This window comes from Syngnathoides biaculeatus, chromosome 19 (genome assembly GCF_019802595.1).
Source record: "Syngnathoides biaculeatus isolate LvHL_M chromosome 19, ASM1980259v1, whole genome shotgun sequence".
NCBI lineage: Eukaryota > Metazoa > Chordata > Actinopteri > Syngnathiformes > Syngnathidae > Syngnathoides > Syngnathoides biaculeatus.
In genome coordinates this window covers 12,806,141-13,786,776 of record NC_084658.1, presented here as the reverse complement: position 1 = coordinate 13,786,776, position 980,636 = coordinate 12,806,141, and the positions used below count along the sequence as shown (strand labels likewise).

At 45.2% G+C, this 980,636-nt stretch overlaps 57 protein-coding genes, 4 long non-coding RNA genes, 2 other non-coding genes and 1 pseudogene across 153 annotated transcripts; 37 read left to right on the top strand and 27 right to left on the bottom strand.

The window, feature by feature from the left end:
- Positions 1-16,206: 16,206 nt before the first annotated feature.
- crhb (corticotropin releasing hormone b) lies at positions 16,207-17,246 on the top strand. Its single transcript, XM_061805810.1, has 2 exons — positions 16,207-16,414; positions 16,567-17,246. Exon 2 carries the CDS (start codon positions 16,588-16,590, stop codon positions 17,095-17,097), a length of 510 nt encoding a protein of 169 aa, XP_061661794.1. The 5' UTR covers positions 16,207-16,414; positions 16,567-16,587; the 3' UTR covers positions 17,098-17,246.
- A 2,331-nt stretch (positions 17,247-19,577) lies between these two features.
- pde7a (phosphodiesterase 7A) lies at positions 19,578-50,228 on the top strand. Of its 3 annotated transcripts, none has more exons than XM_061805799.1 (16): positions 19,578-19,732; positions 19,959-20,066; positions 20,739-20,918; positions 21,018-21,133; positions 28,255-28,385; positions 39,771-39,831; positions 44,893-44,979; positions 45,448-45,614; positions 46,298-46,361; positions 47,254-47,450; positions 48,109-48,240; positions 48,321-48,412; positions 48,500-48,644; positions 48,795-48,891; positions 48,981-49,061; positions 49,138-50,228. In XM_061805799.1, exons 3-16 carry the CDS (start codon positions 20,875-20,877, stop codon positions 49,368-49,370), a joined length of 1,647 nt encoding a protein of 548 aa, XP_061661783.1. In that variant the 5' UTR covers positions 19,578-19,732; positions 19,959-20,066; positions 20,739-20,874; the 3' UTR covers positions 49,371-50,228. The 3 variants fall into 3 exon arrangements, with proteins under 3 accessions (XP_061661783.1, XP_061661782.1, XP_061661784.1); XM_061805798.1 differs by having other exon boundaries at positions 44,890-44,979; XM_061805800.1 differs by lacking the exon at positions 44,893-44,979.
- Positions 21,143-24,495, bottom strand: LOC133492943 (tripartite motif-containing protein 55-like). Its single transcript, XM_061805809.1, has 3 exons — positions 23,322-24,495; positions 23,033-23,205; positions 21,143-21,822 (listed from the first exon to the last, which is right to left on the bottom strand). The coding sequence occupies exons 1-3, from the start codon at positions 23,439-23,441 to the stop codon at positions 21,333-21,335; spliced, it is 783 nt and encodes a 260-aa protein (XP_061661793.1). The 5' UTR covers positions 23,442-24,495; the 3' UTR covers positions 21,143-21,332.
- Positions 24,328-24,400, bottom strand: trnaa-agc (transfer RNA alanine (anticodon AGC)). Its single transcript has one exon. It is a non-coding gene; the product is annotated as a tRNA-Ala (tRNA).
- On the top strand, positions 24,603-24,688 carry trnay-gua (transfer RNA tyrosine (anticodon GUA)). Its single transcript is given in 2 exon segments — positions 24,603-24,639; positions 24,653-24,688. It is a non-coding gene; the product is annotated as a tRNA-Tyr (tRNA).
- A 661-nt stretch (positions 50,229-50,889) lies between the features above and the next one.
- armc1 (armadillo repeat containing 1) lies at positions 50,890-186,665 on the top strand. Of its 6 annotated transcripts, none has more exons than XM_061805807.1 (12): positions 50,890-51,026; positions 57,805-58,014; positions 58,802-58,893; positions 59,838-60,030; positions 60,166-60,282; positions 61,211-61,285; positions 62,063-63,986; positions 71,368-71,460; positions 100,815-100,981; positions 123,614-123,799; positions 138,763-138,856; positions 184,412-184,548. In XM_061805807.1, the coding sequence occupies exons 2-7, from the start codon at positions 57,853-57,855 to the stop codon at positions 62,267-62,269; spliced, it is 846 nt and encodes a 281-aa protein (XP_061661791.1). In that variant the 5' UTR covers positions 50,890-51,026; positions 57,805-57,852; the 3' UTR covers positions 62,270-63,986; positions 71,368-71,460; positions 100,815-100,981; positions 123,614-123,799; positions 138,763-138,856; positions 184,412-184,548. The 6 variants fall into 6 exon arrangements, with proteins under 6 accessions (XP_061661791.1, XP_061661792.1, XP_061661789.1 ...); XM_061805808.1 differs by lacking the exon at positions 50,890-51,026 and adding an exon at positions 56,728-56,950 and having other exon boundaries at positions 62,081-63,986; XM_061805805.1 differs by lacking the exons at positions 50,890-51,026; positions 184,412-184,548 and adding exons at positions 56,730-56,950; positions 186,637-186,665.
- mtfr1 (mitochondrial fission regulator 1) lies at positions 52,849-56,432 on the bottom strand. Its single transcript, XM_061805801.1, has 8 exons — positions 56,304-56,432; positions 55,571-55,662; positions 55,385-55,483; positions 54,224-54,363; positions 53,854-54,092; positions 53,516-53,765; positions 53,294-53,447; positions 52,849-53,225 (listed from the first exon to the last, which is right to left on the bottom strand). Exons 2-8 carry the CDS (start codon positions 55,604-55,606, stop codon positions 53,178-53,180), a joined length of 966 nt encoding a protein of 321 aa, XP_061661785.1. The 5' UTR covers positions 55,607-55,662; positions 56,304-56,432; the 3' UTR covers positions 52,849-53,177.
- LOC133493091 (5S ribosomal RNA) lies at positions 110,349-110,468 on the top strand (annotated as a pseudogene).
- On the bottom strand, positions 136,706-137,652 carry bhlhe22 (basic helix-loop-helix family, member e22). Its single transcript, XM_061805656.1, has one exon. The coding sequence runs from the start codon at positions 137,528-137,530 to the stop codon at positions 136,706-136,708; it is 825 nt and encodes a 274-aa protein (XP_061661640.1). The 5' UTR covers positions 137,531-137,652.
- Positions 178,635-185,965, bottom strand: ythdf3 (YTH N6-methyladenosine RNA binding protein F3). 2 transcript variants are annotated; one of them, XM_061805797.1, is made up of 5 exons: positions 184,514-184,629; positions 183,803-183,827; positions 183,560-183,639; positions 181,830-183,455; positions 178,635-179,727 (listed from the first exon to the last, which is right to left on the bottom strand). In XM_061805797.1, exons 1-5 carry the CDS (start codon positions 184,541-184,543, stop codon positions 179,704-179,706), a joined length of 1,785 nt encoding a protein of 594 aa, XP_061661781.1. In that variant the 5' UTR covers positions 184,544-184,629; the 3' UTR covers positions 178,635-179,703. The 2 variants fall into 2 exon arrangements, with proteins under 2 accessions (XP_061661781.1, XP_061661780.1); XM_061805796.1 differs by lacking the exon at positions 183,803-183,827 and having other exon boundaries at positions 184,514-185,965.
- abhd10b (abhydrolase domain containing 10, depalmitoylase b) lies at positions 186,171-188,820 on the top strand. The gene is made up of 5 exons (XM_061805802.1): positions 186,171-186,330; positions 186,637-186,823; positions 187,206-187,317; positions 187,528-187,665; positions 188,177-188,820. Exons 1-5 carry the CDS (start codon positions 186,237-186,239, stop codon positions 188,516-188,518), a joined length of 873 nt encoding a protein of 290 aa, XP_061661786.1. The 5' UTR covers positions 186,171-186,236; the 3' UTR covers positions 188,519-188,820.
- A 2,245-nt stretch (positions 188,821-191,065) lies between these two features.
- On the top strand, positions 191,066-195,994 carry tagln3b (transgelin 3b). 5 transcript variants are annotated; one of them, XM_061805834.1, is made up of 6 exons: positions 191,066-191,369; positions 192,074-192,288; positions 192,536-192,710; positions 193,457-193,559; positions 193,650-193,768; positions 195,874-195,994. In XM_061805834.1, exons 2-6 carry the CDS (start codon positions 192,109-192,111, stop codon positions 195,876-195,878), a joined length of 582 nt encoding a protein of 193 aa, XP_061661818.1. In that variant the 5' UTR covers positions 191,066-191,369; positions 192,074-192,108; the 3' UTR covers positions 195,879-195,994. The 5 variants fall into 5 exon arrangements, with proteins under 5 accessions (XP_061661818.1, XP_061661815.1, XP_061661817.1 ...); XM_061805831.1 differs by lacking the exon at positions 195,874-195,994 and adding an exon at positions 194,351-194,537; XM_061805832.1 differs by lacking the exons at positions 191,066-191,369; positions 195,874-195,994 and adding exons at positions 191,385-191,692; positions 194,351-194,559.
- On the top strand, positions 195,800-197,239 carry c1qtnf9 (C1q and TNF related 9). Its single transcript, XM_061805830.1, has 3 exons — positions 195,800-196,003; positions 196,060-196,122; positions 196,339-197,239. Exons 1-3 carry the CDS (start codon positions 195,808-195,810, stop codon positions 197,097-197,099), a joined length of 1,020 nt encoding a protein of 339 aa, XP_061661814.1. The 5' UTR covers positions 195,800-195,807; the 3' UTR covers positions 197,100-197,239.
- A 544-nt stretch (positions 197,240-197,783) lies between these two features.
- Positions 197,784-214,255, top strand: spata13 (spermatogenesis associated 13). Of its 2 annotated transcripts, none has more exons than XM_061805777.1 (13): positions 197,784-198,240; positions 205,325-206,587; positions 208,349-208,768; positions 208,933-209,077; positions 209,164-209,297; positions 209,481-209,660; positions 210,087-210,266; positions 210,773-210,952; positions 211,325-211,557; positions 212,715-212,844; positions 212,928-213,303; positions 213,636-213,710; positions 213,792-214,255. In XM_061805777.1, exons 1-13 carry the CDS (start codon positions 198,193-198,195, stop codon positions 213,971-213,973), a joined length of 3,546 nt encoding a protein of 1,181 aa, XP_061661761.1. In that variant the 5' UTR covers positions 197,784-198,192; the 3' UTR covers positions 213,974-214,255. The 2 variants fall into 2 exon arrangements, with proteins under 2 accessions (XP_061661761.1, XP_061661762.1); XM_061805778.1 differs by lacking the exon at positions 197,784-198,240 and adding an exon at positions 203,243-203,466 and having other exon boundaries at positions 213,792-214,254.
- Positions 214,256-215,761: 1,506 nt separating this feature from the next.
- LOC133493051 (uncharacterized) lies at positions 215,762-229,119 on the top strand. The gene is given in 36 exon segments (XM_061805987.1): positions 215,762-215,884; positions 215,956-216,023; positions 216,423-216,616; positions 216,699-216,734; positions 217,383-217,611; positions 217,781-217,905; positions 218,146-218,252; positions 218,341-218,447; positions 218,570-218,706; positions 218,802-218,909; positions 219,092-219,199; positions 219,273-219,389; positions 219,839-220,013; positions 220,086-220,357; positions 220,465-220,601; positions 220,679-220,852; positions 221,820-221,889; positions 221,892-221,968; positions 222,032-222,194; positions 223,062-223,189; positions 224,008-224,075; positions 224,161-224,354; positions 224,432-224,521; positions 224,587-224,809; positions 224,865-225,010; positions 225,098-225,195; positions 225,287-225,390; positions 226,036-226,169; positions 226,246-226,353; positions 226,470-226,571; positions 226,641-226,762; positions 226,765-226,951; positions 227,611-227,794; positions 227,936-228,207; positions 228,619-228,755; positions 228,825-229,119. Coding segments are annotated over 36 exon segments (4,962 nt in total). The 5' UTR covers positions 215,762-215,791; the 3' UTR covers positions 228,993-229,119.
- An 815-nt stretch (positions 229,120-229,934) lies between these two features.
- On the top strand, positions 229,935-258,722 carry flt1 (fms related receptor tyrosine kinase 1). Of its 4 annotated transcripts, none has more exons than XM_061805096.1 (29): positions 229,936-230,158; positions 231,507-231,609; positions 232,585-232,793; positions 234,418-234,542; positions 238,288-238,453; positions 238,540-238,676; positions 239,271-239,442; positions 239,515-239,632; positions 239,718-239,887; positions 239,959-240,109; positions 247,251-247,374; positions 247,447-247,555; positions 248,260-248,556; positions 250,631-250,777; positions 250,848-250,979; positions 251,022-251,143; positions 251,249-251,384; positions 251,912-252,016; positions 252,086-252,199; positions 252,593-252,672; positions 253,583-253,655; positions 253,765-253,862; positions 253,929-254,051; positions 254,181-254,292; positions 255,086-255,185; positions 255,287-255,392; positions 255,708-255,784; positions 256,436-256,502; positions 256,563-258,722. In XM_061805096.1, exons 1-29 carry the CDS (start codon positions 230,104-230,106, stop codon positions 256,710-256,712), a joined length of 3,678 nt encoding a protein of 1,225 aa, XP_061661080.1. In that variant the 5' UTR covers positions 229,936-230,103; the 3' UTR covers positions 256,713-258,722. The 4 variants fall into 4 exon arrangements, with proteins under 4 accessions (XP_061661082.1, XP_061661080.1, XP_061661083.1 ...); XM_061805097.1 differs by having other exon boundaries at positions 229,937-230,158; positions 251,037-251,143; XM_061805098.1 differs by lacking the exon at positions 256,563-258,722 and having other exon boundaries at positions 229,935-230,158; positions 256,388-256,502.
- Positions 258,238-269,563, bottom strand: pan3 (poly(A) specific ribonuclease subunit PAN3). The gene is made up of 20 exons (XM_061805102.1): positions 269,454-269,563; positions 269,268-269,361; positions 268,756-269,126; positions 267,258-267,379; positions 266,528-266,600; positions 266,372-266,442; positions 266,075-266,219; positions 265,763-265,980; positions 265,478-265,582; positions 265,344-265,401; positions 265,111-265,272; positions 263,757-263,873; positions 263,523-263,624; positions 262,380-262,545; positions 260,994-261,081; positions 260,777-260,916; positions 260,245-260,374; positions 260,096-260,160; positions 259,868-260,006; positions 258,238-259,087 (listed from the first exon to the last, which is right to left on the bottom strand). Exons 2-20 carry the CDS (start codon positions 269,285-269,287, stop codon positions 258,947-258,949), a joined length of 2,433 nt encoding a protein of 810 aa, XP_061661086.1. The 5' UTR covers positions 269,288-269,361; positions 269,454-269,563; the 3' UTR covers positions 258,238-258,946.
- On the top strand, positions 269,544-278,680 carry flt3 (fms related receptor tyrosine kinase 3). Of its 2 annotated transcripts, XM_061805101.1 has the most exons (23): positions 269,544-270,781; positions 270,933-271,015; positions 271,121-271,272; positions 272,434-272,546; positions 272,639-272,750; positions 272,902-273,035; positions 273,146-273,324; positions 273,532-273,670; positions 274,386-274,563; positions 274,694-274,794; positions 274,903-275,017; positions 275,095-275,300; positions 275,528-275,640; positions 275,701-275,833; positions 275,901-276,005; positions 276,087-276,197; positions 276,358-276,517; positions 276,588-276,700; positions 276,761-276,876; positions 276,944-277,066; positions 277,141-277,352; positions 277,639-277,744; positions 277,855-278,680. In XM_061805101.1, the coding sequence occupies exons 1-23, from the start codon at positions 270,754-270,756 to the stop codon at positions 277,993-277,995; spliced, it is 2,973 nt and encodes a 990-aa protein (XP_061661085.1). In that variant the 5' UTR covers positions 269,544-270,753; the 3' UTR covers positions 277,996-278,680. The 2 variants fall into 2 exon arrangements, with proteins under 2 accessions (XP_061661085.1, XP_061661084.1); XM_061805100.1 differs by lacking the exon at positions 269,544-270,781 and having other exon boundaries at positions 270,788-271,015; positions 271,088-271,272.
- Positions 278,681-279,196: 516 nt separating this feature from the next.
- Positions 279,197-283,873, top strand: urad (ureidoimidazoline (2-oxo-4-hydroxy-4-carboxy-5-) decarboxylase). Of its 2 annotated transcripts, none has more exons than XM_061805105.1 (8): positions 279,197-279,559; positions 280,315-280,504; positions 281,014-281,145; positions 281,247-281,451; positions 282,330-282,483; positions 282,620-282,708; positions 283,256-283,456; positions 283,529-283,873. In XM_061805105.1, the coding sequence occupies exons 1-8, from the start codon at positions 279,480-279,482 to the stop codon at positions 283,858-283,860; spliced, it is 1,383 nt and encodes a 460-aa protein (XP_061661089.1). In that variant the 5' UTR covers positions 279,197-279,479; the 3' UTR covers positions 283,861-283,873. The 2 variants fall into 2 exon arrangements, with proteins under 2 accessions (XP_061661089.1, XP_061661090.1); XM_061805106.1 differs by lacking the exon at positions 279,197-279,559 and adding an exon at positions 279,870-279,991.
- Positions 283,874-285,898: 2,025 nt separating this feature from the next.
- Positions 285,899-288,248, bottom strand: pdx1 (pancreatic and duodenal homeobox 1). The gene is made up of 2 exons (XM_061805986.1): positions 287,885-288,248; positions 285,899-286,251 (listed from the first exon to the last, which is right to left on the bottom strand). Exons 1-2 carry the CDS (start codon positions 288,246-288,248, stop codon positions 285,899-285,901), a joined length of 717 nt encoding a protein of 238 aa, XP_061661970.1.
- Positions 288,249-289,428: 1,180 nt separating this feature from the next.
- Positions 289,429-291,873, bottom strand: si:ch211-140b10.6 (protein POLR1D-like). Its single transcript, XM_061805108.1, has 3 exons — positions 291,737-291,873; positions 291,446-291,520; positions 289,429-291,186 (listed from the first exon to the last, which is right to left on the bottom strand). The coding sequence occupies exons 1-3, from the start codon at positions 291,763-291,765 to the stop codon at positions 290,859-290,861; spliced, it is 432 nt and encodes a 143-aa protein (XP_061661092.1). The 5' UTR covers positions 291,766-291,873; the 3' UTR covers positions 289,429-290,858.
- Positions 291,527-300,842, top strand: lnx2a (ligand of numb-protein X 2a). The gene is made up of 12 exons (XM_061805103.1): positions 291,527-291,728; positions 292,629-292,839; positions 295,597-296,128; positions 297,651-297,886; positions 297,966-298,103; positions 298,382-298,581; positions 298,745-299,167; positions 299,308-299,484; positions 299,547-299,724; positions 299,789-300,014; positions 300,104-300,262; positions 300,353-300,842. Exons 3-12 carry the CDS (start codon positions 295,725-295,727, stop codon positions 300,486-300,488), a joined length of 2,277 nt encoding a protein of 758 aa, XP_061661087.1. The 5' UTR covers positions 291,527-291,728; positions 292,629-292,839; positions 295,597-295,724; the 3' UTR covers positions 300,489-300,842.
- A 118-nt stretch (positions 300,843-300,960) lies between these two features.
- gtf3ab (general transcription factor IIIA, b) lies at positions 300,961-303,804 on the bottom strand. Its single transcript, XM_061805107.1, has 9 exons — positions 303,596-303,804; positions 303,401-303,495; positions 302,367-302,463; positions 302,115-302,203; positions 301,959-302,032; positions 301,809-301,889; positions 301,508-301,740; positions 301,356-301,409; positions 300,961-301,235 (listed from the first exon to the last, which is right to left on the bottom strand). Exons 1-9 carry the CDS (start codon positions 303,707-303,709, stop codon positions 301,116-301,118), a joined length of 957 nt encoding a protein of 318 aa, XP_061661091.1. The 5' UTR covers positions 303,710-303,804; the 3' UTR covers positions 300,961-301,115.
- A 4,890-nt stretch (positions 303,805-308,694) lies between these two features.
- Positions 308,695-310,960, bottom strand: rpl21 (ribosomal protein L21). Of its 2 annotated transcripts, none has more exons than XM_061805664.1 (6): positions 310,847-310,960; positions 310,430-310,508; positions 310,258-310,319; positions 309,345-309,457; positions 308,921-309,071; positions 308,695-308,818 (listed from the first exon to the last, which is right to left on the bottom strand). In XM_061805664.1, exons 2-6 carry the CDS (start codon positions 310,494-310,496, stop codon positions 308,729-308,731), a joined length of 483 nt encoding a protein of 160 aa, XP_061661648.1. In that variant the 5' UTR covers positions 310,497-310,508; positions 310,847-310,960; the 3' UTR covers positions 308,695-308,728. The 2 variants fall into 2 exon arrangements, with proteins under 2 accessions (XP_061661648.1, XP_061661649.1); XM_061805665.1 differs by lacking the exon at positions 310,847-310,960 and adding an exon at positions 310,775-310,809.
- Positions 310,961-311,137: 177 nt separating this feature from the next.
- Positions 311,138-316,607, top strand: usp12a (ubiquitin specific peptidase 12a). The gene is made up of 10 exons (XM_061805663.1): positions 311,138-311,367; positions 311,458-311,621; positions 312,503-312,583; positions 312,672-312,885; positions 312,977-313,212; positions 314,434-314,510; positions 314,605-314,688; positions 315,642-315,839; positions 315,917-315,995; positions 316,079-316,607. Exons 2-10 carry the CDS (start codon positions 311,574-311,576, stop codon positions 316,178-316,180), a joined length of 1,119 nt encoding a protein of 372 aa, XP_061661647.1. The 5' UTR covers positions 311,138-311,367; positions 311,458-311,573; the 3' UTR covers positions 316,181-316,607.
- Positions 316,608-318,096: 1,489 nt separating this feature from the next.
- gpr12 (G protein-coupled receptor 12) lies at positions 318,097-319,122 on the top strand. Its single transcript, XM_061805609.1, has one exon. It carries the CDS (start codon positions 318,097-318,099, stop codon positions 319,120-319,122), a length of 1,026 nt encoding a protein of 341 aa, XP_061661593.1.
- A 5,318-nt stretch (positions 319,123-324,440) lies between these two features.
- Positions 324,441-338,293, bottom strand: wasf3b (WASP family member 3b). The gene is made up of 9 exons (XM_061805849.1): positions 338,154-338,293; positions 332,330-332,490; positions 329,614-329,748; positions 329,261-329,414; positions 328,061-328,178; positions 327,767-327,948; positions 326,552-326,833; positions 325,758-326,059; positions 324,441-324,887 (listed from the first exon to the last, which is right to left on the bottom strand). The coding sequence occupies exons 2-9, from the start codon at positions 332,460-332,462 to the stop codon at positions 324,730-324,732; spliced, it is 1,464 nt and encodes a 487-aa protein (XP_061661833.1). The 5' UTR covers positions 332,463-332,490; positions 338,154-338,293; the 3' UTR covers positions 324,441-324,729.
- Positions 338,294-338,933: 640 nt separating this feature from the next.
- On the bottom strand, positions 338,934-349,725 carry cdk8 (cyclin dependent kinase 8). Its single transcript, XM_061804700.1, has 13 exons — positions 349,592-349,725; positions 348,288-348,363; positions 347,119-347,229; positions 346,130-346,270; positions 345,714-345,771; positions 345,510-345,641; positions 345,296-345,439; positions 343,008-343,077; positions 342,855-342,927; positions 342,686-342,783; positions 342,519-342,597; positions 341,898-342,056; positions 338,934-341,230 (listed from the first exon to the last, which is right to left on the bottom strand). Exons 1-13 carry the CDS (start codon positions 349,717-349,719, stop codon positions 341,105-341,107), a joined length of 1,395 nt encoding a protein of 464 aa, XP_061660684.1. The 5' UTR covers positions 349,720-349,725; the 3' UTR covers positions 338,934-341,104.
- A 95-nt stretch (positions 349,726-349,820) lies between these two features.
- Positions 349,821-355,573, top strand: rnf6 (ring finger protein (C3H2C3 type) 6). Of its 3 annotated transcripts, none has more exons than XM_061804698.1 (4): positions 349,821-349,955; positions 351,842-351,997; positions 352,255-352,413; positions 352,738-355,573. In XM_061804698.1, exons 2-4 carry the CDS (start codon positions 351,850-351,852, stop codon positions 354,552-354,554), a joined length of 2,124 nt encoding a protein of 707 aa, XP_061660682.1. In that variant the 5' UTR covers positions 349,821-349,955; positions 351,842-351,849; the 3' UTR covers positions 354,555-355,573. The 3 variants fall into 3 exon arrangements, with proteins under 3 accessions (XP_061660682.1, XP_061660681.1, XP_061660680.1); XM_061804697.1 differs by lacking the exon at positions 349,821-349,955 and adding an exon at positions 350,186-350,959; XM_061804696.1 differs by lacking the exon at positions 349,821-349,955 and having other exon boundaries at positions 351,611-351,997.
- Positions 355,574-356,216: 643 nt separating this feature from the next.
- Positions 356,217-400,806, top strand: atp8a2 (ATPase phospholipid transporting 8A2). Its single transcript, XM_061804695.1, is given in 37 exon segments — positions 356,217-356,620; positions 366,534-366,678; positions 371,523-371,622; positions 372,876-372,974; positions 373,055-373,100; positions 373,279-373,319; positions 374,621-374,694; positions 374,774-374,843; positions 375,543-375,670; positions 375,750-375,861; positions 375,924-376,092; positions 376,180-376,307; positions 376,973-377,050; positions 377,126-377,214; positions 377,409-377,453; positions 377,596-377,671; positions 378,613-378,697; positions 378,700-378,800; positions 378,870-378,919; positions 378,999-379,068; positions 379,152-379,236; positions 379,309-379,448; positions 380,986-381,124; positions 381,217-381,281; positions 386,581-386,753; positions 388,696-388,879; positions 390,282-390,392; positions 392,504-392,578; positions 393,295-393,417; positions 393,641-393,719; positions 394,164-394,225; positions 394,317-394,373; positions 395,382-395,489; positions 397,659-397,747; positions 397,831-397,935; positions 399,754-399,845; positions 399,927-400,806. Coding segments are annotated over 37 exon segments (3,531 nt in total). The 5' UTR covers positions 356,217-356,577; the 3' UTR covers positions 400,022-400,806.
- A 3,722-nt stretch (positions 400,807-404,528) lies between these two features.
- Positions 404,529-412,119, bottom strand: LOC133492763 (protein shisa-2). The gene is made up of 2 exons (XM_061805409.1): positions 411,336-412,119; positions 404,529-406,277 (listed from the first exon to the last, which is right to left on the bottom strand). The coding sequence occupies exons 1-2, from the start codon at positions 411,631-411,633 to the stop codon at positions 405,706-405,708; spliced, it is 870 nt and encodes a 289-aa protein (XP_061661393.1). The 5' UTR covers positions 411,634-412,119; the 3' UTR covers positions 404,529-405,705.
- A 642-nt stretch (positions 412,120-412,761) lies between these two features.
- On the top strand, positions 412,762-419,261 carry spice1 (spindle and centriole associated protein 1). 4 transcript variants are annotated; one of them, XM_061805923.1, is made up of 18 exons: positions 412,762-413,208; positions 413,514-413,561; positions 413,663-413,800; positions 413,869-413,971; positions 414,058-414,155; positions 414,394-414,464; positions 414,548-414,672; positions 415,184-415,309; positions 415,392-415,648; positions 415,730-415,861; positions 416,158-416,266; positions 416,717-416,812; positions 416,904-417,196; positions 417,275-417,458; positions 417,535-417,586; positions 417,834-417,889; positions 418,337-418,402; positions 418,497-419,261. In XM_061805923.1, exons 1-18 carry the CDS (start codon positions 413,107-413,109, stop codon positions 418,556-418,558), a joined length of 2,118 nt encoding a protein of 705 aa, XP_061661907.1. In that variant the 5' UTR covers positions 412,762-413,106; the 3' UTR covers positions 418,559-419,261. The 4 variants fall into 4 exon arrangements, with proteins under 4 accessions (XP_061661907.1, XP_061661908.1, XP_061661910.1 ...); XM_061805924.1 differs by having other exon boundaries at positions 418,675-419,258; XM_061805926.1 differs by lacking the exon at positions 417,834-417,889 and having other exon boundaries at positions 418,497-419,259.
- A 12,554-nt stretch (positions 419,262-431,815) lies between these two features.
- Positions 431,816-466,847, top strand: boc (BOC cell adhesion associated, oncogene regulated). Of its 4 annotated transcripts, none has more exons than XM_061805157.1 (20): positions 431,816-431,982; positions 433,254-433,335; positions 433,709-433,813; positions 434,186-434,239; positions 452,927-453,056; positions 454,313-454,585; positions 458,953-459,099; positions 459,997-460,140; positions 460,716-461,009; positions 461,636-461,908; positions 461,989-462,257; positions 462,352-462,517; positions 463,245-463,313; positions 463,393-463,602; positions 463,685-463,860; positions 464,010-464,424; positions 464,510-464,736; positions 464,809-464,882; positions 464,959-465,095; positions 466,518-466,847. In XM_061805157.1, the coding sequence occupies exons 5-20, from the start codon at positions 452,945-452,947 to the stop codon at positions 466,664-466,666; spliced, it is 3,135 nt and encodes a 1,044-aa protein (XP_061661141.1). In that variant the 5' UTR covers positions 431,816-431,982; positions 433,254-433,335; positions 433,709-433,813; positions 434,186-434,239; positions 452,927-452,944; the 3' UTR covers positions 466,667-466,847. The 4 variants fall into 4 exon arrangements, with proteins under 4 accessions (XP_061661141.1, XP_061661140.1, XP_061661139.1 ...); XM_061805156.1 differs by adding an exon at positions 439,474-439,567 and having other exon boundaries at positions 433,254-433,813; XM_061805155.1 differs by having other exon boundaries at positions 433,254-433,813.
- Positions 466,848-467,426: 579 nt separating this feature from the next.
- Positions 467,427-468,732, top strand: LOC133492963 (uncharacterized). The gene is made up of 2 exons (XR_009792811.1): positions 467,427-467,617; positions 468,293-468,732. It is a non-coding gene; the product is annotated as an uncharacterized LOC133492963 (long non-coding RNA).
- A 369-nt stretch (positions 468,733-469,101) lies between these two features.
- On the bottom strand, positions 469,102-477,739 carry LOC133492842 (basic helix-loop-helix domain-containing protein USF3). 2 transcript variants are annotated; one of them, XM_061805606.1, is made up of 7 exons: positions 477,603-477,739; positions 477,061-477,180; positions 476,950-476,981; positions 476,798-476,880; positions 476,536-476,632; positions 471,947-476,394; positions 469,102-471,309 (listed from the first exon to the last, which is right to left on the bottom strand). In XM_061805606.1, the coding sequence occupies exons 2-7, from the start codon at positions 477,102-477,104 to the stop codon at positions 469,561-469,563; spliced, it is 6,453 nt and encodes a 2,150-aa protein (XP_061661590.1). In that variant the 5' UTR covers positions 477,105-477,180; positions 477,603-477,739; the 3' UTR covers positions 469,102-469,560. The 2 variants fall into 2 exon arrangements, with proteins under 2 accessions (XP_061661590.1, XP_061661591.1); XM_061805607.1 differs by lacking the exon at positions 477,603-477,739 and adding an exon at positions 477,523-477,579.
- Positions 477,740-478,142: 403 nt separating this feature from the next.
- Positions 478,143-481,551, bottom strand: naa50 (N-alpha-acetyltransferase 50, NatE catalytic subunit). Of its 2 annotated transcripts, none has more exons than XM_061805049.1 (5): positions 481,316-481,551; positions 480,150-480,283; positions 479,871-479,990; positions 479,729-479,795; positions 478,143-479,293 (listed from the first exon to the last, which is right to left on the bottom strand). In XM_061805049.1, the coding sequence occupies exons 1-5, from the start codon at positions 481,321-481,323 to the stop codon at positions 479,116-479,118; spliced, it is 507 nt and encodes a 168-aa protein (XP_061661033.1). In that variant the 5' UTR covers positions 481,324-481,551; the 3' UTR covers positions 478,143-479,115. The 2 variants fall into 2 exon arrangements, with proteins under 2 accessions (XP_061661033.1, XP_061661032.1); XM_061805048.1 differs by having other exon boundaries at positions 480,150-480,286; positions 481,316-481,550.
- atp6v1ab (ATPase H+ transporting V1 subunit Ab) lies at positions 480,248-489,644 on the top strand. 4 transcript variants are annotated; one of them, XM_061805045.1, is made up of 16 exons: positions 480,248-480,381; positions 482,337-482,493; positions 483,531-483,628; positions 483,723-483,851; positions 484,011-484,225; positions 484,748-484,885; positions 485,019-485,170; positions 485,254-485,416; positions 485,728-485,836; positions 485,920-486,042; positions 486,257-486,371; positions 486,976-487,039; positions 487,115-487,318; positions 487,379-487,473; positions 487,634-487,805; positions 488,975-489,641. In XM_061805045.1, the coding sequence occupies exons 3-16, from the start codon at positions 483,547-483,549 to the stop codon at positions 489,065-489,067; spliced, it is 1,854 nt and encodes a 617-aa protein (XP_061661029.1). In that variant the 5' UTR covers positions 480,248-480,381; positions 482,337-482,493; positions 483,531-483,546; the 3' UTR covers positions 489,068-489,641. The 4 variants fall into 4 exon arrangements, with proteins under 4 accessions (XP_061661029.1, XP_061661030.1, XP_061661028.1 ...); XM_061805046.1 differs by lacking the exon at positions 480,248-480,381 and having other exon boundaries at positions 482,333-482,493; positions 483,535-483,628; positions 488,975-489,643; XM_061805044.1 differs by lacking the exon at positions 480,248-480,381 and having other exon boundaries at positions 482,334-482,493.
- A 199-nt stretch (positions 489,645-489,843) lies between these two features.
- Positions 489,844-502,586, top strand: gramd1c (GRAM domain containing 1c). Of its 2 annotated transcripts, none has more exons than XM_061805043.1 (18): positions 489,844-490,023; positions 491,279-491,396; positions 492,474-492,597; positions 492,813-492,913; positions 494,075-494,170; positions 494,297-494,377; positions 496,939-497,057; positions 497,518-497,659; positions 497,746-497,893; positions 498,013-498,156; positions 498,233-498,351; positions 499,529-499,671; positions 499,750-499,853; positions 500,031-500,204; positions 501,142-501,208; positions 501,684-501,803; positions 501,885-501,990; positions 502,275-502,586. In XM_061805043.1, the coding sequence occupies exons 2-18, from the start codon at positions 491,298-491,300 to the stop codon at positions 502,341-502,343; spliced, it is 1,956 nt and encodes a 651-aa protein (XP_061661027.1). In that variant the 5' UTR covers positions 489,844-490,023; positions 491,279-491,297; the 3' UTR covers positions 502,344-502,586. The 2 variants fall into 2 exon arrangements, with proteins under 2 accessions (XP_061661027.1, XP_061661026.1); XM_061805042.1 differs by having other exon boundaries at positions 494,237-494,377.
- An 852-nt stretch (positions 502,587-503,438) lies between these two features.
- zdhhc23b (zinc finger DHHC-type palmitoyltransferase 23b) lies at positions 503,439-510,648 on the top strand. Of its 3 annotated transcripts, XM_061804887.1 has the most exons (8): positions 503,439-503,618; positions 503,790-504,026; positions 504,414-504,547; positions 505,569-506,168; positions 506,753-506,920; positions 507,593-507,838; positions 509,131-509,275; positions 510,520-510,648. In XM_061804887.1, the coding sequence occupies exons 2-7, from the start codon at positions 503,847-503,849 to the stop codon at positions 509,198-509,200; spliced, it is 1,398 nt and encodes a 465-aa protein (XP_061660871.1). In that variant the 5' UTR covers positions 503,439-503,618; positions 503,790-503,846; the 3' UTR covers positions 509,201-509,275; positions 510,520-510,648. The 3 variants fall into 3 exon arrangements, with proteins under 3 accessions (XP_061660871.1, XP_061660873.1, XP_061660872.1); XM_061804889.1 differs by lacking the exon at positions 510,520-510,648 and having other exon boundaries at positions 507,593-507,959; positions 509,131-509,267; XM_061804888.1 differs by lacking the exons at positions 509,131-509,275; positions 510,520-510,648 and having other exon boundaries at positions 507,593-508,992.
- ccdc191 (coiled-coil domain containing 191) lies at positions 509,283-522,611 on the bottom strand. 5 transcript variants are annotated; one of them, XM_061804882.1, is made up of 17 exons: positions 522,399-522,611; positions 521,771-521,809; positions 520,933-521,068; positions 520,741-520,869; positions 520,396-520,574; positions 519,602-519,780; positions 519,065-519,209; positions 518,819-519,009; positions 518,255-518,474; positions 517,428-517,762; positions 516,958-517,043; positions 516,768-516,850; positions 516,596-516,685; positions 516,049-516,192; positions 513,861-514,013; positions 511,900-512,054; positions 509,283-510,655 (listed from the first exon to the last, which is right to left on the bottom strand). In XM_061804882.1, the coding sequence occupies exons 1-17, from the start codon at positions 522,486-522,488 to the stop codon at positions 510,514-510,516; spliced, it is 2,496 nt and encodes an 831-aa protein (XP_061660866.1). In that variant the 5' UTR covers positions 522,489-522,611; the 3' UTR covers positions 509,283-510,513. The 5 variants fall into 5 exon arrangements, 4 of the variants coding, with proteins under 4 accessions (XP_061660866.1, XP_061660867.1, XP_061660869.1 ...); XM_061804883.1 differs by having other exon boundaries at positions 518,819-519,000; XR_009792675.1 differs by lacking the exon at positions 509,283-510,655 and having other exon boundaries at positions 511,916-512,054; positions 516,049-516,271.
- Positions 518,940-540,244, top strand: qtrt2 (queuine tRNA-ribosyltransferase accessory subunit 2). Of its 2 annotated transcripts, XM_061804891.1 has the most exons (10): positions 518,940-519,079; positions 519,154-519,234; positions 523,142-523,345; positions 523,424-523,479; positions 524,801-524,877; positions 526,172-526,381; positions 527,861-528,060; positions 530,328-530,497; positions 534,985-535,060; positions 536,203-540,244. In XM_061804891.1, exons 3-10 carry the CDS (start codon positions 523,143-523,145, stop codon positions 536,441-536,443), a joined length of 1,233 nt encoding a protein of 410 aa, XP_061660875.1. In that variant the 5' UTR covers positions 518,940-519,079; positions 519,154-519,234; position 523,142; the 3' UTR covers positions 536,444-540,244. The 2 variants fall into 2 exon arrangements, with proteins under 2 accessions (XP_061660875.1, XP_061660874.1); XM_061804890.1 differs by lacking the exons at positions 518,940-519,079; positions 519,154-519,234 and having other exon boundaries at positions 522,894-523,345; positions 536,203-540,242.
- LOC133492548 (uncharacterized) lies at positions 528,061-530,406 on the bottom strand. The gene is made up of 3 exons (XR_009792676.1): positions 530,267-530,406; positions 528,308-528,613; positions 528,061-528,208 (listed from the first exon to the last, which is right to left on the bottom strand). It is a non-coding gene; the product is annotated as an uncharacterized LOC133492548 (long non-coding RNA).
- A 326-nt stretch (positions 540,245-540,570) lies between the features above and the next one.
- On the top strand, positions 540,571-580,245 carry LOC133492799 (uncharacterized). Its single transcript, XR_009792746.1, has 14 exons — positions 540,571-540,706; positions 540,802-540,969; positions 543,557-543,703; positions 549,673-549,804; positions 550,803-550,910; positions 551,030-551,318; positions 553,519-553,665; positions 556,400-556,600; positions 558,483-558,576; positions 559,352-559,473; positions 567,759-567,831; positions 574,813-574,903; positions 575,378-575,548; positions 580,156-580,245. It is a non-coding gene; the product is annotated as an uncharacterized LOC133492799 (long non-coding RNA).
- Positions 556,396-572,759, bottom strand: drd3 (dopamine receptor D3). Its single transcript, XM_061805506.1, has 8 exons — positions 572,650-572,759; positions 569,415-569,744; positions 563,419-563,531; positions 562,149-562,285; positions 559,274-559,467; positions 558,466-558,531; positions 557,062-557,425; positions 556,396-556,592 (listed from the first exon to the last, which is right to left on the bottom strand). Exons 2-8 carry the CDS (start codon positions 569,697-569,699, stop codon positions 556,396-556,398), a joined length of 1,356 nt encoding a protein of 451 aa, XP_061661490.1. The 5' UTR covers positions 569,700-569,744; positions 572,650-572,759.
- Positions 574,819-577,870, bottom strand: LOC133492797 (solute carrier family 22 member 13-like). The gene is made up of 9 exons (XM_061805507.1): positions 577,493-577,870; positions 577,286-577,389; positions 577,062-577,216; positions 576,766-576,937; positions 576,555-576,675; positions 575,697-575,791; positions 575,401-575,615; positions 575,101-575,209; positions 574,819-575,022 (listed from the first exon to the last, which is right to left on the bottom strand). Exons 1-9 carry the CDS (start codon positions 577,868-577,870, stop codon positions 574,824-574,826), a joined length of 1,548 nt encoding a protein of 515 aa, XP_061661491.1. The 3' UTR covers positions 574,819-574,823.
- On the bottom strand, positions 578,814-585,393 carry LOC133492787 (solute carrier family 22 member 13-like). The gene is made up of 10 exons (XM_061805492.1): positions 585,016-585,393; positions 584,801-584,904; positions 584,392-584,546; positions 583,899-584,070; positions 583,084-583,204; positions 582,834-582,928; positions 582,547-582,761; positions 582,350-582,458; positions 580,170-580,364; positions 578,814-580,094 (listed from the first exon to the last, which is right to left on the bottom strand). Exons 1-10 carry the CDS (start codon positions 585,391-585,393, stop codon positions 580,058-580,060), a joined length of 1,581 nt encoding a protein of 526 aa, XP_061661476.1. The 3' UTR covers positions 578,814-580,057.
- A 14-nt stretch (positions 585,394-585,407) lies between these two features.
- On the bottom strand, positions 585,408-592,419 carry LOC133492785 (solute carrier family 22 member 13-like). 3 transcript variants are annotated; one of them, XM_061805487.1, is made up of 12 exons: positions 592,234-592,419; positions 590,677-590,871; positions 589,465-590,584; positions 589,271-589,374; positions 589,027-589,181; positions 588,643-588,814; positions 588,450-588,570; positions 588,142-588,236; positions 587,855-588,069; positions 587,362-587,470; positions 587,018-587,212; positions 585,408-586,935 (listed from the first exon to the last, which is right to left on the bottom strand). In XM_061805487.1, the coding sequence occupies exons 3-12, from the start codon at positions 589,840-589,842 to the stop codon at positions 586,878-586,880; spliced, it is 1,602 nt and encodes a 533-aa protein (XP_061661471.1). In that variant the 5' UTR covers positions 589,843-590,584; positions 590,677-590,871; positions 592,234-592,419; the 3' UTR covers positions 585,408-586,877. The 3 variants fall into 3 exon arrangements, with proteins under 3 accessions (XP_061661471.1, XP_061661472.1, XP_061661473.1); XM_061805488.1 differs by lacking the exon at positions 592,234-592,419 and adding an exon at positions 592,046-592,208; XM_061805489.1 differs by lacking the exon at positions 592,234-592,419 and adding an exon at positions 592,061-592,208.
- cry-dash (cryptochrome DASH) lies at positions 591,716-597,912 on the top strand. The gene is made up of 14 exons (XM_061805493.1): positions 591,716-591,946; positions 592,719-592,891; positions 593,044-593,137; positions 593,208-593,338; positions 593,466-593,614; positions 594,067-594,155; positions 594,240-594,313; positions 594,394-594,483; positions 595,268-595,347; positions 595,639-595,698; positions 595,789-595,946; positions 596,118-596,237; positions 596,595-596,771; positions 597,674-597,912. The coding sequence occupies exons 1-14, from the start codon at positions 591,884-591,886 to the stop codon at positions 597,779-597,781; spliced, it is 1,566 nt and encodes a 521-aa protein (XP_061661477.1). The 5' UTR covers positions 591,716-591,883; the 3' UTR covers positions 597,782-597,912.
- A 359-nt stretch (positions 597,913-598,271) lies between these two features.
- On the top strand, positions 598,272-602,645 carry myd88 (MYD88 innate immune signal transduction adaptor). Its single transcript, XM_061805504.1, has 5 exons — positions 598,272-598,739; positions 599,080-599,211; positions 599,368-599,545; positions 599,618-599,709; positions 601,057-602,645. The coding sequence occupies exons 1-5, from the start codon at positions 598,424-598,426 to the stop codon at positions 601,209-601,211; spliced, it is 873 nt and encodes a 290-aa protein (XP_061661488.1). The 5' UTR covers positions 598,272-598,423; the 3' UTR covers positions 601,212-602,645.
- On the top strand, positions 602,613-630,127 carry oxsr1b (oxidative stress responsive kinase 1b). 2 transcript variants are annotated; one of them, XM_061805490.1, is made up of 18 exons: positions 602,613-602,755; positions 610,056-610,168; positions 614,219-614,327; positions 617,517-617,658; positions 622,671-622,726; positions 622,819-622,928; positions 623,020-623,121; positions 623,207-623,340; positions 623,466-623,514; positions 623,972-624,037; positions 624,573-624,695; positions 627,360-627,395; positions 627,486-627,635; positions 627,994-628,049; positions 628,151-628,203; positions 628,546-628,614; positions 628,715-628,779; positions 629,228-630,127. In XM_061805490.1, the coding sequence occupies exons 1-18, from the start codon at positions 602,686-602,688 to the stop codon at positions 629,303-629,305; spliced, it is 1,581 nt and encodes a 526-aa protein (XP_061661474.1). In that variant the 5' UTR covers positions 602,613-602,685; the 3' UTR covers positions 629,306-630,127. The 2 variants fall into 2 exon arrangements, with proteins under 2 accessions (XP_061661474.1, XP_061661475.1); XM_061805491.1 differs by lacking the exon at positions 602,613-602,755 and adding an exon at positions 603,055-603,294.
- Positions 630,128-630,614: 487 nt separating this feature from the next.
- On the top strand, positions 630,615-634,948 carry LOC133492784 (solute carrier family 22 member 13-like). 2 transcript variants are annotated; one of them, XM_061805485.1, is made up of 11 exons: positions 630,615-631,047; positions 631,811-632,161; positions 632,564-632,667; positions 632,746-632,900; positions 632,990-633,161; positions 633,233-633,353; positions 633,421-633,518; positions 633,867-634,081; positions 634,228-634,336; positions 634,540-634,734; positions 634,797-634,948. In XM_061805485.1, the coding sequence occupies exons 1-11, from the start codon at positions 631,045-631,047 to the stop codon at positions 634,870-634,872; spliced, it is 1,599 nt and encodes a 532-aa protein (XP_061661469.1). In that variant the 5' UTR covers positions 630,615-631,044; the 3' UTR covers positions 634,873-634,948. The 2 variants fall into 2 exon arrangements, with proteins under 2 accessions (XP_061661469.1, XP_061661468.1); XM_061805484.1 differs by lacking the exon at positions 630,615-631,047 and having other exon boundaries at positions 631,340-632,161.
- Positions 634,949-635,328: 380 nt separating this feature from the next.
- On the bottom strand, positions 635,329-664,958 carry nphp3 (nephronophthisis 3). Of its 5 annotated transcripts, XM_061805483.1 has the most exons (46): positions 664,234-664,958; positions 663,536-663,661; positions 663,315-663,465; positions 662,869-663,021; positions 662,451-662,584; positions 662,124-662,284; positions 661,899-662,055; positions 661,675-661,749; positions 661,433-661,603; positions 661,260-661,363; positions 661,004-661,118; positions 660,791-660,934; positions 660,623-660,720; positions 660,385-660,487; positions 660,229-660,311; positions 660,013-660,142; positions 659,700-659,864; positions 659,410-659,504; positions 659,182-659,304; positions 658,870-659,059; positions 658,357-658,598; positions 658,208-658,283; positions 657,893-658,020; positions 657,572-657,812; positions 657,367-657,492; positions 657,177-657,292; positions 656,922-657,086; positions 652,295-652,394; positions 651,745-651,870; positions 651,508-651,669; positions 651,178-651,342; positions 650,955-651,096; positions 650,740-650,861; positions 650,504-650,610; positions 649,066-649,177; positions 648,742-648,819; positions 648,502-648,640; positions 647,658-647,765; positions 646,761-646,859; positions 638,202-638,282; positions 637,800-637,889; positions 636,733-636,804; positions 636,491-636,645; positions 635,757-635,873; positions 635,551-635,660; positions 635,329-635,469 (listed from the first exon to the last, which is right to left on the bottom strand). In XM_061805483.1, exons 1-46 carry the CDS (start codon positions 664,555-664,557, stop codon positions 635,361-635,363), a joined length of 6,090 nt encoding a protein of 2,029 aa, XP_061661467.1. In that variant the 5' UTR covers positions 664,558-664,958; the 3' UTR covers positions 635,329-635,360. The 5 variants fall into 5 exon arrangements, with proteins under 5 accessions (XP_061661467.1, XP_061661465.1, XP_061661464.1 ...); XM_061805481.1 differs by lacking the exons at positions 656,922-657,086; positions 657,177-657,292; positions 657,367-657,492; ... (22 more) ...; positions 663,536-663,661; positions 664,234-664,958 and adding exons at positions 652,460-652,589; positions 653,953-654,072; XM_061805480.1 differs by lacking the exons at positions 656,922-657,086; positions 657,177-657,292; positions 657,367-657,492; ... (22 more) ...; positions 663,536-663,661; positions 664,234-664,958 and adding exons at positions 652,460-652,589; positions 652,877-653,002.
- On the top strand, positions 640,439-644,219 carry LOC133492789 (atypical chemokine receptor 4-like). Its single transcript, XM_061805495.1, has 2 exons — positions 640,439-640,672; positions 641,654-644,219. Exons 1-2 carry the CDS (start codon positions 640,472-640,474, stop codon positions 642,764-642,766), a joined length of 1,314 nt encoding a protein of 437 aa, XP_061661479.1. The 5' UTR covers positions 640,439-640,471; the 3' UTR covers positions 642,767-644,219.
- uba5 (ubiquitin-like modifier activating enzyme 5) lies at positions 652,314-656,260 on the top strand. 2 transcript variants are annotated; one of them, XM_061805496.1, is made up of 12 exons: positions 652,314-652,515; positions 652,993-653,167; positions 653,276-653,321; positions 653,394-653,483; positions 653,979-654,088; positions 654,257-654,343; positions 654,420-654,504; positions 654,576-654,680; positions 654,794-654,921; positions 655,457-655,592; positions 655,692-655,874; positions 655,956-656,260. In XM_061805496.1, the coding sequence occupies exons 2-12, from the start codon at positions 653,019-653,021 to the stop codon at positions 656,034-656,036; spliced, it is 1,200 nt and encodes a 399-aa protein (XP_061661480.1). In that variant the 5' UTR covers positions 652,314-652,515; positions 652,993-653,018; the 3' UTR covers positions 656,037-656,260. The 2 variants fall into 2 exon arrangements, with proteins under 2 accessions (XP_061661480.1, XP_061661481.1); XM_061805497.1 differs by lacking the exon at positions 652,314-652,515 and having other exon boundaries at positions 653,015-653,167; positions 655,959-656,257.
- Positions 664,959-665,758: 800 nt separating the features above from the next.
- Positions 665,759-751,683, bottom strand: si:ch211-285f17.1 (sickle tail protein homolog). 11 transcript variants are annotated; one of them, XM_061805444.1, is made up of 21 exons: positions 751,366-751,683; positions 743,075-743,375; positions 689,271-689,460; positions 687,539-687,737; positions 686,326-686,419; positions 682,071-682,798; positions 680,523-680,627; positions 680,099-680,148; positions 678,350-678,513; positions 677,808-677,983; positions 677,138-677,268; positions 676,501-676,648; positions 675,277-675,748; positions 674,613-674,790; positions 674,240-674,517; positions 673,502-673,648; positions 673,188-673,289; positions 672,140-672,220; positions 670,374-672,029; positions 669,708-669,839; positions 665,759-668,139 (listed from the first exon to the last, which is right to left on the bottom strand). In XM_061805444.1, exons 1-21 carry the CDS (start codon positions 751,368-751,370, stop codon positions 667,663-667,665), a joined length of 5,814 nt encoding a protein of 1,937 aa, XP_061661428.1. In that variant the 5' UTR covers positions 751,371-751,683; the 3' UTR covers positions 665,759-667,662. The 11 variants fall into 11 exon arrangements, with proteins under 11 accessions (XP_061661428.1, XP_061661424.1, XP_061661421.1 ...); XM_061805440.1 differs by lacking the exon at positions 751,366-751,683 and adding an exon at positions 702,686-702,975 and having other exon boundaries at positions 743,075-743,259; XM_061805437.1 differs by lacking the exons at positions 743,075-743,375; positions 751,366-751,683 and adding exons at positions 702,686-702,975; positions 728,967-728,989.
- LOC133492791 (OTU domain-containing protein 1) lies at positions 744,737-750,118 on the bottom strand. The gene is given in 1 exon segment (XM_061805498.1): positions 744,737-750,118. A coding segment is annotated over 1 exon segment (1,101 nt). The 5' UTR covers positions 747,081-750,118; the 3' UTR covers positions 744,737-745,979.
- tgif1 (TGFB-induced factor homeobox 1) lies at positions 750,163-757,072 on the top strand. 3 transcript variants are annotated; one of them, XM_061805500.1, is made up of 3 exons: positions 750,163-750,569; positions 752,917-753,146; positions 754,735-757,072. In XM_061805500.1, exons 1-3 carry the CDS (start codon positions 750,554-750,556, stop codon positions 755,386-755,388), a joined length of 900 nt encoding a protein of 299 aa, XP_061661484.1. In that variant the 5' UTR covers positions 750,163-750,553; the 3' UTR covers positions 755,389-757,072. The 3 variants fall into 3 exon arrangements, with proteins under 3 accessions (XP_061661484.1, XP_061661485.1, XP_061661486.1); XM_061805501.1 differs by lacking the exon at positions 750,163-750,569 and adding an exon at positions 750,606-750,691; XM_061805502.1 differs by lacking the exon at positions 750,163-750,569 and adding an exon at positions 750,698-751,230.
- Positions 757,073-757,216: 144 nt separating this feature from the next.
- On the bottom strand, positions 757,217-889,017 carry dlgap1b (discs, large (Drosophila) homolog-associated protein 1b). 27 transcript variants are annotated; one of them, XM_061805466.1, is made up of 33 exons: positions 888,799-889,016; positions 888,111-888,230; positions 885,379-885,559; positions 882,557-882,626; positions 881,245-881,385; positions 880,948-881,154; positions 880,764-880,861; positions 880,561-880,671; positions 879,023-879,249; positions 851,848-852,001; positions 849,560-849,758; positions 840,221-840,297; positions 833,331-833,404; positions 829,929-830,003; positions 829,743-829,820; positions 826,079-826,311; positions 825,204-825,274; positions 825,018-825,079; positions 824,176-824,317; positions 823,184-823,331; positions 821,532-821,694; positions 804,709-804,793; positions 797,840-797,926; positions 787,896-788,848; positions 784,951-785,165; positions 782,056-782,233; positions 780,113-780,392; positions 765,981-766,366; positions 765,687-765,766; positions 763,266-763,681; positions 762,412-762,503; positions 761,281-761,433; positions 757,217-760,522 (listed from the first exon to the last, which is right to left on the bottom strand). In XM_061805466.1, exons 24-33 carry the CDS (start codon positions 788,841-788,843, stop codon positions 760,307-760,309), a joined length of 2,964 nt encoding a protein of 987 aa, XP_061661450.1. In that variant the 5' UTR covers positions 788,844-788,848; positions 797,840-797,926; positions 804,709-804,793; positions 821,532-821,694; positions 823,184-823,331; positions 824,176-824,317; positions 825,018-825,079; positions 825,204-825,274; positions 826,079-826,311; positions 829,743-829,820; positions 829,929-830,003; positions 833,331-833,404; positions 840,221-840,297; positions 849,560-849,758; positions 851,848-852,001; positions 879,023-879,249; positions 880,561-880,671; positions 880,764-880,861; positions 880,948-881,154; positions 881,245-881,385; positions 882,557-882,626; positions 885,379-885,559; positions 888,111-888,230; positions 888,799-889,016; the 3' UTR covers positions 757,217-760,306. The 27 variants fall into 27 exon arrangements, with proteins under 27 accessions (XP_061661450.1, XP_061661435.1, XP_061661434.1 ...); XM_061805451.1 differs by lacking the exon at positions 804,709-804,793 and having other exon boundaries at positions 851,839-852,001; XM_061805450.1 differs by lacking the exon at positions 804,709-804,793 and having other exon boundaries at positions 824,171-824,317.
- On the top strand, positions 855,066-859,659 carry htr5ab (5-hydroxytryptamine (serotonin) receptor 5A, genome duplicate b). Its single transcript, XM_061805499.1, has 3 exons — positions 855,066-855,416; positions 855,521-855,901; positions 859,327-859,659. The coding sequence occupies exons 1-3, from the start codon at positions 855,069-855,071 to the stop codon at positions 859,657-859,659; spliced, it is 1,062 nt and encodes a 353-aa protein (XP_061661483.1). The 5' UTR covers positions 855,066-855,068.
- A 105-nt stretch (positions 889,018-889,122) lies between the features above and the next one.
- insig1 (insulin induced gene 1) lies at positions 889,123-895,784 on the top strand. The gene is made up of 6 exons (XM_061805505.1): positions 889,123-889,334; positions 889,417-889,756; positions 890,588-890,712; positions 890,830-890,996; positions 892,520-892,619; positions 893,357-895,784. The coding sequence occupies exons 2-6, from the start codon at positions 889,423-889,425 to the stop codon at positions 893,384-893,386; spliced, it is 756 nt and encodes a 251-aa protein (XP_061661489.1). The 5' UTR covers positions 889,123-889,334; positions 889,417-889,422; the 3' UTR covers positions 893,387-895,784.
- Positions 895,785-905,321: 9,537 nt separating this feature from the next.
- en2a (engrailed homeobox 2a) lies at positions 905,322-908,817 on the top strand. The gene is made up of 2 exons (XM_061805426.1): positions 905,322-906,206; positions 907,128-908,817. The coding sequence occupies exons 1-2, from the start codon at positions 905,699-905,701 to the stop codon at positions 907,442-907,444; spliced, it is 825 nt and encodes a 274-aa protein (XP_061661410.1). The 5' UTR covers positions 905,322-905,698; the 3' UTR covers positions 907,445-908,817.
- A 155-nt stretch (positions 908,818-908,972) lies between these two features.
- Positions 908,973-933,327, bottom strand: LOC133492798 (uncharacterized). 3 transcript variants are annotated; one of them, XR_009792744.1, is made up of 5 exons: positions 932,996-933,327; positions 932,548-932,617; positions 928,495-928,557; positions 914,501-914,685; positions 908,973-909,460 (listed from the first exon to the last, which is right to left on the bottom strand). It is a non-coding gene; the product is annotated as an uncharacterized LOC133492798 (long non-coding RNA). The 3 variants fall into 3 exon arrangements; XR_009792745.1 differs by having other exon boundaries at positions 908,973-909,457; XR_009792743.1 differs by lacking the exon at positions 908,973-909,460 and having other exon boundaries at positions 914,046-914,685; positions 932,996-933,317.
- A 2,996-nt stretch (positions 933,328-936,323) lies between these two features.
- Positions 936,324-964,055, top strand: rbm33a (RNA binding motif protein 33a). 2 transcript variants are annotated; one of them, XM_061804880.1, is made up of 19 exons: positions 936,324-936,593; positions 938,063-938,141; positions 938,526-938,574; positions 938,665-938,735; positions 940,034-940,277; positions 943,340-943,465; positions 943,565-943,733; positions 943,801-943,994; positions 944,867-945,173; positions 946,864-946,925; positions 949,553-949,682; positions 950,032-950,387; positions 950,819-951,061; positions 951,398-951,685; positions 952,456-953,169; positions 955,697-955,882; positions 957,592-957,771; positions 958,153-958,241; positions 959,137-964,055. In XM_061804880.1, the coding sequence occupies exons 1-19, from the start codon at positions 936,575-936,577 to the stop codon at positions 959,183-959,185; spliced, it is 3,555 nt and encodes a 1,184-aa protein (XP_061660864.1). In that variant the 5' UTR covers positions 936,324-936,574; the 3' UTR covers positions 959,186-964,055. The 2 variants fall into 2 exon arrangements, with proteins under 2 accessions (XP_061660864.1, XP_061660863.1); XM_061804879.1 differs by having other exon boundaries at positions 944,831-945,173.
- A 3,444-nt stretch (positions 964,056-967,499) lies between these two features.
- Positions 967,500-976,402, bottom strand: shha (sonic hedgehog signaling molecule a). Its single transcript, XM_061804881.1, has 3 exons — positions 976,100-976,402; positions 972,095-972,356; positions 967,500-969,147 (listed from the first exon to the last, which is right to left on the bottom strand). Exons 1-3 carry the CDS (start codon positions 976,400-976,402, stop codon positions 968,483-968,485), a joined length of 1,230 nt encoding a protein of 409 aa, XP_061660865.1. The 3' UTR covers positions 967,500-968,482.
- Positions 976,403-980,636: the final 4,234 nt, after the last annotated feature.

The following is a 980,636-nucleotide window of genomic DNA, read 5'->3' as shown; positions in this document are numbered from 1 at the left end:
GTTTCTTCCGTGAGCGGGCAAATACCACGTTTAAAAAAACAACAACTTTGATACTTCTTTCTTCCATGTTCAGTCATAAGCACAGTATTTTCTGGTTCAATTACTTTTATTGGATTTATTTCATTCAAATAAAACAAACGGCACGCTCGCCTTCAGAGAGTAGCGTATCTGCTATGACAGTTCATTTCAAAATATAACTGTGATCGAAGTTGAAAACAATTGAGGTGTATTTCACAAATGTACAGAAGCGTATTGCTGCCAAAAAAAAATAACATGTTATGTAGTAGAACCGGAGGTAATTGCCTTTTGTGGGGGCGGGGTGAAGACGGGTGAAATGTATTTATTATTTTCTACGTCATAACGTGAAATGGGTCTACGTTGTAACATGAAACGAATCACGTTATAACGTGAAAGTTTCACGTTATAACATGAAATGATTCTTATTATAACATGTAATTACCCACATTATAACGTAACAGCGACCTTTTTTTTTGGTGTGGTAGCTTCCGTACTAAGGAAAGAAAATTGCTATCATGTTATATAACGTGATATGTTTCACGATATAATGAGGATGTTTCATGTTATAACATGATGTGTTTCATGTCATAATGTGGTTAATTCCACATTGTAGCGTGAATTATTTCACGCTATAACATAATTTATTTCACGTTATAACATGAAACACATCACGGTGAAACCTAATAAGTTTTACGTACTTTTGGAGGGTGGGGTGAAGAATGCAGCCCTATGGGGGCACAAACCAGTGCAATCTGTAGGCCGGTCCCAAGCCCGGATAAATGCAGAGGGTTGCGTCAGGAAGGGCATCCGGCGTAAAAACTGTGCCAAACAAATATGAGCGTTCATCTAAAGAATCCCATACCGGATCGGTCGTGGCCCGGGTTAACAACGCCCGCCCCCGGCACTGCTAACCTGCAGGGCGTCGGTGGAAATTCAGCTACTGTGGGTCGAAGACAAAGAAGAGGAGGAAAACCGGATCCAGCGTCAGAAGAAAAAGAGGAATGCACAGAGCCTACAACTGAGTGTAGGCACTTTGAATGTTGGACTATGACAGGAAAAGCACAGAGTTGGTTGACATGATGATTAGGAGAAAGGTTGATATTCTGTGCATCCAGAGAGCAGGTGGAAAGGTAGTAAGGCTAGAAGTTTGGGAGCAGGGTTTAAATTATTCTACCACGGAGTAGATGGGAAGAGAAATGGAGTAGGGGTTATTTTAAAGGAAGAGCTGGCTAAGAATGTCTTGGAGGTGAAAAGAGTATCAGATCGAGTGATGAGACTAAAATTTGAAATTGAGGGTGTTATGTATATGTGGTTAGCGGCTATGCACCACAGGTAGGATGTGACCTAGAGTTGAAAGAGAAATTCTGGAAGGAACTAGATGAAGTAGTTCTAGCATCCCAGACAGCGAGAGAGTTGTGATTGGTGGCAGATTGTAATGGACATATTGGTAAAGGAAACAGGGGCGATGAAGAAGTGATGGGTAAGTACGGCATCCAGGAAAGGAACTTTGAAGGGCAGATGGTGGTGGACTTTGCAAAAAGGATGGAGATGGCTGTAGTGAACACTTATTTCCAGAAGAGGGAGGAACATATAGTGACCTACAAGAGCGGAGGTAGAACCACGCAGGTAGATTATATTTTGTGCAGACGATGTAATCTGAAGGAGGTTACTGACTGTAAAGTAGTGGTAGGGGAGAGTGTAGCTCGACAGCATAGGATGGTAGTATGTAGGATGATTCTGGTGGTGGGTAGGAAGATTAAGAAGACAAAGGTAGAGCAGAGAACCATGTGGTGGAAGCTGAAAAAGGAAGAATGTTGTGCAGCCTTCCGGAAAGAGGTGAGACAGGCTCTCGATGGACAACCGAAGCTCCCGGAAGACTGGACGACGACAGCCAAGGTGATCAGAGAGACAGGCAGGAGAGTACTTGGTGTGTCATCTGGTAGGAAAGGGGAGAAGGAGACTTGGTGGTGGAACCCCAAAATAAAGGGAGTCATACAAGGAAAGAGATTAGCGAAGAAGAAGTGGGATACTGAGAGGACTGAGGAGAGGCGAAAGGAGTACATCGAGATGCGACGTAGGGCAAAGGTAGAGGTGGCAAAGGCTAAACAAGAGGCATATGAAGACATGTACACCAGGTTGGACACGAAAGAAGGAGAAAAGGATCTCTACAAGTTGGCCAGACAGAGGGATAGAGATGGGAAGGATGTGCAGCAGGTCAGGGTGATTAAGGATAGAGATGGAAATGTGTTGACTGGTGCCGGTAGTGTACTAAATAGATGGAAAGAATACTTGAGAAGTTGATGAATGAAGAAAATGAGAGAGAAGGAAGAGTTGAAGAGGCAAGAGTGAAGGACCAGGAAGTGGAAATGATTACTAAGGGGGAAGTCAGAAAGGCACTACAAAGGATGAAAACTGGAAAGGCAGTTGGTCCTGATGACATACCGGTAGAGGTATGGAAGCAATTTGGAGAGATGGCTGTGGAGTTTTTGACCAACTTATTCAACAGAATACTAGCGGGCGAAAAGATGCCTGAAGAATGGAGGAAAAGTGTTCTAGTTCCCATTTTTAAGAACAAAGGGGATGTTCAGAGCTGTGGGACTATAGAGGAATAAAGTTGATGAGCCACACAATGAAGTTATGGGAAAGAGTAGTGGAGGCTAGACTCAGGACAGAAGTAAGTATCTGCGAGCAACAGTATGGTTTCATGCCTAGAAAGAGTACCACAGATGCATTATTTGCCTTGAGGATGCTCGTGGAAAAGTACAGAGAAGGTCAGAAGGAGCTACATTGCGTCTTTGTGGATCTAGAGAAAGCCTATGACAGAGTACCAAGAGAGGAACTGTGGTACTGCATGCGTAAGTCTGGTGTGGCAGAGAAGTATGTTAAAATAGTACAGGACATGTATGATGGCAGCAGAACAATGGTGAGGTGTGCCTTAGGTGTGACAGAGGAATTTAAGGTGGAGGTGGGACTGCATCAGGGATCAGCTCTTAGCCCCTTCCTGTTTGCAGTGGTTATGGATAGGCTGACAGATGAGGTTAGACTGGAATCCCCTTGGACCATGATGTTCGCAGATGATATTGTCATGTGCAGTGAAAGCAGGGAGCATGCAGAGGAACAATTGGAAAGATGGAGACATGCACTGGAAAGGAGAGGATTGAAGATTAGCCGAAGTAAAACAGAATATATGTGCGTGAATGAGAAAAGTGGAGGGGGAAGAGTGAGGCTACAGGGAGAAGAGATAGCGAGGGTGGACGACTTCAAATACTTGGGGTCAACAATACAGAGCAATGGAGAGTGTGGTCAGGAAGTGAAGAAACGGGTCCAAGCAGGTTGGAACAGCTGGCGAAAGGTGTCTGGTGTGTTATGTGACAGAAGAGTGTCTGCTAGGATGAAGGGCAAAGTTTACAAAACGTGGTGAGGCCGGCCATGATGTATGGATTAGAGACAGTGGCACTGAAGAAACAACAGGAATCTGAACTGGAGGTGGCAGAAATGAAGATGTTGAGGTTCTCGCTCGGAGTGACCAGGTTGGATAGGATTAGAAATGAGCTCATTAGAGGGACAGCCAAAGCTGGATGTTTTGGAGACAAGATTCGAGAGAGCAGACTTCGATGGTTTGGACATGTTCAGAGGCGAGAGAGTGAGTATATTGGTAGAAGGATGCTGAGGATGGAGCTCCCAGGCAAAAGAGCGAGAGGAAGACCAAAGAGAAGGTTTATGGATGTGGTGAGGGAAGACATGAGGGCAGTTGGGGTTAGAGAGGAAGATGCAGGAGATAGGCTAAGATGGCAAAAGATGACACGCTGTGGCGACCCCTAACGGGACAAGCCGAAAGGAAAAGAAGAAGAAGAAGGAGGGTGGGGTGAAGAGGGGTGAAATTTTTTTATGTATTATTTTCTACGTTATAATATGAAACCAATCACGTTATAACGTAGAGCATCTCATGTTGTAACATGAAAGTTTCACATTATAACATGAAATGAATTACGTTATAACGTGAAACTTTTCACGTTATGACACAAAATGATTCACATTATAACGTGTAATTAACCACATTATATCGTGAAATATATGTTATAACATGAAAATTCCACATTATAAAGTGAAACATATCACGTTATAACGTGATAACGACCTTTTTGTAGGGGGCGTGGCACGTTATAACATGAAATGATTCACATTATAACGTGTAATTAACCACATTATATCGTGAAATATATGTTATAAGATGAAACATCCGCATTATAACGTGATAGCGACCTTTTTTGTGTGTGTGGCAGCAATACGCTTCTGCACGAATGTACAGTTTGAACATTGAATTCAGTGATTCTTTTGTGTACCACTAGAGGGAGCCAATGTCCCGTCGATGGTACTCGTACAGCACTTTCAGAGCCTCTTGTTTTTTTTTGTTTTTTTTTTTTTTTTTTTTTTTAATGATTCCTTGGCCGCAGAGCAAACAAAAGTGTGTTACAAATCATATTTCCAGCTGCATGATGCCCGTGCGGAGCGAGGGAAGGAAGGGAGGAAGGAAGGAGGATTGCGTTTGTTCAAGTCACCTCTAAATTGCTCACGCACAGCAAATAATCTTCACCCAGGCGCTCGGGCTTAGGCACTTTTGGTGATTACATTGGCCGCTTCCTGCCGGCCCGAGTTCAGCGTGTCGGCGCGGGTCGGAGAAGCCTTTATCGATCCGCTAAAAATTGCCATTCTGGCAGAAGGGGGCCGTGTAAGACCAAATATGGATGCGGAAGGGGCAAGCGGCGGATAATAAGAGCAAATATTGACGAAGCCCGTCCTCGTGGGTTTTTGTGAACGCTGCGTAAATATCCATTCAGCCCCCAGGTATAGCCTGAGAAATCCCCTTTGAAGCCTCTCCATTAATGAGAAGGCCTCCAGCGCGGAGCGGGGCGGGGGGCACCCGACGCGAGGGGGCACCCGGGGTCCTTATTGATCCTTCCTTAATTAGCCCTCCAAGTGCACATGGGCGCATAATTCGACCGATACCGGGTCTAATGAATGCGGACAGACACTAATTCTCCCCAGGAGAGGACCCGTTCGATGCAGGATGATGGCCGAACGGACGATCGGGTCAATTGGACCTTATTTTTGGTATTTTGGTCCGGTTTGGTTGGAAATGTCTCAATGTTTTCCCGGCATTTTTTGAGAATTGAATGGAATGGATGTAAAATGTTACATTTCACCACCAAAATATTCATATATTGACGTGAAATATTATCATTTTCACTACATTGATCTTCATTTATTGAATGATGTTATTGTAAGGCTTTAATTGTATTTCTATTTTTCACATTTTTTATTTAGTTTGATTTTAGTTATTTTACTTCGATTTTAAATTACATTAAAATAAAATAAAATTTAGCTAGGTATTTTTCCAGTTTTTGTGTTATTTTTTATTTGAGTCTATTGTTAAATTTTTACAAAAAAGTCTTTAATTGCATTTTATTTTTACCTTTTAAATATATTTTTATTTCTTAGTTATACTTTAGTTAATTTTATTGTACTTATTTTTGTTAATTATGTTATGTAGTATTTCTGATTATTCCTAGTGAAAATATTAAAATATTATAAATAAAATATTAAATATTTTATATATATTATATATTTTTTAACGATACTGTTTTTATGTACATTTTTCATACTTTTTAATTTCAGTTCCTTTTTTAACTATAAAATCTTTTTTCTTAGTTATAAGAAGTGAAATGAGTGACTTCACTACTATTTCCATCCATCCATCCATTTTCTTAGCCGCTTATCCTCACGAGGGTTGCGGGAGGAGGAGAATGACACCTCGGGGCAACTTAGTGTTGCGTTTTTTTTGGGGGGGGATGTGGGAGGAAACCGGAGTGCCTGGAGAAAATTGACGCAGGCACGGGGAGAACTGCTGAGCACCCCGTACGATCCCCGTAGGGATGATCCCGAGCTATAAATATTATGGATCGTATACGTCTGTGCCGAAGGCCCCGGAGGGTCGCCCCCCCCCTCCCACGATTGCTAATGACTTTGATATGGAGATTACCCCCCCCCCCCCCACGTTCACCGCTTCAACCCCCCAAGTTGGAGTGAAACAACTCCTCAGGCCAGTTTCAGGTGGCGGAGACGCAAACACCCGCAGGCCTTCGCGCGTCAAAGTCACTCAAGTGCTCGACTTTTACCGCGTTGAGCGAGCTGCTTTGTGTCAATTTAGCGGGAACATTGTGCCAACATGGCGGAATCTCTCGGAGGTAACGCTCTACGTCAGGGGTATCGGACTCATTTTTCTCGCAGGAAACATTGTTGTTCCGGTTTCCCTCAGAGGGCCGTTATGACTGTGGAACAAAAAATATTTATATAAATATTTATTTGCCGCTTATCCTCACGAGGGTCGCGGGGAGTGCTGGAGCCAATCGCAGCTGTCAACGTGTATGACCTCAGCGTTTAAAACCACGCCTAACATCATGCCCTCATCTCGGAGTCCTGCATTTGGGTCCAGCCCCGTACCGGATGTTGTATAATACACAATGGAGGCAGTCGCAATTACCAAATAAGCCACAGTAATACAAGCCACTCTCTGCAGTGGGTAAAGAATACATCCATCCATCCATTTTCTTATCCGCCTATCCTCACAAGGGTCGCGGGGACTTCCAGAGCCTATCCCAGCTGTCAACGGGCAGGAGGCGGGGTAGGCCCTGAACTGGTTCCTAGCCAATCACAGGGCACATAGGGACAAAACAGCCGCACCCACAATCACACCTGCGGGCAATTTAGAGTGTCCAATTAATGTCGCATGTTTTGGGTATGTGGGAGGAAACCGGAGCGCCCACCCGGAGAAAACTCACGCAGGCACGGGGAGAATATGCAAACTCCACACAGGCAGGGCCGAGATCGAACCCGGGTCCTCAGAACTGTGAGGCCAACGCTTTACCAGCTTAAAATTTATCAACTAGTTTTTCAATCAGAAATCAAGGGTAAAGGGTTTTTCAACTGTTTTTTGATATTTGGTAACACAAAACTGTTTGCAATATCTCAACATCATCCTTTATGATATGACAATTTTAAATTTTAGTCCAGATTTGACAAAAATCATGGAAGTCGATACACATGATTTGCCTTTGCGGGCCACAAAAAAAAAATCATGCAGCGGGCCACATCTGGCCCCCGGCCCTTGAGTTTGACACCTGTGTTCTACGTCATTGGTTGGGGAGGGAGCATTAAAATGGTGGAAAGGTGTTTTTGAGCTAACATGATTATGGAATGAGATAGAACAAAAAGTATCAATAAAAAAGATGAAGTTTTCTTGGATTTTGGAGTAACCCAATTAATATGTCTATCTCATTTTTCTTCCTTCCATGCACTTGAAACCGAAGCGCCAAACGCGGCGATTAGCATTTCAAAGCTGGACTTCACCCGCGTGACGGTAAAAGCCGCCCCCCCTTGACGCACGAAAAGAGACCGGCGGCAGCGGACCCCCGCGCGGAATTTTTCAGATCTCAGCGCGGAAAGCGCATTCCCGCCACGTTCCGCCTGGGAAAAGGCCGCTTTTCGGGCGGCGAAGGCGTCCGTGCGGAGAGGTGGAAATGATTCAGCTCGCTCACGTAAGAAGTGTCCACCAGAAAAGTTGTGAAACATGAGCAGCAGGAAAATCGCCACTTAATTCAATCCGCAAAAATCACAAAACAAATAATAAAAATAAGCAAAATGAGTACCTGAAGTGAACCGTACTTCTTGGGGTCAACGGTTATCATCAGCGAATCAAGCGTTCCATAAAGAGAAGCCATTAATCCCCGGTCGTGAAACATCCCGTCACGCCAACTTGTGAAAGTCAAAATAAAACCAAGCAATGGCGGCGTGCCCAGAAAAGTGAGACTTGGGACCCGGCAACGTCTAACGTGTGTGTGTGTGTGTGTGTGTGTGGGGGGGGGTGACATCAACGAAGGCGAAAAATTAAAAAAAAAAAACTTTTATGAAGCCTGGGCTCCATTCAAGAACACGCCGGTATTTATGTATTCGCTTTTGTTCGGTGGGTATGTCATTTGGCCAATGAAAATGTACGCTTTGCATTTCACAAGATAAATAATTAATAAATGAACAAACATGGGTGTCAGGTGTCAAACTCAAGGCCCGGGGGCCTGATCTGGCCCGCCGCGTGATTTTACGTGGCCCGCGGAGGCAAATCATGTGTATCAACTTCCATGATTTTTTTTTTTTTTTTGTTCAAATCCGGACCAAAATAATCAAAATAAAGGATAACATTGAGATATTACAAGCATTTTTGTGTTACCAAATAACAAAAAAACCCATTACCCTTGATTTTTGATTCCAAAACAAGTTTGTAAATTTCATGTGTAAATATGATGAGGTGGTTAAAGATGTTTATGGTTTCACAGCTATAACGGCCCTCTGAGGGAAACCGCAAGGACAACGTGGCGCGCGGCAGAAATGAGTTTGACATCCCTGTAATATAGCCTCACAAAAATGGTGGCGCATACCCACAAGAATGGCAGAATCAGTCCAAATTTTGTGACTTTTCCGACCCGATCCCCGCGATTCCCCAACACCACCAAGTCAGACACTACCCCCGATTTTCCAGTTTTAACTTTTTAGGAATTGATTTATCTTTCTGGCCCGGCCTCGAGTCCTCATCGAGACGATGATCCAGAGTGACAGGCGGCAGGACCGGGCAGCGCCGGTGCCGCCGATTCGGGACACGTAACAGATGGCATCCTTTGAAAGTGTGTGAACCGCCGGCGGATATTTACCAATTGGGTTCACCGCTGTCCGTCAAAAACAACCTGCCTTAAGACTTGGAGTTCCGGCACAATATTTCATTTATTTCTATAAGAGAAATGATATCTATACGTCCCAAATGCGCGTGCGCATCGAGCGGAACGCAACGGCGAGGTCTGACGGTGACTTCACGGCCTAGCGAGGACTCCAAATCCCCGCTCTAATTAATGTTTACATAAGCATTTCACGTAATTCTCGCCTTGGCACGTCAAGGAGCTCAAAGGGGCCTCGGGGATTTGGGGGTGTCACACGTGATTTCTCAGCTGGAAAACGTTGGCCTCACAGTTTTGAGGACTCGGGTTCAATCCCGGACCGGCCCGCGTGGGGTTTGCATGTTCTCCCTGTTCCTGCGTGGGTTTCCTCCCATATCCCCAAAACATGCAACATTAATTGGACACTCACACATGAACCTCCGGTCCGGGGCTGGACCCAAACGCAGGACTCCGAGACGAGGGCATGATGTTAGGCGTAGTTTTATTCAAAGCTGAGATCGTACACGGTGTAAGCAGTCCAAGAAGGCAGTGGCCAAGTCTTGCTCGTGACAGGATAGCCTCCAGCACTCCCTGCGACCCTCGTGAGGATAAGCGGCTAAGAAAATGGATGCGACGTGTGTTGCTTTGTTGCATTTTTGTCTGAGTTGAGGTGGGAAAAAAAATTGCTTGCACATTGTTGCATCTTCACGTGTTCTCCGATATTTCCAGAGTGTCGCCGTCCGCTGTGTCATTTTGCATTTGTCATCCAATGAATTATAAGTAAAAAAAAAAAAAAAAACGGTTACACTTGTTCTAATGAGGCTTCATACGAGCGTATTCTTCTGCTCGCTTCACAGACAAGTTTTCCCCTCATTAGGACAACTCGCGTCGGCTTTCCGGAACCTTCGCTGACTTGCGTTCCCTCTTTTATGATCCTTTATGTTAGCTTTAAAGAAAAAAAGAAAAAAAAAAACGTCCTAAAAAGCAGACCATCCCTTCCTATGAAATATGATTTTTTGAAAAAAGGTCAGTGGAAATAACAAGCGCCTCGTGAACTGACCCCGGCGTGTTTGGCCCCCCCCTCGTATTTATCACGCAGGCCGGCTCGTCCTCGCGCCGAAGCGTAACTCGCTGTGACTGCTGGCGTCTAAAAAAGGTTACACGCTCGCCCGACGTCGAGAAAGCGGAGGCCTCGGCGCCCGCAGTCTTACGACGGTTGTCGCTCATTAGCTCGGCCATTGGGCCCCCTCGCACGTTTCGCCTCGCTTGGGTCCCCCGACGAGATGACAAATTAGCCGCTGGATTTGTGGTATCGTGAATTAATTTTATAGATGCTACCGTGTGGCTAAGAGTGTAGCTTTTCCTCGACTAGCCTTACTCCTATTAATTTTTTCCCAATATCGTCCAAACGTAGCTTTTCCTCGACTAACCTTACTGATATTACTGTAATTTCAATATTATACAAATGTAGCTTTTCCTCGACTAGCCTTACTCTGATTACTTTATTCCCAATATCGCCCAAAAGTAGCTTTTCTTCGACTAGCCTTACTCCTATGACTTTATTCCCAATATCTTCCAAACCTAGCTTTTCCTCAACTAGCCTTACTCCTATGACTTTATTCCCAATATCTTCCAAACGTAGCTTTTCCTCAACTAGCCTTAATCCACTTTAAGAGCAAAATTATCCAAATGTAAATGCACTTATTGTTTGCTCAGAATTTCAGTGCAATTTAAACAAGGTGTGTAAACTACGCAGCGGTACAGTCGTTTACGGGCCAAGCTAGGCTAAAGCAGACATAAGAATGATCCGGAATTGCGATGGACTTTCAGCCAATTACAAGCAAGAACAAAATTATGTCTGGAAAAACAAAAGCAAGGTGAAGAAAATTGAGATTCGTACATTTGAGTGCGTGTAAACCATTGATGGTACCGGGCGGGAACGTTTGACACGGTCTTGACGTCGTCATCTGTTTCCCATTAGCAGCAACGCTCACCCTCTCCCCGATCGACGCGCGGCGTTGCCTAATGACAGCAAATCGAGCTCCGAGGCGCGACGTCGAGCTTTTATCTACGTAGCCGCCTCCGTTTTTCAAACGATGACCGTAAGGCTAATGGCCCGTCGCCCGGCCTGCACACTCGCCCGTCCCGTATCGCCGATTTACATGATAGAGGCAAAGTGCGCGAGGTGCGAGGAAAGCAGGTGCGGGCGATATGTGAAAATGGAGCCCATTAGTGCGGGCGAGGCGCCTGAAATTTATCCCAGAAATTCCACTTTGGACCAATCTAGCAACAATAGTTGACAATTTCACCGTTAAATAACAGCCTCCGAATCAGGTTCCGAAATGCATGCAGTAATAAGACACAAGCTAATTTGCTCCAAATGTAGCTTTTCCTCGACTAGCCTTACTCCTATTGCTTTTATTCCAATATTATCCAAACATAGCTTTACCTCGACTGGCCTTACTCTTATTACTTTATTCCCAATTTCGTCCAAATGTAGCTTTTCCTCGACTAGCCTTACTCTTATTACTTTACTCCCAATATCTTCCAAACTTAGCTTTTCTTAGCTAGCCTTACTCCTATTACTTTATTCCCAATATCTTCCAAGCGTAGCCTTTCCTCGGCTAGCCTTACTCCCATTACTTTAATTCCAATATTATCAAAATTTAGCTTTTCCCCAACTAGCCTTACTCCTATTTCTTTATTCCCAATATTGTCAAAACGTAGCTTTTCCTCGACTAGCCTTACTCCGATTAATTTATTCCCAATATCGTCAAAACGTAGCTTTTCCTCCACTAGCCTTACTCCGATTAATTTATTCCCAATATCGTCAAAACGTAGCTTTTCCTCGACTAGCCTTACTCCTATTGATTTATTCCCAATATCGTCAAAACGTAGCTTTTCCTCGACTAGCCTTACTCCGATTAATTTATTCCCAATGCCGTCCTAACGTAGCTTTTCCTCGACTAGCCTTACTCCTATCACTTTATTCCCAATATCTTCCAAGCGTAGCCTTTCCTCGGCTAGCCTTACTCCCATTACTTTAATTCCAATATTATCAAAATTGAGCTTTTCCCCAACTAGCCTTACTCCGATTAATTTATTCCCAATATCGTCAAAACTTAGCTTTTCCTCGACTAGCCTTACTCCTATGACTTTATTCCCAATACCGTCCTAACGTAGCTTTTCCTCGACTAGCCTTACTCCTATGACTTTATTCCCAATACCGTCCTAACGTAGCTTTTCCTCGACTAGCCTTACTCCTATGACTTTATTCCCAATACCGTCCTAACGTAGCTTTTCCTCGACTAGCCTTACTCCTATGACTTTATTCCCAATACCGTCCTAACGTAGCTTTTCCTCGACTAGCCTTACTCCTATTGATTTATTCCCAATACACCATGAGGGCGTAGCTGCATTGACGGTCGTTCACACGCAGCCAAGCCACGCACGATCCCCCTGGCGAAAACGAGCTGGACCGCAACGATGACTCCTGATTCCGGTGGGATTCCATACTTACCGGCAATGTTTTAAGCGACTAATCTTCCAAATGACAAAAGGTTAACACCCCGTTCTACCCAGATTATATAGCCATGACAAATAAACTTGAAATGTGCCCAGAAACGGATATGCGTGGTTCCTTGTGACGTTTACGCTCGACGTGTCCACACAATTTCCTGTCCACGGTTGAAACCGGTATTTTCTGGTTGGCGCACTTTTCCTCTTTGGTTTTCGAGTTTTATCCCCCCCCCCCCCCCCCCAAACAGTAACCCTTTCGAGCACTTTGCGTAATCTGTTATTGAACATTACAAACAAAGAACCTTGTTTTGCTTTGTTTTGTGTCGTAAAAAAAAAAAAAAAAAATGAAATGTCACTTCTGTTTGCTCGGCTAGCCTCAACGCGAAAGGTCAAAACTCTCGCCTGGTGGGCGAGGTGTTTTTATAGAAGGTGTCGTAAAAGCGGAAAAGTCACCCGAGCGGGCGGCGAGAAAGACCCGAGCAACAAGTTTTCAAAAGGCACCGACCGGCGACCTCGCCGATTAAAACAAGGACGCTCTAAATTATTTAGGGACGCCACGGCGTTGGGTTTTCTCGATCAGTCGCCGTGGAGAAAATGGTCTCCAAAGACCTGCTGGACATCCAACTGTTCCCCCCATCGCATTTATCCAAGCGCGGCTCTAATAAAGGAAACGGCGTTTAAGCCGAATAATCTCTTCCGCTGCCGACGGCAGAGCGATTTGCAAAGGAGGCGACGGGCGTTGACCACGAGGTATTTGCTATTTGTGTCAGGCGACATGTGTTCCCGCTGATGGGAGCTGACGCCTCGCCGCCCCGAGGCCGCGTCGCGAGAAGCTACAGCGGGAAGAATTCACCCCGCGTGGCAATTCCGTCGCCGTTGCGCAGTGATTGACGGACGTCTGAGGGGACGGGATGTCACTCCAGAACTGAAGAATGAAGATGAGAAGAAAAGTGGAAGATTGAAGGTGCTGCGGCGTCCGGCAGGCCTCGACAATCTCCTGGATTCTTCACACGTCTTGGAGACGTCGTGAGAAGGAAGGCTTTTCTTATGAATACGAAATCCCAAGACCAGGTCAAAAGCGACATCTTACCACCTGCAGGAGTGTCTCCAAGTACTACACGTAACAGCAATCTCCACTTTTCTTCACGTCTGACCAAGCCTCCCAAAGTCTGGAAAAAATCTACCATCTACTGAAAGTCCCTCTAAAACTGCTGTCGGTATCCTTCAAGGAACCAAAATCTTCCATCCATCCATCCATCCATTTTCTAACGCTTCTCTGGGTCAGGTCGTGGAGGAAGTAGCTTCAGCAGGGATACCCAGACTTCCCTTTCCCCAGCCACTTCTTCAAGCTCTTCCGGAGGGATTTCGAGGCGTTCCCAGGCCAGCCGAGAGACATGGTCTCTCCAATGTGTCCTGGGTCATCCCCTGGGTCTCTTTCCAGTGGGACATGCCTGGAACACCTCACCAGAAAGGTGTCCGGGAGGCACCCAGATCAGACGCTCCAGCCACCTCATCTGCGGAGGAACAGCGGGTCGATACTGAGCCCCTGCCTGATGACCGATCTTCTCACCCTATCTCCAAGGGAGAACCTGGACACCCCGCGGAGGAAACTCATTTCAACCGCTTGTATCCGGCATCTTGTTCTTTTGGTCACGACCCACAGCTCGTGCCCATAGGGTAGGAACGCCGATCGACTGGTAAAGTGAAAGCTTCGGCTTTTCGAGTTAGCTCAGGTGCAACAACAATCTTCCATATTCTTCAAATGCCTGGGCTCCAAAGTAAAATCAAGAAGAGAACCATCCGCGTCCGTCCGATATGTGACAACCGTTTTTCTTCACAAGTGATTAAAATACTCGACAGGGAGCCTCTGATCAAGCTTAAAGGAAAGTTGAAAGGGACTCAGAGTCAGGGAGTCTTCAAAAGAACATTCAAGAACCTATGGAGAGTTCTTGCAAGTACTGTCTCTGTCCTACATGTGACGACAATCTCCCGTATCATTTATGCGTCTGCTCCGATCAGGAAAAACAGCAAAACCAGACAGAGTTTTGCCAAAAAAAATTCATAACATAGCCCCCCCACACACACACACACACACATTCACCTCACAAGTCACTCCAGCGGGAAGCGCTTCACCCGGACGCCGTTCCTACCACCCAATCTCCCCCGTTTGGCCGATTGATCCCCGCCGTCTAAAATCACTCCGGAGTTTAATAAAATCCCCCCCCCCCCCCTCGCAGCCCGCCGGAATGGAAGCACGGCAGAGGATCACGGAGATGTGCTTAACCTCGACGTGACAATTATGCGGCGTGCAGGAAAAAAAAAAAATAGTGTCAGCAATTACAGGAGAACTGAAAGTTAAGTGATTCCTCTAACGCGGGTAATTGCCCCCCGTTTGATTGCTTTGCACTTTAAGTGTGAAAACAGCAATTTTTTTTTTTTTTTTTTTCTCGATCGGGCTGCTTGGGATTCTAACGACTCGCGTCATCCCGGGGATGGAGCGTTCCATCTCGAAAGTGTGATCTGGCGCGGGGCCCTCGCCGGGAGGCGTGCGGCCCGCGAGGCCGCTGACGCGCGTAAATACGTGCGGCAATGAATCAACGTCGCATCCGACACCCGGCTTGGATGCAGATGCGGATTCATTCATTAAGTGCAACGCGGGGCTGGTCAGGTATTAGGGACGTCACTGCGACAGGCAGAACATTAGGCACACCTACAAGGGGGATCTTTGACTATGGGGCTGCAGTGTGGCTTGGCCGGGTGAAAACGTGGACTGGAGGCAGATTTTCCCATTGGAATGAATCGAAATACTTATCATCTGTTCCGGTCACACACACACAACCTGCCACCCCACAAAAAATTCCAATCATAGGTATGAAAGTGTGCGCATCATGAGTTCATCTTTCAATCCAGTTCATTGTACTGGACCTCCTGGAGTTGTATATTTTGGGCACCAGGGGGCAGTGTAGCAAGTGAAGAAGAATTGCTTCACAACCATATAAGTCATTTTTCTCACACGATAAAGAATACGTATCTGTATTGCGGGGCGGCACGGTGGACCAGCTGGAAAGCCTTGGTTCTGAGGTCCCGGGTTCAATCCCGGCCCTGCCTGTGTGGAGTTTGCATGTTCTCCCCGTGCCTGCGTGGGTTTTCTCCGGGTGGGCACATCCCCAAAACATTAATTGGACACTTTAAATTGCCCCAAGGTGTGATTGCGAGTGCGGCTGTTTGTCTCCATGTGCCCTGCGATAGGCTGGCGACCAGTTCAGGGTGTAACCCTCCTGCTGCCCGTTGAGTGCTGTGATAGCCTCCAGCACTCCCCGCGATCCTTGTGAGGATAAGCGGTTAAGAAAATGGATGGATTTATTCTTTATCCACTGCAAAGAGTGGCTCTTGTTACTGTGGCTTACTTGGTAATTGCGACTGCCTCCATCGTGTATTATACTGCCCCCTGGCGGGCAAGGTGAAGGCACATAGTGGTTAACTACCTTTTACCCTCCTGGTATGACAGTTACAATTATTTTACTTAAAATATAGGATACGCGGCTAAGAGAATGGATGGATGGGTGGATCTGTATTGCCATATTGCCTGTCTACGTGTGCTGCCCCACTATTATAAGTCAATGCAAAAATGAGGCGCGGATCTCGAATCTCAAAAAAATCCGTCAGCGCAATAAAAAAAAAAAAGACGGACAATGATAATTTGCTAGCTGTACTAAAAATATTTTTTTAAACTCGTTTTGTGGGAAAATGCCAGAAGGTGTGGTAGCTATCGGAGAGGACACACACACACACACACTGATATGAGTCATCCCGTCTAAACTAAAGCACTTTGTCGGTGATGGTGAGCGGGTTGGGGGTGGGGGGGGGTTGGTCGTCCATTGACGACGCAACCACGACGGGAACCGCGCAGGCTCAATGCGCCTCGACACGTATAGCGAGACGCGCAGTATATATACAAGTCCACCGGGCAGATCTTTCCCACTTGGAAGGTCACCACCGCCGCCATCACCACGCAAGCGAACTCGCGGGGGGCGAAAAGGAGGACGGCGGGCATCGCGCCAAGCATACCCGGCAAACGGCAAGCGACCACCGCATCGGGTCTCCTCTGCACAGCGAAGGTATGGCGAGAAAAAAAAAATCATCAAAAAACGAGCAATGACGCGCGATAAACACTTAAATGAGTTCAAACAAGTTGAGCGGTGCGTAAATGCGCATGACGCAGCAAGCGAAAGGACTTTCTTGCACTTTTTTTTTTCCATCCCCCTTGCAGATTTTTTGTTCACGTCCTGACATGAAGCTCAATTTGCTCGCTACCACCGCCATTGTGCTCGTCGCGTTCCTCCCGAGCCGCGAATGTCGGTCTATTGAGAGCCCCGCCGGAGTCCAAAGTCCCAACTCCCTGCAACTGGAGCAGCGGCAACAGCAGCAGCACAGGTCGCAATCGGGTCCGGTCCTGGAGCGCCTCGGGGAGGAGTACTTCATCCGGCTGGGCAACGGCGACTCCAACTCTTTGCCCCCTTCGTCCATGTACCCACTGGGGGCCGCCGGGCTCCTGAACCGGGCGCTGCAGCTCCAGCTGACTCGGCGGCTTTTGCAGGGCAAAGCGGGCAGCGTCCGAGGCGCCTTCAGGAATGACGACGGCGGGGACTCGGCGGAGCGGGGGCGGCGGTCCGAGGACCCGCCCATATCCCTGGACCTCACCTTCCACCTGCTGCGGGAGATGATGGAGATGTCCAAGGCGGAGCAGCTGGCCCAGCAAGCCCAGAACAACAGAAGAATGATGGAGCTCTTCGGGAAGTGAAGACCACACCAAAGACCCTCAAATCCACACTTATAAAAAAAAAAAAAAAAACAACAACTGTTTTTATTTATTTATTTATTGCTGCTTTTATCCCGCGATCATTTACAGCTCAAACTGGATGTTAAAATGATGTGGAAAAAATACTTTGTACCCCAGAAAAAAAAAAAAAAATGCTTTTTATGTACATATGACATTTTTTTTTGTTTGTTTGTTAATAAACTGATGTGCAAGCAGTCACGTGCAGGAGAATATCGTGTGTGTATATATATATATATAAAACCATATATTTTCTCATAAATAAAACAACAACTATACGCAAACAACAGTTTTACATTTCTCTGTGGAAAAACTGAAACACGCTATAGTAATAATTACATAAAAATCCCCTCATAAATACTTAAATATCACCAATATACTCAGATATCTGGTGGAAAATACGATAATACAATAATAAAGTTCACATTGAATACTTTTGAACCCCATGCATTAAAAAGTATGAATTCCAATACATTTATCTTTCAACTGAGTTTAATGTGGAATAAAGGGGAAACTCTCTGTCTGGATAATAATCCATCCATTTTCGTTGCCGCTTATCCTCACAAGGGTCGCGGGGTGGATAATGATCATTTTTTCAAAAAATGACTTCAATATCACACATACTTCCAGATAGTTAAAGCTATATATAGACTTGCTGATAAATAAATAGTACTAAAATGATGGTCAAAGTCCAAAAATGGCTGTCATTCCTTGAAAAGTGAAAATATGACTTTAACGCCACTAACCTTTCCATATATTTACTAATAATACAGAGATGTTGTTAAAAAAATGTCGGTTAAACAGCATAAAATTGGCTGTAACTCATGTATGATATATGTAAAATTGAAAATCTATGTTTCATTCCAATGCGGGATAAAGGCAAAATTCTGCTCTGTGGCTTGGTAATGACCATAAATTTAAAAAAATCAAAATAAAAAAAATCCTCCATATTGTGAGGTGTTAAGCAAGCACAGATGCATCTTGCCTACACAAATATCGATTCGTATAGAAGCCAAGTCGTGGGTTCACGCCGCATGTGGATGCGAGTCCAAAATAATACGAAACGATAACAAAGGGGTTGCCGAACGTGACAAATGTCCCCCCTCCCTCCCCAAAATTCCTCGAGACGCCGAGAAACTGACGCTCGGATGAAGCGCCAGTGAGGGTGTTGATTAAATAAACGCGTGCGTGTTTGCCGATCCTTGAGCGACGACGTCCGCGTAGACCAAACAATGAGGCTGTGAGTCATCCCTTCTTGGACTCGAGGCTCAGTGCGGCAGTGAGTGAGTGCTTATTTAACCCCGAACACAAAAATATCCCCCATCAAAAAAAAAAAAAAAAAATCAAAAAACATCCAGAATTTGTACATATGAATTGAAAGCAAGCAAAATTAATCCTGACGTAACGCAAAAATGTCATAGACGGGCTAACGGATAGCATCCACGCGGCGGTGTTACAACCCTTGTGCCCTGCGATTGGCTGGAAACCGGTTCAGGGTGTACCCCGCCTCCTGCCCGTTGACAGCCGGGATAGGCTCCGGCACTCCTCGCGACCCTCGTGAGGATAAGCGACGAAGAAGATGGATGGATGTATTTGACTGCCCCCAAGGGGCCAAGGTGTGCACACCAAAAGGAACCGGACAATGTCCACAGAATTGAAGCGAGAAAAAAAGCAGTTTAATCATTTACTTTTTATTCAAATATGTCTTTACTATATGTTTTATAAAGAACAGAATAATATAGTTCTATTTTTCTCAATGAAAAAAAAACATTAGGAAAAAAAAAGTTATTTTTTGGGAGGGAGCCGAAACGGATTCATTGCAGTTCCATGCATTTCAATGGGGAATGATGATTTGAGATACTGTACAAGTGTTTTTGAGATGTGAGTGTGGACACCATATGGACCAAACTCATATCTCAAGGCAGAACTGCCGCTAATAGAATTGAAGTATTGTTCATCTAGTGAAGACCAAGATGTGCTTTCACAATTAATTTTTTAATAACCTTCAAGGGCGAGAGGCTGATATGGAATATTGGAATATCATAAGGCCCGTTAGTTGTTTGCTACTAATAAAGTTCGTTTTGTATATTTATTCATTTTTAAGGTACACGGTTGTGTCTTTTGAAGTCGCAAAAACATGAATGAATGCTCCACAATCGTCGGGAAGAATCCGCAGAAAACACCAGGGGGTCAAAGGTCAGTCATTGCGCCGCCGTCGCAGTTTCACTTTTGCCCCAAAAGTATCCCGACTGACTTTTAAGTGGACGCGGCGGTCTTGGCTGGTGGGGGGACGGGATTTGCCTGCGGGGTTGCGGCTTGAAGCGGCGGCGCAGAAGAGCCGGCGGCCGGGACGGCCGGGGCGCTCGCGGGCGTCGCCGCCTCTGCCGGCGCCGTCCCCGCCGGTTCATCCTCGTCCTCTTCGTCGTCCTCGTCGTCGTCTGTAGGAGGGGGAGGGGTGTCAGAGAGACCTTCGGCGTCATGTGACGGCGATCATCTCGTCACCTTGGAGGAAGTCGATGCTGCCCAACACTTTGCGCTCCTCCCGGAAGTCGGCGCTGAAGTGATCCATGTTCTCGTAGCCTCGCTCTACTTTGTCCAGGTGGGATGTGCTACACGCATCGGCTAGTCTACGTGCAAAAAGACGCCAAATTGCTTGCATTTCACTTCGTATGCAAAAATACCGAGATGGTACGTTGTTTATATGACCTACGATTCTGCTTAAAGTTCCCGGAACCTTTAGTGCCTGGTACTATCATCATCGACAACGGGAAGCGGTCACAGCTGTGGACTCAGTCCAGGCTAATCTTCTTTGTTCTTTGCTAAAGATCCTGTTTCCAGGGGAAAGAACCTAGTTCCTGACTCAAGAGACTACCTAGTTCCAGGCTAAAGTTCTCAGTCCTAACTATTCAATGTCTTGGGTTCCTAGTTCTGAGGTAAAGTTTCTGATTTTGGTTTTAGCCAACAATTCCAAATCTCTTTGTAATGACTGGATAAAAATTTCCTTCTAAGTTCTGGACTAAACTTCCTACCTAGTTCCTGGATAAAGTTTATAGTCTTTGAATAAAAGTCCTCACTCTGCACTACCGATCCTAGGTGAGGTTTCTACCATAGTTCTGGCCTAAAATATCTCTAGTTCCAGCTATTGTTTGTACCTAGTTCCGCTGTAAAAGTTCTTCTTCGCTCTGGGCTAGACTTCCTACAAAGCCATTGCTAAAATTTCGATGTAGTTCCTAGTTTCTGATTTTAGTTTTAGCCAATAATCCCAAATCTCTTGGTAATGACTGGACTAAAATTTCCTTCTTAGCTCCGGACTAAACTTCCCACCTAGTTCCAGGCTAAAGTTTATAGTTTTTGAACGAAAGTCCTCACTCTGCACTACAGATCCAAGGTGAGGTTTCTACTGTAGTTCTGGCTTAAAATGTCTCTTGTTCCAGGTAATGCTTGTACCAAGTTCTGCTGTAAAAGTTCTTTCTATCTCTGGGCTAGACTTCCTACGTAGACATCGCTAAAGTTTCTACCGAGTACTGGGATAAAGTTCCGAGTTTCACGGTAAACTTGCTCCTCGCGGGCTATAATTCTGATTTTGTGTTACGTTTTTGTTTCAGCCATACTTACTGTTTGAGGAGAGGTTTTGTGTTCTGGAGGAGGGAAACAAAAACACGGTTAGCCTCCAGCGAAAACACATCCCGGCGACCGTTTCGCGGTCGGACCTGCAGGAAGACGGCCATCTCTTGCTCCTCCATGATCTCCAAGCCCTTCTCCACGATCTTGCAGCTCTCCTCCAGGTGATCTCCGTACTTCCTGGTCAGGCCCCTGATGTAGGTGACCTTCTCCTCCTGCTCGGCCGTCACCTTGAGACTCATGTCGCGCTTTTTGTCCTCCAGGATGGTGTACAGCGAGTCGAACTTCTCGCACACCAGGTTCTTCTGGCGTCGGCTGTTCTCCTTCACGCGACGTCATGTGAGGGAACGATCAGACCATTGTTGGTTTTTGGCTCATGGTAATGAAATCTGGACTTGACATTGCGACAGGGCTGCCCCCTTAAAAGTTCTTTCAGCTAAAACGAAACCCAATAGCTGCTAGTCTGTAAAAACTCGCCGTTCCCGCTTTTAAAACCGAGGCGGCGGCGTCACGCATCAGGAAGTGACGGCCGTCGCGCGTGAACGACTTTGCCAGGCCGTCGCGGGGCCAGAGGCGGACTAACACGTTGTAGTAAGAATGCGGAGGTGCGAGAACGGATATAAAAAGGGAAAGACGCAGAGCACAGTGAGAATATTTGCCTCTCGGGGCGGACGGAAACTCAAAGCGGGTGACATATAAGATGGGCGCCGCACGCGACGGGCACCGACCTCGATGGCGCGGCAGGCCTCCTCCAGTTGACTGATGATCCCTTGCAACCGGTCGTTGTTTCCCAGCATCATGGCGATGCCGTCGTTCAGCTCCGTCTGTGCGGGATCGAGGTTGCTTACGTACTTTCGACGGGGTATTTTGCGTTTGCGGCTCACCTTCTTGGTCTGGTAGATGCTGTTGATGGGCTCCACCTGACAGTCCTTGTGGGTACCGAAGACCTTGCACATGGAGCACGTGGGCACATTGTGGCTCACGCAGTAGATGTTGATCTTTTCGTCTTTGTGGACGTCGCACATGGGCGCTGCGGCCTCCTTGCGCTCGGGCGCCGGCGCGCTCCCGCTGTTTGGAATCGACGGGGAAGGGGGCGATGTCACTTTGATAATGTCACGGGGGCCGCGTCGCCGGAAGTCTATCGACGAGCCGTCGGGTCTCGGCCGCGGCCGGAATGCGAAGGGCTGAACGGCGTCGCCGCGGAGTCGGACGTGCATGCCAAGTTGGATTGAAGCGGGCGGATCAATCGCATGCATGTCCCTTCGAAAAATTCATTAACGGCGAGGCCTAGTCCGAAATCGTGAGTCCTAGTCCTAAATCCAAAACACCAACATTTGCAGTTCTTATTTGAATTCACGTCTGAGATGTAAGTTAAGATTTTAACATTTTAAAGCGAAAGTGCGCTATTGTTGTTTCGGCGTGAAGTAAAACGTTCCGCTACTCGCACCCTGAGGAACTCCTTTGCAGTTCTCCCCGCACCATGAAAGCTTTGACAATCCCTTCGGTTGTGCGATTCTTGAAATGCATTCTCCTTAGGGTTTAAGTCTTGTCAAATTAACTTGGCCGTTGTCAAAATATTCATTATATTATATTAATATGTAGTAGTTTCTTGCATTGTCTTGCTGTCAAAGTCAGTTCCGATTTTTTATCTTTTATTTTTAAATGGAGGTGTGACGCTTATTGGTCACATTAATGGGGGAATATGTTTTTAAATCGTGTTTCTCGTTCTCATTTATTTACACACACATGAAAAAAAACTGGCATTTGAACTGGGGTGTGTACATTTTTACATCTACTCTATTTATATTTAAACCTGTTAGTTTACTCTGTAAAGCACAGGTGTCAAACTCGAGGCCCCGGGGGCCAGATCCGGCCCGCCGCACGGTTTTACGTGGCCCGCGAAGCCAAATCTACAGCGTCAAATCTCAAATTGCCGTGTATCATAAATGGTAAAGTTGAGATATTATAATCATTTTTTGTGTGTTACCAAACGTGAATAGTTGGGGAAAAAAAACATTAACCTTGATTTCCGAATCCAAAACGAGTTCATAAATTGAGGATGTAAATGTGATGAGATGATTGAATGTTTTTGTTTGTTTTGGCCCTCTGAGGGAAACCGGAACAACAATGTGCCCCGCGCTAAAAAACGAGTTTGACACCCCTGCGATAAAGCGACCTTTGCAGTTCGGGGTCATGACTGCCGCAGTTGGAACGTATTATTTATAGTCGCATTCACGCTTATGGCAAAACGGATTCCAAACGCAAACGGGATACCGACCTGCCGGATTCCTGCTTGAACATGTCGATGATGTTCTCCACCAGCAGGTTCCGCTGCAGCCCGTAGACGCCGTGGCGGTCCAGGACCACCTCGTGCCTGCAGGACGGGCACCGGAAGCGGCCGCCGGACGCCAGCGAGCCGCTCCGGGTGGTCGGCAGGTACGGGTTGGAGGCCTGCAAGCGCGTCGACAGTTCTTATAGGCGACGGGAACGTTTGGAAAGAACGCGTTTTTGGTCGGTCCGTGGACTTGGTTTATCCGTTGCGCTCCGGCGGGCGGGTCGTTTCTTACCTGGAAGACGTCGTTGGCGCATTTCCTGCAGAGGTTGTGCTGGCAGGGCAGGATGACCACGGGCTTCGTAAACATTTCCAGGCATATGGGGCAAACCAGCTGCTTCTCCAGATTCTCCATGGCGTCCGTCACGCTTCCCAGACGCACACACACGCAAAAAAAATGGTGGTCAATGTCAGAAAAACACCGCGTTACGTAAACAACACCAGGCCCCAAAAGTACGAGGCCTCGGCGGCTTTTGTCCGGGTGCGTGTCGCTCCTCTTTCTCTCTCTCTCTTTCTCTCGCTGCTGGTGTCACGTCTGTTTTTAGAAGCTACCGCACACTCACGTCAGCGCCATTTATACCGTGCCCATATTTGAAACGGAGAAGGGGAAGTGGCTGACAGCTGCCGGCTGCCGGCTGCCGACGCTCTTCGCCTTCACGTCCGCGGCGCTCGGCCTCCGGCCGGCTCGGCCCGCAAATGATAACGGCCGGACGCGGGCAGCTGAACCTTACGACGCCGTTGTCGTTTCCGCAAGATGGTCACTGTTTTAAATTATGGAACATATATAAAAAAAAATTAAAAAAAAGTTGCGCCCTGTCTCGAGTTTGAACACGGTGAAACGTAAACAAAATCGAATCTTTAGATATGTGAAGGCAGCCACAGGTTGATTATATTTTACGTATGTGTCAAATTCGTCATATATCAAATACGGCACACCTTGTTAAGTTTTTTTAAAAACACATAATGTCAAGTTTGCCTCACACGATGCCATTTTGTGCAGCAACAAAGGCCAGACTTCTTACAGTATCGACACCGTATTAAAAAGGTAAGTAATGTTTTTTTTTTTCCCACGTATTGTACATTTTGCCATTGAACTCAATGCTGACAGTATTATGGTATTTTCAAACATTTTTTTTACATCAGTAGCAGAATTTAAAAGTCGTCGTCAAAGTGATAAAATATCCGTAAAATGCATTCATTGTATTTTATGTATTATTATTCGAGACACAAGAAAAGAGCTGTGGAGAATGCGGGCATCGATCCCGCTACCTCTCGCATGCTAAGCGAGCGCTCTACCATTTGAGCTAATTCCCCGTTGAGCAAATACAGCCGACATTTTCCTGTAAACATATTACGTGCGGATACGATAGCAACGCTTGGGTGATGGTTCACCCCTGACCACAGGTAAAATTACGGTATAATCACAATATTCATACGATATGGTATGATCACACTGATTGTACGTCCTTTCCTATTTCGTAGATAAAATAACTATTTTGTCAACCATGTGGTATCTCCTTCGATAGCTCAGTTGGTAGAGCGGAGGACTGTAGCGGTAACACTGACATCCTTAGGTCGCTGGTTCAAATCCGGCTCGAAGGAAACTTTTTCGGATTTTGATTATTTTTTTTTTGTGTGCTAAAAAAAATTCTACCTCAATCCCGGCGTGACTGTTAATTCTGTTCCTCCCCCCCCCCCCCCGCTACGAAATATCTGATTTTGAACATGCATAATATTGCATTTTAATGGTTGCTATTTTGTTTTTGTGACAGTCATCACTGACATATTAAGCTGCTCACGTAAGTGTTATTTCCAAAAGTGCCTGAACGTCACATAATCATCGGGAATTAAATGTGGCCTCGTGTACACCAATCACATTTTCTACACGTCCGTCCGTGTGTACTTTATGTGCACGTCAACCTGCGAATCATAATAATAATAATTGAGCGAATAGACACGTCATTAGTGATTAACTTTGCATGCATGTTTTTATATTTCAATTACGGTAATACAGAAATGAAAAGCAACCCCCCCCCATTGGAAAAAAGAATGGGCCCATTGTGCGAAATGCAGTTAAGTAGCGCCCTCTAGCGGTAGAATGTGCATTGAATTTTATTTTCTTCCTGTATTATTTAAAAAAAAAAACAGTACTGTATACTGTACATATTTCGACTTAGTGTTACATTATTTACTCATTTATTCCTGTATGAACCCATTATTCAAAATACGTTCTAAATTCTAATTGTATCACACAATTAAATCAGTTGCCATTATTTAATAAAAATGTAATCATTTAAAAAAATGTTTAAACCATTAAATTAATGTCACACGTATTTTTTAAATGTTCATATATTTTCTTTCTATTTATGTGTATTTTTCTATTCTGATTTTCGCATATCTCCTTATTCTTGTTCAACTCTATTGCGCCACAAGATGGCGCAAGTTACCCTTTTTAAATTGTCCTCTTTTGTTTAGTTTTTTTTAATTCTACGAACATGCTATGCACAAATATATATTATTTCTTTGCTTCCTGGAATATTTTTTGAAATTGCAAAAATAAGTGCATGCATTTATTTTTAAACTTTATTTTTAACATATTTTTGATAAATTAATCATTTCTAAATACACTTTAATTTAATTGTTAATTAAAGAGAGGAGCTCCTCCCTAGGCAGGGAAAAATGAATTAAATTAAATAAAATCATTGAATTAAATTGAATTAAACGCTTAACACATATTGTAGGCAAATAAATACGTTTTTACATTGTTTTTAGTCTTGACGATAACTTTTAATACAGTATGACTAAAAAAAATAACTTTATGCCTAATTAAACACCCTGAACCTGATCAATTTTTTTTTTCAGAAATCATTAAACTGCCCCACACCGTTTAATGACGTCACGAGGATTAATGACTGACTTGCAGAAATCTTTTAACTGCTGCCCCGGCAACCTTTAATGACGTCACAAGGATCACGACCGAATCAATTACCGTATCTGATGAGGCGCCGGGTCCTCACGGGAGACCCCCCCCCCGCCCCCCCTCCGCACCCTCGGGGGCAAAAACCTCCCTGAGGTGCCCTCGTGCCAATTAGCAATCGCACCCGCCGCTTCTGCGCTCTCCTCCTTCCAAGTGGACAAAAAAAAAATAATAATCATCAGGAAATATAGCATCCATCCATCCATTTTCTTTGCCGCTTATCCTCACGCACCATCAGATTCAATTTGTTGTGAACATTATACAATTATTAATGATTGCAGGGGGGGTTCGAAACTACGTCGAATGCATTTAAGTGTGTTAGATTATTTTTACGCTTGCACGGCAGCCGGTCCTCACTTATTCGCCCCCCCCCCCCCCCGTCATGTACTTGATGAGTCTTTTTTTTTTTTGTCTGGGATGTCTGGAAATGATGTGGAGCGCCTTTGTGCATGCTTGGGGAGGGGGTGCATTAGTAAGGGGTGGGGCGTGGGGGCATGGAAATTGGGGAGGGGGCGGGGGGGTTATGCTCCTGCTGGGCACAGAGCCTGACTGTTGCCATGACACATCCATTGTTCCCCCCCCCCCCCACCGGCACATGGAACTCCCCAAATATTCTGCTCCATTAATGCTGGATGTTTATCTTTTGGGGAGGGGGGGACGGGGGGAGGGGGTGATGCAATCCACTCAACCAACTGTGTGTATTTAGCTGCAGCTTATCAAACATATACACACACGCAATATGTTTGGATGCCAGATAAACACGCCAGTTAAAAAAAAAAAAAAATACCCCCCCATAAAAAAAAAAAACATTTGCTGAGTGTGCCTTTTTCATTTGCAATATCTTGAGTCACTCTTGCTCAGCTCCTGAGTAAAAGTGAGTCATGAGATGAAGGTAATCACGGGCAACTGCGCGCGTGTGCGCGGAGCCCGCCGCAGGGGCAAGCCCCGTTCGTGCGGAGGGATACCCTTGAGGAAAACCACCACTCAGAAACGGGTCCTCGAGGGAGGGAGCCAATGGGAAGGCGGCGTTCATTCGGCACGAGAACGAGCACCCAATGGGCGCGGGGTTTGCAACTATCGCCGCTTTCCTATTGGCCCCGCGTAAAAAGAAGGCGTTTCACTTTTACCCTTTGTGCGTGTGCGTGCGTGTGTGTGTGTGTGTGTGTGTCCCCCCGCCCCCCTCCCCACAACAGCACCATCTCCGGCAGGTGGTGTCGGCCCTTTGAAGAAACGGCAGCCGGGACGAACGTTTTTCGCGTTAAAATAAACTCGTTGTTGTTTTTTTTTTTTTTTTTGTCCGCTCAAAAGGGGGGAGAATGTACCGACGGCCATGAGGTGTCTCGACGAGCCTCCGGGAGCGAGGCGGACGAGCTAGGAACGAAAGCGTCGGGGGTCCCCCCCCCCCCCGTCGCTTCCTCTTGTTCGAGGCTGGCTGACACTTTTGTGGTTCCGGAAAAGAAAGAAGAAGGAGGCCCCACCGACGGACCGAATCCGTTTGGACCCTGGAAGGAGCGAGTGAGGCCGGCGGAACGAGGAGAAGACCCTTCCCCGCCCCCCAACCAGCAGCGACCAGCAACACCAGCCACCACGCCGCGGCGGCTTGTCGAGCTCCCTTCCCCCGGAATTGGGCTCACTCAAGCGGCGGTTATGTCCACGTGAGACGTTGAAGTTCACATTTAAATTGTTTTGGGAAGTCTTTTTTTTTTTTTTTCTTTTGTTTAATTTTTTTTTTTTTTGGGTCGTTAGTCGTGAACATGCGGAACCCAAAAAGCAGCGGACGTTCGTTTGTGCTCTGAGGAAGGAGGGAGGAGGAAAAAGGGGGGGACCAAAAAAAAAAATGAGGAAGCGTCTTCATAAAGACCCTGAAAATGGCAAGAAGGTCTCGTTGTCTGTCGGGTCTTCGGGCCTGGGTTTGAGCAGAATGAGGAGGAAAGGATCTCCATGAGATATTATTTTTTTTCTTTCATTTTTTTTGTAATTTCTTTCTTTCTTGACAAGTACAATGACGCCAAAGGAGCTCTGTAAACAGTGTTTTGATCCCCTTTGGAAGTTGGGCCAGGCCGGCTCACAATGAACAGAAACACTTTCAACGTGGATTGCAGCTCATAATATTGACATTTATTATTATTTTTTTGCACTTGCTATATTTTCTAAGTATTCCTTTGTTATCTCCCTGACTATTCAATGGAAGTATGCTATCAGCTGCCGGTGTTGCCTCTGGACAGGCCGGTTCCCAAGCACGTCCTGAGCCGCAGGGGAGCCATCAGTTTCAGCTCCAGCTCCTCGCTCTTTGGGGCCCCAGATCCCAGACAGCTTTCGCAGGTAAACGCACTGCCTCTCCGCTCATTGTGTAGCCTCACACTCCCCTCCCCAAATGGACGCGTTCATTCCCAAAACCTTCAAAAGCAGCATCCAGACAGCAGTAGAACACTCTTTTCCACTCATTGCGTAGCCAACCGTTTTTGCTCATTGTGTAGCCAACCGTTTTTGCTCATTGTGTAGCCACCCTGCCGAATTGTTGCATTCAGTCCAGAGGCCTTAAAAACAAGCACCCAGTTGTTAAGATGCCCCATGTCAGAAAGTAGCAGGTTAACACCCTCTTTTCGTACTCACTGTGTGGCCCCACATTGTTCACTCATAGTGTAGCCAGTCTCCAAATTGTTGTGCGAATTTTCCTGAGGCCTTAAAATGTAGCATTTAGCTCCTCAACTCTTCAGGGCCCCAAATCCCAAACAGCTTTTGCAGGTAAATGCACTCTCTTTCCGTTCATTGCGTAGCCTCCCTCTCCCAAATGGACCCGTTAATTCCCAAGGCCCTCAAAAGCAGGATCCAGACAGCTCTTCGCGTCGCCGTTCGAGTAGAACCCTCACTTTTCCACTCATTGTGTAGCCTGCCCTGCATAATTGTCGCATTAATTCCAGAGGCCTTAAAAACAAGCACTCAGTTGTTAGGTGCCCGGTGCCGGAAATTAGTAGGTTAACACTCTTTTTGCACTCACTGTGTGGCCCCACATTGCTCACTCATAGTGTAGCCAGTCTCCAAATTGTTGTGCTAATATTCCCGAGGCCTTAAAATGTAACATTTAGCTCCTCAACTCCTCGGGGCCCCAAATCCCAGAGAAGCTTTCGCAGGTAAATGCACTCTCTTTCCACTCATTGTGTAGCCTCCCTCTCCCCTCCCCAAATGGACGTGTTCATTCCCAAGGCCCTCATAAGCAGAATCCAGACAGCTCTTCGGGTCGCTGTTTGAGTAGAACACTCTGTTTTCTACTCATTTTGTAGCCTACCCTTTTCGCTCATTGTGTAGCCACCCGATTGTTAGGCGCCCGATGCCAGAACGTAGCAGGTTAACACCCTCTTTTTGCACTCATTGTGTGGCCCCACATTCTTGACTCATCGTGTAGCCAGTCTCCAAATTGTTGTGCTAATATTCCTGAGGCCTTAAAACATAGCACTTTGGCCCCAAATTTACAGACAGCTGTTGCAGATTCTTTTTTCACTCATTGTGTAGCCACCCCCAAAAAAGTTGGGCTCCTACCTGACACTTTCTGAAGAGCTTGGAACTCCTTAGGGGTCCCGATGCCATATAGCCGTCGCAGGTAAGCGCACTATTTTCCGCTCATAGTGTATTAGCCCCGCAATCTTTTCTTTCATTGTTTAGCCACCTCTCAAACAATTCCAGGCACCTGCAAGGCCCAAAAAAATAGCATCCATCTGTCCATCTGTCTCTTCACTGTTTGGGACCAACCGATCCTAGACAGCTCGCACAGATAAACGATTTTCCACGCGAGTCGACGCACACAAGTTTTTGCTCATTGCATAGCCACGTCCCCCAAATAAATGGTTGCAGTCATTACCGAGGCCTTAGAAAGTACCTTTTCCAAAATGGTCCACAGGAATCTCGCAGGTGGTTCCTGGTCCAGAATAACCAATGAGGGTCTCACGTTTTTTTTTTTTTTCTCTACGTGCGTGTGGTAGTCACAGCTTCAAAACACCGTTTTGCGATTTTGTCCCCGGGAATACGCCAACGCCACTGCACTGTTATTTATGTCAACATCCCTTTTGACACATTGGCAGAAACAACATATGTCACACTTGCACTTCCTGCTTGTCACCCGTGGAGATTTGCCTCCAGTAGACCAGCTGGTTTTTTTGGTTGCAGAATGACAACAACAAAAAAAACCCAACCCCTTAGACCCCCCCCCCCCCCTAGACCCCCTCCTTTTTTTTTTTTTTTTTTTTTTTTAGCTGATAGTGGCAAAAAAAAAAATGGTGTCACGCGTCAGTCCTCTGGTTCCAATTTGGGGTTAATCCCTAGCAGTAGTTTGTCAAAGAATGAGCACTGGAAGTCCTACATAAATGGGCTGCTTCGAACTGAAGTGTTCAGTTTTAGGAAGGGGGCCAAAGACTTTTTCATGTTTTTTTTCTGTTCTGTTACGATAGAAATATCGAGTACGCTATTTTGCGTTAATATGTGAAAGTGGGGTTCTAGGCTGATTTTATTTTCTGTGGCATATGGGTTAGTTTTTTTCCCCCAAAGTTCTTTGGGTTCTGCGACGTGAGGTTAGGAAGAGTGTCCAGGACTCTGAAAAAGTGCACGCTCCGCAAAAAGGTTCTAATGCAAAGGTAGTTGCGTTTCGGGCCAATGTTTACAGCTCTCTTACGCGGGGGTCGACGCTCGTTGCTTGCGTTGTGTTCTGCTGTTGGGAGTATTTACGAAGCGTGAAGTCACCGCTCGACCCCTGGAGCATGTTCTTCCCCCACCCCCCCCCCACCCCACTCCCCCCGGTTGACCATTAAGCGCTTTGTGCGTGATTCTGCCCCACATATTCACTCATGTGTGTCCGCTTTGAAGCTAGCCTGCTGTCACAGGAGGCCTTCTTTAAGGCTGTAGTCCTGGATCTCAATGGACCCCAGTGTTGTCAGGACTCTTGGTGGTTTGTAGCAATTTGCTTGGGCTATGATATCCCTCAGGAGAACTGTAGAAAACATTCAAAATAGTTTGAATTGGTTGGCAGTTGAATGAAACCCAAGTAATTCATAACCTGCACAGATTTTTTTTTTTTGGGGGGGGGGGGCGATTTTTGCTTTTTTAACACATTTTCATTCGTGAGTGTATTGTGTGCACTTGTTCTCGAGTTAAAACAAGGATGTGCAGCATTCCGTCTTTGTAGGAAAGCGGTTGCACGTTCACGAATCCCGCGTCCCATCCCGTACTTGCAACTGCGAGGGGTGTGAATGTACTCTTGCGGCCGCTGTGTTTGTACATGCGGTCCCGCTGGCCCGTCGTTCGAGGAAGCTGGGCCGGACTGGCACGGCAGAACCAGGGCTGTCGGGCATGTGCCTCGGGACTGTGGGCAGTGGTTTGGCCCTTTTCCAGACTCGCAGATGGCCCGAGACTCTCTTCAGTTTTTTTTTTTTTTCTTTCTTTTGACTATTTTGTTCGGCTCGCACACAAGCCCTCTGTTTCTAGCTCACTCTCTTCGCCACTACCTTCTTCTTCTTCTTCTTCTTCATCTTGACTCCGCCGATGACGACAATCCGTCTTGTAAACACGGGGCCAAGGCGGGCTAAAGACGCGAGTGAGCTGTGGGGAAATATGTCGCTCCGTGGGAATGCTTACAACGAGTTATAAGGAAAAATGCAGCGGAGGAGGAGGAGGCTTCACACCACATAACAAAAGGCCTCTTTTATCTGTTACTGTTGAGCATTTTGACTCTTTGAGGTGAGGCTAATGATGAGTAAAGTTCAGCAGGTCATTTTCTGGAATGAAGACAGGAATGAAACCAGCAGAAGTGTGCCACATTCAGTCACGCGCCTCTCATGTCACACGTTCATAGATTTCACTGGATAATTGCACTGTTTTTGTCCCGTCTTGGTTCCGCATAGACTATTCCACCGCCGCGTGGCTTCCTTTCGTCGTTTGGCTTCCAGAAAGCACAAAAGCAGTGTTTTAATACGCCGGAGTTCAGTGCAGCTCGCCCACGATACGACATAGAACTATAAACACTGACCCGGCCGACGTTTCCACCGCGAGTCTTGGTGTTTGTGGGATACCGATATCTGCTTCAGCTACCAAAATAGTATGCTGATGCTTTTGAGTCTTCTCCTTCTTGTTATACACTGCGTTTGAAAGAAGTATCCTTGGACTATGACGTTCGCGGATGATATAATGATCTGCAGTGAAAGCAGGGAGCAGGCGGAGGAACAATTAGAAAGATGGGAGGAACGCACTGGAAAGGAGAGGAATGAAGATTAGCTGAAGTAAAACAGAATATATCTTAAGGATGGAGGGTAAGAGTGAGGCCACAGGGGGAAGAGATAGCGAGGGTGGACGACTTCAAGTACTTGGGGTCAACAATCCAAAGCAAAGGAGAGTGTTGGTAAGGAAGTGAAGAAACTGGTCCAAGCGGGGTGGAACAGTTGGCGGAAGGTGTCTGGTGTTCTATGTGACAGAAGAGTCTCCGCTAGGATGAAGGGCAAAGTCTATAAAACAGCGTTGTGGCCGGCCATGATGTACGGTTTAGAGACGGTGGCACTGAAGAGACAACAGGAAGCTGAACTGGAGGTGGCAGAAATGAAGATGTTGAGGTTCTCTCTTGGAGTGAGCAGGTTGGATAGGATCAGAAATGAGCTGATTAGAGGGACAGCCAAAGTTGGATGTTTTGGAGACAAGGTTCGAGAGAGCAGACTGAGATGGTTTGGACATGTCCAGAGGCGAGAGAGTGAGTACATCGGTAGAAGGGTGCTGAGGATGGAGCTGTCAAGGAAGAGAGAGCGAGAGGAAGACCAAAGAAAAGGTTGCTGGATGTGGTGAGGGAGGACATGAAGACTGTGGGTGAAGATGCACGAGGTAGGCTTAGATGCAAAAAGATGACACGCTGTGGGACAAGCCGAAAGGAAAAGAAGAAGAAGAAGAAGATCGTCTAGCGCGGTATGAAATAAACGTCACAAAAATTAGCTTGAGATTTCGCTCTGTTCGCCTCTTCTCGTGTTCCATTTCCTTGCATCTCTTCCAGGAGACCTAATTGTTGCTCGACGTGGTCTGGGACAATGGGGTCACCACATTGAAGTCACGTAACATCAGACCCGCCCGTATATTATTATTACCCATAATAAAATAAAAACAATTCCTTGAAAATCTGTGATACAGCAATGATTAATCGCGATATAGCGAGGGAAGTATCGCACAACTTTTGACATAGCCAGATAGAAAGCTCAATGAATAGATAATGGCGATAAGGGCATCACGTGGCACTGGGAGATAAGGGAGGTCAGTTGCACGGACTGCGAAAACGCCCTTCGGGTATCTGGCAAGTCGTACCCGGGCCAAAATCGCCTTCGTCATCTTGGCCGCCATCATCGGAGGGTGCCGCAGGTCTCCGGCCCAAGACCGACTTCTCATCAGAGACGTTTAGACAGACGGAGCGATAAGCTCGTGCGTAAAAGCCGCAGATAGCGGCGCTCGCTTTGCCGCCAAGCTACGGACGTCTCTGTGCGCGCGTATGATAAGCCGCCGCTGCAAGAGAGAAGCGGGTGGGGGGAGGGGCGGCGGAGAATACTTTGTTGATTTAAACTGCAGCGATAAGGCCGTGTGCGTCTGCGCAGGGCCCTCGCATTGACGTCGGTTCAGGATGTGGCAAGAATGCTGAAGGAGCCAAGTGTTTCACAAGCGTCCTCAAAGGCTGCATTTTTTTTTTTTTTTTTTTTTCTTTTAACCCCGGCGCTGCCGGCTCGAGGTTTTCTGCGAAAATTCCGGACAGTCCCGCAGTCTGCGGCCCGTGTTTGTCACCAAGCAGGAACGTGCAGTATTTAGTAAACAAACGGGAGTGAGCCCTCACATCCTGCCTTCATTTGGAAGCAAGACACTGGCCTTCTTTCTTGTTTTGTTTTCCTCGACGAGGGGCCCCCCTCTCTTATCACATGACCGGTCTGTTTCTGTGCCGCCGCGTCGAGCGCAGTCGGCCATGAGAGCGCCTCTCCGTGTAGCAACGCGGATCTGACTGACACGATCATATTTATTTACCTTTTAGTGTGGATTTAAGACCCCTAAATAGTTGGCGGGAGGCTAAGACAACGTTGACCCAGTGGAGCAATTAGAGCCTGGGGATGACCGCCTTGAAATGAATGAAATTCCTTTGCAGAGTAGACAGTTCCACCCCCCCCCCCCCACTCAATTTAACCGCGGTCCTTCATAGACCACTGGTAAAAGCCCCTCATAAATAACAGTCGCTCCTTATCTGCAGCACGGGAACGCATTCAATTCTTCTGAAACCAGCAGGAGCCTCTCGGAAACCGAACGAGGCGGCCTTGTAAAACACTCTCTCAACAAGTAGATTCCAACCAGGGCGCGCGGTCTGAATCGACCCCCGGTTAAGGCTTAGCACTCAGTTACTGGAATGTGCTGCAAGACATCGCAAGCGTCGTGCTTATGAAACTGACTTCAGCGGCTCCGCTGCTTTCGGTATCCGTCAAAGGACTAACCGCTGTCATCGTCTGTTGTTGACTCGGTGCGAGAAACACCTGTTCTCTTGAAGGAAGTGTGAGAATTCCGCAACAGGCGCCGTAACGGCCGACTGGCCCCGAAAGGGCATCGGAAGGCATTGTGTCGCAATGTTGTGACGGTGGCAAGTTCATTTGTAAAGGCCGCAAAGCGGTTCTGACCGCGGACAAACGCGCTAATCTTGCCGATTGCCGATATTCGCTTCTGCCTTTGAATGTGCAGCGCCCCTGTCCTCCATTTTGTAATATATTAACCATAAGTTGGTGTTCTGGGAGCACGGCCAGTTAGTGGTTAGCACATCAGCCTCACACTTGGGAGGTCCGGATTTGGTTTCCTCCTGGCACTTTGTAGTTTAATTGACTACATTTGAACTCAGATGAATGCAGGTTTGAGCTCCTCACTCCAGAACTGTCGAGGCAGACGCGCTAACCACTAGCTCAACATATTGAGCATCTCATCTCGGCGGTGTCTAGTGACATCAAAACAAATTTATCTGGGTCTGATTCCAATATAACAGAAGCTCTAGTTAAACCCGTCTAGGAGATCTGGTGGTAATTTGATCTGGAACTCATATATATATATATTGTTGGGGTATTTATTTTATATTTTGTCTTTGCCGCAAATACTTAACAGAACCAACCAAAAGAGTTCCACTCCAGTAGCGTGGGCGTCACTTTAGTTTGCGTCTTGGGAATAACGTTCACCTTAGTTAAACTATAGCCGTCACACATTTGCTCAGCGAGCAGCGCCCGGGGCGGGGGTGTGTGTGTGTTGTGCAGTCAAGAGGTTTAAACATCATGTGAACCTGGTCCCTACGTCCCCTCCACCACATCCGTGGCCTCAGAAACTCGAGCGCCGCAACCCTAGGCAAAGAGTCTGAGCCGAGATGAGAAACGGCTGCGTTTAAATGAAGGTTTCGCGGCATCGCACGGGGGACAATGGACACGCTTATGATGTCAGCGACTCTGAGAGATCATTTCGTTCTCAAGACTTCTGCGAGCGCAAGACCATCTGCCAGGTGTTTTGACAAATATAGAACGCGCACTAAACGTTGAGGGGGGAAAAAAAAAAAAAAAAAAAGCTTTTGATCTCTACAATTTTATTAGAAAAAATATCCGTTCATCAGTTCGTCGCCCGGCAATTCAAAACTCTTAGCAAGTCTTTTTTTGGGACAAACCATTGGGGGTCCTCGCGTACCTCCGACTTTCACCTGAAACATTTTAAGATGTTTAAGCGAGAGGAGTTGAAAATCTTGATTTCAAGCTAAGAGAGAGAACTGAAAGGGAAGTGACATACGGAAGGAAGGCTTGCTTGTCTTTTTAAAAGAATCGAATCGATCGGCATCGGGTGCGGCGATATTTATAACGACCTCATTCCAGCGCAGTCCAGCGAAATGATCTTTTCCATGCGACATCCCCCCCCCACCCCCCTCTCCGCACCCCACTCCCACTCCCTCCGTTCCCGAGTGAAAGGAGGTCATTGGCCAGCAGATGGGGAGAAATTTTAATCCCGCCTCGTTCCACGCCAGAGGCTGCCGGGGGGCCAACGCGACTGACGTCAAACAAAGCGAAAGGCACGCGAACTGTCACAGAGGCAGTCTTGGTGCGGTACTTCATACCGTGACATCACCGGACTTCTTTTGACCGTTTTTTTTGTTAACCAATTCGCCCCCCCCCCCCCTTTACTTCCGCTGAAACTGAAAATTCCTGTTACAGTCACAATATTGTCCCACGTTCAACCAGCCGCAAAAAAAAAAGTTCCTACGTTCTAGTTTCTCACTTTTATCAACTCACTCCCGTGCTGCACAATTCAACGACAACCCAGATGAGCGACCTCGACGCCGCCACGCCTTTGTGTAACCGCCGTTTAAGGACGGGCAGGGTACCGACGGGCCTTGTCCAAACAGCGCATCGATGCGCGTCGCTTTGCATACCTTTCCTTCGAAGTACTGGACGAAAAGTCCACGTGGCTTCAAAACAAGGAACAGTCTGTACTCGGATTTTGACGTTCGCTTTGCATCTCTGTTGTTTCTGATGTCACCGTATTTTACCGTTAAGTCTCACCAAATAGACGGACACTGTGTAGTCAGCACACGCTCGGACACAATCTATACGGTTCACACTGAGCGTCGGCGCTGTATGTAAACACGCCGCGGTCTGTTGACACTTAAATACGGCTTTTTTTGCGGATGACCCAACCCCGCGCGCCGAGCTGTTTGCTCGCTGGTGAAATATTAGCTTCGGATTGACCAGCGGTATTGCCTCAGAGGGCGAGCGCCGTCCCATGTGTGAACGGGACTTTCGTTAATTCTTAAGACACGAGGTAATGAGTGTGCAGGCGAAGCGTGTTTGTGTTGGTGTTAACCAGCAAACAACACCCGAGCGTAGACCGTGCCGTTGTTTGTCTGGCTCGAGTCAGTTGGATTTGGGTGTGGTTTTATTGGGACAGCGTTTGCATATTTTGTTTCAAGGTTTATTGTTCAAAACATGCAAAAGACTCCTGCGCTTATATCCAGTGAATGTTCCGGAATGTACAGTATGTGAAAATCTTGACGTCCTTTAAAAAAATATTTGACCGATTGAGGCTAGTTTTCAAATGTGGTCCTTTTCAGGAGACTCCAGTCTTTTGAGACCAGTTTCCAAACGTTACAGTTCTTTGGACTCTCGTCGCCGGTGTAAACACCCAAAATGATTCAGTTTATACCAGCAGGTTTTCCACAAAATTGGCTTTCCTCTACAATGAAGCATTTCATGCGCGGGGATCAACTCCAAATCTACCAGCCGTCGGTGCAAATATCATACAATCATACCCCTCACACAAACGTGCTTTTTTTTTTATACACGCCGCAACGGCGCGGTCGACCGCAGCACATCCAGCGTCGACGGGCGGCACGTAAACGTGAACGGAGCTCGGAGGAAACCCGACCCTCGAACTCTGTCGTCGGCCAATCGGCCGAGCGCTGCCGAGGCGGGCGTCCAGTCGCGCGAGCTTTTTGTGGAAGGGGAAACCCGAGCCTCGGGGGGAGCCCCAGAGGAAGGCGGTCAGCACGGAGTGTGTCCAGGACGTGTTAGGAGGACACCCCCCCCCCCCCCCCCCACTTCCGCCCCTTCCCAGCAGGTGTGTGTTGACAGAGCAAACACGCGCTCGGCACGGTTACGTCTGCTACAAATGCGCTCGTGACTCAGCCGCCTTGGCTCGCTCCCCCGCTGAGGCACGCCGCACATGGGACTCAGCGGCCCCGTTCCGTGTCGGGCGGCGTGTTCCCGTGACGAGGTCAACGGGAGCACACGCCGACTCCGACCCGAGAGAAAACCTCTCTTCTTTCGGCCGTGACGACGAAGAGGCTGCGAAAAGGAACAGAAACTCAGCTCAGCCGGGGCTAAATCGACTAGGAAAGTACCCAAAATGATACATTTTTCGGCCACAAACAATTTGGGTACGCCTGTTATGACGCAAACCCGATCGAAAACTGTTTTTTCCCCCATGGAAAATATGTCAACCGAATTTATTGGATCCAGGCTCTTGAAAAACATGTTAATTGTACATTTGAACATTCTTAATAACTGTCATACCCGCTCAAAGAAGCTAACCACCGAGTTATGAAACTCAAATTATGTAAGCAAAACTATTGAAGCTTTGAAGAGACCAAAGAGATGCGCAACGGACAGGGAACGGGAACGTGTTTGTAGACCAGACGGTGTTAAGTAATTATCTTGGAAGTATAGAAAAAAGAAGTTGAAATTATGTATTTAAAACAGCCCCATAACTTTGCCTTAAGTCCACTTATCTTAATGCTAATAAACAATCGCAGTGCCATAAATGGTCTAATAAATCGCATCTATTTGGCGGTGTTATAACGCTTTGGGTAACACAGTGAAGAAAATAAGTATTTGAACACCCTGCTATATTGCAAGTTCTCCCACTTAACTCTGAAATTTTCATCGTCTGTGCATTTCCACCGTGAGAGAGATCATCTAAAAAGAATAATCCAGAAATCACAACGTATGATTTATTTTTTTTTTTCCCACGATTTATTTGTGTAATACACCTGCAAGTTCGTATTTGTTCACCTGAGAAAACCAATGTTAATATTTGGTACAGTAGTCAAACATTTCCTGTAGTTGTTCACCATGTTTGCACACACTGCAGGAGGGATTTTGGCCTGCTCCATCTCTAGATCAGAGAGGTTTTCTGGGCCGTCGCTGAGAAAAACGGAGTTTCAGCTCCAACTCCTAAGATTTTCTATTGGGTTTAGGTCTGGAGACTGACTAGGCCTCGCCAGAACCTTGATACGCTTCTTACGGAGCCACTCCTTGGTTTTCCTGGCCATGTGCTTCGGGTCGTTGTCACGTTGAAAGACCCAGCCGCGACCCACCTTCAATGCTCTGACTGAGGGAAAGAGGTTGTTACCCCAAATCTCATATAACATGGCCACAGTCATCTTCTCCTTAAAACAGTGCAGTCGTCCTGTCCCACGTGCAGAAAAACACCCCCAAAGCATGATGATACCACCCCCATGCTTCACAGTAGGGACGGTGTTCTTGGGATGGAACTCATCATTCGTCTTCCTCCAAACACCGTTAGTGAACTTCTGACCAAAAAAAGTTCCATTTGGTCTCATCTGACCACAAAACCGTCTCCCATGACTCCTTAAGACGGGCTTTGACATTCAATATCCTTTGTGAAAAATGAAAATCACTTTGGATTACCCAGTGACTTGACAGTAGTTGTGAAACTCGTCTTCACTTGTGTCTGTATGACCGCATTATATACCGACTCGAAATTGTCCATTAGTGTAAATGTTAAGTATGAATGGTTGTTATCGTAGTTATAGATCTGGAGCTGACTTTCCCTCGCGCCCACCGCCGGTAACCTTCTGTGGTGGCATCGCAAAAAAAAAAAAAAAAAAAAAATGCTAATCACGCGTGTGAGTGTGTGGTCTATCTTGTAGGTGTGTGTGTGTGTGTGTGTGTGTGTAAACAGCTGGCGCTCACCTCACATTTGGCCCCACGACTGATAACAGCGGCGCGTTTATCAGTGTTTATGTACACACTCACACATCGGGAAAGATGAAATCCAAGTGTCGAAACGCTGCACCACCCGCTTATTGCACACTAAAACTTTACAGCGCGTTACTTTTACGACCCTGCTCGATGATCTCTTGTTTTTTTTTTCTTTTTTTTTTTTGCGTGTGTGTTTACGCAGAGGCGCGGGGCCATCTCCTACGACAGCTCGGACCAGACGGCGCTATACATTCGTATGCTAGGTAAGTGCTTCCTTGACACGAACACGATCGTACACGCCCACGCGTCAATGCGGCCGATCATGTCCATTTTTTGCGACGGCTTAAAAACGACGACGCGGGGCGGTGGACGGCGGTTGTGGAGGTTATGGAAAGACGTTCGCGCTCGGATGGCCACTCCTGTTTTTGTAGCCTTTTGCTAATCTCTCCATCACAATAAGATTATTTTTTGTAAACCAGCAATTAGGTTGCGGTACCCTTATTTCTATCAGCAAGCCATATTTTTACTTTTTTTTTAGGGGTGCTCTTGATTCATTCTACCGTAATTCCCGGCCTACAGAGCGCACCTGGTTATAAGCCTCGCCCAGTACATTTGTAAAGGAAATACCATTTAGTACAGTTTATACGCCACAGCTGCTAACGCTAGTGCCGCGCTAACAGGGCCGGTTGGGGGGGGAAAAAAAAAAAAAAAAAACATACCGGTAAAAATCAGTGAGACACGGCAGTAACATGCTAGCACAGCGCTAAAAGGGCCAGACCGGTAAAAGTCACTCCCTCTGCACATATATTCCATCGGTCTCACTCTTAACTTTTCCGCTCGAGTGCCCCCCTTGTAGCCGTTAGAAAAAATGCACAAATTGGCCGCATCACCGCATAAACCCTAACCCTAAAAAAGTCGCGGTTTACCGGGCGGAAATTACGCTAGTAGTGAAAATAATCAGCGTTTATGTATTCACGTCTCTGTGCACAATGCGTTTATTCTGGGAGCTGGTTTGAAACCGGATTGAAAAGGATGACTAGTCTCCATTAATAAATGCAACGAGTTCTGAGACTGCTTATTGTAATAATCTGTTGGCAATGTTTCTTCATTTTTTATTTTTTATCTATGTTTATCTGTGGGAGCAGCCCTTTCTTATGTAGCCCAACCAAGGAAACCTTGTTGCGCTAACGCAAAGGAAGCTTACACGGCCTTGGTGGGAAGTTAGCGCCGTTATGTTTGGGGCCAAATGTACTTTGTCAATAACGGGGGAGATATTATCTGTATATTAAGCGTACTTGGGTGCTTTATTAATCTGTTATTAGCGATGGTCCACCAGGCGGTGCTACAAAGGTGAGAAATTAGCCCCCAGTTTCAGTTTCAGTCATTGACGTGAAACTTGGTGGACATGTATGTCATAAATGTATGCATTAAAAAAAAAAAAAACACTTGAGGCAAAAATGCTTTTAATTTAACAGGAAGTTGGCTATTTTGGTATGATGCATGCATTTTGTTTCAGGGTAAATTCCACATGAGCCTGAAACATTTCAAAATGTTTGAAAATCAACGCCCAAACAATTTATCTGATCAAAAAAAAAAATTTAAAAAGTGTGCACTTGTTTGTCTAAACAGGCTGAACGAAAAGACTTCAAGGACCCAAATCCAAAATTGGACAGGAAGCCAGGCATTTTGTTTTTAAGCAGCCATTTTGTGGGCAGATTAAATGAAAAGCGGCCTGGGAAGGTAGGGGGGAAAAAACCGATTGACATCAAATCTGGTCTACATGTCTATCTAAACATGGCGGACAGAAAATGTCCATTGGGACCCATGCCTGAAATGGAGCAGGAAGTCGGCCATTGTGGTTTAAGTCTGCCAATTTGAGGCCACCAATCGCCCAAAAGACCTGCAATCGGTAGCAGGTATCCTCTAATCTGGAGAGATTGGCTCTAATTTGCTGTTTTGGTTAGCAACAGGGTTCGAAACGGTTAACTAGTGGTATCGGGAAACGAGGTGTTTATTTGGGTTAAGTGGATGCTATCGATTAGTGGAAATACAGTGTCCGGTTTCTACCGCCGAACAGAAGACACTCGCACGTCCGAATGGCTTCCAAATGTTGATGTTTTGAGTCAACAGCTGCCGTGTGTTTTGTTTGAGCTGAGTAAAGGCGCTTTAGTTCCCCCAACCTCAACACACACACACACACACTTTTTCTTTTTAATCCTTCGGTTCGACCGAGTACAACACGGTTTCTCTCCTACGTCACGGCGCAAAGCGTCTGTCTTTGCGGACGGCTTCTATTCACCGCACGCTCACTCAGCCCCAGTGTCATCCCGCCATCGCGCGAAACGACATGACCTACATCCAACCCCCCCCCCCACCACCACCTCTTAATGCACTGGGGGGGGTGACTTGGACCCTCTGACTCTGGAAACGTGTGCTAATCACGGCGTCAAGTGCGCGCACGTGCCCGGGCCGAGCACATGCGGACGGATTCACGCACGCCTGAATCCGTCGCCTCGGGCCCTTCGCAATCGTTTTGATTTATGATGTGCACGTGCCACACCGCGGATTAGGCACGCGTTTCTTCACAATGAATGCCTCAAACAATATTCCCCGGGGTCAAAATTGCTTGTGCACGAATGCGCGAGTGGCATCATCAGGCAGAGTTGTCCCTGTAGGGGGCACTAATGAGTCTCGTCGCCCGCGTGTGTAGCATAAACGTTGTTTGAATTTGGTCGGAAATAGTTCATCTTTTGAAGGAAATGGATAAAACGACCCCGAAGTGGCGGCTTCAAACCAAAATGGCTGACTTCCTTTGACTTTTCTGCATTGGTTTTTGACACTTTTTTTTTTGGGTCTATTCATGGTAGACGCGCCAAATGTCATGTTCAGGAATGAAAGTATCTTCAGGCGCCGAATCAGTCACGGAGGTGCCGCTGAGGTCAATGAGCAAAAGTACAATTTCTTGGAAAAACTGAAGCTAAAATGGGCTTTTCGAGACTTTTGCTGTTTTGGTGAGCAACAGAGTTTGAAACGGGTTAACTAGTGGTATCGGAAACTAGGTGATTATTTGGATAAGTGGATCATTTAGTGGAAATACTATAAATAATAGTAATCATAATAAATACCAATTTGATTAAATAATAATATAGTAAAATAAATAATACAAAAAAAAAATATATATATATATAGATATATAGAAAGAGAGAGAATAATAAATTATAATCTGAATAAATAGTAATAATTATAATAAATAATAATAAAATAAATAATAAATATATATACATATATGTATGTTTGTATAAAATATATATAAATTTGAAAATGTAAACTAAATAAAATGGAAAAATAATTTAAATATAATTTGTGGAAAACTATTTTTGTCCGATGGTCATAGACATGGTTCCCGAATGTCATGTGGCTTTCGCGGCTGTGTTTTTTTTTTTGTTGTTTTTTTTTTTTTATTAAAAAAAAGTCCAGTCTTTGACCCTTTAGTGGCCGCCGGCCTTATTAAAAATACTACACGTCACAAGCCAGCTTTATGTGTGCTTACGATTGTTTTGTGTGTCTACTAAACTGTGTTTGGGGGCTACATTTTGGAAAAACATCTGGGGGGGGGCAATACTGAGTGACCCTAAAATGTCTGCTTCAAATGTAAATGCCCAACTTTTTTCAGGTATGTTTTTTTTTTTTTTTTTTTTGGTGGTGGGGGCTTTATAGTGGTACATTGTTTATGTTTTTGTTTGCGTGTGTGTTGATACATGTGTGAGAGTTGTAGTGGAGGGTTGCCATGCTGGAACAGCCCCCCCCCCACCCCACCCCACCCCTTTAAATTGTTGTGCAGCCCGGCACTTAATTCCATAAAGATCATGAAGACAAACTGAGGATCACCTTCACAGGTTCTGTGTTGTGATGACATTGCATGCCCATCTCCTCGCTCCTCTTCTTCTGTGTCCGTGTGTGTGGCTTTCCCGTGCGTAACATTTTCAACACAGTGACACTCGCGCACATCCGGGTTAAGTCACATCTTTGGCTGGTCCAAGCGCCACAGCGGTGGGGTTTGACCGCAAACCGAGTCGCAATCCACTTTCCGCGCCGGCTTTAAGTGGGTTTATTTTAATAATTTGAACACGGCTGAGTGGTCGCGGTCTTTCTTTCCTAAGGCAAAAAAATCTTCCGCCAGGATGCAGCGCCTTGTGTTCAACATGAGCCTGACCTCGTTTTCAATTTGACATCTATGGAGTTTGTGCAACAGTCGATGAAAAGCATAAGGCAGAAAAACGAGATGATCACTTTCAGGCGTCAGCGTGACGTTGTTATGCTATTCATAATTCATCACCAGTCCAGTTGTTGTGGTTACTCACCCACTCAAGTGTACTTTGGAAAACGACTGAATGAAAACGTACCTGCGTCCTGTGCAAATCTAAAAAAACTAAATGTGTACTGTAATTCCCGGCCTGGAGAGCGCACCTGGTTATAAGGCTGGTTGTCAAGGAAATACCATTTGGTACACACATAGGCCACAGCTGTTTAAAAGCCACAAGTGCCCACATTGAAACATGAAATATTTATAAAGAAAGACGGTACACGGAGTGTTTAACGCTAGCGGCCCGGCGCTAATGCTAATGCTAGTACCCCGCTAACAGGGCAAGTTAAAATAACCATACTGTTAAAAGTCCTTGAGACACAGCAGTAACACGCTAGCGCAGCGCTAAAATTGCCGGACCGGTAAAAGTCACTTCCTCGGTACATATATTCCACCGGTCTCACTCTGAGCTTTTCCACTCAAGTGCCCCCTTGCGGCCGTTAGGAAAAAAAAAAAAATGCACAAATTAGCCGCATCACCGCATAAGCCGCAGGGTTGAAAGCGTGTGGAAAAAGTCACGGCTTATAGGCCGGAAATTATGGTATTTCAAAACTCTCAACTCCCAACATCAGAGGAGTTGGCTTCAATTAATTTTGGAAAAGTTCCCGAGTATTTTGGGATCAGAATTGTGCCGCGGACGGCTTTGTAAACTCCACCAGGACTAAGTACTTACAGAAGTGGTTCTGTGACCTTAAGCGAGGTACTAGCAGCAGTTTTTTTTTTGACATTTTAACACATTTTCATAAATGCAGGAGGAAGAAAACCAACAAGTGTTTTTGTTTACTGCTCATCGTTTGCCCCGCGGCAACTCCCATCCTTGTGGCTCTTTGCAAAGCCCCGCATCCTCACGTCTTTACGCACTCAAACAGTTTTGACTCGTCTGCCGAGCCGCCCGAGCGCGCAACGTTTACGCCCGGATCGCATGACCCTCGAGGAAATAAGTGCAAATTTCTTCCAGGAGATGTGAGAGTGAGAAGTCAGGTCGGATTTGAACCGGAACGGCGAAGCTCTCATCCGTATCTGTGCATCGACTTCCGAAACCTCCACAGTGAGTACGATCGGCCACCGCCGGCCGCGACCGCCGCCCCGACCCCCCCCCCCCCCCTTTCCTTTGCCATTTTCGCACACATAAGGCCAAAGTTGTGTTTGTGCGTGTCTGCGTCTCCCCCCCACCCCCCCGTCGTCAATGACATCACAACACAGACGCATTGTGTGCGTGCGTCTGTGCGCCTCACGTTGCCGCGTTTCCAGCTTGGCGCTGCGGTTTATTCAGTCCCGCCGCTTTTTTTTTGTGTGTGTGTGACCGTGCGTGTGACAAAGCAGGTCTGCTACGCGAGGGCCAGACGAAAAAAAAAAAAAAAAAAAAGCTGACTGGTGGGCGGCTTGGTCAGCACGGAGCCGAGTCGAAAGTCACGTGACCGGCTTGCGCTTCCACACAAAAAAAAAAATAAAAAAAAATACCAACGGTCGTCATGACTTACTGTAAACTTGTGTGTGTGTGTGTGTGTGTACGCAGCACGCCTGGGCAGCAAGTCGGAGGCGGCCGTGGACTTGGCCCCCGAGAGAAGGGTGCGGCGGCTGCTCAGCCTCCAGAGGTACCTGCACTCGTCCCGCCTACTGCGAGGGGCCGCCCCGCACCTCCCGCTCCCCATCCTCGACGAGGACTACACTGGACAGGCCCGCGTAAGAACACGAGAACCCCAATAAACACATGCGGTGCGCAAAAAAAAAAAAAAAAAAAAAGTTAGCGACGGTGCGGAAATGATGCGTCAAATCATTCTTTGGACGGGAAGTAAGGTCTTTGCCTCCACGTTTTGGAGTCGGCTAATTTTACTGCGCCACTCTGTAGCGATAAGTTGAGCGCGATAGAGTGGTTAAAAAGACAGAATTTGCAAAGTTTGTGATACTTTCACACCTAAAAATGAAAGTAACAAAGTGCACAGTCTACCATGACGGAGTACAACTTCGCTACTGCGAGTGAGAATGCTGAAATTTCACACAAAAGCCCAAATCTGTATCGCTAACTTTTGTGTGCGCGGTGTATGTAGCGAGATACCGTTTTGAGTGCTGAATCACATGTTTAGGTCGCCGCCATATTGGATGTAGCAAAGTGGTAATATGCATGAAGATGTGCCAACAAAGCCACATCTCATGGGATTGAGGAAAAATATGAATCCCTCGGTTGGGTTCCATGAATTGGTTTTCATGCGCACCTATTTGAATGTGTGTGTGTGTTTGGAAAGCATAAATTTACTTTAGCATTAGTTTGATGAGTCGTCTGGGTATATGCGAGCACTCCGCAGTATTCACAGTACATATTCTTTGCATCGTCATTGATAAAGTTCTCTCGCTCTCTCGCTTTGCAGTGCATGCTGGAAAAAGTGGGCAACTGGAATTTTGACATTTTCCTCTTCGACAGGTTGACCAACGGTACGTACAAATGTCACAGGTATGATTGTATGACCCGTCGGCGCCATCTAGCGGCCGCATGGTACATCATTGGCAGTGTTTCAGATGGATATATTTACTCTTAGCTACTTTTGTTTTGTTTTGGTAACAACAGTTTTTCCTCATCTTTTCCCATAGTTATGACTTTTTAATTCAAAATTTTTTATGTTACTTATTTCTTGTAATTTTATGACAACTCAAATTCTCATAAAATGATAATGATTGAAATAATTTTTCTCACATTATTTCTTCTCAATTCTTGTGCTGTTAAACTTTTCTCGTAGGAATTTTTTTTTTTCCCCTCTGTTAAATCTGAATTCACTTTTTTTTTTTTTTTTTTTTAGTTTTTTTCCACCAAATGGTTTACAACTTTTTTGTTCTGGTAATGTTAATTTTTTTTTCTTGTAGTCAGAACAATTTTTCTGTCTAACACTTTTTTATGTGAGTGTTAAAATGCTTTTCTATATATTTTTTGTTGTTTGTTTGTTTGTTTTCATTTTTTCATTTTGATTTGGGCAGTGAGCTTTTTTCTTATGTTTTCTTTTCTACTTTTGTCTCGTATTTCTCATAATATTCATACTTTTCTCACGATTTACTTTGCATGCATTGTTTTGTATTTATTGTTGTATAAATGACTTTTTCTCACGCTTGCTGACGTGATGTTTTTTTTCCCCCCCCTCATAGTGCTGCAACTTTATTCTAGTATTGTCACGATTGATTTTTTTTTTTTTTTAATGATTGCTTTATTGGGTCCATCTTAAATTCTTTGAAAAATGATAATGTTCCAACTTTTAATCTCATAATGTTACGCTGAAACACGGCAGCACCAAGGGAAGCGCATATTCATAACTCGTCTCCTTCACCATCCCCGCAGGAAACAGCCTGATCACCCTGACGTTCCACCTCCTGGACCAGTACGGCCTGGTGGAGCTGTTCCGTCTGGACGTGGTCCGACTGTGGCGCTTCCTGGTGCTGGTCCAGGAGGACTACCACCCCCACAACCCTTACCACAACGCCGTGCACGCCGCCGACGTCACGCAGGCGATGTACTGCTACCTGCGGGAGCCGGCGGTGAGGCCCGCGAAAGGAGGTTTCCGGAATCACTCTTTGGAATGTGCAGCGCGTACGCTGACGGTCCGGAGTGACGGGGCCGGGACCGGGGGTTGCCAAAATCCGCAGACAACTGACACCCTTTAGGGTGGCGTCAGATAGCGTTTTGAAACCCAAAAATTATTGATTGAGCGGGGATAAACCACCTCTAATCGTTTTCGGGGTCCCCATATAATATATATATATATATACATAATTTGGGGAAAAAAAAAAAAAAAAAAACACTCCTCCATCAGGTGAATCCCCTGGTGCCGAACGACAAGTAGGCGGGATTCCACTGTAACCAGTTCCGGCCTTCTCGCCCCAAAAAACAAGCTAAAAAGTTCTAATGTACATTTTAATAAGGGAAAAATTGTACTTGTATTAAAAACATACAAAAAAAAAAAAACACTCCTCCATCAGGTGAATCCCCTGGTGCCGAACGACAAGTAGGCGGGATTCCACTGTAACCAGTTCCGGCCTTCTCGCCCCAAAAAACAAGATAAAAAGTTGTAATGTACATTTTAATAAGGGAAAAATTGTACTTGTATTAAAAACATACAAAAAAAAAAAAACACCACAATGCAATGCAGGCTTTCAGAAGCTAAGCTAATGCGGTTTGTGTGCCCGTCGAGCGCAGCTATCCAAGTCTCTGACGTCGTACGACATCCTGCTGGGCCTGCTGGCCGCCGCCACTCACGACCTGGACCACCCCGGAGTCAACCAGCCCTTCCTCATCAAGACTGACCACTATCTGGCTTCACTCTACAAGGTGACGCCGACTCCCAGATGTAGCTACGCTCAGTTGGACTCTTAGAGGTCATTTGTAATCCGATCCTTTGTGGTCCTCAGAATACCTCAGTTCTGGAAAACCACCACTGGAAGTCTGCCGTGGGTCTCCTGAGAGAGACGGGGCTCTTCGCCCACTTGCCCGCCGAAGACGGGTCCGCCCGCGTCTGCGCAATATGCCGACCTCCTCGCCTCTCGCCGGACTTTGAAACGCGTGTTTTGTCTTTGTGCGTGGGCCCCAGCCTGAGCCTGGAGAGGGACCTGGGCTCGTTGATCCTGGCCACGGACATCAGCAGGCAGAACGACTACCTGTCCAGGTTCCGCCTGCACTTGGACCAGAGCAACCTGTGCTTGAGTAACGCCAGCCACAGACACTTCGTGCTACAGGTGCTAACATCCTTTCTCTTAGCACAAAATAGCCACCAATTTGTTTGTAAAATTGTGACTTCTTGTAATATTTGTCACGAATCGAGTGCGTTTCCTTCTAATGTTTGGATTGGACGCTCGCTTATGCGCCCCCCCCCCCCCTCGCTGCAGATGGCGCTGAAGTGCGCCGACATCTGCAACCCGTGCAGGCCGTGGGAGCTGAGCAAGCAGTGGAGCGACAAAGTCACGGAGGAGTTCTTCCAGCAAGGTGCGCGCTTTCCAAGATTGCGTTACATATTGCGACCCAATTTGGGGGTCATCCTCACAGTTTTCTTCCTGCCATTGTTCCGAACCCAGGTGACATCGAGAAGAAGCACAAGCTCGAAGTGAGCCCGCTTTGCGACAGAGCCAAGAACACGGTGGGCAACATTCAGATCGGTGAGTTGTCATTCCACGCCGGCGTCGATTATATTACCTAACATATCTCACCAGCACGTGTTTCGGCCGCCGTCAGGCTTCATGACGTACGTGGCCGAGCCTCTGTTCGCCGAGTGGTCTCGCTTCTCGGACACGCGTCTGTCCCAGACCATGCTGGGCCACATGGGGCTCAACAAGGCCAGCTGGGGCAGCCGAGAACAAAACCTGAGCCCAGACCCGCCACTGCCACCGCCGCCGCCGCCGCCGCCACTAGCGCAAACCTCTCCAAAGACGAACCTCAGGGAAGGAGAGTATCCTGACACCTCATGACACACACACTGGGGGGAGCGCCTTGATCCCGCTTACTTTTGATTTTTTTTTTTTTGGTTTTTTGTTTTTTTTCCCCCCTTCTCGCTCAACCACTGATTTTATTTAATTTATTTAATTGGAATAGTTTTTGAACGTAGAGCAATACGTAGATACCTCATTTGGTGGCTCCTGCTGTAATTTCCCTTCTCCGTCGTCGACTATTTTTTTTTTTTTTTTAATTTATTTGTCGCTCCAGAAGACTATTTTGAAGTGCCATTTGATGACGAGCGTCGACGCGCGCACATGCATCTACTGTACGCGGACGCGTGGCTCACGTTTGTATCGATTTCTTCCTCGAGGGGGAAAAAAAAAAAAAAAAAAGTGACAAGCCCAGTCGTTTGCTGCCTCTCGACCAATCCAGACTGTTTACTTCTTCTTCTTCTCTACTTAATGCGCGTACACACACACACACACACACATTATCGGAAGCACAAAGCTACTGAAGCCATACACACACACACACACACACACAGCCCCAAAAACTCTCTTTTCTCTCACACACACATTCAGTTTTCGGGACTCTTCTGCTCGGAGCCTCTCAGGGTTTTGCGACGGAAGAGGATGAACACAATTTGCGTCTTTCAAGGGCCACACAAACACACGCAAGCTGTACAAAACGCCTTACGACTATGCACAAGCGACAAGCTAAGTGACCAAACCCGCCATGATGAAGATAACGATGAAGGTGACCACATTCCACAGTGTGACCCCCCCCCCCCCCCACTGTGAAGATAACAGGTGTTTGTCCTCCCCCCCTCTCTAACACACACTCGCTGTTGAAAAGTGCTGTAAGACTGTTGTTGTTTTTTTTTTTGTTTGTTTTTTTGCAAACTGTTTACAATTATGTCGCGACAGCCATTTTGTTTTCTCTGGAAAAGGGGAGCGGGAGGGAGGGAGGGGCAAGACTGGAGTTTTTTTTCTTTTTTTTCCTTTTTGTAAAAATGCCTTCCGCGTTCTCTTTTCCACTTTTTGATACGCGCCTGTTGCAGTTGTTTTGGAAGAATTAAACCTGTTGTTGATTAAAAGGACAGGACGTTTTATTTCCCCCCCTATGTTGCGATGGACCTTGCCGACCTGTCAATCACTTGTACAATAATAGCCAATCAGATCGCCGCATTGTCTTGACACCCCTGCGAGGATCATCAAAGAGGTGGCAGCCAATTGACCCCTCTGTAGAAATTGCGTCATCGGCGACGCTGACCAATCAGAGGCCAGAGATCCGCATAAGCCACGCCCCCTTCTTTTGCACCCGCCGTTCCCTCAGACAACGTTGCATGGTCCAGTATAGCTTTTGGTAGCGTTTTATCGCGTATTTGGGTTATTTAACAAAAAATATGGTTAAGAGGTGTAGTCACGCACTTTGTAATAGTGACGACAGGTATCCCGAAAGGCGGCTTGGTGGAGTTCAATTCGTACCCTTTCCAAAACCGAAGACCCAGTACGAAAAATGCCTTCGATGGATCAAACTTTGTGGAAGACCGCATCATCAACTGAATCCATCTAAAATCAACCAGAACAGAAGACCGAGTACGAAAAATGTGTTCGATGGATCAAACGTTGTGGAAGACCGCATGATCAACTGAATCCATCGACCGGAACAGATATGTTTGCGCGAAGGTAAGCCCCATATTTGATTTTCAATACATGTCTCATATAAATGAATTAGCAGTTCTTCGCTCGCATAACATCGCTACGTGTGAATGATTGTCACACTTGATCTGTGTTGAGCGATATTTTGCGATGATCTGACTGCACAAACGTGTCTCTGTTCGGCGGTGAGCTAAGCTAAACCGGACTAGCAGTCCTAAAAGCCTTCGACGTGCACCGAGACACCAAGACTGAAGGAAGGATGTTTGAGGACACTAAAGTAGTGATTGTCGTACTCGGTCGGGACTTACGTAGGTTCGGCACTAATTCAAGAATAATTATATACGTTACACAAAGAAAACGAGAGAAAACAACTCGTAAATCAAGCCTCTCCTTCTTACGGCGGTTCACAAATGGCTATACAGATACACATACAGATTCTGCACACAGGTGTGATATGTAACACGAAAATAGGAAACCGTCAATGACGAATTCGTCTTTGGGTTATAATATATTATATTATGTGGCTTCTCGGTCTTCCTCTGACTCCGGAAAGATCTCGCGCTCGTATCAACGGTTTCTCCGTCGATATGCATGTAAATACCATTGAAATACCGCTCGCTGAAATACTCGAAGCCCTGCGGTCTGCTTTTCAACGATATTTCGCTGTTCGCTAATAATGCGAGTGAGAAATCAGCCGGTAAATCGGACAATTTCGCTCTAAAGTTTTCTTCCTGTGCCGCCATTTTTTGCTAATTGTTTGTCTGAGGTTAGCACACGTGGGGTGACGTAACTTCAGGAGGCGTGGTTAAGTGCCCTGTACGGAGGGGTCAATTGTTCATGGACACCCCCGAAGCCGTCCCTGGTGTAATTTGCCAGACGCTGTCGGTTGTAATGTAAATAATTAATGCGGTCAACGTTCTTATTGGGGGTGACGGGAAAAATGGCAGAAAGCAAGGCGAGGCTATCCGATTAGTAAGTTCATATTCATTCGCAACACCACGGGGTACACCTATAGCGTCTATATAAACCGGGGAGTTAAAGAATGGGTGCTTCGGGTCACATATAGAGCGGCGGTGACGTGTTGTAACGGCCCGGTTTGTTACTTCGAGGAGACTCGTACGAGCATCGAGTGGAGCGACAAAGGTTGGATAAATAGCAGACGCCGGAGCGCATCGGCCTGCCCAACGAGAAGGGAGAACATCGAATAGGGCGAATCCACCACAGTACCGCCACGCGTCCGCGAGTCAAGGCTTCCGATCCATCAGACCCGTCGGTCACCTGAACAATCCGCCAGTGTTGTTGGGGAATCCAATTCCAATTTTCGCTTCATGTGGGAGAGTGGATGAATTTTTGAAAAAAAAAAAATCAAGTTGAACTCAGGGAGACTTTACCGGCATAGAAAACTGGCACGGGGGCAGTTGCAGGAGACGAGGGATGAATTGCATCCCACCCTTTACACGGTTCTGGTGGAATGTCTTGAGACATGACTGGAAGAATACGCGACTTTTGTGTAATACATAATTTTTCTATGGCTTATTTTGGTGCAGTAACATTCTTGTACTATTTCCATTTAAAAAAAAAAAAAAGGATTCAGACATTGACTTTATAGTTTTATTTAATAACTCTACCATTGGACAGTATTTTAACACAATTCCACTGCAAAGATCTTGAATAAAATCATAAATATGGACCAACTTTCCTCACAAAATAAAATGTAAAAGCATAAATAACGCCAGTAACATTGGCCGACAATTTAAAACTAAACGCTGGCGCATAACAGAATCGAGATGATCAAATGAGGTATTGATTAATATCTCATTTCCCATCAAATGAGGTATTGATTTAAAAAAAAAAAAAATCATTTTACATCAAAAGTTTGGAAAATAACCGTTTGGTATACACGAGGAACGATCGACTATCAAGTTAGAGCGCTTTAATATGACAAATCATAATTTACCGTATGACCAGTTGAGTCTTACGATACGCAAAAGTGGCAACATACGCATAATTAAATGTCATACAACATAAAAATTGCACCAAAACTGAACACAGGGTCAGACTTGATAGAGAGAGAGAGATCCCTTTTGTGCCTCCACAAATATTAAAAGTAATAAATCAGACAGAATTGGAACGTTCCAGGCTTCTTCCTCTTCAGTCAGGCGCAGTCGTTTCCTTCCTTTAAACCAACTCGCGCTTCCCCGTTGATCTCAACATGTGCTGACCAAACTGGAACAAAAAAAGAAGAAAATTAATAATAGCAACAACAACATTGAGGAAAACGTGTGTGCCGTTACCAGCGGGCTCGCGGCCGAATGTTTGACCCGGTCCACTTGCTGGTTGTGCTGCGGGTACGTGTGGGCAAACTTCCTCTTGAGGGCCTGCGCGATGAGCGCGGCCGCGTCCGTCGGCTCCGTCAGCTTCTCCTCGTTCTCGGCGCTCGCCGGGCGGCTGCGGGGCCGCGACGACGGTTACGTCAGAACCTTCCTCGTTATCCCGGTCGTGCTCGGCGCGCTCACCTTTTGACGGATCTCAGCTTGACTTTGTTCATGTCCTTGAGGATGTCCAGCATGCTCGGGACGTCGGCGTGCGCCTTTGCCTCCGGCGGCGGGCCTGGCGTCTTTTTCCCGCGACGCTCCTTGATCAGGTCCAGGGCGGAAAAGGTGCGCTGGAGTCCCGGGGGAGGAGGAAGAGGAGGCGGCGGGGGTGGAGGAGGAGGAGGAGGAGGCGGCGGCTGGGGAGGCCCGGAGGTGCTTCCGTTGGATACAGCTGAGCCCGACGGAAGCAGAATGTTGAAAATGTGGAACTCTGCTGCCATCTAGAGGATAATTCATCAAGAAAAGGTCATTTTTCCTACCCAACTGGGCGCTCTTCTCCTGGGCCAGCACGATCTGGGCTATCTGCGCTCGCAGCTTGGCCAGCTCGGTCTCCAGCGCGCTGATCTTCTGGATGGCCTCGTCGCCGGCGGCCGCGGGGCCCTGGGGGTCCGGGGTGCCCGGGCGGAGGCTGGGGAGCGAGCGCCGCCTGGCCGGGGGGCGTCTCCGGGGCCGGGGCGGGCGGCCACGGAACGCCAGGCCCTGGGGTGGCCGCGATTTCCTGTGAAATTGGACAGTTTTTTTTTTTCCCCCCAATTTTTTTTTTTTTTTGGGGGGGGGGGGTACATACAGTCAAATTTGAGTATTGTAAATGTTAACGATGGGGCCGCTACTTGACGATTAATTTCTCACCGAGCTCTGCCGTCATCTTCCTCCTCCTCCTCGCCGTCGTCGTCGTCATCCTGGTCGATCCAGGAAACGTCGGCGAGCGAGGCCACGGCGTGCTCCTTCCTCCTGCCCAGGACGTCCGCATCCTCGTCCAGCGGGTGCAGCTGTAGTTAGCAACTGTTAGCGCGTGTTAGCGTTCTACCGATTCTAATTTCCGACCGGAACCGATTTACACGGGGCTAGAATTAAAATCTCAGGTTGGCATCTTGTTACACGTTAGCTCGCTACCACGCTAATCCGCATTATTAGTGCATGTTGCTATCTTGCTACGTGCTAGCACAGAATGTTAGCGTTTGAGCTATCGTCGTTTGGGAACGTAGCAAAGGAGGGTGTGACAAAGCCCTGAGTAATCTACCTTTAAAAAAAAGAAAAAAATGCGCACACATTTTTAACAGCATGGGAGAAGCTCTACATCACAGGTGTCAAACTCAAGGCCCGGGGGCCAGATCTGGCCCGTCACATGATTTTATGCGGCCCACGAAGCCAAATCTAGTGTCAATTTCGGTGATTCTTGTAAAAATCTGTACCGAAATTTCCAATTGTCATATACTATAAAAGATAAAGTTGAGATATTACGAGCGTTTTGGTGCTACTAAACATGAATAGTTGAAAGACACATTTCCCTTGATTTCTGATTCCAAAACTATTTCATAAATTGATTATGTAAGTATGATGAGATGATTAAATATTTTATATTGGCCCTCCGAGGGAAACCGGAACAACAATGTGACCCGCGAGAAAAATGAGTTTGACACCCCTGCTTTACATAAATGTCCTGCACTCCCATTTCCACGGCCACACAAAAGAAGTTAGAAAGAAGGAACGATTCAGTGACGACGTTGCGAACCAACTGACCTAAAGCAGACGTACCCCATTCCGCATAGCAGAGGGAGGGGTCGCTGGAAAAAATAAGAGAATGAGAGAAGGAAGGAGGGGGGGGGAAAAAAGAGAAAAGTCATGTTGAAAAGGACGGAAAAGAAAGTAACATGCCAACATTTTCTGCGCGACTCCTCAGCGGCTGTTTACGGTCGGGGGAAAGGGAATAGCGGGCGCGCAAGTGCACGTCAACAGAGCTGGAGAGAAGCTGTGATGTCAACAAATCCGCCTTTACCGTGTCTCTCTCACCTGAAAGTGCACCCTGGGGCAGGGCTTGAGAGGAAGGTTGCTCGCGATCCTCCTCACGATACTCCTCGTGGACCCGTAAGGCTTGGCTGATCCAAACGACTAAAAAAAAAAAAGTGTTGTTTTTTTTTTTTTCTAATTACGATTCCTATGCACGCACAAGACTCAAATAGAGCAATTTCGCCTTACCAGGTCCATTTCGATGCGTTCGTAGGGTTTATTCATTGCTCCTCAGGCCGACACAAGCCCGAATACTAATGAGATCGGCACCATGCAGGAACCTAAAAATGACAAGCGCCATTTATGAATCATTATTTCTTCCAGCTCAAAACAAAAATAACAAACGCACTACATTTGCTCTATTTTTAAATTCATTTTAGATTTGCTTGAGTTGACGGACATATATTATTATTATTATTTTTTATTTACGATATACGATTTTATTTTTAGAAACCACTTTTCAAAGACGCACTTTCATCACGTCAAACGTGCGTGACATCAGTTACATTTGCAAAAATAAAACCAAAACAAAAAAATAATGTAGCTTTCGGCGAGTAAAAGTTTACATTTAAGAATGTGAGTTCATCTTTTTTTTTTTTTTCCTCATTTTTATTTTTTAAAATGGAACAAATGCAAGATCGTAAAACAACACCACGCAAAGTGATATTACTGCGACATTTTTAAGCGTATTAAAACCGACACAAACTGAGTGTAAAAGCCCAATTTGTTCGATTTTAAACGTACATTTTGGCTACCTGATGCTGCCTTGTTTAGCCACCGGGGCTAACCGGATAGAAGCAACTTTTTTGGGGGGGCTACAAAACCAACGTTTTCGTTGGGGGAACGGAACGCTTTAAACGAACCTGATCGGGTCTCAGGAAACTAAAGGCGTGCATTCAATGTTAAATATGTGTACAGATACCTTGCAAAGTCCGATTCGAGGCTTTTCTGGGAACTTTTCGAGCGTTTCCACCTTGTTTAGCCGTCGGACGTGTCCCGCAACTCGCACGAGAGGAGACTGATCCGGAGGGGAGTCGTGAACATCTTTCAACCAATTGGATTTTGGGATTATAATTACCATCCTGTTGCCGTACACCGCCACCATTTGCCAATCACGTTGATTGTCACGCATGCCAGCCAATGCAAGTTAGGCATGGTCACACAGTTAGCTTGTGATTGGGTTATGAGCCAGTCGCTCAAAGAAAATTGTCCAATCATGTATCGGGATTAAAGAGTGCGTTCGATTGCACAGTGTGGAGTGTCTCAGTGGGAACGTGTAGCGCTCACAGCCGTGTACCACCGGAAGCGGTACGTGGAAGATTTTTAACGAGCACACCCAATGACGTGCCACAACACCCAAACAGTGTGCACAGCTGCTAGCTTAAACGAGCACAGTCAAAGAAAAGGCGGAGGGCCCAGTCTCAATTCATTTATATTCTTAAAGGTTGTTTTTTTTCTATTCCCCCATCATATTGTGGCACTTTGTGTCCCGTTGCCACACCGTTTCGTCCCGTGTAACCGACGTTCGGCCGCGGTCGTCTCATGGTTTCGCCTAAAAGTGACTGAAAGGTAAGGTTAAATTGCGTTAGCTTAGATGTTAGCCTAGCCACTGGGTCTTTCTCATCAGGGTGAAATTTGAGGTGAGGCTCGGGGTCGAACGAAACCTCACGAAATATTCGCATTTACAAAGTAATTCACCTTCTATATTTGTTTTTAAGTAGGCGTTTATGTACGTCTTGACACGTTGAGTTTAGTGGAATGACTCCAGCAGCTCTGTAAAAAGATGTTTCACGCATATGTCAGCTCGCTGTGACAGGACTACGCATAATGGGACAAATAAGATATTTATTTGTTTCAAAGTGCTCCAAATCTTACTCTTTACTTTATTGGCTTTACCCAAGATCGACTATTGTGTTATACAAGTGCTCTTATGATAAATGGGTCAACCAATTGCTGCTTTAAGCTTCTTAAATTCCCGTTTCTCGTTAATTCCTAATCTGTTACACCGTTTTGTTACTTAATAAAATAATAGTGTGAGCATTTTTTTTATTCTTTTATTATTTGAGAGAGAGAAAATTAATTACCTTTACAGTTTATGATCTCAAAACAGCTTCACCAAAGTTATTTTCAAAGTATTAATATGCATCACCGTACACACAAACTTTTTTTGTTGATGTTGATGACATAATATTAACACAATCATTCATAAATTAACATTAAAATGATTGAAAATTCAATGTCATATAGTTGCTCACGTTATCTCTTTCCAATTGGGAATAAAATTCACTCCATGCAACTTTGAAACCTAATTTCGATATGGATTGGTAGAATGTATTGATGCTCATCAATGCTTAACAGAGGAAATGATGCCAAAAAAATGACGATTAAATTTTTTTTTGTGTGTGTGTGTGTTATGGTCGCAGCCGGACAGAGGTTGGTTGGATGCGCGTGGCCGCCGGACGAGAGGCGCCATGAGTGCGGAGGTGGATGCGCTGACGGTGGTGAACCAGCTGCGGGACCTCGCCGCGGACCCGCTCAACCGCAGGGCCATAGTGGAGGATCACGGATGCTTGCCGGGGCTCATTCTGTTCCTGGACCACCCCAACCCGCAAGTGGTCTACTCTGCGCTGCTGGCAAGTCTTTTCGGATTTATTCATTAAAACATAGCATTTGAGTGAATTCGGTTCAGGGAAAAAAAAAAATGCAAAAAATTTCATAGTTTTTGTCTGATCCAGAAAACGCCTTCAAATTTTGGGTCAAACACAAACCTGGGAAGCGAGTCCATCTTAAGCAGACCCACAAAAAAAGTCCAATATGCCGTGCCTGAAAAGAGCTGCCATTTTGGTTTGGAGCAGTCATTTTGCTAAATTCCAGTCATCCTTCAAAGACGAGCTAGATATTTTGTCCCATTGCCGCCAAATTTGAGCCACATCCATCCACCCATCCATTTTCTTTGCCGCTCGTCCTCACCAGGGTCGTGGCTAGTGCTGGAGCCTGAACTGGTCGCCAGCCAATCGCAGGGCACATCGAGACAAACAGCCGGACTCACAATCACACCTATGGACGATTTAGAGTGTCCAGTTAATGTTGCATGTTTTTGGGATGTGGGAGGAAACGGGAGTGTTCGTTTACATGTTTGTTTTTGGGTCTTTTCGGCCATTTTGAGGGTCCTTCAAATCCAGTGAAGCAAAACTCTGTTGAGAGGTATAAACTATGGTCATGTATGACAACATCTTTCTTGTCCTCAAAGTGTTTTATGTAATAACAGTTGCTTGGAAAAAACAAAACAGTGACGCTTAACCGTACGCAGAGGCACGACAAGCACTCTCCTTGTCGCTTATGTAACACGAGCGTGTTTTATAATGCCCGAAAATGGCCGCCCGCCGTCAGTGTCTGTCGTCTTTTTGTGTGCGTACGCAGGCCGTGCGCTACCTGGCGGAATGTCGAGCCAACAGGGAGAAGATGAAGGGCGAGCTGGGCATGATGCTGAGCTTGCAGAATGTCATGCAGAAGTAAGTGCAGGCGCGCGCACTGCATTAAACCATTTAAGCTGTGCTGTGTATGTGTGTGTGTGTGTGTGTATATATATGTATATATATATATGTGTATATATATATATATATATATATATTTTTTTTTTTTTTTTTTTTTTTTTTTAATTTTTAGCAGCGTCCTTCTGTTGGGGACAGAACATTTTAACCCTCATGGATTTTTTTGTAGTACACCAAAACTGTCGTCATTTTACTCCCAGAGTAACTTTTTAAGTTTTGTTTTGAACCAAGCCTTAAACTATTCATCCATACATCCATATTCTTAGCCGCTTATCCTCACGAGGGTTGCGAGGAGCGCCGGAGCCTATCCCAGCTGTCAACGGGCAGGAGGCGGGGCACACCCTAAACCGGTCGCCAGCTAATCGCAGGGCACATGGAGACAAACGGGCACACTCATCAGACCTACGGGCAATTTAGAGTGTCCAATTAATGTAGCATTTTTGGAATGTGGGGGGGAACCCACACTGGCACGGGGTGAACATGCAAACTCCACACAGGCGGGGCCGGGATCGAACCCGGGTCCTCAGAACTGTGAAGCCAACGCTTTTACAGCTGATCCACCGTGCCGCCAATATGTGACTAATTAAAAAAAAAAAAAATTATATATTATTTCAAGTAGATCCCATATTTGATTTAAATGTAATCCGTTTTTTTGAATAATAATTTCAACTGATTAAAAAATATATAGTGGAGTCAATAATGTGTTGCAGTTTCAACTCCAGTCCTGTGCGTGGCAGTGATGAGCAGTGATGATGATAAGGGTTTTTTTTGCACTTTCAATGCGGAGTGGAATTTTCCGCGTTTATGTCTAAATGTAATATAGACAATCTAGAAAATGTCAGCACGATCCGGACCGGCGTCACCATCCAGTTTTTCACGTGGCCTGTCCGTCCCACCTTTTTAAGGAGCGCGTCCCCCGGCGAAACCAAACTCCTGGCCTCGGAGATCTACGAGATCTTTCAGTCGGCCGGTAAAGAGGAAGCCGAGCAGGCCGAGGCGGCCGCCGCCTCCTGCCGCCGCAAGGCGCAGTTCTTCCTGGGTTCCAACAACAAAAGGGCCAAGACGGTGGTCCTGCACATCGACGGACTGGACGACTCGGTGGGTGTCGATCGTCGGCTTTTACGTAGTCGAAACCAAAAGTGCGCTAATGGCCATTTCTATTTCAATTTTTAGAACGTCATCTTTTTGGTATTTCCAACATTAATCCTGTCTCGCTTGTCTCCGGGTGCGCAGACTCGCAGGGGCCTGTGCGAGGAGGCCTTGCTGAAGATCCGAGGAGTCATCAGCTTCACTTTCCAGATGGCCGTCAAGAGATGCGTCGTGAGGATCCGCTCCGACCTGAAAGCCGACGTAAGACAGACCCCCCCCCCCTTTAAGGTTTTTGGAATCCCACACCAGGGTGCATGTAATCCAGTTTGTGTACAACGGCACCAAAACACATTTGTTCAGTCGTCTGCTATCAGTATGATGTCGTCAATTTCTGAACCAACTGCAATATTTTAATATATTTTTTACAATTTTTCATTTAAATTTTTCCATTTTATTGTATATTTTTGTTTTTGTAAAGTTAATTTGTTTTATTTTCCCTAAAAGTTTTTGTATTTTTGTTGTTTTTTTTAAATGACAAAAAAACCATACTGCGGGTTTATTTTTGGATTGCAATTTCTCCATCCATCCATTTTCTTAGCTGCTTATCCTCACAAGGGTTGCAGGACAATTTAAAAAAAAAAAAAATATATATATATATTATATTAAATTGTATTTGCAGGCTATGTTTTATTAGAAATAATATTTTATAACATTTTGTACTGGGCGGCACGGTGGTATAAGCTAGTAAAGCGTTGGCCTCACAGTTCTGAGGACCCGGGTTCGATCCCGGCCCCACCTGTGCGGAGTTTGCATCTTCTCCCCGTTCCTGCGTGGCTTTTCTCCAGGTGGGCACTCCGGTTTCCTCCCACATCCTAAAAATATGCAACATCAATTGGGGACTCAAAATTGCCCCGAGGTGTGATTGTGAGTGCGGCTGTTTGTCTCGATGTGCACGTTGATGGCTGGGATCGGCTCCGACCCTCGTGAGGATAAACGGCAAAGAAAATGGATGGATGTAAAATTCTGTACTTTCAGATATTAACCAAAAAGTGACGAAATACCATTCAATCAACTTCTGAGTCTTGTTGCCTCAGGGCTGAAACACGTCAGTTGTTTAAAAAAAAAACGTTCACAAACCACTATGCTTGTTATAATAATATTAAAAAAAAATGTATTTTGTGCGTGACAGGCATTGGGCACAGCCATCAACTCCACAAAAGTGATGAAAGCTCAACAAGTGTTGCGGACGGACGACGGAGGAGAGGTGAGGACGGACTGCTCAGCTCGGGCGGCGCTTACTTTTTAACAAGTCCAGAAAAATTAGGAAAATAGAAGTATACGTTAATAGACGCACACACTTTACTGTATTTTCTAAAATAATAATTCACTCTGCTCAATGCTAGACTTCAGTACCTGATGTGACCAGCAGGGGTCAGGCTTGCCTCAGTCATGCTTCAACCAAGGCGCTGATGTTTTTGTCCTTGTTTGTTTTTGTTGCGCAACTACTATTTATGATCAATATATCATTTTTTTTAATGCTAGTGATAATACCCTCTTTAAAAAAAAAAAAAACCAGCATTTGAGATCTGCGTAAATTCAACGTGGAAAATTTCCCTCAGGTTTGATTGTCACTTGCCATCGGATCAACTTTCTGTTTTTATAGTGAGCCTTTATAGCTGCAAGGAAGTACAGTTTCATCCAGATATGATCAATATTGAAAATTTTGAAATCGATGTCACATTGAGTGGCGTACAGTATGTTTGAATGCTTACAATTGTAATTATGTTGGATCGAAATTGCTGGACATGATCATATTGATGTGAAGTATGTGTTTAATCCGGATTTGATCCAGATTGGGGGAATTTTCCTCATTCCCGAGTCTTCTGCCTTTTGCCGCATTTCGCGATTTCGAAGGTCCCGCCGGTGAATTCCGGATCCCATTCCCAAGTCTCCGGGACGGACCCGCGCTCCCCCCCTCGGCGGAGGCGTCGCTTTTGCGTGTCGTCACTCCCCCCCCCGTCTTTGTCTGTGTGCGTCGCAGCTGATCATGCCATTCCAGGAAGAGGGCGAGGGGTCGTCGGGCGCGGCGGCGGTGGAGGAGAACACGGACATCCCGGACTACCTGCCCGAGGAGGAGAGCCCGTCGCAGGACCCGGACAAGGCGGTGACGCGCGTGGGCTCCGTCACCGACGGAATGGGCTGGCTCAACACGGCCGCCAACTTCCTGACTCGCTCCTTCTATTGGTGACCCAACGCTGGTCACATTACCCCCCCCCCCCCCCGCCCCCCGCCTCCCTCGTTCCACACCACACACGCACACACAAACATCGTACCACCGTGCGGGGTGGGCTTAGCCTGGACTTTCCACACACACACACACACACACAGCTTCAGTGTGTGTGTGTGTGTGTGTGTGTGTGTGTGTGTGTGTGTGTGTGTGTGTGTGTGTGTGTGTGTGTGTATACTGAGCATACGCTAGCTACTGTACGTCCCCCAAACTAGAGGACTTGAAATCAGCTGACACCAAGGACCCTCGCTCCGATAAATTGGGAGATGATTTTTGTGCATGACCTCCCCCAACCACCCCACACCCTTCAATTCTACAATATTTATCATGGTAACATTTTCACGCTTCGTTTTTTTTTTTTTTTTTTAAACTTTAACATGCTTTAGTGCCAATCTCCTCCCCAGTTCTTTTTGCGTGCCTTTTTTTTTTCTTGTGGAGAATGCAGAACGTGGCTTTTTTTTAATTTTTAATTTTTTTTTTTTTTTTGCTTCTCGGTGGCCATTTTTTGGCCTTCAGACCATAATAATAATTTAAATAGGAACAAGCAAATGTTTATTCAAGATAATACAGTGTTTAGATTTAGTTAGCTAATTTAATTTAGCCAACAACATTTTATTTAATTAATTTGTTTTGTAGTTCCAAAAATGAAATGAAAAATGCAATTTATATAATACTAATGTTTTGGGTTTTATTTTAATTTGAATGTTATGTATTTTCTTAAAAAAAATACAAACTCAAAAGAAATATTCTATAAACAAAAAAAAAAAAACTATCAAATTTATTAGAAACACAAGTTCAATCGTCGCATGATTGATTTTTGAAACTGAAACGGCCCCTGATAGGGAAAAAAAAAATCCCACATTTTTGCTTTAGGGCACCGAATGCCACACGTCGTGTTTTACAGTATATACATAATATCATATGTAGATTTTGTAAATGGTGCTTGACCCGCACCCGAATAATCTTTGAAACCTTTTTTTTGTGTGTGTGTGTGTCAGTTTTTGCGCGTCCAACTCCACAAAAAAACGGGATCTCTGTTGCCGAAAGTGCTTACTTCCCATCCCAGGTTGACCTGTTATCCTCCCCGGCATGATGTCTCTCATAATTAATGTCCTGTACACAACAACGCTACGCAGTGCAGTGCTGACTAGGCCACTTGTCTCGTCTCTCGTTAGCCGAGGTCGAAAAACCGGCAGCGTGACCTAAATCTAGCCGCCGGTGCCACTTCCTGGTTCAAGCAATAAGATTATTATTATTTTTTTTTTTTAAACGTTGTTACATTGATCAGCATTTTCTTTTTGTTTTGTTTTTAGTATTAGTCGTCGTCGGGTGTTGCTCGGATTGTGCTCACATTAGGATCCTAACGGCGGAAATGTACAGACAGCTACAATTGTAATATATACTGTAATACTCATTCCCAACAAATGACCATAAACTTCAAATTCAACTTTGTTGTTTTTGTGCTTTTTTTTTTTTAAAAAATGTTTTTTCTTCAAACTAATGTCACTTTCTTCCAACGAGAGGTGCCGTAGGGTAGTTGGGGGGAGGCAATCCAGCGGCGCCAGACTTTGCCTGGCGCTGGTGGCCGAGCAGCAGGCGGAAGACCGAGGCCCAGCTGCGGGCCCTGGAGCGACACTGGTGGACGGTGATGTCACTTCCTGCTGCAGCACTTCATTAGGTACACACGCACGCAATCCGTCGCCGTCCAATGCAAGGGCTCTATGAAGAATATGGAATTTTTTTAATGTTATGGCTATGTGCTTATAAATACGTTTAGCATAAATGCACAAAACAAAACGCTGGTAAAGTGTTGGCCTCACAGTTCTGAGGCCGTTCCCGGGCCGACGTGTGGATTTTGCGCGTTCTCCCCGTGCCTGTGTGGGTTTTCTCCCGGCACTCCGGTTTCCTCCCGCATGCAACATGAATTGGACACTTTAAATTGCCCGTAGGTGTGATTGTGAGTGCGTCTGTCTCAATGTGCACTGCGATTGGCTGGTGACCAGTTCAGGGTGTACCCCGCCGCCTCCCTGTTGACAGCTGGGATAGGCTCCGGCACTCCCCGCAACCCTCGTGAGGATGAGCGGCAAAGAAACTGGATGGATGGATGGATGGTTTAAAACAAAATAGAACTGCAAAGTGACCCCCCCATGCTTCTAAGACAGCACAAGAAATGTAAATTAAATTTCAAAATGCACCCACAGCGTATATACAAAAATGTTGCCATATATAGAAATACACAATTGACAAAGTAATTTTAAAAACAAATAAGGATGGCAAAAAAAGTAATTTTGTGGTACTACTTGACAATAAATTATAAAATTCTATAAATGAATACAGTACTTCCACATTTTAGTATGAAAAAATATGACGAACTGATGAAAAACAAAAAACCCGAAATGAATATAAATTAAAGTAAAACTGTTGAACAAAAACAACCCCCCCCCCCCAAAAAAAAAGAACCCATAATTCAGTCGCCTTTAAAAGCAAATGGAGCCGCACTTGCTGAACGTGCATTTCAGCCTACAATATACGATAGCCCTCACTCCCTCGCAATCACGGTAATCATCAGTGACCATGCAGCCATAAGCTTGCTTTTACTGGTGAATACAGTAGGCGAGGTGCTTTATTGTGCATTAAATGACATTCCGCAGGGCTTTGTACGCTTCCGCGCGGTGATTATATATGATATTAGCGCTCTTCGAGAAGCTTGTCCACACGGGACGCCTCGCCTTTCTCTCCGGTAAAAGCCAATCAACGGCGCCGTCCTATCGCCGCGCCGCCCGCTTCTATCTGCACGCGCGCGTCGAGGGCCCCGCGGCGGCGGAGAGACGGCGGGCGGCGTCGGCGCTAGCGGCCGTAAATCCCGGCGGCGGCGGTCGGGGTGGCGGGAAATGATGTGACTCTGGCAATTTATGTCAAATAACTTTTGAGGACGTGGCGAGCACAGAAAGAGCGATAACTCTTCGTCTTCCTCCTCCCCCTGGGGGTTTTAATTGAGACATTTCTCTTGATCTGTGTTGTTGAGATGTAATGTCGCTCTTTATTGCGCCTGAACGAAGGTCACCCGCTGACTGAGGACCTCGTTTGATTGCGTGACACCAAGCTAAAGACTCGCAGTCGGCTCGACACAATTAAGACCCGTGAACCCTCTGCAGAAATGCGGCGCCGCCTTGAAATGTGTCCATTCGGGTCCGTGACCTCGTAACTCACATATCTCAAATAATCGTTCATGCTTGAAACGAATGTAAATGCAATTAATGAGTTCCAGGCTTTTCAACATCTTTGTCTTTCGGCTTGTCCCTTCAAGGTTTTCCACAGCGTGTCATATTTTTCCATTTAAGCCTATCTCATGGATAACTTTTGAAACATTAAAAAAAAAAAAAAAAAACATTTGGGGGTTTTTAATGTGAAAAATAAGCAATGACACAATTGGGGAAAAAAATTGAGCAGTTTTTGACACACACTGCGCGTCAATGGAGCTGCCATTGTACTGCTGCCGGCCTCGGCCTCCTGCACACTGAAATATGGATATACTGTACTTTTTCATCTGTACAGTATGGACTTCTCAGCTCTTCGCCGACAATCGAGCTTGTGCACCCACGTCATAAAATCACGTGACTTTTGTTTACGTCGCCATTTTGGAAGTCAAGCTAAGCATTGCTCAATGCTAAGTCAGTTGGAGACGACACGGAAATATGTCTTGTAGCACGACGCCCAGAGTCTTGTCCGATACCGGTGAAAATAAATGACGGTACGTGGAAAAATTAGACAAACTCGGCTCAGAGGACCCCGTATTTAATGGCCGAAATCGATGTTTTCGCCGATTAAGAAATTGGACTGTTAATTCCCTTCCGCTTGTCTCGGACAACTGGATCTACACGTGGATCTGGTGAGTAAGTTGTCGAGATTTACACGGAAAAGTTTGAAAGCGTAGAAAAGTCTGAATATTTTGTTGCTGGATCTGTTCTCATCAGGAATAAATCCCCACATAGTGACGGTTTTGACGGCTCGTGAATGCGGAAGCGTGTTCGGCCACACGTTAACCTTTGCCGGAACTCGATTGCGGCTACACTTAACGGCGTGAAAGTTTTTGCATATGACAAGACTCAGGTTTGGTTAGCAATACGTCTCCAAATGTCCTCGGCGTCGAAATCGAAATCTTTTAATGTCCGCGTGTTGGAGCAGCTGCTCGTATAAGAATGTTGGTGAGATTTATATGCGCACATACAAACTTCATAATTGTGGTCATAGCTCATTATTGCCACCCCCACCCCACATGATTTGGCTCAGCCGGGGGAGGAAGGAAGTGTGGGTTAGGGTGAGGAAGCACTCGGGCTCCATCCGCTCGATTGGCGGGGATGAATTATGGCTGTTGAGAATTAAAAGGTCCCGCGGTGTCAAAATAATTCACGATATTATGCATATCGGGCCGGATATGTGGATTAGGAAGATAATAAAAGATGCGGGAGGCTATTGACTACGGGGGGGGGGTTCAAGGTCCAACAAGTGCGTGCACATACAGGCCCGTCAGTCATGTGTGTGGCGTGGGCCGAGGCACGCCTCCACGCGCGCATAACCTGAGATTTGAGAGTAATTGTCGCAAAACGGCTCATCAGCGGATCTGCCCGCCGCCATTAGGGCCCGGCAATATGGTATGACATTCACATTCGCCTCTGTGACAGGTTATTATAGCGTCGTAATTAAGCAGACTATCCTGGCGCGCAGGAAAAGGGAATTGTTTCCAAAAAAACACACACACACACACAATTTAAATTATGAATAAATACATTAACGAAGCTGTTCCGGCGATTTTTGGAGTTCAGTCTTGAGTTTGGTAAGTACTTTGGGGTTTTACAGAAAATGGAGCTTGTGTGTTTTGTTTTTGCGTTAGTTCTGAATCATAACAACAACAAAAATAGTTTAAATCCCCCCAAAAAATGAAGCAAAATGTGGCTTCAAGTTCCACAGGAATTCAGAAAATCATCCATCATGGCGCTACCAGAACGGGTGAGTCGTCCTTTGTTTTAACCATTTAACGTCATGTTTTGTTAACGGCTAAATGAATCATTTCTTCAGGATTCATATTCTGAATGTTCTCTTTTGTGCAGCCGTGTGAAAAGCTGAGGGGAGATAAAAAAGAATAAAGGTGCAACTTAAAATTTGCGCCGGCTATTACACAACTTAAGACAACAAGTGAACATTGTTATGAGCAATGAAGCCCATCTGCTGTGCCACCCCCCCACCCCCTTTTGTCCACATGGTGTGTGAATATGATAATACCTGTGAAATGTAATATAATAACTCCCCAGCGCTTTTATAAACCCTTACATACCAGATACAAAGCAACGGTCTCCGATTTAAGAGGGCTCCAGAAACATGCACCCAAAAAAAAAATAAAAAAAAATTAATTGACGAGATCCAAAGCCCACCTTCACACGGCAAATTGTTCATGTTAAACAGCGGAGCAGTGGGGTCTGTGTAGTGGTGCCTTTGTGGCACGCTCGCTGAACAGAAGGTCCGCACCCCCCCACCCCCCTCCTTCATAACGGTGGCAGATGGCTGCAGATGAATCCCTCATAATCATGTCAGGACGGCTCGTCCGATCCCGATTCATCTCTTTAAACACATTTTATGCTTTCACAAAGATGGAGGCAGGCCGGCGCGCGACAAAAAAAAAGTACACAAAGCTTGTCCTTGCAAACAAGTGTTCCCGCTCCCTAACACCACTTAATCACTGGTGCGCCTGTTACCGCGCCGCACACCCGGTCCATCCAACGCCCGTTGCAAGCCGCACGATCAAGTCCACCTTGTTTCCGCCGCGCCTTCCTCGTGATTCCCGTTCACACTATCGTCGTCTTTTTCATCAGAAGTCACTTGCTGCTCTCACGTCAGGAGGAAGCCACGGAGCACTTCACGCCAGATCCGCTTTCAGGGCGTCGGTTCTGACGGCGTCGGCGTGGTGGCAAAAGCTCGTCGCTGTCGAAATCGCATCCACGTTCGACGTATCCGGCAAGTCGCGACCGATACGTCGCCGTTAACAGCACTTGACCCACGACGGCGACATTCTAACCTTTACTATCGACGCGTTGTCTGCATTGTCCCTATCAAATAAGTATTTGAACACCCTGCTACATTGCAAGTTCTCCCACTTCGAAATCATGGAGGGGTCTGAAATTTTTATCTTCGGTGCACGGGCACTGTGAGAGAGAGAATCTTAAAAGGAAAAATCCAGAAATCACAATGTATGATTTTTCTTTTAAAAAGGATTTATTTGTGTGATACAGCTGTCTATCAGCTAGAATTCTGACCCTCAAAGACCTCCTAGTCCGCCTTTAAAAGTCCACCTCCACTCCACGTATTATCCTGAATCAGATGCACCTGTGTGACGTCGTTAGCTGCATAAAGACACCTGTCCACCCCGTACAATCAGCCAGACTCCAACTTGTAACACGGCCAAGACCAAAGAGCTGTCCAAAGGCACCAGAGACAAAATTGTACAACTCCACACGGCTGGAAAGGGCTACGGAGAAATTGCCAAGCAGCTTGGTGAGAAAAGGTCCAATCATGAGAAAATGAAAGAAGCTAAACATGACGCAAGCCCCATGCAAGATATCACCTCGTGGGGTCTCAATGATCCTTTAGAAAGGTGAGGAATCAGCCCAGGACTACACGACAGGACTTGGTCAATGACCTGAAAAGAGCTGCGACCACCGTTTCCAAGGTGACTGTTGGTAATACACTGGTTTGAAATCATGCATGGCACGGAAGGTTCCCCTGCTTGAACCAGCACATGTCAAGAACCGTCTTAAGTTTGCCAATGACCATTTGGATGATACACAGGATTCACGGGAGAAAGTTTTGTGGTCAGATGAGACCAAAATGGAACTTTTTGGTCATAATTCCACTGGCCGCGTTTGGAGGAAGACGAATGATGAGGCCCATCCCAAGAAGACCATCCCTACCGTGAAGCTTGGGGGTGTTTTTCTGCACATGGGACAGGACGACTGCATTGTATTAAGGAGAAGATGTCCGTGGCCATGTATTTTGAGATTTTGGGGTGACAACCTCTTTCCCTCAGTCAGAGCATTGAAGATGGGTCGCGGCTGGGTCGGAGCACAAAGCCAGGAAAACCCAAGGGGTGGCTCCGTAAGAAGCATATCAAGGTCCAACTTCACATCTGGTATGTCTTTACAGAAGCGTTGCTTCTGCTTCTTCGCTTACCTTATCTACTTTTTTTTTGGTGGTCTGCTTAGGAAAATGCTAAAATGGGTTTTATGAATATTAATTCCGACTATCAGCGGTGGTATTTTTACAGACGCCAAGGCGTGTGCTTTCACCATCTGCCCCCCTCTAACTGTCCACACCGTGATAATGATTCTGTCCTTACAGGAATAGTGTCCATGCGGTGCCTTATAAAGTATAAATCTTTCTAACAAGCTTTCATTGAGTCCCGGAAGGGTGCTGACAATTTGTCCTAAAGTGAATTGTGTGTATGTGTGTGTGTTTGTGTCCCCCCCCCCTCTCCATTTCTGCTTGTTCCACCCCCGTCAGCCATGATAATTGTGGATCAGGTGACGCCGGTCTCACCTCATTTCAGGGGCCATGCTCGACTAGGGCCATTCTCCCCACTCAAAGGCCAGATCATTGCGCAGCCCCCCACTTCTCATTAATCCCTCCTGAGTGGCTCTCTCTCATTCTCGCTCACTTCCATGTTCCACATCACAGATTTGTTTAGCTCTTGTTTTCTGACTGGATGCCCTCCCCGCCTCCGCATTAACCCCTTGAGTGAGGACCACCCCCCCAACCCCCGCTACTTCCGTTGGCCAACTCCCCATCCTCATATCCATCGCTGTTATTTCTAATTCCCCTGACAGGTTGACATTGTTTTGGACCTTTAGGTTGTCCCTCTCCTCCTGAAATTCCTCCCCATTGTCAAGTCACTGGATAAAAACCTGATGTACCTTTCACTGTAATGACAATTATATCCATTCTGCCAGAGCTGTCCCACTCTTGACACCAAGTGGGTAGCGGCTACTCCATTTATGATGGGAGTACTCCAGGATCCCGAGAGGGTAACCGTCAGTGTGCTTTGTTGGAAAACCAGGATCAACAATTACCATTACCTTCACATTCTCTTGATCCATTTATTGAAGAAACTGGTCCAAGCGGAGTGGAACAGTTGGCGGAAGGTGTCTGGTGTTTTATGTGACAGAAGCGTCTCCGCTAGGATGAAGGGCAAAGTGGTGAGGCCGGCCATGATGTACGGATTAGAGACGGTGGGACTGAAGAAACAACAGGAAGCAGAACTGAGGTTCTCCCTCGGAGTGAGCACGTTGGATAGGATTCGAAATGAGCTCACTAGAGGGACAGCCAAAGTTGGATGTTTTCGAGAGAGCAGACTGAGATGGTTTGGACATGTCCAGAGGCGAGAGAGTGAGTAATATTGGTAGAAGGGTGCTGAAGATGGAGCTGTCACGGAAGAGAGACCAAAGACCAAAAAAAAGGTTGATGGATGTGGTGAGGGAGGACATGAAGACTGAGGGTGTTGGAGAGGAAGATACACGAGATAGGCTTAGATGGAAAAAGATGACACGCTGTGGCGACCCCTAAGAGGACAAGCCGAAAGGAAAAGAAGAAGGTTTTGGCAATGGCTCCCACTTCTGACACGGAAATATGAAAATCAGATTTTGCCTTTAATTAAGAAGTGAACAAAACTGTTCTTCCCACTCTTTTCTCCCCACAAATTTTTATTTGGGTGAGTGCGCCTCGCGTGCCCGTTGCTGAATTATTCATGAAGAAGGAACCATCCGAAGAACTGTGATTAACATGAAATAACAATTTGCTAATTTATGGAAACTCGCAATTAACTCTCCTTATTCGCCGTGACCGCATGAAACATTCATAAACACGTGGTGATTTCTTTGACTCCGCTGTTGTCGTTCAGTAAACTTTTGTTGGCTGGAAATAACGTCGAACTGCGTAGACGTCCAAGCCGTCGTCACGGAGGGCGTCGACAAACCTACGGCTAACATTTTTTTTCTTTTTCTTTGGCTTTTTAGGGTGTCCTAAAGTGAGTGCAGGAAATTGAACTTTCCAAGGCTTTGATCCAGCGTACACCTTCCTGTTTTTCTCCATGATTGCGTGGTCAAAGGGTGAGTAGCCGTTAAGCTGTCTTTAAATGTTAGGACATTTTAGCTAGCTTGGAGTGTAGCGTTAATCTAGAGTGACGATGTGTCCGGTTCTTTTTCTGAGTTCTTGTCCTTGTTGCTAGGCAAATTTTAGCTGAGCACAAATGGCTATATAGTTAGTAGTCTGCATCGTACCTGAAATGTGCGACAAAAACCGAAAAAAATGCAGCGCGTGGAGCAATGTAGCTCTATTTGCTGATGAATTTGGGCCCACCTGTGATGCTGGCTGTGCTAAGTAGCTACATCAGTTTTAATTAGGGCCCCGCACAGAGTGGCTCGCTAGCGAAAATGAGGGTATTAATTATCGCATTTAGCATATATCACAGTGACAAACTGCGACGGAGGAGGAAGATTCCCTCCCAAAAAACGCCTCTGCTCTTCCTCTCTTCCTGTCCTTCACACAACCTTGGCTGAGAAACTCCTCCATCATTCGGAACCACGCCGACGCTTCTTTTGGGCTTTTTGCGTCAAGCTAGGAGTAACGCTTGCCGCTCATCGTACAGATATTTAATTTGTCACATATTTCGTACGGTAATGGGGTTCTCTTTCCTTCATGGTTTGGTCTTTTAGTTTCATTTTTTTGCATCTAAGCATTGAAAAGTGTCCAGCGAAAGTCACTCCTTAGCGAAACCCCTTGGCCGTCTACGCGCTCTCCCAGAAAAAGCGCGATATTCATCATCATCACGGCCCGCCATTAGACGATGTCACCCTATTAGACAAATCACATTATCGCACTTGCCGTTCATTAAACTCCGAGCCACTCGGAGACGGCGCGCCGGTGCCAAAGGGCAGCCCACTCCGGCATTCCACTCGGCCACCTCGGCACTTCACATTGGCGTGCCGAGAGTGGCCCACAATATTAGGGACACCTGCAACCAATGCAAATGTGCAAAATAGAACCGAAACTGTGTATGTATTGTTCAAGGAATGCTAACTTCCCATGGCATATAAGAATCCTCAAAATATTATTTACCTTCTGCGAAAAATGACCAATGTTACAGCAGCTTTGTTGCGACAATCTTCAAACCTATGTTGTAGTACGTCTATCCTGTCCCCCAGTGGCCAAGAAAAATTGCACAATGCCCAGCGAACTATCATAATGTAGAAATTGATTGAAAGTGTTTGTATTTAAACTTTTTTTTTTTTTTAAAGGCGCTGGAACGGATTAACGACGTTTGCATTCATTTCAATGGGGAAAGACGATTTGGAATTTTTTTTAGTTCAGAGCAAGGTCACGGAACAAATCATTGTCATAAGTCAAGGCACCGCTGTTTAAGTTTATTTTTCAAATTTATGTACAATATTTCCCCCAAGTCAATATAAACAACCGCGAGCGAGTTATAAGTAATATTTAATGTGCATGTTTTCTTCTAACGACTTCTTTAATATTCCTCCACTCCCCTTCCATCTGCCGCCCCCCCCCTCCCCGCCGCTGTATGTTTCCGTCACATGGTGGCGTTGACCCGCGCCGTCGTCTCTCTGATTAGCTCCCTGATTCACTTTCCTTGTGCGCTAATGTGCAATCAATCACCATCAATTAGACAAAATGTTCAATCATTAAAAGCATTATCATCAATTAAAGTAATGATCACTTCCCGCCAACTCTTCACGACTGCACTCACTCCTCCCCATCCTCACTTCTTCTATGATTTCTAAACTTATTTTCAATCTCATAATGATGATGATGCACTCTCTGATTGCTTCATTATATTTTAATCCCCCCCCCCTTCTAATATGTGTACAGTCCAACTGCTCAATCTAAAATGTTTGATTGCAGTTAAACTGTTAAGTGTAATAGTTTTGAAGCTTTTATAGCAAACTGAGGTGTGTTTTTTTTGTTTTTTTTTTTGATAATGTTTTAATACTTGCAGTAAGTAATCAAGTATTTATTATTCTCTTATAACTGTATGCAACTCGTTGGGATTTCATCAGCATCTTAAAAGACTTAAACTACTTATTTTCATGTATAACCAATTTAATGCTACTGATTGATAATTTTTGCATGATTTTCTTGTTTTTGAAATGTATACATTTCGGAAAAATGTATTTTTTTTTTTTACCTCGCTGATGAAAGTATACTTTTTCATTATATTCTGTAGGTTTTGTAATGCAATGTTTATTTATTTTATTTATTTTATTTATTCAGATTGAATTTTTGAAACGTAAAAAAATAAAATCTACTTTATGTATATAATTTTTTAATTTAATTCACATTTATATAATAGGTAAATTAAATTATTGAAATTATTTACTTGTGCTATTAATATAACTATGAAAATGTAACTATAGCTCAAGAAATTTTTAAGACAATTTTGAGGTAAAAGTTATAAAGTTCATGATATGTTAAAAAGAAGGTATACTTGGGAAAAAATGTTACATTCATATATTTTTCTTTTTCTTTGCGCAGCTAGTAAAATTAAAGTCAATTTGAAATACATTACAATTAAAATCATCTGTTCATTGACAAAAGGGTCCATTTAAAATTAAGATTTTATGTTTATAAATTCTTTTTTTTAATGAAGTGATTGCAGTATTTTCTTGGGAGCGTAGCAATAAATGCTGAGATAATAGTATATTTAAAAAAAAAAAAAAAAAAATTACACTATCTTCTCGGGTCGCGCAGTGTGCGATATTTTCGATACTAAAGTTTTCCTGAAAGTACGATTAATCCAAGAAAATGTTCAAGCCCGAGCACGGCTTCGAGACGCTGATTCACCCTGAGCCGGCGTTCCTCTCGATTCTTCTTCAAGCGCCGCCCCGCGGTGTTGACAGCGGGACTAGTCATTGTACCGATGCGAGGGCAAACGCAACGAAAAGCCCCGAGGGGCGTTCGGAGGACCTGTCAGCGCCTCCCTTCAATGCGCAAAGCGCTTTGTGTGGCTTCAGTTGCCTTAGCTCAGTGCCACCTGAGCGAAGCAGGCAGCACATCGGGGTCAAACCCCCACCCCCCTTTTCCCTTCCTGGCCGCAGTGCGAGTGCAAAGGAAATGGGCCTGAACATTGCACACTAGCCTGACTGGGGAGCTCCATTAAGCCCAGCAGTCACTGTCTGTATGGATATGGATGTCCATTATTACGCGCGGGAGCATCCGTTCGGCTCCTATTCTTCATAAAGCCATCATAGCGGCCGCGAGGGAGGCCGTTTTACAATCGGATATGTGCCACTTTGACGCCGCAATAACCGCCAAGCCCTCATGTGTACCTGAACGCGTCGCAGGAGCGAAGATATTTGAATTGCACGCTTCTCCGGTTGACGACGTAAGATATTGTACGGCTAGCTTTGCCAATTGGTTGAAGTCAGGCGGGGTTTATACGGCCAAGGCCGGAATGAACCGGTCGGGTTGGTCACCTGACGCACGTTGCGACGTACCGGCGATGTATCATACAGTACGTAGGTACTGTCATCGTAGTTTGTCAGGTATCGTGAAAAAGTGAGTGACAATGCATCGCGGATGCCGTAGTATCTTTTTGGGGACGTCAAGATACTATGGCTTGCTTTTACCATTGTTGAAGAAAATTCATTTAGCATCTTGGTTCTGTGACGTGCGGACATTTATCTTCTACGTTAAAAAAAAAAAAAAAAAAACTTTGACTAGCGAAAATGACAAAGATTTGTTTAACGAAGGCAACAGCGCGGGGTCGTCGGTGCGCTAGACGGCCCGTGAATGCTAGTTTAGCAACAAGGCATCATTCTCCCAATCATTGTGATGAGCACGAGCTCGCTGAGAGATTTGACAGCTCGGAGGCCGAAACCACCCTTTCTCCCACGATGGCCCGAGACCAGTAGACAAAGCATTTTGTTTATTTCGACGACTCCAATCGAAGCTATCTTGCTACCTAACGGTTTCCAGAAATCCACTCGGTACTGGATTTGAAAGTGAACATGGGGTGTCACGTATTCGCTGGTCTGTCCATTTGTTAGTTTGGAGTTGGTTACATTCATGCTTCTTTTAATGATCCAATGAGAGCTAGCATGCTACTTCCTGGTACATCGGTGGGATTCGTACCAGATTTATTTATTTTTTTTAATTCATTTTATTTTTATTCTTGTTCTTTGCGCACGCGTCTCCGGTTGGCTGGCGTGTTCTGCTAAGTGCGGCAACAGTGACTGATCATTCATGAAGAAGAAGAGTGTTTGTTTTCATGCCGCGGTTAGCACGGTGTGCGCCTTTAACGGGGGTCTTGTTGACGTCTGAAAAAGAACAAAAACGGGAGCAGACGCTAACGGGGCTAATGATCTTTTAATTGGCCATTTCGAGCCCGTCACCTTCTCCAGACTGACAATTACGCTAACGATGTCTGATGAGGTTACTTGACGCTAACTACGTTAAAAGAAGAAGAAGGAGAAGAAGACATCAGCCCTAATGACTCCTGGTGTTAAGTACCTTGTAAGGGCAAGTTGGTGGAAGGCACAAGTTTCGTGTGAATAACAGTCATTGGTGGTTTTGTTATTTGTAACAACAAAATAGACGTCACGTTTTGTAGAAAATATTTTGTAGATGAACCTGTGATGATACAGATATTGTAGTGTACTGTTCATGCTATGCTATGATAGACGTGGCGTATTGCGACTATATCATAGCTACCAAGAAGTATTATACACGGCATAACTAGATTGTGTGATCATCATCTGGTGAAGATGGATAGTGGTGATGATAGTTTACAGTTGAAGCCAGAAGTTTAAATACACTGACCAAAAACACACTTAATTTTTTTGTCTCACTGTTTGAAGTCAAAGACTAAACCTTGCTCGCTACAGATGATGAGGTCGCGGCTTTGGAAGCTCCTGATAGGTTAATCGATAACCTAAATTAATTGACGGCACACCTGGGGATGTATTTAAGGCCACGCCTCCTTGTTTGAAATCATGGGAAAATCAGCCAGGAAATCTGAGAGAGAATCATCGCGCTCCCAAAGTCTGACTCATTGTTGGGGGCAATTTCCAGATACTTGAAGATGCCATGTTCATCTCTTCAAACAATTACACGCAAGTATAAACGACATCATCATCCGTCCATCACACTGCTCAGGAAGTAGACAGTATCTGTGTCCCACAAATGAACATGTATTGATCTGAAATGTACAGATCAACCCCTGAAGCTTGTGAAGATGCGCGATGTAGCTGATAAGAACGTGAAAGGAGTCCTGCACCGACCTGGGCTGAAAGGGCCTTCACTGAGAATGAAGCCATTCCATTATTCCAAAAGAAACCTCATAATAAAATGAGAAACACAGATTAGAGTTTGCAAAAAGACAGCTAGACAAAGATCCTAACTTCTGGAGACATGTCCGGTAGTCTGAAACGAAAGTGGAGCTGTTTGGCCCTAGTGACCAACGTTACAAGGGTTAGCTTGTAGACCTGAGAACACCGTCCCAACTGTGAAGCGTGGAGGTGGCAGCATCATGGTGCGGGGCATTTTTGCTGCACCAGGAACTGGAGCTCTTCATAAAATAGACGGCATCATGAAGAAAGAACATTACACGGAGATATTAAGGCAAGATCTCAACATATAAGACAAGAAGCTAAAACCTGGTGCAAATGGGTTCTTCCAAGAACTGAAAAGGGGTGCGCGAGCAAGGAAAACCGACCAACTGGACTCAGTTACACCAGTTTTGTCAGGAGGAATGGACCAGGATTCCAGCAGAGTACTAGGAGAGGTTTATGGAAGGTCACCCAAAACATTTGACCCAAGTCATGCAGTTCGAAGCAAATGCTACTCGATATCCAGGAAATACGCGTAAACCTTTGACCTCGAAGAAGAAAATATGAAATGCTTTAAGAAATTCTCTCATCATTGTGACATTTATCAAAATTAAATAATTTTGGTGATCATGACTGACTTGAAACAAGAGTTGTTTAGTCTGATTTGACTTTAGACGGTGCGACAAAAATATGAAGATTTTGCACATTGTATGGTAATTTCTGGCTTCAACTGTATATCATCACCACGGTTGTATTGATCAAATGATAATTGATATCATCTTGGGTTGGAGATAATATCGTGATTTTCATTGTGATGTACTGTCTGTTTTTGAGATAATCCTATGATGATATCAGGTTCTCTCCGAGTAGTCGACGGTGCGTCCGTCGACCCGGCAAAAACGAGTCTGTGTTCAATCCTCCTGGGGTAATGCGGCAAGCGTGAGCGTGGAAGGAAGAAAAAAGGGATGTGCACGTTTAGCGGTTAAGCGCCTAACACGGTTATTACCGCCTTCTTTCCCCCTTTTTCCGTGTTTTTCCATCGGCGCGGTGGCGGAGGAGGCGCGGCCGCGCGCCCGGCGAAAGGTAATCTCGCGGCCAGTTGAGCCATGACAAACAGGGACAGCTGGCCTAATTGAATCATTTGAGCTAGAGACAGCTCAACTCGCGAGCGCGTCGCCAGCCGTGAAATCGCGTCTGCGCCCGCGCCGATAGCTTCCTTTTACGTCGTTCCGGCGCAGGACACCCCCCCCGCCCCCCAGCCACCGTTCTCGTCTCGCTCTCGCGCCGACTCGGGTCGGGCTCGAAGGGAGACGCCCGGGACCGGACGCGGCTGAGGACTGGCACAAAATGCTAACAAGTTTTAGCGGTCGTCAAGGAGTGACACAATTCTGGCGAGCTGCCAATTATTTATCAGCCGAGACGTCGCGATACAGTCTATCGGGATGATATCAATATTTGGACGTATGGCGTCATGCTGATATCTAACATCGAAATGTATCGTACGTGATATTGTGATGACTTGTAGATCAAAGTATTGTAGATAACGGTATCGTGATGTAGATGATTTTTGTGATACATCGATGGTCCTGATGATATCAAAGAGTTCCTCCCGTATCATACCATGTCACATATTGTAGAGGCTGTCATAATATTGATCATTTGTGATCAATTAAACGGACAAACGATATCGTCAAAAGATAGCATTTTAATATATTGTAGATATTGTGGTGATATATCCTAGGTATTGTGATGATATCATTTTTCGTATGTGTCGTAGGTGGTATTATGATGATCTGGACGTCAAGACATAATTTAGATGGTATCGTCTTGATATCATAGATATGGTTATGTGTGATTGACGCTAGGCTGTATCATCGACAGCGTGAAGATATCCTAGGTATAGTGACGTAGATGATTTTGTGTCGGTCCCGATGATATCAAGGAGATCCTCACATATCTCTTCTGGTATTATTACAATATCACGTATTGTAGACGCTGTCATAATATTGATAATTTGTGATGAATAAAATGGACTGACTATATTTTCAAAAGATAGTGTTTTAATATATTGTGATGATATTCTAAATTTCAGTCCAAACCATCAAAGGTATTGTGGTATGTATGGTATTGGTATTATGATGATCTGGACGTCAAGACATAACTTGGATGGTATCTTGTTGATGTCATAGATATGGTGATGTGTTATTTGCGGTAAGCTGTATCATCGATAGCATGAAGATATCCTAGGTATAGTCAAGTACAGTGCAACCTCGGTTCTCCAACGAAAATTTTGAGATTTTTTTTTTTTTTGCTTCTGTTTTCGAACAAAAATCGGTACTTGAACACCCCTCCAACAAAACCCGGTAATAACATAACTCGCGCGGCGGTTGATTCGGTTTTCGAACCGGCTTCTTGGACGGATTGCGGTCGAGAACCGAGGACATGGGATTCGGAACGTCCCGTAGATGGTTTTGCGATTGATTATCATTGACTTTTGTAATGTATCGTCAACGGTTTTACGACGATAGCGTAGCTTGCCTCCCTTCGTTGCCTCTTGATCGGGTGCCGAGCAGAGGGACGGTCAACTCCTGTGGGCCGCCCCCCCCCCCCCCCACCCAGCTGCCTACCTGGGTGCAGCCGCCGCCGCCGACTGGCCCCTGTCCAGGCCGTCGCTGGCAAGTAACGCTCTTCACTGAACTGCGTGATGAGCATCTGTTTGTCACACACCGGCGCCCAATCAAAGCGCGCGAGGAGGGGGCGTTCGGGGGACGGCGCGTGCAAACATCTGTCGTTGGCCGTTTGATAGTCCTCCGCGAAATCGACTTCCAGCAGGAGACTTCAGATGCGGGTGCTGCTCGAAAGGGGGCTGTGATCTCCTTCCTTTTTGCCGTTTTTTTTGTTGTTGTTGTTGTTGTCGAGTTTCTCGACGCTAATGTGCGACACACTCGTTTGATCCAGGAACACAAAGTAGAGAAATCAAAGTAAACGGGCCAGCGGTGTGATCGCCATTGATGCCCCCCCCCCCCCCCCCCACCGGCCCCCCTTGTAGCCGCATATCAAAGTTTAGCATCGCTGCCGCCATCTGCGCAAAATATGACCTGCTGGTGACGAAACGGATATGGTTAATATCTGCTTACCAAACTCTGCACAAATTCTCCCTAGCAACAGGTGACTCTGCAAACCGATGATGGTATTATAGGCTCTATCAAACCCGCGACCCTTGTGAGGATATGCGGCGGCGTAATTGAATGGGTGCATAATAGCAATATCATTCATAATAACTTCCGAAATGTAGGAGATTTGAGGAAATGGTTTTCAAAGATTGTTTAAAAATGAGAAAATATTTAGCATATCACAAAACCATCATGCAAATTTCTGCAAATCTTCAATAGTTAATTACAAAAAAGTGTAAAAAAAAAAAAATTGGAAAAATAGAGAAATTACACCTAAAAAGCAGTTTATGGAAGAACAAAAATGGGGGAAAACATGTATGGAAGAACAAATATGTAAAAACAAGAAATTTAAAAAAAAAAAAAAAGCTGTTTATGGAAGAACAAAAATGGGGGAAAATATGTAAAAACGAGAAATTTAAACAAATGTTTAAAAAAGGAGTTTATTAAAGACCAAAAATGGGGGAAAAATATGTAAAAACAAGAAATTTTAAAAAAGCAGTTTATTGAAGACCAAAAATAGCAGTTTATTGAAGAACAAAAATGGGGAAAAATATGTAAAAACAAGAAAAAAAATGTTTAAAAAAAAGCAGTTTATTGAAGACCAAAAATAGGAAAAAATATGTAAAAGTACAACATTAAAAATTCATTCGGAATTGAAATAATATGGGAACTATAAAAACATGTAGTTTAGTGAAATACTGTCAAATAAAAACAAAATGGAAACTATATTACACGAGTCCACCATGCTGTCTGCTATTATTTCGTAAAACCGAGATGATCGTTCTGCTTCGGCTAAGTAGAACCTCGTCCTTCTCCTCCTTTCGTCGAGAAGGAACAGTTGTTGCGGCGAGAGTGGTGCGGGCGCCCGGACCCCAGTGGCGCAGTGGCGCTCAAAGACCGGGCAGCGTGCACACGTGCGCGCGCGCACGCCGATCTGGCATCCGCAGCCCGGCGGCAGAAGGCCCATAAAGCCGCCCGGTGTTAATTCTGCCGTAATTATCACGGGTGCCACATGTTAGGCAGGATGTCCGACCGCTGCAGAGCCACTCGCCGAGTTTGCGGGGCAAAATCCTCACCGAGCCGGGGTGACAGTTGGCGGCGGTGATTAGAGTGTGGTGGGGGGGGGGTGTGGACGCTTGTGCTTCTGGATCCTTGCCCCGCACATCTCATTTCCTGTGGCGGCCCTTTGTAATGATGTGTTTTGCGGCGTGCGTGCCGCTGAATAACTGGATGTGCTCGCGTGACAATAATCGCCGACAATTCCCCAGCCGGGAGGGGCGGCGAGGAGGAGGCCTTCTCCCCCCGGGGAGCCACGTCGGTCCGAAATGTGCAAGATGGCCGCCGGACGCGCTTGGATTCGATTCGAATGTTTTGCGAAAACAAATCTTGTACAGATTAAATTTGAAAGTTAAAGACAACCGAACTGTACTGAGGCAGCGATTCTTTCGCATACCATGAGAGGGCGCCAATGTACCATTAAAAAAAATCTATATATATAGCCCTCATGATGTCCAATAAATAGAATATTTTATCTGAAAATTTAGATTAAATATATTTTGATCTGATTTTGATCAAAATATGTCTATTCCATTAATATTAACTAGCTGGAATGCGAATCCTTTTTTTAATATTTAAATTATTTTTATGATTTGGGGGGGGTAATCTTTTGTCCTCAGTATATATGACTGACTTAATATTTTCACACATTTTCTTTGTATTGATTTTACAGTGTGACTACATTTATTTATTTATTTTTGGGTATCTGTGTGATGTCAAAATCCGACACCCCCCCCAAAAAAAACGCCGCTAATACGCTTCCTAAGTAATGTTGCTCCATTAGAGCAAATCACGACACATCAGAGCGAACAAGTGCCATCAGATCAAAGCAGTAATGAGCATCTTGCTGATATTTATATGGAACATTAGCATAATCAGTGCGGCTCGCCGACGAGTGGTCCCCTCCGCTCGCTCCCCCGGGACTCTGCGGCTGAGAGCCCCCCCCCCCCCCCACCGGCCCCCCTTGTAGCCGCATATCAAAGTTTAGCATCGCTGCCGCCATCTGCGCAAAATATGACCTGCTGGTGACGAAACGGATATGGTTAATATCTGCTTACCAAACTCTGCACAAATTCTCCCTAGCAACAGGTGACTCTGCAAACCGATGATGGTATTATAGGCTCTATCAAACCCGCGACCCTTGTGAGGATTTGCGGCGGCGTAATTGAATGGGTGCATAATAGCAATAACATTCATAATAACTTCCGAAATGTAGGAGATTTGAGGAAATGGTTTTCAAAGATTGTTTAAAAATGAGAAAATATTTAGCATATCACAAAACCATCATGCAAATTTCTGCAAATCTTCAATAGTTAATTACAAAAAAGTGTAAAAAAAAAAAAATTGGAAAAATAGAGAAATTACACCTAAAAAGCAGTTTATGGAAGAACAAAAATGGGGGAAAACATGTATGGAAGAACAAATATGTAAAAACAAGAAATTAAAAAAAAAAAAAAAAAGCTGTTTATGGAAGAACAAAAATGGGGGAAAATATGTAAAAACGAGAAATTTAAACAAATGTTTAAAAAGAGTTTATTAAAGACCAAAAATGGGGAAAATATGTAAAAACAAGAAATTTTAAAAAAGCAGTTTTTTGAAGAACAAAAATGGGGAAAAATATGTAAAAACAAGAAAAAAAATGTTTAAAAAAAGCAGTTTATTGAAGACCAAAAATAGGAAAAAATATGTAAAAGTACAACATTAAAAATTCATTCGGAATTGAAATAATATGGGAACTATAAAAACATGTAGTTTAGTGAAATACTGTCAAATAAAAACAAAATGGAAACTATATTACACGAGTCGACCATGCTGTCTGCTATTATTTCGTAAAACCGAGATGATCGTTCTGCTTCGGCTAAGTAGAACCTCGTCCTTCTCCTCCTTTCGTCGAGAAGGAACAGTTGTTGCGGCGAGAGTGGTGCGGGCGCCCGGACCCCAGTGGCGCAGTGGCGCTCAAAGACCGGGCAGCGTGCACACGTGCGCGCGCGCACGCCGATCTGGCATCCGCAGCCCGGCGGCAGAAGGCCCATAAAGCCGCCCGGTGTTAATTCTGCCGTAATTATCACGGGTGCCACATGTTAGGCAGGATGTCCGACCGCTGCAGAGCCACTCGCCGAGTTTGCGGGGCAAAATCCTCACCGAGCCGGGGTGACAGTTGGCGGCGGTGATTAGAGTGTGGTGGGGGGGGGTGTGGACGCTTGTGCTTCTGGATCCTTGCCCCGCACATCTCATTTCCTGTGGCGGCCCTTTGTAATGATGTGTTTTGCGGCGTGCGTGCCGCTGAATAACTGGATGTGCTCGCGTGACAATAATCGCCGACAATTCCCCAGCCGGGAGGGGCGGCGAGGAGGAGGCCTTCTCCCCCCGGGGAGCCACGTCGGTCCGAAATGTGCAAGATGGCCGCCGGACGCGCTTGGATTCGATTCGAATGTTTTGCGAAAACAAATCTTGTACAGATTAAATTTGAAAGTTAAAGACAACCGAACTGTACTGAGGCAGCGATTCTTTCGCATACCATGAGAGGGCGCCAATGTACCATTAAAAAAAATCTATATATAGCCCTCATGATGTCCAATAAATAGAATATTTTATCTGAAAATTTAGATTAAATATATTTTGATCTAATTTAGATCAAAATATGTCTATTCCATTAATATTAACTAGCTGGAATGCGAATCCTTTTTTTAATATTTAAATTATTTTTATGATTTGGGGGGGGTAATCTTTTGTCCTCAGTATATATGACTGACTTAATATTTTCACACATTTTCTTTGTATTGATTTTACAATGTGACTACATTTATTTATTTATTTTGGGGTATCTGTGTGATGTCAAAATCCGACACCCCCCCCAAAAAAAACGCCGCTAATACGCTTCCTAAGTAATGTTGCTCCATTAGAGCAAATCACGACACATCAGAGCGAACAAGTGCCATCAGATCAAAGCAGTAATGAGCATCTTGCTGATATTTATATGGAACATTAGCATAATCATTGCGGCTCGCCGACGAGTGGTCCCCTCCGCTCGCTCCCCCGGGACTCTGCGGCTGAGAGCCCCCCCCCCCCCCCTCGCGTGCTTTGGCAGGACGGCGGCGTGTCTCGCGGTCGCCGTGGACACCTTTCGCCCCCCCCCCCACCTCATCTTGACTTTTCTCCCGGTTTTCGCGTCGTCCATCTGTCGGCGTTTGTCGCATGTCCTCAACGCGAGCGTCGCTAAGTTATGATATAGTTTCTGGCATGCGCGCTATATGTTGCCGCATTATTGGGGGTTTAAGTGTGCTTGTGTGAGATTGTAACTTTGTATTTTTGTGTTTTTTTTTTGACTGTGGGTGTGTTTGTTTGTGTGAATGGTTTGGAGAATTTCACCCTGCTTTTGTGCGTCTGCATGTATTATGCGATTCTTTTGTGGATGTGTAAATGTGGATTTCTGTTTGGTTTGAGGTGTTGTGTGTAAGTTTAAAGGCATTTTTTTTGGTCTGTTTTTGTTTTATGTCCCTGTGTAACAATTTAATCAGGAAAAAATGCTAAAAAAATATTCAAAATGACTTGGTAAATGTATAAAAAAATGACTTATTTACAGAAAAAAAAATTAATTTTGTCCCCTATATTGACTCAGACTATACTTAATGCATAGAGTGTGGATTATCTATCTATCTATCTATCTATCTATCTATCTATCTATCTATCTATCTATCTATCTATCTATCTATCTATCTATCTATCTATCTATCTATCTATCTATCTATCTATCTATCTATCTATCTATCTCTCTTTTTTAATATAAAAAAAATAATAGTTTTGGTTTAATAGAAAGCCCACAGTATTAAGTAAGTTAATAAAATGTTAAAACATGTGTAACAAATTAATCAGAAAAAATGCTAAAAATATTTAAAATGACTTGATAAATGCATAAAAAATGACTTATTTACATAAAAAATATACTTTATTATTATTATTATATTATATTTACACTTAATGCATAGAACATAGTCTATCTATCTATCTATCTATCTATCTATCTATCTGTCATTATTATTTATTTTTAAAAATATTTTAAAAATATTTTAAAATATTTAATAGTTTTGTTTTTATGTAAAGTGTACAGTATTTAGGAATTTTATTAAATATTAAAACATAAAATAAAAAATCTATTAAGAGTGAAATGATTTTTTTCAAATGACAAAACCAGATGAAGAAAACAAGGACTTAATAAAATGTAAAAAAAAAATAATAATTTATTGTGAAAATATATTGAATTAAAAATGTAAAAATGTCTTTTTTTAGTCCAGAAAATCATAGCGTCCACAACTGTCCGTCACGTTCGCAGACTTTTCGGACCACCTAATGCGATCGGTTAAGGACGGCCGGCGGGCCGTCTGACGGATAAATCTGATGGAAATTAAGGCGCAATTAAACATTTCATCTGCGCTAATTGCTGGCGCTGCATTTGGCGCCACGCGAGGACCGGACGCGCGCGCGCTGTCGGAAATCGGCAAGCATAACACTTTTTAATGGGCCGCAGCTGTCTTACGGGCTCGGCAATATTTGCGCCACAACCGCCATTTATCCAGAGAGACAGATCGAGAAACACTTTGGATAGGAAAGACCGATTCGGCGCGTTATAGCGTCGGTTTCCAGCAGCCCGGGTTTGGAGTCGCGTCTGAAGGCGGACGCAGACTTGCCGTAATCATCCGCCGCCGTCCCTGCCAAGGAATAAGCCTGGCAAACTGGGCCCAAATGTGGAAACAGCTTGGGAACAGATTGATGCGGAGGGATGAAAAAGGCTGAGAGTGTGTACGCGCTCTCGGCGCCCGAGCCAAGGCAAACACAAAAGGACGCTTTCCCTACAAATAACTTTGCTCCGCTGGTCTCAAGTACTAGTTTGGACGACAGAACTTGCGAGGAATCCGTCGGCGCTATCGCTTGGCTCGCCGTTCGCCGGCGGTCCGAAAATTTACCCCCAAACGTTGCGCAGACGTGCCCCGTCCATCCATTTTGTCGGAACAGTAACCTGTTGTTGTCTTGTCGATGGGGAGGTTCTGGTTCTTGACAAAAAACCCGCTTTTGCAACGCTGAACTCATCGAGCGGGCGTTTGCGCCAAGCCTGAAAAACTTCAGCTGGTTGTTGTCATTTTCGGCTCCAAGCAGTCCAACAGCGGGTAAAAGTTCATCACTTTCCGAAATACCCGCCCGCAGGATCCGGTTTTTGTGGGTCCAGCGTGCCAACACAATTACATATAATCTAGTCTGTATACCCGTAAATAATACATTGTATATTATACATGTAAAAGTATGTCAGTTTTATATTTTAAACCATAGCCATTGGTTTATTTTCAATGTTGTTTTACATTTTAAACGGGTGACGTGTTAGTCTTTTAACCAAAGCGTCTCAGTGGGGCCGTTTTTGCGCGGTGACGTCGCGGTTCTTGGAACGGGCCCGCGAAACCCCACCGACGTGCACATGGACCCGATCGGGGGCGGCGCACCCTCGAGGCCTCAATGACCTCCATGTTTGCCCGTGTCATCGCGCTCGGCGGTGGGGAATCTGGGTCACTTTTCTTTCCTGCGACGGTCTTCTAAAAAAATGAATAATAAAAATTTTTCGTGATCCGTTTAGAAAATGTCCCAACTTGAAAACTTGTCGCTAGGCAGAAGTCGCAAGGCCTTATTCTCAGGTGCGCAATTGGCCAGTTGGGATTAAAGAAGTTCAAATGGAGTTAAGGAAACAATCTGATGTTAAAGACATTTTTTTAAATCGATAATGACACTATTGTGAAATCTAATAATTCATTAATAAATTCTCAATATATGTATTATACATAGGTATACACCAATACTTTTTTACCTTCATTTGACTACTTCCCAATACCAAGTACTGATATTTGATAATTGCAATTGTGATTTTTAAAAATATTTCAATCAAATATTGTTCAAAAATATATCTTTTTTTAAATTGAACAAATTGTACTTTTCACTCAGATATAATACATAGGTTTTAGAGTTTTTATTCCCAAAAGTATGTTTATTTATTGTTGTAATTTTCTGCAATGATATATAGTTGAAACAATACGATAATTACATATTGAAAATTAAAAAACTCCACTCAATGATTCAACTGTTGAAACAAAAATTAAATAAAAGTTGTACCTAAATGAACATTTGAAAATGAACGCGTCTAAAAGAATGTATACAAGTATATGTACTTAAAGGTTAAATACAACTGAAATGTACACCATGAATGTACTGCGCTGAATTAAAAAAAATAAAATAAAAAAAAAAGTTTAAGGTGTGCTAACGTTCAATTTGAATATTCAACTCAGAGATTCATTCACGTAGCACTAGAGGGAGCCAGAGTACCACTCGCGCTGCTTGTATTACACTTTTAGAAAGGCGGCGTGACGTTATTTCCTCTGTGTGGGGGAAAAAAATGTAGTTTTATAATTATAACTTACATGTACTTTTGGCAGCAGCGGAAGCACATTTGTGTATTTGCGTAGCCCGGAGCTGCCTCGTGACCACAGGCTGGCGTACAGTATGTCATTTTTCTACACTGCATGCGCACGAGACTGGCTGGGAAGGAGCGGGGGGGGGGGGGGGGGGGTCCACGTTCTCATAGCTGGCCGGCTGTTGTCCTGAAAAGTGCAGCTCCCGGTCATCAAACGCGAGGAAGGTCAATCAACAGGACATGAAGGGGTCTAATGACATCACAGCCTGTTTATGTTTATATGCGCACGAACGAAAACGTAACTCCGAGAAATGAGGCCAGTTGAGACTCTCTCGATTTAAAAAAAAAAAAAAAAAAAGTAAAATTCCTCTTTCATCTCTAATCAATTGGGATATTATCTCACAAAGAGGTTCCTCGTTAAGGCGTCCCGGTGAGTGTAATTATACTTCTTAAATAAAAAATCATGGCGAGGTGGCAAAAGGAGCATGACAAATGGACGCTGACGTTGCAGCCCTCCTGGTCATGAGGGGCATATGTCGGGGATCGGGACAACAGACTCCACGGCCAGCGTGCCGTTCCGGGCGCGCATGGGCGCACATTTGCCGTTCGCACGGAAGACGCTATTGCAAAGGGTCACCCCGCCCTGGCATCTGTAAAGCTGGCGTTTAAAGACAAGCTGCTGTATTTTCCCGGATAGACACCTCGTGGTTCCGTTGGCGTAGTCAAGCCGTGATCGCCGGCTATCACTGGAGCGATTCGCAGCCGAATGTGAAGCGGCTTGGATGAGAATCGGCATCTCCAAATCCGAGACTGTGGTCCTCAGTCGGAAAAGGGTGGCGTGCCCGCTCCGAGTCGGGGATGAGATCCTGCCCCGAGTGGAGGAGTTCAAGTATCTTGGGGTCTTGTTCACCAGGAAGGGAAGAACGGAGCGGGAGATCGACAGACGGATCGGTGCGGCGTCTGCAGCGATGCGGACTTTGTATCGGTCCGTTGTGGTAAAGAGCGAGCTAAATTGAAAGCTGAAGCTCTCAATTTATCAATCTATGTTCCTACCCTCACCCACGGGACTTGGGTCGTGACCAAAAGAACAAGATCCCAGATGCAATCGGCCAAAATGAGTTTCCTCCACAGGGTGTCCGGACTCTCCCTTAAAGAACGGGTGAGAATCTCGGTCATCCGGGAGGGGCTTGGTGTTGAGCCGCGACTCCTCCGCGTTGAGAGGAGCCAGATGAGGTGGCTGGGGCATCTGATCCGGATCCCTCCCAGACGCCTCCCTGGTGAGGTGTTCCGAGCATGTCCCACAAGAAAAAGACCCCGAGGACGACCCAGGACAACGCTGGAGAGACTATGTCTCTCAGGGGACTTGGGAAGACACGGAAGAAGTGGCTGGGGAAAGGGAAGTCTGGGTATCCCTGCTGAACCTACTTCCCCTGCGACCTGACCTGGAAAAGCGGTAGATGATGGATGGATGGACACCTTCTCCCCCCACATCACTTCCTTGGTTTACACTAGGTCGATGTGAATACCGTTAGGTATCGTCGCTGCCGGGCGGAATCCTCACATCTTCAGAATCACTCCACTTAGGTCAAATTCCGTGCTCACGCTGACTCCTGACTGGAAGTCTTTAAGAGATCACAAAAGAAAATGATGGTGTATCAATTTTACACATCCACATATTCAATCTTGAGGCGACATAACGCTGCATGCCTCCCGCAGAGCGAGGCAAGAGGCTGAGGTTTACGACTCCTCTCAGACAGTTCAGCAGTTTAAGAGTTAATCGATGCGCTCTCCAGCTGCTTTCATCACTCCACATTTGGTTAATAACGCGTAAAAATAACAGACGACGCCAACGCAGACATCAAACTTCGCCTTCCGAAGAGGTTTTTGGGGGCGCCGTTTGATGGCAAAAACCCCGATTTACAACCCAGGAAGGATTTGATTCCAAAACAAGACGAGTCCATTTATTCCTCACAATATATGTTCAGACTCTTGTCGAACGGTACGCCGGCTTTCACCGATATTTCTCAATTATTTTTGAGAGGGTAAAAAGTTCGAGAACCACGCTTGCGTGTCAAACGTGGCCCCGTTACATGACACCCATCCTCACCTAACACTGTTCGGTATTAGGAACAGGTGTTGCAGTGTGTGTGTGTGTGTGTGTACAGATGCTTTAACACAGCCATCACATGCCCTGACTGCATGTGTGTATTTGCTTTTTTTTTTTTTATATTAAAAAAAAAAAAGAAAAACAGGACTTGTGTATTTGTAGAAGAACAGCATGGCTGAAGTGAGGAGTGTGTGTGTGAGGGGAGATCCTGGGGGAGGCCTAATGGTTCCACTCCTTCCTGCACAGAGATAAAGACTCATAATAAGCGTGTATGCTCACCATCTGGCCCCGCGCATGTGGCCCTTATGGAGGCGCAAGCGGCGCAATCTGTAAACGATCAGGAGCCACGGCGCCCCCCCCCCCAACCCCCCGAGAGAGGCCGCCATGCAATCAAGGTGACAGATGGCGGCGTCCTCATCGAGGAGATCAAAATCACCTTCAATAAACTCTTACTGGAATGGGCACGGGCCCCTTCCAAAAAGTCACTTTGTCAGTCAAACGTCGGCGCCACCTCATCTCCGTCACAAGCCCCCCCCCCGGCCCCTCTCCCCTCCTCGGTCCGAACCGTGGTACCGCTCCAATTGTCCTGACGTGGCGTGGGCGAGAGGGGCTACCAGGGCAAGCCGCTCATTGAGAACATGATGATACTAATGGGAGTGGGTGGTGGGTCGGCAAAAAAAAAAAGGGGGGGGGGGGACTGGTGCTCTATTTTTGGACTGTTGGCAGACCTCCGTTCAGTGAGCACGGGTGGCAAACTCGGGGACCCAAGCGCCAAATCCGACCCGCCTTCTCGCTTTGTGTCCCACTCGAACAGATCAAGTGTATCTGCTTTGTTTCTTACTAAATAGATTTTTCATTTTTTTTTAGAAAAACTGTAGCGAAATTGAAATAGTTCAACATTTTAATTGGCTTTACAGATATTTGAGGTGTAACCCTAACCCTAAAAACTATATTTTTGGGGTTCCCTTAAAGCGAATCATGATTCTTATTAAAAACATTACAAAAAATGAAAACCATCACGGAGCAGACGCTCAGGCTGAAATATCCATCCATCCATTTCTTGGCCGCTTATCCTCACAAGGGTCGCGAGGAGCGCCGGAGCCTATCCCAGCTCTCCTCGGGTAGGAGGCGGGGTACACCCTGAACTGGTTGCCGGCCAATCGCAGGGCACATCGAAACCGGAGTTCCCACCCGGAGGAAACCCAGGCAGGCACGGGGAGAACCTGCAAACTCCACACAGGCAGGTCCGGGATTGAACCCCCGGTCCTCAGAGCTGTGAGGCCAAGGCCCAGGCTCAACTAACCACGTGTTCAACCCAAAAAAATTAAAAACTAGGTTACTATTTTTCTGTATTAAAAGCATTAGGAAAGAGATTTTGGTACGGATTAACGGCATCTCTGTTCATTCCAATGGGGAAAATTGATTTGATATAGGATTAAATTAAATTCCAAGCTTGGTCCCAGAACAAATTCACCTCAAATGTCAATCGTTTCTCGTTTTGAATACAACGGCCGCGGATCATTTTTCCTCATTTTCTTGCGCATGTGACTGAGCAGCATGCGCGTCCTCCGCACCGCGCGCCTCGTCGTCCCTCGCCCGCGGTGTTTGTGTCCTCAACGCTATTTCACACATCCCCTTCATCTGATGCGCAGCTTCTGTCGGCGACGCCAGAAACAACGAGAAGAAAAAGGGAAAAGGACGAAGAGGGAAAAAAAAAAAAAAAAAAAACGGGCCCGACTCGCCCGAGCTTATTTTGCACCAGTGCAAAAGTTCAAAATGGAGGCGCCATCTGCTCGATATGACGCAAATCTGGGCAGGGAGAACTGCCGCTGCTGTCCTCGTTGGACCGAATGCAAAACCAACCCCGGGTTTCAACACACTCCTTCTTGGAAGTGATAAAAAAAAAAAAAAAAAAACCATCAAAACGGCGTCTGTAATAATCACAATAACTCTGCTGTCGTCATGTACTGTGTACTTCCTTAAATGGTTCTCTGGCTCAAAAAACCCCCCCTCCAAAACCTCCCCAAAATAATATCCGATATTTCGTGTTTAATGCCACTCGCAGTTGAAGTTTTTTACCGTCAAACTAATCACAAAGCAAAGAGTTACTGAGTCGTTGACAGTACTTGTGAAAGTCTTCTTCCTTTGTCTTCACGACTGTATTATGCTGCCCCCCGGTGGCCAGGTTCGCAAAATCACTCCTGACGCACAAACTAGAGTGATTTCTCGGTTCTCGACCACAATCCCTTCCAGAAAACGGTCCGAGAAGTGATTTGTTCGAAAACCCAATCGCTGTTTCCTTTTACAGTGAATGGAAAAAGAAATAATGCGTTCCAAGCCTAAAAGAATTTGGCTTTTTAAAGCATTTTTTAAGCTTTTTTGGATAATAAGCTACATGGTAGAAATACATGAATAGTTTAAATAATATATATAATAAAATACTTTAAGAAATATATTTATTTTTTGCTTAAAATCTATGCTTTGGTTGTAGAGTAGGCTAGGCTGGGAGTGCATTGCCGTATCTGTAGCGACTCGGCCCCCCGCCTTGTAAACTTTTTTTATGAACAAAAGTGCAGAATAATTGGTGTTTTTTTTTTCCCGTTCGAAAACCGTGGCTTTACTGTACTTCATTCTTTAGGTTGTTTTTAATTATATTATTACGATACAGTATGTTGTTATAATATAAAATATCGGATTGCTATTTTCCTCTAAGTCTTTGAAGTAGCTCGTATCTCAAGGCACCGCTGTAACAGACACACTCACATGTCACAGGCCACATTCTAACCACAGTGCAAACCGACGTGGCGTCGGTAAAGCTGATATAAAAAAAAAAATAATAATAATAATAATAATTAGTGCCGTTGTGGGCATTTGGTAATTAATCGCTAGATGCCGCCAGAAACCTTCGCATACAATCGGTTCAATATTTTGAAACGTTACTTCAAATGTTCCTTACACAGCGAAAGGACGTGTCAAACTTTCCATTATGTCCACGCTTCCTTCATGATAATAGTAATAATAATAATAATAATAATAACTCTACTGTGGTGACTTTTATTGTACTTTTTCCCCCTTTGCCAACCCCTCGACCGCTCTTAAGCGCTCACTTAGTTAATTGCCGACACTTATTTGATGAACCGGAGAAATTCCATTGTGCTCTTATCTACCACTCGCGTTTAATGACCTTTCATCATTATAACGATTTTTTATTAATTTTTTTGAAAAAGTACATGTTAAGCAGGTGCACTTAATCTGATAATTTGATCAATTACATTAATTAGTTTCACAAGTTGGCGAGAATAAAGTGGCTTTTAGTTTGCAGCCATTTTACTGCTGCGTCTTGTTCGACTCGGGGGCCTTAAATCTGCGACCCGACGAGATGTGAACGCCGCAAGGACGACGGCGTTTCACTCGGGGTTAAAATAATACTACCTAAAAAAAAAAAGAAAAATATGGATTGCTTTTACTTTATTGGATTTGACTTGGCCGGCGTTTTAATGCAAAGTCGGTGAGGTCGCAGTACTGGTGCTTCTTTTTAGGTGACTTTTACTTGATTTAACATGCTTTTTTTTTTTTTTTTTTTTTTTTTCAGGGGGATGGGTCAAACTGTGCTACATTGAAAATATTTCTTAATTATCTTCCATATTTATCATTTTTTTATTTTTACCCGATTTTTACTACTACCAATTTATTTTAACTATTTTATATTAGTATATATTTTTTCTATTTCTATTGATTTTCTTTAATTTCTTATTTATTTGTATTAAATATTTATTGAGAATCTGTAGTATGCATGTAGTGTGTGTGTGTGTGTGTGTATGTATATATATATATATGTATATATATATATATGTGTGTGTGTGTCTGTATGTATATATATATATATATATATATATATATGTGGTGTGTGTGTGTGTGTGTGCATATGTATGTGTGTATATGTAATGTATGTATGTGCATATGTGTATATGTATGTATAAGTATGTATGTATGTATATGTACATATATACATGTGTATATATATATATGTGTGTGTGTGTGTGTATATGTACTGTATGTATATGTATATATGTCTAAATGTGTGTGTATATATACCTGTGTATATGTGTGTGTGTGTGTGTGTTTGTACTGTATGTATATGTGTGTATGTATGTATATATATATGTATGTGTGTGTATATGTATGTATGTTAATAAACTTTATTGAAATCATTCCAGTTGAAATGTATTGCACATAAAAGTTAACATGTTGAAAAGACTAAAGTAAATTGTACTTAAATCCAACGAAACGCTACTGTACTTTACAGAATTTGGAAAAAACATATTTATCTTATTACGTATTAGAGAGTGCTTTGTGAGTACTCGGGCGGCCTCCGCTGCTGCCTATTTTAATGTTGGTTATTGTAGCAGCATTTGGAAAGTATTTCCGGTGGTACTCGGTGTGCGTATTTGAAGGCGCGCCGGTTGAATGTCGTCGTCCCGACTAACTCCGCACTTTGACCTCAAGTGCAGCGCCCGCGCTTTAAATCGCAGAGATTGATCGGCCCGCCGTTGCCGTTGCTTTGTCAAGGCGGGCGTTTTAATTTGAGCCTCACCTGATGGATGCCCGTAATTTATGATGATTAGAAATAAAGCATCATATTTTCCTTTATCTCCTCCGCTGTTCACCCCACTTGAACGCAAAGGGGGGGAGGGGGGGGTCTCCTGAAGGGTACGAGGAGAGGAGCTTGATTAGTCGTAACGCGGGGTCCGCCGCAACAGCGCCCGCGGATTCAAATTGATGCACTCGGCTTTTTCCGCCGAGGCTGCACACGTCGGCTTTCTTAATGACGTTTGTCGCCGGTAGCCCGTTCGCCGCCTTGACGTGTACTTGACACGCGGGAAAGCGCCACTTTCATTTTAACGCTTTATTTGCTGACAGTTGTACTATTTGCATAATATATATATATATATATATTTTTTTAAATATATTTCCGTGTGAGTGTGTTTGCCTGACTGACAGCCGGCCTGTCACGGCCAGCCGGGCTTCTCCTCGTGAGACGCGGGCGACGATCTGTCATGTCATGAGTTTCCCGACGCGCCGTATTGTCCGTCGCGTGTCGGCGGATGAACCGGGCGAGGACTTGCTCAGATCACATTCGCGCGCATGTGTGTGTTGCTCTTCTTCTGCGGTATCAGCATAAATACGCCTTGATGGCTACAACGCAGTCGGACCTGCTCCAGCTCGAGTATTTTTTGAATTGAGTATTCTACAGATTCGCGTTATTTGGTGGTTTCTTTTGTCCATCTTCACATGCTGCTGTAGTATCTGTGAATTTGGATGTTGTATGCCTTTAAAAGGCGGGGCTTAGCCTGGGCATCAGCAAGTGAGAGTGTAGAGTTGGCTGTTAACTAGCTAAAATGTTCTTTATCAGTCTAAGTGTGAGTTCTTCACTCTTATTATAGTTTTGATTTACAGTACCAGACCTGTACGACATTTTTGATTCCCGGACTAATGCAAGAACCTTTTTGAAAATTAAATTAATCGTTGGGAAGTTCGGTAAAATACTCGATTTTTACAAATATGGTGGTGATGGTTTCGAAATGTCGCTTAAAATGATCCTCGTGCGGTTTATTTTTTTTTTTCCCCTACCGCTGGAACTGATAAAATCACGTGATTTCCTATGGTAACACCTCCCCCCCCCACCCATCTACAATGGATTTCTGTATAAATTCTTAAAATGTGTACACCGCAGTCCGAACCGAAATCCTCATTTCGGACGTGGGGCAAAAACCTTGTCTGCATTTTTGCGCCGCCTCGCATATGGCGGTTGTAGTCGCTCAGATGAACTGAAGCAGGTAAGCAAGGTGGGGGGGGGGGGGGGGGTCGGCTCCCCGAGGACCCCTCGAACAGAGGGCTCGGCCCCGGGGACTCTTGTCCACGGCGAGCCTCACCCCGACCCCCCGCCGGCCCCCTTGTGCTGTGCGGTCCCGAGCCAGATGATTGTGCATATGAAATGAGGCCACAGAGCGCTGTAGACCGTGACCGTTACGGGGGGAGGGTCTGTTGTGTCATTAAGAGAAATGCGTTGACTTCATTTGTGACGATGCGAGATGGCACCGCTTTGCTACATTGTGTCTATTGTCTACTGCGTCCACTGATGTTTGTCTGAGAAACGTTAGTTTTACTATCGCTAATGAATATCAACAAAAATATTACTTCACGCTTAGGCAAATTCATTTAATGTTTTTTGTGGAAACTTAGCGGCAAGCAAAACAGATGGATCAATGTTACCATTTTCTGTTTGGTATCTAGAAAGTTGTCCACAGACCTCCCGCAAAAGCAAACGGATCACAAACATCCATTTGACAGCATCTAATTTACGATTTGCGGGAATTTGTATGCTTATTTTTCATGCTTTAGTCCGAATTCATTCGTTGTTGTTGTGGATTTTTACCCGTTCGGCATTGTATGACTGGCTAACTTTTTTTTCTTTTTTGGGTTCAAATTCCTGCTAGATTATTTTTCGAGATCTTGCATCCCGCTAACAGGCCGGCCGAAACGGACTTTTATCGATTTGTTTGCTTTTTTTGCCGTAATTCCACCTTTTTCATGTGGCTGGCCGTCTTATTTTTTATTTTTATTTTTTAACGAGGATGCAATTAAACTCCACCGTCCAGTGCTGGAGATGATACAGTCGAGGATAAATGCGCTAACTGAGAGATTAGAAATCAGTGAATTGGTGACCGGCGTGGGCCTGTCGGCAGTCTCGAGATGTGTAATAATTGCTAATTGCCTTGTTAGTATGACGACAAAGCTGAGTGTGTGTGTGTGTGTGTTATTTTTTTTTTTTTTGCTCTATGTTGAAGGGCTAAATTAGTTGCAAATAAGTGTTGGGGGTGGGGGTGAGGGGTGGTCATACGAATAAGGTTTTTACATGAGCATCTGTGGATGCAGCTGCCGCTTGCTTGAACCATCTCCCGCTTTTCCTATTACGATTCTCTCTCCTCATCTGTCAAAACTTGTTTTTAGACACGCGATGGGCATTTATTTTTTAATATTTTTTTTTCCCCACAATGTTTTCCTGTCGTGAATCGTAGTTTGCGGTGGGTTTCAACAGTTTCCAGACAATGTAAAAGGTGACTTGTTTGTTTGTTTGTTTGTTTGTGTCCCCTCTTCATCCTCAGAGGAGAATATTTACCTCCGCAGCCACCTGCAGCTGCAGCGGCCTAATTGAGGTTGGGGGGAGGGGGGGGGGGGCTCTCTTTTGCCCCAATCAGCTTTTCCTATCAGGCTAAACGCTCCCCAGAGAGACGGATTATCACCCGACACCAGTCCTCAGAGCGGATAAACGGACGTCCGTGTCGCGCGGCAGACCCCCCACACATCAGCTCGGATAGGGACGAGGACGCCGACAGATGAAAGGGCCCCCGCCATCTTATTGACGTTTTAATCGGAAACGGCGTCGAAGGGCTTCTGTTTGCGGGCGGGCAGGCTTTTGGGGAAAAATACGCGGGGATTGAAATGCAGCCCGCGCTCGACACATCATTTACCTGCTGTCAAGCGGCGTGCGGCTATTTGATCTGGAGGGCTCCAAACGCGCCCCCCCCCACCTACCTCCACGTCCCCTGCCCCCCCTTTCCCTCCACAACACCCCTCACTGTACAAACACATCCAAATTCCACTCTCTCTCCTTTCTGTTGAATCATTAAGTTAACAATTTGTATACATTGTTAAGAAATATGTATCTACTCATGTATAATAGTTTCTTTTTTTGGAAATTGCAATCTCAATAGTTGTAACCTTAATAGTTCATCATTCATTTTCCCCATAGTAACTCCATTCAATGTATTGCTTTTATTGGTTGGTTTTATTATTATTATTATTTGGTAAAGCCTCAAATTACGTGCGTTTGAAACATTTGAAGGCAATAATTAGCAAGTCAAATGACGCGAGTCAATGATGACTTCGTCTGTCGTTTTTTTTTTTTTGTTTCCTTCACCACTCATCGGCACCAGAATGACGTTACATAATTTGGGTTTTAGTCACAGGCATGATGAGGACAAGATAGTACAGTATGGAGGTACAGGAAGTCATGGAATTCATGTTTTGATGATGTACAGTACTTTAGAATACCGCCTCCCTGTCCCCGGAGAATTCCGCCCAGGGCGACCATGTCCGAAAGCGCTCCTGGGTTTATGTTTCTGTTATATTTATGAAGTGGGAAGTGTTTGATATACAAATATTGACTATCTGGCTTTACTACTACTCTGGTCCAATTTGCTGCTAGACTACATTGTGAAATTCAGGTTACGTCGGCGACGTAAATCGAGGAAGTCCTCAGAAGTCCCGTTAAGTCCTCCATCTGCCCCTCCTCCCAAATTTCGGGCCCGTTCGCCGCTTTCATTTTTTTACCTTGTCACTGTATGAATTATGTATCGTAACATCACGCCGCCACCCAGCAAAGACCCTTTTGTGGCCGCCCCCTCCATTCACCCTTCGTCATCCCCCCCCCCCCCCGCAGGTGCAGAATGTTTACAGACGAGGATTCCGAAAGCATTTCTTTTCAATTATTCATCACGGAATCTGTTCGCCGGCCATCGCTGAAACATTTTGCGCAGTCAGTGTCGCCCCCTCAAAGGAAACTAAAAAGCGCTGTAATCATAGATTGAAAACGATAACGGGAGGCGGGGGGGGAGCGGTCGCACTCCCCGACCGGTCGTAAGTTGATCATCATCGGGCGGCGGGGAGCCGCAGGTAGGCGGTGACAGCTGCTTAATTTGGTTTGGTCACAAGGGCCGCGTCGTCATCCCCGAACTCGTGCGCAGAGAAACCCAAGGTCACTTTAACCCGACTGGCAAATTCCGACGACGACGCTCGTCGTTCTCATTAGTCACTTCCTGCGTTTGCCGCCGGGGTAATGGCCACCGCTTGGGTTTCCTTTCTCGCTCCATCCGCCTTTTAACATTTGCGTGAAGCCAAACGGGGAGCGGCAAAGTCCAAAATCTTTTTCCGTGATCTCATTGCGGCGTGTATGAAAGGGCCGCAACCGGCAGATATTTATTCAAGCCAAACTCCGTCCCCGTTCCCGTTACTGCCCATCTGCCACTGCTGCCACTCGGCGCCCTCCTAAAGGTTACTCATTTACATTCTCGGAGGGGGGGGGGGGGAACGTTGTTCCACTCACAGCCGTTATTTACTCAACGAATCCCTCATCTTTAGCCCGGTGTTAAAATATCCGCATTTTGCGTAAAACTCCGCGAAAGCGCGTTTGTAAACGAGGCGTCGGAAAGCCGGAATTATACGGAGGGGGGGGGGAGTGAGTGGGGAAAAAAAAAATCCTAATTTCCCGTATAAAAGATGATGGCGTGGATGAAATTGATGTATTGTTGTGATCGTTAGCCATATGGCACGGACTGCCTCCCCCATCCAAAAATGCGTGATTACGGGGGTAGGTCAGCGCAACCTTTACCGTTCCTCAAATGAATCTCTCGTCTAATCACGAGAGAAGGACGACGACGGAACGGGATGGGGGATCTTTGTTAGCGCTCACGGTTGAGATGATTTTTTTCATGGAATATGAACTATATAATACTGACACTTTTACTCTCAGGACGAAGGAAACTTGTGATTTGAGTCATATACAAATTGTTCCTTATGCAGGCCGTCATTTGGACGCTTTTTCCATCTTTCATCATCTTCAGCTAAACTCAATTTGACTCGCTTTACTATAAGCAGCAGTTTGGAAACTAGCGAACATTCCGTGTAAAAAAAAAAAAAAAAAAAAAAAAAAAAGTTTTTGAAACGTTTAACGCTACTCCCAGTCGGAGTTTACTGTCAAAGTTAACCTCAAACAAAGAGCGTCACGGTACAGTCGCGGGTTTTAAACGCTCCAAGCAACGACTATTTGAACACAAAACACATTGAGTGATAATATACCAATATTCATATTCTTTATCAGCTATGAAAAATGACTAAAATTACAACTTACTAAGTAACAATGGAAGTATATTCTTCTTCGTGTCTGCTTGTCTATTGTACATTACTGCCGGCGCACCGGAAGGAGTAGCACAATGAATTGAATTGCAGCTGTAAATCGATATTTACAATTTAAATCTTTAAATTCTCTTTAATGAAATTATTACTCTCGTAGAGTGCCTCTTTTCTGTTTCAATGTGCGTTAATCCCGGGATTCATTTTATCGTGTCGTCTCCATTCCGCTCGGCTAGATCGTAACCTGCGAAATGATATTCCAACGGTTACAAAAACACGCCCGTGATAACGCAATATTTCATGAAGTCATACCTCAAGGCTGCTTGAAAATGGACCAAATTGAGAAACATGTGACGACGAGACAAACTACATTTATTTAAGAATCTGCCCTCTGGAGTCTTGACGCCACTTTTCGAGCAATGACATAAAAGTGACTCGGATTAGTAATTATTTGCGTGTGTCGCGTCAACGTTTACATCCCGGCGTCCGCCATTCAATAATCGCCCCACGCTCAGGGCAACGTAGCGCTAGGTTGTAATCTCGGCGACTGCTTCCTCCGCGGAGGAGGTGACGTGACGGGGGGGCCGCTTTCGGTGCAGACTGACGGATCGTCGGCAGGTTTAAGCCCCCCCCCCCCCCCCCCCCCCCCATTGTTTGAGCGCCGCGTCGCCTCGGGGCGCTCGCCCGTCAGCTCAGGTGAAGCCTCGTCGGAGTTGACGGCCGCGAGCGGCAGAGTGGATATGACGGGACGGGCGGGATGACAGTGACGCGCCGAGGAGCTCCCTTTGTCTGCCTCGCTGGAAGGCCGCGGACATCTGACGATCTGAGCTTAAACCTCTTACCCGTGAAGTGCTCAAACTGTCAAACAAAATAACGTCAGTCCGTCCGCCACATGAAGTCCGACAGCACCGGAGTTGAGAGCGTGTTGAGGCGCTAGCTAAGCATGGCCGAGGAACCGCACTCCATTCGCGAAAGTGTTCAGGTCTTGATCAGTTTTCCCACTCGCTTGATCAGTTCTCGAGCCTGAGGAACCTCATCTAAATTTCTAAACTTCTTCTTCATGAATTGTTCAAAAACTGATTTATCAGTTCGTTACCTGGAAACATCTCCGGTTGTTTAGTTTTTTTAAACGTGAGATGCTAACTTTCTAGCACCCGACAAAACCCTCTGCAGTGCACGCCGATGCTAACTTTTACCCTGAGGAACACCTCACACTTCATTCCTTCCCCACCAATCCGCCGTTGGTCCACGCAGCGCTGCGAAAATGCACAGCAGACGCCATCTTTGCTCTGTTGAAGTCTGTCAACCCAGCGTTGGCCCTCCTGATGCAGTTTTTCGCTTTTTTTTTTTCCTTTTTAAGCTTCCTCAACGATGTACGCTGCCAAGTGCAGAAGCAGCACATGCCCATCAAAGTCAAGACGATCCGAGACGCGAGCGCTGAGGCCTGCTCGCGGGTTGGAAGGACGTGACTCAGTCACTCACTGGAAAGGAAGGAAGGAAGGAAGGAATCGGCACGTCGCGGCGACCGTGAGTACCGACGGGAATCTCTGAGCCGACTGTATGAAATCCAATCCACCGCTGACCGCTACCCGCCTGTCACTCGCCCACTTTTCCTCCCGAGGGCGGCAGGTCTCACTCAGTTTGTCCGTGAAATACCCCCCCGAGCATCCGTCAGAATCGCTCGCCGCTCATGATGTCGGCGCTGCGCTCACAACTCGTCCGTCCGCTTTGCTTTAGAAAGTAAACTCCTGCTCGTCGCGTTTTCTTCCGTCGTCGAGGAATCGCAACCGCCTGCGAGTGATAAAACGCAGCTCGTTCATCCCAGTGCGATCGTTGAAAACATTTTCCAAAAAACATTTTTAAAAAACACATTATTAAGCTTCTTTTTCCCCCTTAAAATTGTGCTGGATTCGTGTGTGTGTGTGTGTGTGTGTGTGTGTGTGTGTGTGTGTAATATAGTGACTTAAAATAAACAAAAAATGCAATAGAAAAATTGAAAACATGAATGACATTGGCGCCTTCCAAAGAGTTTTTATGTGTTTAAATGTCTTTGTATTGTTTAAAAAGTGTGTTTAAAGGTCCGCTGTCATGAAATGCGTGATTTTTAGTATGTTATGAATGAAAAAACGGCAGCCGGTATGGACCCATCCGTTTTTTCACCACAAAATGTGATTTTGACGTGTATGGCTTTTTGTAACTCCCGCCATGAAAATCTTCTCGAGGGATTTGCTTTTGACAAGAAACAGGAAGTGACGTACAGGGCAGTTGCGCACTCAAGCGTTCTAGTATGTTTATGCTAGTTTTACCTGCGGGAAGCTAGCTCGTTGCTCCTTCGTGTTAGCCAAAATGCCGGCTTGTTGCATTGCTGGATATTGCTCGACCACTCGGGAGGATGGATTTATTACTCTTCATACTTTTCAAAAAGACCCGGTTCGTTGTGAAAAATGGATTGCACATGTGCAAAGGACGAGAGCTCGGATAATAGTTGGGGGGAAAGTAATCCATAAGTCAAGGGTGCCAAATGTGTCAATGTACCACCCCGGCCAAAGCCGACATCAGATGCGGCACCGCCGGGGCGGCTCATCTCCGCCGCGGAGGTGGATAGGATGGGGAAGCGGTTTGGCCGTGATCCGCATATCATCTAAATATGGCTCAAAACAATAGGGCAATATTGCCCCGGTCACTTCACTCGGTTGTGAGATGTTCTCTTCCGTGTCCGAATTGGCGTGTTCGTTCTACCATCGTAGGTGGCACGGCGTGTTTTCAAATGGCGAATGTCCCAGTGTGACGTCACCGGCAGGAAATGCAGCCAATATGGCGATCATTGGTTGTCGAATGACACTTTTGCAACTTTGCGCATGGATGACGCGCTCTCCACTCTTATTTATTTTTTCGTGTAGACATTGAAGTTTTAGAATGTTTATAGGCATGACACTTGGGCTTTAATGACTCTATTAAGTGCTATGAAAGCAGGTCTTGGGTGTCTTTGAATCGGGTATTTCCATTTCACAGAGTTTCTCTTATCGTGGAGGGTCTTGAACGCAACACCAGCAAACAATTGATTCTTCGTCTTTTATCCTATTCTTAAAATGAGTAACTTGAGGAAAGGAAAATCTCGAGTTGTTAGCTTTTAGGTTTGCAACGTGACATGAGGGTTGATCGAAGATCGCCCGCACTTTACTTCCCGCTCCCGCAGTAAACATCGTCAATTACCGAACGTTGCGTCCGAAACCGCTCGTCGGCTTTCACCTCGAGGCTGCACTTAGCGTCTATTTAACGTTGCGTTCTGTGCGTGTGTGCGCGCGCAGCCTTTTAATTCCCCAAATGACTTTTTAAGTAGTGCTCTGACCTGCCCCTGCTGAGTGACGGGCAATTTTCAACCTTTTTCCTCACACTGGAGGCCCGGGAATTTGGGGGGGTGGGGGGGAAATGTCCTTTTGCCGCAGCCTCCGGCCAGTTTGTTTTTGCCCGAGCTCGCAGCATACGGCATTTAACACTCTCATAATTAAGTGGCTGGAGCCAAATTGCTCTAGCCCCCCGTCTCCGGCTTTCTGCTGGCACGCGTGGACCGGGGTAGGAACGGTTTATTAGGAACTCCCCAGTGTGCGTCATAAAATCACTGAGCGCAAAGAAAAAAAAAATGGATGTGTAGCAACTCGGCTATTACAGCAACATCCAAAATGGAGAGAAAACACAAAGTGATGTGAAGTTTACAGGGCGGGGCCGAGAGCAGCCCGGCTCGTCGTTTATCCCCGTCTTTTCCAGCCAACTGGGTGACTGATTTTCCCCACACCAAAACTCTCGGTCCCATCTGCTCGCGCTAAGGCACCGCATTTGTCAAAGCGGACCGGATAATGGCTTTGGCATCCTTATTATCATCACGGCGTAATCTTCATTTGTCCACCTTTTGGCATCGGGACGCTTCTGGGTTTGGGAAATCGGTCAGGACGCGTTAAGCCTCCTCGTTTCGCTCGCGGTACCTGGAGCCCATCTGGGAAAGTGTGGTCGAAGTCCGACGTGGAGCACGCAAATCGAGCTCTGGGTTAAGCCGCGTTTGGACGCTCAAATCAATGAATTCGCAGCCAATTGCAGTTTAGTAAAGCAAACTTATCATTGGATGCCTTCATATACGAGTTCTTCGCAAATACCAATGTCCGATCGCATTCTAGCCACATTCTGCTCTACGTGCGGATAGATTTATTTTATTCACCATACTTTTGGCTTGTCCCGTTAGCCACAGCGTGTCATCTTTTTCCCATCTAAGCCGACCTCGTGCATCTTCACCCACTGTCCTCGTGTCCTCCCTCACAACATCCATCAACCTTTTCTTTGGTCTTCCTTTCGCTCTCTCTTCCTTGACAGCTCCATCCTCAGCACCCTTCTACCAATATACTCACTCTCTCGCCTCTGAACATGTCCAAACCATCTAAGTCTGGTCTCTCTAACCTTGTCTCGGAAACATCCAACCTTGGCTTTCCCCCTAAAGACCTCGTTTCTAATCCTATCCAACCTGTTCACCCCAAGCGAGAACCTCAGCATCTTAATTTCTGCCACCTCCAGTTCTGCTTCCTGTTGTTTCTTCAGTGCCACAATCTCTACTCCGTACATCATGGCCGTGAGTTAATGAATGAAGAGAATGGGAGAGAAGGTAGAGTTGAAGAGGCAAGTGACCAGGAAGTGGCAATGATTAGGAAGGGGGAAGTTAGAAAGGCACTGAAGAGATTGAAAAATGGAAAGACAGTTGGTCCTGACGGCGTACCAGTGGAGGTATGGAAGCAATTTGGAGAGGTGACTGTGGAGTTTTTGACCAACTTATTCAATAGAATACTAGCAGGAGAGAAAGAAGATGCCAGAAGAATGGCGGTAAAGTGTGCCAGTCCCCATTTTTAAGAACAAAGGCGATGTTCAGAGCTGAGGAAACTACAGACGAATAAAGATAATGAGCCACACAATGAAGTTATAGGAAAGAGTAGTGGAGGCTAGGACAGAAGTAACTGTGAGCAACAGTATGGCTTCATGCCTAGAAAGAGTACCACAGATTCATTATTTGCTTTGAGGATGCTCGAGGAAAGGTCCAGAGAAGGTCAGAAGGAGCTATATTGTGTCTCTGTAGACCGAGAGAAAGCCTATGAAAGAGTACCAAGAGTACACGCAAGAACATGAACAGAGAACAAGTAAATCGCCGGGTCGGGCAAAGACAATACAAGGGAAAGCTGCCGCTGACGGCGGCGAGCCTTGTATTTGGGTCACTCGCGCACGCCCGCCCGACGTACGCGCACACGGCGATCCCAGCTGCGTGGCCCCAGTCAGCTGCGCCGCCTGCCAATGCCTGCTAACATCTGCTCCGCAAAAACAATCTCCAGCTTTTAGCGCTCAAATGGAGGTTACGCCATATGCCAGCGAGCCACTTAGTCGCAGCCAGGGGAGCTCGGGCCTTGGCTCGCCTTCACCGAGGCAACGCTGAAGGAGAGCGCCAATGGGACGTGAAGGGGATGATCCACTTTTGCCTTACCTGTAGCGCTCTCGTCACTTCGGCCTTTCCATTTTTTGTACTTGATTATTAACGGCGCAGACGAGAGCCGCCGAGGTGTTTTGCGAGCGCCGCTAACGCCACGACGCGCCGTCCCGTCGGGGCTAACCCCGCGTCCAGATGCGCGTAATCTTCTAAACCGGGATCGCTTTAACGTCGCTTTGCACGAGCGGGGGGGCCGATCGCGAGCGTTTTAAACCATTTAAAATGAATTAAAAGTGCTGATCGGGCTCGTACGGGCTGGAGCCGGGAGGCGGTAATGGATTTTTAATTAAATATGGGATCCAAAGGTCCCAAAATGGAGCTTGCGCCTAACCAAGCAGTGGCCATTTTGTGGCGATAGAGACCAGGTTTTATTATTATTATCCTTTTGGCCTTGAGTCTTGACATTCCATTCATATCATACAGGATCAGACACCTGAAAACAGTCATTTTTATTCTATTTTTTTTTTGCCAGAAAATGTCATTTAATTGATTAGAACACTAACTTATTTGAAATGATGTCCAAATACTGCACTTTAGGAGTGAAATAGCACATTTTAATAAGCTGGAAGCAGTCAATTCCAGCTGACGGAAGACGATATCGATCACCTGTCATCAATCCCGCGGAGTTCTCGTCCTTGCTCAGGCTTACGGGGGTGGGGGTGGGGTGGGGGTGTACAAGGGAAGATGGACGGGCGCACCAAATCCGCGGTGGGCGGATCCGTTGGGAAGTTCTGGGACGGCGGGTCGGGGCTGCCTTCCGCAGGGGTCACGGTTTCACTTGTGGGTATTAATTTGGGAGTGTGGGAGCGCGCGCGGCGGCCATGGCGAACGGCGACAAATCACCTTGACGGGGCAACCGCTGTATATCAAACGCCGATGATGGCGTGCTTGAATGCTGATTAGAATCTAGCGGGAACTTAATTACAGTCGAAGCGCGAGCGGTTCCAACTGTTACACTGCTCTTCACTTTACAGGCAGCGTGTTAAGTATCAGTTCATATTCGGGGGGGGGGAAGCTAACCATTCAATGGGAACAAGTAATTAAACTCGTGCATCTCTTGCTTCAACTGCTCCAATTATTAAATGTCATGGAAAATAACATAGACGAGATATAAAACACTGTTTCGATCGTAAGTGACAAGTGTATGGCTAGCGAGGTAGCTCGTGACTTAGCCTGCTAGCCGTCTAAATCTTCAATCCAAGTACCCTCTTGTCAAACAGCGCCACAGAATACAAATGATAAATATAAAATCAACCATTTATGTGATACCAAATATCCATGCACAGCAAACTCTTACCTTTTCATCACACTTGGTAACAAGTTGGCCATTTAGCGGGTAGCGAGAGAAGCTAAAGTAGCCGTTTCCGTCTTCCCTCAGGGCTCGTTCTTGTCAAACAGCGTCAACAAAATGTCGAGTATAAAATCAACAACTAACAGAGAAACGCATGAAGTACAACCTTTTAATCACAAGCGGCTAGTTGGCTAACCGTGGGCTAGCCTAAGAAGCTAACGTGAGGGTCTTCATTTTCACTCAGTGGCTTTTCTTGTCAATGGTCCAAGACCGACTGTCTCAGAAGTGCTTGAAACCTTCATCCAAGTGGCAACTGGTGATCACCTCCACATATTATCACAATTAAATTCTCGCTAACTAAAGTACTTTTGACACCGCCGTTCTTCTTCCTCTCATGTGGGCTAAACTGTGCAAATTGACTCTCTGATATGTGCCTTATTTTTCAAGCCCTACCTTAAATTTAATTTCATCCAACTACGAGTTCTCGGTCCAAATTCACACTTCAGTTCCATCAAATCAGCCACTGGGCACTCGTGCTTTTGGCAGAGCGGCGCTGTCTATCTTTGAGCGCCTCCCACGTCGCGTCGTGAGGACGTTTGCTTTGCCAAAAAGGGTTCCGGTCCAACAAAAAGATGATCTTGTGATTAGCTTCATTTTCCTGTGGACCCTAATTCATAATTATACTCTGAAAATCATAACTATTCGCTCTCTCGCTCTCATGGCCCAAGATTCAGATCAAATAGCCTGCTCCTGCTAGCGTCGACCACTAGTTTGGGACCAAACAATGGCGGAAGATTCCAGTCCCGGTCCAACAGGTGAGCAACGCTCCTCGTGAGCTCGACGCCGGAAAACGCGAGGTAGTAAACTTCACAAGACGAGACAGAGTGAGGTCCGGATCTGTGCTTGCAGCGGAGGGAGTTGGCAGATAATCGGCCGTTATCGCTAGCCGCCTCTGCAAATGCCCAAATAAAGATGGCCGCCCGCAATACAATAAACTGCCACTGCTTCCCGGTTCAAAGGATCAGGGGAGCTGTGACTCGTATAGCGGGAAAAACATTTTTGAGGTGTTCATACGATGAACAGAACAGAAATCCAAAACACTTTATTTTAAACTCATCTTACGTTACATTAAAATTGAAATAGCTTCGAGATGATTTGATTTAGGAAAAAAAATTGCGTGTACACGTGATAAAGAATGTGTCAATTCCATTACCAACCTCGGCTAAACTTAGCTCCTCCCACGGCGTACAGGCTTTGACTTTTCGTGCATTTTATTTATTTATTAATGAGCGTATCTGGCTGTCACTGAGTCATAAATGTTATAAAATGACTCGTAGGGAAGTAGCATTTGGTATTTGTGTGTATTTCGAATTGGAAACACACAAATGCATCCTCACAATTCCGGATTTATCCAAATTAAATCATCTGCTAGAGGATTATTTTTTTTTTCATAATACGAGGAATAGATGGGTTTATTTAAGATCATTAATACAGGCTATTATACACATTTAAAAAAAAAAAAAAAAACCAAACATTTGGAGCAGGGAGTGTTATCAGATGACGTGCAGTTCCTTGAACAGTCAGAGGAGGGCAGTGCTCAAGTGCTAACCGGTCTTGCAGCGAGGGTGGGGATGCATGTGTGTGTGGGCATAACGTGCCAGGCTCTCCTATAGGTCAGCCATGCCAAAGCGCGCTTCGCTCTCGTCTGCTGGTGGGCGCCTCCCGAACCGCGACGCTCGTTGCAGTCCCCGGCGCGGACGAATCAGGCTAATGAGCGGCGCGCTTATGCGGATGAGGCTTCAGTCGTCCGGCGCGACGACGCCGATCTTAATTGGTGAAAAACACGATCGTAGCCTGGTCACTCGCTTCAATATTTTCAATATGGTTATGTTCTTGAGCCATCTGTGGAAATATAGCATTCAAAATCGAATTTCGGGTCGGAGCCAACATTCCCTCTAATTTTTGACGTGTCTGATCAAACACGCTAAGCCCGTGAGCGCCCCCTTTGACCACCATCACCAACGTCAGGCGTACCCACTGCGGTCAGATCGGTGTTATCCGGTGAAGTTACATGCCTCATTAAAAGATTTACATCACCATCAGAAAATTTCAAGAACAATTTTGTTTGTGTTTTTGCAAAAATGTCACTAAAATTTTAATTAATTTAAAATATTATTATTATTATTATTCACATACTCTGACATTAATTAAAGCAACAGCAATTCCGTTTTTTTTTTTTTTTTCTTTACTGTTGCCATTATCATCGAGAGTAAACATAAGCAGCACGTCTATCTCATCTTTGCGCTACGTTGCCCAGACTGTGTTTCCAACTGAAGCGCCGGTGGTGGGCGGTGTACCCCTTTAAGAGCGGGAGGTGGGCGGTGTCAGGTAAACAAGGAAGTTAGAGTGCGTGGCACGGTGTGGCCGAGCAGCAGCTTGTTCGAGACCGCGTGCTGCCGTGTTTAAGGCTGTGGTTCACTACGCTGGTTCGATTTCCATGTGCACTGAGTTGTGCGCTACAAGTGCGCAATTGCGCAGGTGCGCAGCTTCGAGGGAACATTGGTTGGAGCACATTATTCCTTCAGTATGATATCATTTGTATCAAAGGCATAGCTAGCGAGCTAGCTAACGGCATGTTGCAGTTGTGCTGGATATGACATAAGTGATAGATTCCGAAAGATTAAGAGTTTGACCGTTCGTAGCACCAAACATAAATCCTGAAATGGATTCAGTTCTACTCACGAGACGCCAGCCCTCTGCCACTTTGCCGCCGACAGATTTGATCTGAAAGCCAACTGCGCTCCATGACTCGACTAACATTAGGGTGTATAATTCAACATAAGCGTGACACGATGTTTCATTCATATTTAGCATAAGCCGGAGAGCCGCTCATCTCCGCCGCAGCTGCGCCGCTCCTTTCCCGGGGAACGACTTTTTACGGCGACCCCCCCCATCCCCCCCCCCCTCCCCGCGAGCCCGAGCGACAAATGCGTTCCGTCAGCCCGGGCGAGCACATCTGGACGCGAGGACTCACCGAGACCTGCCAAAAAACTCGGATCCCGATCGGCGCGAGAAGCGGAGACGAGGATGTAATATTGAGCGTCCAGATGGTTTCGGAGCAAAGACAGACGCGCGGCGGCGTGGCGGGTTATCTTTAATTCATATCTGCTCAGCCATTCCCGCCGCATTGTTAGGGACGCGCCGCTAATTTTCCCCAACAAACAAACTCGGTTCGGTCGGCGTCACTTTCGCTGGCGTCCCGGCTAATGCGAGCGAGCAGCTTCGCGTGTGATATAGTGCAACGCTCCGAACGCTTCCCCTCGCGATTGAATCTGACTTTTTTGGGGTGCGCTGCCAAGACGCTTGACGATGATGCTCGGAAGCCCAGTATGGTTCACGCCTGGCTGCCCCCCCCCCGACCGACGCCGGCGCTAAGCTCTTTTTAATGACGTGACACATGCGATTAGTGGGCTTGGACAAGTCTCGTGTACCTGAATACGTCTTTTTTTTTTTTTTAACTTGATCGGGAAATTGAACCGGGTTCTGCCCTAGTCTGGGTCTGTCCCTCGTGGTCCAGTTCGACGGGCAAAACCATGTGACGTCGCAGGAGTGTAAACAGCTTGAACAGCGAGCGAGTGTTTAACACCGACAACCACAATCGGCCTGCGCCAACTGAACCTCAACTGAAGAAAATAAGTATTTGAACACCCTGCTATATTGCAAGTTCTCCCACTTGGAAATCATGGAGGGGTCTGGTGCATGTCCACTGAGAGAGAGATAATCCAGAAATCATAATGTTTTTTTATTTTTATAACGATTTATTTGTGTGATACAGCTGCAAATAAGTATTTGAACACCTGAGAAAACCAATGTTAATGTTTGGATGGCTTTACAGCTGTTATGCCCAAGTTTTGCTCAGCGGAGCACACGACAACGTCACATTTGGATCCAGTTTTAATTTTGTTTGTTCGGAATAGAACTTGGCCCGTTATCGTGGGCCAGAAATAGTATCGCCTTGTTCAGTTTTGACCGATTTAGCGATTGGTCCACATTGATCCATTTTCATCCGCTTATCCTGCTCGGGGGGTGCTTACGGCCACGCTACCCTGAGAACGCCCGATCTCGTCAGACCTCGGAAGCAAAGCGGGTTTTGGCCCTGGTTAGTACTTGGATGGGAGACCGCCTGGGAGTACCAAGCGCTGTAAACATCTCCCCCCGGCTAATTGCGTCAGGGAGGGGGTCTGGCGTAAAACTGTGCCAAACAAATATGCGTTCATCTAAGATGACACGCCGTGGGGACCCCTAACGGGACAAGCCGAAAGGAAAAGAATAAGAAGATCCTGCTTGGTGGTCTTTTGTAGCTGGATTCAAACCCAACAGATTTTGGGTGAAAGGCAGACTACATCGTGGACTGGTCCCCAGTGAGGGTAGTCCGCGACCATGAATTTCCTTTTTAAACATAAAAATCAGGTGACGCAACAACATTGGCGTCCATAATTCCACGCATCTGCTTCCCATAAGCGTTTACAAAACGCACGTCAACGCGTTTGGCAGCGTCCTAAGCGACTCGCCGCGGCCCGCCACCTTTTCACGTGACGCGTCGCACCGCTCCCCGCCCCCTCGCCGCGGACACGATAATTAAGGGCCGATTTTACAAACGCATTTCTAATTTCCTACTGAACCGAAAAAGCCGCGGCGGACAAAAAACAAAAAAAAAGAAGCAACACCCTCCCCTTGAATGAGGGCGACTCCCGAGCTTCCACTAAACTGGTCATGAATGCACAAACCATCTGTTTTTCTGGCCGTTTGTCAGCGCGAGCGCGGCGGAGGCAGCTGTCGCGGCGGCCCCGCTTTGAATGATGGCGCGCGCAAACCTTTGTTTGGCTCGCGCCGGAGACGCTCTCCCGTCCGCCCGCCGGACTTGGACGCCGCTCGAGGAAATTCGACAAACGGCGGGGTTGGGAACGGGCGAAAAAAAAAACAAAACGAGGGAAACGGACGGAGCGGTCGGGGAAGAGGTGGTCGGTTGAATTGTGTCGGTGGGGGGGGGGGGGGGGGGCGGCCAATCTGTAGCTCGGTGGGTGAGGTTGTCGGGGATGGGGGCCAAGAACGAAGGCCAGGAGGCCAGGAGAGAACAGGTTAGAGGAGGTGAGAGCGAGAGCAGAAGCACGAGGAGAAGGAATTTGCATTTTTATACCGGTTTTTATTTGGGTTTGGCGGTGCTGCCAACCTGGGAGAGTAACACGGTACTACTTTTTTTCAGGCGGTACCACGTTGTCTTGAATGCGGGCCTAGGCTCTTGTTGCTCCCGATAAGGTTTCTCCTCGCCGTTCAATAATGACAGTGATGCTTATCTGTACTTTGGGTCACCGTGGCCGGCCTGACCTAATTGCATATATTTGTCACGGTTGATTCGCTTGACCGGAACAGAGAGGCTGCGGTTTCGAGGCGACGGGGGTCAAGCTGTGCGCGCTGGCGTGTCTCATATCACCTGACATTAGACCACATATGTTAGAAGCACAACATCGATATTGTGAAGATCCTCTTTTGGGATCTGCCAACTTTTTTTGCCACTCCCGGTCGGCGTTTACTGTCAAACCAAACATAGAACCCGCAAAAATGACATATTGTGTATAAAAAAAAAAACCAACCACGTGGTTTCACCGACGGCTAACGGGTCGATTTAGTCAAGTGCAAATACCGCTGGAGTCGCCGTGATGGGATCCTTTAAGTAAGAGATTTTTAAACACAAATGGTCAAGCAACACATGTAGACAGAGAATATGACAATACTCACAGGCATATATTCGTTATGCGCACGGTATGACTAAAACTACTGTATCTGGTCAAGGTGGTAATGTGGATTTTCTTTTACAACACATTAAAAACATTTTTGCTAGCTTTCCTTAGGGAGTCCGGAATGGATTAATGGTATTTGCATTCATTTACACGGGGAAAGACGATTTGCCGATTTGAAAATTGACCTCAACGACTTCTTTTAACGTCAAATTTGGTAGCCAGACCCACAAAACAAAAAATGTCATTTTTACTCATTTTTTCCAAATTTGAACCGCCGTCCCCCGGACAAACAAACGCGAAATGTCAACCGACTGACGTTATTGTAGCGGCTTTTTTTTTTTTTTTTTATTTTTTTGGGGGGGGGGTTGAAGTGAGACGCGACGCGCGCTGCGGGGCTGGTGAAGCTTATGGTGTTAAAGCCGTGCCTAGCAGGAAGCAGTTGTGTCCTCTCACACGACAGCCGGAGCGTGGCGGTTTTTTTTTTCTTCTTTTATTTTTTTTTTTGCGTAGCCGCGGGGCAGGCAGGCACCCCGCGCTAACACCAAGCCGCCCCCCCCACCCCCCACCCCCGCCTTGCCTCCCCCAATCTGCGTGTCACCAGTCAGCTCTCGTTAGGCGTGACGACTCTCTGATGTAGACGACTTTGTCATCGAGGGGAGACCTGGAGACTGAGCTTGCAGAGATTTGGATACTTGGGGGCGGGGGGGGGGGAGTTGCCCCCCCCCACTCCCTCCCATAGAATCATGACCATCTCAGGGGTGTCCTCCAGCTTCTTCTTCTGTGGTCTGATGCACATCTCTTCCCTCGCTCTTCACAGTTGCTGCCGTTTTAGTGGAAAGACAGACTAAAAACCTCTTAAGGTGGTCCAAGTCGGTGCCCTGAGATACAAGCAAGTCCGCTCACGGATTTTTCCCCAGATACGAGTTTTTGTTCCTCTAACTTATTGTCCAAAACCTCTTGGCACTGCAGTGCTACGGTCCACTTGAGTAGTCTGTAGATCTGAAGTACTCCACAGTATGATTTCGCTGGCACCCACGTCACTCACCAGACCAGGCCTTGCCTTTTAAAGCCATACACACTCAAAGTCACTGATGCTCCAGTAGAACGTGATGACGGCGGTAAAATACTTGTCTAAAAAAATTTTATTGCAATATCTATACAATGGTACCCTGAGAACGTTGGATCTCGGAAGCTAAGCTAACGGTTTCGGCCCAGGTTGGTACTTGGATGGGAGAACCGCATGGGAGTACCAGGCGCTGTAAGATTCTCTCCCCGGCTAAAATGCAGAGGGGTTGCGTCAGGAAGGGGATCCGGCGTAAAACTGTGCCAAACAAATACGAGTCCATCTAAGGTGGCACGCCGTGGCGACCCCTAACGGGACAAGCCGAAAGGGAAAGAAGAAGATGTATACAACGGCACGTTGACCTTAAGTGGTCTTGCCCTATGGTCTGGTCTCGACTACGCTCGAGATGGTACGCGCGGAACCCTAAGACTGCCGGGATCGATGAATGCGTGGCTCCGTAAATGCGGCGTGAGGCTTTGTCGGGGGTGCGACTCCCCCGAGTCCGCCGAGTCACTCCCAACGAGGCCTCCGCCCCCTCCTCCTCGTACGCTGACAAGTGACGGATCCTCCCGGGCCTCGCGCGTCTTTGTCGTCGGGGTCCGTGACCCGCCGACGAATGGGGGCCATAAAACAATCCGACGATGACGCTAAACATCCATAAGGAAATTATTATGGGGGGGATTATTTAAACGAACGGGATGAAAACGGCGCGAAAACACCTCGTCGTAGCCCTCGACGGACCGTAGAACGGGTGGCTCCTTCGAATCACTTTGGAATCGGCCAGTCGTGTTTTTCGATGCCGCGCGTGGAGGTTTTGAGCTGCGGCCGCGGTCACGGAAAAAATTATGCGTATGGATCATAAGGCAACCCCGCGTATTACTTCCTGATCTTTCCCGCGAACAGGCTAAGTAGCTAGGTAGCGTCGGTTAATGTTTTCTTTCTTTTGAGTGTAGATTGGCGGCACGGTGGGATTCAGCTGGTAAAGCGTTGGCCTCACAGTTCTGAGGTCCCCGGTTCCAATTCCGGACCTGCCTGTGTGCAGTTTGCGTGTTCTCCCCGTGCCCGCGTTGGGCTTTCTACCTGGACACTCTAAATTGTCCATAGGTGTGAATGCAAGCGCGGCTCTTTGTCTCGATGCGCCCTGCGATTGGCAGGCAACCAGTTCGGGGTGTACCCCGCCTCCTGCCCGTTGACAGCTGAGACAGGCTCCGGCATTCCCCGCGACCCTTGTGAGGATAAGCTGCTAGGAAAATAGATGGATAGATGAGTGTAGATTGGTTTATTGACTGAAATATTAATGCGAATTAGATCAAACCTGACATCTATTTTATTGTGTGTTTATCTGGAGGGGTGGGAGGGGCTTCCTCTCTCGCCCCCCACCCCCCCCTTTTTTTTCATTTTTCACACTTTTCAGAATGCGCGGCCGATGAAGGACTTGTGAAGCCGAAGGCGTCCCGTTGGTCAATCAAACAGATTAAGTCAGTCAGACAAGCGGCGATCTGTCCCATTGGATAAAAGTTCCGTTCGGCACGTCGAGCTCTGCTCGCGCTCTTCGTAGCGCACCGTTAGCGAGCCTACTCTGCCGTTTTGGCGGCGACGCTCTCTCGCGCGCCCTCGTCGCGGAACCGAAGTCACGGAGAGACCCGGTGAAAGTTAATCCCCGGTTAATCCCTCGGAGTGCCGCGCGTCGGGAAAGCACGGGCGAGTCGGTAATGAGGACATCTGTTTTCATATGGTCCTTGACACTCATCACCAGAAAAAAAACGCGACGTCACGCCGTCCGGGGCGGGTGCGCGACTGGCAGACAGCCCGCCGTCCGATGATTGCTTGTGACAGGCCGCTGACAGCTTTTGGAGGTGAGGCGGGCGCACGACAAAGGGCAAGCAGAGGATGAGGGGCGATGGCATCGGGGGGGGGGCTCTATTTGAGACCTTCACTGTCTGCTTGTAATTACCACCTCAAAATCACTTCAGTGATGAAATGGGTTGAATAAATGAAAAATCCGAACAAAATGTTTAATGTGACGGGAGATTTTTTTTCTTCGCCCAGCGACGTTTCGCCTCTGTTCGCTAAGCCACACCCCCAGAAACGAAGACCGGCCAATTGCAGCGTAGTGTACGCGTCTGACATGTGATCGATTTGATCAATTTTTACCTTTTGTGGAATAGCAAAAAAAAAAAAAAAACTTTTGACTTACAAACTAAATTCCTTCCTTGACCCACACTTGTCACTCAAATCAACTTTCCCCATTGAAATCAATGTAAACGACGTTAATTTGTACAATCACACCTTTAAAAAATGCTTTTGCTAAAGAAAAATAGCACTGTCTTATAAATTATGCATATTAAAACATAAAAAACAACACAGTACAATGTACTCCTCCTTCACATTAAGTGTACGTCAGATTTTTGGCAGCAATAACCCATTTTTTTGTAATACATACGTACTGTTAAAAATGAAGTACAGTCGCTCACCGCGAGCGTGTCGGCGTTTTGTCAGCGCGGCAAATCGGTTGGCTGCGGTCTCGTCATGTGGCCGGTCTCCAGCGTGACCTTGCGTTCGCGCATATGCTCACAGCGGTGGTCGCTCGGTCCGGGGCATAATCTGTCAGCCTCGGTTTGTCCAACGGCGGGGACGGGCCCGAGCCTGCGACGGAGCATATTTCACGCAATTAGTAGCGCCGCGTCCGGCAGATGCCATCGACCTAGCAAAAGTATTACAATATATCGATTGGTTCGTGTATAAATGATCATTTTGTGATAAATTAGGTGAGTTTTAGTATTGGTTGTAAGTACGAATGAAAATGGATAAAATGGAGAGTGAGGGTGGTGGTATGCACGGTGAGTAGAGGGCAAAAAAAAATTATGTTTTTATTACATCCGGTTTTTGCCATGTTCCGACTATCGCTACTCAGTGGGTCCCGAATGCATTGGGGGGGGGGGGGGCGCCAGACCGATCCTTATCTAAAACAATCGAAAATGAGCGAATGAGGTGGAAAAGGCGATACTCGGCGGTACGGAACCGCTTCCAGGTCATCTGACAATCAAAGGCCGGGGCCCGCAATACTTGCGATAAAGATGCGCGGATACGTGATATGTTTACACGCGCGCGTTCGGGAGTGACGGAGGTCGCTTGACAGAGAGTGTCAGCGCGAGGTCGGGCGGCGGCGCTGACGACCGGGCACCCCCCCCGCGACAGTCGCTCTGGAAGGCTCGGAAACCAGCCTTTTTTTTTCCTGGGAGGTGTTTACTGTCACCGCGCGTCGCGGCCGCCTGGCAGCCCGATTTCTCCGGGCTGTCAATCACCGCAGACACTAACCTGCCATGTTGGATTTGACCTCCACGAGGGAGATTAGTGTCTCCCAGCTTTGGAGGCATTTTTCATTTTTTTTTTTGTTTTTTTTTTGTTTTTTTCGTCCCTACCAACCATCCGCCCACCCTCTTTTGCTCGATTGGGAGATACCTGGGAGAGAAAATGCGCTCTCTTCTCATGATATAACAAGATAATGACAAAAAGCAAATGTAATTACAATGTAATTACAACGGTGCCTCAGTTAAACCACAGTAATCAAAACATAAAATATCCCATCGATATCAATTCACACGCAGATATAATAACACTAACGAGCCATATAGTCTTTGGAGTTTGACAAAAATGACTGCAGTTTTTGTATAATACTGCCAGCAGGTGGTCAAGGTGCGCGCACCAGAATGAGCAGCACAATGTCAATAGAGTCGAAGCAAAAAAAACGTTAGTTTACATTCTATTTAATCGCGGCATTATTGTGGTTCGGCCGGTAAAGCGTTGGCCTCACAGTTCTGAGGACCCGTGTTCGATCCTGGACCCACCCTGTGTGTAGTTTGCATGTGCTCCCCGTGCCTACTTGGGTTTTCTCCGGGTGCTTTGGTTTCCTCCCACGTCGCAAAAACACGCAACATTAATTGGACACTCTAAATTGTTCCTAGGTGTGATTGTGAGTGCGGCTGTTGTCTGTTTCCGCGACCCTCCTGAGGATAAGCAGCAAAGAAAATGGGTGGATGGATCATGTTTTTTTTTTCAACGTACCTTTTTTTTATTATTAAAAAACACATTACAATTTTGCATATGTGTGGTGGTGGTGATGAGAGGGGTTGCTGGAACTGATTGACAAAATTTCCATTTATTTTAATGATGTAAGACGCTTTGAGATACCAAGTTTCAAGCATGGTCAGATAACGGATTAAACTACTATCTCAAGGCACAATTGTATATGCAAATGATCATCGATCTGATTGGAATCAGTTCTTAAATATAATGTACTCGTTAATAACAAATTAGCAGTGGAGAATTAAATCAAGCACCTGCGTGTGTGACGCGACGTTTTGATCACAAGTGACGAGAATTCGACGGCAGGCTAGCTAACCGGCTAGCACAAGAAGCTAACGTCACATTTTACCTCTTGTCAAACGCACAACGCTAACCGCGCAATGTCCGGGAAACGTCAGTCAGTCGGCGCCGAGCGGGCATGCTAACGTAGGAGCCTTCGTCTTCGGTCGGCCAAATAACAGCAGCGACGGCGCTGAACGGAAGCAACCTCGGCCAGTCGCGCGGCTGCTGCGCGTGAGACTCGCGTCGAGGGAACCGACTGCGAGCGCGGCGCGGTTTGTGCGTGGGAGGCCTCAGACACTTGCCCGCTAATTAAGGGTGTTACGCGATCACTCTCACGCGGTTGCTAACGTAGCTTTCAGTGTTAGACTGCTGCCATTTTTTTATGTGCATTTGTTTGAATGTATATTTTTTTTTTTTTGCTCAAAAGAGAAACATATCAACCACTCTGAAATTACACATAATTTTATACACTATAACCTCTATGAGAGAATAATAGAAATTGAATTAATTATGTTTTCCGGGCTAACATTACTACAGCAGGGCCTTGAAATATGATTGCCACCTGGGCGCAGCACAAGACAGACAAAGATATTGCCCGTTGAACTACATCAACTCCTCTCAGCTCATCAGTACAGCGCTAATGTTGGTCATTCTTCGCAGAGGATAAAAAATACATGCCAGTTTTTGGTATATTGTCTGTCAACGTGTGTTGTGTTCAATCAGTGTCTTATACATTTGTAGCACCACAACATACTAGATGCTTTTTAGCTTTAGCACTAAGCTAGTGGATTTTAAGGAAAGTTTGTGGTTTTTATTCTAAAATCTCTTTGTTTGATGTTTAGTTTGACGGAAAAAATTCAACCCCATTAAAAAAATATTAATAATACACAATCACTGTGATATACACGGTGAAATGTGTATGCACTATTCCAGCGTTTTCAATTTTTAGCTCGGAATACACAAAAGACGGACAGTATTTATCATTATTATAATATTTACTGTCATATCTTGGTTGGAGGAGGTTCTTAGGGGATTTTTTTTTTTTTTTTATGCACTCCAGAGATTCAGATGTGAACTATGCTGATAGAGGAGACACGGGCCCGCCTCGCGGTAATTCCGCTTTATAATCTGCATATCATTTTTTTTTTTTGGGGGGGGGGGAATCTATTGCATCGCATTTTCATCGCTAAGCAGCTCTCCATATGGATACACGGCTCGTCCTATCAGGGGCCCGCCGGTCGCCGTAACGATGTTTGAAAAGGGGCCGTCGCGCGTGGATTTACAGCGCGCCCCTCGTTCCTTATCATCAATTGACCGGCGGGCCGGTCGACGAGCGGTTACGCCGTCGCATAAAAGTAAAAAAAAAACGCCGCCGTTATGGCCGCCCCTGATCGAAATGCGGCGCCGCTTCCCCCACGTTCCTGACCGTGAAAATTATACCGCGGAGCAAAGATTAGAATGAAATGATCGCGGCTGGGGGGGGGGGCGTTTACCCGCGGGCCAAAGGGCGGTGGAGGGGCGAAGGGGGCGGGGTGGATCTGGACTCGCCCCCCCCACCAAGAATAATGATAATACATTCGAATGTGAGAGCGCCGCTGTTATTGCTGTACATTATGTATGTTCAATTTATACTAGCTCGCGCGGGCCAACCTCCGGTGACGGATGGGTCGTTACTTCCCGCGCCGGTGAACACTTATCAGCCTTCCCGTTGGTGTTTATGGCCGCCGTGAAGAGCGCTTGTCAGTCAAGGTCACCGCTTTGTGTGTGTCCTCCTTTAATAGTTCCTTCTTCACAGTTGTTGAACTTTGTGTGCTCGCTAAGTGGCTGGGGGAGACGGGGGAGCGCCGAGGTTCCCCCCCGACGCCTTTATGTACGCGGACCTGTACCTCTTGTTCGGTTATTTTCACCGGCGCTCGTAATCGAGGCCCGCGCCACTTTGCACCGCCGTTTTACAGACTTTTCCCTTCATCCTAGCTGAGACTCTTCTGTCACATAGAACACCAGACACCTTCCGCCGACTGTTCCAACCCCGCTTGGACCAGTTTCTTCACTTCCTCCGTTGCTCTGGATTCTTGACCCCCGAGTATTTGAAGTCGTCCACCCTCGCTATCTCTTCTCCTCGGAGCTTCACTCTTCGTTCTATGCAGATGATCAAGAATATATGCCTCTGAGTATTGTATCTAAAAAAAAAAAAAAAAAAAAAAAAACCCCAAACAATGAAAATGGATATTACAGCTCTTTATTTTCTAACATTATTATCATAAATGCTCAAGCAGATCAGCCGCAAATTTAAATTTTTGGCACTCATTTTATTTTACCTCATTTTCAGGCACATTAAGACGCCTTTATAAGCACTTTTTTTTTGTTTGTTTTATTAGTCCAGTCGAGCTTAATACTCAGAGGAGGTTTGAAAATGTGTGTGTGTGGGGGTCATTTTTTTTCCCACCAACTTTACTCTATATAAATATAGGATATGTTTTATTAGTTATTTCGGTTCTGGGTGAGGCTCCTGCACTCCCGCGACCCTCGTGAGGATAAACGGCTAAGAAAACGGATGGATGGATTATTGCATGTTTTTTTTCAATTTAGCTTTTTTATTAAAAAAAACAAAACTCATTGCAATTTCGTGTATGTGTGGTGGTGGTGATGGAACTGATTAACAAAATTTCCATTCATTTTAATGAAGGAAGATTCTTTGAGATACTAAGTTTCTAGTTTCTAACTCCCGCGACCCTTGTGAGGATAAGCGGCAAAGAAAATGGATGGACAGATGGATCTCAGCCCCCATTTCATTTGATCGCCATTTGTCGAGTGGCGAAGTACTTGCGTCTAAATTGCAACGCACGACTTCATCACGCCGTTTTGGACCCCGGCTTGAAGACGTGAAATTTGAATTGCCGCGGAAACCGGAGCCGCCGTAACAAAACGAGCCGCTCGCTCCGGTCGTTTGCGCGCGCGCGCTGTAAGTTTGGCTGACAGGATCAAAAAACGCGTCCTCTAACTGGAGGGCCAATGCTAATGCTTGGCTGGTTGCGTTACACCAGCTAGCGCCGACATCAGAAGTGGCCCGCAACCCAGCGCGGAGACTCGCCCCAGGACACAAACAAGATTTTGGTTGCCTGATATTATTTTTGTGTGTGTGTGGAGAGGGGTGGTGGGGGGTTGTTTTAGCCAGCAGCGCCTGATGTTTGTCATGCCCCCCACCCCCCGCGCAAGTCGAATTTGTGTATCCGCTAGCGCTGTGCTGCCTGGTTTCGGTAAACAGGCTTGCCTCATGGTGGCTGTCAATGTTGTGTTTGGTTATTTTCGGATCGCTTAATTAAACGCGGACTGTGCGGCGAGTGCTCCGGTTCTGGTGCGCGTCTCAAATCGGGTTCAGTGAGTGGCCGGTGGCATTGATTCACTCAACTGCAGAAGGAGGGAATTTATTTGTGCAATTCCAATCAAGTAAAATGAATTCAAAGATTTATTTATTTAGTCACGTTTCAAATAAATTGGTCAAAATGTCCAAAGACTGAGAACTATGTAGAACTGAGTTGTGGTGATTTTTAACTCATTTCAAATTACCTGAGTTATTTTTTGTAGTTAGTCAAATATAAGACAAAGAGAAACACAATTTTTATTTTTATAATAACCACTTAGCTTTGCTTGAGGAACGTCAGCTTAGCTTAATGCTAACAACCGATGCAAAACCCCATTAAAATGCACACAGTTAGCATTGATAGCTGCAGTTTACGGAGGTGTTTTAACAAAAACGGTGGGGCAACAAATGTAGACGGACAATATAGCAAGACTCACGGGCATATATTCTTTATAATCTACACGTAATTAATATTACAGCATCTTACGGAGTTACACGCAGTCATAGAATTACTGTTTTTCTTCATTTCTGCCTCCAGTGGCCAATCCAATTTCGGCTTGTGTGAAGTTTTCTTTTGGTACAAATGGATGACACACCCGGTGACTAATTGTGGGCACGGCGCGTATTACAGTACGCACTTTGTGAATGGATATGGTTTGGGAATTAAAAAAAAACAGCGTAGTATTTGTAACTGCAAGGCATGTGCGTGCGCTCTTAATTCCACATTTCAAGCGTGCTCCTCTTTCTCCGCCCGGGCGCGTTTCCATCCATCCCGCGTGGACAATGGCTGACAAGGTGCTTTTCATTCCCGCCATTTGTCTTGCGAAGACACTCGCCATCATTTGCCTCCCTTCCCTCCCCCTCGTCCCCCCCAGCCCCACTTCCGCTGTAAAAAACGAATACAATACTTCCTCGCACATTTGCCGGTGTAAAAATGATTTTGCCCGAATGTTATTCGGAATTTGTGCGTTGACCCCAAATCCCCTCCCGAGGCGCCACCTCTGAAGACTTGCACGACACCCCCGTGACGCGGGTGACGCTCAGCCTTTGTGACAGGCGCTTGGACGGCCATCTTAGGCGAGCTGGCTAATGCGGGCGAAATGTACAAACACGAGCGTGCGCAGCATGAATGATCCCCGTGCCGCGGCTTATTATCGCGTTATATAGCAGTAATTAACAAATAGTTGTCAATCAATTGTCGACATGAAATATTTGTTTTTGTATCGATCGCCATATCTCCAATGCCGCTGCCTATTCATGCTACAAATCCAGTTTGGTCTCCATTTCGTCACGTGCTTTCGTTCTTGAACTTTCCACCGATTGAAACGCATTTGTCAACGGTAGGCGGGGGATACATATTTTTCGGACATCAACCCCCCCCCCCCAAACGAGATGGCGGGAGTGGCACCGCTGAAATTCACCCACATTTGGCGGGCTGCCGGGTGTGAATGTCACAATACCGCCAACTTTTCTCGCGGCTGCTCACATTCTCTTCTGTATGCGGCGTCATTGCCAGTCCACGCATATTTCGACCATTTATTAATACATTTTTTTTCCCCACCACATACTATTTTTGCTGCCGACTATATGAAGTGCTATTTACGTTCGTTTCTCCCTGTATGGCACAGTTTCTCAGTTTTATAAATACAATTATGTACATAAATAAATAAATCCTCCCAAATAACCTACTAGAACACAAGTGTCAAACTCGTGGGCCGGGGGCCAGATCCGGCCCGCCGCATGATTTTATGTGCCCCGCGAAGTCAAATCATTGGCGTTTGAATCTGTGATTCTTGTGGAAATCTGGAAAAGATTTCAAATTGTCATACATCATAAATGATAATATTGAGATGTAAGCACTTTTTTGTTACGAAACATGAACGACGGTTGAAAAGCCATTCCCCTTGATTTCAGATTCATAGTTCATAAACTTTGTGTAAATATGATGAGGAGATGAAAGATTTCTATGCTTTCAAGGTCGTAACGGGTGAAACCCTAACAACAAAGTGGCCCTCGACTAAAACGAGTTTGGCCCCCCCCCCCGCACTCGAATCTAACGCTTTTGTCTCTCCAAAACTGGATGCCCCAAATCAATAAAAAAAAAAAAAAAATCTACAGATGTGGAACGTGATCGAGGCTGAGGCGCCCTTTGCCGAAAACGCCCCATTGTGAGGATAAGCGGCAAAGAAAGTGGATGGATGGATGGATGGATGGAAGTTTTTGCCACTGTTTTTCCCCTTTAATTCATTCGACAACGTGCTGCTCCTAATGCTGTGCGTGCCTCGGCCACCTGGGGGCAGTATAACGTCGCCTTAGACGGTCACAGTAGTATTTTCAAATTTCAATTTTTACATATTGGAACCCGCAACGAAATTCGGCTCGGAACGGAATTGCTTGTAGTTTAAAAGACAACTTCCGGGGGCCTCGGGGTGCAGGTTCGGGGCGCGTCTTTTACGTCTTAGCGGGAGCTGTAAGTCAGCGCTATTCTCATTATTTTTGCGCATCTGTGTTCGTTCAAGAAACAGCTGTTGAATTTTGAGGCGGATCCAAGGCGACAGGGCCCGAAGTCGTCCCCCCCCCCCCCCCCCCGCTCGTCCGGCCGGCTTCGCTTTTGACGCGACGGCCGCTGGCGGTGTTTCGTGCTGAACTCGACATCTGCGACGGCCGCGTCCGACCGTCCCTTCTTCCCCTTTCGCGCATTTTTTTTTGGACCTTTTTCTCTCATCATTCCATCCTCTCTCTCTTTCTCTCTTTGCCTTGCAGGATCGCCACCCCACACCCGGGAGGGCAGAAGACCAAAACCCAGTCGGGGGCGGGGGGTGGACGGGAAACTCTGGTGCCACTGGATCGCTTTCCCCTGCCAGTGTCCATCGCCGTCACGGCCGCATCAGCTGGTCCCGCCGCGGCGAGGTCATGTGAACATCTGGCCCCTCCGCCGTCCTCTCTTAGGTCAGTGGGTAGCATCTGTCGGGCGACCCCACCGCCGTCCACGACCGTGACGACGGACGCGGCGCGCAGGAGGAGCTCGCAAAATATGTCTCGTCCATTTCGTTTCATAAATATTTATATTTCATTTCAGGCTGAAGATAAATCAAAAACAATTACACGTGTGAAAACAACCACATATCCTTTTGTCCGCTAGATTAAGGCTAATGCTAGCATAGGCAATGATTAGCATCTGTGTGCCTCTGTTGAAACCATTTAAGCAACCAAAAGGTGCAGCAACACATGTAGACAGACAATTTAACAGCACTCACCGCCATATAGTGTCATCTTTCTCCTCCGTGAACGACGATGATATGAATTTGGCATTGTTACTTTTCCCATGTTTCGTGTTTAGCTTGCTAACACGACAAAAAAGTTGTGTTCCTGCTGCAGCTCACGTGATTGGTCGACATGCCCTCGTGTGGGCGTGGCTCAGTGAAGTTTTTTTTTTTTTTGGTCGCCGAGCAGGAATTATTGAACAGAAGGGGCTCTCGACAGCAGATGCGGCAATCACAAAGAAATACGCGAGGCCTGAATTAAAGATGAAGCGCGGCCAAAGAAGGCGAGGATGGTCCAAAGTGGCCCCCCCCCCACTTTTTGGCCACCGGCGCCGATCGGCCAGGTGATGTCGTGATAACGAGCTCGGACGGCGCCGTTCCCCTCGGACGCCGGTAAAGAGGCGGCATGCGAGACAGCTGTTGGCAACATACTGCGCGTTCATTATTCAGCAGCGCGGGGGGGGGGGGGGCGATGTCAAAATGTTTGAAAGCATTCACGCCACGCCGGGCCCGCCCATGAAATCTGTAGAACGGAGCGGAATCTGACAGAAGGTCCGCGCGACATCGCTGTTTTACCACCAGCGTTTTGTTTGCCGCTCGGAGAACGACTGAATATTTGATGGCGCGTCCCTCGCTTCCGTGGCTCCTTCACTATATCGCGTTTATTTTTATTTTTATCTTATTGATTACATTTTGCCACAATGTTTCCTTGAGCGAGCTGCCGTTCGGGCCAATCCTGTGATTTGACTTGCGAGCGTAAACTTATGAGCGCTGTATGTTGGCAAGTGATAGTTTGGCAGGTATAAGCAATGAATATTCTTTAAAAAAAAGAAGAAGAATTGAAAAAAAACTTCAAGGTTATGCTAGCAAACTAAACATTAAAAAAAGAGAAATTAATATCGCACAACTTGACTGCTAATGCGAAACGCCAAAGGTACTAAAATCTTTTTTTATTCACCTTTTTTAAGGACTATTGTTTTATATATTTATATATATATATATATATATATATATATATTTTTTTTTTTTTTTTTTAATGCAGTTTTCAGTGCTAAATATGTCCATCCATCCATTTTCTTTTTGCCGCTTAAACTGACGAGGGTCACTGCCAAACAGTCGCAAAATATAAATATAATACGCAAAAAATAGTTACTAAGTTACTACTTAATAATTGCAATAATCCATCCATCCATTTTCTTTGCCGCCTATCCTCACAAGGGTCACGGGGAGAACATACAAACTCCACAGAGGTGGGTCCCGGATCGAACCCGGGACCTCAAAACTGTGAGGCCCTAAATATGTGATTATTTGAATCCACATTATTTTTTAATTTGTATTTTTTCATTATTTTTATTCATTTATTTTCTATTCACCTTTGTTTTCTTCATAGATATTTTTAGGTTTTTTTTTGTTATTATTTTATGATACTTATTTATATATATTGTATTTATTTGTGATATTTTTGTATTTTATTATTATTTTTAGCTATTTTTTATTTGAATTAAAATATTCAGGGTTTTTAGTATTTTTCAAATTGCTATTCTTCCATTTTTTTGTATTATATCTATCATATAGATTTGTTAATTATATTTTATTATGATTTGTAGTTATTTATGATTTGAATGAAAATATTCTGTGTTTTAGTATTTTTCACATTGCTATTTTACCATTTTTTGGATGATTAAATTCAGATTTTTAGCCTCCCGCCCCCGCCCCCGAACACTCCGTACCGATTTGCCGTCGAGTCGGAGGCAACGCGGCGTCCGCGCCATTAAAAAGGCAAATGTGATTAAGTTTGGTCCGCACGTCTTTGCGATTGTCAGCGGGGGTCGGGCTAAAGCGATGTGACACGGAAATTACTCTCCCTCCTGGCGGCTAATACGACTCGTCACTCCCAGGAAATATCCGGGCGACGGCGGGACTGACAAAAACGCTGCCGTCTAATAGACTATTTGTCCAGAGATAGCGCGCGCCGCCGCAAAGTGATCTATCGCTTGGAAGCTAACAAAAGTGTTTTATCTGGGGCCCCGTCGTCCCCCGACCGAGCTCGCCTCATCGCGTTGCCGAGGGAATCGCGCTGTGGGCGGCAAAAAAATACTGAAATTGTTTTGAAACGCGACGCCCCCCCCCCCCCCCCCCCCCCCCCCCCCCCCCCCCCCCCCCCCGCCGAGTGACATTTAGCGGCGCGCGCGGTCGCCTTTTTCCCGCCCGGCGTCGGGGCGCTAACCGTGAAGGACAGCGTGCGGGTCGGCGCGAAAGGTTACGTCGTGGCGGGGTGTCACCCGCTTTTTGACGCCATCCGGACACGCGGGAACGTTAGCGTGCTCGGTGGGCTTTTATTTTGGAGGAGAAAAGTTGTAATAAAACAAGCACTTCTGAGCGAGCGCGCGTGCGTGCGTTTAAGGTAGTCCCTGCGCTTGTAGCGCCGGCGGGTGACAGGTTAACTCTGCTGTGTAATTTCCACCGCCGGCGTTGTACCCGAGCTCGTAAATATCTCGTGATTAATCAAAACGGCTTGTTCTGCGTGGAGCGTCGCCGTGTCACCTTCACAGTCGGGGGGCGGGGAGAGCGGCGAGGGCCAGCCGTGTTTACCCCCCCCGAACTTGTTTAAGACTTGACGCAAACTGACAAGACCGTAGAGCACGCGAAGACCGCGTCCAGCAGCTATTAGGGATGAGCGAAAAGGTGGACTCATTGTCAAGAATTCTGCAAATGACCAAAATGTTGCTATAAAATGCTAAATCAGGGTGGCCAGACTCTTTTATTTTTTACCCCAAGATCTACTTTTCAAGCAGCTAGCCTCTCTCCCAAACCATTATGTTGCCTCCTATATTTAAAATACAGAATTAGCTTTTTGTGCACTGCATTGTCTGTGCTTTTATCCGAGATCAGGCTGTGCCAAGGTGGAATTTTGAAAATGACACACCGTCTCATCCTTGCGCTTTCTACGTTGGCTTCAGACCGGACCTTCCCCAACTTGGAAAAGAGAAAATCTCGTCCGGTTTAACCACTTTCTTGTTCGATTCTTCACATACTCCGACAGTCGTTGCATCTTAAAACAACAGCATTTATTTTTTTTTATGAACTTTCTCCGTTAATATCGAAAGTAAACATAAGCGGCACGTCTAGCTCGTCCTTGCTCTACGTCGCCCGCACCGCGTTGCGAACTAAAGAAGGACACCGTCATTATAAAACACATTGATTACTGTAATATTTGTAAATATGAGGGGTGGGGGGGGGTTGCAAGGTAAACTTCTTAAAGTCTTTGACGCTCCTCGTCGTCGGGAGGGAGACCAGAAGGCTGCGCCGGCCTCCCGTCCTCTCAATTACCGCGTCGTCGGCGCAGGAATCGTCCCCGGGAACAAATTTGCAACCCAGCGCGTGAAATTGCGCCGACGCCGTAATGGGTGATTATATTAATTAATAGAGTGAACTCATTATGTTTAGCTGTAAAAATTAGTTAGAGCGCCACTGCTAATTAAGCAGCGCGCTCGGCTGCCTTGCGCTAGCAACTTCCGGCGCGATGCGCTGACTGTCGCGCTTTGGGTTTCGGACGTGTCCAGGGAAGCCGCGTCTGTAATCGCCGTCGCGTGGTGGGGCGGCGGGACGTCACCTCCGCCGAGGCCCGGCGCCCGTCACTGTCAGCCGGCGCGCCAAATCTTCCTAACGAGCTCGCCCGTTGCGTAAAACCGGCGGCGCGGCGACAAACCGGCCCACTTTCGAGGAAGATTCGCGTGAATGCGCCCGTGGGGGCCCAATCCCAGATTGTTTTTTTTTTTTTGTTTTTGCAACTTTCAAGGAGACTTCTAGATCGAGGGGGGGAAAAAAAAGAAAAATGTCTTTGATAAACGCGTCCAAACAGTTTTGCTCATTTTGTCCCCCCCCCCCCCGGCCGTCAGCGACAATGAAGTCCCCGCAGGGCGCGACGAGGGGCGTGAGTGACTTTGACAGGCCCGCTGAAATACGCTCGGCGATCACCTTCTTTCATTACGCCGGGATGCAAATTCGGGTTGGGGAAGGGGGGGGGGGGGGTTAAAAATGCGGCGCGTCAAACAAAAGCCGCCCGCAATCGCACATTATTTTCTTCCCCGCCTATCCTCATGAGGGTCGGGGGGAGTGCTGACAATTGACAGTGAATACCTTGCGAATTTTGGATCCTTCTTAATACAGTAGATTGGACAAATGTCCCGTTTATTACTATAACTCGTACTTTATTATGCCGCTTATCCTCATGAGGGGCGCGGGCAGTGCCGGAGCCTATCCCAGCTGTCAATGTGCAGGAGGTGGGATACACCCTGAACTGGTCGCCAGCCAATCGCAGAGCACATCGAGACAAAAAATTGCACTCATGATCACACCTATGGGCAATTTAGAGCGTCCGATTAATGTTGCATGTTTTTTGGGATGTGGGAGGAAACTGGAGTGCCCACCCGGAGAAAACCCACGCAGGAACGGGGGGAACATGCAAACTCCACAGATTGAATTGAATTATATTCGTTGTTTTTTTTTTTTTTTTGTCATCGGATCAAAAATATATCCTTGCGAGTATTGTTACATTGTCTGTCTACATGTGTTGCCGCACAGTTGGTTGACAAACGTCTGTCGCTTAAAGCGTGACAACACCGCGACAGGACCTCAGAACTGCCACCTAAAAATCTTATAAATAATATAAAAATATATTTTAAAATATATATATTAAAATATATAAAATAAATTTGAATATACAATATTATACAATAAATATCAATGTAAAATATAGATTTATATATATATATTTTTTTTTTTTTTTTCCAAAATATTCCCAAGACTTTTCTTGAAAAATTCCAATTTTACCGTTGACATGTTACCTGTATGGCGCTTCCTTTTTTAATATTGAATTTTCTTGACTCCCCCCCACCCCCAACAGCGCCATCATTTGTCTCGCGGCGTAAAGAGGTGATGAATTGTTCCGCGGCGCCGGGGGAGGCGAGCGAGGCGGGGCCATTAAGCGCTTTTACAGCCTATCGGGCTCGTCGTAGCCACACTGACGCGCTTTTATTTTTTTTTTTTGGTTTTTCTGTACCATAAGTCGGGTCGGGTGTCTGAATTTGAGCTCGGTTAAGCACGCCGTCCTCCCGAAGACGTGACGTGACGCAAGCCTCGGAAAGAAATATTCTTTCTTTGAAATGTACTTTTTCAAGAATAAAAAGATTTTTTTTTTTTTTTTAGGACAGAAAGCCGTAAAATCAGGAGAATAAATTCTCGTGAGTCTGGAATGAACACGATCGTTCGCGGCGCGGTGAATCCCGCGATGGCTCGCGTGACCTTCGAGCGCGGAGGCCATCTTATTAATCGTCCGGTAGAAAAATTGTTTTTATTGTGCAAAAAAAGTCTTCAGCGTAATTGAATTGGGCCGACCCCCGCCCACTCCTCTCCGTCGTAACGCTGTGAAATTCCACCGGGGCTACGAGGTGGCCATTAGCGCTCGGCGTCTTTTAATTAGCCTCATCAAGGCGCTACGTCGCGCTCGTGTCCGCCTTTTGCACTTCTCGTTATTTGATGCCGGCGGGCTCAAAAAGACGACACGAGTCGGGGGGAGGCAGCTTCGTGACCTTGAAACCGCCGATTACCCACAATTCATAGCCTTGAAACGCGGCCATTTTGTATCTGGTCGGAAACAGCGGCCGTCGTGTCGCTTTAAGCTAACCGAACTCGTCCCTCCGACGTTTTGCTTTGACTTTTGACTCAATGGAATCGTTTTAGCGCTAGTTTCGCCGCCTCCGTTAGAGAACCTCGCGTACCGGGTCGTTTCTTTCGGTTCTGATGTTGATCCGCTCGTAAATGGACCCGCGCCAAGAAAATCCTGTCTTCAGCAAGTAGTACTCGTACAAGAAGTACTACAGCGCACTGGAAATGTTTCAGTGAGTATAAACCGTGATGGAAATTTACGGGAGCGCACCGCTAGCGCGATCCCGCGCGCCAGGTGTAGCAGAACGGCAGGGGGATTACGTTTGCGTTTATTAGCCGCCCCCCTCGGGCGCGCCGCAGATTGCCTTGTTTGCGCGCCGCAAGCGCGCAAACAGATGCCGTCCTCCGCCGCCGAGGCTAATTCCGCCGGTATCTTTATTGTGTATTTTGCGAAAAGGGGGCCGCGGCCCGGCTAAGGCTTCAGACGCGGCGCGTTAGCGCGCCGATGCCGCGCGCGATGCCCCCCCTACGGGCGACAACCCGGCGTCACGGAGCTTCGCGGTGATTTATGCAAAAGAGAGAAGACCTTGTCCGTTCGCGTAAGGCGTCGCGCGGCAAAGCGGTGGCCCGCTCGCCGCAATTTCACTCTTATTAAGGGGAATCTGCATTTAGGGGCTAGCGACGCTATCGCTCCAAATTAATCCGCTTTGACTGACTCCTAATGCGAGCGCAGTCAAAGAGTAATTATTGTCTGGACGGCTGTGCACCCGCCTCATCGTCGTCATCATCATCATCGCCCGCCTTCTCTGACGTTTCTGGCTCGGATCCCCTCCACGAGCGACTGGTTTCGCCGCGTACGCCGGGGCGTGTCATTTAGCGCTCCTCGCCTGAGTCTTGATTAGCCCGCCCCGCATTATTGTGATTAACGTCCACCCGGCAGACAGCTGTCCACTTGTCAGCCGCGATCCCCGCCCGAGACCGGAGAGAGCGCTCGCCCCGACATGGCTGCTGCTTGGAATGGGGGGGGGGGGATGAAGGCCTAGGCGGCCATCTTGCCTCGGCTTGTGACTGGCTTTTTTTTTTTTGTGGGTGGGTGACTTTTCCACAATGAAAACATTTTGGTGACATCTACAAAGATGGACAACCTTCCCGGTGTTTGTTTTGTCCATGTTCTTCGCCGCTTATCCCCACGAGACCCTCGGGGAGTGGCCGGAGCCTATTCCAGCTGTCGACGGGCAGGAGGCGGGGTTACGCCGAACGCAGGGCGCGATTTGGGAATTTTACTTTTGTTATTTTTTTTTCCCCACTCCCCCCAAAAATATCCCAAACTTTCCGACTGTAGTCGAGAGAAGACCATGGAGCGTGCACCCGCGCATCTGCTCTGTACCTTCCTTTTTTTGCCCTCCCCCCCAAAAAAACAAGACCAGTTCTGGTGTGTCCTACTGTTTGTTTTTCGCCCCATCCCATGAGTGAACCGAGTACTTTGTATTAGATTAGAGTGGGGTGGCTTTTTTTTGGGGAGGGGGGAGGGCAGTAAAGTGAGCTGACCCCTCCTCCCCCCCAAGTCTCAGACAAAGGAAGAATATTTGGGGAGGATGGAGTCATTGTTTTATCGAAGAAACTCAGCATTCATTATAATTACCCGGATAAACTGTGCCCCCCCCTGACCCCAAAAGCCCCCCCCCCCGACCCTCTCGCTCACCCATTCCTACGTCCGAGTCAGTTTTGATTACAAAGTAAACGCCGGCGCATCAGACAAGGGCGCCGGCGCGGGGAGGGGGCGGAGCCACGCGCGGGCACCGATACGCACGCTATCAGAGTGATTTATGCAAATTATGCACATTATTCCCGCAGGAATGTCTCTTCGGAAAAGTGCCAGGATAAATTGCCGGAAATTAGCCATAAAATTCACCGGGCTGGGGGGGGGGGGGGGCGGAGGTGAAGGCCGCCGAGGAGCCAAGGACGTTGGGGCCGCCGCGGTTACGCTTGGCCTGGCCTGCCTCCCCCCGACCCCCCATGCTTGGCATTCATGGCTGTTAAACTTGCGCGCTCGCGGCACTACGACGGAGCCCCCGCTGGCCAAAATCCCCAAAATAAATATGATATGACCCCCCCCCCCCCCCCCTTCCCCCAAATTCAGAGGTGGCGTCTGCGTTCAAGAGCAGAAGAGTGTTGCGGAATCCGTCATGACAGCAATTTTGTGTTTTTCAATAAGGAAAATATTACCATTCATAAATTTGGCATTTATTAATCATTGAGTGAATTTAGAATGTAAAAAAAATGATTTCACTGATGGTGACTCGTTCCGGTGTGCGCGACGTGACCACCGGGGGCAGTGTAACCAGTCAACATAGTCAACGTGACAAAATAATATCATCCATCCATCTCTTTTCTTTGCCGCTTATCCTCACGAGTGTCGCGGGGCGTGCCGGCTCTCAACGGGCAAAAGGCAGGGTACACCTTGAACTGGTCGCCAGCCAATCGCAGGGCACAGAGACAAACAGTCGCACTCACAATCGCACCTTGGGGCAATTTGGAGTGTCCAATTAATTTTGCATGTTTTGGGGATGTGGGAGGACACCCGGAGTGCCCACCCGGAGAAAACCCAGGCAGGCACGGGAAGAACATGCAAACGTCACACAGGCGCGGCCCGGGATTGAATTTAATGATATTTAGTTGTTGTTTTTTTGCCATCGCATCAATAATATATCCCTGTGAGTATTGCTACATTGTCTGTCTACATGTGTTGCTGCAAGGTTGGTTGACAAACGTCCGTCTTATCTCTTTGATTTGTCGCGTTTGTTTGATTGTTTTTATTTATTTTTTTGTTCCTTTGATCCCGACCTTGTCCGTAATGTCTCTTAATCCGGAGATTACTTTTCTAATCAAAAAAAAAAAAAAAAAAAACCGCGTCGGGCGACGAGGTGCCGAGCGGTTTTCGGCGTGTAAACAAGACGCCGTCGGGGATGCTTTACGGCGCTCTGCTCTCTATTGGTCAGGCCTGGTGTGTGCGCGTCCCGCCGTTATTGTGTCATCATCGTGTCTTTATTTCGGCCCGAGTTAATGAACATCACAGACAGGAGATGAAATCCACCTCGCTTCGGCGTTAATGAACTCTGAGCGGGTCGCCATCTGCATATTGATCAGGACGCCCCCACCCCCGCCCCCACCCCCACCCCGAAGCCACACAGATTTTCCCACACACACTCCTGTACTGTATTTAGATCCATATTTCAGAAGTTCCACGTTAAAAGAGAATCGGACTTTGGACGTTGAGCCGAACGACGTCGCTTTGGGTTATCATAGTCCAGTATTTTAAAATATTCATTGTGCGGTATTTTGAGAAAAAAAAAATATGTATTTGTTCATCAATTTTTGACCACAGTTTGTCCGTTTTTCGGAAGTTTTAATACATCATCAAAGCAATAAAAAATTCTGAACATTTGGGTAGATAAAATAAAAAATTGATAGATTTTTTTTTTTTTTAAATGGCCACCGTACTGCAGGAATTGCATGGGCAGTTCTTCTTACCTTTATGCTAATGCTAATTCCACCTTTATAGCGCATAAATCATCCCTCGATCCATCTTTGTTTCAAATCCTTCTTTTCATCCATTTCTGGATTATTATTATTCCAAAAAACACCAGAAATCAAAGAACAAATCATCAGATGCTTTTTAAATGATTTTTTTTTTAGGTGTTGTTTTGACCCCACAAATGACGGCAAACGACTGCGATGACACGTCTTAATCCGCCGGAATAAAAGAACATCGGATTATGGCGCAAAGAGTAAACAAGGATTAGGAGATTGGGGGGGGGGATTTTTTCATCCGATTAATATGGCCGCAGATGGAATATTACCCAACAATCGCATTCCCGCGTTATTTGTCGTACCGCTCCGAGGTAAACACCGACAACTTGTTCAGAACGAGCAATATGTCGCACAGCGGGTCCGAACGGCGGAACCGCCAATGCTTCCGACGCTCGCAGTGTTTTTTTTTTTTTTTTTTGTACGCCAAGCAAAAGTATTATCACAAAATGGGGAGAAAACAAAAGTCGACACACCCCGGTTGCAGTTAGCTCTGATGTTCTAGTAGACTTTTCCTGACATTTTCTTTGCTTTCACGGGAAGAAAGTCTCGGTTTTTTTTTTTTCAACAAGAATTAGTTTTCAATATTACAAAGTGTATTGGTTCCACACCAGAAAAAAAGCATGGAATTAATCACATTATAACATGAAAAGTTTCACGTGACAACATGATAGCGACCCCCTTTTTTTTTCTTTTTTACTCTCCTGCACAATATTGCGAGATTAATTCTAATTTTTTTCAATTCCGTCATCTCAAAAAAAAAAAAAAAAAATTTAAACTGAAAGCAGCATTTGTGTGTATCTTTTTTGTGACTTTTGGGCCGGCCAGGACGGCAGTTTGCGTCTTCTCCGTGACGACGACGAAATGTGACACTTCGCCATCTTGTCGACTTATAAATACGAACACACCATCGGCAACAGATATGAGTTAAACGACTTTTGTACATTTTTATGTGTGTACTTTATATCACCTTGGCGTCACATCGTGGAATTAGCGCACGTCGCCGGCGATTGGTCGCCTGAGCCGTGCCGATGCAGACGCTCATTTTTTTTTTTTTTTTTATCTTTTGAAGATGTCCCCCCTGCCCCCCACCGCCGATAGCCCGTTTCAATTCCACACATTTATGTATTTTCAGGCGTTATCATCCTTTTGGCGGATGCGAACAGGATATGGAAAATTGGAAATTTTATGCTTGGCGTTTAAAAAACAACAAAAAAAAGGCTTGTCCTTGGTTTCGGGTACTTTTGTTGCGTACGGGCGTCGTCGTCAGGCCGATTTACAGCCGTTCAAGATGGATGATACAATATTTGACTTCATAAAAACATAAATAATATCAATAAATGGATTGTAGAGATTGAATCGTGATTTCATGGTACATTGCAATAAATCGTTGCGCCCCGAAATAAGTTATGAATGATATTTATCAAGCTTATATGAAGACACATGAACATTTTTATGGTTGGACAATGGAGGAAACGGATCATTATCCATATGCAACACAAAAGTTAAACTTCATTTTTCTTGTGTTGTGACTTTATGGATTGACAACTTTATTATTATTATTTTTGGTCATTTATTTTGAATATTGTGACTTTATTTTTTTTTCTTCAGGCTTTTGCACTTGGTTTCGGCCACTTTTGTTGCGTATTACGCGTCATCATCAGGCTGGTTTAACAGCACAAGTTTCAACAAAATTTGCAAGAAAATAAATAATTTTTCTTCCAAATTAAAAATCAGATACCTTTTGCATAGTTTGAAACTTTTTTTGTGGTTTTAATCCAGCACAGTACAGTTTTTAAAGTGCATTTCAGTTGTATTTAACTTTTAACTCAATTTTTTTTTTTGCCTGCAAACTTTTAGAACAGTCCTGTTTACAAGCATTGATTTTTTTTAAATGTACATTTTCAACAAAATATTGAAATACAGTACACAATTTAGCTTTTCCAATACTTCTGCGCCGTGTTCATCTTCAACCAACAGTTGCAGTGGCTTAATATTATTAGATACATTTCTTAATGAGCACTTCTGCCCGAGACTTGATTGTGTTTAAGGTGCAATTGTAATACGGGAGAACCAAAAATACATTTTTTGCCTTAATGAAGTAACACACACAAAAGCACGCAATGTCACACATATGGCTTCATTCATCTCTGCCTCTAGGGAATCATCTCTAATGTGAATATTAGTATGGGTTAAATGCTTCTGTTGTTTTTAAAAAATGCATTTTAATCAAGCATGTGTGTGTGTGTGTGCTTTTTTTTTTTCTTTGTCAAAGTGTTAAGGAGCATGGGGATCTGTCGCGAGAGTGAGGGGATGAAGTGGGACGCAGTTGTCGCAGCAGCTCATCACTCGGCTTCTGCGTTATTGTTGACACCATAATTCCATAATTACTATATTTTCAAGCATTGTCATTTTTTTAATGCGAAAATCAGGAGTGGGGGGAAATGACTCTGTCCGAGGTGCTGAAACAGTTTTTTTTTTTTTATTATTCTTCATCATTTCGCTGCAAAGCTTAATCTTTTTGTTCTTGGTCAATAAGGCAACGAATTAATTTTTTTTCCAATCTTGATTATCGACGAAAACGTTAATTTTTTTAAAATGACCATTTCAATAAGGGGATTTCACCATGTTGCACATAATGAAGATTTTTTTTTCAAAGGTGGTTTCTGAAGCCAACTCAAACCACGACAGCAAATTTTGCTTCCACGTGAAAACCTCATCTTAAAATTAAACATAACATCTTAAAGGCAAAAAATGAACATGTTTATGTATGTTGTTCAAAATATTTTAATAAAGCTTTTTTTTTCGTCAACACTCAAATACATACAAACGGGCCTTCTGCTCATAGAATAACTCGAGTATATCTACACAGTTCGACCTGACAAGCATCTAATCTAGCAAAATATATCAAAATAAAAAGAAAAAAAAGCATGTGCAATCGACAACTTGAAGAACATGAATAAGTTATATATATATATGTGTGTATAAAAAGACACGTGGAATTGTGGGTTCGACAATTGCCTTAAATATCTCACAGTGCCCCTGCAACGTAAAAAAAAAAAAAAATGATAATTCAGACACAATTGTGACATTCCGCAAAGAGAGAACGAAAATTGGAAGGGGGAGAAAAAATGGGGGAAAGCAGCAGAGAGGTTCCATGGCCCTCAAAAGTGGAGTAAAAAGTTGTCCGGTCCCCTCTCAAAAAACAAAAAAACGAAACCTCCAGCAAGAGAAGTCCAAAAGTCATTCACACCAGCACTTAAAGGACGACTTTCTGTACACAATCAAGTATTGAATGGAAATATTAGAAAAGTTGTCGGTCCTCTTCCGCGCTGGGTTAAGGCTTGTCAGTGCACTGCTTGCACTGCAGGCTGGAGGCGGCCGCCCCGAACAGGGCGCACTTGTCGGGGCACGACGAGGACGCGGCCGCGGCGGCGGCGGCGGCGGCGGCGGCGGCGGAGGGGAAGGACGGGTAGCCGGGCGGCGGGGGCGGCTCGTAGGCGCCCAAGCCCGGGGGCGGGCCGGCCAGCGCGGTGGCGCCCGGGATGGCCGCGGCGGAGATGGCCTGGCCCTGGTTGAGGTAGGCCACCAGCCGGCGCATCTCCTCCAGCGCCTGCGCCTGCATGAGGATGTAGTTCTTGGCCAGCAGCAGCGTGGCGATCTTGGAGAGTTTCCGCACGGAGGGGCTGTGCGCGTACGGGATGACCCCGCGCAGCTCGTCCAGCGCGTCGTTCAGGTCGTGCATGCGCCGCCGCTCGCGCGCGTTGATGTTGAGCCGCAGTATCTTCTGCTCTTTGCTCTTCTTGCCCCCCTCCGCCTTGCCCTTGCGCTCGGCCAGCAGCAGCACGTCGCTGCACGAGCGCCCGTCGCTGTCGTCGTCGAGGCTCTGCTCCCCCCCGCTGCTCTCCGCCGCCGCAGCCGCCGACGCGTTCTCGCCGTACTTGACGCACAGCGAGCCGGTGGGCAGACCCAGAGCCCCCGCTCGCAGTCCTCCGTGCGGGACGGGGTCCGCGTCGCCCGGGTCGAAGCAGCCCATGCCGGACGACGGCTGGCGCTCGTCCGCGCCGGCCCGGTACGCGTCCGGCGGCATCTTCTTGCCGCCGGACACGGCGCTCAGACTTTTGTGGAAGATGTCGCCGCTCAAGTTGATCCTCCGGTCCATGGCGAGCCTCGGCGCGAGGGGAGGGAGAGAGGGAAGGGGCCGGGGCGGCGGGCGGCTCTGGGCAACACGTCTCGGCCCTGCGCTGCCCTTCGCGAGTTTGACGCTCGTCAAAGACGGCGGGCAAGTCGACGAAGAGGAGGAGGCTCGCCCCCCCCCCCCCCCCCCCCACTCACTCACTCTCTTGTCTTCCCCCTGTCTCTCTCACTCTCTTCTATCCGTTGCTATCCAGTGGAGGATTAGGAAAAAAATAAAAAAGGATTCACCCAGCGGGACCCCCCACCGAGACCCCCTAAACGATTTCATTAAAGACATCAACACTTTTTTTTTTTTTTTTTTAAGCTTCAGATTTGCCTGACTACATCTTTTAAACCGCTGCATTTTTGTGCCGGAATGTCGTGTAAAACTGCAAACAACAAAACTTTTATTGGTGTATTTGATTGATGTGGTTTTCATTTTTTTTTCCCCACTTTGGAGCGCGTGTGTTTGTTGACGTTTCTTTTATGACTTTTTTTTTTTTTTAACCTTCCTACGCAAGTTTGCACCCCGGCACACGCGCGTGTGCGTTGCGCCATCTTGTGGACTCTTGTGCGTGTTACAACTAAAAACAAAAAAAAAAAACGTCGTTTTCGCCTCATCTCGAAAATCATATTACAGTTGACTGCATATTTACAACGGATATCCATGATCATTTTTTTTTAAATGTGTCATTGTATCACTTTTTTTTTTTATTTTGGCCCTAACAAACAAGACAATTAAACAGAAAAAAAGAACATTTAAAGCAAAAAAATATTTGGTATGATGAGAATTTTTGAATACTTGACGCACTTGAAAGGGAATCTTGCATTAGATTTAGCAAGTAAAATTTAATGGAAAAAGTTCATGAAATTAAAATGACAGATAAGGACTAATCACTTGTTGGGAAAGTGGTCTATGAAAAGTCTGCACACCCCTGTTGAAATGTAAGCTTTTTGTGATTTAAAAAAAAAAAGAAGGGGAGCTCAAGATGAGTCTTTTCTAAACTTTTGCCACCATTACCGTGACCTATGACCTTTCAAACTAAAACTGGTGCCGGGATGTGGGGGTGGTGAGATGAACCAATCACATTCAAGTTCGTGTCCAACGGGAAGCGGCGCACACCTGCCGCCTTTGATTAAGGCCAAATCAACTTGAGATGTTGGACTTTGCTTTTTCCTGACTTTTTGTATTCTTCTTTTTTTTTTGCTTTCTGACAGAAGCCGGAAGTTTTGTTTTTTCCTCCACCTGGATGAAAATATGGAGTTGCAACTGAGGAAAAAACAAAACGCATCCCACAACGCTTCAGTGCAGGTAGGATGTTGTTCTCTTTTTTTATGTTGAGCCAAGTTGTTGTTTATGGCCATTTTTTTTTTTTTTTTGGTTACCGAAATGGAGTCCATTCCGACAGGATTTTCATTATGATAGAACAAAAAAAAATCTTTAAACTTTTATGTAGATTATTATAAAAATAAGACAAGGGAAAGCCCCAATTTTAGTCGGTTCTCTAAGAACAGAACTTAGTTGAAGTTGTTGTTCGTCTAAAAATAAAAATAAAAATTGATGCCAGTGAGATTTTCCAGGCAATTGTGTAATTTTTCCCCCAAAATATTTAATGGCTTTATTTAATCCTCTTCTCTCAAGATGACTTCATTTTTGGAAGATTATTTCTCTTTTTTTTTTTTTTTTTCTTCACAAAAATGACTTAGTACTAATATGGTTTGCCTTTTTCTCTAAATGTCATTCTTGGCTGATTATTCCGCTTGTTCTTCTAAAAAAAAAAAAGGTGTACTTTATGCCATTTTGCTCACAAGTAATTAAAGTATTTTACCCTCCCGTTAACTAATATAATTTTACTTCATAATCCTTTCCTAGATGATTTCTATAAGAAAAAAAAAGTATAAAAAAATTTTTTTAACTCCTTCATTCCTTCTTGCGTATCAGTCGTCCAGGTTTTCTGCAGTGTCCAGTTTTTCCCCTTTCTGCCCTCAGTCTCACCTTTTGATAAAACCGCAAAGGAGTTGTCGGAGACCCAAAACCTTTTGGGGAGATCCACTTGGCCGCAGTTCTGTCTTGTTGCTTGCCGTCTCCTCTCGGATAAAATTAGTCTCTTTTACGTGTGCCGCACGCTCACAGCTCACCCCAACATATTTAGGGGTTAGGGTTAGGGTTTCACCAACCCCCCCCCCCCCCACACACACACACACACACACACACACACAAACATAACTGTTCCCAAAGTTTATCTAAAATCTAGCTCTGTTGTTCTGCGTCAAGTCGGGGACGTTTCAGGACTTCTTTGCTTTGTGTTAATGGCCAGACTGGACCACCAGATGGCGCTCTAGGCCTTCTGAGGGACTCGTTCGGGATTTTTTTTTTTTTCTCCACTGTGCAAAAACGAGCACGTCCTCTCACTCCTGATTTGGGGTCCTAAAATGAACGAGTTTGAAGTTTCTGTGCTTCGTGTTCTCTTAACTTTTGCTTCCTCGTAATGGTTTGAATTTTAATTAAGGCGTAATTGTTTTCCCCCGTCTGAAGTCTTTGATTGCTTTCTTAATTGAAGGAAATAAACAGGAAATGAGTTGAGGACGTGATTGGACAAACTCCCTCGCACTAATTAAGTAGGAGTTTATTCCAAGTTTTTTTTTTAATGATTCAATTTATGCATATACGTGATGCAAAATTAAATGTAGTTGTTTTGGAGCATTTTTTTTTCATCTTAAAATTGCACAGTAGACCGGATCAAATGCTCTGCTGGGCCCTGTGTATGGCCCACAAGCCAAAGGTTGTAAAACAGCAAAGGAATTTTTTTTTTCCTGAATTTTCTTTGTGATCGTGCAAAATGCCAATGGTTTAAAAAATAATTACCCCACTCATTTTCCAAAAAGTTTTTTTTGAGATAAGACATTACTAGAAACAAATATATTTGCTGTAAAGGAAATATAATATATATAACAAATAAAGACATGAGAATAATGTAGTTTTACTATGTAAAAAGGCCTCTACTAAATAGTCTTTTTTTAAATTATTATTATTAATCAACTTGAGGAAAAACTATAAACTTAGTTTTATTTAGAGCCAAAAAAAAAAAAAGTGAAATTACAACAATGATGTTTACTTTTCTTTAGAACTGACCCCCAAAAAATCTTATGTGAATATTCAAAAAATCTTTTAAGGGTAAAAGGTGTAATACGACAAAAAAAAAATCATGAATTTATTCCCCCTGGGTAAAAGATTTATTAATTTTTTGCATGTAGTGGGAAAAGTCAACATTACTATTTTTTTTCTGTCAGGGGGAAGATGTAAACTTACTTGAATAAGTCATTTATCTCTTTTTTTTTTTTTTTTTTTTTTTTTTTTTTTTTTTTTTCCCAAGGAAAAAATTGCCAGATGAAATGTATAACAAATGTTCATCTTGCTGGAGTAAAATGACCAAAAAATTAAATCTTCTTTGGAATATAGTATCATGTTTCAACGATAAAATGTCATACTATTTTGATGGAAAACTATTCTTTGTCGCAAGATAGTCACATTTTTAGTGCTTGAATTATTATTTCAATGGGGGAGGGGCGAAACACTGCAGGAGTGTTGTGTATTTTTGCAATGATTTTAAAAAGCATAATATTGCAAAGGGTTTTTTTTTCTTATTAGAATAAAAATAGAAGACGTGATTCAAAGTAGCTTAAATTCTAAAAAAGTGGACATTTTTATACGTGTAATTTTATTTTCCCTTGTTAAATTTCAACTCAAATTTTGTAACACGGGCTTTATTCTTTTATTTTGTCGGTCGCCCATTCGAATATGCGTGGGGGGGGGTACAAGTTTACGCTCATACTGGTGCAAAATTATAGAATTATTATTTTTTTATTATTGGGGTATCATTTATTTTGATCTTCCTTTCTGCTTCTTGACGAGATGCAATGTCTCTCTTGTTCCACCGGGGGGCGCGATAGGATCAAATCTTCCAGCCCTTCTCCCCCTACCTCCAACCTTTATATATATATATATATATATATATATATATATATTATTTTTTTTTTTACGACTTAAAACAACCCCAATTTAAAATATTTCCTACAGCCCGCACTTAAACGGAAATCCCACGACGGCGCCCGTCTCGGGAACAATTTGTTTTAAGGCGAGCACGCTTTTCAAAACGCTCAGAAAAAAAAACTGGAAGACGTGCGAAGAAATAAACACGGTGGATTTTTCTTTCAAGCGGAGCTGCATTGCCCCATAAAAATAAAAAATAGAATTAAAAAGAAAAAAAAAAGCGGAAGGGATTGAGTGCAGTGTTGGCATTTTTGCTCAGTGAAACAAAAGGCGCTGATTTCAGCACCACACTCGCCGGACAGCTCTCAATACACACACACACACATACAAAGAAGAAGAAGATGAAACAGGTTTTGAGGGAAAAATGTTTTTTTAATTTTAAAAAATACAACACAGGGAAATGAATACATTCCGATAGAAGAAGAGGAGGAGGATCATCTCTTGGCATTCACCGCGTGCCTTAATTGTAAGACATTAAATCAAGGTCCGCTGTGAACACGGAGAGACGCAACCCGCACACCGTGTGTGTGTGTGTGTGTGTGGTGTGTGTGTGTGTGTGTGTGTGTGTGTGTGTGTGTGCGAGATCCGCTTGCTGCATTCCATTCGACTAAAATCCCGGGGGGGGGGGTGGGGAAAAATAATCAAAAATCATCCGTTTTTCCAATCTGCAAAAAAAAAATAAAAGGAACGTGGTGGGGAGTAAAGATCCACGCAAAGTGTAAAAGTCCAAACCTCTCCATGTTACACCTGGGGTAGAAAGGGGGGGGGGTAAAGACAAGAAAATCAACATAGGAAAATAAACAGGACAAAAAAATCTAAAAAATTAAAACCCTCTGCGTCGATACTCCAAGAAGCGAACCGTGCCGAACTCCTCCTGTGATTTTGGGATTAATGGCCACTCTCCGGCCAAACAAATGAGGCATCTGCCTTCCGTGCGAGAGGAGAGGAGAGGATTGGGATGACGGGAGGAGGGAGAGAAGGACGGCGGGGGGGGGGGGGGCGATGATGATGATGATGATGATGCTGATGACGTCACTAGGCAAACAGATGTTTCTCTGTATTACCCAGCATCCACCAGCCATCAACCCCTGTGTCCTTGAAACTCTAAAATGACGACGGGATGGATATTTTTTTTTTAAAGACCTGAGTGTGTATTCACGTGTGTACCCCCCCCCCCACACACACACACACACTCAAAAAAACAAGGGGGGCAAAAAATGCCAGTGCGCCTGTTATGCAACCTTGCTATTTTCCATCAGGGGGGAAAAAAAATCCCAATGTGCTAATGCTGCATTTTTTCACTTTTGTCATTTTAAAAAAAAATATGAATTGCACTTATTTTTTTTTTTTTGGATTCATATGACAGGAGCCTCATAATCGCCGTAAATAAACGCTCGCCCGGTAGCTATGGTGATGCGTGTGTGTGTGTGTGGAGAGGGCGGGGGGGGGGGTGCACAAACAAAGGGCAACGCCATTTTAAGACGTCCACTTGAGATCCGGGGGAGGTTTGTGGTCGGGTAGGGGGGGTCGGCGGGGTGCATCTGGTCCCGGCGTAGCCGCTCGGCCGCGGTCCCCTCTGTCTTCCGCCCCGCCCCGCCCCCCCACCAGCACCATCACCACGGAGCTCCGGCAGCGGGGTTGCTAAAACCTCCCCCCCCCCCATTGTCCTTCGCCGTTCGGCGGCTTTCCGGCGAACGGCGCGCGTGGGCTCGACGCGTGTGCTCCGCTACCGCAATAACAATGGCAAGTGCGGCACATGCGCACTGCACGAGCGCCAGTTTAAAAAAAAAAAAAAAATGTTCCCGAACGAGGACGCGTCTACTCACTGGAACGGCGGCGGCGGCGGCGGCCCTTCTTTTTTAGCCGCTCACTGCAGAGGCCAAAATATTATTCCCGGGTGTGGACGTGGTGGGCCGGAGCGTTGCTGCAAAGCGTGGCTGCAGCTTGAAAGAGGGCAGGTCGTCGTGTGCATCACAATGAGCGCAATCCCTCCCTCGCTCTCCAATAGGAGCTCTCTCTCTCTTTCGCTCTCTCTCTCTCTCTCTCTCTCTCTCTCTCTCGCTCGCTCTGTCGCTCTTCACATGCATCCTCACACAATGCACACACCGCGCTGTACATTTTGTTTTTAAGATATGTTAATTTATTTCCCCTTCCATATATTTGCTGTGTTTTAGTGCAATCAGGTGATATTGTGAATTACGCGGTGACGCGTCACAGTTGATGGCGTTCCGAAGCCGGTCGAGGGCCGTCGGCGGACCGCACGGCGTGCAAATTCGCAGGGCAAGGTGCTATTTTCGAGGGCGGAGTCGGTCCGCGTTTCCGTTTGGCGTACGAGTGTGTGCCCTTGAGATGCGAGGGACCCCCACGTTTTTATTTTTTTGCTTTGACTTGAGTTGTGTGCGGTTGTGGCAGGCTTGCGACCCGTTTAGCAATGGCTATCTACAAAAAAAAAAAAAACGGTGAAGCAACTCATAGAGACGGACATATACAGCAGATGTAAAAAATAAAAAGTCTACACACCCCTATTTGAATGCTAGGTTTTTGGGCTGTAGAGAAAAAAGGTGACCTACACAACTCTTGACATTTGTACGGAGACAAAAATAAACTTAACTGGTTTCTCATTGTAATGAGTAAGTAGTCCATTGCGTGTATGCATGTATAAAATACCCTAATTCCTTATTCAGGAAGCTACCGCTAGCAGTTAAATAAGCTACAACCCATAGGTAGCCGTTTTTTGACCCTCATTACAATGAGAAACCAGGTTGGGTTTTTTTTTTTTTTTTTTCAAACTGGTTTCTCATTGTAATGAGTAAATTACTCGTTCTAATGAGAATGTCGAAAAACAGCTACCGATGGGTCGTAGCTTATTTACCTGCTAGCGCTAGCTTCCTGAATAAGGAATGTATTTTATACATGCACACATGCAATGGACTAGTTACTCGTTACAATGAGAAACTTACTCATTATCATGAGAAACCGTTTTTTTTTTTTTTTTTTTTTCAATGTCCCTTTAGAGCCTCCGTAAATTTGCAATATTTTGCTCGTTTATTCCATCCCACCGCAATCGAGTTGTGGGTAGAAAGGTTGTGAAGTAATTGCAGTCATTTTATGCCCAGTTTGACCAGGGGTGTGCAGACTTTGCATACCCACGACGTGTCCTGTGTGTAAATACACAAATGATTTACATTCCAGTCCCATTTTCATAATGCGGGAAAAATCGCCAGCATAGACTAAAAATAATCATTTTAAGTCCCAACATGCTTTTAAACGTATGAAATATCGTAGCTGGATATCACAACATGGTGGCCATTTTGTCAATATTTCAAAGTGAGGATGGTCCTGCCCCCCCCCCCCCAAATACTGTGTGTGTGTGACCCCATTGTGTGGGTTCATTGTGAGGAAGGGAAGGCTGGTGGGTGTGGGGGGGGGGGGGGTTTCGTGGGGACCCGCGCACACGCAGAAGGGCCCGAGCGCCATTCACGCGCGAGGAATTCCTCCATTTTGGGAGGCTCGCGTCGCGTCATCGGCGGACGGTGGAGGTTGCCCTTACACAAGAGCGACTCTTAAAATACAATTCTGATATTAATAAAAACGCCGGAAATGATTTATCACACCCTCGAAGAAACGAACAGACCCGAGAGAAGGTTGCCTGGTTTGCCGACTTTGGTTCTGCGCAACTGGGTCGGACGTGGTGTAGCTTCATGTTAAGCAGGCAAAACTGTAATAATAATATAACGATGATGATAAAAACGCCCCCCCCCCCACCCACCCCCAGCTCCGACATTAGCGGGAGGTCACATGTGCATGTAGGGCACCTGGCTCGCCGCCCCCCTCTTTTCCCTCTCCGCGACGCTAAATGTCAACCGGCAGCGACGCCGGCACCGTACGCACAACTCCCGACATGCCCCCCCCCCCCACCCCCCCCAATTTCCATTCGCGGTAGATCTGATCGTCGCGCGTAAAACGATTGCCGATTTCATACACGCCATCTTATCGTCCGCGTGCCCATAAGACGACAGTTGCATCATTTTTAAAAAAAAAAAGTTGGAATCGGGTAAGCAGAGTTTCCACATGGTTTCAACCCTGCGGCTTATGCTGTGATGCGGGTAATTTGTGCATTTTTTTTTTTACGGCCTCAAGGGGGCACTCGAGCAGAAAAGGTATGAGTGAGACTGGAATATTTGTGCCGAGGAAGTGATTTTTACCGGTATGGTTTTTATTTTTTGTTTTTTTAAACCTGTTAGCACTGTGCTAGCACCTTTCTGCTGTGTTACTGCCGAATATCAGTGATTTTAGGTTTTTTTTTTTTTTTTTTTTTTTTTTTACCAGCCCTTTTAGTGCTGCGCTAGTGTTAGTGCCACGCTAGCATGTTTCTGCTATGTTACTGCCGCAGCTGTTTTTTTTTTTTTTTTTTTTAACCAACTCTGTTAGTACTGTGCTAACATGTGGCTATTGTGTAGCTGCCATGGCTTTTTTTTTTTCTTTTTTTAACCAGCTCTGTTCGTGCTACCGTGTTGTTGCTAAGTTATTAAAACTTACACTCTTTGTTTACCGTCTTCCTTTGTAAATATTTTGTGTTTCAATGTGGGCACTTGCGGCTTTTTTACGGCTGCGGCTTATCTATGTACCAAATGGTATTTCCTTTACAAATGTACTGGGTGAGTCTTAAAACCGGGTGCAATCTGTAGGCCGGGAATTACGGTAGTTCTCATTCCTGCGAAATATATTAATTATCCAGCTCTTTGCATCATGTTGTGTAAAAAGCTCGACCGGCTTTAAACTGCGATCTGGCACGATAGGCTAATGCCTGGCGTGATGTCACGCAGGACAAGCGTCCATTTTGTGGGGCGAATTGTCACCTAAAGGCCCAAAAAAGGAAAATATGATATGATATGAGCCGTCTCGCTGAACTGCAGTCAGGCACCGAGTTTGAGCAACGTTGCATTCACGGCGCCGGTAACGCGATCGCGTATGGTTTAACCCGGGCCGCGTCCGACTCGCCGAGCGTCGGAATGAGAGCGCGCGGCGTCCGCGCCTCCGAGTTAACGCCGACACGTGCGTCTCCATGGCAACAATAACGGTTGCCGGGCAACCGCACTCTTTTCGGGGGCACGGGAAACGAGCCCGGAGCGCTCGCCATAAATACCGTACGTACCTCGACGCGATTCGGTTCGCGCCGGCGTTGCCGACGCTACCCCGAGCGGACTGCGGGCGGGTGTTTTTAAGACCGGCGGCCATTTTGGCTCCCCCCACGCCCCCCCCCCTTTCATTTGCAGGGCACACACACACACAACAAAGCATTCCATCAGCGCCACCGCTGACATCACTGCAGTCAGCTCAGCTGTTTGCTAAAAATAGACGAGTGCCTATGCAGGAAATATTTAACTCCTCCTGACCCCACACCACTCAGGAAAAATGGATTTTTCATACGCCCCCACCCCCACCCCCACCGGCTGGGAGGTGCTGAACCGTTGCGCTTTGCCCGTGCAGTTGGCGTGAAGTGCGTCTTATCGTGCGATTCCCGTAGCGCTCGCTTCTCAAACTGGAGTTTGCGAGCGCGGCGTCGACGGCCCCGCACATCGATTGGCATGAAATGACTTCACATACGCGTTCAAAAATAATAAATAAAATTAAGGCTGTTTGGGTGATAACGATGATTTTTCAACTCAAAATGGCCGTGAATGTCATTCAGTATTATACATGAGATTTACTGAAATCGAGCAATTTGTGTAAACGTAATACACGGGTTTAAATTTTTTCATTTTAATTTTGCTTTTTTTTTTTTTTTTTTATGGATCATTTCCGGTGGGGGCGCTAAAGACAAATTGGAAACTTGTCGCAATCGATTGCGCGGGCGGTTGCGGTCTCCTGGCCCTGCCCGCCACTTGGGGGCAGAGAGCTCGCGACGTGGTTGGCCGGCGTCCAGGACGCGTGCCGGGCAGGGTCGGGTTTTGGTGTAATAAAACGACCCGCGTCACGCCGGGCGGCATTGAGCGAGCGCCACGAAGGCTTTCGGCGAGCGTGAATGCGGCTTTTGTGAGGGCACGGCGTGCCAGGCGAGCGCTAATGAGGCGGCTCTTTGTGGCGGGCCTCTCGACATCAAGTGGGCTGGCGGACTCATTAACCTGACTGCCGCAAATAAAGCAGGCAGGCACAAGAGACGCCTATGATAGCTCACTTAAGGCCCCCACCCCGTTCTCCCCCTGCAGCGTCGTAGCGATCCTCTGCCTCTGGCCTATTTCAGGTGTCCCAAATACGGACGCCGCTCTCCTTGTTCCGTTAGCGCCCGATGCTAACCAAATTCCGAGCTAAACACTTTTTTTCATCAACATATTCTTCGCGGCGGTCGCGGGAGATTCCGATAACGGCTAGCGTTGCCTCCGTCGAGCAAATTCCGCTCGCCGTGAGGATTTAATTACGAGCGGGTCGAAAGCGCCATCATAATCATTCTCATAATCGTGGCTAACTTGTATTTGTAAGAAGTGGAAACGAGCGCAAAATGTCGCCAAAATTCAAACGGAGCCCGGCGATTTTTGCCCGACGGCAGCCCGATCGGAACCGAGCGAACCTTTAAGTCGACTTCGAGTCCCATTCGCTCGCATCTTCAATGATTAAACGGGCGCCGACGGTGCGCTCCGCGTCGATGCCGTTGACTTTTTGAGGTCGTCTGCCGTCGGTCGGATTTGCGAAATGGAGTTCGGGGAAGATGGCTGAATTATGCATCTCCCCCCACGTGAAAGTGGGTCACGTTCCCCCTCCGATTTTTAACAATTTTTTTTGTTTGTTTATTTATTTTTTTTATTGATTTCGGCGCTCCTTGTCGCGTCGCGTTTTGATGTACGACCCCGAGAAATTGCCGGCGCGTTTTTGATCGGCCCGCTCGCATGTAGATTAGATGCCCGTGATATTCCCGGCGCCTCGCTGCCATTTTTCACGTTGCTCCGCATCCATTTTACGGCCTCCTCGTTGTCCTCGCCGCGCAGCGAAACGATTTTAATCTGGCGACGCTCGAGCGTGCTCTCGATAAGCAAACACTGACACGGGTGGGGGGGGGGGGGATCGGCGGGGGCAGGGAGCCACCACAATGCGCCGCTAATCGAGCACGGGAGCTCATTTTGCGAAAAGGAAATATTCATAGCCACATCAAAGAGCCGGCTGACAAATTGCGGACGTGCTTCCGTTAATTAGACGGCACCGCGCTAATGTTTATTTAAATGAAATTGCATTATTGATCGACCTCGGGAACGTCGGAGCTCGTTGCGGCTCGAGTTGGGACGCGGGCCGGCGGGTTTGGCCGGGAACGGTATTTGGCAGTGGAATCGTGTGCAAAAAAAAAAAAGAGGAAAATGTAGCAAATGGAAAATATTTCTGAAAAAGACATTGAATAGAATTCTGGTTATAGAGATTCACTTGCCCTTTAACAAATTTTAAAAATGTATAGTAAAATGGAATTAACAAAATTCACATGTTTGATATCATCAATAAAATCTAATACAATTCCCATGCAATACTTGTGCAATATCAAATGAAAAATGTAAAATGCAATATGAACTAAAATTACAATACATCTATAATAATGACAATGACTTAGCATTATAAATTGTCTGTTTCGATGCAAAAAAATGTAAAAACTAGACTTCTGCATTCTATGAACAATACATGAATGCATAAAAATTATGCACAAGTAATAGTCAGTTGAGCACAATTTATGGAATACTTTGGATATAAATGAATACATAATTTAATACCTTTGTGAATGAAAAAATCACACAAAATACCAATGATTATATAATGAGGGGCTAAAAAAATATAATAATAAAAGATTGACTATGTTTTGATGATGAATTTAAAAAAAAAAAAAAAAAAAAAATTTGCAAATACAAATCCTCTTATGTTGATGGCTAACAGTCACACGCCCGCCCGGACTGTGACGGCTTGCGTGCAGGACACCTGCACAGATGGCAGCCATGCCTGCCGTCGTCCTGCTGGACTTGTTGGCCGGGAAGACGACTGAGGGAGGGGGGGGCACGAAAAAAACCCAACAAAACTGTTTTATCTGTCTCATGCAGATTGAGGACGTGTGGCTTGTCACTGAAGTCACCTGGAATCCGCTTCTGTATTCATGGCACGCGTTTAAAAAAAAAAAAAATGATGAAAAAATGTAAAAAGCAACACTCGATTTTATAATTTTTTTTCCTCCTCCAAGATGACAGTTGCGACGGAGAGCTCTGTCACTTTATCGCCGTCAGTCTCCGGGATTCCTTTCATCCCGTCTAATTATGACGGATCAGGACCCCCGTTAGGCGTGCGGCGCGTGGCTGCAAAAAAAAAAAAAAAAAAAAAAAAAGAGCGCCGAAGCGGGCGGCTCCAGACCTAAATCGCATTTTCGCGGCACGGAGGAGTCTATTACCTGAAGGTCTCGGATCTCAACAAGCGCATCCTTCACCGTTATTGAGCCGTGCAGTCGGTGCGCTCGCCGCAACTCGCCCCCGTTCGGATTTTTCCGCCATTTTAAGGGATACGGCGAAGGCGAGCTACACCAAGATTGTCCGATTAGCTACTTAAGCGGAACAATGAGGCACACGGACGGCGCTACGTTGCCAGGTTTTTGTCAAATGTCGTCGGACCCGAATGCAGTTTGAATTGGCAACGTGAAATTTATTTTCAGAAAGAAGTCGCGTTGAATAATCCAAAATGCGTAATAAAGTAACATGTATTCAAACAAAACAGTGGACAAACTGATGAGACAACGAGGCACACTTGGACAAGACGCAAGCGGGCGAAGGGATCTGATTGGGGGGCAAGGCTAGCGAACTGATGCTAACGAGAAAGACGCCTCCGCGTCGCGAGAAAAACAAGATCCAGAAACAAAAGTCAATTTGATGTTACGTCTTTAAAAACGGATCGTAATGAGCGCGGGCGTGAAATTGCGAAGCCCGCGACGTCGAGTCTTGCTCGTGTAGCGAGGCTAGCGCGTTCCGCGCGCGTTTACGTTTGACGTTGCACCGGCGGTCGATTTTCATCTCGTCCTCGCGCGGCAGGCTCGGAAGCGCAGACGTTTCCATGCGGGGATGGATGGATTGATGGGGTGGGGGGGGGGCACGCCGGGAAGAACACGGAGGTAAAGAAGCTCGGCGGCGGCAGTCGTCTCGATGGAAGTCGAGCAGAACGGCAGCCCCGCCGATTACGTGGCAACTGCAATTCGCCTACTTAGTTCACCCGGCGACGCGGTTTAGATTTCAATTTATTTCTCTCATCCTCGCCGGTCCCTCCGGCCTCCCCCCCCCCCACCCCCGGGGACAGCGGGTTGGAAAGGGGGCGGGGGGGGGGGGGTCGTGTAAATACATGATTTGATGTGGGGGGAGACACACCATAAAGGAGCGGAAAAATTGCCTGCGCGGCACATTTACATGTATAACGGCGCAGGTCAGGAAGATTGTGAAGTGTGTGCGGCTGGTTTTTTGTTCACATGCGCTCGCGTACCGAGCGGCTCCCAAAGGCCCTTTAGAGGCTTCCAATCCCTGCGCTTGTCATTTCTCGCCATTAGTCTTATCCCGGCTAAGTGGGGACGGGGGGGGGGGGGGGGGGGGTTGTGGAGGATAACGTGGCTACTGGAGCTCTCATCTGCGAGTCCAGCCGAGATTTCGTAACATACCGAGCAGCTTCGGTAGGCGTGGGGGAAGCTGGGCGGCCAAAATTCAGACTGAGCCAAAAACGGAAGCCGGCGCGGACCCAGCTCGCTAATGAAGTCCAAGTCCTGGTAAAAAGCGGGAGGAGCTCCACGCTACTGCCATTATGTGTGCTAAAAATAGCACACTTTTTAGAGGGGGAGTCGACCGTGTTTTCTTTATTTCCAGGAAATAAAGTGAATTGATTTCGTTCTGGTCTTTTCGGAGAAGGAGCTCGAGGTGATGTGGACTGCCTTGAGATACAAATTTCACGTGTTCTGCCATTTTTGCGAGTAGTGGTTTGAAACAAATGTAATATTTAATGCTAAAACATTGTTGGGTTATACCATTTTTCACCGTTGCAGTTAAAGGGGAGATCCAGAAGGTGGCTTCGACGTCCGGGGAGGAGGCCGTTAGCCGAGCTACGTCGTCCGGGGGGGAGGCCGTTAGCCGAGCTACGTCGTCCGGGGGGGAGGCCGTTAGCCGAGCTACGTCGTCCGGGGGGGAGGCCGTTAGCCGAGCTCCGTCGTCCGGGGGGGAGGCCGTTAGCCGAGCTACGTCGTCCGGGGGGGAGGCCGTTAGCCGAGCTACGTCGTCCGGGGGGGAGGCCGTTAGCCGAGCTACGTCGTCCAGTGTGGAGGCCGTTAGCCGAGCTACGTCGTCCGGGGGGGAGGCCGCGTTAGCCGAGCTACGTCGTCCGGGGGGGAGGCCGCGTTAGCCGAGCTCGACGTCCGGGGGGGAGGCCGCGTTAGCCGAGCCTCGACGTCCGGGGCTAACGGCCTCCGCCGCCTGGAAGGTCGGCTCGTGGCCCGCCGCCGGAGCTTGCTCATCAGACTCCGCGTCGTTCCTGTCTGAAGAACCATCCAAATATTGAACATTTACAGGAACACTATTAAATGAGAGGATTTAACGTCACATTGTCAAAATAGTAATAATAATATATATTACATGATTTATTGGATACATTTTTAATGTAAACCACCGGATTTCCCCTTTAAACCGAAGCGCCGGACTGCGTACGCGGCGTTCCACACGCTCGTTTCGCCATCGCTTTGCGTGCCGCGGTCGCTCGCGACGCAAGACGACGGAAGCGAAAAGCCGCACTGATAAGTAGGTCAGAGAGCTGTCCCCCCCCCCCCCCCCCCCCCACACACACACACACACAAAAACCCCTTCCAATGGTTTCAGGCCCGGCTTGGCAAATTGAACATAATTAAGGCCCGAGGCAAAGGTTGCACTTTTCCTTGCAGTCGACGGGAGCGGTGAGTCGGCGCCGCCATGCGCGTTCGCTACAGCATGCCTCAGCATCGAGGAGGAGGAGGAGGAGGATGTTGCGGGGGGGGGGGGGTTCAGCGGCGGCCATTACAAGAAAAACTCCCGGCGCATCACGGCATCTCTATTTCGCGCCTCTCCTTCCGCTCATCGATTTGCGTGCGTGCATTAAAGCGTCTGTTTGGCATTTTGTGGAAATGCGGCGTTTACGGTCCGGGCCGCTAGATCGGCGTTGTGGCTAGCTGGTGTACGTTTATGAATACACGCTTCATAGCATGAATTGGGTGACTTGAAGATGAATTTGTTCTTAATTAAATATAAAAAAAAAAATATTTTAAATTTATGCATTTATGATGTAATGCTGACAATTCAATTTGTTGTTTGGCCACTGGGGGGCCGTACAATGAAGTTATACAGACAACTAAGTAACCACAACTCTTTAGTGACTCACTACGACGGACTCGTATTTGTTTTTCCAAATAGGATAAAGAATACATGCTTGAGTGCTGCAGTCCTGTAGGTCTACGTGTTTTGCTCCACTCTTTGTTTTAATAGCTGTTGCTTAATTTATGGAAAGTATATATTACAATATATGTTTTCTCTCACTCTCTCCTGCGTGTGTGCACGAGGGTAGAGACTGTAACACTACCGCAGCGCAGTGACGGTTATTATTGAAGTTTATTAATTGCCAATCATGTTTTGCCACATACAGCAAAAAATTTCTGGTAATTCGGAGCCACTTTAAATGGTGGCAAATGTGTCCCCACTCATTTCACATCAGTGAGTAGTGATCGGTTCATCGACGTCAGTTTCGAGTGGGTGTGCGCACTTGTGCAACCGCAATCTATTCTTTTAGAAATAATGGATAAAAACATTTTCAATTGCGTTCTACAATTCCCAGGTAACGTTAGTGGAGAGGAAAATGTTTTGATCTTGGTCTCACTTTTGCATTTCAACAGGGGTGTGTAGACTTTTCTGCTTCCGCTGTATACACTATATAATATTTTTTTGTTTGTTTGTTTTTTTTGAGACACGACGGCACGTTTAACCACCAGCAACTTGAAGATAAACCTCATTTTGTGGTCATCCTCTCAGCGCATCCGTGTTAGCGTCCCGAACGAGCCGCGGCGCCCCTCTAAACGGAGAGCGAAGGAGCATCCACACGGCAGTCAACAGTGAGGATCCCGTTGACCTTTCATTACGCCGCGTGCGATAAGGCCAAATATCTCCTCGGCCTAAATGTCACCTCACTCTGCGTTATAATTGCTACTTTTTCCCTCCGCGCTACGTTTCAATGCCCTCGTCCGGCGTCCGCGCGGGACATTTATCCTTCTTCGCAATTATTAGTATTTAAAAAAAAAAAATAATAATAATAATAAATAAGGCAAGGAATGTGAGGACTCCAGAGAGTGGAGCGCTCGTTAATGCCTTCTCATTAGTAGTTTTTATGCATGGACAAATAAACAAATGCTAATAAACTCATTATTTTCCGCGCAACTAATTTGGGGGAGCTTTGAATATTCATGTCGGGGCCAAGAACGATCCCAATTATTTATTTCTTAGCCTGGATTCTTACAAACATGTTGTTTTCTTTGAAGGAGGCTTGTTTTTGTTGTTTTTTTTTTTTTTTAATTTGTTGTGGCGCAACCATGTTGGAAAACGAGCTGCTGTGTAGCGCAAAAAGCTAACACGACAGTCCGCGACTTTGGTCTTCCTTCAACGAGATTTAAATGCACCAGTTGACAAAAAGCCAAGCGGAAAGGAGACAAAAATAAGAAGTTTACAATAAGAAACTAGTAGGAGCACATATTGCCTTTATTATTATTATTTTTAAATCTGTGAATCACATAAGGTAAACAGCGAGCATAAAAAGTTAACGTCAGGACTGTCACAATTTGGCGGAGAACAGGCGCTAGTTTCGTTGTTTTGTTTACGAGAACTAACACCAAGATAGCAAAAAGTTTATATTTTAAATGCACGTCATCTTTACCCACTGTGGTTTCCTGAAAACGATTAATTTTAAAATGATTAAACGGCCCTTATCGCGTACCGTCATTTCTGAACTATAAGCCGCGACTTTTTATTTTAGTTTATGCGGTGATGTCGGCTAATTTGTGCATTTTTTTTATTATCTGATGGTCGCAAGGGGGACACTCGAGACCGGTGGAATATGTGTGCCGAGGAAGTGACTCTTACCGGTTAGCGCTGCGCTCGCGTGTTACTGCCGTGTCTCAGTTATTTTTACCAGTATGTTTATTTTTAACCGGCACTGTTAGCGCGGCGCCGCTAGCGTTAAACTCTCTGTGTACCGTCTTTCTTTGTAAATATCTCGTTTTTCAATGTGGGCACTTGCGGCTTTTACACGGCTGCGGCCTACGTGTGTACCAAATGGTATTTCCTTTACGAATGTACTCGGTGAGGCTTATAACCGGGTGCGCTCCGCAAGCCGGGAATTACGCTAACTTTATATCCAGCGTCAGAGACGATGGGCAAGATGCTGTCGAGCGGAATACTAGCGACTCCAAAATCCGTTACTTTTCAGGAAAGCCAGCCCCGAGGTGGGCTGCGGCTTTCGAGAAAATGGACGACGGCGTTGTGCACCGTCCTGACGTTGATTAGTCCTGACCTAAGCAAGCTAGCTCGATCCAATCAGGCTAATCATTCTTCTTCTTCTTCTTCTTCGGGCTAATGGGCTTTCCCTGCTCTAGCGGGTTTGCACTTAACGGCGCAGGGGGCTGAGTGGGCCGGTTCCTCAGTGGAGGAGAATTCTCCACCCCCCGTGCCTGAACGCAGGCCAGGATTAAGAAGAGTCATATTTTACGCTTCATATTTACTCGTGTGAGTGTACGCGCGCGTGGCTTGGAATGAATATGCATGAGGCTATCAAAGGACGCACCAATGAATGACGATTCGCACTTAATCTGTAGCCCGCAGCACGCATGTATTATTCATTACTTGTTTTTGTAGGGGGGGGGGGGTTCTAATTTCATTTCCGGCCACTGTTCATTTCCTGCCATGCCGAAGCAATGGATGCGTCTATATAGCTTTTTCTTTGGCTTTTGTGTGTTTAAAGATATATTTTAGAGGATGGCACCAGTGAAGGAAAATCATTATCCATGTTCTTTTTTTTTTTTTTTTTTTTTTTTTTTTATGTAACATAGAAAAATATGTTCACGCAAATGTCATGCTAATTTTACTAATTAAACTATTTTATACATTAATACTAAATTATAAGAATTTTATTTTTCATCAAAGGCATTCATACAATTCTAATTCCAATTTTAGTTTATTTTGAAATAATTTTTTTGTTACCGTCAGGTTGGCTTTTTTTTTCAGTTGAATTTGATCAGTAATCAAATTTGAATTAATCAAATTGAATTAATAAAAATAAAGAAAATATATTGAAATTATATAGTCAATGAATTAAAATTATTTTCATTTACCAGCCATATAACCGTAAAAAAATATTTTGCCCACTGTACTTTTAAATCATTTCAAAAATATTAACTTGCAGTTATTTTAATTTTATATCATGTTCTATGAAATTCAGAATATGGATAGATTAAAATACCAAACCATGTTTTTTTTTTTGGGAGGGGGTGAATGAGGAATCATTAAAAATACATATACTTGTACGTTGTGTATAATCTACAAATAAATGAAATAAATATAAATAAATAAAAACCCTGTTTTTAAAGAAAATAATGTAAATATGTTGGTTTTTTGGTGGGGGCTGGTGAATGAATTGTACACGTTAATATTTCATGCCAATTTTTTTATTTTAATCCATCACCGGTTAATTTATTCAAACAGTTTTCAAATGATTTTAGCAACCTCTTGTCGTCTTTCCCAAATCACAAACTCTGCGGCGAACGCACCTTTTAACAACGAAAAAGCGTCACGTCGTGGCGTTTTTCGAGGCGGAAGGTGACGGCGCGCTGAACGAATCAAATTCCCGCCTTGGAAAAGTCGTGTTCACACTCCGTCTGAATCTTTTTTTTTTTTTTTTTTTTTTGGGAGGGGGGGGCGAGAGACGAGGTGACACCTTAAAAGCTTTTTGCTTTGACGCAGAAAAGCTGCTTTCCACACAATTGAACCAACAAGTCAAATTGCATTAGCGACGCGCAAATAGATCCAAAATACAAAAGAGACCCAAGGAGGACGTTTTTTTTTTTTTTTTTTTTTTTTTTTTTTTAACCAGTCAAAGTTGGCTTTTCACAACGAGGAAGAGGATGTCAGCCCGACGGAATAAAATACTAAATACAAAGTGCTTCTTTGAGTTTAAAAGTATGCCTGAAATTGCCAAACGTTATGGAATAGACGCCCAGACTGCTACCTTAGCCGCGCATGCTAGCTAGCTAGCTAGCTGCCACAGTTGTCAGTTTGCCCTGTCCCAGGTCTTATTTCAGTCGGTTTCTACTAATCAAATCTGCTTTTTTTATTTTGTTGTGTGAGCAAAATGACATGGATTTGCTTTGACCCGCTATGTTAGCATCTCACGCTAGCCACGGGCTTTCAGACTCCCGACTGGCGAGGTGACATGTTTAGAGTACAATCGTATTTTTTAGGCGCAGTTGACGCTTTGATTTGAATCTCTCTTGACTGGTTTTGTGCGTTTTTTTTTTTTTTGTTTTTTTTTTTTTTAATTTGTAACAGAGGCAATCGATGTACACGTACGTCGACATTTTGTTTCTATCGCTAGCTGCTAACGAGAAGCGTACGATTGGCTTTTGGGAGCGGTTGTGACTTTTCTAACACCTTTTTCGTGCTCTGCTGCTTTATTCCGATCCTCTCGCTTCAGTTGATTTAGTTGAGGCTGTCGTGCTTTTTTATTAGTTTTTATTTTTTGGCGCACGTTCCGCCCGTCTTGTCGCCACGCGGCGAACGACTCATTAGCCCCCAAAGCGATAGCAGTCTGCACACTTTGACGCTTGATATAATTACGTAAAAACTAAATGGTCTCGTATCTGTGTGACGAAGGACTCATCAAGCCCCAAAGTGACGACTCGGTACACGATCGGTGCGTTCAAGTTTTAGCCCAATTATCCCCACGCGTGTTGCCTCAGAGGCGCCAATTTGCGCGGCGCTACTTTTTGTGAATATTTGAGAATTTGCCGTCTGTTATCCGCCTCCCACGCTTTGTGCGTCGCGACAATGTGACCTCGCCGTAAACTCACTCAAGCCTGAAACGTGTCACCTCGGAATCAAACCCCGCCGCTTCCTTGATGGCAGACGAGGTGGGGATTCTGTCGGGGATCATCGCAGACGCCCCGTTTTTATTATTCTTGCTTTGTTCCGCCGGCTCAGAAGGGGTAGAAGAAGAGAAAAAGATGTCAATGTGATTTCTTCTGGGTGGCAAAGAGATTTGCAAATAAAAAAAAAAAAAAAAACAATTTTTCGGGAAGCTTGGAGAACGGCGGCTTTGTTGTGCCCACTTTTTGTTGTGTGGGTGGTATTGGATTTTTTATTTTTTTATTTTTATGATTTTTTTCCCCCCTCTCATTTGTTCGCCTGCTGCCGAGGCTGATATGTCACCTCGGAGAATTTCGTCAGAAAACACACACACAAGGAGTGGAGGGGGGAGGGGGGGGGGTTGTAGCAATACTTTTTGCCGACCGCAATCGAACATCACAAATGATTCAAATGAGAGAAAAAAAAAAAATTAAAAATCTGGGGAAATATGGTCAAAACCTGCTCCAAATAAAAGTCCAAGAAATTGAAATAATTATCAAATATTTAGCAAGTTAAAGAAATTTGACAAATCACGCGCACCTTCTTTATCTACGCAGCCTCGCGCTCGCTTCATCACCAGGACGCCATTTGAATGGATTTCTGGCATTTTTTTTTTTTTAGCGGTGGGGCGGGGGGGGGGGGTGGGGTTCAGTCCGAGCCGCCAGATTGAGACCCATTTGGGGATTGGAGGTGAGGGCGGACCTGCGCATCAGCATGTCCTAATCCCGAAGAAGCGTAATCCGGGATTAGGCATCCTCTGCGGCTGGGGGGGGGGCTTTTGCCGTCGTCGCTTGCGTCGGAGCTCAAAATGGCCGCCCAGAGAAGTTGATTTGTGTGAGGTCAATCTCATCGCCCTGCTCACTGGCACATGGTGGAACTGTAATCCTAAAGGGTCAGAGGTCATCTTCATGCAGCTTGCCTGGCTGGAAGGGCAGATGGGACACACACACACGCGCACACACACACACGCTGCGAGCTTTTGAAGGGCAGATGGGAACATTGTGTCATTTCACCCCCACGTGCAATTTCTTTTAAATCATACTCCATCTCCCGGGCAAAATTTTATACCGTCCTCCATTTCAATTTTGCTCTGATCCAGTACTCAAGTCTACACCCCCCCCCATCCCAAGTCATGCACCAGTCGACATCCTGACGGTTGGCACACATCCTCTGCCCGCAGGCACACCCTTAAAAAAAAAAAAAAAGCAAAGCCTTTTGGATACTTTTTGAGCCATTTTTTTAACTTTTTAAAAGTACCCACACCTTTCAACATTATTAGTCCCCCCCCCCCCCCACACACACACACACTAAAAAAGCAGCTTGTTTGTCAAGAAAAATGGTTTTTTGGGGGGGGGCTGTGAACATATAATTCTGGCTGTTTTGTACAAGGGGGGGGGCGTAACATGGTTCAGACTCCCACTATTTCTATACGACAATTATTTTAATAGAAAGTTTTTATTTTCTATTTTTTGGCCTTTCTGTGAGAATATCACGTTAAGATGCTCTGTGGTGCAAAAAAAAAAAAAGGTTGTTGAGATCAAATTAAAAAAATCGATGGCATCACTGATTGATCGATTTTTAAAATTGACTTATCGCACTGTACAGTTGTAAAAAAAAATGTCTTTAGCTGTCTTCATGCCTAGCATTGATTTAAAAAAAAAAAAAAAACATGCAAATGCGATGCGCTTCCTTTCCAAAATGGAGTCCGAAGCGAGACGACCGCTCGGTTCCCTTTTTGTGTCCCCTGCAGATTTGTGTTCTAAATCGTGGGAGGACGGGGGAGGGGGGGGGTGGGGGCGTAATCCAGCACAAGCAGATTATGCGTGCATTAAAATCCTTGAAAATTGCAGTGTTTTTAATACCACGTTTGCGGCGCGTATGCAACGGCAAGGGGATGAAGAAGCATGGCGGGACGTTGCCAAAGTGCTGCACGGGCGACGTGAGGGGCGTCAAACTACAAGCGACATTTTTGTACGCGCTACATGAATGTTGTACTTTGTGAATTGATGATAGGTGGTATCATACTCGTACAGGCGGGTCCGGGATCGAACCCGGGACCTCAGAACTGTGAGGCCAAGGCTTTACCAGCTGATCCACCGTGTCAGTCATAATCATTCATTTCTATTTTCCATAAACCACCCCAAAATCCTTCTCCACCGATTTTCGTTGTGGATTCTGTTGACGAGTGACGACGAGGACCCCGAGCGCTCGGAAGCAGCTCCGAGGGGGGGGGGGCTTCCCCTCGCCCCTGACGAGGTTTACCCGCCCGCCATCCGTGACAGGGTTGCCCCCTCAATTAGTGGGTGCCAGCACCTCCGTGTCGGTGTCGTATCACCCCCCCTAACCAAAACCCCCGACACACACACTCGCACTTGTGAGGATGTGTCGCTGCATTGCTCATTAGAATATTTTATAATCTGGATGCTGTTTAGTGGCAGGGATGGAAATCACATGACAACAATTTTGCAAGTGATAAGAATAATATGATACATGAGAGTGAGTCTGCAATTCATAGTTTACTTTCCAAGACTGTCCACATTTTTGTTCATTTCATATTTTACTGCAAGGTCCAATATCAATCCAGTAAATACCGGTCAATCAATTTCAATATCCAGTTTACCATTTTAAATATTTTTTAAAAGTGTATTAGAACCGTGGGACTTATTATAACGACGTCACGTTTTGTGCGTCCGCCTTTAACGAGGAAGGTCAACTAGCGAGCGAACGTTCCTGCGGTCTCCGCACCCGAACAATGGCCACGCCACGCCACGTGCCGCGCGCGACGGGCGGGACGCCGAATGAGTCAACACGGGAGTTTTGCGGCCAGCTGGAGCCCCTCCGCCCCCGGAAGGTCACCAACCGCTCGCCGGGCTCATGAAAATGGATGCCGCGCGGGGGGGGGCGGATAGTTGCTTTGTCATACAGATCACCCCGGCGCGTGGAGGCCGGCTCGATGGCCACCTTTGTTTGGACGGGAGGCCGTTTGACGCGTCGTGCTCGGCATGGCCAAGCGAGCTCTGACCCTCCGAGCAGATGGAAGCGGAGGAGGTCGCTTGGCTTTTGATGCGGTGAACTATTCCCCCCACCCCTCCCCTCCCCTCCCCCGTGTATCGCAGGGAATACGTTCCAGAACCGTTTGCCGTCGACGAAAGCCCGGCAGCGTGCGATGCTTATCGTGTGTGTCTCCCCCCCCCCAGAAATGGTGGTTTGAGATACACGCTTCTAACTCAAAATCTGAAGTCATCGGTTAGGTTCTGGACCAGCCCCGCAATAGGTGAAATCCATGAAGTGCTGACCACAATTTCCTGTCCACTTTTTATACTCATGAACATATTTCAAACTCTTGAACACACAATAGCAGTGGAGACTAAGTTTTATTCTTTGTAATATATGACACTTTTAGGCTAGACAGTTTATTTTATCCGTCCATCTGTTTTCTTAGCTGCTTATCCTCACAAGGGTCGCGGGGAGCGCTGCAGCCTATCCCAGTTGTCAACGGGCAGGAGGCGGGGTACACCCTCAACTGGTCGCCAGCCAATCGCAGGGCACACGGAGACAAACAGCCGCACTCGCAATCACACCTTGGGGCAATTTAAAGTGTCCAATTAATGTTTTGGGGATGTGCCCACCCGGAGAAAACCCACGCAGGCACACGGGGAGGACATGCAAACTCGGGATCGAACCAGGGTCCTCTGAACTGTGAGGCCAACGCTTTCCCAGCTGATCCACAATGCCACCGGTTTATTTTAAAAAATCTCAAGATATGGCAAATTACGTGGGTTATTAATGTGACAATATTTTTGCAATGCAGCGACTATGCAAAAAGGTGAACATCAATTTAGTGACATTTTGCAAATAGATGGTCAGCAAGATGCACGTAATTTTTTAGTTTTTTGCAAATGATACAGAAAATACGCCTGTGAGTATTGTTATATTCTGTGTACATGTTTTACCACAATAAAATCGTGATATTCTCAGATATGTGCGGGTTCCATGAGAATGTGTAGTGCTCTGTGTGTGTTTCTAGACAAAATGGATGCTATGTTTGACTCTGTGACTGACATCAGCGCTTTCTGTCATGGTGGGGGTGGGGGGGGGGGGTGGGGTGGGGTGTTAATTCCACTGGCCGCCCGGGCCGGAGGAAACGTGATTTTTTTTTTTTTTTTTTTGCGCAGCGTATGATCCGAGGCCGCCCTTTGATGGGCCGCTTTTGTAGCGCGGGCACAAAAGGCGCGTGGAGCCCATCCGTCAGTCGCCGTTGTCGGGCTGCGTTCGCGATGAAGGATCCGGATCGCGAAAACCTTGTCGCTAACTGAACGTCCAAACGGTCGTCGTGGAGGATAAGAAACGGCGGTTCCAAGTGATTTCCAAAATCTAATAAGCAGTATACAGGCGCCTTCTTCAGATTTTATTTTTCATTAATTAATTTATCAATTAAAAAAAATACAGAGCAATGACACAATTTCATGAAGACTAAAGAGTGCAACTTTTTACAAATTGTTTTTATTTTTATTATTTATTTAATTCAATGGGCACTGCGCTTGCTTTTCTACTGTGCGCACCTTGGCCACCAGGTGGCAGCGTAACACAGACACGGAGACACAAAGTGGTCCACAATTGACTTGTTTGTCACAGAGGATAAAGAATATATCACTGAGAGCGCTGTTAAATTGAATGTCAGCGTTTTGCTCCACTGTTTGTGTTGAAATCTGTTGCTTAAAGCGCTAGAATGTAAAAGGAAATTAGCCTGTCTATGGCATTTAGCAAAATAGTCATGATTTCCCAGTAATGAATATTTACCAAAAAAACCTAAAATGTAATATTCAAGAAAAACAATAAATTTGACTATTTTATCAGTGATAAAAAATAATTTCCCAGAAGAAACATTTTAAACCTTTTTCTGTTTTTTTTTTTTTTTTTTTTTCCCACATCATATGAACCGGCAGCAATGAAGTACGACCGAGCATACAAATGAACCTTTTAGTTTTCTTTATTTTTGTCTTGTGGCTCGTGGGAGCCGAGAGCGCAACGTGCCGTGTTGTTTCAAAGAAGAAGTTTGGTGGGGGTGGGGGCTGTGGCGAGGAGGTGGGGGGGGGGGCAGTGCTTGAATCTGATTAGACCTGGCTCCAATCCCAACCAAGGGCTGAAGCGAAGTGCAGCGCTTGTGGTTTGTGAAGAGCTTACGCTTAAAGTCTGCGCCGTGGAAATAATCCAAACCCCCGGAAAACGAGTCAACGCTGCAAAAGGCGCAAGTCGGCGGCGTCGCGCAGTCATTTGAGGTGAACGTTGCTCGCCAGGCACAGGGCACAAGCGTTATTCTACCTGTCGATGAATCAAGTCATTGGATAAAAATTAATTTTGTATTGCACGTATGAGGTGCAGGTTTTATTTTTCTCCACTGTGTATGCATACTTGCACTATTTCGCGTGTATGTGTCTTTAAAAGGCGGAGGCTAGTCTGGTGAGTGGCATGGGTGACAGCAAGTGAGAGTGTAAAGTTGCCTCAATTATGCGCAAATTATTTTCCCAGTTTTGGAGAATGGAGTAACAATAAACAAACTTAATTTTACAATTTTTTTAAAGCAAAAAAAAAAAAAATTGGGAAAAACTAAATGTTTCAAGAAAACTAATTTTATGTAAAGACAAGATTTTTTTGTAAGCGGGAATAACAATTCTTAGTTTTTTGTCATAACTGATTTTATCTTTTTTTCACACTAAAATATTATATTGCAACACTAACTTCAAATTAATTCTTGCTTTTACCAATGTCAGATTTTTAAGGAACATTTTACAACTATAAAGTCATAATTTTAGGACCAAAGTTGTCATTTGACAAGAAAAAAAAAATAACAGTAAGAAAAAAAAAAGGTCATATACATTTTTGAATTAATGGTGAAAAAGTTGTAATGCTACAATGGGGAGAAAAAATTCGAAATATTACAAAGGAAACAGTAAAAAAGGATTTAGAGGGAATGGAAGAGGGAATTTTTTTGGTACATTTGTATCTTTTTATAGGGAAAAGGTTCTCATTTTTCATGCAGTTTCTTCACACAACATTAAATGTGATTACATTATTTGCACTGTAGCTTTTGAGCTTTTTAGCCATAAACAGAGGCCGCAACCGCTTTTGGGCCCCCCTTTCAAGCGTCTCATTACCGGCCGCCGAGTCAGCGGGCAACATTCCCATATCAGTTTGTGCTCATTATCTTTGCTCACTGATACTCTTTCATTTTTGCTCACCTAAATTAAATGGGGGGGGGGGGGAGGGCATAATGCAATTCTGCTGGAGGAGTACACGGCGGCTAATTGCGTTCCGCTTGACTGTCGGCGTTACAGTACACCCCCACCCCCCGCCCCACCACCCCTTCGTCCCCCACTTCCATCACTCTGCTTTAATTATCGGTGGCTCCTTGCCTCAGCGGCAGGTGTTTGTCTTCCCGTGCCAGCACTCCAGCTGATGACCCCGGTCGGTCAGACGCCGCGAGCTGTTCCCTATCGGTCCGCGCACACGCGCAGGGCTCTATCCCGGGGCCCCGCAGGTTTTAGCCGCGTCGCCGTACTGCAGCAAAGGAAAATCATCATGTGTGCCAAAAAAAAATACCATAGTATAATCATTATTTTACATAGTGTTGATTTCACTCAATAAAATCTTATTTTATGTTAAAAAAATTGCAATTTTATGAGAAGTTTTTTAAAATACTGCAATCTTTTAGCAACCAGGTAAAAAAAAAAAGTCATGATTTCATGTGTGGCAAAAAAGTAAATTTTCTGACAATGTCATATAACACTGTAATACCATAATTACAATTGGCATGCATGTGAAGTGACTTTTACAGTCATTTGCCAACAAGCTCGTGTCAAAATGGCAGCGTTGTAATTAACATGCTTGGTTGGATCTGCGCTTTTGGACCGAATGAATGTGGAAAAGAAAACAGAACGTCAAGCCAGCCCCCTAATAATAGCGAGAAGATAACAAAATGCATTTATTTACACATTTATTGCTATCTTGTGGCTTCACATTTACTTATTTAGCGCCGTCTCTGGATGGAACTGGTATTAAATATTCAAAACTGGCAGGCAACGTGGGTATTTTGGGTAGATGGTATCAAAAGTAAAAAGTACAACTTTTTGTGACATCTCTGATACGATGACTTCGCTGGCTTAATGATAGCACATAATTGGAAAGGCCATAGACAGGCTAACAAGTAGCGCAAAGCAACAATTTTACCGCAACACAGAGTTAATATAATACCCACACACACAAATTTTATCTTCCGCAAAGGATGACTTATATTAGTGCGGATTACTGCGAAAGGAGTTTATATTTATATTTCTATATCTGTATTATCCTGCCCGCAGATAGCCAAGGTGCGCACACAGGAGGAGCAGCACAAAGCCCATTGAATTGAAAGCACAGTGTACGAGTATTTTTCCACAAAGAAAAAGAGACATTACAAAAATGTTTTGTGATGGCATGTAATAATTTTTTTTCCGGGGGGGGGGTGTTTTTAAATAATTTAAGATTTGTAAAGGATTAAAGGCGCACGGCAGATGAATTATTAAAGAGACGACGCTGCGCCGGCACGTTCGGCCAACGCGGTCGCTCATACGTGGGCTCGCCTTAAAAATCCAAACGCTCTTCCCTCCTCCCACCGCCGCCCTTCGCCCGGAACCGGTTTGATCCTGATCTGCCGATTTCCACAAACATCCGCGGGTCGCAACCCCCCCCCCCCCAACCCGGCGAGCCGGCGAGGGCACCGTCGATCATACGGAAGGGGAGGCGTATCGCTCTCATCTGAGTCACATGATCGTCATCTCGCCGACCTGCATCAACAACACGTCACAATTCCATTTGTATCTTAAATCCCGTTTCCCCATTGAAATGAATGGAAATGCCATGATTCCGTTCCAGCCTCCTGGGAGAAGAAAAGATAAATATTAATCCATCGTTATATACTTTTTAAAAACACTGACAGAACATTAATAATTAATTTGTGCTAGAATTTAATGGACAGCGTGCTTCTCCTTCTGGTCTGCTTGCCTTGACCACTAGGAGGCAGTATGATGCAGACACCGTCACAAATACTCAATAAGCCGATGTAGTATTAGTTGGTCAAATCTTCATAAATTTTTATTAAATTTACAGCCTGTCTGTTGCCGTGACTGTAATAAAATGTTTCATTTGCACGTCGTTTAAAACCTTCAGCATTGTTACCGTCCGGGCAATCTTAACGTTTATCGTATCGCCTTTTTTTTTTTTTTTTTTTTTTTACAAGCCTCATCTGCCATAATGGCCGACGTGGAGGCTCAGAGGAGAATAAAACGGAAACGACTGGATGCAGCGTTTAATGTCCCACGCGCACCCGTCATAATTTGCTCATTTATAGTCTGCACGGTACGCGACATCCGCACTGAACGTTTGTTAAAAGACTCTTCAAACTTCCCCACCGTAACCCGCGATGAAAACTTAATTCCTCGCTATTTAATGCACGTTTTACATATGAAATCCCGACTTTGTTCTGGTAAGATGATTGTTTTTTTTTTCCCCTGTAATGCCTTTTTTTTGTCAATGTTAGCATGTCAATGGTGTTTCCCATTATGTGTTAGCATTGAGCTATGGGACAATAAATCCACGTTACAAAATGTTTCCTGATTTTATTCGGGTAAAATAACTAAATTCAATCAACATTCTCAGTTGAAGTTTACTGTAAAAAAAACAAAACATCAAACAACAAATAACTATTTAAAACAACCACATACTGTAGCTTGGTATTTAGCACATCAATGGCGTTTCCCAATATGTGTTAGCATTAAGCTAAGGGACTATAAAACCAAGTTACAAAATGTTTCCAGATTTTTATTCAGGTAAAATTACTATTTTATTCGATCAACATTCTCAGTTGATGTTTACTACAAAAAAAGAATCAAACAAAGCGAATAACTATTTTAAAAAAAAAAACATACTGTAACTTGGTTTTATAGTCGGCTATCTTAATGCTAACACACAAGGGGAAACTCCATAGATCTGCTAACAATTACTATCCATTTGTCGGCGTTCCATAGCGCTTTGAGCAGAGGATATTCGAACACAAATGGAGGAACAACACATGGAGACTGTAACGATACTCAGAGGTGCAAATGAGAATTTCTGTTTATTATGCTGCCCCCAGTGGCCAATGTGAGCACACCAGAAGTAGTACAATGTCAATCGAATAGAAGCAAAAAAATGTGGCAAACAATTTTTTTTGGCATTCTATTTGTCATGACTGATTGTTTTATAGAGTAAAATATTCGATGCCAAAAGCGATGTCATTGGAAATTCCTTTGGCGGACCCCGGCTCGTCGGCTAAACCGTTAAGGGTTAAACAACACGCAGCCGCGGCGCAAAATCAATCGTCGCGATGCAGCCATGTTGCCCCTCCCTCGCCCTCCCACCTCCTGATTAAAAACTTGCCGCAGCTCCGTAATCCTAATCTGTATGCGGACCAGTCGTCGCTCGACGGGCAGCCATTTTGGAAAATAGCTGCTTTCGGCGTAATGGTGGAGCAGAGCTTTGGGGGGGCGGGTAAGGGGGGGGGGGGACGCTAACGTTCCAGCGCCGTGAGGGGGAAGGACGGCGATGGTGCACGTCTCCAGTGATGCGGGGGTGATTTCTCGCGGCAGGCCGGTAAAGAGTCCCCAGGCGAGGAGAAACGGGGGGGGGGGCAAAAATAAAACAAGTCAACATTACGTGGCGTTGAATCACGCCCATGCGTTTTAAAAAAATATATATATACAAATTCATAAATGAAAAGAAGCCTTTCTCGGAACAGGATTGAGGAAAGCGTGTCCACGCCAGATCTTTGTTTTCCTGCTCGCTTTCATTTTCCTCCACGTCGTCCCCCCCCCTGCCGCTTTTCACATCTTCCTGTGGGCCGACCCGACTTGTTCACGCAGGCTCACGGCGGCCATCTTGCTAATGGACTACTTTGAAGGTCGGGAAGTCCATCTAATCCCTCCGCGATGAGATAAAGTGGATCCGCGTCCAAACCGGACGTTTTATTTACTCGAGTAGCGCGGCTATATTCCAATCAATACTAAGACAACATACAAAAATGAAATTTCAACTTTCTTCTAGCGAGACAAATTCTCGCGGAAAGGCAAAAAGTGACGCCGCGTCAAGTTTTGAAAGTTCCCCCCAAGCCCGCTGCTGCATTAATTGCGTGGGCGCACGGCGGAGAGTGGAAACGCCGACGGCGATCTCGCGCGGCAAACGATTAAAAGTGTCCGCGAGGTAAAGTGCAATAAAGCGAGGCTGGGGGTTGCGTACATGTTTCCATAGTAACGGGAAGAAATGCGCGAAAAGCGCACCGCGGGGAACAATCTCTCCGGCCAATTAAGTGCGGCGAAAATGCACCGTGGCCTTATCGCCAAAAGCTACAGACGACGACTTTGATGTATTTAGAGGCTCGGTATCCATAATTAAAGTGCGAACAGTCACCATTCGGACAGAATTCATATTTTGCATTTTTTGTTTGCATTTTTTTCCCATAACACTTGATCATAAGCGTCTGTTTTTTTCCATTTCCATTATGCCTTTTTGCGCATATTGCTCCGTGACTTACATTTTAGACATTTCCAAAGCAATTGTTAAAATTCTGCATTGGCATGCATTTTATATTTAATACAGAGCAGTGATTAGTTACCAATTTACAATTAGCAGGCCTAATTGATGTGGTAGGACCAAATCATTCTTTTTTCCCCCATGGAGCACCAATAAGGTTTCAAAATCCACCTGGCAACCATCACTAATCGCACTGCCATTGGAGGAGAAAATGGAATTCAAAGATATTGAAAGAGGAAGATTAAAAAAAGCAAAAAAAAAAAAAAAAAACCCCACCACTGAACATTATTGCGTGAATGCGCTAGTTTGCACCGCCAGCCTCCGTTTGACCTTGATCCGCCGCCATGGCACTAGCTAAGTCGCGCACCGCGCTGTGCACTCCTCTGTGCGGCGCGACGCATCGTTACAGGCAAAAGTGCTGATAAATATATGGATAATATTGGGGTACCCACTCATACATCATTGGCTTGATGCTCTAGCTAGCTAGCACTTTTATCTAGCTACATCTATTTTTCAATTCTATTTCTATTCATATTTGTAACTTTTTCAGGCTATTTTAGGTTGCTATCATCAATCTTGCCTATCTTAGCTCACCTATCTTTCTTTTTATCCATCTGTACGTATCTTAGCTAGGTAACCATGTATCTATCTACATGAGTTAACTAGCTTGCTAGCTACAGCAAGCTTCTTATTGACTTTTAGGTAGCGAGCTATTTTCGCTAGCTCCATCTACTTATCCATCCATCAAGCCAATCTGTCCATGATACATCGATCGCTCCATTCTTTCATCCTCCTCTCATCCATCATCCTCATCCATTGATCCATTTATTTTTCCATTATCCAGCAATCATCCATCCATGCCGCCGACTGCTCAATTCTCCGCGTGGGCCGCTGTTGCATACCTATGCCGCGCATCCGCGCGTGAGCGGGAGTTCCACTTGTATCGCGTCGCCCTCCTCCTCCGCTCTGCGCTCCTTTTTTTTTTTTTTTTTTTTTTTTTTTTGACTCCCGCCATCCTCGCCGAATGGTCTCTAACCGAGCGACGGCGTTTTGTTGCGCCGCTCTTTTATTTCCGTCCCGCTGGTCCGGGCGCCTCCGACGGGGCTCCCGAGGCGTCGGAGGTTGCGGTCTAATCCCTTTTAATGTTTGCTTAATTGCGGGGAGTCGCCCTCGTATGCCGTGTTGCTCGCGGTGCCTTAATTGCCTGCCGTTAACGTAGTGTGAGAGTCTTGCTTTAAAGTGATTAGCGGGATGCGCAATTTAAATTAAAAACACAAAAAACAAAGTACACTTCTGTTTTCCATTATTTAACTGCTAATTAAGAGTTTTTATTTGAGGTGAGGCGTGTATTTTTTATTATGAACATGTCTGTTGTGTTTGAGTTCATGTCGTCATCACACGGAATAATTTTAGCAGATTGATTTGTGGGGGGCGGACAAAAAAATAGCCCGTCATTTTAGGGAGGCAGCGACGGGTTTTCGCCAAAGGTGAGGCGCTAAAATACAGACGCAGTCACAAATCAAGCATTCCATTTGGCAAATAATAGACCGCCGGCGCCGCCGGCAATCATTATGGGGGTGGGGGGGTTGGTTGTATAGTGGCCAGGGTGTTTGTGTAGCTCATTGGGAGATTTAACTTTCAGTGGGTAATTGAAAAAGAAAATGGCTGCAATTCAAAAGAAGAAACTTTGCTCGTCCATATTAATAAAATGGCATGTTGGAAGGAAAAGGAGGCCTTGGCGGAGGTCTACGATCTACTGAGGCACTCCGACACAATATATCAGGGGTGTCAAATACATTTTTCTCGCGGGTCACATCGTAGTTCCGGTTTCCCCTCCGAGGGCCGTTATGACTGTGGAACAAAAACATTTAATCATCCATTTATGAACTAGTTTTGGAATCAGAAATCAAGGGTAATGTGTTTTTTTTTTTTTTCAACGATTCACGTTTGTTGACGCAAAAATGCTTGTAATATCTCCACCTTATCATTTGTGATATATGACAATTTGAAATTGACACTCTAGATTTTACTTCACGGGCCACACAAAATCACGTGGCGGGCCAGAACTGGCCCCCAGACCTAGAGTTTGACACCTGTGTGTGTGTGTGTGTGTGTGTGTGTGTGTGTGTGTGTGTATATATATATATATATATATATATATATATATATATATATGTGTATATATAAAGCTAGGTAGCACTTTTATCTAGCTACATCTATATAGCTAGCTAGCTATATGAAATATAATATGAAATATATACACAGTGGTGCCTTGATTTATGAGTTGAATTCGTTCAGTGTCGCTGCTTAAAACTCGAAGCGCTCCTTCCCCATTGAAACTGCCATGAAAATGTTCCACGCCCACGTTGTGCTCCATCCGGTGTCCACCAGAGGGCAGTGTAGCACAGACGCGCACAAAAATTTCACAGCCCACGCAGTCGGCGGCAAAAATTTTCGGCGTTCTTCTCGGAGGATAAAGAATATATGCCTGTGAGTATTGTTATACTGCTGACACGTTTGCACCATCTATGTAGGGTCAGGAATTTTGTTGCTTCTGCTGCACTGATGCTAGTTTCAATAAACTAGCATAAATAGTTTTGAATAAACTCGTGTTCATATCTCGGAAAACTGCAGGTCGGGTGGCTCGTATCTGTATTCAGTCGGCGCTTTTCTGAAGCCTTCCTACTCGATATCGGATCCGGCGCCGCCTGTTTTCCTCCGTGTTTATTTATTCCCGGGCTCATCACACTTTGGGCTCTGACAAAAAATAAAAAAATAAAAAAAACTCCGCCGCACTTGATTGTAACCCCGCGAGCCGCCGCCGCAAAAACAAACAGCCGCAATTAATTTTGTCACACGTACGCGGAGTCAAATCAGCAATCACGCCCGGCGCCAACACGCAACTATTACCCGCGACGAGCAGTGTAAACAGGGCGGTCGCGCAGCGCTCTGCTCTGATTGGCCGCGCGGACGGCGCGGGGGGGGGACGCTCGCTATTGATTAAGAGATAACCTCAGCTATTCGGATGTAATTCCCGGCATGACTTTGGACTAAGCCGTCTTTAAATTACAGGTCTGACACTTTCTGACCCGACGGACCGCGCGCCTTGCTATTTCGTCATTAGCCAGCAGGGGATCGGCGGGCCGCCTCGCCCCGAGCGAAAACGCACCGTTTGTAACCCATCGGCGGCTTACTTTTATCGTCTAAGGAACCCCGCTGTCGGTTTTAGCCGCATACAATCGATATGCGACGTGCGGTGTTCGGGAGAAAAGTGGGACATTCCACAACTTTGTCGGAATGTGTGTGAAGGAAATCCGCGTTTTTCAAAGAAGATGGGGACCGAGCAAAAAAAAAAAAAACAAAAACCAAAAAAAAAAACGCTGTCACTATCTTAAAACAATAGTGTTGCAAAAACTATAATCGGTAAACTTTCAAGTCACTTTAAACTCATTTTACGACCTTAATGTTGACAACATGGGGAAACCATCTGCATTTGCTACTCACGACCCCGGCTAAACTTAGCATCTCCATAACAAGCACAGATTTTTTGTCTGTGTCAAAATGCACCACTTTAGCATACTTCCTTGACGCCAATGCACTGCTTCTCTGCAATGGTTTAAATCCTGTTATTTTGGAGGCTTGGGGGGCGATTTTCTTGGTACCCTCATGGTCACGAAATGAAAGAAACTCAACTCATGGCACAACTGCTGCCTTCCTAGCATAGGTAAGCGTGTTCCCTGTTGCCCCCCCCCCACCTTTTTTATATTATTATTTTTTTTTTACACATTCACACAGGCGCCCTAATTGCGCCACAACGTGTGAGACGAGGAAGCCGCCCCATCCCCCGTCCCCCGTCTCTTCCTGCCCCCTCTTTCCGCTCCGCGGGGCGGGAGGTACCCGGCTAATTATATCCGCGCCGTGCGACACGCCGCGTGGAAAATAATAACAATCACGATAAGGGGCGATATCGGGCCGTCGCAGGTTGTCGGATTCATAACGCCCGTTTGTTGGCGTACGTTTTCAATCGGCGTCTGCGCTAGTAGCTTTAGCAATCGTCGTTTCTCTGACCTTGACGGAGGTGAGCGTCACGCTAGGTTTAGCGCGCGCGCGTGTATACACGTGTTGACCCGCCATCTTTTCTTTATCCCCCCGCGTCGTTCCTCAGTGTTGACATTCCGCGCTCTCCTTCTTAAATGATTCTATATTATCGGCGTGTGCATATCTGGGAGCCCCTTGTGGAATTTAGCGGTAAAGAAAGATGTATAGATACAAGGATAATAGAGCACGTTCGAAGCGAACCGTTTGCTCCCGCGGCACTCGGACGTATTATCTTGTTTGTTTGTTTTTTTTTTTAGAAAAGTTTTATTTCCAAGTGACATTGCAAAGAGTCACTATTCTACTAACTGCTGCAAATTTTTATATGAAACTCGATTAATTTTTGTCGTTCAGGCTCATATTTTGTTCAAACCTAAATTCTGTTCATCACTGTGAAAATATATCTATGAATGAATTCACATTTTATTTTACATTTATTACAAAATTTCAGGAAAAAATGCTACAATGAATTTGAAAAAAAATGTTCACCGTAACACAAACTATTATATCGCTGCACTGTTGACCAATAAGTAATATTTTTTTATTAACGTATTACATTAAATTAAATTAGACAAAAGAAATTAAATCCAACAATTTATTTTTGGTTCAAAAGTTTTTTTTTCTTTAGTTCTGACCTTTCAACCTGCAACCACATTTAATAAATAAAATATTAAAAAAAAAATAAACGTATAATTAAAAAGAGGGGGAATATTTTTTCCCCCACTTTAGGATGATATTAGTTTTTGGGCATAGGGTATGTTACCTTTATTCATCCACATATGTATAATTAATTTAAAAAATATTGTGCATATACCGTTATGTCAAATAAACTGCAAGGACAGTCTTTTTTTTTCAATTTAATCTAGAATATTCCATTTTTTTCCCCCCAGGATCTAAAACATTCAAATACATTCCCCCACCCCCCCACATATTTTTAAAAAATAGCCAGAAAATGTGATGTTTCATGTTTTTCATGCGACAGCAACATCAATATAAGATGACAAAGATGACAAAAGATCATATGATTGAGACTACAGTCCAATGCAATTTCACACACATTGCAATAAAAGTGTGATGTTGTAACGTCATACACTGTTTTTTTTTTTTTTAAATATGTATTTATATATGTAGCTCTACTGACAGAATAGTTGATTAAATGACATTAAGCTTGGACTCTGGCCTGACTCGGTCTTGTTATGGAGTACTTTTTTTTAAATTAAATCTGCTGTCAGTGGCCTTTTGTCACAGTTAATTATTATTTTGACACCGCATATGTATGTATGTGTGTGTGTGTGTGTGTGTGTTTGTGTGTGTTTGCGTGCGCGCCATTTTCCCGAGCACGAAGCCTGAAAAAGAGGCGTCTGCTGCATGAAGGCGAGGTGTGCAGTGAATCCTGAGCTATATTGTACAGTGCACGTGAAGAATAGCAAGCGAGAGGGGAGGGGGGGTGTAGGCGGAGGAGGAGGTAAAGAAAAAGGACGAAGAGGGGGAGGAAGACAAGCGCTGGGATCAATAGCACTGCTACAAAGAAAGACCGGTCCAATTGCTGACTTGCCAACTTAAGAGCCCCATGTTGTTGGGTTTTTTTTGTTGTTGTTGTCGTCTTTTTTGTTTTTTTTCAGGAGTCATCCACGTGTAGGCTTCTGCTGTGCATTGTCCAATTCTAGCATGTGCACTATATACGTATTTTTGGGGAGGCAATGTGCCCTTAAAATTATAACTTTTTTTTTTCTTGATGGCGCAAACGTTCACAAAAATTCAGACACACACTTACAAATGCAAACCTTTTTTTTTTTTTTTAAATGGAGTATTAGATTTTAAAATGTGTGGTTTATCTGATCACCCCCCCCACACACACACACATACACACAAATGTTTAAGGATGGACAGTATGAAATATGTAAACAAAAGTTGACATGAGTTTCGTAGCAGATTGTCTCCATCTAGTGGTCCTGTTATGATGATATAAAGACAACAGGGAATATTAAAAAATATATTAAAATATATTGTAATCCTACATCAAATAGTATTTTAATTACTTAAGTCTAATTACATTTTTTCCTCTATGTATTGCAAGTTTCAATTACTATTTTTATTACTTTTGTCTTTTTTACTATTTTAATCTATATATTTTGTATTTTTAATTGCACATTTTTGGACAATTTTCAATTATTTTTACTGCTTTTTGTCATTTTTTTCCTACTATTTTAATCTATGCATTTTGTTTTTATTTGTACATTTTATCATTTGTATTACCGTTTTAAGTTTTTTATCAATTTTTTTTGTATTTCTATTTAGCATTTTTTGTTACCATTTGTACCCTTTTTATTGCATTTATTTTTATGCATTTTTTTCTCGTTTGAATTTAAATATTGCGATTTTACTTTTCATTTTTAATAAATACTTAAAGAATGGAGCGGGTCGTTCGTTATGTCTGACTTTGATTCCTCATCTTTGTTGCCAGGAGACATTTCGGACCTCAAGGCCTTGAATGTGTTTCACATATAAAAAAAAAATAATGTACAGTACATCGCGGGATACTGGAAATATGTACAAATCAAAGCGTTCGGCAGGGGTCGTTAAAAGCACTCGCGCAGGTTCAGCACCTATAGATTACGCGGCTGCCGACGCTATAGAAAAAGATGGAGGAAATCAATGCGCCGCTTTATTCCACGCGAGCGCGGTTTGAAGTTTGCTGGGGTGGGGGGGGGGGCGAATATCGCCGCCGATTCACACGCAAGGTCAGCCTGGCCGCTTTCGAGGCAGGCGCGCTCGAAATAAAAAATGAGAAATGATCCAAGTTTGTGTGTGTGTGCGCTAAAACAGGATCGCTAACACACAACGAAGGCGATAAACAACCATAACTGCTTTGAAACGATGGGAAAATATGGAAGCACGTCCTGTACGTCGGCCATGTTTCGGAATGTGTGATTGTTTTTTGTTTTTTTTTTCAGGATCATCACAAAGTGCCTGATAATGTGTATGTCGGCCATCTTTGTGTTGCGCGTATGTGTTACTACTGAAAGTGTGTATGTTATTTGTGAGTGTTTTTATGCATCGGCCATATTCGGGGAGTACATTTTTACGGGGCTTTTTCCCCGACGAGAATTCCTGCACAAATTATGTATGTTGGCCATATTAGTGTAGGATGTTGCTGAGGGACGGCACAAAATGTCGGCCATATTGGTGGAGTGTTTTACTGCTGGACATTTTCACGAATGAGTTAGCCATATTGGTGGAGTTTGCTGGGTTTTTTTATTATTATTTTTTTGGTGGGGGGGGCGACGACACTGTCATTTATATGTGTGACAGCCATCACCCCCCCCCCCTCCATGTGTGTCACAGGATTAATGGTGGCAATATTTGTGGAGTGGGAATTTTTTTATTTTGCGCTAAAACAGAATTGCTAACACAAAACAAAGGCGATAAACGACCATAACGGCTTTGAAAAGATGGCCAAATATGTAAGCACGTCCTGTACATCGGCCATATTTTGGAATCTTTTTTTTTTTTTTTTTTTAATGCTCAATAACACGTCGGCCATATTTGGGGAGTACATTACAGGACTTTTTCCTGAAGCGAGTTCCCGCACAAATTATGTATGTATTTTTATTTTATTTTTTTTGGAGGGGGGGGTCTGTCGTTAATGTGTGTGACAGCCATATTTGTAGTGTTAAGCGACCATTTTTCCCCCCCTGTGTGTGACTGCATGAATGGCGGCCATATTTGTGAAGTGGGATTTTTTTTTTTTTTTTTGGTGGGGGGAGTATATCCCTTCTGTAGAAGATAAATAGGATGCATTTTTATTTTTATTTTGATTTTTTTAACTGTGTTTGTAAGTGCTTCACAGTGTTGGAATGTTCACGTGTGCGCTGTAGCAAATTAATTCTGTGAAATGATTTTTGTGTGTGTGCGTGTCTGTGTGCAAATACAGCCACACATGTCGGACATATTCATTACTAAAATCCTAATCCAGTGCTCTGCATTGATAGATTTGAAACAAATATTAGCCAACAAATGATGATTTCGTGCGCGCGCAGTGTCGCGGAAAAGGCTGCGCGGCTTCTCTAGCGCTTGTAAATGAAGTAGCCATGGCAACAGACAGCCTCACAAATGGCACCCGGCTGTCAATCAAAACCCGACTTTTTCTTGCTCCCCCCCCACCCTCACCGGTGGCGCAAAACAAAAGAGCCCGCTGATGATTTCGTCTGATTTTAGGTCTTAATTTAGCACCTTGAATCCGCAGGGAGTTCTGAGCCACTCAGTTTAACCTTGTTTCACCTTATTATTATTATCATTTTTATTATTATTATTATTGCTGGTGCGACTAACCTTTTCTCCATTAGTGACCAAATGAGATATTCTGATCCAATCAAGGTTTTGTTTTGTTTTTTTTAAAAAGTGGAAATGGAAACTCTGGCGATTCTAATCCTATTCCAATCCAGAGCACCCATTTTGAATAATAATTTAAAAAAATGTTCCAAAATGACAAAATTCTGGAGGGGGTGAGAAAAGTAATGACTTTCCAACTACAATATGTGCTTCTATGATGATGTAATAACCATTTTTTGGCCTAAAAGTGTCACTCAGCCTGAATGAAAGTTTCCATATGTTTAGTAAAGCCGATAAACATGTTTGGGTTGTTGGGTTTTTTTTTTTTTTTTTTTTTTCCTGTAATAGTTTCAGTCAAAAATCAATCTATATGGAATCATAAAATAAAACAACCTATATGGAGTAATACCGCAAATTAAATTCCTTAATGAGGTCTTTCCAATCACATGATTCTCAGCCAATAAACACGTTTGTTTTTGCCGTTAAAGGTTGTTTGTGGTGCATTATGACAAAATTTCATCAACAAGCCATATTGCATTATACCTCAAATTAAAGGGCCAGAGATTTACAGATGTGCATTTTTTTTTTTTTAATATGTGCTTATATGCGATAGGCGATGTCCCCCTCACCCTCCCAAAAAAAGGCTCGGAAAGGTTTCCAATACTTTGCGAAAGGCTCTGTTTTTTCCATCCATCCATTTTCTTAGCCGCTTATCCTCACAAGGGTCGCGGGGAGCGCAGGAGCCTATCCCGGCTGTCTACGGGCAGGAGGCGGGCTACACCCCGAAGTGGTTGCCAGCCAATCGCAGGCCTCACAGAGACAGACACCTAATTTAGTGTCCAATTAATGCCGCATGTTTTTAGGATGTGGGAGGAAACCGGAGTGCCCACCCGGAGAAAATCCACGCAGGCACGGTTAGAACATGCAAACTCCAGACCGGTGGGGTCGGGATTGAACCCAAGACCTCAGAACTGTGAGCCCAACGCTTTCCAGCTGAGCTCACCGTGCCGCCGCATAGTATAAGCGTGTCTGTTGTGTTCACAGACAAAAAGCAAAAGCAGCAAGTGTCCCGCCCCCCTCCCTTGAGAAAACCCGGTCGACGCACAAGTTTACACAAGTCGCCAATCCAAAAAGCCTGCATGTTATAATTACCGCTCTTTCTTCATCCCCCCCAGACGCACATAATGGGAGATTTTCTCACTCCTCCCGCGCTTGCTGAACAGCTTTGGCGAGCTGGCATTAATAAAGCTGGTGGTGGTGGTGGTGGTGGTGATGATGATGGGGGGTGGGTGGGAGGGGGGCACAACAAGTGCTTCCTGTCCTGGTTAATTGGCTCGAGAGGAGTTGGAAGATTCAAGAAGGAAAGGAAAAGGGCCTTGCTGGGTATTGAAGAGGCTTTTTGTATGACCGCTGAGACCATTGGAAGATAATAGTTGACGGATGGCGCCCTCTAGTGGAAAGAAAGGTTTGTTGGGTGAAACTACGCTTTTTAAAAAATATTAAAATTGCACTACCCTAACATAACCCTGAAAAACTGCACATTTTTGAGTGGCCAATTTGAAGTACACCTGTGCATAAACACGTTATAATCAGCATCTTGATACGCCGCACATGAAGTCGGGAGTTATTTTGGCAAAGGAAAAGATGCTCATGATCATGTGTAAAACAGTCTTTATTTAGGTCATGGAAGAAAAAAAATGGGAGCTAAATCAAGTGTTTTTTTTTTTTTTATTGTTTCAATATGTCATTTATTGAATTATTAAATAAAATAATTGGATTCACTTAATACAATAAATGTCAAACATAATACAAATACAGCAAAAAAAAAGATTCTGATGCAATTAAACTGGGGGGAGTGGCCCATTAAAAAAAAAAAAAAAACATACAAAATTTTAAAATTGAACAAAAATTTTTTTAAAGAATTATAAAATGAAAAAATGGATATACTGTAAATGTATAAATGTACCCAAATTTAATTTTATGCAAAAAGAAAGGCAAAATATACTGTTTATACATTTTCACTGAAAAGTGAAAAGTTTTTTTATTTTTATGTTAATCAACTGTATTGTGCTGGTTAAGAACAAAAATGTTTTCATAAATACGTCTGACAATTATTAGTATAACTACTATCTTTCTAAAACTTTTTCAATTTTTTTAGCACGATGGTCTTCTCATTACGCTTTAATTAGTTGGTTTTTTTTTTTTAAAAAGCAATTATGATTATTATTAGTATTCATTATAATAAGACGCCTCAATTGTGGTAACATAATTTCTACTAATTAAGAATGATTAAAAAAAAAATCCAAAGTAGCTGAGGCGGCTAACGCCAGCAGCTGTTGTTTATCTTTATCTGCTTTCAATTTGACAAAACAACCCTAATTGCTACTTAATCTGAGCAAAAGTCATATTTTTTTTTATTACCCTCTGTTGTCGCATGATTGTCACTTCATCCAACTTTGTCCCAATAATGACAATTTTTTTTTTCCCCTGCTAAACACTGCATTTTTTTTTTTTAAATTGTTTAAAAGTGTGAATCGGTTACATTCTCCTCAGACAAAAATCACTTCATCACAAGAAAAAAATAAAACAAATATGAGCCCATCGTCGTATTGTTTTGGTATGTGGGTTAATATTTCCTGATTGACGCGTTCGTGTTTCCCTAATTAGCTCACCTGAATAATGATTGCTACCTACCGAGTGACTAAAATTATTACAAATAATATAAAAAAAAGATGGCGACTGAGCTGATCCGTCATTTAGTTGCAAACCAAAGTGAAAACAGTAAAGAGGATGAAAGTGCCGACTTTGAAAAACAGAAATACACACGAGTGTTGCGATGATACGTTTCGCGTCCTCCTCGCGGTCGAGCGGCTTTTGTCGCCGTCGCCTGTCTCGTCCGCTTGAAGTTTACGGTTTGTTTCGACTGCGTTCCTGCCGGGGGGGGAGAGAGAGAGAAGACAACATTGGAAGTTGGCGACAGGACAAGGAACCTAATTTGAATAAGTCCATATTTTTTATTTTTTTTTATTTTTTTACATACTGCTACTAAATTGCCTCTGAATCAAATCAACAATCGGTTGCCGCGGTGATGCTTTTAAAAAGGAAGTACAGTTGCTGAATGATTCCTTTGTGTGGCGACCTCCTCGCTCGTCACTGCGGGCATCGTTGCTATTAATATGCTCAATGTCTCTATTATGAGAACAGCCACGTGTACGCTTTTATTATTGTACCAGCGTCTATATGGAGCCACGTCGTCGTCGCTTCCATTTTTCATCTGCTGTTTTAAATACGGGGGGGGGGGGGGGTTCCCCGCATTCTGCGGGAACGGCGGCGACACGGAACGAGATGTGCGAGTCGAGCCCCGCGTTTGACGAGTTCTTGGGCCATGTGAGCCGAACACCGGAGGCTGCGTGAAAAGAACTCGCAGAAATCCAGAACATGCCATGTCCTATTTCACTGCGTTATCGCGTGAAAGGCACAAGCTGCTTGCACGCTCGCATCCCAGTAAATTGGCACAGCCGTAAACGTTACTGTAATTCGCGGCCTACAGACCGCACCTTTGTAAAGGAAATACCATTTGGTACATACATACGCCGCGGTTCTGTAAAAGCCGCAAGTGCCTGCATTGAAACTCGAGATATTTACAAAGAAAGACGGTACACAGAGTTTAGCTTACCGGTAAACTTACCGGTGAATATCACTGAGACACGCTAGCACAGTGCTAACGCGGCCGGTAAAAGTCACTTCCTCGGCACATATATTCCACCGGTCCCATTACCTTTTCCGCACGAATGCCCCCTTGCGGCGGTTAGAAAAAAAAAATGCGCAAATTAGCCGCATAAACTTTACAGCGGGGGCTTACCGTAATTCCCTGCTGTACAGAGCGCACCTGGTTACAAGCCTCATCGAGTACATTTGTAAAGGAAGTACCATTTCATACATACATACGCTGCCGTTGTGTAAAAGCCGCAAGTGCGCATACTGAAACACGAGATATTTACAAAGAAAGACGGTACACAGAGTTTAACGCTGGGGCGCTAATGCTAGCGCCGCACTACCGCTAACGTCAACAGGACCAGTTAAAATGAAACTTACCAGTAAATATCACTGAGACACGCCAGTAACACGCTAGCGCAGCGCTAAAAGGGCCGGTGTGACGGGCTGACCGCTCCCCCGTACTGAAAAGTCCCCTTGTGATTAATGCACATGAGTTACTAACAGGGGAACTCTGGGTACGTAGTACGTGGTTACCGGGAAATCCCCCGCTCTCGTAGTTCCCGTTCTTCTACATAGAGAGAGCTAGCATACATTATATCCTAACCGTAACCCTAAAAAAAAAGTATACACATCCACACGTTCGCTGTGTTCGTCTTTCTGAGACGTGCGTAGCAAACACGAACACTCGGCGACAAGTTGTCGAATAGCACGCGTGAGAAGCGTGACTGTTGGCCGGAAATCCCGGTAATCGCCTGTACCTTTCTTACCGAAACCAGAGCACGCGGTGTTCGACTGCGACGGCTAACCCAGTCAGGTTCTTATATGCATGCTAATGTTAGTCGTCATTGCTGTCGACGATGAGTGGGGCAGCTGGTCTCGAGTGTAAAACTTCACACACTTGCTCACGTCTCGCCCCCAGGCTGAAAATTGGGGAATCGGGAGCGCCACCGAGTTGGGTTACCGCTACAAACTTGGCGTTCATGGGTCTGCCTTTGTCTCCGAACAAGGGTATGCCCGGAATGTGGGCTATTTCAGGCCCCCCCCCCCCTGATCGGGTATCCCTCCCCCCTCGGGGAGCTCATCGCAGTCACGAGACGGCTGTCGATGAATCAGGCTTTCTTTTGACGCCGCCCGACAAGGACGACCTGTCGGGAACTTCTATACGGACTGAGCAGGTGGATCTCCTGATTTATTTTTTTTAACCGGTGACTCGGTGAAAAGATATTTGCGTGCTCCCGCTGACTGGGTCGCGCACACTTAAACCAGCTACTGCTGTGAAGGTCTACAGCCAAAGCTACTTCCTGTATTCATCTTACCTTCCTCAAGGCATCCTCCTCCTCCTGGCGTTTCTCGTAATGTGCAAAGTCGTCAAATATTGAGGTGGTATGCTTGTAAGTCGCGATGATTTTAAGCACTTGCTTGGCCTTCTCCAGGGGCACCTCCTGGGTGTCCCTGGAGTTGGTCACCGGCTTGTTGTCATTGTTCTCCAGCCGGATGTGCCGCAGCTGGTTGTTGGGCACGTCCTTGATGAAGGCCCACTTGACCTCGAACTTGCCCTTCCACTTGTCCTGAGACCAGACGCCGGCGTAGGCGTTGTAGTCCACCGGCGAGCGCATCTCGGCCACGCCGCAGAAGTGCCCGCTGCCGTTGACGCTGAACAGCAGGTACAAGGGCCCCTTGCCGCCCAACGAGCGGTAGGCCCCGTCCAGACGCTTGTTGCCGTGTTCGGTGCTACACCAGATGGAGTACTTGATGGAGCGGTGGATGTCGTCTTCCGAATAGCTCTTGATGATGAATACGCGTCCGTTTTTCAAGTTCCAGTCAAATTCTTTGGGGTTGTAATTATTGAGAGCGCGCAGTTTCTCCAGCACGGGATGCACTTCGCCCGAGCAAAGTGAGGCGTGCGGCGGGATGCCGACGCCCATGCCGAAGCCGTCCACCCGGTTCCTGGGAGCCACCCAGCGGTTGGGCAATGGGCCGGGCTGCTGGGGTTGGTGCTGATGGAGGGCCTGCGGAGGGTGAGAGGAGAGATGAAGGGGGCCGGGTGGGAGGGATTGAGGGTGTTGCGGGGACTGGAGGGATTGGAGGTGGAAGGGCTGGTGCTGAGGCTGATGGGACAACGGGTTCTGCAGTAAGGCTGGGGGTTGAGCGAGGAGAGGCTGTTGTACCAACGGCGGCGTAGGCATCATCGTCTGAGCTAACGGTGGCTTGTTCAAGCCGCCCTTATCGTCCCAAGTACCAATGTTCATGTTGTGCTTTATGGGCGGCGGAGGAATGGCGGCGGCCAAAATCCCCATGTTGGCTTTCGGCTTGGCCTTGAGCAGCGGCTTGGCCGGCTTTTTGGCGATGGCCGCCCACGAGGCCAGTTTACCTGCTGACGAGCTCACGGAAGGCGGAAGGTTATTTGCCGCCATGCTGCTCATTCCCGGGGTGCCCCCTAAGGGCGAGCCCACAGTTTTACTGACGGCCGCAACCATGTCCGTACCCAGTTTGAGTCCCGCCATGCTCTGCTCGATGCTGTTCAACACCGGCATCTTGCTGAGCTGCGTGTCGCTCCCGAAGCCGGCCTGTCCGTCGGCGATGGCCCGGCCCAGGGAGCTGGGCGCGTAGCCATAGCTGTTGCTGTAGACCGAGGTCTGTGTGGACTGACCCTGGGACACGCTGGTACCCCAGGTGGAAAAATCCGCGTTGCCCGGGAAGAAGTTGAAACCGTGCTGGCCCAGAAAGGGAGGCGTGTTCCCCAGGGCGCCGGGCTGGCTGAACACACCGTCGGGGATGAAGTGCGGCTCGCCATTGCTCATCTGTCCGTAGGTGGTCAGGTAGGGCATGGGCGGGTCTCCCGCTGTGGACCAGGCGGCCTCCCCCACGGAGTACGGGAACCCGATAGACGGCGCGTAGTAGCTGGGCATGTAGGGATCGGACATGGGTGGGTAGCTGCTACCCTGTGCGGTGTAGAAATTGCCGCTGATTAATAATTTTCAAGGCACATATTTTCAAAAGAACAACCTCATTTTTTGTTTAAACGGCACCAATGATCGCGTATTACCTGATTTGTCTGGCTGCTTATGTAAGGCTCAAAGTCATCATCGTTCACTCCGTCCTTTTGATGCATTGATCCGTTTTGCACTGCGTGCACAAGAAGAGGCCGTTACAACACTGCGGAGTTGAGACTATTATACACGTAAATATTTCATTTCTGGTAATATCTGTGCCGGAGTGGAAGCTGGGAAATGACTGTTATGTTGTTGTTGTTTTTTTTTTTCCAGAGAATGTAATTCTACAGTCTTACCTTTATTTCCCTGTCCTTTAGGTCTCTGGAATAGTGAAAAAGATTGCATTAGCACAGTGTTTCCACAACCTTCCTTGAGCCAAGGCACATATTTTACATTAGATACACCGCTGAACAAGTTTTTCCATATTTTTTTTTAAAGGTGAATGCACAGGTTGATTTTTTTTTTTTTTTTTTTTTTTTTTTTATACCCTCCGCCGTAGGAGAGGTTACAATAGGGAGAGTGTTTATTAATTCTGCCTGTCACAATATGTCACTGGAATAGATAGTTGAATAAAGATGCATTATTTGTGATGAAAAGAATGATGACCAATTGGGTGGTTTTTCTCGAGGCACACCTGATGATCTCTTTTGGCTCACTGGTTGGGAATCACTGCATTAGCACATAAACGATGCTGTGTTTTAGTGCATGGACGTGAAAGCGGCAGCTTGGTTCTTCTAATGAATAAGCGGATGCCGAACGTCGCGGCATCCCCGGCTAAAGGGTGTCGCATCGCCGACAGGCTCCACAGCGGACCCGGGGGTGGGGGGCGGCCTGCGTGCGTTTCCGGGCGGCTAAAACGGCTATCAACGTATCAAAGCTGTTCTGATGTGGCATCCCCCGCTCAGGATCCCGAACTGCCGTCGACAAAAACTTTCCGAGCCAGCCAGCCAGCCTCCACCGACCGAGCCCCGACCGTCAAGCGAAGCTAAGCGTGGCCCAAAACCGACCTGCTGATGGTCCACTGCGGTCGCAGACATCCTCCAGGAAGCGGGGCCGATGGCTGCTCAGCACAGTGTCCGTACGCCTGTGTGCACTCCTCCTCCTCCTCCTCCGCCGCTCTCTTCCCCTCCCTCCCTCCCTCCCTCCCGCCTGCCTCGGCTCTCCGGCTGTCCGATCCGATCGTTCAGGCGGTGGCGGCGGCGACGACGGAGGAGCCCCCCCGGGGAGCACACGACGACGGCGCTCTTTATCGACCGTCAGATTCGCCTCTGAACGAGGTGGATGCGGGACCGAGCTGAGGGTGTGAGTCACCGGGAAAGTGACGAGCGTTTTACGGGAATATCCCCCCTGCCATCTTCCACAATGGCGGACCGACTGGCTTCTCCCACCCCCAGAGTCCCGCTTCCGCTCGGCTCCTCCGCTCGGTGACCTTCCGCCTGTGACGCTCGGAGTCATGTTCCACTCTGACACTTCACATGACAGTCACAAACTCACGAAAGCGTCCCGTCCCTTTCGTCATAATATTTGCGGTCGCCATTTTTAAACACCTTTTTTTTTTTTTCCCTACTCGTCCCCCGTCGACGTTTTGCTAACAGTCGTTTATTTGCTTCGCGTTGTATTTTTTTACTCACATTCGAATAACACATGTGTAATGTACTTTAAATGTATCTCTTTTAACCAACCTAATTAAAAAAAGCATTGCAAAACCGAACAGGGAAACTGCCTTGTAAACGTAATATATGTGTAAAAAATTAATTTCATAATTTTATGAAAATACTATATTAAAACATTTACTTTCGTTACCAATTCTTCTAAATCAGATATCGAACACAAAGCCTGCGGGCCAGATCGGTTCCGTCACAGTTTATTGTGACCCGTTAAAGCAATTGTTTACGTTTGTTCCAAAATGGAAAATGTTTAATAACTTTTATATTGCAGTGTGGCGTTAGCACAAGCACCTTATACTTTTGAGGTCATGACTTTAAATGTGTTATGGTCACAATAATTTTTATTTTCTTGGAGAACCCGCCAGAATTTCAACCTGTACGAACTTATTACCAGATATTTTTTTAACTAAAACGTGTTATTGTAGAAACTGCTGTCTGTGTAACAGATGAAATGAAATGGTTCAGGGAAAAAATTGTTTATTGGTGAGTGGGAGTTGTGACAATCAAAGATGGCAGTGCAAATAAAGATTTGAAATGGAAGACTTTTAAACTTGAATGTTGGCCCAAGTCAGGAGGAGTGTAGAGGGACTGGGCATGAGTTGTAGCTGATAGCAAATCTTTTATAAATGTGGATTCTGTTCCCACTGGTGGTAATAAAGCAACGTTGAAGAAGGCTCCTGCACTGCACCCCTTGTGAGGATAAGTGGCTTGGAAAATAGATGAAAGTGCATAAGCGACTGTCATCCTTGAGCACATGCAATGGCATTAAAGTAGTTGGAAAGTTATCACGGAAGTGTATTTTTTTTTTTAACTTGTGCCGTTGAATTCATATTCGTTCACAGGCAGAGCTGACACATTCAATATGGCAAACGCGTTGACCTATACTATGTGCAAAAAAAAAAAAATCACTCAACGCGGAATCTATGTATTGTTGTCTATGATAGTGTGAGAACCAATGAGGTACGCCATTAGCGTGAGCCAGAAAAGCTTAAGATTAACAAGACCGGAGTGGGGGGGGGGGCACTTCTCGCGAGATATACCCATCGCTGGCTCGCGTTCCAGTATGGCGGGACTCGCGTTGAGGTCTTGTCGCAGAGGACTTTCACGCTTTTTAAGCCGCGGAGGTCTCGCTCCTTCCTTGGCCCCACACACGAAAGGTTTGTCCGGTCCTTCAATTGTCGACTCGTTTCGATAAACGCGGCCTGCGTTCCCTCGGGAGGATATTAGAAGGCATACAAGGGGGGGGTGTGGCTTTGATGGATTGCGTCGTTTAAGAAACAACGTTAGCATGTACATTTTTCGTTTGTCACTGATTTAACTTCATTACATTTATACATCTTTTGAATGTAGTTAGCATTAAACATACCTTCATCTTGTTTGGCTAAACATGCTAGCCACTGTTGTAGTAGTTGACATTTACATAACATGCAGTACTAACCCCCCCACCCCCGTGTGTCCACTAGGAGACCGGAGACACAAATCTACAGTCCAGTACGCCACCAGACCAGATCTTCCTACGCTGGCCTACAGGAGGGTAAAGGGCAAGAGTCCAGGCGTGGTTTTCTTGCCGGGCTATGGGTCCAACATGAATGGTCAGAAAGCAGAAGCGCTGGAAGAGTTCTGCCGGTCACTTGGGCACTCATACCTCAGGTAAACCATCAGAAAGAACCTTTGCATACAGTTTAAAGTTTTTGCCCGGCCTCTCATATTCCCCATTTAAACTAGTGAAAACACTATTAAGTATTCTTTAGTCCCTGTTCTCACCCTCACATTGTCAACAAACTGGAGATTGTCGAATAACATCACTAAGAGGAAATGAAGACTCCAGCTAAGAGGCAATGCATGCTCGCTTCGAGCCATTTGTCAATCAAAATTAAAATTTACTAACATAAAACAAAGAGTCAAACATGGTATATTTAAACAAAAATGTTTGAACAAATTAAATTTTTTAGATGTGATCGTTCTTCCCTTTTTGCTACACATCACTGGCAAAGGCTGATCTCCGTTAACGAAGAGTTGTGTATCCACACAGGTTTGACTACACGGGACACGGGGCCTCAGAAGGGGTCCTGGCGGAAGGGACCATTGGCACGTGGAAGAAAGATGTCCTTTTTATGCTGGATGAAGTAGCAGAGGGCCCACAGGTAAAATGCTTTACATCCTGAAAGTGTGAAAACCGACCTTCCCATGTATTATCTGACAAGAGATCAACATTTCTATGATAGTCACCACGTGACCACAAGGTGTCACTGTTACCTCATATTAACATACTGCAATAGTACACGTGCTGTACATTAGATGCATTTAATAGGTTGTACCATGTTGCATTTAGCCGTCCTTTTTTTCCTTGGTAGATTTTGGTGGGGTCCAGTATCGGAGGCTGGCTCATGCTGCTGGCGGCCATCGCGCGTCCAGAGAAGACGGCCGCGCTGGTGGGCATCTCCACCGCCGCCGACCACATTGTCACCTCCTTCAACTCTCTTCCGCTGGAGGTGGGACCTTTTTTTTTTATTTATTTTTTTAATTTTTTTGCATACCGTCTAGGCACAACTAGTGTACTGTTCCATTACAGCTTTGCAACAAGTGCAAAGCGGACTAACCACATCACAGTTCAGCTCGCATCCCAATTACCGTAATTCCCGGACTACAGAGCACATCTGGTTATAAGCCTCACCCAGTAGGTTTGTAAATGAAATAATATTTGGTGCATACATCCGCTGCAGCTGTGTAAAAGCCGCAAGTCCCCACATTGAAACGCGAGATATTTACAAACAAAGACGGTACACAGAGAGTTTAGCGCTAGCTAGCACCGTCGCACTAACGCTAGTCGCATCACCGCATAAACCGCAGGCTTGAAAAGCAGGTGGGAAAAAAAGTTGTGGTTTATAGGCCGGAAATTACGGTAATAGTTGTATTTATACCTTGTAAACAAATGTGAATTTTTGGAGAACTGCCACCATTTTGATGCCTTTGTCTGAGACTCAACCATGTCGTGCCACTTAGACGAAGATGGAGTTCCAGGAGAAGGGCGAGTGGACGGTACCGAGCAAGCACTCCGAGGAGGGCGCGTACAAGTTCAGCATGGACTTCTTGCGCGAGGCGGAGAACCACTGCGTGCTGCACAGCCCCCTCCCGGTCACGTGCCCCGTGCGCCTCATCCACGGCCTGAAGGACGAGGACGTGCCGTGGCACATCTCCATGCAGGTGGCCGAGCGCGTGCTCAGCGCCGACGTGGACGTCATCCTGCGGCGCCACGGCCAGCACCGCATGTCGGAGAAGGACGACATCAAGCTCATGGTCTACACCATCGACGACCTCATAGACAAGTTGACCACCATGGTGTGATCGTAAGGTACCCAGACAGCGGCGTGGGCCGGAGGGGCGGGGCTTAGCGTTGGAGGACTGTTTACTACCAAACAAGGCATGTTGCTTCTGCCAAAAAATGACCTTTTAATATTCTGTATCTGCATTTCCTCCACATATTACGTTGTGTTTCAGTATTAGGTGGGTCACTCACTTCTTCTCCTGCTGCTCTTCTTTCCTCCATTTTTTTTTTCATGACACAAGTCTATAGAGTTCCTGTGCCTTTAAAAAAAAAAAATCATATTTCACAGTTGTGGGCCCAATAAAACCTCTGCACACTGTCAGTGCAGCTCTCTCTATCATTAAAGCCATTGGGATGCAGTCGTGTAGTTAGAATTAACTCGTTCACTGCCGTGCACAATTATATTCCTTGACTGGAATCTAATCGTTCACTCCCGGAGATATCGCGTACGTTCGTCTGTGAAATTAATGCCCTTGCATGTGAGGAGAGGGACAAACGGTCAAAACACAGATACACTAAATGAAAAGACTCAACAGAGGAGTGCGACAAAAAGCATCTCACAGATTAATCAGTCATCAGATCCTGACAGGACTCACTAGGCCACACCCCTTAAAGGCTCACCGAAAGCACTTTATAGCGATGCTGACACACAAATAAAGTTGGAAAAATGAAAACTTGAATTTATTTAGGGGAAAAATGGCTAAATTAATGCCCTGCATGTTACAAGATGGCTTGCTGGGCTATATGTAGCCCACGGGCCGTACTTTTCCCATTCTTGCGTGACATTCTCGACCGCAGCTCAGACCAGATGGGTTATTGATTATTAATGCGTAATTGGGCCCCTTGCCGGACTGTGCTCAATGGGGTGGCGCGAGTCGCTTTTGTCGGGAGGCTGCGACCTTTTACCTCTCTCCCGACTGGCGTCTTCGCGTCCTCACACATGGCCGAGAACATCAATCCAAGGCGTTTACTGCGCCCGTTCGTTGAATCCATATTGGAGCTTATTTATGAGGCGTGCGCAACCGTATGGTCTTCCCTGAACCCAAACGTACGACACTGTGTTCCAAATGGTTACCCCCCCCCAAGATGTGATTTACGATGAATAAAATATTGATTTTACAAGTTTCTATGGTAGTCTGTATTTAATTGAGCAGAACCCAAACAACTTTGATCCATTAAAATTGTTCATCCACCCATGGAGAGTTTCAGCCTGGATCCTTTTTGCGGGTGTCAAAATGGCTTCCCCCGGCGTTGCTACATTTTCCTTTTAAAGGGGAAATCCACTGGTTTGCATTAACAATGTATCCAATAGGTCATGAAATATGTACTCTATATTAACAATGTGTCTTCCCGATCAACCGATACTGCTATTTCTTCCTCAGATGAGCACAAATCCGAGAAATCGGCGCCGGGCATAATAATTAAAAATCTTCTCAAAACTATGGAAGCGTATTACTGCTACACCCAAAAGTAAAAAGTTGCGTTTCACATAACGTGAATTGTTTCACATTATTATGTGAATTGTTTCACGTTATAACGTAGAAAATAATAAATAAATACATTTCAAACATCATTTAGTCACTTAGTGTTGCGGAAAAATGGATTTGGTGAGCTTTGGGGCGGGGTAAAGAGGGGTGGAAATGTATTTATTATTTTCTACGTTATCTGAAACGCATCTACGTTATGAAAATTCGTAATTGTCGATTAAAAATCTTCTCAAAACTACAGAAGTGTATTACTGCCACACCAAAAGAAAAAAGTTATTTCACATTATAATGTGAATCGTTTCACATTATTATGTGAATCGTTTCACGTTGCAACGTCGATTCGTTTCACATAGCATAAATTTAATGTAGAAAATTATAAATAAATAAATTTCAACTCTCTTTACCCCGCCCCCTCAAAAGACAATTACTTCCGGTTCGGGTGGGCGGTTCGAATACGCTTCCGTAAGACATCATTTAGTCATTTAATGTTGCACAAAACATGGATTTAGTGAGCTTTGGGGTGGGGTAAAGAGGGGGGGGGGAGTTTCTTTATTTTCTACTTTATTATGGGAAACGAATCTATACGTTATAACGTGAAATGATTGACATTATAATGTGAAAAGAATCACATAATAATGTGAAACGTGACTTTTTTTTTTTTTTTTTTTTTTTTGGTGTGGCAGGAATTTGCTTCCGTTCAAAACACTATGGATACATTAATACAAACCACTGGATTTCCCCTTTAAAGATGCTCTACATGGGTTAAAATCGCTAAACGGTAAAATCAGTCCGGGACCAACACAAAACCCTAAACCTCGTGTCCAGAACCCCTTGATATTAACCACCATCTCGACTGTTTCCCATAATGTCAGTCCATTAATTTTTATGATATACGTCCTGTTTGGGCCAGGAGCCTATCCGATCCCAGCTGACTTTGGATGGGAACCGCAAACATGCTCGTCATTATGTGCTGACCCATGTGTGAAATGTGCTCTCATTTTAATATATATATATATATATATATATATATATAGTTTTTTTTGCATTACATTGATGTGCTTATTCACGCTCGTACATGGGGACAGATGCAATCAATAAATGCATCAATAGTGAGGCTCCCAGTCGCTGCAATGACCGCTGGCTGTGGAAGCCCCCTGGTCCCTCCCTCCCTCCTATATATAAAAAGGCGTGTCCTCGCCGCCGCCCCCTCCTCCCCTCCCCGATTTCCGGACACAAGTGAGCCTGAGCGTCCCCCCCGCACATCCGAGATTGGCCCTGACGCGCCTCTGCTGTCCTTCATGGATGCTCCAGGACTCCGGCATCCTCCGCGGAATTGACACGTAGCTGTGACGAGCCGGGACGCGACCACTTAACAGCTCGAACTGTAAGTTAACTGTTTGCCACTGTGTTGTTATGATATAAGTTACTGCATATTTGTTGGATTTGATTCATTTTTATCATCCACATTTAACATACAAAAAGATGCTATCGTTGATTATGCACCACGGAAGGCTGACGTCATGTATATATGGCTAAAAATAGATCCGATGTGGCATTCTGTTCACGTGGGGCACGTGCATTTTATTTTATGTATTTGCGGCGTGCCGGAAACTGCTTTGACGTGGTCACCATGGCGATAATGGGTCGGTCCCCCGGATGGGACATCTGCTGGGCGACCACACCCTTCCGTCCGGGCCACTTCATTAGGTACACTCCGACCACATCACGGCACTTTAAATGCATCAAATATTAATTTCCAGTTTTGCGTTTTGTAATGCAGTTATTGTGGTTGTATTGCACCATAAAGCAAAGTGGACCTGCATCACGTGAATTTTAAGTTCCACAAAAGGTCAAAATATTAAGAACGGCTCATGATGACACTGCCAATTTAGACCTGTTGCTAATATTGTGGTCATAAAAATGCAGTTTACGTGGGTCTGGGTCACAATAATAAAGTGTGGGGTGGGGCACGGGTATAGTGGCATATTTAGTTCAATTCATAATTTTAAACATTTTGTATTTTTATTGTCAAAGTGTACTTATTGTGTATTACAGTGTAATATAAATATTGTGTGTTCTTTCCGCCAGTCCTTCGCCGTGTGATCCGTCAGGGAAGCGTTGCCATGGCGAACAGGGGCCCAAGTTACGGCCTGAGCCGGGAGGTGCAAGAAAAGATCGAGCAGAAGTACGACCCGGACCTGGAGCAGCGGCTGGTGGACTGGATCGTGGCCCAGTGCGCGGGCGGCGTGGAGAAGCCGGCGGCGGGCAAGGAGGGCTTCCAGAAATGGCTGATGGACGGGACGGTGAGTGCAGAGAGACGGGAGGGTCGCAATTATTCAAAATGTAGAAAAAATGATGTAGATGTGTATCATATTTCACACAAAACGCTTCATTCAAGGTGAAGTTTTCATTGAAATGCCAATCAAGTGCCAAGTAAGTTTGTATCTAAAATAATGATTACAAAAAATTGGGAGGAGCTTTACGTCCTGGGATTTTATTTTCCGGTTCCGAATGAAGGTGATCTTGAACTTTGATTGTTGTGGTTTTCAGGTCCTGTGTCGGCTCATCAACAGTCTTCATCCCAAGGGCAAGGAGCCGATCAAGAAGATCTCAGAGTCCCAGATGGCCTTCAAGCAAATGGAGAAGATCTCTCAGTTTCTGCAGGCCGCCGAGGCTTACGGCGTCACCAAAACGGATATATTCCAAACCGTGGACCTTTGGGAAGGTAAGTTGATTTAAAAATAATCATAAAAATCTCCATTTATAACCCTCAACCCTCTTATCTTCTCCCAGGTGAAATTATTAAACATTCTAGAGAAAATATTCTAGAAATATTGAGAATTTCTGTTAGTATTCTGGACATTATTCTTAGTCTTAGTTCTTAGGATTATTATTAGTATTCTTGTAATTTTTAAAATTTTCCTGTCTAATGGTGATTTTTATTTTAATGGTTCAACATATTTATATATAACATTTTTCACAATTTTTGCCATTTAAGTAATAATGAAAAGTGTCCTTATTTTTTCAAATATATGCAACATATATGTATTTTCAGGTTATTTGTGAATCAATTAATTCTTATCCTTTGTGTTTTATATATTTAGACATTTTTATGATAAACATCCAGTGATATTTTTGGTATATCAGGATTTAAAAAAATTAATTACCTGAATTACCCCCCCCCCCCCACCACCACCACCAGTTCATTTTATGTTTTTTTTTTTTTTTTTAATGACTATAAACAGCATTGCTCCATGGACACGACATTTTTGCTATACCATGGTGAAGTAATAATGCTTTAAATATTTAGGATGTCCTTTTTCCGCCCAGTTCAATAATAAATCAGTTTTGAGGTTTTTTTTTTTTTTTTTTTTTTTTTTGCATATTTAACGACAACCATTTGCCGCCCCAACGTGCCGCAGGTCACGCTGACCTGTGCGCATTTTTACTTTGCCGCGTCATCCTTTGCAGGGAAGGACATGGCGGCGGTGCAGAGGACCCTCATGGCCCTGGGCAGCGTGGCCGTCACTAACGACGACGGCCATTACAAAGGCGACCCGGACTGGTTCCACAGGTTAGAAAGCCTCGCATCTCCCCTCGTTTACCCCTTATCGTCCTTCCCCCGGCGTCCGCGCCATTACTCCCGCGAACTCCCTGTGCACAGGAAAGCGCAAGGCTACCGGCGGGAGTTCACCGAGGAGCAACTGCGCCAGGGCCGGAGTCTGATCAGCCTTCAGATGGGCAGCAACCGCGGGGCATCTCAGTCCGGCATGACGGGCTACGGTATGCACCGTCAGATCATGTAGAAGACGAGCTAGCTTCGCTTCCCTCAACCTGCTGCTTGTTCCTCGTAACACGACGTAAACTAGCCTGTCCTGCCTTCCGCTAACTTAACCTCCCTGAAACTGCTGCTTTAGACTACCAGGTCTTGTCCTCTTTGTGTCTTCCACCCTGTTGCACTCCTCTTTATGGTTTCATGTGCAACTCCGTGTCCTCACTTTTACCCCCCTAAATTATGATTATAATGTCAAACAAGCCATCAAAGTTCGACGCTGTTAAAAAGGCATGCTTCTTGAATTCCATTTACCACGGGTGATTGTTTTACTGGGGGTCGTTGTTACGTGATTGTGTGCCGCCTCACGTTGTGCCTGGTTTACTTGACTAGACCGTACTCTTTCCTCTAAATGTGCACTTTTTTTTTTTTTGTTTTGGTCACGTTTGTGTCCCCGCGATATATTTTGATCTGGAGAAATGGAAATAAAATACATCGTGTGGTTTTGGAGTGTGTAAAATCCTTTGGTCTGTAGTGTATTGAAAGTAAACATACTAAAACTGTACGTACTACGTGTACACTTTGTGTTGCAGCAGTTTTATGCTCATATCTCGCTCCTGCCTGCCTGTCTGCCTGATTTACCTCACCGGGCGTAATCTAATAATAAAGCGGGATCCGGACGGCAAAGACATTAGGACGGCAGCTTCCTGTTGATGGGTGCACGACACCGCTCTGATTAAATAAAGAAAAAGCATCTAGAATTCGTTTAACTGTGTGAGACTGGGCTGCATCTCTGTTCCACAGCCCGGTGAAAACAGCTCAAAACCATCTACATAATTTTGTAGTTAGCCAGGTAAACAAGATGCACCGTAATTTCCAGCCTACAAGCCGCAAGTTTTTTCACACGCTTTCAACCCTGAGGTTTATGCTGTGATGCGGCGGCACACCTGGTTATAAGCCTCGGTACACAGAGTTTAATGCTAGCGCCGTGATAATGTTAGCTAGCTAGCGCCGCGCTAGCGATAAACTCTTTCTGTGTACCAAGGGTTATAAACAGGTGCGCTCTGTAGGCCGGGAATTACGGTAATTTAGTGTTACCGATGATGCTTTTTTTTTGTGGTCGTTTGTTTTCTGTTAGCATTTAAAGACCTGCAAATGGGGATTTGTGTTTGGTGAGTCGCGCGCTGCATGCGTCACATACACAGATTGACTAATTTTTTGTAGCGGGCCACATTGTGGTAGTGGTTGTGGTTTCCCTCAGAGGGCCGTTTTGGCTGTGAAAGCATCAAAATGTTTTGCATCATCATCGTATTTACACATGAAATTTATGAAATCTTTTTGAAATCTGAAATCAAGGGTAAGGGGGTTTTGAAGTATTGTTGATGTTTGCAAGCACAAAAAATGCTTCCAATATCTCAACATAATCATTGATGGTATGACGATTAAAAATTTTGGTACAGATTTGAACAAAAATCATGGAAGCTGATAACATGATTTGCCTCCTCGGGGTACATGAAATCATCGGGCGGGCCAGATCTGGCCCCCCGGGCCTTGAGTTTGACACCCGTGCACTACACGATCTGACCCTGAGTGTGAAAATACAATCAGTGCTTTATAAGTGCTTGTTTGCAGTTTTATTTTATTTTTCAAGACATCAAAAGCAGCTCTACCTGTAGTCATCATGCCGCCAAAAAACGTAATTGGCGTTGACCCTGCAGTAGAGTGGGTTCAGTGAGCAGGGGTTATAAAATAAAGTTTTGGTGGAAAAATATGATTGGTACTTTTTTAAATTAAAATAGACATTTGAATGAGCCAACTCTAAATTAACACTAAGTATCACGGTCCGTTACCTTTTAAAGCGTGCTCGGTTTAATATTAGCGCCACACTCGGGTGATGTGTAACTCATAAATACAATAAGTAAGCCAAAAAAATAATAAAAGAGCTCAAGCATCCAATTGAATTGTGGCGCAAAGTTCTTATCAAGGTCCAGTTATTCCGCTTGCATTCTCCGGATCACATTGAACCCACTTGAGGATAGCACGGCAAGCAATGGCGCCGAAGAGTTTCACCATCCCTCTCTTGCTCCTCCTGCTGGGACTCGGGTGCATTGCGCAGGATGACGACCTGAGCGGTCGTAACAAAGGCTGCGTTTGTGGCTATCCCGGCATCCCCGGGGACCCGGGCCACAACGGAGCGCCGGGAAGAGACGGCAGGGACGGACTCCGAGGCGAGAAAGGGGATACGGGTGAGTGGACCCGTCTTTTAACTGTTAGCTGCCGTGCTAACTTTGCCCCTGTTCAGGTGGAATTGGTGCAGCGGGACCGACTGGAAAGGATGGACAAAAGGGGGACACGGGAGAACCTGGTAAGTGCTGTTTTCAATATTTATTCCAAGGAGCACCATAGACAAGGAAAGAGAATCTGGAGGAGACATTGAGGAGGACGTTCAACTGCTAATGGAAGGCCAGAACTGAAATTCAACCTAAAAACTTCAGAATTGTGCTGCGGAACCTCGGAACTTTTGGGTCTTGTAATAGAGGCTCCATTTGAAAAATGATCTTCCTCTGTATTTTTCATGTAGGTGCACTCGGTCCAGCAGGGCTCAAAGGGAAACGGGGGGACAATGGAGACCCTGGGCCACCTGGGAAAGTGGGCCCCCAAGGAGTTGACGGACCCGCCGGTCTGAAAGGAAATAAAGGCGAATTTGGGTTACCCGGACTCCAGGGACCCAAAGGTGAAGAAGGGATTTCTGGACCACAGGGTCCAAAGGGGGAAACGGGTCTTCGTGGGGACCGAGGCATTCAGGGGCCGATCGGACCTCCGGGTAGGCCGGGGCCAAAAGGGGAATTGGGCGCTCCTGGTCACAAAGGCAGCGTCGGCTACCGGGGGGACCGGGGGTCTCGAGGAGAAAAGGGCGAGCAGGGAGACGCTTGTGTCATCTCCAGGAGCGCTTTCTCCGTGGGACTCACCGCGCAGAGCAAACTCCCGACCGGCCAGACGCCAATCCGGTTCGACAGGATTATCTACAACCAGCAAAATCATTACGATCCCCAAACCGGAAGGTTCACATGCTCGGTGGCCGGCGCGTACTTCTTCACCTACCACATCACGGTCTTCTCCAGGAACGTGAAGGTGGCACTGCTGAAGAACGGCGCCAAGGTGATCCACACGGCCGACAGCTACCAGAGCGGTGAGGACCAGGCGGCCGGGGGGGCCGTGCTGCACATGGAGCCCGGAGACAAGGCGTGGCTGCAGGTAGTCGGGGGGGAGCTCTTCAACGGGCTCTTCGCGGACGAAGACGACGACACCACGTTCTCCGGGTTCCTGATATTTGGCGCTTGATATTGAGCGGAGCGGCTTGTAAGGGATAATGAAAGAAAAGGTAGAATTATGACTGTTAGTAAGTTGAAACAATAATAAAAAGACAAAATAGAGGAATGAAAAAATGTTATCAAGGGTACAAATCAGTTCAACTCGACCTTTTTTTTTTCATTTTTGCTGATGTTCTCTTGTCTAGACTTGTACACACTAAGTATCTTGGCTTTTTTTGTTTGTTTGTTTTTTAATATTTTTTGGGGACTATTGTGTACATTGTTGTGAGAATCCCCTTCAAACCAAGACGATGTATCTTCAGGTGTTATTGTACTGTCCTTCAAATAAATAAATAATCATAAATAAAATTACATGAATAATTATACTCTGGTGCAAGTTATTTGGGATGGGCAAACAAATGCACTCGCCCAAATAATATGCGTTAAAAAAAATGCACAAACTGGAAGGTCCTGTCTTGCCTTCTTATTCCCTCAGAAGAGGAAGTGGGCCGAACAAGCCAACGCGTGATTGGCCAGCACTTCGGCTGTCACGCGGTGATGAACCAATCAAAGCCCGTCAGCATATCTCCGACCCGGCCCCTTTCTCCCCTCCTATCTTTCTCAGCAGTCAGTTCGAGGGCGGGTCTTTCCCCAACAAGATCACGCGTGATTGGCCTAAGGCGGAGCATTTACGCGATGGCCAACCAACCGAGTTCCTCCGGTCTCTTCTCCGGCCCCGCCCTCTTTTTTGAGACAACTGCAACAAGTGCATTAAGATGCTCCTCGTCCTGCTTGAGGCGTACTTCTTTTAAACAGCAGCATTCGCCGCCGTAAATTGCCATTTGCCTCCAACACCACCCAGAAATACTTTTTGTTGTTGTTGAAAAATTACTTCAACTTTACTATTTAGGCATTCACACCCCCTCGGGAATTCGAATTTTGACTACTTTTTTCCCGCGACTAGTTTTGTCTGCGAGCGCTTGTCAGCTAGCTCAAGTTGCTACTACTAGCACGCAAAATGAAGTTGAAACTCGTTTTTTTAAAGCCTTGTTTTCTACCTAATTGACTCCCAGTCGACATGGACGAGGGGGGCGAGGCTCCAGAGATAACCCGGCTACTTTCCTATGGCTAAAAAAGAGACAGGAGGGGAGAAATCGGCGACTATGAGCGGGGTAAGTCGTCCATTTTGTTCCCCTAGAAGTTCTATATAGTAGTTGATAGCAGTTTTCCTCGCGTTATCATGATGCTTATTGTGTACTGGGGAGTGGGGGGAGTTATGGTGCATTACAACCCTGGTTGTTATAGTGATGTGGAAGAAGCCAGGCTGGCTGAAGGAGGAGAGGAGGTGGGGATTGTGTGAGGAGAAGGGGGGTTTTTTCCAGTTTGTTAGTGGTCTTAGAGTATTGTTAATCCCATTCAGTGTTTTCAGATCTACCTCCTTAAAAAATTACAAAATAAAACATAATAATGCAGGATTTTTCTTGCATTTAAATTTTAGAGGTGGCCACAATCCATAACTGGGTCTAAAAACTGTGACATCACAAAAGTTCTTGTTTGACCAGCGTTGCATTAAGTTAGCTTGGTTTTAACAGCAATTGTATCAAAAACAGACTGTCACACACAAAAATGTTATGCAAATATTGTTTCATTTCATTTTTGAGTTAAAGAGAATTGAATGTCACACCCATTGAATGTTTTGGACTTTTTTCAGAAATGTTTCATAATATTTTTTCAAGCTGGTGACGAGTGCTATTTGATGGATAAAATAACATGGGAATATTTCAAAAGAAATATTGTTGCCTTGAGCCAGCCATAACTCTCATATGAGTGGTACTAACTCGACAGTTCGAGCCAGGAAAAATGCCGCAATACGGTATTAATAATAATCGCTTTAATTTATAGTGCCTTTCAAGGGACCGACGAATGCTTAATAAACACTTAAGGATGTAATTAGTGTTCAGAGCACCATGTTAGTGGAGGACTAGCTAGAAGTTGACTGTCGGCAAACTTGACAGCAGACAGAAGAATGATGGAAGGTTCCGGTAGCGGTCCAACGGGCAGGGAAGTCTCCCTCTGGCGTTTACGCCGGAGAAAGCAGGGTGGTAGACTTCTCAAGACGATGCAGAGAAAGGTCCGCGTTGCTATGGTGAAAGTTAAGATCAGCTGGAAACAACCAGCTGCTTAACGCAAGGTACAGTAAAATTTGTCTTTTGAGATATATGTACTGCGCATTGCCAAGTCAAAAATGTCATGAAATGCCTAATAATAGGAAACTATTTTATGTAATTTTTCTTAACACGTTGCGAAAGAGTGACACATGCCAGGATCCTCGCACATTTACACCGCAACAATGTCTGTCGACTTCCTGTCGTGTACTTTTTTCTTTCACACTTGCTCGCAGCGCAGGAATTTAAATTCTTTCCGTCGCGTCGCATAGCATTTCAATTCGTGAGCCCGGTTCAAATTCCCAGAGTAAGTGCCTCTTAATTTTTGAAGTCACCGGTGTTGACTCTTGACGGGGCTCGTCCCGCGCGTTGTATTAAATTCCCAGGTTGTCTGTCACTTTGACAGCGGATCAGGTGAAAGTTGCGCGAAGCCCCTGTGCGAGTCCAGACATCCCTCCCCCGGACAGGCAGCGCTTCCCACGCTCTTTGCGTGGTCGGGGGCGGAGCCTCTGCCATTTCTCCTTCCTTCTGGCACATCCCGAAATGGGGAACTTCAGGTCAACGTGGGTCAACGTGTCGCACCGTCATAAAACCTGAAGTAAATATGCCGGGCAGTGTTCTAGGTAACAGTTGAACCAACCCAACTGTCGCACATGTGGAAAACAAAGTAAAACTAGACACCCTTTGATGCGTGATGTCGACGGCGAGGGCTGAAACGATTAATCTAAAGATTTTTTTTTTTTTTGGCCATACGTTACCGCACAGTGGGTCAACTGGTAAAGCGTTGGCCTCGCAGTTCTGAGGTCACGGGTTCAATCCTGGACCCGCCTGTGTGGAGTTTGCTTGTTCTCCCCGTGCCTGCGTGGGTTTTCTCCGGGCACTCCGGTTTCCTCACACGTCCCAAAAACATGCAACATTAATTGGACACTCTAAATGTCTAACCCTAACCCCTAGATGTGATTGTGAGTGCAGCTATTTGTCTCGATGTGGCCTGCGATTGGCTGGCAACAAGTTCAGGGTGTACCCTGCCTCGGATAGGCTCCAGCACTCTACGTGACCGTTGTGAGGATAAGCAGCTAAGAAAATGGATGGATAATGTTACTGCAGAAATGCAGGCCGCTCCGTTTCCAGGAGGAAAGAGTTTGTAAATACGGAAAAATCCAAAAATAGTACCCGCATGTCACATCCACATTTGGCATTGGTATTGTTTGATCAATCGATGGGATTATCTGTAAAATACTCGATTCTGACATATTCGAAAGTTGTAGTTTCTTCACAAAAAAACACGGCGGTGACTTAGCGGTCCTATTGTACTGAACAGCCCAGACTGGTGTACGCCACTGCCAAGTTGCAATAACTTCATCTGTGCTGCCGCTACTAAAACATTACATTAGCTATGGGCACTACTGGATGTAGGTCTCTTCCTATTTATGCATTTGAGCAACCCCCCTATCTCCGCTCTGTTCCTTATTGAGAGGCAGTCAGCAACCCGGTGGGCTGTTTTGCAAGCTTTGGAGTGTCACTCGAAGTCAGCGCCAAACATCCCGCTTGTCCGCTTGATTAGGCTATCATGTGTAGATGAGACCACTCTCAAAAGCAAAGCTGCGTAATCACATTAGCAACGGCGTGGAAGGGGAATACGGCGCACACAAACACACGAGCGCGCGCACGGGACTTGTGTGCTGCGAAGAGCTGACTCGTCGCGTCTGCTAATTGGCGTTTGGCATTTTCGTTTAATCGGGCGATGTTTGCCCAGACGAACTAAGAAAAATAAGATGAGCATCTTCGAATGGTTTCGTGATTGCCCAAATGAGATTACTGTACATTACTGTGCAGTAATTCTCATAAATTTAGCAGTACCATCTAAAAAATATTTAGGTGGTCAAGTACCACCATCATGACGTATATTAAAATACTGTTATGTAGCATAGTAGGTCTAAGAGTTCATTCAAAACAAGCTAGTTTTATTCTTGAAAAGTACGTTTAATGTTTTTGTATGCAATTGATGTGTGTGTATATATGTGTGTGTGTGTGTGTGTGTGTGTGTGTATATATATATATATATATATATATATTTTATTTTTTTTTTTTTTAATGTAATGCCTCAATGCTGTGGTTTGGCAGTTGGTGAACAATTGTTGAAGAAAATGGGAGTCAGGCTGTTGGTTGTCACGTCCAGTTATGGTTAACTGTCAAACGAAACAAAAGCGGAGATTTAGACTTTATTTAAAACAGCCGCATAACTTTGCTTCACATGAAAGACTAACTTAATGCTAACACAAAAATGGGCTAACATATTTATTACCCTGCAGCAACACATGTAGACAGATAACATAAGAGTACTTCTTTACTTCTTCATCCTCCGTGAAAAACGATTAATATTACTTGTAGCTTACTGGGGGTCCCCCCTCCCTCCCCCAATCACAGCAAGAATGTCGTTGTGTACGTTAATGATGCTGAGAGAGGCTCAGTAAAAAGCGATGGAAAATGACAAGCGCCCATTTTCCCATGGTCCTCCCTCGTCTGGAAGCCCTCGGCTCTAATGCTCGGCTCTTTTTGCCCTTAATGAACCTGATCCCCGGCCTGAGGCAAGGGACGTACCTCTGCAGAGGTGACCTCTGTCTCAGAGTTAACTCGTCGCTCACTTGTTTTTTTTTTTTTAATATACTCTTACATAACAGCTTTTTGTGTTTTTGTTTTTTTCACAACCTTAACGAGAATGGAGACAGCGGTTGAGGTCTTCCCCCTCCGTACACGGACTCCGGCAGGGATGCCCCAGAACTAATCGTGCATGTGTTTTTTTGCCCCGGCGCGTGCAAGTTGACGTTATCCGCACGCATTTTCATCCTTGGGAGTCTAGTCTGAGGCTGGCTCCAGCTGGCTGCGTGGACCTGATGGGAGGGTGCTGGAGGGTGGGAAAGGGAAGCAAAACGTGCGGCTCCTCCCTGAACTCCTCATTAACTCGGGACCAGGACCAGGGAGGAATTCACAAGAGCAACAGTATACCAGCACGCAAAAACAAAGAGAGTTTGCCAGAAAGCACATGCGTGTTTAACTTTAAGGAACAAAAATAAATCAATTTTTTTATGTTTCGATTTCATTCTTGTAATATAATGCCTCCACCCCTCCCAAAAAATCTTATAATTTCTTTTAGTTTTATTCTCATATCATCATTTTTTTTAGATTTATTTTTAGGCCATTGTTAGCCTAATAGCATATTTGTCTAAGTAATGTTTAATTTTTTGAAACTGGATTTTCTTCTATTAAAACATCCCCCTGTTTTTTTTTATTCTTGAAAATATATTTTCTGTAAGTGACGACTTTGTCATTGTTAAAACTTCCTTGTGAAAAAAAAGTCTCTCTATTTTTTTTAAATATATAGATATATTTTTTTAAGTAATTTCATTTTTATCTTGGGCTCTTTCTGTAAAATAAAAATAGTACTTGCAAAATAATGCTTTTTCTTTTATAATAATAATTCCCATAAGCGTCCATCTTTTATCTTGTACATTTGTCCGTTTTCTCAAATTATTATATTGCTTTCAATATCGTAAAACTATTTTCACAACACTTTTCCCATCATTATATTAGTATTTTAGTCTCATAAATCTAAACCAAATGTCCTCATAATATTGACTTTTTCCAAACTTTCTTGTCCATTACCACTGTAATCAGATTACTTCACCTCATCCTCTTCCCCTTCGCTCTAGGTAGCACGAATACACTTTTTTTCTTTTCTTTTTTTTTTTTTTTTTTTTTTATACTGGCATAAGATGCCCATAGCAGTAAGATGCCAACTGGGCCGTGACACCTGAGTCACCTCACTGTTCTGGCACCAAGCGCGGGCCTAAGGTTACGGAGGTGTCGAAGGAGAACGCAGCCAGCCGAGCGTTCGTCACGGGATTCAAATCCAAGAAAACAAGCAAAGTTGACATTCCTCCCCTATCTCATATCTCTCTCCCGACCTGGAGAACGGACGGTCACGGGATAGCAGCTCCCGCTGCTCTTCGTCACTCCTCGGCTGCAGCACAAGAAGACAATTGAGTGCGGCCGTTTTGAAAGTGGCACATTGTTCCTGGAGGGTGGGTGCTGATTGCTTGTCGGCGGGCGGTGCTCTCCGGCGATGGTTCCGCGCTAATGCCCGGGGTGACGGAAGGTTCAGGACACTGAGGCACACCGTCTGGATTTGTGATTCGACTCTTGTGCTGCAGGGTTTTCGTGGCTCAATTTGAGGTAAAGGTGATACCGTTCTGATTATTTTCACACGGACGTGTGAGGAAAAATGGTGGTGTTATTAAACATTGTTTGTGTTACAAAATTATGACTTCGCTAATATCGTACCTCGATACTAAAACTATACCGATAGCGTTTTGCTTGCGCACTTTGTTCAGCAGTATTATATGGTCGAGTTCAACATTTTGGTGCTTAAATATATGCGACAACACAGGTGTCAAACTCAAGGCCTGGGGGCCCGGATCTGGCCCACCAGATGATTTTATGTGGCCCGCAAAGGCAAATCAAATGTGACAACCTCAATGATTCTTGTTCATATCTGGACCAAAATTTTAAAATGTCATATCGAGATATCGCAATCATTTTTTTCGCGTTACCAAACCTCAACAATATTTGAAAAACCAATTACCCGTTATTTCTGATTTTAAACCTAGTTCATAAATTTAATGTGTAAATTTGATAAAGCGATTAAAGTTTTTTTAATGGTTTCACAGTCATAACGGCCCTCTGAGTGAAACGGGAACTCCAATGTGGTCCGCGACAAAAATGAGTTTGACGCCCCTGCGCTACAATGTGGAACTCTCTTCGTGTTTGTCAGATTCATCCAGTAAACTTCAACATGGAGACTTTGGTCTTCGATAGCTGCTTGTTTACCTCACATGCTTGCCGTACTGTTGTGTGCAGCCAAACGCTACACCAATGTGGTCTGTTTTTTATTTTCTATTGCTGATTTATGAAGTTATGTCAAGTTACAGTGAGTCTAACGTCGCTTTACGAGTAACATTGGGATTTTTTGCTTGATTTTTTTTATTTTTTTTTATTTTTTTAAAATCAGGAATCAGACTTTCTTGGATACAAAAGGAACAATTTTTACCCGTTTGAAAACCTCCCAAATAGTCTGACCCACTTGAAGTAGGAAGGAAAATTTGTCATTTGACTAGTTTTTGTCATCTTCAGCAGTTTTAGGACTAACTTCCAACAGTTTATGATAGAGCGCTACCCCATCATTGCAAAATAACACACAACTTTGTACAACACAGGACAAACAATAACAGCCCGAAATGAGGTGTGGAGGCAGACGCCGCCACGTTTTGCAGGAAAAACCTGTGGACGCAACATTTTGTCAGCGTAGTGGTGACGAAACGGTGAAAGGTTTGAAATTGTCCTTAACGCGGAGGAAGCATGGCAATTTATCGCATTAATCACAACGGATTAGCATTTTTCATCGCTTAGTCATGCTCTGAGAGGCCCGCTTCAAAGGGCCAGCTGCGTTCACCACCACTGTGAAACACACACACACACACACACACACACACACACACACACACTGAGTAGAAGACCCCAACCTGGGCCTCATCTGCCCTCTTGACTTTCAAATCGCACGTCACACATTTTCTTACACCATTGGGAGAACTATTCTTTATTTACCTCTGACTCACGCACTGTAATGCAAACAACTGAAGAGTTTGTTTTCAAAACGAGACATAGACATTTTTTTCAGATTTACGAAACTCAAAAAAAAAAAATGCCGATGTCTCGTTTTGAAAACAAACTCTTCAACTATTATCTATGATCTATTCCGTAAGTGCTTGCTCAATATTGGCTACTGTGGTAGCTGCAAACTAATGCATTTTATTATTTCTGGGTTAATTTATTTCTCTTTCAGGTTGCATTATAAGAATAGGGAATAGTATTTGAGTTTCATGCATGATATTTTGCCAAAACGTTATGAGACACATTGAAATTAAATGACAAAAAAACTTTCAACTCAACGTGGGGGCGGTTATTGTGTAAATTAGAACCACTGTTCTCCATCAGCCCTCAAAAATGTCTAAATTCTCGACTTTTGTTTCAACAGTCAGAACCGGAGGACAGAGTCTCGTCTACAAGCGAAGACTCTCTCCCTCGCCTCCTCTCCTCCGACCCGGACCTGCCGATCCAGAGTCGCCCACTCAGCGATTTGTACCCGTTCCACAGTCCATTCGAAAAGAGCGTTGTCCCGTATCTGCAGCCCCTCACTGTGGGCCCTGTCGCCACGGACGAAAACCACCCGAACGGCGTGGACCCCTCTTCGGGAAAGCCCGGATCTTCGAGAATCATGAGGCTTTTTTCCAGTTCCAGGAAGGGGCCAAGTACCACGCCGAGTCCTGTCACTGACGGACCCGCTGGCCTCCCCAGACTCGCCATGGTGGACTCTTTTAAAAAGTTGCGCTCATCCGTCCTCCAGGGGATTCAGAGTCGTGGAGCAAGTGGACTTGATGGGAACTGTGAATCCTTGTCCAGTCAGGAAGCTGAGAACGACAATACCGTCACAAAGGAAACTGCTGATTACCTGTCTGATGGAAATTTTACCGAGACTCAGTACGACTCTGATATTGACGACGACGAGGATATTGACGAAGGCTTTCAACGCAATACTCGTTTTTCCCGGAGTATGAGGAGAGCGTACGGGGCCGGACGCATTACCTTGATGGATATGGATGAGGAGACCCTTGCAGGAGGTAGCGCTGACCACAAGAAAGCAAAGCTCAACGGGCAAGCGGAAAACCCCGCCAACGGGACCGTGTTGAACAGACTCAGCAAGAGCGCGGATAACCTTCCCATTTTTAAAATGCCATTCAAACGCAAGGCCCCCACGCCGGCCCCTCAGCCGGGCGCCCAAAGGACGACCGCACCACACGGGAAGTCGACCATCCAGAGGACGACCAGCGCCTCTTCGATGGACCTCGACAGCCGTAGGAAGAGCCCATTTGGGGTGAAGGAACAGATGCTGAAGTTGGTGGGGAGCATGACCGACCTCACCGTCCTGCACCGGCGGAGCCGCTCGCCCTCCCCGGGCCCCCCCGCCACCATGTCAGCGCTGAGCCGTCTCCACGACGACTACTCCCGACGCATACCTTGCCGGACCAGCAGCGAGCGACAGCGCCGACCCTCACCTGTCAGAGCACGGATCTTGTCGGCGGGACACGCCCCCCTGGTTCACGCGCCCCCCGAACGGGACATTGCCGCCCTCCAGCGTCACATCTCCATGGAAGAGGGATCCTTGGAGATCACCACGTGCGGGTTTGTGTCGGAAGACCATTCACCTCCCGACGCCCGAAAAGAGGAGCTACTAAATGAGGTAAGCTTTGAGACGATTCATTAGGTACACATAGCTCCAGGCATCCATCCATCCATCCATCCATGCATTGAGGGCAAGAAGCGAGGTGCACCTTAGAGTGGTTGCCAGACAATCAAGTATAGGAAAATAAAACGCCTGAAATACATGAACATTTCTATAATTCTTTCATTCATTCATTCAGTTTGTTGGAAGCAGGACATTTTGTACAAGACGACTAATGTACCGTCTACGTGCACATTATCGCTAACAATCGGAGGCTAAATATCCAGTTGATAAGTTAAAGCCAACAAAACAGCAGTAGCACATTAGCAGGCTATTGGAAATCATTAAGTCACAATTAAGGGTGGCATCAAGTTTCAAGCGAGGAAGGAAGGCTTCGGAAGCAGCCAAGATTGAATTTCTCTGAATGGATCAGGCCATTGTGTTAAGATGTTAAAGGCACCTTTTATGAAGCCGTTTTTTTTTTTTTTTTTTTTTTGGGGGGGGGGGGGATCGTGTATTTACTTGACTTGTTCCAATGTCACTGTCATATGTGCAGTGTCTGGTGTGTTTGCCCTCGGCGAGATATACAGTATTGACTTGTGCCGGGTCACATGCTGGACTAGGCTGTCCTGCGCTTTAAGGAACAGGCCCAGTTAATGATTATGCTTTGTTTATGATTAGTGGACCCTTGCGCAAAAGGGCAAAAAACTGTGGGCGGGCAGGTCCAAGTGAGCGTCTGGCTCCTACACCCCAGTTAGCCCGGTGGAGCAAAGTCCAGCAGCAATGCGCTCGAGTCCTCACTGAGCCAGTTAAAAACTGAGTGAGATTTGGGGTCTGAAGAATACTTTTATTTTGCCGTAAGAAGATGATTTGGTTATCTTAGAAATCAAGCCGCTAAGGCCCAGCCACAGATCTGCATGTGTTTCACAATGGTGCTAGTCCTCTGCGTGCCTTTCCGTTGCGCGTGTGGCGGTCCGGATCCAGATCGGAAGAACCAAAAGGTGAGATTGATTGTTACCGGCTGCTCGGGTCAATATTTGCATGTGAAATAAAATTCTTCACGATAGGGTTTTATTGCAGAATATTTGTGCTGCTCGATAGGAATTGGAGTTTTTTTTTTTTTTTTTTGGGAGGGGGGACATGTTTATTGAATGAAGTAGGTTTGCAATGATTCACGATCCAGTCAAAACACTTCTTGGACCCGTTTGAGCAGCAGTAGCTCTGTTTCTGATTAACAGATCTTCTCGATACATTCACCCCACCAGCGGGCCCACACCGTTTTGTGTTATGGACAAGTTTCACATTAAGCCATGTTTTGACAAATTAGCATGCAGCATTCATACAGTATATCACGGTTCAGTGTTTTTTTTAATGGGTTTTTACAGTCTACTAGAGTGTAGTCTCCACACGTAGGAAAAGAGAGCCACAGTCACTTGTGCATATTGAACATTAGGAGCATTCTTTGCTCATTTGCGAGCCTGTCGGCACATATCAGGCAGAGCGGTGTTGGTGCCTCAGACCCCCCCTCTCGCTAGTTAACATGTTTTAAGTAAGTCTCCTAATATTATCTCATAAATGCAGCTTTCTTTTTGTAGGAAGTTGTAGGCTCTCCTTCCGTCTCATCATTTGGACTTTCTGAAGAAGATCGAAACAAAATTTTCCTTCAGATTCATGATAGATGAAATATTTGGTTTGTGGGCCCCACTGCCCGACATCTCCGAACATGGTTGGTTGACTCGTGCCTGTTGTTGACCTTTTTGTTTTTATTGAAATTGCCAGGTAACGTCAGAGGAGAAAAGCCAGGACGTGTCGCAACAAGATGGCGACTCCCCAGAAACAAGCGGCAGCACCTCCCCTCACTCCCCAGTATTCCTCCCGGAGTCGCCCGCGTCGCCCTCCGCGGAGGCGACCGCGGTCAAGTCCCGGCGACGGAGCGGGCGCCCGAGACCGCGGCCCATCTCGGACTACGGGCAGCTCCTCTCCAGGAAGCACTGCATTCCCGAGGAGGTGGCCGAGATGAACCCCGACGAAAGGACGCAGTCATTACACCGGGAACGCGTCGCGAACGGCGTGTGCGAGAGCAGGGAGGAGTGCGCCATGAACGGGACCCTTCCGGGCAGGCGGCAGCAGCGACCTGTGTCTGTGATGGGGGTGGAGGACTTGTTCTCCCCTGATGCCAACGAGGACCGTTTTTCTTCTGTACGTTTTTTTTTTAATTATATATAATGTGTTAGCGAGGCTGTGTTCAGTCATTTATGGTGTGCCTGAGAAATATGAGTGAACTATATCGTCCAGACAGAGAGAGATGGATGTTGAGACTTGCTAAATCCCCGACTGTTTTCTCATCCCATCTTCCCCTGTAGCCTCTGTCGCGGCCGCCCATCCCCTCCCATCAGGTGCCCCCCTACAAAGGAGTCTCAGTCAGGTTACGCCCCCCCACCCTCTCCCAGAGCACCCCTATCGGACTGGACCGCGTGGGCAGGAAAAAACTGCACCGAGTCCTCAGCGGTAGGGGAAAGTCGAGCCAGGGGCAAATGTGGTCATGCCCCCAATCTCACTTTTTTTTTTTTTTTTTTTTTTTTTTTGCTCCCCAGACGGCGTGTCCGAATGCTCGGCGGTGCCGGACGACAGCGTGAGCGAGGAAGACGAGGAAGAGGGGATCTTTGACGACCTCGCTGATGTCACGCCGTACCTGGAACCGGGCGTGGAGCTCTCCATGCTTGTTGAGGTGAGTCTCATGGCCGCTCCCGTTGACTTTATGACATAACGTTTATCTTGTGCGGGTTTGTGAACGTGTTCCGCCCCGTGAGGAGACGTGAGGATAAACTGTGTTTTTAATATGCTTGGCAAGCTTGCCCATAATCCTGTGTTCTACACAAGCTCATCTGGCCTGTGATGTGTGTTCGCTCAGTGGATCAGCTCGGGCCACACCGTGTATGCCGAGGCCCTGTGGGACCACGTGACCATGGAGGAGCAGGAGCTGGCCTTCAAGGCAGGAGACGTAATCCGCATCCTGGATGCCTCGCACAAGGACTGGTGGTGGGGCAGGGGGCCGTACAAGGAGGCCTGGTTCCCCTCCAGCTTTGTTCGGGTGAGTGGACTTCCTGACCCGTTTGTTTGCACTCCACTTGTAAGATGGCTTGGCTCCAAATGAAAGCCGGTCTTAACATTGTGTGTGTGCGTGCGTGCGTGCGCGTTGAAGTAAGTATACCCCCCTCCCCCAACAGGGTTTAGCTGGTTTCTGTGACAACCGGTGTTGAGCGACAGTTGAATCTTAATTAGCCAATTATATGATTGGCAGATTGGCATCTACTTTTTAATTGCAAGTTGCAAATTCAAAGTTGCTGTGCAGGCAGACTTTTTCCGTTGTTGTTTCCATGGCAATACAGTGGTGCTGGTGCCTTTTTTTTTTTTTCCCCCCTCTCTTCCCCCTTTCAGAATTGCTCACACAAACTGTTGTAGCATCATTTTGCTGATATTTTTGGCCATGTCCAATGTTCCCCTGGACTTGTTTCAGGTGCGTGTGAACCAGGAGGACTCCAGCGCGGGGAGCGTGGAGAGCGTGGCAGACCAAGAGGACCCGCCTCCCCGGGAGGCACACAATAGTCAGCACAGGCAGCAGATGAGGACCAATGTGGTGCAGGAGATCATGAACACAGAACGTGTCTACATCAAGCACCTGAAAGACATCTGCGAGGTGGGCAGGGTTCATTTCATTTCATCCCTTCCACGTTAATACAAAACCAGTTTTTCTTCACATGAGCTTTGAGAGCAGACCTCACGTGACACTGCATTCACAGCCTGTGTCAATGAGGTCACTGTATGTTTTTTTTATTGCTTTTTTTCCCTGACATCAACACTCCACTAAACAATTTTTAAAACTGTTGTTTTCCACCAAAGAGGAAATATTCTAAATTTCCACCGTTGTACAATTTCTTCCTTTAATTTTTAGGGTCATCCCTTGTGGCTTTAATAAAGCAAATTTGCTTTTAAGGCCACATAATGCAGCTCTGTTTTTTTTTTATCCATTTAAGCCTTGGTGTTGGTGTTTTTATCTTCAGATATGAGCGTAAAAGAACGGCTAGCATCTTTTCACTTCAATGTTCAACTTAAGCGCTCCGCACTCTGTGAAGGCCATTGTGTGGGTCGCTTCCAGGCCTGGAAAAAATCTTGACAATATTGTTTATTGTTCATCTATAACAGGGTTACATCCGCCAGTGCCGCAAACACCCGGACATGTTCACAGAGCAACAGCTGAAGACCATCTTCAGCAACATCGAGGACATCTACAGGTTCCAGAGGCAGTTCCTCCGTGACCTGGAGAGGAAGTACAACAAGGAGCAGCCGCACCTCAGCGAAATCGGCTCGTGCTTTCTTTTGCAGGTCACCTAAAAGCATTCAGCATACTTTCACTAAAGGTTAGGCGTTTTGGGCTTTCTTGGTGAAATGTCAAAGATAAAATGCACATAACCTTTAACGATAAACATTCTGACATTCTCAAAACTTTTGCATATACAGTACTGTACAATATTCCAGTACTTTTTGCAGAATTGCTGTTTTCTAACAAGGAGCTGAATGGAAAAATTCACATTTGAGATCCATAACTGGACCGATGAACGATCTGGATTATTTCAAATTGGTATTTGCATTTTGGCTTCACCCAAAGGCCCAAGATCCATTCATTTCTGCAATAGTGAACTATTTACAATAACTAATAGCTCTAAATAATCCATTGTTGTTGTTTGGTCCCCAAAGGGAGAGGGATTTTCTATCTACTCTGAGTACTGTAACACGCACCCGGCGGCCTGCGCCGAGCTTCACCGCCTCATGAAGTCTGGCCGGTACAAGCACTTCTTTGAGGCCTGCCGCCTCCTTCAGCAGATGATTGACATTTCCATCGCCGGCTTCCTGCTCACTCCTGTCCAGAAGATCTGCAAATATCCCCTGCAGCTGGGGGAGCTGCTCAAGTATACCCCGAAAGACCACAGGTACTCTTCAACTCGTTATAGCAGAGGAAGTGAATTCTTTTTAAACGTGCTAAACGTGCACGGACGCCTCCTTCTTCCCACGTGTATCTTATCAGCTCACATTAACGTGGATATTACATGCAGTAAACTCATTTCAGGTCAAGAGGCCGCGAGGACATTATTTAATCACATTACAACACAGCGTTCTAGATCATATCGAACCATCGCCATAAAATCCAAATGTTGTCTAACATCAGCTAAGCAAAATCCTCCTGTGAAATGAACGGAGATTTGCTAATTAGCGGGGACACAAATAGTGCAATTTTCAAAATTATACATCTTGTATGTACTATTCACATCAATGTACTCTTATTGTTGTATGTGTAAAAAAATATGAATCTAAATGGAACTAACATCATAAACTATTCACCCTTTGACAAAGAGTGCTATAGCATATAAGGAAATTGAATACCCACCTATACTGTATTAGTTAAAAAAAAATACAACGTATCTGCTTAAAGAACAAAATGAAGCGGTGGATCAATGACTTCATTATTGCTGAAATAAAAATCCTGGATCCTGCAGACAAATAAGTTGCCCCCCCCTCACCCCCACCCCCCAAGTGACCAGTACAATCACAAATGGCGCTCAGACACCTCCAAGGCACAGTCAGATGCAATAAAACTTATAACAATCCGCACCCAAAGATTTGTTACATCACTGCAAAGAATTCCCTCTTCCTGTATTTTTTTGAAAAACATTTTATACTCCTGTTTTATATTGGAGCTCAGAGCAAGCCTGCAGTTACGTTACGTGAACTTTTAGTTTTACAATTTATGACTGTCTGCGAGGCCCTGAAGGTATGTGAATGTGATTGGATGAGCAAGACTGAAGTGCGGGCCCCATGTAATTGAAGACGGAAAGAGGAAAAGTGAGTGAAAAGTGCAAAATGTATAATTGAGGTCACCATTTAATCAAGCTTAGCGTGACCTTCGTGTAGACTGCAAATAAAATCTGAAGTTGTTCAACCCTTAGCCTAATGTAGTGTGAAATCCGGAGTCATGCTTTGCATTTTTGAACGTGAACGCCGTACAAACGTGAACCCAAGTTAACCATCATCTAATAAAACTACAATAAAGTAAAACTACTCACCCAGCTGAATTTGTGTCGTTCTGTAGTGACCACGGCGGGGTTAGCGACGCATACGAGGCCATGAAGAACGTGGCGAGTCTAATCAATGAGAGGAAGAGGCGGCTAGAGAGCGTGGACGCCATCGCTCACTGGGAGGTGGCCATTCTCCGCTGGGAGGTGACGAATGCATTAGAAGCTAACCTGAGTTCCTGCTGATAGCGTGTCGCCGCTTTGAATTAAGGTTGTCGTTTGTGACGCAGGGGCCCGACGTGCTGGTGCGCAGCTCCGAACTGATCCACTCCGGAGAGCTAACTCGAATCCTCCGCCAGGGGAAAATGCAGCAGCGTAGCTTCTTCCTCTTCGACCACCAGCTGGTCTTCTGCAAGAAGGATGTCCTGCGCCGGGACCTTCTCCAATACCGAGGGCGGCTGGATATGGACCTCACCGAAGTGCTCGACGTGCCCGACGGGCGGGACCCGGACCTGGGCCTGACCCTGCGGAACGCTGTCCGCCTGCGCCACGCCGACACTCTGGAGTTTGTGTGCATGCTGTGCTGTAGGAAAGTCCAGGACAAGGAGAGGTGGCTGCAGGCTTTCAAAAAGGAGAGACAGCGAGTCAAGGAGGACCAGGAGTTGGGTGAGCGTCTCACAACTCCTTCATGAGGCAAAACACCTGTTGGAATGCAGGTCAGGACCGAAAGTCAATTCTAGGCCTAAAATTTCCAAGTCAAAGTTAAGTATCCCCTTTCACGCTTCCTGTAAAAAAATACAAAATATATTTTTCCAAAATAGACTTACCTTATCTTTTAAAAACTGCTATGCAACCACAGGTTGACAGTAGCCCCTTTCATACTACTTCTAAAAAGTGTAATTCGATACCATTTAATGGAACAAATTTTAGAATTTAGGTTTTAAACGTGTGTCAGGGTTTCTTACAGTTTTTGCCCTAACTGTGTGGTTTGTCTCCAGGAATAGAAATCAGTGAAGAGCAAAGGAAACAGGCTATCACTAACGCCAGAAGAGCCAAACAGGGCAAGATCAAAAGTAAAGAAACATAATATTATAATGTTGACTTGTTCAATGATTTTGTTTTATTTTATTTGTTTTTGTTTATGTCGCTTCCAGCTGTGAGCTACTCCAGCTCCGTCCCGCCACACCACCAAAACCTCCACCCGCTTCACCAGCGGCACGTGACCATCCCCACCAGCGTGCCCCAGCAGCAGGTGTTCGCCCTGGCCGAGCCGCCCAAGCGCAAGCCGTACCAGCTGCTCTACAGCATCACCCGCAGCGCCTTTTTCAGGAAGTGAACCAGGCACCCGTGCCTTTCTCTGAATGTACTCATTCTATGTGTGTTTTTTTTTTTTTTTACACGTTGTTGACAGTGCCTTGAATGAATGAGGGGCAACTAGTGCTAAAATATCGACTGTTTTGTTCTGGTACCACTCACCCGCATTTCTGTCTCTGTTCTGTCAACTGTGACAGTGACGTCTATTCTGCTTTAATGTTGATTTGTATTTTATTTCACAAAGGCTGGACCCTTTTTGTTGTATTTTGTTTTTATTTGGACTTGTGCTGCTTAACATCTTGTCTTTTAATAACAATGTAAATAAAACTCTTGTACCAAAAAACAAAAAAAAACCCACTCCAGTCTCTCTCCGTGGTGGGGCAGACGTTTGCGCCAGAGGGAGTCTGTAACGAGGGTAACGCGATATGTACGTTTTTCTCACTTGGGTCTTGTTTCACTTGCGAGCTGACTGTATTATGTGCAGGGTCTCGTTCTTTTCTCTTGACGATTGATCTTTAAAAGAAAATTGGAAATGAGGACTTGAAGTGGTCTTAAGTGGGGATGCTCTCGTCATGGGTTCCGAGTGCAAGGAGAGCGGAGACGTCGACGCATCTCAGCACGATGCAGCCAGCGTAAGAACATGTTTCTTTTTCTTCTTTTCGTTTGTCTGTTTGTTTGCATCTCTTCATGGCTAAAAAGGATCAATTTGTTTCTCTGAACGATGACTTTATTTTTCCACATGCATTTCTGAGATTTTTGTTATCAAGGGGGATTGAATTATGAATCAAAACCTTCAGGCTTCTGTTAGAAAGGGTGTGTAGACTTTTTATACACACCTTCATGCTTGCATGGTTTTTTTTTTTTTTTTCCTTCTTCTTTCCTTTCTGGAGTCTTTAGACTACCACGTATGGGATATCTCAGAATGAATAATACATATGCATTGGAGTGTAATTCAATTCACCAGACTAAGGATGCAGCAGTGAAGCGGTTCCCATCTCTTGTCTTTTTCCATTGTGGTCCAAAGTGTTTACAGTTCCCTGGATATGTCCTGCTTGACATTTCCTCCATGTTTGTTCTACATCATTAATCGCACCCTTACGACGAGTGAACTCTCTCTCTCAATTGCTAATTTCCGCTGTGTGATGTCTCCACAGGTCGCAGATGTTTCCGTGGAGGTGTCCACGGTGGATCACGTGCTGCAGAAGCTGTGCAGGAAGTACAGGAAGACGAGGAGGAGGCCCAAAGGTCTGTCCAGGCTGTGGGCCCACCTGCTGAGCGTTCAGCACCTGGCTGTCATTGTCACGGCTGTGGTCTTTGTGCTGGTGGTGCTTCTGTGGTCGCTGCTCTGGGTCTTTATATGTAAGTTTGTGTTGTATTGGTCAGTTACCGCAATAGTCAGCCATATAATTGTAATTGGTGTTTTTATTGGGGGGGGTAGCAAGAAATCATGGGGACAAAATACAAACATATTTGTATAGAGACATGGGTCACCAATATAAAATACTTTTGAATTATTTACTATATATAATGATGTAGAATACGAAATTTTAAATGAAATTGACATTTTTTTTAGCCATATTTATTAATTCCAATATTTTAAAAATACGATGCATCTGTGTGCTAAATGCTTGGGTTTTAGCATTGCTGGATTACCTATTCAAATTGCCGAAAAGCAAATAAACAGCATTTAATCTATTCACTGAGAGATTTACAGTTTATTAGTTGTTTTTTTTATTACCTAATAAAGTACCAATAATAGACCTATATTTCTATGTATGACATGATCTATCTATCTATCCCAGTTCGGCGCGAAGGCAACACCGGCGTATATTTTGCTGGGATGTTCCGCGTGGCTAACGCGGAGTTCATCCCGGAGTACCGCCAGGTTGAATCTTACGAGTTTGTCTCCATGGCGATGAAAATAAAGCACGTGGTACGTGGGACAGTGCAGGATACACTCTGTATACACTTATACTGTGTTAAGTGTTGTTGTTGTTGCTTCAGGTGAGCGGCGTGTATAAGATGTCCTCAGTGGCTGGCCTATACAAGCACACCATCATTTCAGACCTCAGGTGCACTTGTAAACATACATTTACATATTCCTTTGTTATACTTTTACCCAAAATGCCTGCTATTAACCAAAATGGCTGATTTCCTTTTCGATTTCAGGTATTGGTGCCTGATACATTTTCATGTGTCCTATAACGATAGACATGCCCGCCCAATTTCAAAGATTTACCTGTGGCGTTCCACAAGGGTCAATCTTTGACCCCTTCATCATTTACATAATCTCCTTTATCCCCACATTTTTTTGATAACAAGCAAATCCTCCAAAAATTGAGAGACCCAGCCAGGCTCTGGCTTCTCACAACCCAAACGCATGTTTATCAAGCGTACCCGCTCACCTAAAAGTCAATGCTTTTAATTACTTTTATGGTCTCGTCATCTACCGTCTGTTTGTAACCCCTCAGTACTAACAAGAAGGGAGGGGTGCTGGTCCACTTCTGGATGGTGTTTGAGGTCCCACACGTGAAGAGAGGGGCGGTCTGCGAGGAATGTGTGGCCACCATCATCAGGGACTCCGTCCACACCAGCCTAAAGAACCGCTCATCGGTGGGCTACCTTTTGGGCCTGCCAGTGGACATGGACTCCATCCTCGTGAATGGTGACTGCCATTGGGGACGTGTGGAACGTTTCCTTGTAGTTAAAAAAAAAAAAACTTTACCGGTCTGCTCTTTTTTTTGTAGCCGTCCAGCGCTCTGATTACACATTCAGTGCAGCAGGTAGGTGGATGTTTTGTCACCTGAAAATAAGGAATTGTAACGTATTAGATCAGGAATTCTCAAGTTGTGGTATGTGAAAGAATCACTTCGTGCAATTCAGATGCTACATTTGCATTTAATCTTTAAGTACTTGTCATACTTACTTGGTGAGTTCACATGCAAATCAAGGGATTATGGCAAAAAGGTTTCATATTTTCACACACATGCTCAATGTGGATTAATTTTCCCATACGGTAGAGATCATGGAAAGAAACGTATTCCACTCATGCACTCATGGAAATCCTAAAAAGCTATGACTTTATATAATAGTTACTGTAATCGCTGTAATAAAATTAAATTCACCTTACCTCATAGTGGCCATCGTGAATTTTGGCCACTTGGGGGCAGTATAATGCAGACACGTGGAGCTTATCAGAACTGACTTGGTTATCTGAAATAATACAGTGCAAGTCATTCTTTGAAGAGGATAAAAAAATATGCCTACCATATGACAGATGGTGTAAATTATTTTTCTTTGTGACTTCACTTCCACTGCTTTTCTCATTTGCAGTAAATAAGGAAATAATTTGCATAACACTGATGATGCATTTTATACAACTCTAATAACATCACGTCTCTGCAAACATAGTGTTCATCTTCTCGCTTAAGGTTCTCAGTGCGTAGACAAACTTTATGCCAGCCTTCCCGGGGCGAGGGTCCCTTTAAACGTCTTCTCGTCCTGGGTGGGTGTGCGCTGCCACGTAAAGCTCACCGCCGCGCCGGGTTTTCTCGTCCGGCTGACTGTCGCCTCCTTCCAAATCGAGGCCAGTGACTGCGTCGACGACGGCCTGACAGTGTACGACGCGCTCCTGCCCTTGAGGGGGCGGGTTCTTCACAGGTGAGCTCTTACTGTGTAAAATGGGTTCTAGAAAAATTGTGATGATTACAGGGAAATTACAGTGTAAAAAAAAAAAAGTGTATTTCCAAGATTTATTTTTTTAAAAGGAGACTAATATGAAGAAAAAAGTGCTTTGGTGATTTGTGTGTTGGTGTGTTTGCGTTGCCAGGTTGTGTGCGCCGGTTTCCACTTCCATCTCCCTCGTGTCCACCTCCAACGTCATGCTGCTGTCCTTCTACATGGCCAGCGGACACAAGAGCTTCAGAGGACACTTCGAAGCCATCACAGAGGAGCGTATGTCATATTTTGATTGAATATCAGATGGATTAAGGGAGTCGAGTTCATACCAGGTTTATTGTTTGGGTACTACTTATTCAGGGGTCTGCTAGAAAATGAAAAATCATCCTCAATTGAGTTGTACGGGTTTAAGTTCATATCAATGGTGTGAAAAGTATGTTGGTCTCTCTTTTTGGTCTCTCTTCATTTGAAGCGGGGTGTGTAGACTTACGTGTGTCCACTCTACCCGCTTTTCAGTGTGCGTATCTCGCATCACGTCGCAGCCGCACGTGACCGGGCATATCTACAGCCCCTTCCACCCAAGCCTCATGCCCCCCCACTGCTCTTGCACGTGGAACTTTCAGGTCAAGCTCCAGCATTCAAAACTCAGCTTTTACACTATTTTCCCACTATCTTACCATTTTTTTTTGGGGGGGGTGGCTTTTATTGTAGACGCCCGACGCCGCTTTGGGGGTCGCGCTGCAGCTCCACAACTATGTACTGAAACCAAAAGCTATGAAGGGCTGCGAGCACGGATGGTGGAGAGTCAACGAAGTTATGTATGCGTAAAGGAAAAACACCTCAAAAGCGTGTTTCCTATTAAGAGTAATTTTTTTATAAAGCACTTTTCATACGTGAAAGATGAAATCTGAATAAGATTTTCTGACATTGTCATTACCAGTTTCTGCGGGAGCTACGTGGGACACGAGAGCGTGTTCCGCATCGCGGAGCGCAGGGCCGAGGTGGAGTTCCGCTGCACCTCACGAAGGGCCGCGCAACCTTTCCGGGCGTCGTACAGCGGCTACAACATCAGCCGACGTAAGCTGTTTGTGGTTACCGGCGAAGAGGAATTATTCGATGTGCGAGGTGGGGGTCGCCGAATGATGGTGGCGGCGGGCTCCTTGTCTCCGCAGCCTGTCCGGAAAGTCACTTCCTGTGCCTGTCGGGACTATGCGTGGAGAAAAGTCGACGCTGCGACGGGGTGGACGACTGCCAGGATGAGAGCGACGAGCTCTTCTGCTGTAAGTCGACTTATTCTGAATTGGCTTTTTCATGATACTTTTTAATGCGTCCAGTCATAACTTTGGATTTTTGGGAGCAAATACGTTCTGTGCGCTCAATTTTTTTTTTTTTTTTTTTGGATGGGGGGGGGGTGTTCGATTTTTTTGTGGGCAAAAAAAGTCAGCTCGTCTTTGACTTTCAGCGAGACCCAACAAGAAGTGTGACGACAGCAGCCCTCTGCATCCTCTGTTCGTCTGCGACGGCGAGGCAGACTGCGCCAACGGATTGGACGAAACCAACTGCACCCAAGGTGGACTTCCTCTGCCGACATACCGGACCGCTACGTACGGCCCGTGGCTCTGACGTGTTTCGCTGCGCGACAGAAATGAGCTGCTCCTCCGTCAGCTACCAGTGCCGCAGCGGCTCGTGCATCCGGAAAAAGAACGCCAGGTGCGACGGCGTCGCCGACTGCTGGGACGCCAGCGACGAACGCGACTGTGGTGAGCAAACGTCTCTCTCTTAAAACGTCAGTGAAAGTGCCAATACTGTATTTCTACTCTTAAAACTATGTCAAACTCAAGGCCCGGGGGGCAAAATCTGGCCCACCGCATGTTTTTATGTGGCCCACGTAGGCAAATCTTGTGTATCAACTTCTGTGATTTTTTTTTTTTTTTTTTTTTAACCAAAACTTCCACTTGTCATGTCATATAAATGATGACCTTGAGATATTGCAAGCATTGTTGTTTTACCAATCATCAACAGTAGTTGAAAAACTCATTTCCCTTGATATCTGATTCCAAAATTCGTTCATTAATATCATGTGTAAAGATAAGTCGATTTTTGTGGTTTCCCAGTCGTAACGGCCCTGTGAGGAAAGCTGTGAGTCCAATATGGCCCGCGACAAAAATGAGTTTGACACCCCTTTATTAAACGATGACTTCTTCTGCAGCTTGCGGGCTCCCAGTTTCCCCCGGCTCCCCTCGCATCGTGGGTGGGACCGACTCCGAGGAGGGCGAGTGGCCTTGGCAGGCCAGCCTGCACTACTCGGGTCATATGATCTGTGGCGCCTCCGTGCTGTCGTCCGATTGGCTCGTCTCGGCGGCGCACTGCTTCGGCAAAGACGGGTCCTTTCCCAGTTTTCTCATTCGCGCACTCTCGCGTGGTCGTTGCTTAAAATGACAAACGAGTTCTTGCAGGTTGTCCGACCCGCGGCGCTGGCGGGCCCACCTTGGCATGTTGACGCAGGGCGGCCCTGGCGGGCACGTGGCGGAGATCCGGCGCATTGTGGTCCACGAGTACTATGATCACCAAACGCTAGACTACGACGTGGCGTTGCTGCAGCTCAAGAGGGCGTGGCCGACCTCGCTGGGCACTCCGGTGGCGCCCGTGTGCCTGCCCCCGGCCTCGCACGCCGTCACTGCCGCACACCGCTGCTGGGTGACGGGGTGGGGACATCGCTCCGAGGAAGGTGAGGGATGCCACTTCAGGGATAGAAAATTAGGCACACCCACGTCCTCAAACTCAAGCCCCCGCTACATTTCTGTCATTATGTCGCACGCATTCTCCTCTGCGCAGACAAGTTGCTGCCGTCCGTGCTGCAGAAGGCGCAGGTGTCCGTCATGAGCCAGAATGACTGCAAGAAGGCGTACGGGCTCGTGTCGCCCCGCATGCTCTGTGCGGGGGTCCCGTCGGGGGAGCGGGACGCCTGCAGGGTGAGCCCCTGATTTCCGAATCGACCCGCATTGGATGCATCCGAGCGGATTTCTGTACTTTTGCTGTGATTGGTCAGGGGGATTCGGGCGGGCCTTTATCCTGCCGGGGGCCGGGCAGCGGCCGCTGGTTCCTGATCGGCATCGTCAGCTGGGGGGTGGGCTGCGGCAGACCGCACCAGCCGGGGGTCTACGCCCGGGTCAGCAAGTTCACCTCGTGGATCTACGACTATGTCACCCCACCCCCGGAAAAACAACCATAAACTGAAACTTAAAAAAAAATAGAATAGAACTTTGTGAAATTTACATATTCAAAAATGTCATATTTGTAATAATCATTTAGACAATATTTTCCTGCCGTTGGTTCCGATATCTTTATAAGATATATAAATGTTTATATTCATCTTATTGAATAATTTAGTTATCATGTAAATACCAAAATAAAAATAGCAGTTTTAAATTTGTTTTTATAAAATGAAATTAAATACTTTACACACAGTATACATTTAACAGGTATTGCCTTTTATTGATTAATTTGATAATTAGAATTAAATTAATGTGTCCTACTACAGTATAATAAAAAAAATTGTATTATTCAAGTAAAATATTTATTAGACCTTTCCTTTAATAGGTTGAATACAGTTCAGTATATATATTTTACCTACTTAATTATATATCATTATTATATTTTCATTGTAAACACAAAAATAATTAAAGTAAAAGTACTAAATGCAATGTAAAGACAACTTCTTATCTTGAATTTATTTATTATAATTTAATTTTAAATTAAATAAAAATGAGCATTGATTATGAATGATGGAAATCTACTATCTTATGTTGACAATGTATGAATTTTTTTTTTTTTTCATTTCATCTCCAAATGGCCGAGCCCGTTTGTGTCAAGTTTGGCCCAGCACTATTTTACCGCCTTGAAAACACTGATTGTTCGTCAAAATTTGCACAATAAATTTGGAATGCATCGCCCCGTTTATAAGTCATTTGATGCCGCATTAGTGATTAAAGGGTCTCGCTGATATCCCCCCAACCTGATGCAGCTGCAACAAGGGCGAGCGACGTCTTGCACACAAATGTCACTCAGCGAGGTTTGCACATAGTGGCCCCATTGTGCCCCTCCCCAGCGATGCAATGCATTGTGGGGCTTGGCCTAACACCTAAAAAGTGGAACAGGTGGATGAAAAAGGGGCTTGGATTTCACGTGAGGGGAGCAAAGGGGACTGGGGGGAGGTGTCTCGCTCGCTCTTCCTTTCAATCGCTTCTCCGGAACCGAGTGGTACTCCGCCATGAGGAGGGAAACGTGCCAGGTGTACTGCGTCTTCGGGCATGGACGGTCCAGCTCCTCCGGGGTCCAGGTGAGAACCCACCCCCACCCTCCTTGTCAAAATCAGTTCCACTTTGAGCTGTGTGTTCCACAGAAGGATGATGGGGCCTTGAAGGAGCCCACCCAGCTTCCAAGCTCCACCGAAGAGGAGCAAGTCCAACCTGCCGAACGTGGTTCCCGGGGCAGATGGGCGCTTGCGATCCTGCCTGTTTTTTCCTGCGCCGCCGCCGTCGCTTTAGCCGCCCACTACTTGACACGTGAGTGTTGGTCTTCCACGTAATCCTAATCCTTCTTTTGACTTTCAATCAAAAATTTCAGATACAAGGGTGAGGTGGTGGCAACACGAACTTCACCACATGGTGCAGTCTGGCAGGAAAAATTAATCGTCAAAGCGACGTGAAGTTTGCTGTCAAAACAACAAACGAACGGATTACATGTTTATTATACGTGAATTTAACAAAATCATGTCTGCTTGATACAAAACATCATACACAGGCTAAACTCGTAGCGTTGCGTCACTGTGTTGTAACCCTCATGGATATTTGAACACAAACAGTAGAGCAACATGTGTGACAAGTAACAATGTTTGCAGGTATACTATATTCTTTATCCTCCGCAAAGATCTGCTAATATTGCTGTTGTCCGTGCATATCCTCATGTTTGCACTTTGATATATATGTTATTTTTGATTATGTTATTTCAATGCTGTAGCTTGTCTAAAGTGTTTCACATTGTGTGTTAGCATTAAGCTAGCAGATGTTATTAAACAATAAACTTCAATTCTGGAGGGGCAAGATACAACTTGCAGATATTTTGGGAAGACTTGTTCACGATCTGCCAAACTGCACCATGCGGCCCTTGGGTTCTCAAATATTTCCACGCAAGTCATAGCCAAATTAATCATATCGCGTGTGATGGTGTGGGCGTCTGCAGCAGCTCCTACGTGAGATGTTGAAATCAAATCATGTGTAAGCTACGTTGTAAGATGAGTATTTGTGACTCACAGTCTATGAAATGTATGCAAGCAATGAATTCTAAAAATACATATACTGTATTTTACATTTCCGGCAAGGGATCATTGCGTTTTTAGACAGCAGACTTGTGTGAATGGCACTTTTCCCCAGCAGCCTCACCCTCCTCGGTGTTCTTCCTGGCATGCAGCGTGGAGTTCCCACACTTGAACTTCTCGGCGGAGCTCGTCGACGGCTCCTCGGCGCAGTTCCGCCTGCAGGCCGGCACTTTAAAGCCTTACGTGAGTGCCACGTCGCCCCTCGATTTCGCCCGCCTGTTCTCTTCTCCTTGTCTTTCTTTTCCCCCTTTCTCATCACCTTGCTGTTAAATGTAAAGCTGAAACAGGAGCTGGTCAGTGTGTGTGTGTGTGTGTGTTCATGTCCACGGAGGGTCCAAAGGGCCCCGAGGGATCAGGACCCTTTTCAGTGTTGAGGACAAACCTGCCATAGTGAGAGGACGAGCAGAAAGCTTCAATACAAACTCTGTGTGACATCACACACACTCACAGTGGACTGGTACTGGGAAAAGGGGATTCTCGCGATCACATGGTTAACTAAACAACCATCACCATATTGTTTGATTACTGTACAATGTTTCTTTATGGGCTCTTATTTTGTAAAAAATGATGATAATAATAGCTGCAAATTAGTTACAGTATCAGTATCTGATGAGCGGCGGTATGGTCAGTGACAATTGAGAAGGATTTCCTTGCTTTTTTTTTTTAATGTCTCTCTTTCTCTGGCAACATAGCTGTTTTGACCGCTTTGATTCTATGATTATTATTATTGAATTTTAAATATTTTATTTTTATATTTTTTCATTTTTATTTTAGATATTTTATAGCTTGTAAGTCTATTTAATTTCGTTCTATCTCCATCTTATTTATACGTCTAACTTATTATTTTCATGGTATTTTGTTTTTGGTTTTTTAGTTATATTTTTGTAATAAAATTTTCATTTAATTTGCCCCATTTAAATTTTATTGGCTTTACTTTTTTATGGTGGAAAAACTCTAATCAATATGTGCTATTTTTATGACATTCTAAAAATATTTTCCAGTTCTCAGAACTGTACAAGTCCTCCCCGTGGTGCCCTTACTACCTCCGCTCAGGGATTGTCGCCTTCAGGTACGCCGTCGCTAAAGTGTTGGGTCGCCTGAGCACGTCACGGTATTTGCGTTCGTGACCCTAACGATGATTTTGTCTGCGGCAGCGAAGGCATAGAAGGCCTCAACGTCTTCTACTGGAGTCAGTTCTCCGCCCCGGACCACGTCGCCATGGCGATACGGGGCTCCATCCCGGAGAGGGTGCAGCGCAGGCTTCCGGCCCCCGACAAAGTTCTGCGGGGCGCCCGACGCGAGCAGCGCTACTATTTGGAGCACGATGACATCACGCTACATCTGATGGGTGATGTCGTTTTTAATCATCAATATCTAGTGTCAAATAAAATCAAGCAACTTGACTCACGGATTGTACACGTGCAGGTTTGGACCCGGATGAATGGGAAGAAAAATCTGACAAGCTCAAGAATCCAAACAGCCTCCAGAGTGGAAAGTGGCAGCTGGGCTTCCAAGGTGAGGCTTCATTTTGCGAATGTCGAGAGCAAAACCCGTATCTGGTCCCGGTTTCCTGTTTGTAGTGGTGTCCATCGACCTGTACGCGAAGCACGGTGTCAACCGCACCCTCGTTCTGATGAGTCCCAAGAAGCTGTACTACCAGTGGCGCCTTCGCGTGCCGTCGGGCCACGCCGTCCGCCTGGCGGTCCTGGCGCTGCACGCCGGCGCCGCGCCGGGAAGCTGCAGCGCGCGCAAGCTGTCGGCCTACGACTTCCTGCTTCCTTTGCAGAACAAGATCATCGCCAGGTACAACGTTGATTGTTTTCCGTTGTCGAGTCAGTCATCGTTGTCGTGCCCACAGGTGGTGCGGGCTGCCCGTGCCGCCGGGCTCCTCGCCCGCCGTGGGGCTGACGTCCTCGGGGAACGTCATGCTTCTCACCTTGGCCTTCAGTCGGCAGAGGGAGGGAGCCGTCTTCAAAGCCTCCTTTCAGGCTGTGCCCAGAGCACGTATGACGACGTGCTTTTCGTGGTTAAATTCTGTATTTTAAAAAATGAGTTAAAATGACATTGTCAAGTGCTTTTTCTTTTATTTAGGTTGTGGGGGGTCACTGTCCTCTTGGAACGGCTCAGTTTCCTCGCCTTACCACCCCTCCCACTATCCTCCTAATACAGACTGCAGGTGGACATTACGAGTGAGTCTGAGGGGAAAAAAAATGAATCAACACAATCGAATGACTGTCTCATATTTTTTTTTCCTTTTTCATCCAACCGGCTCACATTCAGGCACCGTTGCCGGGGTACCTGATCTCCGTGACGATGGTGACGCTCGACATCCAGCCGTCGTCGGACGGCTGCGAGAAAGACTGGCTCGACGTCGGCGGCGTCAAGTGAGTCCGGAGTGGAGCGCGTGAGCGTGTTAGTTACCACGAATTCATTTATTTGTGACAAAACGTCACAGAAAAAACTGTGAATTTGCCAACTGCACCCTCCTTTGATGTTTTTGGAAAAAATATTAATTCAAAGGGCGACACGGTGGGTAAAGCCTTGGCCTCACAGTTCTGAGGTCCCGGGTTTAATCCCGGACCCGCCTGTGTGGGGTTTGCATGTTCTTGGATGGCAACCAGTTCAGGGTGTAGGTGGGATAGGCTCCGGCACTCTCCGCGGCCCTCGTGAGGATAAGCGGCAAAGGAAATGGCTGGATGGATATTCATTCAAAGCAAGAATAATAATCAAATTACTAACAATTTATGAAATCACCACAAAGTACATTTTTTTTATATTTCATATAATTGAGCAAGATGTAAAACACAACCAAAGCATTCCTGAAAAAATATTTATCTAAATAAAAAAAATAATAATAATGGCAATTTGCAGCACTAAATACGTAGAATGTTTTTTTCAATTTAAAAAATGTATAACTAAACCGTTTTTAACCTTAAATACAAATGGATTACTAAATATATATAATTTCTTACGAAGCGGGATACAGTCCCATGATCACATGACTCCTATCTCCTCCCTAATTGGTCTAGGATGTGCAACCAGGTGTCAAGCAGCGGAGCAACGCGCGTCCACTCCTCTCCGCTCTCCATCCACTTCCACTCGGATGAAGCCTTGACCCACCGGGGCTTCTACCTGCGCTACCGGGCCTTCTCTCCCCAGGCTTGTAAGTGGCTGCCGCGCCCCGTCCGCCGCACCCGTTTAAAGGCACGCCATCTAGATTCCGTCCTCTGCACACGCAGCCTGCTCACCGCATCAGTTTGGCTGCGGCGACGGCGGCTGCATCCCTATAAGGAAAGTGTGCGACGGCGTCAGGGACTGCGAGGATGGACGCGACGAGGCCAAATGTTGTAAGTGTCAAGTACGTCCAGAGCAAAGAATCCTGAAAGTGGGATGGACATTTTCTGTCGCTGCGGCCTGACTGAGCAGCCTCCGCCGCGACTTCGGCATTGTTGTCTGCGCACAGCGTCATGCGGGCCCGGCGAGGTGTCCTGCGCAAGCGGCCGGTGCGAAACGCAGAGCGGCCGGTGCGGCGTCTGTGCAGACAGCGGCGAAGACAGCAGATGCAGTGAGTAACTGCGCAAGCATGCGTATGCACACGCACGTGCATCAAGTATTCCTTTACACATGTTCCCAGTAAGTTAATGTTACCGGACGTGTGCCCAAAAAGTCTGCGTGCCCAAATCTTCGGTGTGCGACGGCGTGGTGGACTGTGAAGACCGCAGCGATGAAATGAACTGCACCCGAGCATGTGAGCATCATTACTACTAATTGTCTATTTTGTAACACTGTTCGACGTACTCTGTGGTATCGTCATGCCTCCCGCAGACCTCACAGGTTGCCCGTCGTCATCGTACAAATGCGCCAGCGGAAAGTGCGTGGGCAAACTCAACCCCGAGTGTGACGGACTCAAAGACTGCCCGGACGGATCTGATGAGCGGCGGTGTGGTCAGTGACAATTAAGAAGGATTTCTTTGCTTTTTTTTTTTTTTTTTTTTTTAATCTCACGCTTTCTCTGGCAACATAGCTACTGTGACCTCTTTGTATCTATTTTCTCAATTCTATTATTATTGAATTTTAAATTTACATTTAATTTTTTTATTATTTTTTTATAGGTTGTAATTCTATTTAATTTCACTCTATATTCATTTTATTTATAGGGCTAACTTATTCTTTTTACTTTTTTTTTGTTTGTTTTTTTAGTTATATTTTTTAAATAAGTTTTCATTTAATTTGCCCCATTTTTATTTTGCTTGCTTTACTTTTTATTTTGATATTTATCATTATAGTGATTATTGAATAATTCGGGCGCATTGCAGTATGTCTTTTTTTTCCCAAATATATTTATATTTCTTGTATATCCAGTTTATAAAGATTACAAATATATATTGTTTAGCGTTTTTTTATGACCATCTTGCCTTCACACAAAGCCAAAATAAGAATTTTCAAGATGTTGAAATCATAAATCCTCACCTTCATCCAGATGTGGGCAAATCTCTGTGTGTGTGTGTGTGTGTGTGTGTGTGTGTATATATATATATATTTACTACAAAGCGACAATTCCTTTTCTGAAATGACGAAAGCTGCATGGACGCCCCCCCGTGCAGGCTGCGGCGTGCGGCCCCGGAAGAGGCCCAAGATAGTGGGGGGCGCCGCGGCGCCCCTGGGCTCGTGGCCGTGGCAGGTGAGCCTCCAGATGCAGCGTTACGGTCACGTCTGCGGCGCCACCCTGCTGGCCGCCCGCTGGCTCGTCTCGGCGGCGCACTGTTTCCAGGACTCGGATGCCATCAAGTAAGAGCAAATCCTTTGTTACTTGTCCTTGAGTATTTCTTTTCTGATTTCTCTTTGCGCCGATTGCTGTACTTTACTCCTCACCAACTTTTTGCCGGCTCCGCCCGTTTGGTGGCTGTCCCCCCGGCTTGTTGCCTGCAGGTATTCGGATCCGCGCGCATGGCGTGCTTACATGGGGATGCGCTTGATGGCGGGGGGCAAGAGCGCCGCCGCCGGCAGGGCCGTCCGGCGTATCGTCCCGCACCCCGACTACGAGCAGCTCACTTCCGACAACGATATCGCCCTGGTGGAGCTCGGCGCCCCCGTCTTTTTCAACGAGCTGGTGCAGCCCGTGTGCGTGCCCGCACCTTCGCACGTCTTCGCCGTCGGGACCGGCTGCTACGTGACCGGCTGGGGCGTCCTGACGGAGGACGGTACGACCTACGCATGATTCCTCTGACGGGGGATATCCCAAATCATCTTTCTCCATTGAAATGAATGGAAATACAATTAATCTGTTCCAAACCGCCAGCCTAATTCATATTTGCACGTATTTTTTTATTGATAAGAAAAGGTCTAAACACACAAACATATTACAAAATGTACGGAAAACACTTATTGGGTTCGACAACCTGAGATTCGCCTTCTTCTACTCGAAAGCTGTGCTGATCTCAACTCCAGCACGATGCAACGCCGCCATCTCCAGGATTTGTCTGTCATTACGGAGGTTGAGAAAAAAATTCACAGACGAACTCGGGGAGATCCTCTTTCAGTGATTTTGCAGGGGCGTCAACAACGAAGCACAAACTCATTTTTCTCATCACCCGTTTCCGTTCTGGCGGCAGGGGAGCTGGCGTCCCGCTTGCAGGAAGCCTCGGTGCGGATCATCAGCAGGAACACATGCAACGAGCTCTACGACGACGCCGTCACGCCCAGAATGCTTTGCGCAGGGAACCTGCAGGGCGGGGTGGACGCCTGCCAGGTGAGATTTGGTCCATTGTGTGTTTTTACGCGCAATCTCTTCTATTTAGAGCTGTTTTGTATTTGTAAGGGGGACTCTGGGGGTCCGCTGGTGTGTCAGGAGCAGGGGCGGCGCTGGTTCCTGGCGGGCATCGTGAGCTGGGGCGAGGGCTGCGCCAGGCAGAACCGCCCTGGCGTCTACACGCAGGTGGTCAAATTTGCCGAGTGGATCCACCAGCAGACCCGAGGTCAGGTGTGAAAAGACCAAGAAGAAAACAACAAAAATTTGGGATCAAAACAATAATAATAAAAAAAAAAGCACTAAAATGTGTTTTTTCCCCCAATTGTACTGCAGTGTGATTATATTAATCTATTCCCCTCTTTCTAATTAGAATCATAATTGAAATTGTCTAAAAAGATTATCTAAAGTAATGTCAAAAGTTTACATTGTAAAGTTTTCTCATCACTTGTCATTGAGCTCACGGCGACCTCTAGTGGTCAGTCTCTGATAAATACTAAATTTAGCGCCATAATAAAACTTCATATTTGTATTTAAAAAAAAAAAAAAAAACTTAAATCAAATTTGTATTGATTAATACTTTTTTGCTATTACTATTCACGATTAGAATATCTAAAATGATACACGTATGATTTCTATTTCATTTGATGCACTTTACCTTATTTTTCAAATCAAATCGCCATGCTTGATTGCATGAATTTTTAATTTTCACATTCTTGTACAATCCCACAAAAAAATTAAAAAGACGTAGATTGTTAAACAGTTCATGAGGTTTAATTACTGTAAAACCCCATGAAATGTTTAACAGTTGACTATTTACCGTTAATATATTATTAATCTCTTTTTAATGTGCGTTTTTGTTGTAGTTACTGTCAAATGAGAATTTTATTTTATGATTTTTTTTGGGCAACAATGTTAGCAGTTAATTGTTCTTTTAAAAAAGAAAAAAAGTTTAAAACTTTGTGGATGCTGAAAAAGTTTCACTTTCGTGTGTGTGAGCAAAAACAAAATTATTATTATTATAATTGAGGCAGGAATATCGTAATAATTCTTCTGCAGGCCGCGATTGAAACAATGTGCTTTCCCCAGTCGGGAGCACTCAAAGGCGGGTGGGTCGGCGCTGAGGGAGGGATTGGGGGAGGCGGGTGGCTTCTCGTGGGTGTTACGCGCTCTCGGTACGCGCCTGCGAGCGTCACACGGAAGGCCGCCACCCGGTGGCCCCCACTGTGGGAACGCTATAAATCCACAGGTCGCGCAGGAGTCCCTCAAGTCGCTTGTGTTCTGGTCCGGTCGCCGATCCGATCCAAAGGAATTAACGCACGACTTCTTTCTCCGTTCTTTGGCGACCACGATGAACTTTCTGCTCACTTTTGTGCTTTGTGGATTGTACGCGCTCACTGCCAAAGGTGAGTCCATCCTTTTTTTTTTTTTTTTTTTTTTGTGTGTGGGGGGGGGGGGATGGATTTTACATACATAGTTCAAAGATTAAATCATATGGCTATGATTAAAATATCCTCAAGCAAATGCAAAAGTTCACCTAGTGATCCGTTTCGGGGCTTTTGTGTAGAGTTTAATGTTGGTTGAAAATGCGCATATTTGTTGAAATGGGCGAGGGAGGGGGGGGATATTTTATTTTCCTTATGCAAATTAGAAAACAATGTACAATACTGTTCACTGTGTTTTAAAATCAGTGTCATTGGTAGCATTTCCGACAAATATGTATAGTTTACATCGATAAAAAATGTATTGTAGATTTTCATGTTTTTTTCGTTTGTTTAAAATGTATCAGATTTGTAAATACACGTTCTATTTTTGCATGGATTTCTGATTGCGCAGTAGGTGCAATTTTAGCTACTAGTTATTAGATTATTAGAAACATTCTTTTTTAGTATTCTTTCCACCCTCTTCAGGCAAAACATTTTTAAATGCTTTCTACTGTACGTACATTGGAAAATATATATATTTCAAATCCCCTACCTGATTTTTCTAATATATTTTCCTTCATATATATATATATGTGTGTATATATATATATATATATATATATATATAGTTTTTTACATTTAAGAATTCTAAAAATTCCAATATTTTGTATTTATTAGAAGTTATATTTGTATTCAGATTTAATCTACCTTAAAATGTATTTATTTAATTTTCAACATTTTTTTCAAATCATGATTTTATTGACAAAATTTTTTAATAGGGCAAAAATTAAATGATTGCTTTTTTTTTTTTTTTTTTTCAAAATCATTAATGAATTGAAACAATGCAGTACAGAGATTTGGCAATTTCCCACTATTTAAAAAATTAAATTACCCTTTTTTTTTGAGTCCATGACTCATTTTTTGGCAGTTTCTATGAATGATGACTCTTCTGCTTGCTTGCTTTTCTTGATTTTTTTTTTTTTTTTTTTTTTTCGGGATTGCATTCATTACGATTCCGATTGCACTGCGATATTTCACTTTTGAAAATGCCCAAAACCCTCCACGTCCTCAACGCTTTTGCACTCGTCGTCATCCGTGAGCAGAAATGTCCGAGCGTGTGCGCGTGTAAAATTGTCACCCGGCGTCATATTGAAGGAAACGCCATCGGAAGCGTGAGTAAGGCTACTTGCTGTGAATGAGGCATCCGCGGGGAGCCATTGTGCCGACAATGAATCCTTTTTGCCGCCGTCCGCCTCGGTGAACCGCCGTGAACTGCAAAAAAAAAAAAACTGAATGGTCGCGGCTGAAAGTGTGCATGTGCGTCCCGCAGGTGCGGACGGGGAGGCCGGAGGCAAGTACCGCGTGCCCGTGCTGGAGGGGACGCACGGCCAGCTGGTCCTGGAGCCCAACCGGACCCTGGAGCTCAGATGCAGGTCGCTTTGGAAACACTTTAAAGCAACAGTTATGTGTTTGAACGCAAACAGCGCGGCAATACATAGCACAGATATTCTTTATCCTCCGCGAAGAACGACTGCTGTTACTGCAGCTTACTGAGAGGCCGCATCTGTATCATACTGCCCCCAGGTGGACACATTGGGAGCAGTATGTGCGTCTTGAATTATGTCATTACTGTATGGCTGTAGCAAGTCCATTATTACAGCTTTCATTTTTTTCTCTGAAAAACAAAACTTTCAAAGAACAATGTGATGCAACAGAGAACAATTTAAACTCCTATCTCTGGTCACTTGTACATGAAAAATAACTACAAAATAATGTTAAAATTAAAATGTGTTACAAGTGTAATAAAAACTATAGCTAAATACATGTTTACAAACGGAGGAAATATTTAAGAGATTATTAAGAGACTCAATACAGAGGATGAGGACTGTATGCCTCACATTGTCTGTCTATATGTGTTGCTTCATGGTTTGTGTTCAAATATCTGTTGCTTCAGCAACATCTATGCTCATTTTGTTAACCCATCTATGTGGTTTTTTTTGTTGTATTTTGCATTAAGCTAGTGGATAGTGCGAAGTGCAATTGTCTTTTGCTTGATTTTAAATTTCTGCCTTTTGTCTCTCCTAACCTTTTCCTGTATTATTTCTCGGAATATTGTAGCTTTCCTCCAAATACTGTATTGCTTTTCCGGAGATATTAAAACTTGTTTGTGTGCCTCCCCCTCTCCCTGCCCCACATTTAACATTACAACCTTTTTCCTTGCAATATTGCAACTTTTTCTTCACGATATTGGAATTTTTGTGACACTCCGAATATTGAGACCTTCCTCTTGTACAAAGAATTCATTTTGCTGAAATACATTTTTTTTTTTTATGTCGACAAGTGACCGTAGCCGGTGGCTCACTTTCCTCCAGCCGTTCCCCGATGACCAAGTTTTCCTTGTCATGCAGGGGTCGCTGGGAGCTGTCGTGGTCTTTCCCGCGCAGCGTCTCCAAAGACGGGCTCCGCGTGGAGGACTCTCGCTGCGGCAAGTCGCGGCGGCTGCACTGCAGTCGCGCGACGCTGCTGGAGGGCACCCGGCCGAGCCACACGGGCTCCTTCCTGTGCCGCTACCGCCACCGGGCGCAGCGGCAGGCGTCGGTTTACGTGTACGTGGCAGGTAAGAAGACACTTCCGGACACGAGAACCGATACCAGATGTCGGTATCAAGCCAATACGGGCCTTATTTCAAGCTATCGGGTACTCGTAAAAGCTGTCGATACCGGCCACTGACGGATACTTGAGCCGAGAAATATCTGAAATCGAGTAGTTGGATCTACATTACGGCGGTTTAAACATCGGCTAATCAACGAAAATAATTGGTTCACAATTTTCTGTGATTTTGTTCATTGAAATATTAGGTCTCAAAAGTACTCCTGGTATCGATACTCCATATGAGTGAGTACTCAAGGGTGGATACACGTACTGGTATCGGCCAGCCAATGTAACAGCCAGTGCGTTTTACACAGGATGTGCTAAAAACGGTCCAGCAAAAGATCTTGAAACGCTTCAAGTGCACTTTTAGCAGTTTAGCGCTGCTCTCGCTATATTTATATTTATATTTGTTTATAAATAAATCTTTTTGGGAGCGTAATACTCCAGCTGTTGAAAGGCTCAAGCATGGGCAGAGTTTCCCATGCAGGGCATCGGCCTTATCTGCCCCGCTCCAGCATCCTGTGCTTGAAGGGAGGAGGCCAGGGGTTGCGAGGGGCGTGGGGGCCGGGAGGGCGGTGGAGTGGTGGGGGGGTGTCACTGGCTCTCGGACAAGGTATGAGTCCGTCTGCGTGTGTGCGTGAGGATAAGATGAAGGCCGCCGCCAAAGCAAAGAGGCACAAAGTCTGTAACGCTCGGCCCCTCCCTCGCCCCCGGAGAGCATCTTTGCCCTCAGTGGGGGCGGGGGAAAGGGGGGGGGGTGCGTCCATCGCTCAGGTCTCCACGTCCTTTACAGCCCGAATCAAAGCGGCGGCAGAAGGAAACCCAGCTCGGTGGGCCGGTCCTTGGGGTACTTTTGTTTCAGGGGGGCGTTCAGAGATTAGCTTTCCTTGAATAACAGCAAACAATGCGACGCAATGATTGCCTCCGAACAATCTACATGTTTGTTGTGGACGGCGGGCGGCCTGTGGCCATCAATGAGCGGGTCAGTGGATGAGTGTGGAGGGGGGGGGGGGTGGGGGGCAATGACAACACAGCGCTGCAGACTACACAATAGTGGACGCAGCCTCCAACAGAGTACAAGAGAAAAATCTTATCGTTCCCCTTTTAAAACATTGTCACTTACTCCCATAAAATTATTGGTGGTGGTGGGGGTGGGGGGTTAAAACCATGATATTGAACGTCATCATATTATCAAAATATTTCAACTTCTTGCAGTTATATGACGTCTTGCATACTTCCTAATGTCATGCAACCGCGTAAAGTTATTGCACAATAACGTATCGCACATATCACTCTAGCGTACAAATTTGTGAATTGTTTTAGGAGTACTTGTGTTAATCTTAGTGCAACAGTTGAGAATTTTGTTTTATTATATGACTGCAGATTTGCAAATTATTGTAAAGGTAGGGGGAGATGAAGTAACATTACAGTCGTTAGAGACACTTCACACCGTGAAAATAAATGACTAAAGTAGAAGTGGGCCTGGCATTTAGCTCTGTGGAACACCATTAATTAATTAATGTATGGACACCGTACATGTGCGTGTACTTGCCGTGTGGGTTCCCTGATCACCGGTGTTTGGCTTTCAGACAGTCGGCAGCCGTTTGTCGACGATCCAGCGATGAGCCCCGACGTGTTGTACTTGAAGGAGAAGAAGCCGCTGGTCATCCCCTGCCGGGTCACCCACCCCAACGTCACCAGCACCCTTGTCAAGGTAAGTGCAAAGTCTCGGAAAAAGCCTGATCTGAAAAGATCCCGGATATCCGCCACGTTGGTTGAGGCAGCCATTTTAGGGCTGCTGCACACTCCAAAAACATCAATCGTAGGTTAAAGATATCGGAAGGTTTTTGTTTTGTTTGTTTTTTGCTTTTAAAAATGCAGCCCATGAAGGCACTTTCACTTTACGTCATGAAATTTGTCTATCATGTGTGGACCCCCAAAAATGTCTCAAGAAGCCGCGTCCGAAAAGTTTCTTTGACGTACATAAAGTGAGTCAAACAGCGTCGAAAATGTCGAAAATGCTCATCCGAGGTGACTTATTTGACTTCTTAACAAGCTTTTTCCGATCTTTTTTTGTTTTGGGCCCGGCTGGAGACAGGACGTTGGGTCCAGAGTGGCCCGCTGGCCCCTAGCCAGCGCCACTTCCCACAGCCTCACGCACGGTAGCACTCCAGACCGGCAACTTTTTTTTTTTTCGCCCGTGATGCTTAAAACAGCTGGCAGGAGGAAGCCCAAGTAGCGCGCGTCGGCCTCCCAAAGTGCGCGCCATTGTCTCGAAACGACGCTGGTCGGCGTGTCGACTGTCGGATGACTAAACCGGGGAGAATTTGTCAAACAAGCAAAATTCAGGGAAAGCTCATATTTACAGTAAATGAATAAACAAAAGGTCACACGGTGACGGGCTGCACCGAAATAGCCGCCAGTTTCGCTCCGTTAGCCGACCCCGTTCGCTAGCGATGAGTCACAATTAGCTCACAAACGTTCAAAAAGTCGGGATGACGAAAAAGAAAGCGGAAGGCTCGCGCGAACCAAAAATGCAAATCAGCAAAGTGGGGAAGATCTGAAATAAGGCAATTGCGCTCCACTTCGAGGGGGCCGTTGCTCAATTTGAGTGGGAATCGTGTCGCAGGAATGCGAGTTAAAAATACACGCACGCTCATAATAATATTGCTCAAATGACGCGTTCGTGACTGCTCATAGGCGCTCGGGGAATATTTCTAAGAATAGTTTCCTCAAACTTGACATGATTTCAGCATCCGGAGGTTTTTCTCTGGTGGTTTTTACACAACCGGAAATTATATTATTCATCCTCCCCCCCAGCCCCAAAACAATAATTCACATGTATTTTTAGTTTTTGATGCATTTTTTCCATTTTGTATTTCATGAAAATTCCAAAACCTCTTGTATGTCATGTCAACATGTTATTTATTTTGCTATTTTATTTAGCTTCTATTTTTTATTATCTATTATTATTATTATTATCTATTTATATTATATTTATTTATTTCTTTTTTATCTCAACTGTCAGTGCTTTTTTTTATTCAATGTAAGGTTAAAACAAAATCTGTTCATGCAGTGGTATTTTTAAAAAAGTGATTTGGTGAAGTGACTTACTACTTAAAAAAAAAACATGACAGTAATTGCAATAAAAATATTTTGTAATACAAATAAATAATACTTTTTTAGTTATTTATGTGATGTAAAAATGTTTTTAAAAATTTAAGAGGTGCTAGAAGAAAAAAAGTTTGCAATTTTTTTATTTAGTGTGGTCTACTGTTAAATGTCCATCCACACGACTTTAATGTATTTTTTTAACGTAAAAAGTACAAAATGCAGTTTAAAGAAAAAAAATCCATTCCACCAATAAGCCGTTTGATGAAATTCTGGTATGATAATTTTAATACAATGTAAAGTAAAAAAAAAAAAAACATCTCCACTCACACCGATAGATGGTCAGACTTTTGGACTAGATAATTTGATAATAATTTACTAATAATAATTTGAAATAGATTGAAGGAAGACTACAGCGATATTGGGACATCCATCCATCCATTTTATTTGCTGCTTATCCTCACGAGGGTTGCGGGGAGCGCCGGGGTACACCTTGAACTGGTCGCCAGCCAATCGCAGGGCACATTGAGACAAACAGTCACAATCCCAATCACAATCACACCTAGGGGCAATTTAGAGTGGCCTATTAATGTTGCATGTTTTTGGGAAGTGGGAGGAAACCGGAGTGCCCACCCGGAGAAAACCCATGCAGGCGCGGAAGAACATGCAAACTCCGCACAGGCAGGGCCGGGATTGAACCCGGGTCCTCAGAACTGTGAGGCCAACGCTTTACCAGCCGAGCCACTGTATTTGCATATTGGGGAGCTTGCGGGGTAACAGGTGACGCTTTTTCCCCCCCAAGTGGCATTTTAGCCAATCAGCACAAGTCCTTTCCGGAAACTAAAAGCGCCAAACAGCGACGGAGTCCTACGTGCGGCGTCCGAAGACATTCTGTACAGTACAGAAAGTATTTGTCCGCCTCCGAAACGCTCACAAGCGCAAAGGGAATCGCCAGCTAAAAATAGCCCCCATCCTTCCCTTCATCCACTGACTGTCACAGGCCTCTGGAGTGTTTTTTTCCTGGAAGGTTTTTTTTTTTTTTTTCTTTTTTCGATACAACAATACCCGAGGGTCCCCCCACCCCTTACCCGACCGCTTCGCGCTAAGGCTGTGAAAGTGACCCAGCCCCCCGGTCGAAAAACCGTCCTCATATCCTCTAGTAACAGGATGTGAGGAGATGGGCCCGCAGTCACGTTTCCCATGTCCTGATTCCTCGAGCGTCTCGGCCGCCCTCCCGAGCCCCCCTCGTACCCGCCCTCGGCGGGCCGCGTTAGGTAGGAGCGGCAAAGGTGGCGCCGGGAAAAAGGGTCACCTTGCTCCTACCTGTTCCCCCGAGAGAGGGCGGGAGGCTTTCGGCGACCGTTTCCTCGCGACTGCCTCCGAGAACACAACAAGGTTACGCAAGGGTTTTAGGCAAGATGACAAGAAGCGAGAGCCCACCAGGATTCATCAGCAATCTGGGTGTGAGTTTTTCCTCTCAGGAATTGTAGCGTGACCGGAAATTGGAGTCCAAAAATACCGCGGGTCATTCTGTGTGCACTTCGGAAATCCATTTGAAGGGCTGGGAAACGTGCGGCCAAAGTCATAGGGGGCGCTGTGAAGTCAGCCCTGACCCTGAATGACATCGCAGCCAATGAAAAGACTGGAAAATGCTTTTTTTTTTTGGGGGGGGGGGGTGATCATAGCTACCTAATATTTGCTCTGGCGCTTATTTTAATGATAAGACGCCACGGGTCAGCTGGAGCCAATCGCAGGTCACTTTGGGCTGCGGCGGCACCCCGGACGGGTCCTCAGCCAATCGCAGACCACATCTGGACAAACAAGCATTCCCTCACAATCACACCTACGGACAATTTAGACACACTTTTGGGGGGAAAAACAATTTAATTTCCAGCCTACAAGCCACGACTTTTTTTTCCACAGTCTTTCAATGCTGCGGTTTATGGGGTGATGCGGCTAATTTGTGCTTTTTTTTTTTTTTTTTTGCAATCGGAAAAGGTAAGAATGAGACCGGTGGAATATATGTGCCGAGGAAGTGACTAGCGTGCTGCTGCTGTATTACTGGCGTGTCTCAGTGATATTTACCGTAAGTTTTATTTTAACCGGCCCTGTTAGCGTTAGCGTGGCGCTAGCGTTAGCACTGGCGTTAGCACCCTGCTAGCGTTAAACTCTTTCTGTCTACCGCCTGTCTTTGTAAATATCTCGTGTTTCAATGTGGACACTTGCGGCTTTTACACAGCTGCGGCGTATCTATGTACCAAATGGTATTTCCTTTACAAATGTACTCGGTGAGGCTCTGTCGGCCCGGAATTACGGTAGTTTTTTTTTTTTTTTTTTTTCTCACGCAGTTCCCCGACCACAGCCTGAGTCCCGACCAGAAGAACATCATGTGGAGCAGCCGGCGGGGCTTCACCATCCGCACGCCCACCTTCTACTACATCGGCCTCTTCTTCTGCCAGACGTTGGTCGACGGCGTCGCGCACAAGTCGCGCATTTACATCGTCCACAGGCCAGGTCTGCGGAGTCCGCGAGGGCGCCGTTTTTTTTTTTTGCTTTTTAATTCTTATTCTCATTATCCTTCCTTGTGTGCCCCGTCCCAGTGAATAGCATCTTGGACGTGTATCTGAACAGCAGCGGTCCCGTGCAGGCCCTGAGGGGGGAGCGGCTGGTGCTCAACTGCACCGCCACCGGAGAACTGAACACCAGGGTCAACTTCTCGTGGGACTACCCGGGAAAGGTAGAATTATAGCCCGCACAGTCATAATAATATTTCATAACTTCAGCGGCGTGCTGAAGTTTGACGTTGAGGGGGGGGTGGGAATTAGACACCAACTTTGCCAATAACACCAAATCGAGTGGACGTAGGGTAGAAAATCTAGAGCACAGATGTCAAACTCAAGGCCCGGGGGCCAGATCCGCCCCACCGCATGATTTCAAATCATATGTATCAACTTTCATGATTTTTCTTCAAATCTGTACCCAAATTTCAAATTTTCATATCACAAATGATACCATTGAGGTATTACAAGCATTTGTTTGTGTTACCAAACAACAATAGTTGGGAAAACCCCATTAGTCACAATTTTTGATTCCAAAATGAGTTCATAAATTTCATATGTCAATATGATGTTTATGGTTTCACAGTCATAACGGCCCGTAAGTAAAATGTGGCCCACGACAAAAAAGTTTGACACCCCTGGTCTAGAGGACCCGTCGCTGAAATTGACCAGGAAGTCTGTCGTTAAGGCGGAATTCCGAAAGCGGTAGAAAGTGGGCCGGTGGCCTGGGACGTTCCCGGCCGGCGTTTTTGACGTTGGTCTTCTCCGCGCAGACGAGCAACAGCGGCTCCACGTCCAAGCGGCTGCTGAAGCACCGGACCCACATGCTGTTCTACAGCGTCCTGACCATCCCCGAGCTGCGGCGCTCCGACCGCGGCCTCTACACCTGCCGAGTCAGCAGCGGGAACAAAACCAAACACCAGAAGGTCACCGTTACCGTCTACGGTGAGTAAGTCCAGCCGCCGCCGCGCCGTCGTCGCACGTTCCCGATTCTTACCGCGTATGGCGCGTCGTCAGATCGGCCATTCATCCGACTGAAGCCCAGACGAGGGTCCCTAATGGAGGCTCAAGTGGGGCAGAAATCGTATCGGATTTCGCCCAAGCTCCGAGCGTTCCCGGCGCCCGAAGTCATCTGGTAAGATGTCGGCGATGACGGGGAAAAAGCGACCAAAAACAAAATAATGCTAATGCAAGATCACACTCGTGTGGGTCGGTACCAGGTTGAAGGACGGCACGGTGGCGGCGGAGCAGTGCTCCCGGTACCGCATGGACGGCCATTCGCTGGTCATACGCGACGTGGCCGAGGAGGACGCGGGGGAATACACCGTGCGAGTACGCATCCAGGAGCACGGACTCTACCAGAACCTCACGCTAATACTCGTGGTTAACGGTAAGCGCGACGCCGCCTTCGTCCGGATGGTTTTCGAGCCGTAACCGCCGTATCGCGCTCGCGTGTGCCAGTGAGTCCCCAGATAGGCGAGAAGGCGGTTTCGTCGTGGCAGGACGCGGGCGCCGTGCCCCGGGGGAGCCGACAATCTCTGCACTGTACGTCCCACGCCGTGCCCCCGCCGCACGTCCACTGGCTGTGGCACCCCTGCCCGTCCAAAGGCCTGTAAGTACATCTAATAGTTGCCAGGCGTTCAATGGTTATCGTCACACCTCAGCCAAATTGGACTTTTGGACTTTTAAGCCCCTCCCCCCACCCCCTATGCTGACCTTTTTACTTTCTCTTTTTTTTTTTTTTTTTAACCCTATCCTGACTTATTTTATTTTATTTTTTGCCGTGACTAGACTTTCTTGTGCAGGGGTGTCAAACTCATTTTTCTCACGGGCCGCATCGTTGAGGGCCGTTATGACCGCGGAGCAAAAATATTGAATCATCTCGTCAGATTTACATCATCAATTTACGAACTGGTTTTGTAATCGAGAATCAAGGCTAATGTGTTTTTCAAACTATTCATGTTTGGTAACATAAAAATACTTGCAATATGTCAGCTTTATTATTTACGTTATATGACAATTTAAAATTTTGGTACAGATATTTACAAGAATCATGGAAATTCACACTTTGCGGGCCACTTAAAATCACGTGGCGGGCCGGATCTGGCCCCGGGCCTTGAGTTTGACATCTGTGTTCTTGTGCATTTTTTTGTTGTTGTTTTTAAATCCCAAAGTGCCTTCATAACTTTTAAAGTAGATTATTTTTACAATGACTATTGCGGTCTTTCGTTTTTTTGCGTAAACTGTGACTTTTAAAGTGAATTTTTTTTTTGCAATGACTTTTATTTATATTTTAATTTTAAGATACATACACATTTTTTTATTCTAAACTGCCTTTTGATTTTTTTTTTTTTGCAGCCATTTTTCAAGCTTATGTTTTTCAAATCCCACACTGAGTTTGACTTTAATTTTTTTTTCTCTCAAGGTGTTTTTTTTTTTTGTTTTGTACTATTGAAGACACTTTTTTAAATTATTATTTTACTCCCACACTCCCTGTGACTTTTTAGGTGTTTTGTTTTCCTCACGCTGACATTTCATGTGTGCATATTTTGACATTTAAGGCAGATACATTTTCTCATGATGATGATTATACTCCAGACTCCATGGCGTTGAAGTTCACCAATATAAACTTTGGATAAGATCATATTCTCGGCTTTTGCCAATTTTTGCTGATTTATAACAGTTGTTCATTTATAGCACCGGTTTCAAACTCAAGGCCCCGGGGGCCAGATCTGGCCCACCACATGATTTTATGTGGCCAATTTCAATTTGCACGATTCTTGTAAAAATCTTTCCCAAAATTCCAAATTGTCATATATCATAAATGATAATGTTGAGATATTACGAGCATTTTTGTGTGAATAGTTGAAAATTCCAAAGATTCCAAAACTAGTTCATAAATTGATGACGTAAATACGACAAGATGATATATGATAATATTTTTGTTCCGCAGTTGTAACGGTTCCTCTGAGGGAAACCGGAACAACAACGCGGCCCACTAGAAAAATGAATTTGACACCCCTGATTTATAGTGACCGTGACTTCTGAGACTTTGTTCCCTACAAAACGCCCCCCCCACACACACACACACACACAATTGTCCATCTCTGACCCCATTTTAATTGTTTCCACCGTAATCAAGTGGATTTGTAATACAGCCCGTCGCCCCCGCCCCCCATGACCTTTAACCGCATCTCCAGCACATCCACATTCAGCACCGCAACACCACAGTACAGTAAAAACAAAAGTGACCCGTCGATTGTGTTGTTGTTGTCGTGCATGCGTGTGTGTGCGCGATTGTGTAAACGAGACATGTTTTGTCTATTTCAGCGTGTGTCCAGACGCGATTTCCGTCTTGTAACCAGAACAGATGCCTTTGGGGGTCTTTCATGTGTGTGTGAATGTGTCAAAACGTGCACTTTGTGCGATTGTGTGTGCAAGTGTGTGTTTCACTGTGTGCAACTTTTTCCTCACTCTTTTTGTCCGTGTGTGTGTGTGTGTGTGTGTCTCTCTCCTCCGTACGTTTCATGCAAAGCGTGCATGTTCGTGTGTGTGTGTCCATATATGTGTGTGTATGGTGCATTCACAGACACACAGCGCATCTGAGACTTGAAAGGAGAGTGGGAGGAAAACTGCAAACACACACACACACACACACACACACACACACTTGAATGGAGGGCAGTTCCGTGCTCTCCGGCACGATTTTGTTGCCTCCCAAATCAAACGCGGATGATTTAATGAATTTCCTGCGCAGGACGCAGGGCGAGAGGCGTGTTTATTGTTGTGATTGCACGCCACATCCTCCGATGCTTTTTTTTTTTTTGTTCTATCTGACACACACACACTTGGCAAGAGCGTTGACGGAGTGCTTCTCCGGGGGTCAAAGACGTATTGTGTAGCTCGCTCGCGAGAAGCAGAGGTTAAGTGTTACCTGAGAGCCGGGACGCCCGTGACATCAGCGGCCTGCTCAAACTTTGACCCCCGCCCGGCGCGCCCCTGGCGCCGTTATTTCCGAGATGTGCTTGAACGCCGCGCGGCGTCTGACAGTTATTTCCGGAAGTTCCTCAGGTAGACTGCAGACGCTATACGTAGACGTGGTTGTGCGCTACCTGGCCAACAGGTGGCAGTACAACCTCGGTTCTCGAACACAAAGGCGGTTCGAGAACCGATTTCTTCGAAAAACTAATCGATATTTCCCACGTCTGCATACGGAGGTTGCCTTATAGACAATAACAATGCGCCTCGTGGGTCACCTGGTCGGGGCGCACGAAAATGTTATTTCCGGGTTTTGTCGCAGGTGTTCGAGTACTGATTTTCGTTCGAAAAAAGAAGCAAAACAATCTCGAAATTTTCATTAGAGAACTGTTTTGTTCGAGAACGGGGCCGTCGAGAACCGTTTTTTTGTGGAGGATTAAGAATACTTGCCTCTATTATACGATTTTTTTTTGGGAGGGGGTGGCTATATGTGTTGCGCTACCGTTTGTGTTCAAATAACTATAAAGAGTAGATTTATAACTGACATTGATGCTAGTTTGTATTGTTAGCATTAAGCTCGCTTGCTAGAATTATCCACTTAAAGATACAGTATAGCCTCGGTTCTTGACCGCAATCTGTTCTAGAAGCCGGTTCGAGAGCCGATTTGTTCGAAAACTGAATTGATATTTCCCATGTCTGAGGCTCTGTTATACACGATAACAACACTTGTCGTGGGTCAGCTGGTCGGGCCGCGCGCGTTCAGTTATTTCCGGGTTATGTTCGAGAATTGAGTATTTACTGTACTGTATACTGTAATATTTGTCGGTTTTTTTGTACAGGATTAAGAATACCTCCCTGGGAGTATTATTTGATTTTTTTTTGGGGGGGGGGCGGGCTATATGTTTTGCGCTACCGTTTGTGTTCAAATAACTGTAAAGAGTTATCACTGACACCGATGCGAGTTTGCATTGTTAGCATTAAGCTAGCTTGCTCGAGTTATCCACTTAAAGATGCAGTACAGCCTCGGTTCTCGAACGTCCCCGCTCTCGAATTTCGAGATTTTATTTTTGCTTCTGTTATCAAACGAAAATCGGTACTCGAACACCCCCGACCAAACCCGGTAATAACTGACTGCGCGTGGCCCGACCAGCTGACCCACCCACCACGCATTTTGTTTTATCAATTTGAACGAACACTGTCGTTACCAAAGTCGTTCAAACCTAGGGACTTGGCAAATAGTGAGCCACCGCCCAACCAAAACTTTTATTGATTTTTCTTTTTTTTTTTTATAGTGTTTGAAGCACATTTGGCGGGTATTTTTGTTTGTTTTGTTTTTTTACGATTGCTACGCCCTTGCACAGAACGACCGCGGGCGGGCCCTCGCCACGTAGCGACGCCCCGTCGTCAGGTGCGAAGGTGTACTGTCCGTGACTTGTGCTTGACTTGTGCTGAGTGTGTTTGCTGTGGCAGCATCCTGACTGGGCCTCACTTGTCCTCCGCAGCCCGGCCGCACCGCGAGCTCGACGCCGCGCCGGAGGAGGCCCGGCGGGCGCGACGGGCCGGGCCGGGTCCGCCGGGCCCAGGAGCTCCTCTCTTTCGGGCGGGGGTCCCCGCTTATGAGCGAGGGTCCGCCGGCGGTGGTCCGGCCATGGGAATCGCGGCGCTTCTTATCAGGCCCGGGCAGGAGGCGCGCTGGGCTTCCTGTGCGAAAATCAGAGCGCTTTTCCTCTCGTTGTTTGGCTTCCTCTCCCGACGCGAGACGCTTCCCAGCAGCGTGATTGTCCCCTTCGTCTTCAAACGTGGCACAAGGCTGCTTCCGAAAGACTTGATCTATTCTTGAGACGCCCCCCACCCCCACCCCCACCCCCACCCCACCCGACACACACACACACACACACACCACCCCCCCCTTCCTACCACCAAAACTCCGCTGCTGCTGCCCCCCACCCCATCACCAGTGCACACAAACATCATCTCGTTACGGCTTTTGGGTGGAATTTGGGGCCGTACCTGAAACGCTCTTGAACATATTTACAGCTAAATTTCAAAGTTTTGAGTTCAGTCTTTGCACGGATCTGGATCGCAAAAAGTCAGAACCGTCCAGACCTGGTCCAGTGAAGGCCACACATTAGTGGTTCCAGTGCATTCCAGGTCAAATTCCCACCCGAAAGCCGAACCTCCCGAACAGTTTTACGGCTGCTGACCTTTGCCCCGCACAACCTCGCCCCCGCATCCTCAGCGGAAGCCGCCGCCCCACCTGCAATGGCGCTTGCGGAGCTGGAGTGGACTCTCGACACTGCTGAGCAGTGGAACGCCAGCGCACAAGCCAAATGATAAAGAAATTATACACACATATATGTACATATATGTGTATGTGTGTCATATAAGGACGCCTGCTTCACTATTTATTAATTTCTTATTTGCTTGTCGTCAATTCATCCACCAGCCACACCTATCGGAGCTGCTTTGCTTTTTTTTTTTTTTTTTTTTTGTGTGTTCTAGAGTGGTACTATCACAGGGTGCGTGTCCCCCGAGCCCTGACCTGACCCCCCCCCACCCCCACCCCACCCCACCCACCTTCCACACACACACATCCACAAAAGCTGTGAGTTTTTACTGTTTTTTTTTTTTTTTTTCTCCCTGCAGCAAGAAGGCCAAAATATGAAAGAGTGGACACGAGGTTTCATTAAAAAAAAAAAAAAAAATTGAACAACGCCTACCATGTAGGAAGTCTGCCGAGAGCGTGTCCATCATGTCGTTTTTATTAATATTATTATTAACAGCCCCTGTTGTTGTTGTGTTGGAAGCATTGAAACATTACATGAAATATAATTTGCATGAAGGACTTTTAGGGCCAAGCACACAAAAGAATTAAAAAGTCATATTGTTACCATGAATTTAGAGAAAAAATAATGTTATGGAATTGACATTTTAGATAAAAATTGCAACTTTGTATTCGTAATTTTTATTTTTAATTTTTAAGAACCATTGTCAGAATTTGACATGTTGCACTACAAGAAGAAATTTGCGATTTTAGATTTTTAATGAGAATTTTTTTTATGTATTGATGAAAAAAAATATTCATTTTACAAAGAAAATATGAACATATCACAATATTCCAAGTATCATATTTCATTTTTTTTAAATATACTGTTACACAAAAAAGTCAATTTTCCAAGAAAAAAAATTGTGATAAATGCGCACAAAAAAATGTAGTGACAATAAACACGTGTAGGAATGATACATAATGTGTGCCACTTCATTTTTTTTTTTTATTCATATTTTCCAAGCGTGTGGCCCTGGTTGTCCTTCATTCACTTGACATGCAAGTGTGTATTTTTGTTAGCGCGTGTTTGTGTGTGTGTGTGTGTGTGCGCGCATGTCCCGTGCTACGGGTTTTCCCCCAACGTGATCCGCCCCTATTGTACAAAGATGTTCTATGAGTAATATATGAAGCTAATATTTAATAATTTTATACAACTAACTTACGTATGACCCAAAAAATGACAATATTTGTATGACTCTGTCAAGACATATTTGTTCTTCAATTGTTTGTATCAGTTGTTGTTGTTTGCATTAAACTTTGCTTACATTTGTGTATTGTTGTTTTTAAATGTTTTGGAGTTGTTTTGCATTATTTTGGGCTGCCGACAGGAACACTAAAGTGTAGTTAGTCAGTGAACACACACGCACATTCGCACACACTGAGTGGCCGTGGAGTGATTGTTGCGCGTCCACTCGTCTCCTTGTGTGTAACTAACAAACCTTTACGTCCACATCCATCTTCTTTTCCCTTTTGGAGCGAGAGAATCATGCATGTGTGCGTCTGCGTGTGTGTGTGTGTGTGTGTGTGTGTGTGTGTGTGTGTGTGTGTGTGTGTGTGTGTGTCATGCACAGGGCGGGACGCACAAAATGTACACGAGAGAGGAAGAGCAATCGGGAAAAAGGCTGGAACACACCTCAGATAGATAGATAGATAGATAGACAGACAGGTGGGTGGTTAGGTAGGTGGATGGATAGATGGATAGAAAGGTGGATTGATGGATAGATAGGTGGATGGATGGGTGAGTGGATGAATGGATGAATAGATAGGAGGATGGATAGATTGATAGGTGGATAGATGGATGGATGGATAGATAGATATGTGGATACAGTAGATGGATGGATGGATGGATGGATAGAAAGGTGGATGGATGAATAGATAGGTGGATGGATAGATAGATTGATAGGTGGATGGATGGATGGATGGATAGGTGGATGGACAGAAAGGTGGATGGAAGCATAGATAGATAGTTTGTGTACACAATGCACACACCAGGTATTTTGTACACATGTATGCACATTTTGCACGCATATACGCATTTTTATGTGATACATATATACATATTTTTTGGGGGAAAAAAAACAAAAATTTATCCCTATATACGTTTTTATCTACATTATACATAGAGTATATGCACATTTTTGTGTACCTTCCCATACATACAGAAATTATGCACACATTTGTATAGATAGGTGGCAAGGCAAACGTACGTAGGAATAAAGGGCACACGTGAAAGTACGGTATGTAAATAGAGCGTGGGCGGAAGTGACGTACAGAAAGGCAGGAAGTGGTGGGGACGTTGCGGAAGACGACAAGACACGGCGGGAACAACATGACGACACATTGTGTCACAACACAAACACGTACTGTACAGAATATATTTACAGTATGTACAGCTGCTGAATTGTGTCAACACAGCTGAATGTCGTCCTCCTCGTCTTCCTCCTTCAAGGTGTGCCGCTCCGACATCCTGGTCGGCGTGGACCCCCGTGAGCGAGGGGCTCCCCGCCGCGTCCGCACACAACCCCATCTTGAGTGTGACCCGCAGAGAGGAAGTGCTTCAGGGCAAGCCCAAGGTGGGACGTCACACGGAGGTTCGACGGTTTTGTTGACGAATGCGGCTGCGTCATGCTTGTGTCGTCCCCCAGACTGTGGCCGTTGTGACCGTGGCCCGGGCTCTGGTGTCCGGCGTGTTTCGTTGCGTGGCCTCCAACTCTGTGGGGACGGACCACCTGGACATCCGTTTCTACGTCACAGGTACAAACCCCCACTTTGTCTCTCCACTGTGTGAAACAATATACATAACTCATTTAAAATTATGTGATGGACGAATGACAAACCGTAAAATCAGCGTACTTGCGTGGTCACTTGTTGCCAGGCAGAATTTGTGTAGCAGACGTGGCAAGAGGAAGTTCAACAGACACACACTCTGAATTTTACACCCACAGCATCCCCGTGTGCTTTAAAATGAAACAATACCCTGTATGAAATACAAAATCAAATGTTTTGTCTCCGCTGACACAGAATCAGTTTGTGTTGCTATTCCCTGTAATTACACTGTAAACTTTTGTGTGTGTGTGAGAGTGCGAAACAGGAACCCGCGGGCTCTTATCATTCCACTCCGCCCCCGGGCCCGCACGGCGCACTTCCTCGGACTGGCAGCTCGGCTTTATTTCGGGAGGCCTCGGGGTGTTCGGGAAAGATAAACACTATCTGCCGTCAGGAAACTCTCGAGCCGTTTCCACGGGAAGTTTCAAAGGGCTAAAGTAAATAGAAAGAGCTTTTCTCGCCGTCTCCGCGTTGGCCGCGACCGCCGTGGCGACATCAAAAGGTGGTCCAAAATGGCGGCCGGCTCATGGCCGTGACGTCACGCGTATTTCACGAGCTTTCTCCGACGGCGCAACTACTACACGGACCCCATTTTTTTCATTTGCGATATTTTTTTGTTTTTATCTCACCAGACGTTCCCGGCGGCTTCGCCGTGAGCCAGGACGATGAACCGAGAGAAGGCGGGAACCTGCGCCTCACCTGCAGCGCCAACAAGCATCTGTACTCGGCCCTGTCGTGGCGCCGCCTGCACCCCGCCGGGGGCGGGGGCGCCGCCCTGCGGGGGTACCCCTCCACGGGGGAGTTCTCGCGTTCCCTGCGGCTGTCGCTGAGCAACTTGAGCGCCCGGGACTCGGGCTCGTACCTGTGCGCCGCCCATCACCGCGTCACCGGGCGCGTGGCCCACCTGGTGGCGCAGGTGAGGGTCTCAGGTGAGTTAATCAGAGATGTATCATCATCCTCATTGTCAGAAAATGCTTTACATTGTTTTAGCTGGCGGGGCTTCCGATGCTTCTTCTTTTCCTTTCGGCTTGTCCCGATTAGGGGTCGCCACCGTGTGTCGTCTTTTTCCATCTAAGCCTATCTCGTGCATCTTCCTCTCTAACACCCACTGTCCCCATGTCCTCCCTCACAACATCCATCAACCTTTTCTTTGGTCTTCCTCTCGCCCTTCATCCTAGTCCGCTACGACTCTTCTGTCACATAGAACACCAGACACCTCCCGCCAGCTGTTCCCACCCTGCTTGGACGCGTTTCTTCACTTCCTTACCACACTCTCCATTGCTCTGTATCGTTGACCCCAAGTATTTGAAGTCGTCCACCCTCGCCATCTCTTCTCCCTGGAGCCTCACTCTTCCTTCTCCGCCCCTCACCTTCACGCACATATATTCTGCTTTACTTGGGCTAATCTTCATTCCTCTCCTTTCCAGTGTGTGCCTCCATCTTTCTGTTCCTCCACCTGCTTCCTGCTTTCACTGCAGATCACAATATCATCTACAAATATCATGGTGCAAGGGGAATCCAGTCTCACCTCATCTGTCAGCCTATCCAGTACTACCGCAAACAGGAAGGGGCTCAGAGTGGAACCCTGATGCAGTCCCACCTCCACCTTAAATTCTTTCGGGGCTTCCAATACTGTCCTCCTGAATTTGGTTCCATCGATTGGCACCCTTAAAAAGCTCCCGACGGTTACTAGCTAATCGTCCCACGAGCTGTACCTTGAAGAACCAAAATGGCCTCCTTAGCGCTGCCTTATTTCTGGACATCCTGATGTCTTTGTGCACGCACCTCGCAAACAAACAAACAGCCACTCTCACGCCGTTGCGGCTGTTTGGGAATCGGGTCCCCCTCGGCTTCCTGAGGGCCCCCACCGACCCCCCCCCACCCCTCTTTGCTCAGCACCTCTTTCACGTGGGAATGGGCTTTCGTCTAGAGGAAGAGCACACAATGGCACTTCCCACATTGCCACATTTATAGGCCCCCGCGCTGGGCCACGGGAACAATCGGCCAATCAGACACTGTCAGGCCCCGAGCCCCCGCTCGGACAATCATCAATTGTTGTCCGGGAGGAAGATCGGGGGAACAACAATCAGTCGTCTCGCTTAAGTGACTTTTCTTCATGTCTGCGGACCACCACTGGCTGTAACAATCAGCGCCCGACACGTCCACTTCCTTGCTTCGGGTATCACTACACACGCACTGGGTGACCAGGGAGTCCATTTCCTTCGATCTAATGTAAGACAAAACTGAAATCGAAATCAGACGAGGCCCGCTAAAGTGTGTCACAAGGTCTAAAATAGTTTTCTCGTAGGTGCGTTTGTTGTTCGCGTACAATGCGACTTCACAATATACTGCGGTGTACATACAATTCAAGGTGTTATCAAGTCCAGTACAGGCGCACATCTATTAGTAGGAAAAGGAACTGCGATGTCTATCTGTATTCCCTCGGGCCAGGCACAACACGCTAGGGGAATTGAATTCAAAAGTGATACTGTGCGCGTATGTATTTATAGTGCCGCGTCTGTGCGCAGTTACGACCCGGCTGCGCTGCCCCCTAGCGGCCAGGCACAACACGCTAGGGGAATTGAATTCAAAAGTGATACTGTGCGTGTCAATATTTATAGTGCGTGTCCGCGCGTAGTCACAACCCGGCTGCGCTGCCCCCTAGCGGCCGGGAAAGCTCGGGAGCGCTCCAGAGCTCTGTTGAAAGGGCCGTCTCGGTAACGCGATACAGGAAAAAGGGGGGCCCCCACGAGGTCGCAAAAATGAGTCAGAAAACAAACGTGTTTGGAGAGCTTTTTTGAAAATAGGAAACATCACTCGGAGATGGAGTCAAAGAACAACTCCCTTCACGGGAGAACCCTTGAACAGGACCCAGGGAGGGAGTTTGGTTACGGGTTCAGGTTGAGGAAAGTGTGTCAGGATTCGGTTTGCACTCATCCGCTCTTATCAACTCTTTACACGTCCACCTGAATCTGACTTTGTGTTTTTTTTTTTTCTGGTCAGCGTTGGCGCCTCCAGTGCTGCTCAACAATTTGACAGATTGTACGGTGAACGTTAGCAGCTCGGTGACCCTGCGCTGTCCCACCGAGGGCGTCCCGCCGCCGACCGTCACGTGGTACAAGAACCGACATGCTCTGTCGGAAGGATCCGGTACAAAAGAATACATCAATAAATCACCATCTGATACGAAACACATTTCACTTTGGTGACATCATCGCAGGTGTTGCCCTGTCGCCGAAGGAGGGCTCCCTCCATATCGACCGCATCACCGTGGAGGACCAGGGCTTGTACACGTGCCAGGCCACCAACCAGAGGGGGTCCGCCGAGAGCTCCGCGTACATTTGGGTCAAGGGTACGTACGCAGTATTTTCTACCGAATGCAGTTTCGCTGTAGTCGCTTTTGAATCAGACGCGTCGGAAATCCCGTCCATGGAGATTCCGACTCTGGCGTGCACGTGCATGGTGGCGACCTTCCTCTGGCTTCTCCTGACGCTGCTCATCCGAAAATTACGGCAGGTGAGGAGAAGAGAAGTGGAGTGGAGTGTGTGTGTGGGGGGGGGACCCGTGGTGGAACCGTAGCCCGGAGACTGTCTTGATTTGCGTGCAATCCGCCTCCTGCAGCCCGACGGTTCCCGGGGCAAAGCCGAGTACCTGTCGATCATCCTGGACTCCGGAGACGGCCCCGTCGAGGAGCAGTGCGAGCGGCTCCAGTACGATCCCCGCCGGTGGGAGTTCCCGAGGGAGCGTCTCAAATTAGGTACGTTTTCAATTGAACGTGGGAAGAAAAAGAAAAAAAAAAAAAAAGTCCGATTTTTCTTGTTATGTCCTGGAAGGGATTCCAGGAATGTAAGCAGAGGATGTATTAAGACGGCATCAAGCGTGCTCGGACTTTCTCATAGCTCTTATCTAGCGATCGTAGGGAGGGACTCGTGTTCCATTAATCACAGCGTATTGTCTTGGGCCGGATAATTAAGAGCACAGCGGTAAGGTGTTTACTGACACTAATCAGCCACGAGGGCGGTGTTCAGTCACATGTTCTCCTGATGAACTTCGGAGTCTGGTCTTATCAGGATGGGCGAGAATAAGTGTCATGTCCCACCCAGGGCCGGAATCCGGGCGGTGGAGGTTTAGGGTTATGGTTAAGGTATCTTTATTTTCCATTTCTATGTTTGATTTAAACTGATCAAGTTCCAGAATTAGCCCGGTATTGTTTACTTGTGCTGTGGCACAATCACAAGAGACTGGGACACATATTTGCTGGTCTACGGATCTTGTCCCACCCAGGCAAGAATTTAGGCCGCGGAGCATTCGGGAAGGTGGTCCAGGCGTCGGCGTTTGGGATCGACAGCGCGTCAAGATGCAGGACGGTGGCTGTTAAGATGCTGAAAGGTACTAAACATGTCCTGAAAGTTGTTCCTGTGTTTTCAAGGTAATTTATTTCCACATTTCATCCACCAGAGGGCGCCACAGTCAGCGAACACAAAGCCCTAATGACCGAACTGAAGATCCTCAACTACATCGGACACCACCTCAACGTCGTCAACCTACTCGGGGCTTGCACCGAGCCGGGAGGTCCGCGGGCGAACACGGGTTGCACGCCGGAGAAGGGTCGGGGTTGGGATTAGGGCCACGTTTCAATTTCTGATTAGGGTCAGCGTTCAGATTTTGGATTTCAACTGAGGGTCGGGGTTTGGATCCAGGTTTGGGTTCATTTTGGAATTGGATCATTGTTAGGATTCAGGTTCTGCTTTGAGTTCAAACTGGAGTTAGGGTTAGTACTGTGGTTTGGGTTGAGATTCAGATTGGGATTAGGGTTTACAATTGGAGTTCAAATCAGGGTTAGGTTCAGATACAACTTGTTGTCGGGATTAGGATTGTTGCATTTTGAGTTGGGGTTAAAAATTGTGATTTGAATGAGATTGGAGTTGATATTTGTGTGTGCGTGTGTGTGTGTGTCCATCGCAGGGCCTCTCATGGTCATCGTGGAGTACTGTCGCCATGGAAACCTTTCCATCTTCCTGAAGAGCAAACGCGAGGTGTTTGGGGTGAGCGAGCGCACGCAGTCGAACGGTCAAAGATGCTATCGGGCACGTTTTTTCTCAGGACAGAAAAGAGCAAAATCATTTCACACGCACGTAAGCAAAAAAAAAAAATAAAATAAATGTCACTTCTGCAAAGTTGTTTTGAGGTCGTGACGAAGACCTTATCTTCTCCGTGGGGCCCCACCTTGACTTCCTTATACCTCCTCTCACAACTCACCGAGCTTAAATGTCAGTTTCTCATGACAACGCAGGAACGGGACCGGGGAGACCGCAGACCCCCCCCCCCCCCAAAGCCCAAATGTTCTTCTTTAAAAAAAAAAGAAAGAAACTGTGTGTCATGAAAAAAATAATTGAAGCAGAAATGCATTTACCTTATTTTTATTTAATGTGCCAACATTTCATGGAATAGATCGGAGGGGAAAAAATACAAGTAAAAATGATAAACTTCAGTACACAGAGTATAACGCTAATGCTAACACAGCGGTGCTAATGCGGCACTGTTAAAGCGAAAGCGGCGGTGCTAACGGTAACACGGTGGCGCTAACGTGGCGGTGCTAACGATAGCGCGATGGTGCGAACACTAACGCGGGGCGGCTGTGGGAAAAAAAGTCGCAGCTTGTTGGCCGGGAATTACGGTACTTCCATTTTGAGTTACAATTCATTATAACTTTAAAATGTAATCAATTAATTTCAATTTTTCCCTTTTGTCTTTTGAATTGACCATGAATTTTTCTGTTTTTATTTTTTCCTCATCTTAATTTAAATTCAACGTCATGTTATTCTTTGATTTTTAATTTTAACTGCAATTTGAACTTCAATTAAAAATAGGCTTGATTTTGAATTTCTTTATTTTTTAATTTCAATATTTTTTTTAACTTGTTTTTCATCTTTTTTTTTTTTCCACTCCATCCAGGTGGCCCAAAGAAAATCAGGAGAGACGACTTTTGTCTGTCAGACAGTGATGTATGATGTCACCAAGTCAGGAGGTGATTGAAACCAAGAGATTATTATTATTATTATTAATATTACCACTTGTACTCCTATCGGTATTTCCTGTACATCTGTGAGAAGATTCCACTTTGAAATTCTTGACAGGTGACGTATCAGATTCAAGCGCTCCGTTGTTCCTGGAGGATCTGGTCTCCTTCAGCTTCCAGGTGGCGCGAGGGATGGACTTCCTGGCGTCCCGCAAGGTCCGATTTAGTACACAACACCCGACAGTTGCTTTTTTTTTTAATAACGGGCGGTACCCTCTTTAGTGCATCCACCGAGACCTTGCGGCCCGTAACGTTTTGCTGTCCGACAACAAAGTGGTGAAGATCTGCGACTTTGGCCTGGCCCGAGACATCTACAAGGACCCCGACTACGTGCGAAAGGGAGACGTAAGTACACGTTTTTGGAGAAAATCCCACTCCTTTGCAGCGATAATACCAATTTCTCCATTCCTGTATATGTGAGTAATATTAGATAGGGTGAAGTCTTACTTTTGCGACGTTGCGATTGGTCGGCAGGCTCGCCTCCCTCTCAAGTGGATGTCCCCGGAGTCCATCTTCGACAAGGTGTTCACCACTCACAGCGACGTTTGGGCCTTCGGCGTCCTGCTGTGGGAGATTTTCTCCTTGGGTGAGGCCGACGCCGTCGCTGGAAAACCGTGACAAAAAAATCATAAAAAATTGATACATTTTCCACCGCCAACACACTTTGAAGGCAATACAATACATATTGTAATGTCGGGATGTTAGATATACCTTTGAGATAAAGAAACATGCGACCCCCTCCCAAAAAAATATTGCCAGCCATTTTTCACAGAAATACCTTTATTTTTGTCAGAAATATGCCATTTTATTACCCTCGGAAATCCCAAATTATTCTCACATGATTCAATTTTTTTTCCCATCAAATGCACTTTATTATCACAGTAGTTTTTTTTTTTTTTTTCAAATTAAAAAATGTGGAAGTATTTAATTTATTTCCATAACTTTTTTTTATTTTTGCAACACCATTTAAAAAAAAAAAAAAAAAACCAACTGGCTTTAATTTTTCTGGTAAGCACAGCAAATTTATTTCGTAGTAGTTTTTCACCAGGAAAAAATAAATCTTAATTCTCATAAGCCGCTTATCCTCACAAGGGTTGGGGGAAAGCTGGAGCCCACCCCAGCTAGCTTCAGGCGAAAGGCGGACGACGCCCTGAGCTGGTCGCCAGTCAGTTGCAGGGCAGATAAGATTATTTTTTTCATAATAATTTTTAAAAAAATGACGGCTCTACACCACCACTGTACTGTAGGACACAAAAAAACAAAATGGCAGATTCCTGCGATCGATTACTCACTCCCACCACGCCCAAAAAAAAAAAAAAAAATCATACAAAAACTTCCCACGGTGCAATGGATGACGCAGTTCCACACGTGTACTCCAGGGGCGGCGCCGTATCCCGGCATCCACGTCGACGAGGAGTTCTGCCGCAGACTGAAGGCCGGAACCAGGATGAGACCGCCGGAGTACGGCACGCCCGAGATGTGAGGCGGCCGCGTGGGAGTCGCTCTCGATTGTTGCGGCAGGAGTTAACGCCGTTCATTTTGTTTGTTCGTTTGTGCACGCGCACGCGCACGGCGTCCAGTTACCGGACCATGCTGGCCTGCTGGGAGGCCGAGCCCACCGGGAGACCCTCCTTCTCCGACCTGGTGGACATCCTGGGAGACCTGCTTCAGTCCACGGTGCGGCAGGTCGGTCCAAAACACATCCTCGCATCATTTCTACTTTAGTCTGCACATTTTTTTTTTTTTTGGAAATAAATGTCGAAATACATTTGATCATATTTTTTATTTCAGTCTCATTTCTACTTTAGTAAACTTTTTTTTCTTAATAATTAAATGTCAAAATACATACAGAGATTTAGTAGTAGGCCCTTAATGTACAGATAAATAATAAATGTTCGAATTGTGCATTTTTTTTTTTTGGAATACAAAATGCAGGTGGGACTCGTCTTGAGAAAATATGTCAAATTATGAAACAAAAATGGGTTTGATATGCATTGTCAGGACGGGAAGGATTACATCCCTCTGGGATCCCGCCTGGAGACCTTCCGAGAGAAGCCTCTGGCGCTCACTAACTTGAGGTAAAATCCCCTCCGTGATTGTTTCTACAGCGAACAATAAGTTTATTTTCATTTGTTTGGTGTTTTATCTTTGTGGTATTTTACTGCAGCTATCACATATTTTGCAAAAAAAAAACACAACCGCCTTGCTCATAGGTGACCAATCGTCGCAAATAATGGAAAATAATTGCGGAACAGGCTCGTAGCCGTATCCGTTATACAGTACCGGTACCGCATCATAAGCCGTGAGGAATTCGTGCGCTTCCCGGTTCCAACTCTGTTGCCAAAGGCGAACGGCTTGTCGATAAAATGTTAACATTCGAGAACCCAAGGACGGTATTCCTCACGCTAAAAAAAAAAAAAATGCTTCCAGGCCACTCCCCCTCGCTCTCTCAACATGGCTGCCACGTAGCCAATTGGATCTCGTCGTATTGTCTTATCAGTCTGGTTCTGTGTAGAGCTCAGTGGTCAGAGTGTTGGTTTGCCAAACCAGGGGTTGCGAGTTCGGATCCCGCTAGGGCCTCCGGTGGGAAAACTGTGCTAAACAAAGATGTGGCGACCCGTAGCAGGACAACCTGAAAGAAACTCGCCATCTACAATAAATATTTGTATTTATTTTACAAGTTTTGGAGATGAAAAAAAAATGTGACGACAAATGACGGCTGTGCGCAGTTACATGCACGCCACGCTGGACACGTTTGAGGAGATGCCCTGTGAGGACGAGCGTCACGGCACCGAGGTGAGGCGAAACACACAACCAAACGCACGGACAATTAGCGACAGGTGGCGTGTGCTTCAGGAAGGTGACAGCGGCATGGTGCTACCGTCGGAGGAGCTGGAACCCCTGCGTCTCCACGGCAACGGGTCAGGCATCTTCCCATCCCGGCGGGATTCAAACCGCGGCGGCTCTCCTCCTCTCGCGACCGCAACTCAGTCCCCCTGTTACTGACGCATTTCATGACAGTTGCAACCCGGAGCGGTTTTGGTACTGAAAGGGAGGAAGTGCGGCGACCTTTCGAGACGCTGGATGTCACAAACCGAGAAGTTCTCATGACAATTTGAACACTTGAAAATGGTCAAAATTGTTTTTGCGCGCTGTTCAATATTTTTATTCAAACGCCGACAAATTCCCTCCCGGAAAACAGAGAAAAGGTTGCGGGTGTTGATTTTAGGATTCAACAGGTTGCTTTTCAAATTTCGTTTAAAAATATGGCAAATCCAGCGCACGCAAAGTTGTACAGGGATGAGAATGACAAATTTGGAAAAACACTGAAAATGTCTGCGTGGGGGGGGGGGGGGTGTGGAAATTTTGGGGAAAACACTCAAATGGTGACCTCTGGTTACTTCTAACAGTGGAAATACAAAACAATCGGAATATTTTGACTACTTGTAAAAAAATAAAAGTCCAAACAAACTTCAGACATAAGAATGTACACACACACACACACATATATATACACACATACGTACACGTACATATACACACACAGATATACACTTTGATAACATTTGCGTACGCATGTCTCTTAAGTTCAGTAAACGGAAGGCTTCTCTACGAAATGTTCACATCAGAGTGAAAATGCCGACGAAATCCCGCCAAAATGGGCACGTTGTCGTTATTAAAAACACCAAATTTTATGTTTTCCGCTATCACAGCTCAGACTAATTTCACGACGAGCGTCCGGATGGCAGCCTCGCCTCGCCCCGCCCCCAAATTTTCTCAACGTATTTCCACGTTTCACAACAATGACAAAAGTCATCCCCGCTACTAATCACTGAAAAGGGCACACGACTTCATCCCTCATCGTTAGTACTAATACTCTCTTTTTAAGCGATAGTTATTAGTTTTGAATGTAACATGATGTGTATTTCATTTTTAAAAACACTGCCCGTTCCTAATCCACTTCTACCCCTTTTAGTTTTTTTTTTTTCCCCCCTAAACAGATGAAGCGGCATTACTTTCGGTATTCTTTATTAAAATACTGCTGTACACACAAATATTGCAAAGTTTGAGACATTGGATTAAAGGGGGGGGGGGGGCAAAACATACAAAGGTGGTGTTTGTGGAGTGTGTGTGTGTGTCTGTCTAAGTGGGCCGCAGGGGGGGGGGGGGGTGAAGCACCACATTCACCAAATGTGTCTTTAATACGTGACCTAACGCATTCCGCACCCCCACCCACCAAGTGACCGACTTCTTCCTTTCGGGTTCTGATCCATGAGCTATTTATTTTTTTTTTTTTTGGGGGGGGGGGGGTTAAAAGAGCAGTGTCGGGAATTGTGTCTTTTGAAATACCGCAAAGGGCGCCGTGAACAATCCTGACCAGCGACGGCCAATCACATTCAATCATCGGGGTGGGGGGGGGCGCCACCGTTCTTTTCCTTCGTCATCCTCCGTCCGGTTGCCGGCGTTGGTCCACAGATAAGAAAATTAGCCCTCCTGCTTCGGCAAAAACACACACACACACACACAAAAAAAAATAATAATTTTTTTTTGTAAGAAAGAAGAGCGGGCGACATTCCGTAGAGGCAGCTGCCTGACACAAACGAGGGCCCACCTGTCCGCACCTCAACCCAGTGGTTTGTCCTTTCCTTTTTTTTTTTTTGGGGTTGCAGAGGTGCCCCGTTTAAAAAGCCTCGATTGGGGAAAAAAAAAGCTGGATTTCATCTCATAATTCCATCTTCCGCGTGACGCTCCGTACCACCCTGTAGGCCACGAAATTCACATAAAAAAATAACCCCAGCAAAAAAATTAAAAACTTAGTGCAGCCTCCTCTGAAAAAAAAAGACCCCCCCGGTCCCCCCAACACACTGCGGTAGACAAATGATAAAAAGCAAGAGCCGGGTGGTTTGCGTCGATTTGTTCGAGCAAAAATTTAAAAAGGGGGGGGGGGGATATTCACGATTCGCCATTCCGAGCGTCTTGTCACTTCCATCTTGCGGATTTTTTTTTGTTTTTTTTTTTTTTTTTTAGGAAACACTAAAAAAAAAAAAAAAAAATACACTTTGGAGGGGAAACGAAAGCCTTCCCGGTGGACAGTGTACGCGACTGAGGCCTTCCTGGCAAAAAATGCTGATGTTGAAATGTCTCCGCCGGCTTCGCCGTCGGGTCAGTGGACGGCCCGCCGTAGTGCAATAGCGGTGGGCCCGCCAGGCCGGTTTGGGGGGGGGGGTAGTGGGGGGGGGCTACAAGGAACCGGACGCGGCCGCCTGCAGCTCCTGGAAGGTGCTGTCGAAGCAGCGCTTCAGGTCCGAGTAGGTCACCACCAGCACGCTCTTCTCATCCCGCGACACCAGGCTGATCTTCTCCGGACCGCCCGCGTCCAACTTTGCACGGGCACAAAAGGTAGAAAAATAAAATCAAAAACAATATATTTGAACAAGTTTTGAAATTTAAAAAAGAAAAAAAATGCTAGATGGAGATGAATAAACATAACATATGAAAATAATTGTTGGTAACAACTAAAAGACTTTAAAATAATATATATACATATGTAAAAATAAATCAACTATTTTAAACTTGCAAACTTTTTAAAGTGACAAAAAAATTAAAGCGACATGAATATATATCACAAATATATATTTAAAAAAAAAAAAACACCTCAAGTCAAAAAGACATTTGAAAAATGTAAGTAGACTAGTTTTTTAAACAAATAAGTAGGTTATTAGGTTACTTTTACAATGTACTTTTTTTTAAACACTAAAAAAATACTAATATAGAATTATATAAATTAAATAAAAATAATGTATATATACACACACATATGTATATATATATATATATACGTACCATAAATTCTGTCCTATGAGCCGCAACTTTTTTCACACACACTAGTGTGTTATTGTCGTGTCTGAGTGATTTTTACCAGTATGTTTTTTTTTTGTTTCCCCAACTGGCCCTGTTAGCGTACTGCTAGCATTAGCGGTCACACAGCAGGGGGTAGCATAGCCAAGCGTTAAACTGTACCATCTTTGTAAATATCTCCCGTTCCAATGTGGGCACTTGCGGCTTTTTTTATATATATATGTGTATAAAGGCCCCGCCCCCCCCTCCCCCCCTTTAATATGGCGCATTTGAGCGTGTGGTTGCCCGTCAACGTGACTGACTTTGTTGAGACAGGAGACGATGTGGCTCAGGTCGATCCACGGCGTCCCGGCCTCGGTCACCTGGTGGAACAGGTGGTCCCGGAAAAGCTTGAGCAGGTAGCGGTCGCCCGTTTCCGACCACGTGGGGTCCTTCTGGAACCTGCAAGTCACGCAGCCGCGCGCGCCGCTTTTTAACCGTTTGCGCCACGACGGTACGAACTGGACGCGCGGATCGTGCGGCGGACTTACTCGGGCCTCTCGTTGATGGTGCCCAGTTTGGCGAGCAGGCGGAAGAGGCGGCCATTTTGCACCTCCTAAAGAAAAAAACCAGACCTGTGCTTTTAACCACCGCTGAGGGCCAAGACGGGGCTACCACGTTTGCGCAGCCGCGTTCCCACCTTGGCCAGGTCCTCCTCGATGACGTCATTCCGCATTTGCGACGCGTCCAGTTGCGTGTAAAATCGGGCCCCGATCATCGGCATGATGTCGTTGACGCTGCGGAGCCGCGACTGTTCAGTCAGCAGGTATCTGGAAAAGCCCAGAGGATCACAGTCACTTCATGCTTAACACTCAAAATTGGACCTGGAAATGATGATTTTGGACTTATGTTTGGGGTAAGAACTTTAGCAACTACCATCATTTCCAGCCTATAACCCGCGACTCCCCCCCCCCCCCCACACACACACGCTTTCAACCCTGCGGTTTATGCAGCTAATTTGTGCATTTTTTTCCCCAACGGCCCCAAAAGGGGGCACTAGAGCGGAAAAGGTAAGAGTGGACTGGTGGAATACATGTGCCGAGGAAGTGACTTTTACCGGTCCGGCCGTGTTGGCGCTGCACTAGCGTGTTACTGCCGCGTCTCAGTGATTTTCACCAGCATGTTGTTGTTATCGCGGCACGGCAGGTTTTGACCCCCGCCCCTTTCCTTACAGTATAAGGTTCTTGAGGTCTGACGAGTAGTTGATGGACACCAGCTCCATGGCCTTCTGCAGGTTCTCCCTCTGGATCCCGGCCAGCGAGTTGCACGCCAGCGCCAGCACCACTTTGCCCAGCGACACCAGGTCAGCTTGCTGCGGACCACAAAGCGGACTTTAAATCCCTCCCCCCCCCGCCGACGCGCGGGGGCTCGGGTGTCGCCGGCAGGCACCTGGTACTGCGGCATCAGGGCCAGGTGGTTGCTCTGACTGTTGTCGAACGTTAAGACGTCGAACACGCCGACGCAGTTCACGCGTAGTCTGCGCATACAGAAAGATCAATAGTTTCGATTGAGAAGTGTGGAGGCTCCACTTTCACGCAGACAAGTTTGGTTGTGTCAAAGAAAAAGGAAACCGTGTGTGTGTGTGTGGGGGGGGGGGGGGGCACTTCCACTTTGACAGCGTTACGGTGACACTTGACCACTACGAGGGGGGAATTTTGCAATACTCGAGTTTGAGGAACGTGCGGCATCGAGAAAGTTTTCAGTTATTGAAAAAAAAAAAAAAAAAGTCAGTAGTGCTGTTGTTTGTGTGTGTGTGTGTGTGTGTATATATATATATATACACACACACACACACACACACACAGATATACTTTTTACACACTTACATGTATTTGTTGTAGTTCACTTCAACATGTATTCATTACCAATTTTATATTTTTACTTTGGAACACTAAAATTGGGGTAACGGGATCTGGTGCGTTTACTTTTTTTGTAAAAAAAAAAAAAAGAAAAAAGAAAAAGTACCAAAGTTAGATAAAGTTTCATTTTTTTTTCTTTAAATGTAAAAGTGGGTCAATTTGACTTGTATGGTAAAGCTCAATATTTTCACAATACTTTTAAAATGCACAATCATTGCTTGGCTGATACTCCAACCATCCATTTTCTTTGCCACTTATCCTCACGAGGGTAGGGGGGAGTGCTGGAGCCTATCCCAGCTGTCAACGGGGCAGGAAGCGGGGCACACCCTGAACCGGTCGCCAGGCAATCCCACGGCACATGGAGACAGACTACACCCCCACTCACAATCACACCTTGGGGCAATTTAGAGTCTCCAATTAATTCATGTTTTTGGGATGTGGGAGGAAACCAGAGTGCCCACCCGGAGAAAACCCACGCAGGCACGGGGAGAACACGCAAACTCCTCACACGCCTGTCCGGGATCGAACCCGGGTCCTCAGAACTGTGAGGCTAACGCCTTACCAGCTGATCCACCGCGCCTCATGTATTCATTACCAATTTATTTTTACTTTGGAACACCGAAATTGGAAATCTGGTGAGTGTTTGATTTTTTTACCAAAAAAAAAAAAAAAAAAACCAATAATAATGAACCAAAATTAGATGAATTGATTACATTTTTTTTCTTCATATGTAAAAGTGGGTCAATTTCACCTGTAAGGTAATGCTCAATATTTTCACAATACTTCTGAAATGTGTAAATCATTGTTTGGCCGATACTCTCATCATCAGATAACCCGTATCGCAATATTGTCTAATTGGGGCATTCGGGCGTTCCCAAATGTTGTCGCTGTCGTTGTCACGCGGCGCAGGGCAAACCTGGTCTTGCCCGTGATGAGGATCTTGCTGGGCTCCATGACGCGGCACGCCAGGCCCGCCGTGTGGATGGTCCGCAGGGCCGAGCTGAGCTGGACGATGTAGGCCCAGATGAGCGACTCGGGCAGCAGGCCGGCGTGCTGCCGCGGCGGCGGCGGTTCGTGTTGCCCTGCGCGCACATACACACCATGTCGCACTTTTATTTATTTATTATTATTATTTTTTTTAATCACACAAACACAGCTTGTGAAGGGGGGTGACACGCAAACTGACGACTTCCTCATCTTGTCAACCAAGACCTTTTGCAGTCACTATTCATTTTAATTTAAAATATGGCTGCTGATAACAGTCACAGTCACCGATAGTTGAGGGAAAAAAAGAAAAAAAATCTTCCTTGCCAGTAGTTGGCGCTACAGTGGCATACTGGTGAATCATTAACTGGAAAGAATGAATATGTTAATAATTATATGACTTTGTGTTAATTGTAATTTGATGTACAATAACAAATGAGGATTTTGCTATCCTGCAACAGCAAATACTCGCAAATGGTACTGGAATGAAAAATGTGGTGTTCCGAATTAAAAAAAAATTATATATATGAAAACAAATCTAATTACAGCTCACATGCAACCCTATTAAGGATAAGCAAAACAGGAAATGGATTTAAACTTTCAAATTTAGCAAGCAGATGCTAACAAAAAAATAGCATAAACCTGAAGCTTAAATGCTTCGAAAAATGACCAGAGATGCTTGCCAAATACATTTTTTTTCCACTTTTCAAAGGTTGAGCAGTTTTACTTCATGCTAAAATCGACACGCTGGCAAAAAGCGCCGCCTTTTCTGGCGTGTTGCCGTTTGCCCGCACGCCAGACATTGCCCCGTTCCTGTTGGTGAGGACACTTTCGGCCACAGTTTCCTGCTCAGTTCCAGACCTCGCTTGCAGTACACTCAATAAATACAAAAAATAAAAATAATCCCAAAATAGAGCGCATCCCTGCGTGTGCTCCCGCTGCCTTCCGCATCAAATAATATCCGCGCCTTAATTGGATTTAAGTGGCTAAGTGGGTCACCTAATTAGCGCCCGTTAGTGGGTCACCAAAACATAGCGAGGCAAGAAAAAAAAAAGAAAAAAAAGGAGTCACTCACCCCATTTCCGCTTGGTGAAGTACGAGTCGGCCGCCGGGTCGCTGAAGTGCCGGCTGAACATGGTTTCTGCGCCCGCGTGGAAGTCATAGGAGAACACCAACGCTTGGGGGGCATTAATTGACATGAATTCTAATTTACTGGAAAGATGGATGCATGTGGTTGCACTAAATCATTTTTTCCCCCCCCAATGGTTATGGCGTGGTACGGCGTTTCATTTGATTTGCCCGGACTCACAGTGGTCTCCAAAGGCCTTTGTGGTGAAGACCTCCCTCAGGGTCACCGAGTTGGAGTGCTGGATCTTCTTCCACATGTCCACCAGCATCATGCACTTGGTGTTGACGAGGCGGAAGCCTGAACGACGAGAACAAAAACTTTTTCTTTTTTTTTTCTCGAGCATTCTACCGATTACCCCAACTGCTAATCAAGCAATCAAATGAAAATTGATTTTTTTCACATTGTAACATGCTTGAAGTCACCCGACGAAACGCACTTAAAATTAACCGCTTCCGTAAAGAATTAGGTCGTAGGTCATATTAACGACCTTCTGGTGCTGAGCAGTCACAAAGCGATCACTAAAATAAAGCTTCAAAGCAAAGATTTTGCTCCGACCTTTTTATGTATTTCGTAATTTCCGGCCTATAAGACGCGACTTTTGACTTTCAACCCTGCGGCTTATGCACTGATGCGGTTTATTCGTGCGTGTTTTTTTTTTTTTTTAACGGCTGCAAGGGGGCACTCTAGCGGAAAAGGTAAGAGTGAGACCCGTGGAATATATGTCCCGAGGAAGTGACTTTTACTGGTATGTTTTTTTTTATTTTTTTTAAACGGCCCTGCGAGTGCCACGCTAGTGTTAGCGCCGTGTTAGCGTCTTGCTGCTGTGTCTGTGATTTTAACCAGTATGTTTTTTTTTTTTTTTAAACTGGCCCTGTTAGTGCAGCGTTTGCGTCGCATTAGCACCGCACTTGTGTTAACGCCACGCTAGCATGTTGCTGCGTGTTTTTTTTTTTTTTGTTTTTTAAACAGGCCTGTTTGTGCTACCGTGTTGTTGCTATGTTAAGCTAAGCTAAGGTAGTAAAACTGTGTACCGTCTTTTTTTTGCAACTCTCATGTTTCAATGTGGGGACTTGTGGCTTTTACACAGGTGCGGCTTATGTATGGTACCACATGCTATTTCCTTTACAAATGTACTGGGTGAGGCTTATAAACGGGCGCGCTCTGTAGGCCGTAAATTACGCTAATTGAATAATTCAAGTTAGTGTATTTTCCGCACTATAAGGTGCACCTCCAATGTATGGCATATTTTAAAAAAATTTCCACATATAAGGTGCACCGCATTGGATTATAAGGTGCATAGAATAGATGCAACAGTAGAGGCTGGGGTTACGTGTAGCATCCATTAGATGGAGCTGCACTAAAGGCTCAATATTGATCCATAAATAAGGTGCGCCAGATTATAAGGCACACTGTTAGCTTTTGAGAAAATGAAAGGCTTTTAGGTGCGCCTTATAGTGCGGAAAATACGGTCATTAATTGTTGTAGCCCGAAAGCACATCCAGGACGAAGCGGGTGTGCAAAGATGTGTGGTTACCGTGTATCCTCCTCAGGCAGTAGGGCAGGTCATCCTTGCTGTTGACCGCCTTGTAGCAGGACGTGATGTAGCTGAAGTTGCTGGTCTTCTGCATGCGGTTGGGCGGGGGCAGGGCCTCCAGGGGGAACAGGCTATGGTAGCTGTCCACCTCGGACGGCACGTCTGCAACAAGGAGACCGTTACTGACGCCAAGCGGTGCGTCGCGGGGCGGGGCGGGTTTCGGGGCGCTCTACCTGCGTTTTCCGAGTGGTCGATCTGAGCCATGGTAATCAGGTGTCGGTTTATTAATTCCTGAAGCGTGAAGGCGTGAAGTTAGTTGCGGGTCACGAGCGGCGTTTGAGCTTTGAGGTGGTGCGTGAAAATATACCTGTCGGAGTTCATCGGCCATGAAGAAGGACGGGGCGTTGGCTTTGGGCTGCATGTAGGCCACGTGGGGCGCAGTCGGGGGGTAGATATGGTACGTTGGAAACACCTGCAGTGAAACCAGAAACACTCAGCTTCCTATTTATCGAGAAATGAAAACTCGCTGTGCGACGCGTTCTCCGACAAAGTCAGCACAGCCCCCCCCCCCCCCAAAAAAAAAGTGTTGTCCCCCCCCCCCCAAAATAAATAAATGAGTATGTATTTGATATCCAATCCTATGTGCACGTACCATCCCAGACATGGGCGCGGGGGTATTGTCCGTGTAAAAGTAAGTGGTGCCCCCGACGGTCTCTTTCTGGATGATGTGGGCGCCCGGGTCGGCCGCTGTGGTGGGCACCATGTAGTTGACCGGGTTCGGCGTGTGGCTGCGGCGGCGCGGGGCGGGCGAGGTGTGCGGCGTGATCTTCGGCGAATGCAGGGGGGAGGAGCCCGCCGATAAAGACATGCCTGCAATCGGGCAATTCCGTGCGAGTCGGGAATGTTACACCCAAAAAAAAAAAGTGTGCTAAAAATAACAAAAAAATAAAAATAAAAACTGCACCTGGAGCCAGAGCCGCGGCTGTGGAGCTGCTGATGCCCGGGTGGGCGAAGAGAGGCGAGGGGAAGGCCTGGACAGAAGACAGAGCCATGGTGGCCATTCTTGGCGCTCCCTTAGGGATGAACTCGCTTGCAGTCGGATTGGGTGCCTGAAAGAAAGACGAAGTTACGTACGAAAGCACAAGCGGGTCCTCGGTTACAATTACAAAGAACCTTCGTTCCTGGCAACGATATATTCCCCATCTCCATCGCAAAACAAGGACCCCTGAAGTTTTGCTTTTGCTTTTTTTTTTTCGCTCACCTTCCTTCGCTGAGAAATGCCCAGGGCACCAAAATCGCTAAAGAGCGACGACGATGGAGAGTTGACTGGATCTACAAGGTAAGAATTTTTTTTTTTTTAAAAAAAGAAGGATTTGCGTCGCTATTTTAAAGTGAACTGGCCCAGCGCTGGTATTACCATGAGTGCTGTGGCTGAAATTCTTGGCACCATTGTTGAGCAGACTCGGAGAGCTGCTGCTGGTAGTAATTCGCTACAAAGAGAGAAGAGACGTTCTAAATACAACGAAAGATGGATAAATGGATGTCCATTTATATTGTATTTATTCAAATTGTGGCTCCGGGAAATGTTATGCCCCAATTAACCACTATAAATTAGCATAAAATTACTGTAGTCGCACGTGACGTCAGCTCAGTGAGCACCTCGCTATGTTGCTTTTTTCTTTGGCTTTTTCTTTTTTGTGTGTTGTTTGATGTCAACACAGAAGGTTCTCAGTGATGGGAAAGAGAAAGCATGATAACCACAGAGTAGGACATGTTCCATGCAAATCTAAATTAATTGTAGAAATGTGACTTCATTTTTCTTCCCATGCATCTGCACATCACTGATTATTTTTACGGGTTGCAAAGCCGGAACAAACAAGCCATCTTCCTCACGCTACCGATGCATTTTCTAAATCAAATCATCATTATTTTAAGGGTAACATTATAGGATGAGTTTGAAATAATTTTCCAATATTTTGGGATCATAGCAAGAGGACTCTCAACGGTTTAAACTAGTAATATATGTTTTTTTTTTTTTTAAATAATTTTTAAGGGGGGGAAGTGTTCCCTATTGTGGATTTAAGCATTAGGGGGAGCAGATTTTTTTTTTTTTTTTTTTTAATGTACCGGTGTGTGTATTATAGTACCTGCATCATGGAGTATTTGGACTCTGCGGGACTTCCAAATCCATTCACCCCAATAAAGCTGCTGCTGAAGTACGAGTTGGTGAGGTTGGCGTCATTCATACTTGCTCCCTCCATACCTGGAACTGCGGCGGACAGAAAAAGCACCGCTTGGGCAAACGGCTAACATAAATGTTGAACAAGGATGCGTGTTTGTCTATTGCTAACTGGCTGTCGGAAGTGGTCACTCACAGAGTCACACAATTTGAGTAGCGAAGGAACTATTGTCTTCCATGTTCGACTGTGTTCGCTTTGATAACCTAACCACAATACATCACTAATGATGACAAAAAAGTTTTAATTGCCACTTTTTAAATGTATCAACATTTACACTCAAACATGTCTGGATAATGCCACGTCTCCAATCCACGAGATCTTTTTTTATAGGATTCTTTTTCCTTCCAGATGTGATGTAAATTGGGCAATCCACATACACATTTTAGGGGTACCGCAGGGCTGCACAGCTCTATTGTGACGTTACTCTGGCCCACCATTGTGGCTCCGATTTTCCGTGGCTATCATCAACTACAAATGTGTCTCAACTGTGCTATATTTATTCCTTGCTGTTCATTTCAAGCTCTTTTTTTTCTCTTTGATAGTCATATTTGATTGCCAAAAGAAGCCAATCACCTGACCGTGATCTTCAAACTCTGTTTGGAGCTTCTTTATTTTGTGCATTTTTTTGGCAAACTCGGGCCCTTGGATATCTATATGACCTTAAATTCATTATTATCACGCATTGTCTGTTTTTGACCGTTTTGAAAGGGTGAACGTTCCCTTGTGTGTGTAACCAATCACAGGGCTCGTTAGAATGTAAACAGTTCAGAGAGTCCAAGCAACTGCAATGCTAAACACCAAAGAACCAGCAAAGCTTCATTTGAAAGCATGCCAAATTGTTAAAAAAAAAAAAAAAAAGAAGTACAACAATTTTTGGTGCTAGAGAAAACAGGGCAAAAAAAAAAAAAAACACTGCCTCGTGGAGGGCTACGTTAGCCAACTAGCAATGTTAGCAAGGCAGCTACAGTTCACAAACAATGTCAACACTAGCTAGCTATAATAAAACACAACTAGAACTTCTAACAGTTTAGTTTGATAAAATGTCATATTTGATTGCTAAATGGTCTAGAAGTGACTGACTAGAAGCTGGCTAACGTTAAGTGCTTTTCCCCACTCACAGCTGTCATAGTACCAGGCCTCCTCCCCCCTGCTACAGCCTATTAAAGCTTCATTTCCACAACAATAAGTCACACCAGCCTTAATAAGACACCCAGGGAGATTCGCGACACAGAGCAGACGATGCAGAATTGCATATGACAGGTAAATTTGCTGTAATTAGTTCGGGCGACGGGGAGGCCTCACTGAATCACCGGGCTAAATTTTTAACCAAGCCCGAGCAGTTAGCGCTTAAAGTCGGGTGGTTCTAAAAGTGAGGTCCCGGCTGTGAAGTAAGAGCGCTACTCACTGGCTAGCAACGACCCGTCCAGAGAAGTCCCCGCAGGCCCCATGGCTTCAGTCTTCTTGGGCAAACCGGTCCCTCCGCCGCCACCGGCGGGGCAGGAGGCCGCGGAGCCGCCGAGGGAATACCCCCCTGGAGGTCCGCCACCCCCGGGCAAAGACAACGGGACGGGGCTCAGGCTAGCCATGGACGGATCCTCGTGCAGAAACTGGCACTCCTCTCCATAGAAGCACGTTTTGTCTTTCGCGTAGTAACGGCAAAACTTCACCTTGACATTCGGTATCCCGACACCCCCGAGCGGAGCAGCTGAAGCTGGGAGCCCGCTGTTCATGGCACCGCCGCCGCCGCCACCGCCACCACCACCACCGCCGCCGTTGCTGCCGGAAGACACTCAAACATAGAGAGACGCACGGAGCTAGCGAGCTAGCCCAGCTCGGCTAGCCTGCAAATAATTCCCCCCGAAAATTCACCTCAGCTGTGGCGTCGGGGCCACTTCAAAAATGCGCTGCGGTACTCACGTCATCACGCTGGGGTGCATGTTTTGCTTCCGGCCTCAGATCGTCGCGCGCGCTGAACGGCGATCGCGCGGGTCGCCATCCATTCAGACGCACTCTTTTTTTTGTTAAAAATAAAAAAAAATAATTAAAAAAAAAAATTAAAAAAAAAGAGAAAGTCTAGCTTGTTTTTTTTTTTTTTTTGCTCACTGTCAGGCTGCCAGCCGTGCTCTGCTTGGAGCCGCTTGGCATTGTGGGTAAGCGCCTCTCCTAGTTTGTAGGACGCCGTTGTTGTTGTTGTTGTTGTTGTTGTTGTTGTTCGGGGTGCCCAGAAAGTCCTTTTACAATTTCAACAAATATTACTACACCAAATGGTCAGGCAAATATCTGGAAATGATTACGAAATTAAAGCAGGATGGGTCTATGGCACCATATGTTGCCTTTGAGACTTCCCCGTTTCACCCCCCCCCTCAAAAAAATGTTTTTTTTTTCCATTGAATCTTATATTCATTGTATTAAATTGATATACTGTTACAGATGCAATTGACCAAGCTCCCACGCATGTATTACACTTTATAAATCAACAATGCAAGCAAAGGAAAATGTGTGAGCTTTGCTGACAATTTTGGCCTCCAAATATGAATCATTAACTTCAAAATATGATTCAGTTAGCGAGCTGATTGCACTGTTTGATGACTTTGATGTTCTGAAAAGTGTAGGATCAACTGACATCATCCAAATACACATTTAATATGGTGGATATGAAGTTTAAATACTTGAAATTGAACAGGAAGTCAGCTGGTTTGAGTTGAAGCAGACATTTTTGGGCAAATTCCATCACTCCTACTTTGATGAACTCCTACTTGGGAATTCCTCCAAATTAATTTCCAAAGCTTTTTCGCCTACACCGTCTAATGGCGTCTATATTTATTTTACCGCACTGGTTGTCAAACATTTTCCATTGAAAATCCGAAGTAGTACCATAAATAAACGTTTGAAAAAACAAAAATCGATGCTAAAAGATTCAATGCAAATGTACTTAAAAGTTAAATACAACAGAATTGCATTAATTCAAAGTACTGTCGTCCAAGAAAAGTTTATCACTGTCAGATTATGAATATTTAATTCAGTAATACTTTCGCTTGCCGCTAGAGGGACTCCGCGGATCAATGTCATGATATTTAAACAACTTTACTCTCAAAAGAAACGTGAAATTTCAGATATTTGGACAGTGGAGCGTATTTATGGATTCTACTACAGGTACAGTACTTGTATCTTCAACGCAAAAATACCCACAGTGACAAAGAAAAAAATGTAATTCAGGGTAGTGGTAAAAAAAAAAAAAAAGCAACTACTGTGAGTCGTAGAAGTTTTAGGAACTTTAAAGTAGGTTTCAGGAATAGGAAGTCGACTATTTATCAGGTAGCCAGGCGTGGCTTCCCCTTTAGAAAAAAAAACCAACAACTTTAGAAGTTTCGTTGTGACAAACAGAGACAGACAGATAAGCCAGATGTTTGCGAACAGTCAAACCATCGCAGGTGAGTCCAATATTTACCGGCGTTGGTTGAACACCCCCGTTACAAAATAACGACTTTGCTTGCGATTCTAGAAACGACTTGAAGCCAAAAATCCAAGTGAACGGTTTCACGTTTAAGATGTTCATCATTTTTCTTATCATTACCTTTCAAGGTGTTCTGCTGCTGTGTGCCGTCGGCGTGCGTTGCTGCGATGGCATCGCGGCGCAGGACGACACCTGTGAACCAAGTCAAGAGGTAAGTGCTCCAAATAAGATTCATTTAATTTTATTATTATTATTTTTTTTATATATATGTGTGTGTACAAAGCAGTTGACGGGCAATCTGGTGATTTATTTCGAGATGGAGTGTTTCCACCCGGCGGAGCACTTCAATGCAACAGCTCCGGTCCGTTTGGAGGTGGACGCGGGCAGGGGACTGCACATCTCCCTGGCGGGCCTCCGCGGATGCGGAACGTGCGACTTGAGCAGAGGATCCGACCCCGTATCGCCGACGTAAGTCCAACGTCTATCATCTTGTTATTTTGTGTTTTGCTGTCGTACGGCCGAACGAGCAACGGCCACTTTTTTTTTTTTTTTGTTAAACGGACAGATGGGTCATCCATCCATTTTCTTAGCCGCTTATCCTCACAAGGGTCACGGGAGTGCTGGAGCCTATCCCAGCTGTACACCCTGAACTCGTCGCCAGCCAATCGCAGGGCACATAGATATAAACACCCGCACTCATCATCATTCCTAGGGGCAATTTAGAGTGTTCAATTAATGTTTTTGGGATGTGGGAGGAAACCGGAGTTGCCCAAAGAAAACCCAAAGCAGGCACGGGGAGAACATACTGGGATTGAACCCGGGACCTCCATCTGATCCACCGTGCGACCTCAGGTGGGTCATGTGATTGGAAAATGATGAAATAAAAGTTTGACTGTGTGTCCCATTGTATGAATGGCAATCCATGTTTATTGCACATTCTGCCATCTTGTGGTAGGTTCTGCGCCAGTGTACGTCACTGGCATTGAATGTGTTTGCTGCAAAGCGGTCAGGAATCACATATTTACCAAGATAAATTCATTCAACAAATGAATGTTTTCATTAACATAATTTGGGGGGAGATGAATCAACATATATAACAGGATAATGTCAATGCTGTATGATTGTTTAAATATGCTTAGCCAAACTTTTTTTTTCCAAGTATGTCAAAAACATACAAGGAATTTGTCTCTAGTAGTTGCAGTTGCTTTAGTACGACAATTTTAATTTTTTTTGCATATGTGTTTTTATCCGGGCCGCACGGTGGTTCAGCTGGAAAGCGTTGGCCTCACGGTTCTGAGGACCCGGGTTCGATCCCGGCCCTGCCTGTGTGGAGTTTGCATGTTCTCCCCATGCCTGCGTGGATTTCCTCCGGGCACTCCGGTTTCCTCCCACATTCCAAAAACATGCAACATTAATTGAACACACTAAATTGCCCCAAAGTGTGATTGTGAGTGCGGCTGTTTGTCTCCGTGTGCCCGGCGATTGGCCGGCAACCAGTTCAGGGTGTACCCTGCCTCCTCCTGCCCGTTGACAGCTAGGATAGGCTCCGGCACTCCTGCAACCCTTGTGAGGATAAGCGGCTAAGAAAATGGATGTATGTGTTTTTATGGAGTTTTTAAATCTTTCCAGAAATGGGAGTTCTTTCGTGGTCCTGCCAGGGCTTTCTGGGGAAGATTCCGGAGATTACGCACTGAGATGTGGGTCCGGGTTCTCGTTGTCTTTTGCTCTACATGTAGTCACCAGTGAGTACTTCTTCCTCCCAGTGTTGTCAATCGATTGCCTCGATATGACTTAATTTTTTTTTTTTTTTTTTTGTGCGGGGTGTGTCCCCAAGAACGTCCCACAAAACCTCGCCTGAAGCTGGTCCACGTCGACGTCCCGATGGAGTCCCCCCATTTTCAGTGTACATCCGACGGCGTCCCAAAGCCCGTTCTGAGGTGGTCAGGGTGAGATGTTCTTCCGTCTATCGTTTTAGTTTTCTGAAATCACGCCGGCGGCGTTGAAGTCGGGCAAGTGAACCACCGCGCTAAATATTCCACAACAACTTTTCTGACTCGTTTGGTTGCTACAATATTTTTTTTTTCTTTTTTTGGACAGCTTTCCGGATGCAGCAGTATTAAGTGCGGGAAAAACCGAGAGCACGATCAACAGCGTTAAATTTACAAACAGAGGAGTGATGTGTTGCGCTAGTAATACCCAAGGGCAGGAATGCTCCCAGCTGTACGATTATGGTAATTAATTTTCCCTGTATTTTTTTTTTTTTTTTTCAATGGGTCAATGTCACATTGTGATATGTAGCACAATCTATTTTTATATTACACACCATTGTTCGTCTTTTAAGACTTAGACAGTGACCTGGCGGCGAAGGATGAGGTCTCCAGGGTGATCTTGAGTCCCGGCCAGTCTCTCCTGCTCCGCTGCAGGATGCAACGCAACAAGCGGCAGTCGGCGGTGTGGGAGAAAGACGGACGCGCGTTGACGGACGGAACGTTGGCGTGCCCTGCGGAAATCGAGGAGGAGGTTTGATTGCTTGCTTTTTATTGAACGTACAAACTCGTGAACGAAGATATTTATAGATGAAAGTAAAAGATGACATCATTCAATACTACTCTGCTCTCTCTACACTTTTGGCCAGGCGTCACGTTAATATAATATAATGGGTTGTTCATATAAAACACGGCCGTTGTCGATATACGAACAGACAACGTTGACGTCTTTCCCTTGCAGATGTGCATCAGAAACGACTCGCACAGGCACAGCTGGATGGCTTACTTGTTCATCGACTCCCTGCGCGCAGACCACAATGGCACGTACGCCTGCAGGAAACAGGACAACACAAGCAAGTCCGTCGACGTCAGCGTCCAGGGTCGGTTGTCACGATTTAAAACTCTTCAACGATGTCTTAATAAAAAAAGTCTTCATTGGAACTCTCCGATAGTTGAAATTACTCTGTTTAGGATGGGCAATTGTGTGTTATGCAAATGTTGAGTACGGCTTCTGTTACCGTGACGACAGAAGGCGGCGGACGGGGCCACTCAGCGTTTTCATCATAGTGATCTTTTACTTATATAAATAACCGTAATTCCCGGCCTACAGAGCGCACCGTAAAGGAAATACCATTTGGTACGTACATACGCCGCAGCTGTGTAAAAGCCGCAAGTGCCTGCATTGAAACACGAGATATTTACAAAGAAAGACGGTACACAGAGAATTTAACGCTAGCGCCGCCGCGCTAACATGGCCGGTTAAAAAAAAAAAGATAAAACATACATAAAAAAAAAATAAAAATCACAGAGACACGGCAGTAACACGCTAGCGCACCGCTAACAGGACCGGTAAAAGTCACTTCCTTGGCACATATATTCCACCGGTCTCACTCTTACCTTTTCCCGCTCGAGTGCCTCCCTTTTGCGCCCGTGACAAAAAATATGCACAAATTAGCCGCACCACCGCATAAACCGCAGGGTTGAAAGCGTGTGGGGAAAAAAAGTTGCGGCTTACGGGCCGGAAATTATGGTATATATTAAAAACACCTCAAATGTGCTCCTTTTTTCAAATGGAATTCTCGCCCATTACCTCAGCGGAAGATTTCCTCTCGGTTGAGCTGAATGGGACAAAAACAATCCGGGCTCGAGAGGCATCAGACGCGTGCTTGCAAGCTGCCGTCTTCTACCACCCCGCGCTGCAGTCCTGCATGTGGGAGACCCCCGATGGCAATCTGTCCAAATGCGTCACGGAAGACTGGGTCACAATACACAGGTGTGTGAGTGTGTGTATATATATATATATATATATATATATATATATATAATATAGATTACATACAGTAACTACTTTAGCCAAAATATTATTCCAAGGAGTCAAGCGACCCGTTACAAACTTCTCTCAGGACAGTGAAGCTGTGCGGTGGAATCAAATCGGGGGAATACAAGCTGTACGTGAAGGCGGGCGGACAAAACAGAAGCGAGTCCGTGTCTGTGTGTGTTGTGGGTAAGAAATAAAGCACGCAAAAGTACTCCGAAGTACACTTCAATGAACGTCCGTGAATACTCTATGGTGACTTTTAAAAACCGCACATGCGCTCGATTCGTGATACAGACGACCCGAAATTCAAATTCAGCGTCAGCAAGCACAACAACAGCGTCGGAGTCCAGACGGCGAGCGCCGTGCCGGCGTATTACACGTGGATGTCTTGTTTTGCCGGCAACGAGAGGTGCGCCTGTACGATTCAAACGCACACCTGTATGGCCACCGGCTATACACACGCCTGCGCTTTTTGCCTCGGTACAGCTGCGAAGGTCACGCCCTGTGGAAAGAGGTCCCCGGCGCCTGGCGAGCCGACTCTGACGTACGGTGCCGAAAGACCATCGAGAGCTCCACCAGCCGAGAGCTGCCGGACGGACACTACTTGAAGTTTTGCCTGGCGAACTCGGCCGGCTCCTGGTGCTCGGGTCCGCAATTGGTGTACTACCAGCCCTCCCCGCAGGCAGCCAGAGGTTTGCTTTCATAATTTGTCCATTTCAGAAAGTCTGAATAAAACCCAAGTGTACAAAAACCAAAGCAACATTTCCCATTGGAAATAATGTAAATTAAATTAATCCGTTCTAAGCAACAACAAAAAACAATTTTGAATATTTCTTACATCTATTGTGCAAGGTTTTACTCATCATAAAGAACTAGCAACTGGAAATTGGAAAAACACAAACACACTGCTGTTTTCTAGGATCTCGAAAAGTGGAGGAAGGCGGCTACACGGTTCTGAAAGTCGGCAGCGTGATCCTGGTTGTGGCTTTGTTTACCGTCAGTATGGCGCTCTTGTACTTTGTCAAAAAGAAGGTGAGAGGCGCACGTATACAAGCACAAGAGGCAGCGACTAACGGTAAAATGATCCAACAGAAACCCCACTACCAGCCCCAGCTGCAGATGATTCAGATGGTGGGCCCCAATGATAACGATTACATCTACATTAACTTCAAGGACTCTGAGTATGAACGGAAATGGGAGTTTCCCAGGGAGAACCTGGAACTAGGTTGGTGTTAGTTGATTGGTACCTAATTGTCCCTTAATTCTAATTCAAAGCCTGTGTGGTCCCTCAGGGCAAGAACTGGGCTCCGGTGCTTTTGGAATGGTGGTGCAGGCCACGGCGTACGGCATCAAGAAGGCCGGCGTGTCACAGCAGGTGGCCGTCAAGATGCTCAAAGGTCAGCGCTTATCCGCCACGAGAGTTCAAATGCGGGGGGGGGGGGGTGGACGGTAAGATCCGCAAATCCGGTCCCTTGCAGAGAAACACCAGGAAGTGGAGAAAGAGGCTCTGATGTCTGAACTCAAGATGTTGACGCACATTGGCCACCACGCCAACATCGTTAACCTGCTTGGAGCGTGCACGGAGTCAGGTACCTTGACTGGACGGATAGCTGAACTAATGGATGGTTTCTCATCGTACGAATTGACGTTAGCCCCAGTTTTCCGACAGTCAAGAATGTCACGAATGTCCTTCGAGTCTTGGGACTGCATCGGCAATTCAAAAGTTCAGAATTTCCCTTCTCCACACAGGCCCCATATACCTGATATTCCAGTACTGCTGCTACGGAGACCTGCTGAACTACCTGAAGAGCAGCAGCGAGCGCTACCACAAATCGGTGGTGGACGCCTTCAGCAGGGACCGCCACAGCAGCCTCTACCACAACCTGAAGCTGAGGAAAAACTCAACCACGTAGACATTTTCTAACGTCCATCCATTGCGTTGTTATTTTAAATTTCACCTTATCGTCCGTTGTTGTCAGTCTGCAGGAGGTTGCAGTGGACAACTACATCACGATGCACCCTGCCACTACCGGGGGGCACGAGGACACGGCCCTCCTCCGACCCAGCTCGGACGACTTGGACTGTGTTGACGGTAATTGGATCGGTACTTTGACAATGTAGGCGTTAAACAAAACTCAAATTTGATTTGCAGACCCAGAGAGCTTTGAGAATGGACTCACGGACGACCTGCAGGCCCTGACTTTTGATGACCTGTTGAGCTTTGCTGTCCAGGTGGCCAAAGGCATGGAGTTCCTCTCCTCTAAAAATGTATGTAATGTACGACTATATTCTGTCGTATATGACGACCGTGGATGACTTCTGGTCGTGTCTACAGTGTATCCATCGTGACCTGGCGGCCCGCAACGTGCTCGTTACCAAAGGCCGGGTGGTGAAAATCGCCGACTTCGGACTGGCCCGGGACATCGACAACAACTCCAACTACGTCGTGAGGGGGAATGTCAGTCGAGGGGTAACATTCATTTTCTTTGGTAACACTTCCCCGAAAATGACTTTTAACCCGGCACCTGGCAGGTGCGTCTGCCCGTGAAGTGGATGGCACCGGAGAGCATCTTCCAGGGGATGTACACCATGAAGAGCGACGTGTGGGCCTACGGAATCCTCCTGTGGGAAATATTCTCTCTGGGTGTCACTCCGTACCCGGGCGTCAAGGTGGACCACGAGTTCTATTCCATGATTCAGAGAGGCTTCAAGATGGAGTGTCCTTACTACGCCGACGAGTCCGTGTAGGTGGCCCAATTTTTACCACCCGGATGTCGTGATTTTTAGCCCTTCAGCTCCTGTTGGGGACCAGCGAGTTGAGCAAAAACTGTTGGCATCTGTTAGCATTCAACAGTTGGACATGTACGTTCAAAGGTTTAGAGAAGGTCAATATAAGATGGCCTCTCGTGGTTTTGGTGCATTCTAGATCTATCGTGAAATTGGACCCATAAGCCCAATATCCCGCTTCTAGTACTGTAAACACATGTAGCCAAAACAACGGCCATTGTCTTTCATTTTCTGTTTTTCCAGATACGAGATGATGTGCAAGTGCTGGGCCGTGGACCCCGGCGACCGTCCCTCCTTCTCCAAATTGGTGGCCATCATGTCAGACAATCTGACTGTCAGCGAGGAGAAGGTACGCTCATCAGTAATCAAAGGGGTGGCCTTCTATTTTGCAAGTGTATTGGCCCTTGTTGACCCCGATGGTCCACCATTGCTGGTGACAGAACATCATTCCTCTTTCAGCTCTATCACAACACCATCAACCAGACGTCGACCGACTACCGGAATGAAGCAGCCGTTGTGGACACTTCCGCTTCTGCCCGGCAGAACCAGGCCCAGTCAAACAAAAACCAAATGAACCCGTCTACCGTTCCGTCTCAATAATTAATTTCTGTTCATCTAAATGCCTTAAAGAATTCAGTAAGAACGAGCGATAGAACAATGATCTTTGCCGAGGCAAAAATTTGTAAATACTTCTTGCATCAGTCTGAAATTTGTCATTTTGTACTGAGACAAGTAGAAGAAAAATTTCCATCTAACACAGATCTGGACCTTTATGTAAACCATGATTGTTTTATTTTCTCCTTCATTTCAAGTATTATTTTTTTTCCAGTTAAGTACCTTAATTTCAAAATGCTGCATATATGAGTAGTGGGTGTTATTAATAGAATTGGCTATGGCAGAATGATTCATTTATAACCAACAAAATGTGCTTTAGTATTTATTGACATTAACTTGAATATTCATTGCGCAGCTAAAACACACTTCATATGCTCTCATATACTGCATGTAAGCTAAGATTAGGTTTAACCAAGCGCCAACAGGAAGTACATTGGCCTGAGTGAGACAACAAAATGCCATTTCAGTATTCAATGGAACAACAATATTGGGTTTTTAATTTAATGACATATTTGTGTATTTTTTTTTTGCTGCTGAATTGTCATGTCGCAAAACATTTTTAAATGACTTTCATCTTATCAGTTTTACAAGTTTGAATGTAATGTTTTTAAATGTACTTTTTCAAAGTTGAAGCATTAAAAATTCAATAGCCAAATATTTTTGTCCAAATACCTCAATAATTTATTACTTCTTATCGACATTTTAACGCCTATCAAAATAAATACACAAATATATATGTGTGTGTACGTGTGTGAGGGTGTATACACGTGTACTGTATATTAGATTACATTCCCAAATATTCATAGCATTAATATATAAATAAAATCCTGCTAAAATACTTGCATACTTAAACTAAAGTGTTTATTTATATTCAAATATATACTTATATATTTTCGATAAAACCATATATTTTGCAATTTGAAAAAAAAATGTTACTTACAGGCATTTTTATACAACTATTTCATTTACAAAAATATATTTAGCCAAATAGTTGTTTATTTTAATAACAGCGCTACAATAATTGTTTTAAGTAATATCGAACTAAATAGAAAAAAAAAGTTTTTAACCGGGAAACAACAAAATGTCTGCGTGGAGATTTTGCCAGAACTGACCAATCAGCAGTGTGGGTCTGCAAACAATTGATGGAAAGCTTGGCCAATGGCTGCATAACACGGAAACAGCTCGTCAGCCAATGACGGTGGGCTTCTTCTTAGGTTGACGCCCGCCATTAGCTCGCACGGTAGTTTCGCCGTTTAGCAGCGGATAGGTTCTGACTTCACGCCAAATCGTTTTTTTTTTTAACTGGACTTAGCGATTTATCCACACACTCACATTAATCTTGTTTTGTACATGTAATCAAGTGTTTTAAGCACGTACATATATACGTAGACATTACTTTATGCGGAAATTTGCACGTCGACGTTGTCGCCATTTTGAATGTGGCAAACCGAAGCGGTTCGGACAACAAGATGCCTCATTCGTGTTCCGTCTTGTCTTGTGGCAATCGCTTTACAGTTGAATGCAGAGCTCGCGGGATTACATTTCACAGGTAAGGTTAAAAAAATGACTTTTTAAATTTTTTTGCATTTATCCGTAACAGCATCATTTTGCGGAGAGTTTGCCGACTTTTGTGGCTAATCCCGCGCGAGCTGCGAATTCCCGAGGTGAAACCAGACTCAAAAACAACAAACAAGTCTTTTCTATTAAATGGCCTCCGAAATAAGAAAACTATTCTGCTGTTACTTTCGTAATCGGCCCGCACATAACGATTTTTAAAGTAAACATCGTCGCGTGCGTGCTCCCCGCGCCCAATGCGATGTTTGTCGTAGTACCAGGACTGTCCTCTGAGAGGCAGCATGGGGACATCCAGGCTGACGAAAAACAAAAGGGAAGAAGAAATGGATCCTGGAGCTAAAAATTTAACTGAAATTGTCCAAATGGAATTTTATTACTGAAAAGTGCATTGCGTGTAGGAAACCAGGTCAGTCTTTAATCAAAAAATAATTATAATTTTAGTGTGTGAATTAATTTGTCATTGAGAAGTTTCTAGTGGTCATTTTGAGAAAATTACACAGAGATGGCGGCCATTTATCACATTTTCTTCTTTATTTCTGTCAATCCACCGTCCAGGAACTTTTGAATAGATTATTTAATAAAATATTCACTTTTACACACGATTATTGTTGGAAATCTTTGAGCCACCCGGGAATCAGGTGTAAAAAAAAAAAAAAAATGCTACAATTTGGCCTGATTGTTGGTAAACGCGAAGCCGGCTTTTAGCTAACGTTTCTCATCCCGACGTAGGTTTCCCAAAAATGAAGTGATGAGAAGAAAATGGGAAAGAGCGGTGCGAAGGAAAGGTTTCACTGCCAGTTCTTCCAGCATGCTGTGCAGTGAGCACTTCCGAGCGGAGGACTTTGACAGAACCGGTCAGACGGTCCGGCTAAGAGAAGGAACTGTTCCCATCTCCCGTTTCAAAGTTCCTCCCAAAAAGGTAGGTTGGTCGCTAGTAACTGGTAAATTGAGAGTTTCGCCTTTGGACTTAGCTCCCTCTTTACCGCAACGGACCGATACAAAGTCCGCGTCGCTGCAGATGCTGCACCGATCCGTCTGTCCATCTCCCGCTCCGTTCTTCCGTCACTCGCGAACAAGACCCCAAGATACTTGAACTCCTCCACTTGGGGAAGGATCTCATCCCCGACCTGGAGAGGCCACGCCACCCTTTTCCGACTGTACCATCTTTGTAAATATCTTTTGTTTCAATGTGGGCACTTGCGTCTTTTACACGGCTGCGGCCTGCGCATGTACCAAATGGTATTTCCTTTACAAATGTACCGGGCGAGGCTTATAACCAGGTGCGCTCTGTAGGCCGGGAATTCTGGTACACATGGATGAAAAGGATTGACATCCTTAGTCCGGCAAAAGTTCCGCGACGCAGTGCACCTGAGGGGAACCTTCGAGGTATTTGCAGTTGTAATTTGGAAATCATTTTTGATATCGCAGGGTTCGCTTAAGCCTGCGGCTACCCGGATGTCTCGGACCTCGACGAAGGCACGGGAGGCCCTGCCCCCGCCCGCGGTCCAGAGTGTGCCCGCAGTGGTGCCCCCAGTCGTTCCCACAGTTGTGCCCACAGTTGTGAGTAATACGTGCTTGATTAGATGGACGACAACCGCATATTACTCTCATTCATATTCCCATATTTTTTTTTTTTTTTTTTAAATCCTTATTTCGACTAGGATCACGCCTACGCTTCAACGCCCGAAGAGCTGAGGATCAAACTCAGTGAAGCCCTGGCTAGGGTGGAGAGTCTGGAAAGGGAGAAGAGGAACGCCAAGGACCGGGAGAGGCGGGCAAGGAACACCGTCAGTTGTCTTCTGGAGGATCTCGAGGTGAAGAAAATCATGAACGAGGAATTGAAAGAGCGGCTCGACATATACGCAGGTAAAAGGAGAAGTTCTAATAGAACTCGCCAATGTGTTCCCTCCTAGCTTCTGTTTTGGCCTTCGAGTAATAATTGAAAGCAAATCAAAGTCAAGCAAAATTGGTCAAATTCATGTTTTCAGGTTGATATATAAATGTTTTTTTTTTTCCCAAAATATACATCAATTTAAATAAAACTCACTTACCTGACCCGACAACAAACTGGAGCTGTTTTTATTTGACCTCGAAAAAAAAAAAGTTTGCGTGAGCACTTTGATAGATTGACTCCAAAATACAGTTTTCGAACGAAAATCGGTACTCGAACGCCCCCGACAAAACCCGGAAATAACACAACGCGCGCGGCGCAAGCAGTTGACCCACCCACGACGCCTTTTGTTATTGTCAATTCGAACACCCCCCCCCCCAAAAAAAAAAAAATGGAAATGACATAACACGCGCAACGCAACCAGCGCACTTTTGTTATTCGGTATAAAGCGACCTCTGTACACAGACGTGTCCCGGTACTACTAAAGTATACATTTTAAGCGAAAAATAAATATATTTCTTGAATTATTTTATTATATAAAGTACTTAAAGTATACATGTATTCCTACTATGCAGTTTATTATCAGGAAAAACTACAAAAAATGCTTTAAAAAGCCTAATTTTTTGAGGCTTGGCACGCATTATTTCTTTTTCCATTCATTGTAATGGGAAACATAAATTCGGTTTTCGAACAAATCACTCCTCGAACGGATTGTGGTCGAGAACCGAGGCACCGCTGTACAACTTTGGAGAAAACCTGAACCTAAGTGCATGGATCCGTTCCCTCCATGTGTTAGGACTTCCTAATAATTTCATTGGACCTCACTAACATACTTGTGCTAATGGAATTTCAGACCTTCCTGTTCACCTGTTGTCCAAAAACAGCCACGAATATACCAAAGAGCAACGGGACTTTGCCTCAACTCTCCACTTTCATGGTCCGAAGGCGTACGACTACCTGCGAGAGTGTCTGCATATTAATCTCCCGCATCCAAATACATTGCAAAGGTAGTTTTTCGCTTTTGTTTGAAGGGCTCATTTTTCCCCGTCGGAATTTGAGCACCAACGCGATCCTTAAACCGAGGACCCCGTAGGCACCGACGTAAGCGCCCGTCTTAAAAGGCAGCTTTTTTTTCTCACCGAGGTGGATGAGCTCTGGGGAGGTCAAGCCTGTCCTCAACATGACGACGCTGGACTCTCGAGGAGAAGAGGACGACCCAGCTAAATATTTAGGTAGTCTATTAATGTGTCTTTTTCTTCATATTTCACATTTTTCATAGGTGGTGTGTGATTGCTAGCCTGGGACATAAATTACTCATGTGTATTTCAAATTACAATATTTTTTGTGTGAAACCCTTGAAGAATCCTGGGAAGAAAAAAAAATAAGAAATTATATAGTCTGCATTAAAATTATGAAAATGTTGATATATCTTAGTGCGAAGGTAACCATAATTTCCGTCCTATACGCCGCAGCTTTTTTCACACGCATGTAACCCTGTGGTTTAGCGTTAGCGCGGCAATAGTGTTAACGCACCTGGTTATAAGCCTCGGTACACAGAAAGAGTTTAACGCTAGCGCCGCGCTAACCCTAGTGCCGTGCGTTTATGCGGTGATGCAGCGTTAGCGTTAGTGTGGCACTAGCCTTAGCGCGGCACTAGCATTAAACTCTGTGTGCCGCGGCTTATAACCAGGTGCGCTCTGTCGGCCAGGAATTACGGTATTTATTAAAACACGTGCCGAGCTGGTCTTGTGCGTCCTGAAGATATTTTCCACTTTTCAGGTGGGCTCGCGGCCGTCCAGGAGAACATGGATCTCTCCCAGGTAAACGAGCTTCCCTACGAAGACTTTGTCAAGATTTTCGGCAACGTGGTGGAGAGGTGCCCTATCGTGGCGGCGGCAGTTTGCTCCCAGCGCCCCTTCGCCGACATCGACGCTTTCGAGGCGACCATCTGCGACTTCATCGACGCCCTGTCCGAAGCGGGTCAGTCGCGATCCGGGTATCGGCCGATCGCAATCTGACAATGTTGACTGAATGATCCTCGCTTGTGTCCAGGCAAAGAGGGGATCCTCAGGTGCCACCCGGACCTCATGGGCACCTTGACCCAAGAGTCCGTGAACGAGCAGGCCAACGCGGGCTTCGGAACGCTGAGCTCGGAAGAGCAAGCCTCCTTATCCTCCTGGAACGAAGAGTACAAGGAGCGCTTCGGCTTCCCGTTCATCGTGTGCACCGGCGCGAGCGACAAGGCCGGCGTTTTGCAGGAGATGCGCGTCCGCATGGCGAACGGGTGCACGGAGGAGAGAGCGTGCGCTATCGAGGAGGTCAAGAAGATATGTCGTCTGCGTCTTCGGGACCTCGTGCACCCTGACAGTAAATTTGAATTTTAACTTGCATGCTAAACGGACTGCATTTCTATCGCATTTTATCTACACAATCACAGTGCCCCAAACCGCTGGCGTTTATTCACAAATGAGCGGTTGCTGTCATGCGACGTCCTGCCAGGCCCACTGGGAGCAAATTAGGGTTCATCGTCTTGCTCAGAGACACTTCAACTTGTGGACAGTCAGCCGGGAGTCGAACCAGGTCCCCTTGGGTCACTGGATAACCCCGCTGTAGCTACTGATCCAGAGGTGTCGGGCCGTGTAGGGTCATAAATTGCATTTTATACCCAATGTATGAAAAGTCACGGCTGGCTTTCACGTGAAATTTCAGCTAATATCTTGAGTGGTTGCACATTTTGATTTGAATTTTCAAATTAAGTTCACCAGTAAAGGCCCATTTTCCAAGCCGCTCATCCTCACAACAGTCGCGGGTACGCTGGAGCCGATGCAACCTAGCTTCGGGCTACACCCTGAAAAGGTTATACATATTATGCTTATATTTGGTTACAGATAAAGTTTTCCACATGTAGTTTGTTTGATAAGTAGATTCTCGACACTCCAGGGACACAACTATTTGAGAATAAACATTAAAAAGTCATTTTTCCACAATTTCTCCATGAAGGATTATCTGAGTTGACAAGCTGAAAAAATAACCTAAAACGGTGTGTGTGTGGGGCGATATTTAACTACGAAATTATTTTGTAAATGATATCTAAACACTGCAGAAAAATATACACCCACCTTTTATGACGTTTGGCTTGAGGTCAGCGCAGGTAAAAAGGGGAGGGGGAGGAAAAAGTTTGAAAATTGATTTATGATCACCTGCGCTTCGAGTCCAACGCGGGTCCTTCCATCAAGGACCCGATTGCAATGTGCTGCCCCCGTCGTTGCCAAATTAAAAACGCGCAATTAAAAAAAAAAAAAAGCAAAATGTTAAATTTCAGAATGGGTGCACGATGTTGAGATTATCGCCACATTTAATTAGTGATTTACTCATTCAATATAATAACCCCCGCCCCCCCAAAAAAAATTATAAAATGTCTGATTTGATATACACTTTACATAACTTTTTTTGTTGTACAGGTATTTACAGAAAATACACTACATGCAGTATACTTGAAGGATTAATCTATGCACGTATCCACGAGGAAGCAGGAGAATGTAATCCTCATCCCTCCTGCAAAAGTACTGGGACTCAACACTTGATTTATAAATCAGGGCTTTATACATATACACAATACATATTTTTGTGAGAACACCTTCCTTTTACCACAGCATTCTAGATAATTACTGTTAGTACCTATGGTCCTCCACTCCGTGGTGGGGATTGATTGTGGTATGCGTGCACCAATTTATGAAATGAAGTAACATCACATGAGGGAAAATAAAATAACATCACACTACACAACCACAGCCTGTTGTAGTACCAGAATTGACCTGTGAGAGGCAGCACAGAGCCACATATGTAGACTGGTGGAGAAAAAACGAAGAGTAGAAGAAGAAATACAAATAAAATGGATGAAGTTTTTAGTTTAAGAATCACTACCCGAGCACACCAATTAATTTACATTTGATGTTAAAGAATTTAATTTTAAAAATATTTAAGTACAATTTTCGTTTTTGTACATTTTGATTTAATCATTTGTCCGATATTACAGTGGCTTACAATATTAAATATACTTTTTCGGAATAAAATCTGTGGTGAACACTCGGGCCTACTATGCTAAAGTTTTTTTTTTTTTTTTTTTTTTTTTTTGGGGGGGGGGGCGTAGTACAGTACTTGGTGTGAAAAGTTCGAGAACCACTGAGCGACATTAACTGTTCACGCAACCGTCCACAACATGGCGGTTGCAAACGTCACAATCACCCTGATTTGCCGTCGTAAATATTAGTTTAATATTCACGACTGTACGCCATGATAGAGCAGATCGGCGAGGAAAAAAAAATGTCTCTTGACGGGATAATTTGAGAATTGGGCCTGGTCCCCGGCACGCGTGTACCGCGCATTCCCTTGTCCCTCCGTGGCGATGGTCCTTGCGAGACTTCAAAAAAGCGTCTTCTCGTGTTCCAGCGTGCGCAGGTCCGGGGAGAGCGGCGGCGAGGCCGCCCCCGCCGCCACCTCCCCCTGGTCCCCGGATGTGACGGCCGAGTCCTGGTCCGGCTCGCCCCTCCTGGCCCGCCGGCGGTCTTCCTCCTTTTTCCACTTCATGCGGCGGTTCTGGAACCAGATTTTGATGTGGCGCTCGGTCAGGCTGAGGGTGAGCGCCAGTTCCACGCGGCGCGGCCTGGAGATGTAGCGATTGAACAGGAACTCCTTCTCCAGTTCCAGGAGCTGAGCGCGGGTGTAGGCCGTGCGCGTGCGCTTGCTCTCCTCGGCCTCCGCCATCATGTACGGACCTGAACGTCACGCGCAACAAGGATAACACAGTGGATTACATTGCGGCATTAAATCGTGTCGCAAACTACTTTTACTTGTATAAATAAACTAAATGTGCTTTCATAAGATACAATATTACATTTTCTCATGAAAAAAAGTGGTGTGGGGGGAGCATTCCCATTCATTTTAAAAATAAGAAACAAACAAAAAAAAATTAAAAAACTGCACTGCATCATTCTTAGCGCATAAAACACAGAGGGGGCTAAATAAGAAAAATAGCATTAATAATAACCATTATCTTAGCCGCTTATCCTCAATCCAATACAGATTTACACATTGCGCATCACGGTTTTAATACTTGGCAATTTCCTCAGCGGAAAACGAATAAATCCCCATTATGTTGCGTGTCTACACTTTTTGCTCCACCGTTTGTGTTCATCAACATTGTAAATGCTTGCTTCGTAAGAAAGTTTTGTTTTGAACAACCAATCAGATGACAGGAAAAAAAATGCAGACATTACTGCAGCGAGGATGACAAATTTCAAAATCTAATTGATGCAAGAAATCTCTTTACTAAATTGCAGTTTTACACACTTTGGACGTTTGATTATAAGTCCGATTTGCCCAAGAAAATAAAAAAAATAAAAAAAAAACTACCAAACCTACGTGCAGTAAAAAGAAAATAAAAAGCAAATACAAATTTGGCGCGCTCAACTTTTCTAGATGTTTAAAAAAAAAAAAAAGCCGAACTGTATGTAAACTTAATCATGAGAATTTGGAAGACGACAAAAACACAATAATGGAGTTTTTGATTCGACAATTTTGATACTTCCGCATTGAATTGGACATGCAGGCGCACCTGATGTGGCCGCCGAGTGTGCAGCAAAGTGCACAAAAACACAATTTTCACTCGGAATAAATAAATGTCCACAGCAAGCGGGTTTTGTTAAAATACTCGTAGTTTACAAAGTCAAAGTTTTCCAAAAAGCAATAACATTATTCATAATATCAAGCGAGATTTAATAAAAATTAAAAAGCGGTATTTCTACTGCACCCAAAAATGTTGCACCGAGTGCAAACGTCAACTCTTTATATATATATATATATTTTTTTTTTTATTAAACTATACTTTTTTTCATGTTGAAATTTATGCCAATAAATTCAAGTCAGATTTCATTAAGCCAGTGTTTCCCAAAAATTTATACTTTTTTGTCCCGTTCACACTAGATCAAATATCTGCAGCACATTAATTTTAAATTTCAACCGAATCTGTAACGCCAGTCCCAAACTTTACGGCTAAGCTATATTCCTCTTATTATAATTCGGTCACTTTTTTGCAGCTACCATTATGTTCTGATTAATAAATGATGTATTATCAAGCTGCACGTCAAAATTTAAAATGTTTATGTAAGAAAAAAAAAAAAAAAGATCACATTGCATTTCACCTTTATTTAAAATTAGCCTTCCTTTTACAGTTAAAAAGTTGATGGAATCGTATTTTTAAATAAAAGAAAATGATTATTAACCTTTTGGGGTCGAAGATAAATAAACAATTAAATACATAAGTAAGACCTTTCCGGTTTTCTCTAAAAGGCCTGTGACGAGGTTAACTTGTGGCAAACATTTTAGGAATCATCGTGTCATGCGGCTTACCCGTCCACTGCGCCTTCCACCCGTGGGAGTGGGCTTTGGTGCTTTTCATCCAGGGGAACGGGAGGTGAAAGCGGTTCCGCTCGTCCGTGGTCCCGTAGGCGGCGCCGACGGGCGTGAGGGGCTGCGGGTGCTGCGGCGTTTGCGGGTGCTGGTGCAGGACGGGGATACCGAGGTCCTCCCGGAGAGGCAGGCCAAACGCCGGGTCCGCCGGCTCCGCGAGCGGGTACCCGCCCTGCGCCTGGCGGCTCATGTAGAGGCACGGCGGCGGGTTGTGCGCCAGCTCGTCCGGGTCGCCCGCCGCTCTCTGGTACGCGCACGAGTCCTTGAAGGGGATTTGCTGGTACGCGTGGTTGTCCCGATGCATGGCTGCCGCTCCTGGAGGGCCCTTGCCCCTGGCGTGGACCTTCTCCTCTGGTGGCTGCGCCCACTTTTACGCGAGCGGGTGCGCCCGCGCTTAAGGAGCAAAAGTGAGTCGGCGGCGAGGCCGTCCATTGGCTGAGGGGAGCCGTCGCTAAATTCGACAAGGTAAATACGGCCACGTGTTGATTTATGGGGCCTACTTAACGTGCGGCACAATCAGGTCTGACTCGCTTGGTCGCACAAGATCCAAGTTGGGAATGAGAATGAGAGACAGGAAGGTGAAACCTTACAAAATAATGGCAAGGGCACTAAACGGATTCAAATGAAGACCTCTGTTGGGGGGGGGGGAGATCAGTCACTTGTGGGTCTGGTTCAACAAAAAGCAGTAAGAATGTGAAACAGTCCAAAACAAAGTCCTTTGTCCACAAAAGGTTGAACACTTCAAGCTCAGCTTGGGAATGTACAAGTGCGTCTTTTGCACACAAAAACTCTTCCAGCTCTAGTTGAAAGATCAACAAATCCACAAGGGCAACAAAAGACAGGAAGTTAACGTCTTCCAAAATAAAACTGAAAACAACGCTGAGCAGTCCAAATCAAAGTCCCTTATTTGCAAAGGTTTGGACAGGGGTGGCGCCAGCTGACTGTTCGAGTTAACGGGAAAGGGAACGGAAAAAGTGGAACAGGAAGTTGAACCCTTACAAAACTAAACTGATTTGGCTTTATTTTGTAAGGTCGCGCTGTCGAAAAACTCACTTGTACGCAAAAAGTTCGGGTGGTGGTGGTGGGGGGGGTCAAGACAAAAAGTTGCAACTTTATATCCATCCAGCCATTCTCTTTGCCGCTTATCCTCACGAGGGTCGCAGACAGTGCCGGAGCCCATCCCAGCTGTCAACGGGCAGGAGGCGGGGTATGCCCTGAACTGGTTGCAAGCCAATCACAGGGCACACGGAAACAAACAGCCACAATCACACCTAGGGGCAATTTAGAGTGTCAAATTAATGTTGCAAGTTTTTTGGGATGTGGGAGGAAACCCATTCTTACAAAATCAAACAAGTATCTTATCTTTTTCCCCAATCGATTTCGCGATACGGTCCGAATGGAAGTGACAAAAACTTGGTCTACGGTGACTCTCCCTGGACGAAAACAGCACGCTCGAACCTTACAAAATAACGCCGCTAATGCCAAACGGTCCACAACAAAGTCCTTTATTAACAAAAAAAACGTTGGTCACTCCCAATGAAAAAGGGGAGCACGCAAAAAACAAACAAAAAAACACCAACAAGTGTTTTTTTCCAGCAAGAAACCAACAATCACCGAGGGGAGGACTTCACTCCGCTGCGACTGGCAGCTCAAAAAATAAAACAAAATAAAACCAACTGTTAAACAATCCAAGCTCGCTAGTTTGTTGTCAACAAAAAAAAAAAAACCTCTCCAAAAAACATTTTGCTCACTCCCCAATGCCAGGATCCGTACGACGCGGCGGCGTATTGTTACTCCCGCGCGGCGCACCTGTGCCGCCGATGCCCGTCGCCTCATTTAACAGCACTTAGCGGCTGCGATGCGGGAGCGGCAAACAAGGGTCGTGTTTGCCGGCCATTAGCCGGCGTCTGCGTGCGCCGGGCGTTAAGCCCCATTAAGCAAAGGCTCTCCTGCTCCGACGATTACGGTGGAACTCAATTACGGACTCGACGTGTGTGAGTCAAATGTGTGCGTTTTCACGCGGTGACACTTCCCGGTGCTGTGGTACTACTACCTCACAAGATGGAAAAACTGCGGGTTCCGGAACATTCTCCAAAATGCCGTACAAGTGGAAATTAGCACCCACACATTCTCAAATTTAGACTCACTGAATAAGTACGCGCTCACATTTGCTGAAACGAGCACTAGTATACCACTAGCATGATTTTGGCCTGTTTTACTGCCACTTCTCCTTCCTCTTCCCGATCAAAGTTGGCTTTTAGCGTCAAAGTTTAGCTAGCCGGGACGGGGTAGTAGTCGCAACCCAAATGTGAATTTGACACTCTCGACCTGAGAGTCTGTTGAGAGAAGTTCACCCCCTTCACGCTGCCCGTCAGTCCCTAAAAACAGCGGACATTTTCATAACTTTTCTGTACCAAGCGCACGGCTTGGTTTAGGAGCGACGATAAACATCCCCGGTACCTTAATGGGGCTCTCAAATGCGCAATAAAAGCGCGAGTTGAAGCGGCTGGGACGCCAATAGTTGCCGTTTATGTTTGCGCATCCTTTCGGGGAAGAAGGAAACAGTTAAAAAAAAAAAATGGAGAATATCTTCCGCACGGATGACGCGATTTATGAAGCGGATGACTTTAAGTGGGGCGTGCCGCTCGGGATTATGGGTAAAACGGTGTAAAATCGTCGCGTTTATGCGACCGCGTCAAACGATAAAAAGTGTAAACAAGTCAGATAGCAGGAAAAGAACTTCGAACCATCTGCCGTTCTGAAATAAAAAAGACAAACACTGCGTTTTTGTGACGTCACGGTGAGCACAAAATGGCGGTCGGCGTCCTCACAAGAAAATGGCTGCATGTGAACCCCGCACCGTGCCCAAAGTCAGCCGCGATAGGCTTCGGCTCACCCACCCCGGCGAGCTCCATCAATTAGCCGACCCCGTCCTCGCCTTGGACGTGCGTCTGTCTTCTTCCGCCGCCTCGTCCCGCTCGCGCTTGCGTCCGCGGCTCCTCTCCCGTTCGCCGTCCCGCCTCTTGGCGTCGCTCCCGGAGGTGTTCCCGCGGTGACGCTTGCGCGAGCGCCCGCCGTCCCGCCCGGCGGGTGGCGAGCGGCTGCGGCTCCTCGCCGCCGGGGACTCCCGCCTGACGGGGTGCAACGAGTGCCCGGCTTTGGGCTCACCGGGTCGCAGGCCCGTGGAACGCAAGGTGTTGAGCAGGAAGCGCTTGTTGGTGCCCCGCAACGGACATTTCAACCTGATGACAACGGCGCACAAACATGTTCAAAATTAGAGATAGATCAATGTTTTTTTTATGTGTTTTTTAAGCGCTGACACCAATTATTAGTTGTCATGGAAGGAAATAAGCAATCTTCTTCTTCTGTCACTCAGTGCTGCTGTTTTGGTGAGCAATAGAGTGCAAATGACTCTTTTACGTCCACATGTGACCACTAATCAATAAGCGTTCATTCATAACAGTTCCAACAACAAGACACTTTGGGGGGGGGGCGACTCACCATCCCGCTGGGCCCATGGTCTCGGCTCTCAGCCGAGCCCTGTCAGTCTCCCTAAGTAGCTCCTCCACAGCACGCCTGCAACAAACACAAATGAGTTAAATTGAGAGAAAATCAGGGATGATATAGATTGGGTCCAAAATTTAAGAGAATGACCAAAAATTGAGGCAATTTAGTTCTGTGAATGACAGACGGCGTTATCGGTTTGACCCAAACCGAGAGAGAATGCTAGCGCAGCGGCTAACAGCTAAACTACGTGAACCTTTTTCAACAATACGATAGTAGAGTACGTACTTTTCCAATTCGCTCTCGTCCTCCGCCATAACGACACGCTCGAAAACAAGTTAGTTGATATCAACTACTTTTAATTGAGAATTTAAATGATTTTAATTGACTGACCGACCGCTTGTTTACGGTGCCGGGGTCCTACCATTAAAGGACCAGAAGCTGGCTGATATGATGCCTGACCGAAAACACAAAGTGTCAGACAGCTGTGACAAAAGTACAATACTAATGTTTTTAAAACCAGGTTGAAAACTCTTTTTTCCCATGCTTTTTAGAATATATCCACTTTTTGATCATATTACTTGTACTGTATGCGATTTGAACTCTTTTTTATATTTTGTTTGTCATTTTTATTGTTTTTATCTCATTTTAAAATGTCTTTAAAATCTCTTTGTTTAAAAATGCCTTTAATTATGTAAAGCACAATGAGTTACCTCGTGTATGAAATGCGCTATATAAATAAATTTGCTTTACTATATGTGCATAACGCTTGCTTTGTAGGCGAGTAGAAGTACTGATTCAGCTTTTGATAACAGTTAAAAAATACTGTCTCTAAAATGTCTTTTGATACTACATCAAATGCATTTTTACTATAAACCATATACAATATTTTTTATTCATAATTGACAGGTTATGCTAAAAATCCGTACATTTGTACTTCATTACTTCTCTTTTTTTTTTAAATATCCACACTGTTACACTATCACTGCATTGTAGTATTCTGAATTTTGATTTTTATTCTCAACTCTATTCTCTTTATATTTGATTTCATTGTGCCCCCTGCCCAAAAAAAAATATTTCCTACAATCTTTATGCATAGGGAATATTTTCTTGGTATTTTTTTTTTTTTGTGCGCGCGCGTGTGTGTGTGTGCGCGTGTGTGTGAATGTTTCGAGTCCAGCAGATGCACGCACCGCCTCCTCCCGATGATTGACAGCGGTGGGCGTTCACGCGAGGGTTCGGCTGGGACGCCGCCACTTTGCGGTGAATGCGTGGATTTGTAGGCGCGAGACGGCAACCAACACCGCCCACCGCCGCCGCCGCCGCCGCCACCTCGTTGCCCACTTTTTTTTTGGGCTGGAATGCAAGTCGCTGAGGAGCATCCAGATTAGGTAATATGACATCTGCATGCACGTCTACAATGTCAGTGTGTGTCTGTGTTGTTGGGGGGGGGGGCGGAGGAGAGGGAGAGGGGGGGTATGCATTGCTATCGTGGGCTTGTTGGATGGAGTCAGATGCTCACGTTGACATCATGACGCTGCAATGTGGGTGCCAGCCTGCAGGGTGGAGGACAACGACAAAATGAGTGGCGGGGGGAGGGGGGGGGGAATCAAGTGTTTTTGCAGGCCCTTTCTGGAAAATCAGACAACAGCAGCTTCTCTGGATGAAAGCAAGGACCACAAAGAGGGGAGGGGAAACAAAAAAAAAAAAGGGGGGGGGGGCTCAGCTGAGAAACAGCAAAACATCTTTATGGATTGAGAGTCTGATATTAATGCAGGAAGGCAGTCACAACCTTGGGATTTAATGAGCGAGGAAAAGGTTAAAAATAGACACCAGGAGCCCCTTTCGCACCCCGGTGTCTACAAGTGTGACGCGGTGATGTCACAGCTTTGTTTTAAACGGAAACAGAGGGAGCCTTGTGTCTTCATGCTTAATTCATGTCCAGCTGCGGGGGGGGGGGGGGGGGGGGTTACACACAAGCAGCCAGTCACATCCAAGGAAAGAGAAAAGAGCATCCTTGAAATAAAATTAAAAAAAAAAAAAAAAACAGGCTAGAATAATCAACTGCAGGACGCTGGTCGCTAAGGAGACGGTGGAGACAGGTTGTCACGGGGACCGGTAACCAAGGAGACAGAAGTGGGGGGTGAAAGGATGGACAGGGGGTGGTGCGGGGGGGGGGAATAATATCAAAGGAGGGCTCATCATGTCTGACAAAGCTTCGTCGGCATCCTGTGAATGTCAAGCGCCGCGGAAGAGACGGGGGGGTAAGGGGGTCTGGTGCCCGGCCCGGTCGCCATGGCGACGACACCAGAAAGCGCGAGAGGCAGGTGCGCGCGACTCGAGCTTTCGCCCACCGCCGGCTCGGCTCGCCGAACCTGGCGATCCCGGCGCTGGAGCCCCAACCCCACCCCACCCCCCTCTGACCCCCGGGGAGCCTCGCTCGGCTTCGGGAACCTTCCGCGGAAGAGCGGCGTAGCCGCCGTACCGTTGACAAATCTTTCATGAATCCTTTGCTATTTTTGGCTCCTATCGCCATGATTTCTTCTAGCCCATTAATCTCTTTCATGGGTCCGGCTCCCTCCTCTTTTGGTTTTCTCATCTCCTTTGTTCAACCCTCTTAAAGTTGACAAATTATGAACGTGTTTGTACGCAAACATTGACGCATCTGGCCACCCATTTTTTTGCAAAACGCGACAAGGCAGTCATATTTTTGCTGGTTCTGGACTTCCGCCTCACTGTGACGCAACACCAAGGCCAATTTGCATTATAAACAAGACGGAAACCCACCCCCCGTGATCGTCAAGGTGGGGCGCCACCCCTGGTCGTCGCGGCGACAAAATCCCGACTCGGCGTTGACCCGGCGGACAAATGGAACGGGACGAGGGTTCACTTGAGAACATCGAAATGTAGCTGATGCGAGCAAAGCGGGACATCATAAATTCTTGGTCCTCGGGGGTCTTTTGATGAAAAAGCCTGTCACGCGGGAACCTTTTAAAATTATAAAAATAAATGTCCGCTTTAATGAATTGTTCCTATTTTGGGCTATTTCGCCACAATTTCCACCCCATGAATCCTTTTTCATGCCTCCTGTTCTCATCTCTGCTTACTTTCCTTCTCTCATGTGCTTTTTAATCTCTTAACGTCACTACTTTTTCCTTTTTTAAGCGTTCTCCCAATCACAGATGTTTGTGGGTTTTTGTTTGTTTGTTTGTTTGTTTTGTTTTCGGAACCAACACCTCCAAACAGTTCTTTGATATAAAAGGACATGGCTCGAGAGTTAGGGTTAGGATTTAGGTTTAACCCTAACCCTAATTCAGTTTGGTGAAGGAGTCCGAGTACACCCTCTCCTGGAATCCTGATACCCGAAGTACCGGTCCCAGGATCGGGAGTAAATTGCACAGTCCTTCCCCTGACGTTCCCCATCGTCCCTTCCACCTCTCCGCTCTTGACGGTCGTCTTAAAGACCGGACAAGGGTCCACCCTCCCTCATCCTTATCTCTGCCCATTTAGGCTTAGGGTTGAACCTAACCCTAACCATAATTCAGATATTGTACTGGTGAATTACATCTTTACGTGAAACTCTGTGGCGCAAACTATCTTGGGGGACGTCTCGCTGCGCTGAAAAAAAACATTTTCGACGTCACTTTCATCGAGCGATCGTCGAAAACAAACCCTCCAAAGTCCAGATGTCTGTTTTAAAATTTAGTGCCGCAAAAGTACAAAGTTGTCAGGAACAGAAATGTTCAAGTAAAACGTACGGACACCTGCAAAATCTCCAACTCAATCCTCTTTTGTTTTGTAACCTCTCTAAAAGCACGTCGCTTTTCTCTTGCGATCGCTCTCCCGCTCTCCGCCGGCAATCCCGGATAATTCCCTCCCCGGTGGAATTGGAAGATTGCAGTGGGGCGAGAGCAAAAAAGAGAGATTATACCGTCAGATTAGTGGACAGGGGGAGCGATACATAATCTCAGTGCTCAACACACACACACACACACACACACACGTCGGGGCTTTTGTCGCGTGCGGCAAACGGGCCTCACGTGCGCAAAGTATCTGCCGCATGGAGGGGGGAAAAAAAAAATGCCCGGCAACATAATCGGACACTTGTTGTTTTTCCCCAAACAGCTGTCTCACCCTTTGACCCGCAGGGTGACGCTGTGATGCGCCAACCTCCGCCGGGGGGCGTCCGTCCTCGCCGCAAGCCGTCGCTCCCGTGACGCTCATGGGCTAAGGAGCTCCTCCGGAGCCGCCCTTTTTTTGCGTGCGAGCGGCCGGGATGGGCAGCCCGGGCTGCGAGGTGGCTCTGTCCGGGCCCGCCGAGCCCGCCCCGGAGGCCCCGTGCCCGGAGTGCGGCCAGGTGCACCGCAGCCGGGAGAACCACCTGTACAACTACCGGCTGGAGGTGGACGACGACCTGGTGTGCCACATCTGCCTGCAGCCGCTGGTGCAGCCGCTGGACACGCCGTGCGGGCACACCTTCTGCGCCCGGTGCCTGCGCAGCTTCCTGCAGGAGAGGGACTTCTGCCCGCTGGACCGCACGCGGCTGCAGCTGCCGGCGTGCCGCAGGTCCAGCATCCTGGTGCACAAGCTGCTGGACAAGCTGTCGGTCACGTGCCCGCTGACGCCGCTCTGCTCGCTCAGCATGCCCAGATGCGACCTGGAGGCGCACCTTAAACACAGGTGAGCGGGAAACTTTGATCGGAATGCCGCCGCCGTGGCGTTACCAGGGATGGGAAACCGGGAAAGCGTGAACATGTAAAGTTCGGCTAACGTTTTTAGCTTCTTTTGTAGCGATAGTCAGAGGAGCACATGTCATTTATGGCAACAGATGGGTAGAAAGTGGTATGGCTGCACCCTCTCTGAGGATGAGTGGAAAGGGGGAAGTGAGAGGAGAAGCAGCAGTAAAAAAGGCCAAAATCCAGATATCAGTGGCTGAGGCAGGGCAAAGGACTTGTTGCATGCCATCACTAGTTTGTGATTTAGCTAAACAACGGTGAAAGTCTTTCGGTCAACGGTGCGATAGCGTCAATCAGGCGCTTTATCTCGCGGTTCTTCTAACCCATCACTTTGACGCTCGCTTTGACTCTTGGCCAGTTTGGACCAGTTGCTGCGAAACCTTGAGAGAGTGGAAGCTTGGGGTGGATTACTTGGGCTGTAGGTCATGTGACGAGGGATTAGTGGCTCCCAAGTCACACAGTCATGGGTTGGCCGAACAGAAGCTTCTCGGCGTTTCCCACCTTCCTTCGGGCAACCATGCTGAGCAACTTCAACACCAGGGATCTTTTCAATCACTTCTTCTGCGAAACGGCCAAGGGCAACCCCGGCTTGTGGTGAGTGCGTGGCCCATGTCTACTTCCAAGTAAATCTCGGGAAAGTTGGCTAATTAGTTTCCCACCGAAGCCTAATTCAAGGAAACATATGAAGGGATTGCGATAAGACTGTTTCAGACAAAGGCTTAGACTATCGAGGAAAGTATGTTGAGCGAATGGATCAACACTAGTTCCGAAAAATCCAAAGATAAGCAGCAAGAAGGTATCGAAGCTTGAGTTTATATGGTTTTAAAGGGCCGCCCAGTTCCCCTGATCTCAACCCCATAGAGAATCGCTGTAAAACTACAATATCTAGAAGGTTTAGGGGTCCAGAGAGCCTCAGGAGTGTCTTGTTGATTTTCCCTAAACTCCGCCACCTGTGCTTTGACGCTTTGCTTGTTGACGGCTTATCCGCTTGCCCCCCCCCCCCTCGCCGGGTAAGGGGATTTCCATTAACCCGCTCACGCTAACGAGCAGTTGAAAGCTTTTCTGACTCAGCCTTTTCTTTCCCTTTTATACAACGTCTCACGCTTGGTACCTGCCTTTACACGCTTCACATCACTTCTCTCTTTAAAACCAAAAAAAAGGACCGACATGTTAAAGACGGAAAGTGGTTGGATTGTTCCGACAAAATAACCGCAGACGGTTCCAGAAAGATCAATCGAGATCTCCTTTGTGGGGATTAACGTGAGATTCTTTTAAACAAAGATCAGATTTCCCACCCCAGGTGGGTTTTCGCGGCTTAGCGCTCCAAGATAGCAACAGGAGTCAAGAGTCGCTGTTAGGAAAGTGGACGATCTGAATAGCGTTTTTTGGGGAAAATTTACCACTGGGGGCGGGTCAGCTCTAGTTGAAGAAAGATAATGAATTTTCGTTATGTCACCTGGGCGCAGGTGTCCAGGGACACGATCCCAGCAGACCAGCGTGGACGATCCACGCAAGGAGAGCGGCGACGAGCGACCCGCGGTGAAAAGTCCTCCGCGCTCCCCCCGCACGCCGCAGACAGACCTGGGCGACGCCACCCCCTCGCCGCCACTCGCCCTGAACAGCGGCGGCGACACCCCGCCGATGAGGACCAACGAGGCTGGCCTGGACAACCCCGCCTTCGAGGAGAGCACCGAGGAAGACAGTGAGTCGGCGCAAAAGAAAAAAATTTCAAACTGCGTCAGTGACTCCGTCAGTCCTGAGTCGTGGGTGTGGTCCCTCAGGTGTGGTGGGGATGGAGTGCATCATCCCCAGGGTGAAGCGACCCCTCAGCAACCCTTGCATCCACCTCCTTCGCTCGGTCAGCTCCACTTCCTCTGGCTGGGACTGCCCCGAGTCTCCGCCTCTTTCTGCAGAAGAAGGTACTTCGTCGTTGCGGTACATTACACCGTGAGAGGGTTCAAGACCCAGTGGAAAGACTTTTCCACCATTAATGTGACCCATAACCTGTAAAACCAAAAGTAACAAAACCTTATTTAAAAAAAAAAAAAAAAAAAAAAAAAAACCTGAGATCATGTGGTTGTACAAGTGTACACACCCAATTAAAACTGGTCCCTTCCCTTTATTTGAGCAATGGCTAAAACTACTCCACGGGTTGGTGAGATCCAGCGGCGTTATTTGCGCTTTGCGGTCCCGCCAGGTTGCGTCAAGTTGCCGTCGCTCCCTGAAGGCGAGATAACGGCGGTGGAGGTGCACCGGGCCAACCCGTACGTGGAGCTGGGCATCAGCATCGTGGGCGGGAACGAGACGCCGCTCATCAACATCGTGATCCAGGAAGTGTACCGGGACGGCGTCATCGCACGGGACGGGCGGCTGCTGGCGGGGGACCAGATACTCCAGGTCAGATTAAATTGATTTCATTTTTTATTTCATTCAATTCCATCACTTGCCATCCATTCGGTTTTGCTATTATTTACTCAATTCAGTTTGCCAATCATTCAATCTTAGAATCAAATTCAATATAGTTCACTTAAATTCAAACTAATTTGATTTCTGGTCTCAGGTGAACAACGTAGACATCAGCAATGTGCCACATAGTTTTGCCCGCTCGACGCTGGCACGGCCGTGCGCCACCCTGCAGCTGACCGTGCTCCGGGAACGGCGCTGCGCATCCCGGGCGCCGCCCTCCGCCGCCGCCACCACCACCACCACTCCGGCCGTCCCCGACGCCCCCTGCCCAACCCCCGAGGGGAACCCCCCCAGCCCCGCGTCGCTGAGGATCACCTTGCACAAGCGGGACTCGGCGGAGCAGCTGGGGATTAAGCTGGTGCGGCGGACCGACGAGTCCGGCGTCTTTGTGCTGGACCTGCTCGACGGGGGGCTGGCGGCCAAAGATGGCCGGCTGCGGGGCAACGACCGCGTTTTGGCCGTCAACGACCAGGACCTGCGACACGGGACCCCCGAACAGGCTGCACAGATCATCCAGGTGACGATGCGTTCGGGGTCGCCTGCGCTCGTCGGACAGCCTTATAGACCACCGATGCGAATGGGTCTATATTAGGGCTCGGACTCACCATTTAAATCCCCGTCCGTACTGAATTCTAATTGGCCCATGTGACTTTCCAGGCGAGCGGCGAGCGAGTGCACTTGCTAATCAGCCGACCCGGCAAACCGACCCCCCCGCCGCCGCCGCCAAAGTCCAGCTCCACCCGAGACCTGTACTGCCTTGATCATTTCCTGCCTAACCACAGCACCAGCCCCAGCCCGCTGCCCTTGCACCTCTCCCGCACCAGCACCCACCGGGTAAGTACGCGACACCCACGTCGCCGGCACACCCGCATTGTCCCCCCCCGCTGCGTCCCCAGGACCTGTCCCAGTGTGTTAGCTGCAAGGAGAAGCACATCACTGTGAAGAAGGAGCCCCACGAGTCTTTGGGCATGACGGTGGCGGGCGGCCGCGGCAGTAAAAGCGGCGAGCTGCCCGTCTTCGTGACCAGCGTCCAACCGCACGGCTGCCTGGCGAGGGACGGCAGAATCAAACGAGGTGAGTCCGCCCCTTACTCGAGCTGCCGGCGACTAGCGTGTGACGTCGTGGTTTTCGCGTCAAGGCGACGTCCTCCTGAGCATCAACGGGCAGGACCTGACGTACCTGAGCCACAGCGAGGCGGTGGGCACCCTCAAGGCCGCCGCCGCCTCGGCCTCGGTGCAGCTGCGGGTGCTGGAGGTCAGCATGGTGGAGGAGCGCCAGCGCGACCAGCTGCTGCATCACGCGCACGACAGCGACTTCGACGCCAATTGGTCGCCCTCCTGGGTCATGTGGCTGGGCCTCCCCAGGTCAGCCGGCAAATTACAGACTGGAACGCCACTTATATGAATTATTTATTATACACCGCGGTGACCTCCGTTTGCCCTTTTGCCGGCAGTTACCTGCACAGCAGCCACGAGATCGTCTTGCGGAGGAGCCACCCCGGCAGTTGGGGCTTCAGCATCGTGGGGGGCTACGAGGAGACCCACGGCAACCAGGCCTTCTTCATCAAGACCATCGTCCTCGGCACGCCCGCCTACTACGACGGCCGCCTTAAGTGAGTTGGACACCAACACGAAGCGTCGAATCCAGAGGTGGATCATAAAGCAAACATGTTCTTAAACTCACCCGCAAACCTCCGCGTCAGGTGCGGCGACATGATCGTGGCGGTCAACGGGCTCTCCACGGCGGGAATGAGCCACTCGGCGCTGGTCCCCATGCTGAAGGAGCAGCGCAGCCGGGTGGCGCTGACAGTCGTCTCCTGGCCCGGGAGCCTGGTATAGCCACGGCCCCGGCGGCGGGACGTTCCAGAACGAACTGCTTACACATTGCTCCGGCGGGTTTATAATCCAGGACCAAAAAAAAAAAAAAAAAAAAGTGAGGAGAGGGTACCGTGCCGCTCACTCGACTGCACTCCCAACACACGCCGCCGTGCTCGTGCCGTCTTCGCTCTACTCCCAAGCCGTCGTCCAGTCAAGGGCTCCGTTCGGGTGGCTGCACCGTTCAAAAAAAAAAACGAAAAAAAAAACAAAAAAAAAACTTGAAACCTTGACCACGTGCAACACCAGCATTGATTCCAGATGAGAAAGCGCCCCCACCCTGCCAGAGTCCTCATTTTAGCAAAACTCGGGGCCTACCGTGCACTCAGGCCCCATCACCATGACAACCAGCTGCCCAATTTTTTTTTTTTTTTTTTACATGTGAATGTATGTCCCGTTTTAATAATTCCCTGCAAATAAATGAAACTAGCGACTATGCCATTTTTGCAGTACTACTAAGGCTTTATTTCATTTGCAAACAAAAATAGATTGCATGAACAGAAATTCACTTTTGACCTTTTGCAAACGACCCCAGCCCCACCACAAAAATAATAATAATAAAATAAAAGCGCAATCCAATTCTAAACAGACTCAAGCTCTCGGGTCTTCCAAATGAATTTTGGACATCTTGGCAACTAGCTTGTCAGTCTCGGCGGCCTGCAGCTTGGCCTGTGCGGCGCTCCAGGGCCGAATCTTCCTGGGGAGCAGTTTCTAGGATTGGGGGCGGGGGGGGGGGGTTCGGGTGAAGAAATGAAATTCTCCAATTTAAAAAAAAAAAAAAATAAAAAAATCAACTTCAACCCTAAAACAAGTCTAGCAACCCCGTCTTACCTTCAGCTTTTTCCTGAGTGGATCGTGCACCACTCCGTGACGCCACAGACTTTCCTAGTAAAAAGCAATAGTCAAGAAAGTGTTAATCCAAATTATTAGATTGCATTTTTTTTTTTTTTTTTGGGGGGGGGGGGTCTGGGTGTCCGGTGAACCTTCGTGGCGAATCTTTTGGCGCAGCCCGCGTGCGCGCAACTGAAGGGCTTCTTCCCCTCGTGGTCCCCCAGGACGTGGGTGTCCAGGTTGAACCGGCGCGTGAACGTCTTGGGGCAGCCCGGTTTCGGGCACGGGAAACTGGGTTTCCCGCCCGTGTGGCGGCGCAGCTCGTGTTGGCGCAGGAACCAAGCGTTGTTGAACTGCTTCTTGCACGCCGAGCACGGCACCTTGACTGTATACAATGTAGGAATTTAAAAAAAAAAAAAAAAAAAAAAAGGAGGACCAAGATGGGAGTCGTACCTCTGTGCTCCTTGCGGTGCTTCTGGTACTCGGACCAGGTCTTTCCCAGGAAAGGGCATAGCTTATCCTCACAGGGGTAACCTTAAATCAGTACACTGTGTATTAATTATTTAGCATACAGGAGAAGGTTTGGACATTTCACCCACTCACCTTTATGAAGGTTTTCATGGTGCTTCAGCTTGCCAAGCGAGGGGAATTCCCTCGCACAGCCGTCAAAATGACAACTAGAAAGGGGGAAAAAAAACAAACAAACAAAACTTAAGGACGACGAGCGGTAGTTTGCGCGCCCGGTTGGTAGCGCCCTACCAAAAAGGCAGAAGACCTTGGTGTTGCCCCATGTGGGCTTTGAGCTGGTACTTCTTGGTGAAGCTACTCGGGCAGTCTTGATGCGTGCACTGAAAGCAACATGAGAAGGGGGTACAGTCACCCCGATGACCAAACAGTGACTAGCTACGGGTTTAGGATGTGTCAAGAGTTGAGTTAAGGTGTAGGGCTCGGTCGTGTTTCAAAAAAAAAAAAAAAAAAAAAAGGGGGGGGGGGTCAAGAGTTTCATCGTACTTGATATCGGGAGTCGTCGTGCTGGTGTATCCGAGCGATGTGCTTTTTCAAGCTGGCGTGTCGCGCGAAGGCCTCGGAGCAGCCGTCTGCCGGACACCTTTGCACCGAAAAGGATGTCCAAACCACATCTCGGATTAATTATTTCTTCTTCTTTTCCTTTCGGTTTGTCCCGTTAGGGGTCACCACAGCGTGTCATCTTCCCCCCCTCCCCCCATCTTCCTCTCTAACACCCCCAGTCTTCTTGTCCTCCCTCACAACATCCTTCAACCTTCTCACTCCGAGGGAGAACCTCAACATCTCCATTTCCGCCATCTCCAGTTCTGCTTCCTGTTGTCGCGTCAGTGCCACCGTCTCTAATCCGTACATCATGGCCGGCCTCGCCACCGTTTTATAAACTTTACCCTTCATCCTATCGGAGACTCTTCTGTCACATAGAACACCAGACACCTTCCGCCAACTGTTCCACCCCGCTTCTTCACTTCCTTACCACAATCTGCATTGTAGACCCCAAGTACTTGAAGTCATCCACCCTCGCCATCATCTCTTCTCCCTGTAGCCTCAACCTTCCCCCTCCACCCCTCACAAATATTCTGATTTACTTCAGATAATCTTCATTTCTCTCCTTTCCAGTGTATTCCTCCTCCTGTTCCCTGCATATCACAATATCATCTGCGAACATCATAGTCCAAGGGGGTTCCAGTCTAACCTCGTCTGTCAGCCTATCCATTACTACCGCAAACAGGAAGGGGCTTAGAGCGGATCCCTGATGCAGTCCCACCCCCACACACACCTCACCACTGTTCTGCTTCCCTCATACATGTCCGGCACTATTCTAACATATTTCTCCACCACACCAGACTTGCCCATGCAGTACCATGGTCCCCCTCTTGGGACTCTGTCATAGCCTATCTCTAGATCCACAAAGACACAATGTAGCTCCTCAATTAGCATCCTTAAGGCAAATAATGCCATCAGCGGTACTTGGGTTAATTATCATTACTTGAAAATTAAATTAAAAGAAGAGGGCGCCTTACTTGTGCTCCTTCTCGCCGCTGTGGTTGCGTTCGTGCCTGGTGAGCTCGTAGCGGGTGGAGAAATACTTGTCACAGCTTTCACATGAGAATGGTTTCTTGGGGGGGGGGGGCAGGCAGAGGAGTGGGGGTAATATAACCGCCTCATCCAAAACACATGAAAAAAAAAATCACAGGGGGGGGGGGGGGGGCACTTACCAATCCCGTGTGTTGACACAGGTGGGCCTCCAGTTTCCACGACTTGGTGAACTGGGCTTTACAGTCCAAAAACGAGCAGGCGTAACTTTTGGGACGCTGCAACGTCTCCTCCATTTTTAATCAGTTGACATCAGTTGTTGTGGGTGAGATAAACAAAGGGGGGGGTCCTACATTATAAAAAGCATGACAATTACTGACCTACACCTGGCTGACCACCTGCGATTGATTTAACTTATTGGATCGAACCACTCGGTGGGGGGAAAAAACGAGTCCAAAATATTTTTTAAACAGGACAAAAAAAAAAAAAAAAAAAACATTGGGTGATACTAAATTGTCGAGCAACTTTAACCGGATGAGGTCTCACGTGGGTCCAATAGTGTTCGCGCTGTTGCTCAAGAATTGTAAAAGTCCTCGTGTCTTTTATCCGCATTGATTGATTTGGGCTTTAAAAATGTCAGCGGCGGCTCGGGGAGGGAGACGGCTGTCTGCATTTTGCACACACGCACAACAGATAGAACAATCTTATCGACAGTCCAATATTTTTATTTTTTGTTTGAGATTCCGGGTGATACATCACTTTAAAACTGGGAGGGAATGAGGCTTCCGTATTAAGCATTTAACCTGGTGACATTATGTATTTTAGATGTTCCTGATATGACCCCCCCCCCCAAAAAAAAAAAAAAAAAAACCTACCGTAATTTCCGGTCTATAAGCCGCGACTTTTTTCCCACACGCTTTCAACCCTGCGGCTTACGTGGTGACGCGGCTAATTTGTGCATTTTTTCTAACGGCCGCAAGGGGGCACTCGGGCAGAAAAGGTTAAGATTGAGACCGGTGGAATATATGTGCCGAGAAAGTGACTTTTACCGGCCCCTGTTAGCACTGCGCTAGCGTGTTGCTGCTACGTTACTGGCGTGTCTCAGTGATATATTTACTGGTAAGTTTTGTTTTCACCGGCCCTGTTAGCTTTAGCGCGACGCTAGCGTTGAACTCTTTCTGCACTCGAGCATAAAAGGTAACAGTGAGACCAGTGGAATATATGCGCGGAGGAAGTGACTTTTACCAGTATGTTTTTTTTTCAACTGGCCCAGTTAGCACCACGCTAGCAGCTGCTGCTGTGTTACTGGAGCATCTCAGTGATTTTTACCTGTATGGTTTTTTTTAACCGGCCTGATAGAACTGCCTAGCGTGTTCCTGCTGTGTAGCTAGCTGCCGTGGCTGGTTTTTTTTTAACAGCCCTGTTTGTACTACTGTGTTGCTGCTATGTTAAGCTAAACTAAGGTATTAAAACTTTCAAACTTTTTTTTTTTTTGTAAATATCTCGTGTTTCAATGTGGGCACTTGCGGCTTTTACGCAGGTGCGGTACCAAATGGTATTTCCTTTACAAATATACTGGGTGAGGCTTATAATCAGGTGCGCTCTGTAGGCCGGAAATTACGGTATGTGGAAAAAAAAGGAGAATAGTCATGAAAATGGGCGCCCTTGACCAACATGTCTGTTGTGGCGGAACACACAAAAAAAAAGCCCATGCGCAAAATCGAATAAGGAGTCGGCCATTTTGTCGCTAGGCAGAATTCACGGGGACGAGGTGGGGTCCCTTGCGACTCTCGCCGCAAAAGCGCTTCTCGCCTGACGGAAGAACGCCGAGGCCCGGCAAAACAAACAACGGCGCGGAATTCGGCGCCGCTATCTTGCTGTCTAAACACGGCCCTCTGCTCCCACGTGAAACCTTTTGACTGCCTTGCGTGAATGAGGCCTATTGAGAGCCTGTTGGACGTTACCTCAGTGCCCTCCCACGCTCCAGGTGAGCACGCCGGGGGGGAGGGAGGACGAAGTGTGTGTGTGTGTGTGTGTGTAGGGGGGAACGAGCTTATCAGCCCCATCCGGTCCCCTCCAACCCGCACCCCGGGCGGGCCGATCAATACACGCATATACACACACACATATATGAGCCTGACCGACTGATAACAGCAGCCGGTGACGCCACGCCTAACGCATGCACACGCACACACAGTGCCCACTGTGTTTGGCCTGTAGTGGGCTTTCCCTCAGCCTTTGTCGCGACTACACACACCTCTCCCAAACGCACCCTTTGCGTGCCCACACCCATCACTTACCGCCCGTCCGTCCGTTTCCTCAGCCGCTTATCCTCACGAGGGTCGCGGGAGTGCCGGAGCCCATCCCAGCGACGAAAACAACGTTTGAAAAAATAAAGTCAGCGTGTTATAATAATAAAGTTGTATGCATTTCAGATTGATGGAAAAATATTATGACACACTCAACTGGTCGTATGTTATCATCACGGAACGCGCAGAAAATGGAACGGTGAGTCGGCCGCGATGGCTTGAAAGCAGCCATTTTGGACTCGGAACGACTGGCATCGGCAAAGTGATTGTCGGTTGTGTTTCCTCCAAAATTGTCATTCTTCCGTCCCCTCCAAACGTGTGTGTGCGCGGTTAATATGTAACACGCGTGGTCGATGCAGCTGCTTGAAGCTGCTGCTTGAGCGCACACACTCAACCCTGTGTGTGTCAAATGTGTGATTGAGGAGTTCCGACTCCACGTTAGCTTTTATCCAAATATCTCCTCCTCCTCCTCCCGCTCTCTCTTACGTGTTTGCATCTTGTTCATTCAATAAGTAACAACCCCCCCCCCCCGCACCCCCCAACAGTGAGTCACACACATGCTGAGAGCTGTAAGCGGTTCACTCGACAGAAAAATATTTATCTACGTATTTATTTTCGGATTGACCGATTCATTCTGACCACGACTAGTGATGAATTAATTTTTTTACTTGTTTTTTTTTTTTTGTTTGTTTTTTTTGGGCGTGGGGCGGCTAATATTTGGGATTTTATATTTTTTTATTCTGACATGACAAGTGGCGAATTAATGTATATATTTTATTAATTTTTTTTCCAACTCATTATTTTTTTTTAATTATATCACTTTATTCTGATGTGACTAATTTAGTTTTTGGACTCATTCTGAGGTGACTGGTGGCTAATTATTTATTGTTTTTTTTCTTCTTTTTAGCTAATTGTGACATGACTTATTTATTTTATTTCGGCACATCCTGCTGTGACCACTGCTCATAATTTTATTTATCTCCAGTTTTTGCAATTATGATCTCAAAAAAAAAGAAAAAAAACAAAAACATTTTCCGTAAGTGGTGTTTACAATTTGTCGACGTTGTTAACGTACCTGTTAAAAAGTGCAAAAAGTGGACGGAATGCACAGTGTATCCAAAACTTATCAGCGCCTCCTTATCTAGAACCCTACAAGCAAAAAAAAAAACAAAAAAAAAATGCAGACACCGTGGATCAATACAAAGGCCGCAAACTTGCTTGTTGATCAATCGCATTTTGTTTTCCCGCCTTTTTTTTATCTTATCCCTTGTAGCGCTCGGCGCCGATAAGACTTGAATTCCCTGACCTGAGGGGGGAGGAAACTTCTCAAAAATACGTCGGGGGTCGTGAGAGTTACTTGACGGCATCCTGAAAACAGACAAGAGGGGAAAAAAAGGATAATATTTAAAAAGTGTGTTGTAGTAAAAAACTCGCACAGGATGCTAATTAAGCTAGCGTCGCCGCTAATAAACATTTTAGGAGAAGTTTCCGCACTTTCGGGACATCCGTCATCTTCACGTGAGCGAAAATAAAAGCGTTCTTTATCGCGTCCCCACTTTTCATCCTGTCACCTCGGCGCTATCTTGGCCGACCGGTGCTAATTTGTGTCAATATTGGATGAAGTACCCAGCTTGGACCAGATAACATATTTGTCACATAAGCGGTCAGGCATGTCGAGCCTCGCGCTGATTAAACAAGTGGCAGGCGGTCCTCCTCGCAAAAGTGGGGAAAAACATTTATTTCATCCTTTTCCGAACACTATTTTGATTTTTGTTTGCCGAAGATTATTTTTATTTATGATTACGTGTATGCCCTCTACTTGGGGGTTGCAAACGTGGGTGTTGAGAAAATGTGCTCATGTGAACAAGGCGTGCTCAGACTTCTTACTTTTCATTTTATTGCTTCATATTTAAGGCCTCTAAGTATTTTTTCATTCAAATGCAATATTTACTGAAATATTCTTACTGTTGCGTCTACAAAACGCACTTCGATGAGTAATTCAGGACAAAGCAAAACCGCTCCTGAATTCATCAAATGAGTCGACTACACTAAGAAATGTACTAAAATGTTGACAACATAAAACAGGATGTGCAGTTGCATTTTAGCCTACAAGGAAATATGATTCGGGAGACCCTGATATCAATTTCACTTGATAGACACTGCCCCCTAGTGGACTCATCGTAAAACTGCTACTACTGTGGGATCCTCACCTTACGAACACGCACCTATTACGAAAAGCGGCGGCCCACCACCCAACACAGTCATTTCATAATAACAGTAAATATTTGTATAAAAACACTCATTGGGTTCATGTATGATTTAGGCGTATTCATTTGACTGGAAGATGTCGTTTCATTATCCAAGCTGCTTATCCTCACAAGGGTTGCATGAAAGCTGGAGCCTATCCCAGCTGGCTTCGGGCAAAAGGCAGACTATACCCTGAACTGGTCGCCAGTCAGTCACAGATATCGACACCATCACCGAGCGGGAATTGATCCCACGCCAAAGGCAGGCGTGTGTACCACTACACCATCGGTGACTCGAGTGGAAGATGGCCTTCATTATTGTAAACGTTCTCATTTTCCTATTAATCTTGATAATTTGCAGATTGAATCATTAAGATATACTTTATTTTGCAGTGGATAAAAACAGACTTTTCAGAATGCGAAGCAAAATGTTCATTTTTCTCAAGAATATTGTCACAAATATGTGATCAAACCCGAAGTACTGGCACATCTCAAAATGTTGAATATGGTAGAAACATTTTTCTATAGCAAGTGAAAAACAAACGTGAGGAAAATACTCTAAAAGGTCAATTTGCTCCCAATTACATAATCTAATATTTGGATTGCTTCATTTAGAGTACTTGTAAGATGCAGTATAAACTTGAGCACTTTAATACACTTCCATTTTTCCCACTTGCGATCCATTTTGCTCTTTAATGTAAAAGGAGACGCGTGAAGAGTTTCCAGCTGTGTCCAAACATTTTTATTTGAACGAGCACGTTTATGCCATGAACTCGTAGGGAATGGGCTCCAGCAGCTGTGGCTTGTTCTTCTTGGTGCTGACAAAGTGGGCCTCGCGGGGCGCAGCGGGCTGTGCGGAGAGCGAGGGTGACATTGAAAACATTTGTTAGAAACAGGTCAAATCACGGATGAGAACGTCACAGGTGACTTTGGCCGCGTCTAACGCCGCTACCTGCCGCTTGAGCTCCACCCAGGTGCCGTTCTGCTTGGCCTCCATCTTCTTGCGCTCGTTCTCCTTGACGCGCTGCAGGAAGCTGTCGCGGCTCTTCGAGTGCTTCACGTGCTCGATGCGCACGTTGATCTTCTTGGCCAGGATCTTGCCCCTGTAGCCAAAACCCCCGCCAAACATTTCAAAGGGGGAGGGGGGGGGGGTTTGGCTTTCTGTCTCGCGCCGGGACAGGTTTTGCTTTGCCGCCCACCCCCGCAACCTCTGTTGTAAAACCCCGCTGGCGGCTCAGCTCCGACTGGACGATCGAGGCTGAGGATGCCGGAGGTCCCGAGTGCTTTGCCCCAAATGAATGACCACGGGGGGACACCGACTGTCCCGGTGGCAAAGTGAAGGTGGGGTCTCGCTTCTCGCGCGCACGCGTACTTACTTGACCTGCTTGTTGACGATGACGCCGACGGCGTGTTGGGTGACGTTGTAGACTCGCCCGGTCTTGCCGTGGTAGCATTTGTGTGGCATACCCTTCTGAACGGTACCCGTGCCCTTGGAGAGGATGCGCACACAAGCAGACGTGACGTTACTCACTTATTACAGTATATAAAGATGTAATCTCGAATATTGATATAGTTAACCAACTAAAATGCACATTCTTGGATTCCCCCTTTTTTTTTTTATTTTAACTTTTGTACTTTTACATAACATTCAATATCCAAAATTTTTGCAATGTAATATAGTAACTAGTATTAAACATATTAATATTATAGTATTAAATCAACTGTATTATACTAAACCGATGACAGATAGCAACAATCTGACACTAATTGTATTTATATTAATCTAATATTACTTTCACACCTGCTAAAATTTAGTCTTGACAATTACATTTAAATGGAGGCTACACATGACCTTGGTCATTAAAAGGTCTTATTTTTTTACAGTGAAACATTTTATATGCATTCTTACCCTTTCATAATTTTTTTTAAATTTAATACCATTTTAGCATCTCTCTGCATTTATTGCTTTCTTAAAACAAACATCCAATTTGAATTCATCTCGTACAGATATGATTTTGAAGACTAATATATTCTGTATTACTGAATATTTGAATTTAGGTCATTAAATGTCATACATCTACATTAACAATATTACAAAATTGAATATTATTATACTATATATGTTTTTTTTCCAGATTAACTATTAGCAATGACGATTTATATAGTTTACTGTTGAATAGTCATCCATGTTTTAAGTCTAAGACGCCTCAAGTACCACAAATAATTAAATATCCTGTTGATTCACATTTTTTTTTTATTATATTCAAAACTACATGACCGAATCCTTACCTTGATGTCAACAATGTCTCCTTTCTTGTAGATGCGCATGTAAGTGGACAGGGGAATCGGGCCTGTTGAATCGGACGGAAAATTCAGTGTAAATATGTACAGTTTACAGCTATGACATGCACTTGCACAACATGTAAAAGAAAATCATAATAAAAATAAAATATATACTCACCATGCTTGCGGAATGGTCTGCTGAACATGTACCTGGTCCCCCTCCTCTTGCCTCTGGTGTTCGTCATGATGCCTGATTACTGAAAATACACAAAACAAAACGCTTTTTATTTTAACTGCGCACAGTACAATAAAAGACAAATGAAAATAAATATTTTGTCTAAGTAGTAAGATTTTAGTTAATGTATCATTCCAAAGTCCCAGTGAAGGCTAATGTTGGCTTCTCGGCCCACATGGACAGCCACGCCGTAGCTCCAATACACTTAGTAGGGTTTAATGCTCTTCCACGGGGAGATTGGAAGACATTTACATCTCACACGTACAAGACTATTGTTGTGCTACATACACGAGGGCAAATGTCGGATAAAATTGAGTACTTGTGGGTGAAATTTACGATTTTAGACAAGGCACATCTTACCCAGGGTCTGATTAAGATGGCGGGTACGGCGGAAAGAGAACTTTGAGGTCCTCGATCTCCGCGTTGTTGGGGGTGAAAACTGGAGTTGCCTTGTGTAAATGCCTGAATAAAAAATGCAGAAGCCCTGAAAATTGATTAAGCGATCATGGCTCTGCTCAATTATTTTATACATTTTTGTACGAGTCGTGTACGACCTGAAATGACAGAATATGAGCGTCAAGCCCAACAACAAAGAGCAGCCCAAACCATTTACAGGCGTGTGCTGCCCAAAGCGGAAGTAGTGTCGTCTCACTAAAGCGCACATCACAGCTGAACCCAGCTACTGTCGTTTTTTAATTTTTTTTATGATGACGTGTTTAGCTTTGTCAAACATGTTTATGGTACCTCTTCATTCTTTTTTCACGCGTATTTTGTACGAGCCTACGACGTCATAATAAAACTCTTGAGTCAAAAAAGAAATTAAAAAAAGTTATGAGGGACAACGCGGAAGTGACTTGCAGTGTATCCTCTCGCTTCTTCTCGTACGTGTTTTTTTTTTTTTTTTGCATAATTCGAACATTTACCCAATACGGAAGTGACTTCTAGTGAGCGCTCTCGCTTTTCTGTATCAGCCTCTGTTGTCGTCCGCTGCAAGGGATCCTGCCTTCTATGCTACCGTAAAGCAAAGCAGTCATCTGAAGCTTATCTGCTCAAACGAGGCGGTGCACTTGAAGATGGCGCTGGCTGAATGGAAATCCTAATGACAGTCTCCAAATTTGCCTCTTTTTGTACCATGGTGAGTGCCGCGTGTACGGCGGAACCGCGACTTTGCGCGCTTTCCGCCCCCCTCAGCGGCGAATGTTGTAACATTAGTGCGCCGATCGAGCCCCTGTTTTGTAGCGAAGGGCGCTAGTTAGCCACCTAAGCTAACGTCAGGCTAACGAGCAGCCGACGGGTGACAGCTCGCTAACCTCCTGGGCGCACGGTTGGGGAATAGCGGCGCAAAAGCCGCGTTAACTTGATTGCCGTGAAGGTTCGGGTGAAGTTGAGTCGTTCGGTCCCTTTGACGAGCTACTTGGTATTCCCAGCGCAAGGCAATGACGACATGGTTGAACATCAGCTGCGCAGTTGTGGAGTGCATCCAGCTCCTTGTCCGCAGTACAGCGCTGTCGTAAAATCACAACTAGTGCAAGTATTTGTATGAAAACACCCGCAGGCCATGAATATAAATCAATTTGCAGCCTCGTAACGTTTTATCTTAAACTGAGGACCACCTTTGTCACACTGAGCCAAACAAGGATGACTGAGCAATCTCACTCAAAGCCAAGCATGTCAGAATCTGTTGGCTTGTGACGTAAATAAATCTAAAGTCTAAATCCAACCTGAATTATTTTTTAAAAATAAAGCTACTTGTAAACCTAGCTTCACGGGCAGGAAGTGAAAGGAACACCCGTGGGTAAATTGCCCAAGCGCTTTTCACGCCGACTTTGTGTCGAGTGTAAATAAACAATCGCCTCCTGTGCACGCGCGCGGCTTATTTCGATTCTGCCAGCGAAGGCCCGCCGGGGAGTCGACTTCCTTGTGACCCATTCATCCCAGTGACAAACGACCTTGAGCGCGGGCGACCGTTCACGAGGAAATAGCGCCTGATGTCTTTGTTTTTGGGGGCCTCCGCAGGGCGCCAATGCCTCTGCTCTGGAGAAAGAGATTGGATCTGAGCAGTTTCCGGTCAACGAGCACTACTTCGGCCTGGTCAACGTACGTCAACCTTCACGAGAGGGCAGGGTTTTTTTTTTTTTTTTTTTTTCTGGAAATTTGCGTGAACGGGCAGCCTTTTCTTTTCCAGTTCGGGAACACCTGCTACTGCAACTCGGTGCTGCAGGCGCTCTACTTCTGCCGGCCCTTCCGGGAGAAGATCCTGGCGTATCGCGGGCAGCCCCGGCGCAAGGAGAACCTGCTCACCTGCCTGGCCGACCTCTTTCACAGCATCGCCAACCAGAAGAGGAAAGTCGGCGTCATACCGCCCAAAAAGTTCATCACCCGCCTGCGCAAAGAAAACGGTAAGAACAACAAAGCATACAAATATGAATATATATTTTTTTCCTTCACCATTTTATCGCACTACCTCCTCTTCATTTGCCCTCGCCGCAGAGCTCTTCGACAACTACATGCAGCAGGACGCCCACGAGTTCCTGAACTACCTGCTCAACACCATCGCCGACCTGCTCCAGGAGGAGCGGAAGCAGGAGAAGACCAACGGCCGCCTGGCCAACGGCACGCTGGACTCGCAGAACAACAACAGCAACGCCGCGCCCGCCCCCACCTGGGTGCACGAGATCTTCCAGGGCACCCTCACCAACGAGACCCGCTGCCTCACCTGCGAGACGGTGAGAAAGCCGACCCGGCGCTTTTTTTCCCCTGACTTCGGAGGTAGTATCGTAGCGGTGATGGCGCGGGAGAATCTACCGTAATTCCCGGCCTACAGAGCGCACCTGGCTATAAGCCTCACCCAGTACATTACAAGCATTAAATTAAATTGTATTTATTTTCATTTATTTAAATGAAATTAAATCAGCATTAAATACATTTGTAAAGCAACCATTTGGCCGCATTAAAACAAGATATTTACAAAGAAATACGGTACACAGTTTTAACGCTACCGCCCCTGCACGCGCTAATGCTAATGCCACCACGCTAATGCTAACGCTTGTGCCGCCGCCCTAACAGGGCTGTTTAAAAAAAAAAAAAAACATACCGGTCAAAATCACTAAGACACCGCAGTAACACGCTAGCGCAGCGCTAACAGGGCCAGACCGGTAAAAGTCACTTCCTCAACACATATATTCCACCGGTCTCACGCTTACCTTTTCCGGTCGAGTGCCCCCTTGCGGCCGTTAGAAAAATCATGCACAAATTAGCCGCATCACAGCATAAACCGCAGTGTTAAAAGCGTGTGGGAAGAAGTCGCGGCTTATAGGCCGGAAATTATGCTAATTATCAAGTTTGCCGGATGTCTCATCTAGAAACAAACGCTTTTACCAATCAACTAGTAAAAATTAAACGTACATTGCCAAAGCCCATTTCCCCCGGATATTTGCAGTTCAATACTCACAAATATGCATATTATTCACAGATTTTTTGGGGGAACGTGCCTTGTTACTCGCTGAAAATCACTTCAATATTTGTGCTCAGGCCAAAACAAGAATGATTTTGCATTGGTGCCATCTGGTGGAACCTTGATGGTATTGTCAGGTTCAAATCATTTTTTGTGACACCCCCCCCCCCCCCACACACAAACACACACACACATTTTCTTTTGAGATGTCTCAATGCGCCTGCGACCTGCCATGTACTCCCCCTTTGCTGCTGCAATTTGTATGTATTCCCTAATATTTATGATATTGTTCGGTCTCTTTGATTTATTATGATAATGTGTAAATGTCACGTCAGTTTGTACCGGACTCCAAAAAAAAAGTTTTATGGGACTGTAATATAATACAGTTGGAACATTCATCTTTTTGCATTTTTTGGGGGGGGATTGACTTTGTAATACCGCCACCTACAGGGCTGGAGTGTAACGCGCATCTTTGCCCATCTTTTCCTCCCAGATAAGCAGCAAAGACGAGGACTTCCTGGACCTTTCTGTGGATGTAGAACAGAATACCTCCATCACACACTGCCTTAGGTAAACTCCTCCTCCGCGTGGATCAACCGCCATCGCCCTCGTGGCGGGACTCAAAACGGGGAAGTCGAACTGTGTCCTTTTTCGCCCCTTTCAGAGGCTTCAGCAACACGGAGACGCTGTGCAGCGAGTACAAATACTACTGTGAAGAATGTAGGAGCAAGCAGGAGGCGCACAAGAGGTGTGTTCGCCTCAGAATTTTAACTCATTTTTACACAGAAAGAGTTTAGCGCTAGTGCTAACACTGCGCCAGCGCTAACAGGGCTGGTTAAAATAAAACTTACCGGAAAATGTCACTGAGACACGCCAGTAACACAGCAGCAACACGTTAGCACAGCGCTAACGCAGTGCTAACAGGGCAGACGGTAGACGGTACACAGAGTTTAACGCTGGCGCGGCGCTACCGTTAGTAGCTAGTACTAACACGATCGCTGCGCTAAAGCTATCAGGGCCGGTTAAAATAAAACTTACGGGTAATTATCACTGGGACACACCAGTAACACAGCAGTGCTAACGCAGTGCTAACAGGGTACATACACAGAAAGAGTTTAACGCTAGCATCGCGCTAAAGCTAGTGCTAACACGAGAGTCGCGTTAACGCTAACAGGGCTGGTTAAGGTAAAACTTACCGGTAAATATCACTGAGAGACGCCAGTAACACAGCAGCAACATGCTAGCTCAGCGCTAACGCAGCTCTAAGAGACCGCTGGTAAAAGTCACTTCGTCGGCAGGTATATTCCACGGGTCTTTTGCGGCCGTTAGAAATTCACAAATTGAACTGCAGGGTTGAAAGCGTGTGGGGGGAAGTCGCGGCTCGTAGGCCGGAAATTACGACACTATTATTGAAAAGTTTTTGTATTTGCCATTTTTCGACCTCGCCTGTTTTCCAACCAGATCAGTGACCACAAATGACATCTCACACCACGTGATAATCGTTCGGGATCGTCTTTCATAAACGTGATAATCTGGCCTTTCCCAATTTTGATTCAAAAGTTTGGAAAATTTCTCAGATTTGGTCATATTGCCGGCACGCGTGTAATTTGAATGAAATTTGGCACTCGCGCACGTATTTTGTAACGTTTAACAGTCGCAACACTCACGCAAAATCTCTTAACCGGTGGCTCGGCGCTCCAGGATGCGCGTGAAGAAGCTGCCGATGATCCTGGCCCTGCACCTGAAGCGCTTCAAGTACATGGAGCAGCTGCAGCGCTACACCAAGCTGTCGTACCGCGTCGTCTTCCCGCTGGAGCTGCGCCTCTTCAACACGTCCGGAGACGCCACCAATCCCGAGCGGCTCTACGACCTGGTCGCCGTGGTGGTACATTGTGGGAGGTGCGTAGAAAAATAGAAGGTGGCGGTGGGGGGGTTACAAAAGCACAAATATGGACCGCAAGTTTTTGTCTTTGCAGTGGTCCGAACAGAGGCCACTACATCGCCATCGTCAAAAGTCACGACTTTTGGTTGTTGTTCGACGACGACATCGTGGAGGTAATGATCGAGTGCTTTAAAAATGTTTTCACATTTAAAATTATTATTATTTTTTTTTAATCGCCGTTTGTACGCCCGTGCAGAAAATCGACGCGCAGGCCATCGAGGAGTTCTACGGGCTCACCTCGGAGATCTCCAAGAACTCCGAGTCGGGCTACATCCTCTTCTACCAGTCCAGGGACTGAACGCGGGTCGAGCCCGCGGGACAATAACGGAAGAAATGGCGTCGAGGATACATTTAACGGCATAGCGCGCCTATTTGTACAGATTTTTTTTTGTTTTTTGAGTGGCGTTCAAGTTTGAGGGACGCACGAGCCTTCAGTCTTTCATGACGTTCCCTCGCGCGAGTCGGGAATATTCATAACTAAAATACAAGGGGCGACCGTGATTGTGTATTTCTACAGTGTACAGAATGGTATTTGTATAAATATTACACACACACACAGAAAAAAGCTATTATTGGAAAACGTCAGAGATGTATTAATAAGACTATGGTGCACTTTTGATACCGTTTTGTAGGTGTTGGTGAGTTTAACATGAGGGGAGTGACGGAGGAGGCCTGAATTCGTGATCATTTTCTGTTTTAAAGAAAAAGAAATAAAGCCAGTATTGAGGCAACGGACTCGCTTTCTTCCGACGTCGCGGCGATGACTCATAGCCGCTCGCTATCGCCCCCCGGTGGTGCCACCCGCTCAAGACGTTCGCTTGTGCTGCAATGAGAGCTATTTTTAAAGTCATCCAGTCCCGTCCCCCCCCCCCCGACGGCTGCTCGGTCGGGGCTTCGTGAGAAACTTTCAATGAGCAAAATGCGGGAGGTGTGTTTTATCGTCGGCTGACCCGCCGAAAAGTATGAAAGGACACGGGGACTACGTTTGATTCATATTTATCAATTATCATTTAGTAGCATGAAATTGGGTAGATGATCATCATCATGACCTGGTGTGTTTGCAAAACTTACGCCGGGAAAACGTCGGAATCAGTTTTTTTTCAGAGTAACGATGGGCCGCGCGGGACGTAAAAAGGAACAATCCTGCATTTTCTTCGGAAAGGCGCGCCAACGCCGGCCCCCCCCCTCCTCCCGCCTCCCCCCCTGTCAGTTCGTGAGCCACCCCTCCCCTCACGCAGCCGCAGTCTGCACTCTTCTTTTTCCCTCGCCTCCTCTCTCTCTCTCTCTCTTTCTTTCCATCCTTGCATCACCAAGCCGAAAGGGGAGCCGCATCCCCTCCCGCCACCCCCTCGACCCCTCCCTCCCCCCTCCAGTACCAGCACCAGCCTCCTCCTCTCTTCTCCGTCCACCTCCGGCAGCCATGGATGTAAAAGGTTGCCTCTGAACGGCTCCAGCGCCAGCTCACCGACTCTCAAGGTAAGCTGCGTTGGGCGTCCGTGACACGCGGGAGGAAAATGACCCCCCCGCCCCCAACTCCAGCATCCTTTCTGCTGACGTGGAGCAGCGGGAATATCAGCAGCAGTAACATATGGCCACTTTGGGTGCATGCTGCCGTCGCGCCGGGCGGGGTGGGTCGGCCTCCGACCGCCCGGTATTCACGCTCTCTCGGCTATGTACCCGGGCAGAGACGCGCGTCTTTGTTATGGATTATTGTGTTAGTCGGTATCGCGCTCAGTCCCCCCCCCCCGCCAAGGGCCCGCAACATTTTGGATCGCCAAACGTGCACGTGACTGAATTCTTGTCACGTGGGATTCGCCGGATTTCGCCCGGATAGGTCGGAAAATCGTCCTTTTGTGTCAGGATTTCACGGGATCGGGTCCCTTCGGCCATGCGCAAAGTTTTGTGAAAATCAGCTGAGCGGTCTTCACATAATCCTGCTTCGTGGCGACGTCCACCCAAGGCATGTTCATGAATTATGAGCGCAGAAATGAGTGAAAATGTTGCCATAAAAAAAAAGGGGGAAAACCTAAAATCTAATAACGTTTAAAGAACTGCGGTCTGAGAATGCATATTGAAGAGTTGTGGTCAGAATTATTTGTTCATCAATTTATGAAAATGGTCACGTTCATTGGAAAAATATTTGGGGCAAACACGACCCATCCCGAAATATCACGGCCTTACGGAGTTTGGGTGTCTTTTCAGACGGGGGCCACAATGAGCGAAGAGCAACCGGGCACCCCCAGCTGGCTGAGCCCCGAGCCCACGGCGTGGGCCAGCGGCGGGGGGCCGCCGGACAACTCCAGCGTCCCGGCGACGTTCCCCGTGGAGGAGTCCCTTTCGCCCCGTCAGCTGCCCCTGCTGGTCAACCCGTGGGACATCGTCCTGTGCACTTCGGGGACCCTGATCGCCTGCGAGAACGCGCTGGTGGTCCTGGTGATCTGGCAGAACCCGGCCCTGCGGGCGCCCATGTTCTTGCTCATCGGCAGCCTGGCGCTGGCCGACCTGCTGGCCGGCCTGGGCCTGGTCCTGCACTTCACCTGTGCCTACCTGCTCCAGTCGGACTCGGCCCAACTTCTCACCGTGGGTCTGGTGGTGGCCTCCTTCTCCGCCTCCGTCTTCAGTCTTTTGGCCATCACCATCGACCGCTACCTGTCGCTGTACTACGCCCTGACCTACAACTCGGAGCGCACGGCGGCCTTCACGTACACCATGCTGGTGCTGCTGTGGGGGCTCTCGCTGTGCTTGGGTCTGCTCCCCGTCACGGGCGTGAACTGTTTGGCCGAGGAGGCCACGTGCAGCGTGGTGCGCCCGCTCACCAAGAACAACATCGCCGTGCTCTCGGTCTCCTTCCTGCTCCTGTTCGGTCTCATGCTGCAGCTCTACGTGCAGATCTGCAAGATCGTGATGCGCCACGCCCACCAGATTGCCCTCCAGCACCACTTCCTAGCCGCCTCGCCTCACTACGTCACCACGCGGAAGGGCGTCTCCACGTTGGCCATCATCCTCGGGACCTTCGCCGCCTGTTGGATGCCCTTCACCGTCTACTCGCTCATCGCCGACTACACGTACCCGCCGCTGTACACCTACGCCACGCTGGTGCCCGCCACCTACAATTCCGTCATCAACCCGGTCATCTACGCCTTCCGGAACCAGGAGATCCAGAAGGCGCTGTGGTTGGTGTGCTGCGGCTGTGTCCCCGCCAGCGTGGCGCAGCGGGCGCGGACTCCCAGCGACGTCTGACCCCCGAGGAACCCAAACGGTTGGGATTCGGGAGGGAGGGGGCGCCCATTGGTTGGCAAACGGACCTGTGTGGGGTCTGAGAGGGGGGGAGTGCCCTTGGGTTGGTCCACCTTAGGGGTTCTGGGAGTGGGGTGCCCCTTGGTTGAAGCAATTTTGGGTTGGTTCACCTGGGTAGGTCTTAAGCGAGGGTGGCACCCTGGTGCTGGAGCCAACTGGGTTTCAAGAGGGAGGGTCACCTTGGCGGGTTTGGAGGGGGGAACTGATCTGGGTGGATTTTGAGCGTGTGGTGCCGCTTGGGTGACCCAGGTGGGGTCTTGTTTAGAGACTGTGAGGTTCACCCTAGGTTGGAACGAGCAGACCTATTTGAAATCTTCTTGGTGGTCCATCTGGGAGGGGTTCGAGAGGGTTGTCTCAAATTGACCCGGGCGGGTTCTGAAAGAGGTTGGTGGTCCTCGGTCACGTTGAGGGGCGGACGGGAGCTAACCAAGCGGACGGCGGCGTTTTCTCGTCATCCAGCGAGGCGTTCGTCCCTTTCTTGTCTTCCTCACTTGAGGCGGCTACGTTGTTGCATGCTGCCCCCGCCCCCATCCACCCCCCCCGCTCCCTTTTCGGTGCCCCACCCTTGTCCCGCTCTGCAGAGGGTGCACATCACAACGCAGCTTCGGCCGCCACGTGCTCTATCCTTTTTGGGATTATTAGTCGCTGAAAAGGGGAGATTAAAAAAAAAAAAAAAAAAAAACAGGCAGATGACATCGGCAAGCACGCAGGCCTATTTTATGATCATTATTATATATTTTTTTTTTTTACCCCCCGCCCACCCTCCATCTGTAAAGTCTGGATCAGCATCCATCCCCGCCCGCTGCGAACGTGCGTGGCAACCTAAAGAGGCGCGGCCAGCTAAAAATAGACGCCGGCTTCTCTTGTGGAAACGAGGCAGCCTCGGCGCGCTTCTGGTCTTTCACTGGATTCTGGTGCGTGAATGTGTTTGACACCCCCCCCCCCCCCCACTCACCGGAGACCACCTGGCAGTACCCCCCCACCCCCCTAGCCCCCCGTTTGCTCGATTTCTGAATGTTGACGCAGTCGAACGTTGCATTAAGCCCGTGCGGGAGAATTCCACCATTTTGTTCCCCGTATGTCAGTCGACCCCCGTGTGAGTTATCGCAGCCAATCAACTCAATTGAATTATGATATGATGATAAATGGATGAACCCATTGTGGGGCCCTCCTAATAATTTTACCTACTGTGGGGCACATATTGAAATGACAAGAAATCATTTTGATTTAAATATTGTGACCTAAACAACTACCGTAAATTTAAATTACGGTACTTTATTTAAATACTTAAAATTAAGCAACACGTTCTGTAATTTTATATGCATGTGCACAATTTGGCAAACATTTTGTCCCATTATTTTTACATAATCAAAACCATATCTCCACTTAACTCTTCGTATACAGTAGTCCTTTAAATAATTTTCATTAAGTACGTAACTTACCTTTTTTGTTACATATTTATGACTAGGTTTGTATTATAATATACAATACAAAAGATTCTAAAATTTACAGATAATTGGAGATGCTTTTCTTGTCAGAGATGCCATAAGCCTGTCTTTGTTTACATTTTTTGTAGTTGCCAAATATGATGGCCCACTGTTATCCAGCCATCAATTTTCTTCGCTGCTCATCCTCACGAGGGTCGTGCGGCGTGCTGGAGCCTATCCCAGCTGTCAACGGGCAGGAAGCGGGGTACACAACTGGTTGCCAGCCAATCGCAGGGTACATTGAGACAAACAATCACACCTAGGGGCAATTTAGAGTGTCCAATTAATGTTACATATTTTTGGGTTGTGGGACGAAACCGGAGTGCCCACCCAAAGGAAACTCACGCAGCCGCGGGGAGAACATGCAAACGCCGCATAGGCGGGTCCGGGATCGAACCCGTGACCTCCGAACTGTGAGGTTTACCAGCTGACCCGCCGTTCCGTTGAAGAAATACATATATATATATAAAATAATTTACGATTGACATAGTAATTTCCAGGTATTTCAATATGTGCTCTATAAAGGTCAAGAAAAAAAACCCTTCTTCCTGTGCCCTAATAGTACGGAAGCGTATTGCTGCTACACCAACAACAAAAAAAAAAGTCGCATTTCACACTATAATGTGAATCATTTTCACATTATAATCTGAATCGTTTCACGTTATAATGTTGATTCGTTTCACATGATAACGTAGATTCATTTTACATAACGTAGAAAATATTAAACAGATAAATTTCACCCCTCTTTACTATGACACGTCACACAGTGTGAATCGTAACCAGATTATAATGTGAACTGGTTTCACATTATAATGTGAATCGTTTCACGATATAACATAGATGCTTTTCACATAACGTAGATTCGTTTCACATAATGTAGATTCGTGTCACATAACGTAGAAAATACTAGATAAATTTCACCCCTCTTTACCCATTATAATGTGAATCCTAACCACATTATAATGTGAAATGATTCACATTATAATGTGATACGCGACTTTTTTTTTTTTTTTTTGGTTTGGCAGCAATACGCTTCCGTATAACAGAGTCATTATTAATGTGACGCATCTGCTTTTAGGCCAATAAAGAGTCCTCGCACCCTCACCCCCGCCCACTCCCCCCACCCACGTCAGCAATAACTAACCTTCGTACGGTAGTTATTTTCCAAGAAGCGAAGCAATACTCAGATAGCAATAACATCCACGCACACTTAACTGTGATTCCTCCCCGCGGCGAGGGAGGGATAATCGAAATGTGACGCAAGCGCTTACGTAAAACGGACTTTTGCGGATGAATTCTCATTTGCCGCTTTGTCACCGTGACGCAAAACGGACGGATGAGGTCGACCTCACATCCGAGCCCCGCGCCCGTCTCGTCACGGGCACGTCGTGTCGCGCGATACGAGCGCCCTCGCGTGTTTTGCCGCCGCTTTCTTGAGTGTCGTGGCCTCGTGTGCCCCCCCCGAGCCGGAGGGGGGAGCGTTTACCTTTTCCCGCGGATGCTCCGTCCGGATAGAATTCCCACCGCACTTTTTTCTTTTTTTGTGTGTGCTCCGCTGCATGCCGCCGCGACGTCATCGCACCGAAAAGCGACGCTGCTTGAAGCCAAAGCGAGGGAGGGGTAGCGGGTGGGGGTGAGGGGGGGGAGCGATCGACGACATCGGCGCGAGTCCGTCAAGTGACCTCGAAAACGATCTCACGAGCTAAACTGGGCCCACTTCCAAACGATCTTTTTTTTTTTGGGAAAGTGGCCCCGGTCTATGTTGTCATCACAATAATAATAATAATTAAAAAAAAATCTATTTTGTTATATTCATTGAAAAGTTCTATTTTTTGGAGGGGGAGGGGGGGGCTCAAATTCCTTTATGTTGTACGATGATATCACGGCGCTCTTCAAGCCTTGTTTTCTGAATGTAGTGACACACAAATTGTTTTTTGTTGTGTAAATATTATTGATGGTGATGATGATGATGATAATAATAAGGCATGCTTTCCAAATGGGGGGGGGGGGGGACAACTTAACCACCTTGCATGGTGCTACCAAAGCGGTCACTCTTAACGAAAGGAGTTGGGTTGCACCACCTTTTTCTTTTCTTTTTTTTTTTTGCCCCCCCAGTACGGTGTCGACTTTTTCGGACAGGGTGCGAAAAGGGCTTTTGTATCGAAGAATCGCAAAAGACTTGTCACACTTCTAATCTGTTACACGCACACGCAGTGAAAATAATCGTGTAGCCAAGGAGAGGGTGGAAGCGGTCGGCGCTGACTTAACCCGACACTCAAAAAGGGGGGGGCCTGTGAATGTCTGGGGGGGGGTGGTTACCACAGTAACAGCATCGTGTGTTGTTTATAAATGTGAAATGCACTTTATTGTTGTTGTTTTTTTTTCCGGCCAGGTGGGCGAAGTGGGGGGGGGGGGGAATCACGATGGCACAATTGTCGTATCTGCGTGAAATGAGAATGAACATGCACTAATTTAACTTGGGGAGGTGTGGGGGGGACAAAAAAAACATCTGTGTGAAGTATGTGTGCTGTCTATTTTTCCAAAGTGTTCTAGTTGTACTTTTTATTGCTTTGATTAGTTGATTTTCTATTAAAAAAAAAAAAAACAAAACAAACCTCGCAAACAAGCGTGCTGAGCAAACGACGGCCGCCTCGCCTGTTTTGTTCATTCCGCCCCTCCTGCGCTCCCAGCCGGTCGCCGTGGCAACAGGGCTCCCGTCGCCATGGAAACAGAGGGAGCCAGGTACAGTACATGTGACGGCAGAGGGGGGGGGGGACAGTGAGGAGACTTGCCAGCCGTAATCCTCCATTCATTTTTTTTTTTTTGGAATTAGTATTTTTTTTTATTTTATTACTCTGCGGTTACAAAGGTTATACTAGATCATATACATGACACAGCCTCAACCTGCAATCGTTTAATTTTTTTTAAAAATCACATTTACTTTCCCGTTCATTGTCTACAACAGGGCCGGGCAACCTTTTTTTTTTTTTTTTAATCCAACCATCAGGACGGCTTTCGATATCTAAAATTTAGCCATGCTAGCGTGAAATTAGGTAGACTCACCAAAAAGTCATTCCCAAAAAAAGACAGGAAGTGGCCAATTTGGGTTTGAAACTGCCAATTTGGAGTCATTTTGCCAATTCTCCGTGGGGGAGGTCCCGCGTAGACAAATTACGAGAGATTTTGTACGGTTGCTAACAAATTTAAATCACGTATGCTAGTTATATGGACGATGCTAAACGCGAAGAAATTTCAGTTCTCGTCAAATTAAACAATTTAAATATTTTATACTGTATGAGGATTTGTGGGTTGAAGATTTTTTTTTGGGGGGGACCAAATTTTTGTATTTAAACATTTAGTTCCTGCAGAAAGTTCTGCTTGGCAAAATGAAAATCGGCAGGCCACAAAAAAACAAAACAAAACAAAACAAAAAAAAAGTTGAGAAACAATTTTTGAAATAAATTCTGCCATTTGATTCCCAGGGGTCCTTAAAAATAAACTACTCAGCGAATATGATTTTTGAGCAAAGTTTGATGATTTACCATTAAATAATAATAATTCTAACTCACCTCAACAATGTAATCTCGACCAAGTGTCCTAAGAGGTTCAAGAGCGCCCTCTATCTGCCAAACCGTAAAGCTGCAATAACTCCTTGACACGCCTGATTCCTTTCAAATCCTCGGTCCGGTTCAGATCAAAACCTCTGGCGGGGCCACAAATGACCACAGGTTGCCCGGCCCTGCTCTACTTGGTCATCTATAGAATAATGTTGAGTTTAAAAAAAAAAAAAAAAAAAAGGGAAAAATGAGGGGATTATTAAATCTCTGGTTGAGTCTAACACGTTCAAATGTGGCGTGTACATCAAAAATTATGCAAGACGTGTGAGTGCAGCATTACAACGGGTACACTTGGGGGAGGGGCGGCGGGGGCACTCACGGCGGAGGTTGCAGGAAGTGGTCAAGGATACAGTACATGGACGAGATTTTACAGTGCTTGTCACAACTTGTGGACCCTTCATTTTATACAGCATGTGATTGTGTGTGTGTGTGTGTATAAGTGTGCTTCAGTCGGACCAGTCGTTGTCCTCCAGCTCCGAGTCGTCCTCGGAGTCCGAGTATTCCACGGCGATGCGGCGCGACAGGATGGTGGCCACGTCGTTGCCGACGGGCTCCCGCTTGGCCTGCTGCTCTTGCTGCTCCTGAACCTTCTTCAGCTGAATGCCTGCCGAAAAACATTATTTTATAAACGCTTGTTTATTTCTCGAGAGACCCGATGTAACTACATAAGTGCTGCTTAAAAAAATAAAATGAGTGTATTTTTAAAACTAAACTTCAAATGAAATGAAAGTAAAATATCAAAAATTATCGACATGTAATAGGTAATAACAATTATGATGATCAAAAAAAGGCAAACTATTAATAATTATCACTGAAGACTGCCAATTAAAAAAAATCAACTCGAATTATTTTTAAACAGGCCTAAAGACAAAATGAAAATACAATTTAAATAATAATAATACTGACTCATGTTGAAAAGGAGTGATAAATAAAATTTTTATTTATTAATGTTTATTATTATTTTACGTAGCAGCTATTAATTATCACTGAAGACTGCCAATTAAAAGAAAATTGCTTCAAGTTTTTTTAAACACACCTGAAGACAAAATCAAAAATTAAAATAAAATGTAACTAATAATAATGCTAACTCATATTGAAAAGGAGTGATAAATAAAAATTAGTATTTTTTAATATGTTTATTATTATATTATGTAGCAGCTGTTAATTATGACTGAAGATTGCCAATTAAAAGAAAATTGCCTCAATTTTTTTGAAACAGGCCTGAAGACAAAATTACAAAATTAAAATACAATTTAAATAATAAAACTAGGGGTTCATATTGAAAAGGGGTGATAAATAAAATGATTATTTATTAATATGTTAATTATTATATTATGTAGCAGGTGTAGATGATGTCGCCGCACTTTTATGAAGTATCTGGCCTCCTGTAGTGATTTGGTGCACATGCCAAGCTGTTTACATAATTCCACACACACATATGAAGACACGCACACACACACACACACGGCCGTACCCATACGAATCGCCGCCAGCAGGTCACTGCGGGCGTCGTTGACCACGCTGCTCTCCACGGGCACGGGCGACGCCATCTTGTGCGCCGCGGCGTGGGAGGCACCGGCCTGGAAGAGGGGCGGAGGGGGCCCGGGAGGGGGCGGAGCGACTGGGCCGCCGCATACGGGCGGCGGAGGCGGAGCGTAGCCCCCGGGCCCGGGAGACACGGGACCCCCGGGCGGCGAGGCGAAGGCCGTCAGGGCGGAGGGGATGACGGGGGCCGGCGGCGGGGGCGGCGGTCCCGTGTTGGCATAACCATCCATTCTGCGAGAAGATATTGAGTTAAGTGGCTGGGAGTCCTTATTAATTCATTGTTAATTTTTAACAAACATTTTATATTAGACCACAGTGCGATGGGACCCAAAAAAGAATACAGAACAATATTATTAGTGTATTACATAGCAAAGCGAATTATCCATACACATCAAATACTGATTGAAGTGCCGTTTATTATAACTGGGACATATTTTTGGAATAGTTTAGCAAACATTATGAGCCAGATATTACAAAAGATGTCAGAGGAAAGTGGAGCTTTATTTTATGAAATGGTTGGAGGTGTTTATTTACTGGTGTCTACTGAGAGGAGGGCTTTGAATATTTATGAATACATTTTTAGGACAGCTGCTGTTTTGGTTAGCAAATGAGTCCAAATAAGCTTTGCGGTAAATTTTTTAATGTCCATATGAATGAACGAAGATTATGACTGTTACTAATATTTGTTTATTTCTCTTAAGTGGAAGATATATTTTGAATTACCCGTAGTCAAGCGGCGGCAGAGACATAGAGCCGCCGTTCATCGCCTCGGCAGGCGGGGGAGGCAGCGGGACTTGCTGGTGATGCTGGTGGTGGGCGCGTCCGAGCGTGCCACCCTGATAGGCCGCCGCCCTGGCCCTGCCGTCGTGGTCGCCGCCTCCGCGGGGGCCGTGGCCCGCCGCCATCTGGGCGGCGAGGACGCTGGGCGGCGGGCCCGAGTAGGTGTGAGCGTGCCCGCCGTGGTTCATGGAGTTGGGGTAGTGATGCGGGTCCACCCCGTGAGCCCTGAAAATAATCACGTATTTATCTGGGTGATTAACTTAGAGTTTTATTTTAAACATTGCAGTTTTCCGTCAGTTAATATGATATGCGCGGAAGAAATACGTACAATTTGCGTTGTAAAAATCAGTAAATATAAGTCAATAACAAAGTGGATATAAAAAGTCAACACACCCGAATGCCAAGTGCTAATTTTGTGTCCAAGATTTTCCATCCATCCATTATCTTTGCCGCTTATCCTCACGAGGGTCGCGGGGAGTGCCGGAGCCTATCCCAGCCGTCAACGGGGAGGAGGTGGGGTAAACCCTGAACTGGTTGCCAGCCATTCGCAGGGCACATGGAGACAGACAACAGCCGCACTCACAATCACACCTCGGGGCAATTTAGAGTGTCCGATTCATGTTGTATGGGAGGAAACCGCAAACTCCACACAGGCGGGTCCGGGATCAAACCTGGGACCTCAGAACTATGAGGCCAACGCTTTACCAGCTGAGCCACCGTGCCGCCTGCAAGATTTTGTTTTCAAATTAACTTTTTTTTCTAAAATGTCACAAAAATGGGCGGCAGGGTGGAGCAGCTGTTTATAGAGCTTTGGCGCCGCAGTTCTGAGGACCTGGGTTCAAATCCCGGCCCCGCCTGCACTCTCCATGTTCTCCCCGTGCTTGCGTGGATTTTCTCTGGGCACCTTCCTCCCACATCCCGAAAACGTGCATTCATTGGAGACTTTTTAAATTGCCCGTAGGTGTGATTGTGAGTGCGGCTGTTTGTCTCGACGTGCCCTACGATTGGCTTCCGCGACCCTCGTGAGGATAAGCGGCTCAGAAAATGGATGGATGGATGGATGGAGGTCACAAAAACCTTGCATTTGAACAGGGGTGTGTACACTTTTTAAATCCACCGAACGTCCGCATGGACAGGTGTCAGGCACGCTTCCCTTACCTGTTCTCCGGAGACATGGAGCCCTCCGAGGAGGCCCCCCTGTCCCTGTGTATGGTGTGGCGGTGGTCCGGCCTCAGCTCTTTATCTAGCGCCATCATGTTCCACTCCTGTCGGCGGTTCCTGGCCTTGCGGACCTTCTTCACCTCCCTCTGCAGCGTCCCGTCCACGCAGCGCTTCTGTTCCTGGGTTGGGAGACATTTTGTTACTGCTTGTTGATGAATTATTTGAGTTATTCGATTGATCGTCGCAGCCCTAACGAGGTTTAACGCCGTCACGCGATTGCAATTTTTGCACCTTCTGCTTCCTCTTCTCCTTTCTCTTGTCCTCGGTGTCCTGCAGCATCTTCTCCTTCCACAGGTCAAAGAAGTAGGAAGGGTCGGTGTAGAACTTGAGCGCCTCCTTCTTGTCGTCCCTGCACGCGGGGACAGAAATGTGTTCGGGTCCATAGTAATTGTTAATGTGTCATGCCTATAAACCTTCTAAAATAGATATTGTCATGAAAAATACATATAACATTATTCACTTCGATGTCCATACGGAAAAAAAAATATGAGTGGCGAGCGAAGTTGCGAAAGTCTCATTCGACATCCAAGTGGTCGCCATATTGGCTGCGTCTCCTGCCCGTGATGTCACACCCCGGACATTCGCCATTGAAAACACGCCGTGCCACCTACAACGGGAGACGAACACGCCCCTTCTGACACGGAAGCTCTTTTCGAAGAAGAGAACATCTCACAACCGAGTGAAGTGACCGGGGCAACGTTACCCTATCGTTTCGAGACAGATTTAGATGATATGCGGATCACGGCCAAACCGCCTCCCCGTTCAATCCACGTCCGCGGCGGCGATGAACAACTCTCTCCGCGAGCGATGACGACGCCGCGGCCAAACCGCCTCCCCGTCCGATCCAGGCACCGCGACAAGCCACCCCGCCGGCACCGCGTCCGCCGATCACGGCTTGGTCTGGGGTGGCACATCGACACATTGAGGACCCCTGATTTACGGATTATACCCCCCCCCCAACTATTGTTTTTTTTTTTTTTTAGTCGCTGTATACATACCTCCCTGTCATTTGGAACCCACAAAACTCTAGTCCTTTGCGCTCGTGCAATCCATTTTTCACGACGCACCGGGTCTTTTGGAAAAGTACAAAGAGCAAATCCATCCTCCCGTGTTCGCACAGAATCCAGCAATGCAACGAGCCATCATTTTGGCTAACACGAAGGAACAACGAGCTACCTTCCAGCAGGTAAAACTAGCATAAACATACGAGCCTGCTTGAGTGCTCTACAGCCCTGTACGTCACTTCCTGCTTCTTGTCCAAAACAATCCCTCGAGAGGATTTTCATGGCAGGAGTTACAAAAACCCAAATACATCAAAGTCATGTTTTGTGGTGAAAAAATGGATGGGTCCATTCCGGCTGCCTTTTTTTCCCCATTAATAACATACTACAAATCATGCATTTCATGACAGTGGACCTTTAATGTCCGAACCTGTAAGATGAGAGGATGCTGAGTGGAGGAGGCTTGTCGCTCAAATTGTACATCTCCTTCACCGGATTGGGCACGCTGCTCTTGGACACCACCTGCTGGTCCTGAGTGGTAGAGCTCTTGAAGGCCTTGCGCATGTTGATGTCTTGCAGGGAAACTGCGCACAAGGAGTGGACATAAAATGAGTACAACCGCATTTTTTAAATCCATATTTTCACTGTTTGACCCAACCTTCTGTCTATTTTAAAAATCAAATGCAGCCCTCGCAATCAGTTCTGGCTTCTCTGCTTTCAATCATGTACTGTCCGGTAAAAAATGAAAAAAGATGGAACTGTAAGAAGACAATAATGTCCCACCTTCCTCCACGGTGGAGTCCAGCTGGGTGACCTTGACGGCCAGCCGGTCGATGCGGTCCTGGAGAGAGTTGGCGCGCAGGTAGAAGGTGTTGGCCTCGTTGAACAGCTCGCCAAATATGTCCTCTGCGTGTTTGCCTGACGGGCCAGACGAGAGAACAAATGAGTAAAAAAATTATAGATCAAATTAATATACTGTATATTTAAAAATAAATAATAAATAAAATATTTGTTTGTAAATAAATATTTTCTTTTTTTTTCATCCAGTACAGTACATTACATTCCTTTAGGTACAATTTTTACCATAAAATATTTGTTTGTAAATAAATATTTACTTTTTTTTAATCTGGTACAGTACATTACATTTCTTTTGGTACAATTTTTACCAAATTATTCCTTTTAGGTGTTACTTTGTGTAAAAGGGTTGAGGACCACTGCTATACTACTATTCTAATGTTATTAAATTCCAACAATACCAATAAAGGCCCGTCCAATGCAGTCTTCAAGCGAGTAGTTTTACTTTTACTTGTCTTATACCACAGGTCTCAAACTCGAGGCCCGAGGGCCAGATCCGCCCCGCCCCGCAATTCTGTATGGCCCATGACGGCAAATCATCTGTGTCAAAATCTGTGATTCTTTTGAAAAACATCTACCAACGTTTCAAATTGTCATGTATCATAAATGATAATGTTGAGATATTTTTGTTACCAAACATGAACAATGGTTGAAAACCCCATTATACTTGATTTCTGATTCCAAAAGTAGTTTCATAAATTTCATGTGTAAATATGAGGCGATTCAGGATTTCTATGGTTTCACCATAGCGGCCCTCTGAGGGAAATTGTAACTAAAATGTGGCCGGTGAGAAAAATGAGTTTGACACCCTTGTTGTACAAGAAGACCCAAAACAGGGAGTAAAATGCAGTAATAGTATTACAACAGCAAAATATATCATCCATCCATCCATCCATCCATTGTCTTAGCTGCTTATCCTCATAAGGGTCACGGCTGTCAACAGGCAGAAGGCAGGTTACACCCTGAACTGGTTGCCCACCAATCGGATAGAGATCAGAAAGAGACAAAAAGCCACACTCAAAATCACACCTAGGGACAATTTAGAGTATCCAATTAATGGATGTGGGAGGAAACCGGAGTGCCCAGAGGAATCCCACGCAGGCACGGGGAGAACATGCAAACTCCACACATGCGGGTCCGGGATTGAACCCGGGACCTCAGAACTGTGAGGCCAACGCCCAAAATATATCCGAAATGAATAAATAAAGATACTAACGTAGGCACATGCAAGAACAGGGAACCTCGCTTCAAAAATCAACAAACATTGGAAATGAACGGGCAGTGTAGCTTATGTAAAGCTTGGAGTGGAAATAGCAAGGGGAGGGGGGGGGGCAGCAGGGAGGGGTGGGGGTGGGGGGGAGTTATTTGCAGCTCTCCCGCTGACAGGATGAGCTGCGGGACAGAATATTTAGAATCCCGGATGTGGTGCGCTGAGGCCCTTAACCTCTGACCTCACTCCCTGAGGGGGTCCCCCCCCCCCCCCATCTAGACATTGCACACGCATACGTCGCCTTTGCAAATGTAACCCGCACAGCTGCAACGGGGCAAAAAACAAAAAGCAGATGAAAGGAGGGTGCCCGGGCTGCCCTGACAGCGACACCCCCGATCAATCGAAAACGGCAAATGCGCAACGCGCTGTTCGCCCGCAACTCGCAGCTGTCGGAGATTTGCCAGCCTCGTAACCCCCCCGGGGTGCACGCAGCCAAGGCGACAGCCGACGGGACAACCGCGTGTAAAAATACCGCATTTGTAATACGCGAAAATATGACGAGGATACAACTAAAAATGGGTCAGGGATTTGCTCACGGAACGAGTCAAATCACAAGGACACAAAGCAACGATGCCGCGGTGATTAAAAAAACATCTAAAAATGCAAAAAATATTGAACAGAGATTATACAAATATTAGAAAGATAGTACACAAAAATGAAACAATCTTAGTACAGTATCTAAAAAGATGTTTAAAAAAATAAAACTTTTTTTTTAAAAGATCACTACAATATTTGACAAATAAAAACAAAATACTGTAAGGAAAATTGGCAAAATGTGTTATAACAAAACTATTGGGGGAAAAAATAAAGACTTGAATAGAAATATTAGTAAAAAATAAACACAATTATGGTGGATTTTTTCTAAAAATTGTTTGACTAACAAAAAAAATATTATTTGCTGCCTCAGCAGAGGGGCACACCTTCGCATTATGTTTTCGTCACTGAAAAGTTATATTGCTTTTTAGTTTTTGCATTAAAAGTGCTGAATTAATAGCATAATAATGACCATAATGGTAATTGTAAAAAAAAAAAAAATTAAAAAAAGGATTCCATTGTCTTGATGCAACTTTTACAAATAACCATAACTGAAAACTGTTAATTATAATATTAACAATAACGTATAGCCAGCTATGCTAATAGGCTAATGTTGGGTAATCCTGGATTTTTTATTATCTCACAAATGTTCAAAACTTATTTAAGTCATTATTCTCTTAAGATAATTATTATTATTATTATATTATTATTTAAAATGTCAGATTTAAAAATAGTGATAATTTGACCCTGGAAACAGGTAAATTTAGCCACAATTCGGCCTCGGTGGACGTCCGGCCTCAAGCGTGTACTTGTAGGCGCGTGAGCGACGGCGCGTCTTACTCAAGCTGCTGAGCTGTCGGATGATGGCGGAGAGCGTGTTGTTCATCACGCACTCCAGCTCGCTGCCGATGCCCTCGGGGAGCTCCCCGCGGCAGAGGTGGCGCGGCTCGATGTTCCTCTTGACCAGCGGCATGGCGGCGACGCTTCACGACCAAGCACCGCTGTGGGGAAGGAGTACACACACACGTCTGACCTTATGATCAAAATATCTAATAATATTTTTGAACGAGCTAATGTCTTATCTATTTATTCCTGCGATACAAAGCCGTTAGGTGACAATATCACGGCGGAAACAGATTTGTGTCCCAGTGCTGCCAAAAGGTGAACCGGTGAACTTAATACATCTATAATGATGACCCCTGTATGGGAAATATGAAATCAAACGCGTTCCGTGACGGTCGCGGGGGCCGACCCGCGGCTCGAAGGCCGAGCCGCCGTGACCGGCGGCGAGGATTAAGGCATTAGCAATAGCGCAGTGCAGCGTGCCAGCTAATCCCAGTCCGCCCTGTCGGCGGCCCAGATGGAAGCCTGACACAAACGTAGATTGGTGAAGGGAAAAAGTGAAAATGATATGTATATATCAATATATTATTTTTCGTGTTATTTGCATGCGTGAAATATTATCGTGGAGGGGCAAAAAATGATAAATCGAACAAGTCGACTTCTTCCGCGAGCCTGCCTACATGCGTTACTCTACGATGGTATTGTGACAAATGCTAGCTCAATGCTAACACAATTACTGCACGGGTGTCAAACCCAAGGCCCGGGGGCCAGATCTGGCCCGCCACATGATTTTATGTGGCCCGCGGTGGCAAGTCACGTGTATCAACTTCCGCAATTTTTTTTGTTCAAATCTGTGTCAAAATTTCAAATTGTCCTGTCATAAATGATAACGTTGAGCTATTACAAGCGTTTTTGTGTGACCGAACAACAGTAGTTGGAAAAACCCACTCCCCTTGATTTCTGATTCCAAAACGAGTTCGGAAATTTCATGCGTAAATATGATGAGGCGGTTAAAGATGTTTATGGTTTCACTGCTATAACCGCAAGTACGTGGCCCGCGACAAAAATTAATTTGACACCCCTGCATTATGGGATACGCGACAGATGTGCTAACTAAACTAGCACTGACAATGTGGTCGTTATAAACCTTTCTAAACACATGTAATGCATGCAAATGTACATACAAAAACACTTTCAGGCATATATTCTTTATCCTCTGCATCAAATCTGTGTAGTGTGTCTATTTATTATAAATTCCCCAAGTGGCACTCCGGACACACACAACAATCATCAATCCATTCAACTATTATCTTAGCCGCTTATCCTCACCAGGGTCGTGGGAGTGCTGGAGCCTATCCCACCCATCTTTGGGCAGGGAGGCGGGGCCAATCACAGGGCACATATAAACAACCATTCACAATCACACCTATGGGCAATTTAGAGCCTCGCATGTTCTCTGGATGTGGGAAGAAACCGGAGTGCCTGGAGAAAACCCACGCAGGCACGGGCAGAACATGCCCATTCTATTAATGTATATCACGAGGTGCAAACTGTTGAAAGTTATGTTTTTATGATGTTATTTTATTTTGTTTTATATTCAGTATAATACAAGAGAGTGCTTTGTAGTAGATAAAAATTCAAAAGTCATGTGTGTCTCCTTGAAGATGAAAACAACAAGGAGAAATTCCGCCGCGCATCGGACGGCCCATCTTATCAGCGCCTCGCTTCCTATTTCCGGTTCCTGTTTCCTGGTCTCGCCCGTGTCACCTCTGCGCTTCCCGTCCGAACGCTGGGCCGAGACGGTGCCGCTCTGTCCGCTCTTGGCGGAAACAAAGGCTTCCCGTTGCTATTTGACACTGGGCTCAAGTGGCTACTTTTAGCACAAATGCTGCGAGAAGAATCCCTACTTGGAGCAACAATACATACAGATTTGAGTCATTGGGCATTAAAAGCCACAATGGTGACAGTTTGACCCTGGAACAGATTATTTATACCGTTTAATTTGTTCCATGAGGATGCTTCAAACTAAATAAACTCATAATTGAAATCCATCCATTTCCTTTGCCGCCTATCCTCACGAGGGTCACGGGGAGTGCCAGAGCCTATCCCACCTGTCAACGGGCAGGAGGCGGGGTACACCGTGAACTGGTCGCCGGCCAATCCCACGGCACATGGAGACAGACTACACCCCCACTCACAATCACACCTTGGGGCAATTTAGGGTGTCTGATTAATGTTGCATGTTTTTGGGGATCTGGGAGGAAACCGGAGCGCCCACCCGGAGAAAACCCACGCAGGCACGGGGAGAACATGCAAACTCCACGCAGGCAGGTCCGGAATTGAACCCGGGAGCTCAGAACTGCGAGGCCAACGCTTTACCAGCTGCTCCACCGTGCCGCCCATAATTGAATCATCTTTCCCAATAGAAATGAATGGAAATCCTACTAATCTGTTCCTGCCCCCCCCCCTCAAAAAAAGGACAAAGGTTTGTAATGAGTTTTCAATAAGAAAAATAACACCATATTTATTTTACTTATATCAATGTCATAAATAAATATAATGTATAGAATTAAGCAGTTTTTCCAATTTTTTTTTGCTTCAGTTCAATGGACATTGTGCTGCTTGTTCTGGTGTGTCCGCCTTGGCTATCTGGAAGCAATAAACCGGTAGTACAGACATAAAGACCCAAGCAAAGAAGAAACCACAGTTGACTCAGTAAGTTGCAATAGTAATATATTTAGTTGTTATAGCAACGGATATCGATATATACAGCTTTGTCTGTCTACAAGTCTTTCGCCACCGTTTGTGTTCAAATAGCCATTGATGAAACGGGTGAGCAGACGAGAGTGCCTGTGCTTGGTTTTGGCCGTGACAATCACATCAGTGAGGCGAGATAATGAGCGGTGAGGTGGTGGCGGGGGGGGGGGGGGGGGGGCGGGGGGCAATTGGGGAACAGGCCTCCTATGCATGAGAGAAAGTGGAAGGGGAAAGAGGGCGTACGATGAATGAATGAGAGAGAGTGTGAGCGGAGAGTGATGTGTGCAAGTGAAGGAGGGCGGGGTGTTTGTGGGTGGGGGTCCATGGGATTGGGGGTGAGGTGGGGGGGAAACAGGGACCTCGGGGGGGGGGGGGACCACACTGAAAAGGTTCCCGGGACAATAGCGCCGCGTTCACACGGCAACCGCGGCAGCTCTTCCATGCATCCTCTCACCCCCCCCAATTCACCCCCCCACCCTTCACCCAGTACTTTCCTCATCAGCTTCCTCTTCCTGTGAAGCCTAACTAAGAACGTGGATGAAGTTTCATGCCGTATTCCATGTGTGTGTATGTAAAACGAACACACATCTTTAGGAAAATCTGCTTATCTTAATGCTAACAAATAAAGCAAAATTTCGATGTTAGTTTTTTTTAATAGATTATTTGAACACAAACTGTGGCGCAACACATGTTGACAGATAATCAAAAAATGAAGACTGACAAATGGATTCTTCGTTTGTGTCCGCGTGACTGTTTTATGTCTACTGCCTCCCAGTGGCCAAGATGGACACCACACATGTGCAGTTTTTTTGGGGTACATAAATTGCTGCCAACTATTCTTATTGCAGTTCATATTTACTTTTTCCACATATTTGTTTCTATACGGTTTACCAATTGCTTCCATGTGTATTTATAATTCACGCACTCTTGCCACATACACCTTTGATGTTGAAACTACGTGCAGTATTTTATCCTTTGATGCTATTTTTATGATCTACTGCGACTGACTAATAACATTGTAACGTTCAGTTTTTCTTTGGCATACATCCCCAGCCGTGTCCCAGCGTGTGACCCAGGGGTTACCGCTTCCGTGCCAAGATGGCCGCCTCGATGTGTCAGGAAGGTGGGGGCGGGGGCACTTGCTATTTCATGAGCCGGCGCTTGTGTTTTGATCTGGTGAATAATGCAACTGGGATTACGTCACCGCCATTCTGCTACGTGTATGATGTCATTCCTTCTGCTGTACTTGTACCTGCGATCAAATATTCATAACGCTGCTAGTTGACGCAGGGTTGGAGCCTTTCGGGAGTAGTAATCGTAGTAGTATAGCGCCTTGGTGATCAGCACAGCATCGGAGTATGTATACCAACGGGTGTCAAACTCAAGTCCCGGGGGCCAGATCCGGCCCGCCATATGGTTTTACGTGGCCCCGCAAAGGCAAATCACGTCTGTCAACTTCCGGGATTTTTTTTGTTAAAATTTCTAATTGGCATGTCATAAACGACAACTTTTAGATATTGTAAGCAAACATGACCAAGAGTTGAAAAACCAATTTACCTTGATTTCTGATTCGAAAAGTAGTTCATAAATCACATGTGTAACTATAACGAGGCGATTAAAAATTTACATACGCCCTTGATGTGATATCCAATAATGTCCGCGAAGGAATTCAACAACCACAGGACTACCGCCACTACTCACATCCATATTTCTTTCTTTATGCATCCTGATATGTCCATAATCTCCACCCAATTTCATATCTCGCTTTGAAACTGGCATCAGAGGTCCAAATGATCATCAATTTTGCTGTCAAGCTAAGCCCTAACACGGGATCAGGTGGAAAAAAAGAAAGTTTCATTTACATTGGTTCCATTTTTTTGGTTTGTTTTTGCTCAGCTGGTAAAGCGTTGGCCTCACAATTCTGAGGATCCGGGTTCAATCCCGGCCCCGCCTGTGTGGAGTTTGAATGTTGTCCCCGTGCCTGCGTTGGGTTTTCTGCGGGCACTCCGGTTTCCTCACACATCCCCCAAAAACATGCAACATTAATTGGACACTGCCCCTAGGTGTGATTGTGAGTGCGATTGGTTGCCTCGATGTGCCCTACAATTTTCTGGCAACCGGTTCAGGGTGTACCCCGCCTCCTGCTTGTTGACAGCTGGGATAGGCTCCAGCACTCCTCGTGAGGATAAGCGGCAAAGAAAATGGATGGATGGATGATCATCAAGCTAAGCCCTAACACGGGATCAGGGGAAAAAAATAAAGCTTCAAGTCCTGGAATTTTATTTACACTGCTTCAGTTCTTGGCTAAAAACTTACTGAATCGGTTTCCATCCACTGTACCGTTTCGAACCGTAACGTTCTAAAGAACCAAAATCGTTTTTGAACCAAATCAGCACCCGCGAATCGTCACAGAAAAATCAAATCATTGCTAAAAATGAATTGTTACATCATTAGTAGTCTTCTAGATGGGTGAAGCCCTCACAAGGCCAACAGTTTATAGATGAGGAACAAAAACAAGACCGTGTCATGATTGATACTACCATTATTGTTCGTAATGGAGTCAGTCATATGAACGTCATGCCTCGGCATTGGGATTTCACACCCTACTCAGTAGTACTCAGTAGTACTCAGAGTACTTTCTCTCTCCAAGCAAGCGCGCATACACATTAATGGCAACCGCGATCAATCAGTGTTCCGCACCGTCGCTTCCCGTATCTGATGCGCTGACCCACATCTGTTCATCGGAGGCACCCTACATCCCGAACAGTCTCGAAAACTCCGAGCCGGACCGCGCCGACCGGGGCGTATACATCCCGCGCTTCCGCCAAACACAAACACGGGCTAAAATACGCGTGGGGTAAGGTAGAAGAACGGTAAATAGTGCGTTTGCGAGGCGGATTTCGGCTAATGAGACTCCCGAGAGTGACCACTCGCTTAGCTAGCTTAGTCCGATGGTTCGACTCCTGAGTTAAAAGACAATTAAATATTAATATTCAGTCACATTTGGGCAGCATAATGAAGAGAAACACCATTTATTATCAGTAAGTGATAATAAAACCCTCACCAATTGTTGATTTATTAGACGAAATCCGCCGGTCCGCACGTCCCGTTAGATAGTCCCATTAGCGCTGCCATCCTAACACTACATCTCACCCCCCCCCCCCCCCAACCCTCAGCTTGTCTGGCCACTCCGGGGGGAAATCCTTGGGAGGACGGGGACACGCCCTTCTCACCGAGGAGCGCTCCAATGAGAGGCTTCGACACATGACGGGCGTTCGTGCCAACCAATGATATGAGGCGTAACGAGTGACTGACAAGGAATAGCGATTGGTGTTGTGGGCGCACTGGCTGATATGGAGTTGGGCGTTGTTTATTTATATATATATATTTTAAATTTATTTAGTTTTCTCTTAAATGTAAACCTGTTTTGCAAGTAACTACACCCATTTTGAAATGTATTAAAACCTATGAGATGACACTATGAGAAAGTGTTACTGAATATCTATGGGCTAGCATCCTGTAGATTAAAAAAAAAAAGATTCAGTTGAGAGGATTACAATGGTACTTAAAATAGACCAGGTGTGCTTTAAAACAGCCTGTAGCGGCCAGTAAAAGGCTACATAACATTCAATAATTCAAGAAAAGGTGGAAATTTAGTTTAAAAAAAAAACAGAAGTAAAACCACTAATTTTTGGCAAATTCCCTAGTATGTATTTATCTATGTATGAGCCCAGGGATTAGCCCAAAATGGCTGAAACCAACATGTCCAACATCATGTTCAATGACAGCTACAGATCCTTGTGACTTTTTTTTTTTTTTTTTGCATCCCGTCACGATATACCAAATTTCATGTCCACCAGTCAAACTAGTGTTATTAATAATAACATCAACTTCAACAGGGCCTCAACACTGCTTGGTACTTGTCCCCAAATAATAATGGCGGATAATTGCACCCCATATTTATGGTTTTCAAGTTCATGTCACGCTAGATACACTCGCAGTCAAACATTAAAAACGATTATTATGATTGAATGTGACGTGCAGCCCGGAGAGGCCGCGGCAGAACGGCGCACACAGTCGTTACGTCGAAACTTTACGTAACCCAAAAGAGCTGCCGCTTCCACTCTTATTGTCAGGATACTTCCTTTATGCAAAATATTTCAATACAATACAGTACAATGCAATTCCGTCTGCCTTCCTCCATGCGATCGGTTGGATTTGTTAAGGCCCGCGGCCTACGTAGATGTATCATCTTTACATCCCCGTTCAAATGCCATGTATTTGTGAAATAGGAAAAAAAATGACACCAAGTAAATCATTTCAAACCTTTTTGCACACGTAATGTGACCTATATCCCATACAATTGATAAAAATATAAGGAAAACTGTGCAGGGCTTATGAGTCTGTTAGCACTGAAAAGAGCTGTGGAAATTTCTAGAAAGCACAGATTGTTTTCTACGTGGGACAATCTGTCATAACATATGAGCTATGGGATAAAGTGGCAAGATGGAACGTTAGAGAAATTTGTAAGGGGGGAAAATACCACATCGTGCGATAAAAACCAATTCTTTTTTTTTTTTTTTTTTTTGCACGCAACACTTCTCATTAGAGCATAGAAACGGTGAAGATGATGGTAACCAAGGTGGAGGGAATGCTGAACATTTTGAAATAACAGTCAGTATTCATACAAAATCTCCAGGCTTCTTCTAGAAAGCAAAAAACAAAACAAAACCTGTCAGGAAAATCCTACTAGAACATCTGAACTTTATTTGGGTTTAATCAGCAGCACTTAAAATGGCAATCGGGTGTGTGCTTAATCCCGTTTAATGAGTCTGAATGTCATTGCTTAGGCGGTTGCGCACACTTGTGGAACCATATTATCCATCCATCAATTTCCTTTGCAGCTTATCCTCACGAGGAGTGCCGGAGCCTATCCCAGCTGTCAACGGGCAGGAGGCGGGGTACACCCTGAACTGGTCGCCAGCCAATAGGAGGGCATATAGAGACAAACAGGCGCACGCACGATCACACCTACGAGCAATTTAGAGTGTCCCACCCAGAGAAAACCCACACAGGCAGGGCTGGGATCGAACCCGGGTCCTTAGAACTGCGAGGCCAACGCTTTTACCAGCTCACCCGCCGTGCCGCCCCTGATAAAATGATTCCAGACATTTATTCAGTTTGACTTCCACTCTTGAAAATACATATTTTCATTCAGTTGTACAGGTTATAGGTCATGAACAGCGTAAAAGGTTTTTGACATAAATCTTGGTCTCCATTTTTTTTTTTAACCATCGCAAAAAGCCGGCATCGGAACAGAGGTGTGTAGACTTTTCACAGCCCAGTCGGGCTGCTTCGCCATAATCAATAACGGATTAAATTAAAAATGACTAAAATCATTGCCACTTTTTTTTTCTTTGTCCTTTCTGAACAACACAAAAAAATACAAAACAAAACAAAGAAAACTCCACGGTTGTGCGGCTACGCCGTCCTCACGGCGCCTCAGTTCAGTTCTCGGCCGGGCGGGGTGGCCACACGGGCGGGGGAGGGGGGGGGGGTGGGGGTAACAGACGACAGACGAGACACACGGGAGGACAGACGGGATGTGGAATCTGTCGACGCTGGCAGTCAAATAGCAGCTTTTCAGTCTCGTCCAGAGCTTTTGACAGTGACGGAGCTACTGGCTAGGTCGGGGCGTGTCGGGAGGAGGGACGTGTGTGGAAAAAAAAAAAAAAGGGGAGGGGGGGGTTCATGGGCTCGTCGCCATCCGTCCCTGCGCTTATTTATCACTTGTTGGATTTTTGCTAAATAGCAGCGTGGCTAACACTTGCGCTATGCTGAACATCTTCACAAGGGGAGAGGGGGGACTGCAGCGGAGAGGGTTGCCCCACGTCCCTCAGTACATTCTTTCCGGCAGCCGTAATGAGCGTGATGGGTGTAGGAGCGTGGGGTGTGGTGGGGGTGGGGGTGGCCACGTGTGTGTGTGGGCATTTGTGTGGCAACGTGCGGGTGCGCTCAGTAGCGGTGGGTCTGGTGGGAGTACTGCGGAGGCTGTTGGGAGGTAGAGGAGTATCCCATGCTGCTTTGGGGCAGTGATGTGCTTGGTCCAGGGTTCTGGTAGGCAGCATGTGGATTGGAGCGCTGCGGGGGAGACGTTACAAAATCTAAATTAGCAAAATCGCAAATAATCTCAGTTCTCTGAAAGATTATCCTGTGGTGTAGGTTGTTAAAATTGATTTTCCCTCTCTGAAATAGGACAAAAATTGTCACATTAAACCCGTTTAATATTTACAATCGCAAATCTTAACGTGTGTAGTCAACATCAAGTTGGGCCAACGCATATGTAATATGCAAGGTTTCTTGCTAGTCACGGTGTTGTCTGTCTTTTGTTTACACTTCACCTTTTTTGGCTTACCAAGTCAAATTAAAAATCCTTCATGTTACCAGAACTGTAAAAAATGTCAAGCTCACACGACCACTTTTAATTCTACATGCCAAACTTCGAGAAAAACCCCGCCATAATCCAACCTGTAAACCATGTCCTCCACATGTTTTGGGAGTACCAACATGGCGGTCACTGGCTTCAACCAATCGACATGTGTGTATGCTATCTAGTCTTTTTTTTTTTTTTTTTTTTAAGATGAGTGCCGATGCCTCTCTGCAAGCCCTGTGGCACCACACTGCCTCCTGCAGGTCAGTCCTAGTATTGCGGCAGACGACTAATTTCGGAGGAACAGACTCGCCATTGTCGGCTGAATTATGGCCTGTGATGTGTTATTGCTGCACGGGCGGGTGAGTGCGGCGCTACCTGGTAGTCTGAGGTCATGATGAGGCCACCTGAGGTAGTGGTGGGCGGGACCACGCGCACTTTCTTCAGAGGCGGGCCCTGCGCGTGGCTGTTGTCGGGGTTGCCGGTGTGCCCCGCCCCGTTCGTGTGGTTGTTTCCCTGTTGCTGCTGCTGGTTCTTCTGCGGGCGCACGCCAACACACAATTTAGCGACGGATGAATACTCGCGTGAACTTTAAAGCTGACGTCTACCAAAACTGACGCGGCTAACCTTTAGCAAATCCATACCAAACCAATAACAGAAACCATTTTGTGTTTTTGATGGCTAATAATTCAGACAAATTAAACAGTTGCACTTATCTGCAACCTTCATTTCTTAACAGGAAGAAAAACAATTGACGATGCACTCCTAAAAATGTTCATTTTCTCCGCCGCTTATCCCCACGAGGGTCACGGGGAGTGCCGCAGCCTCTCCAGCCATCAACGGGCAGGAGGCGGGGTACACCCTGAACTGGTCGCCAGCCAATCGCAGGGCACATGGAAACAAACAGCCGCACTCACAATCACACCTATGGGCAATTTAGAGTGTCCAATTAATGTTGCATGTTTTTGGGAAGGTTTCTTTTTTTTTTTAATGTCTTACTTTGTCTGCCTTGTCATCCGGCTCCTCCTCTGTCAGAAATTCCCTCTTCGGGTAAGGAATTTGACAGCCTGCAAACACACTGAAGAAAAACATCTTTTTTTAAAAAAAATGATTTGAGGTCACTTTTAGGAGCGTCAAACGACTTTATCGGCTGAGCTGGAACTCACTCGGACGTGGGCAGGGGCTCCTCCAAAAAGTAGGGGTCCTGCATGGCCTGCTCCGACGTGATTCTGCGGATGGGGTCCATGGTCAGCAGCTTCTGCAGCTGTCGAGCGGCGCAAATGGTTACGCGGGACGTTCCGAGGCAAATGGTTTTCCGTGGCGACTTCCACTCACCAAATGGAACGCTTTGCTGTCTGGCTTGACTTTGTGTTTCTCCATGTACTTGATAAGGCTGCAGTTTGTGTACCTGCGAAAGGCGCAACGAGCACGGTGACCGGGTGAAAACGGTTTGGACGTTTCGCGGGCGGGGCGGCTCGGCGGGCTTACGTGTTCCTCCTAAAATCTTTCATCAGCGTCGAGTGCTCGGGCATCTTTTTGATGTCCTCCCAGTCTTTATCTGTCAGATGAAGGACGGATTAACGCGTGCGACACTCACCCCCTGCCCCCTCCCTTGCTTGGTTATCCATCTTGTCCTGTCTGGATTACCGTCTTAGAACACATTTAAAGGTCAAGTGTCATCCCTATAAACATTCCAAAATGGACATTGAAATGGAAAAATAATAATACAACGTTATTCACTTCAATTTCTACACAAAAAAAATTAATATGAGCGGAGAGCTCATTTCAAAGAAGAGAATGTCTCACAATCAAGTGAAATCTCTGGGGAAATATTACCCTATTGTTTCGAGCCATATTTAGATGATATGCGGATCACTTCTAACTAAACAACAAACTCCCAGACAGTATGCATGAGCCAGCCGGGCCGAAGCCGTGCCCGTCCGCGAGGCACGACGCGGAAGCCTTCGCCGGCGAGCCCTCTCGTCCTTTGCACCCGTGCAATCCATTTTTCACAACGAACCGGGTCTTTTTGAAAAGTATGAAGAGTAATAAATCCATCCTCACGAGTGTTCGAGCAATATCCAGCAATACAACGAGCCGGCATTTTGGCTAACACGAAGGAACAACGAGCTACCTTCCAGTGGGTAAAACTAGTATAAGCAGACGAGACCGCTTGATTGCGCTACTGCCCTGCAGGTCACTTCCTGCTTCTTCTCGAAAACAAATCCCTCGAGAGGATTTTCATGGCGGGAGTTACAAAAACCCATATACGTCAAAATCATGTTCTGTGGTGAAAAAAAACAGACGGGTCCATACCGGCTGCCGTTTTTTCATTAATAACATACTGAAAATCATGCCTTTCATGAAAGTTGACCTTTAAAATGTGCATGGTGAAAACTAGACACGGGCGTTAAATCAGAATTGTGTGCGGTCTAAATGATTTCGGTTTGACCACGTGAGTCTCCCTCATTGGAAAAAAAAAAAAAAATTAAAATTGGTAAAACCTTTTGTTCCCTCTAGAGGAGGAAAACAAACTCCTTCATGCCAACTGCCGAAATACACAAATAAGAGTAGGCAGGCAGCTCCACTGAGCTGGAAGAAACGTTGCCTTCACTTAAGCGGACGTTTCTATCTTTTATGACTTGTCTCCTCACAAAGCACATTATGCTTTAAATCATTTTTTTCGCCATCTCGCGGCATCTACACGTGATTAGAAACACCTTCGGGACGGAGCGCCAATTATTCGCGAATTTGTGACACCACTCGGTCCAGACGTGCGATTTGACTGAATGTAAAAAAAAAAACCGAAAAATAGCGGGGGGGGGGGGGGGGGGGGGGCTGCAAGCATGATCAAAGGCTGATCACCAATTTTAACGTGCAACTTTTATAAAATGTATTATGAATGAAATATATCTAGTACAGCTATAAATAAATGCTATTCTGTTTACAAAATGTACGCAATATAAGCGTTCATTATTTCGGTGCATACCTTTACCCCAAAATATTACAGATTCAAATTCAATTAAGTAAATGACTAAATTGAATTCAGATTTTGCATCGTGGCATGTAAGCGTGCTTTCATAGCATGTATCATCGTATGCATTCATTTTTCATTTCTTGTTTTAGTAAATGATTCAAATGCATGAATTTGACAATTATTCACGTCATGTGTCGTTACCAGCAAATAATACATTTTTACAAGTAATTGCTTCTGAACTCTCGCCCTGTTATTTTGGTGGTCGATCGATTCTGGAAATAAAGTCGCTTAACAGTGTCAACTTCCTTCTTTCCGTATCGACGATTTCTCGTTCCCTCCAATCCCATCGGAACTTATTTTTTTACATATTTATCAATTGCATTCACTCGAGTGGCGTCTTTCCTCTTGAGCGCCGCCATCGTGTTCGCTTGAAAACGGCCCCATGATCTGCCTCGTATGCAACAAGCGTTTTCATTGGTCAGGAGGAACACGTACGACCAATCAACAGACGTGTATCCAATCTTCCACCGTTTTCATTGGTCAGGAGGAACACGTTCGACCAATCAACAGACCTGTATCCAATCCTTCACCTCGGTTGCAAAAGTCATACCGGGGTATGAACGAGTCCGTATTCTGGCACGGGTTACCGTCCGAATATTGCAGAAAAATTGAGAATACATATATATATTTTTTTTAATCAATGCAATTTAAAAAGATGGAATTCCACCTATAGAAGGGGAAAATCACATGTCTGACTGTCCCGGTCAGTAAAGAACACTTCTGCTGTTGGTGTTCTCACCAGCTGGGAAGCCCATGACATTGAAGATCCGGTCCAGCTGGTCGTGATGGTAAGGGTTACTGGTCTTGATGTCCTCCTGGCGACAGTGGAATATGGGCTCGGACGTCAGCAGCTCGGCAAAGATGCAGCCTATCGCCCAAATGTCTGCGGGGACGACGAGCTGAGGTCAGAGAAGCGAACGGAACAGTTGCGGGGGGACGCCGGTCAAACTCACCGATGGCTTTGGTGTAGTGCCGGGCCCCCAGCAGCAATTCGGGCGCTCTGTACCAAAACGTGACGACCACTGGGTCGAGATCGGCTAAAGGCTTCAGCGGTGAATTGAAAAGACGGGCGAAGCCCATGTCAGCTGCACGACAGAGATGTTTATAAGCGACAACAGCCACAAATAATACCAATTATATGAAAAATGCATACATACCTATCTTTACCCTGCCCCTTTCCGGCCCTTCCCCCATCACTAAAATGTTAGCTGGTTTCTGAAGAGGGAAAACAAACACTTAGCGGCACATTAATATGAAATTTTCAACCAAAGCTGTGCAATTCTCCACCTGGAGTGGACAAACGAGTCCTCGGCAGCCTCCGATGAAAGGGTTTCATAAAATCCCTTGACAAGATTAGCCCAGTTTGAGGTATTTTTAAACGCTATCGCAAAAAAGAATGAGCAAATCTGTACAGTACGCACAGAAATCAGTCATTTTGGGTCCAAAGAAAACAACACATCAAAAACAAGTTATTTATGAAGCATGACTAAGCACATGCAGACACAAGCCATGCTTCCGCGCGGCCTTGTTTTCCCTTCCCAAAAATATCCCCACCCCTTTCCAATCAGCTTACGAGGTCTCTGTGGAGGACCCAGTTTGCGTGGAGGTAATGGATGCCGTCCAGGATTTGGTAGAGCAGGGACTTGACCATCCCTCTGGGAAGCTGAAGTGGCTTCTTGTTGGCCTTGGACGCTCTGTGGAACTTAATGATGTGCTGCGGCGAGACGGAAAACAAGAGTCGGCCAAGTCCGCTCGAGCATTTAAAACGAACGTTGCAACTTTTATTTTCGTTGTTTGGTCTTCTATGATACAACACTTATTCAATTTACAATAAAGTATTCACCCGTTGTTGAGTAAAACACAAAACTCAGCTATTCACATAAAAACTCACCGTAATTTCCGGCCAATAAGCCGCGACTTTTTTCCACGTGCTTTCAACCCTGCGGTTTATGTGGTGATGTGGCTAGTTTGTGCATTTTTTTCTAACGGCCGCAGGGGGGCACTCGAGCGGAAAAAGTAAGAGTGAGGAAGTGAGAGGTGGTATATATGTGCCGAGGAAGTGACTTTGACCAGTCCGGCCCTGTTAGCGCTAGTGCTAGCGTGGCGGCGCTAGAGTTAGCATTAGCGCGGCGGTGCTAGCGTTAGCATGACGGCACTAGCGTTAAACTCTCTATGTACCATCTTTTTTTGTAAATATCTCGTGTTTCAAAGTTGGTACTTGCACCGTTGCCACGGCTGCGGCGTATGTATGTACCAAATGGTATTTCCTTTACAAATGTACTAGGTGAGGCTTACAACCAGGTGGGCTCGGTAGGCCGGGAATTACGGTAATCAGGCCGAATGAAATTCCCAAAACGCGTCCGGTGGGTACGTAGCATAACATCTCTGTATGTCAAGGAGGAGCCTAAATTGGAAGTGGAAATTAAGAGAATCTTCGCTGCACCTGCACGAAATCATTTTTAAGCTATGTATCTATCACGCTAAATGTCATAAAATGAGTTTCCATCTGAATCAGGCACTTGGACACGCGGTGTAAATCCAGCCCGAGAGGGAAGAACTTACCCAAAGGTCGTGCTCGGCGTAGTCGAAGAGCAGCCACACTTTCCGGTCGGCGTGCGACAGGAAAACCTTCTGCAGCGAGATGACGTTGGGGTGCTTCAGCTCTCGCAGCAGCTGGAAAAAGACAGAAGGCGCCTCAGACGAGGGAGAAGGAAAATGATCCATCCATAATTGCTATTTGCGATGATGACACGAAATGAATGTGATACTGTAAATTAAATGGACTCTCTCTCTTTCTCTCTGTGGGAGGCCATTTATCTTATGTCCTAGCGCTATTTATTCCCTTTATACCCTGCAAATTGACCCCCCCCCAAAAAACTATGGAAACCTTTATTGAATATTTAAATATAATATTTGTAATTCTCTTCATTTTGCATTATTTTCTAATGTGAACTTCAACTTCAGAGTGTCAATAAAAAGCTTGTAGCAAGCACCCTTGGCCAATTTTGGCCAATGCCGACAATCTTTTCCAGCCACGGCCCCCAAAAATTGCATGTTTCTTTTAAATGATAAAAATACCACTCTTAAATATTACCGTATGGTTTATAAAAACACACAGTAATAAGTCGTGACAATTAGAGAGAATTTAAAATAATTATGTCACCCTTGTGAAGATAAGCGGCTCAGAGAATGGTTGGATGAATAGTTTGTCACTTACTAAATTTAGTCCACATTGTTTGGCTCATTCTGGTGTGTGCGCTTTGCCTACCGGGGGACAGTATAAAAGCCAATTCATATTTTTCATTTCCTGCCTGTGTGCAGCACCCATTCATATTGCAATGAGGAGTTTCCTACCTAGAACTCAATTGGGATTCATGTTGTGGTTCTTTGCAAATGAAAAAATACATGACTGTACATAGTTATGTCTGTCTACGTGTGTTGCTGCACCATGTGTTCAAATATCAGCTGCTTAAATGGTAATAACGCGGCCACGTAGATGCTAATCATTGCTCATGTTACCATTAGCCTTAAGCTAGCCCACTGAAGGCTAAGCTATGTGGTTGTTTTGTAGCAGAAACTTCATATCAATATAATTATTTCCCACTGGATAAAATCAATTGTGCCATTCCAGAGTGGATTGTATTGGATTTTAGAGATTCAGCTGCGTTACTAAATAACTTGGGAATGGTGTAAAGTTATTAACACACCAAAGTCACAAAGAAAAGCCTTACCGCGATCTCTCTGCATGCCGACATGGAAATGCCGGTGCCTTCAATCTGCTTGAGGGCGTAGTCCTTATCGTCCTTCCTATGAACACATGGAAGAGCCTGAGCAACATCCGCAACCCAAACAGGGACCGTAAAGGTGGCACAGGTGGGAGTGGGGTGGGGGTGTCGCTTGGCAGTTGGCATGAGAGCGGCGCAGGGGGGGGTGCTGACTTGCATTAAATCCAGATTTGTGTCATCGAGCTCACCTCTGAGGCTGGCCACGATCGTGGATGAGGTCTGACCGGTAGCTGGCGGGCGACAAAACGAGCGCCAGGACCAACTCTTCACTTGAATGAATTGCCCCCCCCACGGTCTATAAAACCTGTCCTTTGTACCTCACCACTTATAAAAACAGCAGCCCTCTCTAGGCCAACACAAACATCTTTAAAATATTTTTTAGTGATCGTTTGTGTTGTTCTGATGAGCGATAATGTCCTGGGCTGGGTCGGTTCGGGGATGGGTCCACAGTGGACATGAATTTAATCTTATTCTCACGATATTTATAAAACTATGTATGAGGGAGCCTTCTGAATTTTGACAAATCAGATTTTGGATGAATAAACAGGTGCTTTTTCGGTGCAAGTATTAATTTTGTCTACTTGGGGTAACCATCCTCACATTCTACAGTCGTATTTGTGAACTTCCGTGAATGTATTATTTTTTTTTTTTTTTTTAAAGGTGGGGCCCAACAGGTTGGATGATGTAAGTGTCGGCCAATGAGAGTGAAGACTTGGCTGGCTGTTCTGGATGTTGAGTAACTCTGCACAAGTCAAAATTTTGCTTTGACCTGATCGAATAACTGGAATTATCCGATTAATCGTTGCAGCCGTAGTAGGTGAACTAAAGATAGCACTGCAGAATTTAAGGGGCGGCAAGGAATAGGGTGTTAGGTGTAAAACTATTCTCTGGGTCTTTTGAGGACAGATATGTAACCAAGACACTTTTAAATTATGAGAAAAAGTTCAATATTTCTGATTGATTGTAGTTTTATTTATTCTGGTGAGGCAGGTGTACTTGTTACGTGCAAAAACGGACATTTTCTCCTCTTGGAAAGTGTAAAAATGACAAACACATTAGTGCTTTATAAACATTTCGTGGTGCATGTTCACAGCTACTCTTGCTTGCATTGGTATCTGCAAAAAAAAAAAATGTTTCTAAAAACATAACACCATACGACGTCCGTTCTTTGGAGCGATAAATGAGGCGTCGGTAGATGAGGTCGACCCGCACGGAGGCCTCGCTTTCCCCACAACCTCTCCCGTACTCACCCATCTTTTCTCTTCGCCTTGAAAACATGACCATAGGTGCCTCTGCCCACTTTGCATCCTTCGTACTCAAACAGGTCCTCGACACGCTCTCGCTCGCCGGTCAGCTTCACTTTGAAATCATAGTCCATTTTTCCCACCGCTGTTTTGGGGCCTCAAACGCGTCGTCCGCTGTCTTCTTCGTGTTTTTTTTTTTTTTTTTTTAAAGCGTCGCTTTGGGAGGCAACTCGGCTACTCCCGACGAGCTCGGCTTCGGTAATTCAGCTAGTTGCCTTTCCCGGCGTGGCCCTTTATTCACTTCACCCCAGCGTCCACATCGAGCTATCCGGGGGAATTCGGTGCGCCTGCGAGGACGTGCGCCGCTCGGGTGAGTCCGGGTGGGGAAGCGAGCGTGGAAGTATATTCCTTTCTCTTGATGCTGCGTCTCCCTCAGCCGGTATCTGATCCAAAGAGACGCACTTTACTCTGGAACGACGTCGTATTCACGCGCGGCGCTGTCGTAAAATGTCGTAAAAGACAGCCAGAGCCCCCTGCCGTAAAGAAAGTGACAAAGTAAGGGGAAGGGAATATTTACAAACCACGTTGAATTGTGGTTGGTTTTTATAGTGTTTCTGCGACGTTTGACAGGGGGAAAAAAAATAAATCCAAATTGTCCACAACGAGTTCAGGAAGACAAAATAAAAACAAATGAAATAAATCCAAATTATGAAACGCACGACTGTACGTACAAAGCGGTAAAGACAGGTCATAACCTTTAATAATAAAAAAATAAAAAGAACTGACCATTATTTAGCACCATAATTCAAGAATTACACTTTAAATCGAGACGAATGACAATTTAATGGCATACATTTACTACATTTATTGTTGTTTCACAGCAAGGTGTGTTTTGATGGCCCAGGAACCGATTAAAAGGGTTTGTTGTTACACGAACCGTATTAAACTTAACACCGATGACTAACTTTTTGTTGAAACGTGTTTGATTGACGTATGGCATTAAAAGGCGAAGTTTGCCACAAAATTTACGAATGTATAAAAAATACAAAATACATAAAATGTACTATGATTGTGAGTGAAAGTCGATGCACTCAAGTCAGGGCTGACATTTAAAAATAATCTCCCTTTTTAACAGCTGAATTAAACAGTGACATTTTATATTATGGCGTGTTACATTTTTGCTGCATTAATGGTTGCATTTTAATTTGTTTTAGTGCAAAATCTGTCTTCTGTAGACCCAGGAACCAACGTAGCCGAAGCAACGATGTCTGTTAGCATACGGAGCGGATAGGCCGTAACACCACTTGGTCCCATCTTAGTTAGAGCGAGAGAAGGGAAAACGAAGGGAACCGTCCATTACAGCTGCTTTATCGGGTACTGTGCTATTTTTATGTCGTTGTCATCTCTCGCAAATCCACGGAGGTGCTTGGCGTTGACGACCTCGCTTATCGACTCGATAGTACAAGTGTTTATCCGATGTTTACCGGGGGGAAATTATTCGGCTTCGGGTCGGCTAACCGAGCTAACATTGTGTGTTCGGGTTTGCTATTCGCTCTCGTCACTTGCGCTAACTAGCTGGGACTTCGCTAGCTAGGCGTTGCGCATTCAAAATGTTTCTTTGTGTCATTGCGGTGCACGCCCAACTGGCTGTACGCTCGCCGGCGACGCGCGCTCCGCCGTCATCGCCTTTTGTCTCACGTTAAAATACCCCCAAAAAATACAAATTCTTTTGTCTTTCCTTTCGTTTACATGGAGACCCCGTCCTTTGCGCTTTCGGCCCACCTCCGCGCGGCGACGATTGGACACTCGGCCTGTCACTCATCCCCAGCGGACCGGCGATAGGCTGCCACTCCTTTGAGGACATTGCCACTTTAGCTTGCTTTTTTCGCCCCTGCCTTCAACGTGGCCTTCCCTAGCTTGTCAAAAAAAAAAAAAAAAAAAAAAACTTAGCTAATATTTACGGCTGCGACGAATACGTTCGACGTGCGGGGGTCCTTTAACGGCCGCTTTTCGGATGAAAGATGTGAACGTTCTCTTTATGATGCGTTCACGCAACCAGTCTTAATTTGTCGTTTTTTCCCCCTCAGTATGCTGTCTGTGGGTCCGTCAAGGCAAAATGGATGACAGTGACAGTGTTATCTTGTTACGGTTAAGGCAAATTGGCTTATTCTTGGTTTGCTCAGGAGGATGTTAATTACATAACTGCAGCGGGTGAGGGGGGGGGAATAATGACGCCGCTGTCTTCGTGTTTACCAGCACTGTTCATGGTGATGGACCCTCCTGGCGGGGGAGACGAGCGTCGGAGACAGGCCGAGCGTCTTCGGAGGGAGGAGGCCTACTATCATTTTATTAATGACCTAAGTGAAGAGGAGTATCGCCTCATGAGAGACAGCAACCTGTTGGGGACCCCCGGTGAGGAGGGACGCTTTGATCGTCTGTATTTCCAGTAGAATGGGAAAAAAAAACTGTTCAGTGTTTCAAATTGCTAGTTTTGAAGTGGTCATTTTTTACATAATTAGACCAAGACATCATTGAGGAATTGATGAATAGGCCCAAAAAAGTCCCAAAGATGATTAACACAGGATTCCCCACCCCCTCTTATGATTTTTCTTTTTTTTTTTTTTACCTTGTTTTTTTTTTTTGTTTGTTTGTTTTTTTGGGACGCACAGGAGAAGTGACAGCCGAAGAGCTCCAGCAACGACTGGACGGAGCCAAGGAGCGCGAGTCGTCCCAGCCCGGCGCGGAGCAGCGCACGCCAGCCGCCGAGCCCCTGGAGCAGCAGGGCGGGAGCGTAGAAGAAAGAGGCGCCGGAGGGAGGCGAGGAGCAGGTAGGATGAGGGACCACATTGACGTTGATTTTGGAGCGAGGTGGACCACAATCCCTTTTGTGATCCCGTTCTCAAGTTCTCAAACATGGCCGGCTGATTAATCACCCGGGAGATCGTTATGATTTGAATTGTCCCCAATATTATGCAAGTTAAGGGGAGAAAAATGGAGTGATAATAAGTCGTTGTTCAACAGTGCAGGTATACACGCCATTATAAATGTTCCCTAATATTTTAACACTGGTATTTGAATGTTTTACACTTTTATAATCTTTTTTTGGGGGGAGTCAAATCTACACTCAAGTCATCCCCACGCTTTCTCGCCAGGGAACGCAGAGTCAGCGGCGGACGCGTCCAACGGCGACTCGTTGCTCGAGTGGCTGAACACTTTCCGCCGCACCGGCAACGCCACCCGCAGCGGGCAGAGCGGCAACCAGACGTGGCGCGCCGTCAGCCGGACCAACCCGAACAGCGGCGAGTTCCGCTTCAGCCTGGAGATTAACATCAACCACGACCAGCCCGAGGGCGGGGAGCACGCCGACGCTTTGGACTCAGGCGAGCCGCCCGTCGCCAGTTTGGGTTTGGCGTCGCCGCCGGGCCGCGTCGCTTCTTCCGCCGCCGCTCGCCTGTCCAGCGCCGCCAGGCCGTCACCTTACCCCACGCCTCGGCCCGCCCTCAGCAGGAGGATGCAGACTCGCCGCACACGCAGCAGCAGCACCCTCTCCGCGACCCCCCCGGTTCCTGCCGCTGTTGCCCCCCCTGCTCAAAGGAGAGGAGATGCAATGCACATTTTAGTACCATCTCCTACTGTTTCCAATCCGGATCAGTCCACACCGCCGCATCCAGCCGCCAATGCAGAACTGGAGCAAAGCCGCGACAACGTGACTTTATCGCTAGATTGTCCCCGTGTGTCGCCCCAGCCGGGGTCTCAAGCCCCCGCGGCGGGACAGGAATCACGTCGGACTCGATCGCGCGGCCGCTGGCGCCGAGTGGCGGCGGCGTGGAACGGCAACGTCCCGGCCCGCGCATCCAGGCGAAGTCGGTCCCCCTTGCACAGAAGCCCCGTGGGCGCGTCGGCGTCAACCAGCGCCATCAGCGGCTCGAGCATCCATATTGTCGATGCGGGCACCAGCTCGGTTTCCATGGAGACGGGCGAGGCGGCGGGAGAACCCGCAGCCACCGCGACGGAGCCGACCCCAGAAAGCGGTGACGGCGAATCGCATTCATCCGGGGCGGGAGGTTCGTCTTCGGTCCGCCGCCACCCCACCATCATGCTGGACCTGCAGGTGAGACGGATTCGACCTGGAGAAAACCGGGACCGCGACAGCATCGCCAGCAGGACGCGCTCCCGGGCCCGCGTTGCGGAGAACACGGTCACGTTCGAGAGCGACAGCGGCGGCTTCCGGCGCACCATCTCCCGCTCGGAACGGGCCGGGATCCGCACCTACGTGAGCACCATTCGGATCCCGCTGCGGCGCATCAGCGAGACGGGCCTGGGCGAGCCCAACTCCACGGCGCTGCGCTCCATCCTGCGCCAGATCATGACCGGGTTTGGGGAGCTCAGCTCTCTCATGGAGACGGAGGCCGATTCCGAAAGCGCGGTCCCCGGCCACGTGGACGTCGGCGTTACGAATACGAACGCCGGCCCGGCTGCTCGCTCGCACGGCAGCGAGTATACGGCGGCTCAGGCCGGCTCAGGCGGGCAGGATCAAGAGAGCGCGGGGCCGGGGGGGAACGAGGAGGAACAGGTCGGTCAGGCCAGGCTCGGCGGAGGTCCGGCGAACGCCGCGGAGGGGCGGCCCACCAGCAGGGACACAAACAACCTGGTGGAAAACGGCACCCTGCCCATCCTCCGGCTGGCGCAGTTCTTCCTGCTGAACGACGAGGACGACGACGAGCACCCGCGGGGCCTCACCAAAGAGCAGATTGACAATTTGGCCACGCGCTCGTACGGCCAGGCCAGCCTGGAGGGCGAGGCGGGCCGGGCGTGCAGCGTCTGCATCAACGAGTACGCGCAGGGCAACAAGCTGCGGCGCCTGCCCTGCTCGCACGAGTTCCACATCCACTGCATCGACCGCTGGCTCTCGGAGAACAACACCTGCCCCATCTGCAGGCAGCCCATCCTCACAACGCACCACGACTGACCCGACCCCACCGTCTTTGGCTTCTTCCGCGTACCCGAGCGGCCGCATGTACATAAGTGTGTCCATTTCCGTGTGGGAGTTGAATGAGAAGGTGGAACCCGGAAGTTCAGGAGGAGGCAAAAAAAAAAAAAAAAAAAAAAGGCTTAAATCCAGAGAATTAATAGTTTATTTTTTTAGCCTTTTTCGATTTCAGTTTCCTCTTCTATATAACGGGAGAACTTCATCCGCGAGTGAATTGTTAGCCGCTCTGCGTAGTCCGGCATCAAGCTGTCTCCCCACGTCAGAAATCATATTTTAATTTGTCCGCCGTAGACTGTAAATATTCAACCGGTTTCACATGACAAGTGGAAAATGTATTTTTTTTTTGTTTTGTTTTGTCCCCGCTATTTTAAATGGTCACTAAAGCTAAATTATCGCGAGTAATGAATCCAACTATCGAGTTTTTTTTTTTTTGCCCAGCTTTTGTCACAGAATTTATTGAATTTGTAAGGCAATTTTAATTCGTAATAAATTCTGTATTAATAATCTAGTTTCGGTATTTATGATTTGTCAAGTACTCGCCACACAAAAGCCAGTCTCCAATGGTTGCACATGCAGAAGGCAGAAATTCAGGTTTGTCATTTTTTAATTTTTTTTTTTAGCTGTGCATTACCTACAGACTCAAAACAATATATATATATATATATATATATGATCATAAAGTCATGCTTTGTCAGAATGTTTGCAATTGAAGGAATTCGGATTGTACTCGTGACGGTCCAGCACAGGCTCATCACGTCACTACTCAATATTTATTCCGTTTCTATTTAATATGACGGGGAGGAATTCACTTTTTTTTTTCAAAACCACAAACGTGTGTGTCATGTAGCCATGTGATGAGAGTAAATAATTAATGGTATGATTTTTTTTTGTTTGTTTCTATGTGCACCTCTGAACTAATTTGTGGGCTTGGGAGGGGGTCAAGGTCTGCTCCTCAACTACCGACACAATAAAAAATGCAGCTTTGTTATGCCCAGTGACGCGTTTGTGTGCTCGCCGTGTTTGTGCAAATCATTGCAAACATTGTTTTAAAATACAACCCTTAACGACACAATCAGTTGGGTGACATGCACCGGATGTGACGCAGTTGCGCACTCAACGTGGAAGGACGCTCCAAGTACTGTGCAGTATTAAGAACAGGACGTCATTTTCCCCCCCCTCCTATAAAATAAAATCCTCCACGTATAGTTTACGATTCTGGTTGTCTTTTCATTCTTAACTATTATGCTAATCTACGTATTATATGCATGTTAAACAAGGTAAACAATCATGCGGAGTAATTCTAGAACATGCATTTTTTTTTTCACCAAAATAAAATCTTAGACGCATTGACTTTTGATTGTGTCGTGAAATTAGTCGCTATTGTCCAGCTCAACATTTTCGGTGTGTGAGAATTTAGAAAATCTGAAATCCAAAACCACTTTGCGGAACTAGGCAACCTATTAGCATGCACCTGACGCTGCATGATGAGATTTCGCTAGAAAACAGGACAGGGCGAAGTAAACTTCCATAGTAAAGGATTGACGTCGTTTTTTACTCTTCAAAATAAAAATCTGATTGCATTTATTTTTAATATAGCCTTTAAATGATAACCTTCGTGAAAAGCTACATTTAGTAATATAATGTAACAGCGAAAAAAATAATATAAAAGAGTGTTGAGGGTTTTTATTGGCTTACTTTTGACGCCATAGGAAATTATTTTGACATCTGAAACGACTTAACGGAACTAGCTAGCCCATCTCCCCCCCTGGTTGGCAAAGCGGCGAGAGAGAGCGAACATGGTCTCCGTTCGTCAGTGGTGTCAGCGGCCGCGGCCGGGAGCTACCACCTGCCTTCGCCTCGGCTCCGCTGCGGGCGAGCCGTAAGCGAGCATGTCCCGGTTGCTCCTTCCACTAGCACCACCACCACCACCGCCGCCGCCGCCGCCGCCGCCGCCTCCTCCTCCTCGTCCCAGCCGCTCCGACGACCCTCGTCCACGGGCACGATGTACTTCAACCGGGGAGCTAAGAAGATCCACAGCGAAGGAGGTAAGCTAGGAAATAACCACCGGCAGGGTCCTTGTGTATCGTTTTATTATCATTCTTCTATAATTACGTGCCGGCGTTCTTTGCGGCTCGTGTGTTGACCGCGGATACGCAAACGTCGCCTCCTCCGCCCACCATAGACGAGGCTCGTGATGTGGCTTCACGTTACGACATTAGGTGCTCGTGAGTCAGGTGAGCTTTTGCGCCCTTGGCAAAAGGGAGCATTTATTTAGATAGCGGATTTTATACGCAAGGTAACTAACACTAACACCCCCTCCGTCATTTTAACACCCCGGGAGAGTGATGGGAGCGTTTTGGAGCCAAAGATTTGTGTCACCAGCTGGTGGACGAGCCTATTAGCAAGCCGATTTAACTGTCATGTGGCCCGTCTGAGGAGCGCGCGACCTGCTAAGGCATTGCGGACTCCTCTACTTACGAATACTCCACCGTACGACGCATCAAATCGTGCTGTGATGATAAGTGGCCTCAGTGATGCTATGAGACCACAATAATACTATGAGATGCATACCTGTCAACTTTTCAGAGCACCAACCTGTATAAACCCCCCCCCCAAAAAAAAAATCCTTATAGAGAGCAAAAAAATCCTTAGAACATACCAAAGCAAATTATATGTAAAAATAACAGAGGGGGGGGACACCCAAAAGTTTTTCAATGATTTTTATTGTAGATCTCCATAATGATAATATCTGAAGTTAATGTCTAATCATCAAAATCTACTTACTGGCATTACTGTGTTCAGAATTGTATTGTAAAGGCATGACGCTGAAATCCCCCCCCACCATGAGCCTTATACCACTTTAAAACTGTAATAAATGATGCTAGCAGACGACAATATATAATGCTAGATATCTAAAAAGGTATTTCTAAGAGGATGCAGTGCCTCAAAAAATAACACTATGAAAACACAAATGAAAGATGAAAAATATCACTAGGAAATCACAATCAATGCTGTGAAAACTAGCACAACATTATGTAAACATAATTATGCATGATACTGCAATAACAAACTGTTAAAATAAATGTGATGAATGCTATGAAACTATAATTAGTAATGCTATGAGGCTGAAGTAAATGATGCCATGAGACCACAATAATACTATGAGACGTGAAAACAAAAAAATATGAAAGTGCACTAAATGACCAGCTGAACCGAAAATACATCAATTAAATGATGCTAAGGGACAAGAAAAAAATAACGCTATGAGACGGGACAAAAAATGTCTAAATATATTGCGTAAAAGACATAAAAATTGTATAAATATCACAATGACAGTGAACCCCCCCCCAACCGCTTATACCACTTTGAAACTGGAATAAATGATGCTAGCAGACTACAATAAATAATGCTAAATATCTAAAAAGGTGTTTTTAAGGGACGCAGTCTCCAAAAAAAATAACATTATGAAACACAAATTAAGGATGACTGGGAAAAATATCACTAGGAAATCACGATAATGCTATGAAACTAGCACAACATTATGTAAAATAACAATGCATGATACGGCAATAACAATCAAACTGCTGAAATAAATGTAATAAATGCTATGAAATCATAATTAGTAATGCTATCGACTGAAAAAATAAGTCTATGAGGCTGAAGCAAATGGTGGTTTGACATCTAAAAAAAACCAAACCTATATATATATATATATATATATATATATATATATATATATAAAATCATGCAATAAAAAAATAACATGTAATAGAGTAATTCTTTAGGGAGCATTTTTTATGCTAAAAATTGTTCAAATGCTCAGTATTTCAACCTCTCTGCAGTAAATATTTTCATATTTTCACATTTCTGTAGTACTTCGTGAAATCAGACCGATGATCTTTGTCTTTTTTAGTTATTTATTTATTTTTCCCACATTTTTATTCACAAACAGAAAGAAAAAAAAAAAAAAATACAATTAATTTACTTTCATTAACAGTGGGGTATTAATACCTTTATAAATGACAGAATATGAGGGATTCTCTCATCTCTTTGTCTTGAATCAAAATAAGATTTTTGCAAAAAGCTGCTTTTACTTCGGGAACGATCAATATTTGTGGAAACTAGTCACTGAGTCATCATAATTTTTTTAGTTCTTTTTCTGCATTTGTCAATTTGATGCAATGTCCTGTTTTTGAATAAAGGGATGGGACATTTAAAAAAAAAAACGTATTAATGAATTGATGATTAAAATAATCGCTAGTTGCAGCTCTGAGATTCGTTACATAAGGCGGGGAGAAAAGATGGTGGTGACTAATTAAAGAGTTCGTGGGATGATGCGCGCGCACATGCACGCACACACTGCACAGGCTACGGTGGATTGTTCTGACCGAGAGTAGAATGTCTTTGTCTTTTATTTTAATAGCGACGGGCGCATATTGTCGAGCTATGCTTGGGTGTGTGTGTGTGTGTGTTTGTGTGTGTGGCTGCAACTAACACAAATAGCAGGGCAAAAGATAAATCATTCGTCATAGAATGAAGCCCTTGAAACCAGCGTGACTCAAGTAGAAAGTTGCTGCGGTGTACGTGTATGTATTTGTGTGCGTGCGTGTGCTTCCCTGCCATATGCGCTCCAAGGTGTTTGTGTTATCTCCCGGAATGTGACGTCGGCGTTCGTTGCTCCCATTGGCTCTCCCGCGCGCATTTGTCGTGATGTGTTACAAGCTGTTACATTTTGGCCGTGTTGAACTGTGCATTAAAAAAATAGTGATTACAGTACTTCATTCCTGTAACATTGGTTGATCGGACACTATTGAAACGGCGGCAGGTGCGTGCTGACTCCTATTTAACATGAGTTTGAATGGGATTGATTCACACTGAACCAATCACAGTCACATCCCTATTTTTTAGGGGGTGTGCACACTTTTGCAACCACAATATTTCAGTCGTCTATTGGTTACAACGTCCACCACGACACGTGATGTCGCGGTAAATGTAACGGCCGGCATCTAAGTGAAGTGTGGCTATTATTTATTTTTGTATTTATCTGTTAGCATGCAGGCTAATAAACACATGTAGCATGAGCGATATGCAGTGCAGCCAACTGTCAACTTGTGCGTTTTAAGATAATGCGAGGGTGAGGCTCGACATGTTGTTTATTTCGAAGTGCTTGACAACAGGGGGCGCTCTTGTGTCGTAAATGTCTGCCTGCCGTTCTCCAAACTCGCTGCTCTTGAAACTTTTTTTTTTGACCATAAGGCTTATTTTTTCATTAAAAAAATGAGGTCAATACTTTTTTCCACCCCAATTAAGTGTGATTAATATGATTGCAAGACACTACCATAGCCCTTCAAAATAGGAAAATTAACTGCACTTAAAGGATGATTTAATTTAAATGTGTCAGACATAATTTTTGCTCTTTTTTTCCCTAAAAATATTTCATTCAAATAACATTTTAAGCTTGATTACAAATGTATCAAAGTCCGATTTTTATATGCAACTTAACTGTCCTTTGCAGTGATTCTTTTTCACATGCACGTTTTTTAATTTTTGGTTAACTCTCACTTGGCAAATCGGCCGAATGAACCGCCCGTTTGGCCCCAAAAATGTATTCTTTTGGCATTTCTGTGGGAGGGTGAGGGCTTGAATCCCTGCGGTGTTTACATGCTCTCAACACCAGCTGGCGCTCTTGTGTCGTCTGCCTGCCATCCTCCACGCCATCCATCTGTTCACACATGTACAGTGATACAAATGTGTGCTCTTTGTGCGTGTGTATAATTATATATACATCATATATATATATATATATTTATGTACCTGTTGTCTTGTTGGTGTTGTGTTCTCTTCTGCCCGCGGGCCGCAGAGCAGTTAGTGTTGACCGCCATTAGGCAGGACGCTTCCGAGCCTCCGGACCCCGGCCAGGGCGCTCGCGCCCGCCCGCCAGACAGGTTTGACAAAAGTGAGTGCCGCGCGACTGGACGGCGTCGGCAAAAGGTGCATGTGCGCCAGCGGGAGGGGGTGTCACGAGCCCACCCTGGCTCGCCCCAGCCTGCCAACCCCCCCCCCCCCCCCCACCACCTCACCCCACGCGACCCCGGAGAGCTGCAGCCCGGCGACCGAAGCCTTCCGTTTTGTCGGAAAAGTGAGCGCTACGGGGATCGAGTGTAGCTCCTCGGGGCCTGGAGTGATGACTGCTGCATTCCGACGCGCTCACTGCATGTGCTTGGAACGGGTGGAGATGAAACGGTTAACACAAAATCCCGCTACGGATCTTGTACGAAAATTATTAAATAAACAAAAATACACATGCATTAGTGAAAAAAAAAAAAAAAATATATATATATATAATAATAGGCAAATATTATGAAAAGAATCGATGGTGCAAAAAAATTGACAAGTATTAGATGTAAAATAAAGTACTTTTCTATTAAAATACATAGACAAAATAGCAAAAACAGTGATATATATAAAAAAATTTAAAAAGTACAAAAGTAATTGAGAAAAAAAAACATGCAAAAAATATTCCAAATGTTCCAAAAATATGTTTGCAAATCATATTTGATCAAATATAAATATTAGATTAAAGATGGATTCCTCTAAAATATTACAACATGAGAACATCTAGCAGAAGAATTAAAAAAATATTGTTAAAATAAAAACATTGTGGAAAAATACCAACATATAAGATTAAAATGATCATTAGGACAGAAATATAACAAACATATTAGACAACAATTATAAGATTAAAAAAAAAGTGAACAACTATTAGATCAGGGGTCTCTAACATGCGGCCCGTGGTCCATTTGCGGCCCGCGGCATGATATTTTGCGGCCCCCACCGTAATATGAAATTGTAATGGCAGTGCGGCCTTAAAGTTTTATATGGATGGCAGTTTTACAGTGTTGTGTGCGGAGCAGACCAGTCACGGTGGGGGTAGATGGGCGTGTGACACTTGATGCGAGCGGAGAAACAATTTTCAATGAGAGAGTTACAGCAGGGTTGCCGAGGAGAGTTTTTTTTTTTTTAAAGAAGTTTTACACTCAAGTTGTAAACACCAACGTCCTTCATCTGACAAAAACAATGAAATATTAAAAAAACATGTACAACTGTAACCATTTCATCCCTACTTGTAAGCAGTTAGGGGACAACAGGACTGTAGCTAGAGAAGGGCTGCATTTTCCAAATGTTCAGTGGAAAGCTCCTGCATGCTACAGAGCGTAACACACGACCTCCGTGTCTGCGCTGGACATGCTTGAAAAACAAAACAAACAAACAACAACAACAACAAAAAAGCACGTCCGCATGCGTGATGCATCCCACGACTTTGCATGCTTTTTGTTTTTGGAGAAAAAAATGCTTCCCTCTGTGGAAAAATGAGAGAAAGTGTGTGTGTGCACGTGTGCATATCAGGTGGACCGGCCAACACCCTCACGAGCAACATTTATTATTATTATTATAGTTGGAGAGGGAATAAGAAATTACGATGACAAAATGAGACTTTATTCTTGTATTGCCTCAGTATTTTATGACTGAAGTCTTACAACAAATATGAATGATGACTTGTCATTGGTCTTATACTGTACAATTTTTTTTAAACGCTCATGTTCTGCAATTCCAACATCAAATATTGCAACTTTTATTTCTCATTAATAACACATTTATTTCAACATCCAACATTACGGCGTTCCCCCCCCCCCCAAAAAAAATAGTAACTTCTTTCTATTATCATTCTAACATTGTCTAAAAATAATTGAAAAAAAACAATTTGTGGTATTTTTTCTGAAAAAGTTGATACTACTTTTGTTTCTAACATTACGGCGTTATTTTTTTTCCCCCAAAGCAGGTTTTATTCATGTACCGTTCCAATATTTTGATCGTATTTCTCCCAAAAATGATCACGGCAAAGCTTCGAAGCAATTTTCCTTGATTTTTTTTTTTTTTTTTTTTTTTTTAATTTTATTTATTTTTATTCGATTTGAGTCAATCGCTGAAATCATTTCAGTCCTACCCGTATGACAGTGGAGCGATTGCACGCTTTGTTGTTGTGGTCAGTTCCGTGCGTCATACATGTTGGTTTACGAAGGTGTCATGGCTTAGCCGGCATGTGAAGTTGCAGAGCAGACATAGCGAGGATTAGCACGCGTGCAGTGTAGCATCCGCGCCGTAAGAGGCTTTTTTTCCCTCTTCTTCGCTCACTGCTGCTTCGGAAATGGACCCGACGGCAACGCGGGAGGCCGGGTCGAGCGGAACCTGCAAATAGAGGACGAGGCGGGCGGCGGGGCAATGTGGTTGGGGAGGCTTTTCCTGAGGGTCACCACGGGATGTGGGGGCCGACCGGGCAGGCGGCGTTCTGTTGGTACTTTTTTTTATTGTCTCAATACTCCTCCTGACCTTATTTTGTCCTGTAGTAAATAATGAAACGTGAATTATTTCTGGGTCAAACTCTGCTGTAGGGTCATGGTAATTTTTAAAAAAATAAATTCTAGAGTAATGTTTTAAATACAGCGACAAGTCCCATTTATTAGTTAACGAGTAAGCGATGGCAGATTCTGATGTGTTTGTGTATTAAATCAGTTATTTGGCTTTGCTAATACAAATCATAACGCTAGGGGCGTCAAACTCATTTTTATCGCGGGCCACATTGTAGATACGGTTTCTCTCAGAGGGCCGTTATGACTGTCAAACCATAAAAATCTTGAATTGACCCATCATATTTACACATATATGAACTAGTTTTGGAATCAGAAATGAAGGGTAACGCGTTTTACATCTATTGTTGATGTTCGGTAACAAAAAATGCTTGCAATATCAACGTCATCATTTATGATGTGACCTATGGAAATTTTGGTACAGATTTGACCTAAAATCATGGACGTTAATACACATGATATGCCTTCGTGGGCCAGATGTGGCCCCCGGGCCTTGGGTTTGAACTCCAGGTTGTTCCTTTCGCCTGACGTATGTATGCGATATCATACTGATTGATTTCAGTTTTTTGGAACGTGTCATTTGACTGCGTTGTAGCTAGCTGAAATCCTGGTTTCTATGGAAACGCCTCCTTGATTTATGCAATTTCGCATGTGAAGTTGTGATTAATTTGGAGTCAATTTGCACATGTGACGGGTAAAGAACCGGCTACAATTGACCCGTAGACGGCTCGCTACGGGCCCGGTTCAGTATCTTATCATTTCCGAGGGAAGACGAGTGTCACCGGGTTGATAGTTATCACGAGCTTGTAACCGGACGCCCTACTGAACTCGGTTCTTCCCGTGCGCCCGACCCCGGCTGGGCTCTGTCAGCATTTCGTCCAACTTCCCGCGCTTCTGTCCCGTCAAGAGGTTTTGAGTAACCCAGGAACTCAGTCGCTCCGAGCCAAAGTGGTGCTACGATGGTGGCACTATTGATCGTGAAATGTGCAGACGTGATAAATGTGACTCGAACACAGGAAAAGCAGCGTTTACATCAGAGTTCATTCGTAAGGGACCGAAATGGGCGGGTTGACCTCGTCACAGATCTTGATTGGCGCTGTTGAATGATTGTGACTTACAGGCCCAGATAGGACATCTGTTATCATTTGGCCGGCGAGGACTTTGATCCGTGCATAGAACTTGCGGCTCAGTGTAGATAGATAAAAATGAAGTCGGCGTTCGGGTGCTGCGGGACACTCAATCCACCAGGCAAGGTTGGGACTTTATTAGTTTCTAAATTATTGAAGCGGTCCAGTCCTGGCCTGTTGTGTTCAAGAGGATGGCGCGACAGCAATGCGCAGGGAATGTTGTCAAATACAATGTAGTTTTCCCTAAATTGAAATGATAATAAATCACATTTGAATGTTGGATTTTGGATATGGAGGTATGATTTTATTTCATTTATTCTTTTGCTTTGACTTGTGAGGAAAAAAAAAATTGCGATACCAATTCCTGTTAAAGTTGCTTCAGTCCAACACTTGAGGTTTATCAAGATCTGGACGACTTAAATCTACATGAACATAAATAAAAAAAACTCTATTTTGCCACCAAATTGGTATTTTTTTATTGATACTATTGTGACAGTATGTAAAAAATGACTCTGGCTGTTACGCTATTGGGCTAGCAACATTGTTGTCGCACGGTGTATCTTGTCCAATCAAATCTCTTATGTGCACAACCTACTTCTGCTTTCGGCAAAACTGGTCTAAGCACTTCCTGCTGGTTCGGGTTAATGGCGAAGGGGGTTGTTACAAAACAAATGTCGGGACTTGAAATGTCCATGATGTCTTTTTTTGAACACAAGCCGTCAAATATTAGCGTAGCCTACACAAAATTTCTGCTTTCCGTCCCCCCCCCCCCCCCCCCCCCGGGTTCGGTCACGTGACATACAACAAATGGCGGCTTGCTTGCTCAGAACTAACTTTCGCATAAATCACAATATCGCAACCCGCTATCCGAGGGCACTCTGTGTGGCGGGAAATGATCAAATTTCAATAATTTAGCCCAAAGATTATTGACTGCAAATCATGTATCTAGGCCAGCAATGTGTAGTGAGGGACAGAACAATTAAACGGTCTTCAACTCGATGGCAGATGGTACAATGTTGCCATCTGTATGACAATAACAGTTTTATGTTCATCTGAATAACAATAGGGGGCGGCACGGTGGCGCAGCTGGTAAAGCGTTGGCCTCACAGTTCTGATGACCCGGGTTCAATCCCGGCCCCGCCTGTGTGGAGTTTGCATGTTCTGCAGGCACTCCGGTTTCCTCCCACATCCCAAAAACACGCAACATTAATTGGATGCTCTAAATTGCCCCTAGGTGTGATTGTGATTGTGAGTGGGAATGTTTGTCTTTGTGTGCCCTGCGATTGGCCGGCAACCAGTTCAGGGTGTAGCCCGCCTCCTGCCCGTTGAGAACTGAGTTAGACTCCAGCACTCCCCGTGACCCCCATGAGGATAAGTGCCAAAGAAAATGGATAGATGGATAAATAAAAATAGGATTTTTATGTTCGACGAAACAGAAATGGATTTCACACTTCATAATTTTAGTAGATTTTATGATGTGTTTGGTAGTGTTGTTCTGGGAAATAGTTTTTTTCTGAGGATAAGCGGCTCAGAAAATGGATGGATGGAAGGATGGATGTAAAATATGTCCCTCGGGGTGGTTCATGAAAGGTTGGGAACCAGCAGAATAGATCATGACTCCGGTCGCCATTGGTGACCTTAGTGCGTCACGAGGCTCCTTTCCCTTTAAGAAAGCGGATCCCGGGTTTGCCTCCTCCCCCGTCAACCTCCCCACCCCCCCGACCCCCCTCTTCCCACCCACTCAGACGCTCCACTCCATATGGCTTCCTTTCGTCGTCTGGGCGTTCGGAAGGAGCAACGGCAACAACGGGCCGCTCGCCATCACGCCGGAGGGGCGGAGACAGCGCGAACAGTCCTAATAGTAGCGGTGGAGTAGTAGTAGTGGTCGGGAGCTTCCTAATGGGGCGGTGTCGGATCTGGAGGGGGGCCGACATCTTGACGTAAGGACTTCCCTCTTGGAGAGTCGTCGCCCGGTCCGTCCGGCAGTCTGTCCGTCCAGGTCTGCAGCTGAACCAACGACGTGCGCGGGGGGGGGAGGCAAAGGGATGATTGTTGCATCCTCTTGTCACTTGTCAGGGTTCTCCATGTGCTGCTTGCTGGAGGTGGGCTCGGTGTGTTAGTTGCCTATTGTGCACCCCTCAGCACATCCATTATTAGCGGGGGGGGGCGAGAGTACGAGGGGAGTCCCACGGGTGCATTGACAGGCAACACACACACTTAGCCTATGCTAAATGTCTTTTGAATGTGTGTGTGTGTGTGTGTGTGTGTGTGTGTTTGTGTTTGTGTCACCCGCCATACCATCCTCCTTTTCTGTCTGCCCGTCTCCCACCCTTTGCCCCCCCCCCTACCCCTCCACGCCCTTACTCACCCAGCCTCGCCTCTCTCTCATCAATCCAACGGCGCAGGACCCGCTTGCTCGTCGGCCGGCTACCACAAGGCGGACGATGAGATGTCCGGCACCACGTCGCAGGCGGAGCCCGTCGACGCAACGGCGCGCGGCGTGCTGCTGAACCGGCCCCAGACCACCAAGTTCTGCGACAACCACGTCAGGTAGGCGCCCCATCGAGGCGCGCTAGATCTTTTTTTTTTTTTTTTTTTGCTCACGTGGGTATAAAAAGTCTACACATCCCTGTTTCAATGTTCAATGCGATTGCACAAGTATGCACACCCTCTTACAACTGTGACGTGCTTGTTTAGAATGAACCAATCACATTCGAATTCAGGTTAAAGTCGGCAAACAACATCCTCCCATTTAAAGCATTTGAAATAAAGTTCAGCTGTTCTGAAAGGCTTTTCCAGACATTTTTGTGGTCACATCTTGCTGCACAAGCCGTAGTATGTTGAGGGCTTCCACAGCATTAGAGCGATCTCATTCTTTAATTGTATCAGTCGCGAGAAGGGTGTGAAATAATTTCCCAACTGTTAAATGGAACAAGGCCTGCAGTGAAGGCAGTCGTGAAGTGGAGAAAATATGGCACAACAGTGACATTAACAAGATCTGGGCGTTAGATGAATTAATGAGATGAGGAGAAGAAAACTGGTCAAGGTGGCTGTCTAGACATGGACAGCGAGAGGAATTTATGACCGAGTATTCACTTGATTTCATGTGACAAATATTTATTGTCTTTATCAATCATTTGAACTTTTGATATCACTGCTCATGCAACATGTCCATTTTTCATCGCTATTTTCTTGTTAAGGTTATGTTGAGGGCTTCAAAGAGAAAGATGATGTCAGTTCTAGAACCGGTAGATAGGAAGTCGGTGTAATAGCTCATCCATTACATGATTATTTGCAGCGGTCCCAAAGGTGAGGCTTAAAGTGTATCTGTGGCCACAGTAGAAATTTGACTCAAGGTGGCACTCAGTCAATACTTGCACATTAACATTTAAAGATTCTCATGTTTGTGTATTTTCATGTAATACTTGTATGCTTTTGTGTGTAAAAATTTAGCATTCAGCAGTTTTTTTCCCCTAATGGAATGATTTTCATCATATTTTTTGCCTTTTACTTTTTGTTTCTAATTCTGTATTTTCCATATTATATTTTAGTCTAATATATTTAAATGTTCGTCTACTGTTATTTTTTCCTTGATAATTGCCCATTTTTTTATTGATGAGCATTGTATTTTTTGTCATATTTTTGTATTTTTTTCAAACATTTTTGTTGATTCTGTCTTTGCATTTTCTGAATATATTTCTCATTTTTTTTTCGTCCAGTATTTAAATCATATTTTCACACATTTCAAAGATTGTCATCATTAAAAAAAAAATCAGCATTTTATTTTATTATATGTTGGTCTGGTTTGTTTTTGTTGTAATATTTTTTTTTTCAATTTTTTGCATTTTTATGACCAGTATTTTTGTATTTACACATAATTAATTTTCTATTTTTACAATTTTTTTATTCTCTTCTAGTATTGTAGCTGTATTTTTTTGGCTATATATATATATATATATATATATATATATATATTCTAGTTTGTAGCATTTATTTATTTTTTCCATTATTTTATTATACTGTGTGCTGAATTTTTCATCTAATATATAGTCAGATTTTTTTCATATTTTTCCCTTTTTGTTCAAGTGTTTTTGTATTTTTCTATAGTACTTGTAATATTTGCTTGTGATTCCTTTGGCCAAGTGTACCTTTTGTCATGCCACTCCCTTGACATACTGTACGTAGTTTCTTTAGAAATGTAGCAAGAACTGATAACATGGTCATTTTGCTCACTATAATTATGATGTGAAATGTTCATAGTTTCTTCTCTCGAGCAAAGTCGGAGGTTTTACATTAATCTGCTATTATGGAGCGTAGAATTATGTGTTAGTCGGTACAAATACTCAGTCCAGATATCAATCCAGCATTGTGTAAGCAGCTGCACACAGCAGGTTGATGCTCTCCTGCAGATGTTTTCTGTTTTGAGGGGGGGAAAAAAAAGAATCCGGATGTTCTTATGTTAAAGCCACAGTCAAAAAGAAAAAAAGGGGGGGGGGACACAGGTGGGGGGGATTTGTATGGCGGATAGTGCAGCGTAAATGCACGGGTTGCATAAAAAGTGGCGACGGTGAAGTATGGAGCTGCAGAGAGGATGTAGGTAAAAGCGTCGAGGCTTTAATCTTAGTGAAATCAATACTTCTATCGAAGAGCTTCAGGAAGACCTGCGCCGTTGCATTTCCAAACCTTTATACCATTAGCCGGGACCCTGAAATCCAAGATATAGCTGCACAAAATGTTGCACAAATCACCCGGATGTCAGTCTTGAGTCAAAGCAGTCGGCTCGCGTTTGTCTCGCGAAGGTTTGGGATCTCCTTGAGCAGTTTTCTTAGAGGAAAGTCCAGTTCTCGGTAATGCCATATTATGTCCATTTCATAATGATTGTCTTTTGTTCTGTGGTGTATTTAATCCCTCGTAAATTGTTTTCTACCGTTCTCCTGACTGATACCTTGGAACAATGAGATCCCCCCGCCGATGTTGCTGGGATGGCTTGTGCTGTAAGATGCGACAACACAGAATTTTCAAAGTTTTAGTACCTTAGCTTAGCTTAACATAGCAACAACACGGTAGCACAAACAGGGCTGGTAAAAAAAAAAAAAAAAAAAAAAACATACCGGTAAAAAGAAAAACAGCCGCGGCCACACAAACCCCCAAAAACCCCCACAAATATTAGGGAAAATTTGAAGAATATTAGAAAAAAAACATCTATTTCCAAGTATGTACACGCGGTAAACTAATCTTGTATCTGCCCATCGGGATCTCCAGGTTGGGTCGAGCAGCTCACATTATCCAGCATAATGGGATTAGCCAAGGCCCCGAAACAGGAGAAATACGATTTGAAATCGAACGACGGCCAAAGAGCCTCCCGCTTCCACAACATGCATCTTTCCCAAATGACGCCGGCGTCCGTTATGTGCCGCTCCGGTAACAATTTGGCCCTCCCGAGACAAAGCATTAGGAGGCTGGCGACGCGGAATGAACGTTTTGAATGTTAACAGACGTCCGCCGCTGGATGACCTTCCTCGTGTTCGCTCACATCCACAACGAGCTTTTTTAGATGCGAGGCTGAGATGCGCTGATAGTAGCGTGAGGATATGCGCAGAATACCGTACAAGTGAAAAATTATTGTTTGAACATTTCATTTCAAGACGATTCCAAGCAAAATGAGGACATTCTCAGTATTATCGTAATAATAAAATGCGTGAGGAAGTTGCCCAAATTGAAACGTTAGGTACACTTGCAAAATATTAATGCATACAAAAATATTAGGAAAAAAATACACAAAATATTTAAAGTATATTCTGTATTAAAAGTATTGGTTGATCGATTAATAGATGAAAAATAGTACAAAAGTACACAAGTTCTATTCTATTATAGTGTAGTACAAAATAGCAGAAAATTATTATGACAAGTAAAAACAGCACAAATAATTTGGAAAAATTGAAATTAAAGGAAAAAGATAAAAGACAAAAAACACAAATATTACACTTTTTTTAAATAGCTGAAAAGGATTTTTTTTAAATCGATAAGGTTAAAAAATATAAATATACTAAACAAAAACACAAATATGAAAAAATTCCATTTAGGGAAGAAAATAAGAAAAACAGATAAATACAATTGAAAAAAACTGTTTTGGTGCAACAAGCTCATGCATCAACCATGTTTTTCATCCGATCTTCTTCTTCACTTTCTTCCCTTACTTCTACTTCCTTGTTTGTTTGCTGTTGCGGCGTACCAGGTGGTCGCAACAACAACAGCTACTCTCAGAGAAATGAAAAATGGTTATAAGTGCTTCTTCTTCTTGTCAAACACCGCAAACAGTTTCTGACATCCACCATGGCAGTCACAGAAGATCCAACAGACAATGCAAATGTAACAATGTATCGTGTTTTTAATCAGTCTCAAATAAAGTTCAGCTCTACAACTGCGTCCTAACAACAACGATTCACCTCACAACGCCGACGCCGACGTTCGTGTCGAGCCAGCTCGTCGAAGAAAAAATCGCACTGATGCAAAAACTAGGTTGAGTGTAATTGTGAGCTTTACGGTACACTAAATTTAATCATTTGTTTTTATTTGTTCGTCAAAATGTCTTTGTGCAAATACAAAACAAAGCAAAAACAATCAATGATGTCACTGACCTCTAGACTTTGACCGAACTTTCATTGCATTAGTGTCGACTCCCAAAAATCATTACCTGTGCAACAATCCACGTCAAAACATCTTTACGTTAAACCAGACCGTGGTTCAAAAACAAAAAAAAAAACTCAGTCAATATGGGTGCACAAGTGTACACACCCTCCCATAACTTGTGATGCAGCTGTTCAGAATAAACCGGTAACATTCAAGCGCATGTTAAATGCAGGTCAGGGCACACCTACAACCATTTAAATTGCCTCGAATTAACCATGAATAAAGTTCATCATGTTAAATATCAGAAAACCTGGCATCTGAACAGGGGTGTGTAGACATTTTGTACCCACGGCATCCATTAAACAATACCGATGCAGATGCTCTTACCTGTCCACTCCAAGGCTCATCTTGAAGGACTGTTTTTTTTTTTTTCTGTCCTTCCTTTTACAAGCACTTAAAGAACCTCTTAGCAGTCAATACAGCTACGTAATCAATACATTTGATTGAAGTTGCCAATGTTTCTGCTGTTTTAACTGGAATGTGTGCTCCAAATTTAGCTTGCGGCGTTCGAAGTGTTAGTTTATTTATAGGCACGATCAGCGGGGACACTTTGTCTCCAAGGTTTCCAACGCTGCTCTGATTAAAACCTGGGCAGCAAATGTTGTTATTTAGTTGGTGAAATGATGCATGCGAGTTGACTGTGACTCGCTCTCCCTCCATCTGCTGCGCTTTCTTCTCCTCCCCCCTTCCTGTGCCACTGCTAGTACCACCAAGTATGGCGTACTCTCCTTTCTTCCCCGCTTCATGTACGAGCAGATCCGGAGGGCCGCCAACGCCTTCTTCCTGTTCATCACGCTCATGCAGGTAAGCAACTTGTTAACGTAGTGAACACGTCTATTCCAGTTGTAGTTTATATTCATCCATTCATTTTCTTTGCTGCTTATCCTCACGAGGGTCGCGGGGTGTGCTGGAGCCTATCCCAGCTTTCAACGGGCAGGAAGCGGGGTACACCCTGAACTGGTTGCCAGACAATCACAGGGCACGTCGAGCCAAACAGTCACACTCACAATCACACACAGGGGCTTTTTTTAGAGTGTCCAATTAATGTTGCATGTTTTTGGGACGTTGGAGTGCCCGGAGAAATCCCACGCAGGCACGGGGAGAACATGCAAACTCCACACAGGCGGGGCCGGGATCGAACCCGGGTCCTCAGAACTGTGAGGCCATCGCTTTTACCAGCTGATCTGCTCCACCGTGCTGCCAGTTTATCTTCAATATTTGGGTATTTTATTATTATTTTTTTTAATACACGTTTATTTCAGATTTTTTTTCCCTGGAAATATTTTTCTATTTTCAAATATTCAGAATTTTTTAAATATAGTGTTATAAGTGGTTTTCATCTGAATTCTTGTTTCAGCTACTTTTGTGTTTGTTCTTTCTTTAACATTTTTGTAATTTTTCTATGAGTATGTACTTACCATAAATTTCTTTTCATTGTAAAAAAACTGCAATTTTATATACATGCGTAGTTTTTGTATATTTTTAAAAACGCTTTTTTTTTCAAGTTCTGTATTGTTTGACAAACATTTTTGTTTTCATTATTTTTGTCTAATATTTAATTCTACAAAATATAATATATATAAGCGGCACGGTGGAACAGCTGGTATAGCGTTGGCATCACAGTTCTGAGGACTCTGGTTTGATCCCGGCACCGCCTGTGTGCATATTCTCCCCGTGCCTGCGTGGGTTTTCTCCGGGGACTCCGGTTTCCTCCCACATCCCCAAAACATGCAAGATTAATCGGACACTCTAAATTGCCCCGAGGTGCGATTGCGAGTGCGGCTGTTTGTCTTGATGTACCCTGAGTTTGGCTGGCAACCAATTCAGGGTGCACCCCCCCCCCCTGCCCGTTGACAGCTGAGATAGGCTCCAGTACTCCCGTGACCCTTGTGAGGATAAGCAGAAAAGAAAATGGATGGATATATATATATATAGATCACACACACTTATGTACTCATTTTTTACTTTTACTGCCCAGAAACTCTGTTTTCTGTCCTTGTTAATAGTTGTGTTTGCGCAAGTGTGCCTAATATTTTGACCTGCGCCCTCCCTCTCAGCAAATCCCCGACGTGTCGCCGACCGGCCGCTTCACCACGCTGGTGCCGCTCATCTTCATCCTCACCGTGGCCGGCATCAAGGAGATCATCGAGGACTACGTGAGTACCGCGCCGCCGACCGCGACCGCGGCGCCCTCGCGCTCTCATTTAAAAACATGTCAACTCTGGTCTCCTTGAAGAAAAGACATAAAGCGGACAACACGGTCAACAAGAAGACGACCACAGGTATCCTTTCGTGAATTAGCCCTCCACTCCGCTCGCCCTTCCACGTGTGCCCGAGCCTGTGGTTTTGTTTTCCCTGGGCTGTTGTGCGTCGCTCATTAGACACTTTGCGATGAATAGTGCATGAGAGCTCTTCTCTATAGGCTGACTGACAGCTGCTGTTGTCCTTCCTGTGTGGCAGTGTTGCGTAACGGAGCCTGGCAGACCATCATCTGGAAGCAGGTAACGCCTCATCGCATGATATTAAACTGATCTTAACGCTGACAAACAATGCTGAACGCCATAGACGGCCTAACAAACAGCATTAGTGTTGTCGCGTCATAACCCCTTTGGATAGATTTAAATAGTAACGGTGTATCGACACTTTTCCCTAGCTGGATTTCAAGTTTATTTAGTCGTCGAGGGTGTATGTTTTCCAAAAGTGCAATATTAGTACTATTTTTTTTACGGAAGCGTATTGCTGCCACACCAAAAAACAAACAAAAAAACAAACAAAAAAAAAGTCGCGACCACATCATAACGTGATATGTTTCACATTATAATGTGGTTAATTACACGTTATAATGTGAATTATTTCACATTATAATGACTTAATAACTTAATTAACATATACATTCCTGTATATCTACCCAGATCTTCAGTAACACTCCTTCAGCTATACTAAAAAATGATTTAAGATTGAAAAAGAAGACGCACGTTCTTCGGGCTTCGCCGAGTTGGCTCTGCCAGTGACGACGCATGTCAGTGTGACCACGTCATATTATAACGTGTAATTAACCACATTATAATGTGAAACAATTCACATTATAACAGGAAACGATTCACATTATAATGTGAAACATGACGTTATAATGTGGTAGTAGAGACCTTTTTTTTTTTTTTTTTTTGGGTGTGGCAGCAACACGTTTCCGTAATTTTTCTCATAAACACTTTTGCTAGTTATTCATTCATTTTCCGAGCCGCTTATCCTCACAAAGTCGCGGTGGTGCTGGCGCCTATCCCGGCTATCATCGGGCAGGAGGCGGGGTACACCATGAACTGGTTGCCAGCCAATCGCAGGCACGGGAAGAACATGCAAACTCCACAGAGGCGGGATTTGAACCCCCAGACTGCTGAACTGTTAGGCCAACAGTCCTACCAGTGGCGCCGCCATTTGACCCTTTTGTTAATTAACTTCTGTGGGGTTTTTTTTTCCTCAGTGTATTTTTGTAATATTTTAATCTTCCTTGCCATTATTTTTTACTATCGTACAGTATCGCTCCGGAAACATTGGACCTTATCGTGCACACGTCCAAAACTCCTCCTGATCGGGATGACATGATTTTGAAGTATGTGAGGCTGCCCTGTTGTAGTCCAATTAAAAGATGGATGAAGCAATGCACCGCTGTGCTGCCTGTCACTTTACGTCATCTCTAATGGCTGCCCACTAATTCCTTTTTATTGTCCCACCCCTCCCACCAACGACCCTCCCCACGCCCTTCCACGCTCATCTCCCTCAACGACATTGCCCTGCTGACCTTTAGGTGGCAGTAGGGGACATCGTGAAGGTGACCAATGGCCAGCACCTCCCTGCTGACATGGTTATTGTGTCATCCAGGTCAGAGCGTGGAATTGATATTTGTGTGTTGTACTTGAGCATTGCTGTGATTTCACATGACTTTTCTTCTTGTCCCCAGTGAACCTCAGGCCATGTGCTACACTGAGACCTCCAACCTTGATGGGGAAACCAACCTGAAGATCCGGCAGGTATAGTAAATTTACCATTTTTGGAAAGATACAATGTTTTTTTTTCTATTCAAGTAATTTATGGTATAAAATGTTAGCTCACCTAATTTTTACCCAATGTTCACTAGAATGTAAATTTTTTTTAATGGTCATTTTTATGTGATTTTTTTTTTTTTTTTACTTTGCATTTTGTTAATTTTTTTTGCATATACTTTTACTTTTATTGTAAAGTATAACTTTTATTATTAATTAAATTGTCCAATTCTAAGTTTCTCAATTTTATTTTAGACATTAGCGTAACTTAATAAAAAGTTAGTTTTATTTATTAAAATGCATTTAAAGTCAATTTCATGTGTAATTTTATTACTACTTACTAGTAGTATTACTTACTAGTGATAGTTTTTGTAATTTAAATCGTCAGTATTTTATTAAATTTTATGTTTCAAAGGTGGTGTTTAAATGTTCATTTTAATTTAATTTTAAAATGTTGACTCCTTATTGTATTGTGTATTTTCTTGCAAAGTTACAATTACAACATTTTAAATGTATTTTCATTTCAAATGTTAATTTATAGTTTTCATTTATCAGTGTTACCATTTTTTTCATTGCATTTTATTTAATTTTAAATGTTTATTTTCATTGATTATTTTATGCTTTTATTTGGGTGCATACAGTTGTACTTTATGTATTTAAAATGGCATCGTGCTGGTATACTTGCAGGGACTCTCACTCACCGCGGGCATCCAGACACTGGAGGACTTGATGTCTTTATCCGGCGTTTTGGAGTGCGAAGGTCCGAACAGGCATTTGTACGACTTCACAGGCACGCTGCGGCTGGAAAACCAAAAGTACAAAGACCCACAGCCCTCCCCCCCTTACACTTCTAGACACCGAGTTGCATTGCATAATGGCTCTCTTCCTTGTCAGAGCTGCTCCTTTAGGACCAGACCAGGTCCTGCTGCGTGGCGCCCAGATCCGGAACACTCAGTGGGTCGTGGGAATCGTGGTCTACACCGGCCATGACTCCAAACTCATGCAGGTAATCAACAAGGACGACATCAGTTGCCGTCGGGATTTCCACTCACCGCGTCTTTGTTCCAGAACTCTACCAAGGCTCCCCTGAAGCGATCCAACGTAGAGCGGGTGACCAACATGCAGATCCTGGTGCTGTTCGGCATCCTGCTGGTCATGGCTTTGGTCAGCTCGGTCGGCGCCGCCATCTGGAACAGGCAGTACACCGAGGAGGCCTGCTGGTACCTGTCCCGACAGGGTGAGGCTCACGGGAACGCCCGCACATTTTGTCTACGTACTTTATCCATGGAAAGTTTTTACAATGTTTTCTTTCCTTGTAACCCAGGTGACATCTCTACTAACTTTGCGTACAACCTGCTGACGTTCATCATCCTGTACAACAACTTGATCCCCATCAGCCTGCTGGTCACCCTGGAGGTGGTCAAGTTTACACAGGCCCTCTTCATCAACTGGGTACGCAAACGCGCTGACTTGCAAATGATTTTATTATATGCAGTATTTAAACTATACATGTATTTCTACTATGCAGTTTATTATCTGGAAAAGGTAAGAAAAATGCTTTAAAAAGCCACATTTTTTTTTAGGTTTGGAACGCATTATTTCTTTTTCCATTCATTGTAATGGGAATCATCGATTCGGTTTTCAAACAAATCACTTCTCGGACCATTTTCTGGAACCGATTGTGGTCGAGAACGAGGCATCACTGTATTTGAAACTGCCGATAACAGCTTCTCTTTTACTTGATATCATATCGGGCATATTTGAGTGGATATAGGTTATCAGATGTTGATGTCCTATAATGTCAGCGTTACTGGATTCTTTTGTTCGGTTTTCTATCGGTCATATCAAAGTGATATCGGTATCACCATTTGTATCAATGATGATACGCGACTTGCCTACTTAGTATCGTATCAGCATTTAAGTTATTTGTTATGAATATCAGTATTAGTAGTGTTGTCAGCAATAGCAGCCAGTCTTTTACTTGATATCATATAGGCCATATTTAACATTATACAGGTTATTAATGGCCACATCCAATTGTGTCGACAATGCCGGATATCTTGGTATCATAATGGTGTTACTGATCGATATCGCTATTGTTTTTCATTTTTTTCAAGGATGTGGAAATGTACTATGCCGAGACGGACACGCCGGCCATGGCTCGAACGTCCAACCTAAACGAGGAGCTGGGCCAGGTTCTCTTGGGCTTTGTATTAAACACCTGTAGGCATATTTTCTACGTTAGTTTATTATTGTTTTTTTTTTGGCAGGTGAAGTATCTGTTTTCCGACAAGACGGGAACGCTCACCTGCAACGTTATGCACTTTAAGAAGTGCACCATAGCAGGAATCACGTATGGGTAAGCATTTAGTTTTCCTTAAGAAGCCGCCTGGTTCACTTTTCGACTTTCCCATCCCTCTAATTGTTCAGTAATGATAAACTCTCCTCATGAATTCATCGGACTTGTTTCATTGAACTCCCGCATGCTTGACGGGCCGAACTAATCAACTCATCCACTTGATTTCCTTTTCGCAACCGCAATCATTACCACAGCCACTTCCCCGATCTCGACTGCGATCGTTCCATGGAAGACTTCAGGTGAGTCCAGCCGTCGCCCTTCCGCTCCGCCTGCCGGCCTTTTTTCCTCTTAAGGCGTCCTTGCTTTTTGCTCCGAAACGATTAGTTGGCGAACGCAAAGCCTTTTGATTGATTTGCTCGTCTTTTTTTTTTTTGTCGACAGCAATCTGCCGTCCAGCAGCAACAACTCGACCGAGTTCGACGACCCGGCTCTCATCCAGAACATCGAAAAAGGCCACGTAAGCGTTGCCTTCGCTGTCCGTTTCCATTTAATGCAAGAGGATATTACAGTAATTTATTTGATGTAAATCAACATTTGGATTTACATTTAATTTTCAATTTTATTAAATGTTCCTCCGGCAGCTGGTAAAGCGTTGGCCTCACGGTTCTGAGCACCCGGGTTCAATCCCGGGCCCGTTTGTGTGGAGTTTGCGTGTTCTCCCCGTGCCTGCGTCGGGTTTCTCCGGGCACTCCGGTTTCCTCCCACATCCCAAAAACATGCAACATTAATTGGACGCTCTAAATTGCCCATAGGTGTGATTGGGAGTGCGACTGTTTGTCTCTTTGTGCCCTGCGATTGGCTGGCAACCAGTTCAGGGTGTACCCCGCCTCCTGCCCATTGACAGCTGGCATAGGCTCCAGCGCTACCCGCGACTCCCGTGAGGATAAGCGGCAAAGAAAATGGATAGATGGATAAATGTTCCCATATTATTGTTTTTCAAATACATGCATAATGCAGTAATACACATATGTAAACTGTACTTAAACTATTATCCACCATACAAAACATTGTAATGCAGTTTTGTGCATTTTTCTCATTTACACATTATATGGCTTATTTTATGAAATACAACTTTTGCACTGTGTGCTAAATTAAATGCTGATCATAAACAATAAATGATGATCATTTTTGTCATTAAAAACATTGCACTGTGTATTTATAAGTACTATACATTATTTTCAACATGGGGAGTTTTAATTTGGTAAAACAAATTTGCAGTGCACCTAATTTTCTTTACCTTACATTTTTTCTTGCCATAATAGTCCTTTTTAAATGAATAATTTTGTATAATTTTGTTTATTGTTAATCTTATGGACGGTTTACAATCGTTTATTTCAATTTGAAAAATATGCCGCAGCCATATTTGCTCATATTGTGCTATTTTCTCAACAACGGCAGCCGACATCCCCTCAGATCTGCGAGTTCCTGACCATGATGGCCGTGTGCCACACGGTGGTGCCCGAGCGCGACGCCAACCAGATCATTACCAGGCGTCCTCGCCTGACGAAGGCGCTCTGGTCAAGGGGGCCAAGGGTCTCGGCTTCGTCTTCACCGCCAGGACGCCGGACTCGGTCATCATCGAGGCCGTGAGTCTGGAACTTCAAGCCTATCCGTTCGTTCACAGCCAGAGGCGTTGACGTTGTGTTATGTTCCAGAGAGGGAAGGAGATGAGTTACCAGCTGCTCAATGTCCTGGAGTTCTCCAGGTATTCCCTGTGTTTAAGAATTCTCATGGGAAATATAAAAAAAAACATATTGCAGTGAACGTTAAATTTTCTTTTTCAGTAACCGCAAGCGCATGTCCGCAGTGGTGAGAACCCCCAACGGGAGGCTCAGGCTCTATTGCAAAGGAGCGGTATGTGCGATTCTGAATATTTGCAGCTCGAGGTATTCTCTTTTCGCCGTATCACCACTGGTATTTTATATTGAAACTTTCAGGATAATGTGATATTTGAACGTCTGACGGAGGACTCCCAGTACAAAGAGTTGACCATCGCTCACCTGGAGCAGTTTGCCACCGAAGGTAAGCAACGCAAGTGAAAACGTTGGATTCTTTTTGTTTCCTGGATTTCCTGACCCGCTTCCATTTATACAGGCCTGAGGACTTTGTGTTTTGCCTACGTGGACCTGCGGGAGGACGCCTACCAGGAGTGGCTGAAGGAATACAACCGCGTCAGCACCGTGCTCAAAGACAGGGCGCAGAAACTGGAGGAGTGCTACGAACTGCTGGAAAAGGTCCCCTAGTCTCTCATTTGGTACACGATATCAGTACTTTTGTATTGACGATACCAAACTAGCTTGCTTGGTATTGTATTGGTCACATGAATGTGTCACTTCTTCAGATTATCCATCCATCCATCCATCAATTTTCTTTTGCCGCTTATCCTCACAAGACAGTCGCATTCACAATCACACCTTGGGGCAATTTAGAATGTCCAACTAATGTTGTATCTTTTGGGATGTGAGAGGAAACCGGAGTGCCCACCCGGAGGAAACCCACGCAGGCACGGGGAGAACATGCAAACTCCGCACAGGCGGGGCCGGGATCGAACCCGGGTCCTCAGAACAGTGAAGCCAACGCTTTACCCTGTGATCCACCGTGCCGCCCTATTCAGATTATAATATATCAATGTTTTTTTGTAACTTGGTAATGGTTTGCATGTTCTGCCCGTGCCTGCGTGGGTTTCCTCCGGGCACTCCGGTTTCCTCCCACACCCCAAAAACATGCAACATTAATCGGACACTCTAAATTGCCCATAGATGTGGTTGCGAGTGCGACTGTTTTTCTCGATGTGCCCTGCGATTGGCAACCGGTTCAGGGTGTACAACGCCTCCTGTTGACAGCTGCGATTGCACTCCCCACGACCCTCGTGAGGATAATCGACTAAGAAAATGGATGGACGGATTGATTCCCTGTACTTAGTTATTTTCAAAGTGCCTTCCATATTGCCAGCAGGTGGCGCGGTTGCTGTACTTATAATGCACAGGCAGGTAGCCGTCTTGTGTTTTTAGCTGTCAAGCTCCATAGTTGCCAAGTGGATTTGGAGGTGTAAAAAGGGGGGAGTGAGGAGGAGGAGGGAGGGGGGGGGAAAGAGGAAGCAGTAGGAGAAGGAGACCACAAGGCTAATTAGCTCACATGCCAACCTGCCAAGATCTCTCCACCCCCCCCCCCCACCATAAAAGTGGAGTCAACAACACAGCAGTGTAACCGTGCGGGGAGTGTTTGTGTGCGCATCTGAGTGTGTCTAATAAGCGTACATGTGCGTTTAATTGCTGAGCAAATTAAACCGAAGGGGGAAGGAAGAGGGGGGGGGGGTGCGGCGGGCGTGGGCAGCGGGTGGATTCCTGCCATCCGAGTCACGAGGAGTCCAAAAGAGCCGCTTCGGACCCCGCCGTCGTCATAATTGGAAGTGAGTGATGTTCTTGGCGTGACGGGAGTCCGCACGCACGCAAGCTGACCTGCTGAATTTGCAATTAGAGAGGAGCGCCAATGAATGCCAATCAAATGCCACCATCGCAGATACAAATATTGATATCCGGAGTTATGACACATAGTAAAAGGCCGGTTTCACCGATAGAAATATAAGAACAAGTGTGTATAAGTGTGATACCAGCGTTAATTCGGCAAATACAACACCAAGTAAGTGATGCTAGTAGCGCCAATTTAAAGTAAAAAAGGAGTCACGTGACTTGCTTTAACAATAAAATACCAAGCATAAGAATCCACTATTTTATGTAATGTTGATGTTCTCCCCCCCACCCAACTTAACAGAACCTGCTGCTGCTGGGCGCCACCGCCATAGAGGACCGCCTCCAGACCGGCGTCCCCGAGACCATCGCCACGCTGATGCGGGCCGACATCAAGATCTGGGTCCTGACCGGAGACAAGCAAGAGACAGCCATCAACATCGGTGAGGGCAGAACTTTGCGAGTGTTTTTCTACTTTGAGTAAACATTTTTTTGAATTTCGGACCCCCCACCCACTAACCCGCGTGGTCCTCAGGCTACTCGTGCCGACTGGTGACGCACGGCATGTCCCTCATCATCGTCAATGAGGACTCCCTGGATGTGAGTACAACATTCTTCCGCTTCCTCTCTTTGCCGCTCGTGTTGTGTCCATGGGAACCGGGGCGCGGTCCCACCCGGCGTACGGGCCGGTGGGTGGGGATCTTTTTGTGCTCACGGGTAATTAAAGTCTCCGGTGTCCCCTGTGATTCTGGAGACAGAGCTTTGTCTGCGTCTCTCACACTTTCACGCACGCACAAGGCTAACAGGGTTTTTAACCGATACCAACATCTCATTCAACTTGGAATCATATCAGCCATGCTATAGTTTTTATTGTTCATCTGTATCATATTTGGTTGTTGGCAACACATGCATCTAATTGGCTTTTTGCTAATTTTGATATTGGCAATGCCAGTTTGTCTTTACCCAGAACGTCGTCCCCATTTCGTCCGTATCTGCGAGGTCTAATTTCGTCCGCCGTCTCGTTTCTCTAATTAGACTCGCGTCTTTACCCACAAGACGACGTCGTGTGTGACGGCTTTGCCCCGAAGTGTTTTGATTGATGCCCGTCATGTGTCTGTCTCGCACGCACAGACTTAGTCTTTGAGAGCACACGGAGAGCAATAAAATATAAACTCTTGCTTGCCAAAAAGCGAGCGAGGCAGTGTTTATTGTCCAAACGTGGTAAACTTTACATCAAGAGCTTTTCTATTTACATTCACAACTTTCTCACGTCATCACGGTCGTTGCGCAGATGACTGAGTGCCGCGCGCGCTGCCAGCGTTCTTGCCTGACAACCCAATATTTAGCTAATAACCATCCAAAAATGGTGACTCAATGCCTTTGGAACATACTGGTTGAAAAAAACCTTGGTGTGCTTTATGTAAAGGGGACACATTTTGGGATATGGCTGGTGGGCTAATAGTTGGATCTTTGGACGGCCTGCCGACACATGAAAGCTCCACTGTCATGCCTATAAACATTCTAAAATAGATATTGTAATGGAAAATGCATATAACATTATTCACTTCAATGTCTATACGAAAAACTAAATATGAGCGGAGAGGGCGACATCCATGTGCAAAGTTGCGGAAGTGCCAGTCGATATCCAAGCGGTCGCCGTATTGCCTGCGACGTCATCGGCAGATGTTACACCGGGACGTTCGCCTTTGAAAACACGTCGTGGCAACTTGCTCTGGAACACGGAAGCTCACAATCGAGTGAATCACCTGGGCAATGTTACCCTAAAATTTCGAGACATATTTAGATGATACTCTGATCATTTCTAACTAACAACAGACTCGGACTGCCTTTTTTTTTTAATTAATAACATACAGAAAAATCATGCATTTCATGACAGTGGACCTTTAAGTGTGAAATTGAAAACACAGTCATCTTTTTTGTGTAGACCATTTATCAAAAGTTATCCGCGGTCGTCTGAATTTTGCTTGATTTCGATGCAACTGCAGGGCTGATTTGCACTGCGCCAATGAGGATCTTAGTTAGGTTGGAACTGTTTTAAATGTGAGTGTTGGTTTAGCTTCACCAATTTGAATTAGCACTGTTCGATTTACGAGTGGATTATCCTAAATAGAGTTTGTATAACTGTGTTTGTAGACTTGAGTCAAGACTGACTACAATTTTTTTTTACAAAACTTGCCCGCGGCGTGCGAGCCACACGTAGTCTCACTTAAAATAACTTCAGCGTTGGAAGTGTCCGTCGGAACAGAACGCGCTTATCATCATTTACACCTCGCGTGCGACCTCCTCTGCTGCGTGACTTTACCCAGGAGCTACGACTTTAGAACTTTACTAGAACCGTGACAGCGACTATCTGAAACAAGCTAGTATTCTCTAAAAGCCCTGGAATATTGGTTTTCAGCGTCAAGTGTTACCAGCCTCGCTTAATTAATATCATATTGCTATAGGGGATAAATTTATGACATCCTTTTCACGCTTTTAGCGTGGCGATCCGTACGAATTCCTTCGCCCCATGTGTCCTTCGCACCACCGAGTCCACATCTGTCAACGCCTCGTCTCAGCACAGGAAGCAACGGCCCGCCGCGCCGTGTTTATGTGTAGAATGCGGGTGCGTGCGGGGAGAGCGGGAACAAGCACTTACGATCGGCGCAATTTTTTTTTTGGGCGGGGGGGGCTAGAAGTGTTGAGGGGTGCAGGTGAAGGGGAGGAGGGGGTCTCCTTTTGCTGCGCCCCCTTGTGAGCGATGCCTGCTGGGTTTACATGACTCGACGCCATCTGTCGCCCTCGATGTCACACACGCGCACCCACATTGTCAAATGTGTGGGTGTGCGTCCGGGTAATGTCTTATTTGGGATTCCCAGCGGACGCACGAGTCCACACTCGGAACTTTCCCACAATCCTTTTCAGAGACGCGCAGTACAGTACTGACCATGAATCATTTTTTTAAACACACAAACGGAATGTGTACATGCCGCTTACTGTACATCTGCTTTATGGCGAGGTCTCACGTGATCTGCCGAAGTCTCACGTGATGATGTTTATTTGACTTTTGGGTCATATTCTTGCACAGAATCTTGCTTGGTCTCCGCGTTGTACCCAACCCGCCTCCATGTCTGGGCTATTTAGGCATCCAAATATAATCCAGATAAAATCATGTGCAGACTGTGTGTGAGTCTGTGTGTGTGTGTGTGTGTGTGTGTGTGTGTGTGTGTGTGGTGTGTGTGTGTGTGTGTGAGTGTGTGTTTTTCCAGCCTCTTCAAGCTCAGATTCATGCGATAAGTCAATATTTAGTTTGGAGGATTAAAAAAAAAAAAGGCCCAATCAAATGAGTAAGGCAGCTTTTTTCCCCTCGGTGGAGAGGCGTCTGAAAATAAGCGGTAATTTAGCGTGAGAAAGGTACTTAGTCAAGTATTTTTTCCCCCGTCTCTCGCCTTTGATCCATTGACGAAAGTGTGACGAGAATGCAAGGAAGAGTTTTTTTTTTTGCGTGCGTGTGTGTGTGTGTGGTGTGTGTGTGTGTGTGGTTTTCGTGCCAACGTGAGTTTTGGATGAGATGGAGGCTGCCTTTTGGCACGAGAAGAAAACTGTTTTTCCAGATTAATAGAAACAAATCACAATTACGGCGTGATGTTACATTGAGTATTACATTTGTTTTCCATTAAACATTTTACATTGCAATTTTATTTCGCGTATTTAATTGTAATTGTATTTAGTTTTGGATTATTTTAATTTATTTTTTAATGCATGAATAATACATATTTCACCTTACAATGTTTAATTATTAATTTTCATTATTTATTATTAATTTTGTAAATAAATTAAATCCATTTATTTTTTTATTTTTGTCGACGCAAAGTTTAAATGTGAACGCGCGTCGACGCGTTTCAGTAGGAGAACTGTGACAAGCTGCAATCTCGTGTTAATCCCTTCATTATGTTTGTGTTTTGCTTTTGGGGACGGAGAGGCGGCAGTGGGGGTGTGGGGGGGTGGGGGGTGCTAAAGGTGAATGCAAACAGGAATTCTGGCATACAAAGAAAAACACACAGCCCTGGGCTGAGAAAACATGAGCGGGGAATATTTGGGAGGAGCGGGACAAGGAGGAGGGACAGAAGTGCGCAACCGTTTGGGGAGGCAAGGAAAGAAAGAAAGGCCGCATTGTTCACAAAAATTGTGTGATCCGGCGTCTCTTCGGGTCTCTCCGGTCCGACGGTCCTAAAATTGAGTACGGTATGATGGAGTTTGGATCGGCCCTATTCCAAACTCGCGTCTTGTGCTTTCCCAGCGCTCACAGAAGAAGATTTCGCTGCAGATTGACCACACCCGTCGTACTTCTTATTGTACTTTTTGAGTACGATTTTAATAACTAGTTTTTATTTTAATGCACTGTTGAAATAATTTGTCTTTTTGTAATCATTTAAAGCTATGTGACAGAAACCAATTTCAGGCACTTCTTGAGATAATAGATCATTCGTATTGTGAACATAGAAAAAAGATGTCATTGTCCAAGCCGCTTATCCTGACAGGGGTTACGGGAAAGCTGTGGGCTTTACAAGCTAACTTAGGGCAAAAGGCGGACTACACCGTGAACTGGTCGCTGGGCAGTCACGGGGCAGATATCGACACCATCACTGAGTGGGAATCGATCCCACGCTGCCCGTACCAAAGGCAGGCGTGTTTACCACTACACCATCAGTGACATATATTAAAGAAACAGTAAATATTATGTTTAATTTATCTATTTATTGTCATTTATTATATGTTTAATTATTAAATTTAGATATATATATATATTATATTTCATTTTTAAATAAATGAACTTTTAGTCATTAAAAAGAATTTTAAATACATTTTCATGCACGACAGGTATATATATATATATATATATATATATATATATAAATAAATCTGTTAAATTTACAATTTTTTTAATATTTATTATATGTTGAATTATATATTAGATTTATTATATATAAAAAATAAAAATGTAAATATCTTTAATTTATTATGTTTATTATTATTTACTATATGTTTAATTATATTTATACATACATTATGTTTAATTTTTAAATAAATGAACTTTTTGGAGTTAAAAAATAAATTTTTCATACATGTTGATGCACGCCAGGTTTTAATTACATTTTAAATGAAAACATTTTTAAACATGCAAAGATCACTGAATCTAAATGTTCTATTATTTCTGTGGGTGATTATCATTTTAAAAATTTTAAATTTTTGTGCAATTTTTTGTGTAATTTACAATTTTAATTGTATTTTTTTAAATACAATTAAATTCAATTTAACAGAATAGTTGATTTATTTCAGTGTAAAAAAAAAAAAAAAAACGAAAAAAAAACATCTGAAGTGTTGCTTGTACTGTATTCCATTCAGAAACTTTTTATGGAGCGCATTTGAGTCGCCAGGCAACCAGCGGGGCCCTACAGGAGCCACTTAATAGCCCCATAACCCGAATAAAGAGCCCATTAGGGGATTTTCTTGCACTCTCGTTAAAAGCTTAAACCGCGACGCGCGCTCCAATTTCTCTTACCTTCTCACCGTTTTGCCCGTTAAAGACATTTTGATGTCGTACTTTCGGACATCCTGCGTCTCACCTTGTGCGCGCCCGTGAAACGTGGTTGACGTGCACGTGAATAACCTATTTGCCACCCCGTTTTTCCCCGGTCGCTAATTCGACGCTGAAGTCATCGTCCGCAGCCTTTTTAGTAACTTTATACCTGCGCCCTTTATTGTTTAGTGCTGTGGCTCTCAAATTCTTTGCCACCTGAAAGAAATACTCAGCTCGCCAAATACCACCATCGTGACCAACAATAAAACGTGTTTTGTCTGCATGTTATGTGACCGTTTGTCTTTTTTTTTGTTGCAGGCGACCCGCTCCACCCTGACCGCCCACTGCTCGTCCCTGGGCGACTCGCTGGGGAAGGAGAACGAGCTGGCGCTGATCATCGACGGCCAGACGCTCAAGTACGCGCTGTCCTTCGAGCTGCGGCAGGCCTTCCTGGACCTGGCCCTGTCGTGCAAGGCGGTCATCTGCTGCCGGTGGGTCGCGTTTAACGTTCCGCCTCGGGCGGGATTGTTTACGTGACGCGTGTTTATGTGACACGCTTTGAATGTTTTCTTCCTGTTTCCTTTTTTTTTTTCCCCTCATGAAGTTTCCACTCAACAAGCAGCTGTAATGCTTAACAAAAGAGTTTCCACTCCTCGTTGTGTGTATGTGTGGGGTTGGGTTGTGTGTGTGTGTGGGGGGGGGGGTGCGTGTGCGCAGGCAGGAGGGAAGTAATTGGCTCATTGCATTTCCAGGCCGTATCCGGACTCTCGCTCTCCAATACCTTGCAAACAAACCTCCAGCTTCCTTTTGTCTGTCCTCCATCCCTCCTTCCATCACTCCTCCCAAAATAGGAGACTTCCCGTTCAATTTTGGGAATTGGTCCAGGAGGCGTTTTGCGCGTTCCGTCCCGGTCGATACCCACCCATCCATATTCTGAGCCGCTTATCCTCACAAGGGAGTGCCGGAGCCCATCCCAGCTGTCGACACGCAGGAGGCGGGGTGCACCCTGAACTGGTCGCCGGCCAATCGCAGGGCACATCGAGACAAATAGTCGCACTCACAATCACACGTATGGACAATTTATAGTGTCCAATTAATGTTGCATGTTTTTGGGGATGTGGGAGGAAACCGGAGTGCCTGGAGGAAACCCACGCAGGGACGGTGGAGAACACGCAAACTCCACACAGGCGGGGCCGGGAACGAACACGGGTCCTCAGAACTGTGAGGCCAATGCAGCTGATCCGCCCGAATAAAAATTAAACTAAATTCCTCAATTTTCCAGCACATTTGGCAACATCACCCCCTGCTGTGTCAACTGAAATTAATCTCCCAAGTGCTCTTACCGTGTTGCAAATGTCACGTGACCAAACGTGCCAGCAGGTGACCCGCGTATGCTACAAAAACTAGCATAACGACGGCTTGATGGTATGATGGGTTTGCTAAAAAATGTATTCAACCCATCATGACATCAATCCGCCGTTACGGGATTGAACCCGGGACCTCAGGACTGTGAGGCTAACGCTTTCCAGCTGAACCACACCTACAGTGCGCACCTGGTTATAAGCCTCACACAGTACATCTGTAGAGGAAATACCATTTGGTACATACATACGCCGCAGCCGTGTAAAAGCCGCAAGTGCCCACATTGAAACGCGAGATATGTACAAAGAAAGATGGTATACAGATAGTTTAAAGCTAACGCTGGCGCAGCGCTAACAGGGCCGGACCGGTAAAAGTCACTTCCTCGGCACATATATTCCACCGGTCTCACTCTTACCTTTTCCGCTCGAGTGCCCCCCTTGCACAAATTAGCCGCATAAACCGCAGGTTCGAAAGCGTTGTGAAAAACGTCGTGGTTTATAGGCCGTAAATGACGGTACATTTAACATTGATTTTTTTTTTTTTTTTATTTGACTACAAATATTTGCAATTCCATACATTACATTTTAATTGAAGTTCCGCATGGATCCCCGAGCTTGCTTTTCACGCTAGCCGGTTTTCTGCCACATGTTTGAACGTTTTTATTCCCAATTCGAATCGATCTCAAAGGGAAGTTTTGTTTTTGCAAATCCCCCCCCCGTGACCTCGCTGCTCTCGGCGTTACCCCCCCTGCCCCTCCCCCCTCCCTCAAGGGAAGCATCTCTTAATGGAGTCTTGTCATTGTCTGAGCTGACAGAACCGGTTGTAGACACTGGATCAGTCTTACATACGGGTCAAGAGGGTGGAGCAGCACCTGGGGCGCGCACATGCTAACAGGCCGAAAAGTCTTAGATGACAACGATAACAAGGAAGTCGTAAAAGCATGTTTGATACTTTAATAACGCAGATGGAATGTAGACAATGCAACAATTTATGCATTATAAGCTTTAGTGTGATTAATTTATGTTTTAAGAAAGTGCCGTAATCCTTTTTTTGTGCGGGCCCGGGCCGCAGAGTGTCGCCGCTGCAGAAGTCCGAGATCGTGGACATGGTGAAGAAGCACGTGAAGGCCATCACGTTGGCCATCGGGGACGGCGCCAACGACGTGGGCATGATCCAGACGGCCCACGTGGGCGTGGGCATCAGCGGCAACGAGGGCATGCAGGCCACCAACTCCTCCGACTACTCCATCGCGCAGGTGGGCGGAGTCGCCGCTCACTCACGTGCGCCGGACAAAATCGTCACGCGTGAATCGCGAAATTCAATTACTATTAAAATCTCGCAAAGATAAAGACAAATGTGAAAAAAAATGAGACCTCGTCAACAGGGTTTAAAATTCCCCAAAGCAGATCAAATGGAAGACAAAAGGAATTTGAACCCTCAGTTGCAGAGTTTATCTTGTCAGTGTGACACACACACACACTGCGTCATTTTTACAGTTGTTTATCTGCCCCCCTCCCCCCCGCCGCCGCCCCCCAGGGGCCTGTCGCGCAATCTGCCTGCCTATCAACGCCGCGCTCGCCTGCACTTTCGCCTCCGTATTGGTCACGGTCTGGCCGTTCCATCAAGATCGCGTCTGTTTTTATTGCTCTACGTTGATGGCTGGACCGAACAAGAGTTTGGATTTCACTTTGAAACACTTTCAAACAACAATTACACTTCCCCCATTGAAATGAATTGAAGGGCCGTTAATCCGTTCAAAACATTTTTACATTTTCATTCAACATATCACATGTTTTCAAATAAAAAAAGATAACACCGTTGATTCTTGTTGGTGATTATAGAAAAAATATTTGTAACATAATTGAATACAATATACAGATTTAAACAGTTTGTGCATCATGATTTCATGCTTTTATTCTATGGACAGAATGCAGTTTCTTTAAAGTGTGCACACCTTGGCCAACGGGGGCAGTATATCATTTATTTACTTACTTAAAAGGGAGACTGCACATTAGTCAAGACCAGCAGCGACCCCGAACGGGACAAGCCGAAAGAAAAAGAATAAGTACAATACTTGTGTAATGTGTCAAAGCTATTTTACAGCTAATTTCTATTTGGAGTCCCTTGGCTAATGACTTAAATCACAAACAAGTCATGTCAAAAAGTTAAAATTTGTTAAAATTATTCAATAAATCAGACTTTTCACAATTAAAGAGGGCCTAGAGCGCCTAACTTATCAATTGCAAGTTGCAAAGTGCCTCCAGAATTTTAAAGTGCTACAGTTTATGTTAATTATTTATAAGTAATTAACAATTTTTAACGAAGGTGATGGTTACAACTGCTTAGTAAGCAGCAGTAATAGTCATTCTCCCCATTGGATAAAGAATATATGCCTCTGAGTTTTGTACCATTGTCTGTTTACATGTGCTGCCGCACCAAAAGTGTTCAAACATCCGGCGCATAACCAGTGCTAGCTTCATTAGCCTCCACCATTCGGGTTTCACATTGCGTGTTAACATTAAACGAGCAGACTCACAAGGGGAAATTGTCTTTCTTTTTTTTTTTTTTTTTTTTTGTCGGTCAACTATAACTGCGAGTGTGTGTGTGTGTGTGTGTGTGTGTGTGTGTGTGTGTGTGTGTGTGTGTGTGATTGACAGTTCTCATACCTGGAGAAACTGCTGCTCGTGCACGGCGCGTGGAGCTACAACCGCGTCACCAAGTGCATCCTGTACTGCTTCTACAAGAACGTGGTGCTCTACATCATCGAGGTACGCGCACGCACGCAGGCCCAGGCGCCCGCACGGCGACAGACAGTTGCATTAACAGAGACGTTCCGCAGCTGTTGCCGGACACGGCTGACAGTGATGGACGAGGTGCCCTCGTGGTGTCTGCTTTCCGTCTCCGATGTACAGGCAAAATGTTTAGATAGGCGCTGCGGAGACTTTGGCTCCGACCGGTTACAATCAGCATTGTGCGTGTGCTCACAGAAAGTGGCCCTTTTTTGGGCACAAATTCCCACTTTAGAGCCATTAAGCAACACGACTTTTAGCTAGGCGTACTCCCCATACTGCACATCTGTACTATACTTGTACTCGTAAAATTGCTCCGATACGATGACATCGATACTGCCATCGGCATGCCAGCCCGACGTAGAACTTTTGGGTAGGGCTGCGTGGCAGCTGTGTTGGAGATACTAAAGCTAAACACGGATTCGAACGCACGGCCATGTTCTGCTTTCAAATAATATTTGATTCAAATCAAAATAGATTTGACCACAATTACAAAGAGTAATGGCAATATCAAGTATCCCTACTCTATGGGTTTTGGGTTAGCTTAACCTAACAATAATTACTTGTATTTTCTGCTCATATTTTATTCCAATATAATTAATATGTGTTGACTATTTTTGTATACTTTTTGGCCGTATATCTTTTTATCTATCTATATCTTAGACTTGTGTGTGTGTGTGTGTGTTTTTTGTCTAGCAATTTAGTGGCTGTTTTACCCTTTTTATGTATTTTTTACCCCCAAATTGAGTATTGAATGGCAAAATATTGGCAAAAAACTGCATAAATATAATAAGACATTAGACATAAATATTATGAAAATATAAAATGAGAAATATTTCCATATAATTTCTAAAATTGAAACATTGGTTCCTAATATTTTTTAAAACAATAAAAAAATGTTCGAATGGTCGTAATCATCCATCCATCCATCCATCCATTTTCTTTGCTGCTTTTCCTCACAAGGGTTGCGGGAGTGCTGTAGCCTATCCCAGCTGTCAATGGGCAGGAGGCGGGGTACACCCTGAACTGGTAGCCAGCCAATAGTCATAATCACTCCCTACTCATTTTTGTATTTTCTTTTTTGTTTTAGTATTTTAACGTTTTCATAGATGAACATTTTTGGATAATATTTTCAATTTTTCATGAACTATTTTTTTTCCCCCCCCGACAATTGTTCTCCCACTTGAGGATAGTTTTTCACTAATATATATATATTTTTTTCTAATATTTTCATTTTTTTTTTCTTCATATATATAAGAATAAATGCGGTACGGCCCTTGGAAGCAAAAGCGCTTCCGACCAGTTTGAGGCTATTAACCGCGTGCGTGCATGCGTGCTTGTGTGCTGTTTGAGGTCAGCTGCCCTCGCTTGTCTGTTATGATGGGGGGAGGGGGGGGTGCGTGGGGGGTGCTGTCAGCTGTGCCCCTCGACCCCCACTTCTTAAACCCCCTCCGTCTCTTTGACATTAAAGATGCCAGCAGGTGCAGTTCCTTATGGCAGTCTACGGCGTTTGTGAGTTTATTATCTCCCATGTCGGGTTCTCTGCATGCCAAAAGGTGGGAGAGCATCTCGGTGGGGGGGTGGGTGCATTTTTACATGTACATTTTTCCCAGGGAGCATATTACCTTTGCCACTCTGCACGTTGTATCCACATGTGTGCATTGTGTGTTTCTGTCGAATTTATTTGTGTCGGTTTTTCGACGCGTTGCAGTGATTGATGCCAGAAAAGCTCAATGGCACCGCAGGAAGTTAAACATCACGTTTTCCACTTCATACATCACCGGGCAGACAACGGCCTGGAAGCCAGACAAGAGCGGAACACAATCTGAGTGTCTTCTGCCGAGTGTCGTCTATTCATGTGGTGAATGGACGGAATGAAAATCTTTTTGTCGACTCAGTTGCACAAATAGTACGGCAGAAATTGATCCGCCGAATGCAAAATGAAGAAATACATGAGCTCAAGTCGCGGCTACCGACAGAAATGAACTCGAGCGAGGTGCTCCCGATGCATATTCATCATCGTATATATATATATATATATATATATATATATATATATATTTGTGACAAATTTTAATTTGTGTTCTCAGCTGTGGTTCGCCTTCGTCAACGGTTTCTCAGGCCAGATCCTATTCGAGCGCTGGTGCATCGGCCTGTACAACGTGGTGAGTTGACCCCTGACCGGGTTCACGTGGAGCATCACCGGCGGCCGGCGGGCCGTCCGTCAAGCGACGGCCTTATCGGCTCATCGGCGCATGCCGCGGACGCTCCTTGTCCCCTCTGACTTCTGTGTGACCCCTTAGGGCAATTTTTCAAGCGCGCTATTTCTCTCTTGATGAGCTTCCAAAGCTTACAAGTTTTTTCATGAAAACAAAAGCTTCCCTCCCCCGCCAGAAGATCTCCACTTTTTTTTAAACTTTTTTTTTCTCTCTCCACCCAAAAAAAAGAAAACAATAGAACATTTTCCATTAATTTTGAAAAAATGCTCTTTTTCTCCCCAAAAATTGAAGGGGGATTTTTTTTTCCTCAAAAACTATATTTTTCCTGTATTTTTATTACTTTTCCTGTATAAAAATCTCATCACAAACCTTTATTGAAATAAAAATGAAAAGTATTTTTTGGGGTAAAAGTCAGTATTAGAGAGGTGTGGGGTTCAGCTTATTATTATTTAGGTTTTTGGCTGACAGGGGCACTTATGGTAAAAAGTGGAGTGGGGGGGGGCATACCCTATTCTCCCCGCCAGTTCTGCCGCCCCTGTATAACAAGTATAACAGCAACATATTTAATAATGTAATAAAATGTTGATGCAATTTTTCTGAAAGTACACGTTTTTTTTCTAATGTAGGTCAATATCAAATATCCATTTCTGTGTGTGTTCCAGATATTTACAGCCCTGCCTCCGTTCACTTTGGGCATTTTTGACCGGCCATGCAGCCAGCAGAACATGCTCCGCTTCCCTCAACTGTACCGGATCACCCAGAATGCCGAGGGCTTCAACACTAAGGTACGCACGCACACACACACACACACACACACAGACTGTATTGGACCGGTTTTGGAGTGCAGTTTGTTTGACACAGCGGCGAGTAAACAAGGACGTCAAAGCGGGTCGGGCCTGGTCCAAGGCGACCTTCAGGCGATTCCTAGACGCTGAATAAAGTAGTCTTTCTTGCAGAGGCTCATATGATCATATTTTCATATTTGTGTGTGTGTTTGTGCGTCTTCAGGTGTTCTGGGGTCACTGTATCAACGCACTGATTCACTCGATTATTCTCTTTTGGTTTCCTCTCAAGATGTTAGACCACGGTGAGCGTCAACACTCATTTATTATTATTTTTTTTTTTTTTAACGCGTACTAGTGTAATTTTTTTTTCTTGGAAAATGAAACACTTTTTTTACAAATAAAATTAGAGGGAAATTTGTGTAAATTATAACTTTTTGTCATACCATTATAATTATAATATGTAATTATATAATAGAATAATATAATTTATAATTAAAATATTGTTTAATATAGTTATCATCATGATAATTATGTTAGTTAGATTATTGGCATAAAGTTGCTACCTTTGTGTTGGGAAAAAATACTTTTTTTTCCCCTTGATAGTCTCACTTTTCATAACATTTGAACCGTCTGGAAAAAACTTTATTTTCCTCCTCCTATTAATAACTTATGTAATTCTCAAAAATGTCTATTTTCTTTTTTTAATTTTATTTTTTGACATGCTTGTGTACGCGTGCTGTGCACAGACTCCCCCTTCAAGAATGGTCAGGGCAACGACTACCTTTTTGTCGGAAATATGGTCTACACGGTGAGTTTGACCTCTTTTTTTTTTTTTTTTTTTTATGCGTATGCGTATGCGCCTGCGATTTAAGAGCGTTTGTCAATGTTTGTGCCTGCAGTATGTCGTGGTCACAGTGTGTCTGAAAGCTGGGATGGAGACCACTGCTTGGACCAGGGTAAGCGGTCCGGGAGCCCCCCGCTCGCTCCAACACGAGTTGCGGCCGTATTGAAAGGCCGACCGGTGGAACAAAATGCAATTCGCTTACAAATGTTTTCTCCAGGCGCTTTTTACGTGGAACGCCGCGTTCGGCAGTGATCAAGATTTGGATTTATTAAACTTTATTTTCCATGTCTTAATTATTGAAAAAAAAAATTGTAGAATTGTAAAGATTTATAGAAGTTTGATTATTTTTTTTATCTACATTTATTAGATTTTGTTAATTTTTTTTCATTTATTCGGTATATTAAAAATAAATATCCTGTCCAAATAAAAAATTGAATCTTATTCACTTTAAGTTATTAGATTTAGTTGGGCTTTATGTTAATTCATCAAATATATTAAAAAAATGAAAAATAAGGGTCCAAGGGTTTCATTTTCATATTTTAGATATGTTGAAAATATGAAAATTAAAATGAAGATGCTATGTTTATTTATTTCAATTTATTAGCTGTATGAGAATTTTATTTGGAAAAAAATTGGGGTAATAGTAAAATAATAGGGGGTAGTAATAATTCTTTTAAGTACCCTTATCAGTTTACAAAAGTTTTTTTTTAATCTGGCATTATTTCTGTAATTACGACTTTGGTCCCATAATTAGTGCTTTTTTTTAATAAAGCACACACACACAAACATCGACACACACGCTGTAAAAATGGAATATAATGATATAATATATAAGATCGAGACGAGGAACAGATCCCGTTTGATGCTAAACAGCGGTTCGTGAATGGCGGCGTGAAAACGGAAGCTGGGCTGTGAAACGTTTGGCGGGCACGCAGCCTCCGTTTCCACATGACGTGACAGTCATGAAGCCGGGGAGGGGGGGGGTGTTCAGGTTCTCTGGAATTCACGCAGTGTCCCTTTGCTGCACATCACAGAGCAAGGGGCCCCTGACATCTATATTGAGAGCGTGTACTATTTGTACTATTTGGCCCCCCCCCACGCCCCACTTGTGTCTCTCCAGTTCTCCCACCTGGCCGTCTGGGGAAGCATGCTCCTGTGGCTGGTCTTTTTCGGGGTCTACTCGGTCATCTGGCCCACCTTCCCCTTGGCCCCCGACATGCTGGGTCAGGTAAGTCACACACACATTTCCCCCCCCCCCCGTCGCAGTTTCAAATGACTTGATGGAAACTCCAAACTCCTCGAGCGGGTGTTTGCAAAATAAATCAATTGTGTTATAAAACATTTAGTAGTTACAGGGTAGTTACCATTATAGGGTCTCGGCGAGACTGGCTTCTTGGGTGTTCCCTGTCGGGAGCCCCCCCCCCTTGCGAAAGGGCGTAGGTAGATTGGCGCCCACCCCCCTCCCCTTTCGCCAGGTTTCCCGCACCTGCCGCTTGTCACCCGAAGCCACCCCCCCCTTTGCGTCTTTACTGCCCTTTGAGGAGGCGTTGACTTAAGAGGGTGGGCCGCTCTCGCTCCTGCTGCCGAGGAGGGGGTTAATAAAGAGGGCGGGGGGCACGTCGGGAGAGGCGGGGGTGCTTTAGGTGTGAGGCAGAAGGGACTGTCGGGACCAGCCTCGTTCTCGGCCCATTAATTCAATTTATGTCAGAAATGCGGAATGCGCTCAAATATCCCAGCAGCTGCTCCCATCCGACGGGGGAGCGGTCAGACGACACCCCCGCAAGCGCTAACACCCCCCACCGCCAACATTTGATTGGGGGTAGTCTCATTCTTTTTATATACTCTTATTTTTATTATTCTTCCTTTTGTTTTCCATGATTTGATTATTGACTTAGTTTATTGTTTTTCTTTATTTTTGTGCTACATCTGTTATATATATTCCTTTTATTTTAAATGTTTTATAGTTTTAGTTTATATTTAATTCTCTATATATGGTATGTATTTTTATTTTAATATTTTGTTTCCTTGTATAGTTTTTTCAGTGTACTAAATTTGCATTTTGTTATTGGGATTGTTTATAGTTTGACCCTTTTTTTTTTACATTTGCTTTATTTGTAAAATATATTGATTTTTTTTTTTTTTTCTGTAGATTTTTTCAAATTTGTGGCTTTTTCAATATTTGGTCTTTTGAAATTGATTTATTTTAATATAGTTTTTTTCCCAATTTTGAATGATAAATGAAATGGCATTCATTTTGACAAATGACGTTTTTGTGTCATGTTATCAATTATATATATTTTTTCACGTTAGTCATGACGACATTGCTGAAACAACAAATGGTGAACTCCGTGGCTCACTCCTGCGGGTCTTCATATTTCCACATTGAGTTGTAATAACTTGTCCATGCGCTATTCGTGTCCCAACTGTGACTAATAACCCAGATGGATGAGACCTCGCTACCATTTACGATTCCAACTCTTGTCACGAATATTTCCTCTTAATTTTCCACCTCTTGATCCTTCTCCTTCCTCATGGGGGGGGGGCCTAAATTATCTGCGCGGACTCTATAGTTCCTTCCCCACCACAGCTGCTTCCACCGCTCGTCCGTCGACCGACTCTGGAATTCGCCCAAGTGAGCCCAAATTGGAAGCAGATATTCTAGACAGATGGGCGACGCTATATTGCAAAGCTTTTCAGCCCGCACCGTCTAATGTGTGCGGAGCGCGGCGGCAAAAGTTGGATGACTGTTCGGAGGATTAGTCACCGAAAAAAAAAGGACGCGGGAGGGCCGTCGGATAGTTAGAAACCGGTTTGACGGATCAGCATAAAAATTGGAGAGAAACGTGATTCGTCATAGGACGCGCGAAAAACGATCCGAGATCACAATTGGACAGAAAGTTGGCCGCGTCGGTTTGAAGCTGCCATTTTGGGTCCACTCCACCAAGATCAAACGATAGAAGTTCAAAATAAAAGTATCGTAATGCCCGGCCTACTGACTCACCGAGTATATTTGGTACATACGTACACCGCAGCCGTGTAAAAGCCGCGAGTGGCCGCATCGAAACACGTGATATTTACAAAGAAAGATGCTAATGCTAATGCTAACAGGGCCGGTTAAAATAAAACTTAACTGTAAATATCACTGAGACACGCCAGTAACACAGCAGCAACACGTTAGCACAGCGCTGACAGTGCCGGTAAAAGTCACTTCCTCGGCACATATATTCCACCGGTCTCACACTTAGCTTTTCCGCTCGAGTGCCCCCTTGCGGCCGTGAGGAAATGCACAAATTAGCCGCATAAACCGCAGGGTTGAAAGCGTGTGGAAAAAAGTTGCGGCTCGTAGGCCGGAAAAATTACGGTACATTTTTTTGTTGCGTGTGTGTTGTCCCGGCAGGCCGGCAGCGTGCTGCAGTGCTGGTACTTCTGGCTCGGTCTGCTCCTGGTGCCCGCCGTCTGTCTACTCAAGGACTTTGTTTGGGCGGCGTACGTAAAGCGCGTCAAAATGACACACTGGCGTTTGTGTTTGTTTTTTTTTTTTTTAACCAATCACAACGCTTTGTCGGCAGGATACGTCGTTCCGTGAGGAAGACGCTGCTGGAGGAGGTGCAGGAGCTGGAGGCCCGCGCCGTGGACCCGGGTGCGGCAGTGCTGAGGGACGCCAGCGGGCGCAGGTAAAGCGTCACGGTCCCCATACGGCTCCGTCATTTGACTTCCTCACCCTCTCGGGCCACCGTACTGATGCGTGACTATTTTAAATGAGCTGTGTTCACATTTAACTTCGCCATCGAGTGGCGTGTCATAAATGACCAAGTTGACGAAACCAAAATTCTCATTATCAGAACCAAATCGAAGGCCGATGTCCCTTAGAGGCGGCACGGAGGTAGTAGCTCCCGTGTGTCAACTGTCCTGCCGTGTGACCTCTTAACCTCCGATGACCTTTTGACATTTTGTTTTTTTTTGCATGCTCATCATTTCCATTTTTTGGTTTGTTTTTAAATATGAAACTCTTCATAGGTGGACCAATTTGACCTGCTGCACGGACCTGGTGTGTTGTCTTTTGATAATCCGCATGTGTGTGCGTAGCAGTAAAAAGTAAGCAGTGGTAGATCGCTAGCGGACGTCCCCCGTCCCTCAAAAGCGCCCCCTTTTACGTCGAGACAAGCCGCTTTCTATGAGTTTCGGGGCGCTCCGCCCCCTCCGAGAGGCTCGAGGTGCGCTTTCATCAGCTCCGAAGGGGGGGGGGGCGAGGAAGCCGGCCGCTCATCATCCGGAATGAGAGCCGTTAGGAGCACAGCGGCGGGCTTGTAAAAAAAAAAAAAAAAAAAAAAAAATAGAGCACATCTGTGTTTGTAGTCTGGGAAAAGCTGCGGAAAGGTAGGGGGAGGATCCCCATGGCGGCGTTGAAATGGCGCACATCCTTTTTTTTTTTTTTTTTTTTTGTTCTCGATTTGGACAAACGCCCCATTTCGCTTTTTTTAAAGGCGCCAGGAGCCACCGGCACTCCCCGCGACCCTCGTGAGGATAAGCGGCGGAGAAAATGGATGCGTGGGGTGGATGTTTTGGGTTAGGTGGTCAGAAAAGCAAAAGCAGAGCAGTGACTTGAAATGACGTCGTTGCGACTTTTGAGGAGATTCATATTTTTCGATAGAGCAGACGTCATTAGCTAGCTAGGCTACAGAGGTCTTTCCCCCCCCCCACCCCCACCCCCGACTTCCCACTTTAAAGGCTTCCATCCCTCGGGAGCCTCCCTTGTCGTCGGAGCACAGAGCCCCATTCACCCGCGTCACGTTTGCGGCGACGGCGACGACGAGGTGTTTCGGGGAGGTGTTAATACGAGCGAGGCGCTCCGTTATTTTTTGCCCGACGGGAGCGGAGAGGAGCCGTGACGGCGTGTGGTCTCCGCACAGAGGTTCCAGTCTTCGCCTCTGAGAGTGCAGTGGGATGGGGTGGGGGGGTCAGGTCCACTGTGGGCGTCCTGCTGACGAAAGCGTAGACGTATAGACGTCCAAGCTTTGGTCATATTTTGTGATCTGCACCAATCGGCTTGACTCACATCCGAATATATTGATTTGTGGCAATTGTTCTGGTCCCAATTCCGGAAAATTCCAATGAATTAAAAAAAAAAATGTCTGTCTCTGATTAAAAAAAATAAAATGCCGATTATCGAGTTGGGCCACGACGGCGAAATCCACATTCACGACGTCCAACTGTCATATTTTTTTTTTTTTTGGTTCCGTTGCGGTTCCTGAAGGGTGCGCTTGTCGGACGGCCTCGGAACGCGCCAAGCCAAGCCAGGCCCGGCCCGGCCGACCCGCTTTTCCGCAACTGTAAACAGAATACATGTTGACCCAGTCGAGTCAATAGTTAGCTCTTAAGTGTGTGTGTGTGTGTGTGTGTGCACCCCCCCCTCACTTTTTTTTTTTTTAACCTTGGAAATGAAATGTCTGCTTCCTCTGTCACCCCCCCCCCCCCCCCCCCCGCCGCCGCAGTCTAAACGAACGTGCCCATCTGCTGACAAGAGTCTTTAGGAAGACGCCCTCCAGCATCGGACGCTCCAACTCGCTGCAGCAACCCGTGACGCGTGAGTACGACGCCGGTTTTCGCTGCGCGGCCAAAGATTGGCCCGCTAACATGTTCTTCTCCCCCCCCCCCGCCCCAACAGACGGCTACGCCTTCTCCCAGGAGGAGCACGGCGTCGTATCTCAATCGCAGGTCGTGCGCTCGTACGACACCACCCGCCAGCGGCCCAGCATCTAAGCCCCACCCCTGCCCGTCACAAACGCCATCCCCTAACCCCCCAAGCCCGTGAGATGTCGCCGTGGCGACGCGACTTCAAGCTCTACGGATTATTCCGCACTATCGAGACGTAAACTACGATGCGACCGCCGCAAGTCAGAGACTGCTCGAGAAGCCTGATTGGTGCGTTCCACTGTATCCTTCTGTGTGTGTGTGTGTGTGTGCAAGTGTGTGTGTGTTACACCCCTCGCCATTCAATCATCACATGAAGGGAATGGCGAAAGGTGTGGGGAGGTGGGGGGGGGGCGTCCAAATAAACACGCGCGGATGAATTCCATTCCGAGCGCTGCCAAACACCACAGGGGATGCGACTGAGGCGGAACGCTCGGACCCCCCCACCCCCACCCCCACCCCGCCAAATCGTGGAGCCTCCATCTCCCTTATCGCTTCACTTCCTATCTGTCCCATCTCAACTACTGGACTTTTTTTTTATGTTTTCTTTTTTTTTTGGCTGTTTTTTTTTTTTTTTTTTTGTACTTAAATGTCCTAGAGAAGAAATACTTGACCATGTATGGGAAGCAGTTTGAGTATCGTAATTTCCGGCCGACAAGCCCCGATTTTTTTCCCATGCTTTCAACCCTGCGGTTTATGCGGTGATGCGGCGCTAGTGTTAGCGCACCTGGTTTATAAGCCTCGGTAAACAGAGTTTAATGCTAGTGCAGCGATAGCGTTAGCGCACCTGGTTTATAAGCCTCAGTACACAGAATTTAACGCTAGTGCGGCACTAGCGTTAGCGCACCTGGTTTATAAGCCTCGGTCCACATAAAGAGTTGAGCGCTAGCGCCGCGCTAACGCTAACTTTAAACTCTTTCTGTGTACCAAGGCTTATAACCAGGTGCGCTCTGTAGGCCGGGAATTACGGTATTTATTTGAGATTCTACTAATACACTGAAATGCACCCTGCGCTAGTATGCTTGTTGTCCTCACTAGTAAGATAATTCAGCACGCTACAAGAGCGATTAGGGTAACCTAACAGAACCAGTACATCTTACTTCACGAGAAGGGCAAATACCGATACCATCCTTATTTCAAGGTATCGGGTACTCTTGAAGACTGGTGACACTAGCCCAAAAAAAAAAAAAAATAAAATCTGACATCGAGTAAGTCCTCCTCACCAGTAGTTAGTGCTGTTTTTTTCCACTACTGTATTACATTTCCGTGTACTAGTAGAATGAATAGCGGGTGCACAAGTAGTAGCAAGGCAAAAGTGATGCAGCAGTTGTATATTTTACTGACTTCAGTATCACTACTGACTTAAAATACAACCAACCTCTTCACTATTAAGTACAACTTCTGCATAGATGTCAACTCGGGTACTGTTTTGCCTCACTACTAACGTACATTTCTACTAGTGCGGCGTAATTGTTGCACCCTGTAGTGGACAAAAAAAACAAAAAACATAATTCAATCTACTAGTGCAGCAAATCATCATACTAGTGAGGACAAAGCGCGTACTAATACAGCACTCAATGAATTGCACTAGTACCACATTGAATAAATGCCAGGACGGCTTTCCGCGTATCGAGAAGAAGGGATTTCCGCAGAAGACGCTCGCTCACTGTGTTTGTTTGTTTGTTTGTTTTTTGTGACTGTGGAGTCTCGTGCTCTGCTTGTGGAATGCGAGAACGCCGGCTTGTAGAGAGGGGAGGGATTGTCCCGTCCGAGTCCTAATCATTAAATCCAATCAATCCCCAAAACACGTCTACGTCCTGTCTGCTGCTGTTCATCCCTCATTTTTATTTTAGATATTAAAATGTTGAACAACTGGCACTTTCTTTAAAAAAGATTTTGTTTTCAATTAAAATGAATGGTTTTTTTTCACTCTTTTTGTAAAAGAAGTTTCCTGATAAAATAATATAAACTAGTTTTTGTGTCAAAACCATTGCCATCACAGAAAAAAAATAGAAAAATACTCACTTTTTCGTTTTTCTAATATTATACTATTTTCTGTTAATTTTAGAATTGTTTTATTTTTAAATTGTCGCAATTGTTGAAACTCTTTTCCAATAACAAATCACGATCAGAAAACCTAAATGAGTGTCAATTTTCAACAATTACAGTATTCTCCTAAATAATAAAAATACGTTTTTTACACTGACAAATTTTGTCTTTAAAAGATAAGTAATTAAAATTAAAAATTAAGTAATTTTTTCAAAATCAGTTAGAAATTTTTTTTTTTCAAGTCAAATAAATATTTTTTTCCACTTAATCAAATAATGTCTCTTTTTGTAAATGAAGTTTCCTTATCTCTTTTTTGTCAACCATTGCCATCACAGAACAAAATAGAAAAATAGTAATTTTCTTTTTTATAATTTTATACTATATTCTGTTAATTTTAGAATTTTTTATTTTTAAATTGTCACAATTGTTTCAACTATTTTCCCATAAGAAATCAAACTGTCTTTGATCAGAAAACATTAATAAAATTAATTAATTAATGAAAAAAAATCAAAGAGAAATTTCTTATTTTTTTCAATTAAAATAAATATTTTTTTCACTTCTCTTTTTTTAAAAAGTTTCCTTCTGAAATAATACAAACTAGTCTTTTTTTTATTATCAAACCATTGCCATGACAGAACAGAATGGAAAAAATACTAATTTTCTTTTTTCTAATTTTACAATATATTGTTATTTTTAGAATTGTTTAATTTTTAAATTGTTGCAATCATGCAAACTGTCACGATCAGATTAAGCAATTAAAATAAAAATAAAAAATTGGGTAATTAAAAAAAAATCAACATTAGAAATGTCTTTTTTTTTTTTTTTTAAAGGTTCACATTTTTAAGAAATTAATTACAGCGAGAAATAATAGAATTAAACGCATTCTTGGTCAAACCTTCTCCAATCCCAAAACATTTTCTCTCGATTGCCCCCGAAGGGTTAAAAATACGTCAACGTTTATTGACGGTAAATCTTTCAACAGCGAAAACAGTCGCCTTCATTTTGCCCCGCGCGCTCGCACCGTTAAAAACCGCAACGCGTTTCCCCCTCTTGACGCATCTCATAAAATCCCACCTCTCCCCCAGGTTTCTTTTCCGAAATCTACGCTGACCTTTTACGATTAAGGCCCCCCCGGAATCCCAAGTCGGAGATGCCTTTGCCGCCCACCTTCCTGGTCTCGCGGCCGCTGCAGTATGGGGAATCCATCGGGCTGCCGCGGTTACTTGCTGTAACTTTGGATAAATAATTCCGGCTCAGCTGCCAGTGCCTGGACCGAGTCTTTGGGCTTCTGGTCACCGCTTTAGAGCGCCTCGTCGTCCGTGAGTGCGTGCACATCATGGAGAGAAGGTAGAAGGACGAAGGGAGAAAACATTTTTTAGAAGCCGTTAAAAGTATTTGGGCGGCACGGTGAATCAGCTGGTAAAGCGTTGGCCTCGCAGTTCTGAGGTCCCGGGTTCAATCCCGGACCCGCCTGTTCTTCCCGTGCCTGTGTGGGTTTCCTCCAGGCGCTCTGGTTTCCTCCCACGTCCCAAAAACATGCGACATTAATTGGACACATTAAATTGCCCCTAGGTGTGATTGCTAGCTCCGGCACTCCCCCCGACCTTCGTGAGGATAAGCAGCGAAGAAAATGGATGGATATAGGTGTGATTGTGAGTGCGGCTGTTTTTCTCCATGTGCCCTGTAATTGGCCGGCAACCAGTTCAGGGTGTACCCCGCCTCACGCCCGTTGACAGCTGGGATATCCTCTGGCACTCCCCGCGACCCTCGTGAGGATAAGCCGCAAAGAAAATGGATGTATGGATGAAGCAGTACTTTGGTAAGCCAAAAATGCTAATAATATCTCCCTGTTATCATTGACAATGTGAAAATTTGAAATTTTTGTACGGATTTCAACAAGAATCATGGAAGTTGACACACTCGCGGGCCATATAAAATTATGTAGCGGGCTGCATCTGGCCCCCCAGGCCTTGTGTTTGACACCTGTGTGATCGCGGGCCCACCAACACTGCTTAAGCTTAAAACGTTTTGGAAAGGCTTCTCGAGGAGTATCCAAAACTTCAGTTTGGCTGTTTAATAGTCAAGAAAGTATTCAAGGATTTTTTTGGGGCGTGGGGGGCGTATTTCAATGTGAAAGTGAGCAAACAAGACTCAGAAGCCCCTTGAAAAATGACGATTTTCATTTATGTTTGGTTCCATGAAGGCATTAAAAACGGCACCAGTGCACCCTGGACGACAGAACCGGACTGCCGCACATTTTGCGGACAGACTGCACATTCCTGCGTTTTGAAGGCGGCGGGCGACTTGCTCGCCGGGGCGGGGGGGGGGGGGGGGGTCGTTTTTCAAAGCGCCAGTGACGTCGGCGGTATCTCACGCCGGGGGCGGCGTCGGGAGGGAAAAGTCTGGAGCGTCACGGTCGCTGCGCCGCGCTCACTTCATTGGCGTTTAAATGCTCTGCGGGGGGTTGGGGGGGGGGGGGGGGGGGGGCTTGCGATTGCCATCGCACACACACACACACACATTTTGCAAATCCGCACTATAAATCATCCCAGTCATCACTGGCACAAACACACAAATCTTTCATACTTGGAAAATATTTTTGAACTTCGGCTCATCCGCAGTACCGAAAACCGAGTCCGGCGAACAAACAGTAGGAGTCCTCATAGGGGAACTAAACCTAAATTTGTTTTATTTCATTTTTTGCAGGAATACATAGAATTTTCCACCACCAGTCCAAATAGCCCAATTATTAATATCACACTTGTGGAATCATGAGTGAATGGGTTAATTCAACAGTTCCCGTCCATAACGGCGGCTTGATGTCATGATGGGTTGAATACATTTTTTAGCAAACCCATCATACCATCAAGCCGTCGTTATGCTAGTTTTTGTAGCATACGCGGGTCACCTGCTGGCACGTTTGGTCACGTGACATTTGCAACACGCAAAGAGCGCTTGGGAGATTAATTTCAGTTGACGCAGCAGGGGGCGATGTTGCCAAATAAGGCGGAAAATTGATGAATTTAGTTGACTTTAATTTTTGTTCGGGTGGCTCAGCTGCGTTGGCCTCACAGTTCTGAGGACCCGGGTTCGATCCTGGCCCCGCCTGTGTGGAGTTTGCATGTTCTCCCCCGTGCCTGCGTGGGTTTTCTCCCGGTGGGCACTCCGGTTCCCTCCCACATCCCAAAAACATGCGACATCAATTGGACACTTTAAATTGCCCATAGGTGTGATTGCGAGCGCGGCTGTTTGTCTCTATATGCCCCGCGATTGGCCGGCAACCAGTTCAGGGTGTAACCCCGACTCCCGCCCGTTGACAGCTGGGATAGGCTCCGGCACTCCCCGCCACCCTCGTGAGGATAAGCGGCAAAGAAAATGGATGGATGGTTAAATTACCCACAGGTGTGATTGTGAACGCAGCTGTTTGTCTCTATGTACCCTGCGATTGGCCGGCGACCATTTCAGGGTGTACCTCGCCTCCTGCCCGTCGACAGCTGGGATAGGCTCCGGCACTCCCCGCGACCCTCGTGAGGATAAGCAGCCAAGAAAACGGATGGATGGATCATTTTTATTCCACAAATGCGACGTTGATCAGAATATTGTTTATAGACGGGTGGGGGAACATACAACGTATTCTAACCACCAAAAAATGGCGGTGGGGGGCAGACACACCAGAATCCACTCAGGTGTTGTTTAACAAGTCGTCACACTGTCACCGGGGGGTATTTCTGCTCACTGGCGACAGGTTGAGGGGGAGGGCAAGGGGACTGGAGGGGTCGATACCCGCCTTGGGTGGGGTCTATAAAAGCGGGGGACACCGGGTGGGCGTAGCCGATGTACTGCGGATGCAGGAACTGTCCCTGGTGGGGCATGATCTGCGTGGCCTGCTGGCAGTTGAGGACGGAGAAGTTGGTGGGCATGTTGACGAAGACGCTGGCGTCGGGGGGCAGGCAGCAGGAGGCCTGCGCCCGGACCAGAGGGGGGGGCGCCTGGGGCCCCGGGCGGACGTTGGCGGACGGGGCGGAGGAACTGGACGACGTGGCCGTGCTGGACTGGCGCGAGGACGAGCCCCTGGAGCCGGCGGCGGCGGCGGCGGACATCATGGGGATGGTCTCCAGGAGGCGGCCCCCTCCGCCGGAGCCCCCCGCCGACCCCGACCCCGCCAACTCCTGCTTGGGGCGGAGACAGCGGCAGCAGCACATGGCCACCACCGAGCCAACGAGGATGAAGGCCACGAAGACGGAGCCCACGATCAGGAAGGGGACGTAGATGGGAACTGCGGAGGGGGACCGGGAGAGAACGCCGTTAGATTTCATACAACGCGCAACCTCGCGCGGCATTTCAACTCCAAACGCTTGACGGGCGAGCGCCGATCGGCCGAGACAGGGACACGAAAAGCTGGCCGGGCTTTGCCCCCGTCGGGAGCGAAAGGTGCGCTGGGATTTGCGACCCGGGGAGCCCGAGACGCTCGTTAGCACTTCTCCACTTTGTTTTGATCTCGTCTAATCCTTAGTACCCTGCTGTGTGACCCCCTCCCCCCCCTCACCGACATGTTATTGGCTAAGTTTGTCATTATGCATAGTGGGGGGTGGGGGGGGGGATAACCACGCACCACTTTTTCCACCGCAAAGACCCAGTAAGGTGATTGCAATGCGCAATCCCTAAAATGCATCTTCCCTGAGTAGAGTGCCACGTCGTGGGGCATCGAGTGTGCGCATTTACACGAAGACAAAAGGTGAATAAAAAATTCCGGCTCAACTGCTAGCATGTGGACCGGGGGTTTGGACTCTGGCAGCCGGTTTAGAGCGCCTCGTCGTCCGTGAGTGCCTGCACATGTTTTAGAAGCTGTTAAAAATATTTGTATCATCTGATGGGAGATTAATTGGACGCTCTAAATTGCCCATAGGTGTGATTGTGAGTGCGGCTGTTTGTCTCCATGTGCCCTGCAATTGGCTGGCAACTAGTTCAGGGTGTACCCCGCCTCCTGCCCGTCGACAGCTGGGATAGGCTCCAGCACTCCCTGCGACCCTTGTGAGGATAAGCGGCAAAGGAAATGGATGGATAAATTGCCCATAGGTGTGATTGTGAGTGGGGCTGTTTGTCTCCATGTGCCCTGCAATTGGCTGGCAACTAGTTCAGGGTGTACCCCGCCTCCCGCCCGTCGACAGCTGGGATAGGCTCCAGCACTCCCTGCGACCCTTGTGAGGATAAGCGGCAAAGGAAAGGGATGGATAAATTGCCCATAGGTGTGATTGTGAGTGGGGCTGTTTGTCTCTATGTGCCCTGCAATTGACTGGCAACCAGTTCAGGGTGTAACCCGGACTCCCGCCCGTTGACAGCTGGGATAGGCACCAGCACTCCCCGCGACCCTCATGAGGATAAGCGGGACAGAAAATGGATGGATGAATATATATATATATTTCAACTGCTTTCAGACCTGTTTATAACCAACACACCGCCTCCGAGGTTTCAACATAGTTGCGCGCCCCCCCCCCTGTACTTAGCAAAACAAAGCATACCCAGCAAAGCATTATGGGTACTTTTTATCGGGGTCTTTCCCGAATTCTTTCGGCCACTCACTCCCCCCTTCTTCAACCTCACGGCAGATTCGGACACACCCTGAGAGGAAAGGAAAAAAAGCCTTTTGGACACTTTTAGAGCAACTCTTACCAAATGCCCCCCCCCCATCACTCCCCCTCCCCCACCTATCCTCAAAAGTGTTCTGCATACTCATAAATCCATCTTTCCCTGTACTTGCAAAAACAAGCCTTTTGGATACTGTCATGTGTACCTAATGAAGTGGTCAGGGAGTATTAGTCAGTTATGTGTGTGTGAGTGTGGGGGCGAGGGGGGTAAAAGGGGGGGGGGGGCATTCTTGAGCCAGTTATTCCTGGCCGGACTTCGCAGCGCTGCTCGGCTCGCGCTCCAAGAAAAGGAGGCATTCAGCGCCGGATGATTTCATGAAAATCAAAAAGGGGGAGCGAGCCCGTTCCCGTTCCGGCAGAACTTCTCGATCCGAAGGAGCGTTCAAGCTCTCAGCTTTATCACATTTTGAAATGTATCAAAATATTTCCTTTTTTTTTTTTTTTTTTCCATCAAATTTGAGAGGTTAAGCCGTTTGAGTGTGCCTAATATTTTGACGGCCTCCATGTTGCCGGGTGGGTGACCCCGTCTGCACGCCAAACGGGGCGAGCCAAGGTGACGGGCTCCGGTTTCCTTTTGTCTGCGGGCTCTTTTCTCGGCTGACGACGCTCGACAAAAAGGGCGGATTATGGCACGGGAGGCCTACGAGTTAAATGATGAGGATGAGGAAGGTGAGGGTGGGCCGGTTGTGGGGGGGTCCAGGTGACACCGGACCCAGAAGCGAGGTGTCAAACTTTGACGAACATATTTCAGGCAACGCCCGACTCCCAAGAAACTCCTCCTATAAGTCCGTCATGGCTTCACATCTCCGGGTAATGTCCCTGGGGGGGGGGGGGGGGGGGGTCTCACTAGCCTTTGTTTTCCTGTACGGTACAACCTCGGTTCTCGACCGCAATCCGTTCCAGCAGCCGGTTCGAGAACCGATTTCTTCAAAAACCGAATCGATATTTCCCACGTTTGCGTACAGCGTATGTTTTTTACGGGTTATTTCGCGGTGCGTTCGAATTCGCAATAACAACGCGCGTCGTGGGTCAGCTGGCGGGGTTATTTCCGGGTTTTGTTGGCGTCACGAACCCAAATGCAGAACTCCAAGACGAGGACATGACGTTAGGCGTTGTTTTATTCAAAGCTGAGGTCTAAGTAAGCAGTCCGAGAAGGCAGACGGTACAGAAACGCTGAGCGAAGGCAGGATCCAAAAACGTGAAGCGAGGTGGAGATTCCTACTGTCAGTGAATGCAACTCGCTAACTCAGGGCACAACGAACCGGCGAATACCGGTGACCAAAACTCCGTCAAGTTACAATCCCAATGTGAAACAGCTGTGAGCGGTGACACCGACCAGGGCAGTGGCCACGCTCCTCTCGGCCGTGGTCCACCCTGGCTCGTGACATTCGGGGGCGTTCGAGTACCGATTTTTGTTCGAAAACAGAAGCAAAAAATATCTAAATCTTCGTTGAAAACCGATTTGTTCGAGAACCGAGGCTTCTTTTACTCCCACACTGGGGTATTCTTCAACAGTTCCATATTCGAACCTTTATTTGTGTGCCGGTTTCTAACGCCTGCTCGAGAACTTTGGTGGTTCCTCAGTGGTGCTAGCAGAACAGATCCTGTCTCCGGGACTTGGGTTTCTGTAGAAGTCACAAGTTCCTGTAAGGATCCGACCGTACGTCCTCACTGATGTGGAATTAGGTGTACTAGTTGAGTAAGAGTATTTTTTTGCGCCACACCTGCCGCCGCGCTCGCGTTAAGAACTCGCTCGGTTCTCGTCGTTACGTTCCCCCGCGACGGAGAACGTTAACAACGTCCCGCCTGTGCGAGTCATTAAAGCCGCTCGCCGTATCCCTCGCCGTGAGTGATTCATAGCCTGGAAAGCGCTGGAAAATGGATCAAATGCAACTGATCCTTTGTATGAGGGGCCCCGGGGGGGGGGGGGATTTCGGATTGGTCGTAACCCAGCGGATTTTATAACAACTACAGTTGCCATTTTTTAAAAAAAAATTGGGCGGTTGAGTGACAACGAGGGCCGTTATTATTCAATTCTTGAGGTTGTGATTCGAGTCGATTCGATTCAGTTTTGATTTAATGGCTTGATGTGAGCATGTGCTATGCCGCCTTCTTATTTCCGTCCATCCATCCATTTTCTTAGCCGCTTATCCTCACAAGGGTCGCGGGGAGTGCCGGAGCCTATCCCAGGCAATCGCAGTGCAGCCGCACTCACAAACACACCTAGAGGCAATTTTGAGTGTCTAATTAATGTTGCATGTTTTTGGGATGCGGGAGGAAACCGGAGTGCCCACCCGGAGGAAACCCACGCAGGCACGGGGAGAACATGCAAACTCCACACAAAATGTAAATAATATTATAGTTTATGGTTAACTTATGTCAACATCTTAATAATAACGAATTAGCTTGTGTTAACTAAGCCTCGGAGTACTGGCTATCCCTGGACCGCGCATGATGGTCTTAAAGGTTTTTTTTTTTTTGGGGGGGGGGGTGATTTGAGAACGTGCGTACGTTTTAATGGGCAAAGCTGTCAGCGCCTTGCAATGGAGCAACTGTCCACGATCCGGTTCAAGTCGCGACTCGATTCCGGCAAACGCTATTCTATTTTTATAAGTGCACTTTAGGACCATTTGGGAGCCCCGCGTAGACCCCTTTCCCTGAACCCCCCCCCCAACTTCCCTCTGCTGTGCAGCTGTCGCTGCCAACCTGCAGGCAGCTGATGCTCCCCGCAACAAGGACGTAGTGTATGCGCCACGGAGCGCTTCCTGGGAGGAAACTGGGACCGTGTAATCACATAAAATGCAATCGGAAGACCTCGTGAGAGTCACCCGGCACAATCTCGCTTCAAACCCCCTTCCGGGCTGCGGAGCTATCGGCTTGGTCGCCACGTAGTACTCCTCTGGGTCTTGGATTTTGGTTTAGTGCAGTACTGTCCAAAAGGATGTTGACAAAGTATGGGAACGACTGACACCTTCACTGTGCAAAAAAAAAAGCTTTGTTTTGACTTTTATTTTTCCGGGTGTGTGTGAGGGGTGCGTCAATACCTTTGGAGGTGTTGAAGGGGGTGAATCGCGGGGGAAAACTTTGGACCGGGCTAGGCTAAAAGCATACCAAATACTTTTTCCCGTTTTTGGGGGGGATTTGTACACGGCATAGGGGGTGCGCCAACTCGGCTAGGGTGTTGAAAGGGGTGCGCGACTTTAACATTTTAGGAAAGACTGACCGGAAATACCCTGAAGGTGTTGTTTTTACCCGAAGACGAGAATGTGAGATTGGGGGTGCGTGGCTAAACTTGCTTGTCAAATACATTTGCTAAAAGTACCAGGGAAAGCAAAGGGGGTGTCCAATTCTGCTGGGATGTTGAAAGGGGGTGCGCGACTTTTACATTTTAGGAAAAACCGACCTGAAATACCCTGAAGGTGTTGTTTTTACCCAAAGACGAGAATGTGAGATAGGGGGCGCGTGGCTATAAACTTGCTTGTCAAATACTTTTTGGTAAAAGTACCAGGGAATGCATTGGTGGGTGCGCCAACTCTGTTGGGGTGCCTGGTGATGGGTGGTCTTATTGTACCCCAAAAACTTTGTTTTGACGTTTTCAAGGTGCAACCCACAATTAAAGTACTTAATAACTAATGCCGGTGTAAGTAGCAGTACTGGATTGTGTTATGGATTAGCATCTAGGCCAGTACCTGCACCGGAGTCCTTAGTCTCCTTGCCCTCGTTCCCGGGCTCCAGGGCCCGCCGGTCGTTGTCGCAGCCGCCCTGGTCCAGCCGCGCGTCCGTGCTGGAGCAGCAGTAGCGCAGCTCGCACTTCCCGCAGCAAATGATGGCGTCCACGCCGTCAATCTTCTCCGGGCACTGGAAGCCTTCCTTCCACGCTCCCTGGGCGTCCTGCCACCCGTGGCAGTACTCCCCGCTGGCCCGCACGTCGACGGCGATCGCGAGTAGGGTCACGACCACGGCGGCCGGGAGTCCTCCGGCCCACATCCCGCAGGCGAGAGAAAGAAAGCCCCCCCGCAGCACCACCACCGCCGCCGCCCCACTCCCCTCCGGCTAGGATTCACCGGAACTGTGAGGGGACCTCTGGGACTCAAGAAAATGAATGATGCACAACTTGGGCGCTGGCATTTGTTGGAGAATCCCTGTGCGTAGTTGCGTCTTCCAAATATAATAATAATAATAATGACTCCAGGCGATTATCCTCCACGTGTTCGAGATCAAGCGTAGTCTCCAGGTGCGCCTTTTCTTAAATCCAGCCTGGGGGGGCAAGTAGAAGCGTGCAATGTGGACTCCGACTGTTGTCCTTGCGTCCTTGGAGTCTTGCGCACGGCTGTTCCAAGCGCGAGTAGCGCGCGGCGCATGTTGCTGAGGCGTTCCCGACGAGAACAGAGCGCAAGTGAAGTAGAGGGTCCCCCCCCCCCCCCCCCCCCGACCCCACCTCCGGGGATCGTCAGTCCTCGCCTCACGCGCAGGACGTCCTACTTTGCGTCACCAGAGGGGTGTGGACCAAGTCTTGAAATGACAGCCGCGCCAGGTCAAGTCACGTTTAGGCACCCAATAAAAGAACCCAGCGATGTGTTGTTGTTATGGAAAATTATGAAAATAATCAATAAAACCAGGACAATGTTTGCGTGTGCAATTTGTGTAACTTTATTCTATAAATATACATACACCCAAAAAAAAAAACCTCTTGGCCCTCATACCAGGAAACTTTTATTCTAATCGCAACATTGCCACCTTGTGGACGAATGTCATAATTTCACGTCGAATCACGTCCCGTTGTTTACAAAGGGTTTTCACGATTAAATATGTACCAGAAGATATGCTGCAAATGCAATGGTATTTTTATGAAATTAATATTCGTCACTTTTACACTAATACGCCGTTCATCTCGGCAAGTACTACATTTCCCGACATGCTCTTGGCGTAAACTGGCGTCCGTGGCAACCATTAACGGAACTCTCACAACAAACACCGAACCCACATTTTTATTATATAATAATATTCTTATATTAAATTACATTCCATACATGTTACAATATCATTTTCGAACAAGTTTTATTTATCAAAGTAACATGCGCCTAATGGCTCATCAATCATGTCCCATCATGCTTTTCGCGTACGTGACGACAGCACAGGGAAGTGGCGCGGGACGATTGAAAAACTGTCAGGCGACAAAATAGGAAAGCCGAGTTTGAAACCCGTTACTCGGACAGCGTTTTGTGGCGTATTTAAGTTTTTTTTTTTTAAATAATTCGCCAGTCTGCAACAAACGCCGCGGTTCTTTTACGTTTGGAAGTTAGCGCAAACTTCAGGCATTAGCTAGCTAGCTGTGAAAGTGGCTACCGGCGAACGCTAGCTACCGGCTTTGCTATCACATTCTTCAATTAATTTATTTTCTTTACTTTGGGGAACAAACAAACAAACTGTGTATTCGTGTCAAATAGCACTTTCTCGAATATGTCATTCGCCAGAGGAGGGTGTCGACCACAGCACGGCAAGGGTTTGAAAAAGCCCCTTCGCCACAAGAAGTCAACTGCCAATCACCAAAAAGAGTGGGTGGTGAGTATAAATTATTCAACAACAACGTTTTCAGTTATTATTGATAAGAATCCTCGTTCTTAGGGCCGTGACAACCTGAATTTGTACGTAAATTAGAACGCTGCCTTGTCTGTCCCTAACATAGACGTGAATAATAAGTGAATAAGTGAATATTAGAGTGATGAACAAGCCTGAGGCCATAAATGCAAAATAAGTCGTCCAGAGGATCCCGCATTGATTCTAATCACATCAATCGTCATTGTTTTAAAAATGTACGTACGTGACTTTGTTACTTATTATTTGACACCCTGATAATGTGGTTTCAGAGCACCATCAGCGACCTGTCAGTGCACAAGCTGACCCCCGCAGAGCTGGTAAAGCTGCTTTCGATCGCGTTTAATGATTTGACTTTCAACTGCGTTCAAGTACGAAGCCCCCCCCGCGGTCGATTTCTAGTCCCGGTTTGCGTCTTCAGAGTCATCGGCACGAGATCCGCAAGTCCCACAACAAGGCCGCCGCTCAGTGGGAGTTGCGAGAGAAAGCCCTGAAAGCTCGCCTCAGGCAGGTTGGAAGTAGTCCCCTGGACAAGGCGGGTCAAGCAATCATAAGAGAGGTGTGATTATTTTAACATAATCACATAAATATATGTATATTAATCAGTGTATTGGATTTGTTTTGCAGGTGTTCTCTGACAAGCTGCTGCTGCAGGATGTGCTGGCCCGCTCCGACAGAGCCATGGCGATGGTCAAAGACCTATTAGGGGATCCACCGCGCAGGCGTACTGGTAAAATTTTTAACATGCCACATTACCCAATATTGTTAAGATTATACAAGTACATTTTTGTATCCTTTGCTTGTGTAATTCCGCAGGACATCCCACTGTGACGGTGGCCCCAAACCCGGACTCTACTTTTTTCCGGAGATCCATTGACCTGTCATCCCTCAGTGATTCCATGTTGGATCAACAGGTGTGTGTGTGTGTGTAGTAATTGTTTAAGCACTCTATTTAAAAATTATTATTATATAGATTTTTTTTTGTCATAGACTTGCATGCCACAACTGGTAATACAGCAATACTGCACGTTGTTTACAATATAATTAGATAATATTGTTTTTGGCAGTGTCAATTGTTTAATGTGGCTTTTTTTGCACTTATAATGCATTTTTTTTTTTTTAATAAAAGCACAAAAATTCAAAATTTTTCAGGCTCTCACTGAACCAGAGGAAGAAGACTACTACAGTGATGAAGACCCTGCAGACGGAAGGCTATTCCAGAGGTCGTGACCTCTCAATTGAATTGTAAACAGATAAAGACACGCACTTTAAAATACTGTATCTTTTTTTATATCTTTTTTTGCAGGAGTATAAAGTTGAAGAATAAGATGGGCGCGATGCAGCGCCAACGTTTCCATCGTGGTGTCTCTGAGCACAGATGTATGAGTCCTTTATCTCCCAAGACACCAGCCAGACCACCAGCCCACACTGGTGAGCTGGATTTTTATTTTATTTTTGAGTTGGATTTAAAACGCCCACATGTACCGTAATTTCCAGCCTATAAGCCGTGACTTTTTTCCACACGCTTTCAACCCTGCGGTTTATGCGGAGATGCAGCTAATTTGTGCATTTTTTTTCCCCTAACGGCCGCAAGGGGGCACTCGAGCGGAACAGTTAAGAGTGAGACCGGTGGAATATATGGGCCGAGGGAGTGAGTTTTATCGGTCCGCCCCTGTTAGCGCTGCGCTAGTGTGTTACTGCCGTGTCTCAGTGATGTTTACCGGTATGTTTTTTTTTTTTTTTTTTTTTAACCGGCCCTATTAGCGCGGCGCTAGCGTTAGATATCTCATGTTTCGATGTGGGCACTTGCGGCTTTTGCACAGCTGCTGCGTATGTATGTACCAAATGGTATTTCCTTTACAAATGTACTGGGTGAGGCTTATAACCAGGCGCGCTCTGTAGGCCGGGAATCACGGTAAACTCCTTCCGGGTTTGTCCCTAGCTCTCAATGCCACGGCAATTGTCCAGCGTGTACGCTCCAGACACAAGCACTCTGTGGAAGCCGATGAGGAGTCTTCCTTCGTGATGTCACAAGTCCTCAACCCTCATCTTTCTCCCAAGCATCCAGGTAATCAAAGAATACCAAACCTCTTGAAATGTTATATTTAAATTCACAAAAATCACCGCTCTTTTTTTTTTTTTTTTTACAGGGACCTGCCCCTCCGCCAGGACCAGGAAGCGCGCCTGCAAGACGGCCGAGTTGAACGGCTCCCCCGCGGCCCCCCTCACCCGGGAGCAGTCCGGACTGGGCCTGCTGCAGGCCATGCTGGCCCAAGTGGAGCTCGACTTGGATTCTCTGAGTCCGCCAGCGTCGACGCAGAGCCGCCGACGCCCAGGACAAGGCCTCACCGGCTTCTCTGTGGCTTTGGTTTCCACACTGGCGCGCCTGGTGCACCTCCTCAAAAATGTACTGTATGAAAATAAAGGCCCCCCTGTACGTCATTAATATTTCTGGGAGAAAATCAAGTCAGTCTGTCTGTTTCCTCAGCGAGAACGCGACGCTGAGAGCGCGGCCGAGGTGAGACGCAAGCTCGAGGAGAAGCTGAGAGAGCAGCGAGATCTGATCGACGCTCTCACCGCGGAGACCATGACCCTGAGAGAGGAAACCTCCTGCCTGCAGGTGTGGCGTTTAGCAGCCGACGTTAAGGGGCACATATTTTTTGACTCGACCCTCAGAAATTATGCAAATTATTTTCTTTTAATTTTGTAAATTAAATTAACACTAATACCTAAAACTGAGGTGTACGTGCATAAGGGCGCATTGATTTCTGCATTTGCAAACTAAAAGTAGATAACTAAAGATTTACTTCAGGCACACAGGTATTTGGATACAAACCAAAAGTAAATATTCCATATGTGTCCCTTTAATGCACACAAGTGATCTTTCTGATCTTCTGTTTATTTATTTGTCCGCAGGCAGAGTTCCAACAGCGGACAGCCGAGCTGGAGAGGAAGTTGAACTCTGTGGTGTTGGCGATGCCAACGGACCTCGGCCAACCGCAAGGCTCCGATGTCGTAGCTACAGGTTTGATATTGTATGAAAAATTGAATATTCATAAGTTACTTGTGACGTAACATTGGGGTTTCCCATTGCGGTGCGGAGCCTCAAGTTGAAAAAAGTTCGTATCTGGGGCGGAGTCGCTGTGACGTCAGAACGTTTTCATGCTAACAATGAAAGTATTTGGCAAAATTGTGCAGTACATGACATGGGGAAAAATGGAACAATGAAAAATACATTTTCTGTCCCGAGCTTTGGGACACAAGTGGAATGCTTCATGTACAAAGAAGAGGGAAAAGCCTTTTGAGGCTACTTCCAAATATGGGCAAGCTTTTGCGCCATCATCCCTACCAATCAATACCAAGAAAACAAAGTACTGTGTAAACAATCATTTAACAACTCGAGAAATATTGCCTTTGCTCAGTTTAAAATTGTCATTGAGGTTGTCTAATATTTGTTTATTTTTTTTCTGTTCAGTTCAACAGTCTGTTGCCGAGCGACCACTAGTTTCCGTATCTCCTGCCATCCAGCTCTCCTCACCTGGACAGGGAAATGCCAGGCAGCCGATTCCTGGTAACTTAACCCATTTGTGTACTGTTATTACAATGTACTTACTTAGTTCACTTAAAAAAAAAAAAAAAAAAAAATACTCATCTTTCTTCAGAGCCAGATCTGGGTGCCTGCAACAAGCCCAGAGCCAACTGCCCGACGTCCAATCTCACCAGCATTCCCGTCACGTCGAGACTCTCTCCGGAGGCCCTGGAAACGGAGATCAACGAGCTCTGCCGAGTCAGAGACGTGATCAGAGCTCAGCTGATCCGAGCTCAGAGCGTCACGGGGTCGCATGCCAGGAGTAGCGGCGTGGAGCAGAACTGCGAGGGGTCCGGCGGCATAGGCGGATTGACGCCTGACAGAACGCCAAGCACTCCCAAAGACATCGATCAACGGAATCATCAGGTAAGCTACAAAAAAACTTTGTTTGATCATTATCGTGGACCTACAACCAATACTTAAGTCTTTTTGCTTTTGCTGTAGGGGGCTTTTACTAACAACAGCGCAAGTATTGTGCAGCAGCGCCTCCTGGAGCTCAATAGGGAAAGCGCAGCAGCCAGGGGACGACTGCTGGATCTCATCGAGCAGCAGAAGCGGACCGTCACCGCCAGAGTGTCCCCGTGCGGCTCCCCCGTTCCCCCCTCGGCCTTCAGTCCGCCACCATCAGGTAGACATTTCCGCATTCCTGCCATGCGTTTCTTTTAATTGCGGACACCGCAAATGACGGTTGTGTTGTCACTGAGGTGCGAATGGAAGCGCTGACGGATCCCTCCGAATGCTGGCAGACGAAAGACGGTGAGCCCGATGCGCACCATAGAAATACAAGATACAACAGCACTCACTCATCTTTTAATCAAGATTAAAGGGAGGCATGTCATGAAAAGTTTTTTTATCCTTGGAGTACAGTGATTTCTGGACTATAAACCGCACCTGATTATTAGCCTCACCCAGGACATCTTTAAAGGAAATTCATTTTGTACATACATAAGCACTGAGGCCACCTGCTTTTATTACCTCTGAAAGTTTCTTTTCGTCTTTTTAGATTGCTCCAGTTCTTCCTGCTGCCGTTTCCGGCATCTCACCATCAATTAATTTATGGCAAGTTTACGTGGCGCAGCTCTGTTTCCTTCTTTATCGGCCAGCTCGATTACTTTTAACTTGTAAGTTGCGTCATATGCATTTCTTCTTGCATTTTCCGTGATGAGGGTCTGTTCATGCTAATTTTATTCATGCGTAAAGCGCAAAATTACATTAAACTTGCGTCTTCCTCGACACACCTGTCTCACTCTTACATTTTCTGCTCGATCACCCCCGCCGGCCGTTAGGAAAAAAATGCATAAATTAGCTGCATCATTCCATAAGATGCAGGGTTGAAAGCGTGTGACAAAAGTCGTGGGTTATAGTCCAGAAATTAGAGTATTCTGACAAAAAAACAGCTAGTAAAGGAGATCTTAGAGGTTAAAAACTAAGCCAAAGGAGCACAATCATTAATATTCCTAAATACTATTTAGGAGTTTGTAAATTTGTTTAACCCTTGCATTCTAGATCAGCTGGTTTGCAAGTGCATTTTCGGCATTAGGAAGAGGCGCACAGAAGGATGGAAACGCGCAGGTACAAACTCACACATGCATGAGTAAAAGCAGCGGATGTCACCGGTGTGCTTAATTGTATACGATAATACTGTAATGTCGTCGTCCTTCCACAGCAAAGAGACAAATGGCGAGTGCAGGACGAGAAGAGGACTTTGGGGAAAAAAAAAAGTCCTAATTATTTTAAATATTGCAGTGTCATTTCTACAGTTATACTGCTTTTACCGGTTGTGCTGCGTGCTGCGTTGATGAGTGATGACAAGGTTTCTTACTTTAATTTGGTCGCTTTTGCAGTCCGCTCAACGCTTCAGTGCTGATGACGTGACAACTGATAGGCATGAGGACTGCTGATCTCGCGTGTGTGCAGTGAGGCAGAAGGTGATGTAGTGCAGTGCAATGTCAGTAGGTGGCAACATGGAGTCACTCTTAAAGAAGTACTCAACATCTGTTTATGGTTGTTTTTTTTTTTTTTTTTTTTTTTTTAATTGTCATAAGACATGCGTGGAAAAATTGACATTTTTTTGAAGTATCAGGAAGAACTGGAGTGGACAAACCTGATTGTTCACGAATCGCAAATTTTAGATTGTGTAAAATTGGTTACTTTTTATTTGAAATAATTTATGATTTTTGTTTTGTTTTGAACAAATTCATGTAATTATACATTGTTTAATTTTTATGAATGGTTGGTTATTTTGTTTTATTTACAATAAATCAGTTAATGAGTATTTTAATGGACCCTGTTATGACAAAAATTGCTAAATTGATGCAAATATATCTAATACAAGTATTACGTCACTCTTGATAAATTAAATGTAAATATGAATTTAAGAAAAGTGTCATAATATGATGCCCACCCCTTGATAAATTAAATGTAAAAATGAATTTAAGAAAAGTGCCGTAATATGATGCCCACCCCTGAGGTCGAAGGATGTGGTGCTACGATGTGGTGTTAAAAAAAAAAAAAAAGATAAAATAATTAAATAGTCCCGTTGTGTGTCTGTTTTAGGAATTCACAAATCACCTGCCAAAATTTCGGGTAAATCTGCGCCATGTAACAAAATCACAAGGGGGGGGGGGACTGGGGGTGGATGGCGGGCCAGAGCTCATTGTGATCGGGTCGGCCAAGTGAAGGGCGAGGGTGAATGGGGATTAACCCCACCCGAGTGCCTCTCAATGCATCCCCCCCCCCCCCACTCACCCTACCCCCTACCCAATCACCACAGGGACTCTGGACCGGACTTCACGTAATTAAAAAAAAAAAAAAAAAGTACTTTATTTACACAAACAAGCATCGTATGATGAAAATAAGTAACATTTATTGTGGTTATAGATACAAAATTGATTCAAAAACTCAAGGGGTCATACATGAATTGGGGGGGGGCATCATGATTCAATCCCATGTGCCCCCACTTCACCCCAGTCAAGGAGGTGGAAGTCACTCTGCAAAACACACATTGCTGAGGTTAAAAGTAAACATTGTACTAGTCCTTTCTGTCAACACTACAAATGTTATGTACTTAAGGATTACTGTTGTGCAATTTTGCCTTTATGGCATGAAATGAAAGATTAATTTGTGCGGGTATTCAAATGCTTCACACCCCATTTTTTTTTTTTTTGCTTAAAATAAAAACTACACGTTAAATGCTGCATAGAAATAGGACACATGGTGAAAATGTTTGAAAATAACATGTAAAATGCATAAGATAGAAATAAGCAGATGCATGAAGTGGAATGAAGGTAAAATCAACAAATTGTAAAAGTATCAAACCAAGTCTTCAAAAATAATGCTTCTCCTCTTTACCACTAGAGGGAGACATTCCAGGAATGAAGCCGTCGCCTCTGAGGCCTCTTGGAGCCGATTTAGAACTCTTTCAAGTCCTCTTAAAAACACCCCCCCCCCAAAAAAAAGACACAGTGATGTTGTTTTTTTTGTTTGTTTTAAGTTACCACAATGAGTTTTTTTTTTTTTTTTTTTTTTTTTTTTTAAGTGAGGGTTCTTGAAGTCCTTTCTTGAGAACATCTCAAGGTTGGACTGAATGAGAAGTTTTGCAGGATGTGTGTGTGGTGTGTGTGTGTGTGTGTGTGAGAGTGTGTGAGTGTGTGTGTGTGTGTGTGTGTGTGTGTGTGAGTGTTGAGGTATTTGTGCGCGCGTGCGCAGGCGTGTCCACTGCAGCTGTGCAACGTTCTGATCTGAAGCGGCCCATTGGTTGCTGTGAAAATATTATCACAAGTGTTTATTATTGCTTTGGCGTGAAACAGTGGGAGTGTTGTGTATTCCTGCACTATACGTGTGTGTGTATGGGCAACATTCGGTGTGGGGGGGGGGGCATAGTATCCGTTTCCCACCGGCCAGCCCCCCAGCCTTGCGGCCCATTGCACCCTGGGTAATAGCGAGGCCTTTTGGAGTTGATTAGTTCCGGCTGGATCCCAGATAGAGTTCTGACAGCCAGGAGAAACGATCTCTCAGCGTGACCCCCTCCCCTCCCCCCAACCCCGCCACCCACCCCCACGACCCCCTCGCACATGCACGCACATACATCTCAGACACAATGGCGGATGCAGAGGGAGGCATTTTCCAACAATTGCACTTGTCCCCGGTACACAGGGGATGAAAATTTGGATCTAACTTAATGCAAAAATTTGTATTTTTCATCAGAAAAATCTTTCCAAAGAACCTCCCTGTCATAATCCAAGATCAGGGGTGTCAAACTCATTTTTAGCGTGGGGGCGCATTGCACTTTTTTCTGTCAGAGGGCCATTATGTCTGTGAAAACATCAAAAGCTTGAACTGACCCATCATTCAATTTACACGTGAAATTTAGGAACTCGTTTTGGAATCAGAAATTACTCACTCAAAAATGTTTGGAATCTCGTCATCGTTTGTTATGAAATGTGGAGATTTTGGTACAGATTTGAACAAAAATTCATGGAAGTTGATACAGATGATGTATCACATTAATGTCATTACATTATACAATTTGTTAAAACGTCATCACACAAATGACCATTTTTTTCAAGATGAGGTCGTAATATGATTTTTAAGCCAACATTTAACAAGGGGAGGCCGTCCTGTTTTGAGGAAGTGAATTAAAAAAAATACTTAAAGCATTATTCTCATAACGTTATGCCTTTTTTTTTTTAAAAACTTATGTCGGATTTATGTGATGTTGCGGCATAATCTGATCAGAGTTTTTCAAGATGCAGATGAGCAATCAGTTTATGTTAATTTGTATTATCGACATGGCCGTGCACATTTTTCAAGTGGTACAAACAGCGTAACCCGCGTTTAGTACCACTGCTTTCACTACAAAACACTCACAGTCCATGATGGATGCTCGGATCAGCGGCATTGAACGTTTAGAGTTTTGTTTTTTTTTTTTTTTCCTCTCTTTTTCCGGCTGCGGTACAAAACGCGGCGTCCAGCGTGTCGGACACCTGTGGCCCGCTCTGGCATCCCTCACACACATTCCTCCGGGGGAAAAAAAAAAAAAAGAGAGCGTCATTCACACACGTTCCCGCTGCGTTTCCAACACTCCTCTCTGCAGTTTGCCCCCCCCCCCCCAATTTACCCCCACTGAGATGTGCTCTTTCTCCTTCTTTCTCCACACTTAATTGATTAAAGACCGTTTTCATAAATCAATTTGGGATGCACATCAGTCAGCCCTGAATGGGCGGGGCCCCCCCCCCATACCGCTTCCACCACCTCTCTCCCTGTGAGCGCCGTTATTAATCTACCTCAGCATGCCCTGCCACTCTCACTTACAAACACACTCCCAGAGCTGTGGAGTTTGTTTTCTTTGGCGTTGCGACGTGAAATATGCAAATGGCGGCGCTGGGGGAGGCACACTGACGGACGCTTTCCACTCAGAATTCACGCTGCAGGGTTTTTAATTTATAACTGATCAAACATTTATTGTCTCTCTCTTGTTATGTATGTATAATAGGCTATATATACCCTTTGTGTTCATATAGCATTGCTTGAAGTGTTATAACACGGTAACGATCTTTTAACCAGTCAACGCGTTATGACAACTTTCCCTTCAGAATACCTATGCTCGCGTGCTAGCTTAACGCTAATGGCAGTCACGCAACTCAACTCATTTCACAACAAGCGGCGGTTTGCCAGAAAAAAAAAAACTGTAAATCTTCCTCTAAAAAGAAGCTTAATGCGGTATATTTCGACGAAAAGTTGATGTTTGCTGTCAGAGTAGTTACAACTTGTGTATTTATGACAAAATAATTTCCCTTCAGATTATCTATGCTAGCATAATGCTAATGTTAGTTTTAAGATAGCATGCTGACGCGTTATGACAACTTTCCCTCCAGAATACCTATGCTAGCATGCTAACCTAACGCTAATGTTAGCATTATGATAGCATGCTCTGAGAGCAAACTTCAACTTTTAGTCACAATAAACAGTTTGAAGCTTCTCTTTAGAGGAATATTTACGTTTTTATTTTTCTACCGAACCGTCGCTTGTTGTGAAGTGCGTTGAGTCGCGTGATTGCCACCATACGCCGCTCGTATCTCAAGTTTGTCCTTGCAAGTCAAAGCAAAAAAAAAAAATTTGCAAAATAGCATTTTCTACATTTTTTTAGAGTGGATTGTTTGATTAAGTTCCTGTTTTTACTCCGTTGTCATAGCGACTAAATTTCAAACTGAATGTATTACTATGCAACAGCTCTGTTTCTGATTCTTCATTATCACGGCTGTGATCTTTGCCCCCCCCGACCCCCCGACCCCCCTTCGCTCTGGAAGCTGCCGTAGTGAATGTTTCGACGCGAACGTAACCGTGACACCACCCTGTCTTATTAAAAGAGCCGTGCGCCAGGTCGCAGTGCATCCTGGGAGCCGTGCAACAGCTGCAAGTGATATGCTTGGTTTTTCTTTTCCCTTTCTTCGCTGTCCCACCTCGGTCTAGATTTTTATTATTTTCATTTTTTTACACTTTGCCCTTTTTCTGACTCACTTTCTCCCCCTTCATCTTGATCTTTTGTTTCCCCCGACACACACACCATCATATCCCTCCCTTTTGCACCCCATCGCTCCACTTTCGACTCGTTTCTCATTCCGTTCCTCATACCTCCATATTTGGCGGCAGCCCCCCCCCCGCCCCTCTCTCGGGGGGGGGGGGGGGTTGCGGGAGTGTTGGCTTTAGTGGTAGTAAAAGTGGCGTTGCCTTTGAAAACAGTTTGTCTTAATGAGAAGGGGCGTTTGTGGGGGTGGTGTTGGGGGGGGGGTTGCGAGGGTCACAGCTGAAGCCAATTGCGGACCCTTTCCTGTCTGAGGTGCCGCTGGACCAGGTCAAGCAAGCTCAGGGTCACGCTGGGCCGTCGCTCCGGCTGGATCCTGTTGCTGGTTCTGAAACATTGCCAGCGTGTGTGTGTGTGCACATCTGTTTCTGATCTCACAGAAAGCCTCACTCTCCGAACCTGGAGGTGCTGGCGTGCTCGAGGATTTGGGTTTGGGGCGGGGTGGGGGTGCGGAGGCGGGCTGGGGGGGGGGTTATTACACGAGAGCGAGTGAGCGCGCACACATTTCGCCACCATGTTGCGCCGTCACAAAATAAACATAAAAAGCGACGAAAAACACCTTGTACAACGGCGCCTTGCGATACGTCTGACCCAAGCTACACGTGTTTTGAGATAAGAGTGGGTTGACTGAGCGCAAACTTGAGATACAACAGAATTCCGAAATATTGTCTTAAAATGACCCTTCGTGTTTATTTCTACTATCAGTTTCATTTTTCTGTCAAACACAAAAAGGTAGTATTATGGTAGCTTCGCCTTGAGTCTGCCATCTTAAAGCTAATGCTAACATAGGCGATGATGAGCATCTATGTTGCTGTTAATACGCTATAATAACTCATATTTCAACAAAAGCGGTGCAGCAACACATGTAGACAGATCACATAACACTATTTAATCGTACTCATTACAGTTTATATAGCACCTTTAAAAACACGTTCACAAAGTGCTTTGACAGCCCAAGTAGAACACACGTTTACAATTATGTTATGACAACATTAATAGAGAAGCCCCACACTCTGCAGGAACCCAACAAACCCAAATAAGGCCAACAGGTTTTATGTGGAATGAAGAAACATAGTGAGGTAAATACATTTTAAAACACAAAACGAGGTATATTAAAATAGCCATCATCAGGAAATTAAAAGAAAAACAATAATCCAAAATGTATATCTGTGCTATATTCTTTATCTTCTGCAAAGAATGACAGTACATGATCCCTACTTGAGTTCTAGGGAGGACACGCCTCGCTGCAACATGATTGGCTGCTGCATCCTGGCAACAAAGTAAGTATGACATATGAATTATACTTTAGAGCTACAACAACACAATAATCGACATAACTAGAAAGTGTAGCAATAATCTTTAAAATGGTAATTTATGATGTTATTTGTGTGCTTGTGTAAAGTTTGACATAATAAGATAAAAATGAAATGTTTGCCTGGACGACTTGAAATGAAATAACATTATTTTATTTTGTGTTTTTAATTTTGTAGTGAAGCGGCAACAGCAACAAAATCTTTTCGGGTCCGTCCCCTTCGCAGCTGTTATCGCTCCCCGCGTCCTCGCCGCCTTCCCTCGGCTCTCCCCCGCCCCTCTCGCCCCTTCCAGAAGGTACGCCGCACATGAAACGCGGAGTCGCTCTTTGAAGCCAGACGGCCATAAAACAGCCGCGTATTAAACGAGCGTACCTAACGAGCCGCAGCGGGGAGCCCTCCCGGAACCGTGTCGCACGGTAATGTCGGCCGTGTTTGCTCCCCGCCCCGAACTTTTGGGGTGGCGTGATGGACCGTCGCTTAGCGTGTGTCTCACATTTCTGAGCTTCTGGGTCCAAATCCCAGCTTCAGCCTTCCTTTGTAGTTTTTTTTCCCCCCACTTTTCAAAAACGAGCGTACTCGGTTCAGTGACTAAATTATTCGTGCGTGTGAATGTAAACATGTATAAATTATTTGTCATAAGTGGGCCGCAATCAGCTGGCGATGTATGTCATCTCTCGTCCGAAGTCAGCTGGGATAATTATGGCGAGCGCCGTAGCACAAAAAGCACAGTAGTGCCTCGGTTCTCGAGCGCAATCCGTTCTAAAAGTGAAAAGTTTGAAATCCAAAGCGCCTTTCCCCATTACAATTGATGGAAAATGAAATAATGCGTTCCGAGCCTAAAAAGTATTTTTTTAAGCGTTTATTTTTAGCTTTTCCTGACAATAAACTACATCGTAGAAATACATGTATAGTTTAAACACTTTATATAAATAAATCATGAAAGAAATATATTTATTTTGTGCTGAAAATGTACAGTATTACCGATATTCAACTGCGAAGCCAGATTTTTTCCTAAATTACACTAAATTGGTTCTGTTATGCTCAATTTTTTCCCTCAGAATCTTCGTCTCATGTTTTTATGTTTTGTTTTTTATGTGCTACACACACACACACACACACATGCCCGCAGCTCGGCACACCTGAGCCAATAAAGCGGAGGCGTTATTTTGGCAGCCCCCCCCTGTTCTATTTCATTCCTGCCCCTGTACTTAACTTCTCCCAAAACCCCTGAACAATACCACCAGGTCCACCTCGTGCTTCTACACACACACACACACACACACACACACTCCTCTCCCGGTTCCACTCCTGAGGGCCCTCTTTCCTCTCCCCTGTCGGCTTTTTTACAAGGCCCGTCATCCCTGCCAGGGCTGTAAAAAACACATCTGGAATCACACTCTGCCCCCGCCCCACCACCACCCAACACATGCACACTCCCATAACAAACTACAAACACTGAAATAACACCACCGGTCCAAAGTGAGATGTTTCTAATGAGAACTGGTGTGTGTGTGTGTGTGTCTGCGCCGCCGGTGCTGGCACAGGTACAGCAAAACCCGACGCAGCCTCGCCGACTCTCTCCCAAACGCCCGCCCGCCCGCCCACGCAGGCCGAGGCCGTTTTGGATTGGGCCCGTTCCCGTCCCGCCTCCGAGAGCGCTCGGCCGGCCGTCTCACGGTCTGAAGCGTGACTATATATACATTTAATAAGGGCCTTTGCGGCGTCGTAATGGGCACTTGGGCTCAGGCGACGGCCCGCGTGGCTCGGGATGCGTTGGCGGCAGATACAGGGAGGAGAGCGATTGATTCGCACCTCTAAAAATCCCGACCTTCGGGCAGAAACTCTGCGCAAGCGCTTGACAAACACGGTCGACAGATGTAAACATCCACTGGAGTGATTGAGTCAATATTTATTCATCCATCCATCCATCCATTCATTATCTACCGCTTTTCCGGGTCGGGTCGCGGTGGAAGTAGCTTCAGCGGGAATTCCCAGACTTCCCTTTCCCCCAGCCACTTCTTCCAGCCCTTCCGGAGGGATCCCGAGGTGTTCCCAACCCGGCCGAGAGACATAGTCTCTCAGGCGTGTCCCGGGTCGTGTCCGGCGGGATGTGCCCGGAACACCTCACCAGGGAGGCGGTCACGGAGGCATCCGAATCAGATGCCCCCAGCCACCTCATCTGGCTCCTCTCAACGCGGAGGATCAGCGGATCGACACTGAGCCCCTCCCGGATGAACGAGCTTCTCGCCCTATCTCGATTTCAGCTGAGATGGGAACCAGCTCGCCCGTGACCCGAAAAAAGTGGAAAAATCGTCACACTTTCCCCTTTTACCATCAGCAGTACCTTTCTTTGGCGGTATCACACATAACCCCCCCCCCAAACGCCACTTTTGTGGTGTCGCTCCTTAGCTTAGATCAAACTCATTTTGTAGTTACGGTTTCCCTCAGAGGGCTGTTATGACTGTGAAACCCTGAAAATCTATCGCCTCCTCATATTTACGCGTGAAATTTATGAGCTAGTTTTGAAATTAGAAATCAAGGTTAATGTTTTTTAACGTATTGCTGATGCTTGGGTACACAATAATGGTTGCAATATCTCACCATTATGATTTATTATATGACAATTTGATATTTTGGTACGGATTTGGAAAGTTCATACTCATAATTTGCCTCCGCAGGCCACATAAAGTCACGCGGCGGGCCGGATCTGGCCCCCGGGCCTTGAGTTTGGCACCAGTGGCTGAGATGCCCAATGGGCTGAATCTAGTCAAGTTTTGTTGGACGTTTGAGGCCCATTTTCCAGAAATTAGCTGTATATGAAAGAGGGGAGGGAAAATCCCTCCATCTTGTACTTCCTGAAAGGGATCCAGTGTTGGATAATAGAAGGCTTCAAAACCACCCAGAAATCTGGCTGGTTTTTTTTGGTTCCTTTTTTTTTTTTTTTTTTTTCAAACATGCAACCTAATCAGAGCGATGGGTTAGCGGCGGGCACAGAAACGGAGCGAAAGGCACGGAACGGCTTCCCGTCTTGAGAGGTTGGCTTTGCTTTGCGGGGCGTCTAATCAGCAACATGTGCCGCTTGGACTCGGCCCGCACCATCAATGCTCGCATTTTCTGTATTTGAGTGGGGCGTGTTGGGGGGGGGTCTGCGGTAGGTGACCCCGTTGATCCTCCTGCAGAACCTTTTATTGGTTTGTTTTGTGTGTGTGTGTTGTTTGTACCCGTCGACAGCTGGGACCCTCGTGAGGATAAGCGTCAAAGGAAATGGATGGATGGGGGCAATTTTGGAGCACTGCTCCGATAACAATGGGCACGCTAAGGAAATATATGTTTTGACAAAAAAAAAAAACAGCAAATCCATAAATGGGAATGACCTCATGTGTAGACAATGTATTTTTATAAATAATAAGTCTGCATATGAGCATTTTAAGATGCATTTTGGGATGATTTACATGTTCTTCACTTTTCAGCCCTGCAGAAAAATAGCTTGTTTCCTACAGTCTTTTTTTCCCCTCTGCAAAAGGAGATTTTCTTTTCCTTTCTCGTTTCTTTTTGCTTTCTCTTCCTTGATCCTCTCGCTCTCTCTCCTCCTCCTCGCCAGCTTTGATTGACCCCCCCCCCCAACATCACTCCCCCCCCTTCCCTCCATCCCCGGGCCTTCGGCCAGATTACTGGAGTGGTTTCCTGAGTCTGCCCAGATTAATGAGTGTATAACTCACTGTGTGTGTGAGTGAGAGAGAGAAGGGGGGAGGGTTGGGGGAGGGGGGGGGTGGAGGGAGGATGAATGCCTCACCACGCCGCAAGTTGTGTGCGTGTGCATGCATACTGTACAAGCCCGTGTGTCTGTTCGGGGTGGGTCGAAACGCGACCTCCAAGGCAAACTTTTTATTCTGCGGCTTTTCCTCGGAATCAGGGGGGGGGGGGGGATCGGATCTCGCCCCAAATCACCAGAAGTGACCGTGATTGCAATCAAGAAAAATTTGCGTGGAAAACCTTTGACCTCCCCTCCCCCTTACGCCCAATAAATTAGGTCAGAGGATGGGCAAATATCATTGATGAGCGCCGGTGTGTGTGCGTGCGTGCGGATGCTAAAAGCGCAATCACAAGTGATTAAACCATCTAAAAATAATCCAATGATGAGAGCCACATGTTGAATTATGTATGTGTGTGTGCGTGTGTGTGTGGTCACAGAAAGCGAGGCGGAGGCAGCCTTGAATCAAAGCAGCGGGGAAAAAAAACAGTTTGTCTTCTCTCTGAGCTCTGATAATAACGCCACGTGAGTCCCCTTCGCACCGTGTTTGTTTACTCTCACAACTCACACACACGAACGCACCGTGATGTCAACGCGCCGCACCAGCGTCTTCTCGGAGACTCGATCGCATGTGAACGTAAACATATCGCTCGGAGGTGGAGGGCGGGTGGGGTTCCTGGGGGGGGGGGGGGTCTCGTAATGGCCAGGTGGTTCCAGTTATGGATTGCGGACGAAAAATCGAAATAAATGTGTTTTCTTAGTCAGGTAGGCTTGAGTTTTCGTCGCGTTCGTCCGCTCAGAAACAGCTGACATCTTGTTTTTGTGCACAACCGGGCTGATTCCGATTTTTGCGACGTGAGCGACTACGTCACCGGTGTCAAACTCGAGGCCCCCGGGGGGCCAGATCTGGCCCGCCACGTGATTTTTATGTGGCCCCGCGGAGCCAAATCTAGAGTGTCAATTTCCATGATTCTTGTAAAAATTTGTACCAGAATTTCAGATTGTCATCCATCCATTCTTTTTTCTTGGCCGCTTATCCTCACAAGGGTTGCAGGGCATGCTGGAGCCTATCCCAATTGTCAACAGGCAGGAGGTGGGGTTACACGCTGAACTGGTTGCCGGCCAATCGCAGGGCACTTCGAGACAAACAGCCCCACTCACAATCACACCGAGGGGCAATTTAGAGTGAACCACCACGGCACCACAAATTGTCATATAGCAGAAATGATAAAGTTGAGATATTACAAGCATTTTTGTGTGACCAAACGTGAATAGTTGAAAAACACACGACCCTTGATTTCTGATTCCAAAACTAGTTTGTAAATATGATGAGATGATTAAATATTGGGCGGCACGGTGGATCAGCTGGTAAAGCGTCGGCCTCACAGTTCTGAGGTCCCGGGTTCAATCCCGGACCTGCCTGTGTTGAGTTTGCGTGTTCTCCCTGTGTGAGTGCGGCCGTTTGTCTCTATGTGCACTGGGATTGTCCGGCAACCAGTTCAGGGTGTAACCCCGACTCCTGCCCGTTGACAGCCGGGATAGGCTCCAGCACTCCCTGCGACCCTCATGAGGATAAGCGGCAAAGAAAATGGATGGATGGTACTGGATGAATGCCTTTTCTCATATATTTGGATATCATGATGTGTCATATCTATGTTACGACACATAACCCACATGAAATCCTTCCGGGTCAATTGTATCGACATAGCGGCAGTAAAGTGAACGCCACTTCGCATCACTTCACATCTGTGGTCCGAGGAGATGTCAGTCATTAATTGACTGGAGGTGGGGGTGGGGGGGGGTGCGTGGGCGGGGCATCCCGCGACAGGGTAGAGTGGGCCGTGCAAGGCGGCGTGTGCTTATTTGATAAGAAGTCGTCCGTCCAGGAAAGAAAATAAACAGCCCGAGCGTGCAGCTACTGCGAGAGCCGCTATTGGAGCGCAACACAATATTTACACACACGCGCGGAGACACGACGCTCATGCTGCAGCTTGCACATGAATGCGCACGAAATCAAAATGCTTTATAAAACATGACTTTTTTTTTTTTTTTTTTTTTTGCTGGTTTTATTCTTGTCTGTGTTGACACTATCACGATATAAATCACACCAGTTTTGACGTTCATTGTTTTTCCCCAATTATGCTTAGCTAAAATTGTGTGCAGAAGCAAATTCTCCATCTTTGGATGTATTATTAGTATATAACTGTACTATGAATATATTGCACCGTAACTAGATGAAGGATTCTCAAAGTGTGGTATGCGCCCTCTAGTGGGGACATGAAAAAAAATCCTTGCCCTAACAACAATTCACTTGTATTTAACTTTTCAGTTCAATGTATTGCCATTTCATCTTTGACTTTTTGTTTCAAAACATTTATTTAGGTATATTTTTCCTACAATATTTATGTTCTGTACATTTGAATTGTATTTAAACACAATGTTGCAACTGTGTTTAGTGTTACATTGGTTTTAATGATATCAGGATGTGTAATACCTGTGTTACAACAGCTTATCGACACATTTGTATCGCGCGTCCATCCGTTTGAGTCGCACGGATGATGTATTCACGGTACGCGTTATTTTTTTTTTCCAGTATATCGATTTTCACGTCATATCACTCAGTACTATTGCGATAATATCAGTAGCATGATTCCCTCTGTTATTCAAGATTACTCATACGTAGTGATTGATGTGCTTGTGAATTCCCCAACGAGAGAAACGACTGACTGAAGCAAAAAAAGAGGCGAGGAAGAAGGGGTGGGGGGGGGGCTAAAATGATCCCTGAATCTTAATGTTTCCCACATGCTTTGGAAAATATTCGACACATACAGTATGATTTGTTGCGTATGGGGGGGAAAAAACACACACACGGGCTTAAAAAACAAAAAAGCTTCTGTCAAAGTGACATTCTCAAAGCCGGCGTTGGGCGACGTTCAACGTTTGCCGCGCGCAACCCCGCCACCGCCCCTTGAGCAGCGTCGGGGAAACATTGTGGCCTCGCAACTGAAAATGAACAGCATGTTTTTTTTTCTTTCTTCTTTTTTTGCAAACAAAACAACGCTTTGGTGGTGTCCATGTCGAACGAGTGGGTCAAAATACCTGCGTGGAGAACTGACAATTGAACCAAAGTCTCAAAAACGGGTTGTTAGAAAGTTCAACAAAGTCGGTCCGTTGCACAGCACACATAATATCTGTTGATCAATTTTTTTCCACATTTTGAAGGGGGGGGGGTATAATTCCAAACTGGTGCGTTTGGCTGTCACTTTGATGTTGCACAATCTGTTTTTGTGCGAGCAGGCCTCTTGAGGATCCATTGTTTGTTTGTTTGTTTAGATAAGGAAGGAGAGGGGCGGTGGGGGGGGGGGCCTCTGACCCCGTCCAGACCCCGAGTCCCGCCCTCCGGCTGTGACTGACAGATAGCATCGGTGTATCGTGGCTCCTCATCAGACGGCTCCGCCTGCTCGCTCTGATCTGGGATCGGCCCCTGAAGCCCCCCCCGGAGAAGGTACGGAAAACGCAAACGTTGGATGTGGAACTCACAGCGCCATCTTGTTGTTTTTTTTTTTTTTGTTATTTCTCTTGGATACCAGGCCACGCTATGTTGCCTGCAAGTCACCGGGTGTGTATTTCTTGGAGGGGGTGAGCTCGGCTTCCAATATAAAGACTCATTGAGTGAAGGGGGACCGTGGGCCAGGTCTGGAGGTGCACACGCACGTACGCGCGCACATCGCCGAGAAACACACACAGGCCAGTGTGGAGGGCTCCCGAGGGCCAGGAGGGGGGTGGGTGGGGGGTGACTATCGTTTTCCTTGTTAATTACGACCGTCTGGCAGACTGGAAAGCAGGAAGTCCAAGAGGGAGCGATGGAAAGAGGGAAGGAGGGGAGATAGATGATAGCGCAGGGAAAGAGAAGTGGGGGGGGGGGCAGGATGGAGACGTCCGAGTCCGGTTTGGATGGTAAAACCAGGTGCGTTAGCCTCTATTATTTCATGCCGACCATGTCCGCTATTTATGCGCGTGTAGCGAAATCTTTTCCAGAGGGGAAGAGGAAAGGAACAAGTTGAGATAATGCGGTTGCACAAGTGTGCACACCCTCGTCGACACGAAGCGGGGATGTGGTTGTTTTCAGAATGGACCATTCAAATTTATGTGAGAGTGCCTTTGATGAGGTCCAAATAAAGTTCAGCTGTTCTAGTTTTAGTTAGGTAGTTCTTTTTTTTTTTTTTTTGCTTTTGTACAAAAGGTGATTGCTACTTTTAACTGTTCATCACTCCCTCCACCTTGACAGCTCTCTGGACGCCCGGTGGGATACTTTGTGGTCGTCTCTAGTCGTGCATTTCTGTGTTTTTCATCACGGAGCGATGGGAATATTCCCGCTCCCCGCATTAAAGTCCTCGCCGCCTTTCCTCCCTTCACACGTGATATACAACAAACTGGGCCTTTTGGCCCGGACCGGCTCTCGGGCCGTAACTTTACCGCTCGGCCCTCTTCTGCCGTCCATTCGTCATCAGACCTCCCCTGACCTTTGCTTGAGACCAAACATCACACAGCCACACACTGAGTCTGAATATAAAAATTGACTTTTGGAAAAAAAAAAAAAAAATGAAAGTGAAAAAGTGGGCCGAGCAGCTGCGGTGGCGAGCGGAGCAGGCCTAGGATTTAACTGGCTCCAGGTCCAATTACCAGTGTCTGCCGCATCTGGACCCGGTTACAGAGGCGAAGCGCGGTGCATGCCATTAGGGATATAAATTCACAAGTTTTTTTTTTTTTTTTCAGACGACGACGCTTGATGATGCTTGGGGCTCAGACGCCAGACGGAACCAGGCTTACGGCTCTTCTTGACAAAAGCACCAGAACGGTTTCTTTTACATCAGAACATACCAAACTAAGCTGAACAAATCGTTCAGAATTAATTCCGACCCGACCCAGAAGTTTGTCAATTTGTTATTCATTACTGAGAAAAAGTACTGTGAATCCAATGTTTTTGTACCATCACGTGACCACTCAACTGTATGCTAGGGTTTCATATTTATAAAAACTATTGACAAAATTGGCTTTTTGTATTAGTTGTCAACAGGTTTATGCGATAAAATGACCAATTGCAATGTAGAGTGACCATGTAAAACATTTTTCAACTTTATAACACCCCTCCCACAAACTTTATATGCACTTCAACTCATCATAACACACTTTTTTAATCACATTGTGAATCAATCCATCCCTTTCCTTAGCCGCTTATCCTCACAAGGGTCGCGGGGAGTGCCGGAGCCTATCTCAACTGTCAACGGGGCAGGAGGCGGGGTACACCCTGAAATGGTTGCCAGCCAATCGCACAGGTTGTGAATCAGTTTCAGCACACACAAAAAAAATATGTTTATGTTCAGTGACAACATAATTGTTTTGAATGAAAAGGACATTTTGTTTTGAATATTACACTATTATCCCATGTGATGATTGAAACATTTTTAACGTCCCTTTAGGATTTGTATGCAAGGAACCCCCCACCCCTCATTCCTTGGTCGAGCTACACACAGAAAACGTACACAAAAACACACACGGTCACGTTTTCATGCCTGTGAAGCATGTTTGAGTTTACCCGCGTGTCATCGCCTCGGGAACTTTTCATATCCGGAGATTTTATTGTTCAGTTTCCTTCCATTATTAAGGCTTACAGTGTGTGTGTGTGTGTGTGTGTTTTCTCATTCCAGTGCGATTGTGCTGCCGAGGCACACATCCAAGCTCAGGTGGGGTCGGACCTCAGGGTGAGTTACAGTTCCGCGCATGTGTCACGATGACTCCACTTAGCGGCTCCCCCCCCGTGGAGACGGCGGGATGTCATTTTGTTTGGCCGCCGTTCATTTTCGACTCTTCTCCTCGCTCGCCGACGTCGACGGGCCAAAAAATTCATAAGCGTAATCCCCCTTGCATCCTTTAAGCTTCTTCTTCCACGACGCAACGGCCACAGAGGTCCCGTGCAATATCCGCTCGACTCGTGCTACGCAATTTTGTCTCCGTTTGAAAAGGACTTAGGAGGCGACTTTAAGATAAAAATAGTGTATTAAAGTCATGAAAAGACAGCAAGAAATGGATACATTCCTTTGTTCCCTTAAACTGGCTTTTTTTTTTTTTTTTTTTGCCTTTCTAAAGGGTTTTCTACACTTCTGTTGACATTTCATCACAATTTGTCCCTGCTCTACAATAGCTAGTGGGCTAGCCTCGCAATAAATGGTAGATTTAAAAATTTCTTGACATTTGTAGTTTTTCCACTTCATTTCTTATTCGTGAAAGATAAACAGATGGAGTGTCTTCGCAAACATTCATCGAGATTTTCCTTCGTTATTTCTCTGATAGCGTGCTAGCTATAACGGGCTTAGCAATAAATAGATAACACAATGTTCTAAGATAGTAGGTCTACAAGATAGATACGCAAGCGTCAAATATCAATATTAATCGGTCTGACGTACACTGTTGTCTGGAAAATCCAGGTTTTAAGATAAAAATAGTGAATTTAAGTCACGAAAAGACCACAAAAATGTATACCTTCCCTTAAACTGGCCTTGTTTTTTGGCTTTCAAAGGGGTTTTCTACACTTTTGTTGACATTTATTTCATCACAATTTGTCACTGCTCTGCAATAGCTAGTGGGCTAGCGTAGCAACAGATGGTGGATTTAAAAATTTCTTGACATTTGTAGACATTCCACTTCATTTCTCACTTGTGAAAGATAAATGGTTAGACTGTATTCGCAAATATTTGTCGAGATTTTCCTTCGTCATTTCTCTGTGATGGCGTGCTAGCTATAGCGGGCTTAGCAATAAATAGATAATGCAATGTTCGAAGATAGTAGATCTACAACATAGATACACAAGCGTCAAATATCAATATTCATCTGTCTGATATTTATGGTTGTCTTGAAAATCCATTTCAGTGTCCCACACTTCTACAGTTTCTTAAAATATTCCAAAAGATTTTGTTCTAAAATAAAAATAAAAACGGAGCCATACTTCATTTGAAGGCGAGACACGTTTCCCATTCATCACGCACACGCTTCCGCGAGGATTCGGACAGTTTCCCATGAGCTCTTCGGGGTATTTTTATACATTTAGGAATGGAGCAAAACGTCGAAAAAGACAAATGAGTCGTCCAGCTTTGCTCCACTTTTTTTTCAGCTGACGCGGGTTTTATTTTTAGGCGTACGCAGGAAGTGAAGCTTTGGCCGCTACGCCGTTGGTTGACTCTACCTCCCATCATGCTTCATTAATCCCGCTTATTCCGACACGCCACTTGCCGAAGGACACCTGTTGATTAAGTGTCTTGCCTGTCGTTAGGATATGAACCGCGACCCACTGTGTTCGCAGCTCCTCTCGTTCAATTATAACACGATATATCCCACAATCTCCGCTTTCCTGCTCTTGGCCCTCATCTGGGATTGACTGTTTCTTTACCAAGAAGTGAATATGCAAACATGGAAAACATATTCTTCCCAATAAGTAGTCCTGTTGGCTTTATATTGTTCCGCAGTCTCAACTTTGCTGGGGTGTTCCTCTTTTTTGCTGGAATTAGTCTCCCCTTGGATAAAATGTGGCTTCCTGTGAAAAAGTACATCCTGGATAAACTCATCCTGCTACACAGTCTCTGTTTTGCTGCTCTCTGCCCTTAGTCTCCTTTCAGATAAGATGTTCTCAGACGTTATGGTGTATTGTTATATAATCTTTGCTGTATATTGTTCCGCAGTCTCCACTTTGCTGGGGTTTTGCTCTTTCTTGCCAGAATTAGTCTCCTCTTGAATAAAATGTGGCTTCCTGCGAAGAAGTGCATACTGGATAAACTCATCCTGCTCCACAGTCTCTGTTTTGCTGGTCTCTGCCCTTAGTCTCCTCTCAGATAAAGTTAAGATACTGGACATTCATAATCCTCTCTTGTTGTCATTTGTCGTTATCTCTCAACCACACAGTTTTGTGTTATGGGGTATTGTCATATAAACTATTATACGTTCACTGTGCCCTTAGTCTCCTCTTGGATAAATTGTCTCCTTGCTGAGAGGTAAATACTGTACAGCAGAATCTCGTTCTTCCCAATAATTAGTCCTCTTTTCAGTGTTATGCGCCACATAACATCAATTTTGCTGCAGTGCCTAGCGTTCTTGCTGCCCTTAGTCTCATCAGGAGACACCCCCACACCCTCCATTGTTTGTTCGTTGACCTTGTTACAACCGATGTATTCAGTGCTGTGTGGTTTTGACTTTCCTCGGTCCTTTTGGGCTCACAATACGCCGCGGTCTCCACGATCCCGCCGAGCGTGTTTTCAGCTCCTCTCATGATGTCATCAGCGAGTCTAACTTGCGGCTTCTTCAACGAACTCGCATCTCGATGACAAAAGCCACGTCCGCAGCGTTCGCAGGGAAGAGCCGTGACGCGACGACTCGCACGTACAGACATGTCGTCGACCCGCACAAACCGCGTGCACTGTTTTGAAATTGAAGCGAAAACATGAGGGGAAAATGCAGATGGCATAAAAGCCACTAATTTTTCTATGACTCAGTGATGTAACGTAAGCTTCGACAGAAGATTAATGACCAGCAACAAGCAGGTTTTGTTTTTGTGGCTGTTTGGTCACAGCAACAAAATTAAAAAAAAAAATTTCCCCATTCATAACTTTTCCTTTATTTCCACAAGTTTTTTTTTTCTCTCGTTTGTGAAGGTTTTCTTCTGTATTTACTTTTCAGCAACAAGGTTTTATCTTCGAGGAGAACATTATGGAGAGAAAAAAAATGTGGAGCACTGCAGCAAAGCGGAGACTGTGGAGTATAACACCCCAAAACACTAATTATTGGAATCCAAATTTGTGCATGTGTGTGTCCGTGTGTTAGGGAGAGACTCTTGGTAAGGATGCAAACTTTAAGTCTCCTGTTATTCTTACTAAGGAGGTCCATTTTATCCAAGAGGAGACTCTGGGCTAAGTGCAGGGAAACTGAGATTTTGAAGTGAAACACCCTCATCGGACTAAGTACCGGGAAGAAGTACTTCAAATACTTCTCGGTAAGTGAGCCTGAGGGCCAAGTGCAGGAAAGCGGAGATTACGGAGTGTAACATTGAACCCCGGCTGACCAGGTAGCGCCGGCTTTTTGCCAATGTTGTTTACGTGTCTCTTCCAGCAAGAGGACAGACCCCCCGCCCAATTCAAAACAAGCCCTCCACGGCACCGCTCCCCACCCCGCTCTAGCTGTCCATGCTGGGCAGGATGAATTAGCGGGGGACAAAGGGCTTTGTGGGCCGGCCATGAAAGGCCCATTAAAGGCGCTGCATCCCCCAGAGGCCCTGCCCCATTGCACACCGCCTCCCCAAAATGGCTCTCTCTCCCGGCAGGGCCGCCATCCCAGCATGCACCGCGGTCGCGGCGGCAGATTGTCATGCAGATGATTATGATCGTTGTTATGAACGGAACGGAGAGCGGAGCGGACTCGTCCTTCGAGGGTCTCGGGCCATGTTGTGTCAGATGTCTCCTGGCTCATTGTTTGACTCGGTTACCGTGGCGACAAAACTCCTCTTTGCCCCCCGACAGCTGTGTCACTCCCCGCGATTGCACTCCCCCAGTTTCCACTTTCGTGGCAGCGGCCCGCTCTGTCGCCACAGACTTGGGAAACGTTTTTCCTTTTTGGAATTAAAAACAGAACAATGGATTATACCATTTGACATTTGACTTCCTACACGAACATAGACTTTTTATTAAAAAGTAGGGGCAGCACGGTGGGGCAGCTGGTAAAGCGTTGGCCTCACTGTTCCGAGGTCCCGGGTTCAATCCCGGACCCGCCTCTGTGGCCTTTTGCATGTTCTCCCCGTGCCTGTGTGGGTTTCCTCCGGGTGGGCACTCCGGTTTCCTCCCACATCCCCAAAACATGCAACAATTCATTGGACACTCTAAATTGCCCCTAGGTGTGATTGCGAGTGTGACTGTTTGTCTCTTTGTGCCCTGCGATTGGCTGGTAACCAGTTGAGGGTGTACCCCGCCTCCTGCCCCGTTGACAGCTGGGATAGGCTCCAGCACTCCCCGCGACCCTCATGAGGATAAGCGGCTAAGAAAATGCATGATACTTGATGAATCCCTTTTCTCATATACTTGGATAGCGTGATGTGTCACATCTGTGTTACTACACCTTATCGACACATTTGTATCGTGCGCTGATCCGTTCCGCGACCCTCGTGAGGATAAGCGACAAAGAAAACGAATGGACGGAACTGAGTCAGGACGCTCGCTTCCATTTCCACATGTGCTGAGTAAAAGGGAGGATTACAAACGAAGGAGTTGCGGTTAACGGGGAGGCTGCGATCGGTGTAGTAGAAAAGTGTGTAGGGGGGGGCGGCGGCGGGTGTGTGTGTGTGTGGGGGGGGGTATTGTACAGTTCAAAAAACGTGACCCACAACAGCACAGCTGCACTGGAGGGCCTGCGGGCCTCAAAAGGGGGGTGGGGGGTCATTACAAATTCTGCGCATACCAAATCAGGGGGATGGAAGTGGTGGTGGGGCTATGTCCTATTTTGGCACCTTCCAGGACACCGTAGTCTTGGGAATTTAAAAAAAAAAACAAAACATAAACAAACTCCATTAAACAGTGAGTTGGATTGCTTGGTTTTAGTTCGCAGTTGGTAGAGCAGTAGTACTATGATGTGGTGTGGTGGTGGGTTTTTTTTTTTTTTTTTTGTGGGGGGGGGGGTGTGGGGGGGTGTCCAGTGCCCGCATTGTTGAGGTTCCTCCTCCTACTTTGGGAAATGGGAGGACTGGGAAGGCGTGACGAAAAAAAAAAGTAGGAGGGATGGAGGAAAGAATTGTTTGAGAGCTCAGTCATCCAAAAAACTTTCAGTGTGAGAAACTTTTTTTTTTTTCCGGGGGAGCAAGCAGAGCAAATGTCGCCGCAGTAAATTAAAAAAAAGAACAAGTGAAGAATAAGGAGGAGAAGACGGTTTTTTTTCAAGCCCCCTTCCCTTGTTTTTCTTGTGACAGAGGAGGACTACACGCACAAAAAAAAAAGTCGAGTAGAAAATTGCTTTGCTGAGAAGGGGAAAAAAAGGTGCAAGCGCTAAATCGAGCAGTTTCGGTGAGTTTGGATCCTTCACGTTACTCGTTTTGAATTAAAATACACGTTAAATGGTTGCTAAAGTTGTGTGTAATTTGATAAAAAAAAAACTGGAAAAGTGATGTTTTGCGTGTTGCTGCTTGGTCACGCTTGTTAGCGTGATCGCGTTTGTGTAGTTTCTAAACGTGCTAGTCCAGCGCATCAATGGAGATTTATGGAAAACTGCGCAGAATCGTGTATTTTATATGCTTTGCCAAAATGTGAATTCGGCTTATTCCACTACTTTGTTGCCCCACGAGTGATTTTTCGCTCTGCTTTAGGCACTTTAAATACGTTTCAACGTGTTTTGGACCCGAAAGTAACACGTCGCGTGTGCTTTTTGTGACTGATAATCGCCTTTTGACGGTGTAATTTTGCTTTTTTTTGCACGTTGCGCAGGCCGCAGGCTGTGCACTTCCAACCGTTGGGGGAACACGCGGACACGTTTGAGCTCTGCTAGGTTTACGTACGACGTCTGCTAGACCTCTGTGGAGAAACTATGTTGTCCCTGCGCGCGTTGAACGCACCATTCTCCCGCAGAGATTTGAGGGGATGTTTTTTTGGCATCTACTGTATGTTGTGTGCATGTGCAGAGGATCCTGCCTTGATGCTGGCCAATCATATCAATACCCTTTGGGTCACGTGATGCCCAGCGAACGGGTGATGATGAAGTGTTTTGCAGCATCCCATCCACGTTGTCATTACGTGTCAATGACATATCAATTACACACGGATTGAACGTCAAGAAGTTCATCTAATTGGGAGCAGGGTTAAGATGGAAGATTTTGGAATCGATCATGAGTGTGGAGGGCCCGTTTGTGCATATTTGGCCGGTGGCCGCACCAGCACCAAAGTCAGCTGGGATGAGCACCAGCTCACCCGCGACCCTAATGAGGGCGCAAGGGGGACACGCATTGTCTTTCTCTTGATCGCTTCTGACAAGTGCGGTGGGACCCGGTTGAAATTCGGCCTGTTTATCAGCGCCAGTGATTAAAAAAAACCACAAATGCATAAATCATTGCTGCTTGCCACTGAGGTTGGCGGTTAATGCAGCCAGAACGTTTACAGCTTAAACTTCCCTCTTTTGTTTGCAGTTTCCCTTGTAAAATCAAACCTTGGACTCCAGCAGTTGACATTATGAAAATATTGTGCCTCCTTTCTCGCTCTTTAATACAGGAGACCTTTATTATTCCCTATTCGGGTATCATTATGTATTGCCACAACATCGCCGTACAGTATACACTCGGGTTTTGAACAACTAGAGGTATTTTTTTTCCAAGTTGACGCCAATTTGATGACCGTTGCATTGAAGTCGTTGCGATTTTCTCGTCTCCATAGTATGTTGCAAGAGTGTGTTGTAAGATGGGACATCGTGGCCAGGCTTAAAAAAAAAAACAGCAACAAGGCATTTGTGTTTTTCGCTATTTCTATCTGACTTGTGCTTTTTTTTTTTTTTTTGTCTTTGTGGATAGACTTGCATATTTTCCAAGTGAACGTCTGGCGACAAAGACGAAGCTTAACTTTGCGCCGCCGTCTCATTCTTCCACGCTCCAGCTGGTAGGAATATTTTAAGACGGGCTGTGATCGCGACAGCCGAAGCTAAGGGGGCTAAGCGATATTCTCATCCAAAACCGTCTTATTTTCGTACTCTAAGATCCACATGGACCTATGAAATTTGTGACAGAGTGTTATCTTCGGGCAACGGCCGTGGACAGTCGAGTCCAGTACTTAGTCCTCTGTAAACTGGCCAATTTGAAGACAAGATGTCAAAAACGCGTGATTTACGATTAGCCGTCTCCAAACATCAAACGCCAATGCGACTGTTTAGTCAATTAATCAGTTCAACGTCGACAAAAAGGAATGATTGAAACAGGAAGTTATGGAAACATCAAGGAAATGATCATGTGAGGTACAGTAGTGCCTCGGTTCTCGACCGCAATCATTCCAGAAGGCCGGTCGAGAAGTGAAATGTTCGAAATCCGAAGCGTGTTTTCCCATTACAATGAATGGAAAATGAAATAATACGTTCCAGGCCTAAAAAAAATAGTTTTTTTAAGCGTCTTATTTTTGTAATAGCTGTGCCTGATAATAAACTCTGTAGTGGATATACGTGTATAGTTTAAATACTTTATAAAATTAAATCATTTAAGAAATATATTTATTTTTTGCTTAAAATGTATGCTTTAGTAGTAGAGTATGCTAGGCTAGGAGTGCATTGCCGTATCGAAAACAACTCGGCCCCTAGCCTTGTAAACTTTTTTTTTTTATCAACAAAAGTGCAGAATAACTTTAAACAAGCAATAAGGAGGGGGGGAAAAAACAGTTTTTTACTTGCACAGAAAGTAACGTACAAAAAATTTGGCGCAAATCCCTTCCTCGCCAACACTATCCCCAGCCAACCGCTGCTCGTTTATTAGAATAAGAAGCAACTTTTTGAGACCTGTGGCCTCTGCTTGCTCGACACGGTCGCCCCTTTAACAACATCACTTCTTTTTTTCACCACGTCGTACTCCCTCGATACCTCTGAAAATACGCGCGCCAGATTCTTATTCAGCCATCGAATCCTTTTTAAAGTCGACAGTTTTACGCAGCATTCCGTTTTTTTCCTCAGGGGCGCGTTCGAATTCACAATAACAAATCGTCGTGGGTCGGCCGGTCAGGGCGTTCGAGTACCGATTTTCGTCCGAAAACAGGAGCAAAAAAAAAAAATGTCTAAATTGTCGTCCGAAAACCGAGGTACCAGTGTACCACTGCCATTGGCTCATGATATAATGCACTTATTGTCATCATCGGACATATTGAGCAAAGCAGCGCAGGCTGCCCGTGTGAAATGACTTTTAATTTCGAGCCTTTTTCCTGTATTCTTGAGAAACTGTTAGTATTGGCCTGTCAAGGAATGTAACGGTGTGTATTTTGGCGAGCGGCCACTCGAGCGCCGTTTTCCAAATGTGTGTTCTCACCTGTCGCCAATTGTGCCGTAACTTTGTGCAGCGTGGCGCGCTCGAGCGGACCCCCGTTAAAACAGACGTCGAGTCCGAGAGGACTCGCTCCGGAGGCTGTCAGCGTGGATCTGGGCCGGGGAACCATTTGGTTTGTTGTTTATATGCAGAAGAGCTTGATTGCTATCACCAGTTTGCTGAATAGTCGCAGGGCAATTGTTAGCATTCATTTTATCCGTTCTTGTTAAAACCGGGACTCGAACACAGGAGACGTAAAACAATTTTCATTTATTTACCACCCGACCCACCTGTTGAGAATCACTCTTGTAGTTATGTTATTGTGTATTATGAGCATTTTATGCATTTTGGGGCTTTTCACCACAGCTCCTTTTGAAGTGAAATGGTTTTCAGTTTTGCGTGGCACGGTTTTAAGCCCACAGGCTCTAAGTTGCCCACCCTGGTTGGAGAGGGTGTAACATTGGCGACAAAAGAGAAGTGGAAGAAAAGGAAAACTCCTTCCTTGAGGGCTCGCTTTCATCTGCAACAGCGGGACGCCCGTGCGGGCCAAAGCAGCCGGTTTCGGTGCTTTCGGGGCGTCCAGTCAGGGCGGTCGGGGGCTCCTCGCTCGGGCCTTTACCTGTGTGGTCCTTCTGGGCGGAAACAAATAGCCGGAACGGAACTCTAGTTTCTGTTAAATAAGGATGAGTTACAAAATCCAAAATCTGCCTTGTTGGGAAAAAAAAAAATCATACATCTGTTAATCATTTTTTGTTTGTTTTTAACTTTATTAAAGTGTAGTCTGGTTATTGCTTGAAAGGGTCTCTGGATATTGGCCTGGCCTTGCCGGCAAATCATTGGTGGAAAAATTCAGTGTGTGGAGACAACAAAGGTGTGAAGTGTACTTCGTTATACTGTATATTTTGTGCCCCCCCTTTGAGGGTCCCCTGCCCATCTCTGCCCATCCACAGAGGGACACCTGGACTGGGGGGGAAGGGGCTCCATACCTCTGCCCACATCCACTCCTGAGCCTCGTTGCCAGCTTGGAGTGCATTGAGAGGGTGGACAAGGGGGCAAAGGGGGGTTCTGAGGCTAATTAAACGCGCCGCCGTCAATCGGGAAGAAATCCCTTGCCGCTCCAGGTGCCTCTTACTGGCTTATGGAAACTTTTTTTCCCACGCGTTTAAGGTGAGGGGGGGTCTCAAATCAGGGACCACAAGCCTACCATTTATGATTTATCTTTTGCACGAATCTGAAAATAACTGACGTTGCCTTATAATGACCATGGGTGGGGGGGCACTGCAATACAGCAGGAGTTTCCACAAATAATGTGGGATAGTTTGTCCCCAAAAAATGTCCAAAATGCTGAACTTGCAAAATCTTAAACGTGAATATGCAAGGGTGCACCTTTATTCTCATAATTTTATCTCCTTCCAAAAATATAAAAAGAGTCACTGATAGTTTAGTGGTACACACGCCTGCATTTGGTGCGGGCAGCGCGGGGTCGATTCCCGCTGAGTGATGGTGTCGATATCTGCCCTGCGACTGACTGGCGACCAGTTCAGGGCGCAGGCCGCCTTTCGCCCGAAGCTAGCTGGGATAGGCTCCAGCTTTCCCGCAACCTTTGTTAGGATAAACGGCTTGGACAATGACGTGACAAAAAAGATATATATATATATTTTTTATATTACGGCTGTCTTTTTTCTCCCAAAATAAATTTAATCCCTTTGGCAGGGGAGCATAATTTGGAAATTCTGATTAATTAGTGTTGAGATTATGCAGGGATAGTGATGGGGGGGGGGTCTGCTGTGAAGGGTCCCTGGACACAAAAAGTTTGAGAACTTGTTGTCTCATGAAGTTTACCCTCTCGCACACACTTGCAAGCGCACACATTGCTTGTTTGCTCGCTAATCCACTCCAATAGGAGTCTGTGTGTGTATAAACTCGATGTTTGGACAGAGATTACGGGCTGTTGTTAGCGACCCGCTAATAGCTCATTCACACAGATTTGTTTAACCTCATCATCTGGATTATTGTTTTTAAAAAAAAAAAATGCCGGAATGTCATCTTTCCCGCCCCGGGAATCCGGGGCAGCATTCCGAGGATGTTAACCGATAATCACATGTAGACCGGCAGAGACGATGAATTCGGCGGGCAGAAGAACGCTTGTCCCCCCCCCCCACCCCGCAGGGTTATCAAGAGCTGGAATTTTCCGCTTCGCTCTCCTGTCAGCCGGCCAGCATCAAGCGTGAGAGCGAGACATCGGCTTAGCAGGCCGCGTTTTGCTTTTTCTTGAGACTTTGCCGTGTACAGTATTTCAAAAGATGTTGACATGAAATTGAAACGTCAACATTTTGGGCGAGACTTTGGCGTAGTCTCGAATGAATACTTTTTTTCAATTTGCTTCTTTTGGGCCGCTCATTATTGTTTATTTATTTTTTTTTGGGGGGGGGGCACTCTCATTCGGAAAAGTCAAGCTCGGTGCGGAGCAGCCTGGCAAATTGGCAGACCCCGCGCTGGCGTGAACTCCGGATCTGCTGGCACTTGCGCCTCGCCACACATGCGCTGTCCGTGAAAATAGAGCCCCGTGTGTTTGATTTGTTGGCAGTCGTTGACTTATTTTGGACTTTTGAGAGTTAAGAATGTTAAGTTTACTTAAAATATTGCCTGTGGAGTTACTAAAGTTTTAAAGACATCTTGTACACACGCCAGCCGTTTTTAAATGGTCGCCAAGCTCTGTATGTCACCCAACTAATTGCATACAAGACAAAAAAAAAAAAAAGTCACTTTTCCATACACTGAACGATAATAAGCGTACTGTATTTGAGTTCATCATTTCATTCTTCCTCGGGGAAAGACGCAACCGCGGTTGTGAATGACGGGGCGGCTGCGGTTTAAGAGGATGCGGGGGAGGACGATCCCACCTCCACAATCCTGGTCCAGCTGGTTCTCCTCTCAGGAAGCCCTCGCTTCAATTTCCCGCGCCCCCCCCCCCACTTCTTTCTGCTTTTCCTATAAGGAGTCTTGTGACTTTATGGCCAGGTCTTATCTCAAGTTCCGATGTCTGGTTTTCATATAACATTTGAGCCTATCCCCCCCCCCCACCCTTCCCGCGTACCCCCGGCGAGAGCTGCCGGCAAATCCCTCCCTGCGATCCTGCTAAATAATAGGCAGAAATTGCTCTTGATTTATAATTGGTTCCATTCAGTCAGCAGGAAAGTCGTCCACCCCCCCATTGGCCCCCTCCGTGTCTTCGGCTTCCCCCTCCTTACTTTCTTTCTCCATTCTTTACAAATGGAGGAGCACACGAGCAATGGAAGTTGCATGTATGCAAATAAATGTATCTGAGTGTATGTAATAAAGCAGTAACAGTGAATATTGGACACAAATAGGTCAATTAATTCCTACTGTTGATGAGGTAAAAAAAACTAAATTATCGTAATTCAAGGTGGGTTTTTTTAATTTATTCAATTGTAATTAGCTATTTATTTGAAAATAAGTGAAAAAACGATGCCTACTTGCATTTTTTTCCTCTTTTTCCCCAAATTCTATGCAATAAATTGCAAAACTTGTTAATATATGTGCTTGATGGGGCAAAATTTATGAGCAGAGCGAGCCCTATGTGGCCCGTGGACCCTATTTTGCCCACTCCATGATGTAGGACATCAATTACAGATGTTTTGAGTGTGCGTGTTGGGGGAAAAAAAAACAAAAAAAAAAACCAAGAAAGATCCTGAGGTTAGCATATTTGCGCGTCTGTGTGAGTATACTTTTACCATTTAATGGGCCCGCGAGTGATTGCTTGCGTATGCGCGGGCAGAGAAAGCAGGCCGCCAGAGTCTACTTGTGGCCACGCGAAATATGTAAATGCATCCGCGCGATGAGTGCTCCCAAAATTGCGGCTATTAAGTAAGCTTTTGTCAGTGGGTGCGTTTGGATGCGGAAAGCCTGCGATGGCTTTCCACAGTGCTCATTTTTCCCCTTACGTAGTCGATTTTTGTCACAGAAATGGAGACTTGCCCGTTTTTGTCCTCGCAGTTGATTTTGTAACAAACGGAAAGTTGTCATATTGCAGGGTGTTGCGCAATGCTGCTTGTATTGATTGCTACGCGGTTAATCAACTGTAATATTAATAAGTGACCAGCAGAGGGACCTGGTCGGACATGCTAATAACGTTAGCATCAATGTTACAGTCAATCAGCCCCGTGTTGTGTTTATTTTATTTTTTGTATTACTATCGATGAGGACACGGGAAATAATTACACGCCCACATTTACTCTTTCTTTTGGTTGTGAATGTGGACATGTGAACAAATTATCATAAAACTAACAATTTGTGAAAATTTTATTTTAGTTAGCTTGTTTGTCATAGGGTTGTTGAAGCTAGCAAAAAGCACTTTATCCTTTTATTTCTCTTTCTTAGTCAATTCCGTCACATAAATTTTATATAAACTAGACTTTTTTTTAAACTATGGAAATAGGGGAACATTGAATTTACTTTTTTCAGCACACATTATGTGCATGTAGACGTGTTGGTTGGCTAAAGCTAGCAATGACTTGTTTAGCATTGTGAACAATGCGATATTTCATTTAGTGTAACATCCGTTTATTTTATATAAAACAGGGATGTGTTGTGTTTTTTCTCTAGATTAAAACATCCAAGATTTGAGTTAGCTCTAGTTTGTTAATTGCCTTTTTCCCATGGTTGATTCTTAACGAAGTTTCCCACCCTCTCACTCAAACGACCAATACAAAAATGGCTTCGATCCCTTTTTTAAAAAAAATAAATAAATTTGCGTCTTGTTCCCATGGCCCCGCCGCTTCCTGCCGCCGTCTCACGCCAAGCGCAGGAATGCGTGAGCGAGGGTGTCCGCGCTGCAATTAGCCCGCTGCAGTTAATTCGGCTCGGTTATCTAAATCATGCAAATGAGCCGACGCCGCCTAATTGATTTGAACGCCCGCCCCGAAGCCTGCCAGCCGGTTTACAATTCCGCCCAGATCTCCCTGGTTAATCCCCTCAAGACGCCGTGTAGCTCGTTAGTGTCGGTTCGCAGGGACCGATCTGCGGATTTGGATCAGCGCATTGCTCATTATTAGCTTGAAAGATGGTTTGGGGGTATTAAGGGGGGGATCTCGTTAGCGATGCTTCGATGGCTTTTTGTATGCAATTTAATGGCATGTGAGAACCAGTCCTTTTCCACCTGTTGCCTGGGAATTTTCTCTTGACTTCCCACCCTGGTAGCCGATCCCTACACGCAGGCGCACTCCCGCCTCCGTTCCGGCGTCGATACTGCACCGGAAACTCCACCACCCGCTGCTACGTGGGCAGAAAATAATCTGTTGACATTCAGAAGTAGAATAGTTAAAATTGTGATAATTTAGATTCCGGCACAACAGGATGAGAAGAGCGAGTATTACAATTCCTACCCCTGTTCCGGTACTGCGCTATACCCTTACACACGGGGGGTTCCCCTGGCTCCGTTACGACGGCAGTACTACCTTTGATAGTGGATTTTGGTGAGGAATGTTTGGGTGTTTTCACATTTCAAAAAGTACTTTTACAGTACAGTACTCAACTTTGAGTCTTCATCGACTCCACGTCAATTCCTCTTGTTTGTTGACTTATTGACCGTCTTGAGTGTTTCTTAAGCAAACTGGAGACCCCCCACCCCACCCCCCGCCCCAAAAGCCCCTCGTAAACCATGGGACGGGGGGCCCCGGGGGCCAGCGAGCAGCTTGGTGGAAATATGTCTGCACATTGTGGCCCCTCATTGAAGAGCTCGGCTGGCAGTTGTCGTCTTCTGTTCATGGGAGTCACTGTCCTCCATCAATCCATAAAACCCTCAACTCACTACCACTTGGTCATTGCCCCCCCCCCCCACCCCCCCACTTGGTCATTGAGCAGGGCCCATCATCTCTTCCCTGGGTCCTTCAGAGCAGCGTCTCCCCTTTCTCCAGGGGTCCGCGGGGGTCTTTGTCCGGGCGCCGGCTCACTGCTTTACAATGACTCTCCACTCTATTAAGGTGCGTTCTGCCTGTTAGTGTCGCCCGGGGCAACGTGCCTCCCGGGCCGCAGCTATGCATTGTGGGCCGCGGAGGCCGAGCGGGACCCCCCCTCCACCCACCCTCGCCCCGTTCAAACCTCGGCACTCATCACACTTGACACCGCATGTGTTTATCTAAAGGGGAGGAAGGAGAGGGAGGGGCCTAAGACGATGTAAAAGTAGGGGGGGGGGTGTAGGCGAGGGATAAATATTCAACAGAGAGGAGTTACTAGCAAGTGCGTCCACCCTGTCCTCCCAGTGCCCCCTTCCTCCTCCTCCTCCTCGTCTTCATGCCAGAAAGCAGATGGAATGTGAGCACTCCGGGAGGAGGCTCCAGCCCAGTTTGGGCCAATTAGCAAGGTTGTCAAAATGAATTTATCCGCCCGGCTTGGATCACAATGGGAAAAGGGCGGTGGGGGGGGGGGGGGCGTAGGACTCGGTGCGTAGCGCAGGACGGGCGTCGGGGCTCTCGTCACGTGACTGCAAATTCCATGGACTTATAAGGCCCCGCTTGTCGCTCCCCGTCGTCATTCCCGTCAGGCACGCCATGTGAGCCAAAATCATGTACAGTATACACGCAAATGTATACTTTTCGTGCTTGACTGACGCTACCTTATTGCTGCTGTTTTGCCTCACAGTCTCACAAAGAGTTTTGAAAGCTGCTTACGGCCACGTTTGGATTTCTGCCGCTGGATGGGGGGGGGGGGGGGGGACGGTTCTGGTTTCCATCAGCCTCAATGCTGTTGTGTAGGAGGCGAGTGTGTATGTAGGTTTTTTCGGGGGGCGTGATGGAAAAAGTTGGACATAGATGTCAGGGCAACTTTTCATCTGGAGGCACGGTATCCGTTAAGCAAACAGCAGACCCAGCTGACTAATGAATCACATGGGACAAGGCCCAGGGGGGGCATTTTTTTTTTTTTTTTTAACGCACTGCTGACGTATTATTGCTGTTTTAACAACCATTCATCTCGTGTCAAGCCTGTCCTCCCTTCACGTCGGCAGCGTGTTAAAGGAGATATATTGCAGAAAATAATTTGGGTTTGTGTACAAACAGTTGGCGCTCTGGAGTGGCTGCCCGCCCGTGACGAAATTAAACAACACGACTCTTTTTTTTTTTAAGGTCTTCAGACTTTTGTTAGTATTTCTTAGCACAGGGATGAGAATTTTCCGCAGAATTCCGAGTTTTTTTTTCAGATGAAAATGTCATTTTTGTGAAATGTGTAAATCCGTTGAGAAAATATGTTTTTTTTTTTCATTGTTAGCATTTGAACGTTTTTAAGTCTGTTCGTGGGGGTTTTTTGCCCACCAAATTAGTCCTTTCTTTGCACAAAGTTGGTTCTGCCGTGGGCGCAGGTGCTGGATGCACATCTACAACCTCTTTTTATGAGCAGCTGTCGCGGCCGCGGCCACAGAAGCCACAAGGCCTCCGGGCTGACATTTTGTTTGTTTACCGTGTGCGCTCGCCACTAAATGGCCTCCCCCGAGCCCGTAAATGTAAGAGTAGTGTGCGGGCGCGCCGTCATGTTTTTGTTTATGTACTCAACATGCCCGCCGTTCCAACAGGTAAATATTTGCAAATAGTGGCGATGTGACATCTTGTTTTCTGGTTACACCTGCGCATGCTAATAAAAAGCCATTACAAGTGATCCAGGTGTGAAGTAACGCACCTCTCGTGTCACAACTGTATATTGATAACTTACTGTAAAAATAAATAAATAAATACTGCTGCCGGCCATATTGTTAGCATTTAGCAGGTAGCACGCCAAATATTTAACAAATTAAAGAAATATGTTGTCATTGGAATCAAAAGAAGTTTTGAAATATTCAATCCTCACCTGTTGACTAATCATCCTACATTGCTAATTTTAGCTGCGGGTGTTGTCATGCTAATGTAATTGAGAATTTCTTCATGTTCTCCCAAAAACAACCAATTTTTTTCCACATTTTTTAAGGTTTGTAGTGGTTTAATTAGCTTAACTTCTTCAAGGTCTGTTTTTGTTTGCATTTATTACTGTAAAGTCTTGAGGTCTGTTGTCAGGTTTAGCTAGCATTTGCTAGCTTGACTTCTTAGGTGCATTAGCGGTTTTTGGTAGCTTGAATTCATGGTCCATTGTTTTTGTTGTTATTTTGTGTGTGGAGGGGTGTTAAGCCTTTGCTAGCTCGACTTATTTAGTTGAGTTTTTTGTTTGTCTGGATTTGTTAGTGTCACTTCTTTAGTTCTGTTTAGCATTTTGAGGGCCGAATTTGTTCCCTTCATTTTAGTCTTTGAGCGCTTTTGTTTGTCAATGTTGGCTTGACTTGTTAGCTTTAGACCTTGCTGCTTCACAAATATTTACCATTTTCCATTTGTATTTACTATTACAGCGGTTTCATAAATAATAACACTCAATGACACCTTAAAACTATGGCAGCTGCTAAGATGAGAAGAAACTCACGTGAGTCGCGTTTGTTGCTTTTGGCTGTGTAGCATTAGCAAGGAGTTAGCTGCATTGCTTGCGTACAGGCTCGTAAACGCCGAGAAAATGAACATTTGTGTGAAGAAACGTGAAAGCGGGCTGGAGAAATGATGTGATTATTACCGCATGTGTTGTTTTTTGCCTGTCGGAGGGTGGTCGCTAATCTAATATTGCTCTTATTAATGGCGTACAGTGTGTGGTCCTGCGTGCGTGCATGTGTGCGTTTGACTTTTGGCTTTAGCTAACAACAGTTTTTCCATCAGCTCTTTTTCTTTTGACAGAGTTTGCGTCCTCTTTCTTCGCTCATCTTCCTCACCCTTTCTTTGTATCTTGCGTCCCGACGGCATTGTTAATCACGGATAAGCGGACAAAACACGTAGGCCGGTATGAATATTACACATGTTCATTCAGTTCAGAGGGAAGCGGGGAGAAAGGGAGGTTTGAGAGGCGCGGGACCACCCTCCTCATCCTGACGGGAAGTTGTTAGTTTAACCTGACAGGAAAGAATTCAGGAAACTTGGCAACGAGCAACGAGAGAGAAGACATGCATGCGCTCCCTGCGTTATGCATTAATAGGCTGAGTATTGGCATTAGCATAGTATAAAAATGTCAAACTGGAGGGTAGCACAGGCTCCGTTAGCCTTAGTTAGCTTCACTTCTTCTGGTTTGTTGGTGATTTATGTGGAAAATTGTCATTGATATTTAATTTTTTTTCTTAGCATCTTGACTTCCTTGCACCCCCTACCCTGCCATCAATGCAGTCTCTTGTTTCTTCCCCTCCCCAAACCCTTCACCTGTCCAGGACCCTCTACGGGTATCGGTTACACCTGAGCAGGAAGGTATCGGGTTCCAGCAGGTCTCAGAATGAGGGAGCCTCTTTGATGAGCTGAAGAAGTGGGGGGGGGGGGGTGCAGGTAGATGGGGTCGGCAAAGAAAGACTTCATTTGTGCGCTTGCCGCTGAAGAGGTTTCCTTAACTCCTTCACGGCCACGAACAACTGTTGAATTCAAATCGCCTCGGTAACGTGGATGACGATTCACATGAGTTAATAGCTGCCTGTTTGTGTACGTGTGGTAGAAGTTGCAAATAATCCATCCATCCGTGTTCTTTGCCACTTATCCTCACGAGGGTCGCAGGGAGTGGTGGAGCCTATCCCAGCTGTCAATGGGCAGGAGGCAGGATACACCCTGATGTGGTTGCCAGCCAATCGCAGGGCACACGGAGACAAACAGCCGCACTCACAGTCACACCTAGGGACAACTTAGGGTGTCCAATTAATGTTGCATGTTTTTCGGGATGTGGGGGGAACCAGAGTGCCCGGAGAAAACCCACGCAGGCACCGGGGAGAACATGCAAACTCCACACAGGCAGGGCCGGGACCGAACCCAGGTCCTCAGAACTGTGAGGCCAACGCCAGTCCAGTATGGGGCAGTGTCACTTTGTAAAATGTATCACTTGCATACCGCTCATTGTTTTTTTTTTTTTTTTTTTTTTTTGGGTGTCACACATTAATTAGCTGAATTGTCTTAAAAATGATTACGTCACATTCAGCATCATGGAGTACTTTGTTCAATCCATACTCTTTTCAATTTCATGACATTTTACCATTTTAAGCACAAATTCAACCCCTAAAAAGATTTGTGTTCAGGAACTAATGTGAATAATTCCAATTTGATATTCGAATCAAAGACAATAGCCCGATTTTGCAAATTTCAATGTTAAAATTGCTACTTTTGTGATTAAAATGACAATTTAACCAGAACAAATTCCGAGCCAACACCTTTATCCGAATCTGCACCACAATTTAAGGAGTCCTTCGATGAGAACATTCTTGTTATTTCTGTGTACTTTTGATATGCACATTTCCAATGATTGATTGTATTTTTTTTTTTTGTATGCGTTTCAGAGGGGTGGTGCATGGAAGATGTCTGGAAAACGCGACTGGACTCCACGGATAAGAAAAAGAAGCGCCCCCGTCTTGTGCGCTCTGGGCACAATCCTGCTATGTTGCCTTCAGAGCTCCGCTTCAGTGGCCGGTGAGTAGACCTTCAGATTACTCTACAGTCTGTAAATTGCAAGTATAAGGACTTCTTTTTTTTTTTTTTCTTAACATGGGTTTTTTCCCCCCTCACACCTGGCGCAGCGTAAACTTTGCCAAGGACAAAATATTCCAATTGGCACGCTGGGTGTGTTAACACGTCTGGCAGCTGCAACAGCAATTTGCTTGAAACTAGAGAATGCAATTTCTGTAGATCTTGTGTGTCAATGATGAATGGTTGACCCTCCTCAACTGGAATAACATAGTAATAGTAATAATAATATGTAGAAAAATTTGGAAGGATGAGTTTGAGCAATAATGTGTGAGTCTTACCACGACAAACAAAAGTACAGTGGTACCTCGGTTTTCGAACAAAAATGTAAAGATTTTTTTTGCTTTGCTTTTCGAACGAAAATCGGTATTGGAACACACCGACCAGCTTACCCACGACGATTTGTTATCGCGCTTTCGAACGCACCCCCGAAAAAAACTGGAAACGACGTAACGCGCAACCAGTGGACGCTCCTCTGCATGCCGACGTGACCCGATAGTGACTTTTTTTCTTCCTATTGAGCAATATTAACGCCCGATCATGACGTTGCTATGAGCCACTTCACGAAGGTGCTCAAAAGACGGCAGAAACGGTCTACATTAGATTCGTTCTTTGTTAAAAAGGGGCAAGTCACCCCCACCGAAGACATTTGAAACAGTTGTTTTGCATTGCTTTTTTTCTTTTGTCCCATTAACCCTACCTCTAGTTGCAAGTTAATTTTTTTTTACGTTACGTACTTTCTGTGCAAATAAACTATTTGTCTATTTTTCCCCCTCATTATTGCTTGTTTAAAGTTATTCTGCAGTTTTATTAATAAACAAAAAGGTTTACAATGCCGGGGGCCGAGTTGCTACAGATACCCAGCGTAGCATACTGTACGACTAAAGCATACATTTGAAGTAAAAAATAAATATATTTCTTAAATAATTTTATCAGGAAAAGCTAAAAAAAAAAAAAAACGCTTTAAAAAAAACATTTTTTAGGCTTGGAACGCATTAGTTCATTTTCCATTCATTGTAATGGGAAAACGCGCTGCGGATTTGGAACGTTTCGGTTTTCAACCGGTTTTCTGGAACGGATTGTGTTCGAGAACCAAGGCACCACTGTACTGTAAATGATTTTGGGTGTAGAATAATCTCAAAGTGAATGGATTTTTGCATGGATTGTGTCTCAACCATGATTCCTCCCCATTTATGGCGCAGATGAAGTCCCGGAGTTCACCGAGGAGCCCGGCTCAGTGGTGCAGAAGCTGGGAGGCAGCGTGAGCCTGCGCTGCTCCGCCCGCCCCGCGTCCGCCTCCATCAGCTGGCGCCTGAACGGCCGGCAGATCGCGGACGGGGACCTCGGCGTGGCGCTGGGGCCCGGCGGCTTGTCCATCGCCACGCTGTCCAACGTGACGCTGGGCCGCTACCAGTGCGTGGCCAGCAACCGGGCCGGGGCCCTGGCCAGCGTGCCCGCTGACGTCACCGCAGCCAGTGAGTAGCCACCCACGGAGCCCACGTACGCTTATAGTTTTTTTTTTTTTTTTTTTTTTTTTTCAGTTTGTCTAAAAGAACACCCAAAAAAGGCAAGAGAACGCCTCGTGGATAGTTTTAGAACAGTCTGTACCAAACTTTTTAAGTCACGTCCCTCCTTTTAACATCCCGACAGAATTGTCGCACGCACTCTGCCCAGCTCAAACCCTAAAAATAGTCCTTTTGGATTATTCCAGAGCAGTCTTTCTTCACGCTTTTAAGCCACGGATAACCTTCAGTATCCCGATAGCGTTGGCACATCCCTTCTCCCCTGAACAGATGCTCCAAAAAAGGAAAAAGAAAAGCCGTTTGGATGTGTTTGGAGCAGTCGGTCCAAAACTTAAAAAAAAAAATAAAAAATACCTTGAGCTAACCTTTCTCTAATGGGGTTGCGACTGCGCTCAGTGTGTGCGAGGTTACATTTGATATGCATCATGGGACTGCGAGGGGGTCTGAAGCTGTGTAACATGAACCGCAGGAATGGAGGAGGGTGGGATGGGCGGGGGGGGGGGGGGGGCACCAGGGGCCAGTCCGAACAGGAAGAGGGGACCAGGACTTGGCGACCCCCATTTGCTCCCACAATGCCCACATTGCTCTCCGCGGGGCTTGACAGCTGGCCCCGCGATTGAACCGAGGACGCGATGAGGTTGAAACCTGTTGCCGTGCGGGACGGGATGCCATGCGTGAGGCTGTCAGACACCTTCATCATGATGACGATGACGACGCTGGGAGCCGTTTCAGGGCCAGTCGAGACAAGATCCTCGCACAAGAGGAGCCACTTTCTCCTTCTTACCGTTCGTTATCAATTTTATCAAGAGAGATAAGGACAACCCTGGGAATCTGCAGTATTATCACACTCACTGCCCACAGTCTCCTCTGAGATAAAACGGATATCTTTACCAAGAAGTAAACGTAGGAAACATACATCCTATGTATGTGTCGTCACTTTGCTGCAGGGATCTGATTTATCGCTGCCCGTAGTGTCCTCTTGGGTAAATACTCAGAAATAACTACAGGATGCACGTCTAAAAGTGACAGGAATGGACACACAGATTATGTTACCCTGCACTCTGCTGTATTATTGCAGTCCAGAGCACTCTGTTTTCTTGGCGCCCACAGTCTCCTCTTGGATGAAATGAGTTTCCCTCCCAAGAAGTAAATACAAGAAACACAGAAATGATCAAAATAAAAACATACGGATGGATCTCAGTGTTGACGTAGCAGTATTGTCACACTTTAAGGTGCTGTAATTTTCTTCTTGCCCACAGTCTCCTCGTAGATAAAATTGCCATATTTTATCAGTTAGCAAATACTGTGTATAATACAATGCCGAATATGTAAATACTGGGACACATACAGGATGATGCCGTATCATACACCACAGTCTCCACTTGGATACAATCCCCGAGAAGTAAAACGAGGAAGCCCTTATTCTCCATTGTCTCATCGTGACAGATGCATTTACTACACTGTGGAAAACCGACCGCCTCAAAAAGAGCCAGCGTTGCGCAGTGGAAAAATTTTGTTGGATTCATTTGTATGCTGCGCTTTGTCCGCCATCTTGGCAGTGAGAACATAAAAAAAAAAAATAATAATGGCGGGGGGGGTTTGGCGGCTGTCCTAACTATGTCATCACCGTCGGCCGGGCCTTGAACTCGTTTGGAGTCGCTCCATAGGGAGCGCGTACGTGCCTGCTCCCGTCTCCATGTGTTTTTTTGGTCATGAGGGTAACTTTTGATTTCCCCCGGATACCCCTCCGCGGCTATGATTCACAATCCATAAAGATGAAGGATTTAAGCCCCACCAGCCTCTGGCAATCGGGCCCTCCGTTGCGGGAGGTCCGCTCGCTTTTATGAACTCAATCAATCCTCCCGATGCACGCGCGCACCTGAGAGGGGTGCCCATATGCGGGTGGGTAGGGGGGGGGGGGGGGGGAGAATGTGGGATCGAGGGGAGGAGGAGGAGGAAGGTGAGCAGATATGAGGAAGGGAGAGGCTGTAAAAACACCACCTTGATTGATTTTGCAAATGGAGCGCTCACGGCACTTAGCCTGACACGTCTTTGGCCGCCCCGAGCGGTAAGGTGTGTGTTTTGCGCCACCCCCCCACCCCATGGCGTCATTCCTCCCCGGGTTTTATAGCTCTCGCGGACAGACGTACAGACAGCGGGGCCCGGCGAGTAAATCAAGACCCGTCTCGCGGGGAAGCCGTTTGTTCTTTTGCTTTGAGTAAATCACGGCAACGTCGCCGAACGTCGGGCCAAAAACAACATACCTTCTCGAGCAAAGAAACGGCGCGAGGCCGTGTTTTGTCGAGGGCGACGTCGCACAGCTCTGATGGAAAAATAATAGACAAAATGTGTTGCCTTTTGTCTTAATCGCTTGCCTCTAACCCCCCCCCCCCCACACACACTTTCTCTTCCCTTCTGTCTTTTTTTTTTCCCGGCCTCTTAAGAGCAGCGAGCGCCGCTTCCTCCCCAGGCCCAAACTGGATCTATGTCCCCGAAATCCTATAGCGCGGACACCTCTCACCTCTGACCCCCCTCTGGCAGGGGGTTTAAGGGTTCAAGGGTCAGATCTGTGTCTGCAGACCGCACGTCTGCGGGACACTGGCGGCGTATGCCTCCCCCCAACCCCTCCCCCGGTAATCCCACTCCCTCCCGCGTTTCCCACAGAACGTGAGCTGGCCCCAGTGTAATGTTTGACAGGATTAATAATGACAACTTTAAGGCTTTGGAAAGTCAAGTTATCTGCAAATAAAGCCAACGTTCGGCGCAAAAATTCGCTAAACTGAGTTTGCGGGTGCAGCGAGACTACAGATACACCAAAGTAGTTATAAAGTTGACTATTTCTTGGTCTACTTCAGCAATTTCCAACCTTTTTCCAGGCAATGTTCCCTCTAATTTTTTCAAGTGTCTGCGCAAACACACTAAGCCCGTGAGCGCCCCCTTTGACCACTGTGAGCAACATCAAACGTCCGCACCGTGGTCAGATCGGTGTCATCCATTGACGTTACACGGCTCATTAAAAGGTTCAGATTATATTTCCATCGGAACATTTTTGAGAACAATTTAGTGTTTTTGCAAACTTACACTGAAAATATCAACAAACAAAAAAAAATACATTACAATACAAATAAATACCAACTATTAACTATAAATTTGAAATGTCGCTTTTTTTTCTAACCCACAATGATGTCCTCGTCTGTTTTTCTCGATGTAAAACTGACTTATTGTTTCCAGAATATCTTTCGCAATGCATTTTAAAAGCTGAATGATGCTCCCGAACAGTTTTACGGTTAATGTTATGTTGCCTCCTATATTTAAAATACAGAATTAGCTTTTTGGGCAATGTATCGTCTGTGATTTCATCCTCAGTCAGGCTGCACCAAGGTGGAATTTTAACATTATACACCATCTCATCCTGTACTTTCTACATTGGCGTCAGACCAGACCTTTTTAACTAAAAAAAAAAAAGAGGAACTCTCGTCCAGTTTCACCACTTTTTCTTCAATTATTCACATACCTTGGTGTTTGTAATTATGAGCGTACAGCTTTAAAATGGAGGGGGGCAGTGTCGGGTAAATGGGGAAGTAGAGTGTGTGGCCTAACAGGAGCTCTATGTGAGTGTTTAGTAGTTAGTTAGCTGTAGTTTTCTGCGCTGATCTATTTTGCTCTGTGCTGAGAGTGCACGACAAGTGCGCAAATGCGCAGTTGCGCAGCTTCGAGGGAACGTTGTTTCCAGGCCTCACACACGTCGAAAAATATTAGTAAAAAAAGTTGGGACCGCAGCCCAAATGTATGAAAAAAAAAAAATGGATGTGTTCTCCTGAAGCTCTTTTTTTAATGTTGCTGCACGCCATGAATTTGAGCCAGGGCGAGCAATAGTGTTTGACAGGAGTCATGACGAGGACTTGAGTTGCGCTTGTGTGGCTTTGAGGTTTTGGAAGCTAACTGTAAATATTACATATTTACGGCTAACTTTTTTTTTTTCCTGGGGTGGGGGGGTACAATGGAGAGTTGTTAAAGAGTTGATGTTTTCTTGGACTACTTGTGATTTGTGCCTCGCACCCCGACGAAATATGTTCTCACACCGCCTAGAAAAGTATAAAAATTTGGCATCGCATTTTGACGATGAAGGTTCTGCACGTTCTTTTCGAGATTTAGCTCGGCTATTTGGCCCCCCCCCAGACACACGGTATGACGAGCGCGAGCAATTGCCGTCGCACGCGAGGCACGGCCTGTACTTTCCAGACATTCCTGCCGCTTGTTTAATGTTGCCGTTCAGAGCCCGAGGCGTCGTAACCGACACGGCGCACTTTTCCCCTCAGAGCTGCGCGACTTCGAGCCCGACGACCAGCAGGAGATCGAGGTGGACGAAGGCAACACGGCCGTGATCGAGTGTCACCTCCCGGAGAGCCAGCCCAAGGCGCAGGTCCGCTACAGTGTCAAGCAGGAATGGCTGGAGACATCCAAAGGTACCCCCCGCCCCTCCCCACTCCCCCCCCCCCCGGGTTTCCCTCATCATTGCCGCTTCCCTATCTTCATAATTTACAGGAATGCCGTACCGCCGCTATCTGGGCTCATCATTAAAGCCGCCGATAAGGCGGATTATCTCAGGAATGTTAAAACGCGGCAATTGAGGGCTGTTTATTTTTCAAAGTATTTACGTCAATAATTGCCCGGAAGAGAAGAAAAGCTGTCGTGCTTTACGGCCGGCGCGTCTGATAACGCCTGCGAGCTGTAGCGCCCCATGCCAGAGGTTTATCTGCGAGGAAATGAACCTTTGAACGTGGAGCTGAATCCGTGGACTTGAGACTATCACCATCTGGTAGAAATTGCTAGAAGCCTGAAGTACAGCGGCCAAAGTTGTGCGATTTCTGATCAGCAGCGTAGCTGAGATTTGGAAAGAAGGTGAAGAAAAGTTGTTTAGAAGGATCGGAAAGGTTGTCAACCCGCTTATCCTCACAAGTGTCGCAGGAAAGCTGGAGCCTATCCCAGCTAGCTTCGGGCGAAAGGCGGCCTGCGCCCTGAACTGGTCGCCAGTCAGATATCGACACCATCGCTGAGCAGGAATCAATCTCTATTTATGTCAAATGGACTAACAACTTGGCTTGTAAAATATGTTGAATTTGTTCGATTTGATTTGTACACTGGTAGAAGAGTTTGCACTGGAGAAAAAAATGGTCTCAGTAGGAAGTTTCCACACCCCGCCTCCAGCCGTAAAAATAACTCCGCAGGAAACACATAAAGCTCACGTGGATGTGGCCGCCGCCTTTGTTTTCACATCTGCCTCATTCATTATTAGGGTTTGTCCTTGGCCGTAAGACTGCTTTTATAGCGCTCCCCCCCCCACCCCCCTCCTCCCTCTACAGGGAACTACCTCATCATGCCGTCAGGGAACCTGCAGATCGCCAACGCCACGCGGGAGGACGAGGGCCCGTACAAATGCGCCGCGTACAACCCCGTCACCCAGGAAGTCAAGACGTCGTCGTCGGCTGACCGCCTGCGCATACGCCGTAAGGATTGAACGCGGGACCTCAGAACCGTGAGGCCAACGCTTTACCAGCTGAACCCACCGCACCGGCTCCCTTATAAATGTCTCCCGTTTAAATAGGAAAATGATAGTCGTCGTTGCCAAAGAAGTACGTCGAAGTGATACGTCTGAACCTGGAGAGATGAGTTTTGTATGGTGGGGAGGAGCTACGTTTAGCCTGGGTTGTTAGTGGAAATTCTCCCTGCATGTGTGTGGACTTGTTTCTTTTTTTTTTTTTCCAAGCCAGATTTTCTGTAAACCATTTTTTTGTGGGTAAATATAATCAGACTGGTGAATAGGTTCCATAAAAACATAAGTGTAAATAATTAAATCTGTGAATAGAGGACTGCGAATTGGGGGAGGGGGCGGTGCTGTACGTATAAATCTGTGCTTTAGGACACGTGGCGCACATGTGGCACACACTTGCCAGTTCAGTGGGACGTTCGTTCATTTGATGTTGCCTGCTGGCCATAATTCTTTTAAACGTTCAAAGAAAGATAGCGTTGTTAATTTTGAGTAGGAAATTCTACCCACTCGGCACTTTTTTGTATCCCGCAGGCTCCACGTCCGAGGCGGCCCGCATCATCTACCCGCCGGCGTCGCGCTCCATCATGGTGACCAGGGGCCAGCGGCTGGTGCTGGAGTGCGTGGCGAGCGGCATCCCGACGCCGCAGGTCACCTGGGCCAAGGACGGCCAGGACCTGCGAGTCCACAACAACACCCGCTTCCTGCTCAGCAACCTGCTGATCGACGCGGCCGCCGAGGGGGACTCGGGGACGTACGCCTGCCGTGCCGACAACGGCATCGACGCCGCCGCCGCCGCCACCGTGCTCTACGACGTGCAAGTGTTTGGTGAGCGACGACAGACGTTTCTATTGTCTGCCGTCCGGGTTCTGGAGGACTTTTTTCCCAGTGATTGTCTGCATATGTTGTCGCAGTGTCTTTCTGGCAGCTGGCACGAATTAAAGTCACAGCTCCGCAGTAATGACCCCACCCCCACCCCCACCCCCCACCCTCCGATTCACAAGAACTCAACCGTCAACTCAGCCTTGACGCACACGTGCATAATTTATGCCCCATGTTGGACTACGATTCAATTCATTGGCATTCAGGCACATTTTTGCCCCCCGACCTATTTTTGGCCTACCTTGTGTGCATTTAAATTCAAACAATAAATTATCGGGGCGGTAAAGCGTTGGCCTCACAGTTCTGACGACCCGGGTTCGATCCCCGACCCGCCTGTGTGGAGTTTGCATTTTCCCCAGTGCTTATGTGGGATTTTTTCCATTTTTTTTTCCTCCCACATTCCAAAAACATGCAACATTAATTGCACATTTGTGAGGATAAGCGGGAAAGAAAATAAATGGACAGAATAAATTATCATGATTTTTTTTTTTTGAATGTTTACAAATTTTTGCGCATATCCTTTTCTCAATAAATTGATTTTTAAGTGTTTTTTTATTTTTGGGTCCCTCCAGAACCTCCGCAGGTGGCGGTGGAGCTTCAGCAGCAGGAGGCGGCGTTCGGCGAGACGGTGCGATTCACCTGCCAGACGCGGGGCAAGCCCGCCCCCGCCGTCACGTGGCTGCACAACGCCGCGCCCCTCGCGCCGTCGCCGCGGCACCGCCTTACGCCGCGGGTGATGCGCATCGCCAACGTGGGCCCGCAGGACAAGGGCCTGTACCAGTGCATGGCCGAGAACGGGGTGGGGAGTGCGCAGGCGTCCGCGCGACTCATCATCGTATCCACCGGTGGGTGATTTATTGACACTGTGGATTATTTTTCTTTTTCATTCGTGTCAAAGCAACGGTGATCCCGCTTCTCTTCACAGGGATTCCGCCCAGGGGCAAGCTGCCCACCATGTATCGCCCGCTCAGCCCGGACAAAGTCCTGCGGGAGCAGCCGCCCGTGAGGCCCGGCGCCGCGGGGGCCACGTTGCCCCTGGACTGCGCGACGCTACCGGGTCAGATCCTGCCCGCCGAGGCGCCCATCATCCTCAGCCAGCCTCGCACTGGCAAAGCCGACTACTACGAGCTGACGTGGAGGCCGCGGCACGAGCGGGGAGCCCCTGTGCTGGAGTACATGATCAAGTACAGAAAGGTTGGTACCGGTACCGTCAGCGGTGGGAAGTAACAAAGTACGAACCCGCCACGTCGTTACTGTTACCTTTTTTTTTTTTTTTTTTTTCTGCTAGGTGGGCGACCCGTCGGCCGAGTGGACGTCCAGCAGCATCTCGGGCTCCCTGCACAAGCTGACGCTGGCCAAGCTGCAGCCGGACAGCCTCTACGAGGTGGAGATGACCGCCAAGAACTGCGCCGGCTTGGGCCAGCCGGCCATGATGACCTTCAGGACGGGAAAAGGTACAAGGCCCAAGTGGCATCCCTATAAACATTCTAAAATGGATATTGAAATGAAAAATACATATAACATTATTCACTTCAATGTCTATATGAAAAAAACAAATATGAGCAAAAGAGTGCGTCATGTTGCGGAAGCTCTTTTCAAAAAAGAGAACATCTTACAATCGAGTGAAGCGACCGGGCCATTATTACCCTATTGTTTCGAGCCATATTTAAATGATATGCGGATCAGGGGCAAACCACCCCAACTGTCCAATCCACCGAGATGAGCCACCCCGGCGCCGACGGGCACATCGACACGTTTAGCACCTCTGACTTACGGACGTGGATCTTTTGCCCTGTACGTCACTTCCTGCTTCTTCTCGAAAACAAACCCCTCGAGAGGATTTTCACGGCGGGAGTTACAAAAAGCCGTGCACGTCAAAATGATGTTTTGTGGTGAAAAAACAGGTGGGTCCATACCGGCTGCCATTTTTTCATTAATAACATACTAAAAAAATAATGCATTTCATTACAGTGGACCTTTAAGAAAGACACAGGCTGAAACGCCATAGACAGGCTAACAGAACTAGCATCAATGTCATGATTTTTAGAAGATTTTGACATTCTTATTAGCATAACTTTATTGACTTGAAATTATGCTCTCCATCCAATGGACTCGAACGACAAATTCACCAAATTTTCAACTTTTCCACATTTTTCCTCATTCACTTAAAATGTCTTCCAGGTCGTAAAGGATTAGGAGGTCATAACGATCTGCCGAAAACCCCCGCGGTTCCGTCGCCAAGCCTTTCGCGTAAGTCTCGCTTTGACTTCATTTGCATACTGTCCCTTTTTCATTTTTCATTTTTTTTAACGACGGTATATCCGCTCAGCTCCCGAGGCGCCGGACAAGCCGACGGTGTCCACGGCGACGGAGACGTCCGCGTACGTGACGTGGATCCCGCGCGGCAACCGCGGCTTCCCCATCCAGTCGTTCCGCGTGCAGTATAAGAAAGTCAAGAAGGCGGGCGAGGACTGGGTGACGACGGTGGAGAACATTCCGCCTTCGCGGCTCTCAGTGGAGATCACCGGCCTGGAGAAAGGTCGGCGCCGAGGGTTCCCGCGCCCCGTGAACGCGGCGTTGGGGAAAACAACCCTCGCTCACGTCTCCTCCCGCGTCCGCAGGAACGTCCTACAAGTTCCGGGTGGTGGCGGTCAACGTGATCGGGTCCAGCCCGCCCAGCGCCCCCTCCAAGGCCTACACGGTGGTGGGCGGGAGGACACACGAACGCCCCGTGGACGGACCCTACATCACCTACAACGAAGCCATCAACGAGACCACCATCATTCTTAAGTGGACGGTGAGGGTGGAAAACAGGACGCCGGGAAAAGCAGTCCTTCCCGTCGCGTTCAAGTTCCTCCGGGTCACCCTTTAGCTCACGATTTGAAGATATATTTTATTTTTTGTACGGGAATTGAATGAATTGAATTTTCCCCCTGACATCCGTAGTACACGCCGGTGAACAACACGCCCATCTACGGCTTCTACATCTACTACCGGCCCACCGACAGCGACAACGACAGCGACTACAAGAAGGACGTGGTGGAGGGCGACCGCTACTGGCACTCCATCGGCGACCTGCAGCCCGAGACGGCGTACGACATCAAGATGCAGAGCTTCAACGAGAAGGGCGAGAGCAACTTCGGCAACGTGGTCATCCTGGAGACCAAGGCCCGCCCCCACCACCACCACCACCACAGGCCCGCCCCCTCCGAGGCCCCCGAGCGCGGCGCGGGCCGCTCGGCGGGCGGCCCGGTGACCCGGCCCGGCGACCTGCCCTACCTCATCGTGGGCGTGGTCCTGGGGCCCTTCGTCTTCATCATCGTCATCCCCTTCTGCCTGTGGCGGGCCTGGGCCAAGCAGAGTGAGAACACGGCCGCCGCCCAAAAGCCCGAAATTCCGAAGCGGATCGATGCCAAACATTATTATTCTTTTTTTTTTAAATCCAGAGCAAACGTCAGACTTGTGCTTCACCGCCGTGGCGGCGCCGGTGTCGTCGTCGTGCCAGTACACCGTGGTGCCCCTGCAGGGGCTCGCCCTGATGGGGCACTGCCCCGTCGACGGCCACATGACGGTCCCGCACGCTGTTTACCCGCCCAACGGGGATTACTTGCACAACGGCAAAGCCCACCACCACCACCACCAGCACCAGCACCTGCCCCAGGGCCTCCGCCCGGTACGATAATAACGTTTTCCCACTTCTCGGGAATTTATGCTGTCGTATTTGATGCGACGTCGCTCGTTGTAGGAGGCGGCGATGACGGACGACGACCCGCCGTGCGACTCCATCGGACTCTCCAACGGGTACCACTTCTCCACCGGGTAACGTTTTACTCGCCGGTCGGTGAGTTTTGATGCCATGTGGGCTCTTTCCTGATTGGGTTTTTGCCCGCCTCAGACATCCGGACGACTACGAGCAGCCGTTCCGGTCGGCCGACGATTCCTCCCTCCGGCTTTTGGCGACTTCCTGTCACCTGGACGCCGAAGACAAAGAGGAAGATGAAGAAGAAGAAGAAGACGAGGAGCTTTCCCAAAGTGCGTCACTTACACTCTACCGCTGCATTTAGGTTCCCATGGGGAATTTGGAACTTTGCTTCTTAAAATTATGACTTTGCTCTTCGAATAATTAAAAGATAAATGAAATTGTAGTAACTTTAGCCAATTGTTTTTTCTAAACCAATAACATATTCGAAATATATGTAAATTATAGAGAATTTACAAACATTTCTTTAATTGAGTTTTTTCTTTCTTAAATTCTTTCTATCTAAATGTTATTCTATGTTTCTAAACAATGATTTTAAAAAAACAATAAATGAATTGGAAATGTTGAAAATTGTTGTTCAAAAAAAGCAAATCAAATTCGTGTAGCGCATTTCATACTCAATGGGCTTTACAATAAAAAAATAATACTTCTCCCCAAAATATCCTTTTCAACAAACGTCACGTAGAAAAAGCGCTCGTTTTCTTTATCTTAAAATATTTGACGTAAAATACCGCTTCCTAAAAAAATTCTTTTCTTTTACAATCCTGCATTTATTAAGTAAATTATGTATTTTTTTTTGCGTAAAGAAAAATAGGATTCTTTTTTCCTCTTTCTTTGTTCTATGTTTCTAAATGATTAAAAAAAATAAAAAATTAATTGGAAATGTGGAAAATTGCTATTCATAAAATTGATCACATTGATTTGTATAGCACATTTCATACACGAGGTAACTCAATGCGCTTTACAATAAAAAATAATTAAAAAAGTTCCCCAAAATATCCTTCTCAACAAACATCACATCGAAAAAGCACTTGTTTTTTTTTTATCATAAAAGATTTTACATAAAATACCGCTTTCTAAAAAGATTGACTTTTCTTTCATAGTAAGTTTCTTTCGGCTTGTCCCTTTCGGGGTCGCCACAGCGTGTCATCTCAGATGAACGCACATATGTTTGGCACAATTTTTTATGCCGGATGCCCTTCCTGACGCAACCCTTCTCAGGGAGTGGAGGCCCCAGTGTCCTGCATTTTAAGAATTCAATTATGTAATGTTTTTCCATCAAGAAAAATTGGATTTTTTTCTCAAAACATCACAAAATACAAAGTAAAATCTGTTTTACCCTTGAATAATTCTATATTTAAAAAAAAACAACTTTATTCAGGTGGGGTTTAATATGAAATAAACCTTTTGGTTAATAGTGTGCATACCCAATGTTTTTTTTTTTTTAAATATTTGCATGAAGACTTTTTGGAATGTTGTAAGATGCCGGGAGTGAGGCTGTGCTTTGCCTTCATGTGTTTTTAATCATGTGCTGTTGTTTTTTGGTTAAAATTCCTCGGTAGCCACATTTAAGCCCAGGAAGTTCCGCACGCTCACAGCCGACATTTTACTTTGAGACGACTTTCGCTTTATTTTTTTTTTTTCTCCCGGACTTCTGACAGCTTTTGTCTTTCTCTCCGCTCGTTCAAATGCAGAGCTGGCGTCTTTCCCGCCCGTCGTATCTCTGGAAGATGAAGGAATTTTCACCACGTCGTCGTCGTCGTCGACAGCCACGACGCCGCGATCCCAAGACGCCGCAGCTGGGGAAGCCGACGACCCGCCCGGTGAAGCGACGTACGCGTAACAACAACAACAGATAGAAAATCTATTTATTTTTGTATCACAGATATTTATATATTTATGCCTTTGTACATACTGTATGTTTGATGACTGTAAATAAGGTTATTTTCATATTGAAAGAGGCTCTATTCACAAGTCCCACCCTTTTGTCACATGAGCTATTAAATAAAAAAAACATTTTTATGCTCAAATCTGACTTTTTTTTTATTCTGAATTGTCACCAACAAATTAAAAGAAAATATTTCATTTTGAAAACAGGAAAAACCTGAAAAAAAATTGAATTTTAACTTCTAAATGTTTAAGACCTTGGTAATTATTTTTTTCATTCAACCCAATTTATTTTAGATTTCAAATTTCAAAACTTTTTATCCTAAAATTAAATTTTGAAAAATATTTTGAAAAATTAAAATTTTTCTTGAAAAAAATTAAAATCTTGATTTTGGTCCACCAAATGCAATGACCGATGACCATTTATTTTAATTACGATTTTTTTAATCCTTTTTTAAAACACTGTTCACCCATAAGTTCAATTTATCAATAATTGTATTCACAATTCAAATTTTTTATTCTAACTTGAACCCCTGCCCTCCAAAAATATTAACACAAAAATGTACTAGTCTATTCTAAATTTTTGTTTTCATCCTTCAACCAGGTCTTGATGTGTAGATCTGTCAGATGAGAAAATATGTGTTTTTGAAACTTCAATTTTTTAAAAAAATACGATTTCCAGTTTCTATGACAAGTCCTCCCACCACGAAGAAGAGGCGTCTAAAACCAACGAAGAAGGATGTCCACGAAGACGTGCTTGTCCCCCACGTCAGGGCTAAAAAAGTTAAATTTATTATAATGAATGACCAGTGTAACTCTTGTCATAAGATTACATTGTTGAAATGGGGCTTTTTACGATGTGTACAAGTGTGACGTGCCTCGCGGAACTTCAGTCAAGTCAAATTGGGTGAGTGAAACAATCAAATACGTCTATGCTAACACTGACAGCTAACAAGTTAAACACTGGGTTTAACTTTTGCAATGAAGCTACTTAATGTGTATTATAGACTTAAACGTAAGCGTCTATGACGAATGAAAAACGTTATTACTATATTGGGAAAAAAAAAAATCACCGGTTCCGTGTGAAGTTACTTTTCATGCGATGAGTTACGATGGCTACCCTTCAAAATAAAAGGCTACAACCTTAAAAGGGGAAGTGGAATTCAAACTTGCACTTATCAATTATTTTATATGACGAAAAAGCGACAAATAACTATTTTAACAATGTTATTTGTAATTTTTCACGAACAATCAATAATAACTTTATTTTCTTACACAATGCCTTTTAGTTCTTGGGTTTGATAGTGATGCTAGTTATAAAGAACTTCAAATTTTCATTTTTGTCAATGCTGTGGGCTGCTAAGGAAATGCATGTTCATGATTTGGACACAGTTGATGTAAACCATGAAAACTTTTTCGACCGGGCGCCCTAAAAGAATTAGAATTGAGAATCGTGTGGAACCAGAATCGAAATAAGGACCTGGAATCAGACTTGAATTCAATGATGCCCAACCCTAATGAAGAGGATTGTCGACATCCTTTTATCATCCATCCATTTTCTGAGCCGATTATCCTCACGAAGGTCGTGGAAGTCCTGCAGCTGTCAACGAGCAGGAGGCGGGGTACACCCTGAACTGGTTGCCAGCCAATCGCAGGGCATATGGAGACAGACAACAGTCGCATTCCCAATCACACCTATGGACAATTTAGAGTCTGCAATGAATGCATTTTTGGGGATGTGGGAGGAAACTGGAGTGCCTGGAGAAAACCCACGCCGGGAGGGCCGGGATTTGAACCCAGGTCCCCAGAACTGTGAGGCAAACGCTCTACAGCTGCGGCACCGTGCCGCCATCCTTCTATGAATCGCCGATAAACTGAATTCATACCTGCCTGGTGACCAAAATGGCTGCATATAACTGGTATTTATCACGCATTATTTCTTGTGCCAGCGAAAATTAGGGATTTTCACAGTTTTGCCACTTTTCTTTGTCCGCATGCATTTCAATAAAAGCTTACAAAGCCCTTTTGTGTGTTTGCGGCGTGCATTTTTCCAATTCCTCGCGTGTCATTTTTCACGTTCCTCGAGTCTCGCCTCTGTTTTGCTTCCCAGCAAAAACGATTGATTTGCATAATTTGTTTCAAATTCTGCGGTTGGCATGCTGGACGCTGTTGAGAAAAAGCCCGAAAAACTTTCAACCCGCAATGGCCTGGAATATAAACATTCATTAAAAAAAATGTTTTCATGACTTTACTTTGGCTTTTGATGTTTAGAAAGTTTAATTCAATGTAATATGCAAATCTTGTGAGGATAAGCGGCTCGGATAATGATGTTTTTACCAAAACAAATTCATTTAAGGATCACCCCCCCCCACACAAAAAAAATCCTGATTCAAATTACTTTTTAAAACAAATTCTATTTAAAACAAGAGAGATTTTCAGTTTTTTTTAAACGCTCCATTATAAACTTTATTAATTCACTCTTTGTCTATGTACAAATACACAATCTAACCTTCTGATATGAAACGCGTGTATTTACAAAACAGTCCTGATTCTGTACAGTAAAACCTGATATAAGTTAGTTAATTACATCAACGCTGCAGTTTTCTTCTTCTCAGACAACCCGGTGTAAAACAATTCTTGTTATAAACGTACACTGTATTGTTTTATGTTGCCCATAAAACATCCTCGGGGAAAACAAACAAAAAAAAAAAAAAAAAAAAACATTGAAATTATAATCGCAACAAATGTGACGGAAACAGTTGCGTAAACAGTAGCCCCATTAGCAGAAATGTTGAGTTCCATCTACAGTGCGGTCAGTTTTTGTTAGAAAGACGCCGGCGAAGTCGGACGTCACACGGCCGAGCTGCCGTCGTGCCCCAGGATGTGGCTGATGTTGTGGGCGGGCCTGTTGGGTTGCTTCCCCGAGTCGGCGGCGGACGCGTTGGCGAGCGACAGCAGCGGCGACATGGGCATGGCCGAGCCGTCGGCGGGCATCCCGGCGGCGATCTCCGGGAAGAGCGAGGTGAGGCTGAAGTTGGAGATGTGCGGCGTGATGCCCGACGAATTGGCGATGGGCATGGGGGGCATGTCGGGCAGAAGCGGGAAGCTGGCCTGCGCGAATCCAACGGGGCGCGGCGGGGACAGGATGGAGCCGAAGCGGTTGTTGAGGGGCGGCGGGGCGCTGGACTTGTCGGCGCTCGGACTCGTGAACATCTGGTTGGAGAAGTATTGCAAGGTGACGTCGCCCGGTAGGCTGGGGTGGGCGGCCGGCGAGTAGGACGGGTAAAAGGAGGGTAAGGTGTTCTGGGGCTCGACGGGGAGCAGGGAGGGCGTGCGGGAGGCGTTGGGCTGACTGACGGGCGGGATGAAAGTGGAGTTGGCGTTGATGGGGGGGTTCATGCCCCCCTCCGGGATGAACGGGAAGCCGAAATTCTGCGCCAGGTGCTGCTCGGGAACCAGGTTGTTGTCGCCGGGCACCTGGGCGCCGTCCGCCATGAAGCGAACAATGGCGCTGCGCCGCGCCTCGGCGCCCGACTGGGGCCTGCCCAGCAGCACGCCGCCTCCGGACGGGAGCGCCAGATGGCCCTCGGGCTCGAAGGGGTTGCCCGGTCGCAACGTTCCCGACCGGGGGCGCTCGCCCGGTCTCAGCTTGGCGGGCTGGGCGTGGCGAGAGTGCTGGCTGACGGGGGGCCTGGAGGGGGCCGAGGGGCGGCCCGGCTCAGAGCCGCCGTGCGGGCCGGAAAGGTGGGCTGCTCGGACCCCGCCGTGCATATTACTGTTGACCTGAGAAATGTGGCTTTTGTTCATTGCCGAGGGTTTCTGGCCGGGGCTGGACGCCTTGGCCTGGATGTCCGCTGAGGAGCTTCCGGGCCCGCAGCTGTACTCCATGCTGACAGGCGGGCAGCACTGCGCCACCCTCTGGTGGTTCCCCTCTGGGGACAGAAGGCTCTGCATAAAGGTCTGGTGGCACGCTTCTTGCTCGCGTAGAAGCGAGGGGCCGACGTGCGCTCCCTGCGGGCCGAGGTGAACGCTCGGGTAGGTGCCGCGGTTCCTCCCGTCCCCCGGAGGGCCGATCCCCATTCTGAAAGTTCCCTGCTGCTGGGCCCTCTGCGACTTGGGGGTCATGTCGCTCCCGCGGGAAACCTGAGCCTCGAAGCCACCGAGCTGATGCGCCACCGGTCCCGCAGCCATGGATTTGAAGGGCGGACACTCCGTCACGTGTTGAATGTCGGCTGACGGCGGATGGTCCGAGGTAAGCCTGCCCTGTGGGTTGTGCGCCACGTTGGCTTTACCTCTCCCCGGCGCATCCATGTAGCCCCGCGGGTCACCCTGCTCGGGCGCGGCGGAGGCGGGGCCGCCCCGGCCCGGCTGGAGGTGGTGCGCCATCCGCTGCTGCTGATCGCCGCTCGTGGGGCTCTTACCGATGAGCGCCTCGGCAGAGTAGCTGGAGACGCGGTGGCGCTCCTGACGGGACGGCGCGCACGACAGGTCGGAAGAACGAGACGCCGAATTGCTGGGTGGGGAAATGAGCTGCTGCTGCTGCTGATCCAGATTCCGCGAAGTCATCATTCTCTGCATGGCAGTGTGGTCCTGACCAGGCTGAAGGGAGACACAAAACGTTTCACTTATTAATATGAAATTTAGTCAACAGGTCCGTGATGGGTAGAGGGACAAGAATGTCTCAAGACCTCATACCTCGGGTCGCCGATTATCAAGCATAATTATCCTTTTTATTTTATGTAAAGTGCGTCAGTGTTAGGGTATTTACATTCAGTTTTTTTTGTAAATTGGGAACCATATTTCTAATCTGGGTCTGGAAAAAAAAAAACATCAATTTTCTGTACTTGTACTTAATCCGGCCTCTGCTTTAGGACAAGTGAGCATCACTGCCACCACGTGGTGACCAGTAATATTGATGCAGTAGGAATTACAGAGTACGATTGTCAAAAATATTATCTTTTTGCAATCCTGATCTATTAGGGTTCCCCTCCACTGGAGAATTCAAGGGGGGGGGGGGATATCAGATCAAGTTTGTTTATTCTTGGTGCCGTGATAAATTCACTAGTGTAATTTTTCCAACTGTAAAAATGACCAATCCAGTGATTATTGATTATCGCAAGCTAAGTCTATGCTTAGAAACGGAACTTTGTCATGAAGCAAGGAACCCCGGTACTGCTGGGCTGGACTTTGCGGAACGTTCCAGAAAGTTGATGCTTGATAAAAATCGAGGACTGACCTTGAGGTGGTCCTGCTGAGCCAGGTGGTTGTTGTGGTGGACTCTGGCTCCTGCAGCTTGGGCCTCGCAGCTCTTCTCCTGGTGTCTAAAGTGTTGCTGTTGTATCTGTTGTTGGAGATGCTGCTGGTGCCTGCTGTGGGAATTCTGCTGCTGCAGCTGTTGATGATGTTGTTGTTGTTGGTGCTGCTGCTGCTGTGTTTGATGCGTGGGCGCCTGGTGCTGTTGGTGTTGCGACTGTTGGTGTTGCCCCGGCTGATGCTGTTGCGACTGTTGGTGGGACTGCTGCGGATGCTGCTGGGCGGGCTGTTGTTGTTGCTGCGTGTGTTGTTGATGTGGGGCCTGTTGCGGATGAGAGCGCTGCTGCTGCTGCTGCACTCCGGACTTTTCCAGGTGATGCTGCTTCTGTTGCATGGCAGCGGGTGAACTGGTCTGGCCGCCTCTGACCAGCCCCCTCTTCTTCTGAGCGTGCTGCTCCTGCTGGAGCGCCCTCTGGTGTAATGAGTGGCGCTGCGCGGGGTCCGGCTGAGTCAGGTGATGTTGCAAATGGTACAGGTGGTGTCGCTGTTGCTCTTGAAGATGCTGTTTCATGTAAAGGTTTCCACCCAAGTGCTGGCCTGGGTGGGCAGTGGGATGTTGCGGATGCCCTTGGGGTGGGTGGAGCACCCCCGGCTGGTTCTGCTCAGGGGGGCAGTGGGCATCCGTGGCTCGAACTACGGTGCTCATGAAGGAGTTTGTGGAGAAGAGGGAGCCTTCGGGATTAATCCTCGCCATGGCAGACGACGAGGGAGGCAGTTGTCCTACCATCATCTGGTTGTGGTCCGCTCCTTTCACATCCATGTGCCCCACAGTGGGGGCCGGCGGAGGGCACGGCTTGGGTCGCTTCCCTGTGGTGAGCATGGCCTCTTCCTGGGCCTGCCGTTTGGAGAGGATCTTGACTTGTCGCTCAGCCCGAGCCATCATTAAAGCGGTTTTCATGGGGGCAAACTCATTCAGCTGGGCTGCACCTGAGCACGGCGAGAGGGCATTGTTGGAGGGTTGGGAAATGTGGACCGAGGCGGCAGCAGGCGAGGACACTGAGCAGTGTTGGCCTGAGAGACTGGGAGAACCTGAGTATGGTTGCTGAGAGGAGCTGGGCCTAATCAGGTTGTTGACACTCAAGCTGGCGACAGTCCCACTTTGGCCTGAGCTCTGAGTCTGGACCTGGGAGAGGGAGTGAGACTGTGAGTATGTGATGAGATGAGCCGGATTCTGTGGATGCCTGCTCCCGCCGCTCGCACTAGCTGTCCCATCGCCTCCTTCTCTGACTGACGTCTGAACTGGAGGTTTAACGGTTACTGTGTCTACAGGCTTGGTCACTTTCACCTGCTGCACATTGGGAGCTTTTTCTTTACTAACAGACCCTTTCGGGGGTTGCCACGAGGGTGGAGTTGCCTCGTTCCCGACATAGCTTCCGGCCCTCCTCCCAGGACTGTCCTGTTCTAGCATGGCCAGCGCTAGCATCTCGGCCTGCTCGGTCGTGAAGGTAAACGTTCCAAAGGAGCCGGAGGAGGCGTTCATGCCCTGACCCTGCGGGAGCATGGAGGCCACAGAGAAGCCTCTGCCTCCCCCCGCCGCTGAGGACATGGGTGAATCCGTCACCGGGGGCTCAATATTTTGATCATCTAGGTTAGTGTACAACCTCTGAGAAAGCACAAAGTCTTTCTTTGGTGTTGTATTAGATGTTGACACTGCTAAGGTGGTAGCAGGTCTCTCTCCTTGGACCGGTCTAATTTTCCCTGGTGGCTGAGGAGGTTTCACTTCAGTCGGCACCTTCGGGTCAGGTTGCTGCGTCTGCACTCTTGTTGTATTGGTGCTAACAGACGACAGGGCGGTCGTAGGTGTGGATTCGGTGGACAAAGGAGTGGGCTCATTTTTACTACAAGGCACAGGATTTATGTCGTTGGGTGGCTGAGGGCAAGATACTGATTGCATACTCTGAGTTGCGGGGACTGTTACTGTGGTGCAGACTGAAGTATGACATGCAGTGGGCGCTGTGGTTAAACTGTTCACTACATCACAGGCGCCTACAGCAGTAACAACAGTTCTACTCGACTTCGACACCGTAGAGGAAATAGCCGAGTTGCTTTGTGTTGTGAGAGTCTCTGCACCGGTGGCTGGTTGCTTCACGCCTGATTCTACAGGCTCGCTTGCCGCCGAGCTGCCGTTTGAAGCTTCAGCCGCTTTGTCATTAGTGGCCGAGGCTCCACTCACTGAAGGCGTGACCGATGTCACGCTGACGGTTGCAATTGTGGTCGGCACAACACCCGCGTTAACTTGACTCAAAATAACATCATTGGGATTTGCGCCGGCGGAGCCGACACTCTGCGGCCTGGGCTGACTAAATACGGTCGGACCACTGGATGTAACGCAGACAACAGTTTTCGCTGAGCTTTGTGTAGAAGTGACGCTTTGTGTAGTTTGGCTAGATGCCGTCGTGGCGGCGACGGGAGGAATGTCTGAGGCCTGAGATGCTCTCTGATTTTCTTCTGAACTAGCCTGGCTGAGCGCCCTCCTCTTAGATGCTTTGGTCATTTTGGCTGCCGATCGCTTAGTCTGAAGGGCCATCCGGAGCCTCTTTCCGGCAGGCTTTGGCGCACTCGTCGCTAGTCCAGATTTGACCGGGCTCAAGCGAGGCACCTGTAGTTGCTGGACAGGCACGACCACTGTGGCTCCAGGGACAGTCACAGGAACAGGAGGCTGTCGTTTCTGCTGGACCACTCCAGATGGAGCGGCCGGAGGCGGACCACCGTTGTTGTTGGTCTGGCTCGAAATGCTCAGCGGAAGGCCCTGAGAGATGCTCTGGTTCAGACTACTGAGGGCTCCGAGACTGTTAAGAGCCACATTGGTATTAGGTTCCTCGCTGGTGGTAGGCTGGACCAGTTGGATTGTACTTTGGGAAGCGGTTTTGTCTGATGTCTTCATGGGCTGTAAGGCGAACACCTGCCCATTCACAGTGATAGTCTGCGGGGTTGTCTGGACTCCGGCGGATGCCTGGCTCGCCTGACATTGACTGCTCACCGGAGGCTGCGCCGGACGTGGGAGAATGTGCACCAACTGCTTCCCACCCACACTCTGCAACGTCGACGTTGAACTGTTGGGGGTTTGGGTGGCGGGCATAGAAGCAGGCACAGCAGCAGTAGGGGCAGAAGGCACCAAGCCAACCTTAGGATTCTGAGGGGCGGGTGCGGCTTGGTTGGGAGCCTGGATGATGACAATATGCTGACAAGGCGTCAGGTTGCTCACTTCTTCTCTCATGACAGGCTGGCTCTGGCAGGAATTAGCCTGCTGCAGAATGACCACGCTGGGGTTGTTGCTGTTCTGGGGTGCCGAGGCCGTTGCGCTGCTCGGGTTGACCTGCAGTACCTGCATGGTCTGGAGGAGGGGCAGCACGGTGGCCTGTTGTTGAGCTTGAGGGACGAGAGCCGCGGGAGGGTGGGGAACGAGCGACGCCGGCTGAAGCACAGCTGACTGGGGCTGAGAAACAATTGCAGGCTGGGGCACGGCGGCCGACTGCGGGAGCACGGCGCACTGAGGTTGCGAGGCGAGGACTGGGATTGTAGGTTGGAGCTGTTGCGGCCTTGCCTGAATATGTGCGGTAATGGGGGCACGATGTACAGGCACAGGAGGCTGCATCTGGATGTGAATCGGCTGAATGGAGGGTTTGGCGCTCACGGGACACACTGTCACCTGGTGGACAGCTTGGGTGGTGCTGCCTAGACTCTGGCTGACAGGCTGCACTGTGTTGCCTGCCATCTGCAGCGTCGTCCACGTGGTTTGCGTGCTACCGGCCGCCCCTGCCCTGAGAAGGGCTTGGCTGTTGGGTATAGCATTGTAACTTGCGGTCCTGGGGGTGGCTTCCCTTACCGTCTGATTTAACGTGCCTAGACAGGAGACTGGGGACGGAAGTTGAGACGCTGATGTAGCAGCTGCGTCTGTCTGGGCGGGGACGGCGTTTACGGCTGGGAGCTGAAGGGTGATGTAGGACATGGAAGGCGGCTGAGGCGGAGACCGCTCCACCACTGCAAGGCCGGCTGTCGACTGCGGGACAGTCGAGGTGGAGCGAAGCGAAGTAGCGGAGGAAGTAACTTGTAGCAAGGCTCCATTCACCTGCACGCTTGCGCTCACTTCCGAGGGCGGCTGAAGGACTACGGTTTCCGAGGGCTGCTTCCCGGGGCTCGAATCTTTTCCCGCGGGGCACATCACGTTCCCGTTGGAATAGACGATTATTCCCTTGGGCAGCTGATGAGTGGGAGTCACTTTGGCCACTTTGGCACAGCGCTGCTTGCCCTTCCAGTGGACCGTGGGGTCTTCTAGGAGATTGATGTCGTGGGCTTTGAGGAGCTCGATGTAGTGCGCGCTCTCCTTGCGAAGCTCCTCACACTGACGCCGCAGTCGGCGAATCTCCTCCGCTGCAGAAGCCAAGAACGTACAGGACCAGAGGTCACGTGCGGTGTCGCAAAATTAAATTGGCGAAGAAAACAAAAATAGATTCCTGATCATTGCTCATAACAGGAATATCACCATGAGAATTCGTTTGATTCTGTCGTTACCTTGGACTTTATCGCCGCCTTCCAGGAGCATTGCGTCGTTTTGCTTCTTCAGTTCGTTGATGTATCGAAAGGCCTGGTCCAGGATCATGTTCTTGCTCTGCATAGACAAACAGGGGGTGAGCGGAAGCTGGACTACTTGGGCAAAAACCAACACAAGCATTTGAAGAACATGCTTACTCCACACAAGAAATTCTGGAGTGAGATTCAGACCCGGAACTGCGAGCCGGGGAATCACGGACGACCATAGTTGAATGCATCTTACCTGTTTAAGTGCTTGTGAACACGGCAAGAGGTTGCCAATGCGGTTAATTCCCGCGTTTATCTTCTCTTTCCGGTGCCTCTCAACTGAATAGACAGAGAGAAAATGAAGTGACCACAACGTAAACGCGCGTGATGTTCAAGCAGATATCTTACCTGCATTGTGCGATTCTTTGTTTTTCTTCTTTCTGAAAAAGAATTGGAAAAGATATAATTTTTTTTTTAACAACAAATATGCCTCAAGTAAGATGGTTCAAGTATGCTTACTTTGGTTTTCGACCGGTTGTCTCGGTTTCAGTCATCTCTGGCATCCTTTCCCAAAATCAGCTGACACCAGGCTCGTCAATAAACTCACCAGGTTGACCTGAGATCCTTCCTGTGGCCGTCCTGCGATGCAAACATAAATAAAACAATATCCGCGACAACAGATGTAGATATAACACGTTGAAAAGATTGTAAATTGGAGGTAATTCTCTCGGGGTGGTTAAGGGGGAAAAAAAACGTTGCTTCATTAAAATTTACACAGTGCTACTGCTACAACGTCATGCTTTTGAGCTAGCACTGCAGCATATGCATGGGTTTGTGGCCCCTGTGCAAAAAAAACAAACCAAAAAAAAGTTGAATATAGTGCAGTAGCTTTATTTACTAATCACGCCGGTTCTTCAAAGACAAAGTAATAAGCAATCTATGCTTATTCCGGCTAGCTCGCTAATAGTTTGCCTAGCTTACTTTTAAAGTAAAAAACGAGCCCAGTTTCGTCGCGGCTCCGCCAACGAAACACAAAAATGAGAGCATATGTTCTCACTCACCTGTAGTTTGGACATTTTTAATGAGTGTCTGCACCTCCGACAAACTGAGAGAGAGGTGAGAGAAGCTAACTGTTTGCTAGCTGCCTAGCATGCTAGTTCAGCCCACCTCCCAAAACAATCCTAGCTGCAAAATGAGGCGGGGGCTCGGGCGCTGACGGCCAATCGCACTCGAGAGCACGGGCGACGCAGCCAATCAAAATTGCGCGTGGGGCTCCGTACCGATGCGAGTAGCTCAACTACCTTGCTGCCTTCGGACACCCGTGGTCTTAAGTTTATACTCACCCTAAAATCGGCTCGGTATTTATATATTTTTTTGGTTAGCATCTTGTTGGAATATTTTTTTCATAAATATAAAATATTTTTAGATTATTTTAATAGTTTTTTTAATAACTAACTTGCCTTGGACTTTTTTTTGGTGTGCTTCTTGTGATGCTATCATACAACAGTGACTGCTTAATTTCTATAAATCCAGAGATTTCATCATGATCTCAGCAAATCATTTATCATATTTGTATCGTACAAGTGACAACAGAGAGCCTCTTTACTGCAAATAGTTATTCATTTATTTTGCCATTAAAAAGTCATACAATATAGAGCTCCGGAAAAAGATAAACTCTTCAAAGAAAGAAACCATGCTTATACTACAATATGGAGAGGACACAAGTCTCCTCGCATGCATTCGGAGTCAGAGCTTCCTCTGGGTGGAACACGCGTGTAAGCACGCGCGCAAGCGGACCGCTTCCGGCGGTCGACGCCCGGCGGGAAGTCGTCGGGAGGACCGGCTACGCCGTGTCACCCCGAGACGCGCTCCGTCCCAAAAGATCTCGCATTCCCACTCCGGAGAAGAACGCGTTGACATTCAATACCATTTTCTTTTGCAAAACCCAGGAGAACCTCTGAGAACACTTAACCTCCGTAATGTGAAATAAAACCAACTTTAAAAAAAAAAAAAACACAGCCAAATTGGTTTAAAAATGAATTCTAAGCGCGCCGCCACCACCACCTTGTTAACTGCTCCTCGTGGCCCAACTGCTCGCCCCATCAACCCACGCAAACGATCCGGTTCGGCCACGCCAACGCGATGGGTTGGTCTTTTAAACCATTTCAAAACCATAACTATTGAAGACAGCCCCCCACCCCCTCCCATTTAGCTTTTAGACCTGCAATCAAAACCAAGTCAAACACAAACTATGCATCGCAAACACCGCACTCGAGTTGTCAATTGGAGGAGTACTTTTTGGGACACTGTCAATTAACTGCATGAGTAATGTGGGGGGGGGATTAAAAAAAAAAAAAAACAGTCCAAAGCAACTCAATTGTCAAGTAATTTTGATTTTTTTTTTTTCCTTCCCCAATTTTGTCTTTGAAAAGTGTCTTTGTAGGGGTGAGGGCCTATGTCACAGTTCTTTTAACCGCAGGTCAGGTGTGCTGGTTTCTCTCCCCCCCCCAAAAAAAAAACAAAAAAAAAAAACAAGCGGGCGAGGCCCCGCCCGCCGCCTCCGACACGGCCGTCCTACTCCATCTTCTGAAGCTCTCTGCTGGGCGGCGCGCTCGGGCTGCGCAGGCTCTTCTGCAGGACGTGCGCGTCGGCCGGTTCTATCCTCTTGTAGTAGTTCTTCTTGGTCTCGATGATCTCGAAGCCGAACTTCTGGTAAAAGTCGATGGCCGACTCGTTGCTGATCTGCACGTGACTGTTGCAACGATTATTAAAAAAAAGATTAGTCGTTTTCTCTGGGATATATATATATAATTACTTGTGTACTTATTTCTAAAGTATAACTTCTAAGTGCAGTAGCCTATTTGATAGAAATTTCACTGTCTACATTTTTACGTCTGAAGTTTGGCAATTTTGTTTCGGTTGTTCGGACTCATATTTTAAGTTTTCAAAATGTTATGATTGCCCCGTATTTACACTTTTAGAAATAACTACAGATCACCATTTAACTGCGTTATATATATAAAAAAAAAAAAAAATTGTGCCGAAGACAGACATTTTCAGTGTTTTTTTCCAAATTGTCTGCCACACAGTTCTGACTAGTTTTACTTCATCTTTAATAATTTTAATACATTTTATGATGACAACGTGAATTCAATCTCTGTTACATGGGCAAACGTCGGAAACTTACAGGTAAATGTTGTCGAAAGTGCCATCCTTCTCGCAGATGTTGAGCACGTGGTTCAGCATCTTTGTACCTACAAATGTCCCAAACATATAATTTTACAAATTATAAATACAAATACATAAAAAAAAAAAAATGAACGGCTCACCAATGCCGAGTCTCCGGTAGGGCGCGAGACAGCCCAGCGTCATGATGTACAATCGCTTTTGGTTCTGAGAGTGGTCCACTCGGCAGCACACGGCCCCGACCGCGATGTCGTTGAAATATGCTGCGAGACAAAAAAATTAATTTTCCAAATTGAACATCGGTGGGTAGTCCAAATGGTGAGGTTTTAGTATACCATTATCAATAAATATATTTAAAAAAAAACATGCATTCAAAAACTTTTTTCAAAAATGAAAAAAAGTCAATTTATGCCGTCACTTACCGAGCTTCGCGAGCTCGCCCACCTCGAGCACGTCCTTGTAAAACTTGTCGTTGTAGCTGACCGGGAAGATGACCTGGTTGAGGCGCTTCAGCTGCTTGATGTTGTGGGGCGTCACGTCACCCAGCTCGATCCGGCTACTGGAACAAGAGCGAAGCGGTCAAAGTGTGCGACGTCAGGGAAAATCTCACAAGAAACGGGAACAGGCAACCACACCAACAGTCATCTTAAAGCGGTGAGGAGTTTTGCTTTATTGTTGTTTTACCATTAACTGTCCCCGCGCAGTTAATCAATGCTCAGCTTTTAATAAGTACGAATGTTGTTTTCTCGAAACAAACAACAGCTCGAGTATGAATACATGGAGCACACAAAGCCTTAGTGTGAGCGTTCATTATTGTGTCGCGCGCACACACATGCAATTCCATTGACAATGCAAGAGAAAGGTGAGGAAGAGCAGGCTGAACCCATTCATCCATTTTCGATAGCATTTGTCCTCATTAGTGTCTCTGGGGTGATCTCGACCCTTTCACGGTCGACTTCAAAGGGAGTGAAAGGCAAAGTAAACCGTGACATCCACACCACTGAGATTCGAACCCCCACACTAGAGAGCTGTGAAGCACACTTGCTACCCACTACGGTACCAGTGCTGAAGCTTGGCGAACATTCTTGTCGCAAAATGTATGCTTGTCATAACTGACATGACATTCAGGGACTACATTCCTAACTCTAAAATTACCGTTTGACTTGTCACTTTTACAATATTACTCAAACTAGTTGGGTTTCCGCATTTATATGTGACTAACTGAGCATCCCGACGTCTACTTTAACCTCTGTTTAATCGCAGCCACGGTGGGAGAGTTAAAAAAAAAAATAACACACACACACACATTCGTAGTTCTACGTTGGCTCACTCGTTAGCATCCGTTGCCGAGTGTTCCACTCGCAGCGGCTTGAAATCGGCGGGCCACCGCCGATGGCGTTCGGCCATCCACGGCGCTGTCGCAGGCTTTTTATATATTTTTTCACCCCCACCTCGGCTCGTGTACCGAGTTTAAAAATAGCTTAGCTGGCTAAGCTACGTAGTTGGCTAGGCTAGCCCGTCTCCTCCCCCGGTGGCAAAACGCAGCGGCGAACAAGTTTCACTGGCGCCTTAAGAAGCGGACACTCACCCTTTCATCGTAAAACGGATGCTATTGTTCACCGGGTCTCGACTTTTGGCGTCGTAGCGGGCGGAGACGGGGAGATGTGGCAAGAGTTGGGGTCGGGGATGCCCTCCCGTTTTACCCTCCACATGTAGGTCTTTGCTAGGGTTAGCTTAGCCGCCGTTGCCGCACCGCTTTCCACGATTGTGAGGAGGCTGTCAACCCTCGACCCCGCGCATGCGCACTTGTCGTGGTTGAAGTACTTCCGCCCTGAATTTGATCTGTCAGGATGTAGGAGAATTTGAATAGTGAAATAAACACAAAAATACAAGCAAATATTCTTTTAAATAAACTGTTTATTGATTACATATTTGTATATTGCAGTTGCATAGTTATAAATACGTAATGACATGTACATTATCGTAAGGGGTCATTAAAAGATGTGTTGGAAGGAATGTGGTAATTTTTACCGCGTTGCAGGTTGTTATATTATGTTTGAAGGACAATCGTCAAAATGTAGTGTGGAAATTGAAGGGAAAAACAGGTTAATAACATGCTGGAATGAAGAATGGGAGTTGTGGTATGCGTGGTGAGCAGAGAGAGTGGAGGTAGGGTCAGGTTTTTACCAATGAATGTGTTACAGTACATATAAACACGGACAATACAAGCAAAAGAAATAAGATCTTGAACTTATGGGGGATGTCACACCTGCCCCAATCTTTCCATTTCCACTGCTCGATAGATATATTTAGGAATAAAATGAAACCCGAAGCCATTAACTACACTTTTAATTTCTCGAGCGACTCCATCTTGGCTCAAGCGTCATGCATAGATGGCAGTCATATTAAGACAGCCACCTCATAATGTAACCGAGTGCTCGATTTGTCGTAGCTAATTTTGAATAGGCACTTGGTTGTTGGTTCCAAATACTAAATAATTGTATATACTTTATATATAATTGTTTAAAAATGTAAATTTTGTTTTAAGGTTCAAAAAATATATATATTCCGAGAGGGGACTCGTCTTTTTAATCAACATCTTCGTGCAGTTCCGGGGGAGGATCCAAAATGGCGGCCCGAGCGGCGGCAGCTTCCGCCCAAGTGAATGAAGTCAGCTGACCTCAGCCTGCTTGCTGTCACGCACCACAGTGCGCATCGTTTTCATTCGAATCACGACAGCAAAGCCCGCCGCTTCCCAGCCACACGGTGAGCCCAATATATTCTTAGAAAACCAACACGGCTGTATAAGCCACACGCGCCGTTTCACTCACGATATGTTGTTGTTTTAAGATGAATAAGCCATTGCACCAAAATGCCGGGGATCCCCTGTTACCTCTCAGGCCGTGAGTCGCTCACGTCGTGTTAATCTTTTTTTTTTTCCAATCATATTTTTCACACAAAGTCAAAGCAGTAGTGTAATTGTATTCGCTGCACACTGGGCGGCACGATTGCTAGCATGCGTGATATGAAGCAGATGGTTCAAACATGTTTTTTTTTTTTTTGTCGTTGCACTGTTTGTTAAAAAATCATGCTAACGAGGCGAGTTTAACGGGTTAAATCGTTTGAATTAGATTTTCATTTCCACGCCAGCACCATGCCACTTACGTGCAACATTCTAAACGCACAATATTTACCTAGACACACACACACACACACACACACGTTGTCCTTTAACCACCAGCAAGACACATTACCAGCTGTACAACTTTGAACCTCATTACAGTTATTGCTTAATATAAATGTTGTGTATTGCAAAGTTCCCCATTCACAGTCTGCATGCTCATTTTCCACTTCCTTATCTGGCCAGTCAGTCATGTGCCCCTGTCACATGATCCTGGAGTGTCATGGACTTGCTCAATGTCCTTATGTGGAATGCACGAGGGGTCATGTAGAAGTGAATTTAATTGCACGTGTGCACAACAAATGACTCCAAAAATGTCATTAATCAGTCAAACAAGCCGCTTTATCGTCTTGTCAAGAAGCACTCAAGTTGTTTCTTTTTTTTTTTTGGGTGTGAGATGATCTATGCGGTTACTTTAGTGGCCTACTGGTGGCGCTGTCCTACCAGGTAGCGTTGCAGCCTCCCAGTCCAAGCAGGAGTGATTTTAAAGGGCATGGATGAAGTGCTTGGGTGTAAACAGATCCCAAATGTAAACAAAGCACATAGACTGTCTGATTATTATCATTCTAGTGGTGTGTAGTGCAGGGGGCGCAATGAAATCAATTGCAACTTTTCACCCCAGTTAGAATCCAGTGAAGATGGACACATCCAAGCTGCCTAAGATCCGGTATGAGGACCGCGAGAGCCAGTTTGGATACGTCCACGGAGTCTCCGGACCAGGTGACCGCGTCGGCCGTGTATTGTTTGCATAATACACCATCTTACTAAAGACTGTTTTTTTTTTTTTTGTTGTTGTTGTTTTTTCTCAATCTAGTGGTGACGGCGACCGCCATGGCCGGCGCGGCCATGTACGAACTGGTGCGCGTGGGCCACAGCGAGCTGGTGGGAGAGATCATCCGGCTGGAAGGAGACATGGCAACCATCCAGGTCTATGAAGAGACTTGTATCCTTGTTGGGGGTCAAATGGAAAGTATTCCATATACACACTCTGTGGCTACTTGGGGAGATATTGTTGAGATATTGTTATCGCTAAATATATGTGTATAATGTATTTAACAAGAAAGGAAGGGTCTGCGTGTGATTTCCTGAACTCGCATCCCAGCCGGAGTCTCAGTCGGCGACCCGGTGCTGCGTACCGGGAAGCCCCTCTCGGTGGAGCTGGGCCCGGGGATCATGGGCTCCATCTTCGACGGCATCCAGCGGCCCCTGAAGGACATCAACGACATCACGCAGAGCATCTACATCCCGAGAGGCGTCAACATCGGTTCCCTGAACAGAGACATCAAGTGGGAGTTCTCGCCCGTCAAGAGTCTGCGGGTAGGTGGGCGCGGAATCGATATATTGTAATTTCCGGCCTATAAGCCGCGACTTTTTTCACACGCTTTCACCTTTGCGTGTGCATTTTTTTCTAACGGCCACAAGGGGGCACTTGAGCGGAAAAGGTGAGAGTGAGACCGGTGGAATATATGTGCGAGGAAGTGACTTTTACCTGTCTGGCCCTGTTAGCATTGCGCTAGCGTGTTACTGCCGTGTCTCAGTGATTTTTACCAGTATGTTTTTTTTCACTGGCTCTGTTAGCGCGGCGGCGCGAGCGTTGGCGTGAGTAAATATCTTGTGTTTCAATGTGAGCACTTGCGGCTTTTACACAGCTGCGGCGTATCTATGTACCAAATAGTATTTCCTTTACAAATGTACTGGACGAGGCTTATAACCAGGTGCGCTCTCTAGGCCGGGAATTACGGTAATAGTTTATGGCTTAGTACCAATACTTAAAATCAGATCTCAGGTGGTCATTAATTGATCCGTCAGTGTTTTTTCTTTGTTTTTCCTCTCTGTTAGGTTGGCAGTCACATCACAGGCGGCGACATCTACGGGATGGTGTACGAGAACTCCCTCATCAAGCACAAGATCATGCTTCCACCCAAAAACAGAGGCACCGTCACCTACGTGGCCCCTCCGGGAAACTATGACATCTCCGTGAGTACCAACGCCCACCGTGCCCCAAATATTGCCAGGTCAAATTATACTTGTATCGCAGAACAAATTATGCTTGTATCTCAAGGCACCGCTATATAATATTTACACTTAACGTTGTGGGTCTGTGGATCAGGATGTGGTGATGGAGCTGGAGTTTGAGGGTGTGAAGGAAAAGTTCACCATGGTGCAGGTGTGGCCCGTCAGACAAGTGCGGCCCGTCACCGAGAAGCTGCCCGCCAATCACCCGCTGCTGACCGGGCAGAGAGTCCTGGACGCCCTTTTCCCGTCAGCCCCGTTACCCGTTTTTCCCTCGAAAGACGCGGCGCTCCCCCCCGCTTGGATCTCCGAACTGCTTTCTTCTGTTGCAGCTGCGTGCAGGGAGGAACCACAGCCATCCCCGGCGCTTTCGGCTGCGGGAAGACCGTCATCTCCCAGTCGCTGTCCAAGTACTCCAACAGCGACGTCATCGTCTACGTGGGCTGCGGGGAGCGTGGTAACGAGATGTCGGAAGTGCTGCGAGACTTCCCCGAGGTGGGGGACTGAGGCGAACAGAACAGTGACTGTAAATAATGTCACATTTCATGTGGGAGTCGAGGGGGCTGGGCAAGAAAACAAAGACTCATAAGCATATTCATACCCTAGCTGCTGAAAAACAGGCAATCTTTCAGCGGCGCCCACGTCACTCACCAGGCTAGCCCTTGCTTGTTAAAGCCATACACCGTCAAAGTAGAGAGTAGAAATGAATATGCCGTCCTCAAGTGGGGGGCGTGGGGGGGACGACCCTTCATATGCAACTTATTAAGGGTATGTAGCGCTGACTGCTCTTTGCGTTCCCCGCACAGCTGACCATGGAGGTGGACGGCAAGACGGAGAGCATCATGAAGAGGACGGCGCTGGTGGCCAACACCTCCAACATGCCTGTGGCAGCCCGAGAAGCCTCCATCTACACAGGTACACGCCGCCGCCCGCCCGTCCTGACCCGGACTCCCTTTCCGAACAGTCGCACCCGCTTAAATCCGGTTTGCGTATGGCAGGAATCACGCTCTCCGAGTACTTCCGAGACATGGGATACAACGTCAGCATGATGGCCGACTCCACCTCCCGCTGGGCCGAAGCTCTCAGGGAGATTTCGGGGCGTCTGGCGGAGATGCCCGCTGGTAAGTGAATTTTTTTTATTTTTATATGGACAATATCTATCAATATGGACGACAAGGCCTTTTTTAAAAAAAAAAAAAAAAAACAAACAAAAAAAATCCAATTCACTAGGTACTGACACTGTTCAAAAGTTTAGTTTTACACACACGAAATGGCCTCCAGGGGGAGCCAGTCCATCCAAGCACGGAAAAAGCTAGCGCTGTGTTCCGTCCGCAGACAGCGGCTACCCGGCCTACCTGGGCGCCCGTCTGGCCTCCTTCTACGAGCGCGCCGGAAGGGTGAAGTGCCTGGGCAACCCCGAGAGGGAGGGCAGCGTCAGCATCGTTGGAGCGTGAGTCCCGTCGCTCCGATCATTTGTTTGTTTTATCTACCGTAATTTCCCGGCCTATGAGCCGTGACTTTTTTCCACACGCTTTCAACCCTGCGGTTTATGCGGTGATGCAGCTAATTTGTGCATTTTTTTTTCTAACGGCCACAAGGGGGCACTCGAGCGGAATAGGTAAGAGTGAGACCGGTGGAATATATGTGCCGGGGAAGTGACTTTTACCGGTCCGGCCCTGTTAGCGCTGGGCCTCAGTGATTTTTTTTTTTTTTTTTTTTTTTTTAATTTTTTAATTTTTAACCAGTATGTTGTTTATTTTTTTTTTCAACCGACTCTGTTAGCATGGTGGCGCTAGTGTTAGCATGGCAGCGTTAGGGCGGTGGTGCTAGCATTAGCACGTGTGGCAGCGCTAGTGTTAAACTCTCTGTCTTTCTTTGTAAATATCTCGTGTTTCAATGTGGACACTTTTTACACGGCTGCGGCCTACATATGTACCAAATAGTATTTCCTTCACAAATGTACCGGGTGAGGCTTATCACCAGGTCCGCTCTGGAGGCCGGGAATTACGCTAACTCGTCCTGAGGGTGTCGCAGTCGAAAATGTTTGTTTTTAGTGTCTCGCCCCCTGGTGGTGACTTCTCCGATCCCGTCACCTCAGCCACACTTGGTATCGTTCAGGTAACGAGCAGTCATCAACCGCCGCGTGCCGGGGACGTCTTCTCGATTGAAGTGGTGGTAATCTTGTCGCGTCAGGTGTTCTGGGGTCTGGACAAGAAGCTGGCCCAGAGGAAACACTTCCCCTCGGTCAACTGGCTCATCAGCTACAGCAAGTACACCCGTGCCCTGGACGAGTACTACGACAAGCACTTCGCCGAATTTGTGCCGCTGAGGACCAAGGCCAAGGAGATCCTGCAGGAGGAGGAGGACCTGGCCGAGATCGTGCAACTTGTCGGGAAGGTAAAGTTGCCGACGTCGGCGTATTGAAAAGCGCTCGGCTAAGAACTTTGCCGTTGGTAGGCGTCGCTGGCAGAAACGGACAAGATCACTCTGGAGGTGGCCAAGCTGATAAAAGATGACTTCCTGCAGCAGAACGGCTACACACCTTACGACAGGTCAGATTACCTCCACATCCCATTTTCGATAGTATTCAATTGTGCACACAGTACGTAGTACTCTAGGTACATGCCAGAAACAAACAAAATACTGTAAAGGCTATGTTGCGGATCGTTGAAATGATTGACTGACCGATAGCATCATTTCCCCCCCCCCCAGATTCTGTCCCTTCTACAAGACGGTGGGAATCCTGTCCAACATGATTGCGTTCTACGACATGTCACGCCACGCGGTGGAGACCACGGCGCAGAGCGACAACAAGATCACCTGGGCCATGATCCGGGAGCACCTGGGGGAGATCCTCTACAGGATCAGCTCCATGAAATTTAAGGTTGGGAGGGATATTTGCTCTTGTGTTGCAATGGAACAATTGGTACTTTGACCGAGTATGTTACATAGTGGCGCTTTGGCCCCACTTAATTATGGAGCCCCGAAAGGGTAACTGGTTTCTCATTGTAATGAGTAAGTTTGTCATTGTAATGAATAACTAGTCCATTGCATGTGTGCATGTATAAAAGACCCTTATTCCTTATTCAGGAAGCTACCGCTAGCAGGTAAATAAGCTACGACTACCTGAACGCAGGAAACTAGCGCTAGCAGGTAAATAAGCTACGACCCATAGGTAGCCGTTTTTCAAAACTCTCATTGTAATGAGTAACTTACTCATTACAATGAGAAACCAGTTAGTTTTTTTTTTTCCCATGTCCCTTTAGGACATTACCATAACTTACTGTCCATGGGACATTGAAAAAAAACAAAACTAACTGGTTTCTCATTATAATGACAAACTTTCTCATTGCAATGAGAAACTTTCTCATTGTAATTAGTAACTAGTCCAATGCATGTGTGCATGTAAAAAAAAAAAAAATAAAAAAAATTCAGGAAGCTGCCGCTAGCAGGTAAATAAGCTACGACTACCTGAATGCAGGAAGCTAGCGCTAGCAGGTAAATAAGCTACGACCCATAGGTAGCAGTTTTTCAACACTCTCATTGTAATGAGTAACTTACTCATGAGTTACAATGAGTAACATACTCATGAGTAACTTCCTCATTACAATGAGAGTGTCGAAAAACGGCTAATTAGCCATAATTAGGTTCCTGCGTTCAGGTAGTTCGTCGTAGCTTAATTATCTGGTAGCGGTATCTTCCTGCGTTCAAGTAGTCGTAGCTTATTTACCTACTAGCGGTAGCTTCCTAAATAGAGAATAAGGGTCTTTTATACATGCACACATGCAATGGACTAGTTACTCATTACAATGAGAAACGTACACATTTCAATTAGAAAGTTTCTCATTACAATGAGAAACCAGTAAGGTTTTTTTTCTCAATGTCCCTTTAGGGGCTCTGTACTTATTCAATATTGTTGAAGGTTAAAAAAATATTTTTCTTCAGAGCAGGGGTCCACTGTATCTGATATTTATATGATCGTTCTTCAAATTTGTAATCGATAGCTTGCTGGTTTGATTATTCACTCACAAGCTTGCCGTTGTGTCAACGCAGGACCCGGTGAAGGACGGCGAGGCCAAGATAAAGGGCGAGTATGCTCAGCTGCTGGAAGACATGCAGAACGCCTTCCGCACTCTGGAAGAATAGACGTTCCATTTTTTCGTTTGTTTTTATTACTATTTTTTTTTTCGTCGTCGTTTTGTCAGTTCTCCAATCCATTACATTCCCCCTTTTGTGCGTGGGCGCGTATGCGCAACTGCAGCTGGAGGTCAAAGAGAAAAATTGTACTGTATTTGTGACTTATTTCATGCCTCAAGGGGGCGCAACTGCATGAAGCTGTATTATCGTGTGTCATTTTTGTTTACGTTCTCATCCTGTGCGTGTATGTGTGAGTGCGTGCGTGCTCATCTCCGCTAATTCATCATCTCTGTACAGAAGGAATTATGAACAGAATATGTAATGAGATCATTCTATTTATTGCAACGTTTTTGATGTAACTTTGTCGTTCTGTTTTTACGCTCGCGGGCGTTTGTGCGTCGTGCGCTTTTGCCGCGTGGGTGTCTTTACGAGTCTGACGGCTCTCGAGCGAATAGATGACGTGTGTGGTTGAATAAAAACAAAAAAAGGAAAAACTGGTTTAAGGCTTAGTTGCCGTTTGACTGGTTTCTCTGCATGTCACGCATAGCTTTGCGGTGGACGAGGAAGCGGTAAATGCACGGAAAAATAATGCTAACATAAAAAAAAATGTTTTTTTAATTATGAGCTCAATATCATGACTTTTAATTGTTGAAAATTGGAACACGGCCTTAATCGCATTGACTCGGGGGTTTGGTGTAGCCCACGGCCCGCAGGTTCGAACACCCCGCTTTGTTCACAATGGATTCTCCCACAAATGCCTTCAAGGAGCGGCCATTGATTGGGTGACGACTTCCGGGACACTTAAAAGCTATGAGATGCACCTGAACCCCAAGCAAAACACTCCAATAAACGCCCACAGTGGCAAGCGCTCCCCCAGAACAAAACTAACTAACTAACTAACTAAATAAAGAGTGGGAGTGTAAATCTCGTCACGCCATCATCTGGGTCCTGTTCACGTCAGGCAGGTAGGTTGTCATTTTCTCACTTTTTGTTTTTTGTCGAGTCGTCACGGTCCTCTTCACTCCCCACCCTCGTCGTTTTGAGAGTTAAGATCCCTGTGGAGTGATAACTGTCGTCTTTCAACACAAAAGACTGATGATAAAAAACAAGAAAAAATGTTACGTGACCCTTCTTTCCCAGGGTGTAAAATATTATACATTGATATAAGCTCACAGTTTCTAACCTGAGTTTTTGGTAGCACCCCTGGAAAAAAAAAACTTTAAAATGCCAGTTTACATAAATTAAACTGTTATACGAGGAATTTAATAGAATTAATTGAAATGATCTTTAAAAAGTAGATTAAAATTTTACGAGTTAGCAAGCTAATAAACTAAGTCAAGTACTGCACTGGGGTTCCACTGGGTGGCGCTGTGACGCACGGTTTTACGTGAAGTCGGAACGAGACGTGATCATCCAATGAAAATAAATTTATGCCATAAATGTAAACTTAAAAGGAGGATGTTTCTTTTTTTAAAAAAAAAAATCACAAGTTAGTGAACTATTTTTCTTAACCTGTCGTGTTTTCTGAAAGAGACGTTAAAAAAAAATCACTTTTTGTGCTCATCCATCCGGTTTGTACAGTGTTTATCCTGTTCAAGTTCGCATGTGAAATAAAGCTTTTTACCGTCAGACTTGGAGCAAAAACTAGACTAGCTGGACTGCTTGCGACCGTTCACACGAATGACCATTCACACGGAACCCGTGCTGACAAAACCAGTAACCATCAGTGACTGTTTTCATGCTTAGGTCAAAGCAGTAACAGTATTACTTTGGTGCTCTTATTGGGAATCTTGCCAGGGAACTGTTGAAGTGATCTGAGGAGCTTAATTTGGACATAAGCAGTCCTTCGCTGCCATCTTGTGGCGTCCATAGGTGACTACTGTACAAATATATATATTTCAGATTTTACATCTGCTGGATGTGATGGGGCACTCCCACAATTGCCCCAAATGCAAGATGGAGGAAAGTGTCAAGTTTTACACAGCGTGTGTGTGTTTGTATTTTTCCGTGCCGTCAAACCAGTTGGGCTGCCGTCCTAATGAGTTCCCCCGGGGGCCCTGCGAGACGTTTGATGACATTCGCTTTAGAATCTCATTAGACACAAGTGTCCGAGTCTTCCATCCACATTGAGCACCGGCGGAGGGCTCCACTCTGTCAAAACAAAACGCTCTTCCAACTAATAGGGTCACACAAGTTTTTACTCTTTTTATTTCCGTTCAGGCGCAGTGTGCTTGGACAAATGGACCTGGGATCAAACTCGTCTGGCGTGGGCGATGACATCACAGACGAGACCGCGTCGCTGATGGAGGAGAAGGGCTCCTGTGATGAAGGAGAGGAGGTACTGATGAAAACCAGCATGGGCAAATATAACGGGAACATGGTTTTTATAGGGCAAATAGTTATATATATATATAATACAAAAAAAAAGTGATTGCATAATTGAACAGTTTGTGCATCAGGATTTAATACTGCAATCTAATTCAACGATGAGCAATGAAAACAATTATCTTCTACTTAGTTGCTGTGATAGTAGTAGATAAAGTATGCCTGTTATTGTGTTGTCTGTCTAAATGTGTTGCTCCACCGTTGGTGTTAATACATCTGTCGCTCACTCCATGAGCGTCGTTATCGATGCTAGGTGTTAGCATGTCAATGGGCTTTTGCTCTGTTAGTTTGCATTAGGCTAAGTGGACTTTCCTTGGCAAAACTGTTGTTTAAAATGACAGTAAACTTCAGCTGGGATTGACATCCATCCATCAATTTTCTTTGCCGCTTATCCTCACAAGGGTCGCGGGGAGTGCGGGAGCCTATCCCAGCTCTCAACGGGCAGGAGGCGGGGTACACCCTGAACTGGTCGCCAGCCAATCGCAGGGCACATAGAGACACCCACACACTCACAATCGCACCTAGGGGCAATTTAGAGTGTCCAATAAATGTTGCATGTTTTTGGGATGTCGGAGGAAACCCACGCAGGGACCGGGAGAACATGCAAAGTCCATACAGGTGGGTCTGGGATTGAACCCGGGAACTCAGAACTGTGAGGCCAACGCTTTACCAGCTGAGTCACCTTGCCGCTGTGATTATTTTGTCTGTCTAAATCTGTTGCGCCAGCGTTGGTGTTAATACATCCGTCACTCGCTCCACGACCGTCACTATCGATGCGAGGTGTTAGCATGTCAATGGGATTTTGCTTTGTTAGTTAGCATTAGGCTTATTGGACTTTCTTTGGGCAAAGCTATATTGTTTACAATGTGTGGTTTTTTTTGTTTGTTTTTGTGACATTAAAGTTCAGATGGGGTTGCCATGAAACGGATAAAATTAAATGTAATATTAAAGTTAAGATGAAATATTTCCCAACTTCCTGTATCCTAATTGAAAGTGAAAAGAATGCCAAATCTGTCTCCCTTTCTTCCAGAGCTCAGACAACCAGATAAACTGCATCAGCTCGCTCCCACCCCCCGTGCCCACCTACAAGCAGAGGCGGGACGAGTTCCGGAGGTTGTTCAAAGACCTGGCAAACTCGGGCAGACTCCTGCTTGGTGCGTTGTAACACAGGGAAAAGTATCACTAAAAAATATCGATTATTTGCTTTTTCAATCAGGGAAGGGATGGGCGGGGGGGAATGATTAAAATCGGAAGTCAAATTTCTGTTAAGCAATGTTGCCCAGCCAGTATTCATTAAGCACAATAAGATGTTTTTGCTATTTGAATGTTGTGCATGTGCATGTGTGTGTGTGCTTTCTCTTGATCTCAGACTACCCGTGCGCTCTCCAGCGAGACATCCTCCTGCAGGGACGCCTCTACCTCACCCACAGCCATCTGTGTTTCTACAGCAATGTCTTCCGCGGCACTAAGGTAATAAGACCGAGTTGTGACGCAGTATTTTCAGAAACTCGAGTTGCTGGATGTTGGGACTCGAAACTGGAGACGAGTGAATTTAACCGGGGAAAGTGTTGGCTCGAACATGTTCTCAAAGGTCAACTTTCATGAAAGGCATGATTTTCAGTATGTTATTAATGAACAAAACGGCAGCCGAGATGGGCCCATCAGTTTTTTTTTTTTTTTCACCACAAAACATGATTTTGACGTATGTGGCTTTTTGTAGCTCCCGCCATGAAAATCCTCTCGAGGGATTTGTTTTGGAGAAGAAGCAGGAAGTGACGTAATGGGCAATAGGGCACTCAAGCGGGCTCGTGTGTTTATGCCAGTTTTACCTGCGGGAAGGTAGGTCGTCGTTCCTTCGAGTTAGCCAATATGCCGGCTCGTTGCATTGCTTTAATGCTCGGGAGGATCGATTCGCTCTTCATTCATTTCCAAAAGATCCGGTTTGCCGCGAAAAATGGATTGCACGGGTGTAAAGGACGAGAGCTTCGTGGGTTCCAAATGACAGGTAGGTGTGTATACAGCTACCAAAAAAAATAATAGTTAGGGGGGGGACGTAATCCGTAAGTCAGGGGTGCCAAATGTGTCGATGTCCCACCCCGGCCAAAGCCGTGATCAGCGGGCCGCGGTGGCTCATCGCCGCCGCCAAGGTGGATCGGACAGGGAGGCGGATTGGCCACGTCGTCGCTCGCGGATGGCGTTATCAACGCCGCAGAGGTGGATCAGGCGGGGGCGGGGGGGGGGTCCGTGATCTGCATATCATCTAAATCTGTCTCGAAACGATAGGGTAACGTTGCCCCGGTCACTTCACTCGGTTGTGAGATGTTCTCTTCTTCGAAAAGAGCTTCCGTGTCAGAAGGGGCGTGTTCGTCTCCCGTTTTAGGTGGCACGGCGTGTTTTCAATGGCAAATGTCCGGTGTGACGTCACCGGCAGGAGACGCAGCCAATATGGCGACCACTTGGATGTCGACTGAGACTTCCGCAACTTTGCGCATGGATGACGCGCTCTCCACTCATATTTATTTTTTCATATAGACGTTGAAGTGAATAATGTTATGCATTTTTCATGACAATATCTATTTTAGAATGTTTATAAGCATGACCTTTGACTGTGTTCCCCGACCGCGGCTGTAGATTGGCCTGGCCTTGAAGGACATCAGCCACATGAGCAGGGAGAAAACGGCGCGGTTCATCCCGAACGCCATCCAGATCTGCACCAGCAAGGAGAAGGTGCGACCGGTCTCGATCGCAAACGCGCGCCGGAGAGAGCTGATAAAACATATATCTTTGCGCCAGATCAGTGATTTGTGTTTCGATGCACACCCTCCCTTCAACCTCTCGCGCACCCTCACGCAGCTCTTCTTCACTTCCTTCTCGGAGAGAGAGAAAAGATTCAACTGCGTTTTCCGCTTGTGGCAGAACGCGCTGCTGGACAAGGTAAAACTCACTCAGTCACGCTCGGGCTTCATTTATCATCTCTGCCAAAGAGGTTGCGCGCTCGCTGTACTTGAAAGGAGTTTGAGGGCAGCATTTAAATGGGCGGGTGCAGCGAACCGGAGATTGCGGATTGTTCTATGTCTGCCTAGGCTAATTTTAGCACGTGAGTTTAGTTTTGTTGTTTACGTCAGCCATTTTGTGCCAATTGAAAGGCATTAACGGTGAGTACAGGACACAGTAGTTCTAAAACTACATTTTAGGGTGGATTTAGGATCCCCCCCCCCCCACGTTTTTGCTAAAAACATCTCAAATTCGCAACCTTGGTTTTAAAGTGTCAGTTCGGTCCACGTTCGTACAAAGTGCAAAAAACGTCAAACTAAATTGGTAAACTATTCCTAACTGTCACCTTATGACTTTTTTTTTGTTTTTGTTTTTTTTTTGTTCTCCCCAACTGAAATTCAGAGGGCGCCACCTGGCATGTGACTTTACCCCTGCCGATATGACTTATCTTATCTGCCCAAAGTCCAAATGAGAGAGTTCCAGCTGGAGCTGCGCTGGATTTTATTTTTTACTTTTTTTTTTTTTTTTTTGCCGAGCACAGCAGCAGGCGAGGAAAATGCATGTTCCATATAAAACATTCGACTCACAAATTGTCACAACACAGGGTTCCTCTTGTGATGCGAGAGTGAGGTTACGCAACGCAAATGCACGTTTATTGCCATATTCAGTTGTTTTTGTCATTATTAATAGCATGATGCATGGTGACCCTATGTCTCTTTTATTAGCCTCTCTAAGATGCTTGATTTCTTCAGCTTTTTTTTTCCAGTTCAAATAAACTATCAGATTTAAAAGTAAGTTTCTATACATATATGTTCAATTAAAATCGTTCTTATTTTTGTCTCCAATGAAGTGCCATAGATTGAAAAAATGTTAGTTTGTTGGTCTACTGTGCTGCTACCATTCCTGTATGGAAACTTGAATAATAAGTTAATTTGCATGCAAAAAAAATGTTTTGATTTATAGTGTTTTTCATTGCGGTGGGGGGGGGGGGGGATGCAAAGGGGTCCCATTCAAGCTAGGCTCGCCGCTGTATATACATACTTTTTACATGTATTGATTGTGGCACAGATGACGGCGTGCAGTATGTCGTCGCGTGCCGGAGCAGCAGGAATTTGGCCCGCATGGGTGTCAGTGGAGACTTGGGACGCACGAAAACGTCTCCCTGTAAAGTTCATTGACCTCAGGTGTTTCGACCTAGTCCTGTGGGGCGGGGTCTCATTTGCATAATGATTTTGAGACCTTTTTAAATAGTGTTCTCTTATTTTTTTCAAAATATTTTTGTCCCAGAAGAATAGATTTTTGACATTTTATTTATTTATTTAAGTTTTATTTTTTTCGTAAACAGAAGGTAGTGAAGTAAGCGGTGCGTCTCCACTTCCGGGAAGACTCCCCCCCCCCCCCCACTCCCCAATCGCACCTCACACTTTTACCTCCAGTTGAGTCGCCGACCGCGGTGAAAATGACCTCCAGCCAGTAAGCCTTTTTGTTTTTATTTTATAAACAAACACTAAAAATTGTTGCTTTTGGAGCAACGAACTATTTTGTCGCGAATGCGACGAGACGCAAACGTTGACGCTAATCTCCTCTGACGCGTGCCCGCGTTCCGTTTAAGTTCTGCTATTATTGAAAGACTTTGTTGAAGTGTTGACAGTCGATGATGTTGCTTGTTGGACTAAAACCTGTAAAAATGGCGAGAGATCAGGCATTAACTTTTTTTAATGCTAGGAGATAAATGATACAATCGCGTTATTTCATGCCTAAAAATATACATACGATTACGATTTTGCTATTACGTAGCAAAAATGTATACCAACGGTGAAACGGATCTCACCAGTATTGTATGGCTGATTTTCAGAAGTTTGAGTGCTGATAGTAATCTGAATGCATGTCAGAAACGGAAGGAATTTATCTCTGGTGGTTGGAGCCGTTTTAGTACAACAATAGTCAATTGACAGAGAATAATTTTGAGACATAAGGACATGTTAAAAAAAAAAAAAATCATTGAGCAATAAAAGGCTGCAAGTAATCTGATAATGCCAGTACTTTTTTGGGGGGGAGAGGGGGGGGGGCAATTGTGCATTAAGTTCTTGAGACTTCAATAAATGTATGCAATTTAAAGTGACAGTCCAATAATCTTTAGTAGTACAGTTGATACACAAGGAATGTGTGCAGATATGTGACAAAAATTTTGCTGCATGTTGCAATGGAATTGTAAGTTAACTGTTTCAGAAGTTAATGGCAAGAGGAAATAAGCTGTTGTAAGGAAACGATCATGCAAGAGTAGTAGTAGTAGTGCTATTTTAGCTTTTATGCATCCAGAATGTATTGCATGAATTCATTGCTCTTCAGAATTCATAGTATGTGCTGTGAAAAGGGAAAATAATTGCTGAATGCTTAAAATTGAAGTCCTCTTTTCTTTTTTTTTTTTTTTTTCTGGTGTTAATGCTGAGCGAGGAAAATTCACAATGGACTACGACTAACAGACTTTCCTCCACTTTCAGCCGCTGACCAACGCAGAGGTTTGGCAGATGGTCAGGCAGCACTATGGAAATGACCTGGGCTTGAGCCATGAGGAGATGGAGAGCGCGCAGTCCCCCGCGGAATTCTACATGACGAGCAGGTGTGTGCGCATTATTTGACACTATAAAGTACCCGGACACTGGTACTGAAACGGCAGAGATGTTAGTAAAATCGGTGGAATTACTGCGTGGGCCTGCGGAAGGTGAATTATGTATTTTGCAGGAGTGGCAAACTGGTCATGAAACGTACCCAAGTCTGTCTTTACAGGCCCGTTTTTCAAAGTATTTTTGTGTAAACATTTGAGTCTTGAAATCATCCTGGAGTGTGATAACATTGCGTGTCTAAAAATGTCATCTAATCATACAATTCAATGGCAGTTATTGCAAATAATACATAACTAAAATTGTAATTTATTTTTCACAAGCAGTCCATGACCCGCAGCACGGTGGACTGCCTCACACATCTTTTTTTTTTTTTTTTTTTTTTTTTCCTGTTTGGGTTTTGAACCTTTTCTGTGGCATTCCTTTGAGTTCTACGAGCTTATGACTGCCTATCTGCAGCCCGAGTGCAAAGCCCAGCGGCGGCGACGACGGCTGCTCGGGGAGGCCGGAGCACACTCCTTCCGTTCGCCTTTCCGGAATGGAGCTGCTATCCCTGGAAGAGTTCTCCTCCGCCCCCAGCTCGCTGAAGTCTGCCGTCGAGGTAGTCCAACATCAGTACTCCTCGATGCCGCCAATATATGACCACAAACGTCGTTTCCGCTAACGTTTTGGGCCGACGCCGAGCAGGAGGAACGGCGCACCTCGCTGCCTCCGTGCTGCAGTCCCGTTCCGTCTTCGGCCCCGCTGGCGCAGGAACGGCTGGCTGCGCTTTCCCCGCCTTCCCTGCAAGAGGACGGCGTTACTCAGGATAGCGGATCGGAGAGCCTGGAAGAAGGTGAGGGAGATGCAAATGCAAAAACCCTACTCATGTCGTCATAGCAACCGCGGTAAATCAAAGTCCGTCATTCACAAAAACTGCTGGTCAACGGCACTTCGTACTGTTTACGTCCCTAGCGGAGGAGCGAATCGGCCTGCCGCAGGAGCAGGGCCGCCTGTACCTCAACAGGGTCTTCCACATGAGCGCCAGCCGCATGTTTGACCTCCTCTTCACCGATTCGCCCTTCATCCGCCGCTTCATGAACGTGCGCAAGATAACCAGTCAGTGTTCTGCCTCGCCCCTATTCCCCAAACCCATGTCGCGTCCGCAGCTCCGCAAAACAGGTCTCATTTCCAGATGCGAGCTTTGCGGTGTGGCAGAAGAACCCCACGGGGGACATGAAGAGGACCCTGAACTACACCATAACCATCAGCAACCCCCTGATTGGCAAATTCTCCACCGCGACAGAGAACCAGGTATGTTTTATGCTTGGGCTATCAACCCAAGCAAAAAGGAGCTCCTCCCCGGCGCAGGAACATCTTAAATAATAGACGGCTCACTTCAACATAGCGTAATTCCCGGTCTAAAGAGCGCACCTGGTTATAAGCCTCACCCAGTACATTTGGAAAGGAAATACTATTTGGTACATACCGTAATTTCTCGAGTATAATGCGCACCCCCAAATTTGACAAAAAAAAAAAAAAAAAAAAAATCAGGAAACCCCCTTCTACCTGTGTACAATGCGCACCACCAATTTACCGCTACCCATATGCTCAGAAAATTAGGAATGATCTGTATTTATATTTTGTTAGGTTTGTACTTGTATTGTTTTTCAAAAAAATTGTCCATACAACAATCATTAATAATAATGTGCATGTGCTGATGTAGCGGTAGTATAATCTCGGGACAGGCCACAGGACACGTTTGTCCTGGTCCCTGTAACTGTCACAACAGAATCCCTCAACCAACTAAAATAAATGCTCAATGATGGCACATTTTATTAATACTGTTAACACATATTTCAGTCAATCTAACAATCATAAAATGCAAGCTGTTACACATTTATATATATATTTTACATGGTATGTACTTGTATACGACTATACAATGTGGTCTATTTTTATTTTTTTAATTTTTCATCCATACCTAAATATAATGCGCTCTATTAACTTTTTGGGAAAAATTTGCGCATTATTTTCGAGAAATTACGGCGCACACGCCGCAGCCGTGTAAAAGCCGCAAGTGCCCACATTGAAACACGAGACGGTACACAGAGCTTAATGCTAGCGCCGCGCTAACAGGGCTGATTTAAAAAAAATAATAAATAAAATACTGGTAAAAATCACTGAGACATGGCAGTAACACACTAGCGCAGCGCTAACAGGGCCGGACCGGTAAAAGTCACTTCCTTGGCACATATATTCCACCGGTCTCACTCTTACCTTTTCCGCTCGAGTGCCCCCTTGCAGCCGTTAAAAAAGAAATGCACAAATAAGCCGCAGGGTTGAAAGTGTGCGACAAAAGTCGGAAATTACGGTACTTCCTTTTCACCGACTACTACTTGGCAGTATCGTTTAAAATATGGCTGAAAACCACTAATAGGGTGATTTCGTCTAGCATCGGTTGAGTAACGGTCGCGTTCATTTTTTCCAGACGCTGTACAAAGAGTCGCGGGAGGGTCAGTATTACCTGGTTGACTCGGAGGTGTACACGCACGACGTCCCCTACCACGACTACTTCTACACGCAGAATCGCTACTACATCAAAAGTCACACCAAGCGCAAGTGTCGACTAAAGTCAGTTTTTAAGCTCAAATGTCCAAATGTTGCGAGTGTGATCGTAAGAGATTTTTAAAACCTGTGTTGTGCTGTTAGGGTTTACACGGACGTGAAGTACAAGAAGCAACCGTGGAGCCTGGCCAAGTCCTTCATCACCAAGAACTCTTGGAGCGGGATTGAAGATTATTTCAGACAACTGGGTGAGTAAAATCTGATTTAAAAAACCCCCCCCCATTTGTGGCATCTTAACGGGTGATTACTAGGCTATGACTACGATATCAATACTTTGTATTTTTTGTTTTATCATGAAGGGACTTCTTGAAGAATTAAGTCAATCTGTTTTAACAATGTAATTATGTGCATTGTATTAATGCCAGAGGCGGAACTTCTGGAGGAGGAGGCCGACATCAACCAGGGAGCGGCGGAGTCCGGCAAAGTCGGCGGTCTGCTGCGGCGGAGGCGGCGGACGTACAGCCGCACGATGCTGGAGCACATGAAGCCCGGCAAGCATTTCGGCCAGGCGCCCGATGAGCACAGGGACGGCAAAACGGGTACGGCACGTCGTCGAAGAGAGGTCTTAACTATTTCACGCGGAGGATCTGTACACGGAATTAAGATTTTGGACAGAGCAGGACGCAATGTCGGAGTTACAGCCAAACGTTGGCGATCAATGCAAAAAAAAAAAAAATGTTCGACGCCTCACAAACTTCACATTGAAATCCAACAGGATAAAATAGTGGAATAGTACTGCGCATGTAAAGCAAGGTGAGTACTTTTTTTTTTTTTTTTTTTTTTTTACTTGGAAAGATCGTGAGTAATCTCATTGTAGTCTTTAGAAGCGAGTTAGGTTCGATTTTCTACATTTAAACAATTGTGATTAACTCGGTCAGTACCATAGTCACCAGATGAAAAAGTTTTGACTTGGCTCGTAATCAAACGCAGTGCTCTGCCTTGAAAGTCTTAAAAATGTGATACAAATAGGCAAATAGACATGTCTTGTCCATGATAATAATCCAATCCAATCCAACTCGGAGAAGATACTTCTCCCTCACTTACCTTTTGAACGTACAGCCTTGTGTTTGTCGATACTGTCCACATTTAGTTGTACGTGCGCTCTTCCGCGAGCCTGAATCCATCGTAGACACTTTGTCAAGTGTGTTTTGGGCTTTGGAAAATGACTCAAGCGGACCCCTCGTAACCTAGCACGATATCTTTCATCAGAATTGCAAGTCTGAGGACCATTTTCTTCATAACAAACTTTTCCAAGCGCACGCTACTGACAACCAGCGTTGCTTGTGGGACAACATGGCGGCAGGGGCGCGTTAAGACAATGCGGCTATTATTGTATGAGTGATCGACAGGTCGGAAAGGTCCATTTTGTTGATGCGAGACATTTTTGTGCCCTGCACCTGAAGTTTGACGCGGTTTTCAATTTGTCGTCGGTTGCGCTTTTTTTTTTCTTTGTTTGTTTTTGTTCTTGTCGTTCAGGCCCGACGGAGATGAGCAGCCCGTACGGATGGAGCGTCTCGGCCATGGTGGTGGCAATAAGCGTGCTGTAAGACTACGCGCCGATTGCAATACTTCCTGTATCATGTTTTACCCCGACTTGTAATTGCCGCTGCGGGTTGGGACATGTCATGCACGCGCGTACACGGAACGACCGCAACGCGCAATCCAAATTGTTCCTTACAGCTCTTCTATCGGATGTGAATATTATTATGAAAATTCAGACCCTGAAGCCAGTTTCACTTATGAAATTTGGTCTGCACTTCTGTTGTTAGCAGAGATGGAAAGGAAAAAAAAAAAAAAAATCAAGAAAGTCTAACATTTTCCCATGTCCAGGGGTCTTTCAAAGACAAATTACGAAAGATATTATTTTGAATGATTTAGAATTTGCAGTCACTTGATAGGATAGCACAAAACATAACTCGAAAGCAACTGTGGATCTCCCCCCAGCCAAGCTTACAAGTCACGGTCAGAGAACCACGGCAAGTAGCGGTAGAAAAAATTGCGGTGTTTTTTCATTTCAGTCTGCTGCTCCTGACGTTGCTGAATGTGGGCTTGTTCTTCAAGTTGTGGGCCATGGAGGACGTGGCCCACCGCATGTACCTGACCACAAAGCATCGTCTCAGGGAGAGGAACGACGCCAGGTTTGCTTCGCGCTCACTCGGCAAATGTGCGTTTTTTTTTTTCCCCATGTTTATCATCGCGCCGCTGCGTGTCGTAAACAGCGCGCCGCCAGAGTACGCGCCCAGACCGGGTTCGCCGTTCAGGAGCAGAGAGGAGGCGCAGCTGCTCAGAACCGTGCTGCAGGACTCCATCAACGTTTTAGACCAGGTAGCTCCCACTTTGTAATGAAACGTAAATCCCACATAAAAAGGTATTGTATTGAAAAATAGCACACTATATGTTTCAGAAATATTTTTTTTTAACTGAGAAGAAAGAATGTATGCCTGTGGTTTTTGTTTTATTGTCTATCTACATGTGTTGCTGGACCCATAAGTTGAAATTTCATGAAGTTTGGTCATTTCAGAAGGCAAATGTATTTTTGTTTGACCGAGCAGAAGCATTTTGAAATATATTTCATGTATGTTATGATTAAAATACTTGTCTCTTCACAGCTCCGCCGCTCTCTGATGCTGCTCCAGCAGAACTTTCCGTCGGCCAATCAAACGGCGGCTTCACAGTGACGCACGGCGGGTGCTAAACACCGTCGTCGTGTTTTTATTGATATCGACTGACCTCTTGAAATGTGCCTTTTGTGCGAGTTGCACACGACACCAAATGTAAATATTTTATTTTGTTTTATTGACGGACAAGTGAATTATTTAAGTCTTTTGTTTACAATTGTTTTAATTTTTTTGCACACAGGCCTCGAGCCTGGGATGTTTTTATTTTTTTTTTTATTTCTTGAAATAAATTGGATCATTCGAGTTTTGGTTTATATTTTGCATTTTTATATTTTCATACACATCTACCTGACAGTTTTCTTAGAAGCGTCGCTGTACTTTGCACATCATAAATGCTTAATTTGCTGCACACTGTTGTTGCCTTCACTTTCTTTTTTTGAACACATACGTGCACTTCTTTCCCTGATCAGTAAACAATGATTCCTGTAATCAAAACAATTTTCATATCAAGCTGAATTAAGATTTTAAAAATAAAATTTGTTTCAAAGGGGACAGTAAAAAAGATTTTTTGAAACAAAAGTAAAAAAAAAGGAACATTTGTGAACCCCATTCTAATATTTCAAGACAAATGTTGGAATTTTAGGAAAATAATTAGCCTATGGAAATTCTTCAAATACGTTGTATAATCATTGCACCTGCGCCCATGCATTGTAGTCCCTGGAGGCAAGGCGCATTACAATTACGTCATCAGTAAGCCACACAGGAGGAGAGAAAAACTAGAGTTCTCTGTTACAAACCATTACTGCAAAAAAAATAATAACACCAGGATTCCAAAAACTCCAATTAAATCATACTCATAATTCAATGATTAAAACTTATTAAGGCGCCAGGTGACTTCCGCCACCCATGCTACACCGGAAAGGACCACTGTTTCCTCGAGAGGCGTACCGACATGTAGCAGCAGCTCAATGTTACGGTATGTTTGTATTCCACAGTTTTGGACATTATTGGTACAAAATAGAAAAATTTAAATGGACTAATAAACATTTCGCCAAGTATCGTTAATGGTAAAAGTGTTCAAAAGTCCGAGCTTCACAACACGGGAAGGGAAAGTTCCGAAGTCCTTTGATCTTTTCTTAGTCGCATTTTGATTGCGTGGCTGTGGCTGAAGTACAGGAAGTTACCGCTGTCGGCAGCTCTTTGTTGGGAAACCATAAAGAAAATGTTATGCGCTATGCATTTTGGCATTATTTGAACTGGTTTCGCCAACAGAAAGAAACTCGTGACAGAAGTAACGGTTGCTAGGACGCTCCCCCATAGCAACCGAAAACGCACGTGAGTGATACTAGACAGCGCGTAACAACCGCCATTTTAAAGTTTTTTTATTGTATATATTTCGGTATCGGTTTTTATGCTCATATCCAGAGTAACCAATCTTAACAAATGTCATTTACAGTCAGTGTTTCTGAAATACTGTGTTGCATCTCCATTTCTTTTTGTATGTAGTTCACAATGGAGAAAAAAGGGACATAACCGGTCGTTTCTTCACAATGAAGACAGATAATGAGGGAGACTGAGCCAAGTTTTGAGAGAACTGAAGAGGAACAAGTTGAGAGCACCAAGGAGGGAGAGCCGGAGGGCTTGGGAGAACCTGGTTGTCAGGGAGAGGGCATAGAACAGACACTAGAAGATACTGAGAGGGAGAAACAAGCAGAGTGTAAGACACAGACAGAGAATATACAGGTATGTGGATCCTCAAGGTTAGCAAACATTAGCCATTAGCCTGCTGTCAATCCTAGCTGACGTTAACGCCTGGTGCGGCAAGATTCTCAAAGTTCTTAACAGGCACTGGTCTAAACGCTCCCCATCTAGGCGAGAAAAAACTTTCAGAGGAAACCCGTTTGTGCGCTGTATGATATTAATTTACTTTAGACAGGATGGGATTCAAACAGGCTAAAATGGCGCTGATGAGGTGTGGTGCAGTGTAGAAATAAGTGAAAAGGTTTAAAGATTCATGTATGAGAAGTGCGCTTTTTGACCTGCTCGCTGATTAAAGTGCCTTGAGATAAATTCTGTTAATTGCCGCAATATAAATAAAATGAATAAATCCCTATTTCTCCGTTTGTGCAGCTGTCAGTCATGAAGAGGAGGCGGGACGACGATGAACGTCTGTGCTGCTGCGAGTACGTCAACAGGCACGGCGAGCGCAGCCACGTGGCGGCCTGCTGCTGCGACTGCGAGGACCTGGATGACGCCTGCGACAGGTACGCCGGACGACGGCAATACAGTGAAGAAAATAAGTCTTTGAACACCCTGCTAGATTGTAGGTTCTCCCACTTAGAAATCATGGAGGGGTCTGAAATTTTCGTCTTAGGTGCATGTCTACTGTGAGAGAGAGAATCCAGAAATCACAATGAATTATTATTTTTTTTTTACGATTTATTTGTGTGATACAGCTACAAAATAAGTATTTGAACACCTGTCTCTCAGCTAGAATTCTGATCATCAAAGACCTGTTAGTCCGCCTTTAAAAGTCCACCTTCATCCCAAGAACACCATCCCTTCTGTGAAGCATGGGGTGGTACCATCATGCTTTGGGGGAGTTTTTCTGCACACGGGACAGGACTGTATTAAGGCGAGGACGACCGCGGCCATGTATTGTGAGATTTTGGGGGACAACATCTTTCCCTCAGTCAGAGCATTGAAGACGGGTCGTGGCAGGGTCTTTCAACATGACAACGACCCGAATCACACTGCCCGGAAAACCAAGGAGCGGCTCCGTAAGAAGCATATTAAGGTTCTGGTGTGGCCCAGCCAGTCTCCAGAAATAAATCCAATGGAAAATCTTTGGCGGGAGCAGAAACTCCGTTTTTCTCAGCGACAACCTAGAAACCTATCTGATCTAGAAAGGATCTACGTAGAGGAGTGGGCCAAAATCCCTCCCGCAGTGTTTGCAAACCTGGTGAACAACTACAGGAAACGTTTGACCTCTGTAATTGCAAACAAGGGCCACTGTACCAAATATTAACATTGGTTTTCTCAGGTGTTCAAATACTTATTTGCAGCTTTATCACACAAATTGTTCAAAAAAGTCATACATGGTGATTTCTGGATTTTTATTTTTTTTTTAGATTATATATAGCAGGGTGTTCAAATACTTTCTTCACTGTATAAGCCTTGCGGTTGTTTAAATAGAGGCGCCATTCTGGTTGTTTGATGTTTAGTTTGACAGTAAACCTTTAACGCCAAATGAGCAGATAAAAACACGTCGCTGTTGGTTTTCAGGTTTTTTAAGCGGGAGCCTCAGAATCCAGAGTCGCTGTCCCGCGTGGCCGCCGACATCGGGGACCGATTCCGCGTCCCGTGGCTCCGGGGCGGCGCCCGCAGAGTAGACCTGTCCGTCATTCCTCCTCTGCTCCTCCTCCCGGCGCTGCTGCACCTCGCTGCGTTCCACTTCCTGGTCGGCGTGGCGGTTCTGATCACTCTGCCGGTCTTGGTCCTGTGGTACTACTACTTCACTCACCGGAAGAAAGCCCGGACGCTTTTTTTCCTCAGCCTGGCACTCTTCTCCTTGGCCTACATGTACTATATATTCGTCTCCAAAGTGGTACCGCGCGGGGGCATCGGGCCCGTTCAGGTCGCCGCGGTGACCACGGGGGTCCTCCTCACCCTGGTGGGCCTGGCGTGCACCAAGAGAGGCCCTGGCGTCGTGAAGCCAAACCAAGATATTGATCCTGTTCGCCAAGAGGAGTCGGGGCGGGCGCAAGAGGGCGGCGACGGCCGGAAGAACTGGTGTTCCGTGTGCCAGGTGGTGCGGCCCCCCAGGGCGGGACATTGTCGCATATGCGGGGTGTGCGTGCTGCGTCTTGACCACCACTGCGTCTGGTGGGTACCGGTGAACATTCCACTTTTCTCACTTCAATTTTTTTTTTTAAAGAGCATTTTCCCAACTTTGTGACCTATGACCTGATCAACATTAATTGAAGAAAAAAAAATTCAAAAGTCACGTTAAAAATAACTGCGGTAATGTGGTTGCGAAAATGTGCACACCCTCTTAGAACTGATGATTTTGTGTTCAGAATAGACCGGTTGTACATTATTTGGGATAAGTCACAGGCATGTCAAATACTGGAAGGTGTGTGCTGATTTATTATATTTGAATGTCCACCCATCCATTTTCCCAGTCGCTTATCCTCACGAGCGTCGCGGGGAGTGCTGGAGCCTCTCCCAGCTGTCAGGAAGCGTGGTACACCCTGAACTGGTTGCCGGCCACTCGCAGGGCAACTAATTACAAGAGGCTGTGCACTTCTGCGACCACATTATCATGATTCACATTAATGGTGCAGTATTTGAAAGTATTTAGCACACTTAACTCCTTGAGTGTGTATCCTTTGTGTCTCCTTTGTTTGTGTATCCCCAACCCCCAATGATCTCTTCGCGCCCACCCCACAAAACGGTTGCCGGCTCAGGATCGACAGCTGCGTGGGCCGGGCTAACCACCGCAGCTTCCTGTTGACGCTCCTCACGTTCTTGTCTACGTCCTTGTACGGGATCGGCCTGGTGCTGACGAGTGTGTGCCCTGAGCAAAACGTCCTCACCGCCCTGTTCTACTGCCCGGGAGTCTACGAGCAATACAGGTTCCCCCCAAAAAAAACAAAACGTGAAAAATGATGTATACTCCTTTTGTTGCTAGTGGAAAAACTAATTAACCATACAGGCAATGTTTAAAGCCACGTTTTTGATCATATTTTATTAAGGAGCTAGACATCCCCCTCATATTATGCTGGGCCAATTGTACTAGTTTTTGTTACCATGACGACCGGTGTTGGGGTCCAAGCAACCATAAAGACACATCCATCCATTTTCTAAAAGCATTTTTTCCCCCCTCTTGGAACAGTGTTCTCCCTTGCCGGCACGGTGGATCAGCCGGTAGGGCATTGGCTCACAGTTCTGAGGACCCGGGTTTGATCCCGGTCCCGCCTGTGTGGAATTTGCATGTTTTCCCCGTGCCTGAATGGGTTTTCTCTCACGTCTCAAAAACATGCAACATTAATTGGACACTCTAAATTGCCCCTAGGTGTGATTATGACTGCAGTTGTTTCTCTCCATGTGCCCTGCGATTGGCTGGCGACCAGTTCAGGGTGTACCCTGCCTCCTGCCTGTTGACGTGACTCGTGAGGATAAGCAGCAAACAGAACTGTAGAGGGAGATATGGAACCCACTAGTCACCAAAATGTTTCCAATTAAATCAATTTTACGCAATGCAAATTTAATGTCACTCACCGGCACCATCTTGTGTTTTTTTCCAGTACCGCCCTGTGCTTCACGTGCGCCTGGTACTGCGCAGCGGTGACGTTCGGCCTCCTCCACCTGTTGCTGACGCAGCTGCTCAACATCAGCCACAACGTGACGGAGCGTGAGGCGCGCGCCGCCGTCAGGGAGCGCTCCGGCCGCCGGGCCCTGTGCGGGCTCGTGGTGGCGACCGGCGTCCACTCGCGGGGCCTGTGCGCCAACTGGGTGGAGTTTTTGACCATGTCGGACCAACGGACGCACGTGTAAGCGCGCCGTCGCTGTTCTGCTTTTGGTCCACTGGAGGACAGCATTGTGCCTTGCAAGCTCGCTTGGGCTTGGTTGCGCTCCTTCAGTGCTGTGAGAAAGCCGGTTGACTTTTTACAGGTATTTGAGATCCTTGACAGCGGTTATCCATGTACAAGTACACTCTTTGTTTTCACTAATAACACAGCCCACTAGTAGAATGACTGTCTCACTATTCATATTTTTTTCCACGACTGGTGCCTGCCGGTATGCTTTTAAACCTTGCTACTGTGCTGCACTAGTAACAGGTAGGCATTTGTCATGCACTAGTAGCATCATCCACTCTCCCAGTAGCTCCCAAATACCCATTAAGTAGTTTTCCCTTTCTCCTATTATACCAAAGTTGCCCCACTGGTGTGCAGATGGCATCCATCCATCCATTTTCTTAGCCGCTTATCCTCACAAGGGTCGCGAGTGCTGGAGCCTATCCCAGCTGTCATCGTGCAGGAGGCGGTGTACACCCTGAACTAGTTGCCAGGCAATCGCAGGGCACATGGAGACAGACAACAGTCGCACTCACAATCACACCTAGGCGCAATTTAGAGTGTCCTGTTTTTGGGATGTGGGAGATGACCCGAGTGCCCGGAGAAAACCCACACAGGCACGGGGAGAACACACAAACTCCACACAGGCGAGTCTGGGATCAAACCAGGGACCTCAGAACTGTGAGGCCAACACTTTCCAGGTAATCCACTGTGCCGCCCTGCAGAAGGTATATCAGTGGAAAATGTTTTTACTCGTCAGACATTGTCGTTCTTCTGGTAGCTTGATTTGTCTCGGTAGTGAGGATAAAGAGTGTACTAGTATATGAGCTGGATATCAAGAATATTGAATGTTTTCCATAATGTACGACAACCACGTCTCAAAAAGTCTTTTGAAAATGAATGCTTGTCCCTCGATGGCACAAGTACTAGTAGCACACACGTGAACTACTGTATTTTGCGTCATTAGACATCTTTGTCCTATGAGTATGCCGAAGTTGTCCTATTAGCTAACAGATGTCATTCGGTGGTTCCTAGTACGACATTGATTCCGCCGGTGCCTCCGAGTTGTCATAATGGCTTGAATTGTGTTCTTATTGAGGGCAAATAAATGCTGTCCTTCACACCCACAAGCACTGATGTCACATTTTCTTTGTATCCATTCACTGTAATGTTCACTTTCCACACAGTTTTCATCAATCAGCCATCTTCACTTTTTCCTTTCATCACTGAGCATTGTCTTTTCTGCCCCCCCCCCCCCCCCTCCCCAGTGCCATCCAGGCAGCCCAGGCGACGAGTGACGCAGCAAAGTCAGCCAGTTCAACAGCCGTCACGCTGTAGGGATGAAGCTGGATCGGCATACCGCCACCGCCACACGTAGTCACAGTATTTTATTTTTTTTTCAGCAGAAGACAGGTACGAATATATGAATAATTACATTCTGGATCTCATCCTATTTTGCAAAAACACGTCGCGTTTATTGATGACTCGTAAATCAGTTGTGGGAAAATTCGAGATGCTTGACCACTCTGTGGAAGAGATGGAGGGAACCGTCAGTATAGTTGAACCTCGGGGCCGAATTGATTCTAGCGAGGGCGGCACGGTGGCTCAGCTGGGAAAGTGTTGGCCTCACAGTTCTGAGGACCCGGGTTCGATCCTGCCCCCACCTGTGTGGGGTTTGCATGTTCTCCCCGTGCCTGCGTGGGTTCTTTCCAGGCACTCCTGTAGCACTCCTCCCACATCCCAAAAACATGCAGCATTAATTCCATCCATCCAGTTTCTTTACCGCTTATCCTCACGAGGGTCGCGTGGAGTGCTGGAGCCTACCCCTGCTGTCAACGGGCAGGAGGCAGGGTAAACCCTGAACTGGTTTGTTGCATGTTTTTGGGATGTGGGAGGAAACCGGAGAAAACCCACGCAGGCACGGGGAGAACGTGCAAACTCCACACAGGCGGGGCCGGTATCGAACCCGGGTCCTTAGAACTGTGAGGCCAACGCTTTACCAGCTGAGCCCACCGTGCCGCCCAACATTAATTGGACACTCTAAATTGCCCATAGGTGTGATTGCCGAGTGCAGCTGTTTGTCTCGACGTGCCCTCCAATTGGCCGGCAACCGGTTCAGGGTGTACCTCTCCTCCTGCCCGTTGACAGCTGTGATGGGCTCCATCGCCCCCCGTGACCCTTGTGAGGATAAGTGGCAAAAGAAAATGGATGGATGAATCTAGCGATTCAAGACTTGTTGCGAAAACTGCCATCACTAGCACATTGAAGAAAGGAACAACAATATAATAACAATAACTTCAATCAGACAGCACAAGTCGTAACAAGTTGGTAACACGCACACTATGTGGAAACTACAAACAACTTTAGGCTGTTGCTACACAACTTTTGCTTCATTTTGTAATTAAGATCCATGTCCTAGTATACTAAAGGAAAGAAGGACAATGTTGAGAAGAATGTCAGTTTTGACCCCCCGAAAAAAAAAAATTGAAGATTCTTCGTTGTCTCTCTACGGTTGATGCAACACCACTTGGGACTCCCTGACATTGTACGGCTTCGACAGCGTGTCCGTTATTTACTTCTCAATAAATGATTGACGACGTGCCGCGCGGCCGAGGCGTCTGCGACTTCCTCAGCCCGCCGGGCTTTTTTTTTCACAGAGGACGTGACCAGAAAGTGGGCAGCACCTCAGCCACCTTCCTGCAAAGCCTCTCCCGCCGCTCCTCGCGCTCCCTCTCCTTCCGCTGCAGACACGGAAGGAGCCTCCAGGCTTGGAAGCACCGCCGTTGGGCCGCTCTGAAGTCAGGACCAGGATAAAGAAAGAAAGAGAAAGAAAAAAAAAAAAAAACGAGAGCCGTATGAAATTGATATGCTTCTCCTCCCTCGACGACGCCTTAACGAGATTTCACATTATGGAGTGTGGAGTTCACAGGCAAGGACAGCGGGTGGGAATTGTGAACGTTTCTTTGCAATTTGACCCCAAGTTGCAGTGGAGGGGGGGGGAAATAAGACGGTCCTCTGCTGAATTTGTACGTTTGCACACTTGCTACAATATCCGCGTTAACTGGGGGGGGGTTCAATGAGATTTATTAGTAATGTGTGTTCCCGCATTGATATAAAGTTTAAAAAAAAAAAACTATTTGAACAGAAATAGAGGTTAATAGGCCATTTTGATTAATTGTTAAAAGGAGGAAAACAGCTCGCCAGATGTCATTATCCATGCCGCTTATCCTCACAAGAGTTGCGGGAAAGCTGGAGCTAGCTTCGGACGAAAGTCAGACTACGCCCTGAACCGGTCGCCCATCAGTCGCAGGGCAGATATCGAAACCATCACTGAGCGGGAATCGATCCCACACACCGAAGGTAGGCGTGTGTACCTCCATGCCATCAGTGATTCTGCTCGCCAGGTGTAAATCCAATAATAAAACATAACTTGTGGATCTTTATGTAATTGTTAGTACTGTATTTATAGTTCGAGTGTCACAAGTTAGGTTGCAACAAAGAGATTGAAAGAATTATGGAAAGCAACAAGGGGATGTTTTTTTGAAATATGACTGTTATGAGTGAAAAATATACAGAAGGATAAATAAACTTGACCTTGTAAGTTTTAGCTGTCCACGTGAGTCCCCAGACTAGAAAACCTGCGGACGGAGGTCAAGTCCCCCAATCCAACTGATTGATTGATATTCTTCCCGTTACCATAAATTATAAACCATAAAAAAATACGACTTTGTTTCTTTTAAGTGAGCAAACTTTCAAATCCAGCAGGGGATAAAATCAAATAATTTCCCCAAAGTATAGCCCGTTCTTTATGACTTTCTCTTGTGCAAATGCATTTAATTAAAGTACACGATGGTGGCACGCTGCCAGTCGCGAGATATTACACCGTGCTTACCAACCTGATTGGCCTCACAGAAGTTAGAATCTCCGTGGCGAATAAACGAGGGTTTTATTCCAAAATCTCGTTTATCATCATCTGGAGGTGACACTTATTGCTTTTCGGACTAACTACAAACTACTACACAAGAGTTGTTGCAGACCTTTCGCGGTGCCACTCGGCCATCTCCTCATGTTCCAGCGCCAGCCTCTTCTCCTGGCTCATGTGGTCCAGCAGAGCCCGCAGGAACCTCCTCAGCGTGCGGGCCCGGCAGAAGACGTCTGCTTGTTCCTCCTGACGTAACCGCAGGTCTTCCAGCTTCCGCGGAGGTAGGATAATAAGATCATTTTTAGAATCGAAACGTACGTATTTGAGTCTCCATTGGTGCGAAGACAAGTGATACAGCAAATGAATGGATGAATTCATGTGGAGAACATAACCCTGGAGCAACGACGTAAAAGTCCAGCGACATAACGCGCCGTTTGGCATTTGCTGATTTATTTTGAGGAAGAACTGAACCTATCCATTATTTGCTGCAAGACTTGACCTATTCCACGTTTCATGCATTATTTAGCTTCATTAAAGACTTGGGAAAATACCTTTTGGAGGGGAAATTCCTGCATATTTTTCTGTGTATGTAGTGAGCTATCGAACTAATTGAAAGTTTTTGACGCTAATTTATTGAGAGCTACCGGGTGAGGCGCCTTGAGGTACGAGTTAATTGACTCTGTGACCACCCACGTATGCCAAAACACTCGTATCTCTTATCCCAGATGATGTAAAAAAGCGTTGGCCTCACAGTTCGGAGGTGGAGGGTTCGATCCCGGACCCACCTGCATGGAGTTTTCTCCGGGCACTCTGGTTTCCTCCCACATGCCAAAAAACAAGCAACATTAATTGGACACTCTAAATTGCCCCTCGGCGTGATTGTGAGTGCGGCTGTTTGTCTTTATGCGCCCTGCGATTGGATGGCGACCAGTTCAGGGTGTAGCCCACCTCCTGCCCCTTGACAGCTGGGATAGGCTCCAGCACTCCCCACGTTCCTCATAAGGATAAGCGGTGAAGAAAATGGATGGATATTTAAAACAATCACATGCTAAGACATAATGAGGGAAACAATACTTGTACTAACAACTGTGTGACCACAAACAATGGAGCAACACACACAGACAGATAATATAGCTTTTACTTACAGACATATACGGTATCTGCGAACAACAACTGTTGTATTATACTGCCCCCAGGTGGCCAGGGTGAGCACACCAGGAGGAGCAAAATTGTGAGCATTCAAGGGGATCATCTTCCATTTTCTTTGCCGCTTATCCTCACGACGGTAGGGGGAGTGCTGGAGCCTATCCCAGCTGTCAACGGGCAGGAGCGGGAGCACACCCTGAAGTGGTCGCCAGCCAATCGCAGGGCGCATGGAGACAGACAACAGTCGCAATCATAATCACACCTCGGGGCAATTTAGAGTGTCCAATTAGTGTCGCATGTTTTTGGGATGTGGGAGGAAACCGGAGTGCCCACCCGGAGGAAACGCTCGCAGGCACGGGGAGAACATGCAAACTCCACACAGGCGGGGCCGAGATCGAACCCGGCTCCTCAGAACCGTGAGGCCAACGCTTTACCAGCTGAGCCCACCGTGCCGCCCGGGAATCAAGTAGTGTGACAAAACCAATTTCATTCTTCACAGTCAATGGAATTATATAACTACTGTATTCTTTTAAGAAGAATAACATTGCTGAGTTAATCTGACTTTTTGTTCAGGGTTGTGCCACATTTGCAAAATATTTTGTCTCGACTTAAAAGTTTGGAAAACACCGCTTTCAACGACTTATCTTTAAAACGGGCCGTCAAACGTATTAAGGCTGGCGATATTGTGTACATAATGTGTAAGTGCCCCTATCTGGCTTCACTTTTATTACCATTCCTCGGCGTCTTAACGCTTTCTCGCGTGGACTAAAGTGATAAAAGGCTAAACATGTATTAACCGGAAAGTCCAAGCGGAGCTTATTTTTCCTCACATGGGGAACATAATATGGAGCGCAGGCAGCTCGGAGATTAGTCACTGCCAGACGACGGACTCTGCAATTCCGATTAAGCGCGCTTGTGTTGTGTACGCACTCTTTTCCAGTAGCTTAAGCTCCTCCGGAGCAGGAATCGCCGGTGCAGTCGGTCAGCGCGGGCCTCCTTCTCAGACAGAGCTTCTCTGGCGGACCGGCGCCATTGCAGAGCGCATCGCCTCAGGAGGGAGGCCAGGTGGTGACTCTCGGCGAGCTGGCGGGCGATGAAGGGAGTCAGACAGAAACAATGCTTCGGTAGGGGGAAAAAAAAAACAAAACCAAAAAATGCCAAGTGCTGCTACTGCTATACTGTGAGAATTCTGGGGAAAATGCACATAGAGGCGAGCCAATAGAGATATTAATGCAACTTGTTATTGCTGGCAATTTTCCAGAGCGGAACTCAAAAAGGCACATTTCTCTCAAGTAGTGTTGACAAATGTAAGTCTGTGCCAGTGCCAGTGAGATAATCCAGTCACTCCATAGGTGTGTTGGATCAAGTATTGTATTGCTCAGGCTGCCTGTATTAAGAGGACACTTCAAAATGTGCAGTTTTACGGTACTGTGGGAGGCCACATGACCCCTCTCCCCCTGACAAAAATCATAATAGCACCCACTGTAATGTTAGAAAGCTATGATTGTGATACAACCTACATCATCTTGTGTGTGCGTGTGTACATATATATATATATATGTTGTTGTCCTTTCGGCTTGTCCCTTTCGGGGTCGCCACAGCATATCATCTCAGATGAACGCATATATATGTTTGGCACAATTTTTACACCGGATGCCCTTCCTGACGCAACCCTTCTCAGGGAGTGGAGGCCCCAGTGGGATACGAACCCACAACCCCTGGTTTACCAAACCAGTGCTCTAACCACTGAGCTACGGGGCCTCACTCAAACATATATATACATGTACATGTACATATATATATATATATCTCCGTGCATCCATCCATTTTCTTCACCGCTTATCCTCACGAGGGTCACGGGGAGTGCTGCAGCCAATCACAGCCGTCAACGGGCAGGAGGCGGGGTACACCCTGAACTGGTTGTCAGCCAATCAGAGGGCAAACAGCCGCAGTCAAGAGTCACACCTATGGGCAATTTAGAGTGTCCAATTAATGTTGCGTGTTTTTTTGGGATGTGGGAGGAAACCGCAGTGCCCGGAGGAACCCCACGCAGGCACGGGGAGGACATGCAAACTCCACACAGGCGGGTCCGGGATTGAACCCAGGACCTCAGAACTGTGAGGCCAACCAGCTGATCCACCATGCAGTCTCTCTCTCTCTCTCTCATCTCTCTCTCTCTCTCTCTCTCTCTCTCTCTCTCTCTCTCTCTCTCTCTCTCTCTCTCTCTCTCTCTCTCCCCCCCCCCCCCCCCGATACACACACATGGCGGCACAGTGAATCAGCTGGAAAGCGTTGGCCTCACAGTTCTGAGGTCCCGCGTTCGATCCTGCCGTGTGTGTGTATATAAAGAGAGGTCTCGATGTGCCCTGCGATTGGTTGGCAACCAGTTCAGGGTGTACCCCGCCTCCTGCCCGTTGACAGCTGGGATAGGCTCCAGCACTTCCGTGACCCTTGTAAGGATAAGCGGCTAAGAAAATGATATATATATATATACACACGCACACATTTTATAATGTAATTATTACATTTGTAAACCATATATATAGTAAATACAAATGAGTATATATTAAATGTTAAAACACTATTTTTTTTTTTTTTTGCCAAAGCTCGCTAATTTCCGGCCATTATCCAGATATTTGTTTTTAATCGCATGGGATAATTTTGACACGTAATTACATTTCATCAAAATGGGATTTTTTTTTTTTTTCCCCAGCAAGACATTTCCAGTTTAAAATCCGATTAGCATTTATTATCGCACGCAGACAGACGACAAAACCGGCTTTACAGTCGTGAGATAAGATTATCTCCGATAGATGTTCCAAAGCTCCCCAAAGTTGCGGTCCGCTTTTCAGGAGCAACAAAGACTCGTCACTTCGTCGCTTCCCGGCGGGCGCCGGCACACGCGCGGCGATAAACAGATGCCGGATTTGAATTCACGTCCCACTAGGCGATGTTTTTTTAAAATTCAAATGGAAGTTGCGTATAACTGGAGCTTGGAGGTCAAACATCCTCTGACGCGTCGTACAAAATAAGACCCTCAAAGGTTTTAAGTGTGGAGGGGGGAGTGCACTGCCAATGCCACCGTCCCTCACCCCCCCCCCCCAAAAAAAATAGTTACCTCTGCGTTGGCCTCCTTGAGCCCTATTAGGCGTTTCCATGGCGCCAGGCCTCGATGACGTAGGACTCTTCTGTTGTAGTGCTGACAGGCCCGATCCAGGAGTTGCTGCTGCTGTTTCATTTGCATCAATTTCTCCTCTTTCTTCTACACAACGAAGAAGCAGCGAGGTAGTGAAGTGAAGCGAAGTGAGGTAGTGAGGGGGTAGTATGCCCCTTTGGGGTGCCTGAAGGGGCCAAAATGAAATATGCGCAGTTTCCAAATTGTCATTTAGTTGTTGTTTTACGGCACGACGCACCCCTGTACGCTATAATTCATTTTGCGACGTCCGTAACCTCGCGTGGCGACACCGACGTCTACCCAGTGAAGAAAATAAGTATTTGAACACCCTGCTATATTGCAAGTTCTCCCACTCATCGCAGGTGCATGTCCAAAGTGAGAGAGATAATCTAAAAAGAAAAATCCAGAAATCACAATGTATGATTTTTTTTAAACGATTTAGAACTTGCAATATAGCAGGGTGTTCAAATACTTCCACGGAGCATCTCACCATCCTGGCCAGCATTCTCTCCTCCCGCTTCTGGGCTTTCTCCGCCTCCTCCTCCCTCAGTTTCTGCTCCTCGGCAGCCTTGATCTCGGCCTGAATGAAACGGGCCCTCGTGATAAATAAACAAAACAAAAACCATTCTAACAGTCTACGGTTTGACGCTTGCCTCACTCACCTGTTTTTCCTCTTCCTTCACCCTTTTGAGTTCTTCATTTTGCTTCTTCCGCTCGGCGCGGACCCGGGCCCGCTCCTCCATGGCTGGAAACGGAGGTGATAAATGGGAATGCGATAAAGCAGATGTGTGCTTCCATCCCATTGACGTAAATATCCGTTGAACCTCACCGCCTCCAACGCGAAGAACTTACCCGAGATGATTGGGCACGTGTGCGGTTTTAGGTTTTGCCTCTGGGGTGCGCCGGGGTTGTCGGATTCAGCCGGTTCAGTCGGGGCACTGCAACGGCGGCAAGGTTACCTTGCTTCTTTGTCTCGACATTTTAAATCACGCCAGTGCCCACTTCAATATTCTGACAGTTTGTGCATCCCACTTATGAAAGATTGGCCACACACTCCATTTACAACATCCTCTATTTCAAGATTCTCAACCTTTATATGACAGCTAGAAATATTATGAAAGGTCCACACAGCCGGGAACAGAATTTAAACTGTGGGATTTGACCCCCGCCCCATAACTTTACTGGTGGATGGCATGAAATGTCAATTTATAACTCAAGGAAGCTTAGGTTTTGGCATCAATTATGCCATTTTGTTTCTGGGCATTGAGACAAAGTGGCACCCTGGACTTGTTTCCCTCAGGATCGACGACCCAAAATCCCACCTTTGCCGTGGCGCCTGTCTGGACGCCGCGTTCTTCAGGTCCCAGGCGATCATGACCTTGTCCCGCTTGAGCTTTGCGATCTCCTCCTGTTGCTCCTTGAGCTGCCGCCTCTGCCGCGCGATGATCTTCTTCTGGGCGGCGTGACGGTTTTCGAAGCGGCTCCCGTGCAAGCTCTTCGCCTTCGGCCCGGTTAAGTCGCCGTCGCATTCAGCCCCGTCTGCGTCGTCGTCGTCGTCTCCGAGCTGGGCCTCTGCGGCGGCGACCGCTTCCTCGCGGGTGCCCGGTTGAGGCCGAGGACCCGCGCGGGTTTTACGATGGCGCGGAATGATGGGCTTCTGGGGATCATTTGGACTAATAGTGTGAAACGTTACTTTTAAGCAATGAAAACATGCGTCATCGTATACATTTGTCACTCCTCCATGACTTCGTCAGCCCTCTGTACCCGAACCCCCTCTAGCCCAGAATCCACGCAGATAACCGGCCCAAACCTGATTATGAGCGCAACCTCCACGCCGACCTCGACTCTTGTGAAACTTCATCTCCCGCTCTCCGCTTCCTTCCGTCCCCTGAGCTCTGTTCTACTATCCTTTCACCTCCCATTTCATACACCCGAGCCATATTTCCATCTGCTCCCCGCGCCGTCCTGCCCTTAATATACGAGGCTCACCTCTTAAGCTGCTTTTGAAAGTTGGGGAAAATTGTGCAGTTGACGCATTTGGGTCATCCGGTCCATTGTCAGAACGTGCGTGCTACTACTGATTATACGGACAAAAATTGCCCACGTCCAAATTTATACGACTATTATTATCATTTTGAGTGGCCCGTACCTTCCCCGCGCTCTCGGAGGGGTCGCTGGTCGGGATCTGTGGGGGTTTGAACTGGCCCGACGCCGCTGCGCTGATCAAGGCGGCCATCTTGCGGCGGGTCTCCCGCTGCTGGGCCAGAAGCTCGCGTTGGTCGCGCTCCTGCCGGCACCACAGCTGCCATTCGTGCAGGCATCGCCGTAGCAACCGCCTCCGGTCGCTCTCCTCGGCCACCTGCTGTTGTCTGGAGGAAGGCGATGTGTTATTATAGTATGATGGATTCATAACAGAATGGGAAAATTAAAGTAACTATCAAGGTAAAAATGTTTAAAATTCATCTTACATTACGCTTGACAATAAATGTGCAGATTATTTGATGTATAAAGAAATGCATCCTAACTGTACATGTAGCATGTATGAGGGAGATTCTCTGTAACTTCCGCTAACAACCCAGACTAAATTTAGCTCCTCCCGTCACAAATAGATGAACAGTGAAATGTGAATCTGCGGGGCCTAGGCTATCGTGATATGGTTCTTGTTACAAAAATGTCATTATTACTTATTATCTATCATAGATTTCTTTTTTGCCTGTTTTCAGTGCGGAGCGTCTCCTCGGTCCTCGACACCTCCCGCCGATTCCGTCCCGCCCACACGGCGGCGCGCCACGCTCGCCAGGCCCCAAGCTGCCTCCTCCAGTCGCACAGCGCCTTGGCCTTACCCGCACGGAGCCTTTGCTCCATCACCGCCGAGTACCAACGTGAGAAATATTTCTGGAGACACTGCCACACCAGCGATAAATAACACGGCCACTCAAAGGCATCACCGTTAACGCACCTTCAGGTTACGCAGGTGAACAAAGATTTCCACTTTTTTTTCTTCATTCCGTTCCACGTTCTCCTCTGACGGCCTCCGCTGCACCGCAGGAGACGGAGGAGCTGCCTGGAGGCTTTTGGCCGCTCGGAGACGTTCCATTTTTTCCCTGTGACGAGAGCGACACAGTGTAGGCAAGTACAAAGGCAGAGTGGTGATTTGACATCTCGCCCTGCGGTCAAGTGCTATTTAAAACAAGAACTGATCAAAACAGTTGGTTTGGTAACATATAGCAAGACAGCAAGGCCAATTTTACATCTTCTCCAGCAGTCGCTACCGGTACTATTGCCGATAAAATTTGATTAAAAGCAAACATTTTCTATAGACCTTGTGAAGGACTTATGATGGCAGCATTTATTGAATTTTTATTGATTACTGCTGAAGCTCGGCTAGCGGCCTCCCCTCTTTGACTTAATAGACGAACAACCATTCAGCTTCATATTCAGAGCGACGGATGAAAAAACGTTTTTGTGATTTCAATGTTCATTTGATTTGCGTTACCTGTATCTGAGCCGCTGTTCCAGGCCTTTCCTCTCCTCCCTCTGCCTCCGCATCCTGACAATCGCCTGTTGCACCCTCTCCTGCTGCCTCCTTGTGGCCTCCTGCCTCTTCCTCTCCTCCTGCTCCAGCTCTCGCCTCCTCCTGGCCTCCTCCTCGCACAGGGCCCTGTTCTCACGCACCTTTTTCATGCCACAAAGTGGAAACTTTTACTCTCAAAATGTTAAAGCATGCACCCTTATCCCCATCGTAATTCTTTTTAAATCATACTAAATATGTAATTAATATACCAGAAGAACATTGCAATAGAGCCGCAATCACTGTATCTAATGTTTTCTAGATCAAGTATTAAAACCGATTAATTGAGTAGATTTTATTTTGCATTATGAGCCACAGTGTGTGTATGTGTGAGGTGCATATAATATTTTTGTCCATTTGGGGTGATCATCCTCAAGTTCTACTGTAGTATGTGCGACTTTGTGCGTGCACGGGTTTAAAAGGCCCGGTGAGTGACACGGGCGACAAAGAATGCCCGCCGTATTATTTCGACACGGGAGTTCTGCGTGCAACTGCAAAAACTTTTTATTCCTTCTAAAGTTCGAGGCTGAGGTTTCGCCTTGACTTTTTTTTTTTTTTTAACGTAAGGTAATTATTCAAGTTATTGGATTAATCGGTGGACCCTATATTTATTTCTGTGAACCCCTCTCCTCCTGTATCACAACTTGAGAGTCCCCTGATTTAGGTTTAGGGTGGGGAACTAAACTATTTAAGCCACGACAGATTTAGTCGGCACATACCTGCTGATGCCGAACCTCCATGGTGATGACTGGGTCTGCGAAGGTCCTGATGGTTTCTCTGCCGTCCGACGCCAGCTTCTCCATCATCCCTCCGTCCAACACTTCCCGCTCCTTCAGGTCTCGCAGGAAGTTGTCGACGGCACGGTTCTCCTCTTCCTGGGCCAGGTGGTCGTACAGATCTGAAATCTTAAACCGGGTCAAACTCACCACCAAAAGTGGGCTTTGTCATTTTTTCGTCATCTGGTACACGGAGGATAAAGATATAAGTTGTACTTTAATTTTTATTTTGATTTCATCTTCCTCGAATCTCAGTTGCGTGAGATGGAATTGTCAAAAGTGTTTTACCATTGAAGTTGTTATAGTTGAAGCCAGGGGGCGGCGGCGTGGCCGGGCTCCCCTTATCGTGCGTCAGGCCGTGTGTCACCAGCTCCGGCTTCCACGTCCTGTCCATCCAGTCTCCCAACAGGGCCTGAGCTGCGACACCAGAACACGTCGTGAGCACGGCCCTCATCACTTTTATGTCAATTCAAGCCCTACCTTCGGCGTAAGCGTCATCGTGATCCCTCAGCTGCTCCCAGCTCCGCAGGGCCGTGGCCAGGCTTTTGCTTCCCGTGTGGGCTCTCCTGGGGAAGAAGACCTCGGACAAGGCGAACTCCGATGCCTTCTCCACTTGCTGGCAAATGCGGTATAAGTGGGAGAATAAAGTCGGGAAACCGGTCATCCGCAACTTGTGCCGATGTCTTCTTTTTCTTTCGGCTTGTCCCGTTAGGGGTCGCCACAGCGTGTCATCTTTTTCCATCTAAGCCTATCTCGTGCACCCACAGTCGTCATGTCCTCCCCTCTCAACATCCATCAACCTTTTCTTTGGTCTTCCTCTCGCTCTTTTGCCTGGCAGCTCCATTCTCAGCATCCTTTTAAGAAGTCCAAGGGGATTCCAGTCTACCCTCGTCTGTCAGCCTATCCATTACTACCGCAAACAGGAAGGGGCTCAGCGCGGATCCCTGATGCACTCCCTCCTCCACCTTAAATTCTTCTGACACACCTACTGCACATCTCACCATTGTTCTGCTGCTTCCTGTACTACTCTAACATATTTCTTTGCAACACCAGACTTGCGCACGCAGTACCACAGTTCCTCTCTTGGTACTCTGTCATAGGCTTTCTCTAGGTCTACAACTATACAATGTCGCTCCTTCTGACCATCTCTGTACTGTTCCACGAGCATCCTCAAGGCAAATAATGCATCCGTGGTACTCTTTCTAGTGCTAATGTAATGTAATAACCCATAGCCCAATGGTCATCCCTCCAACAGATCCCGAGACAGAGCACAGGGCACACATACCGGTAATCAAGATCCACAATAAGCGCTGCTCACCTTCCTCCAGTGATCGATGTCCTCCTTGTTCACATGTTTCTGGAATTAAAAAAAAAAAAAAAAAAAATCTAGTGAAAGCATATTGAGAGTTTGCAAATAGAATCTTCATCGGACTTTCAGGCAGTATTAACCAACTTTGACCAGTAAACTACATATTCTGAATCCAAAAGAGAATTTGATAAATTAATGTTTTCTGCATGTACTTCTTGCATGTACTATTGGTGCCTTTGTGTTTCTTTTTTTAAATTTCACATTCCTGTTTGCCAACATTAGTCGGATTCACAAACTTTTGGTTTGGGGCCCAAAAATGGGACTCTCGTCTTTTGGAAAACTGGAGGTTTTGGGTTTAATTTAGGACGACCTGAAAACGATTCCCTTCTTAAACTGTTATGACAAAGCTCGCAGACATTTTGGACCTGTCCTGCCGGATTAATTCCTGAGAAATCTTACTTAGCCCGTCGCCTCAAACCATCAGATTAGCTGGAAAACCATAAATGTCACATTAATTCAGTTTAATAATCCTTTGGGGTTTCATTCATAGATGATATTATGAGGTGGGGAGAATTATTTTATTTTAAAATACGGTTTTATCATAATATAAAGTATATTCATTATGGGGAATACATACCTTGGATGCAATTTGTTTTGTTGTTGAATTCTTGGCAATGCTCTTCCTACACTTCAACAAGTGAAGCTCAGGGACGGGTAATGCGTCCATCTGTTATGAAGATATGATAAAATAGTATATCTTTTACAATAAAATGGTATATATTTTTCAGTGTTGTCTTTGAATTGCCATCGACAGTGTACAGAAAATTTTGAGCTCTATGATCCGAAGAGACAAAACAAAGTACAGTACAAAATGTTCACAAGGGATTTTGGGTAATGTAGTCCTTTTTGGAAGGTTTTGTCGCGGCAGCAGGCCATAAGTGGACTCCATTTTCCACAATGCACTTGGGCATTTTAGCCTCACTCTGGTAACCGTGGCAACTCCGATACGACTCACAAAATGTAAAATGAATATATCAAAACATAAACTTAAAAGTAGTTACAATAATCACAGCGTTTAAATCGTGTAAGGGGAAAAAAAACCGAATAATTTTGGGTACTATTGGGTTTGCTGATGTCGCGTTCGATGACGTCACAACGATGCGCCTTGTAGTTTCCTGAGAAAACGGGGGGAAAAAATCGGAGATAATTCTGCAAATAAAGACAGGGGCAGTTGCTTCACAGCAAGTAACTAAACATTTCCCCTGCTTGCATATATTCAGCGGTAACAATTACATTTTGCGACGAAAGGAGGACTCAGAAGACCGCTGTTCCTAATTCACATGCTACTCGAAACTGTATTAGCTGTATGGCTGCATGCAGGATGAAGTTGGAGTTGTGCCGGGTTGTCCAGGGGGGAAGCCGCCTTGGTGTCCTGAAGGGGCTTGGCAGGATGGGGGAGCACTCCCTGGAGGTACCGGCCTGTCTGCTGTACACACACTGCGGGTGTGTGCCTCACCTGACCCACGACACGCTACACAGCCTGGACCAGCTGCCCTCTGTTACCCAGGTCTCACTGGACCATTTGTAAGCCACCCGCGTCAATTATGTATTTACACACTCATTATATTGGAAATGATATCCTCCATCTTCATTTTCATTCAGGGCAGAGCATCAGGAAGTGTTGGAGGAGTTCAAAGAAGGATTCAAGAAGTTTTCAGGTACTTAAAATGGGACATGCTTTGGGAAAAGATGCTTTATAATAGCTTGTTTACAAATATTTGTGACTTAACGAATTTCCCTGGGAACCTGAGTCTCAGTGTTGACAAGACGAGGGAAATGTCAACCATGTCAGAAACTGAGTTGGAAGTTGTCAGTAGCTCCAAATTTCCTGGGGGTGTGAAATCACGGATAAACTCAGTCGACATCACCACCTCGCTGGTGAAAAAGACAGCAGCAGCAGCAGCACTTGCCGCTTGCACTTCCGGCGCCAGATGGCGAGTCTCCCCTCCTCCTTTCCATCCTGTTCGCCTTCTACACAGGCACCGTTGAGTCTTCTGACAGCTGCCTCCCCTTCTGATTTGGAACCTGCGAAGCCTTGGACTGGACATTTTATGCAGCAAGTGAAAACAGCAGAGAAAATCGAGACCCCTTTACCCCTTCAGCTAGGTCATTGTGCTGCAAACAAGACTCTACTCACGCCCACCATACTGAACTCTGGGAGATGATTACATTACATTTTTAGTCATTTATTACATTGTTTAAAGTTCACAAAAGCCCACTTTCAAAAGTACGAGGGACAGCAATTTTGTGTCAACTGCAATTTCTTATTTGATGGTGTGTGTGCACATCAGTCATGTCAGCGTAATTGCCTCCAAAAACTGACCCGGCCGCCGTAAAGTGATCGCGGATGTCACGGGTGAATGATGGACACATTTATGCCGCAGAGTTTAAGATGAGTGGAAACTTAATTTTTGATGGTTATGTTGGAGAACGAAGAGGTTCAGTTCTAGAAAATGTTTTACTTTTGTATAGCAGTCACAATTCTTCTAAAGCCAAACTTGCAACCTTGAGCTCGTCTCCTCGCCGCTTTCCCGCCTGGAGTTCCACTCACAAAAGAGCAAATAAACCCCCAGACCGCTCGCCTACCTCGCACACACCCCTTTCCCCGACTTGCAAAGCCTCTCTGAAGAAACTGACTCCGGTCATGTGGGTGGAGTTCCATTGCACTTGATTTGTCCTTGAATTCGGAGGCCCATTGAAGATCTTTGCCGCATTCTAAACCTCATTAGCTTGTGTACTTGTGTATTATTTATAGGAATGCCCCGCAAGAGCGACCTCATTCAACATTGCTTTATGAAAGTTCACGCGCCTGCGAGCTTCTTGCTGCTCCGGGCGACTCAAGTGGAATTGTTACAGTGCGCCATGTTAGAGGGACAATAAGGGACTGTTACTACGTTTCTGTGCGCAATCCTGCAATAATTTGCCCGACTGTTTGTATTTATGAAGCAATTTATTTCCCTGACCTTTCGTCCTCCGCAGGCCTCCATGACACAGTGTTGTTTTGCTCGCTGCATGACCCCGCTATCCATAGCCCCACCGGTTACACAACCAACAAGGTCAGACGGTCTACTCTTTTTTTTTTTTTCTCCCCCCATTCATTGTCGTGAGTTGTTTTGTCTGGTTCTCATATATAAAGCGATATCACCCAAACTAATTTAGTTTATTAATTTATATTCAAATTCTGTACAGGAAAAATGTAATCAACATATGCATGATGAAATGCTGCAGAAGAGCATTTCATCATATCGGATGCAGGCTTTACGTTTGGCAGTGTGTAATTTTTGTCTTCACTTGTTTAAAAAAAAAAAAAGATGTTATTACTGCGATTGCCTGGCAACCAGTTCAGGGTGTACCCTGCCTCTTGCCTGTTGACAGCTGGGATAGGCTCCAGCACTCTACGTGACACTCGTGAGGATAAGCAGCAAAGAAAATGGATGGATGGGTTTTTATTACTATTTTATTACACTTGATTTTTATTGTATTTTTTCATTTTCTAATGTATAGAATAATATTTTATATTAATTTTTGATAAATTATCCGAATGTATTCTTACTATTGTACATTAGTACAGTTTAACTAAAAACTTTTGATTTTGTATTTAGCAATGTATATATTATTTCAAATTTTTTTCAATATTTTGCTTTTTTTTAAAAATCACAATATGTCATTTATCCATCACTCCATCCATCCATTTTCTTAGCCGCTTATCCTGACACACATTTTGTAATGTCATTAGTACATTTGTAAACAATCCATCCATCCATTTTCTTGGCCGCTTATCCTCACGCGGAGAGTGCTGGAGCCTGTCCCAGCTGTCAACGGGCAGGAGGCGGGGTACACCCTGCACTGGTCGCCAGCCAATCGCAGGGCACGTCCAGACAAACAGCCACACTCCCAATTACACCTAGGGGCAATTTAAGGTGTCCAATTAATGTTGCATATTTTTGAGATGTTGGAGGAAACTGGAGTACGCACCCGGAAAAAAACCCACGTAGGCACGGGGAGAACATGTAAACTCCACACAGGCGGGTCCAGGATTGAACCCGGTACCTCGGAATTGTGAGGCCAACGCTTTCTAGCTGATCCACCGAGCCGTCATATAGCATTTATTTTCATTTTATTTTTAATGTACGGTGGTGTCTTGCCCTGAGTTCAATATGTTCCATGATGTCTTGGGTGTCCATTCAAAAAAAAAAAAAAAAGATTCTCTTATTATTTTTGATATACAGTACCCACTTGCTCACGCATAGTCCGCAAGGACTAGCAAGTGTTTGAGGGTTGTTTTTTTTTTTTTTGCTCTAATGAACAAGGACCCATTTCATGTAATTTTTTTTCCCTGTTGGCGTGCAGACCGTTTCCGTGTGGGGAAGCGGCGGACGCACGGAGCTGACCGCGGCCAAGTTCATGGCCCTCCAGAAGCTCGCGCGGCCCGACTGCTACGTGAGCATGGCCGACGGCGAGACCTGGCAGGACAACACCTCCCGGAAGAGGGTCCGCAAGTCAGTGGAGCGGACCCTCGCCCACCTGGACACGTGTCTGCTGGTGCACCAGGCGTCGCAGGTGCGGTTAGAGTCGCAATTTCAAAACCGGTTCTCCCGTAGGAAATCAACTCATTCGGAACAAAACCAAAATAAAGGTTGAAAGTGATAAAATAGGTGATAAGGGATAACATTGTATTTTTATAGTTATGGTTTTTGACCACAAATATACAGTACCATACATTATGAACTACCTTATGTAAAAATCTGCCTGAGAAGAAAAGAGCATGATTTTCCTTATTCTCACACAATAAATAAATAAAAATGAGCTTCCCCATTTATTATTTACAGTCACCATTTATTAAACAAGGCAACCAAACACAAACGGATGACGAAAATACTTGCAAAAGGCCAGACTACGCGACACTGGAAAACTTCTTTCCGCTCTATTCTTTCATGTTTAATATGTTTTTATATTTTCACAATACAGGGGTATTTTTCTCAAAAACTAAAATTTTATTTTCAATTTGGTGGGAAAATTTGACTCTTAACTCCAAGCACCTTTGTTTCCCAAAAGAACTAATATAATTTGAGGAAAAATGTTATCAAGAACAAAATCGTTAAAATATATTTTTCTCTCTCTCCTAAGTATTTCAATTATTATTATTATTGTTGCTTTGTGCTCTCAGTGCACATTTTTTTCGTTTTATTTCTTTCACGTCCTTTCCCTTCAAATATTATGTCCTGGTTAAATACAGATCAAAGCGAAATGTATTTTTTAAAGAATGGTGTAAACATTAAGAATGAAGACAATCATGCAAGCGACCCTTGTGAGGATAAGCGGCTTGCGACGCAGGCATGCAAATATTTGCCTTTACCGCTTTGTGATACACTACACTGCATTTTTCACTCACTGGAGTCACCATATATCAGTATTATTACTTTTAATTTTCTGAAAGTATTAAAATATAAAAATAAAACAGACTTTCATTGATTTTTATTTATTTATTTTTTTTCCCCCTGAAGGCAAAGTAAATTTATTTTTGTACACTTTTTGCTTTCCTTTCCCCGCTATGATCTCAATGTTCTACACTGCCGTAGTCTTTATTATGAAAACACGATGATTATACTTATTGCTATTATTTCTGTGACTGTCATGATAACACTGGATTTATTTGAGGACACCATTATCACAAATTTGGTGATGGACGACGATTATCCGCTTACAAAGAATGGAGGAAAAGGGAAAAAAAAAAAGACAGAAAACACACTTATCCTAATTATCATAGTCTTTGATTGGCTGCTGCTGTTTATGCATCTATTAGTTATTTTTTCATTCATTTTGTTTTTGCTTATCTTCGTTTCCTTACTTTGGTCGCTGTGCTCTGTGGTGATGTCTTTTTTTGGGCTGCTCTACTTTTGTCATAAGTCTATCATATTATGCTAATAGTGTACGACGCCTTATCACACGTCACGCTCATTTTAACGCAGTACACGCAAGCTGATAAAGGACAAAGTGTAGAAATAAACGAAACAAATTAACCAAATGCGCTCCGACTAGGAGCTGGAGGGAGCGGCGCTGTTCGGGGCGGTGGAGGGCGGAGATGTCCTGGAGGAGAGGGTGCGCTCGGCCAGGGAGACGGCCAAACGGCCCGTGGCGGGCTTCTGCCTCGACGGCCTCCAGACGGGCCGCGTGGACGCCGCCCTGAGGGGCCAGCTCGTCGGCGCCGTGATCAAGGAGCTACCCGAGGACAAGCCCAGGTGAGCCCGGCTGGTTTTCTCACCTGACGAATTGAGGTCCCGATTGGAATAAGAAAGAAGTCGACGGACCCCTGGGTCATGTTGAAAAGGGCGCACTAATGAGGTGTCATTGAAAGCTCAGTTCCTAGAAAATGAGCATTAAGACCGTCTGAAAATGAAAAATTGGTCATTTTAGTGAGAGAGCGCGTGAATTATATGAAAATGAAGTCATATTATTGTGCAAAATTACAGTCGTGCCACGACTTACAAGTTTAGATTGGTCCGTGACGGTGCCTGTCTTGTATCACAAATCATCTTTCCCCGTCGAAATGATTGGAAACTCCATGAATCTGTTCGACCCACCAAAACATCCATCCATCTACTTTCCAAGCTGCTTATCCACACAAGGGAATGCTGGCGCCTATCCCAGCCAACTTTGGGCAAGGGGCGGATTATACCCCAAACTGGTCGCCAGTCGACACCATCACTGAGCGGGAATCGATCCCACGCTGCCCGCACCGAAGTCAGGCGTGCGCACCGCTACACGGTCGGTGACTGATCCCTTCCAAAACAACTGAGCACAAAAATGTTAACAATTTTTTTGCACAGCACTGGTAGAACATGCGAACATAATTAAACGGATTGTATAGAATTAAAGAGTTTGTGCATGTGATAAATCGTCATGCGCCTACTTCTAGTGGGGCGCGCCTTGGCCATCCGAGGGCAGTATAATACAGACAAATGTATCGTATATATGGAGAGGTTCTCAACACCTTAGTATACTGCAGTAGGAAGTCATTTTTACAGAGGTTAAAAAAACCTATGCCGATGAATATTATTTTATCATAGTAGTTTTGTTTTAGGACAGTACAGGACATTTATGAGGGCGGCAGAACAGCGGTGAGATCTGCCGTAGGTGTATCAGAAGAATTTAAGGTGGAGGTGGTACTGCATCAGTGATCCGCGCCGAGCCCCTTCCTGTTTGCGGTAGTGATGGATAGACTGACAGATGAGGTTAGACTGGAGGGTGCTGGGGATGGAGCTGCCAGGTAAAAGAGCGAGAGGAAGACCAAAGAAAAGGTCGATGGATGTTGAGAGGGGAGGACATGAGGACTGTGGATGCACGAGATAGGCTTTGATGGAAAAAGATGACACGCTGTCGCGACCCCTAATGGGACAAGCGGAAAGAAGAGAAAAGAAGAATAGTAGTTTTGTGTTAATGTTTAGCTGGCAAAATTTCTCAAGGTTAAAGTTATCTGGTAGTTTTAAACACAATGTAATTCCAAATAAAAGCTTAGTTTGAGTGTCAACTTCAACTGGGAGTCACTGAGCACTTCGGTAATTGGTACGCGATTTAGCCGAACAGGTAAAATGAGTGACACGATGTTCCGTATATCTATTTATTATATGCCAAAAGCATATGACTCGTGGCTGCGCGAGTCAATAAATTAGCGTGCTTTATTGATGCCTGGAGAAAGCCTCCACCCGATACTCTCCACATGCTTTCATTAGCACGGCGTGATTGACAGCGCGACCCAATTAGTCGACTGTCAGAGGCATTTATAGCCAATCTGGCAGGTTCAGCGAGTTCCCTTTTGTTTTTCTTTCTCAACTGCTTCACATGATTTCTGTAAATACGTGTATTTAGAGAGTAACGGGACGTTTCTTGCTACTTCCAAGAGTCCTCAAGTGTTTTGTTTATAACGCGAGATGACAGCCTCCAGAACCCTCCTGCCACAGGCACACAAAAGCGGCCTGACATTTACGATCCCACGTACGGTACGACGTCGATGATGGTTTACAAAATGAAGCAGAACTAAAAAGATCTCCATGTAGGCCCCATCTGTTCCATATCAGTCCCAAGGGGCTTTTCTGGAGTACCAAATGAGGCGAACCAGAGACCCCAAGTGAGATTCGTAGCTAGCTGCGCTTAGGCCAGAGTGCAACGTCTACTCCCGAATGCTAAATTGGCCTTGACCTTGACGCCCGCAGCCGCTTATCTGCCGGGCCAAAGCGAGCTCGGGAGAGAGAGCGCAGAGCACACGTCTGCTGATAAACTGGGGAGACGGGCCGCTCGTGTGTTAAAATGCGGAAAGCGGGACCCGTCCTTCTTTTTAGTGTAAAACCAGAAAACTAAATGTGATCACAACTCCATTCAGAATCACACGGTGAAGAAGCGGAGTCAAAATATTTAGAAAGAATATTGCTATGCAAGAATAATCCTCACCCTTGTATCTGGCTGATTTTTTTTTTTTTACCCATGTTGCTGTCGTTGGCTGCGGTTTCAGGCTTCTGCAGGGCGTGGGTCGGCCCGACGAGGTGCTGGCGTGCGTGGAGGCTGGCGTGGACCTCTTCGAGGGGTTCTTCCCCTTCCAGGTCACCGAGCGAGGTTGCGCCCTCTGCTTCCGCTTTGACACCGCGACGGACCCGGAGAGCGCCGACAGGACGCCGCCCTCAGGTGAGGTGGGGGGGGGGGGGGGGACTTTTTCTTTCATAGAACTCGTGCATGTGACGTCACCGTTTTCACGGTGCCATATTGCCGGTCGAACATAGCTGCTCGACCATTTATTCCGGGACATTTATTTAAATATTGGTATTTGTATTGAATACTAGCTGAAAAGATAGATGGATTCCAGCAAAGGTTAACGTGTTGCTGAACACGCTTCCGCGTTCACGAGCCGTCAAAACCGTCACTATGTGGGATTTATTATACATGAGAACAGATCCAGCTACAAAATATTCAAAACTTTTCTACGCTTTCAAACTTTTCCACGTAAATCTCGACAGCTTACTCACCAGATCCACGTGTAGATCCAGTTGTCCGAGACAAGCGGAAGCGAATTAACAGTCCGATTGCTTATCGGCGAAAACATCGACTTCGGCATGAAATCCGGGTCCTCTGTGCCGAGTTTATTTAATTTTTCCACTTACCTTCATTTATTTTCACCTTCTAAATATTTACCAGTATCGGACAAGACTCTGGGCGTCGTGCTATAAGACATATTTCCGTGTCATCTCCAACCAACTTAGCATTGAACAATGCTTTGCTAGACCTGCAATATGGCGGCGTAAACAAAAGTCAGGTGATTTTTATGACGTCGGTGCACGAGCTCTATATTTTCTGCTCCAAACCAGAATCACCATCAAAATGCTAATGGAGTTTTGCCATGCCTGTATATTTTTTGGTTTAGGAATGTGTGTGGTGCTCAGTTTAAAACTCGTACATTTTCACAGCCATCCATCAGGCCGGCCATTCTCTTGATTTCTTTCTTATTTCTGTGCTTTTGTCCCCCCAAAATTTTGCATTGAGCTTTCGTGTCTTTTCCTGTTCATACCGGATAAAACCAGACCAATTCCCATGCAAACATGTCCACCGCACTGCAGCGTCTACATTTTAGTGGCAAAAGTACCCTTTTGTTTTCCTCGGGCGGTGTGACCTGCTTAACTAAAATATCATCCCCCTGTTTTCTCTACACATAAACGCGCACATACGCTGGATCTCAAATCCCGAACAAAAGGATAAAAGCAAATCTGTGATATTTATAATTTCAGAGTTTTGTCAGTTTTTTTTTTTTTTTAGCACCATCCATCAAACATGTAATTAAGAAAGTGAACCTCAAAAGAGGTCACAGCCTGCAGACGGGTGACACATCTCTTCACGGGCAGGCTTTTATTTTTGGAATTACACTTAACAGTATTAGCAGCGGGTTACAGTTCGTGTCAAGTGAAACCGGAGTTTAAAAGCCGTAAGAACCGAGGCAGACTACCCTGAACGCGAATCAACTGGAGCGCCAAATGTCACTTAAGACTGTGTCTCCTTCTAGCATATGATCATCTTTAATTCTGGAATTCATCCGAGGGACTCGTTCACGTGGTTTCACGCTGCTGTTTTGTTCAGCAACAGAGGAGCCCCGGTACGTCAATTAATGAGGCAATTATGTGAAGGTGAGAGCTTTGAGATGATTCACTGGTAATAATAGATTCCAGTGACACGTACAGCACAGTAGCTGCACAGTTAATAGATTGTAGATAATGATATTGCAGTGAGATCTGTGCAAAAATAGGGGAATATCCGCGGCCCGAACTCCACTGTCATCATCTCATTTAAAAATAATTGGAGGGAAGTAAAGTTCAACAATCGAAGTAAATCAGCGATGGAACGCGCCGGTTGTCCCAGCTAGTGAGACGCTTAACAAGTGTTATGACAGGTAGCCTGGGCCCCTTCGTTAAAAAGTTGAACTTGCCTGATGCCAATAGTCGTGTCAAGACAGCGCTAATCGATTCCGCACTGGAGAGCATAATGGAGGTGAGAGCAGGCGGGTGATGTTAAATAGGAATTGGCGGTCCCACTTCGGCCAATTACAAGCACCCCGCGAGGGGCCTGTATGACACAGCCAAGTGAAGGCTCATGGCCCAGCGCTTCCTTTCTATCCTCGCAAGTTCTCTTTTCATCATCAGGGCTCGCTCACTCACAGGCGCCTCTCGGGTTGACACACTTTGACGGGCAGCGTCGGACATTCTGTGCCATACTGCGACATTGGGTATCGGTCCAATACTCGCTTGTACAGTATTGACGTATAGCAGGGGTGCCCGGACTTTTTTACCCCAAGATCTACTTTTCAAGCAGCCAGCCTCTCGCGAGCTACCGAGGACCGGGTTGGATGATGATTATTTAAAATACAGAATTAGCTTTTTGTGCACTGTATTGTCTGTGCTTTCATACTAGATCAGGCTGCGCCAAGGTGGAATTTTAACATTACACACCATCTCATCCTGCACTTTCTACTTTGGCTCGAGATCAGACCTTTCCCACTTGGAAAAGAGAAAATCTCGTCCAGTTTAACCCCTTTTTCTTCGATTATTCATATATTCCGGCAGTCATTGCATCTTCAAACAACAGGATTTTTTTTTTTTTAACTTTCTCCATTAATATCGAAAGTAAACAGAAGCAGCATGTCTAGCTCATCTTTGCTCTACGTTGCCCAGACTGTGTTGCTAACTAAAGCATCGGTGGTAAGTGGCACATTGATGGGGTGCGTAAGTACTGTAACATTTGTAATTATGAGTGTACGTCTTTAAGATCGGGGGGAGGGGGGTAAGGTAAACTAGTAAAAAGAGTGTGGCGGAGGAGCGGTCGTTGTTAGAGAAAGTTCCGTGTGCTGCCTAAAAGAAACCAGTGGCTTCTTTTCATTTTTGACAGTACGTATGTGATTTGTGCCATTAGATATAAGAAGGATGCAAAGATGTACACACCCTGCTGCCAGGTTTTCGTGATATGAAAAATAACAACTGTGCATCACAAATGACTTCTTTCATTCTCTTTTTGTCACACTCGAGTCCTTGAACGTTGCTTACATTGGACCAAGCCTAAATGAAAATTCTTCATTTGATAATTTCACCCTCCATTTAAAAAAAACAAACTGTTTTTAAGAAGTGAGTCAGCAGCCCTCTGAGTCACGGTCGAACTGAATAACGCCACTGCTCCTACTTGAAACCAGTTTGGAGTGCGCGGTTATATCAGTCGTGGCTTTAAATGATTAACTTTGAAGTGTAAAGTGCACTGAGCAGATAAAACCAAGAAATAGGCACATAAAGCGTCCTTGGGCTGGATTTACACTGCAGGTTCAAGTGCTTCACTCTGATTTAATGACTACAGTGGTCCCACGCTACATCGTTTTTCAACCACCGCGGCCCGACTACGTCACTGATTACATCACCGCTTCTTCGCTAATTTTCATGCGTCCCGGGACAATCGCGGAAAAAGATAGGAATCCTCACTTCAACTGTACCGTGCAAATCCAGCGTTCGTCATCCAGTTATCTGCGACTTTCACAGTGCGTCATCGTTGATCACATCAGCTCCATTTCAAACCGGCAGATTGTGTCGGCGGAGGTGTCGCACGCGCTGCTCTTTCAACAATTTACGCGCTTCATCTGCCGGCGAGAGATAAAAGAAGCGGCTATCGGCTGAAACGGGAGAATCCATATCGACGCGATCGCGCGGCGACGCCGTTGGCACTATTTTCAGCCCCGAGAAGAGAGTATTACTAGATAGTACGTTTAAGGAATTTGAGAAAAATAAGCATCTTTTCATATCCACATCTTGACATCATCATTCTTTTTAGTCATTGTGTATCTTTGACATTTTTCTTCGCTCGAAATAGACGCCTCTCAATTTCCTCCGCTCCCCAAATAGAAGCCACCCAACTCACCCCCCCCCCCCCCACCCACCCGATTCATGGACGTGGACTCCAAACTCTGTTCCTCACACATTGGTTAAAGAGCTTTTACAACGGATAAAATTGATGCACCGTAATTCCCGGCCTACAGAGTGCACCTGGTTATAGGCCTCTCCCAGTACATTTGTAAAGGAAATACCATTTGGTACGTACATATTCCGTGTAAAAGCCGACATTGAAACACAAGATATTTAGAAAGAAAGATTGTACACAGAGAGTTTAACGCTAGCGCCGCCGTGCTAACTCTAGTAACGCTAGTGCCGCCGCGCTAACAAGGCTAGTAAAAAAAAAAAAAAAATACTGGTAAAATCTCTGAGACACGGCAGTAACACGCTAGCGCAGCGCTGACAGGGCCGGACCGGTAAAAGTCCCTTCCTCGGCACATATATTCCACCGGTCTCACTCTTACCTTTTCCGCTCGAGTGCCCCCTTGCGGCCGTTAGAAAAAAAAATGCACAAATTAGCTGCATAAACCGCAGGGTTAAAAGTGTGTGAAAACAGTCGCGGCTTATAGGCCGGAAATTACGGTAACTTTATTTAATATTTATTTGTAGTAATAAATGCCTTTACCTCAAATAAGTAACGTTTTGGCATTTGCTTCTTACTGCCGGGTCTTGATAGCCGGGGGTCGTGGTTTATGTAGATGTGCTTGGAAATGAGATGATGATGATGATGATGATTAATGAGGCGTGTGTGTTTTCTGGCAGAGACCCTGACAAAACCGAATGGGGATAACCATCCCGATGGTCCCACCCCCTTCGAGATGAATCTCAAAGACAAAAGGTAGGACTTGTTACTTTCTAACTACAGTGATGCCTCTGTTCTCGACCACAATCCGTTCCAGAAAACAGTTTGAGAAGTGATCTGTTCGAAAACCGAATCGATGTTTCGCATTACAATGAATGGAAAAAGAAATGATGCATTCCAAGCCTAAAAAAATTGGCTTTTTGAAGCACTTTGTTTTAGCTTTTCCTGATAATAAACTGCATATTAGAAATACATGTATAGTTTAAATACTTTATATAATACAATAATTTAAGAAATAAATTCATTTTTTGCTTAAAATATATACTTTACTAGGCTGGGAGTGCATTGCCGTATCTGTAGTGACTCGGCCCCCAGCCTTGTAAACTTTTTTTAATTAACAAATGTGCAGAATAAATTTAAACAAGCACCTTACCTTCTTTTTAGCAATGATTGGGGGTTAATACGGTAGTCCTCGATAAGAAGAAAAACAACAGTCACTACTGGGACACATCTGTTTACAGAGGCTGCGTTGTACAGAATAACAAAAGTGCGCTGGTTGCGCCGCGCCCATTATGTCATTTCTGGGTTTTTTTTTCAGGGGGCGTTTGAATTGACAACAACAAAACGCGCTGTGGGTGGATCAGCTGCTTGAGCCGCGCGCATTATGTTATAACAGAACGTAAATAACAGAACACGCGGGGCCAGACCAGTTGACCCACCCACGACGCGCTTTGTTATTGTCAATTCGAACGAACCCTGAAAAAAAAATCCGGAAATAGCATAACGTGCGGCGGTTGATTCGGTTTCCGAACAAATCGGTTCTCAAACCGCCTCCTGGAACGGATTATGGTCGAGAACCGAGGTACTGCTGTATCTGATAACTGGATTTTAGGTAACTTTGATCATGAAGTGTGAAAAATGTGCAAATTACCACGTGCCGAATGATTGGCTTTAAATATTGCACAGATAAAACAATTACGATTATCTGCTGAGGCCATTTTCTGAGAAGATCAGGGTGGACAAATCAATTTTAAACAAACCGCACACCGCAAGAAAATCATTAAGGATAATCTTTTGGAGATGTCCAACAAACGGGCCTTTGCCGGCGTGATTGGAAAGCAGGAAGAATGATGAAATAATCTGTAGTCCATTGGATTTACTCCGCGTGGACTGTCCAGGTACCAAGACGACTTCCGGCCCCTGGTCGAGGGGTGTGGCTGCTACTGCTGCCGTAACCACCAGAGGGCGTACGTGCACCACTTGCTGGCCACCAACGAGCTCCTGGCGGGGGTGCTGCTGATGCTCCACAACACGGCCCACTACCTCGCCTTCTTCGCGGCTATGCGACGAGCCCTGGCCGCGGACAAAATGGACCTCCTGAAAAGGCGGGTCCTCGCTCGGACGCAAACAAATGCGTAAAATGGGATTAAATCAGATAGAAGAGATGGATAGACCCTGAAGGAGAGGTTTGTTTGGTCAATCAGTCCGCCTCTTTTGTCACGGCTCAGCAGATCGTCCCTGCCTCGCCGAGGCAATCAAAAAGTTTTATCGTCTTCGCCCTCGCCGGGGTCCCGGCCAAATACGGCATCTTTGTCAGCACGCTCACCACAGAACCACAGAAAACCCATCAATGTCTTTTGCTGCTTTTTTTTTTTTTTTTTTTTTTTTTTGGGTGTATTGATTCCGCGTGGACAAATGGTGTCTCTTACAATCGACTGTTCATGCCTCTTTTTCCACTGTACGGTTAATTCCAGAAATCGCATCTTGAAATAAAAGTTTGTACAGTGGGTGCATTGACTTCAAATTTCAATTTGTTCCGCGGCCAGGCTCGTAACTTAGATATTCAGATGTTAAATCATCTCTTTAGTGCTCCGAGCTCCGGTTTACGCTTTCGCCTCTTTGTCTCCTTGTGGATAAAAAAAGTCGTCTTCACAGCTGAGTCAGTACGGTGCAGTGGAAAAACAGGATGGCGCGTGACTAATTTCCTCAGTGAAACTATGTTTTTTGTCTTTGTCAGGCTTTGTCTCCATAACCACAAGTCCAACCGACTCACATTAAACTTTAAGAAGTCTGTGAGAAGGGCAAAGGGGGGAGCCCCCCCCCACCCCCCCCCCAAACAAGAAATTTGGATGCGGGAATTTTTATCGAGCACTTTCGGCCCTGACAGTTGTTTCATTGAATAGTGCTCGAGTCTTCACGCTAAAAATTTAAGCCATCTGAAAGGGGTGAGTATCCTTCAAAGTGTATAATTCAACGACCGTGAATTCATCTCGTTTCACTGAAGCTTTCTGGAGGGGTTCTTCAGGACCGTGTACCAAAAAGTGACCTATTAAATATGTTCAAGTGGTTGCAATACTTAATAAATTGTATTGTTAATGTAGCATTGGCAAAGACCTGAATCTGTGTAAATATTCATACACCAGTCTGGAGAAGCTCTGTAGCCAAAATGCTTCCTTGAGATACAATTAAGATGACTTTCGTAATACATGCTGGAACTCTTTAAAAAAAAAAAAAACATGTTAAATAATGAGATGTGAAAAATATATTTATTAAGCTAATTGATTTTTCATAAAACGAGCAAAAAGCTGCAATTTGGGAGGGAAAAAAAGTCATGGTTTGAAAAAAAGAGTTGCAATTTTACCTTTTTTATTACTTTTTACAAGACTTAAGAGTCAAGTCTTTGCCTGGTGGTATGGTGGGTAAAGCCTTGGCCTCACAGTTCTGAGGACCCGGGTTCGATCCCAGCCCCGCCCGTGTGGAGTTTGCACGTTCTCCCCGTGCCTGCGTGGGTTTCCTCCGGGCACTCCGGTTTCCTCCCGCATCCCAAAAACATGCAACATTAATCGGACACCCAAAATTGCCCCTAGGTGTGATTGTGACTGTTTGTCTCGATGTGCCCTGCGATTGGCCGGCGACCAGTTCAGGGTGTCCCCCGCCTCCTGCCCGTTGACAGCTGGGATAGGCTCCGGCACTCCCCGCGACCCTTGTGAGGATAAGCGGCAAAGAAAATAGATGGATGAAAGTCTTTGCGTTGGCATTAGTCGACTGTCTACCAGCGTCAAGTAATTTTTCAGTTTTATTTTTGTCCGTCGTGTCAGCTCTTATCAGGAAATCTGACATTTTCTGTAATTTCTCAGTAAATAAAGCATGAATGTCGGTGGGCATCGCGGTCGGACTTGGCGCCGTTCTGGTTTTATTGTGATTTTGCAAAAAACAAGCCAAAAAAAAAGAAAAAAATTCCATAAGAATCTGTGTGGATCTGCAATCTTGACAATATCGAGATCGTAGCTGCTGGTTGTTCTCTGCAAATGAGTTATGTGCAATCTACAATTTCCTGTATTTGTGTACGCTGTTCTTCTTTTCTTTTTTTTTTTTAAATCAATCGATAGATTTCCATGAAACGTTTGCGAACACACGGGCCAAGGAGAAAGGCGTGAAAATGTGTGAATGATTCGAAAATTATTTCAACATTTGAAGGAGGGCATTTTCCCTCCCTTTTCTATGGTTTCGGAAATTTCTAGTCACTTTCCTTAATTTCTCCCTACGTGACTAACATTTTTTTTGTTTATCCCATTTACACATTTTAAGGAACATACCTCATTTGACTTGTTTATACTGACTGCCTAATTTGCACGTACTTTGGCTGTTGTATAGGTCACCATTACACAACAATATTAAATGGGAATCTGCAAATTGTTATTATTATTATTATTGCACGACAATAAAATTTGAACTAAAACACCAATTATTTTTTAAATAGCAAGTGAAGGGAAAATTTTGCGACAATAAATGGTCTTCAATTGACGTAACGAACCTCAATATTGTTTAGAAATGATTGACACTTGGCGTACGAGGCGTATGGTGCACTTTCCAGGTTATTTTATTTTATTTATTTTTATTTATTATTTTTATCCCGGAGAAGGTTACTTGAAGGTTTGAGCTGACAGGTGAGATCTTGTTGCCGCTGAGAAAAGGATAAAGATCAGATAAAGATGCCGGTCCCCTCTGGGGAGCCTTTTTGAAGGCGGGGGAGTAGTTGGGGGGTGGGATTTGAATGCGGTGGCAGGTGGGTGCTCAACATTATTTATACGTGTGGGGAAAGGAGGACGCAGGGGCGCTTTTACTTGTGATTTTAATGACCGTGGGGAGACTTCAGTGTCAGGAGAAAGAAGGTTGTCAAGTCAATCCTCCCAGTTTAGCCGGTAAAAATAGACCCGAGGAGTCATCCAATTCCTTGAATAAATGGCGGCTATTGTTATTCACAAACCACCTGAATGCCGGCGTAATTGTGCAAAGGCTTCCATTTTTTTTAGCCTCGTGCTGGTACAAATAAGCTTGTTGGCTACGTGAACACCTTGTTAGGTCCACCTGAGCATAAACCACCTTCAGGAACCTTCCAAATCCTTAATTTTTGATTGGCGCTGCTGGTTTCGCCAGTGCGATTTCATTGAGAAATTAGAATTTCAAATCAAGCGTTCTTGTACTCATTCCATGCAAATCATCACTTCGCAGGACTGACCGGTCATACAGGTTTGTGAGAAACTCTAAAATTGATCAAATTTAGGGGCCAACCGCTATTTGAACTCGTCCGATAGTCATGTACCGTAATTTCCGGCCTGTAAGCCGTGACTTTTTTCACACGCTTTCAACCCTGCGGTTTATGGGGCGATATGGCTAATTTGCGCATTTTTTTTTCTAACGGCCGCAAGGGGGCACTCGAGCGGAAAAGGTAAGAGTGAGACCGGTGGAATATGTGTGCCGAGGAAGTGACTTTTAACGGTCCGGCCCTGTTAGCGCTGTGTCACTGCCGTGTCTCGGTGATTTTTACCGATGTGTTTTTTTGTTTTTGTGGCGTGGCGCTAGCATTAGCATTAAACTCTCTGTGTGCCGTCTTTGTAAATATCTCATGATTCAATGTGGAAACTTGTGGCTTTTACACGGCTGCGGCATATGTATGTACCAAATAGTATTTACTTTAGGCTTATAACCAGGTGCGCTCTGTAGGCCGGGAATTACTGTAATTAACTAGTTAGGTCAACTCTTGATGACTACCGTATCTGGATGATTGAAATCTGTTAGCTTGCTACTTTAATAAGCACTGGTAAGACAATATAAATATATATATATGTATGTATAGGGTTATTTCACATCCCAATACCAAATCCATCTTTATTCCATGTGATTTACTCTGCATGGACTCTTCCAGGCAATATATGTACACAACAGAAATTGTTCTATTATGCTGTTGCTTTGGTTTCTTTTTATTTTATTATTATTTTTTGTGTGTGTCTGTGGTTGTTTTGACTATTATAGAATAATGGACCTTTTTCCCAATGGGAGAGAAAAAAAATGGTGGCCCTGTAAGATTTGTATTTGCGCACCCGTGGTGTATATCGTACGTGACTCGCAATTGGCTGTCGACTAGTCCAGTCCAGCCAAAAGGTCTGCTGGGATAGGCTCTGTCGCAATTAAAGAGGACAATTGTTCTAGAAAAATGATTGACGCATGTTTTACTTTTTTTTTTTTTTTTTTTCCCCCTCGGTTATATAAAGTGAAACAGCCCACTGAGGAAAAGTGTTAAAATGAAGCCTTGTGCCGCAGCCAAAGGCTAAAAGTTTCCCTGGTTATGCACGGCGCCTTATCCGGAACACTGCGGCCATTCTGGGGAATTTAGTTGAAAATGTGAGCCTAATTTGAGACATGAGATGACTGCATGAAAGAGCTTCTGTTTGTCTTTTGAATTATTTTTTTATATATATATATTTTTTTTTTCCTAGTGATGTTGTGTTGCCTCGGAGGCGGGCGTAGAGGTTCAACTTGAAGGAAAGGTCAGCGGCGTTCTTCCAGTAGGACACAAGACAGATGAAAAGGCCATGAGAATTTGGCCTTTTTGCCGATGAAAGTCGGCGTTGCGGGATGAGCGCGAACATCTTGACGGAGCGACAGTAAGCGGGGTACTCGTAACAATTTGTAACGTTTAATTTTTAAGATGAGAGGCCCCATATGTACAATCATGATGACTATATACATATAGTGATATAGATAATGATATTATTTAAGTGGTGGGATGGCTAACGACTGGTCAGCACATTAGCATCACAGTTCTGAGCACCGGGGTTCAAATCCGGGCCCCGCCAGTGTGGAGTTTGCATGTTGTGCCTGGCTTTTCTCCGGGTACTCCACTTTCTTCCCGCATCCCAAAACCATGCATGGTAGGTTGATTGAAGACTAAATTGCGCGTAGGTGTGTATGTGAGTGCAAATTTGTTTGGCCTGCAATCGGTTTGCAACCAGTTGAGGGTGTACCCAACCTCTCGTCGGAAGATAGCTGGGATAGGCAGGCTCCGGAGCGCCCGGAACCCTAGTAAGGATAGGCGGTACAGAAAATGGAATGAATGCATCATTTAAATACATCGTTGATGATACAGTTGTAGATAGAATAGAGCAGGGGTGTCCAACTCATTTTTGTCACGGGCCAGATTGTACTTGCAGTTTCCCTCAAAAAGCCGTTATGTCTGTGAAACGATAAAAATCTCATCATATTTACACGTGAAATTTATGAATTCGTTTTGGAACCAGAAATCAAGGCTAATGGGGTTTTCCATATGATATGTTTGATAACACAAAAATGCTTCTAATTTCTCAACGTTATCATTTATCCATCCATCCATTTTATTTGCCGCTTATCCTCACAAGGGTCACAGGGAGTCCTGGAGCTGATCCCAGCTGTCAACAGGTGACTAGTGGGCAGCCAATCGCAGGGCACTTCGAGACAAACAGCCCCACTCACAATCACACCAAGGGCGATTAAGAGTGTCCGATTAATGTTGCATGTTTTTTGGGGATGTGGGAGGAAACCGGAGTGCCCAGAGAAAACCCACGCAGCCACGGGGAGGACATGCAAATTCCACATACGCGGGGCCGGGATCGAACCCGGGTCCTCAGAACTGTGAGGCCAACGCTTTACCAGCTGACCCATCATGTCGCCTGTTCTCCTTTATGATAGGACAATTTGAAATGTTGGCGCAGATTTGAACAAAAAAATCATGGAAGCTGATACACAAAATGATGCGGCGGGCCGGATCTGGCCCCCGGGCCTTAAGTTTGACACCTGTGGTATAGTGATATCATTGACATCATGATGTACTATAGATGGTGTTATGATTTTATGATCATTTATATTGCGGTTAATTGCTGATTGTATTATGATATTGACAACACATTGTAGGTTGTTGTGATGTTATAGTAATCATCAGCATAATAATGCGATATCGTATCACACGTTGCCATGTTGTAGCTGTGTGTAATTATGCCTGTAAGCATCTTAAAAAAAAAAAAATCTATTTAGGAAATGATGTGTTATGGTAGCATCATCAACAATGGGGCTGACATCGAGAGCGTGATTGCAGGGGTGGGAGAGCGTTGATGAGCGAACGCGGTCCCGACGAAATGGTATTTGTGGAGCTTCGCACCGATGACTTAACGAGAGGAAAATACACACCGGGGGAAAATGAAGTGAAATCAAGTCAGGCAGAAAATAGATTTTTGCGCTTTGTTGACAAAATATCCAACAGGTTGGCCCGGGTCCAGTCGTATTTCTTCTCCACGGTTATTAATACGACTGTCTAGCCTCATTACGTAAACGACGGCACCTCCGGGCGCTCCGCTGATCTGAGAACAGCACCCCGCTTGTCGGGTTCACATGTCGAAGAGGCGAGACAGATGATATCTTTGTGATGTCATGATGGATTCTAGATGGTCATATTCACAGCATAGCTGTGGGGATGATGTAATATGAATACCTGTCTTGCTGTTTCGTAATTTGTATTATGTGGTGTGATACAGATTTGGGGGTTTATTGTGTTGATTGCATTCTCACATAGATGAGATCACGGTGATGTCATAGACCACGGGTGTCAAACTCAAGGCCCGGGGGCCAGATCTGTCCCGCCACGTGATTTTATGCGGCCAAATCTGGAGTGTCAATTTCCGTAATTCTTGTAAAAATCTGTACCAAAATTTCAAATTGTCATATATCATAGACATAGACATTGTGATGTATCTATCGTACATGGTATTATGATATGAAAATCTTGATGTATTGTAGAAGGTATTGTGATGCTGTGACGATAAAGATATCGTAGATAATGATCTAACTGGTATCGCCATATATCACAGTTGGGATTGTGAGGATATACAGGTATCGGGGTGATTCGATTGATAGCTTTTCAACAGATGGAAATGGTGTCATGATGATATCATACATCGTGATTAATCGCTGATGATATTGCATCGCTATTAATGATCCTCGACAAAAGATACTGACATCATACACAAGTTAGTGGATTGGATTGGCAGTTGTGGTTCGCATCTATTCACTTGTATCCCGAAGCCAGAAGGTAACCCGATTCCTCCATCTCTGTGTAGCATCCGGAGGGGATTTTTTTTTTTTTTCTTCCCGCATTTATTATGAATGATGGAGTCAAAACTCTGTTGTCAGCGCAGTGGTGCTTTTGTCTGCTTTGATGAAAAGGCTGCCGAGAAGAAAGCAGCAGCATGTGAAGAGCTTGCAATCCACCCCTCCCGCCCACGTGCGACTTCCCACAGCCCCCCCCATCCTCCGCTCGGGACACGAGGCCGGAGAGATGGCAGCGAGTGGCATTTCTCCATCTCTGTTCAAGTATGTACGTCTATATATTCATTTCAAATGCATAGCGTGGGCCACAAGTATACCCATGGCCAATAAGCAACACTGCCATGATACTTATTGTTTATACTGACAAATCATGTGCATTCAATATCATCTTTTTCACCCCTACCATCGGGCAAGGAGCCGTGTTTGATTACCGTAATTTCCATCTTAGAGTGCGCACCGGATTATAGGCCTCACCCAGTACATTTGTAAAGGAAATCCCATTTGGTACATGCATACGACCCAGCCGTGTAAAAGCCGCAGATATTTACAAAGAAAGACGGTACACAGAAAGCGCTTTCAAAGTTTTAATACCTTAGCTTAGCTTAACGTAGCAACAACACGGTAGCACGAACAGGGCTGGTTAAAAAAAAAAAACAGCTGCAGGAGCTACACTGTAGCAACATTATAGTACAGCACTAACAGAGCTGGTTTAAAAAAAAAAAACATATCTAAATCACAGAGACACGGCAGTAACACAGCAGAAACACGCCAGTTGGGTGCTAACGCTAGCGCGGCTCTAACAGGGCCGGTTAAAAAAAAACATACCAGTAAAAATCACTGAGACGCGGCAGCTACACAGCAGCAACACGCTAGCACAGCGTTAACAGGGCAGGTTAAAAAAAACATACCGGTAAAAGTAACTTCCTCGGTACATTTATTCCACTTCTCTCATAATGACCCTTTCTGCTCGAGTTCCCCCTTGCGGCCGAATGAATTAACCACATCATCGCATAAGTTGTTGTGTGTTAAGTTGTGGAAAAAAGTCGTGGCTTGTCGGCCGGAAATTACAGTAATTCAAAATGGACGCCACAAGGAGAAGAATCCTGTGACGTACTTTGTCAGGAAATATCATTATTAAAATGAAAAGTTGAAACATAGCATTGAAATAATACGTTGGTAAATTGAAAGATTTTCCAAAATGCAATTTTATTTTTTTTAAATATAACAAGCAATACGTGATTCCCACTAAAATTGTTCTGCCTAATCATCATAAAACAAACAACAAACTAATGATAATATTAGTAATATTAAAAACCAGACAACAAAATCAATGCAAAATATTAAAATGTTGCAAAAAAAAAAAAATTGTCATTTTCATGTGTTATGAAGTCATTCCTTAAAGAGTTTGACCAACTTCATTCTCATTCAAAGAGGATTGTGACTCCACTTTCTAGTTATGATAATTGGAGCACTGCCCCATTTTAATTGTAAACTGTCCTATAATTACCATTGCTCCGGGCTCGCTAGACGCAGTTTGGACAGGCGATTATTTTTTTCCTCAGTCATTTCACCCAAAGGGGGTTGAACTTTGGCGAGTTCGTCATGTACTAGAATGGCCTTTGGTCCAGCGAAGACCTGAGGCTGAAGAGTACAGTATCTACGTTTAGGATTGTTCAGGTACTGTGTATGTCCCTGATTTTTGTCGCGTTGTCAGGTTGAATGCGTTATTCGGTGACGAATCAAGGACAATGGCTGACTTATTTGGGGAAAAAAAACTTTTGAATGAGGGAAATATTGTAGAACTATAAAGTCAACATTGTACCTATTAGAGCACAATACTGTAATACCTACAATAGATTAATGTATCCGGCAAATCACACACATTACAATATCTCAGTTCAATTTGTGATACATCAATTTATCCTTGATATCACAATACCATGTATAACGATAGACCAACAAGCCGCGACCTTTTTCATACGCTTTCAACCCTGCGGTTTATGCGGTGATGCGGCTTATTTGTGCATTTTTTTTTAAAGGCCGCGAGGGGGAACTCGAACGGAAAAGGTAATAATGAGACCGCTGGAATATGTGAGCCGAGGAAGTGACCTTTATTGGCCCTGTTAGCGCTGCGCTAGTGTTAGCGCTGTGCTAGCGTGTTGCTGCTGTGTTACTGGCATGTCAGTGATATTTACCAGTAAGTTTTATTTCAACCAGCCCTATTAGCGTTAGCGCTAGTACTAGCTTTAGCGCGGTGCTAGCAGTAGCGTTATCGTGACGCTAGCAGTAGCACTCGCGTTAGCGCCACACTCGCATTAAACTCTTTCTGTCTACTGTCTTTGTAAATATCTCGTTGTAGGCTAAGACTTTACTTTCCAATACCTTCTGTGATACACCTAATTTTTCATGATACCATTGCAACATCATAACATCGATAATATATTACAATACTTACATCATGATACCACCTCATGAATACAGCGGGAGTGTTATCACATCAAAGCTAATCCACAACAGCTAACGTTATATTGCACACTTAGCAAACAAACCGAAGAAAAAGAAATAATTCATACAAAAATACACTTTTCATCGATAGTAGTGTGTTCTTTCTGTCTGACGTTTTTTGGTGTTGTGCGAAAAAAGAAAAAAAAGATTGACAGTCGTAAAAACCGGTGTCGGAGACCGTTGTCCTGGCGACAACAAGCCCAGCCAGCTCTGGGGTTTACCAGTGATTCAAAATTCGGGCAGAAGCCGAACTCGAGAGCAGCTGCGTTTTGACTAGAGGCGTTCACAAAAAAAAAAAGTAAATAAATAAGCACTTTTATGCAACATAAGCCACTCAAGTACACTTAAATAAGACTTTTTTTTTTTTTTTTTTTTAACACAACCAGTGTCACCCTAGGTTAATTTATATGTATTTAAAACACACACGCAAACGCAGGGTCACGCTTGGTCTGTGGACGGATTTAGGCTATTTTCACAGAAGGGAACCACTGTTGTGACCGCTGATTGGATCTTTCACGTCTGTGACGATGACGGCGATGCTGCCAGCTGGGGTGGTTGGAGGTCGGACACCGCGGGGTCCAAAAGAACAGCTGGCCCACACGGGACACTGCCTGTAGCTCGATGACGCCAAACAACCCCCGACCGTAACATTAAGTGTTTCCAAATGTTTACAGTACAGCAGGATACGCACATGCTAACAACCGGGGCCTAATTGGAGCATTACTGTGCTTTTGGGTCAGAGTTAGCAAAGTCTTAAAGATGATTCTGATCTGGTGAGTGAAAGAGGAAATGTCAAAGAGGTGTTACGCTATTCATTGACTGCGCCGCATGGAATCCCTGGTATGTGTAGTTTTCTGGAGACCTTAGAATTTTCATTTGAAATGTGTGAAAAAGATGAAGCATTCTCTTTAGTTCTGTATGAAGAAATGCCACCAAAAGTTATTTAATCACAATAATGTTTTACCTTCTCGGTAGCTCCTAAGATGAAATGTGCTGAAGTCGATGGGAAAATAACTGGAGGGACAGATTTGCCAGGGAGTTGCCCCCGTTTTAAGGTTGCTGGTATCAAGTGGATATGTAAGTAAGTTGCACAATCAGATTTTGCAGAAGAGACTTGGATTATTCTTATTATTCTATTTTTTTTCCGCTGTGCGTGTAAAACAAACAAAAAGTGTGGAAACTACAGAGGAATAAAGATGATGAGCCACATAATGAAGTCATGGGAAAGAGTAGTTGAGGCTAGACTCAGGACGGAAGTAAGTATCCAAGAGTAACAGGATGGTTTCATGCCGACAAAGAGTACCACAGATGCATTATTTGCCTTGAGGATGCTCGTGGAAAAGTACAGAGAAGGTCAGAAGGAGCTCCATTGTGTCTTTGTGGATCTAGAGAAAGCCTATGACGGAGTCCCAAGAGAGGAACTGTGGTACTGCATGCGGAAGTCTGGTGTGGCGGAGAAATGTGTTAGAATAGTACAGGACATGTATGAGGGCAGCAGAACTGCGGTGAGGTGTGGCGTAGGTGTGTCAGAAGAATTTAAGGTGGAGGTGGGAGTGCATCAGGGATCCGCGCTGAGCCCCTTCCTGTTAGGGGTAGTAATGGATAGGCTGATAGACGAGGTTAGACTGGAATCCCCTTGGAACATGATGTTCATAGATCATATTTTGATCCGCAGTGAAAGCAGGGAGCAGGAGGAGGAACAATTAGAAAGATGGAGGGCACGCACTGGAAAGGAGAGGAATGAAGATTAGCTGAAGTAAAACAGAATATATGTGAGGGGTGGTGGGGGAAGAATGAAGCTCCAGTTAGAAGAGATGGCGAGGGTGGACGACTTCAAATAGTAGAGCAATGGTGAGTGTGGTAAGGGAGTGAAGAAACGGGTCCAAGCGGGGTGGAACAGCTGGCGGAAGGTGTCTGGTGCTCTATGTGACAGAAGAGTCTCCACTAGGATGAAGGGCAAAGTTGATAAAACCGAGGTGAGGCCGGCCATGATGTACAGATTAGTAGAGGGACGGCAAAAAGTTGGATGTTTTGGAGACAAGGTTAGAGAGAGCAGACTTCGATGTTTTGGAGATGTCCACAGGTGAGAGAGTGAGTATATTGGTAGAAGGGTGCCGAGGATGGGTCCGTCAGGTTAAAGAGCGAGAGGAAGACCAAAGAAAAGGTTGATGGATGTTGTGAGGGAGGACACGAGGAAAACCGAGGAAAGTACTACAATATTCCGACTTTTGGTGTCGAGCCTGGGCAGACTATTTAGAATGTGATAAGCATCGTACCTTAAAGAAACCCGTCGGACGCAATTATTCATATGTTAGACGTGTGAGATGCTTATCAGTGGTAGACACTGTGCATATGGATTGATTATAAAATAACCGATATGTACTGCTATATTCAGATGGGAGCCGCAGATAAATCGTGCGCTGCATGTAAAGCGCTCACAAGCTAAATAAAAGGCAGCAGGCCTTAATAACCCGATGGGCCATTCTCATCACGCCAGGCGTAAAGCCACAATTTGCATTTTGCGTCAAATGAAAACAAACTTTCCTTCGCTCAAAGCTTTGCAGATCAACAAACTTTGCAACCCGGCACAATTGCTAGCGTTTAGGGGCTGACGGGAAAGGTCTCCAGAGCGCCTCGGTTTGAAAGATCGGTCAGCCTTGACGGATTGTGTGAGAAAGAGAAAGTAGTCAACTTGTGACATCCTGCCGCGATTCAATTATCAGGTTTGCGGCGGACTAACGAGAGGAGAGGAGAGAAAGAGAGGGATTGAGGGGGCAAAAAGGAGGGTTGGTTTGACAAAAAAAAAAAAGGAGTAGGAGGATAGGTGGTTTGATTTGACCCTATGGTTCATTTTATAATAATATTGTGTATTACATAAGAAGCAGCGAGGACACTATTAACCTAGCTTAGCAAAAAAAAAAAAAAATGGTGTTGGCTTTGTAGGCTACTGGTGAAAAAAATAAAGTCAAACAAAACTGGGTTAGTGTTTAAGAAGAATGGGTTTAGGATGGGTTTGTTTAGGGTTGGAGGAGTAGGAGTTGGTTAGATTAGGATTTGTGAGGTTACCCTGGAAAACAGGTTAGCGGACTTGCTACGTATGCTATGCTAAAAAGCGTAAACACAAGTAATATCACGACAGTATACCTTGACATCACGGTTTGAAGCCCAACTAAAAGTTGGTTTTCTTTATGGCAGCTGATTTTGGAAAAGAGACGAATACATTTTTGTCATTTATTTCAAGAAATATGATTTGCACGCAAATGTGAGTGAACCGTAAATATCGGCTGGTCATCTGTGAAGTTGTACTCGTAAATCAAGGTGCCGGTTAAATATTGGGTCAAGCGTAGGTGAGGATTAGTGTAGATTACTGCAGGTTTCAGTTCAGGGTGAGAATTTCTGAATTTTGAGTCGGTGCAAGCTAGCACTAGGGAATTGTAGGTTAGGGGTTTTGAAGTCGTGGAGTTTTGGGTTAATGGAGGCTAGGATGAATGTAAATTCAGGTTTGGGTAAGTGTAAGTTCCTGTAAAAGTGGGTCAGGGGTCACAGTTAGGGTTCATATAGGTGTAAGATTTGTGTAAGTATGTTTTAATGTTCTTTTTAGAGTGTGTTGTGCCAAGGTTTCCGCACTTGAAGCGTTCACACGTCTTCAAAAGTCGGAATGCAAATAACAGCATCACGCTCCTCTGTGTCACTTTTTTTTTTCTGTCTCCCGTGTGCTGCCGTCACAGGCCAGCTGCCGACATGACGCCGGGGGTCTCGCCGTAATTGCTGGCGAGATTGACAGCTTGCGGGGAGGAGAAAAAGGAAGTTGCGTCGCGTGGGTGTGGTGGGTGGCCGCAGAGAGAGACAGAGAGAAAAAGGTGTGTGACCGCGCATGCCAAGCGTTACTTATGCACTCCGGCTACATAATTGAACGGGAAGGGGCGGCCGTTTAAGACTCGTCTGCGACTTGAGTGCCTTTTCCAATATACGCAGCGCTCATCTGTTTAATTTCATCGGCGTAATTTGTGGCGTCTCCCGCGGGGGGAGCCGGCGCGGTAATGATGGAGCGCGCCTCCCGCGCTTGACTGCACCTCAGGAGTTTTGAAGTGGCCAAAGTACTGTTGAAATGTCAGGGTTTTGAGATATGATAAAAAAAAAGATTGAGATGAGCAAAATTCCTTTTTTTTTTGGTTCTTTTTAAGACGGGCTTCTGTCTTGCCACCTGACCCTACGCCCCAGACATATGAAGAAGATGGGAGATTGTTGTCACATGTACTATATGGCCAGTTGTCCTCTCATTTTTTCCAGTTCACCGTATCGCAGTTGTTTATTTTTACTTGGCTTCTTGAAAATGCTTTTAAATTAAGTTGCACCAGTTATAGGTCACATTGCTGGAGGAATAAGTTTTGAAACGATTTATCTTGGTCTCATATTTTTTTACATCACAGTAACCTTACATTTTAACACGTGTGTGCAGACTTTTTACATCTACTGTACCTTAAAAAAAAAGCTGCTAAATTTAACGCTGATGTCCGGCCTCCTCCCCCCGCCATGCTCGTTATCGCTGCAAGTTGAGACGTGGGCCCGCACTTGAGAGCGTCATTGTGATGCAAATTCTCAGGGCCGTGGCGGCGTTTGGCCTTTAATCTGGCGCGGCGAAGAAGATCTGAAGGAACACGGCGCCCGGGGGGGGCTCTCCGGAGCGCGGCGCTCTCCTTCCCGCGCACGCACTTTGCATTCATTGTGTGCGCGCTTTTGTACGGGAAAAGCTTTCCATCCGTCCCTTTGAGGTCCCTTCATCTTTTGCTGATTTCCCTAACCACCCCACCCCACATGCTAATTGTAATCCCTGGAACGTAATTATTCCCACTAATAGACACCTCAAATCCGTCCCGAGTGGCCGCTAATGAATGGAAGTCACGGAGCAGCCCGCTTCTCTCGAGGCCTCCAGGAGCGGCGGCCGTCTTATCGCGGCAGCTGGCGGGTGAGTGTACCTGTATGGCTGCGTGTGTCGGGAGTATCTGCATTGCTTGTGTAAGAAGATTTGCATTCCGCCAGAGGTGCACCTCCCCTGACTAAAGAGACATTTATATTTATATACAGTGAAGAAAATAAGCCACTTGTTGGTTTTCCTGGCTGTGTGCTTCTGGTCATTGTCACGTCGAAAGATCCAGCCACGACCCATCTTCAATGATCTGCCTGAAGGAAAGAGTTTGTTCCCCAAAAATCTCACAATACATGGCCGCAGTCATTCTCTCCTTCATACAGTGCAGTCGTCCTGTCCCATGTGCAGAAAAAAACACCCGCAAAGCATGATCCTACCACGCCCGTGCTTCACAGTAGGGATGGTGTTCTTGAGATGGAAATCATCATTCGTCTGCCTCCAAACACGGTTAGTGGTATTATAATCAAAAAGTTCCAATTTGGTCTCATCTGACCACAAAACGTTCTCCCATGACTCCTTTGTATCTGTGTATATATATGAAAAGACATCACAGTTTTACATTATAGTAAATTGAAAAATGGAAATAAATTTTTTTCAAGGGGTTTTCACAGTTTTTTAGAACTATATGTTTTGTGCAAAATCATACTAGATTTTTATGAAAGACAGCCCAACGTTCTCACCCCACCCTCATTTTATAGAAGCAATTCTCCTAAGAACAACTGTTCAACTTTCAAAGTTTTATGAAACTATTTTTTGGGGAATTCTCGACAGAATAGCCTTGGGAGATTTTTTTATTTTTAAAATATTTACAGTATTTTACAGTCCTACACATACAGTACTATATAAATGTAATAATTTTCCCCCCATTGTTTTTTTTTTAATATCGATACATATATAGATAATTCATCATCTTATATAACTGTATAGTTTTTATTTGCACAAAACCTACAAAAAAAACGCACGTGAACATCCTCCCAGTGATTTTATTTCTATATTTATTCACTCGACAGCTTTAGGTGGCTCGGTGCCGCCGCCCAACTCCCTCAGCATTCATCTCCCAAGGTTTGACTTATGCATTATTTAATGCATTCATCGCGTTTCTTCATTTTGAAAGCGAAAATGCAAATTGTCAGGTGATGGAACACAGTGTACGGGTTTAGGACTGTATCTAATTATCGGGACAGCTTGTGTGTGTGCTGCGTGAACAACTACACATAGACGTAGATCCCCTGTAAGTGCCGAACGCCTTTCAAGGGTTTTAAGTCGCCCCGGGGGCAAATTGCGCATTAATTACATTCTAATGGCGTTAACTTGTCACTGGGGGAGCCGTACGACACACACACATGCACGACTTTATTGATTTAACTTGAAAGCCATTTTACATTCTGTCTGCAGAACAACATCGAGATGAGTGTTTAACAATTGCGTTGCCCCGGGCGGGCTATTTTTAGTTTTCTATGCCTTTCTAGCAACAGTTTCTCACCATCACGTCGGTAGCAAAACCTTTAAACTACGTTCTGGGCAAACTTCTCTGAAACATCAGTTTTCGTCAACTACGTAATTGTTGTGTGAAATTCTACTAAATTCATGACATTCTGACATTCATTACTTTTGGTGCAACCAGTTTTGTAAATCCAAATTCCCCAAATTTTAAATACTACATACATACATTGGCAAAGAAATATTTTTGTTAGTGTTAGTTTTTTCGATATTTTTAACAAAATCAACTCTTATTTTTAATTACTAAATGCAGATTTTCACAAAAAATACAATGTATTTTTTCCCCACAATTTTTTTTCATACAAAATATATCTTCAAAAATCTACTATAACTATTCCTCAATATTTGTTGGAATAGATTAATTTTCTTCTTTTTTTTTCAACACAAAATAATCTAAATGTAAACTTGTGAGGACAGTGTGAATATTATTTTTAAAAAATGTAAAAAAATTGAATTGCAGTGTACATTTTGTTTGCACAAAATCTTACAAATTTCTTGTGTTCACGTTAAATTTTACATTTAAAAAAATAATATTGCATGATTTACTTATTTATTATTTTACCAGTGTATTTGTTTAATGCAAAATTCTCAGGAGACTAGTTTTTGTTGTTATCAAACTCATTTTTCTCGCGGGCCGCATTGTTGTTCTGGTTTCCTTCGGAGGGCCGTTATGACTGCGAAACAAAAATATTTAGTCATCTCATCATATTTACATCAATTTACAAACTAGTTTTGGAATCAGAAATCAAGGGCCATGGGTTTTCCAACTATTCACGTTTGGTAACACAAAAATGCTTGTAATATGTCAACTTTGTCATTTACGATACATGACAATTTGAACATTTGATACAGATTTTTTTTTTTACAAGAATCATGGAATTTGACACTCTTTGATTTGGCTTCGCGGGCCATATAAAATCATGAGCTGGACCAGATCTGCCCCCCCGGGCCTTGAGTTTGACACCCGTGACTTAAATCAACGTTGTTTTCGTTCAATATGATGCTGAATCCAATCATCTTGTAACAGCTTCCAGAGTTGTATTCACCCCCCCACAAATTCTTTTTGGCCCAACAACGTGACCACCGCCATCTTTTTTCATGCAGCGTCACACTTTTTTTTTTTCCCCCTCTTCTTTTTTTAATCCAGGTGCATCACGGACTTTCCATTAACGCCAAGCAAGGTGTACCTGCGGGTGCCAATGCCAACGACGCACGCCCGCGTCCGCACGCTGCGGTTTTGCGATGTCCGAGGCAGGTTGCCGTGAAATTGGATGAGCGCATTCACGCTCCCACAGTAAGAAACCCGTTTTTAATTGACCCGGCTAACCTTTCTCCCCCGCTGCGAACGCTGTAAATCTGGCGTTTGCTAAGAAATGCGCAGCGGCATTACCAGTGATTGTGCACGCATGTGTGTGCGTGTGCGTGAGCGATCCTCGCTGTTATTTGAATATGACGCAGATGAAAAGTGCAACTTGAGAGCGACTCCCGGCCTGAGGGGTTCATTTACACCAGGGAAGTTTTTTCCTATCAGTTTTTATAAGATCCTCTGAGGGGCCGCGCTAAATTGGTGAAAAATGATGTTGCTGGTCTTCAACAAATGTTCATTATGATGTATTTTAGCCTTTTATGGGGTGAATGTTTTCAGGCCTCTGAGATTGAGATTTATTTATTTTCCGTTCCTTTTGATTAATGTCAGGGGAAAATAAATGCATATTCATACGTTTTTGTAGGTGTATGTTAAAATTTACAATTCAAATCGTGTTGAATGGCGGGATGTTTAGAAAATTCTGATTGGACTTGTGGCACGGTTGATCAGCTGGGAAAGCGTTGGCCTTGCAGTTCTGAGGTCACAGGTGCGATCTTGGACACTCCTGTGTGGCGTTTGCATGTTCTCCCCGTGCCTGCGTGGGTTTTCTCCGGGCACTCTGGTTTCGTCCCACATCCCAAAAAACATGCAACATTAATTGGACACTCTAAATTGCCCCTAGGTGTGGTTGGGAGTGCGACTGTTTGTCTCTAGGCCAGATTGTACCCGTTGACAGCTGGGATAGGCTCTAGCACTCCTGTGACCCTCGTGAGGATAAGCGGTAAGAAAATGGATGGATGGCATTTCGACATGGCCAGATGAAACTTGGCAAGTGTGCCTGTCATGAGTAGACCCGCAAAAAAGCCTCAAAAACCCATAAAAACACAGGAAGTCTATTCCTATATCCAAGACATAGACAACGGTAATTCTCCTTAGTTTTTGTCCATTGCGTGTCGGACGGAGAACGGCAGTAAAGTTCGATGACTCTGCTGTAATGCAAATCCGAGGGGTCTTGTGAACGAATAAAGTTGCCACGGAGGTGGAAGGAACACAGCAGCCGTGCACGCTCCACTTCATCCATATTCAAATTCAATTAAAGGAGGTCGGGTTGGGGAATAAAGGCCGGGGCTCGTCATTACAGCGCTGAGTTCATACTGTATGCCCTGATTACACCCTCTTAAACATGCATGTAGTTATTAAATATTGATTTCACACGCTTTCCAAGTGGAGAAAACAAACGAACGTGTTGGATGAAGACAGTCGCTTCAATGATTGTGGAAATGCAGCACGCTTTGCAAACCCCCCCCCCACCCCCCGACACACACACACACAAAAAATCAAGATGTCTCACTTTTTTTTTTTGTTCGTTTGTTTTTTGGGGACTTTTTGAAATGGTAAAAATGTTATAAAATTAAACCGAGACTATCTCCTCACTCTTGCCAAACACGCAGTGGATCCGGAAAGTATTCACAGCGCTTCGTTTGCGCCATATTTTGCCTGCCCCAAAATCAAAATTCACATTTTGCACTCTGTGAATCAGGAAGCAGCCTGTTAGCTAACAAATTAATACAATTACAGAACCCCATGATTTTTGTTTGGGAGGAATTTATTTTCTGCTTTTGCTGTTTGCGTCAAAACAGAACTGCTCCACCCCTGGCCCAGAATCCCATAAAATGCTAACATTCTATTCTTTGTGAAGTCTGCGAACCGAGAAATAACGTGCCAGCAAACAAACAAATGAAACTACTCAATCCAATCATTTTTGGGAGGACAATTTGTAATTTGAGTCATAATAGAACGGTTCCTTGCATCCTGCAGAGTCCAAAACAGTACACGTTGTATCCTCTGCGAATGACGAACTCGCCTGCTAGCTAACAAACCAACAAAACTACACAATACTATACTCTTTGAGAAGGAATTTATTTCCTCTTTCTACTGTTTGAGTCCAAACGGAATTAATCCATCTTTGCCCCAGAATCCAAAATGGTATCTTCCTTTCACTTTGTGTCCACTTTGGACCAGGAAATAGCATGCTAGCTAGCAAACTAGGAAGTAGCATGCAAGCTAGCAAACCAAGAAAACGCCACAACCTGCTGATTTTTGGGCAGGAGGATTTTATTTTCTCTTTTTGCCATTTTTGAATAATGGAACCAAGTCCCCCTTCCTCCCAAATCAAAATTGGTACAGTCCTTTCACTTTCTATCCTCTGCGAGGCACTCATTTTTATACATTTATGTGCCATTTCAAACCTGGTAGATGTTTTTTTTTTTTCATCCTTTTGCCCAAACTCATGTCCACTCCCGTAAGTCTTTGCCAGAGCATTATTAGCATGTGAATAACATCGCAACGTGTGTGTGGAATGATGGCTGTCTTTATTTACAACACACAATAAAACTTGTTCTGTTGTTGACGTTTGCAGATGGCAACGACGCGTTATTACAGGGACCAATAAACGGGATAAACGGCGGGCCGTAAAAAAACATCTTCCTATAATTTCGCGCGTTTGTATGCGCTGTCGGCGGCGGGTGTGTGTGTGACGTTGGTTGGTCCGCTCAATCCAAAAAGTGAACGCAACGACGTCCACGAAAATTTGCCCCCGATCAACGTCGTGGGCAATTTTCCAGAAAGAAAAAGTACAAAAACAATCCCGACTTTTGTCCATGTTGAGCAAAAAAGTGTTTTTTTTTTTTTTTCCTCTCACTCTTCTCCATTTGTTTTTCAGCAGCTGAGGATCTTGATGAAGGCCCGGCGGAACTCCACGTTGAAGGTGGTGTATATGACGGGGTTGAGGGCGCTGTTGACGTAGCCCAGCCAGGTGAAGGCGCTGTAGAGGCCCGGGGGGACCGCGCACGTACCGCAGTGCGTGTTCAGGATGTGCGTGACGAAGAAGGGCAGCCAGCAGATGAGGAACACCCCTGAAAAGGTAAAAAAAAAAAAAAAATCAGATAAACACAATTTAGGAAATATGTCAGGAAAAATAGGGCATACGATTTTCAGAGTTGAGAATATGAATACTTGGGGTTTTTTTTCTCGCTCTAGTCGACAACTGTACGTTCGCAATAATTAAACGTCACCCTAACCTGCTAGTTCTGGGAAAAGTGGCAACATATTTTTTTATTCACAAGACATTTTCTGACCTTTTATCGTCAAAATAAGCACAAAAAAAGTAGAGGCAGAAATTTGGAGGCTTAGGTGTCCAAAGGTTAATTGACATAGTCATCATATAAATGTTGGCCTCACAGTTCTGTGGACCCAGGTTCGATCTCGGCCCCCGCCTGTGTGGAGTTTGCATGTTCTCCCCGTGGCTCCCAGCGACCCTCGTGAGGATAAGCGGCAAATGAAAATGGATGGATAGGTGCTACAAAATGGTGGGCGCATCCTCACCGAGCACAATGGCCAGCATCTGGGTGGCTTTCTTCTCGCGGGCGTGCATGCTCCTGAATCTCGGATTGTTGGCGTTGATCCGGCGCAGCGTGGTGTGCGTGCGTCCGTTGGAAAGGTCCTTCACTTCGCAGCCCACGCCCGCCGACAGCGCCCCCCGCCGGCCACCCTCAGGCGCCACCCCGTCGCGCTCCTGCTCCGCGTCCAGCTCGGTGCGGCCACAGGAGGCGTGGCTGACGCTGCAGTAGTTCTGCGAGTCCACCGGGGGCGGCGGGGAGTTCTCCACGGGTCCCGTTTTGGGCCTTTTGCGCCACAGACATCCCGACAGCAGGTCGGACTTGGACGGACCCGACGCCTCCGCCGACTGCTGCCGGGATCAAAAGGACATCGTAAATGTGGAGAAGTCGTGCGCAAATTTTAAACAACCTCATTTCCTCAGAGTACAATTTTATCATGACAACTATTATTATTATAATGCGGGTTCGCACTAATGACCCGCCAAAAGTGAAGGGGGGAAAAGTTTGAAATTTACAAAAGAAAGTGCTCATTTCAAGCGAGTAGTCAAAACAAAAGTTGTTCTATTGTGCTATAAAGTCATAATTTACAAGGGGAAAAAAGTATCATTCGTAATATTAAAGGAAAATGGACATTATAAAGAAAGCAGAGAAGTACAATGATGGGAGAAAGATTCCTTTAAAAAAAGGTCCCATTTTTACCAAAAAGAAATAATCAGAATTTAAATAAAAACACATTTTGTGAATTTTATCAATAAAAAAAATCAACCTTTTTCCTCCATGAAAAGTCACCATATTAAAAGTTGTAATTTTACTCCTCAAAAGTCCTAATGTAAAATTACAGGAAAAAATGCCAAAGTAAAAAAAAAAAAAATATATATATATATATATATATACATACACACACACACTGTAATTACGTGAAAAAGTCATTTTTAAGTAATATTATTTACCTTAAACAAAATGTGGTAATATAATATGTATTGAATAAATAGCTGTATTATTACAAGATGAAAATATGAATATTTCAAGGAAAAGTCCTAAAATTTATTAGACAAATGCTGCAATGTGAAGGAAAATAAGATTTTAATACTTTGGGGTAAAAATAATATTTTGAGAGACAGGGATATTATATTAATTATATTGTTTTAATACTGTGTAAAAACGTTATTTTGAGAGATATGAATTTTATATTATATTATATTAAGATGTATATGAAGATATTTAAAAGTACTCCTTGGAGAATGAAGCCAGACCATTATATAAAATCAAAAAGTCCTCATTTTAAATGATTACAGTCATATTTTTATCCCCAGCTCCCTGCTAATATAAATAAAATTGCAGTGTAAATGTAGTTTTGACAATATTTGATACTTTGCCGGTCCTCACTCACCACTTTAATCCTTATAGGTGACAGGTCGTGGTTGCTCTTGGCCGTGCCATCCTGAAGACACGTCTCCTGGATAAAGACGTGTTATGAAATCATCTGGATGAAGTTTTGCAGGTACGCCAAACCGCCATTGAAAGTTAAGCCCAAAATGATTCATAGCCAGAGTTATTTTTTTTTTTAATCTGTTTTTTCATTCATCGTTTCGGTTCTAAATTAGCCGCAACATAACGTTCACCAGGACGGATGTAACCGGGGCACATTGTCAAATTCGGCTCTTTATGGCCCGTTCCGTCTAATAGAAAACGTCCTGTTTAAGATGCGTTAAGCATTAAGCATTATCCACCTCGACTTGGATTTTTTTTTTTTTTTTTTTTTTTTTTTTACGTTTAAAGCATGCAATTTCCTCCAAATTACTTTTCGCTCTCCGAGGCAAAATAACTGCTTTGCCGTGGGAATAATATATTGCCAGACCGCTTGTCGCTGTCCATCAGTGTGATTACACATTTAGGTTTGAGTCGCCGAAGGTCACCAAATGTGTGTGCATATGCGTGTGTGTATTGAATGTAAAAGGTCTCAGTTTAAAGGGGAATTCGATGCATAATACAATTGTAATGCATGCGGCACAACACTGAAAACCACAAATCCGACAATTTCATCCCCATGTCAACCTTAATAAAAAAAAAACAAGTTCTCTCTCATTATCGCCCGGTCAATTTTTTTATTATTGTTATTATTATCCTTCCCCCTCCCCTAAAAAAAAAACAAAGCTTCAGCAACAGCAGCAAAGGAAATGTAAAGAAAAAGCTCTGACCACAGAGGGCGGCGTGGAGCCGGGCTGCACTTTCCCACTGGCCTGGCTGAAGGTGATCCGCTTCCTTCTCATGCGCAGGAAGACGTAAATGCGGATGTAGACCAGTAAAGTGACCATGAAGGGCAAGTAGAAGGACACCACCGACGAGTACACCACAAAGTCCGGGTTGGAGATGGAGCACACCATGGGGTCGTCTGGAGGTAAACCCAAAAATCCACACGATTGAGACACTCAGAACTAGAGTGGGCTAACTCCGTTTTTGAAATATTGTCTACATCTCTTGCTACACGGTTGCGTTCAAATGACTGTTGTTAAAGGGTTTTAAATTTTCAATGCTTTTTTTCAATGTTTCAATGCTATTTTAGTTAGCCAGTCTATGGCATTTAGCATTGTGCGTTAGCAATAAACGAGCAGTAATTACAAATGCAAAGTTATTTGTGCTCTAAAAACGCAGTGTAATTCTTTTGTTTGATGTTTAGTTTGACAGTAAACTTCATCTGGTAGCAGAAATAAACGAAATAATTTATTTTATTTGCCAAACTCCAGCCTGTTGTGAAGTGAGTTTAGTTGGCTGTCACCAGCGTGGGGTTGGACGATCTGTTAGTCATTGACACGACGACTTTGGTGCAAATTAAGTTAGCCCACTTTAGTCCTGGAGTCGGTCAATTGGGCCTGGCTCTGGCTCGCCGCCCCGCCTGGTATTCCCTGCGCGTACTCAACTGTAAAAATCCAGCCCACATCTTGTTACCGCAGGCGCCACTGCCCCCATTTCGAATTCCGCCGCCGACATACCAGCGAGCGTACGCGTTCCTCCTAAATACGTGGCGAGTGTGCGGCAAAATCGCTGGAAATGATTGCATCCTCTGCGGATCAATAACACACGCGAGGGCGATGATGATGATGAAAACGGCTGCGGCGGTGAAACGTCTTGAAACGGCAATTATCTGAGTTGTCAGGCACGCCATCAAACGATAATCATAATAATAATAACAGGTTAGATGCTTCAAGTGAGCTCCGGCCGACGGTAGATCACAGGTGTCAAACTCAAGGCCCGGGGGGCCAGATCTGGCCCGCCGCATAATTTTATGTGGGCCGGAGGAGGCATCTCATGTGTATCAACTTCCATGACTTTTTTGTTCAAACCTGGACCAAAATTTCAAATTGTCATATCATCAATGAAAACATTCAGCTATTACAAGCACTTTTGTGTTACCAAACAACAATAGTTGGAAAAACCCATTACCCTTGATTTCTGATTTCATAAGTAGTTCATAAATTTCGTGTGTAAATATGATGAGGCGGTGAAAGATTTTTATGGTGGGGAATCCGCAAGTATAATGTGGTCCACCACAAAAATTAGTTTGACAGCCCTGCGGTAGAACATGCGTCCACCCATCCACTTATCCTCACAAGGGTCACGGGTACACCCTGAACTGGTTGCCAGCCAATCGCAGGGCACATCGAGACATGTTTCTCACAAATATTCAGACTATTTTTCCCACCAAAAAAATCTGATAGAATTTTTGTAACACTGAGACTCTTTCCCCCCCCCCCCCCGTAAGCTTACTATTACTCAGTGCCTATTGTTACTATTACTGCACATTAATCTACCCCCGCCGTTGTACTCTCGTCTATTGTTCGCTGGCGATTGAGGACGGGAGCGCGGGCGAAACGTGCCTATCTGCCCACGTATCTTCGCATCGCTCTCCACGGCGCGCATGTTGTCATCAGATCGGAAATAACGACCGGTGAGGCGACGCCGCTCGTGGGGGGAGTTCATTCACAAGACAAACGAGGATGCGAGTCAGCTCCGCGCCTGTCCCCGCTTTGGACAAAACATTAACCGAGGAGCAACCTCGTGCATGTTTTGTTTTGAGCTGGAAACGACTAAGGTGGGCGAGATTGCGTCGGCGGACGGAAAAGTGATAATATGGACTATAATGTCAAATATTACAGGAATTAAGACTTTAGTTGTGCGATGGAAAATCACAATTATGTGAGGATAACATCCGAGGAGGGAAAGTACTTTTATTACAATTAATTTGGAAAAAAAAATGATGGGAAGAAAAGTTTTGGCCCTTCACGTGAGAGTTGCGAGTTTATGGGGAAAATATGGAATATTACTAAATTATGAGTTGTGGTTTTACGGTAATTTGTAAAAATTATGTAAAAGTTGGATTTTCACAAAAAAAAGTTATGATTTTATGAGAAAAGTCAAGTGATAGAAGAATGTGGACTTGTCACAAAAAGGTTGCAATTTTACGTCTATTTAAAATGATGCTTTTACAAGGAAAAAGTCAATATTAGAAAAGTGGTTTTGCTTTTACAAGAAATATGTCTACTACAAGAAAGTCCAAATTTTACACACCCGCAAATGGAGTTTTAACGAGAATGCGTATGCAAAAAGAAAAGTCCTCATTATAAGAGTAAAAAAATAGTGATTTTAATTACAATCCAGCTATTCTAAACGTGACATTTATTCTGGAAAGGTCATTTTACAAGATATGGCTGTAAAGCGCTTGCATTGTCATGTGTGATGGAATTTTTACATTCATTAAAATTACCTTTTTTTTTAACATTTATATACAGAAAAACATTACTTGGACACTCAAAACTGCCCCTCGGTGTGATTGTGAGTGCGACTGTTTGTCTCGATGTACCCTGCGATTGGCTGGCAACCAGTTGAGGGTGTACCGCGCCTCCTGCTCGTTGACAGCTGGGATAGGCGCGAGCACTCCCCGTGACCCTTGTGAGGATAAGCGGCTAGGAAAATGGATCGATGGATATATACGGCGGTACCACAGGTTATGAAAGACTCCATTTGCAAATATTTCATCACAAATCGCGTGGTGGCGGCGGCGTAGGAGGAGCTGACCTGTGGTGTTGAAGCCGAAGAGCAACGGGCAGGACACGGCGAAGGCCAGCACCCAAACGGTGGCGATCATGGCGAACACCCTCTTGCGCGAGCGGTGCGTGGTGTTGTACAACACGGGCATCACCACCGCTGTGTACCTGCGTGCCACAACACACACTTTTACGCTTACGAAAGCGATGGGGGGGGGGGGGGGGAATTATTTAATTATACAATAGGTGCCAATAATTTGCGGCTATTCGCGGAGGAACCCGGTCCCGAGCTCCTGGGGGGTGGGGGCTGTCGCCGTTGCCATATTAGAACATCCCCGAAAATTATTCACCCTTAAAGAACAGACCACCGTGAGAAATACGAAGACCGGCGGTGGCGAGGCAAATTATTCGGAAACATTTTGCGCCGTTGATCAATAAACGTTTTGCTCTAATAGCTAAAATGGCCGTACGAAACAAGACGTAATGAACGTCGGTCCGCGAGGGGCGACAATTAACGGCCGACCCGCAGCCAACGCGGATGCCATCTTTTCTGGTTCGGAGCCAGCTCGCCGCCGTGATTGCTTATCCTCATCGGACTAATTACTCGGGCTCCACTCTGGGACCAAATGGAGGCCTCTCTCTCTCTCACACACACACACACGAACACTCCCTTACTTTTTTTGTGCCAACTGGTAGACTAAAAGCCGAAGGTCCACTCAGTCGTGAGTCACGTTGTATTGATCAAACGCTGCTCGCAGTTCTTCACATGAGTCAAATATGACTCACCGAATCTTAATGCGACTCATGTTTCACGCCGTAGACTCGCAGTTAACCTTAAAGTCGTCAAGGTGACTTACGTAAGCGCCGCATTGATTGCAATCCCGCCTGGGGAAACTTTTTATTTTCACCGACTCCCCCCAAAGGCCTTTCTAAATGCATTTTCCAAAAGAAAAAATAAACTAATTTTATAAGAGTAAAGTCATAACATTATGAATGTTAGGCTCTTAAAAGAATAAATTAACTAACAATAGTAATTATACAATAATGAACTAGCAAACTAAGGGAAAAGGAAATAAGACCCAGGGAGAACATGCAATCTCTAAACGTAGCGTTATGAGATTCCCCCGGAAAGATATACTTGTTTTCATAAACTTGTGTATTTTTAATAACTCAATTATCCTGCGCCTGAACCCTACAGCAGATACACCTCATCTTCCCCATTTCCACTCGAGAACGTGACAAAAACATACACGACTCTGACCGTGCCGGAAAATGGAGGCGACGCGCGCACACTCACTCACCTGTCGATGCTGATAGCGCACAAGTTGAGAATGCTGGCGGTGCACATCATCACATCCAGCGTGACAAAGACGTTGCAGTAGAGGCGGCTGAAAAGCCAGGCGCCGCCGACCACCTGCGTGGGACACGGCAGCGATTAGGGCCGCGCGATTGTCACGGTTGTGTGTCCGTGTAACACGCCGAGGAGGTCGAGTTATTGTTCACGGCGAAATGACGGAGAAAAGAGCAAAGTGAGAAATGCAAAATTCGTGACTTATTAAGGTCACATCCGGTGTGCCTCAAGGGTCCGTGCCTAGCCCTCGGCTTTTCCTCACCTGCATGGACGATTTCAATTTAATACTGCAATTTATTTGTCCCAAGGTCTTTGCAGTTGACGCCAAACTTCACGGCTATTTGTCATTTTGATCTGTCTGTATTAAATTATTGTCACCTCGTGATTAAAACAAAAACACACAAAAAAAAAAAACAATCACATCACGGCTTGAAAAATGCGCCCTTGTCAGCATAACATCTCAGATTATGATGATTTATTTAAATGCGTAACTTGATGATTGCTTTCTCGGAAGTTTGACTTTTTCTTGGAAAATACTTCACCAATGCGTCTTGCGGATTAGCATTTAGCATTTTGAGGAAAGAAACAATAAATCTCGGGACATGAAAGCTTCCGTTTGAGGCACGATAAGGCTCGGTGAACACTGTACCCGTCCGTCTCTGCTGTTATTATTGGACTCCTTCGACCCAGTGGGACGAGATGCAGTCTAGTATACGCCGGTGTGCACACAACAAACACACACTGAAGCGATATGGGGAAAAACGCAACCGCAAACATAATCCCCGCTTGTGTTTGCCTCCCGATGTTATCTTCGTGATGACCACCCCACTCTCGCCCGTCACCTACTTCTCTTTACTGTCGTGTCTTAAAAGGAGCAGTACAACCGCATTTTCCACCCCACCAGGAAGTGACAAACCTGATGTGTCGCGGGCCACGTTTTACTTACGGTTCCCCTCGGAGGGCTGTTATGACTATAAAACCATAAAAATCTTTAACCGCCTCATCAAATACATCTGAAATTTATGAACTCGTTTTGGAATCAGAAATCGAGATTAATGGGTTTTTCAAGTATTGTTGTTTGGTAACACAAAAATGCTTATAATAGCTCAATGTTATCATTTATGATGTCCATCCAGCCATCCATTTTCTTCGCCGCTTATCCTCACGAGGGTTGCAGAGAGTGCTGGAGCCTATCCCAGCTGTCAACGGGCAGGAGGGAAGGTGGGAGGAAACAGGAGTGCCCGGAGGAAAACCACGGCGGCACGGGGAGAACATGCAAACTCCGCACAGGGGGGTCTGGGATTGAACCCTGGACCTCAGAACCGCCTCATTTATGATGAGACTGTTTGAAATTTTGATACAGATTTGAACAAAAATCATGAAAGGTTAATACTTATGATTTGCCTTTGCGGGCCACATAAAATCACGCCCGGGGCCTTGAGTTTAACACCTGCGCTGTAACCAAATTGCGATTTGAAGATGAGCAGCATATATATATATATATATATATTATATATATATATATATATATATATATATATTCATTCTTTATCGTCTGAGAAGAAAAGTTGCTATTACCACACATTAAATATAACAATAATGGCTTTAACAATATAGTGTATTAACATTTCAAATGTTAAAATTTGTATCATAAATTGATCAAAATGCATCCCACTTGGGACAAAACGTTTCGAACATGGGCAAAGCTATAAATGAAATTATTTTTTTCTTTTTTTTGCACCATCGATCCTCCGATCGAATTGATAACATTTTTTAAGCCAGCTCCTCTTTTGTTATCCCCGTCGTTGATGAACGCAGTGCCTGCCACAGAAATTCAAATTAATTGACAAAATCCATGTAATCGCCCAGCCCTCAATACAGTACATTCCGTAGATTGTTTTTGCGAGCAATCGCGGGAAAACTTGTAAAAATCACGAGATGGTTTGTTCGCCTGTGCAGAAATCAAAACCAGCCTTCCGTGCAGCCACAAACACACGCGCGGATTAAAAAATTGAGCATTGTGAGCACAGTGTGGGAAAAGCACACACACACGAACACAAGTACTCGCTGTACAAAATGACTCAGTGGGAGCGCCGATTGTTGGTCTATAGGGGGGGTGTGGGGGGGGGGGGTCGGCGGCGTCAATTAGGGAGGGGAAGCCGGCGGGATGCGTGATTGTCTGGCCTCGAACAATTCGTGCCTACACGATGTGAAGGCGGTGATTATGGATGAATAAAATGAGCCAGTATTGCGAACAAAAATATTTCCACATTCCATTTTTTTTTTTCGACCGAAATGAATCATTCCGAGTGGTGAGCGCGGCTGCTTCATAATTCAGAGGTCCGAGGTTCAAATCTCAATACATGCTCGCCTGTGTGGGCTTTGTGCCCCCCCCACCCCCCCCCATCTCCAGGGACTCTTCCTTCCTCCCACATTCCAAAACATACATGATCATAACCTGTTTATAATAAAATACCATGTGCTTGGTTGATCAGTTAATCGAGTAATTAATCAGGAAAAGGGCGGCACGGTGGATCAGCTGGAAAAGCGTTGGCCTCAGAGTTCTGAGGTCCTGGATTTGATCCCAGACCCACCTGTGTGGAGATTGCATGTTCTCCCCGTGCCTGTGTGGGTTTCCTCCCACATCCCCAACACATGCAACATTAATTGGACACTCTAAATTGCACCAAGGCCTGTTTGTGAGTGCGACTGTTTGTCTCGATGTGCCCTGCGATTGGCTGGCAACCAGTTCAGGGTGTACCCCGCCTCCTGCCTGTTAACAGCTGGGATAGGCTCCAGCACTCCCCGCGACCCTCGTGAGGATAAGCGGCAAAGAAAATGGATGGCTGGATAATCAGGAAAATTCAAGTCAACGGAAATACTTCTTTTAAGGCATTAATGTCGTTTCGGGACATTGCCAGCGGTAAAAAAATTAAATCAGAAGCGGGCATTTCATGTTTTTGGCAGGAGGATTTACAGCATTCCGCGCGGCGCTCATGAAGCCGTTTGGAGGCGGAGTGACGGATCGTTTCGAGCAAATTGTGCAAAGCGAACACACGGTCGCCGCGGCCTCCGAGCGCGGGTCGCCGCTCAGCTCCGCCGTCAACGCCGACACGTGATGATGAGTAGCTGGCGAGGGACGCGTCGGAGCGGACTACCGTAGTAATAACAGGTTAATCCAGTCGCGCACATTAGCCAGCCACGCCCTTTAAATCGCTTCCAAATGAGTGACGATATGACGTCCTAATGGATCATTCCTCTCTTTCGAATGCAAAATGAGGAAGTGCACTCAAACGGAAAATCGAGCACCCGCATTAAGTCTGCCGTCTTTCCTTCGCCGTGGTTCGGTTAATTTGCGCTCGTCCACTCTAGGGCGGACGAAGCATCCTGCTGACGCGGGGGAAATTTTTAAAGGTGCCCAGCCGACTGAGTATTCGACATATTAACGGCCATCTGAATTTCAGACCTCGAATGGGCAAAGGGGGGATCTTATCGATTCCCGTCTGTCGCCTCAGACTTCCTCGATGCATTATGGTACAACGGTGGACGCATTCTCTTCTCGTTATTTGGACATACAAAAATATATTTTTTAGACGCGTTACACATTGCACGTGCCAGAAACCGCAACTGCAATGGAAGATTTTTGCGCTACCTGAAATGATCTGGGTTAAATGCTCATTTCTAATTTGTAAATGATTTGTTTTTAGCAATGCCATCTCATTTTTGAGGAGGTTGCTACATCGTTAGTATCGGGTAGAAACCTCGTATGTCCAAATTTGGTCCAATTTATTTGTTTTTCCACAAACGGATACTAGTCTGTTCATCTCATCCATCCATTTTCTTTTGCCGCTTATCCTCACGAGGGTCGCGGGGAGTGCTAGAGCCTATTCCAGGTGTAAACGGGCAGGAGGCGGGGTACACCCTGAACTGGTCGCCGTCCAATCGCAGAGCACATGGAGACAAACAGTCCCACTCACAATCACACCTCGGGGCAATTTAGAGTGTCCAATTAAATGTTGCGTGTTTTTGGGATGTGGGAGGAAACCGACGTGCCCACCCGGAAAAAAACCCACGCAGGCGTGGGGAGAACATGGAAACTCCACACAGGCGGGGCCGAGATTGAACTCGGGTCCTCAGAACTGTGAGGCCAACGCTTTCTGCCATACTACATAGTTTGATTTTAGGAGGATTTTTGATTTTATTTTTACATACTTTAAATTATTAATCAGTCTAAAGTGTTGAATTAGCTTCAGAACAATAACTCTAAAAATATGTTGTTGTTTTTTTAAGGAAATGGGAAGACTTGGCACAGTGTACAGAATCGTTCGAATAAACAAGACCAGAGGGAATACAAACAAAAGAGGTAAGATACGAAGTATCATAAGTACAACAAACGTGAATAGCAACACAAACATGCAAATTTTATGCAGCGTTGTGAATAATTTGTCCCTGTTTAATGAAGTTGACAAAATTGGAGCCGAAGTGTGGAATCGACACTCAGCATAAAAATGTGACAATGGAAAAAAAAAAAAAAGAAACCCAAAAATGGTAGACGATCATTTGCGCCCGCGTCACACAGGTCGTTAACGGAGTGGGTGAAGTTATTAAATTTGGACAGGCAAGATGTATGGCGCAACTCCTCGTCGTTTTAGTCACTTCCCGCCTCTGTCATCCATAAAATGAAGTACTCAAACGCTAAAACTATGCACATTTTGGCCCCTCCTTTTTCGTTTGCGGCGGCTATTTTCATGGCTTGGCAAATTAAAATGAAGACATGATGTTACAATCGCAAATGTTTTTTTTTTGGGGTTGGGGGTGTTAATGGTGCTGAACGTACATAAAATCAAAGTCACAGCTAGGCCAGCTTGACAGCGCTGTGCAAGATAAATAAAAGTGTTCAAGTCATGAATCAACGAAAATAAAATCAACCCAGCAGAAATTCACGTTTTCAATAATTTAACAAAGTTAGCTTTTCACTAGTCGTAGACATTTTTGGGTAATTTTGGAGATACCTTTCGTTTGATTGACTAGCATTGGCCCTCCATACTATCACGGTGGAGGGGTTTGAATCTCCCAAAGCCGAACGCAGCGAACGAAAAAATATAGAAATAAATGCAAACGTATTGTTTGGTATTTACCAACTGGATAGCACGTTCCAGCATTGAACAAGAATCGTGAGAGTCGTTCAGGCACATTTGGGATAGTGGAAGTAAGTGTCATATCATTTTCACGCGCTGAAATTACCTCATATTGTCAGCAGCATGCGGAGCTTTCATTCGCTGTGGTTGGCTTTGCGAGACGTCCGTGGTGAAATGCACGCGGGGTGAAAATGAAGATGCGGAAGAAGCATGGATGGGGACGTTTCAGACTGGCACGGAAGTAGAAAAAGTCGAAAAATTCTACGTGCACGCGGATTAATCCCAAGGGGACTTTTCAGCACGGGGGAGCGCTCAGACCGTCACACCGATGGCTAAAGGCATGGACCTTGCTGATCTGATCACTGGCTACAGAAACTGGTTCTAGGGACGTGGAATGCCATCTCTCTTGGAGGGTTCTCCCGAGTCCAAGCTGGTGGTTGAGGTCAAGAATTTACGATCAGATATAGTCGGGATTGTCTCCGCACACTGCTTGGGCTCTGGTACCAGTCCCCTCGGGAGGAGATGAGATGGCTGGCGCCTCTCATTCGGAAGCCTCCCGGACGTGAACTTTTGGAATTTTAGAGAGATGTTGGAACGTGGTGTTCGGTTTTTCAGAGAGTCACTCTTGGAGCAAGTTGGAGCGCACTCTGCCTGCTCTGACTGCGGGAAGCTGAACGCTAGGCAGAACGACCCTGAAAGACGAGTCGCTCGAGCAAGGTGGTCGTTGGTACATTCAATGAAAGTGAGAAAGTTTGTATCTTGCATGACTCAAAACTCAAATCCAGGCAAAGAGACGATAGCAACTTACCTCCAGGTAGACGGCCCAGGGCATGACCAGCGAGGCCACCAACAAGTCTGCCACGGCCAGGCTGACCACCAGGTAGTTGGTGGTGGTCTGCAGGGAGCGCTCCCTCAGCACGGCCAGGCACACCAGCACATTGCCGAACACGATGGCCAGGATGAGGAGGGAGTAGAGCATGGCGTAGTAATTGCGCTCGCCGTCACCGTCGTCCGTCCCCGCCGCCCCACCGGTGCCGTTGCGCTCGTCCGACGCGTTCGGCCACAGCTGCTCTGCTCCGCTAAGCATCGTCATGTCCCACCGACATGGGATGGGTTGGGGGTGACACGTTTGGCGATCCTGTACAGGCAACCGCGTTTGTCAGTCTCGTAATGTAAACATACACGAGCATACGTGCATAGAATGTATGCGGGTATACTTCTATCCTTCTATTTTAATTCATAGCATCCCAAAATTAGGGTACAATATACACTTTACATGTCAAGTTCATGCACTTAACATATTAGCCAATAATTTGAATAAAATCCATGTCTGTGTGGTGAAAGAGCAATAGTATTGATTTGTAAAAAAAGAAAAAATGAAATCGATCACTGCTGCTCAGCTGGTAAGGTCCCGGGTTCGATCCCAGACCCGCCTGTGCGGAGTTTGCATGTTCTCCCCCTTGGGAGTGTGACTGTTTGTCTCCATGTGCCCTGCGATTGTCTGCCGACCAGTTCGGGGTGTACCCCGCCTCCTGCCCATTGACAGGTGGGATAGTCTCCAGCACTCCCTGCGACCCTTGTGGGGATAAGCGGTGAAGAAAATGGATGGATGGATGGATGGATGGATGGATGGATGGATGGATGGATGGATGGAAATTGGCCAATTCTGGATATGGGAGGTTGTGGCCTGTTGCCAGTGATAAGTGAGTCCATCCACACACACTTATATTGGGTTGTCCATTCACAAAAACAAACAGTAATTAGCACATGTTGACACACAGCAAGCGCCACGTAAGAATCGAATCCAGCACGATGAATGACCGGAACAGTTGGAAAGAATTTTAATGCGGTTGAGAAGGTCAGGCTCCGAAGATCGGAAAGTTGGCCAAAGTGACGCAATGTTCCGTAATCCAAAAATAGCAGGTCAGGATTGCTCAAATCTCATGATTGCCTAAATCCGCAGTGCACAATGAGCCAAAAAAAAAAAAAAAAGAGGCAAATTTGAACGTAATCCCCCGAGTGCCACAGGGACAGGAGCAGGCGAACGTGATAAGGCGTCATTCTCAAAGCGCCGTGTTGTAGCGTCTTGCGTGGATGACAGTCAAACCCTTTGACATTGATTGCATCATGAAGAAGGCCTTAAATATGGAGGTGTAGCAGATTGCGCCTCGTAGAACGTGATTTGACGATAGATTGACTGTCAAACACGCGCGCGCATGTATCTTCCCTCGTGTCTCTCGGCAATACAGTACATTCTGTTTATGCCAACCCCTGTGACTGACAGGTGATCCTTCCAGGGTGTGTGCCACCTCCTGCCATAAATCAGACGGAATTAGCTCCAGCTTCCCACTGAGCTGCAGACGTGATGGACTGATGGATGTGGCTGGAGACTCCCAAAAAAAAAGAAAAAAGTATAGACGATTGATAACAACACCCGTGAAGAGGTTTTAAAAAGCAGCTAGTGACTTTTAATGAGGGCCCGGCATCAAGGCAGGGAAAGGTTGGAGCCTATGATGTGTGTCTGGCTCTGGGCTCTCTGCTGCTGTTCGCACTCCATCCATCCTCACCTTTATTACCAAATAGACGTCTCCTGCTGTCTTGGGCGCATTGCGATGACGCTCGCGACGTGAACGTACGTCTTCTAGCTCTTTGTCCGAGGCAGCTTGCGCTCGCTGGGCTTTCTGCGGGGCCGCAATAGATCTTGTCGGTCTTAAAAGAGTTGGGTTGGTCTGACTTGGTCGGAGAGTTTGCCAGAAAATGACACAGCCAGTGCCAAAATAATTTAGGTAATGATCTGGAGTGCTGCCTTAAGAGGTCCTCATTTTTTATTTATGTATTTTTTTTTTTTTAAGAGAAAAGAGACTTGAAGCACTCGACTGCCACTGCGAGTCAAAGTTTCCCTTCAAACTAAACAGAAAACGTAGACAATTACACATTGTGTATTAAAACATTCCTGAATGGAAACAAACCTCACGAAAGGCCATGGACGAGCAAACGAGTGACATCTTTGTGACGGGTTTGTAACATTCTAAGAACACAGCAGCAACCCATGTAGACCGACAATATTACAGTAGTCATATATTCTTTATCCTCTATGAAAAGTGACTAATATGCAGTTTACTGACTCACTTAGAGTCATCAAACTCTTCTTCGTCTGCTCCCTAACCCCAACTCTCCGCCCCCCCCCTCCCGGTGGCCAAGTTGTACACACCAGAATGAGCCAAAATTAATTCTCTACATCCATCCATCCATTTTCTTTGCCGCTCATCCTCATGAGGGTCTCGTGGAGCGCCAGAGCCTATCCCAGCTCTCAACGGGCAGGAGGCGTGGTACAACCCTGAACTGGTCGCCAGCCAATCGGAGGACACATAGAGACAAACAGATACACTCACAATCACACCTTGGGGCAATTTAGAGTGTCCAATTAATGTTGCACGTTTTTTTTGGGGATGTGGGAGGAAACCTGAGCGCCCGGAGAAAACCCACACAGGAGAACATACAAACTACACACAGGTGGGTCCGGGATCGAACCCAGGACCTCAGAACTGTGAGGCCAGCTGAACTCAGCTGATCCACCGTGCCGCCTAATTCTATACATTCTATTTTATAATATAGGATAGATATAATACAGTATGACAACAATAATAATATAATAATAATAACAATTAACAATAGTATATAATATCATCGACACACCCGTCAGCCTCCAACCAGTATGTATTGTTTTTTTTTTTTTTTGCATAAACACAATGTAAAACTGTCTATTTACACACAATCCAGATGTCATTTAATTTGCATAAACACTATGGAGACACACAAACACACACACACACATAGACAAATGAATGAAATCTCTGCCCCGGATCCTTAATTAACAACTGCTGAGATCCAATTAAAGCCCGAGATGGCGGCGCCGTATCAGGCTTCACCATCACCCCGGCCTGGCAGAAAATATTTGAATTCCAAGTGAAAAGAATTCGACCCCCTCTCCGAAGTCTCCGACAGAAACCAAATCATGATGTCATTTCAAAAAGAATTCCTACCTCTTATTGTTTTAGTCCTTCCAAGTGGAGAAATCATGTGACCCCATGGATAAGTTCAAAGTCGCGCGTCCGTCACACGGGTGGACGCTCGGCGGCTGTAGCGGGGCGGCCGGTGCGCTCGGTTCCATTGCGCGCAGGCGAATGCGCGGCTGGGGGCTGTCCACGACGGTTGAGGCAAGATACACACGCACATGCGCGGGCTCACCCCCCCTCGCTCCCTCAAGATGACGGTCGCTCAAATTGATTTATAAGCAGACGTCACGTGGCGCCCTTTCCGCACTACGCCGTAAAAGTGATAATAATCGGCAGCGTTTCAATTACATGTAGCGTGTGGCATAAGGTACTTAAGTTGGGTGGTGTGTGAACACTAGAGGGCAGTATTTTAGTACGACATACACTAGCCTCCACTCCCTGAGAAGGGTTGCGTCAGGAAGGGCATCCGGCGTAAAAATTGTGCCAAACATATGTGCGTTCATCTGAGATGACACGCTGTGGCGACCCCGAAAGGGACAAGCCGAAAGAAACTTGCTTACTTACACTAGAAGAAGTACAACATTATGACATGGAAAAGTACAAGAGGAGAAACGGTGGTTCAGCTGGTAAAGCGTTAGCCTCACAGTTCTGAGGTTCGATCCCGACCCCCGCCTGTGTGGAGTTTGCATGTTCTCCCCGTGCCTGCGTGGGTTTTCCTCCGGGTGGGCACTCCGGTTTCCTCCCACATTCCAAAAACATGCACCGTTAATTGGACACTCTTAATTGCCCCTAGGTGTGATTGTGAGTGCGGCTGTTTGATGCCGATGATGGTGCGCGACTTTAAAAGTTTTGAAAAGTCAGCTCGAAAAGTATCCAAGTATCTTTGGGGGCGCCATTTACGTCGCGATGTCGAAGGGGGCGTGTCGTACCGTTGAGAAGTTATATGGAGTACGCCAAAGATATATTTTTTACTTATTTTCCCGGGTGTGTACACGGAACGGGGTGTTGTGGAAAGTGATGCGCGGCCGAAAGTCTGCCCTTTAACTTGTGTCTCGATGTCCATATTGGAAATAAACAGCGAGCGGCGCGTCTGAATCCAGAAGCGTGACGTTGACAAATGGCCGCAATTGGTCATTTTTCACCGGCGAGCCTGCCAGTCCACGCCGCGTTTTAACCCGCGCTCACAAGTCTCCAAAATGACCTTGGCACGCCGCGGAAATCCGAGTCATCCTTCTTGCCGCGGAGGAGCGGCCGAAAAGAATCTTCAACGGCAATAAGAAAACGCTCGCACCTTTGGAAACTGGCGGGGGAACCTAATCGATCATAAACCGCGCTATGTGTGTCTGGTTGAAGTCGGCCAATCAATCTTAACCCGCGTGGAGGGGTGGGGGGGGCGAGAATTGTGTAATTTCCTCCACAGGATCGACTCGGTGATAAATGATGTGGACCCCCCGACCCACCAAATAATCGGTTTTGCAATTGAACTCTATTAAATGTACATAGGACAACAATTTAAGGGCCACTACATCGCTAGGCTAGCTTGAAATTTTGCTGCCATCTACTGGTCAAATGTTTCAAATGCAGCCGAGAAAAAGTTTTTATAACAAGGTTTAAAAGGGGTTAACAAAAATCAACAAAATGACCTTTAAATTTGCATTTAAATATGTTTTACCAATATATGCCTCAGTTTTATAAAGTAATAATTCATCAAAATAATTTCAAATATTTGCGCAATGGAAATGTAAGATTTTGATGTATTTACGCCAAAGTTTAGGTTGTGCACAATAAATAAAATAATAAATAAAAATGTGCTGTTTTAGTTGAAGTCTCCTCTGTGACAGCTGTCACGTGACAGAAAAAGCAAACTTCCATCCTCACAAAAACAAAGTCGACAAGCAAGAAGTCACCTGAATGCCACAATTTATTGCAATATTTTTATTGATATTGTAAAATGTTTTTAAAGTAATAGGGACAAAAAATGTTGACATACAATGTACAAAACCCAAGATGTCACATTGGGGGAAACAATGTACCATTATGATATTTTAGAAATAATAAGGTTTTTAGATAAAAAGTCAGAATAAAATTGTACACAATAATAATCATCATAGCTTGGATTTATGTAGCTGTGTTTATGCCTGATTTTTCTCCCAACAAAATTCATCATCTGTTCCACTCTTATTCTCGTAGGAAGCGTCAACTCACTGCGGCTCGGCGTGTTCTTGAAGTTCGGCGTTGAGGGTCTCGGGGAGCAGCAGACAGAGGCCCACGGCACTCGCAGGTACAAGTCCGTACACCAGCATGGGGGCGTCGTCGTGGTAGACCCCCAGGAGCCTTATCAGGGGTGCCAGGATGCCGCCCAGGCGAGCGCACGTGGAGTTCAGGCCCACGCCACTCTGCCTGGCAACCCACGGAAGGCCGATAGATTTCTTTTTGTCACACGGCTCACGCCGCCGGAGGTCCCGTACCGGACCTTACCTGAGCGTGGTGGGGTACAGCTCTGCTGTGTAAACGTACACGATGGTGTAGGAGGCGGTGGATGCAAATTTGCCAAGCACGGCGATGACCGTCGCAACGGCCGGAAACTCTGAAATGGGAAAAGTCGCACAATTTGAAACTTCGTGTCTGAGATTTATGAGATACAAGTTACGGGGAAAACAAAGTGTTAAATGATTAAAAAAAAAAAAAAAGTAATTTTACAGACTATGTTGTGACAATATGACTTGTTACTGGTAATTTGATTCATATTTTCAAGGTATTCCGAAGAAAAAAAATGACCTTTGGGCACGGCGATGACGGCGAGGCAGGAGGCCCCTCCGAACATTAACAAGACGGCCTCACTCCGCCGCCTGCCGAAACGCCCGATGAGCGGCAGAGAACTCAGACGGGCGGGAACCTCCACCAGGCCGAAGATGAACTGTGTCAGGTAGATGTTCAGTCCGAAGTTGGCCACGTTCAGGCTCAGGCCGTAGTACACGACGCTGATCCCAAACCTGTCATACACGTCAAAGAATAGACATTATTTTCTTGATTATCTGGAATTCGTAGCGCGCCTTTCGGGAATATATCCTCACCAGACGTAGCCCATGATGAGCGCCCGTTTTCTCAGATATGATATTCTGAAGATGTCCAACATGCTCCCTCGATTGGGCGGCACATCCCCGTCCATCTAGACACGCGCATAGCGTTTGGATATTATATTCTCGGCATTGTGTTTATGAAAACTGCACTTTTCAATTCATTCCTTGTATCTTACTTCATTTTGGTTGAATGTTGTGGTGTTCTCTGCTGCCATCTAGTGGCAGTGTAACCAAGGGTCACTCAATTAAAAATATAAGGAAAGTAATCAACTTAACTAGTGACCTGGTGAGAATGGTGACATCAATGTTTATACATACGCTGGTGCCGGTGGTTTGAATGTGGGTTTCAATGTCGGCACTTGTGACTTTTACACGCCGGCGTGTGCATATACCAAATGGTATTTCCTTTACAAATGTACTGGTTGAGGCTTATAACCAGGTGCACTCTGTAGACCGGCCGGGAATTACGGTATACATTTTTACTAAGTATGGGCGAGTGCCGATACTTTGTATTCTATTAGCTGCTTGTGAAAGCTGCCGATACGAGCCACCAATATGTAAAAGTAGAAAATATGATACTGTACAAATCCTCCTGCTATCGTGCGGCAATTTGGCACATCGGTGAATCATGTGCATGAGAAAGAAAAAATCAATTTTAACTATAAAATGGATGACTGGTGTTAGCACTCTGCATCCGTGTGTAGGTAAGATTGAGCGGTCGTTGAACGCCCTTATTTTTGTATACCAGCAATTACATATTTTCCCGTCTGTGATCCTAACTGGGCCACGCCCGGTGTGTGTCCAAATGTGCGAAAACAATATGAGGAAGTTGAGGTTCGTCTTGTAGTTGACCTTTTCCGGCAGATCTCGGGACACCTCCCTCCCGTTGACTTTTGCCGCTCTGCGCATCTCCTTCGCGGCCTCCTCCTTCCTGCCCTGAGTGAGGAGCCACCGAGCCGATTCTGGGAGAATCCTGGCAAAATGTCCGGCATGTCAATTAGCGTTACTAATGTCGCACTCAAATGTTACGAATGAGTATCTTATCACGTGATAGTATCCTGACCAGTAAAGTACGGGCAGGACAAGAAGAAGAGGGCTGTAGAGGACCAGTTGGAGGACCCTCCAGTTGCGGATCAAATAGGCGAGACCGGACAACAGCATGAGACCGACGGCGTAAAAACTCTGGCTGACGATGGTGCAGAAGGCAAACTTGGACGACTCACACCACTCGCCACCTTCGAAAAACAAGACTTCTTAAAAAGTAACTCTACTCTTCAGTTTTTGGCGTTGCGATGAAATGGTGCGCTGAAGAAAAAAAAAAAAAAAAGAGTTCTGGTTTTCTGGCCAACCGCCGCTCACCTATGACAAAGGCGTTGGTGAGGATTCCTGCCACGGACGCTCCGCACAGGAACTTAAGAGCGACGTAAACGTAGACGGTGGGAGAGAACGCAACGCTGACCCCAGACAAGAGAAGAAGAAAAATGGCCAGCAACACCACAAAGCGGCGACCAAACCTTTTAAAAAAAAAGAAAAAAAAAAAAAAGGTAGTCTGTAGATATTTGATTACTGTACTGTAAGCGTACCTGTCAGCCATGGAACCTGACACGACGGCGCCAATCAGAAGTCCAGCCATGTAAATAGACTGAGACACCTCAGTTATTGTTTTTCCGTCGCACACCAGATGAAACTGTTGGAGAAACAAAGGATAAAAATGAATTATTTGCTGATGAGCGCAAATGGTAATGAGTGAATGGAGTTGACAGTTGCCATGGCAACTCTCGCCCTCTCACATCTGTCACAATGCTGGATGACCCAGTTGGCACCTCAAACTCGGATCCATTGACGCAGCCCGTGGTTGAGTTCAGCCCGTACAGCTCGATGGTCTCCAGGTCGGAGTCCACCGGCGCGTACATGACGCAGCTCTGGTAGCTTCCATCTGGGCTGACGGGGACGGTGAGCTCCTTTTGCCTCTCCCGGGTCAGGTTGGCGTCCGCTCGCTCCAGGATCCAGTCGGTGTTGCAGTAGTTTGGGAAGTCGAGGCCCGTGAAGACCTGACCGATCATATCGAAGGCGATGAAGATGCTGGGGACGCACAAGGCCGCCACCAAGCGCTTCTGGAACAAGCCGAACTCGCCGATCTCCTTGAGGATGTCCGCGAAGGTGCTCATTGTGAAGCCCTCGCCGGACTGCAGAATGCTGCAGTGTCGAGCTGTTTTCATTTGCACAATAATAATTGAACTGACATCTCTGGGTGTTCAACTCAGGTTTGATTCGAAGAAATTTTCAGAAATATATTTTAAATTGTAGTATTTGTAAGTTAGTCTTGTTTTTAAATTATTAATAACGTAATTCAAGGTAAGTTTGTTCAATATATATGTACACAACCTTTGCTCAAAAAGTGATTTTTACACATATATCTTCTATCCACCACCAGTAGGTTAACTAAGACTAACAGGGAGGGGTGTCAAACTCAATTTTTGTCGCGGGCCACGTTGTAGTTACGCCGTTATGAATGTGAAACCATAAATATCTTTAATCACCTCATCATATTTAGATACGACATTTCGGAAGTAGTTTTGGAATCAGAAACGGTAATGGGCTTTTTCTACCTTTGTTCATCTTTGGCAGCAAAAAAACAAAAAAATGCTTATAAAATCTCGTTATCATTTATGATATATAACAATTTGACATTTTCAGATTTTCACACAAATCACGGAAGTTGACATAAATGATTTGCATTCACGAGCCACATTAAATCATGTGGCGGGCCGGATCTGGCCCCCCGGGCCTTGAGTTTGACACATGTGCTTTGCGGTCTTCTTTTTTTTTAACTAAATAAATAAAATAGGGGAAAGTTTGGAACGTTTTTTTTAAAAATGAGGTGTTGAATTTGTTTTTAAAAGTGGTCAAATTTTATTTAAGTATTTATTTATTTGCTAAGGTCCGAGGACCAGCGACCGAATGAGGGCGGGGCCGAAGCTGCCGCTGACCCCGGTGTTTGTGTTTGTGAGCCGGGTCTTGTTGCATATGCTCATGTCTTCCTCTCCAATGATAATTGACCTTGTTAAGAAACTACTCGGGCAAACCGCGACAACGAGGTAAGAACGCTCGTGTACGTCGTTATGGTAAATACTTCGAGGAGGCTTGACTTGGAATGTTTTCACGTCTTTATAGGAACATTTTAGGGTCTGGTTTATTCTCACCGTATTGGGTTTTACAAGCTAGTTTTATCAACATGACTCATTAGCTAGCAGGTCGCGTCACACTGTAAAAATAACATTTTGTGCTCAGCAATGAAAATTCAACTTAATTTTTAGAATGAATTTTTAAAATATAAACCATGATGTCAAAGTGAATATTGACAATAGAAAAACTTAACTTGTACACCCTCGGAAGGTCAGATTCTTGGGAGAATTTCACGGCGCCATTTCCTGTTGCCCTTTTTTGTATTTATTTAACTAAATCCTTATTTATCTACGTAAACCGGTTCAGAACTGGTTCTCAGTTGCAATGTCAACCTTAGTGCAGAGAGCTGAGTTAAAGCAAAAAAAAAAAAGACACAGACTGTAGAATCTGAATTATTAAAATTATGTATTGACATTATACATGACATATAACATGCAGGAGTGAAAGATTCACAACAGGCTGAAAACAGGTGCAGCCCTTGTGCACACAAAACTTGAAGGATGGTGTTTAATCCAGTTCTTTGAATTTGTGTATGATCACATTGCAGATGCAGGAGTATTGCTTGAAAGTGTCTCTGGATCTTCACCCCGCTCGGTAGATAGATACGTTTTCATAAATAAGAAGATATATAAAGATTTTCTCGGTTGTTTAATTTCACATGCGACGGGTGGGGAGAGACCCGATTATTTTCAAAGAAGTGATTCAAGAGTTAATACTAACAGGAGTGCAAGTATAAAATACATAAATACAATATATGTTCAGTGCTGTAAACATAAAGTGGCCAAAATATCGTGCCCACAAAGCTGCTATGATGTGCTCCCAAATATAATCATTTGCGGCCATGACAGTTTATAGGTATAAATGTACAAAATACATATTGATCATGATTATATCATTCTTAGACAGGTGAGTTGGCAAATCTAGTGTGCTTTCTCTCTAGAATTGTAAGTTAAATTAAGCCTCTCTGGACCAAATAAAATTTTTCATTTTTTCATGTCTGTGGCTCTGTTTATATCCACACATTTCTCTTTAAAAAAAAAAAAAAAGTTTTAAAATAATTACAAAATCAGGAGTGTAACAAAATGTGTTGAATTTTTTTTTTTTTTTGCCAAGACGGCAGAGCAATCGCCTGTAATTGTCCATGTCAGCCACAATGCTGTCTTTTTGCTTCATTTTTGTCCAACCTCTATGTAGCCACTGTCAGTCCTAGATTAAAAAAAAATGTTAAAAAATATTCCATTGTTGTGCCACTGTTGCTTTTTGTAAGGTTCGCCAACTCACCTCGGCTGGGCGTGTTCCTGAAGTTCGACGTTGAGGGTCTCGGGGAGCAGCAGGCAGAAGCCCACGGCACTGGCAGGTACGAGCCCGTACACCAGCATGGGCATGGCTTCGTGGTAAAGGCCCAGGAGCCTTATCAGGGGGGACAGGATGCCGCCCAGGCGAGCGCACATGGAGTTCAGACCGATGCCGCTCTGCCTGGCAACATAAAGAAAGCAAACGACACGCTAATGGCATGTAAAAATGTATATATTTCTGGAAACAGCACTCGGTAAAGCTGAAACAATTGACCCCTCCGTGGATATTGCGCAATCCGCGTCACTGACCAATCAGAGGCCAGAGATCTGCCATTTTCTCAGACAACATTGCATGGTCCAGTATAGGTTTAGTTAGCGTTTTATCGCGTATTTGGGTTATTTAACAAAACATATGGTTAAGAGGTGTAGTCACGGACTTTGTAATAGTGACGACAGGTATCCTGAAAGGCTAGTTGGTGGAGTTCGATTCGTACCCTTTCCAAAACCGAAGACCCAGTACGAAAAATGCCTTCGATGGATCAAACTTTGTGGAAGACCGCATCATCAACTAAATCCATCTAATATCAACCGGAACACATATGTTTGCACGAAGGTATGCCCTATATTTGATTTTCAATACATGTCTCGTACAAATGAATTCCAAGTTCTTCGCTGGCATAACACTGCTGCGTGTGAACGATTGACACACTTATTCTTTGTTGAGCGATATTTAGCGATGATCGGACTGCACAAACGTATCGATTTCTTGCTGGCTCGCGGCCGAACCTTAACCGGACTGTGTTTGCACGAAGATATGCCCTAAATTTGATTTTTAATACGCGTCTCGTATAAATGAATGAGACGTTCTCCGCTAGCATAACATTGCTACGTGTGAATGATTGAATGAAATCAGAAGCATGGCGTCTGTCTCAGTTCAGAATGTATTGTATTGTATTTGCCATTTTTACTGTTTGTCTTACGTCAGCGCACGTGGCGTGACGTCACTTCAGGGGGCGTGGTTAAGTGCCCTGTACGGAGGGGTCAATTAATTGAAACGCTAACATAAATCAATTAATACAAAAGTCAAAGCAAAATCTCTTTTGAAGATTTGCAGAGAACATTTTGTCACATGAACATCAAAACATATAGAAATGGGTTGGCGCCATTATGGGAGCCCAGAAGGAAATTGCCCCCCTCCTTCCAAAATGTCCAAAGTCAATAGTTTCACATTCAAAGGTCCCATTCCATCAATCAAAAAAGAAGTATGTCCTTTTATAGGGTTTGCAACATAATTTAGGTTTAAAAATGCCCAGGATGTCCTTTTTCAAGCTTTTCTATTTTTTGGCCAGACTTCTCAATAATATCCATCCATCCCTTTACTTAGCCGCTTATCCTCACAAGGGTCGCGGGGAGTTCTGTACCCTATCCCAGCTGTCAACGGGCAGGAGGCGGGGCACACCCTGAACTGGTCGCCAGCCAATCTCAGGGCACATAGAGACAAACATTCCCACTCACAATCACACCTAGGGACAATTTTAGAGTGTCCAAATAATGTTTGCATGTTTTTGAGTTAGGGGAGGAAACCGGAGTGCCCGGAGAAATCCCACGCAAATACTGGGAGAGAACATGCAAACTCCACACAGGCAGGGGCCAGGATCAAACCCGGGACCTCAGAACTGTGAGGCCAACGTTTTACCAGCTGATCCACCTTGCTGCCAGGTACCCTTGCATCAATTTAAAAAATGATGTCTTTTTATTGGTTTTGCAACATAATTTATGTTTAAAAATGCCCAGAATGTCCTTTTTCAAGCTTTTCTATTTTTTTTGGCCAGACTTCTCAATCCGTAAATTATCTTTGCTTTAATTTTTGCTTTTTGCACAATATTTTAGTTGCTCTTGCTCTCTCCCCCGGTATAAATGTTGAATGTGTTCGTATTATTTCAACCGTGTGTTCAAAGACCTTTTAAAAATGTTTGTGCTGTAAATATGATAAAAAAAAAAAAACATGCCTAGGATTTACACAATCTAGTTTCTAGTTTCTGGATTTCATTTGTTGACCAGGTGGTCTGGGGGAAAAAAATGATGGGGGCGGGGACTACTGCAATAGATTCAACAAATACGCCATAGGTCCAGCCCAATTTAAACCTCGGAGGTTACCTACCTTACCTTAGTGTGGTGGGGTACAGTTCTCCTGTGTAAACATACACGATGCTGATGGAGGCAGCGGATGCAAATTTCCCAAGTATGCTTATGACCGTCACGACGACGGGAAGATCTGAAATAACAATTTGGGGGGGGGAAGTCTCGTACTCTAAGAGTAAAATCTGATATGTACAGGATAAGATTAGATGTTGGCGCGTTACCTTTGGGCACGACGATGACTGCGAGGCAGGCGGCCCCTCCGAACATTAGCAGCGCGGCCTCACTCCGTCGCCTCCCAAAGCGCTCGATGAGCGCCAAAGAAATCAAACGGGCGGGGACCTCCACCAGGCCAAAGATGAACTGCGTCAGGTAGATGTTCAGTCCGAAGTTGCCCACGTTCAGGCTCAGGCCGTAGTACATGATGCTGATCCCGAACCTGTCGTATACGTCGAAGAATTTATGATCTGGAACGTGAAGCACGGCGGTCTGTGTGGTGATAAATCCTCACCAGACGTAGCCCATGATGAGCGTTCGTTTTCTCAGATATGATATTCTGAAGATGTCCAACGCGCCCCCTCGATTGGGCGTCACATCCACGTTCATCTAGGCACACGCATATCAATTGGATATTCAGGCGACTGAAATGTTTCCATCAATCCACAAGAAATGCAAGCCCTCGTGCGTCAACAGGAGCAAAATATTTACTTTCGTATGAATTTGAGGTATAGATAAAAGTTGAGTTTTGTGCTGTAGTTAACCTTGTCAAGCAGATCTGGCGACACGTCCCTCCCGTTGACTTTTGCTGCCCTGCACACCTCCTTCACGGCCTCCTCCTTCCTGCCCTGAGTGATGAGCCACCGGGCCGATTCTGGGAGAATCCTGCCGGGTTCAAACCGATATTATTCTCTCACTCAGAAGTTTTAAATGAGTGCTTAAAGGTCAAGTGTCATGAAATGCATGATTTTTAGTATGTTATTAATGAAAAAATGGCCAAAAACTTTTTCAACACAAGACATGATTTTTGACGTATATGGCTTTTTGTAACTCCCGCCACGTAAAATCCTCTCGACGGATTTGTTTTCGAGAAGAAGCAGGAAGTGATGTACAAGGGCAGTAGCTGCTGGAAGGTAGCTCATCGTTCCTTCGTGTTAGCCAAAATGCCGGCTCGTTGTATTGCTGGGTAATCGGCCGGGATGGCTCGTACATACTGGTCTAGGAGTCTGTTGTTAGTCAGAAGTGATCCGCATATCATCTAAATATGGCTTGAAATGAAACTTCACACGATTGTGAGATGTTCTCTTCTTCTCGAAAACAGCTTCCGTGTCCCATAGCCGGCGGCACAGCGTGTTTTCAACAGCGAATGTAACGGTGTGACGGAATGAACAGCCAATATGGCGACCACTTGAGACTTCCGCAACTTTGCGCATGGACGACGCGCTCTCCGCTCATATTTATTTTTTGGCATCGACATTGAAGTGGATAATATTATATGTATTTTTCATTACAATATCTATTTTAGAATGTTTATAGGCATGACACCTGACCTTTAAGTGTCATGTGATGGTGTACTGACCAGTAAAGTACGGGCAGGACAAGAACAAGAGGGCTGTAGAGGGCCAGTTGGAGGACCCTCCAGTCGCGGATCAAATAGGCAAGACCGGACAGCAGCATGAGACCGATGGCGTAAAAACTTTGACTGATGATGGTGCAGAAGGCAAACTTGGACGACTCGCACCACTCGCCACCTTCGGTGAAACGAAAAACAACCCTGCAAATTATGTTTTGGGGTATTGCAAGGAAATTTTGACAAAAGATGTTACCTCAATGAAGCAAATATTGGCACTGAAAAAGTACACAATTTATTTTTTTTTTCCTTCATTTTATTTTTCATCTGTTTTGAGATGTCATATTTTTTAACTTTTGTAATTGACCCTTGTCTCATACCCAAAGTGAAATGAAATAAGGAAGTATATTTTGAACTTTTGTGATACAATGTGTATAATTAGAGTGCCAATACTTGTTTCAGAATCCAATTTTTGTTCAGTGGCAATTTTCTGGCCACTCACCAATTACGGAAATGTTGGTGACGATTCCTGCCATGGACACGCCGCACATAAAGTTGAGAGCAATGTAAACGTAGACGTTGGGGGAGAATGCGGCACTGACGCCGAATAAGAAAAGGAGTAGTATGGCGAGTAAGACTACAAAGCGGCGACCAAACCTAAAAAAAAAAACAAAAAAAAAACACAATAATCACAGTTAATTGAGCTGAACATTACCAAAAAGGGACCGGAGATTGAGAACCACAACCTACATTTTCACTAGTTGGTCACAGTGGACCGCTATGACTGTATATGGTTTCAAAGTTAGAAGCGGTCCGCTGAGGGTAATCATAACCAAAATGTTTGACACGTGGGCTGTCAATATTTAACTACTGTACTTCTGTACATGTTAGCGCTTGTCGTGCAAGCGTACCTGTCAGCCATGAAACCCGACACGACGGCGCCAATCAGAAGTCCAGTCATGTAAATAGACTGAGACAACTCGGTCAGTGTTCTCCTGTCACAAAGCAGATTAAACTGTTGGAGAAACAGAGTCAAAATAAATACATAATTTGCTAACGAGCGTGTGATGACCAAAACGGGTAATTGTAGATCACTGTTACCGTTGGCAACCGTCCCCCTGCTCACCTCTGAAATAATGCTGGATGCCCCAATTGGCACTTCTAACTCGGACCCATTGACGCAGCCCGTGGTTGAGTTCAGCCCGTACAGCTCGATGGTCTCCAGGTCGGAGTCCACCGGCGTGTACATGAGGCAGCTCTGGAAGCTTCCATCTGGCCTCACGGGGATAGTGAGCTCCTTTTGCCTCTCCCTGGTCAGGTTGGCGTCCGATCGCTGCAGGATCCAGTCAGTGTTGCAGTAGTTGGGGAAGTCCAGCGCCGTGAAGACCTGACTGATGACGTCGAAGGCGATGAAGATGTTGGGGACGGACACGGCTGCCACCAGGCGCTTTTGAAACAAGCCGAACTCGCCGATCTCCTTGAGGATGTCCGCGAAGGTGCTCATGGTGAAGTGCTCGCCGGACTGCGGAACACCGCGTGATATAAAGCGGTGTTCCCTGCCGCTGTCAATGATTAAACCGACGTGTACTTTTGAAGCAAATCTCCTGTACTACGAAAAGTCAGAAAAACAGCTGACAGACCGCCAACCAAAATGGTTATTTTTTTCATTTTAGTCGGAAACTAGTTATTTATTAACATCTTTATCATGCAAGGACAAAATCCATTTGGCCCTAAAATCTCACGTTCTCATTCAAAGGACTTTGCTTCAAGGCAGTTTTATTGATATTGGGCCAATTCACAATTATGTCAAGGCACTTTATACGTTGAGAAGGTTAAGACACCCCTAAAAACCAAAGCCAGTTATGATGTCAATTAGTTCCACCGTTACATAACTATGGGAAACACAAATGGATTTGCTCACATTTTAATAAACCGGCAAGGTAACGAAAGATTTTCCCGGTTGTTAATTTCGCACTTGATGAGTAGGCGGAGACCTTAATATTTCCATATAAGCAATTAAATGGTAAAAACAAGTATATAACAAATACGCATGACAAATATCATATATATCTACCGAGCGAGCCCTAAACATGACATAGGCCACAATACTGATATATGCTCACAAACTAATAATTTCTGGCACTGATGTGGTATAATGAATGCATTCAATTAATATTGCAAATATTCCTCCTACACTGTTGGGCAAGCAAATCAGAACCATTTGAAGAAATGTTAAAGAAAAAGGACATTTTGTTGTCGTGAAGCTGTAGTCTTTTTTTTTTTTTTTGCTTAACCAGATGTCTAAGTTGTTCGCCGGTATGATATCAAAACCATAAATTACCCTAATTCTCGGCCTACAGAGCGCACCTGGTTATAAGCCTCACCCAGTACATATTTGTAAAGGAAATATCATACGCCGCAGCTGTGTAAAAGCCGCAAATGCCCACATTGAAACATGAGATATTTACAAAGAAAGACTGTCCACAGAGTTCAACGCTCGCGCCGCTGCGCTAATGCCGCGCGAACAGGCCGATTAAAAAGTAAACATACCGGTAAAAATCACTGACACACAGCAGTAACACGCTAGCACAGCGCTAACAGCTAAAAGTCACTTCCTCGTCCCGCATAATCCACCGGTCTCACTCTTCCCTTTTCCGCTCGAGTGCCCCCTCGCGCCCGCTGGAAAAAAATGCACAAATTAGCCGCATCACCACACAAACCGCAGGGTTGAAAGCGTGTGGGAAAAATTTTAACCTAATCTTATCTTAATTTTGTGCAACTTGGTGTTCTCACCTGTAAAGTACATTTATGGTTCATCCTGAAATTTCAGAAAAATGTCACGTGTGGGGCTCTGTTTACCACCCAAAAAATGTTTAAAAAAAATACAAATTACAAGCATTGTAACAAAGCGTATCAACAAAATCCTTTGCGTTGAGGAGTTCCTGTTGCCACGACGACAGAGCAAGCACCTGTAATCGTCCGTATAAATTATAACGGTGTGCTTTTGCCTTGTTTTTCTCCAACCTCTTCGTACCCACTCTCAGTCCTAAAAAAAAAAAAAAATTCTAATATAAAAAAAAAAAGGATCAGTAGTCTCACTCCTGCTTTTGCAGCGTTCGTCAACTCACCTCGGCTCGGCATGTTCCTGAAGTTCTGCGTTGAGCGTCTCCGGCAGCAGTAAACAGAGGCCCGCCGCGCTTGCAGGTACGAGCCCGTACACCAGCATGGGGATGGCGTCGTGGTAGACCCCCAGGAGCCGTATCAGGGGGGACAGGATGCCGGCCACGCGAGCGCTCATGGAGTTCAGCCCTACGCCGCTCTGCCTGGCGACACGCAGAATGCCAAGACTCCAAAACTGATCGAAGATTTGAAACGATCCAATTATTTGTTTAATGGGCTAATCGGGAGGATAATTCATTTTAAAACTATTCAGTAGCTGCAGCCCGACTTCTTCGGTACACATCTCACTTACCTGAGTGTGGTGGGGTACAGTTCCGCCGTGTAAACGTAGACGATGTTGAAGCAGGCAGTGGATGCAAATTTCCCAAGGACGGCGATGACCGTCACAACGATGGGGAGGTCTGACATAAAACGTCGGCGGAAAAATGTTCCAGATTAACCTCAGATATTTACAAAATATTATTTTTGAGAATAAAGTAACATTTCGCACGTTAAATTCAAAATGTTATGGGAATACAATCATTTTTTTCTACAATAAAAAGTCTTATACAGTGTTAACAGAAAAATAGAGAAAGAGAAATAGCACAAGAAAATTGCAAATGTTTGAGAATTTGTTTTATATTCTTGAATCTTTTCCAAAAATAGACTATATTTCACAAAAATCACATTTTTTTGGGACGGACAAAAAGGACACATTTCTAAACTGGTATCAAATTGGCCTTCATACTTGACATTTCTGGTATTTTTTTTTTTTATATAGAGACGTTGCCGTGTACTACCGTTACCTTTGGGCACGGGAATGATGGCGAGGCAGGCGACCCCTCCGAACATTAACAAGACGGCCTCGCTCCGGCGCCTCCCGAAGCGCTCGATGAGCGGCAAAGAACCCAGACGGGCGGGGACCTCCACCAGGCCAAAGATGAACTGCGTCAGGTAGATGTTCAGTCCGAAGTTGCCCACGTTCAGGCTCAGGCCGTAGTACATGATGCTGATCCCGAACCTGTCGTGCACGTCGAAGAATTTATGATCTGGAACGTCAAGCACAGCGGTCCGTGTGGTGATAAATCCTCACCAGACGTAGCCCATGATGAGCGCCCGTTTCCTCAGATATGATATTCTGAAGATGTCCAACATGCTCCCTCGATTGGGCGTCACATCCACGTCCATCTAGACACACGCGTACACTATCATTAGGATATTATATTATTTGCATGAAGTTTACTAAAACCACACTAAGTGAAAAAATGGACTACGGGTCCAGTTATACCTTGACCTAATATGTTAATTTGTTTGCTTGTAACTGAGATTATTCATATCTGAAATTAATAGTTTGATTCCGATTGCGTGTGGACGAAAGTCGAAATTTGTGCTGCAGTTCACCTTGTCCAGCAGATCTTGCGACACTTCCCTCCCGTTGACTTTTGCCGCTCGGCATATCTCCTTCACCGCCTCTTCCTTCTTGCCCTGAGAAAGGAGCCAGCGGGCCGATTCTGGGAGAATCCTGGCAGGCATACAATTTTCTCACTCAGACATTATAAATGAGTGGCCGAGTCTCACGTGATGCTATACTGACCAGTAAAGCGCGGCAAGGACGAGAGCGAGAGGGCTGTAGAGGGTCAGTTGGAGGACCCTCCAGTCCCGGATCAAATAGGCAAGACCGGACAGCAGCATGAGACCGATGGCGTAAAAAGTGTGATTGATGATGCTGCAGAAAGCAAACTTGGACGACTTGCACCACTCGCCACCTTCAGCGGAATAAAAGAAAAACGCAATCAAGTTTTGGCGGCCCAAGTAAATGCTGGTATTGGAGGAGAAAGATTTCTGGAGAGTCCAGCAAATGTAGAAACAGAAAAAGATTCAAAAATCTAACATCCTGCCCACCGCATCTTCAAGCTCCTTCTGATTCCGATTCTGTCTCAATGAAATCGTGTCAGTGTTCTGGCCGCCTGGCGCTCACCTATCACGAACGTGTTGGTGAGGATCCCTGCCACGGACACGCCGCACAGGAACTTGAGAACAATGTAAACGTAGACGTTGGGAGAGAATGCGGCGCTGACGCCGAACAGGAGGAGAAGAAGTGTGGCGAGCAAGACCACAAAGCGGCGACCAAACCTTGCAAAAATAAAACAACAGTAATCAGTTAATTGAGCTGAACATCATCTCAAGATGACTTCCATGTTAGTTCTGTGATGCAAGCGTACCTGTCCGCCATGGGGCCCAAGACCAAGGCTCCAATCAGAAGTCCAGCCATGTAAATCGACTGAGACGCCTCAATTAAAGTTCTTCTGTCACACACCAGATTAAACTGATGGAGAAACAAAGATCAGAATATTTAAATGGCTGACAAAAACAACTAAGTGCCGTTCAATTGCCATGGCAACCCTCCCCCTCTCACCTCTGTCACAATGCTGGACGCCCGAGTTGGCATCTCAAACTCGGATCCATTGACACAGCCGGTGGTTGAGTTCAACCCGTACAGCTCGATGGTCTCCAGGTCGGCGTCCACCGGCGTGTACATGACGCAGCTCTGGTAGCTTCCATCCGGGCTGACGGGGACGGTGAGCTCCTTTTGCCTCTCCCGGGTCAGGTTAGCGTCCGCTCGCTCCAGGATCCAGTCGGTGTTGCAGTAGTTTGGGAAGTCGAGGCCCGTGAAGACCTGACCGATGACGTCGAAGGCGATGAAGATGCTGGGGACGCACAAGGCCGCCACCAAGCGCTTCTGGAACAAGCCGAAGCCGCCGATCTCCTTGAGGATGTGCGCGAAGGTGCTCATGGTGAAGCGCTTGCTGGACTACAGAACAACGCGCAACATGAAGCCTTTTCTGTCCTACTGTTAATGATTAAACTGACGTGTTTGTATCAAGCAAATATGCCGTTTTATTACTTTACGAGAAAAAAAAGCCCGGAAACCGCTGACAGGCGACAACCAAAATGTTTTTTTTCTTCGTTACAGTCAAGAGTTGTAGTAATTTATTAACATCTTTATCATGCAAGGACAAAAATAATTTAGCCCTAAAACCTTCTATGCCGTAAGTGGCGGACCTCTGGGCTCACAAAAATGCCATAAAATTCCACTTTTGAGAGAGCTCCAAGTCGATTTTATTTATATTAGATCGAAAGGCACTTTTTGCTTCGAGAAGGTGAAGACATGAGCATGCACCTGTCGACAGATCCAAGGGAAAAACTCCCTCGAAGGAGGAAAGCCTGAACAAAGGCTGTTTTCTAGCCTCTTCGAGATTGAAAGAGAGTAGAGAGACCAATCCAGCTCTTCATCCACCAAAGACCAAAACCTGTCTTCATAGACTCTACACTGCCTTTTTCTATCTTGAAAATATCTCCAGATTCCGCCCTCTGACTCTTGCCGAGACCGTCGTCACATTCTGCCACGGCTACTGCAACAGAATCCTTGTTCGGGCTCAAGAGCAAAAACCCTTAACAGGCTCCAGTATTCCCACCACACCGAGCCCTGGCAGCACATCACTCCCAGAACCTTTTCGTACCCACTGTCAGTCCTCCTAAAACAAGCAAAGAACAAAACATTGAAATGTTTGAAAAAAGAAAATCCATCGATAATCACTGTTGCCTTTTGGAGTCTTCGTCAGTTCACCTTGGCTGGGCGTGTTCCTGAAGTTCTGTACTGAGGGTCTCCGGCAAAGGTAAACAGAGGGCCGCCGCTCTCGCAGGTACGACGCCGTGCACCAGCATGGGGATGGCGTCATGGTAGACGCCCAGGAGCCTTATCAGGGGAGACGGGATTCCTCCCACGCGAGCGCACACGGAGTTCGGACCTACGCCATTCTGCCTGGCAACATACAGAAAGCCAACCCAACAGCTTATTATTTTGGTAGGGGTACAGTTCTGCTGTGTAGACATGAAGGATGGAGAAGGAGGCAGTTGCAAATATTCCAAGTTATGGCTGTGACCGTTGGAACGACAGGAAGGTATGAAATAGTAAGTTGTGAGAAACGGCTTAAAACCATTTTAAATTATTTTGGGGAATTATGGGCATCATGCCCACATGATGTCCATGTGTTTGATATTGTGTGGTGTTTTAGTGCCCATGTCATGAGTAATATACACATATATAAAAGGGAACCATGAATGCTGAAAAGTACAGGTTTTGGAGTAATGCTGCCATCCAAGCGAGGTCCTTTTTCAGAGACCTCCTTGCTTTATTTCAGCAGGAGAATCAGTCACAGTCTGCACGTGTTACAACAGTGTGGCCTTGTAGTAAATGGGTGTCAGTACTAAATTGCCCTTCCAGCAGCACAACCCTGTCTCCTCCCAAAAATATGTGGCACATTATGAAAGGCAAATTGTGACAACTAACTGAAGTTTTACATCACGCAAGAATGGAAAAGAATTCCAAGTAAAACGTTTCTCAGTCCTGTCCTGGCTTTTTTGGAACACTTTGGAGGCATCAAATTAAAAATTAGTACTTGTTTGCCAAAAAAAAACATGGATGTGTTGAAATCGTAAATTGTGGTTTTGCATGGCCAATTGTGTGTGAATACACAAACACACGCAGTCATTTTAAAAACTGCCTTGAAGATACTAACGACTACAATTTTATGACTGTGCATTACAAAACTGGAGCTGTTCAAAACAATTGTAAAAAAAAAAAAAAAAAAACTTATGAAAGCGTTGCATAATGCAACCGCGTGTATGTGAACGTGAGTGACTCATCTAAATACGACTTTGGTTACATATGGGGAGCGTCACACATGCGACCGACTTTGCCGCGCTGACCGCTGGGTTTAAGTGTTCGTGCGAGCCCATTCTTGCCACGGCTGGCTCGGTACCGACACGAAGTCATGTCTGCCTCCCGCACGATTATCTGTTTACTAAGAAACGACTTACGAATCCACGACAATGAGGTAAGAACGCTTATTTGCTTCGCGACGTTAAAAATACAACGTGGCATTTAGCACTCGCGTTACTTGGGAGTATTTTTATGTGGGTTATTTTGTTCTTACGTTGACGTTACTAACATTTTAGGGACTTTTGTTATTGCCGTGCTTGTGTGTTACAAGCTAGTTTCGCAACAATTTTTTTTTCCCCGCTTGCAGATGGAGCTTCCGGGTTACACTTTCACATTAAAATAGTTCTGCCAAGTCGCACGGCACCGTGTGACAATATTTATTAATAAAAACAAAAACTATACCTTCGGAAGATTGGCTTGTTGACGAGCTTCAGGTCTCTATTTCCGGTAGTTATACTTTCATAATTTAACCCTTTATTTATCGCGATAAATCAATTGAGAATACCTTATCAATTGCGATGCGAAGTGCTCACATCATAGTTAATGCAGAAATTAAAGCAAACACAAAAACAAACAAGAAAATGGATCAACAGAAACTACAACAAACTGCAATGTGATATAATCCATATTTACATTACATCATAGTGCATATACTCATTCACTTCTGATGCAATTTTTTTGTGAACAAATCATCTTTAAAATGAATTTGAGATGATCGTGTTTTGATATCGGCAGTATATTTACGGTATTGTTTATTAATACACGCAATTTTTAGGATGTGACTTTTATTTTTCGCACTTGTTTTGACGTTCTCCCTAGCTGCAGTAAATCGTTGAGAGATTACTGTATTATTTTTAATGATGTGTATTTCCTCCTCCTCTGTTTAGGTGTTCCACGTGGCCCAAAAGCACGCCGACCACATTGTGCCGCTGTACTGCTTCGATCCCAGACACTACGTGGGAACGTACAAGTACAACCTCCCAAAGACGGGGCCCTTCCGCTTGCGCTTCCTGCTGGAAAGCATCCGAGACCTCCGGAACACGCTGGTCAACAAGGGCAGGTAATTTCTGCCGTACGTAGAGCTGCAATCATCCTGATCATTTACTTTTAGAATTTATGCCTTGACATATGAGTTTATTTTGTTCATTGAGGTCATTGAGGTTGCTTACCGGGGCGCTAACAAGACTTTATGCGCGCGTTCATGTGAAACAGCAACCTGGTAATAAGACGCGGGAAGCCGGAAGACGTGGTGGCCGACCTCATCCGGCAACTGGGCTCCGTCAGCGGCGTCGCCTTCCACCAAGAGGTTTGCGGCGTCGAGTCGCCCCGCATTGTCATTCGACGTCGCATTTATTTCTTAAGACCTTTTACGACAGGTGACTTCCGAAGAGCTGGCAGTGGAGAAAGGCGTGAAGGACGTGTGCGCGCGCATGAAGGTCCGAGTGCACACTTGCTGGGGCTCCACGCTGTACCACCGAGACGATCTGCCGTTTCAGCACGTGTCCAGGTGAGAGGCGGCCGACGCCATCGCGGCCGATCAGAAATCATTGCCAAAAGCGGGCGGTATATTTTGGATTTTTCACGATGATCCCTCCACGTGCTGATCGTGGACATTTCCGTTTCCCTTGTGTCAGGCTGCCGGATGTTTACACTCAGTTCAGGAAGGAAGCGGAGTCCAAGAGTCAGGTCAGGGCCGAGTTTCCCACCCCGGACCGACTGAAGCCTCTTCCCGGAGGGCTTCAGGAGGGTGACATTCCCACCGCAGAAGACCTGCAGCAGACAGGCGAGCACCCTTCTCGATGAGTTACCGTAATTCCCGTAATTCTACAGAGCGCACCTGGTCATAAGCCTCGGTACACAGAAAGAGTTTAAAGGTAGCACGGCACTAATGCTAGCGCTAATGCTAGCACCGCGCTAACGCTAGCGCCACATCACCGCATAAACCGCAGGGTTGAAAGCATGTGAAAAAAGTCGCGTCTTGTAGGCAGGAAATTACGGTATAATGATTAAAAAAAACAAGTATATAGCACGCTGTCTTATTAAACAAATAAAAAAAATAAAATAAAGTGTAACAACGCAAATCATTTGTGCTGATGGATGAGTCAATTTCCTGATCTACTCTTACTAGCGAATGTTCGTTACCACATAAACTGTGATTAAAAGCAATGTAATAATGAAAGGAGGTTGGAAAAAAATGAATGAATAAAATATGGTAACGTTTACTTATACTTTCAGAGCCTTTGAACGACCCTCGCTCGGCTTTTCCGTGCGCTGGCGGTGAAAGTCAGGCGCTGAGCAGACTCCAGCATTATTTCTGGGACACTGTAAGTGCATTTCACGCAAGCTATAAACCAGACACACATTTTAATTTCTCAATTTTTAAGGAAAGGTTTTGTCTTTCCTCACAGGATGCAGTCGCAACCTACAAGGAAACTCGCAACGGCTTGGTCGGCGTGGACTATTCCACCAAATTTGCACCCTGGTGAGCGTCACGACTGCATTTTGATTGATCGGATGGAGTCTCGAAAAAAGAATTTGATCAAAATTTGCTGCCCTCTACAGGCTGGCCATGGGCTGCATTTCCCCGAGGTACATCTATCATCAGATACGTCGCTATGAGAGGGAGCGAACGGCCAATCAGAGCACATACTGGTGAAACAATTTAGATTTTTTTTTTTCCCCCAATATTTATTACAGTAAAGCCTCGGTTCTCGAACATCCCCGTTTTCGGACAAATCAGTTTTCGAACGAAAATTTCAAGACTTTTTTTCGCTTCTATTTTCGAACGACAATCACAACTCGAACACCCCCGTATTGCGCGCAGCCAGACTAGCTGACCCAGACGCGCTTTGTTGTGAATTCCCACGCCCCCGAAAAAAACCCGGAAATAACAAAATGCAAGCGGCGCCACCGGTTGACCCGCCCCGTAATGCGTTTTGTTATAGTCTATTCGAACGCCCCCGTTTTTCTTCTTCTGGAGGAGCACCATGTATTAACCTCCAATCATAGCTCCAAAGAAGGCAAGTTGCTTGTTTAAAATTATTCTGAACTTTTGTTAATAAAAAAAAAAAAAGTTTACATGGCTGGGGGCCGAGTCACTACAGCTACGGCAATGCACTCCTAAACTCCTACTCAAGCATACATTTAAAAAAAAAACTACATTCCTTAAATTATTTTATTATATAAATTATTTAAACTAGACATGTTTTTCTACGATGCAGTTTAAAAAGCCTAAATTTTTTTCGGCTTGGAACGCATTATTTCTTTTTCCATTCATTGTAAGGGGAAACCTCGATTCGGTTTTCGAACAAATCACCTCTCGAACCGTTTTCTGGAACTGATTGTGGTCGAGAACCGAGGCATGACCGTATGCTGATACGGTCATGTATCATGTAGGCCTCCTTTCTGCATCATGTGAATTTCATCACAACTACAGGGTTATTTTTGAGCTTCTGTGGCGGGATTACTTCAAGTTCGTCGCACTCAAATATGGAAATCGTCTGTTTCATATCAAGGGTAAAACATATAAAGTGCATTTTAGAAATTTTCACCATCATACAACCTTTGATAGCGCCACTGTCAATGTTTTACCCAATATTTTAACATTCTAGTCATACAAGTGTAAAAAGAAGTTGACAAAACGGGCACCCGACTCCCACCACACAAAAAGTTCAGAATTGCTTTTTTAAATATATTATTTAAACCATAAATTTTCCACAAACTATGATCCCAAAACAATTCAATTTAATACTGACGTTTGAGGCGTAATTTTGTTGGGAATCCAAATTGTTTGTATTTTATCCCAAGGACTTCAGGACAAAACTATTCCCTGGAAGAGGGACATGAAACTTTTCAACGCATGGAAAGGTCAGCACCGCTCCAAGGCAGAACTATGACAAGTGTTGCTTGACCGTAAATATTGATATACAGTAGAATGTTTATTTGTTGTGTGTTCAGAGGGACGCACAGGCGTCCCCTTCGTGGATGCCAACATGAGGGAATTGGCCATGACGGGCTTCATGTCCAACAGAGGGCGCCAAAACGTAGCCAGCTTCCTCACCAAGGACTTGGGCCTCGACTGGAGGATGGGAGCCGAGTGCTTTGAGTACCTTTTGGTAATTCTTTCATGCTTATTATTTATTATGATAGTTTGTCATCATATTCAACAAACATGCTCATTTCATCAGTAATAATTTTACAAGTTTTGTTGGCTTCTATTTGATTATTTTCTACCCACCGCACCTGCGTCAATTTCACTTAAACGACACGCAAACGCCTTCCCGCAGGTCGACCACGACGTCTGCAGTAACTACGGCAACTGGCTGTACAGCGCGGGCATCGGTAACGACCCCCGGGAAAACAGGAAGTTCAACATGGTCAAACAAGGCCTCGACTACGACGGCAACGTACGTTCCGCGTTCTCCGCTTTAACGTAGTTTGGGTGCGCCCGACGCCATCTTTGCTATATTGCAGATTTTCTTGGGAAAGTTGTACGCTTGTGTGTGGCGGAAATCAGGGCTGTGACGCGGAAACATGATTTATAGTTAACGGTACCGATACTGTATGTGTGCACTGATACCACGTCACTAGGCGGGGATATAATTTCTGACTATTCAATGTGCTGAACTCAAAAACATAACATGGTCTCCATATCACAGATTTTCATCAATTGGGTGTGGAAAGTATCCCGCACAATTAACGAGGGTGTGACTCTACGGTATTATTATCACTGTGGGGATTCTAACCCCGACGCTCATTCTTAGGGCGACTACGTGCGGCTTTGGGTTCCCGAGCTGCGGAAAATCCGGGGGCCCGACGTGCACGCGCCGTGGACCCTCAGCGGGGCGGCGCTGTCGCACGCCGACGTCGTCCTCGGCGAGAGTTACCCCGCCCCGCTCGTCGTGGCGCCCGAGTGGAGCCGGCACGTCGGCAAGAAGCAGGTGGGTCGGGTGTGACTTTTACGCACAAACGTAAAAGTAGTAGTCACTCTTAGTAGGAAAAAAAAATGCAAAGTCCAAACGAAAGCATTAGCGCTTGTGAGGTTAACTAATTGTCTGCTAGTGCAAGAAGCAATGCACTCCTAAACTACTACTCAAGCATACATTTTAATTGTATTTATTTTTATTTTTATTATTTTATTTTTATTAATTTTTATTATCCATCCATCCATTTTCTTTGCCACTTATCTTCACAAGGGTCGCGGCTGTCAACGGGCAGGAAGCGGGGCACACCCTGAACTGGTCGCCAGGGCACATACAGACAAACAGCCACACTCACAATCACACCTACAAGCAATTTAGAGTGTCCAAATTAATTTAGCATGTTTTTGGGATGTGGGAGGAAACTGGAGTGCTCACCCTGGAGAAAACCCACGCAGGCACGTGGAGAACATGCAAACTCCACACAGGCAGGGCCGGGATCGGGATGGAGACCTAGCCATTATTATAATATTTTGGTTAATTTTACAAAAAGACCCCCAAAATATAATAATAATAATAAATAACAAGAAACTGAAGAAAAAGCCAGTCCTTCGATGTTGGTGAAGGGCAGTGCTTCTCAATTTTCTGTTTTGACCCCCCCCAGGAAGAACAAAACTATTTGTGAGTACACCGCCATATAATGATAACGTAATCTAATCCTTATAAATAAATGAATGAAGTACAAAAGAGATGCAGATCAATTCACAATAAAGAATACATTTATTTATGTTGTTAATCATGTTCTTCAGGGTCTCACATGCCGCGTGTGCTGACATCACACATTATTGTGAAACCCCGCATATGCTCGCCATTCAAATTCCTTCCACCTCCGTTGACTCACTTGGCTCGTTTTGTTTTCGCAGAACGGTAGCGGGCCGCACCAGAGGGGCAGAAAGGGTCCGTCCCACACCCCCAAGCGGCACGGCGACCGGGGCGTCGATTTCTATTTCTCCAGAAGCAAAAACCTTTGAGCTCGGATCAATACAACCCAACACGATGCTAACTCTCGTTTAACTCTCATTTTGTTACACACACTCTTTGAATTTATGTTCCTACTGGAACTGGTATTTACATGTCTTAAATGGTGCTATTATTTTGGGAACTTGTTGTCTTTTTTTTTATTATTATTATTTTTATCACATTTTTCTGGTGTAACCTAAATAGGTGTGGCCAGCAGTTACGGGAAATGTGCTCAAGAGACCGAAGGGGCGGGAGGAGATTTGAGGAAGTGCTGCGGAGAGAACCCAAAAAAAAAAAAAAATACAGCGAGCAAAGTCATAGAGTAGGCGTGGGAAAACATTTGTGATATTACTTTTAAAATAGACACATCATTTGTAGTTGAGATTTTAAAAATGGGAGTTAAAATGCATATGTAAGATATTTGTATTGGTTTATCCTAAATAAATGCTTTAAATGTAATTATTATTAATCAAATAATTGAAAAAAAAAAAAAAGGTTAAATCTTAGAATTGTAGTCTTTGCAGGGTTTTGTACAGTACTGTACTCTATCGTGCAATTGTACAAGTTATGTCGTGGTTCCGCCCATGCGTGACGCACTTGCTGTCAGGTAATGTAGCTTCGGAGCAGTGGGAGGGGAACAGTCGAGAAATAACATGGCAGGCGTGCGCACGGCGCTGCCGGAGGATCTGTCTGCCGCTCCTCTGGTCGCCCTCAACATGACCGTCAGGAAGAAACTGGGCCTTCACTTGAACCCCAGGAACGTGGTGGCCGCCGACTGGACGAATGTGGCCGAGGCCATGGGATTCTCTTACTTGGAAATCATCAACTACCAGGCGGTCCCGAACCCCATCTTGCGGGTGTTGGATGACTGGCAGGCGAGCGCGACAGAGCCCACCGTGGGCAAGCTGTTGTCCATCTTGGAGGAAGTGGAGAGGAACGACGTCGTGGAGGATCTTCGTCCTCTCATGGGTACACTTGTCGACATTTAATCGTATTTCTATCTGACAGTCTACTTTAGGCCAGCGCTTCCTTGTTTCACATCGAAACTATGCATTGAGCTGCGCATGCGCAACATCGAGTCGTGCTTTGTAACGTGTCTCCATGGCGGCCATATGAGCAGGGGCAACGTTCACATTGAATATGGATATTGAAATCAAAAATGGTAACTTGCTCCTTTCTCAACTGATTGTCACGAGGGTTACTGTTATTGTAAACCCCCAAATATCAGTTACAGTATATCTTTATTTAATTTCGTGGTTGTTTAGCTTTGTGACTTGCTACCACTAACAGTCTTCTGTATTTACGTTAGAGGAGGACGTGAGGAAGTATCACGAGAGTTTGAAAAAAAAGGCCGCCCGCCCGCTGCAGGTCCCCGAGGTTGACAGCTGCGTCCCGCGCACCCCCGAGATGTCCGGCCTCACCCTGGAGGATGACCCTGAAGGTCCGTTGAAAGAATACATATCCATACATATGTGTTAATTTAAAAAAAAAAAAAAAAAAAGTCACACCCAACTTTTTTTTTTTTTTTTTTTTTTTTTAAAGCATTAGCAATTCATTTCACGCGTTTCGCTATATAATATTTTTCCATTTTCTCCAGGTTCTCCGGAGCTGTTCGACGCCTTCATCTGCTACTGCAAGAGCGACATCGCCTTCGTTCACGAGATGATCCGGGAGCTGGAGCAGACGGACTACCGGCTCAAGCTGTGCGTGTTCGACCGGAACGTCTTGCCCGGCTCGTGCGTGTGGACCATCACCAGCGAGCTCATTGAGCGGAGGTGTGATCAGAATGCATCGTCAGAACTTTTAAAAAACCTTTCATGGGTTTTCACCGTGGTGCTGGTGTGCAGGTGCAAGAGGATGGTGGTTGTGATCTCAGATGAATACATCGAAAGTGACGCCTGCGACTTCCAGACTAAGTTTGCTCTCAGCCTTTCTCCTGGTGAACATTTAGTTTTTTTGTTTTTGTTCCCCACTCCTCCCAGAGTGTCATATTTGACTAAATACAGTGCTACCTTGACTTACAAGTGCCTCAATTTACCGGTACAAGTTGTCCAAGTTCCACGTTGTTTTGTTGTCGCGAGACGAAAACGTAGGGATTTTTATGTGCAATAATTCCGCGCAATATTGAGTTCATTTTTTTTCCAGATTCAGTGCATTGCTTTGTTTATTTATTTATTTATTGGGGAGGGGGGGGCTCCCCTTTACGTAGCCCATAAAGGGACATTGAAAAAAAAAAAACTAATTGATTTCTCATTATAATGAGAAACTTTCTCATTGTAATGATTATATATATATATATATATATAAAATTGCAATGAGAAACTTCTCATTGTAGTGAGCAACTTTCTCATTGTAATGAGTAACTAGTCCATTGCATGTGTGCATGTATAAAAGACCCCTTATTCAGGAAGCTACCGTTAGCAGCTAAATAAGCTACAACTACCTGTGCGCTACCGCTAGCAGGTAAATAAGCTACGTCCCATAGGTAGCCGTTTTTCGACACTCATTGTTAATGAGTAACCTATGAGTTACAATGAGTAAGTTACTCATTGTAATGAGTAAGTTACAATAAGTAACCTACTGATGAGTGAGTTACTCCGTACGGAGCCCCGAAAGGGACATTAAAAAAAACCCAACTGGTTTCTCATTGTAATGAGTAAGTTTCTCATAGTAATGAGAAGCTTTCTCATTGTAATGAGACGGGTTCTCGTTGTAATGAGTAACTACTCCATTGCATGTGTGCATGTATAAAAGATTGTAAGTTAAGTACTCATTACAATGAGTAACTTACTTATTGTAACTCATGAGTAAGTTACTCATTGTAATGAGTACTTAACTTACAATCTTCAATCAAAAATCAAAAAAAACGGCTACCTATGAGAAGGGTTGCGTCAGGAAGGGCATCCGGTGAAAAAATTGTGCCAAACATGTGCGTTCATCTGAGATGACACACTGGGGCGACTCCGAAAGGGACAAGCCGAAAGAAACTTACTTACTTACTACGTAGCTTGCTCGTTACTGCTAGCGATAGCGCCCTGCGTTCAGGTAGTCGTAGCTTATTTACCTGCTAGCGGTAGCTTCCTGAATAAGGGTCTTTTATACATGCATGTGATTACAATGACAAAGTTACTCATTACAATGAGGAAACAGTTTTTTTTTTTTTCAATGTCCTTTTAGGGGCTCCGTACCCCCTCTCTTACCAATATTGAACAAATGAAGTCAAGGTAGCACTCCATTGGACTTACTGCGTGACGACTAAACTCTTTGTGTCCTCCCACCACGACAGGAGCTCGGAATAAGCGACTCATCCCCGTTGTTTACAAGTCGATGACAAAACAGTTCCCGAGGATCCTCAGCTTCCTGACTGTGTGCGACTACACAAATCCGTACACGCAGACCTGGTTCTGGGAGCGGCTGGCCAAAGCTCTTTCTCTGCCGTAAATGTGACTGGTACATATTTGTTTATAAAAGCACTTTTTGATAATTCAATCGATGATATAGAAAATATGGGGACCATGTTTCAAACTGTTTAGTCAATTGTGGAGAACTTGTCATTCTAAAGTGGAACACTGTGTTATTATTTTTTGAAATGTATTTTTTATGGCCTTTAGAATGTGCGCAAAGGTATTTTTGCAAACTGCTGCTGTCGTTTTCATTGTAATGATTGGAGAGCGCAAATATTTGGAGGTAATTTTACGCTTCCTCTTTGAATCTCATCATCTGATTACATCCGAAGGGGAAGTGGAACGCGGTATGTGTTAACTTCAACATTTGACTGACTGCTTTGCTCACTTCCCGCCCAGTGCCTTGACCTTTCATTTTCTATTGGTCTTTTCTTATTTGCAATAAATACTTATTTTCATTAACAGGCAACCACTTATTTTAGGAGCGAACTAAATCATTACTGGAAAAAAAAGTTTACTAATTTACTAGTTATTCAATTGCTTTGCAAAAAAAAAAACCTTTAGTATACTAATGGTTTTAATTTGGAATAGATCAGTTAACTAAAGAAGAAAATGAATACATAATAATTTGTGTTGATATTAATAAACTAGGGGAAATGCATTTCACAGGGCTGATGATAGAAAGCGTCCACCATGTGTCGTTATTGCGCAAAACTCGCATGTTCCAGCCGCCGCCAGTGATGTCGCCATTGCACGCACCAGGAAATATTTCAAGCAACATCCAATCACATCTCGACGTAGTTTGGCATTGTCCAATCAAAACAGAAGTGAACGCCCCCTATTTGGCAAACCTGTGCCCCTCGTTTGGCCTGTCCGGCTGTGCTTCCCACCTAAAGAGTTATATAATTTAATATTGTTATGCTAGAGGAAAAATTGGAACGTCAGTCCAACAACGAAAAATACATTTTTTTGTGTTTAAAATATTTATTGATGGCGAATTTAAAATAGAAAATATTAATGGGGGCCCCGGCTTCCGCCATTGAAAGTGTGGCGGAATCCACTCCCGGCTTATGTTTTGTCAGTAATTTCATGACGTTTTTCATGAATTTGACTCAGTGTGAAGATCGACGTATTACTGTTTTGATTGTCAAGGGTCTGGCACCACTGGGATCGTTTCTATTTTTTTTTTTTTTTTTTGTAAACCCCAAAAATGGGCTACAGAAGCCGGCCATTCACCGCCGACGGGAACCGGAAGCCGCGCAGCGACCACAGCAAGATGGCCTCCGAGGGAGTCCACATTTGACGAGGCGGTATGCGGTAGGCGGGGCCGCGAGCCTTGTGTCAAACTTTGGGAATGACAGCAGGAGTGCTGCAGGATTCGCAAAGAAGGGAAAGTGTCGCCCTGGTCGCCGCTCCTTGGATTTCTTTCTTTCTTTTTGTTTAAAGGGCCAGCCCGTGGAGGCGACACTTTTTTTTTCTTCGACGGTGTCAAATAGTCTTTTACCTCAGCCATGTCGGAGGACCTGAGTTCCCAACCGTGGTCCATTCGTAAAGATGACTACGAGCTCCAAGAGGTGATTGGTATGTGATCTTTCTGCTTGCTCGCTTTCCTTCCGTGACTAGACGCTTGCTAACGCTAATACACCCGTGATTTATATCATTTTTTTTTTTAAACAAAAATGTAAATCTAAGCATCTTCCTTTTCCACCCCCTGAGCTAAACGGAGGATGATTTTAATCGCCGGGCAGTCCTTGCCGGGCGGTGTTACAACTTCAGGTCTGTGGAATGTTTCCACTGAGAAAGACAACCCCGCCCAGTGGGGCTACGGCGGTGTGGTGAAACGAGCGTGCCAGATTGGCCAGTCTTTTTTGGCATGGCTGAAAGCACTTGATTTAATTCACAATATCAGATGGAATCAAATTTAACCCCATAGCCAGAGTTACCTTGATTGCATCAACTTCATGCTGCCCATGAATAATCCTTATCCTCGGGCTTTTTTAAAAAACAATAAAATGTGACTGCCGATACTTTTAATTTGATAATTGAATTGCTGCATTTAGCCCAGAGTAACTCTTGTATGTCGACAAACGAGAACAAAATGTTGAAACCCTCCGAATATTGTAAGTAATCTTTTTTTTTAATCAACATATTTCTCTACTATATCCATTTAAAATGCTGTATTGCAATACATACTTATCTAGATAGAAAAATGCTTTGTTCAATGTAACTGTCAATTTTTGCTAGATAAAAAAATATATATTTATACCTTATCCCCCAGGCCCCCAAAAATTGATACATTATTCAAACTTCTTAAATACAGTAAAATTATTAACTAGGGCTGCAACTAATGTTTAATTAAATAATTGATTAATGCTTTGATTCCTCTTTTTTTAGTTTGAATCTGATTCCGTAGAAATAATGTCAATCCTTTATTGAAAAATAAGACTTTTTAAAAACTTGATAACTTTATTATTGATTTGGAAATGTCTTTTTTGGTGAAAGATTAATTATTGTATCTGGTTTATTTTTCATTCCTTAATAGAGAGACCGTGTATGTGTATATATATATATATATATATATATATAATATATTTTTATTTATTTATTTATTTGTTTATTATACATGAGTACCTTCTTGTAGAAATATTTTGAGGGCATTGGCCATATTTGCTTCAGTAAAACGCAAATATTTATTTCACTATTTGCTGGTTAACATTACCAGTAATCTTCAATATAATGGGCATGAAATCATTTGTATATATGAATATATCAGGTTTGTTGTTCTTATTTTGGAGTGTTCTAGTCTTCACATTTATAAATCCTCTGAGGCAAATACTAAATTCATGGGGGAAAAAAATAATTCATCAAATGTTTATTATGAGCTTGTTGGGGGTTTGTTTTTGTAAGAGTCCATCTGAGGTTTAATTTGTTTTTTTTGAATTGCTTGTCAGGCCTTATCGTGCGATCTCGCGGGCCTCCGTTTGCTCCCCCACGTCCGCATTTGCAGCCTTGTGCAGTCCCGCCCTCCAGATAAATACCCCCCAGCCTCACCTTGCTTTGGCCCAGTTTGCTGAGAACACAAAGGTGTGCGCAGTGTTGATGGGTCACCTCGGAGCCCGCTTGTGATGCCATAATCAACTTCTGACATTCGCTCAAATCGATCGATTGCTTCTAATTTATCCGTCAGGTCAATTTTCTCATCTTGACGCTAGTTCGCAAAACTAGTCAGTGCTGTGACGAGGAATTTGGGTGCCATTTTTAGCGACTTTACGACCCCTCTCTCGTCTGTTTTTCAAAAACGGGACCTGTGAATTTAACTCCTGCCGAGCGACAAACAACATCGACATCGTTCATAAGACTTGGTGTATCTTCGTGGAAAATCTGAGGTTCATCACGATCATTTGATAATTTTTTTCATAGTTGACGCTAAGTTAATGCTAGTCGAGATGAGGTCGATTAATCAACGACGTGATTGTTATATTTTCACCTGTGCCCAGTGGTTTCATTGCGGTTGACTCCCGTTGTTCCTTTTTCGGGAGCGGAAGTGAGATCGCTGCTGGTAGCCGGTGAAGTGAGACACCGACGCGGTCGTCCGTCACGTACCCGCTCCATTAAGAGGCTAATTCAAGGCCACGCTAATCTGATAATGTGCCGTTTGCACTTAACGAACTCTAGTTGACCCGAGTGCGACTTCTCATTAGTCTTGGGAATCACCTCCTCGTGTTTGCAAAACACGGCAGTCGTTAAATCGGCAAACGTTATGTTAGAAGACGGCAAGCCTAAGAAGTGTGATTCTAAAATCGGGTTTCAGGGGCAGAGTGGAGGACCACCAAAAAAAAAAAGTACAAACCGACGTATATGGGGAGAGGCGTAGCAATGAAATAAACACGGTAGCGCTACCGCTAATTGGCGCGTGTGGGAGCTTAAGTGTTCGCGCCGCATTGTAAAAGCTTCTTGTCACGCTGTCACTTTCACACATCATGGCGACACCCGTAGTATGGCTGGTCCGGTCATTTGCTTACAGAAAACACAAGTCTTGCAAAGAGCATGCTTGTTTTGTCAATGTTTTGGGGCTTTCTTCGTCACGTCGTTTGCCACTTTGGACGCTTGACCTGAGATGTTCGGTCCAAATTTGTTTGACAGTATATTGTATACATTACTGATATTTATGGCGAGGTTATGATGGAAACAAATGGAGCCCGGGTGGGGGGGGATCCACATTATCCTAGCATTCCCTATGAGGACTGTATAGAGCTCGTGCACGTTCATGGCGCCATATTGCCGGTCAAACAGAGCCGGTCGACATTGAACCGGAGGAGAATATTTGCAATACCCGAGACCAGTTGTGCTGTTGGTTGTCACAACAGATAAGACAGATATTCAAAGATCATTCTATGGAATACCAGCTGAAAAGACCAGAAAATATCGATAAATTTCGGCAATTAAACACGATGGATGGCACCCGACCAAAATACACACACGCTTGTGTAGCGATCGCTTCATTTCAGGTAGGAATTATTATTCTCAACCTCAAATTATCAAGAAGTATTTATAATGCCATATTGGCTCATTTGAGAACAATGCGTGTTAAAAAAAAACGTCTGTCACAGAGTTTGTGTGGCTGCAATTGCTTCTGTGTACGTTCCATGGAGACGACTCTGTCCTCTTTTTATTCAATCATAGTTAATGAATGCGAGTTTGTGTAAAATCAGGGGTCATTCATTCGAATATTTGTATTTGTATTGAATACTAGCCGAAAAGATCGCTGGATTCCGGCAAAGGTTAACGTGTCGCCGAACACGCTTCCCCGTTCACGAGCCGTCAAAACAGTCACTATGTGGGATTTATTCCTAATTTAGAACAGATCCAGCAACAAAATATTCAGACTTTTATACGCTTTCAAACTTTTCTGCGTAAATCTCCACGACTTACTCATCAGATCCATGTGTAGATCCAGTCGTTGGAAAAAATAGATCAACACGGGTGGTCTATGCCAAGTTTATCTATTTTTTCCACGTACCTTCTTTTATTTTCACCTTCTAAATGTCTAACGGTGTCGGACAAGACTCTGGGCATCGTGCTATAAGACACATTTTCGTGTCGTCTCCAGTCGGTTGGAGACGACACGAAAATGAACAATGCTTTGCTAGACCGGCAATATGGCGACATAAACAAAAGTCAGGTGATTTTATGACGTAGGTGCACCAGCTCGATAGACATTGACACGTTTAAAGACGTGTTTCGTTGTGTTCTTGCCAAGTATTGCATCGTCGCATTTCCGTAATACTACGCTATTGTTGTAATAATAATAATAATAATGTGCAGTCATCCCTTGATATAAGAATGACCCAACTTAGAATTTTTTTCAAGATAAGACCTGCGGTTTGCTCGATTTGATTGAAGACAAATATGATGACATTGAAGTCAAGTCACCTCACAATAAGCAGCAGTTTGGCAGATCATGAAAAACGCTTTTAAGAAAAAAGAGGCTTCATATTGTTAATGCCACCCCAGCTAGCATAAAAGCAGATCTGTTTTAAGTCCAAATTCTTAGTGGTTATCTTTTTTTTTTTTTTTTTTTACGCTCAAGGATTAAGTCTTGGCGTGAAGTCTGGAGCTGTGCCTGCTCGCCGCCCCTGTCGCTAACGCCGACCACGTCGAAGCAAGCGATATCATCTGACGTTTGGTCAATACAGAGCGGCACGAGTTGAGGAACGCTCGTCAGCTATCCGCAAAAATGTCGTCGTAAACGGACACGATTGGAAGAGGAGGGAGGACCTTGTCAGTTTGATGGATTTCAAAGAAAGCTCCGTCTCAGACTGGCTCAGCCGGTCTTTCCGCATCTTTCCTCGACGATCGTTTTATGAACAAAAGCGCCTGAACAATGATTAATGGCTTCTGGCACCCAATCGTTTTGCTTGCCTCTTCATGATCCCCCCCCCCCCCCACCCCGAGAATTTTTACTACACATTTCCCTTAAAAGCGGTGTCAGGAATCTGACATTTGTCATAACTAAAAAAAAAAAAAAAAAGTTCTCTCAATCATGTGCCACCATTTCATTTTACAGCAATATGCACCAAGCCCTGTAAATAGTGACAAACCGCACATATCATTTCAAACTCCTCACTTTCAAAATCGACGCCTTCGTGACAGTTTGATGAGGTTTTAATATGCCTGTAAAGACCGATAAAAAGCAGCAGTTGGCACGATCCTGTCCTCATCTGGTATCAAGTCCAGGCTCTGGTGGCTCCAGCGTTTTGAAATGTGACCCCAGAGCGTCCCTGCGGCAAAGCCAACAATGTCCCTCTTTTTTTTTTTTTCCCCCCCCCCCCCCCAATATTGCCATCCACACATGCGCACTTCATCCCAGGCGACTCGCTTGTTTGTCCGTGCGCAGGAATTTACACCCCGATGTGGTCTCGACAAGTGGATCACTGTGTGCGTGTAAGTTTTGCTTGAGCCGGGACCAAACCCCCGAGTCCGAACGCTGGCGCGCCTCCAGAGATTTGAGAGCCAGCCGCCGGCTTGTACTTTCGGCAGCCATTACTAGAAAGCGGAACATTTTTCGGGCTCGTCGTGTCCGCGCCGCTGCTGTCCTTGTTTATTTATTTTATTAATAACAAGAAGACATCTCGAGTGCGGTCATTCAACAATTCAACGACATTGTCACTTATCCAGTTATGTCATTTTTACCTTTGTGTAAAAGTACTTAGTACAGTTAGATGTTTTCAAATTTAGGGAAATAAATTAAAGTCCATCCGTGTTTTGGGAATGTGGGATGAAACCGGAGTGCCGACCCGGAGAACATGCAAACTCCACACAGAGGAGGCCGGGATTGAACCCGGGACCTCAGGACTGTGAGGCCAACGCTTTACCAGCTGATCCACCGTGCCGCCTAAAATTAAAATGTCAAAAATTAAAAAAAAAAACAAGCTAAAGAATTCACCTTAACATTAAGATCCAATTACATATATGCTGACAAAGCCAAAGAAAAAGCAAAACGTGCCAAACTTTCACGTACGCTGACATCACGCACAGACGCCGGAAAGTTCAAGTCACGAAATGTAAAGCTTCAGGAGCTTTAGAGGTTCCGTGATACTTGCAAGCATAAAAAAAAGCGACCCTTTTATTGGTTTGTCGCATTCAGGATATGACAAAGGAAATTGCAATTTTATTGGATTATCATGGAGAGTCGCTCGTGCGTCACGTTGACTGACTTTGTCCTGTATTTCTTTCACGTCGCTTAAAGCCATATTTAAAAAAAAAAAATGTAACCGGCTAAATACACGGGGGTCAGCTCTACTTTAATTAAAATCCGAGAACAGTTTTGGTCTTCAACAGACCTCCCTCCTATTTCCAAATCGTCATCGGATCGTGGCTCAGTGAAAAGTTCAAACAATGGGCACGTTGTTAATATTTGGGCATAGCCAAGCCGGGGGGGCAAAGGGGGTTAGGAAAAGCTTACTGGAGGGTGGACGGCCTCGCTGCTCATTCTTCCGCCACTCGGAGCTTCTTGCCAGAGGAAAAAGTGCTTTCAGAAAGTGCCCGTCCAGGTGAAATGGAGGATCGAGCGGGCGGTGAAATGACCTGACGCGGACCACAAACAGCTCGCGGCTCTTTCTCGGGGGCATTTTTAGACACATTTTATAGAGGATTCGAACTCAGGCCGCCCGTTTGTTGTTCACTCTTCACAAATGCCTGTGAATCCTATCCTAGCCCTACAACCCGGTGTTTGTGCTCTTCCTGTAACTTTCTGAGATGGTTCGTTATAAAATAAGAATTGTTGTCAAGAAAGTACAGTCCAACCTCCTGTTCTCGACCACAGAAGGCGGTTCGAGAAGTGATTTGTTCGAAAACCAAATCGATATTTCCCATTGCAGTCAATAGAAAAAGAAATAATGCATTCCAAGCCTAAACAATTTGGCTTTTTAAAGCATTATTTTTTAGCTTATCCTGATCATAAACTGCATAGTAGAAATACATGTATAGTTTAAATACTTTATATAATAAAAAATCTTTAATCTTAATCTTTAATAAAAATCAGAAATCTTATTTTTTTTTCTTAAAATGTATGCTTTAGTAGTACAGTAACTCAAAACTATCAACCACTGTATGAAATCTCTTCTGTGGTGGTGACTTTTGCCTACTGGAAGGTTCTTTTCTTTTCCCAAAGAACTTATCTAGTGTCACTTCATTGGAGCCATGATTGGGGGTTAATAGTCCTCAATGGGAAGAAAAAAAACAGTCAGTAAATGTAGCTACCGGGACACGTCTGTGTATAGCCTGCGTTATACACAATAAAAAAGTGCGTTGTGGGTCAGCTGGTCGAGCCCCGCACGTTGTGTTATTTCCGGGTTTTGTCGGGGGCGTTCGAGTACCGATTTTCGTTTGATGACAGAAGCAAGAAAAATCTGGAAATTTTCGTCCAAAAAACAATTTGTTCGAGAACAGAGTATTCACTGTACGTCAAACTGGTGCATCTCCACTGTTGCAAGATCTTTGCAAAGTCAACGTACTGTACATGGACACTTTTTTTTTGGGTGCATATTTCTGGAAATCAAATCATCTCCTAGCCATTTTATTCTTAAGGCTCATATTTTTCCCTGCGGGGTCACTGTACTGCACACCCCAAAGTGAAATTCTACCACGTGGTTAATGCTACAGCTCAATCTTTACGTTCTGTCCTCTGAGACCCCTGAGCGTTCATCGATAGCACGAGAGATTCCCCGGCTGCACAGGGTACACAGTTGTAAGCTGTATAAATAACTGGCTCATGTCGCCGCGGCCCGTTACGTACCACGAAGCGCGCTAATCCGGCCGGGGGGATGGCCGTCGTTAACTTGATCCGCTATCGGAATGACGCTCTGTCGTTCTGTTCCAGGGAGCGGAGCCACAGCTGTGGTCCAGGCCGCCTACTGCACACCGCGCAAGGAGAAGGTGGCCATCAAGCGCATCAACCTGGAGAAGTGCCAGACCAGTATGGACGAACTCTTGGTGAGATGAAGAATCGTGACGTGCGTGTTGGCTTTTTTATTTTATTTTATTTTATTTTTTGTAGGGGTGGGAGCTGTATCGGTAGCGTCATTGCGTGAGTCACAGTCATGTCGGGACTTTTGGTTTTTAACTTTCAGAAAAGCAAATCCCACGATCATTTCAGTCTAACTGGAGTCACCCTCCGCTGGCATTTTAGACCAGGTCCTTGGGGGTTTTTATTCACCCGCCGAGTCTTAATACCCTTGACGCAATCTCGTCCAGCCGCTGAGCTCATCGTTCAGCCCGTGACATCTTTTAACGACGGAGGTGCGAAGGATCCCTTTTAAGTGTTCATTTATGACTCACTGGTCTCTCTCTTTGGAGCGTGAAATCGGCTTCTGAAATGCAAATTTTGTATTGAAGGAAGATTTATAGCCGGTTCCCGGCTACATTAAACCGCCTAATCCCGTCGAGAAAACGGAGGAAATTTTGCTATTGTATCCGTGACATGGAGTACAGTTGGGTGAAAATAAACAGTGAGGAATCTTATAATGGAACCCAGACTTTTTTATTGGGGGGGGGGTTGTTTAATGTTTTTTTTGAATGGCAGAAAAGTGCTGAAGCTGCCCTTGCTCTGCTCACTGTATTCCTGGCACTGCCATGTGATGGTAGTTTGAAAACCACTTCACCAGGGGCCCCGGTGCTCGATACGAGGGTTGAAGGCAGCCTGCTCATGTTCCGGTTTCCGGCGTAGTATCCGAGGCTGGACGCCAACGGCGTGTAAACGGAGTGGGAAGTTTTAACAGTCGAGATTCCCGGCCTCGGGCCTTTTCTGTTGCGGTAGCGCTGAAGTGGGAAATGGAATTATGTGAACGCGCAAACCCGCAACATCTGTGTGAGGGCACACTCGCGGCGGAGTTTATGTTTGTGGTACCCCGTGCGTCTGCGCCCCGCCGAGTGCCTTCCGCGCCGAACAATATATTTATGTTCGTCGGCCGTCACGCCACATTGCTCCCATTGTGGTGTCTCTGTGCCACCGTGGCACCAGTTTGCAACGCAGCCCCTCCAACCCCCCCCGGCCTCGGATCGTGACAGTCGGTCATTTATTCGCCGGGCTCGGATGTCCGGCGACATGCAAGCGATGAGACTCAATAAAAAAAAAGAGATGTCTGTTTCCCGGAGACCGGTCACGTAACTTTGTTTTCTCTGACATCGACCCTGAGCAGTAGGTTTGGACATCAGTCAAAAGGGCAGACGACAATACTTTCTGTCGAACTTGGTCACATTACTCACGTTACCAAGACATTTCATTTAGCATCACGTGCACAACGTATGGTTGTACAATCTTGTTCTACTCCTCTGTGACGTTTCGAGCGTGACATCTCTGTGCGGCCCTCGACTGGTTAGGTGTCATGTGATGGTGTTCAGTTAAAAGTTCCGCTGTAAAACGTCACCCGAGTGCAACAGCATTTTCATTTTTCCCATCTCCGCTTATCGCGAGAGACGTGACGTCGGAGAGACGGTCGCGCAAAGGCCGGGAAAAACAATTGATGGCGCAGGTGGCTCAGTCTCGGGTGTCCGCCGGTTTGGTTTCGGGTTGGATCGCCAGAAATTTAAGGCCATCCGCATGCCCGTGTATTGTAAGGTAACCCCCACGAGAGGCGGTATTTATTCGGCCACCTGCCTGGATGGTCTTTCTTTTTGTTGATAAAGGTCACGTGCCGAGAGGGAGAGCAGAAATTCTACGACGTGAAAGTTGTACAGTTTGAAGTTCTGGTGATTTCCTTCCTCTCGTGTCGTTCAAAAGACAGTCAACAGTTCCATTCGGTCCTTATGAATGGAGTCTGATTGCCGTTTCTATCCAGAAGGCAAACCTTTGCTTGACACAGATATGTAAGTGTGAGAGCCCTCCCCCCCCCGCCATCACCCCCGCGGCATACGCTTACTGTGGCCTAATCCCCGCAACAAAGACCCTCCCCTGTTCTAACATTGTCTGCCGGAGAAAGATGGGCAAACCTGCCAACTGCCAGAGCACGATATCCTCCCCGCGAGGCTATTGTTTGTCTTCAGGCCCGCCTAGCCGAGGCTGACCCGCCCCGTCCACCGGGCAGAGGGCAGAAGGGGGTGAGGCTGCCAAGGCTGCATCATCATTGTTCTCTCCGGGCACGGAGCGTCCGGAGATGGAAAGATGGGCAAGACGGCCCACCGTGTCATTTTTGTCTGGCCCGCCCGACTGGAAGTTATTAGGCCAAATGAGCGACGGTTTGGGTTCAAACCCAGGAGGAATGTGGACTCACCTGTTGTGGAAAGAACCCGATTGGTCAGTCAATGGTTTTGGCGAACAACACGTACCCCTGGGAGAACTGTGACATAATTAAGGGTGGGCAAATTTCCATGCTCCACTATTGGACGGGGCGGGGGTGAGGATTAATAATTCATGTCATATCGAGATCAGTGTTTCCCAGCTGCCATAGTTTGAACAGAGCACAATTTCCCATAGCGAACATAAAATTCCCTTCTTTAAACAGCAATTAATCTCCAATCAATTCTACGCAATTCCTTCAAGTGATCAAATATGCCAAATATGTAAAATATTCTCATGTTATTATGCCAATAATAACACAGTTATCTCTCAGCATTATGCCTTCTCTGACTGAAAGAAGAAGAAGAAGAAAAGTCCTCATTGAAGAAATATTAGCCTGGGGAATTGTGGAAGCCCAAGATAAGATAATTAAATTCCATTTTTTTTTTTTCCATGGACGTAAACTTTAAACAACTTATAAATTATTATTAAGGTTTCTGGTTTTTTTTTTTTTCTCCCATTTGGCAGCATAGTTTTCATCACCTCGTCCAAACCATGACATTTTGACAACGGAAATTTTCCCAAAAAAATTCCACGCTTGTCAGTTACTTGTAATGTTGGACTGCCTACTGGTAATTCCAAGCATTTTTTTTTTCCTCAGTCATTGTCTCGTTATTTATCTTTTTGAGAACTCCACTGTGGTGGGAAGCAAAAACAGTGGTTTCTAACTGTACTAAAAAAAAAAAAAATACATCAAATCACGGTATTGTTGATATTATTGTGTTTGTGGAATAAGAATTCCAGCCAACTCGCGGCGCCGCCATTTTGGGCAAGATCACGTCACCCTCAGCTGGTGAGCAAAGTTAAACTGGTTCACATGTTGGCTGCGTGTTACTAAGATGATCGTTTGAACGTCCACTTGCAAAAACGCAGCCAGGGTGCGTATGCGTTCAGCTTAATGAAAAACTTTGAGTACTTATGGGTCTTTGTGATGTCACCTGCCCAGCCAGCCTACGACGTTGCCAACCAAACATTCGTTGCCCATGGCGACCCTGGAAGTGATCGCCAGACTTTCGACAAATCAGCTCTTTTCTGAACGTTTGCTCTGATTCTGGGCCTGCAGATTTACTCTTTTTCTTGGGGGTAAAAAAAAACTCCGTAAAATTTCAACTTTTATCCCTCCCCCATCATTAAAAAAAAAAAACAACTTTAATAATTTTGGGATTAATAATTGCACCACTGTAAGGTAAAAGAACAACAATCCACTTTTCAATAGTTTAATGAAAATGTCTTAATTGATGGGGGGGGGTCATTTGGATTCCCGTGCCAGAATTACCTCACTTGCTTTACAAGGACATACTGTACATATACACGTCTTTATAGCCACATTAAAAAAAAAATATATATATATATATTTTCCACGACTGCATGCGTGATAGTGTCCGGCCTCTGATGTCATTGCCATACCGAGGATTGCACTTAATTTCCTTTATTGCCTCATCTTAAAATATGTTGACGTTCGTGCCCAAGTGTGTTCATTTGAGGCCTGAACACCAGCCAGTAATATTCTTTCTTAAACAAATAAATCCGCTTACGTGAACGGAAATTCGTACATTTTTGAAAACGGGTTCATCCTGTTGACAATGGTGGGACGTTACGGGTCCTGGACGCAATCCCACAAAACTCAATGGAAAGTCATTGGCGGGATCAGTTTAATCATATTTTTGTTATCATTTGCATTGATTCCCTGTCGCTTTTCTATATTTCAGAAAGAGATCCAGGCCATGAGCCAGTGCCACCACCCAAACATCGTGTCTTACTACACCTCATTCGTGGTGAAGGACGAGCTGTGGCTGGTCATGAAGCTACTAAGTGGCGGTAAGTCAACGTTGCGTTCATCACACCGGCGACGGGGAACGTTCGTATTCTGATATTGGGCAGGGCAATAGGCCCTGATGAAAGCCCGTGACAGCCGTGATTGTGGGGTGTGTGACGGTGCTGATCCTCATTGTGCACCCGTGTGCGGTACTTTAACTTGCGTACAGCGCTAATAACAGGGCCGGGTAATAACAGCCCCCACAGGGGTGCCGTTGAGGCATCCGCGCGGCAGAGCTGCTATTAGCCGCCTGGGCGGTGGGGGCGCCGCCGCCGAGGAAGCGGTGCAGCTGTATCTGATTACACTGGTCCGCACCCAGAATGTAAGAACAGGAATGTATCAAGTCAGTTGACGACCGGGAATTAATGTGACCGCTTCCTAATCACGCGGAAGAGACACGATGAAAGCAACTTTCCTGTGGATCAGCGGAAGCGCCCATTGTTAAAGGTCCACTGTCATGGAATGCATAATTTTTAGTATGTTATTAATGGAAAAAAAACGGCAGCTGGTATGGACTCATCTATTTTTTTCACCACAAAACATCATTTTGACACGGCTTTTTTTAACTCCTGCCATGAAAATCCTTGAGGGATTTGTTTTCGAGAAGAAGCGGGAAGTGACGTACAGGGCTAACTAACTGACTGACTAACTAACATCATACAAACTAGTCTTGAAATATTTGTTGAGCACGCCATCCCGCCAGCCGGCTGGCCTCTCAGCAGGTTCGCCTGTCCGGTTTTATTGCGCGCGCCTAAACAGCTGACCCTCTTGATGTTGACTTTTATTGTACGTGGTAATTAAATAATGGCCGCGGTCACGTCCGCCATGGAGACGGCCTCGGGAGGATGTCAGGTTTATAGACTTTCACTGAGCTGGGGGGGGGGGGTGAACTGCTTTAGCCCACTCAGTGCCAGCTCTTGAATGGATGCATGTAAAGAAACCTTACTCTTCACAGCTTGATAACAAGCTGACACCGTGACAAGCGTCTGTGGCGTGTCACTGTTGACTCTTGCTTTTGTCACAGGCTTACGGCATTTCTCCACGCCGTGTCATATGTTGTAGGGGCAGCGTGAAGTGTTGCTTGCTCGATTTCATATCCTCACCACTCGCAGTTGTGCGCCGAACAACGCGTTTGATTAGCTGGGCCCTATCGTTTAGCATCGCCTCTGGAAAATCCATCGGCAGGCAACGTTCCGATTTGAGGCCCGGCGGAAGGTACGCCCTCTGCCTTTTTTTTTTTTTTTTTTTTTTTTTTTTTTTTCCCTTCGTAAACTCGTGCGGGGAAGGTGACATATAACGTCAACAACGGTCACCGATTGAATTCCCATCAGAGAAACATCCAGCTACAAAGCCACCGGAAAAGAATATGAGTCATGCCCCAGCAAGCAGAGGAATGTCTTCCCACAAAATGAATATGAAGCCTTCGCCAAACTCACATGCGATGCCAGATTCAGCGGGATCACACAAGCGGAAGATTTTTTTTCTTTCAAAAATTTTACCGCAAGTCAGTGGATCTGCCGCATCGGAAAGCCGCCCTTCAATTATCCGCGTAACTGCTGAGCGGGCAGGCTTTGATGATGACTCCTCACTCACCTCCCAGCTTATGCAATCCTTTAAATCGAGTCATCTTTTGCCTTTTTTTTTTTTTTTTTTTTTTTTTTTTTTTGTTCAGGCTGAGCCAGCAGTCTTCCGCTCAGTTAGCGCCCGCCTTTGCCGTCCGTGCCGATAAATGGAATAGTCTATTGTTCAATATTAGAATAAAATCTTGATGTGAAAAAAAATTGGCAGAATAAAGACATCGGACGAGTGGCGAGGAGACAATATTTATTCCGGGTAAACTAACCAAGTCGCAAAGTGTTTGTCTGCGTTTTAAAGATATGGAAGTGTGATTCATTTTTGGATGAGCTAGCTTAAGGGCAACCTCGTCAGCTGCTTTCCGATTCAGCTGACTGAACATGTCAAATCTCATGAGCGTGTTTTAGCAGCCCGACAATACCTGTCTGTCTAGCGAGCCGAACCTTTTGTGCAGCGGTCTAATTTATTATTATTAAATATTATTTCAAGCTACGGGTTGGATCAAATTCAGACTTTTTCTGTGCTACCACGACTTTATTGCCTTAATATTGAGATTATTTTGCTGACTTGATGCTTTTAAAAATAATGATTCGGTTCTTCTTCTAAAATTAGGACATTTTTCTTTAATAATTTGACTTTGTTCTCGCAAATTTGCCTGGTTATATTTGAACTTGATTTGTTCGAGTCAGATGACAACGGAAATGAACGGCATCAAAGCAATGTTTCTCGTAGGAAATAATGCAAATCCATTTAAGATGTTCCAGACTCCCAAAAATATCAAATACATTTTATAAAGAATAACTCTTGGTTACCTGGAAGTTTCTGGTATTTTGTGTGAAAAGGATTCAATGGACAGGACTGCGTAACCCACAATACAAGCTTTTATTGCCAACTTAAGACATAATTAGCTTCCCGGTCTGCTCGGCCAAAATTGGACAAATTGCGTCAAACAAATGTTGCGTTACCGGGTTGTTTGCTACATTAGTTTAGCAATTGAGCTCATCAAATGAATTATATCAACATAAAATGGTAGACATTTTTATACCACACTGTTACGTTGTGCAGTTCTACTTTTGCATACTGCGTATGCATCTTTTCGTATGAAAAATTGCCAATATTTAGAGTGCTTCTGCCTTCATGCCAAAATACAAGAGCTTTTGTGTGTGATTTCATCCCGCCTTTGCGACATAACTGGAATCGATCAGCGGAATCTTGTGGCAGGCAAACAAACGACTCCCAGGAACTCAATTATTGGGAACCGGTTCTCAGAACGATCGGATTTTCGATTCCCATCCCTACGTGTCGTGGATTGCTGTCAAGCTTGTCGGGTGTGTCGGTTATTTCCCTTTTAGCAGCTCTGTCTCATCACAGATCGCAAACACTTAAAAACGCCGCTCATGGGAATTACGTGTGATTTAGAAAGCGTGACATTTAAGTCGCGAGTAGGTCATAAAGACTTCACAACGGATCGTAACGCTGCAGAAACCATCGACACGGCTCAAGAGCACAAATGGTTTTTCCTCGCGGTTTTGCTTTGTGAAGCGTTTTACCAATCACCGTCATGCCATGAGTTTCTGTTTTCTAAATTCACAAACGGTCTTCTCCCTGTTCGCCAGGGTCGGTGCTGGATGTGATCAAGCACATCATCTCACGAGGGGAGCACAAAACCGGCGTCCTGGACCAGGCCAGCATAGCCACCGTCCTCAAAGACGTGCTCGAGGGCCTCGAGTACTTGCACAAGAACGGTCAGATACACAGGTAGGAAAATATTATATACGTCCATCCATGTTCTTTGCCGCCTATCCTCACGAGGGGCGCAGGGAGTCCTGGAGCCTATCCCAGCTATCAACGGGCAGGAGGCGGGGTACACCTTGAACTGGTTGCCAGCCACTCGCAGGGCACATAGAGACAGACAAACAGCCGCACTCACAATCACACCTAGGGGCAATTTAGTGTGTTCAATTAATGTTGCATGTTTTGGGGACGTGGGAGGGAACCACCCTGAGAAAAACAACACAGGCACGGGGAGAACATGCAAACTCCACACTGCTGATCCACCGTGCAACCTGTTAAATATGTATATATTTATAATGAATAACATGAATAATTTGTAGTTTTAGGAGCAACAACCATAATTTCACGAGAATAAAGTTGTGCTTTTATATGACAAAGTGGTAGTGTTGTAAAATCTAAAGTTGTGATTTTCCATTTTGCTATAATATGTTAATCAGTCTTGTGAAAAATGTTTCTATGCTTATGAGAAAAAAGACCTTTTTATTTCATAAGTTGAGTTAAGGAAAAAAAGTTGAACTAAGAGAATGAAGTTGGAGACTTAAGAAAAAAAAATGTTCCTGATAGTTTATAAAAATGATCATATGAGACTAAAGTATCGTGTCAGACAAATAATTCTTATACTCTAGGAATGAAATGAATGAAATCTTATGAGAAGTCAATATTCTACTAGAATGATTATTTTTAAAAAAATAGAAATAATTACTAGAAAAATAGAAAGCATAATGTTCAATTCCGTTCGCCAAGGAGTGAGAATCCGAACATACCCGACGTGCTAAAGTGATTCCTTGATATTCCCGCTCGGGACCGACTCGTGACCACATCAAGGACGTGGCATTTGCTCAGCCCCCCCCCCCCCCCCCCCCCCCCCCCACCCCCTTCCCCCGAAAGGTCGGCGATGTCACGGAGATGAAGCTGGAAATGAGTCTGACTGAGCACTTTATAGCTTAGCGCGATGGAATTGTGATGAATGGTGGGGCAGAGTCACTTCTTAAGGTCATTGAGATTAAAAAAAAAAAAATGCATCTCATTTGCTGTACTTATGATCCCTGTGTGTTAAAAGGAACTTGGTAAGATCTTTAAGTTATGATTATGCAGGAGGGCGATGTGTCAATGGCGGATTTGCGTGCCACAGGGAATGTGATCCCCAAAGATCTCTTCTAAGCCAGTTCAAGATCGGGCTAAGTCGCCGTTCCCAAGCTGTCGTTGCCGGCCTTCGACGCTTCCTCCTCTCCCCGTCGCTTCCTTTTCACCGCCCGCCGGCGCGTAGTCCTACACGTGTAAATAACGCACGGCGTATGGGTGGGCGGGGACAAGGAAAAGGCCAAAATAAATAAATAAATAAATCAAAATTTAATTTTATCGGAATCAAGACAGAATCTTACCAAGACTAAATTTTGAGTATTTGGAAAAGACAGTGGTAAATATCCAAGAATAAAGTCACAATATTACGTGAAAAGTTCTCAATTTGTGAGATTCAAGTTGTAAAAGCTCCGCCTCTCATCCGAAGATGGCTGGGATAGGCTCCGCCCACTACCATAGTGAGCAGACAGATGAAAGGATTAAAAAAAATTGACTAAGTTGTAACATTATGAGAAAATGTAAACCTTTTACTAGATAATTGTAAGATGAGGGGAAAAAGTCAACCAACAATTAGACTTTTTTTTTTTGCAATATTGCTATTTCATTTCAAAAACAAACAAAAATTCTTCCTAATCTTTTTTAGATGGATAACGACATTTATGACGTGTGAGCCACGGCGCAGCACATTCCCTACCCGTCCGTTTAAGCTGGATCACATGAGCGCCGGCCTCGGGGCAAGTGTGGTCGGCGGGTGGCGGGGAGGGGCGAGGGGGCGAGATGTATTCCGAAGGTCCCATCTTGCCCTCAAGCAATTAGAGTCTCGCGGGCCGGGACGTCGACTGGACCGCAGATATTTGCCACGTGCGGGTGAACTGCTCCTCCTCGCCATCTCGGCCCCACACGCAAATTATGTTCACAGTCATTTTAACAAGCTCCTGTGGAACCAGAAGTACTGACAGAATTCGTGAGAAATGAGAAAACGAAAGGGAGTGTTCGATTCCACACGTGGCGGGTACGTCTCTCGTCAATACCGCCGACAACGTGAGTTTGTTCGTTGCGAGGTCCGCTCGCGGCCACACGGGCAGCGTGAATCTCCGTGACAGTTTTATGGCGTGCCTGCTACCACCCGGCAACCGCCTGGCTAATATTTCACCCGAGGCGCCCTCACCTACGTCATTATTTGTCAAAGTTTTATGGTTGCCGCTCGCCCGTCCAAACCAGCGAGCTGTCATAAAATCACATCATGGGAAATGTCATAAAAAGTAGAACTCAAACAGAAAAACAACATACGGTAATGGCACAATTAAAAAGAAAGTCGAGAAGACCAGTTTGTTCGTTGTGATTAATTCGTGCAATTTCAACTTTTGTGCAAACCCTGGCCACCAGGGGGCAGTCCATCCCAAAGATGAATATACACGAAGACGCTGACAACTGGTCATTGGATAAGAATGGAGTCCGATAAATTTGCATGTGTTGCTACACCGTTTGTGTTTAGATAACTGTCACTTACAACAACGCTAAGCCAGTTTCATTTTCCATTACGTGGTAGCATTTAGCTACCACGTGTTTGTACAAGGAGAGGTTATTTGGTTGCTTTGCATGTTTTGTTTTATTTGACAGTTTTTTTTTTTTTTAAGTTTAGTTTTAAAGTACTGTTTAATTTACATTGAAAATAAAAAAGAATGAAAGATTAAAACACTTCTTCGGCTTCTGTGAGAGATGAGTGGTGCAGTTTGCTGTCATGAACAGTCGATGGAGCGAGGAGTCCCTGCGGGATCCGGTGGAAGCGCTTCGGGCAGTAGTTCCGGGTCGCCTTAAAGTGGCGAAAGCAGCCGCGGCCGTCGTGATGATGTCACACGGAGACTTTTGTAGGTTTTAAATATGAGCTCATGCTCTATTCTGGGTCGTAGCCTTTGAACACATGCACAAAACAACCTCAGTGAAGCCACAAAGTCACCATTCATAGCGCCAACGTTGGCATAATGTGGGCCCTCTCATGTCTTCAATTCAGGAAAATCAAATGATCAACTTTGGGAGATCAAGATCAGGACTGCTTTGAGGCATGAATGTTAGTCATCAAAAGAAAAAAAAGTTTACATTAAAAGATGTTTATGGGTTGAACAGTCGGATCGGATAACCTTGGGATTCTCAAAGTGCGGTGTGAGGGCCAACAGTGGTACCTGGGCTCCCTCTCGTGGTGCACAAAAGGATCTTCAATTAGGGTCGATTCCAAAACTGATCATTTGGGTGAATTTCAGGTCTCATATTTGGACAAACTCAGACCAGGGAGATTGCCCAAATGAGCCCCAAATGTAACCTGGTGTCCAAAATTGTCTTGTCTTGTTTGACTTGAAGAACCTTAATACAATTCTGACCTCCATTTGCTCTGACGTTAATACTGCGATTGTGTTCAAGGAATTCTGGCTCAGGAACAAGCAGCCTGAGTGGAAATGTCTGAATGGCGCTTCAGCAATTGAATGACATTTGCAAACTATAAAGCCAGCGTCCATCACGTCTCTCATCCGTGACGGGGAGAAAAAAAATGCAACAAGCGCAACAAGCAACTTGATGAGCCTGCGACGCAGTAACATCACCAATATGCCCCCCCCCCCAAAAAAAAAAAAAAAAAACTCAAGCAGGAATAGTCGTCGTCCTTATGGAAACAAGTAAAAGTATTTTTGGATATTCCCCGAAGTTGCCAGTAAGCCTCAGGTGGTCCGCTCGCCGCCTCCTGCTTCATCTCAAATTACAACACGGAGGAATCTTCCGGAAGCTGCACGGCACAAGCGTCCAAAAACAAAGCGTGAGACTCCCAGAAGGATTAGGAAGTTCGGAATACTGCATTCCTCCAACACCGACCGTACCAAGAAATATCACAATACTGTGCAGGTGTTATTTTGCCCTCATGTTCTTCACTGTAGTATCTGTGACTTTGAACGTGCGTGGCTTGAAAAGGCCGACCAGCTCAGCGACGTGGGAGTCGGCGAGCAAGGGCGTAGACTTGGCGGGGTCTTCACCAGTTTGTGCGTGGAGCGACCCCCGGCCTCAGCTGTGAATGTGCGCGTTACCGAGAGAATATTCGGAAACACTCCCGTAGTCTATCATACACTGATCCAGACAGAGAGTACGGACCGCAAGTAACCGGGAGTGCGTTCTTGTGACGATCGAGTTCCTCGCGCATCGCTCATCACCTCGGAATGCCAAATTTCGGGAACCTCGTAAAAACCCGGAGGGGACCGTTATTTGTTTTTCTTCCACGAGGAGGCGTTATCACAGGCTGTCGTGGGCTTATTGTACCTGATCGGCACGAATCATCTCATTACGTACATTTCACTCACCAGTACGTCATTATCATCATTCTTATTTTTTTATTAATCCAAGCATCTGCACATGTATTTAAGACAACCTTTGCCAGCCATTGTCAATGTCAGTGGATCCATTGTACCCCGCTGCCCCCATCTGGTGGCAGGGAGAACGGCAGCGTCTGGATCCACCCTCCTCTTGCTTCCATCAGTGTTTCCTTTTGTGCTTTCTTTTTGTTTGGGGGGGGGAGTCTGTCGCCATGACGACCGTCAGTTCTGTAAGAGGCGGCGGCGCAGGTCGGCTCCAGTCGTATGCAGGCAGACGGCTGAATCCTCTTTATAAAAAAAAAATGAACCAGGAAAGGTCACAAATGTGTAATACGCGCGCACACAAAAACCAGAAACTCATGCGAGATTACCAGAGAAAGTCCCGTAAATCTCGAGTCTTAACATTCAGGTTTCTGTGACCAAAAACTAAACAAGTCAGAAGTCCCCTTCTCCAATTTTATCCAATCACAACATGGCTTCTCGGACATTAATCGTGTTGCAGCATCCCAAGGTTGTGATGATGTTTCAAACTCTTGACTCCCGCAGAGATCTCAAAGCTGGAAACATTCTTCTGGGGGAAGACGGTTCCGTGCAAATTGCAGGTATTTGGATTATTATTATTATTTTTTTTTTGACTGACTGTAAACGCTCACCAAGATTTGAAAGGCTAATTTTTGTGGGTCTGTCCCATCAGACTTCGGCGTGAGCGCCTTCCTCGCCACGGGCGGAGACATGACCCGGAACAAAGTGCGCAAGACGTTTGTGGGAACGCCGTGCTGGATGGCGCCCGAAGTCATGGAGCAGGTCGGTGCCCCCCCCAACCCCCCACCGGTTACCGTAACCATGGCAACCAGAGGTTAGGATTTTCCGCCCTTCAACGGAACTTCTCCCGCAGGTCAAGGGCTACGACTTCAAAGCGGACATCTGGAGTTTCGGGATCACGGCCATCGAGCTGGCCACCGGGGCGGCGCCGTACCACAAATACCCGCCGATGAAGGTCAGCGCTCCCCTGGACGGTTCGCTCGCCGTCGGCCCACGGGGGGAAAAAAAAAAAAAAAAAAAAACATCTGTGGTGTGTTCAGGTGCTGATGCTAACGCTGCAGAACGACCCGCCGGGCCTGGAGACCGGCGTCACCGACAAGGAGATGGTGAAGAAGTACGGCAAGTCCTTCAGGAAAATGATCTCCATGTGTCTGCAGAAGGATCCAGAAAAAAGGTGTCGGCGGGCATTTTAATTCCGACTGATGCGTTCAGTGCCGCTTGTTTTCTTCAGTTGTTAATGTGAAAACCGACCCAATAGTCTTGAGTTCACCGCTAATGATTCGCTTTTCTGTTTCTCAGGCCAACGTCCTCGGAGTTGCTGAAGAATAAATTCTTCCAGAAAGCCAAGGTAGGCAAGCGGCATCGGACCGTCAGTCGTGTATGCGAAATGAGTTGGCGTCAACTGATGAGTCACGGCCCGCCCCTTGCGAACCCGTTTTGATGGCGCTGATGCCTTTCAAAGTTCAGGGGAGGCGGGGGGAGCGGTCGCACCGGAACGACCGGTGTGCTGACTCAGCTTGGTCGTTCCCATATGTGTACGGCTTTGGGGGGGGGGCAAACGTGGGGAATTTTATTCATTTCTCAACGAATGCTGCATTCAAGGAACGTGGGATGTTTGAAATACAGGAGCAGAAACAACAAGTGTTGTTAAACGTCGTCATCCGTCATTTTGTTTTGTCCCACTAGAAAACTTTTAGGTCAGTTAGGTCCAGGTCACCGGAAAAAAAAAAGTCAGGAAGGAAAAATGTCTCTTCATAAAGTTATGAAAATGTCTTTTTTCTTTTTTTTTTTTTTTTTTTTGACAGACCCACGATTACCTCCTTGACAAGCTTCTTCAGCGGGCCCCCACAATATCCGAGCGCTCCAAAAGGGTAATGGAAACAACATCCGCCATCTCGTTCAGTTTGCATCTCTACGGAGGAACCAAAGATCATTTAAAAAAAATTATATATACTTTTTTATTTTTCTGGGAATTTGACCATTCTTTGTCAGAGACCAAGTTCACCTGGAAAGGTTCTGTTGCGGGCAGCGCGGTGGCTTAGCTGGTAAAGCGTTGGCCTCACATTTCTGACCCGCCTGTGTGGAGTTTGCATGATCTCCCCGTGCCTGCGTGGGTTTTCTCCGGGTGGCCACGCCGGTTTTCTCCCACATCCCCAAAACATGCAACATTAATTGGACACTCTAAATTGCCCGTAGGTGTGATTGTGAGTGCGGCTGTTTGTCTCCATGTGCCCTGCGATTGGGGTACCCTGCCTCCTGCCCATTGACAGGTGGGATAGGCTCCGGCGCTTCCCTTGTGAGGATAAGCGGTTAAGAATACGGATGGATGGATGGATGGAGGTTCTGTTGCATCTTTTTGGACGTGTTCAAACTCGGGTCTCACACGCCTTTTTTTTCCCGCCGCAGGTACGTCGCGTTCCGGGTTCCAGCGGGCGTCTGCACAAGACGGAGGACGGCGAGTGGGAGTGGAGCGACGACGAGCTGGACGAGGAGAGCGAAGAAGGCAAAGCCGCCGTGGCCGCCTTGCGGGTGAGGGCCGGCCGCGGCGTCCGCGTCCTCTCTCGCCTCGTTGGCCTTTGTGTCGTCTGTGCGGCGGCGTCCATGTTGTATGTCCAACTGTATCTCACGTGTGTGTCTGTCTGTGTGTGTGTATGTGTTCTGTTTGACGGCGAAGGATCAGCAGGTGAAGCCTGCTGGCGCCCCGAGGCGACAAGTGCGCTTCGCCTACCCACTCGAGCTGCCTGCGTCCACGGTTGTTCACTTGCCACCGCGATACAGATGGCGTTCCCCTAACAAGGAAGGGCTCTCGTTAGCTAGGCCACGCCCACTCGCTTAGCGTCGGTTAGGGATTTTCAACGGGTGGGGTCGGGAACCCAAAAGTAGGGGGCGGAGGTTGTGAGTGACGGGTCGTGAACGGCTAGTAAAAAAAATCAAAATATTAGTGGGGCAACATATCGAGGTTACAGACGCCATCGAGAATATATATATATTTTTTTAAACTGCGATTTTACACAATGCAAAGAAAATCCTCGGGTTAAATTCCCCTTTCGTCCTGACTTAGTGTCGGTCAACCTGCGTACAAAAATGGGTTGTTTTGTCATCGCCGTCGGGGCAGTGAAATATTTATGGCAATCGACATTATTTGGGTGTTATTACTCGGCTCTTGCGCAACCTCCAGTGACATTTATACGACCGCTCACATAAAAAAAATGAAAAAAACCACCATCGGTGTGTTTATAGCGCAATAACGCAGACCGTTAAAGTGCCACGGTCGCTACATTTCCTAATTGATTTTGCACTCTCGGAAAAAGATCAATGCCGAGGCACTGTGAACGTCGTAATGTTTTTAAAACATAATTGTTGAATGAGACATTTTTAAAGATTGGGAAAATGTTATCATCTTTTTTTTTCCTGGCACAATCGTTCATCAATGCCGATGCCCTCCGACGCTGTGGATAAAGACGAGATGTTTTGAGGTCGATTGTCACAATTTCAGCACAGAAATTAATTTTAAAAAATGAATTAAAAAGACAAGACAGTAGTCCGTCCTGTATGATTTAACAGGTCCACTGAGAGTTCCCTTTCCTGGAAGCCATCTGTATTTTACTTATATTTTATTCCTCTCTCCAATCTTTTTTTTTTTTTTTTTTTTTTTGACATTTATTTACTGACCAAATCACATCCAATCAGTTGCAGCTTCGCTTCAAAATTGTTGAAATTTCAGTTGCTGCTTTAACGGCCACATGTCAGACAACCGGATGTCTTTTTGGGAAATGTCAGCCGTGCCGGTACATGTGCGCTTCCTGTTTGTGCTTTTTTTTTTTTTTTTTTAAATAAATTTCCCCTCGCAGCCAAACACTTTTTAAAAAATTTCATGTAACACTGCATTTGTCTGCTGAACCTTTAATCCACTTTACGCATCTAAAAGGGGCAAAAGTGTAACTTGCACCCCCCCCCATCAAATGGTTAATAACGGTATAACAAAAATTTTAAATGAAATTACACACTGCAACAAAAACAGAGGCACCGTAAACTCTCATGTCATAACTCAAGCCAACCATCATATTTGAGTATCATTCCTGCATTAACGGAACCGGGAACCCCCACAACACTAAATGCGGGAGCCGTGTGTCGAGTACTTCCTGTGTGCGCTTTACTTCCTGTTTGTGCCGTGTACTTCCTGTGTGGCCTTTTACTTTCTGTGTGCCGCGTACTTCCTGTGTGGCCTTTTACAGGTGCATCTCAAGATTTGGAATATCGTAGAACACCTGCTTTATTTCAGCAGTTCCATTTTAAAAAGTGAAATTCTGTCATTAAATAGGTCCGCAAATGCTGCTCAGATATTAAAAAATAATTGTGATTTCTCGAGATGATAAATTTTGCTGCGGTCATCAAAATGATGAGTTGGGAGGCAAATTCCTACCTAATTTCCTTAGCAGAAAGATTGATTGTTGTTAATATTCCCATTTTGTGAGGTGGAGAATTTGCACCTTTTTATTAGATTTAGTAATTTCCGGCCTAGAAGGAAATTCACACACACATTTCACACGCTTACAACCCTGCGATTTATGCACACCCGGTTCTAAGCCTCGGTACACAGATTTTGGGTGCTGTGCTGAAAAGTCTCCTTGTTATTAATGCGCATGCGCGTATATTTTGTAAACCTCCGGCCAGTCTGAAACATCTCCATCCATGCTTCTTCTACATGTGCCCCTGGACAACTTGTCACCGAGTGTTCATGTTCGCTGTGGACGTCTAAGAAAAATGCGAACATACATGTGTGTATATCTTTTTACCAACTTTTTTTTTTTTTTTTTTTTTTTAAGGTTAGGTTAGGGTTAAATTGTAGCTCCCTCTATGAGACTGGAGGGAAGCACCTCCTCCGTACCCAGAGTTCCCCTGTTAGTAACACATGCGCATTCATCACAAGGAGACTTTTCAGCACGGGGGAGCGCTCAGACCATCACACCGGGAATTACAGTATTTGTTATAATCAACAAAACTATATTTTTTAGAAATCCACTGTACCGCATCGCATGTATGCGGCGTTTCACTTTTTGAACCGAACTCCTGATATAAGTTTTCTGCAATTTCCAAATTGATTGAGACGCACCCGTACTTCCCGCACGCTGTCCGAATTATGTCATCATGTCGGCACATCCTAACGTTGCCCATTTGTCTTTTTTTCTCCAGTCGCCCAGAGTGAAGGAGGCGTCGCAGAACTCAGAGGTGAGTCCGCTGCCCTGAGGGTTTTCTGCGCGGCGTTCGAGGACACGGCTCGGCGCCCGAATGGCCGCTCTGACGGCGTTTGTCCTTCAGATTTTCCGGACGCCGGAGCCTTCGAGCGCAGCGCCTCCCCCCGCCGCCTCCGACGAAGCGGCACTACCTCAGGCCGCCCTCGCCGCCCCTCAACCCGCGTCGGCACCCACGGGCGCCGTGACCGCCCCCGCCGCTACTGCGCCAACACCGGTGACGTCATGCTTCATTGTTGGAGTAGTTGCAGCAATAATATTTTAGACATTACATATAGCAGGAGCCCCTCGAACCTCTTTGGCCCAGACGGATTTCCAAGCTCCCCCTTCTAGTCATAAAACAGTTATGTTATGTGTTATTATAACACACAATCATAACTACTATGCTATACTAAAATGTTGCTCGTTTTCAAGAAAAATCAAAAACATTCTTCAATTATATTTAATGTGCTATCCAACAATACAGTTGCGTTTAATCTTTAAGAACAATTTGTGTTCAGAACTTGTATTCAACCGTCCTTGTTGTAGAAACCGAGCACACCTCTGATAGAGTTTTGTTTTTCATTTTTCCACAGGTCCCTCCTGCCTCGAGCAACGAGACGTCTGCCATTAATTTGGTCTTACGGTTAAGGTGGGTCCCGTCCGCCGGGATTCGTGCTGCTGTTATCGCGTAATTTAATCTCCACGACCCCCCGCCACCCCCCCCCCCCCCCCCAATCTCGTACTCTGCAGAAATACAAAAAGGGAGCTAAACGACATCCGCTTTGAGTTCATGCCAGGCAGAGGTGAGCCATTTATCATTGAAGTGAAAAATGTGATGAATTTTGAGAATACAGTAGAAGACCTACATTAATCATTTTTTTCATTTAAATTTAGTTAATTAGTGGAATGAATAGAAACATTTCATCATTTCATTGTTTATGCTGCACGAGAGATTCTGACTGTGGCACCAGTGCCGTTTGTGGTATGATGCCTCCCTCTAGTGGTACGCCCAAGAATTACAGTCTCAGTGCAATTCTGTTGACTTTTTAGTTGTATAATTACTGGAGTTATGATTGTTCCATGAAGTGTCAATAAGGCAAGTACAGCGTAGTTGATTCTCATCGTTTGTTTCTTTGTTTGTTCAGACACAGCAGACGGAGTCTCTCAGGAGCTGGTTTCAGCAGGCCTGGTGGATGGCAGGGATTTAGTAATAGGTCAGTGGTCCTTAACTTACATATTTTTCTTCAAGATTTAAAAAAAAAACAAAAAAAAAAACCAAATTGACCACTTTTTTTTCTTTATATATTTTTGCAGTTGCCGCAAATTTGCAGAAAATTGTTGACGAGCCTCAAACCAATAAAAATGTCGTATTTAAACTGGTAAGTTTCACAATTGCTTAAATGAGCGAGTTTTTTTTTTTTTTTTTTTGCTGTCACTACTACAAAAATAATAGACCAAAACAAACAAAAAAAACCCTGCAAAAACTAATAAAAAAACCCTCAATATTTCATGAATTAAATTGTCTAATTTTCTTAGCATGGTCCGCTGTTCATGATTTTAGGTCTATTTATTATGTTCTACTTTTAAACAACAAAACTACCCCACAAAAATGAATTTAAAAAAACTCGAAATATTTCACGAATTAAAGTCGTCCAATTTTCTGAGCATTGTCGACTGTTCATGATTTTAGGGCTATTTGTGTTCTACTTTTTTTGTGCTTCTAAAACATACTCCTTATAAAATTTGTAAAAACTATTTTTTGTTTTGTTTCTAAAATTATGTGTTTAATGTTCTGAATTTTATTTTATTTTTTTTCCCTCGTTGCAGGCTTCCGGAATCGAAGGATCGGAAATACCCGACGACGTCAAATTGATAGGCTTTGCTCAGCTCACCATTATTAGCTAAAGTAGCGTTTACTCCTGGGGTGGGGGGATGGGGGGAGACCGTGACTCGCCTAAAAGATGTGAACATTTTGGGGAAAAAGTATATAAATAGATTATTGCATTTTTTTTTTTCTATGGCTGTAAAGAAAACCACTACTGCCAAAGAAAACAGGACCCGTTCATCAGCCGTCCGCCGCCTCGTTGAATGAGGCGACGGGTTGAAATATGACATCGGATAGTGTGAAAATCACTTAAAAAAAAAAAAAAAAAATCATAAAAAAAAAATCGTTTACAGTGCATTTGCTCGACGGCTGCCAGGATTCTTCTCTTCTTTTTGCTTTCCTCCCAAATTGGACGCATTTGCACAATCTCGATTTAACAAGGCCTTACGTTCAGCGGAACTGCTGAATGCGCTTTTTTGTTTTTGTTTGTTTTACAGTGGATAATCACGCACACTCAAAACGGCGCCTCTGTATTAAAAATAATAATAATTAATGCGTCAGTCACGATTACACGGAAGACAATATTGTGACCTATTTATTGACTTTGTATTATTTGATGAAGTGATATTTTGGTGTGTGTCCTTCAGCTAGCATCCCAAAATCAAATTCGATCTGAATGATTTTTTTCTTTTTTTTTTTTTTTTTGCACAGCGCCAGAAATCCTTATCGGCGTCAATATTAACGATTGCCTTAATATTCCCGATAACGGCCTTGCAAAAGCGACGGAATTGGCACGACGCGAACATTTTCGGAAATGTCAACGTGTAACATATTTGTGGCCTTTTTGATACTGTTTATCAGCGATTAAATGTCATGCGAGCGTCGCACCTAAGACGTGCAAATTATTATTATTATTTTTTGTTTTGCCTTTTGTACGCAAAGAGAGAACAAAATGGACATGTGTGCTTGTCAAGGGTGCGTTTGTACCACCGTAAGGCGTGTTTACCGAGTATTTTGCGGCTCTTAAAACCGCTTTTTCCGGCTTGTGATGTCGTAGCGTAGTAATGACTAAATCGCTATCCGTGCTTTCGTTTTTGTTTCCAAGCGATTCTTTACAATCAATAACGAATGATCGTGCCGGTCTGAGCTGCCGGCACGAAATGACTTTTGGGCATTGAGGAGGAAAAAAAAAAAAAAAAAAAATCGCACCGAGCGTTAAGTACTTTGTTAGAAGAGGAAGAAGTGTTTTACACCAAGTATTAAAGTTGTTTTTAACTGCTGTTTTCTCCTTCGCAGTCATTGTTTGAAACCGAGCTAATTAACGCCGATTGGCTAGCACGTGGGCGGTCCGGTGGACCAGCTGGTAATGCGTCGGCCTCGCGGTTCTGAGGACCCGGGTTTGGTCCCGATCCCGCATGTGTGCCTGCGTTGGGTTTTCTCCGGGTACTCCGGTTTCCTCCCAAAAACGTGCAACATTAATTGGACACACTAAATTGCCACACACATAGACACAAAACGGCGCCTCTGTATTAAAAATAATAATAATTAATGCGTCAGTCACGATTACACAGAAGACAAGCCAACTGTCATTTTGTGACCTATTTATTGACTTTGTATTATTTGTTGACATATTTTGGTGTGTGTCCTTCTGTGTCTGATTTTGAGAGCGACTGTCTCTCTCCATGTGCCCTGCGAGTGGCTGGCGACCAGTTCAGGGTGTGCCCCCCCCCCCTGCCCGTTGACGGCTGGGATAGGCTCCAGCACTCCCGTGACCCTTGTGAGGATAAGCGCCAAAGAAAATGGATGGCTATAATGATGCATGGTTAGTACGTATCATTCATTTTTGAAAATATATTTATTAATTATATGTGTACATATAAAATATAATAATAGTGGACACATTCAAATCTATTTTTACAATTTATTTGTAACCCTAAGACGAGAGTGATAAAGTATTTTGATAGCTTTTTCTACATGTATATTTTTATAATGAAATCTTTGAATTGATTTTAAAAGTATTTTTTGAGCATTTTTAAAAATGTTCCAAAACCTAGTACAATTTATTTCTCATTTTTCCTAACTGATTTAAAAAAAAAAAAAAAAGCAATGGAACCAACTATTTCCAACTTTTATTAATACGCTTGCTTGATATAGTTTTGATACGGCATTTAAAATACATTTCGATATGTGTTGTTTTTCCAGTTATTTTAACATGCGCAATCTGCTAGCATCAGCATTTATTCGGTTCTCATGTTAGGGTTTATATTTCTATTACAGCTTTTATTCATTTTTATACACGCCGTATTTTATATTGATCTACGATTGCATCCTTTAAAATCCCGCGCGGGGGGTTCGTCGACGCCAACTCGTGCCGCTCCCACGTGAGCTCGCTGGCACGCGTCCTCGAGCGACCTCGCGGCCCGGCCAAGCTTTTATACATTTGGATATGATTCCTGCCGGCCGCATCGAAAAGAAATCGACTGATTACTCGCGTTAATGTTTAACGCGAGGCGGTAGAACGCCGAAGGCCCGAGTCGCGCGGCGCATTATCCTTCGCCATGAGCACCTTCGCGCACGTCCTCAAGGAGATCGGCGAGTTCGGCCTGTTCCAGAAGCGCCTGGTGGCGGCCTTGTGCGTCCCCAGCGTCTTCGTGGCCTTCGACATCATCGGCCAGGTCTTCACGGCGCTGGACTTCCCCAACTACTGCAACACCGACTGGATCCTGGAGCGAGCGGACGCCAACCTGACCCGGGAGAGGCAGAAGGAGCTCACCGTCCCCGCCGACCCGGACGGAAGCTTCCGGAGCTGCGTCATGTACGCGCCGGTGGACGCCGACCTGGAGACCATCGAGCTGTACGGGCTGAACTCCACCACGGGCTGCCTCAACGGGTCCGAGTTCGAGGTGCCGACCGGGGCGTCCAGCATTGCGACGGAGGTGAGTTGAAAAATTTGGATATAAATAATTTGTTTTCAGCCAAAAATTCCTGCTGGTGGAACAGGATAACTGCAAGTGGCCAACAGCGATGCGGTCTACTCGGCATCTTCTGGTGCCCACTCAGATTTAGATTTGAGACACAAATGTGTATGTTATGTATTTGAGTTCAACTTATGAAATATGGGAGCAACGATGCTTGTCTCCCCCCCCCCTCCTAAAAAAAAAAAAAAGGGGGGGCTCGTCTAATTCTAGAGATCCATAAGTTGAATTGACGTCTACTTTGAGCTCCTCCTTTTTCTATCCAAGTGTCTGTGCTTCCACTTCATCAGTAAATAACGTCACCTTTGCTAAAAATATACTTTTTGGACCCCCCCCCACCCCCCACCCCCACTTGTCAATTAGTTCAATCTGGTGTGCGACAGAAGCCCGATGATCGAGGTGTCCCAGTCGGTCCACATGGCCGGACTTCTGGTCGGTGCTCTCGTGTTGGGCGCCATGGCTGACAGGTCCTTCCTTCTGATTACACGCATTTGAAATTCATCAGAAATTATGATTATGATGCTGATTATTTGCCTCCTCTGCAGGTTCGGCCGGCGCTTCGTCTTCTTGCTCGGCCACCTGATCCTTCCCCTGTCGGGCATCAGCGCCGCCTTCGCTCCCAACGTCTACGTTTACATCGCTCTCAGGTTCATGTGCGGACTGGCCCTGTCGGGCCTCATCAACAACGGATTTGTGATCGGTGCGTAAACGAAAACACGAATTGATGACAAAATCTTTTGACGACTTTCCGACCGGCATCAACGAGGTCCCTCTTTTGTGTCGCCGCAGCGGGCGAGTGGTGCGAGTCGTCCAAGTTCGCCATCTGCACCATCGTCAGCCACAGTTTTTACCCCGTCGGCCTGATGGCGTTGCCCGGTCTGGCCTACCTGATCACCGACTGGAGGATCCTCCAGCTGGTTTTCTACACGCCTTTTCTTCCGGTCCTGGCCGTATCGCTCTGGTCAGTAGCGCGCCGACGACAATCTGAGTGCGAAAGTGGGAAGCGGGACGCATTTGAACCCGACCCGCCAGGATTCTCCCCGAATCGGCTCGCTGGCTCATGACTCAAGGGCGGAAGGACGAGGCGGTGAAAGAAATCCGCAAAGCGGCAAAAGTCAACGGGAGGGAAGTGTCGCAGGCGCTGCTGGACAAGGTGGGCGATTATGGTCCAACGAAATGAATCGTCCTTGATTAAAAACCGAGGCGTGTCATCTGCGTAGATGGAGATGGATTTGGCGACACCCAAAAAAGGGAACTTGCTGGATTTCTTCAGGATCTCCTACCTGAGAAGACGAGTTCTCGTCATGTGCTACATCTGGTGAGGATTTGCACATCCCGCAACTGCAAATAAAAAGGCCGCTTTACGACGGTGTCAGGTGTCCGTTCAGCCTTGGCTTCTTGACCATATCAAAATGGACTCTGCCCACGCGGAGTCCACTTTTTATGGCGCGCTGTTAAATTTTGCCAACGCGGTGTCGGTTGGAGGTTGTCCTTTTTGTTTTTGAAGGATTGGGGCCATGTGAGGATAAGGGAAAGGAGGGGGGGGGGGGGGCGGCGGCGCTTCATCCACTTACAGTTTAAATTTTCAAACATTTCTCATAATGTTTGTGATTTAAAATTCTTGACCCGTGTCCTACATTGAATGCCGGTTCTGTCGGTCTCGCAGGTCCGCAGGCAACGTGCTGTACTACGGTCTGAGCCTGAACGTGGGCAACTTCGGGCTGAGCATCTACCTGACGCAGTTCGTCTTTGCCGTGGTGGAGCTTCTGGCCCGCGTGAGCTCGCTGCCGCTCATCCAACGTTTTGGCAGGCGACGGTGCGAGGCCGTCGCTTTCCTGTTGGGGGGCGCGGCCTGCTTGTCCCTCCTCGCCGTGCCTAAAGGTGACGCCGCCTCAACTTTGAACAATTCTAGATACTATTTTGTGGAGATATATGTATATATGTGTGTGTGTGTGTGTATATATATATATGTGTATACGTGTATACATACAAACTTTATGAGGAAGCACATTGGTCACTGGTTTCAGAACTTCCTGTCGTCACGACGGCCATCGCCGTGTTTGGAAAATTTGCATCCGGCGTGTGCTCGTCCATCCTGTTCGTCTACGCGGCCGAGCTGTACCCGACCACGCTAAGGTAAGCCGACTCGTGTGAAAAGTCTCCAAAATATTAAATCTTTAATTCAGTTTATCTGTCGTGTATGTATATCAACGTTCAGAGAAAGCTTAGGATTTGTCTATCAACAGGATCATCTGTCGAGTGTACTAATTGACTCCCCATCAATTCAACTGATCAGCTCTATTGATCGACCGTTCCGCCGTTCAATTGTCTATCGGCAGGCAGAGCGGCCTGGGCCTGAACGCCACCTGCGCCCGGACGGCGGGCATCCTCGCGCCCCTGATAAGGCTGCTGAACGGCTACCACCACAGCCTGCCCATGCTGGTCTACGGCGTGGTGTCGGTGGGCGCGTCGGGCCTCTGCCTGCTGCTGCCGGAGACCCTCGACGCCGAGCTTCAGGACCACGCCCTGCGACCGTGAGGCCTACCGAACGCGACCCGATGACGTCGTCGGCTTTGATCCGATTTTGTGTTTGCAGGGGAGCGGAGAAAGGCCCCACCGAGGGCGGGTACCAAACGCAAGAGGAAAGCCAGGACAAAAGTACCGCCTTGTAGTTGCCGCGGGGACGGTGGCTCTTAAACATGTCTGCGATCCTTCGTCAGCTCGTCATCGTAATGTGGTTTTTTTTTTTTTGGTTTTTTTTTTCTTTAGAAAAGTTCTTTTATGGGCTCCTAAAGCAGGGCACCCCCGTAGCTCGGCGGTTAGAGCATTGGTTTGGTAAACCAGGGGTCGTGAGTTCGAATCCCGCTGGGTGGTTGCGTCCGGCATTAAAAATTGTGCCAATCAAATATGAGTGTTTCATCTTCACAAGCCGAAAGAAACTTACTAAAGCATAAAAATAATAACAGAAATGCCAAGTACACCTATTTTGTATCCAAAGAGCTCAAGAGTAAAATTTTCCAGGCCGTGCACGCATTCATTCAAGTACCTTTTAATTGTCGTACGAGCCCAGAAAACAAGATGCGCTTTCGGTGTCACTGGCATAGGAATCCTCCCTTTCACGGCCACGGCGGCGCTCGAACACACGGACCTTTTTGCCGAGTCACAGTTTGGCTTTGGCGAGTTGATCCCTCAGCTCCAGACGGGCGACGCTGGACAGGTGCACTTCGTCCGGTCCGTCGGCGATGCGCAGCGTTCTGGCGTAGGAGTACCTGCAATTGAACAAATAAAAATATGAAAGGAAGGAAAGCTTGTGATTTGTGTTCGATTGATTGCGGCGAGCGGAAACTCACATCTGCGCCAGGGGGAAGTCTCCGGAGACGCCGGCGCCCCCGTGCACTTGGATGGCGCGGTCCACCACTTTGCACGCCATCCTGCCCGCGGCCACCTTGATCAGGGCGATCTGCACGGGAACGTGCGACACAAGCGTGTCACATACTTTGGAGGAAAATGAAATTGGACATATGCGAGTGTCAATAACCCAATCGGAGCCGTTCACCTGTTTGCGAGCAGCTCGTCCGCCGAGCGTGTCGAGCGCGTGGGCGGCGCAGAGGGTCAGCAGGCGGGTTTGCTCGATGGCGAGTCGGCATTCTGCGATCCAGTGGGCCACCGCCTCCTAACCACACGCGTGCACGTCACGGAACCACTGATCCAAAAAATAAGACTTAAGACTGGATACGTCGATCGGTTGAAGCCAGTTGGCCGCCATCTTGGTACTCTTGAAAGCGTGCGGGGGGGGAAATGTCCACGGGTTGGGTTTGACAATTAAAACTGGTCGTCCGTTCTGGTAACGTGAAGGATTTTTTTAATTCGATTTGGTGAGCCAAAAAAAGGCTCACATACAACACCGTGACCAGCAAGAAACCTTCCATATTACCGCGGGCCCAATTTTCGTGACAGGTTAACTTTTCCCAAAACATGCTGTGAAGCACTATCATCAGAAACATCGCCGAAAACTAACAATTTTTTTCGTCATAAAAACATTACATTTTAAGTCAATCAGTTAGCTATATTTTTCCAAACAAACTTTAACAGTGTCAAGAGTAAATCTTTCTAATTTACCTGTGGAATATTTTCACACGGTCACACCGCACACGTCGGCATGCTTGTTTTGGGAGTATCAAGATGGCGGATGGCCACTTCAGTTCTTGTGGCCAATGAGCCATCCAGTCTTTTTTTTTTTTTGCTTTTAAAACAGTGCACGGAACGCGTCATCGGCGAGCGTTCGCCTACGTGTTCGTAGAGCTTCTTCCCGAAGGTTCGCCTGGAGGCGGCGCGCCGGCAGAGCAGCTCCAGCGCCATCTCGGCCAGGCCCACGGCTCTCATGCAGTGGTGCAGGCGGCCCGGACCCAGACGGCCCTGCGCGATCTCGAAGCCTCGGCCCTCCCCTGCCGACAAACCGCAAATGAAACAAACTGAAGTGGATTTAAAAAAAAAAAAAAAAAAAAAAAGCGGCAGCAAATTATGAAATTTACCCAGGATGACGTTGGCAGCGGGAACGCGCACGTTGTCGAAGTGCACCTCAAAATGGCCGCCGTGGATGGCGTCTGGGAAGAAACGCAGACGGATCGCTTTAGATCAATCGTGAATGATATTTATACTTGCGTTATTTTGATACAAATTGCTACGAAAAGCCATACATCGGAGTCACGTCAAAGTTCAGTAGTTTTAATATTAATTTTAATATTAGTTAATCATTCAAGACTCGGTCGTGAAAACTGTTGCATATGATTTATAACTATCAAAGACCGCCAAAGCGTTTATCACATTTATTTCCTCGATTGCTTACGGAGGCCGGCAATTATTATTTATCCAACGGGGGGGGTCATATTCCGAGCGAGCAATTTCATTGGACGATAAATCATAAAAATGAGGACAAGGACAAGGGGATGTTTACTAAAGTAACGCTTGAAGTTTAACTCCAGAAATAACATCGGAAAAAGGAAAAAAAAAAAAAATCAAATTTTTAATCTTTTATGAATGTATATTTATCTATTATAATGTATAATAACAATTTCATATTATATTCTTATTTTATTTATTCATTCATTCATACTGTTGTCAACTGTAAGTTTAACTCCAGAAATAACATTGGAAAAGAAAAAGATCACATTTTTTATCTTTGATTAATGTATATCTACTATAATGTATAATAAATATAATTTTATATTTTATTAATTTTTTATTCATTCATTCACCTTTGTACATTCATGTAAATCCTAAATTTATCAATTTTAAAGTGGATGAACAAACTACACACGTCTGTTCACATACCTTTTTTTCGCCCCACATTTTAAGTTATTTTTTTTAAATTGAGCTAAACAGGTTATTAGTTACACTGATGGCGGAAAAAGCTGCAAAATATTTGTTTTTTTTTTTTTATATTCACATCACAGAACCAATCATTTAAACGAGGGTGTGTCCATTTTTTGTGTGTGTTTATATCCAGTGTAATTATAAGTGTTATGCAGAAAGGCATCTTTCTCTCTCTTTCGATCCTTTTGGGAATGTGCCCCCCCCCCCCCACCAGCGGCGCCCTTACCGTCTTGCCCGAACACGGTGAGGGGCCTGACCAACTTCACGCCCGCCGTGTCCATTGGCACCAGCAGCATCGTGTGTCGGGCGTGCCTGCGAGCATTAAACAACAAAAAATACACAAAATATTCACATTGTTTTTTGTCCAACTGGAGTTGCCGTATTCCCGTCGATCCCCGGGTGTGTTTTTTTTTTTTTTTTTTTCTTTGTAATTGGCGCTCACCTCTGAGCACTAAATAAACACGATTATGACTTCCTTGTATTGCAGCAGTGACATATTTAACATTAACTGGGACAGGAGAACAAAAGGAATAAAAACAAAGCAACCCCCGCCCCCCCAAATGTAAATAAATATCAGCCAATGAGCATCGATTTTCTTATCATAAGTCAAACTCAACTGACCTGCTGCTGCTGCTGCTGCTGCTGCGGGCGTCCTCGGTGGCGCTGCTACACATCACAATGGCCACTTTGCAGCGAGGGTGCCCAGCGCCTACGAGGACCACAGAAAAAAAAAAAAAAAATCCTTTTTTTTTTTTTTTTTTCCTCCCATCACGGTATATTAGAAGCTCTGCCTCACCGCTGCGTGACCCTTTTGTGAGTCCCCCCCCCAGCTGGAAAAGTACAGCCGTGCAGTGACGGATTGATGACCGACCGCACGATGATTTACATTTCGTGGGGAAACGAAAAGCGCAAAAGGGGGCAGATGAGGTCCTCGAAGGAGATATGATTGCAGAACCCCCCCCCCCCCCCCCACCCCACCCCTACCCCCCGCATGGTCGGAAGTCGGCTTTTATGTCGACTTGCGGCGACTTGATCTCACGCGACCTCCGAATTGACGGCGAGCGAAAGACCGGCCCTTCCTGTTTTGAGTCCCACGCGAAGCCGGACGACATGTGGACGCCAGACGTGCGCACCGGTCGCAATCGGCCCCCGCGGCGCGACGTCCTCACTTTCAGAAAAAAGTGAACGATGCACGGGTGACAAAGTTGGACGCCTGAACGCGTCCTCAGCGCCGACATTACAAGATGTTACAACACTTGCTGTGAGGGGAAAGACGGAAAACCAAACTTTGATAGTCGCCAATAAATGATCCATCCATCCATTTTCTTTGCCGCTTATCCTCACGAGGTTCAAGGAGAGTGCCGGAGCCTATCCCAGCCGTCTACGGGCAGGAGGCGGGGTAAACCCTGAACTGGTCGCCACTCAATCGCAGGGCGCATGGAGACAGACAACAGTCGCAATCATAATCACACCTCGGGGCAATTTAGAGTGTCCAATTAGTGTCGCATGTTTTTGGGATGCGGGAGGAAACCGGAGTGCCCACCCGGAGGAAACCCACGCAGGCACGGGGAGAACGTGCAAACTCCACACAGGTGGGGCCGGGATTGAACCCGGGACCTCAGAACTGTGAGGCTAACGGTTTAGGCGACAAAAACTCGCTGGATTTAGCATCACGCGCCCACACGTCCGAGCGAGACGTTCAGCTTTAAGCCGTGCTGAACGCAAGCAGACGGGTCCAAACGTGTACCGTCGGCACTGGAATGCAACGACAACCTTCCTCACTTCTATTTTGGTTTGGCAACCTCATTTTATTGATTTTCTGTTGCCTAACACGGGCTCTACCCCACCCAACCACCCCCAGGCCCTTTGCCGGAAATGTTGCGGTGTTACACTGAAATACGTCTTCCAAAAGTCGAGGACTATGCAAACCTCCGGCTCGGTTGTTTTTTTTTTTTTTTTTTTACAGGAGGTCGTAAAAAAAAAAAAAATGATGCGTTAACGACACCAACTGATCCGTGAACTTTTCCATGAAAAAAAAAAAAAAAGAAAAACAAACACGAGAAAGAAGTCAAAATACGAGAAAGTTGTGACTAGTGGAAAAAAAAGTGTCTTGAGTTGAAACGGTCCCAGTTTGAATGAAAAAAAAAGTATTTTAACGAGTCATTAATACAAGAAGGAAGTAGTAATATCCATCCATCTATTTTCTATGCCGCTTATCCTCACAAGCATGGCGGGAGCCAATCCGAGCTCGGGTAGGAGGCAGGGCTACACCCTGAACTGGTTGCCGAAACCGGAGCACGGGGAGAACGCGCAAACTCCACACAGGCGGGACGGGATCGAACCCGGGTCCTCAAAACTGTGAGGCCGACACTCTACCAGCTGCCGCCCATGAGATACAGTGCGGGTTAAAAATGTCTACCATTTTATGTTGATTAGCTCCATTGCTAAACTAACGTAGCATACGAGCCGGTAACAACAACCACAATTGTCCGATTTTGGCCGAGCAGACCGGGAGGCTTGTTGTGGTAGAACCAATAAAATCTTGCATTGTGGGTGCCGAAGTAGAAAAAAAAAAAAAAAAAAGGGAACTTTGCAAGAGTCAGTGATGCGCAATCAAAAGTCGACTGCATTGTGAAGAGCATAAAGTCACAATATTACAAGAATAAAGTTTGAATAATGTCATAAAAATGAGCACATTGTGACATTCACAAGTCAAAGTTTGACAGTTGCAATCTTATCTTTTCTAACTAGGACAAGCGAAGTCGCGGGTTTGTCCGCCGAGGAGCTTTGTTGGGTCGGGCGTTCCTCGGCGGTTACGTGCAGACGTAAACACAAAAAAAAAAAAAACTTGCCAGGAAGCCGAAGGAGAGTTGAGTATGTACACAAAAGCACGCACACATGCAGACACGCGCAGCGAGCAGCGAGGGCGTTCTGCGAAATCGGAGTGAGGGGGCGGCGGTTTGTGTGTGCGTCTGGCTTTTTTTTTTTTTTTTTTTTCTTCCCTCGCACTCTGACAATTCGTCTCCGCAGACACGCTACAAAGTTCGACGTGAGCGTCGGACATTTGATTGCTTGGCAACAGACAAAAAAAAACGCAAGGTAAGAATTCAGATTTTTGATTCGCCCCAACATCGAATGAATGACATAAACAAGGGTATCATTTTTTTTCCACATTGCCGTTATTTTATTTCAAAGTCAAACTTGGCCTTTTTATGTCCCTTATTGGATTACATTTTTTTCTAAATTAATTTGTAGAAATTAATTTTTGCGGCCATCTAGAACTGCGCCGCATTTCCATTTGTTTTTGTACATATAGCAATATGGGTCAAAAATGTTTTTAAAAACACTCCTAGTACTTGTCGAGAGTGTAGCTCAAAATTAAGCGTTGTTGACGTTCGGGTGGCGGCACGGTGCATCAGCCGTTACAGCGTCGGCCTCACGGTTCTGAGAACCCGGGTTCGATTCCGCCCCCGCCTGTGTGGACTTTGCGTGTTCTCCCCGTGCCTGCGTTGGGTTTTCTCCGGGTGGGCACTCCGGCTTCCTCCCACATCCCAAAAACATGCAACATTAATTAAACACTCTAAATTGCCCCTCTACCCCTGTGAGGATAAGCAATAAAGAAAATGGACAGACGGATGGATGATATTCGGGTCGTGTATTCTGTTCGATTCTGCGGCTGTACCTAATATTGTCGCCATTTCTTGAATAAAATCATCATCTGGTGGCAGCAGGGAAATTACTTGACCTGTTTTGGAATGTTCCATCTGTTCAATAAACTCCGGAAGTCTCGAGCACTAAATCAGCGTCGCGGTCGAATCGTCGCGTTTTGCGGTCGTTTCCAGCGATTGTGCAAGTTAGTGCGGCGAGGTTCAGACAAATCTCTCGGGGGTGGGTTGTCGTTGAGGAGAGAACTGGAATTTAAAAAAAAAAAAAAAAAAAAAACTGCGAGTAAATGCTCAGTGATGTGTTCATTTGTGGAGTGTGAGGATTAAACCATTAGGGAAGCCACGCAGGAGAAATTCCAATGAAGCCTTCCCCTGCTCAGTTCTTCATCCCCCCCCCCCCCCCCCCCGCATGCAGAAAACCATGGAGGATTACGACTACGAGGACCTGGGCCGCAACGACAGCTACGACTACAGCTACGACCACTCGGTGTGCGACAAGCAGGCGGTGCGCTCCTTCGGCGGAATCTTCCTCCCGATCATCTACTCGCTGGCGCTGGTGGTGGGCCTGGCGGGGAACGCCCTGGTGGTGGCGGTGTACGCGTCCCGCGCGCGCCTGCGCACCTTGACCGACGTGTGCATCCTCAACCTGGCCGTGTCGGACCTGCTGCTGCTCGTCACCCTCCCCTTCTGGGCGGCGGACGCGGTGCACGGGTGGAGGTTGGGCTCGGCCGCCTGCAAGCTGACTTCCTTCCTGTACAGCGCCAACTTCAGCTGCGGCATGCTGCTTCTGACGTGCATCAGCGTGGACCGCTACCGGGCGGTGGCCCACAGCGCGGCCGGCAGGTCCGGCCGCGGCCCCCGGCCGCGGCGCCGGTGGATGCTGGTGTGCTTGGCGCTGTGGGCGGTGGCCATCTTTCTGGGTCTCCCGGAGCTCGTCTTCTCGGCGGTGAAGCATTCGCATTACCGGATGTACTGCACGGCTATCTACCCGCCCAGCATGGGCCGCCCGGCCAAAGCCACCCTGGAACTTCTGGAGGTGACCCTCAGGTTCGTGCTGCCTTTCCTGGTGATGGTGGTGTGCTACTCCTGCGTGGGCCGGGCCCTGGGCCAAGCGCCGGGGGTGCGCAGGGACAAAAAGTGGCGGGCCCTGCGCGTTCTGTTAGCGGTGGTGGCCGTCTTCTTGCTGACGCAGCTTCCTTACAACGTGGTGAAGCTCTGCAGGGCGCTGGACATCATCTACATGCTCGTGACCGACTGTGAGATGAGCAAAGTCCTGGACCGCGCCGTGCAGGTGACGGAGAGCCTGGCGCTGACCCACGCCTGCATCAACCCGCTCCTCTACGCCTTCATCGGCTCTTCCTTCAGGGGACACGTCCTCAAAACCGCTAAACATCTTGGACAGCAGATCGGCGGCCACCCCAGACAAGACGACGGCGAGACGGCGGTGGAGATCGCGCTCAACACGCGCAACCAAAACCAATCGCAGTCTGGTTCCGAAGAACCGGACACCAGCACCTTTAGCATGTAACGCCTCAACTGCAACTACGGTACTCCTAAACCTGCAAAAGTTTAGCTTTCCGAGTCCTTAGCTAGGATGAAAACTATTTCGGTCCAAGCTAGCTGGAGGAGCGTGTTCCGGAACAAGACCTAAAGAGCTAGAGACCTCGAGCTAAAGAGGTGAAATACAGTAAATGCTCGCTATTTGGTAAATAGTGAAAAACTGTAAGAAACTGCCCCCCCACCCCGAAAAAGCATAATCATACGACAGACTACAATCCTAACCGTTTAACATTTCAAACTAATCTTATGTCAGAAGTAAGACGCACGCACATGCAACTTCCACTAACAACGTAGCACCTCCCCACTCAGTCGAGCTGTATCGCTCCATCGGTACTTCCTTGACGCCAATTAGCTACTATCCTATTAGCCAGGGGTTAGGCACCATTTGTAGGGTGACTGGATATGACCAAGACACCACAGCTCGCACACACAACAATATTTGTTGTAGTGCCAAGACTGGCGGGAGAATAAATAGAAGACGCTAGAAAAACTCTAGAGATTATCCGGTCCGTTGCTACTACACACACAAGCAGAACTAATCAAACGGGTCTAACATTTACACTTGTCGCCACTGGCCGACCGTCTTTGGGGCAAAGCGGCGAGAGACAAAAAAAAAAAAAAAATGTAAACCCACCCACAAGGATAAGAATCGCTCGGCAGAATCTTTGAGACATCAAGACAATCGGACCTTTGCTGACGTCATCCGCACAGACGGACTTCCAAAAGCCACGACCGCTAGGGGGCAGCGCGTTTTCCGTGTCCCACGCGCCGGTACGTTGAACGGCTTTTGATAAAGATCGATATTAGCCACTCGCTTTTCATTCTTAAAAGGTGTTCAGTGCGGCCATCATGTTGAAAATTCGGATGAGGATTCTTCTACATTGCGTATGAGGCACATGCTAACCAGTTGTACTTTGTTTGTACATTGAATTAAAATGACTGATATTTTCATTTTCACTGACTTGTACCATAATGCTGCTATATATATATATATTTTTTTGGGTCTCCTAAAGCCATTTTGGCGATGTAGAAGAAACCTTGTTTTTTTTTTTTTTCTTTTTAAAACAAATTGAATTGTTTTCAGTGTTCTTTGGATTAGCTTGAAATGCTAATGCTACAAGTAACAGAATATCTCTGAAAATATAATTTTAGCCACTATTAGGCACTAATTAAACCCTTGTAACAATTTCATGAATGGCTTTCCATTTGACATTTTTTCCCCCTCTCACCAGACAGTTATTGTTTCCTCAAAATTTCACAGATTTTCACGTGCTCTGCCTTGCTATCAAACTGATAACGGAGTCGTTATTCGTGTTGCCTAACGGCCTGGCTGTAAGAGTAATAAAATATTATTGCAGATATGTTTATTCCATTGTAGTTAGACTCATTTAAAGTGAAAAAAACGTTTTTATGGGGGATGAGATCCTTCCCCAAGTGGAGGAGTTCAAGTATCTTGGGGTCTTGTTCACGAGTGAGGGAAGAACAGAACGGGAGATCGACGGACGGATCGGTGCGGCGTCTGCAGCGATGCGGACTTTGTATCGGTCCGTTGTGGTAAAGAGGGAGCTAAGTCGAAAGGTGAAGCTCTCGATTTAGCAGTCGATCTACGTTCCTACCCTGACCTATGAGCATGAGCTGCGGGTCATGACCGAAAGAACAAGAACAAGAAAGAACAAGCGGCCGAATTGAGTTTCCTCCGCATGGTGTCCGGGCTCTCCCTTAGAGAACGGGTGAAAAGCTCGGTCATCCAGGAGGGGCTCGGTGTCGAGCCGCTGCTCCTCCGCATTGAGAGGAGCCAGATGAGGTGGCTGGGGCATCTGATCCGGATCCCTCCCGGACGCCTCCCTGGTGAGGTGTTCCGGGCACGTCCCACCAGAAAGAGACTCCGGGGACGAGCCAGGACACCCCGGAGAGACTACGTCTCTCGGCCGGCTTGGGAGGTGGAAGAAGTGGCTGGGGAAAGGGAAGTCTGGGCATCCCTGCCGAAGCCAGAAAATGCCAGAAAAGTGGTAGATAATGGAAGGATGGATGGATGTTTTATGGGGGTTCACTTCAGGTCATTGCTTAAGCTAAATTTATGGAATGATTTAATTCACGGTGAACAACTGCATTAAGAGCATGTGTATGTGGAACAATTTGTGTATTTTACAAGAGCCTTCCTCTTTCCCTCTTCTTCAATTCCACTTAATTCAGAAGAACATAAAAAGCAAGCTGGAGTACCGTCACGCACGACGCGACGCCAGCGTTTATCATTCTTTCCATCCTCGGCACCTGTTAGTCATCCTCTTTCCACCGCACTGGGGAAACTCAAAAAGGGTACACCGCAACCATTTGGAAGGGATCAAGCTGTCCTGCGCGTTGTTTACATGGCGACAATGGAAAGAAAGAAAGAAAGAAAGAAAGCTGCCGCGTCATAACGAGGGAGGTCATTCCAGAAATTCGATCCAAAGAAGGAGAAAGGACACATTGGGGGAAGCACCCTTGAGACAACACTCGCTCATTGTCAACATCGTTTGCTTTTGTTTTGGGTGAGACTGCAGCCAGACGGAGATCTTATGACTCCCCCATTAGAGAAGGAGCGGGAGAGCTTTTGCCCATCATTTATTATAATATCCTCCGAGGCCATATGCAATATAATGGGACATTTGCACAAATGTTTATTATTACACGTGATGAGCGGGAACAAATCAAACGCACCCAACGTTACAGGATATAAATATTCAGGAGAGAGATTTCCTGGAAAGTGGACCAAAGAAAGCGCCCCCCCCCCCCCCCCAATCAAACGTGTTCATTCCCTAGAAACAAGGCGGGGATGTGTCAAGACAAGCAAACAAACAAACAAGAGGGAAATCTTGGAACACATCTGGGGCGTCGGTCAGCGGACGGCAATTTGGACGAGCGGAAGCACCATCGCCAAGACTAATACGAGCGATGGGTGGGAGCTCTTGTGGCCTCAAAAGTGACCTCGTCGGTTGGAAGCCAACCAGAACTGAGTCGGGGGAAACTCTGCGGAGGTCGGAATTGCAATGCATTTTGAGATCATTTGGCCCATTCGAGGAAAATTGGAAACTGGAAGGATCAGTTCCTGATTCAGTCATGTCACCCAAGCCGCTTATCCTCACAAGGGTTGCGGGAAAGCTGGAGCCTATCCCAGCTAGCTTCGGGCAAAAGGCGGACTACGCCCTGAACCGGTCGCCAGTCAGTCACGGGGCAGATATCGACACCATCACTGAGCGGCAATCGACCCCAACCACCGCACTAAAGCTACTCCTATCAGTCATAATGGCAAATCCTTGAAATGTACAGGTGATATAACCATCCATCTATCCATTTTCTTTTCTGCTTATCCTCACAAGGGTCATGGGAGTGCTGGAGCCTATTGTATTGAGTTTTTAAAGGTTTCCTGCAACTTAGATGACACATTTTTCCCCCAGAAAGTTGAGTGCAATTTTAAATTATTTAATGTCAGAGGTTTTGGCTGGACTAACTATAATTTTCCTGGCTTCTAATCAAAAAAAAAAAAAAAAAAAAAAGATCGCCCAAAGTGGACATTCTACCCTCAACAAAGGCAAAAACAACACGCACGCACGCACGCACCAGAACAGATGCCCCAGAAATGTCAAAAAAAAAAAAAAAAAAAAAAAAGTCTGTGACTACCGCAAAATGTAAAATTATTCAAAGCTGCTAAAAAGAGAACACTCTTAGGCCCAACAGCACTGGAAAAACCCTAGTCGGAACCATAAATATATCTAAATATCTATATTTAGCTAAATCCACTTCCAGAGTACAGTATTGTTTATTCGGGTAAGGCCGGGCAGGAAAAAGCGCGGCGCAAAAGTGAGCGAGGATGTCAATAGTCAGGAAGTAAACATAGCCAGGATTCGCGTCACCGTATGCTGTCCCGTCCCCCCCCCCCCCCATCACTGACACACGGGGGACAATAACAAAAGCTGTGGACTCACCACTGATCCACCACTTCTTCCCGTTGATGACAAACTGGTCGCCCACTCGCCGAACGCTGCACGCCATGTTGGTGGCGTCGCTGGACGCCACGTCGGGTTCTGAAGGAACACAACTCGATTTGAGTCTCGCAGTCAACATGTGGTTGGGAACAAATAACGGTAAAAGTGTGGTCTACTTCACATGACCAAATTATTAATAGCTTATGTAAATCAAATAATTTCAAAGTTGCGTTGGTCAAATTCAAGACTTCTTTCACTAAACATGACCACTAGTAATCGGAGATACGGGCTTAAACAAACATTTCAGTCTCGTTTTTCACACTTTAAACAACCGATTTGTCTCCTTTTCAAGCATAACGAAGGACGTCATTTACGAAAATCCATTTTCAGGATGCTCAGAAACCGTGAGTGCAAAATCATGAAATACCCATCATACTCTGCAATAATATCTGCAGTTTAAAAACAACCAATATATTTTTCCCTCCATTGTGGTGACTGTGTCGTGGCAAACCGGATTCATAATTTTCCAACGTTAATGACAATTGAGTTAAAGTCGTGTACACATCGTGTTCCTCCCATCTCGAAAATCCCAAAAATATCGAGCACGATTGCACACAGTTAACGACGTGTGCTTGGAAGGCCTTGAGGGTGGTTAACGCCCACTGCCATTACCTCTGGCCCGCGGCTGTTGCCGTGGAGAATAGCAAACAAATGGATGGAAAAAGTGAGAGAAATTAGTCACTGATTCTGCGAGAACGCTACGCAGACAACCGCCCAAAACATTTTACAAAAATCCTCCGGGAGAAAAAATGTTTTTGTTTTTCTTCTGGAGGCCTTTGTGACCGATAACCTTGTGAGTGAACGCGGCAAAGTGGCATCGTGTGAAGGCGCCGTCACCTGTCATGCAGAAGCACGAGCGAATCTCTCCTCTGAGCAGAGGCTCCAGCCACGCCCGCTTTTGTTCCGTGCTGCCAAACATGTGCAGCACCTCCATGTTCCCCGTGTCTGCGGACAGGAGAAGAAAGCATGAAAATATCCATCAATTTCTTTGAAAGATGTATTCTTCATATGGAACGGCATTGTGAGGGAGCTGTAGAGCTTTGGCCTCACAGTTCTGAGGACCGGGGTTCGAATCCCGGCCCCGCCTGTGTGGAGTTAGCATTTTCTCCTCATGCCTGTCTGGGTTTTCTCCGGGTACTTCGGATTCCTCCCACATCCCCAACAAAAATTCATTAATTGAACACTAAAAATTGCCCCTAGGTGTGATTGTGAGTGCAGCTGTTTGTCTCGATGTGCCCTGCGATTGGCTGGCAATCAGTACAGGGCGTACCCCGCCTTCTGCCCGTTGACAGCTGGGGATAGGCTCCAGTAATCCCTGCGACCCTTGTGCGGATAAGCAGCTAACAAAAATGTATGGATAGATGTTCTTCGCATTAAGCTGTAGCCAAGAAGTAGCTCACAGTTTCAAAAAGGTTTGGTGACCTTTGCTCTAGTTTGACTGCAGGTGCGAACAGGAGTTTTGAATGGTTGTTTGTCTATCTGTGCTGCAGCATCCCCGACGAGAGGATTACAAAAGAGATGGATGGTTTGTTTGCTTTGGAGGACCCCTGGCTAAAGTCACCCTCGAATGACCGACTTCCTGTGTCTTTTGAATTTAAAAGGGCCGCCGCATAGCACGCTTGCGTCCTATGTGTCGTGAATGAACGTGTCGACGGGTAGTGGCGCTGCGCAGGATGTTTACCCGGTGCCTGGCAGTTAAAGACTTCCGGAGCAAAAAGGCAGCGTCCGGTCTCCTCGGCAATGTAGGCGTAGTCCAGCTGCTTGAGGCCGCTGGCCGCCGGCAGGAAGAGGTTCCACAGCCCCGCCTCTCTGGCTTTCACCTGACCGCAGAAATCACACCCGCTCAGTTTCATCGTACAGGTCTGCAGGTTTGTTCTGACACATTTGAGAACCCGATGCTTTGGAGCGTGATGAAACTCACCTTCAGATCTTCTACGATTCGGGGGGTGTTCCACCTCAGGGGGGATTGAGCGTGTTCAGTGTAGTATTCTGCTACTTCCTGCAGAAAAAAAAAAAAAAAAACATGCCGGAAAAGGGTATTACTTCCCTTTCATCAAGCACAACAGAGAGACAGTGATAGTGCCAGGCCAAAAGGTGATGACTGTGCGTGTTTTATTATGTGCGAAATCAATAGAGGGCTTGTTCTCTCACGCAGAGAATCTGTGCTAATCATCTTGCCCCCCTCTAAAAAGGTTTAACGGCTGAAAGGGAGGCGGACAAAGAGTCCCTTTTTCTCTCCGCTGACCTTCTGCGCGGGAAGCACGTGCTGTCCCATGAAGTCCTTCACCTGCCGGAGCGCCTCCCGGCCCCGGGCCGTCTGCAGAAAGAGGCCGGCTTCCCGCGGTGCCGTCAGGGGCCTGTAGAGAGGAAACGCGTGCAGAGGGAGAGAGAAAAGTCTGCCGTCACAAGCGGAAGCAGCTGGATGCAGAATTCCAAACATGTGATTGCAGAGTTTATTGGCAAAAGCTCTAAACAGCAGGTGGACAAAATCTGATCTCTTTCATCCAGAACCGGACAGTAAAATAAGTGACTAAAACTAAACTGCCATTTTCATGTAGTTTTCACTTTCGTGTACAGAAAAAGCAATTAAACAGTGTTCAAAACAAATTTAGTTTTTGGAATTTGTTTCATTTCTCCAGATACTAAAGTTCTGAAACAGTTTCCTCCCCTCCAGTAGTCACTTGCATCGACTTCCACAGAATGAAAACATTTCTTTTTCTTCACAGGTAAAAATACCGTAATTCCCGGCCTACAGAGGGCACCATGTTACAAGCCTCAACGAGCACATTTGTAGAGGAAATACCATTTGGTACATACGTACGCCGCAGCTGTGTAAAAGCTGCAAGTGCCCACATTGAAAAACTATACTTACAAAGAAAGGGGGTACACTGAAAGAGTTTAACGCAACCACTAACGCTAGCACCACGCTAAAGCTAGTGCTAACGCTCACACCGCGCTAACGCCGCGCCAGAGCTAACGCTAACAGGGCTTGTTAAAGTAAAACTTACTGGTAAATATCACTGAGACACGCCGGTAACACAGCAGAAACATGGTAGCACAACCTTAATGGGGCCAATAAAACTCACTTCCTCAGCGTATATATTCCCCCGGTCTCATGCTCACCTTTTCCGCTAGAGTGCTCCCTTGCGGCCGTGAGAAAAAAATGTGCAAATTAGCCGCATCGCCGCATAAACCGCAGGGTTGAAAGCGTGTGGAAAAAAGTCACGGCTTGTAGGCCGGAAATTACGGGAAGTGGACCAGGAAAAACACCCTTTTGTCAAAATGTCAGACTAAGCTACAAGAAACTTAATAAATCAATACTGAAGATCTTTAATAAATGACCAGCACAAAGCAATCTGTTAAAAGCCATGGCTCAGATGGCTGATATCTAGCAATTTTTTGTCATGTAGTGCTAAACAAGGCAAAATATTTGCATTTTGAAAGCACATACCTCAAGTTAAACACTTCCAACATGTCGATAAAACACAGCTTAGGGAAAGCATAAACTTGCGTGCAGTGAAACTTGAATCTGAGAGATGGTGCTGCTGTTTTGAATAGCAACAGAGTTGTGACGGGCACAACAGTTAACCCTTTGTTGCCATTGTGTGCACGACAGTGTTCATGAGGGGAGATATGTGGAGTTAAAACCCGTTTTTTAGTCAATTTGAGGCATGGCAACAAACCTGTGCACGAACTCCAGGGCCAGAACAGCCAGGGGCTCGACACACTGGCCCACCTCAGCGGCATTGGGGGCACTGGCGTTGCCCAGTAAGTGGCGCGCATAGATCCCCTTGATGGAGAGATGAAAAATAAGTAGATGACTTGGTGAATCATAAATCAGAACCCCCTGAAAAGTCTCAAGGACAACAATGATAATGCCCACCCAGTATATCTCCACATCACCCAGAACCAACAATACCTGAGCGATTCCTGCCATCTTGAAGTATGAGAGCGCCAGATAAAAATTTAAGGGCGGCAAAGCAGACGGGAGCCCCCGGCAGCGTCTGTAAACGGAGATCAAATCATCCACCGTGGGAATGCCTGCTCAGCGGAACACGCACACAAACCCACAAAAATGTTTGCAATGCAGTCTGAATATTTGATTTTCATACTGAGCTTTGTATTTGTTCAGACCTTCTATTCCTCTCAAGCTGCCCATAGAGCTCAGCACGTCGAGGCCTGGGGGCCAATAATGAGGCATGAGGAAGTAGGCCAGGTCCGCTAAAGGCTCCCCGGTGGTTGACAGCTCCCAGTCCAACACTGCCAGCACACGAGCCTGCGGGCCCACGACGTGCGTGTCACCCTCGACTTTCACGAGTGAGAACGTTTCAGTCGCGGCAAAAAGGCGCCCCCGTACCTCGGTCGGATGGAACACCAAGTTGTCCACTCGGAAATCTCCGTGGACCAGCGTCACTTCCCGGTCGTCGGAGGGCAGATTGCCCGTCAACCACGCGGCGAGCTCGTTCATGGCGGGGATGTCTCTGTGAGATGATGCCGCGTATTGCTTGGCCCACGTGGACACCTTCACAAAATGACATACAAAGAGGAAATATGGTTTTAAATTGACTCTTCGATACAAAAATGTTGGGTGTCTGGAGTGCAAAACGTGTTTGTGAGGGAACCATTCCACACTTCTCCCAAGACATTAGACTGGGGATCATTTATGGTATACAATAAACGTGGTCACCTGTCTCCTACAGTAGCCTCCTCCTTTCCCGTAGCCGTTCAGCCTCAGCGGCGTCAGGTCCAGCGAATGCAGCCTGGCCAGGACTTCCACGGCTGCCACGTACAGAGCCGTTCTCTCCGCCGGGACCATCCCGGGGAGACGAAGGTCCCGGAAAATGCGGCCCTGTTCATTTATCACGGGAATGATTTGATAGATCACCAGACGTTTCTCAAATTTTGCGCACCTTTGTGTACGCACCGCAACGTGCTCCATCAAGTAGAACTCCGTTCCGATGACATCAACGTCGGTGCAGTGGCGGACGGGCTGAGGCACAGGGAATCCAGCGGAATGCAACGCCTTCTGGACTCGATATTCGCGGTCCACCTGGGAACAAAAACAAGGATTGGACTGGGACTATCAATGGCATAAAAAAAAAATCCCAACTTCAACTACTGGAGATAAATTACTTGTGTGCTGCTTACATACAAGGCCAATGAGGCCGATTCTGATTCTGACATGGGCTACAAATATCAGATTCCTCATGAAACAGAAATACATAATCTGGAAATTCAAAGTAATAGATTCTGAGTCAAGAGCGGAGAGGCAGAGAATCCACATTGCACGAAGTCCAATGTGAAGCTTGCCCAGACAGTGATGATTTCATGTCATCTGCTAACGTTGGTCCTGCTCACGCTGGCAAAAACTCAATTCAAAGATAAATGGCTCCCCCTGCTGGAAGGGGAAACAGTACTACAAACATCATTTACGACATACTAATACTTTGTAGTCCTTTTGTTGTTTGCTGTACCTTATGGGCACCGGGGAGCAACGCACCGGGTGGCTTCTTCCTGAGGACGTACGTTTTGGAAGGTGTCTGGATGAGGAAAGTGGGATTGGACTGCCCAGCACTGTACAGACGATGAGCCTGTTAGCTTAACAAAGTTATCGACTTTTGACCCAGACATAAACTTACCTGTACTGTCTGACAGCGAGCCTGTCATCGTTTGACACCAACGACTGGGCGGAAAGGTACTTTTTAAGGCTATCCTCGTCGAATATATGCTGCGGGCGCACCGGAGTCGTCAACTCGTCCATAGCGTCCTCTTGAAATGATAAGAAAGTGGATTAATTATTTTCCAGCTGTTACTAGCCAGCTAACCCGCTGGCTAATAGGCGTGTGGTCGGATCATTTACGGCGGCGCACACGTGACTCATACTAAATTTCACGCGTATTTGTATTAATATTTTATTATTTTTATGCAAGTGGTTTAAGATGAATATGGTTTTAACAGAAAACATATAATGACGTGTTAAATGTTGTGGCAAACTACGCGAAACATTTTCGCGTATTTCACATTTCCACACGGATTGTATATGCTGTAACACGTACCCAGACAGCTGATTGGACTTGTGAAGACGTGTACATTTCCGTGTCGATTGTTTGTAGTCTATGCACAACGTTGGAGCTTCTGTCATCTCAACTATTATTATTCAATTATTTTTTAGTTGGTTGTTTATTCGTGCGAGCCCCCATGGCGACGGTCGAGGAACTGAAACTCCGCGTTAGGGAGTTGGAGAACGAATTGATCAAGTGCAAGCAGAAGCAGTGCGCCGGCGAGCAGACGCAGCGACCCAAAATTGACAAGATGAGCGCAGAAGTTGTTGATTCCAACCCTTATAGGTGATTTTTCGTCATTATAATCATTTATATTTTTCATGTGAGTACCACGCCCTTTGGGAGACTGGTGACTCGTTCAATGGTTTTTTTTTTTTTTCTCTGTCTTCCCAGTCGTCTGATGGCTCTAAAGAGAATGGGCATCGTGGATAATTACGAGGCAGGTAGTCTTAACTATTACATATTTTCATTGATATTTTATTCCTATTATGATCTCCAATGTGCGCGACAGAGCATCCGGACGTTCGCGGTCGCCGTGGTGGGCGTCGGGGGAGTGGGCAGCGTGACGGCCGAAATGCTCACGAGGTGTGGCATCGGTAAGGTAAATAATACACCAAGCTATTTTTCCATCATGTTTTGGTCAAAATATTAGGGACATCAACAGTTTTGTTGGCACATGTTTTTAATTCGACAGGAATATTAAACTAAATATGAAACGACATGTAGTGATTAGGAAACGTTTTTCAAACAAACTTTTTTTTTAATTAGGAGGGAAATGGATATTGGTCAATAAATTCGTTTTTATTTTTTAAATTAAAAAAATATACAGGATATTTAAAAAAATGGTGAGTCCTGTCATTGGTTTGAATTATTTTTCTTAAACTACACAAATTTACTAATTATTCTGTATAATCCGAAAGATAATTTTAGTAGTATATTTGTATATTCTAAAATAATTCAACTTTGAGGGATGAAAGTATGTTGATGACGCTCTTTACAAATGAAATACATTTCAATACAGAATTTTAGACTGGTAGTTTGGTTTTTGATGGAAGACGCCGCAGGCGTACCTCACGTCGCGTCCCCGTCTTTCCAGCTGTTGCTGTTCGACTACGACAAGGTGGAGCTGGCCAACATGAACCGACTCTTCTTCCAGCCTCACCAGGCCGGCCTCAGCAAGGTGGAGGCTGCGGAACACACGCTCAGGTAACACTTATCGCAATATGAAACCTAACGGATAGCAATAATGGGTCACTTCGAGGGCTAAAGCTATCAATCGAATAAGTCGAAATCAGTTTTATTTAAATAATCAGTCATGAAAAACCTTTAATGTCTTGCTCTTACTGACCTGTCCTTGAACGCACCCTGGCCCAGAAACATCAACCCAGACGTGTCCTTCGAGACGCACAACTACAACATCACCACGCTGGACAACTTCAACCACTTCATGGAGCGACTCAGGTGACTTTTTCGCCCTCGCTTTCGCCCCCTCCGCGCTCGGTAGAAGCCGTCTCACTTGTCCTCCCCGTCCTCTCAGTCTCGGCGGCCTGGGGGACGGCAAGCCGGTGGATTTGGTCCTGAGCTGCGTGGACAACTTTGAGGCCCGCATGGCCATCAATACAGTTAAGAGTGACGAGCGGAAGATTTTGTTTTGAGCTCACGTGTGATCGGAGGCACGGTCCTCTCCCTGTAGGCTTGCAACGAGCTGGGACAGACCTGGATGGAGTCCGGAGTCAGCGAGAACGCCGTGTCGGGACACATACAACTCATCAACCCAGGAGAGACCGCGTGCTTTGCTGTAATTACCCTGCACACGCATTATGAATTGGATATTGTTGCCAAAGAAGTACGATTTAAGGTGAAGAGAACATTGTTTATACTAATCCAGTATCGAACCTGTTCTTTCTGCAGTGTGCCCCTCCCCTGGTGGTGGCGGCCAACATCGACGAGAAAACCCTCAAGAGGGAGGGGGTGTGCGCCGCCAGCTTGCCCACAACGATGGGCGTCGTCGCTGGCATCCTGGTCCAAAATGTCCTCAAGTAAATGCCACACACACATTCAATTTCTTAATTCGTTTTTTCACGCAAACTCAATTTGCTCGGCGGAGTGAGCTCCCTCGCGAGCCCCGGACCTTGGTCGGTGAGGAGTGAGCTCACTGCTCCGCCGCTCTGTATGGAACTTTTCCTCCGTCTTCCCAATCAACCGATACTGCTATTTCTTCATCAGATTAGGATGAAAATCAGAGAAATCAGTGCTTGGCATAAATGGGGCCCCATGTAATTGAGCCTTTGTTGCGGCATGTAACACGTCACATCTGCTCACGTAGGTCATGTGACTCGCGAAAATGGCAGCGCGCCTGCAAATTCATAATTATCTATAAAAATCTTCTCAAAACACGATTAAATGAGAGAGGATTTCACATCACATTGTCAAAATAGGGTACAGACAGTATTACATGACCTGTTGGACATATTGTTAATGCAAACCACCGCAATTCCCCTTTAAGGATATCATTTTTTTACATAAAATGAGGTTTTATGACATTGGCTAAACATTATTTTGTCGGCGTTGCAGGTATTTGTTGAAATTCGGACAGGTCAGTTATTACCTGGGCTACAACGCCATGCAGGACTTCTTCCCCAGCATGGCCATGAAGCCCAACCCGCAGTGCAACGATCGCCACTGCAGGAGACAGCAGGAATTGTACAAGGTCAAGATTCCCTTTTTTTTTTTTTTTTTTTTTTTGGTGCCACTTGGGGAACCCCCCCAAAAAAATTGTGTCATGTGGGCTAACACCGTGTCCGAGCAGAAACGGGAAGAGGAGCGGCCCAGGGCGGAGGTGGTTCAGGAAGAGGCGGAGGTGGTGCACGAAGACAACGAATGGGGGATCGAGCTGGTGTCGGAGGAAGCCAACGAGGAGACGCAGGCCACGGCCGCCGCGGTTCCCGACCTCCCCCAAGGCATCACCGTGGCGTACACTCTCCCCGCAGCGGTCAGGTCACACCTACCGATTACTGATGCGGGTTTTAACACTCCCGATTTATCATTTTTTTGTCTTTTTTTCATCGGGAAGCAGAACAAAGGCGACGGGGAGGTGGTGGAAGAAACCGAGCAGAGCCTGGAGGACCTGATGGCCCAGATGAGAAAGTTGTAGGCAGCACGGCGGGCAAACGAAAAGCAAATCCTGCAATTATAATGGCAAACGTTCAATGGCATTCCATAACTGACCATCAATAAAGACAAAAAAAAAGGAGGAGAAAGCATGAGGAAAAAAAAAAAAAGCTCACAATGCTTCAATAATGTTGTCTCAATGATGTATTTATTAGCTTGAATACATGTGGAATATTGAATGTCACCCCCCCACAACACATTGTACTACAGTGTATAAATAAAATGTTACACAATATAATTGCACTACATGTGTATCATTTTCCCCCCCCCCATTCTATAGGGTCATTTATTACTGTTTGACCATCCGGAATGAATTTCAAACTGATTTTTCACTTTTTAGCAACTAAAACTTATTTTTCCTCAGGAGACCGTAACTACAATTTGACATATTGATAAAGAAAATGTACTACTTTAGTCATTTTTGAAACATTTTTTGGAGGGTGGTGGGTTGAAGGGCTCGACTATATAGGTGTACATGACAAATATTTTTTGGGGACATTACTAATTCTGCGGTTTTAACCTTCCCTGGAATGCCAAGCTTGTAAATTTATGAATCATTATACTGTAAACAAAAAACATCAAACTAACAAAACAACGTTAAAAAAATGTTACAAATGTTTTCAGACATTATCTTTTCATTAAATTTTAATAACACAGCTCTGGGTGCTTAAAAACTTCCGTCCATGAATAAAATACTTATTTGGTAACATCACGTCTCTCACAAAATATTTTGGCACATAGTATTTTTTTTTTTTTTTTTTACGTATATAACACTGTTCCAAGTTTCCATATATGTAAACAAATCCCATTTATAATTCCTATTTACATGAGGCTCCGATAGAATTTCCCCGGTTTCAGTGAGGGTCACCTGGGGCTTTGAGGGAGGGGGGCAGGCCCCCTCAGGCTGAACGTGTCGGCACTGGACGAGTGGCGCGACGGCGCGTTGCCGCACGCCAGCGACGGCTCCGCCTCTTTGATCTCCATGGCGCGCTTGTAAAACTCGGCCGCCGTCTCGAAATGGCCCTCCTCGTAGCTGCGGAACGAGAGGACGTCACGCAAAGAACCAAAATGGCCGCCATCCAACTGGATTGGGTGTGATCAAACGTTCCACAAGGTTCCGTACCTGAGCACCGCCAGATTCTTGAGCGTCTCCCCGACACGAGGATGCGAGCGCCCCAGGCTGTCTTCGTAGACTTTGAGCGCTCGTTCGTAGAGGGGCAAGGCCTCGCCGTGCTTTTTCTGACAAACGTGCATGTGTTAAAAAAATAATAATAATCATAATAATGAAAGCAATAACTGGCGTGAGGCATCACCAGCTGGCAGTAGATAACCGCCAGGTTGACCAATGCTGTCGCCACGCTGGGATGTTTGGGCCCGAAACTCTTTTCCCGGATGTCCAGTGAGAGCTCGTAGAGCGGCACCGCCTTCTCCAGCTTCCCCTGCATATATAGAATACATATTTTTAAAATGAGCTTCATCAATGAGTCAACAATTAATTAATGGATTCCTACTGCTCACTCTGCGCTTGTAGAGCATGGCCAGGTGTTTGAGGGTATAGGCCAGCGACGGGTGGTCCGGGGAGAGGGCCCTCTGGCGGATGTCCAGCGCCCGCTCGTACATGTCCTCCGCCACCTCGTAGTCCCGCCTCTCTGTGTGTAGCGCCGCCAGGTTGTTGAGGGACTGAGCGCAGTCGGGGTGCTCCGGGCCCAGGACGCGCTGGCGCATCTCCAGCGAGCGCGTCAAGAACATCTTGGCCGCGCTGGCGAGAACACGCAGAACGGCCGTGACGCGGCGGAAGCTTCTAGAAAGGGCCGCGGGAATCGCTCGGCTGAGACTTACTCCAGATTGTTCTGGAGGTAATAGAGCACGCCCAGTTCGTTGAGGGTCCGGGCGCAGTCAGCAGAGTCGGTCCCAAGGGTGAGTTCTTCAAGCTGGAGGGCTCGGCGACGCAACAGCGTGAAGCCGTACTGAAGTGAGGAGAACATGGACGGAACCCCTCAAAACATACACTACCTTCATTTTAGCCGCCTTGACCGCTGCATTTTTTTTGGCCCCCAGTAGGAATTAAGTCATTTCTATTTAGTCTTTCTTTTCTCCAATTACATAAAAAGTCTATACATCACATTTCTATATTGTACATATTTCTATATTTACCATATGACCTTTCTGCCGTGCCGTCTTCTGCCTTATTTTAATGGACCTCTTCCTGAGTTTCTCTGCTTGTTCATACCTGATAAAGATAAAAACAAAAGTCATGCCATGACGCATGCAGTTCTACAGTAACCCACAGCAGGTCCACCGACTTGTTCTGCTTCTGGTAGAGCACGGCGAGGGACTCCAGCTCCCGGGCCACGCTGCCGTGCTCGGCCCCGTACGCGTTCTCGCTGATCTCCAGCGCCTGCTTGTATAGCTGCTCGGCGTTACTGTACTTCTTCCACTGGACGTAGACGGCGGCCAGCTGGTGCAGGGAGCGCGCCACGCTGGGGTGGTCGGGGTCCAGGGCGGTCTCCCGGATCTCCAGCGACCGCTGGAGAGGACCCACGGCCTAGCAGTCAAAAATGAAGTATGGGTTGGCTTATACACAATTCACAAAAACACTAATGCGAGCGTTCAACTCTTAAACTCTTTCTGCTAGCACTGTGCTAACGCCAGCGCCACACTAATGCTAGCGCCATGGTGACGCTAGCGCCACGGTAACGCTAGTGCTGCATCACCACAGAAACCGCAGGGTTGAAAGCATGTGAAAAAAAGTCACGGCTTGTAGACCAGAAATTACGGTAATCATGACTAAACTAAATTTTAAACATGGCCTCCACCTGGCTGGGCAGGCCCAGGTCTTTAAGGAAACGTCCCAAAGTTTCATACAAGTTGGCCAGCTTGGTCATGCTGTCCTCGCTCTCGCAGTCTTTCTCGTAGTGCTTCAGAGAGTCGAAGTACTCGGTGGCCATAGAGCTTTTGTCCTTGCCCACATACTGCCAGTAGGCCAGCAGCTCGGAAAAATGACCCCTGAAGATCGAAAGCGGAAAACAAAGGCATTCATTTGCCTCGTGTGGATGATATTTGAGGCACAGCGACTGAGGAAATATGGGGTCGCTTCTCAGGTGTGTGGTTTCAGTGGACCCACAAACCTCTTGTACAGGTTCTGGGAGACAAACAGGTTCAAGAGGCTCAGTTGCAGTTTGGTCCGGTCCTCCTGCTGCTGGAGCAACCAGGGCAGCTCGTCGGCGACACGCCACGTCACGTGATCGTAACTACCACAAACAAACATGCGCCCAGTGAAATAAGTCAAACTAATAAAAAAAATTAAAAAAAGAGAACGGAGAGTCGTGAGGTCAAAAATGACCTTCTGGCTGCACCTGAGTTGCTGGCTGAAGTACTGGATCAGTTTTACTCGGTATGCAGCGCAGCTGTGCCCTCCCTTCAGAAACTCCAACTTCACAGCTTCCCACGCCTGGCAACACATACAAATACAGGACACGTTTTTTCTTCTTCAGAACCACTCTTGTCCTCACTAAGAGAAATGCAACCTCTACTACTTTGAGGTCAGGGGACTGAATTATGGCTGTGATTAAGTATTCAATTTCTTTTTCAGTCTCTTAATCTTGACCATCTGTAGCTAATGGCGTGTCCAATGAGGCTCAGGTACCTGCAGGTGCTGGAATCGGATGAGACCGCAGCGGAGGGTGACCACGCAGAGTCGGCTCAGACGGTAGAGCAATGAAGCCAGCACCCGAAATTCCAACTCCGGGAAAAGATCTAGAACCTCCGACTCACTCACTCCATTGTGGCTGGAATACACCAGGCAGAGAATCTACACGCAGGACAAAAACAGCGGGAAAAGTTAAGATCGTTAAGAGAAGCTGGCCAGGTTGTACCCACCTAACCAGCGACAACCGGACCTGCTGTGGAAAATGGGTGGGTGTATACTTGCTGGAACCGAAACAATTCAAGTCGAGCACCTCTCTCATGATGTGTCGCTCTCTATCTGAGCTGAGGGAATCCAGCGTCATTTTGAGCGCCAGACGGTAGAGTGACAAGGTGTCCTGACATTGCAGGCACTGGTCGAGGCTCTTCTCCAACGACAATCCACTGCACGTGCAAAAAAATGTTTTGCTTCCTTTTTGATTACTATCCCCTGTTTTCCACAAATCCTAAGCAAAAGACAAAAAGAGAACCTGGTGCTCATCCTGGCGAGTAGCGTCACGTACAGAGCGTTGCAGGTCGACGCGGAGCGGCAGTGCCTTTCCAGCTTCTTCTCCTGGGAAACGCAGAGTCCCGTCACACCCGCGGCACTGAGATGGCCTCCCTTTTGCGCAGTGAGTTTGTCCGACCTGATCCTTGGCGAGTTGGAGGTCCGTGCTCAGGCACTCGGCGTTCACCACACTCCTGACCTCCCTGGGACTCAGCGGGTCCAGGTGAAGAGTGGGCCACAACCTGGAGAGAGCGTCATTCACATGCTTCAAAGGCTGTTCGACACAGACACCCTCGACATGGAATTAAGGGGGCAATGTCAACACGGTGTTCGAAGGATTCGCTTTAAACAGATGACGTGCGACGTGCAGGACCGACCTCCACGCTTGAGGACACGTCTCCACGTCGACAGACACGACCACTCTGACGTTGACGGGCAGCGGGTCGATCAGCCACTTCATATGGCGTTCTGCTTGCTACGGAGGAAATTCAAAATGCCGACGATATCATTTATAAATCATATTGGGATGTCAAAGATGACGTTACCTGTATTTGGTCGATGGAGTCGATGATGATGATGATGTTGCCCTGGTGGCGGGCCGAGAGCCTCTCCAGCCAGCGCGGAAACTCCTCCAGGATCTTGCTGGGCTCCATGGACAAGCCCGAAATGGACCAGAAATGTTGCAGCAGCTACGACACGCGTCAGTCGGACAACAAAATAAGGTGTGAGCGTTGAATATGAAAAATAAAACATCTTACTTTAACCGTGAGGCGCTTGATGATGAGGACGGGCTCAGAGCTGGAGGAAAAAGGTCGCCCGACGAAATGGTAGAGGAACAAGGTGTTGGGCGACTGCTTCTGCTGCAGCTCGATCCTACAGAGGAAAACTCAAATGGTCACGCTGCGTTCCCACAGGACAGAACCAGCGCTACACTTTCCTCCACCAAACAGTACCGCAGCGAAGGTCTCAAGCATCGAAATGGTGGTATTGAGGACAAAGTAGAAGTCTCCTTACCATTTGGCGAGGAGAAGGGACTTCCCCGAGCCCGGACCGCCCGACACCAGCAGAGGCGGCGTCGGAGGAGGGGCGGCGATCATGTCGTTGAGCCGGTCCACGTACTGAAAAGACCACCAGATAGAGGTTCGGACTGAGGAGGTGAAGAAGACCTTAGAAGGAAGAAAGCTCACCTTCTGGAAGCCCAATTGTGAACTTGTGCTGCTGCACGCCTGCTGGTACGACTCCATCTGCTCTTGCTCATCGTGAAGGTCCCACAGGACATCACCGGAGTCCTCCTCGCGACGCTCGTCAATCCCGGAATCCTTTAGGTCGGCGTCTGCTCCTTCGAAACCGAGTAACTCCTAAATGGGGTGAGGGTGACCTTCAGACTAGATCTGAATATTCTATGAATGCCAAGATGCGAAAACTGAACCTGTTTGATGACTTTCTCCAGCTGACCAGAAATGAGGCTGGCCCCGTCTTCCGCAGAACCGCTATGATCCAAAACCTGGGCACACGTTAGATACAAGTTGGCGCAGGTACTGAACAGAATTTCAACACCAGGAAAGAGCAAACCACCGGACTCCGAAGGTGGGCTTGAAGAACTCCTTCAAGTGTCCCCACTCAACCAACCAACTCTGTACTTTTCTACTGTACCTTTATTTTAGCAGCCTTGTCTGCTGCGTTCACCCTTTCCAGAAGCTTCCTGGTGGGCCCGGACAAAATCCCATCTCCTTCAGTCCTGAGGTAGAGCACCAACGGATGTCCGTCTGGATTCTTCACAAAGGCCTCCTCGCAATCCTCCGCCACAGAGCTGGGACGTCACACCGAAGTCACATCAGGCGGGAATTCCGACACGAGCTCCGGGAGAATCCGCGTTACCTGTTGACGGTGGATTTGAGAAGCAGCACGCACACGGAGCTCCTCTCGATCTCCTGTTTGCGTGCCGCCGCGAACGAGGCGCCGTTGTCTTCGTGGAAGCAGACGTTCAGGTAGAAGTGGCCCAGACCTTCGCACAGCCTCCTTAGCACCAGGGAGTGTTTCTGCATTCAAGGCATGAAGACACACACAGCGTGACTGGAGTCATCAGGGTATGATACGCATTTTAGAGATCATGTCAGAAACGTTGCGACTTTTGCCTGCAGGAAAACAATAATATCGGGGTCATTTCAAAAAACGGGGTTAGCGACGGAGTACGTGGCCGCACACCTTGGTAAAGATCTCCATCTCGGCTTTTGTCTCCGGTGTGCAGATGAAGTAGCAGCGCACGGTGTTGCTCCACAAGGCCTGAGGTACGTGGGGGGACACCTGCAGCAGACTGGCCACCGCAGCATCCCAGTCGTCTGTCGCGTTAGCATGTTAGCATTTGATCAAGACCTAAAATTCTACTCAATCTACCTTTGCACTCCAACTGTTTTTTTTTAATTAATTTCCATTAGAACTAATACCCAACGACAGAGCAAGTTAAAAAATGTTTTATCAATCAGCCTTAGCGCTCTGTCTACTGAGATTAGCACACCAACTGTTAGCATGTCAGTATTCTACCAACTATCTGTCCGACATCAGGACACTAGTACTTTTACATCTGTCCATTTTTCATATTCTCACCTTCACACGGCTTACTCACCTCTGCTCACATTTGCGAAGGGGCCCTCCACGTCGATGAGGCTATGGGCGAACTCCGGTCCCCGGAAGGTCTGCTGCAGCTGCATCATGCTGCCCATAGAGGGCTCACTTCCCAGCACACCCCCAGTCCAGTACTCGCACTGGGTGCCCGCGGCTGGAGACGTCATCAGATGGATTGCGTGGGGAAAATAACCAGACGGGCAAGTAAGGGGCAAAGACTGAATATGACAGCGCAATCTTAAAATCTGACGTTTGGGGGGAAAATACCGTAATTTCCGGTCTATAAGCCGCGGCTTTTTTCATACGCTTTCAACCCTTCGGTTTATGCGGTGATGCGGCTAATTTGTGCATTTTTTTCTAACGGCCGCAAGGGGGTACCCGAGCGGAAAAGGTAAGAGTGAGACGGGTGGAAAACATGTGCCGGTCCGGCATGTGTGTGGACTTTACCAGTCACAGTTGTTTGGTTGTCATCCGAATCGGAATCATTTGGAGAGTAAACCTGGATGCCCTGAGCTTGCAGTTGCTGCATCTTGGACTCCAAGTCCCTCTTGGCACGAAGGAGATCCTGGATTTCCTTCTCCTTCGTCTCCCGAAAGATCTGGCGGTGAACGAAGCCAAGGAGATAAGCGTGACGGGGAATATTTTCAAAGAAATGAAGAAAGCCGCACCTTGAATTGTCTTTTGACTTTGTCCCTGTCGTGCTCAAAGGTGGAAGCCCGCTCCATGGCTTGGTACTTGGCCTCCAGGGCGCTCTCCTTCTCTCTCAGGATCTTCTGGTAGGTCTTCTGCAAAGCCTGGGCGTCATATGGAGGAGACTTTAAACTCAAGGAGGGAACATTTTTTATTTCTTACTTTAATAAATACATGGTAAATTTCAGTTAACAGCATCTGATAAATATGATACGCCCATTTCAAATGGGACAAGGTTTAGACATCTTGCTTTTAGTTCCCCTTTAATTACATGTTATGACAATGATTTTAATAGAGAAAATGTATTTGTATAGCGCATATCATACAAAAGGTAACTCTTTACATGATTAAAAGAAGTACAATATCAATGTGTCCTACTTACCTTAAAACAGATAACATTTTTTTGTTGCATATTAGGAAAAGGTTGAAACGGATTAATGGCATTTCCATTCACTTCAATTTGGAAAGATAATTTTTCTGGATCTCCAGTATATTTTAGACAATGGACACGATGGACCTTTCCTAAAGTGGATGAATTACTGCTGCTTTTATTGGTCTTTTTCCCCACATAAGTATCTGTACTTCTACGTTACTGCTGAGTCTAAGTACTTTTGGCCAGCGGTACAATTATTTTTTTTTTAACATATTGATGACGCTGTGGCAATATCTTTCATACCTGCAGCTCAGCCCTAAGCCTCTTGTTCTCCTCGTCCAGCTTGGCCTCCTTCTTCTGCATGGACGTGATCTCGTTGTTCTTGCTCACGCGGAAGATCTCGTACTCTTTCCGCAGCCGCTCGTACTCGGCGGCGTACTCGAGATCCACGGAGCCCGTCGACTTGAAGCTGGCCCCGATCACCCGAGGTCCCCGGCGGAAGGAGCTGCGCAGGAGCCGGGCTTTGGGCTTCACCTCCACGGGGATCTCGCACGCCTCCCCGCCCTCGCCCCCGTAGCCATCCTCGATCACCTCCCCGGGGCTGACCAGGGAGGAGGCTGTGCCCATGGTGGCTGGGGAGGCCTGTTAGCTTTTTGGGGGGAGTTTAGCGAGAGCTGTCGCCGTGAAAATGTCATTAAAATAAGCCTCGTGGCAAAATAGACGGCACAGAAAACCACCGCTATGCTACATGCTAACTCCGCTATGCTACATGCTAACTAGCACCGAGTAAATCATGAGCTATGCTCGCGAAATGGCGGTAATGTCACGACAAAAAACGCATTTAAAGGATAATAAAGTATTAGTTTAGACGAAACTTCAACGTCCCAAACGTTGTCACGCTCAAAAAGTAGGAATAAATACAACTTTTGCCACTGACAGAAGGAAACTGGCTAGCTTCGCAGCTGCTTCCTTGGCTGCCTTGGTAACAAGCTGTGCCAACGGCGAGTCGCGAGGGACAAAGCAAAGGCAAAGACCGTCCTGGATAAAAAAAAAAACGGAAAAAAAAACATTTAAAAGGATTAAAAGGCCAGATGTGTTTATTTTGTAAATATTTATTTGACCTATAACCGTAGAATTTAATGGGGGAAAAACAGGGACGAAAAAATAAACTGAAGTACTATGGTTGCACAAGTGTGCACACCTTCTCGAGGTGGATGTGGTTGGGTTCGAAACTCGTTTTAAATGAGAGTCAGCACACAATTGTCACTCCTTAATGTGCCTTTGAGGAATTCAAATAAAGATGTTCTGGTAGGCTTTTCCTGTCTTTTTTGGCTGTTTTCTAGCAATGTCATTTTATAATTGTTCATAAATCCTCAAAATAAAAGCATGCCATGTTATATCCCAGTTATGAAGATGAGCACGCTTGTGCAACCACATTTCAAATTATTACTTCTCATCTTAAAGATTAACATCCTTGTGAAGGAAATGTACAGGATGTAGGTCACATTGATGATGGAAAAATACAATTTTGCAATATCTGATATGTGCTCATCAGATCAGAGCTTTTAAGATAGAGTAATTGTCTTAGTGTTGGTTTTATCAGTATGCACTTCAAAAAAAAATAGTTGCAAATGATTTTGTGCAATCCTTATCCGAGTTACAGTGGTTTTAGTTAGTAGGCAACTGGTGTACTTAACTAATCTCATCAGTTAAAGAGTCATACAAGGGTACTGAAAATAATGTGCTAGTTTAGATTTGGTATCTATGGAAGGGCCTCTGGAAGCTTCCTTTTGCAATTTGCATATTACAATCACACACATACACTCACTTGTTTTAAGCCTTTTAATCAGGAAAAATAAAAACTAAATATGGAAGCTGGCATTCTAGCAGGAGTGGGGAACCCTTTTTCCTGGAGTAAAATGATGAAGAAGAAAAAAAGATGTGATGATCAAACAACCTTTAGACGAGCTTTTGTGTTTGAAATGTGTTTGAGGCTTTTTATTAATAAAAGGTTTCCCACTCCTGCTTTACAAGCGCGGTTCGTTGTCTGCTGCTACTCCACATGGCGATATGACTTAAAGCTTTACAAAAAAACAACAACAAAAAATGAGATTAAAGAAAATATTTACATGGTCCACCTGTGCAAACATTATTCTTTTATTTTTTACACCACTCTCCTATAGTATCTGATGGATAGGCATGCATACAAATCATAAAACTTTGGTGTGTTAACAAAACTACTTTTCTTAGTCGAGAGGCATTTACTGTATGTACAAGTTTCTAGAACAGTTTACAAGACAAATACACAAAAATGCGTGTTCCCCCTAATTCCCCCCCCCCCAAACTTGGACAACTTTGGCAAATAACCACACTTACTGTATGTTATCATTTATCATGTTACTGTTTTTTTTTTGGTTTGTTTTTTAATTCTCCCCACTGCCCCCAAACGTTGGCAGTTGAGACTTTAATGGGAAAATACTCGGTCTGTATACAAGGCATTTACAAGGGTGAAGAAACATTGACAGATTAAATATACGACGCTCATTCGAAGCTCTGGTAGGAAAAATAGAAGCCTGTACAAAGCCTGTGGAATATAGCACGTGTGACTCTCGTGTAGTTGCCCCTTTCCCACTGCTCATACATTTTTTTTACACTATTCTTTATAAATGAGGATAAAACCAAGGCAGAATTGGACATAGTTGACCCGGCATGATGTGATTCCCCCCCCCCCCCCTAACGCCAACTAGGTGAATCCAAGGTGCTGAACCGAGAGTATTTTGGCCTCCACTGTATTCCGTTCCAGCCAAGCTACCAAATGCTATTAATTTTGTAATTTTTTTTTCTTTTAAATGAGGGTAATAACACGATAATATTGCTGGATGCTAACGGCAGGCCACCCCTTAGTGCTGTGCACCCTGCGTTAGCATTAAATTGGCAGATGGCAAAACTGTGTGGCTGTTAAAAAAACAAAACAAAACAAAAATGTGGGATTAAATAGCTTGAATCTTATTTTGGGAGAATTAATCAATACCAGTCTTGAATATTTTGACAATTTGTGAGCAAATTAAAGAATGGGGGGGGAGACCTGCCAAATAACAGGTCGTATCTTGAAGATCGTCTTTCGCCGCTTTATCGATTCCCCTTACGTCGCAAACGAGTGATGACAACATCAGGGCAGACGGACTCAAAAGTCCACGCCAAAAAGACGCAAACATGTTCCTACTCGCGACATTCGCAGATGTTTAATTTAATCAAAGGTGAACGCACTTTATATTATCAACCCGTATGATAATGATGGCACATAATTTGCATTATTTCATTTCCTTACCTGATTAGAATTGATGAGAGTTGCGAAGGATCAAAAAAAAAAACAGAATTGGAATTACTAAATTCTCATTAATTGCCATATCTGAAACAACTGGGTCCCTGTAACATTTTTCGCTGGGTCCTGCATGAAATTTCTGCTTGCGTTGTGACTTTGATGCAGCAGTTTTGTGATATTTTACTAATTTTACTTCATTGCGTAAAAGGCCAAATCCTTGTAAGAGGGTCTTCGGTCCCAGCTCTGATGCGGCCATTTTTCGGGGGTCGCTGCGTAAAACAGGCTCGCCGGACTTGAAAACACCGCCAGAGACCTCGTTGGAAAACAGCAAATGAATGCATGACGAGTGAAAATGCGGTGATGAGCCAGCGTCAGCGTCCCCGAAAAATGAGGGAGGGGCTAAAGCAAAGCTAGTCCTTAGCGGCCGAGGCTGTCGGGATGCAGGATTTGCCGCCGCCGCCGTTGTGGGCCCTGTAGCTGGTGAAGCTGGGGGTGTGTATGGTGCGGATGCTCTTCCCGCCCGGGCCCAAAGGCGACAGAGGGGAGGGGGAGGTGGAGGAGGATGAAGAGGAGGAGGAGAAGGAGGAGGAGGAGTGCACTCGACCGTTGGGGGTCTGCGAGGAGAAGGAGAGAGCTTTAGCCGCGTGCTGCGAGGGGGGCTTGAGGGAGCCGTTGGACAGGGAGGGGATGTGCGAGGAGGGCAGGGAAGCCGAGCGAGCGCTGTGGGGGGGCAGGTGGGAGGACTTGGAGGAGGGGGGGTTAGTGGGATTAGCGGGGTCCGAGCTGCATTTAGTAGCGCTAGGATAAAAAGCGGGGATTTTAGAGACGGGTACAGTGGGGGAAGTGGTTTTATGATCCCCTCCCACTCTTTTAGTACTTCCGTTAGCCTGTGAACAGAAATGTCAAAACACAAACTGATTGTCAAATTAAAAAAACAAACAAACAAACAAACAAAAAACACATACAAACATCTATACAAACGCAACTACAACAGTGAAGACTAATGGTGCAGAGAGACGACACGATGAACACGAGTCTACTGGGATTACAGGAAGGAAGAGACAGCAGGGGTGGGAGTCAGTCGGCGACTTCTTTCCGTGATGCTTGAGAACAAGGCAACTGGACGACTGGAAGGAATCCTTTTAATTTGAGGAGGTGATATGTATGGTACATGGCCTCGGATGCATTTGGGTCCGGTACGTGCCACCACCCCAAAAGGGTTGCAAATTGAAAAAAATTCAAACCTCCCTATGGAATTTGCTATGATTCAAATTATGCTATAGAATTTAAACAATGCAAATGAGGCTAGTGAGTTCCAATCATCGGGGGTGCTGTGAGAAATTATTCAAATTCACTTAAAGACACGTTGGCAAATTAAAAAAAAAAAAAAAAGTTTAAGAAACCACCATGCCCGAGGAAAAATAACCAATCAGAGACAAAAGGAGTGACTGGCGAGCTGTCAATCATTTGCTGTTTGTAAGATAACTTTCAAATATTGTAATGACATTAAATTGCTTTGGCATCAAGGATTGGGGTATATTTATGGTTGGCCAGTTGCCTTTGATTCCACTCCAGAAAATGTCACTGGATCTACACGCGGATACGTTGTCCCACCCGTACTGAACAGAGCGAGGTGTTACCAGGAAACAGGATGCAGCATAGGTTAGACCGGAGGGGACATCTCTTCAGCTTCCTCTGTTAGTCGGAGTGTTAGGCCCCTCCGAAGAGGCTGCAGGAGACGTTTTAGAAGATACGCGGAAGGTTTTGGAGAACATGACAGAGTTGAGTGTGTGTCAGAGAGGTGAGAACAGGCAGGCGGGGGTGGAAAAGTGGGGGCCGCCACTTATCTGTCAGGACTGGTGGGGAGAAGATCAAGACTTGGTGAGTTGAGTTTGAATTTTTTTTTTTTTTTTTTTACACAGGAGGAGGAAACGGGTCTCAGTGAGGTTAAGAAGAGATCAAAGCAGTCGTTCGGGATTGGCTCAGAGGTGCACGGTGAGAAGGGTGCGTGAGGTGTGAAATACAAGCATCCTGGAGGAGGGGGGGGGGGGGGGGGGGCGAAAGGGGAGTTGATGGAGGGGGTTTCGGCAACACTGTTTAGGAACTCAGCTGTGGTGGGACCTGGAGGTGCGATGACAACTTTGCAGATGGGTTCCGCTTTTCTTTGTCTGCCATCCGTTCCAGGTTTTTTTTTGTTCTTTTTGTTTTTTTTTTAACATTTAGTCACCAACACAGTGAAAACCATGAGCAGTGTGGACATGCAGAAGCATACAGTACAAGTGATGTTATGGGGTAACAGTCAAGAGTCAATCATGCCTTCCTGTCAAAACCGGAACATCAAATCGGGTCACAATCGAAACAATTCGGTACTTTTGCCGGTATCTTAGTGTACATGCCTCTCCCCGATAACCATAGTCCTCTCGTCTGTGCGGGTAAGGCCCTACAGTAAGACTACCTGTCGGAACTGCCTTTGAGCGTCCTGCAGTTTTTGCTGTTTTCCTGCTTTGTCAGTCGCGGCCGGCGACTGCCTGGACTTCGCCGACAAAGGGACGGGCATCCGACTAGTGGGGGAAGCGACACTGGCGTTCTGCAGGGGGACCCAAACGAAACAAACAAACAAAAAAAAAACAACAAATAAAAACAAAAGAAGGGGAAAGAACAACACAAGACATAGGAAGAGTGAGAAAATCAAGGCACCGACAGTGGAAATAAATCCTCGATCGTTAAAAACACCAGTGAAAAAGATCATGCACCCATGTAGAACCTCGTACTCATTAAACATCAGCACAGGACATGCAACCAGGACAACGTTGAGATTAATTATCGTGGAAGTGTCTTTGATTATTGGTTGCTGAGAAACCTTTCAGCAATAAAAGGGGAAGGGTGTTAGGTGGGAGGCAGGAACCCAACAAAATGTCACCTCAAATCATGTCGACATGATTTTGTTTTTCTGTTTCCTTTAAAGAAAGAGAAAGCCCAGGCGGACTTTTCCGACATTTCCAAGTACCTGCGGATTGGATTAATGGTTTGGTCATTTCAGTGGGTAAGGTTGTGGTGTGAGGGGGAGGTCGGAAAGAGAAAGACCCGAAGCCTTGTGGAGCGACGAGAGCTAGAGAGAGACCTGTTGGATGGTGCTGGGGGCACCGGGGGCAGTGATGGTGGTGGTGGTGCCCGAGGTTGTGCTGGTGGGGACGACTACAGGCCGCGGGAGGAGCAGAGGTTTGGTCTTCTTCTGGAAGGAAGCTTTGCTGGCTAACTTAAGGGCCGACCCCTTGGAGGTCGGGAGCGAGACGGACCTCCTCAGCCCAAGCCCTTCCGGCACTTTCCCGTTCTCTCCCTTTTTTACCTCGGGGATACCCGTCTCCTCGGGGGAGACGGGTCCTATCTCGTTGATGGTGGTCTCCAGCTGCTTGATGGTCTGTTCTAGGCTGTCCAGGGTCTTGTACGTGTTCTTACGGATCTCGTTGGTCCTGCAAACGGAGTCAGAGTTCTGCGTCTTTTGCGGAGTCGGGCTCGGTGCCTTAAGGGTATCTGCTGAGGATTTTGAGCGTGAGATCTCAAATCTCTTGGCTTCTTTATGCTGCTTTACAGTTCCGTCTGACTCCTCCTCATCCTCATACACAACCACCTGTAGCGTCTTCTTTCCAGACTTGGTCCCTGTGCGAATGGCTTGGGTAAGAGCCGCGAGCTGCTTCTTGGGGAATTTGAACTTAAACTTTTTCTTGCTATCCTGCTTGGCATCTCCGTTCGACACTCCGACATCCGTCGACTCCGAGATTATTGATGAAGACGAGGATGACAGGCTGGTGTGGTCTCCGGCGGCTTTAGACAAAGTGACCTTTTCAACTTCAACGACCTCGGAGTCTCCGGGTTTCCCCGGTAACTTGCCGCTCCTGTCCGTGTCTGACTCCTCGCTTTCCTCGTCGATGCGCTCCGCCGCTAGCATCCGGTCCAGCTCCTCCTCACACTCGAAGATGGTGGAAAGACGCTTGTAGGCAGCGCGGATGTCTATAGGTTCATCGAAAATAATGATGACGGGCTTCTTGTTGAAGCCATTATCCAGAGGCATGTCGGGATCTCCTGTATTGTTCCCACCGCCGACGGTCACGGTCTGGACGCTTCCTTTTTTGGCATTGACCAGTTCCTTGTACTCCCCACAAGAAAGGGCTTGAACCCTCGTATTAGTGATCATAAAGGCAATGTTGTCCGGTGGTGGAGGCGGCTCTTCTCCTGGTAAATCAGGACTAAGGCTAGCTTCTTCATTACCTTCCTCAAAGTTTGAGTTTAGGAAGTTGTGCTCCTCACTTGATGACCTCCTCGGTGGCGGCGGCGGTGCAGCAGAACTTTTAGACGCCTCTCTGGATACCGCCACTGCCTCGGGTTTTGCATTCTTAGTGGAAGAAACCGAATCCAGAACGAGCTGATTCTTCTTCTCTGATTTAGTTCTGTTCAAGTTCTTCCCCTTCTCCATTTCTGCATTGGTTTTCAAGGACTCGGAGCGTTTCAACGGCTTCTTAGGAAGTTTGAACGCAGTCAGTCCCGCAGGTTTGGGCGAAATAGGCGGCGGTGACTTGAGTGCTGGTGACTTTGGCGGTGGGGATCGAGGCGGTGGTGACTTGGGTGCTTGCTGCTCCTGCTGGCCTGGAGAATTGTCATTAACAGTGACATTTGACACCTGTGATGGAGACTGGGCGGGCTCCTGGTGCTCGTGGGTTTCTTCTGTTCCGGCATGGTGCGAGTGCTCTTTAGGAATCTTTCCGGTCACGTAGTATATGACCTGCAAAGTTTGCATTTGCTGTCAAAAAAAAAAAACTTGGAATTTGGTAATAACTAAAAAAACACAATGATAATTTGAAATAGTACAGCCCAAAGTGACAGAGTACGTACCCCTTGGCTTTGCCGGACAGTACTGTTTCCGTTTTCGTCGGTGTCAGGATCTTTTTCTTCCCGATTGGTCTCTGAACTCTGCTATGACAGTTTAGGGAAATTATATCTCTGCGTAAAACCGTGTGTTAATTCTGCGGATTGACAAAACTAATTTCCTTCTGTTGCTCCGAGAATGACTTTCAGGCTTTCTACTCAGACGAATCTCAGGATAAACCATCCATCCATCCATTTTCTATCGTGGTCATTTCCATTATTAATCGCTGGTATGCTGGATGAAAGGGGGTGTACACCCAAAACTGGCTCCCACTCAATCGTAGGGCACATACAGACAACCATTCAAACCCACATCCACACCTATGGACAATTTAGAGTGTTCAATGAAGCTAATAGCCCTATTTTTTTTTTAGAATGTGGGAGAAAATCTGACGCAAGCACAGAGACTACATCCAAACCTGAAATGTGAGGCGGGATCTGCTATCCACTTGTCTTTTGAACTTATCTCGGCCTACTTTTCAGCAGTTCCATTTTTAGTACATTGTGCGTTAATTGCTGCAAACACTTGATCATAGTGGCTGCTCAAAGAGAAACATAATTGGTGCGAGGAAGTTGGAGTCGCGAAGCCAAGGAAAGTTAAGCAGAAATGGAAAAAGTGGAGAGTAGCATGCACACTGAGCCACGTGGCCCTACATTGAACCAAGTCTGCACTTCTAGGTTTGTGTCTATGACTCATTTTGGTGCTGATAAAAGGTGATTACATTTTTTAAAAAACACACACATGCCTGTTGTAGAACGTAGTGCAATTGTTTTTATTTAAACTGATTAAAGCAAGGTTGGAAAACATTGTCGATGTTGTCTTCCAGAGGCTTCTTTTCATGCAGACTTAATCCTGAGCATGTTTTCAAGCGGCAGAGTCCAAAGAAGGTCGAACGAGGAGGAGGAGGAGGAGGAGGCAGCGAGAGGAGACTGGTAGGTTAAAAGTGTCAGTCAGGCCCAAGCGAGCGTTAGGGAGACGCAGGCAGCGAGCTGGCGACGACGCACGGTTCTTTACCTTCTTGTCCGACCTCAGCTCCCTTATTTGCGCTTCCATGTGAGTGGCGGGCTCCACCGTGTTTGGCGGCCCTAATTCCTGAACTGTGCACTTCTGGAAAACCTGATGCGGGAAAGGTTGCAGGGACAAGCAATTTGAGGAAAATTCGGATTTAGGGATCAGCTGCCAGCGCCCGCTGCATGTCCACCAGTGAGGTGGGGAAGGAAGGCAACCCAGTCCCACCGGTGCGGAAACCAGCCACCCAATTCAAATCACCCAAGAAAGGAGAGAAATGTGTTTGTGCGTGTGCGCGTGTGTGTGTGTGTGCACCCCACCTGGAGTTCTGCCATGATCCTGTCACCTTCATCCTCCTCCTCCCTGGCAATGACAGGAGGAGGGGTGGCGGGCTTCTTAGGTTCCGGCGGGGCACTTTTGTTGGGCTTGATTTGGGCAGCGGGAAGTGGTCCTTCATTGTCACCCTCCTGGAAAAAACAAAATAAAATCCTTCCCATCTAAGTAGACTATACAGGTATTTCTACTTGAGTATTTTTCTGGCAACTTTTTACTTTTACGTCCGAGCTTTGATAAGATATCTAATCTTTCAACTTCTTTCATCTCTTTCTTCTTCTTCGTTTTTAAACCTTTAAAAGTCAAACACTGTTGAGCTCTTGATTTATGTTGAAAAAATATGACAGCTGCGACATCGATGAATGTGAACGGGGGAACATTAAAAAAAAGACAGTAAACAGATGCATTTAATTTAAGAGAACTGCTTGATATTTTCAGCTCAAGGAGTGATTTAGCATTATTTGTCAGCCCTTTGCTTAAAAACGGCAACAACATGTGACGTACAGTGTTTTTTTCTCTTCCCCCATTCTTGTCAGTACAAGCATTATGAAAATGATTAAAAGGGGGAAACTATTTTGTGTAGTATGCAACTAATCTCTCGCATGACGTCAGGATTTTGGCCTTTTATTGTTCGTTCTCCTCAAAAAAAAAAAAAAAAAAAAAAAAAAAAAATCGGAATTTACCCCCCCCCCAATGATAACAAGGCATATCTTTCCCACACTGACCTGAGAGTCCTTCCTGTTGGTGTAGACCACCTCTCCCGACCGTGTGGTGGTCATACCCGAGCCGGAGTTGGAGAAGGTCTTCCTCGGAGGCGGCGGCGGTGGGGACTTGGTGGCCTTTTCGGATCCCGGCTTGTTCAGAGTGTCCGGGGATGCGGGCTTTGTGGCGGTCTTGGTGGTTCTTTCCGTCACTGGTTTGGCAGATTTATCCGTGACTGGCTTCAGGAGCTTCTCCGGAACCCTCATGGTCGGTTTTTCTGACTGAGGCTCAGGCTGAGGCTCTAAGATGGGACGGAAAGGTGTTAATTGAGGTCATCCAGTTCCGATGTCTTACCATGAAAACTATATCCAGTAGTGTATTAATATTTGTGAAGACCTGTTGGGGACTCCAAAAGGATTCTGGCAGCAGGGGCTAACATTGGGTTACTTTCCACATCAGGACTCGGGAGGCCCTTTGTCATGTTGGCCTCAGCCTCCTGAAGGATTTTCTCAAACTCTCTTTCATCATACTGACCCATGTTCTGCCGCCTCTCCTCCCACTCCTTCTCTGCAGCCTATTGCCATAAAAAAAAGGAATTAAAATAAAGTTGAAAGTAGTCTAAGAATTACCTCAGCCAAGGCCAAACATTACTCATAAGGTGTGGAATTTTGTACTCATTGGAATTCATTTAAAAAGATAATTCTGATGAACAGAGCAATGTAAATAATCAAATTTATCTACTTTTTTTTAGATACTCCTTATTTAAAAATAATACCTTTGTATTATTTTATTAACAAAATAAAATGAAAAAAAACCACTTTTCTTTGTAATAAATGTTATTAGACATTAATTAAATTACATTGGGAAAAATAAAATTTGATGAAGATAAAAACTAAATACAGTAAAATGAGGACAAAAGCTCTACGATTGGTATGCATGGTATTCAAACAAAAGTTGTCCCGTTGATTTATTAAATCATATTATATTGGTTTAAAAAAAATAAAAATAAAGAGAAAACACTAAATTAAAAGCACATTAAAAGTAAAATAAATATACGTACCTCTATGGACATTGCTCTGTTCTTGCATTTGTCCTTACTATGCTGCAGCTCCTCAATGACCAAATCCTGGCAGGCAGTTCCGTTGCCGTGGGTGACGGGGCTGGCACGTGCCTTCTTATGGCGAGCCGGACTGGGCGGGTCGGCGGGCGTCGCCTTAGGGGACACCCGGCCTTGATCTGAGAGAGTGGCTGCGCTGAAGTGAGTGGGGCTGGGTGTGAGAGGCGGGCTGGGTTGAGCGGCGGACAAGTTGGCGGACTGCTGGGACTGCAGCACGGGAACCGGGGAGCTCTGGACGTGATGGATCACCACCGGAGAGGAGGGCTTCACATCGGATTTCACAGTGGAGCTCTGGGACTCTGGTGGGGCCGCTGCGGGGACCTGTGCCGGCGGGGTTTCTGCCAGAGGCGGGATGTTGTCCAGTGGGATGTGAGCAGAAGGATCGGCCGCTCTCTGAGACCCCTCACTTGCAGATCTGCAATGATGAGCGTAGCTGATAAAGACCGACGGTAAACCTCTGTCAAAATCGTTTAATGGAACATATCACGGTGCCTGGAAATACGACGCAATATAGAAAACAGCAGTCTATAGTATTGTATTTCATAAACACATACAGCAATTACTCAACAGAATAAAATGCAAAGAATTAAATAGTTTGTGCATCATTTTTTTTTCTGGTGTGCAGGTCATGATACCCTGGGGCAGGAAAACTATAACATACACGTTACAAAGAAACCGTCTCAGATCCTCAGTAAGCTGCAGTAAAATGTATCATTTTTTTGCAGAGAATAAAGAAATTATGCCTTTAAGTATTATTTGTTCCGTCTACATTCTGAATGTGAAGAATCAAATAGTTTTCCCCACATTATTTAATTCAAAGGACATTGTGCTGATCCTGGTGTGTGTGAGAGGCTCCAGCTCACAACTGACTGATATGAGCACAAATCCATCACGTAGATAAATTAGAGTGCAGATCCGTCCATGTGGCGCGTAACAGAGGGCACCTCACCTAACGTTCTATCCATTATAAAGATGGAAATGTTGTGCTTCCGTGTTTCCCCAAATGAATTCAGTTCCCGCTTGAGTGGAGGTGATGGAGACAACTCGAGTTTGTCAACACACACCCCTGTGGCCTTGTCTGGTTTTACAGCTTCGACACTTTGTTCTCCAGTTCTCGCTTTCACGTCGCGGGAACTCCTCGCCTGATACTCATTCTATGCCTCTCACCTTCTCAGACTGCTCAGCGTGTCGGTCAAGCTCTTGACCCTTTTCAGCATGCTGTCCAGTTTGTGAGGCTCCTCCTTGAGGAACTTGACAGCTTCCACCTCCACGCGCAGCACGGCACGCATTCTGGTCTGCAGGGCTGGAAACTCTCCTGGGAAAAAAAAAACATAAAATGGTATTTAATATTGATTTATGCCACCGTAAGACACGGTTTACATGCTGTTGTTTTGGCTAGGAAAAGGCTTGGGCGGGCATTTAGCTTAATGGTATCGTATTAATTTTGTAACGTTTATCTGTTTTTTTGTTTTAAGCAACAGACATTTGAAGACAAATGGTGGGGGAACACATGTAGGGAGAGACAATATGACAACACAGGCATATATTTTTGCAAAACAATGACTATTACTGCAGCTAACAGGCAATTTTGAAACTCTTTGTGCGTCTCCCTATCTGTATTATACAGCACCCAAATGGCCAGCGTGCGTATACCAGAAGGAGCGGCATAATGTCCATTGAATTGATACACAAAATGTGGCAAAAAGTGTTGAATTGTTTACATTCTACTTCATTGTTATTCCTTGTTAGACTGTAATATCTTGTACAAAGAGAAGGAGGTATAGTATATTTGACATGGTCTTACCTTTAAGCCCCGCCAGGGACTCCCCCACCTTCCTCAGAGTCACCGCCCCCTCTTCCACATCCCTGAGGGTAACCGCTCGCCGAGTTCCCGACGTGCCCTTCTGCAGAGCGCCCACATACTGCTCCAGATCCCTACAAAAATAAACCAAAAGACCCAAAACACGGGTTGTCAGGAAATGGAGGTGGCCAAATGCTCGCATTGAGACATCATCGAGTATGTTTACAAACGGAGACGATTCGCGTTCCGCTCTCCGGACCGCTTCAACCTGTTTTGGGCGATGAGCTCACCTTCAGAAAAACACAAATGTTTACAAGCTGATGGCCAAATTGTGCAAACAGACATGAACTCCTTTGCAAGCTCTTGAGAGAACGGGTTCCTTCCTCCAAAGGGAAAAAAAATCTAGTGGTGATAACATTGTGTGCCAGGCAGGACTGCATGCATGAATAGGAAACGGTGTTTTCCACCTTTCACACAAATCACTCTAAGAGGTAACCATGCTGCAGATTTCCTGCACAAACGTGTCTCGTAACGGGGGCGGGTGGCTTGACGTGACATAATTCAAGCCTTGGATAGATTTGCTGCACATGTTGACAACATGGCTGTGTGTGTGTGAAAAATAAACTTTGCACATGAGTTGGTTTCAAGAAACGTTGCAGCTGGGCTCCTTTACCCAAGTTGTGTCAGCACACGCTCCTCCAGGCCCAAGTACTTTTGCCGGTCTTCCTCCACCAGAACCCTCTGCTTCTGGACGGGGTCCTCCAGGCGGCGCAACGCCTCCGCCAGCTTGGCGCCGATCTCCTGCTCAGCCCGCTTCAGCTGCACTCGTAGGATCTCCTGGTTCTGGAGCTGCAAGGGAAAATATTTGGGCGTAAAGTAGAGGTCAGCGCGGTATTTTGGTTTGAAAAGGGCAAATCGCGGGTCATATTAAATGTTTTCTGTACTCTTCAAAGGCCAATTACTCCTATAGATATTCGGACCAATTGCCCCCAAATTTGACAATTTGAGGATCTTCCCATAACATTTTGAGGCTCTTTCATTCTGGCAATTTCCTTAGTTCCTTCAAAAACTACGTACTCCTACAGATTTGAACCAAACACAATTACATTTGAACCACTTACACCACTAAGCTCCTCATAATTCCTCATAACGCCAAAAGTTAAGAGGTTGCGATGAAGTCATGTTGTGTTCTGAACGGACCCGATGGCTCTTTACCTGCAGCTGCCTCATCTGGTGCAGTTGCATCCTGAGGTCGGACACGTTCTTTCTGAACTGCAGCAGGTTGGCTTTGAGAGGAATCTGGCCCTGCCTGTCTTGCGGCGGCGCAGAGGCGGCGGCGGCGGAAGCGTTGCATTTTGGCGGCAAAATCGGTGAGCCACCTGAACCGTGAAGATTCACCAAATTAAAAAAAGAATTGACTAAAGTGCTTTGTGCTGGAGAAAATGTGCTACAGTGTGTGAGAACATTAGTAAGACTCTTGGAAAAACAAAAAGACAACAGGTATCGATCCCTGAAATTGAACAGGAAGTGGGCTTTTTTGCTTTCAAGAGCTCCTTTTTTAGATTAGAGAAGGTCAAATTTAATTTTACCTGTAAAGTTTATCGTGCATTTTAGGTCCATCTGAAATTTCACCCAAAAGCGAAACATCCAACGTGATACATCCCTAACCTTTTGTGAATAAGCGTGTAGTTGCTCTACCAATGTGAAAATTAATGAAGCAAATACAACATCAAGCCGATACTGCAATCTCAACACAAATAACACAGCGACCTGTGTTCGGTACACAAAATGACTACCAGGCAAAATATGCTCCAACAATAAGGCATTGATTTCTTTTTTTTTTTCCTTTTTTTTTTTTAAGCAACTCTAATGAGCGCCATAAAACAATGTTATCTCCCTGCCCAGGGGCACCGCAAGTTGTTCAGGAAGTGTTGCCAGTGCACATTCATAAAATCACGCGCCCTCTCCGGGAGAGTAAATTTCTGTCCCCGCAGTGCTAAAAAACACTCAATGACACCTGCTTATCTCCCAAGTTGATTGACAGCCGCACCGACTTGTAGAGCAAGCTATCGTGCGCACAACCGCACTGAGAGTCAGCCAAAGTTCAGCTGGCGTTGATGCGAGTGAGGGGACTGCTATGCTGTCTCATCGGTGACAAGGAAAATTGCAGATTAACCAGGCCTTGACTTGAGTTTGGTTGTCAAATCACATAATCGTTGTTCCTTCAAAACACCACCCCTGCCCGCCACACACCCTGACAAAAGTACCATAAATTCTGGACTATAAGATGCACCTGATTATTGGCCTCTCCCAGTACATTTTTTAAGGAAAAAAATACATTTTGTACATGCATAAGCCGCACCTGTCTATAAGACGCATGCGTCCACATTGAAACACGAGATATTTACAAAGAGAGACTTTTGACATTGCTCCAGTTCATCCCGCTGCCATTTCCAGCGTCTCACCATCGATTCATTCATGCCAAATTCACGTGCAGCAGCTCTGTTTCCTTCTTTATTGGTCAGCTCGATTGCTTTTAACTTGAAAGCTGATTCGTATGCATTTCTTCTTGCATTTTCCACGGTGATGGTCCGTTCGTGCTAATTTAGTCATGTACAAAGCACAAAGTTAGATTCAACCTGCGTCTTCCCCGACACATATATTCCACCTGTCTCACTCTTACCTATTCTGCTCGAGCGCCCCTTGCGGCCGTTAGAAAAAAAATGCATAAATTAGCCGCATCATTGGATAAGCTGCAAGGTTGAAAGCGTGTGACAAACTTCGCGGCTTATAGTCCAGAAATTACGGTATTTAAAAGCAGGGTCTTTTCTTCCCCCTTATAGAGTTGGTGCCCCACCCCGTGTCCTCGTCACACCACAAGAAAACCCTCAAATGAAATCTATCTCTACCTCCCTCTTCTCAAAACTCAAACTCAGAAACTGCATAGAACTCCACTATACTCACTTGAACTGTGCGCGCTGTGGGCTGGCGACGACGTCTTCGAGTGTCTCTCGCTGTGGCCACAAAAAGACACTTGTCAGGGATTTTCGACAACGAAAACGATACATTTGCGAGCATTGCGGAGGGCTTTAGGTTACATGGTTAGTGAGGACGCAAACACAAACAAGGATGATGGGAATAGTCGGACAAACCGAGGTTAAAATGATGTTAATGACAATCATATTTGAGGACTACAATCGCAGGCAAACATCAATTCAAGGACTCCAAAGATGAAGACAGTAAGTCTGTTAGAAACAATTTAAAATGACAGCAAAAGGATTAAATCCCACGATAATTGGTCTTGTAGTTGCCTTTGTAGATGATTGACCCGACAGCCTACTCTTTGTGCCCAGAAGCCTATCTGCGTCCTCTACAGTGGTGGGCTTACCTGAGAGGCTCCTTGGCGCCACTAGTGTCTGGCCCCTTTAAAAGTGCATGCTGAACAAGGCCAGTCAAGCTGGCAATCTGTTGCTCCATTGCCTTCATTCGCTCTCTGCAGAAAACATCAGAAAATTCTACTTTCAGCGCTAGAGGCCTGGTCACGCTGGCGGGAATATTACTGCGACTCCGGTCTGGAGCGAGATGGACTCGTGGGCTGAGTTCGAGACGAATGTTTAGCTAGAGAAAGACGGCAGTTTGTCATCCTTTGTCCAACGTCTAAGACCGAGAGCAAACATTGGATTCGACTGTTTATTTGGAAAGTTAAGGATACTTTCCCGTCCGAATTCCTCCAATCTTTTTTCCAGACTCTCTGGACATTTCTGTGTGTTTGGTCAGGAGTTTATACAGGTGGTCCTGCCTGATGTGTAGAACTGATTACGTATGTCAACCCCCACCCTTTGGCCTTGTTTTCTCTGCTTCTCCTAGGTAAGCACATTGTGCAAGTAACCCCCACTACCCCTCTGCCCCAGTCAGAGAAAGTGTTCTGACCTTAGTATGAAAACTTTGAGTAGGCTTTTCTTATTTCTATCCTGTAGGATTTGTCTTAATTAGCTGTGAGTTCTAGAATCCAGATTGAAATTTTTGAAATTTTTTGAAAAAACAACGGTCGGAAACGGAGAATTGCGCAAAACTAGTCATATATGTACCTGTCACCAAGTTTTAAGTCTTAACCTTCAAGTTTCAACCAAGTCCCAAGTTAGTGCAAGTTGTTGAGTACCGACTAAATTTCAATCAAGACACTTCAAGTCATTACTTGGGTCAAGTCATCAAGCAAGTCACAAAATCTTGTTCAGCCAACTTAGCCACTTTGTACGCAGTATCAGTATTTGTGTAAGTAAAATGTAGTCAATGATAATGACGAGCTCTTAATGGTCCCTGTATTGTCTATTGCTACTACTTAGTTAATATTTGAACAGCTGTCGGTGCCCTAAACTGTGACGTGTCTTTGTGACTTTTATAGCGACGGGTACAGTAGTGTTTGGTATTGTTTCAGTTCCAAAACTTCCATGTTGCTGATATAATGCCTGATTGCAAATGTAATCATCTTGGGCTCTCCCTCCATGAGTCTTCCTTCCTGAGGGGGCCTCTACCAAAAGAAAGGACTTTTAAACAAACAAACAACAACCAAAAAAGATGAGACTATCTTGGTAAATGGGCAAGACTTGTCAGGTGATGAAGTTCAAGTCAAGTTGTGTCTCAGAAACACCAAAGTCAAAATTAAGTTGAGTCTTCCATACATTTTCGCAAAGTCCCAAATCCTAAAATGAGAGATTTAGGTCTGACTAGAGTCAAGTCATGAGACTTGGGACCCGCCCACCCGATTTTTACCCGAAGTAATGCGCCAATCGCCTACATAAGTCTGGCGGCAACTCGCTCATCTCGTTTTTCAGAGAAGGGAGAAGACATGGCAGTTAGCTTGAAACTGGGATGCAGAGTTAGTTACTTCATGCTCTGACGCAATCTTTTCATTCCTATTCTCTCCATCCGGGTTTACCGTGTCTGAATATCGCTTGCGGCCGGGACGGGCCCTTGAGGGTGCCCCTGGAGGTCTGACGAGGCCATGTTGTTCCTGGGCTTGTTCCCCGTCACATCCTCTTTCCTAAAGGACTGGCGCACGGACGAGGTCCTCTCGATGGGAACCCCGCCGTGGATGTCGATGAGCCGCACGTCGGCCATCCGGTGAGGGGATGGCGGAGGCGTTTTGGAGCCCAGCGTGGGAAGTTGGCTGTTTCTTGACTTCTGCCTGTACAGGGAAGGGTGGTCGATTGAGTCGGTGGGACTGGGCCCGCTGTAAGAGCTGGTGGAGCGGATGGACGCCCGGTGGAAGTTGTGGTCTGGCCCGTCATGCCCAGGGTTGGGGTGCGGTCCGTGGGACGCCACCATGCCCATTCGTGCCTCCTGGAGAAGGTAAGGGTCGGCGTACAAACCCTCGTTCCCCCTCGTGAGACTGTGACCCTTCCCGCCCATGTCCTCGTCAGGCTTGACGTCCCGCCTCTCCAAGATGGCGCTCGGGCAGGGCGAGCTGGAGCGGGCCTGGGCGCTGGCGGTGGACAGGCGCTCCCTGGGCACGGTGCCGTTACCGGAGAGAGAGCCCTGCCGCGGGCCGAACGGGATCCGGGAAGGGGAGTGGGGAGACGGGGGGAGTGCCGCCTGCAACGGGGGGTGGTGCGCCGGCGGACCCATGGGAGCCTGCCTAAGAGGATTCACCATGTCGCCGTGCATCTGAAGAAGAAAGAGTGGAAACACATAATTTGAACAGGAAGGCAATCCCTCCACTTTCTATACCGCTTATCCTCATTAGGGCTGCAGGTGTGTGACGCCTGACCCGTCCGACTTTCGGGAAGACCCACATTACATCCTAGCGTGTTCGCCAGCCAATCGCAGGGCACATATAAATAGAAATTAAACCCCATGACTCTTTAAGCAACAGATACTTGCACAGAAAAGGTGGCACAACACATGTAGACAGATATAAAAATAAAATACTCACAGGCAAGAACAACTAATATTTAGTGAAGCCAACTGGCAGAATGTCCACTGAATTGAAGCAAAACTGTGGCAAATATTGTTTGATTCCTTACATGCCATTTTTAAAATGATGAAGTCACTATGTGTTTCTAAAGTTAAATCATGTTTTTCTTATTCTGAATTTTTTTTTTTTTTGGGGGGGGGGGGTGAAAGAATGTATCACATGAATGGAATTTCCATTTCCGTTCATTTAAGCGGTTAAAGATGACTTGAGATGCGAGTGTTTTGAATGAGGAATGCGGTCATGGAACTAATTAAAGTCAAGTCTAAAGACACCACTAACAGTTTTGTGTTGAGCTAAACAAGTCCAGATTTCACACAGAGTATATTTGCAAAAAGATTGCGATGAGATCACTATTATTTCGCTATACTTGTGTGTTGACGTTTTCGTTTGGTGGTGTGCCATGTGCTATTATAAAATATGCTCAATTTTCTTGCCTTTAATGACTAACACATGGTTCTCATTAAGAAAATTGAGGTACCGTATATGCATTTTTTTTTTTATTTTATGAAGGTGCACAAATTGGTGCTGATCCTCGCCTTGCTGGAGTCCTGAGTGCCACTCCGGCTTTGTACTGCATAAATCCGGTATTTCTGGAAACTGCCCTTGAAACAAAAACCTTCGGCCAGCCCATTTTTACACTGTTGCTTTTTTTTTTTTTTTTTTTTACAACAAAAGCGCAGCGGTCAGCACATTTTCCAGACACGCTGGCAAAGCTCCCGACCCGCCGGGTAAACGTCCCCTCGCGCCCACGGGCCCCCGGCGAAGCAATCGCACCGCAGCCCGAGAGGTTAATCTGCGACAAAAAAGATTTCAACCGTCAGCTAATCTGGGGACGCCGTCGTGAGGTGTGATAACCTGGAACGGAGAAATCACTCTAACCTCGTGCCCGGGCTGGTCAAGAAATAAAAATAAAAAAAGAAAGCGGGTCGGTAATGCGGAAAAATTGAGAGGACAAAAGTCCCTGTGATGGGAAAAACAACTGGCAGCTGCCTCATGTGAAAGACAAGTCAACATACTTCATTGACACCGGGAAGCCACAAGATGGCACACAAAAAACAGAAAATATGGAAGAGCAGGTGAGAAAAAAAAAATTGTAAACTTGGAACAGTGAATGGCGCAAAGGGTGATCAGCTGGTAAAGCGATGGCCTCACAGTTCTGAGGACCCAGGTTCAATTCTGGCCCCGCCTGTGTGGAGTTTGCGTGTTCTCCCCGTGCCTGCGTCCGGTTTCTTCCTCCCACATCCCAAAAACATGCAACATTAATCGGACGCTCTAAATTGCCCATAGGTGTGATTGTGAGTGCGACTGTTTGTCTCCGTGTGCCCTGCGATTGGCTGGCAACCAGTTCAGGGTGTACCCCGCCTCCTGCCCGTTGACAGCTGGGATAGGCTCCCGCACTCCCCGCGAACCTCGTGAGGATAAGCGGCAAAGCAAATGGATGGATGGATGGATGGAAGGAATAGTGAATATTGCCCTCTCTTATTATTGCAGGGTTTAACCCGATCGAGACAACCAGTTGCGATACGTTTGGTAATTTTACAATGAATAAAAAATGCCAATTAGCAAGTCACGACAAGTGAAAAATAAACCTGACTCGTACAGTATGCGCTTTGTCATGTTACAATTCAATTTTGATTGTCTGGGTTTTTTGTTTTTTTGTCAGCTGGCACGACACAAAACGCACCGCGCAGGCGAACACACCTGCGGTGGAAAAATGATTTCTCCCAGCACGAGACTTCAGGGACTGTTCGAGAAAAAGAAAAATCGTGTCACCATCGGCTGTGTGATGAAGGAGCGTCGCCGTGCAAAGCTTCACACTCTTGCCGACAAACAAACACGCGATTGTTTCACGCGACGTACGATGAGCGTGACTCACGGGAAGTCAACTCTGCATACAAAGTTCACTTGGGCTTCAGCTATCTTTAATTTCATTTTTATTGACGTTTTGCATTTGCGCCTCATCAGATTGCTAAAGCGGAGCGCACAATTCAGAGGGTGTGACGCCCGCAGCCTTTACATGTCACTATTGTAGTTCTACCAGTAGACACAGATGCAGTTCAACACAATATTACTTGTCTGCGTGCATGAAAAAAATCAATAATAATAAAAACCGCACCAAAGGAATTTCCGTCACGCGCCGATTCCACATATAGTAAAGAGCCGCGTTTGGCTAAGTCGCCGCGCAACACGCATAAATCTCTCGGCGCTTGGAGATCACAGAAAGGGGGTTGTCGAATAAGCGCACAAACATCAATTTTTGGCAAATGACAGGGCTCGCCGAGAACATTTGCTTTGAATTTAGACTCCTGCTTTTAAGCTCCTAAACATACAAGCGACTATCTCCAGCAGCCTAATGTGCTGCCCGTCATGATAACGTGTCATTAAAATAACGTCCCCTTTAAAACTGGACGCGCTGCGCCCAAATTTGACCTTTTAAATGATGCAATAGATTGACAAAAACGCATACTACACGTCTCGTCCCCGCGCGACCTTTGTATCTGTGTCAAGCACAGCTGGGTTAAACAGTGACAAAGCTAATCGTGGCACCAATCTTTGCGTGGACGAGGATAAGACATTTTTGTTGACAAGACTCCCTGCCTTGCTTTTACGTAAACATTACGGTCTATTGTCATTTTCTGCTCACAATTTTAAAACCGTTTCCATGGTTTTTAATAAAAGGAGGCTAAGATACACAACGGTTAAGAATTAGACGACACTGTAATTTTGCTGGCTATTACTCTACGTTCTCAAAACCATTGAATATAATTTCAAACACACCATAAAACACGTCATGTCATTATCTGAGCCGCTTATCCTCACAAGGGTCGCGGAAAAGATGGAGCCTATCCCAGCTAGCTTCGGGTGGAAAGCGGACTACACCCTGAACTGAAAAAATACCTTGCAGATTATTTGATTTTGAAGAAAAAAAAGCACCACAAATGCACATGTACTTACAGCGAGGACTCCATTTCCTCCAACAACCCAGGCTAAACTTGTCTTCCCCTTGTCTTACAATCGAGGGGAAAAAAAAAACACTTCCTTGACACTAAGTACCTGTACTAATCTACTATTTATTCAAGGCTATCTTGTGGTATCTTAACATGTGAGAGAAAGAGCAGGAAAAAAAAACAAGAAAAATGTCTGTTATGATTATAAATATTACTTATGTAAGGATATTTCCCACAGAAGAATATAGCTGAATCTGCTACGTACTGACCCTGGCGTCGCCATTGGCTGGCCGGGACCCGTGGCTGAAGGCCTGCGCCGGGTCCTTGTGGTAGACTTTCAGGCAGGAGTGGTCCGTGATATTCCTGTAGGGGGAAGAGGCGAGCGGCGGTAAGAAGCCAGCCCAGCTATCGCCGTCGGAATACGGCCGACGCGCCGCGGGCCCGCGTCTCCTCCTGAGCAGCCCGGCCAGCGGCACGTATCCCGACACGGGCGCCGAGAATCTGGCCTTGGGTTCCATGTCGCTTTAAAAACCGACCGAGCCCTCCTCTCGCTATGAGGACCGGGACGCTTGTGCCAACCCTCAGCAAGCACAAAACCAATTTTACTGCCTCGATAAAAAAAAGAGTTGGGCGCAAAGTACACATCGGAACGGAGGTGGGACTGCTTATCATTTCGAGAGCTTGATAACAGAACGGTATGCTCACATTTAGTAGACCAAGTGCACACTCAGTTCTGTCATCAGGCCCATCGAGCAATTATGTTATCAAGAGATCTGTAATATTTACTACCTAATTTTAAAAAATTATTCTAGCTAATTTCTTTATTCAAAATAATTGTGATTTATTTTAATGGAATAAATTCCTTGAGAAGGCAAATTTAATTTCATTGAATTATTCAATTAAAATATATTAATATTCTCAAGGAATTTATTACATTATAATAATTTAATTTAATCATCATCCCCAAAAAAAAGTTTCACTCTTCGTATAATTCAGAAAATATGCAAGTTGTGATTCCTGAATTGAAATCCTAAACGTGTCTCCCCCATTATTGTGATTTGAGATGCACCTGTATATAATTTTCAATCACAGTATGTTATATTTTAGATCATTTCAGCAGATTTCGGGAGAAAATTATAAATAAAAAAAACTGATTCTTCAGATGCCAAGATGACTGAAATTCTCATCATCATGGGCCAAACAGTCTGCATATTAAATATTAGACAACCACAAGATTAATATTTGACGCATGTGTAGCAATACTGTGTAGCATTAGTAAACAATGTGATAGACACCAGTCAATTTTATGTCACTGACGGTTGATTAATTTCGTTTTGAAGCAACTATATAGCACAATTCCGACAGGCGCCTCGGAAACGTTCAGCAACTTATCTGACGGTGATTTATTTTCCGCATAACTGATATTTGGTCAAGGGCTCATTCCCGCCAAGTACACACGCACACTTGCACATCTGTCTTTACCTGACATCGCTAAGTTCGTAGTACATGTTCCTCATGTCGTCCTTGACGTAGACGGCCATGCTGGGCGACTCCAGCATCTTCATGGTGAGCATCTGCGGGAAGGCGCTGACGAACAAGGCCCGGACCGTGTCGATGCTGGTGACCTCGTTGGGCATGCGGATCTGTTTAGTTTCGTCGCCGTACTGCAGGTAGAGCACGCCTAAAGGGTAGTTGGAGCGCAAAATCAGTCGACGTACAGTCGTGGTACCTCTCTACTTTCAAGTGACCGAACTTTGACCCATTTCTGAATTCATGTTTGTGGTTGAACATTAGTAATTAAGTGACTTGGAATAGTTTCAATTTTCCATTCATTTTCCAGACTTGGTCGAGTTCCAATATTTTTTTCCCCCCATATTATTGCGAAAGAAATCTGGAAAGAAGAAATTTGGGGCTGCATTCTCCCCATACAGATCAAAAAGCACCAAACGGCGAGACTCTGATCTGAACTGGGTGTGTGTTGCGTGCGTTGCGACTTTGGAAAAAAAAAAAACAGATGTGTGCCGCAGAATGTCTGGACACGCCCACGCAGCACTTGTGCAAACAATAGCACCCCCGAAAACAAAATGTCTATGAAAAAAGTTTGCAGTGATTGTCCGCGCCAGAAGAAAGTAGCTCGATGTTCCGTCATATTTGTACGCTAAAAGAATTCCCGCAGTAAAATGAGCTTTCAAATCATCTGCAAAACAAAGTGCGCTTTTACTTGCCGTGACTTGATAAAAGAAGCGAGGGCCAGTAAAAGCTACCAGATGTCGGTGAGAGTCCGAGTCCAAGTCTGAGCCGCTAACAACTTTCCCCCCCTCGAGAGCGACTCTGTTAGCACTTTGCTTCCAGATGCTCGACGCGACAAGGGCATCATTGAGCTGACGCGCATGAATATGCAACGCCGACAAAGCTGAATGGGGTCCGCTTGTGATGTGTTCCCCACGTGGGACGGGTTCCACAAGTGCTGGGTTGGGGGTAAAGTATGGTAAACGGCTTCCTGTACAAAAGCTCTTGCATCTCAAGAACCCTGACCCAACATCCACAAGTTTCAAGTGCAGAATAGCAAGAAAACACAAAAACGCAATACTTACATTTCCTCTCTCACAGCAGAAGGAGCAACAGACTTTTTTGGGATCAGCGTTTTGCGTGCGTGTGTGTGTCTGTCACCATGGGAGGGACGAGGGAGTGAAGACCCATTTCACTCCACCCCTTTTGTCAACGCCATAAAACCCCTGCAGGGCGGCTTTTCCTCTTCCCTAAATGTTTTGCCCTGATGTGGCGCACCGACTAGCAGAGGTGGTAAAACCACTCACACTCTCTAGACGGAGAAGTACAGATGTTTGTGTGCGGTAGAAGTTGTGATTCATCTCCTTATTGCTGACTCTGAAATCATTTATCAACTTGGAAGAAAGAAAAAAAAAAGCCTTTTTTTGACAATGGAGAATAATTACAAAGTAAAAAGTCATCCATAAACTAAAAATCTGAATACCAACTAATCAATTTGATTTCACATATGACCCCAAAGGACAATATTTAGGCCTCATACATGCATGACAAGCTGGGTTCTCCGGCTGGCTGCAGACTGCCCGGTTCCGAGTTTGAACTCAAGAAGGAATTATTGCAAACAGAACGGAACTCAATGGGAAATTCTGTTTAGGAATTCAACCAAGCGGCACCGGCGCCGTGCACAATCTCGATGTCGACAGCTTACCAAGCGAGCGGTCTTTGGTCTGGTTGGTGGATCGGACCACGGGCAGACTGGCGCGAATCCGGCTGCCCCGGGTGAAGCCCGTCGGCGCGTCGACCTCGGACATGGCCTCCAGCGAGTCCAGAGACGTCAGGGAGATGTGGTCTACGTCCACGCCGGGCTGCGGGCTGGGACAGTGCTTGGGGCTTCTGCTCTGAAACCAACAAAAGATGCGACGTCAGGATCTGGGCACAAAGTTACTGTGGGGACCAGAAGTCACGTCAAGTCATTACTTGGGTTAAGCAAGTCATAAGTCAAGTAATACAAGCTGGCTCACTCACGATATACTTTAAAATTGCGCTTTGGCCCCTTTGCACTTTGACTATCTCTACTTGTGTAAAGTTACCTGTACTAACACATTCGCAATCATTTTTTTTCCCCAAAAGAGTCCCAAACCAGTCTCCATAATTTCTATTGATCATCTTGTCAATCAAACGCAAAACCGACAGAGTTTAGTTCATGTTTGACCAGCGATCAGTTAGCTAAAGTGTAAAATTTTGAAGATAGCTGAACGGTCTTTGTTGGTGTTGTTCTGTTCTCTTACATTTGACTTGCCGTCACAATTTTCCCGATTTACCAGCACTCTGTACCAGGATAAGTAGAACTTGTTCCTCCCGCTCTGATATTGTCTTATCACAAAGCAAAATATCTGTGGTTTGGGACAGCCAGCTGCACCAGGCAGATGATAACTGCCTGTTCATGCGTGTGTACGAATACGTATGACCTTTCATCGTTTATTATTTCTAAACTGCTTGCCTTGTCTCTTGTCTACGAAAATGGGCCACATCTTTCCCTTGACACTTAAAAACTAAATTGTCAAGTCTTCCATAAGCTTTAGCCAAGCAAGTCCCAAGTTCTAGTCTAACACCAGCCAATGTCTTGATGAACATGCGATAACATCACACAAACGATGCATTAAGTGTCTACGTTTTTCACACAGGAGCCCCCCCCCCCAAAAACGTTGCTACAAGTCATTACGGAGTTATGAGACGTGACGACGGGCTGTAATCAGATCAGACCTCCGCTAGGCGAGACTTCAATGTGGCGATGTAAGAAGCTCGGCGAGCTTTTGTGTTGCGTCGGTAAGATGATCTGCAACGCAGGGACGAGGTCTGGGGGGGGTTGAAGCCAAGGGGAACGGGGGCCGGGGGGTGGGGGGGGTCATGGAACAGTGGACTCTTTATGAAGTGACCTTCTCCTATCGCCACTGGCAGGCCAAAGACCCCCGTAAACACGTCCGCATGCGCATGCTGCTACTTTTTCCAGACGTTAGCATTTTGTCACAAAAGTTGACAATGTGAGGAGGTGAAAGAGTTTACACGTTCATTCAAGTTCTTTGCATCTCAGGGAATAGAAGAGGTCAGGACATACAGTATCCTACTGTCTAAAATTTATAAAAAAAATTCAAAAGTGACTGTTTCTGTACAGGCGGAACGGTGGATCAGCTGGCAAAGCATTGGCCTCACAGTTCTGAGGACCTGGGTTCGAAACTGGACCCGCCTGTGTGGAGTTTACATGTTCTCGCCATGCCTGCGTTGGCTTTTCTCTGGGCACTCCGGTTTCCTCCCACATCCCAAAAACATGCAACATTAATTGGACACTCAAAATTGCCCCGAGGTGTGATTGTGTGTGCGGCTTTTTGTCTCCATGTGCTCTGCGATTAGCTGGCAACCAGTTCAGGGTGTACCCCGCCTCCTGCCCGTTGACAGCTGGGATAGGCTCCAGCACTCCAAGCAACCGTCGTGAGGATAAGTGGCATAGAAAATGGATGGATGGATGGATGGATGTTTCCGGACACTTCGAGCTCACCCAGATTTAAACCTAATGAAGAACTGTGCATATGTGTAACCAAGGAAACTTGGGTAAATATATATTGACGTCATGACAGTAAGACAATTATTTTCTATATATTCTTGTGTATTTATGATGATAATAATAATACTGTACAGTTTTTATATTATTAGTTTTACCTATTTTTATAAAGGATGTAAAAATATGTTTTAAACATTTGTTGCTTGTAAAAATTGCTGGAAAGGTTATCATTAGAATGGTCTTTTAAAAAATAATTTCTCGCTATCATGATCATGCATTTCATACCTTGTACATTTATAAAATTGATGTCAAATAGAATGGTAGCTTGTTAGAACACACGACAAGATGCAGGGAGGCGGACTAACTGTGCGAGGGGGCGACTGGAGTGTCATCAAGTAGCTCTGAATGTCGAGCTCGGAGCGGAGCGAGGAGAGCATGGCCTGCAGAGACTGATGGAAAGGAAAAGGAGAGCGAGAGAGGAAATAAAAAATGGCAGTGGGAGGCCTGAGATTGGAAAAGGAGACGGCCATCGAGCCCAACAGAGGCGCCGTGGCAACAACGCCACGTAAACACAAAATGGAAACGTACAGAAAAGCGCTGAGCGTCGCAATTATAGACAAAGTCACTTTAAATGATCCGGGGGTTCATTTGATGCCTTCCCTACACGGTGGGCAAAAATTTGCTGAGTAGTAACTCGTGAAAATACGCTTAAGCCATCAGGGATTAAAAACCATGAATAAAAATGTGGCTTTATGCTGTTCATCCATGATGATAGTGAGAGGTGACTGGGAGTTGACGGGTCATTCAAAACCACGCGTGTGCTGACACTAGAGAGCAAACACTCTGAAACATTGATGTGCGTCCTCATTACCTCTTCAGCTTCACCTCATCGCCGCTCGGAAGGTTCTAGATTCTAGAATTAACGAAATAAAGCAATATGCAAGAGGAAGTCATCAAGAGGGCTTTGTGCAGGCTGTCTGCAGGTACATTACACCATAATAACCACGCAAGCAAGGCTCCTGACGGCGACGGCCGTCACTTTTGCCAATCTTCTTTCATCGCACCATCTTGGCCGGCCGCACCGGCCCACCCGTCCGTCTGACAGCTGACGGGTCGTTTGCGCGAAAGCTTTTTGTGTCACATATCGTACAAAACAAGCCCGTCGGGTGACTTGTGAAATTTGAATAGCATACAAATTAGGCGGCGGAGGGAGGCGTACGACCGCGGCGGCGGAAATGTTTCCAGGATGTCCTGAGTCGGGGTCACGTTTTCTGGAACAATGGCCGTTGCTCACTCATGCGTGCCTCTCTTTGTGACCCTCGTCGCTGCAAAACACACACGGGGGTGCATCGCAAAACACACATTTAGCTCTTTTTATCTAGTTTCTTTGCAGGCACACTTGGTTTTCTCTCTTCTACTTAACAAAGCACTATGTCGATATAATTTATGCATGATATTTCAATGCAATTCAAAATCCTTCACTTTATTGACTGTAAATATGCGCATAACTGTCTGAAAAAAGGCTTCCATGTACTGTAAACGGCAGAATAACTGACAACCCCGCAAATTTTTAATTGGCTATGTTAACAGTTTCAACCTTAAATATATGGCAAACTATGTTTTCAAAACGCTTTAATATTATTTTAACCTCATCTAACAACACCCCGCCCCTTGCAAAAAAAAAATATATGGCTTATTAGGAAACAATAACAAGAGCTACATTGTCTTGTTAGCTTGAACTTTTAAATAGCAACAGAAAGGAGCAAAAACTCTCTACAATGCCCACAAACAACTCGAGCTAAATTTAGCTTTTCCCCCCACCAAACAAACCAGTTACTACTTTCCTATTAGACAGGAGATTTGCTGTATCTTCTGGCATATTCATGTTTGAGAACACAAAAAATATGATAGGATTCCGCAAATGGTTGCGCCAATAAAACCTGTCTTGCTAATTTAAGCAAACTGTCTTCGTGTGACTTCAGATGCGCATTCCGCATGGCACATGCGAAGCACATTACACACATTTTGGGCAGGAGCTTGAGAAATCACCCGTGTGGAATTTCACAGAAGGTGCAAACGGGTTGCAGCAGGTTTTATTGCGCTGATCGGTGGTTTTCACGTACGCACCCTGAAGCTGTTAGCTGGGACAGCAAATGGCAAGTCTGGAGTCTCTCGTGTACGTGGGGCATGCGTGTGCCAATGAGAGAGAGGAATGAGAAGATGGATGACTTAGTCTGAGCTAAACTGTTGCCCTTCAGTGGGAAGACATCCATCAGAACATGTGGAGTTGATCACTGAATTAGCCTTTTTATTGCCTTCTCACATCTTGGGTAAGAAGATAGGCAGGTAAAAAGGTAGCCAAGACCGTACATACATGGGTAAGAAGACAAGAAGGTAGGTAAGTAACAGTACGTTTGGTAAGTAAGTAGGTTTGAAAAGAGAGGTTGGAATGGAGTTAAGAAGGTATAGGTAAGTTTGACGAAGATAGGTGGTTAGTTAAATGAGAAGGAATATGTAGGGAAGATAGTAATAGCATTGATAAGAAGGTATGGAAAATGATATTGAAGGTAAAAGGATGGTTAGGAGGTTAGTTTTGATAGTATAGGTAGGAAGATAGGAGGGTAAAAGGGTATAAGGTAAGTCAAAACAGTGAGTTAGGTATTAAGAGGATTGCTGGTATGGTAGATAAGAAGGGAGGCTAAGTAAAGACGGACCGCTTTGGGGAAGGATGATGTGATCCATGGATGGATGGATGGATGGTTGGTCCAGATGGGGGCAGTTTACGCTAGGCAGAAATCTGAGTACAACTCAAGTTTAGAGAGCCAGTGACTTTTTGTTGTAAACACCTGCAAGGTTCCTTGCATGAGAGCAGCCGGAGCTTCAGTTTATATCCTGCTTCGTGCTCAGACCTTTGTCTTCCTTAATGACATTACGGCCAAATCCCCTCCTCATCCATTCCCTTTGTGGCTTCCTCTTCTGATGCATTCCTCGTCTAATCCCGCAGTACACATTCCCTTGATGGACTTTCTGACTTGCGCTGACTCGTTAATTTGCGTATTAAGAGCGAGTGACTCTTTAGTCTCCGGCGTCATGGTTGAACGTGACTTTTGGAGGGTCCCTTTTTTCCCTGCCAGTCATTCAAAATGTGAACAGTCACAACAGAGACAATAGAGCGCCTGTCGACCGAGTTGACATTTCCGACGTCCGAACGCACGCCGTCCAATCGATTTCACACTCTCAGGCGTATCCAAATTAGCCTGGGTTATCACGGGCAGACATCAACCACTCCGCTGAAGGAGAGGGAAGGAGTAGTGGGGGGGGGGGGGGGGGGGGGGGTGCTTCAGGAGTCAACTTTGCATAACCATCAGATATGTTTGCCGCTGGGAACAGCAAACACTCAGAGCCACTGTTATATTTTACTTTTTTGGGGGGGCTTGGTACTCGTTTCAAATACGCTCACAAAAGTATGATCAGATGTAAATCAGACAATTCCAAGAATTTTACATATTCCCCAGTATTTGGGAGACTTTTTCAACTGAAGAATCTCTAATTCTTAAGGACTTTACATCACATGCTGTAGTTGGAGACAATTTTAAATGAGGATGTGGTATCCCAACATAGAGCAAAATATCAATAAGATTACAAAAACCGTTAAAACAGCTCTCTAAGACCCTAGTCAAGGGTTTTTTCATCGCATTTACACATGCATCCTTCATTTCAGATCATACAAATAAGCAGCAGGTTACAGGTTTATGAAAATAAAACATGAAACTATGCAGTATTTACCATATTCGGAATGTGTGGCGCTCCAGCCGCCAGCTACATCCATGTGCGAATGGAAAGTCCCTGGTCGAAAGGAAACCAGTCTTCCTCTGGGTGTTGTTTTAGACCTTGTAGCACTCTCTCTACAACGGTTCCAATTCCTGCCTCTTTTCTTTCTGGTCTGCCCCAATACTCCCTCCTTGTATGATTTCAAAAAGCCTCTCACCACTCATAAACATGTTCAACTTGGGCTCTGATCCCTCATGTCCCAAACAAAGAGACACCACTTGTATCCTACGGCGATAAGACTGCAGTCAATACAAGACACTCAGCAGGTGATTGCCAAAACACAGGCACACGCACGCACACAGATTTTCCCATCCTCAAAAACTCGATTACAAGGGACTTTATCTTAGTGAAATTAGACTTTTTTTCGTTACACATGAAAAGTGGAATGAGGACACGGATTGAGACGTGCATGGCTATCACGAGTAGCCCCACCAAATGTCTCAAGAAGCCTCAATCAAAACTCGCACATTTGACTTTGCCCCTCAAAATGTCCATAATTGCTTAGCTTAATAGTTTAATGAACAAACGAAGATCTTGGGGGAAAAAATGGCACCAGCAATCCATGTGTACACACGACAAAGACTCTCGGTAAACTGTCATGAACCCAGGCGTAGCTCCTTCCTGACATGCAAAGATCTTAGTCTATCATTCAATATTTACTTCAGTAATGATTCCTTCACAAAAAAAGTACCAGTGTACTTTCCAGAGCTTTTGTCCCATTTTACGATGTTACACAAAGAGCATAAAAATATACCAATGAATGTGTTTTTCAGAAAGTCGCTGAGGAGAGTTTCCACAGAACAAAACACCAACTTTGCTGCGTTACTATTCCACTTACATTTCTGTTAATGTCAGACAAAACACAGCCTGTACAATTTAAAAAAAAAAAAAAAAAAAAACTATTTTGCTCCAATTATTACAGGTCCAGACTCCACACACAGCAAGGATTGGCCGACCATTGACTCCGACGTAAACTCCCTCCTCTCTCGTCACTTCCCATCAAGGAAATAAACACAAACTATTTTGCTGACGGGGCGACGGGGCTTTAATGTGCCTGGACCTGCCTTTTAATATCGCTTTCGTCCAGAATAACACGCAACAACTCTTATGGCGCAAACCGGTGACTTGTGGAACACAAAGCGCAGCACGCCCATCCATTCACTCAGAACGGGTGAAGCTCTAATTTCACACGGTTTTGTTTGCGTGAAAAGGTCTGCTCGGGTGAACCGGGGACTGTCTCAAGAGAACAGAGGACAAATAGCAGTAGATTTTACATGACGGGAGGGGCCAAAATGAATTTTAAAAAAATGTGTACATACACAGTAATAAAAACCAAGCTGTTAAAAACGGAACATTTTCAATGTCAACTCTCATTGTTCCCTGAAATTATCCATTAAAAAGTTGGCAACGACAACAAACTGTGCCATAGAAATAGTCTGCATTCCCTGTACATATTATCCAGGAAATTTGGTTTTTAGCCAGCATTCATTTCTTCGCATACAAAGACAACAACCTGAGTGCAGAAAAGTAGCTCTGCACGGATTTTTTTCAGCAGACAACTCTCTAAAATACTAGCACGCTAGCAGTTGGTATGGTAACATACGTATAGCCAGAATCAACCTGAGTACAGCTGTACAGAAGCCATAGATGCTGGAGGTGCTATGTCACCATAACCTGAGCTCTGGGCAGTTTATAAGCACAACGGGAGTTTTCCAGGCCTAAAGGCGAAGTCCAGGTTTTCCCCGAGGTCTATGGCAAAGAACCATTAAAAAAAATAATTCAACCAACTCTATGGCTTTGTTTTTCTTCTGTAGGGGGGAATAAAGCGGGCTCGGTCAAGACGCTCCTGTCATCCTTTGTCCTCTGCCCTGTCTTTGAAGTCAGCCAATACAGTACCGTCGGCCTAAGGTGGAGTCCAGATGTCAGAACGGAACGCAAAGAACTGGAAAAATCAAAGCTAGAGAGCCACAAAAACAATAATGATGTCTATACGTGAGGGTTATTAACAGCACACTTTGGCGTCGTCAAACTTTACAGGTGCAGCTTTACAGTTGCTTAGGGCGACCTTAGCTGGAGCTCTTACGATTGGTGACAGTCAATGTCAAAACCCTTTAACGCGCTTCTCCACCTCGCCACGTTATGTACATCTGGAGATGGTCAAGGACACGTTCCATAAACTCACGGTAAAGTGATGTGAGTCACTCTGAATGTGGGAACAAAGACCAAACAAAGCGTAATAAGGCAGCTAAAAAAAAAAAAAATTTACTTGGTTACCTACATTTACACTTGATGGATGGCGGGACATCTAGAGATCAAGCTATTTGTATTCAAGAAATCAAAACCTCCATTTTCCAAAGTCCTTTTGTGTATTGCAACGATCAGCAATAAATCTGTGAACCTTGAGTGTTTTTGACCACTCCACCCCCCCCCCCCTGCATTCTCCTCTGCGTGAACTCTAAGACCCTGTTAATGCTCATCATCATCATCAAGGTCACGCAGACACTGCAGCATGCATCCACTCCCTGGAGATGAGCTCCAACTCCCGCAGGAAACAATCATTTACTGTCCTGCTCGTTGGCGTCACGCAATTGATTGTCATTGCACTTCCGAGCGAGGCGTCTGTTTCCAATCATCTCTGGACCGCCGCCAAAATCAGTAGCAGAAGTCGTTTTAATGACTTGGAGCACTGGACAAAAGTTGACGGAGTGTGCGCCTTGACCCCTTTGGGTGAAGAGGGAGGGTGAGGTGGGGTTCGAAGGGTGGAGCACCCCGACTGCTGAGGGCAAGCGGCGCATGCAGTGGCGCCGATGCCAGCGTCTGATCCGGCGTGTCACTGGGGTTAACCCCCACCCTGACATAATGCCCGATGATTGGCCTGAATCTGATCGCCGCTGATAACCAGTCAAACCAGACAAGGTTTTTTTTTTTTTTTCTTTTTCGCGACACATTGCTAGTGTCTTAATCAGAGAAGCTAATCGGGACTGAGCTCCTTCCAGGGTGCACTTTTTTTTTTTTTTTCTCCATGGCATAACACGGCCTTGTTAGCCCGAGCTTAGTCGGGATTAGCTTCTCTTGTGTCTCGCCTATCAGGCAGATTGTCAACACGATGAAGTTGAAGTTTTTTGTCATAAAAGGCGAACCTTTTGCATTCCTCCTGACCACATGTCAGTAGCTATTCGCAGGGGGTCGGGACCTAGCCCTGACACAAATACTGAAAAACCGCTAGTAACTGATGTCCACAATTTAAAAAAGTGAACTCTTAACGGCACCCCTAAATTGAATGGAGATCCTGCAAAATCGACAGAATTGACTTGAGAGATATCACTGTAGACTCAAAAACTGGTCTTACTTAACTGGTGTTTGCCCCAAATGGATCAATATTTGATCACGTGAGGAAACAAACGGAAATATGACCATGGGGGTGAAACTGAAATAAACAGTAAGGTGTTTAGCGGTACAGGGGCGTACCGCGTTCCCAAGTAGAACATCTTTGGTACGGGACAGGAAGTGGAGCTACCTTGCCTGGTACAGTAAATACAGAGCAGCTCAGCCTCTGGCTACCGGACGTCACTGCACGACGTGGTTTTGGCGCCACGTAAAACTCAAGTCACCCGGATCACGCGGACCTCCAGCAGCATTTAAACAGCTTCTTCCCAGGGTTTCCAGACTGAGAGAGTGTAATAACAATAACTCCTTGCGGATAAAGCATAACATTTGATGATTGACTCAAAACTCAACGCATTTCTGCTTACCTTGCACCAATCAACCAGTGGCTAATTTAATCAATCTTCCATCATATTTACTCTGTCGTTAAATGTGTTCCAGCTTAAATAAATGAGAAGCAGGGTACTTTTCTTCGAAACTATTTTCCAAATTTCTCAGTTTTCATGCGACTCCACATGCCAAGCATTGAACGGAAAAACACTTGTGACTATAAATATCAAACAATAACAACTAAGCACCGCTTGTAAACCGCCATGCACCTGCATCGGGATCATCCGAAACCGAAGACCTAAGAGTGTGGTGTACTTCCCAGAAGGGCGCACCTGAACACACCACAAGGACAGCTCACAGAGTCCTCGCCTGCCACGCAGCACAGGTAAAGATTTGCACCCTTGGGGGTTCAAGACCCGTCCAGCAAGCCGCGCTAAAATGGCCGCTCAACCGTGTCGAAGAAAACTATTCGCCTCGGAATTCACGGCTCATCACACACAGACACATACACACACAGGCGGAAGGAAGGAATTGTGTGTGCGCGTGTTTGTGAGCGGTCAGGCGATTCGGATGCCGTTAGCTCGTGGTGGTCTTGCCAGTGGGATGTTATCTCATCTCCACTGATCCGTGACTTTCGTGGCCTGGAAATTAAACGAGGAAGACAAAATACTGGAAAGGCGACTTAAATAAAACGCTCTCGAGGTGCGGATTCAGGAAGTTCATCATCTCGGCCATTTTTCCGTCTCTCCGCCTTTTGTAACTCAAACCTCCTGAGAGTGTTTTGTTGTCGTCGCCCGCGAGGCACGCACCGTCGCCAGCAGGGTTGCTCTTCCTGTATGATCGGCACGCTGACGTGGCCGGCGTGGGAAAAAAAATTATACAAAAATCCACTTCAGAACCACACAGTACGAGGCCACTTGTTGCTGTTCAATAGATTTTGAAACCGGAAATTTCAGTTTTGTTTTTTTTTATATTAGCAGATACTAGCATCATCATCATGTGGGGGAAAAAAAACTACCAGAAGTAGAAAATCACAAAACGCAAAAAGAATACTAAAATAGAAAATGGGAAATACAACTGTACATGTATTGAAATAATACTGTAAGATAATAAATATGATTTCATGATATTTTATGATATATTTGTAATGCAAAAAAAAACTATATCGTAATATAATAATACCATAATCACAATACATAAATAATTACAAAAAACACAATTCAACTGAAAAAAAAAACCATCTAAAATTCTATATATAATTATCTTTAAAAATGCCCCCTCCACACAAAAACCTTAATAAAGGCTTTAACTTAAACATGCATTACTGCCACTAGGAGGTCCCTCTCTCTAAATATCTTCGGCCACTGTTATTGTACAGTACATTATACCGGACTGAACAATTAACAATGGGTAGAACACAAAAACAGCTCCACCCCACTTATTACAGGGTTATAGCATTTGATTTTTTGCAATGGCGAACATATTAAATTAAAGAAGTAGGAATGTGGCAAAAACTAATACAGTACTACAGTAAAAACTGCCTTAAAAGCAGACATTCATTTTTACGCAACTCCAAATGCAAAACAGCAAAACGATTTGCGTAAAAACGGCGCAATCATCGCCACGTGACACATGCACAACACAACAGTGACAATCCCCTCATTTAAAAAAAGAACCCCCCCCAAAAAAAAAAACAACTTTTTGTTTTCATTTTGCAATGGAGGCAACGCGCACCTGCCCACAGCGTGCAAGTTGACAAACGAGCCTGCGCACGTCCTAAAAGTACAAGTACTAAGCAGTTGGAATCAACAGGAGGCCTGCCACACGGAGAAAAAGAATTCAGAATCTACCTTAATGGGCCACAATCAGCTGCAGGAGCAGTGTGAAAAAGTTGCTTCGATCATGTAAAACCATGCTATAATCCACGGGGCACGCTTCGCCGTTCGACCATCGCTCGTTCCCCTACTCTTGTCTCTCTCCTGCGGGCTCGCACAAGTCAAACGGCGAGCCCCCTCCAGTGGTGACATCACGCCGCGTCGCCATGACAACCGCCCGTGACTCCACCCCAGCCAAGCACGGCCGGGCCGCATCAACAGTGACTGACTGAACCTACCTGTCTGACGGGATCGCGACAATAAAAGTCCATTCCGCTGCACTCAGCAACAAAGTGCACGCTTTTGTTGCCCGTCAGGATGATGCAACGACTAAAGCAAGGGGGGGAAAAAAAAAAAAAAAAGCCAAAGGCTGGGTATTTTTGAAAGAAAAGGTCCAAAGTTAATTGAATAAATAAATATTTTTTTTTTAAATAAAAAAAGGCTGCAACTTGATTTTCATAACATTTTGCTTTTTATTCTGGATATAAATGCATCTATTCTCTTGCTCCCTAAAAAAAATACCTTTTTTCTGTTGGAAAAATTCTGAATCTTTTGTGAGGATAAGCAGCTTGGAAAATGGATGGGTGGTTGGATGTTCTACAATAAATAAATAAATAATTAGAGATGGTGGAGTTATGTGATGACTATGGAAGTAGATTAGTGCCACCAGGATTTTAATTTTAAATGTAAAGTGAAATAAGGTTTTAATTTGAAATGCCACAGAAAAATGGATTTGATCACATTTTCAATAGTTGCATTACAGTCTGACTTTTCAATGTTAACAATTCAACCGGCTAGAATTCGCTGTCTAAAATTCACCGACTGTGCCACCAGGCAGGGTTATTTCAGATCAGAACCAGAACCAGCCAATCCAGTTACGCTTTCTTAGTGTGTAATGTCACGTGACCAAGAAAGCTCGAGTGCGATTGGCTGGGTGTTCTGCCTGGTGGCACAGACGGTGAATTTTAGACAGAAAATTCTAGCGAATTGAATTTCAGACAGCGATTTGTCGCAACTATTTCAAAATGAGATCACTTTACATTTCAAATTCAAACCCTGGTGGCACTAATCTACTTCCATAGATTTTAAAATCATATCAGAGCATTTAATTGGTCCAAAGCTAAGATGGGGGAGTCAAATTTTAGCACAGTGTGGCATTGGCGGTACGGTAGCTCCCTTTAGTGGTACGCGAAGGAATAACCTAATTAAAAGTTGAAACTGTGCATAGTACATTTAAGTACTTTCGAACTGGTTTTGTGCAACATTAAAAGCCCGTTCCCCTGCACCAAGGGCGAAGGGGCCCACAACGTCCCCTCATGGCCTGACGCCAAAGTCGCCATCACCGCCATTGTTTTGGCTACACACACTTGCTTTGTCGCTCCCCTTTTGTCTGCCGTGAGCCGCCGCAAACAAACAGACAATGCGAGCAGGTGAAGCCCATCCCACCCTCGCCCCCGTCGAGTCCCTCAAAGGGAGATTGGAATTTGTCGGAGCGGCCGCTCGGAAAATGAATACAGTGCTTTGACTTGGGTCGCTGCGTCGCAGTGGTGGCAAGTAACCGAGTACATGCGGCGGGGGGACAACTTTTCACAGCGCCAGTGAGTGGAAACTGAAACCGCGCTGCCTGATGGGCCAGATCTACCAAATTTCCAAAATAAAATTCACTCTCGGAATTCACACAACAGCGATCAGAACCATTCACGGGAATGCAACTAATCGAATTTGAACCCGATCGCAAAAACGAGAGCGGCGATCACCCGTTTTTCACCCGTGCCGTGGCTGTGGTGAACCATCAACCACAATCGAAGCGATCAATCCAGTGGCGGTCTCGGCTTAAGAGGCACCCTGTGTGAGACCCCCCCCCTCGCCAATGTCTCTTATACATGGGCGCAAAGTAAACACACAAATGCCAACGATTTACATGTCATGATGCCAGGAGAAAAGATTTTTTGGGGGGAGGGGGAGAATGTTAACACTCCACCCGGAAATGCCGCCCTGTGCAGCCGCTCACATTGCGCATACCAGAAATGATCACCTGTTGCTGTGACAATGTGAATGTACACAAACGCTCGTGATGAGAAATTACTGCTAAAATTAGGAGTATATAAATAAATACTATATCCGAACTCGCCATCCGGGGCGGCTTACCTGTTCCCGCAGCCTCTCCTGGTGGCCCATGATGGCTGAGGCGTGATGGGGGTACTTGTGCTTGAGGTGCTCCAGGAAGGCCTCCCTCTTCTTGTCCATGTCGGGCGGCTGCATGGCCAGGATCTCTCGGCTACTCCGGGCCCCCCCTAGCGTGTGTCTCCGCGGGACGGCGCGTCCGCTGCCTTTGGCGTCTTGCCTGGAAGCGGGCGTCCCATTTGGCGAGGGCTGCCTCCGCGCGGCGTGCTCGGCGTCCTCGGGGGAGGTGACCCTCAAGTTGCTCTTGGTTTGCTCTGGATGGGGGCGGGGCCACGGAAAGACAAGGTCAAGACACGTGTGAGGTGCTGATGTTTGCTCGTCAACACAGATCGTATGGGAGTGTGTGGGTCCTCGCGCGGGTCACAAAGAGGGTATGTTTTTGTGAGTTTTGAGGCTACTCAGTGAAGATAAAGAAGGAAAAAGCAAATAGCAAAAAAAAAAAAAAAAAAAAAAAAAGATGTGTTATTGACGTACCCCAAAATGGTTGACTGGACATTAATTGGATACTCTAAATTGACCCTAGGTGTGATTGTGAGTGCGGCTGTTTGTCTCAATGTGCCCTGCGATTGTCTGGCAACCAGTTCAGCTTGTACCCCCCCTCCTGCCCTTTGACAGCTGGGATAGGCTCCAGCTCTCCCCGTCACCCTGGTGAGGATAAGCCGCAAAGAAGATGGATGGATGGTTATCTTCCTTTTACACTTGTATGACTGTCGAGAATTTTGAAATCTTCCTATAAACGATATTTCCCGCAGCAAAAAGTTGTTTGGAAATTAATAACAACTGTCAGCCAGCGTTACAATGGGAACTGATTGCATTTTTCCTTTTTTGTGGGAGGGGTTCTATTTATGACAATTGTCACCATGGGGGGCCGGCTTGAGTTTTCCGCTTTTGCAGCGCGTCGTCGTCTCGGAGTTGACAGCACAAGAAACACATCATCACGGCCCATTTTTTTTTTCCCAAAAATACCAGATGCAGATTGATCTCACACAAAAATGGTCACCGATGGAAAAGGGGAAATAAACTTGAGATGACAGCATGAAGCTTGGTAAAGGTTCTTTTCTCCTGTAGTTGAAGAACCATAGTTCAAGTTGTCTGTTCTTAATGCGCAAATATGTATTTTTCACTATATTATTCCGTATTCCACGCTGAGGCAGCTTCTTAACTAGCGATGAAAAAAGAAAATTGGTGGAAACCTTATGCAAATTTGATGAGCCGCCTTCCCTCTGTTTTGAGTTCCGACCGCAGATCTTTTGAGGAAACCTAAGCTTTGATCGGAAAACGCACGCAAAAAAAAAACAAAAAACGGCAAAGGTGGAGAACGATGCGGCGTCTGTCACCGGCACCACGGTCCCAAACGCCACCCCCCCATCCGACACGCTCCTCCGATTCAGGGCCACAGCACGTCTCATTTACTTCCAGACCTATTTTTAACTCCCAAACACTCCCCCCCTCGCCGCTCACTAAATTACACTCGGCAGACAAAACAAACTCGGAATGAACTGCGCTCAACCGTCGGAATGGCACGTGAGGATGGAAAAAACTCAATACCTTCCGCACGGGGACAATCTTCATCTGCCATTTCTTCCTCCATCACACCTTCAGCAATCGCGAAACAAAACCCCCAAAACCAAGAAAGTCGACGGCGAAGGGGGACGTATCTCCGGCTGACCTGCTGGCTGCCTGCTTGCTTGCTCGCTTTGAGATTCCAGGGGCAGCTCACGTGGAAGGGGGAAAAAAAAAAAAAAAAAAGAGAGGGGGGCTCGAGATAGGCCCTGCCCCGCCGCCCCAGGATAGACTGCTGGGGGATTTAGAAAGTCAACTGCATTCCAGGACAAAGTGCGACCAGCCTCTTTTTTTTGCCCTCGGGCTGAAAGATCTCGACTGCACGTATGGAGTGAATATCAGCACAAGCGGAGTCAGCACTGAAGTGGAGAATACTAACAAAAAACAACAAAAAAAAAAAAAACAACTAACAGGTGTCAAGTTGTTTCTCTGGACTTTGGTTGCAGGAAAACAAACTCTTTGGTCAAGCGTGATCGCGAGCTGAACCCTGGTGTCCAAGATGTTGTTCCATTTGTAAACAAAGTCTGATGGGGGGGTGCAGATGGAATGCACGGACCAAAGACAAGGCTCAGTGTTAAAAAGCAAAGGAAAATTACTTAATTAGCACAGTTAAGATCGATGTAATATCATCATCTGGAGGCTGAAGTACACCTAACAAGTGAGAATGCTTGAAAACGTGGCCCTCAAATTCACTTTTGACCGATTTGGCTGAATTAAACATCAACTGAACGCAACTCTAACCCTAAAAAAAAAGTGGCAAGTACCAGGAAATTGCAGATTTGTAGGTCAGGCAGGAGCTAAGTTTAGCCTGGGTTGTTACGGAGAGTCTACATCACATGTTCATGCTCATGGGCACTTTTGGTGCATTTTCAGTAATGTAAAATCAGTTTCAAATGAGGATAAACTGTTTGGGCATCCCAGCTTGTCTTCTTCTTCTTCTTTCCCTTTCGGCTTGTCCCGATTAGGGGTCGCCAGAGCGTGTCATCTTTATCCAGCCAAGCCCATCTCTTGCATCTTCCTCTCTAACACCCGCTGCCCTCATGTCCTCCCTCACAACCTCTATGAACCTTTTCTTTGGCCTTCCTCTCGCTCTTTTGCCAGGCAGCTCCATCCTCAGCACCCTTCTACCAACATACTCACTCTCTCGCCTCTGAACATGTCCGAACCATCGAAGTCTGCACTGTCTAACCTCGTCTCCAAAACATCCAACTTTGGCTGTCCCTCTAATGAGCTCGTTTCTAATCCTATCCAACCTGAAACTACTCGTATGGGCAATTACAAACACTTTAAGAAGTACATTAATTATTACTGCTAACCACTTTATATACACATCTGTTGCCACTCAACAATGGAAACGCAAGCTTGACCTGACCTGAACCCCCTGAATGAAGCATGTCACCATGCATCCTTTCCTGCTTTGGTCCGGACCACCCCGCCTAAATCCACATCGCGCATTTGGCAGCCAATGAAGTTGAAATGAAGTCTAATCAAATCAACACCAAAGCCCAGACAGCGCTGGTTCCTAATTAGGGACCTGGTAGGAGAACCCAGATGCTGTTTTTGCCACGTCTGGTCTTAGACGTGTGTTGCGAAATTAGGAGCAACTTCTTTCTCCTCAAGGCGACCGCCCGTGTTCATGAACTCACCGGCCCGGAGCCGGCGCGATCGATCCGAAGTGGCGAGGGGGAAGGCGCGACATTGGCGCACCTTCACGGTGGTCCGGGGAGCGCGATCAATGGGGGAGTTTGTGGGCCATGTAATTGGCAGCGGTGGGCCGAGTGCACGGGCGACTCGGCGGCTGACGGCCGATGTCAAAACGCGACGGGCCGGGTCTGCTCCGGCACCACTTTCACCCTCACCGCGGGGGATCTTTTCTAAAGTGTTTTTGTTGGCCATGTGTCAGCCGTTTACAATCCGCTTCAATGTAGGCAGGAGTCTCTGGAGGACAGGCTCCGACCTGTTGCTTTTCAGGAGCCACCAGCAAATGGTGCATAGGCGGCATACTAACAATGCTATCCAATTTAACCCCCACCCACCCCACCCCCCTTCCCAAAACAGTGAAGAACTTGTGTTAATACAAAACGTGAAAAAACGTGAACACAAATGAGCTACAAACTGTGAACACTGCGCTATTAAGCACAAATATATTGCGGCGGCTCAATCCAATTCACTAGAACATTGGACGTGAGCCGATTTTGGATTGCTTTTAAAGACTTTACAGATATTCAGTAACTATTTTAGACCCCCACCCATTGCCCCCACCCTTCCCGGGATCCTCAAACTTTTGGGGGCCGGAGATCCCTTATAAGTGAAGTGAATTTACTTTTCCGAAGACCCCTTCATAATCCTAATGGCAATTAATCAAAACTACCACATGTACCCCCTAAATCCACCCATCCATTTTCTTTGCCGCCTATCCTCACGAGGGTCGCAGGGAGTGCCAGAGCGTATGCCAGCTGTCAACGGGCAGGAGGCGGGGGTAAACCCTAAACCGGTTGCCAGCCAATCGCAGGGCACATGCAGACCGACAACACTCGCACTCAGAATCACACCTATGGGCAATTTCGAGTGTCCAATTAATGTTGCATGTTTTTGGGGTGTGGGAGAAAACCGGAGTGCCCACCCGGAGGAAACCCACGCAGGCACGGGGAGAACATGCAAACTCCCCCAAGGCGGGTCCAGGATTGAACCCGGGACCTCAGGACTGTGAGGCCAACGCTTTACCAGCCGATCCACCGTGCCGCCATGTACCCCTAAATGCTGTAGAAATTTAGCCTATTTTCAAGATAAATGTCATGAGACAATAACAAATTCATATTTTTCTCAAGAAAAAATATTTCATGATAATGCAGTGGAGCCCTGTATATTCTATTATTCATTAGTCCTATTTTGTTGTCTAACAAAAGTTGAACTTTATGGCTGAATAATAAGCCTTTCGTTCTAATATACAGATGGGAAGATTAGTAGAGTAAAATTATGCTACAAACAGTGAAGAAAATACTTATTTGCAGCTGTATCACAAACCGTTAAAAAAAAAAAAAATCAGACATTGCGATTTCTGGATTTTTCTTTTTAGATTATCTCTCTCACAATGGATGAAAATTTGAGACCCCTCCATGATTTCTAAGCGGGAGAGTTTGCAATACAGCAGGGTGTTCAAATACTTATTTTCTTCACTGTCATTTATTGGAAATAAAGTTGTCTCCAATTGGAGAACCATTGCTGCAAAGATTAAAACTTATCCAACCGCTACCAGAAATTACAGTTCGGAGTCCAAAACCTTCCTCTCCCCACAGCATTCCACATGGGGGAGAGAAAAGGGGGGGGGGGGCTGCCTTTCCTAAAGGATCACAAAGGATCTGCAAGTGAATTATGCAGAGTTTGCCTGTGAACATCCAGCTTGGCAAACCTCCACCTGCCGGCTGTACGCAGGAATGAATCCCCGCGCTCTTGCCAAACTGTGCCGCGCAACTAAGCCTGCGAAAAGACACAAAGTGCTGACGCGTACAAAAAAAAAAAAAAAAAAAAAAAGAGACCTACTCAATGGTTTAGTGTGTGGATTGATTGAGAGAGAAAAAAACAGCACTATATTATAACAGGGGGTGGGGTGGGGTGGGGGGTGTTTATACAACTGAATTACTGCTCTGTATTAAATATACGAAGTTTCCCAACACGGTGGCTTTAATGCATCTTTGCCTGATCTCTTGATTAAACACTCCCAGGCCTCCATGAATAGTAAGTAAGTTTCTTTCGGCTTTTTTTTTTTTTTTTTTTAAATGAAATTGAACCCTACTTTTTTTTATACCCAGGAATTTTTTCTCTCAACTCCGCTGCAATCGGCATTTTGAAACAGACACCTTTCCCGCCTCTGCCGCAACCTCAAAAGCCCGCAAATTTCCGGTTCAACGCAAATCCCCGCAAATTTTTCACCCAGACACAGCGACCTCCGATACTCGCCTCCGGACAAGGCAGCTCAGATGTGACGTCTCGCCGATGTGACTGATAAGTTCTTTCCGTGCAGGTAACCGAGGCCGGAGTTGTTGCCAAGTGCCTCGCAATGCGCCCTGGCCACATTCATTTCTTACACTAACATGCAGGGAAATATCATATTTCCCATCTCAGTCTCTGTTTCTCTTTCTGCATGTTTGGTGTATATTAAAACATGTCAGAAATTATTGAGAGATGCAAGGCAGGAAGTTCACGTCCAGTGCAGCCTGACCTTTTAAATCCTCCCCTTCATTAATTGTTTGGCGTACACAATCGTCTGAAAGTATATGTTCATGTCAATAACTTATTTATTTAAGCTCCGATCTGATAAACCTGGTGCCGAGATCTACAGAGATACAGGTGAACTGAGTGGTTTCACTTTATTGCCGTTGGATTTGACTTTCAGGCTATTGCGCGTCAGACCGTGGAGGTTCTCGGAATTGTCCGGTTCTTCGTCAAGGTCTAATGTGTCAGTCCACGATCAGTCTACCCGCTGTGGAGCCGTCGGGGCGTCCTGCTCGCGGCCTTTAGCTGTTCATTAAACGAGTTGCTGTGCTCGTTAATGTGCACTTCATTAACTCGTGCCGAGACTCCGTGTAGGTGGGCCTTACGGACGGGGAGGGGCTCAGATGCCTCGGCGGTCTCCCGTGGCAACGGCAGTCTGAGGGCCAATGTAGCGAGGTTGGTGGTGTCTAGAAGGTGCGGGGCTGGCGGGAAGGGAGGGGGGGGAGGGGTAGGCAAATGTGGGAACAGCTGCAGCCTGGTGGAGGAAATCCATCCCGGAATGGGAGACGAGAACTTCACCAGCCTGTTCTGCTCTAAGAACCTTTCCTGAGGAAGCTATAAGCCCCTCACGATGGCATGTCGAAGATCACTAAGGAGTAGGCTTGATTTCTGGATTAAAGTTTAAAAAAATTATTATTTTTTTTTTTAACTCTTTCCAGGCAGGGGTTGCGAATTTGCAACAGGTTTAATATCATCAAAAATTTGAAGTCCAGAGTATCATTTTCTGAAAGTATCAGATTTATCTCTGTGCGAAATTTTATTTGGTCCAGAGAGGGCTAAAAAGAGGGGGAAGGGGGGGTGAAAAAAAGTCACCTGTGCAACCAAAGTCCGATTTAAAAAAATTCAGTCACTTTTCACCTGTGCAATTAATGATTAAGAACTGCTTTTAGCTACAAACGTTATTTAGCTTTTTACAGTATGCGCAATCATTTCCACAGTGTTACTGCTCAAATTCTATGTCATGTTACAAGGTCTTATACCAATATCAAATATACATTTTAGTAATACACTTACTTTCTAGTACTTGGTGTAAAAAAAAAATATGTATATATATATATATATAATAATAATTGAGAACTACTGGTCAGACGAGTCCGAGCTTGATCGACAAGACACAGAAAGTCCACCACAGAATGTTTTCGGACTAAAGCTGGGGCAAGGAGCAGTCAGCTGGTCGACTTGTCCGATGATCATTAAACAGAGAAAGAGAAAATGTCAGGTAATAAAGAAAGTTAACTTCTCAGGGACAAAAGCATTAAAACTCGAACTAAATGTGGCTGCGTTCAGCAGCACAGTCAAACATTCTCATTATGATGGTGAATCCGAGTGCAAATTGCAATATTAGCCATAAAGGCTCCACAGCTCCCCAAACGAGAGCAGGAACAAGACATTAGCAGGCTCTTTGGTATGGTCTGATTGGTTATTGATGACATCATCACCCAGGGACAGCCCCTCCCCTTCCCAAACACGACGATGTCATCAGTGCCGAAGCATCCCAGTGATGTAATGCAAGGAGGGAGGGCCTGGACCGGCGTTCGAGTGCCGTTCATTTTCTTTCTTCCTTCCTACCCCCCCCCTTCGCCCCCCGCCTCCCACCTCCCTCTCTCGTGCCATTTTTCCGCTCTCCCAAACGCGTCGCGATGAAAAGCCCATCCGCTTGTTTATTAGCGCTCAAAGCCAAGCGCAAAAGAGATTTGCGGCTAAGCCCCGTGAGCTATTTAAAAGATGAGGGGTACTGACTAGGTGAGAGTATTTACATTCCCCAAATCCCGCGCTGTGTCCTGCAGCTGTAATAAAAATATGGATTAGAGATGATGCCAAATGTGCGGCTCAAAAGATGCGCCCGGGAGCGAGGCTCGGGGGTGCCCGGGTCCCATGTGTAATCAATGGAGTCCAAATTTGAATGGTCGCTTCCAAGCAAAATGTCTTTTCTTGATATGCAAATTTCATCTTCACGAGTGGAAAAACTGCACCTGAGATGGGCTGTGCCAGTTCTACGGTGATCTTTGAAGCCTCGGCTTTGCGCGGATTTCAAAATTCGGGAAAAGCATCAAAAGTTGGACATGTGTTATGTCACTTACGATTTAATTTATTCTGACGTTTGAAAAAAAAAAAATTTTTTTTTTTGGAGGCTGGGCCTTCACATCTGTTTTTTAATCACAATTTGAAAGTGTGTGTGTGTGTGTGTGTGTCGGGCAAACATCCACAGCTCAAGAGGATTAGCGACGGGGACTCTTCGCTGATCAAAGCAGCGGGCGAATCCAGCTTACTGGGACGCACAAGCTCGGAGGGACGACATGATGCAAACTTATGAGGCAACACAACTGAGCTGCAGAAATATGTCACGGGGAAAAAAAAAAAAAAAAAGCATCTCAATTAAAATCCCCAATTAAATCTGTGCACGCGCACACAGAGAAACATTTGATTGGCTGACGAGTGTCACGTGGGAGGAGTCAATAGGTACGCGATTGGTCGCCTCACTGGAAAAGCTGCAACGAACAACATCATGTGGTGTATTTTTGCTTTTTTCTTTTAATTTCATCTTTACAGAATGCAGGAAACAGGAAAGCAAAGCTCGCAATAAATAACTTTCTAACGAGGTACGATTTCAAGCTCGAAGGAGGTCTCGCCGCTCCCAATTAAAACGATTGTCTATTGGAATCTTGATGTCTTTTGCCGGGTTTACGTGTACACGGTTTGACACGTTGTTTCCTCCTCATTCGTGAATACCCAACAGACAAAAACAAAAAGAAAAAAAAAAAAAAACACACACACACCGCCGTCGTCTTGTATTAATAATAATGACACTATTATTCGAACAACGGGTGGATTGATTCTAAGTACAAATCACCGAATGGGGTTGTTTGCGGTCACCGTAAATAAATGATCACTATCCCGGCTTTATGGTCCCCCTCAGCTTTGGCGCGGCACTTTATTATCTTTCTGGGCATTTACAAGCCACAACTTTTACTGTTTGGTTTTCTTTCAAACACGCTGCTCATTAAGACTTTCCAGCTGCAACACGTAACAACCTCTAAAAAACAGACGATAAAAATGCCATACATTAGGACGCTGCACCGATCCGTCTGTCGATCTCCCGCTCCATTCTTCCCTCCCTCGTGAACAAGACCCCAAGACACTTGAACTCCTCCATTTGGGGAAGGAGAGGGCACGCCAACCTTTTTCGACTGAGGACCATAGCCTCGGATTTGCAGGCCCTGATTCTCATCCCGGCCGCTTCACACTCGGCTGCCGATCGCTCCAGTGAGAGAGCTGCAGATCACGGGCTTGATGAAGCCAACAGAACTAAAAATAATACAATCAAAATAATCAAATCTGCACAAATGATGTGATGCTTCAGGTATATTGCCATTCATTGTTGCAAAACTTTGTACTTACGCACTGGTGTGACTCCGCAATTACGCCACCATAATTCAGTTTCCACGGAATGGAACAATGGCAAGTCAAACTTTGGTTTTGGCGAACCGACGTTGCGTTTAACCTACCGGGAGGACGTGAGGAAGCAGCCGCGATTGGTCGGCCCTGATTGGGAGCCCGGCTGATACCGAGGCAAGCCATGCATTATGGATACGCCGGCAGTAAATCCAGAGCGCGATACCGACTATAATTAAGCCTCTCTCCGATCCCGCAGACAGAGTCCTCCATCAAGCTGTCCGAGCTGAAGGACTCAACGGGATGTATTTGAATCTAATAATAAAAAGCTCCTTCAACAACCCAGAGCGAAACTCACCTTTGGTTTGGGAGGAATTCAATAGGCCATGTGGACGGCCACATAGCTTCATCCCTAGCCTGGCTACATTTTCGAAACAGAACATAAAGAATGAAGCAGCAGTTTTGAAAAAAAAAAAAAAAATGGCCTTTTTCTGGCTCATTTTAATAAAAACAAATCATGATATCCTCTATAGCCATTGGAGTTTGTCTACCGCTCACTGAACCCCTTCTCCGATTGGCTGACGAGTTTCAGATCAAATATCCATTGAGATGTCTACATGTCAAAATTACTGTGGCCCTTGCCCTATAAATATAACCTAACTAGTGCACATGGAGAATTATTGGTGGAAAGACGCCGGGAAAAACAACTCTTTGGAGAACACATGTCTCTTCGGACAAAAAGCCTCATTAGCTTAGCTTTTTATTTTACCTTTCTCGTGCCACGGATAGTAACTTATCCTCACATTAATAACAGACTGTTAGCCTTTTGATGAACAACATAACCGCAGCGTAGGATTATTTTACAGATAATACAAGTCCATTCCTTCGGAGCAGACAAGGGTGTGCCTATTGATTTTTGATTGACTACACAGATCCCCTCCTCATCGCCAGGATTTATCTGGGTAAGTTTGGGGTTTTGGAAATAAACACTTTTGCAGTTGAGCGTTTAAACGCAATTCCCTTTTCAAGAAGGGGGGAAAAAACATATACGTTAAAAAAAGGAAAATCTATCTTCGAATTGGATGCAGCTTCAGGCTGAACTTGGCCGATTGTTGGAGTTTATCTGCCAGTTTTTCCACATACGCCATTTTCCAGGATCTCTTCGGTTGCCCTGTGGGCTCTGGTCTGATCTTGCAAAGAAGTGCAAAAAGCAAAAGCTGGAAGGAAGGAAACCTCGAAAACAAAGACGATAAAAGTAAACAAAGGTCCCGTGGTGGCCTTGCGAAGCCTGTTCCACCTTTTTCCTCCCATTCTGAAAAAGAATGAGAACGTCTGGTATGTCACAGAATGTTCTGTGAGGTGGTGGGATCTTGGGGGTGGGGTGGGGGGGGGGGGTGGAAACGCCAAGCCACAGCCTTCTCTTCCTTATAAGAAACCTAATGACAGACTAGGAAACACCACGACTCCTCCGCAATAGTGATTAATATCTGTAAAGAGGCTCTTTACTACAGTTTCCCAAAACGTCTTGTGAGGGAAATGATACGAGAACCTTGTCTGACCTATTATATAATTCCAAGCCTGCAAAAAGGATACTTAAATATTTACACACTGGGGAAACGTTTAGCTTTTATGAACACTGGTAACAGTAGACTTCTGAGGTGTAGCAGGAATGGCAAAGACGTACTCGGGGGTGCAGTCTGGACTCGGGTAGATCCATGCAAAGCAAGTCGGAGACCGCAAAACCCATTCTCGTCTACAGTGGAAACGTTGACGTCGAACGTTGTAGCAAACAGAATACGCCTTGTCAAGAAAAAGAAGCTAGTCACAACTGGATCGTTGTTTTTCCCAGATCAGATGCAAACCACTGTTGGATTACACCTTTGTCATTAGTTTCATTGTCGATACATCTTGATATTGACTGGAACCTGTTATACCTCCTAATAATTCGTCTATCTATCTATGCCTGTTCTCTCTAGATCTACATGATAAGTTTATTGAGGATGGTACAAAATATTGCAACGTATTGGGCTTTATTATTGGTAGAATACTGATATGATCCATTCCAAACAGACTCCAGCGTTTATGTTCATGGTCCTATAGAACTCCAGCGCTACGTATATGATATTAAACAGTGACATTCTCTGGAACTAAGGAAGCTATGTTTGCTTTTGACAGCACGGACCGACCATCTGCGGTTCTTTGCTTGGTTTGGTGGTTTTAACAAGGTTTTGGTAATACGCTTTTGAGCTCGTTGTGTGAGTTATCACATCCAAATGGATCGGAAGCGAAGCTGTTTGTCGATATAATCCTGCTACGTTTTAAGGATCGGATGGGATTTACTTTGCATCGAGTTCGGTATTTACACAGTGCTGTCGAGTTATCAGTCAGAGCAGGAAGGACTTCTCCAAACACACCACGCGGAGACACAAGGCAGGTTTCCTCCTAGAAAAGCTCTCACTAACAAAAACATCCCGTCGGATGAGTCGTCGGATTTGGAGGGGGAAAATTTTTCAGGAACGGACACTTGATCCAAATCTGCTTGAGATGGCGATAATTATGGAATCATGTTGCGGTAATGAGTCATGAACAAATGGGTCAAGGAAAGTATGAAAAGGAAGAGAGGGGTAGCGGGTTGTTTAATTGCTTTCATAGATTTTATGAAGATCATCTCGTTTTAAGATGTCTTTGTTACGCCATGAATCCATTTTTTTTGGCCTTATCATGTCATTCCTTGACCTTCACTTTAATCTGTTCACAAAGATAAAAGCGGGTTCTTGCGAGCAAATGTATTCACCACTCTTCTAAAAGGGAGTGGATGCATGACGGCCAGGCGGAGTGATGTTTACACTGGAAGAAAAAGAGCTTGGCGGTTTAATAGCGCCAGAAGAGCGCCGGGCCAGTGTCCTTTCACGCCTGCAAGACATTTGTCTCGGGGCTCCCTCCCCATCAATGGCAAACAATGAGGGAGATGGACACAGAAGTAAATTCAACGAATGGGTGGAGTGGCAAGGCCATAAACATTAGACGGGAGGAGAGGAATGGCGATGAGATTCTGAATCTGTAAGCGCCAAACACTATCATGGAGCAGACAAAATGTTATCTCTGGGTCAACAAAAGGTGTCTTTATTCTCTTTTCCGGAGATAAAACTCCCAACTTTTGTCTACGGACAAACATATCAGTGGTCCAAGATGTGAACCGTCATTTGGATGATCTTCGGCTTTGACTTGCAAGCTCAAACGAGAGATACGAGTGTTTTAAAGTGGCAGTGAACGCAACTCACGTCACAAATAAGAGCAGCACAAACTGCTTCGTCTTTGTTGTGCTGCGATAACACAAACAGTGCAGAGCATGTAGGCAATGTAACAGTCATATATTCTTTATCCTCGGCGAGGAGTTGCGGCGTCGTTGTTGAACAAACGTCCACGTAAGGGATCGCCATCTGCCTGTCAATTTTTCATTTTTCATCATCTGTCATTTACATTCATTGACGAAAGATGTGATAGGTTAGATTTGAGTTCCAAGCGTGGTCATGGAACAAATTCAATTGGTATCTCAAGGTACGACTATTTCTGTTTTGCATGTTGCTTGTACTGTACTAAATGGTAAAAAAAAAAAAAAGAAATTTGTACTGACCCTTGATTCTCTGTAGCATAACATTTCACTTTTATTTTTCCACCTCATTATAGTAAGGAGGGAATCTTTGCTTTAGACTTTTAATCCTTAAAATAAAACACACAAATAAATGCCCTGATGGTAGCCTCATTAAGTCTCGCCTTATGAAATGAAAGCTCCCTGCAACGAGGTCTGATGAAACGCCGGAGTGATGCGTTGTGACCGAGAGTTGGCACGGAGCCACGGCGAGGGATGACGGTGCAGACAGCTCAGTGGAGAAACACCTGGTGGGACCTCTACCCTACCCCGCCCCACCTTTGGGCGCATGCCACAAGCCCAGGTGTCTTTCCACCGCCGCTTAATGACCCGTGGCGGCCATCAAACTACACGTGCTTCGGCTCGCCACTACAGCCGGGGCGTCCTCCGCGTCCTGGCGTTTCAGACCAGTCCGGGGAACCAAGACAGAAGCTGATTTCGACTGAGCTGCTGTTTGCTATTCTTGGGAAAACGCAGCAGCTCATATGATAGCATTTAAAGACGAATGGCTTGGCTGAATTCAACTGGCAGCTGTCGACTTACACTTAATAACAGTTTCCTCACTACATCAGCACTGGGCAAAGTGCACAGGAAACATGGGGGAGACAACTCGAATGATGAATGACGAGGTTCCATCTTGTTGTTAAGAATCGTTTGGGACGTTATTCGCCGCTTAGCATTCACTGATTTTTTTTTTACATCTTAATGGATTTTTAAAATGTGACAGACCACACACTACCTTCTTCTTTTCTTTCGGTTTGTCCCGTTAGGGGTCACCACAGTGTTTGAAATTTTTCCATCTAAGCCCATCTCTTGCATCTTCCTCTCTAACACCCGCTGTCCTCGTGTCCTCCCTCACAACATCCATCAACCTTTTCTTTGGTCTTCCTCTCGCTTTTTGCCTGGCAGCTCCATCCTCAGCACCCTTCCACCAACATACTCACTCTCTCGCCTCTAGACATGTCCAAACCACCGAAGTCTGCTCTCTCTAACCTTGTCTCCAAAACATCCAACTTTGGCCGTCCCTCTAACGAGCTCATTTGTAATCCTATGCAACCTGCATGGTCTGATTGTCAGTATGTGTGTACCATGCTTTATCACAGTACAGTAGGTCCATTGGACTTTCTACTCTGATCGTATCAAGAGTGATGAGCTCTTTTTCCAAATCAAGTCATACTGTAAGTCCCTCGCATGTCATTTGTACAAAGGTTCAGCCGTAATTTTCCACGCAGATAAACGTCTTCCAGATGCTGCTCCATTGAACAGCAGTAAAAGCGCTTCAAGTGCAATTGGAGATTTCTAGATTACGTTAATTTAATTCACAGTTGTAGGAAAGCTCTTTTTCCACACGGATCTCCAAAAACAGACATAACGGGAAGCTCTGGGACGCCGCTGTAACTTTCACGTCGCGACAATAGAGCGGGTCAGTGCCATTGACTGGTATGACATATAAACTATCAGATCACACAATCGGGAGCGGAAGTGTGGGCGGGTGCTAAGATTCACACATTTTGTCCTTTTTGCAAATCACCTAACATCTCGGTTTCGCGATAATGTGACATTTGACAATACACAGCACACACACAAACACTACATTATTCACTTTGCTGCAGCAGTCCTCAGTCTCCAGGTATCTCTTGAAAAATGGTGATGAAATTACAGGACATGCTCCATTGTGGTCAGTTGCTAGCATGTCTGACTATGACTAATAAATTCAACGTGACGCGATTTTTACAGATACCTACGAACTGTAATATTCAAAGCCCTTTCCAATTAGGAATAAGTGTCAAGGAAGTGCAGTATGTTAACCCGATATTTCTCGACATGGAAACAACCTTTGTACGTTGGCTACGACAGCCTTTAGCCTGGGTTGTGAGTGGAAGTTTCCAGATGTGCAATTCAGGAATCTCTTGGACCTAGAATAATATTTTGAGCTACGTGTAAAATGGCAGTTAAGTGTGCAGTTTTAAACTTTAAACTATTGGGCATAGGCAACTTAAAATATTTTTGGGGTGTCAATTACTCATGGTTTTCCGTAATTTGTGTTGGGACTGGGTTCTCGCTTCATGAATTCAGAGAAACGTGAAGAGCTTGCTCAAAGGTGGAACTCGTTTTGCAGAGTTCCGTTCATATGGCGTCACCCAAATTTGAACGCAAGTCGGAAGACGTCGACCGCACCCAACGCAGTAGTGAAGTCATAATTACACGGCATTAACTAATTCATTGCGTGCCGTTCGTCACACGGAAATGTCCATAATTAGGTGAGATTAGCGCAATGTCTTTGAGAGCGCAAAATAACTCTTCGCAAGAGGCAGGAGGCGCATCTCCCCCCGTGGGGGAAAAAAAAAAAAAAAAAATCTCCCCGTGAGCAAACTTGGACACGGACAGCCGAATCTCATGCGAGCCGGAGCTGCAGTCGCCCATTTGCTGTCATCCTCCTCGTGATCCACGCGAGGGAGGTGAGCTTCTCAGGAGTGATGACTATGCGGCGGTAGAAGGCGACGCATGCAACAGAACGGGTGCTTTGGTCAAGGCACGTCGTTTGCAAAAATCACCCCCCCCCCATTAGTTTAATTAGAGACAGCCACACACACACACACACACACACACACACATTCCCTCCCTCTATTTTGTTTTTGCTTTACTGAATGGTTGGCTGCGGTTCAGATCAGGGCCAAAAACAACAACAACAACAACAACAACAACAGCTATGCAAAACGAGATTTCAGAGGCAGATGGAAGCAACCGAGCAGGAAAGATAAACAATTAACCCTAAAGGGAATTTCCTTTTCTGTGCAGTTGAAAATGACAATAACTACTGCTTGTCATGGAGAATTTTGCAACCGTCTGTCTGCAGCGGCGAGGCGACCACTCACCTTGAACTCCTAAGGGCGTCCAAACGCGACAGTCCCGAAAACTTTTTTCCGCTACTTCCCGGCGGATCCGCACACTTTCCCCCGACTCCCACTCCCTCCGTTACTCCCTCCCTCCCTTCCTCCTTCCCGTTGCTCTCTTTCTCTCTCGCTCTCTCTCTCTCTCTCTCCCTTGCTTTCTTACTTCAGCACTTCCTGGGCTGCTGTTTATGCTCCAATCAGGTCATCCAACAAAACTGCACACCCCCCTCCTCCTCTTAGCCCAAGTCCTTTCGCTCAGCCATTGTTTGGCAAAGGCTTGTCACATGTATGCCTGCGAGAGAGAGAGAGCGAGAGAGAGTGTGCGGAATCCCACAGACACCAAAGGGGGTGGTCGACTCTCAGCTTGAATGTCTTACAAGGACAAATTTGTTTTTAGAATTAGAAGAGGGCGGCGGAATCTGTTTTTTCAGGCGTCTGGAACTTTTGCTCCAAATGCAGCAGCTTGCCGTTAAAACCTCGATAAGGCTTGAGCTTCAGTGGCCCCCCGAGAGCCGTCGGGTTCCAAACACGAGGCGCCTTTCCCCGAGTTCTCCGCCCCCGACCAAACCATAATTGACCGCCGCACTGAGGCGGCCAGGCCGCTGTTTCCTGGTGGAAAAAAAAAAAAGAGGTGGAGGGGTGGAGGTGTGATTTGGGCGTGCGAGGCCAAGAGGTGAGAGGTGACGTGTGGGAGGAGGCAGGTTGACAGCAGCACACTGAGTTTTTGTTTGGCCTTGTCAACACCTTCATCGTGCCACCGCGCTAAAACCTTCTGACCTGTGGAAGAGTTCAACACAAACCGAAAGACACCCTCGCTCGCGATTAGGGTTCCTCTTCAAATATCTTCCAACCGAGATAAGCTTTCTTGTAGAATTCTGTACGAACAGGGAAGGCAAGAGCATTTTTTAGACGTTTTCACTTCAGACGTCTCGCCATTAGCGTCTAAGTGAATGTGTTGTTCAGCGAGTCTTGAGACTCAAGGGGCCAAAACCTGTTGCACACAAAGCTTTTTTTAGTTCAGAAAACCCAGAAGAATCTACCGTACTTTGCCCAATTAATTTTTTCCCATTTGTTGAGTGTGTTGGGCAAAATTCCAATCTTTTTCTTCTCACAAATGGCTACCGATTGCAAACCAGCCGGTCAATGTTAGCGGACCATCACTGAAGCGTCCGGCGCTAAGGTTGGCTCAGTAATTTTCTAACTTTGGAAGTACAATCAGAACCGTAACAGAGTTGGGGAATTTTACAATGCCGGGACAGAGTTGTGAAGTATAAGCACTCAGCATGTTATTTGACAACAATAGGCATTGTCCAACAACTTTTTTTTTTTTTTTTTTATAAGTCATGTCAGCCACCGATTAATTATCCGTGTCGGTGGAAGCGATATCCCGCCTTCACTGGGTCGGATTTATCCTCCTTTGCAGTGCCTTTCCGCCAATTTAGCACACAAGAAGTGTGACAGCAGCATTTATTTGCTTTCCTGTTTCCTTTTGCGGCTCCGCACAGTCAGATAATCAGATGCGCGGCTACCGCATTTGGGATTGCCACAATTGCTTTCAAAGTATTTCACTGCATATTCTGGTCGTGGCTTTCCACTATACGCTCTTGTTCCACCTCGATACTTTGTCAGAAAACAGCAATAAGCCATTCTGCATGGGGAAAAGTTGTGAAATGGGCTTGGATGTGCAGCGTGAAAGGTTCCAATGCTGCAATTTTGCAGGACCTCTCTTTGTAAAAGGAGCTAATGACGTTAAAAGGAGTTAATGGCTCTGCCGGTGAGTGACCAGCACACGTCTACACATGGTATCCCCTCTGCCCACGTAGAACACTGGGTGACATTGTAGTAAAAATACAAGTTTTTTGTCCATGGGCTTGCCAATTGGTAGAAGAAGACCCTTCCTGGTAATGCACAATGAAAAACAGGCTTTCGAAAGTCACAGTTAAGCTCATAAGATGCGCTGAAATGATGAAAATAAGACTTCCTTTGTAATGAACTAGAATTATCCTCGTGGCGAGACTACATTGGAAACCCAAAAAGCCACTCCTGTTATCATTCCAATCCACGCGTCCTCTTTTTATTCCAGAAGTCGCTCCTAATTGTCCCCTGAACGCGAGTCAGTGGAGCCACGAAGAGAGATTGCAGCGCTGCTTTTGCCAGGTTGGGTTCTGGAGACATTCATCCCGTTGTTTAGTCTGGGCACCACATGTTGGAGTGAGGTGGGGGCGGGAGGAGGGGGTGGGGGGGGCGTTCTCCTGCACAGACCCTCTTCTCTTGTGCACGACTTACAGACGAGATAGTCTTGGATATGTGTCTGACTCTTTTGGGCAGAGACACAGACGCTGCCGCATGAAACGATAAAATACACAAGGCCACGGCGGGTATGCCTTAATTCAACATCTTTACTTAAGTAAAGATAAATGTACATGCAAAAATGTACTGGAGTAAAAAACAAACCCTTTTCCAGAGTAGCCGTACTAACGATAAAAATCACTACACAGTGGAAACAAACGTTGACAGGATAGCCGAGACCGAACTGACAGCAGCGCGTCCTGCATGAGCAAACTAAAACTTCACCAAAAACTGCTATCGCTGACGTTCCTGTTTTTAGTCCCTGAGATATGAATCACACGTACAGAAATAGAGACTCGGTGAACGGAAAAAAGGATGAAGAATATTGTTTGCCCGTGAGTGTTGTTATATTGTTGACGTCTGTTGTAAGCCAGCTCACTCGTATGTCAAGGCACCCCTGAAGTCAACTAAAGTGCAGATAAAGTCTGCTCAAGAACAGTAAAGTATTTGTACTTAGTTACTTCCCACAACTGCTCCTATAGGAATGTTGCCTCCGAGTCATTTATGGAGAACATAATAAAAAGGAGGCAGGTGCAGGTTTTAAGGAAGTGCGGCAGATGCGCTTTCTCTCTGCGTTAGGCCCCGAAAAAAAACAAAAAAACTTGCTTAATCCCCGCTAGATAAATCCTCCTTTTGCTGAAAGGCGAGGCGCACTAAACGCGACGAAACGAAGCAAAAACATTTGACAGCGCCAGAGCGAGCAGGTGAGGATTACACGTCTTCGCTGTTCACTTTGCGTGCGCCGGGTGTACCTTCTGTGGCAGTCGCGCTGTCAGAGCGGCACCTGCGCCTGCCGGGGGGAGAACCGAGTCGAGTCGAGTGACAGATGGATGCCTTTCAGACCCACAAATGGCAGCAGATTGAGGGGAAGAGGCAGGTTCACACTGCCTGCCCCTCCCAATAATAAGAACGTTCCCTCCCGCTGAAAAAAAAAAAATCATCTTTCTTCCATACTGGGAATGTGGGAACGAAGTCTACCGGACCTTTTTTTCCTTGGTCTTTCTTTGCAATGCCTATTTCTTTATTTAAAGATGCTGATGCCACGTGAGACGTCAGGATAGCGCAGCGCCTCTTCAAAACTTCTGGAGCTGTCGTTTAAGCACGCGTCGCATATGCATCGGTACAAAAATAGCGCTCTGCTTTTTTCCATGGCGGTTTTGTTTTCTCCGCTAGATCCAAATAGATTTCAAAGCCATGGGAAAGACCTGAAAGTCAGACTCTTGCTGGCTTCATGTTAGTTTTGGCTTGCAGGGCATGTTACTACTAAACCGATAGGGAGAGTGAGAACATGGGGGGTGGGGTGGGGTGGGGGAGGTGGGGGGCTAGCATCAAAAGGCTGCCATCCCCTGAGATCCCCCCCTCTAGCCCATAGACCAAGCTGCCTTTTACGTATATTTAGCCTCAAATCAGCCAAAACCCCTTGTGAGCTGCTCCCCTCCGCTCCAAAGCCAGTTTCATAATCTTTCCACGGGGGGGGGGGGGGGGGCGTAGTTGAAGCAACAACTCGACCGCTCGACAACTAAGACAAACTCTTGAATAAGATGCACAGGGAGAAATGTAACCAAAACTTGGGCATATAAAACATATGCCGTTATGATGTCCAAGACTGCACAGGTACACTGAAGGGCAGGGAATACCGTATAGTGCCATGATCCCTTCACAAGCAAGCATCAGGTTTACTGTAAACACATGACCGTGTTGTCATAGAAACAGAACTCCGCCTCAGGTTTATAGAAGAATGCCGTGTGTTTAGCGTCATTTTGTGCACTTTTACTGCCCAGTGAGGCATCCAAAGAAAAATGGCTCTTACTAAGATGTATTCAGAGTGATGGAAAAATGACAAGCAATGCGAACGCTCAAAAAAAATTAAAAAAATAAGCACATTTGTGTGATCTCCATCTGTAGTAGCGAGGAAACGCTAACGACTTTGTCACACAATTACTATTTTGTTACTTCTTTTTTGATAGTGCAAGTTTCCTCTCATAATAATATCTCTGCTCTTGCAATACTCCAACTTTTCTCCTTTACTAGTGCAGCTTTATTCTCATAATTCAATTTGTCTTTGAAGGAAAGGAAAACGATTTCCGTCTCAGGACTTGAATACTAACAGTAGAAGAAAAATGCTCACAACATAAAAGGAATTGATATTTTCCTCATAATATAACACACCACACTGCATTTTCGTGTCTGTATCGTGCGTTTCAAGCCGTTGTCAACTGTCAAAACAAATCTAGAATGACACATTTCCCACATTTGGCAATGCTGTGTTACCCAAGAACAAAATTTGTGCCCTTTAGCCGTAACGTGGCTTTATTCTTGCAAAACCTCGCAATTTCCTTTCTCTGCACGTCAATCTTAACTCAGCCGGACTTGATACATAAAGATAAAAAGTTACTTAACAACACCAGCCTTTATAGGTCCTCCGGAGAACGTGCCAGCCATGAATAATTGCTAAACGGTGGTTGCGCGTCAAGTGAACTGCCAGCTGTCACTTCCATTAGCGGTGCCGCACGTGACGTCTTGCCGCTGACGGGAGCGACGCTCGCTTGTCAGAAACTTCCGGGCCATAATCGGGCGACGACAAACAAATGTGTGTTGACGTTATGCAGAGCTGAGAAACACTCGGTTCCCCCACCACGATGATAAGTTCTCCCTTTGAGCGTAAACAGTGTGTGTGTGTGTGTGTGTGTTTGAGCGAGGTCAGCTAATTAAAGATTACTTCTGGTCACACGAAATACAGGTGAAACGAATCAAAATATAAATTGTATTTTGCTTTTTCTTTGGTTTAAAATAGATTTCAGTGCTTCCCAGGACACATGTCTGGTATCTCCATCTTACCGGAAAACAATTACTTAAATAGCAATCACATATTTAGCCAATTACCAAGAGGATGCTAACGTAAACAGTGTGTAGCATGGCTAACGGCTAACATGAAAAACCAGAGCTGTTTGCACCATTATCCGCCCATCGGATGTTTTCAAAGGGTGAAGTGTAGCTACTGTTCTATTATACAGTGGGTAACTTTTCTTCTCGCTTGTGGAACAGTAAAGAATGTTAAATTGCTTCTTAAAGAGCGCCTGAACAGCTAATAAAGGTTTTATGAGCGCAAGAGTTTGATTAATTCACTAAATGTTATTTCCTTTGGGGGAAAATAGTAATAGTGGAAGTCAACCACCTTCAGAGAAGTGATTATTTACCTCCATTCCTGCAACTTTATTAATTTCAAATGTCCCGCAGGATCAAAAGCCCCAAAATGGAGCTATTAGGGTGTAAGAGTGAGTCATTCATGTAAAATTCTCCCTTTTTAGCTTTTCCTCATGACGAATGTTGTTTTGTACCGTTTTGTAATATCAGGCAAGGTTCATTCGGAGTTTTAAGGAATAGGGCAATACTTGTACAGCGAGGGGGCGCTGAAACTTCACAAAGAGGGCTTAGAAGACGCTCAGGCCGCAGGGAGCTAAGAAACGATATTGAAAGTCGGCACCTGTTTTGGAGTAGCCTACAGGGACAGACGTAACCACAGAGTGGAAATCACACAAGCTTGAACTCGCGCTTCCGTCTGGAATCTTGTGCTACGATGGCGCACAGACAACGCATGCGGGAGCAAAGTCCATGCATGGGTTTTATTTTGCGTAGTACGAGAGTTATTGCCTTCTTGACCCAGAGGATCTCAAAAATCCACCTGTCCTATTTATGGGTGAGCTTTAGATTTTCCCGACTGACTTTGGGGCAGAAGGCAGACAACACCTTGGACTGGTCAGCAGTCAATCACACATGGATGGTCTAATATTATGTGTAGTATTATATGCTATGCCAAGCACAGTTTTGTTTTTCCTTTCTTGAAATCTGTGGATTCTCAGTCATCCGGGTCAAAGTCATGCACAAAGGCTTTAAATTGAGAAGCATCACTTTAACAACACTCCCCTTGACACTAATAACTACTTTCCACCTAGCCAGGGCTTTGGCACCATCTTGTGGCAACATGAGGCCTTAAAGAAAGAGTGCACAGTATGAAATTCAAATTGTGACTAGCAAAAGACAATACTTTAGTAAACAAATGCATTAGGATGAATGGTACGTCACCGTGTATTTCCCAATTTTCTAGACCCATTAAACTTCCGGCTGTTACCTTCAGTTCATCACAAATCCACCCCTTCTCCCACCCCCCCACCGCAGCTTAGCGACGCAGCCGGGTTGGAACTCTGTGTCAACGAGGTTTTTCGGCTGTCTAGTTGACAAGCCTGGATGTCTTACCATTGACTTCATTGCATGACCAAAGCGTATTATTCCCCTTCTGAAAAAAAAAAAAAAAAAAAAAAAAAAATCCCCCTGATCTAAGAGCAAACGCAAGGGAGGAGCTGATCCCAGAGTCGATGATTCTTGTGGTTTACCCAGAAGGGATGCGAGAAGTTGGGAGTTAAACTGTGTGCTCACTCTGAAGTTCTTCGCCTTGGCCTAATTGAACAAGTCACGCTCAGAGGTATAAACCTATAAACGTCACATGGCACACTGACGTAACTCTGCACAAGACTCCAGGCTCCATTATGATGGCGACGAGCCAAGCTAAAATCCCGTTGGCTGCGCAGCAGGGGGCGCTGACTGCCAAGTGCAAGGAGAAGAAGTCCAAAGGAGAAATTATGTGAAGGGGTTGAGAAACCTACTGTCACACATGTGAGAGAGATTCAACGGTGAGCAGGAAGTCGGGTTTATTTGCGGTTGCGCAAAGTCCAATGCGTCAGGAATAAATCTCACACACTCTCCTCGTTTTACCCGTCCTGCTTCTGTGGTAGCTGTGGATGAGGGCCTTTATTTTCTCCGTCACAAAACAGCCTCCAGGACTTTCAAATCCTTTAGTTTTCTGGCATAAACCTGACAACTGAGAGCCAGTCAAAGCGGTTCAAGGACACTGGCCTCTTTCACTTTGGCCGTCATCATCTAAGCGGGGGTTTTCCCGACATGGTACCGATGGGGTCTGGCGCTGCGATCGACCCACAAATGTGCCAGCTACTGACATTGTATCAGAGACAGAATACTGCCAGCCGTGATCAGAGTGTGAACGTTAACACTCGGGATTCACCGAGTTGCAATCCATGGATGTCACCACACATCTGCAGGATTTATGTTAATGGGCCACTGGAACTCCACCATTAAGCAAACGTTTATGGTTTACATCACCTACGTGGTATGCGCTCGCTATCCTTAGAACTGCAACCGAGCAGGTACTGAAAATAGTAAGTCGTAGAACTTCCTTATGCCAATGGAAAATGCTCATATAGGAGTTATCAAAATGTGTTTGCGCCGCCTGCAGTCCGTGAAAGCGATTTAAGTCGGCCTTATTATCCCCCTAAGTTGGAAAAATCACATGGTACACATTAATAATGATCACAAGAAAAAGTCCTTTGCCCAAAATAAAAGGTTAATGCGACGATCCCTGCGGAAACCGAAGCTAATTTCTCGTCTTCATCTTCATTGCACGATTGCTGTTCACAACTTTTAAAAAGGCCACCGAAAATCTAATTGTCTCCTGGTCAATTAAAGACAGAAAAGTTCGTTGTTGTTGTTTGTTTTTAAGGTGTCAGTATGTCCTGGAGACTGCGCAGTATAATGCAAACAACTTTTGACAAGTCAAAAGTAGAAATCCATCAAATGGAGCCTGGAAACCATGGTGGTCTTCCATGAGATTGCCTTTTTAATTTACTCTCCAGCTGCAGCCAATCACCTCTACCGTGTCTCCTGCCTCAGGAGCCGAGGGGGAGAAGAAAAAGAATCCCCACCGCAAATTGCACCCCCGGAAGAAGAAAAAAAACCAAAAAACACGGCCGTCCCAGTGGGGAGGATTTACAATGCACACTCATGAGTGATCACATAAGCGACACCCTTTCTTCTTGCTCAGCAGCCCGATTTTTCGTCTGTTTCTGTTTCGAGGGATGAGTCACGGGCATTCATTTGCAAACCCAGACTGCAAGCCCCTGAACGCACCGTTAGCCCACATACTGTAATCTCATGTTTCGAATGACTCACTCTTCCAGGAGCGCTATTGTCCCACCTTTGCGTGTGGCATTTGGATGGAAGAAAGCTCTCGAAAAGATCGCTTTTGTTGCACTTTTTCCCAGCCAGGCCGAAGAATGTCGATCACAAGTCAAAGCTAATGACACCGTCATCAAAAGACCAGAAAGAAAAACACAACTTAATAGTTCCTCTCATCAGGCTTCGACACTAAACAGATGAGTAGTGCGATTTCGATTGTGTTTTTTAAATTCTCCTTAAAAACGTCTGGCTTTCGTCTTCGCCTTGTAAAAAGGATGCGTTTCAAATCCTGCCATCGCTTGCTCGGTGACAAACGCGGCGGACGTGAAGTAACAAGCAAGTGGTCCGCTGCTTTGATGAGTCATCATCTAAAGTCGCTCAGTAAACGATGAGTTCATCGCAGAAATGCGCCCGGCTGGATCTCCGAAGGGGCATGCGAACAAATCCTTGCATGACGGGGCAGGATAACCTGAGGGCCCACGTTTTGATACGACGGCTGAGTTCCTTTCAGCTTGAGCGAGAGGACAACTGAGAAAGAACTCAACGAAAACAGCAATCGCTTGGTCAAGCTCCAGGTAGCGTAAAACGATGGGCCCCGGCTACTCCACGCCTTGTTGGAAATGTACTTTCAAACGGTATCAGAAGTAAAACGAACCTTCTATTCTATGTCCGAGGGACATAAAAAGTCTGAAATCGGCCACTGTGTCAAGCCGCGGTCAGCTCTGAAGCTCTCGCAGTGCAAATGTCACCTGTCACATGCACTTCTCGTCTTTGCCTTGTACATGACCCCGCGGTTCTTTTCATTATGCCCCGGAAATAGCAGCACCTTGGGGGACCAGAGACGCGCGTCTACATGGAATGTCCGAAGTTTGATTTTCCATTCATCTATTTCTCAACAATATTTGCGATCCCGCTCGGGTTCAATGGCTCTGATCAGCTTTTGTACGTTTTTGGCTCGATCTTTTGCTTTCTGTAAGAATATTGTCAGAACACAAGAGACTGAAAGGGGACTTGGGAGAAAGGGGGACATCTGACCTCAGTGAAGACCCTCACAAGAGACGCAATCCTGATTCATAGTCACAGAAACATCTGGTTTCCAGTACAAACCTGCCCCCGTGTAACCCACAAGCACTCCTTTTTTTTTTTTTTTTGTAACCACAGGGAGGGGATTCACCCACAGGGAGGGCTCGAGACCTGTTCATTTCCCAGCATGTGTGCCCCGCTCGCATTCCTGACCTCCTTCTGTCACTCCGCTTACTCGCGTCACCCCACTTTCGGCTGCCTAAGACTCCACCCGCCCCAAAGTCACAAACCCACCTGCTTTCCGCCGCCGATTTCGTTGAGAGGGAGCTGACAGGAAGATATACGATCTGTCAGCCGAACGCTTACAGTACAATATCGAAAGTTGTTCGGATTCCGAACGAGAGTGTGACCCCGACACGACAGCGAGAGCTGGCGCCCTGCGGAGTTGGGAGTCTGGTGAAAGCCAAAGGTCAATGATAAGACTCCTTTCTTCAAGAGCACACCCCTTCCCTTGTAATCAGTGCCCCGTTGAGGTGCAGCAATATTTGCTGTTCCTTTTTCACTTTCCCTGTGTCAGACCAAAGCGATAGCAACTGGAGGGGTTGGGGGGGGGGGGGGGGGCAAGGATATCCACGTATACAGGAAACATGGATGTGTTTGCCTAAAAGGTTTACCGTGGATCAAACTGTCAGCAAAAAAAAAAAATCCAGCCAAATATGAATGAATGCTTCTATAAACGGGGTACTTCAGTTTCACGTCTTCTGGTCATGTCAAGCACACTTCAAACTTTGTGGCTGGAAAAAAAAAAAGACTGTTATGATTTGAATACATAGCTGAGCAGAACCTGTAGCAACGAGTGTGGTTTTTGAGGTTGATGTAACAAATGCTCGACAAATTAATTTCCTTTCCTGCAGGGTAAGAAGATGAGTCAAAGGGAGGCAAGCATAAAAGTCTTAATCCCTAAATTTAGCCAACAAAAAGAGGACCTCTTTGAAACACGAGAAGGACCGACTTCCAGGTTTTAGAGTTATTATTGAATGAGTCGATAAGAGTTGATATTTAAATTATGACTTACTGTGGACAGAGTTTTGATGCTGGTTGGACACTTTATGCGTGCCGGTTCTACTCTTTGGAGGGTTTGAATCCATGGCAGGTCCAGTCTCACCTGGGCCCTTTTGTTCCACCTGGCTTTCGCTCTGTGCTTTGTCCGTGAGCAATTTCTGTCTTGTTAACGCACTGTCAGTGCCCGCCCTCATCAGCTTCTCGCCCACGCTCTGAACCCGGGCCTGACTGCCCAGAGCAGCTGTGCCAGGGCATTCCTTCCTGGGGGAGGGCAACTTGGATCCGGGGCCGGCCGAGGAAGGCCGGGCCAGCCTGGAGGTTTTTGACATCCTGGTTGCTGAATCTCAGTCGGTCTCTGCGGCTGTGTGTCCCGTGGACACTCTGAGCGCCCCGCGGCTTTCCAGCGTGTTGTGACTGGTGCAGGTAGGCTGGGAGGCCCGTGGAGGGAGGGGACTTTGGGGGGGGGGGTGGCGAAAGGGGGGGGGGGATTATTAGCTCTCTGGAAGGTGCTCTCCTTTCCTGGCGCGGCCTGTTGGGATCATTCTCAAAAACAAACTGTTTATGTGCATAAACATGTGGAGCAGCAGGACGAGCTGTGCCAAAACCAACAGGATCTTAGTCTCCAGTAACTCCTTTGTGCAACGTTCTTCATTCCTTCGCCGCCTCATTCTTACCTTGTAAGTTTGCTTCCCATGATTGTGTCCTCTTGTTTTTCAGTTGCACATGCTCAACGGGGAAAGCATACCGGCACTCCACAGAGATTCAGATTTAAAGAGGTCAGAACAAAAAAAAAAGTCTTCCTTCAGGTGCAGCTCCTGAAGCTGTTCCAGATGTGAGCGCGCCGCTTTGTGTCATCAGTGCATCGCTTCAGTTCAATCCCCGGGCTTGCTCTCGTGCTGCTTCCGCCCCTTCTCCCCGTCTTCCGTCCATCCATCATTCACTCTTTCATCTCTTGTCCCTGTAGACGCTTTGCACTCCTTTCCCCTCGCGTGTCAGGCGGCGATCCGGCGAGCCGAGCGGAGAATCGCGCTCTGGCGTGCGCGCCCCCCGTTTGGCGGGTGGATTTTGCGGAGAATTAAAAAGCGCAAAAGGAGAGAGCGTGCGCGGGTGAGCGCGCGCGCGGCGTGCGGGTCCGTGCGATTTGCTGCGCCAAAAACATCAGCTGTGACAAGAAAAGAAGGGAGGGGGGGTGTGCATAGAGAAGTTGTTCTCAAAGAGAAAGACACAGAAGAGAAGATCACAGCTTCTCCACGAGACAAACACATTTTCCCCCACTTTGACAAATTGCTAGTAGCGAACGCTTGGCCCGCACGCGAACCCGCAGCGACGGTTGCCAGAGTATGTCGCTCGTGGGGCAACTTTCCACGCGAAAAGAGGATTTCACGGCGGCCGCTGGACTGGAAAACGTTTACTTTACAGAGGCTCTGATTCATGAACTCCGGGGACGGGTCATGACGGGAGACTTTTTCATCTGGACGCCTCTGGACACTTGTGTAATATGCAGCTGCACATGCGATATATGGCACAGGGAGGAGGGGGGGGGGGGGGTTACTCCGTTGCGTTGCGTGCTGCTGACTGACAAAAACAACAAAATGGATTATAGATAGCCGCTGGATCAAGCGTGTCCGAGCAAAACGTTACAAAAGAGCATCGCTGTGTATGCTGCTCATTTTAGCGACAAGGAAACATCCGGATTTCAAATTAGACCGAAAACAGTCAAACGAACGAATGCGAGAATCAGTTTTCAAGAACATGTCAGCGACCTTCCGAACAAACGTCGCATGACGCTATGGATATGTGATATTAATATGATGGGCAAATATCTGCGTGGCTTTAAATGAGGCAAAGCCAGATTGACCTACATACGTTCCCCGGCGATGTCAACATTGGGATACTGCATGCACTTCTGATGGATTCGGGGAAGCGAAATCAACGCTGAGAGGATGGAGCGTCATTACGGTGTGATTGGATATCGGAAACGGTGCGGGATTTGCGCGCGTTGCGTCACCGGCGGACTCGGTTCTGCGGCGCTAGCAACGTACTACCGGGGATTACCTCGAACTGAGAAGAACCACGGCGGCTCCATATGGGTTTTATTTAAATTCCCTCAGTATGGTTAGCTCGCTATTTGTGTGTGTTGGAGGGGATGAAAGCTCTCCGTGTGGACTGGAACCCTCCCAGCCTTCAAGCCACTTTTTACTGTACTGTATAGAAAAGTGCGGTGGAGCCCAGTTCAAAGGCCCAAAATAGCAGCGCGCTTAGAGAGGAGGTTATAATTTCGGCGTTCTCGTTAGAAGCGTGTTTTTGCAAAATGCGGCGGATCGTGAAGTGTGTCTTTATATGAAATACTGAAGCCTGGATTTGACATGTTACTCGGCCATGTCATGCTTTGGAATACAACAATATTTACTTCTTAATTGCTTGGATGTAAATACCGTATTTTCCGCATTATAAGGCGCACGAAATAGACGCTACAGTCGAGGCTGGGGTTACGTTATGCATCCATTAGATGGAGCTGCACAAAAGGCTCAATATTGACCCATATATAAGGCGCACCACATTATAAGGCGCACCGTCGGTTTTTGAGAAAATTAAAGGCTTTTAGGTGCGCATTACAGTGGGGAAAATACGGTAGTTGGATCTCCTTGGCTGCTTGTTCAACCATTAAATGTGATTTTTTTTGTTGCGGGGGGGCGTCTATTTTTTAAAAATGTCTGTGAGGGAGTCATTTTAAATATTGAAAAGTTATGATGTCATGATTCAGATTCGAATGTTATGATTTTTGGTGGTGTCCAATGCCAAAAACCTCTTCTAGTATTTAAAGGGGGGGGGGGTGATTATCTTGCTATGAATATGGTTCAAAGAAAAGGTCGACAAAGGATATTTAATTAGGGTGATGGGTTTGGGAGTCGTCAAGGGGTACCACTGGTATTTCTGTAATTGACCTTTCAGTCTGTGAGTTATTAAGATGGCAGGTTCCAAGTGACTCAGCCCCCGCGGACAATGCCGACGCTTCCCAAAAAAAAAAAAAAAACCAAAAAACATGCTAGTAGCCAGACCATTGCCGAGATTTTACTTTGACGTTTTTTGCAATCAAATTATTCAAGTTATTCGATGACTTGTTGCAGCCCTTTTAGGACCTTTCTCAACATATATAGCACAGTACAAAACTAAAATGTGCAACTTCCAAAATACGTTTATCTCAATTTTGGTGTGGTTTTACTAATTTTGTGGTTCAACTCTTAATATCCAGTACATCATAGCGGGAAAAGGTACCGTATTTCCCGCACTATAAGCTGCACCTAAAAGCCTTTAATTTTCTCAAAAGCCGACGGTGCGCCTTATAATCAGGTGCGCCTTATATATGGATCAATATTGAGCCTTGAGTGCAGCTCCATCTAATGGATGCATAACATAACCCCAACCTCTACTGCAGCATCTATTCTATGCCCCTTATAATGCGGTGCACCTTATAGTGCCGAAAATACGGTAGTCTAATTTCTGAGAAAAAGTACCCAACCATCTGGGTTTGTGGGGGTGGGTGTCTTGAGGCGCATCGTCCCATCTGAGGAGTTAAAGTAGATGTTTTCCCTGTTCCGGGGGGGGGGGGGGGGTTTCTCCCAGACATTCCATCAGAGGGCTCCCTCCCCGCCACCATGAGTCATTACTCACCAGCAACCACTGAATCAGTTACTGGAGGCACCCTGCAAAGCCAACAGACGTGCAAAAATAACAATGGCGCTCGTATGCGGTGCGTGTTCCTGCGCTCCAGCTAACCACATGAAAGTTACAACTCCAGTTTCACTTATGATCATTCGCCGGGATACGTTACAGCACAAAAATAGATAATAAAAAAAAAAAAAACAAGAACTCTAAATAAAGACATTGTGGGAAACGTCTGATGACGGAGTCTGTTGCACCAATGGAGGCAACAACAATTTCTCACCAGAAAGCAACAAATACTCATAACCAATCAATTTATAGCAAATAGCTGGAGATCAACTCTACATTACAAAAAAATATATACATACAAATACAAATAAGTGAATTTGTGAAAAGTGACCAGTGCTTAGGGTATTTCCAGTACTACTACGCAGCAGGCAAAAACAAGAAAATGACTCAAAGTCATCTGAACATTGAGATGCCGTGAATGATGATCTACTTTTAGAACGATAGCCGCTTGTCGTTAGAAATCAAAAACATCATGTGGTGGACTTCAACCCCTCTCGGTCAGTGAAAACTGCGAATTGAGGAAGTATTTGCCCTCATAGAAGGGTTTATTTGTGTGTCATCCATCACGCTGAAAGCGAAAGAGTCTCATGAGGGTGATTTCCTGCCAACAGAGCAGAAACTAAAAAAAAAAAAAACAACAAAAAAACTGCTTGTAGGGACTCTACAAGCATCATCAATTTCATAACCACGAGCAGAACGTGGCGTTAAGAATGCACAACTGTTCAGTATAACCGCCGAGGAAATTTGGGGTGAGAAAATGAGTTCACAACATTATCTGGACAAAGGATGAGTGGCTAGTAAAACTGTTTGGTCCTGGCTCGAAGACCTCTGACAAAACATTTGCCGAGATGATGTCACCACAGTCGTTTGCGTTTGCGACGTACGAAAACCTTTTTGTCTGGTCAGGGGGTCCGGAGGAGACGTGGCTTTTTTTTTTCTGTACTTCCTAAAAATAAGCAATTTTGGAGACGGCAAATTTGGAGGTATTGGTGGACACATTTGGGATTGAGCCAAATTCAAAGTTCATTTCTGCCTTTGTGGAGGGCTGCTCTCATCCGAGTGCCTGTTCTCTTCTGCATTTGAGTCCCAGAGGAGTCGTCCCTCCTCGTTGTTCTATCTCTGGGGCCCCCATGTGGCCTGATTAGTCCTCCTGCTTTTTTTTTTTTTTTTTTTTTTTTTTTAATCCTCATTAGATATTGAGCCCGTGGATATTTTCACACAGACGCCACACAGCATGGGGGGGAAAAAATAAAATAAAAATCCTTTGAGAACTAAGCCCTTGGAGGAAAAAAAAAGTGGTAACCCCAGACTTCCTCAATTTTAGACGCAAATGACAACATAAAAAAATCAATTCTTTGCTCGATGAATAATGAAAGAGGAACAGTATCGCTTTCTGAGCTGGGGAATCCTGCTCATGAGACTTCAGCGACATCGAAAGGAAACGACCTCGGCCGCAAGTTCATTTCGATTCCTAGGCCAAGGAGAAAAGTGTGAAATGGAGTTTTAGATATTTCAAAAATACATTTTATCCAAGCTGGTGGAGGTTTTTTTTTTTCCTGTTGATGGCAAGAGTGACCCTGAATGGCTATTTCTCTGTCCATAGTTAAATTAATTTGACGGTAATCACATAAAATCATTCCTGTGACCCTCGTGAGGATAAGCAGCCAAGAAAATGGATGGATGGATATGTAATCATGCCCAAAAATACATAATAATAGTGAAAAGTAATGGAGGTTGGCTAATTCGCCACCTGGGTTAATAGCTGGAATGTACAGCGTAGGATAATAATGGAAATGTGTCAAAAATGTATTTGATACACAAAAATGATTTTTTTAATCATTTTGTCTCAAAATACATCAAAAATTTAAAAAAAAATGAGACAATTGTTCATTTCATCTCTATCCAAAAAATGTGCAAAAACAAAGAGAAAATTTAACCATTTTTATATAAATATGTAAAAATGTGGAATTAACTGTCGGAACATTTAAAAAAATGTTTTGAAATATGCTATGACAGTGACTTTTTTCAATTTCCCTAATTTAAATACTTCCAAAAAAAGTATTTTACGTTTCCAAATATAAGTGGTTGTTTTAAGGACATAGGTAATTCTTTGTTTTTTGTTTTTATCTTGACAGTGAACTTAAACTGGCACTGGCAATAGCTTCAAGCTTCTTTTGGAAGAATTATTCGCGAGCTGCCAAACTGCTAACTTCAAACAAACTCATTCTGAAGCGAGTTGAGTTCATTGCTGTCATCCACGACTCGTCTTTTTGCACACACGCACATCATCCGAACGACAGCTCGTATTTCGAAAAAGTCGTAACTCACATTTCAAGGCACTGCGGTAATCCCACCACTACAAAGACAATTTAATTAGTCATGTACTGCTCCAAAACAAGGACATTCGCATTTGGAGCAATAGTGAAGGACGGGCGGAGGGGCGGGGGGCAAACAAAGAAAACAACCCAGGGGCAACAGTATGGATCCAATGACGCGTGAATTGCAGGGACAGCAAACGTTGGGCATCAGTGTCACCGTGCGGGACAGGAAGTGCAACAACTGGATGAATCGGTGGACACACACGCGGCTTCAGTCAGCAACTGAGATGTGCTGAGCCAACAGCGTGAGTCGGCGCCAACACAGGACGCAGCAGATAATCATCTGATGGAGGCCGAGACACAACGGTGGGAATGCAGGGGCACGAGATTTAAAGCTGGAAATGCGGCCGGTTCTGAAATAAATCACCGTTAAAAGCCTGGAAGAGATGCCGGGGATTTGGGGGGAGGTAAAGGAGGCTGAGTGATCTAACATTAAAAAAAAGAAAAGAAAAAAAAGATGCTCGACTTCCTTGCATTATGCTCTGCGACAGGAGCGATGATCTCCGGTCTTTATGGCTTTTCTTTTACGGCAATGAAAGGAATTAACAGCGCTCCAAAAGCGGCGCTGACTCGAGGCTGATTGTGATGAATGGCGCCCGGGAACAGCTGCAGGCTCTCGTTTTTGCAGCGCCTGCAAGGGGGAGCCGACCCCGCAAAGTCAAAGTGAATCTTTTTACACCACAGCAACTGATTGACTTCATCGACTGCCTTTAAAAAAAAAAAAAAAAAAAAAAAAAAAAAAAATCAAAAAAAAAAAATCATGGAACTATCAAAATATAGTCATATTTCTATATGTAACTAATAAAATCGCATCATAGTATTCTGAGGCTAGTTAGTTGTTCCCCTCCGTTAATACATCAAATGTGTCTTCGAGGAAAAAGTCGAACACACGTGTTACTTATTCACCTTCAATTTCAAAACCCGGGTCAGGGGTTAAGTCTGGCCCGCCCCTCGTCTGACATCTGCTGCGACCTTTGAACTCACCACAGATTTCTGCGCGCACGTTTCTCCGGGAGCTTGTGTCCGAACCCGAGTGCGAGCCCCTGGGCTCGGTTTTCTCGGCTAATCTCCTCATACCTCATTGCGGTGCACCCCCGAGTTGTTGGTGTAACGTATCATCATATAAATATGACATTTTTAAAATACAGTATACAGAAGAGTATGCCTTTGGCGACCAAGTAATTGTCACCTTCCTAAAAAGATGAACTAACTTTTTATATTAGACAGAGCTGCGGCTTCTCCGGTCACTTCGCTTTACTTCCTCGAGCAATAATATGCCACTAGGTGGCACCAAAGCACCACTTTTCTATAAGACAGGGCTTTGGCCAAACATTTATGGTATTGTAGAGTGTTTACAAAAGCACAAACGCGGCAAATATGGGGGCTCAGAGAAAGATGGGTTTTTAAAAAAATTAAATCAAATAGAGTACAGCCTCGGTTGTCGAACGTCCTCGAATAAATCGGTTTTCAAACGAAAATTTTTACATTTTTTTGCTTTGGTTTTCAAACGAAAATCGGTACTCGAACAACCCTAACAAAACCCGGAAATAACACAACGTGCGCGGCCAGACCAGCTGACCCACCCACGACGCGCTTTGTTATTGTCAATTCGAACGAACCCTCGAAAAAAAAAAACAAAAAAAAAACGAAAATAACATTACTTGCGTGGTGGTTGATTCGGCTTTTGAACAAATCTGTTCTCGATCCGTCTTCTGTAACGGATTGTGGTCGAGAACTGAGGCACCACCATGTGGGAATTCGCAAGTTACAATTCGTAAGCGTAATAGGACAATAAAGTTGAATTTTTGAAATTTATTCTATGCCCCCCCCAATTAAACTTTGACTTTAACATCACATAATCGCATAATGACTTTAAAAAAAAAATAGGATACATTTATCATTCTTACGGCATAACTGGTAAACACAGGAGCTCCATTTACGGCTTATGAGATTATGGGGGTCCTTGTAAAAAAAAAAATTTTTGCGAATCCCCGCCCGAAGGCACCGATGAAGTGGTTGCATGACTCAGCGAGGCAGAGGCTGCCAAGACCGGCTGATTGAAGAAAGATGAGGAGGGGGAGGAGATAAAGCATTAAAGGGATCCCGCTGAGGTCCTCCCGCTCCTTCGATCTCTCTGGTGGCGCTGGGGCGGGCTTTTGGTCCTAACCTGGCTCGTCTGATCCTCATTTGGAACATCAAAGAGCAGCCGCGGAACTCTATCCCTCAGGACTTTCTTTCCTCGCGATATAAAATAAAATACAATTTAAAAAAAAAACTCCGCAATGAGGTGAAGTCCTGAATGTTCTCACAATCGACTTTCTGTTGGAAGAGGAAAGTCCACTGGGGGGTTTGTGGGGGGACACCCAGGGGACCGCAAATGAGGAAAATATAAGTTCAGACAAAAACCAACAAGAAACAAAACCGGAAGCTCCTTCAATGCGGACTCGTATTGAAGTGTACTTATCAGTTTTAATGTTCAAAAATAGATTTGATTTAAATGTGATACAGTACACCAAATTTAAAACCCTGCCTTTTGTCCCGAGATTACAGTCAGGAGTGAAGGATCAGACCTGAGCAAGCGGCGAGTTCACAGACTTTCCCATGAGCAAAGTGGATTAGCCCGACGTGACCGGCAAACTTTGCCAGGAAGCTCCGAATTGACCCAAAAAAAAAAAAAAAAAAAAAAACAACTCAGCTCGTTTCCTCATTTTTCCACGTTACTGATGACGCAGTTCACACACCAGAAAACATTTTTTAAGTCCACCGGTATGACCGTACCACGGCTGCGGCGGGAGGTGTTTTTCTCACGGAGAAGGAAACGTACGCACACGATCCCACACATTCCTTACACTTATCAACGCGAAACTCCGACTGAAGTTCCTCGCTGCCGGTGACCGGGACCGAGTGTCTTCACCCCTACGTTTGCTGACTCATCAAATCTCTGTATTATGTCATGCAAAGTGCATAAACACATCAGTCGATAGAATTGCTGCTCTCAGAAGAGAGACGAGTGCCACAATCAGTCTTAAAACTTTCCTTGAATTAAAAAAACGGATCAAAACAAGCAGTACGTTCGCCGGCAAAACAATAAAGACTGCGGACGCGGGATTTCTTTTGTTTGTGTGCGTGCCAGCCGACCTCTGTGGCGGCGACCCAGATCTCGTGATTGATTTGGAAAGTCATTAAAAATCGCAGTTGGTGGGCACGACGTGCCAAAGATAGGCCTCGTTATCGGGTATCGGCACGCATTCATTCGGTTTCCCAGCATTTATTGCGCCATGGCTCAGACCGGACTGCAAAACGGGGGGGGGAATGTCATGGCGCACCACGGAACAAAACGACAACAAAAAAAAAATACCGAAATAGTTATGACCTCGTCTCAATTTGCTCACAAATGCACTCTGATTTATGAGCTTGCTTAGTAGAACGCAGCGCTATAATTCTTCCGTACGAATGACAACCGATAGCTACGCTGTTAATCGCGCGGGATCGGTTCCAAATCCACGACCATGACTATTCACTCGTGTGGATCCGCATCGATTCCCATCACTCCGTTAAGATGAAAATGACACTGCAGCTGACAACATGCCTGATTTGTGATTTGGGAAAAGCCACGCGGAGGATGTTACGAGTTCCCTTATCGGGGAAAGAAATACAGTCAGGGCATCTCTAATTGCCAATAAAGCGACTGAGGTATTTCAGGACCGGCGCTCGGGGGACCGGGCAGGCAGATTCTTTGCGATCCATCACTTGCACATCCCCTATTAACGGCTTTGGATTTCTGTCAGTCTTGAGGTGGCCGTAAACAAGATCGAAGAGTTTGTTTACTCCTCTGCGGGTCCCACAGGCAACTGGACTCCAGTGGCCGGTCGGGCCGCGGGCTGCCGGCGAGTCATAAGTGGCCATCGCTGAGAGTTCCATGTGTCACTTGTTGCTTCTGAACAGGTGAGCGTCATTATTTCCCTGACACGGCTTCGGGCCTGACACTCGGGGAGGGACAACATGATAGCTAAGAGAGATTTAAGCATCTGGTTCCTCTCAATATCACCACAGTCCTCCCCTACAGCTGCAGAGACTTGAAGGATGGATAGCTCGAGAGGCTCTTGGGGATCCAACACGATACCACCGAGGGTATTACAACGTCCTACTATGTAAAAACTTGAGCACCTTTGTTCACCCTGATTGCAAGCTACCAAAGCATCCGGGGAAAACCAAACGCTGCACACCAAACCGGCTGAAGTGGACCATCACAAAAACAATTACGGTCGGCAACTCTTCACCGCACATGAAGCGAATCGGCACCGCAACGGAAAATGTGCGACCCGATAACTGGTTTTGAGGCTTTGCACAGAAAATACATTACGTCTGTTTTAATGAACCACAAAAACATGGCACGATTGTCATGGAAGAAAAGCACAAAGCCAAAGAGGAAGGAAAGAGTGGATGTTTGCGATGATCAACACGTAGCCGGAATCTGCATTTAACTTTGACCTGGTCCGGCTCAATCCCATTCAGGATTGCTAAGGGTAGAGCGATGTGACAAACCACATACAAATGTTTCTTGACAGAGAACATTCGAAAACATGATGGACTTCGTGATCTGACATCAAGAAAGCAATTACAGAAAAGTGCTCCAGTCAGAAGACTTGAACCAGTATAGAGTGCTGACAAAAACCTACACGCCGTTACAACAATCAAAGTCACCTCAAGGTCATTTCTTTTTATCTGAGCACTTTAAAAAAAAAGAGAGAGAGAGAGAGAGAATCAGTCTGCTCTCAGGGCAGAAGGCGAAGGCGTACTGGTGAAACATTGCACTTTACGAGGACGGCAACTTAAGAGCCCTTAAGGGAGCGGGTCTTAATCCGCCGTGGAAACAGCTGTTTAGAATCTCCGGGGTATGGACAAATATATGACAACCAGTCTAACTTTAAAGTTGCTTGGAGATGAACACAATGTAGACTGCAAGACCACCCCCCCCCTTCCCCCCAGGGTGCAGCTGTGGTTTACCTGGTAGAGACTGTAGTCCGGGGACCGAAGGGAAGGTTTCAAGCCTCCTGTGTTAGTGTATAGAGCTCGTGGACCTACGTCATAAAAATCACCTGACTTTTGTTTACGTCGCCATATTGCCGGTCTAGTAAAGCATAGTTCAATGCTAAAATCGGTTGGAGACGACACAAAAATATGTCTTATAGCACGACGGCTAGAGTCTTGTCCGATAGCGTTTGACATTTCGAAGGTGAAAATAAACGAAGGTACGTGGAAAAATTAGATAAACTCGGCATATTTAATGCCAAAGTCGATGTTTCCGCTGATAAGAAAGTGGACCGTTAACCCGCTTGTCTTGGACAACTGGATCTACGCGTGGATCTGCTCAGTGAGTCGTCGAGATTTACACGGAAAAGTTTGAAAGCGTAGAAAAGTCTCAACCCATACAAATACTTTGTTGGAACAAATCCGACACAGTGACGGGCTTGACGGCTACAGAACGCGGAAGCGTGTTCGGCCACACGTTAACCTTTGCCGGAATCCGTCGATCTTTTCAGCTAGTATTTAATACCAACATCAATATTTTTACACAAACTCGCATTCATCAACTATGATTGGAAAAAAGAAAACAACAAACAAGATGGTACACGGACGCGAATGAAAAAAAAAGATCAAAGTCAGATTTCTGACCAATAAATCCAGTTGTGAATTTGTATTTTCCCTTGAAACGATCAAGACCGCCGCACCTCAACGATTACATATGACACGGATGAAACGAAGGGCAAAAATGACGAGCGGGCGGTCGCTCCGAGGAACTCAAATACTCGTTTGCTCTCGGCTCTTTTAACTTGGCTCAGCGGACTGAACATGGGAGCATTTCTGCGAGCGGCTCCCCGGGAAGATCAGACGAGTGATTGATGGCGTAGCTCGCGCTCCGCCCTGCTCTTCACGCTACCGATCGAGCGAGAGGGAGATATCATCGAGGAGGAGTATCTTTACCCCCCGCGGGCTCTCGACGCCCCCTCCCCGGTCTCCGAATACCTCGGAGGCGGGCAAGTGCGCAGCTGTCCGGGGGGGTTTGAGGCGGCTTATTGAAGGACGTCGCGGCCCTTTGCTCGAGTGGTGCTTCTAGTCGATGTGAATCGCGCCGAAGGATCGCTGACATTTACGAGCCACCTCTATACCGAGCCTTCGAAAAGTCGAGTTTCTGACAGCGTTTGAAGCTTGATGTCACCTCGTCTCAGGTCATCAGAAGTGACAAAAGGTCGTCGACGGTGGGTGGGTGATCTGTCAGCCTGCCCCCCTCCCACACACACAAAAACCCATCCCTGCCACCGAAGATGACATCATGCTCCGCTAGCGGGGGTGGGGGTTGGGGGGGGGGGGTGCATCAGCAATTTTCCATTGCATCTCAGCTGGCCCGTCGCCATGGAGATGCGCCCAGCTCGTCCGCCTGTTGCTGCCGGACTGCAGCGCGGGTGGGGGTGGGGAAGGCGACGTTCACGTGGGCCTCGTCAAAAAACACCGACGGTGACACTTCGAGGGGGAGGCCGTAAAGCGGCGAGGCGGGCGTCTCGAGAGGAGTCGACGCGAGAGGACACCTGGGGGGGGGGGGGGGTTGGCGGGAGCATGCAAAGGGCACCTGCCACTTCCGATGAGCGCACGCCGGATGCCCGCGCTGCTGACTCGCATCAAAAAACGGGAAGGGGGGGGGGGGGGTCTTCTTGGCAGTTTCCAAAGTTGAATGATTTAATTACGCCGAGAGGATTGGACCAAAAGAAGTCAAAGCTGCAACTGCAATTTAAATCAAATGCTGCCAAGTGTCAAACAACTTTATGACGAGTACTTCACCAAGACACGTAAATGAGAACGCTTTGATACTTCATCTTGTTGCACTTTGTGTGTGTGAGGAAGGGGGGCGGGGGGGGGGGGTCATGCATCATCAGAAACATTGGCGGTGTGTTTTTGATTACTCCACGCTGCCTTACGCAATGAGTTAGCCATTTTGTAGTACTGTTTAAATTGGGAGTAAATAAAAAAGCCACCTGGAAGGAATACAGTACTGACAAAAATATACATGGAGACAGCTCTGCTCCTCAGTAAGACCCAGTAATATTCTGTTCTTCGAAGAGGATAACGGGCATTTTTAATCACTCTGTAGTGTACATGTGCTGCGCCAGCGTTGCTGTTCAAATACCGGCTACTTAAAGAGTTATAAAACTGAGACACAGATACTATGTGTTACTCCAAATTTGTCATTTCTCATTATTTGTTAGCATTACACTAGCTTGATATTTATTTCGCGAAGGGCCATATGCGGGTATGTTGTACTTATGGAACGGCAAAGATCTAATTAACAGCGCAAAAACAAAGTGTACCGAATGAAAACTCTCTGTAACTGCCGTTAATTACCCAGGTGAAACTTCCCCCTTCCCAACATTCAAAGATACAACAAACAAGATAGATTCAACATACTTTCTTGACACCAATTTGTATTCTTCTACCAGCCGCGGCTCTGGCAACCTACCATGCCATCTTGTAGCCTCACAGAATGAGCACAGAAATAGATTCAAACGCTGAACCTCTGCACCTGAGGCAGATATCATAACCACCCGGCCCTGAACGTTAAATTGAACTCATAATTAAAACATTGCCTGTACCATTAATAAAAGGTTTTGGATTGGCATCTGGTGAAAATTAATTTACATTATTTCTTACGGGAACCATCAGAATAACTTGGAAGCCAAGCAGCGCCCCGTTAACTTAATGACATACTGAATATATAATCTGGCACGGTGGCGCGTTGGCCTCACAGTTCTGAGGGCTGGGGTTCAAATCCCGGGCCCTCCGGTTTCCTCCCACATCCCGAAAACATGCAATAATTGAAGCCCTGCGATTGCCCGGCAAACACTTCAGGGTGTACCCCGCCTCCTGCCCGATGATACCTGGGATAGGCTCCAGCACTCCCGCGACCCTTGTGAGGATAAGCGGCACAGAAAACAAATGGATCAAAATAGTCCCTTACTGTGAAACGTGCCAGCTGCGCTGTGGTCGTCGCCGGTGGCGGGGATGTCCGCGAACTGCACGCGGTGCCGCGACATGTCCAATGTTTTCCACCGCCAGGAGGGCTGCTTGCCGCTTTCCTCCGATTCCGGCTCTCTCTCTCTCCTTTTCTCTTTTCTTTTTTTTCTTGTTTAAAGAGTCCGCGAAGTGAAGTTCGCCAGCCCAGCTGGAGTGCGTGGGGTCGGGCGGCCGCGTTCCACTTCGCCCGCAGGCAGCCCCCTCCGCCCCCACCACCTCGGCTCCATATGGGGACGTTCCTCGTGCTGCAGATACAAATGAACGGGAGTCATCTTTTTACACATGTACTGTACACACACGCACACATCTGTTGCACTCTAACTCGTCAGATACTGCATATGAAGTTATTTAAATACACTCACAATATCCAACTTCAGGTTTCACTTCAAAATTCACAGTAGTTTTGTAAAGTATTGTTCAGTTGCAACTTTTAAGTACAATAAAGTTGCATTGAACCACATTTTAAAAGTAATTTTATGTGCAGTACATTTTCATAGAATGAGTAGAGTTTTTTTTTTTTAATTATACATCATTAGCGTTAATGATATCAGTTACGGCGGCAAGGTGGTTCAGATAGTAAAGAGTTGGCCTCACATTTCTGAGGACCCGGGTTCGATCCCAGCCAAGATGTCTGGAGTTTGCATGTTCACCCCCTGCCTGCATGGGTTTTCTCCGGGTATTCCGGTTTCCTCCCACATCCCAAAAACACGCAAGATGAATTGGACACTCTAAATTGCCCATAGGTGTGATTGTGAGTGTGGCTGTTTGTCTCCGATGTGCCCTGCGATTGGCTGGCAAACACTTCAGGGTGTACCCTGCCTCCTGCCCGTTGACGGCTGGGATAGGCTCCAGCACTCCCCGCGACCCTTGTGAGGATAAGCGGCAAAGAAAATGGATGGATGGAGGGGGTGGTCACCCCTTGTGAGAAGTCGAGAGAATGCTGCAAGCAACTATCTCAGTTACTGTATTTGGAGTCAACAACGCCCTCTAGCGGAAGGATAGCAAAATGGACAGGAAGCATCCATCCATTTTCTATCATCTCCAATCATTCAAAATATGTTTTTTAGAGTACTTGAACCCGATTGACTTGTTGGATTCATTGACAAATTTGCGCATGGGATTTGAACTGTTGTTTTTCTATACCTTTATTGAGGATAGGGTGTTGTTGGACAGGAGTGATTTGGCTCGGTGATGAAGTGCTGCATCCACAATTGAATGGATGCTGCGCGATAAAAGGTTTTTTTGCTCTGGGGGGGGGGGGGGGGGGGGGCAATTTCAGTCCCAGAAAGTCTTCAAAGATGTGTCGCAACTTTGTTGCTAAATATGTTACAAAATTGCTAAAATGGCAACACGAAGGTCATCTCACAAATTGCAACATTACCCATAACTAGGCCAAAAGAGTTGATTTTTTTTTAATTATTAGCAGACTCCCCCAGTTGGCAGTCTTCATTCATTGCCGTTAAAAAAAAAAAAAAAAAAAAAACACTCACGAACCAAACATTGCTATAACTTCAAAAAAAAAAAATCCGCCATCTGTCCTAAAAAGAAAAATGGAAGAAAAAAAAATAGATAAAACCACTCCCAAACATTCCACGAAGACGCAGCGAGTCGAACACGGATGAGTCACATATAAGGACACTTTTATTTGTGCAACAATTGCAGATAGAAAAAGATAAAAAAGGTAAAAGATCATTAATATGCCCGGATAGGACGGCTTCAAACACATCAAGCTCATTAATAAAAGGTTCATCTTTGTAAAATGAGCCATCGACATATACTGTACATAAAAATACATCAGGTTGCACAAGAAAAAAAAAAAAAAAAAAGCACTCAGTTATTAAATTGTGCACCTGCTTCATAATAACTTACAGCAGTTTAAAGAATTTAAGGTCCCAAGGCTAAGGCTGCGTTATAAAATAAATACATAAAGCGATTTTCGCTAACATTGATAAAAGGAAGCATCAAGGCCACGGTGAAAACATTTTTTTTTCCCCCCTTTCCCTTCATAGAAAATACAGGTTTACAAAAGATTTGTACTACATGTCAAATGCATTTCAGGGAAAAAAAATGTCAAGATGAAATTGAGTACAGTGATACATAAAAAATACTGTGAAATGTGTTTACTTGAGCAAATGAAGATTTCCTTTTAAAATGAAATTTATTACAGATATAACTTCATGAAAATGTCCTGTGCATTCATGAATATTTTTTTCCAAAATGGGTCAGAATGAACAAAAGTTTTTTTCTGATTTATTTTAATTCTATTTCTTCAAAAATTACTGTTTTTTTTTCCCCCGAAACAAAAATTCAAGATTGCCCCATTTTCTTTAAAAAGTTATATAAATTGCTAAACTATTTGGGCAAGTAGGGTAAAAAACAAAACGCAAAAACAACTCAAGCCACGCATTCTTCGAAACCAGGCTGAGTCCGTCTCTCAAAATTTGGCACACAATTCCGAACAAATACTCAGACACCATAATGCACTCAAATTATGACTTTTGTCAAAATACTCTCTCCACACGAGTACTCCTGCAAAGTATCCGTCGTTTTCTTTGAAGCGAGGCCCCGAATAGCCTCACTGTAAACACAAACTGGCTGCGTTTGGAATCTTTCTCAAATTACCGTATCAACTTGATTTCTATATCCTCATTCAACATTTGACAAATAAACCTGGACTCGCTACACGTTGGCACGGCACCGCAAAACCAGTGACGACGATTCCAAAACAGCCACCCTTTCATCCGCTAAAGTCGAAACAAATCACGTATGTGCACAGCACTTGGTTCAATCTCCTTCGTCGTATAAAAACAAAAACAAGAGAAAAATCACTTCAGAACCAAAGCGAGTCATTAAACCGCTCCGTTTTTCTCAATGTACATTCTGGACAAAGACGCCGCCATGGACTTGGCCAACTCCTCGTCCCGTCTCCTCTGCATCTGGGAGTGTCGGCACCAGTCCTCGTACTCCGGGTTGTCCACCCGGGCGTCCATGAGCACGTCATAATGTCCATTGCTCAGCCAGCTCAGCCAGACGGCCGGCTTGGACGCGTCCTCCTCGCCCAGGAAGTGCACCATGGTGGACACGGTGGGGCTCTCCGCGCTGCCCCCGGTGGTCAGGTAGATGTTGACGTTGAGCATCTGGCTCATGGCCAGCAGCTCGGGGTATCCGGCCCAGGCGCCGTCCTGCGCCGCGTTGATGAGGAACTCGCCCGCGTCGCCTTCGATGACCGGGTTGAACTGGTCCAGGTTATCGGCGATGTGGTGGACCGTGCGCTCCCGCAGCTCGCCGTGCCTCGCCTGCTCCCCGTAAGTAGCCTTGCACACGGCCCGATACAGACAGTTGCCATCCGGGATGATGTGGTATCAGAACTTGCGCCTCTCCCGGAGGTACTTGTTCTGAGTGTCCACCTCGGCCAGATAACGGGCCACCTTGTCGTCCCCTTTCTGCTCTTGCAGAACGCTCAGCTCAAAGTCAGAAGCAGCCAGCTCATCGTTCAACTTCAGTTCAGGTGGAGCGCCACAGAGCTCCTGCTCGGGTACCCACCTGTTACTCCTCTTGCCGTCCTCAAACATAAGACTCTCCGAGCAGTCCTCCGGGAGCATTCCACCCGTACCGTCCCTGAGCTCGTCGATCAACTCCAGCAGCTCGTGATCAGGGGACGACGGCTTGGGCACCCTGGTGATTTTCACAGTCCTCTTCACCCCGTTAGCTCTGCGTACAAGCAACTCGGCGGTGGATGTGAAGTAGTCTGGCACGGGCCTAGAGGAGGAGGCTTCGTAGCAAGAAAAAGCAGGCATGTTTGCGGAAGTAGCGGGCGGACCTGGGGCCTCTGACTGGCTCAGTGCCGACGGGTCTTCCTCAGCTGGGCTGGATGATCCGCAGGATAACGTGACGGTGACTTTGCTGGATGATCTCGGGTAGTGCGTCAAGGCGCTGTTGTAAAGCTGCATGTCGAAGTGCGTCCTTTATAGCGAGCCCACGGCCAAGCCGGTCACAGCGCGATGACGGCCACAGCTAAAATTACCCCCGTTTGTCATCGATAGCGACACGGCCGAAGTTGCTGAGGAAGTTTTTTTTTTTTTTTTTTCCCCCCAGTGGCACCCCTCTGTTCCCTATAGCAGGAGGGGAAGGGGGGGGGGGGCGCGGCGGGGACGCGGTCTACTTCGCCTCCTCTCGCGTCACTCGTACACGTCCTCCCGAATGTAAACTGAGACCGAAGCTCAGTTGTTGCAAAACAAAGTCAAGCAGCGCCGGGTGGCGGCCATCCCGTTTCCGTTTGGAGTGCCTTCAAAATAAAACACTCCTCCAGGATCCAAACAATCCATCCATTTTCTTTGCCGCTTATCCTCACGAGGGTCGCGGGGAGTGCTGGAGCCTGTGCCAGCTGTCAACGGGCAGGAGGCGGGGTACACCCTGAACTGGTTGCCACATCGATCACACCTCGGGGCAATTCTGAGGGTCCAATTAATGTTGCATGTTTTCGGGATGTGGGAGGAAGCCCGAGCGCCTGGAGAAAACCCACCTCGGCACGGGGAGAACATGCAAACGCCACACAGGTGGGGATTGAACCCGGGTCCTCAGAACTGTGAGCACAAGACTTTACCAGCTGATCCAATCGTAACCAATAAATATCAGTTGTAAAAGATTAAAACTCACTACGTTGTTTTTTTTTTTTTTTTTTTTTTAAAAACATCGCGTCATTATCTGCTGAAGTTTTACAAGTACAAGAAAGTACAGATAATTTATCAATATGTAACGGAGTTAGAGTAAAAAGTTATCAGGAAGCTATATTCTCACATACAGATGGCGGAAAGTATGAAAACCCCTGCCGGAAAAAAAAATAAAAATAAAAAAAAAATAAGTTGACATGACTGGATTGAAATGCTCAATTATGACGCTTACTACACAGTCCTAAACAGGGGAATCGTGCCTCTGAGTTCACAACCAAGTTTTTATTTTGAAAGCGTGAATACGCAACGTCTCTCCCGCTTGACACTTTTATTTCCGGTCCGAGTCGAAGGAATGCAAGCGTGAGGTACGAGGGCGCCACTGTGAACCATGCGAAACGTCACCCCGGTTGTGTAATAACGCTTGCATTGAACGCAGCTCTTCTTAACACGCCATCAAGTACACTTAAGCTCTTGACGAAACACAATCTTAAAAAGAAAAAGTTGAATCTTCACACAATACTTAAAAGATCATCTTACGTAAAAAATGTTTTGTGTTTCCATCGCTATGGTGATGATTTTACAGGCATTAACTTGCTTAACTACGCGTGTGACATTTTTAACCACGCTGACCGACAACTGAATCACGCAGCCCGCGTTGTACACACACACACGTCTAAATTTAGGTAACCGGCACATTGTTCCAATAACATGCGGTTGAGGTCATATCTTTTCATAAATAAAAAATGTAATTGTCTAATCATAAAGCTGAGGCAAGCGTTAGGATTTTTAAAATATGCAATAATTTTATTACCACTTTCTGACGCTGTGACAGATTACCGCAAAAAAAAAAATTTGCCTAAAAAGGAACATTTAATAACTGGGGAAAAAAATGTAAATTCTTCAATAAGTAAACGATTCTCAAATAATTTCCGGTGATATTTTAACCATCATTTTAAGGCAAATCACTCTCACTTAACCTACATTGACGCAGTCATTCGGTCGCAATTACAGTAAATAGTTGTATGAAAAACACTTCAAGCTATTCTACCTTACGGCAACATGGTATGAGTTTTTAAATGTGAAAGACAAAAGAAAAATAAATCCCTTCCTCAAGTACACGAGGCAAGCATGTGTACTTTGTTACTTCCAAACAACTCCTGTGGGGCACTGATCTGGATGGCTCATTGGCCACAAGAACTGAAGTGGCCATCCGCCATCTTGATACTCCCAAAACAAGCATGCCGACCTGTGCAGTGTGACCGTGTGAAAATATTCCACAGGTAAATTAGAAAGATTTACTTTTCACACTGTTAAAGTTTGTTTGGAAAGGTTGTTTTTTCTGATTAGTTTATTCCCTTGAACAAGGTTTTGTTTACAGTTGTTGTTGTTCACTCTTGTCTCTGCGTCACCTTCGTAGGCTGACGGTTTTTCGCGAAAAAGCAATGTCAATATCTTCCCAAATTCCATCAGTGAAAAAGCAAGAAAACACATTTTCTGTGAATTTTTTTGATGAATTTCATAAGGCAGAATTCTGCAAATTGAACTTGATTTTCAAGTTTAAATTTGCTGTCTGAAATAGGATGTCGCAGAGACAACAAAGGAACGATGCGTTTTGCATGTATTTTCCCCATGGGGAGTCCTTATTTCCCAAAATATAATCGAACTGATTGACTTGAAATGGAATGTTTTTAATCACAAAAAAATGCTCTTTTTTTGCGGTTTAGATGATAGTGATTCACAGCGTATTTTGGGAAAAGTTAACATGTCACGGAAATCGAGCCCTAGGTAATATGCAAGGTTTCTTGCTAGTCCATGGTATTGTCTTTTTTTTTTTTTTTTTAAATCCTCAGATTCCCCAGTTCCCTTGCACTGACAAAACCTTCCACCAGGAGGCGACATTTGGCTTCGGGTGAGCTAAAACCATTTTTAGTTATTTTTTTATTTTTAAGCAGCTGTCGCATGCCTGTGCGGCGCATACAAATGAAGGCATTGATGGTTCAGATTTTTTTTTTTTTTTAAACTCGTGCGCCAACCTACACATCCAAACATCAACATACAATTGCATCATTGAGTAGTACACAAGTAAAGCGACATTTAGCAGGGCTGTAGGGGGGGGGACGCGAGGTTGTAAGCAAAACAAAAAAAAAAAATTGGTTTTGCGCGGTTTTTTTTTGTTGTAATGTTTTTGTGTGTCAGTGGAGCGGAGAGAAGGGCGCTCTAGAGCTGATGTCAGCGGGCGGTGGGGAAAAGGGGAGGGAGGATCCTCCGTGGGTTGAGTCACGCAGCTGTCAAAGATAGCTGTCACCCAACCCCCCCCCACCCCCCCCCCATCAAGCACACACAACGCAGTCAATGAGCAAAAAGCCTCGCGGGGAGAGAGAGGGACACACAGATCGAGAGAGAGAGAGAGAGAGAGAGAGAGAGAGAGAGAGAGGGAGGGAGGGAGAGAGAGATCTCAGGTGACCTCCTCCCCCATCACCAACTCCTGCACCCCCCCCCCAAACACGCAGCCTGCCTACCTCCACCACGGACCAGCACAAGGCGCAGACCCCCCCCCGACCCCCCTCCCCCGAAACGGGATACATTTTCCTTATTTTTTATATTTTTTTTGAAGGATTGTTCACATTTGGGATACACGAGGAGGCAGGAGATCGCCGCCACCACCACCGCAGGGACGATTGTTATTCATTTTCTTCCACGTGAGGATTAAAAGTGTGGGTTGTTGTTTTTTTATTATTTTTGAAGGGGGGGAAATGAAGACGAAAAAAGGTAAGTTGTTGTTAAGTAATGTAGTTTAAGGGAAGGTTATCGGCGAGGCAGAAGGGTTTCTTTCTGGGGGGGGGTTCTGCCGGAGTCTATTGTCTGCGGCGCAGACATGACAGGCGGGCGCTGTGAGTGCCATGTGCTATCGAGACGTCACCGACCCAATGCACCCGTTTCTTCACCGCTTGACTATGCCCCCGATTCGCGACCGGAGCGACGAGAGAACACCGCCGAACGTTCGCCCGTCGTCTCCCGGGTTGAAAACAACTCGTGCCCGCGCGGGTTAAGGGACTTTCCGCTGTGAAGTTTGAATGCGGAGTGGGACTTCGCCACTTTCCCGTCGGAGTTTGGTCGAAGCCTCGAAAAGTTGTTTACATTTCTAGTTCAATTTACGTGCGTTACATTGACAAAATTGCTCGTTTTGTGTGAAAGTGACGACGCGCGCGGGTTGTCGTCTCGCGTTTTAAACGTGCCACGGAAGGAGCCGGTCAAAGTCGTGTTTTGGTGGCTGACCTCATTGTTGGAAGTTAGTTCCAACCGCGTGTCCTCCTCACACAAAAGAACTTTTTTTTTTTTCAAGTCGCGCTGCGTAACGCCGCCAAACGGCATTTTCTCCTGTTTTATGGCTACTCGGTGTAATCATTTGCTCCGGGAAATGTTTATGGCGGTGAGTGTTAGTGTTATAAGTTTGCTTCCAAAGAAAAGGCAGCAGCCCCAGCTTCTTTTGTTTAGTCTGGAGACGCTGATTTGCAACAGGTCTCCCCTCCCCCTCGTCCACCATCTCCCCGGCCCACGTAATTACCTCATCCTGTTGGCTGCTCCACACTTTTCCCACTAGAATTCGGGCCCCGCAGCGGTCTGGGGTGGTGAGGCTTTATGGAGGTTATTCGTGTGTTGGGGGGCTGGGGCTGGGGCTGGGGTGTCCCCCCCCCCAAACTACCACCACAACAAACAAACAAGTCATACTTCCGCATTGAGGTGAACGCAGGTGACCAGGAGCCATTTAAAACGAGTAACCCGGAAATGCATTTTTGGAGGCATCCCCAAGATGGCGGACGTTTGACCCACATCTGTCAAACGCCTCATAAAAACCCGTGAATGGGATGTAGTCATTTTTGGTTGGGAAAAAAAAAATACAGGTGGTCCTTGGTTTATTTATTACATTTCGAGGTGCTGTCAACAGTGTGCAAAGAGCTATTTGTTGTTTTCCATCTGTGGTTCTTTACATCCCCACAAAATTTCACATTTCGCAAACATGTCATCCACTTCCTTCCGGCTGGGATTAATGGCCCAGCCCCGTCAGCAGCGGATTGGGATAAAAAAAAAGCACTTGGAAGAACTTGAAATGTCTTGTTATGCACAAGATGTCTTCAGAGACGACAATGTTTAGGCTTCATTCGTGTTTAACATATATTTGTGTAAATAAACAACATCTGACTTTGGTCCAAAGACACCAGCCGTGAAGAAAATAATAGTTTAGCAAATTCATCCCCCCCCCCCCCCCCAAAAAAAAAAATGTCATCAAACAATTGTTTTGCTAGTTAACGCAGTATAAACTGGAAGTATGCTAGCTTGTTTTTCGGATGTGGTCACATGACGTTCCTCATTCACACGATTGATCTTTCGAAGCTACAAAGGTGTAATTGACACATCTATTTAAATATATGTCATCACATATGCGCTCTATCGGCCATATTTTTCCTGTATGGCGTTTTTGTGTAAGTTTTTGACAGGTACTTTGGCGAACTACTTTGTGTAGGAATACCGGTCTATTATTCTGCAGCAGACTGTTATTTACAGACTGTATTTACAAATTTTCATTTCTTCTATATTTATGCTGATGTATAGAACATGGTTTGGGAATCATCACTCTTCCCCCGTGCCGTGGTAAAAGCTCAAAACACTTGCGCTGGCTTATCCTTACGCTGCTCGCTAAACTGAAATCTCTCTATATTTGTTGACAACTTTCGTGTTTTTACTTTATTACTAAACTGAATTGTTGAATTCTGAAGACCTGAGATCGTCCACTTTTGTCTGTTGCCGAGTTTCTTGGACTTTTGAGGCCCGCTTTGAAGACCTAGCTTGCTAGCTACCCTGCAATGTTGCCTGACTTGTTGGCTTCTGTGGGCTATTTCGAAGCCTAGCGGTGTTCTGCAAGCTACGTCACACAATATTCACGTTTCATCAAACAACGAGGCTTGGCCCTGGTCGGCCCGAGTCTGGCAAGTCCAATGCGGACAGGAGGAACACCCTCCTTTGTGATGTCCCGCCGCCTGCTCCTCTCCCTCACGCGTTTCCTGAATCACATCTGGGAAAACCAACCTCCGCCTCTCTCTTTCCCAACTTCCCTAAGGTCTGATGATGCTGTCGGGGAGCGAGACGGACGACGACGACGGCGCGGACGCCCCCCTGGACCTGTCGTCCGGCGGCGGGGGCGGCGGCAAGAGGAAGCGGCGCGGCAACCTGCCCAAGGAGTCGGTCCAGATCCTCCGCGACTGGCTGTACGAGCACCGCTACAACGCGTACCCGTCGGAGCAGGAGAAGGCGCTCCTCTCCAAGCAGACGCAGCTTTCCACACTGCAGGTACGCAGACGTGCGGCGGGGGAGGGATGTGTGGGCTGAATCACTTCCTGTCAAAACATGACACTCTGCTGCATTGGAGGTCGTCCGCTTTTTTTTTTTTTTTCGTGGCGCAACTCCGCAGTGTGCGAGGAGGAGTGGGAAGAGGAGGGTGGCGGTGAGTAAGCGAGCGCCGAGGAATTTCCCTCCCCGCGGCCGTTCCCATCCCAGCTGTCTGGGAACAATGCGGAGTCATTTACATTGCTGCAGCCAGTTACGACTGGCCCGCGACACCAAAGAAAAACAAGGCGCTTGACCCCCGATTGTTGCTATGACAACCACCATTTTATTGTCTTTTTTTTTTTTTTTTTTTTACAATGGCAGCACTAAAGGGAAGATCTAACCTCAATTACAACACAGCGAGCTCAACCGGGAAAAGTGCACCAGTCAGCAAAATGCCCCTTTTATGGAAACTGGCAAGGCTTGACTACGTTTCCCAAGATGCAATTCAAACAAGCTCAATTGGAAATTCCATTATTAAGACGGGAAAAAAATGCAACAAAATGTAGAGATCATCAACCTCAAAGCATATTTAACTCAAGTCGCGGGCGTATGGTTGTTGGTGGGTGGAGGGTCTGAGGGTGCGGAGAGGCAGCCACGCTTCCGGCGGACGGTCCCAGGCAAGCTGAGGCTACACATGTCGCTTGGCACCACCAGGTGTGACTGGAGCGAATGAATCATGGTCAACAGGGCCGGTTTACGGTCTACATGGGGGTGGATGATGTTGTCTTTTGTGGACCACGGAGAACTTGTCATTTTTGGGCTAGCTAGTCCACTCGATGGTCACAGTTGTCATCGGTCTTTCAAGAAACTTGCCGGTTTTCCGGGTGTTACGGTGGCGGGGTGATATACTTCAAGTCAGGGGTGTCAAACTCATTTTTGTCGCGGGCCACATCGTAGTTACCATTTCCCTCAGAGGGCCGTTATGGTTGTGAGTCCATCAAAATCTGTCGCCTCGTGATATTTACATGTGAACTCTATGAACTAGTTTTGAATCAGAAAAATAAAGCGTCATGGGTTTTTCAACAATTGTTCACCATAAAATGTTTGCAATATCTCAACTTTATCATTTATGATTAGACAATTTGAAATTTTGTTTCAAATTTTCACCAAAATCATGGAAGTTGATGCACGTGATTTGCCTTTGCGGGCTGTGTAAAATCAGGCGGTGGGCAGGATCTGGCCCTCGGGCCTTGAGTTTGACACCGGTACTTGAAAAGTTGTCAACGCGGGGCCACCGCGGGTCGTTCCGCAAACCGGTCAGTTTGTTTGGGAAAACTGTCACCAGGGTAGGGAATTGGTCGTCTGGCGAGCGTGACGATGTTTTTGCAAAAACGACGGACGGATGACGCCATCGGCTGCTCGCCGACCGGGAAGCGGAATCGCGGTCGTTGAGGATTTCCTCTTTTCGCTGCGCCTCGCACGGATCATTTTGTGAGTCCTCTCGGCGAAAAGTGCCGTAAAAATAAACGACTTCGTGGGGATTTCGTCGGCTTTCGCGCTGTCCAAATGTTCGACCTCCGAGATTTACGACCCGCGTGCCGTTTTCCAGGTGTGCAACTGGTTCATCAACGCACGCCGGCGCCTCCTCCCCGAGATGTTGCGGAAAGACGGCAAGGACCCCAACCAGTTCACCATCTCCAGGAAGTGCGGCAAGGCGGGCGACAGCTTCTCCGACAGCTCGCAGTCGCCCAAACACAACAGCCCGGCGGGGGTCGCCCACGACGACGGCGGCTACGACAAGCGCGTCTTGCACCCTTCCAGCTTCGAGCCCGCCGCGCCCGGCGTCCTGAGGAAGGCGGCGTCGCCCTCCTCCTCCTCCTCCTCGGAGCCCTCTCCCGCCTGCACGTCGCCCGCGTCGGGCAGCCTGCCCACCCGCCCGTCCGTCATCTGTCACACCACTGTCGCCGGCCCGACCCCCCTGCACCCGTCGCCGCCAAACTCTGACAAGGCGGCCGAGCGGCTGCAGGCGGCGCAGGCGCTCCTCAGGTGCCTGGATAAAGGGGCGGCGGGCGCCCACCTCCCCGCCGGCGCCGCCACCACCATCCTGGAGGGAAACCTGAGCCCCCGCAGCGGGCTCTTCAACACCCCTCCCCCGACTCCGCCAGACCTCACGCAGGACTTCAGCGGCTTCCAGCTCCTTGTGGACGTCGCCCTGAAGCGGGCGGCCGAGATGGAGCTGCAAGCCAAACAGTTAGTCTCCTAAAAAGGTGGTGGGGGGAGGGGGACCCGAGTTCACAAACTGAAAACACCCCCCCCCCACTCTCCCCTTCCTCATCATCTCTTTTCTAACCGAATCATTTTTTTTTTCTTTTTTAAATTGGGAAGACAAACTATTGCGGTGCCTTGGCTGTAAGATGTTTATTCATTTCATATTTGTATCGACGTGTATCTTATTTGCACCCCAAGGACCAAGAATACGGGACAAATGCTGCCTGTCTTACGTCTTTCATCCAAACACATTTCAGGTCCCGACGGGTCTGCGTCTTAACACACTTTTTAAAAAAAAAAAAAAAAAAAAAAATTTTTTTTTTTTTGCTTTTGGTATCAACGTATTCACTACTGTAGTTAATGTTACACTATAGTTTTTCATTTAACTGTTTTAAATGATTTTTGTTAATTTTTTTAACTCCTTAATTACCCACATAAGGGAAATATATTCCAGATGAAAAATGTAGCAGGGTGGGCCAGTGGACTGTACGATGACACACTACACGTTTATTTTTTATTTTTGTTGACAAAAAGACGGCCAAAAAAAAAAAAAAAAGAAGAAGCATATTCATGTACGATAGGACCGCGTGTGTATAGTTAATGTGACGACATGACGCCCTCTGATGTGATTTCTTTTCATACTGTGCAATGTTTGTGGCGAGCGGGAGGTCACGCGGGATTCAAATAAAAAAAAAATTTCTTTCTTTTCTACATTTCGCGGCGTGGTTGTGGTGTGTCGGCTAATTAGCATAATACCACGTTAATTAACACGGCGGGGTATTAAGCGCCGCCGCCGCCGTCGTCGCATAAGGCCACTTCCTGTCTGGCGTCGACAGCTGTTACGTCGGCAAAGCTCCTCAATAGGATTTGTCGTCTGCTCGCAGACACGCGGCATCTTTCGTTCGTGCGAGCGCCTCAGCTTGACAGCTGTCATTCCCGTTTGCCTCACAGTTCTGAGGACCCGGGTTCGATCCCGGCCCCACCTGTGTAGAGTTTGCATGTTCTCCCCGTGCCTGCGTGGGGTTCCTCCCACATCCCCAAAACATTAATGCGGGAGGAAACCGGAGTGCCTGGAGAAAACCCACGCAAGCACGGGGAGAACATGCAAACCTCACACAGGCGGGTTCGGGATCGAACCCGGGTCCTCGGAAGTGTGAGGCCAACGCTTTACCAGCTGCCTGTACAGTCAGGTGTCAAAAAGTGACAGCCCTGCCTGGAATCACTTAATGTGGCTTTAAAAAGATTTGCAGCCCACCCTGTTGGCTCACCCTCCGGGGTATTCCCACCGCCAGAGTTGAAACCAAGTCAACTCCGCGGAAACAGTGCGGAAGTTGAGGGGTAATTACGGGGCGCCGCCCCCCTCGCCGTGTCTTTTGGTTGCGGGCGCGATGGAAAACACATGCGCAAAGAGAGCAGAGAAATGGCCACAGGGTTTGTTTTTAATGCTCGCACACGCGTGCCATCACGTCCATTAAACACGTAGCAACATTAATTACAAAAGAAACGTCCGCTCGATCGGGTTATCTGATATCATTTACATTTACACAAAAGGGGGGGGGGGGGACATTCACCTATGTACAATTCAACTACAACACAAACTCCCTGCTACACCAGGAGTTGATATGTTATTGTTATCATGATGATGGACAAAGTGTCATTTTTTTTTTTTGGGAACTTGACTCACACACGCAATTCATAAAAAAAATAAAAATAAAACAAATTTAAAAAATGAGCAACGACGTCTTCAAACACGCAACCCCCTTCCTGGAAACAAAAAGCCCCCTTTCACACAGAGATCCCCCAGAAAATGTCAACTTTTTTTTTTTTTTTTATTTTAACGGTGTGAAAGGGGCTCGTGATTAGCAAAGTATAAAGTTCAATGGCACAAAACGGGTGGGTTCGAACGCGACGACGGCGAGTCGCATCGCCGAGCTCCCCTACGTGATGGCGACGCCCACTTGATTGACAACAGAGACAACACACACACACGCACAAAAATGTCTTCCCCTGAGACCGCCGTTGTGCTCGACTGTCGAAATTAAGGCGCGAAGGGAAAACAAAATAAAGGAAAACACAGTAGAAGGGCCTCGAAGTCAGTGCGCCGGTAAACAGTCAGCTACTCGATAAATAAATGATTTAAAAAAAAAATAGTAAAAAAAAAAATAGCGCTTCAAATTATATGAACAGTGAGGAGGAGGAGGAGGGGAGAACTATTTTTAAAAATATGTTTAAAAAAATTAAAAAAAGGTTTTCCTGTGAGCTTCACCAGAGTTAACAGTGAGGAGGAAAATAGTCACTAGCTGGTCATCTGAACTTAATACTGTCAATAAAAATGACAAAAAAATATATAATAAGCAGATTAATTAAAAATTACCAAATTTTCAAAGTATCAGAGAGTGCGTGGCTGGGTGTGTCGACTTTTGCTCTACCCAGAGTATTCGGTACACCCACACGATGCTGTATATTCATTCCGTCTTCACAAAGAAAGATAATTCGAAGTTATGAGGTTATAAATTCACAATATGTAATTACATAATGAAGTCAAATGTGGACAATTTTTTTAATAAACCTATTTATAATTAAAAAAAATACAATGAAAAATTGAGTGAAACCAAATAATTTGATTTTTTTCTGCAGGTGTTAAAATTTGGAAAAATGAATGAAAATTTAAATAAAATCAATTAATGTGCATGAATAATTATTGTAAAAAATGATCATATATTCTGCCTTTACAAATGAATTAAGAACAAAATTAATGACATAACAATAGTAATAACTTACTAATACAAAATACATGAAAAATACATTGCGTGGAATTCATAATTTTTCATTCGGGATTAAAATTTGCATAGGTTAAAAAAATACAAAATATATTAACCGGGGGAAAAAAAATATATTCCACCTAACAAAATAAAATATTGAAAACAAATAAGAATGTGATTATTTACAAATATATCAGCGTCCCATCAATTAAATTACAAAATAAGTAGAGAGGGATGAATAAATAAATTAATTTATCTTCAGCGATGAAAAGCGGCGTAGTTGAAAAAAATAATAAAATGAAAAAAAAAAATCTCAAAGCTTCGGAACGCTTGTTGTATGATGCATTGCACTCGTACTACAAATATTAAATTAAAATTAGGACCCAACACAAGTGAACATTATTATTTTTGTAAAGGCAGAATTGTTGGTGTGTTGTGCAGGTGTACCTAATGTTTTGTCTTATTCATAGATGCACCTTTGGCGACATAGGAAGCACTTATGAATGAATTATGTACACACACACACACACACGCGCGCGCATACGTAATAGACAAGATGGCCGTTGTGACCTCTTAAAAACCAAAAACAAAAGCGGGATTCTTTCAGGTTCTTCTAAAAAGGTTGCACACCTGCACAGGCCAAATGTAACGGATCTCGGGCGGGACCACCGCCGCGGACTCGTTTTGTCGCACAAATGTGCAACTGTGCCTCCTCGCCCGCTCCCGTCTCAACGTCCGTCGTTACGCTACAATGTCGCGGCTCTCGATGCGGTCAAAGCGGCTTAAATTTGGGTCGGGAGAGGCCGATTTTCTTTTGAAAATTTGGGACACGTTATGGATGCGACCCGTGCACGGAACGGTCATCTGCGACCCACGAGATGTGAATAACGTGCCCGCAAAATGACGGATTTGTGGCTTAAATATCATTCCCGTGAACAAGTTACCTGTCCGGGTAAGAAAATGGAGCGCAACTTTTGCCAAAACCGCTAAATAGCCAGGAAACGCGACTGTGGTACCTTGAGATACGAGTGACTTGGCTTAGGAGTGTTTTGAGATAAGAGGTTGGTTTTGGCTGATTTTTTTACTCTTTTTTTTTGGGGGGGGGGGGTTATTTGCTACGTTCGAATCAGGATTTCAAGCATTCAATTATTTATATTCTATTTAATATTTCTTTATGCTTTCATAAAGTCAGATGTTGTTATTACCGTAATTCCCGGCCGACAGAGCGCACCTGGTTATAAGCCTCACCGACGACATTTATAAAGGAAATACCATTTGGTACATACATACGACGCAGCCGTGTAAATGTCGCAAGTGCCCACAATGAAACACGAGATATTTACAAAGAAAGATGCTACACAGAGAGTTTAACACTAGTGCTGCCGTGCTAATGCTAACGCTAATGCTAGCGCTACACTAACAGGGCCGGTTGAAAAAAAAAAAAAACAAAAAAAAAAAACCCAAACTGGTTAAAACCACTGACACGCTGCAGTAACACGCTAGCGCAGCGCTAACAGGGCCGGACCGATAAAAGTCACTTCCTCGGCACATGTATTCCACCGGTCTCACTATTACCTTTTCCGCTCAAGTGCCCCCCTTGCGGCCGCTAGAAAAAAAAACGCACAAATTAGCCGTGTCACCGCATGAACTGCGGTGTTGAAAGCGTGTGAAAAAAGCAGTTTATAGGCCGGAAATTACGGTGTATATATTATATCATATTTAGGAAACGTTGAAACAGATTCTTAGCAGTTTCAATCATTTCAATGGGGAAAGACGGTTTGAGATGCACGTGTTCTACGGAGCTAGTTAATAGAGTATCTCAAGGCGCCACTGGATGTAAAATGGGGTAACATTAAAAATAAAATAAAATTAAATTAAAAAACCAAAAAAACTCTGAAATGTATAAAAGACACGTCGTGAGTATTTGTGTGTGTGTGTGTGTAAGGGTGGGAGAGGATTTGAGGGAGGTGTGTGTGCTACATCAAAGCTGAAAGAGTGTGGAGGGAAACGGGAGGGGGTGTGTGTGTCAGTAAAGCAATTAATAAATAATCGAAATATACTTGTTGAAAGGTATCTCCATGGCGACAGTGATGTGGCAAAGTCCGTTAGCACCCTCACAGTCCAGTGCTACCGCTCGCGTTAGTGCGCGTTTCATAGTCGCGTCTGCGCCTCGGGGATGTAAATCTCGATGCTGTCGGCGCTCTCCGTGGCGGAGCTCTGGCGCACCGAGGCGGCGCGCTTGGCGGCGAGCAAGCGCTTGCGGGCCTCCAAACGCTGCCGCTCGGAGCTCTCCAGAGAGCGGTCCCTCGCCAGCGGGGCGTGACCTTTCGGGGACCTCTTTGGCACGGGAGGGGGCGCGCGTCGCTCCTGGACAGGTGGTAAAACACACTTAAGTGGCCTGGTGCACCCCCCTCACCTGGGGGTCCCGCAAAATACAACAACAAAAATAAATAGTGCAGCAAATACCCTTTTTTTTTTTTTTTTTTTTTTTTTTGGAGCGCATGCAGCGAATGTTTGTTGTGTTATGGTGGACGCAGGCAGCCATTTGTGAGGTTAAAAGAAAAAAAAAAAATCAAAATAAAGAAGCACAATTGGAGACGAGCAGGCTCTCCAAAATGGCGGCTCACTGTCAACAAAACAAAAGAGGGGTGACGTCAGCAAAAAAAAAAACAAAAAAACAAAAAAAAACATGCAAACGAGAGCAGCGATAAAATATCAATACCGTATCATATCACCAATAGACAAACCCATATTGATATCGATTGAAGTTTTACAGTCACACACATACTGTCGGTCTGATGTAGAATTCTGGGTTTTCTGCCGACATACATATTCATAACATGTATCACGATATAGTCGGTATGAGAGGATATTGCATCACGCGTTCTTCTTGTGATTCCCACCCCTCCAAAATACCTGTGGCGCAATACACATTTAATCTATTGTCAATAAAAGTTGAATAGGTAGCAACGTGTCTATCAATTATGATGATGCTATCGGTAAAAACGCCAACGTATCATATCACAAACACGCACACGACAGCGGCAGGTAGCGTGCGGGTTAAGCAGCCATTAGCCATTCCCAAATAATACTGATAATCGTCGTATCGATATCAAAAGAGGCACCTGGATCTCCGGAGGCGTCAGAGGCTTCCAGTTGTTAGCTTTTAGCTGGTGCAGCTCGTCAAACTTCAGGCTGATGTTCTCGATGGACAGCTGGAGCATGTCCCAGAAGCCCGCCAGGTCCTGGGAGACGGGCCGCGGGTGGGCGTCGGGGTTCTGCCGGGACGCCAATGCGCGACAAAAACCTGGCTAATTATGATCAGCGTTTTGTCCGATCCCTCGTTTTTAGGTGGCTTTTTTCGCTCGGCTTTCATGTGACGTTAGCTACAATATCAATATTTGATCCAATTTTATTGAAAATGTAGACATACAAGATAACAATACGTCACCATATCAATAAATATACATTAGCTTTCATGCTTTTTATTTGGGGGTTTGCTTTTCTTGTGATGTCAATGTCAATATTTATTCCAGTTGAGTCAATGTATTACGAGATAATGATTATATTATGATAATATTTTGTCCCGGCGGCACATTGTCTCAGCTGGTAAAGCGTTGGCCTCACAGTTCTGAGGTTCCGGGTTCGATCCCGGCTCCGCCCGCGTAGGTTTTCTCCGGGCACTTCCGTTTCCTCCCACATCCCAAAAACATGCAAAATTAATTGGACCCTAAATTGCCCCTAGGTGTGATTGTGAGTGCGGCTGTTTGTCTGTCTCTATGTGCCCTGCGATTGGCCGGCGAGGATGTACCCCGCCTCCTGCCCGTTGACAGCCGGGACAGGCTCCAGCACTCCCCGCGACCCTTGTGAGGATAAGCGGCAAAGAAAATGGATGGATGGATAATATTTTGTCCCATCCCTGGTTCCCATTCCGAATTGTCCGTTTCTAACTGCAACCTGCTCCCAAAATGGCGACGTTAAGCCTCCGCCGCTCATACATACATCATTATTCTGCTATCACCGCCGTTTGTTTGCGAGCAAAACTCGCTTTCTGTGCGCCGTGCCGCGCTCCGTCCGTCAATTTGCCGGCGACGGCCCGCGAGCGCGCATGCATAATTCAATGAGCGCCGCGGTCGCCCCGTCGGGGTGATTTGTGCAGGATGACGTCAGTGTCACGAAGGAGAGAGGAAGGGAAAAGGGATGAGGTTGTTGGGGGGGAGTCATCGCGGAGGAAAGCGGAGGATGAGGTGACATACCAGATTCTCCTCGCACAGCTCCCGGAACTGCTGGAACTTCTGGGACATGAGCAGCTGGGCGCTCCCCACTGCACTGCGGATCTTGCCCAGGACTGCAGACACGCACGCACACACACACACACCGCAATTACTCACACAGCATAGCGCATACTGCAGGCATGTTGCACCACTGTCAGGGAGATCGCATTAGCGAGGCGGCGGCATGACAACGCTTGGCGCCATGACATCATCGCTGGAGATGCTCGTCCACGTTCCCATACGGCAGTGATCTCTTGCGCTTTTCACTTTGAGGTCGCATCGTCTCACGTCAAAAAAATGTTTTTGTCACAATATGTTGTTACATTGCTATGACTGTGTAGTTACACATAGTGCCTCAAACAAATGTGTTTCCTCTTTGACTGTTAGTATTACACTCATATATTTCATTTTAAGGGCGGCACGGTGGCTCAGTTCTGAGGTTCAATCCCAGACCTGCCTGTGTGGAGTTTGCAATGTTCTCCCCGTGCCTGGGTGGGTTTTCTCCGGGTGGGCACTCCGGTTTCCTCCCACATCCCAAAAACGCGCGACATTAATTGGACACTACGAGTTTGTCTCTGCGTGTGCTGCGATTGGCTGGCGACCAGTTCAGGGTGCCTGTTGGCAGGTCGTGACCCTCGTGAGGATAAATGGCAAAGAAAATGGATGGATTTATGATAACGTAATGGCCTTTTTTCCCCATTGTCTCTTTTCTCACTATTTGAAGAGTGAGTTCATTTTTTCACCACAGGTCAGCAACATGGTGCCCGCGAAGTACCGTAGAAGCGGTTCTCAGTTTCAACCCTTCGCTTATGTGACAAGACGTGAGCGGGACGGACCGTCATCGGGCAGCTGGTTGTCCGCCTGGTCCTGCTCCATCTGACGACACCAACCCTGCATGCGCGCCGTCTCCGCCTGCAGCAGTTTGAGGAACCAGCGTCCGTCTCGCGGGCAAACCGAGCGGCCGACGGCTTCCGGCGCCTCGTCCTCCGGCTCGGCCGCGCCGTCCATCCAGGGGTCGGGAGGGGGCAGGATGGACGGGTCGAACCCCACCTCGCCGTAGTCGTCCCCGGCGCAGGCGTGGTAGTGGTTGCCCGAACCTTGGATGCGGACCGTGGAGGCGGCGGCCGAGTCGCGGGAGTGCTGGCGCGGCATGGTGGCGCAGTGGCGCGGCGGCTGCGGCACGTCCGACGGGTCGTCCAGGTCGGCCTGGACGGCGGCGGTGACGCTGTTGGAGCGGGTCATGCGGCGGTGACTGCGGAAATGGAGAAGAATCTCATCTATGCGTGCGGGGTTTCTCAAACATAACTGTGGGGCGAGAAATGATGTCGGGGGGTACCCACCCATGCTCATTAACAGATTATTTCTTTTTTTTTTTTACCAATGATATTAGCTTATTAATTGGCTACGAGCTAGCTACGAATGAGTTGGTGCTAAGTTGAAGTCACTCGCGAGCTAGCTGCTAGAGAAGTAGATTTTCCCAGCCAGCTCATGTGGATTTAAACAACATCCTAGAACTACAAATGGTGAGCAAAACTATGTCAGGAGAAGTTGGAAGGGATGGCAAATGTTGACCTCAGAAGGAGGTGGAAAAATAAAGGGAGGACTGCAATTTTGTCGAAAACATTTCGGGTGACCCTCAGCTTGCGCTACCTCATAAACGCACACACGCGGTCACGTCCGTCTCATCTCCAGTCGTGCACTCCTCCTTAACGCTTCTCATTCATCGCTTCCTCCCTCGTCCCTCCTCCTCCGCATGCATCCCTCTCGTTGCGTGAAACACAGAGCTTGGGGGGGTTGGGGTTGGGGGAGGTGCGCACACGGGAACGGAGCTAGGCCGACTTCAAAAACACTGTGGCGAGTGTGTGAGTGTTAAAGAGTAACTCCTCCGAGCAGGTGTTCAGTCATAATGACCTAAGCTTGCTCGATATCGCCCGGCTAACAACTTCCTGCGGGTGTGTGGGGGGGTGCGGGGGGGCGTCGGGCAAGGCCAAACACTTGAAACAAAGACCGTAAAAGACGGACAGGAGGTGGAAAAATGCAGAAAAACTAAAAGCACATTTCCGCAGATAAGCATTTAATTCTACCGTCTATCACTATACGTCGCTGACATAGATAGAAAAAGATACGTCATTTCGTTATCACCGTAAAAGGCGCACACGGTATTTGAAGAGTGGTGGGGTCCCCGTCTCGCAAGTAGAGAAACTCGGGCCAACTACAAGCCCATCCTCCACACGTATCCACGGCCTCGGGTCAAAAAAAAGAAGCAAAAAAAAAAAAAAAAAAAAAAAAAAAGCTTAAATCACAATGACTGCAGCAACAGATGGCTGTCAAAGACCCCCCCCCCCACCCCGCTTTTACCTTCCCACTTGCTCGCACCACATCCTCTGGGCCCAGCTGTCACTTTGGGGGGCCCCCCTGTTTGAGGAAGACGCCTACCATCAGTTAAATGAGACAGCTGCTGCACACTGGACACAACAAACCCTTCTCTGTCTTGCGAGCTTCTTTTCACGCTCATTCTAACTTTGTTATAGAATTCTTCATCGGGAAAGTTGCCCCATTTCGCTGAAGTCGCCCGGAAAATGACTCGTTTACAACAAACGATACATCTTTGTTTACCGCGACGTACGGTGACGATTACAGAAAACACCTCACTGTAAATCGTCCTAAAGAAAATATCGTTAACGGTACATTGGCCATGTAATGGACGAACTGGTGTACTGCACGAGGGGGTTGGTCTCAGCTAATCAGTAATCTGCTGTCGTATTAGTCGTTCTTCACAGGGGATTAATCATATATGCTTGTGAGTACTCGTCTATTGTCTGTCTACATGTATTGCTGCACCGATTGCGCTCAAATATGTATAAAGTGTTATAACACCACTACGCCGGCGCTGTTAGTTATCTTATTTATTGTGTTTTCATCATGTGTTACAATTTTGCCACCTTTAAGGCAAAGTTACGCAGCTGTTTTAAGCCCACAACGTGCAACGGATTTCGTGTGACAGTCAGGTGATTTGAAGAGTCTCCGTGAACAACCCAGGCAAAACCGAACTCCTCCCCGACATATATAAAATGAAACCAGTTCACCGTTACGTCAGTCTACTTTTGATGACATTTTTGTTGGTGGTTGCGTGCCTTGAGATTTGTCACAGGTAAAATACGATTGGGAAATATGCACATAACCACGCGCACGCATTGCACACACACACGGCGCTTTACTTTTCACTTGGCTCCAGTCATTGTTGTCTCTGCACTCACCAGCGCTCATCTTCCACCTGAATCCCGATGGAGTGGAACTTTGACTGCTCCTCCGTCGGCCCCTCCTCCTCCGGGTCAACCTGTCGGGGACGGACAGGCTGTCAATCAACACGTCAGCCTCTCGGCTGGCGAATACGACGTCGGAGATCTGGCGGCGCGTGCGGGCATGCGGGATGGTCAGCTTATGTAAACAGTAAACCCTTTCCTAGCCAAAATTCCGACACATGCTACTGGCAAAAAGAACATACGACCGGGTACTACTGAAGTTCGATTTCACGTTTTTGGCACACATACCTGGATCCCAATGGAGAGGCACTTGCGTAGCGCTTCCCGCTGCGCCTTGCTGCCGGCAGAGACGTGGGCGACGGCGGCGGACGTGACGGTGACGGTGCCGGCGCCGTCGCTGTTGGTGACGTGCTGGCTGGCCGGGCCGTGCACCTGAGCGTTGGCCGCCTCGATGGCCGCCGTCAGCGCCTTCATGCTGTCGATGCTCTCGGTGGAGTTGGACAGGGCCGGCTGCGAGCTGATGCCCTTGCGCGGGCCCGAGCCGCCGTCCATGTAGGCGTCCTGGGCCGACTCGGTGCTGCTCTGCGCCGTGATGGATATGAAGGGCTTGGACGGGGTGGTCCTCGGGGGGACCGGCGGGGGGGTCTTCTTGTAGGTGGTGATGCATGACGACACTACGGCCAAGACAAGAATGACAAGAAGAATGAGAAGGGGTGACAACACAATAACACAGTTATACAATAAAAGTTCATTCTTCCCAGGGATATTTGACATGCCCCTAAACATATTTAGAATTGGCTAGCTATTCATAAACTGTAAATATATAACAAACTATAATATCATTTCAAATTCATCTTACATCACCCTTAAAAACAAGTGTCTTACAGAATATTAGATTATGCTGTGTGTACACCCATGCGCAGAAAAGCAACCAAAAAAAACTGACATTTTTGAAAAATAACTACTGTATGAAACTGATTTTTTTACACACTTGATTTGAAATTATATATTTGGAAATTAAATGTGAAAGGAAAATAAAACCCCTTCCTTTTTATGTGTTAATGATTTTAAATCACATATTTTCAAAATAAATAAAATAAAATTTGAATGAAGTCATTTTAATTCATATTAGGTATTTTCAGGACGTAAAGAAAAACTAACATATTTCTATGTTTAGATGTGTTCATTTTTTTAATTGTCTTTCAGTTAATAACGTAAAAAAATTAACTGAATAAACAATGAATTTTGGAATAATTCACAAGTATTAAAAGTATTTTTCAACAAGGTTGTTTAGTTACAATTTTTTTTTCATGGTTTGGAGCCTCAAAAAATGGAGATGGAAGTTAAAAAAAAAGGCAGGGCCTGACCCGAAAAGCAGAATTTGCATCTTGGGAAGTGTAGTGTATTCTTTTTCTTTTTTTTTTTTTTCCGACAGCACATTGAGTGAAGGGACAGTGAGCAAGCATCGGATTAGGGCCGTTTTACCGAAATGTCAGTGCGGTAACGGGATTAAGCAAGTCAGCCTCTTGACCCACTGATCTATATGGCTAAAGCCTCCATCCACACAGCGACTGTACAAAGCGCTGAATACATCCTAAAATAGCCCAAAAAGGGCGTCGCGGTGGAAGGCGCTCGAGTTACAAGTCAGCATTTACAATGGAGCCTGTACACAGAACATGTACACAAAAATGCAAATACTACACTCTCTCCTTTATATGGTTCATTTCATGATCTAATTGCACGTTTTGACAATTTGTGGTTCTTTAGGGGGAAGGTTGAACTGCTTTTTCGTCGCTTATGATAAGGAAACAGGATTTACAATTTGAGTGTTTTGAGGTACAAGCGTGGTAATGAATTAACTCATATCCCAACAACAATCAAAAACAGGATGCTGGTGATGTTTCACTCCAAAAAGGATACAAACATGCTCCTGCCTCCGCTGTGGCGCCAGGCCACACCCGTGCCCAAAAAACCATTAAAGCCTCCACCGAGGCCCCGCGCTCTCTCTCTCTCTCTCTCTCTCTCTCTCTCTCTAGAGGTCAACCTAGAGGCTGACATCATCCCCTTCCGCCGCCCTGCCGCCTTACCGCATGCGACTGCGCGGACATCCGAGCCAGCTTCGGGAGCGGGCGAGCAGATGAATGGCGGCGGCAAGCTGGGGTGGGGGTGGTGGGGTGACATCAGCCCTCCCGAAATAAGTAGCAAAGCAGATGAGAGCCGCTTGACTTCCCGTGTCTTCTCGTGCAGTTGCATGCGCTTTTATTATTTTTGTCCTAAACTATGACATTGAATTTGAGCAATTAGTACAAATAAATGCATGGAAGGGGAATCGATTGCTTAGCTAGCTAGCTAGCGAGAGTCGCTAGCGTATTCTGTGTTGGCACGCTTTGCGTTTGCTACTGTATGTGACAACAGAGTCTAAAATAATACAACAAAAATCATATTTAATGATGTCATTGGTATCCATGTACACCGTTTTGGCACGTCAGCCCGCTTACTATCGTGAGTCAGTGTTCATCTCGCGCGAGCGTCTGGACTTTTCCCAGCTGTCCGAGGGAATACGACGAACGCGGCGGGCTTTATCTGGGCGAAAGGTCACGGGGCACCCGTCCGCAAGGGCGAGGTCCCGCTCCCCCGACCGCCACGAAGGTTCAAAGGATAGAATGTCGGACGCTTTCAGGTCTTCTATATCCCCTCAAGTCATCGAAAAGTCACTCAGATAACAAAACAAGAGAAGCTGTCAGTGGCGAAGCCAGACGCTCCAGAGGATGACAGCTGTTTGGAAAGCCGAGACAGGTTAAGTAAACACGGGGGGGGGAACGGGAGCGAGCCCGATACGACGGCACGATGTCGACGCGCCGCCGCCACATCAATGCAGACCGCAGACTTCCTGCCGCTGATACGGTCGGCAAGCTTCAACGGGGCAGTATCCGCGCGCTAACCGGATACTGCAAATGCATCGGGGGCGACCGTGTGGAGTGCGAGCCCCACAGAAACGGTAACAGTGGGAGGAACGCTGCCTTGAAAACTATAATCGTAAGATTACAAGATTTACCATTAGGATTGAGGGAAAATGTGATTTTAAGGGTAAAGTAGGCTGATTGAGCTGACCATTTTCAACACCCAAAATGTTATCCTGTAACTAAATCCTGCTGTTGCTTAAAACTATGCTAGCAATAACTGCAGGGGTTGCGAAAAAGTGGTACAGTCCACCATATGAGGCAATGAAAGGAAACCTCTGGAATTTCATCTGGCCCGGAGTTTGTGAATGACAAGTCCTTTTTGACTTCAAACGCCGACACGTTGCCGCGAATTCCCCCTCGGCCTCCTCCACCGACCTATCAAAGAAACCCCCCGAGACCACTCGTTTCTTCAGCCCTCATAACCAAAATAGACTTCCTTTTCTTTGAGGCTCACCCAAGTGTTTCTGTGAAGAGGTGTTCATGCGGGTGCAGCTTTTTGATTGGCCACTTCAAAAAAAAAAAAAATACAAGCAGATGGAGCGGGAGCGAGCTCCCTCACGCGGGGGCCAAAGGCAAATCCAGCACCGAGAAGCGGGGGCAGTCGTTGCATGGCGGGGGGGGGGGGGGGGGGGGACGTTGATAGCCCAGCTGCGGCGTGTTTGGGCTGAGAGTCCCCCATTTGCCCTGCGCCTTTCTGCCTGCCGCACGGAAACGCGGCCGGGCCAGCTGGACGGCTTTTGTGATAGCGTCGCCGCGGTAACGTGAACTTTGCCAGGAGGCTTGGCGTCGCACCAGAAGGCCGGGAAAGGTTGTGGGGTGGGGGTGGGGGGCTAAAGGGAGGGCTGGCTTCTGTTTACCTTGATGGTCCCGCACTGCAGCTGCGGCCGGCGACACCTCGGCGGCGGCCCGCCAGCCACCGCGGAGGGAATAAAAGCTCCCGGCGTTTGAAAACAAACTCACAAAAAGCCGTCGCGAGGGGAAACGCGCACGTTGTCGACGTTTCCAAGCCTTGCTGCTTTTTTGTTGGGGACATAAAAGCTCAAACTCCACCGACCGGTTTGTCAAAGGGTTTTGTTTCCGGGCGGATCACGCCGTATGTCGTTACACGGTCACAATGCAGGTAAGGCGCATCTTGGGCTCAATGTCAGCGTGACTCATAACAACACCAAAAAAAATATGAATTCAAATCTTTCTCATCGGGTTTGCCGACATCACGCTTAGAGCTATCGCTTCTCGTTTGGATTTTAAGACTTATTTTTCAATTTCCCCCCAATGAGATGAACGGAAATGCCATTAACCAGTTCCAATGTCCCCCGGAAATCCAACAAAACATTTCGGAATGTCTTTTTTTACTATCACTTAATAATATTGCACTCTGTACTACAAATGGCAACAACATAATTCAGTACAATGTAAAGAATGGAATAGTTTGTATAATAGTTTACAAAACTAATCAAAACTGCAGTCAACTTTTGTTTTTGGCAGAGGATAAAGAATATAAGCCTGCGAGTACCATGTCCATCTACATGTGCGGCTGCACCGTTTGTGTACACCGATGCCATTCGTTAGCTCGTCTATGGGGTTTTGCAATGATTGTTAGCATTAAGCTAAGCACGGAGTTGCAATAATCACCCACAAGCTGCTGCTTGTTGTGAATTAAGTTGAGCTCACTGCTAGCCTACATTGCACACTCTCACTCGCACATCAAAGCAAAATAAATAAACAAAAATAAATCAAAAGCCGGGTCACTGCGATCTCCCGGCAGCACTTTCTCGGCTCGTGCGCTGAATAACTTCAGTTTCCCGTCAGCTCCTCGAGTCCTTTAAGAGGGGTCTGACTACGCCGTGAGTCACCTGACGTCGGCCTCGGGCTCTCAGCCACATGCTACTCGAGGTCGGCCGAGGGGGGGGTTTGTACACTCCAGATGCCTGAGCGCCTTCAGACACAAAAGGCCGCTCTGTGTGCGTTGGGGGCAGCTTTCACAGCACTATATTTAGCACGTGGGACGGCCCGTTGAGGAAAACTGTGCCACTTGTAAAAACACGCTGCGACTAAAACTGCGGCAACTCGTACGTACATAACTGTAAAAAGTAAGTATAGGGACGGCACATTTGTAAGTTGTTGTGAGGGACGCCCGACTCGTGTCAAAAGATGGCAACAGACCCCAAATCAGCGCCTCTTAAACTGCATCGGGTCATATTGTCCAAAAAAATCGTGCGTATACACAAAAGGGGTTATTAAAAAACACAAAAAAGCTGAAAAGCTCAACCTGACCAGAGAAAACTTCTATCCACTGTGACTCGTTTGCAAGCACACTGAGGGAACACATCAGTCTTTTGTTCGGCGGTGCTTGCAGGGGGGGGGGGCCCTCGTTGCTCACTCGTCACAGATAAGCGGGAGGTGAGAAGAAAACAAAAACGGAGAGGGATGAAGTTTTCCAGCCCCTTCTGTGTCCTTGGCTTCCTGCGCATTCCAGCTGCTCTGCGGTGCAGAAACCCGAGCGCTGGCTAAGCCCGTCGCGCCCACGCATCTCACGCATGCTTTCCCGCTAAGCCGTCGCCCGAGAGCGCCCGTCCGGCTCCTGACGCATCGCGCGTCAACCGGCGACATCCTCGCAACTGCGCCGACTGAGTCCGGAAAAGTACCGCGAGAGGAGGATGTAAAACCCGACGATAAAGCTAAAATGACCCAAACACACACTATCACAAGGTTTGGTCACAAAACCGGATCAAAAGACTAACGTGCAGCACATTGGAAAAAGTACTGAGCATATCGCCCAAATTTAATTTTTTTCTATACCCCCCCATTTTTTTTTTTTAAATTTTAGTTGCATTACTGATCATTTGATAGGATATATTGATAAAATTAGCAATACTGCTTTTTTAAAACAACTTTTTCAGAATTTATTTTATCCTTTTTAACCCTGGAAACCCTAAAATTATTCTTTTTTTTGGGGTGGGGGGGCATAAAGAAATGAAAATATGAAAAATTTGTGAATAATGGAAAATGCTTCTCCAAACTTTGTGGTCTTTTATTTATCCCCAAACAAGCAAAGTCAGCTTAGCTAGTATTATCAATCATTCAGTTAAAAATATACATCCACCCGTTATCTTAGCTGCTTGTCCTCACAAGGGTCGCGGGAGTGTTGGAGCCTATTCCACCTATCTTTATCGAAAAAAAAAAATTCTTATGTTTAGCTCTATAAACAAGTATTTACAGTATAATGGAACTCCAAAAATGTCAGGAAAAGCCCACCAGAACACCGATCTCCATTCTTTTGACTTTAAGCGACATAAAGACGAGTTTTGAGTGCAATTCCTTAATTCTGAACATAGTTAAAGAGGGTGTGCGCACTTATGAAATGACATGATCTCACGTGTTTACTTTTATTTACACTTGCACATTTATTTACTTGGTCGAGTTGCAGAACTTACAGCTTTGCGGCCCTCTAGTTGAAAATTTGCAAGCAAGTAGCGGACGTCACATGAGGGCCGGCCTGCTATTTCCATTTAAAAGCAGCAGCATGTGGTCAAAAGTTCACGCGCTCCCCCCAGCCCCAACCTTCCTCCTTTTAAGTAAAGACCACTCATGATTAAACTGGATTCATACCCCCCCCCCTCAAAAAAAAAAAAAAAATCATCAAAAGCTAACTAAAAGGAAGAAATAGTATTAACGATGATTGCGGAATGGTGTTAAACATCAACCCCCACCCCCCAGCATTCACCCCACCCCCCATCCCCTTTGACGTTCTTTGTCCTGACCACTAGCACATGGTGCAGGGTGCGGAAAAGAGACGCTGCAATGGCGGGGTCTTAATCCGCTGCCAGAGGCACTCTTTCAAAAAAAAAAAAAAACAAAAAAAAACATCTGGGACTGGAAAGCAAACGTCAGAAAGGCTGCATGTGTGGAGAAGCCTTTGTGGGGGGGGGTCGGTCACCCAAAGGTGTGTGTGTGTGTGTGTGGGGGGGGGGGTGCGGGCACGGAAAGTTGAAAAGTTTGTCTTTAGTGCCTACACGTTACATACATCCCGCTCACAGGATCCAGCGCGGACACGTCGGCCACTCTCAGGTGTGACTTTTCGCACCCCCCCAGTCTTTTTGGGGTGGGGGCGACGGGACAACGGCCTCGCTGACATTCCCACTCTCCTGCCGGGAGTGCTCGTTTTTTTTTTTTTTTTTTTTTTGTCTCCTGCATTCCTTTGCCCATTCATCTCTTTCCCCTAACACAGGGGAGGAAGGGGAGGTGGGGGTCCTTAGAAAAAAAAAACCTCCCCCCTCCCACACACACACACACACACACACACACATAATCTACCCCCTCTATTTTTTTTTTTACTTGCTTGGTTAGTGAAGCAGCAAAGAGGGAGGAGGAAGGGGAAAAAAAGGAGATACATTCTTGCTGAGGCCATCTCTCAATGTGCAACAGGGGTGAAGAGCTGTGGCTTATTTTTAATGATGGGTTCAAAAAGGAGGGGCGGGGGGGGGGGGTCTGAGCTTACACACACACACACACACACACACAAAGTACTTTAGAGCAAGTCCGGGACTTTCACAGAGAGATCTATAATTTGCCAGGCCTCCCACACCGCAACGGTTCCAAACCACCCACTTACATCGAGGGCCCGTAGAGCAAAAAGGGAGCGACTCACATGTAAGATATATCGAGATTTTTTTTTTTTTTTTTTTTTTGGGGGGGGGGGCTACGCTGACTTTTCTTGCTGCCGTAGTATTTCCCCCCTTTGGCAGGAAAGCAATGCAAGCAGCGAGAGCAAGCACGGTTTTGTGTCAGCGAGGGCGTGGATGGAGAAGAATGAGTGACGTTAGCGCTTCCTGTGCCAAACGACATCCAAACATCAGCTCCTTCCTCTCTTAATGGCTGCCGCCGGAGGGCCCAATTTGGCCAACTTTCAAACGTGGCTTTTTCCTTGACTTTGGATGCCGCTATAGATTGCTCACACTGGCAAACAAAATTGTCGACCAAGTGCGGCTCGGACCAAAAAAAACTAGCAACGTGGGCTACTTGTGTCTCAAGGCACCACCATAATGGGGAGAGGGAAAAAAAAAACATTTTTGGGGGCTGTTGAGAGCACTTTCTCAGTTTTTGTTTGTTTTTAGAAGCGCACAGTAGCATCCGCGGTGCTGATGATTGATGCAGCAGTACTTAACTCTCGTTTTTTTCCCATATCCTATAATTAATGCGCTATTTCTGTAAGTATAGCTTTTATACAAGTTTGTGCGGGTGTGTATAAAATATTTTGGTAGGACACCAGACTGGCCACAGGAGGGACCACAGCTGAGCCTACTGCGACATCTAGTGGACAAACGCGTCATTGCAAGGTGTCTGAGCTCTGGCCTGCGTCTGAGTCACAAAACGTCATAAAAATGACTTTCACCCCTCTAATCACGCAACACAAGTGATACACTTAGGGCGCCGGATATGCTGCGGATTATAAATTTGCTGGCAACAGCTCTCTAATGCCCCCCCCTCCCCAAAAACAAACAAAAAAAAACGATGCTGAAGGTGAGGTTGTGAATGAGGCCGCTGCAAGTTCCCACTGGTTCGCATTCTCAGACTGCCGTGACAGGATCAAGTAATTACTGACACACACACACACGTACACCAGCATTGGATTTATCTCACCAAAGCCATTATTTAAAAAAAATATATATGTATGTAAAGATATGAGCTAAGTCAGAAACCAGTAAACTATATTTTCAATAGAGTCTTAAAAAGTGAACATGCCGGACGTTGAAGCAGACTCTGAAGTCAGCTGTCCAAACATTTGAACTTTTTGTTTTTTTAAAGCTTCATTTTCCTCAAAGAAAAAGCTGCTACAGAAAAATGAAATAAATAAAAACGCCCACCAGCAAAAAATCTACATACGGGAATACGCAAATAATTAAAAACAGTTTGCGCATCATGTTTTCATGCTTCCGTGTCCGTTGATATTGAGCCGCTCCTCCTATTTGGGTGCACCGAAGCCACTTGATGCCTAAAATAATATCAGGTGTATGTTGTGGTTTTCAAACACACCCGCGTTCCCCTTTGTTTGAGGTTTCCTTTGACGGTAAACGGGCTCCTCCACGTTTCCCCCTCTCACGCACAAACGCAAACGTACGCCCCTCCTCCGAGCATCAAAGCCAGCAGAAATGACAACATTAACCAGGTGCGAGCTGTTTTAATTCTGGCTCTGAATAAGAACCGCAGCCGGGAGGCGGGCGGCTTTGATGGGCCGACACGCGGGCGGCGCTTGCACGTAGACGCCGCGGAGACCCGGCTCCTTCGGGGCCTGTAATTAAAGTCAGCGACGCGGAAAGGAGGGACCCGGACAAAGACGTATTCCCGCGCTGCGCCGCTGGACGACGTTTGATGTCCCCGACTGCAGCTATTTCCTTTCCTCGCGTCTGTCGGCAGCGCACGAAAGTCTCGACTCGAGACGAGTTGGGACTTGCGGCGCGCTTCGGCGATGAAACGAGAGCGGATGGAAGATTCGAAGTGTTTTGTTTCCATTTTCTCACGTGGCAGAAGGTCGCCCGCCTTTTAGGTTGCGGGTCAAAGGTCAACAAACGGGTCGAGTCGTGCCTCCGACGTTTTTTTTTTTTTTTACATGCTGTCCATTATTCACTCAATATTAGCATTGCAACACAAATATAATTATATTTAGTAATATTGTTAGATCCCCCTAAGCTATAAGCAGTAATAAAGAAACAATGTTACATTTTTTAAAGAGTCATAATACTGATATAATGAAGGTGTATTTATAAGGAAAAAAATCATGTTTGGTGATGAAAGTTATGATACAAGGAAGTATTTTAACATTTTTGAAAAATATGTCACAGCTGAAAAAAGAGAAAATTTTAAGAGAAAAAAGGAGAAGAAAAGATTTCTTTGTGGATGCCTTTTCTATGTAGAAAAAAATCTGAATTAAATTTTGAATTTTAAACAATGCAGGAGGACGAGATTCAGCAATAAAGTTGCGATATTACAAGGAAGCAAGACACAATTTCACTTTTTTTCTATTTTACAAGGGGGAAATTACAGAAGAAAAAAAGTTGCAATAATTTGTGAAAAAAAAATCCTAATAATTGATGAAAATGAAAACTTTTTTAGTGAATTATACATGGAATACGGTATAATATTTTGGGGATTTTTTTCCCCACCCAGGAATTCCCATTTTCCCTAAAGCAAAAAAAAAATACATTTCATATAAAATCAAAAATGGGAGAAGAACAGGGCGGACTCGGATCATTGGCTATGTTGTGATGCCCGAGCCAGGAAGTGTGTGACGCACACAGACACAATTCCTGGCACCTGTCACACTCACACACACACACACACACACACACACACACACACACACCACACACACACACACACACACACACACACACACACACACACACACAAATAGCTGGCAGTTGGAAGGAGACCCAACAATTCCTGACGATCACGCACCAAGCACAAGTAGGTTAAGCTATGAATTTGGGCGAGGAAATCAGCTATTAATAGCTGTAATAACTGTGGTAAACTCCTTGTGATTTGCTTTTGGTGCTCTAGTTTGACTCAATGGATTGTACAGTAATTTCAGAAGCTATATGAACGTCAATATTTAGTATTTAAGTTGTAACTTGGAATTTTATTTTCGATTCCCTTCGTTTCGAGCAGTTTGATAAGCCACTATGTCCAGCCTGAGAATGAATAAGCACAAAAAACAAGGATGGGCTGAGCGTTGACAACATCCGTAAAGTTACCTGCTTCACAATCACACTTCTGTGCTTTCATTTCAAAATAAAAGAAAAACACAATTTTAGCTACTATGTCACCCTTCTCTTTGACATCACACTCAGTCAACTGTACCGTTATTAAATTATGCGACTAAGCTTTCAAAAGCTCCATTAAATCCCGTCGGCAGACTCGCTTGCGTTCACTTCCACAGGTTTTACTTTGAAGGCCACGCCACCGCGCTTCCTGCTTGGTTCTGCTCAAGCGCCGACGACCCAAACAAAACGAGCACAAAATAGAGCGCCTCTCTCGTTCCTTTTTTTTTTTTTTTTTTTATCGTTTTACTTACAATAGCGGACCCACTCGTCGCACATGCCGTAGAAACAGTGGAATAACGCCATGGCGGCGACGGCGGTCCCCGCTGTCAGCGGCGGTCAACAGGCAGGGGCAAAGTCTTGGGACTGTGACGGACGGGATTGCGGGCTCATGTGTCGGGACGCACCCCCCACTCACTCCTCCACCCCCTAAACATTTTTTTTTTCAAGATGAAGTTAAAATATTTGGACTATTTATTTTAATGTTCCCCAAGTGTTTGCATTTCTTTTTTTTTTCATGTGTGGAGCCAGGGGGTGGCCATGGGTGCAAAAATGCTACGAGGAAAAAATTACGTGTCTGTATTATCTTAACATTTATGACTTTTATGTTTTTTTTTTTTTCTTGACAATAGCCCACTTTTTAAATTCCTTGTCATTATGTTCGGTTGGATCGGTGTTTGGATTATGAGGGGATCCTTGGAAATGTCCCTGGACCCACAATATTCGAGAGCCCCCACGAGAGGCGCAAAAATGTGGAGTGGAAAAAGACATAATTACAACTCTGTTGCTGTTACACTGCAGCCCTGTGAGGGGCGCTGTTGTGTAATTTATGCTGTAAACAGCACAAGCGAGACAAGTCAATGATGGGGAATTTCATAAAATACACAAAAAGTTGCATAAGTTTTTTTTAAGGTCACGCTTCCAAGCAATTTCCTCATAGAACAAAGTCTGTCAGTTTGAGGAGGGCATTTTTTGGGGCATAAATATGAAATCCCAAATCATTTGAAATAACTGCATAATGTTTAATGAATTTTTGCGACGGAGAGTTCATTTCGACATTTTAAAGCTGAAATTTCCACATTTTACATATTCATATCAAATAGAATTAATTTTCCTATTTGCTTTTCCATTTTTTTTGAATAGAGATGAAATAGCCAATTGAATCATTATTTTTTATTTTTGATGTATTTTGAGACAGTGATCAAAAAACATTTTTATAAAATACATTTATACATTCATACCTGGTGACGAATTGGCATATCTCATATTTTCACAATTATTAGGTATTTTTGGCCATGAATATATATCCATACATCCATTTTCTTAGCTGTTCATCCTCACGAGGGTCACGGGAATGATTATATATATATTTTTAATTGAACGCGACTGATCTTAATGTTTATGAAATATTCTGGGAATATGTATATTATACAGCGCGCATTTATATGCTGCATATCATTTTATTTATTCCTTTTTCTTTTTACGTTTGATCACTGTTTCTTTATTACTGTTGATTTTTTGGATGGGTTAGCCATCCAAAATCGATTTTTTTTTTAATGTTTCTGTCACTGCACAATGCAAGGAATAAAAAGCACAGCGTACGCTGACGCTCTCACACAAGCGTGCGTGTTCATGAATACATTTCCCATAAATATATATATATTGCATAATCTTCCAGGCATTCTGGGAAGGGGGGAAAAAAAATCCCACCAGAGCCTCCGCTTATAGTACATTCTTCTGTATAATATTTGATAGATATTCTTGCACACGGGTGCAAAGATGACATCAGCGTTCTCATTTTGTGTTTTGCCAATGGAGCAGCCAGTTCTCGTTAATATTGACGACCTTTTCACAATGGCCGCGGTTGGAAAAAGAGGGGCCTTTGATGGCTGCTCTTTGAACATCAAGCGTCACGCGGGCGCGCTTTACGCGGACGAAAGTATTGAGACGGGCGGATATCAGCAGAGGCTGTCGTGCGGAATCGTCAAAGACAGAGCGGAGAGTTGAAATGCTTTGAGCTGCTAGATGGCCTTCATTAGATGCGTCCCTCCTCAGGGTCGGGGGGCGGCGTCGCCGAGATTCGTGTAATTGAGTCTTTACCACAGACTTAGCGGCCTGCTCCCTCGCTCCGGTCATCGGGGACAGTTTTAGGTTTTACAATATCTGAAGTTCTATGTCACTTGGGACTAGATGCATCGCCTCCTCGAGTTATTCCTTGAAATTTTGCCCGATATGTTTAATAAATGCCATTTACAGTTCAGCCTCAACTCTCGGCGTCGTCAATTTGATTGAGCAGCTCTTAACCCTTGAACGCCTGGGCTGGCGTTAAGGGTGGCAAAGTTGCACGAGGCTAAAAAGCCAGACAAGAAAAAAAAAAAAAAAAGAAGCAAATGCACGCGTGACTCATCTGACAGCGGGCGGGACATTGGCCTCAACCCAGCATCAATACTGCATGCATGCAGTACTGCAGACCGGCAGAGACGCGAGAAGGCTAAAATAAGACCGCTCCAGAATCAGCTCGGATGTGGCGAGGGGGCCACTTGCATTTGTCACATGGTTACCTTCAGGAAAATTGGGATGTCCAACTTCTAACCAGTAAAAATGGGGTACAAACATTATACTCGCCACATATCGCTATAAATAAATATGGATTTTCTGTTATAATTAGCTCACTTTGCCAAGATGCAAAGCAATTTTATCCCTGAAGATTTGTCACTTCAACCGGCACCCGATGCACTATTTTCTTGTAAAATAGGGGGTTGGCGCCATCTTGTGGCCTCTTAATGCATTTCCAATCGAGCAAAAAAATTCTATTTTTTTCCAGTGACATGACAAAAATGAATATACAAATTTGTGAATATTTGTGGAATAGGTGCACACTCACAATCACACCTCGGGGGAATTTAGAGTCTCCAATGAATGCATGTTTTTGGTATGTGGGAGAAAAGTGCAGTGCCCGGAGAAAACCCACACAGGCATGGGAAGAACACGCAAACTCCACACAGGCGGGTCCAGGATTTAACCTGGGACCTCACAACCGTGAGGCCAACGCTTTCCAGCTGAGCCACCGTGCCGCACAAAGATTATTATGAGTCCAGTTGAGTGAAATTGGACGAATTCCCTCGGCACAGTGGATGGGAATCCCTGTGAGTCTTAAGTCATTGGATCTGGGTTTGATGCCTTGTCATGAAACACAGATAACGAATAACTCGGTTCCACAGGCTCAGTTTGCATTTCCAAGGTGTAACAATGAAGAAACAAGACCGCCCCGGCACAGGACTCGACGACTACTCGCCATTATCCCCGTTATCGTCTCGTCCACTTTACTCGCTCCACGCTCCCATTGCGCTTTCGCACATGGCCGGAGGCAACGACAAGATAGCAGAAGAATGGCAAGATGTCGCGCAACACCGCGGCATAAACAGACTCGTGTCTGGCACGGACTCCTCGTCTTGTTTCTTTATTGTGGCACCTTGCGCACTGTGAGTTTCTTTTTTTTTTTATATGCGGTTGAGTGCCGTCTCACGGATTTGACCGTCTTTCTTATCTTGACAATGTGGCTGGAATTTCTATGCACACGCATGAATTCATAACGCGTCATGGATTATACATGCTCGCTCAAAAGTAGTTGAAGTCCAACCTGTGCTGCTCTGGATGGTCCTGACAGTGGTGGTGGTGCGCGGGGGCGATCCCGCCTTCCGGTTGCCGGCGCCCCCGGCTCCTCCTCCCCCTCGGCCCGCCGCTTCCTCCTCCTCGTCCTGCGAGCAGCCCTTCTCGATGGCTCGCACGTAGCTGTGGCTGCGCATGCGGAAGCAGCCGGCCACGGGCAGGTCCAGGGCGTCCACCGCCTGCGACTCCATCTCGCTGAACACCGACTCGCACACCGCCTCGATCTGCCCGTTCACCTCCACCTCGCTCACCTGTCAAGGCACCAAAAAAAAAAAAAAGAGGGGGGGGGGGGGGCACGTGAGAATTTGGACGACAAAAAACAATAAAGATGTGCCGCAGGATAGGTCAACGGAGACGAGAAGTTGCCACATGCAAGACTTTATTAAATCTTCCGCAGGCACAAACAATAATAAAGTGAATATTGCTGTGGATGTTGTGATCTGGTTAATAAAAGGTTATATTGACCACGTTCACTGCGCCTTGGACATCTTTGCTACCGACTATGCAAAAACTGCCACTTTACACTGATTCTTCCAGACGGATCCACACATGATAGCATAACTGCATGCTTTTGTTTCTTTGTAATCGCCAGAAGGTTTGTTATTTTAATTTAATTATGAGAAGCTTAATTAGAATCAGCTAAACAGCATAATGGGCGCCGAGCGAAAGGGACTGAACAGGACGCAAAAAAAAAAAATAGCCGCACGTCGGGCAATTGACCCTCACACACTTAAAAAGTTAAAAGAACTATTAGCGTTCACCTCTAATTTGTTTTGGATATCTAATAATATGATCAGGTGATGGAAATTATTATGATTCCTCTGGTGAGAAAAAAAAAAAAAAAAAAGAAACCCTTGCACTCTACACTTCACAACACACTGCAGTGTTTGTGTGTTGACGTTTGCGTTTAAGAGGCGTGGCCTAGAGAGTGACGTTGAGCTCGGACTCCATGCTCCTTGCGAGTGTTTTCATTTTGTATTTGAATCTTTGACTCTTTTCCACTTCACTCGAGCAGCGCCACATCTGACGCTCGGTCATGAAGAGATTAAATAAAAAATTTGAAAAACTAAAATCTCCCAAGCAGAAGCTCATAACTCGGGGGGGTGGGGGGGGGAACTCTTATTAAAAGGGAAAAACTTGTGTATACTTTCTAACACTGTATTTAATCCTTCCGTCGCTTTGTCTTTGAGTGTAATCAAGGCCGATGCTAATCACAATTTGGATTCACTTCCATTCTGAATTATTCATAACATCCAGAAGGCTGCACATAATATATATATATATATATATATATATTTTTTTTTTTTTTTTTTTTTTTTCTTTTCTTACATCCCTGTATGTCAACCATGGCGAATTCCAAGGAGAAGGAGCATGTAGAGGTAAAATAGAGAGCTTCTGTGCATCTTGTCGTTTAATTAGCTATTCCAAGCTCCAGCGGAGCGGCACACGTGCACAAAGGCTCTAATTGGGAGATGCGGGAGTGGGGGGGGGCTTAGTTCCTGTTCAAACTTTGTCGGATGACCTGATTGTGAATTCGAGCCTCAGGAAACCTTGCGGGTTGGATTCCCACCCCCCCTACAGCACCACGTCAGCGCCTTCATGGATGTGCGTGGCAGAAGAGAGGAGTTCTCAAGCCTGTAGAACTTTTATTTTATGATAGATTTTGTTGGGATAAACGTGCGTCGGCATGTTGGTGCCAAGGGACTATGTTAAAGTGAGCCGAGGAGCTTCATTTTGACCAAAGTAGTGCTTTGCTGTCATTTTGAATGATATGGTGATACGTCAGAATCATCTCAGAGCTTTTAATTAAGTAGTGAGGAGTAACTATGTTTGTTTTGTTGGCAGCATATGAAACGATTGCTAATTATTTTTGTGGCGTGTTAGATACATCACGTGCGTATGCGTGCGACAAACCTGGCTAATGGTGCTCATGGCCCTCATGTAGCTCTCGTTTCGGGAGCGGAACTTGGGCGAGGCCAGCAGCCCCGCCGGGTCCAAGCTGTCCAAGCTCCTATTGATAGAAACCTCGCTCACCGCCCGCAGGTAGCTGTGACTCCTGATCTGCAGCTTGGGCGAGTGCTCGGTGGAAATCCTGTCGCAACGGAGCGGGGTGTGGAGGGTGCAGGGCGGGGGGTAAAAGGATAAGCATAAGGTGAGAAACTATGTGAGACGAAGCCGTAAGAAGGGAGCGGGGAGGAAGAACGATACGAATCAATCCACAGCGGCTTTGGGAGAAGCTCTCCGCTTATCTTAACCGCCGGCAATGGCTTACATGCGGCGTCCTTGGAGCATCTTTTCGAAAAGGCTCAACGGCGAGAGCGCTCAACGTGGCGCGAGGCCTCCCGAGTTCCAGCACGATTTGTTCCGCGGAATCTCTCGTGAAGAAATTTGTTTTATGCTCTTTCAAACTACGGCCTAATAAAACCTTTACCGACCGCACAGGTGATGATTGAAGTAGGGTTGCAACGGTCTTTTGAAGTGTAAAGCCGGGAGCACTCACGCAGCAATTTTTTTAAATATAAAAGACTCCGGCACGGATGTTGTCATGTAGCACTGATTTACAATCGACGACCTCGACAAATCGTTTTTCCAGGCACACAACACACCATCATGGATCAGGATAACCTGTACTTTGGTTTGAGCGAAAAGAAGAGTAAACACTCACAAAGAAAACAAGATCATCACTGTGTGTGTAAGCAGAAGTTAACCGGTTTAATATGATCTGGTTAAAAACAATATTCCGTGGACGCCCTGTGAATAATTGACCTCCATTGTAATTATATTGAAAATATATTTACCCCCCATGTTGTTGAATGAGATCACATACACTTGCCTCCAATCACTCTTGCTCGGCGTGATTCCCTTCTGTGTGTGTGTGCAGATAATATTCGGCATCAGTTTGATTGAAGGTAAACAATTAATCTGCGGGTAAATAAAACTTCCTCCTTATTAGCATTCCTTGTTAGCGTCATTCATAGTTTTTCCACGGCTACGCACAGCTGACAGTGGTGCCATGATGCAGGAGTTTCATTTGCAATTTGGAACTCAAATGACTTGCACCTCAAATCATCTTTCCCCATCAGAAGCAATGGAAGTATCTTCACGTCTGTCGGTCTTACATTGCCAAAAGGGGACCAAGGCGAGACCCCAGAAAGAGCAGCACAATGACCATTCAATTGATGTAGTGTGACAAAAATGGTTCGGTTTTAATTCTATTGTATATTTCTATGAATTTCAATATTATGTCGAGCTATTTTTTTTCTGAACAAAGACATCACAACATTTTTTGTTTTTGTTTTGGTGGGGAAGCCTGGAACAGATTAATGATATTTCTATTCATTTCAATGGGAATAGATATTTTGAATCTTTCGAGTTACAAGAAGTAGTCACAGCAGGAATTAGACTCGTATCTATTCAATTCAAGACAGCCAAAATGTGGGGGGAAAAAAAAGCTGAATTGCATAAAATGTCATCATTCTTGATTTTAAATTCTTTCTGTCACCGGATGTTAGGAGGAGGACTTGAGATGCGTGGCATTTCTTGTCATTCTCAATGCGACATTTCCCATTTCGCTCTCGACAATTCCCCATTTTCTCACCAGGTCTCCTCGCTCTTCTGGATTGATTGAAGATGGCGATGACTGAGACCACCGCGCCAATAATAAGACATGACGCTCGGAATCATCCGGCATCCTTGCGTGACTGAGCGGCCAGAAAGGAAAATCAGGTCAAAGACGACGCGGACTGGTGCTGTTATCTCCGGCCACACGTGGTTCTGATTTCCCTGTGGGGCTGATTATGTACGGGCCGGCCCGATGATGTCCATTGTGGCGACCTCAATCGCGCTGGCACTCAATAATCACCTTCATCTCGGGGGTGGGGGGTTAGGTCAGCCGTTCCTGGGGGGGGGGAGCCGCGCTGTGGAACAAGTGACACTAACGAACCTGAGCCAATCAGGAATCACCCAGTCAATTTTGTCAACTCATTCATGCCATCAGTTGCTTCTTGACCATAGCCTTCTCCCAGTTTTAGAGTTTTTGGAACAATCCTGCAAAATGGTACAAACAAATACTGAAAACAAATTCAACGCCACAAAACTTGGCACCCATCGGCCGCCCAGTTTGATCATGTTAGCCTTTTATGGCCAACTTGCACTAACTCCCTTTCCAGCTGAGATGTGATATTTAAGTTTTGTTACTTGCTCATAAAATATTCCATGGTTTAGCACCTTTTGATCTTGCTAATTTAGTGGTACTAAATGTTCCATTCAGAGCCGCACGCTTTCACATTGCTGGTCTTGTAAGGACTCTAAAAAGAAGTCAAAGGGTTCTCGACTATTCTCTATTCAGGCTCCAGTATTTCGGAATACCCTACCTGTGAAATATAGAGCAGCTATTTACTGATAAAACACACATTATTCAAAAGAAGACTAGCTTTTTTCTTCCCTTCTGAGAGCTCCTTTCTTTCTTCTGAAACCAAACAAGCCTCACCACTGTTTTTCAAAAATCAAAACAAAAACTACTTTCCTGCTAAAGCATGCTGTTTACATTTTGACATGGCGACAATAAGATGACAGCAAACAACCGACCAACTGCGCCTCGCCACTGCGGGGCTTCCAACAGGATGTTCAGGAAATTGCCCATCGAGTTTAGGGAACTAGAGAGACTCCGGAAGTCAGAGGAAGGCATTGAAGTGGACATCCTTGGAAATGTTCATTCATTGATCAAACATTAGTTGTGAATTTCACCCTTGGGAGAACAGCGCATTGTGCAAAAATTATTGAAATAATGAAGAGTTGAACAGCACTTACTTGAGGGTGGTCATCTCTGTGAGCGACGGCTGCGTGGCCTTCAGGTAGCTGGCCCGCCGTGCCTGGACCTTGGGCGAGGGCTTGGGGCTGCAGTCCGAGTCGCCGCTGTCGTCCTCGGCCATGGCTTTGATGTAGCTGCCGCTGCGCATCCGCCGGCAGGGGATCTCGTCGTCCTTCGCCAACGGGGAAAAAGCGCCCCAGTCATCCTGAGGCACCTGCACGGAAGATGGAGGGTTGTCATATGGTTGAAAAAATTACACTCTCCTGCGTAGCCATTAACGGTTGAGATGATGGGGTTAACAAAGTTCAATTTTGTGCGAGTGATTGTGACGACAAAGAATCTTAATCATGCTGAGAACAGCTTTTAAGATTTTTGGTCATGTAATCCTGATCGTAACCCTTAACCCCAACTCTAAAACGTGAACGCTAACTCCCTACCCCAACCTTAAACCTAATTGTAACCTCTAACTAAAAGATCACAACCTGGAAAAACCTCTAACTCTAAGAACTGATCCTAATTTTCCATTACTACCCTAAACACCCCCCCCCCCGATCCTAATCCCCTACTCTAGCAAATCCATGATCCTAACCCCTAAACAAACATCATATCCTAACCCTATCTCCTACCCTAACCCTCAATACCAACCCTTAACCCCTCACCATAACCCCAACTCTAAAACATAATGTGAACGCTAACTCCATACCTTAACCCTTAAACCTAATTCTAACCTCTAACAGTAAAAACCTGTAACTCTAAGAACTGATCCTAATTCTACCTTACTACCCTAAACCCTAGCCCAATATCCTACTGCCCTACTCTAACAAATCCACGATCCTAACCCCTAAACAAACATCATATCCTAACCTTAACTCCTACCCTAACCCTCAATACCAACCCCAAGGCCTTTAACTCCTACCCCACACTAAATCTCTCTACTTTGATCCAAACCCAACCTAACTCCATCCCTCACCCAGGACCCTAACTCCCGACACCAACACCCTCGTCTAATGATGACTCACTACTGTAACCTTCACTGCCAAGCCTTTATTCTAACTACACGAGCCCAATCAAACTTTCATTATGAAAGAGTAACGCGAGTATTTGTCCACCGGTGGCAGACTTCTTTTTGTCTGTCCTCTAAAAGCGCTAACGTTATCGATCTGTCCGAACTACCTTGGCCGCTGCCTTCCGCTCGACTGATGTTTCACACGCTCCGACAAACGGTAAATGCAAAGCCCTCATCAGAAAGCGAGAGGAGCCGGCCGGGCACACGGAGCACAAAGAACGGGTTTGTTTCACGGGAAAAAGAAAAAAAGTGCATTGGGAATGCGAGCAACTCTTTGAAGACCAGCTCTGAACACAATGAGATCTATTAGTCCTGAGCAACTTCATCGACTGGTGCTTTCTGGGCAACCGGGCTGACCGTGACATCGGCGAATGTATCGGGAAAAGACTGTTTCAACATTAGCTAAATAAGGTCATGCTTGGTAATCGCATCAACTCGGCAGCGTAACCCTGTGACTTTGGCTTGGCCGTCATCCAAGTGCATCCAAGAACATTTTAGGGGGGGTAAAAAGGACTTGTCGGTCTTTTCTTTGGGGAAGTAGTTGCTTCAGTGACATCTGTTCCCTGAACTCCTCGCTCCTTTATCCCCCCCCCTCCATCTCTGTTTTCTTAAAATGCACTACCACACAGAACTTTCCCTCAACCTTTTATGCCTCCTCTCTCTGTTTTCCAACTTCCTCCGCTCACATCCTGCTCAGTGGCCCTGGTTTGCTCTTTCTTCGACGGCTCACCCTCCTTTCCGCCGCCTGCTCGTCTCACCAGGGGCTTTCATGTACGGCTCGCTCCGACGTGGAAATGTACGCCACCGGTAAGACTTTCATCTTTACCAGCACAGATCTGAGATAAGGCAGCTTGATCTTATTGGATGTTTGTGTCTTTATCTGTGTAAAACCCACGAGCGGGTGAGGGCTTTGATAAACAACCGTAAAGGTTTGTTACACAAACAAAAAATGTCGTTGGCAATGTCAGTTGAGGTTGTGACCTTCTTTTGTCAGGATAAAAATCACTTCTTTCCTGAAGACTAAATAAGAAAACTTTCACGATCTGGGGTTGATTTATGTAGCAGGTCCAAGTGCACAATTTCGGTTTCATTTGATTGAATGCTCAAAACTTTTTTCAATTGACATATGCAATAAGGCTGTGTTTAGACAACCACAACATGGAAGTAAATTATCATCACATGCGGTATCCACATCCACATGCTAGTACAGTTGGTCCTTGGTCCACAGCCGAGTCCAGTTTCTAAGGTGGTGACGTAAATGGAATTTGTAAGAACGCCCAATCACTAACGTACACAATGACATTTTTTTAAAAAAGCATGTCGGAAACTGAGTGTGCATTCTTGTGTTGCTTGATGAGAATCTTACGCCACTGCACAAACCCGTTACTTGCGCACCGTTTCTAACCTTCAAATGTTGCATGTTGGTACAGTGAACTCTGGCTTGGTTTTGCGATTAGCAAATTTACCTATTTGCAATTGTAAGTAGTGAAATGAAAAACTCCCACTTTTCTAAATTAGTGTCAAGGAAGTATGAAGTGTCAGGGAGGAGTTTAATTTAGCTCCAAGAGAGTTTTGGCTGTCATAAACCAAGGACCTCTGCATATAAGTAGTTCCATGCAAGGGATACACAAAAGGGTAGATAGCACTAAGTGCATTATGTTTGATGAGGATACGACAAACATGAGACCAAAATACAAATGACTCGTGATGTCAGGGGATGGCCGTTGAGAATGCGAGAGGGGGGGTGCCATGCGAGAGGCAGGGCTGTTGTAACTGTCCTACCTGCAGGAAGTGGCAGGTGCGTCCCTGCTCGGCTTTCACTAGCGCTTTATCTAGGTTGACAGAGGCCTTCTGGTAAACCTCTCTTGCTCGGCTCACCGTCAGAGTCGAAGACCACGAGCTCTTCTTCAGCTGCACCTGGCCGTCCAATGTGCCCATCAGCGGGAGCGGCCCGCCGCTCCCTCCGGAACAGGAGGAGCACTTCACGTCGTTGTTGCTACGAGACGTCTTCAGGGAGTGGGCGCTGATGGTGTTGTAGGACTCCATGAAGTACTGCGACTGCGACTTCTCCGGGTGCCGCCCCATGGTCATGACCCCCGACGGTTGGCCTCCGCTGTGGTGGTGGTACAGGCACATCTCCCGGTCCAGAGTGTCATCAGAGCTCCAGTATCCTGAGATGGCGCTATGCATCTTGGGCTCTGACTTGGATCGGTCTTTGTTCTTGGTGCGCTTGTTGTGTTTCAGGGTTCCCGATGAAGACGGCGGGTCATCTGGGCTGGATTTCCCACCGTTCCCGGTCGTCCCGGATCCCGAGGGCCCCTCCAGAGAGTGAGACTTTGTAAAAAGCTTCTGGACGGAGTGAACAAGGTGGCGGATTCGCCCTGGGCTGTCACTACGTTGGTGTTCCACCGCCGTGCGCTTGTACTGCAGCGTGTGGTAGCCTTCTCGCCGCACCGGAGCCTGGTGATCCAACTGTTCCAGCAAGTTACAAGGGACCCGGTTGTTGTTGTTCTTGCCACTGCTTCCTTTACCGATTCCTGCTGGCCCGGTATAAGGCACCAGAGCCCCGCACTCCTCCTTCAGCTCATGATGGGAGCTGTAATGTCTGCGAGGGAAGGTGCAGCTGGCCAGATCCGGGTAGGCACTGCATTCCGACTGGAAGGAGCTGCGCTGGGTGTAGCACGGGCGCTCGGCGGGGCGAGACTCTCCTGGGTTCAGGAAGCAGGGCTGACGATCTGAATGACCGAGCGTCATGGAGTCGTAGGAAGGGTCACAGACGACGGCGTGGTGGTGACTGTGGCTGCTGGACAGGCCTTTCATTGTCATGGTGGCTGGGGCGACAACAGGAGCAGGAACACCCGGCCACAAAGATGACGCAAAAAACCGGGGAAGAGACAGAATGCAGAGTTAGAAATATCTTGTATTTAATTGCACAACTCATGCATGTAAAGTCAATCCCTGGGGAATATGTTGCAAATGACAAAATGAAGTTTTAGAAAGTTTTAGATTTCTGATATCTTGTCTTTGTTAAGCGTGAATTTCAGCAAAAACTAAATTATTGAGTAGACTGGACACAACTGAGACACTTTTTTGGTGTCCTTGTCTCGCATTACCCCAAGATGGGACCCTCTCACTGAACAGAAACGAGCTACATTTAGCGTAATAGAGTTGTTGTGTATTTCTAATAACTCCTTTGTATTGTTTTTTTCCTTAAAAAACTCCATCTGTTCAACAAATAATGTGTTCAGCAACAGTCTTATATGGAGATAAATTTGATCAACCCTCGGGTTATTCCTGAGCATCCTTGGCTCCCTTCGAAAGGCGCTACATGACAAAATGTAAATCGCAACTTATTATTTTCATCTGCTTTTCAAGAGTTTGGCGCTCCTCTCTCGCTTGACAACACATGACACACGCATGCTTTCCACCCGTTCACCTTTTATTTTTGTCCTTCAAAAACTTCAAAAAGGATGATCTCTAAATATAGCAGCAGATTGATCTGTCCCTCAGTTTCCTGCTTTCCTCGCTCCAGTGGATCTCTCACAAATAGTTTCGCCGAGGTCGAGGAGCAGTCGGTATTTTCGAAGAATTAAAAATGTAATGACAAAACACAGAATTGCCTCGGCCTCATCTGAACATAAATCCGCTGCTTATTTTTGGAACCGCGAAATGTGTCGTGCCCCCCGCTCCCCCGCCCCAAAAAGCCTTTATTTTCCCTCTCTTCAATCCACCTTCTCTGAGTGCACACAAGAAGAGAAGATAATCACATCGGCGGTCGTTTCCCCTTCCGAGAGAAAACTAATAGGCTAGTAAAAAGGACCTGACAGTCTCCTGAACCTGGCAAGGCAAAGCAGGCAATAAACGACCTCGGCCTCGCCCTCACGTGGCGACGCGACAACATCCATCCGCACCTTTTAGCCGTCTCCCTTTAAGCGACTTGAAGCTGCGTGAGGCTAACGAGACAATGATCAGACCCCCGCGTAACCTCCGGCGTTGCGCGGTGACGCCGGCGCGATCGAGGGGACGCGATTTATTACTCCGATTTATAATGCACAAGCAAAAGGCCACAGTGCTGCACTGAGCGGGGAGGCAACATAACGAGGGAAACTGAGACAGAGTAGCGCAATAAAACACCCTGTTTGCACAAATAGTGGCTAGGTACGTTTATAGACTCAGTTTATCTATTTGTTCTCTTTCTGAAATATCCTGAGATGCCGCAAGATGCCGCCAAAGCACTCTCTTCATAGGATAGTAGTAATTGGTCCAAGAAGTGCTGCATTCACTCGTATTTCCTGAAAGTCATCAACTATGGCGAACTGAATAGATGAACTGAACTGTGGTACTGCATGCGCAAGTCCGGTGTGGCGGAGAAATATATTAGAATAGTACAGGACATGTATGAGGACTGCAAAACAGCGGTGAAAAGTGCTGTAGGTGTGTCAGAAGAATTTAAGGTGGAGGTGGGACTGCATCAGGGATCCGCCCTGAGCCCCTTCCTGTCTGCAATAGTAATTGATAGGTTGACAGATGAGGTTAGATTGGAATCCCCTTGGACTATGATGTTTGCAGATGATAGTGATCTGCAGTGAAAGCAGGGAGCAGGTGGAGGAACAATTCGAAAGATGGAGGCAAGCACTGGAAAGGAGAGGAATGAAGATTAGCCGAAGTAAAACAGAATATATGTGCGTGAATGAGAAAGTGGAGGGCGATGACTGAGTCTACAAGGAGAAGAGATGGCGAGGGTGGATGACTTCAACAATACAGAGCAATGGTGTGTGTGGTAAGGAAGTGAAGAAACGGGTCCAAGCGGGGTGGAACAGTTGGCGGAAGGTGTCTGGTGTTTTATGTGACAGAAGAGTCTCCGCTAGGATGAAGGCCAAAGTCCATAAAACAGTGGTGAGCCCGGCCATGATGTACAGATTAGAGACGGTGGCACTGAATAGACGACAGGAAGCAGAACTCGAGGTAGCAGAAATGAAAATGTTGAGGTTCTCGCTCGGAGTGAGCAGGTTGGATAGGATTAGAAATGAGTTCATTGGAGGCACAGCCAAAGTTGGATGTTTTGGAGACAAGGTGAGAGAGCAGACTTAGATGGTTTTGGCATGTCCAGAGGTGAGAGAGTGAGTATATTGGTTGAAGGGTGCTGAAGATGGAGCTGCCAGGCCAAAGAGCGAGAGGGAGACCAAAGAAAAGGTTGATGGATGTGGTGAGGGAGGACATGAAGACTGTGGGTCTTAGTGAGGAAGATGCACGAGATAGGCTTAGATCGGGACAAGCCGAAAGGAAAAGAAGATTTTAAATTCCGCCAGAGCATTAATTCACCAGCCCCCCCATCGCTCATAAACAAAACTTTTCCACCGAGGTGCTTCCAAAGCGGACCGCGTCCAGCTGAAGGTATTCACTGCGGCAGACAAGAGATCCCTTCTGTTGGCCAGCAGAGCATAGAATTTGACCCAAATAAAACGGCCCTCGCGGCCATCCGCCGCGGTGTTTGTCGTCCGCACACCGATGCGCTAAAGCTGAAAAGCTGAAGGTGGGTCACGCTGGCGTTCTGCCTGCGAGCCGCATACACATAAACACACGATTACGTGGCAATTTTGAGATGCCACCGCCTGGCAAAGTTCGTCACGCAGAAGAGGAGGACCTGCCGGTTGCCTCGTGCTTGTCAAACACCCGCACAGCCACCAGTGACGGGGGGCACCAACCCTCCGTGTTACGCTCTGTAGCCGTCAGAGATGGATTCGGGACCCTGTTTTGGCAGGCGTGAAACTGGAAATGCACGCCTCTCGACCCCCGATTCCCGACCACTGTGCCAAGGCACATTTGTGTCACGAGAGATCTTCAGGAGCGTCGCGGGAAAATTACCCAATTTCACTTAATTGGTCAGTAAATGATTGTTTATTTAGGTCAAATTTACGCCATCTTTGTTCATTTCTGCCGGTGAGCTATGATTAAATGTTCTTCCATTTGATGGAAATTGAGATGCTAAGTACATTTGTGATTAAAATGAGATTAAATTGTCATTTTAGTATAAAGCATATACTTTTGATATTTTTGTTTGGTGCTGACTGGGATAAATAGAACATCACTCAAATTGAAATAACAATCCCATTAAGATTTGCTCGGCTTACATGCCCCCCCCCCCAAATCTCTTTAACGTGAGCCACCGATATTCGACAAAACCTCAGCGGGGCCCGATATGGTCTCCGTTTCGTCTGAAGCTGAGCTCGGAGAGCGGCGGAGACTCGCGCTACCTGCAATCCTCGAAGGAAGCGAAGAATCAATATGCCGCGCTCGCTTTGTCGCCTTTCAATCAACGCCACCCGCGGGCCGAGGGACCAAAAAAACACAGGCCGGTCGTTTGTAATTGGAGGCCATGAGGGTGAGAATTAAAAAAAAAAAAAAGTCGAAAAATTTGAAACAAAGCTTTGAGGAGCATTTTGGGGCGAAGACGAAATGCTAAGTTTACAGTACGTGCATAAATGTACTGGGTTACCGAGAAAAACGGGTTCCTCCCCCAATTTTTTCACATTTTATATTCATGACCTTGAACTGTTTTTCACACGTGGACAAAACTCACGGCATATATTCTTTATCCTCTGCGAAGAAAGGTTAATATTAGATCGGCTTATTAGGATGCAGTGCAGTACATATCTATATGTCTGCATCTATATTGCCCATCAGTCAGCGCTTATGTATTAAAAACATTTTTGTTTGCAAGTCAAGCCTCGTCACTGATTCCTACGTTGACACCGTAGGAAGGAAATTCCTAAATTTTTTTGGTGATATTTATCCCACTTAAATACCGTATTTTGGACCACCAAGACAGTTTTAATATCTCATAAATACCCAAACTCATCTGGCTAAGTAATTGTTGATTTTTTTCAACGGTTAGATTTTTATTTTTAGTGTGTGATATGTCCCGACTGCCATGGTTACGGAAAGAAATATGAAAGGGGGAAAAGAAAGTGCAATTCCACCACATGCGCGTCATTAATGATAAAAAAGGGAACAAAGTACAAAAAGAAACATAAATGCTGGCCTCAATCATCTGGAACCAATACGAATATGAATATTTAACTAGATGAATATTTCAAACAAATGGAGGAACGTTGAAAAGAGGGCAAAGAGGAAAAAAAAAACGAGGAACATGTCGGGGAAGGTTTTAAAAGCATTAAGAGATCTGGGGAATGTTCACATTATGTTAAAGTGGCTTTTAAGCAATGTCAGGAAAGGCTCAGCGGCGGCAGTTTCCGTCTTATTATTGCCGCCATCTTGCCGAGGTTTGTCCAGAGGCCTCGATGAACCTAACCGGGATGTTTTTTTGTGTTTTTTCGCTAAATACAATCGAAATGCAGTAAAACGTTATTGATTTTGCGGGTGAAAAAATGCAAGGCCTCAGAGAAAAAAGAAAAAAAAATGTTTACATGACCACGGGCGCACTGTTCTGCGCAAAGTTATCGCATTCAGCCGACATTTGTCCAATGCAACTTTAATGCGGTCTTTGTCAAAACACTCGGCAACCGAGCGGCTGCCCGGCATTAAAATTGAAGCCGACGCGTTGTAAATAAAACGTCTGAGCGGACGGACGGCTGGCGGCTTCGGCGAGACAGCTCCTTTGTTACGACCCCAACTAATTAGCTGCGCTGCCACGGCGCTTTGTGACAAATGGAGCCGCCTTCGTCGGGTTCTCTCGGTTCAGCCCGCGGACGCGCACAAATTCCTGAAGCCGTCGCCGTTTTCTTGAAGGCCGAATGCACCCCGAAGACGTGCGCGAGCCACGGCGCCCCTGGTCTTTCTGCTACGATAAGGTAAACTAAATTCATAAATGGATTTCCCCTTTTAAATGCAGACGGATGAATAAAAGATGAATTTACCGTATCTCCACAAACAGCGGCTGCCCGTTTAGTTGCCGTGTGAAAGCCAACTGGCGGGTAGCGTGGGTTAATTTTTGCCCGTCCGTCGTTTCACGGAAAAGCACTTTACATTCCGCCTCCAAAATTATTAGTTTCGTTAAATACCTTTTATTCCGGACCAATTTAGTGAAATTGGCTAATTTTGCGCCGCCCCGCTAATGTGCGACACAAGTCCGTCAATGGTTTGGACGCACGATCGCGTTCAGTAGCGCTGGGATGTGTGTTTAGATTTGCAACTGGTACTGTACACCCCGGGGCGATATTGATTATTTGACTGCCGACACGGGTTCTCTGGCATATTAATCGTTGGACACGAGCCCTTTGGCGTAGGCCCTTGCTCCAATGCATACTTTAAACGTAGAACCTCCAACATATACAGTACAGTAGATGATTTCACACAAACACCCTGGCACAGGCCTTCAGACGTACTGTAGACGGGCTGACGCATTGATTGTTGGACACAAGCCGGCTGGCCCTTGCTCCATTTGTCCCTCTAATGGGTGCATTTGTCCAGATCTGTCTTTAAAATATTCAAAGCCCCTGACGGGGTTTTGGATGGGAGTTCTGTCCCTATGGCAGTCAACTAATCCAAATTTGTAAGCTTTGGAAAATGCTGTAGTCCAAACCTGTGGGGTTCTTGAAGCTAAACGGCTAGCTTGCTGCTTTTGCGGTTTACAAATGGGCGTCACGTCTTTGGCAATGTTCATGACTGATGGGGCCTTTTTTGTCACACTGAATCATGACTGACTCAGTAAGCTGCAGTAATATTAGTTGGTTTTTGGAGAGGATAAAGAACATTTCTGTGGATATGTTGTCTATCTACACATATTCCTACACCATTTGTGTTCGAATCGCCATTGTTTAATAGGCTATAACATCCCTAATGTTGATGCTATTTGTTAGCCCATCTATGCCATTTTGCAGTGGACATTTCATTCAGCATTAAACAAAAAAATTTTGTGGATGTTGTAATTCTTTTTGTTTTTATGTTTAGTATAGTACCAAAATTTGAACTGGTAGCGGCAATCCCCTTTTAAAATATGATTTTTTTTTCTATCTCCCACACTGCTGCTTATTGTGAAACCAGTGGAGTTTCCTGCCACCATCTTGCGCTCATATTACAAATGTTGGCTCGCAACCAAAAGCAAAAAAAAAAAAAATCACCCCTGCAATGGCTTGTACACTAAAAAACATTGTCCATATAAGTCAACGCACAAAAAATAAAATAAATAAATAATAAATTAAAAAAAAAAAAGAAAAAAAAGAAAAACTGTTTGTCATTATAAACTCTTTTTGTGAGAATTTTGTTTTAATTAATTCAATTTTAAGGCAATATTGCTCAGCCCTATTACAAATGAATCACTTCCGTCACTGTCGCTTTACAATATGTCATCATAATTTGTGGCATGACAGATATTCCCAAAGACTCTACCTGCCGTTGTCAGACGTGCAATTAAAGTTTACTCGAAATCACACGACTCTTGGGGTGCCGAGTAACATGGCTTTGACGCTAATGCTTCCTGACATGTGGCCGTGACTGCATCCGAGCGCACTGTACAAACGGGCACATAAACGCAACGCTCGCGCCCCTGCTGTGAACAATATGAGCGTTTCTACGAGTGGGAAGAGGATTAAAAACAACAAATCCCCCCACGGAGGGTGCGGTGAGGCGGCTTAAATTATAGAGGGCGATGTGTTATGTTTAATTGACTGGGCTCGCCCGCGTTTGCGCCCTCTCTCAGGCGGCGCAGCGGCTATTGAAAAAGTGGCGCTAGTGGCGAGGCGGCATCTCTTTTCCTATCTGGTACGGGAAGTAAGTGTACAAAACACATGTCGCAGGGAGGGGAAACAATTGCCAACAGGGATCGAGTATTTTACGGCACGGGTCACGGCCGCTGTTTGACGGGCTGCATTGTGATGCGCGGCACATAGCGCGCACCCTCCTGGCTTTGATTAGTCGCCGCCCTCACAACCGGGGGTCAACCATCAGGGCCAGCAAGCCTCTAAATTGCCCAGAGGTGGGAATGCCAGTGCGTATGTGATTTGCCGGAGACCAGATCAGAGTGGACTCTCATGAAGAGAAGCCGGATGGAAAATGGATGACTTAATATATGCATCGCAACATAAATTTGTGAAACTGCGCTTTAGAGAGGTGAAGCCACTTTCTTGGTCCACACGGGGGCCCTCAGTGGAAAAAGTTTGGACGTCCCTGGTCGATCCCGATGTGGGAGGGGCTAAAAACAGCCGACATCAATATATGCCCAAAATCCGTTCACGCTATCAGAGTGTCCTAATCGCACCTGATATTTAGAGGAAATGGTGGGAAATGAACGTTCGTAGATTCCGCATTTTAATAGCTGTTTTATTTTTTGTCAATCCAGGTAGAAGACACGCAATGCAAATATATTCACTGGGGGGCTCATTTATTGTTTAAGCTGCGTTAGCGCGCCGTACGCACAATTTTCACCCCGCTGTCCCCCGTGCAGTTTGGATTGCTAATTACAAACAAAGTGTAGAGGTGATTTAGTACTGACTGCTTCCACCAAATGAACTGTGAAATGTGTGCCTGGGCGAGAAAGAATCTTCAATTGGCTTCTAAGGCCTAAAACTGCCCAAGATAAAAGCATACAGAGGTGACAAAAGCATTATCCCCCAAAAATTATTATTATATATCGTCTTTCTTTCAAGTGTGATGTTATCACAGAAGATGCTTGAGATGCCAAGCGTGGTCAAGGCTCGGCCCCACGGAGGCAGATATGATCTTCAATTGGGCTTGGAGAGGGAGGCAAAAAAAAAAAAAAAAAAGCTTTCATCAAAGTTAGAAAATAAGTCATTACGAATTAATGAAGTGGAGAAGTGTGAAGATAAGCCGGGCGCGCTTTACATCGAAGCATATCAAGCTTCTTTAATATGCTTAAAAAAGAGACTAAGAAGTCTTTTTTTTTTTGCCGCTTGTGCATACAATGGGATGAACGCACTAAGAATGACTCAAACTATTTTGCATGCGTTCTATTGCACTTTTTGGACGTATAAACACACCGAACGATCAAATATTGTCCGCTCGCTTCCGTCAGACGGACCCAAGGCAGCCGCGGCGGCGCGTTTAGCTTTCCACCACGAAAGTATAAAGTCTGCAATTGCCAAGCATCCCTTAGTACAATGGGAATCGTTATACAGGTGCAATGTGTTATTCTTTTTCTTCCTATTAACCAATCATCAAGATATTTGATTCATCGCTTCAGTCCTAAATTCATCGGTCGATGCAAACAATGTACAGCGAAAGGAAAAAATGACAAAATTCAAATTTATATAAATATATAAATTTATATAAATATAAATATTATATAAATATAATTTTTTAAAATAAATATTACAATCAATAAAAATATTTGTATTTTACAATTAAAATGGCATTTTATGAATATTTTTATAATTTGTGTTTATCTAATAATTAGTGACTTACAGTTGTATTTCGATTATTATTATAAATAAATATTTCACATTCTCAATCAGCAAGTCAAGTGTGGATTTTTTTTTTTATTACATTACTAATTTATTAAGATTTTTTTTTTGTACATGGACAGCTTGCTCCACAAAAAATGTCAATTTGCGGCACACTGTCAGACCCTGGCTGCCATTTTGGTTAGCAACGGAATCCAAATGGACTACGCCGGTCCACATAATGCTGTTTTTTTTTTTTTTTTTAAATAAGTAACACTTTTAAATTGTCCGGTTAGGAAAAGGCAGAGACTAGGGAGTGACGCACCACGGCGAATTTCACGTGGGGCCGAGTGTCGACGAGGTGAAGGTCCGGCTGTGAGAGAGCACTTGCGAGGCGTTCACTGACCTGCCCGTCAATAACATTAGCATTCAAAGCGACTTGCGGGAGCCTCTTGACAAACTGACCTGCTTTAGTGTCTCAATTTGGGCATCTTCCCTCGAGCCGTGTTCAATTCTGCCGCCTTTGTCCACCGCCCGCGCTCATCTCTCCACCTGCAAAGTCAACAAAAAAAGACAAGACTCGGCGTTAGAGGAAGTCATCACCGTAAACCAAAAAAAAAAAAACCCGGCTGCTTGTTTTCCTTCAGCTTTTCTGCTGCCGAACAGGCGCAGGGGGTTGAATTCTCATTTGGAAGCTGAAAAAAAAAGAAAGAAAGAAAGGAAAAAAAAATTCCAGCAAATCCCAGACGAAAGGAAATCGAAATGCTCCATCTTCAAAGAGCAGAGTGTTGAGATTAGAAGACCTTAAAAATGTGGCCGTGAGAATAACAAGTAAAGCGCAGTCGTGCTCGGCCACGGCTGTTGTGTTCTTGGGCCTGGCAAGCAAACAGATTTCGCGGCCAGCGTGAGGAAAAAGCAGATAAAGGAAGCCTCATTTTAAGATCATTTGCACTCTCTCCCCCCATGATTAAAAACCCCATTTTTATTTCAGGGAGACTCATCAGCCTCAGATTTGTTTGCATTTTGAAACAAAACCTCCCGTCGGAAATATTGAGATTCATCACTTCGAGTTGATAAACGTGGTGGAACCAATGCCCGGCTATTCGCTAATAAAGTCACATGATCACAGTTTTAGTGTTGTTTCCGCAAAGCTCTAAAATTTCACAAAAGCCCCATCGAGTAGGAAAATAGTAGTGTCGGGAAACTAAGAGGAAAACCGAGGAAAGTGTGAAAAGGGCTTCACAAAAGCGTCTTGTCATCTTGGACAGCCTTAAAAAAAAAATTTTTTTTTTAAATCATTATATCGGTCAGAATAAATGTGCGTGCAGTGCACTTTTGCGGCTGCTCCGTGAAGGTGATGAAGGGGAAGGAAGTGGCAGGAGGTTCAAAAAGAGGACAAGGAACAGATGGTGGTCTGAGCGATGGCGTCCTGGTGGGATGTGGCACGCGGCACGCACGTACAAGTGGGGGGAAGGGGGGGGGGGTCACTCCAAGGTGCATCGCCGCATTGCACGTATCTAAAAGTTTTTCACATGTAAATCTGGAGTAAATGAATTCACGCAAAGAATAAAGCTGGGATGTCAAAGCCACGATATAACTATTTGATGTTTGCCATCAACATCCCAGGATCCTTAGGATACCCTCCTTGCTGGTGTGCACTGCTTGCTCTAACAACACCGCTGCAAACATAGAGTTTATTTACAAGATGGCTTAAAAAAATTAAAGCAACTGGTGGATTAAACATGAACAAAGTCAGTCTTTGTTTTCCATATGACGGGGGAGAACTTGACTCCTGCATGACATACGAAGAACAGAACTTCCTTGACACCCATTACTACTTTCAAGTTGGGCAGTGTTTTGGCGCCATCTTGTGGCATCTTATTCAACAATTCAAGTTTTTTTGCCCTTTGGATTTCATCCTCGGCTATATAAACTTCACCAATTTGTGTTTCGGTAGTCTTAACGCGTTAAAATGACACCAAAACCCAGCCAAAATAGGGATTGGTACCAAGGAAGTATGTTGAAGTGATACATCTCGACACTGGGTGATGAGAGGCTGTTAGAGAGAATCTTATAATATTGTAGGATAAGACGGGTAGTCTGTTCTATATTTATGGTTTAAAGTATAAATAGAGGCAGTTAAAATGGGAAAAAATATCTCCAAAACTGATTTGAGTGTCCGAACTCTGACCTGTGGCGCAATTTGGCCGGTCTGCGTTTGTGCGATCGATCGATTGATACTGACTGACGTGCTCCAGGATCCCGAGTGATCTGATAGCGCAACGTCGGGCAGTCGACTGTCGGGAAACCCCACGCAAGTTGACTCAAGGGATGACTTTACACATCTGCCTCGCAATCTCCTCTCCGTCCATCACATCAGCATCTGCTGGGAGGAATTTCAATTTCACACTCTGCTGCGGTGCCACACGCGCGCACACGCGGGGCGCCGATCGCGAAGTTTACGACTGGTTAAAAAAATAATAATAATAAGGATCAACACATGTATTCACAACCCGAGCATGAAAGCAAAAACTGGATTATATTGAGCACAGATACTTATTGTGATTCAGCACCAACGCGAGGTTCAGTGAAATTTACTCTTCTATTCTAATTAAAAAAAAAAAAAAACATGAAAAAAATATCCAAAGCTGAAAAAAACAAAGCAGGAGGTGAAGAACAATGAAGCAAAACAGATTTGTTCAAGGAAAGAAAAAAATCAAAAACTAGTTAGGAGTATAAAGTTAACCTGTGTGGTTATAATCTTTATATTGGATGTACCACATGGCTCCCTTCTAAGTCATCTACTGTTGTTGTCATACATGTTTCCATACATGTAGTAATAGTAGAGTTATATTTGTCCCTTTATTTGGAGAGGTTAAAGTGTACAACCCTTTGAGTACTATATTATAGTTTCTTTAAATGTTTAGACAGTAGGACATACAGTATGTGGTACTTTTGTACAATTTAATCCAAACGCATCCCACAGTCAAACAGTGAGAATGTACTGTGGCTGGAAAGCAGGAAGGACTTTGATCTTCCATGCAAAAAAGAACGAAAAAAAAAACACCATAACAAAAACCAGGAGAGCAGTACAAATGAGAGAGCGAGGCTGGGTGGGGGGGCTCCATATGCTGTAGTGCGATACGGAAATTGGCCTTTTTGTATTCATAAATCTCCTGCGGCACAATCAATGGACGAAAAGCGATAAATAAAAGATGAGGCCGTTTGACCTCTGCTCTGTGAAGGAGGAGCGAGAGGAGGGTTTTCGCACAGCGATACGGACTCCGTCGGGGGCCCACTTTGAAGTCGCGGCACATGACGACGGGCGATGGAGGGGCCTTAAACCGCCGAGACCCCCGGCTCTGAGTCAGCAAGCGGCAGTAGCCTGGCCTGGCATGATGCATAATATTTGGGAGAAAACCATTCAGAACCACAATTCCAGAGATCCGGACCTCCAATGTTGTTTTCTTAATTCAATCTGGTTGATCTTTGTCTCCTGTATTCCTGAAGCTGAACTCCAAAACATCACTGCCTAAGCCAGGATACCAAGATCCTATCCCAACTCAGAGGTCAGCCTTGGTACTATAGTGCGGAGTCTCACGTTTAAAACGAAAATAAATCAAAACCTGAGTACAGAGCTTTAATCGGGGCTTCGTTCTCCTGGAACACTCGTAAAGAGCCTTGCCAATTCGGGATCTCTCCCTCGATGCACGTGAAATGTTGCCAAAACAATCGGATATGAAAAGCAAATTTGTCAAAGCCAACATGCTGAAGGCGCGAAGGAGTCATATTGCGCATTATCTCCAGCTGCGTTAACTTTAGCGAGCCTGAAATAGGATATGAATACCGATGTGACTTATAAGGAATTAAAGAGACTGTTCGGTGGCGGTGGCCGACTCGCTCAATTCTTAATTATCTCGCACTGGCCCTCGCAGTGCAGCTCGTCCCCCCCCCCCCATCTGCTTTCTTGTCACTCGCCAGCTTCTGGAAGCCCGCCGAGGTTGCTGCAAGACATCTGTGACTCACTGAAGTTCAGATTCGAAGACTACTACGAGGGAATCAAAAGCTGTCTAATGCTTACATTTTCGGCTCAGTGGGGAAAAAAAAACTAAACACAAAAAAAAAAAAAAAAAATCACTGCAGTACTATTCGGAGAGAAAGTGACTAAGCACTGCCACCACCACAAAAAAAAACCCTGCATGTTTGTAATTGCTTCTGTTAAAAAAAAAAAAAGATACGTCAAATTAGCAGGTGAAATGTGCGCGCGAAGCTAGCTTGCGCTGATTCCGCACCAGCGACGGGCTGCGTGGCTGGCTAGCTAGCGCGGCTAAACACCGTCCCTTCGTGGTACCGAGTCGCCCCTCAAAGTTGCTCATTTGTCATCTGCATGGCAGCCAAAACAATTACATTTATAACAAGCATCCTTATCTTTGAACATTAACGCGGAGTAAATATCAGGAGAAGATGGAGAAGCCATGCTAACCGCTACGAAGAAAACGTTATTAGGTTCAGTTGGTGGTACACTTTGAAGAGCAAATTAGCAGGAAAAATATGAAGTTAATAAAGAATCATTAACTACTCATCCACTGAACTGCCGACTGGCCCGTTCCGAATATTATTTACTCGAACAAATCACCTTAATTTCAATTTCATACTGGCAGAGTGAAAGCAAAGAACGGCCATTAAGCGGCACTCTTGTTTCCGCTCAGTTCTATCTCCACTCGGCATTTCTAAAACTGTATCTCCCTTCTCATCTCTTGGGAGGCCATCTTTGCAATAATATTACTTCTATGAGTCGCTCTGTTCTGCCCTCATCCACATTTTTGCACCCCCTTGCTTAATCCGTGTTTCCTCGCCGCCCTCGCTATATTCCCGCCCGCAGACAATCTCGCTCCATCTTTCCGCGGCTCATCGCTCTCGCCGACTCGGTCACAATAACAACCGCCATCTATCAGAAGATTTTCTATAAGCGGTGGGGGGCAATTTTCCGGACCCGGCCTGTCGCGGCATTGTCGTGAGACGCCGCTATAATTTTAACAAGGAACCTGACGCGCGTCGTGTCCCCGGGTCGGCGGATTTCATCCGAGCACACGGCGACGGTCTGCGAATGAATGATGCGGGGATGAAGGGGATGGGGGGCGAGGGGGGTGTATGCAAAAGAGGCCGCAGAGAAGGAAACGCGCTCGCTGATTGAGCGGACGAGCGAGCCAGGCGGTCTAATCAGGCCAAATCAATGCAAACTAATCCCGAGCCAATTAAGGAACGGCAGCTGAGCGTCCGCACCGCGGATCAATTTCTTTCCCACTTCTCTGTGTGAACCCATTGATTCGAGAGGCCTCTGTGGAAGGCAGACGAATGAGAGAATGCGCTTTGGACGTTTTTTTTTTTTCCCCCCAATGCACATTTAAAACTGCATAGATTAGTGGTCGAGACGGTACTCACCAGACTGCCTGCCACGCAGCTCAAAAAGGCAAAAACGCTTCCCAAAAAGCCGCAAACTTTGGCATAAAGTGAACAATTTTTCAAAAAAAGAGGCTTTAAGCTGTTTATTTACACTTCGTTGTGGTTTGCTGTCAAGCTTAACGTTAAATAAAAGGAATTACCACGACTTTTTTCCACACGCTTTCAACCCTGCGGTTTATGCGGTGATGCGGATCATTTGTGCATTTTTTTTCTAACGGCTGCAAGGGGGCACTCAAGCGGAATAGGTAAGGGTGAGACCAACCGGTGGAATATATGTGTCGAGGAAGTGACTTTTACCAGCGCTGTGCTAGCGTGTTACTGCCATGTCTCAGTGATTTTTACCGGTATGTTTTTTTTTTTTAACTGGCCCTGTTAGTACGGCGCTAGCGTTAAATTCCGTGTGCCGTTTCAATGTGGGCACATGCAGTTTATAACCATGTGCGCTCTGTAGGCTGGGAATTACGGTACACTTTGTGCATTTAGTATAGCTTAGCCTTTCTGTCTGCTACTTTAATGCTAATGCAAAATAGCATCTACTGTGGATGAACACAAAAGGTGCAGCAACACACGGCCATTCAAATGATGCAACATGGCATTCTCTTTAAAATTATATCGAATTGTATCAACACGATAAACTTGAAAAAAGTACAATACCATGGAGTGCTACTTTTACTCATTAAGATACATGTAATTATATTTTGTTGTTGTTTTTGAGGAAAGGTAAAACAGATTCATGGCATTTCCATTCATTTCAACGGCTACTTCTAAACTGTTTTGAGTAGCGAGCATGTTCATGAACGGATTAACGCCGTATCTCAAAGCACCGCTAAAAGAAAACATCAATCCCTCCATTTTCTTTTGACGCTTATCCTCACAAGGTTCGCGGGGAGTGCTGGAGCCTATCCCAGCTGTCAACGGGCAGGAGGCGGGGTACACCCTGGACTGGTTGCCAGCCAATCGCGGGGCACATGGAGACAAACAGCAGCAGTTAGAGTAACACCTATTGGCAATTTAGAGTGTCCAATTAATGTTGCATGTTTTTGGGATGTGGGAGGAAACCGGAGTGCCCACCCAGAGAAAACCGACGCAGACACGGGGAGAACATGCAAACTCCATACAGGCGGGGCCGGGATCGAACCCGGATCTTCAGAACTTTGAGGCAATCGCTTTACCAGCTGAGCCACCGTGGAAAAAAAAAAAACAACTTTAGAATAATGGAGGTTCAACATCTTGGCACGGCAATGTTAAAATATGTATTCATTAATGAACATTTAAAAAAAATGACATATTTGAAAGCAGTCCCACGGCCCTTGTTGTTTATTGTTTTGATAAAAACATATTTTGTCAGTAAGGGATTGCTGAAGCACGAATGTTTCTGACAGCCGGAGGCCCAACAAAGGAACGAGCAGATTTAAGTATATAAAGGAGGGTGGTGGGGGGTTGGGGGGGAGGAAAAAAAAAAAAGAGCATCAATCTTGAAGGATTTAGCCCAGATTTTTGAAAAAAAAAATGGCTTTTATAATCTGTATTTAAATACAAATCAGAAGGGATCAAGAAGAGTGACTTTAAGAGCATGTCAGTATAACAAGCGAGCACAGTACTGCATAGTAGTATTAAGGCTCTTGCTCGCATATACCGGCTAAAATGTTGGAATTCAGTAGGATTTGTGAAGGTGGATTGAGGGGGGGGATACAATAGAAAGTGTCAAAAATGTATATATTTTTTTTCGTTTCTCTATGAAGACATCCCAGCGTGTGCTTTATGAAGTCTCTCCTGCTCTGACATTCTGGCAGAAATGTTGAAATTTAGTAAGATTTGTGACCATAAAAAAAGAAAAAAAACTGCTCTAATTCCAAAAGTGATTGAGTTACCATTTGAGCGCCGACGTTTACAAACGGCGTGGGGGGGTTGGGGGGGATTGATGAGCAATGCGGCACCGGTCAACAGATATCCCAGCTGGTCGAGAGAGAGAGAGAGAGAGAGAGAGAGAGAGCGAGAGACAAGGTCAAAAGTTCGCAATACACCACTGGCGAGTCAGAAAATTAATAAAACATGGATGCCCGTTATCTCGCTAAGCAAATGCCTTCTTCATTTATTTTTCTCTGCACTCCTCTGTTAAAGTATACTGTCCGTTCTTGGAAAGGTTCTCAAAACTGGTTTCTTAAGTCCAGCCGGCGCCGGATCTTACGGGTCCCGGGCGTCCGCTACACACGTCCACAAACATACATTTTGGATGGGCGCCGGGGGGCATGCTCCACCCTCCATCGCCTCTCGTAGATGGACGCTTTTCCACCTAAAGTTCAAGAAACCTCCAGTTCGGATCAATATAGGAAGCGGAAACTAGTCACAAGGGCATTTAATGTAAAACAGAGAAAGATGAGTCCCATAACTAACTAAAAAAGAATATATACCTGTGAGCATGGCTTTATTGTTTGTTTAAATGGGTTGCTGCACCGTTTGTTTGCACATCAACTAAGGGATTCGAACATCGTGACGTGCTAAGAGCGATGTGGTTATTTTTCTTTGCTTTATTTTGAGCTTGCCACTAAACTTCAACTGGCTAGAAACATCTTGCAGACATTTTTGGGAAGAATTGAAAAATCTATTGAACAGATTGACGTGATTAAAGTTATGTTTGTATGTGTATTTTGGAGAGTTATCAACAAGCAAATGGCACCAATCAGGTGAACCGGCCCATTTATTACGGCTCTCCTGCGTCGAATTAGAGGTGAAAATGTGTACACTGAGCATCACAAAACTGACGACGTTCTGCCTGTGAGAGACGGGTGAAAAAAACCTGCCCCCCCCCTCCCGATATACCCCTAATGCAGCAATTAACCAGGAATGCGGTGCAAAAATAGCTTTTGTTGATATTTCACGAGAGAAACCAGGCGCTTCTCCTGCCGTCCATTAAGACTTGTTTACCAAATATGTTCCTTTGCCCTACAAAAGCACCCATGCAAAACAAGCGCACATTAGAAGCGCTGAAAACATACGATTCCGCGGCGGCATCTTCTTCCCCTTCAGCGCCGTTCCGCATCCCGGATTTCAAACTGCGGTAATCTCAAGTGAAGGTAGGCGCGCTATCGGTGGGGAATTGAAGGGGGATTAGCCGCTACGTACGGAACAAAAAAAAATAAAACGAGTCTTAGATGGACGACGGCGCTCGAACCTGCCGCGAACGCACCCGTCGCTCTGAGAGCGCGGCAATATAATGACACTAATTAACTTGGAAAGTGCTTACCGCTGCACTGAATGGTGTCGGAGGGAGGGATGAAGATGAGGAGGAGGAAGGTGATGATGAAGCTAACAAAATCTGTACTGGTCGTTGGGCTGGGGATTTGAAAAACAACTAATAACTAACTCAATTTGACAGTTTTGACAGGTTTCTGCCCTTGGCCAACCCCCCCCCCCCCAAAAAAAAAACAGCTACTATGTAATGTGTTTTAGAAAAAATACCACTCCATCATATTGTACTTCATAAAAAAAATACAGTACATTAATAAAATAAGGGCCAACTCCTCTCTCAGCTTCTCAGTACAGCAGTGATATTTGTCATTCTTCGCTGAGGATAAAGAAAACCTGTGAGTATTATTTGTTAACATGAGTTGCTCCACCGGTTGTGTTCAAATATGCTTGAAGGGTAATATTGCTAGCATTAAGGTAGCGAAGGTCCAGATGGTTGCTCCAAGCACGTGTCATTTTTTCGTTTCGTTTGACAGTAATTTTCAGTGGCTGAGAGTGAGAATAAAGAGCTAGAAACCTCTACTTTGAAGAATATTTAGTAATTATACCCGTTAAACTGCTGCCTTTTAAAGCGGGTTGAGTCACTTAGCGCTTGTATTTCAGGTTCCTGAAAATTTCCACCAGTATTCCAAACGGTGCGGTTTTTCATTTTTCACCGCGAGGTTCTCGCCATTTTTCCTTTCCCGTTTTTCAAAAACAGCGAACCTCCGTGAAGAAACTGAGCCCGAGAAGCGTTTCCCTTTTGTTGTCCGTTTGTACCGGCCCTGCGCGTGTGATCAATGCACACACATTGATCGCTCGCCATCCCGTCAATACGCCAGAATCACAGTTGTTGCAGGCTATTTGGTGAAATACGTCATTTTTTTTTTTCATTTGGATGCTGATTGTTTTTGAAGCATTTTGGTCAACATTTAGTCATAGCCAGTGTTCCGGGGAAATGGTACTTTTTCCCCGATAATTTATTCCAATATCGCGTGTGGGCAAATTGCCTCAATTATTTTTGTCATCCTGCAGCGGGTAGCGATAATGTATTACATTTTTTTTTTTGGCATTTGGAAATTGGAGAGGATTCGAATTGCTGTTTAAAGGGCCAGCGCGTATAAATAAGAGTTTTCTCTTATAGCCTGCAGTATGTTTTCTGTAAATGGATCATTTGTATACGTACACAGAACCTATTAATGTTACAATAGTTTCACAAGTAATTCAGTAAAAAGTGAAGCCTGTTACCGATACATACGGCAAGTAGCATGGCTTTCTGCCGACGTAACCGCACGGACATTCAAAAGTGAACATTGGAGGAGCTGCGGAATTTGCGACCCCTCCGCGCTAAACCCGCACGGACATCCACGCCCCTTCTCCCGCCTACGCAGCAAATTATGATGACAGCGACTGCTCATCCCGCCGGCTGCCGCCACGTCAACGCTGGCCCAGATTTCTGCAGATTATACCGGTGACATCATCCGGTGCCCCGCACACACCCGTGTTTGCATTGGCGCCGATTGGAGCGGGCATCTCACATATCCTAATATTGTAAAAAGCGCCCGTGTGCATTAAATAAATAGACCGGTAAAGGTAATAAACCTCGGTCATTACAGAGGCTTTAGTCGCGTGAATGGCGTGCCGGCTGGCACGGGAGGGGCATCTGCCGCTCCGCGGGCCACTGAAGTGAACCTAAATGATTCTACGAAGAGCAAAGATTAGCCAAGTGGCGCTGCCTCGCCACTCGAATGGCGTGACTCCTTGCCCGGGCGCTGTCGCCGAAAATTAGTACACTCTGATGGGAAACGCCGGAGCCCAACCTTTACAGACGTGCTGCACCAAACTTCGAGCAATCGGATGCAAATTGTTTTTGTAGCAAAGTTTAGGGCTTTTTTGGGGGGGGATTACTGTGTACGAATGATTTATGACATGTTAACTTTGCATAATTTAAAGATTAATCTACAGCAAAACCACAACAATCAATATCACACCAGTGTTGAACTCAACTACTTCAGTTGCAGGTTATTCCTAAAATAAAGATTACTTTCATAACGGATTAAATCGATTTGCTATTTTTAGTGATTCAGTTTCAGGTTTGGTCAAAAAAAAATACGGCAAAAGGTTGATTATTGTTTTCCAAAGTACAACCAGATGTTGGCAAATGTCTTTATTTTGCTTGAATGCAAAAATATAATCAGCCTACTTGCGTGAAGGACGACAGAAATCAGACAAGAATTTGACCATTTGTGGTTAAAGAATGGCTCAAAATGGTTAATTGACTATCAAAACTATATATATATATCTTAATTGATTTTTAAAATGTGCAAGACTATAGTCAAGTTTGTGGTTCAGCCACGATTATAACGATTGGTGATCGTAAATATTGAACAGGATTAACATTTACGATTGTCGGTCCCGACGTTTTGTCCGAGAAATTCAGGGACGAAAGGTTACTCCTGGGGCGCTACAGATCAATCCATCGGGATAATGTTTTCGAGACATCCAATAATAGGAGCGTCGCTGGCTTTGAAGGATGCTAATATTATGCCTGATTATCAGTATGCGTTTGATAGAAAAAAAAAAAAAATCACGCCATTGAATCGAGGATGTTTATTATGCAATGAAGGATCCTTGGCGACGTATGTAGATGTGAAAAATGGGCCCCGCATGCCTCTGCTCGTCCCGCCTTGTCGTGTGATTCACGTCCAAGTATTCTAATGCTAGTGTCCTCCAGAGGCTCGGCTTAAAAGCGTTGCGGTTTATCGTGTGTTTGTGCAGTCTGTCACCGCCTGCGGTGTGACGCTTCATCAGCCCGATTTTCAGCCGTGATGCTCGCCGCCGACCTCCCTCCCCATCCCCCTTTTAATTCCCCATTGATGTTTGCACACAAACCAAACATATGCAAATATAAATTCTGGCCTTTTGGGCTCCAATTTATTCCCCAGTAATTTGTTAAGTATGCGCTGCAGATTTATTTTCACTTGGCAGAGGACATTTGTGTACAGTAAGTGTCATAGAAATATTACACAATCGCCCGCCGCCATAAAAAAGAAAAAAAAAAAAGGCTAATTACAGCGTTAGCGGCTCTTCCTTCGCTCATCTTACTTACTCTTGTGTTCACAGTCATCCAAGAGAATTGGCGAGTGAAGACCCTGACTAAGCCGTTTTCTGCTGCCTCTGCGCTCTTTTTCTTCCTGCCACGGCAGAAGAACCGAGGCGGTTTGGACGTCCTCGCAGATGCCCGTATTTCACGCTTCCGACAGCAAAAGCTCTCACTGGCCCGCGGGCGCGGCGGCGAGCATTTGGGAGGACGAAAAACAAACAACGGCCACGTCGTCTCAAAAACCTGCCAGTCGTGCCATAAAATCTTTAATGCATTCAAGTAAAGTACGTCATGTTCTCGTACTATCCCAAATTACACACACCGTCAATCTGGCCGAGTTTGAGTGTTTTTTTTTTCCCCCACCCTCTCTTCGGATCGAGCCCCGATGACGCTGCAGCGATTATCTCTCCAATTATCCCGTGTTGTCAGGTGTGTTAGTGCCGATTCAGATCTGCTCGGGAGAAGATGATGATGATAGGTGTTGAAACCTGTTCAATAGTTCCAATCGCAAATCCTTACGAGTGCCGTTGGGTCGGGGACTCTGAATGTTGCACGCACGTTGTGTAATCACTCACCGCTATGAAAATGACAAGCAGGCCAGTCTCCAATCGCGATCTATGAAACAACTAAACAAAGCAGTCAAGCTTTCTTGACATTCCTCGTCTTTGTGTTTCGCGACAGTCTGGATTCCCTCTGGCACATTGCTGCCTCTCACAGGTGAGTCACGGTATTACAATAGCCACCTGTTTTAGGAGGGAGGGGAATGACGTGCGCTGCTGTTCAACCACCACCTAATCCAAAACAGGAGCTTCAAAGGCTGTCCAAACAGATTCCGAGAAGTAAGTGAGATGAGAATGAATATTCGATAGTAGTACGGGTGGAACATTTGAAAATGAGCCCCCGGATCTCCTCGCTGTCAGGTACAGCGCAGTCCTTTGAAGGTACTGTCAAAACTACAGAGGCTAACGGGCAACATCAAGTTAACGTGTATCGGCGTTCTGTAGAGAAAAGAAACTGACAGTCCGGATGGCGCGCACATTGGATATGGCAGTAGATGTCAGATGCTATAATCCGGAATCAACTACTATTCATTTTGAAATATCCAGGTTTGAAAGAGAAAGCATCCTCGTCACAATCCTCAAAGAAGTGAGCGTGTCACACGAGTAGATAAGGTGACGTTCAAATTTAAAAGGCAACACTAAGTGGCTAGCGTTGAAAAATATGGAACTGTCATGAGCAAGACTTGGCCACTGCCAAGAGGGGCGTGGCCACGTGTACACCTGTAATTAGAAAGGCATTTAAGTTGGAGTTTTTCTCACATTGGCCAGTTCGTTGCCGTTAGTGAGTTGCATTCACTGCCTGTGGGACTCTCCACTCTTTGCGGAATTTAGAGTAACCCTAGTCACAGCGATTCTGTGCCCTTTTGTCCGATCCTGTCCTGCTGAGTTGTTAGTTGGCCCCATAGTCTTCAGACCTTGCAGCATATCTTCTGGTCCCCGCCTAGCCTAGCGTTTCTGTACCTCTGCCTTGTCGAACTGCTACACCGTGTACGACTCGGTTTCCGGAATAAACTACATTGAACATCATGCCTCTGCCTCGAAGTCCTGCATTTGGGTCCTCCCCCCTACCGGAGGTTCGTGACAAACGCACCTAACCCAGTATAAAATACATCTACAGGATACAGAGAAAATAACGTGCTAACGTCTCACTCCATCCACTTTACGCCCTTTTTTTTGTCATCTCACAAATTTGTGCATTGATGCGCTGTCCGTGGTGCTGAAATCTTTCCCCGAGCTGCGGTGGGCGCATCCATTCATCTGTCTCTCTATTTGTAAGTTCCTGCCAAAAAAAGAGGGGGGGGGGGTGCAAAACCTCCCTCCCTCAAATCCCCTGTCCTGAACTCAATCCAATACCACTCTCATTACGTATATCGAGATTATCCAAACTGAAAATGCCGCGTCTCTGGAAAGGCTCAGAGAGAGCGCAGACATAAATGGTGACCTGAAAAAAAAAAAGCAAAAAAAAAAAAAAAAAAAAAAAAAAAAAAAAAAACCCACCCAAAAAAATGTTCACCAATAACCGGACGGCAAGCCGGCTAATTCCGCAACTGCCCAAACCGCTCGAGCCACAGACTGATGCCTGACCTCCAGCTGTCTGTCCATTATGTGCTGAAAATCATATGTGCGTAAAAAACTTGTGACCTTTCCCCTCCCACACTAATGTAATTACGCATTAGGCGCTAAATTTCCCTGTCACACAAACCAAAGGAAAAAAAAAAGCAAAGGTCAGGAAAAATGACAAAAAGAGCGAAGGTGACGTCGCTGAGGGGTCCTCAACTTGTGGGAGGGAATATTGAAGAAAATTGAAAAAGTTGGATCTCTTTAACTATCTGTCTACAGTCCAGCAGAAATATTGTTTAATATCTTTACAAAACAATGTACAAATAAGGGCCTTCTCCATAACAGCTAAATAAACGACTCCTGGCTATTATCTGTGGAAATACAAAGGTACCAAGTGACAACCCGCTGATGTGCCATTGAAGTGTCAGAAAATTACATCTTAACGGATTTGATGGTCCCGTCTGCACCAAAGGAACAAGTCTGAAAAGCCTCGCCATCATCAAGAAGATTGGTCATAAATAGCCGCCCGTCCGTCAACGTCCTTCCATTCTCTTTTGCCGTGGAGACGAGCCGTCTTCGCGTCTCTTTCCCTGCCTGCCTCTTTGGCATCTGTTGTGTTCTTGCCGCTTCATTTCATTACAAAACAGCATTTGTGATGTGTCAGCATCATTAAAAGTGCAAAGTACTGCGAAATCTGCTAATGAGAGATTTATAAACCCAGTCTAGTCTGGAACAATTTAATGTGGACGGGCATTCAGATGCATTTTCCCCCGAATCGCTGATCTGGAAAATTAATCAATTGTTTTGGAATACACAAATGAGAAAACAAAAATTACGCGGGAGAAATGAATGGAAAAATTAAAATCAGAAGAGTGCTCTTTCCTGTGATTTTAATTTTCCATTGCAGGTGACCTCGGAGGTATGAAGTGGAATCCACTCATTTCATAGCTACCCGGAGTCATAAAGTGAAGCGAGGAGAGTCTCTGTCAAGTGGAGTCAATCAAGCCACACTCCCTCCTTCTTGTTTCCTCTCTTTGTATTTTAATGCCGTCGTTGATGCTAATCAGTTTGTCGTTTTATGAAAGAAATAAAAGACCAATAGCACACGCGCTGCGTCAAACACATCCATGAAAGGAAAACCAGTTATTATGCCAACCTTTCCATTCCGATTTGACTGCGACGACGCCGCGACGTGGTAGAACATCACCGCTGCAGGAATCCCAATACGCAATACTCAGTGCAGACGAGAGAGGTGTCAAAAACAAACCTTCAACCTCCCGTGAAAGCGAACAGAAGCATTGGTGTTGAATATCACATTTTGTCCCCCGTGCACCGGTTTGTGTGGATAAACAACCCTGAGCACCACCGCCAAGCATTCACTCATTCACACATTGACACATACACACAAGCAGTCGCCATCTGTCATGCGATAACCTCGCAGAGCTCGCTTTTCCTTCACAGTCCTACCGGGACACATGACGGCTAATGAATCCATAACTTTGTTACCACCTCATTACGCCGGCGAGTATGCGCGCCATAGCCAGATTTACGGCTTTCTACTGGACCCGAGTCATCTGCTCGGTCGGACGTTATCGACGGGGCGACGGTCCGAGCCGGTGTGGTCTGTGACCTCCACGCGCTCAGTCACGGCGTCCATCTGCCTGTGTCCGCACTGCGGTCGCGGCGCCAAATGTTTACCGAAAACATGGCTCCCGACGGCAGCCCGTCATTTACAAACCTCGCAGCGTTGCGAAGGCTGCGTTCTCACAAACAGGTACAATATCACACCAGCTCGCGGAAAGTATTAAAGTGGTTCCCCGGGAAACCAAAAAAGAAAAGGGTGGGGGTGGGAATATGGGCCAGCAAAGTACTCTCAACGGATACGGTATGTGGGAAAGACACCCCCCCCCCCCATGTACAGTAGGTGCAAAGTGAGGGATTGCATCACTTACAGAAGTGAGAAAGATTTCAAGTGCTTGCCAAACATGGTGCAAAATCTCCAATATTGTACAGATATATTTTTGTATAATAGCTCTAGCTCGACTATGCGAATTACAGTTTAATGTTGGCTTTCTTTGCGGGTTTTTATTTTACCATAAATACTATAGAGTATTGAAAATATAAATATTGATCATAATGCAATAGAATACGTAAACAGCTCTCAATAAGATCATTATCTGCAGTCTGTGGTACTTTGCCTCGGAGTTCACATTTGACAAAGTAATGCAACAGAAAATGAAAACCATTTGCTTTTCAATTCGATAAAGCATAATTGCCTCTGCCGTTTGTTCGCATGAGCCTTTTAATAGTCACTCAGCAGAGACTCTGGAACTTCCACTAACAACCCAAGCTAAACTCATCTCCACCGCGATACATAAAAAATATCAGTCAATAAGAACCACATCAACATACTTCTGCACACGTATATATTTTCCCAACGATTTGTAATCTACAACATTTAGCATCATGAATGAGAGCCATTTAAGATGTCAGTGTGGAGCAGAAGCTCTCGTGCCGTCTTGGACGTAAGATATTGGAGGTGGAGAGCTAATCAGATTAGCGGCGAGCAGGGCAAAGCCGGGCAAGAAGGGGTTAACTAGCCTCACGAGCTTTACGATGAGAGATGACCAGCTGAGCTTTGGTTAAGAAAGGCCTGAACAACAACAACAACAAATACCAACAGAATGAGGAAGGAGTGTTTTAATATGTTGTGGGAGGTTGCTCATTTTATGCTGCCCATTACTGCAATCATCATTTATAGGAACAGATCAACACATAGCAAGCACGATAATGATGATATCATCATGTAATAAACACCCCCCCCCCCCCCGCCGCGGTCCCTCGTTCACGGGCCCTCGTGCCTGATTTAGCCAGCGCCTTGGGCCTGCAGCAAGACGCTGCGCTATGGAGGGCCATGTAAATGTCACTGTCTCTGAGGCGGAGCTCTGCGGAGCGTGAAATGAAATCTGGCAGAGTTTTGGGGCCTCGCCTTTCCTCCCGGTTCGCCTACATAAACACCCGCCACACAATCTGGAACCCCTTCCATTATTGATGGGAAAGGTTAAAAGAATCCCAGCCACCTCATTGCTGAAGTAATTATGTCTCCCAAAGCTGGGCTTCAGTATCAAACGGAAATCGATTATTATTAATGCTGTTGTGAAATCTGCTCTTTTTTATCATAGATGTAGTATTAATACTGAAAATGGGATTACTGTATGTACTACACGTGCACTGGAGAATGTACATGTAAACAATGGTTCTTCAACCGGGGTCAAAAGACCTCCTGTAGATTACTTATTACAAAGTAATAATTACATAATTACAAATCTCCATCTCGGTTAGTTTTGGTCAGTTGGTCATACTGTGAGTAAGTCTCAAGTGCCAGTCTTAACGTGAATTTTTGTTTTTTAATCAAGTCGTATCATTAAAGTCAAAGTCGAGAAGGTGAGCCAAGCAAGTGACTTAAATCTAAGTCGAGTCAAGTGACTCGAGTCCCCCCGCCGATGGTTTTGGGTTTTGCTGCGATAGGCCGGTTGAGTTTGAGGTGTGTGAAGGACCCCGATAGGCTTGTTTTTAATCACTCCAAGTTGAGTTAATACAGTCACACAATGGAGCCAAGAACAATGGAGAAGCTTCCAGCTTCTGCTGACGGCACTTTGGATTTGGATTTGCAGGACATCCTTGTGAGGAGGACGAAAGCGAGACCGCAAGTGCGATCCTTTCCGCTGACTTGACAGAATGGTGTTTCCCATTCAAAAAGTTAGGGATCAATGATAACGCCTGCCATTGCAAAATATTTCCCTTTTATAATTACCATTGTTGCGCCAACCCTTATCGCCTTGGCTAGACCCCCCCCCCCCCCCCCCACACACACACACACACACGCACACACACATCCAAGCGCTTAAACCGGGGCTCTTCCTCAAATAGTCTCCTCGATTCCATTTCGAGCCGGACCTTTTGGCGGCTTATCTCAGCCGATGGCTTCTTAAATAAAGCTCCTCGCTTGAAATAAACCCGAGCCGTGCTCACGGAGACTTTCTAGGATGCGTGGGTCACGTGACGGTCTGGCCCTCCCACGGCAACGCCGACAACTTGAACGGAACTCGGTAGCGCGCGGAACTCTAAGGGCACAAAACAGCTTTATCAATGAGCGCCTTCCCTTTAGGATTCCAAGATTCAAGGTTGGTATTTAAGATAGCTACTACCGACAACATAGCCCTGCGGATCAGTGACGCGCAAGGCCTTTGCGAAACAACACTTTGGCCGAATGTAACTGTGATCACACGCTCGCCCACCACTCGACAGCGCACGTCAGCCCTCGGCTTCGGGCGGATCTTCGTCACAACCCTGATTCATCAAAGGCCTCCTCCTACAGCAACAGCCGCCGCGGTATTTGGCAAAACGAACTGCGGCGTGGTGCCACAGTAGCCGATGAGCGCTGAACTCAAGTTCATTGACATAAACTCGAGGAATGACGGCTACAAAACGCTCCCGTTATGCTATACTTCAGTGGTTCCGATATATTTTTCACACGGAGGACCTATGTAGCAATATTTTGACGGTAGCGACTAGACAGTAGTTTTTGTTTTATTAGTGGGAGCCTTGCTCCAGCACCGACCGGTGGTACATACCTTTAATCCAAATTATCAGTAGAGTGTTAACAATTGCTGTTGATCCAATTTTGTTCCAGATAACATGCATGTAATCTATTCCGCATCGTTTACTGGACAGCGTTTGTTGCCTTCTAGTCTCCGCTCGTCAATATAACTTTCCGCGTATTCCAGAATCTTTATGCGCTCCTGTCAAAACCGTTAGATCCTGTCAGCGTCCTTTCAAGAGAGATGTCAGCCATCTCCTCCGATCACTGGCAGGAGAGGAGACAGGCCATCTAAAAGCTTCCTCGCGCTTCGGTCTGCATGTAGATGTCAGCCTGGGGCTTTACCATGCAAACGCTGTTTGATACAAAGACGGAAGCATAAAAAAAAGAAAAAAAAAAGTACAGGGCGTGATGCTATTTTTAGACATGGCTATTCCGTTAACAAACCGACACATAAAGTAAAGACCTGAACATTTACTTGGGTCACTTCTGCACCTCCCCCCCCCCCTTGAGCGGGCACTCACCGACAACTCGCTAGTCAATAAAGCTGACCCGTCAAGCGAGTCAGTGAGCAGTCAGTTTGCGTTTGAACTAACAAGCTTCACGGCTGCCTGAGTGCTGTAGCAAAAACAGCACTTAGCATGCAGCAGCTGATTCTGACACAGAAAGAACTTTGCATGCGTCTCTGCGGAATTCTGGACAAAGCCCCCCCCCCCCTTCCCCGGTGAATTGTGCTAGCCGACAATGCTCGTGGCCTTTCGCAGTCAGCGCATGCTTCGGTAGCTGGAAGGCAAACAAAGATCCCTGCCTTCCCTTTGCGTTCCCTACCGGGAATGACTTTGTACCCCTTGACAATCCTGGCGGTTTGTCTTTATATCTACAGAGGAGTTGACTACATCCTGGTGAAAGGTGAGGCAGTGCGTGCAAAATGGTGCCCGACGTGTAAGGGGAACACATACACAACATACAACAACTACACAACTAACATGAACGATAAAACACTAGCGTCAACTTTCCCATTGCTACAGCAGGAGTTGAATCTGCAATCTGCAGTGCATGCTGGAGATTGTTAGGAATTCCATATCTATGATTAAATTAGTTTCCGGAATGGCTATAACTCAAGCTTGGCCGATTTTATTATGTGCTCACTGCAGAATGAGAGAATCATACACTGAAGTAGTCTAAAGTAGTCTATGACGTACTGCAAGAGTATGTTACTGTGCATCGCTCCTGAAATTCTTACGGGGTGTTCCTCATATAGATGCCGATGTTGATCAGGTCATGCGACTACGTCAAACTATTTCCCGGAGGAAACATTTTTTGGCGGGGCGTCAGTTGCTGACATTAGTTCACATTAGTTGACTCACAGAAAAGCAAAATCATAAAGTATTATTCACTCCCCGAGAGCAAACATTTGAGTGGGTTAAGAGAAATGCAGTCTGTTCGTCAAACGATTTGTAAACAGCAGCTGAGCCTCAAAGGACGGCACCGCCGGACTGCTGATTTCTGCATAATGGACACAACAACATAAAAAAAAAAAAAAAAAGAAAAACAGGTGCAGAGTCCCAAGTCAAGCCTGTAGCCACGAGCGGGTATGAAGGGAAGCTGCAAAGGTAAACAACGCTCCACATCACTGATGCGATAGCATGCGACTTAAAAGATGCTCCATACACAGAATACCCCCCCACCCCCTCGGCAGATTAGCGTATAAGCAGCGCGGTGACCTCAGCAACTCTTCATCTGAAGCCCAATATCGGGCTTTTTGGATGGCCTCCGAAACTCACATTTGTGTACAGAATACAGGAAACTCCTGGCATTGGAGAGGATGTGCAGTAATCCCCGGCCTGTTTGCGGGTTTCTCTTTGCAAATTCATTTGTTCGTTCTTTCTGGAACATGTGAAGATGCCACCAAAGCACTGTATCAATATGAAATTGGTCTCAAGGATGTATGTGGCGAGAGACCGATTTTGGAGCTACGTACGTTTGGCCCGAGCTGTTGGTGGAATTTACGGGAGGCTTGAATTGCACAGAAGTGGGTTCGTCTTACATGCCTACCCACTGAAATAAGTACCTGACGGATATATTCGTCAGTGGCAGTGAACGGTTGGATTCTAGTTAAATATAAACAGTGAATGAGTTCATGTAAGTAATTATAAAAGTGTTTCGCGGGGGATGTTGTTAACTGTTTGCGTCTCTTATTGGAAAACATTTTGAATCCCCCACACAGGGTATTTAAGAAGCAGTATAAAGTGTATTTTCTAACCCTCAAATTCCTCAAAACATCAGATAATCTCAAAAGAATAGGGATTAGTGCGTTAAGATATAAATTGATTCTCAGTTATGGAGAATGAGTAAGCCAAAGTGTTTTCACAGGGAAGTTCATCTTGCTCTCGAGACGTTACAAACTGTAGCAGGAAAAAAAAAAAAAAACACCGCCAAGTTCTTCCACAGGTTTCCTGAGGGTAACACTCGGCTTGTTTGCCTTGCTTGTTTGTGAGGAGGAGTGAATTAAAGCGGCCCGCTGACAGCTCCCGTACGACCCATCTGAGCGGCGAAGTGTGCACGGGCGGTGCAGTATGGAGTCGCTTCCAGCCAAATTGGGAGTAACAGAAGATGTCCTGTTCTCCGCCGTCGAGAGGACGACGGTCTGGAAATGGGACTCCTCTTTGGCCGCAATTAAAATGCAGCCAAAGAGTCGGGAACGGCCCCGGAAGCGAGGATACGCACGCTTGCTGAGTCATCAGCGCTGTCATCCCTGGCATTGTTAAAAACGCCGCTGCGACTCGTGGCCTTGAAATAATAAAATCTGAGGCGGGACAAGTTATGAGTAATGGCTATAACATCGCTGCAAAATAATAAAAAAAAATAATAAAAATATGTGGCTCATTGTTAAACCATTTCCAGGTTACATTACAATATTGGCGTCACCGCTGGCCTCATCTTCAGTGGAACCCAGTAGAATTTCATCTGGAATTCCAGTTTGTTTTAACATTAAAAATAAGATTTTACAAACGACTGGTCCACTCTGCGTGAAGGAGATCTGTTGCACAGCGTGAGGCAAATAATTTCTTACTAGGTACGGCCTGGTTTTGTGACCCGTGAACCCAATTAAACAATCGAGAGGAAAAAAAAGGTAAAAAAAAAATCCCAAGTATGGCGGGGAAGGGGGGTACTGTATAAACCCTGAATGAAATATTACAACACAAACAGTGCAGCAACACATTGAGACATTCAATGTAACATTAGTACACTCAGTCATGTATTCTCTATCCTCTGCGAGGAACCGAGGCATCTATACTGTACTCGTATACTTGGGTGTTTCAGCACAAAAACCCAGAATTTGGGTTTTTCGGTATGTAGCATGAGATAGGTACCACAAAAACGCTAACAGGTGAATCTGTCAACAGTGAACCACAAACATGAAGGGGAATGGCATATGCGAATTCTACAATTCTCGAGATCTGTAAGGACGACTAGCTGCGCAGGTAGGACACGAGGAGGAGTATTGGCAGCGGGGGAAATGGGGTAGGGGGGCTAATGAAGCAAAGGCAAAAAGGTGGCAAATTCAGCACAGAGCCCATCGTTATCTGACATGCGAAGACGCGAAGGCAGCTAATGATGGCTACGACACTAGGCCGGCGCCGCCGCCGCAGCGAGATGCTGATCCTTAACGGGGGGAGGAGTGGGGAGCGCTGCATCTAACTGTCATGTTTAAGGGTGGGGGTGAAACACTCGGCGAATAAGAAAGATCAACCGATTCCAGGCTGTGTCTTCCAGATTTAAAAAAAAAAAAAAAACGTCTGCCTTACAGTGCTTTTCACCGGGAGCAGGCGAGAAAAGATAAAGTTAAAGAGGGAGTGAAAATCATTAAATACGCTTCTTGCTCCGCATCTCATTAGTTGCGCTGTTGAATGCGGCTCGGCGTTCCTGTTGTGCGTCACCCCAAAACACGCGCTTGCGTTTGCTAATCCACTAAACGGTTTCTCCATCCCCGGCTGACCTCTTCGCCCCCGTCGTTCCTTGCATCCTTGAATCTTGCTGGAGTCACAATAACACCCCCCCCCTACACACACACTCCATATACACATTAATACAACAATTCCCAGCCAATGTGCCGTGAAAGATCATCAGGTGTGCTGCAGGAAATTATCCAATTTCACTCATTTGGAGATTTTTTTCCCCCCCTAATGTAGAACATGTGCCTTGATTCAATAAAATAAGAAATGAATTTGTTTACGGTGGGGGGTCCTTAACGGCCTCTGCCAGTTCGGCAAACCGGCTCCGCGTTTCAAATCAGACAAGCGATCCATTTCCGTCGCAGCTGGAGTCGATCCAGCGAGTCCATTTACAGATGTGGCGCTGTTCATTTGCACCTGACGAATTTCACGGGCCGCTACTCTGACGGCGAGTTTTCATTTTCTTATTAGTGGCGGGAATCACACGGGACGCACGGGGCAATTTGCAAGGAGGCTCGTGGGTGCCAAAAACCTGAATGAACTTGCAAGAGAAAAAGATTGATGATGATGATGATGATGGATGATAACTGATGAGAGAAATAGGACCGCTTAAAATGCACGAGAAACTACAATTGCTATGTTTTTGTGATTGGCCAACAAGTGTCTTTACCTCCTAAAGTTCTCTTTTTTTTTCTGCCACGAATCAGTTTGCAAAATTTGCCCCGGTTCATTTTCTTTTGGCACAGTACAAGAATTACGAGTGACCCAAAACGCCACAAAGCAATCTACCGGTCGCAAGGATACGGCAAGACCGATCATGACAGTTTATGACAACATTAGCACAGAACCTGCTAAACAAAAGAAAACTCTTCGAGCTATCTTTTGAGTTCTTCTGACCTTAAACCAAGAAAGAATACAACTACTGCGAAGGAGATGCGATCATATGTCCAATTTTTGCGTCGTCTCTTTCCTCACCACCAAAAATTAAAAAACAACACTTGGCAAGTATTCATTTTGGTGGCTCTTGTGTATATTTTGCGCACAAAATATGGAGCTTTGCGACTGCTGTGAGCAAAATCGTGATACTACTCGCACAATTTCGATGCTGGCCTTACATTGTCAGTCGTCTCCATTTAGTTCGGCGCGAACGTGTTCACATTTGAAGCGGATCGGCAGCGGAGCTCAAAACGAAACGGTGATTATGTGCTAGTGTGAATTCGAGCTCACACCGCGCCATCCGCTCTGCAATTGACCTTATCGACAAGGCTTGAAGCCGCCCCCCCCCCCCCCGCGCTGATTTCCAGTCGCATTTGCACTCTGCCTCAACTGCCAATCTAATGAAGTCACCTGGAATGCGCGACTAATAAACACTTAGAATGCGTTGCAGATGCCACTTCCAGCACTTTTTCCACACATCTCTAGCGATCAACCCAAACCTGTTTGGCACTCTTCCGTGGAAAATAAAGCGATAGGCATGAAGCAAGCGTGAGCGCAGGTTGATTGGATCAATCAACGCGTAGTGAATAAATGGAAAGCATAAAAAAAATGAAAAAAAACTTTGTTTAAAGCTTTAATTCACCATGATCAATGAAATAAACAGGATTCCCTTCTGAGAACCATTTGCGCGATATTCCCCAAGTGATCGGAGCGGAGAAAGCGTGCTGAAGATTTTTCTTGCAGGTTCTCTTACCTTGGCAACGCGGCTCGGTGTCTGTCGGGCGAGGAGGGAAGCCCTGCGCGGTATTCCTTCGCCGTGAGGTGACTGCGGCGCGGATGCGGTAGTAAGACGTCACTTGTGCGGCCGGGTCCGGCGCGCCGTCGCGGTGTCCCCCTGCATCGCTCCGTGTGTTGGGCTGCGTTGGCATCACGCACCATGTGTGTGTGTGTGTGTGTGTGTGTGAAAGAGAAAGAGAGAGAGAGAGAGAGAGAGAGAGAGAAAGAGGGAGGGAGAGAGAGAGAGAGAGAGAGAGCACAAGCGACACATGATGAGTGCGAGGCAAAACATGGCCTGGATTTGGCGACTCGGGTTCTTGCCAAACTGTCAGATTATTGGCTGGAATATGCGCCACCACCAACTGAATTTGAGTCAAGTGCCGGAGCCGATCCCAGCTGCCATCGGGGAGGAGGCGGGGTACACCCTGAACTGGTCGCCAGCCAATTGTAGGGCACATGGAGACAGACAACAGTCGCACTCACAATCACACCTAGGGGCAATTTAGAGTGTCCAATCAGTGCATGTTTTTTGAGTTTGTGGCAGGCGCGGGAAGAACAGCCCCCCCATATCCCCAAAAACATGCACGGTCGGTTAATTGAAGACTGTAAATTGCCCCTAGGTGTGAATGTGACTGCGAATGGTTAATTATTTATGTTTGCCGTGCGATTGGCCGGCAACCAGTTCAGAGAGCTGCCTCCTGCTCGAAGATGGCTGGAATAGGCACTGGTACTCCCGCAACAATTGTGAGGATAAGCAGCTCAGATACTGGATGGATGTTTTTACCCATGTAAAGGGATATGCGTAGGCGGTGGTGTGTGTGTGTGTGTGAGTTGATTCCCCGCATACTTAGATACATAACAACGCATATCTGAAGTGGCAGCAGGCCGCTGCGACCCAACGGATACATTTACGTAGGATGAAACGCGACTGCACATGTGGGAATCGCCGTGCTGTTTATTTGGGGTTGGAGGCTCTTAATTGTCCTCATGGCCAGCATTCAACGATTTCATTTCCGGTCATCCATCAAGATGTTGTGCGGCTATGTCAATGAAGTCGGTGAGTCACCCCCCCCCCCCCCAGACTTAACAGCGATCAAAAGCAGGCAAAGGAAAATGTATGGCGCGCAATTATTTGCTGTTGTCGTGGGTTGACTTTTTTTCCCGTCATGAATCCCGGCGGACATCATGTTCCACTGCAATACATTTTTACATCGCGACCATTAAACGACAACATACTGTGGCTTACCTGCTATTCAAATGACAATGGAAATTACAGTAATCCATTCCAGCCCCCCCCCAAAAATATTCAGAGAAATAGCACTTTAGAATATTCTACTTTCTAATTCAGTAGTATTATACACTTATGGATACACTGTACCTTGAGTCTGTAATATTAGTTGTTCTTCACAGAGGACAAAGAATACATGCATGTATGTGTGGGTTTATTATCTGTCTACATGGGTTGCTCCACTGCTTGTGTTCAAATATCAATTGCTTGGCCGTGGGCACCAAGTTGGCGATCCAATTTACGCGTCGGTTTATTGTACAAGTAATCATTTTCACAGCATCATTATATATCATCATCATCATTAAATATTTGAAGTCGGCCATTTGAGCGGAAACACCCACCCGGAACCGAAGCTCTGCACATCTACGCTCCGCTTGAGACGCTTCCATTGCGGATCCGGTCCACCTTTTGCGTCTCCGATGAGCCCAGCTCCGGCTCAGCATGCAACAGCCCAGCTGAGTTATCAATAATTCATATGGAGGAAGGTTGCTGAAAACATATGAAAGATGACACAGAGCTGTTGCAGTACGTGCCTGTCACGGTTTCAAACCAATTTAACCTTGAACGGCGAGCGTTGCGCGCATTGTTTACCCGTGAAACTCGTCGCCCAGGCCATTGTTTGACAATGGGACGCACATGCACCGCGCTGACTTTATCATCTTATGATTACATCAATCTTTATCGTGAAGCTTCTGCATGTGACATTAATAATGTATCGTGTTACCTTAATAGAGACGCCAATGTAGCTGTCACACAGAGACATCCTTCCTGATTAAATTATGGGTCCCGAGGAGCTTGGAGCAGCCAAGAAATATATACTTGAGTACTGAGCAAGTTATTATTACTCAGGTAAAATATATAACTCCATGTCATTACTTGAGTAAGACTACTGAGTAACTGGTGAGTAGCTTCTGTAAGCAATAACAACAGTCAAACGTACTTCAACCAAATTTGATGTATCACTTCTGCATACTTCCTTAATACCAATTCCTGTCCTCATTTCCTACTTAGGCAGCGTTTTGCATTTTGTGGCGTTTGAGATAAATTAATTTTTCCTGTACTTGTAGTCCCTTCTCATGTTCTTCTTGTACTTTCGCCAAAGTTTGACACCGGCTACTGAGGTGCAAAGGTGTGAGACGTTTAAGGACTATTTTTTTTTTTTTCACTCCTGAAAATGTTGGCGCAACCCTAAATTTTAATAACTGTGACGTTCCACTGTATATTTACTTTGCCGCATAAGCTCCAACCCTCTCTGATGCCTCAATTAAAACAACTCAAGACTCCGGGGATGATCCGGGTTACACTGAAAGATTTAAGTATGTTCCCACCTCACATTTTTCATCGAGGCTCGAGCAACGGTCCGCGGGGACGTCTCTGAACGTTTGATGTTCGCTTGAAGACTTCATCTCCCGCTCACTTTTTTTCCCCTTTCTTTTTTTTTTCCCGAACAACTCTGACTGGAAACATGTTGAATCCTGCCTGAAATATGAATATCATCTTTCATTAGCTTCTTATGAGGCTTGAACACATAAGAGTGGTGCCTTGAGAAATTATTAATTTCTTGTGTGACCGTGCACTCCATGCAAATCACTCATATTTCAACTGAGCTCTCCCTAATGAAATGACCAGAAATGTCTTTAATGCGTTCCAGCCTCACACCTCACCCCCAAAAAATTGTAGATTTTTTTTTTAATTAAAAAAAAAAAAAAATCAATGGTACCAATAGCGCTCTAAAATATTGTACCTTATAAAAACAAAGTAAGAGCATGATTAAATACAATTTAAAAAATTAAACTGATATACAGTACGATATACACGGCGGCTCATCTCCTTGCAGAGGATTAAGAATACATGACTATTAATACTGTTATACTGTGATGCTGCACTCTGTTCAAAAATACACATTGCCCGTACAACAAAATCAAACACAAGTTGAAGTAATAACCCTCCCCCCTTTCAACTGTTGGCCCATTTGAGGTGGCAACATTACGACAGCTCCATTTTTTATGACTACAAAACTCGTGAAAGCTTGTTTTTAAATGCCTTCCTCTATGAGTTTAACACGTTCCACTTTACATTTGCTTGAGTGCGAAAGGTCCCGTGTGCATTTCCGGTGATCTACTGCAAAAAAAAAAATCTTTGCGGGGGGCTGACACGACTCTTTGCGCTTTGGACTTGCCTTCATTCTCGCCGAGTGCTCCTCCGGGGACATGTTGTGCTCTTCACACCTCCTTAAACTTGACAAAAGAAAGTCGTGAAAAAGCATGAAATATTGAACAGCCGCACGCCCGTGCTCGGCGGTCAGCTAAGCGGATGAGCGAGATGGAGGGAGACGTGTGAATTAAGGCAAAAGTAACACACCCGGGCGAGCTGCTGCAAAGGCAGATTTGACGATATCACACAGCCTGTCAAATTTCATTCCGTTCAGGTGCCTAAACGGGAAGCGCAGGAACCACATTTGGTAAGTGAGTGTTCAAAATGAACCCAGAATTGAGCCTGTTTGAAGCCGCAATAAAGTTAATAACACAACATTTAAAAATGATTTACAATTCGTAGTTTTTAGCTCTTCCTGAAACTGACACCCAAACACTGTCAAAACAGGAAAGTAGTTTCATATTTTGTGTCAAGTAGGGCTGAAGGGGGGAAAAAAAATAGAATAACTCGACTAAGTCAACTTCAAAAATAGGTCGATGCAGAATTTCTGCCTCGAAGCAACGCTAGGACCCAAAAAAAATGAAAACTAAATATCCTCCCGGTCAGACGCGGTATTAAACACTGCCAAAGACGACAGAAGTCATTTTTACGCCACTTTTAGATATACAATTGAGTGAGTTACCTAAAATTGTTATCACTATTACGCTAATGCTAACCGAGAATGCTAACCGTTTCGAAAAGGCTATTTTTGCTCTTTCAAATACTGCACAAAGTTTATATCATATGCTCAGTACCAACATATGCAGTTCAATCCTCATAAATGAGAAAAAAAACCTGTTTAATACTTTTGCTTTAAACTCCACTTTCAGTTACACACCTGCATCATTGTTTAATATTATTCCAAAAAATATGCGTACAAATAATGGTCTCCCCTGCCTGAAGATTGTGTTAGTGAAGTAAATAAACTGGACAGCATCTGAAATATTGTAGTCATCTAAAATAATGTCAAATATAAGAAGAAAATTGGTCGAGACAGGAAGGCTGACAAGTAGAAGGAGCGAGGAGAGCGGCGACCATATTACTTTTTGCTTGACTGCGCAGCTTTTCGCTCTTCTTCCCCTTCTTGTTCTCGCCCCTCCTCCCTCGCCATCTTTTCCGTTTTCCTTTCGTCTGACGCGCCCCGGTCGGCCACGTTTACCTCGCCGAGTCGCGGCCGAAGGGACAGGTGTCATGAGGGCTCGGCTGATACTGGCGAAAGAAGCTGACCTCGGAAAGACGAGTCGCCGCGCGCCGCATTCGCCGTGACAGCTGGAAACTGCGGAAAAGACGGCCGTTACCTCTGCTGAGGAGGTTGTGCTCTGTGTTTGATGTACAGCCTTAGTAACCTACTACAGTAGACACAATGTTGGATATATGCAACTGGATTGCACATATTTTACATTGGATAAATCTCTTAGAACACCACCTAACAAAAAAATGCCACAAATGTTAGCTACTGTTCAGTAAACCACTATTTGCAGGGAATGTGGACTGCGCCCTACTACGAAAAGCGGAAAAAAAATGTAATCATCGGTTTTGCTATTGTCCTTTAAATATAAAACAAGAGAATCTAATCCATGACCAGCAAGTGACTGGAGTGGTGCAGCCTAGGAGTGAAAGTGGAGGGGGGGGGGCTTTGTGCGGAATAAATAGCAGGCAACCCTTTCAGGGAATCAAGCAATTCCACACGAGACACCTGAACAATGCCGCAAAGCCACTCGCCTCTCTGGCAGGGTTTTGAGTCCAAATCACACAGACGGACGGGAACGACGGTGACAACAGATGTGCGGTTCAGCCTTGCTTGGAGGAAATCGAGTGCCGTTAGTACTGCCGGCGCAAGAAACAGGAGGCCTAACTGGCGCAAAACGACGTTCCGACATTTCATCGACGACGGTTTTGTTTTTTTATTTGTCATTATTTTGAGTTCCAACGAAATCTGTTGTACACATGCTGCGCTCTGTGCTGTTTTCGTCCCAAGTTTGGAGGGCGAGTGTGTCACGAGAATGGCATTTTAAAATACCATTAGTGGCATAAATCATTCACGATCTGCACGCGCAGACTCATAAATGGGTGGGAAACGTGGAAAATCATTGCAAAATGTGTCATTTAGATGCTCTTTTCTGGACCGAAATCCTCTAAATGAAAACACGGGGTTATTTTAACTGGTAGATTCATTAGCATAAGCTTGCAATTTGTCCAAAATTGACCATATATCCAAAAAACATCACTTGGACAACTAAGCTCTTTTCTGCTCACAGCTTGAAAAGAAGAACTGTGATTGAATAAAATCACTTAATTGCCCAAGACGATATTCCCGTACATGGAATTGACCCCTCCGTACAGGGCACTTAACCACGCCTCCTGAAGTGACGTCACGCCACGTGCGCTGACGTAAGACAAACAGTAAAAATGGCAAATACAATACAATACATTCTGAACTGAGACAGACGCCATGCTTCTGATTTCATTCAATCATTCACACGTAGCAATGTTATGCTAGCGGAGAACGTCTCATTCATTTATACGAGACGCGTATTAAAAATCAAATTTAGAGCATATCTTCGTGCAAACACAGTCTGGTTAAGGTTCGGCCGCGAGCCAGCCAGAAATCGATACGTTTGTGCAGTCCGATCATCGCTAAATATCGCTCAACAAAGAATAAGTGTGTCAATCGTTCACACGCAGCAGTGTTATGCCAGCGAAGAACTTGGAATTCATTTGTACGAGACATGTATTGAAAATCAAATATAGGGCATACCTTCGTGCAAACATATGTGTTCCGGTTGATATTAGATGGATTTAGTTGATGATGCGGTCTTCCACAAAGTTTGATCCATCGAAGGCATTTTTCGTACTGGGTCTTCGGTTTTGGAAAGGGTACGAATCGAACTCCACCAACTAGCCTTTCAGGATACCTGTCGTCACTATTACAAAGTCCGTGACTACACCTTTTAACCATAATTTTTATTAAATAACCCAAATACGCGATAAAACGCTAACTAAACCTATACTGGAGCATGCAATGTTGTCTGAGAAAATGGCAGATCTCTGGCCTCTGATTGGTCAGTGACGCGGATTGCGCAATATCCACGGAGGGGTCAATTATCTTATGCGGCGCAATGGCTACGGCTCCCCACCCTGAGTTGAACCTATGCGAACTAAGCGGGTGGCAAGTCAGGCCCCTTGGTCAAGTCATTATTATGCTAATCCCACCGTTTCGTGAGACCTTACGCCCTGGAAGGAAGCGCATGCTAATTTAGTCCGTGTGCGACTTTAGAAGCATGTCATTGAACTGTCACCACATGAATAATAACGTGCTCGGTAGAGTCGCCGTCGTCACACTCGGGTTCGCGTCTTGACTGGAATGCGGAATGAGTCGAGTTCGACTTGGCCGTGTTGACGTTCTGCAAGCAACGATACACGTGTATTGCTCGCCGGACAGCAGAAAGACTCTCCGGGATGAAATTAGCCGAGGTCTGCTTATCGGCACTACGGACAACCGCCACAAAATGCAGATCTTCCTATGACAGAGAGGAACTGAAGTATATTACAGCCGATTTGGAAGCGACATGAACCTTGGGCTGTTGTTGGAAACAAACTGAGGAGCAATTGATTGTGTTTCGTGTTTGTACATCATCGCCCAAGACATTTGCCTTGAAAGAAATGTCAAGGACGAGGGCTTACAACCGCGACATACTCAACTAAGTAGTGAGCTAACAGTTAGCCTGACTTCATCTACTGCTGCACTTCTTTATCATTTCTCGTTTTACAAAATCATCCTTACAAATAAATTCCTTACAGATTACTTGATTAAATACTACGCAGGAAAAAAAAAAGAGAGAAATATGGCACATTCCATAAGAAACCAGGCTACACTTAGCTTGCGAACAATCAAGAGGCATCTGCCAGCCTTCGCAATTAACATGGATAGTTTACTTCTCAGGGCAGCACGGTGGGCAAGGTGGTAAAGCGTTGGTCTCACAGTTCTGAGGTCCTGGCTTTAATCCCGGACACACCTGTGTCTGAGTTTGCATGCTCTCCCCGTACCTGCGTGGGTTTCCTCCGGGCACTCCGGTTTCCTCCCACATCCCAAAAAACATGCAACATTAATTGTACACTCTAAATTGCCCATAGGTGTGATTGTGAGTGCAGCTGTTTGTCTCTACGTGCGGATGGATTTTACTTCTAAGTCCGTCAATGGCAGTGAACGTGTTTTCAGGATTTTTGTCATAAGCAATGACTTTCCAATTAGTCATGGATTCGGCACCTTCTTGTGGCAAAGTAGAGAAAGTACCAAAAGATGGGTTGAGATTCCCTGAACAGAAATTGAGGTTTTCGATGAATTACTGAGAATATCTTCCAAAGAAAATACCACAAATACAGGACTATAAATAACTAGTAAACCACGAATAGGATATGAAACGATGTCTGTTTTTGGGAAATATTTGTAAACAGGGTGAGAAAACCTCTCCCCAAATGTTTGGACCGTCTGTTTCCGAGTTGAACTTGAACAGCTTCTTCGAACCGCAAACTGTACGGGACAAACTCGACAGGAGTCAAGACGCAAATAATCGCCGATCGACCCCCACGCAGTCGTCATCATTTTTGACGATCAAATGACATCAACCCCTAATCGTAGCCTTAAGGATACGGAACTCTACGAGAGCGATTCAAGAGAGGATCGGGTGTGATTACTGATGGCCTTACCTTTGGAAGATGCCATTCCACGCCCCGATGCGCCACCGCCTCCACACTTGACGCACTGACTGATGGGAGAGAAGAGGCCTCGAGAATCCAAACGACAAAATCAAAACAGGCGCACGGCCCAACAAGGCACTGCAGCAGCATAGCAACAACAATTAAGAAGAAAAAAAAAAGGCACACATCTCTCACCTTCGCTGTCCTTCCTCACCCTCATTTGTAATCTATCCGGAAGCAGACGGCGGTCGCCGACGTCCGGAGGGGAGCCTGCAAACGCCGGGGCGGCAAATACACCGTGAAAGTCACATCGTCGTGGCAGCCAGGCGGTAAATACAAAGAGAGGCTACGCGGAGCTTGTTAGTCATGCTCCCTAATTAAGATCGCGAAGGGAAGCACCGACGAGGAAAGCGTGCCGGGGAAGCGGCGGGCCTTTCTGCAGACGTACGGCGGAAGCGCCGTCGCGATCCTGCTCGACTTCCAAGACCTTTCCAATAGGAAATCATGTCGCGTGAATTCCCTTGCGCAGACACTCATTGTACTGTGATTGCTTGGGGACCAGTACAGGGTGTAGAGGAAATATCAATAGTTCAGCATTTGGGAAAAGCCATATTCAGATTTTTTTTTAGCGTTATTCACTAAAACTTTTGTCCATTTGTTGTTTCTGTGCTTAGGGCCATAGCAATAAAAGCGTGACTTTGGCGCCATGTGGAAGAATCTGGGTGTTGTTTTTAGATTGAAGTCATTGGCGGTGTTTTTCGTCTGCAATTGAGATGTCCAGAAACTGAAAATATGGACGTGTACTTGGCCATGACGGTTTGGCTGTACAGTATTCGCTAACATATATTAATTTGGTTGAATGCCAAAAGATGAATTTAATGACAATACTGTTTTTGTAACGTGTTAGTGGGCATATTTGTTTGCCCGTGTGACACACGTCAGCTAAAACTATTGACAAGCCTCAGATGAAGGTGATATTTTTGTGTTGACTAATTGAACTACTAAACTATGTAACGTGGGTTCAAGATTGCGTACATGCTAGACGCATGGAGCCGATGCATTTTGATGGTGTTCATTTGACGTTTTTGTCGCCACCTTCTGGCATCTATAGGGTATTACAAATCCCTTTTAGCGTGGCTATCAATGATTTTTCAACTTGTCCCGGAAAAGGATAAGCTGTCCAGAAAATGGATCAAACTGCCACTATCATAACACCTTTATGAACGTGACCTGTGATTTTTTTTTTCCCTCCCAAATTTAGAAAAGTACCCCACAAATAGCTGTTGCAGGCTCGGACATTTAAGATTCCACTGTATCACTTTCCACGTCTTATTTTTCTTGAAAACAACACAACCCAAGTTGCGACGCTAAGAGCTAACTTCTGCCGCGTGTCCTGCACGATCATCCCATATTGATCCTACGCAAAACGCCCGTCACGCCAGGCGGGCGATGAAAGGAAGCGGCGGCGTGTAATCGACTGTGATTTCATTCATTAAGAGGACAGGGCGCCCAACAAATTGGGCCTTGTCCTCTAGCGGCCACACGGAGTGGAACAATCAGCGCCAGTCATCTATGAAGTGTTCTTGTGGAACATGCGCCATGAAGAACAAATCCCCAGCAGCACTTCCTGACAATTTGGATCGACGACTCGCCGCAAGTACACACAGGTGTGACAATAACAATACCGAAATAATATTTCAGTAGTTCTATTCAAAAAGGTTAACTTACACTACACAGCTCCATCACATTCACTGCCATTGACGGCTTTACACGTCAAATATCTCTATCAACTGGGATGGCTGGCAGGAATGAGTTTTAAAGAAAAGAAAATACTTCACATGTCAAGTATCCCTGTGGTGCCATTGAGAGTTTCTCCTTGTCCTACTCCGGCCTGCCCGCCCGGACACGCAAGCATACACACATCCATAAAAATGCACACACACAAGACTCCTCTGGACCAGAATAACTGCATCATATGGACAACGACACTCATGGACGTTACATACTTGCTTTGACTTGAACTACTTGATTAAAAGCTCATGCGGTGCGACGGGAGGAATTACATAACACTTTCGAATAGATGCTGGACTAGCTTCAAAGTTTGCCAGGATGACATGTTTAAAGGTCCATTTGTTACATTGCAGTGGCAACGGCCACAGATTCTGCCGCCACGACCGGCTGCAGAAGCAACAACTGCACTGCATCATATTGAGTTTTCTGACTAATACAGCACCGGAGTGGTTCTAAAAAAGTTGATATTTTGGAACATAAAATAAAAACAGGGAGCACGGTGGCTCAGCTGGAAAGTGTTGGCCTCACAGTTCTGAGGTCCTGGCTTCAACCCGGGACCTGCCTGTGTGCCGTTTGCATGTTCTCCCCGTGCCTGCGTGGGTTTTCTCCGGGAACTCCGATTTCCTCCCACATCCCCAAAACATGCAACATTAATTGGACACTCTAAATTGCCCCAAGGTGTGATTGTGAGTGCGACTATTGTCGGTCTCTTTGTGCCCTGCAATTGGCTGGCGACCAGTTGAGGGTGTACCCTGCCTCCTGCCCGTTGACGGCTGGAATAGGTGACCCTTGTGAGGATAAGCGGCTAAGAAAATGGATGGATAAAGAGTCATTATAGATGAAATGCAAATGTACCTAACTTGAATGTTAAATCAAACTAAACTGAACTGAAGCAGTCATTCTTCTTCGTACCACTAGAGGGAGCCCACCTACAACTAGTTGTACCTAAAAGCACACTGGGACTCACTATTAAAACTTAGTAAATGAATTACGCTAATAACAAAAATTGACTGTTAAAATCGAAAGGCAAATGTTACTTCCCATGAAGGCAGTCCACAAATATTTTGGTATTTCTTTGTTTTTTTGTGTGTGCATTTTATGCCTTCACTGAAGGTTACTGCAAAATTGTGATGACCTCAGAACAATAACAGAAAAAAACATAAATTAGTAAATACTTTCTCAAATGCAAGAGTTAAGGTTAGGTCATCTTTTGAACCTCTAGTACTCGATTATTCTGATGAAATATCCGTTCTGGCGCTCTTAAATTGCCTTTCTTAAAGCACCTTTAATGATCCCTACTTCCAATAAAAAGAAACACAAATAAAACCTTCATAAACACGTTTTGCGCGGTGTCCTCCTGCGTGGTGGTGCGTGTAATTAATAAGCTTGTTGATTATGGGAGGAAAGAGACCATAAAGGGAGATGATGCCATGATGCGCTTTATGGGAGGTTATTAAAAGTGAAACAATATATGAGGATATAAAAAGCCAGCCAGGGTCCCACTCGAGGGGTGTAACTTTATGCCAAAAAGCACGGTGCGGTCCGTACCTTGATTTTAAACGACACAGCTCGTTTCATATTTGTTATTCAAAAATGAGTCAGAAAAAGCTGCAAACTGCTAGCGGTAATATTTTAGAGTAAAATAAGTAGCTCCTCTTTGGTCAAAAACCCTATTAAATCTCAACATTTTAGCCAGAATACGCTAACAGGAGAGACTTTTTAAGACTCCTGGCAGTACGTTCAAATTTTTTTAAATCATTATTTTACTGTGAAAGATGATCACAAGCATCAGCCAGTTATTCATACCTTGCTTGTGCGCAGGAGGCCCATCTCCATGGACACCAAAGGGATGTCAGAACCCTGCAAGACAGTGTTTAAACCTGAAAAACACAACAACAATAATAAATGTAACTTTAAAATAAAAAATACTCATTTAGTGTGTGTATGTGGTGGAGAGGATGATAAAATGGTTCAATTATGTATCTAAATTACATCGTATCTAAATTACAATTGACTTCCATTCATTGTTTGCAAGTGTGCACCACTTGTAATTACCAAAAGGGGGCAGCATAATTTCACAAACACTTTCAAGCTGAAATGCTTTTGATTCACCACTAGATGTCGCCGTAACTCAAGTAGCTCAAATTTCCCTATGATGTTTTAGTAAAATTCCAGAACAGACCGTATATATTCTTTACTTTTCGGGTTTATATTGATATTCATGCCAGTGTAACGTGCTTTTGTGTCGTTATATTTCAAAAAGTAAGCAAACAAATAATTTGATGCCTAAAGTGTACGTTTATAAAAGATGTTATAAATATTTAAACCCTTCAAAAACACCTTTTAAATACATTGTAAACTTATTTGAACACTAGAAATGCACACAAAAATACGTATTGCGGTGGATGATTGTATGTGCCTTTTAAGAGGCGGGACTTTGTGGGGTGGGTGTGGCGTTGGTGTGTGTGTGAGTCTGTGGGCGTGAGCTGTGGCCAACAGCAGCTTGCTAATTGAGTTTGTCTTTTACTTTTCTCCCGGGGTCCGGTCCAATTTTTTAAGTCAACTTCATTTGGATTTTACTTTTAAGTAAAGTACATTTAATGTTTTAGAACTGTTCGTGTTCAAACTCAGAAGTCTACGTGTATGTCATTTTAATTGGCTCAATAATCGTTTGGGAACCACTGTTTGAGTGAAAAAGTCGTCGAAAGGCCAAAAAATGACATTTCAGATTGGAGTCACAATGATGACGACATCTGAAAGCTAGAAAAAAAAAAGTCCACTTTAAAAAAAAATGTTCCTGAGGCGACAACGCACGTAGAAATGGAACATCAAACATTTCGCTGCTGACGCTCGGCCGAACCGAACGGGGCAGCGGATGAAAGGTGGGTTGAAAATGATGAATGGAGTGGGAGGTGAATGAATGAATGAATGAACATGTTTGTGCTTGTTCAGGTGGACAAATTTCTCTGTTGTTTCCGCCAGGGTGACTAAAAACAAATGAAAGCACGACGCTTCTCCTGGGGCCTTGCAGACAGACAATTCCTTCCAGAATTGCTTGCCTTATTTAGCTTCAGCATCACTCAGATTAAAGCCGCCCAAATTTCTTCCCCGTGTTCGGCCAATTGTTATTCTGCTCATTTTTTCCCCCACAAAGGGGGCCATTATATTCACGAGGAGAGGGCGCGCGTCTGAAACCCTGATCATAAATTCACGTCGGCGATGGACGTAGCCGCTGCAGAGAAGTTGGCGTCACTGTTTTCGTAATGTGCCGGCTTAAAAGGATTACTTTTCGAGGGTTGTTACGCGAAGAGACAGTGAGGGCAAGCAGGAGTGGAACATTATTCATTACAAACCTAATCATAATCATTTAGTGTTGCCTCTTGATGGGACCAGATTATGGAATCGAGTCGATTTCGCTGCCAAAGCACACGAGCGGGGCTGCTTTCCGAATACTGATCTCAATGAACCTTGACGTATTTTTTTACACTGGGACAGACACGTTGCGCAAAAACGACTTTTTAATTGCTTGCGCACAAACAGTTGAACTCAAACGGCGCCGGCATACAGCGGTGGTAAAAGTCCACACACCCTTTGTTCAAATGCCAGATTTTTGTGAAATATGGCAAAAGGTTTTCTACCATGAATGTGAAATTGATTTTGTGTGTATCTTTTTGAGAACAGGAGAACCAAAATAAGTGAAACTAAGTGTCTGCACTCGTCCAATGTGGCTGTTCAGAATGACACAATCACATTAATATTTTATACATATACGCCGTAATTTCCGGCCTACAAGCTGCGACTTTTTTCACACGCTTTCAACCCTGCTCTTTATGCGGTGATGGAGCTAATTTGTGCATTTTTCTAACAGCCGCAAGTGGACACTCGAGCGGAAAAGGTAAGAATGAGACCGGTGGAATACATGTGCCGAGGAAGTGACTTTTACCGGCCCTGTTAGTGCTGCGCTAGCGTGTTGCTGTTGTGTTACTGCTGTGTCTCAGTGATCAGTAAGTTTTATTTTAACTGGCCCTGTTAGTTCTAGCTTTAGCATGGCGCTAGCGTTAAACTCTTTGTGTACCGTCTTTGTAAATATCTCCTTGTTGCAATGTGGTTTCAGTGCGGGGACTTGTGGCTTTTACACAACCGCGGCGTATGTATGTACCAAATGGTATTTCCTTTTCAAATGTCCTGGGTGAGGCTTATAGCCAGGTGCGCTTTGTAGGCCAGGAATTATGGTACATGTAATATTTTCTACATACATACAGAGAAAGAGAGTTGAGCATAATCATGCATTCTGAAAAGCAAATAGCGTACATTTACCCAGGCCATTCAAAATTTTACATGCAACTAGGAATGAATCAAATGCCCCCCTAGGATTTCCCACTTGATTTTCTTCACCTTACTCGGCAAAGGTTGATATTTTGTGTTTTCACCAAATGCGAAACATACTTTAAAACGTCAGCGGGAATGAAAGTTTGTTGCCTTTAATTTGAAGTTGCAGGCTACTATTAGCCGCGGATCCCTTTCAACCAATAACAACACGGTCGAGTGGCGGGGCCCGATATTCTCACGGTGAAGCAATAACGCTTGCTGGAGCATGGCGGCTTATTCCCCATGTAGCATTTACTGGTCACAATCAAATTGGGAGTCCAATGAAATTGCCTTCAGAAGTGATTCTCATCCCCGCCACGGCAAAACAAATGACTCTACCGTTTCATATATATATATATATATAAAAGAAAAAAATCCGGTCCGCGTGTGCTATTTAAAGGTATCACTGATAGGGTCTTTTAACAGGGGTGGCAAAGTCCATTAAAACACCTCATTGATGTGACTCCTATATTGCAGCCTGATACAATATCTTTTTTTTTTCCCCCCTCTGAGGTGTTGGGACTTGAACCTCCCATGAGGAGTGAAGAAAAAAAAAAAAGCCAGGCGTGGAGGAGTTGGACTGTCTGGCGCCTTATAATCATTTCTTCCCTCCCTGTAGACATGTTTCCCCCTGAAAGAGAAATAACCCAGATATTCAAATGTACAAGCCTCAATTAATTTAATTCCCATAATTATGCGGACAAAAGATTGGGTTAGAAAAGTAATCTCACCTTTGTCAACTTGTCCTCCCACTTTCAGGCCCTGAATTGTCTGCCAAGCATTGTTCATCACAACTGTCCGTTTCATATTCGTAGTTTACTTTTATCGTACTGACCATTGCAGCTCTCCGGTTTCCCAAAGTGCGACATTACGGTAATTTGTTATGTATTTGATACGGTTCTCTCCCGATAAACGATGTGGCCCGTTCACTGCCGATTAAGTGAATCGCAGATATCATCGCGAATGATAGGCGTCGCTACAAATAGGTTGCGATACATTTAGTTTCCTCTGCGATATGATAGGATTCACGTTAGTTAAAATACAACGTTTTATCCAATAACAATGTGAGTCAATTTATCCAAATGACGGTGTGATACAATTACATCCAACTACAATGAGATTTATGCATGAGAATCAACTAGTACTAAAATGTGAGACCACTCCAATTAAGAAATGATTCACTTGAGTTATTAAATAATTCACTTAATGTGATACAGTTAATCAAAATTACGATGTCATACCAATGAATTGATTTAGGAAAAGCGCTACTCTAAGTAGTATCGGTTCCGGTTAGCATAAGAATAGATAGGATTCACTCGATTTATGTGCAAGACTCACCTTGATGACGATACGATTCACTCAAATTATGACGTAAATACATATCGATGCAGTTTTTTTTTTTTCATTTCTTATCGTGTACGAGTGCTTTGTGCAGCACTTTTGCGTACTGTGCTGGCTTTTATAGTGCTTCCAAAAATACTAATACTAACGGTTAGCATAAGAATAGATGTGATTCACTCGATTATGCGCAAGACTCACCTTGATGACAATACGATTCACCCAAATTATGAAGTAAATACATATCGATGCAGTTTTTTTTTTACATTTCTTATTGTGCAGCACTTTTGCGCACTGTGCTTGCTTTTAAAGTGCCTCCAAAAACACAAATAAAGGCCATTACACTGTACGCAGTGGATTCAAAATATCAAAAACATTATAAAAGCAATATGATCCGATTCAGCGGATCATTTTGCGATTTCAGAGAACAACAGGTGCGCGAGCGCGACACCTGAGTTCGTGCCGCAAACAAACAAAATTAAAACAAGCGGGCGAGGTGATGCAAATGAGCTCGCCACGACAATTAGGATACATGTAAATGTGCCAAGTTAATTAATCCGGGGGAACAGACGCACTAATTATCTGCTAATCCCCAACTCCTGTTTCTCCGTATTTAATACAAAACTCTCTCGGTCCGCATACGGGCACAGCAGAAACAAAAAAAAAAAAAAAAAAGAAAAAGAAAAAGTGAAACGTCTCAAGATTAATTACGACTTTTAACTGATTTCTTTAATTAGCGGTGTCACTCAATGCGATGCAAATGCAGACGGGCATTCGTCGAGGAAACAGACAAACCAACAAGGAGCAAGTTGACGTTAATCAAAAAAAAAAGATGGCTCGCACTCTTAATTAATGAATAATTAAGCAGAATGCTTTTTCTCCGGCGTCCCGTAAATTATTTATGACTTTGTAAGCAGTCCGTAGAACGTCGTAAGGAAGTTTTAAGGCTGCAGTAAATCACTTCATTCGTGCTGAGATGCGCAAAAAAAAGAAGAAGTCCACTTTTATTTCTTTTCTTTTATGTGTCAGATTACGATCCCAATGCACTTTCCGAATCATACCCGGGCGAAAGTGAGCTTCGGGATGATGGCAAGTTTTTTTAATTTTTTTTTTTATTTTTTATTATGGGCTAGAGGGGAATGCTTTATTGTGACGCAAAACACAAAAATAACTCTTTCCTACCACGAAAGAGAATAAATATTCATTGTTTTTCCATAAGGATGTCACCATCGTATGACATAAAAATATCTTTCGAGAATCCATTCATACGGGCTTTGTTTTATTTCACTCCGGCCTCATCCCACAATCCAGCAAAGCGCATGTTAGGTTCACAGAACACTTAAGAACTCTCCACGGGTGCGAACGAGAGCGCAAAACGACGAAATGTGCCAAAAAGTCCGAAGTGTACCGGGCCAAAGTCAGCTGGGACAGGCTCCAGCTCATTAGCGCACCTAATCAGGATGGATGTTCATGTATATTAAGTGATGTTATCACCCCCCCCCCACCACCACCACCATCCCCCCCGCCCTCCGAAGTGTCTTGAGCTGGAGGAGTCGCATTATCCGCACATTAGCATTTAACAGCGCCGGCGTGACCCCAGACTTGAGGTTTATTGCGGCCATTAACGGGCTCCTCCACATTGCTACTCAAGTGTGGTTCTCCAATGAGCCTCGGTGCATCGCCACGACATTTTGCTCTAGTGCAGCTTTTTTGTTTTTCTATAATTTTTTTATGGCTAAATGTCAACATTTGCCAGGGCTTGAGGACTGAGAGTGAATACAAAAAAAGTCTACAAGGCCGTCAAAACGATCCCAAGATTAGGAATTGCACAACTTTCCACCATGAATGTGTTCTGTAACCCATCTTTTTGAGGTATACCAACTGAAATCATGTGGTTGCACAAGTGCGCACACCCTCTTATAACTGGGATGTGGCTCTGGTCAGAACAAATCATTCATCCATCCATCACTTTTCTTAGCCGTTTATCCTCACAAGGGTCGCGGGGAGTGCTGGACCCTATCCCAACTCTCAACGGGCAGGAGGCAGGATACACCCTGATGTGGTTGCCAGCCAATCGCAGGGCACATTGAGACAAACAGCCACACTCACAATCACACCTAGGGTCAATTTAGACTGTCCAATTAATGTTCCGTGTTTTTGGGATGTTGGAGTGCCCGGAGAAGATCCACGCAGGCAACGGAGAGAACATGCAAACTCCACACAGGCAGGTCCGGGATTGAACCTGGGACCTCAGAACTGTGAGGCCAACGCTTTCCAGCTGACCCGGAATGAATCAATTCAATTCAAAGTCATGGCAAATGGGTGCCAGCATATACTGAATTTTACTTTTTTATTTAAAGTACACAATTCAGCTGTTCTAGTCTTTTTTTTCTCTTCTTGACAATTTTTTTGCTTCCGAGGACAGACATGCAGGTTTTGTGCCACCACTTAATTGCTATTTCAAAATGTTTTCAATTCTTTCCAACTTGACTAAGCGCCCAGGTTCATCCGGCATGATGATTTTTTTCTTTTTTTTTTGGGCCATTTCCAAGCATATGAAGTGCAAAAGTAATGCAGCTGAAGTTTGTTTACTTTCTATTCCGCCTACACTTGTTGAAGGGACAGTCAAATTACAGCTACAAAAACATCAGCAGGTGGAAATGAGTTAAAAATGTCGTTTTTTTTTTTTTTTTTTTTTTTTTTAATGGAGAGGTCTGAAAGAAAAGTCATGCAGTTAGTTGTAAGCAGCAAGCGGATAGTAGCATTCTATTAAGACTTGGACATTTTATCCCCCCAATTCCCCATCTAGACTATTACTTTGCGCCCCGTTTCGTTCGTCTGTCTTATGTCTTCTGCAGATGCCAGCGGCACTAATCTTCAGCTACATCTCTCTTTGCTTTCAAATGAAAATGTATGCATTCATCAAAATTCCGTGCGCATATACAGTCCCTCATCCCTTGTGAATAAAAAAAAAAAAAAAAGTCACAGACCTCTTTGGCTTGCAGCTGACGTTCCTTTCCCCGTCATATTCGCTTGATCCGAAAAGGTTGGCGTATGAGAAGATATCCTGAAATGTGAGAGTATAATAAGGTGACTGTGGATGTTGTTGTTGTTTCCTGCATCCGTGTTTATCTTTTTGACTGCCTTTCCATTTTTTTTCCTGGGGAAAGAAGGTTTCAAAAATTGAATCGTGCTCAACTTTCCACCTGATACCACAAGGAACTATGACTGAGATGTACAGAGTAGGAACAATAATCCCCCTGAGCCCAACCCTATTGAGTACATCTTTGATTTACAAACTGTAAATGTGCATTTTTTTCCATTTCCAATAATATAAAGCATTTATTTTTAAGGCTAATGTCGTAAAAGGAGTTTAAAATTATATTAAAGTGTGTCAGAGTGGTTTGCAGCATATTAAACTATTAACCTTAAACTATTGATATAGGCCACGGGTGTCAAACTCAAGGCCCGGGGGGCCAGATCTAGCCCGCCACATGATTTTATGTGGCCCGCGGAGGCAAATCATGTGGAACAACTTCCATGATTTATGCTAAAATCTGTACCAAATTTTCCCTTTGTCATATCCTAAATGATAATATTGAGATTTGCAAGCATTTTGTTGTGTTCCCAAACATCAACAATAGTTGAAAAACCCATTCCCTTGAGTTACGATTCCAAAACGACTTCATAAATTCCACGTGCAAATATGATTAGGCGGCCAGAGATTTTTATGATTTCACAGTCATAACGGCCCTCTGAGGGAAACCGTAACTACAGTGTGGCCCGTGACAAAAAGTTTGACACCCCTTGATATAGGCAACTACAGTGGACCCTCGCGATTCACGGGGTGAGCTATACTCCCATCACGCATCCACCATTGCTAGTTGTTGGCGAATATCAAATTACACAAGTCTGAATATGCCCGATAATTTGGAGCATATATTAAATGACAATGTGTGGTCATTTTGATTTTTAAGAAGACTGCAAGGTTAAAACTAACCTACTGGCCAGCAGCACTCTGAGTGCATTTTTGCCGCACTAGAAATCGATAAAGCTCCCCCTTCCCCGGTGTACAGATGCACTTCAGGTTGTCTACTGCGCGTTACAAAGTAGATACCGTATTGGCTGCAGGCGCTAACATCACTTAAGGTGAGGAGACGTCTCGGCCGGCTTCCAGCTCGCTCTGTGGCTGTTCATCAAGCGTCCCAGTGGATTTCGGCACGTCCTCACTTGACCTCTTTTGGCTGTTTATTTGTCAACGCGCGTCCTATTGTTTCCACGGAGAAGTATGAATCATCATGGAGAAGCATATTCCCCACGGGGTATTTTTTCCTCTCTTGTTACCCACCTGCTGCGCTTCTGCTAACCCGGGTCGTACGAGGTAGCATCTGCTCGAGCGTCGTGAATATTCCCAGGAAAGACAACGACATTAACATTTTCTCCGCACAACTTGGAAATGCAGCAGCTCGTGCGACACGTGTGTACAGGATCCTCAATGCTTGTACTTGCAGTGGCGTGCGCACAGGGACAATATTTATACCGTAATTCCCAGCCTACATAGTGCACCTGGTTATAAGCCTCACCGAGTACATTTGTAAAGGAAATACCATTTGGTACACACATGGGCCGTAGCTGTGTAAAAGCCGCAAGTGGGCACATTCAAACCAACATTGAAACACGAGATATTTACAAAGAAAGACGGTACACAGAGAGTTTAACGCTAGTGGCGCTGCGCTAACGCTAATGCTAGCGCTGCGCTAACAGGCCCAGTTAAAAAAAAAAAAAACACACACACACTGGTAAAAATCAGTGAGACACGGCAGTAACACGCTAGTAACACAGGGCTCGACCAGTAAAAGTCACTTTCTCGGCACATATATTCGGGCTAACTGTGCCCCCGTGCGGTCGTTAGAAAAAAAAATGCACAAATTAGCCGAATCACCGCATAAACCGCAGGGTTGAAAGCGTGTGGAAAAAAGTCGCGGCTCATAGGCTGGAAATTACGGTAGTTGAAATGAGTGATTCTCAAAATTCTGCAAATCTGAAATGTACCACAAAACGTGACCCCAAACACTGTTAATATCAGACCCGAGGTCAGTTTCGAAAAAGAGAATCCCAAGTCCACTTCACTTTTACACAAGATTAGCGTCGGTATTGCAATGTAACATTATATTAATGGCATTTTTAAAATGACATCACTCCAGATTATTTATCTATCGGCAGGTAAAATAGCTTCTACATATACCTAGATTTTAGCAGCGAAAGCTTTGATCAGTTCAGAATATTTTTTTTGGTCCGTTCTTTGAAAATATTTAGTAAGACTGCTTGAAAAGTATCCTTTGTTTTGACCTTTTCTATTTTTGGAGGGGTTTTCAAGGAAGCAAGGGTGCAACTAGTCAGTCAGGATGTTGCAAGGGGGGCACGATTGCAGCGTCGGCTTAAAGATCACAATGACAGGGAGACCACCTAGCGGGGAACGAACTTTTTCAGAGTCACAACGAGGTTACGCGAGCCCGTTCCTGATTTAGATGCGCTCACAACTCTCGGTAAATAATCCTGGGGAGATCACGAAGCGAAGCGCCAAAATAGAAAGGAGCACCCCCGTCGCGCTACGTCTGGCAGGCAGGGAGCAATTTCAAGTCGTGATGATTCATCGTCATCCAAAGGCCGCGGATCTCTGATTGCGGCAAATTACACATCAGAGCCCTACAATGAGTCCCCACAAAAGTTCGCAAGCGGCCATCTCGGTCGGAGGATCTGTGGGGCTCGACTCCCGTGGGGCGGAGGGTGGAGGGGGGCACACGCGAGGTGGCTGCGAGCCGGAAAAAAAACACAGTGGAAATTTTTAACTGCATGTTAGTGATATGCGATGCGGCTTGTTTTGGTATCGATCGCACCCTGAGTAATTGAAGCAAAGGCGGATTAAAAAAAAAAATGTCTGGATGCTCTTCCAATTGACTGCACTGCTTTGTTATTGGTTCAATCCATGTTACATGATTTATAGATGCTACCTTATTAAAGTGCATCTCCATTTCCGCCAAACACCTGCAGTAGTTTTGGCCTTTTCTAAGTGGATTTAGGGGAGGGGGGGGGTTGTCTGGCTGTAGACAAAGAGCCATCAGACGCACAAAATAGTGCGTTGTGTCAAAACATATTTAACAAAACATGCTATATTTCTCATTTTAGAGAAAATCCTGCACTGCTTTCCTATTAAAAAGATCTAAAATTCATGTATTCCAAATCTTTTTTTTGTCCCATTCTACAATGTGTTCAGAAAATACAAATTAAAAAGAAAAGACGCTTGGACACTCGGGCACCCTTCTTTTGTCTCTAAGAAGAACCGAGTATTGAAAACATTGTACAAGGGTTAAAAATTCACCGGCGAAGCCTTGACTCCGACTGAAGAAATACGAGCCTAAATTGGATGAAATTGCAGTACTGCATGCAGGACCGAAACAAACTAAAACATCACTGGTAACCAGCAATCTCAATACCGACACCGCTGTCGAAGTTATTGATTTTGGGGTGGATCTGCCCGCCTACTGCGAGTGCAAATTAACAGCCAGGACGAATTGTAGAAGAGAACCTTCGCCGACATAGACTCAACATTTTAAGGGGGTAAAGTTCTTATTATGCCGCACAAGCAGTATGAAAGAAAGATGGAGCTTCCCTTGGATTTTACCTTGCCGCGTCCCCGGGAGCGCTTGATGGACTGGCTCGTCGAGCCAAAGTTTCTCGACGCTTGTCCTTGAGCGCTTTATTAATTTCCCACACTTTTTTTTTTTTTTTAGGACAAAACCTCGAGGCGATTCACGAGATGAGGCGAGGGATCACTTGAGGCGCGCCGCTCGAAATTGCCGCAATTCCCAATTAAATATACGCTTCCCAACCTCTCATTAAGCTTTTCAATTAAAATTCATACAAAATAAAATTAATCAGCGTTGCGGAATAATTAAATTATAATGATCAAATTAGATTTTTTTTTTTTTTTTGTTTAACATTCGAGCTAGTTATTTCAATTATTCCAGTTCTTCGTTTTCATTATTATTTAATGGATTTAGTCCAGTTAACATGTTGCGTCAGGACTGAATAATCACGTCGAATCCATTGGGACGCTAACGGGGTTGCATACATTTAAATGGTCGGCAAAGACCGCGCTAGTAGTACCCCAGTCTTACCAGAACTATTAGTTTTGTTTGGGGGGGAGGTGAGCGGCCCGTTTTTTTGCTAGTTTGAAATCCTTTTTCAAGTTTAGCGAAGGTCATATCAATCAAACCGATGCTGCCGTATTTTGATGCCACACATCCAAGAACCTTTCAACCATCAATCCTTCTTTTTTTATATATAATTTTTCTTTTTTAGGGGAGAAGGTGGTGCCCTGGGGGAATATCAATGACTGTGTGGTGTTGGTTTATTTATTAGAGCTTTCATCTCTTTTGGCTCAAATAACTCAAAACTGGTATTGGTCGTCGGCGTAACGACGGCGCACATCTGCGAGGCCATGCCGAAAGAGATTTTGGAGCGATTTTGCCTCCTTGCGCTTTGTCAACGCACCTTCAAGGATTAACCGTTCATCCCGCCGCAGAGCTGCTTCTCACGCCGTCGTCGGGAAACACGCTGAGATGGGCAAGTCTTTCCTGGCCTCGTTAAGGACGGTAATTAAGATGCGGGCGGCGCGCTGCAGGTGGACGCCATTACCGGCGGGAGATGTGGCACAACAGAATGCATCAAGTTTATTTGTGGGTGTGTGTGTTTTGAAAGTAAACACAAAATGAGATAATGTGGTTGCACTAGTGTGCACACCCTCTCATAACTATAGATACGGCTGCATTATGTATTAACCAATAATGTAATCCAGGGGTGCCCAGACTTTTTTACCCCAAGATCTACTTCTCAAGCATCCGTTTTTTTTTTTTTTTCCAAATGACCAATGATGAAATAGAATGACCAAGTCAAAGATCTATGCACTACAAAAATGCAAAACACATTTATTTTAAAGTATATTGGGGATTCTTTATGTGTAAATGTATGTTTGTGTGCCTTGCATAACAGCATGAGCCGATATTACAGAACATAATTAACTTTAAACATTTTTTGTAACTATCTGAGTTCACGATGATCACTAAGCGCATGGAAATGCACACCTGGGGTGTGTCACTCACATCAGTGGATTCGTCCAACTGCAGTGAGAAACACTCCCAATCTCCGATGTCCTTCCACACATCAGCCATGGCTTCACAGCACCGTGTAACTTTACAGCTGCAGAGATTTTATTGAAGATAATACTTCCGCCTTATTTTTAAAAGATTGCCTCTTTTATGCGTGATGTGACGAACTCGGAAACGGCGGCTTTTGCTGTTGAACTATATTGCGTGAAAAAGTGACTGGTGTGCGGCCAGTTGGGATTTTAGTTCATTCACTTTTCTGATCCTCAGCTTGCTTTTCGGCGGAATGTCGGTGTCGTATTTTCCATGAACAGTTCGAAAATGCCGCTCCACATTTCACTTTCCCCTGCTCTAATCCAACTAATTCTAAATGGGAGTCAGCTCAGATTCCGGTACTATTCAAAGTGCCTCCCATTCAACCTAAATCAAGATTTGATGTTCTTGTAGGCCTTTTATCACATTTTCATCACACCATACAGCATAAGCCACACTCCACAAAAAGCTTCCACATCGTCATTTTTTCAAAGGTACCAGTCAAAACATGTGCCCAAAAGAATTTACAAAGAATTAAATATACCATGGAGCCCAGTGAAGATGCAACAACAGTGACATCAACACCAACTGGACGTCTTTCCAAACTTGATGAGAAGACCAGAAAAAAAACAGGTCGAGCTGCAGGAATTCCTGGCAAGCAAAAGCTGCTTTGCGTGAGAAAATGTGAGAAAATTTTTCAGGGGAAGGCAGCAAGACAGAAGCCTGGTGGATTTTGGAAATACTTTATATGCTGTGAGATTTTTTTCTCCATCTCCAATATGTGCTTTGTCTTAGTAAACGGGAAACATTGCAAAAGACTAAATTTTGAGGCCTTGGAGTTTTTAAATTGACAAATGCGGGTGATTTTACAATCCCTACAAAACAAGGAAAAAGAACCGTAGGGAGAAAGGCAGCCGTCAATGATTTGGGTCTGTCTAAAGTCTTGCCCATAAATCATGGCATCAATTCAACAGACACCCAACTGAGCAAGGGAATAAATGACGGAAAAGCCCAAACGGTATATATATATTTTTTTTACACCCTGGAGTCTTTTAAAGGGAGAAGTCACTAAATCTCAAAGCTATCTATCTGGGCCGAGCCCTCACGACTATGAATGAACCATGGAAAAAGGAAATATGACAGTTGTTGTTTGTCCAACTTAAGACAAAAAGTCTTTGGATTGCCATTTGACTTTTTTCTGGCCAATGCACCCGGGACCTCCAGGGCAAAGTTGTCGGAACGTTGCAGTAAATCGTAGGCAGGAGTATGTGATTGCTGGGCTATTTAGGGCGCAGACGTTGAGAGAAAGAGTGAGAAAGAGAGCAAGAGAGTGCAAGACAAGGTCGTGGTTATAAATTACCGCCGTGAAATCGATAAAATGACCAAGTCGCCTCGAGCCGAGCGGCAGCAAGCGTAGCGTGCTCCTCATATTTCACTTTTCCTTAAGAGTCAGGTGTGGATAAAATCATACAGGTTTGAACTTTTGAGAAAAAAAGGGCTACATGCCAGTAATACCACAAAGTTTTTGTTTATTTGTTGTTGTTGCCTAAAACGCTGAATAAATGATTAGCAATCTCAATATCTGCCAGTGAAAAAGGTTGCAACACTCTTGCATAGACATAGCAAGTCGCATCATATTTCGCTCATGTATTGCAACCAAATAAGATTCGTATTTAAGAGAAAAACTTTATTTTGGGCAGCATGGTGAGGTCGTGTTTTGTTTGTCTCAGAGTGAAGAGGTTTTGATTTGACTCCTGTGTAGAGTGTTTTCCCCATGCTTGGGTAGGTTTACTCCAGGCTTCGATTCACCCGCAACACTAGTTACGATAAGCGCAATACAAAATGGATAGATGGGAAAATATTTATGACCACAACAGTACTGTAGATGATTTAGAAAGGAGCCCTGTGGTATATACACTGCCAAAATCTGTCAATATACGAGAAACAACACTCAGCCTGATCCACTGCAGTTTTACACCATCATGCTTTGACATTATAGGGCTGACTCATTGAGTTTTGTCTTTATGGCGAGTCATCAAATTAAAAAAAAAAAAATCTCTAGTACAAGGACCCTGCTAATATTTCTTTCTGAGCCTTTTTCATGTATGGCTACTTGAGACCTTTTGGCAAAAGACCATGCCTACAAAGTTGCATGTTGCCGAGTGAAGCTGGATTATGGGACTGAATTTTCATAAACTCAGTGGGGCGCTACTGAGCCAATAGTAGTTAATCAAACCTTCAACCCAGAGGGAAAGTCTTAAGGAGGGCCATGTATTTGCTGTATAATGAATAACATCAAGATGCTCATGAAATGTTAACACCATTCTTATTCTTCGATGGATGCCGTACCTAAAAAAGCTTTGGGTCACCTAGCTGTTTGCGTCAGATATTATATTCTATCTATAAACTGCAAGTTTCCACAATTGACACGTGGATATACGTTCCACACACAAAAAGAAGATAAATTCCGATGCGGCGTGGCTGTGCTAGATGAATAGTGATATGACGCAGTAACCCGGAATTGCTCGTAATATATCACGATGCACATTTGTTTGATGGTTGCCTCATATTTTTTCACAGCCCCTCGGAGAACTGCCGGCGAAAGTGATCAATGCAATACATCTACATATAAAATTTGGGATTTAAAATCAAAGATATACATTTTTTTTATGGCGCCGATGAAATTACAGAGAAAGATTTACCGGCACTTGAAAGATTTGTTTCTGCCGCTTGCATCACGCCGAATGAAAACACAAAAATGAGACACCACCACCAGGGAAGGAGAGCGAGGTAATAATGTTAGTGGAGGTGGAAGAAGGAGAGCGTGCGTACCCCAGTGGGACTGATGTGAGGAGGGCGCCTACCTAAAATTCGACAGCATCTTTCCAGACGGTCAAAGTGTTTGGACGAGCGGTTGAAACAAATCTCAGGGATTAGCGGGGGATGCCTTTATTGGCATACGCGGATTTTGCTCAAGTGAAGGAGTTTATGCGTTTAAAGGAGTTTATATTCATGCTCGGTGTTACCTTCTTACATGTTAATTAAGCAATTATTTGCATCTATTAGAACTTGTGCAATCTTGTTTTGGTTGATCAAAAAGGTGTGCCTTTGAAGGGTATTGATGTTCCATGAACTTGCGAAAATCGTGCGCTCCAAACTCAATAAAAGAAACAACATTCTGAAGTGACTAGCCGGCACCACGTGAGGCAAGACCAAGGAGACCATCCTCACGACGTGTAAGGCCATCAGAAGATCGATCCTGAGCAACGCGGCGCCTGTGTGGACTCCCAACTTGAACCCAACTCACTGGGACTCCCTCCTGGCAGCTCAAAACACTGCCTTTTCGAACCTCCACGGGCTGCCACAAAATGGCTTCCATCGATCACCTACACACCGAGTCGAAACTCCTTCGGGTACGCGAACACAATGTGATGCTCATAAAACAATATGCGCTTCAGTGCTACCTCGCCGGACATCCTAATCACGAGATGACAGGGCAAGGAGCGTGCCCCAGAGTCTTGCGTAAAACCGTCTGAGATATCGAGCCATCGATCGAGCAGTACATTAATCGGCCGTCTGTCGATGGTTAGGACTGCAGGCGCGCCCTCTCGGCGATCCATCGAACCGCCGTAGACGACGGGATCGCCGGCTACAAACCCAACATCGCGTTGGGCAGCTACCCGCCTCCACTAGCCAAAACCGAAAGACAACTCCAGCGGCCCGTGAGATCGACGCTATCGCGACTCCGTTCGGGCTGGTGTCATAAGCTCAACAACTATCAGCATCGTTGTCGATAAATGCCCATTATGTGACGTCGCCCCCCACGATATGCATCATCTCTTCAACTGTGCTCAAAAACCGACCACGCTCACTTTCTGGACCTTGATACGGAATAACGGCCGTCGTACTTGGCTACAACAAACACAACAACATTGACGGAACAAAGCTAGCTAGCACTAAACTAGCAGGGGCCGGGGGCATTTTTCAGGCAAAGTTGCTTGGTTTAAAATACACAGTTGGGGTATGATTCTCTTTTTTTATGTTTAGTTGGACAGTCAACTTTGCCCAGGAGTGGCATTAAACTGTTTTTCTTTGGGGTGAGGGTTTGTGGGAGGAGGGTGTTGTTCCAACCTGACTCTTATTGTGAAGTGAGGAGAGTTGAGTTGGTGGCCATCGCATCTCCAATTTCAGATGAGTGAGACGAGTGCAGCCCGCACTCGTTTGGGTGACGACGTGCGGCCATGTGCGTCGCCCGCCGGGCTGCAGGACCCTCCGGCGAAAGCAGGTTGGCACGGCGCATCCGAGTGCCGTAAGGAGGAGGCAACGTTGTCTGAGAAACAAGATAAAGACGTCATCTGCATCTGCTGTTGCATCCTTGCCTCCGATAAGGCAGCTTCCCACCCCCTCGCCTCCGCCCTCCCTCCCTCCCCTCCCCTCCCCTCCATCCAGCCTTCTTCACTTCACTGAGGAAAACGCAGTGTTTATCATGTGAAATGGACTCAGAATCACCCTCCCACCTCTCAGCCATCCTCTTGTCTGCCCCCTATGCCAACCGGCGTGGTTCATTCCTCATTCTCACGGTGTGTGTGTGTGTTTGTGTGTGTGTAGCCAAGCCAAATTAAACCACACTGAGCCATCAGTCCCCCCCTTCCCCTCCAACCCAGGCGGCGATGGATGCACACAAACCACGCACAGAGCACCTTCTGCCGCACTACTACTATTTGACGCTGAACAGCTAAACGGGGTGAGTTGCGTCCCTTCTTATTTCTTTTTTTTTTAATTCATCTCCCTCGTCTCAGACGCTTGTTAAATTTGCCGTGTAACAAGTGTGTGGTGATGCCGGAGGGTTCGGGAATCCCCGCGGGATGTCCAACAAGGGAGCCGGGGTTTTTTACAAAGTTGTTGCACTGGAAGTTTTTTCTGTTTTGAAAAAAAAATAATATAATAATAATAAAGAGAGATGACATGCACAATGTCAAGGACTATGCACAGATTCAACTGCTTTCTCAATTCATTATTATTGGGGTGGCTGTTTGCATCGTTTTTCTCCAACTTCGTCGCATGTTCAAAAACATGTGCACTTTTAGTCAAGTGAAGATTCCAAATTGTGCATTCAGGTTGCACGCAAGTGTTGTCTGTCTTCATGTGCCTTGTGATTGGCTGACAACCAGTACAGGGTGTACCCTGCCTCACAACTCAAAGTCAGCTGGGATCGGCTCCAGCACATCAGTGACCCCTCTGAGGACGGGTCCGGAAAAACTGCATGGCATTCAATGGATGGCTGCTTTTTTTTATATGTTGGCTAGTTCCCTGAATGAGGTAAAAGGGAGGGTCAAAATACGGTGGTACCTCAACTTTAAGAGTTTTTTGAGATTCCACCAGTAAGAGGCCTCGGGCTTGCGTCAAGCTGTTTATCAACACTCTCAGTTGAAGTTTACTGGAAAACTAAACATAAAACAAGGACAACAACACATGGTGCATTGAACAAAACCACATAACTTTGCCTAATAAAGAAGATCCTCTTACTTAATGTTAACGCGGAATGCAAAACACCACAAATTGTGGATTGAAAAGGCAGATGAACGTGATGAGCATTTGAAACTTGGTCGACAGGCTGTCGTTCCGATTGACGTCACAAACACGTCCACGGCTCGGTCGATTTGCAATTGTAAATACTGAACAGGTTGAACGCTGACAGTTGTCTTTACACCACAGAATAATCACTCAGGATAACCAATCCTCCAGAGAAATCTGATAATTGGACCTTTGCTGACTTTGATCAGAAAATGTCCAAATTCGGCCCCACTGTGGCTATAAATGTGTAAATATGAGTTGAGCTCCATTCACAGTGACCTCCACGAGTGTAACTTCTATGTCAGATCAACTCCTAATTGAGCATAATAAGACACGTGATCGCTAATATTGAACAAGTTTAAAATGTAGATTGCCGATCAGCGAGGCAAAAACCTCTGAACGCACCCCACACCACTGAATTATCGCTGGACATTCGATAATCAGGCCATTGATGGCTGATTGTAATGGCGCTGATTGGCATGAGTGAACCCAGCTTAAACAACAACATGACAAACGCTGACCTCCGTGCTCAATATGAGCCCACCCTGCTTTAAGGCCCGAGCTGACGCTTTCACCCCGTCGTCTGTTTGATTCCCTCGTGACGTCAGTAGCGAAGGAGTCTCCCTCGCCCATATGCAAATGCGCTAACGTCAAACGGACCCGATTATGAGATCTGCTTAAGGTTTGGTCAGCTCTTTCCTTCATGACAAATTTTCAATTTCATGGCTGTTAGCCGTGCTAATAGGAGCCGCGACAACAGAGGCCAGATTGCCTTTGATTGGAGCGCAATGCAACAGACGGTGTCATAAGTCACAGGAGGTTGCTATTGTTATTACCCGGCGGACCTTATGGATGAGCCCCGGTGAGCGATAGCCCGGAGATCAATACGGCAGCCGGCGTCTGGCGGCTGTGAAAGATACATGAAGCTTCACCTCAGGGGATGAGTGGGAGGGGGACGTTTGATTTTTTCCCATTTTTCTGTTGTTGTTTTTTCGAATCCTGCAAAAAAAAAAAAAAATATATTCACCTGATTTGATATTCAGCAACGCAGCCGACAATTACAGCGTAACAAGCAAAACAATGAGATCTTATTGATTCAAAGCTCTCAATTAGATCAAAAGCTGAGGAGAATAACACCCAGCGGAGACGACTGTCAACACAAAAATGTTTCTTGCTCTGTATTTTTCCATTTCCTGGTCCATTGCAAACAAGAACCACAATAATAATGCCATGTTAGACATGTCCGCTCATTTTTTTTTCTTTTATTTTGTGTTCCTAACATTACTTCTGTCAATTTTACAATTTCATTTAGTTACCTTCTATTTGAATAGTTTCCCTTTTTTCACACAAAATGACAATTTTACTCTCTACTCCCAAATACTGAGTTCATTGTAATATTCTGACTTAATATTTAGAAAATCCAGTTTTTCTGGTAACATGGTCAGAAATCAACATTCTCAAACGATTTATTTCCCAAAGTTTTTTCTTAGATGACACTTAATTTTATGACTTTTCGCTTACCAAAAATGTATTTGTCTTTATATAACAATTTAATACTACTTCAAACTATTCAATGATGCTTTTCCTTCCAAAAATTATGTTACAAAACGTCACGCACTGCCATTTTTCATTGTAGGGCAGGGGTGTCAAACTCATTCTTGTCGCTGGCCAGATTGCAGTTACAATTTCCCTCAGAGAGCTGTTATGACTGAAAAAAATTATATTCTTTAATCGCATCATCATATATACACATGAAATGTATGAACTACTTTTGGAATCATAAATCAAGGGTAAAGGGTTTTTCAACTATTGTTCATGTTTGGTAAATGCTTGCAATACCTCAATGTTATCATTTAGGATCCGACAATTTGAACAGATATTCACAAGAATCATGGAATTTGACACACTTGATTTGCCTTCGCGGGCCACATAAAATCACAAGGCGGGCTGGATTTGGCCCCCCAGACCTCGAGTTTGACACCTGTGTTCTAAGGCTTCATTCTAACTTATTAAACTACTTGGATGAAGGCAAACAGGACCAGTGCTAGGGGGGAAAAAAAATATATGTGCTCATTTGCTAACATGTCCCTTCGCTGTGCCATGTAAAATGAATGACTGCATCAATATTACAGGGAACAGGGAACGAGTTCAATATTACAGGGGAACGAGCTCCACTTAAAAGGCCAAGTGTCAAGGTGACAAGAGGATTTTTTTTTTTTTTTTTTTTGTGAGAACGGATGGCTTATAGATGGTTGGAAGGATGGAAGGCGTTGGCCGGAATTCATAAGCGCAGAGGGAGTTGTGAATTTATAGGCGTGAAGATGCGACCTGCGGTGAAAGTGAATGTTCGATTCCACTTGCAACAGTGGATGGGAATTGCTGTGCATTAGCATCGGCTGCTAGTGCGCTCCTCTGGTAGGCTAATGCAGGAGTTCTCAGACTTTTTACACCAAGTACAAAAAAATAAATACTTTACCCACCCAAAAGCACCGACATGACTGATATTAACATACAGTAGCGTCATGGGCCTTCACCAAAAATGAGACAGAGCTTTTATTCCTGAAAAGTAGATTATTCTGCTAAATAATAGGGTTTGGTTCCAACAAAAGCTGAAAAACAACCTGCTACCACATTCAATGCACTACAAAGTTAAATACAACTGAATTGTACATTGGCTTTCATTCTATTTCACACCACCAACGGGAGCTGAAATACATCTAATCCATTTAATCTGAAAATAAACTGGGGGGGGGGTTGTACATTAATCTACAAAATAAACCATTTTTTGTACAACTGGTCTCTCAAATTCCAACTAGTTTCTTGAAAATGTAAAACATGTTTTCTCAAAAAATGCATAACTTTTTACCGCTAAAACACAGCGTTAAACTCAAGTCGGGTGCGGGTGGGTGGGGGGGGGACAGATCTGGCCTGCCATGTCATTTACTGTAAGGTCGCCCGCAAAAGCATGCATCAACATCCATGAATAGATTATTCCAAAAATTTCAGTCATTATGTGTAAAATTGCAATTCTTATTAACACACCTATTTTTACAATAACTTCAACAACAGCGCAACAAACTTTTATCCTTGAGTTCTGATTTCAAAACTAGTTAGCCATCAATTTTTTTTGTGCATATACAATACTTTTTAATGTTAACATATCTATCTTGAAAATATACCTTTCCTTTCAATATGTATTTTTTTTTACCTCAAAATACCTACCCCTTTTAAGTTATGTGTTATGTTTCCTTGTGATATTTACACTTCTTTCTTCAGTCATTTTTTTCCTATTTTTCTGTATAGTGTTAATACGCCACCGTCTTTCAAAAAAAAAATTAAAAAAATAAAAATACACATCCTGTTGCCGAATGTAGACATTGATGCAAATCGGAGGAGGAAGTCGCATTGGGGCGGGTTTATAAATATGAATGTTTCTTTTTGTTCCAGTGGTAAAAAAGAAGTCCCAGAGTAGCTTTGCGAGGCTTTTTAACGGCGTCTGAAATTGCACTTGAAAGGTTGTCGGCAGCCTGCCTGACAACCGCAGATGAGATGCTCAAGTGGCTTTTACACCGCCACGAGAAAAAAAAAAAAATTGCTAAACGGGCTCTCCAGCAAACATAGTGGCACCCCGCAGTAGGCGTACAACAGGGAAGGGGGGGGGGTAAATAAATAGCAGTCATCAAACTTACTCTAGACCGCGATTTAAGTATTCATTAATGGTGCGAAGTAAAATATTTTCAGGGGTCCGTATTTTACTCGAACATTTAATATTTGGCCAAATTTTCACTTTGACGTTCTACATTTGAAAGCAAAGTCCTTTCAACTGATTATTTTGTCAAAACCTGTTCATTCACCTTTTTATTGGGATGATGACATTATGTAGACAATATAGAAATACATATAGAAACATGAAGTCCACCACAGTTGTGATCATATGGATTTATAAGGCAGGCCACTATTTTTACTTTCCCCTCGACAAAAATAAAATATCCTAAAAGCTTGGGATCTGAACAAAAGTGTGTAAGACTTAAGACTAGCCACTCACTGTAGGTGTCTGGTTTTCCAGATGCAGAATGACTCGACCTCCATCTCGGAAGCGTCTGCCATGACGTATCCCAACGTCAGCGTGGCCAACGTCAGCGGCCACGCCCCCGAAAACGACGTCTACCGGCCCTTCTCCCTGTTTAGCGTGCTCACGCTGACCCTGCTGGCCATGCTGGCCGTGGCCACCTTCGTGTGGAACCTGCTGGTGCTGGTCACCATCCTGCGGGTGCGCACCTTCCACCGGGTGCCCCACAACCTGGTGGCGTCCATGGCCATCTCCGACGTGATGGTGGCGGCGCTGGTGATGCCGCTGAGCCTGGTGCACGAGCTGAACGGACGCCTGTGGAAGCTGGGCCGCGTGCTCTGCCAGGTCATTTTTCATCATCAATGAGAATGTTACAATTTTATTCTCACACTACTTTTCACTATTATGTTTTCGTTTTAAATCATGTCAAATCAAATGTGGCCTGCCAGGTGTGGATCTCCTTCGACGTGCTGTGCTGCACGGCCAGCATCTGGAACGTGACGGCCATCGCTTTGGACCGCTACTGGTCCATCACGCGCCACCTGGAGTACACGCTCAAGACGCGCAAGAAGATTTCCAACGTGATGATCGCCCTCACGTGGCTGCTGTCATCCATCATCTCGCTCTCGCCGCTCTTCGGTTGGGGCGAGACGTACACCGAGGGCATGAAGTGCCAGGTGAGCCAGGTGCCGTCCTACACCATCTTCTCCACGTTCGGCGCCTTCTACCTGCCGCTCTGCGTGGTGCTCTTCGTCTACTGGAAGATCTACAAGGCGGCCAAGTTCCGGATCGGTTCTCGCAAGAGCAACACCATCACGCCCATGGCAGAGGTGATCAGTGATACTTGACCTTCTAAGAACCAGAGCATGCCAACTGTTTCCTGTCATTTGGCAGAAGTGGGATTCTGATTTTATGGGCAATACAATTCTGGTCTAAGTCCAAACATTCGTCAAAACCGATCGAGACTCAATGAAAGACGATAAATCAAATTAGCTTCATTCACTAAGGCTAAAAAACAACCTTTTCTTCTTCATCTTCTTTTCCTTTCGGCTTGTCCCGTTAGGGGTCGCCACGGCGTGTCATCTTTTTCCATCCAAGCCTATCTCGTGCATCTTCCTCTCTAACACCCACTGTCCTCGTGTCCTCCCCTCACAACAGCCATCAACCTTTTCTTTGGGCTTCCTCTCGCAATTTTGCCTGGCAGCTCTATCCTCAACACCCTTCTACCAATATACTCACTCTCTCGCCTCTGAACATGTCCAAACAATGGAAGCTCATTTCTAATCCTATTCAACCAGTTCACTCCAAGCGAGAACCTCACCATCTTTATTTCTCCTACCTCAAGTTCTGCTTCCTGTTGACTCTTCATTGCCATCGCTCAAATCCGTACATCATGACCACTGTTTTATAAACTTTCCCCTTCATTCTAGGGGAGACTCTTCTGTCACATAGAACACCAGACACCTTCCGCCAACTGTTCCCCCCACTTGGACCCGTTTTTTCACTTCCTTACCACACTCCCCATTGCTCTGTATTGATGAGCTCAAGTATTTGAAGTCATCCACCCTTGCTATCTCTTCTCCTGGTGCTTCACTCTTCCTCCTCTGCCCCTCACATTCATGCACATATATTCTGTTTTACTTCGGCAAATCTTCATTCCTCTCCTTTCCAGTGCGTGCCTCCATCTTTCTAATTGTTCCTCCGCCTGCTCCCTGCTTTCACTCCACATCACAATATCATCTGCGAACAAGGGGATTCCAGTCTAACCTCATCTGTCAGCCTAACCATTACTACCACACACAGGAAGGGGCTCAGCGCGGAAGGCTAAAAACCAACCTAATAATTGAAACGTTGCCAAAACTGGAACTCCATCTTAATTTAGACCAGTATAGCCTAAATGATATGCCAGTTTTCCATGTCTACACTTTCAAGAGTTAGAGTTAGCCTACTGGTACCGAATCCAATACTGGACTAACCGATATCTTAAACTTGTAACTAAGCCTTGATTTAGATCAGTATTCATCTGGATTCCCAAACTTTTTTTTGTATTCATTTCCACGCTTAAAAGACAAAAATGGAGTTGACCCACTGTTGTTCTCAATGGGTCATTTCATTTTACCACCACAGATGTCTGTTGCTATGCAATGAGTTCTATTTGAACCTAGGAAAATTATTTGGGTCCTAATCAGAATCATTGCCTGCGCGTAGGCTGGCGAAGATATAAATATCCAGCGTCTGGGCCTTTGTTCACCTTGCCGCTTGCTCATCAGCGTGCTCAAAGAGTCAGACGCTCGTCTGTTCGTCGAGCATTAGCACAAATTAAATGGTGACAATGGACGATCTTTTTTTTTTTTTTCAAAGGCCTCTTTATGAACGTGACTCAACGCTATCGGGGAGGAAAAAAATGTATCCCGGAAAATGCAAAATAAAGTTGTAATTTTCCTCTCGTGCCGTCATTATCGTCCGTCATGGAAAAGTAGCTTCAAATTGGAAGCGGGCGGTCTTGCAGAACTAATTGGAAGTTGAGTTAGAGGCAACGTTTATCGCTTTCTACAACCATTTCTAAAAACAGAACATTGCTAGAGTAACATAAAACAATTAGAAGCTTATTAGATTTTTTTTTTTTTTTTTTAAACACGCATGTCAGTGTATCTTGTTCTAACACTTGCTCACGTGTTTCACTTAAAATTAGAACAGAAAGAAAGAAATTAAGTAAGGAATAACATTTCTGCAAGAAAAGGGTAGCACTTACAAGGATGGAGTAGTTATAGTACAAGTAACTTTGTCATGAGAGTTGAAAGATGATGGGGGGCGGGCTAAAAAGGACCACCACAACCAAATCATAAAGCTTTCTGGAATATTTTGGAAAACATACTTTTTTTTCTTGAAATACACTCTCAAAACTGTACAAATAAATGATAAATTATCTAGGGCAATGTTGCATAATCAACACCATTTTTCTCCAAGATAAAGTATCAGACTTATCGCAACAAATATGCATCTTATTTTCTCAAAACAACATGAACAAAAGATAACGCGTCTGGATTTATGTGATATAATACACACATTTTTTGGGAAAGATATTTATATTCGCCATCCTTAAAACATACCCCAGTTTTAATATCATTTGATAGGACCAATTGATAAAATGTCTGGGGTGTCGAAAGCTCAAGGGAGCAGTGTACGCATTTGCCTCTGCAGTCACCGACTTGGCTTCATGTGAGTCAAAGTGAGAAAAAGTTGTAGCGTGGGCAGACAATCCAATCTGTTTTGTATGCAAGGCTCGCAAGCCTTGAGCTGATAAACGAAAAGAAGGCAAGTCGGCCTTGAGTCGCGAGACAAAAGAGAAGGAAGGCACAATTGTTGACATGATTGAGCCGCTTCATTTGAGTTTGCCCAAACACGAGCGCCGCGCTGTATTTGTCGCTCCGCCTGTCACTCCTCTGTGCTGGCAACCGCAATCCACTTGTTGAGCCTCCGGGGTTGGATCAGGTATTGACATGTGGAAAGCCAAGATAGACAAGTGGCAAGCACACGCGAGCTTGCGAGTCGGGAACTGGCGCGCGCGGCGAACTACTACGCCAATCTACGTCTTTACTCAGCCCTTATCCATTGTTTTGCTATTAGCTGCACTTTTTGCTGCTCCAGAGCGCCACTCATCCAGCGACGGCAGCAGATGGACGAGTTGCAAGCCTTTGTAAATTTGCCAACAAGAATTACCGTAGACAAGATGCCAAAAAATATGGTTAGCAATTAGTCAAGCTTTATACCTCGATGCGGCGTGTTAGTCGTCTTGTCAACTAATCCCTCCGACTCCTAGTATGCGCTACGTTATTAGGAAGTTCCAGTTTCAAATATAGGGCGTAACATTAAAAAGTCCTGATAAAAACAAATACTCACATAGAGCTGTCTGAATATTGTCTTTCGTCCATCTCAAATTATTTTCACGCCAATGAATTGGTCAACGGACAGGTCTGGTAGACTAAGAAGACTCATCCGAAGATGCTTCATCAGTTCATGGACATGGGCTACACAGGACAGCTCTAGACCGAGTATACACCTGTGCAGATACCGGTAAAAAAAAAAAAATACGGTCATGAAGTATTGGTACTTCAAGTACATTCCCTCACACTGAATACTCCAAATAGTTCTTCTCCACACTTGCTCATGTTTCCCATTTCTCTCTTGTGATTACATTGCGACTCCCCGCAGTTCCCTGTTGATCCTATCGATTTGATGTCCGATGTCGCTGCAGGTGAAAGAAGAAGCGCGCCAGCCGCAGATGGTGTTCACGGTCAGGCACGCCACCGTCACCTTCCAGACGGATGGCGACACGTGGCGCGAGCAAAAGGAGAAGAAGGCGGCGCTCATGGTGGGCATCCTGATTGGCGTCTTTGTGCTCTGCTGGATCCCGTTCTTCATCACCGAGCTCATCATGCCGCTGTGCTCCTGCGACATCCCGCCCATCTGGAAGAGCATCTTCCTCTGGCTCGGCTACTCCAACTCCTTCTTCAACCCGCTCATCTACACCGCCTTCAACAAGAACTACAACAACGCCCTAAGGAACCTCTTCTCCAGGCAGCGTTGACCCAGACTCCGCAACCCAGACACTTCCCCCAACCCCCTGTCGTTTTTGTGTAACCTCCCAACCGGACTCCCCAAAGAGACGCTTAAATGTCCTCGTTATAAGGAAAAGTGCTTGGGAAGTACCCCGATAGGCGGCCAGACATGGAATCAAAGGAAAGCCGGGGGACATACAAACAGAATCTTTGACTGCTGAGAGAGTCATTGATGAATGACAAAAAAAAAAAAAGTGCTCATTTAGTTATATAAAATCAACGTTGATGCAGAGTTTGACTGGTGCTTCCGGGGCAATTAGTGTGCTTGGAAGCTGGCAAATGAAAGAAACAGGATGCACTGAACTTAATCAAGTCACAGCTGGAGGTACACTTCCACATTCGAATGGCGTTCGGTATAGGGAACTGCAAAGAGGATCTAATATAGTCACCAATGTTTCCCCATTCAAATATGCTCTAAAGTGTGCCCCGACCAAATTCCCTTTCACTTGGCAAACTGAAATTTGGTAGGCGATATCTGTCGTGACTCAGAGTACAATCACAAAAGGGTCTCGAGGGTCATTTTGGCCATTTCGGCCATTTTCACTGGTCCTTCAAAATGAACTTCTACCCTGGTTGTTCTGAAACGTCACGCGGGACCTGCATTTTCCATTTGTTGCAAAGTTGTGACACATTTTCATATACAGGAAGAACAATTGTGATTTTTGGGTCAAAAATTAGCCACTGAAAACACAGGTAGAATATTAGATTGTTAAACAGCATTTCAAATGAATTTGCAGTACTACCACAAGTTTAACGCTTGCCATCTTATCGGCAAGCTCCACGTTGAGCTGCACTGTGTTTACAGAGTTAAATTGGTGACTAGATTGGTAGGAAGTAACATTTGTTAGCACTTTTCTATTAGTTTGACACACATGGTTTAAGTATACCACAAGTCATGACCCCATCGCACTCAAATGGATCTTACAACAGTTGCATTAAAAATGGCTTGCAGATGATTTGATGCTTTTAAAGTGTCACTCAGCAGAGGACAAACACAGGTGTGGCAAAAACTCTCCCAAAGAACCCAGGATAAAACTTTGCCACGACGCTGATGTAAATACAATCTTAGAGAAGTTGAGATGTAGCACTTCAACAAACAGTGGAACCTCGATGCAACGGACTAATTGTTAAATTTAATATCTTTTTTTGAAGCCTAAAAGCACCATTACAGTGCAAAATTATTGTGTGGGCTAAAAACACCCAATACAGTACACAAGTTTTGTAAGTAAACATAAAAACCCTTTAAAATGGTTGGCAATGTTAGTTAATCCAAAATAACCGCATGGTGCACAAAAGGGGTGACTTTTGACTTCCAACTGGACACTATTTTCTGTCCGCTAAATCTAAAGTCCTTTAAATCAGGGTTCGTTAAATCGAAGTTCCACTTATGCACACTAATTTGTGCTTTGCTAACAGCCAAGGCGTTGGAAACATTACATGGCATCCTCAGGCATGACAGAACTACACAGACTAGAAATACAGACATTTTACGAACAAGTGGGCTTTGCTATAAAACTATGTTTCTTTCAAACAAAGTGGTCCCTGGTTCTACACCGCCACGCTACTACAGCCACAATAATCAATAAATTGTCACATTATGATTGATCTCAAACCAGACATTCCTATCTTTGTGACAGTGGACTCATTAGATTGTGCATGTGTACCTAATGTTGTGACATCGGACTGTTCCAATTAAACACTAGCGAGATTGGGGACGATATTGAATTTTGAGATCAGAGTACTCTCCACCATTAGCCACATTGTATTTAAATGGTGTCCCACATATTGTGTTAAATCCCATCCGCTTTGTTTTGGCCGACAGTATTCCAGAGACTCTTTTCCTCAAACGACTCCTTCGCGGCTGCAATCGTTCCAAGCGGCGTCACGGCAGCTAAAATGAATTCTTAGGTGGGCGCAGATTACAAAAAGTTTTGCATAGGGTTTCAGATGGCTCCTCTTTGTCCTCATTATTTCACCGCACACTGTGATTGATGCAAAAGGATGGAGAAAGTAATTTGTCCCCTGCCCGCTCGCCGTCTTTATTGCCGCGTACATAGCGACGGTAACAAAAGAAGGAGCAAGGATTCATATTCAGACTTTGTCTTATTGCGGAATGCTGCAGAGCTTGCAGTAGGCTAGAATTTATAGAGGGGTGTACGAAGAATACACAAAGAATTGAATGCTAGGTTTGTACGGCACAGTTTGTGTGTTTTTTTATGAAGTTAACAATATCCCTCAAGGCAAAATTACACTGTAGCCTACACTACACACGGCCGACGACTAATTACATAGCATTTTTGTACAAATTCATATTAAATTGGATGAGATCATGCTGACCATTTGCAATGACTTTTTTGGGGGGGCGGGGGGTGGGGGGGCAGTTTTTGCCAATAGCATATATTTTAATTATCAAAAAGAAATGTCAGTTGACTACTAATCATGGGGCATTTTTGTACGAAATCATACTAAATTCAGATCATGATGACCATTTGTTAAGACTCATGTTTTTTGGTTTGTTTTTTTTGCAGAAGAATGTAACCAACCATTACAAAAAACAAAACGAAAAGGGCCTGAACCCTCCCGTTTGGTAGCCCGAGGCTGTCATCTGAGTGTTTGTCGCTCCTTGTTTAACACGTCATGTTAAAGAGGAAATAAATCACAACTGAAACAAATGTAAAAAAAAAAAAAAAAAAAAAAAATTGAATGGTGTCATTGAGTGCACTTTCTGAAGGCAAATTTGAGGATAATAAACGTGAGAACGAAAATCCAAGATGGAGCGCGAGGCTTTCATAAAACTGAGCGACAGACTTTTTGATGGAGACGTTCCCGACGAGGGGCCTTTTACTTTAGATAAGACTTCATTATAATGCCCAGCGGTCCGCCATCGCTACAGGGGGAGATTTAATAAAGCGCCGCTAGCATGTGCTATCTCGTGGCGCCAGCCGTGCCAGCCGGCCTCCACATTTATGCACGGGTGAAACTGTGGCTGACTAAACAGATTTTAGGAGGAGGCTTGGCGCCGGCGATGCGACCTTACGCGGCTGAATTTTATGCAGCCGTTTAATCACTGTGTATGCTCACCGGGCCGAATTGACCTATGTTAGTCTTGTTAGCTTAGCTGACAAAGATTGCTAGCTTCATGAGGCGACAAGAGAGCAAACCATAACAATGAACCGCTAGTCACCGTAAGAGATTAGTTTCAATACAATGTAAACATGTATAGCGTGACATCGTTCTCGTCTTTTTCCGCTTTCTGACATACGGACGCTTCAATCACGTCTTTTCAAATTAGAATACAAAACGTGAGAAGAACCCTATCATCAAAATTCCAAAGTGCCTCTCAAAGAAATCTGTCTATTGCAATCTTCTTCTATTTTCTTTTCTTCTTTTTTTAATTCACGCGGATCGTGTCTCGTCGACGCCAGCGTTTATTTGCATGCCTGTGGTCTCGCGCCTGACCTCTTTAGTGCACTCCAGCAGATCGTGAATACTTGATAGGGTTTTCGCGGGAAGCGTTGCAAGTAGATGAAGCAGATGTTCTTGTGTTGACCTCCCGTGTTCAATGAGGACACATTTAATTACTGAATACCTAATAAGATGAAAAACGTGTCCAAATAAGTGATGCACAGCGATTCCTAATGAGTGTTGATACATATTCTAACCCCCTTATCATAACTACTCCAATCATACAGGAGGTATTTATGCTTTGTTAAATCTATTTTATTCTATGTGCTGAAGGCAAACCAAACAAACAAATAAAACATGCAACTTTGATAAGTAACTTTTACACTGTCTTCAATCAAAAAGAAAAGAAATAAAACTTGCAGATAATTTACCAAAATTCCTACCACACATTTTTTGTTACTGAAGTTCTGTTGTTTGCAGGCGATAAAAATACACAACAACAAAAAAGGCACAAATTATTCTAGCCATCTTGCCTTTGATGAGCACTGATGCATTTTTAATTCAGTTGTCACACACGGTAGGATTTGTGACTCTTCAACATTTATGAAAATCTCTCTTTACGGCGCCCAAACAACACTCAATAATAACTCAAGATAATCATTTACAAACAGCCAGAAACCGGACCTTTGTTGAAAATGGTTAAATTCGGCCTGATTATCGGCATTATGTTTGTTCCTTGCTAAATTTTCAATCGTGCTGTTTCAAGTCGCAATCACAAAGGATGTGGCCCGAGCCAACTCGGCGTTTTATGGATTTCCGATCGAAAATATTGAACAGGTTTAACTTTATGATTGTCAGCGCAGTTTTCCGAGCAGATCATTGTGGGTTTAAATCACTCCTAACAAACTCCACACCAAAGGATAATCACTCAAAATAATCTTTTAAAGACATCCCATAATTGGGCCTTTACTAGCTTTGATCATAGGAGAGGACAACTGCTCGAATTTGGCCTGATTATTGGTATTTGTACCCTGCTTTGCAATCATGTTCTGCAAAATCTAAGCGAGGACCTTTTACGAGTCCAGCAAATGGCGACAGCACGGACAAACGACGGCGAGATCCAGCCACGCAAATTGGGATTGAGAATGGCGCCCGTCTCAAAGCGAGCTCATTTAGGGCGATGTTCAATAGTGAGGCAACAGCGGGGGAGCCGCGGCCTCGCCGCTCGTTTGTCGTCGGCATCCCTGACACAATAAGAAGAGATGAAGTCAAATCACGAGAGGAGAGTTGCGGCGCAGACAGGTGATTGAAGATGAGCTTGCTCGTGCGCCGTTGCCATGGCAGCGGGGCGACCGGAAGACATTCTGACACACGGGTTTTAGATATGTATGCACGTTTACGGCACGCGAATGTATGTCAACATGAAAGGCGATCTGCAAAGTCTGTCGTCTCGCCTTCTCCATTGTCGTAAATCAAAGCCCGATTTCGATCATTAGTCAAGCCCCTCCTGTTGTGGAATGGTGGGCGTCCGGCCGCTGAAACAGGTGGCGCCGTTTAGTTTTACTGGCGGAGCCTGGCTAAAAGCTCCCCGAACGGGTTGCAGCTTTGGAAGTCATATTCGGAACTTGTGTGGGTGTTGAAATAAAACTGGGGGCAATTAGTTACTCAACTGTAGATTATTTGCATATTTTGGAACAATTTCAATAACGCTGGAAGCCATAGAACACAGAAAATTTTAAATATTTAGAGGGGTACACGAATAGCAATAATCAGGCATCTTCCTAAAACTGTTGAGGCAGAAGTGCAAACCACTAGTCCACTACCCGCTGCTAACTATGAATTAATTATTACACACATTTGGTCCAAACCTGAATAAATTGCGTAATCCTTTCTGTGGTCTGAAATCACACCAAGATGTTCGCCGGTACACTTTGATGTGTTTGATGTTTTATCATGACACCCATTCAGCTAACATTTTTTTTTTTTGTAAGTCCCCTGAACAAACATTAGCATACGAATGACAACAAAGTGACATTGGTGAACATTGGGAGATAAAATAAATAAATAAATAATTTAAATTACATTACTCAGACCACAACCCCCTGAGAAAAAAATCTCAGAGCCTAGAAAATTTGTTAAAAAAAAAATTACGTTTGCAGATGCTAGTGGTTAGCGGATGCGGTGGTATTATTATATATAGTATTTTTATATATTATTTCATTTTCATTATAACTATATATTTTATTACTATTTTAATTTTATATATATATATATATATATATATATATATATATATATATAGACACTTTTTTTTACTAGTATTATTCTCACACCCGACAACTCTGTTAAGACGAGTGGAGAATCGCGGCAGCTTGTTGCCATGGTATTTTCTGGAAGCAACACAGCACGGCAGGTTTAACGGTGGGATTATTTTATTTTTTTTAATTGAAGATATTTTTAGCCATTTATTTTGGCGAGAAAGCCTCTCCCTAGGCCAGTTTATCATCAGCAACTTCTCGAAAGACCTGCAGTGATCAACTGCATTAGCCAGCTGATTGCCTTCCGCTTCTTTTTACCACGCACAGTGTGGGAATTGTCGAATTAGCATAATGATAGCGGATCCGCTTTAACGAAAGCCACTAATGCAGATACTTGGGCAAAATATGACTTAAGACAAGAGGACAGTGAGTAAGCTGTGAAAAAGATTGAATGCGTTTGCGTTTGACGTGCATCTTTTCCATTGTTTTGCCACCTCTGAGGGGCTTTTGTTTTCATAGACTTTATGCAAAAGCAATTGAATTCATTTACATAAAAGCTTGTGGCGCTGGACAAAGAAGCAGTCATACAGATAACGGTCTGTTTGTTCACTTTTTCTTAATTCCTGAGTGAGTAATGCACAAATGTTAATGCCAACATTCAAAGAACTATTACACTCAACTCCATGAAATGGACCAATAAACATAGAAAGGGCCGAGCAGGCCATTCATTTCTAAGAGCGTTATTGATATCGTTGTTCGAGCTGTGCTTAGGTGTCCTCCGCCGGGCTAATTCACTTATTGATGATTCTGTTAGGCGACTTGGGGAAAGTGCTGAGTGGGCGCACGCGGGAGGCCATTAGCTCGAGTGTGCGCCGCGTGCAGGCGTTCACGGGAGATAACTTTGGGCGTAACGTCATCACGGGGGCATAAAAAAAATAAAATCAAGAGCCGCGGATGTGACTGCGCTTGTTGAGCGAGGCAAGGTGAAACTCATCAAATGTCTCTTTTTCATTACGTTAAAACATGGCTGCCTCACTTTGATGGCTTCGGTCTTTGGCTGCGCTCCAAGCGGCTTTTGGACTTACTTTGGGGACATAATATTAGGTACACATACAGTATGGGTTGGACAAAATCTTTTAAATTACTTCTTACCGTAGAGTATCAATATTTTATTACAGTAATACCTGCAGGTTCAAGGTTTATTATTCATGAATTGACCCCCCCATGGAACTTATTCAAAGGCATTTGCCATAAAAAAAACTTTTTGTGCTCGCGCTGAATAACTCAAGATGCCACAAGGTCCCGCCAAACCTCTGTTCAAATGGGAAAGTATGATATTAATTGGTCAACTGAAATGTTGGGGAGGAGCAAAGTTAAGCCTGGGTTGTTAGTGGAAATGTTTGTAGTCTCTCTTACGTGTTTGGCGAGGTGTCCACTGCATTCGCCACATACACCGCAAATTGAATTTTTAATTCAAGTTTAATTCAGCAGCTTGGTCGTGAAGTTCTGCCACCATGGAAGAAAATATACACGTTGTCTTATGTGGGTTATGCGTGCACTTTGCTGTTGTTATTCGCCTATTCATGCCTTCTTTTAACGCACGCACGACAGTATTCGCAGTAACAAAACCCATACCAGGTATATCCTTATTATAAAATCAACAAGACTTGTAATGGAGAGAAAAAAAATAAGTAGTATGGCAATTTGTAGCAATCTTCAACTTTTTACGCGATTTCCTACAAAGCAAACTCGGTGAAATGAGTTCATGTCATTCGGGAGATAAAGAAGACGCGTAATTATTTATCCCGTTCCAACATCTGCTCGGAGCTGTCTCCAAATGAAGTCATTAGCGGAAAGCTTTGCGGAGTTGGTATAAATAAATGAATGTTCCCCGGCTACGTTGGGGAACGTTAAAGCCTTCCCTGCGTGCTCCCGCTGTGTACGCTCACTGTTGGGAGTCACTTCAAACTGTTCTAGCTTTTGTAATAATGACGGGGGGTCGCACGGCACCGGCGCCTCGGCAGGCTGTTGGAATTCCCCGAGATGTCTTCACTACGCGGCGACTCGTAATCATCACCGGAGCGCTACGAACAACTTCAAACGGGATATGTCTGTCTCAAACTGTTTGATGAGAGGGCAAATTGGCTGTTGGCTGCTGATAGGCAAGAGGAAACATCTTCTGATCAGCAAAGTCTGCCCACACCTCCATTCGGCCCAAAGCTACATTTGTGTTTAGGTCCCTTGACTTTATGCCAGTATTATTGATCATACAATGTTTAATTAATCATCCACCCATTTTCTTAGCTGCTTATTCTCACGAGGGTCGCAGGGACTGCTGGAGGCTATCCCAGCTGTCAACGGGCAGGAGGCGGGGTACACCCTGAACTGGTTGCAAGCCAATCGCAGGGCACATGGAGACAAACAGCCGCACTCACAATCACACCTACGGGCAATTTGAAGTGTCCAATTAGTGTTGCATGTTTTTGGGATGTGGAAGGAAACCGGAGTGCCAGGAGAAAACCCACGCAGGCACGGCAAGAACAGGCGGATCCGGGATTGAACCTGGGACCTCTGTGAGGCCAACGCTTTCCAGCTGATCCACCGTGCCACCGCTATATCATTCTAATTAAAAATAATGTGGTGGAACCTAAATGAACTCAAACTACAACCACCCCCCCCAAAAAAAAAAAAAAATGTAGAAATCTGTGACGACAGTAAGAGTTGAAAAAAGATCTCGGGAAAAAATAATTATATTTTCACTCTCCAATAACCACATAATATTTGAAGCAAAATGGATTGCTAGCAGCTCCTCCTCTTAGCTCCTCACGCTTTGTACAAATAATCCATCTTTAATCTGTCAACCGCATCGTGTGATGGAAAAACACAAAACGGAAACTAAAATCGTACACTTTTTTCCCATCTTGACAGAGTAAAGTACAATGAAAGTCAATTGAATCTTTAATTTTTTTTAGCTCATGGAAACGTGGATCACAAATACTACGTCGTTATGACATAAACACGGATAGCTAAATAGCCAGCTAGCTAGCTAGCCATCTAGGTAGATTAGATAGATAGATGTATCGCTAGATAGACAAGGTGAAAACAATTGGCCCCTCGCTGACACCGTTTGCCTAATGAGCAGTTCCATCTCACTTAGGGCCGTTAATGGTCCGACATAATTGCTACGGTGGTAATGTCAGGGCGCTCAATCTCCGGTCCAATAAATTCCATTTAGATCCGGTAATCTATCCCATTCGATATAGTTTCCAACAGATCGTCATGAAACATAAAAAGCGCTGGCCAGTGTCCTTGGAACATGTTGGACAGTACAAAATTAGCAGTTAATTTGAAAGTAACGAAGAATTGTTGCCAATTTCTGTGAATAATATAAAGAGTCAAGCGTTCATCTTCATATAACAATGAATGTGAATCGTACAAACAGACCAACACAGGGAAATGGCTCTTTTACAGTTACTGCCGCTAGAGCCTGACGTATCTTAATCTTGGAAGTTTATCCTTGTTAATTAGCACCTTGGACAGTTAAATTAATCCCACAACAAATAAATCCAATTAAACACATTAAAAAGTTGAAAGGATAAGAAAATAGACTGACACACTGAAAGATATTCAGCACAATTGGTCGAAAGGTGGCCACTTTTCTAGCTAGCTAGCTCGGCTATTACAAAGATAAAGGTAAACAACATACAGGCGGGGCTGGGATTTGAACCCTAGTCCTCAGAACTGTGAGGCAGACAGTAAAAAAGATCAGCGGTGCAAAAAAAAAAAATATTCAATTAAAATATAAGAAAATGGGAAAAGAGACAAAAAGAACCAAAATGGTTAAAGATATTTATCTAAAAAAATTACATGAGGGCATTACCCCCCCCCCCCCATTCTTATCTATTATTTTAACTAGTTAGAAAGTTTGGACAACTTGTCTAAAGCTATGACATATGGTGCAAAAAAAGCAATTTAAAAAAAATGTAATGTTTTGATCTAAACTGGGGGGAATTTTTTTTTCTCCTCTTTTCTCCAAGGTAGTCAAGCGCTTTGCTCATGCTATAAGAAATGCTGTGAAAAACAATGTAATTCAAATATGTAAAACAGTAAAAAAATAAATAAACACGTTAAATATTTGGATCAAAATGAACTTTTAGTGTTTTCCCCTTTATTTATGCTAGCTAGCACTTCGGGAAACTCGGCTAATGCTACGACACACCATGTAAAAACAACTTAAAAATATAAAGTGATGAAAAGATGTCAAATAAGGTCATATATTTAAAAATAACCATTTAATCTAACATGCAGACCATTTTTCCCTCTACTTTTGTCAACACAAGGTAGAGCTACAAACAACCACATTACTGCTACCACAAATGTGAAAAATAAATAAAAACCCTAAATATTTGGATCAAAATGAAGATTTTGTCCAACGTGACCTTTTTCTCCACTTTTTAATCGATCCTAATTAAGACTTTGCAACCAGGCTAATATTCCAATGAAAAAAATCCAAGAAAAATCCGTGCAAAGATATGAAGTTAGCGTTCCCTTTACGGACGTTCATTTCTCCATCATTATCCAAACGAGTTGAATAATGATGCTAACAACAGTTGGAAATATACTGTAATGTTCAGTTTGTGTAAATGCTCACACATCAGCCGTTCTAATCAAATATTTTTACCGTGTCCTTGTTTGACGGGTCTGCTTTTCAAGATATTGGATACTTTTTTTCCTTTTTATTTTTTACACAGCAATCTGTCTTAGCTTTGCTGATTTCTGCTGAGCGTATGACCCAGCAACCAGGATTTCCGCGCTCTTCATCAAGCCATATTCAATCCATTTCTGCCCCATCTGCCGACCATCCGAAACGCTTTTTGCTCTTAACCGGGAGCCCCGAAAAAAAAATGGGAGAGGGAAACAATGAATATTTGTGACAGCAGATTGGATGCTGAAAAATTCAGTGTCAATTTCACAAGTCGCCGACCAGAAACATGATGAAAAAGTCGTGTGGCATGGCATCCAATTTTTTTTGTTTTGTGTGTGCATGCACACGCACATGCACACGCACACGCAGGATGCCAAATATTCACATTTGTCAGACATCTGTGACGAAAGATCCAAGTTATGAGAATATGTCGCAAATGAGGCTCTCTAGTGCACATAAACTTCTCGTGATGTTTCTTTTGCTTGCAGCTCCAAACAATAATAGTGACATGGCGTCCCCACTTATCATCAGTGAGTGTTTATTTTCTATCTTATTGGCTAGGATAATAAATTCAGATAATTTTTATGTATTAAAAAAATGCCACAACAGTTACAGTGTAAACTGCTACTTTATACTTTAATATTACTACTATTACTACTTTAATATTTTGGTCACCTTGTTTACTGTGGCATCATGGAAATAATGATAAATTCGAGCTAACAAATATTGCAATAAAGGCATTAATAATCGATAACTAAAAATATACAAAATATTTTATTTTAAAAATATACAATATACAAAAAAAAACATTATAAATGTGATAGTAAATTAACGAACATTTTATTCTGCAAAATAATGTGAATAATCTAAATGAAAACAGCCATGATGAAACCGGTCTGTGTAAAATAAATCAACCATGTTTTGGGGGGATATTGTGAAAAATTTGCCATGTATGTAAATAATGTTTTAAATGTCTCGTAAATTATTATAAAATACAAAGTAAAATTATTGAATTGCTTTTTGATGGCAATAGCTTGAAAAGGCCATTTTTTTTTCAAATTTTATGCTGTTAAAAATAATACATAATACAAATCTAATGTACAGTTAAAGTCAACGCTACAGAGTACGTGACGCGAATCTGGCACCCGCGATCCAATCCAGTCTTCCCATCTTTTGGGCTTGGTGCCGACATGTTTCAGTCGAGAGGGTACCAAAGAGGGAGTGCGACCGAGACTTGTGCTGACACTGCCAAATACGCTAAACGAACTGATCTTGAGCCAGCTCATTAACATAAACACCCTCCAGCAACTGCAGGTACCACAGAGGTCCAACGCAATCTCTTCTATGACTTCTAAAAACATTCTCATGGGAAATATTCTCGAGTATAAAATGTCAGATAAAATCACAACAAAGCACAAAATACTCAATCTGCAGTTCCCCGGAATATTGCGGTTAACCTAGCGCCCTGCTACATCGATTATTTTGCGGTCTTGTCTCTCATGTCTGTCGGTCATATCTCACTTACTAGCATTTAAACACAGTAATAAATTGTGGTTATGTGTACTACAGTACGCGGGCTATTGGTAGCTGTATCGCGACAGAAGCAAAAACAGACCCTTTGCGTCACGTTAACTGGATACAAAGTGCATTCGAGCACCACCAAAACAAGTCGCAGATGAAAAAACACCATCAATGTACTCAATCTAACGAAAATAACTCTAATACCCCATGAGATATGACATAGCATGACTGAGCACATAAACAGGAAGTCTTTCTAACGTCAAAATGTGCAACATTCCAAACAGTCCAAGCTTTTAAAACCTATAAGGTCAATGAGAAAGTTTTGCTTTGGCACCAAGAAGTATGTTGAAGTGAGGGGAGGAGATTCCTTCACACAGGCCTTAGCCCGATATGATGGAAAAATAGTACTTTTCACCCATCTTGTGACAATGAAAGGCAATTCCAAAACTTTTTAACAGTGACATCAATGGACCTTTCCGACCTGTCAATCACTCATACAATAATAGCCAATCAGATAGCGGCGTTGTCTTAACCCCTGGCTTGACACGCCCCTGCCGCCATGTTGTCCCACGAGCAATGCTGGTTGTCAGTAGCGTGCGCTTGGGAAACTTAATGTTACGAAGAAAATGGTCCTCAGATGCGCTTGGGGAACGTGCAATTCTGATGAACGATATCTTGCTAGCTTACAAGGGGCCCGCTTGATTCATTTTCCAAAGCTTAAAACACAGTTGACGAAGTGTCTACCATGGATTAAGGCTCGCGGAAGAGCACACGTACAACTAAATGTGAACAATATCAACAAACACAAGGCTGTATGTATCTTCTCTGAGTTTGATTGAATTATTATCAGTACCTTATACATTGCAGGAGAACAACTTTGACTTTGTTAGTGTATTACTGATCTGCTGAACAAAGTGTGCAATGTTTTATGCCAAAGAGTCGAGTTAGGGATACGTAAATGCACCACGGCATGCAAGAGAAATGTCTATTTGCCAATTTGTATCAATCGGATTTTTAAGATGGAAAAATGGGTTCCATCACGAGCCAAGTCAAATGAATACACCCACTCACTTATAAAGACTATATTTATATTACTCGTGATCTTTCCAAGTAAAAACTACTCACCCTACGTGTGCGGTACAATTTCACTATTTTATCCTGTTGGATTTCAATATGAAGTTTGTGACGCGTCAAACTTTTTTCGCATCGATCGGCAATGTTTTGCTGCAGCTCTGACATTGCGTCCTGCTCCGTCCAAAATCTGAATTCCGTGTACATATCCTTGCGTGAAATAGTTGCGACCTCCCTGTAGAACTCTCTTTGACAAGTCTGTCGCATTTGGCAAAAAAAACAGACCGCAATATTATCTGGAATACACGATAGAGAATCGATTTCTACCATGTTCTGTTCAATCGCCATTTTAAAAGCTTGTGGGACATGGCTAAGGGGGCGGAGCTTAAGATCGCCATCGGAAAGGTCCATTACTGACTAACTTTCCTTATCCACAAACAGTACACAAATAGAAGTATTGCTCGAGCAGTTTGTGAAAGCATCACTGCCGAAGGACGGTTCAGTTGCGTTTGTTTTTTAAAGAACTGTTTAAACATTTATTTTTGCTCCAATAAAAGTTTAAGTTTCAGACCGCTGATTTATGCGGTGAAGTCTGGCACGGTTTGCTTGAACTGCAAACTTGAGTTGGCACGTTTCTTTCGCACGGCCTTCCTCTGCATGTCAATTCCACGAGTTTGGCTGAAAGACGATTCTCGTTCGCTCGTGTTCGCCACGTTCGGGAGACCGCTTGGCCGCTCATTCGCCCACTCAAATGGCCGCGTGCGTCTTTGCTTTCCCTGCTGGGTGAATTCCTGCGATCCCCCGCCTTTGAATGAAAGAGCGCGCATGGAGGTGCGTGGGAGACTTCTTTATACGCGCGGCAGACAAAAAAGGCAGCGAGGCAGGCGGATCGCTGGCCCCCTAAAATAAATGGATAGGTCGGCGGCAAATGAATCAAAGGCGGGCGAGCTTGAGATCATCAGAGAAAAGGCACTCGGCGTGGAGATCAAAAGAGGAATATTTGTGCACCTGTTGCCTCTCGTGGGGCCGACTGGGAAGCGCATGCTGCGCTAAAGCGAGCGTTGAAGTGCTAAAGACGGGGTTCTCAAAGGTTTTTAGGGTTAGAGGAGAAATATGTTCCAAGGACCCCAGCCCCACATAATCCGAACGCCAATTAAACCTGACATGTGATCCCCGAAAGGCCTGAGAAATTAAAAAGTATCAAAATATTGAAATATCTGCATTTGTATGCAGTGTCTTACGCCAACAATGCTCAAACCAATATATTTTGCAATATTTAACAAGGCTAAACAGCATGCACCAAACGAGCGGCCATTATCATTTCTATGATTGCTTATCCTCAGCTTATCCTCACCAATCACACTAATTGTGATTCAAATTGAATTTTGTCTGCGCATAATTTTTTTAGTAGGCGCTTTATTCGTGACATCAATTATGCATCGAAGTGTTAAAGTGTATTAAAGGCTTGTCGAACTGACGGTATTAAAGGAAAAAAAAAAGTTCATTTTCAGAATCTCTTGTTGCTCATGTTGAGAGCATAAATGCTGAAAGAGGAGATGGACCACAGAGACGTACTGACACACTCAATTGACAGCGCACCTCCAAAAACTGGACTAGCCAATCCTCCGTAGACTACAACGGGCTGCCAGTGAAGGCATCAGAAGACTGACTTTTTGTCTTGCTTTTTTTTTTTTTCCTGGTTTGAACTTGTGAATAAATCGGGCTGGAGAATTGTCTAATTGGGATCGCAAGAAAAAGCTCATCATTCATACATGCGATGGTTTCTCCTTCTCAAAGACAGTTTGAAATGTTACAATGTGAGCCGGCGGAAGGCGAATTTGGGAGACGGATGCGAACTTTGTAAAACCGCGCGATCGTCTACATTATGAATGCATCTGTGCTGGTTTTCGTAGACCGCACTTGAAGGGCTAACTAAAACGCTAACTTTCCAATTCATGAGTCGGATGTGTGATCGGTAAGGGCTTAGCTCTGTCAAAACACCACTAGTCATTAATTTAATTATGATACATGCGTTGACAATGTATCTTCGAAGAAACAACAACACAATTGAGGACTTGAGGACAAGATGACGCCCTATGGTCCACCAGCCAAATTCAACATACAAATGTACAGCTGTTATAAATATTGTTCCCTCCATATGTTGGCTCATATAATTTGAATTAGTCAGCTCGTATATTTTTTTCCCCCCTGAAATTCACAGACAGTCCTCACGTTTTTAAGGTTTATGGAATCATAAGAGGACTGAAGTCAGGGCCCTGTGGTACACCAGCAGCTTAATTTAATTATTAAGATACAAAAGTGCAGGTATTTTTTACCCAACCCAATGTCTTGAAAAAAACATTTTTTTCACGTATTTTGTGCTGTGTTGGACATCGAGCAAGCCACACACAACAGACAAGCGGGAAGCATAGACTGCGAGTCGGACGAACAGACTTTTTGTTCCTTGAGGAGAGAGGAGCTTCACTTAGCCTAGATTTGTTAAAAATTATAAAACAGTGCACGTACACATGCACTCCAAGGGCATTTTTGGGAAAATCAAATCATCTGTAAAACATTTATCGCATGTTTAAGTAATATTATAAGAGGAGTTTGAAAGGATATTAAACTGTTTTGGAATCGTAGCTGGTAGTATATTTACAATTCAAATGATCAATATACATGTAGTTTTTCACTATTTACGGCAAGGATGGGTGCCTATCCCTGCAAATAAAGCATCCAACGCTTTCCCGGCTCAAGCACCTAAATGCATTAGAGCTCCCGTTAAAGTTATTAGTTCCGCCAGCGCCATTAGTCAACACCCGGCCGCTTCCTGAGCGTCGACTAAGTCGTCCATTCTATTCAATATTTTAGTTAGCCGGAAGAAATTTTGACTGCAGGTTAACACGCGACCTTGTCCATGTATTTCATCACATTGTGGCTTTTTTTTCCCAATTTGAGCAATTGTGCAATGAAGTTTCAGGAAGCATGTTTCTGTTTGACCTTGTTGGCTCCCGTAAAGAAAATACACTGCTAAAAACTGTTGTTTAGCACCGTACTTGGGGGATAATAAGCCTAGCGTGACACACCAACACCCGAGAGGCTTTCATTTTCTATTTTCTATGTCGTGACACTGATTCCGTGTGATCTGTTCATAACCTTTAAAGGGCGTCGCCGCTTTCCTGCCGTTTAAACGCATTTCAGAAGTGTCACCGTTTGTTCATTCTTCTCCGTCTCAAAGATTCGGACCATGCAGGGGCTCCCGATTCATTGGACGGGTGACATTTTTTTCCCCTCGTTTTTTTTAACCCTCCCTTCTCACTCAACGTTTGCTCGCTATGATTAACGAAAAGCATAGCAACTTTTTACCTTCAGGCCAAAAAGAACGCACACTCCTCCTCGTCACTTGCATTCAACAAAGCTTCTTAATTTACTGTAACGCTTCACCAATTATACAAAAGCAACAAGAGGGATCAAAAGAATTGTTTGCATTCTTGTTATGGGCCACTTCTTTCTTGGCAATTTAAATGCATGCAGGAACACGGACAAAAACAAGAAATTGCTTTTTTGTGCTCTTTCTGTAAAGTCCCAACATCCCACAATATGATGCTAAAGCCAGGGCTAAAAGAAAAGTACAAACAAGCGTTCAGGAATATGTTGAAATGATACATCTCTACAAAATCTCAAAAAACTATTTTCTCAACGCATTACTTGTCTGTGATTAAGCCAACGAAATTAACACATTAAAGCACCAGCCATAATTAACACAATCACATTATACCAAGCAAGTAACTCAAACACAATCACATTATACCAAGCAAGTAACTCAAACACAGCTGCTGAAACTATACAGCAGGGTTCAAATCAGGCTTTCAGCCTTCCTGTGTGGACTTTGCATTTCGTCCCACATTCCAAAAAGGTTCATCGAGGACTCTAAAATATCCAATCAATGCTTTCTTGTTGATATGTGCACTGCGATAGGCTCCAGCTCATCTGCAACCTTCGTGAGGATAAGTGCAATCGAAAATGAGTGACTGGAATCACATATGACCACAAAATTAGATGACTTAGAGGGGAGCCCTGTGATACACAAACTATCAAAATCAGATATGGCATAATCAAAGTTTGACAGTAAAACCGGGATAACACACGGACATTTTCAATTACATGAATGTATGTAAATATTTCTTTCTGCTTGTGTTCCCTTTTATAATACTTGCATGATTTTGCTCTCTCCTTTGAATTATGTTTAATACATCATTTCTTTTTCACATTTGATTGTACATCCATCCATCCATCCATTTTCTGTGCCGCTTATCCTCACAAAGGTCGCAGGAGTGCTGGAGCCTATCCCAGTTGTCAACAGGCATTAGGTGGGGTAGAACCTGAAGTGGTTGCCAGCCAATCGCAGAGGAACACAGAAACAAACAGTCGCACTCGCAAATCACACCTTGAGGCAATTTAGAGTGTCGAATTAATGTTGCGTCTTTTTGAGATGTGGGAGGAAACCGGAGTGCCCGGAGAAAACCCACGCAGGCACGGGGAGAACATGCAAACTCCACACAGGCGGGGCGGAGATTGAACCCGGGTCCTTAGAACTGTGAGGCCAACCCTTTATAGCTGCTCAACTGTGCTGCCTTGATCGTACATATAGACAAAAAGAGATTTCTGCTCATGTTAGTGGGGGATATTTTCTCAATCAACACCGCTGACGTCAGCGGCCACACTTCAAGATGACATGTGAGCTTTTTGATATGTATATTACTGTCATTTATCGTCCCGGTTTCACGCTCTCATTATCTGCAATTAGACCACAAGAGAACTTTTGTAATAATTGCCCGCCTCGCTGGATAGATGAATTTGCATTTTTGCTTCTGGTCCGCCTGCAAAGCAAAAAAAAAAAAAAATCTATTAGGCCGCTAAGAGACAATTGCTTTTAAAAGGATGGCGCCGACGACAGAGCGCTTGCACTGCCGCTGTCGGTGCGGTCGTCAATGATGGGTAAAATTTGTGTTGAAGTTACAAAACAACAAGCCTGGCTACCATACAACAAGCGGGTGCAAAAGTACTCACACTCTGTGCTCAGGTAAATGTAATAAATAGAGTCAAATGCACTTAAGTGGAAAAGTAAATAAAAATGAGCTTTTACTGCTAATTATATACAAAAAAAAATTATTAACCTATCAGCCTGGGACTCACCAACACCCTGGTACATGCGTGATATATTGATACATCAATTTCAAATCTAATCAGTTGTGCCATTGTAATACTGTCCTGTCGAAACCCCTCTGGTTGTGCAGTTGTACCTAATGAAGCGTCTGGTGAGTGTACACACCGGACTGAACATGTCGCATAAGCGCCGGCGGGTAATACATACTCGAGCAGACCGTAATTGCGCACACACACTCTGGCCTGACCTTTCTGGCATTACATTGTCAACGACCACATGCTGAAATCTTTCCTGGTAACAATCTACTTGTAAGAGGCGTGCACGCACATACAACAATGCAAGCACACACACAAAAGTATAAATATCAGTGGATATGATACATAATGCCTCAATGGAAGTCATTGTATCTGAGGGACACTTTTATGCTTCCTCTTCTTGATTCCATGTGACATGTAAAGATATTTGGACATTGTTTTCTATGGGTGAGTAAAAAAAATGGTTAAAAAATAGCTTCAACATAACAATATCCTCATGGAAGAGTGTAAAGAGAGTAATAAGGATAACAGTTATAAATACATAATTTTATGCATTTCAATTGCAGAACTCAAAATATATATGGGGCATTTATTTTTATGCATGAATATGTTTATTTTTTCTTACTTTCTACAATGTCTATTTTCTGTTTTACAAAACTGAATGTTTGTGCTTCTGATAAGTATAGATTCATTTTATTGATGTAATTTTTTTTAATCAATGGAGAAATAATCTATATTTTGCATGTATTTTTTTTTATTTACCTTCGATTTTTAATTATTGGTGGTAATTTTATTTACTGTAATGTGTGTGTGCCACCTGCTGGTGGCTTGCGTGAAGAAGGTCACTGACTGCACAGTCAGGAAACCTTAAATAAAGGGACTGAAGGGCATCAGCGACTGTGTAGTCCGAAACCACAACATAATCTGCCACATCAAATATGGCAGACATTTTGACGTCACAAAATAACAAGGTAATCCCACTTAAAACGGCGTGAAACATATGCTAATAAAATTCACAATCAAAGTGCAACAAGTTCAGAATTGGAATTTCTTTCACGTTGTATTCGTTTGAGTGTTTATCTATTCAGTGCATGACCAACATCAAACTTTGTTCATGTTTAACCAGCTATCGGTGAGCTAATCATGTAGTTAAATGTTAGCATAGATTACCTGCATGGGGCTGTATTTTCATGGTGACGGATGACTGTGGATGTTGTAAGGTTTGTGAATTTCTCCAAGTATGAGGTCCTCGTTCTCTTGTTCCCAATTTCATCCATTTTCTGAGCCACTTATCCTCACATGGGTCACGGGAACGCTGAAGCCAATCCCAGCTGTCATTGGGCAGGAGGCGGGGTGCACCCTGAAGTCGTTCACAGCCAATCACAGCAATTTTATCACTTTTAAAAAAAAAAAAATTCCGTGAAGCCAAATTAAATTACTTCAGGCTTGCTCTTCTCCATTATTCTTTCTTCATGAAGCGCCCCCTGCACTCCGAGCTCGATTTTTGGGGGTTGCAATCTTTGAAGCATCCACCCCCACAAAATAGAAATTACTCTTTAAAAAACAAATCGCGCTCTTGTCATGATTGGTATTAATTTGACATAACTACTATAGTTAAAGCGGAACATAGCAGTTGTGCAAAGTAATAAAATTACGTCAACTTTAAAATTAGACAATTCATTGATTGATTAAATGACGTCAGATCATGAAATGCAATGCAATTTGTTGCTCGCAGCAATAGTTGATGTCAAAAATCAAGAAAAGTACTGTATAATGAAAATGTATCAAAAAACACTTTCAAGAAAACAAGAAACAAATAACCACAATATATTCATGATTATTTATATAAATACGGGATACAAGACAAAAAGATAACATGAAAATGTGAGGGTTTTTTTTATTTTTTAATTTTTCCTTTTTCAAAAGAACGATACAGATTGTAAACAGGTACTGTGTAGCAATATAGAATAGCGGTAACTATTTTAAATCAATAGGTGGCAGTATTGAGTGCGTTTTACAAACCGCGTCTAAACTCAGTGACTCGAGAAAGGGAAACAAGCGGAAGTGATGGGAACAGCCAACGTGGGGAACAATTGCTGGTGTTGAAATGTCAACAGTCACTCTATGTTGAAAAAGTTTGTAAGGGAGCAGCTGATTGTGGACGTCGACGAATTCTGCAGACTGTTTGAAAGACCGAATTTGTGGCGAGAGAGACGGGAGACCGAGCGACAACTGAAAGTTGTTTGCTGCACTCAACATGTTACACGTCCAAGATTTCTTCATTTACTTGGACTTAACATTGTAGATAATACTAAACCGTTGAATAATTCGAAAATGGCCTGTTCAAACATTTTCATGATAGCTTTACAATCGATTGGAGAGGAAAGTTTCTGTCACAAAATTTCCAATGATTAAATACATATTTGGACAAGTCAATTTGTGCAGATTTGTGACTTAAAGTATCATAAAAATCCTTGATTTTATCCAATTCTTACAAATCTGTACCCAGTGTGTGACTGGAGTGAATAAAAAAATGGTGTTATGTAATGCAATACATTATACCATATATTTTTTTTCAATATTTTCAGTAAAGGGGTGATCAAGAAAGCAATTAGTGACACTTAAAGCTTGAAATTCTTCGTGAGCAATGTAATGAAACATTGTTGCATATCGAGTCCTGTTACATAAATACATAAATTCCTACTTACATGTAGTTCATGACCTCCTGGATGAATCGGCACTGTGCACCGGGGGACATTTTTGTTGGTTGGCCACTTCTAGAAGTGTTTTCTCCATTTCTGCACGTCCATCGGTGTTAACTACATATATGCATAATTATTTTATTAATGATTTTTTTGATTTACATCCTGAGGCTGATAGAAAGTGAAGGAGGTGAAAGCGTTCAACTGACTGATCTCTCTGAAGAGTGAAGACAAGCCACAGCTTCATCGTCATACGCCAAGTCAAGACCACTGAGCGGGACCACTACCAGACGACCTCTCAGCTCCACTGTCAGACATTGACATCGCAGACAATATGGTAAAAGATCATTTTGAATACCTCCTTGATTAGTCTGACTTCATTCCACGTCATACCATATCATATTTGACCCATGTGATTGATACTGTTTGTGCTGCTCGTGTCCTGCAGACGTCCACCTGATAGGTCGTCAGGGAAAACAACCCCGTTTGGAGAAGTCCGGGTTGGACCTGAATGGTCCACAGGCCTCCTAGCAATGAAGAAGAAGAGGAAGCTACAAAGCCACACCACATTAAAAGGGAAGAGGAGGATGCAGAACACCCCTAATAGGAAAGAGGAAGCGGAGGAGTCCAATGTCAGCAAATTCCCACTGACTTGTGTCTCAATGAAAAGGGAAGATGACGAATACAAACCACGCAAGTGGTCAGAGCTTCATCATCAGAGCCCAAGGGGAGACCACTGTGGAGGATCACCACGAGACAACCGCTTAGCTCCAGTCAGACAGCGACGGCATGGAAGAACCTTTGAGGAGGGACCAAAACTGTTGAAATGTTCTGAAAAACGGACAAGAAAGCTTCTCAAACACACAGGACGCATCACAAACGTAAACAACATTCCAGCTGCTCTGTTTGTGGTAAAATGGTAAAACACTTTTGTTGCTCAGTTTCCAGTAAAACCTCCACCAAAAAGTCAGATGTGGACAGACAAGTGAGCACGCACACAGAACTCTGTTTGCAGTAAAAATATTCTTTACAAAGGCGCATCTAGAATCATATGAGGACACACAGTAGGGAGAAACCCTTTCATTGTTCTCTTTTAAGCTTTTTCTGTTCAACACAACGTGGCAGAACACGTGAGAACACACAAGGAGGAAAAACCTGGTTTCCTTGATGTGGAATAAAACAGTCCTTGGGGGAAAAAAAAGTGTGAAAAGCACACAGGAATACAAACAGGGGGGAAAAAAAACTCTTTTTGTTGAGCAGCTTGAGTCAAAACATTTCTATTTTTTTTTGGGGGGGGGGAGCACACACATGGAAAAACACAGAAGTATAATCTTTTGGTTGCTTAATGTGTACCAATACTTACTACCAAAGGTCACATCAGGAATTAAATGTGATAACGCACAACAGACCGTGTATTGTTTTTGTTGAATTTGCATTCTTCTGAAGAGCTGCAAATGCTTTTTTTTTTTTTTGTTTTTTTTGTATGGAGCCCGGGAAAAAGAATTAAAGGTTGACAAATAACAAACTTCTGTAATATTCATATGTGTCATTGTTCTTCTGGGTAAAAAGCTATTGGGAATTGTGATTCAACTGGACTCTGCACATCACAAACAGTGTGTACGGGAGGACAGATTGAGTTTCCCATAAACATTTATTTTTTCCCAGCAACACCGCTCTTTGGCAACAAGACATTAAACATGAAACCAAAAATGGGCCACACAGAGGTTACAGCAGTTACTTTCGTAGTTGCATAAGACACATTAACCAAGATACATTTTATCAGCCTCAAAGTTGGACAAAATAACACAATATCGGCCCGACTGACCATTATTTGAACTTAGTAAGTCATGATTTTTTGTTTTCAAATCACCATTCTTGACAGTATAGACATAACCATCTGTTAACATCGTGGCAAAATATTAAATGCGACTGAGTGGCCGATTTCTTTTTTTTTTTTTTTTTTTTTTTTGCTTTCTTCTGTGTGATTGGTGGAGAAAATAACCTGAGCGTTCAGCCGGTGATGAGCGAGGACGCCGATTGGCGGTTACGGGGGTGTTCCGTCCCAGTGTTTTCTGTGGATGCACAAGCCACATCAATACACAGGGGCTATTATTGATGTCATATGACCTGCGCTCTCTTTCAGTGCAGCTTCGGGTTATGCAACAGCTCACGCAGCCAACAATTCAGTTCAACTTTTGTGTGTAGTTTTTGCTCTATTTTCCAGAGCAAAAACCATTTTTCCCACAACCCTCGGGGAAAAAAAACATTTTAGATAAATAGGCAAAGTACTTGGAAAGTAAACTCAAGAACAGATATATAATTTTCTGTAATTTATTTTTGTCATAAATGTTAACATACTTTATTCTACTGTTATTGTATTTTACTTCATTTACTTGTACTTCAAACAGTAGATAGGTACATTAGGATTTGTTTTTTACACATCGGATTTATTTTTACTGTAAATTGCAATTTCATTTCACTTTTGACATTTTTCATGTTCTTGTTTTTTTTTATAAATACAGTATTTTCTATTGTTGTTATTTTCATTTATTTTACTGGGAAATGCTAAAGTTGTATTTGAAATATAATTTCATTTACTTTTGTTTATTTTAATGGAAAAAATGATGGCACTTTCTTCACTACTTTTATTTTCTTTTTTTATGGTTTTATTTGCATTGTATGTGTGCATGCATGCATGTTTACATATTTTGGGTTTGGCCGCATATTCTATTTCGTCTTCTGAAAGGTAAGCATGGAAGTCATAAACGGTAGCTACTCAAGGTCTCAGACGCTTGACATTTATCATCCAAATCTTGGCAAGAACATTTTGAAGGTTTCCGTGTGCATGATAAGATAAACAGCTGCTGCCTGCGTTAAAATTCACACAATGTGAATGCTGCCACCTGCGCCAGTCACTTCCAAAATATAATGTAACATAATTTCCGGCCTGTAAACTGCGACTTTTTTCACACACTTTCAACCCGGCGGCCTATCCGGTGATGCGGCTAATTTGTGGATTTTTTGTAAGGAGGGCCGCAAGGGGGCACTCGAGCGAAAAAGGTAAGAGTCAGACGGTGGAATCAATGTGGCAAGGAAGTGACTTTCACCAGTATGGTTTTTTTTTTTTTTTTTTGACCGGCCCTGTTAGCACCGCGCCAGCGTGAGCGCCGCGCTAGCGTCTTGCTGATGTGTTACTGCCGAGTCTCAGTGATTTTCACCGGTAGGTTTTTTTTTTTTTTTAAACTGGCCCTGTTACCGCCGCATTAGCATGTTGCTGCTATGTTAGTGCCATGTCTCAGTGATTTAGGTATGTTTTTTTTTTTAACCCTCTTCGTGCTGTGCTACCGTGTTGCTACTGTGTAGCTGCCACGGCTGCTTTTTTTTTTTTTAATCTGTATATTTTTTTAACAGCCCTGTTTATCCTAGCATGTTATTGCTATGTTAAGCTAAGCTAAGGTGTTAAAACTTGAAAAACTGTGTCTTTCCTTCTCCCGTCTTTCTTTGTAAATATCTAGTGTTTCAATGTGGGCACTTGCGGCTTATACACAGGTGCGGCTTATGTATGTACGAAATGGTATTTCTTTTACAAATGTACTGGGTGAGGCTTATAAGCAGGTGCGCTCTGTAGGCTGGAAATTACGGTAACTGAATAATAGATCTTAACCGTTTTTGTCATCTGACTAAGTATCTAACCTTACCTTTTAATTTTTTTTAATAGCAAGCAAATTTGAGCGCGAACTAGATAGTCTGTAAACTAATCGGATGCTTTAGCCCTTTGTTTCTTGGGCTAACAGCTAACAAGCATTAACAGTAAGTAAAAATAAGGGAAAAATGTGATAAAATGGGACTTTTTTGTCATTAGTCAATCGTTTTTTGTTTGAAAAAAAAAAAAACATTTGCGAGATCATGGAACCAAAATAGGACGGCTCTTCTTGATATGTGAGCTAACTAAGATGTTGAGACAGTAGTAAGCCACTATGTTTTGATAGGGATTACAATGTTTTCCCTCCAAATGTTCTCGCAGCATTGAGATCGAGAGGGAAAAAAAATGACTTTGATAACTCAATTTCGCAAAGCTTCTCCGGCGAGCCTCCTCCCTGCGTTACCCGACCTCTCAATCCCTTGCTAATCTTCTTCAAGTTCAATGCGCCGCTCATTTTAAGCGTGGCGGCTTCCTGCCTTATCTTCTTTTTCTTGTTTGCCCTTTGCCAGGTGGCACGTGCAAAATTTGTTCTATTTTCATGCTGATTACGAGGCGATGTTAGCCAATTTAGACGTCGGTGCACCCGCCTAAGCCGTCAATCAGCATTTTACTGGCAGTGGCGGCACCAGGGACAAATTGAATAGTATTTTACAAAGACATACTGTACTAGTACATGTGGATAATCATGTCATTGGCATGTGCTGAAACAGCATGTGGCTCATTCTCCTTGCATTATTCTTGCGCTCCTTTAAAAAAAAGGAATAAACTTGCTTATTACACTAACATAGAAATAATACTGCTTTGGCAATGTTCAAAGATGACTATCCTTAATGTTTAATTCCATGTGATTTTCCAGTTGGAGAAAAATTTGTTTAAACGTGGCATTTGTAGATGAGATTTCAATAGAATGAGCCGCACATGTAGTCCCGCTGGTAAATGACATTTCATAATAAAATAAGAACGACGCACAATTTTAAGGTCATTATCCTACATTGACATACTTTACACGTATGCTCGGCCACCGATAATCAATCATTCTCATGGAAAGAGAAAAAAAAAAAAAAGAGAGAGAGAGAGAGAGAGAGAGAGAGAGAGAGAGAGAGAGAGAGAAACATATTTACCGGGGGAACGCTGACCCTTTTTGTGCTGAGGCAAAAAAAAAAAAAAAAACATTGGATTTGGATTTCTGCTCCAGTGTAGTAGTCATCATGCGAAGGTTTTCCTTTCGTATGCAGTGGATTTTTTTCCACCTTAGTGAAGTGCAGAGGCTCCAGCGGATTATCACCGTGAGCACACAGACAGCTGAAATGGAAACATGGATGGAGGTCAGAGTGATTGAGAAGAGGCCGGGAGTGAGGCCAACTTTTTAAATAAAAACTGCAAATAAACCCGTTTCTTCGGTCAAAAGATGTGCTTTGTGTATTCGAGCCACACAACCGTGCGAATCAAAGGCAGAGTATTGAACTTTGCTCTGACTTTCATGCTTGACTTAAGCATCACAAAAACTGTGACATTTATATTTCACCTCAATACCATTTCTTTAAAAAAAAAAAAAAAAAGAAAAGAAAAAAGACATTCTGTTTGGAACGGAACAAATCTAAAACGCTCGAAAGAAATAACACTCCGGTCTTGCCTGTGTGCAGCGCAAACATCCAAAATCCCATTTGGGGAGCACACCACACGGAATAAAACAGGGGTTTATCATCGAAATGGAGTGATGACACGGTTTACAACCCCAACTATAAAAGTCAGCAGAATGAAACAAGTTCCCTCGCCTGTGCCGGCATGGCTCTTTGAGAAGCAGACGTGGCGTTGTAACCGTCGAATGCTAATGCGCGTTAAGCTAAATATAGTCACACTTTCACGCTTACAGAAACATTTTGACTTCAGAATGGGGAATACTAATCTTAACTCCTAGTTGGTCTTTATTAAGCCTCCAACAACAAATGCTAGTCTGAAATATCACAAAGAAGAACAGCAGTTTGGCAGCTGCCCATAAAGTAGTAACTTGTGAATCATGAAGCGAAAATTTCCAGAGGATTATGACAATTCCTTTATCATCACGGGGTTTTTTTTTTTCTTGTGGGTAAAATTTGGAGGTAGCAGTCTACTGACATTGTGTAAACTGCACATACTGGACCGGTGTTGCACGAAATTGAGTATCATATTATGTGCATTTTGAAACTGTTTAGTATTGGGCAGCATGGTGGATCAGATGGTAAAGAGTTGGCCTCACAGTTCTGAGGTCACGGGTTCAATCCCGGCCCCGCCTGTGTGGAGTTTGCATCTTCTCCCCGTATCTGCGTGGGTTTTCTTTGGGCACTTTGGTTTCCTCCCACATCCCAAACACATGCAACATTAATTGGAAACTCCCCCTCTCTGGTGTGATTATGAGCGCGACTGTTTGTCTCTATGTGCCCCGCAATTGGCTGGCAACCAGTTCAGGGTGTACCCCGCCTCCAGCCCGCTGAGATCTGGAATAGGCTCCAGCACTCCAGTGACACTTGTGAGGATAAGCAGCTGAGAAAATGGATGGATGGTTAGCATTGTTTCTTTTGCAACCAGACAAGACTGATTTCTCTGGGGAGGAAAAAAAGACAACGAACAATAAAATACAGAACAGAAAAAGTGTTTGAACTCGTGGGAAGCACGGCATATGCGAGCATGCAAATGATCAGAATTGTGCCATCTGTGCCACAATTTGTGCAAGTAAAATAAATTACATATTGGTTAATGGCTTTAAAAACCTAATCTAAACAAAAAAGTAATAATAAAATAATAATCTGAACAAAAAAAGAACAAAAAGAAAAATATACAAGGGTGATCATTGTTTTCCACTTAAATATTTTTCCAGAATCTTTTGACAGTTGTTGAAATTGCTTTGTGCAATTCAATAAACAGGTGCCTCAAACTGTATATTTAAGTAAGTGAATCAAGGTTATGACGATTCCCGCCAATGTCCTCACGACTTTATTGATGTGTTGTTGCGGCACGTATGCACTGTTTGGGCCGAGAGAAATACGTGTAGAGTGTCTCGTTATCATATAGGCCATCTTCTTGCAAAAACATGTTTCCCTGTTGCTGGTTTAAAAAAAAAAAAAAAAAACGGGACACAGCCCGGGCGTTGAACCCATTTGTTATGTACATTCATATGATCAGGCCTGACACGCACGCCACGCCTCCCACCCTGAACTCGAGTTCAACACCAACAGCAGCTTGACGCCATGTCGCACCACTGACCTCATTCACAAAAGGCTGCGAGACTATAAAAGGTGCGCATGTGTATGCGTGACTCGGACATACGGCAGTTGTTGGTGGAGGAATCGGACTTTTATTTACACTGGTATGTGAACCTTTTGTCTATTTGTACTGTGACATTCAATTTGGCCAAATCTGTGAATAAATTGAAGGAAGTCAGATGGCTGTTTCATATTTATAACTACAGAAAATGCTAAAAAAAAAATTGAAGAAAAAAATATCACAATTTGGCACATTTCCCATATCTGCAGACAAAGTAGTCATTGCATAATTATTCTTGTTCCAAAACCAAAAAATACTAACAGTCCAATGGAGTTGTCATTCATTGCTGATTGTTTTATTGAAGCACTTTTTTGTGGGCATAGGCACCCACTGTTGTTGTACAAAAAAATATTGTGTTGTACTTTTTTCTTGGCCCAAAACGCCCAGTACAGTGCAAAGTTTTTTTCCATTTCCATTTTCCAAGCTGCTTATCATCACAAGGATCGTGGGACTGTTGGAGGGTATATCCCAGCTAACTTTGGGAGAACATGATCGCGAATAAATATACAAAAACTCAAAAATGTTGAAGAGTTTGCAATTTATCTTAACTTACCACAGTGGCGTGCCTGATAGGGACATTGTTCACGAACTTATAGGCGAGTTAAGATGAGTCATGAGCTTCAGGGAATTGGTGTCCTTCCTAGTTCCAAATCAGATCTCATAGATGAATGGGCTGACAAAAAAAAAAACAAAGCATTATTGTTCCAAAAATAGTATATTCCTGACTTGTGAGTGAGTTGCATCTCATATTCCTCTTAATGTTAACACCGCCGCCATGTTGTTTTTGGACACATGTAGTGCCGAGGTGGTCTTTTACTTCCGATCTCCATTAAATCGGTTTCCGGTAAATTGAGGTTCCATTGGACATGCTTTCATATATTCAAAAACATCAGAATAGTTGCTGGCTGCATTTTAGAGGAAAAGAGCCTCTGCCACCAGGAGTGGAAAGTCCCCATCATGTGGCACAGTCATCAAGTTGGCAACACTGGTGGCCCCCCATTGAGCTATATCAATTCAACGAGATGGCGAGGACGCCATCTTAGGGCCTTTCAGACAGGGCACAAAACCACAATGAAATGAGTTTTTCCACCGAATTACTGAGTAAAACAATGAGCATTGAACGATGCACGTGTGGGGGACTATTGTATAGCCAATATTTTGTCCTATTCTGACATTTTCTCATTTAATTTAGACTTATTAGTTGATTGTCTCGTACTAGTTTCGATATTGACATCACTTACTGCTTTGACGCCATCTTTTAGCATCTATAGACGTTAGAGAAAGAGCACAATAAAACGCAAGAATAGGTTAGGGTTCACTGTACTGTACCATAATTTCTTAACGTTTACAATATCAATTTGTTTTCCCCTCAAAATTTGACTTTCAAGAAGGTTTTCTCCTACGTTTGCCACGGTGGCTCTTAGTCTATTTTGGACTTCCGCTTTACCGCCCCTCCCTTTTCCGTTGTTGTGGCGCGTGGAGAGGTGGGGTGAAGTGACGTCACGTCACACGCCGTCCTCCGATTGGCCGCCGCGTCTCACCCGACCCAGCTGGCTGTGGTTGTTGCAGCCTGACCGAGAAAGAAGCTCTTCTCGCTCCGCTATTTGTTTTTTTTGTTTGTTTCGCGCTGTGACTTGTGTTTAACTCTATTTTTGTCTCACATTTTTAGCGTGCTGACAATAATGTGAAGAAGCTATCTTTAAAAAATACAATTGAAAAAAAGAGCCCGGAGAGCTTGAATCGACTGGCGAGTGGGAAACGGAAGTGAGACATTAAGGTAAACGCTGTTAACTTGTTTTGACTTTGTTGTGTTTGTTTTATTGCATTGTTAATCTTTTTTTTTTTTTTTTTTTTTTCAGTGCCAAATGTCCAGCCTGGAGGAGCACTACTGGAGCTGCTCCCGCTTGGAACGCGAACAGTCGCCGTTGTCGTCTGCGACCAACTGGTTGGCGTCCAAAGGCGAGGAAATGATGTCCATCATCACGTCGGTGCTGAGCAGCGCCTACGGCTCGCTGCACCGCCACCGGACCTTCAACTTGATCCGCCGCGGCCTGGTGCTCTTCGCCGTGGGGGTGATCCTCGCCCTGGTGCTCAACTTGCTGCAAATCCAGCGCAACGTCACGCTCTTCCCCGAGGAGGTGATGAGCACCTTGTTCTCGTCCGCCTGGTGGATCCCGCCGTGCTGCGGAACTGGGGCAGGTGAGTTCGGCGGAAAAGAACCACCTGGGTCGACTGTTTTGACCCGTTTTACTGTCGACTGGATGGATAATCTCAGCACTCCTTGACATGCACGACACATTCGACACGATAAAATTGCGTGCGTAGGGGTTAATCGTTTCTTGGCAGTGTTTTTTTTTAATTATTATTATTATTACATAACTCATTTTATGGTGGGCTTTTTTTTCAGGTTTGTTAGGCCCACACGTAAAGGGTTGAAACAGTATCTTAAAAAAAAAAAAAAAAGCTCAGCGCAGTGTGGCGCTTTTCATATCCTCGCGTTCCCATTGGCCGCCGCGAGCAGGACACGAGGCGAGTTGCGCCCTCATTGGTCGGAGTCATAACGGGTGACTGGAAGGGGGCGGGCCTTTGGAGTCAAACGCTTTTGTTTGAGAAGACAGCGGAAGTGGAATGAGAAAAACAAAAACACAAAACGTTTTCTTTTGAATTACTTTGAAGTTAATTTGATTTTGTAAGTAGAAGTCCATTGTCGATTCATAAATCAAGATTTAAATTGTTCGGAAAAAAACAAGGGATTTTCACTAACTTAACGAATAAGTTAGAGGTGAGAAAAGGCTACCTTGGTAATACAATTGCAACAAAAAAGCACATAAGCGGTTAAAAGTTTCCAACACGTGGATTAAAAGATGGAATGTATGAATAGTCACAATGACCAAAGACAGTTATTTTTATGAGCTTATTTTTGTTCCTATGTGCAATGTGCATGCTCAGCGAACAACACTTCCATCATTAGTTTTTTTTTTTTTAATTGCTTATGAAATGTGTTTTCCCTTTTATTTGTTTCTTTTGCAGCGGTGGTGGGCCTGCTGTACCCGTGCCTGGACAGCCACCTTGGCGAGCCGCACAAGTTCAAGCGGGAGTGGGCGAGCGTCATGAGGTGCATCGCCGTCTTCGTGGGCATCAACCACGCCAGCGTCGTATCCTTTCGTTAGCAGCTGCTGACCCACATGAATGCCCCGTAGTAACATTTGAGGGCGTGCAGGTTGAACAAATACATGCTGATCGATTTATCCCTAACCTGGCGCCCAAAACAGAAACTGGACATCGACAACAGTGTGCAGCTGTCGCTCACGCTGGCCGCGCTGTCGCTGGGCCTCTGGTGGACCTTTGACCGCTCGCGCAGTGGCTTCGGCTTGGGCGTCACCACGGCCTTCCTCGCGACCGTCTTCACGCAGCTGCTGGTTTACAATGGCGTCTACCAGTGCGTGAACACACATTATTATATTTAAAGTCATTATTTATGAGGAGATAATACAGTGGATTCAGCACATTACTGCTAGCAGATACCGTAATTCCCGGCCTGCAGAGCGCACCTGGTTATAAGCCTCACCGAGTACATTTGTAAAGGAAATACCATTTGGTACATACATACGCTGCAGCTGTGCAAAAGCTGCAAGTTCCCACATTGAAACCCCCATTTAAACATGAGATATTTACAAAGACGGTACACAGAAAGAGTTTAACGAGTGCTAACGCAAACAGGTTGAAATGAAACTAAATATCACTGAGACACACGCCAGCAACACGCTAGCACAGCGCTTACGGGGTCGGTAAAAGTCACTTCCTCAGCACACATATTCCACCGGTCTCATTCTTGCCTTTTCTGCACGAGTGCCCCCCTTGTGGCCGTTAGAAAAAATGCACAAATCAGCCGGACCACCGCATAAACCGCAGGGTTGAAAGCGTGTGGGGAAAGGTTGCGGCTTGTAGGACGGAAATTACTGTAAACAGCAACATCAAATCCAATGTTTGCTTGTGAGACGAGTGCTTATCACCACAGGACAATGGGGAATAAAAAGGGATCATTTATGATGAGATAAAGCATAACTGGGGAAGCGCATAGGCCAGATATGTCCAAAGTCCGGCCCCCGGGCCAATTGCGGCCCGTGGACAAATTTTTACCGGCCCGCGGCCTCTATCATGAAATCAATAATATGCGGCCCGCCAGCACTGTTGACCACAGTATAAAAAGTACAAAAAGCTATTTTTCATTTCACCAGAAGATGGCAGTAGCCCTGTGGCCGCACTCTGGCCGCCGTGACCCTTGACCTTGGGTGATCGTTTCAGTCCAGCCCATTTCTAACATGGCGTCTGTAAACAAAAAAAGGAAAGTTGACCGCGAGGGCCGCCGCTTCCAGGACAAGTGGAAATTTGAGTATTTTTTCACTGAAATAGGAAACAACTGTGTCTGCCTAATTTGCCAAGAGACTGTGGCTGTTTTCGAGGAATTCAACATCAAGAGGCACTACCAGACGAAACATGCTAGCTACGACAAGCTAACTGGGAACAAACGCGGTGAAAAAGTGAAGCAACTGGAAGCTGTTTTAACGGCACAGCAAAGCTTTTTCACAAGAGTCCGTGAGTCAAATGAAAATGCCACAAATCCTTCATAGTTTTCTTAATTTTTTGTGGTTTGTGATTTCGGTAAAAACCTAAATGTAAAAAAAAAAAAAATGTAAAAGTAAAAGTATGCCATTTGTAATTAAATTAAAAAAAATCCCAAAAAGTTAATTTGTATTTAATGTTAATGGTTCAAAGAATGTCAGGCTAAATAGTCGGCCCCCACACATTTTCACCTTACCAAATCTGGCCCTCTTTGCAAAAAGTTTGGACACCCCTGGCATAGGCAAACATGTTCATATCGTCTTCTCATCTCAGAATTGTCATTGGCATCAATGGCGTTAGCACTGTTGTTTTAACCCATTTTCTAATGGTGTGATTCAGGTACACATCTCCCGACTTCCTGTACGTGCGCTCCTGGCTGCCGTGTATTTTCTTCTCCGGCGGAGTCACCGTGGGAAACATCGGGCGCCAGCTGGCCATGGTACGTCTGGGCCTTTTATTTTATTTTATATATATATTTTTTGTAATGAATGTTGCTAACGGCAATCGCCACAGCCCTAAAAGTCAGCTCGTCTACTAAAAGACGCCATGATTTCACAGTTATTAAGTCGATCCATTGATTTCCTTTGGCTGCTTATCCTCACGGGGAGCGCTGCAGCCTATCCCAGCTTTCAACAAGCGGGAGGCGGGGTACAGCCTCAACTGGTCGCCAGCCAATCACAGGACACATCGAGACAAACACCAGTCGCACTTAGAATCACACTTAGGGGCAACTTAGAGTGTCCAATTAATGTCAGTAATTAAATTTCAATTTAAAAAGGTTATACTGTCATTCAGAGTTTAAAATGAGACCCCCTTGGTAAGAATATACATTAAACATTCACTTGTCAATTCAAATCCGTGTCAGTGGCCCAAAAGGATCCCCGTATTTCGACGTATTTTGGCCTTCTTCGATCAAACGCATCATTCACTAAGGGCTGTGCTATCATATAAATGCATAATAACATGTTATGAGGCTTTTAATGATCGCAAAGTCATCGTCCAAACCAGTTGTGAAAGTCAGGAGTGGCAGAAATTGTTTTGTCCACTCAGGATTGCTTTTCATTGAAAGTCGTAAACATGAAAAGAACAATGCAAAAAAAAAAAAAAAGATGGTACAAATGCTAATGTCAATCAGTTCTTCATGCATTTTACATATTTTGACGTTTCCTCCCACAGGCCGGCGTTGAGAAGCCGCACAGCGACTGAACACACGTCTGAAAGAAAGAAGAAGAATAAAAAAAAAAAAGTGTGGTTTGAGAGAAATAGCCTTTGGTCCTATGTGCCATTTGACCTCACGGAGGCCCTGCCCACCACAGCTTCGAAAACGACAGGACAGTGTTTGCCTCTTTTTGAACTTTTTTTTTTTTTTTCCCCTCTCGAAGCTGGTCTGACGTTGACTTGACAGTCTTTAAAAGGGAAACTTCCTGGATTTTTTTTTTTCTGGCATGCAAGGAATTCAGACTCTGATTTTGTTTTGGGGGGAGTTGCCCGACTTTCTTCTTGAACGCGACTGCGACCGCAGGTCGTGGAAGAATGAAGAGCGACTGGAAGTGCACGCGGGAGTGCCAATTCGGCTAGTAGGCGACGAGCATCCGCGTCTGCAGAGTATAGATTTATTTCCCGGTGCGCATAAAGCTAATTAAGTGTCACTGAGAGACGCCCGTGCTGTTGAAAAGACTGGTGCGAAATTTTTTTTTTATTTTTTTTTTTTGCGTCAACTGAGTTCTGCGAATGTGGGGCTTGCTTTGTCTACCAACTGCCAAAAAAAAAACAAAAACTTAAAAGTGTTCTATAGAAAAACAAAAAAACTGCCCCCAAATTTCATGATTTGGTCCCGATTTAATAATAATAATTAGCCCTGAATCATCAGTCAGTGTCATTCTCGCGCAGATGCACATTTTGGAGGAACAGGTTCTGGGAATTGCCCTGCGATTGGCTGGTGATTGGGTCAGGGTGGACCCCCGCCTCTCACCCTTAGTCAGCCGGGATAGGTTAGTGAGGCGAAGTGGTGTCGGAAATGGATGGGCTCCAAAAATTATCCAGTACCACAGAAATGGAAGTCCGAGCAAAGTAACAATCCTCAATCCAGAAATAAGCACGTTGCAGAGATTAGATATGAGCAGCCCAAAAGAAAGCATCCGGGGTGGTAATGGAAGTCATGTATGAGCTGTTGTGGGTGGAAGGGAACCCAGAAATTAGCCAGCAGAAAAGGGGAATGGAAGTCAAGACGTTTGGTGATGGAGGCAAGTCACGGGAACGGAAGTCATCCAGACGCTTCCCGGTGGTACAAAACAGAACCCAGGTAGTAACTTGTCTCAGACACATTAACAAAATACCTCGGAAATACATCCCATTAAAAAAAAAGAGTGGGATTGTTGAAGTCAAATAGCCATTGGTGCAGAAACAACCCAGGAATTTGACAGTATCCACGATGCAGTATAAATAAATGTTATTGTGTGATCTGGGAGAAACAGAACTCTGATGTTAGCCAATACCACAGGGCTAAAAGTTGAATATGCTGATGTAGATAAAATGCAAACCAGGAAATGGTTTATATCTTAGTTTAAAAAAAAAAAAAAAAAGCCGGCATCAGGGTGGATAGTTGGATATTAGTTGATTCAGTGATATAACCTAGGAATGGATCGGTAGTATAGGAAGGGCAGTCAAAAAGGCGCTGCTATAGGGAAATAGCTCGTATTAGACAGTTGCAAATACCAAGTAGAGGCCAGTCATCCAGGAACAGAAATTTGCTGGTGCAAAATAGAATAAATAAAATAAATTAACCCCAAGTTGCAGAAACCAGAAGTTAGTCTGCATCAGAGGAGTCGACCCCATATAAGTGCTGGATGCAGAAGAGCAAATGTCTCCAATGAGACAGCCGGAGTAATGGAGGTCAAACATGAACCTGAACTGGTGTTATCTTGGCAAAGCCCCAGACGTGAACCAGTATCCTGAATGAAAGTCCAGAATCGGATAGCGCAGGAGAAAGACGACCCCAAAAATCAGTTGGTATCAGAGGGCAGGACTCCAGGAACTCTCCAGTACCCAAAGAATCGATTCCTTTGCGACAGGCACCATTTAATCTGTCCAGTTTTGCAATCTGTGATTGCCCGTGTATTGTCATACTGCGTTAATGTATTCAAGACAGAAGACGGTGCTTTTGTCACTATCCGACCCGACATTGTGAGGGTTGTGTATGGATTTATTGTACATAACAAAATGACACAATGGCACGCAAACACGCACACACATTCAGGTGTTATCGCTATCAGTATGTTAACTTGGGGAGAGATGAAGTGCAATCGGTACATATACACACACAGGCCAATTGTTGATTCTTATTTATGATTTCTGACGAACGCAGCGAGCCATTTTAACACGTCAGAAGTTGGGCTGCTCAATTGAACCTGTGTCAAAACGGCGATTCAGCCACATTTCGGAAGGAAGGAATCAGAACTCGTTTATTTTTCTATAAACTGAAACCTCGAGGAGGAGGAGGAGGAAGAAGCTTTTTGGTTTGGAGGTGATGAAGCACCTCGTTAATACTTTGGTGTGTGTTTCACCCTTTTATATGCTATCTAAAATAAAGTACACGTGGAAATGACTCGTGCGTTGCATCTCAGGTGACCATTTTGTTGAGCTGAAAATTATATATTAGAAAAGAGGAATGAATGTCCTGCAGGATAAAATTTTAAAACAATAATAATACTCACCAATAGTGATGTCTTGTCACCACTAGATGTCAGGATTGATCCTCGACCTAAAAGCTTCTTATCGTCGGTGGTGGCCCCCTGGTGGAGAAACGAGGAACGGCACACAATTCATTTTAATTATCCTCAGTACTGTACACTTTTCATATGTATACGGTAGATACTAAATATTGAGTCATGTGGGGAAAAAACAATATGGACAAAAATATCGAGTCCGTTCAAAGCGTAGGTGGCGTCACTCAAATATCGACACCAGCTGAAGTGACAAAAAAGTGCTGAGTCACGTTCCAAAAGCGATCTTTAAAATGCAAGGACGACCTGAATTTAAGATTTGATAAAATAATATTCAACAGACTGTAACGTCGCAACTTGGATAGGTTTTCTGAGATTTAACACGTGTAGTGCGAATCATATTGCGAGTGCTTCATATGGTTAAAATAAAGTATTTTAAAAGTTGTGAGGGGGGAACAAAAAAGTGCCAAAGTCACGTTCCAAAAGCAGCTTTATGTGTGACGCCAGGAAATGATAAATGCGATCGTAGAATGCTGAGTCCTAACTTAAAACGAGCCTGAAAACATCATGTGACGTCACTCCGCCTAAATTTTACAATGTGTGACGAAGGAGTGAAATAATATTTTATTTTTAAAAACCCAACGACCGACTGATGCTGGAGAGAATTTGTCACTAATGTCATCATGAAACTTTTTGTTCAGGATATGACGTCACTCAGTGGGAGCATCTCACCTGTTTGTGACCCTTTAAATGACTTCCGGGGAGATTTGAAACTTTTGAGTGTTCATTTTGACTTTGGTTTCTCGCACAAACTGAATATTGCTGACTTTAACCATGCAGAGAACTTTGAGAGTCATTAACCATTAAGCAGTGTAAATAAATGCATCCATCGATTTTTTTTTTTTTTTAAATGACCGTTTTACGCATGCGCGCTAAGAGCATCCGGAAAAAAGTGAACGCGCACGAGCGCCACGTGCACGGCCCCGGGCCCGGAGCTAATGGCATTTTCAATTAACACTCGGCAGTGACGTCATTACGTACACATGCACTTACTATTCCATTACAAGATATGGATTGTACACTTTCATACCATGACGTATTATAACGTTGACATTTTTCAATTGTATGGATTTGCAATAATTTCATTGATCCATGCCCGCTTTCCAGCCATTTATTACCACTTTTATTTCAATTGATTGAGATGGGGGAACGCCACAAATGAGGAAAGACTCAAGCTCACTTTAAAAAAAATATTGTATTATATTGAACTTTGAGCTTCATAAAATATAATCGCGATGCATTCCGTTTTATATTTACTTTCTGGCCACTTCATTAGGTACACCTGCACTCTTTTGATGCAGTCCAATAGAGGGGGGGGGGGGAATGAACCATTAGATAACTTAAAACTACAACCTGAATGAAGAGTTTTTATTTACAATGTTTGTCGAAAACAAAAAATATATATTAAGCGTCCAATTCATTAGGTGCACCTGCACTTTAAATCAATTGATTAGGAGGGGAAAACCAGAAAAAAAGTACCACATTTTCGTTTAAACAATCAGAATTAAAAATCTACTTTGCGTTTTTTTTATCTGACAACTTTATTATTGTACTTTTTTTTTTTTTTTGAGTGGGTGGTACAATTTCAAAGACACTTGATTAGGTACAGAATTATATCACCTTCCCTACAAAAAAAATCTGCCTGGCAACAGCGTCTTAAAATACACCCGTTTGTAATTTCATGCTATTGTCGCTATTATTTCACTACATTGTGACATGATTTCATATAATAATAATATTTTAAAAAAACATTCCCATCATGCACCGTTATCACACTTCATTAGGTACATTTTTTGTCAATACATCGCAATAGAAGAGTAGAAAACTGCACTGACCAAAAAATATAGATATTAAAAAAAATGAAGATGCTCGTTATGTAAAGTAAGAGTACAGCTGCCCTCTCCTCTGCGTGTAAAGTTTGCGCGTGGAGCATGCCCCATGGACGACCCCCCACACCACCCGCCCCTTTAGTCCCAAGTCCACGCATCCACCCAAGGACACTCACGAGCCACAGGTGGACTTTGACGTAAAAAAATAACTAGGACATTTTTTCTTTTTGCAAATAATAATAATAATAATAATAAAGTAAAAACAAAACTTTCCCCCAAAACGCTCAAATTCTATTTCTCACAAAGGAGAGTGAATTCTTTTTTTCCATTGTTATTTTATTGTTGTTGATTTTTTTTCCCATTTTAATTGGCTCTTATTAAAAAGGCACGGTTTAATATTCATGCAATTTGAAAAGTACCTAAATATATTTCTATTTTTAGATGATTTGCTTTCAACATTTTTGTGGAACTTAATAAAGACAAAATTTCGAAAAAAAATGTTTGAATACTTCTGAATTGCAGTCATGTATGTTCATTTAATAGCTTTTTATAAAATCTGAACAGTATGATATATTCAAAATCCGAACCCTAAATTATTATTTACATATTTTTATTTGGCTGTTTTGAATTTTCCTTTCATAAATTTAACGTTCCCAAAAAATAAAAACAATACAATAAAAATGTTCCACACAAATCATTGTGGATCAGAAACTTTCCCATTTTAAGTATAGATATCATTTTCCGTTACCTTTTTCAAATATTTCATTAAAACCTTGACATCTTTTTTTTTTAAAATATTTTCCCCACCATATTCAGCTTTTTTTTCCAGTGTTAATAATGAATCATGACCTAGAAATTCTTGCAGAACACGAGTTGACATTTTTAATATGTATATAAAAAGATAAGCATGTGTAAGGTACACATCATGCCAAATACAAAAGTGAAGTGCATGTAGCATGGCACATTTTCTGTTTTAGTCAACATTTTTACTGTATTTAATATTCTTTCCACCTTTTCCAATTCATAACAGCTCACTGTTGAACATTGTAAGGCTAATTCCAACCGTAGCATCGAAGTTTCCTTTCCCAGACACAACAATCACTTATTAATCTTTTTTTTTTTTTTACGTTTGCGCTGGCCTTCCTCTTCGCTGATTGGCTGAGTGCCCTCACGTGGTTTCCGACTTTTGCTTTTCTCGACATAAAGGCTGAAGGAAACCGGATTTATTCCTCACCTCATCGACTCCACGACTTTGTTTGATGTCTAAATATGTGCGAGCGTGTTTCGAAAACATTTTTGGGTGGGGATGGGGTGAGAAAAATAAGTGGAAGACAATCAATCCTCGTCGGCCCCTTTGCAGCTTTCCCTTAACTTTGAAATGCGCGTGATCGCTGTGCCGTGGAGGCGAAATCGCCTTTCGATCGGGATTGTTGTGATTTGAGGACCACTTAAGAGCACAAACGAGGCGGCGCCGGCGTGCGCGAGCAATTAAGGTGTCGTCGGTCCCCATGAAGCCCCCATTTGAATGGCGAGCCCGGAGAGTCTCGCTAATTACGGGAGAGAAAGATTAAAAAAAAAAAAAAAAAAGTGGATTTTAATGTAGTATCGCCTATAGAAAAGTCACTTCCGAGTTTTGGAATTTTCCATGTGGTTAATGCTTAAGAAAAATAAAACAATTCTATTGTTCCTTGTTTTTGTGTCTTTAAGGGTTGCATTGCTATATGTAGATGTTTTATTATGTCATGCGTCGCATTTGTACAATAAGAAAATGTACAACATTGACTTTTTGTCATTTGTACAATAACGTTTTTTTAAGATATGAAACTAACAAGCTCCCTTGATCGATTCAATGTATACTTTGGAAATTACACATTTTTAAAATGGAATATGTATACAAGTCGTGAGACTGTTTCTTTCTCTATCAAACTACAGCAAACAGTAATAATAATAATGATGATGATAATAATAATAAACCAATATTAATATTTGATTTGAATTACAACAATATAATATCCTTAAAGAGTAGTCGTACTCTGTTTTAAATTACAACTGTGGATAAACATAGCACGAATTATATATATATATAATATATATATATATATATATATATATATATATATATATATATATATATATATATATATATATATATAGTTGTGTTAAATTATAAACGAAGGGTGGGGAAAAAAACATTTAAGTCCCAATTAGTGTACTACAACTATTTGTAGTTAACCTTTAATTGAATTCAATTGGTTTTATGTAATATTTTACAACTTTGAGTCACAATTTTTTAAAACCCATAAACAAAGATAATACGCAATACAATAGGAATGCATTTCAATAATAAATACTCCCAAAAAGGAATATAAGGTTTTTTTTTTCTTTCGTGTCTTTTTTTTTTTTTTTTGAAGTAATTGGACAATGATGGCGTCTGACCTTTGGTGTCAGAACACTTCCGGGTTTGGACACGCACACAAAAACATCATACACGAAGGTTATCCATAGAGCGGGGGCTGTTTCGGGGGTGGGGGGGTGTCTTTCATATTGTATGAAAGGCACAGGAAGCAGCAGGATTTAAGTGGGGGGGGGGTGGGCGACCCCTGCGTGGGGATAGTTTACAGACCCCCCCCCCCTACGCAAAAGGGGGTATGGGGGAGTCTGTGATCTGTGAGCTGGCACACATGATGGCGTCCATTCACAAATCCTCCATGTGCGCGTCACCTTTTGTAGTGCAAGACCGCGCGCGCCCCCGCTTCTGAAAGTGGGTTATGGGAGCTCAAGGACACGGCACATGCGCACAAGACGCGTATAGTATAGTCGCGAGTGGGGGACTGCATGCCAATTGGCTGCACACACCCCCCCCCCCAAAAAAAAAAAATGTCATTGCATTTGTAGTGGCGCTAACACACACGCACATTGCAGGAACAATGTCACCTCGTATTATTCTTTAATAATCAATTACAAATGCTGCAGATTTGACTCACGCTAATCATAATAATTCAATCATGCGTGAAAAGCATGCAGCAGTCTTACACCCCTCATGCATCATTAAAGACAACATGACGGCCTTTATTACTTCAAAATCATAATAATAAAATACTACGGGTGTCCAATGATTAAAATGCAGCAACGCAGTCGGGCCAAAGCGTTCCCCAAAAATAGGCCAGTGGGTTTAATCTTCAAAAAGAATATTTATGATTGTAAGGCACTGTAACATTGTGCGCAGTTCAAATATTTACACTGTGTATTGTGCGCAACAAAAACTAATCGTACCTTAAATGTTCAAAAATGAAGTGTTTGTTAAAAAAAAAAATTAAACGCAAATGTATTGTAACTGCACATGTAAAGTAGAAAGTGTACTGGATTGGCTTGAATAAATAACAATTCAACAGGCTGTATGCAATGTTTCAAGCTTTACGCTAATATCGTTAGCATAACGTCACTTTTGAAAGTTTTTGGAAAGCGAGAGGAAGAAAAAAATACTTCAACAAACAAGTCTTGTTGGCTTGGCTTAGCTGATTCAAAAGTAGAAAAATGCACATAAAGTTATATTTTTTTTAGTGTGACAAAAAGTTGACGTTTCATGTTTTAAAGTATCAAATGTACTTGATTCAGGGATTCTCTCGCGTCCCACTAGAGAGAGCCCGCGTACCACTCGCGGTACTCGTGCCACACTTTGAAAACCATCGTTCAATTGCTCATAGGGAAATACAATATGGTTTTTGATAAAGTTTGTACCTTGCGGGAACGACACAAGTGTGACGATCAAATGGATTCGTTCTCAAAAGTGTGGTATGAGTCCCAGAAGTGGTACGCAGGGTGCCTTTTAGTGGTCCATGACTCAATCGCCCAAATCAATGTTTAAGATGTGCATCGTTTTACATGAGCCTGTATTTTTTTTAACAATCCAGTATATAGTATGTTTGTGATACAAATACATGCATTTTATCTGCAACAGCTGCTCGTTTGGAACATTTTAACTTATGTGATATACAATTTTATTTATCTCATCTTATATATGAGCAGTATACATTTTCAAAAATGCGCACAAGGTTACTTGTCCTATTGGCCTACTATGCTACTGTAGTTTAGTGTTGGTCACTGCGATGGTACTTGGAGAGTTAAGTATTTTTTTAAGTGGTCCTTCGTGTGAAAAGTTTCAGGACCGCTCATTATATAATGAGAGTCATAAGAGCAAAAAATGGCAATAAATATTTTTTTTTTAATTTTTTAATTTGGACTATTCCTTGTGAGAACAAAAATAGGTCCTTATATCGGCAAATACGCATGCAGTTTGAAGTCTTGAAATAAAATCCCAATTGACGCTGATATGCTGACACTCATACGTTTTAATAGTATTTAGTCGTGATTTTGACAATTCATTGTAAAAATGTCACTAAAAATAGATACAAAGGCTACCGTGAAGACAAAAGCACATTTTTAAGTTGAGCATTTAATCTTCGCTTTGACCAAAGACAAAAAAAAAAAAAAATAGATTGAAGTCTGCATATTCACTTTTATATAAGAAATGAATCAAAAATATATGTTTTCATATGAGAAAAAAAGTGAAAATGGGACTCAAACAGATACCGTTATGTTGCTGTAATGCCCAAAATATATATTTTAAAGTCATTTTTTAATCTTGAGTTTCAGTTTTTAAAAAAATGACACAGAGGCAATGCTTCCTAAAATTACAAATAAAAACTATACTTTAAAATATAAAAATGAAACTACAATTGATGCACATTTTCTTGTGATAAGAAAAATAAACTTCTGAGTCTTACTATCACTTTTCTTAATGGAAAATAAAATGTTTGTACATTTTTTTTAACAATACAGATGTACTTTCTCTAATAGAGACAAAAATTGAAATTTTAAACAATAGTTTGTAGTTTTGCCTGTCCCTGAGAAAAGAGACACAAAAATAAATGCAGATTCGCTATAACAACAAATACATATTTTTGAAAGACTGCCTTTTGGTCTTGATTTGTGAAAATGTCATCAAAACTGAGGGAAACAATCTAAAGTCTAGTTTTTAAGTCTTGATTTTGACTATTATTTGGCAAAAAAATGTAGGCACACGTTGTTATAACGGCAAAAACACATTTCAATGTTTTGTTTTGGTTTTTTTTGCCTCAAGGTAGTGATTATATATTCCCATTGTGACAAAAAACTACATTTTAAGTCTAGTTTTGCGTGTTCATATTAAGTCTTCCGTGTGAAAAGGACACCGAGTTGAGGAATGAATTGCTCAAAAGGCGGAATGTTAAATTCCCACAATAGGAAATCAACATTTCCCAAGTCCGGTTTGGACTCTTGAAGTTGACAAAGGGCCGAGTCTAGCTTTGAGCCTTGCTGTGCACTTGCAAACACTGCTACCATGGCACATATACACTTGTAGCCAAGTGGAAATCACACCAGCAGGGTGATTTAAAATGGTTCCGAGTGGAAGAACTACATGCAGAAAGATGGCGAGATATCCATAGGAAGAACGCGTGAGGGATCGTATTGTGATGTTCTTTTCGGCGGAAACAAGCCCGACCGGCGTCTTGTGCCTCTATTGTGTGCTGCCCATTTAGCGCCTTGCTTCCACTCGCAGCGTGACAACAGTGTGTGTGTGTGTGTGTGTGTGTGTGTGCGTGTGTGCAATCAGAATTCAAATGGAGCTTCCAGGAGTGCGAGCGTGGCACCATTCCGCATCATTTGGGCATCGTCCAGCACCCCCCTCCCCGAAATAAACACAACAATTTGGATGGCAAACTCATCCGCAGGTCCTAAAAAGATCAATGCAGGTACTTGAAATGAAAAGGAAAAGTGTGAATGAGAGCCACACACTCACCCTTCCCCTCGGTCGATCTCTCCTCCTTCACGCCTGCCCCCCCCCCCCCCACCCCCCCACACCCCACACCCCACACCCCGAAGCGTGCTCTCTCTCTCCTCGGCTCGGACGGTCGGTCCCCGGGCAGCTCGCTGCAAAGCGTGCGTCGGTCCCGAGAGGAGGAGGACTACTACCAAAAAAAAGTTGGTCAGCAAAAGTTAGCCCCAAAAGTTTTGTCTTTGGCGGGTGGAGGAGGGTGGGGGGGGAGGGGGAACCCCTCCCTGCATCAGTGGTTTCCTTTTTTTTTTTTTTAAAGAGGATATGGACCACGGGTCAGCGTGGGAACACTTGGGGAAGCCCCCCACCCCCCCAAAAAAAAGACATTGTATAAATATATCGGGCAGTAGTAGTAGTTTTGCAAAATGTACAATTGTGAACATGGGAGCAGACTATAAGAGTCCAAGAGATATGAGGCAGGAAAGTTTTCAAAAGAAAAAAAAATATGTATTTAGATATGAGGTCAGACCAAATTTTTCCTTCATCCGCTGTGGGACTACATTGGTGTGAAACCTGCAGCACTGGGGCCAGGTACGGCCTCTTTCACATGCACTTCTAATATCAATAAAAAGTCAACCGATAAATGCGTGCAATACAACAAAACTATTGCATCATTTTTTTTATAAATGTATAATCACAGGATTATAAAACATGTAAGGTTCCTAATGAATGATGTCGTGATTTTCAGAGGTTTATATATAGAAAAAATGATAAAACGTTTAGAAAATCGTACAAAATTTGGTATTATTTTGGTTCATTTTTGAGCGATATTTTCATTTTATTTTTGTCTCTGCCGTTTTCATACACCCCTCGAAAGCACTTAATTCGGCCTAGAAAAAAGCAGTAATCATTTATCCCAGAAATATTCATAATATATTTTTAAAAAGGACATTCATTTTTTTTCATAAATGTAGTACAGCTTGCTGCAAACTTTTTGTTGTGTTGACTTCATCTATTTTACATCCTAAAAATCTCAATTGGTTGATACAGTGTAGGCAACCTATGGTTCGGGGGCCATATGAGGCCCCACCAGAGCACTTGATCTGGTCCGCCTTGCAATTATTAACAAACAAATTTGCCTGAAAAAAAAAGTCTCTGCTCAAGTGTATTCAAATACAGAAATAATGTGTTATCTGGGGAACCTTTGACCAATCAGAGTCCATAACGTTTCTTACATAATTATTTGGGCAGTTTTCACGCCAGATGCCTTCCTGAAGCAATTCATTCTTTATCCTTGCTTACGCTATCGCACTTTTACGGGCAATACATGGAATAAATATTTTAGTAGCCTATTTTCCCCCGAATCGCGATGTGGTATTAATGTTCAAAGCATGCATAAATGTTACAGTGGCTTAAAAAAATTAATATTAAACATACTTGAAGGACAAAACCTCTGCCTAGTTCAGCAAAAGAAATCTACAGCTCGTTGTAATCAATTACCGGAGAGAGCCTCGCAGTGGATTTTTTTTTTTTTTTTTTTTTGGGGGGGGGGGCTGAAAAGGCGAAAAAGGGGGCGTGCGCACAAAGCTTGAGAGCCCACGTCACGTGGCCTGGCTCCAGGCCTCCCATTGGTCAGAGGCACGTGTCTGGGAGGACAGTGGAGACACGTCACGCAAGGGGGGGCTTCTCGTATGGAAAATAAGAAGCAAACTCCGGAGTGAGAGTATTAAGAGCATCACTTTTTTTTTTTTGCGAGCCTCTTTATTTAGTTTAGTTGAAGGCGTTCGCCGCCGCGGACGTCTCTGCATGTAAATGTGCGCAAATGGCTCGGGCGCACTTGTGAGGGCAGCGACGCGGGGGCTATTATGTCCAAAAAGTATGCTTTTCTTCGAGGACGCTACCGCGACGCTGTGCACGGCACTCTCTAACCCTTGCTGGTTGTAATTATTGTTATTAATTATTATTATTATTATTATTATTGCAATCAAATCACCCCCAACTTCGTGCATCCGAAGCGCACGGGAGGAGAGCCGCAAAAAGGGTTAAACATAAAGACAGCGAAGGGGGAGAGAGGAAAAAAAAACGAGTCACAATGGAAGAGAACGAGCGCGGCAGCAGAGACGACTCGGCGGAATCGAACAGAGCCATCCTGCCTCTGCTGCAGGTTCAAGGGGGCAACGCGCAGAACCCGCACCGGGTCACCAACTTCTTCATCGACAACATCTTGAGGCCGGATTTCGGACGCAAAAAGGACACCGGAGCGAACCACCAGAACCGCCGCAGGGAGAGTACTTTGTCGCCCCCGCCGCCGCTGCCGCCGCCGCCTCCGCCGCCGCCAGAGAGCCTCGGCAGTCCGGCGGCGCCCCAGACCGAGCCGGTGGGCAGCACGGTGCCCGCGGAGGGCACCTCCACGCCGCACGCGGACAAGCCAGCCATAGCCGCCGAAGAGCACCTGAAAGCCCGCGGGGAGAGCGGAGACCAGTGCCTAAGCTCGGACTCGGACAGTTCCCAAGCCAGCTCCAACGCAGCCCCGGCCCAGCAGCCCATGCTGTGGCCCGCCTGGGTGTACTGCACCCGCTACTCGGACAGGCCCTCTTCAGGTGGGTGCACATGGCACGCCAACCCCCGAAAGTAGTCCCGGAACACTGACCGACTTCGAGCTGCGCGCGAGCGGCTCGTCGAAGCGTGTGTTTACCTTTTCGATTATTGCACTCGAACAAAGCAGGGCTCTCTCTTTGTTTTTCCATTTTTAAAGTCAACTATTTTAAAATATATATACAGATAACAAGTCAACGGATGCGTTTCGGGAGGGGTGGGGGGAACGTTTGAATTTTTTTTTTTTTACTCGAAAACTGCGTGCAAAATAACACTCGACGAGACGCTTTTCTGACGTGTTGCGTGAATGCGTGCATGCATTTGTTTGCACCTCCCCTTGTTGTTGTTTTTGTTTTTTTTCTCTCTCTTTTTGCTTAACGTTGCGCAAAGCAAAGTTTTCAGGCGTCAGCAGAAAAACAAATTATACGAGTGTCATGCGTGGATGAAATGGAGCGGAGTACAACTTGTTCTCATGCATTATGTAGCTAGAGGAGGCGACTACTACGAGTTGTAGAGTTTGTGTGTGTGTGCAGACACACATGCATCGCGACTGTGTTTGTGTGCGTTTAATGTAAAGAATTAAAATTCATGCCTTGCGTCTCAGGTTCCGAGTTTCAGATTACAAAAATGCATCACGCAACATGGCATCGAGTAACAATCGGTGGAGCTGTTTTCAGAATGGGAAATTAAATTCAAAATAACCACTGAATAAACGTGCACGTGAGTGCTCGTTAAACACACACACACAAATAGTTATTGCAACGCAACAATATTATGATATTGTTAATTATGTGTAGACACGCGAGGAGGGGCGTGTTTCCTTTCTGAGGGAAATAATCTGCACGTTTTGCGTCATGTTTTGATCTGCACGGAAATACGACAAAAGTGGACAAAATATAAAACGTTCTGGGTTGATTGGGTTGCAGGTCCGAGATCCCGCAAACCAAAGAAGAAGAGCACCAGCAAGGAGGACAAGCGACCACGCACGGCCTTCACCGCCGAGCAGCTGCAGAGACTCAAGACCGAGTTCCAGACGAACCGCTACCTGACCGAGCAGCGGCGCCAGAACCTGGCCCAGGAGCTGGGCTTGAACGAGTCCCAGATCAAGATCTGGTTCCAGAACAAGCGCGCCAAGATCAAGAAGGCCAACGGGAGCAAGAACACGCTGGCCCTGCACCTGATGGCGCAGGGCCTGTACAACCACGCCACCGTCACCAAGGACGACAAATCCGACAGCGACTGAACACGACCCTGCTTTTATTTTATTTTTTTTTTCCCTCAAAACAGTCTATCCTACCACACAGAAATATAAAGCAGAGTATAGTGACGTCAGCTCACACGATCCCACTATATAGTAATATTAAGATGCAATAATATCATCCAACAACAAGGGCCAGTTTAAGAGAGAATATACCAGCATAAATCCAGAGTCTGCAATATCACGTCTATACAAGATGCTGTATGAAGTTGTCATTGTCTGTCCCCCCCCCCAAGCAGGAGTTTCTAATTAATGAATTACTTATGGATGCCATCCAGCATACAGTATACATATATATGATATAATGATTGTCATTTTTACATCCGGCACTTCTATATGAGAAGAAACAAGTCCAAAGAATGTTGGGTTTTTTTTTTTGTTTGTTGTTGTTCCTGCTGCATCAAGGCTACTGTGAATTTAAAATCAATGCTAACACCATTTTGTTTTGAAATCATGTATAGATATGAAGAGAGAGAAAGAGAGAGAGAGATGTCTATGGCATTATTTTCTAACATGTTGCTTATGTGCGTGTTTTATTTTAAATAGCAATATCAACCACTGCTGTGTTAAATGAATGACTGCCGCCTCTATAGTGACCTTGTAGCATTCAAACCACAAGCACTCATGCAGCTTGTGTTCTTGTTCAATTTTCTACAGTATTTGAGGACATTTATCATTGCAAAAGGCATCCATCTGTGACTGTATTAAAAAAAAAAAGGACTTCACGTGTATTTATATAGATTCTATTGAAGAAAAAAAAATCTATCCAATGACCAGTGTTGCTTTAGAGTAGGTATCTGAGGTGTTTACACTGCTTGTTTATCTTGCAATAACTTTTTTGTTTTGTTTTTGTGAATGGAAAAAAATGTGTCGACGAGGCCTTTTGCATGAACGCTGCAATCTGTTGTACTTGGGGGGCAAACAACTTTGTTTATAAAGAACAAACATATGACCAAGCTATCGGGGTTGTATTTATGGATCTGGGGCCGGGGTAACTTTTCGCCTCTAACTGGCCACGAAAAATGAACCCAACAAATGTTTCTTAGTATTATACATTATGGGCATTTTTGGGAGGGTAGGCTTTTCATAAAACTGTTTGTAGAACTGCTCTCGGGGTCCGCATGTGGCCCACGGGGCGCAGTTTCCCAACCCCTGCCGTACGCCAAATTTCCGTTTGTTTGCCTTTCAACGTTTTCTGTTGTGCATCTGCAAAAACAAGTGTGTGTGAATTTAAAAAAAAAAGAAAGAAAGAAAAAAAAGACCCACCAAACCGAAACACACTTTGCCTTAAAAAGTCCCCATGTGGACTTTTTTGTGAAACAGAACTGTGCCGAATCAGATAAGCAGTATTACTTCAAAAAAAAACAAAAAACAAATGCAGACTATTCTAGCTGAATGCCTTTTACGAACACTGCTGGTATACGACATCATGAATTTACTCATCAGTGTAGAGCTATCTATCTATATATATGAACAATGTTTAAATGAAATGACAGCACAGAGTTGTAAAATACAATGCTATTTTTATTTTATGTTGGATGCTATCCTTTGGTAAAAGAAGAAGAAAAAACTCAATAAGTGTACATAATTTGTATCATGTATTAATTGTGTAATTAACTGCCTCCTGGAAATTGCAAGAGTAAATAAACCTTGGAGATTATCAACAAAAATACAGTTTCATATGTTTGTCTGTTCACCTTCATTACAATGAAAAAAAATCCCCCAAAAAAAAACATTGGAACAAAAAGGTTTAAATTTTTGAATGGCACAATAATCCTCCTTGCCACGCAAACACCCACTCGGCAGGATCAAATTCAGATGGAAACATCGGCCAAAGCAGCCAAACATTATGCAAGAGAAAGCCTTGAACAATCCCCAGCCGTGTCCCCCTCCGCCCCGACGACAACAATGGCCTATCTGCATTTTCATACTTGAACCGCTAGTCTTTGTTTGCGCGGACGCTGTCCTGTCTTCGCCACGGTCGGTCTTCCTCGCGCCCTGCTGGAAAAAGGGGGGGGAAAAAAAAAAAAAAAAAAAAAAACAACTTCCATCCGTAAAAAGGGAGTGGAAGGAAGGTAGGGAGAAAGACAGAAAAGGGGAGAGAAATGAAGGTCAAAGCCTGTCATGGCTGCAGGTGGCTGGTTTATACACCCCCTCGTACTCCCCCCCCTCCTTTCTTCCTCCACCCACCCCTCTCTAACCCATTCTCCACACAGCCTTCCCACCCAAACTCTCTTCCCCTTCTCTCACGCTCACACACATCTTACTATCACTCGCCTTTATTATTTTCCTTCTTGCCTGACATATACACACACACACGCGCGCACACACACACACACACACACACACACACACACACACTTCATTCATTCGCTCGTGCACTTACCCGCTCTCGTGCTGCGTGAAAATATTCACAAGGCGGCTTGAAGGATCCCAAAAAGTTCAGGCCGGGACTCGGAATCATGAACCGTCGTCAACGGGGGGAAAAAAACGCACCGTTCAAACAAGTTTGCTCTCTATGACTGATTTTAACCGTTAAAAGATTATCACTGTTACTGTATTTCGTCTAAAGCCGGCGCACGCAGATAGCGACTGAAGTGGGCCGCCGCTGCAAGAAAAATGACAAACGGCGACTCTTCTTGACTGACCACCACGCCTCCACCTGCGCGCTGCAAGGGAAAAACTGCCAACCTGCAACCTACACTATATAATATAGTGCCCTATTTTTTCATTTTTTATTTTATTGAACCACAAAAACATGACACGGCTGTCACTGCAGAAGAGGGTTGCCTCAAAGGGCCAAAACGGGTGGCAGTAAACAAGTGTAGATATGAAAACTTATTAGTAATCAATCACACCATTCACTGGCTGCAACTGTACATTTTGGTGACAGACTGTGCTTTGACTTCCAGCCACATGTACAGATGGACTCAATTAAGTACTCTGGTGGCTCAGGATACTTTGAAATGTACAATTGAGTGATGTATTTCATAAAATACAGAGTAAGTTTCAACTAATTGCCGGGTGAGTTACCATATTTTCTGCACTATAAGGCGCAACTTCAATGAATGGCCAATTTCAAAACTTTTTTTTTTCCATGTATAAGGCGCACCGGATTATAAGGCGCATAGAGTAGACGCTACAGTAGAGGCTGGGGTTACGTTATCCATCCATCAGATGGGCTGCACAATATTGATCCACATATAAGCCGCACCGTCGGCTTTTGAGAAAATTAAAGGCTTTTAGGTGCTCCTTATAGTGCGGAAAATATGGTAATATTTGTTTGCACACCATCCAGACCTATTGTTGCTAATCAAAGAATAATAACAAAGAAAAAGACCAATGACACTAAGTCTCAAACTCAGACTATCACTATTGAGACATGGTCAATAGTTAAATTCCGACATCTTTGGAACACTGTTGCGCGCCAAAACAGCACACATTTTTGATTTGTGCTACAATATTTTCCTTGCTGCTCCGTAGAAATCAGGACGACTTCCCCTAAGCATGGCTCCGTTACGAAAAGATGCCTTAACTTCTACAAATCACCAGTTGTGCCGCTTCCTTTCAGGGTTGCAAAGCTCATTTTTAAATCGCCGTGTAAACCGTTATGCTTGTTAACACATAGGAATGAAAAATCACCTCAGAATCTGATGATTTTGAAATCAAATTATTATTCAAGTTGCTTCAAAAGAGGAATTGGTAACAAGAAATGCTTGCAATATCTTCTTTTTTTTTAAGTGAAGACAATTTTGGGTATTTTGGCAGAAAAAACAGTCAATATACATAATTTGCCTGTGAGGGCCTCGTAAATTGATGTGGCGGGTCGGATCTGGCCCCGGGCTACCAGTTTGACACCAATGCCTTACTTGATTAAACACCTCCCTCAAGTGGACTTCTCACTTTTGTCGTTCAGAAAAAAACCCCAAAAAACTGCTATTTCAAGTCTCAACCGTAGACACTATTGGTAACAGATTGACATGAAATAGTTTCATCTTTATGTTTGTATACAGAGAACAATAGTGAGGGTTCCCTACAAAGATGAGCAAGTCTCCGCCGAGCAACCCACTTTTGCTCCAGGGTTCTCCGCCGCGCAACCCCCGAATATTTACGTAGGTGGCTTTTAACTAAACAACTGTCCAGGAATAGCTGGGAGGAACGATTGTGTGAAACGTGGCGGCTCATTTTCTCGGAGTGCTGCCAACAACTGAAGTCGGGCTTTAAAATGGGAGCAGCTAAACGAGAAGCTACAAAGTCGAATGAAAGTTTCTCCCGAAAATACTTTACCCAAAGGAAGATAAAAGAGTAGTGCACCACAGCTAAATTAAATGAACCACTCGCACTGTGAACATGGCTGCCAAACAGACGTGCCTTGGAATACGACAAGTTTTTCGAGATAGGACACGTTGCCACGCTCAGTTCAATTTTACCGTCAAACTAAACATCAAACAAAGGAAGTTGCCTGCTGTGGATTGAAAAAAAAAAAAAAAAAACACATGGCTTAGTCGTTAAATAGTGCTGCATTTTGAAACAGATTGTTTTCCAGAATATTTTGGTTAAACTCCAAATCGTTCCATTTTTTTTTTTTTTTTTGTTCATTCCACTTTTAACGTTCCACTGTATCTACCTGTTAAAAACAACCAAACCCAACAAAAGGCCTCATCTAGCTTTGACCTCCTCCGTCCCTACCGCGTCACTTAAAACACATGCTTCCCCCGGGCCAGAGCGGAATCTGCTCCGAGATGCCCGGGCGTCGTGGCGGAAACGTCATTAAAGTGGTGAAAGCACGTAAAAAGGTCCCGAATGGGGATGACATCAGGCCAATTTCACACTTGGCACTCGGACGGCGAGGTCCGAGCCAGGAGGACTCCTCGCCTCGCAACGCAGATCAAAGCCCACTGTGGCGAGGTGAAAGGACACCTAACTATGCTAATCCCCAGGACGAATATATTTTAATCTTGTTAGAATACAAGTTAATGCCGTGGCTCAGTGGCAAGAATGAGAAACGGACGGGACGACTTGCGAGGGTGCCTCCGTCTGGCGCAAGGAAAAACAAAAGTGGTCCCATTTAAAAAAAGAAAAAAAAAAAGCTCGGTACAGTACAAGCATCAGATCGCAGCGGCAGACAGAATGTACGAAAACGGTCAGTGACTCCACTCTCGCAAGCTAACAAACAAAGGAAATGAGTATTTCGGGGCTCGCATTGAGGCCTCGGATCCACGGAGCACCTTGGCAACCCTTGATCTCTCATGTATGGAAGTCGGGGCGCTGGTGCCTGCAAAGGTTTGACCGGCCGCACAATAGCCGGCGGATGCTTTGGGCAAAAGTCACACCCAGGCAACTCTCGTTTTCACTAAGTCTTTGAGAGTAAGTGCGGGGTGGGGGAAGAATCATCAATAGTTTGGCTGGTAGAGGGATGTTTTCCATCCCATCGTGGATGTAACCTTAAATGAGGGTTGAATATGATGTTATGGATTTATTCATCAGATATCGCCATTCATATAACAACAGAGCTTGCGTTCACTTTCAACTCCCATTTCATTTGCCAAGTACTTTTTTTTTTTTAGCTTTTAAACAAGTCTTCCTTTCTCATAAAGGTCTATTTGCGATTAAAAATGCATACAAAGGGCTTTCGCTCTGATAACTTCAGCGAGTTTTGTTTCAATTTGGCTAATTTATTGAGGAGAAAAACAGGTACATAAGAATCGCACTGCGTGATTTAATTCACGCGATACATTTAAACGCTGCTGGGTCACAATCGCACGCCAGCACCTGATACATTGTCCGCGAAAGAGGGCATGGCCGTACTTAAAGGAAGGAGGCATTCCACACGCAGTGTCACCAAGTGAGCTGATTAATTGGGGTCTCCGAGCAATTGAGACAAGACGAAGTGCACCACTTCACTCACATCAGCCATAGAAAGTCGAGCAGTATGATGAAATGGATCAAAACATTGAGATCCTCCCACCCAGTTTAAAAACAGGTAAAAAGCAACAATTAGCAACTGCTCGAAAATGTATTTCATCCATATATTCAATCAAGGGAATGTAGTCATATGTGCAACACAAGTGTATATTATACAGGTATGGCGCATTCTTGGCTATTGATAACTGACGAGGAAAATAATGCATCAATTTGAGGTTTTTAACAAATAAATGACGTTTAAACTTCAGAAAAAATGTATCAGGTGAATTCAGATTCTGTAAGGGAATTTCCACACTTCGGTAAACCTGATGGGTGGGATGTCACATGATATAATTTTTTTCCCATTTCTCATTGAATCAGCAAATGTTGGATTGTGGGTTTTTTTTTTTGTAATTTAATTTTAAGATTAAAATATTAAAATGTATATATTTAGGATATTTACACTAATCTTACTTCACTCCTTTAAAGGGAGTTTTTAAAGTTAAAAAAAAAAAAAAAAAAACAATCCCACTTATAGTTCCCAAAACACTGATGTCACATCTAGTAGATGAATTACATTTTTTTTGTTTGTTTTTGTTTTAACTACCACACGGTGGAGTGCAATATTTTGGACACACAATACAGCATCTTTTTTTTTTTTAATTCCATGAATATATATTTTTATTTAGAGATGCCTTGGTTAAATCTAACCAAAAATGAAGGCCCATTTTTTAAAATTTATGATCAAATTGAAAACATGTCTCTGAAAATGTAAATTTGCCTGATGGGACATCATTTGAAAGGAACATCTGGACCAAAAAACCCCAATTATTGCAAGAAATAAAAACATTTTACAGGCATTATTGATGTTCACGTTAGAGGGAAGACGACAATCTATGATCAAATGTTTATATAATGAACATTTTATTTTCTTTCAGTAAAATGAGTTCTTTTCACAGGGACAGAAAATGCACTAACAGGAATTCATGGTTAAACTATCTTACAAGTTAGTAGTGTTTCAATTTTTTTTTTTCCGAAATGAAAATGCATAAAACCTAGTCATGCCGCTTGTGAGCAGATTTGTGGAGTTTGTTGACACAAGGACTCGGGGTCAAAGATCTACATGATCGAACTCACCTCCACCTCACCGTGGTGGCGATCATCTGGTAATTCGGCATCCTGGCAGAGAGGGGGACAAAGTGGGAGTTGGTGCTGCTGCAGCAACAGTGGCCACATCTTCAACCACCACCCCACACCCCCCCCGTAAAAAAGGCCATCACGAGCATGACATCTTCCTCCAAGCTCGACACCAGCTCTCTGCACTGTGGAGAAAAACAAAAAACAAAAACATGTTCATGGCAAGGGTTAATGGGAAAGTGTCATTCAGCATGGGTAGCTATGCCTAAAAATAGACTGCTTGGAGAATTTCCCCTTCACCAAACATCCACTTCACTGCATATTGAAAATTGAGTTGTTATGAGTTAAATTCATCGAGTGTTGTTCCATACTTGGCCATTAAAGCCGATTCTGAATCAGCGAGGCCTGCGTACTTTGAGTCATTTCGAATTGAATCAACTCGTCGGCGATTCCAAATGGGAACCGCTTTGGCTTTATCAAGCCCGATTCGAACTTGTGACGAGAGATAAGCGCACGAGTCAAGCACATTCGCCGAGTACATAAGGACTTCAAACTATCACTGTTTCATTCTATTAAAAATAAATGAGGATGCAATCAAAAATGATGTCCAGCACTTAAGCAAACAAACGACAAGAACAAAATAGAAGCCGAGAGAAACAAAGCGCGTGGATACTGTGAAGGGAAAGTTCGCAGGTTCCCATCATGCATTGCACTAAACCAGGCAGCGCGCCAAAATGTGGGTGTGTGGTTCAAAGAGGGTTAATGCTCACCATAAAAGTGCAGTAAAGGCCATAATGAGTTACAAAAATCTAGCCTTAATGTCTATTTGGCTGCCTGTCGGCAAAAGGTTTTGCACGGTGCTGGAGGAATATTAACTTTTTCCACTGCAAAAAGGTGTTATAAAATAATAATCGGAGAGTGCAACTGGTGGTGCTTTTTTTTTTTTTTTTTTTTTTAAACAGCTCCAAAAAGCCATAATCCAGATGAATGTAATCAGGTCTGTTTCTAATGGGGATTCAAACCGGATAGAAATGGGATATCAGCCATTGGCCAGAAACTATTCACTATTTATCGTGTACGACTGTCATTGCCCAACGTTGGCTTGTGGATTGCTTCTGCTTCTTCTTAAAATACAAGGAAAATAAGCTGTAGGACAATCGGTACTGAAATAGAAATGTGGCAATTAGACATGGAGTGTAAATTGCAATTAGGCCTCTGTGCTTCTCTGCACGGGCAATAATCATCGTCTCGGTTGCAGGCCGGCATACAAGGCCACTTCCAACTCAGTCGACCGTGCCCTAGCTCACCGTCACTGGTGTGTCTCCCCCCCCCACCCCCCACCCCTCTCTCCCGCCCTCTCACTCATTGCTGCCATTTTAAGGGCCGCTGAATGGCGGGCATGCGAGGGCGGGGTCGGCAGCCATGATGGCGGCGCGATCACAAAACCGGAGACGGGCGCGAGCCCCGACATCAGAACGCGTGTTCCATCGCAAAGATGTCGAAATGATAGACATTCTGACGTTTTGATAACAGAGCAAAACTTGCACGAGTTACAAAATATTTGGTAAAATATTTTCCTGGTTCTGTATTTATGAGAAACCATAAAAAAATAGCGCATGTACTGATTAAATATAGAGATACAGTGTCTAAAGCAAAGAGATGTTACTGTAATCTACTGGGAAAAACTTCAGATGACGAAAAAAAAAAAAAGGAAAGCAGCCCCAAGGCTATCCATGAAGTCTTTGAATGACAACTTAGCTTTGAAAAAGCAACTTAATATAAGCGTATATTTTCATAAAGCATTTACAACACGCGACCTACTTAAACTATGAAAATCAAGATTTACCGTTGTTGGGAACTGTTAATTGGATAAATGGAAAACTATGCCGGACAAAAATCGGTACGTTGCTCTAACCACATCCCTCATCTGCTGTCAAGTTACATTTTGAAAAATAATAATGCCACAAAAGTCATAGAAAAGCTGTGTAGTCAGGTGCATAGAAGGTACTCGCACTAATTTCATATTCGTCTTACAAAGTCACAATATCACTGGGGAAGGAAATCCAGGATATTTTTCGAGGTGGATTAAGGGTGTTACCACACATATTTGGGGGGGGGGGGGGAGTAAATATGAGTTCCTCATCTCTCATTTCAATTACATTTCAAAAGTAATAGGCTTTCACAAAGCACTTTGTAAGCAATATGATTTTACTGCTGTCTGAAAAAAGTCAACATTTTAATCTAATACAAACATGCGAGTTGTTTCTCAGCAAATTAAGCGGGTCATCACCCGTCCTGCTTACTCTCCCAGGCACCTCTTCCTCTGAAAATTAAAAAAAAAAAAAAAAAAAAAAAGCATAGTGGCTTCTATGCCAACTATATTTGAGGTCAGAGTTCATGACTCCTCTTGGCAACACCAGGGCAACAGGCGAGGGTGTCTAGACGGGTCATGGTATCAAACCAGTTCCCTGTGGTTGCTTCCGGAAGGAGGGGTCAGCGTTAGCCAAGTGCAGGCTGAGCGGGGACGGGGTGGGCTCGGCCTTTGGCCCCGCTGAGGTGGGATCGGCACCTCCACCCTCCAGTGATCAAAGATGGGGATCTTCCAGGGAGAAGAAGAGGAGGGGGGTGGGGGGGGCGGCGGCTCGAAAGATGAACTCTGGGTTTGTGTAATCTAGACGTGTCCGAGGCCCCGATTGTCTCCTTTCACACTCCGAAATGGACCCTTCCGGTGCCACTGATTACATTAGGGAGGACAGACTCTTTTCACAAGGGCGGCCAGACAAAAGAGGCGCTTCCGCGGCCCTCACCATCTGGTCCTCAAATAAGGGATGCTGAAGAAGAAAAAAACAAAAAAGCCCCTGCCATCGAGAGAAGAGCCTGAATAGAAGGAACGCTGTTTGAATAGACGGGATGGCCGGACAGATAAGCAAACATACAGTAAAGCCTCAAAGAGCGGGAGCTGCTCGACAAGCGCAAATAAAGCCGTGCAACAGCGCTGCGCAGCGTTGACAGATGTAGGCGAAAATGGAATAGTCATGTGAATTGAGGGGGCCTCATTTATCACTAATTAAAAAAAAAAAAAAAAAAAAAAAAAAGAGGCTACGGGTCCAGATCTGCAGTGATGAAAAATACTGTCACGCCGTCAACCATCAGCAAATATGTAGGAATAAAACAAATGTTGGATGTCATACGTTAAACAATGAGTCATATCAACGAGTGGTCGTCAACTGTACACAACCGGAGATTCGTGTCAATCCAAACAAAACTGATTTTTATATCGTTTTAAATACAACCAAACAGATTTAGGAACTGCATTATCAAGCGAAGCATTAAGAAAACGAGCACCCAAGACAATCAAAATAAATATTGTCAAGCCTCGTTTCACAAATGCCAAACTCACTTTGAAACATTTTGGGGAAAATAAGAAAGCAAAACAAGAGTCCAGCCGCGTCATTCGACCCTCGCCAATTACTTTGCCCTACCAGATTGAGAATCTACGTAGAAAACTACATTTTACACAAAGACTGCATTTCTTTTTAACTGAAATTGTAACAGGAAGTAAAATGCTCAACCAATTCGGCTACTAGACAACGGTGATCTATTAATTGATCGATCTACTACTTACTTTTCACTCGAAGTAATCTATTTCAGATGTACGTACAGTACTGTACAATTTTTAATACATTGTTGGTGTTTTTCCATTCTCAAAAGCTTCTTTTTTAACAAAATGTTGCAAGGCTATAGTGCAGGGGTGTCAAACTCATTTTTGTCCCCGGCCACATTGCAGTTACGATTTCCCTTAGAGGGCCGTGATGGTGAAACCGTAGAAAAATTCTGAATCGCCTCATCATATTCACACGGGAAATTTATGAACTAGTTCTGGAATCAGAAATCGAGCGTAGCGGGTTTTTCCGAACATTGCTCATGTTTGAAAACACAAAAATGCTGATAATACCTCAACGTGATCATTTATGATACATTGAAATGTTGGGACATAGATTTTGACACCGATGATTTGCCTTCGCGGGCCACATAAAAATCACGTGGCGGGCCGGATCTGGCCCCCGAGCCTTGAGTTTGATAACTGTGCTATAGTGGCTCCTGTTCATTTTATTTATTAATAACTGTATATTGTTAGCCTAATAGCATCCGTCTTTTCACTTTGGTATTAAGTATTACAGCTTTGGTGTTCAAACTTTATACAAATTGGCATGCACAGTACGTCTCATTTTATAGGACGTCCAAACCAAAATGTTGAGCGGGGCTCATCAGTGTGCACGTCAGCACTATAATCCCAACATGGGCAACACATAACACAAACATGCATGGAAAATGCCATCTTTCCCACAGTTATGGTTTAATAAGATTCAGGTATAAACTCACAAAGTCACCCGAAAGATGCTGCTTATTTCATTTACAGTAAATTGTTGATACTTTCGTGACTATAAACCAGTGATGCCACGTCAGGTACGTTTTATGTTGGCGCTGTTTGAAGAAGCTGATTAACTGTTCCGCTATGCGTGGCTTGTCCCCCCCCCCCCCCTCCCCGCAACACAAAGCCTACGAGGAAATCTGGTAAATAAGCAGGCTCATTAGTGGCAAAGGTGATGGCGCCCTTGACTGTGAGTGCTATTGTCAGGAGATGCGCGCACGTGTGCACGCGTGTGAGAAGGGCCCACGTTGACAAGTCAAGTTGGATTGGTCCGTGTGGAACGAAATGAAATGACATCACTTTTTTTTTTTTTTTATTTGAGCTCCTGAAGGGTACGCAAGTTACGAATGCGCAATCTGTGGACAACCTTCACGACTAAACAAACAAAACATTGATTGACAATAGTCTAAGATGGTCAGCGAATAGCCAAATATTTCCTCCTTGCACGTGACGTTATAGTTGTACTTAACCACTGAGGAGAAAACATTTGGGTTGCTATTAGTTCGAGTCTTTCCAAAGATAAAGGGGGAATAAAAAGTCTTTCTTGCTGTAAAAATGAAAGCATGAGAAACAAATTAAAGATTAAAACACATTTTGAGCTATCATCTTTACAAATTCAGAAAAATCATCCAAACTGTGCAATAAATTGGGTGCTAGTTAGGTTTTGGCAGTGATCGTTTCAATATGCGTTTAGTGCTGCTTTATGCAGGTATCGTATCGATGTTAGAATTTTGGTTTTATGGACGTATCATATGGAAGTCAAAATTTTGTTTACGTGTCAACACTAGACCAGGGTAAAACTGTCATTTTCTCTGTTGTTGGCTTTCAGAAGAAATCTTTGGTTTGGAGGCAAAATGGACAACTACTCACAATTTTTTTTCATATGTATAGCTCTCTTGATTAACTCCCAAAATTGAAGAAAACAAACTTAAGTTACATTGGTGAATTAATTTTCACTGGGGTTTGATCCATTTCCACCATCTATTTCGTGATATCTTGCTCAGTTTTGATCAGCACTCATATATCGGTACTCTAGTATCGTAACTGCCTGAATCCCTAATGGGATTCCTATGAAAGGAAAGAAGACAATTAAAAAAAACTCCCACAAAAGCAATAAAAATGCCAATGTGCATGCATAAGTTTTAATTTTTTTATGTGTAAATTTGAAGCAATCCATATCATGGTAGTAAGCAAAGGTTTAATAGAGGTAATTGGAAATTCTTAATTATTATTTTTTCCTCTTTCTTGTTTTCTCAAAAACGCTCAAACATGACGAACAATGTTTATTATTGTGGCTTTACCGGTACAGAATCATCACCCTGTGAACAGTTGGCACGATGTTGACCCTCATATGGAGCGAAATAAGGGTAATGATATGCAGAATCAATACTATATTGTGTTACCTTCAAATAATTTTGTGATTTGTCATTTCTCAAGGTGCAGTGCGTAGACGACTGGTAGAAATACATCAAACATTTGAAATAGCAAGATATTTAAAATGATCTGAATAATGTGTTAAGAGATTAAGGCCATCTATTAACTTACACTGAGTATTTTACAACATTTTTCTAAACACTAGCAGCAAATGTATAGATATTGTAACCCATTTGGGAAATCAAATGTGATTATGTCATAAAATGTAAAAAAAAATGACAATAGTCCTAACGCTTTATAACTGAATAAAATCAAAAAGCAAATGTCAAGATGCCGGCTATTCAAAAAAAAAAAAAAAAAAATCCATGTTTATGAAGGGGAAATGGGAAAGACGGGATGGTGGGAAATGAAAGAATGGAAAAAGACAGTCCACTGGTGGAGAGCTGACAAGTCTATCCTGAGAGGAGAGAGAGAGAATACATAAGTGTGGATTTTTTTTCACCCTTCAAAGATTGACTTCACATGCCACAAGTGCGACAACAAGTGTCGCCATAGTGCAGCAGCAGAAAACATCACGGCGGCGTTTTACATGAAAGTTTTCATCTGTCATCCATCGCAGTTAGCGAGAAGATGTCGTGACGTGTGATGTTCTGGCAATAAGGCTCATGTTGCAAAACGAGATAATATAGAGCTGCGCCGCTGATTTGTGCTGACATTAGGCTTGCGTGCCTTATTGTACACATCTGAGGCCTGCTTAGCATTTTGTAGCCTCGGAGTGAAATGCGCACACGCTCGCGCGCGTCTGTTTTGCTTCCCGAGAAGTGCAATTATTGATTGAAGCTTCTGAGGAGGGGAGGAGAGAAAAAAAAAAAAAAGATTTTCTATTACCGAGAGAAGAAAATTGGACAGGGAGAGTCGATGTGTTGAGATGAGTCGAGTTAAATGAACTGCTCAGTCATGCGGAGCGTCGATTGTTTAAGTCTCTATCAAAGTGTGGCATTTTGTTTTTAATGCGTTACCGGTATATCGGATCAGAACTCGGTATCACCGGATGCTCAAAATCAAGAGGCTCGGACTCTGCTGAGAAAAAAATTATACAGATCCAGACGTCACTATTATACTGATTTCATGTTCATCAAATGTAGTGTTAGCCTAATACCACGATTTATAATCTCATCATCGACTAATTTAAATTATCAATACAGAAAAAACCAACGTGCTTGCTAGAAAATTATGTATTTTTATGCGTGTATTGATTCTCAGTCATCCAGGACATGGTAATCCGCAAAGGTAAAATGAAGGCAACTGGGTTCTTTCAGTTCGTTCAACTTGTGTTTTTCTAGTTTACCTATTCAGTTCAGTTACTTCCCATGGCAAAAATCCAAAAGACGTAACCTGAACGTGTCCAGAAGTGCCGATGTGGCGTATACGTGCTTTCCCAACACCCCTGTAACCTCGAAGGCTTGCATCGGGTGAATTGAGGACACCCCGCATTAGGTTTCAGAAAATTTTAGACCAAATATAAAAGGTGCGTGTGTCTATTTGGGGGAGGTGGGAGGTGACAATTGGGAGTGAGGCACATCAAGAGTGGGACAGGTGGGGCCAGTCAAGTGGAGTACGCCACTGCCGTACCAATCTGTAGTTTTCCGCTGTAATTAGTTATTTTCCTCCACTGCAGTCTACAGATTATGCCATCAGGCCCTTGCATAGTGCTCATTACTCATTGGCGCAAACAAGTCGGAAAGAACAATCCAATCCTACGGAGACGGGAGCGTCGCGTTCCAGGGAGGAAGCGGAGGCGCCGTGTGAAACCAACGAGAACCGAGCAACACCTGGCACGCCGAAGTGGACTGTTGCACACTTGGGAGCGCCGCTATAACAAAATGTCTCAAAGCGCCACTGCTGTTTTGACTCCCAAATGACTGCGAATGAGGTCTTAGCCCCTTTTGCACTGCGATTTTTCCAGCCTTTCTTCCATGCGGTTGTTCTGTCTAAACCTAATGAGTGGAATGAAGTCAACCCACCAATTTTCCAGGTTCGGAGGCAAAGCCAAAAAAGAGGCGGGACGCCACCTGCGGATCAGGGTATGGTTATTCTGCGGTGCCGGACTCTCACAAGATTCCACCTTCACCGGGTTTTGAGCTAAAAGGAGATATGGGAGGCGATTTCTCATCAAAAGAGGATGTTGACAATGTAGACTGACGAAGGTCCGATCCTTAACAGACACTTGAAACCAACAGTTCATGGGTGGAAATGTTTCAAATGTAACCGCGTACCGTATTTTCCGCACTATAAGGCGCACGTTCAATGAATGGCCTATTTCAAAACTTTTTTTCATATTTAAGGCGCACCGCACTATAAGGCGCGTAGAATAGATGCTACAGTCGAGGCTGGGGTTACGTTATGCATCCGTTAGATGGAGCTGCACTAAAGGCTCAATTGTCATCCATATATAAGGCGCACCGGCGGCTTTTGAGAAATTAAAAGGCTTTTAGGTGCACCTTATAGTGCAGAAAATACCGTAATACAACTATATTGTTTTAACAACTGAATTTAATCGTGGACAATTGGTAAATCCGAATCAAAATTTATATGGAACGTACGGTTGCGAAAAAATAAATCATAACAATGAGCCTCAATCTGTGGATTTTCACTATTTGGAGTCAGGCTTCTCCCTATCCCCCGCAAACTGCAGGGGGTCCACTGTACAACGATGTCTTGACATGAATTTGTGTAAAACAGCTACAAGACTTGTACGCAACAACGCTCTACTTTCGACATACTCCGATCATGTTCTCTGTATGGTGCACCTCCAAAACTTTACTCAGCAGGCATGGGAGTGTAAGGGCCTCTTCTTTCTGCTTTCTATCTAGCAGTTCGAGTTGTTTTTATTAATATTGGAGATGCCGAATCCTTGCTATCTTATGCTAATCACAGGTAAAGTTAATCTTGTATCAAACGAGATTTAAGTCAGCCGTCGTCTGCTACACCTGCACCAACTTTAGAGGGTGCGCCGTGTTCACACATTCGCGAGAGAGCCTTGAAAGTCAACATAAACATTCTGAAAGAGGGTAATTAGTCACCAGTTAAAGAGGCAGTAATCGCCGAGCAATGAAGATGAAAAGGACCCAAAGGAAAACAGTGCGGTGATGGGCTGGTGTTGGATTTCTGGGGGTCACGTGCTAAGTCCCGTTAAGAACCTCAAAGCGCTTTTCAGTGTTTTTGAGGCGCGGCCCGCATTTAAGCACACAAACGTGGAAAAAATATCAATTTCACATTTGGCTAAACGCTTTAACACCTTGTGTCAGCGACACCACGAGAGGAGGGCCACGCAAGACAAAACACGGTTCCTGGATAAGGATCATGTTAATGCCTATCAATTAGGATCAAACGGGGATTAAGCAGCATGGTTGCAGCGGAGGGACGGGGGGCCTACGCCAAGTCATTGAATACCAGGGGTCACACTCCCCGACTTCATTAGGGCTGACCTTTCCAGACCATTGTGTGACGGCAAAGAGACCCTGCATTCATTTAGCCCGGGTGGCTTACAGAGGGTCAAATATGATCCACGCAGAAAAGAAATTTGAGAAATAGTCACTTTCACAGTCCAGGGAGAGCCAATAAGGAACCTCCACCTCGACCAGGTGGTTATTAGCTACAGATCCCCCACTTTCAGCGGAAAAGGAAATCATTTTTTCCCACCTCAGAGAGACGTATGATTTACTAATTAGTCGTGGTGCACCGCGGGGTCAAGCGGCTCCAATTCGGCCCAACCATCTTAATTGACTGAAAGGTCAAACGGTACAGAGGAAACAGGTTCTCCAGGTGCCTGTGAATAAGCACCAATTAGGAGAAATGCAGAGAACGTTGCAGTAAACCCCCAAAATTGGTAAATGCTGATGATATTTCTGATATTTAGTGGGGGGGGGGGAATGAGTGGAAAGTGAAAACAAAGTGAAATTGCGAGTAAACCGAGCCGTATCCCGTTATTACCATTTATAGTCCCTAGCATGGGTTATTGATTATTTAGCAGCAGAGCCATACAAAACTTTCATTAACATACAACACAAGACTACAGAGCGTCTTCCAAGTCATGATGGGATCGACATACGTTTCGTGGTAACAAATAAACTATCTATATTTGTATCCATCCATCCATTTTCTTTTGCCGCTTATCCTCACGAGGGCCGCGGGGCGTGCCGGAGCCTATCCCAGCTGTTAACGGGCAGGAGGCGGGCTACACCCTGAACTGGTCACCAGGCAATCGCAGGTCACACGGAGACAAACAGCCGGACTCACAATCTCACCTACAGGCAAATTAGAGTGTCCAATTATGTTTTGGGGATGTGGGAGGAAACCGGAGAAAACCCAACGCAGGCACGGGGAGAACATGCAAACTCCACACAGGCGGGTCCAGGGTCGAACCCAGGTCCTCAGAACTGTGAGGCCAACGCTTCACCAGCTGATCCACCATGCCGCCCCCTATATTTTTATTGAATCATAACTTTTGAGCAGAGTTAGCGCCGTTGAGCAATGATGCCACGTTCTGACTTAGGGTCACATTTGAGTTACATTCCCACCACAGAAACTGAACCAGCGTAATCCGAAACCTAATATTTAGTGCTGGGAGGCTGAATTTCCAATTATTTAAACATTTTGAAGTGAAAATAATAATTAATCGTGAATAAAAATAAAATATAAATACAAATTAACTGGAGAATCATTTAACTGTTGCACCTCTAGAATCTACATGAAGTAAAAACTTTTTTTTTTTTGTTGATATTCGGCAAACTACACTCTACTCTTTAATTTTTATTATTGACAACAGCTAATTTTCTAACGTTACTTTTGCACTCTGAGAAAAATATCAATCAAATGTTCCTAAATTCATGGCATTTAGAAGTTTGTGGCAAAAGTTGAGCCACCACAGACCACTTGCGATCTCTCAGGGACTACCAGTGCAAACACCGATTTAGGAGGCTTTGAAATTAAAGGGTCTCAAAACCGCTAGCTAATTTAACACAATGAATGCTTCAGTGCACGACTACTTGCTTGAAAAGCGCTAAAAAGGAGGCTGAGAGGAAGGGCTGTTGCTCCATCGACTATTTCCTAACCCTGAAGTGTTGGAACGTTAACACCTAAAAGTTGCTGAAGTTCAAGTTCATCTAAGGCCCAAAAGTTTGCTCGCAGAAAGTAAGCGGTGTTAAAACCGAGCGAGCGAGGAGTCAAACAGCGCTCACTCGGGCCTATAGCGGTCTTTGTCGCGGTGTTGCCGGTGAGCACACACCACTTGTGAGGAGTTTAGGGGGGGAGGAAGGAGGGGGCTGGAGGTTATTTGAAGATAAAAACAGGAAGTAACGCCGCGGCTGTCTGCACTAGCGTGTTCCGTGCGTAGCTCGATCACAACCGAGGCGAGTAAATAAAGACTGAATTGAACTGACGCTAGGGACACGTTGTGTGCTCGGAGTTCATTCGCGCAAGTTTTGGTATCATTTTCGGAAGACGGGTTATTTTTAACGTTTGTGACACTCAACAAATCGCTGCTTCCTGGCCAATGTATTATAATTTATTGTTATTTGATGCTGTTATTTACATTTTACTCTTTCACCCAATACAATCCACAGAAAAAGTTATTTTTGGGATTCAAACATTCTTTTTAGTTTATTTATTTTTTTAAAGGTAAACAAATGGGTGAATAATTAACAATAGCAAAAGGAAGTTCAATTAAATTTAGGCTAAATATGAATAAAACCACTATGCAATTAACCCTCAGCCTGTTCGAATACAAACAACACAAATTAAACTGCAATTGCAAAATAAACATACGTTAACGATATATTATATACAGCATATATTATCGCTTCCCTCACAACAAACTGATTATGTCTGTTATCATACAGATTTCACAATAAGTTTGATTAATACAAATTTAAAGAGTGAAAGATTTTATTGCATTGGGAAATAAGCAGACATCCACACTAATTTGCTTTTCATTTAATATCGATGATTGAATCTTACAATTTTACACATGCGGTAGTGAAAATGTATAATTGTGGATCATCGATAATTTTCATAATAGCCAAGAAGGGAAAAAAATACTAAATATGACGATCAGACGCGGCTAAACATAAATGACAAGTACAAATGAAAATATTATGGAGTAACACTGTGCACACCCGAAAAAAAATGTAATATTTATCTCATCTAGAAAATAACAATGCGCCGTCCAAAAACAACGTTCGCTCTGGAAACATTCTCTATTATATGTAAAATAGGAATTAAAAAAAAGCCCTGCACTACAATTTTAGACTAAAATATTCCTTCATTGTGTAGGAATAAATTTGGTTTTAATTTCAACATGCATCTCCATTAGTAATCTGGAAAATATATTTTGACGATTCAGTGGAACGGGTGTTTAATAATGAACAAACGACCGAAATCAACCTTGCCAAATAAAATATAAAACGGTAAAATATTCAACGCGGTACAACCAAAAAACTAATTTTATAAAGGCAAAATTTTGAATTAAAGATGAACACCTGGCGGTGATGACTTTTCAAAAATAAAAATGAACGCAATCAGCACCGTGAGGCGTGTTTTTTTTCCTACGGGGTTGGGAGGCTTTTGTTTCACTGTCGTGTCTCTAGAACTAAAATGGACGCTGCTTGCTTTTTTTCCTGCGCTATCGACGACAACGACGCATACGCTGGTCGCCTTCCAGGAAACGCTTTTAAACACAGAGAAGGCCTTCTTTTCAAACAAGCAACAGCGACGTAAAAAAAAGAAGCCGACTGATAGCCTCGACGTTACGACAGACAATGGCAGCTGCAGACAGTGGAGGGGTGGGGGGGACGCTTTTGAAACGTGCTCGTGCGCACACTCGAGCAGGCCCTGACACTGTAACTCAGCTGCTTCCACCCAGACGCCATCATGGCGTCACACCTCGTGACCGCACCGTGGGCGGAGACTTAAAAAAAGACAGCGGGAGGACTAAGCGTTCCATTGGAAGCGGGAAAATCCTCGAAACGCGGCAGGATTTCTCACGGGCGCGTCACCAATAGACGGCGCCGAGGCCAAACAAACTATCCATTTGCTGTGCAGTGAATGACTGACGTGGAGCTCAACACTCCAATGATCCCCAACCGGTGTGCTGTGAGATCATCAGGTGCACAGCAGGAAACGATCTCATTTCAAATCAAAATAATTCAAGTTCAGTTCAATTTTTTTTTTTTTTTACTGTCAGTATATGATATGAACCCAGTCTGCCTTCTCCACATCTGTAGAAAAACACTTTTGATTTTATCGTGGCGGATAGTAGTAGAGTAGTGGGACTCTAGTGCTCGTACTCCCAGTTTGTGTGCATGGCTGGGAGTGCTCTTCACGTCTTGACCTCTGAGGGGCAGTGTGGTGCACGCAATGAGATTGCGGTTAAAAAAGAAGAAAATCACAACCGAGTATTGTTAAAGTAAATTATTCGCAGAGTTCAACGAATATAGGCCTCAGACCCAAACTTACTCAAATACCGTATTTTCCACACTATAAGGCGCACCACATTATAAGGCGCACCTTCAATGAATGGCCCATTTTAATACTTTTTTCATATATAAAAAGAACACCGCATTATAAGGCGCATAGACAGTAGAGGCTGGGGTTACATGTGGCATCCATTAGATGGAGCTGCATTAAAGGCTCAATATTGATCCGTGTATAAGGCGCACCAGATTATAAGGCGCACTGTTGGCTTTTGAGAAAATTAAAGGCTTTTAGGTGTGCCTTATAGTGCGGAAAATACGGTACATAAACTGACCGCCTCTCCCCCAGGCACATGCTTGAAAAAGTCCAAATACAACAAAGCCCATGTGACATGTTACAGAATTCTTTTTCCTCCAGTTTCAAGATAGGACATAACAGGAATTATCAAAGATAGCATCAATACGCTTAATATAAGACAGCATACTCTACAGTGCAGACAACAGCCCAAGGAAACAGTTTACAAAATGTTACTCGAAAAACATTTTTAACACAGCGACCCATATTTTCGGGTCCCGAGCTGAAAGTTTGGGGAAAAACCCTGCAGTGGACCGACCCCCCCGGCAGTCACGCCGTACCCGGCATTCCTGGAATCGCTCCTCTCCACATGAAATGTGCCTAAAATGCTCTTGAATGAACGGGTCAGCAGGGCCCTTACCAGCTGGAGGGGCGGGTCAACGCAGTCCGACAGTCCCGGTCGAGCGAACACCCCGGCGTTTTCCTGTGAAAGAAATGGAAAACATAAAACAACCGTTCATGTTTTTTTACTGTGGAACTATAGATACTGTTGCAGAACAATTTCCATGTGAAGGATTGCAAGGCAAAGAAATTCAAGATTATTATTTTTTTTTTATCCAGTCTGTCTGTTAGTAAGTGATCATGACTGCACAAACACCTCCAATATTTGTTTGGACCATGGACCAAGAATGTGACCCCCCCCCTTCCACACACACACACACACACACGCGCGCGCACACACACACACACGCGCGCGCACACACACACACACACACACGCGCGCGCACACACACGCGCGCGCACACACACACACACACACACACACACACATTTTTCAAGCATGTGAACGTATTTATTAAATTTCTCTGTCAATGGACTGAATTTCATTCCTATTTACGCTCATTCCAGTACATTTACTAAATATTCGCTTGCAGTTTTGCAACCTATTATTTTTAGACATATGATGTTGTAAAGGTTTCCCTAACTTTTCGGGTCCTCAGGTAAGTTTTCTTTGAAATGCTGACTTCCAATGGGTAAAATATTTGAAACTATTTCAATCTCCATCAGGGGTACACACTTCCAAGTACACTACTTGTTAAATACTTAAATCTTCTGGTCTGTTTGTTTTTACAAGTTGTTTATATCAGTCTTTCTTAAACCTCTTCAAACATTTTGACAGTTTTACACCTCCTCTTAGGGGTGGGGAAATAAAAGGCAAAAACATGAGGGAAAAGTGAAGTGAAGTTCAAATAAATTTTAGATTTAACCATGCAAAAATGTGTTTTTCAGAAATACATAAGCAAATGACTATGACGATGTCGCATCCTCACAATTTATTACATATTCAACCTTTTTATTTTGTAGAGTTGTAAAGAGGGGGCAAAATAAGGGGTGGGGGGTGTACAGAACAAATTACACCAGACTGTATTTAAATTTTGTGCACATAATGTTCGAAGTACATGTCAAAATAGTCGCAATACATTATGATGAGTTATTAGTTTTGCACGATAAGTGTTATGCATGTGTCTCCTGCAACACAAATCAATGAACATTACGCTGCCACACCTCTCACCTTTCCCTAATTACAATTCCGTTCTTTTTTGACTGACACGACTTCCCCGAGCTCAAAAACTAAATAGGTGAGCAGCCGAGACCTCTTAAAAGAACACGACGACAAGTATGCGTGCTGAGTAGGTGATAATGAAGAGATCTCATCCGGGCTGGTCTGGTCACCGACACGGCAAACAGATAAACATCACAGAGGCAAAGTAACTTGTCATGTCGGGAGGGGGGACGGACGACGCATTTCTGACAAATGACGAGTACGCAACGAGCTTGTTTAAAAAGAAAAAAATTCATTTTTTCGCACGGGCATCGTGTCACTGAAATGTTAGGCCGTATAAATAAGTGTCTACATGCAACATAAAAAAAAAAAAAATAAAAAAATAAATGATTTGAAGCCCTGGACCCTATGAATATTAAATTATATTAAATCATTGTATTAAAATAAGTATATTAAAAATACACTACAGTAATAATCAAGTAAAACATTGTAATTAAATCATGCTTCTTGAAAAACAACCTGGTTAGCATCTGTACCTAAAACATATTGTCAGAGCATAAATATTTGATTAAGAAATTACAACAACAAAAAAAAACCTTTTCCAATAAATTGTCTTGGACAATCAATAAAATAGCAGTAAAATGATTTTAGCTAGCTTTAGCGACAAGTGCACCGCTAAATTTAAATGTTAAATTTTATTGAGTGCTGACCCCCCCCCAACTCAAATGTACTAGCCTATCCCTCAGAAGGTCATTGAAAAAAATGTAATTCAAATGGTATCACTTTTTTTGCCCCCTCCCCCCCACCCAGATCCAAAATTTGTAAGAAAAGCGTGGAAAAAAAGTTCATTGTATCATATGGTGACTAATTCCTACCAGTTAAATGGTAGGAATTAAGTAGGTTAATTCAATATTTCACCGTTTGCTTTTGTGATATATAAACACCCTCCCATACACTGATCATTATTTTAAGTGTCACACATCAAGTGCATCAAAAGGAGTTAAATTTCTCACGCTAATAAAATCTGTAGAATTAACGACAACGCGGCAGTTAGTGAAGGTACGAGTCGAAGCACTTGGCCAGATAACGAGCTCGCACTTTGGCCGAAAAACGGGGGCTCTCGATAAAGCGACGTGAACAGAAACCAAAGTTGAAGTGTGGCGAATGAGACAAAATGGCCACTGACGTGACGTGGCTGGGGCGCCGTGTTTTTTTTTTTTTTTTTAACCCGTCACGTGGACGCCGTGCGGGGGTCGCGGAGATTTGGGGAGGGATAACGACAACGCGGAGGCAGCCATCTTGGCCCCTTGAAAAAGCTTAGAAGTGAGGAGGGAGGCGCGATGCGGAGGACTGCGCAGTCTGCGGTGACGCTCCACTGGTGTCTAGACGGGCCTGAGGCAGCAGACGATCAGCGGGGGTGTAAACAAGATCCGCTTGGGTCTACTTGTGGGCAAAATATTAGGTTTTGTAGCTGTTCGCTTGTAAAGAAAAAAATTAAATAGCTTGATCCTGTACCAGATAAGAATCATCTGAAACTTATATTTGCCACACAGTCGGAAAATATAAATAAAAGTGTTGGAAAAATGACTTAAATGATCGTCAAGCAAAAGTTTATTCATTTAAATAGGCAGCACGGTACGGGCGCGCGTTGGTGCTATTTGTTTACATCTGCCGTGGAACTGAGTGGCGACCAGTACATGAAGAACGACGATTTAGAAAATATAAAATCACTTTTTACGCCATTAGCATGAGCTATTAGCTCAGGGGCGTCAAACTCATTTTTTTTGTCGCGGGCCATTTTTGACTTAAGGTTCCCCTCGGAGGGCCGTTATGACTGTAAAACCATCAAAATCTTTAACCACCTCATCAAATTTACATGTGAAATTTATGAACGCGTTTTTGGAAACAGAAATCGAGAGTAATGTTTTTTTTTTTTTTAAACTATGGATACGTTTCCAATCACGCCATCTTGTGTGTCATAGAGGTCAAAGAACACAGGTGATAGGTGAAGTTTTTTTTCTATCGTTAATTTATCAGATTGGTCTAAGGGTGGTGGTGACACACAAGATGGCGTAATTGGAAACCTATCCATTGTTGTTTGGTAACACAAAAATGCTTTTAATAGCTCAACATTATCATTTATAATGTGACAATTTGAAATTTTGTTACAGATTTGGAAAAAAAAATAAATCCTGAAAGTCGATACATGTGATTTGCCTTCGCGGGCCACATAAAATCACGTGGCGGGCCCAGATCTGGCCGGGGCCTTAAGTTTGACACCTGTGTATTAGCTGGAAAAAACTTTCAAGAGGGGAAGAGAGTGCACTTGACCAAATGTGCACGCCCGATCATAACTGGGGTGGGACTGTGTTCAGAATTATCCAATCACATTCAATCCCATGTTAAATATAAGTCAGCAAACACGTGCCACCATTTTATGTGTCTCCGATTAAGCCAAAAATCAATGTCAACTGTTTTAATAGTCTATTCTTGACTTTGTATCCCAGAAGGTGGCACGGTGGACGATTGGTTAGAGCATCAGCGTCACACCTGTGAGGCGTTCAAAACCCGGCCCCGCCTGTTTGGCGTTTGTACCGCAGCTCCAGTGGACGAAAAGCAGCCCCAAACATAGCATGACACTTCCTCCACCGTGCTTCAATGAATTTTTGGTTTTCTTTTAATGATGAGGATTGTTCCGTTCGAATCAAAAGGTACCTTTTGGAATCATGGCTAAAATAAAATGTTCTTCCTTGGTTTCATCAGATCATGACAAAATGTTCTACTCAAAATTTAGCGGTGTGAAAATGTACCGTAGCTATCTGTAGTTTGAAACACAATGGACATAAAGCAGATTAAAATATTCATAAAGAGAAAATTAATACTGCATTCACCAAAAGTGTTACAACCAACCTTCCTCAGCTGCCTTGCTCCAGAGCTCCTGCTGCTCTCCGTGAACCCTGAACGCAACACGCAGACAGTCCTGAGCATAGAAATGACAGGAAAAAAAATACATTTAAGAAAAAGTCACACAGGGTTCAACAAAGCCTCATCGAGACTAATCTTTGTGATACATCAGGCACTTGAGTGGGGGGGGGGGTGAGAACTTGGCTCATGTGAGAAAACAAGTTGGAGATGGAATAGCTCGAAGAGGGACTCGTACAGGTAGCTAACATGAAAAAAAAATGTCCGCCATTCAAAACCCACAGCGTCGAGTTAATAGTCTGTACCGTGGGTTAGTTTAAACGTCATTCAAGCCGGCCGTGAATGTGCTGGGCGCGAGCATTTTGAGTTTTAAAAAAATAATTATAATAATGAAACATTTTAGCCGCGCTGTGGAGATGCAAGCTAGCTAACTCACCTGTCTGCGCACACCGCGAAATTTGCTGACGCACCAAAACTTTCACGTCGCTTTTGCCCCTCACCGCCGCCAAAAAAAAAAATATATCCAATGACGACGGCTCCGGTGGTGGTTTAATAAAATCTTACAATCAGCCAGGTGTCCTCTGTAGAAAGACTCGCACAAGAATAGAGGAAAAGGTAAAAAAAAAAACAACAAACAAAAAAAAACTCCGTGTCCTATTTGTCAATTTCAGACACACTCCAGACAGTCTACGCGCGCGCTCCCTTCAGCGCGTGCACGTCGAATGGCGCGGGAAGCGGCGACGGCATTTGATTGACAACAAGCTGGGCCATTAGCGGAGCGAGCCGCGGCGCTTCGTCCAATCGCGGGCGCGGAGCGTTCAAATGTTTCCGCCCACTCCGCCTCTTCGCAGTTCCGTTGACGCTCAACGGCGAGCTTGAATAAAACAAGCGAGAGATGTGAGATTTGGGTCACAGACTGGTGCAAATCCTCTCCGGGGAGGAAGGATGGAGGTGCGCGCCGCGCCACGATACACACAACAAAATACAGTTTCCGCTCGAAATGTTCCTGAAAACATCTAACTCAGCTCATCTAAAAATATTCCATCCAAAGGAATGAGCCAATAATACAAATGTGTACATTTCTCTCTCTACATATATTTTAATATTACACACTATTGTCTAGCTAGCTATCATTTCTTACATTTGCGGTGCTATATGAAATTTCTCCATTGATTCACAAGAACAACAACGGCACAGGGCGCAGCAATGTTCAAAATTGTGTATTTGATGTGAAAATTAGCAAGGACCACAATTAAAAGTCAACCAAAATGTGGGACTTCAAACGATCATCATGCAAATGATAAATCCGGCAATGCCGATAAAACATTATTAGGTCGCAGGACTGCTACTTGTCTCAGAGGCGTAGGCTCCAGCACTTCCCGCGACCCTCGTGAGGATAAGCGGTGAAGAAAATGGATGGATGGATAGTTCTGTCAAGTTTAATCGACAGTGGTTCAACTGTGTTTTGTAAATGATTGCAGGCAAGTTTATTGTTTATTCTTGGAGTTTTATAAAATCCAAAAATACTAATGAAACACCACTAAGTTTTCAAATGGCAAGCACTTTTATTTTATTTGAGTTTTATTTTCCCGTAATACTACTTATTTTGTATAATTGCATGCTTATTTTTCACTCGGGAGACAGCTGGTAATGTGTTGCGTTAATAGTGGTTTTGTTATTTGAACTAGCAACTCTTATAAAACACTATTTATCAGGGGTCTTCAAATGTTGAGTAGTTTTTACTTTATTTTACTCTGCATGACAGTTTTGCGATGGCAACAGTTTGGAGCTCGGAATGAAGTGTTTCACTTTCCACGTGGGAACATTTGCGAATGTCCCTCTCATCAAACCGCTTTTGAAGACATTTGGATTCCATCAAAGGGACATTTTGTCATCCTTTGGGGGAAAATCAGTTTGTTTTTTTTAAAAAATTTGCTTTGGTATGGGAAACCGCTGGATTTGGACGAGGCGTAATAAAGTGTGACAGCTGCCCCATTTTTTCGCCATTGATTTGAAATCAAATTTACTGGGAAATGAATCCAGAGGGGGAATGGAGGACAGGGTGTAGGTGGGGAGTGGGGTGGGGGGCAATGAATATCTTATATACCACTTGCGGAAACACCTGTTTGGAGTCAATATTTAACACGACATGATGTATAATAATAATTCCTACGCATGGGCAGGCACAAGACTGTATAAACAAAACAACTGAATGTATTTATTAGTTTTTATTACCATTCTCACAGGCCATTAATATGTACAGTCTTTCACAATCTGCAGCCGGTGACCCCCCGCCCCACCCATCAGCCATCTTTGCAGTTATTGACCTGGTTTGGAGCCACAAAATGGCTCCTTCCTCACAGTGGGAGCCCATAAGGAGGCAATACAATGAAGGTTTCACTTCACTGCTCACCTCTCTTTGGTTGTCTCTCGCTGTCTTTGTTGACCTTTTTTTTTCAGCCCAGGAGGGATTTCGGGGGGGGGGTCATGGAATTCCACTGAAGTGGACTGCAAATGAATCGAATCATCCGACATAAATGATGAATGACGAGGAAGGAAGATGAGGAATATGTGCGGTTTTAAATTTTTATGACTTCAATCATCTGAAATATCATTCACAATCGAATTTTCTGTGGTATACATGACTGCTTTTTAGTCTCCGTTATGAAGTTGTTCAATTTCCAAGAGTGGAAATGGGGTACTGCATGAAGAAATCTGTAACGGGTTGAGATGTGCTGTAGGTGTGACAGAAGAATTTAAAGTGGCGCAGTCATGAAATGGGTGATTTTTAGTATGTTATTAATGAAAAAACAGCAGCCGGTATGGATGCATCTGTTTTTTTCACCACAAAACATGATTTTGACATATTTGGCTTTTTGTAAAATCCTCTCGAGGAATTTGTTTTCGACAAGAAGCAGGAGGTGACGTACAGGGCATTAGCGCGCTCAAGCGGACTCATTTCTTTCGATTAGTTTTACCTGCGGGAAGCTAGCTCATTGTTCTTTCGTGTTAGCCAAAAAGCCGGCTTGTTCCATTGCTGGATATTGCTCAAACACTCGGGAGGATGGATTTACCCTTCATAAGTTTCCAACAAACCCTGTTCGTCGTGAAAAATGGATTGCACGGGTGCAAAGGACGAGGACGGCTTTGGCCAGCCTGGCTCATACATAGTCTGCGAGTCTGTTGTTAGTTAGAAGTGATCCGCATATCATCTAAATATGGCTTGAAACAGGAGGGTAATATTGCCCCGGACACTTCACTCGTTTGTGAGACGTTCTCTTCTTCGATAAGAGCTTCCGTGTCTGAAGGGGCGTGTCCCAAAGTAGGGGTCACAGCATGTTTTCAATGGCGAATGTCCGGGGTGACGTGACGGGCAGGAGATGCAGCCAATATGGCGACCACTTGGATGTCAAATGAGACTTCCGCAACTTTGCGCATGCATGACGTGCTCTCCGCTCATGTTTATTTTTTCGTATAGACATTGAAGTGAATAATGTTGTATGTATTTTTCATTTCAATATCTATTTTAGAATGTTTATAGGGATGACGCTTGACCAAAGAGAAGGGTGATGGATGTTGTGAGAGAAGACATGAGGGCAGTTGGTGTTGGAGAGGAAAATGCAGCAGATGATTGAATGATTAAGTAAGATTCATCTTCGTCTTATTTTTACATCTCATAACCTGGCATCAGAGGTGAACCGGGGCGTCTCTTATGACCAACTTGTGTTATTTCCTCGTCTCATTAAGCGGAGGCGCTGTTGTTTCCTAACGCAAGCAATCGCGTGGACGGAAGCACGCAGCTCTGCCATGTTTGTACTCCCTCCGCTAGTTAGTTAGCAACTTAGCACAGCGGGGGACCGAGGAGCCGCGCTCGCTGTTTTCGCCGTTGCGTCGAAAGCTTCAACCATTCAAAACCCACGTTTCGCTTAATCGAAATGTGGACTTTCTGAGCTAATAACAAATGTTACCCCCAGCTGTGTAACTCACACCCCGTAAACGGAAAGCGCTCCGAGCCATGTCGGCCAATGACGAGGGTAAGCGGCTCTATTCTTCTTGCTAACATAGCCGAGCGGCTAACGTTAGCTACTATTTATTTTCGTCGGCTAGAGATACCGAAATTGATGTTTGTTCGGTAAAAGCTTGTATTGCATGTATGGCTGGACTTTATTTGTAAGATTTTTGACACGCCAGTCGTTAGTTGAACTGTAGCTTCGGTAAGCTAACCTTCTTTAGCATCGCTCAAAATATTTGTTCCGTGTACGTAATAACTACAAGCCGAATGTGGGTGCAATGAAATCGTTTTAAGTAAGCTTTTTTTTTAAGCAACAAATCCTCTGACGTTGGTGTTTTACTAACTCACAGTCACCTCTTCCTTTCTTGCTCAGCATCATAAAGTATTTTACATAATTCACGGTGACTGGCGTTTGAATAGGTCACGACTGTATTTTGAAATCAGGTGTGTCAAATGTTTCCCGTTAATTTGATGCAAATAATTAAAAGTAAACACGTGAATTCACACTTATGCTTTGTTGCGAATGTTATCGAAAATCAAACGACCAGAATTTCAACTGTATTATGAATGGTTTTTTTCAGTTACTCGTGCAACTTAAAAGATCTTGGCTCAAATGTACCATTCATATAGAACAACTCAAGATGTAAAAATGTTTGAATTGACATACATTTCACATTCATTTTGAAGATTTGCCAACCTCATCTTACTCACTATGCAAATTAAAGTTGTAACTGTACGAACGGGGTGAATGAATCTGCCTACTACTATACTGTGTACATTATAGTACAAAAAATGTTGCAGTGCATAAAAAAACAAAACGACTTTTTCAAATAAATGGTAAATGTGTGCTTTACAGTGCTTCACATAGCATTCAAGTACACTTACCATTTATCTGGTGGAAGTTACTAAGCAGAAAAAGATAATTTACAGGATACACTCAATATTATTAAGATCAATCTCAAGCTATAAATGATTGAGGATTATATTTTACATTTTATATTGTATCTACAATATACATAATCACACAGCACTAACAGGATATGTCGAGGAAGTGCAGTGAGCCTTTGTTTACTTGGGACATGGTTTTATTTTTGTTTCAAGAAGCTGTTGAGTGAGTTGAGGACTTTCATTTGGACAGAAATAGTCCTTTAGCACCATCTTGTGGCATACATGCACAATTACTAGACAGTATAAGATGATAAATTGGGTTAACTGTATTTTGAAGTGATGCGTCTCATTTGACAGACCATCTTTGTGTTGGAGCTGTTAGTGAAAGTTATTAGTCTTTACAGCGTATGCATCCCTTCCTGTTTGGTCTCACACTTTGGACACAGCAATTTCCACCACTGGCTGGTAGAGAGGGTTGAATTCAATAAGAATCATCTAACAGGTCATGCAGTCAGTTTTAATGTGACAAAAAAGCTTTTTGGGGTGTGTGGGGAGTAGGGATTATAAACCCCGTTCTCAAACACGCTCCTTTTTTTGTTGTAGATTATATGTTTGACCAATATGACAAGCCTGGAACGGAGCGTTCACGCAGGAGGAGGGGTGAAGATGACGATTTGGAGAGGTAAGTGCCCACACCGGTTTAATAATAATTTAAAAAAAAAAGTCATACAATATAAGAGGTCTTTGTTTCATGATGGTACCACTAAATGATGTTTTGAAGTTATGATCAGTGCACAATGGGCTAATCTGTGTAGTGGCATCCTCAAGTGGCACATAAAATGTGCTCAGTTGTGGTATGACTTAGTTTTTCAATTGATTGTTTTATGTTTGTCCGAAAAGTGTGTTTCGTACAAATATTTATTGTAAATATGAGTTTACTACTGGGTTAGTGTTGATTAGTGATAGACTACATCCCATTCTTACTTGTCTACAAAAGGCAGATAATCACTGTAGAAATGGAAGGGTAAAAATATACATTCTGCATAAAATTTGTTTTTCTTTATAGTGACTTGGAGGAGGATTTGTTAGAAGAATTTTCGCCATCGGGTAAGAAGGTAAGATGACGAAAAAAAATGGATTTTGACACACATTTTCGAATAGTATAGACTATAGAATGTCTTTATTGCCACTTTTTTTCCACCTAGAATCTTTCTGAAGATGAGGATGAAGAGTTGAATGATGCTCTTCTACAGAGTGATGAGGAGGAGGACTTGAGGTAAAGCAGAACTCTATGGCACCCAGTCGTACCCAGAATAATTCTAATTGTATCTGTACCTTCATTGTATACCTTCAAAGATGACATTCTGCCATAAAGACTACTATTACTACTACTAGTATAATACCTATTCTATTCTTTGGTTCCCACATAGAACAGATCTGCAATGTAAGGGCCAGCCATGTTTATGCCGTAAATAAATACATTGCAGTTCAGGGTCTGGCTAATTGATGTCATTTGCTTTTATTATACTTTATGTGGTATTAGAACAACTTGAATATATATAGTATTTAAAAAAAAAAAAAACTCTTTACGTCCGTTGGTATTTAAACTCCCTCTCCCAGTGCCGTTGGTGTTTTTACAGAAAAATAATTCATGATCCAATTCCCAAAAAGACCAGAAAAAGTTTGTGGTCGTTCACATAGGTATGTTAAAAAGACATTCAAACTCATGGAACTGAAAAAAACCTCCGCTATCATTGGAAAGAGCTTTGAAAGCCATTTAAAGTATTACTTAAATAATCGCAATAGCTCAAATAACAAAAAAGTTATGACCATTTAAAGATTTAATTATAATATTGGTAAAACAATAGATAAGCACAAAAAGTTGTAAACTTCCCGGTTAATTAGGATCTACAAAATGTCATAACTTTTTTGTCTCTCAACGAATTTTCTTGAAATTTCAGTGGTGATAGCCTGACTAAAGCATCACCCTTTGCACTTTTCATTAGAATTGCATATAGTTGCATACAAAGCGACAAATCCAGCAATTTTACCAATTTTGCAACACGACCAATAGTTTTGCAAGCAGTCCTGGTCGTATCACTTTCATATTTCACTTATGCATCGATAAGTACCTATAATACATAAATTAAGTACTTTAGAAAAAATATATACATACCGACAGGTTTTGGTTGAGTTTTTAAACAGAGAAAAAATTTGAATAAAAAGTACTACAACTTCTCTTGCGATTTTTAAAAATACAAAATGGAAATGTGGACAACATCATCAGCTTCTGTGTGTTTTGGTGCAATAATAAACAAGCCATGTACACACAAAATAGTGACTCACATCGTATTCCAGATAGTTTCTTATATAAGCACTGGCAGATTCATTGCGCAGTACAATGAACTGCCGGGTTTTCACGTACCTATATGATGCTGTTTGTTGTGCTCACAGAAATTATAATAAATTCAGTGTAACCTTTTGAGCAAACTTTTAAGATTAATTATTTTCATTTGTAGTTGCAATTCAGAATGCGTATTCGAAGTGGTGGTTTTTTTTTTCGTATGTGTTCAGTGGTCAGGAAGTGAGCTTCAACGCCACCTACGGCTTCGATCTGGAAGAGAATGCTCAGCATTACTCGGAAGATGCAGTCAACCTGGGCACCGATGACTACGAGGACGTGGAGCCGGGTTACTTGCAGGACGAAGGGGACGAGGAGTACGCGGACTACACCCACGATGATGTGCCCGAAGAGGGTTACACCACGGGAGAAGCGCTCGACATCCAGATCAATGAGCCCATCGACGGGACATTTCAAGTGAGTTTGTAGACTGTCCGTCTAATAGCTGGTTCTGTCATCTACTTGAAGAAGTAGACTCCTCCCATTTCCCCATCGGGACAAAATGGTACAGTGTGTGTAATGATGCCAGATTACTGATGCTCTTGTTCACGCAAGAGCCCATTTGATCTATGTTCCTAACCAAAACAGCAGCACTGGACACAAGCACACAAAACCCTCCCTCGAAAGAAGTACAAAGTCCGACCACACGTTCTAATCGATTTACCTGCTCTCTATTTAAGATCATCTTAGGTCACCTAGAGAAAGGATCTTGTTTGGGGAGCCCATTGTAACTTACATTTTCACTTGACCTTGTTAAACATATCCATCGATAAGTTTTCTGAAGCTGGAATACTTTGAGAAAAACATCCACACAAGAGGAGTCCAGCTGTGGTTTGAAACCGGGGACATTCTTCTATCGTGCTCACTCTCTTTAGTGTCTTATGATTGCATGTTGTTATATAATGATGTCCAGCCACCTCTTTAACTTCGAATTGGGGGCTTTGTTACACTCCATTGTGTCCAAGATGAGTCCGTTCCCTTAGGGTGACAGAGAATTGGAAACTTCAGGTAAAAGGAGATGTAGGTCTTGGTGTGTATCTCCCCCCCCCCCCCCAATCTGCTATCTCTCCCTGCCGTCTGTTAATTTGTCTATCAGACTGACAACGTTAAAGCTGATGGCTTGTTTGACGGGGGGTGGGCGATGCTCCGCTGAGTGCCATTGTGACCTTGGGCCACGGTATTTTTGGACGAGTAAGGCGATGCTTTGTGCTGCCAGTCCCCAGGGTTAATGTGTGCAAGTCGCCGGGTGGCTGTTTGAAGGGGGCCTTTAATCTCGATCTGATAACATGTCATGCAGGTGAAAACATTATTGACCTTCCGAGGACACCTCTATACACGTCTCTGGTGATTGATGGTGCGCTTCTCTTTATTTGCCCCCCTCCCCCCAGGATCAAAGATAAGCGTCGATTTGTGCACGAATGCCTGCCACATTCCTTTTAACCAGCATGCCATGGTGTTGGGCACCTGAAAGATGTGAATTGTGACTAAACTATTGGGACCTGGCCTTTAACCCGTACAGAAGGTTAAAACTCCAGAGAGAGATTTGGAGGTGTTCGGCCGTGTACTAGCTGCAATGGACCTGAGATTTCTGTCCAAGCTCATCGCAGGGGCTCGTCCACACTAAACTGATCCCAGAATGTATTTAATAACCTTGCTTTGAACACTGGTAAACAATGGACCTTTCCGACCTGTCAATCACTCGTACAATAATAGCGATCAGATAGCCGCATTGTCTTTAACGCGCCCCTCCCGCCATGTTGTCCCACAAGCAATACTCGTCGTCAGTAGCGTGCGCTTGGAAAAGTTAATGTTACGAACAAAAAGGTCCTCAGATGCGCTTGGGGAGCGTGCAATTCAGATGAAAGGTATCCTGCTAGGCTACAAGGGGCCCGGTTGATTCATTTTCCAAAGCCTAAAACACAGTTGACAAAGTGTCTACGATGGCTTAAGGCTCGCGGAAGACCGTACGTACAACTAAATTTGAACAATATCAATAAACAAAGCTGTATGTTGGAAGGTAAGTGGGGGAGAAGTATCTTCTCTGAGTTGGATTGAATTATCAGTGCTTTAAACATTGGAGGAGAACAACTTTCACTTTGTTAGTGTATCACTGACCTGCTGAATGAAGTGTCATGTTTTATGCCATAGAGTCGGGTTAGTGATGCGTAAATGTGCGATATCATGCAAGAGAAATGTCTATTTGCCCATTTGTATCACATCAGACTTTTAAGACAGGGTTCCATTACGAGCCAAGTAAAATTAATACACCCACTCACTTATGAAGAGTACAATGATGTTACTCATGATCTTTCCAATTTAAAGTACTCACCCTGCCTTACATGCACAGTATAATTCCACTATTTTATCCTGTTGGATTTCAATATGAAGTTTGTGAGGCATTAAACTTTTTGCATCGATCGCCAACGTTTCGCTGTAACTCTGACATTGCGTCTTGCTCCGTCCAAAATCATAATTCCGTGTACATATCCTTGCGTGAAATAGTTGAGTCGTCTCTGTAGAACTCTCTTGGACAAGTCTGACTCATTTGGCAAAAAACATATCGCAATATTTTGAAAACGCAATATCGACTTCAAACCTTCTCTGTTCAGTCGCCATTTTGGAAGCTTGTGGGACATGGCGACTGTAGCTAAGGGGGCGGGGCTTAAGATCGCCTCTTGGAAAGGTCCATTAGCGTACCTCAATACCAAAACTTGGAACTTCAAATTCTTAGTCCTATTCATAAATAACATTTTATTCAAATTTACCTTGGCTTGGGGATTGTGGACATGCTATTGTGGAAGCAATTTTGATTTTGCTGTAGACATAATTGCACTTTTATTAGAGTAATTTAGTTTATCGTAGTGAAATAATAACTATCTTGGGACATTCCCTGACATTTATGGACTGTTTCCTACTGGCTTATCTGCATTCCGCCAACTTTTGTGGTACATGCGTCGGTTAGGAAAAAGATTAGGGTGTGGAAAAAAGCACAAGCAATGGGAGAGAAGTCTACACAGGAGTCTTAGCTGACATTTGAATTCTGTAGATCTCAATGTTCGGATAATCACTTAGCTATCATGTTGCCCATATTCTAATAACATTGATATAATATTGTAACAGCGTCTCATGGGCTGCTAATGTATACAGACTGTAATGGAGTGTTTTTTGTTTTTTTTTAATCTTTGCCCACTTTTCTCTATATCATGTCCATCATTTACATCTCATTGACTTTCAAATGCTGTCAGGAATAGTAATGAAGCTGTGCTCTCAATGTTATGCTAATTTGCTATTGGAAGAGGGGGTGGCCGGGGTTTTACACAGTGCCTTCTGAAAATCCTCGGTCCAAGATTTTTCTTTCTGTCTGCAATTAGCTGCATTTTTTTCCCCCCTAGTATATGGACTTCTGGAGGACGGACGCTGTTACATTTCCACAAATATCCAACTGCCAATAATCACCATTTTAACAACTTTGTCTACAGGACAATGTATACCAAACATATGAGGATGGAGGAGGAGTCGAGCAAGAAGTGGCCCCCGAGGAGGAAAATTTAGGGGATAAACAGCCGCAAGCGGTGGAAGACTCCCAGGTCGTTGAAACTGAAGAGGTACTGTATTAAGAAAATGAAAACCCGGATTTCTGATTTATTCCATTGACCAAACATTCTGAATGTGGAGCACACCCCTCGTAAATAATTTGTCCCCAGATGGAAAACAAAGCCATACCTGAAGAAAAACAAAAGGAGGACTCTGATGATGAAGAGGACGAAGATGGAGACTCCGGTCGTATTCGCTTCAAGTCAGAGAGAAAGGATTTTGGTATCGTGCGCTTGGCTGACGCAGGCACTAAGCGGAGGAATATCCCGGAGACCCTAGGTAGGAAAACTTTGTTTTTCATATTCTCCTCAATGTGACAAAAGATTGAGTGCTCTTATTTCTTTAGAACTATCAGAGAAGGCCAAAAGAGATCTCATAGAGTTTGAGGCGCAAGAACAGCAGAAACGGCAAAATCGCTACGGAGGCCGAGGAGGAAGAGGAGGAGGCCACGCTGGATTTGGAATACACAACATGAGAGGAGGAAACAGAGGAAGGATGAACAACCACAACTTCCACCAAAGGGGCAATATGGGAATACGGGTAAATAGACAATTTTTTTCACAAAGGACATAATCCCTTCCAGCGTCTGTTTTATGAAACCTTTATGTAAAACAGTTTCACCAATTAACGCTATGGTCTTGTGTTATGTCACGCACGATGGAGGTCGATCTTTTTGTATTTTGAGGGATGATATTTTTTAAAAAAAATCTCTCAATTGAGACTTTTGTTATCCTTCACGTTCACTTTTTTCTTAAGACTCGGTGCTTTGTTGACGATAGCTAGCCACCCTCTGGCGAAATTCACATTGGCATAGAAGAAAACAAACAAGTAACAAACACAAGTGTGTGAACCAATGCGTTCAGATGGACTAATACTTTTAGATCTTTGTTTGTTGTCAGCAAGCAATTTCAGACTTTTATATCAGAAATCCAGGTCCAAGTCCATTGTCCAAATGGCTTATCCTCACAGGGGTTCAAACGAGGAAATACGTTCAGGCCATAAAAAAGTGGCAATTCGGATAAAGTTTCAACAAAGTTGAATTTAAATAGGAGTCTTAATAGAGGATGGTAGGGGTCATTCTTAATCCTTTTATTTTGACAACAAGCCTACCAAAGACATATACCGTATTAATATGTGGAAAAATGGAAAGTCTCCATTAAAGGCTGTGCAGCGGCATGTGTGGTCACAGAAGTGGAAATGTGCACTGATCAGCCACATTATGGCAACACGTGCACAGTAAAGGGAAATGAGAATTGTATTAAAAATATTCTGCTTGCCCAGGGAGGATAATTCTTTGTTCTGGGATTAAATTACTGTTTAATAACACAGCTAATAGGATTTTTTCTTTCCATCCCCATCCCTCTAATCATTATCAGTCCTCTCGAATGCCTCTCCTCCGTCTTCACCATCAGCAGCAGCAGCAGCATCGCCATCCTTTGTCCCGGCCGCGGGGACCCCACCCTTTCCAAGAACACAGGCGGCCACACGTACAGCAACCCCCGCAGCCCCTCATCCCGCCCCACATGACCCACCGCACGCCGCCACTACAGCCCCCGATGGAGCCGCGATTGATGGGCTCCCCGCCGCCAGGTTTCGTCCATCACCACAACCAACAACAACAACAACAGCAGCAGCAGCAGCCGCCTCCGCCACCCCTGCAACCTAAAAACATCCACATTAACCCCCATTTCAAAGGCTCGGCGCCATCTTCTGTGCCAGGTTGGTATTCCTAAGTGGGAAAATACATATGTTTATGCAGGGGTCAGCAAGTGCTGTGAAGATGATCCATGACTGCATTTATACCGCTTGAGCACGAGCGAACCAATTCCCCCTTATTATATCCACTGGCTGCCTCAGGCTATTTGGAACATTTTGCATTGTAAATGAACCCCACTGGATCAGCACGTTTTTGTTTTTTTTTTTTTTTTAATTCCGCGCAATATAAAACCTTGCTGTTATTTTCCCCTTCCTCCCTCTCTGGATGAGGTGTCTGGATTAGAATGGCATTTTGTCATTGGGGTGAATGACAAGTGAATAACTCTTCCTATCACTAATGGGTTTATCCTGATTTTTTTTAAATTATTTTTATTTTTTTTTGTCTGATGACAACCACATTTCATTCCCTGCGATGGGTTTATCTGGCTCTCTGCCACAGCCCAAAGAGAAATTTAGCCAGAACCAAAATATTTTAGTGAGGGTTTTTTTTTTTTTTTTTTTTAAAGCTCCGTTGACGAAGCTGTAGCTGATCATTTCAAAATTCCTTAGATGGATTGTGCCATTTCGGTCAGAGATTAATTTGTTGATCATCTTCCACGGAGCATACTAAATTGAGAAATTTGACAAAATGATTGGAACAAATATTTGAGTGTTTGCAAATTGTTTTTGGCTTTCTAACAAGGGTTCTTCAGTTTTCCCTGTTTGCTCCGGTGCCCTTGAAATGGCCAGTTTCTGCGGTTATTATTCTTAAGCCCTATCAAATTTACTCTGTACCGCTGTTTCCCAAACTTTTTGCATCGTAGATTAAATTATTTTACTATACCCCCCACCCCACCCACACACAGAGTTTTTCTATAAATATGCAAAGGTTCATCTTGCAATAATCAATCGGAGCTGCAGTGGTTACTTTTACAGTTATAAACAAATCTCTGACCTTTTTTTTCTGGTCAAATTTGAATTACTTTCATCATATTTAATGTCATTTTAGTGGCTGGTGTGGGTTTGTGTCCTCGGTAGTCTAATTAGCTTCATCTGCTGGGTGTAACTTAATACTGAAGTGTGTTCATAATCGCCCCGTGCCCCAAGTTTGAAAAATATTGCTCTATACATCTAGTCAATCACAAAAAAGTGTAATAATAGTGTATTTCCAAAGTTTGTAATCATTGTTCCTCTAAAATGAAATGATGCCATGTGGCACGCACATCACCAACACAACACATCGTGAGTTAATTTTAATATAGCCACCTACTGCTTGTATTAATATATTATAGTGTAATAGCGGTCAAGGATAGCCGCTGGTGCACTTAAAATTGCTTTATTGAACAAACAGAAACAAAATAAATAATGCGCACATTCATTTTACATGCAAACTGGTTACCAGCCAATTACACTCTCATTCGTTGATTCCCACATCACTCACCAGGCAAGACCCACCTTTGAAAGCCACACCCAGTCAGCCACAGTATAGCTGGTAATGTGATAATGACTCCACCAAGTGTTTCTCCATTCTAATATTTACTGTAATTATAATTTTACTACTACTTTAGCATACATTAAACTGTGGTGTACAGTTCTTTATAATGATCTCATCCTCCTTCTCTACCGCCTTCTCTGTGTACTGCCCCTTATTTTTCATTCCCCCCCCCACCCCTCTCCGATGCTCCCCCTTTACCACACCTCTCTTTCTTTGCAGTGCCCTTGATGCCTCCTGCTCCGAGCCAGCCTAGGCCTGCTGTGGGTCCTCAAAGGTTTCCTGTAAGTAGCAGCTGCTCGTCTTCCTCCCTCTAGCCCCACTTTCAACATCCCCTCACCCCACCGCTACTACACACTGGAAAGCTTTCTTCTGTGAACGTATCATTACGGCAATTAGAGCAGTCCAAACACTGTTCGAGCCAATTTGTTACCACCGCCATGAGCGGCACAACTGGAAATGCGCGATAGGGGTTTTAGATGGTTGGAGGTGGGCGATGCCGCGGCGTGACTTAGCGGCTCGTCATGGATGGACTGGGGGCTCAGACCGACCATCTCAACGTGTAATGGAAGTCACGTTATACTGCCAGTTCAAATGCCCTTTCTAGAAGCGTCCCAAAGGCACGGGGAGTGGTATTTGAGTTAATGAAACATGGTGGTATTTTCACGGGGCTCGAGGGGGCGGGTGGGCCTCTCGCCCTTTTGTACCATGCATTTATTCCAAAGCGGAATTTCACGTCAAGAGATCTCGAGTCTTCCTGTTAGAAAAGGGGCTTTATTTCACACTCAAAGGATCTGACCAAGGGATGACAGAAATGCCTTTAAAGTCATTACTCTGCGGGGAGGAGAACAGCTTGGCCACGTTACTCACTGATTCCTAGGAATGAAGTGGCAATGGTCATTACATCTTTTCAAAAAGTGCCTTTTTATGTTTGTGCATCCACTGTTCACATGCAATTTTCCACTTGGGCCAATGCTTATCAAAACACAAGTATATTTTTATTTTCCTCATGTCCAGCTCCCGTTATCGTTTTGCATTTCAGTTCCCTCTGCGCCCCATTTGTGCGGTATTGATGGCACAGCAGCGGGGAGTTGTTCATTTCTGTCTCTCCGCTAAATCCGCCAGTGGTGCTTGCGAGGGGTTACGCGGCAATGCAGAAAAGCAGTTTGATGAAGAGCGCAGTGTCAATTCTCCGGCCGGCAATCGAATTTAGGCAGCGGTTGCCACGGACACCATTTGAATTGCACGCGTCATATCAGCCGGGAACGTCCCATTTATCAGTGGACGTGTGATTGCTCATGATTATCATACATTATCATACCATCAGAGGCAATTGCTAGGGGGAAGGGAGGGGGTTTGGGCTCTGGAGTTATTGAACGGAATTTTCATCAGAGTGGTTTTGAAATTCCGACTGGTTAATTACGGGACACAAATTTGGTTCTTCCCCGCCACCCAAACATTGCCATCCGCTGTACATAAACGATAAAGAACACAACAGGCATGAATTTACAGCAATGTTTCATTAACAAGTTCCTTGGTGTACTTGCTTGGATCTGTCACCTGTTTTGTCCCCAACCCAGAGAATGGAAACCCCTTTTAGATGGATTAATCCAGTTATTATTACTGGAGACTACAAATACAATTCTTTTTTTAATTATTATTCTCTTTCTGGAGTAAAACAAAGCATCTTTCTTTCCAGCAACGCTATCTTCTAACGAGTGTTGAAAATTTAACGATTTTTTTAAAAAGCTGCAAATAATAGACACGACACAGTCGCTGAAACCAAATCCATGTTCACCGTTTGCATTCTATGGGATTTTGACCTCTCATTATGATTAGTCTTGGTTATCCCTTGGCTCGCGAGAGATCATCATCACTTACGTATTGAACAGCCCTGTAGCTTGTTTATAACGGATTAGAATTGAGAGGATGAGCCAAGGCATTATCTGGACGCCCGAGTCCTCATTGTGAAAACCCGCCCGTCTTGACCTTTTTCGAACACTTTCGACGGCACTCCCGTAGTGACCCCCCCCCCCCCCCCCATCTTTGTTAAGGCCCTTTGATTAACTTTCAGCGAGGCAACTTTTGGGGACTCGCGGTGCCTTCCAGCTTTCTGACGGCCCCTCAAACGCAGCCATGCGTCAGCCCAATGAAGATGGATTAAGCCTCGATAGCATCTTAAGTAATTCACAATGATCTTGGAGGGGGCAAGCATCCCATTTGTGGAAGTGCCACGTGTTGAATAGCAGGTTAATTTTTTAGCAGAGATGAATGTTTAAAAGAACAATGGAGACGGTTATGAGCGGTAATTGAATTCCAATGAAGGATTAGGTGCTTGTTATCAGCTTTTCCTTGGAAGATGGAAAGTATGCAACGGGTAGAAAGCTGAAGTGCTTGAAACAATGATGAGGGCACTTATCCCGTCTTGAAATCCTCCCGCCTTAACTTTGACTTTCTTAAGGTTTATCCAAGGCCCAAGTAGCGTTAATGTTGATTGGCACCCATGTTCAATTATAAAACACCTGTATTCAAAACTCTGTGCTTTTTTTTTTTCCAATTCTGCCCGATTACTGTATTCCTGCAAATAGTGGCCCCCGGTTGGATCTAACTCTATTGGGGTGGAGCTTTGCGGAATATGAAACAATAATCCTGGTATATTACAATGTATGCAAATAAAATAAAAGGAAAAGAAATACTGTAAGGGAGAAATGCAAAGAAGAAAAGTCTGAAAAGTAATGTATGTTTGAGATAAAAAAAAAAGGATCTCTTCTTAATTTACTCACAGGTTCTGGCATATTTCATTTGAAAGTGTCTAAATTAAGGAACAATCACTATTAGTGGATTCACACTGTTAGTAGAAACAGCATTTACGTTTGTGGTATAATCCTCAATGTGTTTGTTGTTTTCCAAGGTACCGGGGGACTTCCATCAACACATGCCAAACAATTTTGGTCAGCCCCAGCGGCCGCCTCCTCACATGGAGCCCTTCAGGAACCAGCCGCATCAAGGCCCCCAGGACAGAGAGCCCCTCTTTATGGGAGGTGAGTCCCATGCCAAGCTCACACAAAGGTTACACTGGTTCTCCGAGCAGTTAATAATATTCCACATCACCGCTGGCGATTATACCTACAGGGTGTGCCCCATGAGCAAAGCTCATGTTAAATGCATGTTTATCCATATGCTGTACATTCATTTGAATGAACTGTGGTGAAATTGCATTAAGCACATTATTTCACATTGCCCTTTGCTAAATGCAGTCGTTGTGCTGGTTACCCTTTCCACCTTATTACCGCATTCAGCTTGTATGTTGCCTGGACACAGTACACTTGCAAAGGGATTTACTGAAGGTTAAAAATTCTCAGTTTGTTTATTTATTTGCTTATTGTGCAGGCCCAGAACGCACAGATCCGACAACCTTTCCAGGGCAGCTCATGTTTGATCACCAAGGTCCCAACCCGCTCATGAACACCAACCTGCATCAGCAGCAGATGCCCGGTCAGGTCCATATGGGTTTCGGTTTACCAGGACCGCCCTTCGGTCAGCCGGGCCCGCAGGGGCCACTAGGACTGTTCTCCAGAGAGCCGCCAAGACCCAGCCTTCCCCCTCCCCAAGTCCACCAGGGGATGGTGAGCTTGAATCAACAAGGTCCCCCACCCAACCAGTCCAGACCCTTCATGAACCCTCGTCAGCCCTTCAGTCAGCAGGGGCTCCTTTTCCCTCCGCCCCAAGCCCAATTTGGCATTCAGGTACGAGTGAGAGCTTTCTTGTTATTGCCAATCTTTCCTGCTCCATTCTTTTGTAAAGTAGTTCAACTATTCATTTTGCATTTGATTATTTAATTGGTTGCTGTACCTGAGCACTATTTACATGAATAAACAATGCCAGCAATGATATTCAGGGCAAGTGAAGCGTAAAGTGGAAAAATTCTGTATTGATGCCACATTTACATTTTATGAGACGTAGACAAGCGCCCCCTCTAGTGCTTGTAACATGCCCTATTCGGGTTTTTATTGAGCCAAGTGACATAAACGCACAACAGCACACTACAAACCAAGAATCTCACAATAAGTATCTATCCTGAAATAATGATTTTGTATCAATGTACTGAGAACTTGACTTAGTATGTGTTGTCCATTAGAACTGACACATCTTTAAAAATGCAATCCTTTTTCATCAGGGCTTGTTGCACGGACCCCCTCAGCCTACGCACCAGGACCCCCTACCTTCTCATCCACCCATCCACCAACAGCACCATAGACCGGAGCTCGTCCGTCAACAGCTGAACCGCAGCGAGCCTCCTCACTTGTTGCACCACGGGCAGAATCTCTTCCAACAACAGACGTCGCACGGCAGTCCGAGACAGTCAAGCCCTCGGCTCCAAAACCTACAACAGCGCAACATGGCCAACAGGCAAAGGATGGTGAGACACCCAATGAACCGCGGCTAATACTTTATACCAGCGTATGCGGTGTACGTATTGCGTCCCTCTGCCACGGGAAAATGCCCCAATAGTCAAATCAAGTAGAGCGCTTACCAAAGTTGGACAACTGCATATTTACAGATTTTGGAACTCGTTGCACACCTAAGGTGCACTGGATTCAAATGTTACACCGTTAATTTTTGAGAAAATTAAAGGCTTTTAAGTGCGCCTTATTATGTGGAAAATACTGTTTCAAATGGGCTGGTGATGCATGATCTATTGCAATATAATTCTCACTGTTATATGAGTGTTTTTTTTTTTCTTTTTTCCCCCCAGAACACACCTTCCAAGCAAATCCACCCTCAGCGCAACAGCAACCTACGGGAGCTCCCCGTAGCACCTGGCAACACAAACATGAGCACCTCTCACCCCACTGGCTCCCTCGGTGCCAACGTCAGGCCTGTTGCTAAGGCAATGCAGGGTGTGCACCCCGCGCAGCATGCTCATGCGGTGCCCGCAGGCGGCAGAGGGAGAGGCCAGGTTGCCGCCAAAGCTGCCCAGCAGCCCTTGGCCGCGGGCAGGACGGTAGTTTGCAAGGAAAGCCCAAGCAATGTCAATCCGCAGGTCAGATTTTGAACAAAAATACTGTGGAAGCCCCGAAATGGAACACAATCTGAATTGTGAACCCCAAATATGTTGGGGATCATTAGCTTGAAGTGAATTTGTAATTTTCGTGATTCACAAAACCTTTGCAACTGTACAGGCAAATTTTCAAGTAACATTAATTGACTGCCATAGAAGTTTTAAGTACAAATATTGTACAGTAAAATTAAATGATAATAAAGGCTGCCTCATACTTCTGCGGTCGTTTGTAGACAATGCCTGTTTTGCATCACGTCACCTATGCATTACCTTCCACAGCACCTCTGCGTACATAGAGTGTGCACTGCTATCCTGCTGTGGTGGCATCTGACACAAAAATGTAAAATGTACATCCTCTTAGCGTTCAGCACCACATGGCATACTTTGCCTACTGAAATTTAGTCATACAACATATAAGGCATATTTTCCCTTAAATTTTGACTTTGAAGGTTCTACAGTATTACGGTTTCATACCAAGTAATGAATGATTATGCATAACTAATGTCTTATTAGCTCCTTTACCACTGCTAGCATCAGTCAAACATGTTAACGTGCTTGAAAGCGACTCCCCTTTTTCTTCAAAATCTAATCGTATGGTTGCTAGTCCCAGCAGCATCTTTCCATTGGGTTGCAACAGATCAATGCAATTGCTTTATTATCTGGGGTTTTTAGTCTGATTACATTTCAATGTCATGGCCTCTCAAGTCCTCGACGGTAGTGCTTATACTTTTGCGTTCCTCCCTACACCACAGGACCTCGACGAGGACGAAGAGACCCGGCAATACCGACTGAAAATCGAGGAGCAGAAGCGCCTCAGAGAGGAGATCCTGAAAAGAAAGGAGCAGAGGCGGCAGATGCAGGCCGGCGTCAGGAAGAAGGAGCTGCTGGACCGGATCAACACCCAAACTTCAGCCCAAAGCCTACCACCTACACAGCAGCCGACAGCCCAGCAAAACCAGCTGGCGCCGAGCGTCCCGCAGCATCTGCTGGCACCGGCGCCGCAGCAACCGCAGGAGCAGCGGCAGCCTCCGCAGTTGCAGCAGCAGCGACAAAGACCCCAGCAGTCAGTCGTACAATCGCTCTGTAATCCCAATGGCGCGGCTCAGGCGCAAACGCCCCGTCCCCATGTCAAGACGCGCTTACAGATGGGAAGAGGAAATAGCCAGCAGCAACAGACTCTTAGGCCCGGTCCGGAACAGCAATGGACGCAGCCCCCACAAAACCCTATGCAGCAGCAGAGAAGGACAAGCGGGTCGCCGAACGTAAACAAACCCAGCACTCCGAACCAGTTTGCTCAGATCCCCCTAAAAAACATCCCAGTGACTCCCGCCATGGGGCTTTGCCAGCCCCAGGCTCAAGGCCTGAAATCCGGGGCTAAAAGAACAGTGATGCAGCGGGCCAAACTCGCTGATAGTGAAGGCCAGCAGGTGCCGCAAAAAGTCAGAGTGGTCAAACTTTCCGGCGGGGTGAGCACATTTTTATATTTAGTTTTGTCCCAATTTTTTATTTTTATTTTATTTATTTTTTTTTTTACGAGTCACACATGCAATCCTGTAGAACTGTTCTGTCCTTTTATACTGCCCCCTCCTGTTGCAAAATAAGATGAAATACAAGACAGAAAACCCCTGCAATACCCCTAATAAAAATGACACACATTAAAAAAATGCTAATGTTAATAGATTGAACTGTAAAAATCCTCTAAAACTGTGATTCCAATTGACTTGCATATCATTTAAAACTCATTATACATTTCAAAATATTTCTCATACAGATGATTAGTGCGCATGTACATGTAGCAAAGACTTTCCATAAAGCTTCCACGATCAAGACAAGCAAAATTTAGCGTCATTTTGACATGCAAAGACACTTCAGTATACCTTCTTGATACCAGTTACTATTTTTTAGTTATCTGACATTAAATAGTGAACTGTTTGAGACCTTTTGAACTCTGGTTCTAGCTAATGCTGCAGCATGCAATAAAGCAGATAATCTTGCAGGTGAATTAGTTTCCTGCCATGAAGTTCACTTATATACCAGCAATATAGTTTAGTTTTGGGAAATTTTGAACTATTCCCAAGTAGACACTACCTTCCATAAAGTAAATTAGGATCTACTGTTTAAATTATACAGTATACCATAATAACCGTCTGAACATTCTTTGTAAAGGCAGCTCTTCAGTCAAATCTCTTCAGTTTGTATTGGTGGACCTGATAAATCTAACTGCCCTTGCTTGCGCTTTCCGTCTCTATTTTATCTTGGCGAGATCTTGCCTACGGGAGTGATATGAGGACATCTGTGTGTCATTTGGTGAAATTGATCTCTTCCTCCCATAAGATCGACAAACTGATATTTAGGACGCTGCGTTTTAACGAACTCCCGCTGCGTTGAGGAATCGAGAGAACCGTGTGACATTTATCTCCAAAGTTGGGGACACCTCATCACTGCTCTTAAAGGTTGACGTCCTATGACAAGGGCAACTTGTCAAGGTGTGTGTGTGTGTATGGTGAGGGGTGTCTTGAATGACAATAATCCCAATAAAGCCCACCCGCATGAGCACTACCCGCCATTTTCTGCTCACTTGATAAGTCACTGCCATGCCTTTAATTACCCGGCAATCTTTATTGAATAATCACAAAAGGGGAGCATGTTAAACACTCATGCTGATGTTTGGAATAAGCTGCTTTTTTTTTTTTTATATATCCAACTCCCATCCCGGAGGATCACGCTGGCTGCAGATGAAGATAACTGGGTGTCAGCGCTTTAATGGAAGCCTGCGACGCGGCTATCAGACATGCTGCATCGCAAAGGGGGGGCGGATGACGAGAGATAGAAATGGCGAAAAGATTCTCTCCTTTCTTCATTGTTCTGCTGTCATCAAGGAGAGCTTGACAATGTTATCTGTGTTCTTTTCCTCCTGCCATCATCCCTCCGTCGCCCCCTCCTCCCCGCCGAGCCGTCCCTCAGGTGCGAGGCAACAAAAGAACGCCAATCCTAGGCCCTTGTAATTAATCTTTGCCGCTCGAAAAAGCAAGGAGGCGGGGGCAGCAGGGGTGTCGTATAATACCTGTGGTAAGAAAGTTCCCCACTTTTGAGGATTTGGATTTGTATGGTTGAGGCAAACTGATAAGAGGCAAAGTACATTTTCATCAAGGATAATACACAAAGCGTCGGAAGACACAAAAGCCTGGGAGGAGGAAGAGAACGAGGAGATGGGGATGCGAAGGGGGATGGGGTTACACATCCAGCTGCTGTCGTTCCAGTGTAATGCAGCTTAGTATTTGACGGGCACGATCGGGAGCTGTGATTTCTATAGGGGGATTAATCCTTTTACTCTCAACTGTGGGGGGGGGGGGGGGGGGGGTCGCAGATATCGCTCCCTTTCTTTCTGCGTATTGATCTGTCACATCTCACTGCAGTCTCGTTCGGGAGACGACCTTCATTTCGTCCCCACGTGTCAAAGCGGTGACTTTATTTGATAATGAGACCATCACCTCATCCAGTTGATCCGTATTCAGACCCTTCTCAAGCCTCTTTTTACCAAGAGACTGTATTGCACATTAGCTCCTCGTTATAAATGGCACATCCATTTTTTTTGTGGAACTTATCCCCTCCTTAACGGGAAAAACACCTGTTTTTATGGTCTTCTTGAGGTCCCCTAAGATGCTATGAAATGCTGTGTAGAAGTTATGCATCTTTAACTTGAGAAGAGCTTTGTATGTTGGGGAGGTACAAAGTTTAGTCTGCGTTGTTTGTGAAGATTATGGAGAGTTTGCCGCATGTTTTTTTTTAATCATGATGGATGGATGGATGCTTTGGGGTTGTTGTTGGTGATAGATTTATAGGCAATTCTCAACTGTTTTTAACAAGGGAGCGTCAATGACTCGCATTTTATTGTTCTTCATGGCAAGTCTCTGTTCCTCCCTGTTTTTTTATTTTATTTGTTTTGGTGTGCTCATTTTCTATAAACTTTGGTTGTCGTGCATTGCTTTGCAGCCTGGACAGATCCCAGAGGCCACGGGCATCCCAATGCAACAGCAGCACCAACAAGGCACCTGGCAGGACAAGCCTCTCCGGCAGGGCGTCCAAAGGAAGATCACCGTGGGGGGGCAACAGCTGTACGGTGCGGGTGGAATGCAACAGGTGGGCCGAGGGGGCATTGGCAACCCGCAGCAGAGCAGGGTATGTCCTCAAATCTTTGCAGAGAGCATAACGTAATGTCGTCTATGTTGTCCAACAGAGAATCAGCATTGATTATTGGATGTGATTATTCGAGCTGTTGATCAAAGGTCTGATTCATATCCGCAGATCATTTTAGGGTGTGCACCATGCTGGTTTAACTGTAACATCAGCACAATGCTCTTTTACTGTATATAATGTGTGAATATCTGATTTTGAGATGGAAGGAGCACTGAGTGATTTGTGCTTCACTTTTCCCATTTTTTTATGTGACAACCACATGCCAAAATTATTTTGAAAATTCCCCACAAATTTCTAAATGCATCAGCTCATATTGACCCTGTGAGTATGTTTTAGTTGCTAATTTATTAACACTTATAAAACTGAGAAGTTTAAAATAAATAAAATTAGAATAAATAATAAATACAATTTAAAATGCATAATTACTAATCCTATAAGCTTTGCTGAACACTTTACTATTGATGCACCTTTTGTAGCAATTCTTTTTTAAAATATGAATCCGCAGACTTTGTAAAATTATTTTTAGTGAGTTTTGCTAATACCTCTTTGGAAAACTTAACTTTTTAAGAGATTTTTTTTGTCCTTGAGGGGTGTTGCGTTATGAGAAGAAAATATGAATTAATTTAATTTTGGAGTAAAGCTACTTAACATAAAATATAAAAAAAAAATGAAGTGACGTCAATACCTTTGGGATGAATGATATGCACCCCCTTAAAACCTAAAACATACAAGATTTACTGGTACAAAACTCGTGTCCTCGGATTTACGATTGCCTTCACAAATGTTTTGGAATTATGAACGGTGCACAGGGAACTGACAAAAAAGGCCTTATTTAATCTATTTTATTTTATTCCAAATTCTATTTATTTATTTACTTGCTCAATTAAAACAATTTCTCATTTGATGTTATATTTATAACCTGGAGTTGTTTTTCATATAAACATTGACTGGAATTTTGAGTATGACTGCATAAGCACAGGTTAGTGATGGGGTTGTTTTGATTTAAGTAACAATTTGGTTTGCAAGCAAGACAAACTTATGTTTTTTGAATAATGGGGTATTCAAGATTTTAACCGAATTTGATGGCTTCATGGCCACGTTTAGTGTTGCACGTTATAGAGAAGCGCTGTGATTTTTTTTTTTTTTTTTTTTTTCTCAAAATCCTGACATTACAGCTACATTACGTTGTACGACAGTAGTCATGAAACAAGACAGCGTTGCGAGGTGTATTGACAAGCAGAAAGCAGTGTTTCACGGGCGGGGGCTACAATGGGTCCCTCGGCCTCTCTGCACGCCTGTCACCGCCAGACTGCCGTCACACTCACTGATGCTGACAGGCTAAGGCAAGCGCCACAACAGCGCGCACGCAACGCTCGTCCCCCGCCCTCCCTTCTCGCACCCATCTCCGTCTGCATCTGATGGAATATATCGCTCACTCACGGGCTCTTCCTATGAAGACGTGCCAAGGCGTGTGCAGCGTGTGCCGACATTGATGTTCTCTGTAGAAAAATGATAAGTCAATCACAGGAGAGTCAGCTGTGTCTGACTTGTATGCGAAGTAAGCATCGACTATCTCCTTTAGGGATCGCCGTAGCGCTTCTCCGCGCTGTCGGGTTGAGGATTGATATGTCAAGCGTGGCTCAGAGGAAAGGGGTTTCGCTCGCATTAACCTCGCCGCGCGTTTGTGACAGGTCGTCGTGCCGGGCCGAGGGAGAGGCATCCATCACGTAGGTCGAGGAGGTCTGGCGGGCGCCTGGCAAGGCCAGAAGATGGGCGAGAATCAGCGGCGCACCGTCACCATCGAGGGCCTCTCGTCGTCCACCACTGACGTGCAACTGCAGAGCCTTTTGAAGTCCATTGGCCCCATAGAGGTAAGGGCCTGTTTAAAAATGTAACAGTGGCTCGCTGTTGTTGTTAAGCACATCGTAGTATATTTTATAATTATATACAATTTATAATGCATATGAAAAACAAAAGGATTTGTAAAGAAATGTTAGCGTCCTATGATTCGACGTTGCAAAATGTTGCTTGAACTCGTGAGTTCCAAAACAGGAATCAGTAAGATCTTAAACCCAAGATGCAACTGTTTCCAATAATGACATTTTCCCCAGCGTGATCTGACAGCACCGCCTGTTGATCAAATTCAATAACTGCTCAACAATTTCGCAACTCGAGCGCCCTCTGTAGGTGAAACGGTATGTTTTCCGATCCTTTTTCCACTCGCATCTGAGTGCTTTTTCATTGTATTGCAGATGTTCAAATTGATACCTCAGCAAAGGAAAGCGATCGCCACCTTTTCAAGTCCCCAGCATGCCGCAAGTTTTCAAATGAGCTTTCATAGGTAGGTTGGCGCTAAATACAACCACACACTTCATTTCATATACATTTTGTGGAACGTACAATGTCAGAGTTGAATTTGGAGGCAAACTTTGCCTTGGATATCAAGGAAAGTTTTTTGAGATAACGCATCTCCAGACCTAATTTAAGTCATTACATCGTGTAAATATGAAAAGAACTATATACCCAGTTTAGTGTGACGTGACCAGATTTATTTAAATTAGTAACAGGCGTTGCCCAAATGATTTTGAGAAATCTTAGCCAGTTGCCAAGGTGGTGGCAGAGCAAAGGTGTTTCCTCACTAATGCCATTTACCACACTTCGTGATTTTATTTGGGTAGTTTTGTACTTTTGTTTAATTCCCATTGGCTTGGCAGGAACACAATCTTTCAAATCGTTTTTAAATAGTCAAAGATTTAATATAATGAGATGGTTGGTCTAAGAACTTTGATGTCACGCCCACGGCAGCGCTCCGTGTCCTCTCTCATGTAAAGTTTTGCATCGGAGGCGAGACGTATGCTGCAACATGAACTACAGGTGCCAGCCCTGCACCTGCTTATCTTATTTATTGTTTGGACATTTTATAATCCTTTAGATTTACAGTGATCCAATTCTGATGTGACATTACTATTTACAGAAGGTAATATTGTTTTTTACCATATTACAATGGTTAACTTCTCCTTATAATTGTATGAGAATTCCAAAATGTTTACTTCAAACGTTATCTAAGCATTGCCAGTTTGCACGAAGGAACAAAAATAAGCTAAAATTTTGTCATCAGTGTGCCACTGAGATGGCACTTTAACATCTTTCCCAAGCCACATGAGTTCATATTTCACAGATTTATTGCTCCATAACCCCAAAAGCCCCTAAACATGATTGTTACGCTCACCACACAGGCACATGATTGATTTGTCCCACATTGACGTGAAGCTGATTGATGGATGAGCGAAGCGCCCTCAAAGGCCAGGAGCGCCAGCGGTCTCTACCCCGGGCCCCCCCACACTCTCCCCACGTCCCCCCCAACACGGTGGCCCCTCACCCCTACCGGCGCGCTCACAACCTCCAAACCTCGCCGTGCATATGCGCTCCCTCTGCCATTTAGGGGTCAGCCGGCCATCATGTCTGCATGCGGATGTCGCCCTCGGGACCTGGACCAATACGAGACTATACAGCATGCTTGATGACCTTTGCCCATAGTCGGGGAATGACACTGGAGACACAAGTCTAGTTTGTTTTTGTACAGTACACATAAACACTAAAAGGCAGGATAATGGTTGCCCCTCCCCCCCTTTCCCCCCTGCACTGGAACATTATATTCATGAAAAAAAAATAAATAAAACTCGCTTGTTTGTCCAGGCGGAGGTTGTAGTAGGCTGTGCTCTGTAGATGGCAGCATCGTATCAATTGTTTGAGGCGGATGGGTCTAACGCCAGCGTTCAGCGGCAAATAGCCCTTTAAATCAAGGCCCTCCATTCATAACGGTCTCCACTCAGTGTGGTGCTTTTCAGTTTAGGTCCCTTAATTAACGACAAGCTTCTTTTAATGGAATTTCCACAGGTTTCATACCTTTCGTGATGTCTATTTTAGTTACCGAAAGAGGAAACATGAATTGGTATTTTTTTTTTTTTTAAATTGGGTGGTGTGCTTTGTTAGTTTTCAGTCTGTGTTTGTTTTTTTTTATTTGAATAGTTTTTAAGAGTAATATAAAATGATGGCATGTTTAGTGTTTGTCTTTGGCATCCTCCTCTCAAAGGTTTAAACATAAATGCAAGAATTTCCACATTTAATTTCATGACATAGCACGCTGAATACTCGAGTAGCTTCTAGCTCGGGGTGTTCTGCGAGTCAGAATGAATTAAGTTTATCCTGAATGTCACCAGGAAGCTTCGGGAAAGATCAACGTGACGCACTTTTTAACAAGTCGCTCCTGCCACGTCATTTAACGCAAATGTGTGACATCTGCACTTTTAAACCTGTAAGGGGGTAAGCGTTATAATTGACTCAGACATTATGTACCGTTCAACCTCATCTTTATGACGTAGCCTTTATAGAAGTGTCGCACGATATTTGAGGAGGAGCGGGCAGCCATTATCCATGCGGAAATATGTAAATAGCAGGACATTGTCCCGCGGAAGCCCTTTGTTTGGCGTCGCTAACTTGTGTGCTGTGTCGAGAAAAAGACATTATGTCAAATGTCCAAGTGTAAATATCTTTTACTATTAGTTTGTGTCGAAACGACAAATAATGACCGCATCTCTGTTGGTGGTGGGGAGGGTGGGGGGGATGATTTCTTGAGGGGAAAAATAAAAAAAGATGGCCAATATAACCGTGAACGAGCGGGTATGTGAAGCCGGTTGAACTTCCGAATTGTGTGCCGTCCATGTTTGTGCTGCGTTCTAGCAGGTAGATGTCATTCATGTATTTGTTCTCTTTTCCGTATTCCACTTTTTGCTGCTTTTCACACCGCACGTTTATGGGTAAATCCTCTCAAACCGAGGACGGTTTGACCTCATGACGAGTACCTACCTCAAAAAATCAGGGGAGTGCCACTGAATTTTAAAATGATTGATGAAATATTAACGAGACATGGATGCTAGTATAAACAATCTCACAAGGTTTTTTTTTTTTTCCCTGAGTGGCCGAGTGGTCAGTTTTGTTAGTTCTTTTGAACGTTACACACAGGAAGTGAGCAGTTTATCCCGTCTCTGAGTGTTTTACATATTTTTGTGGTAGGATTCTTTAGTCAGGGTTAATAGTGGCGTGTGATTTTGTCCTTCCGTCAGTGGTTCATTACACAGCGTAAGGAGGAGTTACAGTAAAGCAGGGTACATACATATGACGATTACATCATTTTTCATGCCTTATGATTTAAGTCGGTAAAGGCCCGATTATTCGACGTCGCCAAAAGATTATCACGTGGTGTGCTGTGAATGTTATTCCCTGTCCCCTGTTCGGCAAACACTCTGGAAATGAAGATTGTGACGTAAAATTGAATAGCTAATTCATAACTTAATTATTATTTTTTTTTTTTGGGGGGGGGGTGTTTTTCTCCTTTGTGTTTTGCGACGATTTAGATTCCGTGCTGCATCTCAAAGGTCAGTCGTGGTACTACGGCTGATAATCCCGGGTATTGAAGACGCGGTAAAAATATCGCAGTTAAGACCATGCATGCAATTTTTTTTTCATCATGTGTGGGGTCTCTCACATTATGTTAGAAATCGCTATGTGTGTACCCCGCTTTACAGATCATAAAGACAGGATTTCCCCGTGCGCCGACTGGGATCTAGCTAGCAACCGCATAGAGCCAGCGAATGACTTCCTGTCTCTTTGATCCTCTCTGAGTGTGCTTTTAGCGAAAGTTAAATAATCAGTTGGCTTTATCAATTTAGTGGTATTTCCCCTCAATGACCAAAAATACAGACAAACAGCAAAAAAAACTCCTTAATTCAAGTGCAGCGTAGTCAAGGGTGCGATGAACACAATTGACTTGTGGATTGTGCATGTGAACTTTGACTTGTGTATTTTGTACTTTTTGTTGTCATGCGGCGACGCCTCATTTTTTTCACGACTATACGTTCTATTCTGTTTTGAGTTGAGCCGATTTTTTTTTTTTTTTTGCAATGGTTCGATTTGTCGTTGTTGTTCTGTTTTAGTGTTTGTGCTCAGTCCAATGGATTTTTCTTTTTTTTACCCTCAAGTACTGACAATGCCGGTCGAAGGATTTGATGTGTGAGACAGGTCGTCTTGTAATACCATAACAGATTCACATTGAATCCATTTTGTAACTTCTTTATCGAGGTATTTCTACAAAAGACGCACTTTTTTATTTTATTTTATTTGTTTATTTTTTAGGTATTTCACTCAAGAGAAATCTACCTCGTAAGGTTTTGATAGCAAATATTTTAAATGTTGGACTTTTTTTTTTGCACTGGCATTGGCTCTTAAATGTTTTTATAATATGCTTTAATGCTTATTTTTTTACAGGGTCTTTTGATTGGCAGCATTTTGCTGAAACATTAATGCATTTTGATTTCTTTAGGTCACGACGTCTTACAGAGCCGCAGCCCCGATGGTCTTTCGGATACCGTATTTCCTCAAATAGTGACCCTGACTCGAATAGATGCCTTTTTTATTTAACCTACGTAGAGTTACTCAAAGTTTGCACATTGGCTTTCTTTGCAACTCTGTTGCTAACAAAAACAGCAGCAGCTATTGAAGCATTTAAACAGTCTCAGGTGAATTAGTGATGTACAGAAACCCCCCCCCCCTCTCAAAGTCACTACATGAGGAATTATGGGTGTCATTAAATGCAATGTTCATTTAAAATTTTATCTATCCATGGGTCTATTCTGTTGACAATTTTTAACAGAAATTTATAATATTTCGGTTTTAAAACCTGCTCTAAAATTTGCAACTTGATTTGCAGTGAGTGTTTGACGCCGCCCCCAAGAGTCTTCATAATTGCTAATATGAATACTTTAAATTAGAACTATACTGCAAACTATGATCCCAAGTTCTCAAACTAATCTCTCATTAAATATAAATACCTGGTTAATAATTTCAAAGAAATCTCCCATGAGTGAACCATGTTGAACATTTAAAAGTTGAAACAAACAAAAAAAAAGGGTTCTTCAAAAATACACTTATTAATAAGTAATATTGTAAAATCCACAAAAGACGTTTCGGCGGAAGCTGTAATTTTCAACTAACGACCCAGACTTAATTTAGCTCCTCCCGCAGTCAACACGCATCACTTCAACATACTTGACACCATTTTGTATTTCGTTCGGCGGCGTGTTGTGGCGACATTTATAGATCGGCAAAACTTTTTCGGCAGACAACAGAGGATTGGTTGCAAGAATACCCAGACATCGGGAAATTATGATTAATGACCCTTGAAAAGAAAACAAAAAGCATACATAATAATATAATGTCTAATTTATTGACTTGACCACAAAACATCAAACATCATCATCAAATAGTAACGAGGCAGGCTTTGATTCACTGTTCCTCAAAAATGTAAATAAAACACTCGTTCATTTATGAGAAATGTAAAAAAAAAAAACAAGAAAACAAGGATTCCAATTTAGTTTTGTTTGAGGTTGTTATGACCTCCTGTGGCCACAGGTGTCGCCATTTCTACACTAATGTCAGGTTTCCCCCCCCCCCCCAGACTCTGGACGCACTTCCCATCCTAACCTTGATCCTCCTTTTCCAGCAAAGCGCCGCGAGGACGGCAGTGAACGGACTGTGCACTTTTGAATCTTTCACTGCTTTACGTTTCTTTTCCTCACACGACCCCCCCTTCCCCTGCCCCTCCCCCATTTTCCTTTTTTTCAATGCCAACCTTGTTCATAACAGACTTTATGTATCGAGCAGGGTGGCCGCGTCCCGGATCGCCACACTGGATATGGAGCCAGACTGGTTTACTCTAAAAGCCACTGTACACTTCTCATAAGAGTTCTTGACGCACTTTTTTTGACATTCTGCGTTGCGGCGGTTGGATTTTTTTTTTTTTTTCTTCTCTTTTTGTGATGGAAAAACACACCGCACTTGTCAACGGTGTAGTTGATGCACTTTGTGGAAAATCCAACTTGTTAAGTTTTGGAGCAAAATTGTTGTTGAGCCATCTTGCATTCCGTGTTCAAACTGTGACATGACAAAAGAAACAAAGATTAATGTGCATTTTTTTTTTAAAGTGGATGTCTATTTTTATAAAAGAATTTTAAAGACGTGGAATTGTTCAGTCTGAGATCACAAAGTGGAAACGAATTAAAAACTTTTGACACGTGAAAATCGGCAATCGTATTTTTTTTTAATGGAATTATTACTCTTATTGGTGTGCGTACTGTTCTCGAGCAAGATTTTGTTTTGATATCCAATAACTTTGCAAAGTCCCACAGCGAGAATAATGCCCGTTTATGTAGATTTATATAAAAAATTTAGCTATTTAATGATTGGTTGTGATGTTTTTTTTTTTTTTTTAAACTTTTGTAAAAAATATTGTTTGGGAAAACTTGTCCCGTATGATGATTATTTTTGTACTCTTGTTTATTGTGTAAATAAGAGCTGTTTGTACTGTTTTAAATCATAAAGTCACAATTGTAATTTACATTTCCACATGGCCCAAAACTTGCCGTATCCAAAATAACTAGAATGGCTCAAAATATGACATACAGCCAAAAAAAATTACAGTAATACAGTATTAAGTGATGACATGATTAAAATTGGTCAGTTGTGACGATCGTCATTCTCAAGTCGACTTTACGGTTGTAACCGTTGCGTCGTTCTATCTAAGGAATTTAAAGATTGCACTTTATCAATGCTGACTTTTTATGACGTATTATCACTCGAAAGGGTTCTGTTGCAACACGAGATAAAACACGCTCTATTCCTTCATCGCTGCCGTCGTAAAATAATCTCAAGTTTTCCAACCCAAGCCCCCAAAAGCTCAATCAATAGGCCCACAAAACCAGTTCCACCTATAGACGTAAAATCTGTTGATGTTGTTCCTAACAGGATTTGTGGAAAAGGTTTCAAGGACGAGAAATCGGGAAGAAGCCGTTTTGGGTTCACTTCCATGGCTTGCACTTTGACGAACTCCCAACTCTTGAATTCGCCCAAATGGACCCCCATTCGGAAGCTGGCACCGAAGGCACAATCTGATGACTGGATATTTACCTGTGATCTGAGAATTCAGTTTTATGTAAATCACAGCAAGTCGTCCAGGCCCTGAAGTAATAAGCAGCCCCAGAACCGCCACACGGCCGCCCCGTTTGACCGACTCCTTTAACAAAGTGATAAAGGAATCAGGAAGAGGGAAATGACTTTTTCGGTCAACTCTACCCACAAAAGACGCATCCATCTTGTGGGACGACTACCCCGCCGTGTCGACGGAGGAGCAAACGTTGCCGGGAGGAGGAGAAGGAGAAAAAAAAAAAAAAAATCCGACCAGCGGATGAGCTCTTTTGTTTCACTTGCTCTTGGAAACGAGGAGTTTTGTTTTTGCCAAATACCAGACGGCCCCGCGTTTGCAAAAAGTCAACATTTGTGAAAGGCTCCACTCCTCTCTCCCTTTCCCTCTCTCTCTATCCTTCTCGCTGATGAGCCGCGAGGCAGACTCGAGGGCCCCCGGAGGGATTAGAGGGGAGGCTCTTGTTTACCTGCTCCCAGGAATGCCGCCCCCTCATGCGCGCACGCTTTTGTATCCGCATGCAGGGACCCCGGGGTCACACTCGGCGGTGGAGACGGACCACCTCTCCCCCCCCCCCCCCCCCCCCAACCGCCCCACCCACCCGAAAAAAAAGTTTCCACCTCGCAATATCAACAAGTACACACAATGTGGGCGACCTGAGAGCAAGACGTGGAATTCCTGCTCGTCTTGCAACACTCCTCAGTCGTGGCCTGGTTTACCTTGTTTGAAGGGTTGGCTTTAATCATTTTAGGAATGCTTCTGGCATTACTATTAAAGAGTACGGCAAGCCCGACGTGTAGTCATAGCAGGGAGTGGATGCAGACTGAGCAAATATATAATGCAAATGCAAAACAATTTTTGCTGCACACTTTACAACACATTTATTACACAGGTGCGCCGTCGACAGCCCACAATTATTATGCTTTATCATCTTCATCTTGATATGCCAAACCTGTGTTCCGGAGGGATTATTTTTACCGATTTAGTCCCATTTGTGAACTATAATTTACGTGAGAATATTAAGTATTTTCTCCTTGATGAGGCCACATTTACTTGTTGACTTTGTTTTGCAGAGATGAAAGAATATACTTCATTTTCATAAGCATTGCCACAATATACATAGAAACAGTGCCTTCTTGAAGAATCAATTTTTTTTATTCAAACATCGAGATACTGCAAGGTAGCCTTGTATTATAAGCATTTTACCATAATCTAAAAATAGTTAAACAGTAATTACAAATTAGTCTCATTTTTAGGTCATTAATTTTTTTGCACTGGTACTTCTAATATAAACAATTTCTGTACTTGGTTAGTAGTGCTCTAAATGTCCCCAAAAGGCATCAAATTTGACCATTTTTTTCATCTTTTAAATATTCTATCCATTCATTTTCTTTGCCGCTTATCCTCACGAGGGTGGCGGAGCCTATACCAACTGAGCCGGGGGTACACCCTGAACTCACAATCAACCCTAGGGGCAATTTTAAGTGTTTTATTAATGTTGCATGTTTTTGGAATATGGGTGGAACCCGGGGCGGCACGGTGGATCAGCTGGTAAAGCATTGGCCTCACAGTTCTGAGGTCCCGGGTTCCATCCCGGAACCACCTGCGTGGAGTTTGCACGCTCTCCCCGAAACCTGCGTGGGTTTCCTCCGGGCACTCCGGTTTCCTCCCACATCCCAAAAGCATGCAACATTAATTAGACACTCTAAACTCCAGCACTCCCTGTGACCCTTGTGAGGATAAGCGGCTCGGAAGATGGATGGGAGGAAACCGGAGTGCCCGGGGAGGACATGCAAACTCTACATAGGCGGGGTCGGGATCGAACACGGTCCTCAGAACTGTGAGGCCAACGCTTTATCATCTTGAAAGTATTTTTTCGGGTATTTTTTTTCCCCCTTTACCTTTGCACTCCCACTAGTCCGCCACAAGATGTCGCGCTCGCCCAGTTTATAACCCCAACTTTTCCACAGCGACGGCTCCCTTTTTATTCCCGCTAATAGATTCGGACCAAAATTCCCACTTGCGCCTTCAATATCGTCCGAAACTGGCGAGCGATGACGCTCGCAGACGTCGCGGCGGTTTAACAAGCCCGTAAAGCGTTCAAAGCCGCGGCCAACAAACACGCTTTGTGTGCGCCGGGATGGAGGTTATTTGCGGAGGGCAAAGCTCGTCACATTTGACGAGGGCGCTCCACATTTCACAAGCACGTGAAAGCTTTGCTCAAAAAAGTGCGACGTGTCCATTTTTTTTTTTTTTCCGGGGGAAGGCACACATTATTTCATTTTCTTCAATTTTGTCTGCCCTTTCTTTCCAACTTCTCCTTTGCACCCGTTTGTTTTTCCCCCTCCCTGAAGTCCCCAAAGTTCAGGAAGAGGCAGAACTCCCAAGGTTGAACACATTTTCTTTATCATCATTTTCGTAATAAACATATAAATAATAAACTCTAGACATTTGTTGTCGACACATCGCCCTGTTATGAAAGTTAACTGGTATGCTCTGTCCATATATATATATATATATTATATATATATATATATATATATATCCTACCCAAACTGTGCATCTGCCACATCTCTATAAAACTATTTGCCTATGATTATTTTTTTAATTAAAAATATGGAGGAAAAAAAAAGGAAAATACATTTTTTAGTACATTTACACGAGTTAATTATTCATTCTCTCAACGAAGCAGTACGGCTTGTATCTCTTACCGAATTGTCAGAATCAGATTTTTTTTTTGTGTGTATTCTCAGAAGGAAACGAAAATAAAATCGACAATAGCAACAACCAAAAAAAAAAAAAAATTCAGAATGCAGATTTGAGGCAGAATATATCTGACAACCCTCAAAAAGTACAAGGTTTTTTTTTCTCTTCTTAAATTTCCAACACTTTCCCCCAGTACTACTGTATTTAAATTAAAATATATTCTCATATCTTTACACTATTTGAAATTCGGTAGCGATCTGTCAAAATCTAATTTACAATTCTGTGTATAAAAATATAATTTATGGAATCCCGCCGAGTTTGTTCTTCCCCCAAAATATGCCAGTTGCACACACGCACGCACGCATACATATATAGATATATATATATATGCACATTATGAACATTACAACCTGTCAAGAGTTAGCTTCGTGTTCTTTCTTTTTGCCGTTATTGACTATTTTTTTCGTGTGTGTGTGTGTCATTTCTTGTATGGTTTTGCATCGGACATATACAAAAATAGATTATGCACACTTTTCTCCGCAGCCAACAGTTCACGTGAGAATAAATTATTCAAACTTTTTCTCTTTCTCTCTTTTAAGGCTCCATTCGTTCTTTGAAAGGGGGACGCGTCGTCGTCATGGTATAGAAAAGTCACAGAAATAATAATAAATATCCCATCATCAACTCCAACTGCATGGGGCCTTTGTCGAGGTTTTTTTTTTTTCCTTCTCTTTCTTTTAATTATTATTATTTCATCTACTGGAGAGTCCTACATTTATGTATGTATGTATGTATTTATTTATCTATCGCGTGTGGGAAAAGTCTGGTCCTCAAGTCTGGTTTCAGCTGGACACGCCGAGTGGATGCAAGGCGTGAGGGTCCAAGAGCCACGTTCCGAAGTGATACAGCGCCTCGGAGTACCAGTGCACGCCGTCCTCGTGCGTATAGTTACGGGCGTGGGCGCCGGTGAGCACCGATGACACCCAATGGGCGAGCCGGAGCGGCGCCAGCGCCCAGTGCGCCAGTTCGTGGCTGCTCACCACGGCGTAGCAGGACGCGAGCACCCGGTCCACCACCAGCGTCCCTTGCGCGGTCAAAGGCGCGTAGGAGCCGACGTGTTCCTCCGTGGAAATCCGCGCCACGGTCACCGGCCGGAGTCGCTCGCCGTCCGGCACCAGCACCTCCTGGCCCGGCCGCACCTGATCGGCGAACACCGTGGACGCTCCGCGGCTCCCGGTGGAGTTGTCGGCCACGAAGAGGAGATGCGCGGCGGTCAGCGCGATCCGGTGGCCCGCCGCGGTCTCCACCACGTGGAAGAGCCGCCGCGTGGTCGAGTCCCGGTCGATGAACGTGAGGAAGTCCGTGAAGAGGAGCTTGCCCTCGGCGTCCGCTGCCAGGACCTTGTCCCCGCTTTGGAGGTCCCTCACCGCTTTGGTGGAGCCGTCCTGCAGGGTGACCGTGGAGGATGCCGGGAAGCAACCTCCGGACTTGGCCGCCACGGAGTTTTCTGTCAACACAGACGCGACCCACTTTAGAAATCATATTCTGCGCTACATTCATCACTTCGCTGAATATGGAAAAAAGAAACTGGAAAGTCATTTAGAACAGGTTGCACTTGAAGTGGGTGCTGCTGTTTTTGTTAGCAACACTAATTGAATATTCCTCGTAAGTTTTTTTTTTTTTTTTTGCCATTTTGTGTAATTGTGAACATTTTTAGTCTTTTGTGGTCCCACAAATTAATGTACTCAATTGTGAATAGGGGGGGGGGGTATTTTTTTTTAAAAAAAACAAAAACATTGTTGGTTTTATAGTGTTGGAAATTTATTTCTAAATCATCATAAACTTAAGTTTTAAGCTCAAAACTCTTATATTCCTTTAATAGTTACTGTCAAGTGAATACAAAGTGAACAAATTTGCGTAGTTGGTGCTGCGGTTTTGGTTACTAACAGAGTTGAAATGCAGGTGGGGGAGACATTTTTGGTGCAAGGTGACTTTGTTTGGTTACTATTCCCGACAGAAAGGCTGGCCTCACAGTTCTGAGGACCGGGGTTCAAATCTCAGTCACCCCTTTTTGGAGTTTCCATGTTCCCCTCGTGCCTGGGTGGTTTTTCCTTTGGACACTCCCGTTTCCCCCCACATCCCAAAAACGTGCATTAATGGGACACTCCAAATTGCCCACAAGTGTGATTGTAAATCCGACTTTTGTCTGTCTCCATGTGCCCTGTGATTGGCTGGCGACCAGTTCAGGGTGTACCCCGCCTCCTTCCCGACGACAGCAGTGATTGGCCCCGGCACTCCCGCCGCCCTCATGAGGATAAGCGGCTCAGAAAATGGATGGGTGGACTGTTCATGTCCAGTGCATCCAGAACTTAAAAGACTCGACATTTGGGTGCCTCAGCAGGTGCTGCTGTTTTGGTTAGCAGCAGAGTTCAGATGCTCCAAATGTTCCACAGAGTTTAGTCAGCATAGAATTAATATTAACATGAAGCGTCTTTACGTTAAGTTTACTCAACTGCAGATGGGGCAGGCTTGTTTTTTTTTTTTTTTTATAATTGTAATTTTTTGCACAACTTAATGATAATACAGTTAATGTCACATGAATCTGGAATTTCAAACAAAGAACAAGCCTGACTCCACATCTGGGTTCTTCGACAGGTGTTGCTATTTTGGTTAGCAACGGAGCTCAAATAACTATTTTTGCTGTCCACGTAGACTTTCATTATTATTCATATTTCGTGTCTCTTCACATCTGTTAGGACCTGTAACCCATTAACTGCATTTCCCGATATTATTTTTGCTCAACTGCAGATCGGGCTGACATTTTCGGAGTGACATTCACCACCATTACTCATTTATTTCAATTTATGTCAAATCCTCTTGATTCCAATCTAAATCAAGATAGAATCTTAATTATTATTTAAAAAAAAAATGCAGGAGTGTGTTGCACAACATCGTGTCGTGACCAGACACTGGAACACTAATCGCCATTAAAGCTCATTAAGACCGCATGAGGAGCCGGTTTACAATGGGCAAGGAAACGTAGGTGCTGCTGTTTTGGTTAGCAAACAGGGTTTAAATCGATAGGTCAATAGGTCATTTTCTAAAATCTGTCAATTAGTGATGCCTGGAAAATATTTTGGATAAGTGGGAAATCGGGATTATAAAGCGTGTAGAAGGGAGGGATGGTGAAAATATTTGCAGGTGTCGATAAGAGTATTCTCAAAAAATATGAATATGCCGGTGGTGCACTGTATTTGTGCAAATGTATTGTTGAACTGCAGATGGCCAAGAACCGAACACCCCCCTTTTTGTTGGGCATATGTTTGAAACAATTCCATCTAAGAATGTAATCGAAAGAGTTAGTAGTGCTTGTCCATTGCTGCGGACGTCCCGAAAGCACCACCGTAAATCGAGCAGGTTATTCTTTTCAGGCCTGCAAAGTTCGTTTCACAAATTAGTCCGAGGCGGTCTGAACGCACAGCGTTGCTTCAAAAGTTTCGGAGGAAAGTTGTAAAAAAGAAAAGAAAAAGAGCATTCCCTGTCCTCTGTGCCCTTCTGTGCCGGATGCGTATTGGCCTACTCCGCATTGTCTGGGGGGGGGGGGCCCGGGCTCATCTATTCTTAATTAAAAAACCCAATAAAGATCGGCCATTGTCATTCAAACCCAGTTTGCGGACGGCTAAAGGACCCTTCTTTCTTTTTCTTTTTTTTTTTTTCCAACACCCTCTTCCTTCAAGCTTCTCCCTCCCTTCTATATTTGCTCAGGTGCAGGATCTCTATGTGACAATTCACACAAATAGGCGACTCGCCACTGACTATTTACCCTGCGAGGTCTCTCCACTTGTAGATTTGAATTTAAATGAGGGCCACCGGACTCCCCGAAATGCTCGCGCCCACGTCCCCCTGCCCGCCCGGCCGCTTTTGTGACTCGTCGTGATGACAATAATTTTGGCCTCGGTGGAAGCTCTTCACATACCAATCTCTAGGATCACACTTTCTGGAGGAGGAGGAGGAGGAAGGGTTTTGCGCTCTGAATTTGGAGGGCTTTTAATCTTCTTTTAAGATTCCCGGGCATGAAATAAGGGGACAACCCGCAAACCAGATTTGGCCCGAGCGATTCGTCATTGTTCTCGGGCCAAATCCTTTTGGTAAAGTCGCCTGACCCCCGAATGACACGTCGGGTGGGGGCGGCCCGGCCCGCTCCGCGATCTCGCAAAGTGTGCGCTGAATGATTAATTGGGGATTTATCAGGCCAGTCAAAGTCTAAAATTTGTAGCGGAGCGCCAGATCCACACCGTTTTCGCAACCGTCGGTGTTCCGTCCCGAGTTGGTCAACACATCTCGAAGAAAATGTCGTGAAATAAAAGCCAGAATTCAAAACTTTCGTCTGATATTCATCTTTCGATCTGTAATCGCGTGGTTTGACCCTCGAATCGTCGTGTCTTGCAGCGTACCTGCTTTGACCGAGCAGTGGATGTGGGCTTTGGACTCGTAGTAGACCCAGTCGAAGCCGGCCTCCACCGCCAGCCTGGACAGGGTGCCGTACTTGCTCTTGTCGCGGTCCGACGTGGTGATGTCCACCGCCCGGCCCTCGTAGTGAAGGGACTCCTCGAAGTGGTGGCCGTCCTCGTCCCAGCCCTCGGTGACCCGCAGCTTGACGCCGGGCCACTGGTTCATCACGGAGATGGCCAGCGAGTTCAGCTTGTCCTTGCAGCGCTGCGGACGACAACAACGGACCGGTGAGTTGCGTCTGCCGCGTACCTGCAACGCCGCCTCGTACGCCGAGTCCACCTTTCTGTGGTACAAACCGGAATTTTCCCATTGCGGAACTATGCCTACACCTCAAAAGGTGGAATCGTCTTAGCATTTGAGCTGGTACCTTCAAAAGTCAGCACTTTCGTACCCAGTCCAGCACTTTTTGACCCTAAAAACGATTCACAATCTAATAATTCTCATTATAGGGAACGTGTGAATTATACAATACCGTACACTGTACTGTACACCCTCTTCTCACACCTTGGTCCTTTATAATTTAATTTCCAATTGTTTGTTTGCTACATAAAAGGCGTAGTTCATAATCCGTAATCCTGAACGTAGATCAAAGGTGTCAAACTCAGGGCCCCGGGGCCAGATCCGGCCCGCCGCATGATTTTATGTGGCCCGCGACGCCAAATCTAGAGTGTCAATTTCAATTATTCTTGCAAAAATTTGAGATATTGCAAGCATTTTTTTTGTGCCTTTGATTTCTGATTCCAAAAGTAGATCATAAATCGATGATGTAAATATGACAAGACGGTTAAATATTTGTATTGTTTCATAGTCATAACGGCCCTCTGAGGGAAACCGGAACCATAATGTGGCCCGTGAGAAAAATTTATTTCACACCCCTGACATAGATCGGCATTGGACCCTGGAAAGCCGTTCAGTCCACGAAAGCGCAAAAGTTTCAAATAAGTAGTTTCAGGACCGGTTTTGGGCATCTAGGGCGAACCTTTATTCAGTCCAACTGAATAGTGAGAAGTCCAGAATATTCCTCAAAGGACGGAATCAACACTGCTGCTGCCCTTTTTCTGAGCAGTTTTTGGGTGGTACCTTCCGAGGTGCTTGACTTGGGTTTGATAACATGCTGCGACAGTGTATAATTTTCATAATTAGAATTAACAATTGGAGCTTAGTACCTGGCCAAATGTGGTGGTATATGGGTGTAAACTGTAGGTTGGAGGCCCATTTTTGGTTCCTCTGAGACCCTTCAGTGGGCTTACTTCAACAACGTAAGGTACAGAATGTTCCTTTTGGGGGTGTACCCTTACCTCTACTTTGTGATCTGTACAAATGTATTAGACAGCAGCGCCATTAAAACAAGAAGAGATCCCGCAGAAACACAAAGCGCTTTAAATACAGATTGTTTCAGTTTCTCCTCGCTTTTTTTTTTTTTAAATTAAATCTCAAAAACCGCTGCGCTTTTATCCGGTTTGGAAGCTCGTTGAGCGTATCGACGAGACGTTCCCGTCGTTCTCTGTCCGCATGGCTGAAGCGCTGGCGTGATGCTTAAAATGTGAGCTTGCATTTTTATTTCTCAGCGCTGAGCAGCAGCGTCAGAGGGCACATCTCGGATAAAGGGGCGGGAAAGAAGAAGAAGAAAAAAAAAAGAAGCCCACTATGAAATATTGATAAGAGCCCACATTCGCTTCACTGGGCTATAACATATATGGGTCTGCATGGGAAGGTGCCCCCCCCCCCTCCACTTTTATTTATTTTTTTTATGTTGAAGTGCAAGTGAACGCAACATGGCTGATGTTATAAGTGCGGCAGGTGATCGTTTGGAATAAATGTATATAATTTGGGCGATAAATGAAAGCTGTCTGCGCCCCCCCCCCGGGGGGTGGGTGGGAGGGGGCGAGGATGCTTCGCCTTCTCCAAGACAACTACTCTCCTCCGCCACTTGAGCAATATGTCAAATAAAAACATCACAAAAGGGGGCTTTTCAGGGACCACTTTCATTCTTCTTGTCCTGCGCTGTGTTATGGGGTCGGGAGGGGAGTAAGGGGTGGGGGTGGGGGTGGGGGGCGGGGGGTGTTTTACGTGACGCGCCTCCTTAAGTCGTCTGCTGACTGACAGACTTGTGAAATGTCCACAAGGTCCCTTTTTCCCCTCTTATGGTCCGCACATATATCAGTGGGTGCAGCTTTATGGGCATATCACACTTGTAGAATGTGCTGTATGAAACGCAGAGCGCGCCCCCCCCCCATTATCACCCCCAACCCCCAAACCCCAGCAAGGAGGGAAAAAAAAGACGCATTCTAAGTGAGCCGTAAAGGGCCCCTATTTATTAATTCATTAGGTCGTGTGCCGCAAATCAAGCCCAATTCTGCTCAGCCACCGTAAAGCCCAGCGGGATCCCCCCCCCCCCCACCCACCTACCACCGCCACCACCACCACTCCCCGGACTTTGTGCTTCTGGAAGGAAAAGGGGGGGGGGTAAAGTTGTCCAACAGCCAACCTCTTAATCTGTTTCACAAATGATTCGGTCGCAGGAAACACTTCTCGGCTACCTGTCAGCGCAAACAGCCATTTTGACAACTCTGGCGGGGGGGGGGGGGGGGGGGCGTGTAATGATTTCACGCTTAATTAGCCCCCCGTCAATTAAGCCCGACTGCACGAATCCGTCGTGGAAGCAGACTTCACCCGCAAAACCTCCCGGTCGGCCGCTCTCCGGAGCGCCTTCCCGTGCGCTCGGCTTACGTCCCTCAACAGAAAATGCATTTATTCTCCTAGATAAGCCCCCCACCCACTTCCTCCACCCCCCACCTCCCTACATTCATGCGTAAAATCCCGTGCGTAAAAGTCCCACGGCTTCGTGCGTAAAGCCGCGCAACACCGACACTGTAGCCCCAATAATCCCCATGTGACCCCGCTTACACACAAAATAGCTTATTTTTCCAGTCTGGGAGGGGGGGGAGGGTGGGGGTTTGTACTCCAACCGTTTCCGGCGAGTTTCCATTTTAAAATGTGCCCGAACGCACCAAAATCGACAAAAATCAGCTTGATTTTAGTGGTGGACGGAATATGTTGTTCTGGTGTCATTAAACTGATTTTTTTCTCCTTCTCCCTGAGCCATAATTTGGACCGTGCCACCTCCGAGGTGCGATGATGGGAGGGAGTTATGAAGGAGGGTGAGTGGGAGGGGGGGGGGGAAGCTTTGTGTGTGGAGGTGAGACTCGACCGAGCCGCCGCTGCACGCACGCACGCACGGTGAATATTTCATCTCGGCTCCTCAGCTCGCGTCTGGCCCTCATCAGGACCACCACGAGCCAAATCAACCTGCGTGAATAATTCACCAGTAGAACCCCCCCCCCCCCCGCCCCCACTCACACAATCATTTTCGACCAATTTGCGTTTCGGTAGTGACCAGGAGTCCCCACCAATTTCCCTCACGAATGACGCAGAAAAACCACCAAAAGGTGAAGTTTGTTCAAATCCTCGCAAAATTCAAGACAGTTGGGCTCCAAATTATGTCCGGGCTAACATATATATATATATATATATTTTTTTATTGTATTAAAGGGAGCAGCTGCAGGAGGATACAAATATAGATACGAGGAACAAGGCTTGTGCATGAATATTTTAAATCCGCTGTCATCAAGCATGAAGGCCGAGCGTTCCTGAATGTCCGCATGCGCGCTGCTGCGTCGAGATCTTTCTCCCTCTCTCGCTCTCTCTCTCTCTCTTTGTTTTAATCACATATATACATATTTGAGATATGATATAAATAACTTAAAGTGCGCAGGGTCTGTTTTGGGCTGCGCGCAGCCGTGGATAATGCGCAGAGTTCACGAGGGGGCTAAAACGACTTCAGCGTGGAGGTGCGCAATCGAGTTGACAAGGGGATGGTGCGTTCACGGGCCGCGGAGATGGAGAGCGCGCGCGCGCGCCTGCCTGCCTGGCCGTGTGCACCTTACCTGAGTCATGAGCCGGTCGGCGCCGGTGTTCTCCTCATCCTTGAAGATGATGTCCGTGTTGTAGTTGGGCGTGAGCTCTTTAAAGCGCTCCGAGTTGCGCGTGATTTTGCCCTCGTAGCGGCCGCTCGCCCCCAGCGTCTTCTCGGCCACGTTGGGGATGAACTGCTTGTAGGCGAGAGGCGTCAGCTTCTTCGGGTGCCTCCTCCGGCCGTAGCCCCGGCCCGGCCCGCATCCGGCGCCGGGGGACACCGCCAAGGACGAGCAGGCGACGGCCACCAGGACTATTCTGGTCCACAGAGGCATGGTTCTTAAAAAAAAAAAAAAAGGGGGGGGGGAAAGGGAGGTGGAGGGAGAGGGGGGTGTGTGTCCTTCAGGAGGTGGCCGCCTGTCGGTGCGCCTTTGCCGGCTCACTCTCGGTGCCCTTGCCGCTCGCCCCCCTCCCGGTTCTCTTCTATGACAGGTGCGGAAATGACCGTCTCGGGAAGGGGAAAAACATCCAAAGGAGGCTTGTTTTTTTTTTTTTTTTTTTCTTTCTCCCTCTGGTTTGTTTTTGTTTTACCCCTCTTCTTTTTCTTCTGTGATAGGAGGTGGAATGAAATGAAATAATAATTTAAAAAAAAAAAAAAAAAAAGAGAGAATCACACGCCGAATCTTCAAGTCGAGCTGCAGCCGCTTGTGTGAGGCGACCCGCTTTTTACTGACTTGTATTATAGCAGCGATCTATAGCAGGGGAGGGACTTGATTGGCTCGCCCACACCGACCCACGCACACACACGCGGCTAAGATTCCTTCCACCTGCATGTGTTGTGTCGTTGGGAGGGGCTCCTCCATGGGAAAACATCAATTATGTATATTAAAAAAAGAGGCGCCTCTCGTCGAGCATTTTGCCAACTATACCCCGTGGAGGAATAAAAAAAATGTAAAAAAAAAAAAAAAAAAAATCACATTGCGCTCTCGTTGCGCACGAACGTGCGTCAAACCCACCCAAAAGGCAATTTCTTCACCCCCCCCCCCAAAAAAAAAAAAAAAAAAATTCAAATCCAGATAAGCAACAACTTTATTAGTTTGTCCTCTGCATATTTGCGGTCGACTTCAGTGGTTCTTAAACTTTTAACGCCGAGTTCCACCTAAACCAATTCAAAAAGAAAAGACATAAACGTATTGGACTTCAAAGTTAAATACAACCGAACTCTACTTGAAAAGTAAAAAATAATAATGTAAATAATCTATTGCACAAGGTTTATGCATTCAAGTTTACACTTGATGTATGCACAGCTACAGTACAATAGTTTTGTTCCAATATGGTTATTTGTACTACTCCTATGTTTTATTTACCCACTTTATTCGCATATAATTCATTGATTTATTCTCATCCCACAAGAAAAAAAAAAAAAAAACACTAGTGATGCCCGTACGACACTTTGACAATAACTGGCCCACTTGAAATATTTTATTTTATATTTTCGTTTACAGCAGAGGTTCTCAACCTGAGGTCCAGGGCCCAAAAATAGCTCACTGTCTTGGGTCTCACAATTGTTAAAAAAAAAAAAAGAAATTTATTTCAATTGCACGTTGCAAAAACATTTCAAACAAGTTGAAAACAAGAAATGTAATTAAAAAATTGAAAAATAAAAATAAATTTGCAAAAGTAAAAAAAAGGAAAAATGCTGGGAATTTGATTTAATCATTAAAATAATAAGTTAAAATGAGAATAATTTTAAACCAAATAAATATTGTAACATCTACTCCAATAATTGCAAAATAGAATCTTAACCCAAAAATAGAAGAAAAGAAACGTCTTAATTAGTTCCATATAGTAAGAACTTCCAATAAGTAGCATGTTTACATTCTATCATATAAAATGTTGCTTTGTTGTTTTTGTTACATAAAATCATTGTTAAATAAGTTATTGTAATAGTACAGATGTGAAGTCGGAGCAACAGTGCGCGTCATTTGGATGCCACCGGCGGCCTCGCCAGCGCGGCAGCCGATGCCAGTCTTTCGCTGCGCTTTCCGTCTCATTAAAGCTCGCCCTGGCCGACCTCCAGGTTGGCTCGCGGACCAACATGACACTCGCCCACGTCGGCCGCCACGGCCAAAAGATGGCGGGCGTGCGCGCTTGGCAAGTGCTGGCGATGATGCCCTGAGGGACGCCACAAACATTTTAGTAGGATCTTGAACAAGTAGTGCAGATTATTAGAGCAAAACAACAAAATAGTTTATATATATTTTGTACTGATTAAAAAATAAAACTAGTTTCCTGTGTTGTTTTGCTAACTTATTTTTGTTGCTAGCAGCTAAGGTACAGTAGCTAGGCGGAAGTAACAAAACAACAAAAATCTGCCCCAATTTGCTTTGCCAGTTCTGACCTTTCTTTTTTGAACTACACATTTATATGTGTGTTGCATGGGTGACCTTTTAATATTTATCCAAATTTAAATTTTCTTTGGTCACCTCTTTGTTTCACCTTTTCTCATAAGGATGACACCAGCTGGTTGGCTAGCTAGGCACAAGGACCACAAGACCGTCTAGCATTTTGTCTTCAACTGTTAAAAAAAAAAAAAAGTATTTGTTCGTTTGTTTATATATAGGTTTGTCAGTTTCCCAGGGTGGTCCAATACCTGAAAAATATATGACCAGTATTGTTCTGATTGCAAAGAAATTGTACATAATCCTACATTTAGCCGTGCTCTGTTACGTTATATTCATTGCCCCCCCACCCACCTATATTTACTCATTTATCAAAAATAAGGCTGCCTTTTGGCCCCAAATTTCTGGAGGGATTGAAGTCGTTATTACAACATTTTTTGTGAAGGTCGCATGTGATGCCAAATCTGTTTTTGTGTTGGATTTGTTTTTTTTAAACAATAACTGTCACATAAATATGGAATGAAATTAAACACTGGATGATAGCGGGGATACGATGTATCATGGAAAAGTGGATTTAACATTTTGGGTTAGGTCCAAGGTGGGATTTATAGTAGTGCCTCAATGAATAGTATATAAGTCTGCGTGTTCTATCCGGACCCCCCACCCCTAACCCCGATCAACCGGGTGGAAGGTCCTCTGATCCTAGCCGAGAGGAGGTCTAGTGAGGTGACATGATAATGGTCCAAAAAAGTAGTTCAAAATTTGGAGCAATATTTTCTTTTTTCGCCATCCCAGTCATGGGGCGTTCAAGGTGCCGCCGTTGAATTGAGTCGCCTCCACCTCTTCCACCGCCTCCTGCTCCCAATTAGCACGTTAAAGCCTACTCGTGTCGGAATGTTTTGTAACATTGTTAGACGGATTAGGCGTGCGGGAATAATGGCGCACAAACATATAAGTAGTATCAGGCTTTCTGGGTTGTTTGTCTTGGTGGTAAGTAGGATTTCCTATTCCGGCGGAGCGGCAGCCGCGCGCATTGTGCCGTCGTGCCGTAGCGCCAGCGGTGAGGAGAAACCCAGTGCAAATACTTTGATGATCGTTTGTTTTCAGTCATTACGTCACTCAGTCGTGCCAAATTGCTGAAGTTCTGAATGGGTGTTTTTTTTATTATCGACAGTCAAATTCCATGTTTCTACTTTTATACATTTTTAGAGTCTGATTCTATTTTTCAAATCTCTTTTTAAGTTAACTATTTGAATCAGCGCGTCTAATTGTTCGTCCCGTATATGCTACCATTGGGTCAAATTCTTCAGAACTTTGATTTGGACTATTATAGCTATGCAGATGGCACGGTTATATTTAGCAGTGTCTCCAGATGACTACAAGACTTGATTGTATCAAGCAGACCAGGAAAAGCTCATTCATGCTTTTATCTCAAGTAGACTTGACTATTGTAATGGTCTTCTGACTGGGCTCCCCAAAAAAGAGCATTAAACAGAAACAAGGCGGTCGGAGCATATAACTCCAATTCTGAAGTCCTTACACTGGCTTCCAGTCAGCTTTAAAATAGGTTTTAAAGTTCTGTTACTGGTCTACAAACCGTTCAGGTCCTGAATACATGAAAGCAATGCTTACGGAATAGATCGGCGACAAAATCCGATTTGGTCGTTCCCCGCTTTTTATTTCACAATTCTTTTTTCAAGACGAATTGTTTTTTAATCTTCAATAATCCAAATTAAAAAGTCAAAAGTTACAAGAGATCAGTGATGAACTATTGAGCACGAGTACTTGCAACACCTCTGCTTTCCACCACTTTGCCGGAATCCTCACCCCCCCACCGCCGGTGCGCGCGACTCACAATGGGAATGTCACAATACAGTAAATGTTGGAATCACGGCTCTCCGGAGCGTGCAAAGGCTTTTTTTATTTGCTCTCGTCAGGGCCGCTCCCAATACTTAAACATTAAACGGCAAGGCTAGACAGCCACAGCCACTTTGAACTCAGGTGAAAGAGGCCCAAGGAGGTTGGGCTACAGTGTGTGTACTTCGACGCGCGCACCATAGTCGAGTAAGCCCGTGACGGACACCTGTTACATTTTCAAAATAGTCCCCAGCGTGATTTCAATCGAACGCCTTTTTTTCATAGTGCAAATGTCAAAATAAAATGCAGT

Bases quoted from the DNA above. Each gene is read 5' to 3' on its own strand.
- uba5 (XM_061805496.1), top strand. From the start codon at position 653,019: ATGGCGACGGTCGAGGAACTGAAACTCCGCGTTAGGGAGTTGGAGAAC. The intron at 653,168-653,275 runs GTGATTTTTCGT...CTGTCTTCCCAG, and splicing joins GTTGATTCCAACCCTTATAG to TCGTCTGATGGCTCTAAAGA. The intron at 654,681-654,793 runs GTAATTACCCTG...TTCTTTCTGCAG, and splicing joins GAGAGACCGCGTGCTTTGCT to TGTGCCCCTCCCCTGGTGGT.
- flt1 (XM_061805096.1), top strand. From the start codon at position 230,104: ATGAACTTTCTGCTCACTTTTGTGCTTTGTGGATTGTACGCGCTCACT. The intron at 234,543-238,287 runs GTAAGTGCAAAG...TTTCTCACGCAG, and splicing joins TCACCAGCACCCTTGTCAAG to TTCCCCGACCACAGCCTGAG. The intron at 239,888-239,958 runs GTAAGCGCGACG...CGCGTGTGCCAG, and splicing joins GCTAATACTCGTGGTTAACG to TGAGTCCCCAGATAGGCGAG.
- ythdf3 (XM_061805796.1), bottom strand. From the start codon at position 184,961: ATGACTCCGAGCGTCACAGGCGGAAGGTCACCGAGCGGAGGAGCCGAG. The intron at 183,640-184,513 runs GTCGGTTTTGGG...TTGTGCACGCAG, and splicing joins CCGCAGTGGACCATCAGCAG to TGCAAAACGGATCAATGCAT. The intron at 183,456-183,559 runs GTAATACGCGAT...TACACCGCACAG, and splicing joins TAAGCAGCCAGACAAATCAG to GGTAGCAGCTACCCACCCAT.
- LOC133492784 (XM_061805484.1), top strand. From the start codon at position 631,784: ATGAGCACCTTCGCGCACGTCCTCAAGGAGATCGGCGAGTTCGGCCTG. The intron at 632,668-632,745 runs GTCCTTCCTTCT...CCTCCTCTGCAG, and splicing joins TTGGGCGCCATGGCTGACAG to GTTCGGCCGGCGCTTCGTCT. The intron at 633,162-633,232 runs GTCAGTAGCGCG...CCGACCCGCCAG, and splicing joins GTCCTGGCCGTATCGCTCTG to GATTCTCCCCGAATCGGCTC.
- LOC133492789 (XM_061805495.1), top strand. From the start codon at position 640,472: ATGCAGACACGCGCAGCGAGCAGCGAGGGCGTTCTGCGAAATCGGAGT. The intron at 640,673-641,653 runs GTAAGAATTCAG...CCCCGCATGCAG, and splicing joins CAGACAAAAAAAAACGCAAG to AAAACCATGGAGGATTACGA.
- rpl21 (XM_061805664.1), bottom strand. From the start codon at position 310,496: ATGACGAACACCAGAGGCAAGAGGAGGGGGACCAGGTACATGTTCAGC. The intron at 310,320-310,429 runs GTGAGTATATAT...CCGATTCAACAG, and splicing joins CAGACCATTCCGCAAGCATG to GCCCGATTCCCCTGTCCACT. The intron at 308,819-308,920 runs GTAGCGGCGTTA...CTCTCCGCACAG, and splicing joins GGGTGGAGCTCAAGCGGCAG to CCCGCTGCGCCCCGCGAGGC.
- drd3 (XM_061805506.1), bottom strand. From the start codon at position 569,699: ATGACGATGCTTAGCGGAGCAGAGCAGCTGTGGCCGAACGCGTCGGAC. The intron at 558,532-559,273 runs GTCAGAGCTTTT...GTCTTTATCCAG, and splicing joins GCTCCACGCCGCCCTCTGTG to GAGACGTGTCTTCAGGATGG. The intron at 557,426-558,465 runs GTGAGTGAGGAC...TGATCCCGGCAG, and splicing joins CACCTATAAGGATTAAAGTG to CAGTCGGCGGAGGCGTCGGG.
- zdhhc23b (XM_061804887.1), top strand. From the start codon at position 503,847: ATGAGGGAGACTGAGCCAAGTTTTGAGAGAACTGAAGAGGAACAAGTT. The intron at 506,169-506,752 runs GTGGGTACCGGT...TTGCCGGCTCAG, and splicing joins CTTGACCACCACTGCGTCTG to GATCGACAGCTGCGTGGGCC. The intron at 506,921-507,592 runs GTTCCCCCCAAA...GTTTTTTTCCAG, and splicing joins GGAGTCTACGAGCAATACAG to TACCGCCCTGTGCTTCACGT.
- boc (XM_061805157.1), top strand. From the start codon at position 452,945: ATGTCTGGAAAACGCGACTGGACTCCACGGATAAGAAAAAGAAGCGCC. The intron at 460,141-460,715 runs GTAAGGATTGAA...TGTATCCCGCAG, and splicing joins TGACCGCCTGCGCATACGCC to GCTCCACGTCCGAGGCGGCC. The intron at 464,425-464,509 runs GTGAGAACACGG...TTTTAAATCCAG, and splicing joins GCGGGCCTGGGCCAAGCAGA to AGCAAACGTCAGACTTGTGC.
- pde7a (XM_061805798.1), top strand. From the start codon at position 20,875: ATGATCTCCAAGCCCTTCTCCACGATCTTGCAGCTCTCCTCCAG. The intron at 39,832-44,889 runs GTAAGTGCTTCC...AATTTCTTCCAG, and splicing joins GCTATACATTCGTATGCTAG to GAGATGTGAGAGTGAGAAGT. The intron at 46,362-47,253 runs GTACGTACAAAT...CCATCCCCGCAG, and splicing joins CTTCGACAGGTTGACCAACG to GAAACAGCCTGATCACCCTG.
- cdk8 (XM_061804700.1), bottom strand. From the start codon at position 349,719: ATGGACTATGATTTCAAAGTGAAGCTGACCGGCGAGCGAGAGCGTGTC. The intron at 345,772-346,129 runs GTAAGCTGATTG...TTCCCTCTTCAG, and splicing joins GGGTCCTCCACAGAGACCTC to AAACCAGCTAACATTTTAGT. The intron at 342,928-343,007 runs GTAAGCCCGCCG...CGCCTTTCGCAG, and splicing joins AAAGATTTTAGGAGGAACAC to GTACACAAACTGCAGCCTTA.
- rbm33a (XM_061804879.1), top strand. The intron at 950,388-950,818 runs GTACGAGTGAGA...CTTTTTCATCAG, and splicing joins AAGCCCAATTTGGCATTCAG to GGCTTGTTGCACGGACCCCC. The intron at 951,686-952,455 runs GTCAGATTTTGA...CCTACACCACAG, and splicing joins CAAGCAATGTCAATCCGCAG to GACCTCGACGAGGACGAAGA.
- mtfr1 (XM_061805801.1), bottom strand. From the start codon at position 55,606: ATGAATAAACCCTACGAACGCATCGAAATGGACCTG. The intron at 54,364-55,384 runs GTGAGAGAGACA...TGCTAACTACAG, and splicing joins GCCCCAGGGTGCACTTTCAG to CTGCACCCGCTGGACGAGGA. The intron at 53,766-53,853 runs GTAGGAAAAATG...CGTCGGGCTCAG, and splicing joins GGAGAAGAGCGCCCAGTTGG to CTGTATCCAACGGAAGCACC.
- armc1 (XM_061805805.1), top strand. From the start codon at position 57,853: ATGAGTGCGGAGGTGGATGCGCTGACGGTGGTGAACCAGCTGCGGGAC. The intron at 60,031-60,165 runs GTGGGTGTCGAT...CCGGGTGCGCAG, and splicing joins TCGACGGACTGGACGACTCG to ACTCGCAGGGGCCTGTGCGA. The intron at 61,286-62,062 runs GTGAGGACGGAC...TGTGCGTCGCAG, and splicing joins GGACGGACGACGGAGGAGAG to CTGATCATGCCATTCCAGGA.
- LOC133492842 (XM_061805606.1), bottom strand. From the start codon at position 477,104: ATGCCAGAGATGACTGAAACCGAGACAACCGGTCGAAAACCAAA. The intron at 476,982-477,060 runs GTAAGCATACTT...ATTCTTTTTCAG, and splicing joins ACAACCGGTCGAAAACCAAA to AAAGAAGAAAAACAAAGAAT. The intron at 476,633-476,797 runs GTAAGATGCATT...TTGTCTATGCAG, and splicing joins GTTCACAAGCACTTAAACAG to AGCAAGAACATGATCCTGGA.
- nphp3 (XM_061805483.1), bottom strand. From the start codon at position 664,557: ATGGGCACAGCCTCCTCCCTGGTCAGCCCCGGGGAGGTGATCGAGGAT. The intron at 661,604-661,674 runs GTTCAGTTTTCG...CACCCCATTTAG, and splicing joins TGGAGAAAGTCATCAAACAG to GAGTTACTCGGTTTCGAAGG. The intron at 650,862-650,954 runs GTCTGAACAAAT...TCCGCTGAGCAG, and splicing joins CAGCTTGAGAGGAATAGAAG to GCATTCCCACGGTGGATGAT.
- cry-dash (XM_061805493.1), top strand. From the start codon at position 591,884: ATGTCTGCCTCCCGCACGATTATCTGTTTACTAAGAAACGACTTACGA. The intron at 594,484-595,267 runs GTGAAACAATTT...TCACAACTACAG, and splicing joins GCCAATCAGAGCACATACTG to GGTTATTTTTGAGCTTCTGT. The intron at 596,772-597,673 runs GTGGGTCGGGTG...TTGTTTTCGCAG, and splicing joins GGCACGTCGGCAAGAAGCAG to AACGGTAGCGGGCCGCACCA.
- insig1 (XM_061805505.1), top strand. From the start codon at position 889,423: ATGTCCAGCCTGGAGGAGCACTACTGGAGCTGCTCCCGCTTGGAACGC. The intron at 890,713-890,829 runs GTATCCTTTCGT...CGCCCAAAACAG, and splicing joins GCATCAACCACGCCAGCGTC to AAACTGGACATCGACAACAG. The intron at 890,997-892,519 runs GTGCGTGAACAC...GGTGTGATTCAG, and splicing joins GTTTACAATGGCGTCTACCA to GTACACATCTCCCGACTTCC.
- tagln3b (XM_061805832.1), top strand. From the start codon at position 192,109: ATGGCGAACAGGGGCCCAAGTTACGGCCTGAGCCGGGAGGTGCAAGAA. The intron at 192,289-192,535 runs GTGAGTGCAGAG...TGTGGTTTTCAG, and splicing joins AATGGCTGATGGACGGGACG to GTCCTGTGTCGGCTCATCAA. The intron at 192,711-193,456 runs GTAAGTTGATTT...CATCCTTTGCAG, and splicing joins AACCGTGGACCTTTGGGAAG to GGAAGGACATGGCGGCGGTG.
- lnx2a (XM_061805103.1), top strand. From the start codon at position 295,725: ATGGGCAGCCCGGGCTGCGAGGTGGCTCTGTCCGGGCCCGCCGAGCCC. The intron at 296,129-297,650 runs GTGAGCGGGAAA...ACCTGGGCGCAG, and splicing joins GAGGCGCACCTTAAACACAG to GTGTCCAGGGACACGATCCC. The intron at 298,104-298,381 runs GTACTTCGTCGT...CGGTCCCGCCAG, and splicing joins GCCTCTTTCTGCAGAAGAAG to GTTGCGTCAAGTTGCCGTCG.
- LOC133492797 (XM_061805507.1), bottom strand. From the start codon at position 577,870: ATGAGCACCTTCGCGGACATCCTCAAGGAGATCGGCGAGTTCGGCTTG. The intron at 576,938-577,061 runs GTGAGCGGCGGT...TGTTTTTCGAAG, and splicing joins CACCAACGCCTTTGTCATAG to GTGGCGAGTGGTGTGAGTCG. The intron at 576,676-576,765 runs GTCAGGATACTA...ACATTTTGCCAG, and splicing joins GTCCTGCCCGTACTTTACTG to GATTCTCCCAGAATCGGCTC.
- wasf3b (XM_061805849.1), bottom strand. From the start codon at position 332,462: ATGCCGCTGGTCAAGAGGAACATCGAGCCGCGCCACCTCTGCCGCGGG. The intron at 329,749-332,329 runs GTAAGACGCGCC...CTGGCCCGTCAG, and splicing joins CCGACAGCTCAGCAGCTTGA to GCAAACACGCAGAGGACATA. The intron at 326,060-326,551 runs GTAATTCAAAAT...ATCTTCTCGCAG, and splicing joins CTGCCGCCGCTTGACTACGG to AATGGATGGTTATGCCAACA.
- en2a (XM_061805426.1), top strand. From the start codon at position 905,699: ATGGAAGAGAACGAGCGCGGCAGCAGAGACGACTCGGCGGAATCGAAC. The intron at 906,207-907,127 runs GTGGGTGCACAT...ATTGGGTTGCAG, and splicing joins CTCGGACAGGCCCTCTTCAG to GTCCGAGATCCCGCAAACCA.
- htr5ab (XM_061805499.1), top strand. From the start codon at position 855,069: ATGCAGAATGACTCGACCTCCATCTCGGAAGCGTCTGCCATGACGTAT. The intron at 855,417-855,520 runs GTCATTTTTCAT...GTGGCCTGCCAG, and splicing joins TGGGCCGCGTGCTCTGCCAG to GTGTGGATCTCCTTCGACGT. The intron at 855,902-859,326 runs GTGATCAGTGAT...ATGTCGCTGCAG, and splicing joins CCATCACGCCCATGGCAGAG to GTGAAAGAAGAAGCGCGCCA.
- si:ch211-140b10.6 (XM_061805108.1), bottom strand. From the start codon at position 291,765: ATGGCGGAGGACGAGAGCGAATTGGAAAA. The intron at 291,521-291,736 runs GTACGTACTCTA...TGTTTGTTGCAG, and splicing joins GACGAGAGCGAATTGGAAAA to GCGTGCTGTGGAGGAGCTAC. The intron at 291,187-291,445 runs GTGAGTCGCCCC...CGTTGTCATCAG, and splicing joins ACCATGGGCCCAGCGGGATG to GTTGAAATGTCCGTTGCGGG.
- urad (XM_061805105.1), top strand. From the start codon at position 279,480: ATGCCTCATTCGTGTTCCGTCTTGTCTTGTGGCAATCGCTTTACAGTT. The intron at 279,560-280,314 runs GTAAGGTTAAAA...ATCCCGACGTAG, and splicing joins CGCGGGATTACATTTCACAG to GTTTCCCAAAAATGAAGTGA. The intron at 282,709-283,255 runs GTAGTCTATTAA...TCCACTTTTCAG, and splicing joins CGACCCAGCTAAATATTTAG to GTGGGCTCGCGGCCGTCCAG.
- flt3 (XM_061805100.1), top strand. From the start codon at position 270,899: ATGTTCATCATTTTTCTTATCATTACCTTTCAAGGTGTTCTGCTGCTG. The intron at 273,325-273,531 runs GTTTGATTGCTT...TTTCCCTTGCAG, and splicing joins CTGCGGAAATCGAGGAGGAG to ATGTGCATCAGAAACGACTC. The intron at 274,564-274,693 runs GTGTGTGAGTGT...AACTTCTCTCAG, and splicing joins GACTGGGTCACAATACACAG to GACAGTGAAGCTGTGCGGTG.
- naa50 (XM_061805048.1), bottom strand. The intron at 479,796-479,870 runs GTGAGCCGTTCA...GGACATTTGTAG, and splicing joins CTACCGGAGACTCGGCATTG to GTACAAAGATGCTGAACCAC. The intron at 479,294-479,728 runs GTAAGTTTCCGA...TCGTTGCAACAG, and splicing joins ACTTTCGACAACATTTACCT to TCACGTGCAGATCAGCAACG.
- shha (XM_061804881.1), bottom strand. From the start codon at position 976,402: ATGCCTCTGTGGACCAGAATAGTCCTGGTGGCCGTCGCCTGCTCGTCC. The intron at 972,357-976,099 runs GTAAGGTGCACA...TGTCGTCCGCAG, and splicing joins CCGACCGGCTCATGACTCAG to CGCTGCAAGGACAAGCTGAA. The intron at 969,148-972,094 runs GTACGCTGCAAG...CTGTGTTGACAG, and splicing joins CCACTGCTCGGTCAAAGCAG to AAAACTCCGTGGCGGCCAAG.
- bhlhe22 (XM_061805656.1), bottom strand. From the start codon at position 137,530: ATGGACCGGAGGATCAACTTGAGCGGCGACATCTTCCACAAAAGTCTG.
- tgif1 (XM_061805500.1), top strand. The intron at 753,147-754,734 runs GTACGCAGACGT...GCCGTTTTCCAG, and splicing joins CGCAGCTTTCCACACTGCAG to GTGTGCAACTGGTTCATCAA.
- gpr12 (XM_061805609.1), top strand. From the start codon at position 318,097: ATGAGCGAAGAGCAACCGGGCACCCCCAGCTGGCTGAGCCCCGAGCCC.
- LOC133492787 (XM_061805492.1), bottom strand. From the start codon at position 585,393: ATGAGCACCTTCGCGGACATCCTCAAGGAGATCGGCGAGTTCGGCTTG. The intron at 580,365-582,349 runs GTAAGGTAGGTA...TTATGTTGCCAG, and splicing joins CTGTACCCCACCACACTAAG to GCAGAGCGGCATCGGTCTGA. The intron at 580,095-580,169 runs GTGAGTTGGCGA...TTTTTAATCTAG, and splicing joins CAGGAACACGCCCAGCCGAG to GACTGACAGTGGCTACATAG.
- pan3 (XM_061805102.1), bottom strand. From the start codon at position 269,287: ATGCACCCCAGCGTGATGAC. The intron at 269,127-269,267 runs GTGAGTACCGCA...GTCTTCCGGCAG, and splicing joins ATGCACCCCAGCGTGATGAC to CAACGGCGGCGGTGGTGGTG. The intron at 260,007-260,095 runs GTAAGTCCGCCG...CGTGACTTGCAG, and splicing joins ACCATCAACGAGAGGCCCGA to GTTCCAGAAGGACCCCACGT.
- gtf3ab (XM_061805107.1), bottom strand. From the start codon at position 303,709: ATGGAGGAGACGTTGCAGCGTCCCAAAAGTTACGCCTGCTCGTTTTTG. The intron at 301,741-301,808 runs GTACGACTCCCA...CATTGTATACAG, and splicing joins GCACCGCAAGGAGCACAGAG to TCAAGGTGCCGTGCTCGGCG. The intron at 301,236-301,355 runs GTAAGACGGGGT...CCCCAATCCTAG, and splicing joins CACTCAGGAAAAAGCTGAAG to AAACTGCTCCCCAGGAAGAT.
- LOC133492763 (XM_061805409.1), bottom strand. From the start codon at position 411,633: ATGTGGGCCGGAGGACTCCCGGCCGCCGTGGTCGTGACCCTACTCGCG. The intron at 406,278-411,335 runs GTACTGGCCTAG...CCCCCTCCGCAG, and splicing joins GACTAAGGACTCCGGTGCAG to TTCCCATCTACGTCCCCTTC.
- si:ch211-285f17.1 (XM_061805440.1), bottom strand. From the start codon at position 743,150: ATGTCGCGGCACCGCGTGCAGTTCGCGGACATCCCCGCCACCGGCGAC. The intron at 677,984-678,349 runs GTAAAGAGCCAT...TTTCCCTTGCAG, and splicing joins ACCAGATGAGGCAGCTGCAG to CTCCAGAACCAGGAGATCCT. The intron at 674,518-674,612 runs GTCTTCACAAAT...GTCCCATCTTAG, and splicing joins CCTTTTGGAGTCCCCAACAG to AGCCTCAGCCTGAGCCTCAG.
- c1qtnf9 (XM_061805830.1), top strand. From the start codon at position 195,808: ATGGCGCCGAAGAGTTTCACCATCCCTCTCTTGCTCCTCCTGCTGGGA. The intron at 196,004-196,059 runs GTGAGTGGACCC...GCCCCTGTTCAG, and splicing joins AGGCGAGAAAGGGGATACGG to GTGGAATTGGTGCAGCGGGA. The intron at 196,123-196,338 runs GTAAGTGCTGTT...TTTTTCATGTAG, and splicing joins GGGGGACACGGGAGAACCTG to GTGCACTCGGTCCAGCAGGG.
- oxsr1b (XM_061805490.1), top strand. From the start codon at position 602,686: ATGTCGGAGGACCTGAGTTCCCAACCGTGGTCCATTCGTAAAGATGAC. The intron at 627,636-627,993 runs GTGACGTCATGC...ATTTTTCCACAG, and splicing joins CCGCTACTGCGCCAACACCG to GTCCCTCCTGCCTCGAGCAA. The intron at 628,780-629,227 runs GTAAGTTTCACA...CCCTCGTTGCAG, and splicing joins AAAATGTCGTATTTAAACTG to GCTTCCGGAATCGAAGGATC.
- crhb (XM_061805810.1), top strand. From the start codon at position 16,588: ATGAAGCTCAATTTGCTCGCTACCACCGCCATTGTGCTCGTCGCGTTC.
- pdx1 (XM_061805986.1), bottom strand. From the start codon at position 288,248: ATGCATCGGGACAACCACGCGTACCAGCAAATCCCCTTCAAGGACTCG. The intron at 286,252-287,884 runs GTAAGCCGCATG...CGTGACGTTCAG, and splicing joins GTGGAAGGCGCAGTGGACGG to GTCCGTACATGATGGCGGAG.
- rnf6 (XM_061804696.1), top strand. From the start codon at position 351,814: ATGACGCCGCTGTCTTCGTGTTTACCAGCACTGTTCATGGTGATGGAC. The intron at 351,998-352,254 runs GTGAGGAGGGAC...TGGGACGCACAG, and splicing joins CAACCTGTTGGGGACCCCCG to GAGAAGTGACAGCCGAAGAG. The intron at 352,414-352,737 runs GTAGGATGAGGG...CTTTCTCGCCAG, and splicing joins CGGAGGGAGGCGAGGAGCAG to GGAACGCAGAGTCAGCGGCG.
- LOC133492785 (XM_061805487.1), bottom strand. From the start codon at position 589,842: ATGAGCACCTTCGCGCACATCCTCAAGGAGATCGGCGGCTTCGGCTTG. The intron at 588,070-588,141 runs GTGAGGATTTAT...CGTGCACGACAG, and splicing joins CTCATCATGGGCTACGTCTG to GTTCGGGATCAGCATCATGT. The intron at 587,213-587,361 runs GTAAGTGAGATG...GCGTGTCGCCAG, and splicing joins CTGTACCCCACCACACTCAG to GCAGAGCGGCGTAGGGCTGA.
- spata13 (XM_061805777.1), top strand. From the start codon at position 198,193: ATGGCTAAAAAAGAGACAGGAGGGGAGAAATCGGCGACTATGAGCGGG. The intron at 211,558-212,714 runs GTACTCTTCAAC...GTCGTTCTGTAG, and splicing joins TATACCCCGAAAGACCACAG to TGACCACGGCGGGGTTAGCG. The intron at 212,845-212,927 runs GTGACGAATGCA...TTTGTGACGCAG, and splicing joins TGGCCATTCTCCGCTGGGAG to GGGCCCGACGTGCTGGTGCG.
- abhd10b (XM_061805802.1), top strand. From the start codon at position 186,237: ATGGCGGGACTCGCGTTGAGGTCTTGTCGCAGAGGACTTTCACGCTTT. The intron at 186,331-186,636 runs GTTTGTCCGGTC...TGTGTCCACTAG, and splicing joins CTTGGCCCCACACACGAAAG to GAGACCGGAGACACAAATCT. The intron at 187,318-187,527 runs GTAAAATGCTTT...TTTCCTTGGTAG, and splicing joins AAGTAGCAGAGGGCCCACAG to ATTTTGGTGGGGTCCAGTAT.
- qtrt2 (XM_061804890.1), top strand. From the start codon at position 523,128: ATGGCTGCATGCAGGATGAAGTTGGAGTTGTGCCGGGTTGTCCAGGGG. The intron at 526,382-527,860 runs GTGCGGTTAGAG...CGCTCCGACTAG, and splicing joins TGGTGCACCAGGCGTCGCAG to GAGCTGGAGGGAGCGGCGCT. The intron at 530,498-534,984 runs GTGAGGTGGGGG...GTTTTCTGGCAG, and splicing joins CGACAGGACGCCGCCCTCAG to AGACCCTGACAAAACCGAAT.
- LOC133492943 (XM_061805809.1), bottom strand. From the start codon at position 23,441: ATGGAGAATCTGGAGAAGCAGCTGGTTTGCCCCATATGCCTGGAAATG. The intron at 23,206-23,321 runs GTAAGAAACGAC...ACGCGCTTGCAG, and splicing joins GCGCCAACGACGTCTTCCAG to GCCTCCAACCCGTACCTGCC. The intron at 21,823-23,032 runs GTCGGTATCCCG...GATTCCAAACAG, and splicing joins TTCAAGCAGGAATCCGGCAG to CGGGAGCGCGCCGGCGCCCG.
- gramd1c (XM_061805042.1), top strand. From the start codon at position 491,298: ATGGACCTGGGATCAAACTCGTCTGGCGTGGGCGATGACATCACAGAC. The intron at 497,894-498,012 runs GTGAGGGAGATG...TTACGTCCCTAG, and splicing joins ATCGGAGAGCCTGGAAGAAG to CGGAGGAGCGAATCGGCCTG. The intron at 500,205-501,141 runs GTACGGCACGTC...CTTGTCGTTCAG, and splicing joins GCACAGGGACGGCAAAACGG to GCCCGACGGAGATGAGCAGC.
- dlgap1b (XM_061805451.1), bottom strand. From the start codon at position 788,843: ATGACAATGAAAGGCCTGTCCAGCAGCCACAGTCACCACCACGCCGTC. The intron at 785,166-787,895 runs GTGAGCCGAGCA...TCTTCCGTGCAG, and splicing joins CGTGGTCTTCGACTCTGACG to GTGCCTCAGGATGACTGGGG. The intron at 782,234-784,950 runs GTAAGTGCTGTT...CCGTTGCGACAG, and splicing joins ACAGAGATGACCACCCTCAA to GATTTCCACCGAGCACTCGC.
- spice1 (XM_061805923.1), top strand. From the start codon at position 413,107: ATGTCATTCGCCAGAGGAGGGTGTCGACCACAGCACGGCAAGGGTTTG. The intron at 415,310-415,391 runs GTAATCAAAGAA...TTTTTTTTACAG, and splicing joins TCTTTCTCCCAAGCATCCAG to GGACCTGCCCCTCCGCCAGG. The intron at 418,403-418,496 runs GTACAAACTCAC...GTCCTTCCACAG, and splicing joins AGAAGGATGGAAACGCGCAG to CAAAGAGACAAATGGCGAGT.
- atp6v1ab (XM_061805047.1), top strand. From the start codon at position 483,547: ATGGACACATCCAAGCTGCCTAAGATCCGGTATGAGGACCGCGAGAGC. The intron at 484,226-484,747 runs GTAGGTGGGCGC...CCTCTCTGTTAG, and splicing joins CGCCCGTCAAGAGTCTGCGG to GTTGGCAGTCACATCACAGG. The intron at 485,171-485,253 runs GTCAGCCCCGTT...CTTCTGTTGCAG, and splicing joins GTCCTGGACGCCCTTTTCCC to CTGCGTGCAGGGAGGAACCA.
- myd88 (XM_061805504.1), top strand. From the start codon at position 598,424: ATGGCAGGCGTGCGCACGGCGCTGCCGGAGGATCTGTCTGCCGCTCCT. The intron at 598,740-599,079 runs GTACACTTGTCG...TATTTACGTTAG, and splicing joins GGATCTTCGTCCTCTCATGG to AGGAGGACGTGAGGAAGTAT. The intron at 599,546-599,617 runs GTGTGATCAGAA...GCTGGTGTGCAG, and splicing joins AGCGAGCTCATTGAGCGGAG to GTGCAAGAGGATGGTGGTTG.
- usp12a (XM_061805663.1), top strand. From the start codon at position 311,574: ATGGAAATCCTAATGACAGTCTCCAAATTTGCCTCTTTTTGTACCATG. The intron at 314,511-314,604 runs GTAAACTCCTCC...CGCCCCTTTCAG, and splicing joins TCCATCACACACTGCCTTAG to AGGCTTCAGCAACACGGAGA. The intron at 315,996-316,078 runs GTAATGATCGAG...ACGCCCGTGCAG, and splicing joins TCGACGACGACATCGTGGAG to AAAATCGACGCGCAGGCCAT.
- ccdc191 (XM_061804882.1), bottom strand. From the start codon at position 522,488: ATGGACGCATTACCCGTCCCTGAGCTTCACTTGTTGAAGTGTAGGAAG. The intron at 518,475-518,818 runs GCAAAAAAGAAA...GCCTTCCTCCAG, and splicing joins ACGCTCCGCACTGAAAACAG to ACAACAGCAGGTGGCCGAGG. The intron at 516,686-516,767 runs GTGAGTGAGGCA...CGTTTCATTCAG, and splicing joins TGAAGGAAGAGGAAAAACAG to GCCGAGATCAAGGCTGCCGA.